Genomic DNA, 1034549 nt, shown 5'->3' on the forward strand with positions numbered 1-1034549 from the left:
TTTAAGTAATAACATTTTCAAGTTGATCAGTTTAGTTGGTTAGAAATGTAATCTTCATTCCTCTTTCTGCCTCATTCGTTTCTTTAGTCAAGCATTAAACATATTACAGCATTTATTTTCAATTTTTTTGGATCCAAGGTTTTTGTTCCTCTATTTTATTATAGTGGTCATATCTTTATTATTTATAATTTTATTATAGTGGTCATGATACCATGACCACTATTAAAAATAGAATATTGACTGCATGGTCATCATTTCATAAGTTAGGTAAATCTGGAATAATAAAATTTCCAAACCTCTAAAAATAAAATTATATAATGCAATTATAATATCTACTGTGCTATATGCTTCAGAAACTGGACACTCAAGAAGACAGATACGAAAACTGGAGGCTTTCGAGATGAAATGTCTCAGAAAAATAAATAAAACAAAATGGACAGAAAAGAAAACAAATGAAACTGTAAGACAAGACCTAAAATATACAGACTCATTAATCGAAAAGATCAAAAGAAGACAACTTCAGTGGTACGGACATGTCGAGAGAATGCCATCAAAAAGACTACCCAACCTTGCTCTGTATGCAAGAATAAAAGAAAAAAAGGAAGACCAAGAACTAAATGGATAACAACAACAATAAAGGTCAACTCTGGATTACAAACATATAGACAGCTCACCAGCCACGCAAGAAACCGCGACTCCTGGAGGTTGTGGAAACATGGAAGACTCAACCGTCCCCGACGGAAGAGGGCAGTAAGTAAGTATTTTATTATAACTGTCAAATCTCATTTTCTGCATTCAATGAAGAGATAATAAACTCATTCAGAAGATGAAATATATCTGCAAGATAACATGATTTCATGTTATCTTGCAGATAAGAACTGTACATGGTCAGTTTCTGTTTGACAGAAATATAATTATTTCTTCTCTCAGCTCATGCAAGTAACTAACCTTTTATAAGGAGAGAATCATGTTGGAGTCTTAATGGGTTGTAAACAGCACTCAGAAAGGATTAAAAACAGAATTTAATTCTTCCTATATTTCATCTCAGTCAATGAGACATCTTCAGGGATTACAAAAAAACTAATGTAACATAAAAACAAATAACAAACAATAAAGCCCAACCACGTGGGTGACACTAAAGTCCTATCTAGGTGGAGCACCCTCTAAGGGCGATTGTAGGTGGCCTGAAATGTAAAGTGGGACCTCTGGTGATAAGCATTTCCCAAATCTTAGGAAGCTTAATGCAACCATATTTGTTAAGATTTGATTGATTCCTGAGAGCTGCTGCTGATTCTAAGAATAGTCTTTCTCTTTGAATTTGCTATGGTGGAGCATGGTGGATTTTTCCATGAGATCCTGTGGGTTGCATCCAAGACATGGTCAGCCAGGCTTGACTGAGCCATAGTCATGGCTGCAGATGTATGACTTATGTTCCTCCAGGTGGATAGTAGCTGATCTGCTTGTCTGTCCAAAGTAAGCCAGTTTACAGGAACAGGGTACTTTATAGACTCCAGGCACAGAGAGAGAAGAGGGAGCTGATCTTTTGTAGAGCGGATAAGGGTAGCAAGTTTGCAGTGGGGCTTAAATGCTGTGTGTAGGTTGTACTTTTATAAAATCTTGGCTATTTTTTCAGATGTGCCACGGATGTAGGGTATGGTGTTGGTTTAGTTTGTTAGAAATGTAATCTTCATTCCTCTTTCTGCCTCATTCATTTCTTTAGTCAAGCATTAAACATATTACAGCTGTTATTTGCAATTTTTCACCATACCCTACATCCGTGGCACATCTGAAAAAATAGCCAAGATTTTAAAAAGTAGAACCTACACACGGCATTTAAGCCCCCACCGCAAACTTGCTACCCTTATCCGCTCTACAAAAGATCAGCTCCCTCCTCTCTCAGTGCCTGGAGTCTATAAAGTACCCTGTTCCTGTAAACTGGCATACTTTGGACAGACAGGCAGATCAGCTACTATACGCCTGGGGGAACATAAGTCAATACATCTGCAACCATGACTATGGTCAGTCAGGCCTGGCTGACCATGTCTTGGATACATGGTTAAGATTTGATTGACCAATACACATGGTGGTTTTTTTCCACGAGATCCTGTGGGTTGTAACCCACAGGATCTCATGGAAAAAAACCACCATGTGTATTGGTTGGAGGTCAACTGAAGTTGACCTCCAACCAATACACAGTTTTACAGATGACAGCACATTGCACCCCTCCCTTTCATTTGATAAACCTTACCCTACACAACTCACTTCAACCCACAGAACATCAACCACAACTTCCCTTAATTCGGACCTCCAAGCCATCCTCTAATGGGACTCAGATAACCTTGTCAACTTCAACGCTAGTAAAACCCAGTTCTATCTTATTTCCCACAAAAAAGAACCATTTTCTCCCTGTATTATTTTTGATAACACTCAAATTTCCAGACAACATGAAATTTATCTTCTTGTAATTACCTTGACATCAGGCCTCTCCTGGGATAAATACATCACAACCATTGCATCCTCAGCTTCCAAAAAAACTACTTTCTCTTTTGCTGCAGACGTTACTTCACCTCAAAACAGCTGTTAACCTTATACAAATCACAAATCCACCCAGCTATTGAATACTGTTCTCACATTTGGAGTGGGGCTCCTAAAAGCTCCCTCAAATTGCTGGACTCAATACAGAAGAGAGCAATTAGACTGATAAATGATCCATCTCTTACCAACTCACTCCTCCTACTTTCACATAGACGTTTAGTCTCTGCAATTTGTATATTCTATAAATATTTCATGGAGAGAGGAAAGGGGGCATGGCAAGATGGAAGTGGGATTTATACAGTTGCTAAGGAATAATTACATGAAACGTTATGAAGGGGACCTGTTAATAGTATCAATAATTCCCCCACTCTGTACTAAGCCCATTGGAGCACATACAGTCACCGCCCAACATCCTTTCACAGTACACCTTGAAACTCACAGAACAAGTTTCTTTTCCTCCTCCTCCATCCCTGCTACTGTGGAACAGTCTTACCCCTGATGTATTTCCCAAGGAATACAATATGCAGGCTTTTAAATCAAATGTCAATAAGTTTCTCCTTTCCCATCCCACTACCCATATACAGTACTAAAGTACTATAGGTTGACCAGCCAACCTCTTGTATATACACCCAACATAAAAAATAAAAAAAAGTGTAAGCAAATAAAGTTTGCATGTGACGTCACTTCATGTCACTCATGAAAATGTCAGTAGTGCATGGCAAGTGGTTAGAGATTACTTAAGAGTAGCAGTATCAGACCACATACTCAAGGTCAGGAGGATAAACCAAGTTAGGATTAAGTGGATGAGTAGGGATATAAAGCAAGAGCTGCAAAAAAGAAAACATTATGGAGAAAATATAAAGAAAAAAGTGATCAGCATACTCATGAGCAGTATACAAAGTGCAAGCAAGAAGGCTGACTAGTATGATGAGAAAGGCCAAAGTAAACTCAAAAAAGTTTTTTTTTCATTATATAACAAGCAAGAGGAAAAATTACTATGGTAGGATGACTTTAAACAATGTTCATGGTAGGATGGTTACTGAACCAAAAGGAATTGAGTTGCTGAGTGATCATTTTGCAAAGGTGATTTTACAGTTGCTGATGTTATAAAGAGATATCAACATTGAGGTAGATGACCAGGAGGTGTTCAACATATTAAAAATATATCTGGTGTCAGTGCATCTGCCCCCCCCCCCCCCCCCCATCCATCCATATCCAGTCCCATTTCACATAGAAATGGGACTGGATAGCATATCAGCCTGTACTACATGAATGTGCAAGAGAATTGGGATTGCCCGTTATAAAATTGTTCAATCTGTCTCAGCTCTGGTAGAGTTCAAAGGGAGTACAAAGAGGGTAAGATAGTACCATTGCATAAAGGTGGCTCCAAGAGAGACGTAGCAAACTACAGACCAATTAATATATCAGGAGTGGTTGCTAAAGTATTGGAAATGCTGGTGAAAGGTAAAATAAAACATTGGGTGGATAGGGATGGATGCAGTACTCTAGAGTGGGCAGCATGGCTCTGTAAAGGGTAGGTCCTGTCATAGTAACTTATTCACATTTTATAATCAAGTGACAGTAGAATTAGATAAAGGTAATGGCTACACCATGATACTGCTCGACTTGCCAAGGCATCTGACAGATGCCTTGGCAAGTCGAGCAGTATCATATTAATTATTGTAATAGTTTTCCACCACATGGAAAACTATTACAAAAACTTGAGGGGATGTGAATGGATATGAGGCTAGTGGTATGGATGGGGGGGGGGGGGAGAGAGAGGCTGTTGTACAGACACCAGAGTAGTATATGGTGGAGTGGAGTACCTCAGGTTTCAGTACTAGGGCCACTACTCTTTAATTTGTATATCAGTGACATAGGAAAAGATTTAAGAGGGGGGTATTCAGTTGTTTGCTGATGATGCAAACTTGGGGAGAGCAATAGTCAATAAAGGTGATGTAGATATCCTGCAGGATGATTAAAATAAATTGGTATTGTAGGCAAAGGATAATGATTGTCAATTTAATGTTGCAAAATGTAAGGTTATGCACTTCAGGTTGAAAAGGTTGCATATAATATATCGTATTGGTGGTATAGGTTTGCTGGAAATTGATGAGGCTTGGGAATAATGGTGGACAAAGTTAAAAGCATGTTAAAAAATAATCTAGCAAGTAAAGATAAGGAAAGTTATTATCCCTGTTTGTAAGGCTTTGATTTGGCCACATCTTCACTACTGCACACAGATTTTGTCACCCAGGTTTCTTGAGGATCAGAAGGTAGTAGAAAGAATTCAGAGACGAGTGACCAAGATAGAGACTGGTCTGTGGAATACTCCCTATGAGGTAGGTGAATGCTTGTGGATTAAATTAAATTGATAGGTGGAAAAGAGGGAACATGATGGAAAATTTTTAAGATATTAAAGTTTTATAAAATTAATGCAAGTGAAAATTTTCAGTATATGACAAAATAGAGAACTAGGGGCCATCCGTGGAAATTGTGTAAAAGTTTGGTTAGTAGGATGTGTGTGGACCAGATTTTTTGCATGAAGAGTGGTGAATGAGTGGAATGGATTTCCAGAATTAGTTGTGAGTTCCCTGATGGTGAATGTATTCTAGGAGAGGTATGATGGTTGATTTGTGTCTCCTGCGATGAATCTTCAGACTCCATGGAGATGTCGTAAAATAATAATAATATTAGCTGCTTCACGAGTACAAACTAAAACACAAGTCAATTTGAGTCAATCACAAGAAATAACCTAAGAATACCAAATAAATAAATTTATTGCTGGTTGTATGACACTTCAAATCCAAGCAGTTCAAAAATTCTTATTTAATTTCATTTTTCTTCCAATCTACATACCTAAACAAAGATAAGTAACAAGATCATTGCAACCATGTTTGTCGACTCATCAGATTGAAGAGTGTAAATCATTGGCATTTTGGTTGATGAATACTTCCTTCATCATAATTATATTGCTAAATGATAATAATAAGAAAATCATAAGAAATGTGTAAGAAAATCATATTGCTTTTATTTTCTTAGTGAATTTCTCTCATTATATAGTACAGTATGTATCCAATATGCAAAGCATAATCAAGTCTTTTCCTATGGTCCCATGACTTATTTTACCGGTAGGCATATACCATATCAGTGTTTATTGAGGTTTTTAAATCATTCTCTTTTCTTTGCAAAATTTAGCTCATTTTTCTATGCATAAATCGTTTAGAATTAACATGCATTTTTATTCTTAATAAATGAGGAAGTATATCTGTTGATTCATCATCAGTAATTAACGTCAAAATTGCCGATCACTACTTTGTCTCAACTTCATTTTGTTAAGTTACCTACCCCCCCCCACTTCCCAACACCACAAAATTCAACAAAACTCGATCATATTAAAGAGCATTGTCGATAACCATGTAAAAAATACAGACTGGAATGGGCTACTTAAAATAAATGATCCTGTAACAGTATAATAGAATTTTCAACTAAATTTCACAGAAATATACAAAAAAAAGCAACTAAGCCTACACAAACGAGGTGACAAACAGACAACAATCCATGGATAAATGATGGCATACTAAATAGTATTACTGTAAAAGAAAATCCATAGAAAAAACTAAAACAGTCACCCAGTAACACACATTTACAAACTTATACAAAAACACAAGAAATCAACTAACAAAAAATTCGTAGGGCAAAAAGACACTACTACTACTTCTGAAAATTCATGGAATATAACAACAACATGAAGCAAACATGGGCTACACTTAATGAATTAGTAACTCGAAAAAAGAAAACTTAAGCACAAGATTTTATTGCAAAAAGATTCAGTCAAGACACAAACCGAAAGGAACTAGCAGACTCAATCAACCATCCCTTCACAAATAATATCACGCAACTCAAAAAGACAATCTACCAACGATCAACAAAAAAAATACCGATACAAAGTCAACAACAAACTATGTGCTTTCCACCCATAACAAAACAGGAACTGCAAGAAGCACTTTTACAACTAAAACCAAAGACCACTCCAGGAATAGACAAAATAAGACTCACAGACCTTATAACACACGTTGAACAAATAAATCTAATACTTTTGAGACTCATGAACATGATATTCCACAACAACTAAACACTTCAATAATTACGCTGCACAAACACGGTAAAAGAAACGATACTCAGAACTACAGACCAATAACTGCCCTACCAGTCATTTCAAAAATTCTAGAAAAAATAACACACACCAGAATTCAGAACTATTTACAGAAGTGCAACATCATCGCACAAAACCAATACGGCTTTCAGAAAACAAAAAGCACGATCACTTTATTAGAAGATATCGCCGACGCAATAAACAAAGCTCTCCACAAAAACAAGTATGCCATCCTTATACTGCTTGACTTAACCATAGCATTTGATACACTTGAACATGACATACTACTCACCAAACTATACTCAATAGGTATAAGAGGAACACTGCATACATGGTTCAGGAACTACCTCTCAAACAGAACACAAGTAACAAAAATAGATACATGTCACAGCCGGGGTATACAAATGAAACACGGTGTCCCTCAATGCGCCATATTATCACCTACTCTATTCAACATATATATTACCGATATTCACAACATGGCCATAAGAAGTCAAATATTTCAGTACGCAGATGACACTGCACCACTAGCAATCCACACAGACATCAACACGGCTCTCCAAAGCACAACAAGACCTAAACGAAATCACAACATACTTTTACCAAAACGACAATTGTAATCAACGGCATCAAAACACTGATGTTAATAATACGCAACCCAAGAATCGTGCACCCAGCACCACTATCGATACACCGTCACACATACCGCTGCATTAACAACAAAAATACCTGCCAATGTCCCAAAAATAAAACCTATAACACATGCAAAATACCTTGGTCTCTATATTGATTGCCACCTTGAATGGACAAAACATATAGAATACCTACATACCAAACTTCAGATCATCGCAGCAAAACTCTTCCAAGTAAAAGACATTATTCCATTCAACATAAAAAAACTCCTATGTCATGGTATCTGCGAATCCCTACTCAGATACGGTATAACAGTCTATGCAAACGCATCAAACAGCCATTTTACAAAATTAGAAACATTAAATGGGAAAATTGTGTCAACAGTGATTTGGACACCTTACACTCAACAATCAATATCCGACCAGCACATGGCGACACACAGAATCCTGAGCATTAAAAACCTGAAACACTACAGGACATTAACAAGGAATCACTTCAACATCACCTATCGAAACAACAGACACGTATCGTATAACATGACCTACAGCAACTCTCTACATCCTTCAACAACTTATACGGTTCTTTTGTGTGATCACATCAGATATCCACGCAACTCAACAACCTACCAAGAAATTTAAAACACATAGATAACTACAGAACATTAAAACACGAACTCTGGAAAACATATCGACAAAATTAATATACCATTAACACTAATATACACATCACAAATCACTAGCATCCAATGCCTACATCCCATGCATAAACAGTAACAACAACATAAATAGTGAAGGCTAAAACCCACTCTCTTCATAAAAGCTAACCCAGGCTTCAAAGTAGGTGGGATTAACCTGCCCCACTCATCTACATGTAATCCTTATAAGGATTTCATCTACATGTAATCCTTATAATCAAAGAATGCAGATTATGTAACAAAACAGTCAGTAAAGTATATAACAATAAAGAAGATACTGATTATTATGTGATAATATCATTAATATAATATTACTATGTAACATGAAAAAATAATGTACTAAATTATTCTTATTAAAAATTATGTAAATAATGAGTTTACATTGTATGTTTGTGAGAATTAGGTAATATAATATTTTAATTGCATATGTGTAAGTACTTCTCAAACTTTGGAAAAAAAAATATATATTATTATTATTATTATTATTACGGTGTCTCCATGGATCCAAAAGACTCATTGCGGGAGACCCAACATTGACACACTTACCATTATTTACACAATACCTGTCATACCTCCTTAAATTCATTCACAGATGAAGCATTCACAACCACCTCTGGCAAAGCATTCCACCCATTCACAACCCTCCAAGTAAAAAATCTAGTCCTAATACCTTTGTTAACCACATTCTTACACAATCTCCAGGGATGGCCCCTCGTTCTCTCACTTCCTGCACTGGTCTTAAAAATATCATCAGTATCAATCCTATAAAATCCCTTTAACAATTTAAATACCTCTATCATATCTCCTCTCCTACGTCTATCAGCTAGTTTTTGGAGCCCACAGATCATCAATCTATCCTCATAGGGAACATCCCACAGACCCACAACAATCTTTGTAACCCGCCTCTGAATCCTCTCCACCACTTCCACATCACCAAGAAATCCTGACGACCAGAGCTGTGCACAATCTTCCAAATGCAGCCTTATTAATGACTTATAGAGTGGAACAATAACCTCCCTATCCCTGCTTGTTAGTGGGTTCCTCAACAACCGTGTAATTTGATGTGATGTTTTGGCAATCTTTGCAATATGCCCTTTAAACTTAAGTTCTCTGTCCACAATAACTCCCAAGTCTCTTGTCTCATCAACTTCTTGCAGTTCAGTTCCATTAATATAGTAAACAGCATGCGATGTCATCCTCCCGAAGTGCATCACCTTACACTTAGCCATGCTGAACTGACAGCCATTTCCTTAGTCCATACCGTCAGCCTATTAAAGTCATCCTGTACGATATTTACATCATTTGAATTGATTATCGCTCTTCATAATTTTGCATCATCAGCAAACAAGTGGATATTTCCATTCAAGGTATTTCCAGTATCATTGATGTACAAATTAAACAATAGAGGACCAAGCACTGAGCCCTGAGGTACACCACTAGTCACTTGCCTTTTCCTGGACTCAGCTCCTCCGTAAACCACTCTTTGATATCTATCCACCAGCCATCCTTTAATCCAAATCACCATCTTCGGATCCATGCCCATTTGCTCTAATTTATGTAACAGAGTTCCATGTGGAATCCTGTCAAAAGCCTTTGAAAAGTCAAGCAGTATCACTGAGTAAGGATTTCCTTTATCCAACTCCACTGTTACTTTATTATAGAAAGTAAGCAAATTACTTAGGCAAGACCTACCCTTCACAAAACCATGTTGCCCCTTATAAAGTATCATACTGCTGTCCACCCAGTACTGAATTCTAATTTTTACCAATTTCTCCAAAATCTTAACTACCACTCCAGATATATTGATTGGTCTATAATTTGCAACCTCAGTCTTAGAGCCTCCCTTGTGCAATGGAACTATTTTCCCCTCTTTCCACTCTATTGGCACTTTACCAGAACTGAGGCTTAAATTAAACATCCTGGTTAGAGGAGTTGCTAATTCTCTTGCACATTCTCGTAACACATGGGCCAACATGCCATCTAACCCTATGGTGGTGTTAGCATTAAGATTCTTTAATATATTTAGCACCTCAATTTCGTCTATCTCTAGACTCTCATCAGTCAATGGCACATTTGACACTGCACTGCCACTGCCAAGATGGTACGCTTTTGCAAAATGATCCCTAAGCAACTCAACTATTTGATTAGCTTCTGTAATTTCCCTACCATCAATACGTTTTAAAGTAATCTTTTCATGGATATTCTTCCTTTTACTAGCCACATAGCGAAAGAACTCTTTAGGGTTTCTTTTGGATTCATCAGCTAGTTTCTTCTCATAATTAGCTTTGGCTTTCCTTATCATACAGGTTACTCTCTTTGCCTGTATCGTGTATTGCTCATTGGAACGCTCATCACCTTTTTCTTTATACGTCCTCCACAACCTTTTCTTTATCTGCAACTCCTATTTAATAGTATTATTCATCCATTTTACTCCTACTTGATTTCTCCTTCTGACTCTGAGAATACAGTCTGATACAGCTTTCTTCAAATACTCCTTGAGAATCTCCCATGCACCATCAACATCTCTCCCCTTGAAATTCTCATGCCATAGTACAGCTGAAAGCTGACTTCTCAGCTTTTCATAATCACCAGCCTTGTAATTCCACATATACCCATTCTTAATAGAATATTCAGCATATCTTCCAATCTCCCAGGTCAAGACCACATGATTGCTTTCCCCAAGTGGAGACATTGTAACTAAATTACTTATTGATATGTTCTCCGATGTTATGACCAGATCTAACACTCTAGAATCTCTTGTCCCTTTCATCACATGCTGTCTCAGGTAATTATCTCTTAACAACTGTATAAACTCCATTTCCTTTGTTCCTTGTGACCATTCCTTCCCCCAATCTATGTCCCCAAAGTTAAAATCCCCTATAATAATTACTTGACTTTCACTCATCGTGTTAATTTGCCAATACATGCTATCTACATTCTCCCTTATTCCCCTTGGATTATAGCAACAACCAATTACATACTTCGCCTTGTTAATCTCTATCTCACACCAAACAGCCTCGAATGAACTGCCCTCTACATACCTGTCACGGTGAGATACCTCTATCTTTTTGGCTTTAATGCTTCGTCTATCATTAATAACCCCCCCCCCCATTCTGTCATCTCTGTCCTGCCTGAAAATACTGTATCCCTTACATTCAATCCCAATAACTATATCATTCTTAGTTAACCAAGTTTCGCTAATTCCTATAATTTTTGGCCATGTTGTACTAAGTAATGACAAAAATTCTTCACACTTATTCCTAATACTCTGAGCATTAGTATACATAAACTGCAATAATCCCTTCCTCCCATAATCTCCCTGTGTGCGAATTAGCCCACTCTGTATACTGTTAATATTCTGCGAACAATTAATCCCAAATTCACAGCGATTAATGACCTTAGTACTATTTACAGCTGACTCTATCACCTGCCTCCCTAGCAAATCCCATTTCCCTGTTTTTGACCCTTTATTCTATCCTTTATCAATAAATGTTCTAAATGCCAAGCTTCTAATCCATTTAAGTGCAAACCATCTCTCTTAAAATACTCCTTCCTTTTATCAAACTCATCCCAGACATTCATAAAATGAATATTCAGTTTCATTTCTTTGCAAAACCTTTTACACAATCTAGACACCATTCCATTTACTATAATTGCTCTTCTGTTCAATTCATCACTATCAAATCATGGTAGCACACTCAATCCTTCCACTCTCACTCTTTGCATTCATTGCTATCATTAAATCCTTCAAATCCTGTCTTACAGAAAATCTTTTGCTATCTAGATCATTTGTCCCTATAATTGCAATAATTTCACTCACTTTATCTTTCTGCAATTTCACAGCCCCAGTTATATTCCTTAATCTTTGACCCTGGATAACATGTTTTAATTACTCTACCATCCTTCACACCCTTAATTATAGAATTCCCATAGAGCACAACATCTTTTTTGCTTCTTAACTTGACATCGTTTACTCCCACTGATGGTTGTTTTTGTCCCTGATCTTCTCTCACATTCTTTAGTATATCACTCAGCAATCTCTGTGTATCTATTTCTGCACTATTTATTCCATGCACATATTCACTTCTGTCATTCTCATACCTTGTCATTCTTAATTCCCCCATACTTTCTATTCCATAAAAAACATTAGAACATATTGGAATTCTGAAAGATAGACTATACAATTTGGTCCGATCAAAATTATAAAATATATGAGTCATTTAAAATTGTCCGTTCCTTTGTTTCAGGAGAACTTGCACAACACAGTCTACTCCACATGCTTCTATCAGATACATTGGGATATGGCTGTATAAAACATGTATGTTCCCTATGAGACTGATGGCACCTAACTGCGAAGTCTTGATGATCACTTAAACTTGGGATATTAGACAAACCAGATGTATTATCATATATTATTATTATTATTATTCCTGATTCCTCCAAGGAGTCCGAAGACTCATCGTGGGAGGACATCTACAACTGTCTCTACACCTAACCTCTACTACGAATCATCTCCATCAACGCCATCTACCGCCAACTTCCAACACCACCACAACTAGTAATTTTTGTCTGTAAATTGCGTGTGTTCTGAAGGGCCGATTTGTATGTATGCGGGATGAAAAACCCGAGTTTCCGGGAGAAAAAACGCTGCTACCTCCATATGAGATCGGCTAAGTCACCTTCGATTGAAATCGACCAGATAAAGATTCCTCCCTAAAAACTTCTAAAAATTTACAATCGATTATACGAGTCAATTAATACAGGCAAAACATTTGATATATTAGAATATGTGAAATGGACTGTACAATCTTTCATTTCTACCTTGACATCAGATTCAAGAGGTGATACCATAGAAACACGAATGATAAAGATGTTAAGTAATCTGGATTGACATCCCTAGCAACTACAGAAGAAAAGGTTGACTCGACATAACAAAACTAGAAAATAAAGGATCGATGTCATCACTACCCAAGATTGTGACTGGCAGGTGAGAATTAACTGTAGCATCAGAAACTGACAATACACTGTTATGCACACATTCACCTGAATTTATGAAAGGATTGTTGTCATCACTACCCAAGATTGTGCCTGGCAGGTGAGAATTAACTGTAATATATAGTAAATATATTTTTAAAAATATGAAATATTATATAACTTGCGTAACTCTGAACTAGATAATTGTAAATCATTACTGTGATTGTTATTTTAAAAAATAGCAAAAAATCTGTTATCATCATTATTATTGAAATCTCATTATATGTAGCACGCAGTGCTGAACCTTGTAAAATAATATACTGAACGTTACTCAAGATGATCATTGTCAAAAAAAAAATCAGTCAATGCCTTTTTGGTCCCTATAGGGAGTAGGCGAGGCCGTTTTTTAGCCGTATCTAACTGAGACTGAGTAGGCAGTTCAATCTCTACTGGCAGCCAATCAGAGATAGCTTTCCCAAGGCTATCACTAATTAATCTGCACTCAGTGAAGAAGGCTAATAAGAGCTGCCATCTGGTGGTCTCTAACTCTAACACAATATATTTAATGTCTGAGAATTTAATGGTTCGATGGCCGATTTTCTTGGGTTTACAGGACGAAAAACCTGAGTTTCCTGGAGGAAAAACCCGCTAGCCCGTGCCAGAGATCGACTAACTCTGGAACCGGTCGAGAAAAGGATTAGAAAAAGTTCCTCTAGTCCGCTACTAGATTCGAACGCCTTTCGTCTTGCAGTCAAGCGCCGTAAAGTGCAAACGCCACTTCTACTGAGGCTTCTGATGTAAATATTTGAGATATCAATAAAAAAATATACAGATACAGTATATATATATATATATTATTATTATTATTATTATTATTTGTGTGTGTGAGTGTGAGAATTTCTCAGTCAACGGCTGCAGTGGAAATCAAACCTATTAAACATCAGTCTACTTTCCAACACAGAATCAAACCAATAAATAATAACTAACTGGTGTCATCCTCAGATAAGCTTAACAAATAAATTTCGTGGATGAAAGTTCAGAAATGACATCTCATTGATGATTAATAAAAATTTTTTTTAAAAAAATCCATATACAGGGTGTTCGGGATAAATTTGACATATTTATAATTAATTATATTTTTCCGTAAGTTACATGTATTAACACACACTTCTCTTCATTTAAAAGTTTGGACCCTTCTTCATTCATATACAAGATGTCAAAAAGGATGGATAGCTGGAACCCACCTGAATCATGGAAGAGAATAACTTGTATCATGATGATTCCTGCCCGCCATCAAAATAAGGATATTACGACTGCTGCCCAATGCTCCCTGAATACAGTAAAAACAATCAGGCATGAACTAGAGACTTGCAATGGTGACTACGAGGATGTAGCAAAAAGAAAGATCCCTAGCAGACGATCTGATTGCGTTCGTACAGCAGAATTCCTCACAAATCTGCAGGAACAGGTGTTGAAGAACCCTGGCATTGGAATTCGGGCTTTGTTCGTGGAGCTGCTAACTGTAGTCAAGCCCTGGATAACAAGGGTAGCCAATGGTAGGCCGTATGTATGGCAGCAGGATTCGGCCCCTTGCCACACCTCTGGGAAAAGTCAAAAATGGTTGTCTGAAAATTTCTACGACTTCACCAGTCCAAATGTTTGGCCTCCAAACTCCCCAGACCTTAACCCCATGGATTATTTTGTATGGGGCGCAGTTGAAAAAGACACCAATCGCACTTCCAGTAATACAAAAGCCCAGTTAATGGATAAAATTAAAACAGTTTTTGCAGCCCTTCCCAGGGAGACTGTAGCATCAGCTTGTTCGAGGTTCCGAAGCAGAATTGAAGCTGTGATCGATGCTAATGGTGGTTATTTTGAGTAAATCTTGTTGATAGTATTGTAATTAACTCTGCCTGTAATGTTTTTTTGTCAATTCATTAAATTTAATAGATACAAAGAAGATTTTCTTTTTCCTTACGAAACTGTCAAATTTATCCCGAACACCCTGTATCACATTTAAATGCTGTAGTAACAACTTTTAAATATACTAAAAAAAATCAAAATTGTAAATATATGTAACTCATTGTTAAATCAAGAAATGCTGTATTATTATTATTATTAATACATTATACAGGAAAAAGAAAAGAAAGAAAAAAATCTACGAATTTCATTGTTACAAAAAAACAAAAAAAAAACAGAATTAAAACTGTTCTAAATAGGTAATCACAATATGTAATCATAATTTTAATAATAAAAAAAGATTGAATATTTTTAAAAGAAAAATAGAGCAAATGGGTATGGATCCGAAGATGATGATTTCGATTAAAGGATGGCTGGTGGACAGATATCAAAGAGTGGTTTACGGAGGAGCTGAAGTCCAGGAAAAGGCAAGTGACTAGTGGTGTACCTCAGGGCTCAGTTCTTGGTCCTCTGTTGTTTAATTTGTACATCAATGATATTGGAAATACCTTGAATGAAAATATTCACTTGTTTGCTGATGATGCAAAATTGGTAAGAGCGATAATCAATTCAAAAGATGTGGATATTTACAGGATGACTTAAATAGGTTGATGGTATGGACTGAGGTAAATGGCTGTCAGTTCAACATGGCTAAGTGTAAGGTGGGTTACACTTTGGGAGGATGACATCGCATGCTGTTTACTATATTAATGGAACTAAACTGCAGGAAGTTGATGAGACAAGAGACCTGGGAGTCATTGTGGACAGAGAACTTAAGTTTAAAGGGCATATTGCAAAGATTGCCAAAACATCACATCAAATTCCATGGTTGTTGAGGAACACACTAACAAGCAGGGATAGGGAAGTTATTGTTCCACTCTATAAGGCATTAATAAGGCCGCATTTGGACTATTGTGCACAGATCTGGTCACCAGGATTTCTTGGTGATGCGGAAGTGGTAGAGAGGACTCAGAGGTGGGTTACAACGATTGTTGCAGGTCTGTGGGATGTTGCCTATGAGGATAGATTGATGATCTGTGGGCTCCAAAAACTAGCTGGTAGACGTAGGGGAGGAGATATGATAGAGGTATTTAAATTGTTAAAGGGATTTTATAGGATTGATACTGATGATATTCTTAAGACCAGTGCAGGATGTGAGAGAACTAGGGACCATCCCTGGAGATTGTGTAAGAGTGTGGTTAACAAGGGTGTTAGGACTAGATTTTTTAGTTGGAGGGTTGTGAATGGGTGGAATGCTTTGCCAGAGGTGGTTGTGAATGCTTCATCTGTGAATGAATTTAAGGAGAGGTATGACAGATATTGTGTAAATAATGGTTAGTGTATCAATGTCGGGTCTCCCGCGATGAGTCTTTTGACTCCATTGAGACACCGTTAAAATAATAATAATAATAATAAAATATGTAATCAAGTATGTATCATATGTAATCAAATGCATGTAATGTAGGTATGTATCAGTGGCGTCGCATGCCCATTTCGGTTGCATGTGGGTCATGCAAACCGCACTACAAATTTCAGGTCAATTTGACCGTATGCATGGGCGTGCAACCGCAGAAAACTTTCTGGGGGGGGGGGGGGGGAGGCCTTGGATACAAATAATTACATCAATAAATTTTTATAATTATTGATTTAATTAAATAACTACATCAATAAACGTCTTTTAGCTTTTGTTGATGTAATTATTTGTTGATGTAAACTAAATACATTAATTACATTTTGCATAGATTTTAATGATCTTTAATTCTGGGGGGGGGGTATTCAGAATTAATAGGTTTTAGCGCAATTTCATATATTAAAAAATTGATGGCATATTTTATTAAAAATCAACTAATTAATTAATCCTAAATTAAATTACTTCAGTTTAAAAACATAAAACTAACAAGTAAAATAATATTAAATTACATAACTTACCTTTTAAAAATGTATTTTTTTTGTTTAAATTTGTTTCACCATAAATTTACAATTCACACTTCACTCTTAACTCACTAGACACAGATGGCAAACTAACCGGTCACCAGTGCCGTAAGGAGGACATGGCGAAACAGGTGCCCGCCACGGGTGCAACTAGGTTTGGGGTGCAAAATGTAAAAAATAAAAATAAATCCTATTTTATATTGTATTTTTAAGTTTCAGCAATACGCCGCTTTAGACACACAAATTCTGCAACACACTGCACCTCATTTTGATGGGTTAATAGTAAGTATTTAACATATTGCATTTAGTAAAATTTAAGTTGTTATATTTAAATTTTTGCCATTTTTGGGTTGGAGGGACACAAGTTAGACACTTGTCACAGGCACTTCATAGCCTCGTTACTATACTGCTAGTCACTGTACACAAATCAGAAAAAGATGATCCAATAACAGAAGACATGTTTTATTGCTAGAATAGAACTTGGTTACAACGGTTGTTGTAACCAAGTTCTATTCTAGCAATAAAAGGCCAACCCATAATAAAATTTTAAGACAGACAAAGCGTTCCCAGGGTGGAGGATGTAAGATTACATATCTCAATCAAGTTTACGATTATAATTTGTGGAATTTTTTAATTGATCCCGGGGGAAGTGTCCAGTTCCAACCCCCTGCGGACGCCCATGACCGTGTGATTGCATTTTATCGATGTTTTGAGAGGGCATAGCGCATCAGCACTCATCTTAATTGATCCAATGCAATTAATTGCAAGATAACTTTGAATACTTCTGCGTAGAGTGGGGGAACAATCTGTTTTAGGATTGATTAGAAAACAACAATGAAGGAGAATGCTATATTTGGTTGGTATATCTGAAATACTCAAAGATGAAAATATGTGAACCATCATTTATAAGACATGCGAGAATAGGAAAGAATAAGTGTGAGTTGAAACACTTTCGTTAAGGGTAAAGAATAATTAATAATTATCATTTGTGATATGTGTGTGTGTCCTATAAGTTGCTGAGTAGAGCGAATAGCACGATCCTACAAATTGTAAACATGAATAAGTGAATTTATGATGGCAAAATTTAAAAAAAAAATTATGAGAGAGAGTATTGCAGGAATAAATATGGTTTGATGGAGCAGCAAATCAACTCGTAAAATTTATTGCACATGTTATGTGTATTTCTCGTGTTTGTGTATACAGTATTTCCCTCTGTTTTCCAAGAATTTTATTTTGTTTACTGAGACCCAGTATGCATGACATCCGATCACTATCGGAATTATCCACACTTTCGGGAATCCTAAATTCATTATTATTATTACTATTATTTATTTTAGTATCAGCGGTTCTTCTGTCTTATCAATCTCACATATGCTTTTATTTTGTTGTAGATCAACAACGTCTTATAATACACAGAATATTCATTTTTATTCAGGAATAGATATTTTTCAATGTCTGTTGTTTCCAAAGACTAGAATAAAAATGTCTCCATACCGTTAAAAAACTTTGCAACCTCAACAGATGCTATACTGCACAAGCAATTAGCATTTTTCTTCTAACATTCACTTTCAAATTTTCAGTTCCAGAAAACATGTGTAACATCTGTTTGTAATAAAGCCATTGGATAGAGTAAGTGACAAGTGACAACATTCAATTGGATTGGTTGACACAATAACCAATCACAGCCGCTAGGTGCTGAGTTAGCTCAAAATTTTAGCTCACCTAGACACACCTTCTCAGCGGTTTAAAAATAATACAACGCTAAGAATTTGAGACGCTGGGCCCTCTTTACAAATTTTCGAATGGCTCAAAGGTGTGTGCATTTTGAAAGCACACCCGGGTTATTAACGTGAATGTGATGCAATGTTTACGCTGCGAAACGCGCCTTCTTCATGCTTTATTACCCTCCTGAAGAGGACAACGAAGCATTAGTATAGTATATTGTGTTCAATTTTAGGAATCGCGTCGAAGTCTCAAACAACTCGGGGAGTCTTTAACGGGAATAAATGCAAAAATATAATATCGGCGATACTGATATTTCGTGGATGAGCACCGCACACCCGGAATATTCGCCCCTGGTATGTATCATATGTAATCAAATGTATGTATCATGTGTAAACAAATATATGTATTGTATGTATCATATGTAATAATAATAATAATAAAAATATTTTTAAAAATTATATATTATTATTATTATTATTATTACATGCACCTTCAGAGAATTCACAGAGTCATCGAGGGAGAGCATCTACTCTACAGCTCTGTCTCCACCACTCAATCTACCAACTACACCATCGCCATCTACCGTCCACCACTAGTATTTCCAGAGACAATCACAAACATCCATACTCACGGCGGGATTCGAACCCACCAGAGCGGATACGCGAACCGCTCGGCCAACCGGGCTAGCTAATCCCTAATTTGACCTTGGATAATATGCTATAATGACTCTCCCCATCTTTCATACCTTTAATCATAGAATCCATACACAGCACAATACCTTTTTTCCTCCTTTTAATCTTTATACCCTTCAGTGCTTGTTTTTGTCCCTGTTCTTATCTCACAATTTTTGTACATCACTTAGTAATGTCTCTGTATTTTCTTTTAATTCCACATACACACTCACTTAATCCGTTACCAATTAATCACCATTCTCATTGGTTATCATTCTCAATTCCTTCATACTTTCTATTCCATTAAAAAAAAAGAACATAAGAAAATATTGGATCTGCAAGATAGGCTGTTCAGATTGATCAGTTCAAAATTATGAAATATATATTGCAGCCATTTAAAAATCACAGTTCCTTTCTTTCAGGAGAAAGAAATGTAGAGTACAATTTGCTCCGCATGTTGCTATCAGTTACATTGGGATGTGGTTGCATAAAGAAGATATGCTTCCTAATGAGATTACTCGCACTTAAATGTGAAGTCTTGATGTTCACTTAAACTGAAAACAGCAGACAATCTAGATGTGTCATCATATATCTCACGAATACTTCGGTGTTTATACGAGTCAAATAAAACAGGCAAAACAGTAGACGCATTAGAAGATGTCAAATGGCCTGCAAAATATTTCGTTGCTACCTTGGCATCAAGTACAAGCGGTGACATCATGATGACGGACAAACTGGTCGTTCTGCACAAATTCGTCTTGAAGAACATCAGGAATACATTTCACTTAAAGAACCAGCATGCTACCCATGATCTACAAACACATGATTCGTTGGAACAAAACAAGTGTTCAACAAAAGATTTTCTTCTGGACAGATTGTACAAGGAAAGCTGTGAAGCACACATTCGCTACCCGAACATTAAAAAAAAAAAACGATGGTCTGAACTTTCTCAGTTTTGGGAAGTTATACTGATTAATACTCACCATGCACGTGTTTTATTTGTAATTAACTTTTTGTTTATATATAAAAAAACTTAATAACTAAATTATTTTATTTATTCTCCTGCAGTTTATATTGCACATAATACCACGCGCTTTCAACTGAATTGTTCTCTTTTTTCTTTTTTTTTTTTGTCATTATCCTCCCAATAGTAACCCTACCAGGAGGTAATTTATTACTACGTGCTCCACTGCATACAATGCATATATTACATGCAGCTTCCAAGTACTGATTAACATTTATATTTCCAATTTTGTATCAGTACAGCAATCCCTCGATTAATGTGCCTCCAATTAGTGCGTCATTGGGTATAGTGTGTTCAGGAAAGAAAGAGAGAAAAGAATGGGTGGAAGAGTGTTATTGATCACAGCTGATGAATTGCAGCCAAAGAGAATAGAAGTTCAACTGCAGGATAGTGAAAATAGCACAATTGAGGCTATCTGGTGTGAGATTGAGGTCAGCAGAACAAAATTTACAGTTGGGTGCTGCTATAGACCAGGCGATGGAATAGATGATGGAGACAGTATGCATAGGCAAATTGACTCAATGAGTGGAGGACAGGTAATTATTATCGGGGATTTCAACTATCGTAACATTGATTGGAGGGGGGAGGGAGGACAAATGGAAGGAAGGAAATGAATTTTATGCAGTTACTAAGGGATAACTACCTGAGACAGCATGTAATGGAATACACTAGGGATTCGAGAGTCCTTCCTTGACCTAGTAATTGCATCTGAGAAATTGACTATTATAAATATGACCATATTGCCACCAAATAGTGAGAGTGATCATAATGTCTTGATCTGGGAAGTGGCTAAATGTGTGGAATTTTCAATTAAGACAGGGTACATGTGGAATTACTGGGCTGGTAAATATGACAAGCTTAGGAGATTGCTTGGATCAGTGCCATGGAATATTAAACTGCAAGAACTGGATGTTGATAGTGCATGGCAAGTGGTTAAGGAGGGTTTGAGGGAGGTAACGGCATACTGAATACCTAGTCCGGAGAGTAAATCAAGTGGGAGTTAAATGGATGATCAACACCATTAAGCTTGAGCTGCAAAAAAAAAAAAAAGAAAAAGAAATAATTGTGAATGAAATTTAAGGAGAAAGGTGGCCTGCCGACACACGAACAGTACAAAGCACAGGTCAGAAGAGTAACTAGCGTTGTAAGAAAAGCAAAAGCAGATTATGAAAGGAAATTAGCAATGCAAGCTAAAGTGAATCCCAAGGAGTTCGTTCGATATGCTGCAAGTAAAAGAAAAATGTATACGGCAAAATGATTCTTAGGAATGCCAATAGCAGGGAGGTAACTGAATCGCTGAAATAGTAGAATTACTAAGCGAACACTACAAAAGTATAGCTGTGATATTGCAGTAATGAAAGAACGAATGGGTGATACTGGAATTGAAGTGAATAAAATGGAGGTGAATAGTATATTACAGAACCTTAACCACGTCGCCGCCAATATGGATAAAATACATCACTCCTCTACACTTGGTATCCATCATATATTTCAATGTAATATCAATGGTATTACAATTTTATATGCACTTCGCATCCGTGGTAACTTGGAGGTATATATACGTCTCGGCCGGTTGTGTAAATACATCTGTGGGATTGGATGGTATACTCTCAGATATATGATAGATATTAGTCATATCAGATAGATATTAGTCAAGAGCAAAATACAGGAATGAATAGATGAAAATGGGATACTGTATGGGGGACTGTATGGTTTTGTGAAGGGTAGATCATGCCTCAGTAACCTTGCTCACGTTTTAAAATACAGTGACGGCTCAACTGGATAAGGGTAATGAGTTTACAGTGATTCTACTGGACCTTGCTAAGGCCTTTGAACGGATACCACACGGAACTCTAATCAATAAAATGCAGCAGCATATGGAGATGGATATAGGTTTGGTGAGATGGATATGAGGGTGGATGATGGAGATATATCAGAGAGTGGTTTATTCAGGAGTGGTGTCCAAAAGAACTGTTACTAGTGGTGTGCTGCAAGATTCAGTTCTTGGACCACTGCTATTGAATTTGTTCATTAATGATATAAGGAAGGATCTGAGAGGAACTGTTCATTAATTTGTTGATGATGCCAAGTTGGGTAGAGCAATAGTGAATGCACATGATGTCAAAATTTTGTGGATGATTTGGATAGATTGACAGTCTGGGCTAATGAGAATGGATATCAGTTTAATGTTGCAAAGTGTAAAGTTATGCATTTTGGGGTGAAAAAATTAGCAGCAGTATATCACATTGGTGGAACTGTACTCCAGGAGGTTGATGAAGCCAGAGATTTGTGTGTTGGTGGATAGGGAGTTGAAGTTTAGGGGCACATACCAAAAGTGGCTAAATCAGCCCATCAGATTACTTGGTTACTGAAGATTACTTTGACGAGCAGAGATAAGCAAGTTATTGTTCCTCTTTATCGAGCCTTGATAAGACCCCATCTTAAATAATGTGCCCAAATCTGGGCCCTTGAGTTTCTTCTTGATGGGGAGGAGGTAGAGAGGATCCAGAGGTGAGTGACCAAGATGATAGCTGGTCTATGGAATGAACTTTACGAGAACAGGTTGCAGATCTCTGGGTTACAGACATTTGTTGATAGGTGGAAAAGAGGGTGATATGATTGAGACATTCAAATTATTGAAGGGTTTTTACAAGATTAATTTAGAGGAAATTTTTCAGAACAGGTCTGGTGATGGGAGAACTAGGAGCCATACATGGAAACTGAGCAAGAATGTAGTTAGCAACGGTGTTAGAACTAGATTTTTTACTTGGAGAGTGGTGATTGAGTGGAATAAGCTGCCAGAGTTTGTTATGGGTGCCATGACTATAAATGAATTCAAAGTAAAGTATGATAGATACTGTGCGAATGTCGAATAGTTATTTTTGATATGATGTTTAGCGCCTCCCTCGAAGAGTCTAAGGACTCCTTGGAGTTGCCTGTTTTTTTTTTTTTTTATTGTTCTTTCAAATATTTACATATGTACAATTATCATCTATTCGGTATATTATTTTACAAGGTTCAGCACTTTGTGCTACATATAATGAGATTTAAATAGTTATGATGATAACAGTTTATATATATATATATATATAACAATCATAATAATAATTTACAATTATATTGTTCAGAGTTACATAAGTTGTATAATATTACATGTTCTGGTTTACTATTTTTTTTTTTTTCAAGTTTGAAAAGGTGTAATTATACAACAGTATTTACACATATGCAATCTAAATATTATCTTTCCTTATTTTCACAAAACATGCGATGTAAACTCGTGATTTAAAAGAATTTTTTTGTTTTTTACATTGCATACATTTGTTACAATTATTATATACATTACATTCATTTGTTTTTACGTATGATACATTACTTACATTTGTTTACATGTGATATTTACATTACGTACATTGGTTTATATATAATACATACATTACATACATTGGTTTCATGTGATACGTACATTACATGCATTTGGTTACATATGATACATCTTGGATGAGAACTAATTTTTTTTGCTTTCATCCTCGAAGCTTATATGTAAGATTATCTGAGGATGACACCAGTTGGTAATTATGTATTGGTTTTTTTTTTTTTTTTTTTTTTTTTTGCTGTGTTGGGATGCTACGAAATCTATGATTAAGGAATTCGCGCGCGCGCACTCAGACGCACGCACACACACACACACACACACACACACACACACACACACACACACACACACACACACACACACACACACACACACACACACACACACACACACACACACACACACACACACACACACACACACACACACACACACACACACACACACACACACACACACACACACACACACACACACACACACACACACACACACACACACACACACACACACATTAACTTGGAATGTATTGATGCGTCGCTGAACTGGAAGCCTGAGCGAATATATTGTGTTTCATTAAGTTTGTATGGTATTTTGGGTGCGTCTGGGATGTAGAAGTTTCGCGTGGCCTTTCCGTAGTGATTATTGTATTTATATGTGATATAATTAGTAGTCTGAGGTCTTGTTATGCGGTATGTATTTCTAACTGTCCTGTATTTGGCATCGAAATAATGTTTTAGCAAGGTGACATAAATGTTTTGCTGTCAGTATTTTGTGTTCTGCCATTGCAATGTTTATAAGGTAGTGATTTTCTCTTTGTTCCCAAAAGATCAGTTTTGTCATTTTGTACTGTAGCGACATTAATCTATTTAATTTGTAGGGTGCGCAGAAAGCATACGTTGTTATAGCGTATCTTAGTATATTTTGGCATAGTGCTTTGTATATTAGTGTTTTTAGGCGTATGGGAACTATGTCTTTTATCCTGCAGAGTTTGCCACTTATTGTTTGGAGTTTGTTGTGTAGATGGTTTATATGGCTATTCCAGTTCATATCTGCATCGAAGTAAATTCCAAGGTATCGTATTGTTTCAACCTGAGTGATTGTAGCGGTTTTGCTGTTCTGTGTGTTTTTTGTGTTGGAAAGTGGATGTTGGATGGTTATATATTTGTTGTCAACTGGTCGAGTCAGTGGATTTCTGAATATCATTAATTTTGTCTTTTCTGAGTTTAGGTGTATGGAGTTTTTCGTGAGCCAGTCTATGATCAGATTTATATCATGTTGCATATTTGTTTGGGCTATGCTTGCGTTCTTATGGATGGATATTATTGCTGTATCGTCTGCGAATTGGAATATCTTACCTTTGAGTGGTAACTGATTAATATCATGCGTGTAAATGTTGAATAGAGTTGGGGAGAGTACAGCTCCCTATGGCATTGCACAGGTTACTGGTAGCTCTCTGCTTCGATTTCACCGGATACGTGTGATATGCTTTCTATTTTGAAGGTAGTTTGTAAACAACCTTCAAACTGTGCAGAGGCCTGTCTATTCCAACATGCCTCAGCTTTTCTAACAAGGTTTGATGTGTAAGTGTATCGAATGCTTTAGTTAGATCTATAAAGACTACCATGGCAATTTTATTTTTGTCTAAGGCGGTATTAATTAGGTCTGTAAGGTCTTCCAAGAGAGATGTTGTTCCCTTCTTTTTCTGAAAACCATATTGTGTTTTGGGGATAATATGAAAGATCTCAGTGTATGCTGTGAGTTTCTTCAGTATGACCCGCTCCATAATTTGATTGATAATTGGTAATGTTGCTATGGGTCTGTAATTGCTGATTAAATTTCTTTTTCCTTGTTTGTATATGGGTGTGATTATGGCGGTCTTTAGCATACTTGGTATCTGTCCTGTTTTAAATATTTTATTTATTAGTTTTAGTAGGATAGGACTTACACTAGTTGCATGTTGCTTTATATCTTTAGGTCTGATACCATCTATTCCTGGGCCTTAGTTTGGTTTGATTTGATGTATTGCTGAGAGAAGTTCTGCTTCTTTTATGGTTGGAACCATAATGTCTGTTTTGATTGTGGTCCAAGTGCCGTTATTATTTCTAAATAATAATAATTTTTTTCAATAAGCAATATTTTTGTTCATTGCTAATATATATATATATATATATATATATATATATATATATATATATATATATATATATATATATATATATATATATATATATATATATATATATATATATATATATATATATATATATACAATAGTTATCTTGAGTATAATTTTACAAACGTTTTCTACATTGGATTTCAGTTAAGAATTTTAACACTCTTTCCCTCTGTATTGTGTATATACAACGCATGTTCTAATATTAACAGTGATGATTATACAGATTTTTTTTTTTTTGAGTGAATAAGTAATATAATAATAATAGTTTGGGGAGCATTTCTGATTTCTTCCTCGAAGCTTTGCAGAGCTCATCTGAAGAAGGTAATAGATGGTGGTGGTTTCGTCGTCATGTTTCCATACTGGTCGCAAGCCAGGTGTTGATTTTACTGTTTGTTGGTACGTGCTTGGAAGGCTTCGACTGCTATTATAGTTTAACTTTTCTTTTTCTTTTTTTTTTTTTTTTTCACAAGTAGGGTTGGATTTGGACATGATGTGTTTGTCTGTGTCCTTGTAGTGGTGTTTTTTGAGAGGGGTTTGTCATAGGTTTTTTTTTGTGTGTGTGTGTGTGTGTGTGTGTGTGTGTGTGTGTGTGTGTGTGTGTGTGTGTGTGTGTGTGTGTGTGTGTGTGTGTGTGTGTGTGTGTGTGTGTGTGTGTGTGAGAGAGAGAGAGAGAGAGAGAGAGAGAGAAACAGGAATTTCTCTAATTTTCATTCTCGCTGTAATATTTATACAGCGCCTGTTTCAGTTCTCTGTATGTCCCTAGGTTTCTGTCGTCGAACGGCAGTTTGTTTATCATGTCAGTTAGATAGAAGATTTGGGTGGCTTTGCCATGGTGATTGTTGTACTTATATGCTATGTAGTTTGTTGACTGTAATCTTCTTATCTGATATGTTGTTCTGGTTACTCTATAGGTTGGGCTGAAGTAATGTTTTAACATGACAGTGGCATAAGTGTTTCACCTTAAATATTATGTGTTGTGTCCGTGCTTCCTGCATAAGTGTGGGTTGTTCCCAGAATATCAGTTTTACCATTTTATCTTGCAATCGTTGTAACCTGTTAAGTCTTTAGTCTGTGCAGAATGCATATGGTGTGATTGCGTATTTTAAAATGTTTTCACATAATGCTTTATAGATTAGTATTTTTATGTGTCTCGGGGCTGTGTCTTTTAATCAGTATAGTTTGCTTGCTATTATCCTGAGCTTGTTGTGTAGGTAGTTTCTATGGCTATTCCAACTTTGATCAGCATCGAAGTGAAGTCCGAGATAGCGTGTTGTTTTCACCTGTGTGATGGTTGTGGTTTCAGGTTCAGCGCTTTGTGTATAGGTGGGTGAATGTCGGATACTGAGATATTTTGTTCCTATGGGCAGGATTTGGGGGTTTTTTGAATATCATTAGCTTTGTTTTTCCGGAGTTTATATATATGCCGTTTTCCGTTAACCAGTTAGTGATTTGTTTGATGTCGTGTTGCATATTAGTGTAAGCGATATTTGCGTTGTTGTGAATGGATACTATGGCCGTGTCATCTGCATACTGGAAGATTTTACTTTTTAAGGGAAGATGGTTCATGTCGTGTGTGTATGTTAGATAGGACAGCTCCTTGCGGTACTCCACAGGTTACCAGTACCTCTTTGCTGTACGCTGATCCTATACGTCTGATGTGCTTCCTGTTTTCCATGTATGTTTTAAACCACTGGAATAGACGATCTCCAATTCCGATATGCATTAGTTTCGTTAATAAGTTTTTGTGTGTCAGTGTGTCAAATGCTTTTGTTAGGTCAATGAATACGACTAATGTTATTCTGTTTTTATTTAATGCAGCGTTTATTAGGTCTGTGAAATCTTCCAGGAGTGTTGTTGTTCCTTTTTTTTTTTTTTTTTTTGAAAGCCATATTGTGTTTTGGGTATGATTTGAAATTTTTCACTTATGTGGCGAGTTTGCAGTGCACGATGCACTCCATGATTTGGTTGATTACAGACAACGTGGCGATGGTTGGTTGAGTGTTTCTTGATGTCTTTTGGTCTGATTCCGTCTATCCCTGGTCCTTTGTTAGAATTAATTTGTTGAATTGCCAGTGATAGTTCTTCTTTTGTTACTGTGGGGAACCACATCGACTGGGTTGCTCGTGGACCTAGTGGAGAATATTCGTTTATGTGAGGAAAGGTTGTTTCTTGTAGATTTTGGACAGAGTTCACGAAGTGCTGACTAAAGTGGTTTGCCAACTGTTTGATGGATTTGGGGTCGCAAGTAAAGCTGTGTTTTATTGTTTCTGATTCTGTGTATATTGTCCAGCATTTCATTAATCAGGTGCCAGGTTTCCTTTATGTCGTTCTGAGCTGTTGTTAATTTGTTGCTGTAGCAGTTCCTTTTGCCGTTCTAATCTGTGTTTTTAGAAGATTCCGTTTTCGTTTGAATTCAGCTTGTAAAGCGATATTGTTTGGCGACTTATTAAGTTGTTTCCATGGGGTATCTTTTCTTTGTATGTCTGTTAATATGTTGTCTGTTATCCGTGGATTCTGTTTTGTTTGGGAGCGTATTTTTATTTTTGTTAAATATTTTTTTAAATGCAAGTTTAAGATTATTATATACAGCTTCAGCAGAATCTGAAGATGCTATCTGCATCCAGTTTTTCTGACTTCGTCATTTACTATTGTTTCCTTTAGAATGCTATAGTACTGTTTTGTAAGTCTCAGTGAGTTTTTATGTGTTCTGGTTCAGTGTGTAACTGTAATGCTGTGAAGTAGTGGTCTGCCAGTTTGCCTGTAATAATAATAATAATAATAATAATAATAATAATAATAATAATAATTATTATTATTATTATTATTATTATTATTATTATTATTATTATTATTATTATTATTATTATTATTATTATTATTATTATTATCATTATTGTTGTATACCCAAATTCGATTAGTGCTTCTATACATCTTAAAATAAATGCTACAGATTTTAAAAAATTTTCTATCTATACATTTTGTATGGCTAACTATTTCAAAAAAATCACTCACCAGGATGAAATAATTTAGTTACCGATTTAAAACATTTTACAAAGTTAATTTTTAATGGCATACTACACTATTTCCATGTACCATGTTCCAAATTCGTCTGCTAATTACGTAGCATTTTGATTATCATGTCTCCTTTGCAATTGTTTTCCAACATTTAATTATGAGTAAAAGAATTAGTGAGAAACAAATTGCTCACTAATTCTTTTAAAGTGTGAAAATGATTTGAAAAGTAATCTCACTGGAAGAAAAACTTGAAATAATAAAGAAAATGAACAAGGCGTGTTCAGAGCAAAGATACGACAAGAACAGAAAAATAGGTGAAACAACTATAAGAGCAATTTTAAGCAAGACTGCTAAATACAAAGAGAAAGATAAGGCTACTTCAAGTTCATCATGTATACACTCGAAATCAAAGAATTATAAAGATTGACGAGACTTCTTTCCACATGGATCGAAGATTGTAACCGAAAACGGATCCTACTATGCAGTGACCTTATTAAATCAAAGGCATTAAGTCTCTTTTGCAAGAAAGTCTCCTTGAAAGAAAGCGCTATCAATGATGGAAAAGAAGAGAATTCCACGTTAGTGGGTGGTTTGAGCGTTTCAAAAAGAGAAATAGCTTACATGATGTTCTAATCATAGGCGAAACTGCAAGTGCAGATAAGGAGGTTGGCCACAAATTATTCCAGAGATTTTGAAGAAAATTGTGGAAGAATGGGGCTATTGTGACCAACAAATGTTTAATATCGATGAAACTGGCCTCTTTTGGAAGCGAATGCTTCAATGACTTTTATGACCAAATCAGAGAAATCTCAGTCTGGTTATAAAGTGGAATGAAATTACTGCTAGCAATATGCGAACCGTTTGAAAGTATATTCATCCACATTGTGCAAATGATTTTAGAGGCTTTTCAAATGAATCTAAGTTAATTAAATCTTTCTGAGAAATTGAGTGATTCCGACATGCTAAATTTATGATGCACAGCGGGATGATCCTGAAGAATATGAAGAAAATTTAATCACTGACAAGCCCAAAGAGATTTCACAGAAATAATTTTAAAATATTTGTCGTACAATCGAAGTTTTTAAGCAGCAATTCTTAAAGACTGACCCTGATGAAGAGAGATGCAGTAACATGTGTAAAAGTAGTGGATGAGGTAATAGGACCAAACCGTCAGTTGTATGAAAAAAAGAAACAAAAAGTTTCTTTTTTAATTCAAACTACATTAGCCCAATTCATTGTTAAGAAGTAGAATAATAAATTTATATTCTGAATATGTTTTAGTCTTTCAGCTTCATAGTTTTCCTTTAAATAGGCCCTGAGATATACCCTAATTCTCAAAAAAAAAAAAAAAAAAAAAAAAAAAAAAAAATTAAGGGTCAAAAAAGAAATTTGAGGAGCGAATTATATTATTTCCGCATAGGTTAATGTATTTGATCAGTGCGTTTTCGATTGATGTGCCTGTTTTAAAGAACGCATTAATCGAGAGATTGCTGTATTCATATTTACATTTATATTTCTACATCTATATATTCTCACCTCTACATCCATGTTTATATTTTTATATATATACATGTTACTTTACAACGACTGGAAGTTGATCTTATTAGCAAATTTAATTAATTCTGTGTAATACTTTTCGATAAGTCTCTGTTTTGACACTGACCAATTGTCTCCCGAAGTGATGACGTGTTGTATTAGGGGCATCCGGATGGAGTCCAGTAACTGACAGTTATAATGTATGTGGTCAATAGTCTGTTGAAGGTGTGGACTACAAATGCATGATGATTTTAGGATATGGAATCTGTGTAAGTAGTATCTTAGTTTTCCATGTCCCGTTAGTAGCGTGGTTAAACCTGGAGAAATGGCATGTTTTTTCAGTTGGAATCTGCTTTTGATGCTTGGCAAGAATTCTTTTGTTGTTGATCCGATTTTTTGATGTTTTCCATTCTTCTCCAACCCAAGTCTAAGCTTCTTTCTCCTGCAAGTGTTTTTATAGCAGATTCGAGTACTTTTGACAACTTGTTTTTAGCCGCTTCGTTGCCAGCTGATCCGCTCTCTCGTTTCCTGCTACCCCAGTATGCGCGTTCACCCAACAGAACTTGATTTCCCATCTCGATAGTGGGATTCCAAACTATATTGCTTGCCTGTTCTATTTACGCTATATGCTCTGCTTTTTATGCCGTCTATAGTGCTTCTACTATCACTGTAAATTGTTGCTGTCTTTTGATGAGAGGTATGTGAGTGTATGAACTACAGCAAGTTGTTGGAATAGAGAGGATGCAGTCTACAGCAGCGTTCTTCTATAATGGACTTCCTGTTATATGCAACGAAAGAACAACCGACGTTTCTTCAGGTTTTGCTTCCGTCAGTGTATATATCGAATTCGTCACTTTCAGAGCTTTCCTTGTCCTTAGTACATGTTCTCTTTGATTGGTTCTGATAGTGAAGCGGACGTTCATAGTAATTTAGATCAATGTTGTAATTTTCATTTATATCTTCATGAAGTGACTTCATATATAAGAGAGAATTCTTGTATTTCTTCTTCTTCTTATTATTATTATGTTGTTGTTGTTGTCGTCGTCCGAGCGGTTAGCCTAGTGGTTGCGTGCTTCGCAACCATATGCCTGGGGAAGGGGTGTCCTAGGTTCGATTACCGTCGGTGACGTGAGGAGCTGAAGGATCTTTCTCAGCCATGGTGAAGTTAGCCGGTCTTGGGTGTGAACAGTAGGGTTTTTTCTCAGTTTATCTTGGGGTTTTTCATCCCGCAAAGCAGACAAACCGACCTTGAGAACTGAATATTACGGACATAGGATGCACTACATTATCTTGTGAACGGTTTAAGGTCCGATGATTAATAAACTCTCGACACCGCAAGATAAAAGAGGGTAAAAGGAAGATGAGATGAGATTATTATTATTATTACGTGACAGCTCCAGGGAGTCCAAAGACTCATCGAGGGAGGACACCTACATCTCTTTGTCTCCACGAACTATAACTAACCGCAACTACACCAACGTCATCTACAGCCCGCCGCCGCCACCACCACCACCACTAGTATTTTCACAGACAATCACGAAAATCCATGCCCACTGTGGCAATTGAACCCGCAGCCTTTTGCTGGAGAGCAGATACGCTAATGGCTCGGCCAACCAAGCCGGCATTTTCATGCAATCGGTGTTAGAGATGCAATAACGCAAGCGGCCTCGAAAGATATTGTCCTTTATCATTTAATTATACGTGTGGCTATAAGGCGTTGAACTCTGTTTAGCCTTTGTTTGATTTTCTTTGATTTTAGTGTATATTTCCAGGCAGATGCAGCCATGGATGTCCTGCAGAGGGGGGGGACTTCTCCCCCCGGGTTCTACTTGTGAAAAAAACAAACAAATATTAAATAATTAAATTAAAATTTATTGATGTAATTATTTGTCTCCAAGCTTCTTCCTCCCCCCGGAAAATTTTCTGCGGACGCCGATGGGTGCATCACAAGATGTCAATGGCAGTATAACAATTCCCACTGTGGGCTTGGATTTTAGTGATTGTCTGTGGAAATACTAGTGGTGATGGCGGGCTGTAGATGACGTTGGTGTAGTTGCGGTTAGTTATAGTTCGTGGAGACAAAGAGATGTAGGTGTCCTGCCGTGGGCATGGATGTTTGTGATTGTCTGTGAAAATAATAGTGGTGATGTTGGACAGTAGAGGGCGTTGGTGTAGATGAGGCAGTTTGTGGATGAGGTTGAATGGTGGAGACGGAGAGTTGTAGAGTAGGTTCCCTCCCTCGATGAGTCTTAGGACTCCCTGGAGGTATCAAATAATAATAATAATAATAATTTTGCAAATAAAGACATTAAAATTAAACGTAAGCGATTCTGGTAATAACATTTTATTATAGATTCTTCCTCTTACGTTTCGATTTTTTAGAAGACGAACTGCATATAGTTTGAGCAGGCTGAAAACTTTTGTAGGGAAATAATGCTGCCTATCAGAAGAATCACCTAACACTAAATGCTATTTATAGGCCACCAAACTTGCATATGGTGAACTAAATTATTGGCTGTCATGCAGACGTATGTTTAACTGAATACCTAATAGTATAAACATGAATATTACAAATATTTATGCAAATATCTACTTCCAAGAGAGCAATCAAAACGATAAGCAATAATTAACTGGTGTCATCTTCCGCTAATTTAATAAAAGCTTCCAGGATGCAATTTGAGACATTACATCTGAAATTGCATCAATATCAAAAAAAAAAAAAATCCATTTATTACAACAACAGCACTTCAACTCATTAAAATAAATAAACAACTACTAAACGTTTCATCCAAAAGGTGTAAAAAAAAAAAAAAAAAAATCTATAAGTAACGTATGTATATTATAAAGAAATTATATTATTTGTATTCTTATTAGTTACTCGTAAAAATAAGTAGCACTCAGCACTGAAACTTGTAAAACAATCTGTATAATTATCATTATTGATATTTTAACATTACACGTTGAAAAATATATGCCGTAAATGCAGTAGTTGGAAAGGGATCAATCGTTCGAAGCCGTTGGCACTATTCCTTGATAAGTCTTTGGACTCCCTGGAGGTGTCACACAATAATAATAATAATAATAATTTTTTTTTTTTTTGAAAGAGTGAATAAAAATTTTAATAGTTAAATACAGGTAGTCCCCGGGTTACGAACGAGATATGTTCCTGAGAACGTCTTTAAGACGGATTTGAACGTAACTCGGATCCCTGATGAACAGAGCACATGCAGTAACAATAATAATAACAATACTATAATGGCTCATATGTGTCAATAATAATACATTGTAATACTGTAGTAATAATAATAATAATAATAATAATTTTTTTATTTTTTTTATTATTATTTCTCAGATAAATTACATACATTATATGAAGAACCCGTACTTATTTTTTTTTTAAAATAATAATAATAACAATAACTGTTTACGACATATATTATTATAATATTCATAATGATGATTATTACAGATGTTTCTTTGCAAATTTTACACACTATATATACAATATCAATGGATATAATACTTTTGTTACAGTTATTACATACACTACATACATTTGATTACATATGATACATTACTTACATTTGTTTACATATGATACTTACATTACATACATTGGTTTACATGTGATACGTACATTACATGCACTTGGTTACATATGATACATCTTGGATGAGAACTAATTTCTCTGCTTTCATCCTCTAAGCTTATATGTAAGCTTATCTGAGGATGACACCAGTTGGTTGTTATTTATTTATTTTATTTTTATTTATATTTTTTTTCCTGTGTTGGGAAGCTACGAAATGTGTGATTGAGAAATTCGCACGCACGCACGCACGCACACACACACACACACACACACAATAACCTGGAATGTATTGATGCGTCGCTGAACTGGAAGCCTGAACGAATATATTGTATTTCATTGCGTTTGTATGGTATTTTGGGTGCGTGTTTCTTGTTCATAGTATGTCCTTAGAGCTCTTTTCAGGCTATTGTCGTTTGTAAGGTTTCTGTATTCAAAAGGTAATATGTTTATCATGTCTGGGATGTAGAAGTTTCACGTGGCCTTTCCGTAGTGATTATTGTATTTATATGTGATATAAGTAGTTGTCTGAGGTCTTGTTATGCGGTATGTATTTCTAACTGTCCTGTAGTTGGCATCGAAATAATGTTTTAGCAAAGCTGCATAGTGACAAATATTTTGCTGTCAGTATTTTGTGTTCTGACATTGCAATGTAAATAAAGTCATTATTGTCTCTTTGTTCACAAAAGATCAGTTTTATCATTTTGTATTGTAGCGACATTAATCTATTTAGTTTGTAGGGTGCACAGAAGGCATACGTTGTTATAGCGTACCTTAGTATATTTTGGCATAGTGCTTTGTATATTAGTGTTTTTAGGCGTGTGGGAACTATGTCTTTTAACATGTAAAGTTTGCCACTTATTGTTCAGAGTTTGTTGTGTAGATGGTTTATGTGGCTATTCCAGTTCATATCTGCATCGAAGTAAATTCCAAGGTATCGTATTGTTTCAACCTGAGTGATTGTAGTGGTTTTGCTGTTCTGTGTGTTTTTTATGTTGGATAGTTATATACAGGGTGTTCGGGATAAATTTGACAGTTTCGTAAGGAAAAAGAAAATCTTCTTTGTATCTATTAAATTTAATGAATTGACAAAAAAACATTACAGGCAGAGTTAATTACAATACTATCAACAAGATTTACTCAAAATAACCACCATTAGCATCGATCACAGCTTCAATTCTGCTTCGGAACCTCGAACAAGCTGATGCTACAGTCTCCCTGGGAAGGGCCGCAAAAACTGTTTTAATTTTATCCATTAACTGGGCTTTTGTATTACTGGAAGTGCGATTGGTGTCTTTTTCAACTGCGCCCCATACAAAATAATCCATGGGGTTAAGGTCTGGGGAGTTTGGAGGCCAAACATTTGGACTGGTGAAGTCGTAGAAATTTTCAGACAACCATTTTTGACTTTTCCCAGAGGTGTGGCAAGGGGCCGAATCCTGCTGCCATACATACGGCCTACCATTGGCTACCCTTGTTATCCAGGGCTTGACTACAGTTAGCAACTCCACGAACAAAGCCCGAATTCCAATGCCAGGGTTCTTCAACACCTGTTCCTGCAGATTTGCGAGGAATTCTGCTGTACGAACGCAATCAGATCGTCTGCTAGGGATCTTTCTTCTTGCTACATCCTCGTAGTCACCATTGCAAGTCTCTAGTTCATGCCTGATTGTTTTTACTGTATTCAGGGAGCATTGGGCAGCAGTCGTAATATCCTTATTTTGATGGCGGGCACGAATCATCATGATACAAGTTATTCTCTTCCATGATTCAGGTGGGTTCCAGCTATCCATCCTTTCTGACATCCTGTATATGAATGAAGAAGGGTCCAAACTTTTAAATGAAGAGAAGTGTGTGTTAATACATGTAACTTACGGAAAAATATAATTAATTATAAATATGTCAAATTTATCCCGAACACCCTGTATTTGTTATCAACTGTCGAGTCAGTGGATTTCTGAATATCATTAATTTTGTCTTTTCTGAGTTTAGGTGTATGGCGTTTTTCGTGAGCCAGTCTATGATCAGATTTATGTCATGTTGCATATTTGTATGGGCTATGCGTGCGTTATTATGGATGGATATTTTTGCTGTATCGTCTGCGTATTGGAATATCTTACCTTTGAGTGGTAGCTGATTAATATCGTGCGTGTAAATATTGAATAGAGTTGGGAAGAATACAGCTCCATGTGGTACTCCACAGGTTACTGGTAGCTCTCTGCTTCGGTTTCACCGGATATATGCTTTCTATTTTGAAGGTAGTTTGTAAACCACCTGTGAACAGGCCCGTCTATTCCAACATGCCTCAGCGTTTCTAACAAGGTTTGATGTGCGAGTGTATTGAATGCTTTAGTTAGATCAATAAAGACTACCATGGCAATTTTGTTCTTGTCTAAGGCGGTATTAATTACGTCTGTAAGGTCTTCCAAGAGAGATGTTGTTCCCTTCTTTTTCTGAAAACCATATTGTGTTTTGGGGATAATATGAAAGATCTCAGTGTATGCTGTGAGTTTCTTCAGTATGATCCGCTCCATAATTTGATAATTGGTAAGGTTGCTATGGGTCTGTAATTGCTGATTAAACTTCTTTTTCCATGTTTGTATATGGGTGTGATTATGGGGGTCTTTAGCATACTTGGTATCTGTCTTGTTTTAAATATTTTATTTATTAGTTTTAGTAGGATAGGACTTACACTAGTTGAATGTTGCTTTATATCTTTAGGTCTGATACCATCTATTCCTGGGCCTTTGTTTGGTTTGATTTGATGTATTGCTGAGAGAAGTTCTGCTTCTTTTATGGTTGCGAACCATAATGTCTGTTTTGATTGTGGTCCAAGTGGAGGGTCTCGTTTTGTGATTTGGGGAATATTTCTGTGCAGTTCTTGAATGGAGTCAGCAAAGTATTGGTTAAAGACATTTGCTAGTTGTTGGATAGGTCTGCTGTGTAGTGGTGGTATTAGTGATTTCGATGCAAAGGGTTTCACAATGCCCAAATTGATAAGCGGTTTCTTTTGCTATTAATGTTTGTTTGATAAATATTAATATTCCACCCCCTCTTTTTTTTTGGCGGCATGATCTATGTTGTTGGAAGCCTGGAATTTGGAAAGCAGTCGCTTCGTCAATAGTTAAGAATACTTCTGTAAGAATCAATATATCAATAATATGAGTGTATTTCCTCAGATAAGCCTGTAACAATAACCAATGTTTTCGGATGCTTCTGATTAATATGCAAGATTGAGTGACCTCTCGCTTGTACTGTATGTTGTTTCCATGCATCAAGCGATTCGAAAGTACAATTACTGATGTATTCTGGTGTAATTATCTATCTGATGGTTCACGTGCATTTTTGTTGTGTTGAGATCTTCTTATTGAACTAAGTTGGAGTCTTTTGTTTCACTCTGGCAACCTGTCTATATCTTCCGAGCTTTTTATTTGTATAGACTTTGAAGTCTGTGACTTTCTCAAGAATATTTTACCGTCTTTGATCCATCAACATTGATACTTTTTTTCTGTTTTTTCTTTTCTTGCTTGGTTCAAATGATTCTGATTGAAAGGTGTTAAATACTCAGATAGAAAGATTGGCGTATTGTCTTGCGATGCATTTGAATCCTTGACTACTGGTTTTTTCAGTCTGCTGGCTTTTATGAGATTTGTCTCTTGTAGCCTTGCTTGTCAGATGAACTATGACTGGTGCGGGTCATGGCGAGCCTTGTTTATTGTTCTTACTGGGAAACCGATTTATGGTCTGAATATCATTATGCTGTAGGGGGATGTCAATTGCATGGCCTAACTTTAAAACTACGTCTCTGAGATTTTCTGTGGATTCAGTTTCTGGAAGACCGTTTATGACAAGGTCTTCTTTATGTTGTTGTTGGTTTAAAACTTCGTATTGTAGTTTCAGGGAATTAAATTCTTGACGTAATTCCGATGTGTCTTTTATCAATGTGTGCTGCCTGTCAGTTAATGCATTAATGCTGGTTTTAATGTCTTTTACCGTTTGTAAGACTTCTTTGACTTTTGAATTATTAAATTTAACAAACTCTTCATATTCGCTATTTTTTTTTATTCTGTTTATCAAATAGTTCTTGGACAAGATCTACCAAGCTGGCTTATATATTTTCTAAACCTTTTGCTAGTAATAAATTTACGGAACTCAAATTATAAGACTCACTGGTATTTTGTTGTCTGTTCAGTTGATCGCCTGATTCTGCCTCCGGCATAATCAGTTCTTTGTTCTCTCTACAGTTTAGGCACTTCCATTTCTTCTCATTTGGCATTGGATTTGCGTTGCCAGGTTGTTTCTGAAAGTCTGGAACATGTAAAGTGAAGATTCCTATGGCATATCCTGCAGGTTATATAACATCCATCAGACGGTAATTCCTTCTGACACTTGTTGCACTTCATGACTCACCTTTCTTCCTTTGGACAGCTGTAAAGATGGCGACGTCCTTTGTTCTATGCTCGTTAGCAACCGCGTGTACGCTTCAATTTTTAGCACACTCAGATTTTGGATTCCACTTGGCCGATTTCGATGAATTATATATCACTCTCTTCAGCGTGACAAGTGGAGTTACTTTATGACACTTTTAAATTAAAAACTGGAGTTAGAACCACATTAAAACTATAAAAAACGGGATCAGCGATACAACAATACAACCCTTCGTATGCCTACACAGAGCCCTCTCTCTCTCTAATAATAATAATAATAATAATAATAATAATAATTATTATTATTATTATTATTATTACATATGATACATATAATACAACATTACTTACATTTGTTTACATTTGATACATTCATGTATTCTGATAATAATAATAATTTTTTTCGCAATAATAATTATAATAATTTATAACATATGATACATACATTAAATCCTTATCATTACATATGATACAACATGACATACATTTGTTTACATATGATATTATTGTGACGTTGTTTCTTCATGTTGAGTTCGAATCCGCCATCTTGTTACAAGTCACTTTCATAAAATAAAACACAACTAATTGTAAATTGATCACTAATCCAAGGGTAGAGAAATTTTTATTATATTGCGCCACTCTATCCTTAGATAAGTCTATATGAAATAGAAGGATCAATTCAAAGTTAGTTAGCAGTCCTTTCATTCATTTAGGCAGAAGTATTTATTTTCTTTCTGTGATTCCCGCTAGATTCGAATTTTTGTGAACGGTGCAGTAAAAAGAAATTCAGGCAAATACAATAGTTAGATTAACAAATAAAACATTTAATATAGGTCATATAACACATACATAAATATTACTTCTAATTTCCTTATACTAGAAACAAGTCAAACATTAAGTCAAGATAATCTCAATAGCACAATCTTCCAAGTCTTCACATGTACTTTCTCAGCTTCTGGGTTACAAAGTTTCTACACTTAAATTAATATAATGGAACATCCAATCTAATCAGTTTTCACACAATTCTCAGTCATGCTATAAGTTCAAAATATTACAAGCACTAATAGCTGAAAATATCTTTCAAACAATTCTTATCTCCAACTCTCATTCACAAAGAGTTTCCACAGTTAAAGTAGCGTTAAACATAGCGTAATTAACACACAATTCTTCAAGCATAGAAATAATACACTATGATAAACCTTACCGGAAATAGTTCCTAATACATCAATTATGTTGTGAGCAAACCTTTGGAACTTATTTATCTTACTTAATAAAAACACATCTACAAGACTTATCCACGGTTATACTTAAAGCACTATCAAACGCACTTCAGAATTCTAGACTTCAATTACAGGGTACTTCAACTATCGTCGTTACCACTCATAAACTAATTAAACACCGTGAGGTTCTTTTTAGGGCAAATCGGAAATAAGCCACAATTCTAGAATAGCCGGGTTCATTCAGAATTCTTCCTTAAACATCCAGCTTTTTATTTTATCCGATTGTAGTATTAATTTCCTTTTCATTATTACTGCTGATTATACTTTCAGCTAACTATAAAGCTCGTTTCGTCCTTGCTCACTTATAAAAAAATATCCACTCAGCTCCTACCCTTAAGAACCTTTTATTTACTTCTACTTCTCTAGTTTATCTCCTTGCTACCTTTTAGTTCCAAAATTCCGTTCCGACTCTCTCTTGTTACCTCTTATATTTTTTTTTATTCTTTTTTCCAGTCCTCACTCTATTCCACTCATGCTCGTTTATTTCACGCGTTTCCATGACAATAAATAAACGTAAACATTTTAGCTAACGTCACATAAGGTTATACAACTACATTCAGTTATTACATAACGTTAAACTTTCACAAACAAGAATAAATAGAATATTTGCATTTCAATATGTGCGTAGTTAAATTGCAAATACAAGTTCTTATAATATTGACATAACAATAAATAAAATAGCTTAATAATATTTAATACAGAATCTTATTACTATTAACACATATCTTTGATTAAACAATTAAATATTAGATATAATTAAGGTAATTACATGATATCAAATTATAATTTAAGTTATTTACATTAAATAATATTTACAAATGTAGCCTTTATGATGGAAGATCATGTTGGATTCTGAAGCAAATAATAATTACTCTAATATCTACATAATCAGAATCCAACAAAGGCTTACTCTTCCTTTGAAAAATTTTTCTTTAAATAAAAATTTTTCACACTAGACTCACAAGTGGAGAAAATTGACTTCTTATCTTCCTTCCAAGATCTTAAGTAGTACTTAGTTTGAATATAATTGGATATTTTATTACAGTTGTATATGCTTTTCTGCATCTCTCCACTTGAGTTCTTGTTGTTTTTATCATAAGGAGAATTCTGATTGCTACACTTATAACGTGATATTGTCCTTTCAGGGTAGAAGTTCTGTTCTCTGTTACTAACTTTTATCCTCAGTTGTCTATCATTTTGGTAATTTGTTTCTTTTGTCCTAGTTCTGTTATATAGACTAGTCACCCTGGCACAATTTACCTCAACTGTTGTTTGTTCCTTATCGATAACTTCAGGTTCAGGTGTGGCTATTAGTTGTTGAGAATGTTCATCAGTATTACATTTTGATTTTGGTAGATAAGGCATAACAGACCGTGTATTACTATTCTCCACAGTTGGTTCAATTACAGACAGCTCCACTTTATTTGGGGCAAATCCTTTCTCAGGTACATGAAACTTTTCTCTCTACCTCCTTGTTCTATTATGCATATAATTGCCATTTGTTCTGACACTTATTTTCCTGCCCATTAGGCATACTTCCCTTTTAAAAAAATCACAGGAGAACTGATATCTTTCTAAGAAATTTGTTCCCAATATCATGTGGGAGCTTATGTCAGCAGTTGAGGGGATGATAAGTAAGTCTTGCCAGACACTTAGTTTAAATTCTGGTAGGTAGATTCTTGCTCGAACCTTTTCATATGCTACAAAGTTTGAATCTGAAAGAGAAGTAATTCTTACAGGTTGTCTAAGTTTGGTAATATTATTCCTTAATTTATGTCTTATACCTTGGAGACAGTATTTTCTAATAGTTGAAGCATTACATCCTGTATCTAATAAAATATTACACTTAGAACCTAGGATTTCTCCTCTAACTCTCCTCTAGCTCTACCAATCGACCGGCAAAGGTTGGTCGATTGGTAGAGCCTCTGCTACTAATGGCTCAGTTAAGTAAGTTTGAGCGCGGTTAGTAGTTGGAAGGGCGCCAATCGTTCGATGCTGTCGGCACACTCTCCCTCGATGAGTCTTTGGACTCCCTGGAGGTGTCAAAATAATAATAATAATTATTCTTTCATTAGGTCCTTGGTGTATCCTCTGTGGGGTATGTATCCAAATTTTGAGTCCCATCCGTTATTAGAGTAGTTTCCTTTGTTATAGAAACAATTCCTGGCATAATGTCCAACTTTCTTGCAATTATAACATTTTGGAGGATCTCTTTGTTTTGTCTCTGTCTTAGATTGAGGGATAATAGACATTATCTAGTCCTTGAATTACTTTATCTAGACTAGCTAAAATGGGTTGATTTTGTTTTTCCACTTCATGTTTAATTATCTCATTAATTTTATCAGTTGTGGGGTTTTGGTTTTCTTCAGACTTCAAAGTAATAGCTGATAATTGCCTCACAACCTCATTAAGACTATCCATTATTGGCTGATTTAACCTATTTACTTCCTGGTGAATTAGGGTTTTTACTTCTGTCATCAGCCTTTTGTCAAATTGCTCTTTACCTTCAGTTATGCAATTAATACTACTTGGATTTTCTCCAATATTCTTTCCCTTTCCATCCTTATTTTTCTTTTCAACTTCAGATTGGTTCAAGGAACAACCAGTCTTATTTACAACATTTACAAGACCTACACTGGTTGAGGGATAAAGATCTCCTAACATTTGTTCTTTTTCCTTGACATTTTTGAGACACTCTTCTAAGGTGGAAATTTTCTTCTTATAAGCTGTTTCTCTTAATTCTTGCCTAACACCTTGTCTAAATTGTTGGAATACAGCCCAATCTAAGTGTGGTTTATCATCATTAGTCACATATAAACTGTTGGCTAGTGTCAACAAACGATTGTGAAAATCAGTAACAGTTTCTTTATCTTTTTGTAAAACTCTCTGTAACTTCCATAAATTTGGGCCAATACTTCTTAATTTTGAGAACTGAGAAATAAGATTGTCCTTAAATATTTGATAATCAAATGTATCCTTGAGAATTGGAGATGAGTTAAAATATGCTTTAGCCTTGCCTATTAATTTACTTCTGAGTAAAATTAACAGTTGAAAATCCGTCCAATTTGCTATTTCTCTAAGTTTTTCAACATAAGTAAAAAAAACAGTACATTATCTGATTCTTCACCTGAAAACTGGGGAAAAACCTGTTGTGGGTTCACTGTACGAAAAAATTCACTATCTTCCATTTTAGAACTTGATGAAACAGCCATATTATTCTATTAACAACAACTTTAAAAAAATTAGAATTCTAAAATAACTTCTATGTCTGCCTGATTCTAGTTTACAACCAATTCACTTGATTCACTCAATTTACCTTCAAATTCCTTTACTATTACAAATTTTAATACTTAATATTACAATCTATTTTAGTGAAATCAAATCCTGCCGACTGCGCCATTATGTTGTGACGTTGTTCTCTTGATGTTCGAATCCGCCATCTTGTTACTAGTCACTTTCATAAAATAAAACACAACTAATTGTAAATTGATCACTAATCCAAGGGTAGAGAAATTTCTATTATACTGCGCCACTCTATCCTTAGATAAGTCTATATGAAACAGTACGATCAATTAAAAGTTAGTTAGCAGTCCTTTCATTCAATCAGGCCGAAGTATTTATTTTCCTTCTGCGATTCCCGCTAGATTCGAATTTTTATGAACGGTGCAATAAAAAGGAATTCAGGCAAACACAATAATTAGATTACCAAAATAAAACATTTAATATAAGCTATATGACACATACATAAATTCTACCTCTAATTTTAAACAATAGAATAAAGTTAAATATTAGGTCAAGTCAATCACATTAGTTCAATCTTCCAAACATTACATACACTTTCTCAGTTTCTGAGTCACAAAATTCCTACATTTAATTAAATACAATAGAACTTCACATCTGAATGGTTTCCACACAGTTCTCAGCTATGCTATACGCTTAAAGAACACCGCAGGCACTAATTGCTGTAAATATCTCTCAACAATTCTTATTTTCAAATTCTCATTCGCAAAGAATTTCCACAGTTAAAGTTAGGTAAACGTAGCATAACTAACATTCAATTCTTCATACATTGAAAATGATCAATATGTCAGTGCTTACCAGAAACAGTTCCTAGTACATCAATTACGTTGCGAATAACTTTCAAAATATATTTGTTGCACTTAAGAACACAGACATGTTGGATGGCTATATATTTGTTATCAACTGGTCGAGTCAGTGGATTTCTGAATATCATTAATTTTCAGATTTATGTCATATTGCATATTTGTTTGGGCTATGCTTGCGTTATTATGGATGGATATTATAGTGTAACGTGTGCGTATTGGAATATCTTACCTTTGAGTGGTAGCTGATTAATATCGTGCGTGTAAATGTTGAATAGAGTTGGGGAGAGTACAGCTCCCTGTGATACTCCACAGGTTTCTGGTAGCTCTCTGCTTCAGTTTCACCCGATACGTATGATATGCTTTCTATTTTGAAGGTAGTTTGTAAACAACCTTCAAACTGTGCAGAGGCCCGTCTATTCCAACATGCCTCAGCTTTTCTAACACGGTTTGATGTGTGAGTGTATTGAATGCTTTAGTTAGATCAATAATGACTACCATGGTAATTTTGTTTTTGTCTAAGGCGGTATTAATTACGTCTGTAAAGTCTTCAATGAGAGATGTTGTTCCCTTTTTTTTCTGAAACCATATTGTGTTTTTGGAGTAATATGAAAGGTCTCTGTGTATGCTGTGAGTTTCTTCAGTATGATCTGCTCCATAATTTGATTGATAATTGGTAATGTTGCTATGAGTCTTTAATTGCTTATTAAATTTCTTTTTCCATGTTTGTATATGAATGTGATTATGGCGGTCTTTAGCATACTTGGTATCTGTCCTGTTTTAAATATTTTATTTAGTAATTTTAGTAGGATAGGGCTTACGCTGGTTGCATGTTGCTTTATATCTTTAGGTCTTGTACCATCAATTCCTGGGCCTTTGTTGTGTTTGATTTGATGTATTGCAGAGAGGAGTTCTGCTTCTTTTATGGTTGCGAACCATAATGTCTGTTTTGATTGTTGTCCAGATGGGGGAATATTTCTGTGCAGTTCTTGGATAAAGTCTGCAAAGTATTGGTTAAAGACATTTGCTAGTTGTTCGATAGGTTTTGCGTCTTTCATGAAACTGTGTTTTATGGTTTCAGAATCGACGGTGTTGGGAGCACAATCTAGCATCTCGTTGATCAGATGCCAGGTTTGTTTCACGTTATTTTGTGCAGAGGTTAATTTGTCTCTGTAGTAGTTTCTTTTTGCATTTCTTATTTGTGTTGCAAAGCGATTCCTTGTTATCTTATATTCAGTTTTTATAGCTGCGTTATTTAGATAACTTTAATTGGCTTTAATTCTTTCCATAGAGCGTCCTGTCTGTGTATTTCTAGGATTAAGTTTTGTGTTATCCAAGGATTTTGAGTTGTTCTTGAACGAATTCTGACTTTCTTTGCAGCTTTCTTATACATTTCTTCCAGTGTGAGTTTAATGTTGTTGTATAAGATATCTGCTATATCTGATGCCAAGTGTTCCCAGTCGGTTTTTCTTATTTTGTGGTTGACTATTTCTTCGTCTGTTATTGTTTTGTGTTGCTTTTCTTCTGTGGGGTTGCATGGATATTGTCTTAGTATGCAGGTTTCGAGCCATGAAGTAATAATCTGTTACTTTCCATTTTATGACTGATGCTGTGTAACTGTTTGGTGGTACTCGGATGTTTATATGATCTAGGCAGGAAGCGGTGAGAGTATTTCCGAATATTCTCTAGAAATAATAATAATAATAATAATAATAATAATAATAATAATAATAATAATTTTTTTTGATATGATAATATTTTTATTGATCTGCTGAAATATTTACACATACAATAAATATCTTGAGTGACATGGCAACTTATAATTTTACAGAATTCAGCACAAAGTGCTACATTTTCAACATTGGATGTCAATTAAAATTTTTAAAAATACAATTTTGCCTCTATATTATGTATTTGCAACACATGTTCTTCTAATATTTACAATAAAGATTATACAGAATTTTTGAATATAGAATATACATAATAATAATAATGAGCCTGTAGCTCAGTAGAAGTGGCGTTTGCACTCTACGGTGCTTGACCGCACGAAGAAAGGATTTGGTGGTTCAAATCTAGTCGCCGACTAGAGGAAATTTTTCTAAGCCTTTTTTCGACCGGTTCCCGAGTATTCGATCTCTGGAACGGACTAGCGGGGTTTTTCTCCCGGAAACTATGGTTTTTCGTCCCATAAACTCAAGAAAATCGACCGTCGAGCCCACACTATTTTCAGACATTAAAAATATTGTGTTAGAGTTAGGGACCACGAGATGGCGGCACTAGCTTGCCGCCTTCTTCACTGCGTACCGATGAATCAGTGATAGCCTTGGGCCAGCTATCTCTCTGATTGGCTGCCAGTTGAGATTGACTATCCACTCAATCTCCAAACGTTAGATAGGGTAAACGGCCCCGCCTACTCCCTATACGGGAACAAATAGGCGTCAGCTGATTTGATAATTTATAAAAAAATTAAAAATTTATATAAAAATCTATAATTCTTCTATAATCTACTCTTTCCCCTTCGATATACCCTATTCCTCCTCTGGGTTTAAATTCGGAAGAAGGCTATTTCAGAAGCCTTAAGGTAGCAGCCCTACCACTGAACTATTCCATCGTCAGGCTAGTCCCCTGACATGGAGAACATAATCCTACTTGTAAGCTGACAGAAAAAGATAATCGGATTGAATCTATGGGAAACGACCCTGGAATAGAACAGGTAAAACGAAAATGGAAACGACAAAATGTAATACACATAGCAAACTAGAATGTAAGAGGAATAGCATATAAAGAAATAGAATTAGACCAGTTATTAAATGAAAGAAAATTTAAAATAGCAGTAATCACTGAAACAAAAAGAAATTAAAAGGAACTATGAGAACTGAAAATTTTAATGTGATGTACAGTGGAGTCGACAGAGACCAAAGAGCAGAAGCAGGAGTCATGATTTGGATTCATAACTCCCTTTCAAAACAGTTAAAACATTATAAATTATGGAATGAAAGAATAATAGAAGCTAGAATAAAATAGATAGAGGCTATTTAACAATAATTGGTTTATATGCCCCAGAAGAACGAAGAGAACAGGATAATATTGATTTTTATAATCAGCTACAAATCATATATAATAAAATAAATAAAAATTATTACATAATTTTAGCAGGAGACTTAAATGCAAGAATTGGACGAAAATTAATAATAATATAGGAATACATGGAGAACACACTCTAAACAGAAATGGTAAAAAATTGATTGACTTTGTAGTTTATAATAACCTAAAAATAATGAATTCCTTCTCTAAACATAAAGACATACATAAATATACTTGGGCAGCAAGAGGATGGAAATCGATATTAGATTACTTCATATTAAATGAAAAGACATCAAAATTTTCACTAGATGTTAGAGTTCACAGAGGATATGAAATAAGCAGTGACCACTTCTTGTTAAAATAAAATTAATATTACCACCTAAATGGCTACAAGTAACAAGAACAGAAAGAAAAATTGAAACATATTTTTATAAAACTAGACCATTGAATGACACAAATGTACAATGGCTATATGAACAAAGAATTAACCAATAGCTAGATATAATAAAACAAAATGAAGAAATAGAAATAGAATGGCTTAATATAAAAACGATACTAAATGCAGCAGCAAATGAAAGCTTAGGAAAGACCAAAAAATTCAATAAAAGAAAAAAACTGAAGATCTGGGATGATACAATCAAAGAAATAATCAAAAAAAGAAAAAAGAAGCCTATCACAAATGATTAAGCAGTAAAAGATTAGAAGATGAAATAGAATATAAAAGAATAAGAGCCATAGCTAAAAGAGAAGTCAGAAAAAGACATAGAGAATCATGGAATAAATTTGTTTCTAATTTATAACATGATTTATATAAAATAAGACCCAATGTATATAAGATTTTGAAACACTTAAATGCAGGTACCAAAGAAAACATAAAATGAAACACTGAATTGAAATGAGAAGAATTTCTAAATTACTACACAGAACTGTGGACAGACAAATATTTTAAAAAAGATAACTGGCAAACAATTAACGAAAATGAAAAGGAAATAACTGAAGAAGAATTAGAAATCAGCCTGAAAGAAACAAGAAACGGAAAATCACCTGCAGAAGATAAGCTAGGTTCAGAACTATATAAATACGCAGGAACAAGATTCAAAGAAAGACTCTTATTATTTTTAAATAAAATTTACTCAACTGGTATCCCCCAATAGAATGGAAAAAGCAATTGTGATTCCTATCTTTAAGAAAGGTAATAGAGATGACCCTAAAAACTATAGAGGTATCAGTATACTAAATTCCTGTTAAAAAATATATAGCAGAATTTTAAATAACAAACTAATGAAATATTCCGAAAACTTTATTCTAGAAGTACAGAATGGATTTAGAAAAGGATGATCATGTATAGACCCAGCCTTTGCCTAAAATTAATAATAGAGAAAAGAAGAGAATATAATTTAGAAACACATATTGCGTTTATTGACTTTGAAAAAGCATTTGACAAAGCTAAAAGAAACATATTATTTAACATATTAAAAGAAAGACAAATACCAAATAATATCCTAAAAGCTATCACAAGTATATATGAAAATAATCAAATACAAATAAGATTAAATCACTAGCTATCATATACAAGAGAGATAAACCAAGGGGTCCGACAGGGATGTCCCCTCTCAGCAACTCTTTTTAATATCTACTTAAATGAAATAATAATAAAATGGAATAAAAATTTACATCAAGGAATTAAACTTTCTCCTACAGTTAACTTAAACACTCTCCTCTTTGCCGACGACCAAATAATAATTACAAATTCTGAAGATAACTTACAGAAAGCTATTTTAGATCTAAATGAGATATCCAAAGATTATGGTATGATAATATCAATGGAAAAATCAAAAACTATTGCCTTTAAAGGACAAGATCCAGCAAGAACTAAAATAGTAATAGATAACAAGATCTTAGAACAGGTGAATTCATTTAACTACTTAGGATGTATGATCGCGTATGAAAATGAAAAAGATATAAACCTAAAAATTGCAAAATATTTAAAAATAACAGGTGTAATTAACTCTATATTTAAACCAAACCTAGTTCAAAAACAAACCAGACTAATAGTATACAATACATTAGCCCTACCGGTCTTAATGTAAGGAAGCGAAATCTGGACAATAAAACAAAAAGACAAACGAAGATTAATAACAACAGAAATGAAGTTTATGAGAAAAACTGCAAAGTATACCCTATTTGATCACAAAAAGAAACGAAGAAATTATGAAAGAATTAAACCAAGAACCAGTAATAGAAAAAATTAAAAAATATAAACATAAATGGATGGAACACGTTCAAAGAATGAAAACAGAAAGATTACCAAAACAAGCCTTAAAGTACAAGCCATTAGGAAAAAGAAAACCAGGACGTCCTCTTAAACGATTCAACAATGACTTCTAAGGCCGGAACAGGCCATACTAGGCCTAAATCCTTGATACGCATGATGATGATGGTGATGAATTAATAATAAAAAAAAAAAAAAATCAGCTAACCCCTTTTATTCCCTTCATAGGGAGTAGGAGAGGCCTTTATACCCCAATTTATTTATTTATTTTATTTATTTATTTATTTATTTTTGTCTCACACAAATTGCATACATAGATGCTGAAATAATTATATATATATATATATATAATATTTATAATACATTACAACTGTGAATAACAGATACTTGCAAGTTAATAATTTTTTTCCTCGAAGCTTAGCAGAGCTTATCTGAGGAAGATAATAGATGATAGATGGTGGTTGTTTCATGGTTATGTTCCTATACTGGTCACAAGCCAGGTGTTGATTTTACTGTTTGTTGGTACGTGCTTGGAAGACTTCGACTGCTATTATAGTTTAACTTTTTTTTTTTTTTGTGCAAATAGGGTTGTATTTAGACATGGTGTGTTTGTTTCTTTGTGTTCTTGTAGTGATGGTTTTTGAGAGGGGGTTTGTCATAGGTTTGTGTGTGTGGGGGAGAGAAACAGGAATTGCTCTAATTATCATTCTCGCTATGATATTTATATAGCGCCTGTTTCAGCTCTCTGTATGTTCGTAGGTTTTTGTTGTCGAACTGCAGTTTGTTTATCATGTCAGGTATAATCATGTCAACAACAACAACAACAACAACAACAATAATAATAATAATAATAATAATAATAATAATAATAATAATAATAATAATAATAATAATAAGCAATATCAAATCGTGTTTAGCACAGTAGTTGTAAACAGTAGAATTTTACCTTAATTTTCATTGTTCATATACACAAGATTACAATGTGAATGCATATAATTTATGCTTATGTTCTTGTATGCACATATGTCTATAATGTAAATAATAGATATGGATAATAAAGTTTCTGTGATAAAAAATATTATTATTATTATTATTTTGAGAGATCAAAATTTTGGAATGAAAAGCAATTGAGTTACCTGTTTAATCCTATGGAAATGATTTTTGCTATTGTAGGACTAGGAGGATGGAAGCAAGGTCGCTCAGTCACCCCCTAGAGTAGGGGGGCGGAGTATCAAATTTAAACGCAGCAAAGGGCCAGTCAATTAGATATACAGGGTGTCCACAAATATTTACCTTGATTTCAACTGGCTATAATCAGGGCAGGTCCGAGAGCAACCGATACCCCTAGGCAAAGAAAATTTAGGCGCCCCTACACATCGACTCTATATATTTTCCCCTGAACTATGTAGCAAAATCTGGTTCCCCAAAGCTTAGTGCCCTTAAGCGATTGTCTAGGTTCGCCTTATGATAAAACCGGCCCTGGCTATAATATTTTAACAATGACACTGACTGAATAAATTTTGTTGCAGGTAAACTTGGGCACTCATAAAGTTTCCATACTAGTATCTTCAATATACTTCTTTTGCCACTAGGAGCGCTGCCGCTGAATTTCTTTTAAAATGGCTTCAGTACTGGAAAAAGCCCAATGTTTTCTGTGGTTAGCAGAAACAAACTCTCCAGTTACAATGCAGCAAATAGTTAGGGCACAGAATGGAAAGACCCCACCTGATGTCAAGCTCATTAAGTCATGAAAGACAAAGGTTTTAGAAACAAGTTCAGTTCATAAGGGTACAAGCAGAGGCAGACCATCGGTTTCCGAGGAGACAGTTGAGGCAGTTCAAACTGCCTTCACCCGGTCACCTCAGAAGTCAATCAGAAGAGCTTTACTAGAACTTCAAATGCCAAGGAGTACAGTCCACAAAGTGGTACGCAAACGTTTGAAATTGTTTGCATACAAAGTCCAAATTATCCAGGAGATAAAGCCGGATAATTTTCCAAGGCGTGAAGAATTTGCTAACCTCATTTTGAACCGCATCGATGAGAATAATAATAATAATTATTATTATTTTGTGCAGTGTGTTTGTTTCTGTGATGAGGCAACTTTCACCTGAGTGGAGTAGTCAACAGGCACAATGTAAGATTCTCGGGATCTGAAAACCCACATGTCGTAAGAGAACACATTCTAGCTAGTCCAAAACTCAATGTGTGGAATGGACTAATGCATGATCGAGTGATTGGAACTTTCTTGAAAAAAAAAAAAAATAATGGAAATGTGTGCTTACACATGCTCAATAATTACGCCATTCCCCAGCTACAGGAGATGCAACCAAATGTTATCTTTTAACAGGACGGAGCCCCACTCATTAGTCTCGTGACTTTTTTTCTATATGTTATACATTGAAATTTAACTTTGTGTTCCATTTCAAGTATCCACTGAAGAGTTATAATATATTATAATCAGGGTAAACAAATTTAAATTTATAAATTTAACAATTAAATTTATAACCATTTTTATTTTAAAATTTAAAAATATAATAAATTTACAAAATTTAAGTTTAATTACATTTTATGTGTGGTATGGGCTAATGCTTGATCGAGTAATTGGAGCTTTCTTCAAAAAAAAAATTAATTAAATGTGTGCTTAGACATGCTTAATAATTATGCCATTCCCCAGCTACAGGAGATGCAACCAAATGTTATCTTTCAACAGGACGGAGCCCCCCTCATTAGTCTCGTGACTTTTTTTTTTTATATGTTATGCATTGAAATTTAACTTTGTGTTTCATTTCAAGGAATAATATATTATAACTTCAGTTATAATATATTATAGCTGAAGAGTTATAATATATTATAATCAAAAAAAAAAAAAATCAGCTAACGCCTTTTTATTCCCGTATATACGGGAGTAGGCGAGGCCATTTAGCCCTATCTAACTTTTGGAGACTGAGTGGGCAGTTCAATCTCCACTGGTACCCAATCAGAGATAGATGGCCCAAGGCTATCACTAATTAAGCGGTACGCAGTGAAGAGAGACGGCTCAAATGTGCCGCCATCTCGTGGTCCCTAACCCTACCACAATATATTTAATGTCTGAAATAATGTGGGTTCTACGGTCGATTTTCTTGAGTTTACAGGACGAAAAATCCGAGTTTCCGGGAGGAAAAACCTGCCTGCCCGTGCCAGAGATTGACTAACTCGGGAACCGGTCGAAAAAAGGCTTAAAAAATTTCCTCTAGTCGCCAACTAGACTCGAAACCAAGCCTTCCTTCTTGCGGCCAAGCGCGGTGGTGTGCAAACGCCACATCCACTGAGCTACACAGGCTCAAAAATGTTATAATCAGGGTAAACAAATTTAAATTTATAAATTTAACATTTAAATTTATAACAATTTTTATTTTTTAAATTTAAAAATATATCAACTTTACAAAATTTAAGTTCAATTACATTTTATTCATACTTTAAAAAAATTATTTAAATACGTAATTTTGAGTTACAAAAATAAAGATTTTTATCTACGAGTCATTTTTTTAATTTGATTTTGATCCTGAAATCTGACATCTTTTCCTCTCTACTAACATGTTAATATCTGCTTTTTCGTTTCGTGTTGCAATATGAAGTATTGCATTTAATCTAGAATCTTTTATCCACGAGGGGAACTTTGACTTATAAGTTTCATAATTGAAAATAATTGCTCACATACACAGGTGCTTCCAAAGAATGACAACATTTTTAAACAATAAATTTTATATTTGGAATATTTAATGCCGAGGTATTTATCAAAATTTGGTATGCCAACTTCGTTATATTTATTTTTTTATTTTAGTATTGCACTGGAGTTCAATTACTTTCAATCTATATCAAACATTTGCAATATTAATTAAAAAATGTGAACTGAATAATAATAATTCATTTTCAAACTGGTCGAAAAAAAAATCTTTTTTCAAGTTCAATTTTCAATTCTTGATAACTAATACTTTTAGTTATCAAGAATTTCCTTCTCACCGACGCTCCCCTCCGCAACAATTGCGGAGGGGAGCGTCGGTGAGAAGGAAAGATATAAACAGTTGGTGAGTTTTCTGTAAGTGTGCGGAGTGTGGGCGCTCTGTAGTATGGCGACGTTTAGTTGTGAATGTATGTTTTTGTTCTTCGTTTGTTCTGTGCTGCTATGTGTTTCATGTCAATAAAGTTTTAGCAGCTGATCTCAGTGAGCATTCATTCTGCGCAATGATCAGCACTTTCACCAGTTTTACCACTCACCACGAGTCCGAGTTTTACTGGCGCAGTCGGTAGGATCTACAAGGTGAGAGCAATTCGTTATGCAAATACATGCTCCCATGTTTTAAAGTTCTATTTTGATTGTTTGGGCGAAAATCTGTTTTAATACAAAATAAATGGTGTTCGGAGGTTGTTCCATCCTGGAACAGTAGTAGTTTGATTTCTCGCCAGAGAAAGAATACATCAGTATTCAAGTTTTGTTCCATCCTGGAACAGTAGCACAATAATATGGATAAAAGAAAAACACGCCAGTGTTCAAGCCATATTTTCGTCCCAGATAATTCAAAATAGTTTTTTTTTTTTTTTTTTCTCATTTTAAATTTATTTTGTTCGGTTTTGCATTTACCATTTTGTCCTGTTTTGCGTGTTTGTTCCATCTTGGAACAGTCAGTACTTTTGATTTCTCGCCAGAGAAAGAACACGACAGTATTATTATAGTTCATGTTTGCATACTGTTTTGATAGTTCTGTTTTGAGATTTAAGTTATTATATAGTAGTGGTGTAACATCGAAACTGTTTTTTTTTTTTTTTTAATATATCCCCCCCACACACACACACCAGTGGCGCACCCAGAGGGGGGAAAGGGGCACGGGCACCCCCCAAAGAAAAGGAAAAAACACTAGGAAAATTTCCAAAAATCTTCTCCTAATTAAAATTCATTTTTTTTATTTATGTTGTGTGCTACTTATGAATTAGCGATCACTGCAGATGCTCAGTTATAGGTCGTATGCGATGTGTTGGGTGTATTCGCTAAACGTCTACTCAACCCCCCCCCCCCCCCAAGGTTAAATCTTGAGCGCTCGGCCCTCTCCAAGATTAAATCCTGAGTGCGCCACTGACACACACACACACACACACACATATATATATATATATATATTTGTGCATTTGAAATTGAGTAAATTGTGTAGTTGAAGTTTTATCTGATAATATTGTAAGATTTATCTATGTTTACAAATGATATGTTGAATTTAATTATGCGTCCCATAATCGCCAAACATCTCTTTTTGGGCATTTAAAAAAAAAAAAAAAATTGCAATTGATTCTTTTTTAAAGGGTGATTTTTTTTTTATCAGTAAAGAGAGTTGTTGTTAAGCACCATGGCCTATTTAACCAAAGGTAGAAAGGAAGATTTACGTACATTGGCTAAAGAATTGGGAGAGAAGCCAACTGTTGAAATGAAAGTGATAGATCTTAAAATGATTATTACGGAAAGTAAATTTTATGAAGAAGAATTTGTTAAAGGGATGTTAGAGACGATTATTAGTACCAGACTCGAGCAAGAGTTGACGAAGAAAGAAGAATTAGAAGCTCAACGGCGGAAAGAAGAACTAGAAGCCCAATGCCGGAAAGATGAATTGGGAGCTCAAGAGAAAAGAGAACAAATGGAGTTCGAGTTGAAGAAACTGGAAATTGAAGCGCGTGTTCAACCAACCTCAACTCCAGTATCCAGTGACAATAAACCATATTGTCTTGAACTAATTAAGCTAATGCTTAGGTTTAGATTACAAGAGGATGACATCGTGATATACCTATCTCTGTTTGAAAGACAAGCTAAGAGAACCAAAATAGATGTTAAAGACTGGATATCATGTCTCTTGACTTTGTTACCATTCCAGATTGTCCAGTTAATTAGCAGAGAGTCAGAAGAAAATTGCGAAGATTATGAATATATTAAAACAATTCGCCTAAAGAGATTTAAACTGAATCCTGAAAGTTTCAGAAAAAGTTTGTGATGCACCAAAAGGTTGCTAAAAAATCTTGGAGGGATTTCTGTTACGAAATAACTAATTATTTAGAAGAGTGGATTGGTGACCTTGATATCAAGGATTTTGAAGGGTTAAAAGATCTAATTATTACGGATCAACTGAAGAAGAAAGTACCACATGAAGTGAGAGAACATCTCTTAGACGACTGGGCAAAATTCGTTTCTCCAACCAAGTTAGCTGACAGACTGGAAGAACACGACAGTGTTCGTAGTACATCGAGTATGTACTTTCGGGATAGCCCATCGGAGCTATCCCGAAAGACAAAGTTACTGAAAAGTTTAGACCTTATACTCCACCTCCTGAGCGAACATTCAAGAATAAGTCATTATCTCCCTCTCAAAGTCCACCGAAATGGTACCAGCCGCGGCGAAATGATGATTCATACAAGCCTCACTACAAACCAACTTGTTTTACTTGTAGAAAGGAAGGGCATATCGCCAAGTTTTGTATGAAAAATAGTCAATCAAAAGGTACTCCTGCTACAGCACACAGTAACCTAGTCCGGACGTCTACCACTGGGGATGACGATAAACCAGGTGTGTTGACTGCCAAAATTTCCGTTCCAGTATCTAAATCAGTGGATATTGATCGAAACCTAGATGATTTGAAGGTCGTAAAAATCAAATGTGGAAGTAAGGTGTTAAATGGAATAATAGATACGGGAGCGCAAATATCGGTAGTGCGTGAAGATTTAGTGGCAGATACGCCTCATGATGGAGAAAGTAAGATAGAAATATCTTCTGCTTTCTGAGAAAATGAAACAACACCCCTAAGGATTTTTGAAATGAAAATTGATGATAATTTACATGGTAATGTTCCAGTCACCTGTGCCATCTCAAGAAGACTGTTACCAATCTGCTACTGAGCTCCTCTGCCTATGAAATGTTGGCCGAGAGTGTCGAGCTACATGAGAGTAGTCACCATTGGGAGACACCGGTTTTGAAATCAAAAGATTTAAGTGATAAACGGTCAGAAGATGATGAAGACGAAGACATGCCTTCGAAAATAACCAGTACAGTATTGGCAGTAAGTACGATAGAGTCTCAACCAGGTGCAGAAAATGAGTGTATACCAGATAAAACAAAATTTGAATTCGGCAAACTTCAAAAGGATGATGAGACGCTTCGAAGGTGTTTTGAATGGGCAGAAAGGCCGGAAAATTCTTATGCGTTTTGACAATGGGATTCTGCTTCATAACGAACATATTTGTGGCGAGAATATTAGATAAGTAGTGCTACCCAGTGTGAAACGAGAAAATGTCTTAAAGATGTCACATGAAATCCGCTTGCTGGCCATCTCGGCGAAAAGAAAACCCGTCAGCGAATCAAGTACTCATTCTTTTGGCCTACCATTAAACAAGATGTGAAAAAATACTGCGAAAGTTGCAAAGAATGTCAAATTAGAAGAACTGCTACATATAGAGATAGAATCCTCATACGACCTATCGTCAGACCAGAAACTCCGTTTGAGGTATGGAGCGTGGATTGTATCGGACCGTTAGAACCTCCATCGGGAAGAGGACATCGATTCATACTATGTGCTGTTGATTTATGCACTAGATGGGCCAAAGCCATACCTGTCAAGGAAATAAGTGCTAAAACTACATGTAACGTTTTGATGAGGATTTTTACTCAGACTGGATTTCCTAAAATGGTCTGTACCGACCAAGGTACGAATTTTACATCTAAACTCACTCAAGCTTTTGAAGATCTGCTAGGCATAGCTCCACGTTTTTCCACTCCAGGACATCCTGAGAGTATGGGCACTGTTGAACGTTGGAACAGAACTTTAAAAGATATGATGAATAAGAATATACAGGAACATGGAAGAAACTGGGATTTACATCTTCCCTATCTTTTATTCGCATACCGAGAAGTACCACATAGCACTACTGGGTTATCACCTTCCCAGTTGCTATATGGAAGATTACCTCCAGGCCCATTATCTTTGTTAAAGGAAATTTGGACTGGTGAACGAGGCATTCCAACCGCTGCCTCTTGCTCGATTGAAAATTATTTACAAGAGCTTCTTGAAAATCTAAGAAAAGCTCATGATATTGCATCCCAGAATGCCAAAGGGTCTCAAGAACAATACTCCTCCAGATATAATCTTTGTTCCAAAGAAAAATCCTTCATTCTTGGTAAAAAGGTTTTAGTATTGTTACCTTCATCCTCTCATAAGCTTCTAAATACTTGGACAGGACCTGCTACAGTCGTCCAACTTACTAGACCACATTCTGCGAAGGTTAAGATGGAGGATGGAAGTATCAGGGAGCCCCACATAAATAAGCTTCGACCATATATTCAAAGAATTAATCATGTCGGTCTAGTTTTCGAACTAGATGAAGATTTCGGAACACTCCACTATGCATCCGCTGACAAAATGAATAAATCAGTTGAAGATATTAGGAAACACCTTAAGGATATGAAAGCTCTCTTGACGGGAGAACAAAAACAAGAACTTTTTGACATCCTCCGGAAATATGTAGATGTTTTTAGTTCCAAACCTGGTCACGTCAAAATTGACGGACACTCCATCAAAGTTATAGAGAACTGCTCCACTAAAAGACTCAAACCCTATAGGGTGCCAATCACTCTACAAAAGGAAGTAGATCAACAAATCAAAGAACTGTTAGATATGGGTCTCATTGAGCCAAGTGTCAGTGAATGGACTCATCCCGCGGTTTGTGTGGCTAAGAAAATGGAAGTGTCAGATTATGCATTGACTTTAGATTGCTAAATAGTTTTACTATTCCAGATGCTTATCCAATGAAAATAGCTAGAGATTTATTATTTGAGGTAGGACAAGCAAGATTTATCACTATTGTTGACCTCACCAAAGGATATTGGCAAATCCCCATGGAAAAGGAAGCAAAGCCCTTCACTGCATTCGTGACGCATTCTGGTCACTATCAATCGAACGTATTACCGTTTGGAATGAAGAACGCTGGAAGCACATTCCAGAAATCATTAGATAAAGCACTAGCTCCTCTTAAGGCATACTGCCGATCGTATATCGACGATTTGGCTATATTTTCTAAAACATGGTCTGAACATCTCGTCCATATAGATGAAGTCTTCAAAACATTAAGAGAGGTGGGGTTAACAGTAAACCTAGAAAAACGCGAATTCGGGAAAAGTCAAGTGAAATTCTTAGGTCATTTGATTGGATCCGGTCAACATTCCCTGGACCCAGAGAAGGTTAAGGTTATAAAAGGTTTAGCGAAACCAGCTACAAAGAAGGAAGTAAGAAGTCTACTTGGGCTGACTAGCTACTACCGTGACTACATACCACGATTCTCCCAAATTGTATTACTGCTGACAAATCTGACCAAGAAAAGTGTCCCAAACAATATTCCTTGGACTACTGATGCTGATGAAGCGTTTACGAAACTCAAGGAAGAGCTTATAAAAATGCCTTCTTTGCATAATCCAGATCTCGACAAACCGTTCCAGTTGTATACGGATGCATCAGCAACAGCAGTTGGCGCATGCTTAGCTCAAAACAACGAACAAGGGAAAGTATTGCCCATTGCTTTCTTCAGTAAGAAACTAACTTCCGGTCAAATGAAATGGTCAACCATTGAAAGGGAAGCTTTTTGCATCTTGCAAGCGTTGAAAAAGTTTGACATATGGGTATTTAGTGCTGAAATACAGATAATTTCAGATCATAACCATCTGACCTATCTAACTAAACGTGCCCCTCACGGTGCCAAGTTGTCCCTACAACGTTATAACATGACCGTTACATATAGTAAAGGTAGTCGTCATGGTAACGCCGATGCCCTTTCCAGATTAAAAACTGATATAATTAATTAATGTTATTGACTTGTTTCTTAATAATGATTGTATATTTTCTTGATGTTTAGTTAATGATGATTGCATAGTTTGTTTTTTGTGGGAGCTGCATCGCACCATGAAGCTCTCACCTCATTTCTTGTATTTTAGAGTCAATTACTCGCCCTGAGTTTTCTTTTAGATGCAACATCGACACTCCTGTGACGAATGTGCTTCCCCCAAAGGGAGTTATAAGGACTTTTGTAACGAATGCTTGTGAATTTCCTTCAAATTGTGCACTGGCGGCGAGGCTGACGTCATTTGTTTTTGCGGAGGGGAGCGTCGGTGAGAAGGAAAGATATAAACAGTTAGTGAGTTTTCTGTAAGAAATGTGCGGAGTGTGGGCGCTCTGTAGTATGGCGACGTTTAGTTGTGAATGTATGTTTTTGTTATTCGTTTGTTCTGTGCTGCTATGTGTTTCATGTCAATAAAGGTTTAGCAGCTAATCTCAGTGAGCATTCATTCTGCGTAATGATCAGCACTTTCACCAGCTTTATCACTCACCACGAGTCCAAGTTTCACTGTCCACGATTAAACGCTGCAGCCCATTTCTTAATTGTCAAAAACGAAGGAGAAGAGTCCCCATAAACTTTTATGAATTTCGATAGAATTTCTTTTGGCGTTAAACCTTCTTTTACAAAAAATTTTCTAACCACACGATACTCAATTTTATTCATTTCAAGGGATACAGATAACACTCTTGCTTCAGACAGCTGTGTAAATCAAACTACTCGATAGAATGACTTGTAATTTCACATCGATGCTTATGACAGATGTACCAACTCAGAAAAAAATCTTGCTGATTGTGTTGCCATATATGGTCGAGGCCGAGAACTTTTCACAGCTTCGTCGTATATACCGGGTGATTATAAAATGACGTCTAGAGGGCTCTGAACACTTGTGTTCAGAATCCTCTAGCGAGTAATGTATTGGACGAAATACACCAATATTCGGTAGACGTACACAGTGGAACATGAGGATTCGATTTAACGAAAGAAAAAAAAATAGTACTAAAAGTCGCCGGCAGAGGAAATTTTGGAGCTTTTTACCGAGTAAAATGCATTAATTTGTATTATCGCGTTTCTTGTGAACGATTATGCAATAAAAGGAGAGCCTGTGAGATTTCTTATCTTTCGTAGACGAGCTGCTTTTCGATGCCTCTTACCTTACGTGAGCATGCTTTGTTAGTCAAACTCTATTATCAGCGGAACAATAATGCCAGTGCTTGTCTTAGTGATTTTCGGCGTATGAAAAATTTACGAAAAGGACCGATTAGTAACAAACTTACAAAAACTGATTCGGCGATTTGAAACTACTGGAACTGTAGCAGTGCAGGTAGGTAGGGGACGCAAACCAATCAATGACCAACAAGTTGAAAAAGTTGCAACTGCTATTGTGGAACAGGAGATGACAAATGTGCAGGGTACCAGCAGTGCACGAGCAATACCCGCGCAAACGGATATCGCATACACAACGGTGTGGAAAATCCTACATCAGATGTTGAAGTTTTACCCCTATAAAATCAGTCATGTTCAAGAATTGCGCCCCGGTGATGTGACCACACGAATCGACTTATCTTTGAGATTCTTAGCACGCATGGAAGTGGATGATGCATGGCCGTGGCAGATTTTATGTAGATTTTATTACGAAGCGCACTTTTATTTGAACGGCGATATTAACAAACTCAACTGCCATATTTGGGCTGCAACTAATCCGCACGTGTGTCTGCAGATGCCTATCCACTCGACCAAAGTCACAGTGTGGTGCGGATTTACGGCATCTTTTATCATCAGTCCATACTTTTACGAGGAAAATCGCCAAAATGGACCAGTGACCTGTTCCATCAATGCTAACAGGAATGCCAATATGCTACAGAACTTTGTGGTTCCAAAACTGCAGCAAAGAGGATGTCTCGATTCGACCATCTTCATGCAGAATGGTGCACCCCACATAGGATTTCAGGTATAGCATGTTTTGCGACAACATTTCTCTGACAGAAGAATGATTAGTCGTGCATTTCCCACGCCATGGCCACGGAGATCGCCTGATCTCAATCCTTGTGACTTTTGGCTTTGGCGATTTCTTAAAATCATTGTGTATCAAGGACATGTACCCGATATTCGAACTTTGAAAGATCAAATAACGTTACACGTGAGACAAATCAATTCCGATATGTTGCAAGCCACTGTGGAAAATGTCGTGCACAGTATGCATTTCCTGGAACATCAGAATGGTAGTCATATTTAACCTCATTTGTAATTAACAATAAACGTCATGAAATTGATATGTGCTGTCTCTCATTAGCCATTGAGTCATCAATTAGTCACACCTACTAAAATTAATTTGGCAACAAGGGAAATTAATGAATTTCCCTTGTTGGCAACTTTTGGTACTATTTTTTTTTTTTTTTTTTTTTTTGTTAAATCGAATCCTCATGTTCCACTGTATACGTCTACCGAATATTGGCGTGTTTCGTCCAATACATTACTCGTTAGAGGGCTCTGAACACTTGACCTTGACGTTATTTTATAATCACCAGGTATATATATAATGCTAGAATCGGTATTCAACATTTAGATGAAAGCTCAATGGGAAATTTTGGATATGGCATGAGAGACGACAGCGGAGAGCAATTTGTTGCTCTCCTAGAATTTGTTGAAAAAGAAAACCTCTATATCATGAATTCCTTTTTCAAGAAAGAAACACAAAAAGTGGACATGGAAAAGTCCAAATGGAAAAACTAGTGAAATTGACTTTATCCTCACAATAAAAAAAAAACATCCTACGAGACTGCTCTGTTATAAACACCTTCGACATTGGAAGTGACCACTGCATGGCACGCATTAAAATCCAAATAAACTGCCAAAAAGAAAGAGAAAAATGTTTCAGAGTTCGAAGCAAAACATAGATGTACACAAACTCAACATTAAAGAAAGATATATTCCAACATAAACTAAACAGTAGGTTTAAAGATCTTATTATGGATGACAATGCTGATCTATCAGAGAGTAATGACATTATTACCCAAAACATTTTACAATGCTCACTTGAAAGAGCTGGTACCACAGAACAGAAAGAAGACAAAATCTCTGAAGAAACAAAACAGCTTATGAAGAACCGAAGAGAAATGAAACAATCAATTAACTTCTTCTTCCTTTCCAAGCTTGTAGGCCAGGTGGCCTGTTCCGGACTCAATTCCATCTTTTTAATGGTCTTCCTCTGCATCGAGTATCTTTTGGGTGGTAATTTAGAATAGGTATTCTGCTTCTATTCATTCTTAGTATGTGTTTTTTCCATTTTTCTTAGATTAATCAATTAACCTAGAGAATAAAATTGAATATACTGAATTGTGCAAATCGATCAGAAAACGTTTCACAGAAGAAATAAGAAAATTCAGTTGTAAATTCATACATCAAACAATTGAAAACAACATCGGTCTCAGCGTTTTGGTTCGGGTAATGTTTGACTCATATATTGCTACCATGGAAGCCCATGTTTTGAGTGTCGGTTATGAACATTTTTGTACACACTAGCGTTTCAGTCAATGTCCGGAACTTCGCATTCAATGTTTCAGCCTACGAATGGCAGTTTTTACATATTATCCTTCCTATCACCCTACCGTCTCGTTCATTGAGTGTGGTGAGTCGTCCACTGCTGTAGCACTCGCAGTAGACTCCCGGCGCTTCCAGCTCAGTATGGTCTCAATGACTGTTGCACCTGGCATAGTCGAAATATATATATATATATATATATATATATATATATCATCATTACGCTAATTACGAGTATAGACCATATTGGTCTGTTCCGGTCTCATTATCCATCCAATATCTTTTTTTAGGTCTACCTTGCCTTCACTTTCCAATTGGCTTATATTTTAATATTTGTTTAGGATATCGAGTGCTGACCATTCGGTTTACATGTTCTATCCATTTTTGTTTATATATATATATATATATATCGATCTCTCTGAGAAAGTTTCCTTTCCTAAGGAAAAAAAAATCCTGCCTGGTGTTGTAATACAAAATCCAATAATATTTCTTAAAGAGATTTCACCGCATTTCTTTTAACATTCTCTGTAGATCATCTGAAGAGAAATTTTGATCGATAATATCTCGCTTTTAATCACCTTACCGGCCATTATGGATCAAATACGCATCCGCATACCTTAGTATCCATCATATATTTCAATGTAATATCAATGGTATTACAATTTTAATATGTACTTCGCATCCATGATAACGTGAACGCCTTTAGACGTCTTGGCCAGTAGCGTGGTTTCTGTTTTGTTCATCTATGACCTATATTAGATTTCTCACTGATGTAACTCCACATTTTAATTTGGAACCAATCAATTATTGAATTTCTGCTCAGTGTTTTCTTACTCAAGCATGGTATAACATTGTGACTAAAACTGGAAAAGAAAGAAAGTGCACAACAGATGCTTTATTCTTTGAAGCCTGGTATTTTTCTTGGAACAGAAATTGACAACAATGGAATCTCTTTCCAAGTTCAAAGGAAATGCTTGTCAACAATGGAAACTATAATTTTGAAATAAATAAGAAGTGATTAAGGAGACAGCCGATCGTGATCGCAATATCTTTCTTTTATTGTCGTAGAGTGTCAGTCACAAGAGAAAGCACGTTCAGTGTAGAATATTGCCTCCGAATAGAGGATATTATTGAAGTCGTTTTTCAACGATAACATATCCTGTTAGGGTTAGGCACCAAGAGATGGCAGCACTTGGTTGCTAGTCTCTTCACCAGTAGCCACCTATAATTATTGATAGACATGGGCTAGCTATCTCTTATTGGCTACCGATGGAGATTGAACTGCCCACTCAGTCTCCAAAAGCTAGATAGGGTATATAGGCCTCGCTCTATTAGGGAATAGGATGAATGGCGATTTTGATGAGAACGGACGTGTTATTTTAGACTGAGCTTGATTACATTGCATACAAGGTTTCTCAGTAATCTCACATTGCACTGGTGCTAACACAGTATGATTCTTACTGTCTTCCCCTCTGCACGAAATGTGGCAGAGGTCAAATGGCCAGCAGGCCCCACCCACAATGAGGACTAGTGGTGGAATTAAGGTTTTATAGGGAGGTAGGTTTCTAAACTGTGGCCAAGTGAGATATTGATACTCCTTTTCCCCAATTAGTAGGTTGAAGCAAGACTTTGCTAGTAGACCAACTCAGTCTACAGGACACTTGCTAGCAGGCTTCAAGCCCTGTCGGATTATACACTGCTAGTAGTCCGTCTAGGTCTTCATGATACTTCGCTGGCAGGCCCCTGGCCCTGCTGGATTATTTATACTGCTATTAACCAATTTCTGCTAGCAGGAAATCGCCAATTTGACATGGAAAACGTCAAAGAACAGATCCAGATCCGTAATAAGTTCAGGTGTTTCTAACAAAAATACTTTGTGGAAAATGGCCGAGATGTGAAGGCTCCTGACTCAAGTTTTAAATTAAGAAAAGTCACATGACTTGTGTAATGAAAAGTTGGTCAACTAAGACATTTTTATACGAGATGTTTCTTATTATTGGAAATTCTTAAATCGTAACCACATACACTATGTTAACAGAAGCATTTCACATCTTAAGTGTCATGCAAATTTCGGATCCTACCATATGCAAATATTCAGGGAGTGTGTTTGCAAGTCTGGTACGAAAAGGTGGGTTGTGGTGCATGTTTTACACTGCACTTGCTGTCACTATGCCAATTTCAGCTGAACTGACATTTGCGACATTGATACTTGTTTCATTATATCAAAATACAGCTTTGCTTATGTCATTCATAATTTGAAAGTTTATGGTGCTATAACAGTAGATAATAAATATCTTAGGTGAACACTGACTGAGAACGACGAGCTCTGTCTTGAAATGTTGGAGTATCCTGCAGTGGCGAACCTTGCAGTCAACCTGGAAAATGCTGTGGGAATATCTTTCAGCACTAAAGCTGTCTGCAGAGAGTTGCATGCCGTTGATTACCTTGGCATTGAAAGGGGGAGGTGGTGATGTGCTGCTGCAGACAAGGAACACATCACCCTCTTCAATGCTAAATGACATTTTTGGTGGTGTCTTTCACACAATTTCTGAATGGTCGATGATTGGAAAAGGATTCTGTGGAGCGACGAATTATGCTTTCAAATGTTTCACCTTGATGGTCATGTTGGATGTGGAGATTAACTGGGGAACTGCTCTGGCAGGACTGGATCATCCTAAATGTCAAGTTTGGTGGAGGCTCGGTATTCGTATCAGGGTGTTTCAATTGGATAGGTCTTAGTCCATTGGTGGACATCCCCAAATCCTTGATGTCTGATGGCTCCCTGGACAACTCAATGTTTCTGACAGTGTGGAAGCTCTTCGGCATAAGAACCCTTGCATGTTTCAGAATGAGAATGTAACATGCCCTACTGCATTTTGTCAAAACGCAGTATGGCACGTTACTCAAAATCAAAACGCATTTTTTACAACTATAAAGGTGTTCAAATACTTTTGACAACATAGGGTAAATTACTGCATAAAACTGTGTTATTTACTAAAAGTAGAGACGTAATTTTTATCCTGTGAAATCCAGCAATGGAGTGGGATGATAGTTCATGAGGTTTCTCTGAAGTCTCTGTGATATGTCCATTAGAAATTTTAAGGTCTCAAAGGGTGCATCGAAAGTATTTTGCAGGGTCTTAAAAATTATACTTTCTCCAATGAAGTGGAGCAACCATAGAGATTACAACATCCATGGTTACAAGCTGGCAGTTGCAGGAGCTCCCATCATCATCATCACAAACCAAGGGCTCACTGCCTGTTGGTGTCCGATGCCTCTTTCACTATCTTTTTCCACCTTTCTTTGTGCAGTGCACAGTGTCGCAGTTTCTGTACACCCATTTCACACCAATCCTTTATGTCATCTATTCATTCTCTGTATGGTCTACCTCTTCTGTTCGCACCATCCATAATATCAAACATGAATATCTTTATCTACTGGTCCTCACTCATTCTGCAGATGTGTCCAAATAATTGCAGCTTCAGTTTTATAATCTTCTGCATTAGATTCTCCTTTGGTTGTATCTTCCAATAGAGCTCTTCATTTGTAACTTTCTGTACCCATCCTATTCTTAGAATCTTCCTGTAACAAGTTCTTTCAAATGCCAAAATTCTTTTTCAAAAAAAAAAAAAAAAAATCAGCTAACGCCTATTTGTTCCCGTATAGGGAGTAGGTGGGGCCGTTTACCCTATCTAACGTTTGGAGACTGAGTGAGCAGTTCAATCTCCACTGGTAGCCAATCAGAGAGATAGCTGAGCCAAGGCTATCACTGATTCATCGGTACCCAGTGAAGAAGGCGGCAAACTAGTGCCGCCATCTCGTGGTCCATAACCGTAACACAATATTTTTAATGTCTGAAAGTAGTGTGGGTTCGACGGTCGATTTTCTTGAGTTTACGGGACGAAAAACCAGAGTTTCTGGGAGAAAAACCCCTCTACTCCGTTCCAGCGATCGACTACTCGGGAACCGGTCGAAAAAAAGGCTTAGAAAAATTTCCTCTAGTCGGCGACTAGATTTGAACCACCAAATCCTTTCTTCGTGCGGTCAAGCGCCGTAGACTGCAAACGCCACTACAGGCTCTAATTCTTTTTCTTGATTCCTTATTTATTAACCACGTTTCAGGAGCTCCCGAAACGGAGCATTTTGTGTGACGATTTATTTCGGTTACGATAAAGCCTTGCCTTGTCTTATCTAAGGAATTAATTCAATTCACAAAATATAGTCGTCTGCTACAAGTTGTTAAAATTCGCAATATTTGAATACTATACGAAGGGATACTATAGCTATTAGTAAATGCTAATATTAAAAAATTAAGAGTGATCGTTGCCAATGAAATTTAAGTTTCTGTATTTAGAGATTGCAATTTTAGGGAAGTGGGGCATTAATACAAATATAAATAACTAGCGATTTACGCATACACCTGTTGTTGTTGATGACATTTCTTTTGTCAGTTTTATTGTTGAGATTTATTTTATTCTTCATACATACTCAAGATACTAAATATACGATAAGTTGACACTTTTTATGGGTGGGATGCAGTAAAAAAAATACACCTTTCTTTATTCGCTAGTTTAATTGTTTACAGTAACTTAAGATCTGTGCTTTTTTTTTCTTTCCTATGATAATAAGTTTAATAACAGGCAAGTTTAAAATTAATACCATAAAGTATTACAAATTAATTCCGCAATGAAATAATAGTAAAAACAGTATTCAACCTATGCTGTTCCCCTTCTTCCATAAGCATCTGTGGAGATTATATGTATATCACTGAAGGTTCTGGACATTAAATGTCGCTGTTCAATTCCGGTAAAATTTAAGCATTATTAGGACCGCAGTATTCGCATCCGGGACACTCCATAAGGCACTTTAGATATGGCGACGATAGGTGGTAAATGTAGCTATTAAAATTATTTCTAGGCGGTCACGGACTGTTTCTTTATTCTTTGTATTATACTGTAATTTAAATAATCACAGAAGAAAGTGTCTATGCTATTAAAAATAAAAAAAAGATGCAGAATGTAGTGCACAATACAAAATGTGATAGAGAGAGTGAGCCAAATGAAGTTGGCAAAGAGCGTTCAGGCGCTTCGTCACCATTGAGTGGTAACTTGAGTGTTGAGAGAGGACAAAGTCTTGCTTCTCTACAGTCAAATTTCATGGCTGATTTGTCTGAAAGTGATGATGATGATGTATCGGAGGTGAGAATTTTATTAAATTGTTAATAAAATATAAGCTATTTTCTGAACAAAGTGTTTGAGAGGAGTGACTTAGGCCTAAACCTTGTGATTCTCAACTGTGACGTCATGAGCGTGTATTTGACCCGGGTTTTTATTAATATAATACATATATACATATTTTCATATATAAATGTGTGTATGTATATATACGCACGTACATAGATACAGGTATAAACGTAGACGTCCTTACATAAAAGCAGTTATGTAAACGTGTGTGAATATTCATACAAACGTCTGCACACAGCATACACATAATGCATTATCTATCTATATATATATGTGTGTGTGTGTCTGCTTAAATTAATTATACTTGAACCAAGTGTAATTGCTTTTGCAATATAATGCATAAGTGCTATTAAACAATAATCCCTAATTAATGAAATGGAATGTTTTTTTCATCCATAATAATTGCTTTCAGTTTTTTTGGTATGTTTCCCGTCAATCTAGTTTCGGAAGTTATATCTTTGTTGTGCAGTTTGACTTAAATTTCTCCCATGTACTGTATATGGATGATTTTAAAAGTTTTGAAGAGTGAAGAAGGATATAATGTTTCTGTGTATTAACCTGCATGATTAAAAATTTAATCTTTTTTTAGATTAATAAGTAGAAACATTCAGATGTGTACTGGAACGATTTCTGAAACATAGCTTAACCATGAGGTTCTTGATTAAGATGCACATGGGATAAATTATGTTTTCAGAACTCCTGATTAACAAAAAGGGGAGTATTGCCCTCTTTTTGTTAATCAGTACTATTGCCCACAAAGAAGCATCTAAACTATGTTGTTGATGATTCATTAAATTCACAAAATTTGGAAAAGTGTTGATCAGCCTAATCTTTAACCATTGGTAACCATGGAGCTTTAAAATAAAGAATGGAGGTATGGTAAATTTAAGAGTGTAGTAATAATGTTATGGGACATTTATTCAGTATATTAAGAAAAAGCCAAGTATTAATAGACACTTAATATTTGTGCCATCACTGTGAGAATGAAATGCAAATAGAATCAGTAACAACTTTTTAGAATAATTTGCAGTTTATTAATACACATATGAACATATTAGGAGCAGTAAGAACTTTAATTTAATAATAACAGAGAAATTAAGAGTTGACTATACCATCTGTCTACTAACACTCTGGAATTTATCATTAAATCTTAATAGGAGGATTAAAATTATGGAGAAAGATCAGAAAGTAGCAAGTTTAGAATTTTATTATCATCATTATTATTATTTTAAAGCAGATTATGAGGCTGAGAGTGAATTTGAAAGCATTAATTTAAGTAAATTAATTAAAAATTATAAAGCTAAATTCGAGCTACATATATTGACTGGATTGTGCTGCAAGAAATTGAGGTTACAGATTTGGTGTGATGACGGATACGTATTGCAAAGGTGGGTAAAATGGAACAAATGATCTATTGGCTGCTGAAAAACACCTTAACAAGTAGGGATAAGTAGGCCAGCATTCCTTTTTATAAAGACTTGATATGATTTCATCTATGTTCAGATATTAATCTGGTATGTTCAGATTTGGTTATATAGATTTCTTGGGGGATGAGGAAGTGTTAGTTTGGATTCCATGACAATTGTTGACCAAGATAATGTCAAGTCTGTGGAATTTACTCCTTGTGAAGATAGGTTTATGGTTTACAAAACTTTGTTAAGTAGCAAAGAGTTAGCAGATAAAGAAGAAATTTTCAGTATATGAAGAACAGGGAGTCGACCTCTGAATGTTGAATAAGAGTATGATTATTTACCACTTTAACAAAGTTTAACAAAAGTTGCAATTAATTTTATATATATATATATACATACTGATATTCATGCCACATTACATATATTAATTATATATCAGCATCATCATCATCAATTTCATGATATGCATCCTCAAGGGATGTTCAGGTTACTATTACTATGACAGCACTACATGACTAAGTTTACATTATTATTAATCCTCAATTTTCCTCCAAATCAATCTGTTACTTGTGAGCACTCCAATATTATCGTATCTAGCATTTCATGCTTCTAATGCATTTCTGAGCCTCCGTAGCTTTCAATATAGATGAAGTCCTTTGGTTGGAAAGACCTGGGTTTGGTTCCTGTCCATTATATCAGGAACCATTATCTGGTCTCTCTTTTGACTAAAGGTGAGTTAGCTGGTCTCATACAGAGGGGGGGGGGTTCATCCACCAAAATAGACAAACCGGCCCAGTGAACACGTGTGGATTTACAGCCATGAATACTTGACAATATGTGGAAGAGATAGGGTCCTCATCATTTGTTATAATACCCTTAGTTAACCATGAGTCACATTATGGTAGTCCATGACCTAAATAGGAGATGGCACTTGAATAGGATAGGAAAGGTCTTCTGACCGAATTAATTCACCTAGACCTTGGTCTTCCTCTGGGTCCTTTCTTGCCATTTTGGCATCAAACACCTGTTTTGTCACAGATATGAGGGTTCTGAGAAAAATTGAGGGAGTTAACCAATGGCATCAATGGCAGAATTATTAAAAATGAAGATATTAAATAGGAATTTGACATTATTAGCATTCAAGAATAGATTAGCTCTGCTGACACATTCTTGAATGCCAATAATGTCATATTCCTATTTAATGTACGTGTGTTGATATACCTATATTAAATTCCTATTTAATATACGTTTTTGTAATCCTAGAAGATGTCTCTGTGATGGAGACGAATTATTGGAAGTAATTAAAATTAGTTTTAATACTTTCTCAGTGCTGTTAATATTCCATTAAACCTCTAACATGAATCCTATTTAATATCTTCTGCCATTGGTTAACTCTCTCAATATTTCTCAGAACCCTCATATCTGTGGTCTAGTCTTTGATCAAGTGCTTTATTTCTAATCCATAACTTAAAATTGGTTTAAACACTGTTTTGGCTAATTTTTCTCTTATTCCATATAAATTTATTCACCTGGTTACCCTCCATACCAGCTTTGCTTATTCTGTTGTCTGTTTCCAGATTTAACCTGCCATCATCACTAAAAACTGTGCCTAAATAGCTGAAATATTTCACTTGTTCTATAGGATTACTATTCAGAATGCAGTGAAGTTTTCTATCATATATCATTTAATCTTAATTAATGGACCTTGCACCTATAACTAATTGCTTCTTTAAGCAGTTTTAATTCATTGCTGCTGAAGGCTCTGTAACATATTTTCAACTCTGACAATAATACATGAACTGCTTGTTTATATATATATTTTTTCCTTCATTAATTTTTTATTATAGATTATTTGGATTTTATTAAGGATTTGACACATTTGTTCTGAAAGCAGGACAGTTAACTGTGGCATATGTGCTGAGCATATCAAGTTCGCAAGAAATGAAACTTCTTTTTCACAGTTTCTTTGTTAAATTATTCAGATAATTTTGCAAAGGCTTCCTCCATTAGACCAATCTGAATAAGACTGATTCTATATCGATTTCTTGCATTTGAGGAGTTATCTGTAAGATGACTATTTGAAAAAGAAAAATTGTTCTTAAAATGTTTTTCTTCTATAATGTTAAATGTAATGTATAAGACAGTCTTTTTAAAACTTCAATTAATTATTCAAATGATGTTTGTTTGTATTTTACAATAAACTTTGAGATAGGCTAAATAGCCATAAAAATAATAAACTGAGATATTTAAAAAAAAAAACCTCATCCATTTTATATTTAATAATGTTATGGTAACACAAAAGTTTAAAATGTAGTCAGGTATTCTGTAAAACTTAAGCAATGTTGGAATCATTGCATTAAGGTTGCATATCTGTTGGCATTCATCCTTCATCATTACCTCTGGCAGAATATATAGCTCAGGCATCTGTTACACCCATATGTATATCATTAGAAAAGATATAGTATGACTTATGCTCCTCAGTACAGTGTTTGAATGATCTATGGACCAGTCATACTATTCTTTAAACCAATGTATACTACATTGCTGATTGTAATGGTTGATACTTGGTTTATTTACAGCTTCCCTTCTATATAAACAGACTATAGAGTCTGTTAGCATCCTGTTACTAACCTGAAATTTTGTATAATTTTTGTGGACTCTGTTGATTGTTTCTATATGGGGCTCTCTAAGATTTCCTTCAACTCTTCTATGGGGCTTCCAAGATTTCTGACAACTCTTCCAAGCATCTTTTGGTGTTACTTTACTGTGTTTCTTGGCTGAGGTGGTGCTCTTAATTTTCATCAGCTGATATTGTTACCACAGTTTTGGGTTATGCACAGTTTTAACTAGTACCATGAATGGATGTGACTCCGTATGATAATACTCTTCGAAACACACACACATATATTCTTTTCCATGTGCCATCAACAATATATGTATACAGATGTGTAGACTGGAAGAATGTGTGTGTGTGCGCACAAATATAATGGTCCTTGAATTAGTTACTGTGTGATCTGACTTGTTGAAAGTGATGTGTCACTATATATTGTGAGACATTTTCCCATTCTCTCTCTCTCTATCTGCAGCCAGATAGAGAGAGAGATCATTGTATTTATAAAGAAGAGATGATAATAAACAAAAATATACAAAAATTGTTGTGTGATGTAACACTAAGATGTTAAACCAACATTTAATGTTTTTAATATTATCAAAAGTGTTCTTAAAATCATGTTGTCTAAAGACTGTTATTGAATCATTTTTCACAGAATGTATTTAAGTAGTATTACAACACCAAACAAACTAAATTATAAAAAGATTTTTTATTTTGCTGGATTTCAAACCAGCATCTTCATAGCAAACTTGTTGCAATTTACACTTGACATTGAGTAAGTGAACAATTCAGATTGTAACAAAATCTGAAGTCCTAATTTGATGTCCTCTAATGGTGTAAAGAAGTATTACAGTTGTAGTTAATTTTAGGATGTCTCCCAAATTTTTGACAAATTAATGCAGCCATACTCGTTAAGGTTAAGAGAATGCTTCATAGCCATTGCTGACTCTAAAAATAATCATCCTGACCTGTAACAACTTTATAGCACACATATAGAAGTTGTTACAGGTCAGAAATATCATTTGTAGTCCATCTAATTCTGTGTGAAGGGAGTATCTAAAGCATGGTCTGCTAGTCGACACTTGCTATGTTAACAGATCTTCCTATCTCTCCATATAGCAGGCCAAGTCATAGGGAACTTCATTTGCTCCAGGATATGTTACAGGATGGAGTTTTTCCTTAGGAGAGCAGATCAAAGTTGCCAGTTTGATATGTTGTTTGTACGTGGTGTGAAGGATATGTTTTATTAGTCATCATCATAACACTAATTACGGGTATAGACCATATTGGTCTGTTCCGGTCTCATTATTCATCCAATATCCTTTTTTGAGGTCTACTCTGTCTTTTCTTTCCAATTGGCTTATATTTTAGTATTTGTTTAGGATATCATCATTGGGTGTTGACCATTCGGTTTTTTGTTTAATTGTTTAGTTTTTCTTCTATTGATTTTGTTTTTACTTCTTTTAAAATGTCTTTGTTCCTTTTTTGATATAATAATGTATATTTTGCAGTTCTTCTCATAAATCTCATTTCACTTGTTTTTATTCTTTGTTTATCTTGTTTGTTTATTGCCCAAATTTCACTCCCATATAATAATGTGGGTATATTTTCAAGCGTGTTTCTTTTTGTACTAAATTTGGGTTGAGTGTTCTATTTATCAGGCCTATAATCTGTAAAAATGTTGTAGTTTTTAATTTTGTCTTTTTCTCTTTCATATGATATTTCACATCCAAGATAACAGAAAATATTTATCTGTTCTATTATTTTGTTATTAATAACTAATTTGCTTCCATCATTTTAGTTTTATCTATGGAAATTTTCATTCCAATCGGTTCTACTATAATGTTTAAATTATATATTGCTCTTTGTAATTTGTCTTCCTTATCTGATATTATTACCTGATCATCTGCAAATAATAGCGTATTTATTTTGTTACTCCAGGAAATTTCTATATTTTGATTGTTTAAGGTGTTCCACTGTATTAATATTTCATTAATGTAAATATTGAAAAGTGTTGGAGACAGAGGCTTGCATCAAGGGTCAGCATTAAGTCCGTTCCCGTTTAATATTGTGATGGAGATGATGACGGAGGAGGTGAGAGAAGACTTGGACTATGTTGTAATGCAGATGACATCGTGCTGTGTGCAGAATCAAGAGAAGAGGTGGCAGCTAAACTGGAAAGTTGGAGGAAAGTACTGGAAGAGAGAGGTATGAGACTTAGCAGAAGTAAGACAGTATATGTGTTGCAAAGTTGATGGCAGCCAGGAGACAGATCTGGAGCTGGAAGAAAATGTCATCAGGAATGTCAGTGACTTTAGATACTTAGGTTCAACAATGAAAGAGGATGGTGAGGCTGAGAAGGAAGTGCAATGCAGGATGGAGGAACTGGAGAGATGGCTGGAGTGCTATGTGATAAGAGGGTGCCGAACAATCTAAAAGGCAAAATCTACAGGACAGTAGTGAGACCAGCTATGACAGTATGCTATGGAAACTGTGGCCCTGAGGAAAAATAACATCAGCAGGATGGAGGTAGCAGAGATGAGAATGCTTAGGGGATGTGCAGTGTGACCAGAAAGGACCATCTGAGAAATTACTATATAAGGGGAATGGTGTAAGTTACGAACTTAGGAGCAAAGATACAGAAGGCAAAGTTGAGATGGTTTGGTCATGTGATGAGGAGGGAGAAAGAGTATGTGGGAAGAAAGGTCATGCAGATAGATGTGCAGGGGAGGAGGAAGCATGGACAGCCAAAGAAGACATGGAGGGAGATAGTGGCAGAGGACTTGAGGATGAACTTGGATGTGGCTACAGCCCAAGACAGGAAGTTGTGGAGGAGACTCACCACAAATAGCGACCCTACTTAAGTGGGAAAAGCTGCAGAAGAAGTTGGAGACAGAGGGCATCCCTGTCTTACTCCTTGGTTTATAGATTGTTTTTCAGACAACTTTTAATTTATTTTTATTTTTATTTCATTATCTTTATATATATTCAATATTGCATGTAGTAAAATATTAAGTATATTTATCCTTTGTAATATATCAAACAGTATATATATATATATATATATATATATATATATATATATATATATATATATATATATATATATATATATATATATATATATATATCTTTTTACTTTGTTAAATGCTTTTTCGTAATCTATAAACAAAAGATATGTTTCTAAATGATTTTATTAGTACTATTAGTACAAATTGTTTTATTAGTACTTTTGCTATCTTTTCAGATGTATACCTTGAATATATGGAATAGGAATTGTGTTATGTTGTTCTTGCATGTTTGGGGAGGGTAATTAGAAGGGCCATCTAGTATTTTATTTATTTTGTGGATGCTGTAGTCTAACATACTCTACAGTTTTGTTATCCACCATAACGTTCACTTCAAAGGATAAAATATTGGCCTTCCCACTGTCTTACTCTCCTAGCCAATTTTTCAGTGGAACTTTTTTTTTTTTTGAGGGGGGGAAGAACAAGCCAAATAAACATGATTCTCAACACAACTAGTCTTAATAGCATCTGGTGTAGTGTATTATTCCATCTCAGCAGCTGATATCCTACAATCCTTTTGCACTTGAATAGACATTTTCCCATTCACTGGCACCATTTGCTTCATATATTTGAATGCATATTCATATAGACAGATATATTCACAAATAGTTCTCCCCCCCCACCCACCTACTAAACAATGTGATATAAAACGCTCGACTAATTAATCTTTTCTTAGTAAGCACTCATAGTTTATCTTATGCGATGTACTATTATGGCCAGTTGAGCCTTCTGGTCAACTTCTGCTCTTCATTCACCAGAAAGACAGCAGAAAACATCCTTAATAATCTAATTGCTTATCAATCTCCAGGTTCTGATTGCATCCCTCCAGTTGGTTTAAAAACTTGTGCTCCAGATCTGTCATCTCTTTAAGCTGGCATACTCATCTGGCATCTACCCAACAGCACAGTATGGAACCAAGCCTCTGTCTAGCCTATCCCTAAAAAGGGATATAAAAGTCACCTGTCAAGCTATTATCTCATTGCCTTCATCTCAGTACTTTATTGAAATAATGGAGATCATTGATAGTCACTACTGTGAGGCTCACCAATTTATGATTACCAGTATGGGTTTTATCATTCTTGTTTCAACTGTTGCTTACCTTTAGTGCTTCAAGCTATGGAAAAGGTTGACAAAACTTTTGTGGTCACTTTTGATATTTCCCAGCAGTAGATTGTTTGGCATAGAGACTTTCTTAGCAAGCTATCATTCATAGTCTCCCACCTGCCCTTTGTAATTGGGTCACAGTTTCCTCTGGGGTCATTTGTTCATGGATGATATGAACTTCATTCCTTTTTTTAATTTTTATTATTTTATTTTTTTTATTCCAAGAAAGTGTGTAGTTCTGAGATAAATTCCTCTTCTTTAACTAAAGCCTTTAAACATTGATCCATTACATGCACTGTTGGACCTGAGTGTCCATAATTGTGGATGCAGATTTTTATGTTTTTATTTATTATTATTATTTTTTAGTACTTCTGAGCAGATCATTTTCATTTTTGGGGATGAAGATAACTAGTAAATTTCAATGCTGTCAAAACTCAATCATATCTTTTTTCGTGGAAGAAAGATTGTACTTCACTCCCTGCCTACTTTGGATAATATTCTTATCTAGTCAAGATCTGTTTGCTCTTCATGGATAAACTTTCACATTGTCTATCCTGGCACAAGCACCTTATATTTCCATAGCTATTGTAGTGATTTATGTTGAAGTTTCTGCAATAAAAACTGTGGAAATTGGCTGAAAAAACTGGCTGAAACTAGCATTATCGAAGGCACATTCACTTTGCTGAGTGTGTATCTTTAAAGTGCCTTTGATCATGTTTGCTTGAGCTGGTGAAGCACTAGCATGTAAATATTTCATTTAGTTATAATTATTTTCATTCCAGTTCTACACAAATTTTATTCCAGAAACTTCAAGAATTGCAAACACTTGGTGTGTGTGTGTGTGTGTGTGTGTGTGTGTGTGTGTGTGTGTGTGTGTGTGTGTGTGTGTGTGTGTGTTAAAGATGCCAAGCTATTTTAAACCTGGTTTTACTCTATTTCCCAAGTAAGCAAACAGACAAACAAGTCAAGTTTGTGCCTGCACGTATTTTCAAGCGTAGCTGACCCTCAAAGTAGTGCAAGTCAAGGCAACTCATGGTAAAGGTAGAATTAGCTCTGATCACTATTCTTACTATTTACCCTTAATGTACAGCCCATCTCTTCGAGGAGATGTATGACGCTATGTATTAAAGGCAAGGGGCCACTACCCAGACCGGTTTCGACCTTTATTGAGGTCTCATCAGTGGGAGCCAGGCAAAAAATACTAAGATTTTAGTAATACAGAGCTTATAAGTATTTTACCAGAACAAGTTACCATAAGGTGTTTTAAGTACATCTCCTCAAGGAGATAGGCTGTGCATTAAGGGTAAATATTAAGAATAGTGATCAGAGCTAATTCTACCTTTACCATGAGTTGCCTTGACTTGCACTACTTTGAGGATCAGCTAGACTTGAAAATATGTGCAGGTGCAAACTTGACTTGTTTGTCTGTCTGCTTACTTGGGGGAATGGAGTAAAACCAGGTTTAAAATTAGCTTGGCATCTTTAACATTTATTGTACCCAAGGTAAAATACTTTCATTTATATCTCATCCTGAGATTTTTATTTAATAAGCTTAAAACACGTTATGGTAACTTGTTCTGGTAAAATATTTATAAGCTCTGTATTACTAAAATCTTGATATTTCTAGCCTGGCTCCCACTGATGAGATCTCAATAAAGGTCGAAACCGGTCTGGGTAGTGGCCCCGTGCCTTTAATACATTGCATCATACATCTCTTCAAAGAGATGGGCTGTGCATTAATATTAAGAATAGTGATCAGAGCTAATTCTACCTTTACCATGAGTTGCCTTGACTTGCACTACTTTGAGGGTCAGCTAGACTCGAAAATACGTGCAGGTGCAAACTTGACTTGTTTGTCTGCTTACTTGGGAAATGGAGTAAAACCAGGTTTAAAATAGCTTGGCATCTTTAACATTTATTATACCCAAGGTAAAATACTTTCTATATATATATATATATATATCCTCCAAAAACTTGGTATTCTCTTTTATTCAAAACACTGCTTCTTGCTTGTACAACTCTTATCATTTCATAAATCCAAAATCAACCTGACTTTACTGCTGCTGCTGTAGTGGTGCACCAGAGATATCTGTAAAAATATCCATTGGAATCCAGAAGAAGGTAATCCAATTAATAGATGATTACATAAGCAATTAGCATTCTGTCTATCTTATGTCTGGTTGTTTCAAACAAACCAACCAACTAATGATGTTCACCACTCTTAGATAGTGATAATGCAAATTTTTTTTCTGTCTTAGCAATAGAGGTTCTTTCCTTTTTGTGGGAAAACTTGCTTATTACTAATTCCTCCACTCCATAAATGTAAAAACAAATTTGGCACTGAACCTCCTTATCCAGTTAAATTCTGATTAATTGTTAATGACTATCTCATTATCTTGAATAGTTCTTATTAAGATATAGTAACAAAATCATGAAATTTCCCATAACAGTAATGCATTGTTCCAGAAAGTTTAATAACTTTGTTGAAAGTATTACAGATATTTTTTATTGAAACATGTCATAAGTTTGGAAAAAACAAGCAATTCAAAGCGATAAGTATAAGGCAAATACAACAATCAGCAAACCGATAACAGCAAATTCTTTGCATTTGAAGGATCATATTAAACATAATAAACTGTTTCTGATGTTTATATTGGATAAGAATTTCCCACATTTGGGGGTGGGGGTGGGAGCGATCAATTCATATTTAAACTAGGCTGGTGCAGCATGTTTTCGTAACCTTGAACATTTTTTTTTTTTTTTCCAAAGAACTTAAATTGAAATGATTACCTTTCTCTCTCTCTCTCCCCCGAAAGTTTTGGAGACTAATCCTATGAAAATATCAGAAATGATTGTATTACATATTTGATACTCCTTCCAGTGTATGTGTGTGTGTGGCACTTGCCATTATTGTTTAACTGATGGTTATATTTATCTTGTATTCTCTTTGAATTGATTATTTGTTTTCCACACTTACGATCAGTGATTAGTTTCAGAATGAAATGTTTGTGCCACTTTTCATTAAAGTTATTTACTGTGTCTAATATGTTATACTTGTGATTACTATGTTGCAGGATCCATTACAACTTATGATATATACTTTTTCCAAGCCATTTCAGGCCATAAGTATAAGATCACAGCCTTATAAGATTCAGTGATGTTTTTATATGTCACCTGCCTCTGAAAAACTGGTAGGAAATAAGACGATGCCTTTTTAGCTAGCATATCTTTTCTCTACTGGTATCAGTAATATGGATTATTTTACTTTATTTTATAATTTTTTTTTTTAAGCCACTATGTTTATAATGTTCTTGGCAAATTCTCAAATATTTTCTCTGATGTATGCTTTTTACAACTGAATTAAATTTTGTGAACTTCAGTTTTCTTATATGTACGATGAGACAGGGCTCTTTAGTAGATATGAGAAAAGGAATTTATTTTTAGTAGATAGAAAGGCATTTTAAAATTCTCTTTCTTTGTATCTTCAATGAGATTGAATCAGGCATATGCTTTATCAAACTCTTCGCATGCCCTGTGAAAAGGATATGCAATGCTGGCCTGGTTGGCCAAGTGGTTAGCGTATCTGCTCTCCAACCAAAAGGTTGCCGATTCGAATTCTGCCATGGGTGCTTGTGGTTGTCTGTGAAATTACTAGTGGTGGTGGTAGTGTGCAGTAGATGGCATTGGTGTAGTTGCAGTTTGTTGTAGTTGATAGATTGAGACAGAGTTGGTAGTGGAGACAGAATTGTAGAGTAGGTGGCCTCTCTTGATGAGTCTTTGGACTCCCTGGAGGTGTCACGTAATAATAATAATAATAATGAATAATTCTCAACAAATGCACTTACCTACTAGCATAACAGTGATTAGATTTTTCTAGCTGGCAAGTTGCTGCAGACTAGACAAAATATATATATATATATATATATATATATTTATCGAATTAAAAACATATTAATAATTTCTTCAGCTGCTGTGCAACACCAGTAATCGCATTATGGAACTCCTATTGATTTATTGGAACATATCATTAATAATGGTGATATACAATTGTTTGCAGATGAGCAGATATTGTAGCCTTGCAAGAGGACTTGAATATACTGTCTGAATGGGCAAGTGTGTGGGAATGACAGTTTAATGTAGCAAAGTGTAAGATTTTAAAATTTGGGAAGCAAAGATGGGATGCAGAATGTACAATTGCTGGAATATTATTATTTCCTAACCTCCATGTGGGTTATGGAGGTTAGGAAATCATAAGACTTATCATGGGAGGTTAACACAAAGTCTATCACACCACTCCTTAAAATCATTCAGTCTACAGGTTCACCATGCTCTCAGGCAATGCATTCCATGCACCTACCACTCTCTCTCTCTCTCTCTCTCTCTCTCCCCCCCCCCACAAAAACTTGCTTCTTACCCTTTTACTCACCACCTTATTTTGTAGCTTCCATGGATGGCTTCTTGTCCTTGTCCCTCTTCCTTGTTCTACCATATGAAAAATCACTTCAGTGTTAATACAGTAATAACCTCTCAACAGCTGAAATGTCTAGATCATATACCCCCTCTTGCCTTCTATCCACCAAACTCTGCAGTCTTGCATGCCCTTAATCAGTGTTGTACAGTCCCAATATCATCTTTTTTATCCATCTCTTCACCTGCTCCAAGGTTATTTCATCCCCTCAAATCCCGGTGACAGATCTAAGCACAGAAATCCAGATGTGATCTGATCAAATCTTTATACAGTGGGATCAGTACACTTTTATCTGATGGTCAATGTTCTTAACATTGCCATTCTCCACAATTCTCTGAGATGTTTCACAACCTTTGCAATATGTCCTCAGAACTTCAAATCTCTATCCACAATCGACCCAAGATCCCTTGCTTCTCCCACTTCTTCCAGTATAACTCTACCACGTTAGTATGAAGCATCCTATCTGTAGATCCCAAATTTTAAAACCTTACATTTAGTTGCATTAAACTGGCATCCCCATGTCTTTGTCTACCCTTCCAGCTTATTCAAATCTTGAAGAGCCTAAACATCAGCACTGTTAATAATAACCCTTTCAAGCTTCATATAATCTGCAAACAACTGAACTCTGTAGTCTTGTGACAATATCATTGACATAAAGATTGAACAGTAATGGTCCCAAGACTGAACCTTGTAGAATTTCACTTTTAACTTTCCTACACCCTGATACTGCTCCCTCATATACAACTTTCTGATATCTATCAGAGAGCCAATTCAATCCACCAACCTGTTGTCCAAACTCGTGTGATGCAACTTAGCTGGCTTGCATAAATAATGTTACTCTTAATATTACTCTCATCTGACTGATTCTGTATACAAGTTCTTACCAATCTCTTCAAAATCTTAACTACAAAGAGGCCTATAGTTTGATTCTACCATCACTCTTATGTAGTGGTACTATCTTGTCCACCCACTCTCCAGGAACCTGCCCATTACAAGGCTTTTGTTATGGCACAGCCTGAGCAAATTTTAGAAGAGGTGGAAGAGATAAGAGACAAAGAGCTCTGCGGGCCCTGAAGATTTGAAGCATTGAAGACCCCTGGTGTAAGTGATGATGGTAGTGGCAGTTCACTGTAGTTAGTGAACCTAAACATAGAGTTGTAGAGTAGGTGCCTTCCCTTGATGAGTCTTTGGATTCCTTGGAGGTGTCACGTAATAATACTAATAAGAAACTTATGCATTTTGCATAATTCAACAGTGGTGTGGTATCTTCCTTGATCTTACTCCCACTGATTGATAAGGCCTCAGTGAAAGTCAAAACTGGTCTGGGTAGTGATCATAGCAGTACACGTCTGAAACAAAGTATTCTGCTTTGCATTATGGGATGTTATGAAAATTGATGTGAAATCAACATCTCTATAAGTAGCCTAATCATGCAGGTACTTCACGTGCAAACTTTGTTTGCTTTATTGTAGCAATTTTGGTAAGTAGTAAAATATCCTGTTACTGTCATTCTTAGCAACTTCCCCAATGCTGTATCATTCCTATGTTTGTCTAACTTAGATAATAATTTTTTCTCTCTGATTCTGTGGTTAAACAGATTTGATTTATGATGATCTGGATTTATGAATCATGTGGTGACTTATCTCTCTCCTGCAAGCTGTCCTGCTTTTAAATGGATCCATCCCATATGTCTGTTTTTCATTTGTCTGAATTTAGTTATTTGGAATATTTAGGTCGAACTGTTTCCTTATATCTATTTTAAATTGAGTTCGGAAGAATGTTTATATTGCAGAAAAATTCAATGTATCTTCCTGAATGCTTGAATGATCCAGAGTGAATACAAAGACTATTGTATTCTTTTCTTGTTTCAAGTAATACAAACTTTTATTCTTTGCAGCAGGAAATGCCAACTAAATTAGAAGAAAGTGTTAATATTTTAAAGAAGTATATTGTTGGTATATCTATGATCTATTATAATTGTAATATGTACATCATGCTCTATCCAGCATTAAAAAAAGTACATTTTAGTGTAATGTAAAAATTTAATGGCTGAAAGTGCAGAAGTTAGGTGAAGTACTTAGTATTTTTCCTATAGATATTATTATAGAGTTCCTTCAAGGACTCATTGAGGGAGGGTCAATTTGGACAAATATACTTTAAATACCTAAATCTTTTCTTGAATACATACATAGAGGGATTTTTTTTCTCCAAGAAATTTAGGTTTTTCATCTTGCAAATCAGGCAAACTAGCCAAAACATGCAATGAAGAACATGTAAAAAAAAAGTGTGCATGTGTATATAAATCTGATGATGTTCTTTTAGGAAACTGTAGAACTTTAAAAAATGATCACTGAATTGAATGCAGAAAGTTAAAAGAAAGTATTAAAGACAAAACAAAAATAATGTATAATAAATACATTGCCAAAAAGTCAGTACAAATGGAGCATCAGGAATCAATATAGTAACCTCTTGTCTTTACCTAGGACAAAAAATCACAGTAAAGGGTGACTGTAAAGAAGAAATTATATATAGAATTCAACTTAGTTGGATAGCCTTTGGAAAACATTGTGAAACACTCAAAGGAATGCACTTTTGAAAATTATGGAGATAACTACCATGTTTGAATAAAAACTTTAGTTTAATATAACTAAAATCTACATTCGACGTTTCGACCTTTATATCAAGGTCATCTTCTGGAGCATACAACTATACACAGAAAACAAGCTACACTATCAAACTGGTTTGTTAAAGACACTGACCAACCGCTACAACAATTGTTGGTCTGACCTCTGGTGGGGAGAAAAAAAAACACGAAGTAACCGGGGTCCGGTTACTTCGTGTGGCAAAACAAATTTTACCTACAAAAAGAAGGTACAGCCATGGGCTCACCACTATCTCCCCCAATCGCTAACTTCTACATGGAAACCTTTGAGCAAAGGGCTCTTGATTCCGCCACGCTAAGATCGACAGTCTGGCTTAGATACGTTGACGACATGTTCCGATCTGGCCGCACGGGCGACAAACGCTAAACACATTCTTTAGCCACCTGAACAAACAACACGAACGCATACAATTTACCATCGAAATTGAAAACCAAAATAAACTGGCACACACTGGCCAATACATACATGCTAATTCATACCACCACCCATCACAAAAATATGGAGTCATTAACACCCTTAAAAACAGAGCTACAACAATTTGCTCTAACCAGCAAGCCCTGAAACAAGAACTAAAAATCATCAGTGACACATTTATAAATAATGGCTATAACAAAAATACTATTAATAAAATACTCCATAAAACAACAACAAAAACGAATGTAGATTACAGAACCATAGCCATCCCATACATTAATGGATTATCGGAAAAAATCAACAGAATCCTACAACATTATGACCTCAATGCCACCTTTAAACCACCCACTAAACTTAAAACCTTATTCAACTCCTATAAGGATCCTCTCCTCCCATTAGCACATCCTGGAGTCTATTGCATCCGCTGCACCTGTAACTTACCGTACATTGGTGAAACAGGATGGACAATCCCTATACGCAAGAAAGAACACATTAAATATAATCATTATGGTGAAGCAGGCCTCTCAGACCACGCACTCTTACACCAAATCAACTGGAAAAGCACCTGCTCTTTACACCTGCACAAAAACCTGGTATGAAAGGAAATTTAAGGAAGCCTGCAAAATCCTGATAAACCACCCAAATATCAATACCAAAGATGGCATGAAAATTCCAAGGATCTGGATGGCACACATTCAGCCTACGTAATATATAAGATCCAGCATAAGTCAGAACGCTAACCAATCTTCAGCTAGTATTAGTAACCATTCCATACCAACTGGCTGGAATGTACATGATGTTAATATATGTATATAGATAGATACTTGTTGTTGTGCCCAATGTATTTCTACAACCAACAGATAACACTAATAATAGGACTCTAGCGTTGATGTATTATTTTTTATTTTATTTTTTTTTTTATATATATGTTTTTTTTTTCCCACCAGAGGTCATTCCAACAATTGTTGTAGTGGTTGGGCAGTGTCTTTAACAAACCAGTTTGATTAGTGTAGCTTGTTTTCTGATGCTCCAGAAGATGACCTTGACATAAAGGTCGAAACGTCGAACGTAGATTTTAGTTATATTAAAATAAAGCTTTTATTCAAACATGGTTGTTGTCTCCATAATTTTCAAAAATGCATTTGGATCACCGTGTAAGCTTAAAAGAAAGGACTCAAAGGAATCATCTCAATCTGCCTTAAAAGAAGAAAAAAAAAATCTTCAACAGTTGTATACTTCTGGTCATGACATATGGAAGTGAAACATAGACTTTGACTAAAAATTGACCAACAAGTTGAGGATTACCCAGAGGAAATTGGAAAGATCATTACTCGGTATTACTGTTATAGATAGAAAGCACAATACTTGAATCAGAGCTCAGACTTGGGTGAGAGACATTATAACAGCCATTAAAAGATCCAAATGGCAATGGGCAGGTCAGGTTGCAAGAAGTAACACTTAAATTGACAAAGTGATATTGGAATGGTATCTTAGAGATGGAAAGAGAGCTACAGGAAGACCAAAGAGGTGGTGGGAGGATGAGATTAAAGGGATTGCTGAAACTCATTGGCATAGAAAGGCTTAAGATAAGAATGAATGGAGGACTTTTGGGGAGGGCCTTTGTCTAGCAGTGGACAGAAAATGGCCTAATGATGATTTATAAAACCCTTAACACACCCATGATTTGAATGTATACCATAGGATTACAAAAAAAATCCTTTCATGCATGGGAACCACAAAAATTTAGATAATTGAGACTTAATCTGCTGGACTGGTAACCTTAGTTTGCTTTTGCTCTAATCCCAAATAACACTAGCATATGACTGGTAGTACATTTATACTCTTACCACATGCTGTGATAACTCTGGTGACTGTATTTGTGCACAGTAATTCAGATGTGGTGTTATCAAAGCCTTGTAAAGTAGGGAAATAACTTCCTTTTTCTTATAGCCTATTCTCTTTAATGGCACAGTTATCAGATGTGGTGATTTAACTACTTTAGCATTATCCTCTAAACTTTAACTCGCTAATTCCCATTAACGTAAAACCCTGCTCATAATGTCCTTAATTCAGAATTAATAGCTTGATGCTTGCAACATGTGAACTTGCATTAATTGTCATTTGCTCTTATAACCAGTCAGTTCAAAGCAGTCTGCAGGGGTATCATCTACATTCATCATCACTCTCTTTGACGTTTCATCAACAGCAAAAATCTGAAATCTGAAACTCATCAACAATAGCCCAACTACAGAACTCTGAAATATGCTATTGGTCATATTCCTCCTCAGTGGCACAGCACCACATACGTAATTTTCTGTTGCTCCTGTCGATTAATCTGCCATTCTCCAATTATTGTAACATGTTTATTTTGCATACCACCCATTCCAGTTGGATCTTTGATTACTTGATTTTTACTAGACATTTAATAGACATGCATACTAGAAGTATAATGTTTTAAATAACAGCTTCACAAATATAAGAAAAACCTAAATAGAATTTATTACTCCTATATATTTCACTCAATATATCATGAGCTTCTTTCATGGAGAAGGTAGAAGAATTGTTAACATCTAAATTATGAATACAAGAAAGAGGCATGCAGCATGTATATAATATCATGTGTCTTCGTTTTATCTGTAGAAGTAGGAGGAAACACTAACAGTATTCTGAGAATTGGGTATGGATGTATAATTAATTTAAAAAATTATAAACAGTTAATAGCAATCGCTTCCTATAACTTAAAGATAGGTACACAATCTATCCAATTAAGATTAGAATGGTGACATAAGACTTCATGCAATTCAAAAAATAAACAGTGCTTTAAACCTGCTGTAGTGCAGCAGCAGCATCTTGGTATGGTTCTAGTGAGTAGTGTAGATGGCATGAGTAGCAAGGTTTGAACCTTCAGATTCCCAAAACGTATATAATATTGATGGATTCTAACCATAGCAAAATGGCCACTCTGTCCAAAGTAGCAAAAATCACAAGAATGGGATATTTGATAAACACCAGGCAAGATTGAGGTGATAATGTATCATTGATAGGCATCAAGAAAGATGACAACATTGGGCTAGTTTGAAGGTGGTATACAGATTATATGACTGTGAAGGGTTGAGGTTGTATGAAGTTGTGAAGGAGGGTGCGAGGAGTGGATTTTTTACACGGAGAATTGTTAGTGAGTGGAATTCATTGTGAATGCAGGTAGTTTAAATAACTTCAAAGCCCATTACGAAAGAAATGAGTCTGTTGACTCCATCGAGGTTATCAAAATAATAATAATATAATCTGTGTACTACCTTCAAGCCATTCTGAAAGTTATCTTTCTTGCTGCCTATTAAAGATATATTATCACCTATCCTTGTCTGGTCTTTATCAAATAGCCTATTCTTGTGATCTTAGCTACTTTGGACTATGATTAGAATCTAGGCACATCAAGATTTAATAAGATTTTTGAAATCTGAAGGCAGATAGTGAACAGCTAGCTTAGTGTTTTGGTTAACTTCTCTTTTATTCCATATTAATTTATTAATCTAGCTTCTCATCATATTACCTTTGCTTATTCTGTTGTCTATTTTCATATTTAATTTGCCATATCTTCACTAAAAATTGTCATTATATAGCTTGAAATGTTTAACCTGTTCTATAGGTTCTCCTTTTATCATGTAGTTGATATTTCCCATTTCTAGTCATTATATTTTTTTATTGCTGATTTTCATATCAAATTTATTACATTAGTTATTCAATATTCTTAGGAAATCATACAGATGTATACTGGATTTATTTAAAAGTATCACATATTTTATATTAATATTTCAGTGTAATGTTTCTTCCCTTCATGTGATCGATATATGTGGGTGGTCTGAAAAAGTTCTTAGCTTCAACTATAAATGGCAACGCTATCAGTAAGATTTTTTTTTTTTCTAAGTTGATACCTCTGTCATAAGTATCCATGTGAAATTGCAAGTCATTCTATCAAACCTTAGTTTTTTTTTATACAGCTGTCGGAAGCCAAAGTGTTGTCTGTATCCCTTGAAATGGATAAAATTGAGTATCGTGTGGTTAGAAAATTCTTTGTAAAAGAAGGTTTAATGGAAAAGATTCGTTCAGAGTTAATAAAAGTTTATGGGCACTCTTCTCCTTCATTTTCGACAATTAAGAAATGGGCTGCCGAGTTAAAAGTTGCCATACCAGCCTTGATGATCCACGTGAAGGACATCCAAATCACCAGAAAACCCTATCACGATATGGTATTGGTTGACTGGCGAGTCAAAGTGCATGAAATTGCTGAGACTATAGGCATTTCAAAAAAACATGTAGGATACCTTTTGCATGAAAAATTGCAAATGAAAAAGCTTTGCACAAGATGGGTGCACGCAGATCAAAAACGTACTTGCATGAAAATCTCTGAACAGTGCTTGGAGTGTTTTAACAAGAATGAAACTGATTTTGTATGTTGATTTATTACTATGGATGAAACTTGGATTCACCAGTACACATCAGAATCCAAACAGCAGTCAAAACAGGACAGAAGCCGGTTGTTCAGCGCCAAGGAAGACAAGGTCATGGCATTTTGTTTATGAATTATCTTGAAAAGGGTAAAACAATAGCCGAGGAATATTATTCCGATCTTTTAACCAGACTAGATGAAAAAATTTGAGAAAAGACCCAGTTTGCAGAAGAAAAAAATCATCTTTCATTAGGACAATGCACCTGCTCACAAAAGTGTTTTGGCAATGGGAAAATTAAGGGATCTGCACTATGAATTGTTGGAACATCTACCCTATTCCCCAGATTTGGCTTCCTCTGACTTCTATCTCTTCCCAAAACTAAAACTCTTCCTCTCTGGTCAGCGTTTTTCTTCGAATCAAGAGGTGATTGCAGCTGTGGAGAGGTATTTTGCAGATCTTACTTAGAACCACTATAGGAATGGGATAATGGTGCTGGAGCATCGCTGGAATAAATGTTAGTCTGAAGTGAGATTATGTTGAAAAAATAAAAATAATTTTAGCATTATTAATTCATTTTTTCATTGTTAGGCTGAGAACTTTTCAGACCACCCATGTAGAGAATGAATAATAGTGGTGATTATGTGCATTCTTTTCTCAAACATGATTTAACATCAAACCATTTTTCTATATCTTATTCAGTTCTTACAACTGATTTACAACTTAAATATAAATTATGTATTCTTGATATAATATACCATTTAAATCATATAAATTGTACTGTTTAGGAAACTTTTCTTTTGGTTCCTTGTCATATGACTGTTTTAGATAGCATCATCAGTAGTCCTAACAGGCAATTCTTGGACTTCGCAACTGCAATTCAAGGATAACGTGGTTAACCCTATGCTTCCTGGAGTATCCTATATCATTAGATGTGTGTGTTCATGGGGCCGGTTTGCCTCTGTTCTGGGGGACGAAAAACCCTAGTTTCTGGGGTTTTTCGTCCCCAGAAACCCTAGTTTCTGGGGACGAAACAGAAAAAAAAACCCTATCTCCATATGAGACTGGCTAAACTCCCCATTCATCGAAACAGACCAGATTAAGGTTCCTCACATCACGGATGGGAATCAAACCCAGGTTTTTCCAATCAAAGGGCTTCATCTGTACCGACTGAGCTATTAAGGCTCCTTTTTTGGATATACCAAACTCAAATACAGATCATTGCTATATTCCCATGAGTTCACAACTATCTGTATTCAAGTGAAAATCTGAACTTGGCTTCTCCAAATTTCTCTTCCATAATGTTTATTAGCATCTCATCATCTGGAATTTGACTTTCTAACCATGCCTTCTGAATTGTTCAGTGTAGACACTGTAAATTATTTTACACTCCCATATTTGAACATTATTGGTCCATTGTCATCTTCTCTGATTCCTTTTCAGGTTTTTGTTGGTTTTTTCCACCTTGAGTATTGATATATATTTCCACTTTGAGTATTAATATATTCCAGATTGCATTCCTTTTGAATATTTTCTACTGCTGTTCTGCCACTTCTTGTTTCATTCAGTATCATTCAAAGTAATTATGCTAGATATCGAGATTATCTTCTGAGAATCTCTTCAGCTTTCCAAAAATGGATGTAGTTCTTGTGTTCCGAAATTCTGATGTTCGATGTCCTGCCTGTTTGGCCAAAGTAAGACAATTTACAGCTGCAAGGGACCTGGTATACACCAGGTAGGTCTAGGGGAAGTGGTTGGTTTTTAGTGGAGCGGATGCCAATTTTCTGTATGGTCTGTAACAGGAAATCAAGTCATGTTTTTTTAAGATTTTGGTAATTTTTTCGGAGGTTCCTTGGATGTAGGGAATGGTGATAGATATAGAGTAATCCTTGTTGTGCAAGGGGGGGGGTTGTGGTTTGTAGGTTTCAATATTTTTTGGGGGGTAGCCATTGGCTGAGAAAGTGTTGAGGATGTGATTTAGTTCAGTGTTTAGGGCCATGTCGTTAGAACAGATTAGTTTAGCCCTGTTGTATCGTGTTTTCACCACTCCATATTGTTGTGTGTGTGTGTGTGGGGGGGGGGATTGTTGGTGAATGTACCTGCCTGTAAACTGTCTTACTTTGGCCAAACAGGCTGGACAGTGAATATCAGAATTTCGGAACACAAGGACTACATCCGTTTTCACAAGTACAGCCATTCTGGTCTTGCAGACCATGCCCTGGATACACGCCACAGAATATGGAGGAAGAAAGCTACAGTAATACACCGTAGCAAATACAAATTCGAAAGACCATTTATGGAATCAGCCTTAGCCCTAAGAAACTCTCCAAACCTCTACAAATTTGGTTGTATGAGACTGCCTCAAATTTGGGAGGCTTACATCAGCAGACCTTCAGCCCAATGGCCAAGAACACCTACTTAGCCTGCTAGGGAACACCAACAGGACTCTTAGAAGAACAATAGTTTCATCACTTCATTCTCAGTTACTGTGTTGTGGTGCCTATGTGCACGTTCCTTTTTTTGTAAGTTCCTTTTGAAGATGGCAACGTGACGTTGCCGAAATATCGGAAATATTTATTAAAGTGTAATTTAATTTATATTGGTATCTATGTTGTCAATTCCTTAAGTGATTTAGCAGTACTTGAGTTACTAGCAACTTCCATATTATTATTATGGCAACCTCCACGAAGTAGGCAGCCTTATCCTTGGGGACCTGTTTAACTAACATCTCTGCCACATTACAACCATTTATTTATTGGAAGTTTATTTTGCACTTGGTTAGACTATAATAAATTTAGTTTAATCCTTTATCCAAGTGTAAGCAAACAGAGTTTGCACCTGAAAATATCTTCAGGACGGAGGTAAGGTGGTACATCCCTTGGCAAATGGTAGCAAAGGTGGATCAAGCTCTCAACCGGTTGGTAACTCGTATAGATATATGACCTCTCAAATTGCTTCTGACTTAGTATCGCCAGTCTGGGTCTGCCTCCCACTGACGAAACCTCAATAAAGGTCGAAACCAGTCTGGGTAGTGGCCCTTCCCTTAATGCATAGCAGTATACATGTCTGCAAGGAGATGATCTTTGCATTATGGGAGATACTGAGACAGAGAGTGATGATAGTTTGATTCACCTTTGCTATGAGTTGCCAAGAATGTACCACCTTACCTCAGTCCTGAAGATATTTTCAAGCGCAAACTTTGTTTGTTTACACTTGGATGGAGGATTAAACTAAATTTATTATAACCATTTATTTAGGTCCCTTATTCTAGCAATGCATGCCACTCACTCATCACCTTCCATATAAAAAATCTACTCGTGCTCTTCTTCACCACACCTTTATACCACTTCCCACGGTAGCATCTGACCCTCTACTCTCTTTATAATTCCCCTCTGTATTATCTGGTAAAATTTCCTTGGTAACTTAAATGTTTCTAATTATATTATCTCATTGCCTCCTGTTCATTAAACTGCAGTTTACATTCTCTGAAACTCTCCACACAACCCACATTCCATGGTCCTGATAATACCTTGGTCATTTATTTCTGGACTTATATCGGGTAACCTAGTTTTCAACACAGTGAGAACTAGGTTACCCGATTTGAGTATGAGGGATGATGGTTGAGAGTTGAATTAAACCCCCTAGGGTTTATGATAAGATGTAAATTGATAAGTCCGGATAAGGAGGTAGTGGTGCCAGTGGTTAAAGCACTGGCCAGACACATGGTCTAATGTACTCAAATTTACTAACCTAGTTTTCACTGTGATATAGAAAATATTCAGCATGTTCTGAGAGATTGCAGTATATATGGAATGTTTGTAGAACATTCAGAGATTGTTCTACGATGAGCTAAAATCTCATTGTAGTTCGTTGTGGAACTCAGCAATGTGATCAGTAGGAAAATTGATGCAGTTCATAATTATACTTAGTGGACACGTTCATGAATTAAGTCATAGGAGTGAGAGACTGCTAAAATGCTTACATAAATTACTTATTGTATTATTGTCCCATAGAGCCTGTGTAGCTCAGTGGATGTGGCGTTTGCACACCACGGCGCTTAGCCGCACGAAGGAAAACTTGGTTTCGAGTCTAGTCTGCGACTAGAGGAAATTTTTCTAAGTCTTTTTTCGACCGGTTCCCAAGTTAGTTGATCTCTGGCAAGGGCAAGCGGGTTTTTCCTCCCGGAAACTCAAGAAAATCGACCGTAGAACCCACATTATTTCAGACATTAAATATATTGTGTTAGGGTTAGGGACCACGAGATGGCGGCACATTTGAGCCTTCTCTCTTCACTGTGTACTGCTTAATTAGGGATAGCCTTGGGCCATCTATCTCTGATTGGTACCAGTGGAGATTGAACTGCCCACTCAGTCTCCAAAAGTTAGATAGGGCTAAATGGCCTCGCCTACTCCCTGTATACGGGAATAAAAAGGCGTTAGCTGATTTTTTTTTTTTTTTTATTATTGTCCCATTAGATTGCCATTATGTCTGAGCAGTTTTATACATGAAATTTGTAGCATATAGGTTAAAGAAATTAGACTTTTGGATGCTATTGGATATGGATGCTACTTCAAAATGAATTTTATTGGCATCATTGGCTGCGTTTTCAATATTTGTCATGCAGAATGACGAGGTATAAAGAGGATGTTTAGGAATAATGGCAAAATCATGTATTTTGGTGAGAACTAGTCTTGGTAGGAGATGGGGGCATGTTAAGGTGTTAACCCATCTGTTAGTGAGTAGCAATGTAATGTTGGGCAAATTTTTAGTGAATTAGTAGTTGGATAGGTGTGAAATTTTTTAACAGAAAAAGGATATAAAGTTTTTTACATGTCGAAGAAGCATTGCAACTTCACTTTCAGTAGTCATCTACCATGCTTGCTGGAGGTGTAACATGAATATTGTCATATTTCATATGTGGAGTAAGGTTCTGGTTTCTTCTCCCAAATATGGTAGAGTGTGTGTGTAAGGCACACTGTTGAGGGCCAAATTGACTGGGGACTGGACACCAAGCACTTTTGTAAAGTGTCTAGTCCCTGGCCTGAGAAAATGAGACCTCTTTATTAAATTAAAGAGAATTTTTCTGAGAAAATTAAAGATCTCTCTCTAATAATGAAATTATAGTTTCTTTTGATGTAGTCTCTCTATTCAGCAACATCCACTACAAGAGACTTCCGTTTTTGCAGTCTTATTTTCCAGAATATATTGTTAGCTTATTTAAATTCACAAATGAAGTAGACCTTTTATGTGTTGGAACAAGTTGTTCTAATGAATTAAAGGAGCAGTGAAGGGGAGTCCTGTCTTACCACCTTCATATTTTATGGAGCATCTAGAAAATTATCTTTTCCACACTATTTTAACTCAGTTTTGAACATGGCTTTGTTTTGTTGATATCTTTGCAGTCGGGTTCCATTTGTAGTAAAAATTACTTCAGTTCCTGAAAAAAAAATTCTTTTTACTCCCATATCAAATTCACTATAAAACCTAAATCCAACAACATTTTCCCTTTTTGGATACCTTAATAATTTGAAATCCTACAGGTGATGTTGAATTTTTGATTTATTGAAACCAACCTTTACTGGCAGATACATTCACTCATCTTCACATCCTCATTCGTCACAGAAGATAAATATTATTGAAAGTCATGCATGCAGAGCTCATGTAATCTACTCTTCTGAACTCCATTTGTGAGATGAACTAAATAAGATTAAAAGCAATCTGATGTCTAAAGGATACAACAAACTCCATTTAGAAAATTATTGATAATTATCATCTGTTGACAGACTACAGTCTAATTCTTTCTTTCTTAATCCTCCTCTTCTATCTTTTATGGTGTCTAGGTTTCCTTATTCTTGCAACCACAGGTCGTCTCGAGGATTAGGTGGTAGGGAGTTTTTTTCAGGTGAAAAAAAACCCATACCTCCATATGAGACCAGCTAACTCATCTTTCATCGAAAGAGACCAAATAAAGGTTCCTGACGTCACTGACGGGAATCGAACCCAGGTCTTTCCGACCAAAGAACTTTGTGCATAATGATTAAGCTACGGCGGCTCCTACATGATGTGAAAAGAATTTCCATACCTTATACCTTAAAGGACCACCTGAACAAACTGCTGAGATTCTTTGCAAATTCAATCTATACACTTCATGCAAACCAGTTTAGAAACAGTTCTCTCTCTTACCATCTACAAATGCTACATTATCACCTTCCTCTCTTTATCTCTCTCTCCTTACCAGGTATCAATCAGGTACCTTGCTTATGTAATTTTTGTGACTTTGGACAGACAAGCTACTCAGCTTTCGTTAGAATCCTAGAACATCAAGAGTATATCATTTTTTGTAATTTGTTAAGTCCGGCCTTGCTTCTCATGCTAGTGATACTAAGCACAGAGATTCTTTGGCATCGAACAAAGAATCATCATTCCAGTAAGTTCAAATTTGATAGTCTTTTTCATGAAACATGAAATGCTAAAAATTGTCTGAACCACTGCCATGACTGTGTCAGTTTCCATGTTTTCAGGAAGTGATTACTATTAATTGTTTATAGTTTTTTTTAATAATCTGAACAAAATTTTACAAATGTATTTAAAATAAAGAGCCAATAGGGTTCATTTCGGCGATTTAAAAATTATTTAAATTCAGGGGATATTAAATACCACATTGTTTTAAAACCAAATAAGAAACTCAAAGATCAGAATCAAAGAGTTTCATGCCGAAATGAAGCCTATTTTCTCTTTATTTAAAATAATTTACGGGTGCGCCTTTTTTGACAACTCGTATAGCAGATTATATAAGTTCTTTTCGCTATAGCCTTAGTATTATTTTGATCTAGCTACTCACTGATGAGATCTCAATAAAGATCGAAACCGGTCTGGGTAGTGACCTCCCACCATAATGTATGTAAACTGATGTAGTTTGAAAGAGGCATTGTGATACGTTGCCATGTTGCAGGCCTATCTATTTGGCAAATTGTTGACAAATAGGCCTACCCTATTTACCCAAATCGAAAGACCTTGCTTGAAGACTGTACTGTTTGTAATTTAAACTAACATGTCTGCTCCAATTTCACAGAGATCAAGCTAGAAGGGAAACCAAATTATTTGCTGTCAGCAGTGACCTAACACAAATTATTCACCTATGATCCAGAATTGGATAATTTTTTTTTTTTTAAAGTTAAGGGATATTACATTCCATATTGTTTCTTAGCCGAATAAGAAAATCAGAGAGTTTCATGCCAAATATAGAAACTATATAAAGTTCGGCAATTCCAAGCATAAGCAAATACCTGGATAGTGCAACACCTGACCCATTTTGTAGTGCAAACTGAGGCAACTGATAGTAAGGGTGGAGCAAGCTCTGACCACTATTCTTGGTATTTACCCATTATGAAAGAAGGTCTGGGTAGTGACCTTCTTTCATAATGTAGAACAGTAATATAGCTCCTAGGAGCTAAGTTCATATTATGGGTAAATACTAAGAATAGTGATCAGAACTTGCTCCACCTTTACTATGAGTTGCCTCAGTTTGCACTACCAAATGGGTCAGGTGTTGCACTATCCAGGTATTTGCTTACGCTTGGAATCGCCGAACTTTATATAGTTTCTATATTCGGCTAAGAAACAATATGGGATGTAATATTTCTTAACTTAAATAAGTCCATGTTGCTGAATTGAATCCTTTGGCTCTTCATATAATTAGAATTGGATAATCCTTATTATCCCAACATCCTGAATCTTTTCTTAACTAGACTCTCTTCTTAGCAGCATTTGCTCATAATGCAATTTCCTTTCTTGCTGATTGATTTCCCCCCCCAGCTAATCACAACCTTGTGTCCTAGCACTACTACAGTGTTACTTGAACTGATCCAAACACTTGCTCTGACCAAATAACTGAAATAATCCTTGCTGGAATTGAGGACCTTTATTCTCCATTCCACATGGATTCCTGACCATTATTCAGTCAGCTATAGCTCTCCAACAAGCATTCTTAAGTAGCCAAATGCCTTAAAATTTCAGTTTTGCACTTAGCCTACACTGCTGCCCACAAGATCTGTAAAAATTCATCAACAATACAAAACATTTTGAGAGCTTAAAAAAAAAAATACCCATTTGACTCCAGTTCTAGCAGCAGTTCAAGGTTCTGGTTCCTTTCTAAGTCTGTCTTATGCTTCCATGTCTCTCGCATCTAGATGACCATAATAACATGATCTAAAGATAATGTTAACTTCTTGGCATCAGTCTTCTTCATTTCAGATGTACAAACCTTTCGCTCTGTACAAACACTTTTTCTTGTATCCTCTCATCTTTTGCCAGCAAACATTCATAAAAATCCTCAATCTTGATACAAAGTGTCCTAGTTCAGATGGTCTATCCCTTCATGTGTGCTAAAACTTGCTCTTGAATTAATATTTGTGATGTATATACATTGTCATTCATCTGTTATCTGTCCAGCAACATAGCAGCCTTTATCTCTGGCCTTCTCCAAAAAAAAAAAAAAAAAAAAAAAAAAAAGGTGTGTGTGTGGGGGGGGGGGGGATAAGTCAGCCAACAAACTATCATCTCACTGCCTTTACCTTAATGACTTTCTCTATTGCTTTCAATAATATTAAGAACCAGTTTCTTAACTACCTAGAAACCTATCAGTTAGTGATCACTAATTTGAATTTTGTCACCCTTGCTTCATAGTAGTTATCTTATCCACACCTTCCATATCTCTGGATGCAACCCATTGCAGAGTTTGGAAAAGTATCAGGAGCAACCACTCATGGATATTTCTAAGCATTTCACTGAGGATAAGCATTCATAAAAATCAGACACCAGAAAAGACCGAAAAAAAAATCCAGAACAGACACAGTTAAGACAATATGCTGATTAGTAGTCTTAGCTGCTTTGGCCATAATTCCAAACAGCCTTTTGTGTTTGAGTTACCGGTTTCCTTTTTGGTTGTTCATGGCACATAATGGTGTTTTTTTGCTGGGGGATCCCACAACTTTGCTTTCATCCATACTCTTCCTTCTGTACCTTAATGATCTTCTCTAGTTAACCTCAAATCGTATCTGTACTTTTGCTGATGAAAGTGCAATTTATTTAAGATAGCTCGTAATGCTAAAATGATTAAAATATCTATATCTTCCATAATGATCATCTTGTTCTTGACTGGGTTAAGAATAATGTAATGAATTTCAGTACTATCCAAATAAAATCCTGCATTATTTTTCAGAAGAATGTTCTTGCTTCACTCTTTCTTACTTTCAATAATATTAATATGAAGATAAAAACTGAACTTGTCAATATCAGTTTTCTCTTCTTGGATTGACTTTCACACACACACTTATCTTGGTGCAAGCACCTTTCATCCTATAACCTCCAGAAAACGGTTCTCTTTCACTCAAAAGATTGCTTCTCATCTGCATAATTCCTAACATGTCATGAATCCCAAACCTGCCTGACCTTAGGAAATGCTTCCTGCATTTGGATGTTGCACTAAAAAACCTTTTTGAGAGCTAGTGTTGCACCAGAAAACTTCCTGAGAGATGTCCAGAAGAGGGCATTCTGTTAAATAGATGAATGACCCTCCCTCACTAACTTCCTCCAATCCCTTTCTAATAATTTTGTTGCTGCTTTTTCCTTTTTTTTTTTATAGGTATTTTTGTGGACACTGCTCTTGCCACCACCATACCTTTTCTGCCCTGTAATCCTGTACGAACACAAGCAGCTGCTGTATGGTAAACATCCATACACTGCCCAAAAATTTATCGCACCAACTTCGCACCCTGGCTCTCCAAGAAATGTATTGATGCCTTTTCTTCCAATCACTTGCTCACACATGGCACTGTTCTATTATGTTGGAGGTTTAATGGATTATTGACAGCACTAAGAAAGGATTAAAAACTAATTTTAATGCTTCCAATATTTCATCTGTCATTGAGACATCTTCAGGTAGTACAAATAACACTTGTAGTATACACACAAAGATCACACAATATTCAATGAAACACATGGGTGACTCTGAAGTCCTATCTAGGTGGTGTGCCCTCTATGGGTGTTTGTGATTGGAACCTCTCACGATTGTTTCCCAAATTTTGGGAAGTTTTATGCATTCGTATTTGTTTAAATTAAGTTCTGAGTGCTTAAGGGTCAAAGCTATATAACTGAGAGGAAACCTCCACAGAGTCTTCAAAGGAATTCGGAGAACCAACCAGGGCTTCTGACCTAATGTCCAATTCTCACCTTCTCGTGTTGCACCCTGTTAGTTAGTATCTACCTGGATACTGAACGGATGAGGATGGGCTGGCAATTTGGGATTTAGCTGACCAAATTGTATTCTTATTGGCTTAAACCAAAATTTCAAATGATGGTACAACATAACAGAATTTCATGCTGGCTGGGGCATCGCCCATTTAAACAAGGCCCCCATTCTTTTTTCCCAGGGAAGCGGGGCAAACAGCGAAAAGCCAGCTACTGGAACAAATCCTAAAAGAAACCCTAACTCAACATCAGAATTCAAGATCAGTACTATCAACATAAGAAGCCTGAATGGCAAAGAAATGGAGCTAGCTGAGGAATTGAATAAGTACCAGATTGACATAATAGGGGTGACTGAAGCAAAAAAGACAAAACCTGATGAGATCTTTCTGAGCAATAAATATAAAATGTTATATTCAGGCAATGACAACCAAGGAAAAGCCATAGTATTCAATTATACGAGACTAATCTTGAATGGCAGGCAGTCTCAAGTAGAGTGATGTGGGCAGATATGAGAATGGGAAACCGGACAATGAGACTTATTTGTACCTATGGTTCTACTAAGGTAGAAGTGGAGGAATTTTTTGGGGCTTTAGAGAAAGCAATTGACACAATGAAAGAGGAGAAGTTGGTCCTTGTTGGGGATCTAAATAGCAGAGTAGGAAATGATTGTCAGATATACAAAAATATTTGGAAAATTTGGAGAAAAGAGCAAAGCTAATAATAATGGCAAATACCTGTTGGATTTCTGCTCAGGACATGGACACTGGTTATTACTAACACAATCTTCCAACATAAAAATGTGCACAAATTCACATGGAGAGAAGAGGCAAGGAATAAGAAAAGTCTCATTGACTATGTTATTGTTGATAGTGATGTTTTCCCACTGGTGCAGGACACCAGCCTGTTCAGAGGATTTGAAATTGGAAGTGATCACTGTTAATCTTGAGCAAGATAAAATTGAATTTCATATTGAAAAGAAGAACATGTAAGAAAGTTTTAAAGTGAATAAAAGTTAAGCAGCTCTCAGATGTGAACTGTTGACTAAAATATTATTCAAGAAAAAATGAAAGAGTGTGAGAGCAGGAACCAAACTTTGGAGATTTAATGGCAAACCCCTAAGAAAACACTGATTGATTCAACCAGAGAGGCATTGTGGTGAGGTTGTGTGCAGGGATAGAAATATCAGAACCCCATGGCAGACACAGGAACTTAAAGAGGCAGTGAAGGAAAAGAAGAAAGCGAACTAGGGGCCATACATGGAAACTGGTCAAGAGTCTGGTTAGCAACCAGACTGTTAGAACTAGGTTTTATGCTTGGAGAGTGGTGAATGAGTGGAATAAGCTGCCAGTGTCTGTTGTGGGTACCATGACTCCAAGTGAGTTCAAAGCAAAGTATGATAGATACTGAGTGGATGCTGAATAGTTGTTCTGGACATGATGTTTAGGGCCTCCTTGATGAGTCTAAGGACCCCTTGGAGTTGCCCATAATAATAATATCAAAAGCTCCTGGCAAATAAGTCAGCTTGTGCTCTTAGAGAATACAGAGACAAATGTAAGAAAGCTAAACACTGTGTAAAAACTGGCTAAGCAAGTCATGGGAGGACATTGGCAAGAAAATATATATCACGAAGGTGGCAAGATATTCTGGAGGTTGTTGAAGCTCAGAAATGGAGGAAAGAGTGCTGTAAAAGGAATTAAAGATGATAAAGATGACATGAAAACAGAAGAAAAAGATATCCTTGAAGTATGGAGTAATTACTTTGAAAAACTGCTAAATGAAACAAGCAGTGATGACAGCACAGTGATAAAAAACACTGACCAGGCATGCATTCAGGAATACATATCCATAGTTGAAGTAGAAAAAGCTTGAAATGTGGAAAGGCAGCAGGAGTAGATGATATTCGACCAGAAATGCTGAAGTATGGTGGTATAAGAGTCTTACAGTGGCTGCACCGCATAGTTCAGAAAGCCTGGACAGAGGGACGAATTCCCGATGATTGGAGTAGAGCTCTAATAGTACCCATATATAAAATGGGAAATAAAACTGAATGTGAGAATTACAGAGATATTTCATTACTGAGTGTTCCTGGTAAGATATATGCAAGTATATTTGAGAAACGGTTGAGAAGGATTGTGGATTGGTGAAGAACAAGCTGGATTCTGGCCAAATAGAGGCTGCCATGATCAGATTTTCACTTTATGAAGATAGTTGAGAAATCATGGGAATTTAACAGAGATCTGTATTTAAGTTTTGTAGATCTGGAAAAGGCATACGACAAGGTGCCAAGAGAGAATTTATTCCAAACACTACAGTTATATGGTAGTAATGGGGCATTATATCAAGCAATGCTAATAATTAGTCTTTATTTAAGTTGTAAGTCAGCAGTTAGAATTGAAGGAAGTACACGAAGATGGTTTAATGTTAAATCTGGTGTCAGACAAGGATGTACATTATCCCCTCTGTTATTCATTATCTATATGGATCACATTATGAAGGAAAGTGGTATTAAACTTGATTTCAAAATTGGAGGTATTAATCTTGGCCCTTTGCTTTATGCGGATGATGTTATACGTCTAAATAAATCCGCTATAAGTCTGTAAGATTCCCTGACTATATTGAGTAACTGCTGTAATAGATATGGTATGAAGGTCAGCATTAAAAAGGCAAAGACAATGAAAATAGGCAGAAACATTGAAAATATCAACCGCTTTGTGAATGGAGAACTTATAGAACAAGTAAAACATTTCAGCTACTTAGGCCTACACAAGACTTAGGCTTATACAAGAGTGTTTAAACCAGTTTTAACTTATGGATCTGAAAGTTGGGTTAGAAGTAAAGCACTTGACCAAAGACTAGAGACTCCAGATATGAGAATCCTGAGAAATATTAGGGGCATAAACAGATGACATCATTGGCAATATCATATTAAAAACAAGGATATTAGGAAAGAACTTGATATTGTCAGCATCCAGGAATGCATTAGCAAAACTAATCTCAGGTGGTATGGTCACTTAAACGGAATGGGAGAGGAAAGATTAGCAAAATAAGTGTTCTCTGCAAGGTTGGCAGGAAAAAGACCCAGAGGAAGACCAAGATAAAGGTGGATTGACACAGTAAAAAGTGCCTTAGAAGACAGAAATATAAGACCTGATAATATAGGAGTCTTGACATTTAACAGACTGATTTGGAGGAAAATTGTAGATAGGAAGTTAGTAATGATGTAAATTTTTCATGTAGTACTATCATATCCTGTACACCCCTTGAGGTTATATAACAGGAATTTGATGATGATTTCTGAGTGCCAATGCAGATTCCACTGCAGTCTTCCCTTTTTAAATTTACTATGGTAGAACATAGTGGTTTTCTTCCAGAAGATCCTGTGAGTGGTATCCAATACATGGTCTAACCAAGGCATCTGCAATCACCACTATGGTGAATTTGGTCTTGCAGACCATGTATTGGATACCACTCACAGGATCTTCTGGAAGAAAACCATGATGTTCTACCATAGTAAATTTAAAAAGGAACAACTTTTTTTTTTGAATCTGCAGCAGCACTCGGAAATCAACCTGCTTTAAACAAATACAGATGCATTAAACTTCCCAAAATTTGAGAAACAATACTTGTCAGAGATCCCAGTTTACATTCTAGCCAACCTACAAATGGCCATAGAGGGTGCACTACCTAAATAGGACTTTAGTCACCCACATGTTTTATTGAGTATTTTACATGTCATTGTGTGTGTGTATGTGCTACAAGTATCCCCTGAAGATGTGTCAGTGACTAAGTGAAATATTGGAAGTATTAAAATTAGTTTTTAATCCTTAGTGCTGTCAATATCTCCAGCATGGGCACTGTTTCATTATAGGTTTTGTGTGTGTGTGTGGAGGGAGATTGAATGAATATGGTGTATTGTATTTTAGATTGCCTCATGTATTTTAGAAGAATATGTTGAATATTTGTTTGATGGCTACTTCATATAGAAATGCTTTTTGGCTGGGGGGGGGGATGTGACTCCATACATTAAAGGTTATGAATGTACAGTATCTGAATACAGTTGGTGGGCTAAGGATATTTTATTTTATATTGATTTTTTTATTTATTTTTAATGTAACCCAGAATCCTTCTCTAGAAACCACAAATTAAAATTTTTCAAATCACTGTATTCCTTCAGTAAATGAGTTGATATGCATTCCAAAAAAAAAAAAAAAAAAAAAAGCTGCCTTTAAATATTTCATAGTGATCGAATTAAGTTCCATGAGGATTGCATTTAAATATTGTTTAAATGTTTTAATTTAATTTTAAAAATATGAATATTTTAGTTTTAAATTGTATTTTATAATTGTGCAATTATGAAACTTAAATAAAATAATAGTTTATGTACATAATATTAATCCGTAATATCTATGAATATCTTTTGAATATTCTACAGGTAGAATCCTTTATATTAGATCAGGGTGACTTGGATGAACCAGTTTTAGATACTTCTAAGTTCCTGTTGTCAGCTGAGGGTACTGATACAAGTATTGATCCAGAAACACAAGCTCGTTTGGAAGCACTTCTGGAAGCTAGTGGTAGATATATACATATTTTAGAAACTTACAGAAATTTATTATTATATTATTAGAAATTTATAAGGACGTCTTAAGAATTGAAGCTAGATAACTTGGGGTTGAGATCCTTTACATATCTTATAAGAAAAGCAGAGGACTGATTTGGGTTTCTACACTAGTGTCATATGTTTGTTTTTGTTTAATCCATTACTAGTTGTTTACTGAATTCATGCAAGAAAATGGATCAAACTGTGTGCTATTTGTGTTAAAGTTACACATACATTATGATTGTACAACATAAAACATATCATATGCTAGATTGTCACTGATTTTACACAGGCATTGCTATTTTCATCAGGGATGGGGGGAAACAGTCAGCTACTCGAACAGTCTTAACAGAAAATAGGCACCATGAACATGAGAAGCATCAGTTGAAAAGAAGTGATGCTAGTAGAGGAATTAAATATCATGTCAACACATAACTGGTTACTGTGACTAAGAAGGGAAGAACAGATGAGATTGATCTAAGTAATAAATACGAGATGATTTTTTCACGTACTAGGAATCAGGGAAAGGGAGTATCTATAATATTTTAATGCCAAACATAAATTTATTGAATAAGAGCCATTCTGATGTGGCAAATTTCAAAATGAAAATTGGACATTTTCATTTTTGTAGACTTGTGCCTCTGGTTGTAAGGAGACTTCTAAATTGGAAGTAGAGAAATTTTAGTCACACTAGTTATTTCTTATTTTCTGTTATTTTTAATAATATTCATGTATAGTGAGCAAATTATCATATTTGATAATTTTCTATAATTATCAAATTATCATCAAAACATTATCAAATTATCATATTTGATAATGATTTGCCAACATGCCAAATGTAACTATTTGGCATGTTGGCAAAATTTTATTTTTCTAATTTCACCATAAACTAACCCATTTATTGGAAATTGGGGGTAAAAAATGAAAACATTTTGTTAAAAAAACAAAATTAAATTGAAAAATAACAAAAGCCCCCCCCCCCAAAAAACCTCTTTTTTTTTGTTTAGCATTTGTTGAAATAAGTTTAGTTTGACATTTAAAAAATTGCTGCACTGCAACAATTTTGTTGCATACACATAAGAGTTAATACACGAGACTTCATAATTCTTAATTATGAAGTCTCGTGTATTTATTCTCGTGAATAAATACACGAGATATTCTCGTGAAGTCTTGTTATTTCTGACTTGCTTTCTTTGAAGCAAGTCAGAAATAACAAGCTTTCTTTGCTATTTGGAGACAACTGTTTATGAGGGTCTTTCATACAAGAATTCGTATGAGACAGTACAGTTTTGCTGGAAATGAAGTAGGTGTTATTTCTGACTTGCTTTCTTTGAAACAAAATAATTTTTAATTCTATCCAGAGTAAAGCCATTAGAAGTTTGCAAATGAAACATTTCTTATTTTCAATGTTTCAATGAAAGGCGGGATTGTGATTTCGGGGCCCTGTGATTTACTCTCTTGTTATTATAAGACAGTTATGGTTCCAGGGACAGTTAGTCACCTGGTGACCAACCTGTCGTTGTTGCAGTAGAAATTAGAGTATCAGGGTGGTTGGCAGTTGATTGTTGTGGTTGGAGAAAGGAGAATTTGGTTTTCAAGGTCTAATAAAAAGGCCTAGCAGAAGTCTTGGTAGTGCCAGGCTATCTTTGCACTTCACCTACGCCTTTATCCAGTCTGTTTCAAACGAGTCGACTCTTTGATACAGGATGGTAATCTCACAAGTTATTAATTGCTGAGGCAAATTGCACAACAATTCCAACTTTGAGGTGTGGTGCGGAAGTGGCCCCCACCCAGTTTTTGTGTTCTGTATTTCTTCAAGCATTCTAAAATGTCAGAGGAAATACTACGTATTTTCTTTGGGGTTGGGTGGTGGGCTAAAAAAGAGAAAAGTTAGTTATTTTATACAGCATATTTACCGATTAATCTGAGATTAATAAAAGTTATTATTATTAAATTTCATTTGGACAGTGAGAAAAAAAAATAGTAGTTTAAATAACCCTGCAAAATATTTCTAATAAAAAAGGAATTTCAGCTGAAAACTGAAATTTAATCTTATGTCATTTTTTGCGTGCTTTCTAAATCCCCATATTTCATTAAATTCCATCCACTAGCCAGTGTGGAGTTATTGCACTACAGTGGATTTTGGTTAATTGGCTACATTGAGAATAGCATAATTTGACCCAATTATGTGTCTGCTCCAATCAAATGAAGTTGCACATCAAGAGTTTAAAAGTAGTATATACATAAGACAAAATACAGTGGTATCTTGTAATCCGAACCTCTTTAATCCGAACCCTCCAATAATCTGAACTGCGGTTTGAAAGAAAAAACAAAGTTTTATTTATTACGTCTTATTTATTATTTTAATTATTTGAAGCTATATTTTTATTTAATAATTATTTTAACTATATTATTTATTTTATTATTACAGTACAGTAGTATAACTACGGTGATACACAAAAATAGGAAATTGTGCATAATTTGGTTAAAAATATAAATTCAAATGTTGAAATTTCACAAACAGATATTATGGAATGGATTACAGGCAGAACCGAAAGTGAATTGGAAATCAAATCAGATGCTGAAATTATAAATATGACTCTACATAATGAATATGATGATGATAAAGAACTCGAAGAAAAAAAAAAGTGAAACATGAAGAGGCAGTTGACAGTTTTAATATGTGTATAGAATGGGCTAAGCAGAATGATACGCTATTCCACAAAATTTTATTGCTAATGCAACTCCGAGAAGAAGCATTCAAAAAAAAAAAAGTTTAGCTTCCAAGAAGCAAAAGAAAATCGGTGACTTTTTTACAAAGAAATACTAAAAAAAAATTTTTTGTGTTATTTTCTGCAACTTTTCGTTGTGTTGTACAAGAAAGTGATATTTTTTAAGTTAAGTACTGAACTATGCAAATTTATTACATCAGAATCCTCAACAATACAGGTACATACAAACTAAATTTTTTACTAAAACAAACTTGTGTACTGTATTATTTTTTAAGTTTTACATTACAGTACAGTAGCTTTTTTTCTATCAGTTACTTCATCTATTTACAGAATTAAATTGATGTACCTTAGAATTTGATTATTTTTCTCTTAAACGCTAGTTATTGTTGTCTCTTGGGGGAAAATTCCCTAATCCGAACGAGCAAGGTTTTTATTAGCTTGGATTAGCTAGGTGCCACTGTACAAGTTTTTCATTTAGTGTGTAGCAAAATTACTGACTCATTCTATGTAGAGTATTCAGGGCATGATCAAGAAAGGCCTGATTTACCATCATCAAATTCCTGACATGTACAGGATATGATAGTACTACATGAAAAATTTACATCATTACTAACTTCCTAACTACAATTTTCCTCCAAATCAGTCTGTTACTTGTCAAGACTCCAATATTATCATTATCACATCTTATATTTCTATCGTCTAAGGCACTTTGTACCGTATCAATCCATCTATATCTTGGTCTTCCTCTGGGTCGTTTTCCTGCCAACCTGGCAGAGAACACTTGTTTTGCTAATCTTTTCTCACTCATTCTGTTTAAGTGACCATACCACCTGAGATTAGCTCTGGTAATGCATTCCTGGATGCTGACAATGTCAAGTTCTTTCCTAATATCCTTGTTTTTAATATGATATTGCCATTGATGCTATCTGTTCACGCCTCTAATCTTTCTCAGGGTTCTCATATCTACGGGCTTTGGTCAAGTATTTTACTTCTCACCCAGCTCTCAGATCCATAAGTTAAAATTGGTTTGAACACTGTCTTGTATACAGCTAATTTAGTGTTCCGTTCCGACTAATTTCTCTCTTATTCTATATGAATTTATTCAATTGACTTCCTACCTACCAGCTTTGTTGATTCTGTTGTCTATTTCCATATTTAATTTATCATCTTCAGTAAAAATCATGCCTAATTAGCTGAAATGTTTTACTTCTTCCACAGGTTCCCCGATTACAACACAGTTGACATTTTCAACAATTCTACCCATTTTCATTGTCTTTTTCTTTTTAATGCTGACCTTCATACCATATCTATTACAACAGTTATTCAATTTAGTCAGGGAATCTTGCAAACTTGTAGCGAATTATTTAGAAGTATAACTCATCCGCATAAAGCAAAGAGCTGACATTAACATCTCCTATTTTGATATCATGTTTAATACCACTTTCCTTCATAATGTGATCCATATAGCTAACGAATAACAGAGGGGATAATGTACATCCTTGTTTCACAATAGATTTAACATTAAACCATCTTCGTGTACGTACTTCATTTCTAACTGCTGACTTACAACTCAAATAAAGACCAAGTATTACTTAGTCTTTATTTGAATAGCTTCTCTTCTCATATTGAATAGTTTCTCTCTTAGCACCTTGTCATATGCCATTTTCAAATCGACAAAACTTAAATACAGATCTTTGTTATATTCCCATGCTTTCTCAACTATTTGTCGTAAAGTGAAGATCTGATCCTGGCAGCCTCTATTTGACCTGAATCCAGCTTGTTCTTCACCAAGCTTTTCTTCCACAATTCTTCTCAACCGCTTCTCAAGTACACTTGCATAGATCTTGCCAGGAACACTCAGTAGGGAAATACCTCTGTGATTCTCACATTCAGTTTTATTTCCCTTTTTATATATGGGTACTATTAGAGCTCTACTCCAATCATCGGGAATTCGTCCCTCTGTTCAGGCTTTCTGAACTATGCAGTGCAGCCACTGTAAGACTTTTATACCACCATACTTCAGCATTTCTGGTCAAATATCATCTACTCCTGTTGCCTTTCAACATTTCAAGCCTTTGATGGCTTTTTCTACTTCAAGTATGGATATGTATTCCTGACTGCATGCATGGTCAGTGTTTTTTTACTACTGTGCTATCATCACTGCTTGTTTCATTTAGCAAATTTTCAAAGTAATTACTCCATACTTCAAGCATATATATTTTTCTCCAGTTTTCATTTCACCTTTATCATCTCTAACTCCTTTTACAGCACTCTTAACTCCATTTCTAAGCTTCTTCAACAATCTCCAGAATATCTTACCATCTTCTTGATATTTATTTTTTCCTATGTTCTTGCCAAAGTTCTCCCATGACTTTTGTTTAGCTAGTTTTACACAGTGTTTAGCTTTCTTACATTTGTCTCTGTATTCTCTAAGAGCACAAGCTGACTTATTTGCCAGGAACTTTTGATATGCTTTCTTCTTTTCCTTCACTGCCTCTTTAACTTCCTGTGTCCACCAGGGAGTTCTGATTTTTCTATCCTTGAAGACAACCTCACCACATGCCTCTCTGGCTGAATCAATCAGAGTTTTCTTCAAGGCTTGCCACTGAATCTTCAAGGTTCGGTTCCTGTTCTCAAACTCTTTTATTTTTTCCTCAATAATCTTTGTGTGTTTTCGTCTACAGTTCCCATCTGAGTGCTGCTAAACGTTTATTATCTTTAAAACTTTTTCACATGTTATTCTTTTCAATATGCAATTCAATTTCATCCTGCTCAAGACTAAATAGTGATCACTTCCAATTTCAAATCCTCTGTACACTCTGGTGTCCTGCACCAGGGAGAAAACATCACTATCAACAGTATCATAGTCAATGAGACTTTTCTTATTCCTTGCGTCTTCTCTCCATGTGAATTTGTGCACATTTTTATGTTGGAACATGGTGTTAGTAATAATCAGTCCATGTCCTGAGCATAAATGCAACAGGTGTTTGCTATTATTTTTAGCTTTGCTCTTTTCTCCAAATTTTCCCAAAATATTTTTGTATGTCTGACAATCATTTCCTACTCTGCTATTTAGCTCCCCAACAAGGACCAACTTCTCCTCTTTCATTGTGTCAATTGCTTTTTCTAAAGCATCAAAAAATTCCTCCACTTCTACCTTAGTAGAACCTTTTGTGGAACCATAGGCACAAATAAGTCTCATTGTCCAATTCCCAATTCTGATATTTGCCCACATTACTCTACTTGAGACTGACTGCCATTCAAGAAGATTAGCCTCGTTTTTTTGTGTTGAATACTATGGCTACTCCTTCTTTTCCTTCATTGTCATTTCCTGAATATAACATTTTGTATTTATTGCTCAGAAAGATCTCGCTAGTTTTTGCCTTTTTTGTTTCAGTCACCCCTATTATGTCGATCTGGTACTTATCTAATTCTTCAGCTAGCTCCATTTCTTTGCCATTCAGGCTTCTTATGTTGATAGTACCGATCTTTAACTCTGGTGATGTTGAGTTGGGGTGGGCTTTCAGATTTGTTTCAGTAGCTGACTTTTCGTTGTTTGCCCTGGTTCTCTGGCGAAAACAACTGGGGCCTTGTTTAACTGGGCAACACCACAGCTGGCATGAAATTTTGTGATTGTACTATCATTTTCTATATTGGTTTAAGCCAATAAGAATACAATTTGGTCGGCTAAATCCCAAATTGCCAGCCCATCCTCGTTTGTTCAGTATCCAAGTAGATACCCAACAGGGTGCACCACGAGAAGGTGAGGAGTGGACATTAGGTCAGAAGCCCTGGTTGGTTCTCCGCATTCCTTTAAAGGCTATGTGGAGTTCTCCTCTCAGTTATACAGCTTTGACCCTTATTTACCATAGTTATTAAATTTAATGTGTAGTGTATGTTCCTTTTTTTGGATAGGAATTGTGCATCCTGTTTCACCTATATACTACAAATTGCATGTGCAATGAATACGGTATACTCGAGGGTGGGCAGCAGAGGAATTAGATCCTTGGATAAGTTGAATAAGTTCTTTAATTCTGCAGGAGGTTTAAAGATAGTGTTCAGGTTCCATTTCTGCAGTATTCTGTTTATTTTATCTGATACTCCTTTAAGGTATAGAATGGTTACAAAGGAATGGAAAGCCAGCAAAGGTTGGTCGATTGGGAGAGCCTCTGCTACTAATGGTTCACGCAAAACGTTAAGCAAGTTTGAGCGCAGTTAGTAGTTGGACTCCCTGTAGGTGTCATATAATAATAATAGATAAACTTAAACAATTAATCAGTGGTAATTGGGGGTGCCAGTTGATTGTAAAACACGGTTAATCCAAATTACATTTTGAGTTAAATACATAAAAAAACTAAAAATATAAGATAAACATTGTTGTAGTATGTAAATACGAAGCTGAGCATTTTTAAACTTGTTTACATGGAAAGTCAGTGATTTTTATTTCTTTGTAGCATTATTTTTTGCTTTATTTTTTTTATATGTCCATTAATTTGTAAACTTCAATGTAATCAACATCATCACTATTCATGAATTTAAGTAATGTTTCTGTGGCTGTTAGGGCTTCATTACAACTTGTAATCTGATTGTAGTTCCTTCTTGTCGAGGGAAACACTTGATACCGCTGTCGGCGTCATTTCTACATTATTATTTTAGTCTTTCACTTCCAAGTTATCAGGCCATATTTTTCTTTTTTTTTTTTTTTTTGAATGGTTTATCAATTGTTTCACTTTTAACTTCTGTCCAGGCTGTAGAAAGTTATAGATAGCATCATTAATTGTTAGACTTTCAAAATAAAAGAGGACGTTTCTCTTCTGTAATAATTCTTAAGAGGACCATGGTGAATCCAACCCTACTCATAATTGAGCTCTGGATAATTGGCATTTTACTGTATCTGACATAAAAATAATCATCGCCGAACTTTATATAGTTTTTACTATGTTCGGCATGGAACTCTTTGAGTTTCTTATTCGGCTGAGAAATGATATGGGATGTAATATCCCTTAACTTAAACAAGTCATATGTCGCTGAATTGAAGCCTTTGGCTCTTCATATATCTAATAATTTATTAGGACACCTGTTGGCAATACTCATAGAAGGGTTGTAAGTTCTGTTCGCTACAAACTTAGTATTATTAGGTCTACCTACTCACTGATGAGACCTCAATAAAGGTTGAAACCAGTCTGGGTAGTGACCTTCTCTCATAATGTAGAACAGTAATACAGCTCCTAGGAGCTAAGTTCACATTATGGGTAAATATCAAGAACAGTGATCGGAGCTTGCTCTGCCTTTGCTATGAGTTGCCTCAGCTTGCACTGCCTTAAGGGTCAGTTGCTGCTATCCAGGTGTTTGCTTACGCTTGGAATCGCCGAACTTTATATAGTTTTTACTATATTCGGCATGAAACTCTTTGAGTTTCTTATTCGGCTGAGAAACAATATGGGATGTAATATCCCTTAACTTAAACATGATATAGTTCATGCCTAATGGGATTTAAGTTTTCGGCCACATTCATGATTGAATGCTTAAAACCACAGAAAAAACATTTTAAACGATCTTGTTATTGCTTATTCTTCCAACTATTGACCATAAACATGATTGCTTGTAAAAGATTAACTTTTCTGCTGCCCTCCTTAGCATTAATCAAGAACGAGTAAAATTCCATGTCTCAAATCAAGCCATTTGTTAAAAAAAATTCTGATATCATCTACTCATTTTTGTTCACATGATATTGAACTGGTCAGATTTCCATTCTAATCTCTTTAAAGCCATATCAGATATGGCTTTAAAGGATTTATTTTTCCAATAACTAACAACTTTTACTAGTTTCTGACATGGAACAACATAACAATTTACAATCTCTTGCTTTCATTGATCCAAACAGTGTATAATGTTTACACAGGGAACCATCTGATGTGGCATGGTAAGCCTAAATTTTTGAATTAAGATTATTTAATTTTTCTAACTCTGTGGTGGTAAAGGTTACTAGCTGGCCCATTTAAATGGTATTGTGTCCCAAGTAAATAAATTCTTATGTTCTCATTTTGTTTTTGTTCTTCCAGTCTTGTCCCAATAAAATGGCTGCCCCAATTAACTGAAATCTACTAATATATAATTTCAATATGGCTGTTTTTTGTCTCTGCAAATTGCCAATTGAAATACATTGGATTTGCTTGACAAATTCTTTTAAGCAAATTTAAATAAAATCCTTATACCCAGAATCCTGAAGCGTCTTGTGTGTTTAGGCATGGATGAAAATAATGTTATACGGATTTAAGCATTTTACAGAATTGCAGGTAATAATAAGGGCAGCTACTTGCTAGATTTCTGTTTGTGATGTGACTTGGTCATTACTAATTGTTCCAACATAAAAATGTATAAATACATGTAGAGAGAGAAAAGACACAAAAATCTTTTCATTGATTATTGTGAATAATAAAAGAACAGTGAAAACTTTTCAGTTTAGTTCAGTATAGAAGAATACAGAGTATTTGAAATAGAAAGTGACTACTGCATACTGTTGAGCAAGCTAAGAATAGTATCCTGTTGAAAGCAAAAGCATATATACTAAAATTTCAAAAAAAAAAAAAAATCAAATAACTCAAATGTTAACTTCATATTGAAATATACAATTGCTGTTCATCAAAAACAGTGAAGGAGTTCTAAAACAAGAACCAGATCTTAGAGGATGAGTGTGCCAGGGATGCACATGAAGTTTGTCTGTGGAGAAAAAATAATTAAAAAAAAAAACTGAGAACTTCATTAAAGAAATCAGATTTTGTGGCTTAAACTGCATATACTTCCAGAGTATGTAGGGGAAAAATGTAGGAAAGGTAATTTATGCATCAAAGTAACTTAACCAAAGTGTAAGATTTTTGGGAAGAATATTATTATTATTATTATTATTGCACCTTCAAGAGCCTGTGTAACTTAGTAGAAGTGGTGTTTGCACTCTATGGCGCATGACCGCATGATGAAAGACTTTGGTTCGAATCTAGTCGCCAACTAGAGGAACATTTTCTAAGCCTTTTCTTAACCAGTTCCCAGTTAGTCAATCTCTGGCAGCGGGATTTTTCTCCCTTAAACTCGGTTTTTCATCATCATCATCATCATCAAATTCCTGCTATGTACCCTCAAGGGGTGTACAGGATATGACAGTACTACATGAAAAAATTACATCATTACTAACTTCCTATCTACAATTTTCCTCCAAATCAGTCTGTTACTTGTCAAGACTCCAACATTATCATATCTTATATTTCTATCGTCTAAGGCACTTTGTACCGTATCAATCCACCTATATCTTGGTCTTCCTCTGGGTCGTTTTCCTGCCAACCTGGCAGAGAACACTTGTTTTGCTAATCTTTCCTCTCCCATTCTATTTAAGTGACCATACCACCTGAGATTAGTTCTGCTAATGCATTCTTGGATGCTGACAATGTCAAATTCTTTCCTAATATCCTCATTTTTAATATGATATTGCCATTGATGCCATCTGTTCACGCCTCTAATCTTTCTCAAGACTCTCATATCTGCGGTCTCTAGTCTTTGGTCAAGTGTTTTACTTCTGACCCAGCTCTCAGATCCATAAGTTAAAACTGGTTTGAACACTGTCTTGTATACAGCTAATTTAGTGTTCCGACTAATTTCTCTCTTATTCCATATGAATTTATTCAATTGACTTCCCACCATACCAGCTTTGCTGATTCTGTTGTCTATTTCTATATTTAATTTACCATCTTCAGTAAAAATTGTGCCTAAGTAGCTGAAATGTTTTACTTGTTCCACAGGTTCTCCATTCACAACACAGTTGACATTTTCAATGATTCTGTCTATTTTCATTGTCTTTGTCTTTTTATTGCTGACCTTCATGCCATATCTATTACAACAGTTATTCAATTTAGTCAGAGAATCTTGCAGACTTGTAGCGGATTTATTTAGAAGTATAACATCATTCGCATAAAGCAAAGAGCTGACATTAACATCTCCAATTTTGATATCAGATTTAATACCACTTTCCTTCATAATGTGATCCATATAGATAACAAATAACACAGGGGATAATGTACATCCTTGTCTCACACCAGATTTAACATTAAACCATCTTCCTGTACTTCCTTCAATTCTAACTGCTGACTTACAACTCAAATAAAGACCAAGTATTGCTTGATATAATGCCCCATTGACACCATATAACTGCAGCATATTGAATAGCTTCTCTCTTGGCACCTTGTCATATGCCTTTTCCAGATCGACAAAACTTAAATACAGATCTTTGTTATATTCCCATGCTTTCTCGACTATTTGTCGTAAAGTGAAGATCTGATCCTGACAGCCTCTATTTGGCCTGAATCCAGCTTGTTCTTCACCAAGCTTTTCTTCCACAATTCTTCTCAACCGTTTCTCAAGTATACTGGCATAGATCTTGCCAGGAACACTCAGTAGAGAAATACCTCTGTAATTCTCACATTCAGTTTTATTTCCCTTTTTATATATGGGTATTATGAGAGCTCTACTCCAATCATCAGGAATTCGTCCCTCTGTCCAGGCTTTCTGAACTATGCAGTGCAGCCACTGTAAGACTTTTATACCACCATACTTCAGCATTTCTGGTCGAATATCATCTACTCCTGCTGCCTTTCCACATTTCAAGCCTTTGATGGCTTTTTCTACTTCAAGTATGGATATGTATTCCTGACTGCATGCCTGGTCAGTGTTTTTTATCACTGTGCTGTCATCACTGCTTGTTTCATTTAGCAGTTTTTTAAAGTAATTACTCCATACTTCAAGGATATCTTTTTCTCCTGTTTTCATGTCACCTTTATCATCTCTAACTCCTTTTACAGCACTCTTTCCTCTATTCCTAAGCTTCTTCAACAACCTCCAGAATATTTTGCCACCTTCTTGATATTTATTTTCTATATTCTTGCCAAAGTCCTCCCATGACTTTTGTTTAGCTAGTTTTACACACTGTTTAGCTTTCTTACATTTGTCTCTGTATTCTGTAAGAGTAAAAGCTGACTTATTTGCCAGGAACTTTTGATATGCTTTCTTGTTTTCCTTCACTGCCTCTAACTTCCTGTGTCCACCAGGGAGTTCTGATTTTTTTATCCTTGCACACAACCTCACCACATGCCTCTCTGGCACAATCAATCAATGTTTTCTTCAGAGTGTCCACTGAATCTCCAAGGTTCGATTCCTGTTCTCAAACTCTTTCATTTTCTTTTCAATAATCTTTCTGTATTTTAGTCTACAGTTCACATCTGAGAGCTGCTGAACTTTTATTCGCTTTAAAACTTTCTTATATGTTATTCTTTTCAATATGAAATTCAATTTTATCCTGCTCAAGACTAAATAGTGATCACTTCCAATTTCAAATCCTCTGTACACTCTGGTGTCCTTCACCAGGGAGAAAACATCACTATCAACAATAACATAGTCAATGAGACTTTTCTTATTCCTAGCCTCTTCTCTCCATGTGAATTTGTGCACATTTTTATGTTGGAACATGGTGTTAGTAATAACTAGTCCATGTCCTGAGCAATAATCCAACAGATATTTGCCATTATTATTAGCTTTGTTCTTTTCTCCAAATTTTCCCAAAATATTTTGGTATGGCTCGCAATCATTTCCTACTCTGCTATTTAGATCCCCAACAAGGACCAACTTTTCCTTTTTCATTGCGTCAGTTGCTTTTTCTAGAGAGTCAAAAAATTCCTCGACTTCTACCTTGGTAAAACCTTCTGTGGGACCATAGGCACAAATAAGTCTCATTGTCCAGTTCCCCATTCTCATATTTGCCCACATTACTCTACTTGAGACTGACTGCCATTCAAGAAGATTAGCCTCGTATTTTGTGTTGAATACTATGGCTACTCCTTCTTTTCCTTGATTGTCATTGCCTGAATATAACATTTTGTATATATTGCTTAGAAAGATCTCACCAGTTTTTGTCTTTTTTGTTTCAGTCACCCCTATTATATCGATCTGGTACTTATCTAATTCCTCAGCTAGCTCCATTTCTTTGCCATTCAGGCTTCTTACGTTGATAGTACCGATCTTTAACTCTGGTGATGTTGAGTTGGGGTTTGTTTTCAGATTTGTTCCAGTAGCTGACTTTTCGCTGTTCGCCCTGGTTCCCCGGCGAAAACAACGGGGGCCTTGTTTAACCGGGCGACGCCCCAGCCGGCATGAAATTTTGTCATGTTGTACCATCATTTTTTATTTTGGTTTAACCAATAAGAATACAATTTGGTCGGCTAAATCCCAAATTGCCAGCCCATCCTCGTTCGTTCAGTATCAAAATTTTTCAGGAAAAAACTAAATCGGCATTTATAAATAAATTCTCAGTATTCATTATAATTTATAATTCCTCGCATTATTTATAAAATGAATACATTTAAATTCTAATTATCAACGTTTATGCGATCGGCTGCTCACCTTCATCATGCGATATATTTGAATCTTTGGCAACAATGCTTCTGTAATTAAATTAAAACAAGTAGTTTTGTTATTGCTTGCTCTTTTATCATTTTGGAATCATATGATCTTTGAGTTTGTCATAACTGTGAGTTTAAAATCGGTACTGTAACTTGAACGTTTCTCCATATTTCAAGCAAAAATTACCAGTAATTTACAAGACTTGTGATGCCTTATGAACAATTTTTCTTGAATGGCTAATGAGAAGTGAAAGCGAAGCGCACAGCAGTGGTAGGCTGGAAGATAGCACAGCTATGAAGACGTGCATATGATTGGTGCAGTATTAACAAAAGATTACGCGACTTAATGACAAAGGCAAGCTGACGATTGTTAAGCTGAAATGCCGATTCTCTTCAGCCGAATTCTAAAATATCTGAAACTGTCATAACATTCACTATTTCTTAAAGGTTTAAACTTTTTTCGTGTGTTAGGTATATGTGAAACTTTTTTTTTTTCTTAAAGTAAAATCGGGGAGGGGAGGGGTGCGAGATATAAAAGTGAGGGCAAATTGTATTCGAGTAATATGTCATAAAAACATGCAATAACACTCAAAACAATAAGTGGACTAAAAGCCTATGGGTACTGTTGTTGAGTTAGTTTCCCAAATCTTGGTAATTTAACTCAGTCATATTTATAAAGATTGGTGTTGTTTTTCATATCTGCTGCTGATTCTATGAAAAGTCTTAGAAAAGTTTATATTTGTTGCAGTGAAACATAAAGCCTCCGTATCTCAGTCAGTATAGATGAAGCCCTTTGGTCGGAAAGACCTGGGTTCGATTCCCGTCAGTAACGTGATGAACCTTTATCTGGTCTCTTTCCACGAAAGGTGAATTAGCCGGTCTCCTATGGAGGTAGGGAGTTTTTTCACCTGGAAACTCTGGTTTTTCATCCCCCAGAACAGGCAAACTGGCCTCATGAACACATGCATCTACAGACATAGGACTCTTAGAGGCATGGAGGTGATCACCTTATTATGGTTGGGAGATCCAAGGATGCTTGGAATGCTGTGGACGTTTAAGTGCTTGTTAGGGCCACTGATGGTTGGATGGAAACATAGTAATGTTTTTTCCATTTGATTCTGTGCAAGATATCTAAGACATGGTCAGCTAGACCTGATTGAGCATAGTCATGTCTGCTAATATTTCTTGTGTTTTTCTAAGCAGATATTGGCAGATCCCTCCTAGTTTGACCATAAGATTATTTGTAAGAACAAGGAACCTTCTAAACACCTGGAACAGAGAGGGGAGGAATGGATCCTTAGATCAGATAAGGGCAGCCAGCTTCACTTGAGGTTTGAAGCTATGTAATGTAAAAATCTTACATAATCGTTTTATGTTAGTTATGTATGCTAAGTGAAAATTTCATTCATGTGGAGTTAATGAGGAATAAGTTTTTGTTATATGATAAAGCAATCTTTAAAAATAAAATGTCATTTGTTTGCATGTAGTAATTGCAAATTATATGCTTAGTATTACTGATCTGCCACATGGTTGTGCGGTATTGTAATAAAGAAGACTATTGTTGTTAAGTAGTCAGTTTATTACCATATAAATAATCCTTAGAATTCACATTGTTTATAATAGTGTTCACATGTAATTGTTACTGTACAATGTGTGACCACTGTATTAATGGCAGCCATTTTCTCACTTGAGTTTTGCTTTGAATCTGGGTAACAGGCATATGTGTGTTAATTGTTTTTAGAACAGTTGCTGGTTAACATGAACTCTGGTGATGGAGTAGAGGAGAGCTGAAAAGTTTTAATCTATTACTGAGTTAAGTTCTCTAATCTTGGAAGAGTTTTTATGTGCATCTCTAACTACTCTGCAAGGAGGAACTGTGAAACTAATAATTGAAGGATAGTATAATGTATCAAGCCTTCATATATGAGAAGCAAGTGATATGTTTCATGGAGCAATATGGAATTTGCAGGAGAGTTGTTCATTTTATTAGAAATGCATTTGGACTGCTCAGTTAATATATTCCTATTGGTTGAGTGAATATTCTTCATGTCTACTTCAGAAAAATGAAAGATGTGTTTAAGGAAACTTGCTTACTGAAAGAAGATATATGCAACTATAATAGTTAAGTGATGCCTTTTAGCTTTGATTGTATTGTAATGAAGAATGAATGAGTGAAAACAAAATAAATGCTGCAAAGGAAATTCTCATATGGCCCTGATGAGTCAGGGACTCATCGAAGTAGGCCACATACTACATGCACTAACTGCCATACTTCTTCTTGAATTCATTCACAGTGCTGGCGCACACAACATCCAGTGGCAATCCATTTCAATCATACACCACTCTATGAGAGAAAACTCTAGATCTCACCCCTTCTTGGGGACATTCTTAGCTAACAAGGATACCCTCTCATCCTTTCTACACCCTCCATAAAATGAAAAATTCCATCAAACAAAATCCTGTATGACTCTTTCAGAAGTTTATGACTGAGACTTATATCACCCTTCTTTCTTCTCTTTGCTTGTTTCTACAGTCTACAAATTCTCACTCTGTCTTCATAATCAGTATTCCACAATCCTGATATAATTCTTAACATTCTCCTTTTCACTATCTCCACTGTATCATAATTGCAACGGAAAAGGAGACCAGACCTGTATGCAATATTCTAAGTGAGGTCTTATCGAGGCCTTGTAAAGAGGCAAAATGACATCCTTATCTTTACATGTGAAGGTTTGTTTCAGCATTACAATTATCTTTTGAGTTATATTTGCAATCTTTACTAGATGGCCCCTAAACTTCAACTTGCTATCTACTAACATTCCAAGATCCCTCGCCTGAACAGTTTCTTCTAGCATAATCCCATATATATATATATATATATATATATATATATATATATATATATATAATATGACATTGCATATCTGATCATGCCAAAGTGCATGACTTTGCATTTACTGACATTGAACTGACATCCATTTTCCTATCTTCACAATTCCAGCCCATTCAAATCATTCTGAGAGTACTGTATACGAGGCAGGTTCCAAATGTTTCCGCCCTGACATACAAATTTTAAAACACTGTGCATGACAAATAGCCCCATCTATGAGGAGGTCAGTGTACCAGTTTCAACTGTCTACCTGCATCATTCAGTTGGAGGCAGTAGTTTGATTAACACATGTCACACTGAGTGGCTGTAATGCTAAAAATTGAGTACTATGCTCTGATAGTTTTTCACCAAAGAAGGGCTTTCTCCAAATGCTATCAAACAGTTATTAGATGATGTTTATGGATATGTGACAATGGATTCCAGCACTTCTCTCTGATTCCCTTAGCAAAGCTCTAAAAACTTGTGGGAACAGGTCACACAATGCAGATTCTGAATTGAAGAGAGAATCTCCTTCCCATTCCACTGTGAAGAATGGACTAAACAGTTTTGCTTAGGAAGAGAGAACATCGAATATGATCCTCGCAATGGTCGGCCTGTGGAAGTGATGACTAAGGAAAATGTCTCTTGTTGAGGAACTGCTCAATAACAAATGGTTGAAGCTCAAAGAAATCTCACCAAGGTCGGGACTTTCTATAACAACTGTCTTTTGCATCATTCACGAGATGCTTCACATGATGTTCAGTGCATGGGAAGTTCTGGAATCCATTGTCACAAGAGATGAAATCATGGTCCTTTATTATGATCCTCTTTTCAAAAGGGAATCCATGGCATAGTGCAAACCAGGTGAAACACTGCCGAGAAAAACCGAGGTCACTCAGTCCACCCAGAAGATCATGGCAATGATCTTTTGGGATGCCAAGTGATTGACTTCAAGGAAAGGAATACCAGCGGGAATGCAGAATATTATGCTTCACTCCTGCACAGACTGCATGACGCTATAAAGGAGAAGAGATGAGGAATGCTGAGTCATGGTCTTTGCCTTTTTCATGACAATGCTTCAGTCTATTCAGCTATTGTTGCGAACGCTTCATTGAGGGAATGTAGCTTCCAGGAGATTGAACATCCACCCTACGGTCCAGATCTAGAACCCAGTGACTAAGACCTCTTCTCGAAACTGAAGAAAGACCTTCGAGGAAGAAAATTTGCAGTTGAGATGAAAGATGCAATTTTAGGATATTTTGTAGACAAAAGTACAGACTATTCATGAGCATAAAAATGTTAATTCAAAGATGTGAAAAATGTGTTGAAGTAAAGGGAGTTTATGCTGAAAAGTGACACAGTTGTTTTCTTTCTGTCACCTCTAAAAGTTAATCATGTCGGAAACATATGGAACCACCCTCATATCAGCAGCATTCCTCATTTCCTTACCTATCTTTGCATCATCAGCAAATGGCTGTATGTCACCTGTGAAATCCTGCCCATCTCATTAATGTACAAATTGAATAACAGTGAACCAAGGACTGATCTTTGTGGTACACCACTGGATAATTTAAATCTTGCAGACTCATATCTCCATATACCAATTTTTGATATTTGTCAGTCAGCCATCCTCTTATCCAAGCTAATATTTTATAATCCAATCCCATATTCTCCAGTTTATGCAACATTCTTCTATGCTGTATTCTGTCAAAAGCCTTAGCAAAATTCAAAAGTATCATAGTGTATCCATTCTCCTTGTCCAGTTCCATGGTAACATTATTATAGAATATGAGCAAGTTGCTTTCTTTTTCCCTTTCCTTTAGTGTTACATGGTGATCAGCATTCATTTTACACAAATTATGGATACTACAACCGTGTTATAAATAATTATTTTAATTTCCTGACGTTTCAACCTTTATATAAGGTCATCATCTGGAGTATACACATACATATATACAGAGACAAGCCCAATTACATTTCACACAGTATTCTGAACCAATGAATTGATCAATGGTTATTTTATTGGCCTGACCTCTAGTGAAAATAAAATAAAATTACAATAAATAAATGAAATAAAATAACTACATCAAAGCTATATTCTATTTAAGATAATATCAGAGAAACATTCTTTCATATAGATAGTTTTGTTACAGTAAAAATGATGTCCTAAATTAACATGACAATTGTTATATTAGATTTAAGATCCTGGATTACCTGTTGTCCAATTTCTGATTAACTCTTAGGGAGAAAGGTTAAGTGGATAGAATATGTGCCTTCCATATTCTATCCACTTAACCTTTCTCCCTAAGAGGTAATTAGAAATAGGACCATAGGTAATCCAGGATCTTAAATCTAATATAACAATTGTTATTTACTAAAATAAAGAGCCAGAAGGCTTCATTTCGGTGATGCAAAATTATATGAATCAAGTGGATGTTAAATCCAACATTATTTCAAAGCCAAATGCAGAAACTATAAAAGTTTTTGTATGAAATTTGACCAGAGAGCTTACGGGAATACACTTGCCACCCTTTACGAGTTGCCCTAAACAGACCTTATAGGAGACAAGCTTCTATATATTCGCCTCCTATTTTATTTTTTATTTTTTTTTCCAATTTGCCATGACAAAGAGCAAGTTCTGTAAGTTGCTTGACTCTTGCAGCAATGCATACAGAGTGAAGTTTCTTGGAATAATAAGGAAGGTCTGCTTTTTCTTCTTACAGTTGTAATATTAGGTATTCCACTGATTCAACAGTTGCGATTGGTACTAGGACTGTAGTATGTCAGCAATGTATAGCACTTAAATACAAATATGGATATCCTGGAATGTGTTTGAATGGACATGAACACATATAATCATAGCTCCTCCTGAGTCATTGTTATCACTCATTACAATGAAACGTCCACGGTCTCATCAGTTCATTGAAACTATTTGAGCTTACAATTCCGCATTTCAAATAACATCATTTGTTGCGAAGCAGATAGTTGAAAAGGGGTTGTGTGTGTGTGTGGGGGGGGGGGGGGGGGTTCGTGCCTACTTTCAAAGGTGCATGGTCAAGTGTACCATTTGGCTAGAAGTTGCTATTCGAACCAAATTATCATAAATTTTTACAAATTTATTTCATTTCAAACGTACATGAACAAGCAACTTTCTGTTGTAGACAGATCACAGAATTGAACTCAGAAATTATATTTAATTTACAAGGAATGTTACATCAGCATAACATATATATACATACAAACTTTTAAGTCATCTATAGAGAATGTTAACAATGTACAGATCTAAGACTGGCCATACATGCTAACCAAGTACCGATATCATGCAGGCAGATTCAATGTGCCAACAGCTAATGAAATAGTGATTATCATTACTGGGCAAGAATTTAACTGCAGAGACATAATCTATATGGTTGCAACGATAGGCTGAAATTGGTATGCAAGACTCGTAGAGCCTATGATGCACTCCAATATCCACTTGTATTTTGCAAAGGAGAAGATGGATATTGCATTAATTTACCACAAATGAATCCAAACAAGTAGAAAAACTGTTTCAGCAATGATTTTTATGCATATCGCATGATGGTGTGGGTGGAAAATTTAAATCCACTACATAGATATAGTCAACTCATCAGTCATTACTGGGAATGTATGCTAAAACTGAGTCTGAGCATCTCCCATACATATATTTATTATTAAACCAAAGTAAATTTTGGGTAGAAAATTATATACACATCTGTGATGCATTGTGCACCGATGAAAAGGCTTCAAACATTGGCCAAATGCAAATATTGCCTTCTTTCATGGGAAGTTATTTCCATGAATTGACTCAGGATGCAATGGTCTATGTTAGAGCCTGTGGTGGTGCTGACTTTTTTATTATCTTTACATACAACAGTAATTGTACAGAGATTTTGGAAAATTTGCTACCCGGGATAAGACTTAAGCATGAATGACATTGTTGGAAGAGTTTTTCACGGCAAGCTGAAGAAATTGATGAATTTCATCACAAAGCACAAAATGTTTTGAGCATGGAGGTGTTATATGTATTCAGTAGAATGGCAAAAAAGTGGATTGCCTCATGCTCACATATTGATTTGGCTTGAAGATAAAATCAGGAGTCATGAAATCGTTTCCATTATAAGTGCCGAGATACCTTCTCCTCAATGTGGCAAAGAACTGTTTGATATCATAACAAAACATATGGTGCACGGTCCATGCAGACCTGTTAATCCAAACTCACCATACATGAAGTCAGGAAAGTGCATGAAGAGATATTCAAGATCAATGAAATCAATGAAACTCAAACAGGTGAGGATGGATATCTGTTGGAAGTTTTTTTTTCCCCACTTGGTTAGACTATAATAAATTTACTTTAATCCTTTATCCAAGTGTAAGGAAACAAAAGTTTATGCCTGAAGTATCTTCAGGACTGAGGCAACTCGTAGTAAAGGTGGAACTAGCTCTCATCACTCCTTGTCTCAGTATCTCCCATAATGCAAAGCACATCTCCTTGCATACACATATAATGCTATGCATTAAGGGAAGGGAAGGGCCACTACCCAGACTGGTTTTGACCTTTATTGAGGTCTTGTCAGTGGGAGCCAGACCTAGAAGTGTTTGATACTAAGACAGAAGCAATGGAGAAGTCATATTTACCTATACGAGTTGCCAAAAGGTGTACCACCTTATTATTAAATTACTCTGGATTTAGAGAAAGATGTTGGAAGTTTTTTTTTATTTTTTATTTTATTTATTTTATTTTAAGTATCATCACTTCTGGGTCTGGCTCCCACTGACGAGACCTCAATAAAGGTCAAAACCAGTCTGGGTAGTGGCCCTTCCCTTAATGCATAGCATTATACATGTCTGCAAGGAGATGTGCTTTGCATTATAGGAGATACTGAGACAAGGAGTGATGAGAGCTAGTTCCACCTTTACCACGAGTTGTCTCAGTCCTGAAAATACTTCAGGCACAAACTTTGTTTGCTTACACTTGGATAAAGGATTAAAGTAAATTTATGATGTATATCTGTGATATCTTCGACGTGCTACTTCAGATGGTGACCGAATTGCTACCATAAATAATAGCCAAGGAACTTTGAAATTGATAATTGCCATATCAGTTACATCAGTCTTGGGACTGGTAGCACAGCAGCAATTTCCTCCATTCCTTTTTGTCATTGGCTTTCTTCTTAATCTTCTGGTAACTCCTCAAAACCGTACTTTCTTTGACTTGGTCAAGAAAGCTTTTTCTTGGTCTGCCTCTTCTTCTTTCCCCCTCTATTTTGCCTTCAGTTATTCTTTTCACAAGTCCAACGAAGTATATGTCCATGCTACCTATCCCTTCTAATTTTGATCGATTTAATTAGAGTTCTTGTTTTGTTTATCTCTCTCAGGACTTGTTTGTTTGATTTTTTTCCTGTCCATTTTATTTTGTTCATACAGCGCCAGCACCACATTTCAAAAGCCTCCAATCTTCTTACATCTTCTCTGCCTAGAATCCAGATTTCAGATCCATACAGTGCAATGCTCCATATCAACGTCTTGATTAATTTTTTTTTTTTTTTTCAATTGTAGGTTGAGGTTTCCTGTTAAAATGCTTTTCATCTTAGGGAATTAGGCTTTTGCATTGTTTATTCTTGATCTTATGTCTTCTCTTGTTCTACCATCTTCTGTTATTAGGCTTCCTAAATATTTAAAGCTTTTCACTTGTTTTATTTGTTTCCCGCTGATGTCTATATGCTCTATATTAATAGGGATTTTGCCTGTAACAAGGATTTTAGTCTTATCTGTGTTGATGTTAATTTTTTATTTTTCAAGGTTATTAATTAGTAATTCTAGCATTGTTTTTAATGTTCTTCTGTTTTCTGCTAGAAGGGCTATGTCATCAGCAAATCTCATACACATGACTTGCTCACCATTTATCTTTATGCCACTATTTATTTTATCTTTAGTTTCCTGAATAAGGTCTTCAATATATAAATTAAATAAAAGTGGTGAAAGTATACATCCTTATCTTATTCCACTCCTTATATTAATTATTTTCTCCTTATCATTGATTTTAATCGGTCCATTTTGATTTTTGTAAATTTGATAAATTATTTTCCTTTCCCTGAAATCTATGCCGATATTAGTTAGACAGTTTAGGAGTATTTGCTGGTTTACTTTATCAAACGCTTTCTCTAAATCATGGAAGCAAATGTAAGTATTTTTACTAAGGTCTAATCTTCTCTCTATTATTGTTCTTAAACAGAGTATTGCCTCTCTTGTTCCTTTATTCTTTCTGAATCCAAATTGGTCTTCATCCAATAGACAATCTATTTTTGAATAAATTCTATTTTCAATAATTTTTAGCAGATTCGAAATTGGCTGCATTTATTTGCATTATTCTTTTTTGGTATTGGTATTATAGTTGATTTCATAAACTCCTTTGGTATTTCTCCTCTATCATAGATTTGGGTATTAATTGATAGAGTAAGGTTTTTGTCTCATCACCAAATTTTGTAGTAGCCATATAGTGCCTTAAAATCTGGTTTTGTCACAAATTTTTAATGCACTCATAAATGTTGAAATATGCAGTTCCATGAAATCCGTCAAATATGTATGCAAGTATATCAACAAGGGATCAGAACAAGCTACAACTTGTTTGCAAAATGAACATAGCTAAGTAGATCTATACCAAATCGGATGGTACATCAGTACCTCTGAATATATTTGGTGGATTTTATCTTTTGATATTCATGAGCACTATCCAACTGTAGCGCATCTTGCAGTTCATCTCGAAAATGGTCAAAGAGTATACTTCACAGAAAGTAATGCAATCAGCATAGTGGAGTCACCAAGGGACACACATTGACAGTATTTTTTTAAGCTACACATCGAAGATAATTTTGCCCAGACACTGACCCATGATGAGGTACTTACATGCTACACCTGGTATAAAACAAATTTCAGCGAAGAAGACAGGGTGCCAACATCAACTGTTATCCTGCTATTAAAAAGAGCGATACTCTAGATCATGTTTATAGTGTACATCCCAGTAATGCTGAATGCTTTTATTTATGAATGCTATGAAATTGCGTGTGAAAGGACCAAAATCATTTCGTGACCTAAGAACAGTAAACTGGTGTAGTACATCCAGCATACCAGGATGCATGTATGGCTTTGATAGAAGACGATTCTCTGGTCCGACTGTCTTGGTAATGCAGTAATTTCAAGGTCACCGTCATCTTTGTGCCTTTTTGTTTGTTGTAATGTTGGTTCATTGCAACATGACTGACCCTCTATTACTATGGTCAACTCACAAAAATCATTTTTCGGAAGACATCCTACATCAAGAACATTCTGTTCATTCTCAGGCTCAGTTTAATGAAGCAATATATAACGAGGCATTACTGAGACTTGAATCAATTGTTAAGTCAATAACTGACAAAAGTGTTAAAGATTTTGCTCTTCTGATACCGAACAATCTTTTGCTTCTAGATGCAGGAAACTTTATACAATTTCATTGAACTTTGGGATTTATTAAGTTGGCACGAACAATTACTAACTTCAGATCAAGCTGAAATTTTTCACAATGTTTTAACAAACTGTGAAAATCAATCAGGGAAACTGTTTTTTTTGTTTGCTCCAGGTGGACTGTGAAAATATTTTTGCTAAATTTGTTATTAGTTAAGTTATTAAGTTGAGAAGCCAAGATAAAATCTCTCTGGCTGTGGCATCCTCAGGTATAGCAGTTACTCTTTTGCAAGGGGGTTGAATTGCTCATTCTACTTTCAAAGTACCACTTACAAATGTGAGTAATGATACAGATATACCCATGTGCAATATATCAAAAAGTAATTTTTTGAAATTATTACAAAATGTTTCTTTGTTTGTTTAGGATGAATCTACAGTATCCCATGAAACATCTGTTGAAGTGGTTTATAGAACACTAAGGAATATCCGATCAGATGATCACAGAATGGGTTGAATAACTGTTTTCTTTGCTAATTTTTTTTTCTGTGATTTTTTTTTACAAACACTGCCCATCGTATCCCACAGAACCAGGGTGAATGAAGCGAATGCCTGCCTTAAGAAATCATCACTATGGCATGATATAGAGAAGTTTTCTCTCAAAACTAATATGTGTGTTCAGCTACATGGAGACTCTAATGCACATTCTTTCTCCTCAAAATTGTGAAAAATTGGCAGTGGTGAAGTACAGTAAAAAAACAGAAAAATTATTCTTCTTTTCGGCATTTATTATTATTACCCAAGACCTCATGGAGTCAAAGACTCATCTGGGAGGCCCTTTTATCATACACACACAGCTCATCATACCATGCTTTGAACATATTCAAACTCCCTGCAGACACCACACTCTCAGGCAAGGCATTCCAATCATTTACAACTCTGCACGAAAAAACCTGCCTCTCACTCCCCTACTCGCACCCTCTTTATACAGTTTCCAGGGATGACCTCTGGTTCTCCCCTGATCTCCCACTATTCTCTGTATAACTTCTCCAGCATTGATCCTATAACAACCCCTTACCAACTTGTAGGTCTCTATCATATCTCCCAGCTCTTCCTCCTGTCCACCAGACTCTGTAAATTACATCTTCTCAATCTTTCCTCATACTCGACATTCCAGAGGTCAGAAACTACCTTAGTCAGACTCCTTTGGACCCTTTCCAACATCTCTTCATCCTTCTGAAAACCAGGTGACCAAATCTGAGCACAATAGTCCATGTGTGGCCTAATCAAAGCCTTATACAACGGAACAAGAATCTCCCTACTTCTACACGTCAGTGTCCTCCGCATCATTCCCAGAAGCCTTTGTGTTGTCTTCACAATTTTGGCGATGTGTCCCCTAAATTTTAGATCCTTATCCACTATCACCCCCAGATCTCTTATTTCTTCCACCTCCAACAATGTATCCTCACCAAGCATAAATTCTGCATCCCATCTTTGTTTTCCAAATTTTAAAACCTTACGTTTTGCAACATTGAACTCACATCCCCATTTCCGTGCCCAGTCACTCAATTTATTCAAGTCTTCCTGCAAGGAAGACTTGAATAAATTGAGTGATTGCCATAAAGCTTCTCCAACAACATCCTCACTACTCTTCATGGTTCGTCCCAACTTTGCATCATCTGCAAACTACTGAATATCTCCATCCAAATCTTCACCTATATCATTAACGTACAAGTTAAACAGTAATGGCCCTAAAACAAATCCCTGAGACACTCCGCTAGTGACTTTCCTTTTCCTTGACATCGCTCTCCCATACACAATTTGTTGATACCTATTGGACAGCCAATTTCCAATCCAATGCACTAATGAAATATCCAACCCCATCCACTCCAGTTTGACTATCAATTTATCATGAGGTACTTTATCAAAAGCCTTTGCGAAATCCAAGTATATCACTGTGTATCCTTCTCCTCTGTCCAAGGAAGCAGTCACTTTATTGTAATAAGTAAGTAGATTACTAAAACATGACCTCCCTTTAGCAAATCCATGATGTCCATCAAAGATGATACCATTGTTGTCAACCCAACTCTGGATCCTAGTTCTCACAAGCTTCTCCAACAACTTAACCACAATAACTGACACACAGATAGGCCTATAGTTTAATGCTTGAGTTTGATCACCTCCTTTATGAAGTGGCACAATCTTGCCCTCCTTCCACTCCTTTGGGACTTGACCGAGTGCAAGATTCTTATTAAAAAAATATGTCAAGACAGGTGTCAACTCCCTGCCACATTCCTTCAGAATACGTGGCGATATATATCAAGTTCCACAGCCTTATTAACATCTAGTTTACTCAACTCCCCATACACCTCTTGCTCACTTACAGTCAGTCTCTCCTCCCCATCATTTACTGCTCTCAGTCTCTCCATGAAGTCACATTCACAAGATTGAAAGACCTGTGAACCGTTCATTAAGTATCTCCACCACACATTCTGCAACAGCTGTCTTTATACCATTTTCTCCAATCAATGTCATCCTTCCATAATTATTCTTTCTTCTGATGACTACATATCGAAAGAACTCCCTAAGATTCTTTTTGGCTTCATTAGCTAACTGCTGTTCATACCTCTTTAGCTATCTTCACCAACCAAGTCACCTGCCTTACCTGGTCTTTGTAGACCTCATGGAATTGGTTATTCTTTGCTTATGCTGCCTCCACAATGTCCTCTTTCTCTGTATCGCATGCTTATTCTCTTTATTCATCCATCTCACACCTACTTTATTTAACCTTCTCACCCTTGGAATATATTTAGACATTGCATCTACTAGATAGTTTTTGAAAATCCCCCAAGCTGCATTGATCTCTTTTCTAGCTAACTCCTCATTCCATGTTATACCCACAAGCTATCGCCTGAGCTCTTCATAATCACCCCCCTTTGTAGTTCCACATATACTCTTTTCTTACAGAGGTCGTCACACTGCTGGCAACCACCCAGGTAATCACCTCATGGTCACTCTCACCAATTGGTGGATGATTTGACACCTCATTTATAATTACATCCTCTGATGAGATGACCAAATCCAAGACTCTCAATCCTCTCGCGCCCTCTGTTACATACTGTCTGAGGTAGTTAATCCTCAAAAACTCAAGAAACTCATTTTCTTTACTTCCAGTTGCTATCTTATCATTCCAGTTTATATTGCCATAAACACATAATGATCACCCTTTTCTTATTTTCTTGGCTAATTTGATTATACATTTCATTATCACCACCACCACTCACATTTCCTGGTCTATAACAACATCCAACCAAGTATTTGATTCCATTCATCTCTGTCTCACACTATACTGCCTCAAAGCCACTAGCACTATTTCCCTCTTGCATCTTTACTTTGTATGGACATAACTCTTTCTCTATCATCAATAGCACTCCCCCTTCCCTTTTTACTCTTTCTATCCTCACGAAACACATCATACTCTTCCATCTCTATTCCTGTCGGGATGTCGTCCTCTTCCAACCATGTCTCACTTATTCCGACAATCTTTGGGTGAACAGACGCAATTAATGCAACCATTTCATCTGCCTCGTTTCTTATACTTCTAGCATTTGTATAGAAATACAACAGCTCATTTCTGGATCTACAGATAGTTCCACTGATATCACCACAGGATGTGATCTCTCAATGCTCGACTGGAGCCATTTCCCTTTCTGCTTATTCATTTTGAAACCCTCTTCAATTCCAGCTGTTTCCTCTTGATTCCAGGTCATCCCATTCCTTTCTACACATGCTCTCACCTTCTCTCAGAGCATCCACCTTTCTCATGCTGTGTACTCCTGTCCATCCTGAGCCTCCCCGTTTTCCTGTTCCTCTTGCACACCCATTCTCTCATTTTCTATACTCATACCACTCATTTCCTCATTCACAACCACCTACCACCTCTTCAATCTCTCCTGTCTTACTCTCCTGCTATTCCACATCATTTCCTGCTTGATCTGATTTATTCTCTCTCACTCTACTCACTTTTCTACCTTCCAGCAGCAGTCTCTCCAAGCGACTCACACCATAACTACTCAAATGCAGCCCATCGCTCCCATACCACTCACTTCGTCCCTCAAACTCATTCCACACATTAACAAACTGCACTCCCGTCTCCTCGCACATTTCAGCCAGCATATCATTCATAATCCTTGTTCTCTGCCTCATCTCACCACAGTCATACCTAGGCAACAGGCTGCCCACCCTTTTTAGCTCCAGAAAGTCCTGGGGTCTGCTGCTTGGAGTTTAATTCCATTTATTTCTATGTTGGGCATCCCTCCAGCTTCTTCCATATCCCATTTGATGGTTTCCCATCATCTTTTCCCTTGGTCCTTCTTTTCTTCTCTTACCCTTCACTTCCATTGTTATGACTCTGATTTTGGTGGTCTACCGGTCTTTCCATACATTTAAGTAGCTGGTCCACCTCAATCTACTTTCTCTCACTTTGTCACTAATTTTTCTAACTCCCATCTCCTTCCTTATATCTTCATTCCTCCTGTGTTCTTTACTTGATGTTCCATTTATCCATCTTAGCATCCTCGTCTCATTTCTTTCCAATTGTTCCTCTTGAATTCTCTGTTTTCCATGTCTACTCCATATAACAAGGCTGGTGTAATGGCTGATTTATATATACTTTTTTTTTTTGTTGCATTTTTGTTGCATATCACTCCTGACATCTCCTTCCATTTGATCCAACCTGCCTTAATTTTCTCTCTCTCTCTCTCTCTCTCTCTCTCTCTCTCTCTGACTGCCAAGTTACATGTGCCATCTCTCTCTATGGTTGATCCGAAGTACCTAAAATTTTCAACTTCTTTCAAGATATCACCCTCTCTATCCTTCCTTCTCGCTAACCTTTACTTCAGTTTTCTTAGTATTTATGTTTAGATTTTTTTGTCACTCTATAACATTCATTGTGTCTCTTCTACAGTTTCACCTGTGATAGCCAAGGACAATAGACAGTTGTCTCCAATTGTCCTTCACTGAGTGCATCTAAAATAATCACAAACAGAAATGGGTTCAGTGCTGACCCTTGATGCAAGCCCACTTTGATGTTCAAAAATTCTGTTCCAATTTTTGTTTCATTTTTATTGTCTGCACAAATATGTATTTATATATTCTGATGTCATGTGTCTTTATTATGCCATACGCTAAATAAATAAATCTGTTCCAATGCCCACCTCAGTTTTTTTCATGCATTGCTTTTATAATCCTTACTAGTTTTTCTGTTACACCCTTTCTTTTGGGGCCCAGTAGATTTAGGTCCATTGGTATTTGGTCATATCCCTTTTGTATCCACAGTATCCACAGGTCTTCAAATATATGGATTAAGGCTTGGTTGGCTGAGTGGTTAGCGTATCCGCGCTCCAGCCAAAAGGCTGCAGGTTCGAATCCTGCTGTGGATATGGATGTTTGTGATTGTCTATGAAAATACTAGTGGTGGTGATATATGGCGTTCGTGTAGTTGCAGTTTGTCGTAGTTGGTGGAGAAAGAGAGCTGTAGACTAGGTATCCTTCCTCAATGAGACTCCCTGGAGGTGGCATGTAATAATAGTCTTTTATTTTTCTAGAGATACTTTTCTTGTAGTTGTCTCATCCTATAGTTTGCAACTGTTGCTCCTTTCTCTTTCATGAAATCACATTGTATCTGGTTAATATTCACTATTTCTCAATCTCTTATTCACTATTCTTTCAAATGTCTTTAGTAGATGTTCTGTAAGCTTTATTCCTCTGTAGTATCCACAGTCCAGTATATCACCTTTTTGTTTGTAAACAGGTACTACAATGCTCCTTTTCTAGTCTTCTGGTATCTTTTCTTCTCTCCATACTTTATTAAATAGTTCATGGGTCCAGTCTACTCCTTCTTCCCCTACTGTTTATTTCATTTCTATTACTACTTCTGATGGTCCTGGTGCTTTGTTGTTTTTCATTTTTGTTATTGCTTCTATTACCTCTTCCTTTGTAACTTCCATCTCTGCCCCCATATGCATTCCTGCTCCTCTAGCATACTCTGGTTAATCTAAATATTGGGAAAATTGTCCGAACTGCAGATGAACTGTCATGCAGTGTCTACCCATCTATTGAGGACAGAACAGAAAAGTCATCACCTTCTTGGTTCAGGGAGAGAGCCATTCTCGCACTTCGAAATGACATCATGTCAATAACGAGTTTTTTTTAATAGGGTTAATGGATCTTTTAGTGTTTACAAATCAGTAGACACTCCTGTGGTTGTAGCTGATGCAGTTCATTTCCCCATGGAATTGTTAAATTTGTTTAATCCACCTGAATTGCTTGGTCATGAAATTGAAAGGTGTTCTTATCATGTTGCTCCGAAATCAGCACCCCCCCCCCATCTTTGCAATGGAACTAGGCTTCATGTAAAATCGTTGAAAATGAATATGATAGAAGCTGTGATATTTACACATCTTGGTATCAGAGAAATTGTCTTCATTCCTTGGAAACCCTCATTTCTTCAGATTATCCATTTGCATTCAAACAGTTAGTCTCCAGTAAGTCTGCTTTGCAGTGACAGTTATTAAAGCCTGAGGACAGACCCTTAGATATGCAGGTTTTGATTTGAGAGTTGAATGTTTTGGACATGGGCAGTTATATGTAACATGTTCTTGAGTTAGCAATCCTGAGAACTTAATTATTTTTGTCGAAGATAATGAAACTTCTAATATTGTTTACAAAGAAGTGTTATAATGCTCACAATTCTACACCATGACGAAAGCACCAGCACCAAATACTCCAGTAAATACCCTAAAGCGAACTACTTGCAGTATAAGTTACCTCAGCGAAGCAGGAGGGCTCAACTAGTATGATTATAAATTCAAGTCAAACATAGATAATGAAAATTGGAAGACACTCAGAAGATAAACAGATAACACTTGATCAGGAAACTATAGAACAAGTTAACCACGCTACTGTCCAAGACGTATATATACGTCCAGGTTATCATGGATGCAAAGTGCATATTAAAATTGTAATACCATTGATATTATATCGAAATATATGATACGAAGCGTATGAGGATGCGTATTTGATCCATAATGGCCGGTAAGGTGGTTAATGGTTTTAATTACACAGGAGCATATTTGATTTCAAATTTACATGACAACAAACAGTTACACACACATTCTCCATATCATGGTCAGTGATGAATAAACTTAATAAAATTTATAAAAACAACAAATTCCTACAATTATATGAAAATATAATACTACTAACAGCTCTATGGTGCAGAAACTTGGACCTTCAGCAGAAAAGAAGCAGAGAGGAAACTATTAGCTTTCTGAAATGAAATGCTTCAGGAAAATCGACAGAACATAAGACAAATGCACAAGTACTGCAAGATTTGAATATCCTTGACTCAACAATTCTTAGCATGGTTAAAAAGCATCGACTTTATTGGTTTGGTTACATTGTGCAAATGGAACTGGATAGACTTCCTTGCCTTTATTTGAGGGCACTATGGAGGATACAAGACCCACAGGAAGACTAAGATTAAAATGCATTGGACTTTCAAAGCTGTTGGCATATGAAAGGACTTGCTTTAGACAGAGAACAGTGGAAGGGTCTTATCTGCATGGGACTTCACCCATCTTGAGGATGGAAGAGAAGAAGATTTCTGTAGAGAATATGAAGTTATCTCTTTAGAGAGATAAAGAGAATTACTTAGTACACAGAATGTCTATCTATCGTATATGTTTATAGTAAATTTTTTCTTTTTCTTTATTTTTTTATATTGGCTTCATTTTTAGGATAAACATGACATTCTGATTTGAAGTCAGTGCACTTCCATGAATACAAATCTGAAACATTCTAACCAACTAAAATAAAATTATAATATGCTATCTAACTCCACAACTTACTTTAATATGTAATAATTGGATATAGGCAGAGAAAAATATATTTGAAGTAATCAAGCTTCACATATAACATAGAGATTGTTTCTTTAGAGTTCTATTTTTTCTGAGGTGTTCCTGATATAGAGAATAGAATAGCATTACTGTAGTCTGTATGTGATGATGTGAGATGGTAGAAACAGCCAGTTTTAATCTGTTTGGCATTGTAACCATTGTGCAGAAAGGTCTGATGAATAAAATAGTTTAGCTGAGAGGGAAGCGTGGGTGGAACAGAAGTTGGAGGCCCTGTCGACAAGGGTTTTGTTAGCATCATATTGTTGAGTGGGGGTGATGGGAAAACTTATGTATCTACCTGTGTGGGTAAGTTTTCTGTAAACTGATAAAGAAAGGGTGCTATTGGATGATGCATGATTAGAGTATCTATGAAAGGCAGGCTATTATTATTTTCTTTCTTTAGTGAACTAGATTCTGGGTTTCATGCTGTTGAGGAGGAGTGAGAAGTCTGTCTCTAATGTAGCCAAAGAGAGAACATGTCACTGAGATATCTTAGCCAGATAGGCCTGAGATTGGCAGTATTAAGGAATGTTTTTCAAAATGTTCTTTATAAATTGGCTAGAGGGGGGGAGAGAGTCTATGGCTGTCCTCTCTGTTTACTGTATCCTTCCAAGAGAAGTAGCCAGCATGGTTGGTAGAATTGAAAAGATCAATGAAATCAGGGAGAATAGCATTTTTCAGTGAAGCTAAAGTATCAAAAATGGGGATATTGTTAAATAAAGAGCTAACATCACAACTCACCATGATATCATTATTATTTAAAACTAAAATTTGGATTAATGATTTGAAATGAGTGGAATTTTTAATATAAGATGAAGTATCACCAGTAAGTGGGGTTTAAAATTTATCTAACTGTTTGGCTAACTTTAAAAGAGAGGGAGCCAGTGTATTGGGAGTCACTCCATCCACTATGGGATGGGGAGTGTTAAGTGTGATTATAGATAATCCATATATCTGTGGGTATGTGGGTGGGGAAGAGAACTAAATGTTTTTTACTATTTCAGGAGGCACCAGTAGCACCCAGGTTCTGCTCATAGGACTTTAGGTTTTGTGTGCTTTTCCAATTTTAAAATTGTATCCCTGATGATGTCTGTGACAGATGAAATATAGGATCCATTAAACTTGTTTAATTTTTAAAATTTTAATTTCTTGATTTTTGTTTAATTTTAATTTTTCTGTGCTGTATTCGTTCTGTTCAACCGAATAATTGGAATAGCATCTCTGTTCTTCATTCAGCAGGCTCTAGGTTTAAATCCTGCTGTGACATGAATGCTTATGAATGACTAGGTGGTGGACGAAGTTCCTTGTCTTATGGGAACTGTCATCCTTCTTGTTGAAGGCATGATGTTGGTTGAAAAATACTATATTTAGTGTATAGAGAGCAGCATTTCTGGTTTCTGTAACTCTTAGTCCCTTCACAGTATTGATGTGTGCACATTTAGGGCCTTTCACAGGTGGGGTCACATTATAAACAATGCTGCTAATAATTGATTTCTGAAATATGTTTTGTGTAACTCCTATTTTATACTTTAGCAAAGCTTAGTGGAAATGCTGTGCATCTTTTAAGTTTTAAGACTTCTTAATATAAATGGTTATAAACCACTTATATTAAGAAGTCATTCATTTCACAGAACCCATTGTCATGAAGTTGCTTCCCTTGCTCGTCTTGGGGAAAGGATTAAAATAAAAATATAATTTTTTATATTTTTACCAAGTTACCCACTAGGTTACCAAGTGTAACCTAGTGGTAAAACTTTTTAAAACCCATTACATGTGGAAATTGTAAGCTGAAATCAGCAGAACATTGATTTCCTGCAATTCATTCTAAATCCTTGACAGGCAATTCCCATGAGAGGCTGCAAGGCCTATAGCAAATAAATGTGTATAGCCGGGATCAAGAGCAAAGTGATCACTTAATATTCCTATTGATATGAAAGATGAATGGAAGTAGCAGGTTCTATGAGTCAGCAGTTCAACTGTAAAAGGATGTTGAGCAGCTGTTTCCTGTGTTTCTGCAACCTGAGTAGAAGGTATTATAAAAGTTAGTTCAGTGTCCATGAAAATAGCTGTAGACATGACACAATGTGGAATCTGTGAGAGACTTGTTAACTGAACTGTTCTCTTCTGAACACCTTCAACAATTTTTAGATGCACCACCCCAAGGTTTGGGAGAGGAGAAGATTTGCAGTTTGTACCAAGTAGGATAAACTGATCAGGTGAAAAGTAATGTGTTGAGCATAGAAGAATGCTGAGTTTTTCAAAGATTCTCTAGAAGTGATGCTGTTATACCAGAAAAGGCTAAGAATAAGTTAGGTTAGAATCAGTATGTGAAGAAAGATTTGTTCTGAATAAGTAGTTGAGCATTATCAGTTAAGAGCTAAAGGTGTTTTGCACAAAAAAAAGACAATACTGTGTTTTGGAAGCATTGCAAGTTACAAGGTTGTTTATCATTCCATTGAAGCATAGTGTGATAATCTTGAAGCATGAGATGTTTGAACACTGCAAAGTTTGTTGTTTGAGTAGGATGAATGGATAGTGCCATCACCAGCAAACCTGAATAGGGTTTGAAGCCAGTGCAGTGGTGTAGCTAGAGCTTTTGCCGTCCGGGGTAGTACCCGAGTTTGCCATCCCTCTCAATACACACCAAAAATACTACAAAAAGTCAAACCACGTATAGGGAAATAAATTAAAACACTGTTTATTTTTGAAGTGAAACCTTAATTTCAACAATCTAAAATGTTATTTTTCTTGCTTGTCTGTTAGCAAAATTGTCGATGACATTTTCGAAGTCTATTTCATAGTAATGTAGGTAATTCATAATCAGTTTTAATTTAGAAAACTCCTCTTACAACTAGCAAAACTTACAGCAATTGTGAGGAAAATTCGCAGTAGTATTACAATATTTGGAAATGAGTTCTCGAGACTGTATTTTAGAATTAACTGCAAAAGTTCAAAAACAAGTACAAAGTGCTGCCTGGGACAGACTGCCCCTCCCTAGCTATGCCTCTGGGTCAGTGAACATCAGATCATTTATGTATAAAGAGGAAGAGTATGCAACAGAACAGGTGACACTTGACCTAAAGTGGTGTGTAGGCAAGGAGATCTGTGAATCTTGATTGGCAAAATCTGTATTATATTGATGATTAGTTGGACTTCTTTGGGCATTGAAGTTGACTGCTGTTGCCCCTTTCCATTAGGTTAGCAGTGTGATACTTACCACCTTTTATTTTTTTAATTGGCTGATTGTAGACTTGAATGTCAATTATAGTGTGAAGATAATAAATTGAGGTGTTAGTTCTGGAGGACATTTCTTGAGTACATTTGGGGATTCCATCAGAACAGGAACTTTTTTTGGCATCTTTTCTGGTGAAGCAGGTGATTTGCCTTGGCCATATCTGCAGGAGTTGGGTGAAAAGAATGCTGCTGGGTCAGTTTTGTCTTTAGGTGATACCACCATTTGGGTGAGAGAGGCGTAAGCACTGATGGATTAAAGTTGCACTCCTGAAGTTTTTAGAACAGACCAGAAAGCATGACTGCAATTGTCATGGGAGGTAAGTTTTCTTCATTTAGTCTTCAAAGTGATACTTTGTCCTTAATGATAGTTTTGCAAATACTGTGGGCTTCACTTTAGGCTTAGATTGAAGCTGGAGTTTTTGTCTTAGTTACTTAGGTTAAGCTGTTTTCTTCGGTCACCTGGCATGATTTTAGGAAAACCATAGCTTGCATCTAGATCTTCAGAATGGAAACAGTAGTTTGACCATGGGAAGGAGGAGTAAAAGATCTTTCCACTTGGCATTGTTATGCCAAAATACATGAAAGGCTATGGGAGAGAGTGTTCTACTAAAGTTGAAACTTGGGTGAGATTTTGACCTAACTTATCAAAGAGAGTCACTTCAACATTGTACCTGAAAAGAAAACTAGTTTAAAAATAGATCCAGTGTGTTAGTTGAGTGGAGAGGAATTCTGGTCGAGATGAACCAGTATTTTTTTTTCTTTTTAAAGATGAGCCTTATAAACTCAAGTAGCTATATAAGCCTATCCAGAGCAGTCTTTTACAAAAATCCATGCCCATAGCAGGATTCAAACCCTCAACCCATTGGTTGGGGAGCAGGTGTGTTATTCATTTGGCCAACCATGCTCTATTACTCGCATCTGGATCTGTCCAACACTTCCTCATCTCTAGGAAACTTAGGTGACCAGGCTTGAGCACAGTAATCCAGATGTGGTTGTATCAAGGCTTTATAAAGAGGAATGATAAATCCTTTATCTCTGCTTGTTAGTGTGTTCTTCAATAACCAAGTAATCCTGTGAGCTACCCTGGCTACTTTAGCAATATGCCCTCTAAACTTTAGTTCTCTAATACTATCCCCAAATCCCTGGCTTCATCAGTTTCCTGGAGTACAGTTCCCTCAATGTGATACACAGCTTGTAATCTTTGTATCCCAAAATGCATAACTTTACACACTTTTCTGCATTAAATTGACATCCATTGCTTTGTCCACACTGTCAGCCTATTCAAATCATACTGTAACCTCTCTACTTAACTATTACTCTACCCAACTTTTCATTATCAGCAAACAACTAAATATCTCCCTTCACATTATTTTTTATATAATTTATGTACAAATTAAACAACAGTGATCCAAGCACAAAGCCATGTGGCACACCACTAGTTACCTGCCTTCTCTTGGATTCCACACCTCCATATACTACTTTTTGGTATCTATCTATCAGCCACCCTTTTATCTATATTATCAGTTTCCTATTCATCCCCATTTATTTTCTGTTTATCCAACAGTTGTCATCACTATTATAAAAAGTTAGTAGATTACTAAGGCATGTCCAACCCTTCACAAAGCCATGCTGTCCCTCATAGAGTATCAAATTCTTATCACCCATTCCTGAATTCTCTTTTTGACCAACTTTTCCAGTACTTATTACTACTTTTGAGATACTGATTGATCTATAATTGCTTCCTTTATGCAAAGGAATTATTTTCCCCTTCTTCCACTCTTTTGGGACTTTGCTGTAGCTGAGGCTTAAATTAAACAGCCTAGTCAAAGGTACAAAATTACTTTAACTAAAGAAACCTTTCTTTCAGTGCCCCTGCACATTCTATTAAATGCGAGCCAGTATCCCATCTAATCCTACAGCTGTGTTTGCATTCAAATTCTGCAATAACCTGAGTACTGCTAATTCATACTCTGTTCTCACCATCACCTCTGTCATAACAGTATCTACACTTAGATGATATACCCTTGCAAAATGGTCACCCATTAGCTCAACAGTTTCATCTGCCTCTGTTATTTCTCTACATCTGTATTCATTAAAGTTATCCTTCCTCCTACTTGCCACGTCATGAAAAAACACTTTGGGATTTCCTTTCCCTTGTTTGGCTGATTTCTTCTCATAATCTGATATTGCTTCCTTAGACACCTTTCTTGCCCGATCCTTGTACTATTTGTGGTTTAGCTGATCATTTTTCTCCTTATATACTCTCCACAACACCTTTTTTTTGCTGCCCATGCTTAGCGATTCTGCTCATCCATCAAACTCCTACCTGATTTACCTTCCTGACCTTGGTATGCAGCATAATATTGCTTCCTCATGTATCTCTTGACTACCCCACATGCACTGTGAATGTCCTTCCCTTGCAGATCTTTATGTCATGATACTGCTTCAAGCTGCCTCCTAAGTATATCATAAACATCTGTTTTGTAGTTCCACACATATGCCCTTTCTTAACTGGGATTTCCACAAGTTATGCTACCTCCCAATTCACGATCACATGATCACTTTCCCCAATAGGAAGTGATGTAGCCACCTTCATTATGGGTCAGGTCTTCTGATCCTATGACAAGATCCAACACTCTTGTACCCAGGATCACTTCTGTACATCCCAATTAATGTAATTATCTCTCAGTAAGTGTATCAATTCCATTTCCTTCCTGCCATGTGATCTTTCCTCCTTTCAATCTTTGCCTCTGAAGTTGAAGCCCCCCCCCCAATAATAATTACTCGACTTTGCGCTCATTGATGCATGTCTTCCACATCATTCCTGCCACCCCTTGGTCTATTAACAACCAATTTCATATTTTGTTTTATTGGCCTCAATCTCATACCAGATTGACTCAAATGACTGCCTGCATGACTGACTCCTATTGTTGTTGGCTGCAATTCATCCGCTATCATCAGACGTACCCCACTCCCCTGTCCTGTCTACTCTATCATCCATGAAAATACTAAATCCATCACATTCTATCCCTGTAACTACATCATCTGTTGTTAGCCAAGTCTCATTAATGCATGTAATGTTTGGCAAGGTTGCATCAACCAATGGCAAAAACTCTTCCCTCTTGTTCCTGATATTTCTGGCATTAGTATATAGAAATGCAGCATCCTTGTAGGCCTGCAACAACCTTTATTGAGAGTATTTTTGCCTGAAAGATAGGTTCTGTACTTGTTGGTCATTCTCACACTCTTTTGCTTTATGGGTGCTATCACAGATACTTGTCTTCATCCTCTCTAATTCATTGTTTTCCTGAGAAAAGAGCCAAATATTAATCAAAAATAAAAATGTTATATTACCTTCATTACTTTACTATACTATAGTGTTACTTTAGCATACTATGTGTATTGTAATGTAACCTTTCTGTCTCTGTGTGTGTGTGTGTGGGGCCCCCTTAGCTAGTACGCTGGTCTTTTATCCATATCTTTCACTTAGTTTTTTGTTGCCTTTGTGTGTATGTTATGTTTTGTATTGTATTTCCTGAGGGTATCACTGTGACTGAGATGAAATATTGGAAGAATTAAATAGTAATTTTAATCCTTTCCCATATGCTGTTTCACCCACACTCTCATAACATTTGTTACATTAATGGCCCTTTATATTGCACATATTCTTCTGTGTTTTCTTAATGTTAACAAAAGATATTGTTTAGAAAGTTATTTTTCATCTAAAAAAAATTCTATTTTGTCCAGTCATCAGCTTGCCAGCAGAGGCAAAATCTACTTGCTGTGGGTGAGCATATTTGCCCCCCCCCCCACCACACAGAGAGAGAGAGAGAGAAAGAGTAAAGTAATGAAGGTAATATAACATTTTTATTTTTGATTAATATTTGACTCTTTTTAGTACAAGATGTGAAATAATTAGAAAATGACAACAAACTTGACAAATTTGCAAATGTTTCAGAATGGAATGGATGGTGATATTTTCACTGGAAAAACAATTACTGATATCAAAATTTAGTTCAACTACACTTTTACTAACATTCAAAGCTAAAAATTCACTTTTTGCTGTTTAGTATTTTGTGGTCCTCCTCTTACCTTTATTAGAGCTTGGCATAGGTGGGACATTGACAAAAATCAACGTATACTCCAGATGACCTTCATATGAAGTTTGAAACATTGATGACCTTCATATGAAGGTCGAAATGTCAGGGAATTAAAATAATTATAACATGGTTGCGTAGAGTCCATAATTTGTGTAAAATGAATGCTGATCACCATGTAACACTAAAGGAAAATACTTTTTTTTCCTCCCTCAGATTTTGTAATTGAATTTCCTGAGCTATTATGATTACAGCTATTTTGCCTGCTTCAGTTTAGGAGTACCCCTGTTTAAATGTCATTGGCTATTTACTCATGGATTCTTAGGGCATTATGAGTGTAGATGTACTAAAAAAGTATATGTAGCCTAAGGAATAGAAAATTGCACATACCTTTTTCTGGGTGTTGTGGCTTTTCCTCAGTCTGCGATGTCGAAAACTGCAGTGTGTGTGTGTGTGGGGGGTAGGCAGTTTGGTAGAATAAGTTAGAAAAACCCGGGTTTTTTCCGTAACATATAGAAACATTACTTTTATATAGGGTGGGGAAAAAATGAAAGAGTTAATTTTTTAAAATAGGGAGGGGGAAAGGTGGTTGACGTGGTGTGGACCGTTTCGACTATTCGTGGTCGTCATCTGAACACATTGGGAAAGTGGAAGCTATGTCAGGTCGGGTGAGTGCTTCTGCTTTAGAGGTGTTTGTGTTGTCTCCTATTGGTCGGGGTTGTGACCTCAATTTTATGTTGTGAAGCTTCCAAACCTCGGAGATTATGTAGGGCCTGTGTACGTTGATAGAGTTCGCGTCACACTTTATAGCTATTGTTTCCGATATTCTGAGCATTGTTTCGTTGTCTTGTCTGTCTATTATGATGGCCTTGTCTATCTGCGGGGTGTGTTTTTGTTCAAGGGCGTGAACAGCTATTTCCGTTTTTCCTGTGTTTTTTATACGATTTTTCTTTTTGATGTTGCATTTTTTAGTGTTTAAATGTTCTGGAATAGGGATGTTACAGTCACGGAAGTGTTCTTGTAGTCTTGCCCATAAAGACCTGATGGTGGAACCTGTGTAGGTGATGTCACAGTCTTTTTGGCAGGGAAATTTATAGACTACATTGTGCTGTTCAAATATTTCTTTTTGTGTGTGAGGTTTGGTGGATTTTAGGAGGTTTGCCAGTTTTTGGCTAGTGGTGAATACCAGTTTGTAGTCAGTATGTTTGAAGATGTATTTATAGGCTTTGTATGTGTTTTGGGTGTATGGTAGTTTGATAATTTTTTGTGTAGGGAAGTTCGTTTTGGTACTTGGGTTGTTTTGGCGGTTTTTTGCCGTCTTGTTTGCGTAGTTAATCAGTTGTGTAGGATAGTTGCGATTTAAGAAGATCTGTGTTAGTTTTTTTATTTCAGCGTTTAGGCTATTTTGATTGGTTGAAAATTTGTAAGCATTTATGAATTGTGATAAGATGACGGATTTTTTAACAGAATACGGATGGTATGAGTGAAAATGGAGGTAGTTTCCGATGTGTGAGGGTTTGTGGTATATTTTCGTGGCTATTTTGTTGTGTGTTCTGGTTAATGTCAAGTTTAAGAAGTTGATGGATTTGTTCTGTTCGGTTTCTGTGGTGAATTTTAATCTGTTGCTGTAGCTGTTTAGGGATGTTTTTAAGGTGGTGATGTGTGTGGGATTACCAATGCACAGAATTATTCTGTGCATTGGTAATCCCACACACATCACCACCTTAAAAACATCCCTAAACAGCTACAGCAACAGATTAAAATTCACCACAGAAACCGAACAGAACAAATCCATCAACTTCTTAAACTTGACATTAACCAGAACACACAACAAAATAGCCACGAAAATATACCACAAACCCTCACACATCCGAAACTACCTCCATTTTCACTCATACCATCCGTATTCTGTTAAAAAATCCGTCATCTTATCACAATTCATAAATGCTTACAAATTTTCAACCAATCAAAATAGCCTAAACGCTGAAATAAAAAAACTAACACAGATCTTCTTAAATCGCAACTATCCTACACAACTGATTAACTACGCAAACAAGACGGCAAAAAACCGCCAAAACAACCCAAGTACCAAAACGAACTTCCCTACACAAAAAATTATCAAACTACCATACACCCAAAACACATACAAAGCCTATAAATACATCTTCAAACATACTGACTACAAACTGGTATTCACCACTAGCCAAAAACTGGCAAACCTCCTAAAATCCACCAAACCTCACACACAAAAAGAAATATTTGAACAGCACAATGTAGTCTATAAATTTCCCTGCCAAAAAGACTGTGACATCACCTACACAGGTTCCACCATCAGGTCTTTATGGGCAAGACTACAAGAACACTTCCGTGACTGTAACATCCCTATTCCAGAACATTTAAACACTAAAAAACGCAACATCAAAAAGAAAAATCGTATAAAAAACACAGGAAAAACGGAAATAGCTGTTCACGCCCTTGAACAAAAACACACCCCGCAGATAGACAAGGCCATCATAATAGACAGACAAGACAACGAAACAATGCTCAGAATATCGGAAACAATAGCTATAAAGTGTGACGCGAACTCTATCAACGTACACAGGCCCTACATAATCTCCGAGGTTTGGAAGCTTCACAACATAAAATTGAGGTCACAACCCCGACCAATAGGAGACAACACAAACACCTCTAAAGCAGAAGCACTCACCCGACCTGACATAGCTTCCACTTTCCCAATGTGTTCAGATGACGACCACGAATAGTCGAAACGGTCCACACCCCGTCAACCACCTTTCCCCTTCCCCCTCCCTATTTTAAAAAATTAACCCTTTCATTTTTTCCCCACCCTATATAAAAGTAATGTTTCTATATGTTACGGAAAAAACCCGGGTTTTTCTAACTTATTCTACCAAACTGCCTGCCCCCCCCCACACACACACTGCAGTTTTCGACATCGCAGACTGAGGAAAAGCCACAACACCCAGAAAAAGGTATGTGCAATTTTCTATTCCTTAGGCTACATATACTTTTTTAGTACATCTACACTCATAATGCCCTAAGAATCCATGAGTAAATAGCCAATGACATTTAAACAGGGGTACTCCTAAACTGAAGCAGGCAAAATAGCTGTAATCATAATAGTTTATAAAGAGGAGTAACATGGGAGTTTTCCCAGAAATAATATACATAATTTCCTGAGCTGTTTCCTTGTAATGAGGCTCAAATTTTCTTCTGATGGATCACACTACAACTCAGCTAGTCATAGAGCCATAGTGTGTAGGGTTTATCATCTTGTAAATAAAGAAATCAGAACAAACAAATACTGAGTTTTATTTAAATCTTGAATGTATTCTCTTTTCATTTTGCAGATTTATATCTTACAGTTTTGCCATAAATACTGCTACATCAGTGGAGGTTTGGAGGGAGGTGACATATCAGGGGATATCCAAGTTGCATTTCTTGGAGAAAGGGATCAAAACCTCTGCTGAAGTGTATCAAGGCACTGTTCTGGAACCTGTGGTATACTCCTGAACAACATCTTGTTTCACAGTAGCCAGTGTTTCTTCCAATAGGACTCAGAACCTGCACACAAGGTGTGAACCACACAGCCACCTCCAAACAGTGGTTGGAGGTGAATGTGCCCGACCACATATCATCATTGATTGACCATCTGGAAGTCCTGATCTGAATTCATTGGACTTCAAATTGTGTTTGGAGTTTGAGAGAGCAGCCAGCAAGAAATAATATCCAGCATCATCATCAGCCTGCTGGTGGATTTGGAGCGAGCAGTGGCAGCTTCTGTTGGAATCTGTGTTCGAAGGCATAAGGGAGACATTTTGAACTTTGAGTTCTGCTTTGTGCACATTATACATGTGGTTTGTATGTGCTGTGAAAGGCTGTAAATGATTTACTGATAGATTAAAGGTTTGTGTTCAAGTTGTAACAGTATTTATGACTAGACTAGGTATATAGAAGATGAAGTTATTAAAAAGTCAAACCTCACAAGGACTTTAACGTTCTGTATTTCATGTGCAAACTTTTGTTTGCTAACTGTTGCATAAAATAAGTATGAAAACAAGAATCTAGTTTATTATTAATTCTGTTATCACAGTACATTTACATCCGAAATTTTCTCACTTTCAAGCTTAGCACAGTATATTATGTCCTGTTTTTGCTTATTCTGTGTTTTTTGTTGTATAGACAGAAAAAAACTTGCTTTATTCATGATCTGTTAACTGATAGCTTTTAAAGCTGCCAACAAAGCATTTGTTAGTAATGTGACTTTATCTAGTGCTTTCCCATCCACAAATTTGATAAAAGGAAAATCATTAACCTTTTTATTTTGAACTACTGCTAACTGTTCAATATGTTTCTGTGCTGTTCACATACTGTTACTGATATAGAAGATAAGCACGTAAGGTAGAAATTCCTTTTCAGTCTAGAATTGAAGAGGGATTTTAGTCTTTATAGACAGATTCAGCGATAAATAAGTGTTTTTTAACACTTATTTAACACTAATGAAAATAAAAGCATGCTTTCTGATTGAAGAATCTGATAGATGATTTCATAGGCTTCTTTGTTATTGAATTGTTTTGTTGTCCAGGATTTTGATGCTTCTCATTGAAAATAACTAATTATAGTTGTGAAAAGCCACTTACTATAGATGGGCATTTGGACTCTTCCAAAGGGAACTGAATTCTTTGTTGTTGTCAGCTATGTCTATTTAATACAAATTAAATATTCTTTATATTTCTAGGTATAGGAAAGTTATCTCTTGCCGATGGAAAACAATTTGCAGATCCAGATGTTCTTCGGAGGTTGACATCTTCAGTTAGCTGTGCTTTAGATGAAGCAGCTGCTGCTCTTAATCGTATGCGAGCTGATCCACATTCTGCTGTTGATCAAGTAGATGGGTTGGTTTATTTTAGTATCTTAGTTTTTTTTTTAAGACTGATTTTATATTTCATTTTAAATTAGCTGCAAAAAAATTTTTTTTTAAAATGTTTATTCCAAGAGAGGTGTGACTTTCTATTTGAATTGAAAGTATAACAGGACTTGCTTTTTTAAATTACATAGTAGTTCTTTTTCTTACATTTTTAACTGCTATTTTATTTGTAAAAAAGAAAAAATGTTTTTTAATATCTTTTAATATCTTAAAATATTCTTGTAGAAGTTTCGTTAAATTCACAAACAAAAATATTTATGTGAACCTTTAAGTAGAGTACTTTTATATGTACACCCTCTGTCCAAAAAAAAAACTTAACTTTTTGAAAATAGAAGAAACTAGTGGCTCCACCTGTTGTATCTTTTTGTTGTCAAAAGTGGCAACCTTTATTAGTATTGTATCAACTGTTTATGACATTTGTTTCATTAGAAGCCGAGTTATAGTGCCAAGAGTGATGAACGATCGGAAAATGAGTTTCAAAACAGAGAGCTGCAATTGACTTTTGTGTTAAACTTGGTAAAAGTTTTACTGAAACGCATCAAATGCTTCAAAAAGCATATGGTGATGAATGCTCATCCCATACTCAAGTTTATGAGTGGTTTAAGCGATTTCAAAATGGTCGTGAGACGGTTGAGGACGACGAAAAGCTGGGCCGTCCAAAAACTGGACTGAGCGAAGTTAACATCCAAAAAGTGCATGATTTCATCAAAGAAAACCTGAAATCATCCGTGAGATTCATTGATTGATTGATGAATTGGGGATTCCAAAATCAACTGTGCACAACATTTTGACTGAGAGTTTGGACCTTCATAAATTGAATTCGCAATTTGTTCCCCACAAGTTGACTGACGACCAAAAAATGTATCGAATTGAACACTGCGAGGACCTCATTAAAACCGCTTGTAAGGACTCAAACTTACTTGAAATGATCATTACTGGTGACGAAACATGGTATTTTGATTATGAGCCCGAAACAAAGCACCAAAGTGCTGAGTGGAGACCACCAGAAGAGGGGCATCCAAAAAAAATTGCTTGGAGAAGTCAAAAGTAAAGACAATGCTGATTTGTTTCTATGATTCCAAGGTCATTATCCACAAAGAATTTGTTCTACCTGGCCAAACGGTCAATGGTGAGTTTTATCTCGAAGTTTTGAAGCAATTGATAGGGAGAATTCGTCGCGTACTGCATGTGAATATCTTGATGCAGGCAGCTGGTCACTTTTGCATGATAATGCACCATCTCATCGTTCGAACATTGTGAGACAGTTTTTGAGCAAGAACCAAGTTTGTGTGTTGGATCACTCACCGCATTCACCTGATTTAGCACCCTGTGACTTCTTTCTCTTCCCCCGACTTCATTTGTTGATGAAAGGAAAGCGATACGACATCATTGAAAATGTTCAGCAGCTGTAACTACGACCCTCAACAGTATCCCAAAAACCGATATAAAAAACTCATTTAACGAATTAATTGACAGTGCCAAATGCTGTATCGAAGCTGAGGGAGAGTATATTGATTGAAATGAATGATTTGAATAATTATAATTGCCCTGTGTTTTATTTTCTATCAAAAGTTTGATTTTTTTTTGGACAGAAGGTGTATATTCCTTTTAGAGAATTGAATTCTTTTGATTATTAGTCTCAACAGAGAGGACGAGTGAGTGTGCATTTCCTTATCACAGTGTAATGTATCACTTTTTTGTTGTTGGAAAGTTTTTGTGAATTTATTCTTAAATAGGTATTAAGTTGAATGAAATTATGAATGGATTATGAAATATTTATTACATTTTGTGTTCAGTAAGTGCTATGCAATTTGTTCTGAAAGTGAAAATTGATGCTTAGTTATGAAAGTGGTAAATTATCTTGATGGGAGTGACATTTTGACACTGTTTGGCTGAGTTTAAATTCATTAATAAACAGACACCCTAATGGGTAAGGTGCATTGTGCCATTTTGCGCATTACAGTGTTTGTAGCCAGTACAGATTGGAAGAATATGATGCTCCAAAGTCATTGCAAATGTTTTTAGGTGAAATGGCTGTGGGTGAGAAGGAACTGGTGGAGTTTGAAAGAGGCATTAATAAGATGCCATGTTTCAGGCCTATCTGTGTGGTAAATAGTTGACAAATTGGACCATCCCAGGTAAACAATCAGTGATACTATACTGAGATGAAAATGCAGGGAGTCAGCTGCAGCAGATGACCCACCACATTCACCAAACTTGACTGTTGGATGCTACAAAGGATAATATGTAAAAACTACCATTTGTTGTCTAACATGTTGAATGATGCGTTCCAGGCATCAACTGAAACATGAATCTGCATGAAAACATTCAGAACCGAGGCTCACAACATCAGTTTCCATGGTAGGACTACAATATGCAATCCTCACTAAAATACCTGAACCAAAATGCAGCATCATCTTCATTGGTGCAAAGAGCTTGTACAGTGGGACATTGAAGCTTGGAAAGCTGTGTTATGGAGTGACGAATCACACTACACCCTCTACTGAGCAGATGTGTGTAGTGGTGGCGGCGGCGGCTGTGGATGCCCAGTAAACATCTCTTACCAGAGTGTGTAACTCTAGGTGTTTATCAGAACTTTCAGTACCCCCCACTTCCCTCTTCCTCATATAAGGCAATAAATATTTAGCTTGTTGGCTTGTTTACCATGCCTTTCAAAGTGCTAAATGAAGTTTACTGAATTGTCTGATTAGCTTTCAGCATTACCCACTGTGTAGGTTAAAGATTAAACATTTATAGATAAATGTATAGCAGGCATACTAGAAAAATTAATAATAGTTTAACATGTGTAGAAAACGGATTTCTTATTATTGTTTATAACAAACATCATGGAGTCATTCATTGTAGGAGATCTCACTCAGTAAGTAGCATATCAGTCATATTGAACTTTAAGCTCAACGCTTCTAGCATATATATGACACATTCTGGTAATGCATTCCACTCACCCACCACTTGCCATGTAAAAAAAAAATAAAATATAATAAATCAACTCACTCCCCTGTTTACCACATCTTTACATAGCTTCCAGGAATGGCTTCTCATTCTCATATTTCATTATGTATAATTGCTTCTGTACTAATCTGATAAAATCACCTTGCTAATTTCAGAATCTCTGATTTCTTTTCCACTTATCTAGTTCTCTCCATAACTATAGTTCCAGAGTCTGATATGGCATTATTGCTTTCATATTCCAGTTGTTTGTTACAAGAGCATCATCATAGAAAGAAAATAATATGTAATGGTTAAAAAAAAAAAAAATCCATAAGCCATGTAGCACATGCTTACTTGAGTCTTGTTCACATTTCTGTGAGGAAGAAAACACACTTAGATTTCAAAAAAACCAGTGAGCAATCATAACTATATAAGGATTATAAATATTAATAACAATAAAAAATTGATTGCTGACAATTTATGGTGAATCATCTTTTCTCACAACTTGATTATAGTCATAGCCCAAACAGTTCAGATTGGACAAAAAGTCATGTGCAGTATGGATGTTTTGTCTTTAGATGATAGATAATTTTCATCTAGCATAAGACCATCTTGTTTATTAAAGCAGTCTCAAAGCCACTTCAGAAAGTTCCATTTTGGTCTCTAGAATAAGGTGTATGGATTATCTTACTTGTCCACAGTTCTAAATGTACTATAGGTTTTTATAATCTTTTGTAGGCAAGACTTATCTTAAAAAACTGAGCTCTGTGACCATTCTTCCCACTCTTTCATGTAAACATTCACTTTTTTGTTGTATTCATTTTGTATGATATTTCCATCATTGCTATTCTTCAGAATTGCCTTTGGTAATTCTTCCACACTCATCTGTATGGTAAAAGGTTAAAAGTATGGTGTAGCTTTTGGTCACCAGTCCCTTTGATACTTGCAGAACATTTTTGTCCTTGTTAATTTTCTCTCTCTCTCCTGCTACTCATCTGAACAGCCTATGTTCTCAGTAGTCAGTATTCTGCAGGTCATGAAGTTAGATAGTAATAAGTTTCTGTTGCCCAAACCTTCTGTCCATCTGTGGTATGGTGTTATATGTTGAATTTTCATAATCCATAAATTCTGAGTTATATAACTAATATGTATAACTCAGAAATAGTAACTAGTCTCCTTGTTTGTCCATTGCATGACAGCCCACATGTGCTCAAGGGATTTGGCAAACTCCTGCTTGGGAAAATAGGTTTACTTTACTTTGCAGGCAGAAAGGACAGAAGCAAGGTTTTAAAAATATGATTCAAGATTCTAGATATTTGTTTTGAATTGCTTTTAATGTATGGAATTGTAATACATTGATCTGCAAGTTTTCTGGTCAAGTTAGGAAATGAATTTGCTTATCAGTTAACTGTGAGGGTATTGTGCACTGTTTGCATGCTTAGTATTGTTCACAGGGCAGAGAGGTAACCAATCAAGATTACCTGAGGTTTTGTTATTTAAGAGTTGAATAATTGAGAGATCACCATATGTGTTGGCATTTCATTTTGAGAAGTAAGAAAGTCAGTCTCTTAATGGCATGTTGTATCTCATCAAGATGAATCTGGAATTAATTCTGTTGAATTCTTGTTAAAGAAGAGCTCTCTGGATCATGACCAAGAGTAGTGTGTTTAAAAAAAAAAAAAAAAAAAAAAAAAATAAAGGTCCAGTATGGGTCTTTCCATAAAATAATTTTCAGTTGGCATCATGAGCCTCTGTAGCTCAGTCAGTATAGACAGAGGTTTTGTTTTGCAAAGAGCCTTCTGGTCGGAAAGACCTGGGTTCGATTCCTGTCAGTAATGTGAGGAACCTTTATCTGATCTCTTTCGATGAAAGGTGAGTTAGCCAGTCTCATACAGAGGTAGTGGTTTTTTCTCCCCCAGAACAGGCAAACTGGCCCCGTGAACACACGTGTATTACAGTCATGAATACATCCCAGCTGTATGCTGGTCCTGAGCCTGGATAAAATGGGGGTGGGGTGGAGAAAGCAATCATGAACTATCCTGTAAAAACCTCACCAGGAACACTTTGTGGGCAAGTCAACAAAGTCACCTAGGTTCTAAAACGACTGAAGGGATAAATCATAATCAAGTTGGCATCAATTTGTTTCATAATTAGTGAAGTAAGGAAAACTGGTATTAGATTGCTCTACTAAATATAAATTATTTTATGATGAATACGGTTAACATTTTGAAAAAATAATTGCAGTTTTATTTTAGTGCTTCTTTCTTGCATTCTCATTACTTATAATATAAGTGGCCATTACTCAAAATAATATGCTTTGGTAATTTGAAAATCCACTATCATATCAGAGATATTCTGCATGATTTTATGAATTTTAACATTAAAGGGTATAGCAAAGCATATTGGTTGATGGAACCCTGCTTTACAACCAAAGGCAAATTTATATTTAATATAAATCTTAAATCGTGTGGCAGGCTTAGTCAGTTCCACTGTTCATTATCTGACTGTTTTTTCTCCTCATGAAATGGCCAACACACTGTGATGTCTTTATGTTGAGCCCATACACGAGAGGTTGGTTAATCAACCTAGAATAAGTTAGTACTGTGTATGGGTAGGAGGTTGGGAAAGGAGAAACTTTTTTACATTTGATTTAAAAGCCTGTGCATTGTATTCCTTGGGAAACAAATAAGAGGGAAAACCCACAATACTTCAGTAGGTGGGACGAAGGAGGAGGAAAAGAAACTTGTTCTGTAAATTTCAAGGTGTACTGTGAAGGGTAGCTAGGCCTCAGCCACTGCACATGTTCCAATGGACTTAGTACTGAGTGGGAGAATTATTGATACTATTTCATGTGAACGTTTGCCATGGAAATATTATAGAATACATATATTGAAGAAACTAAATGTCTGTGTGAAAGTGGGAACTTTCACACAGAGTGAATTGGTGAGTGAGTTGATTTGTCCTGTATGATTGTTCACAGATTATATTTATTTCATTTTTGACTATTCGCTGTATGTATTTAAATTCACATAATTGAGCTACGTTCTCAACACCTTTCTCATCTTGTATATATCGACTAGTTTAGCTTCTAGTATCTCGTCATCCCTACTTTCTGAAATTCTACTACCAAGTATGTCTTTAACTACCCTTAATATAATTTAAATTTTAATATTGAATGTAAATTTGCCTTTAGTAGAAAACCATGATAGCTCCATCACCTAATAAGCTTTGCTATTTCCATTATTGTTATTATAGAAGCAACATGAAACTGAAGTTTCAGAAATTTTTGTATGAATGTTTATTGTATTTAACTGCATTTTATTATATAATGTACAGTAATGTGTCTTATTATATTTGTAGTAGTCGGTCCTTAGTAGAAGCATGTACTGAGGGTGATGTCAGTGCAGTGAGAAGGCTACTTGATGAGGGTCGCAATGTCAATGAAATTACAGAAGATGGAGAAAGTCTGTTATCCTTAGCATGTTCATCAGGCTATTATGAGCTAGCACAGGTAAATTTCTTAAGCGTGTTAAAATTTTTGTGGAACATGCCAGTTTTTGAATTAAATTCTTATTTTACTTGTGTATCTGTCTGTCTATGTGAGAGAGAGAGTTTGGTAGATTTAGCTAGCTCCAAATCAACTCATAAAATGTTAGCTGATTTATTTATCCTCTGGTAATGTGTTTCTTCGACTACTCTAAAGCTTTTGACTGTTTAGCATGTAAAACTGTGGGAACTAATGAAAAGAATGGGTTTTCCTCAGCACACTATCAACTCTTACGGGGAGCAAGAAGCCATAGTAAGAACAGGTATCGATTAACTGATTGGTTTCAGGTTGGAAAGGGAGTTAGGCAAGGATGTATGCTTTCTCCTTGCTTGTTTAGTATATATGCTGAGGACATCATGCGTGAAGCATTGGATGAGCTCAAGACAGGAATTAGGATAGGTGGTAGATTGATCAGTAATCTGAAGCTGATACCATACTCCTCTGGAATGACAAGGAAGAACTTGGACAAATTCTTGATAAAGTTAACAAGATCAGTAATAACAGAAGACTTCAACTCAATCCTTTCTTTTAGGGTTACACGGTGATCAGCATTCATTTTAAAAATTTTATGGAATTTACAACCATGTTAAAAAACTTCAACTTTATTCAACTTTGTTTAATTTTAAAATTTTCTTAGAAACTCTTCTTTTTCATCATGAAATGCAGTTTCATAATGAAATTCAAGATTAAATGGTGATTGCTTCCATTTCAAATCCTCTGTATATTCTTGTGCCGGGAAAACAAACATCACATCAACAATAACATAGCCAATGAGACCCCCCCCCCTCCCCCATTTCTTGCATCTTCTCTCCCTGTGAATTTATTTTGGAACATAGTGTTAGCAATATCTAGTCCATGTCCTGAGCAAAAGAACAGGTAGTTACAATTATTATTAGCTTTGCTCCTTTCTTCAAATTTCTTCAAATTATTATTAGCTTTGCTCTTTCCTTCAAATTTATATGTCTGTTAACCATTTCCTATTCTGCCATTTAGATCTCCAACAGTGACTAACTTTTCTTTTTTCATTGTGCCAGCTGCTTTCTCTGATGCCTCAAAAAATTCCTCTACTCCTTATTAGAAACTTCTTTGGGATCATATTTGTTTAAGTTTCCCACTCTGATATTAGTCCACATCACTACTTGATATTGCTTACCATTCAAGATTATCCTTGTATTCAGGGTTGATTACTGTAGCTGCTTTTTTTTTTTTTTTTTTTTCTGATTTTTGAGACTCAGATTCTGAGTCTCAAAAATCTCACCTGCTTTTGCTGTGGTAACACCTATTATGTTATTTGGTACTTTTGCTAGTTCCATTCCTTTCTCATTGTTATGTTGATAATACTAATCTTGAACTCTATTAATGGGAATTGTTTCAGTAGCTGACTTTTTACTGTTCATTCTGGTTCTTCCCTGATGAAAACAACAGGGGCCCTGTTTAACCAGGCGACATTTCAGCTGGCATGAAATTCTGTCATGTTGTACCTTCATTTTGCACCATGGTTTAAGCCAATAATATAATGAAAAGAATATAATATATAAGGCTATGTGGAGGTCTAATTTTTCTCAGAACACTCATACCTTGTCTCTGGAACATTCCCCCCATTGTTATGTTATGATCAAAGATCGGCTTTTTACTCGCCTGTAAAAAAAAAAAAAAAAAAAAAAAGTTGATCAAAGATCAACTTTTTACTGGTGATCAAGATACCTTTTTTTTTTTTAATTCTGTTTCATTTCTTCTTTATTCCTAATTCACATGGAAAGGCTTAGACGTTGGTTATGCATTTTTATTAAATAATTTAAGCAAATTACATCGTAAACTAGGATATACATTAAAATAAATTTTACTACTCACACTATACTGGCAACATACCTTCACACATAGAAAAACTCAGCCCACTTCAAAGCCAGCATAGAAAACCTTACACTCAAACACACTGACATTATGGTCACTTTTGATGTCTCTTCCTTATTCACAAATGTCCCACTCAAAGAATCCTTAGAGCTACTCCAAGCTAAATTTCCTCCCGATATCACAGCCCTATTTCAGTTCACAATGAACCCAGGCTATTTTGTTTGGCAAGGAAAATTCTACACACAAATAGATGGGACAGCCATGGGTTCTCCACTCTCCCCACTCTTGGCCAACTTTTATATGGAGACTTTTGAAGAGAAAGCCTTAAACTCTTCCCCACAAAAACCAACCATTTGGCTTCGCTATGTTGATGACGTGTTCGCTATTTGGCCACATGGTTCCGATGCACTCCTCTCCTTCCTAATACACTTAAACAACCAATACCCCAGAATCAAATTCACCCTGGAAGAGGAAAAAAACAACTGCCTTCCTTTCTTAGACACACTAGTCACCCGCCAGCCTGATGGAACCTTGGTTTTCTCAGTCTATAGAAAACCCACCCATACAGGCAGATACATTCACCAACAATCCCACCACCACTCCTCACAACAATATGGAGTCATTAAGACACTACACAACAGGGCTAAACTTATCTGTTCAAATGACAGTGCCCTAACCACAGAACTAAACCACATTCTCAACACTTTCTCAGCCAACCCTTCGCCCAAAAAAAAAAAAAAAAAAAAATCCAAAAAATATTGACACCAGTAAACCACGACCCCCCCCCCCCCTCACAACAAGGATTACTCTAAATCCATCACCATCACCATACCCTATATCTGAGGCACCTCAGAAAAAATTGCAAAAATCCTAAAAAAACATGACTTAACTTCTTGTTACATGCCATATAAAAAATTGGCATCCTTTATCTGCTCTACTAAAGACCCCCCCCCCCCCCACCTCCTAGACCTACCTGGTGTATACCAGGTCCCTTGCAGCTGTAAGCTGTCCTACTTTGGCCAAACAGGCAGGACAGCAAATTTAGAATTTCAGAACACAAGGACTACATCTGGTTTCACCAATACAGCCACTCTAGTCTTGCTGACCATGTGCTGGATACCTGCCATAGAATATGGTGGAAGAAAGCCATGTTAATACACAGTAGTAAATACAAATATGAAAGGCTCTTCATGGAATCAGCCTCAGCGCTAAGAAACAATCCAAACCTCAACAAATTTGGCTGCATGAGACTACCTCAAATTTGGGAAACCTACATCAGAAGACCTTCAGCCCAATCGCCCAAGAAGACCAACATTGCCAGCTATGGGGGCACCATCAGGACTTTAGGAGAAAGAATAGCTTCCTGCTTCTTCCTCATTTACGGTTTGTTGTGCTTGCGTGCATGCGTCTTGTTCTTAAGTTCCTATGAAAATGGCAACGTGACGTTGCCAAAATATTGGAAGTATATTAAAATTCATTTTAATGCTTATCCTAGTTTACGTTGTAATTTCCTTAAATTATTTAGTAAAAATTTCTTCTTTAATTTTTTTTATAATTCAGAATGCAGATGTAGCTTTCTTTGTTCCTCACTATTTTATAAGTTTTTCTTTTTTTTATTGTTGATTTTCATGCTTTATTTGTAATTTTTTCAGTTTAATTAGGATTATAACATCATCTGCATGGAGTAAGGAGCTGAGATTAACATCTCAAATTTTGATAACAGGTTTAATGCCACTTACTTTCATAATTTGATTCTTGTAATAAACTGTGGAGATAGTGTATAACCCTTGTTTCCCACCTATTCTACTTCAGCTTTCTGTACCTCTTTTAGTTCTAACTACCAACTTATGACTTAAATATAGACTATGTATTGCTCTGTAGAATGTTCCATTTGCATCATATAATTGTAATGTTTTTAAAAGCTTTTGCATGGACACCTTGAATACTCTTTCCAGAGTGCAAAAACATAAATATAGATTCTCATTATGTTCCCATGATTTCTCAAATATTTGTTCAAAAGTGATAATCTGATCTTGGCAACCTCTATTTGGCTTTAACCAAGCTTGTTCTTCTCCATAGTTTCCCTAACACAGTTTTTCTTAGCATTTTCTCAAGTATGCCTGCATAATTTTACCAGAAACACCAGTAGAGAAATTCCTCTGCAACTCTCACATTCAGTTTAATTTCCCTTTTTATAGTTGGACATGAGAACCCTACTCTAATCATCTATGATTCAACCTTCTGACCATTCCTTCGGAATTATTCAGTGTAGCTACTATAAAACTTTTATACCTCCATACTTCAATATTTCTATTCAAATATCATATCCTCCAGCTGTTTTTTTGCATTTCAGGAATTTGATGCCTTTTTTAAAGTATGAGAGCCTCCATAGCTCAGTCAGCATAGACGAAGCCCTTTGGTCAGAAAGACCTGGGTTCAATTCTTGCCAGTGATGCATGGAACCTTTATCTGGTCTCTTTCGACTAAAGGTGAGTTAGCCAGTCTCATACGAAGGTAGAGTTTTTTACCTGGAAACTCAGTTTTTTCTTCCCCTAGAACAGGCAAACCGGCCCCGTGAACATACACGGATTACAGTCATGAATACGTCCCAGCCATATGCCGGTCCCAAGCCCAGATAAAATTTTGGGGTAGGGGAAAGCAATCGTGAACTACCCTGTAAAAAATCTCAGGAATACTTTGTTGGCAATGCCTACAAAATAACCTATGATCGGAAACAACTGAAAGGGAAAATCATAGCAGATTTTAAAGTATTGATGTATGTATCTTGATTGCATATATCATCAGTCTTTTCTACCACTGTTGGCAGATCTTCCATTTAACATTCTTTCAATGCAATTACTTTAGTGCTCAGAATATTTTGTTTGTTTTCATATCAACTTTTATCATTTCTGATTCCTTTTACAGTACACTTTTCCTCTATTTCTGATAGGTTTTTCAATAGCCTTCAGAACATTTTTGCCACCTTCCTGATATTTAATCTTCTATAATACTCGGGGTAAAAAACCATCAAATTCTGAAACGTGGGAAGGCAGCTGGAATAGATATTTGAAAAAAAAAAAAAATAATAATTGCATATTTTTATAGTTTTGCTTTCTTATATTTTTCACTATATTTTCTCTGAGTACATGCTAATTTACTTGCTTGGAACTTTCAACACGCTTTCTTTTTTCCCATGATTGCCCACTTAACTTACGGAGCCCACCCAAGGAGTTCTAATTTTTCTATTCTTGCATACAACTTTGCCACATGCCTTGTGACTGAGTCAGTCAATGCTTTCTTCAGCTTGCTACTGAGTCTCTTAAGGTGTGGTTCTTGTTATGACTTATTTTTTTCTTGAATAATATCACGAGGATAATTTGACATATGAAATAATCTGATTAAAAGAAATTATTAGAAAATCAATCTAAGAATTAGAAAATTGAAGAAGCATTTAAAGAAACTTAGACAGGATAAGAAAAATAATCAAACAAGAAGCAACAGGAAAGCACTGAAGTTGGTGAGAAGAATAACAAATCAATTGGAATACAAGAAAAAAGAAATATGGTAAAGTGGTACAATCATGAAATTTGCAGTTGCTGATGGAATAATTTTTTAAAAATTCCTGTAGGCACAAATTAAAATTAAAGATATGACAAATGTTATAGAGAAAAAGAAAAGAGATGGTAGTACTTATTGAATGTAATGATTTAAGTAGTGACAAATATAATATGAGAGGATATGTGAGGATTGTTGGGAAAAGTGGAATGAGAAAAAAAGAAGAAAAAAAGAGAGGGTAAAAATTGTTGGTTTGCTACCATGATACAACTGTATAGAGTTAAGAAGGAGAGTAGCAAATGATTGAAGTGTACAGGCAAAGTAGAAGAAATGGGTTTGAGGTTTTGGATGTATGCAGCAAGTTTGCTGGTAGAAAAGACTTGTATAAGGCCTGCACTTGAAATGGATTTGGCATTAAGAGTGAGACCTCATGCAAAGAGTTAGGGAATGCAGATGTGATAATGATATGAATGTCATTAAGCATGGTTATGTATTTGCCAGAGGAGTGGAAATGTATGCTTTGAGCTTGGGCATTTTGAATATGTCTAGAGAGGAGAAGGAGAGTTTCCCAACTGAGCTAAGCAGGCTGTAGATTTTAAATGTAAGGAAAAGCCAAATGGTGATTTGTTATGTCTATACACAAATGCCAGGAGTATAAGAAGCAGAAAGGATTGAGTTTGTTGCTTTGGAGAGTATATTGTGGCCCAAGATTGTTGCCATTAGTGAAACCTGACTAGGATCAAGTGTAAAGGGTATTCATAGGAGGGAGAGAACAGATGTTAGAGGGAGGGGAGTTATTATTAATGATAGCTGATTTGAGTCCAGTTAAGGTAGAAACACATGAAAGCAATAATAGTAGCAATGTTCCATATAGCAGTGAGTTTGCAGCTTGTCTGGTGTGACGTAGAAGCTAATGGGATGAAATATGTTCAGCTGCCAGATGAAATGCATCACCAAATTACTCTGTTTGGTACTGAACGAGCAATAATTATGGCTGACTTAAATTATCCAAACATTGATTGGGTAGAAGAGAAATCTCATAAGAATGAAGCAGAATTTGAGCTGCTGCAATTTTCTCAAGCAGGATATGAAAGAACTCAAGTTCAAAGAGTAAGTTTTGATCATAGCATTAGAAAGGGGGGGGGGGTCTCAGTTCAGAATGTGACTATTTTACCACCAGTTGGTGACAGTGATCATTCTCTACTGCCCTGGGAAGTAGCTACCTATATAGATGTTCCATTAGGACAGGGTACATGTTGAACTACAAAGATGATAATTATGGCAAAAACTCAATAAAATACTATCTTTGGTTCTATGGGATCAGTTATAAATGAGAAGGATATCAGCTATACATGGAAAGGTTTGAGACGGTACCCAAATGTCCCTAGCATTTGAAGAACAAATAGTGTAGGAGTGAAATGGATGTGCAACATTATTAAGCAAGATCTTCATTAGAAGATGATGATGTGGAGATCATATTGTGAGAATAAGAGTGAGAGGAGTTATAGGAACAGATGGGATATTAGCACATATGTTAAAGGAATGTTCAGCCAAATTTGCTAGGCCCTTGACATATTTATATAACCTGAGATTAAGCTCAGGAAAGATGATACTACATGAATGGATAGTACAATTGTATAAGGGCAGTATGAAAAATGATGTCTAATTAGTGACCTGTTAGTATCTCTAGAGTGGTGGTGAAGATTTTAATGAAGTTGGTAAGAACTTGCATACAGAAATGGGTTGACAGACAATACTCTGCAAGAAACAGCAGTGGTTTACTAAAGGGAGATTATGTTTTAGCAATTTACTCATATTTTATAACACTGTTACTGCTGAGCTGGATAAAAGGAATGGATACATTGTGATATTGTTTGACTTTGCTAAGGCATTTGATGGAATGCCACGTGAAAGGCTGTTCCATAAACTGGAGAATGAGATTGGAATATAAACTCTTGTCTTTGATAAGTGGATGGTTTGACAGGTATTCAGAAAGTGATATATGATGGGTGTGAATTTGCTAGATTTAAGGTGACTAGCAAATTCAACTTTGATTCTTTTTTAAAACACTAACACTTTTGTTTTTAGTATGATATTCAGCTTTATCCTGCTCAAAACTAAATGGATCATTTCCTGTTTTAAATCCCCCTGTGTGAAGCAGGAGTTGACTCACTATCAACAGTAACTTTGTCAATGAAACGTCATGCTTCGTTCATGTCAAGCTTCATAGTTTTCATGTCCTCTCTCCATGCCAGTTTTTACACATCTGTATTTTGGAATCCATATCCTGAACATGAATTCAGCCAGTACTTAGAATAATAATTATTATTGGCTTTGCTCTTTTCTATTTTCATAACACATTTCCCTGTCTATCCATCTCCAACAAGTGCCAGCCTTTCCTTTTTCTCTATCTTTTCTCAGCTGTCTTCTCTAATGCCTCAGAAAATTCTCTACTTCTCCTGTAGAATCTTCTATTGGACCATAGGCACAAATAAGTCATTATTCATTCCTCCATTTGATGTTTGGCCACATCACTCTTTTTGATATTGCCTGCCATTCAAGATTATTTTCGTGTTTGATGCTGGACTATAACTACTCCTTCCTTTCCTTATTGCCTAAATATAATATTTGTAGGTGTTATTTACAAGTACTGAACACTTTTTTTTTTTTGCTGTAATTGTTCTGCCAGTTTCTTTTCTGTTGATTGCTTCATGTTTATGGTAGCCATCTTGAATTCTGATGATGTTGAGTTTGTGTTTGCTCCAGTAGCTGACTTTTTTGCTGTTTTCCTTGTTCCCTGACAAAAAACACCAGGGGGGCCTTGTTGAACTGGATGATTCCTTAACCAACATGAATTTTCACTTTGTATCATAATTGTCTTTCACTTTTTGCTAATACTGAATACAGTTGGTTGACTAAATCTGCAAATTGTCATTCCATCTTTGTTCATTCGGCATCCAGGTAGACACCTATTAACAAGGTGCCATGAGAAGATGACGATTAGGTCAGAATTATTCATTATATTATGTTTTGTTGCAGCATGCTGAAAGCAGAGAGGTACCTAATTAATGTCAGTTGAAATATAATTATCTACCCCATAAGAAATTTAAACCACCCACCTGCATCCCAAATACTGAATTTCTCTTCAGTATAAGTTACTTATACCAAAAAACTTTTCCCTTCTATATGTTTTTAGTTTCTCTGAAAAGCATTTGTAATGATTTGTTGATTGCTTTGTCAGATACTCAGGCCAAAAGCATGAAATGGTTTGTTTCATCCTGTGCCCTGCACAAGTATGAACAGTCTAGTTTTCATCCTTTGCCTAGTATGAACTTGTTAAACCACCCTGTATTTGTTGGGACCAAAAAATTCACTAATCCCTACATTCTGTGATAGATAGTGTATACAATCTCATAAGTAACTCCCTTACTTTTATACATATAAAAAAAAAAATTGTTCATTTTCAAATCTTTAGTAAAAAATTACATTCTTAAAAATTAGACAACGTTAGCTTCTATATCACATCATTATTTACTTACGTACTACTAACACCCTTGAATTAATATGTTCATGAGACAAAACATGTCTAATCATCTCATACTTCTAGTTAGCCATATGTTGAGTATACACAATGAATACTTACACACGTACTTTTTTTAGAGAAACCTAAAGAAAATTCCAGTAAAGAAACTTGAAATAGATATATATATATATTGATGAAAGCTTAAAAATCTGCCCACCCGAAGCAAAAGGAACATGCTACAATGTCATTTGAGCTGCTGTCGCATGCATACCACTTGCAAAAAATATCTCTTGCTTGAACTTGTTAATAGTCTCAAATTTCCCCTGACATTTTTAAATTATTCAAACTTACTATGTGTGTGAGTTATTTAGCAAAAAGAAAAAAAAAAAAATCTTCCAACTAATAATCCTTCAGCACCCCCCCCCTTTCCCTTGTGTAAGTTTTATATGGATCATTTGGAGGACATAGCACTTAGCTATGCTAAATGCTTTATTCTCCAAATGACGTACATTTTTTTTAAAGCTTCGAAGGCCTTTAAATTCTTTTTGCTTTAGATGCTCTCATATATTATGCTGTTCTGAGATTTCCTTTAATGGTTCTGATCTTTGTAAATCATCTTCTGATGTAGCTAATAAAGTTTGGTCATCTGCAAATAGTAATCTCTCTCTCACTGGATTTATTTGTATACCAAATGATTTCTGCTGTTTCCATATTGTTTATATATATAAAGTGGAGGTGATAGAATATATCCCCTCTATACTGCTTTTGATATGCATTTCTTTTCTTCTGTCAGTCTTTAATTGTATATATTATATGCAACATGATGGCTGCACTCTAAAATACACTTCATATCAGAAAAAGAATCAAATAACCACCTGTCTTAAAAACGCAACATGTCATTTTTGACATGTCACATGTTTTTCAGATTCTTTGTTGTCTTTTTCTGTTTATATAAAGCAAACACACATTGGAAGATGCTTGCTTAAACAATCACACCATCATTTAGTCTAACAGTATGGGATCTTCATAATACCAATTAGTCCTGATTCGTCAGCCTATGCCGGTTCCGGAGTCCGGATAAAATTTGGGGGGATTAGATGGTGCTGCACCGCCCTGTAAAAGGGGATTCATGGTTACTGTACCATCACATGGAAAGGAAGGATAATACCAACTCCTAGAAACAAGACTTTTTGTAGCAATGCAGCTCTTGCTACAGAAATCACCTTCACCATACTTTTTAGTAACTAGTAACATCGATTTACTCACCAAAGGACTCCATCTTCTATCATATTTTGGAGCGTTTGATGTACACTGTCACATGGTCTACCATGGACAAATAAAGTTCTATTAACTTCTGCATTGGAGAGCACGAGAAATTATGGCAAGTCAGAACTGGCAGACCATCCTTTGGATACCCTTTCACACAGGATTAGGTGGAAGAAATCCAGTGTATTATTGAAATGGTTACAAGTCAGAGAGACTGGTTTTATAGTCATCAGCAGCTATGAAACACTGCTCAATAAGCATGTCTGCATTAATCTGCCAAAAGTTTGAGAGACATCTTAGTATTAACAGTTATATGTACAAATTAGGACTTTCCAAGATGCTGATGTTACTAATCTGCTTAGCTCTCACCATCATTCCCTGCTGAAGTCACTCAAGTCCCGATTACAGCAAATTATCACACGTGTGCACGCACGCTTAATCACAGAGGCAGTTTGCTACCATTTATAGCCATTGTACCACATCATGAAACTTGTTACTAGTAAATTCTTTTTTAGTATGGGAATGTCTAATAGTTTGGCCATTATGTGTAATAATGCCATTTCTCAGAATATTGGTATAAGAGAATTTACACGACACTGTTTTCTATTTTTTATTTTAAACTAAACACAAGAAACAGTCGTTATATTGAGCGGAACTCAGTGACTATTTTAAAAATAATTTTTGGAGTTCTATTGTGTTTTTATCCCAAAATGAAAAGGCCTAAATCCATGCCTTTTGTTAAGAGTATTATTAAGAGTATTCTGCCAAGAAGAGTAGGTGGGGTTTGGTAGATGAGATAGTAGTTGACAATAGCTGAGTTCGTTAACATCCATCATCTCAACTGCAACCTTAATAATGTCCTCTACCATCTCTGGTCTACTAAACCTCGCCTACCAGACTCCTCTTAGAAATCCAAATTTCACCTTCCCCCAACACTATTCATCTCAACTTTCCAAACTACACACTCTTTAACATCTTTCGACCCAAGGAGTCTGTGCATATGTCTGCTCTAACACACCTTTCCAGAGAGCACCCAACCTAGAATCACCTGACTTTGACCTTCACTAGTTGGAAAATCTACCTTCCCCACTTAGTCAAATTCATTTGCTTTCTCTGTCGTTTTCCTAATGCCACCAACCACTCTGAGCTCTTTAATTTCCTCTCCTTAAACGTGGATTTTCTTTGGTCCCCATCCCCTAACAGTGAAATCATCTTCCTAGGAGATTTTAATGTCCACAACACGAACTGGCTTTCCTCCTCCAGTTGTACAGATCTAGCAGAGAGATACTGAAACATTTGCCATCACTAACTATCTTACACAAATTGTTCACATGCCAACCAGAATGCTAGGTAATCCTAACCACTCTTTAAACACCCTAGATCTCTTCCTCAACAGTGATCCTTCCAAATACACAGTGAATTGTAGTGGGTCTCCACCTTGGTAATTCCGACCACTATCTAGTGCTTGTCTCCTCCACCCATGCAATAATATTTACACAGTAGTTTGGCATTATAAGTGCCAAGTTGGACAGACTCCATGAATTCCTCACTCCAGCCTTCTGACCCAAATGTGCATCGAATGTATCACCGAAGTAATCTTTATTGGCATGGAAACATACATTCCCCACACTACTCTGAACTACCATCTCCTAACTAAGCCATGGTTCTCTAAAAGATGAGCCAATGTTCTGCACATAAAAAAAAATCAAGCATGCCACAACTGGCTTATATCAAGAACTCCATCCTCCTTTAATGCTTATACTCAGGCCTGAAACACCTACAAGAAAACTATCAATCCTTCCAAAACAGAGTTTGTAAGATCAAAAAGAAACTTGCAGCTTGTCCAAATGGCAGCTGAACCTTTTGGTCTCTTGCCAAAGCAATTGGTCGTAACTTTTGCCCAACACTATTCCTGCCCCATTATACACAGATGATTATTGCATCATCACCCACAAAAAAAGCCATTCTCCTGGCTTTGCTCTTTGTTTCCATTTCACACACAACTGACCATGGTAAATGCCCCCAAACCATTCTAGATGCACAATATTCCTTTTTGCCAGAAGGAGATAAAAGTATTGTCCAAATTAGACACTAAAAAGACTTCTGGCCCTGATGACATTCTTCCATTTGTCCTGAAGGTTTGTGCACAGAACTGATTCCTATTCTATGTCACTTGTATGTATTCTCTTACTCCTCTGGTATTTTTCCCACAGCCTGGAGATTGTCCTATGTTCAGCCCATTCCCAAGAAGGGTGACAAATCACTGTAATCAAACTACCATCCTATCTCACGCACGTCAGTCCTATGTAATGTAATGGAGAGCCCAATCAATTCCCAACTCCTACACTAACTCGAAAGAACCCAGTTAATAAACAACCACCAGTATGGATTCTGTTGCTGCTGATCAACAGGTGATCTACTCACATATATTGTCCATCTCTAGACAAACGCCATGGAGAGATTTGGTGTATTTTGAGTGGTTGCACTTGATATCTCCAAAGCTTTTGACTAGGTCTGCACAAAGCTTTACTAAACCTAAAACAAACTCCCATCATTTGTCTGTCCCAGGACTTCTGCAGTAGGAGTGCCAGCTTTCTGTCTGGATGCAGACTGTGTGATGGTGGATGATTCTTTTTCGTGCTTCATTTGACTTCCAACCCAATATACTTTACATTACCTACACAAATCATCTCAACCTACAGAACATCAACCACTACTGTCCTTAGTTCTGATCTCCAAGCCATCCTCCAACAGTGTTCAGATAACCTCATCAATTTCAATGCTAGCAAAGCCCAGTTCTGTCTTATTTCTCACAAAACAGAACCATTTTCACCCAGTATTACCTTTGACTACACTCAAATTTTCAGACAAGATGAGATTTCTCTTTCTTGAAATTGCCCTGACATCAAGCCGCTCCTGGCATAAACACATCACAACCATTGCCTCAGCTTCTAAAAAACTGGGATTTCTCCTTTAGTCAGGATGTTACTTCACCTCTGAACAGCTGCACAGATGACCTGCTTGAGATCATCTCACAGATCTGCCCAGTTATTGAATACTGCTCTCACATTTAGAGTGATGTGTCTTAATGATGCATCTACCATAATCAAGTATGTGGCTTCATTGACTACTTTCAGCAAATTTCCATTAAATATAAGACTCTTCTTTCATTGTCCTCACTCCAGAATGCATGCCTTTACTCATAGAAACATCAAATTGATCTTTCTATGAGTAAAATCATCAGTTTAGATAGTGACACAATTGAAAGACTTAAAACTCATTTTGCAAGACCTCCTAGATTTTATGGTCTTCCCTAAAATACATAAGATTGACTTTCCTCTTCGTCCAGTAGTAGATTGTATTGATTCTCCTACTTACCATTTAGCCAAACATCTAGCTTAATTATTGAAATCTCACATAGGCAACTCTAGTTCCTTTCTTAAAAACTCCTCACATTTCTTAGAAAAATTGAAAAATATCTCATTGCAACTACAGATCTTATGGTGAGCTTTGATATAGAATCTTTATATACAAATGTACCTCTCAAAGAGACTTTAAAATTACTGGCTGACATCTTTCCAGAAGACATTATAAAACTATTCTATTTCGTAATACACTCTGGATATTTCTTATGTCAAAACAAATTTTACAGCCAAGTAGAAGGAATGGCCATGGGAAGTCCTCTCTCTCCTGCTTTAGCCAACTTTTATTTAGACCATCTAGAAAAAGTCCTCTTCTCATCTATATTCCCTCAACCATCCTTTTGGGTAAGATATATAGATGACATCTTTACTGTATGGCCTCACAACAAAGACTCCTTACCTTCTTTTTAAAACAGTATCAATTCCTTACATCATTGTATAAAGTTTACTATGGAAATGAAAAACAACCAGTTATCATTTTTAGACGTTCTCCTCATCCAGTCACTTTCAAATACTCTTACAACTATATTTTACAGGAAACCAATGTTCACAGGGCATTATATTCTTAAAGAATCTGCCCATCATCCTTGTCAAAAAACAGGAATCATAAAATGTCTAATCAGAAGAGTCAAAACTAATTGTTCTACTTCTTATTTTCTACAGAAAGAACTTTCTACTACCCAACAGCACATGAAACTCGATGGCTTTTCCGAAAAGAGTACACAACATCTCCTCTAGATTCTTATAATCCACCACTAAACAACAAAGATTCAATATGTCGAGTTCCAATTCCATACATTTCCAGGATTTCAGAACCTATTTCAAGAATTCTGAAGAAATATGAGTTAACAGCTACTTATTCACCTATTAACAAATTATCTTCCCATTTTCCTTCTTCTAAAGACAAACGCTCAACTATGTCTCTTCCTGGAGTTTATCAAATTCCCTGCAACTGTGATCTCTCCTGTTTTGGACAAACTGGACGCTCTCTAGAAAAAAGAATCCAAGAACATCATTCCTTCATTCTTCGCAACAAACCAAAAAATCTGGATTGGCTCAGCACGGGATAGAAACTAACCACAACATCCTTTGGTCAAAAACTCTCCTCTTACATAATCCCGCTATAAATTTGAACGTTTATTCAAACAAAGCATAGAGGCCTTACTCCATCGTCCTAACCTGAATCGGAATGACTGTATGTCTGTATCAAAAATCTGGGAAAGTCTAATCAGGATAACTCATTAATTCGTATTAATTTTATGTTATTTAAAATTATTGAAATTTTAATTAATATTTTTAATTCAATCATGTCTCTACTTAAAAATATTTCTCTTTAATACTTAGTGTTATAATATCACACAGCTTGTTCTATTTATAAATGATCTATTGTTAGTATTCCACCTTGTATTTTTTAAAACTGTTCTTGTGTTGCCACTGAAGATGGTCTGCAATTTTCAGACCAAAACATTTGGCTAATTACAGGGTGTTCGGGATAAATTTGACAGTTTCGTAAGGAAAAAGAAAATCTTCTTTGTATCTATTAAATTTAATGAATTGACCAAAAAACATTACAGGCAGAGTTAATTACAATACTATCAACAAGATTTACTCAAAATAACCACCATTAGCATCGATCACAGCTTCAATTCTGCTTCGGAACCTCGAACAAGCTGATGCTACAGTCTCCCTGGGAAGGGCCGCAAAAACTGTTTTAATTTTATCCATTAACTGGGCTTTTGTATTACTGGAAGTGCGATTGGTGTCTTTTTCAACTGCGCCCCATACAAAATAATCCATGGGGTTAAGGTCTGGGGAGTTTGGAGGCCAAACATTTGGACTGGTGAAGTCGTAGAAATTTTCAGACAACCATTTTTGACTTTTCCCAGAGGTGTGGCAAGGGGCCGAATCCTGCTGCCATACATACGGCCTACCATTGGCTACCCTTGTTATCCAGGGCTTGACTACAGTTAGCAACTCCACGAACAAAGCCCGAATTCCAATGCCAGGGTTCTTCAACACCTGTTCCTGCAGATTTGCGAGGAATTCTGCTGTACGAACGCAATCAGATCGTCTGCTAGGGATCTTTCTTCTTGCTACATCCTCGTAGTCACCATTGCAAGTCTCTAGTTCATGCCTGATTGTTTTTACTGTATTCAGGGAGCATTGGGCAGCAGTCGTAATATCCTTATTTTGATGGCGGGCACGAATCATCATGATACAAGTTATTCTCTTCCATGATTCAGGTGGGTTCCAGCTATCCATCCTTTCTGACATCTTGTATATGAATGAAGAAGGGTCCAAACTTTTAAATGAAGAGAAGTGTGTGTTAATACATGTAACTTACGGAAAAATATAATTAATTATAAATATGTCAAATTTATCCCGAACACCCTGTAAATATCTTTCTTGTGTGTATGTGCTTATATTATACGCAGTTTAACATATACTCACAGAATTGCTGTCTACATCAGTCTGTAAAGATTCTGTACCAGATATTATTATTATACTACATATTCATATTATATTATTATCATCATCATCATCATCAAATTCCTGCTATGTACCCTCAAGGGGTGTACAGGATATGACAGTACTACATGAAAAATTTACATCATTACTAACTTCCTATCTACAATTTTCCTCCAAATCAGTCTGTTATTTGTCAAGACTCCAACATAATCAGAACTTATATTTCTATCGTCTAAGGCACTTTGTACCGTATCAATCCACCTATATCTTGGTCTTCCTCTGGGTCGTTTTCCTGCCAACCTGGCAGAGAACATTTGTTTTGCTAATCTTTCCTCTCCCATTCTATTTAAGTGACCATACCACCTGAGATTAGCTCTGCTAACGCATTCTTGGATACTGACAATGTCAAGTTCTTTACTAATATCCTCATTTTTAATATGATATTGCCATTGATGCCATCTGTTCACGCCTCTAATCTTTCTCAGGACTCTCATATCTGTGGTCTCTAGTCTTTGGTCAAGTGTTTTACTTCTGACCCAGCTCTCAGATCCATAAGTTAAAACTGGTTTGAACACTGTCTTGTATACAGCTAATTTAGTGTTCCAACTAATTTCTCTCTTATTCCATATGAATTTATTCAATTGACTTCCCACCATACCAGCTTTGCTGATTCTGTTGTCTATTTCTATATTTAATTTACCATCTTCAGTAAAAATCGTGCCTAAGTAGCTGAAATGTTTTACTTGTTCCACAGGTTCTCCATTCACAACACAGTTGACATTTTCAATGATTCTGCCTATTTTCATTGTCTTTGTCTTTTTATTGCTGACATTCATACCATATCTATTACAACAGCTATTCAATTTAGTCAGAGAATCTTGCAGACATGTAGCGGATTTATTTAGAAGTATAACATCATCCGCATAAAGCAAAGAGCTGACATTAACATCTTCAATTTTGATATCAGGTTTAATACCACTTTCCTTCTTAATGTGATCCATATAGATAATGAATAACAGAGGGGATAATGTACATCCTTGACTCGCACCAGATTTAACATTAAACCATCTTCCTGTACTTCCTTCAATTCTAACTGCTGACTTACAACTCAAATAAAGACTAAGTATTGCTTGATATAATGCCCCATTGACACCATATAACTGCAGCGTATTGAATAGCTTCTCTCTTGGCACCTTGTCATATGCCTTTTCCAAATCGACAAAACTTAAATACAGATCTTTGTTATATTCCCGTGTTTCTCAACTATTTGTCGTAAAGTGAAGATCTTATCCTGACAGCCTGTATTTGGCCCTGAATTCAGTTTGTTCTTCACCAAGCTTTACTTCCACAATTCTTCTCAACCGTTTCTCAAGTTTACTTGCATAGATCTTGCCAGGAACACTCAGTAGGGAAATACCTCTGTAATTCTCACATTCAGTTTTATTTCCCTTTTTATATATGGGTACTATGAGAGCTCTACTCCAATCATCAGGAATTCGTCCCTCTGTCCAGGCTTTCTGAACTATGCAGTGCAGCCACTGTAAGACTTTTATACCACCATACTTCAGCATTTCTGGTCGAATATCATGTACTCCTGCTGCCTTTCCACATTTCAAGCCTTTGATGGCTTTTTCTACTTCAAGTATGGATATATATTCCTGACTGCATGCCTGGTCAGTGTTTTTTATCACTGTGCTTGTTTCATTTAGCAGTTTTTCAAAGTAATTACTCCATACTTCAAGGATATCTTTTTCTCCTGTTTTCATATCACCTTTATCATCTCTAACTCCTTTTACAGCACTCTTTCCTCCATTCCTGAGCTTCTTCAACAACCTCCAGAATATTTTGCCACCTTCTTGATATTTATTTTCTATATTCTTACCAAAGTCCTCCCATGACTTTTGTTTAGCTAGTTTTACACACTGTTTAGCTTTCTTACATATGTCTCTGTATTCTGTAAGAGTAAAAGCTGACTTATTTGCCAGGAACTTTTGATATGCTTTCTTCTTTTCCTTCACTGCCTCTTTAACTTCCTGTGTCCACCAGGGAGTTCTGATTTTTTTTATCCTTGCAAACAACCTCACCACATGCCTCTCTGGCAGAATCAATCAATGTTTTCTTCAGAGTTTGCCACTGAATCTCCAAGGTTTGATTCCTGTTCTCAAACTCTTTCATTTTTTCTTCAATAATCTTTGTGTGTTTTAGTCTACAGTTCCCATCTGAGTGCTGCTAAACGTTTATTATCTTTAAAACTTTTTCACATGTTATTCTTTTCAATATGCAATTCAATTTCATCCTGCTCAAGACTAAATAGTGATCGCTTCCAATTTCAAATCCTCTGTACACTCTGGTGTCCTTCACCAGGGAGAAAACATCACTATCAACAATAACATAGTCAATGAGACTTATCTTATTCCTAGCCTCCCTCTCTCCATGTGAATTTGTGCACATTTTTATATTGGAACATGGTGTTAGTAATAACCAGTTCATGTCCTGAGCAAAATCCAACAGATATTTGCCATTATTATTAGCTTTGCTCTTTTCTCCAAATTTTCCCAAAATATTTTTGTATGTCTGACAATCATTTCCTACTCTGCTATTTAGATCCTCAACAAGGACCAACTTTTCCTTTTTCATTGTGTCAGTTGCTTTTTCTAAAGCATCAAAAAATTCCTCCACTTCTACCTTAGTAGAACCTTCTGTGGGACCATAGGCACATATAAGTCTCATTGTCCAGTTCCCCATTCTCATATTTGCCCACATTACTCTACTTGAGACTGACTGCCATTCAAGAAGATTAGCCTCATATTTTGTATTGAATACTATGGCTACTCCTTCTTTTCCTTGATTGCCATTTCCTGAATATAACATTTTGTATTTATTGCTCAGAAAGATCTCACCAGTTTTGGTCTTTTTTGTTTCAGTCACCCCTATTATGTCGATCTGGTACTTATCTAATTCCTCAGCTAGCTCCATTTCTTTGCCATTCAGGCTTCTTACGTTGATAGTACCGATCTTTAACTCTGGTGATGTTGAGTTGGGGTTTGTTTTCAGATTTGTTCCAGTAGCTGACTTTTCGCTGTTCGCCCTGGTTCCCTGGCGAAAAGGGCCTTGTTTAACCGGGCGACGCCCCAGCCGGCATGAAATTTTGTCATGTTGTACCATCATTTTTTATTTTGGTTTAACCAATAAGAATACAATTTGGTCGGCTAAATCCCAAATTGCTAGCCCATCCTTGTTCGTTCAGTATCAAGTAGATACCCAACAGGGTGCACCACGAGAAAGTGAGGATTGGACATTAGGTCAGAAGCCCTGGTCGGTTCTCCGCATTCCTTTAAAGGCTATGTGGAGGTCTCCTCTCAGTTATACAGCTTTGACCCTTAAGCACCCCATATATTATTATTATTACATTATAAAATATAAACCAAAGGGACACCTATCAAGAGGAAGACCCAGGAGATGGGCAGAAGACTTTTTAAACCCTTGAAAACGTTACAGGCAAACATTTGCCTAATACGTGAAGCCAAGAAGAAGAAGATCATTACATGGCAACTCTAAACAATCCAAGGACTAATTGCAGGATAGCATTACACTCCATCACACACCTCTAACCGCCTTCCCTACTACTTGATTTTCCTGCCACACACAACCACCATCACTGCCATCTACAGTATTTTTGTCCGTAAGTTACATGTGCTCTAAAGGCTGATTTGTCTATATGTGGGAGAAATAAATCCTGCTACTTGTGTACGAGATCTGCTAACTCACTTTCAAATGAAAAAGAAGCCCATATAAACATTCTTCTGAAAAAGATGAGAATTGAACTTGCACCTTTTCCAGTTGAAGGTTGCAACATACTGTTGTACTTCCAATTTTGCTATGGAGGCACACAATTGGATGCCACTGTCTTGACTCACCATTATCATTGATATGCAAATTGAACAACAGTGGACTATGCACAAGTATACTACTAGTCACCTTCCTACTTACATATTGAGGACTTACTCATATTCATATATTCATAACTTCGTTACCTGTTAATCAGCTACTTTTTTCTATCTTATATTGCAAGTTTGTTGTATACCCATTCCTTTGATTTAGACAGTTTTTTGTGAAGATTGCAAATTAAATATGGAAATAGATAACAGACTAGTAAAGCTAGTATGGGAAGCCAGTTGAGTGAATTTGCATGATATAAGAGAGTAATTAACCAGAATTTAGTTATCTGACATTTATATTATAAATAAAGCAGTTTATCAAAGATTAGAGACCACTGATATTGGAGTTATGCAAAAAATTAGGGACAAGCAGAAAGGTTGTATGGTCATTTAAATAGAATGTGAAAAAGAATGTTAGCAAAACTTTTTTGTGGCATTTATTTGATGCTAAGATGAGAGGAATAAGACCCAGTGGAAGAGCAAGATTTATTATTATTAGGACACCTCCAGGGAGTCCAGAGACTCATCGAGGCAGGGCACCCACCCCACAACTCTGTCTCTACCACTCAATCAAATAACTGCAACTGCACCAACGCCACCTACCGCCGACAACCATTACTAGCATTTCCTCAGACAATCACAAACATCCATTCCCACAGCGGGATTTGAACCCGCAGCCGTTTGGCTGGAGAGCTGATACGCTAACCACTCAGCCAAACCAGGCCAGCAAAAAAAATTTTTTGTCATAAAAACTGGTTCTCTTTATTTTTCAAACAGGCAAAAATATAAAATTATGTTTTCTGATATCGCAATACAAATCCTTTAAAACATTTTTTAATGAACACACACACACACACACGATAAAAATTGCTCGAATGCTTATAAAATACTATACACACTCTCTTAATGTCACTTATATATACACATCATAAATAACATTTTATTTTACATTACTAATTTCTTGGGCTTCTGATAAATGGATTTCCAGAATCCAATCCTTTCTTTGCTTTAGTATATGTGTCACTTGAACTCCATGGCATGAATTCATGAATCTATTATAATGCAAATAGGACTAAATTCTATGAAATGTTCGTCTCATTCCAAGTAGTATTTTGACTTCATCTGTTTCTTGCTGAAGTGAACCACTTATATACATCTTCAGTAGTTCATCTTTTTTTCTTTATACCAATGCTTTCTCTACCTCTTTTTGTGAGGGGGGGAACTGGAATGTGCAATGAATCTTAGCTGATCATCTTCATCTGTTTCCGTCTTTGATATACTGTCCCCTTCATCACTAATAGGCTCATCTGCTACCTCATAGATATCCACTTCATCTTTTTCTCCACTTGCAGTTATATCACCAGACAGTAAAGCTTCCTTTTGAGCTTTCCACTCTTTTAAGGCAATTTCTATAGATTCTTTATCTTTCTCCAATTCTAGAGGAACAAGGGATACCATCATCACAGTATCCATAATAATCAGCATCAATATCCTTCATTAATTCAGCTCGTGTTTTTCTTGGTGGAGGAGGAGGAGGCTCCTGCTCAAACAATTCTCTCACTCCTGGTCACTCCTTTTGCTGCTCAAAAATACTTACCGTATTTTGCCGGCGTATAAGATGCACTTTTTTTCTTTGAAAATAAGTCTGAAAAACAGGATGCGTCTTATACACTGATACTTAGTTTTTTATTATTTTCATTTCTGGAAATTTTCTCTGTTCCTAATTATGCAATTTTTTTATTGCTTCCTTGCAGTGTGTGTGAGAGCATTCCAGTTACGTAGAGCAGTGTTTCTCAAACTTCAGACATCCGCGTTCATATGATTGGTGCGGTATTAACAAAAGATAGTGCTACTAAATGACAAAGACAAGCCGACAGTTGAGTTGAAATGCTAATTCTCTTCAACTGAATTCCTTATATAATATCTGAAACACATTCACTATATATTTCTTCATTTTAACACTTTCACTCAATTGAGTCATACAGCATTTTCTGTGGGAGGGGGGGGGGGGGACATGCGATTCATTAGTTAGTGCTGTTTTTATCCCAGTTGTCTCTAATTGCACTGTTTGTTGAGAAACATATTGCACAGCCTGCAGATGTCTCTGTAGCTTATTCAGTGATACAATAGGAACATTTTGTGATCTCGAACTTCACAGGTACATTGAATTTTATTCTATGCGTTAATGATGCGTAGTCAAAAATTGTGACGGACCCCCCCCCCTGAAGACCTTTCATGTACCCCCCGGGGATATGCGTACCACACTTTGAGAAACATTGACGTAGAGTTCAGTGGATGCGCATGTGCTGTCATCGACGATCACAGCTGTATCCTGTTCGTTTAAACTTTCCAATTGTTGTCGCAGTTGTGAACGGTGATAAATTTCTGCTGTTAAATTTTCTCTAAATTTCTTGGCAAATTATGGCTGAAAAACATCGGCATTGTTACAGTATTGCATACAAGCTACATAGCCTTGTACATACAAGAATGTACAGATGAAGATGATCAAGGCTGCAGAGAGGCCTTTCAGACCACCCCCAACTGAGAAAATGATAAGAACTTGGTGGAATCAGGAAGAGGATTTAAAAAAAGCAACTCACATTAAACATAACCACTAAGTGGAACTGCAAAATGGCCAGAATTTGAGGCAGAACTGAATACTTGGATTTTAGACCACAGAAAAGTGGGACTTTCAGCGTCTAAAAAAATGATTATTCATCAAGCGAAAGAGATAGCCACTAACAGAGGGATTGCCAACTTTACTGGATCAACATCATGGTGTTCAAGATTCATGAAGAGAAACCAGCTATGTATGCAGACTAAAACAAAAATATCACAAAAGATGCCAGCTGAATATGAAGAAAAAATGATTGAATTTCATCGATTCGTCATTAACGCAAGGAAACGAGAAAATTTTGAACTTGTACAAATAGGAAACATGGAACATGGACGAGGTTCCACTGCCATTTGATGTGCCCTCAAACAAAACTGTAGATTCCAAGGGCACTGAAAGTGTTACTATTAAAATTTCGAGGCACGAAAAAAACTCCTGCACGGTTTTATCCTGCTGTGCTGATGGGACAAAATTGCCATCATTATTGATTTTTAAAAGGAAGACGCTACCCAAAGAAAAACTGCTTAAAGGAGTGTTTGTACATCAAGTGTTTGTACATCATTTCACACAAAAGGCTGGATGGATGGAGGAGGAATGAAGTTTCGGATAGATAAAATTTGATCTAGGCGCCCTGGTGGACTGTTGAAGAAGCCTGCCATGCTAGTATGGGATCAGTTTCGTTCTCACAGAACAGACGATGTTACAGATAAACTCAAGGAATTGAAAACTCAGTTAGCTGTAATTCCAGTAGGTCTAACTAGTCAGCTTCAACCTTTAGATGTCTGTATTAATAAACCATTTAAGGGATTTATGAAGGAGAAGTGGAACAGCTAGACACAGTCTTCAGATTTTGAGGTTACGCCATCAGGAAGAAGGAAGAGGAAATGCAAGGAAACTCACAAACTTGCGAAACTAGCATTTTGCAAGTTTGTGAGTGAGTCAAAGCTTCATGGGATGCTGTGAAAATTGAGACAGTGGTTAAATCATTTAAAAAGTGTGGCATTAGTAATGTACTGGATGGTACAGATGACCCTTTGTTATATGAGGATTCGGATTCTGATTTAGAAGAGTGAAGTTTCAAGTGTCTCTTCATTTAGCTCTGGAGATGAATTTTGAGTTTTGACGATTAAAAGGTGGGTGATCTTTCCTAGTTAGATTACCCACCTTTTAATCGTCAAAAAAACCCAAAAATTCATCTCCAGAGATGAAATACTGTAAATTCTTTATAATATTCAGTGATAAAGTTTTTTTCCTAAAAAAAATGTGTACAAAAAATGTGACATTAGCTTCTAAGTGCCTTAGAAGATAGAAATATAAGATCTGATAATGTTGGAGTCTTGGCAATTAACAGATTGATTTCGAGAAAAATTGTAGATAGGAAGTTAGTAATGATGTAAGTTTTTCATGTAGTACTATCATATCTTGTACACCCCTTGAGGGTACATTGTCAGGAATTTGATGATGATGAAATTCATGTAAACTGAAATTTTCCATTTCAAATTACTATTTTCGGTTGTTAATGCATTTATATTTTGAGAACTTCATGATTCACTGCTTGTTTTTTTATGTATGTATATAGTTGTGCATTGTGTACATTTTACCTGTAGCATTAACAATTTAATGAAGTGAATGTAGTAAGATTTTGTTTATAATTTACTGTGTCCAATATTAGTGTTATAGTTTAATGTTTAACTGTGTTTAAAATAAGTTAAAAAGACTCACTTTGTTGCCTGAAAACATTTTTACCACTTTCAAGCAAAATACTGTGAAGATAACGTATATAATGGCAACGGTTTCCTTACTTCATGACTAAAGCAGAATCGAAAGTATCATGTGCACTGGATCATGTGCAAGTGAAGAGAACATGGTAACTAGTAAACATCTGGTAGAACTGTGAGAGAGAGAGAGAGAGAGAGATACAAATAGTAGTCATATGGAACGATTCAGAAAAAAGTTCTGTTAGTAGCAGTCTTTCAGAAAGAAAGATTTTTTGAGTTTAGTTATGTTACAATAGTAACTAGGGTAACAATTCTGGAAGAAATTTATAGGAACTTTGTAACTCGATAGGAAGACAAATGTTTATGGCAGTGTTTCCCAAACTGCACTGCAGGGTGCTATGAAATATTCCAATATTTTCACTGAAATGACACTTAGCCCATGTTGTTTTAGAATCTGACCGTTGATGCGATGATAGGAAGGACATCTAACTGACACTGTACAAGTTTGATTTCAAGATTTGAGATGTGCAGTGAACCACAAGCTCACCTGCCCCATCAATTACGATTCGATTTATTTATTCAGTAATATGATTGTTCAAAATATGTACTTATTTAATACTTTTTACATGAATTGTTTGTGAATTTGAAATATGTGTTTCATTTATTTTTTAAACTTAACCAACCTAACTGCACCAACTGTTAGGTAGGCCTATGTTCTGACTTTAGGTGCCATGGAAAAATGCTGATACATTAAGGGTGCTGTGAACCGAAAAAGTTTGGGATCCACTGGTTTATGGGATATTAAAGGTTCCATTAATGCAGTAATGAATTATCAGTTATTTCAGATAGCAAGTTGATTTTTAAGTGTTTGATCATTTGTACTTGAGAATCCTTTGCACTAGTAAGAGAAAAAAGATTGTGCATCTTGAAGATGAAAGTAGAAAGAAGAAACGTTTTTGTGGGATTTTTCGAATTTGTAGCTTTTATTGTCAAGTCTGGACCTTTTCGTATCACTAACTGAGAATAGGGAATCTACAATAATTTCTTTGATAAAGTGGGTTTCAGGAGAATTTTTTCTGCTGAAGAAATAACCTGTTTTTTTCAAGAGAGGTCCAACACAGTTAGGTGATATAATGTTCTTTTTAGCTGGTATATTTTTCAGCCCAAAATCCAGATGAGATGTGATTTAGTAAATTATCCTTTTAGAAAAATATTTACTAAAATAAAGACCCAAAAGGCTTTAGTTCGGTGATGCAAAATTAATAAAAATCAAGTGGATATTAGATCCAGCATTATTCAAAGCCGAATGTAGAAACTATGAAAGTCTCGTACAAATAAGTTGACCAGAGGGCTTATGGGAATATGTCTGTCAGCATTTACAAGTTGCCCTAGTGCAGACTACTTTAGAAAACATGCACGCTGCCCAGGTGTCCATATATATTTTCTAATTTGGTCCATTTTTTAAGGTTTCACTGACTGAGAATTAAAAAAATACACCTCTGACGTTTCAAGTTCCTTAGTTTTTGAAAGAGAGTTTTTGTTCTCTTAAGGTTTCTGTCTGGTCTCTGACGAAAACCAACCAGTTTGAAACAGCTGTCAGGCCAGTTTTAGTTTAAAACTGGCCCGACAGCCAGTTTTATTTCTCCCGATTTGGTATGCAGCGAGATATTTCTCATTCAGACACTCTAAACCAGGGTGGGGGTCATTTTCATTGCTTAAAGTTCAGTGGCAAGACCTTGGATTACTAATTGCAAAAAAATAGTAATTGTAAAATGAGATTAAAACCGTTAACATAAATTGGAAAGTACATGCCATCATTTTGTTTTTAGTTGATTATTAGAATAATTGAAGTCTGAAGTATTAGAAGATCACATCACTGACTTTCGTACGTGATGCAGAATCAATACCTAGTATCTCTTAAAGGCTTTGTTGTGACCAGATAATTTCACTGTATTCTGGAAAGAAGTGACGACAATGTCCATTTTCCCAGATCTCAAAATTTTTTCCTCTGTACATGTGCAAGACTTTCCACAGTAATTGTGAAGTTTAAAGGTTCTGAAATTTCCTAGAGATGATTGCTATCTTTTGCTTCTTGCTGTTTAAATCTTGAAGTAATAAACAGAAATTTTTAAGTATGGAAAGGAGATAGTGTCTGTATTGCATTTAAATTTAAACATAGATTTGATTTCTCTCTGTACAGGAGTTTATGAACTGCTTTTTAAGATAACCAAGAATAGTTGATAGTAATTAATATCTCCTTTTTCTTCTTGTCTCATCTCTTAAGATGAAAAATGTTCTCTTTTTCATAGTATTCATGATGCTGAGCACTGCAAGCCTCCATAGGTCAGTCGATACTGATGATGCTCTTTGGTGGATGCCCACCTTTGATTCTGATTTCAGAGTATGAAGAACCTAGGAGTTTTTCAACTGATGGTGTGTATTATCCAGTCTCAGGGTTTTTTCTTCCAGAAACTCATAAATTAATAGACGCCATACACTGGCCTTATAATCCTTAGTTACTTCGGCTGCAATCCCACAGAATTAAGAAGCTGAATAATGCTGGATGTTGTTCACTGAATTTAGTATTAAAAATTCTCATTTGTAATTTATTTGTTTGTAGTATGATTTTCACTCATTCAGAATTGCCTGCATTCATTTACAACATAGTAATAAATATCCTTTAAAGTGCAGCATTTGCATTTTCTGAGTACTTTTTATTATTAAGCATCTGTAGTGGTTTACACGTTGAACTTGTTTTGTTTGCTAGAGAGTTCTGACAATACTTTTTTTTTTATTTTTTTTTCCAGAAAAGATTAAAATCATTTTAATCTTTTCTGGAAAAAATGATTAATTATCCTTGGTGATCATACAGATATCTAGATTATCTATGTTTACATCAGTTTATTTTTTGGATTTGAGTAAAATGGGATGCTTTTTTATATATATATGTTTGGGAAAAAGGAGTGTAAAACAAGGTTGTAAATTTTGCTTTAATTTTCATTTGGATAAATGTTGAAATGTTGCACCGTTGTACTAGTCAATTCATTGATGATGAGACTGAATCTCTGAACTTGTGTGACATTGCTAGGAATGGCACATATCTGTTTTCTTCTCACAAAAATTGGAATCATTTTCATAATAAGCGTAATAGCTTTGTCTTAATAATCCTGACTTTGTTATATTAAAAGTTTCTTAATAAAATAACATCAGTGTTTTTGATTTTGTTAAAGCATTTCCTTCTTGTGTTTCAGTATCCTTATGCAAATGTCTCAGTGTAGCATTTTACTAATTCATTAAACTACTTTAAATAACTTCAAATGTTCAATCTTGCATCAATAGTTTCCATCTGTATTCCATACTTTTGTTGAACATTTAATGCATTGTGCTTCTCAGTTTGCTGCCTTGAAAAATTCCCAAACTTTTTGATTTATTTAATTTTTTTTATCCATTTATCCTTTTTGAACTTGATGAATTAAGGGATTTTACAAACTTCATGCGAAAACAGAAGCCTATTTCTAAATAAAATGATAATTGTAATGAATGATAAATGATAATTTTCATGTGGCACACATGTGCCATGCATACTTTGCAATGTGCACGTTCTCATGCCTTCAAATGTCAGCACTACGTATGCAAGTTAATTTATAGCTGTTGTTTCTCTTGTAATGCATATTTTTACATTTCTCTCTTCATGTTATGTACCTGGATGCTTTCTAAGAAGATGAAAATAGTTGTGTGCCCAAATAATAGTTTTTTTTTTTTTTTCCTATTTTGGTAACTCTAGTCATTACATTTATTTAATTATTTTATATAGCCGAGTAAATCTGTTGCATGAAATATATAATGTACAAGGCTCTACAAGTGCATTTGCCTCAGGCGAGGTAAACATAGACCACTGGCTAGTGAATTTTTAGCCTTATTCGAAATGCATTCAAATTATATTTTATTCACATAATTTATGCTTTTTTTTTTTTAAACATCTCATTCATTGTCAAGACTTTTCATCATGGGTGGCTGCCGATGAATTCATTAGAGAAATTTTATTTCCAGAGAGTTGGAAATAAAATTTCCAGTTGCTGGTTTTCTCTAAAACATAAGTCAATTATCTTCACTTTCTATGCAAGATAATAAGTAAGTTTCTCGTATTATATATGCATTTAAATTGAAGTTATGATTTCTAAATCAATGCATTCATTTTATTCAGTATTAAATAGACACATACACACATGCATGACGTATGTAATAGACAATCTGTTATTAAAAAAAAAAATAATAATTGTAATTTTCTCAAAATAATTTTATTAGCAAAATAAATCAGTGCTTATAAACACAAAAATTACAATTGGCACATAGTGATTAAATATTGTAGTAGTCTATATATGTTATTCTTCCAACACTTTGACCTCTTAAGTAGGTGTGCAATTGTAATATAATATTGTTGTAAGCTTATTTTCCTAACTCTCAACACGAATTATCTTAGCAAAATCAAATGTGTAAAAATTTTACACACACACACACAGATTCTTTTATAATACTGTTATTTAAAGAATACAAATACAAATCTTGCAAATACAAGTCACAGACCAGATCATGTGACTGAGTGCTTTGTGGAAAGTGAGTTTGGCTCCACATAGTGCTACCTACTTTTTTGTTTTCATAAATTTTATTATTTGTCTTCCCTGTTAAATTATTGTTGATGGATAATTTATATAAATTCGCCCTTCATTATGAACAATAAATGGAAGAAAATGCAAACTGTGTTGTGATGTACATTTTAAACCCACTTTAAAGGAAAGCCTGTTTTAGTATAATTTCATGTAATGGATATTGAGAATTAAAGAATGTGTTACTTTAGTTTGTCAACATAACATCTAGTTTTTTTTAACATCACCTATAACAATATTGATAAAAAGTAGACTGATAGCTTCGATGAATAAACTTTTTTTTCCTGTCTAGTGTGTGTGTGTGTGTGTATATATATATATACACTCTATACTATAAAATGATAAGCTGAAATTGGAAACGGATGTGATGTCGGCTTGAAACGGATATAGGCTGTAACGTTTTTTTTGTAACGCTTTTGTCAAGTTATTTGACACGTTTTGAAACTCAGGGACTACCCTGAGTTTCAAATGTTGTCGAGTCTTCTCTGTTGACTATCCCTGAGTGTCGAGTCTTCAAAATTTGAGTCATTGGAATTCAAGGAGAACCGGCCTATCAGTCAGGAACATGGGGGGTTGGGCACTGTAGGAGCCAGGGGGGGAAAGGCCCCCCCTTTTGAAGACTCGACACTCAGGGACTACCCCGAGTGTCAAGTCTTCAAAATTTGAGTCATCAGAATTCAAGGAGAACTGGCCTACCAGTCCGGACCACAGGGGGATTGGGTGCTGTAGGCGTCGGGGTGGAGCCCTCTAGTATGTGTGTGTGTGTGTGTATATATATATATATATATATATATTCACAACTCTTCACAAGCAAAATTAAGATCATCATACTCAGTAAAATGTTTTATTAGTCAGTTTGACATTTGTCCTTTACCTAAAAGTTCAATAACACATTTCTTCTTTTATAAGACAAATTACTACTCAGTATCTCAAGCTTCTTTGCCCATGTTTGTTCTGAACACTTTGTATATTATTTTAACTTGGAAAAGAAAGGTACAGCAAGGATTTGCAACTGTCCTCTTGCATAGCTAACTTTTATGTGGCTTCTGAACAGTGTGCTCTGGATTCCTCTGCTTTAAAATCAAATTTTGGCTCAGATATGTTGGCTACAGTTTTATTTGGATTTGCAGCTGCCTAACTTAACCACTTGAATATACAGCATAAATGCATGCAATTTACCATTGAAATTGTAAACCAGAAAACACTTCTATTTCTGCATGCACTTGTCACTCGTTGTCCCTTGGGAAGTGTATTCTTCACTGTTAGCCATTTTTCTTTACACTTCGTAAATACATTTATAAATAATATAATCTGGGCTTCAGTAAAACCAGCTATTCCATATTTCTTAAAGGAATGCCAGAATCATCCCCCCCCCCCCCTCATCCCTGACCCAAAGCTACGAGTGTGTGGAGTGGTGGTGGTGAGATGTAACATAAAAAAAAATTTTTTTTCAGTGTAGATTTGGTTTTCTACAAACAAAAATCAGGAGGCATTAAAACTGATGCAGGGCATGCAGTTTTCTTTATTAGCACAGAAAAGATGAGTAAGAACTTAAACACCTATCTCATCATTACCAAAAACAGTTGTAATTATAAGATAGCATCCTGTACTAGCTCAAAGGAATCAAGAAAAACCAAGACTACAAAGGAGCAGTAACATTTCTGTATATTCAGCATGTAACAGACAAAACATGTAAAATACTTAAAAACATTGTAGCCTTTGAGACCTGTGTAAGGTCTCTTAAGATTTTTATATCCTCCAAAACTGCCACCTCTTAAAAAAACTAGGTGTGTAAAATCCACTGTTCTTGTGACCAAACCAGTCTGACCAGTCCACTATATTATGTCTGAACATGTCGACAAGCACTTTGGCGTCAGAACAGAAATGCCTTACATGGACCACAACATCTTTGTCAAATATTTTAAAGAAGCTTCTGATATGATAAGAAGCCTACCCACTCAACGGGATTAAATTCAAGGAAATATTCTACATTGTTTTGTCTTTGTTCATCAAAAATCTCATCTGCATCTAATTTAATGCAGAGGCTTAACAGTACTACTTGACTACAATGTTGTTTCTATTGTTAAACTGTGTATTGTTATAGTAAATGTCTTTTTTTTGTCATCTTATTTATTAAATGTAACTCTTGAAGAAGTGTACTGCAATAGCATATTAAAGCAGGCGAGAAATTGCTGGCCTGGTTGGCCGAGTGGTTAGCATACCCGCTCTCCAGCCAAAAGGCTGCGGGTTCGAATCCTCCCATGGGCATGGATGTTCGTGATTGTCTGTGAAAATACTAGTGGTGGCGGCAGATGGTGTTAGTGCCATTGGTTCGTTGTAGTTGGTGGACTTGAGTGGTGGAGACAGAGTTGTAGAGTAGGTGCCCTCCCTCGATGAGTCTTTAGACTATCTGGAGGTGTCACGTAATAATAATAATTTGTGACTTCTCACTCACAAAAGGTTTTTTGATAACCTATATATTTTATGTCCACGCGGTTAGCCTAGTGGCTTTGCGCTTTGCAACCATATGCCTGGGGAAGGAGTGTCCTAGGTTCGATTCCCGTCCACGACGTGAGGAGCTTAAGGATCTTCCTCAGCCATAGCCAAGTTAGCCGGTCTTGAGCGTGGGCAGCAGGGTTTTTTCCACCAGTTTATCTGGGGTTTTTCATTCTGCAAGCAGGCAAACCGGCCCCGTGAACACACAGGTTACAGTCATAAATACTTACAGCAAGGAAGGCAACGGGAAACCACCTTGCTCATAATCATCTCTCCCTAGAATGGAAGCATATAGCTACCCTCCCCCAGCCGTATGGCAGATGGGAACCAGAAGAATATATTTTATATTTGTACAATGGGTGGATCATCATCAAATTCCTGCCATGTACCCTCAAGGGGTGTACAGGATATGATAGTACTACATGAAAAAATTTACATTATTACTAACTTCCTATCTACAGTTTTCCTCCAAATCAGTCTGTTACTTGTCAAGACTCCAACATTATCAGATCTTATATTTTTATCATCTAAGGCACTTTGTACCATATCAATCCACCCATATCTTGGTCTTCCTCTGGGTCATTTTCCTGCCAACCTGATAGAGAATACTTGTTTTGCTAATCCTTCCTCGCTCATTCTGTTTAACTGACCATACCACCTGAGATTAGTTTTGCTAATGCATTCCTGGATGCTGACAATGTCAAGTTCTTTCCTTATATCCTTGTTTTCAATATGATATTACCATTGATGCCATCTGTTCACGCCTATAATCTTTCTCAGAACTCTTATATCTGCAGTTTCTAGTCTTGGTTAAGTGTTTTACTTCTGACCCAGCACTCGGATCCATAAGTTAAAACTGGTTTGAACACTGTCTTGTATAGCTAATTTAGAGTTCCGACTAATTTCGCTCTTATTCCATATGAATTTATTCAATTGACTTCCCACCATACCAGCTTTGCTGATTCTGTTGTCTATTTCTATATTTAATTTACCATCTTCCTAAAATTCGACAGGTTCTCCATTCACAACACAGTTGACATTTTCAATGATTCTGCCTATTTTCATTGTCTTTGTCTTTTTATTGCTGACCTTCATACCATATCTATTACAACAGCTATTCAATTTAGTCAGAGAATCTTGCAGACTTGTAGCGGATTTATTTAGAAGTATAACATTGTCCGCATAAAGCAAAGAGCTGACGTTAACATCTCCAATTTTGATATCATGTTTAATATCACTTTCCTTCATAATGTGATCCATATAGATAATGAATATCAGAGGGGATAATGTACATCCTTGTCTCACACCAGATTTAACATTAAACCATCTTCCTATACTTCCTTCAATTCTACCTGCTGACTTACAACTCAAATGAAGACTAAGTATTGCTTGATATAATGTCCCATTGACACCATATAACTGTAGCGTATTGAATAGCTTCTCTCTTGGCACCTTGTCATATACCTTTTCCAAATTGACAAAACTTAAATACAGATATTTGTTATATTTCCATGAATTCTCCACTATTTGTCATAAAGTGAAGATCTGATCCTGACAGCCTCTATTTGACCTGAATCCAGCTTGTTCTTCACCAAGCTTTTCTTCCACAATTCTTTTCAATCGTTTCTCAAGTATACTTGCATATATCTTACCAGGAACACTCAGTAGCTATATACCTCTGTAATTGTCACATTGTTTTATTTCCTTTTTTATATATGGGTGCTATGAGAGCTCTACTCCAGTCATCGGGGATTCATCCCTCTGTTCAGGCATTCTGAACTATGCAGTGCAGCCACTGTAAGACTTTTATACCACCATACTTCAGCATTTCTGGTCGAATATCATCTACTCCTACTGCCTTTCCACATTTCAAGCCTTTGATGGCTTTTTCTACTTGAAATATGGATATGTATTCCTGACTGCATGCCTGGTCAGTGTTTTTTACCGCTGTGCTGTCATCACTGCTTATTTCATTTAGCAGTTTTTCAAAATAATTACTCCATACTTCAAGGATATCTTTTTCTCCTGTTTTCATGTCACCTTTATCATCTCTAACTCCTTTTATAGCACTCTTTCCTCCATACCTAAGCTTCTTCAACAACTTCCAGAATATTTTGCCACCTTCTTGATATTTATTTTCTATGTTCTTGCAGATGTCTTCCCATGACTTTTGTTTAGCTAGTTTTACACAGTGTTTTGCTTTCTTACATTTGTCTTTGTATTCTCTAAGAGCACAAGCTGACTTATTTGCCAGGAACTTTTGATAAGCTTTCTTCTTTTCCTTCACTGCCTCTTTAACTTCTCATTTCCAGCATGGAGTTCTAATTTTTCTTTCCTTGCAGACAACTTCACCACATGCCTCTCTAGCTGAATCAATCAGGGTGTTCTTCAAGGCTTGCCACTGAATCTCCAAGGTTTGGTTCCTGTTCTCAAACTCTTTCATTTTTTCTTCAATAATCTTTGTGTGTTTTACACAAAACTGTAGACTAAAACACACTTTGTGTGTTTTAGTCTACAGTTCCCATCTGAGTGCTGCTAAACGTTTATTATCTTTAAAACTTTCTTACATGTTATTCTTTTCAATATGCAATTCAGTTTCATCCTGCTCAAGACTAAATAGTGATCACTTCCAATTTCAAATCGTCTGTACACTCTGGTGTCCTGCACCAGGGAGAAAACATCACTATCAACAGTAACATAGTCAATGAGACTTTTCTTATTCCTTGCCTCTTATCTCCATGTGAATTTGTGCACATTTTTATGTTGGAACATGGTGTTTTAATAACCAGACCATGTCCTGAGCAGAAATCTAACAGGTATTTGCCATTATCATTATTAGCTTTGCTCTTTTCTCCAAATTTTCCCAAAATATTTTTGTATGTCTGACAATCATTTCCTACTCTGCTATTTAGATCCTCAACAAGGACCAACTTTTCCTTTTTCATTGTGTCAGTTGCTTTTTCTAAAGCATCAAAAAATTCCTCCACTTATACCTTAGTAGAACCTTCTGTGGGGAACTGGACAATGAGACTTATTGTCCAGTGCCATTCAGGCTCGTATTTTGTGTTGAAGGAGTAGCCATAGTATTCAACACAAAATGTTATATGCCCAAATATAACATTTTGTATTTATTGCTCAGAAAGATTTCACCAGTGTTTGTCTTTTTTGTTTTAGTCACCTCTATTATGTTAATCTGGTACTTATCTAATTCCTCAGCTAGCTCCATTTCTTTGCCATTCAGGCTTCTTATGTTGATAGTACTAATCTTTAACTCTGGTGATATTGAGTTGGGTGTGTTTTCAGATTTGTTCCAGTAGCTGACTTTTCGCTGTTTGCCCTGGTTCCCTGGCGAAAATAACAGGGTACTATCGTTAACAGGATATGATATTTGTTTAACTGGGCGATGCCCCAGCCGGCATGAAATTTTGTCCTGTTGTACCATCATTTTGTATTTTTGTTTAACCAATAAGAATACAATTTGGTCGGCTAAATCCCAAATTGCCAGCCCATCCTCGTTTGTTCAGTATCCAGGTAGATATCCAACAGGGTGCATCACGAGAAGGCGAGGATTGGACATTAGGTCAGAAGAAGCCTTGGTCGGTTCTCCCCATTCCTTTAAAGGCTATGTGGAGGTCTCCTCTCAGTTATACAGCTTTGACACTTAAGCACCCCACCATGGGTGGATTAAGGGTGAATTAAGATTATTATTATTTATTTTTTATTTTTTTCAAGTCTGCCCATGGTTTGAACATGCTATTGCTTTCTTCTTACCTCAAGACGGGGTTTTTTGTGAATAAGAGCCTTCCACTGTTCTCTTTCCAAGCAAGTTCTTTAATATGCCAACAGCTTTAAAAGTATAATGCTGTTCTAAGGACTTAATGTTATGTTAATCCCTGTCCCGGTCTTATACCCTTCATAATGCCCTCAAATACCAGGCAAGGAAGTCAGTACAGTTCCATTCACACAATGTGACCAAACCAATGATGTTGATGCTTTTTAAATATGTTAAGAATTGGTGAGCCAGGGATATTCAAATCTTGCAGCACTTGTACATTTGTATTTTCTGTCCAGTGAGTTCTGTTGAATTCCTAAAGCATTTAATTTCAAAGCCAACCATTTCCTTTCTGCTTCTTTTTTTAAGATTTCTGACCCTTAGACAGCTATTAGTAGTATTATACTTTCTTATAATTTTTAGATTTGTAGGAATTTTGCTGTTTTTCTAAATTTTATTCAGTTTATTCATTATTGACTATGCTATGGAAAGTTTGTTTTATTGTTACTATGTCATTTAAATTTGAAGTCAAATATGCCCCTAGGTAATTAAAAATTATCTGAAAAATGATAGTTAAGTGTTAACTATTATTTAATAATAGTTAACACTGGAAATAACCACATATATTAAAATATTAATTCTAAAAACTTGAAGCCGTAATCTGGGATCACAAAACACGATATGTGCACTCAGGCACTAACACTGGACAAATGAGGCTGGAAAAAAAAAAAAGGCAACCAAAGTCAGGCATAGAGTCCTAAATGGTTCTAGATACTGTTATTTGATTTGTTGTGACATATCACCTAAATTAATTTTTTTAGTAACCAGCATTGCTACATTTTTTGGTTACATAAACTGTACAGTTAGTTATTTCCTTTTCCTGTTACTGTTTGCTCAGTAAGGTCACATTATAGAGAATTCTGACTTTGGTAACTTTGCCAATATCTTTGTCTAGTTGCACATTACATGTGATGTGGTTAGATATTTATCCTGAGAGTTTGCAACAAGTGCTGAGGTTCCTCCAGGTTCTGTTCTTTTCACCTGTCTTCCTTCCTTGTGGAAATTGGCAGTCTTGTTGAGTGGACTGCATATTCACTCCACAGTTTCTTAGTGACAGTAACATTGCACTTCTGTTTTTCTCATTTGACAAATATTCCTCTACACAAATGATTAAATCTTTCAGAATATCAACATCTGTAACCTTATAATTTGTTATAATTTAATCTCCAACTCATTCTATAATGGAGTTTTGATTGTCTTGTTCAATGCCAATAAAAGTTAATCTCATCTAATACATAATCTCATCACTTGTTTTGACAACTCCCATATCTATGGTCAAGGTAAGATTTATTTTCATAGTATATCATTGACCTCCAGTCTTTCTTGGCATAAACATATTATTACCAGTATTGTTTCCTCATCATTTAGGTTTTCTCTTTTAATCAGTGCATCATACTTCTGAATGCCATTAACTATACAAATCACAGATCCATCCAGCTATTGAATTCTTTTCTCATATTTAGGATAATGTCTCTTGCAGTTTATCTCTGAAATCAAGAACTAATTTTTATTCTTCTATTGGAACAGTCTCCTCTCTTATGTTTCCTGAACAATACAATCCACAAGTCATAAGCTCTATTGTTATTGAGGTACTTTCTCAACGTATTCACAGTATTACTATAAGTTGAACAGCCTCTCTTATATGGGATTGCCATTAAAAAAAAAACACACTTCCTTTAAATTTCCAAGATTATTCAGGCAATCTGGTAAAGACTTTCCTGTAAATCTTATGTCATAGTTATCTGAAAAAATAATTTATTTTATTGTCTTAAGATATGCATTTTTAAGAACTTAAGAATATGTAATTGTAACTTTTAATTTATGTAACTTTTAAGAATATTTATGTAATCAGTTTTTAATTCGTGACTTTTAAGAATATGTATGTAATTGTCTTGATTTTAGTGTTTGCTAACTGTTGACAGTATCATGCTGGAGTAATTTTTAAAATCTCATTAAATTTGGGAATTTTAATATTTCTATCCTTCCTTCCCCACATCCATTGAATATCTGTTCTTTGTATACCAAAGGTACTGCTGCACATAGCAGTTTTAGCAGGGCAACAGTTTGACAACAGAACCCTATTAACTAGTTTGGCTCCCCATTCCACATTATCATCCTTTGTGAGAAGTTATCTTTGCTCATTATCACACCCACTTAAATGCAGGTATCTCATGGAAGCAATCTGCTATTTTTATAACCAGTACAATTACACCAATGTTCATAGATTCAGTTCACAACTGTATGTCAGTATACATAGCAGTCATTGATTTTTTTAAAATTTTATTATTTTTTTCATTCAGCTCCTCCTTGCTATGCGAGCAAATGTGGAGGATCGTGGACTAAAGGACACAACTCCATTAATGGAAGCTGCAAGCGCTGGACATGGAGATATAGTGAAACTTTTGATAGACCATGGAGCTGAAGTAAATGCTCAGACCACACAAGGTAGGGTATAAAATCTATAAATATGCTTCATTAACAATATGGTAAAATAATTTTTTTTAAAATAAATTAAACAGAAAAATCATATACTTGAGAAACTCATGATAATGCTTGAGAGCAGTGTTGTTGTAGCATTGCCTTATGTTGCTCGTGCTTTTTATATGCTCATACTTTTCTCACAAGTTGTATATGTCAGTACCTTGCATATCCATGCTGAATTAATGGTCTTTATTTTTATTAAATAAAACTGGAAGCGGGTTTTGCATTCTTGAAGTATTTTCCTAACCAGTTTGTTTTATGATGATAAAAAACAAATAAGTCAGTACGGTAAATGCACTTTATCCTATGTCTTTTCCAGATCCTAAACTTAAATACATTCCCTTGTTATATTTACTGAAGGCTTTTATGGCTGTTCTTCGTAATGTATTAAATAAACATTATTACTACAAGAAAGAATTTATTTTATTCCATAGTTTCTCTCTCTCTCTCTCTCTCACACACACACATGCACAATATAGTGCTTCTCCAGGAATTAACTGACATGAAAGGGATGACATTCTAATTTTTTAATTAAAACATTTAACTAGTTGCATACAAGAATATTCCAACCAATTTTAACTTACAAATCTTGAGAACTGGGTGAATAATAAAACATTTGAACAATGGCTGGAGACAGCAGATATGAGAAATCTGAGAAAAATTAGAGGAGTGAACAGATGGCACCAGCAGCAGAATTATTGTATGGATATCTCTTTGGGGTCAAGACTCATTGATGGAGACCTGCACTAACCATTATTCAAACAATACTTCTCCTTAAACTTGCTCACTGTTGGGGAACTCACAACTACCTCAGGCAATGCATTCCACTTCACTGCTCTCCAAGCAAAGAACCTAATTTGCATCCTCTTACTAACCACACTGTTACACAACTTCCAGGGATGGACCCCTTGTTCTCACTCTACCAGTGTATTAAAAAATTTCTTTTGTGTCAATCTTGTATAATTCCTTTAGTAACTTAAGTCTCTTTCGTGTCCTCTCTCTCTCCTCCACCTGTTAACCCTCTAAAATCCAGCCATCCTCAGTCTTTCCTCATAGGGAGCATTCCACAGATCTGTCACCAGCTGGGTCATTCGTCTCTGACTCCACCACCACCTCCTGATTTCCAAGAAACCCAGGTAACTAAAACTGTGCACAATAATCAAGATGTGGCTGAATCATAGCCTTATATTATATTATAAAGAGGGATAATAACCTTCCTTTCTTTACTTGTCAAGGTGGTCTTTAACACATTGACAAGTAAAGATGAATAATCTTCTGAGAATTGATATCAATCATTCTCTCACCCTCTTCCAAACCCATCCATATGCCTGCAGAAGCCAATCAGCATCCTCTCACAGTTCAACTTCAAACCCACAGAACAAATTTCTCCTCCTCTTTGTTCAACCTCTCCACTTCTGATGTCTGGAATAATGTGTCATCTTATGTTTTCAAAGGAATATAGTCCATGGCTTTTCAAGTCAAATGTGTGCTATAGATCGACCAACCTTTCGTGGATGGATTCTCCATTAAAAAAAAATACCCTCAACTCAATTTTCACATCAGTAACTTCAGAGTGATCACTTATCAACTGTTATTTCTATGCTTCTGTCACTTTCTTACCATCAGCGCTGACTAAGGTTATTCTTCCATAATCATTTTCTCTTGCTACATAAAAATAAATAAATAAATTGGATTTACTTTGGCCTGCTTAACTAAATTTCTCTCATTTGATTTCACCTTTCTTACTATACTAGTTACCCTTCATGTTTCACTGATCACTTTTTTTGTTTATATCCTTTCCACAGCGCTTTCTTTTTTTGCAGCTCCTGCTTGGATATTGCCTATCTCAAACAGTTCCTGACCACTTCCCATCCACTACAGACATTTATTCCTTCTTATGCAGTGAAGCTTCTCCAAGCTTCCACCTAAGTTTATCATAATTGTTAGTTTTATGGTTCCACCTAAACACTTTCTAGACTTAGAATTCCACATGTTGAGAAACCTCCTGGAACAAGATTGCATGCTCACTTTCCCTGATTAGAGGTAGAGTTGCTACTGTTATATATTCTCTTACCAGATCCAACACTCTCAAACCCCATGGTCGCTTCCATCACATGCTGTTTCAGATAATTATTCCATTTCCATCATGCCATGTTTCCTTTCCTCCTTCCAATCTATATCTCCATAGTATGATATTAGGATGGAACTGATATTGTTAGCATCCAGGAATATGAGCAGAGGTGATCTAGTGGTATGGTCACTTGAACAGAATGGGAGATGAAAGATTATCACAACAGGTGTTTGTTGGAAGACTAAGCATATCTTGATGATGTTTGAAGTAGCTGAGAGGACCAAAATATAAGATAATATGAATAAGATAGTATGGGAGTCTTGACAGACAACATCTTAATTTGGAGGAAAATTGTTTAGTGGAAGTTAGTAATAATGTGTCTTTTTTGTACCTCCTACTCATGGTAAGTTAAAACCAATGGTATATTAGTACTGTGGTGGTTGAGCCAAGGATTTTTTTAATTTTTTTTATTACTAATTGATATATTTATTTTTTACATTATCTGAAAACCCTGCTCTAGAGACCAAACTATAGAGATCATGGAACTATTTCAACAGAATTCTAGGAAGCAAAGCTGTGGTCTTACACCGGGCAGCAAAATTTATCTTCCACCTAAAAACAATCGCAAGCATCTATGCCCACAGCACGATTTGAATGTGCAACCTGTTGGTTGAAGAACAGATATGCTAACCATTCAGCCAAACTAGGCCAGTGTAAACTTTCATGTAGTGTTCATACATCCCTTGAAGCTACATGTCAACAATTTGATCATGACAGTGTATATTTTATAAGCTTCCCTCCCCCACATATTTTATGGAAATTATTGCAAGTACTTTAAATAAGAATCACAATTGTTACCAATTGTTACGTTTCTTTGGAAGCTCAGGCTCTTATCAGGGGAAATAGTGATTACAGCTTGCAGTGTAATAAATACTTTTGGTATGGTGATTGAAAGGAGTAATTTTGTAACATGAATATCCAAAGCGTCTTCTGAAATAATTTTTGAATACCACGTGTAGAGGGTATAAGCCTATAGTATTGGTATTGGCAGGCTAATGGTTATGTAATTCAGAAACCCTGCTCTAGAAACATGGAATTCCTCTCCCTCCCCATCTTTCTGGCTTCTATAAGCTCACACCTAGGTGATAAAATTCATCTACCATTACACATTCATAAACATCCATGCTTATATAAAGTGGGAATTTGAATCTACAACCAAGTTGTAGGTTTTGATTCCTTCAGGTACACTATCCATTCAGCTGACCAGTATGACATATTGCTAGGATAGCTCTCTCTCTTTATCTACAATTGTTCCATCAGAAACTGTCAGGTAAGGTGGATCATATCTCCCCATTTTTTCCTTTGTGAACACTATTTCAGTGCAGGTTTTTATAGATCTTCTTTTATTTGGTCTTTCTAACACTTTATGGACCTAAACCATTCCTAATATTTCACATTTCTTATTCTATCTTTCTTTCTTTTTTTGCTAGCATTGTCATTAAAACTCATTTCCATTGCTTGTAGTCTAGTTATCTGTCTGCTGTATAAGTCAAAATGTCTACTGGTGAGGTGTGAAACCTCATTGTCTCAAATTAGTGTACTTTGGGTGAGTGAGGTTTCACACTGTCTCAAAGTAGGCTGCACTAAAAGTTTGACTAGTGAAATCGTTCCTCATTATCTCCTGGTCTAAACTTCCATCACCAGAAAGTATACTTCCCAGATATTTGAAGTTTTCATTCAAATATCTCTCTTCAAAACTTGCCCATTAATTCTAACACCTTTAATATTTATATATTTGAAATATGTGTACTGGAGTGCTATAACCCACAAATTTTTCACTTCGCCACAAGAGAAAAAATGACAGTGTGAAGTGTGTTCTTACTTTTTAACACTAAAAATATTGAGTTATTTAAAAGGACTAATGGTGCTGGGGAATGTGTTTTTGCTATTACTAAAAATCTTGAATAAGGGTTGATCATATATAGAGAACTAGAAGGAGACTTTTACATAATCTATAATAATACAGAGAAATCAGGGGTGTTTCTGAGAAGTGTTTCATTTTCAACTTAGTGTAGTACACCCTATTTCTAGATACAGTAGTATACTCATGGTAGAAAACCCATAGGAACTAAAGAAGTAATTTGTTATAGAGTGAGGTTTGCTGTGTGGCTCTTAAAAAAAAAAAAAAAAAAAAAAAAAAAAAAGTTGATCTTCCCATCCTCATTCCATGAATGGAGTGTAGGAGAAACAAATGGTGGGAAATCTTATGTTGTTGACAGAACACAAGGGATTGATAAGCACTAAACATAAAACAGCATTTGAAAAAGTACAAATGAAAACAATGAGACATAAGAAGGAACCAGAATAGAAATTATTAAAATAAAAATTCAGACTTAGTTTAAATTTCAAAATGTTGGTTATCTTAAACCTCTTTATTAATGTTACCTACCTGAACTCTTAATGAATTAAATTAAAAAAAAAGAATCATTCATATTGTGGATAAAGAGTCTTTCAAGAACAAAATGAGCTCCCCAACATAACTTTGAGTTAATGAAATGCCGTGCATTGTGCCAAATTTCTTTAATTTATGGTTCTAAGAGAAAATTATCAATTTATGCCAACTGTCCATCATTGGGTTTCTGTTATTAGGAAGCTGCTTATTCACACCAGCTGTGCCAGTCACTGTTTCCTCTTCCTTTAAGCTGACTAATGTTCATTTCCATTCTCTCCCTATTTATTATTGGAGGTGACTAATTATAAAGTTGACTGCGTGCTGAAATTTTCATATTTTTGATTTCAATGCTACAGACCATACACATTTAGTTTATGATGATTTCAGATAAGTGTGATATTAATTTAAGCTAATATAACATTTTGAAATTGAAACAATAATTGGATTTGATTTTATAATTTCATATCCTTTTATTTCTTTATTGCTCTCATTATTCAGCTAATCCTTTGAGTTGTATCATCAATGTATAATTTCTCAAAATATTTTCTTCTGTCTCCTGACATTTCTTTTATCATACTTCTCACTATTAAGAAAAATGTTTTCTTTACTGCATTTACAAGGCTTGTACTACATAATAGAGGTAATTGGTTTCTTACCAGTATTTATATTTATTTATTTCAAGAATGGTGCTGCTACCAACAAATTTGCTATGGACAGCAATAGTAGTTGTTGTTGTTGTCGAGTCCATTGAAGAGCTTCTAGATATGACTGTAGATCTGTAGAGCTGCTTTGGCAATCTGTTGAACTTTGATGGAGTAGAGCTTTTCTTTAGTGTTATTGACAATTTTCTGTAGAGCAGCAATTGTTGGACAAGAATAGATATGGGCAGGTGTTAGTTCAACTCCTGGACAGTTCTTGCATGATTCATAGCTCCTACTACTGTCTCGCTGTATTTTCATGCCTTTAAAATGTTCTGTCCTTATTCTGGCGATGATTGTGGTTCTCTTTCTATTTTCATTAATTTCACTGATTTCATTCTTCTTCTTGATAGTTTGAGCAATAGTAGTCCAGTTGCTAAAAGAAATAACTCTCCAAACTGTATTACAGTCTATCCTATAAAAACAACATGTGAGATGACTTCTTTAGATTGTCTTATAGTAGTTGTTCACCACTTGAAAGAAGCTTTCAGATAAATCTTGGTTTCGGATTCTTTTTACTTCTTGCTCTCTCTCCTCTCCAAAATATAATGTATTCCAATCTCCACAGGTTGCACTGCTTCCTGGATGTGTGGTCCTGTGAACACTTGCCTTGAACCTTAACTTTGTGTAGCTCTTTTTGTGAGTAGGACGTATAATGTGAAAACCAATTTTTCAGATAAGAAAAACAGTATTATTATACACTTTCAGTGTATTAAAGTAATAGATGATAATTTTTGATATTTGATGAGTGCCAAAAATGAGTGCAATTCTTAAACTTGATAATCAAATCATTTTATTATACAGTTTGCCTGTTTAAGTAAAGGAATAAGTTCTTGACATTTGCTGATCAAAAATACATGCAGTTTTTAAACATGGTCTGTAAACTTCAGTGTGTCAGGAAAATTACCATTACAAAGCATTGCTGAAGTTTAGTGATACTTGATAATATAAAGTTACTAACTGGTTTGATAAGAGTTTGTAAATCTTATAAATCTTATGACTATATTTACATACATTTATTTTCTTTATGAAGACGAGTGGATTTAATTGATTTTGCAGTGGTAGTAGTAGTATATATTAAAAAGTACTTTCTGCATTATTATTACATTACATAAATAGAAGGGGAGAATTAATATGTATATTTATATCACCAATTTCTAATTTTTAAAAATGTGACATTGTTGAAAATACAATTGACAGCTAATTTATTCAAACAAAATGTGATATATCCAAAAATCATCATGCTTCACACTGCAGTTGCCTTTGTCATACTTCACGCAATTACATTTTTTTCTGTTTTCCACAATTTCTTTTGTTCTATTTCCTGCTATTTACTTTGTTTTTGTGGCAAAACCATATACAAAAGTTTTGTCATCAATGTACACTTTTCCACCATTTCTTTTTTTCTATTGATTATGATGTCATTTGCATGAAAATTCAGTTTACTAACTGGAAGTTTTGAGCGCTTATTGTTTGCAATCATCATTTATTCATGTATGAATATAGAAATCCAGTAGAATCTGGTTAATTGGGCCATTGGTTAAATAAAGTAGTCACTTATTCAGGACAGGAAATGCAGCAATTGAGATTATTCCTCTGAGGTAATTACTTGTAAATGGTAGTTGATTTGAGACTTATTGGCACAAGTAATGCAAAGGTCATACTCTGTCAAACCACAACTTATAAATGTTGTTCTCCATGTGGTTTAGGTGACAAATGACCTTGCACTTTTCTCACCAATTCAGCTTATGCAGTGTATTTATTACCTTCTAATAGCATTGGTATCTAACTAGCATTAGTTGAGTACACTTATGTCATCTTTCATGCTGAGTCAACAACTAATCAAAAAAACGCAGAGATTTTTCAGTACTCTATTTTTTTGATAATTTCCTTTTTAATTTTTATAAAATTTTGGACCCTTACCGAAGATGCCATGTAAAGATTTGTCACTAGCCAAAATAATTGCCTAGATCAAATCAAAGGCCGTTCACCCAATACCAGTCATCATTGTTTGGTGGAAATAACTGGAGTACTGAAAAATCTATGATTGTGTGCTTGATACAACAGCAAGATAAACAAGAAGAATGGACACATCACAGAATAGAAGGAACATCCCTAAAACAGGAGCGTGAAGGTAAGGGATCCTGACATTGAGGATGCCTTAAATCAGTGGTTCTCCATTATAACTGGATGAGAAGTATGTATGTGTCAGTGGTCCAATGTTCAAAAAAGAAATCAAAGGAGCTTACTAAGAATTTGGATCATGATGAATTTAATGCATTATCTCAATGGAAATTTAAGCATGATTTAAATTCAAGTTATATAAATTAAATGTTTAAATATTAATTATTTTCTAATGTGTTGTGTATATTGTTTTAATGGGATTACATTGAAGGACAACAGGTCTCTGTTGATATTGACGATGAGGAAAACTTAAATATGTACATATTTTGCTATTGTAATTAATATGAATAAATGATTTGTTTGCTCAGTGAAATGTTAATCTTTTTTAACTTTGCATGAAATTTAACATGAAAACTTTGCATAATTAGGAGCTGTTTTATTGAGCCAAAATGTTCTGGTCCTGATGTGTCTCAATTGACCAGAATCTAGAATCTACTGTATATTCAGTAATATTGATATAAAAAAAATTCATGGTGATAAAAGTAGTCTTTTGGATGAAAGTGAGCCAAGTTACTTGTTTTATTCATGTTTGAGGGCATGAATAAGTCTCACAGCTGAGACTTAAATTAAACAGCCTAGTCAAAGGCATTGCCCCCTTGCACATTCTCACAAAACCCCAGCTGATATCCCATCCAATCCCATAGCTGTATTTGCCGGCGTATAAGACACACTTTTTTTTCTTTGAAAATAGGTCTGAAAAACAGGGTGCATCTTATACGCCGATACTTAGTTTTTAATTACTTTCATTCTGGAAATTTTCTCTGTTTCGAGTTACGCGATTTCTTTCTTGCTTCCTTGCGGTGTGTGAGAGCATTCCAGTTATGTAGAGTTCAGTGGATGCGCATGCGCTGTCATCGACAATCACAGCTGTGTTCCTGTTAGTTTAAACTTTCCAAATGTTGTCGCGGTTGTTCTGAACGGTGATAAATTTCTGCCGTTAAATTTTCTCTAAATTTCTTGACAAATTATGGCTGAAAAACGTCGGCATTGCTACAATATTGCATACAAGCTATGTGTGATTACGTATGCTAAAGAACATGGAAACAGTGCTGCAGAGAGGCATTTTGGGCCAACCCCCAACTGAGAAAATGATAAGAACTTGGCGGAATCAGGAAGAGGATCTAAAAAAGTTTTTTTTCCCTAAAAAATGTGTACAAAAAAACGGGGGGGGGGGGTCTTATTATGCCGGCAAATACGGTATATCGAGATTCTGCAATATCCTAAGCACCTCCAATTCATCCATTTCTGTTCCCACATTAGTGTCTCTCACATAGGTTAAAGTAGTAACCTTATTAGGATGATATGTCCTTGCACAGTGGTCACTCAGTAACAGAACTATTTTATCTGCTTCTCTCTCTCTCCTCGTGATCATCATCACTCATTAACATTAATTTTCCATAGTCATTGTTCCTCTTACTTGCCATATAACGAAAGAACTCTTTGGGATTTCCTTTGGTCTGCTTGGCTAGAATCTTCTCATAATCTGATTTATCCTTCCTTGCTGCTGGTCACCTTTCTCTTTATATACCCTTCACTGCATTTTCTTCTGCAGCTCATGCTTCATGATATTACTCATCCATGTAACTCCTACCTGATTAACCACTCCTAACCCTAGGTATACAATTTAATACTGCTTCTGCTAGATGACTCTTAACTATATCCCATGCACTACTTACTTTCTTATTCTGCAGTGTTTTATGCCATGGCACAGATTTAAGATTCTTCTTAAGCTTGTCTTAATCATCTATCTTGCAATTTCCACATGTATGCCTTCTTAACAGAATATTCCTTATGTTGTTTTCCAATTGGAGGTGAGGAGGCAGGTATGCTCTTCTGATCCTATGACCAGGTCCAATACTCTCTCATCCCTAATCCCTATCCATCACATGCTAATTGAAGTAATTCTCTCAGCAGGTGTATGAATTGTATTTCCTTCCTGCTGTGATTTTTCTTCCTTCCAGTCTATATCTCCATAGTAGAAGTCCGCCATTATAATAACTCTGTACTCATTGTACTAATTTAGTAATGCATGTCTTCCAGATCACCTGTGGAACTCCCCAGCCTATAGCAACAACTAACTATATATTTTGTCTTACTGGCCTTACTCTCACACCAGATTGCTCCAAATGAACAGCTATCCTCCATCCTATCTCCTATTCTTTTTGGTCATAATTCATTTGCTATTCTCAGATGAATGATATAATCACGTAATCACAAGAAAGATATTTATTTAACCAAATATTTCGGTCTGGAAATAGCAGACCATCGTCAGTGGTATTACAAGAACAGTTTAAAAAATACAAGCTACAATACTAACAATAGATCGTTAAAATTAGAACATGCCGCATGATGTTATATCACTAAGTATGAAACGGAATATTTTGAAGTAGAAACATGATTGAATTTGCTTAAATTAATGAGTAATCTTGATTAGACTTTCCCAGATTTTTGATATAGATATACAGTCATTATGATTCAGGTTGGGGCGATGGAGCAAGGCCTCCACGCTTTCCTTGAACAAACGTTTGAACCTATAACGGGATCTATGTAAGAGGTGAGTCTTGGACCAAAGGATGCTGTGGTCAGTTTCAATCCCGTGTTGAGCCAATTTGTGAAGAATGGATGATTGATGTTCTTGGATTTTTTTTTCAAGAGAACGTCCAGTTCGTTCAAAATAAGAGAGATCACAGTTGCACGGAATTTGATAAACTCCAGGAAGAGATAAAGTTGAGCGTTTGTCTTTAGGAGAAGGAAAATGAGAAGACAGTTTGTTAATAGGTGAATACGTAGTTGTTAAATCATATTTCTTTAAAATTCTTGCGATAGGTTCTGAAATACCAGAGATATAAGGAATAGGCACTCGACGTGTTGAAACTTTGTTGTTTTGTGGAGGATTATAAGAATTGAGAAGACATTGAGTAGTACTTTTTTCAGAAAAGCCATTGAGTTTCATGTGTTGTTGGATAGTAGAAAGTTCTTTCTGTAGATAATCAAAAGTAGAACAATTAGTTTTGGCTCTTCTGATGAGGCATTTTATAATTCCTGTTTTTTTGGCATGGATGATGGGGTGATTCTTTAAGAATATAACGACCTGTGAATGTTGGTTTCCTGTATATTGTAGTTGTAAGAATATTTGAAGGTGATCGGATGAGGAGAACGTCTAAAAAAGATAACTGGTTGTTTTCTTCTAATTCCATAGTAAACTTTATGCGATGATTCAAGGAATTAATACTGTTTAAAAAGGAAGGTAAAGCGTTTTTGCTGTTTGGCCTCACGGGATTGAAACTGACCACAGCATCCTTTGGTCCAAGACTCGCCTCTTACATAGATCCCGTTATAGGTTCGAACGTTTGTTCAAGGAAAGCGTGGAGGCCTTGCTTCATCGCCCCAACCTGAATCGTAATGACTGTATATCTATATCAAAAATCTGGGAAAGTCTAATCAAGATTACTCATTAATTAATTTTTTTTTAATAGCAAATTCAATCATGTTTCTACTTCAAAATATTCCGTTTCATACTTAGTGATATAACATCACGCGGCGTGTTCTAATTTTAACGATCTATTGTTAGTATTCTAGCTAGTATTTTTTAAACTGTTCTTGTAATACCACTGACGTTGGTCTGCTATTTCCAGACCGAAATATTTGGTTAAATAAATATCTTTCTTGTGATTACGTGATTATATCATTCAGTCTTATGTCGCAAGTATCCTTGAAACAACATATTCTCAGATGAATTGCAATCTATCTTCCCCGAAAATACTAACCCTTCACATTCAAATCCTGTAACTACGTCATCTGCTGTTAGCCAAGTCTCACTAATGCCTATGACTTGTGGAGAGGTTACACTAACCAATGCCAAAAAACTCCTCACCCTTATTCCTGATACTTCTGGTACGAGGTGGTCTGAAAAGTTTTAGGCCTAACAATGAAAAAACGAATTTATAATTTTAAAATTATTTTTATTTTTCAACATAATCTCCCTTAAGACTAATACATTTATTTCAGCGATGCTCCATGGATGGGATAATGGCGCATCGCCATTATCCTGTTTCCCTGTAGTGGTTCTCAGTATGATCTGCAAAATACCCCTCTACAGCTGCAGTGACTTCTTGATTTGAAGAAAAACGCTGACCAGCGTGGAAGAGTTTTAGTTGTGGGAAGAGACAGAAGTTAGAGGCAGCCAAATCTGAGGAATAGGGTGAATGTTCCAACAATTTATAGTATTGCCAAAACACCCTTGTGGGCAGGTGATTGTCCTGAAGAAAGATGATTTTTTCTTCTGCAGCCAGGTCTTTTCTCATGAATTTTTTTTGTCTAGTCTGGTTAAAAGATCAAAATAATATTTCCAGGTTATTGTTTTATCCATTTCAAGATAATTAATAAACAAAATGTCTTCATCATCCCAAAACACTGATGCCCTGACCCTTCCTGCTGATGGAACCGACTTTATCTTCTTTGGTACTGGACTTCTGTCCACTGTTTTGACTGCTGTTTGGATTATGGTGTGTAATGGTGAATCCAAGTCTTATCCATTGTAATAAATCGACTCACAAAATTAGTTTTATTCTTGTTAAAAGCTTCAAGCACTGTTCAGAGATTTTCATGCGAGTGCATTTTTGATCTGCTGTGAGCATGGCACCTATCTTGCACAAAGCTTTTTCATTTGCAATTCTTCATCCAAAATATATTCTACACGTTCTTTGGAATGCCTATAGTCTCAGCAATTTCACGCACTTTGACTCGCCGGTCATCCAATACCATATCGTGCACTTGACCAATGATTTCTGGTGTTGTTACACTTTTTGGACGTCCTTCACATGGATATCTTCAAGGCTGGTACGGCCATGTTTAAACTCGGCAGCCCATTTCTTAATTGTCAAAAACGAAGAAGAAGAGTGTCCATAAACTTATATGAACTTAGAATGAATTTATTTTGGCATTAAACCTTCTTTAACAAAGAATTTTATAACCGCACGATACTCAGTTTTATCCGTTTCATGGGATACAGACAACACTTTTCCTTCCGACAGCTGTATAAAACAAACTACTTGATAGAATGACTTGCTATTTCACATGGATGCTTATGACAGATGTACCAACTTAGAAAAAAGAAATCTTGCCGATAGTATTGCCATCTATGGTCGAGGCCAAGAACTTTTCACACAATCCTCGTATTAGTATATAGGAACTGTAGCATGCCTTTAGTCCCCCACTCATCTTTACTTTCTGAATTAGCTACCCTATTCAATATTTTTGCTTGAGAGACTAGATTCCTCACTTGGTCATTCTCACACTCACTTGCTTCCTGGTGCCTTCACACAAACTTACTTGCACCCTAATTGCTTAAGTTTCCTTGAATTTGCATGTCAGCATGACTGGTGAACAAAGCAGTTCTCTCCAGACACCTAACACCAAAACCATTCAAATACAGTCCACCTGCATTGTACAAATCCTTCTTTCCGTCAAACAGAGACCACAGATCCACAACAAATTCTACATCATTCCTTTGCACAATCTATGTATAGACTTATTGGCTATCAATGCTTTCTCTCCTCCTCCGTTTGCCTCTATCATAGCGTAGTAGGAGACTTAGTCTTCACCTTCTCACTTCAGTTTTGCCTCTTCTAACAACTGCTTTACATCCTCCCTCATTGCATACTTCTCACTTCTCAAATCATTTGTACTAACCAAGACAATCATTTCCTTCAACTTTGATTTTTGCATCTGGATGGCATAGCTAATATCATGAATTTTTGCGCCCGGGAAACACTATTTTGTTATACTTGCGTTAAGTACTCCCCTGATCATTCTTTCTCTATGCATAATTTTCTCCTTAACTTGTTTTTCTTGTTTGTTCAGTCAGTGTTTATTATTCCTTCGGATCACCTGTTTCTTTCTTTTTTCAGCCCTTCTTAACTCTTGCTGCTTTTGTAGGTCAGAAGAGTTAAAAACTATTTTATGGAAAGCTATGGGTGAGAGTGAAAACAAAACAAAACTAGCTCTGCAGATTGAAGACAACCCAAAAGAATTCTTTCTCCATGTTGTAAGTAAAAGAAAGAAAGAAAGAATGATGTGAAAGAATATGTGGATGGTATTTGGGTAGTAGATGTAGAAGAGTTTATTAAATTAATAAGTATCCATTTTGTTACAAAAAACAAAAAAACCTTCATGCTTACATGGTGATCAGAATACATCATAAAAATTATGGAAACAGCTACCATGTTTGAGTAAAACTTCAGTTTAATATAAACTAAAATAAACACTTGATGTTTCAACCTTCATATTAAGTTCATCATCTGGTTTATACACATAAATACAAAGAAACAAGCTGCATTACAATCTACATGATATGCTAAAGTTACTGGTCAACCGTTAAAACTATTGACCTGACCTCTGGTGGAAAAAACCTTACTATATCAAAGCTAAAGTCCTGTTATTATTATCATCTGTTAGCTAACAAAATTAAATTAAGCTAAAGAGCAATATGTTCACACCAAAAAGTTACTCATATAAGTATACATGTAAATTAAAATAAACCAGTATGGATGGTGGCCAATAAAAGCTGCAAATTGCTTAGAGTCCTAAATTCAGAGTTTGTTGGAAAAACTTGAAGAACTAAGTGGGCTGAATGTGTGCCATCTAAATTCTTGGGATTTTTATGCCACCATATTGTTAACATTAGGACTGTTGATCAAAATTTCACAGGCTTTTAAATTTCCATTCATACCAGTTTTCAGTATGATGTAAAGAATGAGGTATTTTTCCATTCAATTTGGTTTTTTTTTTTGAATAGGGATTGTATATCGTTTCCCCAATATAAGGTAAGTTACAGGACCAATAGCTACAATAAACTCCAGGGTGAGCCATTGTTGGGAGAGGATCCTTAGAGGAGTTGATTGTGTTTTTAATTTTAAAGTGGTTAAAAGTGGCATTAAGATTATAACGTCATAGAATTCTATTAATGTTTTCTGATAACGCTTTACTGTATGGGATAGCTATGGTTTTACTGTAATCTATATTATTTTTTAATGAAGTTTTATGAACTTTATTAATATTATTTTTTCTATAGGCGTTATTTATAAAAAATACTATTAAAAAATACTGTTAATAAAGTTGTTCATAAAACTTCATCAAAAAATAATTTCCATTCAGAATGCAGCTGAAGTTTTCTATGCTGCTGCCTATTTTGATAGTTGCAGTCTTTTTATTGCTGATTTTCATGACACATTTGTTACATGCTATTATTCAATTTAGTTAGAGAAACCTGGAGGCTTGCACTAGATGTGTTTAAAAGTACATCATCTGCATAAAGCAAAGACCTAAGTTTGATCTCTCCAGTTCTAATATCAAGCATATTGCTACTCTTTTATAATGTGATTGTGTAGATAATGAACAAGATTGGAGATGAATATGCATACTTGTATTACTCCTGATTTTACATCAAACCATCTTCTGTATTTCCTTCAATGTTTACTGCTGACTTACAACTTAAATATAGACTATGTATTGCTCTGTATAATGTTACATTCACCCCATATAATTGTAGTATTTTGAAAAGCTTTTCTCTGGGCACCTTGTTGTATGCCTTTTTTAGATCTACAAAACTTAAGTACAGATCCTTGCCATATTCATACAATTCCTGAATCATTTGTCTTAAAGTGAAAATCTGAACTTGACAACCTCTATTTGGCCTGAATACAGCTTGTTCTTCTCCAAATATCTCCTCTGCAGCTTTCCTCAGCCTCTTTTCAATTTATGCTTGCATAAATCTTATCTGGAACACTTAGTAGAGAAATTCTATTACCTTTCTTTTTATAGATTGGTACTATGAGAGCTCTACTCCAATCATTGGGAATTCAACCTTCTGACAAGGCACTCTGAAGTATGCAGTGTAACCACTGCAAAACCTTTATACCTCCTTACTTAAGCATTTCTGGTTGAATATCATCTACTCTAGCTGCCTTTCCACATTTCTAGTTTTTGATGTCTTTTTTCTACCTCAATAAATTAAAGATGGCAAGAAATTATATTTTTGGTTCAATGATTTATCAAGTGTAAGCAAACAAAGTTTGAGCTTGAAGTATTTCCTGACTTTGCAACTTGTATATAGAAGCTAATGACTTTACGTTACTTGCCTTAGTATCCCAATTAACTTTTTTTTAAAGAATAGAATGACTATTACATGTTGTGCGTTGTGTGTGTGTGTGTGTGTGTGTGTGTGTGTGTGTGTGTGTGTGTGTGTGTATTAGGTTAATATTGAACTACATGAATGCATTGATTTGATTAAAATTTTATTTATTGCAAATGATAATAATTGCAATAAATGTAATGATCTGATCATGTTATATGTAATGTAATGTCAGATCATTTTCCCATTTCATGACTGAAATGAAAACCAGAAGTGTGATGTGTAGTGGAACATTCACAGTGTGAAAAGAAAAGAACCCTATAATATTGTTGTGAGATAAATGATATCTTTTTTTCTTTTCTTTCTTTGTATTATCTCACACCACACGTTGACTTACTTGCCAAAAACTTTGGAAGTGCTTTCTTCTTTTCCTTGACTACTACTTCTTTATTACCTTTGAGAGTGGTTCCATAAGTTTCTGGCCTGGCTAACTTTTAGAGGTGATGATAGATAGAAAACAAGTCACTTTTCAATATAATCTCTCTTTACTTCAAGACACTTTTCACATCTTGAAAAAATAGTCTGTACTTTTGTCTGCAAAATGACATAAAACTGCATCATTCACCTCATCATCTGCAAATTTTCTTCCTTGAAGATCTTTCTTCAGTTTCAAGAAGTAGTAGTCACGGGGTGCCTAGATCTGGGCTGTAGGGTGGGTGTTCAATCTCCTGGAAGCCACAGTCCTTTACTGCAGCCTTTGCAACAATAGCTGTATTGACTGGAGCATTGTTGTGAAGCAGGTGAACACCATGACTCAGCATTCCTCGTCCCTTCTCTTTTGTGGTTTGTGCAGGAGTGAAGCATAATATTCTTCATTCATGGTGGTATTCCTTTCCTTGGAGTGAATCGAAAGAATTCCCATGCAATCCCAAAAGATCCTTTCCATGATCTTATTGGTTGACTAAGTGACTTTGGCATGTCTCAGCAGTGCTTTGCACCACTCAATGGATTCCCTTTTGGAAAGAGGATCATAATAAAGGACCATGGTTTCATCCCTGGTGACAATGGATTCCAGCACGTCTCTCTGATTCTCTTGGCAAAGCTCTAAAAACTTGCAGGAACATGATGCTCCTTCTGAATTGAAGAGAGAAGTCAGGACATCCGCCTTGTGCTTACCTTTTTCATGTGAAGCTTTTTGTGAATGACACGAAAGACTGTTGTTATAGAAAGCCCCAACCTTGCTGAGATTTCTATGAGCTTCATCCGTTTATCATTGAGCAGTTCCTCCTCAACAAGAGAGACATTTTCCTCAGTCATCACTTCCACAAGCCAAACATCATGAGGATCATCTTCAGTGCTCTCTCTCTCTCTCTTCCTAGGTGAAGCTGTTTAGCCCATTCCTTCATAGTGGAATATGAAGATGAAGCTCTTCCCCACGAACATCATCCAATCGCTGTTTAATAGCACTTGGAGCAAGTCCTTTTTTGGTGAAAAATTTTATCACAACGTGCTGCTCAATTTTTAATGTTGCAGCCACTTAACGTGTCATGTGTTAGTCAAATGAGTGCCTCCAACTGAATGATGCAGGTAGAGAGTTGAAACTGGTACACTAACCTTCCCATGGATGGTGCCCAGTATTTTGAAATTGGTGCGAGTTTTGTATGGCAGACAGGAAACTTTAGGGACCTACCATGTAAGTCCACCACGGAGCCCTGACACTTTTCTGTTCTTGTTAATTAACAACCTTACCACATGTTTGTCTGAATCAATCAATGTTGTTTTTTCTTCAGGGTCTGTTAGGTTTTGTTCTTGTTTTTGAAATTTTCATTTTTTTTTGTTTTGTTTTCGTGAGAGAGCAGTGAGTGAGTGGAATAATTTGCCTTTAGGGGTAGTGAGTGCGTCTAGTGTAAATGAATTTAAGAGAACATGTGATATCTGGATTGGGTAATTTACAGCCTCCTTCGATGAGTCCTTGACTCCCTTGAGGTCTCAGATAATAATAATACAATACAGAAACATTTACAGTCTATGTACTATATTTAGCGACAGTTAGTATAATTAGAGACAGCTTGAATTATAATGAAAAACACTCCCCTCCCACACGCTGTGTTGCGAGCAAAACACATTTATTGTAGCAGTAAACATAGCAGCTAACTAAACATGTACAGGGTGTTCGGGATAAATTTGACATATTTATAATTAATTATATTTTTCCGTAAGTTACATGTATTAACACACACTTCTCTTCATTTAAAAGTTTGGACCCTTCTTCATTCATATACAAGATGTCAGAAAGGATGGATAGCTGGAACCCACCTGAATCATGGAAGAGAATAACTTGTATCATGATGATTCGTGCCCGCCATCAAAATAAGGATATTACGACTGCTGCCCAATGCTCCCTGAATACAGTAAAAACAATCAGGCATGAACTAGAGACTTGCAATGGTGACTACGAGGATGTAGCAAGAAGAAAGATCCCTAGCAGACGATCTGATTGCGTTCGTACAGCAGAATTCCTCGCAAATCTGCAGGAACAGGTGTTGAAGAACCCTGGCATTGGAATTCGGGCTTTGTTCGTGGAGTTGCTAACTGTAGTCAAGCCCTGGATAACAAGGGTAGCCAATGGTAGGCCGTATGTATGGCAGCAGGATTCGGCCCCTTGCCACACCTCTGGGAAAAGTCAAAAATGATTGTCTGAAAATTTCTACGACTTCACCAGTCCAAATGTTTGGCCTCCAAACTCCCCAGACCTTAACCCCATGGATTATTTTGTATGGGGCGCAGTTGAAAAAGACACCAATCGCACTTCCAGTAATACAAAAGCCCAGTTAATGGATAAAATTAAAACAGTTTTTGCGGCCCTTCCCAGGGAGACTGTAGCATCAGCTTGTTCGAGGTTCCGAAGCAGAATTGAAGCTGTGATCGATGCTAATGGTGGTTATTTTGAGTAAATCTTGTTGATAGTATTGTAATTAACTCTGCCTGTAATGTTTTTTGGTCAATTCATTAAATTTAATAGATACAAAGAAGATTTTCTTTTTCCTTACGAAACTGTCAAATTTATCCCGAACACCCTGTATGTTCTAGCATTCTCTTTCAAATTTTCAATTCCATAAAATACTTATAAACAGCTGTTTATAATGCAATCATTGGATACAGAATGCACACAATTTATCTAAATCAAAAAGATCAATATGCGATTATTATTGAAATCAGTTTGAATTACATTTGAGATATTCAATGTCATTCAGACAGTCCACAAATGCTGAATTTTACAAATTCTACTGAAAAAGTTGCAACTAGCATACTAAGGTCACATTCATAAGCTTTGTGAAAATGTGACCACTCCACATGGAATTTCCAGACACACACATATACACGCACTGAAGCTAGTGTAGACTCTGCACAATGTGAATGTGTTAAGTATACGCTTTTATTGTGGCATGCATCATTAGAAATTGCCACTGAAATATAGTTATGGATTTTTTTTTCTGATGTAGTTTCCCTCTTATAATCATAGTTTTCAAAATATATTCTTTGTAATTGAATTTGTTTTATTAAATGACTGTCTACATTTTTAATCTTAAATGTTATTCTGGTATAACATGTTTTGTATTTATTAAAATAGGGAACACACCGTTAATGTTTGCATGTGCTGGAGGACATGAAGAAGTAGTACGTGTTTTACTTGAAGCAGGGGCCAATGTGGAAGACCATAATGAAAATGGACATACTCCTCTTATGGAAGCTGCAAGTGCTGGCCATGTTGGAGTAGCTAAACTTCTTGTAGAGCACGGTGCTAGTATTAATACCCATTCCAATGAGTTTAAGGAAAGTGCACTTACATTGGCTTGCTACAAAGGTAAATCTGTAAATAATCTGTACAAAATGATTTCAGCTATAGGATGGACAAATATTTTCTTTAAAGTTTCAAATTTTTGACTTAGTACACAACCATGTTATCTTAAGTAATATGCAGTGTTTCAGTGGGACTTGAGACTTTACATACTGCAGTGGTTCCACAGTGTTCATTTTCACCTTTTAAAGTCATAAAAGAAAGCCTATTACCCTGTCACCTACAGGGTTGTATACTTATCACATAAAGATTTGCAAACAGTGCTAATGAGTCCACAAAAACTGTTAAAACATTGAATTTGCTGTAAACACTTAAAATACTGTAATTTCTAGCAAGCAAATGTAAGACATGCAAAATAACTTGCATTCACATTTGTGGAATATAAAATACGAACCGAACACTGAATATTAAAAGTAAACGAACTTTACTACAGAGCATGTATTAAGATGACATGAATACTATCAAAGTAAACAAGAAGTGCAGAGAACTAGAATTAAAAATAATTTAAAAATATAATAAACACTTCTACAGAAGGAAACCAAAAAAAAAAAAAAAATAGTCATACATACCCATTTAATCATAAATTAGTGGGTGTGGGTGGATGGGCATCACTACATGTAGCTTGAAAGAAAAAAAATCTTAAAATTGAGTTTCAAACTGAAAGAGTGTAAAGTAGAAATACCAGTGTATGCTCATTACTAGTCAGTTTGGGTTAAAGCAGTGTTTCTCAACCTTCTTTCATGTGTGCCCCATTTCTTGTGGTGCTCCCCTCACCTTCCCCCCTTACAATTCTTGTGTTGAGACCCTGACAAAACCCATAAAAGTTAACAAAAAAAAAAAAAAAATATAGGAATTAAATTTTTTAAATATTCATACAAATTTAAATTCGTCATCAATTCTTTTGAAAATTGTATAGATCTGGCATCACTGCACAGACCGTTCAATCGTATTGACCTTTCAGAAATATTTGCGAATTCATCACAGGATGTCTCGAATGCTCCTTAAACGTTTCTATGAGTATAAATAAGGCTTGAAATGACAAGACAGCAGTAACACTGCAACAGTGAGAAGTTGATGGTCTGCATTATTTTACTCCTATTCGCAACAGTTGTGATACATGTATAAAAACAATCTTTTCTAGTGTGGAAAAAAATGTATAAATTTTTTATTGGACATGAGCAGGCATATTACGACTGTGGAACTTAGACGTCAACAAATTCAGTTTCACAGAATATCACACCGAAAGTAAAATCAAGAAAGTATGCAGCAGAATATTTAGATTTTGGTTTTACAAAGATTGAAGTAAATGATGAAAAAAGACCACTGTGGGTTATTTGTTCGAAAATTTTGGTGGCTGATAGCATGAAATTGAATAAACTTAAAAGATATTTGGAAACACTTTCATAAGGAGTATGTTAACAAACCTTGAGAGATCTTTGCTGTCAAACTGAAATGATTTGAAAAGCAAAAATCTAAAATTAAAAAAGCTTTGTAAATGAAAAAGCTTTACTAACTTACAAAGTTGCATATAATCGAAGTCCCACACTATCAGAGAAGACCTAATTCTGCCAGCTGTGATTGATATTATGGAAACTGTGCTTGGAGAAAGTTTTATGAAACAATTCCAGTGCATACCTCTATCAAACGATACTGTTGCTCAGCGAATTGGTGATATATGTGAAGATATGCAGCAACAACTTTGGTCGAAGCTTTGTGACCAGTTATTCTCAATTCAACTTGACGAGACAACAAATAGCAACAAGGATTGTCATTTAATTGCTTATGTTTGATTTTGCGATGGATTGTCTGCAGTTGAAAAGTTATTGTTTTGTAAACCAATAGAAAGAAGCAGCATCTGAATTGTTCAAAATATTGGATGATTTTATATGGAAGGCAAACATACAATAGAAAAATTGCGTTGGAATTTGCACTGATAGTGCTCGAGTTATGTCTGGAGGTTTAAAAGTTTACAAGCCCTTGTGAGGGAAAAATCCCTGCAATGTATTTGGACACATTGCATTATTCATAGAGAAGCTCTTCATCATCATCATGAACCATGGGCTCACTGCCCATTGGTGTCCAATGCCTCCTTCACCATCTTCTTCCACCTTTGCTTGTCCAGTGCACAGTGTCGAAGTTTCTGTACACCCATTCTACATCAGTCTTTATGTCATCTATCCATTCTCTGTATAGTCTACCTCTTCTGTTTACACCATCCATAATACCAAACATGAATGACTTTATCTTCCAATCCTCACTTATTCTGCAGATGTGTCCAAATAATTGCAGCTTCTGTTTTATAATCTTCTGCATTAGATTCTTCTTTGGTTGTATCTTCCGATAGAACTCTTCATTTGTGACTTTCTGTACCAATCCTATTCTTAGAACCTCCTATAACAAGTTCTTTCAAATGCAAAAATTCTTTTTCTTGATTCCTTCTTTATTACCCATGTTTCAGATCCGTACAGTACACCACTAAAGATGCATGTTTCCAGCACTCTTAGTTTGTTTGCAGGCTGATCACTTTCCTTTTCCTGATGTTATCCATAGCCTTCAGGTTTGTTCTTCCCTTTGCAATCCTGATCTTTATTTCTTTTTTACAGTCCAAATCATATGTCATTTTACTTCCTAAATATGTGAACTGTTCTACATTTTCTATATCATTTCCGTCCACTTGTATCTTTTGTTTCATGTTCTACTCACTAAATACAATTGTCTTTGATAATTGAAAGGGGATGGTAAATCCTGTTCTATTTTATAGCCGGGTCTGAAACTCGGATCGAAATCCATAGAGTTTCATGCTGAAAAAACTATCGGCAAGCCCAAGTGTAAATGATCACTTGGGTAGTACAACACCAGGGCAGCTCCATGCAAAGGTGGAGCAAGCTCCGTCACTAACTTTAATATTCTCTCATAATGTAAAACCCAGCTCCTAAGAGATGTATATATATTGTTTTACATTATGAGAAGAGGTCATTACCCAGACCGGTTTCAACCTTTTTTTGAGGTCTCATCAGTGACCTGGAATATCAAGGTTTTTAAGTGAACATGAACTTACATACCTCTACTATCGAATTGCCAAAGTGGTGCACTCCTATATTGTTAATTATTGTTAATTACTAAGATAATAAGCCGAAAGGCTATTTTACCGGCAAATTTGTTAATTGAAAGGGGGGATGGTAAATCCCGTTCTATTTTATAGCCGGGTCCGAAACTCGGATCAAAATCCATAGTTTCATGCCGAAAGAACTATCAGCAGGCCCGATTATAAATGATCACTTGGGTAGTACAACACCAGGGCAACTCCATGCAAAGGTGGAGCAAGCTCCATCACTAACTTTAATATTCTAACTTTAATTCTCTCATGTTTGCATGGAGTTGTCCTGGTGTTGTACTACCCAAGTGATCATTTACACTTGGGCCTGCCGATAGTTTTTTCGGCATGAAACTATGGATTTCGATCTGAGTTTCGGACTCGGCTATAAAATAGAACGGGATTTACCATCCCACTTTCAATTAACAAATTCGCTGGTAAAATAGCCTTTTGGCTTATTATCTTAGTAATTAACAATTGTCTTTGTTTTTTCCAAGTTCATAACTAGTCCATAATTCTTTCTTTCAATGCTTCAATGTTTTTTGTAGTTCTCTTTCTTCTTCTCCCATAATAACAATGTCATCTAAATCTCAGATTGTTAATTCTCATCCCATGCACTGGTATCCAAACACAACTACTACAGTAGTAAGTGGTACAACATGATTTACAACAAAGTAGGATACATTACAATGAGATCAGCTTAGATTTGGTAGGTGAATTATACAGGGAATAATAATTAAATATGAAAAAAAGGAAACTATACATAACTTATATACAATAAATAGGGTCAGATGTTCCCCCAATATCCTGCACAATCAACTGCTCTTTCTAGCAATGCATGATGCAAATGCTTGATGATATTGGGTTCCCCTGTCAAGTACCTCAGCTTGTTTTAAACTATTTCCCCAAATCATCACCTGTTCTAACTGCTACAACTGCATTCTTATGAACATCTTTTAATATAGCTATTAGTTCTCTGTCAATTCCATAGGATTTGAGCACTGCTAATGTCACTTTCTGGTCGATACTGTCAAATGCCTTCTGAAAATCAACAAAGCAAGTATATATATTTTTGTTTTTTCTCCTAGCTTTCTCTGCTATTAACCATATTGTCAAAATCTGTTGAATTGTAGTGCTGTCTTTCCTAAATCCTGCTTGCTTGTCTTCAAAGTATGCTTTCAATTGTGTTCTCAATCTTTCTGTCAATATCATCACCACCTTACCAAGATGACTTGTCAAGGCAATTATTCTGTAATTTTTACAGTCTAGCTTATTTCCTTTCTTGTATAATGTCACTCATTTCCTTTGCAGCAAGAGAAGTTCTTGCTAAAAAGGAAATGAGTCCTGGGCTAAACATTGTGTTACCAACAGTCATAACCGTGGTGAATTATATAAAAATGAGACCCTTAAAATTAAGACTGTTTTCTGAACTTTGCTAAGACGTGGCTGAAGCAGAACATTGCGTGCTACTGTTTTACTGCAAGACAAGATGGTTATCACAGTGAAAATGTTTACAACATCTTTATGGATTAAGAGATGAAATAGCAATCTTCTTGGAAGAGGAAAATCACGAAGAAGCAGAGAAGTTTAGAGACCACTTATTTGTGATGAAATTGACTACTTGGTGGACGTATTTGAGAAACTAAATATATTAAACCTGCAACTCCAAGTGGAAAAAACACATCTTAGAGATGAGTGACCAAGTTGATGCTTTTTGTAAAAAAAGAGTTAGGAATAAAAAGGTTACAGCAAAAAAAATTAGAAATGTATGAAAATGTGGATGAATTTATCAAAACCTACAAGGCAGAAGAGCAAAACGATCAAAGTTTTATTTGCAGCTATTGAAAATCATTTAACAATGTCGATGAAGAATTTTAGAAACTATTTTATAACTGATGACAACATAATGGCAATGTATGGTTTGTTAGAAACCCATTTCAAATTACCCCTGAACATTTCTCAGTTGAAGAAAAATAACAATTTATAGACTTCATATCAAGTGGCAAAATCAAAAGACAGTTTGCATCTAAATCGCTGTTTGAATTTTGGGCCGGTGTTGATGAATTTTCTTCACTAAAGTCAAAAGCTTTTCGTGCACTTTTGCCATTTCCAACAACTTATCTTTGTGAAAGCGGGTTTTCTGCAGTGGCTGCCTTAAAAACAAAATACAGATTTCAGTTAAATATAGAAAGAGAACTAATAGTGTCAATTTCCAATGTATCACCATCATATGAAAAGCTTTGCTCTGCAACAGAGGCCCAAGGAAACCATTAAATTTTTAGATTCATTGTTATTGTTGAGTTTTAATTAGTTGCTCAATATATTTTGCAATGTTGATATGTTCCCATAAGCATTAGTAGTTTATTCAGTACAGTGGATTTTATCATCATCAGCAAATTCCTGATATTTATACTCGAGGGGTGTACAGGACATGATAGTACTACATATAAAATTTACATCATTGCAAATTTCCTATCTACAATTTTCTTCCAAATCAGTCTATTACCTGTCAAGACTCCAACATTATCAGATCTTATATTTCTATCTTCTAAGGCACTTTTTACCGTATTAATCTGCCTATTTTTTCAGCAACTAAGCTGGATTCAGGCCAAATAGAGGCTGTCAGGATCAGATCTTCACTTTACGACAAATAGTCGAGAAAGCATGGGAATATAACAAAGATCTGTATTTAAGTTTTGTCGATTTGCAAAAGGCATATAACAAGGTGCCAAGAGAGAAGCTATTCAATACGCTGCAGTTATATGGTGTCAATGGGGGCCTTATATCAAGCAATACTTAGTCTTTATTTGAGTTGTAAGTCAGTAGTTAGAATTGAAGGAAGTACAGAAGATGGTTTAATGTTAAATCTGGTGTGAGACAAGGATGTACATTATCCCCTCTGTTATTCATTATCTATATGGATCACATTATGAAGGAAAGTGGTATTAAACATGATATCAAAATTGGAGATGTTAATGTCAGCTCTTTGCTTTATGCAGATGATGTTATACTTCTAAATAAATCCGCTACAAATCTGCAAGATTCTCTGACTAAATTGAATAGCTGTTGTAATAGATATGGTATGAAGGTCAGCAATAAAAAGACAAAGACAATGAAAATAGGCAGAATCATTGAAAATGTCAACTGTGTTGTGAATGGAGAACCTGTGGAACAAGTAAAACATTTCAGCTATTTAGGCACGATTTTTACTGAAGACGGTAAATTAAATATAGAAATAGACAACAGAATCGGCAAAGCTGGTATGGTGGGAAGTCAGTTGAATAAATTCATATGGAATAAGAGAGAAATTAGTCGGAACACTAAATTATCTTAAGTTTTAAAAGAGGTATACCATGAGTAGACATATCGATACAAAATTAATAACAGAAAAAAAACAGATCCGACTGCTTATGTCTATCCCCTTTATGGGAGATAGTACTTTACAAATCAGTCATCTTTCCTAACTTTTTATTGTATTGATTTTTTTATTTTTATTTTTTTATTATTTTTTTATTTTATTTATTTATTTTTTTTTTTTTTTCAAGGAAAGTTATTGACCTTTTTAGTTATCTTACACCAGCTACTTAGGTGGCGCTTTTTGAAATTGTCAGTTATTGTTTAATTTGAGCGTAACGTACTGAAGATGCCTGTGACACACAGGCGAAAATTATACTATTAAATAATCTTTGTACATGAGTTTTGTCCGTTATTAATTTTGTATCTACTAAATTAGCTGTATACAAGACAGTGTTCAAACCAGTTTTAACTTATGGATCTGATAGTTGGGTCAGAAGTAAAACACTTGATCAAAGACTGGAGACCACAGATATGAGAGTCCTGAGAAAGATTAAAGGCGTGAACAGATGGCATCAATGGCAATATCATATTAAAAACGAGGATATTAGGAAAGAACTTGACATTGTCAGCATCCAGGAATGTGTTAGCAGAGCTAATCTCAGGTGGTATGGTCACTTAAACAGAATGAGCGAGAAAAGATTAGCAAAACAAGTGTTCTCTGCCAGGTTGGCAGGAAAACGACCCAGAGGAAGACCAAGATATAGATGGATTGATACGGTACAAAGTGCCTTAGACGATAGAAATATAAGATGTGATAATGATAATATTGGAGTCTTGACAAGTAACAGACTGATTTGGAGGAAAATTGTAGATAGGAAATTAATAATGATGTAATTTTTTTCATGTAGTACTATCATATCCTGTACACCCCTTGAGGGTACATGTCAGGAATTTGATGATAATAATCCACCTATATCTTGGTCTTCCTTTGGCTCTTTTTCCAGCCAACCTGCCAGAGAACACTTGTTTGACTAATCTTTCCTTTCCTCGCCCATTCTGTTTAAGTGACTGTACCACCCGAGATTAACTCTGCTAACACTGGATGCTAACAATGTCAATTTCTTTCCTGATATTCACGTTTTGAATATGACATTGCCATTGATGCCATCTATTCACACTCCTAATCTTTCTCGGGACTCTCATATCTGCTGTCTCTAGTCTTTGGTCAAGTGTTTTACATCTAACCTAGCTCTTAGATGGAACAGTTAAAACTGGTTTGAAAACTGTCTTGTATAGAGCTAATTTAGTGTTTAGACTAATTTCTCTCTTATTCAATATAAATTTATTCATTTGACTTCCTACCCTGCCAGCTTTGTTGATCCTGTTGTCTATTTCCATATTTAATTTACCATCTTCACTAAAAAGTGTGCCTAAGTAGCTGAAACGTTTCACTTGTTCTATATGTTCCCCATTCACAATGCAGATGATATTTTCATTGTTTCTACCTATTTTCATTGTCTTTGTCTTGTTATTGCTGACCTTCATACCATATCTATTACAGCAATTATTCAATTTAGTCATGGAATCTTACAGACTTTTAGCAGATTTATTTAGAAGTATAACATCATCTGCATAAAGCAAAGAGCTGTTATTAACATCTCCAATTTTGATATCAGATTTAATACCACTTTCCTTCATAATGTGATTCATATTGATAATGAATAACAGAGCGGATAATGTACATCCTTGTCTCACACCAGATTTAATATTAAACCATCTTCTTGTACTTCCTTCAATTCTAACTGCTGACTTACAACTCAAATAAAGACTATGTATTGCTTGATGTAATGTCCCCACTGACACCTTACAACTGTAGCGTTTTGAATAGCTTCTCTGCTGGCACCTTCTCAGGTGCTTTTTGCAGATCGACAAAACTTAAATTCAGATCTTTGTTATATTCCAATGATTTCTCCACTATTTATCGTAAAGTGAAGATCTGATCCTGACAGCCTCTATTTGGCCTGAATCCTTTTTGTTCTTCACCAAGCTTCCCTTCTAATATCCTTCTCAACCGTTTCTCAAGTATACTGGTATAAATCTTACCAGGAACACTCACTAGAGAAATACTAATTTATGAGAGCTCTACTTTAATCATCTGGAATTAATCCCTCTGTCCAGGCCCTCTGAACTATGCAGTACAGCGACTTGACTATAAGAATTTTATACCTCCATATTTGAGCATTTCTGGTCACATATCATCTACTCCTCCTGACTTTCCACATTTCAAGCTTTCGATGGCTTTTTCTACTTCAAGTATGGATATGTATTCTTGACGGCATGCCTGGTCAGTGTTTTTTACCACTCTGCTGTCATCACTACTTGTTTCATTTAGCAATTTTTCAAAGTAATTACTCCATATTTGAAGGATATCTTTTTCTCCAGTTTTCTTTCACCTTTATCATCTCTAATCCTTTTACAGCACTCTTTTCTCCATTTCTGAGCTTCTTCAACAATCTCCAGAATATCTTGCTACCCTCTTGATATTTATTTTCTATGTTCTTACGAAAGTTCTTTCCATGACTTTTGTTTAGCTAGTTTTACACAGTGTTTAGCTTTCTTACATTTGTCTCCGTATTCTCTAAGAGCACAAGCTGATTTATTTGCCAGGAACTTTTGATATGCTTTCTTCTTTTCCTTCTTCACTGCCTGTTAAACGTCCTTTGTCCACCATGGAGTTCTGATTTTTCTATCTTTGGAGACAACCTCACCACATGGCTCTCTGGCTGAATGAATCAATGTTTTCTCCAGAGCTTCCCACTGAATCTCCAAGGTTTGATTTCTGTTCTCAAACTCTTTCATATTTTTTTTCTTGCATAATGTTTGTATATTTCAGTCTACAGTTCACATATGAGAGCTGCTCAACTTTTATTCACATTAAAACTTTCTTACATGTTTCTTGTTTTCAGTATAAAATTCAGTTGTATCCTGCTCAAGACTAAATGGTGATCAGTTCCCATTTCAAATCCTCTGTACACTCTAGGTGTCCTGCAGTAGAGAGAAAACATCACTATCAACAATAACATAGTGAATGAGACTTCTTATTCCTTGTGTCTTCTCTCCATGTGAATTTGTGCACATTTTGTATGTTGGAACATTGTGTTAGTAATAACGAGCCTATGTCCTGAGCAGAAATTCAATAGGTATTTGCCATTATTATTAGTTTTGCTGTTTTCTCCAAAGTTTTCCAAAATATTTTTGTATGTATGACAATCATTTCTTACTCTGCTATATATATATATATATATATATATATATATATATATATATATTTCCAACAAGGATCAACTTTTCATTTTTCATTGCGTCAGTAGCTTTCTCTAAAGCCTCAAAAACTTCCTCCACTTCTACCTTAGCAGAATCTTCTGTGGGACCATAGACACAAATAAGTCTCTTAAGGGTCAATCACACTAATATAATTACTCTGAAATAGATCCTTCAATGAGCCTTTTAAAAAATTAATATAGGCTACTAATATGGCTTCTTATTACTTTACTTTTAACTGATCCCACCTTACACTTGACCCTCTTTTGTTATTTCTTAATTCTGTCCCTATTTCCTGCTGCATATGAAGCAGGCCTTAAGATTACTGTTGTGTCTGATTTGCAGTTCGCCAAAATCCTCGTACTTGTTTGATTATGGACTGTTCCAGCATAATTGAATTAATATAGTCCGAGAATTTTAGGAGGGGTGGAACACAGGCAAAATTGCAACTAATGTACATCTACTCATGTGGCATGTCGTGGCGATTCTCTATCGATTTGTACACATGTTTGCAATTATTTTGAGACAGTGCATTGGCAAAAGATCAGGCAAAGTGATTAATCAAATAAAACAAGTTTATTGTTAATTAATAAGAGATTACAAGTAATACATTCATAACGAGGAAACTACTTCTTGATCAAACTATACTGAATCAGCTTAACATACGTTTTACAGTTATACACATAGCTTGCATAACTTTAGGATGTTCATCAAATTCACAATATAGAATTGGTCCTTCCATTCTTTGTACATAATCATAACATTTTACTCTTGTGTATCTATAGCTCTAAACTCAAATTCCTACCAACTCTTTTTTGTGAGCACAAATATTACTCATGCTAATACTAATCTTATACATCTAAGGGGAAAAAAAAATTAACAAAGCATGCCTACTCACAGTACCTTTTTTTTGCATTCACAGTCCAGTCACATGAACAATATTTCAGTCCAGATTTCTTGCCTCTGTTCCTCTACTTCAGGGTACAATAGTCTCTTGGGCGCTCCTTAGACAACTATGATGCTCTAGGTTGGGGTTGGAGACAATATCCTTTCTTCGAACTTCCTATGACAATGGCTGTTTCTACCCTCACTGGTTGGTCATTCAGTCTTTATCGGTGAGAACTCGCATCCATGCTGCAGGTCTTGTCCTGGAAACAGTCCAGTGATATCTGGGAGATATCCTGTTGACACAACCACTACGATTTTTCATAGGGTTGGTAGTGACTGCTGATCTCTCCATCACAACCTTTCGTATTCGCCTTCTCCTTGTTCTTCAGTGCATCGAAGCAGAAACCCCAAAGGTACGGCCTCGTCTCCTCACCGTTGGAATGTAATCCTCCAAGCAGGGTAAAGGACAAATGAAAAAAAAAAAGAAAGAGACTGTCCCATCTCACTCCCCTTAAATATCTTTTTAATCCTATTGTTTCAATACTGAAGTTTCCGTGATTGTCACTTTGTATGATGGCGTCACTTTGCCTCTCTCCCTTGGAATGTCTCAGATGTGGCTGCTTAATTTTGTTCACAAGACCTTGTGGACTTTTACTGTTGCTGAATCATCTTTCTAATCTTATTTAATTCTCACTCTTTAGTCTTTTCATACAACTTTCAACAGGAATTATTTTATGCACTTTACAAGAATATAAAGTATTATTTAATTATTATTCTAATTTTACATTTTTCATTATATATACATGCTTGAAACCCCTGTAAAACCAAGCCTGATAAGGTAACTAATTTAACTTATCATGCAACATTTTACAGTACCTGTGACATAACTATAAACAACAAATTACATGATAACCACAATAATTAACTTTAATGAAATGAAAGTACAGGTATTTCATACTGAAAATAACAGTACATAATCAGTGTGTAGAAACAAGCAAATGAAAGAAATGGGAATACATGGTACATATAGCAATCGGTTTACCAATTAAAAATTGTGCTACATGCTAGAAATTAATATATTAATAAATAATATTAAAACTATTTTTGATGTTTACATAGAATGGGAAAATCCTAAACTTTTGGGGGAGAGAGACAATCGTTCCGATTCAGGTTTAGCCGATGTAAAATGGCTTCACGACTTTCTTTTAAAAGGCATTCATATTTAAAACTGCTTCTGTGGAGAAGACAAGCTTCATCCCACTAGATACTGTGTTTATTGTCATACTATTTTGTGCCAGACCAGACTTGAGGTTTCATGTATTCCATATAGAATAAAGGCCTTCACCTTCCATTCCAGCTAACTCTAACTCTTAACCATTATTTAAGCTTTTGTACTCAAAAAGCTGAAGTGTTGTAAGACAAGAGTGCCACCTGTTGGTGGATGGATATTGACAAATAGTTGACCTCCTCTCTCACATTCACTCAAAATCAAGGATATCTTCTGTTTCAAAATCAAGGATAGATTTTCTTCTATTTATAGGTTTTCTTTATTTTATTTTATTATACAGTTTATTTTACCTTAACCATAATACAATAAGACATACATTAAACATTCTCTCTAACTATTTTAAACTAAAAATCGTAACCTTACAATATAGATCTGCAATTCACAATGCATGAATAACTTGCTTTACAAACTCTAGGCAATTACTGGCTGTCACAATCAATATCATTGACTAACACGCTTCTCATTAATTATACCAGCTAACTTTCAGCTTCAATTACTTCTTATTGTGACTTAAACAACTATTTTTAACAAAGCTATGTTCAACGGACATACAATTCTTGTTCACAATCTCAGCATTAACATATTAAAATCTACTGACAAATTTGTAGAAACAAATACAGTCCTACCAGTCTGGATGACTTTTGGTGGTTCTGTTGACTGTTTTCCTCGGTCCTATATCCTAGCCTTTGCTGAATGGCTTTTAGTGGTCATCCTGGTGTAGTCCTTGTCCAGGATTTGTAGCGTAGCTCACCAATGGTTATTGGATCTACTGTTGATGCCGCATATCTGGTCACTACTGGAAATACATCTCCGTAGAAATGACCTTCTCCTGGGCTTTCTACTTACGCAAGACGATCAAACTCCTAGAACAGCCTCCAACCTCAACTTCCGAACAGCACCTGAACAGCCCCTTTTATATGATTCAGAAGCTCCTTGTTTTTAGTGTTGGAGACCCCTGAATCTTCCATAAATAACTTATGTCACTGTTGTTTTGACCTTCAGAGTTGGCGGCAACAATATCTATATCTGAATGACCTTCACTACTTTTGTTTACTTTTAAGTCGTCAACATAATCCGGTCTAATATCCTTAACTTAGAATTAATTTTAACGTTCTGTTACATCAAACCAACTTATTGCACAACTTTAACCTTTACAATATTTCTTTTTTATAATTTATGAACAATTTCTCTATCATTCTTTTTGTTAGCTAGTTTTACAAGTTTACAATAAGCACTTCTCCTTTAAAATACAGTAATTTACAATCTTGTTCTTTCACATGATTTGTAACCTTAGTAAAAGTCTATGTCAGAAAATATTCATACAAATTTTCACCACGTTGAATTTTACAAGTCTTTTGTGGAGTACTACTATCATAATATCCTGTATACCACTTGAGGGTCATATCAGGAATTTGATGATGAAGGAATTCTTGGTTTCATCCTTTATCCAAGCGTAAGCAAATAATGTTTGCACGTGAAGTCACTTCACAACTGGGCTACCTATATATAGAGGCTAATGACGTCACATCAGTTGCCTTAGTATTCCATACTGCAATGCAGATATCCTTATGGGGAAGGGTCACTATCCATACCACTTTCAACCTTTATTGAGGTGAAAAAGTAAAGGTTGCGCATCATAGGCCTAGAGTAGTTCGTATAGGGGTGCAAGAGAGCCTTGATAGTATTAGAAGAAAGAAAACAGATAGATAGCATGAGAGATAGAGAAAAGTCCTCAGCTCTTTTATATCATCATATAGCCAAAGGCTATCAGTTTTTCTTTTTCACCAGTCTCATATAGATGAACAACCAAAAGACCAATTTGAAACTAAAGCACAGAGATATCTGATACCCAGGTGGTTAGTGCCATATGGGTTAACTGCCTTGAGTTGGCCTTCTCTGCCTGGGATTGCTCTCCAGTCATCCCTGCAATTGATTATAAGACCACATTGAATTAAGAGCATGAAACTATTTAAAAAAACCTCTCATAGCAAGAACAGACAGAATTTTATTTCTCCCTGGTAAATATTGCATAATGTAGGTGGTCTACACCATCTAATGATACATTTGATATCGTCTAGAATGCTTCTTTCTAAATACAAAAATTGTCTGACTGAACAATAAAATTTCCACAAGACAACATTATAAAGCATTTGGATGTCATATTGCTGGTTTTCAAATCCATGTTTCTTTCTAACCTTCCATAAATGGTATTTTAATTCATTAATTATAAAAATCAAAATTCTCTTTTAAATTGCTGACAGGTGGTGGGTATTGTAAAAAAATAACCTGTTCTGTTGTAAGTAGTGAATCTGTTCCAAATATGCAGGGCAAGAGGACAGCTGTAGAATGCATGTTCTCCTGTTTCCAATTGGTAACAGATGTCACAGATTGGATCTCCAATGTTGAAATACTTCCATTTGATGCTGTTGACTGGAAGGCAGCCATATGCAATTCTCCAAGCAAGATCCCTCCTGTTAGGGTACCCTTGGAACTTCATCAAGTTATGAAACAAAATGTTGTTGTCCATACCTAACTTTGGAACTTCACGACAAAAGAGATTAAAGATTTCTTTATACCAAATTTTACTTTTTTTAATGGAAAGAATGTCAATTCCAGAATTAAGCCCAAACTGTTGTAGTATTCAGGAACAATCTCAGCTTTTGTCCTGTATAATCATTAACTCCAAGCAGGGGAAGATGAAAACCCAAGTAATACTGGAGAAGGTTTGCACATGTGTGATCAGTCTGCAATATTTTATGGATTTTAGAAGCTGTATTGTTTAAATAGCATAATTTTAATACTGGAAGTCCAAATCCTCCATGCTTCTTTGATAGTTGGAAAAATTCCATTTTAACTTCTTATTGGCTGAACCAAAAAAATTGCAGAGGTTTACTATATAATTTCTTTTCTTCAGCTTCTGTGATGTCTGTAATATTTATTATGTACAACTGAGCAGGAAAGATTATGGTTTTCAGTACTATAGCTTTAGAAGAAAAGGAGAGGGGCCCTATTTTCCAGTCTTCTAACATTTCAAAGTTCTTGTATATAAGTTCTTGGACTGGTAATATTGGATAAGTGGAGAAGGGAATTCCAAGTATAATGAGGGGTTCTCTCTTATGGGTTAGTCTAAAAGAAATGCCTCTAAGATCTCGCTTTCCATAAACTTTTAATTTTGTGAATTGTCTATTGAAGAATGCATATGAAGGGTTATCTGCTAAGTTCTGCTGTATTCTTATCTTAAAATTTCTTTCTTCTACTTGCTTCTGCTTTATCAGTTCTATCTCTATGTTAACGTTTCTAATGATGTTGCTCCATTGTATACCATTGCGTTGGTTTGTTACGAACCAGCTTCTCTCATTATACAGGTCTTTCAACTTTTGAGGAAAGCCCGTTCCTTTCCCCATTCCATCATATTCTGCTTTACTGCTTCTTTGAATTTTAACCACATATCTCAGTTCCAGGTAACATTATTCCAATTTGAACAGAGGGTCTGGAATTTAAATAATAAATTACACAATAACCACAGTAATTAACTTTAATGAAATAAAGGTACAAATATTTCGTACCGAAATTAGCAGTGCATCATCAGTGTAAACAAACAGTTCAAAGGAATGGAATACAAAGTACATAACATTTGGTGTTATGTATTCCATTCCTTTGAACTGTTGTGTCCCATTTTACGAATTTTATTCTATCTAGTAATTTCCTCTTATCTATGTTCTACTATTATCTATGCTCGAGATATCACCAAAATTTTTTACTAATACTTAAGTTAATTCTCCCCTTAGTATCCCTAATATTTGTATTATGCTGCGCCTTTTGGGACATTTAGTTTAAGATATTATATACAAAAACAAGGAGAAATAACTAAAATATGTCTGAACGTGAAACTATGTTGCAGTCGTGACACTTAATCTCCTTTCTTAACACATTAATATCGCGCGTGATTAGGTTCGTATTTTTCAAGTGGTGCATTGGATAGCAATTTCAGACAACTCTTTTATCATTGAACAAAAGGTTTATTAAATTCCTTAACATGGTACAATTCAAATTTTAGTTATTACTCAATTCAATGCTATACTAAATATTTACAAACTGAGATTAGCTTATCATAAGTATTTAAGCTATGATCCTATAATGGGTATTACGATCATGCCGCCATACACATTCAAAACACATAACTTCATATGACATGGACATATAAGATTAATTCACACTAATTAATTATCCAAACTTAAGTAGCTTAACTAAACCATTTACTGCAGTAACACATAACTATGACATTTAACTTTCCTATACATTACAATAAACATGCAATATTCTCAGGACACATAATTACTTATATAATATTAACACTAGCCAGCTTACTTTCATTATATTCTGTCAGATTCTAAAGTCCTAGTATTGTTTTCTTGGTCACTTCAACAGTTTGGTATTAGAATAATGATAACTAATACAAACGAATCTTAGTTAACACGAGATATAATTTACAGTACCTTTCTTTCCTGAGTTTTCCATATGGGCCCTCTATCTTTTTCTGATTGAAGTATCCTGGTATAATCTCTCCGATAATCTGCTTCTCCTATGTTCCTTTTTGAATTGAACTATGCTTATGCGGTCTTAACCTTTCGTAATTCAGGACACACTTTGAATCATCTATATAATGGCTGTACAACTCGCGTCGTGGATATCGATAGCTTTGCAGCTTTCCCTTTCTCGTGGTTGTCACTGAAGTTGAAACACAAAGAATATGCTTTCTTTTCCTCGACTATATGGCATTCTTCGCTTCTTACATAGGAAATACGGAACCGAAATTCCGCTCACTTTTGTTTCCGTGTTGCGACGATGGAAATATAACTCCAATCTTGCCACTCAGGAAAACACCATGAAACCCATACGAAGGAGCTCGCGAAGAACTCTCCTGGAACAGAACCAAAACCAAAGGCCAAAAGTCTTTAAAAAAAAAAAAAAAAAGCCCTGGGGAGGGGGGGTTTCTTAACCCTTTCATATCCTCTCGCCTAATGGCACCTTCTCTAACTTCTTTTCTCCACCCCCTCCTTGACTTGACTTTACCGACCAATTAGGGTGGCGTTTTTCTGCCAAACATCCTTTGATCGGCGAGCCCATAATGAAGTCTCAATCCGGGAATTGGCCCTAAGCGATTTTCTGTTGTTTTTCATGTGCTAGCCTCTAACTTAATCCCCTTTCCAAAATTTCTCTATGAATTCACTTAATATTTAATTCTCTAGCCTCTCACATACCATCTCTTATGACTAATCCTTTTCTGTTTATTTAGTTAAATTTTCTCTTTTATATCATATTACAACATTAATATATTCTTTCTTTTTGTTAGTTAGTTCAACCAAACGCCTTTATATTTATTGGATGCAAGGATATTTCTTTTTCTTTTAAATAATTCATCTTTTAGCTTTAATGCAGAGTTTTTAATTTATTTGCTCTTCATGTTACACCATGATAACTGAGAATTTTACATTCTTAAGATATCAGGGTGTAACAAAGGTCCCCCCTTTAAATAAAAAAATTCTTTAAGAGAAATTTTTCTTACGAAGTGTTTTCCACTCCTTCTCCTCTCATCCCCACAGGAACTTGCTGCTCGTTAAAAAAAAAAAAAAAAAAACCTTGTGAAGTGTATGCACCGAGCTCTGCTACGTGCTTTATCCTGACTGTATCCCTCTCCTTTTGATTTCCTTCTCATACCTAACGCCTTTGTTGAGATTTTTCTGTCAGATGTCCATTTATCAGAGGCATGCATCCTTAAAGGATAAACTCCTTTCCTGTGGTCTACTTTATCATTTTGTCGGGGCCTAAGGTTGTATCGGGTGTTTTCTAGTATTCTGTCTTCACTCTGATACCTATAGACCCCATTTTCCGTTTTTGTCAGCATTTGCTTGTTTGCTATGCCTTCCCCCATGCATTGCTCAAACTGATTGAACCTGGAGAACTGCGGATCTGAGCCTGGCAATTCCCTCTATTTCTACATACACTCTCCATTGAATCTCCTATGCATACCAACCTTTTTGACCTCGTCTTATAAAGTTTTAATCTATCAGAATGTACTACCCAAGATTTCCCTTGTTCCTTTTCCTCTTTTATTTTAAATGTCACTGGGAAAATTTTTCTTGAATTTCATATGGTCCGGCCGCGCTCCTTCCAAACTTCCCCCCTTTTTTATTAACGGAATTCTGTTCTAACAGGACCAGATCGCCGGGTTTCAGATCCTTGTATCTCCTCAATTTGTTGGCATAATTTCTTGCCTTTTGTGAGCAAGCTTCACTGGATTCGTACACCATCTCATACACAATTCTGTTATCAGCGATCAGGCTATTGAGATAATCATCAATATCTGGAAATCCCGAAATCACATGGGAATTCTCTGAAATCAGCAGGGAATGTTGTCTCAAAACCATAGAGGATAACTGCGGGGGCTTCTCTGATGGCGGTATGTAGGGCGGTTCTGCACGCGAATAACGTGTGAGGCAGAAAGGTATCCCAATTCGAGATCTGGAGGTCGGATGTCTTTGACAAGGTAAGCTTTAAAGTCCTGTTCAATCTTTCCACCATTCCATTGCCTTGAGGATGATAAGGAGTAGTGAACAATTTCTTTACTCTTAACAACTTACACAATTGTAACATAACTTCAGCTATGAAGTTGGAACCTTTGTCAGAGAGAAGTGTCTGGGGTGTCCCATATCTAGAAATAATCAGCTTGAAAAATTTATAAGCTACTGTTTGGACAGATTGATTCTTAATTGCTACAGCCTCTGGATATCGTGAGAACATGTCTATGATCACCAAAATGTACCTATTTCCTTTCTTGGTGATAGGTAGAGGGGGCCCATGATATCCATGGCTACAGCCTGAAAGGGACGCATGGGGTTAGGGAAAGACTGGAGAGGAGCCTTACCTACAATGCTGGACTTCTGTTGATACAAATGACTGGAAGTCGCATAAGATTCTACATCTCCCTTCATCCCCTTCCATATATAACGATCACGAACTCTGTTCCACGTTCTATGTATTCCTTGATGACCTGCTAGAGATTAGAGTCCTAAGGGGATCCTAACCCTTTTATACTCTCTCTCCTAACGGCACCTTCTCTAACTTCTTTTCTCTGCCCCCCCCCCCCCCTCCTTGACTTGACTTTACCGACCAATTAGGGTGGCGTTTTTCTGCCAAACATCCTTTGATCGGCGAGCCTATAACGAAGTCTCAATCCGGGAATTGACCTTAAGCGATTTTCTGTTGTTTTTCTTGTGCTAGCCTCTAACTTAATCCCCTTTCCAAAATTTCTCTATGAATTCACTTAATATTTAATTCTCTAGCCTCTCACATACCATCTCTTATGACTAATCCTTTTCTGCTTATTTAGTTAAATTTTCTCTTTTATATCATATTACAACATTAATATATTCTTTCTTTTTGTTAGTTAGTTCAACCAAACGCCTTTATATTTATTGGATGCAAGGATATTTCTTTTTCTTTTAAATAATTCATCTTTTAGCTTTAATGCAGAGTTTTTAATTTATTTGCTCTTCATGTTACACCATGATAACTGAGAATTTTACATTCTTAAGATATCAGGGTGTAACAAAGGTCCCCCCTTTAAATAAAAAAATTCTTTAAGAGAAATTTTTCTTACGAAGTGTTTTCCACTCCTTCTCCTCTCATCCCCACAGGAACTTGCTGCTCGTTAAAAAAAAAAAAAAAAAACACCTTGTGAAGTGTATGCACCGAGATCTGCTACGTGCTTTATCCTGACTGTATCCCTCTCCTTTTGATTTCCTTCTCATACCTAACGCCTTTGTTGAGATTTTTCTGTCAGATGTCCATTTATCAGAGGCATGCATCCTTAAAGGATAAACTCCTTTCCTGTGGTCTACTTTATCATTTTGTCGGGGCCTAAGGTTGTATCGGGTGTTTTCTAGTATTCTGTCTTCACTCTGATACCTATAGACCCCATTTTCCGTTTTTGTCAGCATTTGCTTGTTTGCTATGCCTTCCCCCATGCATTGCTCAAACTGATTGAACCTGGAGAACTGCGGATCTGAGCCTGGCAATTCCCTCTCTCCATGATAATCAGTACTCTTCTCTCTTCCTGAGGGGGCATTCACATCGCGGTTTCCTCCTTGACGAGGACTGTTATCCCTTCTTGTAGTCACTCTATTTCTACATACACTCTCCATTGAATCTCCTATGCATACCAACCTTTTTGACCTCGTCTTATAAAGTTTTAATCTATCAGAATGTACTACCCAAGATTTCCCTTGTTCCTTTTCCTCTTTTATTTTAAATGTCACTGGGAAAATTTTTCTTGAATTTCATATGGTCCGGCCGCGCTCCTTCCAAACTTCCCCCCTTTTTTATTAACGGAATTCTGTTCTAACAGGACCAGATCGCCGGGTTTCAGATCCTTGTATCTCCTCAATTTGTTGGCATAATTTCTTGCCTTTTGTGAGCAAGCTTCACTGGATTCGTACACCATCTCATACACAATTCTATTATCAGCGATCAGGCTATTGAGATAATCATCAATATCTGGAAATCCCGAAATCACATGGGAATTCTCTGAAATCAGCAGGGAATGTTGTCTCAAAACCATAGAGGATAACTGCGGGGGCTTCTCTGATGGCGGTATGTAGGGCGGTTCTGCACGCGAATAACGTGTGAGGCAGAAAGGTATCCCAATTCGAGATCTGGAGGTCGGATATCTTTGACAAGGTAAGCTTTAAAGTCCTGTTCAATCTTTCCACCATTCCATTGCCTTGAGGATGATAAGGAGTAGTGAACAATTTCTTTACTCTTAACAACTTACACAATTGTAACATAACTTCAGCTATGAAGTTGGAACCTTTGTCAGAGAGAAGTGTCTGGGGTGTCCCATATCTAGAAATAATCAGCTTGAAAAATTTATAAGCTACTGTTTGGACAGATTGATTCTTAATTGCTACAGCCTCTGGATATCGTGAGAACATGTCTATGATCACCAAAATGTACCTATTTCCTTTCTTGGTGATAGGTAGAGGGGGCCCATGATATCCATGGCTACAGCCTGAAAGGGACGCATGGGGTTAGGGAAAGACTGGAGAGGAGCCTTACCTACAATGCTGGACTTCTGTTGATACAAATGACTGGAAGTCGCATAAGATTCTACATCTCCCTTCATCCCCTTCCATATATAACGATCACGAACTCTGTTCCACGTTCTATGTATTCCTTGATGACCTGCTAGAGATTAGAGTCCTAAGGGGATCCTAACCCTTTTATACTCTCTCTCCTAACGGCACCTTCTCTAACTTCTTTTCTCTGCCCCCCCCTCCTTGACTTGACTTTACCGACCAATTAGGGTGGCGTTTTTCTGCCAAACATCCTTTGATCGGCGAGCCTATAACGAAGTCTCAATCCGGGAATTGACCTTAAGCGATTTTCTGTTGTTTTTCTTGTGCTAGCCTCTAACTTAATCCCCTTTCCAAAATTTCTCTATGAATTCACTTAATATTTAATTCTCTAGCCTCTCACATACCATCTCTTATGACTAATCCTTTTCTGCTTATTTAGTTAAATTTTCTCTTTTATATCATATTACAACATTAATATATTCTTTCTTTTTGTTAGTTAGTTCAACCAAACGCCTTTATATTTATTGGATGCAAGGATATTTCTTTTTCTTTTAAATAATTCATCTTTTAGCTTTAATGCAGGGTTTTTAATTTATTTGCTCTTCATGTTACACCATGATAACTGAGAATTTTACATTCTTAAGATATCAGGGTGTAACAGAACTGCTTGTTCTACACTGATGATGTACTGTTAATTTCATTACGAAATATTTGTACCTTTATTTCATTAATTACTGTGGTTATCTTGTAATTTATTATTTATAGTTATGCCACAGGTACCTTTAAAGATAGGTCTGAAATTTAGTTGAAAAGATCAATGGAAAATTTGGTGGAAGTCTCCATGGTCCAGAACTGATCTCTACTTTTTCCATGCAGTGGAACTTAAGTAGAACTGGATTATGATCTGACATGTGAATGTCAAGATGTTTTATTTGAATTATCCTTTTTATAAGGGAAGAAGAGATATAAATTCAATCAATACGAGTACCAATACCTTGATTTATGTATGTATATGCCTGGAGATTAGGATTGCGAATCGTTCATAAGTCTGCTAGTTGAGCATTGTCGAGACATGTTTTTAACTGTGCATATCCCACTTTTCCACTCCTGGGGTATCCTCCAATTTTGTCTAATGTGGGGTTTCCAGTCTCCAGCTGCTTATGATGTAGTGGCCATCATATAAATATGGCTCCAATTCCTGGAAGAATTTTCGTCAACTATTCCATTGGATGGAGCATAAACATTTATAAATCTTATTACACATCCACAGTATTTCCAATCTATCGTCAAGATTCTCCCTTCTGCATCCCTTTGGATAGTACCGAATGACCCAAGGAGGGGGCACAAGAACTCCTACTCCAGCCCTATTAAATCTTCTAAAGCTCCAATAAGAAAGAAGTGGATATCTATCTGTTAAACTTTTTATATCTGCAGAAGTATGTTCCTTAAAGAAACTAAAACCTGATATTATGGCGTAGCATAAGTTTCAGTATAGTTTCTTGTTTAATTTGCCTGTGGAATCCTCGTATGTGTAATGAGGCAATGTAGAAAGGAGATGCTATGATTAATGAAGTGTCACTGGTAAGTCTTTAACTTCTAAGTTTTGGATGAACCTGATGAGGTCTTCATTCTGTGAAGGATCAATTGTGTAGCCTGCTTCTTCTAAACTGTTTTCCAGTCTTTTACAGTTGCTTTCCATTATTTCAGTTTCATTCCTACCGTTCTAGATTTGGAAGCTGGTTATTTTCTTTTCATATAGGTGATAACTGTACTGAAAAAACGTTGAATCAGTTAACTTTATTATATTTTCTTTAATTGTATCTCTTACTTTCCCTTAATTAGCATGAGTTGGTTCTTCATAATTCGTAAATTCTTCTGAGCCTGAACAGTTTTCATTTGATGATCCACAGCCTTCTCCATCTTTACATTTTTTATTACTTTTTCTTTTAGATGTAGTTTTTTTTTTTTTATCTTTAATTTTTTTTTTATTAATTCATCTTTCCTTTTTGATGATCTTGTCTGCATATTAAGTTCTTTGAGTTGTCTTACTTGCTTTTCTGGGCCTGGCTCCCACTGAAGAGATCTCAATAAAGGTCGAAACTAGTCTGGGTAGTGGCCCTTCCCTTAATGCATAATGTTAGACATATCTGCAAGGAGATGTGTTTTGCATTATGGGAGATACTGAGATAGAAGTGAATAGTAGCGTGCTCCACCTTTGCAAGGAGTCAACCTGGTGTTGCGCTACCTTATCCCAGTCCTGAAGATACTTTCAGGCGCAAACTTTGTTTGCTCACACTTGGATAAAAGGATTAAACTAAATTTATTATGTTTCTTCTCCAGTTTCTCCTTGTAGAACAGTTGCATTTTTTGCATTTTGTTTTGTACCTGTTCGGTTGTTATATTAGGTTCATTATTGGTAATTTCAACTGTTGTTCCAGTATTTGACTAGAAAAGTTGCTCCTGCAGATCTGGAATTTTGGGGCTAATTTCTAGCTGATTTTGTCGCGCGGTTTTTGCGAATTTACCAAGTGTAGTTTGTTTAAAAGTGCCATCTTTACTAGACTGAAGATCTGGGAATTCTTCATTATGGCCTCTCTAATATATATGGTGTTCTAATTGGCTCTTCTGGTGCTTCCGCTCTTTCCGCGAAAGTTCTAAGGACAGGTGTTAGTGCGGTGTTCAGAACTTTCGCATTTCTGACAGGGTTTGAGGCACTTATTAGCGATATGTCTGATCTCCATGCAGTTGAACCATTTGGATTTGGAGCAGTTACCATCCAAGTGATCTTATGAACCACAATGCAGGCATTGCTGTTGTACTCCAGGATAGTTTACCATAACTCGGGTTGTACTGATGTTGACAAAATTTGGTATGGGCGGCTTCATATACATTGTGATGACATCACCAGCAAACCAATTTGGATCTTCACCTGATAAACCCTTTCATATATTACTAATCTTGCCCCATTTAGAAAATGTCTGTATAAGAATTTCATTACTGTTTTCTATATATTTCATCAGAAATCTTTTGATTTTTACTGTTTTTATTTGGCTCCCGACCATTACAGGAATAACTGTGCTGCCTTCAAAAGTAAAACCTTGTAATAGTTTGTCCTTGTTTCCACATCTTTTACTGCAATTAAATATTTCCCTTCACTGTAAGGGGTGAAAGAATAAATCTTGTTTGTGCCGGCTACCCCTCTTAAGACAGTTACCCATCTTGCTTCTTCACACCCGAGAATTTCAATTCCTAGATTTCGCACCCTTGGAGGAATTGATACCTGGGAAAAAGACTATAACCTCTGCGTTTGATTGTAAGAAAAAAAACCTTTCAGTCATAAGACTGAGAATTAAATAATCCCGTGATACAGAAATAATTCAAATTCTTTATTTGAGCTAAAATGGCAGCCGTGATACCACTTAAAGTAATCTCGTAATGCAGATATTAACTGCATACCAGCAATCTTAATATTTATTTATTTATTAAAAAAAAAAAAAAAAAAAAAAAAAAAAAAAAAAAAACAGTGCTAGTGGGGACGAAACCACCACTAGCACCAGTGAAATAAAATCAAAGTGAAAAAAAAAAAAACGAAAGAAAACCAAAGTACTTATCCTGCTGAAAACCGAGATCTCGTCAGTGTTAGCCAGACTCAGAAGTGGTGTGAAGGTTAAAGTAATGCAGTAGTCATATTTCCATATACAAGTAGTCAAAAGGTGTCACACCTTATTAGTGAAAACTCTGGATTAGAGAGAGATGTTGAAAGTTTTTCAGTTGATTATATTATAAATTAAAGCTGCGAAGAAATTATATTCTAGAGAGAGATGTTGAAAGTTTTTCAGTTGATTATATTATAAATTAAAGCTGCGAAGAAATTATATTCTTGGTTTAATCCTTTACCCAAGTGTAAGCAAGCAAAGTCACTTCTGGGTCTGGCTCCCATTGATGAGACCTCAATAAAAGTCTGAACCAGTCTGGGTAGTGGCCGCCCCTTCCTCTATGGGTGTTTAGGATGACAATATTCCAGGATATAACAGAACTAGCTTCAGTTGTTGTTATATCTACTTCGTTACTGAAAGTTTTCAATGGTGCTGGCATTTATCGATGATTTTAACACAATTAGCTTGTTTTTCCGTAAGTTAGGCAGATAATCAGATAAATAGTTTTTGTAATTTGTTTCATAGTGGCATTTCAAGTTACTGGCTTTGTATTGATTGAGTGATACGTTGCAGATAAGGCACAAAGATTTACCTCATTTAATGGTGAATACAAAATCTTCTGCTGTCTCTTGGTTAAAATTTCTGTTTTCATCTTCATACCTTTACTACTTACAATTTGATGACACCATCTTCCTTCACAAAATATTCAGACACTTCTAAAAAAATTAAAGTGAAAAGAAACAATAAGCTTCAACATGTGCAATGCAACCAAATCACAGTGCCATATATACGCTTAATGTTAGAGGTTACAATTTTCAGTGAAGTGACACAGTAGTGAGAAAGGATTAAAAATATTATTTAATTCTTCCAGTATTTTGTCTCAGTCACTGAGACATCTTCAGGTGGCACAATATGAGATTTGTACCACACATACAAAGGCAACACAAAACTAAGTGAGCTATGTGGACAAAAGACCTAATTAACTAACTAAAAGAGTCCTAACTAGGTGGGGCATACTCTATGGGCAACTGTTAGTAGCCTAGGATGGAAACTGGGATGTTGAAGTAATAGTGTTTCCCATATTTTGGGAAGTTTAATGCAACTATATTTATTTAAGACCACTCCACCTACAGACCTTTAGATTACAATCCCCAAATATCAGATAAAAAAAAAAAATTATAAAGTCTGCTCAAAATCCTTTTGGTATGCTTTCTTCTTTTCAGGGCTGCTTCTTTAACTTCCTGTATCCATGATGGGGGCTGTTATTTTTATGCAGCAAACAAGAATTCCCAAAGTTAACAAGAATAAGATATTTGGTAACCACCAGGCAAGGATCGAGGTGATAAATTATTCTTTTGTGGATGATAGAAAAAGAGAATGGTTTTCAAGATGGTTTGAAGGTAGTACATATATTAAACTTAGTCGGGCATGAAAACTTGTTCATCCAATTGCAGTGTGGTTGTTGAAGAATACTTATTAATAATATTCTGGATGGCCCAATGAAATCAGACTGTTTTTACCCATCTGAAATGTTGTTTTTTAGTTAAGTATAGTTTCTGGGAAATTCTGATGCAACTTGCAGCCTTGACATAGCCCTACAGTCATTCCCACAAAGTTCCGACGATGGTCAGACGATGACTGAAACGGTCCACACCCTGTAAACCCTTGCCCCAGTTTCCACATAAGGATACCCTTCCCCTTCGTTTTCCCCCCCTCTCCCCACAACAAAATAATATATATATATATATATATATATATATATATATATATTATTAATAGTAACCTGGGTTTCCAAACTTATTTCCCCTGTCTCAAGCACATCCCCATGTTCTCCCCCCCCGTTTACATACAACCTTTCAGCAAGAGCTTGGATTTAGAAGGCATCTTTAAACCAAAAACAAGGTATGTACAAATTTTTCCACATTTTTTATTCTGCCATAATTGCTTTCTATACTCGCCCATAATGCCCTAAAATATATATATATACCCCCTTTTTGAGTTATGTTAGCCAATGTATTAAATATAAGGGACACTCCTAAACAAAAACAGGCTAAAATAGCCATTAATTATATTAATGTTGTTTTTTAGTTTTTCCATGTAATCTTGTCTTTCAGCATTATAAAATTTGGAATGACTAAAAAGTGAACTTCTGTTTTCTTTTATGGACCTAAAAATATACATGGTATAACTGCATCCATTTTTCTACAAATGAAGGGTACCAGTCAGTTTTGATAGGGGTGTGCATGCGAACACACACAGTTATTTCTTATAGATGGTGTAATGCAGTTGAATGTTGTCTATAGACCATAGTGCATGAAGTCAGGGGTGAATTCTCCATGCTTGCTGTGCAAGCTCATTAATTGAGCAAGTAGTAATATTTATTTGTTAATAAATGCATGCATTTATAAGCATTCCATTTAGGCTTTTATTTTTGTAGACAGAATACGTCTTAAGCTTGCGCGGAAATAATTGAGCTTTGCGTTGTGTATCGAAGGCTGATGCTTGCTTATCTAGTCAAAGCTACCTTGGCTTGCTCAGTTGTAGGAGCTTCCAGGTCCTCGCTGCAGCTCTGTGATGTCATGCACGTGCATAGCCTTCCGCTCCCTTCATGTCGTGTTAAACACAGGCCATACACAAAAGTAGCTCTAGCCAGTGAGCTTCAGCCTGCCTTTACAAGTGCATGTTGCTTGGGAAGATTAAGTTACAACCAACTTTTTATGACGATGTTATTGACCAGTTCATAAAGAACCGTAGGGTAGAATTTGTATTCAAGTAGCTAAATTGAAAAAGATAGAATATCATTTGTAAAATAAATGTTGTATTTGTATGATTAAATGTACATAAATTTCTAAATATATAGTTTTAAATGGTCAGTAATTCATTATTCCACTAATCAGACTTCAGTCACACCTCTCACTCCCTGAATGATAACAAGAGCAAGCGTGAATTTCAAGACCAGCATTCGCCCCTGCATGAAGTTGATATTTTTAGAATTGATATTGGTTCATGTGTGCAAAGGAGTGAATAACTTGTGGTCAAGAAATGTTATGATTTATTATAACTCTCCACCATTATCAGAGTGTTTCTTTTCTTATGTTTCCTTCTTTTTAAAGGTAGTAGTTCTTGCTGAATTAATTGTTGAGTACCTTAAGAATGACTGAAATTTTTATTTTAAAGAAACATTTTTTATTAACGTTTGACCATTTATAAATCTAAGGTTGATGAGTTTTTTTTTTTAAGCAAAAGCATTATAGGGAGAAAATATACAAAAAGTTGAGTAGCATGCTCATGAGCAAGACAAAGCATAGGCAATAAGGAGGGTTTAGTATGGTAAGGAAGGCTTAATCAGATTATTAGAGAAAATTAGCTAAACAGGGCCAAAGTAAATCTGAGTTTTTTTGTTTTTTTTCACCACATTGTGGCAAGTAAGAACAAGAGTGATTATGGAAGGGTAACTTTATACTCAGTGCTTATGGTAGGAAAATGATAGAAGCAGAAGAAATAGTTGAGCTACTCAGTGATCACTTTGCAAGGGTATTTCATCTAGATGGAAAACTTGCACTTGCTGATTCAAGAATTGAGATAGATGAACTGGAGTTCCTCTAATGAAGTTGTTTAATCTAAGTGTTTGTTCTGGAAATGTTCCAAGGTAGTGAATAAATGGTAAAATAATTCCCATTACATAAAGGTGGCTCTAAGACAGATGTAGCAAACTACAGACCATTTAGTTGTGGTCTGTAGTTTGGTTAAAGCTAATCTGCAGAAAAAATATATTTCCTTAAAGTTGCTTTAAGGAAATATAGCAAACTTAGAAAAAAATTCGGAAATGGGTAGATAGGAATGTGATACTCTATGGGGAGCAGCAGAGCTTTGGGAAAAGTAGGTCCTGCCTTAGAAATTTATTCACATTTTATAATAGTCACAGCAGAATTGGATAAAGAAAATGGCTACATCATGATACTGCTGGGCATTGCATCAAGGCAATGAAATCAAGTGAAATCAAGGCCAATGAGGGTGACTAATGTATTGTCTTTTGAGGTTATATTCCTTGTGCACAGAAAATACTTGCAAACACACAAGGCACTCTGGTTTGTTGTCATTATTGTTTGTAAACATAAATTCATTTTCCCATTTCTCCTGAAATGACCTGTTTTATATTAGGGTTACTACTTTTTAATTTACTAACAACTGATATTAGTGATATAGGGAAAGATTTAAGGTAGATATTCAGTTGTTTGCAGTTGCTGCAAAATTGAGGAGGGCAGTAGTTGATAAAGGTAATGTAGATATCCTTGCTGAATGATTTGAATAAATTGTCACTGTGGGCAAAAGACAATGGTTGTCAATTTGATGTTGTAACATAATGCACATTGGGATGAAAAGAGCACATACTTTGTCATATTAATGATACTTGATTACAGGAAATTGATGAGACAAGTGATTTGAAGATGATGATGATGATGATTTTAAATTCAGAAAGTTGGCAAGATACACCATAGTGGGAGGAACAAACAGTCATGATGTCCACCTTAATAAGATGTAGGACCTCATCCTTTCGCAGCAGTCCTAAGTGGCATATTTTGTGTAATCAAGAGAATATATTATTAAAAAATTTGAATGGATTAGCAGATGTGGTTGTGAATACTCAAACGAATGAATTTAAGATAGGTATGATAGGTATTGTGTGAATAGTGGTTAGTATCAGGCTACCAGGATGAGTCGTTTAATGCATCATGGGAACTAGAAGTATCACATGGGTGGATAAAGTAGATCTAAAGGATGCTTGCACATAGAATTGTGAAGTAATTGACTGTAAATGTTGTTTAATAATCTAAAATGTTGTTTCTGTTTTCATAGGTCATTTAGAAATGGTTCGATTTTTATTGGAAGCTGGAGCTGATCAGGAACACAAAACAGATGAAATGCATACAGCATTAATGGAGGCCTCCATGGATGGACATGTGGAAGTGGCTCGTTTGCTTCTTGATTCAGGGGCTCAGGTACAGTATATATGCATAGCAATTTTCCTATTAGCATTTTTTACTAATATCAACCTTTGTCAGTTTATCTTCATTATGTATTGGACTTTATCAAAATTTTTATTTTTATATTTTCTGGTAAAAAGAATAGTGATCTCTAAGCTCATTCCAGTGCTAAGTTTGCTATATTAAATTCAGGGACATAGCCTCACCTTCTCTCAAGAGTTTCTCTATGAAATACATACTCTCAAAATTATGTTTTTGTTCTTGTTGTTGTGTGTGTATGAGAGAGAGAGAGAGAATGTAGCTAACAACAGCTCTTGTTGGCTATCTTGGGAAATGGATTTTCCTTCTCACCACTTAAAATGGGAATCCATAAACTCTTGGGGTCCAGAATCACTACATATATTAAAATACTGTTGGAATTTAACTGGTTTTCAAAGGTATTTGTGAAATAATGATGAATTATGTATATACTTGGACAAAAGAATATATTGAATAAAACTTGTTAGATATTTTTACCTGAAACTAACTGATCATCTTCACTTCAAAGCCATTGCAAACGAGCTAGAAATCTAACAATGGATTTTTTAAAAAAATGTTATGGTCTTTGTGATGGCATTATGAGGTATATTGAGTGATGTTAAAATGATATATAGATAATGTGTGGGAGGGGAGAGATTAGAGTATCCCAGATTTTTGTCAAATACAGATTTAAATTAGGGAGATGTAGTAAATCTTTGGCATTCTTCACTCTTGATTTAAAATGTTCATTTTAGCAAAATTAGGAGACTACTACTACTGTGTTTTGTCAGCATGTAGGTCACTGTGTAACTAAAAGAAATGAATTTGAAGTGGTCTCAGTAGAGGAGGTAGGTCATGACATGAAGATTCTGTGAACAGCATCAATCCCATATCACATGGAGGGTGACTTCACTGATTTGTTATTAGTGATAGGTGGTTTTGTAATATTTTTCTCCACAGAGCACTCAGTTTGTCCAGAGTAGAAGAGATGGCAATCTGAAGACATTTGATACATACCTGAAAGGGAAACAAGAGACAGTTTATCCTTAGATGAAGGCAGCCAGGAGGAGTTTGATGGGGTAGGGGTGAGGGATAAAAATGCAGGCTGTACACACTTGAAGATTTTTTTGAAACTGTTAAGAGATATCTGAAAGTGATACAGAATTGGACCTCTGCATTACTGGTTCTGGGTTGTTGAAAGCATGCTTATTGGAGTCAAAAATGTGTTGTATTTTCCATTGGGAGAATAGTTTTTTTTCCCTAAACATATAGGCATCATAAAAGCTTCACTAAATGAATTCATTGAAATGTTTATAATACCTATTTTTTATTAGGTATTATAAAACTCAAATTTATATTATAAAACTCAATTAACTCAACATCTAGAAGAAGAACTGAAGGTGGGAACTATCAATATAAGGAGTATTAAAGGAAAGGAAATTGAGCTTGCAGAACAATTGAAAAAGGACCACGAGGACATAATTGGCATTACTGAGACAAAGAAGACAAAAACAGGTGAGATTTTACTAAATAAGTGTAGAATGTTATATTCAGGCAACAGTGATCAAGGAAATGATGTAACAATATCATTCAACACCAAACATGAAGACGTTAAGGATTAAGTGGAAGAATTTTTTCAGTCTTAAGAACAGTCAGCTGACATAAAGAATATGGAAAAAGTTGTGGTCCTTCTTTGAGTTCTGAACAGCAGAGTTGGAAATGGATCACACCAGGCACATAGGAATATTTTGGGAAAATTTGGAGAAAAGAGCAAAGCTAATAATAATGGTAAATACCTGCTTGATTCTGTTCAGAACATGGACTAGTCATTACTAACACCATGTTGTAGCATAAACATTTGTACAAGTTCATGTGGAGAGAAAACACAAGAAATAAGCTCCAACGAGCAGGTGCTATAGAAAGAATATGAATTAGCCAACGTTTATAAAAAAAATGGCTACAACAAAAATACAGGATCTTCCACAATGATACCATTAAAAGCAAAAAAGATGACAAGAATGCCATAGCCATACCAGACCTTAGCAGGTTATCAGAAAAAATAGATAGAACACTGCATAAACACAACATTAAGGCAACCTTCAAACCTCCTGCAAAATTAAAAAGTATGTTCAGATCATCCAAAGGTCTCCTTCCCTTCCTTGTCCACCCAGATGTTTACAAAATTCCTTGCACCTGTAACCTACTCTACATAGAGGAACTAAGTGCACCATCCCAATAAGAAAAGATGAACATAAATGGCATATTAAATTCCTTCATTGTGGTAAAACAGGCCTGTCAGACCATGAACTTCAAACATGTCACAGAATCAACTGGAAAGGCACCAAGTCCTATACTGCACCACAACTTGGTTTGAAAGAAAGTTTGAGGACACTTGTGAGATGCTGAAACACCATCCAAATCTAAACAAAAATGATGGATTAGTAATTCCAAGAATCTGGAGGACCAGTCTGCAATCTACATAACATCCAGAACATGATGGCAGAACCCCAAAACAACAACCTTAATATAAGAGGACTTAGAGATGTGTTTAATGTAATTTTGCTATAAAACTTTATTTATTTAGTTTTTTCTCTCATCTTTATATTATTATATGTATAAAAATTGATTTTATTTTGTTAATTTATGTTCATGTATAATTTTTTATTTATTATATTTATTTATCATTATTTATTTATTTTTTTCGCAAAGGTCAGGTGAGAATAAATGATTAACGAAGCATTTAGATTTATCTTACTTTTGTGCAGTGTCATGTAGCTTGTCCTGTGCATATGCATGTTTACCTAATGATGACCTTGATCTGAGTTTGAAACTTTGAGTATAATTTCCATAATAAGTAAGTACTTTATCACGTGTTTTTATCTCTACAAATTCTATCTTTAGGAAGAAAAAAGGGAATAAAACTGAATGTGAGAATTTCAGAGGAATTTCTCTACTTACTGTTCCAGGTAAGATTTATTTGAGCATACTTGAGAAGAGGTTGAAAAGATTGTGGAAGAGAAACTTGTAGAAGAACAAGCTGGGTTCAGGCCAAATAGAGATCAGATTTTCACTTTACGACAAATAGTTGAGAAATCATGGGAAGATGACAACGATCTTCTATACTTAAGTTTTATATATCTGGAAAAAATCATATGACAAGGTGCCCAGAGCAAAGCTTTTCAAAATGCTGTAATTATACAGAGCAATGCATAGTCTATATTTAAGATATAAGTCAGCAGTCAGAATTGAAGGAAATAAAGGAAGATGGTTTGATGTAAAATCAGGGGTAAGACAAGGATGCACATTATCTCGACTGTTATTCATCATCTTTAAGGATCACATTATGAAAGATGATGATGATGTACTCCTAAACACATCTATTGCAAGTCTCCAGGATTCTCTAATTAAATTGAATAGCAACTACAACAAATTTGGCGTGAAAACAACAATAAAAAGACCAAAAACTATATTAAAAAAAAAGGCAGACACTTTGAACACATCAACTGCATTCGAAATGGAGAGTATAGAACAAGTAAAATATTTAAGCTTTAATATCTGAAATACTTTAGGCACAGTGTTTAGTGAAGTTGGCATGTTAAATCTGGAAATAGAAAACAGAATAAGTAAAGCTGGTATGTTGGGTAGCCAGCACAAATTTATATGGAATAAGAGAGAGAAATTAGCCAAAATACCAGTCTAGTAGTTTACAAGACAGTATTCAAACTAGGTTTAAGTTATGGATCTGAGAGATGGGTTAGAAATAAAGCACTTGATCAAAGTCACACACATCAGGGTTCTGCAAAATATTAGGTTATTGAACAGATGGCATCAAACAAAACATATTGAAAATAAGGATATCAGAAAGGAACTTGACATTGTTAGCATTCATTAATGTGTCATCAGAGCTAATCAAAGGTGGTGTAGTCATTTAAATAGAATGGGTGAGGTGAGGTTAGTAAAATGGCAGGAAAGAAAACCCAGAGGAAGACCAAGATCTAGGTGGATTGATTCAGCCAGAAGTGCCTTAGAAGCATGAAATGTAAAATATGACAATATTGGAGTGCTCACAAGTGATAGAATAATTTGGAGGAAAATTGCTGACTGGCGATTAATAATAATGCAAATTTAATCATGTAGTGCTGTCATAGTAATGACAGCACTACATGATTAAATTTGCATATTGAAGGTAAATTTCATATTGAAGGTAAATATAAGAAACTAATAATGATGAAGTTCCTTTTTGTTGCCATCCAGCCTCTTTGCGGTCTTCCTCTCCTTCTTATGTCCTCAGTCTTCTCTAAATCAACTGCATTTTCCAATGATTTGCACACATAATATGCTCAAAGGACATTAACTTCTGTTTAGCGATCATTGTCTTCAAGAAGCATTCTATCTTTGTTCTCTAAAACTTTCTTATTAGTCATTATTCATTCTCCACTTCTTCTACATCCATAATTCTAATGAATCAATTTGCTTTTTGCCTTTTTTTCTTAATGATACAGCTTTCACATGATTTTTCCTGGCCTTACATGTCTTTCATAATTTTTGTCTAGTTGAACATAAACCCCTTGTCCCCATAGTCATCCTTTTAATTACATCTTCACATTGATCATCATTTCTTATTCGGGACTCCAGTAAATCATAGTTTTCACCCACCTCTATTTTATTTCCGTCATTCATAAATTTGTCCAAATTGCCAAAACCATCACTTTTGTTCTTCTTCATCAAATTCCTGACATGTACCCCTCAAGGGGTGTCCGGGATATGATAGTACTACATGAAAAACTTAACATTACCAGTAACTTCCTATTTAAAATTTTTCTCCAAATCAATATGTTACTTGTTAAAACTCCAATGTTATCAGATCTTTACATTTCTGTCTTCTAAGGTGCTTTTTACTGTATCAATCCACCTATATCTTGGTCCTCCTCTGGGTCTTTTTCCTGCCAACCTGGCAGAGAACACTTGTTTTGCACAATATAAAATGACGGTACAACATGACAAAATCACTTTTGTTTTGATGTTTAAATTAAGCCCAGATTTTTTGCTTTCTCTCTTAACCAACAAAATCAATAATTCCAGATCTTCCTTGGTTTCTGCTGTGAGAGTTGTATCATATGCACATCTTAAATTATTTTTCTCCCATCAGTCTTAATTCCTGTTGCATTTTTGTCTAAGTCTGCCAATCGCATAATATAACGGGGACTGGAAAGTAATAAATTTTTTGAACTACATTTTTAATATAAATTTTATTAAAGAACATTATTCCATTCTATAATCGCCATTGTTAATTATAACCTTATTCCAACGATCTACTAAGTTTAGAATTCCTTTTTTGAAAAAAGTTTTTTCTTTGGAGGCAAAAAAATGATATCAAACTCCTTTGGACATCATCTTGTGAACGGCAGGTTTTATTTCTTATGCTGTGTTCTAAGGACCTGAATAAGTGATAGTCACTAGGGGCAATATTCAGCGAATATGGAGGATGTGGTAGAAGTTCCCATCCTAACTGCCTAATTTTTTCTTGAGTCATTCTTGCAGAATGTGGTTTTGCATTATCTTGCTGCAAAATTACCTCTTTTTGATTGACAAACGCAGAACGTTTGATGAACAATGCTTGATGTAGTTGCTCTAATTGTTCACAGTACATGGCTGCTGTGATAGTCTTACCTTGTTCCATGAGTACGTAATAATTCCATGAATATCCCATCAAACGCACAACAGAACCTTTTGTGGATGAAGTCTGTCTTTAGGTGTTGGAATTGAAGTTTGATTTGGAGAAAGCCACTGTTTTTTGCATTTATTATTCTTATACAGCACCTATTTTTCTTCACCAGTTACGACTCGTTCCAAAAAGGGGTCATTTTATTGTCTGGCCAACAATGAATTGCAAATCACCCGTCTCTGTGCTTTGTTTTCTGACAGTTCATGCAGTACCCATACACCCTGTTTAAGAACCTTGCCACTCTTATGTAAGTGCTCTTGGACAGTTGACCATGATGAATTAAGTTCCTCTGCTAATTCTTGTATAGTTTGTTTTGGATCTGATTCAACGAGAGTCTTGAGAACATCGGCATCTAGAGTAAGAGGTCTTCCAGATTGAGGACGATCAGAGCGTGAAAATTTTTTTCTGCAAATCTCCTAAACCATCGCTGACATTTGTCAACCTTCAGTACGTCTCCATAAGTTGAGCAAATGATTTTGGTAGCCTCGGTAGCATTCTTTCCTTGGTGAAACAAAAACAGTATACAATGACGTAAATGGTGCTCTTCAACTTTAAAGTCCGCCATGTTAAAAAAATAATCTAAAATTAAAAAAAAAAAACAAAAAAAAAAAACAGATTTTTTAAATAGAAAAGTAATGTTAATATTAAAATAAAAATCAAATTGAATAATTTATGTGTTATTTAAGAAAAAACAATCGGCCAAAAATGACCTATTAAAAATAATTGATTACTTTCCAGTTCCCCTTATATATTCACTGTAAATATTAAAAAGAATAGGATGACAGTATACTACCCTGTGCACCCCTTTTTCTGCTCTAACACAAACTGTTTCACCAAAATATATTTTAATGAAGTTTCTTGGTTGCCATATAGTTCTGTAATCAAGAGAATTAGAGATACTCAGTTATTCCCACTTCTTGTCACATTGCTCATTCTGTTCTGCACAATCTGCACAATCGATGTCCAAAACAAGTCCAGTAATTCAATCGAATCATTCTGGTTTTGTGACCACATTTTTATTAAAAAAAGACTGTTTTTTTAAAACTAAACAAGTACTCAAAACAAACTCGACAAGTTTCGTTAGTCGTCAGACTAACATCTTCAGGGGTAAAGATAACTACCAGTTTAAAGCACAAATTATAAGAAATTATGCAAAAATATAGCCAAAATTGAAAAAGGAATAAGAAATGTACCGGGAGATATAGCAGATCTGATCCACATTCAAAGCACAGCATTACTATTAAATTTCAAATTACTACCAAAAAACCTACACATTGTCATAATAAAAGCAGACAAAGGAAATGCAACAGTGATTTTAAACTCAGAAGATTATAACGAAAAAATGAAAAGCCTTCTTGAAGATTCCAACACCTACACAGCATTAGACAGAGACCCCACTTGGCGAACTCACAACAAACCCAATGAACTTATCAAGAATATACCAAATTGGTCTGAGGAACTAAAAAGAAATTTATAATCAAAACACCCACTAGTTCCTAGAATGTGCGAGTTCCCAAAATTCATAAATGAGATATACCACTAAGACCGATAGTAGACGGAAGGGACTCTTTTACCTCAAATCTGGCAAAGCACCTTACAAACTTGATTTTACCACATATAGGAAAAACACCATCGTTCATTAAGAACAGCACAGACTTCATAGAGAAAGTAAAAGATATACACATCGATTTTTCAGACATATTAGCGAGTTTAGATGTGGTCAGCCTTTTATAAAGATTCCAAGAAATGAAACAGTAAACATCCTAGAAAATCTCTTCCCACCGGGCATTGTACAGCTCTACGAACATTGCATAAAAAACACGTTCTTACTTTACCAAGACAAGCTCTGGGAACCAAAAGAATGACTAGCAATGGGTTCACCTCTCTCACCAGCTCTAGCAAACCTCTATATGGAAAATTTTGAAAATAATGCTCTACAAAACTGGCACATCAAACCAAAAATTTGGCTTTGCTGTGTGGACGATATCTTCATCATTTGGCCAGGAACAGCACTAGAACTGACTGCATTTAAAGACTATCTTAATAACTTACATCCCAACATAAAATTTACTCAGGAACTAGACGAAATAAAAAAACTTAATTTCCTAGACATCCTTATAGAAATAAATGAAAGAAAAAACAGATTATCATTCTCCATTTATAGAAAGCCAACAAACACAGGAAGATTCCTTCATGCTACCTCATACCACCATCCCAAGCAAAAAACAGGCCTCATAAAAACCTTAAGGGATAAAGCATACAGCATCCCCAGTACAGAAGAAAGAAGAAATACAATACTTAACACAGATCCTACAACTGACTGGTTTCAAAACTACGACAATTAAGAAATTTCTCAATGCAGCACCTACAAGAAACTTAAATAAACAAGACTTCAAGAACTCAGTCACCCTTCCTTATATCAAAAATATAACAGATAAATTAGCCAAACTTCTCTACAAGTACAACATAAAAGTGACTTTCCTACCACTTGAAAAAATATCAAAATCTCTTTATCCTCCGAAACCTCCACATCACCCATTGAAAAAACCATGAGTTTATAATATTCACTGTTCCTGTGGCATCTGCTATGTAGGCCAGATGTGGAGATCGGGAGAAATCCGCAAACATCAAAAGGACGTACAAAAAAAAGAGAGAAAATAAGTCTGGCTTGGCATTTCACACAGCTTCTACTGGTCATGATGTACTTTGGGACAGAACAAACATATCCTACATTGATAAAAAAAAAAAAAAAAAAAAAAAAAAAAAAAAAAAAAAAAAAAACTGTTTCACAAGAAAATTCAGAGGCAGTAAATATGATTAAAATTCCTACACAATGCATTAAGCCTTGATTTTTGTTGCAATGCAACAAAAATCAAGGCTTAATTTTAAATCAAGTTTAGTCAGCGTTTATTAAAAATTTACTCAGTTCAGACCTCGGATAGAGTGAAAGTGAACCACAGAACGCGACATCAAATAGCATTGTTTCCAGCTAACATGTATTAACGGTTGTATAGATCTGTTATTCTGTTTTTTAACGAACTTTTTTGATGTTCATGATACCAATAAATGAACTTTTTTTTTCATAATTTCTTATAGTTTTGTGCTTTAAACTGTTAGTTATCTTTACCCCTGAAGATGTTAGTCTAACAACTAACGAAGCTTGTCGGGTTTGTTTTTTAGTATTTGTTTAGTTTTAAAAAACAGTCTTTTTTAATAAAAATGTGGTCACAAAACCTAAATGATTCAATTGAACTTCTTAACCACAGAAACCTCCGCACGAAGTCCAGTAATTATTTTAGACACTTTCATAAACTGTGTCAGCCCTATACACTCAGGCAGATTTTATGCGACTCGTTAAGTGTTACTCTGGTTTTTAAATTTTTTAACGAGCATTAACATTTCTTATCTTATATAAGTTATATACTTATTAGTTTAACTTATCATATATACTTTTACAAACCTGGTTTGTATTGACATTTTATAAATTTCCATACTTTTTTATACTTATTGTTAATGGTTTTATACCCATGTTTTATATTTGTACTTCTATGCTGATGTTTATTTGTTTATGCAGTTTAACTTAGATGTCCTTGTTGAATCCAAAAACAAATAAACAAATCTATACATAAATGACGTGCTGTCAGTCATCATTAATCCTATCCACAACTTTAAAGATGGTAATACTCTCTATTCATCCTGTTCATTTGGAAAACAGTGCAATACTCTGTCATTCCAAGTTATAAGATCATCCAACTAGTGCCTTAAACACTGATCTGCATACTATCCTTCAGAGGGGAAAAGACAATCTTGTCATGTTCAGTGTCAGCAAAATAGTTTTGCTTTTTTCTCACAAAAGAAATCTCAACTCACCTACCCATACCCTCAGTAATACAGAAATCATTGAACAAGATCAGATCTTTGCTGGGACTCCTGGCATAAATACATTATATCACATGTTAGGGTTGGTCCATCTAAAGCTTCATTAGCTTGATTCCTCTCTTTCAGATTCATCCTTTACCTCACAGATGTTGTATGTGTGCACTATTCTCCAGGTACTTCAATGGTTATTTTTCTACTGAACTGGCAACCATCATTCCTTCATTTTCTCCTGCCCTCTTAATACAAGAGCAGCAACTGCATAGCATTGCTTTATTGTCTACTTCAAGCACACTGAAACTGCTTCTTCTCTTCCTCTTATCCTGTCCATGCCATGTTATTTCAAACAGCTTTCCTCATGAAGTGTTCCTAAACAACTACAACCTGCAACTTGTCAAAAAATAAAATAATAAAAATAAAATAAATTAAAAATAATAATAAAAATCAATTAGCTTCTAGCTTAGTTTTCACCTGCATGCCACACAGAGCATTGATGTGCTTATATGTCCTTTGACCTCTGATGTATGTGATATAAGATAGATGCAGAGATTTGATGAGTATTGTGAATAATGTTCTGTGGAATTCCTTGATGAGTCTTCAAACTCCTTGGTGGTTCCATATTTGGTGTTCATTGCCTGACAGGAAAGTAAATCAGAGGATAACCATGATCTTAGTGGATTGATGTAGTTTGCTTTAGGAGAGCAAAGTGCAAAATCTGACAATGTTATAGACTAGAGTAATTTAGAAAAAAATGGTTGATGGGGAAAAATTTAAACACAAGCTTGTAAAGTCATTGCTTCTTGTAAACCTCGATACAGGTACAAATATTGGGGAAGATATCCATATATTATTATATTACAGGCAACTCCAAGGAGTCCTTAGACTCGTCGAGGGAGGTCCTAAACATCATGTCAAGAACTGTTCAGCATGCGCACAGTGCCTATCATATTTTGCTTTGAACTCATTCACAGTCATGGCATCCACAACAAACTGACAGCTTATTCCACTCATTCACCATTCTCCAAGTAAAAAACCTAGTTCTATCCCCCTTGCTAACTACACTCTTGCTCAGTTTCCATGAATGGCCGCTAGTTCTCCTACCACCAGACGTGTTCTGAAAAATTTCCTCTGAATTAATCTTGTGAAAACCCCTCAGTAATTTGAATGTCTCAATCATATCACCCCTTTTCTGCCTATCAACAAATTTATGTAACCCACAGATCTTCAAACTGTTCTTGTAAAGTTCATTCCATAGACCAGCCACCATCTTGGTCACTCGCCTCTGAATCCTCTTTATCTCCTCAATAAAAGGTTAGAAAAAGTTCCACTGGTCAGCGACTAGAATCGGACTCGCAACACTCTTTCTTCAACAGTTTAGTACTGCGGAGTGCTAACCACAAGATGACTTCCACTGAGCTACACATCAATTATATATAGTAGTAACTAGATACTCTGCATTATTAGTGATTATTAGCATTCTGTTTATTTAAATGCCTTCCAATCACTTATTCAAATTTTGTTTTCATAATTGCATAAGTTAAATTTAATTCACAATTTTCTCACTAGATGACACCGCCTATTTTTTCTCTTTCTACAAAAAGGTTGTCACTTTCTTGGTGTCATATACACTCTATTACACACAGAGAAACTTTTTATTGAAAAATCATTTGCATATCTTTATGGATGTGTAATTAATGATGATGCATAAAATGAATGTATTAGTATTTGATACAATTTTTTTTTAAGATCAGGAATCAGACATCATAGAAGTATATTGTATTCCAGCAATAAAATTGAATAATATCACATTGAAAATAACAGTATGTAAGAAAGTTTTAAAAAGAAACATTGAGCAAATTTTACAGCCCAACTGTAGAATTGACTATAGAAACATTATTGAAGAAAATTTGAAGCAGTTGGGAAAACAAGAACCAAACCCGGGAGTTTCAGTGGCGAACTCTGAAGAAGACATTGATTTGATTCAGCTAGGGAGGGATGTGGTGAAGTTGTCTATAAAGATAGCAAAATAAGAACCTCACAGTGGACACAGAAAGTTAAAGAAGCAGTTCTGGAAAAGAAGAAAGCATGCCAAACGTTCCTAGTATAAAAGTCAGAAGATAGCCTAAAAGAATACAGAGAAAAATATAAGAGAGTTAAGCTATGTTTAAAAATAGCTAAACAGAAGTCATGGGAAGACTTTGGTTAGAAAATAAATATCAAGAAGGTACAAAATGTTTTGGAGCTATTATAAAAAGCTTAGAGAAATGGATGAAAGAGTACTGTAAAAGGAATCAAAGATGATATAGGTGACATGAAACCTGAAGATAAGGATATCCTAGATGTCTGTAAACTTTGAAAGACTGTTAATTGAAACAAACAGTGACAAAACTATACTAGAACATTTTCAAGAGGTATGCAAAGGGAAGTACATATATAGCCATTAAAAACTTGAAATGCAGAAAGACAGCTGGAATAGATGATATTCAATCAGAAGTGCTGAGATATGGAGGTATAAACGTTTCGCAGTGTGTAGACTGCATAATTCAGAGGGCCTGGTTAGAAGATTGAATTCCAAATGATTGCAGTAGAGGCCTCATAGCTACCATCTATATAAAAAAAAAAGCTGAATATGAATATAGAGAAATTTCTCTACTAAGTGTATCATGTAAGATTTATGCAGTACTTGAAAAAAAAAGACTGTGGAAGAGAAACTAAGGAGAACAAGCTGGGTTCAAGCCACATAGAAGTTGTCAGGATCAGATTTTCACTTCACCACAAATAGTTGTGAGATCATGGGAATATGACAAGCATCTGTATTCAAGTTTTGTAAATCTGGAAGGCATATGACAAGGTGCCCAGAGAAAATCTTTTCAAAACTACAATTATGATGGGTAAATGGAACATTATACAGAGCAATACATATTCTATATTTAAGATGTCAATTAGCACTTAGAATTGAAGTAAATACTGGAAGATGGTTTGATGTAAAATCAGGAGTAAGAAAAAATGCACATTATCTCCACTCTTATTCATCATCTGTATTGATTAAATTATGAAAGAGTGTGGCATTAAGCTGATACTAAAATTGGAAAAGTCGAACTTATTTCTTTGTTTATGTAGATTATATTATACTTCTAGACACATCTAGTGCAAGTCTCCAGGATTCTCTAACTAAATTGAACAGTTGTAACAAATTTGGCATGAATATCAGACCAAAACAATGAAAATAAGGAGAAGCTTTGAAAACATCAACTGGATTTTGAATGGAGAATCTTATATAGAACAAGTAAAATATTTCAGTTATTAAGCACAGTATTTAGTGAAGATGGCAAGTTAAATCTGGAAGTAGACAACAGAATAAGCAAAGCTGGTATGGTGCATAGCCAGCTAATTAAATTTATATGCAATAGTGGGGGAATGAGCCAAATTATCAAACTATCAGCATTTGATAATTTGATAAACAACGTTCAATCCAATTTTAAGATATGTATCTGAGAATCAGATTAGAAATGAAGCAGAGAAAAATTAGGGGAGTGAACAGATGGCATCAGTGGCAGATTTGTGTTAAAAAATGAAGATATTAGAAAGGAACTTGACATTTTTAGCATTCAAGAATGTGTAAGCAAAACTAATCTAAGGTGGTATGGCCACTTACATAGAATGGTGGTGAAGAAGCATAGTAAAGCAGGCGTTTGATGCAAAGATGGCAGGAAAGAGACCCAGAGGAAGATCAAGATCTTGGTGGATTAATTCAGTCAGAAGTGCCTTAAAAGCATGAAATGTTATCTGACAATACTGGAGTGCTCACAAGTAATAGACTAATTGGAGGCTGCTGTCAGAAATTGTGGAGTAACAGGAAGATGGATTTAGACAACAAGAGGCAAAAGACAAGGAGACCCAATTTCCCCAAGTATCTTTATCATGCTTTGGGAAAGGACAGTGAATTTCACTATGGGCACTGATGATTATGGTAATAGTACATCCAGGGTTTGACATGATATACTTTTAGCTTTTTTGGCATTTTCTTTGTGCTAAGATGCAATTTCATTTCAAGGCCCAAAAATCAATAATTTGTGATTTGCAGATAACATGTATTATTAAGGATGATGAACAACTAGAAGGAACAGTGTATGTAAGTGAAGGAGGATAGGGATATTGGATGATAATGAACAGCAAAAATCCAAACGGTGATATTCAGAGAGAGAGAGAGAGAACAAATAAAGTTCAATGAACATTAGCTGGAAAAGCTCAAGAATTTCAAGTACCTGGGATGCAAAAGGATGCACAATTTCGACTCTAAGAAAAAAAAGGTATCAGATAGTAAAGTTTAATTTAATGTATATTCTATTGTACGTTGTAATTTCCTTAAGTTATTTAGTAAGCATGTATAACCAACGTTTAAGAATTTCTACGAGAAAGATATGTAAAAGTAAATCGGTGAGCCTTGCTGTAAAAACATGCTTATTCACCTAGGCTCACTATGATTGTGAAACATGGGTAATGTTCAAAGACTGTGTGTGATGAATATTGGCTTTTGAAAGAACATGTTATACAAAGATTCTACGAATTGGTTGGGCGAATGCAATTGGGTTAATGCATAAAATAATTTGAAGGAAACAACTTTTTGGAAATATCAAACCTTGATGTTTGGTAAAATGGATGGTATAAACGGAGGAGGATAGCCAAAATGAAAGTGGGTGGATGATGTGGGGTAGGGTTTGGAAAGAGTTTGCAGGAATTGTGACCTGACAGTGGACAGAGAATAGCAAAGAATGGTGTAAAGAGCATTGGAACTATGGACACTGATGATTATGGTAATAATATATCCAGGATTTGATGTGATATGCTTTTAGCTTTTTTGGCACTTTCTTTGTGCTAAGATATAACTTTTTTTTTTTAAAAAAATTTGATTTGGTTGGTTCTCAATCTGTAATGTGATATGTAGAGGAATACAGTGGTGCCTCGGTAAATGATGGTAAATGGTTCCAGGATTACCGTTGTTAACCAAAACCGTTGTTATCCAAGGCACGATTCCCCATAAGATTTAATTGAAAATCGATTAATTTGTTCAGGATCCTCCCCACAACCATAGTACATGTTAAAAATGCAGATAAAACTCATTTAAAATGTCATAAAAATATTGTAAATATCATTTATTTATTATACAGTATATGTATTTGCTACAAAAAAATTAACATTAATTTTTTTGTAGCAAATTTAATTTTTAGTAAATGGTTCCAGGATTACCGTTGTTAACCAAAACCGTTGTTATCCAAGGCACGATTCCCCATAAGATTTAATTGAAAATCGATTAATTTGTTCAGGATCCTCCCCACAACCATAGTACATGTTAAAAATGCAGATAAAACTCATTTAAAATGTCATAAAAATATTGTAAATATCATTTATTTATTATACAGTATATGTATTTGCTACAAAAAAATTAACATTAATAAAATGAATTGTTCATGAAAACAGTTTTTAATTATCAATCTTCACCAGAAGGACAATTTGGCTCACTTCGGAGTTTTTTTTGACAAATAGACCTGTAAAAAACATGTCTAGGGTTGTTTGTTTCTGCCTCTTTTTTAAAATGTTTCTGAAAAACTGCATGGACTTTTCATTAAATAGATCTGCAGTTCTGATAACCTCAGATTTGTTTGGATTCCATTTCATAGCAGTTTATAGATACAATGATTATTATACAGATGAGATTTGATTTTGCCTTTTGATGGCAAATGAACAGTGACATGCACCCGCCTATTTATTGTCTATATGAACCAACACATAAAAAATAAATGCTTAAATACTCAGTTTGATCATATAACACATTCATAACCACAAATTTTAAAATAAAGCACAGTACACTACAAGAAAACGTAAACAGCTGGCTATGATGGGTCAAACACATCCGAGCTTCACAGCTATGCCACGTGGCTGTTCTCTATTCGACAGTGTCTTCCCGTGCGTGGCTAAGTGCAATCAGAAAATTCCGGTTTTTTAGATCGGATAGAGGTTCACATAATCGAGAGTCATTAACCAAAGCCTGTGTTGTTAACTAAGAGACTTTTTTCTTACAGCCACGCGTCGTTAACCAAGTACATCGTTATCTGAGGCCATTGTTAACCAAGGCACCACTGTATTTAAGATTACTAATTCTTCAGTTTCTGTTTTCATTCAAAATCCAGTTGATGTGTTCAAAGCTTCTGCCTATTTTCATTGTTTTGGTCTGATATTCATGCCAAATTTGTTACAACTTTCAATTTAGTTAGAGAATCCTGGAGACAATTTGTTTGGTTATTATTGCATTTTCCTTATATGCTTTGGTAATAATTTTTTTATTCCTGTGTAACTTTTTAGTGTTACTCTAGGGAGCTTTGAAATTAGAATACTGGCCACACATAAACAAATGTTTTTAGCCACTGTGGTTGATAGATCATACCTATTTCTGTTCTAGTCATTATTTCCAAAACTGGTACTTTTTTTGGGAGCAGTGCCAATTAATAACCCTATGCATGTTGACTGCATCTCCATTCTCTGGAGATGCAGTCAAAGATAGATTTGCTACTATGCATATTTGCCTCAGTTTTGGTCAGAAAGTTCCTTGAAGAATGTGAGGCTTCATATTTTTTTCAAATGATGTCTGTGACTATATATATACTTACAGCATTTTCAGAGATGCTATAGAAAGTAGACCACAGTTCAGTATTTAGGATTTCGGAAATTTCTTATAGTACTGCGATGGCAGCGTTGATTTTAGCTGGCTCACCTTGGCTGATGCTGATCTGTTCTCAGATTAACACTAAGATCAGCCATGTGTAAATATGTTGTATTTTGCTGAATGGAAGCTCTCTGTGAATCTTAGATGGAATCTTTCCCCCCCCCCTCCTGTTGGTGTTGTTTATGCTGTGAGGTACTATTATTATTATGAACAACAACAACAAGCCTTTCTATGTGTAGCCTACCTGTAATATTAATGTTATAGGGTTTGCAACCTTTCATGGGTGGAGTCACATTAAAAAAAAAAAAGCTGAATTGCATATAGTTCACAGTGCACATTGCAGGCATTCAAAACCAAATCCAACAGAATAAGTGGTTAATTCATTCATATTCCCATAGTCTCCTTCTCTGTCTACATATTGCATGTGTTTTCTGGTCAGTTTTCCTGTTTTGCAGGATGAAAAACATGAATTTCCTCAAAAAAAAAACAAAATAAAATAAATAAAAAAATATCATGCCATCTCCATATCAGACTGTCTAAATCACCTTTGCTTGGAAGGTCCTGATATAGATTCTTCATATCAGGATTCAAATGCAAGTTTCTTCAACTGTGTTATGGAGTCTGTCTTATTTATTATTGTTGTTGTTATTATTCTCTCTCTCTTAAGGAGTAGATTACTGCTTTCTCCTTATCCAGTTCTTATATGGTGTTGTGGCTCCCACCAATGAAAGGTTTTTGTAAACCTATAGTACCTTTGTATCGTGGGTGGGTGGGCTGAGGACTTTTTTCTCCCTATTTTTTATTAATTTTGTATTTCTTTTTGTATTTTTAGTTATTTTTTGTACATAGTCCTGAAACCCTGCTCTAGAGACAAAATATTGATCTTTTTCAAGACACTTCAGGCCTCCACTAAGGGGTCTCATACTGAGTGATGAAATTTATCTCCCATCTAAAGAGAATTACAAGCACCCGTGCACATGGTGGGATTCGTAACTGCAGTCTGTTGGTTGGAGAGTGGATATGCTAACCATTTGTCCAACTAGCTGGCAATGTCTAGAAGGGGTTTAAAGCTTTCCAATATCAGAATATTTAGATTCAGAAATATGGTTTCTGTTCTGGTTAAGTACTTATTAACAGTTTAATGGAAACAAATTAAATAAGTTAAAGGCTTCATTATTCTAGTACTTCATATCATTGGTTACAGTATGAGATTATGACATTCATTTGGGCAACACAAAATAAGTAGAAATGATCAGATTTAAAGTGCTAAAGTGTGGAACATGAACCTGTTTATTCCCAATTTGTAGGCTTGGTTGTTGTGCGAGAAGACTTAGTTTTTTCCTATCTTGTAGAGTTTTGTGTAATCATAGTTAGGTAATACTGGTTTACATGAGCTTCAGCTAATTCCAAAAATAGTTTCCGGAAATGTTTCATTTGCTGTGGTGAAGTACAGTAGTTTTTCATTTGATTTTGTTGGAAGCATTCGTTGTATATCATAATTAGTTAGACTTGATGGTAGATGGTATGTATGTTCTTCCAGACAATTGTTGGTAGTTTTTCCATTCAACCTATTATGAGCCTACTTTCAGGTGCAGGTGAATATTGTATATGATTGAAACTAAGGAGAGAAACGACTGATCTTCAGATGAGGGATAAGGATGTTTTAAGCAGAGGTGGTAACTCAAGCTTACTACTTTTATCCACTCTCCAGAAGATTAGCTTTTTCCAACACTCTTAGTTTCAAGTGCATACAAAGTCATGCGGAGTTCGTTTCATCTGCTAGTAGCTCTATTGTTCATGAATGTTTCTGTTATCAATCTTGAGGAACATGAAAATTACATATTGCTCCAGGACTGGTGGACAGTGATGTCTAGCAGACCATGCCAAATGAGGATATACACTTGTTTCCTCAAAAGCAAGTGCACACATGACTTTTGTGGAATTATGATCTGCTCTTTAAAACTCACCTAACCATAAATCAATAGGGATGTGTGTAGCACTCCTTGATCCAAGAAAGTAATTCTCAGACCTGCATTACAACAACCAATGCTCTCTTCTAAAGTGTGGTGGTTGAGAGTACTGAACTTTGACAGAGTCGATATCTCTGGAGAGCAGATCCACCAGCTACCTGGCCAACCAGGTAGCTGGTGGATCTGCTGATTTCTTACATGATATATTAGCTCTCACTCTGAAAATTATTCAAGGCATAACTCAAAATAGTAGAGTTTAAATTAAAAAAAAAAAATCAGTGAATGCATTAACATATTTCATGTTTGTGTTACCATTTTGGACAAAATAGGTCAGTATTGCTTTTATTGCAAGGAAGAAATCTTTCCACACAAAATTTTGTTGGAGAAAATGACACAGTGGATGAATTCAGTAAATAAGAGAATAGATAGTGGAGATAAAGGGCACCATTGGTATAATGGAGGGTAATTTTAAGTTGGCATCTTCTTTTAAAATTCTTTGAAATACACATCATTGAAATATCTCTAAAACTGGTATGATGCAATTATCAAATAGGCACATGTTTATTGCTTGCTAGTCTGCTTAGGAGTTTTCTGTTAATATGATTAAATAGTTAAATTGTAAGTAATGAAACGTTTGTGTTTAATCTTTCCCTTTCATGGAAAGACATAACTCTGAAATAACTTGGAAATTCTTATATAACTTCAAAGATCTCTTTGAACATTTCAGGTAAACATGCCAGCTGATAGTTTTGAATCACCTCTCACACTAGCTGCATGTGGTGGCCATGTTGAACTAGCAATGCTGTTACTTGAAAGGGGAGCAAATATTGAAGAGGTTAATGATGAAGGTTATACACCACTCATGGAAGCTGCAAGAGAGGGACATGAAGAAATGGTCGCACTCCTTCTTAGTCAAGGTAAACTCAGTCAATCCATTGGTTTGATCCTGAAACAGATACTATTATAAGAATTTTTAATCTCTTAATTGATATATATGACTGCATTAAGCTTTTTGTGAGTTTGTAATGAGAAGTGTCTTTTGTTTGATTACGATGATTTTATGAGGCCTGAGAGTGAGAAGTGGCAAAAATTTAGATAGGAATATCTTTCTCTGCTTAGAGCGGTTAAACTCCGGATGGTGTGTTAAAGAAAAAAATTATGTATAAAGCCCATAGTTAATCACTGTATTTAAAATGATAGTGTATAGAACTAAAAGGCTTCAATTTGGCTTACTTAAGGTATTAATATGGAGGATGTTAATATATATACATCTATATTTTATAGCCAAATGCAAATAAAAGTTAGTTTTGAAATATACCAGTGAGCTTATAAGAATATAACTTTTGGCATTGGAGTTGCCTTGGCTTACACTACTTAAGAGTTTCTACCCAGAGCTCATATTTGCTATTGATGCTTAGATTAAGTTTCACTTGACAGCTGTTTCTAACTATTGGTTCTCATCGGAGATTAGGCAGAAATCTTGAAACAAAAACCATCTGATCAGTACAAAAGTAATCGTTTTTCAAAAAGGTAGATATAATAAAATAAAAGCTAAATAAGTGAACTTTCATAGTACCTAAAAGGCTTCATTTTGTCTTATTTAAGATATTAAATAGTTCCATATTTAATAGCCAGATACAAACAAAACTCACAGCTTAGAACTTATCAGAGAATATTTTTGGCATTGCACTATTTAAGACACAGGCTTAAGTAGTGCAAGTGCAGGAGTCTATATAAATTAGCTAGATTGAAGCATTTCAGGCTCTGTACTCTGTTATATGATTCTGTACTTACTGAGAGTTCATTAATGATGATTTTAACTATCCATAGGATTGCTAGGGTATTAAACAGTGATTTTTTTTGCCTTTTTAAAGTTTCATTCTTGCCTCTGATGAGAACCAACAATGCAAAACAGTGGTCATTTTGATACCTAATGTAACCGTTATCAAAACAGTTGGTATACAGGTACTTGGGCAAGTCGTAAAAGCCAAAGCAACTCCAATGTCCAAGGGTTGTATTCTTATGAGTTCTCTAGTAAATTTTCACTTGATTTTGACTATAAAATATGGATGTATATTAATATGCTGTATTAAAAATTCTTGTGCATTACAAACATAAGTTGTGGATGTATTTGGGAGTACGAGAAAAATCCACCTGTGGATAAATACAGTGTATTCTTGCAGTTACAAGCTGAATACAAGAGAAACAGCAATAAACTTGAGAAGTGGCTGATGTAAATATTTACCTCTACTGTCAAGTAGTTTTCTTAGAATTTCTCACAAGCTGGTGGAAAAACAAACACAAACCTGATATTACTATATCAGAAAGAATCTCCATTACTAGATGCAACAATAGCTCACTTGATTTCAGAACACCAGGAATTTTGTACTTTGATATGCTACCTTAAGCATGATGCTATTTCTTAAATGAAATTGTACCATTTTTAGGTCATCCTTTTATGCATTGTAACTTGGCTGTATATCATCACTGTTGCACTTTGTAGTAGCAGCCACTTTGAGTCATATCTGGCATGAGCTAAAACTATCTGCAGGCCTAGATAATTCTACCTCTGCAAAAAACCGTTTTTTGTTCTGACCTCACTCACTTTGGGAAGCTGACTGTTTCCCACCTTTAAGATTGCATTTTCAAAGATAGTACTTCTGTTTGAGCTCTGTTACTAATTGAGCCTTATGTTGAACATTGCTTACAGATGTTCAATATAAGGCCTACCTAAACTAAAACAAATTATTAGATGACTAGGGAATTAGAAAAAGTTCAAAAGCATGTAATTGAAAAAAAAAAAAAAAAGTCAAAAAGTAAGACAGTATATAGGGAGACAGATACAGTTCTATAGGGAGTAGTGATTTGTCTGTTGATAAATACGGAATGAGAGAAAATATGAAAGGACTGCTGGAAGAAGTAAGAGGGAGAAAGTGAAAACAGCATATTAAATAGATATGATAACATGGAATTTTTATGTTTCAAGTAAAAGAAAGAATAACTCTCGTCAATATGAATGGCAGATTCAGAAAAGACTGTTTAACTGATTGCTAAAAGCTACCAACCTGATGTATGCAATATTGAGCTAAGTGCTATTTCTGCACTGGAGGAAGAAACTGAAGTGTATGAGGAAGTATTACCAGAGCTTTTGAATAAATTGAATATGAATTCATCAGTAGGGACTCCTGGGATATTAGCATGGATTCTAAGAGTGTTCAGTTGTGTATTTATAAGTTTTTATATTTTTATTTGTCATCACAGGGAAGATTCTACAGGAATAGAAAGAATGTATGATAATTCCCATTGCACAAGAGTGGGGCAAAGACTGATTGCCTAACTATTGACCTATCATTATCACTAGAGTGGTGTTGAAGATTTTGGAAAAATTCATCAGAGCTTGATTGCAGAAATGAGTTAACAAGAGTATTTATACTTGACATTGAATAGGTGGATTTACTAAGGGAATGCTATACCATGCTCTGATTATCTTGCTTTCATTTTATAATTTTATGGTTGAGATAGGCAGGGGGATTGGATGCACCATGATACTTTTAGACTTTGTAAAGGAGTTTGACATAGTACTGCATAGAAGGCTGTTGGGTAAGCTCCTTTATATAGGATTGGATTATAAACTATCAACTTATATAAGAAGATGGCTGAGTGCAGTGGCATCACGTGTCCATTTCGGTTGGGTATGCTGTTGTGTGGGTTATGTAACATGTGCTACAAAATTCACGTCAGTTTGGCTGTATGGTTGCAATTTTACCGATGTATGAAAGTTTTGAGGGTGTATAGTGCATCAGTGCTCATCTTAATTGGTCAATGCATTTAATTGCAGGATAACTTTGAATACTTTAATTTATCAATTAATTGTAACCAAATCTGCGTTTGAGTGGGGGAACAATCTGTTTGTTTTAGGATTTATTAGATAACAACAATGAAGGAGAATGCTCTATTTGGTTGGTCCTACATTCATTACTTTTTTTTTAGTATCAGCAGCTCTTCTGTCTTATCAATTTCACATATGCTGGTATTTTGTTGCAGATCAACAACTTCTTATAATACACAGAAGTGTTAATTCAGGAATAGATAAATTTTTACTGTCTGTTGTTTCTGAAGACTAGAATACAAATGTCTCTATACCGTTAAAAAAACATTCCAACCTCAACTTGATTGTTGATCGTTTATAATTTTTTAAATTTAATTAAGTATACATCTATACCCACTTTTCTGAACACTGAGATTGTTTCCTTCTACTCATATAGCTGTGACAGAGACATGGTATTATACACGTGCCGTATAGTACCAAATGGCAATCAATTTCAGTAACGAACAACTCTATAAGAGAAAAATCTAAATGTCACCTCTTCTTAGTGGCACTCATTCTCGGCTTCCAAGGATTCCCTCTTCTTCCCCAAACTCCATAAAATAAAAAATCCCATCAATTGAAATCTTGTATGACCCTTTCAGAAGTTTGTACATTGCAAATCATATCACCTCTCTTTCTACTGTTTACTAGTGTCTGCGGCCTACAAATTCTCAGCTGTCTTCATAATCAGTATTCCACAATCTTAATATAATTTTTAACACTCCTTTTGCACTCTTTCTCTACTGTATCAGAATCATCACGGAAACCAGGAGACCAGATCTGCGCATAATAGTCCAAGTGAGGTCTTATCAAGGCCTTGTAAAGAGATAACATGACATCCTTATCTTTACATGTGAAAGTTGGTTTCAACATTGCAGTTATCTTTTGTATTTGCAATCTTTGCTACATGGGCTCCTGAACTTTAACTTGCTATCTACTAGCACTCCAAGATCCCTAGCCTGATCAGTTTCTTCTAACATAATATCACTAATATAATACGAGATCGGATATCTAATCACACCAAAGTGCATAACTTTACATTTACTGACATCCATTTTCCCATGCCCACAATTCCAGGCTATTCAAAGTGTTCTGCACACACTGTATATCAGCAGCACTCCTGATTACCCTACGATCTTTGCACCATCATCAAATAGCTGTATGTCGTCATATCCCCACAAAGTCATTAATGTACATATTGAATAACAGTGGACTAAGAACTGATCCTTGTGGTACACCATTAGTTACCTTAAATCTTGCAGACTCACATCCCCATATACCACTTTTTGATATATCAGTCAGCCACCCTCATATCCATGCTAATGTTTTATAATCCACAACCGCATTCTCCAATTTATGCAACAGTCTTCCATGCTGTATTCTGTCAAAAGTCTTATCAAAATCTAAATGTATCACAGTGTATCAATTCCCATTGTCTAGCTCAATGGTAACATTATTATGGAATGTGAGCAAGTTGCTAAAACATGACCTTCCCTTAGTAAACCCATACTGCTCATTGTAAAGTAGAGATTCTCTTTCAAACCATTTCTGAATGCAAGCCCTAACTAACTTTTCCAAAACCTTCACCACCACCACTCCGAAGATACTGATTGGTCAATAGTTTGATACATCTGTCTTTGCACCATCCTTGTGCAATGGAATTACCATACATTCTTTCCACTCCTGTGGAATCACCCCTGTTCTGAGACCCAAATTATATAGCCTCGTTAAAGCAACAGCCAGTTGAGCTTGAACAGTATTTTAGCACTTGTGCTGATATCCCATCAGTTTGTGCAAAAGTTTTCACAATCTCCTCCTCTTCATCCACCTGAGATCCTTCATCCAGTGAAGAGGTGACAGTGAACTCAATGTTGCATACACCAGGTTGATAATTTTTAGTAAAATGGACACTCGTTAGTGGAACAACCTCTTCATCTGTCACTCTCATACCATCTGCATTCAGTAGAATTATTCTTTCATATTGATTCTTTTACTTGCAGCGTATTGATAGAATTCTTGTGGGCTATCTTTTGCTTGCAGAGCCAGTTTCTTTTCATTCTTAGACTTAGCTTTACGTACAACATTTGTGACTCTTCTGACCTATCGCTTATAATTTTCATAATAGACATCATCCTTATTCACATGGCATTCCTTCCATATCATCCTTTTCTTACGAATCTCTTGCTTGATGAGATTATACATCCATTTGACTCCTCCCTATTTATTATTCGAACTCTCAGGAGGCATTCTGATATTGCACCATCTAAGTGTTTTTTAAATGTTTCCTTTCTTTTTTGTGTTACATGATAATCAGCATCCATTTTACATATTTTATGGACTCTACAGCCATGTTATAAATAATTCTTTTAATTTCCCGCCTTTTCGACCTTCATATTAAGATCATCATCTGAAGTGCACGCGTGCACAAACACACACACATTCACACAGAGACTAGCTAAATTACATTTCACACAGTATGCTGAAGAGACAATGATTTGATCAACAGTTATTCTACTTACCTGAACTCCAGTTAAAATAAATTATAGTTACCAAAATAAATGAAATAAAATAAATTAACTACATCAAAGCTATATTCTACTTAATACAACATCAGAGAAACATTCTTTCATATACAAGGGTGGTCTGAAAAGTTGTCAACCTAACAATGAAAAAATGAAATTATAATTTCAAAATTATTTTTATTTTTCAACATAATCTCCTTTAAGACTAATACATTTATTCCAGCAATGCTCCAGTGTCCCTGTAGTGGTTCTCAGTCAGATCTGCAAAATACCTCTCTAGAGCTGCAATCAGTTCTTGATTCAAAGAAAAACGCCGGGGGGAAAAAAAAAAGCGAGGAAGAGTTTTAGTTTTGGGAAGTGATAGAAGCAGAGGGAGTCAAATCTGGGGAATAGGGTGGATGTTCCAACAATTCATAGTGCAGATCTCTTAATTTTCCCATTGCCAAAAACATCTTTGTGGGCAGATGCATTGTCCTGATGAAAGATGATTTTTTTCTTCTGCAAACCGGATCTTTTCTCACGAATTTTTTGTCTAGTCTGGTTAAATAATATTCTCTGGTTATTATTTTACCCTTTTCAAGATAATTAAAAAACTGCCTTTAGCATCCCAAAACACCAATGCCATGACCTTTCCTGCTGATGGAACCGATTTTGTCTTCTTTGGTGCTGAACAACAGGCTTGTGTTTGGATTCTGGTGGGTAATGGTGAATCCAAGTCTCATCCATAGTAACAAATCAATGCACAAAATCAGTTTTAAAGAAAGATTCTGGTAATTGGACCACATGTTTATTAAGATAAATAACAATAAAAAAACCTGACAAGTTTCATAATCTTCAGGGGTCAAAGGTAACTAAAAGTTTAAACACAAGAAATGAGAAATTACTCAAAATAGGCCTAGCATACCATACAACTTCCACCAGCCATAATGTACTCTGGCAAAAAATAAACTTGTTTTACATTGAAAAAAATTACATAAGAAAATTTAAAGAAGCTGCAAGCATGCTTAGAATTCCAATGCAATGCAACAAAAACCAGGGCCTAATTCTACACCAAGTTTGGTCAGTATTGATAAAAAAATATACCCAAGTCAGACCTCGGACAATGTGAACGTTAACAGCAGAACATGACAGCATCCAGCATTGTTCAAACTTAGCATTGCACTGACTCTGCATTCGATATTTAATTTAATGAACAGTTAGACGGCCACAACTGCATAGAATGAACTTTTGAGTAATTTCTCATTTCTTGTGTTTAAACTTTTAGTTACCTTTGACCCCTGAAGATGCAAGTCAAACGACTTATGAAACTTGTCGTTTTTTTTTTATTGTTATTTATCTTAATAAACATGTGGTCCAATTACTGGAATCTTTCTTATGAACTGCTAAATCACAGAAACCTATGCCTACAAAAAAAAAGAATCAGTTTTATTCTTGTTAAAATGCTCCAAGCACTGTTCAGAGATTTTCATGCGAGTGCGTTTTTGATCTGCTGTGAGTAAGCACGGCACCCATCTTGCACAAAGCTTTTTCATTTGCAATTCTTCATGCAAAATATATCCTACATGTTCTTTTGAAATGCCTATAGTTCTCTATAATTTGGCGCACTTTGACTCGCCAGTCATCCAGTACCGTACTGTGCACTTCATCATTGATTTCTGGTGTTGTTACACTTTTTGGATGTTCTTCACGTGGATTATCTTCAAGGCTGGTACGGCCACGTTTAAATTCATAACACCAAAAGAAATTCGAATGAATTTCTTTTGGCGTTAAACCTTCTTTTACAAAGAATTTTATAACTGCAAGATGCTCAATTTTATCCATTTCAAGGGATACAGACAACACTTTTGCTTCAGACAGCTGTATAAATTTAACATGGATGCTTATGACAAATATACCAACTTAGAAAAAAAAAATTCACTGAAATCTGGCCGAGAACTTTTCAGACCACCCTCGTAGATAGTTTTGTTATGGTAAAAATGATGTCCTAATTTTACACGACAATTGTTATATTGGGTTGACAAATAGGTTCATACGGTTTTTCCGAGTGGAATGAAACACATTTTACTTAATATATATAATACATACTAGGCAGTTATATGTTGACCCTCTTTATCAATGCCATCTCTTGCCATCTGTCCACCAACTTCATTATGCCACATTCATAAAACTCCTGAGGTTTACTGGCAAAAAACTGATCCAGGTGTCTTTTGACAGCCTCCTCATTAGCGAAGGTTTTCCCATTCAGAGAATTCTGCAACAATCGGAATAAGTGGTAATCAGAAGGTGCCAGGTCCCGTGAATACGGAGGATGCGACAAAACATTCCAGTCAAGATGTAACAATTTACTCCAGGTTATTAACGATGTGTGGGGTCTGGCGTTGTCATGGTGAAAGACAACTCTTTTCCGATTTGCCATTTCTGGACAGTTTGTGCTAATTGCACGGTCAGTCGCTTTAACTATGAGCAATAGACAGTTGAATCAATCGTTCTGCCTGACCGTAACACTTTGTAGTGGACAACACCTTTATAATCCCACCACACAAAGAGCATGATCTTCTTTGGATGCAATCCTGCTTTCGAGGTTGTTTGCGGCAGTTCGCTCTTGTGCCCCCATGATCTTTTACATACCATGTTATCGTACAATACCCATTTTTCATCTCCCATAATCATCCTCTTCAACAATTGGTCATTTTCTTGGCAACTTCGTAGCGAATCACAGATGGATATGCGAGCAGTTATATTGGCCTCAGTCAATTCATGCATCACCCAAACATTGAGTTTTGAAACATATCCCAGCTTGTGCAAATGGTTTTCAATGCTTGTATGGGATATGTTTGGTACTGCAGCAATTTCCTGCACTGTTTGTGATGGATTTTTGTCGACGATATCCTTCACAACACTTGAATCAACCTCGGTCAGGCAACTGACGTGGGAGCGCATCACTGCCGTTAAAATCTCCAGGACAGAATTTGGCAAACCACTTTTGGCATATGCGTTCTGTTAAGGCACCATCCGCATATATGCTGCATATTTTTTTATGGGCTTCTGCAGCTCATTTGCCTTTTTTGAAATAAAAAAGCAAAATATGTCAGTAATGTACATTATTTCTTTCCATTTCTAAAAATATGTTACACACACGTAACTGAAGTAGGCTGAACGAAAATTCACTATAAGGTTATGTGACATGTCACCTTTCAACTGCACAATAGCATTGTGTCGTAGCTCAACAATAGTGACAGGCGAAGCGCCATAACTTGTACTGATGCATAAACCGAACAAACTTATTCGCCAACCCAATACTAGATTTATGATCCTGGATTATCTATGGTCCTATTTATAATTGACTCTTAGGGAGAAAGGTTAATGGGTAGAATATGTGCCTTCCATATTCTTGGGATTTTTAGACCATCATTATTGTTAAGATTTGGGTGATCGATAAGAATCTCACAGGCCTTCTTAAATTTACGTTCATATCTTGTTTTGGTGTGATGTAAACAACGGGTGCTTTTTCAGCCAATTCTATGTAAAGTGTTCATGAGGGCATAATCAGAAAGACCAGCTTGCCCATAGTTATTATATTTAATGTGTTGTTTATGTACCTTTTTTTTTTCTGATAGGAATTGTGCACCCTATTCCCCCTATGTAGGGCAAATTACAGGTGCACTTATTTATTTATGCTTATGGCTACATGAAAACTGGTAAGTGAAAAGTACAATCGCAATTTCCAGAAACAAATGATGAAAATCTTAACACATAAAAGTTCATTACATAAAAGGCACAACCTGCTTTCTAAGTCTTTCCTTTTTTTTAAAAATATAAAGCAAAAGTAACTTGTCATTATTAAGCCAGGGACAATTATCGTTCTGCTGCACCAAGTATGACAAGGCTGCATGTTTTCACAACACTTCACAACATAAAAGTAGCTGTATCCGAGGTTTAAGTAGAGAACAGTTGTGTCTTGTGTGAGAAAACTTGAAAAAGCAACTTGATCCATTAGAGGAGGCCCATTTCACACTGTATCATCATCTTCTAACATGAGGAGTTCTGCTGATACTATGACGAGGACTATGAGAGTAACTACGAGAATAATGTTTTCGTGGTGAGACGGGACTGTGATCTTCTGTTTCCTCCATAACCAGTGCCACCATCATACCAACTACAGGTCAAGGTCCAGGCTGGAAAGCCAATTCAAGGCCTCATCAGTCACCTTGTGGATGTCCTGTAGGCCACCACCGTGAAATTGGCGCCTTGAGCAGTCGTACACAATATGAGTAATCATCTGAGCCACAGGAGAACAATCACAATAAGGGTGATCTGACAGCCCCATTTATGTAGAAGATAGCCACATCTGCCCTGGCTAGTTCTGATCCTGTTTATGGATGACCAAATCTTCCTAGGAAGATCAAAACCAGGCTGCAGAGCACAGGGATCTTCTACCAGGAAGCCGTTTGTTGGGAGATTGGACCAGTATTCTCTCCATATGTCAGATATTGATGGCAGCGCAGCTGAAGAGAGTTCGTCCATGGACCAGGGAGGCTTTCTTGATTTGAGGCGAAGACTAGGTGGGTTTATGAGAGTCTGGTGTAGGGGTAGAAGTGGTTTTCTCGTTGCTTTATGAAATTCCTTAATCGAGGCATGTCTTCTCCATATGTGTGGTGGAGCAATGTTAGATAGAACAGGCAGCCAGGAGAGAGGGGTGCTTCTCGCTGTCCCATTAATTGTGTGCATGGTTCAGCTGGGTGTCTATAATGTTAGTGTGTGTGTGTGTGTGTGTGTGTGTACTTCTTTCCCAGACAGGGGCACAATATTCTGCTGCAGAGAATGCGAGGGCTAGTGCAGACGACCTTAGGACTAGAGTATACCACAGTGAATCCTTGGCTAAGGTTGTATTTTTGTATATTCTGTTTATTTTTTTCTGATATCCCTTTAATGTATGGAATGGTTACGGCTATAGTTTTATTGTAGGTCTACTTTATTTTTGATTTTAAGTGAAGTCTTGTGTAGAATTTTGTTGATAGTCTTTTCGCTGTAATCATTTTTTAGCAAGGTATTGTTGATAACTTTTAATTCATCTTTAAGTGCTTGTTCATTGGAGCAAATCTTCAAAGCCCTGTTTTTCAGTGTATTAATAGTGATCCCTAGTTTTTGTGTTGGGTGGTGGTAGGAGTTTATGTGTATATATTTGTATGTATGTGTATATATTTGAAGATTTAAGAAGGCCAGTATGTGTCGGTTTCTGGTAAACAGTAAGGAAAGACTGCCAGAAGGAAGACATGTGACAAGTATATCTAGAAACAAAAGTGTGTGCTGCTTTTCAATCTCAATCGTGAATCATATGCATTTGTGTTGTTTGTTTAGGTGGCTGAGGAAAGTGTCTACTGGCAGACATAGGCTAGATAATGAAAACATCGTCAATGTATCTAAGCCAGACTTTGGGTTTTAAAGGAGATGAATCTAGAGCACATTGCTCAAAATGTTCATTGTCCCCCCCCCCCATTGCTAACTTCTACATGGAACATTTTGCCCTGTACAGGAGAAACCATGGAACATTTTGCCCTGTACAGGAGAAACAGGGTGCACAATTCCTATCAGAAAAAAAAAAGGTACATAAACAACACATTAAATATAATAACTATGGTCAAGCTGGTCTTTCTGATCATGCCCTGAACACTTTACATAGAATTGACTGGAAAAGCTCCTGTTGTTTACATCATACCAAAACAAGATATGAACGTAAATTTAAGAAGGCCTGTGAGATTCTTATCAATCACCCTAATCTTAACAATAATGATGGTCTAAAAATATCAAGAATGTGGAAGGCACATACTTTACCCACTTAACATTTCTCCTTAAGAGTTGATTATAATTAGGACCATAGATAATCCAGGATCCTAAATCTAATATAACAATTGTCATGTTAAATTAGGATATCATTTTTACTGTAACAAAACTATCTATATGAAAGAATGTTTCTCTGATGTTGTGTTAAATAGAATATAGCTTTGATGTAGTTATTTTATTTCATTTATTTGTAATTTTATTTTCACTGGAGGTCAGGCCAGTAGAATAACTGTTGATCAAATCATTGTCTCTTCAGCATACTGTGTGAAATGTAATTTAGCTTGCCTCTGTATATATATATGTGTGTGTGTGTGTGTGTGTGTGTGTGTGTGTGTGTGTGTGTGTGTGTGTACGTACTCCAGATAACCTTTATATTAAGGTTGAAACATTGTGAAATTAAAATAATTATTTATAACACAGTTATAGAGTCCATAATGTGTTTAAATGTTTCCCACACTATCGATGTTCTTCCCATCCAGTAATGATATCATTGCATTGAATTTGTTATACTCCTCAGTTGGTCATAATTTTCTGCTTTGCAGTTCAGTGTGTAGCCTTTCGTGAATGGAAGATTCATGAACTTGCCACTTCCCAAGTGAGTACTGCATGATCACTGTCACCAACTGGAGGCAGAATGTTACGTCTTTAACTGAAACACTCTCTGACACTATAATCAAATCAAACACTCTATGACCCTGAGTTCCTTCTGTCACATGGTTCTTGATGATGGAGAAAGTTGTCTCGCAACAGCTCAATAAATTTGGTTTCATTCTTTTCATGAGATATTAAAGTTCCTCATTATGATTACTCTCTTTGCATCCATTGTCTTTATTTTGTGATGCACTTCTTCATCGCTGCCAACCAATCCACCAGTTCTATTACAACACCCATCTGTGTATTTGATCTTGTTAGATTCCACTCTAACTGGATTCGAGTTATCTGATATCATTAGCAGCATGCCTCATCCTCATCTATCCTGTCTGTCCTTCCTAAAAATACTCTACCTTTTACACTTGATAGCAGTTAGTATGTCTGAGTCTGATAGCCAGGTCTCACTAATGATTACAATCTGAGGTGCCAACATATTGACCAAGGCAACCTACTCTCCCCCTTTCTGATACTCCTAGCATTCATGTACAGATGTAATAAATTACTTGCATGTTCTTTTGTTTAGTCTTGTCTGTAGTTTGTGTGACATAGGTAGGACAACTTGCAGATCTCTGTTCTTCTGTAGTGCCTTATACATGCAGGCATCTTTGCACACATTTGATGTGTCCAAACTGGATGATGACTAAATCGAAATCATTCACTCCTAATAATTATTTCCATGTTAATGTCCATTCCTGTCATTAACACATTTACATAACATTGTTGCTCTTACACATTGTCACCATTCCTCCCATTATAATTTAGTTTCCCTGACTCTGTGTTAGATTTCATACCAGCTATTAGTTTTCCAAGACTCCTTATACCAAATGCATTCAAGGGCCATTTCTCTTATATAAAGCCAATCTTCTTTCAAACTCACTCTGCACATCCAAAAACTCGCATACATTCCTTCTACTCAGCCTACACATTGAATCGCCATTATAGCCCTTCTTAATTCATTTTTGTCATATCAAGGTAGTATACTTAAGATTTACACTTTCTCACTTTTCACTGTCTTGCTTCTTCCAACAACCTTATATATCCTCTCCCATACTGAATTTATCAGTAGTTAAGTCATTAGTACCTACTACTATTATGATCTCATTTACTTTTCTTTTCTGTTTTTCAATTGCATCTACCATGTTTTTAATTTTTGCTCCAGGAAAACTTGAAGTTATAACTCGCATCAACAGCATGTTTTATGATAGTCACCATACAAATAATATCCTTATTTTTACAATCAACATTATTACCTGATTTTTGTTACTAACTTACCTGATTCTATGCTTTGTTGTTTCTTATTCTGCTGCTTAATTTTCTTGTCCTCCCTATATACTATTAACATCTTATATTTATTTAGCAGAATTTAGCTTCCTGTCTCATTAAACACCCAACTCTACATGATAGTTCTGTTTGTTCATCTTTTTTTCCACTGATACATTGATGATGCTTATTTTCTCCTTTGCTGCTGTTTCGTTTATTCCAGTAACTTCTCATGCCCTAGTTCCCACGAAAATATACTGGGAGTCTTGATTAATCAGGCAATTTTCCAGCCATATGAAATTCCATCATGTTTTGTGTTTGTTTGTGGTTTAATCCAATAACAGAGTATAGTTTAGTTGGTTACCTGCCACACTGCTAGCCTCTCCTCTCTTCATTCCTTCAGTATTCAATGGATACTAATGAGGTGTATTTCATGACGGTAAGATGGGACACTAGGGCAGAAGTCGTAGACAGTTCACTGCATTCCTTAAAGGTTTTTGGAGGTCCCCTCTCAGTTGTCTAATTTTGACCCTTAAATGGCCAGGCTGTACAATCAGATGTTAAGGTGGAACTGAAAAGCGAACCTTTACTCCTCCCATCTATTGCTCTTCTGACTATAGAACAGAATATCTGCTGTGGCAAAGTTTTCAGCTTCATGGCATCAGGTAATTTTCATTTCCTTCCAAAAACCAGTCAATGATCTAAGAATAGCCAGTAGCTACTGTCCAGTCACTCTGAGCAGCTGTTCTTTATGACATCTGAGAAAGTGGTATATGCTAGACTTCTGAGGTATTTAGAAAGCAGTGATATTTTCTCCAGCACTGGGCAATCCTGAAAGATGAACACCTGGTTTGTTTTCTTTGACATGGAAATAGTTGATATAGTCTGGGCATACGGTGTATATGAAATGTTTTTATAAGCTTTATCTTTGGGCATCTCCCTGTCTATATTTACAGCTTTCTCTTGCTGAATATTCTGAGCAGGAAGAATCGTATCACTTTTGTGAACAAGAGGATGTTCCCCACTGTGCCATTTTAAATATAGTCATGTTTACTGTAAAAGTAAGCTGCCACTGAACAACTTTCTCCCACAGTAGATACTGCTCTGCATGTTAATGAATTTAACATGCAGAGCAGTGTTAAATTTTCTGTCATTCTTTTAACAATGACACTGAGTGGTATCTTCACCAAGCAGTTGATCATATACGTTCAGGTTTTCAGCAGGAAAAAAATCTATTCACTTTTGTTGAAATTGTAATCTTCACCTATACCCAGAGTTCAGCATGGGGGGGGGGGAGGAAGAACTACTTTTCCTTTATTGTACACTTAAATCTTGATTATGTTTGACAAGCCTGCACTTCCAGTAGGGTACCTTCAACACAGAGGATCCATCTGCCTCTATGTTGAAGTAAGCAATGCTAGTTCTGCTTCCCCTTCCCAATAAATAAATAAATAAATAAATGCTTATGCATCCTGTGTGGAATAATAGTAATTTTTCCTTTGCATTTGGAAGTTCATTACCCTGTGCTTCAAGCTACCATTTGCTTTTTTTGGCATATGTATGAAGGCTTCTGTCATAAATCTCGACAACATTACCTGCACTAAGCATGATACCTTTCTCTCTTGTGAGAGGATTGTGCTCAATCATGTAGCCTCTCATGTGCTCAATCATGTGCTATGTAAGAAAGTCACATACTCTGCCATCAATTTATCTGCAGTTGTTTAATGCATGCTGAATGGAGCACAGTAAACCTTTGATTTAACAGACCTCGATTTAACGGACAAAATTTCCGGTCCGTATGTCACGTGAAAATTAACACCCTGTTAATTTTAAAATGCTTTTAGCCAAGATTTGCTTATAATTAAATTAACAGGTTATTTTTTGTTATTAATTTCCTGTTATTTTTAAGTTAAATTAAAATCTTGGTGAATAGGCCATCATGTGTTGAAAAAACACTGTAGTAATTTAGCCAACATAAATGAGTCATGAAACACGTTCATAAAACACGTTCAGCGAATGATTAGGATGTGATTACACCAATCACACTGTAATTGATTCTTTTGTCGCATGGTGTGACTTTCTGTGGCACTTTTATTACACACATTTTCGTAATTTTAGGAAGTTAATTATAAAAAAAACAGCAGAATTCAAACGTTCAAAAAAAACTTGATAGTCTTTTCAAAGCAGGATTACCTAAACCAAGCACCTCAACATCGTACATTAACTTCACATTAACTTATCTAAAAGTGTGAAAATTGTGTGTAAAACAATTTTTTTTTGTTATTATAGTGCTAATATTGATAAAATTGCAGTATGACATCACAGATATTTTTATTTAAAAAAAATTCGCAATTTAACTGGCATCCCTTAGCTCCTATTAGTCCATTAAATCAAGGGTTTACTGTATTTGGATTTCTTGCCTGTTTATACCAATAGTTTAAGATCTGCTGTTATTTTACCTGACTGCATTGTTTCAAGTCAGATTTCATTTGCATGCAGTAAATATATTACTGAGTTGATTGCCATCTGATTTTTTAAATCAGTTAAGTGGGTGAGTCATATAGACCCACTGAGTTCTGTACAGGCCATCTCTTCTCTTACATTCAATCCACATTCTGTATACTCTTATGTTGCCCAGTTGTTACATCTAATGTTTTATGGTGGTTGCATTACATAATTCAGAAAGTATTCAAATGTCAAATTCCATATGATTTGATTAGATTTCATATACTCTCATTCAGTTTTATTTCTACTTTGGAGAAAAATAAAATAATGTGAAGTTTGGAAAGATTTCCTTACTGTGTGTTCCTGGTAAGATTTATGAGTCACCATTTAGAAGATATTAAAAATTTGTTAATGAGAAACTTAGAGAAGCACAAGGTATGTTCAAACCACTTAGGTCTTATTAGGATAAGACATTCACATTAAGACAAATAGTTGAGAAATCATGGGAATATAAAAATATGTAGTTGAGTTTTGTAGACGTAAAAAAAAAAAAAAAAAAAAAAAGGGCATATAACAAGGTGCCACGAGAAAAGCTGTTCAAAATACTATAATTATATGGTGTAAACAAGGCATCATACATAACAATATATAGTTATATTTAAGTTACAAGTTAGGCAGTTAGAATTGCAGAAGATACAGGAAGATAGTTTGATATAAAATCAGGTGTAATACATGGGTGCAAGCTATCTTCTCTACTCTTACTCATCCAAGATTATTATCGGGCCTCTTTGGAGTCAAGGCCTCAAGGGAAGCTACCCACACCAACTATTATATCATCTGTTAAACTCTTAACAGAAAGGTAAGAATTTAACTTATTATTACTTTATTACTATTTTTTATTCCCTTGGAACCTAGGAGACCATATCTGCTTAAAGTACTGCAGGCATGTAGAGAAGCAAAATGATTTCCATATCCTTACATGTCCATGTTTATTTCAAATTTGTGATTATCCTCTGAGTTGTATTGGGAGCCCTAGTTGCTGTTCTGTAATCCAAATAACAGTCTTATACAGACTTCAGATGGTTAACAAATACAAAGTTAATTAATTGGTCATCCTGGCAGGAGGCATTAACAAAAATTGCAGGAATTCAGTTGAAATTAAGCACTGACAGTCCATTCTACATATAAAAATTGTGCTGGCTAGATGCTGCATTGGTCAGCCATCTAGCACATTGTTTGAACACAGTAATACTTACCTTACTATTTGTCATCTACTGGTGGAGTTTATTTTTAGAGTAAAATAATTTTTGAAATTCCATATGACTGTGACTTTGACCTACTATGGACACACACGAAGATCCATTAATATCCACCTTGGAGAACATAAAAAATGCATTCTCAATCATTATTATAGGCAGTCTGAACTGGAAGACCACACTTCAGGCACCCTTTCAAACAGGATTACTCTTAGATGAAAGAAAACTACTGTGCTTGAAAGAAGATGTTACAGATCAGAAAAATTATTTTTAGAGTAAAATAATTTTTCTTTTCTGATGGGTATGAATCCACAGCTATGAAGCACTCTTCTAACCTGAACAAGTATAGCTGCATTAATTTGCTAAAAATTTGGTTGACTGTTATCTTAAGATTAACTTCTATATAGCTATAATACTTCTTTTTTACAACATTAGAGGGTGCCAAATTAGGACTAGATTTTTTTTTTTTTTTTTTTTTTTTTTTTTGTCTGTTACAATTTGAATTCACTTTCTCAATGTTGCATGTTAACTGTAACATGTAATGTGCTCTGAAGATGTTGGTTTGAAAGCCAGCAAAATATAAGCCAGTTAATAAACATCTTTTTTTTATAATTTAGTTGGTTTGGTGTTGTAATATCATTAAAAATAAGTTATGACTGAAGTTTTTGTTAAGTATTACTACAAATGATAATGATATTAATGAACATAATTGTATGAGTTTTCCATGTTTGTGGAATATTCTGATTTCTGAATGTTATTTATAGGTGCTGATATTAATGCTCAGACTGAAGAAACACAAGAGACAGCATTGACATTAGCATGTTGTGGGGGTTTTCTGGAAGTAGCTGATTTTCTTATAAAAGCTGGAGCTGACATTGAACTAGGTGCAAGTACTCCTCTTATGGAAGCGGCGCAAGAAGGGCATTTAGAACTCGTCCGATATCTGATTGCTTCTGGTATGTTAACTTTATTTTTAAATATTCTGCCAAAACATGGGTTGTAAATACATTTTTTAATGTGAATTCGCTCCACATTATCATCATTGTTATCATTAGATTCCATATTTATATCCCAAGGGGGATATAAAGGATACTCTGATACATGAAAAGTTTACATTACTGTGAATTTCTCATCACCAATTTTCCTTCAAATTATTTATGTCTCTCAGGATAGATATGACTAATTTGGGAATAGGAACCTCTGTTCTGGTTTCTATTTCTAAACAAGGGAGTAGTACAAAATATAGCAATTATGGAACTATCAGTTTAATCGGTCATCCAAGCAAAATTTTCATAAAAATCTTACTTTCTGGGATTGAGAGGAAAATAGAAAGTATATTTTCAGAGAACCAAGCAGGATTTCATAAAAACAGGAGTACAATAGATCATTTATTTACAATACATCTTGTTGGATATTGAATTCAGTATATTCAAATGTGCAGTATATTGAACATAATAAAATACTGTCACAATTTTATAGATATACAGAAGGCCTTTAATTCAGTATGGCATTGAGGCATTGTGGAGAATATTGAATCAATGTGGAATAGATAATAAAATAGTACACCTAATTAAAACTCTTTACTGTTCCTCAGTAATGATAATAGATATCAATGGTAACTACAGCAAGCCTTTCAAAATGGAAATGAGTGTGCATAAAGGCTGCACTGTTTCACTGTTTTTTTTTTTTTTTTTAACATTTATTTGCAATATTATAATGAAGTTATCCTTGGAAAACAGTGGTATTGGAATTACAGTTGGTGTCAAAAAAATTCCATCTCAGATTTGCCGATGACACTGACCTAATATCAGAGAATGAACATCAGTCACAAGAATTAACAGAGTTTCTAAGGCACTTTGTGATTATGGATTAAGGATCAGCATTTATAAATCAAAAACGATGTCTTCAAGCAATAACTGTATTAAAATTTCAGTTAATGATGAAAAATTAGAAGTAGAAAGATTCACCTACTTGGGAAGCATACAGCACATAGATGGCCGATCTAAACATGACATTAAAGTACACATTGCTAAAGCAACTGTTGCTCTATAGAGATTACAGCCACTTTGGAAGGACAATAAAATACAGCTATCTACAAGACTGTATGGCACACATAACAAATTATGAAGTTAGAAGAAAAATTCACTCCATTCCTTGAACACAAGAAAATAGCATCACTGAAATACGGAAACAGCTCCAGCAGTTGAGCTGCAAAACTAGATCAGAGTGTTGACTAGCTGAGGTAGACAACTGTTTAGCCTGCCAGTCTGAGGTTTCTGGGGGTAGGGGGATGAAAGGCTGACCAAAATGATTCCCTCAAAGAGAACACATTCTATATCCTCAAATCCTAAGTGGTGTTGTCTCTTGCCTACCACTATTTTTGACTTCACCTAGTCTCAGTCTTCCAGAGTAATTGGTAGCAGAATTATTAGGTAGTTTTGTCAGGAGCCTCTGATTCAAGTTCTGTTCTTTGTAATCTAGCAACTAGCCTTCAGAGCCACTTTTTTTTTTTTATAAAAAAATATCGTTAGACTTACATTTAATTACATATTAAAATCTGCACAGTTTGGTTTCTAGAGCTATCTGGTTCCTATTCCCATACCCCATAAATGCAGTACAGATGAATACTTCAAGCGTAAGGGGTTGTGTTTTTACCATGTGATATAAGTGATTTTAATCACCATGGGATCTGTTTTGTATATCCTCCAGCCAGGGAAGGTATGAATTTTATTCATTGATACTCACCTATGAATCTCATTTTTAAAATTCACACTGTGAGAGTTTATAGTTTAGGGCAATGACTTAGCTGGAGAGGTTATATTGATCTGCATCCCATTAATGGTCCATTATGAGAATTAAATATATATTGGTTTATTAAATTTCATTGATATTTTTTCTTAAGCATTTATTATCGAGTTTGAGCGCAAAAGGATCTGACCCTTGAGATAATCAAGATTGATTGCATGATCACTGTCTAGGGCTAAATCTCAATTTTAAAATGCTGATAGAGCTGATTTTCTAGCCACCATAACTTGGAGTATGCTGAACTCATTTGATGTAACAGCAGGCCAAATCCCCTGCCTACCTACACACCCTTCACATTAGTTACTTTAGATATGTTTCTCAGCCATTGGGCATTAAATCATCAAACTGAACAAAACTGTGAGATGTGATGTCAGAGGGGAAAGGTGAACTCTGTAGGCCTTAGCAATGCTAGGTGATAGATGAGTTTCATCACCCAATGTATCAACATTTTTCTTATGTAAGCTAGAAGATGCCAAAAGCCAAATTCAGATCCCCAGAAGAAAGAGCAGATTTATTTCCCCCCCTCCCCCCCAATTTCTACAGCAATGCCATGAAGAAATGATGGAAAAGTAAATCTAAAAGTGAGTTATGAATAATGTTTTTGGAGTTACGTCTAACATCATGGCAAAACTTTATTTCTTCTTTGTGGGCTGGGGGATGAGGCCATGTGGGACAACCATTTTAAAGCTGGTATATTGAATTGTAACTTTTGGTGAGGATTAAGTCTTTCAGGTCAGCAAGCAAATAATCTTCATGGTCCTATTCTGTTAAGTGTGTCTGTAGTGAATTTGAGTAGTGGTATACACTGGAGACTTTAGAGACTATGATGGTCAGGAGTGAGTGAAATTTTCCCACGAGTAAGCTTATAAACTTAAAATTAGTAAGCTTGTCAACTATGACTATTTAAGTCAATAAAATAAGATGTGGGGGAAAAAAACACTACACAAAAGCTTCCAGATTAACTTTACAAATATGTCATTGCAGCCTCAATGTTGTTCACTTCCTTATACAAAATTTCCACCTATTCTTTATACCAGAAACAACACATTTGTCAATCATTGCTCAACTTGAACAGAAACCCAGTGTTTGATGTTGTCTCAATTGTGCATATGTTTGCTCGGATGTGACAAAGTGTAGAATTTCCTATTTCTGATCTTCTTCGCCATAAAATGACTGCCCTATTTTTTAAAATTCTCTTGTCTGTTGATCGCCTGATGCCACCACTAGTTTTGATTTTTTTCGATTTTTCTTTCTTGGTATGTTAATTTCTCAATTGCAGCTTTCCTAAGTGAAGTCATCTTCCATCATGATTTTGACAACTCCAGATAGTTTTCCCTTTCCATCTGCACCAATCCATCAGGTGGTAAGTAATGCTTAGACATTTATCATTACCAGTGATCTCACAAATTTCCCTTGTGCCTACCTGATAATCCTACCCACCCTCCAAAGACTCTTGATAACTTCCTTGCTAGTAATCCTTATAGTATGGTGTGGATGTCTTCTAGCTAGTTTTGGCCACAATCTGCTGTTCATTTATTTTCCCATGGAGAAACACTCACATCTACTGTGATCCATAATTGTATTCTGTTAATCATAATAAGCATACCAAGCTGGATGATCATTAAGATCATCCCATTGTGATTTCTTATTGTGATTTCTACTTCATTCCGTGTTCTGTCCTCTGATTCAAGCATTTACACCGAATGTTTCCCTGAAATTCTTATTACTATGGGAACATTTATGCCACTTTAAATTCTCATCCCTTATTCAGGTCTTGGTTATCTGCCGAGTGCTAACACTGTACAACAGAAGAATCTGGCATATTTCGGCTAGCTTTAAATAAAGTCTCCGCCTTGCTTTTTCTTCATCTTTAGCTACAAGCAGATATTTAACACATTCAAAACTGATTTTGATATAACTAAAATCTGGACACTCATCATTCTCAAATGGTAGTTATGCTTTTGTTTGTTTTATCAAAGCTATTGGTCATAACTGTTGTTCCACCATACTTCTTCCTCATATTCTCTCGGCTGGTTCTGTTGCATTGTTGCTGAGTTCTTGTATTCTCCACAGATTGACTCATGTCCTGTGCCACCTTTATATTCTTGTATTCCGTTAATGTCTAACCTTAAGCCTGGAAAGTGGCCTCATATTGAACCCATCCCTAAGAAGGACAAACAGATCATTATCATCAAATTACTGCCCATTTCTTCCACTTCAGTTCTTTCTCAAGAATTGGAAAACACCAATCACACTCAACTTCTACATACCCTGAAGCCTCAGCTAATAAACAATTGCTACTCTGGATTCTGTCATTGTCATAAGTTAGAGACATTTTTTGCTGATTTCACTCAACCTTAGAAAAATGTTGTGGAAAGTTTTGGAATTGCATGAGGTTTCTGTTGATATGTGTAGGTCACATGATTGGATTGGGTTTTGCACAAATGTTTGCTAATGTGTTTTTGCAACTGGGCTGTGATCCTTTTTGGATGCACATTGAAGTGGATAGATCTTTATCTTTGTACTTTCCACAAGAGACTGCCTTTTCCCCTGCTCTGTATTATGTATGTTAAGGAACTTCTCTAGTCTGGTACAAATCTCATAGAATTTTGCTGATGATAATATACTACATTCTTTCTTAACAACCTTTGAACTACTTGAATTACCAAAACATGCAGAATATCAACTTTTACAACCCTAAATTCAAATCTCAAAACCATTCTTTAGTGTGGTTCTGATAACTCTTCATTTTACATTTGAGTATTAGAATTGCAAAGCTGTCCCATTTAAAAATAAGAATTAAATCATGAGATAAATAATTACAATGCACTCTGTAGAGATTAAAATATCTGGGTCGTAAATCTTGGAAACATATATGGAAAACTAAATGTACATTACATACATTCTTTCAGAATAACTTAAAAAAAAAAAAGCTGGAAGGAAAGAAGGAAGACAATTTAGAACTGATGCTTATTATTGGGGGGGGCAATTTGGAATGCATAAACAGAATAAAAAATCTATCCCATGTATATACAGAACTTCTCAATAGAAAGTTACATTTATGATTTCTTTTCTTAACACAATTTCAATCTACATGCATTTTGTCCTGCACTCAGTATCTTGAAATTACTATACCATAATCATTGCACATACTGATTACAGGCATTATTTTATTCTAGATGTCTTTCTTATATTTAAGGCATTTTATATTGCTTCATTTCTAGTGAATACAACATATAATCCTAGACTTCATCTATAATCATTCTTAGTTATAGATTTCCTAAGATAGTAGAATTTGTACATTTCTATGGTAAGATTCTTTAGTTCATTCTGCAAGGTATATTGATTTACTGAGTCATTTTATCAGGGAACAGAACATTCTTTTATAATTGCTTAAATGTAAAATAATAATAATAATGAAAGGCTACAATGATTTAAACATCATACCTTGCCTGAATAGCCATTAAACTGATTCATGTTATGTTTTGTCTCTTTGTGTTTTTTATCATGAAAATGCTAGTTTTTGTTTTAAAAAAAATAAAAAAAACTTCAATTTTTATCATGCCATTAAATTTTATGATAGCTGTTAATATAACTGGCTAGTTTTCTGACTGAGAGCTGGATACATCAAGAATATCTCTCTAAAGAGCACAGAATGTAGTTATTCTGAAAACTAAACCATCATGGAAAGGGGGAAAAAGGACATGAGTTGTAAACAGAGCAGGTATTTTCCATTTTCTTGGAGACACTTCAGTTATTGGGGGGGGGGGGGTAGCAAGTTGGAATGCATAAACAGAATCAAAAATCTATGCTGTGTATCAGGCCCGGCTGGTGGCATGTGCGAAGTGTGCAATATACACAGGTGCCGCAGAAGAAAAGGCGCCTAGATGTCAAAAAATATGAGATAAGAGTTTAAACGAACAATGACTGGTACAGAATGGTACATATAATTATGAATGTACGTCGTCTTCCGTTCAGGCCCCTTCAGATCTCCCCGAAACGAACGAACAAATTCTGAAATTGTATCCTGGACCTGATTACATCACTGTAATTTTTGATTGAAATTTACGAAAATATACCTAAAATAGTTCTTTATTTTTTGATGTATCATAAATCAACTTATGTTTAATTGTTGATTTTTATGATTTCATTAGAAAAAGCATTAAGTGACATTGAAGCAGAAGAACTGCAAATAGAGCTGATTATTATCTAGAAAAATTGAAGAAAATAGTACACCAGAAATGGTTTTGAAGTGGATTTATAACAACAACCTTGAAGAACTCTTTGCAAATTCACTGATTGCATTGAGAATACTATTGACTTTGCCCGTTTCAGTTGCTAAGGGAGAGAGAACATTTTCTAAATTACAATTAATAAAGAACTACCTGTGATCAAGCATGAGTCAAGAAAAACTAAATGGTTTAGCACTAATTTCAATAGAAAATAATATTTGCTCAATCTATCAACATTAATGTACTGCAACAGGATTTCTCTAAAATGAAAGCCAGACAAGTCCCTTTTAGCGAAATTAATGTAAAGAATATTTGAATAAATCTCTTAACTTTATATTACTATTTTATATTATTTTGAAAATTTATATAACTTGAAAAAATTTGTATAAGCAGGACTAATCCGTAGGTAACATTATACTGTAAAATGGTTTTCATTTGTTTTTCATTTCCTGTTCGTTTTATTTACACTTTATTAAAAAAAAAAAAAGCCTTTTTTGGAAAGGCGCTGAACATTAATCGCACACACAAGAAAAATACTATGCGCCGGTCCTACTGTGTATTTACAGAACTTCTCAATAGAAAGTTACATTTATGATTTCTTTTCATATCACAATTTTAATCTACATGCACTTTGTCCTGCACTCAGTATCTTGAAATTACTATTGTTAGCATAATTGAACTGATAGGTGGTGAGAGAGAGATTTGCACACATTATGTAAAATTATTTTGCAATGCAGGAAAGTGCATGAATCAGTCACATTTCTTGTTCTTTTAAGTAGAGTATGTTAGCTATGTCTTTTCAAGATGAAATTTGTGGAAGAAACCTGATTTCCTAAAATTGCCGGTATAATGACCACATGATGAGAACTAATATTATATCATAGCCAGGGTATGTAAATGTGAGATTTTTGATGAATTCAGACCAGCATTAGTGCAGGATTGATGCCTTGGGTTCATATCTTGTTAGGTAGAACAGCTTAACATTTCGGAAACTTCGTTAATTTCCTAGCAAAAACAATTTAGTGTGTAATGTTCAGTGTAAGGCATTTCTGTTTTTTGTTGCCAAAGCACAGGAATGGCCTTGATAAACTGACATGCTTTCCTTACTTTTTTGGATTTCTCCATGTCTGAACATTTTAAAGATTTTCTGTTTTTTTTTTTTTTGAGCTACTTTTATCAAACATTTGTTATTTTTTGATAAATGTTGCACACAAAAAAGATGCACTGTTTGTGCAGCTTTGTAGACATCTGGCTTTTTTAGTGAAGGATGAAATTTCAGAGACTGGAAAAATCTGACGATTTTGTAAGTGACTCCGTCACTTACAAAATCGTCAGATTTTTCCAGTTATGTGTTGACTTCGAAGAAACTGAGAAATTTTGTTTGTAACATATTGGGTGCAGGAAGGGGCGACCACACAATTTGTCTTATTTGATGATGTCTATGAGCTGGGAAAGGGTTGCAAAATGTAGTTGGTCATCTTGCATCCATCCTTTAAGAAAAAGAATTGGTATGGAAACAAAGCCCTTTATTCGTCTTATCTTTGTTGCTAGAGATGTGGGCTCTTAGTGTTTTGATTATTTTCTCTTCTGCTAGGGATAGTGGTGAGAAGAAACATGGAGGTGTATACATGTGTTGGTGGATTTTCTCAACACTGAATAAGTAAGTTTTTGTCTTCATAGCCTTCTATGAAAAAATCATGGTATGATGATATCCATCGTTTTTCAGTTGAAGAGTAAACTTTATATTAGAATATGTAGGCTCTTTACATGATTACACCTTCCTTTTATGAGGTATTTCACCAAGATGTTCTCTCTCTCTTTTTTTTCACTGAGCTTGAAATTTCTACTAATCTGATTTGTGTCTAGTTAATTGCATGAGCAATTAATTTTTTTAATAGATTTCTGAGTATTTTTGAAATGGTTGCTGTCTTTTGGTGATCTTAAAGATTACCCTGAAAGAGCCTTGGATGTTCCTGGATTATTTTTAAGTAGCTCTAATGTTTACTCTTTTAATAATGTGGACACAGTTTACCAATATACAACAGATATAGAATCTTTGTATTGGATTGTTAATATTAGATGATGTGGTTATGAATCACAATTTGTAGACATGTTGGATAACTCTTAAAGAGTAATTGATAGTATAAGTCAAGTACTAAATAACTGACTTCAGTTATGCAAACATCTGAAGTCTTCAAGAGAAGGTATGATACGTTTACAACTAATGATGTATTTTTTTCATAATAGTTTAAGCTGTTAATGGTTTAGTGTTCAGGTTAACTGTATTCTGTGCCCTTTATATGGAAGGATAACTTTTGATTGTTGCTGACCAGGAAGTGGTTGAAGTAAAAGAAATAGTTGACCACAGCATGTGTGTATCATCCAGGTGGAGATAATGCATTGACCAGTGTGACAGGGATCAAGATGAGAATAGAGGTAAGTGAACTTTGAGACATTCTGGATACCAAGAATTCTCAATGTGAATTATCTATTGGTTAGATGAGATGTCAGTGTTATAGAAAAAGTGCAAGATGTCAGTGCCCCACATCAGGCTGTTTAACTGTCAGCAGCTGGAAAGAGGGCAGAATTGGGGTATCTTTTATGAGTAATGGTTAAGGTATTGGACAGAAGTCGGGAATAACTAGATATGAATGTGATACTCTGTGGCGGTAGGGGTTGGCAGTATTGTTTTTGTGAAAGAGAGAGGTCTTGTCCTAGTACTCGACTCATTTTCTTACAATAAATAACTTTCAAAAAAAGTTGCGTAAGGAAAATGGCTATACCATGATTTGTTGGACTCTACAAAAACATTTGACAGAGTACTGCATCCCTATCAAACTAGGGAATGGACACAATGATGGCAACATGTATAACAATGTGGCTGGAGGACAGTATCAGGGTTGTATATGGGGAGTTTGATCAAAGAGAAAGCAGGTGACCAGGTGTGCTACAGGACTCTTTACTTGGCCAACTTTGCTGTTCAATTTGCATTAGTTTGATTGGGAATGATTTGAGGGAAAAACAGCCAATTATTAGCCAAAGCTATTAAGCTGGGGAAGAAATAGTTAATAAAGGTCACATAGAGATCATGCAGGATGTAAATATTGATAGTTTGAGCAAACAATAATGGCTCCTCCCATTTCAGCATAACAAAGTGTAGAGTTATGTACTGTGGAATGAGAGGGATGAAACAATAAGGAAGTTATTGTTCTTTACTAGCTTGCATTGATAATCAGAATCATCATCATCAAATTCCTGCCATGTACCCTCAAGGGGTGTAAAGGATCTGATAGTACTACATGAAAAATTTACATCATTACTAACTTCCTATTTTCCTTCAAATCAGTCTGTTACTTGTCAAGATTCCAACATTATCAGATCTTATATTTCTATCATCTAAGGCACTTTGTACCGTATCAATCCATCTATATCTTGGTCTTCCTCTGGGTCGTTTTCCTGCCAACCTGGAGGAAAACACTTGTTTTGCTAATCTTTCCTCGCCCATTCTGTTTAAGTGGCCATACCATCTGAGATTAGCTCTGCTAACGCATTCCTGGATGCTGACAGTGTCAAGTTCTTTCCTAATATTCTCATTTTTAATATGATATTGTCATTGATGATATCTGTTCACACCGCTAATCTTTCTCAGGACTCTCATATCTGCATTCTCTAGTCTCTGGTTAAGTGCTTTACTTCTGACCCAGCTCTCAGATCCATAAGTTAAAACTGGTTTGAACAATGTCTTGTATACAACTAATTTAGTGTTCCGACTAATTTATCTCTTATTCCATATGAATTTATTCAATTGACTTCTCACCATACCAGCTTTGCTGATTCTGTTGTCTATTTCTATATTTAGTTTACCATCTTCAGTAAAAATTGTGCCTAAGTAGCTGAAATGTTTTACTTGTTCCACAGGTTCTCCATTCACAACACAGTTGACATTTTCAATGATTCTGCCTATTTTCATTGTCTTTTTTATTGCTGACCTTCATACCATATCTATTACAACAGCTATTCAATTTAGTCAGAGAATCTTGCAGACTTGTAGCGGATTTATTTAGAAGTATAACATCGTCTGCATAAAGCGACATTAACAACTCCAGTTTTGATAGCAGGTTTAATACCACTTTCCTTCATAATGTTATCCATATAGATAATGAATAACAGAGGGGATAATGCACATCCTTGTCTCACACCAGATTTAACATTAAACCATCTTCCTGTACTTGCTTCAATCCTAACTGCTGATTTACCACTCAAATAAAGACTAAGTATTGCGTGATATAATGCCCCATTGACATCATATAACTGTAGTATTTTGAATAGCTTCTCTCTTGGCACCTTGTCATATGCATTTTCCAGATCGACAAAACTTAAATACTGATCTTTGTTATATTCCCATGATTTCTCGACTATTTGTCGTAAAGTGAAGATCTGATCCTGACAGCTTCTATTTGGCCTGAATCCAGCTTGTTCTTCACCAAGCTCAACTGTTTCTCAAGTATACTAGCATAAATCTTACCAGGAACACTCAGTAGGGAAATACCTCTGTAATTCTCACATTCAGTTTTATTTCCCTTTTTATATATGGGTACTATGAGTGCTCTACTCCAATCATTGGGAATTCGTCCCTCTATCCACGCCTTCTGAACTATGCAGTGCAGCCACTGTAAGACTTTTATACCACCATACTTCAGCATTTCTGGTCGAATATCATCTACTCCTGCTGCCTTTCCACATTTCAATCTTTTGATGGCTTTTTCTACTTCAAGTATGGATATGTATTCCTGACTGCATGCCTGGTCAGTATTTTTTACCACTGTGCAGCCATCACTGTTTGTTTCATTTAGCAATTTTTCGAAGTAATTACTCCATACTTCAAGGATATCGTTTTCTCCTGTTTTCATGTCACCTTTATAATCTCTAATTCCTTTTACAGCACTCTTTCCTCCATTTCTGAGCTTCTTCAATAACCTCCAGAATATTTTGCCACCTTCTTATTATTTATTTTCTGTGTTCTTACCAAAGTCCTCCCATGACTTTTGTTTAGCTAGTTTTACACGGTGTTTAGCTTTCTTACATTTGTCTCTGTATTCTCTAAGAGCACAAGCTGACTTATTTGCTAGGAACTTTTGATATGTTTTCTTCTTTTCTTTCACTGCCTCTTTATCTTCCTGTGTCCACCATGGAGTTCTGATTTTTCTATCCTTGCAGGCAACCTCACCACATGCCTCTCTGGCTGAATCAATCAGGGTTTTCTTCAGGGTTTGCCACTGAATCTCCAAAGTTTGGTTCCTTCTCTCACACTCTTTCATTTTTTCTTGAATAATATTTTAGTCAACGGTTCACATCTGAGAACTGCTCAACTTTTATTCACTTTAAAACTTTCTTACATGTTCTTCTTTTCAATATGAAATTCATTTTTATCTTGCTTAAGATTAACGGTGATCCCTTCCAATTTCAAATCCTCTGTACACTCTGATGTCTTGCACCAGGGAGAAAACATCACTATCAACAATAACATAGTCAATGAGGCTATTCCTTGCCTCTTCTCTCCATGTGAATTTGTGCACATTTTTATGTTGGAACATTACAAATAACCAGTTTATGTCCTGAGCAGAAATCCAACAGGTATTTGCCATTATTATTAGCTTTGCTGTTTTCTCCAAATTTTCCGAAATATTTTTGTATGTCTGACAGTCACTTCCTACTCTGCTATTTAGATCCCCAACAAGGGAAAACTTTTCCTTTTTGATTGTGTCAGTAGCTTTCTCTAGAGCCTCAAAAAATTCTTCCACTTCTACCTTTGCAGAGCCTTCTGTGGAACCATAGGCACAAATAAGTCTCATTGTCCAGTTCCATATTCCGACATTTGCTCACATCACTCTACTTGAGATTGCCTGCCATTCCAGAAGATTAGCCTCGTATTTACTGTTGAATACTATGGCTACTCCTTCTTTTTCTTGATTGTCATTGGCTTAATATAACATTTTGTATTTATTGCTCAGAAAGATCTCACCAGTTTTTGTCTTTTTTGTTTTGGTCTCCCCTATTATGCCGATCTAGTACTTATCTAATTCCTGAGCTATCTTCATTTCTTTGCCATTCATGCTTCTTATGTTGATAGTACCGATCTGCAACTCTGTTGATATTGATTTGGGGTCTGTTTTAGGGTTTGTTCCAGTAGCTGACTTTTTGTTGTTCACCCTGGTTCCCTGGCTAAAACAACGGGGGCCTTGTTTAACCTGGCGATGCCTCATCCGGCATGAAATCCTGTCATGTTGTACCATCATTTTGTATTTTGGTTTAATCAGAATCTATTTCATGTAATGTTATTGGAAAGATATGTGGACTTTCATATTCATATTTAATCATCTTTGTTTCTTACGGATTGCTTGTGGAGTACTCCTTAAAGATAAATTGAAGTTTACAGGTTACAAAGTAATCACTAAGTAAATTTTATAGAACAATGGGTCACCAATGGGAATTGTGTAAGAATGTGGTTAGGAAGGATGTAAGGACTAGATTTTTCCTCCGATAATGGGCTTCTGTAGGTAGTTGTTGAGGAGTGCTTTGTTTCTGAATGTCTTCAAGGAGAGCTATCACGCCATTGTATCAATAATATGTACTTACCCTGAAGAAATTATCAGCCATCACTGAGCAAAAGTAGTTGTATTAATAGCTATCGTAACATTCACATTAAAAATCTGTTTATTTTTTTTTTTTAAATCTTGTCATAAAGAATTCTGCAATATTGAAAATGTTATTTTAAATTCTAATGAAACATTGGTGCTACAATCAATTAATAGCTATGATAAGTTATATTTTTATTGCATTGTGATTTTTACTAATGTACATTTCAAGATTATAATTCTTTCTTCATATCAGGTTGCACTGCATCTTTCCAAATTAGTAATGCTTTCAGAACATACTTCATGTATTATTATTATTTTAAAATAAAGCTTTTCTAGATATTTTGGTTACATAAGTTATTTTGTAATATAAAAGGTGGCAAATCAGCTCAGAATTCTGCTTTTGTGGTAATGATGAATGATGGGAGCCCTCCTATGGAGACTCTTGCATTTGGTGAGTACATAGACTTGTTATTGGGGAGGAGGTGGCTCTCATTACAATGATAGCCACTTCCACCTCCTTGCTCAATTTTTTTCACATTCATTTCTATTTTACATAAATGTGTGTGTGTGTGTGTGTGTGTGTGTGTGTGTGTGTGTGTGTGTGTATATATATATATATCAATTCCCCGCACACTGATAAGAGATCACAGTATTCTTTTTTCCACAAAACAGAACATTACCACGTATGTCATGATGTTTCAAAAAGTACCCTTATTCAGAGCAATGTGTAGAGAACCATTAGATGAAATGCCCTCCAAACTTGTTGGGTATACCTTCATCAGATCATCGGGAAGAGATTTTGATCATAAACTTAGTTAAAAATGACTGATAGAAGAAATATGGCACTACGAGCTGGAGAAAATTATATTAATGTGAACTGGATGGTATGTGATTGTGAAATGATTCAGTCAACGACAGCAATGTTATTTGATAATATTTATGTCAATCTGTTCATAAAATGATGTGATTAAAAAAAAAAAAACATATTACATAGAGCTGACATACTTCAAGGAGCTGGAGATCCAGATGATCAATGGAGGCAACATTCAATGTGTTGGCCTCTGTGCAGGTGATACTGCCATACAGTATTGTATACAGAGGAATGTAACTGATCAGTTGAATGGTTTCACACATGATGTGCAATTTTATCGTTCAGTATGACAGGTGAAGAAATTTGCCCCAATACACTCTGCTTTTGAGGTAACTTGAAAGCCAAAAATTTTAGAAAATGAGGGACTGATGACTTGATCCTCTGTGACATGTTTATGCAATAATGGTTGAACTTCATGTCTTATGTGGGGAGATGAAGGTGCCCTCTTTGCTGCATTTGTGGAATGACGAAATTGCATAATATTTCCTTTAACATTCAGCCATAACCATGCAGATTGCAGGTGTGGTTCATTTTCCTTATTGGGCTGTTCATTGAATGGCCCAATAAGGAAAAGGTGCCCTCTTTGCTGCATTTGTGGAATGATAAACTGCTTAATATGTTTCTGATAACAGACAGCCATGGCTGTGCTGGTCACAGGTGTGATTCAGTCCAAGTTCTTGGGCTGTTGATTGAATGGACTGATGAGGAACTTGACTGTAAATTCTATCTGTGCTGTTGACTTTAGCACATATGAGGGAGCTTGTTGAAATGCATGGGGATCTCTACAGCCCAGATGTAGCAGTTGTGAGTTTTTACTGTTGCACAAAAATGAAAATGTGCTTTATCACTCCATGTTCCATGGCCAATCCTCTTCCACCCCATGCATGCCAGGAATGTAAACGTAAATGTTTCTTGGATGCTGGCATCTCCCATTTGCGACTCTTGCCCATGGCTGAGTTTTTACAGGTAGAATTACAATGGTTTCTTTATACAAAGTTATCAGTACTGTTGTGTATGGCAAATCTAATTGTTTTGTTATAGCATGTGCACTGCATGAACCTATAGCATTCTCATTTGACTTCTCAACAACTGGGTTGCAACATCTTCAGTCATTTACAGAAGTTCAGATTTATGCCTTCTTCCTAGACTGTCAAACTACCCGTTTCTTCAAATCAACAAATCATGTGTTGCACTGCATTTGGTGTCATTGATCCTTTTCATAGAGTTCTTAAGTGCCTGTACTCATGAAGTGCTGCTGCATCATTTTCTCCATTCAAACATTTCACAAGCAAAGTACATTCAAAGTGAAACCTACCATTCAAGTTTAATGATTGTAGAGTCAATCTCTTTCCTTTGTTTATACTGCCTTATGGCTCACTCAAAATTCACTATCTTTTCTCACTCAGAGCACTGTATTTCCCCTATCAGTCATTTTTTGAACTAATTTTTTTATTGTAAAAATCTCTTCTGATGATCTGGTTAGGGTATCCACTTAGTGTGAGAATATTTCACCTGCTGGCTCTCTCTCTCTCAGCAGATTGCTCTGAATGTTGAACACCCCGTGTGTGTGTGTGTGGTGGGGGGGATGATTAAGTAGAAAGAAGGCATCTGTTGATTTGTTTCCTTTAAGGGTATTGTATTTGTTACAGAAAATGGTATGGGGAAGACTACTGCAAAAAATAGAGATAGAGGGAATGAAAGATTATCAGAAATTGTTTCTTTAAGTTCAAAAGATGTTATGTTGTATGAATTTTGACTAGAAGCCGCTTGAGTTCTGTCATGATTCAAAAGATATCAGAGGAATGGTGGTGGCCAGCTCAGTGGAAAAGTGCCCAAGAAAATACTTATATACATAATGCAGAAAAAATGTCTGATAAAGTGATTGGAGGGTGTGTGTGAGAGAGAGAGAGAGAGGTCATTTATTAAGTGGATTGTCCTCTTAATACACAAATCATTCTTATGGAGGTTTATGATTCTCTGAATGTGGGAACAATATTGTAAGGTCTGGTGGAATTATTCATAGATTGTTAGTCGTACAGGTAAGAAACAGTCTTTTGAAATAAGGAGGACACTAAGTGTTTAGGGAGCGGCGCATAAGATGTGTTTGTATCAAGATTGGCTGGATTCAGAACTAAATGTAAGAAGAGAGAATTTATGTAGGAATCAGAATATTATCAAAAGTGAGGAGGAATGAAGAGTTTTCTTTCTGAGAAATAAGGCCAAATCATGTTTGGATAGCTTTGAAATTCATCAGATTATTGTGAATGATGAGTGAGGTTACCAAGAAAGGTCATGGGTGTATAGGAATCAAAATTGCAGGTGAAAGAATAGCTATGGGAAGCTGCAGTAGTGACAGTGAAATCTGATGAAAGCAAATCTATTCTCCACGGCATCCAGTGAATGTATGACCAGTGAGGGAACCGGCAATCCAGTCCCAAAGAGCAGAAGACAGACTACATTATGGTAGCTTGGTATTGCCAAACTCAGTTAAATTCCTTGCAATTAACAAAAGTTAAATAAAGGTGACAAGTTTTGGCTAGGAGATCTGCTGTAGAATGACACCAATGGAATCATTATTGTGGACTTCCAGATAGTGAGGAATTTGGCCAGTAATGACATCCATCATTTTGGAGAGAGAGAGAGAGATTTATCTGAGGACATTAGCTTAATGGCAGACTTTTCTTTCTCTCTTTTTCAGCAATAGGCAGTGTAAAACCTTAATTCAATAATATATATATATAATTGAGTCAAAATAAAAGGCTATTTCTCAAATATTTCAAGTTGAAAATAACAGGTTCATGTGAGCAACGTGACACAAGCAAGATGTAGTCATTGGTATGTAGATGAGAGAGGGGAAGAAGTATTGATGAGTGATAAGGATGAGACTTACCTAGGTTTTTGTCAAGGTGAGACAGTCTTGGTAACCTCTGCATTTAACTTAAGTGCATATTTATTGCTTGTCAGATAGTGGATGCCTGTGTGATTTTGTAGTGGGTGAGGATCTCTGGCACTGAATCATTAATCGTTTTGAGCATGACTCCTTTCTTTTCAAACTTTTTGAGGATCCTCACAAAGTTGCATCCAAGCACAGGTGATCTAAATATGTCATCTGATAAGAGAAATTTAAAAAAAAAAACCAAAACAACTGACACACATAAATATACTATTGTTTCTCATCATCTTTGCAGCAGGTGAAAGGCAACTAATAAATCATCTAATGATTTATTAGTCATTTTCTGTCCTTTTCACAAATTTCTCAATCATTAACACATTTCTTCAGTTACAGAACAAATTTCTGCTTGATATTATGGCTATTTTTGCCCACGTCCTACGTTCCGGTTACTTCGTGTGTCAAAATAATTTTTACCTACAAAAAGAAGATATCACCATAGGCTCATCACTATCCCATCCAATTGTTAACTTTTATGTGCAAGCTTTTGAGCTGTGTGTTCTAGATTCCTTTACTTTAAAACTAAAGCTTTGCTTAGATATGTTGATGTTTTCATTATCTGAACACATGGCAGACAAACTTTAAACACCTTCCTGAGTCTCCTGAACAAACAACATGAGCACATACAATTTACTATTGAAAATGGAAAGGGTGATGAACAATGAACAAGCTCTTAAACTGGAATTACAAATCATTAGCAATACATTTATAAATAATGGTTATAGCAAAAATACTATCAATAAAGTTCTTCATGAAACTTCATCAAATAATGAATACAACATAGATTAGTAAAGCTATAGCTATCCCATACATTATAGGGTTATCAGATAAGTAGAATTCTACATAATTCTATCATAATCTTAATACTACTTTTCATCATCATCATCATCATCATCATCAAATTCCTGCCATGTACCCTCAAGGGGTGTACAGGATATGACAGTACTACATGAAAAAATTACATCATTACTAACTTCCTATCTACAATTTTCCTCCAAATCAGTCTGTTACTTGTCAAGACTCCAACATTATCAGATCTTATATTTCTATCGTCTAAGGCACTTTGTACCGTATCAATCCACCTATATCTTGGTCTTCCTCTGGGTCGTTTTCCTGCCAACCTGGCAGAGAACACTTGTTTTGCTAATCTTTCCTCTCCCATTCTATTTAAGTGACCATACCATCTGAGATTAGCTCTGCTAACGCATTCCTGGATGCTGACAATGTCAAGTTCTTTCCTAATATCCTCATTTTTAATATGACATTGCCATTGATGCCATCTGTTCACGCCTCTAATCTTTCTCAGGACTCTCATATCTGCGGTCTCTAGTCTTTGGTCAAGTGTTTTACTTCTGACCCAGCTCTCAGATCCATAAGTTAAAATTGGTTTGAACACAGCTAAGTCTTGTATACAGCTAATTTAGTGTTCCGACTAATTTCTTTCTTATTCCATATGAATTTATTCAATTGACTTCCCACGATACCAGCTTTGCTGATTCTGTTGTCTATTTCTATATTTAGTTTACCATCTTCAGTAAAAATTGTGCCTAAGTAGCTGAAATGTTTTACTTGTTCCACAGGTTCTCCATTCACAACACAGTTGACATTTTCAATGATTCTGCCTATTTTCATTGTCTTTGTCTTTTTATTGCTGACCTTCATACCATATCTATTACAACAGCTATTCAATTTAGTCAGAGAATCTTGCAGACTTGTAGCGGATTTATTTAGAAGTATAACATCATCCGCATAAAGCAAAGAGCTGACATTAACATCTCCAATTTTGATATCAGGTTTAATACCACATTCCTTCATAATGTGATCCATATAGATAATGAATAACAGAGGGGATAATGTACATCCTTGTCTCACACCAGATTTAACATTAAACCATCTTCCTGTACTTCCTTCAATTCTAACTGCTGACTCACAACTCAAATAAAGACTAAGTATTGCTTGATATAATGCCCCATTGACACCATATAACTGCAGCGTATTGAATAGCTTCTCTCTTGGCACCTTGTCATATGCCTTTTCCAAATCGACAAAACTTAAATACAGATCTTTGTTATATTCCCATGCTTTCTCGACTATTTGTCATAAAGTGAAGATCTTATCCTGACAGCCTCTATTTGGCCTGAATCCAGCTTGTTCTTCACCGAGCTTTTCTTCCACAATTCTTCTCAACCGTTTCTCAAGTATACTTGCATAGATCTTGCCAGGAACACTCAGTAGGGAAATACCTCTGTAATTCTCACATTCTGTTTTATTTCCCTTTTTATATATGGGTACTATGAGAGCTCTACTCCAATCATCAGGAATTCGTCCCTCTGTCCAGGCTTTCTGAACTATGCAGTGCAGCCACTGTAAGACTCTTATACCACCATACTTCAGCATTTCTGGTCGAATATCATCTACTCCTGCTGCCTTTCCACATTTCAAGCCTTTGATGGCTTTTTCTACTTCAAGTATGGATATGTATTCCTGACTGCATGCCTGGTCAGTGTTTTTTATCACTGTGCTGTCATCACTGCTTGTTTCATTTAGCAGTTTTTCAAAGTAATTACTCCATACTTCAAGGATATCTTTTTCTCCTGTTTTCATTTCACCTTTATCATCTCTAATTCCTTTTACAGCACTCTTTCCTCCATTCCTAAGCTTCTTCAACAACCTCCAGAATATTTTGCCACCTTCTTGATATTTATTTTCTATATTCTTGCCAAAGTCCTCCCATGACTTTTGTTTAGCTAGTTTTACACACTGTTTAGCTTTCTTACATTTGTCTCTGTATTCTGTAAGAGTAAAAGCTGACTTATTTGCCAGGAACTTTTGATATGCTTTCTTCTTTTCCTTCACTGCCTCTTTAACTTCCTGTGTCCACCAGGGAGTTCTGATTTTTTTATCCTTGCACACAACCTCACCACATGCCTCTCTGGCAGAATCAATCAATGTTTCCTTCAGAGTTTGCCACTGAATCTCCAAGGTTTGATTCCTGTTCTCAAACTCTTTCATTTTCATTTCAATAATATTTCTGTATTTTAGTCTACAGTTTACATCTGAGAGCTGCTCAACTTTTATTCGCTTTAAAACTTTCTTACATGTTATTCTTTTCAATATGAAATTCAATTTTATCCTGCTCAAGACTAAATAGTGATCACTTCCAATTTCAAATCCTCTGTACACTCTGGTGTCCTGCACCAGGGAGAAAACATCACTATCAACAATAACATAGTCAATGAGACTTTTCTTATTCCTAGCCTCTTCTCTCCATGTGAATTTGTGCACATTTTTATGTTGGAACATGGTGTTAGTAATAACCAGTCCATGTCCTGAGCAGAAATCCAACAGATATTTGCCATTATTATTAGCTTTGCTCTTTTCTCCAAATTTTCCCAAAATATTTTTGTATGTCTCACAATCATTTCCTACTCTACTATTTAGATCCCCAACAAGGACCAATTTTTCCTTTTTCATTGTGTCAGTTGCTTTTTCTAAAGCCTCAAAAAATTCCTCCACTTCTACCTTAGTAGAACCTTCTGTGGGACCATAGGCACAAATAAGTCTCATTGTCCAGTTCCCCATTCTCATATTTGCCCACATTACTCTACTTGAGACTGACTGCCATTCAAGAAGATTAGCCTCGTATTTTGTGTTGAATACTATGGCTACTCCTTCTTTTCCTTGATTGTCATTGCCTGAATATAACATTTTGTATTTATTGCTCAGAAAGATCTCACCAGTTTTGGTCTTTTTTGTTTCAGTCACCCCTATTATGTCGATTTGGTACTTATCTAATTCCTCAGCTAGCTCCATTTCTTTGCCATTCAGGCTTCTTACATTGATAGTACCAATCTTTAACTCTGGTGATGTTGAGTTGGGGTTTGTTTTCAGATTTGTTCCAGTAGCTGACTTTTCGCTGTTCGCCCTGGTTCCCTGGCGAAAACAACGGGGGCCTTGTTTAACCGGGCGACGCCCCAGCCGGCATGAAATTTTGTCATGTTGTACCATCATTTTTTATTTTGGTTTAACCAATAAGAATACAATTTGGTCGGCTAAATCCCAAATTGCCAGCCCATCCTCGTTCGTTCAGTATCAAAGTAGATACCCAACAGGGTGCACCACGAGAAGGTGAGGATTGGACATTAGGTCAGAAGCCCTGGTCGGTTCTCCGCATTCCTTTAAAGGCTATGTGGAGGTCTCCTCTCAGTTATACAGCTTTGACCCTTAAGCACCCCTACTACTTTTCAACCACCTATAAAAAAAAAAAAAAAAAAAAAAAAAAAAAAAAAAAAAAAAAACCATATTAAACTCCTCTAAGGATTCTCTCTTCCCATTGGCCTGCCCTCAAGTATACCACATCCATGACATACAATTCTTATCCGTTAAAAAAAAAAAAACCAATTTTGGTGAAGCAGGCTTCTCAGATCAGGTTCTTAACACCCTACACCAGATTGATTGGAAATATATCTGTTCTTTACATCATACAAAAATCTGGTATGAATGTAAATTTAAAAATTAGCCTGTGAAATTTTGATCAGCCATCGTACTCTTAAAACAATAATGGCAGCATAAAAATCCGAAAATTTGGATGGTACATATTCAGCCAACTTAAGTTCAAGTTTTCCAGCAAACCCTTACTTTAGGACTAATGAATAATTTCAGCTCTTATTAGCCACCATCTATACTGTTTTGTTCTAATTTATGACTACTTCTCATCATCATGCCTATCAAGGATTTAGGCATAGTGTGGCCTGTTCTGGCCTTAGAAGTCATCATTAAATCTCTTAAGAGGATGTCCTGGTTTTCTTTTTCCTAATGGTTTGTAATTTAAGGCTTATTTTGGTAATCTTTCTGTTTTCATTCTTTTACCATGTTCCAACCATTTGTGTTTATATTTTTTAATTTTTTCTATTACTGATTCCTGGTTTAATTCTTTGCAGTTTTTTCCATAAACTTAATTTCAGCTGTTATTAGTCTTGTTTGTCTTTCTGTTTTATTGTCCAGATTTCACTTCCATACAATAGGACTGGCAGGGCTAATACTTTTAGTCTGGTTTGTTTTTGTACTAGGTTTGGTTTAAATATAGAGTTAAACACAAATTATTTTTAAATACAGATAGCCCCCCCCCCCCCTATAACATGGTTGTTAGGTTCCTAAAAAATGCCATGTTATCTGAATTCTTGTTATACGAAACAAAGAACTAGTACAAAAAACAGGGTTAGGTTAAAAATTAAAAAAAAAAAACCTATACTGTTTTCTTTTTATAACCAAGAGAAATGTAAGTTTATTAAAACAATAATCGATCAAAAGTATTACATCAGGAAATTGATGATATTATTACATAATGTTACATAAATACATAATGTTTTCTTCATCATCACTACTAAAGCACCATGAGATCTTTATAAATTTTGTTGTATGGAGCTAAGTGCTTGTGAAGTTCTCTCTTAAATTTTGTGCTTCTTTCAGTGGAAGGATCTTCATTTAGAAAATATAACTCCAATTGTTCGGCTAAGTCTTGGCCTTTTGTTATGCCTTTTAGGGTAAAATATTTAACTTCATCGTTTCCATCTGTGCTATTGTCCTCTGAATTAATTTGGTTTATTCCAGATGCCATTTCCACCAAATCTTCTCCAAGTGATTTTTCCATTTCTAGTTTCTGTCAGACTGATTTCTAATTCTTTAGTTATTTCCTTTTCATTTTCATTAAACGTTTGCCAGTTACCTTTTTTAAAATATTTATCTCTCCACAATTATAGAAATTTAGAAATTCTTCTAATTTCAGTTCAGTGTTTAATTTTATGTTTTCTTTAGTATCTGTACATAAGTGTTTCAAAATCTTATATACATTGAGTATTATTTTATATAAATCATATTCTAAATTAGAAACAAATTTGTTCCATGATTCTCTGTCTTTTTCCGACTTCTCTTTTAGCAATGGCTCTTATTCTTTTATGAGTACTTATATGGACAATTACATGAGAGCATGTTGCCATGTAGTTTAATATATATCTTAATGATTTGTATCCAAATAGATAATAATAACAGGACTCCGGCTTTGATGTAGAAAGATTTTTCCCCCACCAGGGGGCAGGCCAGTAGTTTTACTGGTTGACCAAATTACTGGGACTAGCATACCATGTAGATTGTAAGACGGTCAAAATGTTGTTATTATTTTGGTTTATATTAAACTGAAGTTTTACTATAACACAGTAATTGGTTATGTTGAAAGTTATATTTGGTCTTTATTAACTGTAATTAACACAACAGATATTTGGATTCTAAGACCATAGGTTTAATACATATATGTTCAAATTCGTCGGCTAGCAAAATTGACTAGCTTTGTTAAGACTAAACAGTGAAAAACCTAATAAATGCAAAAAAAAGAAGGAATATAGTAACAGTTTACAACCGTTAGACAACAAAATTGGAAGGCACCGCGTGAAATGGTATGCATGAAGCGATATACTTCAGTCATTATTATAAATACATGTTACATAGTTTTTTAAGTACTGTAGTTCCACTAAACTTAACGAGTTAATAAGATTTTTCCATATATCCTTTAATATTACTCCTTGGTTTCTATTAAGATTATTTCCTGTTCGTAGGACCACTGCAGCTTCTTTAAACATTCGACATCTGTAATCTTCCTCCATGTATGGCATTGAGCTGTTATCCCAATCTATAGCGTGGTTTGAAGTTGAGCAGTGATGCGCCAAACCTGAGGTGTCTGTTCTGTTATGATTAACGTCTCTGACATGTTCCTTCTAATTTCTAAGCTTCTCAAAGTTTGGCCTATGTAGGATAGTCCACACATACAAGGTATGCTGTAAACACCTGCATATTTGAAAAAAGGTACACTGTCTTTAGGGGATCTTAAAAACTGTAGTGGTAGTGGTCGGTTTAAACACCACTCTGATGTTATAAGGTTTTAAAATTCTAGCTATTTTATTGGAGACTAAACCAACATAGGGTATGACAATTGTTGATACTTACTGAGTTGCTATACGTTGCTATTGGAGGTTGTTTTTATAGAGCATTTTATTGATTAAGTTTAGAGGATACCCATTTTGAGAAAGAGATGTGGGAAAGTTCTGTACGTACGTCTTCTTCGTCTGTGACTATGTTGTCGGCTCTGTTTTGTAGCATATGGATGATGCTTCATTTTTGTGTATGATGATGATTTGAAGAATACCGTCTAGTATCAGTGGGGTTTCTTATATATAGTAAGTTTAATATCTTCATTCTCTAGTCTTTTGACAAGTATATCAAAAAAAGGTAATTGATGATTGCTTTCTAACTCTAAAGTAAATTTGATTTTGTCATGAAAAGAATTGATTTTTTCTAAGAACTTATGTAAGCTTTCTACTTTTTCTCTCCAGATAATAAACACATCATCAGCGTATCTCCACCAGACTGTTGGTTTTGGAGTAATGTTAGCTAGAATATTTTCTAATTTCTCCATAAACAAGTCCACACATGGTGGTGACAGGGGACTGCCCATTGCTAGGCCTTCTAATTGTTGATATATAATGTTGTTGACTTTAAAGAAATTGGACTTAATACAGCGATTGAAAAGTTGTGTAATATCATTAGGAAAGAGATCTTTTATAATGTCTATGGCATCCTCAGCTGGTACGTTTGTAAACAAGGATACAACATCAAGACTTGCCATTATGTCTGTCTTGGATAGCTTAATGTTCTTAAGTTTCTCCACAAAGTGTTGAGAGTTCCTTATGTAAGACTCTGATTGTCTGATTTTTCCTTGTAATAGGTTGGCGAGGTGTTTGGCTAGTAGATGTGGGGAGAATCTGCCATCTACTATAGGACGGAGTGGAACATCATCTTTATTAAATTTATGTACTTTGGGTGCACCATAAAGGCGAGGTGGTATGGGATGTGAAGATTTTAGTTTTCTTTTTAACTCCTGAGGCCAACCATTCATATTGCGAATCAGAAGATTGGTTTCATTATGGTTATTCATGGTTGGATCTTTATTTGATATTTTGTTTTAGCGTCATCTCTACTACCGTTTTTAAAGATAGGGATCACAATTGCTTTTTTCCTGTTATATTGAGGGAGAGGGGGGGTTACTAGTTGAATCGATTTTAATTAAAATAATAGGAGTCTTTCTTTGAACCTTGTTCCTGCATATTTATATAATTCTGTACCGGTCAGATAGTAAACTATTGATTTTACTAATATAATCTTTGGTGTTCAAAATGACTGTGGAGTTTCCTTTGTCTGCTTTAGTAATAACTATTATGTCTTTGTTTCTTCTTAAGTTCCAAATTGCCTTTTTATCTGAAGGAGTAGTATTTTGTTTTGGTGGTTTAGCTGTCGAAAGGATATTTGTACTTTGGAATCTTATATCATTAGCTATTGTCTCCGGGAGTGGATAAAGACCTTTCTCAATACCACATATGAAGTCCATTTTTGGGATGTGGCTAGGAGTGATGGAAAAGTTAAAACCCTTTTTAAGAATTTCGGATTCTTGTTTAGAAAGGCTGTAATCTGATAGGTTGAAAATCACTATCATCCGGGAGACTCGGACTAGAATTGTATTTTTTCTTATAAAGTTGTTCAAATTTTTTTATTTGAGAAAATTTGCTAGACTGAAATGTATTATTGCAACTGGTTTGTATCATGCGGTCTATAATACGAATGGTCAGCCTCAGGAGTTAAAAACTTCCTTAGACCTTCTTTGAGAAAGGATCCAGTATATCAGGTACAAATTAAACTTAATTGACCTTAGTTGCCGGAACAATTTTGATGATATTTCCAACAGTATAGACTACTCACTCATCAGTATAGACCTTCCTTGCTTTGATCATTGCATCTTATGCCTCCTGTGATCTTCCAAGAATGACATTAGAAGAATCTCGAATAACGTGAACTCCACAAAGGCAGCCAGTCCGGATGGAATCCCACCCACCGTGGGCAAGAGATGTGCTTCTGAACCTACACCTGTTCTTTATTATCTCTTCACCAAACTCAGCCTACACAATGGAAGAGCATCCCATATAAAAGCAGTTTTCAAAAAATCAGATAAATGTTTACCATCAACCTTTTGATCTATTGCTCTCACATCAGTTTTCTCTAAAGTAACAGAGAAGGTTATTAACAGTGAACTTTAACAGAATTGCTATTTGAGAACTGCTATCTATTTAGTGATCACCAGTATGGATTTTGCCAAACTAGATCCACAGGAGATATAGCCTACATCATTAACCTCTGAACCCTTTCCATTGAAAGGTTTGGAGAAAGCTGTGCTATTGTTCTTGGCATCTCTGAGCCTTTTGATAGTCTGACATTGAGGGCAACAGGCCACCACCACAATTGCCTCCATCCTTGTGTAATTAGATTGCCCGTTTTCTTTTGGATCAATTGCCGTGTGTAATGGTGGATGGTGTTCTCTCTTCAGACTTTCCTGTCAATGCTAGTGTCCTCAGGACTGTCATTTCATCTACGCTCTTCCTGATTTATATAAATGGCCTGTTCTAAACAACTACAAACTTTATTCACAGTTTTGTTGATAGCATATTTCACTTATCCTGCTCATGACAAGCCTTGCAGTGCTCAAAAATCTCAAGCTTCAAGATCATCTGTAATAAGTGCTCTGAATGCCAATCTCCATGATATTTTTTGATTGTAATGAGAGCAATGTAGCCAACTTCAATTCTTACAAAAGAAAGTTTATAGCTTGTTTTTGCTCAACTCAACAGTGAAGATCACATATCTCTTCTTGGACTGACTCTTACTCCAAAATTTTCTTGGCACAAATATGTCGCTTTTGTAGCATTATCAACTTCCAAATAACTGGACATTCTTTCCTGCTCAAAATGACACTTTTCTTCTGAAAAGTTACTTACTCTGTATAGATCCCAAATCTGACCAACCCTGGAATACTTCTCTCATGTTTAGGGTGGTGCACCAAAGAATTCACAATGCTGTTCAGTAAAGGGGCCATTTGGTTGATTAATGACATTTCTTTTACTGCCACTTCAGCCACTTTCTCATTGACAATTTCTACATTGTCTTTTCTATGGATATTTCCATGGCCACTGTTCAGCTGAACTAGCATTCATTTAAGCATAGTGTTTCTGCCAAATGTACAGGAACTTGAGCTACAGCTGCTCAACATTCTTTTACAATCGAACTTTACACTCATGAAAACTTCTACTCCCAGTAGTTTTTCATTCCTTTCACCTCAATTCTGTAGACCCCTCCCTCCTGAAATATTTTAAAAGGACCACATAAATTCAAGAACATCAACAGATTACTCTACTTCTGTCCATTGGTGGCATTTTTGTTTTCTGTAGGTTTTTCTGTTTTTCATGTGTATGAAAAATATATATAAAATAATAAAAAAAAAACCGACCTGGCAAAGTATGTGGCAATGACCAAGAAGATTCCTTACTCAGTACTGATATGTTCAAGCAGTCAGCCTACAATACACCATTTTTCTCATATAACCTTGAATTTGACATGGTTTTGGATCTCTAAGTGTATTTGGCATGACCTTCAAGACACTGCATGGAGAAGGTGAGGCAAAAACTGAAACCACTGCTCTGGAGACTAACCATAGTATTCTTGCAAGGCCTCCACTAAGCCTGTTGGTGGAATTTCACCTGGTGATGAAGGTCACTACTACGTGGATTTAGATGGCATTTCTTCTAACTAGGATGAATCTTTTCAGGAGGAATGCTTGCTTTGGTCTCCAGAACCCCCTTTAGGAGAATTAGGTCACACCAAGGGAAAGTGGGGTTTATTTGACAGGAAGAAGCTATATATTGTGCTCTGCCTGCCTATTTGAAGGTTCAAAGAAATAGTTAGAGGATTCTTTTTAAAGGTTCCATAATAAGAGAGGATATTAGAAATCCATACTAATGTGTTCTTAGTGAAGTTTCCTTTGCTAAGCTTTTAATTTTTTAGAAAATGACCACGCAAACTAGATTGCTGTAGTTCCCCCACCCCCTATCCATGGATTCGCTATCTGTGGTTTCAGTTATCCACAGTCACCCTGATTCGAAAATATTAAATGGACAATTGCAAAAATAAATAATTTATAATTACATTGGCAAAATGGATATTAGATCTCCAACATTATTTCAAAGCCAAATGTTTGTAGAAACTATAAATGTTTGGTAAGTTGACTTGTGAGCTTGCAAGAATACAATTCTTGGCATTCCTGAGTTGCCTTAGCTTGCATGACATATTTGGCTTTAGTAGCTAAGGCAACTCGGGGATAATGTTGGATCTAATATCCACTTGTCAATGTAATTTTACATCTAAATGAAGCCATGTGGCTCTTTCTTTTATAATAAACACCTCATAAGTTTTAAATTGCGCACTGTTCTGAGTAGTTATCAGATTGACTGTCATGGCATGCTTGTGGTCTTTTATTGCAATGCTTGTATTCAAGTATCTGTTATTTTACTTAATAATGGGCTCAAATCGCAAGAGTAGTGATGATGATGGCAATTCAGATATGCCAACGAGAAGCCGTAAAGTGCTTCCTTTTAAGTGAAAAAGGTGAAAGTTCTCGACTTCATTAAATAATAATAATAATAATAAATGTATGCTGAGGTTGCTAAGATTCCATTCACATTCAGATAACTTTTATTACCGTATGTTGTTAAAATTGTTCTATTCTATTATTACTTATTGTTGTTAATCTCTTACTGTGCCTAATTTATAAATTAAACTTTATCATAGGTATGTATATATAGGAAAAATACAGTGCATATATATATATATATATATATATATAGAGGATTTGGTACTATCCACGGTTTCAGGTATCTGTGGATGTCTTGGAATGCATCCCCCTACGGATAAAAAGGGATTACTGTATTAATTTTAAATACTTTTGCCATTGGATCAGTGGAATAATCAGATTACAGGAAGTAAATTACTATTCCATATATCTGAGAACCTTCAGAAAGTGTGACTACAGCAGGGGAAAAAAAAGCATGTCAGTGCCCATTGGTCATAGGCTCATTGGTGTCTGATCCTTGTTTCACCATTCTTTGCCAGTTTTCTTTGTACATTGCTAGGTGATTCAGATCCTGCAAACTCTTTCCACACCACTCTTTCACATCACCTACTCATTTTGCCTTAGCTCTCCACTTTTGTTATACTGTCTGTTGTACGAAGCAAGAAGGTTTGAAATTTTTACTGTTATCCATTCTGCAGATATGCTCATAAAACTTTAGTTTCCTTCAAATTATTTTTTGCATTAAATTCTCTTTGCGGTTTACTTTGTTCTACAGTTCTTCATTTGTTACATTTTGTACCTATCCAATTCTTAGAATTGTTCTATAACATGTTCTTTTGAAAGCCATTATTCTTCTCACAGTTTCAGACCATTACCCATGTCTCACAAGTATAGAGTGCTTGTGAATATGCATGTTTCCAGTAGTCTCAGCTTTATGGAAGACTCAGTGATTTACTTTTCCATATCTTGTACATTACCTGTAGGTTTGTTTTGCTTTTGTTATCCAAGATCTTATATCTTTTGTAGTCTAAATCATGTGTCATGTTACTTCCTAGGTGTATGAAGTTCCTAATCTCTTCCAGCGCTTGTCAGTTTACTTTTATTTGATTTTTTCATCCATTTCTAAATCATCGGCACCGTATGTCACGCTTTCGTGCAGGTCTACACATTTTACCGCTTAAGCTCCCGTAACCAATAATCCCATGGAATAGGTTGGTTGCTCCTTATTCCCAGTGGTATCCCATTTCTGTTGAAACGTGTGTTCACAGGGCCGGTTTCCCTGCTTTGCGGGAGGAAAAAACCCAGGATAAAGTCCATGCCCAAGACCGGCTAACCTGGCTATGGCTGAGGAAGATCCTTGAGCTCCTCACGTCTCCAATGGGAATCGAACTAGGACACTCCTGTTCCAGTCATATGGTTGCGAAGCACACAGTCACTAGGCTAACTGCATGGAGCGTTTCTGAATGTCATTTTTTTTTTTTTTTTTTTTTTTTTTTTTTATGATTATCATCGTCACCAAATTTCTGACGTTTACCCTTAAGGGGTATACAGTATATGACATTACTAAATAAAAAATTTACATCATTACTAACTTCCCATCTACAATTTTCCACCAAATCAATCGTTTACCTGCCAAGACCCCAGCTTTATCACATCTTATGCCAGCCTGATTGGCCAAGTGGTTAGCGTATCTGCTCTCCAGCCAAAAGGCTGCAAGTTCGAATCCTGCTGTTGGCATGGATCTTTGTGATTGTCTATGAAAATCTAGTGGTGGTGTTGGGCAGTAGAGGATTGATGGTAGTTATGGTTAGTGGAGACAGAGTTGCAGAGTAAGTGTGCCCTCTCTCGATGAGTCTTTTTATTCCCTGAAGGTTTTTTTTTTTAAAAAGAAATAAATAAATAAAAGAAAATATTTCTGTCTTCTAAGGCAGTTTTCACCTATATCTTGTCTTCCTTTGGATCTTTCTCCTGCCAACCTGGCAGAGAACACTTCTTTTGCTAATCTTTCCTCTCCCATTCGGTTTAAGCGGACCAAATGACCTGAGATTAGCTCTGCTAACACATTCCTGCAAGCTAACAATGTCAAATTCTTTCCTAATATCCTTGTTTTTAATATGATATTGCCATTCATGTCACTTGTTCAAACCTCTAATCTTTCTCAGGATTCTGATATCTGCAGTAAATAGTCTTTGGTCAGATGTTTTACTTTTAACCCAGCTATCGTATCCATGACTGGTTTGAACACTGACTTGTCTACAAATTTAGTGTTTTATCTAATTTCTCTCTTATTCCATATAAATTTATTCAGTAGACTTCCTATCATACCAGCTTTGTTGATTCTATTCTATATTAATTTAATATAAATTTAACATATTAAGATATATTAAATTGACCATCTTCACTAAAAATCGTGCCCAAGTAGCTGAAATGTTTTACTTGTTCTATAAGTTCTCCATTCACAAAGCGGTTGATATTTTCATTGTCTTTGCCTTTTTTCATTGTCTTTGCCTTGTTATTGCTGACCTTCATACCATATGTATTACAACAGCTATTCAATTTAGTCAGGGACTCTTGCAGACTTGAGGCAGATTTATTTCGAATTATAGCATCATCCGCATAAAGCAAAGAGCGTACATTAACATCTCCAATTCTGATATTATGTTTAATACCACTTTCCTTCATAATGTATTCCATATAGATAATGAATAACAGAGGGGATAATGTACATCCTTGTCTCACACCAGAATTAACATTAAACCATCTTCCTGTACTTCCTTCAATTCTAACCTGACTTACAACTCAAATAAAGACTAAGTATTGCTTGATATAATGCCCAATTAACACCATATAACTGTAGCGTGTTGAATAGCTTCTCTCTTTGCACCTTGTCATATGCCTTTTTCAGATCTACAAAACTTAAATACAGATCTTTTTTATATTCCCATGATTTCCTGCTGAGAGGAGACCTTCACATAACCTTTAAAGGAATGCAGAGAACTGACTAGGGCTACTGACCTAGTGTACAGTCCTCACCTTCTCATGGTGCACCCTGTTGGGTATCTACCTGGATACTGAATGAACGAGGATGGGCTGGCAATTTGGGATTTAGCTGACCAAATTGTATTCTTATTGGTTAAACCAAAATAAAAAATGATGGTACAACATGACAAAATTTCATGCCGGTTGGGGCATCGCCCAGTTAAACAAGGCCCCTGTTGTTTTCGCCAGGTAACCAGGGCGAACAGTGAAAAGTCAGTTACTGGAACAAATCTGAAAATACCCTCCAACTCAACATCACCAGAGTTAAAGATCAGTACTATCAACATAAGAAGCCTGAATGGCAATGAAATGAAGCTAGCTGAGGAATTGGATAAGTACCAGATCGACATAATAGTGGTGACTGAAACAAAAAAGGCAAAAACAGGTGAGATCTTTCGGGGCAATAAATACAAAATGTTATATTCAGGCAATGATAATCAAGGAAAAGAAGGAGTAGCCATAGTATTCAACACAAAATACGAGGCTAATCTTCTTGAATGGCAGGCAGTCTCAAGTAGAGTGATGTGGGCAAATATGAGAATGGGAACTGGACAATGAGACTTATTTGTGCCTATGGTCACATAGGAACAATTTGGCAAAGGAACAATTTGGCTTCATGCCTGGTAGATCAACAACAGATGCTATCTTTGGGTTACGACAGATGATGGAAAAATATCGAGAGAAACAAAGGGAGCTACATCTGGTATTTATTGATCTGGAGAAAGCATACGATAGAGTGCCAAGGGAAGAAGTCTGGAGGTGTCTGAGGGAGAAGAAGGAGAAATATGTCAGGTTGGTGCGGGAAATGTACAGAAATGTGAAGACAAGTGTTCGGACCTGTTTGGGACAGACAGAAAGTTTTCAAGTAACAGTTGGCTTACATCAAGGGTCAGCATTAAGTCCGTTTCTGTTTAATATTGTGATGGAGGTGGTAACAGAGGAGGTGAGAGAAGATGCACCTTGGACAATGTTGTATGCAGATGACATCTTGCTGTGTGTAGATTCAAGAGAAGAAGCGGAAACTAAACTGGAAAGATGGAGAAAAGTACTGGAAGAGAGAGGTATGAGACTGAGCAGAAGTAAGACAGAGTATATGTGTTGCGCAGTGGGCGGTGGCCAGGAGACAGATCTGGAGCTGGAAGGAAATGTCATCAGGAAGGTGAGAGACTTTAGATACTTAGGTTCAACAGTGGAAGAAGATGGAGGAGCTGAGAAGGAAGTGGGATGCAGGATACAAGCGGGTTGGAGGAACACTGGAGGGAGATGGCTGGAGTGTTATGCGATAAGAGGGTGCCGATCAATCTGAAAGGCAAAATTTATAGGACAGTAGTGAGGCCAGCTATGACATATGCTATAGAAACTGTGGCCCTGAGGAAAAATAACATCAGCAGGATGGAAGTAGCAGAGATGAGAATGCTTAGGTGGATGTGCGGTGTGACCAGAAAGAATCATCTGAGAAATGACTATGTCAGGGGAACAGTGAAAGTTACGAACTTAGGAGCGAAAATACAGGAGGCAAGGTTGAGATGGTTTGGTCATGTGATGAGGAGGGAGGACGAATATGTGGGAAGAAGGGTCATGCAGATGGATGTGCAAGGAAGGCGGAAGCGTGGGGGGCCAAAGAAGAGATGGAGGGAGCTGGTAGAAGAGGACTTGAAGATGAAGAACTTGGATGTGGTGACAGCCCAAGACAGGAAGGTGTGGAGGAGACTCATAACAAACAGTGACCCCACTTAAGTGGGAGAAGCTGTAGAAGAAGAAGTCACACAGAAGGTTCTACTAAGGTAGAAGTGGAGGAATTTTTTGATGCTTTAGAAAAAGCAACTCACGGAATGAAAAAGTTGGTCATTGTTAGGGATCTAAATAGCAGAGTAGGAAATGATTGTCAGACATACAAAAATATTTTGGGAAAATTTCGAGAAAAGAGCAAAGCTAATAACAATGGCAAATACCTGTTGGATTTCTGCTCAGGACATGGACTGGTTATTACTAACACCATGTTCCAACATAAAAATGGCACAAATTCACATGGAGAGAAGACGCAAGGAATAAGAAAAGTCTCATTGACTATGTTATTTGATGTTTTCTCACTGGTGCAGGACACCAGAGTGTACAGATGATTTGAAATTGGAAGCGATCACTATTTAATCGTGAGCAGGATAAAATTGAATTTCATATTGAAAAGAATAACATGTAAGAAAGTTTTGAGATACACAAAGATTATTGAAGAAAAAATGAAAGAGTTTAAGTACAGGAACCAAACCTTGGAGATTCAGTGTCAAGCGTTGAAGAAAACCCTGATTGATTCAGCTAGAGAGGCATGTGGTGAGGTTGTCTGCAAGAATAGAAAAATCAGGACTCCATGGTGGACACAGGAACAGTGAAGGAAAAGAAGAAAGCATATCAAAAGTTCCTGGCAAATAAGTCAGCTTTTGCTCTTAGAGAATACAGAGACAAATGTAAGAAAGCAAAACACTGTGTAAAACTAGCTAAACAAAAGTCATGGGAAGACTTTGGCAAGAATATAGAAAATAAATATCAAGAAGGTGGTAAGATATTCTGGATTGCTGAAGAAGCTTAGAAATGGAGGAAAGAGTGCTGTAAAAGGGGTTAGAGATGATAAAGGTGAAATAAAAACGGGAGAAAAAGATATCCTTGAAGAATGGAGTAATTACTTTGAAAAACTGCTAAATGAAACAAGCAGTGATGACAGCACAGTGATAAAAAAACACTCAATAGGCATACAGTCAGGAATACATATCCATACTTGAAGTAGAAAAAGCCATCAAAGGCTTGAAATATGAAAAGGCAGCAGGAGTAGATGATATTCGACCAGAAATGCTGAAGTATGGTGGTATAAAAGTCTTAGTGGCTGCACTGCATAGTTTAGAAGGCGGGATAGAGGGACTAATTGCCGATGATTGGAGTAGAGCTCTCATGGTACTCATATATAAAAAGGGAAATAAAACTGAATGCGTGAATTACAGAGGTATTTCCCTACTGAGTGTTCCTGGTAAGATCTATGCAAGTATACTTGAGAAACGGTTGAAAAGAATTGTGGAAGAAAAGCTTGGTGAAGAACAAGCTGGATTAAGGTCAAATAGAGGGTGTCAGGATCAGATCTTCACTTTTCGACAAATAGTCGAGAAAGCATGGGAATATAACAAAGATCTGTATTTAAGTTTTGTTAATTTGGAAAATGGATATGACAAGGTGAAAAGTGAGAAGCCATTCAATACGCTACAGTTATATGGTGTTAATAGGGCATTATATCAAGCAATACTTGAGTTGTAAGTCAGCAATTAGAATTGAAGGAAGTACAGGAAGATGGTTTAATGTTAAATCTGGTGTGAGACAAGGATGTACATTATCACCTGTGTTATTCATTATCTATATGGATCACATTATGAAGGAAAGTGGCATTAAACATGATATCAGAATTGGAGATTATAATGTCAGTTCTTTGCTTTATGCAGACGATGTTATACTTCTGAATAAATCTGCTTCAAGTTTGCAATATTCCCTGACTAAATTGAATAACTGTTGTAGTAGATATGGTATGAAGGTCAGCATTAAAAAGACAAGAGACAATGAAAATAGGCAGAAGCATTGAAAATGTCAACTGTATTGTGAATGGTAAACCTGTGGAACAAAGAAAAACATTTCAGCTACTTAGGCATAATTTTTAGTGAAGATGGTAAATTAAATATGGAAATAGACAACAGAATCAACAAAGCTGGTATGGTAGGAAGTCAATTGAATAAATTCATATGGAATAAGAGAGAAATTAGTAAAAACACTAAATTAGCTGTATACTTAAACCAGTTTTAACTTATGGATCTGAGAGCTGGGTCAGAAGTAAAACACTTGACCAAAGACCAGAGACCACAAATATGAGAGTCCTGAGAAAGATTAGAGGCATGAACATATGGCATCAATGGCAATATCATATTAAAAACGCGGATATTAGGAGAGAACTTGACATTGTCGGCATCCAGGAGTGCGTTAGCAGAGCTAATCTCAGGTGGTATGGTCACTTAAACAGAATGGGTGAGGAAAGATTAGCAAAACAAGTGTTCTCTGCCAGGTTGGCAGGAAAACTACCCAGAGGAGGACCAAGATATAGGTGGATTGATACGGTACAATGTCTTTAGACGATAGAAATATAAGATCTGATAATGATAATATTGGAGTCTTGACAAGTAATAGACTGATTTGGAGGAAAATTGTAGATAGGAAGTTAGTAATGATGTAAATTTTTCATGTAGTATGCCTGTACACCCCTTGAGGGTACATGTCAGGATGATGATGATTTCCAGACTATTTGTCGTAAAGTGAAGATATAATCCTGACAGCCACTATTTGGTCTAAATCCAGCTTGTTCTCTACAAAGCTTCCTTTCCACAATCTTTCTCAACTGTTTCTCAAGTATACATGCAAATCTTACCAGGAACACTCGGGAATTTCTCCCTCTGTTAGGCCTTCTGAACTATGCTGTGCAGCCACTGTGAGACTTTTATACCTCCATACTTAGCATTTCTGGTCGAATATCATCTATTCCAGCTGTCTTTCTACATTTCAGGCTTCTGATGGCTTTTTTCCTACTTCAAGTATGGGTATGTATTCCTGATAGTATGCCTGGTCAGTGTTTTTTTAATCACTGTACTGTCATCACTGCTAGTCTAATTTAGTAATTTTTCAACTTAATTACTCTATACTCCAAGAATATCTTTTTCTCCCATTTTCATGTCACGTTTATCATGTCTAATTCCTTTTACAGCATTCTCTCCTCTATTCCTGAGATTCTTCAACAATTTCCAGAATATCTTGCCACCTTCTTGATATTTATTTTGTATGTTCTTACCAAAGTCTTCTCATGAATTTTGTTTAGCTAGTTTTACAGTGTGTTTAGCTTTCTTACATTTGTCTCTGTATTCTGTAAGAGCACAAGCTGACTTAGTTGCCAGGAACTTTTATATGCTTTCTTCTTTTCCTTCACTGTCTCTTTAACTTCCTGTGTCCGCCATGGAGTTCTTATTTTTCTATCCTTGCAGACAACCTCACTGCATGCCTCTCTGGCTGAATTAATCACTGTTTTCTTCAGGGCTTGCCACTGAACCTCCAAGGTTTGGTTCTGTTCTCAAACTCTTATTTTTTCTTGAATAATGTTTGTGTATTTTAGTTTGCAGTTCACGTCTGAAAGCTGCTCAGCTTTCGTTCGCTTTAAAACTTTCTTACATGTTCTTTTCAATGTGAAATTGAATTTTATCCTGTTCAAGACTAAATGGTGATCACTTTCAATTTCAAATCCTCTGTATACTCTAGTGTCCTGCACTAGGGAGGAAACATCATTATCAACACTAATATCGTCAATGATACTTCTTATTCCTTGCCGCTTCTCTCCATGTGAATTTGTGCACATATTTTTGTTGGAACATGGTGTTAGTATTAACCAGTCCTGAGCAGAAATCCAACAGTATTTGCCATTATTATTAACTTTGCTCTTTTCTCCAATTTTTTCCAAAATATTTTTGTATTCCTGACAATCATTTCCTACTTTGCTATTTAGATCCCCAACAAGGACCAACTTTTCATTTTTTATTGTCAGTTGATTTCTCTAAAGCCCCCCCCCCCCCCCCCCCCCCAAAAAAAAATTCATCTACTTCTACTTTAGTAGAACCTTCTGTGGGGCCATAGTCACAAATAAGTCTCATTTTCCAGTTTCCCATTCTGATATTTGCCCATATCACTCTGCTTGAGACTGCCTGCCATTCGAGAAGTTTAGCCTCGAATTTAGTGTGAATACTATGGCTACTCCTTCTTTTCCTTGATTGTCATTGCCTGAATATAACATTTTTTATTTATTGATCGGAAAGATCTTAACAGTTTTTATGTTTTTTGTTTCATTCACTCCTATTATGACAATCTAGTACTTATCCTATTTTAGAGCTAGCTTTATTTCTTTGCCATTCAGGCTTCTTATGTTGATAGTACTGATCTTGTATTCTGATGTTGTGTTGGGGTGTCTTTTTAGATTTGTTTCAGTAGCCGACTCTGAGGTGTTTGCTCTGGTTCCCTGGTGAATGGTTCATGTTTGACCATTTAACATCCTAGCTGGCATAAAAGTCTGTCATGTTATACCATCATTTAATATTGTGGTTTAAGCCGAGAAGAATAAAATTTTGTTGGCTAAATTCCAAATTGCCAGCCCATCTTCGTTCTTTCAGTATCTAGGTAGATATCTATCAGGGTGCACCACGAGAAGGTGAAGATTGGAGATTGGGTCAGAAATTCTGGTCGGTTCTCTGCATTCCTTTAAAGGATATGTGGAGATCTCCTTTCAGTTGTACAGCATTGACCCTTAAGCACTCCTTAATGTACTAATATGAATGATAATTAAATTTACATCAAAGACTTATATAACAATTCACTTTAATTATTTACCATATTGAGATGGGGTCATCTCTTACTATAACAAACTATTCAGTTTTTTTTTTTATCCCCACAAGTTTGTTAGTGAGAATTGACTGTACATCATGCACAGAATCATGTGATTAAGATATTATTCATTTCGCAATCAAATCACTAAACAGGTTCCAATACTTTTTTTTTATAGGGTCCAATGTAAATGCTCAAACAGCTACTGGAGATACTGCACTGACATATGCTTGTGAGAATGGCCATACTGATGTTGCTGACTTACTATTACAAGCAGGAGCTGAACTGGTAATTTAGATTTTATAGTAAGGTATACAAAAATTTTTCATGTAATTCATCCATATTGGTGTTGCAGTTAATCCATACTGTATTTAGTTCCTCTAACTAAATCTGATTGTTGGATAGGTTTATATGCCTTACAATAATTATCCGCTTTATATTTTATGTTATTGCTGTAGGATATTTTTTTGTGTTACTCCCATCCAAGGTTGTATACATATTGGTACTATAGCCTAAAGAAATTTTTCTATTATTTATTTTTATTTTATTTTTATTTTTTAATATTTTTATTTACTTTTTTTGCACAACAGAAATCCTGCTCTAGAAACTTAGAACTTTTTGAAACCACTTGAGGTTTGCAGTATTTATTTCCTATAATGTTAATGTACGCTGCTACTAAAAGGAATTTATTTTCTTCGTAAGGAGAATTTTAGTGCTTATAATTGCTGGATTTTAGGAGAATTTGAAGTTTTTTTTATGAAAATGTTTTTGACATGAAATGTCTTACTTGTTGCAAGACATAGTAGTAAGATACTCTTCTCTTTCATTCCTTAATTCTTACTAGAACTATTATTATGCTGACATGGGCAAAACTGAAAGAAGATTGTTTTCGTCAGAATACTATTTGAGAAGTACATGCATGTCTTTCATTTGGTCAATAGCTGTGATTATACACAAGCCTGATCATAGCAAATACCACATAATACTGAAATACTTGACTAAAGTAAAAAGGGTGTATTTTTCTAAAGGTTTCTATGGTATTCATAAAGGTTTTCTAAGTTTTCCTGTAACAGACCATCTGCTATTCAAGCAAACTATTCTTGTGGTCCTGATGAGTTTTTTTTTTCTCCTTTATCATGAATCACCTGTAGCAGGCACCATATTTTAGTGGAAATTTATTAGCTGCTGAAATCAGGAAATGGTTTAGATCCTCACTATCAATATCAAATTCAGTGACTTTGATTTATGTGAATATTTTCCATAGAGAGTTTTTTATGAACACATGATTTTAGTTATATTTTTCTTAAAGCAGACATGAATGCATTCATGAATTTCAACTTTATTTTATACAATAATGCAACAGTACTCTTAATTTTCATATGTGAAGGTACCACTTCATCATGTAACGCACATGATAACTCCAGGAACGAGCATCAAGCAACAAAAGAGTGCTTTGAAAGGAAGTGATCTTGGCTACCTGATGTGAAAATGAGCCACCAGGAACCTAAAATATATAGTATACATGTAGAAGTTTTCTCTAGAATCAGAAAAACACATAGTCTAAGAATGATAACATATAATAATTATTAAATTATTTGCATGCCAAGTATTGCAAACTTTACTTTGGCTAGTATAGGGGTAGGGGGGGGGGTTCTCAACATGTAGTATGCTTACCCCTTGGAGATACGTGGTAAAATTTTTTGGGATATGCCATGAGAACTGAAGAGTCGCTAGATCTAGTAACAAAAGTTGCTAAGATTGCAACACTGATAGTGATTAATTTCTGAGAACTGAGTGGTGAAGCGTGCTGCTGTAGTTCATGTCTGTACATGTTTGTCAATCATCCTACCCCTTTCCTGCCTGAGAGCTGAACCTACCTGAACATCTGATTGCCCAGTCAGGTAGTATGTATCTGGACATGCTACAAGGGTACCTAATATCACAATTAGACAATGATGACGATGACAGATGCTTGCATTTCCAGCAATACGGAGCATCCCCTTCTTACATGACAGACATAAGGTCGTACCTTGTCATCCATGATGGATAAGTAGATGGGCTCCTGTAGCATGACCACCACATTCCCCCGATCTTACACCATTAAATTTTTTCTTGTGGGACTTTGTGGAAGTTCGAGTGTTTGTTCCACTACTACCAGTCAATTTGGATGAGATGCGTTCCAGAATTACTACTGCCATTGCTGAAGTTGTGCTAAATATGCTCTGGCAGGAAATTATTACAGATGGAACGTCTGCAGAATTACTCAAGGCAGTCATATCGAAGTTTAACTGTCTGTCTTGAAACTTCAAATGTTACACTACATTTGCACAGTAATAAAAATTGTCCATCTATTGCTATTTACTTCTATTGTCATTCAAAGTTGTATATCCCTTTTGAAATACTCCAGAGTTTGTGGATTACATGCAATCTGAAGAATGAAAATGGCTAAAAATAATATCAGTTTTTAAGAAGGGATATAAACATTTGCAAAAGTTAGAGGTATTAACTTATTGAATATAGCGTATAAATTATACAATAAGATTCTAAATAAGACTTGAATGATACTTAAATGATGTGATTATTAGAATGTGTCTGTAGAGTTCAAAGAATATATAGTGTAGGAGTGAAATAGATGTGTAATCTAATTAAGCAAGCAATTCGTAAGAAAAAGATGTGGAAGGAAATACTTTCTGCGTAAGGATGGTGTCAGTTATGATAATCATAAGCAGTAGGCTAGAAGAGTCACAAGTGTTGTATGAAACTTGTTCTACAAATTACAGACAACCCAAAAGAAATATATCATTTATGCTGCAAGTAAAAGAAAGAATGTAGATGGTATATGGTGACTGATGCAGAAGTGATTGTTCATCTAAGGAGTAGCCATTTTGCTAAAGGCTATCAACGTGATATATGCAACATTCAACTCATCGCTTCCTCTTCACCGTAAGAGGAGGAGGAACTAGAACTATTGCACAAATTGAATAAGAATTCTGCAGTAGGAACTGATGGGATATCAACATGGGTGCTAAAAGAGCTTAGCAGAACTTGCCTTTTCCTTGACCAGGCTATATAATTTGAGTCTCAGAACAGGGAAGATTCCACAGGAGTGGAAAGAGTGTATGGTAATTCAATTGCACAACGGTGGTACAAAGACCGATGTATTCAACTATCGACCAGTCAATATCTCAGGAGCAGTGGTGGTGAAGATTTTGGAAAAGCTGGTTAGGGTTTCACATTCAGAAATGGGTTGACAGAAAAATCTCTACTTTACAATGAGCAGTATGGGTTGACTAAGGGAAGGTCATGTTTTAGCAACTTATTCACATTCCATAATAATGTTGCCATTGAGCTAGACAAGGGGTATGGATTCACCATGATATGTGTTTGGATTTTGCTAAGACTTTTGACAGAATACAGCATGGAATGCTATTGTATAAATTGGAGAATGTTTTTTTTTTTTTTTTTTTTATTAACCAGATGCCTATGAAATACTGTAAAACAATATATAAGTTAAGTTTATATTAGGTCCAGCATTATTTCAACACTGAATGTAGGAACTATGAAAGTTTCATAATGTTACCATTGAGCTAGACAAGGAGAATGGATACACCATGATTCGTTTGGATTTTGCTAAGGCTTTATCATCATCATCATCAAATTCCTGCCATGTACCCTCAAGGGGTGTACAGGATACAGGATAAGGCTTTATTATTATTCTTATACATGCACCTCCATGGAGTGCAAAGATTCATTGTGGGAGACCCAATCTATCCACACAATCTGTCATACCTCTCCTTGAACCCATTAACAGTAAAAGCACTCACAAGTGACTCTGGCAACCCAACCCATTCTACTCATTCACCAATCTCCAAGCAAAAAGTCTAGTCCCCACACCCCTACTGACCACACCTCTATTCAACTTCCAGGGATGACTCCTTGTTCTGGTCCCTCTAGCCAAATACTGAAACATTTCCCCTGCATCTATCCTATAAAATCCTAATCAACTTAAAAGTTTCTATCATATTCCCTCCTTTTCCTCCTATCAACCAACTTCTGAAATCCACACACCTTCAATCTATCCTCATAGGGCACATTCCACAGACCACTCAACATCTTGATCATTCGCCTCTGAATCGTCTCTACCACTTCCACATCCCCAAGGAACTGTCTTGAGTCCAGTAATCCTGATGTGAGTGTATCAAGGCCTTATAAAGCAGAATAACAACTTCCTTATCTCTACTTGTTAATGTGTTCTCCACTAGCCAAGTAATCTTATGTGCTACCTTAGCAGTATGTCCTCTAAACTTTAACTCTATGTCTACCACCATCCCTAAATCTCTAGCTTCATCCATTTCCTGGAATACAGCACCATCAATGTAATAAACAGCTTGTAATCTATATATCCCAAAGTGCATATCTTTACACTTTCGACATTAAACTGACACCCATTTACTTTTCCCCATACTGACAGCCTATTTAAATCATCCTGCAATTTCTCCACATCGCATTGATTAACTATTACTCTTCCTAATTTCACTTCATCAGCAAACAACAGAAAATTCCTTTCACATTATTTCCTATATCATTTTATGTATAAATTAAACAGCAATGGTCCCCACCACTGAACCTTGTGGCACACCACTAGTCACCTGCTTTTGCCTCAATTCTGTCCCTCCATATACCACTTTTTGATATTTGTCCAGTAGCTACCCTCTTATCCCTTTAATCAGTGTCATATTCATCCCCACTTGTTCTGATTTGCATAACAGTTTCATATGGTCAAATTCACATTCTGTCAAATGCCTTTGCAAAATCCAGCAAAATGATCATGAAGGCATTTCCTTTATCTAACTCAGCTGTTACTCTATTATAAAAAGTTAGTAAATTACTAAAGAATGACTGACCCTTCACAAAGCCATGTTGACCCTCATACAGTATGAGGGTCAACATGGCTTTGTTGTCTCTATTTTATCTTGAATTCTCTTTTTGACCAATTTTTCTAGTACTTTTACTACCATGCCTGGTATACTGATTGATCTATAATTTGCTACTACAGTCTTAGAACTTATGCAAGGGAATTATTTTGTCCTCTTTCTACTCCCTTGGAACTCTACCAGAGCTGAGACTTTAATTAAGCAGCTTAGTCAAAGGCATTGCCAGTTCTCTTGCACATTCTCGCAAAACCCTAGCTGATATCCCATCTAATCCCACAGCTGTATTTACATAGAGATACTGCAATATCGTAAGGACCTCCACTTCATCCACCTCTGTTCATCAACCTCTGTTAAATTGTGTCCAATTTAACCCACATTAGTGTCTACCATGTAGGTTAAAGCAGTAACCACACTAGGAAGATATATGCTTACAAAGTGGTCACCCAGTAACTCAACTGTTTTATCTGCTTCTGTCTTCTCATAACCATCATCACTCGTTAACGTTAATCTTCCATAGTCATTCTTCCATTTACTTTCCACATAACCAAAGAATTCTTTGGGATTTCCTTTGGCCTGCTCGGCTTAATTCTAATCTGATTTGTCCTTCCTTGCTTTGCAAACTGCATTCCCTCAATCTGTTCTCATATCCCACATTCCAAAGGCAGTTATAACCTTAGTCTTCTCTCAACCCTTTCCACCATATCTTCATCACTATCAAAACCAGGGGACCAAATCTGTGCACAATAGTCCATATTATGCATGATCAAGACCGTATATAATGGAACCAGTGTTATATTCTGGACAGGTAAATTGTAAAGAAAGTTGTTATTCACTACGTTTATTATTTCAATTTCCAATCCTAGTTGGACTGCACCATTTGTTATATTAAGAATTGCTTCTAATATGATTCTTTCTCACTTAAGCTAACTCTACCTTACATTTGACCCTCCTTTCTTCCCTCTTAACTCTTTCCCTAGTTCCTGCTCATGTAAAGCAGACCTTAAGGTTTCTGTTGTGTCCAATTGGCGATTAGCAGTCTGCCAAAATTCTCATTTTTCTCAACTAGACAAATTTGTTTGATTATCAGCTGCATCAGTCTTATTGAATTAATATTGTCAGAGAATTTTAGGAAGAGGAACATAGACAAATCTTATAGCTAAATTACATCTATTCATGCAGCTAGTTGTGATGATCCTCTATCAATTTGCACACAGGTTCGCAATTATTTTGATACAGTTCATTGACAAAAGATCAGGCAAAGTCATTAAAGAAACACAAGTTTATTGCTAACTAGTAACATGTTACAAAATGTTACATTCATGGGGAGGAAATTACTTCTCTTAATCATAACTATACTGAAACAGCTTAACATTCGTGTAATTGTTAAATATCTGGCTTCCTCGTAACCTTGGCACGTTGCTTAACAAGTTGGATCCAATGTAAACTTGTTAAGTTCAGTTCCTTCCATTCCTTGTACATAATCATAACCATATTGTTTTGTATATCTACAACTCTGAACTCAAATTCAGACCAACTCCTTTCTATAACCACAATTATTGCTAATACTAATCCTATGCATCTACAATTAAGGAAAAAAGCATTGACAAAGCGTGCCTACTCACAGTAACCTTTATATTCACAGTCCAGTTACATGAATAAAATTTCAGTCCAGATGGATTTTCTTGCTTCTGTTCCTTTTGCTTGATGGTACCATAGTCGCGTAGCTGCTCCATAGATAACTGTGGTGCTCTCAACTAGAGTTGCAGGCGATATCCTCTCTTCGGACTTCCCGTGACTATGGCTGTTTCTACTCTCGGTCACTTGGTCTGAATCGGGGAGAACTCACATCCATATGGTGGATCTCATCCTTGAAACAGTCCGATGATATCGGGGAGATATCCCATTGACACTGCCGCTATGATATTCCATCGGGTTGCTAGGAAAAAACTGCCGAATCTCCGTCACGTTCTCAGGTAGCCTTCTCCTCATACTTCCATGCATTGAAGCAGGAATCCCATAGCTACAGTCTCGTCTTCTCACAGTCAGAACTGGATCCTCTAAGAAGGAAGGTTGAAAAAGACAGAGAGCTTCAGTTCCCTCTCAGTCCCCTTAAATATTTTTCTAATTCTTTGTTTCAATACTCAGGTTTTCGGATTGCCCTGTGGTGTGATTATGTCACTTCAGCTCTCTCCCTCTGAACGTCTCTAATGTGGGTGCCTATTTTTGTTCGCAAGAGACCTTTTGAACTATTATTATTTTTGCTGATTTATATTCCTAATCTTGTTTAATGCCCCTCTCTTTAGTTTTTCATACATCTCTCAACAGGAAATATTTTATGTACTTGACAAGAATATAAGGAATTATTTAAATATTATTCTAACTTCACATTTTACATTACATATACAAGTTTGAAACTCCTGTAAAACCGTGTGCTCGATAAACTAACTAACTTGATTTATCATGCGAGATTTTACACTAGAACCTCTTGTTACAGTCCTCCATTACAAGTTACAGTCCTCCATATCATTGCCACAATCTGATGTGATATCTTCATAACTTATGCATTGTGACCTGAACTTCAGATTCTTGTTCACCACCACAACTTCAAGGTCTGTTGTCTCCTTAACTTTCTCCAAAATTTCCCCACCAAGTATATTCTTTGCTTTGCATCTCATTGTTGCTGGCCATATTTCAGGATCTTACACTTTGCAACATTACATTGAACTGACAGTTCCATACTGTTGCCAACTCACACAATCTATTCAAGTCCTCCAGCAAGGCCATAATGTCTGCTTTATTTCTCATCACTCTCCCCAGTTTTGCATCATCTGCAAACAGTAGTATGTCACCAGTTAATTTAATTAAAATTAAATAACAATGGTCACAAACATAGACTCCCTGTTGCACAACACCAGTGACTTCATTCCTCTGGGATACTGCACTCCCATGCACAACTTGATGATTCCTGAGAGCATGTGCATTTACAGAAAATTTTCTAGGGGTGGGGCAAAGCTTGGAGACAGATAATTACATCAATAGATTTTTATTTTTGTTTTTGTTTTTCCCCTCACAAGTAGATGGGGGGTGCCTGTTTCTCCCCCCCCTCTGCGGATGCCCATGCCTGAGAGCCAGTTGTCTATTTGTGTCACTAATCCATCATCTAATTCCATCTACTTCACTTTAGTTACCAACTTGTGGTGTGGCAATCTATCAAAAAGAATTTCAAAAATTTAAATATATCAATGTGTGCATCTTCCTTGTCCAATACATTTGTCACCTTCTTATAGTACATTAACAAGTTAGTAAAACATGACTTCCCTTTAACAAACCTGTGCTGATAAGCACAAAGAATACCACTGTTATCAACCCACTTATAGAACTTTATAGACATTATAGAGGTCATCCATCTCATTTGGCATTATTCTAGTGTCAGTGAACAGAAATCTGACAGTGGTTGTATGAAAAAAGTTCTTCAAAAAAAGGAAAAGAAAGTGCAAGGTTATGGTCTGATAGCTGCAATGTATTTATCAAGAGAAATAGTGAAGAGAAGATTAAGGGTGTTGGAAGAGTGGAGAGAATTATTGTGTACTCTAGTGTATGTGGATGGACAATTTGCACAAAATGTTGTTGCCAACAAATGTCTATGAATCTTTTTCACCTTGGTGGAATTGGAGAAAGGAAGCTAGTCTCAGTTGTGTAAGTTGAAGTCGTTGAAGAAACAACCTACCTATTTGGGTGAATTCAAAGGTCCCGTACAGAATGATTATCAAAATTTCGAGACCAACAGAGACAGCAAATGGATGCATTAAATTGGGTAGAGAAATTTTGAGTTGGACATAATAATGATTTATGATTTGTGACATGAAATGTCATATTTAAGAAATACGCATTTCAAACTTGTAATGACAGAAAATTCTGTATGTGTGAAAACTGAGGTGGGTGGTAGTGAATGAGGCTGCTAGTTGAGGTTTCTTTAAAAACAACTCATAGTTAAGAATTTATGGAGACACAACACACGTGTTAAGATAATTACTTTACTTAATATTAGGTAAGTAATATTATTGACGACCCCTGAATTGAGGTCATCATCAGAAAAATATATGTATAAGATACAAGCTATATGCCACTGCACTTTATAAAGGTAAAATGAAACTGTTTATTAATCTTCCACCTAGGCTGACACCTCTTGTGGGAAAAAAACTGAATAATATTAAATTAAAAAAAAATGAAAGTAATAAGTAGATGAAAAAAAAAACAAAAAATGTACTATCAACATAAGAAGTCTGAATGGCAAAGAAATGGAGCTAGCTGAGGAATTACATAAGTACCAGATCGACATAATAGGGGTGAGTGAAACAAAAAAGACCAAAACTGGTGAGATCTTTCTGAGCAATAAATACAAAATGTTATATTCAGGCAATGACAATCAAGGAAAAGAAGGAGTAACCATAGTATTCAACACAAAATACGAGGCTAATCTTCTTGAATGGCAGTCAGTCTCAAGTAGAGTAATGTGGGCAAATATGAGAATGGGGAACTGGACAATGAGACTTATTTGTGCCTATGGTCCCACAGAAGGTTCTGCTAAGGTAGAAGTGGAAGAATTTTTTGATGCCTTAGAAAAAAGCAACTGACAAAATGAAAAAGGAAAAGTTGGTCCTTGTTGGGGATCTAAATAGCAGAGTAGGAAATGATTGTGAGACACACAAAAATATTTTGGGAAAATTTGGAGAAAAGAGCAAAGCTAATAATAATGGCAAATATCTGTTGGATTTTTGCTCAGGACATGGACTGGTTATTACTAACACCATGTTCCAACATAAAAATGTGCACAAATTCACATGGAGAGAAGAGGCAAGGAATAAGAAAAGTCTCATTGACTATGTTATTGTTGATAGTGATGTTTTCTCCCTGGTGCAGGACACCAGAGCGTACAGAGGATTTGAAATTGGAAGTGATCACTATTTAGTCTTGAGCTGGATAAAATTGAATTTCATATTGAAAAGAATAACATGTAAGAAAGTTTTAAAGCGAATAAAAGTTGAGCAGCTCTCAGATGTGAACTGTAGACTAAAATACAGAAAGATTATTGAAAAGAAAATGAAAGAGTTTGAGAACAGGAATCAAACCTTGGAGATTCAGTGGCAAACTCTGAAGAAAACATTGATTGATTCTGCTAGAGAGGCATGTGGTGAGGTTGTGTGCATGGATAAAAAAATCAGAACTCCCTGGTGGACACAGGAAGTTAAAGAGGCAGTGAAGGAAAAGAAGAAAGCATATCAAAAGTTCCTGGCAAATAAGTCAGCTTTTAATCTTACAGAATACAGAGACAAATGTAAGAAAGCTAAACAGTGTGTAAAACTAGCTAAACAAAAGTCATGGGAGGACTTTGGCAAGAATATAGAAAATAAATATCAAGAAGGTGGCAAAATATTCTGGAGGTTGTTGAAGAAACTTAGAAATGGAGGAAAGAGTGCTGTAAAAGGAGTTAGAGATGATAAAGGTGACATGAAAACAGGTGAAAAAGATATCCTTGAAGTATGGAGTAATTACTCTGAAAAACTGCTAAATGAAACAAGCAGTGATGACAGCACAGTGGTAAAAAATACTGACCAGGCATGCAGTCAGGAATACATATCCATACTTGAAGTAGAAAAAGCCATCAAATGCTTGAAATGTGGAAAGGCAGCAGGAGTAGATGATATTCGACAAGAAATGCTGAAGTATGGTGGTATAAAAGTCTTACAGTGGCTGCACTGCATAGTTCAGAAAGCCTGGACAGAGGGACGAATTCCCGATGATTGGAGTAGAGCTCTCATAGTACCCATATATAAAAAGGGAAATAAAACTGAATGTGAGAATTACAGAGGTATTTCCCTACTGAGTGTTCCTGGCAAGATCTATGCAAGTATACTTGAGAAACGGTTGAGAAGAATTGTGGAAGAAAAGCTCGGTGAAGAACAAGCTGGATTCAGGCCAAATAGAGGCTGTCAGGATCAGATCTTCACTTTACGACAAATAGTCGAGAAAACATGGGAATATAACAAATCTGTATTTAAGTTTTGTCGATTTAGAAAAGGCATATGACAAGGTGCCAAGAGAGAAGCTATTCAATACGCTGCAGTTATATGGTGTCAATGGGGCATTATATCAAGCAATACTTAGTCTTTATTTGAGTTGTAAGTCAGCAGTTAGAATTGAAGGAAGTACAGGAAGATGGTTTAATGCTAAATCTGGTGTGAGACAAGGATGTACATTATCCCCTCTGTTATTCATTATCTATATGGATCACATTATGAAGGAAAGTGGTATTAAACCTGATATCAAAATTGGAGATGTTAATGTCAGCTCTTTGCTTTATGCGGATGATGTTATACTTCTAAATAAATCCGCAACAAGTCTGCAAGATTCTCTGACTAAATTGAATAGCTGTTGTAATAGATATGGTATGAAGGTCAGCAATAAAAAGACAAAGACAATGAAAATAGGCAGAATCATTGAAAATGTCAACTGTGTTGTGAATGGAGAACCTGTGGAACAAGTAAAACATTTCAGCTACTTAGGCACTATTTTTAGTGAAGATGGTAAATTAAATATAGAAATAGACAACAAAATCAGCAAAGCTGTTATGGTGGGAAGTCAATTGAATAAATTCATATGGAATAAGAGAGAAATTAGTCGGAACAGTAAATTAGCTGTATACAAGACATTGTTCAAACCAGTTTTAACTTATGGATCTGAGAGCTGGGTCAGAAGTAAAACACTTGACCAAAGACTAGAGACCACAGATATGAGAGTCCTGAGAAAGATTAGAGGTGTGAACAGATGGCATCAATGGCAATATCATATAAAAAATGAGGATATTAGGAAAGAACTTGACATTGTCAGCATCCAGGAATGCGTTAGCAGAGCTAATCTCAGGTGGTATGGTCACTTAAATAGAATGGGCGAGGAAAGATTAGCAAAACAAGTGTTCTCTGCCAGGTTCGCAGGAAAACGACCCAGAGGAAGACCAAGATATAGGTGGATTGATACGGTACTACAGTGCCTTAGACGATAGAAATATAAGATCTAATAATGTTGGAGTCTTGACAAGTAACAGACTGATTTGGAGGAAAATTGTAAATAGGAAGTTAGTAATGATGTAATTTTTTCATGTAGTACTATCATATCCTGTACACCCCTTGAGGAGGGTACATGGCAGGAATTTGATGATGATGATGATTAAAAATTAAGTTAAAATAAATTTATTATTTTATTTATTTATCCTATGGCTATTACATTGCAAGAAAAGGAAACATATACAGTGTCGATGACAATTATGACAGTATGTATATAATTAAAATGTAAATAGACATATATATATTATATAAATCTAAACTTGACATCTCTAAATATATGTATATAGCACAAAAACATGAAATATTCAAGCAACACTAGTAGAAAAAATTTATATCGAAGTTATTAATCCAGTCAATAGTTGCAAGTGTTGGAACTAGGAAATCCTGTTCCTCTCCTTCGTATGCTCTCAGTCGTCATTCTTGGTGAATATCGTGAATGATCGGCTTCTCACTTTCACAGTCACATTGTGGGGAATGAATTTTTTGGCACTTGTAAAAGAAAAGTCTGCACATCGACTGTGGTTAGTCCTTAGCCGATTTAAAGTAATCTAAGTTTTACATGGAAGGTCATATCCAAGTGGTGGTTCTTCAATGCAGGGAAGGTTCTGAATCTGCAAACACCTCCCATCACCTTTCTACACTCTTGATTGACATCAAAATTGTCCTCTAGCAGTCTTATAGCAGTACTAACAGGAGGCTATCTTGATTTCAATCTATTTATTACATTTGAAGCTTCTCTATGCACTTGGAAGATGAGGGTTTTCCTGGATCTTTCTATACTCCCTATATAAGGTGAAGGCTTTTCTTAACTTTAGCCATCAAAGGTTTGCCATTAATACTCTTGGAAACAAAACACAGATTTGAATTGTATTCTGGATCCCAGGCTGCAGACCTAAAGGTGTCCCTATCTTTTGTGCCAAAGATCAAATAGTAGTTATGATCTACAGCCCAGTCGACAAGAGATTCGCCATTCAAGTCATTAGTCCTATATTTCCAAGTTTCATGGTGGCTGTTGAAGTCTCCTATATAAATTGAAGCGTGGACTTGAGTCTCTGACGTGTTGGCCACATCACAGTTGGAGGTTTGTATACATTGATGATGTGATTTCTCCTATTTTTACAGTCGCACTATGGATATTTCCTTGAGTTGACGTTGATACGAGGCAGAGATTATCAATCTTGCTCTGAACATGTGGCAACGCCATATATTTGGTGGAGTGTTGCACCCACTAGATTATACACTGGAATTTTATCCCTTTTCTGAAAATCCTGTTCCTTATGAATGCATGTCTCCTGGATAACAACTACATCTATTTCATTTTTTTTTTTGAGTATTTTAAAAAACACATTTAAGCCAGCTGATGCTTTCAATATTTAATTAGCAGATACGGACTAAAGGACCGAGTTGCTGTGATTGCTGGTTCTGGAAGGAGCCTGAGCTTCTCATTTGATTTGACATTTTGGGTAAATGCGATGTAATCAAATAGTCAGGAGATCTCATGGGATTGTTTGACTGCCAGATATTGTAGACTATTTCGCCGTGAAAATTATGTTGCGCCACTAGTAGGCTAGTCTACTTTTGCACCCCTTAAAATAAATAAAATATAAACACATAAAATATTTAAAAAAAAACAAACAAACAAATTAAAAACAAAACTACGTTAAACATTTCTAAAGTCTCTTGTATTGAGATTTTCTTCTGGGCTTGTTTTTCCTGTTGCTATAAGGGTTGCAGATGGGTCCTACACATTCATCATAATCAAATTCCTGCCATGGAATTTGATGATGATGATGGGGCGTATTAACACAGGGATGTATTAACACAAACATAATTAATCATAGTATTACATGAAAAATTTACATCATCACTAATTTCTTGGCTACAATTTTCCTCCAAATCAATCTATTATCTGTGAAGTCTCCAACATTATCAGATCTTATATTTCTATCTTCTAAAACACTTTTTACCGTATCAATCCACCTATATCTTGGTCTTCCTCTGGGTCTTTTTCCTGCCAACCTGTTAAAGAACGCTTATTTTGCTAATCTTTCCTCTCCCATTCTGTTTAAGTGACTATACCACCTGAGATTCGCTCTGCTAACGCATTCCTGGATGCTGACAATGTCAAGTTCTTTCCTAATATCCTCGTTTTTAATGTGATATTGCCATTGATGCCATCTGTTCATGCCCCTAATCTTTCTCATATCTGCAGTCTCTAGTTTTTTGTCAAGTGTTTTACTTCTGACCCAATTTTGTATACAGCTAATATAGTGTTTTTGACTAATTTCTTTCTTATTTCATATAAATTTATTTAGTTGACTTCCTACTATACCAGCTTTGTTGATTCTGTTGTCAAATTCAATATTTAATTTATCATCTTCACTAAAAATTGTGAAGAGTAGCTGAAATGTTTTACTTTTCTATAGGTTCTGCATTTTTTTGAAGATAAATATAAATAAACAATGCAGTTGATATGTTCAATGTTTTTGCCTATTTTCATTGTCTTTGTCTTGTTATTACTGACCTTCATACCATATCTGTTATAACAATTATTCAATTTAGTCAGGGAATTTTGCAGACTTGTAGCAGATTTATTTAGAACAATAAGATTGTCTGCATAAAGCAAAGAGCTGAGATTAACATGTCCAATTTTGATATCAGATTGATATTTGATATCAGATACTTTCCTTCATAATGTGATCCATATACATAATGAATAATAGAGGGGATGATGTACATCCTTGTCTGACACCATTCTTGGAATTATTTATCTGTCATTTTTGTTCAGGTTTGGATAGTGTTTTAACATTTCACAGACTTTTTTGAATTTTCTCTCAAACCAGTATTTGGTGTGGTGTAGGGACTTGGTGCCTTTCCTGTCAATTCTATGGTATGTTTGGAGTGCATGGTCTGATAGGCCTGTTTTACCATAATGGAGGTATACATTGTGTTGTTTGTGTTAATCTTTTCTGATTAGTATCATGCGTCTTGTTTCCCATATGTAGGGTAGGTTACATGTACATTAGATTTTGTAAACCTGCGGGTGGGCCAGGTATGTAAGAATTCTTTGGAAGAACTGAGAAAATTTCTTAATTTTGTTCGGAGTTTGAAGTCAGTCTGGATGTTGTACTTATGTAATGTTCTGTCTATTTTTTCTGAAATGCCTCTGACATAGGGTATGGCTATGACATCCCTGTAATCTTTTTTGTTTTTAGTGGTATTTTTATGGAGTATCTTGTGAAATTTTTTTTTTTTTTTAATTATTGTAGCCATTTTTTACAAATGTACATTAACACAAATGTACATCTTTTACATTAACCAAACATTTAGCTTTTTAAGCTTTTTTTTTTTTTTTTAAATCTGAGTTCTGATGTTTTTCTAACAGAAAGTTCAGAAAGAATGGGATCCGTTGTTTCATAGTATAATTGGAGACCATTTTCCTTCTTCATCTCTGCGTAAGTTGGAAGAGAAGAAAAATGCCAGGAAGTCAGCTTTGTGTTTAGGTATTTGATGAAATATTGCTATCATTTTTAGGAGTGTGTGTGTGGGGGGGGGATAGCTGATGGACAGATGCTACCTAATGGCCTTTGCAAGGATCCAGAAGACTGGCATTTATACACGCTGTATGTTTTCTGTATTTGACTCTTTTACAATCAGACTTAAATTTGTTAGTGATTGTTTTCCAGTTATTGCAGGCTTCCCTCTCTAGACTGAGCACGAAGCTGGAATTTTGGTTTCAAACTATTTGCAATGTTATGCTTTGACACCTTATTGGTGAATCATGGCTTGAGTATCAGTGGAAATTCTAAATGGAATGGAGAATGATGGTCCTGATGCCTTCATTCTGGGATACTTCCTGTAACATGATGACATGAAGAATCTGGATCTAGTGTAGTAGTTACAGAAGACTCCTCACTTGGCATTGCTGTAATGCCAAGGGAAACAAGTTTGAGGGAAGTGAGTTTCACTAGAAACAAAACCATTGATTAGATTATGGTCTGAGTTACCAAGATAGTTAATCTCAGTGGCATATTTAGAATTGGTGAAATGGAATATAGAATATTCGGTGAGTGGAGGGGGATTGTCTGGTATTCTGATAGGCAGATGAACACTGCGCAAGTTAGTCCCACTCCATGTGGCATCTCCATGGAGTCTGGAGACTTATTGTGGGAGACCCAAATGAACCATCATATACACAAATCCTATCATATCTCTCCTTGAATCCATTCATAATCAGGAAACTCACAACTAATTCTGGCAATCCATTCCACTCGCTCATCACTCTCTGTGCAAAAAATTCTGGACTACACACCCCCTACTAACCACACTCTTAACAACTTCGACAGATGTCCCAAAGTTCTCTATTTGTGATATATTGAAAAATTTCACTTGCATCAATTTTATAAAATTCTTTTAATATCTTAAAAGTTTTTATAATGTCCCTTCTTTTATGCTATCAACTAAACTTTGTAACCCACAAACCTTCCTATCCTTTTAGGGAGTATTCCACAGACCTGTCACCAACTTTGTCATTCATCTCTGAATCTTTTCGACCACCTCCTGGTGCCCTAGAAACCTGTGCTCATTAGTCAAGATGTGTCCAAATTATAGCCATATAAAGAGGGATAATAACTTTTTTTATCTTTACTTGCTGACATGTTTTTCAAAATCCAAGTAATTTGTTGAGCTAATAATTTAGATTGTTTGAGCGATACGTCTGATTTCATGCTATTCTTTAAATATGACATTCCCACAAATTGAGAATGGTATTGTACACATCATGGACCCTCATTAAGTTCACTTAGCTAATTTCAGATAGTACACCCCTCTCTCCCAAAAAAAAAAAAAAAAAAAAAAAAAAAAAAAAAAAAAAAAAAAAAAAAGTTTTTCATCCCTAAAAAATGGGCTTGAGAATACACATGGTTGTCAGGACACTGAACTCTAATACATGATGGAGACGGCAAAGTTGGGTTTTATATGTATATAATACAGGATGAACATAAATTATCTTAGTGGTTTCACTGTTCTATATGCAAAAAAAAAAAAAAAAAAGTACAAAAAAAAAAAAAGGAATACATTATAAAGATTTGCAAAACTTTTTTTATGTTTTTATATGCTATATTCTGTAATGTGGTTTCTTGCCAGAGTCTTTCTTGTATTTCATTATGTATATTTCAGATAGCACTTTACATATTCAAATGTTTTGGCAGTGCCGGAATGTAGCTGTAGAAGAATAAGAAAATAAGGATATATATATATATATATATATCAGAAAAATGACCAAGCCAGAAAATAAACATCTTGGCCGATCCATTGATTGCTCTATTGGGTATATGTGGTACAATGTAATTGTATATATCACTACTCAGCAACCTCTTTAAACTCTATGAACGATTAATTTTGAATTGGCTACAACCCCTAATCGAACCCCATCTTATTGCTGAGCAGGCTGGCTTTAGACCAGGCAAATCCTGCACATCACAAATTCTCAACCTCACTCAATATATAGAAAATGGTTATGAGCAAAAGCTAGCCACAGGAGCAGTCTTTGTAGAACTAACTGCAGCATTAATACCATAAACAATCTCACATTCAGAAATAAAATATACAGAGACTATCGCCTTGTCCTCCTGATCCAATCACTCTTGGAAAACAGACACTTTTATATGGACCTGGGGGGTAGGAAGAGCTGCTGGCACCTCCAAAAAAATGCCCCCCCCCAGGGAAGTGTTATCACCATTACTTTTCAACATCTACGTCAATGATCTCCCCATTTTTCCAGGAACTAGAAATTTTATCTATGCTGATGACCTTGCCATAGCTACTCAATCAAAAAATTTTAAGTCCATTGAAACTACTCTATCACTTGCCTTAAATAGTCTAACCACATACTGTACCAGCAATCAACTGAAACCAAACCCCTTGAAAACCTAGACTGGCCTTTTCCATCTTAACAATAAGGAAGCCAACAGGAAGCTACAGATTTCTTGGGAAAGCTCTAAAATTGAACATTCCTGGAACCTAATCTAGCTCGGTGTGACTCTTGATCGCACCCTGTCATATAAAACCCAACTAGAAAAAACAAAGGCAAAAGTGAATGCAAGAAACAACATTCTAAGAAAGCTTACCTCCTCCAAATGGGGTGTGGACCTTAGCACACTGAGATCTTCTGCCTTGGCCTTTTGCTATTCTTCTGCTGAATATGCCTGCCCAGTATGTCCAGATCCTGACATGCTGAAAAACTTTATCCAGCATTGAATGAAAGCTGCCGCTTAATTACAGGGTGCCTGAAACCAACACTACTAAAAGACCTGTATACTTTGGCTGGTATTGCACACCCCCCCCCCCCCTTCAATTCGAATATCTGCATTCTCAGCTGATGAAAGAGGCTGACAAATGAATGATGAATGCCACCCACTATTCGACCCCAGACCGCAGTGCCCCAAAGACTAAGATCACGACACAACTTCCTGACAACTGTTGAACCACCTAAAAACCTCCCAGAGACAAGACTTCAACAATGGCTTACACTATATCCTGAAAATAATACTGGTATTCCAACAGCTGAACATCTTCCACCTGGTGCCCACTTGGACTGGAATACTTGGAAAAGCCTCAACAGACTGCAAACAACAGAACGCTGCAAACAAAATCATCAAATGGGGCTACCTCACTGGACCAACAATTGTGAGTGTGGGACAACCGAGTCCATGGAACACCTTCTTTCTTGCCCCTTTCTTCCATCACCTTATACAAAAGAGGACCTTATATCCTGCACAGAAAGAGCAGTTGATTGTGCAAGATACTGGAGATACATATGACCATATTGATTGTATATAAGTTATGTATAGCTTCCTTTTTTTTCATATTTAATTATTATTTCCCTGTATAACTCACCTACCCAATCTAAGCTGATCTCATTGTAATGTATCTTAATTTGTTGAAATCATGTTGTACCACTTACTTACTAATGTACCACTTGTGTTTGGATACGAAATAAATAACTATAATTGTACGCTTGATTTCTCTTCTAGTGTGCATTACGAATACAGTGATCTCATCTTTGTGCTTAGCATGTTGGGTTCAGTGGTCTGACACAGCCAAATCACTTATGTTCTTATAGGACTGTGAAGTATGAAATTGTGTATAGTTATGTTTCAGCCAAGTTACTTAATTTCAGAGAGGACTGCAAAGTGCGAAATTGTATGTGTGTAATTGTGTTTGACTGCAAATAATATTTGAATATTGTATATATAGTTATGCTTCAGCCAAATTACTTAATTTCAGAGAGGACTGTGAAGTGAGAAATTGTATATGTGTAATTGTGTTTGTCTGTAATAAATATTTGAATGTTGTATATTTTAGGAACATGAATCAGAAGGAGGTCGCACACCACTAATGAAAGCTGCACGAGCTGGTCATCTTTGTACAGTTCAATTTTTAATTAGTAAGGGAGCAAATGTTAACAAGCAAACTACGAACAATGATCATAATCCTCTCTCTTTAGCTTGTGCAGGAGGCCATTTGGCCGTGGTTGAACTGTTGTTAGCCCATGGAGCAGATCCAACACATAAATTAAAGGTAAGAAGAAATTATCATTTTTTAAAATTTAATTTTGGACATTTGATGTTTTTATGATAATATTCAGAAGTCCTGGTTTGGGCAAGTAGTTTTTTTGCTCTAAGTCCACACAAGCTGGAAAAAAAAAAAAAAAAAAAAAAAAAAAAAAAAAAAAAAAAAAACATCAGCTAACGCCTTTTTAGTCCTGTATACCGGGAGTAGGCGAGGCCATTTAGCCCTATCTAACTTTTGGAGACTGAGTGGGCAGTTCAATCTCCACTGGTACCAATCAGAGATAGATGGTCCGAGGCTCTCACTAATTAAGCAGTACACAGTGAAGAGAAACAGCTCAAATGTGCCGCCATCTCGTGGTCCCTAACCCTAACACAATATATTTAATGTCTGAAATAATGTGGGTTCTACGGTCGATTTTCTTGAGTTTACAGGACGAAAAACCCGCTTGCCTGTGCCAGAGATCGACTAACTCGGGAACCGGTCGAAAATAGGCTTAGAAAAATTTCCTCTAGTTGCCGACTAGACTCGAAACCAAGCCTTCCTTCGTGCGGCCAAGCGCCGTTGTGTGCAAACGCCACATCCACTGAGCTACACAGGCTCTTCCCACACAAGCTGTGGGTTTAAAAAAAAAATTTTTTTTTTTTTCTGTGCTCCAAAGAATTCTTAGGGCATAATGGAACGTATTAAAAAAAACAACAACAAAAAAAAAAAAAAAACACCACTTGCTCTGCAGTTTGTCTGAAATGGAGTTAGTTGTATTTATGTTAGGATGATATTTCTACATTCAGTTCCCATTTTATTTTTCCATATGCACATCATAATTGCTTCCTATTAAAGGGTTTTTTTTTTTTTTTTTAATTCTTATTATTATTTGTCTTTATCTGAAAGCCAGAATACCATCACCTCAAATCCCAGATTTGTCAAATTTAATCAGACAATCCTCATTGCAAATATATAACCTTGTAATGAGGCACATCATCTTGGCTTTCCTTTCTGACTGCCAGTTAAATGAATTTCATCCAACAAAAAGCGCTAAACCTCTTATATCTTAAGATATATCTTATACATTTGCCATGAATGGAATAAGGTTTAAAGAATGCAACCCTGCTGAGTTTCAAAACTTTTCAAGCCACTTTAAGCCTCCAATAAGCAAAATGGTGATCTTTTACGGGGTGATGAACTTTTTCCATATCCATCCATAATTTCACTGGATATCAGCAGATGCCTGATGGTCACTCTGCACCTCAGTGATGTGCAACGTGAATGAATTTCCATCAGGTTGCCCTGTTCTTTTTCTGAAGCTTCATCTTTCCAAACTGAATCACTGTAGAGACACCATCTATTCACCCATCTCATTGAGAGTCTTTACCCTCTACTGCAGTTTTTAAAAAGTCATGAACAGGCTTTTTATAATATCACCTCTCAAAAGCAGCAGCTATTCCTTATCTTTTTAGCTTTAGGTTCAAAGTTTTGCATCCATATGTAGTTACTGAAAATGACGTCTTGAATCGTTTTGTTTCTGTAGTGACAAAACAATTACTTTCTGATATCTTTTCTTCTAGACTTGAAAGGTTGACTATTGTTATAGCTATTCTATCTTGATGTCTACTGAACAGCAGTTTTTCACATTGATAATGGATCCCACATACTCAAATTTGATAAATTCCTCATAATAATAAAAATATATTGGAAAAATTTGGAGAAAAGAGCAAAGCTAATAATAAAGGCAAATACCTGTTGGATTTCTGCTCAGGACATGGACTGGTTATTACTACCACAATGTTCCAACATAAAAATGTGCACAAATTCACATGGAGAGAAGAGCCAAGGAATAAGAAAAGTCTCATTGACTATGTTATTGTTGATAGTGAGGTTTTCTCCCTGGTGCAGGACCCTAGAGTGTACAGAGGATTTGAAATTGAAAAAAAGAACATGTAAGAAAATAGAAAGGGGGATGGTAAATCCCTTTGTTTTTATAGCTGGGTACGAAACTCGGATTGAAATCCATCGTAATCCATAGAGTTTCATGCCGAAAAAACTGTCAGCGAGCCCAAGTGTAAATGATCAATTGGTGTAGTACAACACCAAGGCAACTCTATGCAAAGGTAGAGCAAGCTCCGTCACTAACTTTAATATTCTCTCATAATGTAAAACTCAGCTCCTAAGAGATGTATATATTGATTTCAATCTGAGTTTCGTACCCAGCTATAAAAACATAAAGGTATTTACCATCCCCCTTTCTATTAACATATTTGCCGGTAAAATAGCCTTTCGGCTTATTAAATTAGTAACATGTAAGAAAGTTTTAAAGCGAATAAAAGTTGAGCAGCTCTCAGATGTGAACTAGAATAACACACATAAAATGATCGAAGAAAAAACTAAAGAGTTTGAGAACAGGAACCAAACCTTGGAGATTCAGTGGCAAGCCTTGAAGAAAATCCTGATTGATTCAGCCAGAGGCATGTGGTGAGGTTGTCTGCAAGGATAGAAAAATCAGAACTCCATGGTGGACACAGGAAGATAAAGAGGCAGTGAAAGAAAAGAAGAAAACATATCAAAAGTTCCTGGCAAATAAGTCAGCTTGTGCTCTTAGAGAATACAGAGACAAATGTAAGAAAGCTAAACACTGTGTAAAACTAGCTAAACAAAAGTCATGGGAGGACTTTGGTAAGAACATAGAAAATAAATAATAAGAAGGTGGCAAAATATTCTGGAGGTTATTGAAGAAGCTTAGAAATGGAGGAAAGAGTGCTGTAAAAGGAATTAGAGATTATAAAGGTGACATGAAAACAGGAGAAAAAGATATCCTTGAAGTATGGAGTAATTACTTAGAAAAATTGCTAAATGAAACAAGCAGTGATGACTGCGCAGTGGTAAAAAACACTGACCAGGCATGCAGTCAGGAATACATATCCATACTTGAAGTAGAAAAAGCCATCAAAGGCTTGAAATGTGGAAAGGCAGCAGGAGTAGATGATATTTGACCAGAAATGCTGAAGTATGGTGGTATAAAAGTCTTACAGTGGCTGCACTGCATAGTTCAGAAGGCGTGGATAGACGGACGAATTCCCGATGATTGGAGTAGAGCTCTCATAGTACCCATATATAAAAAGGGAAATAAAACTGAATGTGAGAATTACAGAGGTATTTCCCTACTGAGTGTTCCTGGTAAGATTTATGCTAGTATACTTGAGAAACGGTTGAGAAGAATTGTGGAAGAAAAGCTTGGTGAAGAACAAGCTGGATTCAGGCCAAATAGAGGCTGTCAGGATCAGATCTGCACTTTACGACAAATAGTCGATAAATCATGGGAATATAACAAAGATCTGTATTTAAGTATTGTCGATCTGGAAAAGGCATATGACAAGGTGCCAAGAGAGAAGCTATTTAAAATGCTACAGTTATATGGTGTGAGTGGGGCATTATATCAAGCAATACTCGGTCTTTATTTAACTTGTAAGTCAGCAGTTAGAATTGAAGGAAGTACAGGAAGAAGGTTTAATGTTAACCCCCGAACCAGTCACGACATCTATAGACGTCGAGATAAATCTGGATACGAAGCTCTAAAACCCATTGAATAACATGGATAAGAAGTGTAATTTGTTTCACTATTTCATTTACATTTGCCGGTAGGGAGGTTAAATCTGGTGTCAGACAAGGATGTACATTATCCCCTCTGTTATTCATTATCTATATCAGGCCTGCACAACTTGATTGTCTTTGAGGACCAAACCCAACTTGGACCACCTGACCAAGGGCCAGATCACTTTGGACCTTGAATCTTAGACTGGTAAACTGCAGTTAAACTTACGTAAATTTGTTAGTATGTCTACAGTAAATACTAATTAATATGCATATTTAAATTTTTTAGAGAGTTACAATTAAAATTATATTCAAAATTATTTACAAACAGATATAGTTGCAAAATTTCTGAATAAAAATCAATTAAACATAAACACAAAGTTTGCTAATAATTTTACTGAGAGTATCATAGATATTCTCGGTGAAATATCAGTGACTGAATGTCACATTGTGATGCATTGCATTTCTTTGTTGCCACTATTTTATCAAAGTTTGATGCAATGTTTGAAGTGTCCGTTCTTAATGTGGCCTCTAAATTGATATCACTTAAAGATGAACGCTGTTTAGTTTTGTTCAAGTTCATGACCGAAAATGTTTGTTCACAAGTATAAGTGCTCCCAAACATATAAAATAACTGGTATCCAATAAACTTTTAAATTTATCCTAATCCAGAATAGAATAAAACTCTTGTAAAGTACTCTCCCTATGCTTGATTTCCTGCTTCGGCAGAAAATGGATCCTCAGTCGCTTTTATGCAGACTCCGTCTTCATTACCCAATGGCATTCTTTTCTGAAATTCCTCACTTAGAAGTGATATGTGCTTCTTATATTTTCCACCCACCATTGAATGATATTCTGATGGAATATTCTGTTGACAAGTTAAAAAATGTAACATATTCCCCTTAGCAAGTTGATTTTCAAACAAACTTAATTTCATTTTGAATGCCTTTTATAACAGACATTAACTGAAAAACAAACTTATTTTTTCCTTGTAGCTGTAAGTTAAGGTCATTCAAGTTACCCAAAATATCACACAAGAAAAATAAATCTTGATTCCATTCTTCATCCATTATTTCTTGGAATTTTTCCATATCTTGTTGCAGTTCCAAAAATTCAACTAGTTCATTTTTTAGAGCGACAAAGCATGGCAAAGCTTTACTGCAGCTCAATCAACGTACATCAGTGTGGTATGGTAGATCCCCGTACTTGACATCATTTTCTTCTAGAAATGCCTGAAACATTTGGTGTTTCAAACCTTGAGCTCGAATATAGTTGACCAGAACAAATACTACTTTAATCACATGATTAAACTGCAAAACCTTTGAACATAACACCTGCTGATGAATTAGGTAGTGAAATTTTGTCAATGGTTTACCTGCATACTGTTCAATAAATGTTACAGCACCAACATTTTTTCCACTCACAGATAGAACACCATTAGTGCAAACTGCTACTAAATTTTTTAAATTTAAGGATCGTTTTTTGGTTACACACATCTTTACATTTTCTGCGATCTCCTTGAACACAAACTAGCAAGCTCCTCTGTCACCTCAAAATTCTTATTAACACCTCTTACATATATTAAAAGCTGTACAGTATCTTTCACCTCAGTACTTTCATCCATAGCAAGCGAATAATAGACAAATTCACTAGTCGATTTTTGCAGGTTATCTTTAAGATCCTCGGCAATATCAACCACCCAGCACTTGGTGTAGGTGTGAACAGTCATACTGGACAAACTGATATTTTCAAAATTATTTTTCTTATCAGGACAAAATTCAAAAACGGCAATCATCAGACAGTTTTTTATCAAATCTCCCTCAGTAAATGATTTGCCAGAACAAACTATTTCTTGTGATATTTTTAAGCTTACCTTTGTGGCAACTTCATTTGCAGATGTAATTTTTTTAAAGGCTTGTTGCTCACCACTAAGGACTTTCAATAACTTTGCTGCTTTTATTTGCTTTTCGCCGCATCCAACTTACCAAGGTTAGGATGTTTCGATTCAGAATGACATCTCAGATTGTACTCTTTCGGCACAGCTATAGATTCCCAGCAAACAATGCTGGGAACGGTGGGTGGAAAATATAAGAAGCACATATCACTTCTAAGTGAGGAGTTTCAGAAAAGAATGCCATTGAGTAATGAAGACAGTGTCCACATAAAAGTGATTGAGGATCCATTTTCTGTCAAAGCAGGAAATCTACCTGTCAAACTCCAGATGGAAGTTTGATCACACTATTTTGTCCTTAAACAACGTAAAAAAATATTGTTTGTCCACTCAGGGTTAAATGCTCAATGATCCGAATCTATTTTACGCTTTTTACTCATTGTCTCGAGATTGACAATATTAATTACATAAAAGTAATGATGAAAAACTCTCAATAATGCAATTTATGATAACAGTTATGTAATGTATTGCTCCAGTTACAACCAACCACTACACTGCCAAAGCCAGTCAAGGCAGGGCTTACTTTGTGTAATACGATCCGTTCTTGTTTGTAGACATCAAGTCGTTATCACAGAGATGTAACTTTGAATTTCCCCCTAGCAACACTAGCTAACAAAATCTTGAAGTGATTGTAATAATTTGTTATTAAATACGACAGTGGGCATAACTCCAAATACAATTTATCGTCGAGTTAAAAGAAACATGATTGTGACATTAATCGCATGAACATAAACATGCAGAGTCTTAGTAAAAATTTAATTCAAATTGTCTAATTTCATATTCTCCCGTATAATTAATTAATTTCAATCAGGCAGTCAGGCTAAAATAAATAGCATTGCTGGTCGCATGCAGCGCGTGGGCTGTATGTTGTGCTGGCCTAATCTATATGGATCACATTATGAAGGAAAGGGGTATTAAATCTGATATCAAAATTGGAAATGTTAATGTCAGCTCCTTGCTTTATGCAGATGATGTTATACTTTTAAATAAATTTGCTACAAGTCTGCAAGATTCCATGACTAAATTGAATAACTGTTGTAATAGATATGATATGAAGGTCAGCGATAACAAGACAAAGACAATGAGAATATGCAGAAACATTGAAAATACTTAGGAAAATACAGCTATTTAGGCACAATTTTAGTGAAGATGGTAAATTAAATATGGACATAGACAAGAATCAAGAAAGCTGGTATGGTAAGAAGTCAATTGAATAAATTTATATGGAATAAGAGAGAAATTAGCCAAAACACTAAATTAGCTATATATAAGACAGTATTGAAGCCAATTTTAACTTATGGATCTGACAGCTGGGTCAGAAGTAAAACACTTGACCAAAGACTAGAGACTGCAGATATGAGAGTCCTGAGAAAGATTATAGGTGTGAACAGATGGCATCAATGGCAATATCATATTAAAAACGAGGATATTAGGAAAGATAGTATGTTATCATAGTAAAAACGAGGATGTTAGGAAACTTGACATTGTCAGCATCTAGGAATGCGTTAGCAGAGCTAATCTCAGGTGGTATGGTCACTTAAACAGAATGGGAGAGGAAAGATTAGCAAAACAAGTGTTCTCTGCCAAGTTTGCAGGAAAAAGACCAAGAGGAAGACCAAGATTATAGGTGAATTGACACAGTAAAATGTGCCTTAGAAGATAAAAACATAAGATCTGATAATGTTGTTGTCTTGACAGGCAACAGACTGAGTTGGAGGAAAATTGTAGATAGGAAGTTAGTAATAATATAGTTTTTCATGTAGTACTATCATATCCTGTACATCCTTTGAGGGCACCAGGGATTTATTTGATGATATTTATTTTTATTTGTTGTAATTAAAAGTTGTTTATGGTTTCATAGGCACCTTAGTATAAAAATTACAGAAGACCAATCAAACAATAGCAAAAAAAGTAAAGAAAAATGTGTGTGTGTACATGCGTGCACATACACATCAAATTAAGAAAGTTTAACAGATTTAAAATATTCTATTTCCCATAAAGGGGATAGATGTAGACCATCAGATCTGTTTAAGTTAGAGGACAGTGGAGTATTTTTTCACTTGTTTCTTTTTGAAGACATTTAATGAGGAAACAACTATTATGTATAAGTATTGTTGTCTTGTTCTAGTTAACTCCATGTAGTGCAAATAGCATGCCAAGCAGGTAGACTGTTCAGGCTCATGATATTTAATATAATACTTAAGTTCTTTGAGATGAATAAAATAATCTTCCAGTTTGTCCAAAATACAGGAATCTGGTAGACATCTGGAAAACCAAGAAGCAGGAGATTATACTTAGATAAAGTAAGAAAGGTGGAAATTTTTCTAATGGGGTGAAAGGCAACAAAAATAGTCAGTGGTTTTAAAATTTTAATTCTATGTTCAGAAATGACTTGCACATAAAGGATAGGATGCGAGTTATTTCTTAAGGATTAGAAGAGACAGATTCCATAACTATTAAATTCTTTATATATGAAGTAATCATTAATGCCATTTAATAAGAAAGTAGATTTAATATTATAATTATTTATGTAAAAGTTCATCGGACGAACATAAAGAATGAGCATTATGTAATAAAGTTTTAATAATCCCAGCATTTTGACTAGGATGTGGTGAGATTCTGCATAAGCTGCCACCTGGTTGATGAAGAATTAATTGATCTAAAAAGGCTATTTGGGTATTTGTTTTTTTAGGATATTGTATTAAGACAGCAGAAACAGAATTCCACATTTGGGTGTTCTAAAACAGGATGGCCAGGCACATTGTCCATAATCAATAAAACTCTTTAAAATTCCAGATTTTTTCCCCCCATCAAATAGTTTTTAACTTCTAGAACAAAACATTGATGGAACCATTCATTAAATATATCTTTTGTAACCCAACTTTTTTGTTTGCCTTCCAGTGCACTGGTAACATGTTAAAATCCACACTTTTCACTCATAGGAATTGATATATATAAGTTCTACTTGGCATTTTTTCCAAAAAAAGGCTGGTCTCATCTGTGTTCCAAACTTGATCAGGAGCGTAGCCACAATTTTCAATAAGTTTGGACATCTTTCAAAGAAATTCCCTAGCTGCTGATTCATCTGCAGATGCTGCTTCTCCTTTTATTTTTACATTATGAAGCGCATATCTTTTGAGAAATCTTGTAAACTAACCTTGTGCTTGCAGAAAAATTATAATTGTTGTGCGATTTTGTTGGCTCCTTTTCCTGAATCTGTTTGTACAACCGTAATGCTTTCTGTTTGATGACATCTCTATCTAAAGGTGTTCTTTTTGGTGAGCAAACTTCTATCCACATCTCTAGGGCCTTTTCCATTTTCACTTTTATAATTTCTCTCATATACGATGATGACTTGGCATGCAATTTTGTTCCATAAAGAACAGCTTTTCTAATGGCTTCACTTTCCTTAATCGTTCTCATGGTAGCTTAGTTCAATCCAAAATATTTCCCTATGGATGTTGAATCTTCTCCAGCTGCTAAATGGTCTAAAATTTGGATCTTAGTTTCTAAAGAAATAGCTCTTCTTTTCTTCTTTTGTCTAACTGAATTAACTGACATTGTGATTAATGGGGTAAATGTTAAAAAAAAAAAAATCTGAAAATCAATAATTAATTTTACTAATTTGATATTACGCATACAAAATTTAATACATACCTGTATAACTATTGCACAAAGAAAACTTTCATGAACAAAACAGAAGACATGTATAAACATTTTGAATTAAAAACATGAAAGTTATATGTATATATGTAGATATGTATATATGTACATAACTTTCTCGTATGTATGTACTTAATAGTACATATGTACTGTTCTAGGAAATGATAATTATAATAGAAATACCCTTTTAAAATTTCTGAATTCAAACAGAAATTTTAAAAATAAGCGACATTTGAACCGTGTTAAATCAAAATATACCGTGTAAAAATAGAATTGCTTTTTTTTTTCTAAACCATGTTATTTCAAAATTGTGTTTAAAAAAAAAAACTTAAAAAGAGAATTAGCTGTATACAGGGTGATCAAAATTAAAGTATTCCTGTTTAAGGCCTTGTAGAGTGATCCAAATGCTGCGAAACTTTGCAGGAATACACTGTGTGTCATGCAGAAGCTATATCTGAGGGAGGGGGAATAGTTCCAAAATTCACAAACGGGAACATTGTAAACACCAAATGCATGGAATTTGCATATCACGCAACTTCATACGTTCCAGGATGGTTTAAAAAGATGGATATGGACCTTTTCCCATTGTGGTTGTTAATGCCGTCCACAGTGATAGCAGTAACTTTGCCACAACGTGCTTTGCTTGTGAAGCTGTGCCACCTAAACAATTTTAATGCTGTTGTTGCACTCTGCAAATTTTGTTATGTGAACAAATGTCTTCAAGGTACACTATCTCAACATGCTCTGTGATGAATGACTTGTCATTTTGAAGGAACAGGATTGTTGAGTGTTAGACCTGGCAGAGGTCGCAAACTAATCAGTTCACAACAAGTGGATGAAGTTGCTACTGTCGTTGTGGAGCAGGTCACGAGTAACAGCATTGGTTCCTGTAGTACATGTGCTGTAACAAGACATGAATGTGCCTTACACAATTCTCTAGAAGATTCTGCATTTCTATCCACTCAAGGTAACCTTGATACAGGAGTTGTGCCTGCAGGACTTTGAAAGTTGACTGACATTTCCTTTAGCATTCGTTGCTCAAGTGGAGTTGGACCTTGCCTGGTTGTGGATGATTTTGTGGGAGATTAGACTCACTTTCATCTGCCTGAAGCTGTGAATACCCACAATTGCTAGGTATGGGCTACGCAAACCTGCATGGAATCCAACAAATTTCTCTCCATTCACTCAAAGTTACTGTTTGGTGTGGGTTTACAGCTTTGTTTATCATTGGACCTTTTTTCTTTGAGGAAAATTTGCCAGTTGGGTCCCGTGACCTGCTCAGTTGCTTTCGAGAGGTATCGCAATATGATGGAACAATTTTGTTGTACCACAACTACAGCCACACCTGTGGATGGATTCAGTCATTTTTTATGCAAGATGGACCCCTCCACACACCAGTCGATCTGTACAAGAGGTTCTTCAAGAACACTTCATGGAAGCCAAAGTGATCAGCTGTGCGTTTCTTACTACATGACCATCTTGTTCACCTGATCTGACCCCGTGTGACTTCCAGCTCTGGATATTTCTCAAAGACAGGGATTATCGTGATCATCCTGATAACTTGGCAGTGTTGAAAGATGGCATGACACAGCATATTCATGACACCAGTCCTGACCAGCTGTATTCTGCTGTTGAACACACTGTGCAAAGGAGTTTATGGCATACTGAGAAGAGCAGCACATTAAACAAATACAGACCATGAATGCATAATGGAAGTGAATAAAAATGGTATTTGTGCTTGTTTTGCTCTTCTTCTCCTTACATCTACATTCGGTACACAATACAGTGCACCTGTATTGCAGAGCATCAACCAGCGCACTGGTTGATGCTCTGCAAGGCCTTAAACATGGATACTTTAATTTTGACCCCCCCCGGTGTATTATATTATCATTATAGCATATAATTTAGGTTAACCGACATAGCAAGTTTTGGGCTTTTGCATTTGTACTCCATCCCAAACAGAAACTTTATCATTGAAAAACAACTTTTACAATTAATTAACCATGTCTATTCACGAGCTCTTAGCAATGGATTCAGGTTTTCAGCAGAAAAAAAACTGTGTACATTCCTGCTGAAAATATCTTGTATCCTGATTTAAGAAAGGAACAAAATATTACTCCAGTGGCACCATAGGCCAAGTTCTTGGGGCTCTGAGAGAATCTTATGCTCTTTACACACATTCGCTACTTAAAAACAAATGCAAAAAAGTTTTGAATCTCCTTTTCACTCTATCCTCTACAAAAAGGTGTGCTGATTAATGTTTCTTGCTTCATCTTTATTGTGCATTTGCATAGCTAAAGTTGATATTTCATATTTACTAATTTAGGCAAACAAAACACACTTGTTGAAATGATTATTTTACTTATTATTAATAAAATAACAATTGAACGTTTCGACCCCTGTATTGAGGTCATCATCAGAAAAATACACGTGTATATGAAAACAAGCTACATGCCCTTGCACTCTATAAAGGTTAATTGAATCTATGCTGTTAATTGATCTTTTACTTAGCCTGACCTCTAGTGGTAATTTTTTTTTTACCACTAGAGGTCAGGCTAAGTAAAAGATCATTTATCAGCGTAAATCCAATTTACATTTGTAGAGTGCATGAGCATGTAGCTTGTTTTCATATACACTTGTATTTTCTGATGATGACCTTAATACATGGGTCAAAACGCCAATTTTATTAATAATAAATAAAATAATCATTTCAACACGTGTGTTTTGTGTCCCTAAATTAGTAAATATGAATGCTGATCACCATGTAATCTTTAAAGGAAGAGACAGCTAAAGTTGGTTATGGACTCAGGTTTACAGTTGTGCAAGGGGAGAGTACATTTTGATGATTGGACCCTATCCCTCACCAGCATATAAGAATAGCTACTGGTGCTTTTCACACATCACCCTTTCGTTGATGCAAATTAACCTGCTCTGTTGCTTAGACAAAAACAGTCGTCTCTTAACTATGCCCTAAAAATAGTCTCTTCCAGAGCATCCTACGCAGACTAGTATCTTTTCTCTGTGTTAGGAAGCTCAACATTAGTAGACTAGTATCTTTTCTCTGTGATGGGAAGCTCAACATTACACACTTAAGTCTGTCTCATGCCTGTTTGGTATACCTATAAACAGATTATGGAAGCTCTTGGTATGAATGTTGACAACATTAACTGCAACAAACATAACAACATTCCTCCATGGCAGGTTTGCACTTCATTCTGCAACCTCTCACTTTGTCAACTCTAGACGTCTTATACTCTATCTATTTGCAGTTTAATACATACAGAGCAGCCCACTCCGATTTGTTTCCCATCCATACTGATGATTCAAGAAATTGAATCATCAATTTCTTGAAATCTCTGTTGGTTGTGTTGCTGAGTTTCCTGACATTACTATATCCCATCAGATTCCATTTAATTGTAGTAATTATACGGCAGAATTGCATTCCATTCACTTGCACTTGAATATATAAAAGAAAAATTCTACCAAAAGTGTGTAATTTATGCTGACTTATCAAGTTCTTTACATGCCATCACATATTGTCATAATCCACATCCAGTGCTTTGTGACATTTTACAACTATTGTACAAAATGAAGGCCTTAAATTTTTATGTTTGGTTGTGCCGTGTTCCCAGCCGCATTAGAATTAAATAAGATTGCAGATGCAGCTGCTAAATCAGCTCATAATTTTTCCAGTGTACTGCTTGGCAGTCCATATAGTCTTCAGACAACTTATAAGATTATATGATTGAAGCTAATAACCCAATGGCAGTCTTCACACCACTTTGGTCTCAGAGGGAATCTCCTGGGTTTTTTTTTTTTTTTTTCAATAAATTTTTATCTAACTAAATCTTTCAAGTCTCCATGGGAACTGTTCCCTACTGACCTTATACCTAAGAGGGATTCCTAACAGGTTGTTTTAACTGTTACAGTTTTTGCAATTAAGGTTAATGTGATAAATGAAACCTCATTTGAAAGCAATAAGGATTACTGTGGAATATCTGGGAAGATACTCCATACTTTGTTCTGAGCTTCTCTGGCTGTCATGGAATCACTATAGGCATGTCATCCACATAGACAGCTCTGCTTAGAGCTGGAGAAAGTGGTTTCATTTATCACATTAACCTTAATTGCAAAAACTGTAACACTTACCAAATAGTAAGCATTTTCCATCAAAACCAGAAGATATTATGGATTCAGTGCACACTACAATAAGATCAACGAAGCGTAAAAATTAATTGGATAAAATCTGGAAAATGAAAAGGAGATAGCCCACCCACCAGCTCTCTCTCTCTTTCCTTGAACATATTGGATGCACAATCATTGACCCATAGCAATTACCAACACACTTGGGGAAATATATATGCCAGAACACTAGCAGTATCTTCTTAACCTCCTTGCTGTTTTATACCCAAACATAGAAAGCAGTAAAACAACATTGTTTTTTTTTTTTTGAATAGTACTAAAGAATACAACTCACTGTTCATGAAAGAGGAAATAAAATATGCTTTGCTTAAATATCTCCCAACTGATGTTGGATCAGATAGCACCTGGATAAAATCACAGACAAACTGTCATAATCATCTTTCTAAACGGGTGCTTGCACATAGGTTAAGACTTTCACAACAGAAAACAGCTTGCATGTATTTTTTCTGCAGATATGTCTTCATCTTGACCTAGAACTCAGACTATGACAAACATTAATCCCATTTGCACCAGAAGCCAAGGTTCTTGGGACTCATACTTGACAGCAAACTCAGTTTCTTCCCTCATATGTACGAGACAGGTGCTGTAAAGCAATAACCATCATTTGCACCTATTTTCTTCCTCTTGAGCGAACATCGATTCTTAGCTCCATCTCTATTGTGCACTTATAAGATGAAAGACTTGGGATCCATAAAAATTTATCTGCCAGAGGAGGTACTCTAGACCCTGCTCACTATCAAGCTGTATGAATTGTAACTGGCACCTTTCAGACTTCACCAATCCCCTAGTCTTTGTCAAAACAAATGAACTTCTTTTGTTGCTTCCTTTGTCAACAGTTGTGTGTTATATGCTACAAAAATTTGGCCAGATCAACCATCCCACTGGCCAAATGCTTTTTTTTTTGTCTACAATGGGAGAATCTCTATGATATCTGTCAGACTGCCATGACCTCATGGGTTTCTGAATGAAAGCTAGCTTGCTTATAAGCTAGATACCACTAAACTCAGTTCTTTGGTGGCTTTCAAACATACCAGCATGTAGGTTTTTTCAGCAGGTCACCAAAATTTTGAACAACTCCTGTTGTGTACCAGCAGCTCTTTTGAATCTCATAGAATTGAGTACTCTGATTTTGTACCAGTCTATACTGATGATTCAAAATCTAATGCATTAGTGAGATCTTCTGCTGTCTTCCCTGACAGCATAGCATCTGCTCATATCTCACTAGATTGTAACAACTTTTAGCTTGCTTGAAAATACATGACTGCTTTGCAAGTAATAAGAAGGTAGAGCTACTGAAACAACCAGTGCTCTGCTGAATCCAGTATATGCTTTTTGAGCTATGCGAGGTACTTTAATGTATGCTGTTTTATTCAAAGCCACATTTGGATCAGAGGAAATGAGGCTGTAGATACTGTAGCATGCTCAGCTTGTTTCTTAATCTTCCACTATCTGCCTGTACCCAACACCGATTACAGGCAGATCATCGGACTCAAACTTTTACCCTGTCTCAATCACCATAGACTAGAGATTCCAGTTAGGTCTATCAAATCAAGTCTGAAATGAAATGATGGCTATCTAGTCTACACTGCAACCGTCAAGAGGAAGTTCTTGCTCAGCTTCAAATAGGTCATTTTCGTTTTACACTTCCCATACATGGATTATACCATGCCTATGTGCGAGCTATATGATGCAAGTCTATCCACCAATCATATTTTAGTTGACTGCCCCTTGTATTTCCAACAAGTACAGTAATCACTTTCATTCTCTATCTGAGCCCTATACACTCAGATAGATTTTATCAGACTCGTTGAGTGTTAACCTGGATTTTAAATTTTTGCAGAGCATTAATGTTTACCATCTTATATACATATTAATATTTATTAGGTTGGTTTATCGATGTGTGTGTGTGCATGCTTTTAAAAATAATTCTTTATCAAGGTTTTATGAATTTTAATACATGCTTTATTCTTCTTTTTATCTGTTTTTTGCACATCTTTACACCTGTTTTCTTTTCCTACAATGATTTTTATAAGTTTATACTATTTTGCTTATATATTACCTTATCTACTTTTAAGAAATGTTTCATTTGTTTTTATATACATAGTTCAGATCAATATATGCTGCTTATTTATTAAATGCATATCAGCATAGCATGACCATAGATGTCCTTGCATCATTAAACCAAAAGAACAAACAAACCTCTATGGCTGCTAACAGTTTTCCTTTAAAACAAAATTGCACAATAAACTTTAATGAAAGTACAAATATTTTGCGCTGATAATAACGGTACATCACCAATGTGTAGAAACAACAAGCACATCAAAGATCAAGGAAATATGAGTACATTACAATAATTGGTTTAATCTTTAGAGGTCCTGTGGCATAATAAATTAATAACTTAACACGTATAAAACCAACAGTAATAACTTTAATGAATTAAAGGTACAAATATTTTGTACTGAAAGTAACAGTATCATCAGTGTAGAACAAACAGCTAAAGGAATGGAATACAAAGTACAGAACAGTCGGTGGATCACCAAGTAAATTGTTGCCGCATGCCATAAGATTCATTAAAATAATATTAAATAATTCTTTAAAGATAATTATTTTATTGATGGTTGCATAAGATAAGAATCTCCCAAACTTTTGGGAGAGAAAGACAGTCATTTCGATTCAAATTCGGTCAATGCAAAAGGGCTTCACAACTTTCTTTAAAAACGCGTTCGTATTTAAACCTGCATCTGTGGAGCAGACAAGCTTTATCCCACTGGATATTATGATTAGTGTCAATGCTATGTTGTGCTAGACCAGACTTATGAGGTTTCATGTATTCGATATAATACTCATATTCCTTCATTCTTTTTTCCACAGAAATGACTGTCTCTCTCTCTCCCAAAAGTTTGGGAGATTCTTATCTTATGCAACCATCAATGAAATAATTATCTTTAAAGAATTATTTAATATGATTTTAATTAATCTTCTGGCATGCAGCAACAATTTAATTGGTGATCCATCGACTGTTCTGTATTTTGTATTCCATTCTTTTAACTGTTTGTTCTATACTAATGATGTACTGTTACCTTCAGTACAAAATATTTGTACCTTTAATTCATTAAGGTTATTACTGTTGGTTTTATACGTGTTAAGTTATTAACAGTAATCAGTTTACCAATTAAAAACAGTTGCCACGTGCTAGAAATTAATATTAATATTAAAAAAAACTAAGTTTATTATTTAATTAAAACTAAGGTGGAAGTAATGGAGAAATGATATTTTCATATGCCAGTTGCCAAAAGTTAATGGGGTGTGACAACTGGCATATGGAAATATGCCAGTTGTCACACCCCATTATTAAAATTCTCTGGGTTGGAGATAAGTTGATGGAAGTATAAAGGATTAAACCAAATATATTATTGGAAGTATAGCCAACTGAAAAAACTTCCATCAACTTATCTCTAATCCAGAGAATTTTAATAATAAGGTGACCTCCACCTTAGTATCACCACCTCTGGGTCTGGCTCCCACTGATGAGACCTCATAAATGTTGAAACTGGTCTGGGTAGTGATCCTTTCCTTAATGCATAGTGTTATACATCTCCACAAGAAGATGTGCTTTGCATTATGGGATACTAAGGCAAGTGATGAGAACTCATACCACCTTTGCCATGAGTTACCCCAGTCCTGAAAATACTTCAGGCGCAAACTTTGTTTGTTACACTTGGATAAAGGATTAAACCAAAAATATAATTGGTAGCATAGCAAAGTATCTTCCAGATGGTTCCAAAAATAGTTAGCCAAAGATGGAGACAACGGACTATCCATGGCCATGCCTTCAATCTGTATAGAGCTTGGTTTTGCAGCTTGAAATATCGTGATTGAATATATGTTACTGCCAAAGTGTGAAAAGCAGGAATTCTATAGAATGCCTTTGCGTTCTATATTGGCAAAGTATGAAATGGCTGTTTTTTAAAAAAATATTTTAAATTTTGCCGCCATGGGCAAAATGGCAGTTGTTATGAGTGTGAGAGATGATAGTTTTTACCGACTTGGAACTGCTGAAGGAATTTTAAACTAACTATTCACTTTATGTCTCAAGGACTTACTGAGAGTTGGAGACGTTCCTGACCACAAAATAGCTTTCGGGTCAGGTGCTTTCTCCCAGTCCACGGGTAGCGGCCAAGGGTTCATTAGGTGTACTTGCAAGACCAAGTGCTGAAATTTGAAGTGCTTTTGTATGAAAAAGGCAGATAAATGCAATTCAAAATGACATTCCAGAAGGTCTCCAACTCTCAGTAAGTCCTTGAGACATAAAGTGAATTGTGATCTGGCATAGAGTTGGTTTAAAATTCCTTCAGCTGTTCCAAGTTGGCAAAAACCATCCTCTGTCACACTCATAACAACTGCCAGCACCTATCCTAACTTAACCTACCCATGGCAACAAAATTTAAAACTTCAAAACCTAACCTAATCAGTTCCAAGTCATTAAAAACCACCATCTGTCACACTCATAACAACCGTCAGCACCTAACCTATCCTAACCTTCCCATGATGGCAAAATTTAAAACTTCAAAATGAAAATATATCCGAAATAGTATTTGTCATTCTATATAATGTCTAGGGAAAGTATGTAAAATATTTAAAAAAAATAAAAATAAAAAATAATGGACATTTCATACTTTGCCAAAAAACACCTAGGCATTCTATAGAATGCCTGCTTTTCACACTTTGCCGGTAACATATATAATAAATTCAGAAATCTCTAGAGAGAAATCATCATTTAGTAAACTAATAGTGTCAGATAATGGATTGTTGGTAAATAGAGAAACAATGTCGAAACTGACTAACATATCTGATTCTTGTATTTGAGTATCCTTGATTTTTTTTTTTCAAGAAATTGTGTGGAATCAAGGATTCCACACAAAGATAGTGAAGGCAAAAAATATGCTATTGGAACAAAACATCAATCACCTGATAGACAGGAAAAACATAACAAGCATAGGAACATGGAATGTAAGAACTCTACACCAGGAAGGAGCATTGGAAATACTACTACATGAATTTGACAACTACCAATGAGAAGTGATTGGACTCTGCGAAATCAGATGGACTGGAAAAGGAGAATTCCACCATGGACAGTACAAAATATTAACTTCAGGTAGGGAGGACAACAAACACCAAGAAGGAGTAGCACTTATATTAAAACCAAAGATTCAAAACTCTCTATTGTCCTACAATTCTATCTCACCTAGGTTAATTAAAGCAAGATTTAAAACATCAATCAGATCACTAACTATTATTCAAGTATACTCACCAACTTCGACATCATCAGAAGAAGACATTGAGTTCTATATAGATTTGCAAAAAGCAGTACAGCAGACATCAAGTCAAGATCTCCTAATTGTAATGGGGGACTTAAACGCAAAAGTAGGCAAAGATTGGAATACCTGGCCAAGAGTAATCAGAAAGTTTGGGTATGGAAAAACCAATGTATGTGGCGAAAGACTGCTAAACTTCTGCTCAAATAATAGACTAGCAATAACCAACACTCTCTTTAAATATCCAAAACCCCCAAAGAAAATGGACATGGATATCACCAGACAGACAAACCGAGAATATGATAGACTATATTATTGTAAACCGAAGATGGAAATCAAGTATCCTGAACTGCAGATCCTTCTCTGCAGATTGTGGATCAGACCATAAGCTAGTATTATCAGACCTAAGAATAAAGTTAAAATCTGAAAGCACTTGTAGAGTCAAAAGGAGACTGAATGTAAAAAAAAAAACTATAAGACAACAATATTCTAAGAAAATATCAACTAGAACTAGATAAAAACCTGAAGGAACTACCAAAACGGAATATAAACATAGAAGAACATTGGTGCAAATTAAAGGAAACAATATTAAATTCGGCAGAAAAAACAATAGGTTACACAGAAAGAGAAAGTAAAAAGAATTGGATCTCAAATGAAGTAAAAAGGTTAAGCGATCAAAGGAAAAGCATGAAACTAAAACAGAACTATAACAGAAATGAATATAATAGATTATCTAGAGAAATTAAAAAACTAGTTAAAAGAGACAAGAATAACTGGTTAGAAGAAATATGCAAAATGGCAGAAAAGCTATCAAAAGAAAATAACCTTCATGGATTATATAAACAAATAGACCAAATTAGTAAGACACGGACAACAAAAATTATAATGATCAAAAACAAAGAGGGACAACTAATTGAAAGTAAAACAAAAAGAATGGCCAGATGGGAAGAATACTTCAAAGATTTATATAATAAAAACAGCTCCCAGGATATTATGATTCCAGCCACTGAAATGGAAGAGGAAACAAATATCTTTACCAAAGAAATAATAGCACACAGCATAGAAAAACTCAAAACTAGGAAAGCACCTTGCATTGATCAAATACATGCAGAATTCTTAAAAGCAGGAAAGGAACAATTTTTGGAACAACCATTAAAAACATTATTTGAAAGGATTTACAAAAACAAAGCAGTGCCTACTGATTGGACCAAATCAGTCATAACTCCTATATACAAAAAAGGATATAAAACAGAATGCAATAATTGCAGAGGCATTAGCCTCCTCAGTATTCCAAGTAAGGTTTTTACAAAAGTAAATTGTGCTTTGCCCTGGTTTCAGACCAGGGCAAAGCACAATTGATCAACTATTCACCTTAAGACAGCTAATAGGAAAGACACTAGAGTACAACCAAAGTTGCTAAATAAATTTCATAGACTTTCGTCAGGCATTTGATTCAATCTGTAGAAGAGCACTATGGAAAACTATGGAAGAATTTGCAATTCCCAACAAAACCATAAGAATAATAAAGAATCTATATGAGAAATCTGAAAGAGCAGTACGAATGGAGGACACCTTAACCAACTGGTTCTACACAGAGAGCGGAGTAAGACAGGGATGCAATCTGTCACCAGACCTGTTCAATCTTACACTGGAAGAATCATCCAATAAGGCCTTAAACAATGAAGACTCTGGAATCAAAACATATGGGAAAAATGTGACACATTTAAAATTTGCAGACGACATTGCATTACTTGCAAGCACAGAAGAAAATCTATAGCAAATTTCTGATAAAATAAAGGAGTGTTTAAAATCTGGATTAAACATAAATATAGACAAAACAAAAATTATGCAAATAGGAAAAAGATGCACCAGTCTGAAAATGGAAATTGATAGTAAGAATCTAGAGCAGGTTAGAAAACTTCACCTACCTTGGAGGAGTTATTGAGTACAATGGTGAAATTATAAAAGATATAAACAGATGAATCAGTCAAGCATCCCAAACTTTTGGACGACTTAATCAAATATGGAAGTCAAGAGACATCAAACAAGTAACAAAAGTAAGAATCTATGAAACAGAACCCCAATACTCCTCTATGGAAGTGAATGCTGGAATCTCAAAAAGGCTGAAGAGAAAAAAATTATTAGTTACTGAAATGGGTTGGCTAAGAAGATTACTTGGAGTATCTCTGCTGGATCAACTAAGAAACGAAGACATAAGGAAACGACTAAAACAAGAAATGACAATAATAGACAAAATCCAAGAAAGAAGACTGCAATGGTTTAGCCATGTGACCAGAATGGGAACAGAAAGACTACTGTCTAAAGCCCTGAATACAATGATGGAATGTAAAAGATCCAAAGGACGGCCCAGAACTAGATGGATAGACAAAATAAAAGTGGACCTGAAAACCAAATCACAACAAGTGACATCAAACTGGACAGAATTGTTTGGACTCTCCTGGGACAGACAGAAGTGGAAAGAGTTCATTCGGCCTCATCATCATCCACATAGATGATGGAAGAGAGAAGAAGAAAATCGATGTAAAATGAAAATAATGTATTTATAGTTTTCATCGACAAATAATTACATCAAAAATGCTAAAAGACATCTATTGATGTAATTATTTAATTACATGAATTTTATTTATATATATACATAATGACTTTATTGTCAGTACTCATTTTGAAATTTATAGTTAATTCCGAAATAGAAAAACAAATTGAACAGATTGATTCCTTGGGGAATTTGGAATTAGCAAATGAATCTTCGCATGTCATAAATATTGGTTTGATTTTCATTAAAGCTAATTAAATGTAATACCTCTCTATTTTTAATTCTACTATATCCACATTTTATCAGTTCCAACAGGTGTGTGTGTGGGGGGGGGATTCTAGTTTTCATCTTTAAAAAAAAATCAAAAACTTGTGGGGGTATTACGTAACAGTTTAACATTTCTTTCAATGCAGTAATGTGAAATTGATTTAAATCTGCTTGATGTCCTATATGGATATAATTTGTGTTACATAACAGTATAACATTTTTTTTCAATGCAATAACTTGACATTTATTTAAATCTCTGCTTGAATTTTTATGTGCAGTAGGATACTCCATTGAAAATCAGTTGTTCTTATTCTAGACTTGAATTTTATTTCAGGATAATTCAACCATGCTTATAGAAGCCTCTAAAGGAGGACATACAGCAGTAGTTCAGTTACTTCTAGACTATCCTAATAATTTGTTGGCCTCACCACCTCCGCCTCCTGATTTGTCTCAACTCACAACTCAGTCAGTTGAAGCTACAGAGGTAAGCATATTAGTGTAGTTCTGTAGGATTAAAAACAAGGGCAAGATTTCATGCTGTTTGCATATTTAAAAATATTTTGTTAGGTTATATAAATTGAGCAAAATAAAAAAGAACATTAATAAACATTTTTACATGAATGACAAAATAGTGTAGATGGGTCTATTCATGATTTTACATTATCATTTACTTAAAATGAAAAGTAACTTAGCGCAACAAAAATAATTTATTATATGATGAATTAGTCATAAGTCACGGCAACTATTTTTTTGCTGTTGCTATATTGGTATGGGAGCTGTATTTCAGGGCATGTGGTCATTGTTGCTGATGTTGTTTTTGTGCATTTTCGATGGGCATTCAATATTGCTGAATTTGTCAAAAATGTTTGTGTATAGATGCTGTAGGTAAGGTGCAGCAAAATATGAAATTATGACAGTTTTTGGGAAGTATAGAGTGAATGTAAACCTACAAATTGTTTATGTACATTATCTAATGTTCCTGTTGAAGAGGGTGGCAGATTATTTGTAGCTGACACAAACCTCATGAGCTGTTGAATAGAGAGTGTCCTCATTGGAGAATATGGAAAATGTTGCAGTGCTTTCATCCTTATCAGAGAATATTCTTAACAAATTCTGCTGTGTAGGCTATAGCATTTATCCACTGGTTCTGGATTTCTCTGAAATTGTATGATTCAGGTAGTGTTTGCAGATATAACAACAAACTTTATAAACCAGCACATAACCTCATAAACAAAAGTGATCACCTTGTGGGTGTTGGATTTCATGAAGCCTTGTGTTTGTGTTAGATTGAGTGATGATTGTTTGAATTTGGATATACTGGCTCTTTTGATAGTTTCTTTGATTTCAGTTATCCAGTTTAACATGTTTTTCATCTTTGTGGCAACATTGTTCCAGATCTATATGACATGTTTTGTAATATATTCACTATTGGACACTCACATTGTTATAGTGTTGTGCATTTTTAAATTCTATTACAAAATTCTCATCATTAATCATTATAGACTCAGAAATTTTTATATATACTGTTAATTTCTTCAAAGTCTAGCACATACCATTCCTAGTGCATTATTCAGTGTGTCATGAACTTTTCATTGTGAATGTTGGTATGTCCACTGTAATCCACATTGAAGTTGATATTCTCCCACCATAGAATGCATGTATTCTATGGATTACATATTGACAAAATGCATTATATAACTTCTTAAAATGTGGTTGTTTGAGCTGCATGCCACATGGTTTGTGATCCATAGCCATGCATTCAGTGAGAACGAACAATGACTATGGTTTATGAAGTGTCCTCATATCTTTGTAAGAAAACTGCTAACTAGAGAGAGGGCAGGCAAGAAAGAACATGATTATGCGTGGGGCATGTCTGCACAGATATGCATTCATTCTAATCTCCATGTTTTGTGTTCATTACATGTTTGTTTGAATATTTTAAATGAGGGAAAAGATGTACACCAGTGTAAATATATGGTACTCTCTTATTGGTTTTTGTTTATTATTTGGTTCTTATTGTTTTATCCCATCTATGCTGCGATGTTGTATTAATTTGTGTTGTGCTTACTTATCTGGTTATTATTCTACTCTTTCTCTCAATTAATATTCTACCTTCGGTGACTCTGTACTCCTTACACCTGAGAGCAATGGAAATTTATTTTATTTTCTGACTGCGCCACCATGCCTCGATGTGGTACAAGGAATATTAGTACTTCCAGTAGATCCTAATCATACACAATAATGTCCTCTCTTATCCCAAAAAACAAATTTTTACAGTTGTGGCTTCTATTAGTCCTCTATCATAAACCTTTAACTATCTTTTAGTTTCCTGCCTATAGGATCGAATTATTTGGGATCAGTGCATTGCAAAGTGAGATCAGACAACACTCTGATTATAATTAACAAACATGTTTAATAGCTACAAAATTTAGAGAATATTACAATACATAAATAAGGGGAATTTCCCTCTGTAATCTCAGTTCTGGTTATGCAAATTATAAAACTCTTAAAGCAATATCTTGTAATTATTGCCAATTAGTTTATAATATTCACTTCAGCTTAAATCTTAACCTCAATCTCAAATAATGGCATGACTTAAACATCAAATTAAACACATTAGCACAAAAAAAATTAGGAATACATACAATTATCTAATTGACCTCTTAGCCCAAACTACTCCTTAGGAAATTAGCTTTACTCAGTTCCACACCTTTTCACAAATTCAATCATATAATTGCACTAGTTACCCATAGGTTATATTTATCTTATTTTATCAATCCTAGCAGTCCATTAGGAATTTCTCTTACATCACAAGTTTAACAGTATACAATAAAATGACTCACGTGAACTCCTTTTCTCCGCTGCACTTTTCTTCTCTGCTTGTCTTTGTCGTTCCAAGTTTCCTTTTCTGTCTCGTGTTTTAAATTCCTTCCTTCAGGGGTCTCGGAGTACCGATGAAACCATCGAGTCAGCTAGCAGGATATGTGGAGAGGTTTCCCAGCATCTGGAACGATTGGGCAAAGGATCACGACTGTCAGGGCAGGCGCAGACTCAGTTGAGCGTCAAGGCATCTGGTCTGACTGGGCTCGATTTCTCCTAAGTTAATCACCTTTTGTTATCCTCATTACTGAACTTGAGCGGCTCATGGCAGATCGACCTCTGTTTTCCTCCCTTGAACTTATCCGCGTCTGACTAATGTTTCCTCTCGAACCTTTCTCTCGATGTCAGTCCTTGATGTCGATCCCATAAAAAAAATCTTCCTCAAGATCCATGCCTTCTATTTTCCTCTTTCCTCGAACCTTCGGTTAAGTTTTGAAATCCCCTTACTTTCCCGCACAAATCTTGCATACAGTTATGAGAACCCCAGACATCATCTTGTGACTCTTGGTTCTCAAACTTTCGCCGACTTCTTATATTACCCCTTTCATGTCTTTAATCCGATTTTAGTGGCCTGCGGAACTTACGTTTGCTACTCGCTGCCCCTTTCTGTGCTGACCTTGAGGGTCACCTGAGATTGAACTCGTAAACAAAAATCAAACAACCTTCCGATTCCAAAGTGTTGCCCTTGGCTTCGCTAATTTTACATCCTTTGTTTAAGCAAGGAGCAAGCTATTCCCTTTGGGCTTTTCATATTCTATACACAATAGTTTACAAAAATAAATAGAAATATTTGTAAAAGGTTTCAAGACGTGACCTTTCTGTAAAAAGTCGATGCATTAAACAGAAGAAAATTTATGCAGCATCAACTTTTTACACTAGTACCCCATCTTAGATTGTTATTTTTTCTTATGGTTTAATTCATGGCTCAAGACATTAAGAAAATAATATGTTTGTTTACTTATTTACTTATAACATCTGTATGGTTATACTGATGATTTATATAGAAGACTGAGAAAAGTGAAGTTTTTGTAGTCATTAATTCATATAGGATTTATTCCAGTTAAAAGTGAAAGGAACTTTGTTGCTCTCCAGTTCATATAGAAATGGGTCCAGTAAAGCTTATTTATTTAGGATTTTTAGTTTGATAAGCGATTTATAATAGTTGATATGGTTTTATTTCTTCAGAAGCTTTTGTGTAGAAGATAAATTTGTTCTGAAGCATTTAAACTGTTGATAAGATTTTAAGAATGTTTGGATTCACACGTAGAAAGTTCATTTTAAAGTGATGATATAGTTTTTAGTCATTTATTTGATAGTTTGTTGTTATTCTCTTATGGAAAGTGTTCTGAAGCACTTAAACTGTTGATAAGATTTTAAGTTTAGATTTGCATGTAGAAAGCTTATTTTAAAGTGATGTTATGGTTGTTAGTAATTTATTCAGTAGTTTGTTGTTATTCTCTTATGCAAGTGAAGACAAGATATGTTTTCTTCAGTGTTCTGTGATTTTAAAATGCATAACTTAAAATTGACTAACTTATGTTGCTGTTATGTGGAAACAGTTTTTATGTTAGTCTTTCTTCTGTGTGAATTTAGGAAGGAATAAAAGTTTTTATAGGAAGCAAGAAATGGAAATTTCAAAAGTTTTGTCTGTAGAGGATAACTACTGACTTGTGAAGGGACGCTATGTAGTTTTTCACGTTGTATGGAGTTTATTAGAAGATTATATTTGCACTTCTGTAGTTGAGTAGTTGATTTGATGTTGTATATATTTGAGTTAATTGTAAATTAAAGTTTTTTTGGTTATAAGGTGTTTTCCTTAACTCTGAGTTTGGTGCATGCACATTTTCTAGATATGGATGATGCCACTAGGCATCGTGAGTGTCCAGTTTTCCATGCCAGTCTGGCAAGTGGCATCATCCTGTGTGAACTGGGTTGTTGGTCTAGCTGTTTTTTTGTTAGTGCTTACAAGCAAGTTTGACAGTTTTGTTATGTCTGACCACAAGGAACAGAGTGTGCATGAAATTTTGTTTTCTTTTGGGTAAAACTGCAGCTGAAACTATTATGCTTCATCAAAACCTTTAAGGATGACACTTTTCCCATTTCAAAAATGGAGACATGTCAGTTAAAGACAACTATGATCTGGCCAACCGTTCATAAGCAGAAATGATGAAAACATCGAAAAGGTGTGTCAGGCAACTAATGAAGATTGTCAAAAGACTATTTAAGCAAGTTTTTGAAGTGGTGAATTTGTCATGGAATTCATGACAGTGAATTTTAACAGAAGATTTGCATATTAAACATGTATCCACTGAATTTGTGTCTCATTTGCTATTTAAAAATAAAAAATGTGTGAATGTTTGCTGCGATTTGAGGGAGTTTAATGACTGGAACTTCCTTTCAAAAGTTGTGACCAGGGACGTGTCTTGGTGCCACAGTTATGATCCAGAAACAAAACAAGCATCAAGCCAATGCTGCTTTACATGCAAAACAACATGCTGGTTGTTTCCCACCCTCCATACTTGCCTAATTTCTCACCATGTCACTTTTTTTTTTATTCCTCCAAATAAAGAAAACCATGAAAGGGCAGTGATTCGTTGATGTGCAGGAAGTAAAAGAAAAGTTGCTGGAAGCCATAACCAGTATTATTATTATTATTAAGAGAGACTTCCAGGGAGTCAGCAACTCTTTGATGGAGACCATATTATTTGCTCCAGCTGTCATACCTATTCTTGAATTCATTCATGCTACTTGCACACACAACATCCAGTGGCAATCTATTCCAATCAGGCACTATTCTATGAGAGAAAAATGTGGTCCTAATCCCCTTCTTGACAACATTCATTCTTAACATCCATAGGTGCCCTTGCATCCTTTCCCTACCCTCCATAAAATGAAAAATTCCATCTACCAAAATTCTCTTTAATCCTTTCAGAAGTTTGTAAGTCTCAAGCATATCATCCCTCTTTCTCCTGTTTGCTAGTTTCTGCAACCTACAAATTCTCAATCTGTCTTCATAATCTGTACTCCACAATCCTGATATAATGTTTGACACTTTTTCCACTGTATCAGAATCACAATGGAAACCAGAAGACCAGACCGGTGTGCAATAGTCCAAGTGAGGTCTTATCAAGGTCTTGTAACGTGGCAAAATGATTTTCTCTCTCTCGACCTTTCACCACCCCTCCATAGAATGAAGAATTCCATTATCCTTTGCACATTTTCTCACTGTATCAGAATCACCACGGAAACCAGGAGACCAGACCTGTTCTTGCATCGTTTCCCCATCCTCTGTAAATTGAAAAATTCAGAAATTCTACTGAACTGAAATTCTATATAACTCTTTGAGAAGTTTGTAAGTCTCAATCATATTGTCCCTCTTTCTCTTGTTTGCTGGTGGCTGCAGCCTACAAATTCTCAATCTATCTTCATAATCTATATTCTACAATCCTGATATCATTTTTGACACGTTCCTTTACACTCTTTCTCTCCACTGTATCAGAATCACCACGGAAACCAGGAGATCAGACCTACATGCAATAGTCCAAGTGATGTCTTATCAAGGCCTTGCAAAGAGGCAAAACGACTTCCTTGTATTTCCATGTCAAAGTTCGTTTCAGCAATGCCATTATTCTGTGAGTTGTATTTGCAATTTTTGTTATATGACCCTTGAACTTTAAGTTCTTCTGTGCTAAAACTCCAAGATCCCAAGCCCCATAAGTTTCTTTAATCATAATCCCATCAATGTAATATGACATTGGATATCTAATCACACCAAAGTGCATTACTTTACATTTATTAACATTGAAATGGCAGCCATTTTCACATGCCCACAATTCCAGCCTATTCAAACCATTCTGGAACTACTGCATATAATCAGCACTTCTGATTACCCTACCTATCTTTGCTTCATCAGCAAATAGCTGTATGTCATAGTCAAATCCTTCCCAATGTCATTAATGTACAGATTGAATAACAATGGACCAAGGATTGATCCTTGGGGCACACCACTGTTTACCTTCAATCTTGCAGTTCACCACCCCATACCACTTTTTGATATGTCAGTCAGCTATCCTCATATCTACGCTAATGTTTTATAATCCAAAACCATATTTTCCAATTTATGCAACGGTATTCCATACTGTATTCTGTCAAAAGCCTTAGTGAAGTCCAAAAGTATCATTGTTTATCCATCTCCTTGTCTAACTCAATGGTAACATTATTATAGAGTGTGAGCAAGTTGTTAGAACATGACCTTCCCTCGCTAATCACATGCTGTTCATTGAAAAGTAGAGATTCTTTGTCAAGCCATTTTGAATGCAAACCCTAACCAACTTTTCCAAAATCTTCACTACCACTCCTGCGTTCTGATTGTTCTATAGTTGGATGCATTGGTCTTTGCACCACCCGTACACGATGGGATTACCATGCATTCTTTCCATTCCCGTGGAAAAAATGTATGGTAATGCATTCTTTCCACAGGAATTCTTCCCTGTGCTGAGACTGAAATTATATAGCCAGTTCAAGGGAATAGCCAGTTCAGCTGAACAATCTTTTAGTATCTGTGCTGATATCCCATCAGTTCTTATTGCAGAATTCTTATTCAGTTTGTTCAACATCTCTAGCACTTCCTCCTCATCCACATGAGTTTCCTCATATGTTGAAGAGGTAGCAGTGAGTTCAGTGTTGCATATACCAGGTTGATAGCTTTTAGTAAGATGACTACTCATTAGTTGAAGATTCTGCATCAGTCACCCCCATACCATCTGCATTGAGGCGAGTTATTCTTTCAAATTCTTTCTTTCTTTTATTTGCAGCATAATGATAGAACTTTTTTGGTTTATTTTATTTTTTTTTTTAACTTGCAGAGCCTGTTTCTTTTCATTCTCTGACTTAACTTTCCACACAACACTTGTGACTTTTCTGTCCTGCTGCTTTCATATCCATATGCATTCAGTTTTCATATCCAACATCATCCTTATGCACACAATATTCCTTCCACATCATCTTTTTCTTATGAATCTTTGCTTAATTAGATTACACATCCATTTTACTCATACTCTGTTTATTTTTCGAAGCCTAGGAACACATTTTGCTATTCCATCATGTAAGTATTTTTTAAACACTTTTCATGCGCTGTTGATTTCATTTTCCCATCCAGTAACTAATACCATGATACAGAACCCAGCATACCCCTCAGGTGGTCATAATTTCCTACTTTGTAGTTCAGCATGTAGCCTTTTTCTGAATGGAATATTCATAAACTTAGCTACTTCCCAAGTGAGTACTTCATGATCACTGTCTCTAATCGGAGTCAGAATAGTTATGTCTTTAACTGCCCTGGACAGTATAATCAGATCTAACACTCTTTGACCATGAGTTCCTTCTGTCACATTGCTGCTTGAGGAAATTGTCTCGGAACAGTTCAATAAATTCTGTTTCATTCTTCTCATGTGATTTCATAGCTACCCAATCAATGTTCAGATAATTAATGTATCCCATTACAATTTTTCTTTTTGCATCATCATATTTATTTGGTAATGCATTTCTTCATCATTAGCAATCGATCGACCAGCTCTGTAATAACACCCCACTGTGTATTTAATCTTGTTAGACTCCAGCTCACACCAGTTGGCCTCAAACTCACTGCCGCATGAAAAATTTTACTAATATTGTAGTTATAGGTCTCAACTCTAACTGCATTCAAGACATTCAATATCATTAGCAGCACATCCCTTTTCTCCTATCCTGTCTATCCTTCCTAAAAATACTGTACTCTTTGCACTCGATACCAGTCAGTATGTCTGCTTCTGTTAACCCAGTCTCATTAATGCCTGCAATATGAGGTCCCAATATATTAACCAAGGCAACAAACCCTACTCCTTTGTTTCTGATAATCCTAGCATTCGTGTACAGATATAATAAATTTCCTGTATGCTGTTTTGCAATGCCTGTCTGTGGTCTGCATGACACAGTTCGACAACTTGCAGATCTCTGTTCTTATCTAATTAGTTACTTATACTTGATAGATCTGAACCAGACAAACACTTCTACACAGTGTTTCAGTTGTTTGGTTCCAGAACTGTTTCCAGCATTGGAAAAAATGTTGGGAAAAGTGATTTGACTTACATGAAGAGTACTTTGAAGGGGACTAGAATATTGTATTATAAACCTTAATAAAAATTTTTTTAAAATAATTCCGTTTATTTTTAGGTACTCCTTTATATATCAAACTAGCATGCACCATCCATTCACTTAAATCTTTATCACTTCCAGCTTATTTCGGACTGACAGAAATATCCACAGTATTAGATGTAAAAAACTGAAGTGCTACACAAAAAGTCATTGCATGTTGAAGGAACTATTTTTGAAATCAGAATTAGCAATTAAACATTTCCCATTCCTCAAGAAGTATAAATGTATCGTTTAAAAATCTACAAGACAGTCATTTTAAGATCAAATTAATACCTGTAAACCTATCTTTAGTATTTCAGATCTTTGTGGACAAACAAATATTAACTGTTCCTACTATTAACTAATAGTTGAAATCTGCATACTGTTTGTGCTCTGAAGATGCTGAGTATAAAACTTGTGAAATATCAGCAATTACTTAAATAAACATTGTTTATTTCCTTATTCTCTTGAGATGTGAATTAAACTATAAAAGAAAATGTGAACCACAAACACCTTTCTGCACAGTAATGTGACCCACTGTTCAGCATTGTTTGTAAATATTAATCATCATCCTACTGTAGTGACAGTCTTATAATGTGTTATTTAATTTTAAGGCTCCACGTGTACCTCCACATGGATTGCAAGTTTTTCCATCTCAAGATATGGAACCGAATTCAACTGGATCCTATTTAACAAGTGTACAGTCAGGTGAGTTGGTTTAGGAAGTTGTATACAGCTATACTTTTGCTTGCTTTGAGATTAAATGTTTGAACTTATTTAGGAATCCAAATAATCTAATTATGTTAGCTTATGAATGTCTGCCTTAATTATTATATTAGTTTTGGATTTTTATGTTCATGTAAGATAATTACTACATAAAACATCAACTTTGTGTTAACCATTGCTACTCTACCATGACTATGGATGTCTTGTTTTTCCTTAATTGGTTACTGTTCGTACCATATGGTTATTGTATCAGCATGGATTATGGACCCAAGATACTTTCAGTGAGTTTATTATTTTCTTTCTGGGCTATCGAAGTTGGTCTTGTTGCCTAGTATGCATGATAGGTAAGGATTTAACCTGTTTTTAGTAATAATTTTCAACTAACTGCACCAGAATGTTTTCCAGTGAATATTCAAAACTGAGTTATTCAGATTAAGGCAACAGAGTTTTTCCATACTAAAAACTGGCTTTGTCAAAAGAGATGCCAGACAATGACTTCAGACAGCTAGCTGGCTCACGCTTTGATTTTCTTCTTACAGAACACACAAACTGGCCAAAAGAATACATGCAATTAACATTCATAATATGCATTGGCTTTATAGCCTTAGTTGTTTGGCTGCAGTTTGAAAGAAGCTTTGAATAATAGTCAAACCTCCCAAAATTTAGGTTTCGATTGATGTGTTTTGCAGTTACTGTGATGGGAAAAATGATACCATTTTTTTACTTTATGCAATGTAAATTTCCAGTAAATGCAATCTCATTTATGGGATAGATGAAAAGGATTAGAATTCTACATTAAGCTCATTGCACTTTGGGGTGGACAATAAACAAGTGTCTATCCACTGCTTGCCACAGTTTGTTCCATCAGTTATTGGAAGCAGACTTGTTACTTGTTTGTCTCCTGTTAATAAAGTTATGTGCAGACTTTCTCTTAAAAATTATAAGTTTCTTTCCCTGTTAATTATGAATAAAAGGAAAATTGAAAAACAAAGTGACTGCAGTAAAAGAAAATGAAAAGTTATTACTTGACTTGTGAAACTTGAAGTTATTATAGAACACGAAAGTTGTGCAAGCTATGCGAAAATCATAAGTCATCTGGGATACAACAAATCCATGGTATAAACTATTTTGAGCCATAAGAATGAATATATGTAAAGAGAAGTGTCAAGTTTTATGAACTTCTTTTGGTTTACAGAACACCAGAAACAGAACTCTAATAATTATTTGAAATAGAAAGTCTTATATCAATTTGGATGGACGATTGCAACCAAAAAATAATTCCACTACATAAGGACAATATTCATATTAAAGCTATTAACTGAGCTCAAATAAATAAAATATCAAGGGGAGACTGAAACATTCGTTGCTGGTCAGGGTGGTTACATTTCAAAAATTGATCATGACTGCATAATCTTTACATAACAGGAGAAGCTGCTAGTGCTGATGAAGATGCTGCAGCCAAATTCCTTGTAGAATTGCAAAAAAATCATTCAAGATGCTGAATGATGATTGAAAGATATTTAATGTAGATGAAACAGATCTATTGGTAATGGATGCCAACTAAAACTTATTGTCTACAAATGAAACATCAAAAACTAGTATAAATCTCCAAACACCAATTAACTCTTTTATTAGGACATAGTGCTGAAGGTCTTTTTAAATTGAAGCCTGTGCATATACATAATCCTAGAGCTTTAAAAGGATACAACCATCGAACTCTTCCAGACATTTTGTGTTCAAATAAAAAAAAACATGGATGACCAAAGCCTTATTTGATGACTAGTTTATCTTATTTCTGTCCAACAGTTGAAGTCTATTCAAAGAAAAATAATCTTATGTTTAAAGCTCTATTGCTTTTAGATAGCATGCCTGGATATCCTTCTGCACTTGATGAATTATGTGAAAAACATATTCAAGGACTCAAATATTTTGTTTCATCTCTAAGAAAAGAACATTGAGAAAAGTAGGAGTAAGCCAAGAATAAGTGGAAAAAGACTACATTGATCATACATAAAATTCTAGGGCTTTAATGGGATACAGCCATCAAACTCTTTTGCAATCAAATTTTGTACTTTGCATTCAAATAAAAAAAATAATGGATGCCTAAAACCCTATTGGAAGACTAGTTTCTGTCTTATTTCTGTCCAGCAGTTGAAGCCTATTGCAAGAAAAATAATCTTACATTTAAATCACTATTGTTTTTACATAATGTGCTTGGATATCCTTCTACCCTTGGCAACTTAAAGAAAATGTGAAGGCTGTTTTATTGCTGGTGAATATGACTTTATTATTGCAGAAACTCCTTCAAATGCAGAAACAGCATGTGTTTGAAGAAGCTGAAGAAAAAGAACATGAGCCAGATGAAAATATTAGTAAAAGGAGATAATGGTTAAAAAAAATTGGGGAGAAATTTTACATATTGCAGAGAACCTCAAACAAAAGGTAATGGATGTTGATTCTAATATTGAAAGAAGCATGTTGTTTTGACTGGGCCTAGAGAAGCTTGTTGGCTATCAGAAATTCTGTGATGAATAAAGTAAAGTCAACTATCCTCAAATATTTCTGTAACAAATTCTTTCTTCATTGTGTATTTTATGCAATATACATTTACCATATTTTATAAGTTTTGGGAACCATCATATAATTTTAGCATAGTAAGATTCTATTTTTTTTTAACATTCTTTGTCTTTTTAAACAATTCTCCATTTTCGTCTTTTATGGTGCATTAATTTATTCAGTCCTTGGTCATCTCTCTTCTCATTCCTTTTAGACTCATATTATCATCATCAAATTGCTTATATGTGCCATGGGTGTAGACAATCTGTTATCTATCAAGACTCCAACATTATCTGATCTTTTATTTCTTTCTTCTAAGGCACTTTTTACTATATCAATCTACCTACATCTTGGTCTTACTCTGAACGTTTTCCTGCCAACCTGTCAAAGACACTTGTTTTGCCAATCTTTCCTCTTCTTCCATTCTGTTTAAGGGACCATACCATTTGAAAGTTAACACATTCCAGAATGCTAACACTTTCAAATTCTATACTAATCTCATCGGTTTTAATACGATACTGCCATTGATACCATCTGATCACTCCACTAATCTTTCTCAGAACTCTTATATCTGTGGTCTCCAGTCTTTCATCAAGTGTTTTATTTCTAACCCAGCTCTCAGGTCAATTAGTTTTCATCCGTCAGATCCATGACTAATTTCTTTCTTATTCTATATAACTTTATTCAGCTGACTTTTTTTACCATACCAACTATACTATTTCTGTTATATTGTCTATTTCCATATTTAATTTGCCACCTTCACAAAAATTTGGGTGTAAACAGCTGAAATGGTTTAAATGTTCTATAGGTTCACCATACAGGATACAGATGTAATTTTCAATGTTTCTCTCTATTTTCATTGACCCCCCCCCCCCCCCCCAATACCAGTTATTCAATTTTCAATTTAGTCAGAGAATCTTGCAGACTTGTTCTGAATAAATAAAGATAAAAAAAAAATACCAGTGTAGATGATATTCACCCATATCACACAAGTGACTTAACATAAAACCATCTTCTTGTACCTCTTTCATTTCTAACTGCTGACTTCTAGCTTAAATGAAGACTATGTATTGCTTAATGTAACATCATCTTTACACCATATAACTGTAGCATTTTAAAGGACTTTTCTCTTGGTATCTTGTCATATGCTTTTTGCAGATGTACAAACTTAAATACAGATCTTTGTTATATTCTCAAGATTTCTCAAGTATTTATCTGAAAGTGAAAATCTGATCATCACACCCTGTGTTTGGCCTGAATCAAGCTTGTTCTTCACCTAGATTCATAGCTACAATTTTTTCTATCCGTTTCTAAAGTACACTACTTGTATAAATCTTACCAGGAACACTTAGTAGGGAAATACATCTGCAATTCTCACTTTCAGTTTTATTTCCATTTCTATAGACGAGTACTATGAGACCTCTACTTTAATCATTCCGAAATATGACTCTGACCAGTCATTCTGAATTATGCAGGGCAGCTTCTGTAATACTTTTATTCCTCTCTATTTGAGCATTTCTGGTTGAATTTCAACTACTCCAACTGGTTTTCAGATTTTTGATAACTTTTTCTAATTTAAGTATTGATATAAATTCTTGATTGCATTTCTGTTGGGAGTTTCTACCACCATACTAACAGTGCTTTTTCTTTTAGCAATCTTTTAAAGTAATTACTCCAGACATCTAATAGATTTTTATTTGCATGTTTCATGTCAGCTTCATTATCTCTAATTCCTTTTATAGTACTCTTTCCTCTATTTCTAAGCTTTTTCATTACCTCCAGAATACTTTACCACCTTTCTGATATATATTTTCTGTATACTTACCACAGTCTTCCTAGATTTTTGTTTAGCTAGTTTTACGAACTGCATCACTTACTTACATTTCTCTCTGTATTCTCTATGAAAACAAGCTATCTTATTTGCCAGGAACTTTCGATATGCTTTATTCTTTTCTTTCACTGTCTGCTTAACTTCTTGAGTCCACTGTGGAGCTCTGAATTTTCTATCTTCGTAGACAACCTCACCACATGCCTCTCTAGTGAATCAATGTTTTCCTCAAGGTTTTCCAATGAATGTTTGTATATTTGAATCTACAGTTCACATCTACTCAACTTTGATTTCTTTTAAAACTTGATTAAATACTCTTCTTTTTAATTAAATACCCTTCAATTTTATCCCGCTCAAAACTAAATAGTGATCACTTCCTATTTCAAATCTACTGTACACTTTTGTCCTGAACCTTGGGGAAAAACATTGCTATCTACAATAATATAGTAAACAAGATTTCTCTTATTTCTTGCATCTTCTCAATGTGTGAATTTCTGCACATTTTTATGTTGAAACATGGTGTTGTTATTCTGTCATCTCGCTTTTTTTTTTTTTTTTTTTTATTGGAAGTTTTTTCCGCTTGGGTAGACTTAGTTTAATCCTTTATCCAAGTGTAAGCAAACAAAGTTTGTGCCTGAAGTGTCTTCAGGACTGAGTCAACTCATGGTAAAGGTGGACCAAGCTCTCATCACTGTATCACCGCTTCTGGGTCTGACTCCCACTGACGAGACCTCAATAAAGGTCAAAACCGGTCTGGGTAGTGGCCCTTCCCTTAATGCATAGCATTATACATGTTCGCAAGGAGATGTGATTTGCATTATGGGAGATAGTAAGACATGGAGTGATGAGAGCTTGGTCCACCTTTACCACGAGTTGCCTCAGTCCTGAAGATACTTAAGGTGCAAACTTTGTTTGCTTACACTTGGATAAAGGATTAAACTAAATTTATTATAGTCTAACCAAGTGGAAAAAACTTCCATCATCTTTCTGTAAATCCAGAGTTATTTAATAATAAAGTGAGACATCTTTTGACAAAATTGTGTAGGTAAATATGACTTCTTCATTGCTTCTGCCTTAGTATCACCGCTTCTGGGTCTGGGTAGTGGCCCTTCCCTTAATGCATAGCATTATACATGTTCGCAAGGAGATGTGATTTGCATTATGGGAGATAGTAAGACATGGAGTGATGAGAGCTTGGTCCACCTTTACTATGAGTTGCCTCAGTCCTGAAGATACTTCAGGCACAAACTTTGTTTGCTTACACTTGGATAAAGGATTAAACTAAATTTATTATAGTCTTCTGGCTTCTCTATTCCTAACAATTCCTCCATGTTTTCCCTAGTACAACCTTCTGTGGTATCATAGACACAAATACGTCTATGTGTATTAAAGCTTTAATGGAATATTTACAGCACTAGGAAAGGAATAAAAACTAATTTTAATGCTTCCAATATTTCATCTCAGTCACTAAGACATCTTCGGGGATTACAAATAACTTGTAACACACACACAAAGATAATACAATACTAAATGAAATATGTAGATGGCCTAGGATTGTAAAGAAGGACCTCTGACAATTACTGTTTCCCAAATTTTGCTAAGTTTTATACATCCATATTTATTTAAATTTGTTTGATTTCTGAGTAGCACTGCAGATTCTAAAAAGTCTTTCCTTTTTAAATTTACTATGGTGGAGCATGGTGGTTTTCTAGTTTTCTTCCAGAAGATCCTGTGGATTATATTCAATACATGTTCTGCAAGGTCAGATTGACCATAGTTTTGATTGTAGATGTACAATTTCTGTTCTTCTAAACAGATGAACGCTGATCTACCTGTCTGTGCAAAGTAAAGCCCACTGGCAGGAACAGAGTACTTTATATACTCAGACACCGAGAAAGGAGGGAGCTGATCTTTGGTGGTGGAATGGATAAGAGTAGGAAGTTTTCTGTGGGGCTTAAAAGTTGTTCACTTGCTGATCACTTGTTATTTCCAATCTTCTCACTGTGAACATAACATGATTTTTGAGATTTTTCTTTCTGGTTTTATATATGTATGCTGTTCATGTGAATTTATGAATATTGTTATTTTGAAACATGGTTCCATAACATCTAGAGCATGGTTTGAGTAAAAGTAGCAGTTATCATCTACTTTCATTATTAGCTCTGTGCTTATTTCCAAAATTTCCAAAAACATTTCTGTATATTTCTGATTGTTTTCCTAATTTGCCAGTTTAGTCTATAACCTTTAATACGTGCCTCACTCCCTGACTCAGAAAAAATATTTCCTGAACACCTTTTTACAGTTACGGGGTGGGAGGGGGGGGGGGTAGAGGAAGGAAGAACTCACACTTGAGATTTCATTAACTGAACCTTTCTCTGTTAACTTTGTCAGTGCCATAAGCCAGATAACATTATGGTATTTTCATACCATAATCTGTGTATATGTAGTTGTATGCAGTTTATACACAGTACAGTTGGGTCAACTCCAAAATTACTAGCTTCTGTAATATTAACTTCTGCTCTTTAACTTGTTATCCCAGTTAATACCAAGTTGTACTCTATATCACAGGAGAGCAATAATCCTGATATAAAGGGCTTCCAGAAAATTTTTTTCTCAGTTCCATCCATATATATAGACAGATATATAAATAAACTTGCCATCAATATGGTTATATTTGCATGCCTTGGTAGGTCAGGTAGCAAAAGCCCTTGGTTTAAAATACCATGTAAGGCATAGAATGTTTTAACAGCCTCTTTTAAAACATTCTATGCATCCTCTGTTTAACAGCCCTGAAAAGTTTGTACAGCTCCTTGAAGCTTTGTTTTTATTAGGGGTTATGTAATCTTGAAACTAGCCCTAGTAACCAATATTGACCTCTAAGTGGCAGATGTCTTTCATCACCTGGTCGAATACCACCACCTTGCTTATTAGAGATGTGAACGGGCTGCAACATGTTTGTTTGCTAGAGCAGGGGTTCTGGTTTCTGTCCCCCCCCACTCTTCCCATATGCAGTGAGTGACACCCTCAGTGACATACCAATTTCAATGTAGGGGACCAGGACCCTCCCCCATTCATGGGTAGAACAGTAAAAAAAAAGTTCTGTAGGCCAGCCACTGGACACTGGATAGCACATGCAAAGTGAACCGACTAGTAATATATCTGGAGGCTTCCCAATCAGCATGTGTCAAATTCTGCAGCCACATGTATATATTTTGCTGACTCTTGCTGCATGTCCCTCTTCCTCACCAAACACAATGCAACCCCCCCCCCCCAAAAAAAAACAGTGATTTTACTGTGAATCTCAAAAATTCTCCCACAAAAAATAGTTAAAACAACTCATAAAAAACAAAAAAAAAATGCAAAAAACATCAAAAAATCCAATCTAACAACCCACTAACATAATTCTTTCAAAAAAAAAGAAAAAAAAAACACTTCACCAACATTCATTGTCTAAACAGCAATATATATGATGTGCACCTGCCTATAGTCATCTAAATCAGAAGTACTCTTCCTATCAGAACCTTAACAGCCACTGTCCACCTCACCTGCTCAAACTATACATTACACATAGCCCTTTCCACCACAAGGGCAGCACTTGTGGTTTCATCCAAACCATTTGATCTGCTTTGGCTCAAAATGTTTATACCAAACCAACCTGCCTTTTTCATATGCCCTCTCTATTGCTCTCCAAACTCTGTTCTCTCTAACCTCTTCAACTGTCTCTCTTTCTGCAGTTGGAATACCACAATAGTGAGGTCATCCTTCTTGGGGATTTCAGTGTCCACAACTCATATTGGCTCCCCTTCTCCACTTTCACTGATCAAGCAGGCAGGGATTCTGAGGTGTTTGCCATCGACAGTGACCTATCTCAGAGCATCGGTCTTCCTCCCAGAATACCTGACAATCACCGTCAATTTGCTAACATGTTCGACATCTTCCTAACAAGTTCCCCTTACGGGGAACTTGGTAATTTGGACCACAACGTTTCTTTTGTCACCGAACAACCTCCACACACCTTTGACACTACAAGGATGCCAACTGCGAAGACCTTTGCGATTGCTGTTGCTCCTTTCCATGGTCCGACTACTACTGCAGTTCTTCTGATCCAAACACCTGCTTAGACCAAATAACAGACATCATCCTCACAGGAATGAAGGCTTTCACCTCTTATTCCACTCCAAATTCTCAGCCACCATTGAAGCCTTGATTCTGAAAAAAGTGGGCCAATGGTGTTTAAAAAAAAAAAAAAAAAAAAAAAAAAAAAAAAAAAAAAAAAAAAACTGCTTGCGAATGCCTCAAAATCAAAACTCCATCTGCCCACTCTGCCTATACAGCAGCTCACAACCATTGTAAAAGAATCATTACCAAGTCCAAGTTAGACTTTGTAAGGGCTGCAAACTTGCCTCCTCTCCAAATGTCAAGTGCTTCTTCTGGTCACTTTCCAAGTCTGTTGGTTGCTACTTCTGCCCACCCAGGTTTCCACCACTCTTACAACGAGATGGTAATACTGTACTTACCTCACCTCAAGTCAGGGCCAACTTACCAGCATCACTCTTATCTTCAAATTCCTGCATTGATGACCTGGGCAAAGTTTCCCCCACACCACCAAGAATAGCTCCCTTCATGTCGCCTTTCATTTTCTTCTGATGAAAAGAAATCTGAAAAATGCTCAATAACCTGAACACAAAACACAAACAAGGTATCTGGTCCTGATGGTATCCCATCTACTGTGTTAAAAAATTGAACTGAAACCTATCCTGTGTCACCTCTTCAATCAGCCCTATTGAACTGACATCTACCCAACAACGTGGAATCAGGTCTACATCCAACCCATCCCAAAGAAAGGTGATAAAGATCGACCAATGAACTAAATCAGTCATACCAACTGATTAGTTGGTATGACTGATTAGTCATACCAACTAATCAGTGACCAGCAGTATGGATTCTGCCACTCATGATCTACAGCTGATCTTCTTGTTTTCAACACCCACTACTCGACTCATGCCATGGGGAAGTTTGGAGAAACTCGACATTTCAAAGGCATTTGATTAGGTTTGGCACAGAAGCCTACTTAACAAATTGCTATCCCGTGGTCTGCCTTCCTCACACTGCAACCGAATTGCCAATTTTCTCGCTGGTTCCTCACTATGTGTCATGGTGGATGGTTAACTCTCCTCAGATTTTCCCCAAAACGCTGATGTACCTCTGGGTTCAGTTCTTTCACCCTCTCTTCCTTTTGTATATAAGTGACTTGCTCTCACACTCTTCTAATCCTATCCATAGCTCTGCTAATGACAGTATGGTTTTTCCTTTCCTCCATTCCTCCTTTTCATTCAACAAACCTTGTAGTGCTTCAGTATTGGAATGCTCAAGATCTACCATGACCAATGACACGAACTGTGATCTTCTAGCTATATCCAAGTGGGGCAAAGATGGCATTGTAAATTTCAATGCCTCAAAAATTCACTTCTGTCTGATCTTTTGCAAGAAAGAGCTCGCATCCTCCGCCTTGCCTTCAGTGATACTGAGATATCCAAACACGATCAGATTTTTCTTCTTGAACTAACCTGCATCTCCAATCTTTCCTGGCACAACCATATTTCAACAGCTGCCAAAAAACTTGGTGTACTTTTTTGCACAAGTCACTACTTCACACCTTCATGGCTGCTAACTGTAAACAAAGTCCAAATCTGCCCAACCATGGATTATTGCTCCTATGTTTGGAGTGGAGCACTAAAATCATCTCTAAGATTGCTTGATTCTATCCAGAAGAGGGAAATCCAGCTAATTAATGATCTCCTCTCTCACAGACATTCAGTTTCTGCCTTGTGTCTCTTCTACAGATGCTCTCAGGGGCAGTGCTCTACTGAATTGGTTACTATTATACCTCCACTTTCCTCCATAAACATTAAAACAAGATCCACTGCTAACCAACACCCATTTACAGTCCATCTTGAAACTCACCAAATCCACTTCACTGCCTCCTCCTTCATCTCATTTACTTGTGTCCTTTGGAACAATCTCCATCACTCTGCCTTCACCAAAGATTACAACCCTCAGTTATGCAAGCAAAATTTAAACAGGTTTATCCTTCCTTCTATTTTTCTTGCCTACACATCATTAATGTGTTATAGGTCTCATGGCCTTTCGTGTGTGAATAAAATTGAAAGAAGAAGGAAAAAAAAAAAAAAAAAAAAAAAAAAAAAACCAGAATGGTAGTCTTGCACATATCATTGCCTTTGTTCTATGCTAGACCGGATGCTTTACTGGGTGGGGGAGAGTGGGGGGGTTCGACCACAGTTTGCAGTGAAAGAAAAACATTTCTCCGGTTTCTATGTGAGAATGATCAAGTTATTTTCACTTTAAAAGCATTTTGAATGTTTCTTGCATTGCAATGGATATGCAGGATATCCTGTAATCTTGGACGAGAATATAAGGCTTCTGTCCTGTTATTCTATGCATGGCATAAAAAATTAAGCAGGAGCAGAAAATTTATGTTTCTGTCCTGGTATGATACACAAAAATTCTGTTGCTAATTCTATAATCTGCCAATTTGAGAGATATTCACTCATGGGCAAGTAAGTTCCCCCTCCCTTTGGGATGGAACTCGTTAATCTTTAAATTGAGCAGAACTATCATAATGCTTACAAATAAAAATGAGTTAGGTGTTGGGGGAGAAGATGTTAAAACTAAATATCTGCTGCTTACTACTACTTTTGGGGAATGAAAAGGCATTTGAAGAGTTCAAGTCCTATTGTTGTCATGAAAGCATGTAGAGCTCTGTTTCCATTAGTTTTTGTGGTGACATTAGTGAGTGAGCTTGAGAGTTACATAGTTCAGAACTCTTCTCAAGAAACCAAATATATTTTTCAATCCTCTTCAGGTCTACAGTAAGCAGGCTGGCAAATTATAATAAGCAAGAAATTAGATTCTTGTTTTATATCTTCATATAATCATAAGTCGTTTCCTATTGTTGTCAAGACACTTCACATACAGACTTTATTTGCTTATGCTTGGATATAGAATTAAAATAAGCATATAACTATAATTATAAAAATTGTAAGAGTATAATTTCTTTGTTATAATTTACTTCATAACCAAGCATATATTTTACCATTAGGGTAGCAATCTTATGGTAATGACAGATAAGGTTGCATAGGCTTTTGTGGAATTAGGACATGCTAGGAATGTGCTGCTGGTTTCTTCCACATGAAAAAAAAAAAAAAAAAAATATATATATATATATATATATATATATATATATATATATGGGATAGAAATAATTTGACTATTGAACTAATTTAGTGAAAATTCTTATTTCACATCATCAGCAGAAATATGTGAATAAACTAACAACCACATTATAACAGGTAACATACATTTTTGAAAACAAGAATTTGTTATTCTTGTTTTCTAAATTTCATTATGTACATTACTAGGTTTTTTCATCTTTGTTTTTTACACCATGTGCATACCATTTTTTACATTGTATATTCATGTCACATCAGGACCAGAAGCCAAAGCCATGGTTTGTATAACAAAGTAGAAATACTATTCAATTAATCATGTTCGAAAACCAGGTGTGGGTGGGGAAAATATATTCCTTTTTTTATGAATGTATGATGTTATCCCATTATACCTTGTTTTTGTTTCTTTCCTAGTGCCAAGGATTCAGGAATTCTTGCAGGTGCAGGAGGCCTTACCAAGTAGTTCACAATCTTCTGTGAAACAGAACATACAAAAATCTCTACAACGTAAAAATATCCTAGTTAAATCCGTTGAGGCCCCCTCCTCCTCGTCTGGTGAAAGTCAGCATCGTCTCCACTTTAGGAGCAAGAGCAATGCCGCTGCTCAGGCTAATTCCATAAGTATTCAAACTGAGACTAGTAGTCAGAAATGTCTAAATGTAAATAGTGAAGTTGTATGTGTTGGAGGAGGAGGGGGCATTGAATCAGATGATAAGGAAATGAAACCCAGTGAAAGACTAGAAGCCTGCATTAACAGTATGATGAAAAAAGCTGAATTATTACACCCAACTCCTGAAGAACAGATTTTACAAAAACAGCAGATTTTAGAAGAACTGCAAAGAGTTGAAAGGGAACTCCAAGAGAAAGCACAAGCACAACTTTTGCTTACAGCACAACATCAACAGCAGCATCATCATCATTTACAAGGATTAGGAACAGTAGCTACAGCAAGTCCTACTATTGCAGCAGTAACAAATAATGTTGCTGCTACATTTCCTCCAATTACAACAGGGCATGGGCAGCAACTTCTTTTAAATAGTGCAACCATCTTAGATGTTGGATCTTTACCGTCTACTGTAGTACCTGACTTATCAAGTGTTACCGGACATTTGGGACTGAACCTTAGAACAACTGCATCAGCAGCCCATTTAACTGCCCCACCTGTTGCTGTTCAAACACTTCAATCCCAACAGCTTTATCAACAACCAAAATCTGGACTACAAGTAACTTCAAGTACTACTGTTCTTGGTGATCAGCACATTAAGGGAAGGCCCAATAAACAAGCCACAAAACTGTCTAAAACATCGCTTAAACAACAACAGCAGCAACAGCAAATGCATCTTCAAAATCAGCAGCAAATTCTTAATAAAGGACAGGCACAGAGTCATTTAGAAGAAGTTGAAAAATTGAATTTGAGGAATGTTGTTTTATCTGAACAGCAACAACTTTTGCATCAACAGCATCAACAGCAGTTTGTTCTCTCGGAATTTACTCAAAATTTGACTGTGCGAGCCAGTAGTCATCTAACAGAAGGAGCTGCAGATGCTTTAGCGTTAATGCAAGCTGCAGGTGGAATAAAACTCACAACAGATACAACCCAAACACATGCCATCCCTATTTTGGATCCAGTGGTAGTTGGTCAGGCTCTTATTCAGCAACAGTTACAACAGCAACACCTTCAGCAGCAACAACAACAGCAGCAGTTAACACAAACAGTTCAACAAGAGACAAAGAGACAGCATCAAGAGAAAATATCAAAATCTCAGAAGAGCAAAAATTTAAAGACGCAGCAGTTATCTCAACCATTGAATATTCTTAATACTAATCAGCCGCAGTTACAGTCATTAGTTACTCAACCCCAACATGTTATCAAGCCTCAACTAACTTCAACATGCACAGATAGTTGTACATTAGTTGGCAACATTCCTCTTGATGCAGCTGGTGTTCTTACACTTGGGGGTATGACTGGGCAAGCATTTCCTGTATCTTTGGCAGTTTCTCCAGTCTCTATCCCATCACCAGTCACTATTGCTGCTAGTTGTGGTGCAAGTTTTAGTCATAATATTGCGTTAGAAGATGGATTAATGGTTGCTGCTCCTGCAAGGACATTACATGAAACACTGGGTGACATTATGACAGGTGAGTGAGACCCATTTAGGTATCTTATATTTGTAGTGTTTTTTATTACAGTAAAAGTAAATTTGCTTTTTGATTTGTAGAAATAAACATTTAATATTTGCATATTTTCCAGATGTCAAAAGTTATTTCACTTAAAAGGTATTTCAAAAATAAATAATTGTATTCTCCCTTCTCATTTTGAGTTATACAGAATAAAAATGTATATTTTAGAATGGAAAACACTTTTGCATGTTTCTATCACTGCTATACTAATCAGTGATAGAAACATGCAAAAATTTTGCAGTGTTTGTATCTGTATTATGCTTTATATGATTCTATTTTTAAGTTCTGTCAGTATGGTGTATGTTGTTTGAAAGGCACTACTTCTTTATATACTGAGAAAGTGAAGTTAGTCTTAATCATATCATGGTCTTAATCAGTGATTAATCATATCAAATCATAACTGAGGGTACATGTCAAACTCCTGATATGTATCCTCCGAATAGTGTACTGGATGTTTTCTTCTCTTCTTTCTCAGCCTTTTCAATTCACTGCTGAATGAAGGCCTCCCTTATGATCTTCCAATTTTCCCCAGTCCTCTGTACCCGCCATCCATCTCTTTGCAGTCAAATTTTCTATTTTATCTGCCCATCTTGTTTGTGGCAGTCCTTGATATGATAGTTCTATATGAAAAAGTTAATTGCTAACAACAATTTTCTACCAAATTAATCTTATCTGTGAAGGATGTCAATATTTTCATGTCTTATGTTTTTGTCTTCTCAATCACAGTATCAATCTACCTAAGTCTTGTTCTTCCTCTGGGTTTTTTTCCTGTCATTTTGGCAAAAAATAATCATTTTGCTAATCTTTCTAATCTGTTTAAGTGACCATACCACACGACATTAGCTCTGCTGCTCACACCTTCCTGAATACTTACAACAGTTTCTTTCCTAATAGCTCCATTTTTAATATGATGCCATCTGGTCACTCACATATATGAGAGCATCTTTGACCTCCAATATTTAGTCAAGTGTTTTTATTTCTAACCCAGCTCCTAGATCTATAAGCTAAAATTGATTACACTACTGTTGTGTATACAGCTAGTTAAGTATTTGGACTAAGTTTTCTCTTATTCCATATAAATTTATTCAGTTGACTTCCTACCATACCAGCTTTTTTAATTCTGTTGTCTATTTCCATATTTAATTTGCCATCTTCACTAAAAATCATGCCTAAACAGCTGAAATGTTTTTCTTGCTTTATGGGTTCTCCATTCAGGATGCAGTTGATATTTTTGATGTTTCAGCCTGTTTTCATTGTCTTTTTTTTTTTTTTTTGCTGATGTTCATACCAAATTTATTACAGCACTTATTTGATTTAGACAAGAAATCATCAGACTTGTACTGAGCTTATTTAGTAGTATAACATCATTTGCTTAAAACATCTCCAATTTTGATATCAGGTGTACCACTTGACTACTGTCTGGAACGGTTGAACTTGCAGTAGTGGTTTCAATTTTCACAGGTTGTTAAACTTTTTAATGTGCTTTTTTTTTTTTTTTTTTTGGAATTCTTTCTGTGCGAAGCTTCTGAGATGTCCCTGGAATGGACCAAACTTGAACCCTGAACCATTTTCCCTGAACTTTGGTCCATTCTCTTGGACATCTCAGAAGCTTCCACTCAGAAAGAATTCCAAAAAATAAGCACATAAAAAAGTTTAACAACCTGTGTAAATCGAAACCACTACCACAAGTTCAACTGCTTTAGACAGTAGTCAGTTTATCATCAAAAAGACTCAATGAAGATGCCATCATTTCCTAAGTCTGTAGATTGTAGAAATAAACCAACATAACAAGGTGGACTCAGCTGTATGTATCCATTAGCGCTGTTTAAACTTTGCAAAATTTTTTTTGTTCTTAGCATAGCCAGCAGGAAATGTTCCTGATATTGATCAAGTATATTTTTTATGGAACATTTCTCAGTGATGACTAATGATTTCAGATACAGTGGACAAATATGTAAACATTTTGTGCTGTTCAATGTTGGGGTGTATATATCCTCATTGTCAACTTTTTGCTATTGCTTTTTTGGGCTGTAGCTCATTCCATATTCACTGGCATCGTAAATACACATGCTATATTGATCTGCTCCAACAACTAAAGGCACAGGCTGACAAATATTCATAGTTCATGAAAGTATCCAAATGTTTGCAGAAATTTGGCCAGCAGAGGTTGAAATTTTGTCAAAAAATAATTATTTAAACTTCAAGGATAGTGGATAGTTTATGTGAAGTTTTTTTTAGCATAACGTATTTATGGGGCTTTTGTTGGAACTTTTTATTTTGTTATAGTGAGTTTCTCAGCTGTAGTGCTCCTCTGGTGGTCAAGGAGTATACTTATCAAAATCTTTTAAGGTGAAATAATACTTTCATTATTCCTGCAAGTTTAATGTTCCTTTAAACACAGTTATTTAATGTAATAAATCATCTGCCTTGGCAGTGTGGCCCCTAAAGTATCTGCCGTTACCTGAAAGTGATACCAGGTGTAACTCTGCTTTATAATTTTTAATCTAGCCTGGTTGGCCAAGTGGATTGCATACCCACTTTCCAACCAACAGGTTGTGGATTTGAATCCCACTTTGACATATATGGATGTTTGTAAAAGTCTGCTCTAGATGAGCATGATTGTTCTTTGAGCTTATAGGGCTTGTCTTGATTGTTTAAAATAAAAAAATAAATAAACTTAATTAATTTAGGTCTATTAAACCCTCTACATGAGATTTTCTCATATAATCTTTTTAACACCAGTCAATCAACTTTGATTTAAGTTTTTTTTTTTTTTGGATGGTTTAGACTTTCTCTTTTAAAGAAAATTTCCATCATGGATTATATGTTTAATTTTGATAAAAGTCTTCATAATGTACCTTATCCTGTTATGAGTAGAATCTGGTTTGAAACTGCAGATGTTCTAATTTGATGAATTGGAATGTAAGCCATGATAAATAAACTAATTATTACATAATTAAAATCCATATCAAGTTTAATGGACATGTTCTATTCAGATTGTATACCTGCTCAGCTCAGTTTTGATAAAAAAATTAAGCATAACAATGATCATTGAGATCTGATAATATGCATGCTATGATTGAAGCACAATAAAATGAGTTGTTTCAGTGAGCTTGTGCTTTCATTGCATAAACCAATCTGCATATGGATACATCTTTAGAGATTGTATATACAGTTGCATGTAAATAAACTTAGTAATTTTTAGTCAAAGTGCAGTCTTGGCACAAGGAAATAATAAGATTAGAGCTCATCATGATACATCTTCTAGGTTGTATGTAATTGATGAATCAAGCCTTGCCAAAAATTCAGAAAGAAAACATTTCTGTAATATCTGTAGTGTATCACATTGGCTGTCCAATTTATAACTTTCAGAACAGTTGAATAAAATTTTCTTTCAAATTTCCAGTAGGAAATCCTTTAGCATATGTTAAAAACTGTGAAGATTTAAAAAATATAAAATCAAGATTTCTGTGATTATATTATTACCAACTATCCTTTTAATAAGTTTTTATGAAGTTTTATTTTTACAAATATCTTTAGAATTATCCCTCTCACAGGTATATTGGAGTTAATTTGGAATGCTTTTCCTCTGGATGTAAAATTATTTGATTTTTGTTGTGAATGCAGGGAGAGCTGTGAGGGTATTTTCTTTCCACAATAGACTATACAAACAAATTGAGAGAACTACCATAAGTTGGGATGTCTTCCCTACTTCAGAAAATTATCACATGGAACATTACCAACAGCATATACTTGCTATCCTCTCCTCTTAACCTTCTCTGTGTCTTTGATATGTTGAGGACATTTTAACAGTCTGGGACCCCTCTTAATCTGGGCTGATAGTTTTCTTCAAAAAATTCTCTCCACCCAAGAAATAAATCTACTCTAGAAAATAGAAGATGGTAAGAGTCTTCCATTCTGAGATGCTCTCATCTAGTGCAGTGTACATTCTTTATGCTCTGCAGATTCAATAGAACTTTTATTACAGATACTTTCATATCTAATGTTTACAGCTCCTGGTATCATTGCATAATTCATAGACAACTATGGCATTAGCCCTAGTCCTCAAAAAGAAATTTCTAGATTCTCTTTTCTATGTCTAAAGTTTGTCTGATAAATACCACAAATATGGCCAATAAACATTCAAGTCTTCTTTCATCTGAATTTCAAATTATGCTTGTTCTTGATAAATTTCCTTCTCTTTCTTATCCAGGTATACACAGAATTCCTTGCTTACATGATTTTTCACATTATGGACAGGTGCATAGCTTTGTACCTATGTTTTGAAGAGCTGTATCCAGTTCTGTAGTTATGATGAATTAGGACTCACCAGTCATTTTCTCCAAACACACACAAGGTTCAATAAAAAATAACTAAAATGTTGCATCAAAGCTTTTTTGCTGGAAGGATTTATAAAGAAATCTGCGAGTTTCAACATCATCAACCAAACTTTCATAGGAAATATAGTCTGATTTTTAGTTTTTTGACAATTAACTTGCTTAATTCTTTTACTCAAATCATTCCTTGTGAAGAATGTAAATCTTATATCCAGTGTTGATCCTGAACATTCTGGTGGTCTACAGAACATGCCACCTAGACTAAACATAGAATTCTGTGTGTGAGGGGGGGAGGACTTTTACATGAAAGTAGATACTTTATAAAGGTTATATAGTGAGAACTGTGAGGGTTTTCACTCCATTCTGTAACAACTCACTGTGCCACCTAAGGAAATTTAACAATCGATCAGCTATCTACATACGGTTATTCAGTGCGCATAGAGCAGAATATGCTGATTTCCATCCCATCTGTGCTGATGGTTAAAGAACTCAGAGCTATTAGTTTTTTTTCTGCTGCATTTCCTGACATTAAGATAGTCAGATTCTACAGTCAAATCCCATTTGGTTATAGTAATGATATACGAAAGTTACATGCATTTCAGCTTACACTAGTGTATATAAAGAAAGCTGCTACCATAAGTGTATGCTTCATGCAGATGTATTGAGTTCTTTACAAGCCATCTTCTCTCCTATGTACAATCCACATCTAGTGCTTTGCAGGTTTACCAGTTGCTGTTTAAAATGAAGATGCCTATTTTCATTGTTTGGTTATGCTGTGTTCCTAGCCACATTGGAATCGAGGGAAATGAGGCAACATCTGTAGCAGCTTATACATGCTGTTTGTCAATCTTATATATTGACTATGGACAGTTTATAATTTCATAATTAATTATCCGATGGTGGTCATCATGACAGGAAGCACTAACAAAGAACTTATGAACTTAAACCAGAAATTAAGCATTGGTAGTCAAGGCAACACAGAAATAGTACTGAGGAGGTTGCTTTTGCTAGACTCCACGTAGGTCATAGTTATTGTACACATTCTTATTTATTGAGCACTGATAACGTGCCTATGTGTGGACAATGCAACATATGTCTCACCATTTGCCATGTTCTGGTGAAGTGCTAGTGCTTCACTCAAGAGAGAGAGATGAATTTTTTACTACTCTTGCTGAGCCATACACACTCAGGCTGTTCTTAAGGTCAATAAACTGCATGAAGATTTTTTATGTGTTTATAAAGAATTAATTTATACAGACATGTTTGATTATAAATTCTGTTCATACATAGATACCGCTTTGCTTACCTTAATTTTAAAAATTTTGCTACTTTTTTGTATGTAACATTATTTACTCATTTATAGCTTATACTGTTTATTTTTACCTTGAGTACTGCTATCACATTTGGTTTGGGACATTATGACCTTTGCTGTCCTAGCACCAGTAAACCTAATCAGCCAAACAACCAGTATTCAAGGACTGCACCAGAACTTCTGCTATTCAAGAAACTTTAACAAAAATCTTTTTTCTTCCTAACATACTGATCCGCACTTAGTGTTATGGGGTTTATGATCTTTCTCTCTCTCTCTCTCTCTCTCTGTGACTTCTACATATAATATGTTGGAATTGAGCACCGATTATAGTGGGGACCTGTACTCTTGTTTAGATTGTTACTGCAGACACCATATAATATTGCACTGTAGCAAATGTATTCAGTAGAATAAATTAATGAAAAGTCTAAAGCAAAGCTGCATTGTAAAAGCTGGATGGGAAGAAAAAAGAAAATATTTTGTGTTGTGTTGGGTCCCTATGTGTTTGTTATAGTGAGGATCGACTGTAATTACAACAAATGCTGCCTTTCTTTAAACAGGAAGACAAATATTGAAGCATTTTTGTATATATTTTGGTTTTATGCATATTGAGTAAGAGTAAACTGATTTCTGTTAGGGAATATGCGTGGATAGCCTTATTCTGTTAGGGAAGTTTTGGAAAGAGGTCTAGATTTGGAATAAGTTTACATTCTTGGTGGTCTTTTCAGTAAGAGAAGCAATAATAGCAGGAGATTAGTTGCACAGAAGTAAAGAGATGGTAATTAAGATTTGCTTTTTGCCAGAGTAACCACTTCTAGTTTCCCAGGGGCAAAAATTAAAAATATGACAAACATAATTCAAAACCAAAAAAGAAAAGTAAATGAGATGGTAGTTTAGTTCTGGTAGGTACTGATAATTTAACTAGTGACAAATATAGTATGAGAGAAGATATGAAAGGTCTGTTGGAAGATGCAAGAAAGAAATGTGAGAGAGCAAAAATTGTGGGATTACTACCCAAATATGACAGTACTGAGTTAAGGATTCTAGTAGCAAGGCTTATACGTTGGTCATACATGACTCGTAATTAGTTTACAGAATTAACAACGCATATAAAGTATATTAAATAAGGTAACTTTAACGAATAACTTCTATATTTCGGCAACATCACGTTGCCATCTTCAGGAACATAAAGATATGGTATGTGCACACAGGCGCTAACAAAAGCAAATGAGGTAGAAAGCAAGAAACTAATATTGTTCCTAAAGTCCTAATGGTGCCCTCTGGCAGGCTAATTTGTCTTGGCAGTTGGGCTGAAGTTCTCATAATGTAAGTCTCCCAAATTTGGGTAGTTTCATGCACCCAAATTTGTTGAGGTTAGGAATGTTTTTCAGAGCTGCTGATGATTCCTTGAATAATCTTTCATATTTAAACTTGCTGCAGTGTATTATTTTTGTTTTCTTCCAACGAATTCTATGGTGGGTATCTAAGGCATGGTCTGCCAGCCCAGAGCGGCTGTACTATGGTGAAACCGGATGTAGTCTTTGTGTTCTGAAATCCTGATATTTGCTGTTCTGCTTGTTTGGCCAAAGTAGGACAATTTGCAGCTGCAAGGGACCTGGTATACACCAGGTAGGTCTAGGGGAAGTGGTTGGTCTTTGGTAGAGCGGATAAGGGATGCCAACTTTTTATATGGTCTGTAACAAGAAGTAAGGTCATATTTTTTGAGGATATTGGTTATTTTCTCAGAAGTACCCTGGATGTAGGGGATGGTGATAGATTTGGTGTAATCTTTGTGTGTTTGGGGGGGGGGGGGTTACTGGTTTTAGTATTTTTTGCGGGGGGGGGGGGTTATAGCCATTGGCTAAGAAAGTGTTGAGGATGTGGTTTAGTTCAGTAGTTAGGGCCTTGTCATCTGAACAGATTAATTTTGCCCTGTTATATAGTGTTTTTATAACCCCATATTGTTGTGAGGGGGAGGGGGGGTGGAATTGCTGGTGAATGTATGGATGGGTTTTCTGTAAACAGAGAAAACCAAAGATCCATCAAGCTGGCGAGTGATTAAAGTGTGTAGGAAGGGGAGGGTGTTGTTTTCCTCTTTTTCTAAGGTGAACTGGACTCTGCAGTATTGGTTGTTTAAGTGTGTTAGGAAGGAGTGGAGTGTGTTTGAGCCATGTAGCCAAATAGCGAACACATCATCCACGTAATGAAGCCAAATAGTGGGTTTTTGTGGGGCAGAGTTTAAGGCTTTCTCTTCAAAGGTCTACATAAAGAAATTTGCCAAGGGTGGGGGAAGTGGTGAACCCATGGCTGTCCCCTCTATCTGTTTGTAGAACTTTCTTTCCCAAACGAAATAGCCTGAGTTCATTGTGAAATGAAATAGGGCTGAGATATCGGGAGAAAATTTGGCTTGGATGAGCTCTAGGGTTTCTTTGAGTGGGACATTAGTGAATAGGGAGGAGACGTCAAAACTAACCATTATGTCAGTGTGTTGGAGTGAGAGGTTTTCTATACTGGCTTTAAAGTGGACTGAGTTTTTTATGTGTGATGGTGTGTTGCCAGTGTAGTGTGTGAGCGTTTTGGCTAAATGTTTGGCTAATTTATATTTGGGGGAATCAATGCCATCCACTATGGCACTTAATGGCACATTTTGTTTATGTATTTTTGGGAGTACATAAAAAACTCAGCCCACTTTAAAGCCAGTATAGAAAACCTCTCACTCCAACACACTGACATAATGGAAAAACATTTATCGGGATTATATTGATCAAGTGTATATAATAAACAACTAAATTATACCAACTAGTTTCACCAACTAAGTCTGTTGACATCTTGAGGGTACATAACTGATATAAGGCACTAAAAAGTAAAAAACTGTTACATACTAAAATCAACCGATTCCAATTATATTAAACAAAGATCAGAGCACGTACAATACATTCATAGAGCGTGGATGATCTCATTTGTTGTTATTTAGGAATGTTCTATACTTGGCACTATAATTCAGTTCTGGCGAGTTGAAGGATCTGATAAGGGTCTTCCAGATCACGGGCAAGATTAGTCCTTGGTTCCTGTTAAGGTTTTGTGTACAGCAGGCAACTGTTGTGGCCTCCTTAATTCAGGAGCGGAAGTCCTCCTCCATGTAAGGAATTGTGCTTCTATCCCACTCTATGGTATGGTTCGTTCTTGAGAAATGAAACGCTAACCCCGATTATATTCATGGTTTAACCCCGGTCCTAGACCCAACACTAAAGAACCAGAATGATACCAACGATTTAATACGTCATATGGAGAACTGGTCTATAGACTTAAAACGAAGATTGAAATCCATGCATACACTAACACCAAGACTATATGGCGCTCCTAAGGTACACAAAAATGGAATACCACTACGCCCGATTGTGGATGGAATCAATTCGCCAACTTATCTGTTATCTAAACACCTGGCAGGCCTCCTCAAACCTCACATCCATAATTCGGACACTTATATACAAAATTCGCAACATTTCGTTGAGAAACTGAACAACATCTCAATCTCCAATACGGATTTACTCACCAGCCTGGATGTTACTTCTCTATTCACTGACATCCCTGTGGAGGAAGTGATCAACATTTTAGGACGTTTGCTCCCACAAGACATTACTTCTCTGTTCCGTCATTGTTTAACATCAAACTTTTTCTTATGGAATAAAACCATATATCAGCAATTGACTGGCCTTGCAATGGGTAGCCCTCTCTCTCCATCTTGTGCTGATCTCTTTATGGAGGATTTTGAAAATAAAATCTTAACTCAAACAGACCCTAAACCCACGGTAGTGGAGATACGTGGATGATATCTTTATCGTTTGGAACCACACAAAAAAGGACCTGTTCGACTTTCTTAACACAATCAACTCTCTACACCACACAATCAAATTCACTTTAGAACTTGAAGATAACCAATTATCATTTCTGGACACTTTAATTAAGAAGCTGCCGAATGGTGGTATCAACCTCTCACTTTACTGCAAACCTACCAATACAGGACGTTATTTACATTTCACTTCACACCACATATCTCAGAAACTTAGTATTGTACACATGTTGAAGAACTGTGCCTCTCTCCTTACAACAGATCAACAAGACCTCCAGGAAGAACTATCCCTGATATCCACCAACCTTACCATGAATGGATTTCCTCGAAGACTCGTCCACAAGATACTTTTCTCTGAACCCCGACAAAGACAATAAGATGATGTACGTTATATTTCTACAATCGTCATTCCATATTTAGGGACAGTTTCCAATAAGATTGCTAGACTCCTTAGACCACATAAAATAAGAGTGGCCTTTAAACCCACAGAAACGATTAGACAATTCTTAAGATCTCCAAAAGATAGCCATCCTTTCTCCAAATATGCTGGAGTTTATAACATACCATGCTTGTGCGGCTTGAATTACATCGGACAAACTTCAAGGGGCCTTGAAATTAGGCAAAAAGAACATATATGTGACGTCAGTAATAACAGAGAAGAAAAATCGGGGTTAGCCTTTCATTTCTCAAGAACGAACCATACCATAGAGTGGGATAGAAGCACAATTCCTTACATGGAGGAGGGCTTCTACTCCCGAATTTTTAAGGAGGCCACAACAGTTGCCCGCTGTACACAAAACCAAGGACTAATCTTGCCCCTGATCTGGAAGACCCTTATCAGATCCTTCAACTTGCCAGAACTGAATTATAGTGCCAACTATAGAACGTTCCTAAATAACAAAAGTGAGATCATCCACGCTTTATAAATGTATTGTACGCACTCTGTTCTTTGTTTATTATAATTGGAATTGGTTGATTTTAGTATGTAACAGTTTTTTACTTTTAAGTGCCTTACATCCGTTATGTACCCTGAAGATGCCAACAGACTTAGTTGGTGAAACTAGTTGGTATAACTTAGTTGTTTATTATATATAAATTTGATCAATATAATCCCAATAAAAGTTTTTCCAGAGCTTTTTGGTCAAGAAAATTAAATTTTTTTTTAACCCTAACATAATGGGCAGTTTTGACGTCTCTTCCCTATTCACTAATGTCCCACTCAAAGAAATGCTAGAGCTCATCGAAGCCAAGTTTCCTCCCGATATCTCAGCCCTATTTCAGTTCACAATGAACTCAGGCTATTTCGTTTGGCAAGGAAAGTTCTACAAACAGATAGAGTGGACAGCCATGGGTTCACCACTTTCCCCACCCTTGGCCAATTTCTTTATGTAGACCTTTGAAGAGAAAGCCTTAAACTCTGCCACACAAAAACCCACTGTTTGGCTTCATTACGTGGATGATGTGTTTGCTATTTGGCTACATGGCTCAGACACGCTTCACTCCTTCCTAACACACTTAAACAACCAATACCCCAGACTCCAGTTCACCTTAGAAAAAGAGGAAAACAACACCCTCCCCTTCCTAGACACTTTAATCACTCGCCAGCTTGATGGATCTTTGGTTTTCTCTGTTTACAGAAAACCCATCCATACTGGCAGATACATTCACCAGCAATTCCACCCCCCCTCCCCCTCACAACAATATGGGGTTATAAAAACACTATATAACAGGGCAAAATTAATCTGCTTAGATGACAAAGCCCTAACTACTGAACTAAACCACATCCTCAACACTTTCTTAGCCAATGGCTATAACCCCAGAAAAATCCAAAAAATACTAAAACCAGTAAACGACAACCCCCCCCCTTGCCCCCTCCACCATAAAGATTACACCAAATCTATCACCATCCCCTACATCCAGGGCACCTCTGAGAAAATAACCAATGTCCTCAAAAAATATGACCTTACTTCTTGTTACAGACCATATAAAAAGTTGGCATCCCTTATCTGCTCTACCAAAGAACAGCCACTTCCCCTAGACCTACCTGGTGTATACAAGGTCCCTTGCAGCTGCAAATTGTCCTACTTTGGCCAAACAGGCAGAACAGCAAAATCAGGATTTCAGAACACAAAGACTACATCCGGTTTCACCAATACAGCCGCTCTGGGCTGGCGGACCATGCCTTAGATACCCACCATAGAATTCGTTGGAAGAAAACAAAAATAATACACTGCAGCAAGTTTAAATATGAAAGATTATTCAAGGAATCATCAGCAGCTCTAAAAAAACGTTCCTAACCTCAACAAATTTGGGTGCATGAAACTAACCCAAATTTGGGAGACTTACATTATGAGAACTTCAGCCCAACTGCCAAGACAGGTAATTACGAAATTAGCCCACCAGAGGACATCATTAGGACTTTAGGAACAATATTAGTTTCTCGCTTTCTTCCTCATTTGCTTTTGTTAGTGCCTGCGTGCACATACCATATCTTTATGTTCCTGAAGATGGCAACGTGACGTTTCCCAAATATAGAAGTTATGCGTTGTTAATTCTCTAAACTAATTATGAGTCATGTATGACCAATGTATAAGCCTTGCTACTAGAATTATGATCATCCATGGAGATTCCATTGCACAAAAGGCCCGTCAATACGGCAAAATGAGGTTGAAGACAACTAAATCGTCTGACGTTCTTAAAACGCTGCTGGGGTAACAAGATAATCCCTTATTGTGTTAAATTGAAGCACCGTTTTACTTCACAGAAAGCTCTGCGCATTTATAATCGTACTAGCTTCGCCCTGTTAAGAGAACAAATTACCACGACACATATTCTCCTTGCCGACGAAAACAAAACCTAACGGGCGCTAGAGGAAGAGTTTTTAAATACACTCGGCCATGATCTTTGGATGATATTTTATGACGTCTCATGCGCATTGGCAAGATAAGAATTCAAAAAAATACGAAGTCGGCACTTGAAAAAAACGAAAACCTGATAAAGAATTCTACTTCCTTATCACAGCCACCATTCAACACTGTAGTCAACCTCTCGTTGGTAGTTTTAAAGCCTGAAGCACTCACTGCACTTGCATGTGGTCACAATTTCGCCCTAGCTCCTAAAAGAATATCTGCCGAGGAAACATGATCCAAATAGAATGTGGGATTCGCAACCTTCCTAACCATATCGCCAACAACGTCTGACTGGATGTAGTCGGTGTTCTCACTAAAGCCAAACCTCCAAAAACCAACTGATCCAAAGACGAATATGCAGCCCTACAAGAAATGAAGAATAACAAAAAAAATAGTAATCACCAAAGTGGATAAGGGAAACGCCACTGTGGTGCTCAATCAAAAGGACTAGAAAAGTAAGCTTAATGCTTTAGTACTAGACCGTACTACTTACCTCCCTATTGAATATAATCCTACCAGCTCTCAGATTAGAACTCTTCACAGACTTCTTAAGAAAGTCACTAACAAACTAAAACCTTATAACTCTAGACCCCCCCGATTATATGGACTCCCAAAAATACATAAACAAAATGTGCCATTACGTCCCATAGTGGATGGCATTGATTCCCCCACATATAAATTAGCCAAACATTTAGCCAAAACGCTCACACACTATACTGGCAACACACCATCATACATAAAAAAAACTCTGCCCACTTTAAAGCCAGTATAGAAAACCTCTCACCCCAACACACTGACATAATGGTTGGTTTTGACGTCTCCTCCGTATTCACTAATGTCTCACTCAAAGAAACCCTAGAGCTCATCCAAGCCAAGTTTCCTCCTGATATCTCAGTCCTATTTCAGTTCACAATGAACTCAGGTTATTTTGTTTGGCAAGGAAAGTTCTACAAACAGAGCGGGCAACCATGGGTTCACCACTTTCCCCACTCTTGGCCAATTTCTTTATGGAGACCTTTGAAGAGAAAGCCTTAAACTCTGCCCCACAAAAACCTACTATTTGGCTTTGTTATGTGGATGATGTGTTCGCTATTTGGCCACATGCCCAAACAGATAGAGGGGGGGGGGGCAGCCATGGGTTCACCACTTTCCCCACCCTTGGCCAATTTCTTTATGGAGACCTTTGAAGAGAAAGCCTTAAACTCTGCCCCACAAAAACCCACTATTTGGCTTCATTACGTGGATGATGTGTTCGCTATTTGGCTACATGGCTCAGACACACTCCACTCCTTCCTAACACACTTAAACAACCAACACCTCAGAGTCCAGTTCACCTTAGAAAAAGAGAAAAACAACACCCTCCCCTTCCGAGACACTTTAATCACTCACCAGCTTGATGGATCTTTGGTTTTCTCTGTTTACAGAAAACCCACCCATACTGGCAGATAAATTCACCAGCATCCCCCCCCACACACACACACACCTCACAACAATATGGGGTTATAAAAACACTATATAACAGGGCAAAATTAATCTGCTCAGATGACAAGGCCCTAACTACTGAACTAAACCACATCCTCAACACTTTCTTAGCCAATGGCTTTAACCCCAAAAAATCCAAAAAATACTAGAACCAGTAACCCCCCCCCCCCCTCCCATCCATAATAAAGATTACACCAAATCTATCACCATCCCCTACATCCAGGGCACTTCTGAGAAAATAACCAATATCCTTAAAAAATATGACCTTACTTCTTGTTACAGACCATATAAAAAGTTGGCATCCTTTATCTGCTCTACCAAAGACCAACCACTTCCCCTATACCTACCTGATGTATACCAGGTCCCTTGCAGCTGCAAATTGTCCTACTTTGGCCACACAGGCAGAACAGCAAATATCAGGATTTCAGAACACAAAGACTACATCCGGTTTCACCAGTACAGCCTCTCTGGGCTGGCAGACCATACCTTAGATACCCACCATAGAATTCGTTGGAAGAATACAAAAATAATACACTGCAGCAAGTTTAAATATGAAAGATTATTCAAGGAATCATCAGCAGCTCTAAAAAAACGTTCCTAACCTCAACAAATTTGGGTGCATGAAACTACCCCAAATTTGGGAGTCTTACATTATGAGAACTTCAGCCCAACTGCCAAGACAACCAAATTAGCCCACCAGGGGGCACCATTAGGACCTTATGAACAATATTAGTTTCTTGCTTTCTACCTCATTTGCTTTTGTTAGTGCCTGTGTGCACATACCATATCTTTATGTTCCTGAAGATGGCAAAGTGATGTTGCCGAAATATAGAAGTTATTCATTAAAGTTATCTTTAATTAATATACTTTATATGCGTTGTTAATTCCGTAAACTAATTACTGAGTTAAGGAGGAGGGTGATGATAGCAAATGATTTCATGCATAGGTCATGTAGAAGAAATGCATGCAAGTTTTTAGATGTATTTGAAGGCAAGACTTGTATAAGAGGGATGGCGTGCACTTGAATTCATTTGACATCAGGAGTCTGCAGAAATTACTTAATGCAGAGAGTCAGGGAAATTAGATCATCAATGGAGGAATGGGAAAAATGTGTGTGAAATTTCAGCTATGGTATGAAAATGTGATAAAGATGTATATATCTTTGAACATTGTTATGTATGTGGTGAAGGGATTGAAAAATATTTATGCTTTGGGTTTGGACCTTTTAAGTATGTCTGGGGAGGGAAAAGGAAAAAATTCTAGAACAAGACCAAATAGATTGCATATCTAATTATAAGAATAGGCTAGATGATAATTTATTACCTCTATACACAAATGCCATGAGCATCAGAAACAAAGGGGTTCAGCTTGTTGCTTTAATGAATACAATGTGGCCTAAGATTGTTGTTGTTGTTAGTGAAACTTGGCTATCAGAATCCGATATGGTAAGTGGGATTGAGTGTAATGGGCATATTATTTTTAGAAGTGACAGAGGAGATAGGAGAGGAGGAGAAGTAATACTACTGATATCAGATGACTTTAGTTCAGATAGGGTAGAAACACAAGAAAACAATAATGGTAACAATGTCCCATGTAGCAGTGAGTTTGAGTCTATCTGGTGTGAAGTGGAGGTTAACAGAATGAAATATATGGTGAAGTGTTGGTACAGACCTGGCAACTCAGTTACAGGTGACAAAAAAAAAGCATAGCCAATTTAGTCTTATAGAAGAGAAATCTCATGATAAGAATGGAATTAGAAATTTGAAATTCAAATGTCATATAGCAAAAGTTGCAAATACAACTCAGAGAATAATTGTGATCTTGAAGCAAACCTTGACATCTAAGGATAAGGAAGTCATTTTGCCTCTTTATAAGGCTTTGATAAGACCACACCTGAATTATTGTGCGCACATTTGGTCTCCCGGGTTCCAAGGGGATAAAGAAGCTGTGGAAAGGGTGCAAAGAAGAGTTACAAAGATTATATCCAGATTATGGAATTTAGATTATGAGGGCAGATTGTATGTGGATTGCAGACTAATTAACAGGAGAAAGAGGGGTGATATTATAGAGGTCTATAAACTTTTCAATGGGTGTTACAGGAATCTGATGAAACTTTTCATTATATGGAAGGTGGGGAGAGAACACAAGGGCATCCATGGAAGTTAAGTTTCTTCCAGAGAGCAGTGAGTGAGTGGAATAGTTTGCCTTTAGGGATAGTGAGTGTATCTACTGTGAATGAATTTAAGGGAAGGTACGACAGCTAGTTTGAATGATTTATAACCTCCCTCGATGAGTCCTTTAATCTGTGGAGGTCTCAGATGATAATAATAATAATTAACCCTTTTTAGAAATTTGTTCATACTAAGAATCAGAGAAACTCTGTATTTGTTTCAGGACTTGCATATAAATTATGCTGTATAGTTTGACCTTCTCCTCAGATACTGCCTTAGTTAACATATTTAAGTGGTCAGCTCTGGTATTAGTAATTTAATCACATTCAGAAATAAAATGACAAAAAATGGATTTGCTGAAACATTTAGCAAATATCACATAAATTTAATATTTGGAAATCTGGGTATTATCTAAGGCAGTATGAGTGTGTCTTATTTCTCTTTTGAGAAATAAGATAGAAGTATGTTTTTGTAGAAATAATGATAAAATTATGTTTTCCCACTAAAGAATTGTGTGGAGAACACTGCAGTAACTGACATACTTTCATCATTGATTTCCTGATGTGTACCCTGAAGGGATACATATCAAGGCTGATGCCACTTTCTTTCATAATGTGATCCATATAGATGATGAATAAGAGTGGAGATAATGTGCATCCTTGTCTTATTCTGTTGTCTATTTCCAGATTTAACCTGCCATCTTCATTAAAAATTGATATATTTCCTGTATTTCCTTCAATTCTAACTGCTGACATCAACATAAATATAGATTATGTATTGCTCTGTATAATGTTCCATTCCCCCCATACAATTGTAGTGCTTCGAAAAGCTTTTCCCTGGCTACCTTGTCATATGTGTTTTCCAGATCTACAAAACTTAAGTACAGATACTTATATTCTCACGATTTCTCAACTATTTGTCTTAAAGTAAAAATCTGATCTCTATTTGTCCTGAACCCAGCTTCTTCTTCTCCAAGTTTCTCTTCCACAAACTTTCTCAACCTCTTTTTCAAGTATGCTTGCATAAATCTTATCTGGAACCCTTACTAGAAAAATTCTGAAAAATTCTCTGTAATTCTCACATTCAGCTTTATTCCCTTTTTTTAGAGATTGGTGCTATGAGAGAGCTCTACTCCAATACTACAGTGTAGCCACTGCAAAACCTTTATACCTCCATATTTAAGCATTTCTGATCAAATATCATTTACTTCAGCTGCCCTTTCTGCATTTCAAGATTTTGACAGATTTTCTACCTCAAGTATGGATATGTACTCCTCTTCATATTCCTCCTGAAAATTTGATGTACTTGTCATACTTTCATGACCTGTAAATCTGCCACTGATCAGTAGCCATTAAGCCACTTACTGTCAATGAACAGTTGAGCATTGATTTCTTTCTGATCTCCAAAGTTATAGCTAAACGAGTTCTACTTGGAGACTACCTGTTTAATCAAATTTGAAAATAAACACAAATTATATATAGTAGTTTACACTGTGTTTGTGAAAAACATGAAATTGTTTGGTTTATTGACATGAATTTTTTTTTTTTTTTTGAATATTTAAAAGATATACAATTTTTCGATTGTATATTCCCGATGATTGGAGTAGAGCTCTCATGGTACAAATATATAAAAAGGGAAATAAAACTGAATGTGTTTTCTACTGAACCTACTGACTGTTCCTGGTAAGATATATGCAAGTATACTTGAGAAACAGTTGAGAAATTGTAGAAGAAAAGCTTGGTGAAGAACAAGCTGGATGCAGGTCAAATAGAGGCTGTCAGGATCAGATCTTCACTTTACGACAAGTAGTGGAGAAATCATGGGAATATAACAAAGATCTGTATTTAAGTTTTGTTGATTTGAAAAGGCATATGACAAGGTGCCAAGAGAGAAGCTATTCAATACGCTACGGTCATATGGTGTCAATGGGGCATTATATCAAGCAATACTTAGTCTTCATTTGAGCTGTAAGTCAGCAGTTAGAATTGAAGGAAGTACAGGAAGATGGTTTAATGTTAAATCTGGTGTGAGACAAGGATGTACATTATCCCCTGTGTTATTCATTATCTATATGGATCACATTATGAAGGAAAGTTGCATTAAACATGATATCAAAATTGGGGATGTTAATGTCAGCTCTTTGCTTTATGCGGAAGATGTTATACTTCTAAATAAATCCGCTACAAGTTTGCAAGATTCCCTGATTAAATTGAATAACTGTTGTAATAGATATGGTATGAAGGTCACCATTAAAAAGACAAAGACAATGAAAATAGGTAGATTTGTTGAAAATGTCAACTGTGTCGTGAATGGAGAACCTGTGAAACAAGTAAAACATTTCAGCTACTTAGGCACAATTTTTACTGAAGATGGTAAATTAAATATGGAAATAGACAACAGAATTGACAAAGCTGGTATGGTAGGAAGTCAACTGAATAAATTCATATGGAATATGAGAGAAATTAGTCGGAACACTAAATTAGCTGTATACAAGATAGTGTTCAAACCAATTTTAACTTATGGATCTGAGAGCTGGGTCAGAAGTAAAATACTTGACCAAAGACTAGAATATTCATTATCTATATGGATCACATTATGAAGGAAAGTTGCATTAAACATGATATCAAAATTGGGGATGTTAATGTCAGCTCTTTGCTTTATGCGGAAGATGTTATACTTCTAAATAAATCCGCTACAAGTTTGCAAGATTCCCTGATTAAATTGAATAACTGTTGTAATAGATATGGTATGAAGGTCACCATTAAAAAGACAAAGACAATGAAAATAGGTAGATTTGTTGAAAATGTCAACTGTGTCGTGAATGGAGAACCTGTGAAACAAGTAAAACATTTCAGCTACTTAGGCACAATTTTTACTGAAGATGGTAAATTAAATATGGAAATAGACAACAGAATTGACAAAGCTGGTATGGTAGGAAGTCAATTGAATAAATTCATATGGAATATGAGAGAAATTAGTCGGAACACTAAATTAGCTGTATACAAGATAGTGTTCAAACCAATTTTAACTTATGGATCTGAGAGCTGGGTCAGAAGTAAAATACTTGACCAAAGACTAGAGACCGCAGATATGAGAGTCCTGAGAAAGATTAAAGGCGTGAACCGATGGAATCAATGGCAATATCATATTAAAAACGAGGATATTAGGAAAGAAGTTGACATTGTCAGCATCCAGGAATGCGTTAGCAGAGCTAATCTCAGGTAGTATGGTCACTTAAACAGAATGGGCGAGAAAAGATTAGCAAAACAAGTGTTCTCTGCCAGGTTGGCAGGAAAACGACCCAGAGGAAGACCAAGATATAGATGGATTGATACGGTACAAAGTGCCTTAGACGATAGAAATATAAGATCTGATAATGATAATATTGGAGGCTTGACAAGTAACAGACTGATTTGGAGAAAAATTGTAGTTAGGAAGTTAGTAATGATATAAATTTTTCATGTAATACTATCATGTCCTATACACCCTCTTGGTGTATAGGATATGATGGTATACATGACAGGAATTTGGTGATGACAATTTTTTAAAAGCATCAAAGGTTTTCACTTGGCCAGTTCCCCCCCCCCCCCCTCAAGGAGAATCCTTTCAATTCTAAAGGATAGCTGCACACTAGCAGGTATGCAGTTATCCTCCAAAATTGAAAGAACAGTGAAAAAAAAAAAAAAAATAGAGGAATTAATATTTTACTACTGAATAGATATAATTAAGTTATAAATTAATTTTTTTTTATCTGTATTTTTTATTTTTTTATTTTTGTAAAATAAAACATGCACATTTGGAAATTTCTGCATAATTAACCTTACATCAACAATATAATTCAAGAAAGTCGAGTAAAAACTTTTTTTTTTTTTATTATTCCTCAAATGTAATGTCCCATGCCCTAGAATGCTAAAGCAGGAAGCTTTTGATTTATGGCTCCCAGTTTTTTTGCTTCATTATGTTGCGTTCATTGGATGTTTATCATTCTCCAAATTATGATATTTACTGCCACATTTGTGATATTTAACTTTGAGCCTACCCACAAAGTAAGTTCCTCTTATTTGGGATATCACTGTTCACAAATCAGACTGGCTTCCTTTTTTCAGCTTCAGTGCTTAAACTATAAAAACTGATATACTAGCGTTTACTGGTGATCTAATGCAAATTTTCCCCTGCTTACCAAAAAGGCTAAATAATCACCATATTCCCAACATCTGGAAATCTTTCCTAACCATGTCTCCTCAATATGTATATTGCTTCACATGTCACATGTCTTACCTCTTGTTAAGATCATGATGTTAGTGTGTGTTTTTTTATGTTCTTGCCACAACCACTCTCTTTGTGTCTGTTAGCATTGCATTGGTGTCAGATGAAATTATCTCTAATTTATTCCTTTCCATAGTTGGATGCCTTATCTTTTCTACTTGAATAACTGAGATCATTTTTGCTGGAATGAAGTCCTTCATACTACATTCCATTCATGATCTCTGATGACCACAGACTTAGGGCTGTTCTCCAGTAACTCCGAAAAAGCAGTGACAGTTCAAAAAAGGGGATAAAATTACTCTAGAAGTAGTACAAGACAAAACAGCTTAAAAAAAAAAAAGAATCCCTTTGTAAGAATCCCCAGTAGTAAGACTTTGTCTCGTTCTTTACCAAGATCATTAGGTATAACTTGTATACTTTCATGATTTCGCCTTTCTTTAGTATTTAGATGTTGCCATTGTGACATCATGCAAAGATAAAACTAACTTTATGGCATTCTTCTTCTTTAACTTCTGTGTATAGATGTTGAGGGCATTCTATGCCCTTTGTATTATGCCAGTGAAGACAAAATAATCCTGCATAACATGGATATCAACAGGTTGTTTGATCCCAGTTGTGCTAAAAGCTTTTGTTATAGAATGTGAACACCCATCGTATACTGTCTTTATCATACTTGTGTGGCATCTCTTTATAGCACGGAACAAGCCTGTATATTCAGATTATTTCATGAAAGAGAGATTTTTTTAAGCTTGTAGAAACCCATGCAATTCCTAGTCCACATCTATTCTCAGTCTGGCCTCAAATTTGCTGAACAAACTTTTCATTATTCTCTCTCTCTCTCTCTCTTTTGCTTCTATTTCTCATATTCATTCTGTGTCCCCAACCACTACAACCTGTATGTATATTCAAATACTAAAAAGTTCCTTCTATGGTTTTAAACATTACTGTAGATTTTGCAACCTTTTCTGCATAGGATCAGTATACACCAAACCAGCTGTAACTGATTGTTGGCATAACAGTTTTTTTCCTTCATTATGTATTGAAAATAGTGGTCTTCATATTCAAATAATTGGAAAAAGGAAATAAAAAGGAAATAGCTACTCTACAGCCTCTACACACGAAATAGCTACATTATTTAAATTTATTATTATTAATTTTTGTGAGTGGCAGTTCACTAAAACTAGGAACTTGGAATGTCAGAACCCTGTATGAAGCAGGTAAGCTAAGAAATGCTATTCAGGAAATGAAAAGATTTGAAATTGAGATTTTAAGAATGAGTGAAGTTAGGTGGCCATGATCAGGCAAAACTCAAGTTAATGACATGACAATGTACCACTCTGGAAGTAGTGAAACAACCATCAAAATGGAGTTAAAGTAATATTAAACAAAGATGCCAATAAGTCACTGTTGAGCTTCATCCCCTACTCAGATAGGTTGATGTTATTAAAACTAAAAGGTCAACCACTAGATATTAATCTTACACAGGTCTATGCCCCTACTGCTGACAAGAGTGATAACAAGATCGAAGAATTTTATGACCAATTAAAAGAACTAACTGAAAAATACGAAAAAACATGATATTAACATCGTCATGGGTGATTTAATGCTAAAGTTGGGAAAGGTAGAAGTGGAGATATAGTTGGCGAACATGTACTGGGAACAAGAAATGAGAGAGGAGACTGTCTTATTCAATTCTGCCAAGAAGAGGAGATAATAGTCACAAACACATGGTTTAAACTACCATCCCGAAGGCTATATACTTTGTGATCACCACAAGATAATAATACAAATATAGTCAGAAACCAAATTGATTACTTGCTAATTAATCAACAATTTTGAAGTTCCATAAAGAGCAAAAACCTATCCTAGTGCAGATATTGCTTCTAATCATAATCTACTAGTGACAGTGTTAAAAATTAGACTGAAAGCTATATGTCAGAAACATCAACAAAATAGGTTTAATTTAGGAAAGTTAAAAAACCCAGGGATAAGAAACAAATTGAGTCAAGATCTGAATCGAGATAGCACTTATCAAGAATGATGACATCATGAGGGTTCATGAATCATGGGACAAAATAAAATCTGTCTTCATAGAGAAATGTACCAATGCCTTATGTCCTGATAGAGCAGTAAAAAGGAAAGATTGGATAACTGACCAAATTCTTTCTCTCATGGATCAACGCAGATCATATAAAAATCACAGTCCAACAAATATAAAGAGGTTCAAAAAATTATTAAAGACAAGATCAAAGGAGCAAAAGAAATCTGGATGAATGAAAAATGTAGAGAAGTTGAAATTCTACAAGAAAAGCATGACAGTTCTAATCTACACAAAAAGCTGAAAGAGACCTCAGATATATTTAAGAAAAAACAACTGTGTCCTTCTAAACAAAATGGGAGAAATAATATCCGAAGAAAGATGACAAAATACAAGAATGGGTGAAATATGCAGAAGAACTCTTTTCTGATAACAGACAGAACCCAGAAAATACTTATGAACAGATGGATGGTCCATGCATTCTAAGATCGGAGGTAGAATGTGCGCTGAACTCGGCTAAAAATGGTAAAGCCTTAGGCCCTGATAGACTACCAGCAGAAATAGTAAAGTTATTAGAAGGTGACAATATTGCTATATTAGTAAAGCTATTTAATAAGGTCTTTATTAAATAGCTTTATTTAATACAGGCATATTCCCACAAGACTGGTTACAGTCGACCTTCATCATGCTACCTAAAAAAGCAAATGCGAAAACTTCTAATGACTATAGAATGATCAGCCTAATGAGTCATGTTCTCAAAATGTTCCTGAAAATAATTCAAAAAAGAATATACAGAAAATGTGAAGACGCCATCAGTGATACCCAGTTCTGCTCTAGAAACGGTTTGGGAACAAGAGAGGCTCTTTTCTGCTCTCAAATCTTATTCCAAAAATGTATTGATCAAAACAAGGAAGGATTCATTTGCTTCATTGACTTTGAGAAAGCATTTGATAAAGTCCAACATACTAAAATGATTGCACTATTAAAGAGAATTGGATTAGATGGTAAAGACCTCAGGATGATTCAAAACTTATATTTGAACCAAAAGACATCTGTTCAAGTTGATGACATTATTACAGACCCCATTAACATTAAACGAGGAGTAAGGCAAGGTTGTGTGCTATCGCCTCTTCTTTTTAACATATACTCAGAAGCCATATTTCAAAAAATCTTAAAAGGAAGAGAGGAAGGGATTAACGTAAATGGTGAAATCATCAGTAATATCAGATATGCTGATGACACAGCTCTCCTGGCTGACAATATTCAGGATCCTCAAAATCTTCTGGAACTACTGAATGAAGAGAGTGAAAAAATGGGATTAAAAATAAATATCACCAAAACTATATTCATGGTCATAAGCAAGAAACCAATTCTTAATTCATTACTTTCTTTAAATGGGAAACAAATAGAAGATAGAGTGACAAAGTTTAAATATCTCGGATGCTGGTTACATGAAGAATGCAATCCAGAAATGGAAATAAAAGTTAGAATTGAAATGGCAAGAAAAAATTTTCTCCTGATAAAATCAGCACTGTGTAACTGCAACTTAACCTTAGAGCTTAGAGTATGCATGGTTAAATGCTATGTATGGTCTATACTGCTGTACGGTGCAGAAACTTGGACCTTGAAGACAACAACAATAAAAAAACTTGAAGCCTTTGAGATGTGGTTATACAGACGAATGTTAAAAATCTCATGGACAGCAAAAAGTCCAATCAGTAAGTACTGGAACAAATGGGGAAATCACGTGAACTTTTAGATACCATAAAAAGAAGGAAAACTGCATATCTTGGTCACCTACTTCGTAATGAAAAATATAAAATACTTCAATTGCCTATAAAGGGAAGATAAATGGAAGAAGAGGACATGGAAGACGAATAAAATCTTGACTAGCAGACATCAGGCAGTGGACTGGCATGAGCTCTGAGGGATTGTTTAGAGTGGCTGAGGATTGCTCAAAATTTGCCACGGTGGTCGCTAACCTCCGATAGGAGATAGCACTCAAAGAAGAAGAAGTGGCAGTAGCAAGTGATGAGTTACATTGCATTCTCAAATTAGGTTCTTAATATTTGTTATAAGAGATGTAGCTATATGGAGAATAGTTCCAAAAATTTCACCTTTCAGTTAATTTTAGAATAAATGAGGTTACATTTTAGAATAAACATTGTTCTCTGGAATATACCGTTTGGCTTTAAGAGGGTCTAACACGATGTATATTTCATGAATGTTTTCTGAACAACAACTTTTTTTCCGCATTTGTGTATTGTTTGATCATCTCTTACAAACGCCATCAATCCACATGCAAATTGATCTTCCTTCCTACTATTATGCCTGAAACATTTTTTTTTTTAAATTTTTGATTTCCCATTTTGTTTGAATGTAAAATAATGCTATATTAGTTCACTTATTTTTTATTACTGAAAATGTCAGTTATTTACAGATATTTCAATTTTTAATATGGTGCTATTGCTGAAGTCATCGCTTTTTACTCTTATTCTTCTTGACACTTTCATATATCAGTCTTTGATTTTTATCACCTACTCACTCTCTGATATATATTTTAAAATTGGTTTGAACACTTGTCTTATATACTTCTAGCAATGTTTGGCTGATTTCCTTCTTATTCCCTATAAAGTTATTAATTTCACTTCCTATCATACCAAACCTTATCTATTTTCATATTTATTTTGTCATTTTCATTAAAAGTTTTGTCTGAAAAACTAAATTATGTGTCCTGTTATGTAAGATCTCCACTTAGAATGCAGATTTTTTGCTATTTTTCGATTGCCATTTTTCAGACCAGTTAATTCTGCTAAAGATTCTTTAAATACTTGGAACAGGTTTAACATCACTTTCTTTACTATTGTGGTCTTATATAATAACAAGGGGATGCAGTTGAAAAATTAGCCTTAAACCTGATTAAATATCAAACTCTGTCTCCCCCCCAAGTTCTGTTTACTGATATGCATCTTGAATTTAAGATAGCTTTGTGTTTTATCTGATAGTTTTGTTTACATCATACAAATTTAATGTTTTGAACAGTTGTTCCCTTGGTATATTGAAGATGTTCATATCTCCTTGCTTGGGGGTGATAGTCAAAGGGTATATGGAGGAAGCAATATCATACTGTATACCGAAGTTCAGGAGGGTAAATTGGGTAGGAGTAAGATGGATGAATAGTATTATTAAGCATGTGCTGCAAAAAAAGAAAATACTTTGGAGGGTATATGAGGAGAAAGGTGACAGCTAACTCATGAACTGTACAAGACTTAGGCAAGAAAAATGACTAACATGATAAGGAAGGCAAATCAGACTATGAGAAGAAGTTAGCTGAGCAGATAAAAGGAATTCCCAAAGAGTTTTTTCATTATGTAGCAAGTGGGAGGAAAAATAACTACGGAAGGATAAACTTAATGAGTGCAGGTAGTAGATATGTAACAGAGGCAGACGAAATTGTTTAGCTACCGAGTCACCACTTTGCAAGAATATATCATCCAAGTGAAGATATTGTTTTGGTAGAGGTGACAGGGGTTGATCTGAGAACAGAGGTTGATGAATTGGGATTACTTAGAATATTGCACAATCTGAATTCAAATATAGCCATGGGATTGGATTTGATACTGGCTTGTGTTTTATGAGAATGTGCATTGGAACTGGTGATGTCTTTTGACTGAGCTGTTTAATCTAAGTCTCAGCTCTGTCAAAGTTCCAAGAGAGTGTAAGGAGGGCAAATTAATTCCATTGTATAAAGGAGGATCTAAGTCTGTGGTAGCAAATTATAGACCAATTAGTATCTCAGGAGTGGTGGTAAAAATACTGGCAGAGTTGGTCAAAGAGAAACTTCAGGAATGCATAGATAAGAATATGATACTCTCTAAGGGACAGCACTGATTTGTGAAGGGTAGTCATCCCTTAGTGATCTACCAACTTTTTATAATAGAGTGACAGCTGAGTGTAATAAAGGGAATGGCTACATGATGAAATTGTTGGTTGTAAAGGCCTTTGACAGCATGTCACATGCAACTCTGTTATGCCAACTGCAATAAATGGGGATGGATATGAAACTGGTGTAATTCAAGGGTGGCTGATGGACAGATACGAAAAGCAGTATATAGAGAAGTGGAATTGAGAAGATGGGTGACTGTTGGTGTGATGCAAATGTGATGCAAATTAAACAGCAGGGGTCAAAGCACAAAGCAAGGCTTTGTGCTTTGACCCCTGCTGTTTAATTTGTGCTTATATAAATGATATAGGAAATAATTTGAAGAGGTATATTCAGTTGTTTGCAGATGATGCAAAGTTGGATAAGGTAATAGTTATCAAAGTAATAGAGAACTTTCAGAATGATTTAAATAGACTGAGAGTATGTGCAAAACGTAATGGATGCCAGTTTAATGTGGAAAAGTGTAAAGTTATGCATTTTAGGATAGAAAGGTTATAAGCTGTGTACCGTGTTAAGGGTATTGAACTCCAGGAAATTGATGAAACAAGGGATTTGGAGGGGGGGGTAGTAGATAGAGTTGAAGTTTAGAGAGCATATTGCTAAATTAGCTAGGCTAACTAACAGGATTACTCGGTCATTGAAGAACACACTAACAAGCAGAGATGACGGAGTTATGTTTCTTGGGGATGAGGAAGTGGTGGAGAGAATCCAGAGGCAAGTGACTAAGAGATGGTAAGTGATCTATGGAATGCACCCTATGGGAATAGAGTGAGGTTTGTGGGTTGCAGAAATTGATTGATAGATGAAAAAAAATGGGGAATATGATAGAATGATTTAAGATAAAGGATTTTATAGTATTCATACAAAGGACATTTCATCACTTGACCAGTTGACTAGTACTAGTTGAATAAATGTTCCAGAAGTACACAATACAGATGTCATGTCAAAATCTCAAGGTGTGACAATTCTTGGACTGGCCCATACTCCTCTGCATATCGTGAGTCAGGTAGAACTATGCGACTGTATGCTTGGACATATCTATGTTATTGCCTTTGGTTGTATCAATACAATAGTAGTTGACAAAACTATAGCACAGTTTGCACATGCATGTTTGCTGCTTTTGTCAGAAAAATGAGTGAATAGAATTTAGAACCTCACCTTAACATCAGGATTTGTGCAAGTTAAGAAAAAGCACAAGTTAAACTACACACACATGTTAAGAGTTTTTATGGTAATGATACTATGAAAAAGTAGTATGTTTGAGTGGTATAAGAGTTTAAAGAAGGATGGGAAAATGTGAGCGATGATGAAAGAACTGGGTAACCACAAACTCATTGAACATGTGAGAATATGGACAGAGTGCAGCATTAGTTTAGCCTAATAAATGATTAAGAATCAAATTTAGACAGAGAAACAGTGAGGAAGGTTTTGACAGACAATCTGTAGAAATTTTTTTTTTTTTCCAAAATGGTTTCTCAAATTTTGAGTTAAGATCAAAAGTAGTGGTGATGGTTCTAATCTTACTTCACATTTGGTTGTTTTTGAAAGTTATTACTGTTGATTTCTGTGATAGTTATTATCGTTAATTTCTGTGTGACCCTGAAACAAAATGCCAAAGCATACAGTGGAAATGATTTTCACCAAGACTGAATATTGTACAAATGCCACAATCACAAATCGAGATAATGCTTGTTTATTTTTTCAAATGTAAGAACATAATCAAATTCATTAAGCAAGGACAAACAGTGAACCATCATTGATATTTAGAATTGCTGGCAAGGTTACATGAAGTTGTTTGTAAGAAGAGACTTCTTTGGCCAAACAGTTAGATCAGCCATCACAACAATGCCCCTGCACACAAATAGTTATCCACAACTTTCTGGCTGAAAATTCAAAATTACAAAATTAAGTCATCTGCTTTATACACCAGTCTTAGCTCCTTGCGACTTTTGACTGTTTCCATAACCAAAGAACGTTTGAAAGAATGCATATTTTCTGAAATTTCTGACACTACACGATGTTGGCAATAATAAAAAGCATTCCTGAAAATGAGTTCCAGGAATGTTTTGATCAGTGACAGCAGCATCATGTAACTAAATGCATCATGTACATTACATTATAGTCAGAGATGACCATAAATTAATATATAGCACATCAACATAAATCTCTTCAGTTCAGTTGCTTTGATAATAAATAATTTTATCACTTTTACCAAATGTTTTATCAAAAATAAATCACTTTATTTTTGATAATTTCTGCATGCGAAAATACTTACTTCCCCAACTATTTCTGATTCAGAGTATTTTAATAATATAGTTGTACACCATTTTACTACTTGCATACTGAAAATGTAAGACTTCAGCATTGATTAAACTTCAGTATATTCCTGGATCTAGCTCCCACTGATGAGACTTCATCATCCTTTTAGGGATTTAGGTTCAGTGACGTATTCTGTTTTTTTTTTCTTCTCTCCCTGACTATTCTTTCACTATGTTCAAAGCATCTCTTTTGTCCAACAGTCAGTCTGTTTTTTGTTTTTTCATATTTCTGTGCTGCTTTTTTGTCCCAGAGGGTATAGCCTGATGGTTCATTGTAGGAATTTCATTTCTGCAGTTTGTTCTTTTTTCCTTATGCAGTTTTATGGTCTATAATTCACTTCTGTATAGCGGAGTGGGTCTGGCAAAGCTTTAAAGACTCTTATTCATGCATGCTTTTCAACTTGGGGTTAGGTTTGAAAATACTATTGTCAGCTTCTTTTGTATATGCTTTGGCATATCTGCATTATTTGATGCAGTTAATTTGTACTAAACTTTTTTTCAGCTATGCTTATATTTCTGATAGGAGAGTCCTTTAAAAGTTATGATTTTGTTTGTCTGTTGATATTTGCATTCCAAATTTTTTAGCAATTAGGTTTGAAAAATATATTGATCTATGCAGTTCATCTTTACTTCTTGCTATGATTATTTGGTCATCTGCAAAGAAAAGAGATAGTTTCATGATCAAGATTTAGGTTTGTTTAAGTGTTGGTTTTATATTTTTCTTCCATTTATTTACTATTTCATCTGTTTAGATATTAGATAAGAGTTGTACCATTTGGCATCCATGATGGACTCCTCTGGTCATTGATTTCCATTCTGTAACTTTTTCATTGATTCTGATAGTTATTTGGTTGTTTTGATACATGCAGTATTGTTGTGAATAACTGATTTGGAATGTGTTACTTCTTGAGTATGATCCACAGTTTCTTCCTTAAGACTTTCTAGTAATCTACAAATGCTATGTGTGTCTCAGTGTTGAATTACAATGCTTCTCCATTAGGATTCTTAATATAAAAGCTGGGTCAATTCATGATCATCGTTTTTGGAAGCCATTTTGTTCTTCACAAACTTTATCTTTTTTTTTTTTTAAATAAATTTAGGAAATTTAACCTTAACTACTTAGGTGGCGCTTTGTGAATATGATAGTTATTGTTTAATTAGCCTTTGTACTTGTACTGATGATGCCTGTGATACTCAGGTGAAAATTCTACGAATAAAGAAGAATTTACGTGAGTTAATTCCGTTGTTACAATAGTAAGTAAAACTTAATCTTCTGCACATGATTTAAGTTTTGAAGTTAATATTTAACTTCAAATATGATTAAGCGTATAACTTATAACCAGTATTTAGGAGATTTATTCCTCTATATTTTTGACAGTTGCATTTATTACTTTTTTTAAAAATTGGAATGATAATGGCATTATTCCAACTTTCTTGTTGCCAGAGGTTATTATATAATTTTAATTATTGTTTGATGAACCGCATGTCTTCAAATTTAACAAGTTCTATGTTTATTCTGTGTTCTCCTGTCAGTTTCTCCAATTTACTCTCACGTATTTCTTGTTGGATTACATAGTGTTAGTTCTTCCACCATACAGTTAGTAGTTAGCATCAGTTTTAGTTTGATTACTGTCTTTTGGAAGAAGTTCAGCAAGGTCTTCTCTTTTTCTCAAGCATCACTTTTTTATTTCCTGATTCAGGTCTCTTAGAATTTGTATTTATATGGTCTCTTCCCTGTAAGATTTCTTTTCACTTTTTCTATGAAGTATTCTCGTGATTCTCCCCCTCTCTTTCTTTTGTGTGCTTTTTTGTGTTTATAATTAATTTCTTCTTCTAGTGATTTTGTATTTATCCATTGTCTGTATGTTTCTTTTCTTTTATTAGTGCTTCAGTTTTCTCACCTCCAGGTTCTTATTCTCCTTCTCTTTTTCCATTTACCTGTTTGTGCCAGGACTTTCTGTTGCTGCACTTATTAACATGGTTTTAAAAATATTCCATTCTATTTCATTATCATTTTTTTTTAAAATTTTTATTTGTTCCAGTGTTGAACTATGATTTTTGGATTTGGCTAGTTTGAAACCATCTTTGGGGTATTCTCAACTTCCTTGTAATAGATAATGATCTGATTCTCTTTCTTCATCTCTGAATACCCTGCTGTCTAGTATCATGTTGGCTATTATATAATCTTACTTTTTTAGGTTTGTTTCCCAAGTGAATTTATGGCAATCTTTAACCTTGAAAAGATATTAGGAACTTGTCTGTGTCCATTTCTATTACATATAGCTACACCATTTGTTTCTATATTTGTACCAAGTGGAATGTTCTCTGCTCTCACATTGAAATCTCCCATTATTATCATATAGTCATTCGGGTTTATTTTATTTATTTTTATTATTTTATTATTATTTTTTTATAAATCTGAATGGAAGGCATTGTAATCTTTCACTCTTCCTTCTTTCCTTTGGGACATAGACACTAATAGTCAGGATCATCATTTGTTCACTGGACATCCAGAGATACCGTATGCTCAGTGATGTGCCACACCAGGTCTCGCCATGTAGTTTGTTGTATGCTTTCCTGGAGGCTTCAACTCTGAAGAAAGATCAGCCACTCCATGCACACACATCAGCCATCCATCTCATTGATGGGCTATCCCTTCCTCTTTTTCCAGGAACTTTTCCTACTGTTACTGTTTTGAGAAGTCCTTCCATCCTTTCAATGTGACCAAAACATTTTAACTTTCTTCTGTCAATATCTTTAAGGTGCCTTAAAGGTCTTCTGATCTTTTCTAACACCCATTCATTGTATGCCTTTTATTATATGATATTCTCAACAGCCTTCTGTAACACCACATCCATAAGTTGCTGTTGGAAAAACATCTGCATCCAAAATCCTCAACTTTGTTCCCATGGAGATAGATCCATCTTTCCAGAATTTAGACAATTCTCTGACTGTTGTTTTAGCCATTTCTAATCATCTTCTGATGTCTTCTTAGTCAGAAAGCCATGACTTATATCTAGTCTTAGTGTTAGAATTCTCTCACTTTACTATTTGTAATGTGATATTTTTTCAAATGAACAGTTATTCCTGCTTTTGCCCTTTTTTCGTTTTTGACTCTGCCATAGTCATAGATGTAGTTATCTGTTTCATTTTAGTCTTTTTTGTTTCTACTTTATTTCTGTATTATCTGCTAATTTGATATTTCTTTATATTAGTTTTGTCTGATATTCCAAGTAGCAACATTCTAGTTATTTTTGTTTACTTTTACATGTTTCTTCATCAACAGTTATTTCTTCTTTTTTTTTTGGTCTGTTTGGTCTGTGGGTAGTCCTTCCTGTTTCCAACAATCTTCAACAGACTGCCATATCAGAAACGTTAATCCCACTAGCTGCCAAGTCTCTCTTTAAGTCTGCATCAGTCAATCTTGGATTCATTTTGCTTTTCCTAAGTAAGTGGTCTTGAGTAAGTGTAGTTTTCCTTTTTTGTCCACATTTTCCTTTTCTTCCTAAACTTGTCTCTCTAAACTTCTTTGAAATCACATTAACAGTATCCAAACCAACACCACAGTCGTTGGCAATTTGTCTTTGTATCAGGGATGTGTGCCGAGAAAGAGTACATATTTTTGAATGCTTTCTTGGAAATGTATCCATTTTATAGCTATGTAAAATGAATAAAACACTATGAATGTCAACTTGTTTACACTATTAAAAACACACAACACTATTAATAAATATCATAGAGACAGTTATAACATGTAGCACTCAACCAAAATAGTGAACTGAAACAAAAACCAAATCCAAACCAAAAACATGATGCAAATTCATCTTGTTCAGATTGATTTGTTTGATGCTGTAGTTCACGAGAGAGTTTTGTTTGCTTTACGCTTGGGTCATGGAATAAACAAGACTATGATTTGATTGATTTGATGATACTTCTTCAAATCAATGCTGATAATTCATCATTAAATTGATACTTCAGGTGCAAACTTTGTTTGCTTACACTTGAATAAAGAATTAAACCAAATATATAATCTGAAGACTGATTTCTTGCCAAGTGTAATTTATTTTGTGATCAGGGGAAACAAATTTCTACAACATTTAATTCAATAATATAGCTTTTATTGAATTAAATGTGTATTTTTTTTAATATGTATATCCCTTCCCATAGAAGATTATTGGTGTATGGTACATTGGTTTGGTATAATATAAGTAATCTGGAAATATTGCTCTACACACTAAACATGAAACTTTTTTTTTTCCCAAGCATCCCAGTAGCAACCTGGGTAGTGGTCTCACATCAAGTGATGAAATACATTCCCCCATTTATTTATTTCGTGTGTGAATTACAGAAAATATAAGAGCATACATATAAATGATTAAAAGCATACACTTAAAGAAATAGATATTAAAAGCATACACTTAAAGAAATAGATATTAAAAGCATACACTTAAAGAAATAGATATTAAAAGAATAGGGATTAAAAGCATACACTTAAAGAACTAGAGATTAAAAACATACATTAAAAGACAAAAATTCCCCCATTGAAGGACATTCACAAAACATCCATGGCCACCACTTAAAAATGACCACTAACACATTAAACCTTCAGGGATATTTGGTGCTTTTATGTATTCATTCTTAGTTTATTATTATTATTATTTTATTACTAAACTGTAGGAATTAAAAAAAAAAAAAACGTGCAGTTATCTGATGATACCAAAAGAGTTTAGAGGGTTCTAATAGTATTAGATCCCATAACTGTTGACATAAACCTTACCATTTTTTTGATATTATGATTCTGGTAAGTCATTATCTCATATTATGGACTCTTCATTGTTATTATTATAATACAGAGATAGCTCATGTTTGAGTATTGATCCATACACTGCTGAAAACTTCAGAAACTCTTAGCATTTTCATGGGAAAACTGTTGGTTAAACTGTTTTTTTAATTAGGTTAAAAATTATCGATATTTTGTCTTTGCTTTGATCATAAATTCTATTGCATATTATCCATTTTTTTGTTCTTTATGTGAATAAATTTATATAATTTAAGATGTACATTAATAATTATTTTGTAACAAATATTTAATATCATTATTTATAGGACCAACAACTCAGCTTGCTGGAACACCACAAATGGCAATTGCTCAACAGGCCTCAAGTACGCATTGTGTGGATCCTTGTCTTGGTGTTGCAACATCTGGTGTTGGTGTAGGAATGGGGGTTGGAGTAGGTCTAACAATGACATCTCTTCCAACAGGCACTAGTCCGTCAACTACACTGCCACTGACGTTTCATTCGTTAGCCCCTGCCGTAACTTCTTGCGTCCCCACAGCTGTCACACCTACAACAGCAAGGATGCTAACTCCAAGGTATCCATTAACCCATGCCACAGCAAGTCAAGCTTCTCCGGCTCCACCTCCACTTTATCCACCTATTGATTTAAATTCTCAGACAGACAGCAATCATGATACGGCTCTGACTTTAGCATGTGCAGGTGGACATGAAGAATTAGTGAGCTTGCTTTTATCACGGGGGGCTGACATAGAACACAGAGACAAAAAGGGATTTACTCCTCTTATGCTTGCTGCAACAGCTGGACATGCAGGAGTTGTAGAAATTCTTCTAAATCATGGTGCAGATATTGAAGCTCAATCTGAACGTACCAAAGATACTGCACTTTCTCTGGCTTGTTCAGGTGGCCGATATGAGGTTTGTTAAACATTTTTCCAAAATTTTTCATTAAATGTTGAACATGTTGCTGAATAGTATGTATGTTTAATTTGCATAATCACCAAGTGTAAAAGATGGACTAAATTCAATAAACCAATTTTACCTTTCAACTATTAGATAATATAGATTCTCATTTATGGCTTACATTCACTGGGGGGGGGGGGGGGATTATCTTCCACAAATTGATTAAGTTTATAAAATACCTGTATAATAATAATTATTATATGGGTATCTTCATGGAGGCAAATGACTTATCACAGGAAACCCACACTAACCATTATTAACACAATACTGGTCATACCTCCCCTAAAATTTATTCACTATTGGGGCACTAACAACAACCCCTGAAAATCCATTTCTACACATTCACCACTCTCCAAACAAAAGACCCAAGTCCACACATCCTTGCCAATCACACACTTGCAGAACTTCCAGGGGTGACCCCTTGTTCTTCCCCTACTCCTCATGTATTGAAAAATTTGTTTTGTGTCAATCTTATAGAATCCTTATAAGTTTATAATATCCTGTCTTCTCCGCTTCTTAACTAGACTCTACAATCCACACACTTGTCACTGGCTTGGTCATTCATCATCTGTGAATCCTCTCCACCTTTTCCTTCTGTTCTAGAAATCCAGGTGACCGAATCGGTGCACAGTAGTCAAGATGTGGTTGAATCATAGACTTAACACTTTCAGGACCATGGGACATATGTGTCCCCACATAAAATTTTAATTTATTGGCAACCCTTTACATCCATTGGGACACATGTGTCTCATGAAATTCTATAAAATCTATGATTTTTTCCTACATAATGACGATTGTTTTTTGTTAAATAAATACCTAATAAAGTCATTTTAATACCTAAAAACTTTGTATTACTTCATTAGTCCTTCTGGTCCTGAAAGGGTTAAGAAGAGGTATACTACCTTCCTGTCTTTATTTGTCACTGTCTTCTTCAATACAATTAACTCTTTGAGCTATTTTATCAACTTTTGCTATATGTCACCTGAACTTAAAATCTTTCTCCACTGTCACCCCTAGCCTTGTCAGTTTCTTATAATCTAGTACCATCATTGTGATGCAAAGTATGTAATCTTTTCATCCTGTAGTGTATTACCTTATGTTTTATAGCATTAAATTGATAACTATTGTCCTTTGCTCACCTTTACATCACCCTCTGATGTCTGTCAGCTATCTCCCTATCCAGGCCAAAGGCCCCATGTTCATTCCCATTTGCTCCAACTTATGTAATAGTTTCCACATAGTATTCTGTCATATTCCTTTGCAAAGTCCAGCAGTATCATAGTGTATACATTTCTTTAATCCAACTCTGCTATCACTTTATTATGAAACGTGAATAAATTGCTAAGGCAGTACCTACTTTTCACAAAATCATACTGCTCCCTACAGAGTACGAGGGTTGTCTGAAAAGTTCTCGGCCTAACAATGAAAAAAACAAATTATAATTTCAAAATAATTTTTATTTTTCAACATAATCTCCCTTAAGACTAATACATTTATTCCAGCAATGCTCCAGCACAGTTATCCCATCCCTGTAGTGGTTCTCAGTAAGATCTGCAAACTACACCTCTACAGCCTCAATCACCTCTTGATTCGAAGAAAATCACTGACCAGCGAGAAAGAGTTTTAGTTTTGGGAAGAGATAGAAGTCAGAGGGAGCCAAATCTGGGGAATAGGGTGGATGTTCCAACAATTCATAGTGCTGATCCCTTAATTTTCCCATTGCCAGAACACCTTTGTGGGCAGGTGCATTGTCCTGATGAAAGATGATTTTTTCTTTTGCAAATTAGACAATTTTTTTGTCTAATTTGGTTAAAAGAATCAGAATAATATTCCCCAGTTATTGTTTTACCCTTTTCAAGATAATTAATAAACAACATGTCTTTAGCATTTCAAAACACTGATGCCATTACCTTTCCTGCTGATGGAACCGACTTTGTCTTCTTTGGCGCTGAACCACCGGCTTGTGTCCACTGTTTTGACTGCTGTTCGGATTCTGGTGTGTAATGGTGAATCCAAGTCTCATCCATAGTAATAAATCAATGCACCAAATCAGTTTTATTCTTGTTAAAATGCTCCAAGCAGTGTTCAGAGATTTTCATTCGAGTGTGTTTTTGATCTGCTATGAGCAAGTGCATTTACTAGATACCGTGTGAATGTAATATAATATTCTTTGGTCAAACAGGTCGTTCTGTGGAAAAAAAGAATGAAGGAACATCAGTATTATTTCGAATACATGAAACCTCAAAAGTCTGGTCTGGTACAACATAGTATTGATACTAAACACAATATCCAGTGTTGAGTATCAAGATTTTAATAGTTTTTAAAAACTTAAATAGTTTTTAAGAATTATTTAATAATATTTTATTAATATTCATTTCTAGCAAGCAGCAACAATTTTTAATTGGTAATCCACGGACTGTGCTGTACTTTGTATTCCATTCCTTTTAACTGTTTGTTCTACAGTGCTGATGTACTGTTAATTTCAGTATGAAATATTTGTACCATTGTTTAATTGAAGTTAATTACTATGGTTATTGTGTTGTTATTTATAGTTATGACAAGAGTACCTCTAAAGATTATCATAATCATTCTTGCTCTTACTACATAGCCAAAAATCTCTTTTGGATTTATTTTGGTCTGCTTAGATAATTTTCTCTCATAATCTTATTTAGCCTCTCTTACTATACTAGTTACCCTTCTTGTGTGAGGTTTGCATTGCTCGTGAGCATGCTGATCACCATTTTTTTTATATTCCTTCGACGACTCAGTTTATCCTCTTGATCCTGGGTATGCAATGTGATACTGCCTGTCTCAAACAATCTCTGATCATATCCATTGCACTACTGATATCCATTCTTTGTAGCTTCTTATTCCGTGGCACTGATCTCAGCTGCAACCTAAGTTTGTCATAATTGTCAGCATTATAGTTCCACATAAACCTTGAGCAACCTTCCAGAACAAGACCACATGGTTATTTTTTGTAGTCAGAGGTAAAGTTTCTACTGTAGTTATAGATAGATCTTCTGATGCTATTACCACATCGTACCCCTGACTGCTCTCCATCATGTGATTTTTCAGGCAATTATCCTTTAGTAATTGTATAAATTCCTTTTTGCTGTGTGCCCTTTCTTCCTTCCATTCTATATCCCTTTAGTCGAAGTGTCCCATGATAATTGCTTGACCTGCACTCTTTGTTTTAACTTTCAATGCATGGCATTAACATCTCCCTGTGTGCCCCCAGGTCTATAGCAGCAACTAACAGTATGTTTTGTCCACTTGGCCTCAATCTCACGTTAAGACTCAAATGAATCATCTCCCTCAAATCTGCAATCTTCCTTAACTTCTGTTATTGTTGGTCAGAGTTTTTTTTAGCTATCATTAATAATAATTCTCTTCCTCTTGTGCTATTCCCTATATCTTCTCTGAAAATACAATATCTCTTACATTCTACCCCTGTAACTACATCATTCTCTGTCAACTAGGTCTCACTGACACCGATAATTTTTGGCCTAGTCAAGCTGACCAATGCCTCAAACTCCTATCCTTTATTTCTGATACTTCTGGTATTCATATAAATGAATTTCAACACCCCATTGGGCCCACATTTACTATTGCATAATATCATTACTAGTTCATTCAGATTCAATACCTGGGTAACTGCACTAGTTGCTCATCATTTTTTCCATAGATCTAACTTCAACGCCATTCAATTGCAGTTCATCAGGCATATACTCATCCTGAATGATATAATCACGTAATCACAAGAAAGATATTTATTTAACCAAATATTTCGGTCTGGAAATAGCAGACCATCGTCGATGGTATTACAAGAACAGTTTAAAAAATATACAAGCTAGAATACTAACAATAGATCGTTGAAATTAGAACATGCCACGTGATGTTATATCACTAAGTATGAAACGAAATATTTTGAAGTAGAAACATGATTGAATTTGCTATTAAAAAAAAAAAAAAAAAAAAAAAAAAAAATTAATGAGTAATCTTGATTAGGCTTTCCCAGATTTTTGATATAGATATGCAGTCATTACGATTCAGGTTGGGATGATGGAGCAAGGCCTCCACGCTTTCCTTGAACAAACGTTCGAACCTGTAACGGGATCTATGTAAGAGGCGCGTCTTGGACCAAAGGATGCTGTGGTCAGTTTCAATCCCGTGTTGAGCCAAACCAGACTTTTCAGGTTTATTGTGAAGAATGGATGATTGATGTTCTTGGATTCTTTTTTCAAGAGAACGTCCAGTCTGTCCAAAGTAAGAGAGATCACAGTTGCAAGGAATTTGATAAACTCCAGGAAGAGATAAAGTTGAGCGTTTGTCTTTAGGAGAAGGAAAATGAGAAGACAATTTGTTAATAGGAGAATACGTAGCTGTTAAATCATATTTCTTCAAAATTCTTGCGATAGGTTCTGAAATACCGGAGATATAAGGAATAGGTACTCGACGTATTGAATCTTTGTTGTTTTGTGGAGGATTATAAGACGTAAGAAGACGTTGAATACTTTTTTCAGAAAAGCCATTGAGTTTCATGTGTTGCTGGATAGTAGAAAGTTCTTTCTGTAGATAATCAAAAGTAGAACAATTAGTTTTGGCTCTTTTGATGAGACATTTTATAATTCCTGTTTTATGACATGGATGATGGGCTGATTCTTTCAGAATATAACGACCTGTGAATGTTGGTTTCCTGTATACTGTAGTTGTAAGAATATTTGAAGATGATCGGATGAGGAGAACGTCTAAAAAAGATAACTGGTTGTTTTCTTCTAATTCCATAGTAAACTTTATGCGATGATGTAAGGAATTAATACTGTTTAAAAAGGAAGATAAAGTGTTATTACTGTGAGGCCAAATAGCAAATATGTCATCTATATATCTTACCCAAAAAGATGGTAGAGGGAAACTAGATGTGAAGAGGACTTTTTCTAAATGTTCTAAATAAAAGTTGGCTAAAGCTGGAGAAAGAGGACTTCCCATGGCTGTTCCTTCTACTTGGCTATAAAATTTGTTTTGACATATGAAATAACCAGAATGTATAACGAAATCGAATAGTTTTATAATATCTTGAGGAAAGATGTCAGCAAGTAGTTTTAAAGTTTCCTTAAGAGGTACATTGGTGTATAAAGATTCTATATCAAAACTAACAATAAGATCTGTAGGTTGTAATGAGACATCTTTTAATTTTTCTAAGAAATCTGAGGAGTTTTTTAAAAAAGAACTCGAGTTGCCAATGTAAGATTTCAGTAATTTAGCTAGATATTTGGCTATACAGTAAGTAGGAGAATCAATGCAATCTACTATTGGACGAAGAGGATAGTCAATCTTATGGATTTTTGGAAGGCCATAAAATCTAGGAGGTCTTGCAAAATGAGTTTTAAGTCTTTCAATTGTGTCTTTATCCAAACTGATGACTTCATCAAGGAGAGAATTTAATTTCTTTAGTTGTCTGTTGGTTGGATTATAATCAATTTCTTGATATGTGGAGCGATCTCGAAGCAAAAGAGAAAGTTTTCTTCTGTAATTTACTGAGTCCATAACTACTGTTGCTTTTCCCTTGTCAGCTTTAGTGATAATGAGGTGATTATTTTTTCTCAAGGACTGTAAAGATTTCATTTCAGAAGGAGATATGTTAGAAGGAGGAAGTTTAGCCTTAAGTAGAGAAGAAGCGACTTCTAGGCGAAGAGCATTAGCTTTATCGCTGGTTAGATGATTAAGATTCCTTTCAATGTTAACTAGGAAATCTAGATATGGTATTTTATTTGGAACAATAGAAAAATCATGTCCTTTTGAAAGGATGAGGGTTTCGCTTTTAGTCAAAGGACGTCCGGATATATTTACAATCCAATTATCTGGAGTTATGAATGGCTTGGATTGTTTAGACGAAAGAGCCTCATATTTACGGTTAAGATGTTGACTTAGTTTATTATAAGCACGTTGAGTAGAACGTTTAGCTACATTTAGAACTATGTGAGAAAGATGTGGATCCAAATTTGTGGATATATAGGTGCGTAAATCAGAAATCTGATGACTGTGAATAGCAAGATCACGTTTAGCAGCTTTAAGTTGATTACGGATTAGAGATAAACTTGTGTTCCGGTAAATATTATGAGCTCCAGGAGATTTTATTGTTTCTTTAATCTTAGCGAAATTGGGAATAATCTTGTTGTCGCGGCACTTTTTTAAGAAATTAATCTTTGCTCGTAACCTACCTTGTATAACTGAAAGTTTTCCTAATTTACCAGTTATTTTGGTAGCATTTTCCCTGTGAAGGATAAGAATTTGTTGTTTTAAGGATACTTGCGACATAAGACTGAATGATATAATCACGTAATCACAAGAAAGATATTTATTTCAACGATCTATTGTTAGTATTCTAGCTTGTATATTTTTTAAACTGTTCTTGTAATACCACCGACGATGGTCTGCTATTTCCAGACCGAAATATTTGGTTAAATAAATATCTTTCTTGTGATTACGTGATTATATCATTCAGTCTTATGTCGCAAGTATCCTTAAAACAATATACTCATCCTTTTGTCCATTAAATTCACTCCATACATATGTAAATTATACATCATTCATCCTGCAAAATCTTCTCATCAACTTTCATTACCAGTCATATCTCTTTTGAAATCTATCCTATCATACTGAAACAGCAGATTTAAAATCTTGCTCTTCCTTTTCATTTCTTTTAAAAAGTCTTTCATATCCTCTCTCATTGCTTATTTTATTTGTCACCTTTTAAATGATTTGTGCCTGCTAAGACTCTGAACTCTTTTACTTCTCCCTTGATTTTTGTAGCCTTCTTACATGCTCTTAATATCTACCTTATCATCAATTTTTATACAATACTTTGTTTACTCCCAATTTCTTGAGTCTATCTCTCTTTCCACTGCTGTACAATATGTTTGTTGTTTCTCCTGTTGCTTAAGCTGATATTTTGTCCTGTGAAGGCATCTGGGTAAGTGTGCTATTTCCCGCTGTGCTGTCGGCTCATCATTTATATTTTGTATGCTATTATTCCCTGCTTCCACTGCTATTTTTACAGTACTTTCACAGTCCTGCATTACATCCTTAATATCAGTTTATCCATTCGCCCACTTTCAACATGACTGTCATTTCTAGCACTCACTCTCAAACATTTCCAGTGCATGCTCTCTCTTCACTCTTACTTTTGTATCACTAACCTTTCACTCTAGGCATTGAATAATTAAACACACTACATTGCACTAAATCCTTCATAATGATGTAATTGACTATTGAAGTCTTAGTTGTTATTTTTCTTGTCGTGACATGAGCATACAATTTTTTTGAAACTATACCTCGTAATAATAGTCACAGTTAAACAACACACGTGACAACACAGAAGTGAACACAATATCACCAATAATAATTAGCAATATTGCAATCGTTTCTAAAAATAAACACTTTTCTGAAAGACATTTTCACCCCACTTCTGCTTCTATGGACAGTGCTAGCATACTCCAGCAATGAATCAAGAGGAAAATTTGATTATTGTGCTATGACTTAAATTATACACACAACAAGCCAGAAACATCATCAGCATTCTCAGAAACTCTATTGGATAGACGATTGGAATAAAAAAATAAAAAAAAATACAGCAACATCTCACAAAATACCCAACTGTTCTAGAGGGTGATGTTAGAATTAGATTTCCTGGACATTCTAAATGAATACATGTGCAGAACTTAAAAGATTAATATTGATAGGTATTGAGAAACATCTTAATACGTATGGATTGTGACCCAAATCTGACCAGGAACATCATACTTATTTTGACATGCACAAAACTCCAACATATGTAAAAGCAGGATATTTCAGCTATCCTATTAGTTATCCATAATACACTAAGATTCTTTATTATTCCTATCTGCCAAGGCACGTTTTCATATCCATGAAAACATACAATAATAAAACAATCATAAGTAGGACTATGACAGACACTCATACTGTAATAAATGTTTTCTTTTTTAAATCTTTGAAAAACTAAACAATAATAATAATGACCATTGTTGGGTATGGAAAGTGGTTATAGTAATTTAATATAGTAATAATAATAATAATGGAAAGTGGTTATAGTAATTTGCTGCACATCAATCTTGTATCAGTCTGGAAAAGCAGTGGAAGAATTTTTTTTATTTGCCTAGTTATGCTTAGATGGGCAAACAAAAATTAGTAACAATTTTGAGAATTATTATAATAAACAATTACTCATCATCATCAAATTCCTGACATGTACCCCCAAGGCGTATACAGGATATGATAGTACTACATGAAAAATTTACATCATTACTAACTTCCTATCTACAATTTTCCTCCAAATCAGTCTATTACTTGTCAAGACTCCAATATTATCATTATCAGATCTTATATTTCTATCATCTAAGGCACATTGTACCATATAAATCCACCTGTATCTTGGTCTTCCTCTGGGTTGTTTTCCTGCCAACCTGGCAGAGAACACTTGTTTTGCTAATCTTTCCTCGCCCCTTCTGTTTAAGTGACCATACCACCTGAGATTAGCTCTGCTAATGCATTCCTGGATGCCGACAATGTCAAGTTCTTTCCTAATATCCTCGTTTTTAATATGATATTGCCATTGATGCCACCTGTTCATGCCTCTAATCTTTCTCAGGAATCTCATGTCTGCGGTCTCTCAGATACATAAGTTAAAATTGGTTTTGAACACTGTCTTGTATACAGCTAATTTAGTGTTCCGACTAATTTATCTCTTATTCCATATGAATTTATTCAGTTGTCTTCCTACCATACCAGCTTTGTTGATTCTGTTGTCAATTTCCATATTTAATTTACCATCTTCAGTAAAAATCGTGCCTAAGTAGCTGAAATGTTTTACTGTTCCACAGGTTCCCCATTCACAACATAGTTGATATTTTCAACAATTCTACCTATTTTCATTGTCTCTGTCTTTTTAATGCTGACCTTCATACCATATCTACTACAACAGTTATTCAATTTAGCCAGGGAATCTTGCAAACTTGTAGCGGATTTATTCAGAAGTATAACATCATCTGCATAAAGCAAAGAGCTGACATTAACGTCTCCAATTCTGATATCACGTTTAATACCACTTTCCTTCATAACGTGATTCATATAGATAATGAATAACAGAAGGGATAATGTACATCCTTGTCTCACATCAGATTTAACATTAAACCATCTTCCTGTACATCCTTCAATTCTAACTGCCGACAATGCTCCATTGACACCATATAACTGTAGCGTGTTGAATAGCTTCTCTCTTGGCACCTTGTCATATGCCTTTTCCAGATCGACAAAACTTAAATACAGATCTTTGTTATATTCCCATGCTTTCTCGACTATTTGTTGTAAAGTGAAGATCTGATCCTGACAGCCTCTATTTGACCTGAATCCAGCTTGTTCTTCACTAAGCTTTTCTTCCGCAATTCTTCTCAACCTTTTCTCAAATATACTTGCATGTATCTTACCAGAAACACTCAGTAGGGAAATACCTGTTATTCTCACGTTCAGTTTTATTTCCCTTTTTATATATGGGTACTATGAGAGCTCTACTCCAATCATCGGGAATTCGTCCCTCTGTCCAGGCATTCTGGACTATGCAGTGTAGCCATTGTAAGACTTTTATACCACCATACTTCAGCATTTCTGGTCGAATATCATCTACTCTTGCTGCCTTTCCACATTTCAAGCCTTTGATGGCTTCAAGTATGGATATGTATTCCTGACTGCATGCCTGGTCAGTGTTTTTTACCACTGTGCTGTCATCATTACTTGTTTCATTTAGCAGTTTTTCAAAGTAATTACTCCATACTTCAAGGATATCTTTTTCTCCTGTTTTCATTTCACCTTTAACATCTCTAACTCCTTTTGCAGCACTCTTTCCTCCATTCCTAATCTTCTTCAACAACCTCCAGAATATTTTGCCACCTTCTTGATATTTATTTTCTATGTTCCTGCCAAAGTCCTCCCATGACTTTTGTTTAGCTAGTTTTACACAATGTTTAGCTTTCTTACATTTGTCTCTGTATTCTCTAAGAGCAAAAGCTGACTTATTTGCCAGGAACTTTTGATATGCTTTCTTCTTTTCCTTCAACTTCTCTTTAACTTCCTATGTCTGTCATGGAGTTCTAATTTTTCTATCCTTGCAGACAACTTCACCACATGCCTCTCTAGCTGAATCAATCAGGGTTTTCTTCAAGACTTGCCACAGAATCTCCAAGTTTTGGTTCCTTATCTCAAACTCTTTCATTTTTTCTTCTATAATCTTTGTGTATTTTAGTCTACAGTTCACATCTGAGAGCTGCTCAACTTTTATTCGCTTTAAAACTTTCTTACATGTTATTCTTTTCAATATGAAATTCAATTTTATCCTGCTCAAGACTAAATAGTGATCACTTCCAATTTCAAATCCTCTGTACACTCTGGTGTCCTGCACCAGGGAGAAAACATCATTATCAATGAGACTTTGCTTATTCCTTGCCTCTTCTCTCCATGTAAATTTGTGCACATTTTTATGTTGGAACATGGTGTTAGTAATAACCAGTCCATGTCCTGAGCAGAAATATTTGCCATTATTATTAGCTTTGCTCTTTTCTCCAAATTTTCCCAAAATATTTTTGTATGTCCGACAATCACTTCCCACTCTGTTATTTAGATCCACAACAAGGAACAACTTTTCCTTTTCAGTTGTATCAGTTGCTTTTTCTAAAGCCGGCATGAAATTTTGTCATGCTGTACCATCATTTTTATTTTGATTTAACCAATAAGAATACAATTTGGTTGGCTAAATCCCAAATTGCCAGCCCATCCTCGTTCGTTCAGTATCCAGGTAGATACCCAACAGGGTGCACCACGAGAAGGTGAGGATTGGACATTAGGTCAGAAGCCCTGGTCGGTTGTCCGCATTCCTTTAAAGGCTATGCGGAGTTCTCCTCTCAGTTGTACAGCTTTGACCCTTAAGCACCCCAACAATAAACAATTACTTGCCAAATTAATTCAATTTTATGAATTTTAAAAATATCATTGTCCTGAATTAAATCTTAAATCTATTTAGTTTCATTTAGTAGTATCTTCACAAAATGTTTACAGTTTAAAAAAAAAATAAAAGAAGAAGAAGACAAATCTTTTCCTGGACAGTGTCATTTATAATACTATGTAGTGTTATCTGCAGTAGGTGAAAGGTGGTGAAGAGAGAGCTACGGAAAGATAACTTTAAGTGGTATAATTCTGTGGTGATATTAATAATTTGTTATTTATATGTTGTATGGTAACTGTGATCAGTAGGCAGAATTCAGTTAAATTCTTTGTTTCTTATGTGTAGCTTTCAGAATGAGCAAAATGGTCGTGAGATGTAGATCTGATAACTAATAATTAAGGAATTGACAGCGTACAGTAGAAATATAAATTAAATAAACTTTAATATATACTTTCCGATATTTCGGTAAACGTCACATTGCAATCTTCTTGGGAACTTAATACAAAGACAAGTGCACGCAAGTACTACATAACAGCAAATGAGAACCGAAGTTAGGAAGCTACTGTTTTCCTAAAGTCCTGATGGTGCCCCCTAGTGGGCTATTTTGGTAGTTCTTGGCCTTTGGGCTGAGGTTCTTCTGATAAATGTTTCCCAAATTTGGGGCAGTCTAATGCATCCAAATTTGTTGAGGTTTGGCATGTTCCTAAGGGCTGAGGCTGATTCCATGAATAGTCTTTAATATTTGAACTTGCTGTGGTGTATTATTGTGGCTTTCTTCCATCTTATTCTGTGGCGAGTATCCAGACCATGGTCTGCAAGCCCAGAGTGGCTGTAATGGTGAAAATCGGATGTAATCCTTGTGTTCTGTGATTCTGATATTTGCTGTCCTGCCTGTTTGGCCAAAGTAGGACAATTTACAGCTGCAAGGGACCTGGTATACACCAGCTAGGTCTAGGGGAAGTGGTTGGTATTTAGTGGAGCAGATAAGGGATGCCAGTTTTCTATATGGTGTGTAACAAGTGGTCAAGTCATGTTTTTTTAAGATTTTGTTGATTTTTTCCGAGGTGCCTCGGATGTAGGGAATGGTGATGGATTTAGAGTAATCTTTTTTGTGTGTGGGGGGGGTGGGGTGGGGGGTTGTGGATAACTGGTTTAAGTATTTTTTGGATTCTTTTTTTTGGGGGGGGGGTAGACTTGGTTGTAAGATGGCCTTTAGAAAAATATATTGAATAATTACTAAAGAAAGAGCCAAAAGGCTTCATTTCTGTGATGTGAAATTACATGGGTAGAGTGAATATTAAATCCAACATTATTTCAAAGCCAAAATGTTTGTAGAAACTATTAAAGTGTCATAAGTTGACCTAAGAGACTTAGAGAATGTCTTAAGTAGTCCAAGCTAAGACAACTCGGGGATGCTGAGGATTGTGCTCTTATTGGCTCTCAGGTCAACTTATGAAACTTTCATAGTTTCTACAAACATTCGGCTTTGTAGAATGTTTAAATTTGGATTTAAACATTCTACAAAGTGGAAATAAAGTTGGATTTAATATTCCCTATGTCTATGTAAGATATACTAAATAATATGAGAGTAGCCCTGTATCGGGATGCAATGATTCGAGGTGTGGTGACGAAGAGGTGAACAAAGGTTGTTTTCTGGGAGGTAGAATGAGCAGTGTAATTGAATCATTGGATAAGAGGAGTAAGTGAGCCAAAGAGTTGGTATTGGTAGTTGGCAAAAATGATCTGGTTGGTAACAATGGGAATATTAGGATGGATATTAGGAGGCTGTTGGGGAGAGTCAAAGATTAGAGTGTGGTAGGTAAGGTAGTCATTGTGTTGCCCAGGTATGATAAAGATGAGTTGAGAAGGCAAGCAAAGATTATGAATGGTATATTAGCAGAGTTGTGTGAGTGGAGTGATTCATTCTATAAAATGTGAGATGAATTTGAGGGATGATTGGAGCTGTATAAATGAGATAGGCAATTGAATGGATTTGGTGTGGGTCAGCTGGTGAAACTGTTGCTGCAAGAGAAAGTAATGACAAGTGAAAGGGAGACCTGAGGCAGTAAGAGGTATTGTGGAAGAACAGGAGAGTAGGGTAGGAGAAATTGCAACTGGAGAGATGTGGCATAAGTTAAGAAAATGAGATCAAAGGAACATAAGATGGATGTGCGAAAATGGGGGGGGGGTCAGGATAGACAGGGAAACACTGCATGAGAAGTTCAGATGATGGTTTCAGGACTGGATGTGTGAGAGTATAAGAAAGGATTAAGATAAATCAGGTTTGGGATTGGGAGATGTGTAATATCAGTGATAGAGATGAGCAGGTTTGGAGGGATATGGAGGAGTCCTATCTGAGAAGTGGGGTCAGTGGGACTTGTTATATAAACCAGAATGAGCTAGTGTGTATGTTTACAAATGCTAGAAAGTATTTGAAACAAGAAGCATGAAATTGTAGTGTTGTTAGTTCATTTGTTTCAAAATTGTTGGAATAAGTGAAATGACATTCTGATGGGAATAGAGGTCCACAAGACAAGCAGGGCAGAAAGAGAGGGATAATGCATTAAGAATGGCAGAGGAGCTGTATCTCTTGCAGCAACAGTTTCACCATCTGACCCACACCAAACCCCTTCAATTGCCTATCTCATTTATACAGCTCCAATCATTATTACATACAACCCATCTAAGCTGGAGATATAAGAAGCAAGTAGTGGCAGTAGTTTTGAAGCAGTATGGTGTGAATTGGAGGTGTACAGGGTGAAATGTTTAGCAGGGTGTTGCTACAGACCTGGCAGTGTTGAAGGTGTTGGAAATGTTTAGGAAATAAGAAAAAGGGGATCTTTTGAGACAATTTCAGTTATGGTAATATTGACTAGAATGAAGAGACAGCGTCTGTACCAGAGAGAATGAATTTCTAGAGTTTGTGAGGAACACCTATTTTAGGCAGTGTGTAACAGAAGTACATGAGGATCAAGGGGCTTGGATTTGATTGTCATCAGTGGATATTGTTATTGTAAATGGAGTGTCAAATCTTCCTCCATTTGGTGAAAGTTATCATGAAATTATCACTTGGGTGGTGGTCATCCACTCAGGACATTGGTGAGAACTATAGGGTGGGTAATTAGACGAACTCAGGTGGTGACTTGCAGCTATTTCACGGAATAAGGAATTTCATAGGAAGGAAATGAATGAGTGAATTCCAAAGGTCAGGAGATTAAATAACCTAGATGTAAAATGAATGATTCAAGAGGTGAAACATGCAGTCTTGATGATAAAGGCATTGCAGAGGCAGCACAAGACGAATGGCAATAAGCAGTTAAGTAAGGAATACAAAGAGCAGGCAGCAAAGATGACTCGCTTAGTAAGGGTAATGAAAGTGCACTATGTTTTTTCGATATGCGGCTACTCGAAGGATAATGTTGGTCAGTGAAAATGTAGAAATAACCACTGAAGAGGATATAGTAGGTATTAATTGATCAGTTTATTGAAGTTTTCCATCCTTAGGAATGTAACATAATGCAGCCCTTGAGAGCAGTGAGAACTGGGGAAGAACTACTCGATTATGAGTGAGTAGGAAGTATATGAGGGATTGAGGAAACTTGCTGTTAATAAAACCATAAGAGTTGATAGTCCTATTGTGTCTTGTATTTTAGGGAGTTAACAACAGCTTTCACTTAGCTTTTTACCATGTATCTTAGATTGGCTTAAGTTCCAATGGAGTGGAAAGAGGGCACAATTATTCTGCATCATAAAGGGGAGGAGGTGAGAGGACTAAGGATTTGAATTATAGGCCAGTCTGCTTGTCTGGAGTTAGTCAAGATAATTTAGAGAGGATAGTGAGGACCAGGTTTCAGAACTGGGTTGACAGCAGCAGAATTCTTTGGACAGCATAGGTTTGCTAAAGTAGGATCATGTTTTAGTAATCTGCTTGCTTATTATATAACAAGGAGACAGATGTGCTGTACAAGGGGTGGGTGGATGCATACATGCATACACAGTAATATATTTAGATTTTGCAAAGGCTTTTGATAGATTATCAAATTGCAAGTTTGTAATTAAATTAGAACAGATGGGGATGGATGGTCGATTAGCACATTGGGTTGGAGATTGGCTGTCTGAGAGGTATTAGCAGCCATCAACAATGGACTCAAGACAGATCCTGAGGTCTGTTTTGGGGCTATTGTTGCTTAATTTGTATGTGAATGATATTGAAAAGTGCTTGAATGATAATCATCTGTTTTTTGCAGATGATGCAAAGTTGGGAAGAGCAATGTGGAATAGAAAGGATGTTGCAGCCTTTGGAAGAGAACTTGAAACAGACTGAGTGAATGGGCAAGGGAATGAGGATATCAGTTCAGTATAGCAAAGTGTAAGGTTTTAAAATTTGATAAGCAAATATGAAATGTAGAGTGTTAGATTGGTGGGAAAATCTTAGAGGAGGTTTAGAAGATGAAAGACTTAGTGATGATGGTGAATAAGGACCTGAAATTTCAGGGACAATTTGCTAAAATTGTGAGTGTTAGTAATGGTGCCACATTTTTGACTGAAAATAGTGACTGTACACTTCTGCCGAAAATGGACTTTTCACCCATATCTTGAGTTAACAATTGGACAAAGCATTATTCCATTAGCAACAGAAGCAAAGTTCTTAAAACTAATGTTTGACAGAAAGCTTACATTCATCAGTTAAGGGAAAAGTACAAGACAGCATTGAATATGCTTCACACACTATTCACTACTGAATGGAGTGTGTATTGATCTCCATTCTTTTCATGCACTTACACATCCAAAGCTGGATTATGGGTGTCAATTTTAAGTTTCTGCTTGTGCAGAGCTGCCTGCAATGGTTGGATTGTATCCATCATCAGGGAATACAGATAGTTACTGGTGCTTTTCACACACCCATTAGAAGTCTTTATGTTGAAGGAAATGAACCAGCTCTAACTCTTAGATTGCAACAGTTGTCTCTTTACTGTGCTCTAAAATAGTCCCTTCCAGAGTATCTTATGTGGACTGGTATCTTTAGGGAAGCTCACTATCCTACCCATCAGATCCCAATACATCACTTTGGTTTGCATGTTAACGAGATTATATAAGCTATTGGCATGAATGTCAGAACATTACGTGTACAATGCATAACAGCATTCTTCCATGGCTGGTTTGCATTCCATCCTGCAACCTCTTGCTGTGCCAACCAGTGTACATGTAGTTATTTAAGGCACTCAGAGACAAACACTGATTTCCTTCCCCATCTGTATTGATGGATCCAGATCTGAGACCACTATTGGTTGTTTTGCACTGTATTTCCTGACTTTATCATATCCAGTCAGATCCCTGTTGATTACAGTAATTATATAGCAGACTTTGAATGCTATTCATCTTACATTCCTGCATATAAAAGAAAAGTGCTATCAAAAGTGTATGATTTATACAGACTTGTTGATTTGTTTACAAGCCATCTCCTCTCCTCTTTACAGTTCACATCTAGTGCTTTATGATGTTCTGCAACTGTTATTTAGAATGAGGACTGCTAATTTTGATGTTTGATTTTGCTGTTTGGTTTTACTCTGGTCTCCTATCCAGAGTATTTTAGTAATAAGATGTGATACCTTTTGGCTACTTGCATATGGAAATATGACTTCTGCATTACTTCAACCTTGGTATCACTTCTGGTCGAAACTGGTCTGGGTAGTTACCCTTCCCATAATGCATAGCATTATACATGTCTGTAAGGATATGAGCTTTGCATTAAGGGATGCTAAGGCAAGTGATGTTAAGTCATTAGCTTCTTTATATGAGTTGCCCAGTCTTGAAATTACTTTAGGTGCAAACTTTGTGTGTTTACACTTGGATAAAGGATTAAACCAAGAATATAATTTCTTGGCATCTTTAATTTATTCTTTAAATCAAGTTTATTTATTTTTTGCCAGCCAGCTGAAACATAACATTGGAAGATGATTTTAGTATTCATGACCTGGTGACATTAGGAACTGCTCTGCATTCCTTGAGGATGGGTGATAAGAAATCCTAATTCTGAGATTCCTAATTTTCTGGTCTATAGAGATAGGTTGTTTGTTATCGCTACAGAAAGATAGCATATAAGCTCAGAACATTACTGTTCTCATTAAAGACAAGAAATGAATTCCATCATAAAAATTGACATCTTATTTTCATTCTCCTCCTCTTTAAATAAATAGAATAAATATTTTAAAAAATCACATTTTTAATATCATGAAGAAACTGAAAATTATTTTAATATTGCATTTTAGGTAGTTGAAATTTTACTGACTCGAGGGGCAAATAAAGAACATCGTAATGTATCTGACTATACTCCTCTTAGTCTTGCTGCATCTGGTGGCTATGTTAATATTATCAAACTTCTTTTAAGCAATGGTGCAGAAATTAATTCTAGGTGAGTCAGTTAATTTACTTATTTCTTGGAAAGATGTGTTTTTCTATAATGATTATTAATTTTTATGTGAAATCTGGAGATTAGCATTTTGTAGAGCTTTGAACTCCCTACTTCACACATCCATTTGACATTGAACCAGTAGTGATCAATAACCAAAATGAAGTTTATCCCGCTTTAAATAAGAGTTTTTGTCTGATTATGAAAAAATATGAATGCTTTAAGCAATTGAGTAATTCATAACTGATATTTTTTAAGTTGAATTAAACAACTGAATGGTCAGAAATCTTTTGAATACAATTCTGCAACTAGCATATACTGTATAAGTTATATGACTAAGGAAAAGATGAATATTTGCAACATTAATTAAATGTTCACAAATATGTTATTTCATTAAAAGTTTTGCAATAGTTCTGTTTAATTTATAGATTCTGTATGTGGCATATTACTCTTGTAATGAGTAAAGTAACATATCTACTGGGAAATTGAAACGTAGAGGACAAATGACATTTCTGATATTTGATGTAACTTTATTTGAATCACTTTTTCAACTAATTACCCTTGTAAAATACTTCAGAGTTTATATCACATCATTCTCAAGATCCTGCTTTAAGATATTCATTTCCCATTACTAGTTTTGCAGAAGCAGAAGGGCGAGATTTATTTTGCTTTACACAATCATTTATTTCTTTAACAGATAGTCGAACTAATGTTAATGAGTTTTTGCAACTCATATTAACCCACTGTTTCCATCTTTGATCTCATCACTGAACTGAACATCCCTTTGTAGGACTCCTAATTGTGGTAGGAGGTAAGTGTAATATGGTGTCCCATCTCCATTTAAAGTAAGCATCCAGGTCCTTTATCTTAGCTCAAATGTCCACTCAAACAGCTTGGATATTAACTTTGGTGTTCAGTTAGTATGAATGAATTTAAGAAGAGGTATGACAACTCATGTGGATGATATAGGGCCTTTATTAATGTCCTTGACTCTGTTGAGGTCTTTCTAAATAATATCTGGAAATCTAGTAGTAATTGTAGTATTTCATCTCACAAAATCTCCTGGAGAATTACTGCTAAACTTCCAGATATTATTAAGAGAGACCTCCATCGAGTCAAGGACTCATCGAGAAAGGCCCTATATCAGTGATGGCGAACCTATGACACCCGTGTCAGCACTGACACACTTGAGGGTTTTAGGTAACACACCTTGGATGTTGAAAAATATTGGTATTCTGATGAAAAAACTAATTTCAGTAATTTCAGTTTATTAAATGAATTGTATAATATGAATTCATAGATTGTATATCAATCCTATTAAATAAATAGCCTAATATGATATGTATAAGTCACCATCTATGATTAAGTAGTTAAATTTATAATGCATGTATGCAAATGGCACATCAACAACGTCAATATTTAAAAAAAAAAAGATGTTTGACACACCTGGGTAAAAAGGTTCACCGTCACTGCCCTATATCATCCAAAGGCCGTATATTGGAACTTATGAATTCATTCCAATTCATTGGAATGAATTCATAAGTTCCACTCCTGCACCACTCAGAACTGCACAGGCAATCATTCTCAACTTTCAAGGATATCCTTTCTACACTTTCTGTGAAACAAAATGAAAAATTCCATCTACTGCTATCCTGCAGAAACTTTTTAGAAGTATGTACACCTGAATCATATCCACTCCTGTTTGTTTATGTCTGTAGTCTGCAAGTTCTCACTATGTCTTCATAATCTGTATTCTCCACAACTCCAATATCATCTTTAAGACTCCTTTGCACTCATCCTCCCTCCCCGCATTATCACAGAAACCAGGAGACCAGAACTGTGCACAGTTTTTCAAGTGAAGTCATATCATTGCCTTTGCAAAGAGGCAAAATTACTTTCTTAAACTTTTAAATGTTGAGGTTCATTTCAGCACTGCAATTATCTTCTTAATTGTGTTTACAATTTTTGTTATATGGCCCTTGAACTTCAACTTCCTATCTATGAAAACTCCAACATTCCTAGCCTGATCAGTTTCTTCTAGCATAATTCCATTAGTGTAATATGACATTGGATATCTCATCTCAGCCTAGTGCATCACTTTACATTTAACCATGCTACCTGCCAAGACATCTATAGACGTCAAGGTTATCAGATGCGAAGTGCATATTAAAATTTTAATACCATTGATATTACATTGAAATATATGATGGATACGAAGCGTATGAGGATGCGTATTTGATCCATAATGCCCAGTAAGGTGGTTAATGACATTGAACTGAAACTCACATGCCTGCAATTCCAACCTGTTCAAATCATTCTGCAAGTACTGTGTATCAGCTGCATTCCTGATTACGCTGCCTTTCTTTTCATCATCAGAAACCAGCTGTATTTCACCTGATGTAGAGATTGAATAACAATGAACCAATGACTGTTCCCTAGGCTACACCCTGGTTACCTTAAATCTTGCAGACTCGTATCTCCCATATACCATTTTCGGATGCTGTTCAGCCATCTCATGCTAATATTTTAGAATCCAATCCCATGTCCTCTAATTTAGGCAACAGTATTCCTAGTCCTGTCAAAAACTTTATAAAAGTCTGAAAGTATCATGGTGTGTTCATTCCTGTTGTCTAACTCGTTGGTAACATTATTATATAATGTGAGCAATTGACTCAAACATGATCTTCCCTTAGTAAATGCATGCCGTTAATTTCAATGTATAAATTCTCTGTCAACCCATTTCTGTATATGAGTTTTACTATCTTTTCTAAAATCATCACCATTCCAGAGATACCGATTGGTCAATAGTTGGACTCATCAGTCTTTACAGCACACCTTGTCCAATACGATTATCATATATATATATATATATATACAGGGTGTTCGGGATAAATTTGACAGTTTCGTAAGGAAAAAGAAAATCTTCTTTGTATCTATTAAATTTAATGAATTGACAAAAAAACATTACAGGCAGAGTTAATTACAATACTATCAACAAGATTTACTCAAAATAACCACCATTAGCATCGATCACAGCTTCAATTCTGCTTCGGAACCTCGAACAAGCTGATGCTACAGTCTCCCTGGGAAGGGCCGCAAAAACTGTTTTAATTTTATCCATTAACTGGGCTTTTGTATTACTGGAAGTGCGATTGGTGTCTTTTTCAACTGCGCCCCATACAAAATAATCCATGGGGTTAAGGTCTGGGGAGTTTGGAGGCCAAACATTTGGACTGGTGAAGTCGTAGAAATTTTCAGACAACCATTTTTGACTTTTCCCAGAGGTGTGGCAAGGGGCCGAATCCTGCTGCCATACATACGGCCTACCATTGGCTACCCTTGTTATCCAGGGCTTGACTACAGTTAGCAACTCCACGAACAAAGCCTGAATTCCAATGTCAGGGTTCTTCAACACCTGTTCCTGCAGATTTGCGAGGAATTCTGCTGTACGAACGCAATCAGATCGTCTGCTAGGGATCTTTCTTCTTGCTACATCCTCGTAGTCACCATTGCAAGTCTCTAGTTCATGCCTGATTGTTTTTACTGTATTCAGGGAGCATTGGGCAGCAGTCGTAATATCCTTATTTTGATGGCGGGCACGAATCATCATGATACAAGTTATTCTCTTCCATGATTCAGGTGGGTTCCAGCTATCCATCCTTTCTGACATCTTGTATATGAATGAAGAAGGGTCCAAACTTTTAAATGAAGAGAAGTGTGTGTTAATACATGTAACTTACGATACAAGTTATTCTCTTCCATGATTCAGGTGGGTTCCAGCTATCCATCCTTTCTGACATCTTGTATATGAATGAAGAAGGGTCCAAACTTTTAAATGAAGAGAAGTGTGTGTTAATACATGTAACTTACGGAAAAATATAATTAATTATAAATATGTCAAATTTATCCCGAACACCCTGTATATATTCTTTCCACTCCGGTGGAACATTTCCTGTTCTGTGATCTGATCAAAGAACTGCATGTTTCATCTGAACATTATTTTAACATCTGCCGTGAAATCCTGTCAGCTCTTGCTTCTGAATTCTTATTCATTTGGTACTAGTACCTCCTCATCATATACCTGAATTTCTTCATCCACTGAAGACTCAATGTTGCAAACCCCAGGTTGGTAGCTTTTAGCATAATGGATACTTGTAAGTTGTATACTATCTAAGACTATAATTAGATTTATCACTCTTTGAACCGTATGTTCTTTCTCTCACGTGCTTCTTGATGAAGCTTTCTCCATAAATTGAGTTTCGTTCTTCTCATGACTTTGTCGCTACTCGATGTTCATATAATTAAAGTCATCCATTGTGGTTATTCATTTTTCACCCATGTTTATTTGTTGATGCATTTCATTGTCTTTAAAAGACCTCACTACATAATTGATCTTGTTAGACTCCACCTCACACCAGATGGCTTCAAACTGACTGCCACATAGAAAATTGTTACTAGTATTGCAGTCATAGCTTTCTACTCTAGCTAGTCTCAAATCATCCACTGTCATTAACAGCACACTTCATCTTCTCCTGTCCTGCCCATCTTTCTTAAAAATACCATATCCTTTACACTCAACACCAGATAGTATGTGTGCCTGTGATTAGCCAGGTCTTACTATTGCCTACAATCTTAGCTCTCATGTGTTAACTAAGACAACAAACTCTACCTCTTTGTTTCCAATTCTCCTGGCATTAATGTACAGGCATAATAAAGTACATGCATCCTTTTTTATATACCATATTCACTTCCGTAGTCTGTTTGACGCAGTTGGGCAGCTTCTGTTATCTAATGCCTTTATGTTAATGCACACTCCTCTCATTAATACACTTATATAATATTGCCTCTCCCCCCTCCCCCCAACCTAATCTAGTTTTGCTGACTGTGTGTTAGATATAACACCAATTAATATTTTTTTTTTCCATTCTCCTGACACAAAATGAATTCAAGTATGTGTGCGTGTGCACTGTCCTTATTATACAGATCCATTCTTCCTCCCAAACTACCTCCACTCATCCAAATACAACCATTCTTGCAGTACAGCTTATACTTCAAATCATTTGCCATCATAGCCCTTCTTATTTCATTTCCATCATAACCTAGGTAATGTTTTCACTTTCTCGCTCCTTACTCTCATTTCTTCCAATAATCCTTTTATGTTCTCTGTTAAAACTACCATCTGTTTTACTGTTCTTTTCTGCTTTTCAATTATATTCATTACATTTTTGATTTTAGTACCTGGAAAATTAGAAGTAATAGCATGATCATCATTTGCATGTTTTATGATTGAATCTTCATACCATATAATATTCTTCATGTTATATATAATTTTGTTGTATATAGAATTAAATATCTAGATGTTTTTATAATTGATTTTAGCTACCTGACTATCTTTCTTTGAAATTTTACCTGATTGAGTGCATGTTTGTTTTCACTTTTGATGCTTATTCTTCTTGTCTCCCTGATGCCTCTCCAGTTTTCAACTGTTTCCAGTTCCTTAATTTTCTGTGTAATGATTTATTGTCATCTAGGAATCCAAAGTTATTTCGCACTTGATATCTTCATTAGTGTCTGAAATGGCCTGTACTATTCTTTGGGACAAGCCACCTTGTTAATTATTTTGATATTTTAAATTTATTTATTTATTTTTTTTTTAAATTCATTTGTGAGAACAAATTTTACCACCAAGTAAATGATTTCTCCATACATGGGTGAGGAGAAAAAGAACTACTACCTAACAAAATTAATTTATGTAATGGGTTGAACAATGACTACTCCACAATACTTGTCCTAGATCTTCAGTAAGTATAGATTTTTTTTTTTCCTTTAATCTGATCCATACACAAAAGGCCCATGACCTATAGCACATTAGTGCTAAGTGTGGGCAAGAGGAATAGAAGGATGGCAGAATCTGTTCATATTTTGTTTGAACAACTGAAGGTTGTAATATTTGGAGAAGGCAGAGCTGGGGAGACTGTTCCAGAGAACAGAAAGTAGACGGAATGAAAGATGAGGTATTGAAGTTGGTTTGGTAAGTTTCAAGAATGATTTGCAGTGGCTCTTGTTCTAATGATTTTAGAGGAGAGTGGAGAAATAATAGTTGCCAATTCAACAGAGCACTGTACATGAAAGTATCTGTAAAAGAGGCACAAGACAGAAACTGAATGTCTTTGTGTGTGTGTGAGAGAGGAGATTGAAGTGGATATGTGAGAGGAGGACTTAACTGGATTACTCTCTTTGATAGAAGTCAGCAATATTAGAGAGGATTTTGTGCTCCACCACAGAATATTGCTCTCATATTTGGGAGCAATATTCTGTGGGATTGTATAGTTTCTCTAGAAGTTCATCTCCATTGGCACCACTATATTCTTATTGGATACAAAGCTGAGATTAGGAGTGCAGGAGGAGGACATGGACAATGTTAAAAAGTTGCCAAGAGGAGAGTTAACATCAGTGGTATTAGAGGGAAAGTTGGCTAAGAAAAGATCCAAGCAGTTGGGAGACTTAAGTATTATTTAGTATTCTCGTGGTTTAATGAGTAATTTCTGTTGGTTGTAAAGTGGTAATACTTTACAACCAATACTTTAAAAAAATGGTATCAAGACAACAAGGTTAGCATTTCTGATGAATTATTAAAAATATTTCATATGGTATTTCTAAATATTAATATAGTTGATTTGGAAGACTGAAGATAGATTTGTTTCTTTTGATTGGAAAGGACCTGAATTGGATTCTTGTCATGACTGGAGAAATCTTTACAGTGGCTTTTTCATTTCAAGTTAATGTTAATTTATTTTCAACAGTATTAATGAGAACACAGACTGATAAGAAATACTAACTATTTTATTTTATTTTATAGCCGGGTACGAAGCTCGGATCGAAATCCATCGAATCCATAGAGTTTCATGCTGAAAAAACTGTCGGCGAGCCCAAGTGTAAGTAATCATTTGGGTAGTACAACACCAGGGCAGCTCCATGCAAAGGTGGAGCAAGCTCCGTCACTAACCGTAATATTCTCTCATAATGTAAAACACAGCTCCTAAGAGATGTATATATACTGTTTTACATTATGAGAGGAGGTCACTACCCAGACCGGTTTCAACCTTTTTTTGAGGTCTCATCAGTTGAGCATAAATCCCGTTTTATAAAATAAAATGAGATTTACCATCTCCCTTTAACTTATGTCGGTGGTAAAATAGCCTTTTGGCTTATTATTTGCAGTAATAACAATATAGGAGTACACCAGTTCAGCAATTCTATAGTAGAGGTATATGTAAGTTCACTTAAAACCTTGATATTCCAGGTCTACCTACTCACTGATGAGACCTCAAAAAAAAAGGTTGAAACTGGTCTGGGTAGTGATCTCTTCTCATAATGTAAAACAGTATATATACATCTCTTAGGAGCTGTGTTTTACATTATGAGAGAATATTAAGGTTAGTGACGGAGCTTGCTCCACCATTGCATGGAGTTGCCCTGGTGTTGCTACCTAAGTGATTACTTACACTTGGGCTTGCCGATAGTTTTTTCGGCATGAAACTCTATGGATTCGATGGATTTTGATCCGAGTTTCTTACCCAGCTATAAAATAAAACGGGATTTACCATCTCCCTTTAACTTAGCCGGTAAAATAGCCTTTTGGCTTATTATTTTTTAACTAATTGGTGATATTTTTAGCATCTTTAGAGCACAAAAACAGTTTGTCACAGTATGCAAGACAACAACAATCTGGTATAACAATGGGACTAGTTTAAGCAATTGCAACAGACAACAGAAAGACCAAAGTCATAATTAGATACCATCTATGTTGAAGATGGGGAAAAACAGAGAGAGAAAGCAGGTATTAATTAGGTCTTAAGATAACTGTCTCCCAAATTTTTGATAAATTTATACAGCCACACTTGTTGAGGTTTGGAGTATGTTTCAAAGCTTCTATTGATTCCAGAAACAATCTCTCTGACTTATAACGACTTCTGTGTAGCACTTTTGTTTTTTTTACGATTGATCCTGTGACGTGACTTGCCATAACAGCGATGGATGTATTTTTTATGTTCACTAAGGCAGATGTCCACCATGCTTCCTGTCTGAGCATAGTAAGCTCGATAACATGAACAGGACACTTTCTGACTCCTGGATGTGATAAAGAAGAGATTCTGTCCTTGGGTGAATGGATGAGAGTTGCCAATTTGACATAAGGTTTAAATGCTGTGTATAGCTGATGTTTATTAAGCACTTTAGATATCTTTTCAGATGTGCCTTGATATATGGGATGGTGATAGTTTTGTTGTTGTCTGTGGTAGACAGTGATGGAGGGGATTTCTGGACAGAATCTCTTCTTTATTACATCCAGGAGTCTATGAAGTGCCCTGTTCATGTGATCAAGCTTACTGTAGGCAGATGGGAAGAACTGCGGAAGAACTAAAAATCCAGCACTGTCATTATGGCAAGTCGGGTCTAGTAGACCATGCCTTAGATATCCCTGCACACAAGATCGATTAGGGGGGGGGAAGTGCTACACAGAAGTCATTATAAGTTAGAGAGATTATTTCTGAAATCAACAGAGGCCTTTAAACATATTCCAAACCTCAATATGGCTTCATAAATTTACCAAAAATTTGGGGGAGACAGTTATGTCATTTTAAGACCTAATTAATATCTTCTTTCTCTCTCTCTCTCTCTCTCTCTCTCTCTCTCCTCTCTCTCTCTCTCTCTCTCTCTCTCTCTCTCTCTCTCTCTCCCTCCCTCCCCCAACATAGATGGCACCTAATTAGTTTTTGTGTTGTCCATTGTAATTGCTTAAACCAGTCCCATCGTTATACCAGATTGTTGTTGTTTCGCTTACTGTGACAAACTGTTTTTGTGCTCTGCAGGTGCTGGCTATAATACCAGCAAAATATCAGCTATAAGTTAATACAGTAAACTCTCTCGATTTAACGGACTATTAGGGGCTAAGGGGTGTCCATAAAATCGAAAGGCCATTAAATCGTGAATCTTAGGAATTGTTCTTCTCAGCCATTTCTGTCCACTGCTGGACAAAGGCCTCCTCCACTTCTTTCCACATTTCTCTGTTCTTGGCAATGGTTGACCAATTTTTCCCAACAAAACTTGACAGTCATCACTCTAACTTCTTTTAGGACATCCTCGTCCTCGTTTTCCTTCTTTTGGAATCCAGTTCGTTAGTATGGTGGTCCATCCCTCATCTTCTCTTCTGGAATATATGTCTGGACCATTTCCATTTTAGTTGCTTATGATGAAGAATGATGTCAGCGATGTGAGTCTGGCTTCTTATCCAGGTGTTTTGCTTCTTATCTTGTAATGTGATGCCTAGCATCACATTACAAGATGAGAAAAATCTTAGAAAGAAAGAAAGAAAAAAATTAGAAAAATTAAAAGATAAATAAAATTCTTAGGAATAGTATTGAAAAATAAAACACTTTTTTTTGGTACAGTATTAATATATTTTAATGAGAACATTTTTATGTAAATACCATTTTACTGAGGATTGGACTTGAAAAAAAGCATCAGGTTTCAGTTGCTTTCCACTTTTATATTGTTTCTTAATAATTATCAAACAAAATGACCGAAAATGTTCGTAATAAGCAATCACCTCTGGATCTGAAGATGCACCTATGAACAAGAGGATGTTGGCCATGTGTTCTCTAATCTCCGATTGTTTCGGACCAGCTGAAACCACTTCTTCTTCTTCCTCATTGTCAACTACCTGATGCCCGTAGAACATCTTCAGCAATCTCTTCCTGGTTGAGAATTTGGTAGCCTGGGTCACCCTCATCGATGTCTAGCCATTGTTCAATGTTTTTCACTGACATTATCACCAGCTCGCATCAAAGTTTCTTGGAAATCAGAGGTTTCAAAACCTCTGAAATCGTATTCTGGTTCACTCCTGTTCAGTAACTTGGTCCAGCTATTAGCCGATATTGTAGTCTTTATCTCCTTCCAAGCCACATCAAAATTAAAGATGGCAGAATTGATGTTATATGTGTGCAAATTTTGAAGTGCTTTGGCTCCTCTTGTATCTTTTTTGGGATCGTTTTTGTTCTCCAAGACAACCATCACCTCTTCAAGAAACTTTTTCTTTTACAACCTCTTTCAGGCAACAACGACTCCCTGGTCTATAGGCTGTATTATAGAAGTGGTGTTTGGAGGGAAGATATATTTTATTCTTTCATTCCTACTAACCAACTTCTCAGCATTAGGATGGACTGATGCATTATCAAGAAGTAAAACAGCTTTTACATCTTCAGGATTTTCAGGATCTCTTCTTGGTAGTTTTGCACTTCAGGTATGAAGTGATTGAAAAATCAGTTGGAAAAAAATGTCACTTGTAAGCCAGGCATTTCTTGAGCTGGAATAGACGACAGGCAACTGGTTCATAACATTCTTCAAAGCGCGAGGCTTGCATGCTCTTCCGACTACCATCGGCTTGAGGCGAAGCGTGCCATTGGCATTAGCACAAAGTAGGGCTGAAATGCGCTCCTTGTTTAATTTGTAGCCAGGCTTGTCATTCTCATGTTTGTTCACGAGGATATTTTTGGGAACAGCACGATAGAACAGGCCTCATCTGCATTGTAAACTTGAGACAAAATAAGACCCTGAGATTCAATGACTTCATTGATGTAATTTTTGAAGGGCTCAATTTATTCAATATTGGTGCTCAGTGCTTCACCACGTTTGCCTGTTCGTAATGCCATAGCATTTACAAAAGCGCCAAAGCCACCCATCACTCGCCTGGAAATGTATGCCCATGTGTTGTGCCAGTTTTTCAGCAGCTAACCTTAGTTCAAAACCATGAACAACAGCGCCACTATACCGCTGTTGAACAAACCATTTGGAAACTCTTTCTTCTAAATTCTTATGTTTGGCCAACAACTACTACGAGCAGTCATGAAATATCACATATATACTTGGATGTATCTGAAGCAATTTATAAATCCTGCTGATTGCTTCCGATTAACCATCGTATTATATAATGTTTTTATTAATTATTTCATTATCTGTATTTATTTGTCAAATTAGTCCATTAAATCCGAAGTCTGTTGAATCGGGGTCCGTTAAATCGAGAGCTTACTATAGTTATTATTTTATTATCAGTCTATGTTCTCATTAATACCATTAAAAATAAATTAACATGTACAACGAACACATAAGCCTTTCCACACATTTTTCATTTCAAGGTACACGTGGTGTTTTCCTCCAGAGAAACTTGGGTTTTTCATCCTGCATATAGACAAATCAGTCAGGAGAACACACATAATTTACAGACAAAAATACTATTGGTGATAGACAGTAAACGCCATTGTGTATAGATAATTGTGATGGCATTGTGTGTAATTGATTAAAGTTAATGAATCGTTTGACATCTAGGGGTAGGCTCCCAAAATACAACTGAAACCTACTAGTCAGAAAAAAGTTTACTTGCCCAATCTCTTAGTATACTTTATATCAATATTGCTATAGGTGATGTTAAAACAAAACAGTACAGTTCTCAATATACAGAAATAAGCTTTCCTTTAAAGTGGTTTTAAAATCTATTTGAAAATGTATTTAAGATACATTTATTGTTCATAATGTAGCACGAGTTTCTATAAATTATTCATAAACAATATCGAAACCTGGAAATAACTTCATATAGATAATTACGAAAACAAGAAAGTAGATAGCACTTAATGTGAAGCCAGACTAACTTTTTTTTTCACAATGCAGTCATGCAACAATTATAAGCTGTATATAAGCTATCTGCATTCAGAAGAGTTATTCTTTCATATTTCATTTTATCGATATACTTGCAGTATATTGATATACTGCAAGTATATCAATATCGATATACTTTATTTATTATTTTCATAACGGACATCATCCTTATGTACACAGTATTCTTTCCACATCATCTGTACCTTAGGAATCTCTTGCTTAATAAGATTGCACATCCATTTGATTCCTACCCTATTTATTCTTCAAACTCTTGGGACACATTCTGATATTACATCATTTCAGTATATTTTAAATGGTTGCCATGCACTGTCGACACTCTTCCTATTCAGCAACTAATACTATTCCACTGGACTCAATACTCCTCAGTTGGTCATAATTCCCTACTTTGTAGTTCAGCATGTAACCTTTCTGAATGGAACATTCATAAATGTAGTTACTTCGCAAGTTGGTACTGCATGATCACTGCCTAACCACCAGCAGAATAGTTACGTTTTTAACTGAAACACCTTCTCACTCTATAAACAAATCTAACTCTTTATGTTGTGCCCATATACTGGAGGTTGGTTGATCAACCTATAGTACATTAGTACCGTGTATGGGTAGTGGTTTTGGGAAAGGAGGAACTTGTTTACATTTGATTTAAATGACTGTAAATTGTATTCCTTGTGAAACACAGCAGGTGGGAGACTGTTCTGCAGTGCAGCAGTTGCAAGGACTTGTAGTTCCTTCTGTCACATGCTGCTTGAGGAGGTTTTCTCGCAACAGCTCAATAAATTTAGTTTCATTCATCTCACGTGATTTTACTGCTACCCAATCAGTATTTGGATAATTAAAAAGTCTTCCATTATGATTATTCTTTTTGCACCCATTGTCTCTGTTTGGTGATTCACTTCTTCACCACTGGCAACTGATCCATCAGCTGTCTAACAACACTTCACTATGTAATTGATCTTTTTAGATTCCACTTCACACAGATGGCATTAAATTCACTGCAGCATGAAATACTGTTACTAGTATTACAATCATAGGCCTCAATACTAACTGGATCAAAGTCTTTCAATAGTGTTACCAGCTCACCCCATTCTCTCCTATCCTATCTATCCTTCCTAAAAATACTGCACCCTTTACACTCCATACACAGTAATTATCTGAAATTTGGTAAGCAGTGATAGAATGTAAAGTATACATTTCACTATTCGGTAAAATTTTGAAGAAGGTAGAGGAAATGAGAGATCTGGGAGCAGTGGTGAATCAGAAGTTCAGAGACCAGATTGTCCAAGTTGTGATGTCATCACATCACAACTTACAGTGGATATGGTTCTATTGTAAAATATCTTGATTAGGCCTCATATGGATTACTGTGCACAGATTTGATCACATGGTTTTCATGGTGATGAGAGTTGAATCGCATACTACATGCACCAGCTGTCATACTATTCTTGAATTCATTCACACTGCTTGCACACACAACATCCAATGGCAATCCATTCCAATCACACACACCACCCTATGAGAGAAAAATCTAGCCCTCACCTCATTTTTAGCAGCATTCATTCCCTTTTCAAGGATTGACCTTTCACCACCCTCCATAGAATGAAGAATTCCATTATCATTTGCACGTTCCCTCACTGTATCAGTCAACACGGAAACTAGGAGACCAGACTTGCCCTCGTGTCCTTTCCCCATCCTCCATAAATTGAAAAATTCAGAAATTCTACTGAACTGAAATTCTCTATAACTCTTTGAGAAGTTCAGTTCAGTAGAATTTATGAAGTTGGATTGAGAATTTGCAGGCAGCAACCACTAGCAAACAGTCTCAATCATGTTGCCCCTCTTTCTGCTGTTTGCTAGTGGTTGCTGCCTGCAAATTCTCAATCTAACTTCATAATCTATATTCCACAATCCTGATAATATCATTTTTGACACTCTCCTTTGCACTCTCTCTCTCTCCAATATATCAGAATCACCATGGAAACCAGGAGACCAGATCTGCATGCAATAGTCTAAGTGAGGTATTATCGAGGCCTAGTAAAGAGACAAAATGACTTCCTTGTATTTACATGCCAAGGTTTGTTTCAGCATCGCCATTATTCTATGAGTTGTATTTACAATTTTTGTTATATGACCCTTGAACTTTAACTTCTTCTGTACTAAAACTCCAAGATCCCAAACCCCATAAGTTTCTTTACTCATAATCCCATCAATATAATACAACATTGAATATCTAATCACACCGAAGTGCATGGCTTTACATTTAGCAACATTGAAATTTCACATGGCCGCAATTTCAGCCTATTCAATCGCCTGATCTGACATATGACACAGCTATTTGCTGTGTCATATGTCAGATCCTTCCCATTGTCATTAATGTACAGATTGAATAACAATGAACAAAGGACTGATCCTTGAGGCACACCACACTGGTTCTCTTCAACCTTTCAGACCCCCCCCCCCCCCAATACCACTTTTTGATATGTCAGTCAGCCACACTAATGTTTTATAATCCTAAACCACATTTTCCAATTAACAGTATTCCATGCTCTATTCTCTCAAAAGCCTTAGCAAAATCCAAAAGTATCATGGTTTATCCATTTCCCTTGTCTAGTTCAGTGGCAACATTATTATAGAGTGTGAGGAAGTTGCTTGACCTGTTGAGCAAGTTGCTTGCTGCATGACCTTCCCTTAGTAAACCCATGCTGTTCATTGCAAAGTAGAGATTCTCTGTAACCTTATTTGGAAGGCAAGCCCAAACCAACTTTTCCAAAATCTTCACCACCATTCCTGAGATACTTACTTTTTGATAGTTGGATATATTCAGTCTTTGCACCACCCTTGTGCATTGGGATTACCACATATTCTTTCCACGCCTGTGGAGTTTTCACTGTTCTCAGACTAAAATTATACACCTTGGTCAAAGGAAGAGCCAATTCCTTATTTATATTCCTATTTATTCACTTAATTCTAACTTGGTTTTTACTTTTGACCTTTGGTATGCAGTCTGACACTGCTACTCTCAAGCAATCTTTGACTACTTGCCATGCACTACTGACATTTTTCCCTTGTAGCTTCTCAGGCCATGCCACTGTTCCTAGATGATTCCTGTATCTCCCATAATCACGAGCCTTATAGCTGAATATAAACCCCTTCTTCAAAGAGAACTCTACTTGCGTGACAATTCCCAGAATAAGACCACAAGGTCACTCTCCGTGGTTATGGATACAGCTTGTGATGCTCTTATCTCAAGCCCCTTGTTTCCTCTATAACATATTATTTGATATTGTTATCTCTTAATAACTGTATAAATCCCACTTCCATTTTGCTATGCCCTCTTTCCTCTCTTCAGTCGATGTCCACGTAGTTAGTCTCCCATAATAATTGTTTAGCCTACACTCATTGTGCTAATCTGCCCATGCATGGTATCTATATCTTCCTATGGGCCCCCTGGTCTATAGCAGAACCCAACAAAGTATTTTGTCCTATTTGCCTCTATCTCACACCAGACAGCCTCAAATGTGAACCATCTCCCTCAGACATAATATCCTCTTTAATTGGTTGTAATTCTGCAGCTGTCATCAGCAATATTCCATCTCCTCTCCTGTTCCTTCTCTCTTCCCTAAAAATGTAGTACCTTTTAGACTATCGCTGTAACTATATTATTTTCAATCAACCAGGTCTCAGTGATGCCTATAATCTTTGACCAAGTTGAGCTTACTAGTGCCAAAAGCTCCTCGCCCTTATTCCTAATACTCCTTGCATTCATTTTATCATTCCTTTCTACCCATAGTTACTCTTGTGTAATGTCATTTCGAATCCATTTAAATTGGAGACCTGTGAAATCATGTTCGGCATTGCATAATCATTACTGTCCCATCCTTATTTATCACGGGGGTGGCCAGACACATTCTTGATTCCATCCTCCCCAATATCTTTAGTTTCCTTGGTTTTATACTGCCAAGCTCTCGCTAAACAATTTCTCCAGACATCTTACTGCAAAACCACTTAAATGTAATCCATCAGGCATACATAAATCCTTTTGTCCATCAGATTCACACCATATATCAATAAACTGCATGCCATTCCTCCTGCACAATCATCTCATTGGCAATCTTGGCTCTTCTTCTCAGTTCAGTGCTATCATATCGAGTCAATGGATTCACCGTCTTTACTTTCTTGCTCTTTTTTGCTTCCACTAACAACTCTTTCATATCTTCTCTAATTGCATATTTTTCACTTCAAATCATTTGTGACTGCCAACACAATCAACTCGTTCACTCCATTCTTTTGCATATTTACAGCATCACTAATGTCCTTTAGCTTCACATCTGGAAAACATGCTTTGTCACTTTCTCATTAAGTACACCCTCTTATCATTGAATCCCCATACAATACTATCTCTTTTCTCTCAGCCTCTCACACTTTTTGCTTTTTCCATCCACTCTTTCCTTCATTCTCCATCCTTCCATGCCATGCACCAATCGTTCCTCCAGTTGCTCCATCTCATGTTTAGTCCTGTGAAGGAGGAGTCCACGTAAGTGTGCTGTTTCTTTCCACGCTAGCATCTCATCATTCACATTACTTTCAACCACTTACTTCAAATTCTCATTCGTATTTTATGCACTATCCTTATTATCAGTCACTTCATTCTTTTGCAACTCTCATTTCTTACATTCGCTTACAAAACATATCTGACAAATATTTTCTCCATTCTCGCTCTCATACCACAAATTCTTGTATGTATTGATGGCATAACAAAAAAATTATTCTGAAAAGAATGCCACTTAATTATAGTTGACTAAACAACAACTTAACTACGCAGTCAAAAATAAACAAACTACCACCAAATATATATTAGAATTTTGCTAATATCTACTAAAAAATAACTTAGCTGAGCAATATGTGTACTGCATCTGCTCTGATAACTTAATTTATTGCAATGCCAAGTATATTAGAAAATCATGTATCACTAACAGTAACATTGAGTAGGGGAGTTATTATACCAATTCTGATGAACAGCAGCCAGAGAAGTATTTATAAAAGATGCAGAATGTAGAAACTGAAAGCCTGGCTGAAAGTGAGTGTATTAGTGAGAGAGAGAGGTCAATCAATCTAATTGTCCTTTTCTGTATAGAATCCAGTATTTTTAGCGAGCACCACCCCAGATGTGAGAGCATTATTCAATAGTCAGCCATATTTTTCTTCTGTACAGGAAATGTTCAGAGCTAAAGTAACATCTTGAGTGAAAGAGAAAACCTAATAATTTAAGAGATTCTTGTGGCATGAGAAGTTTATTCAATTAACATGGAAAACAAAACAAAACATGGGATAAGAAATACTATTCATTTAAGGTCATATATTTCAGTCGGAATATTACAGCCCATCATTTGTGCCAACAAATGATGGGCTGTAATAAAAATGTTAATAAAAAAGCAAAATGTGAACAACAGATTATTTGAAAATGAACAGCAGAAATGGAATGGTACAACTGAGGAAATATTGATGATTCATTAGCTCTTAAAAATATAAAATTTTTTTTAAAAAATCGATGTGTGCATAAAATAAGACTTTCCCAGAGAGAGAGAGAGGCAGTCATTCCAATTTAAGTTTGGATGGTGAAGTAAAAGCCTCAGTGCTTTCTTTGAACAAATGTTCAAATTTATACCAATGAAGTAAGCATTCTTCAGACCTTAGGATGTTATGGTATACTTATTCCATGCTGCGCGAAGCCAGATTTTTCACATTTACTGTTGCTAATGTAAGATGGGTGTTCTTGTATTCTCTCTTTCACAGAGCATCCAGAGAGCTAGTTTATGTTTGTTTATTAATTTAGCCATCTTGTCTGTAACATGTCCCACATGGTGTGCTCACAATAAAACCAATGATCTAATTAAAAAGATGCCTAATTGGACAGAAGAACTTAAAATAACTCTCCAATTAAAACACCCATTAGTTCCAAGAATTTATGGTGTTCCAAAAATACATAAGATAGGTATTCCCTTAAGACCGATAGTGGATGGAAGAGACTCTCCAACCTCAAATTTAGCAAAACATCTCACTAACATGATTTTACCTCACACAGGAAAAACATCTTTCATCAAGAACAGTGCACATTTTATTGATGAGGTATAAGATATTTACATTGGTTTTTCAGACATCTTAGCAAGTTTGGATGTTATCATCCTATTTACAAATGTTCCAAGAAACGAAACTGTGAATCTCCTTGAAGATGTTGTATAAATAATACTTTTTTCATGTATCAAGACAAATTTTAGGAACAAAACGAAGGATTGGCTATGGGCTCTTCTCTCTCTCTCTCCGGCTTTAGCTAAAGTATTTATGGAAAATTTTGAAAATAATGCTTTAATCAATTATCATAAAAAACCAAAAATTTGGCTACCCTATGTAGTCGATACTTTCATCATATGGCCAGGAACAACAGATGAACTCATTGCTTTCAAAGATTACATGAATAATTTACATAAGAATATAAAATTTACTTTAGAACAAGAAGAACTTAGAAAACTTCCTTTTCTTGACATCCTGTTAGAAGTCAATGAAAAAGATAATAAACTTTCTTTCTCAATATATAGAAACCCACCAACACAGAAAGATTTCTTAATGCGGCCTCCCGCCACTACCCTTCGCAAGAAACAGGTCTAATAAAAACCCGGAGGGACAGAGCTTATAATATTTCCAGCACAGAAAAACAGAGAAATGAAGAATTGAAATATTTAACACAGATCCTCAAAAAAAATTTTTTATGAACCCAAGACTTTCAAAGAAATCCTCCACACACCTCTTACAAGCATCTCACATAAACGAGATTTCAAAAATGCTATGATGCTTCCATATATCAAGAATGTTACAGACAAGATGGCTAAATTACTAAACAAACATAACATCAAAGTAGCCTTTCTGCCGTTGGAAAAAAATTCAAGATTTCTATAATCCCCCGAAACCTCCACATCATCCTTTAAAAAAACCAGGTGTTTATAAAATTTATTGTTCTTGCAGCATTTGCTGTGTAGGACAGACAGAATTATCTGGGAAAATACACATGAATGAACACCAAAAGGATGTGCAAAACAGAAGAGAACACAAATCGGGTCTAGCTTTCCATACCACTTCCACCGGCTACAATGTACTCTGGCAGAAAACAAACATGTCTTATATAGAAAAAACTGTTACATAAGGTTACACAAACTGTTACATTTAGATAGTACTCAATGTGCTACAACAACTGGTTCACATATTAAGTGTTTATCAGTTCGCCTAATAATATTTTGGTAGAAAATTTTTAATATGAATTTTTGGTTGATAACAAATTCTAAAATTTTACTGTAGTAATTATGAGCCTCCATAGCTTAGTCAGTATAGATGGAGCCCTTTGGTCAGAAAGACCTCGGTTTGATTCCCATCAGTGACGTGAGGAACCGTTATCTGGTCTCTATCGATGAAAGGTGAGTTAGCTGGTCTCATACGAAGGTTTGGAGTTTTTTTCTCCTTCAAACTCGGAACCCCCCCCAGAACAGGCAAACTTGACTCGTGAACACATATCGATTATAGTCATGAATACGTCCCAGCCATATGCCAGTCCTGAGCCTGGATAAAATTTGGTGGTAAGGTAGGGCAATGGGGAATTATCCTGTAAAAAATCTCAGCAGGAACTTTTGTGAGCAAGCCTACAAAGTTACCTAGGGTCGGAAACTACTGAAGGAATAAATAAAAAATTGATTTATAAATGATAATGGTGATATCAGCATTTTATACTTTGAATAAGGTGGGAAAAAACATCAGCTTGTTAGATCCATCCAAATGCGTGCAGCAGCCAGTCAGTATTCTCTCACATTTCAACTTCAAATCCACAGAACAAATATTTCATGCTCTTCATTCATTTTCTTCCATTGCTGCCCTTTGTAACACTTTCCTGCCATGTTTCCCAAGTAATACAATCCACAGTTTTTCATGTCAAATATAATCAAATTCCTGCCATGTACCCTCAAGGAGTTTACATCATTACTAACTTCCTATCTATAATTTTCCTCGAAATCAGTCTGTTACCTGTCAAGACTTCAACATTATCAGATCTTACATTTCTATCTTCTAAGGCACTTTTTACTGTATCAATCCACCTATATCTTGGGCTTCCTCTGGGTCTTTTTCCTGCCAACCTGGCAGAGAACACTTATTTTGCTAATTTTTCCTTGCCCATTCTGTTTAAATGACCACACCACCTGAGATTAGCTCTACTAATGCATTCCTGGATGCTGACATTGTCAAGTTCTTTACTAATATCTTCGTTTTTAATATGATATTGCCATCTTTTCACTCCCTTAATCTTTCTTAGGACTCTCATATCTCAGTCTCTAGTCTTTGGTCAAGTATTTTACTTTTTACCCAGCTCTCAGATCTATAAGTTAAAATTGAATACAGTTTGGTATTCAGCTAATTTAGTGTTTTGACTAATTTCTCTCTTATTCAGTATAAATTTATTCAGTTGACTTCCTACCATACCAACTTTGATTCTGTTATCTATTTCCATATTTAATTTACCATCTTCACTAAAAATCGTGCCTAAGTAGCTGAAATGTTTCACTTCTTCTATAGGTTCTCCATTCACAATGCAATTGATATTTTCAGTGCTTCTGCCTATTTTCATTGTCTTTGTCTTTTTAATGCTGACCTTCATACCATATATATTACAACAGTTATTCAATTTAGTCAGGGAATCTTGCAGATTGTAGCAGATTTATTTGGAAATATAACATCATCCGGTTAAAGCAAAGAGTATGATTAACATCTCCAATTTTGATATCAGGTTTGATATCACTTTCCTTTATAATGTGATCCATGTAGATAATAACAGAGGGGATAATGTACATCCTTGTCTGACACCAGATTTAACATTAAACCATCTTTTTTTACTTCCTTGAATTCTACTGCTGACTTACAACTCAAACAAAGACTGAGTATTGCTTGATATAATGTCCCTTTGTTGACACCATATAACTAGTGTATTGAATAGCTTCTGTCTTGGCACCTTATCATATGCCTTTTGCAGTTATACAAAACTTAAATACAGATCTTTGTTATATTCCCATGATTTCTCAACTATTTGTCATAAAGTGAAGATTTGATCCTGACCGCCTCTGTTTGGCCTGAATCCAGCTTCTTCTTCACAAACTTTTCTTCCACAAACCTTCTCAACCGTTTCTCAAGTATACTTGCATAAATCTTACTAGGAACACTCAGTAGGGCAGTGGTGTTCAACCTTTTTTTTACTATGCAAGCTACTTTTCTATAAAAAGTTATTTGGCGATCTACTCTGTTATATAGATCTTGTTCCCCCAACCTGATATCTAATTAAGCACAAATAAACAACTTAAAAAAAAAAAAAAAAAAAAAAAAAAAAAAATACACAACTAAAAACTTTATTTGTGTATTTAAAAATTTATTTATCCCTTTTAATTATTTTAATACAACAAAAAAAAAAACAAATATATTGGAATAAAATATTTATTTCTCTATTTTGGAAAACAAAAGTTAGAAAATACAACAGATTGATTACAAACTCGCAAGTTACAATGAAATGCTGGTTGATTTAAAATAAAAAAAAATAAAAGAAAAAAAGTTAAAATGAAATTTGGCATTGTTTGGACCTTGCAATATTTTCATAGTCAAGTTAATATGAAGAAGTGGCCAATCGCAGACAATCATCCAAATCATCATTTGTAATTTGGTTTCTTAATTGATTTTTTATGACGGTCATATTTGAAAAAGCGGATTCTGACAAGTATGTTTATCCGAAAAATGACGAATGTTTTGTGCAATATCAGTTAAAAATTGGGAATTTTTCATGTGCATACTTTCAAATGTTTATTGATTTTACATGTAAACTATTCTGAAAGTTTATTATCTCAAGTTCTACTTCATCTTGATTTATATCAAACAGCTCACTAATTTTATTTGAAATTTCTGTGATGTTCAAGTTTTCTTGAAATGGATTATTGATAAAAGATACAATCATTTCAGTTTTATCAAAATCTTTAAATCTTGAATTTATTTCTTCCGCAACTATTTCTATTTCACGAATAAATTCTTTTAAATAATAGCGAAGCATTTCTTGATTTTGTTCAAAAATTTTTAATAAATATGGGAGATGTCTAAATTCGCTGTCATTTATATTTTTCTTTAATAAAAGTAAGTATTGTTGGAAAGTTTTATTGAACTTAACATGTCAATTAAATTTTTATCTCTACCTTGTAACTCTAAATTTAAATTGCTTAATTTCGTACAGAAATCTACTAAAAATGATAAGTGTAACACCATCTTTTACCACTCAACTGTGGATAAATATCTCCTTTTTCATCAAGAAAAATTTTTGTATCATTAATTAATACAAGAAATCATTCTAAAAATTGACTTCTGCTGAGCCAGCAAACATTATTGTACAACAGAAGTTCCCTATCTTCATCTGCCTGTAATTTAAATAACCGCCATTGCAGGGCTTTTCCTTGAACAGAGTTTACAATTTTAAATGTAATATCCAAAACATCTTTTGTGTTTAATCTTTTACTACACAGTACTTGTTGGTGAATAATATAGTGGTACGTTAAAAAATCTGGATATTTGTCATCGTTTTTACATAATGAAATGAAGCCTGATTTATTACCTATCATTGCAGGAGCACCATCAGTAGTAATAGACGGAAGTTTGTGTTGTTTCACAAATTCATCAAATGCCGAAAAAATGCCTTCTCCTGTAGTCCTTCCAATAATGATATAATTTTCAAAAGTTCTTTACTTGAATAATCTTGAAATACCATGCGAATAAATACCATTAACTGAGCAATATCAGTGAAGTCGTTTGATTCATCATATTGTAATGAAAATGCAACACGCTGGTAAATGTCTGACATTAACCAGGCCTGGAAACTTTTCTCCGGCAATTGGAACTCTTCCTTTCGACAATTTGAAACCTTGTCTGCGGCCTAGAAGTAGTCTCTCTCTCTCTCTCTAGCGACGTCTCAAACTGAGAAACTCCTTTCTGGAAGCGGGGAACTCCTCTCTCAAGCAACGTGGATCCAGGCAGTCTCTCTGACGGTGACTCTGGACTGGGCGGCCTCCTCTCTGACAGCAATTCTGGAACTGGGACCCTTTCTGCTTGCTTCAGTCCCTTTTTATTAGGCCTCCTCTGAGACCTCACATGAAGTTTGGCAATCCCCAAAGAATCAGTATGAGTCTTTCATCTTAAGTTTCAAGTTCGGCACGCCTTTTGTTCTCCTCTGCTTTCTTTTGATTGTAAGTTGCCGGCCATTGGAAAGTTGTTTGAACTCTTTCTGACTGACTTCGGAGATGTTTACACTTAGCGCCTGCAAGCCTTTCTCATACATACAAGTTTCAATAACAATCTTTCTAATGCCGCCATGTACAGCTTCGGCGACAAAAACATTGCCTTTGTTTTTAACACTCTAACATATTCTTATTAAAGCAGTATATACAGTTAGCTTCAAAAGAGTTATTTACAAAAACATCTAATACAAACTATACTGAGATAAACAAACTTTATTTTTTTACAATATTCACATGGGACTTAACCTAAGTAAAAAAACGATGTAACGTGCTTTGGAATATTTAAGCTACAATCGAGTTTTTACACTTTGCTTATAATCATATTCACTCAGCTTGCTGTTTGACTTCCACTGATCCAAATTAATTCATTTACCTGGACTTATAAGAAAATTACTGATTTGACAATTTTAACGAAAAATAAATAAACAATAGCAACACACTTAAAGTGAATTAAAAATAATACAAAATAATGATAAATAATTGCTCTGTGATCGACCGATTGATCACCCCTGCAGTAGGGAAATATCTCTGCAATTCTCGCATTCAGTTTTATTTCCCTTTTTAGATATGGGTATAACGAGAGCTCTACTCCAATCATCTGGAATTCATCCCTCTTTCCAGCCCTACTGAACTGTGCAGTGCAGCCACTTCAAGACTTTTATACCTCCATACTTGAGCATTTCTGGTCGAATATCATCTACTCCAGCTGCCTTCTCAAATTTCACACTTTTGATGGCTTTTTCTACTTCAAGTATGGATGTGTAATCCTGACTGCATGCCTGATGAGTGTTTATTACCACTCTGCTTTTACTGCTTGTTTCATTTAACAATTTTTCGAAGTAATTACTCCATACTTAAGGATATTGTTTTCTCCAGTTTTGATGTTACATTTATCATCTCTAATTTCTTTTTAGAGCACTCTATTTCTGAACTTTTTCAGCAACCTCCAGAATATCTTGTCACCTTCTTGATATTTTCTCTTGAACAGTACTAGTTTCCTATAGGTTGACAAATCTCTTGGAACAGTTTACCATTAAAAAAATCAGTTAATTAGAAATTACATTTGCATCTTACCTGATAAATGACAGGTGGAGAGAGAGAGAATATATTTTTAGTGGTTGGTAAGTTTTCCTTATTTTAAACAAATGCCAATATAAGGGATAAGTTTGGTTTGCTTTATAGTTTATTTGTCATAAAAACTACAGAGTCATACTGTGCCATACTAAGGCTACAACTATGCATAAACAGTTAAGGAAAATTATAAACAATATGCCTGTACAAAAATTAGGTTCCACAAAGCTGCTCCTCTGAGGGTGGTATGAAATGCTCAGGGCATAACAATGAAAAATCCAATTTATAATTTTAAAATTATTTTAATTTTTCAACATAAACTCCCCTTAAGACTAATACATTTACTCCAGCGATGTTCCAACCCCATTATCCCATCCCTGTAGTGGTTCTCAGTAAGATCTACAAAATACTCCTCTACAGCTGCAATCACTTCTTGATTCGAAGAAAAATGTTGACCAACGACGAGAGTTTTAGTTTTGGGAAGAGATAGAAGTCAGAGGGAGCCAAATCTGGGGAATGAGGTGGATGTTTCAACAATTCATAGTGCAAATCCCTTAATTTTCCCATTGCCAGAACACCTTTGTGGGCATGTGCATTGTCCTGGTGAAAGATGTTTTTTTTCTTTTGCAAACCTGATCTTTCCTCACTAATTTTTTCATCTAGTCTGGTTAAAAGATCGGAATAATATTGCCTGATTATTGTTTTACCCTTTTCAAGATAATTAATTAACATACTGCCTTCAGCATCCCAAAACACCAATGTCATGACTTTTCCTGCTGAACAACCGGCTTCTGTCTACTGTTTTGACTGCTGTTTGGATTCTGTTGTGTAATGGTGAATCCAAATCTCATACATAGTAATAAGTCAACACACAAAATCAGTTTTATTCTTGTTAAAATGCTCCAAGCACTGTTCAGAGATTTTCATGGCGAGTGCGTTTTTGCTCCTATGAGCAAATGTGGCACCCATTTTGTGCAAAGCTTTTTCATATGCAATTCTTCATGCAAAATATATCCTGCACGTTCTTTTGAAATGCTTATAGTCTCAGCAATTTGACGCACTTTGACTCACCAGTCATCCAATACCATGTTGTGCACTTGATTAATGATTTCTGGTGTCATTACACTTTTTGGACGTCCTTCACGTGGATCATTTTCAAGGCTGGTACGGCCATGTTTAAACTCGACAGCCAATTTCTTAATTATCAAAAACGATGGAGAAGAGTGCCCATAAAGTTTTATGAACTTTGATTGAATTTCTTTTGGGTTTAAACCTTCTTTTACAATGAATTTTATAACTGCATGATACTCAATTTTATCAATTTCAAGGGATATAGACAAAACATTTGCTTCAGACAGCTGTATAAAACAAACTACTTGATAGAATTACTTGCAATTTGACATGGATGCTTATGACAGCTGTACCAACTTAGAAAAAAGTTCTAAGTTGGTAAAAAAAAAAAAAAAGTTTTTGGCCTCGACTATAACTTGCCGATAGTGTTTCCATCTGTAGTCGAGGCCGAGAACTGTTTAGACCACCCTCTTACATATAAACAGAATTATTGCAGAGGGCACTGCATCACACAAGGTTAAAGGTTACAGTAGTAGAGAAATTGTCACCTATACAAGTTAAGAAACAAAATGTGTCTACAAGACACCAAACCAAGGAATGCAGGATTATCTACATATGGTTAAAATTATAACAAACGTGTTTACAGCCATACATAAATATGCAAAAAGGAATTATTAAACAACATGCATGCATAAAAATAAAACTTGGCAATGTGGTATCTACATATAAACAAATTTACAAGAAGGTTACACAAGTATACAAGGTGTCCTACAGCAATACATAATTAGTTGAAAAATAAATTAGTAAATAATATGTCTGTAGAAAAGTTAAGCTAAATAATTCAGTATCTACATATTATTATTATTACCCCAAGACCTCATGGAGTCAAAGACTCATCTGGGAGGTCCATATAAACAATTACTGCAGCATTTAAGGTAGTACATAAATAGACAACAATACAAGTTAATAAACAAAATGCATGTACAAAACCAAGCCAAGCCAAGGAATGCAATATCCACATCTAGATAAGATTATGTTATGTCTTCACTTTCCGTAATTTATCTATTTTATTCGCTCTATAGAGCCTCAAAGGTTATCTACTAACTTGATTCCTGTGAGACATCCTCTTTTTAACTCAGGCAAATTTGTTTGATTAATTGCTGCACCAGCCTAAGTCTAAGGATAGAAATATCCTATCCTAGGAAAGTTCACAGAGATTAAGTGTCACCAATAATATTAAATTAGATCAGGGAGCTGTGGATGCCTTAGCTTTGCAGTCGTAGCCCTTTTACTCTTAATTTTCTTTGGGTATTTCCCGCATGCATAGGTTTGATATTTTTATGAGTGGTGAAGTCAGTCAACATGCTCAGAACACACATATGCATAAATTAAGAAACATCTTTATTTTACAACTAAAGATTACAAAGAAAAGTACAATGTTAATGGCAATACTAAGATAAAGAATTGTTTAGAATTTCACGCACAACTCTCTCACTTTAAATATACAAATCGTTGTTACATTAAAGAATCATTTAAGCAAATACTACATTAATCACATATTATCTGGTTTGTATTTGGCACAAAACATTATTCAGGTTCTTAGATCATATAAGTTCTAATATCAGTTCCATTACAATAATTGCTGCAATCACACAATACTAGGATTCTCAGACAAACAGTCCAACAAGATTTTCGAGTGTCCCTGACTATATTAAGTCATCAAAGTTCACTTTCCTTCAGAAAGGATCTAAATATCTTCCATTCACAAATATCTAAAATGTAATAAGAAATTCACAGTACTTATCTACACTGCACGGTCCGCATCGAGATCTTTTCGTCTCACTTCTAGTGGAATTTCGCTGTTGTTACAACACGCTGCCACATGGGAATCATGTGCATGATACGAATCTGGCACTTGTCTTTGCTATCTAACATCAGCTTGCTCTCACTGATGGCCCATGATTTGGATCTACCATTGTCTGGTGCATCGCCTTGCCGGGACTTATGCTAGTCAGCTACGGGAACATCGACGTCTTAGCATGATGAGAAAATCGGAACAGAGAAAATAAATGGGGGGCTATTCAGACCTGCGCTGCCGTATTTATTTCATTTCTCAATGCCCTTTTTTCGACTTCGAATCTCACGCACAGGAGCCCCCCCATTCGTTCTGACTGGGTGACGTCATTCTGCCACCTTACGGAGTCTTGTATTTTTTGGAAACGCGTGTCCCTGAACGTCTTCCACGAATTCTTCAGCCTCGGTCGTTGCATCATAACCGTCATTTTTCTGCAACCTTTGACCTTTTGTTGGCAGTGTGTTAACCTTCTTGCATGCACAGTTTTAATTCTACCAATTAAGTTTTCACATATATTCAAAATATATTATTTCTATTTTGTTTGCATAATTTTTGTTTTAGATTGCATAAAATCTCAGACTTAATACTTCGTCTTTTATCTTTTTCTTTCCACGTCAACATGATATTGTTTTCTTGATAAATTTAAGTTTGAGTGCTTAAAGGGGGAAGTATGTTCATCCAGTTAAGCACATCCTGTTAGATACCATATGGGTGACTTTTGTGAATAAAGTTTCCCATTCACGATCTAACAGTTATAATAAATGCTATTACAGTAATACATAAAGAGTCAAAGAGGAATTATTATATAATATGTATGCATAAAAATGAAGTTTAGCAGTGTGGTATTTACATATTAACAAAATTACACCAAAGGTTACACAAATGTACAAGATGAAAGGTTACAGAAATACATGATTGGTCAGAAATTAAACTAACGAATAATATATACATTAGTACCTAACTTCTGCACATATACATCACAAAAATTACGCATTTTGTAATATATATGTACAAAAGTTAAGTGAAGCAATACAGTATTTACATATAAACAAAATTACAGTCAAATGTGTTTATATAAATTATTTCTTTGTAAAAAATTTAGAACAGCATGCAGTCTACCCTAGCATCTTTTTGCAGTCCGTCAGCATCTTTTTGAGTCTATATGGTCTGGCCAGATAGGCAAGAATTTCATTCCCCCCTCTCTCTCTCTCTCTCATGCAAAGTGCACTCCACCAGAATATGACAAATAGTGAGATGTGTATTGAATTTTCTACACATTCATATTTAGTGAGAGCTACACATTAGCCCTCATTAAATATAATGTGTAAGATTGCTGTGAGTGACCTATGCAGAGCCTAGTGAGAATATCTGTCTCTTCTCTTTATTTGTTGACTAGATTTGCCAATGCTTAATTTCAGGATTTAATGTCATATCATTTGTTTGTTAATGCTCCCTGCGATGATAACTGCCTTTGAGCAATTAGCTTTGATCTTATAAACTGTCTGTAGTCTGTATATGGTACTGTCAAACAGTATGTGGAGAAAGTATGAGCTGATTTAGTAGCTGCATCTCCAGCCTCATTTCCCTTAATTCCAATGTGGCTGGGAATCCAGCACAACTGATCATCAAAATTAAGGATTTTCATTTTGTGAAACAGGTGTAACACCTCATAAAGTACGGGATGTGGATTTATACATAGGAGAGAAGATAGCCTATAAAGAGTTTAATAAGTTTGTATAAATTACAGACAACAAAATTACACAAACGTGTATATAAATTATACACTTTTGGTAGCAATTTCCTTTTATATGAACAAGTGCAAGCTGAATGGCATGAAACTCTGCTGTATAATTATGCAAACAGATGGGATCTGGTTGGAGATAATAATGTCAGGAAACGCAGCAGCACAGCCAACAGAGGTATTAGTTCTTGAACCATCAGTATAGGTAGGCAAGAAATCAGAGTGTGCTGCTCTATGTGCATTAACCAATTGGAGGTAATCGGGTGATGGAGGATAAGATTTCTGTATCTGACAAAGTGAGAGGTTATAGGATGGGGTGCAAAATGTCAGGAAACGCAGCAGCACAGCCCACAGAGGTATTAGTTCTTGAACCATCAGTATAGGTAGGCAAGAAATAGAGTGTGCTGCTCTATGTGCATTAACCAATTGGAGGTAATCGGGTGATGGAGGATAAGATTTCTGTATCTGACAAAGTGAGAGGTTATAGGATGGGGTGCAAACCTGCCATGGAGGGATGTTATGTTTAGTGTAGGCAGTGCTGTCAACATTTATACCACCAGCTTGCACTGTCTCTTTAACATGTATACCAAAAGGACGTATGGCAGTTTGCAGAGTGTGGTATTGAGATGCAGAGAAAAGAGACTAGTCCATGTTGGATGATCTGGGAGAGACTTTATCTTTAGGCATAATTAAGAAACAACTGTTTCCATTGAAGTGAAGGCACCAGTAGCTATCCTTATACCCTGATGATGGATGGAATCAGATTATCGCAGGTTACTTCCTTGCAGAACCATAGACTTGAGACCCATAATCCCGCTTTTAACATATAAGTGCATGACAAAGATGGAGCAATGAAGCTCCTTCAGCATCTCACTCAGTAGAGGATAGAGGACGAAGAAGGTTCAATGCTCTCTTGCACTTTTCTTTTCGTTGACGAATGTGTGCTAGAAATGTAAGTTTTTTTGTCAAAGATGAATCCAAAGAACATGGCTTCTGTAGCTACTGGAATAATTAGTGTGTCCCATTCTTAATTCAGGATCTGGGTGAAGAGTGCGTTTTTGACATAAGTGTACACAGACACTTTTTTTCTGTTGAAAACTGAAACCCATTACTAAGAGCCCACAGAGAAACATGATCAATTTCTTGCTGAAGTTGTCTTTCAATTACCCTCATGTCATGTGAGTGGCAGTAAATTGTGAATTTACTGCCACTCACACTCACAAAAGCTGGATTATTAAAATTAACTCAATGATTGAGTTAATTTTAATAGCAAAAAGTGTCGCACTTCTTGATGATGTGGTCAAGATAGCGTATTTCCCACTCTGACTTGGAAAATTTGACTGGACAGAAAGTTTTTAATAAATACAGGCAGTGTCCTTTGAGAGCCAGGTTATAGAGGACTATATGCCATATCTCCAGGCTGTGTCATAAGCTTTTTCCATAAAAAAAAAAAAAAAGTGTTCTTGCTTCAGAAATGCATCTTTTATACAAGTTTCTAAACAAACCAAATGGTCTAAAGTTGAACGATGTCTATGGAACCCACATTGTGTATTGTTGCTTTCTAAATACCAGAGAAGTCTGGCATTAACTATTTTCTCTATTATCTTACAAAGACCAATGGGCAGATAATTATTTACCTGTGTTGGATCTTTTCCTGGTTTTGGGATAGCAATGACAACCGACTTATTCAACGAAGTTGCAAAATCTTCCTCTGCAAATATTCTATTTTAATGTCAAATATATTGTATAATAAGAGAAGAAGATCCATAGAAGATTATGGTAGATGTTTTATAATTTCATAATGGATGTCATTAGGCCCTACTGCATTAGGGTGAGATAGTAGGAGAGCTCTTTTTGGTTCCTCCTTAACAAATGGCTGATTATATGGCTGAAGAACATTGGTTGAAAAATTTAGTCTTTGTTTCCATTGCTGTTCTTTTAGAATTAAAAATTCAGGAAGAAATCAAACTATTGCTGAGATTCTGGCAAAAGTTTCTCCCAGAGTGTCTGCAGTGGCTTCGGGATCAGCAATAACACTTCCATTGTGGTCTAAGATAGACAAACAGTGTGTTCTATATCAGCCCTTCATTTTCCGGATTTTATCCCATACAATTTTTGGACTGGTCATTTGATTAATTGATGTAGTACATTGGATCCATGATTGTTTTTGACTCTGACACCTCACATAGTGTGCTTTGGCTCGAGTACGCTTGAAAGCTATAAGGTTTGATGTGGTGGGATATCTACAAAATATACCCCATACGCTGTGTTGATCTTTTTTGGCTGTCTGGAAACCGAGATGATGTTTTTCGAATGGAGGTTGTTGCTGCCTGGACAATGCACTCCTTTATATACTTTACTAATTCATTGATAGGGGTTTGACTGATGGTATCAGCATTAAATTTTGCAAGATGAGAAAAAGTGTTCCAGTCAGCCTGGTCCATTTTTCATATAGGTATCTGTGTGGGTGAACATGGTTCCTGTGAAGACATAATGCAGAGAACAGGAAGGTGATCACTTCCATATATGTTCTCTTCAATGTCCCACATGAGCAGTGGAAGAATGGAAGAGGAGCAGATTGTAAGGTCAATTTCAGAATATGAACTTGTAGGCATATGGAAGAAAGTGTTGAGTTTATTATTTAAAAGGGAGAGGTTATTATTATCAACAATTCTTTCAACGATTCAATCTTGTCTATTAGTGTTGGCACTACTCCACATTGTGAGTATTATGGCCATTAAAATCACCCATCAAAAGTATGGGTTTAGGCGGTTGCGAGATAAGATTATCAAGATCAATTTCATTTAACTCAGCACTTGGTGGTAAATAAATTTATTTACCACCAAGTGCTGAGTTAGAAATCCCATGGAGAAGCAAATCGCTACTGCTTCCACAGCAGTGTTAAGTTGGACACGATGGAAAGGATTATGACTACCCACTAGGATAGCTACTCCTCCAAGAGCAGGACCACCTCCAGTTCTGTTCTTACGTACAACAGTGAAATTCCTAAAGGTATGGTCCTCATTGGGTCTTAATTACGTTTCCTGTAGACAGAAACATAAAGGTTTGTGTTTCTGCAACAACATCTTGATATCATCAGTGTTCTGGCGAAGTCCATGACAGTTCCTTTGTAAAAATTTTCCTATTGTTTTGGTTTTATAGACATGTCTGGTTTTCTGTCATATTTATATTTATCAATTGTTTTGGGGAAGTATGAACACCAGTGTCCATCTCTTCTGCTGATAAAGTATTCAATACATTTGATGTGGTAGGGTCAGTTGGTAAGTTTAGTTTACTTTCACTGGGCTTCGAAGTATCCATTTTTTTTGTAGGAATATCTGGTGGTTTACCTTAAAGTGATATCTTTGCCATAATTTTTTTGAAACGTGGATTTTCACCATTTTTGCAGTTATCTCTGGAGTAAGGCCATAGGTCATGTGATTGATGTGCTCAACAGAGAAGTACTCGCAATCATAAGGTGCAGGTAGGGTGAAATTATCAGTAGAACAGACAAACAAGTTTGAGTTGCTGATGGCACTTTCTTAATTCTCACCTTTTCAGCATAAGAGATCTCAGAGCAGGTGTTGATAGTGGCTAGCTTTCTTTTTGCATCCAGGTATGTTATGTCTTGTTCTGTTTTAATTTTTTTATATTTCTTTTTCATCTCTCCATTTCTGACATGCACGAGAGTAAGCTGGATGATCTCCCTTACAGCTGACACATTTAGCTTTTTTTTTTTTGCACAGCAAGATTTGTTATCATGCTCTTTACTACCACATTGGGCACAGGTAGTAGAACCACGGCAGGTAGTTTGGCCATGTCCATATCTCTGACATTTAAAATCATCTCAGTGGGTTAGGATTTCCATTCTAACCGGACAGCTGAGATACCGTGCTCTTACTGATGTTGGATGGTCAAGGAGATCCCATTCTAATATCACTCCTCTACAGGAGTTGAGCGTTTTATGAGGTGTTACTGTAATTTCTATTCCACCCATCATTGTTGCTCTCGGTAGTTTCTCGGAATGTTGCTGACACATTGTTTCCACAAGGACACCACCAGAACACAATTTCTTAAGAGTTTTGAGAGGTCCTGTCAGTCCTTCTAAACCCTTCTGAATAAAGACAGGTGAGATTTTCCCTATTGGTTTTTCACCTGTAGCATGAATGATTAAAAATGTTGGTACATTTATATTAGTAAATTGATCTTTTGTTTCTTAATTCTGTTTCCATATGCTGTATCTACGATATCAGTACTTGGCTGGGACTTTGTTAGAGCCCCTGAAATATTTGAGGATGAAGGATTCGTGCTCAAGGAGTTTTTGGTTTGGTGCCAAAACTTCCCATCCACCATGGAGTCACACATGGACACTCACTGCCCATTAAGCAATGACTTACACTCCGGAGTGGAATGCCAAGGCTACCCTGGATGCTATACCAGTATTACAGCAAGCCTAGGATCCTGATCCCAAATCATGTGGTGAGAGACGTACTGCAACACCATTGACTCTTACAGGCAAGCCCCCCTACCCATTGGGGGGGGGGCAACCGTCCCTCTTTTTCCAATCCACAGACTTCTTTAGAAAGAGTCTAGTGATGCATTCACTATCCCTTTTATTTGAGGGGATGAAAAAATATTCAGCATTTTAATATCCAGAGGTTATATAATGGAATACAACCTCTGCACAGCTCTCAAATGCCATTTGAAACTAGCTACCCTTATCCATTCTACTTAAGATCAAATTCCTCTTTTCTCTCTCCCTCTTTCCTGTGAACATAGCATTTTTTATTCCTTCAAATTGGCCTACTATGGATAGACAGAAAACATTAGCCACTACCCACATAGATAAGCATAAAAAATACATCTGCAGTCACGACTCTGGTCAAATCAGGTCTTGCCATTTGCGCTTTAGCAGTTGGGAGTGGGCAGAATACCATGATCCATTACAGCAGATTTAGAAGAGAAATATTTTTTGGATCTACATCTACCCTCAGAAATTATCTTAATCTGAATAAATACGGAAGCATAAAACCTTCCAACTGAGGCCTTCAGTATGTGCCCACTGAGAATGCCCGTCCAGTCAGGACCAGCCATTTATCCATGCATTTCACTTTGCGTTGCCTTTGTGTATGTGTGTGTTTTGCTAGTTTTATAGTTTATTCCATTAAAAGATGTCTCTGACTTAGACCTCCTGTAGCTATATGTAAGTTTTAAGAATCCTTTGTACAGTGCAGTAAAAGTCAGAGCATTATTGTAAAACAAGTCTGTTTGATCAGCCTACATTAAGGATTCCATTAATGTTAGTTTTATGTTTCAACAATTATTCTGTAAATATAGTTCATCATCATCAAATTCCTGACATATACCCTCAGGAAGTGTAAGTATAGTTTAAGATAAAAGTTATTCCTAATGAAGTATGCCATAGGAATATAACAAACTATTTGAATAAATAATTGGATATAAAGACTTTCAACCCATAAATATAGTTAGCAAATATTGGGTTTTATTTAGTCCTGGACAATTGCATAATATAGAAATCTACCAGTTTCATCACTAAAACTTGTGATTGGCTTCTAGGTAAATGTATGTAAAATTAAATGCAATAAAAGAAAACAAACAATTATCATTGCTAAAATAAGCTGTATATCAACCATTAAGATATAAACTGACCACAAGCACATGGGAGATGGAATGAATTAGCTACTGTTCAGCATGGTGCAGAGATAGTTGGCTGAAATGATAAGTGATTTCCAAATGTTGCAAATGGTTATTCTCTGATTCCTATCAAGTGCCTTAATAGTGTCCACTACCATCTTCAGTCTACCAAACCCCGCATATTCTTTCTGCCAGACCCCCCCCCCCCCCCAACACTATTCATCTCAACCTTCCAAACTACACACTCTTTAACTTCTTTCGACCCAAGGATGGCATCTGTGCATACATCCGCTCTGGCATACCTTGCACTATTCATCTCAACCTTCCCAACTACACTTGAACTTCATTCAACCCAAGGATTGAGAATTGCACAACTTTGACCTTCTTTGGTTGAAAATATCCCTTCTCCACTCAGTCAAATTCATTTGCTGTCTCTATTGCTCCCCTAATGCAACTTACCACAATGAGTTCTTATTTCCTTCCTTAAAAATTGATTTTCTCCATTCCCACTTTTCCAACAGCGAAATTATCATTCCAGGAGATTTTAATATCCACAACACCAACTGGCTTTCCTCCTCCAGTTTAACAGATTTTCCATGCAGAGATGCTGAAACATTTGCCATCATTAACAACCTTACGCAACTTGTTCAGATGCCAAACAGATTTTTTTTTTTAATGTTGGACCCATATACAAGAGGGTGGCTGGTGAACCTATAGTATGTTAGTACCATATATGGGTAGTGGGTTGGGAAAGGAGAAACTTGTTTACATTTGATTTAAAAGCCTGTATGTTGTATTCCAGGGATGAAGGAGGAGGAAAAGAAACTTGTTCTGTGGGTTTCAAGGTGTATGTGTTTCAATGGGCTTAGTACAGAGTGGGGGAATTATTGATGCTGTTTCGGATGAACATTTTCCATGGAAATATTTATAGAATATACAAATCGCAGAGACCAAGCTTTTATGTGAAAGTGAGGGGAGTGAATTGGTGATAGATGGATCATTTATCAGTCTATTTGCTCTCGTCTGTATCGAGTCAAGCATTTTGAAGAAGGTTTTAGGAGCCCCACTCCAAATGTGAGAGCAGTATTCGATAGCTGGGTGGATTTGTGATTTGTATAATGTTAATAGCTGTTTAGAGGTGAAGTAGCATCTTGAGTGAAAGAGAAAACCTAGTATTTTGGAAGCTGAGGATGCAATAGTTGTGATGTGTTTATGCCAGGAGATGCTTGCTATCAGAGTAATTCTGAGAAGAGAGATCTCATCTTGTCTGGGAATTTGAGTGTTATCAAAAACAATGTTGGGGGAAAATGGTTCTTTTTTGTGAGAAATAAGACAGAATTGGGTTTTACTAGCATTGAAGTTGACGAGGTTATCTGAGCACCATTGGAGGATGGCTTGGAGGTCAGAATTAAGGGCACTGGTGGTTGATGTTCTGTAGGTTGAAGTGGGTTGTGTAGAGTAGGGTTTGTCAAATGAGAGGGAGGAGTGTAATGTGCTGTCGTCTGCAAAACTGTGTATTGGGTTAGAGGTCAACTGAAGTAGGTTACTGATATAGAGAAGGAAGAGGATCGGTGAGAGAACTGAACCTTGTGGGACCCCAGCATTAGTTGGATGGTGAAAGGATAGGGAGCCATCTACCATCACACATAGTGTTCCTCCTGAAAATCCATCTGCAGAAGTCCTGAGATGGTCCAAATGATGGGAGTTTGCTTAGTAAGCCTTTGTGTCAGACCCGGTCAAAGGCTTTAGAGATATCAGATGCAACTGCCTGGGATTTGCCAAATTTCTCCATAGCATTTGTCCAGCAACGGGTGATATATGAGAGTCGATCTCCTGTTGATTGGCTTTGATAGAATTAGTACTGTTGGTTGCTTAATAGTTGGGCACCTTCAAGGTAGAGTAGGAGTTGAGAGTTGATGGTTTTCTCCATCACTTTAGATAGGACTGAAGTAGGGCGGTAGTTAGATGGCAGTGATTTGTCACCCTTTTTAGGAATAGGTTGAATGTGGGCCATTTTCCAGGCTTTGGGATATATATACCAATTGAGTAAGAGAGAGAGTGTACAGATGGCATAGGATGACCTACCATTCCCTAACTAAACCCTGGTTTTCCAAAAGATGTGCCAAGGCTGTACAAATGAAAAACCAAACATATCATAACTGGCTCAAATCAAGAACTCCATCTCCTCTCTTAGAGCTTATACTCAAGCTCGAAATAAATGCAAAAAAAAAACACCAGTGCTTCCAAAACAAAGTTCGAAAGTGCAAAGAGCAGGAAATTAGCAGCCTGTCCTAATGGCAGCAGAGCCTTTTGGTCACTTTCCAAAGCAATTGGTCATAACTTCTGCCCAATACTATTCGCACTCCTATCATATCCAGATCAAGTAGTTTGTTTTATACTGCTGTCTGAAGCAAAAGCATTGTCTGTATCCCTTGAAATGGATAAAATTGAGTATCGTGCAGTTATAAAATTTGTAAAATAAAGTTTAACGCTAAAAGAAATTCATTCGAAGTTCATAAAAGTTTATGGGCACTCTTCTCCATCGTTTTTGACAATTAAGAAGAAGCTGATCCACGTGAAGGACGCCCAAAAAGTGTAACTACACCAGAAATCATTGATCAAGTGCACGATACAGTATTCGATGACCAGCAAGTTAAAGTGTGTGATATTGCTGGGATTATAGGCATTTCGAAAGAACATGTAGGATATATTTTGCATGAAGAATTGCAAATGAAAAAGTAAGGTAGTACAACACCAGGGAACTCGTTGCAAAGGTGGAGCAAGCTTACATCTCTCCTATCGCAGTATCTCCCATGAAGCTTTCCCCACCTTTGCAATGAGTTACCTGGTGTTGTACTACCTTATCCCAGTCCTGAAGATACTTTTCAGGTGCAAACCACCTTTGCAACGAGTTACCTGGTGTTGTACTACCTTACCCTAGTCCTGAAGATACTTTCAGGTGCAAACTTTGTTTGCTCACACTGGGATAAAGGATTAAACTAAATTTATTATAGTCTAACCAAGTGAAAAATAGACTTTCAACATCCTTCTCTAAATCCAGAGTAATTTAATAAAAAGGTTGCACACCTTTTGGCAACTCCTATAGGTAGAGATGACCTTGCTATTGCTTCTGCTTGGTATCTCCACATCTGGGCCTGGCTCCCACTGAAGAGACCTCAGTAAAGGTCGAAACTAGTCTGGGTAGTGGCTTAATGCATAACATTATGCTAACTTCCCTTAATGCATAACATACATATCTGCAAGGAGATGTGTTTTGCATTATGGGAGATACTGAGATAGGAGTGATGTAAGCTTGCTCCACCTTTGCAATGAGTTACCTGGTGTTGTACTACCTTACCCCATTCCTGAAGATACTTTCAGGCGAAAACTTTGTTTGCTCACACTTGGATAAAGGATTAAACTAGATTTATTATAGTCTAACCAAGTGAAAAATAAACTTTCAACTTTGTGTAATACGATTCATTCTCGTACGTAGATATCCTCGTCATCACGGAGATGTAACTTTGAATTTCCCCGCAGCGACACTAGCACTTACAAAACCTTAGAGTGATTGTAATAATTTGTTATTAAATATGACAGTGGGAATAACTCCAAATGCAATTTATTGTTGAGTTGAAAGAAACATGATTGTGACATTAATCTCATGAATGTAAACATGCAGAGTCTTAGTAAAAATTTAATTCAATGCTAGGAAAAAATTGTATAAATTCATATTCCCCCGTATGATTAAATAATTTCAATCAGGCAGATGGGCCAAAATAAATAGCAATGCGGGCCGCATGCAGCCCACAGGCCGTGTGTTGTGCAAGCCTGATGTAATGACATATAGGTTAACATATAACACTAACTCTATGAATCTATGTATGATATATACTCTCTCTCTCTCTTTATTCTCATAAACTGTACATGAATCTATATGAATTTGTTCTCTGATGATGTTATAAATAGAATATAGCTTTAATGTAGTGTTTTTTTATCTCCTAGATGTCAGGCCAGTAGAATAACAGTTGATCAAATCATGGTCTCTTTGACATACTGTTTGAAATGTAATATAACTTCTCTCTCTCTCTCTGTGTGCGTGTGTGTTCTGCATGCATGCACACACACCCTGTAGATGATGACCTTAATGTGAAGGTCAAAAGTCAGGAAATTAAAGAAATTAATTCTAGTAAGGTTGTAATCGCCATAATTTGTCTGAAATGAATGCTGAGCACCGTGTAACACTAAAGGAAAGTATATAGGTTAATACTTTCATTATTAATCAACTTTGATCAACTAATAACAGTTGATCCTGTAGATGATGACCTTAATGTGAAGGTCAAAAGTCTGGAAATTAAAGAAATTAATTCTAGTAAAGTTGTAATCGCCATAATTTGTCTGAAATGAATGCTGAGCACCGTGTAACACTAAAGGAAAGTATATAGGTTAATACTTTCATTATTAATCAACTTTGATCAACTGATAACAATTAAATTTGGTCAACTGTTATTCTACTGGCCTAGATGTCAGGCCAGTAGAATAACAGTTGATCCTGTAGATGATGACCTTAATGTGAAGGTCAAAAGTCAGGAAATTAAAGAAATTAATTCTAGTAAGGTTGTAATCACCATAATTTGTCTGAAATGAATGCTGAGCACCATGTAACACTAAAGGAAAGTATATAGGTTAATACTTTCATTAGACGTGATGAAATTAATGCTGGAACTTCAAAAATATTACAGTTTAAAATAATCAACTGACAGTTTTGTAGTACATTTAGACTATTTTTTAAATAAAAATTAAATACTAATATTCAATTATCTATGAAATAACTATCTTAAATACATTCATTAAATTTTACAGGACTGGAAGTAAGCTTGGTATATCTCCATTAATGCTAGCAGCAATGAATGGCCATACAGCTGCTGTGAAGCTTCTTTTGGACATGGGGAGTGACATTAATGCTCAAATTGAAACAAACCGTAATACAGCACTAACACTTGCTTGTTTTCAAGGAAGGCATGAAGTCGTGAGTCTCTTATTGGATAGAAAGGCCAATGTTGAGCATAGAGCCAAAGTAAGCCTTGTTCATATATTTTCAGTAAATTTCATTATGAATTTATTATATATATATATATATATATATAAATATTCTCCCCATGCTTATAGCATATTAATACTGTGGTTGGGCTGAGGATTAAATAATTCAGTAGCTCTGCTCATTAACCAAAACCACCATTTTTCATATTAAAAGAATACCTCCAATGTACATGTTTGTGGCATCACACTGCACAGTGGAAATTATTTACAATGTATTTCATGATTTCACTCCACACCCCACATGCAAAGAAAAATTTGTAATAGGTGTGTGGCCGTTGATGTGTGCAGGTTGGTGTGTCTTGCAAAAGAAATAAGCATAAAACAACCCCCCCCCCCAAGTAACTATGGCATTAGAAAAGGGAAAGTACATAAAAAAAAATATGTGAAAAACTACTGAAATTTATTATATTTAATCATTTTAGGATATCTTTTGCTGGTTCCAAGCTGTGAGGCAACATACCTGTATATATTCTGTAATATGTCAATTGACTGCGAACTTCCAAAGAGCATGTTTGCTTTTAGGATGAATAAATTTAAATAAAAATTGTATTAGATTTAAAAAGTATAAAATCCTAAACTATCATAAAATCATTATATGCTTATTGAAAATGGAACAAGCCACTATTAAAGTTTATGTATAGAATTATAATTGTAATCTTTTTTTTGCTTATGGAGCTTAAATTGATAATTCAAACCATCCTCCTATACATCTGATTCTAAGCTAATTTTGAAGGGGATGTATAAGCTCTATATAAATTATATAAATTCCATTTACACCCTATCATTATTGTACACTTTTTTTATTGAACATCAGGAAAATTTTTGCAATTCTGATTTTCAAGGTTCATTTATTAAAGATTCTTCAGATTTTCTAGAAAAAGTAATAAAATGTTTCCCAACAACCCACTGATATAATGGTTAGCAATGATATAGAATGTCTCTTCACAAATAGTCCTTTTGAGGATACACTGCAGCTACCGTCAGAAGCACTTCCACAGTATATAGTGAAAACTGTTCGACTTTGATATGCACTCTGTATATTTTATTTTTCAGAATAAAGTTTACAGTTAAGTTTAAGGAACCGCAATGGGAAATGATCTTCCCTGCACTTGCTAACTTGTATCGAGAATATTTAGAAGACATTCTTTTCTCGTTCATACACCCTCAGCCTTCATTTTGGGTTTCCTTATATAGACAGTGTTTTTTGTTATCTGGCCCCATAATGAAAACATATTGACTAACCTACATCCACACGTTAAATTTACTATGGAAATGCGAAAAAAGAAAAATAACAAATCGTCTGTTTTAGATATCCTACTCCATTCAACATCAGGTGAATTAATTACTTCCGTTTATTGAATGCGTACTTTCACTGAACATTACATTCTACAGAAATCAGTGTCACCATCCATCACAGAAGACTAGAATTATAAAAACTTTATTACGACATGCTCATACTATTTGTTCTACATCTCAACTATTACAGCAGGAACTCTTAAAAATCAAACAATGTATGAAACTGAATGACTTTTCAGAAAGAACCATGGAACAGCTTTTTAATTTCGATAATTCCTAGCTCAAATGATAAAGAAACAGTATGTCAAGTTTTAATTCCTGACATTTTGTTAAATCTGTTATCTGAAATGTCTGGGCCCATTCCCAGAATTCTTAAGAAACACAATTTAGTGGCTATGTTTCTACCTGTTAACAAATCATCAGCATGATTTTCATCTTTTGAAGATGAAAATGGAAATTTTCATCTTCAAATGGTCATCTTTAGTTTTCCCTTGTGTCTACCAAGTTCCTCGCGACTGTTATCTTTCTTACTTTAGACAAACTGAATGCTCTGTGAAAAAAAGAGAATACAAGAACATACATTTTACATTCTTTTTCTTCAGCTTATTCCACTTAAGTAGGGTCGCTGCTTTTAATGAGTCGTCTCCACATTTTCCTGTCTTGTGCTGTAACTACATCTAAGTTCTTCATCCTCGGGTCCTCCTCCACTAGATCTCCCTCCATCTCTTCTTTGGCCGCTCATGCTTCTTTCTTCGCTGGACATCCATCTGCATGATCTTTCTTCCCAGATACTCTTCCTCCCTCCTCATCACATGACCAAACCATCTCAACCTTGCCTCATGTATCTTCACTCCTAAGTTCGTAACTTTCACTGTTCCCCCTACATAGAAATTTCTCACATGATCCTTTCTGGTCATACCACACATCCACCTAAGCATTCTCATCTCTGCTACTTCCATCCTACTGATGATATTTTTCTTCAGGGCCACAGTTTTCATAGCATACATCATAGGCGGTCTCACCACTGTCCTGTAGATTTTTCCCTTTAGATTGACCAGCACCCCAGCAATCTCTCTCTCTCCAGTTCTTCCATCCAGCTTATATCCTGCATCCCACTTCCTTCTGAGCCTCTCCATCCTCTTTCACTGTTGAATCCAAGCCTAAAGACACTAACCCTCCTGATGACATTTTCTTCCAGCACTAGAGCTGCCTTTTGTCTGCCATCCCTTTTGCAACACATGTACTCTATCTTACTTCTGCTTAGCCTCATATGTCTCTCTTCCAGCACTCTCCTCCATCTTTCTAATTTACCTGCCACTTCTTCTCTTGATTCTGCACACAATGTGATGGCATCTGCATACAACTTTGTCCAAGGCGTGTCTACTTTCACCTCTTCTGTCACCACCTCCATCACAATATTAAACAGGAACGGACTTAAAGCTCATCTTTGATGCAGACCAACTGTCAATTGAAAGCTTTCTGTCTCTCTCATGCAGGTCCAAACTCTGGTCTTCACATTTCTGTACATCTCTTGCACTAACCTGACATACTTCTGTGGTACTTTCTTCTCCCTCAGACACCTCCAGACTTCTTGCCTTGGCACTCTATCACTTTCTCCTGATCAGTAAACGCCAGAAGTAACTCCCATTATTTCTCTTGAGACCTTTCCATCATCTGCCATAACCCAAAGATAGCATCCATCATTGATTGACCATGCATGAAGCTAAACTGCTCTTTGACCATCTCCACCTCCTCCCTCAGTCTTCCATCAAGAACCATTTTTAAGATTTTCATCATATGGGACATCAACTCGTGCATCCCCTTTACCCTTGTAAATGGGTACAATTGTACTTTTCCTCCACTCAGGCATTTTTTCCTGTTGGGGCAAACTTTTATGAACAGATTCATTAGTTAGAGTTGGCAGTGAAGTTTTACGACCAGATGTCCTTCTTGACGTCAACCCTCACCATTTATCCAGTCTTGGGACTGGCACCTATTGGGACTAGCTTCTCCCTTTGGTGGCTGCATAATGCCCACATTGCATTAGCAATGGTAAATGTGAAGAATCTGGCTTAGCACAGAATAGATATAGACCACAACATCCTATGGTCTAAACTACTCTTCATCGGTGTTTGTGTAAATCTGAACATTTGTTCAAGGAAAGTGCTGAGGCATTACTTCATCGCCTGAACACCTCTATCTAAGATGTGGGAAAATCTTATTCTAATCATACATCAGTAATTTTTTTTAAGTTCTAATGAGTTATCAATATTAATATATTTCCTCCGTTATCATGTTGTTTTATGTAAAACATCATGCAGCTCTTACTCTTTCAGTTCATCTGTTGTTAGTATTCTATTTTATATTAAATAAATTTGTTTGCCTTAAATGTATATTCTTACTAAATAGCTTAAGGAAATTACAACGCACAATAGAATATACATTAAAATAAATTTTAATACACTTCCAATATTTCGGCAACATCACATTGCCATTATCACAGGAACTTAAAAACAAGACACGTGCATGCAAGCACAACACACAGGAATGTGTTGTGCTTGCGTGCACGTGTAAATGAGGAATGAAGCAGGAAGCTATTCTTTCTCCTGAAAGTAATGATGGTTCTCGTTAGTGGGCAATGTTGGTATTCTTGGCCGATTGGGCTGAAGGTCTTCATGTAGGTTTCCCAAATTTGGGACAGTCTCATGCAACCAAATTTGTTGAGGTTTGTATAGTTTTTTAGGTCTGAGGCTGATTCCATGAATAGCCTTTCGTATTTGAATTTACTATGGTGTATTATCGTGGCTTTCTTCCACCGTATTTTATGGCGGGTATCCAGCACATGGTCTGCAAGACCAGAGTGGCTGTATTGGTGAAACCAGATGTAGTCCTTGTGTTCTGAAATTCTGATATTAGCTATCCTGCCTGTTTGGTCAAAGTAGGACAGATTAGACAACTGAATCGTCTTGCTTTCCTAAAACGCTGCCAGGATAACCAAGTAATCCCAAACTGTGTCAAATCCAAGCAACGTTTCTTTTCTCTAAAGCCTCTCTGTATTTGTAACCACGCCAGCCAAGCTTTGCTCTGGGAACAAATCGCCGCTACTGGCCGTTCCCTGATTGACACTAACTTAGCTATCCAGGCACTCGAAGATGACTTATCCAGCACCTTAAACCACGAGAATTGGTCTATTTTATACAACATCTCATGCACTGCTGCAGATAGAGAATTTTAAAAAGTACGAGAACGACACATTAAAAAATTTTAGAATTTAAAAAAGAACTCAAACTCCAAACCACAATTTCCTACCGACACAGTAGTCAATCTTTCGTCAATTAATTTGAAATCTGAAGCACTCGATGCTCTCTCACATTACCACAACTGTGCTATTGTGCCCAGACGAATACCTGCTGATGACATTATGATACAAATTGAATGCGCGATACGACACCTTCCAAACCACGTCGCCAATGACATCAAACTGGATGTGGCTTGTGTTCTGACCAAAACAAAACCACCAAAAACTAACATGCCCAATAAGGAAATTAAATCTCTGCAAGAATTAAAGAAAAACAAGGAAATAATAATCACCAAAGCGGATAAAGGGAATGCCACAGTATTGCTTAACTGAAAGGATTACACAGGTAAGCTGAATGCTCTATTGTTAGATCGGGGTACTTACATCCCTATTGAGTACAATCCCACCAACTCACAAATTAGAAAACTCCACAGGCTCCTTAAGAAGGTCACTTCTTGGCCTGTAGAAGTCACTAACAAATTAAAGCTGTTTAACTCCATCAATGGGGCATTATATCAAGGAATACTTAGTCTTTATTTGAGTTGTAAGTCAGCAGTTAGAATTGAAGGAAGTACAGGAAGATGGTTTAATGTTAAATATGGTGTGAGACAAGGATGTACATTATCCCCTCTGTTATTCATTATCTATATGGATCACATTATGAAGGAAAGTGGTATTAAATCTGATATCAAAATTGGAGATGTTAATGTCAGCTCTTTGCTTTATGTAGGCGATGTTATACTTCTAAATAAATCCGCTACAAGTTTGCAAGATTCCCTGACTAAATTGAATAATTGTTGTAATAGATATGGGATGAAGGTCAGCATTAAAAAGACAAAGACAATGAAAATAGGTAGAATTGTTAAAAATGTCAACTCTGTTGTGAACGGGGAACCTGTGGAATGAGTAAAACATTTCAGCTACTTAGGCACGATTTTTAGTGAAGATGGTAAATTAAATATGGAAATAGACAACAGAATTAACATAGCTGGTATGGTAGGAAGTCAATTGAATCAATTCATATGGAATACGAGAGAAATTAGTTGGAACACTAAATTAGCTGTATACAAGACAGTGTTCAAACTTATTTTAACTTATGGATCTGAGAGTCCTGAGAAAGATTATGGGCATGAATAGATAGCATCAATAGCAATATCATATTAAAAACGAGGATATTAGGAAAGAACTTGACATCGTCAGCATCCAGGAATGCATTAGCAGAGCTAATCTCAGGTGGTATGGTCACTTAAATAGAATGGGCCAGGAAAGATTAGCAAAACAAGTGTTGTCTGCCAGGTTGGCAGGAAAACGATCCAGAGGAAGACCAAGATATAGGTGGATGAATACTGTATAAAGTACCTTAGACAATAGAAATATAAGATCTAATAATGTTTCTTGACAAGTAAGAGACTGATTTGGAAAATTGTAGATAGGAAGTTAGTAATGATGTAAATTTTTCATGTAGTACTATCATATCCTGTACACCCCTTGAGGGTACATGGTTGGAATTTGATGATGAACTCCATACCCCCCCTCCCCCCATATATATATGAAATACATAAAGAAAATGTGCCATTATGTCCCATAGCAGATGGCATTGATTCCCCCACAGACAAACTAGCTAAACATTTGGCCAAAGCTCTCACACATTATACTGGTAATGTACCTTCACACATATAAAACCCAGCCCACTTCATAGCAGCATAGAAAACCTTACACTCAAACGCACTGACATAATGGGCAGTTTTGATGTCTCCTCCCTATTCACAAATGTCCCACTCAAAGAATCCTTAGAGCTAATCCAAGCTAAATTTCCTCCTGATATCAGAGCTCTATTTCCGTTCACAATGAACTCGGGCTATTTTGTTTGGCAAGGAAAAGTCTACAAACAAATAGAGGGGACAGCCGTGGGTTTTCCACTCTCCCCACCCTTGGCCAACGTTGAAGAGATAGCCTTAAACTCTGCCCCACAAAAACCAACCATATGACTTTGCTATGTGGATGATGTGTTCGCTATTTGGCCACATGGCTCCTCTCCTTCCTAACACACTTAAACAACCAACACCCCAGAATCAAGTTCATCCTGGAAGAAGAAGAAAAAAAAAAAAAAAACTGCCTTCCTTTCTTAGACACACTAGTCACCCGTCAGCCTGATGGAACCTTGGTTTTCTCAGTTAATAGAAAACCTACTCATACAGGCAGATAAATTCACCCCCCCCCCCCCAAAAAAAATAAAAATAAAAAATAAAAAATATTGAAACCAATATCCCCCTCACACCAAGGGTTACCCTAAATCCATCACCATTCCATATCCGAGGCACCTCGGAAAAAATTAAAAAAAATCCTAAAAAAACATGACTTAACTTCCTGTTACAGACCATATAAAAGATTGGCATCCCTTATCTGCTCCACTAAAGACCCTCCCCCCCAGACCTACCTGGTGTATACCAACTCCCTTACAGCTGTAAGCTGTTCTACTTTGGCCAAACAGGTAGTATAACTAATATCAGAATTTCAGAACACAAGGACTACACCCGGTTTCACCAATACAGCCACTGGTCTTGCAGACCATGCGCTGGATATCTGCCATAGAATACGGTGGAAGAAAGCCATGATAATACATTAGTGAATTCAAATATGAAAGACTATTCATGGAATCAGCCTCAGCCCTAAAAAACAATCCAAACCTCAACAAATTTGGTTGCATGAGACTGTCCCAAATTTGGGCAACCTTCATCAGAAGACCTTCAGCCCAATCGGCTAAGAATATCAACATTGCCCACTAGGTGGTCAGGACTTTTAGGAGAAAGAATAGCTTCCTGCTTCGTTCCTCATTTACTGTGTGTTGTGCTTGCATGCCCGTGTCTTGTTTTTAAGTTCCTGTGATAATGGCAACGTGACGTTGCCGAAATATTGGAAGTGTATTAAAATTTATTTTAATGTATATTGTATTGTACGTTGTAATTTACTTAAGCTATTTTGTAAGAATGTATAACCAACGTCTAAGCCTTTCCACGAGACTTAAATGTGTGTGTGTGTGTATATATATATATATATATATATAGTGTTATCATTTTTTTTAATGGAAGAAACCTCCCATGGCACAAGTATCTCTTAAAACAGTGATTTTCATTAAAACAATGAAAATAGAACATTATTATGATATTCATGATCTCAAACAAAAATATGCAAGAAAGGTTTATACAATCGATCATTCATCTTTCAAAGATGATTCAAGAACCATATCCTGGGGATTCAGTAGCAAAATCTTGTGCAAATGTTGAATGTTTCCAATTTGAAGTAGAAAACATTCAGATTCCTGAGATGTAAAATGAAGTCATTGGTCTCTGAATACAAGTAGCTTATTTGTGATGATAATCCATGCTCAAGATTTGTTTGCTTACAGTTGAATAAAGGATTAAGCAAGGGTATAAGTCTCTTGGAAAATTTAATGAACAAAAAAAAAAAACCAACATTTGTAACATTTCTTTCTAATATAGTGATCAGTATATGTACATATACTGATCACTATATACATATCTATATACATACTAATCGCTATATTAGAAAGTTTTATGTTATGCACAGGCACGTGACTGCTAATACTGATCCTCTTCAATTCCCTGGGCATGATTCGTTGAGTCATGGGTTGGGAACAGCCTTCATTAAATGCTTTCGTCAATTGCTGCACATGGGAAGTTCTGTTTGTCCATACCACCCTTCTCAGATGATGACACTCTCACACTTACACCTCTTTGACAAGCAATGAGAAACCAGCCAGCTCTGCTGTTTTCAAAATCATGGCTCATGCCAGATGGGAAACCACAGTAAACGCTTTATCTAACTCTGAAAGATCCTTTGTTTTTCCCATTGTGATCAACAGTATTGACAATTACTTACCAGCAGCGTTCAGTTGCCTAGAACACATGGGTGGCACATGTGTTCTAGTACATGATCAAGTATTTTACATATACACTGTAAGTGATGTTTACATACATCTGCATAAAAGGTTCTCATTTAGTGTCTGTTATGTTTATATGTCAGTTGCAAGATAAGTGTCAATGAAAGATGAACATCCTTCATACTCTAACTTGTATATCTTTCAGTATACAAGCAGATGTTCAGTGCTCTATTGATTTCAAGCAGATTATGGGTCTGAAGTTTGTTCTGTTAGGGACAGCGCACTTAGCTGGTTGCAGTTTGCCATTAGGCTATCAGAATTACATTAGGCACATTTCAAATGTCACATACTCCTAGTTTTTATATACAAGTAAATGGAATCACATTTATTAATTCAAAATCAGTAGCTGCCCTAATTATATGTGATTAAAATAAAATTTTCCTTGTCAAACCATCTCATCTAGCTAATTATTTTTGTCCACAGGGAGGAAATTTGCATCACCTGTCAGACTGCCATACATCACTTATCATAATTTGCAAATCAAAGCATTACTATAAGCTTTAGGCACCAGAGTAGCTAGTACTGGACATATTCCAATAAATTTCTTACCACAATGTCACAGCTGCATGCTTCATCTCTTAGTGCATATCAATGAAATATTTCATCTGTCTGCCAACAGTTTTCTATTAAAGACACAGAACAAATACTTAGTTTATATTATCTGTCCTAGAGCACTTTCTAAAATACCGGTAGGGCAACCGGCACCATCTATTTTTTCAAGCAAATTTTTTGAGTTCGTTTGTTAAATGAATACATAAAAAGTTTACATTATAATCATATGTTTTATTACTTAAAAGTTTACATTATATAAAAATTTAAATATATATATATATATGTAAGTTAGTGTGATCTTTGGCATTGCATTTCATTGGCCAGTGCTTCATAATTAAGAGAATATGATGATATTCCAGTTCTTAAACTGGAATGAACAACTTCGAATGCACATCTGCTTTACATTGTATGTTTAATACTCGTCATGTGTCATTAATGCATGCGTCATATAGCATGCCATGAATTGTTACGTGATTATTTGAAACTATATGGCACACGGTTGAACAGTGGCGGGCACACACAAATTGGTCGACAGGTGCCATGGTGCCCGTGGGCATAGGGTTGGGAACCCCTGGTCTACACAATCACAATTGAAGTCTTCTGTGGTTTGCAGATATTTTTCCAGACAGTATAATAGCCGGTCAAGTACCAATTATACTGCTGAGCTGCATGACGTATGGTGCATTATTTATATCAATTCTAGAAGCTCTTTTCAGGCCATTGGTCTAGTAAGCCAACAGCATTCAGTGCTTTCTCTCTCATTCAACATTCCTCTTAATATATTAGGAGGTACCTTTTGGACCTTTGCCTATGTTCGATTCCAACTAGATTCCGCAAGTTACCATCATTTGTTGATCATTTATGGATTACAGGAAGCTTATAGGACAAAAATTATTTATTGGTGGCAACATATGGAATAGATTCTTCCACATTCACACCTTTATTTTTACTTGCAGCATAACACTAAAATTCTTTTGGGTTGTCTTTAATTTTCAGAGCCAGTTTCATTTCATATTCATATTTAGCTTTCCAGACAATACTTGTGATTCATCTGGTTTGCACCTGATAATTTTCATAACTTATGCTATCCTTATGCAAGAAAATCTTATGTTTAATAGAATTGCACATCAATTTCATTCCTACCCTATTTATTCTTCATTCTATAGGAAACACTTTGATAGTGCATAATTTAAGTGTTTTTAATGTTTTCCTTGCACTGCATATTTTCTTCTCATCTAGCAACTGATATCATTGGGATAGAACCTAGTATTTCCTTCAGATGTTCATAACCTTTTTGCTTTGTGGTGCAGCATGTAACCTTTTTCTAAATGAAACATTGACCACTTCTCAGGTCTTTATAGCACATTCACTGTTACCAGCTAAAGACAGATTTGTCAAATCTCTGACTGAATACCCTTCTGACATTTATTCAGATCTATCACACTTTGACCTTCTATTTCTTCTGTAACATACAGCTCAAGAAAGTTCTCTCAGAAACTTCTCACTAAATTATTCAGCATCACTCTTCTCATTGGATTTTACCAGTGAGAAGTACTCATTTAGCACCCATGAGCTTGATTTGGTGATGATTTTATTCATCAGTAGCAAATTGTGAGCTAAATTTTATTAATAATGCATGAACTTAAATCACTGATAAATATTTTGAATAACAAAGGTTCTAAAACTGAACACTGGGGTTCAGTGTTGCAAGCACCTGACTACTTTGATTTTTCCAATTTTGAAAATGACTTCTTGTTCCAAGCCCTAGCCAGATGTCTTTTAATTGATGCATTCTTTATTAGCAGAATGATATATGTAACAATATTGAAGTATTCTTGTAGATTAGCTTATACATTGGTGATACATAACTGTTAATTTTAAGGAAAGAACAACATATATTATTATATTAATTAAATAACTTTAATTAACACTTCCAATATTTCGGTAATGTTACATTACCATCTTTAGGGAACATAAAAATTAATGAAATGTGCACGCAGGCACTAATATTGAGTAAAAATGGCTGAAGAAAACAACTGAAGTCAGTCCTGGAGTCCTAAAGGATGCCACCTAGTGGGTCAAATTGGGTATTAATCTTGGCTGTTTGGGCTGATGTTCTAAGAATGCAAGCCTCCCATATTTGGGATAGTCTCATGCATCCAAATTTATTGAGGTTTGGGGAGTTTTTTAAGGCTCAGACTGATTCTAAGAATACTCTCTCTCATATTTAAACTTGCTGTGGTGTAGTAAGGAAGCTTTCTTCCAACGTATTTTATGGCAGGTGTCCAAGGCATGGTCAGCAAGTCCTGAGCGGCTATAACAGTGGAAACGGATATAATTCTTATGTTCAGATATCCTGATATTAGCAGTCCTACCTGTTTGGCTATAGTAAGACAGTTTACAATTACAAGGGACCTGGTAAACTCCAGTTAGGTCTAGAGGAAGTGGCTGGTCCTTGGGAGAGCGGATAAGAGATGCCAATTTTTGATATGGTTTGTAACAAGTTGTCAAGTCATATTTTTTTAAAGATTTTTGTTAACTTTTCAGATGTACCATGAATATAAGGAATAGTGACAGATTTGGTGTAGTCCTTGTTGTGGAGGGGAGGGGGGTTGGGGTTAACTGGTTTTAATATTTTTTGGATTTTATAGGGGCTGTATCCATTGGCTACAAAGGTGTTAAGAATATGAATAAGTTCATTAGTAAGGGCATTGTTATCTGAACTGATTAATTTTGCCCTATTATATAGGGTTTTTATAATACCATATTGTTGGGAGGGGGGGGGGATGGCGTGAACGCTGGTAGAATGCATCTACCTGTAAGAAATAGCCATCATCAGATCCAGAAGGAATCCTGGATTCAATGTGCATCTTCTACAAGATCAACCAAGAGCAAAAAGGTATGGAATAAAATATGTAAAATGGAACGCAGATAGATCGATAGATCACTCACCAGTTCGCTCTCCTTAAACATAATAAATACACATTTACTGATCCATCAACTGACACAATCGTGGAGATATTTCCCAAGACCCCTTTAAAAATTTACGTTTTATCATATCCTCTTTTTTTTTTTTTTTTTTTTTTTTTTTAATCAGCTAATTTCTTAAACTTCAGCTTTGCCTAAATTCGCAAAACAGAAAAATAACAAATTCTGTTTCCTTTGAATGGTGCTGAAGAATCCAACTGACCATTTACATTTACAAAAACTGAAATGAAATTTGCTATGCTTAAATTTTTCCCAGCTGATGTTGGACCAATAACATCTAGATAAAATTTACAATCAACTGTCACCCAGTTTCTATGATCTGCTGCCTGTGCAAGATTCTGGACACACAAAAGTGTTAACTCAAATTTTTTATGGTTTTTGGAGAAAGTCTTTTTTCCGGAACACAATCTGACTTCAGGAAATATCATTATCTTTCTATTAAAGTATGGCTGTAAGCACCCATTAAACACTGCTTATTGAAGTACCTACAGTTTTGATTTTGGGGGGAATCATTCTCTTTTATCAAACCAAATTTGCTGAGTGAGAACCACAGTCTCCCAAATGTATACACAATAGGATGGAGTTCTATAAGGATCAATTCTAAGTGTCACCCTTTTTTTTTGCAATCAAATGTTCAATTTCTTCTAACTGTAATTAATTCCCTGTTGGTAGATGACTAGGCTAACTTCTGTCATTTGTGTAATATGAGGGTCATAGAAAGACAGTTACAGCAAGCCATTGGGCATCTTTCAAAATGGACACTTGCAAAAAGATTTTAGATTTTTTTTTTTAAAGCAGAAGACAGGTTGCATGCATTTTGTTTCCGATGTGGTTTTCATCCTGACCCATAACTCAGACCTAGATTAATATTAATTATCATTGCACCAGAAGCCAAGTTCTTGGGGCTCATTTTCCAAAAACTCAGTTTTGTTTTGCATGCAATATCGGTTGGGGGAATACTGATTACAGTTACCTCCATTAAACTTATAAACTTTTCTAGATGCATAATATCAGAGTGAGACTTCTTTGGTATCCCCAATAAAGACATATGCACTGAACTCAAGGCCCAAGTAGTGATAGTGATAAGTAGAATTCTAATAAGTAAGGAGGTATCTGATTCCCATGAGAAACATCTTTACTTTCAAACCATTGCTTTATTTCAGACAGTATGGCATACTGGCACCTCTATTAAATAGTTAACTCTGACCTATAGCACATTCAGAAATTTGTAATATTCAGTAAATTTTTTATGTTTAACTAATATTCGGATAAGCTTAGTTATTTAATGAAATTTGAAATTTTACTATGTCTGTTGTTAAGATATTTGCTGTAACTATTATTTGAATTTTAAATTACCTTCATATTTATGTTATTAATACATTCATGCCAGTCTGTGACTTGTCCTGAAGTAGGACTGTATTCTATTTTAGTGCTACAATAAAACTTCCACTTTGTTTGATTTGCAGCTAAGGAAATGTGATGTTCATTCCATTCTAGTTATTTCTAATTATACTAAATAATCTAATTACTCCATTTTATTCTAATTTACTCCATTTTTCACTAAATACAGTAAACATGGGCTGTGTCTGACTGTCTTTAGTGATACAATAAAAAAAAAATTACCTTGTTTTCTTTGTAATAGTTCAGTATGGTGTGATGTGTTTCACTATATTGGGTCATTTTCTTTCTGTTACTCAACTACCAATGTATACCAGATTTCTGTTTGTACACAAACTGAATCACTGGACAAATTCTTGTCTTGCCTGAAGCTCAAATACAATACAAGTCGATTTATTTCTTCCCCTTGCACATGTATTAAGTAAATCATTTTACTAGGTATTATCTGACATCAGCTCGGTATTATCTGTCTCTCCCTTTTTTTTTTTTTTTTTTTTTTTTTTAATACAAAAAAAAAAAAGAAGTGCCATGTTCAACAAGCTAAAACCAACAACAAATATTAATATCAATACGACCAACAAAATATCCAGATTTCTACATCCCCCAAAACCTCTACATCACCCTTTAAAAAACCATGTGTATATAAAATTCATTGTTCCTGTGGCATCTGCTACGTAGGCCAGACGGGATGATCAGGGGAAATTCGCATGAACGAACACCAAAAAGACGGTCCAAAAAAAAGGAGAGAACACAAATCAGGCCTATCATGCCACACAACTTCCACCAGCCATAATGTACTCTGGCATAAAACGAACATGTCTTATATTGAAAAAAACTGTTTCACAGGGAAATTTAAAGAAGCTGCTAATATGCTTAGAATTCTAACACAATGCAACAAAAACCAGGACGTAATTCTACACCAATTTGGGTTAGCATTGATAAAAAATATACCTAAGTCAGATCTCGGACAGTATGAACATGAACAACAGAACTTGACAACATCCAGCATTGTTCAAACTTAGCATGCACAGATTCTGAATTCGGATTTTTTAATTTAATGAACAGTTAAACGGCCATAACATCATGGACTGTTTTGAGTAATTTCTCATTTCTTGTGTTTAAACTTTTAGTTACCTTTAACCCCTGAAGATGTAAGTCAAATGACATACAAAACTTGTCAGGTTTGTTTATTTTTATTTATTTTAATAAACATGTGGTCACAATACCGGAATCTTTCTTTTGAACTTCTAAACCACAGAAACCTACGCCTACAATAAAACCACCAACATCGTTCAAAGCACAGTAGTGCAAGTATTTAGTATGACTATATCCCAAACTCATTACAGTGTTTTAAATCTCAGAAATGTGATCAGTCTCGAACTGCTTGTCGTGGCTCTGCTATTTGTTCTTATTATAGCTGTAAAGAACATGGGAATAAAATCTGTAAGAGCAAAACACCAAAATGCTCTGTGAGGGAGACCAATCAGAATACTTTCAAGCATGAACAGATGAAAAGAAGATACAAAAGTTAAAAACAGATCAAGTTGTCACCCCAGAATGAATATAGTGCATATACTGCAGCAGTAGCAACAACATCTGCTAAACTCTTTTATGCTGAGAAGTGTCAGTTGAGACATTGACATTTATGTCAGTTCTGCTTTTTCACAAATATATCCCTAACAGACATGACTTGCTTGCTATCTCCATTGAGCGAATGATAGAAAAACATCATTGTGGTCTCGCTGTTGCAAAAAATGGTCCTGCTACAGGAAAACCCTTTTCTTAAATAATGGTGTGTGCACTATGGAGAATCAATGAAATGGCTCCAGGCCTTGATTAAGTGGCCTGTGAATAGATATCATGGATGGCTCATGATATCTGTTCACAGGGAATACCTCTGGATAGAACTCTGTCATATAAACGGCATACGATTAATATCGCTTCTAAAGTTCGCACCAGAAATAACATAGTTGAGAAGCTTTGTGGTACTATATGGGGGCTCAAAGTGCCACAACTCTGCGGTGCACTGCCATGAGTCTAGTTTACAGTGCAGCAGAATATGATGCTCCTGTCTGGCTCAATAGTTACCATTTCAATAAACTAGATGCTCAACTTAACTCCACTCTGCATTTAATAATGGGTTGCATTAGGAGTTGTCGTGTCGTCCCTTCTTTCTATTTTATGTGTATCTTGTATCTCTCTCATTGATATATCGGGACAACTTATTCAATTTTAGCCTTTATTATTACAGTCGCAAATATCAAATTCTATCGCATATGTCTCCACATTAAGTAGGTTGCGTCATTGTTATGCGTTCCACATTAATAATAAACTAAGCCTTATATCTTGCTTCTCTTATGCTCCTTATGTATCTTAACCTTTAAGGGCCACCAGAAGTTTACCCGTTCTATAAATTATCCTGATCACACGGGCAAATTTATTTTTTTACTGTGCCAGCCTGATCCTTAAAGTTAGAAATAGGCTCTGCTTTTAGGTTAATTACAGAATATCAGTTGCTACTAACAATATAAATCTAATCCCTAGAAACTTGGGCTCTCTGGCATAATTTTACTCTTATTTGCAGTCGTGCCCTTACCTTCAATTGGGGTATTCCCGCACACGCGCACACGTTCTTAGGTTCGATATTTTATGAAGGGTCAGTCATCATGATCAGAAACACATATAATTAAAGAATCAAAACATTTATTAAATTCGATTAGTAATGCCATACAAGTTAAATTGATCATCAAATCTAATGTTAAGCCTCTACCTTTCATTCACTCTCTCACTCTTAAATCATTTTAGTACTTTACTTCAAAACATCAGTTATTTCAATAACTCAATACATATTACATTTATGATTACAACTCATTTTGGACATTAAGGTACTCGAACACATTTTATAACCTTTCTCGGAATAAACGTGACAGATTCTCTATCTGGTTGAAAGTCCTTAAAGTTCGCTTCAAGAAAACATAGTCATTTACACAGATCTTAATTCTTCACTCTTTCTTTTAATACAAATTTCAGATTGTGTTCTTTTAAATGTTAGTCAGTTCTCAAAAGGGGTTAGAACAAGTGAGTGTACTTATCTATTCTCTTTCTTCGGTTTTCTGCCATTCTTTGTTCGAATCTGGTTGCCTCGACCTTGTCGTCACGTGGGTTACACGTGCTTGCCTGGGCTGGGCGCTATCCTTCTGCTTAGGTTTTTACGTTGATGATCTTCTCACCACGGCCTGCGGTTAGTCTTGCCAAAACTCTACTGCAGTGTCATTCTGAACTCTATCGTCAGTCAGCCCTCAGAAATGAGAGCTGAACCGCAAAGAACTCTTGGAGCACACGGAGAGAAAATTCAGGAACAAGAAAAAACGGGATCATTTACTTCCGTGTTGTGGGTTTTATTCGCTCTCCTAGAGCGCCACCTTTCTGAGTTTGAAATATCTTATCGTCTCACCCATTGGTCTCTGTTTGGGTGACTTCACCGATTAACATACGGGACTTCTTGTTTCGGGGAACGTATGTGTCATGATGCTTTCTAAGATGTGATACCCGTGGGTGCTTACCCTGATCCTACAGTATTTAGGGTGATCTTTGCCCTATGTTGTTGAATAGTACGTATTCTTTCACTTACAATATTTCATTAATAATTCCTCTCTTATTTTGCCCCTTTTTCTGACTTACATTCATGTTAGACACTTAGATATGAAACTTCAAAATTCACAGTTCATCATATAGGACGATGTTATAAATAAAAACGCATTTGTACTGCGCTAAAAGATAAGTATGCAAGTATGTTTTTATGTTAATTCTTAGATTCTGGAATGGTGACGTCAAGTAAAGTTTGAAGTTGCCTATTTCAGATCTAACAGAGTACACCCTTACAGTGGCTCTCCACTTTGAGCCATATTGTTCCCCCGGAACTGCGACGACAGGAAGCCTTGCTTCGTGAATATAAAAGAATTTTAAATAACCAAAACCTCCCAATACATGAATTTATTCTAGATGCTTTATCTAATAAACTAAAATCCAGAAGACCTGCCATAAACAACCACCCATAATAATCTTCTTAGCCAGAATGACAGTATGGTGAGTAGGTGGGATGCACTGTGGTCCCAAGCACCTGAAGTTCATAATTACATAAACATCTTCCAAAAACCACCTGGATTTGACCTGCCCAGGAATATATGGATGACGGCTAACAGGATTTGTACAGGCCATGGTGTATGTGGAGACCTACTTTCAAAGTGGGGTAAGATACCAAATCCCCACTGTCCCTGTGGTGCCAAGATCCAAACCATTTGCCATATAGTACAGGAATGTGAGCTGACGGCATATCCAGATGACTACTTTAAGGATATCTTTGACCTATCCCCAGAGGCAATCAACTGGATTAAAAACCTGAATATTAAAATATGATTAATCTTCTGTCTGATGCTTGTCATAAATTTCATATTTGTATTTGCCTGAATGTAGATGTTTTACTTTTTTTTATTTATATTATAATATATGTGTATCTTATCTATATTCATGTGTATTTTATGTTATTGTCTTTAAACCATGTGTACAAGTCATATGATAAATAAATGGATGTCTCAGTTCTCCCTCAGAAAGATAAAACAATTAATTTACTGAGCACCGTAGTGGGAGTGAAATTTAATGATGTCTTGGATATTTTTGAAAAAAAAAAAAAAAAGGTGGATGCTAACCTTAAACAAACTAATGAAAACAAAACCTCACCACATAGGAAGCCAGATGATACCACCAAAAAGAAATATTGGAATTGTCATGGATTCCAACAAAACATATCTTACATCATGGCTCTCTTGTAGATAAACCACTATGTTTCTACCTGCAAGAAACATACCTGAAGTGAATGAAATGATGATCACTGCTCTCCATACAGTTACCATCATTTTTACGAGGGTGGTCTGAAAAATTCTCGGCCTCGACCATAGATGGCAATGTTATCAGCATGATTTTTTTTTTTTTCTAAGTTGGTACATCTGCCATAAGCATCCATATGAAATTGCAAGTCATTCTATCAAGTAGTTTGCTTTATACAGCTGTCTGAAGCAAAAGTGTTATCTTGTATCCCTTGAAATGGATAAAATTGTGTATTGTGCGGTTATAAAATTCTTTGCAAAAGAAGGTTTAACATCAAAAGAAATTCTTTCGAAGTTCATAAAAGTTTATGGACACTCTTCTCCTTTGTTTTCAACAATTAAGAATGAGCTGCTGAGTTTAAACGTGGCCTTACCAGCCTTGAAGATGATCCACGTGTAGGACATCCAAAAAGTGTAACAACACCAGAAATCATTGATCAAGTGCACGATATAGTATAGGGTGACCAGCGAGTCAAAGTGTGTGAAATTGCTGAGACTATAGGCATTTCAAAAGAACATGTATGATATATTTTGCATGAAGAAGTGCAAATGAAAAAATTTTGCACAATATGGGTGGCATGCTTGCTCATAGCAGATCAAAAACGCACTTGCATGAAAATCTCTGAACAATGCTTGGAGCGTTTTAACAAGAATAAAACTGATTTTGTGCATCGATTTATTACTATGGACGTGATTTGGATTCACCATTACACACCAGAATCCAAATGGTAGTCAAAACAGGACAGAAGCTGATTTTTCAGCACCAAAGAAGACAAAGTCGGTTCCATCAGCAGGAAAGGTCATGGCGTCGGTGTTTTGGCATTGCTAAAGTCATTTTGTGTTTATTAATTGTCTTGAAAAGGGTAAAACAATAACCAAGGAATGTTATTCTGAACTTTTAACCAGACTAGACGAAAAAATTCGTGAGAAAAGACTCGGCATGCAGAAGAAGAAAAAAATCGTTTTTCATCAGGACATTGCACCTGCCCGCAAAGATGTTTTGGCAGTGGGAAAAAGGGATCTGCACTATGAATTGTTTCAGCATCCACCCTATTCCCCAGGATTTGGCTCCCTCTAACTTCTATCTCTTCCCAAAACTAAAACTCTTCCTCACTGGTTAGCAGTTTTCTTTGAATCAATAGGTGATTGCAGCCGTTTAGGGTATTTTGCAGATCTTGCTAAGAATCACTGCAAAAATGGGTAATGGCACTGGAGCATCACTGGGATAAATGTATTAGTCTTAAGGGAGATTATGGTAAAAAATAAAAATAATTTTGAAATAATAAATTCGTTTTTTCATTGTTTGGACTAGAACTTTTCAGACCACCCTTGTAAAGACAAGGTGGGGATGGATATGTCCACAGATGAATTGCCATTATTCTGATCAACCATATCCCTTCCAACAAATCAAAATTAACACCAATGTAGAAGCAATTTCTACAAGAATCTCAGTTGAAAATATAGTAACTCTATACTGCATCTACCTTCCTTCTCTGCAGTTATTTTTCGATGATGTCATATTGCAGTTACTATCCCCCTTATTTTTAATTGGGAATTTAAATGGCTATACCACTCTGTGGATAGTGCCCAAACAAACAAATATCAGAGAAAAAGTTTTCGAGCATATTTTCAATAACAACATTCTCTCCCACATATATACAGGAAGCCACTGCCATCATCTTAACCATTCTGATCTCACCTCTGTTTTTCAACTACAGAATTCAGAGACTTCTGACTACCTGTTTTGGGAACGATTTTCTCTGAGGAAATCTTTCCAGATACTTGGCAGAAGGCAATTATGACCTTTCCTAAGCCAGGAAAGGATCCAAAAATCACCATTTAATTACCATCCAATTATTATGATCACTTGCTGGTGCAAGATTCTGTTTAAAAAAAAAAAAAAAAGGATAACTCATCTTTAATGGTTTCATTCTGGAGAATGAAATATGTATTTTTTTTGCAGAATCCAGTCTGGCTTCAAAAATATCATTAGATTACTCACTTAGATTACATCAGATTACTTACTAGTTTGCCTGGAGGCATCCATTACCTCTAGTATCGGTTTTCATTGATATGGATAAAGTATGTGGCACTGTTTGGAGATTTGGAATACTGAGACTTATATAATTTTGTTCTTAGAGAGAATCTCCCACTTTTTTAATCAAGAAGTTCTTATTTAACCGAATCTTCTGATTCTGATTGGGAATTGTCCACTATTGAACCAATAAACCAATTGGATGGAGTTCCACAAGGTTTCAGTTTTCAAGTGTCATGCATTTTGTAATTAGGGTCAACATTATAACAGAACAGCTTTCTCTAACAGTAAATGTCCACTGTGTGAAGGACTTAACCATCTTTTGTCATTCACATAATATGAACATGTAATATTCATGTAGTGTCATAGAAAGACATCTACAGCAAGCCATTGTTCAAGTCTCAAAATGGGCAATTGCATATGGGTTCAGATTTTCACAGCACCGGTTTGAGTGCAATTTTCTGTAGACATGGTCTTCATCCTGACCAAGAACTCAGACCAGGACAGTCATTAATATCAGTTGTTCTATAAGCTAAGTTTTTGGACTCTTATTTGATAGCAAATTCAATTTCCTCCCTCATGTATGTTAGTTAAGATACAACGTGTAAAGCAATGAACATTCTATGCACCCTGTATTCCATCCATTGGAATGCGACAGCTATTTCCTTCTTTTCATGAAATCAAAACTTCATTATTGGCCCAATGTCTATTTCTTCCAGGAAAAGTACACTGCAATTTCTAGGCCTTGTTCACCATCAAGCCTTCAAACTTACTGCTGAAGTGTTTCACACATCACCTATTCCCAGTCTGTACAATGAGGTAAACACACCATCTTTGTCACTTTTACACCAACAAATGTCTCTGTTACATGCAACAAAATTAAAATCCCTGCCTAACCACACCATGGGACCAACTGTTTTTTGTTCCTGATAGTAGAATACTTAAAATATTCAAGAAACTGTAATAAAACCCTTTGGCTTGCAGATGAAAGTTCCACTGCAAGATGTAGTGTGGCAATCTTACTTACCAGCTTGTACCTTTTCTTTTCAGCAGTCTACCAAATTTTTCCACCCATCTTGTTGTTTATCAGCAGCTGTTAGAAGTTCATAGAAATGAATACTCTGATTTTGTGTCTGTCTCTACAGACAACCCAAAATCGGACCTAATGGATCTTCTGCTATTTTTCCAGACAAAATTATGTCTGAACTGGAGTGTAACTATGTCACTGCTGAGTTGTATGCCATAGTGTTTTGCATTAAATACATCAGATTACAGTGCCATCAATGTACATAATATATTTAGGCTCACAAAATTTTCTTCGGGAAGCTACAAATAGAATCAGTGAGTCTACATCACCTTTTTCAGTTATGGAAGCTACACTAAGATGTATGCTTCTGTTGAATTCCAAGACATGTTGTCATCATGGGAAACAAGGATACAGATACTGCAGTTAGGTCAGCTCATTTCTCAAACATTTACCATCTGTAGGCACCATATGCTAATGACTGGTAGATTATCAGGGACAAGCTTTTATCCCAGTGGTGATCATCTTGGAATAGAGAGAGACTAATAAAATTCTGTATCAAATTAAGTCCAAAATTTAATTACATAGTGTAGCCTCCACAGGGCTCAATCAGAGGAAGTTGTTCTTCCTCAGTTCCATATATGTTTCGTCATCTTGTGCACTCCTTTCAATTGAGGAGTGATGATATGCTTATGCCTGAGTTTTGTGACACCAAACTGTTGATCATATTTTAATCAGCTGTCCTCATTTCACCAATGAGCCCACTTATTATTTAAGGACTTGACTGAGCCTTACACTCTCAGGCAGATTGTGTCAGACTCATCGGCTTTGAACTTGGGTTTTAAATTTCTTGCACAGAGTTAATCTTTTACTATCTCATATAAATTATATATTTAATATTTTAATTTATTGTAAAATATTATTTTAAAAACCTGGTTTTTATATGTTTTCTGAATTTTATATTTTTTATACCTTTTACATCTGTTTTATACCCATCTTTCACATTTGAGTTTGTACGCTCCTTTTATGCCACATTTCCTTTTGATTACCTAGTATACTTTTAAGAAATGTTTCATTTATGATTATTATTTTGATTTTTATAAATAGGTTTTAGACCTATGTATGCTGCTTACATATTAGTTGTGTTCTGGTGCTACATGGCCACAGGCGTTCTTGTGATCCCCCCCCCCCCCCCCCAAAAAAAGAAGTCATTAAATAACTGTCGAAATTTCAACCCGCACTGATGTAAAAGGAGCGTATTTGACTAGAGGCTATTGTAGTTAGTGGCCACTTCATGGTAAGGTCAGATTTTTCAGGTTTATCTTGGTCAATATAAGATTGGTATTCATAGCTAACCCCCCCACCCTCTTCCCCACTCACCAACTTTTCTCTAGCTGAAATCAAGACCCTAAATCCCTAGAGACATAACCAATTCACCTTAACTAACTAAAGCATTTAAAGGAATAACTGTAGTAATCTTGCACAGCACTGAGTACAACAGAAAAATTTCCCTGCTATTACATGATCAGACCACTTTCTAGATTACTTAGAATCCAACCAAAGCCAAATCAACAGACTTAAATCCTTACTAATACAAAATGATCAGTTGAGATGAAGACACCATAAAAAAAAATTGAAGATCGAGTTTGAAGAACCCCTCCTTTGCCTAGCGAAATTCCTATTCATCTTTTAAGCTCTTGTACAGGCCACATACTAGTCTATGTGAAAAATACATTAGAATTATTGACAAATATATAACCCTTCAGACATCATTGTCAGTTTTGACATCCAGTCCTTATTTTCCATATACCTCTGGATGATACCTTCCAAATTTTATCAGTAGTTCCCTCCATACATAGTTGAACTGTTTGACGTTTTCATGCACTCGGGCAATTTTATCTGCAGAAACTAATTCTACAGATAGGTTGAAGGAACCATTGGAAGCCCTGTCACCTGCACTAATTTCTACTTCAAGATGCTCATCTTGAAGACTCTCTCTTCAGTACAACCTCAACATTCCTTATGGGTATGTTATGTGAAAGATGTGTTTGACATCTGGCCAGATGTCATGGCTGCATAATTGGAGTTTTCTTTAATTACTGTGTTCAAGTACAGTATTTGAAACTTATTACTAGACAAAATTAATTTTTTTTTGCAATATGAGTTAAGGTAAAAATATATGTGGAAACATTTTTGTATCACCAGTTCATTATCTTTGTTAAATGAAGAATTGATTCAAATGCATTGTTTTCACTTACTTTTGTATTATCTTAACTTTTGAAAATGATTGGAATCTTTCATTTCTGTCTTTGTTCCTTTTGCTTATTTTTCTTAATGTTCAAATTTTAAGACTGGTCTGACGCCTCTCATGGAAGCTGCCTCTGGAGGATATGTAGAAGTGGGCCGAGTGTTGCTGGACAAAGGTGCTGATGTCAATGCTCCTCCTGTGCCTTCATCAAGGGATACTGCCCTTACCATTGCAGCAGACAAAGGTCAATACCGGTTTGTTGAGTTATTGCTGTCCAGGTAAGCAAAGCTAGAGTGTGAATGATAGCTTGCATTTAACTATAAGTTTTTAGATTTTTCCACTGCAACATTCTATTGTATTTACTTAATTTCCACATAAGGAAATTCGTATTTTGCTGTTCATCGCACATATTTGTGTGATGAATAGCAAAATACGAAGACATCTATTGAAGGATTTTTTTTAAAGTAGACTTATATATATATATAAAAGAGTAAAATGAAATAAACATAAGGAGAATTAAAAAAATGGACAAGTAAAAAGAATAGCAACAATGAAAAGGCAACTTCTTACTATTAAGCTTCTGGTCTTAAGTTTTCAAAGACCATCCTGCTATCTTATCCTTGGTTTTCTTCTGTTTCTCATTCGGTTTGGTATCTAGTTCTACACTTTTTTTTTTTTTTTTTTTCATTTGTTATCTTGTTTCTGTATGATTTTTCCATTCTTCTTTCCATTTTTTGGATCCAATCACTTATTGGCAGTATTTTACAGTTTTCTCTAATTTATGAGTTCCAGCTTTTGCTTGATATTGTCATACCTTTAATTTTTCTTAATTTTCATCTCGATAATGTCATTATCAATCATCTCAATTATGTGTTATTTTTCGTAGTTTTTTTTTTCCCTGATCCAAACACAAAATACCACAAGACCTATAGCACACATTAGTGCTGTCTGTGGACAAGGGAAAAAAAAAAGGAATCTGTTCACATTTTACTTGCACAGCTAAGAGTTGCAATCTTTGGGGAAGACGGGGGGGGCTGGAACTGTTCCAAAAGGACAGAAGTAGAGGAAATGAAAGAGGAGGAAGTGCAGTTTCTACTGAAAAGAAATAATAGAAATTATTTTTTTTTAGAATTTTTGCTATGTAATAGGCATATACAGATATCATAAAGCATAGAGTGGAATTGTGAAAGTAAAATTGTAACTATTACTTTTGTGGCTATATAGTCTACTTTCGTTTAGGAGTTCCCCTTTTTTCCACAATGTCATTAGCTTTTTACTCAAAATTTAGGGCATTATTGATGTGTTATAAAAACCAAAATATGAAGAATAATATAGGAGGAAAATTTGGACATACCTTTTGTAGGAAGGGGTTGGGAATAGTGGGGTAAAGCAATGTGGGGAAATTATTTGCAAAAACCCAGGTTTTTTATATGTTTAATATTATTATTAAGCTTGGGTAGAGGTGAGAGAAGGATCTGAAAATAGAAACTATTTTTTGGGGAAGAGGAAGGATTGATGGGAAAAGGTCAGGTTGGGAGTAATGGGGTGCGAGTCGTTTTGACAGTGCATCGTCTTCGGAACTCGTGGTTTCGAACCTCGAGTTCCTTATAACATATCAGTAATGCCCTAAGTTTTGAGTAAAAAGCCAATGACATTGTGGACAAAAAGGGGCACTCCTAAACAAAAGTAGGCTATGTAGCCATAAAAGTAATAGTTTACTTAGAGGAGTAACATAGGAATTTTCCCAGAAATAATACCTGTAAAATTGTAAGTTTACTTAGAACTCCATAGTTTGATTTTACTCACGTCTTAACAGTGTGGGGAAGAGGAGCAAGGTAGCTTATCCATTAACTGAGGTGTGCAGTAGCATTACATCTGATCAGATCTATTGAGATTGGGCAGTGCAGTAAAATTTCACAGCTTTCCTTTTGTAAACATCCTTTTTCTTTACCATTTTTCAAAGAGTGCTATGTTTATAGGTGACAACATGTTCTGCTCTAATCTCACCGAGATATAGCTAATGGAAATTAATGAATTTAATGTTCTTCATGAGGAACACCTACATATCTACCAGATTGACCAAACTAGGTACAATTGACCTGATGAACACCAGGAAAAGTCAGTCTGCCCTTCACAGAACACTAGGAAAGGAAAAATCTTGTAGAGGCTGAAGGACCCTTGAAGTCAAGCAGACCTGAGTTAATCTTGAAGAAATACTTTTGAATATGCCTTTAATATAAGGCATTATGGTAGTCTACTTCTTTTGATAGTAATGGGTTTGTTAATGAGAGACTAGTGAAACCGTTAGGTGCTAAAGTGGATTTTATGTATGTACTGTATTTCAACAAGAAATCTGTATAGTAAAGAGTGAGTGGGATGGATGATATTTTAGTTTTCCAGATTTATCACAAACGATACTATAGTGACTGACCTTGAATATACCAGCCAGCGTGTTTTTTTTTTTTTTTCTTTTGAAAAATCGTAGAATGAAAATCTTCCATTTTTAAGGTACGCTCTAATCTTGGATGAATGGCATTGATCTTTGCAAGAAAGTCTTGGTGTGCAGATGCAGGACGATACTTGAATGCGTAGGCTAAATGCTTTAGAGAAGATTATTGTTCAGAATGCTACATGAAGTAATTAGTCAGCCTGAGAGTAGGTGGCACTTTCTATTTTCTAGTAAAACTTCTTTCAGCAAGTGAAATATCCTGATTTAGCAACAAAATCAAACAGCTGTCCTATATTGGTAAAAAATCTTTGAGAAAGTGTTCCCTAATTTCTTCTAAATGAATGCTAGTAAATGTGTGAACAGCTCTACATTAATAATAAGTCTATAGATGAAGAATACCATTCTGATAGTTTATTTTTAAATCCAGAGTGTTCTTTGCACAATATGGAGATCACTGGTGAAAGAGGATAAGGGGTTGGAAAGTTACTTAGGACTTTCTGTAGCTAGATCAACTATTGCTGCCTATTACAGACATTTATGGAATGCATGTCTTGTTTATGAATTTTGTCAAGACCAGTGTAAAATCTCTCATGATATGTGGCTTCGTAACTTATCCTTTTCATTTTTACGTGTTGTTTTTTGTTTAGGAGAATATACTTAGAGTAATGTTAATTTTTTTTTTTTTTGACTAAAATAATCTTTTCTGTAAAAATTTTATATTGAACCTTTGTTAAATTAATGTGGTGCATGACATCATCATATAAGGCTATCAGGTAATGTTAAATCATTAAGTCTAATGCTAAGATTAGTGAAAAAGTCTGATAAATGCCATAGATGCAAATTTCCAAAGATGCGCGAAAGATGATGTCATCATGTTCAAAGGCCAATATTCGATAATTGCCATGGATAGAGAATTCCAAAGATGTGCGAACAGGGACATCAGCATGTCCGAAGGTCAGTATGTGACCATTTTCGAGAGACGCTCACATGCGCACAATGGAGGTCATGGCCTTATAAAGGCCATGTTATAATGTATAATGACTGTTATAATGTATAAGACTGTTATAATGAAAACACTCAGACAAAATTCCTGGGGAGGAATTTTGTCTGAGTGTTTTCTAAGCTTTCTCTTTACCTGAGTCCCTGTCTTGTCAAGTTCACTGTCCGAAGTTGAAAGAGAAGTGTCATTTGTCTTGGGGTTTTCTAAACCTTCTCTTACCCGAGTCCACTGTCATGCTGGGTTTACTGTAGGAATTCTAAAGAGAAGCGTCACGGGTGCCGAATCTTCTACCTGTGTGTCACCACATGAAAAAATAATTGTCGATCATCTCAAAAGAAAGGGCTATGCACCACTACCATGTTAAGTGTCCTATAGGACAAGTCGGACAAGGAAGAAATTTAGCTGGAAAACAGGAACGAATCAGCAAGTGGAAGGAAAGACAAAAAGAAGAATTACGTGTGAACAAAAGGTTAATGTGAAAGACTGTGTACAGAACAAGAATTGTTCTGTATACAGTTGTAATACGGAACAAGAATGTATGTCAAGTGTGTATGTTTATGAGATATTGTATATCAATGTTGAATTAGGCTTAACCAAGTATGCCTTATATTCAGTTAGTGCTACGGTAGATTGTGAATTAGCTTAGAACTAAGGTTAGATTAGAAGGAATATATTGTAATGATATTGTGCATATATGTAAATCATTCTGTAAATAATTCCTTTTGACCTAATTAAATGATTTGTGAACAACACATTGGACTGATTTTGTCAATGCGCTATTCTAAAAAATTCAGACCTGCATGAGATTGAAGTTATATGATTTCTATTTAAGCCATGATTAGTTTAAAGTAAGAATAATATAAGCAGGGAATATGACTGATATCTGCTTTATCTTTGGCTTAAGATCTTATAATCTCACACTCAATAGTCTAACTGATGCAGTCATAAACAAATAAATTTGTCAGATTATAGAGCATGAGAAATAGGATATAAGAGAATTAAATAAATGATGGCAGTTGAGTTAAGTAGTATAGAGTTAAGGCAGCCAACCATTCATGATAAGTGGAAGTACGAAAAATAGAATACAGATCATAGTATAACAAAATAGTGCAGTCCACTTTGATGTTACACTAGCACCATGTAATACCATTAAAAAAAAAAAAAAAAAAAAAAAAAAAAAAAAAAAAAAAAAAAAAAGCATGCACATCCACAGATTTATTCTCTAAATCTTCATTCCAAATGGATTTTTTTCCCCTTTCCAACTACTACTGCTCTTTCCTTGCTAGCTTCTATGATGACACCTCTCCCTACATTGTAAAGCTTTATTGCTCCAAAAAAGAGAAGCTGAGATTTGGGCATTTAGACCAAAATGCTGTGTCAGAAGGTGAGAAGTGGTTTCAGGATTTCCTTATTTGATCTCTAGAAACAGTTTTTCTCAATTATCTAACTTATTACTTACTATTATAATAACAGAATTAACTCGTGTAAAATATTCTTTATTTGTAAAATTTTCACTGAGTATCACAGGCATCATCATTATAGGTACAAAGGCTAATTAAACGAATATAACAGTTATTGTTTAATAGCTTCTGTACCTGTACTGATGATGCCTGTGATTCTCAGACAAAAATTCTACAAATGAAGAATATTTTACGGGAGTTAATTCCGTTATTATAATAGTAAGTAATATGTCTACTCGCAATATTTCCTTACTGAAAAATTATCTAACTCTTGATTCCTTCACAATATTAATACACTAGTATTATCATCATCATCATCAAATTCCTGCCATGTACCGTCAAGGGGTGTACAGGATATGACAGTACTACATGAAAAAATTACATCATTACTAACTTCCTATCTACAATTTTCCTCCAAATCAGTCTGTTACTTGTCAAGACTCCAACATTATCAGATCTTACATTTCTATCGTCTAAGGCACTTTGTACCGTATCAATCCACCTATATCTTGGTCTTCCTCTGGGTCGTTTTGCTGCCAACCTGGCAGAGAACACTTGTTTTGCTAATCTTTCCTCTCCCATTCTATTTAAGTGACCATACCACCTGAGATTAGCTCTGCTAACGCATTCCTGGATGCTGACAATGTCAAGTTCTTTCCAAATATCCTCATTTTTAATATGATATTGCCATTGATGCCATCTGTTCATGCCTCTAATCTTTCTCAGGACTCTTATATCTGTGGTCTCTAGTCTTTGGTCAAGTGTTTTACTTCTGACCCAGCTTTCAGATCCATAAGTTAAAACTGGTTTGAACACTGTCTTGTATACAGCTAATTTAGTGTTCCGACTAATGTCTTTCTTATTCCATATGAATTTATTCAATTGACTTCCCATCATACCAGCTTTGCTGATTCCATTGTCTATTTCCATATTGAATTTACCATCTTCAGTAAAAATCGTACCTAAGTAGCTGAAATGTTTTACTTGTTCCACAGGTTCTCCATTCACAACACAGTTGACATTTTCAATGATTCTGCCTATTTTCATTGTCTTTGTCTTTTTATTGCTGACCTTCATACCATATCTATTACAACAGCTATTCAATTTAGTCAGAGAATCTTGCAGACTTGTAGCGGATTTATTTAGAAGTATAACATCATCTGCATAAAGCAAAGAGCTGACATTAACATCTCCAATTTTGATATCAGGTTTAATACCACATTCCTTCATAATGTGATCCATATAGATAATGAATAACAGAGGGGATAATGTACATCCTTGTCTCACACCAGATTTAACATTAAACCATCTTCCTGTACTTCCTTCAATTCTAACTGCTGACCTACAACTCAAATAAAGGCTAAGTATTGCTTGATATAATGCCCCATTGACACCATATAACTGAAGCGTATTGAATAGCTTCTCTCTTGGCACCTTGTCATATGCCTTTTCCAAATCGACAAAACTTAAATACAGATCTCTGTTATATTCCCATGATTTTTCGACTATTTGTCGTAAAGTGAAGATCTGATCCTCACAGCCTCTGAATGAATCCAGCTTGTTAAGAACAAGCTGGATTCATTTGACCTGAATCCAGCTTGTTCTTAACCAAGCTTTTCTTCCACAATTCTTCTCAACCGTTTCTCAAGTATACTTGCATAGATCTTGCCAGGAACACTCAGTAGGGAAATACCTCTAGTATTAATATTGTAACACTAGTATTAATATTGTGCAAATGGAAGCATTCCATGGGTAGGATTCATGCTAAAAGTAGGAAGAATGTTTACGTAGACATTAGTTGGAGTGAAAATAGTCCATAATATTGTTTCAGGATTAACTACATTACCATGATCTTTAGATAAAACACGGGTAACTCTTATTTAATTACAAACATTATCTACTATTTTTTGATAATTGCAGACAATTCAGATGAATGGAGTTTTTTCAATCAGTCCCACACATGAGAAGTTATAGACCTTAAGTCATCAGTACCCTTATGAAATTTTTTTAATGGCATTTGTATTCAACAATCTATTAAGCAGATTGCCTTCTCTTCTAGATACTTCATTTGACTATGTCAGTTAATGCAATATTGGTAAACAGAGACATTAACCGACACAGTCAAATTATTATATGAAGATTACCCTCCAGATATCGCAAAGATTTTCGAATTTGTTAACCATTCAGGTTATTTTAGTTCGAAAAACAAGATCTACAAACAAGTTGAAGGTACTGCCATGGGTAGCCCTCTGTCTCCACCTTTGGCTAACTATTTTTTGAAACAATTCAAATACACTACGTTTCATCCATTCATCCTCAACCATCTCTTTGATATCGTTATGTCGATGATGTTTTTGCCATTTGGTCACATACTGAAGATGAACTTTCCACCTTTCTGCAACAGATAAATAGCCTACACCTTCCTATCCAATTCACCATGAAAAAAGAAAATTCCGTTACTTTACCATTTTTAGACATCCTCCTTACTCAAATTCTTCTGGTACATTATTATTCTGGTGCCAAATACTCCTTAAATTGGCGGTGGTTAAGTGTACGTGACTTAATAAAGTTAATACTGGCTACTACAACTTCCATAAAATTTGTGAATTTAATCGATTTTGCACACAGATTTTGTTGGTGGATAATGCAGTGAAAATTTGTTAAATTTTCCAGATGGATCTGTATTTCTATTGCTCTTTCATGAACTATTCCAATAAATCCCTTCTGTTCCCAACCATTGCAGGGGCTCCATCAGTGGATATGCCAGATAGTGAACTCCATTTAAGCCCAAATCTCTCAAAGACTGTGACTGTTTCAGATATATCTTCACCGGTAGTTGTTCCTTTTAACGGACAAAGCGCCAATAATTCTTCTGTGATGTTGAAATCCGCATAAACTCCTCGAATAAATATTGCTAGTTGTGCTGTATCGGAGGCATCAGTCCTGTCATCCAAAGCAATTGAAAATGCTTCCAGTCTAGCAATCTTCTCTTTAAAACTTTTTTTGCTATCATCAGCCATAATTACCATCCATCGGACAACAGTATGTCTCGACAAACAAATATTCTCAAAGTCTTTTTTCTTTTCAGGACATATTATACTTGCAACAACCAGCAGACATTCTTTGATAAATTCTCCTTCACCGAATGACATAGAATGCATAGCGATTTTTTCGCTTACCACAAAGCTGGCTTTGACAATGCTGTGGTGCTGAATTCTTTGCTTGTTGAACATTTGCTGCTGGGTATCCAAGTTCTTCAACTTCTGTATTTCATCTTTTCATAGTTGTCCATCAATTTTTGGGTGATCTGCATATCTCGAAGTAAAGTGTCTCTTCAAGTTGTATTCTTTGTTGACGGATACGGATTCGTTGCACAGCAAACATATAGGCAAACCTTTATTCAGAATAAAATAATAATCCTCTGCCCAGTTGTCTTGAAATTGACAATTCTCTGCATCTACTTTTCTTTTTTTCTTTTTTTTTGCAATAACCCCTGACGTTGTTCCAAATTTATAAGCGATATTCAGAACTGTCAAACAAAACTGTCTTCTACACAGCAGGCACTGAACAGAACACAACATCAATGCAGGCACCGAACAGAACATAACATCAATGCAGGCACCGAACAGAACATAACATCAATGCAGGCACCGAACAGAACATAACATCAATGAAGGCACTGAACAAAGCACAACACCAACGCAAGTACCGAACTGACACATTGTAACACGTTCACACACGCTACTAGTCAAAGTGAGAAAGAGACCTTGGTTGGAGAAAACATAGTGTGTTTTGCACAAGTCATATGACGTCAGCTTAATGTGAGTTAGTAGAACACGCCATGTTTTCTCCCACCATGAATCAGACAAACTTTACTGAAATAGATTAGGGCCGGAGCAAAAGAAGTAGAGGGCCGGTTCTGGCCAGCGAGCTGGGGGTTGCCCGTATGTGATGTAGATTGTAGTGCAGCTTGTTTCTCTGTATATATTTGTATATTCCAGATGATGATCATAATGTGAAGGTCGAAATGTCAAGTGATTATTTAGGTTTATATTAAACTGAAGTTTTACTTTAACATAAGTAGTTGTTTCCATAATTTTTATGAAATTATATTCTTGTTTTATTATTTATCCAAGTGTAATCAAATAAAACAAAGCCTTCATGTGAAATAAATTCACAGTTAGCTACTTATATATAGAAACTAAATGATTTCACATCAATTTGCTATTGAATCTCGTAATACAAAGCGCAGATCCTTTCAGGCATTTATGATGCTATGCATTATAAAACGGGTGGACTAGTTTCAACATTTCTTGAGGTACTATTAAAGTGCAGGAGTACCTCTCCAAAAACTCTGATATGTAAGATCACACAAAATCTCACTGAGCGGCTCAGAAGGTTCACTCATGAACTGTTCAGTGCCTCTACTCACTGTCAGGCAAAAACCAACCACCAAGCTTGCAAACATTATTAAAATGGCATCAGTCGCAGGCAAACCCAGAAAAGATACCAAGGTTGAATTAATGCAGAGGTCACATATTTGCCATATACAAGTAATAAAAAAAAAGTGCCTTACCTTATTATTAGAATTCTGTGGATTAAAGATATATGTAGGAAGTTTTTTTTCACTTGGTTGCAAATTAATTTAAGTTTGCCAAGAAATTACTTTCTTGTTTTATCGATTAGTGTAAGCATATAAAGTGTCAAATTCATTTACAACTAGGCTAGTTGTATTAAATAAATTATTGTCAATTGCATTTTTTGTAATTATTCATAGTTACATAATTGTGGACTTAAAAGAATTGCTTTGTCACATTCCTCTCCCTATGCATACCACCAATTCCCAACCAGTGGTATGCATACCCCCCCCCCCGGGGGGGGGGGGGGGTACATGCTGGACTGTTCAGAGGTACACAAAAAATAATCAGTAATGGCGGAAAAACCTCCATAGGCACTGAACAAAGGTGTCAGTATTTAAAAACAGCTATTTTAAAAACAAGGGGTACAATTTATAGAAATGGGTTTAAAAGGAGTACACAAGTGGAAAAAGGTTGTGAACCACTGCCTTAGAGGAATATTTTTTTGCTTATCTGTGTTTCCATTCAGAGATTCGCAAATTAAAATAAAATAGAAACAGATACAAATGATTATCTATTCATAATGGCAGATTTTAAATGATTATCTATTCATAATGGCCAGAGTAGTGTACAATCCACTAGGTACAAATATAGGAACATGTGAAAATTATAAATACAAAATGGCGAAACAACATGCAATAAAAATGGATACAGACTTAGGGATTTTTCTGCATATAATAACTTAAAAATTATTAACACTTTCTTCAAGCATAAAGATAGCCTTACATTCATTTGGGAAATATGAAACCTAAAAAGTATAATAGACTGTATAATAGCTAATAGGAAAATAACTAATATGATACTAGATAGCCAAGTATTTAGAAGTGCATTGAAACAGAATCTGATCATTATCTCTTACAAGGAAATTTAAGAATACCCCCAGGATTGTTTACAATTAACCAAATCAGTACTAAGATAAATCACCAGGAATCTTTTAGAGTTCAACTCTTGAATGATAAAAGTATCAACTACCTTTATTCACAAAGAATAAATGGAAAACTAGAGGAAATAAGAGAAAATTATGATATAGAGATAGAATGGAATCATTTAAAAAATGTATTAATAAATTCAGCAACAGAATGCCTTGAAACAAAATGTAAATGGAAGAGGAGAAAAGGGAATAAGAAACTAGGATGAAAACATTAAAGCAGTAATCATAGATAAGGAAGAAGCATATAAATAATGGATAAACACAAAATCACTAGATACAAAAATTAATTATAAATACAAAAGAGTAATAGTGAAAAAAAGAATAGAGAAAAATGGGATAACTTCATAGCAAAATTGGAAAGAGATCTTACAAAGAAGAAACCAAGTACATACAGAATTGTAAGGAATATGAATACGGAGGTAAAAGAAAAAAGTGAAACTTGAAATAACAATAATTATTATTATTATGTGACACCTCCAGGGAGTCCAAAGACTCATCGAGGGAGAATGTGGCAACAGCATCGAATGAAGGACCCTTTCTAACTACTAACTATGCTCAAACCTGCTTAACTTTTAGCGAGCCATTAGTAGCATAGGATCTACCAATCGACCAACCTTCGCTGGCTAAGGTTGGTCATACAGAAAATATCATATAGAAAACCTGGATAGATTTCTTCCAAAACTTATGGCAAAATAGTAATGAATCTAAAACTGATATAACTGCAAATGTAATAAAAATCAGTGGAAACAACATTAAAGTAAATTACTTGCACACAGTACTTTTACGTGTGTAGCTAATATTATTAAAAAAAAGTCTAATGATAGAAGAAACATTGGACCATCTAATCTGGTCTTACTCCAAATATACACTATCTAGAAATGATTGTGGTGTACAGATAGTAGGAAGCAGTATTTCATCGTAGCAGTTGAATACAGGTAGAATGGCAACTCAACATGAACTCAGTGACTTCGAAAGAGGTGTCATTGTAGGTGTCAATCGCATGTATGGACATACCACCAAGGCGATTGCAGCTCAATTAGAGCATCCAGAATCAACGCTTGGTGATGTTAACAAATGGAGATGTTCTATCATCACTAGTGCAGGAAAGCAACTAGAGTGGCTGGCGAAAATGAATCGCAGGGACAGGAAGTTGTTAAAATGGGTGGCATGCAGAAATCAACTACAATCAGCACAGACCATCTGTGATAAGTTCCAGAACATCAGAAACACCATGGTAAGCACTAATACTGAATGAAATGAACTCTCATTTACTGGGTTTCGACGGAAGAGCAGCAGCACACAAGCAGAACATCACAACAACTAACAAGGCAGCTTGTCTGGCCTTGTGCAAAGAACATGTGAACTTGACAACTGACCAATGGAAAATGTATTCTGGAGTGACGAATCAAGGTTCATCTGTTTCCAGTCTGATGGCAGAGTGGAGGCAGGCTGGTGAATGTGACCATAATGTATTGTACCCATAGTAAAGTGATGGAGTAATGGTGGGGAGTGCATTCAGCTGGTTTGGAGTGGGACACCATGGTAAGCACATTGTTGTCCATGGTTCCTTGAAGGAAGCTCAGCACTTTGATATTCTATATAATCAGGTGCTTCCTACACTGGAGTTTTTATGGAATGGACCCATCTTACTACCAAGACGATAATGTCCCATGCCACAAAGCTGCAGCTGTTATGGAATGGTATAAACAGCTGGGTGTTAAAGGCACCCATGTTCTGCACAGAGTTCTGACCTCAACCCTAATGAACATCTGTGGGAGGAATTGGAGCAGCAATTGAGGTCCAGAGGAGCTCATCCTCAATCTACAGCTGAACTCAGTGCTGTTTTGATGGTGGAATGGGGACAAATTTCACCTCGTATCTGCTGCACATTGGTGGAAAGCCTCCCTCAAAGGGTGCAGGAGGTGAACAAAGCCAAAGGTGGACATACCTGATATTAGGGTTCACCTGCTGGTATCAATTGTAAATTGCTAAAGTGTGTGGACAATTCTTGGTATATAGTATAATAAAGGTTGCCAGATCCATTGAAACTTGTGTAGAAAATATGATTCTCCAATTTACGAAATCCTCCCTGACAACATACATTTGGAATGTGATTGAAAATGCCATATAGCAGACAATTTGATATGTGAAATCAGGTGCTTACAGAGTAGAAAAAGGGCATGCAAAATTAACAAAGTACAGAGATTTTAAATACTGAAATCCAACACATTGGAGCAGAAGAAAAGTAGCATTGTCAGTTGTCATAGGCGTGCTAGCAGCACACCAAACATTGAAGGAAACCTCTGGAAAGCTAAGTTTCTCCTAAATATACATATCATCTGTTTCAAGAGACCACACTGTTGGAAACTTGTCATATTTTACACTGCGATATTTAGTTTATTCTCAGGCCTTGTCCAGTCAAAAATATGATTTTTTGCATTCTTTAAATGAGAAGTTTCAGTTGAATCTAGGGGAGAGGTAAACTTATAAACCATAGTAGAACTTCAAAGCTTTTGAAATTTTTACAATGGAAAACAGCTGACCAACCAACAAATACATGCAGTGAATGGAGTATCAAATTAGATAAATAAAAGTGAAATTTATTATATTTACTAATTTTAATTCTAATACTTTTTTATAAGTACAATTGTACACCAAGACTGATTTTTTACCATCAGTTGGCATGATTATAATTTGTGTAATTTTGATGATGAATTTAATTATCTGGAGAAATTTATTTTCTCTTATACTTGATTGGCTATAATTTGCAGTATGTTGTAGTAAATATACCATGTTTATTGTTTTTGCTGAACTTGATTACATTTTTTAGAGGTGCATCTGTTGATGTCAAAAATAAAAAAGGAAATTCTCCATTATGGCTAGCAGCAAATGGTAAATATCATTTTAATTGTTATTCGGCACCATTACTTGTTTTGCATTTTAGAAGTATTGAGAATCTGCTTTATTCTAGCTCAAATTTTAACAGTTCTATTAACTATTTTCTTGACTATTTGTTTTCATAATTTCTTGTTAGTAAATGTTATGCATAAGTATATATTATGTTTTGAAAATCGAATTGATGTCTTTTGTTTTTTATATAAATACATAGTTTTGTTATTTATTGCTCACTTTCAATTCAAATTTGACCTGTTTATTTAATGTGTATTTAAATTATTTCATCTTGAAAACTAATACTGAGTTTTCTATCCACAATATTTCCTGTAAAATGCATATTGATTAAATTGCAGTCCAGAGAATAAAAATATATTAACAGTTATAAGCTATTACTTTACAGCATCTACTTAGAGGCTATATATGGAAGTTTATATACATTTACAAGCTTGTAATGTTTCACCTGGAGAATTCTGTGCATTATCCATTGGATGGGCATGTCGCCTACTTGGGGAAGGGGGGGGGGTCAAAGATCATATCAGTTAAATAATAGAAGTCCTGAACACTTTCCTGATTGAAATTTGAATACAGAATTCTAGTTTTGATAATTTGAAACTTGTTACTTTTGTTTCAATAAAAGAATACCAGGAGTTGGCAGAATTAAAAGAAATATAAAAATGGAGGAAAACTCCATTTTTTATTTTTTTTATTTTTTTAAAAAAAAATTATTAGTTCATGACCTAAAACACAAGTTTAAGTCCAAATTGAATCTCATCGAAGATGGGGAATGGAGCACTACTAACAGAAGAATTGAATATCAAAAACAGATGGAAAGAATACTGTGAGGAACTGTGCAACAGAGTGGATAAAAAAAAATTGGAGGAGCCCTCTCACCAGGAAAATTTTAATTTCAAGTTTGAGTACCTGGGATCCATTATTAATGTGAAGAATTGCTGTTCAGATGACATCAGAAGAAGATTTCTTCTTCTAATGTTATCAGAAGAAGAAATCTTAAACAACAGTTCTGGAAGGATGTATCTATCTCCATGGGAACAAAGTTGAGGATTTTGGATGTGAGTGTGGGAACCTAAAGAAGTTCACGTAAGTAAAGGATAGCTGCTTTTGAGATGTTGTGTTACAGAAGACTGTCAAGGATATCATATACTGAAAGGCATACAAATGTATGGATGTTAGAAAAGATCAGTATAGTAAACCCTCGATTTTAAGGACCACGATTTAACGGACAAAATTTCCAGTCCGTATTAACACCCTTAAAAATTTTTAAATGCTTTTAACCAAGATTTGCTTATAATTAACAAGTTATTTTTTGTTATTAATATCCCATTATTTTTCACAAATTTTGGCAAACAGGTCATCATATGTTGGAAAAACACTGTAGTAATTTAGCCGACATAGAGTTACCGCTCACAGAACATGTTCGGCGAATGGGATCACACCAATCATTCTCTAATTGGTTCTTTTGTTGCGTAGTGTGACTTTCAGATGCAGTTTTAATGCGTTCCGGCATACGCTAAACCACGCCCAGTAGTGTGCATTTCTTTACTCGTGGTGAATGGTTTATGTACAGAAGTGTCTTGATATGTCATCATCCGAAGACGAATAAATAGGAAAAATATTTTGTGTTTTTATAAAATTTAAATTTTGTTTTGTTTTAAGAACATTGTTTATTTGTTTATTTAAATATAATTAAGCTTATTTTCGGAAAAATGTTTGTTTATTTATTTCAATATAGATCGCAGCCTTGTTTTTTAGAGTCTCAAAATCACGGTGAGGTTATAAGCAATAATACATATAGAAAACTTTTCTGTGAAATTAAACTTTTCATAGATACAGTACTTAATTTTAATTACATGAAAGTTTCTACATATGTAAAAACTTAAAATTAGCTAATTTGTCAATTTTTTAACATACAGATTCAGAAAATGTACTTTATTATATAACTGACTTTCGGATTTAACGGACACCCTCTCACCCAAATTATTCCATTATATCAAGGTTTTACTGTAGAACTTTAGGGCTCCTTAATGATATTGACTATACAGCATCTGTGGATGTCCATTGAACAGATCATGATGATTACTGTTGTAGAAATTTAGGTCCTTAATGTTAATGTTCAGCTGTGCTGGATTCTCAACCACTTTGGAATTCAAGTTATTAATACTGCAGCTGCTATATCAGGTCATACATTCTCCAGGCACTGTTTGTCAGTTCCATATACAAACTACAGACAGCTTATAAGATCAAGCCTAGTAACCCTATGACAGTCATTATGGTGTAAAGCACTGACAAATAAAGTGAATGAGATTAAGCCTGAAATTATGTATTGGCAGTCTAATCAGAGTAGAAACATAAAACAGGAAGTTCTTGCTAGGCTCTACAATGCCAGTAATCTTCCACATTCATATTTTCCAAGGGCTGGTCACCTATTTATACATAGAACATGCTTCTAGCCATTTGTCATGTTTTAGTTGTGTGCCAGTACTTTATATTTGAGATGGGAATGCATTTTTTTCCTAATCTGGCTGAGATATGTGTATTCAGGCAGAGCTTATTACACTGACAAATTGCATGAAGGTTTCACCTTTTTGAGAATAATCAATTTATAAAATCCTTTTGATTATAAATTCTATTTATACATAAACTGGCTGTTTAACTTAATTTACTTAATTTTTTCCCCTGTTTTGTACATAAAATGCTATTTCCTAATTTATCTCTTTATTACTGTTTACCTTGAGTACTGTTGTGAGAGCTGTAGTTTGATGGAGTTAATAAACAAACTGGTACATAATGAAAACAGTATATAAAAGAGTATGTCCTTACATGATTAAATATGTTTTTTGTTCTTTTCCCAAGCTATCCAGTCCCATTGATCCATTATTCTTTGCAATGTTTTTTGTATAAATGTATGTGACTAGACACACAGGATCTTTAATGCCACAGCAAAAAAATTCAGTCATTACTGATAAGTTTTTTTTATCCCTATTTCTTTTCTCCTTTACGTTTCTATGAATTTAAAGATACTGTGTTCATTAAGGAAGCAGATTCTAGATGATTTCAAAACCAGTAGTCCCATCGCTAAAAATCTAGAGATCAAATGGATACTTAATTGTTTTCTCATATTTTAGGGTAATTCTTTTCTTGGTATTCAGTCAAGGTCTCATGTGATAAGATCACCTCCATAGATGCTTTATAGCTCTTGTAATAAAGATAATTTCTGAGGGGAATATTTGTTTTCCTGCAGCTTTTATTGTTTTATACTCCAGGATATTATTCAAATGGATTAATATCTTTTTGTGAACCTCAATAGTATTTATAGTTTGACATCTGATGCTAAATTGTTTTGTGTGGCTTATCACTGGATTACATTTTTTTTTCTCTTTTTGTATTGTATAATTCATTAACCATTTCTTGCACTAGATGAATATTTAGTTCTGCTTTTTTTATATCTCGTAATAAGGATTAAGTATGATGATGTAATTGTGATTTGATAACATACTTCTGTTGTATGGAGCACCCAGATATTATCTATTTGTGCTGTCTTCTGCTGAAAGATTGTTTTTATCAGCAAATTCAAAGGTGACATATCCACCATGTTTTGACCATCATTGGTTCAGTTATGAACTTTTAGCTTTCCAGAGCAATGTTATTATTATTGTTATTAGATTGATTTATGCATGTCAGCCAGATGGTTGGTTTTTCTACCGATTCTTCATATTTTTGCTTAGATATGTTTGCTACAATGGCAACACGTTTTTATCAAATGATATTTGCAGATTTTGTTCTTCCACTTGAAAAAATTGTCAAGTAATTGCCGAATCATCTCAGAGCTATTTAGAATTTTTTTGTGTGTTGGTAAAAAGAACTATGTAAAGAATTGCATGGTTCTTTTATCAGCACATTTGATAAAAGTTTTTATCCAAGCATGCTATAGTATTATCTGAATAGAGAATGAATGTTTGCTCTCATTCTTTCAAGAATGCTTTTATAAATTAACGCACTAGTTTCCTTCTCTCTGAAAGAGGCGAGATATATATTTTGAACATGAATGCAATTTATAGAAGTGAAAATTACCTTTGATTACTTTCTTTATGGGAAACTATTCAACCCATCCTTAAAGGAAGTTAGGCCTCATCAGTATTTATGCTGAAACTGTTTTTCTGTTGGCAGATTATGTTGAGACTGATTAATAAATAAGTCTACCTCTTCAGCATTTTAATTTATAAGCAGTTATTCAGTTTTCATCACATCCTTAATATGAGTTTAGCTTGCACCCATTTTTAATAGAAATTTCAACTAATAATGGGTGATTACATGGTACATCTTATTAAACTAGTTTCATCACATGCTTGCATATCAATTATGGCTTCTTAATTTTTTCATACTTTTTATAGCATTACTTTCTATTGATTAGTATTAAAAATTATATAAAGTATGTCATATTTAAATAATTTCTTATGCAGGAGGTCACCTAGATGTTGTGCAACTACTTGTAAATGCTGGGGCCGATATTGATAGTCAGGACAACCGAAAAGTGTCTTGCCTCATGGCTGCTTTCCGTAAAGGTCATGTTAAAGTTGTAAAATGGATGGTGAAGCATGTTGCACAGTTTCCTTCAGATCAAGAAATGACACGGTATATTGCTACCATAAACGATAAGGTAAAAGTTTCAGCATTTTAAAATAATTTAAAAAAAAAAAAAAGAAGTAAATAAGCATTTCTTTCAGCAAGGTTTGTTGAATATGTATATGAGAATAAGGTGGTTTCAATATTGATTTTAAAGTAATTTTTAGATCATTTTAAGACTTGAGCTTTCATAAATTTGGTCTAGAAATGGACTTGCAAGTAAACTTATGTGATAAATAGCATTTATTCATTTGTGTCTTTTCTTCTGAAGTGCTTCATTTAGATGGTAGTTTGTTACATTCTTTCTTTTATCAACAACATAACAGTTTACCCAACACATCAGTATATTAACTACTCACTGAAATGGAAGGATTAATTAACAATCATGTTTTTCAACTTCAATTCACAATAACAATAGCTTTGTATATGCAGATATAAAAAAAGTGTATTGTTTATATCGGTAAATACAAACACTTTGTATTAAATTTTGTCTATAATTTCATTGTTATTTATTACTCATTCTCTCAGTTATTCATATGATATATAGAATTCAGATGATTTCTTCATTGCTTGAGGACTTACATGAACAGAGATGAGGTAGTGGCATTGGTTCTACCAAGTAAGACCTTGATCAAACTGTGGTCTGCACTGCCATGCTCAGACCTGGCCACCAGTATTTGGAAGGAATGAAGATAATTTAGAGAGGGGGAGAGCGTAAAAAAGGCTAGGAGGTAAGAAGTCTCCTCTTTGTACATCTAAAAAAGAATTTTCAGGATGTGGAGTGTAGCTGTGACAACAGATTGAAGTTATGTCATCTTCATAGTTTTGGAATTATGGGTGATTCAGCTGAGGTTATAAGGCTAGTATATCATGTTTGTTATTTGCATCTATTTTTCTATTCAGTTTATTTGTTTTGTGGGATGGGAAACCTGATGTTTTTTTATTGACTAAGCTCAAACCACCACGTGGGTTGGTATATAGAAGACAGGTTAATTTTGAGTTTATTGCTCACTATGATACATGTTTGTTGGCTCAATCTTTCTGTGATGAATTTGAAGCATGAACTGAATGAAAGTTTCCAGGACAGTAGAGGCGGGTGAATGTACTTTATTGCCATAATTCAAACCTATAGTTGGGCCAAATCTGACAGAACTTTTATTGTAAAATGAGATTGAGAATTGAAAATGAAAAATAGACAACCCCTTTTATTATATTGGTGCTTCCCTATGTTGATTCTCAAATGTTTTGCTACCAAAAGGAGTAACATTTACCAACAGAAAATATTTCACCTTGGTTATTGCAGAATAGTTTAATTGGAATATTTGACAGGTCCAGAAATTATTTCATGGATACCTACATGAAGTCTGAAAACTCATCTCTGGGGACTCAAGCTATTCATGCAGTGTTTGTGTAACATTGTTTTGAACACTTGCTGGGAAAAAAAAAAAAATATATATATATATATATATATATTATTATTATTATTGTTATTATTTTATTTTATTTTTGATATGTATATCAACAGACTGGCAGCCCATTCCACTCATAACTCTAAGTGAAAAATCTAGTCACACTCTTTCTAACCACACCTTTATTCAATTTCCAGGGATAACTCCTTGTTTTGCTCTTTCTGCCAAGTGCTGAAAATTTTCCTCTGCAAGCATGCATCATATCCTCTCTTTTCCACCTATCAACCAACCTTTGTAAACCAAACCCTCAGTTTTATTGACATATAGAGCATTCCACAAACCACTACAAATCTTGGTCACTTGCCTCTGGATCCTCTGCACTACTTCCTCATCCCCTAAGAAATCCAACTGAACAGACCTGAGCATACTAAGCTAGATATGGCCATATCCAGGTCTTATAAAGAGGAATCATAACTTCCCTATCTCTGTTCGTTAATGTGTTCTTCAATAACTAATTAATCACCTTGAATTATAAGGATTTTAAAGTTCAGTATTTTCAAGTTAGTTCAGTATGTCCTCTGAACTTGAACTTGCTATCCCTTAGGTTTGTCAATTGCCCGGAAGCCAGTTTATCATTTGGGATGAAAAGATAAACTGTGTATATCATCTGTTAATCGCAAAATGTTTGATTTTACACTGAACTGAGACACATTATTCATAAGTCTTTCACGTATAAATATGGACAAGTGAAAGTAAATAATTTATTGAATTTGCTAGATTTCTAGCCATCATCCTCAGCATATAAAATTGCCAATGTGATGGAAATATAGCACCAGTTTTTGTAGAAATAATTCAAATTACAACTGAAAGGAACTAATGTCCTAACAAGGTACCCTCTAGAGCAGTGGTTCTTAACCTTTTCAAAGTCACAGAATACTTTTATAAGAAAAATTTGGGGAACACCAAAAGCATTAGGGTCATAAAACTAACAATAAAAATATGCATGGACTTGCCTTTTATAAAAATGGAACTTATTTTAATGTGATACTTGAGCTTGTCAGCTTTTGCAGATTTCAGCTATATCAGGTCTAATATGTGATATAGCTACCCCCATCTCTTTGTCTATATTATTATTACGTGATACCTCCAGGGAATCCAAGGACTCATTGTGGGAGGGCACACTACTTCTCTAAATACACGTCGTCCTCTCCACTACTACTTAATTCTCCAACTATGACACTATGCCATCATCACCAACAACAGTATTTTTTTTCTGTAAATTGCGTGTGTTCTGAAGGCCAATTTATCTATAAGTCTTTATTATTAGTAAATATTAGTATTATTAGTAATAGTAATATTAGTAAGTATTATTAGTAATATTAGTAAGTCTTTCATGCTTTTTAGTTTTTATATGGGTCAATATTGAGAAATTGAGCTCACACAAATATGATGTTGAAAACTGTAACAAAATTTTCAGTGCTCTTGTGGAGAGAGAGCTAGATATTCGGCTTGGACAAAAATCAAAAATTCCTCAAGAGTTATTTCAGAGAATTTATTTCATTTTTAAAGTACAATCCATTGATAAGGTAGCTAATTGTTGTTGTTGTTCTTCTTCTTGTAATGAAAATTCACAACTCGATGTATTAACTGTGCCAAATGGATTTCCTGTCCAGTCATAATTGCGTGTGTTAATTATTTCTGTTACAACAGAAATAATTCCCTCGACATTTATATAGGGCTAAATGGCCTCGCCTACTCCCATATATGGGAATAAAAAGGCGTTAGCTGATTTTTTATTTATTTATTTTTTTTATTTTTTAGGCTGACATTTTTTATATCCTTAGTTTTTATGTGGGTTAATATTGAGAAACCGAGCTCACACAAATATGATGTTGAAAACTGGACCAAAATTTTCAGTGCTCTTATTATGGAGAGTGAGAGCTCAAGAGTTATTTCAGAGAATTTATTTCATTTTTAGATTAGTACAATCTGTTGATAAGGTAACTAATTGTTGTTCTTCTTGTAACGAAAATTCACAACTCTATGTATTAACTGTGCCAAATGGGTTTCCTATCTGGTCATAATTGTTAGTAACTTGAAATCATTTCTTCCAATATTGTAAATTGTTCTGTTATAATGGAAATAATTCCCTCGAAATTTTTATTCAGAGTAACCAATTACACTCAGAACTGTGTCATGTGACATCTTTCACTGGCAGAACACTTATAACCAGTTTGCACAACACAAGTGTTCCTGGGAACACAGGTTAAGAACCACTGCTCTAGACAATAGAAAATCGGATTTAAATAAAAACATATAATAAAAACGAACATTTTCAATAATTTCTACAACTATCTGAGTGCTATGAAATGAATTGTGTATCACATGTTCAGTTTTGTGCTTTGAAGATACTTCTGTTGGTAATCTAGCAAAATATCAATAATTTCAATAAATTACTGATATTTTGCTTTTTGAATTTTATTGAATTTTTGTTGCTTTTTGAATTTAATCTGGTGTTGTTTATACTGTTTCAACTTAATGTCTGGCCTGCTCAGATTTGTGCAGTAAAACTTTTGGTATCTCCATTAGCAATTATTATAGAATTAGAGATAAGCCTAAATTAAGATTAGATTACAAGAATAAAGTTCCTGTGAAATACAATTAGCATTGAATTAATCTTTATGTTATTAGAATTTTATATGAAAATATTCAGTGGATTGAGAAAGCTGGTTATGTCATATTATATAGTTGCTGATTACTCATTGAATTGTTAAATTTTAATTAGCAAGTCCTTTCCTGAATAAGTTCACATCATCATCATCAGGATACAAATTTGTGTTCCTACCACTTTGCTCACTGCTGTGGGATGAGCAGTTGACTATCACAAGGGATGTTTGCTACATCCACTATGATAACCAGTCTTTTTGTTAATTTTGTGTATGTAGCTATGCTACAAATGTATAAGGGTCAAAACACAGTTTTATCATTTCTGATTTCTAAAATTGGAGATGATAAACATGACTTGACAAAGATAAAGATATCTTCAGTTTTCATAGATATATCTTGTCTCAGTTAATTAGTTTGAAAGATACTGAATGAAAGAAGTGGCAGCACAGTGGAAGAAAATACCAAAGAGGAAAACAAGGTTGAATTCAGCTGAAACAACTCTTTAAGTATACATCTATAAAAAAAAAAAAAAAAAAAAAAAAAAAAAAAAAAAAAAAAAAAAAAAAAAAAAAAAGAGAAATAAAACAATGTAAGAATTAAAGGAATTTTTTTTTACTGAATATTCCAGGTAAGATTTATGTGAGCATACTTGAAGAGACTCAAGAAAAATTGTGGCAGACTTTCAGAAGAATGAATTCAGGTCAAATAGTGGTTTTTCTTGATCAGATTTTCACCCTAAGACCAATAATTTAAATTTTTTTAGAAAATAACAAGGATCTGCGTTTGAGTTTTGTAATTTGAAAGTCATATGACAAGGTACCAAGAGAAAATTTATTCAAAAAAAAAAAAAAATCTCGCATGACTTGGAACCAATTAAAGAAATTTATTTATGTGGAATAAGAGGGAGATTAGTCAAACACAGTCCAAGAGATGGGTTAGAAAATCAAAGAATGCATACCCAATTCGAATAAGCCGAATTTTCATCAAGTTTTTGGTTTTTGATTCACTTCACAATAATTTTGGATTTAGTTTCAGTTTGCTATTTTTGGTTTTGGTTGAGTGATGAATTTTTTTTAACTTTTAATTTTTTTAACAGTTCTACAATGTTTATTAATAGTATTGTGCATTTTTAATAGTGTAAAAAATTGACATTCACAGTGTTTTATTCATTTTCTGTTGCTATAAAATGGATAGATCTCAAAGAAAGTATTCAAAAATATGTATGCTTTCTCAGCACAGTTCCATGACTCAAAGAAAAATTGCCAATGAGTGTAGCGTTCCTTTGGGTACTGTTAATGCAATTTAAAGATGTTTAAGGAAACAGGTACATTTTTCTCCTGACAGAAAAGGAAAATGTGGGAAAAAAATGTAAACTACACTTAATCAAGATCATTTATTAGTTATGAAAAGCAAAATGAATCCAAGATTGGCTGCTGTAGACTTAAATAGAGACTTGGAAGTAACACGGCAGTCTGTCGAAGATTGTTGGAAGCAGGGAGGACTACTCGCAGACAAAAAAAAGATACAACTACTGATGAAGAAAAGAAATAATAGTTGTTTCTTTTCCTCTGGAGCCTCTTTTTCTGCTATGCAGAAAAAGAGGCTCCAGTGTGCAAAGTGTACAAAGGTTGTACTATTGAGAAGTGGAAGAAAGTCATATTCTCGGATTAGAGCCATTTCTTTGTCCAAGGAGAGCGAGAACCCTATGTTCACAAATCATTGTCTGAGAAGACTTCTCCCACCTACCTTCAACAAGCTCCTAAACACCCATCTTGCAAAGATATTCAAGAATTATTTTACACATTACAGTCCAGGATCACTTGTGCCTGTCACACCATGCCATACTTCAAGAACAGAAAGAGTTCCTTAAAAATCATAACATCCAATTGCTTCATTGGCCAGGTAACTCACTCTCCTGACACTAACTAAATAGAAAACTTGTGGGCCATAGTAGTGAAAAAGAAACTTGGAAAATTCAACTGTGATACAAAGGATAACTTTCCATTATTTCCATAAAGGATACAATCAATTATAAAAGTATGATTTCGAGATGTAGAAATAAAAAAAAAAAAAAAAAAGTGTTGTACGTTGGTAGAGTCCATGCCTAAGCAAATTAATGAAACTTATTAGGAAAAGAAGAGCACATATAAATTATTAGGTAAAGTTGCAGTTTACATTTTATACTTATTTGCTTGCAAAATTTAAATTTTTCTTTCTTTGGTAGAACCGTATTAAAAATGAGGATATTAGGAAGTAACTTGACATAGACATTTAAGAATGTCTGGACATAGCAAATCAATAGGGAGATGGCCACTTTAACAAATTGGGAGAGGAACGGTTAGTAAAAAAAAAAAAAAGTGTATTTTTCCCAGGATGGCAAGAAAAAGAACAAGATGAGTCAGAATAGTCATGTTGGTGAATTGTTACAGTAAGAACAGTTTCTCAAACTTTTTTGATTGTGGCCCATTTGGAAAAACATATAATGCCAAGGCCCACTAGTCTCTATATCACATTCCCTGCTGATAGGGTCATATTTGATCAACAATGAGTCTTTATATGGTTTTCTCTGATGCTTGTGCATCAGAGAAAAACACTTTTTTTTTTTTTAACCTACATAATGAGAGGTATAAGAATCTTTAACACATCAGTTCCATGTGGGGTGCATGTAAGAATTTTAAACAGATAAGAATTGAGAAAGAAGCAGTATACTGACATTTTTCTTGAAGAGCAGGAACTTGTAGTTTTTGGAAAGCATATTATGAGAAATAGCATTCTGGAGGGCAGAGATAGGTGGAATTTTAGAGGAAGAGGAGAAGCAGGTTCAATGTGTTTGTAATTGTAATGAAAAGGGAATAGTTAGATAGCTGTTGCTCTGTTTTGACAGGCTCCCTCCAGTTAAATGTAGGATCTGTGGAGGTACATGTGGTAAAGTCAGTGTCTGTGAGATAGAGCTCAAAGTAAATTTGTGAGAGAAGTCATCCATGAGCCACACTCTAAATGTGTAAACAGTATACACATTATAGTGGGTAGGTGTATGATAACATCTTGAGCAGAAAAGAATGCATAGTTTTTTTTTCAGGCTGAGAAGAAGAAAAGCTTTTAGAAGCTATATGATTTTTTTATGTCAGTAGAAGCTGGATGTAAATATCACTTCAAAGAGAGAGAGACCTGATCCTGACTGTTAATTTTTATGTTACAAGTAAGGTAAGTAGGTGATAAGGTAGATATAGTAAGATAAGATAGGTGAGCTGTGATCCCTTTTGTGAGAGAAAAGGCATGGCTGCCTTTTCGTGGCATTGAAGGTGACTAGATTATCCTTGCCTCCCTGAACGATGGTATGCAGATTATTATTTAAGGCACTGGTTGCAAATGATCTTGATGTTTGGGTTGTCTCAGAACTACATGGTTTGTCTAATGAATAAGAACAGAGCTGTTGGATAGGATTCATTATGATTGAGAGGATGTCATTTATGTAAATGAGGAGGAGAATAGCTGAAAGCATAAAGCCCTGAGGCACTCCTTTATTGGTGAAAAAGCTCGAGAAGGTGCCATCCACAATGGCATGCAGTGAGCGACCAGAGAGAGAGAGATACTTTCTCTCTCTCTGATACTTTCAGGCACAAACTTTGTTTGCTCACACTTGGATAAAGGATTAAACTAAATTTATTATATTCTAACCAAGTGAAAAATAAACTTTCAACATCTTTCTCTAAATCCAGAGTAATTTATTAAAAAGATGACACACCATTTGGCAACTCCTATAGGTAGAGATCACCTTGCTAATGCTTCTGGCTGGTATCTCCACTTTTGCCTGGCTCCCACTGAAGAGTCCTCAATAAAGGTCAAAACTAGTCTGGGTAGTGGCCCTTCTCTTAATGCATAACATTAGACATATCCGCAAGGAGATGTGTTTTGCATTATGGGAGATACTGAGATAGGAATGATGTAAGCTTGCTCCACCTTTGCAACGAGTTTCCTGGTGTTGTACCACTTACCTCAGTCCTGAAGATACTTTTAGGCGCAATGTTTGCTCACACTTGGATAAAGGATTAAAACAAACCAGACTAGACCCGGTTTGCAGAAGAAGAAAAATCATCTTTCATCAGGACAATGCACCTACCCACAAAGCTGTTTTGGCAATGGGAAAATTAAGGGTTCTGCACTATGAATTGTTAGAACATCCACCCTATTTCCCAGATTTGGCTACTTCTGACTTCTAGCCCTTCCCAAAACTAAAACTCTTCCTCACTGGTCAGTGTTTTCTTTGAATCAAGAGGTGATTGCAGCTATAGAGGGGTAATTTGCAGATCTTACTGAGAACCACTACTGGGACGGGATAATGGTGCTGGAGTATCACTGGAATAAATGTATTAGTCTTAAGGGAGATTATGTTGAAAAATAAAAATAATTTTAAAATTATAAATTCTTATTTTCAACGTTAGGCCGAGAACATTTCTGACTACCCTCGTATAACATACAAAACATGTGGTAATCAACTGTTTGTTATTGTTAAGGCTTCCAGTCAACAGTAGGTTAGTAGTTAAATTTTAGGGGAGTCAGGTTATATGTGGATTATTGACTGCATGAGGAGCCGGTGCCCCTAACCCTCTCGTTGTAAAAGGGTCAACTGTAATTCATATCGGCTGAACTACAGTTGAATCTACTCAAGGAGGATGCTATCCTAGTGGTCAGCCATATCCTTTTTCAGCATGTCCAGCTTAACACTGCTGTGGAAGTGGTAGACAATTTCCTGATCCAATAATCTAGACCTGACTTCAGAAAGATTATCTAATAAGAAAGGGAACATTAAAACCAGATAAAGTATTCATTGTTATTTCTTACATGCACAGATATTGGAGGTGATCATGGACTGTAGATGGGAAAATTTGAACTCTAACCAGATATAACAAGGATAGATATTTAAGATGGAATTATTACAAGAAGATCTTATAAGCATACTTTATCAAAATAGACTAAAGGACTAATTTAAAAAAATATCATTAATGAGGAAGTTATATAGATTCTCATTGGGAAAATTTTAAATGATCCATAAAGAGCTTATGTTGTGCTAGGAAAGAAACTAATTTAAAATGGTAAAACAAGATGGACATTTCTAGTATACTGAAGAGAGAAAAAAAATTCTTAATAAACATTTGCAAGATAAAATCTAATATATCTGAATATGAAGAGCATAAAAGAATGAGAGAGAGAGAGAGAGTGGGGAAAAAAAAACCCATAATGCAAAAATAGAGAATGTTGCTCTATACAATTACAGAATAAATTTTAACCCCAGCACAGAAACATTTAGGAGAATGATCCAAAATCAAATAAATTCCCGAATGCATAAATATGCTGTTTATAGAAAGTGATCATGAAAAACTGTAAATAAATGATATTATGGCGAAAAAGAAATAGAAATGCTTGAAATATTATTAGCCAGGAAAAGAGATGAAATTGAGATAATTTCATTGAATCAGTCATCTCTGAATTGAGAAATACGAAATCAGCTATTATTCATGGGAATATATAACAAAATTATAAAAATATGAAATAAAAGAATTTACTGTAAATGAGAAATTTTATTAAAACTCTCTTTAAGAAAAGACAGATATCCAAAAATGGACTTGAACAACCCAATTTAGAAAGGAAATAAAAAATCTGAAGCCATAAACTGTTTAGTAATAAATTTCAATTATTGTGCATTACCTTAGAAATATGTAGAAAAATTATCAAAAAATTAAAATTGATGCTAAATTACAACAATTATAATGATCTCCCATTATAATGGAGATCATGTACTGGTGTTGTATTTGTTATAATCACATAGTAGTAAAAACAGTAGAACATTTTGAAACCAGTGTTTGTAGAGGCTTTCAATAGAATTAGATTACAGGATATCTGAAAATAATATCATCAAGAAATATACCCCCTGCAAATTATTGAAATAATTAAAGACATACACAAAAAATTAATGTGTAATATAGCATCACAACACAAATACATAGAAAATTGTTATAATGAAAGGGATCAGACAAGACAAGTCTTTTGAAGTCCATGAATAAATGGAATTAATATTAGTCTAGTTTTAGTTTGAATATGTAAATAATGTAGTATTACTTGCATTAAATCATTCCCAAAGGCAATTATTAAATTCCAACTGAGCAGTTATAAGAAGAAAATATCAGCAGAGAAATCAAAAACAATTCAACTGCAAAAGAACCAAGAAGACATGAATTAGAATTAAATGAAAAAATGCTGGAACAAGTAGTTAAATTTAAATTTCAGAATAACCATTAACAGTTTGAATATAACAATGATCCTTGGAGGCAAATAAAAATTGGAATGTGTAAATTTACTTATATAGAAAATATATCTTATTAAAGAAACCAAAGAATGAATTTATAAATCAGTATTAACTTATACGAGGGGTGGAGGGATCTGAAAAGTTATATCTCTTCAAACCTTCATAACTCTGCTATTAGTATGGTCTTTCTTTTGGTTATATCAATTGCTTTAATATAATTTTGTCTAGGTGTTTATCAGAACTTTCCAGACCCCCCCATGCACACATACCTTCGTACATTTGAAACAAGAATAGAATAATTGAGAATATAACAGTTAAATACCACGTGTGAAATGAAGCATCAAGAGAAGTAATTAGTGAAAAGATCTACAAAGAATTTTAGTTACAACTCAAATAAATGGAGAGTGGAATTTAAAAAAAAAAAAGATCATACTGCATATGTGTTCAGTCCTGTATATGAGCATATGATACCATTCTAAGACTTGGAGTAGACTTTGTATCTACATCCAATCATGCTATAAATTGGATCTTTGTTTTAACTATAAAGTTTCTTAGACTTTTAAAAACATTGCAGATTTTATGGTCCTACTCAACTGAATTGAGTCCATCAGTATTTAGGTGAATACCATTGTCACATCCAAACTTGACTCATAAATTACCGAATATCAAGAATTATGCATAGTCTATTACCTACTTAATAGTTGCTGTTACTTTGACAGTGAATTCCTTGTTACCAAACCTTGCACTGTATTAATAAATTTATCCTTTTTTTTTTTTTTTTTTTTTTTTTTTTTAAATCTACGCTTTTGTCATTTTCCATACAGGTAGACTTGAATAGATTGTATGAGTGGGCAACAGTATGGAACTGTCAATTCACTGATGTAAAGTGTGAGGTTTGAAGTTTGATAGATAACAATGGGATACATAGTATACACTTGGCAGAGAAATTTTAGAGGAGACAAGAAACCTTTTAGTGGTGGTGGGCAAGGATCTGAAGTTCAGAGGTCACATTGCACAAGTTGTGAAGTCATCACATCAGATTATGGCAATGATGCAGAGGACCTTAACATGCAGAAATAAAAGAGATTCTGGTTCCATTGGATTAGGCTTTGAACAGGCTTTGTATGAATTATTGTGCACAGTTTTGGTGATGAGGATATATAGGAAAGGAACCAGAGAAGACTAAGTTAGTAACTAGTCTTTGAGATGTGCTGTATGAGGGTAGATTGAGGGAATTATGTTGCAAAACCTTGTGAATAGGAAGAAAAGAGAGGGATATGATTGAGACATGTTGGTAAAGGGTTGTTGCCAAGTTAATTTGAAAGAAATTTTTCATAGAATGGGGAAGGTTTTAGAACAAGGGTCCAGCCCTGGAAGCTGTGTAAGGAGAGTATGAAGAGGACCATAAGGAGCATGTTCTTTGCATGGAGAGCCGTTGGTGAGTGGAATGCATTGACTGACATTTGATGAATGCAGATATATTGAATGAGATTAAGCGCTGTTTCATGGACTTTGTTTGTACCGGTGTAAAATCATTATATTAATAATATTATTATTAATGCCAGACCTCCATAGAGTCAAAAGATACATCACAGTAGGCGTACCGGTGTATGCCTACTGTGATGTATCTTTTGACTCTATGGAGGTCTGGCATTAATAATAATATTATTAATATAATGATTTTTCAGCTATTTATTCATCATCATCATCATCAAATTCCTGCCATGTACCCTCAAGGAGTGTACAGGATATGATAGTACTACATGAAAAAAATTACATCATTATTACTTTCCTATCTACAATTTTCCTCCAAATCAGTCTGTTACTTGTCAAGACTCCAACATTATCAGATCTTATATTTCTATCGTCTAAAGCATTTTGTACTGTATCAATCCACCTATATCTTGGTCTTCCTCTGGGTCGTTTTGCTGCCAACCTGGCAGAGAACACTTGTTTTGCTAATCTTTCCTCGCCCATTCTGTTTAAGTGACCATACCACCTAAGATTCGCTCTGCTAACGCATTCCTGGATGCTGACAATGTCAAGTTCTTTCCTAATATCCTCATTTTTAATATGATATCGCCATTGATGCCATCTGTTCATGCCTATAATTTTTCTCAGGACTCTCATATCTGTGGTCTCTAGTCTTTGGTCAAGTGTTTTATTTCTGACCCAGCTCTCAGATCCATAAGTTAAAACTGGTTTGAACACTGTCTTGTACACAGCTAATTTAGTGTTCCGACTAATTTCTCTCTTATTCCATATGAATTTATTCAATTGACTTCTCACCATACCAGCTTTGCTGATTCTGTTGTCTATTTCTATATTTAATTTACCATCTTCAGTAAAAATCTTGCCTAAATAGCTGAAATGTTTTACTTGTTCCACAGGTTCTCCATTCACAACACAGTTGACATTTTCAATGATTCTGCCTATTTTCATTGTCTTTGTCTTTTTATTGCTGACCTTCATACCATATCTATTACAACAGCTATTCAATTTAGTCAGAGAATCTTGCAGACTTGTAGCAGATTTATTTAGAAGTATAACGTCATCCGCATAAAGCAAAGATCTGACATTAACATCTCCAATTTTGATATCAGGTTTAATACCACATTCCTTCATAATGTGATCCATATAGATAATGAATAACAGAGGGGATAATGTACATCCTTGTCTCACACCAGATTTAACATTAAACCATCTTCCTGTACTTCCTTCAATTCTAACTGCTGACTTACAACTCAAATAAAGACTAAGTATTGTTTGATATAATGCCCCATTGACACCATATAACTGAAGCGTATTGAATAGCTTCTCTCTTGGCACCTTGTCATATGCCTTTTCCAGATCGACAAAACTTAAATACAGATCTTTGTTATATTCCCATGCTTTCTTGACTATTTGTCGTAAAGTGAAGATCTGATCCTGACAGCCTCTATTTGGCCTGAATCCAACTTGTTCTTCACCAAGCTTTTCTTCCACAATTCTTCTCAACCGTTTCTCAAGTATACTTGCATAGATCTTGCCAGGAACACTCAGTAGGGAAATACCTCTATAATTCTCACATTCAGTTTTATTTCCCTTTTTATATATGGGTACTATGAGAGCTCTACTCCAATCATCGGGAATTCGTCTCTCTGTCCAGGCTTTCTGAACTATGCAGTGCAGCCACTATAAGACTCTTATACCACCATACTTCAGCATTTCTGGTCAAATATCATCTACTCCTGCTGCCTTTCCACATTTCAAGCCTTTGATGGCTTTTTCTACTTCTAGTATGGATATGTATTCCTGACTGCATGCCTGGTCAGTGTTTTTTACCACTGTGCTGTCATCACTGCTTGTTTCATTTAGCAGTTTTTCAAAGTAATTACTCCATACTTCAAGGATATCTTTTTCTCCTGTTTTCATGTCACGTTTATCATCTCTAACTCCTTTTACAGCACTCTTTCCTCCATTCCTAAGCTTCTTCAACAACCTCGAGAATATTTTGCCACCTTCTTGATATTTATTTTCTATATTCTTGCCAAAGTCCTCCCATGACTTTTGTTTAGCTAGTTTTACACAGTGTTTAGCATTCTTGCATTTGTCTCTATATTCTCTAACAGCCATTTCTGTTTGGTACGAAGCCATCTTGCCCTTCAAGTTGCTCTTACACATTTTTCTCAGCCTCTTTTCAAGTATGCTTGTGTATATCTCTTCTTGGACATTTAGTAGAGAAATTCCTTTGTAATCCCCAGAATTAACTTTATTTCCGTTTTTTATAGATGGGAATAATGTGAGTGCTACTCCAGTCACCTGAAATTTGACCTTCTGACCAGTCCCTCTGAATCTTGCAGTGTAGTCAAATCAAATCATTTATATATCCATTATCGAGCAATTCTCTGTGAATATCATCTGTCTAGGATCTGCCTAGAGAAACACTAGAAATACATCTGCTGCTATAACTGTGGTCATTCTAGTCCTGCTGATAATGCTTTGGATATGCAGATATAAAACTGTGCTTCACTCCAACAAATGGAAACTTGGAAAATTTTCTTAGATTCAGCAGCAGATGTGTTAATCCAGCCTAATCTTAATAAATATGGTAGTGTTAAACTTCCTCACATCCCTCCTTAAGCCTTCACCTTCCTTAAGTCTCCTCCCCAATGTCTAATGCTAGCCAACAACACCCACCCAAAGAGGGCATTCCTCCTAGGACTTCAGGCTTTTAGTCTAATTTTTTCCACTAATTGTTTTGTGTGTTTTTGTGTATGTTTTTACAGGCTTAAGATCGTATTCCTGCCAATGTCACTGCACTGTATTCATTCTAGAAATTGTTTAAAGACAGTCTGTGTACTACATTTTGTGTCAGAGTAATTAGAGACAGCTGAAATGAAAATTGCCCTGTATAGTGAAAAACGTCACTGTCTTTGCTTAGACTTGAGCAAATATATATATATATATATATATATTTATTTATATATTTATATTAATAATAATAATAATAATTGTAGCTTTAAATACATTATTACTAAATATAATGTCCTGATAATATTTTCTGAATATAATAATTAATTGCAGGAACCAAATGGTTTATTGTAAAGCACACACACACACACACACACACACACATATATATATATATATATATATATAAAAGCAAATAATGATTATATATCTTAAAATCAAATCAAATTAAATTACATTTAAAATTTTCTATACCATTAAGATGTCACAAATGCATATATGAAAATATTTGTAAAAAGGATGTGGGAAGAACATTATATATCAGGGGTGTCAGTAACATCATTTGCGATGTACAGGTAGATCGCATAATGCTTTGGGGTCGATTGCAAATTTATTTTGTCTCAATTTTCAAAATAATATATAGACGACTCCAAATACGATAAAGCAAATACATAATGTTAACCTATTTATCAAATAATAATCTATATTATGGTTCTATTTAAAATTTACGTTAATTAAAAACTTAAATATTTTTTGTACAATAATTCCAGTTTATAATTCAATTATATTAAATTGAATTTTATTTCAAAAATTTCAATAGAAAAATTACAAATATTAGTTTAAAATATTTAAATTTCCTACTATGAGACTTTTGTTGTGGAGTCTACTTGGAAATGTATGTGCCCTCATAGATACACCCACTTTGGCTTTTTGTTCGCTTTGATGCACTGTACAAACCTAACAAGTGAAGCCCGATGTATAAATGATAGCAGTATTATAAACTCAATCGTTTGTTTTGTGCTAGTGCTCTGCTACAAGTTTAAAATTTGAAGTTTAAAGTGTTTTAATATAATTTAAAATTGTACCATCATGACTACTACGAAAAAAGCAAAGACATATGACTATCATCAAGAGTGGGAGCATGATTCTTTCTTTATTATGATCAAAGACAAATGTTTATTTTAATCAGTGTGGTTAAAAAACTGCAATATTCTTTTAAGCATTATAACTAATTAATGTTATGATAATTATAATAATATATTGTAACAATAATAAATAATATTACGATAATTTTTTCTTTGTCTAAACATAAATTAGAAATCTTATACCTTATACTGCAATTTTGAAAAAGGTAGATCGCAGATATATCTGTATGGACAATGTAGATCTTATGCAAACATTAGTTGACACCCCTTTTATATATAGTCAGCAAGTTCTGGAGTTGACACCCCTGTTATATATAGTCAGCAAGTACAGGACCCAGCCTGGCATGACACTTAATGTTAAGGAGTGCTTTGCACCCATATGTTATTCAGTAATGATTTTGATCAATGTACACTTTTTTATTTTTTTTATTTATTAAAGAATAATGAAAGAGAAATAATATTCTGTTTGAGTGTTCTTTGCTTTTAACATAGGCCTGAATTTAAATAACTGAAGAATTGTTTAAGAAAATCCTCTCTAAATATGATTGCTGTAACTGCTTATATCATACACTTGAAAGTACAAAAGAAGAAATTCTTTATTTTGTCACATATATGTAGCTTATCTGTTATACTCTACTCATATCTAAACCAACTTTTACTTTGATAAAAAGAAATAGAATTTCCATAGTTTATAATAATGGTGAAACAATATTGCCTTGGACTAGCATACATTTGCTCACGACATCAGGAACCTTATTGTAGGGTATTGTGTTTGACTGATATGGAAGAAAATTCTTCTCATTAATTCCACAAACTTTAGGTTTTCCCTTATGCAGAACAGACAAAGCAAGCTATAGTCGGATAATAATTCCCATATTTTATTGAGTTCTGGAAGCCCGCATGGTGTCTCTTTGCAGTTTTTGACTCAAACCATGTCTATTTATAAGATGACTTACTTATGATTATCTATATTAACTTTAAAATATTTTATATATTAAGATTTCTAAATTTAATGTTCTCTCTCTCACTGTTTTTTTTTTTTTCCCTCGTCCACTCTTCAGGAACTATTAAAGAAATGCCATCAGTGTATGGAACTTATTCGGGCTGCTAAGGAACGACAAGCTGCAGAAGCTAACAAGTATGCTACAATTCTTCTAGCAGAACTTGACCAAGAGCGATCAAGAGAGGAAAGTAGGCGTGCAGCTGCTGCTCGAAGACGAGAAAGAAAAAGGAGAAAGAAAAGAGAAAAACAAGAACAAGTATGAATGTTTCTTAGTTGTTTTTATTGATTGATGAATATATTTTGGTAGTATAAGATTTTCATTGACAGGTATGAGACCAGCAGCTTGAAAAAGTATGTTGGTCTGGTTTCTGGAGATGATCTACCCTTAAGCTGGCTTAAGTACTGAATGTGTGATAGATACCAAGCTCCTGTGGATAAGATTCACATGCATGCCTGTGCCAAGTCAACTGCTGCATACATGCCTGTCCACCCTGTTTTGACATATTTTTGAACAATACTCGTTTGTGCTTAGATTCCATAATATGCTATATAGCATTTATTCTCCCAATTAGACCTTTAGATGTTAGACGACATTCATCACTCTGTGAGACAGCATTGAATGCCTATTAAGCCTGTACTGCATTTTGCCATGTTTTATGCCTGGTTTCCCTCTCTTCTTCCTCTTTCTCTTGTTAACTCTCAAATTTTATTTGAATTTGAATATTAACTCTTGTGTTTAATCATTTTTAAAAGTGGTTTCCCTCAAAACTAATGCTAAATCAAAATACATCAATAATTAAGTTCTGAACATCTCCAGGCAAATTTGAAAGTACTCTTGAACAAAATTAGTTATCTTTTATTTTTATAACAGGCATGAGCACACACACAGTGCACCAGGATCCGACCATATGGTAAGGATGATGGCATCTGTGGTACTACTACCACAGACATTCCCCATTAACTAAACAGATGAAGTGATGCAGCTGGAAACTCGAAATCAGGGAAAAGACGAGTTTTGTGTGAAATTGATGCATTAGAAAGAGTGATTCATAATTAGTGCCTAGATGATCATGTAAGTGTGCGGGGAAACAAGTTCTGTAACGTTATCATGACCACAGTGTATGATTCAGCAAAAACAGTAAAGAAAAAATATGACATAATCTTCAATTCTCAAAAAACAGACATAACACTAAACAACAACATAAGCATGCTGATATAACTTCAACCTCCAAATGTTGTCAGGTTTACTATCCTATCTTGTAGCCCATCATCATGAGGATCAAATGCCTTATCATGGATCTTTGGGATCCAGAAAGGGGGAATCATGGTACTCGTACTCTACCTTGATCTCTGCTTCAGCATGATGGGTGGTCCATGATGGCCTGGTCAGGATCATTTGGCTAAGTGAACTTATCTGCAAAGGTCATTGGTATTGCAGGAAATCTCCTTCCTCATGATCTTTGGATAGAGCACAAAGCTTGCTCTGGTATCATTATATCATCTGGGTTAGCCATAACATTCCACTCTTCAGGGCAGTTATTTTATTATTTATTTATTTAGTGTATGGCTCACACATGAAAAGTTACATTACATTAATCCTTAATATATATACATGGACATAGTAATAGACATAATGTACAATAATAAGACATAATACCATCATAAAAGAGACACTCAAGAATAGGCTACAACTGAATGTCTAAGTTGATTATCCAGATCAGCTGCACTTGGGGTAGCATGGATGAAGTCTGACACGTTTCCACTATATGCACGTTGGACACATTCTGTTGTAATATGATTAATTGTCTGGTGGGGTGATCCACAGTCACACCTAGGTGAGGCAATCTGCCCCATTTGTAAAGGTGGTTTTCGGAAAACTAGGTCTGCCTTCGGGCAGACCTAGTTTTCTGAAGTAGGTCAAAACCCGAAGGTATCTGTGTTGGGTCCACTAATTCATGGAAGACTCCTGTTGAAATGTTTCACCAGGATACTTTCCACTTCTCCTTCATGTTGAAATTTGTCTCTGCAAGATTTTTTGCTGTTAAGATTGGAGGGTGCCTTGACTTTAGCCTGTTTATTTCTAGGGGTGGGATGTCTTCATGGATTGGAAGATTTTGGATTTCCATGATTTTGCTGTATTCATATAGAAGAAAGTTGGATCTGCAGATGTGTGGAGGTAGAATGTTGCTTAGCACTGGGAGCCAGTAGGTTGGGGTTGATTTTACAGTTCCAAAAATAAGGTGCATAGTGGAGTTAAGCTGAGCAGCAACCAAATACACATGGGTGCTGTTCAACCATACAGGTGAGCAGTATTCAGCTGTAGAGTAAACGAGACCAACAGCAATGCAGCGAAGCGTTATTGCTGAGGCACCCGAAGTTGTTCCACATAGTTTTTGCAGTATATTGGTTCTTGTTTTTAGCTTGGATGCTGTGTTAATGAGATGTGGTTTAAAAGATGTTCTGTCCAGAGTGACGCCCAGATATTTCGGGAATCTGTGGTAGCATAGCAGTTTGTGGTTGAAGTAGACCATGCGTTCGTTGTTAGCCTGGTTATTGTTCAGGTGGAAGCATGAAACTTCTGTTTTGCTAGGATTTTGGCATAATCTCCATTTGCTGAAGTATTCATCTAGGACTGCAAGGTCGTTTGTTAGTGTATCTTTCATTGTAGTAAAATTGGTGTGTCTGGTGGCTAGAGCAATGTCATCAGCATAGCAAAACTTCTTGGAGGCTGTATTAGGCAAATCTGCGATGTATAAGTTGAAAAAGAGGGGAGCCAGAACTGATCCTTGTTGCCATTATCCAATGTTCTTTGTTTACTTTTGTTCTCGTCCATGCACACTTGGAATAGGCGGTTGCTTAGCATGTTATTGATTAGTTTTGCTATGGTTCTGCATGGGACTGCCCAAAGCAACTTGCAGACTGTGCCATGCCTCCAGACTGTATCATAAGCTGCGGTAAGATCTACAAAAGCTACAGCTACTTTCCGGCATTGTTGGTAGCCTGCCTCTATATGTGTGGTTCAAGTGACAGAACCTGATCACAGCAGCTTCGTTTATGTCTGAATCTGACCTGTTCTACTGGGACTTGTTCTATTATCTTAGGGGCAATTCTGTTGAGGATGAGCCTTTCTAGGAGCTTATAACAGGTTCTAAGCAGGTCAATAGGGTGGTAGTTTTCTGGTTTGTTGTTGGTTTTTCCTGGTTTTTAAGATGGGGATAATTTTTGTTCTCTTAAACTCTTTTGGGAGTCTACCAGTCTGGAGAATGTCAGAGAAAAAGCAAGCCAACCACTGTCGAGCTTTTTGGCCTGTCTTCAACAGGAAATCAGGATGAATTCCATCGGAACCTGGAGCCTTGCCTGAGTTCATATCCATTAGAGTAGTGTTAATATCTTCAAGAGTGAAGGGTCGTGAATATAAAGGGTCTGATGGTCTGTTATTTTTCAAATATGTAAGTTCTCTTTTTATTTGAAGAGTGTGTTGTTTGTCTTTGGTGGTATATCTTGATAATATGTGATACATATTGGTTAGGAGAAATAGCTGATTGTTCCCGGGCAGTTCGGGTGCACTACCTAGTTTTCTTAGACGGCTCCATGGTTTTCTACTGGAGTCCCGAAAATTGAGTATTTCTACTGTTTCAGTCCATTTCTTTTGTCGGCTAGTGTCAATTCTGTGAATGAGTTCATCTTCAATGTCAGGATCGCCACACGCTAGATATTCTTGATACAGTTTATTACTATCATCGTCCCATCCAGAGATATACTTCTTCCGGAAGCCTCTTGGTATAGTCTTCTTACCTACAGCTAAGACAGATCTCATCGATCTCTTGCAATTACTGCTTGTTGGAGGGATCCAACGGACATATTTGTCAATCCATCAGCAAATGTATCCCAGTCGGCTTTCTGGAAGTTCCAGCAGGGACATTGGATGGATCTGACAAGGGATTCCTGCAGACCTACCTCTAATATAATTCGTCTATGTTGGCTTTGTGGAAAGTTGGAGAGAACTCTTTTCGATGTAGGTAACGGTCATCCTTTGTTGTCTTGAGTGACGAAGCAGAGGTTGGGGTTGTACTCCCTGTTCCAAGCTGCTGACCTGAAGGAAGATCCATCCTTAGCATCGAAAATTAGGTGCATGTTGTGAATTTCTGCCCATTCATCTCACATTCATTGTTGGAAGCATATTTCCATAGCATGTGGTAGCTGTTAAAGTCACCTATATGCATCACAGGGTGGTTGTGCACTGGTAGAATTTGTGGAGGCCACAATGGTGGGGGGGGGGGTATACACGTTGGTGATGGTTATGATCCATATCATAGTTGTTATCAGATGCACGCTGCCGACAATGCTGGGTGTAATGAGGTGGGAATCTTCTAGGATACTACGTACATAGGTGGCAAGGCCATGTGCATGATGGTAAGTGGCTCCAGTGATAATGTAACCAGGAATTTGGCCCCTGCAGTGGAGCTGATCCTCATCCTTACAGTGAGTCTCTTGAATAAGAACAACATTGACATTGTTGTCATATAAAGTCTTTCAGAGGTATTCACATTTTGCCCTACATATACCCTCAGTGTTAATTTGGCAAATTCGGACAACAGAACCAATATTCCTAGTCATCTTGCCCTTAAGAGAGCTAATTTGTGTGTTCATGTGTGCTGTAACCAGGAGATCAAGAAGATAGTCTGGTTTCCAAGTCGCTCTAGCTCTTTAGTGTTATCCAGGGTGCACCACTTGGAGGCGAGCTAGGATTTCATCCCAGTGCAGTTATTGCTTGTCAGAGAGGGTATGGATGTGTCTCCATGGTGGGTTGCAAACTCTGGCACAGAAACAAATCGTCTCTTTGAGTATAATAATTTTCTTATCCTCAAGTTCTCAGGCCCCTTTCCCTCAACCTTGTTCAGATAAAATTGCAGCATCCATGCAAAATAAATAAATAAATAAAATAATAATCAGAGAGAGCAATAAATATACCAACTTTCTAGTTAGTACACTCAATTTAAGAATGTCCCACTCTGAAAAATGTAGTATATCTAGGACAGTTTGGAAGTGGGTTGGCAGGTTTTCCAAAATCAATTAACAAACATCCATTTAGTGGGCATCACAGCATCCGTCATGAGAATACCAATCACAGTTAGTCCCCAAAACTCTGGAAATGTTTTCACTATTCTCGAGGAATAATATTGGAGTAGGACCTCCTCATCTGCATTTCAGATGAGATCTGCTCCTAACTGAAAGATCAAGGAATGACGTATATAAGGAAAACCCTCATTCATAGATAGAAAGGCACAGAAAAAGAATAAGGGTAAAAAGGACAAGTAGCTTCACTGGAAGATAGGTCATCAGGAATATCAGCCTTACCTTAACACACATAAACCACCAATTTCTGTAAAAGCCAGATATCTCAACTGCTGAGTTTTGCCCTAAACTCAGCATCCAATGTGCTGTTTTAAATTTCAGAAATATGGTCCCCTCCATGTGAGACACCGGATCTTGGTAGATTATTAATTAATTAACAGAAGTATTTTTGAAGGTAAGGATGATATAGTGGAAAACAACTTGATAAAGCTCAGGTGGTATAATTTAGAAAAGTGTTTGAAGAGGAACTAATAACTGAGCATAGAAATGTTAATCAGATAGATGAAAAATACGAATAAAACTAGTAATGAAAATATGAATTTCAGCAAACTATGAATTTAAAGCTTTAATGAAAAACATGAAGAAAACTAGTAATGAAATAATGAATTTGAAGAAACTGTGAATTTAAAATATTATAGTGCTGAAAATAAATAATGGAGCCAAAAAAAAAGAAAAAAAAAAAGACTGTGATATGCGCGGTAAATGAGCAGCATGCTTGACTTATTATTTAAATCATTGTCTTCAGTTTATTATCTGTTTTCTTTTTATTGTATCTCTTTTCTTAAAATGATGAATCTAATCATTGTAGTTCTGTTTAGAGTTCATTTTTATTTGAGCAAATTGTTACTGCTCTCTTTATGAGGTTATTTATTATTCCTCTCAGCTTTAAGAATCTACCTGTCACAAATTGATGCGTGGTCATCAGTTGATCAAATTGATCACCACTCATTGATTTCTGGTGACAATAGGAAATTGTTGAGTGGTGATAAGAATCTACATGTACAAATTGATCAGTAGGTGCAGTTTGCAATATAATCTAAATGAGAGACAGCCTGATGGACAACTATTTTAGATATACAAGTATGGTAAGAAGTTTGTTTTTTTACATAGCTTTTTACATACATGGCTGTGTGATAAAATTACAAATCTTTCATTGGCATGTATAAGCCAAATCTAAGGGTTTGAATTTGCACATTCAAGAAGTTTCTACTTAAATGTTTCCATAAAGATTGCAATGGGAGGAAGATAAAACGAGCATCCCTTCTTTTAGAAGGTAGAAGTTGTTTTGCTCCATGAAGTTATCTGAGCATATCATGTTTGCAAAGAATTTCAAAGCTAAGAAATCCTGGTTATCTAAAATAGTCTCTTAATTTTCATAATAAAGTTTTGAGAAGTTTTAATGTAGGAGGTGAAAGACCTATCAACTCCTTTCATGTTGTTGTTAATTTCTTGGCTAGACTTCCTTTCAGTGTCACTGGCAGGTTATTTTTTGGCCCTATATATATTGATATCAGACAAGTAAGTTTTTTTTTTTTTTTTTTTTTTGCCAGGAATCTTTTGTGTGTAACAAAACCATCACATCTTTGTTGCCTTTAGTAATGAGGAATTTCTTATTCATTTTCATACTCAACTTCATGGCTGCATTTTCTTCCTTGGTTAAGGTCCTCTAAGGTATTCTAATGATTTTTAACAAGCCACTTGTTTCTAGTCTAATTTTGGCCAAACTTTCAGAGTGCTGAAATTATAGGTAAATTAAAGGTAAATTATAGGTAATCTGTCAAAATTTCAAGTAACAACTATTTTTGACATTGTCAAGTAACAAAAGGTCTCCTTTATTAAGAGTATGGCTTGAGAGGTTGATGGCCTAGTTAATTTCAAAATGAGAACTTTGTCCTTATTGAGGTGATATGAAGCTGTGTTGTTAGTAATTCTTTCTAAAATTTCCCAGATATCCAGGTGAAGTGATTTAGATAATTTCTTTGTAAATCCTTCATTTTATTCTGTGAATTTTTTCTTGAATAATGTTCTCTTAGTAGAGCTTTTTCCATCTGAGAGCAAATTCTGGAGGGTTTTATCAAGACCAAACTTTTTTCTCATCTTGATGCATTTTGTATTACCTTTTTGTCTCAGAATCTTTTTAGATCTCCTAGACAGTTAAGGAGCTTAAGGAGTTAAGGATATATTTATGTATTTTTTGCTAGATATATTAGTTGCATTTTTTTTATTCATTCCATGAATGATTAGGATTTTTTACTTTAGTGTAATTGAACAGTGACTAGCATTTCAGATTAAAAAAAAAATGTAACTTTTGTATTTTGACCTCTACATTGAGGTCATCTCCAGGATCATATGCACTCCATTAAAACAACTGGCACCATATTGTTGTGAGCTACGTCATCTCTACATATACGACCCTGACAACAGTGTTCATCCTCTGATTGGGTAGAGTACCAAACTTTGGAACCTCCAATCTCTACAAATAAAAATAAAGAAAGATCAACAGAAGAGCTAACTTTTTTAAAAGAACTCTATGCTATAACTTTACATGAGGCAAAAAATTAACATGACTAAGCTGTGAATCACTTTGTTACATGCTTGCCTGCAAGGTCAGTCTTTCTGTGGTAAGTTGCCTTTTCCATTGTCCGTGCGCACACAGAGGCCCAAGTTTTGCTGCAGTATGCAAGATTGCCAGATAGTAGTTGTCCATTTCTGGCTTTCTTAGCGGATTGGAGTCTTTGGCCATAAATCACAAATCCATTTGAGCATAAATCCTTTGTCAGGAAATATTTCTCAGGGATCCTCACAAGGCCTCATACCACAATGAATGCCATAGATACACCATCTTATAAGAAAAATATTATATGGCTATCTCATATGTAGTCACAAGATTCATCATAGGTAACATGGACTTTCTTTTATGCACCCAATACATATCATGCCTCTTCTTAAATTCCATCCATGTGTGGCTCCTGGTGATAAGGGAACCTCCCATTGATGGTACTGACACTTTTCCTTCATATTATCTTGCTATGCTTTCTCCTTAGTTCCTGACTTCCTTCCAAATGACCATCACTGTGATCTGACACCTAGCCCCTATATTTTTCATAGGGTGTGACATATGGAATTCAGAAAGGGAGATTCTGGTAGCCCCACACCACTTTGGCTTCTGCTTCACTAAGATGGGTGGACCTGGGTGGCCTACCCATGATCAGTCAGTTATTGGGCTTGCCTGCTGCAAGGGTGAAAGGTGTAGCAGTAAGTCTCCTTCCCCAAGGTCTCGAGACGGCACGGGACTTGCTTTAGTGCTGGTATTGCATCGAGGGTGGTTGTAATGTTCCATTTCCTTTCATCACTCATTGCTAACCAGAGAGTGGACATCCATGTGTGTCTCCATGGTGGATGGAGAAATTTGGCACTGAATTGAACTCCTGATGAGACTACCTTTTCATCCTCTTTTTTTATCAGTGATGTTTAACAAGATCCCACCAGGTTCAGAAACATAGTCATCAACAGACAATAAAGTATGAAAGAAATGTCACAAGATGCTACAAATGCAACACTTTTCTTAATTTTGCACTCATCTGAGGAATGTTCACTTGGAAAAAATGCCACGATTCTTCATCCAGAAGGGTTTGGAAGAATTAGCAGAATCTTCTAAATCTATAAAGAAATTGAATTCAGGAGATATCCTTGTTGAAGCAGCTACAATAGTCCACTTACAGAAATTGCTTCCATGAAGATCTATCAGAGGAATACCCCCCCCCCCCCCAAAAAAAAAAGGTGAGGTGTAATGTGAGTTTAGGACCCTCTTGATTTCCTGCCCATGAGATCTGCACTGAACTCAAACACCAAGCAGTAACAGCCATAGAATCCTTATATGTGTGAATGAGCACCTGGATCCCACTAGGAATGTCATATTTACACATTCAACACTCTAAAACCATCTGACAAATCAGGTTATCTCAGCTGTTCAGTATGGGTCTACATCTCAAACCTTTTATACTGTTATATATTTCAGCAATATGGCTATTCTCAAACTGCCGGTTGTGATTCTGCCACCTATGTCCGATGTGGCAGTGAAGATCATGAGAATAAAGACTATAAGAACAGAACACTTTGTTGTTTTAAGGATACTTGCGACATAAGACTGAATGATATAATCACGTAATCACAAGAAAGATATTTATTTAACCAAATATTTCGGTCTGGAAATAGCAGACCATCGTCGGTGGTATTACAAGAACCGTTTAAAAAATATACAAGCTAGAATACTAACAATAGATCGTTGAAATTAGAACATGCCGCGTGATGTTATATCACTAAGTATGAAACGAAATATTTTGAAGTAGAAACATGATTGAATTTGCTATTAAAAAAAAAAAAAAAAAAAAAAAAAAAAAAAAAAAAAAAATTAATGAGTAATCTTGATTAGGCTTTCCCAGATTTTTGATATAGATATGCAGTCATTACGATTCAGGTTGGGATGATGGAGCAAGGCCTCCACGCTTTCCTTGAACAAACGTTCGAACCTATAACGGGATCTATGTAAGAGGCGCGTTTTGGACCAAAGGATGCTGTGGTCAGTTTCAATCCCGTGTTGAGCCAAACCAGACTTTTCAGGTTTATTGTGAAGAATGGATGATTGATGTTCTTGGATTCTTTTTTCAAGAGAACGTCCAGTCTGTCCAAAGTAAGAGAGATCACAGTTGCAAGGAATTTGATAAACTCCAGGAAGAGATAAAGTTGAGCGTTTGTCTTTAGGAGAAGGAAATTGAGAAGACAATTTGTTAATAGGAGAATACGTAGCTGTTAAATCATATTTCTTCAAAATTCTTGCGATAGGTTCTGAAATACCGGAGATATAAGGAATAGGTACTCGACGTATTGAATCTTTGTTGTTTTGTGGAGGATTATAAGATGTAAGAAGACGTTGAATACTTTTTTCAGAAAAGCCATTGAGTTTCATGTGTTGCTGGATAGTAGAAAGTTCTTTCTGTAGATAATCAAAAGTAGAACAATTAGTTTTGGCTCTTTATAAAACTATTCGATTTCGTTATACATTCTGGTTATTTCATATGTCAAAACAAATTTTATAGCCAAGTAGAAGGAACAGCCATGGGAAGTCCTCTTTCTCCAGCTTTAGCCAACTTTTATTTGGAACATTTAGAAAAAGTCCTCTTCACATCTAGTTTCCCTCTACCATCTTTTTGGGTAAGATATATAGATGACATATTTGCTATTTGGCCTCACAGTAAAAACACTTTATCTTCCTTTTTAAACAGTATTAATTCCTTACATCATCGCATAAAGTTTACTATGGAATTAGAAGAAAACAACCAGTTATCTTTTTTAGACGTTCTCCTCATCCGATCATCTTCAAATATTCTTACAACTACAGTATACAGGAAACCAACATTCACAGGTCGTTATATTCTGAAAGAATCAGCCCATCATCCATGTCATAAAACAGGAATTATAAAATGTCTCATCAAAAGAGCCAAAACTAATTGTTCTACTTTTGATTATCTACAGAAAGAACTTTCTACTATCCAGCAACACATGAAACTCAATGGCTTTTCTGAAAAAAGTATTCAACGTCTTCTTACATCTTATAATCCTCCACAAAACAACAAAGATTCAATACGTCGAGTACCTATTCCTTATATCTCCGGTATTTCAGAACCTATCGCAAGAATTTTGAAGAAATATGATTTAACAGCTACGTATTCTCCTATTAACAAATTGTCTTCTCAATTTCCTTCTCCTAAAGACAAACGCTCAACTTTATCTCTTCCTGGAGTTTATCAAATTCCTTGCAACTGTGATCTCTCTTACTTTGGACAGACTGGACGTTCTCTTGAAAAAAGAATCCAAGAACATCAATCATCCATTCTTCACAATAAACCTGAAAAGTCTGGTTTGGCTCAACACGGGATTGAAACTGACCACAGCATCCTTTGGTCCAAAACGCGCCTCTTACATAGATCCCGTTATAGGTTCGAACGTTTGTTCAAGGAAAGCGTGGAGGCCCTGCTCCATCATCCCAACCTGAATCGTAATGACTGCATATCTATATCAAAAATCTGGGAAAGCCTAATCAAGATTACTCATTAATTTTTTTTTTTTTTTTTTTTTTTTTTTTTTTTAATAGCAAATTCAATCATGTTTCTACTTCAAAATATTTCGTTTCATACTTAGTGATATAACATCACGCGGCATGTTCTAATTTCAACGATCTATTGTTAGTATTCTAGCTTGTATATTTTTTAAACGGTTCTTGTAATACCACCGACGATGGTCTGCTATTTCCAGACCGAAATATTTGGTTAAATAAATATCTTTCTTGTGATTACGTGATTATATCATTCAGAACAGAACACTGCTGAGTGTGTGAGACATCCAGCATACCAATGAGCAAAGATGGAAGGATCAAAAGATCCAAAAATAAAAACAGAGAAATGTATCTCCTATTAGAAGGTAAAGAAACAGTATATCACAGTAGTAGCAGCAGTAACATATATTAAATCCTCTTATTCCTAGAAGTCATTTGTAAAGAAAGTGTCAAGTGATTTATTGGCATGTATGTCAATTCACCCTTCTTACAACTATAGAATTTCTAAATGGTATGATTTGCTTGCTATCTCCTTAGAGCAAATAAAAAAGAGGTAGTCAGTATGAATTCAATCTAGACATGCCAAAAATGGTCTTAGCATGTGAAAATCTTATTATTGTTAAAAAAGGGTAATGCAATGTTTGCCACAGACGATCAAATACATGCATCCACACTCATTAATAGATGACTTATGAATAGTCTTGCTGGCCTGGTTGGCCATGTGGTTAGCATGCCTGCTCTCCAGCCAACAGGTTGCAAGTTCAAAGTCTGCTGTGGGCATGGTTGTTTGTGATTGTCTTTAGGTGGAAGATGAATTTCATCACCCTGAGTGAGACCACCACCCCAATTATTGGAGGTTTGAAATGGCTGAAAAAAAAAACTTCCATGTTTGGTCTCTAAAGCAGGGTTTGTGGACTATGTAAAAATAAATAAATTTAAAAAAAAAATTATGAAAAATATATAAAATTGACAAAAATGGGGACAAAAATCCTAAGCCCACCCATGGTAGAAATGTATTGTAGGCTTATTAATAACCTCTCGTGGGTGGTAACCACATTAAAAAAAAAATAAGAAAATAGATAGCATGTATACCTCTGCTTTTCCACAGGAAAATGAAATGAGTAATATACCTAGTGCTCTAAAACAGTGCTTCCCAAAATTCTGGATGTCAGGGCCCCCTTTAGAAAAATTGAAATATTTCAAAGTCCCCCCTTCCCCTCGAAAAAAATCGTAATATAGACATATATTATTCTAATATTTATTGTATTTATATTCAATACACAGCGAATATTTCAAAAATCAAATGCAAATATTACATTTTTAATATCTTACATACACATTTGACATTGTCGTGACGTTGTTTTCTTCATGTTGTTGTGTTCGAATCCGCCATCTTGTTACAAGTCACTTTCATAAAATAAAACACAACTAATTGTAAATTGATCACTAATCCAAGGGTAGAGAAATTTCTATTATACTGCACCACTCTATCCTTAGATAAGTCTATATGAAATAGTAGGATCAATTCAAAGTTAGTTAGCAGTCTTTTCATTCATTCAGGCCGAAGTATTTATTTTCTTTCTGGGATTCCCGCTAGATTCGAATTTTTGTGAACGGTGCAGTAAAAAAAAATTCAGGCAAATACAAAGTTAGATTAACAAATGAAGCTTTTAATATAGGTCATATAACACATACATAAATTTTACTTCTAATTCTTAATAATAGTAACAAGTCAAACATTAAGTCAAGTTAATCACATTAGCACAATCTTCCAAGTCTTCACATGCACCTTCTCAGCTTCTGGGTTACAACATTTCTACACTTAAATTAATATAATGGAACATCCAATCTAGTCAGTTTTCACACAATTCTCAGTCATGCTATAAGTTCAAAATATTACAAGCACTAATAGCTGAAAATATCTTTCAAACAATTCTTATCTCCAACTCTCATTCACAAAGAGTTTCCACAGTTAAAGTAGCGTTAAGCATAGCGTAATTAACACACAATTCTTCAAGCATAGAAATAATACACTATGATAAACCTTATCGGAAATAGTTCCTAATACATCAATTATGTTGTGAGCAAACCTATGGAACTTATTTATCTTACTTAATAAAAACACATCTACAAGACTTATCCACGGTTATACTTAAAGCACTATCAAACGCACTTCAGAATTCTAGACTTCAATTACAGGGTACTTCAACTATCGTCGTTACTACTCATAAACTAATTAAGCACCGTGAGGTTCCTTTTAGGGCAAATCGGAAATAAGCCACAATTCTAGAATAGCCGGGTTCATTCAGAATTCTTCCTTAAACATCCAGCTTTTTATTTTATCCGATTGTAGTATTAATTTCCTTTTCATTATTACTGCTGATTATACTTTCAGCTAACTATAAAGCTCGTTTCGTCCTTGCTCACTTATAAAAAAATATCCACTCAACTCCTACCCTTAAGAACCTTTTATTTACTTCTACTTCTCTAGTTTATCTCCTTGCTACCTTTTAGTTCCAAAATTCCGTTCCGATTCCCCTACTACGTATATATTTTCTCCTCTTATTTTTAGTCCACACTCTGTTCCACTCACGCTCGTTTATTTCACGCATCTCTATGACAACCGATAAACGTAAACATTCTCACGAATGTTACATTAGGCTATACAACTAGATTCAGTTATTACAAAACGTTAAACTTTCACAAACAAGAATAAATAGAATATTTGCATTTCAATAAATGCGTAGTTAAATTACAAATACAAGTTCTTATAATATTGACATAACAATAAATAAAATAACTTATTAATATTTAATACAGTCTTTTTATTATTCATACATATATCTTTGATTAAATAATTAAATATTAGACAAAATTAAGGCAGTTATATGAATATTAAATTTTAAAATAAGTTATATACATTAAATAATATTTACAAGTCTAGCCTTTGTGATGGAAGATCATGTTGGATTCTGAAGCAAATAATAATTACTCTAATCTCTACATAATCAGAATCCAACAATATGGCATTATCTCAGATTTTTATATAGATAGATATATTATTATTGTACATTTGCAGTACAAGCACATGAAACGTAAAACAATTAGTAATAAAAAAGAATTGAAAACATAAAATAAGTTTAATAACAATTTAATGTGATGGATGTGTTTCAATACTGCTACAGAAAAAGTCAATATAATGTGAAATATTTGAAACTGCAGTTCTTAGATTTCTGCTTTGAAATGAAACTTGTAGAAATAAGCGTATATTTACTAATATTCATTAAGTGCCGAAATATGCAGGAAACAAAATTTGTGAAATTTTTTTCCATTAAAATATAAAAAATAACAAAAGAGAAATAAAGAAAATTAAATACGTTTCTTTTAAGATACAAAAAATCTACTTAGTCTTAAAACATTTTAAATTTGTTTTCATTATTTCACGGCCCCCCCTAAACAAAACCTACAGCCCCCAAGGGGGCCACAGCCCACAGTTTGGGAAGTGCTGCACTAGAAGGAGTACAATATGATGATATTTGGTAGCTTTTTCTTGATGAAGAAGTGATGGGCACTAGCTGTACATAATTCTTAAAAAAGAGAAAAAAAATTGAAGACTAATAAAAACAAAACTTCTCAACTAAAGAATCACCAAAAAAAAAATAAAGAATCCTACAATGGAATTGCTGTGGATTCAGTCAAAACAATGATGGCATCAAGGTTCTTCTTGCAGAAGAATAAACCAATATGCTTCTGCCTGACTGAGTGACTTGGCATCAGAAAATGTTACCATCATTGATAAAGACATGAGATGAGGCTGCCTATGCAGAGTCACCATCCTATTATGCACCATAATCCCTTCCAGTCCCACACCAATATAGAAGCTTTGCTATCCTATTCTTAGTCACAACTCTAGTAAGAGTATGCTGCATATACCTCCCTCCTGCTGCATATATTTCTCAAGATGACCTTAATGGTGTCATATCAAAATTACATCCTACCATACTTTTTACATGGGATTTAAACAGACACAGCATTCTATGGAGTAGTACTTGAACAAACATCAGAGGAAGAGTTGTGGAATGCATGCTTGACCGCAACAGTCTCTCCCTCTTGATCAACAAATGCAACACGTTCTTCCACATACTTATTCAAACCGTCATTGCCATTCATTTAACTATCTGCTCACCCTTCCTTTTCCCTGTGATATCTTCCTTTTTACATGGGCAACCATGTAATACATCACAATGGAAGAATGAACAAGCATGGCTCACTCTGCTCTAGCAGAATTTATTTCTGCAACAGTCAGCTCATCTTTATCAGTGATTCAATGAATGTGATGGTGTATTACACAGTTGTAACGAAGGCAGTTTCAAAAATGTGGAATGATAATTGTATAGCAGCCAGGGAAGCTCAGAAGTAAGCATGGAGTATTTTGCTCAAATACCCTACAACAGCAAAGCTAATTGCTTTTAAATGTATCCAAGCAAGACCTGTTTTTCGAAAAACATATGTTAATATATGTAGAATTTTTTTTGGTGAGGTTTCTTAGTCATTGTCAGTATAATTGAAAAGAGATGAACACAAATTCTAGAACTGATAGTTTTTTCCCTTACTCAATTTACTTTAATAATTTAAGTTATAATTTTATTGTCATCTATAATTTTATTGACAATGTCATCTGCCATTTTAATATTTAGTTCTCTTCATATGCATTTACAAAGAGGATATTTTTTTGAAAAACATCTGGTTTGAGAAGGGAATTGGTGAAATGAGCTAAATCTGTTAATAAAATAAGCATTTTAAAATGTTGATGGAAAGGACAGCTGTTTCCAACTTGATGTAAAATTACAAGATTTTCATTCTTCTCAAACACATGCCATCTATTGGCATGCAAGTTATTTCCTATTAATCAGTCCAATTCAAAAGCTATAAAACATCTGTTAATCAATCACCATGTTGCTTCTACTATTACTGCTGAATTAACTAATGTTTTTACCTGTTGACTAATATGATATTGTTTATAGAATATCTTCAGACTCAACAGAAAAGATTTTTATGAATGTTTAACAATGTCGTATTCATAAATTTCAATCACTTTTAAATAAGAAGAATTTTCTGCTTATTGCTCAGCCTTGCACTTCAAGTAATGTTATTAATATTCCTTCTTCTTTCTCATCTGTTACATGATGTGTGAGTTGCCTATGAAGAAATCTTTGCCATCTGGCCATTTTTTCATCTCTCAGAAGCTTTATAATTCTGACCTTTCCTTTAAGGACTGTAACAAAGTTCTTTTTGGTCTGCCTCTTGATCATCATCATATTCCAATGATTCTGCTCAAGGCTATGCTGAAGGCTTAATACACTGGTGTCCAAAAGCTAAGGATGAACTAGATATTGTATTTACCTGTATATGAAAAAATTTCTCATGGCTATAGCCAAATGTGGACGTAAATTTATTTCCAGCATATTAATAAATTAAATTACGGAAAAAATCCTATCCTATCCCTCTCATCCGTCATGGATTGAATCCCCTCCTAATGAGGGGTTACTGATGTATTAATGCAGCCGGTTCACCACCACTCTGCTGCATCCCCTAAGAGTGATATTCATAACTGTATCCATGTGTGTTCATGGAGCCAGTTTGCCTGCTTGTGGGAAGAAAAACCCCAGATAAACTAAGGGGGAAAACCCTGCTGTCCACACCCAAGCAGGCTAACTTGGCAAGGGCTGAGGAAGATCCTTGAGCTCCTCACGTCGTCGATGGGAATCGAACCTAGGACACTATCCACAGGCATATGGTTGTGCATAGCCACTAAGCTAACTGTGCAGACATACAAAAAATGTGTTATAAATTTTGTATAAATTAAGTTGCAATATGTTTTTGACAAAAGTCAAAAATTTCTTAAAACATAGTTAAGAAATGAATGTACTGTGCTTACAGAAAAGTATGCAGAGATGCATTTCATTATGGAATATGTTCATCCTAAACTGCAATGCAGCTCTCACAATATTGCACCATGCTTAGCACCAAGTAATTTAGGAGTTCTTGAGGCAAACTGGCCCACCTCTCCTTTAGAGCAAAGACAAGATCCTGTTTTTATTCTCTGTAGGGGAATTGTGAGTAATAATGCATCTCCGTATTGCATCCAAAATGTGTTCTTTGGGCTGAGATCTGGAGAGCTTGCTGGTCACTCAATTCGATTAATATGCTCTGTCTACAGATGTACCTTCACTGCTCATGTATGATATGGTTTGTCATTGTCATTCATAAAAATGAATTCTTCCTACAGCACCACGGAACAATCAAGCATGACGTCGAAGACCGTCGGTGTAATATTGTTCCCCACTCATAGTTCCTTTTTTCAGCACTTGTAGCTTGGTGCATCCATTAAGCATAATGCTTCACAACACCATGAGCCCATTTCCACCTTATCTATCCTTTTCAAAAACGTTCCAGTGATAGTCGTTTTAGTCTTTCTTCTAATTCTAGACGACGCTTGAAAAATGAATATATTCTTGGTGACTACCCCACCTACAACATTTAAATTATGATCCCACTAAATCTCATATCAGGAAATTAATGTCTAATCAAAAAAAAAAATTCTGCTTTGTTTCCTGATATCATAAAGAAACTTAAGTCATTTGGTTCCTGTCCCTCACCTCAGATATATAGCTTACCTAAAATCCATACCCCCCCCCGAACCCTACTGCTGATGTTACTGATTCCCCCCCCCCCATATTTTATGCAAACAGTCATTGAAATCTCTTACATCTCCCTCCTTTCCCATTACCATACATTAAATAATACCCATTTTAAAACTTCTGTCGAAAATCTTAATTCTTAATAATACAGATATCCTAGTCAGCTTGACATCATCACCTCACTGTTCCCTAACGTACCCTTAAATGACAAAAGATTTTGGTGCCCTATATATATGTAATTCAAAATATAAACAATAATAAACCATAAAATAAATGTTTATTTTTGTATACTTCAACTTTATTTAGATTTGAAAAGTTTTCTCCTACTTTTTTTAATTGCAAAGTCTTTGATCACATCCTCAAAATTAATCTTACGTAACACATCGGCTTCTATACTTGGTAGAGATAAGGCATTCAACTTGCCTTGTTGCATAGTTGTTCTGATGGGAATTTTAATATACTTCAACTGAGAAAATGAACACTCAGCTGAGCAATTTGTGACCATTAATGTTAAAAATGTACAAAAGGCAATGTCTACATTTGGAAAGGCACACTCAGTATTGTCTTCTACAATTATTTTATAAACTTCAGCATGACTGAATCTTGTTTTTACATTTTTTGTTGCACTGAACTTATGGCACACATATGAGTGAAACTGCTGAAGCTCAGCTGAGCAATTAGTGTTCAAGTCCTCTGGATAAGCATCAATTAGCTTTTGACAACACTAAGAATACCTTTCAATTTCAGTAGATGATGAAGTCACTGAAGTAGCATTATGTGGCACATCACTTAGAAAAAAAAATCTCGCTGATATTTCTTTGTATATCTCTCCTCTTCTTCTCATCTCAGTTTCAAGTTTGTCAACAATTGTATAAAGGGGGTAATACCAAATTTATCTCTGGCATTCAGATATACTTCTGCAGCATCTCCATCATTGGGTACCTTCTTTCTGATACGTTTGCGAGTTTGAGCTGCCTTGTAATCAATATCTGGTAGTACTTCCTTTGTAGCTGCTTCATATCTTTCAAATTCATTTCATGAAGTGCAAAATTGGTCAGCTAATGATCCATACAGATCTTCACATGTTTTTAAGTTGATATCTTCATTGTGTAGAACTTGGCTTACTCTTATGAAAATTTTGCAAAATCTATTTCCAAAAATTCAACATAAAAACGAAATTTAGCTCTTGCATCTTATTTGCAATATTATCTGCTTCTTTTCTAGTGTCTCCTTTTTTTGTGACTGGTCTTCAGCTATACAGTCTAACGCTTCTAAAATTTGAAGGAAAGATTTCAAAATTGCTGCTGTTGCCATAGCATGTGCCTCCCATCAGGTATCAGATAAGGATTTTAAGAGATTTTCATAAGACATTTTCATTTCCAATACCATCTTTTTCATTTCCATTTCCATCAGTTGAATGCTCACCAGTGGCTTTGGACAGATAAGGATTTCCTTTGCCACAATTTCCATATTTCGCAATGTGACCTGCTAAAAATGGATCAAACTGACATATGAGCTCAAGCAGCCCTAAAAAGTTCTCATTTTGCAATGATCCAAATCTTTTTTCTGTTCCTCGAAAAGCCAAGCCACGTTCAGCTAATGTATGAATAACAACTATGTTATTCATACATTAGCTGAACGCGGATATGTTCCCAGTAATCACTCTCTTCCTGTCTTTGTTTTTCCAACTGTTGTCCCAACCCTACACCTTGTCTGCGAGTTAAGTATGTTAGCATAGAGTTTCGGTGAGTAGTGCTTTTTTCATGTTGATCAATTACAATAGTATTTCGCTAGTCACTGAACCCTTCTCTTCTAACAAAATGTGAGAAATTTTTAGGAGCAAACAGTTTACAAACAAAACAATAAACTGATCCCATTGATGGTGAATACAATAACCACTCTCTCTTGTATTCCTCACCATTGGCTTTTGTCCCAACAAAAAGTTTCTGCGAGCAGTATCTTACTGGTTTGCGACTACTAAAATGTTGGTAAGACTTGTCAAATGGCCTGGTGTTGACACTCACTGAGTCCACAAGCATTCCAATAAGCCACATCATCAGCAGAGAAATCAAGCCACAACCCTGGATCTTTTGCTATATTTACTTCATCTTTTGCAGACCGAATCATTTCACCACAATCACCATGGCCCACTAAACTTTCCTTTTCAGCAATTATTTCAACCTCAGATTGTTTTGTAAAGCAACTAGCATCAACATTTGCATTAGAGATAGCAAGAGAATTTACAAAGTGAGGTCAATAGTGAGACATGCAGTGTTTCTCAAACTTCAGATATCTGAAGTCTCAAAATACCCCTTCTTAAATTTTCATTATTACCAAGTACCCCCTAATTAAAAAATAAATCCAGTAATTAATTAAAAATAAATAAATTAAATGAAAAATTAATTAAAATTAATAAATTAATTTAAAATATTAATTAAAATTAAATATTTATTTTATCATCATCATCATCAAATTCCTGCCATGTACCCTCAAGGGGTGTACAGGATATGATAGTACTACATGAAAAATTTTCATCATTACTATCTTCCTATCTACAATTTTCCTCCAAATCAATCTCTTACTTGTCTAGACTCCAACATTACCAGATCTTATATTTCTATCGTCTAAGGCACTTTGTGCTGTATCAGTCCACCTATATCTTGGTCTTCCTGTGGGTTGTTTTCCTGCCAACCTGGCAGAGAACACTTGTTTTGCTAATCTTTCCTCTCCCATTCTGTTTATGTGACCATACTACCTCAGATTAGCTCTGCTAACGCATTCCTGGATGCGGACAATATCAAGTTCTTTCCTAATATCCTCGTTTTTAATATGATATTGCCACTGCTGCATCTGTTCACACCACTAATCTTTCTCAGGACTCTCATATCTGCGGTCTCTAGTCTTTGGTCAAGTGCTTTACTTCTGACCCAGCTCTCAGATTCATAAGTTAAAACTGGTTTGAACACTGAGCTAATTTAGTGTTCTGACTAATTTCTCTCTTATTCCATATGAATTTATTCAGGTGACTTCCCACCATAAAAGCTTTGCTGATTCTGTTGTCTATTTCTATATTTAATTTACCATCATCACTAAAAATCGTGCCTAAGTAGCTGAAATGTTTTACTTGTTCCACAGGTTCTCCATTCACAACACAGATGACATTTTCAATGATTCTGCCTATTTTCATTGTCTTTATCTTTTTATTTCTGACCTTCATGCCATATCTATTAAAACAGTTATTCAATTTAGTCAGAGAATCTTGCACACTTATAGTGGATTTATTTAGAAGTATAACATCATCCGCATAAAGCTAAGAGCTGACATTAACATCTCCAATTTTGATATCGTTTAATACCACTTTCCTTCATAATGTTATCCATATAGATAATGAATAACAGAGGGGATAATGTACATCCTTGTCTCACACCAGATTTAACATTAAACCATCTTCTGTACTTCCTTCAATTCTAACTACTGACTTACAACTCAAATAAAGACTAAGTATTGCTTGATATAAGGCCCCATTGACACCATATAACTGCAGCGTATTGAATAGCTTCTCTCTTGGCACCTTCTCATATGCCTTTTCCAAATCGACAAAACTTAAATACAGATCTTTGTTATATTCCCATGATTTCTCAACTATTTGTCGTAAAGTGAAGATCTGATCCTGACTGCCTCTATTTGACCTGAATCCACCTTGGCTTTTCTTCCACAATTCTTCTCAACCGTTTCTCAAGTATACTTTCATATATCTTACCAGGAACACTCAATAGGGATATACCTCTGTAATTCTCACATTCAGTTTTATTTCCCTTTTTATATAGAGGTACTATGAGAGCTCTACTCCAATCATTGGAAATTCGTCCCTCTGTCTAGGCATTTTGAACTATGCAGTGTAGCCACTGTAAGACTTTTATACCACCATACTTATTATTATGTATATAATATATGTATTCCTGACTGCATGCATGGTCAGTGTTTTTTACTACTGTGCTATCATCACTGCTTATTTCATTTAGCAAATTTTCAAAGTAATTACTCCATACTTGAAGGATATCTTTTTCTCCTGTTTTCATTTCACCTTTATCATCTCTAACTCCTTTTACAGCAGTCTTTCCTCCATTTCTAAGTTTCTTCAACAACCTCCAGAATATCTTACCATCTTCTTGATATTTATTTTCCTATGTTCTGCCAAAGTCCTCCGATGACTTTTGTTTAGCTATTTTTACACAGTGTTTTGCTTTCTTACATTTGTCTCTGTATTCTCTAAGAGCACAGGCTGACTTATTTGCCAGGAACTTTTGATATGCTTTCTTCTTTTCCTTCACTGCCTCTTTATCTTCCTGTGTCCACCATGAAGTTCAGAATTTTTCTATCCTTGAAGACAACCTCACCACATGCCTCTCTGGCTGAATCAATCAGAGTTTTCTTCAAGGCTTGCCACTGAATCTTCAAGGTTTGGTTCCTGTTCTCAAACTCTTTCATATTTTCTTCAATAATCTTTGTGTGTTTTAGTCTATAGTTCCCATCTGAGTGCTGCTAAACATTTATTATCTTCAAAACTTTCTTACATGTTATTCTTTTCAATATGAAATTCAATTTCATCCTGCTCAAGACTAAATAGTGATCACTTCCAATTTGAAATCCTTTGTACACTTTGGTGTCCTGCACCAGGGAGAAAACATCACTATCAACAGTAATATATCAATGAGACTTTTCTTATTCCTTGCCTCTTCTCTCCATGTGAATTTGTGCACATTTTTATGTTGGAACACCATGTTCCAACATAACTATCACTACTTTTGGCATCGAGAACAGTTTCTTTGTGTGCAATGTCAAAGTCATCTACCCAAATAGCATCATCTTATTTCCCATTATTTCAAACAAAAATTACCAGTAATTTACAAGACTTGAGATATGTAGAGCAGCAAAGAACTGCATATGATTGGTGCGGTATTAACAAAAGATCGTGCGAACCAAAGACAAATCAGTATTTCAACAATTGAGTTGAAATGCTAATTCCCTTCAACTGAATTCCATAATATCTGAAACACATTGACTATATATTTCTTAGTTTTAACACGATAACGACGGGGTAGTGTCAAGCAAAACCATATGTTCCACCGGCAACATATGGTTTTGCTTGAACAGTTTCTGTTGGAGGGGAGAGGATGTGATTCATTAGTTAGTGCCGTTTTATCCTGGTTGTCTCTAATTGCAATGTTTGTTGAAAAATATGACTCCTTTAATTACGCATAGCCGAAAATTGCCATGTATCTCCTAACGACCTTTCACGTATCCCCAGGGGTACGCGTACCACACTTTGAGAAACTGTGCTAGATGAACCTGATTGTGACACCTTGATGATTCCAAAATCATCATATTTTGATTTTGAAGTGATCAAAGTGGTATTTTTGTCTGCTTCTGATGACAGAGATTTGCTCTGATCAGGAATTGGTATATAATGTTGTGGAACTTGTGTGAAGAAATCAGTCAGCTTTGCAGTCTTGGAATCTAATTCCAAAGTCTCCTCTTATTTCTTTTTTGATAGTTTTCGCTTTTGTGCACCACTTAACTGAACACGTTTCATCTCGGTTCTTGGGATCTGTTAAATACAGAAATAAAAAGATTATTTTGTTGAATATTAGGTGGCAATCAACACAGTTACACATATCACAGGCAAAATCATACAAACAATTTAATTTTCCGATTACAGCTGAATCTTGTGCTTTCGTGCTTTAATTAACTCTTATTTTACTGGAGTCGCATTTCTGCGACAACCATGTGATTTGTTTTATATTTGCTTCTGGAGCCTTTTATAAGATATCATTTATTAAAACAACACCTAATACAGACAGGAAAATAAAAAATAAAATGGTTACATTAATTATAAAAAATTACCTCATTTGACGCAATGGTAGTGCCAGAAAGCGTTGTGAGTGATAATACAATGCAAACGAACTGTTATGCACGTGGTTAGAGTTTTATTAGGCCTTCTACACGTCATTATTTATTGAAACAAAGTAGGTAAAAGTAAGAAATGATAAAAACAATGAAAAACTAATTAAAAGTTAATTTAAATTAAATTCGTCATCTAACTAAAGCAGAAATTCTGTGGTGCCCACCTTTCCACTATACCCTAAGCATGTGCTTATTTTGCTTAATGGTTAATCCAGCCCTGAATGACACCTTATCACTTCTTTTTTTTCCCCCTCCAACTATCACAAATATTTATCCTGTGCTATCCATTTTAGATATTTTTCTTGGAAGAACAAATTTATTAACAAATAAAGGGTATTTCTATGGTTCTCCCCCAAGCTCAGAAATTCTTTCAAGATTTTTAGAAACACAAATCTGGGCTCAACCTGTCTAGTTAAGATATGCTGATGATGTGTTCTCTATTTTCGAATTCATGAGCTAGACACACCACTCTCACCTCAATGAAAGAGTGCACTGTAATGAGAATATTTTTTATTCTTTAGAGTGTGATTTACAATGTGCTCTCAATGAGAGCACATTGTAAATCAGACTCTAGTGTTCACACTAGAGTCCGAATTACAATAGAAAAGGAAACTATAATATTCTAGCTTTTTACACACCTTGGTAACACATCAAATGGTAACTTGTCGTTTTCAGTATACGGTAAAAATACACATGCAGGCGGATACATAGTTTCCCATAAATTCCTTCCCCTCAACAATATGGTATCACTAAAATATTACCTGATAGAGCCTATAAGCTATGTCCCAATGAGGCTTCTCTTACAGCAGAACACAATCATATACATCACACCATTTTATCTAATGGTACTATTCCTACAGAATAAAAAATAATAATGACAATAATCAATTCCCCCCCCCCCCCCCCCCAATCCATGATCTTCATAAGTATTTTAGCACAGGCTATCACTATCCCTTAACACGCAAGTCACGTCAGAAAAAATAATTATCATAAAGACAAAACTAAAATTTGTGGGAGGAGAGTTGTCTATCATTTCACAAATTCAGGCCATTTTCATTCTACTTCTTCCATTCTACCATTTACACTAATTCTTGCTACATATGGTACATAGACTTTATTTGTGTCCATACTGCATCTATTGGTACAATAAAGCTACTTGTTTTTCTTGCATTTTTAGTCTGGTGTCCGATGGAGAAGGAATATTTATCATTATACAGGGACTTTTTCATTTGTCTTTCAAAACACTAGGCATAGAGAAAAAAAACTGTTTATTCCTATGAATAAAAATGATTCCTATGTTTTTTGAAATGAGCCTCCATAACTCAGCTGGTATAGACAAAGCCCTTTGGCTGGAAAGACCTGGGTTCAATTCCTGTCCAAGACATCAGGAACCTTTATCTGGTCTCGTTCAACTAAAGGTGAGTTAGCCGGTCTCATATGGAGGTAGAGGGCTTTTCACCTGGAAACTCGTTTTTTTTTTTTTTTTTTTTTTTTTTTTTTTTTTTTTTTTTTTTTTTTTTTCCCAGAACAGGCAAACTGGCCCCATGGATTCATGCATCTATAAACATAGGATGCTCTGGGGGTCATAGGGCTAACCATCCTTGAGTTACGGTTGAGAAGTCCAAGTATAATTGGAAGGTCGTGGGTGCTTAAGTGCCTGTTAGAACCATGGATGGATGTTTTCTGAAAAGCACACTCCTGGCAATTTCTGGTGCACATGTGTTAAATTACTGCTAACACCTTTGATTTCCTGTACAGAGAGTAGTAGGCGAGGCCGTATTTAGTCCTATCTAACATTTTGGAGACTGAGGGTTCAGTTTAATCTCCACTGGAAGCCAATGATAGCTGATGCAAGACCATCACACTCAATATCCTGCACCTGGTGAAGAGAGGTGACTGACAAGTGCCGCCATCTCGTAGTCCACAATTGTAACATTATATATTTATAGTTGATTTTTTTGAGTTTACTGGACAAAAAAAAAATCCCAGATTTCTTGGAGAAAAAACCTGCTTGCCCATGCCAGATATCAAAGTCTTTAGGCGATCAAGTACTTTGCTGTGCAAACGACACTTTCACTGAGCTACACAGCCTCTTGTGTGTGTGTGTGTGTTCTCTAAAGCCGCAGTTCTTAACCTTTAGTGCAGAACATACCCCCCTCCCCTCCCCCGAAATGTGTATTTATCTGGCATACCTCTTTTATAGATAGATAAAACTATAGTTATATTATGACAATGGGAATAAAATAAAACACACACGCATTAAATTTTGTATTCATAAATTACATATATCGATAAACACAAAGAGTGACATAAACAATTTAACAAATCTTATAAAATTATAAACATTTTACTTGGTAATCAGTGGGATGGTTGCACTTATGCTTGACTATGCGATTGGTTTACATTTTGACTGGGTGATCAGCTGTTTGGGGTGGTTCGGCTCTCAGATAGGGGAGGGAGGATTGGCAAATGTGTATAGACATGAACTACAGCATTGTGCTTCGTCACTCAGGTCTCAGAAATTAATCATGTATCAGTGTTGCCAGCTCAATAACTTTGTTACTAGATGTGGTGACATTTTGAGCTCTCAGTGCGTACCCCCAAAATTTTACCACGTTCCCCCTTGGGGGTACGCATACCACACATTGAGAACCCCCTACTCTAGAGATAGTGCAAATCATGGCAAAGGTGGCATAAGTTATATGCACTTCACTAGCTTCCAATAATGAGTTTAATATCTTGGGGGGACCATATCAGGTATTAAACCAATAAGAACAGATTCTACACTTTTTTGCTTTGCTGCCTTTTGGCTGAGTGTAGTATCTATTCTTAACAATTTAATATCTGATATAGGCCACTAGATATTAAACTGATGTTTGGAAAGCAGTGAAGTGCTTGTGGCAAGCTTTACTTTCACTGTGAATTTCCTGGTGTTGTACAATTTTTGTCTTGTTGGGGTATTGCTTTTTAGCCTTGTGCTGGGTGAAGATGTGAAATGTATTTTTTATTGGTTCTTGTCAAAAAAGTTGTTTGAATACTGCTGTACAGAAAGGGTTGATCAGTGTTTCTTGTTCCTCCTCTATTGTGCACTTGCACTTTCAAAACTTGATTAGGGATCTCAGGTTTACACTTCTGCAAGGAAGACATGGAAGAGCATTCTCTGATTGTTGGATCCTATCCATCATCAGGGTTCACAAATAGATATTGATGCTTTTTGCACATTGTACATTTAGAGACTTTATTCAAACCAAATGAACTGGCTCTATCACTTAGAGAAAAACAATTGTTTTTGTCTAAGTGATAGATTTTTGTCTAACAAAAACAACTCGCCTTTAGTCAAAAGAGACCAAATAAAGCAAACAAACAAATTCTTTGCATCATAGATGGGAATTGAAGGGAGATCTTTCCAACCCAAATTCGGCTATACCAACTGAGCTACGGAGGCTCTCCCATCTCTACTGATGGTTCAAGATGAGTTGTTATTAGACAAATTGTATGACATTTTTAACTTTTTACAAAGAATTAATTTATACCAACACATTGATTAGAAATTTTATTTATATGTAGTATAATTTTAATTACTATGTAGTTAAAATTAAACTTGATTTTTTTTTGTGCATAATCATATTTACTAATTTATTTCTTGTTCCTACCAATGCTCAGAATTAAAATTGACCAGGCTATCTTTGAATGTCTTCTTAGAACTTGTAAAATAATCCTGAGACAGACAAATACCTGTCAACAAAATAGTGAATGCATGTTACTTTCCCAGATGAAACAACTGCAGTTCACAGAGCATCATCTTAGTTCTACTGTCAGAAAGCCTTGTGCAACCCTGAATGTGAATTGGCCAAAATAATTCAAACAGTGGTCTTTGGAAAGGTTATGTTTCAAAGACACTGTAGCACATTACATTTCATAGCTTTTAGATGTGCTTGTTTGTGCTGAAGTATATTATGTGGGGGTCAGACTCAAAAGCAATTTTCGAACTAGTTTTTATTATCTATTATTAGTGCAACCAGTGCAAGATTGCTGCCCGACTCTCAATCAGAACACTGTGAACTGTATCCTTCACCTTTGTCCCTTCTGCCACAGGTATCTCTCAAGATGACCTTGATGATGTGGTATGGCAGTTACAATCCCCTTTTAATGGGGGATTTAAATGGACACAACACCCTGTGGGTATTGATAGAAGAAACATCAGAGGAAGAGTTGAGGGTATACTCAAAAATAACATCTTCATCTTAAACACAGAAAACACCTTTCAGATGCTTACCCAAACATGCGTTGCCATCATTTTATCTGTTTATTTTCTCATTATTTAAGTGGAAACTTAAATGACGATCTATGTGAGAGCGATTACTTTCCCATGACATCCACTGTCCTGCATTCATGCACTCTGTTATAAATATACCAAGAAAACTTGAGCAAGCTTAGTACCTCACCTTCTCATCATTATCCAAAATGATGAGAAGGCAATGGTGAGCTCTTCTTTCATCAGTGATGGCTAGTGGCTTGAAATTGTGGAGGGTACTGCAACTTTCGAAATATACATACACACTGTAAGTACAATGTATACATGTTTGGATAAAATATCAAAATTATGGTAAAAATTAACACGAAACAATATTCTTTATTATTGATAAAATTATACAGATTGGTATAATTCAAAATTACTTAAAATTAAAATATATTCTTCTTGATTTGTTTCATGAAAAAGTATTGTTTATTATCGATAAAATTATACAGTTTAGTATAATTCAAAATTACTTAAAAATAAAATCCATTATCATAACCCCAATAATGTTCTAAAATAAAAACTATAACAAATGTTATGTCTTTAATTGTAAGGTCCAAATATTTAAATAGACAGAGTAAACACAATAAGCACTACGAACACTCTACTACTGGCGCAAACTGCATGTGAACAACAGTGGAACTGTGCAACAGACAGTGCCGTTATGCTAATAACTCACATCTCACTATGATGTGCATATGCTAGTGTCCTTCGCCCTCCTAAGTGCTACAAGATGGATTTTTATTATTTTTTATACAAAATAAGAGAATTGTATAGGATTGTTGATGATAAAATTAAATATTACAAGCAAATATAAATAAATTAATAAATATATTTATATATCGAGAAAAATTGGGGGTGCTGCAGTTCCACAGTGCCTATGCACGAGCAGTCCCTGGAATCATGTGACATACTGAATTGCACAAGCTGTCACATTTTGGCTTCCATGTTTCCCTAAGAAAAGGTGATATGACAATGATAGTTTCTGTAAAAATTGGAGAAACAGTGTTGCTGCTTCAGCACCCTCAAATTCCTGATATGTACCTGTAGGACACATCTATTTCTTATTTATTACAGCTGTTTTTGTGAATGTTTGTGAGTTTTCCAAGGTATAATGCATAGCTTGTTTGACTTTGTTTAACAGAGTAAAGAACAGACTGCTTTTAGCTAAATGCCCTAGAGACTTTCATCCCAATTGTGCAGCATTATTTCTTTGTATTTTAAAACTGAAATCTCCTTTCTCTGTGTCTAAAGAAATGCTCTGTTATAATTTTGGTTTTATTTGTAGTAGAAACATATTTATATTTTATTTCAGTTGCGTGCAGCAAAAGCAGCAGAAGAAACAAAAAAGAATGAGAAAGACTTTTTTGATGAGCAACATCAGCAGATTGGCAAAAATATGCAGAGTAGTCAGTCTGAAGATGAAGAGGAAGAAGAGGAGGAGGAAGAAGAAGAGGAGGAGGAAGAGGAGGAAGAAGAAGAAGAAGATGAAGAAATCTTGGTGGAGTGTTCTAATGGTATGGTCTCTGTTTCTTGAATATTGATGTGCTAAAAGTCAAATTTCTGTTCACTGTTAATGTTTATTGAGTTTTATTTTTTTTTTTAAGTGGAGAGAGTGAACTACATATATAGCATAGTTCAGACTTTATTGTATTATTACTATGTTGTTCTATAAACTAAAGATGCCAAGAAATTATATTCTTTGTTTAATTCTTTATCCAAGTGTTAGCAAACAAAGTGTTTGCACATAAAGTAATTTCACGACTGGCTACTTGTATATAGAGGCTAATGATTTCACATCAATTGCTTCTATATATCTTAGACTATGTTATTTGGCTGCTTACTCACTGACTCACATACCCTCTGTTAACTTCAGATAAAATGAATTTTTTTTTTAACATCATTATGAAAAAAATGTATGATAGTACATCAAATGTTTCATTATTATTTATTATAGAAGCATCTCTTAGGTTTGTTTTACCTTGTTTAGTCTATTTCTCTGTTGGATCTTCTAAGACTTTTCCATTCCATTAAGTTCAACCTCAGTTTTCTCATCAGTCTTTTCTTGGCTTTGTTGTGGCTACTCTTATCATTTTGTTGATTATTCATCTGATGCTGATTGATCATCCTACCTTAAGTTATCAAAGCTTACAACATTGCAGTGATCCTTTCTTATGTCTTCATTTCTAATATTGTTATATTCTTAAATATATGATGGAGTAGAATCCAGCAAAATCAGGGTGAAAAGTGGTGTGCATTATAGCTCTATCATTGCCACTTTACTTTATATATTAATGATATAAGGAATTAATTAAGGAGAATTTATAATAAGTTGTTTGCTGGTTATGCAAAACTGGGTAGGGCAGTAATAATTAGTAAAAATGATGTAGAGATCATGTATGATTATAATAAGCCATGTGGGCAAAGGATAATGATTGTCAGCTTAATGTGAGAAAATGTAAGTTTTGGGATGAAAAGATTACATGCTGTGTATTACATAGAAGGTACTTGGATTGCAGCAAATTGTGTTAAAAATATAATTTGGTACTGATAGTGGACATAGTTGACGTTTCGAGGGCATATTGCAAAAGTTGGAACAATAGTTTACTTGGTTGTGTAAGAACACACTGATAGGTGTGTGTATATATATATATATATATATATATATATATATATATATATATTGTTGAAATTAGGATTTACTCGGGATGTATACATTTATAAAAATAAATTTAACTGACTAGAACCCGAGAAAGTATAACAAAAACCTTTAATACATCACAACTAGTTTCATCGGTGATCCGACTTCTTCAGGTGAGAAATAAAAACATAAGACATAAAATAACACGGTAAAAAATGAACTTTACAGCTTAATAAAAAGCAGAATAATAACAGTCATATTTGAATAGGTGACCGCGTGCTACCGTTGGCATGAGTAGAATGTGTGCGACAGCTTAGCTGTCGCACACATTCTACTCATGCCAACGGTAGCACGCGGTCACCTATTCAAATATGACTGTTATTATTCTGCTTTTTATTAAGCTGTAAAGTTCATTTTTTACCGTGTTATTTTATGTCTTATGTTTTTATTTCTCACCTGAAGAAGTCGGATCACCGATGAAACTAGTTGTGATGTATTAAAGGTTTTTGTTATACTTTCTCGGGTTCTAGTCAGTTAAATTTATTTTTATAAATATATATATATATATATATATATATATAGGTTATTATTCCTATATTACAAGGCTGTGATATAGCTGCGTAATGACTACTGCACAGATTTGGCCACCTGAGTTTCTTAGGGATGAGTAAGTGGAGAAAATGATCCAGAGACAAGTGACAATGATGGTAGCAGGCTTGAATCCAGATGCTTCATATGAAGTAGATTGAAGCTGTGGGTATCAGAGTTTAGTTGCATTGTGGAAAAGTTGAGACATGATAAAAAAAAAAAAATTGTTACTACAGAGGTTGAATGTATGAGATCGACATGAAAGAAATTTTCAACCACATTCCTGAAAGTTGTGTACGAGTGTGGTGAGTAATGGTGTGAAGATGAGGTTTATTGCTTGTTGTGTAATGAATAACTGAAATCAATTGCCAGAGATGGTTGTGAGTGCTCCACCAGGGAATGAGTTTAAGAAGAGCTATGGTAGGTGCTGTGTGAATAATGGTGATGTGGGCTTCCCGTTAAGATTCTTCTTCACTCCGGTGATATGCCTATAATAATAATAAATGCTAATATTCACAGGATTGAGTGCATTTGGTGCATAGGAATAAAAAAAATACAATGAAGAAAATTGAAACAAATTTTCTGTATATAAATAATTTATTCTGGATATAAATTTGTATTTTATGAAATTTATTGAAATAAATTTATAATGCTTATGCAACAAGCATATAAAGATGAAAGAAAAGCAGTTGTACATGCACACAAATCAATGTTTGTTTCATTTATAATTTACAACCAATTCCTGATTTAAAAAAAAAAAAAAAAAAAAAAAAAAAAAAAAAAAAAAAATAGAAACTGGATTCCAGATACAAATTCATTGCATGCATATTATTTTTTGGTCCTTTAGCTTCAGATCTTTTGAGGAATTTATTGATGAGAATAGAATTCTTGTCTATTTCCCCTAATTATTATTTTCTGTCTCTTGAAAGAAACTGATTTGATTTCCTCAGAACTACAAGTTTACCTTGTTTCATCATTTAAAAAAAAAAAAAAAAAAAAAAATCTGCAAATTCACAAATGATTTCCAAGGGCCAAAGCTAGATAACTGGGAAGGCAATTCTACATAAGCATGCAAAGAATGTTGAGAATCAATTGTGGCATATGATCCAGTGTTCAGTCCTCACCTACTCCAGATGCATCCCCATTAGTAGATGTCCACAGTAATGCTGAATGAATATGATGGTATGGTAACTGGGTATGGTATTCATATAAAATTGTTATTAGCTTAAATTGCACAAATGGGATGGTGTATGGCATGATCAAATATCATGCTTTGGACCATCTGATTAAATGAGATCCTTTGTTGTTTTACTCATAATCAAGGAGAATAGTGAAAAGTCAGCTACTGGACAAGCTAAACACATCCCTAATCTCAAAAGTATGGAAGATTGGTACCAAAACATAAAAAGAATCAATGTAAAAGAGGTTGAGGCTAGCATTGGAATTACAAAAATATCATATCAGTCTTGTCATTCTAATTGATATTATCTAGTTGAAGAGTACAAAAACAAGTGAGGAATATCTGTAGAATAACTTTAGGATGTTATATTTGTGTTAACATTAATAATGAAAGGAAGGAACAGCTGTAGTGTTCATACAGATAGGAACTTCTTGTATATCTTGCAATTACAGGTGTGATGTAATTAGATTTAGACCATTCTATGGAGCTTTGCTTGAGACTTTACATAGTGGTCTTTCTCTAAAGAACATAGTGGCAATAGTCATAGTGGTCTTTCTCTAAAGAACTGACTGTAGTGTATGGGACTTTAAAAGTTTAGCTCTTCACATCTCCACTCCTTTCACTCTGATTCTAATTAACCTGATGTGTTCCATTAAAAATTAAATATAACTACACTTTAATATAGTTTCCCTAACTGTAGCATGTTTGTTTGTAGTCATTGTCTTACTCATAGTTACCCTTTCTCACAAACAGGAAGCGGGGAACTGCAACAAGCAACTCACTTATGTACAAGTAAATATTTAGAAAATAGTGCTTACTTAGAAACACTGCTTCATGTATATGAACCATAAAATTCAGCTTATCGTTTTAGTGACTTCTAAAGATTTGGTTCCTTGTTCTACCATATGGGATTGTGAACTTTGGTAGTGAATTTTAAAGAACATTATGCATCTTTAGTAGCATGTGAGTGTCCTTTCTATATTAATCTTATAAAATAACCACATAAATGACTCTGTTGTGTCTCATCTTTTCCATCTGTTTGATGAACTGTATATTATATTTCCTCCAACTTACTTTTCCTAATAACCATCTAGAATTATGACACTGCTATAGTTTTTAATCTCTGACTGTCTTCACAGTTTCTAAATCGGTTGCTATGTAGTAGGCAATAGTGACAATTACTACCCTTCTGCATCAGTATTTTTAACCTCCTTTCCTCCTTCAGTCTAAATTATTAAACCTTAAGCCTGTGTAAACACATGCTAAAATAATCAGTTGGTCGCTGGGATGAATCAGATTCATATTCTTGCTGGCACATTGACTTTGGTATCAATAAGATTCAATTAAATTTTTTTATTTTTTTAATGTTTTCTCTACCAATTTATGGATTTGCAATATTATGCACATTTTACACACAAATTGTGTAGTGAGTGTGAAATGTTCCACTTATGGATGAATGCATTCAAGGAAGGTTATAGGTATTCATATATTAAGTGACTAGCAGGGACTCTCAGTGAATCCTAAAGAATTTATAGAGACACAACACATGTTAGAATAATTACTTATAATCAAGAAAATAATATTCAATGTTTTGACCTCTATATTGAGGTGATCATCAGGAAAACATGTACAGGACACAAGCTACATCACACTACACAAAAATTTGTGTAGTGTAATGCAGTGTAGGGATTTTGCCTTTCCAGTTAATTTTGTGACATGTTTGTAGTGCATGGTCTGACAGGCCTGTTTTGCTATAGTGGATGAATTCAATGTTGCATTTGTGTTCACTTTTTTTTTTTGGGGGGGGGGGGGGGGCGGTGCGGCCTGTTTTTCCTATGTAAGGCGAATTGCAGGTGCACTGAATTTTGTAAACTCATGGGTGGGCAAGGTATGGAAAAGGATCTTTGGTTGAGCTTAGTAAATTTATTCATTTTAAAGGTTGCCTTAATATCGAATTTATGTTGTATTCTATCTATTTTTTTCTTATATTTTCCTAATGTATGGTATGGCAATCTTGTAATCTTTTTTTTGCTTTTAATAGTATTTGTGTGGAGGATCTTGTGAACTTTTTTTTTTTTTTTTGTAGACTATGAACGATAGTCTACAATAGTCTATGTAGATATATACAGCACACGTAGACTATGAACGATAGTCTACGTGTGCTGTAGACTATGAACGATAGGCATCCTGAGGAAAGGCATGTGGCAAGTTTGTCTAGAAAAGGAGGAGAGTTATCACCCCCCCCCCCCCCCCACACACACACAAGGAGGTCAGGCTATGGTAACTAATTAACAAAGCATTTTGATTTATCTTTCTTTTGTTTAGTGTCATGTAAGCTCAGAGGGGGATATTGCAGAAGCTGGTAAAATACCTTAGAGGATTACTTGGATGTTGAAAAACATGCTAAGAAGTAAAGATAAGGAAGTTGTTATCCTTCTTTATAAGGCTGTGATTTGACCACATCTTGACTACTGCACAAAATTGTCACCTGTCACATGGTCACTTGTTTTTTTTTCTTGGGACCAGGAGGTGGTAGAGTGGATTTGAGATGAGTGATCAAGATGGTGGCTTGTCTTTGGAATACTCAACCTGCAAGGATAGTTTGAAGGTTTGTGGATTACAAAGTTTAGTTGATAGGCAGAAAAGAGGGGTCATGATAAAAAGTTTTAAGATATTAAAGATGTTTTATAAAATCAATGGAAGTAAAATTTTTCATTATATATGGTAAATAGTCATAGAACTAGAGGGCCATCTGTGGAAGTTGTGTAAGAGTGTGGTGTCAATAGGGGTATGCAGAACAGATTTTTTTGCATAGAGATTGGTAAGTGAGTGGAATGAATTGCCAGAATTGGTTGTGAGTTGCCCAACAATGAATGGATTCAAGGAAAGATATAATAGTGATTTGGGTGTATAATGGTTAATTTGGATCTCCCGCGATGAGTCTCTGGACTCCATGGAGATGCCATAAAATAATAATAATAATAATAATTACTACCACTAGCCTGATAGTGTTTTTTTTTTGGTTTTAAAGCCAGCATGCACCCTTTAAATTTTCTCAGGAAAGGCACAACATTTTTCCTAGCATTGCTTCAGCATTATTGTTACCAGTAATGAGGGCTCTTCCTGTTAATCTCCATTTTACAATGAATAACTATAAGAATGAAAGTTATTATAATAACCCACCATTGAACTTTTTTAATAACTCCTCCACAGTGCTGTTGTTTTTGTTGTCAGCCTGTAGAATCCCATTGCTGGGCAAAGGCCTCCCCATGTTATTCCATTTGTCTCTATTCTGGGCTGTTCTTGACCAGGTTGGTCCTGTGGTTAGCGTAAGTTCATTTCTCAATCTAGTCTTCTGTCTACCTCTACTTCTCTTTCCCTCTCTAGGTATCCAGTAAGTGGTGAATTTATCCCATGTATCATCTTTTATTAAAGGTACCAAAAATTCTCCAAGTATTAAACATAGCTTATTAACTTAATGTATTATTGGATCTCATATCTTGAATATAATTTTTACTTTAAAGGCATTTCCACTGCTCAGCAGTTGTCTTGTTATCCCCCTGTTGATAATGGACAGAGGACTCTTCTTGCAGCCCTCTGGCTCGCATTGCCTACACATCTCCTGCCCATGTCACCCAAGGCCAACCTGTCTAGTAGTGTATGAATGATAATATTCCTATTCCAGTTTCCCATAGCTCTCTACATGAAGGATTTCAGTGTGCAATCATTGCATCAAGGGACAGACCCCCCCCCCCCCCCCTTCCATGTGAGGCACCTCTTCCAGTGGGACATCTCTTCCAACACTCTTCAATGTTGGAAGAGATGTCCAATTGATGGCACTAGCCCTTTTTGTCCTTTATTTTTTTATTATTATTATTATTATTATTTTTTTTTCATATATTCTGTGCTGTACTTCGCTAGAGTATCTTTGTACTATCATATTATTCATACTGCCATCACTAGAATCCAGTACTGTGCTTTAGTGTATTGCAGCCCATGGCCATCTGGAAATGGATAGTTCTGGTAGTCTTACACAGTATACTAATGGCTTGACCAGGATCATTTGGTTAGTGGACTTGCTTGCAAGGGATCAAGGGTGTTGCAGTATGTCTCCTTCCCCATGGTCCAGGGACAGGATTCAGGACTTGCTGTGGTGCTCGTACAATATCTGATGTAGTCTTGGCATTCTACTTCTTAGCGCAATCTCTGCTTGGTGGCAAGTGGGCGTCTGCATCCATGTGTGGCTCAGTGGTGGATGATGAGCTCTGGTGCTCAATTAAATCCTCTCAGGAATGAACAGTTTTTCATCTTCTTGTTTATTAGGACCTTTAATAGAATAAATCAATAGAAAACCAAAGTAAGAAACATGAAAAGCTACAATAAATACACTACTATTTATAAATACATGTATATTTATAAATATACATAAATATTACATAAATACACTACAGCAATCTTGCACTCAACAGGTGAATGTCCAATTGCAAAAATGTAACTATTCTTCTCCAGAAAGGTTCACAGGATTACCAGAAGAAACTACATTGAGGAGATATCCTTATTGAAGCTGCTATAGCCTCAGAATCAAAAAAATTACTCCATACCACATCTCTTGAGGAATACTGATTACAGTTACTCACTACAAAATGTTTCGAAACTTTTCAAGAGGCATAATATCCGAGTGAGACCTCTTTAATGTTCATCATGAAGAGTTATGCTCTGAACTAAAGGACCAACGAGTGACAGCCATAAGATGGATTGTGATACAAAGGGATGGGTATCTACTTCCCATCAGAAACATTATCTTTATCATCAACAAACTGAAACCGCTGATATCTGTCAAATCAGATTATCTCAACTTCCATTAACCCCTGCATCCTGAACCTTTTATGGTACTTTAAATGTCAAAAATATGACCATTCTCAAACTGCTTGTGTGGCTCTGAAATCTGTGCCTGATGTGAGAAAAAAAGAATATAAGAGAAAAACACCAAAACATTCTAACAATGAAGGAGACCATTGAGCATACTGCTGTCCATTTCAAATGTGGAAGGATGAGAAGTTGATATGAAAATTAAATACAGAGCAATGTATTACATATCAAGTGAAGTGGCCCCCTTGTAGTCAGAAATTATTCTTCTATGCCAGACAGGCAGCACAGCCAACACCAGAATTGCTGATATTCTTTGGACACCTTCCATAGAATACAGTGGAAGTCACTTTACTCCATCGCAGCAAATATAAATACAAAAGACTTTCCATTGAATCTACTTCAGAGTTAAGAAACTAATCTCAACAAATTTGGTTACAACTAACTGCCCCAAATTTGGGAAGCTCTCATCCTCTGTACTTCAGCGTAGCAACCAAGGATGCCCAATTTAGACCACTATCTAGGACTTTAGGCCTACTCTCAGTTGTCATGCTTTATCTTCGTTACTTAGTCTAGTGCCTGTGTGCATGTATCTTATTATATTTTGTTCCCTGATACTGGAGTTTGACTTTGCCAAAATATTGAAGTATTATTTAAATTTATTTAAATAATACTTCAATATTTAGTTAATATTAGTCTATGTTATAATTCCTTTAAAAATACAGTTATGAATTTATGAACAGTCAACTTATAAGCCTTATCACCAGATTTACTTAATCCACAGATATTCCATAACATGCAGGAATGCACCGATAAAAATTGGTGCATTCCCAAAATTTCAGCGACTCCTTTTAAGATCTTGCAAAAAAAAAAAAAAAAAAAAAACTTTCTCTAATCCAGAGTATTTTAATAATAAGGTGTGACACCTTTTGTCTACTTGTATATGGAAATATAACTTCTACATTGAATAATATAAGCACGTAAACACAAGAAAGATATTTAATTTGTTTACGTGCTTATATTATTCAATCTTTATGTCACAAGTATCCTTAAAATATCAAACTTCTACATTACTTCATCCTTGGTATCTCTTCTGGGTCTGGCTCCTACTGATGAGACCTCAATAAAGGTCTGAATGTCTGGGTAGTATCCCTTCCCATAATGCACAGCATTATACATGCCTGTAAGGATTGTGCATTGCGTTATGGGATACTAAGACAATTAATGTGAAGTCATTAGCCTCTGTAAACGAGTAGCCCAGTTGTGATGTTACGTCACGTGCAAATTTTTATCTGCTTACAAATATTTTCTTATATTGGATAAAGGATTAAACCAAGAATATAATTGATTGGCATCTTTAATTTTTTTGCAGAAGCTATAGTTTAAATATGGTTGTACCAGGAAATTATTGTGTTTGGATATCTGAGTATTACTGAAGGTGGGCAGGGGATTCGAGTGCTTTCTTGAGGGGGGATGAGATAGAACTGAGGTTTGGTGGCATTGAAGTTTACAAGGCTGTCCTTTTCCCACTGGGATATAGCTAGGAGATCTGAGTTCAGGTCCCTGGTCATGGTAGATCTTGAGGATTCTAATATTTGAGCACTCCCAGGTTTGTCAAATGAAAAGGAGGAATGGAGCGTACTGTCATCAGGAAAGCTATGGATTGGATTGGAAATCTCAGGGAGTGGGTCATTTATATACATGAGGAAGAGGATGGGTGAAAGAACAGATTGCTGGGGTATGCCTGCATTGGTGAGGAAATATCAGGAGAGAGAGAGTAAGATGTCTACCATAACAGGTAACAAGTGACTAGTGAGAAAGTTGATGATCTAGTTGCAGAGTGGGGAAGGCAGACCCTAGGATGGCAGTTGGATGAATAGTTCCCTGTGCCACACCTGATTAAATGCCTCTGAAATGTCGAGGACAGGCACATGAGTTTCTCAAAATTTTTCCATTGCTTGAAATAATGTCTATAGGTGGGTGGTGAAAGCCAGAAGATCATCTTTGGATCTTGAGTAGCAGAATCTATACTGCTTGTCACTGATTAGTTGGTAAGTCTCTTAGTGGTTCAAGAGTTGGCTGTTGATGACTTCCATAATTTTTAAACAACAGAAGTGAGAGCAATTGGATGGGAGTTTGTTCTTTGACATTTATCACCTTTCTTTGGGATTGGCTGAATGTGGACCTGTTTCCATGTTGCTTGGTAGATGCAAGTTGAATTGAAAGTGGCGATACAGGATAAGTGGTAATTCTGGGGCACAATTTTTTTTAATACAATAGGGGGGATACCATCAGGTCCCGATGCCTTGTTTATGTTCAGGTTGTTAGGGAATGTTCAGATTTCTTTTTGTCGGAAACTATGGTAGACACCACTGAAATTTGTCTCAATGATGGGAAAAATGAAATGCTGCTGTCATTAGATTATCCGAACCACGAGGAGGTGACAGTCAGACTTTGCCCTCCTCAAACTACTTGAAAAGAAAACATAAAAAGAATGATTCTCCAGGATGTGACTCATCACTGGTATTCAGGAAAACAGGAGCTACCATCCACTCCAATTTAATTGCAGTGCCACTACCATGATCTTCCACTTCAATACCGGCCACAGAAGATGGCATAAAAGTCTTCCCTATCTGTAACATCAAGGAAGCAGAATATTTCTAAATGTGAACTTTATAACAGCTCAGAAAAGTTGCTATATGAAATACATGAATTTATCCTCTATGATCTGATATAATAATACCATGGGATTTAAAAAAAAAAAAAAGAAGAAAAAAAAAAGTAGATATGAAGGAAGCCGTTCTTTGTGGTGTGGACGGAACTTTGCCCAGGTAGGTCATCACTGCTGGAATTGGAAGAGAAAAGTGATGCAGGTAAGCTGGCCTTGTCTTTGGGTGAGGTGACTGGATGTGAGAGTGGTGGAAACCTGGATGGGCAGAAGTTGGTTCCAGTGGCTTTGGCAAGGGCCCAGAAAGAGTGACTGCCATTTGGCAGGAAGCAATTTTGCAGCATTTGACCCCTTTCAAAGGCTGACTTGGATTTGCTGTTTCTTTTACAACTGTTGCGGACTGCAGTATAGGAATGCATTGTGGATATTGAAGTCCTCAAGAAGGATGACATCACTATTGGGTTACTTAGACTACAGAAAGTCAAGCTCTAGAGAAAGAAAGTTGAAGAGGTCAGAGTGATTGACAGAGTTTGGGGAGTGATAGGAGGAGTGATAGAAGGAGCATATAAAAAGGGCAAGTTTGATTTGGCAAAGAAATTTTGAGCCAAAGAAGATCAAGTAGGATATTCAAGGATTTAAAGTCGCTGGCATGGTATGTCTGTTCTCACAAATGCACAAGTGCCACACTTGTGGTGGAAGGAGATGTGTACAGTAGTGGCCAAAATTGTGGAAACCTTTTGGAAAAAGTGTATTTTTGAAGTTTGATGGCTCATAACACCATCAAACACCAATTTTTTTTTGGTGTAATACCATAAAATTATATATCAATGGGAAGATAATTTAATGAAGAATGTAATGCAACAAAGTTAGTTCAATTATCTGTATTCTGTGAAAAGTTGTACCCAAATAACCAGAAAAAAGAAGCGCAACTTGCTTAGGTTGATATGAAGTAGCTTTCCTTCATTTGAATGTTGCCAATGAGCATGAGTGTTTAGAGAGCCAATCAGGTGTCATCTTGTTTTGGCAATGAGCCAATAAGGTCACATTAGAATTCAGCTATTGTCATATATTGGAGTTGAGCGGAGGACATTTGTCAGTGTGTTATGTGATTGCTATCAAGTTGGTTGGGTTTTTTTTTTTTTGTGTTCTTTCATTTAGTGAGCTTGTAAAACGTAATAAAATTAAAGAAATGGCACAAAGAGTTGATCGGTCACCCAGAAAGCAATGTAAAATAGTACTATTAAGTGAACAAGGCTACAGTTATGAAGAAATTAGAAGAAAAATTGGTGGAAACTTAACCAAAGGTGGCATTTCTAAATTTTTGAAGAGGTATAAGGAGACTCAGTCACTACAAAACCAGACTGGTAAAGGCAGGAAAAGGTGCACAACAGCAAGAGATGATAGAAGAATTGAGAGACTGTACCTACATGACAGAAGAAATCATCTGGGTGTATACAAGATGAAATGACGCAATACAGTGTGAAGTTGAGTGCAAGGACTATTCGGCACAGACTGCAGGAATTGCATCTAAATGCTAGAATTCCATGAAAAAAGCCATTTTTATCTCTCAAACAAAGGTTGAAAAGATTAAACTGGGCTAAAACCCATGTTAACTGGACAGCGGAACAATGGGACAGTGTTATTTGGAGTGATGAGACCAAAATCTCCCTGTTTGGTAGTAAATACGTATATGTATATGGCATAAAATACGTAAGGAGAAGAATCAGAGAAGATTTGCATCCTGATTGCATTACACCTACCATGAAACATCCACTTAGTGTTATGATCTTGGGTTGTATGACATCAAAATGTGGGGCAGAATTTGCATGATTAATAGGAATATAAATGTCCAAAAATACATAAATGAAATACTTGAGCCCAAACTGAAGCCTTCCACACTTGATGTTTTCCAAGATAATGAAGCATTTATATTGCAACAGGATTCAGCTCCATGTCATGTTGCTGCTGTGTGCAAAAAGTGGTTTCAAGATGATCATATTCCACTGCAGGAATAGCCTGGGAATAACCCAGACCTTAACCCAGTGTTTCTCAACTTGGGGCAATTTGAATATCTATGGAGCCGACTAAAGAAACTTGTTAGTCAGAAGCAACCCACCAATAAAACCCAATTAATAGAAGCAATAATTCAATCTTGGTTTTACATTATAACAGCTGCAGAACAAAAAAATTGGTTCACTCCATGGGAAGGCATTGTAAGGCTGTAATTAATGCTAAAGGTTACTCAACTGAGTATTAACTCACATTGTGAGAATTTTTGTGTATCTCATTTTTTCTATGTGTTTCACTTTTCTTCTTTATAACTGCTGTTCTAATAAAAAATCCTTCATAAAAGTTATTGCATTACATTCTTGATTAAATTATCTTTCCATTGATTTATAATTTTATGGTATTACAACAAAAACAAGTGTTGTTATGAGCCATCAAACCTCAAAAATACACTTTTTCAAAAGGTTTCCACAATTTTGGCCACTAGTTGTTGAGGTTACCAGTTGGGGTTCTGAAAGGAATAGTCCTTCTTTTGATGTTTTTTGTGGGTTTTGGAACTATTTTGTAATAATAAATTTAGTTTAATCCTTTATCCAAGTGTGAGCAAACAAAGTTTGCACCTGAAAGTATCTTCAGGACTGGGGTAAGGTGGTACAACACCGGGCAACTCATTGCAAAGGTGGAGCAAGCTAACATCATTCCTATCTCAGTATCTCCCATAATGCAAAACAGAGATAGGAGTGATGTTAGCTTGCTCCACCTTTGCAACGAGTTGCCCGGTGTTGTACCACCTTACCCCAGTTCTGAAGATACTTTCAGGCGCAAACTTTGTTTGCTCACAGTTGGATAAAGGATTAAACTAAATTTATTATAGTCTAACCAAGTGAAAAATAAACTTTCAAGAACTATTTTGTGTAGGAGAATTTTTGAGATCTGCAGTAGAAATGCATTTTTACTGCAGATCTCAAAAATTCTCCTACACAAAATAGTTCTTGGTGAGGAAGAGCTAAAAAGAAAGTGGGGCGTGAAGTGACACTCACATACATACAGCCCACACAGAGGGGAGTTGGTCTTCTTCCAATATGTGGCCTCAACAGTTCCATTTGCAGCTACAATATTTGGTCTCCCTCCAGCAAAGACCTGGCAAAATACGTCATTGCAGGATTTTTCACTAGCTGATTGGTAAGCTTCCAGGTTCGTTACTACCTCGTTCGGACCTGTGCACTAACCAGTGGCTGACCTGCGAAATGATTTTACTGCTGTACCCCTGAATGGAGGAGGATCTGGCCTCCCAACAGTGAGATTGGTATGACTGTGTGGGAAGAGTGGGAGGGGAACAGAGCTAGAAGCTTTGCTCTAGCAAACAAATATGAGTGCAACCACTTCAGATCTCTAATAAGCAAGGTGGTGGTATTTCACTGGCTGATGAAAGACATACCACAAAGAGGTTAAGTTGGGATTGCCTTCAACTAGGGAAGATATGCCTTTTCTTCAGCAATGCTTGTCAGGTTTGCCAGAAATAGGGGGGAAGAGCCCCCCCTAGTATATATATAACTACTTTAAGATTTTATATTCTTGCAGCAAAGAATACATAAGTCAGACTGGAGGAAATTTTATAAAAACAAAGAATTTCACTTCTCACACTTACAAAATACCATGAAATGAATTTGTCATCTGCTTTGATGCTGTACTTAAAAAAAAAAAAAAAAAAAAAAAAAAAAAAAAAAAAAAAAAAACCTTCAGGATGTCTCATGAAAGTCATATGTTCTCAATACACCTTGAATGAGAACTAAGATCTATATGAGATTTGGAATTCTCTTATATGTCTATATAGCTTATCAGATCTCTTTTATGCTAGTAACAATCTAAAAATAAGTTGCAATGGTGAACACTAATGGTATTCATAATTCTCTTCTCATGGGTATTCCATACTATATTGTTTTTATTTATTATTATTATTTTTTATTTCAAAAAAATATGTGTTAGGAGTTTTGGGAACTTTTATGTACATATGAGGGTGGTCTGAAAAGTTCTCGGCCTCGACCATAGATGGCAACGCCATTGACAAGATTTTTTTTTTTTTCCTAAGTTGGTACATCTGTCATAAGCATCAGTGTGAAATTGCAAGTCATTCTATCAAGTAGTTTGTTTTATACAGCTGTCTGAAGCAAAAGTGTTGTCTGTATCCCTTGAAATGGATAAAATTGAGTATCATGTAGTTATAAAATTCATCGGAAAAAAAAAAAAAAGAAAAGAAATTCATTCGAAGTTCATAAAAGTTTATGGGCACTCTTTTCCTTCATTTTTGACAATTAAGAAATGGGCTGTCAAGTTTAAACATGGCCGTTCCAGCCTTGAAGATGATCCATGTGAAGGACGTCCAAAAAGTGGAATAATTCCAGAAATTGTTGATCAAGTGCATGATATGGTATTGGATGACCGGCGAGTCAAAGTACGTGAAATTGCCGATACTACAGGCATTTCAAAAGAACGTGTAGGATATATTTTGCATGAAGAATTGTAAATGAAAAAGCTTTGCACAAGATGGGTGCCATGCTTGCCCACAGCAGATCAAAAACACACTCGCATGAAAATCTCTGAACAGTGCTTGGAGTATTTTGACAAGAATAAAACTGATTTTGTGCATCGATTTATTACTATGGATGAAACTTGGATTCACCATTACACAGCAGTCAAAAAAGTGGACAAAAGCTAGTTGCTCAGTGCCAAAGAAGACAGTTGGTTCCATTAGCAGGAAAGTTCATGGCATTGGTGTTTTGGGATGCTTGAAAAGGGTAAAACAATAACTGGGGAATATTATTCCGATCTTTTAAACCAGACTAGATGAAAAGTTTTGTGAGATAAGACCTGGTTTGCAGAAGAAAAAAAATCATCTTTCATCAGGACAGTGTACCTGCCCATAAAGGTGTTTTGGCAATGGGAAAACTAAGGGATCTGCACTATGAATTGTTGGAACATCCACCCTATTCCCCAGATTTGGCTCCCTCTGACTTCTATCTCTTTCCAAAACTGAAACTCTTCCTCGCTGGTCAGTGTTTTTCTTCGAATCAAGAGGTGATTGCAGCTATAGAGGGGTATTTTGCAGATCTTACTGAGAACCACTGATTGATATTATTCTCTGTGTTAATTGTTTAGTTATTTATTTTGTCAAGTTGAAACAACCTTTTGGGGTTTGTTTCTTTATTATTATGATTTACAAATAAGTTGCATAGTCAGTTTTGAAAAATATGAGTAATATTTTGATTTAATGGAAGAAACTGATGACCAAGAATATTTAACTGTTATTTCATTCTTAGTGATGATATTTTGCCTTTGTGACCAAGGTGAATAATTAAATGAAAGGTAATAATTATTCCCAGATATCACTTCCTTTTTTTACCCAAACATAAGTAATAACAATCAGCACTTCTTAAGTGTCCATACCAGATATAATACATCAGATCTCAGGCTGTTGATATATATTGCATTTCTGGCTGTTTTCTGATGGAAACCACAAGTTTGAGACAGCTGTGAAGCCACTCAAACCTTTAATCAGAAGCAGAAACATACAGTCTTTGGCTAGGAAACAAAGTTCAATGATTTTAAGTAGATCAACAGCAAAGCAGCTGATGCCATTCAATTCTGTTTCTCTGTATTCTCAGTATCTTAACAAACCATTAAAAATTTCAAGAACAGCCATTTCTGACCTGCTTAGTGTATATAATATTGATGGAAATTGCTGACTGTCTTAGCTAACTGTCAGTATCACCATTCCTAAAATCATCAAATTTTCATTCATTAATAACATTTTTAAATTAATAAAATACCATTATGATCAAATTTCTGGATGTTCCCCTGAAATATTCAGAGGTATATAACAAGCTCAATCTTGTCAAGTTTATTAAGAAGCAAATGAACCCACTTAGATATAAATTCAGTAACTAACCACGGGACATCTCCTGATATTTAGCATTGTATTCACACACTCATTAACTCTGATTCCATTGCAAGTCATGGTTTGTTATTCTAGACTTTGCTAACTTTTAGATATGTTTGACAAAACATGCAATTTTGCTTTTTTTTGGTAGTCAAATAGGCGTTATGCTCTTTTGTGGTTTACATTCTTTCAGACCACTAGCAAAAGAAAGATCCTTCTCCTTATTCCATTTTTATGCAAAATGATTTGAAATAAGAAAATATTTTACCTTGAGTATAATAAATGTTAAAGAAACCAAGCTATTTTAAACCTGGTTTTACTCCATTTACCAAGTAAGCAAACAGACAAACAAGTCAAGTTTGCGCCTGCAAGTGTTGCAAGTCTAGCTGACCCTGCACGTAGTGCAAGACCAAGGCAACTCATGGTAAGAGTAAAATAAGCTCTGATCACTAATCTTAATATTTACCCTTAATGCAAAACACATCTCCTAGGAGGAGATGTATGATGCTTTGTATTAAAGGCAAGGGGCCACTATCCAGACCGATTTCGACCTTTATTGAGGTCTCATTAGTGGGAGCCAGGCTAGAAATATCAAGATTTTAGTAATACAGAGCTTATAAATATTTTACCAGAAGAAGTTACCATAAGGTGTTTTAACCTTATTAAATAAAAATCTCAGGAGGAGATATAAATGTAGAAAGTATTTTACCTTGGGTATAATAAATGTTAAAGATATCAAGCTATTTTAAACCTGGTTTTACTCCATTTCCCAAGTAAGCAAACAGACAAACAAGTCAAGTATGCGCCTGCAAGTGTTGCAAATGTTGCATTTTACCATGAGTTGCCTTGGTCTTGCACTACGTGCAGGGTCAGCTAGACTTGTAACAATTGCAGGTGCAAACTTGACTTGTTTGTCTGTTTGCTTACTTGGGAAATGGAGTAAAACCAGGTTTAAAATAGCTTGGTATCTTTAACATTGATTTGAAATAAGTTTTCAGCTTTAATTGGACCCTTTTAATAGGAAACTTAGGTAAACCAAAATCATTTTTAAATCAAATTATTGTGGTAATGAATAATCTCTCTCTCTCTGTAAAAAAACCTGTTATTATAAAATTGTATTTTTGTATATCTGAAATCTTATCCCACTCATTTGTTAATATTTGTAAAATAATCACTTTATTATTTAAAAAGTTTCATTGTAATAAAAGAGTTCTATAGTTAAAGTTCCTTACAATGGAAAGTGGAAAGGCTTGCTCAAAATGTTTGGGATATTGATCTGTGAATGTTTTAATGAGGAATTTTTCTGAAAAATGATTGTAGTTGAAAGATCAGTATTTCTTAAAGTGCTACCTAATATATGGTTATATTGGTTATAAATTGGTTATATTGGTTATTTATTATTGGTTATAAAATTAATACAATATATTAAGTTTATATAATATCCATTGATTTAATGGAATAATTGGAAAAAGGTGTCTGTAAAATCAGAAAATCCACTAAAAAAAAAAAAAGAAAGAAAGAAAACATCCACCTGAAACCATAGGTCCATTAAGTAACATTATGTGGTTGAAACAACAACGTTGTTTATGTGCAGAACAAAAAATTTCACTGCATGTGGTAATATGTACATATTTTTTCTTTGCATAGTAATTGGTATATATGGCGTTCAAAAAAAGACTGAACTTTTTTTTAAATAGTGTGCCACCTAGCACAGAGAGCACACCTAAGGTCAGGTTTTGACAACAACCTGCCATTTGCCCCACTCTGCTATGATCATTAGTTGTCAAATTACATCTGCTGAAGTGAGCATGTGCACAAGCTGTTTGTCAGATTAGTGACAAATTGACAATGAAAGAGCTTGAAGAACAACGTGCATTTGTGAAATATTGCTGCAAACTTTGGTAAAAATTTTAGAGACATTTCAATTGCTTAACGAAGCATACAGAGAAGACTGTATGAGCCGATTGCATAATGTTTTAAGTGTTTTAAAAATAACAGAACATCAGTCAGTAAAGATCCCAGGCCTGCACAACCTTCCACATTAAGAGACAATGACCATGTTGAGAGAGAGAGAGATCGTGCTGTGATTCGTGGAGATCATAGTTTAACTGTCCGAGAAATTGCTGACGAAGTGGGTGTCAGCATAGGATCTTGTCATCAAATTTTGACTAAAAAACTTTGGATGCATTGCGTCAGTGGAAAATTCGTGGCACATTTGAGGTATGTTGTGCTCCATCCACCCTATTCTCCTGACTCAACTCCTGCAGAATTTTTCCTGTTTCCCAAACCTAAAACCGCTTCGAAAGGATGTCGCTTCCAAACCATAGAGGAGATTCAGGAAAATGTGATGAGAACTGCATGACATCATCACAGAAAGTGCTTTCCAGGAAGCATACAATGAAAGAAATGTCGGGAACTGTGTATTGTATTGTATTGCCAGTAGAGGGGGACTACTTTGATGGGGACAGTGCTTAAAATGTTGAAAAATAAGCAATAAAATCTTTATAGCAAATGTTCGGTCTTTTTTTTTAACATGTCTTGCATTTTGTGTTATGTGGAGCATCAGTGTCACACATTAAAGCTTTCTTATTTATTTTTTTTACTGATCATTGGATTTGTAAATATCTGACAAAGTTTTCTTTTTCAGACCGTTTTCTTCACAAATGCATCTGGTGGGTATTCCTTTTTTGAATTTTTTAGTCAGTTCTAATTACTGTTTTACAATCCAAGTGTGTTATTTTCCTTTTTTGTATCTATGGGTTAATTTTTTTAAAAAAAAGTATTGATGTAGAACAAACTAACTACAGCTTTATTATTATGGGCTACTCCAAGGATTCCATAGACTCATTGAGGGAGGCCCTAAAGATCATGTCCAGAAACTATCCAACAGTATGCAGTATCTGTCATACTTTGCTTTGAACTCATTTACCACTCTCCAAGCAAAAAATCTGGTTCTAACACCCTTGCTAACTAACTCTTGCTCAGTTTCCATGGATGGCCCCTAGTTCTTCCACTACCAGACCTTTCCTCTGAATTAATTTTGTTAAAACCCCTCAGTAATTTGCATGTCATATCATTTCTTTTTTGCCTATCAACCTGTTTCTGTAACCATAAATCCTCAACTTCAATTCTAGTAAGGTTTATTCTATAGGGATCCTCTCCACCTCCTCCTCATCACCAAGAAACCCTTTTGCCAAGATCTGTGTGCAGTACTCAAGATGTGGTCTTATCAAGACTCGATAAAGAGGAACAATAACCTGCTTGTCTCTGCTCGTGAAAGTATTCTTCAATAACCAAGTAATCTGATGAGCCACTTTTGCTATGTGCCCCCTGAAATTCAACGCCCTATCTACCAACACGCCCATGTCTCTGGCTTCGTCAGTTTCCTGGAGTACAGTACCACCCATGTGTGGTATACAGCTGGTAATCTTTTCACTCCAAAATGCATAACTTTGACAAATTAAACTTGACATCCATTCTCCTTTGCCTGGTCTGCCAATCAATCCACATATATATGTATGCGAATCCACTATATGAGGGTTGTTTGAAAAGTTTGATAAAAAAAATAAGTTAAACACATTTTTTTTTGGAAAAAATCGCCGTTATTTCTCAACATAGTCTCCATCGAGGTCTACACATTTGGTCCAGCGAGTTTCCAAATTTTTCATCCCATCTAAAAAGTAGGATTTGTCAAATTGTGCAAAATAGTCATTGACAGCTTTGATAACATCCTTATTCAAAGAAATTTTTTTTCCCACAGAGCCAAATTTTTAAGTTTGGGAAGAAGTCGTCGCTGTGGGCCAATTTCGGACAATATGGCGGATGTGGAACCAACTTGAACCTGAATTCATGCAATTTTGCCATTGCGACAGCCAATGTGTGAGGCAGCATTGTCTTGATGAAAAAGCACTTTTTTGTGCACTATTCTTGGCCGTTTTTCCTTCAGTTCTTCTTTTAAGCAATCCAGCAATGACGCATAATAGACTCCTGTTATTGTCTTACCTTTTTTCAAATAGAATATCATGTAATTCCTTGGGAATCCCAAAAAACAGTGGCCATCACCTTCCCAGCTGACAAAACGGTCTTCACTTTTTTTTGTGCTGTTTCACAAGACATTGTGCATTGTTTTGATTGCTGCTTGGACTCGTGTAGTTGTGGATCCAAGTTTCGTCTACAGTTACGAATTATTGCGAAAAATCCTGCGAATTGCGATTAAACATCGCCAAACATTGCATTGAAATGTCTTTTCACATGCGTTTTTGATCGACAGTCAGCAATCGTGGCACCCATCGTGCACACAGCTTTTTCATGTGCAATTTTTCGTTCAGGATATTAAGCACCCATTCATTTGAGATGCCTGCAATCTCAGCAATTTAACGCGCTTTCATTCAGCAGTCTTCTATAATGATACCATGGATTTTGTGAATAATTTCTTTTGTTGTGACATCTGGTAGTCATCCGGAGAATGCTTCATCTTCGATGGGCTTACAACCATTTTTAAACTCATTTATCCAAAATTAAAAAGTCTTTTATGTGCTGCAGTATCCGCATGAACCATCTAACTTGGCTTTGGTCTGCGCAGATGTCCATTTATTCCAATAAAAGTGTTGCACAAAACTTGTTTTTCTCCATTTTTATGAGAAATGTGAACACGGTCATTTTAAATATTTGCCCGAAAGAGAACTATGCATCACACGTGGGTAAAATTTTGCCAAGGGTCATGAAAAAGATGATACATGCCAACATTGGTATGAATGAACGAATTGTGTTGCCATCTATTGGAAATTTACCAAACTTTTCAAACGACCCTCGTATGCATGCTACATTTCAGTACTCTATATAATGGAAAGTACAGAATTAGTACTAATCTATGTAGGCCGTTGACTTCTGTTTTATGAATTCTTGCAACATTTCATGTACTTTTATGATTCCTTGAACTATGCTGCCGGCCAAGTTATCATGGATGCGAAGTGCATATTAAAATTGTAATACTATTGATATTACATTGAAATATATGATGGATACGAAGCGTATGAGGATGTGTATTTGATCCATAATGACCGGTAAGGTGGTTAAACCAAAGATTGTTACAACTTAAGTAAATTGTGTGACAGCTTGCAGATATGATGGTATATATTTATTTAAATTCTAGACATGTTTCTGGGCATACTGACTAACAACACCTAATTGAATTTTTTTCTCTCATAATTTAATATTCATCAAATACATGATATACTATACTATTAAAGTTATCTATTGACCTGCCTGTGTTTTCCAGTCTGTTGTATGAAAATAAGTATTTTTGTTGTTGTTGTCGGTAGCTTTTATGATATGATTAAATTGTTGTTTTTAACTGTAGATATAAATAATACTAGAGTTACTTTCTTATTTGCATTTTAACTCATACATATATTTTAATTTTAGGTCTAATAAGTGATTTTAAATCAAATAAAGAAATGAACAGCCCTTCCAGAAGTAAAACTGAATCAATAAAATGTAAGTTAACTGGTAGGCTTAGTCCATCTACAAATAGAATTCGGAGCAGATACATTGATGTAAAAGAAAGAACTCTAGGAAAAATTGACTTATCAGAATCCCAGAAAGTTTGCCATGAGTCCCGCTGTGATAAAAAAAGGGAAAAGGAAAGAGAACGGATTAAAACTCAGGAAAGAAATAAGAAAAATGAAATATCCCAAGGTGACCATAAAGAAATTAAGACATTAATTAAGGAAACCAAAATTTGTGATAAATCTCTTAAGCTTATTGAGTGTGATGTAATGGACAGTGCTTCCATTTGTACTGCTGCAAATCGCAATAGCAAAAAGAGAATTGGTAGGCAAGAGATATTAGTTGTTACCTGCTCGATTTGTTCATCTCCTACCACCACTATATCTAATTCTAATGTCAAAACAAGTACTTCTTTAGTAACAAATTCTGTAACAACAGTTGTACCCGAACAAAGGAGCCATAGTTATTCAAGCAAACAGCATCAGAAGCATAAAGAAATACTTGTGAATGGAGTAGGCAGTAATGCAGCTGGGGATTTGGATAATTTTTGTGCTTTTCTTGCTGGAGCTGCTTCCAGAAGTATTAGAGGAGGTAAACTAAATCCTGGGGATCCCAAATTTGCAATGTAAGTAACATAAAAAAAACATTTTGCTTAGTCTGTGTTGTTTGGATATTATCACACCTGGGTATTTTTTTTTTCTTTCTTTTTTTTCCCATAACATTTGTAAGAGCTTTCTAAAGATTTACTGATGATGAATTTATGACGAATGCTCCTAATTTTTACAATTCCCAGATATATTTTCAAACGATTCAGACACATCCAACAGTAGTGCAACTAGGCTGTCCACATGCAGAGTAGAAGCAGAATATCATTTAGAGACATGACTGTTGGGGCCAACAAACTATGGAATTGTGAGTGGGAATATCCGATTGGGGGCAGGTGATGTACTGCTGCTATTTTCACTTGTTCCTTGCTTCCTTCCTCTAGTCAACAGTTAGCCATTGTCTGAAAAGAATATAGTTAACCAATAAAGAAATATTCTAGATACTTCTGATTGTGCATTTAAATTTATTGATAGATACCACCACCCTTTGAAATTATTATTATTTACACGGGTACTTCATGGAGTCAAAAAGACTCATCACAGAAGACCCATGCTATGCATTGACATAATACCTCTCTTTAAACCATTTCACTGATGGGCACAAAAATTTTTCTAAGGCAATCTTATAGTATCCCTTTAGTAACTTAAGTTTATATCATATCCCCTCTCCTCTGCCCGTCAGCTAAACTCTGCAACCCATGCGTCCTCAATCTATCCTGATAGCAAACATTCCACAGACCTGTTACCAGTTTGTTCAATCATCTCTACCACTTCCTGATTCCAAGTAATGCAGGAGACCAAATTTGTACACAGTAATCACCATGTGGCCAAATCATGGTCTTATAAACAGGGATAATAACCTCTTTATCTTTACTTGTCAATATGTTCTTCTGCATCCAAGTAATCCTCTGAGCTATTTTGCCAACTCTTGCAACATATCCTCTGAATTTAAAATACCTATCCACAATCACCCCAGATTCTTAGCCTCATCAATTTCCAGTAATCTAGTACTAGTTTTTAATCTTTTCATCCTGAAGTGCATTACCTTACATTTTACAATATTGAATTGATAACCATTGTCTTTTGCCCACATTGCGAGTCTATTTATATCATCCTGTAAGATATACACATCTCTTTTATCAACTATTGCCCTCGATTTGCATCATTGGCAACGAACTGAATGTCATCCTTCAAATCTTCTACTATATCACTAATATACAAATTAAAGAGTAGTGGTCCTAGTACAGAGTCATAAAGGACTCCACTAGTCACCCTTACTTGCCTTGATTCCATTCCACTACACACCATTCCTCTGATGTCTATCAGCCAATTCCTATCCATGCAACCAGCCTCATATCCATTCACATTTGCTCCAACTTATGTAATAGTTTTCCGTACAGCATTCTAGCAAATGCCTTTGCAAAGTCCAGCAGTATCATTGTCTAACCATTTCCTTTATCCAATTCTGCTGTCACCTGATTATAAAATGTAAATAAATTACATTTTATAAGCCGTGCTGCTTCCTATAGAGTATCATATTCCTATCCACCCATTCTGGAATTTTACTTCTAACCAACTTTTCTAATACTCTAACCATCACTCCAGAGATTCTAATTGGTCTGTAATTTGCTACTTCTATCTTGGAGCCACCTTTATGTAATGAAACTATCTTCCATTCTTTCCACTCCCTTGGAACGTTGCTGGAGCTGAGACTTAAACAACTTTGTCAGAGGCACTGCCAGTTCTCTGCACATTCTCATAGTACACAGGCTGACATAACATCCAGGCCCATTGCTGCATTCACATTGATAATATTCAACATTGAGAACCTCCAGTTCGTCACCTCACTGCTCATATCAGTCTCTGTCACTGCAGTAACTGCAACATCACCACCTGAATGATATACCTTTGCAAAGTGATCACTTAGTAACAACTATTTTTCTGCTTCTGTCACTTTTCTACCATCAGCACTGAGTAAAGCTATCTTTCCATAATCATTCTTTTTCTTACTTGCTATGTAATGAAAAAACTCTTTTGGATTTACTTTGGCCTGCTTAGCTAATTTTCTCTCAAAGTCTGATTTAGCCTTCCTTACCATACTAGTTACCAGTGGCATCGTGTGCTATTGTGTGGCATATGCAACCTGCGGTACAAAATTCATGTCAATGATTGCATTTTTATTAATGTATGAAAGTTTTAAGAGTGCAGCGCAGCAGTGCTCATCTTTAATGGTCCAATTCAATTAATTGTAGAATAACATTAAATACTTGACTGTATCAATTAATATAATTTTAAATATGGAAAGCATAAAAGTCAAATGAACAATAGCTATGCTTCATGCACTCTGTTTATTTTGAGAAGCACAAAAGATTTATGCTTCGTGGTGAGATCAGATTATTATTGGCAAATTTTGATAGAATTTTTAAATACAGCCATAGAATATGTGTGGAAAAATTGGAAAAAAAGTAATCTTGGAAAATATTTTTTTTTCCTGTATTGAACCAAAGAAAGGCTGAAATAATTCATTTTACTTATTTCTACACAAGCTCAAACCTCCTTTGACTATAATCAAACTTACAATCCATGAAAGCTCTGACAGAAAATGGGACATTCAGTAATTCATCAACCCTGTTTCCCATAGTAAATATGGGGCAAAATAAATTATTTATAGAAAATTAAATATATGTTAAATATATTAAATATAAATATATGTTAAAAATTTGTCTATATTGGTGTCATAAACACATCAGTTCGCACTTCATGTATGTCAAACAGATCAAACTGAGAAAACAAAACAGCGAATCATGACAAATCACAATGTTCCATCGGATTGCTTCACACAGTAACCAGTCATGGTCACTAATGACTTCTGGGTGCTGTTGTCTCACTGCACACCCTCCCTCACCTTGGCCATTTAAAACTACTGGAATGCAAAGAATTTAACACAGTGCCCCATCTGCACGTCTGTTTAAAGGACTCAGAGGTGTCAGTATTTGTGACCATTCACCCAGGCTCTTAACACAAATGTGATGCAATATTTATGCATCGAAAAGTGTCCTCTTCATGAAGCATTAATATATTTTAGTAATCACGCAAAGTCAGGAAACAATTAGGTGAGTCTTTAACAGGAATAAATGCAGAAATATAATATCTGTGATGATGCTGTTCTATGGTTGTGCACCGCACACCTAGCACGCCCAGAATATTCATCTCTGTTAGTTCACCTTCTTGCTTATGCTTTATACTTCTCATAGACATGCTGTGGTCACCTTATTGTTTATATTCCTTTCACAATGCTTTAAAACTGTATGTCTTACAATCATTTCCTATTTTGCTATTTAGATCTCCAACAAGGACCAACTTTTCTTTTTTCATTGTGTCAGTTGCTTTCTTTAAAGCCTCAAAAAATTCCTCCACTTTGTTCTGTGAGATAATAAGTACAAATAAGTGTCATTGTTCAGTTCCCCATTGTGATATTTGCCCACATCACTACTTGATACTGCCTGCCATTCAAGAAGCTTAGCCTCGTATTTTGTGATGAATACTATAGCTACCCCTTTTTCCTGATTACTATTGCCTGAATATAACATTTTGTATTTATTGCTTAGAATATATAAGCAAAATGTGGAAGAAGTGTATCGATAATGTTTTGAATGTGCAGCACCAGTGATGGTTCCAAAAATTTTGACAAGGGGACTTTAGCTTTCAAGACTCCCCTCGCTCTGCGCACCCTGTCTCTCTCTCGATAATGATATGCTGGAAATTGCTATTGCAAGAAATGCCAATGTACTGTATTTCTTGAAGATTTAGCAAAATATCTTAATTCATCCTCACTGACCATCCTTGCCATTTGCAAGAACTTGGAATAGTGTTTAAGCTCGGCAAGTGGTTTCCTCATGAACTGACAAACAATAACAATCGAAGAGAGCACATCAACATCTGCACTGATCTTCATTCTCAAGAGGTTCAGTATCCATTTTTGAGTCGTATGGTCACCGGTGATGAAAAGTGGATACATTACAAGAATGTTAAGCACCAAAGGCAGTGGGTGCATTCAGGGGAATAGGCTATTCCTCATCCAAAACAAGACTTACCCCCAGAAGGTTTTATGAAGTCTTCGGTGCGATATGATTGTTATTATACACTTTGAACTCTTGGCCCCAAGCCAAACAATCACAGCTGAAGTATACTGTGAACAACTCGATCGATCAAATGATAAACTGAAAGAAAAGAGGTGTTCCTCCAGTCAGTCGAAAGGCTGTTGTTTTTCGCCATGGTAGTGCATGCCCTTACAGGCACTGAAATTGAGCCTATGTGACTTTTGCCTCCAAATCTCCTGAATTCTATAGAAATGGCATTATGTAGCTTTCAGAACATTCGATGAATATTATTGATTCAAATGGAGTATATACCTGATTAAATTAGCAAATGATTTATCTTTTATGTTCTTTCAAAACTTAATGCTAAAAATGACATTACTTTTGTGATGACCTGATATACCCCCTGGATTATAGCAGCAACTAATTACATATTATTATTATTATTATTCCGGGAAACTCCAAGGAGTCGACAGACTCATCGAGGGAGGCCCTAACATCATGTCTGGAACAACTATTCAGCATTCGCACAGTATCTATCATATCTTGCCTTGAACTTATTCACGGTCGTAGCACCCACAACAGACTCTGGAAGCTTATTCCACTCATTCACCACTCTCCAAGTAAAAAACCTAGCTCTAACACCCTTGTCAACCATGCATGGCCCCTAGTCCTCCCACCACCAGTCATATTTTCAAAAATATCTTCTGGATCAATCTTATAAAAACCCTTCAGTAATTTGAATGTCTCAATCATATCACCCCTCCTTCGCCTATCGTCCAATTTCTGCAACCCACAAATCCTCAACCTATTCTCATAAGGTTCATTCCACAGACCTGCTATCATCTTGGTCACTCGTCTCTGCACCCTCTCCACTTCCTCCCCATCACGAAGAAGCCCTGGCGCCCAAATCTGGGCACAGTAGCCAAGATGAGGTCTTATCAAGGCTCGATACAGAGGAACAACAACTTGTTTGTCTCTGCATATTAAAGTATTTTTCAGAAGCCAAGTGATTTGGTGAGCTGTTTTAGTCACTTTTGCAATGTGCCCCCTAAACCTCAACTCCCTATCCACCAGCACTCCCAAATCCCTGGCCTCATCAATATCCTGGAGTACGGTTCCACCAATGCGATATACTGCTGCTGTTCTTTTCACCCCAAAGTGCATAACCTTACACTTTGCCACATTAAACTGACATCCATTTTTCCTAGCCCAGTCCTCCAAACTATCCAAATCATCCTGTAAAATTTTGACATCCTGTGCACTCACAATTGCTCTACCCAACTTTGCATCATCAGCAAACAAGTGAACACTTCCTCTCAAATCCTATCCAATATCATTGATGAACAAATTGAAAAGCAGTGGTCCAAGAACAGAGCCCTGCGGCACTCCACTAGTCACAAGACGTCTTTTAGACTCCACTCCTGAATAAACCACTCTTTGATATCTCTCCTTCAACCACCCTCTTATCCATCTCACCAACCCTATATCTATACCCATCTGCTCCAGTTTACTGATTAGGGTTCCATGTGGTATCCTGTCGAAGGCCTTGGCAAGGTCCAGTAGTATCACTGTAAACCCATTACCCCTATCCAGTTCAGCCGTCGCTGTGTTATAAAACGTGAGCAAGTTACTGAGGCATGATCTACCCTTCACAAAACCATGTTGTCCCCCATACAATATCCCATGTTCATCTATCCAATCCTGTATTCTTTCCTTGACTAATTGCTCTAAGACCTTGACAATGATTCCTGAAATGCTAATCGGTCGGTAATTTACAACAGCAGTCTTGGAACCACCTTTATGCAGTGGAACTATTTTCCCCTCCTTCCACCCGCTAAGGGACTAACCCAGACCCAAGACTCAAATTAAACAAAATGGTCAAGGGTACTGACAATTCTTTAGCTGCTTCTCGTACTACACGAGCTGGTATACCATCTAATCCCACAGATGTATTGACATTGAGGTGATGCAATAGACTACTCACCTCCACTTCATTAACCACAATTCCCATATAATCTACTGGTTTATTCGTTTCTGCAATGTCACCACCTGGATGATATATTCTTGCAAAGTGCTCACTCAGTAACTCGGCTATCTCAACTGATTCAGTTACCTCCCTACCATCGGCATTCTTTAAAATCATTCTGCCATGTACATTTTTCCTTTTACTTGCTACATATCTAAAAAACTGTTTAGATTTCTCTTTAGCCTGCATGGCCAATGTTCTTTCGTAATCCTTTTTTGCTTTTCTTACCACACTCGTCACCCTTCTGGCCTGCGCTTTATACCGTTCATGTGCCTGTCGGTCACCTTTCTCCTTAAATTCCCTCCATAGTTGTTTCTTTTTTTGCAGCTCAAGCTTAATGGTGTTATTCATCCATTTAACCCCTACTTGATTTATTATTCGGACTCTAGGTATACAGTCAGCCATTGCTTCATGCAAGCACTTCTTAACTACCTCCCATGCACTATCAACTTCTAGTCCTTGCAGTTGTACATGCCATGGCACTGAGCCAATCAAACTCCTAAGCTTATCATACTTTCCAGCCCGATAATTCCACATGTACCCTGTCTTAATTGAAAATTCTACACCTTTAGCCACCTCCCAAGTCAAGACCCTATAATCACTCTCACCGATTGGTGGCAATGTGGTCATATTTGTTACAGCCAAATCCTCAGATGTAATTACTAGGTCAAGCACTCTCTGACCCCTAGTATTTTCCATTGCATGCTGTCGCAGATAGTTATCCCTTAATAACCGCATAAAATTCAATTCCTTCCTCCCGTGTGTCCTCTCCTCACTCCAATCAATGCGACCATAGTTGAAATCTCCCATAATAATCACCTACTTCCACTCATTTCTTCTATTTGCTTGTGCATACTGTCACCACCATCTTTTCCATCACCTGGTCTATAGCAGCACCCAATTGTATATTTAGTTCTGCTAGCCACAATCTCACACCAAATGTCCTCAAATATGCTCTTTTCTCTATCCTGCAATTCAACTTCTATTCTCCTTGGCTGTAGCTCATCAGCTATCATCAACAATACTCCTCCCCCATTTTATTCTCTCTGTCATTCCTGAACACACTATACCCATCACATTCAATCCCACTAGCCATATCATCTACAGTCAGCCATGTTTCACTAATACCAATAACCTGTGGTCTGGAAGTGCCAACCATGGCCAAAAACTTTTCCTTCTTGTTCCTAATACTCCTAGTATTAGTGTACATGAATTTAAGACCCCCATTAGCCCCAACCCTACCTTGATGCCTTATATTAACTATCCCACTCTGGTTTGTTGTCCTCATTTGCTCTAGCATATTATATTCATTCTTACATTCAACTGCCTCCCTAAGGACTGTATGTCTACTTCCCCCCCCCCTCCCCCCTAACAAATCTAGTTTCCCTGAATTTGCACATCCAGTACATTCAGCAATACTTTCTCAAGTCTTCTTACACCATAACCATTCAAATGCAAGCCATCCATCTTATATAGATCCTTTTGCCCATCAAACTCACTCCACACGTCCACAAATTCCACACCACTCGTCATACATAATCCACGCATAAAGTCATTCGCAATTATGGCCCTCTTTTTAAATATTTCACTGTCATACCGTGGCAAAAGACTAATCATTCTAACTCTCTCACTCTTTTCTTTTGCTACCTCAAACAATTCATTCAGGTCTTCTATCATTTCCATTTTATCTCCTTTCAAATCATTCGTACCTGCCACAACAATCATTTCTTTCACCCTTTCCTTATGCTCTCTAATAGACTCAGTTACATCCTTTATGGTCGCACCAGGTTGGTACGATTTTGTCAAATCCTCTAATAACACACCTCGTACTAACGAGTCTCCATACAGCACTCTATCCTTCATTTTGTTCATGTTCACATTCATACGCCTATTTTTCCTGTCATACCTTTTATTATCGGTTGGTTCATCAGTCGACTTTTGTTCATGCACTCTAGCTGCTGTTTTGCCCTTTCTATCGCACCATTCAACAACGCGATCTCACTTAATGCATCTATCTCATCTTTTTTATTCTCTGAGAAACCATTAATACTATCATTCACACTTTCTACATTCACACTCTCATAATTCTCATGTACAACCTTGCCGTTTCTTGTCATATCGCTATTTTCTTCATTCTGAAGTTTGACAAAAATATCACACTCACGATCCGAAATACACTTCAATACTTCATTCTCCCTACATTTTCTACACACATTCAATCCTTTATTATCATCTATCCACACTCCTACCGCACTCCGCAAAGCGTACATTTCACAGCTAGTACACTGACTCATTTCTTTTATACTACTGTTCTTTGATAAAGACGGCGAACCATCATTACTGGCCACCATTTTCCTTCGTACAGGTGCCATAATTATTGCAACGTGTTTTATCAAATAATAAGTTATAACACACCAAAAACACACAAATAGACGCACTAAAATACGCAAGGCAAACAAAACTACACAATATTAAGTAATTTTATCAACGATAACTGAAAATAATACTTATCTTATCAGGAGCTTGCAGGAGCACTACACACTACGATATAACCTCGAACTCCTACTTATTGTTTCCTCTTGGCCTCGATTTCAAACTAGATAGTGTTCATTGAACTTCCCTCAGCATCCCTCTCTGTCTATCTCTCTCCTTTTGATGCACTTCTCTTTTTTGGCTTCAATTTTTCTGCTACTGTTTGCAAAACCACTTCCATATCCTGTTCCTCCATTTCCCTATCCATGTCCTCTCTGAAGATGTTATATCCTTTCCAGTCCATTCTTATGACTATATCATCCTCGGTCAATCACGGTATACTTGGTGTACCTTTGTGTTGTGGATTGGAGTATATATGGTCTACTCCCATCCCACTTAGCCTCTTTTCCTTTCAACAGCTGTATGATCATGTGAGTAGGTTCCCTTTATGTTGTCTGTCCAACTCTTTTGCAGTCTTTCTCTCCTTCTCATGCCCTAAATCTTCCCCAACATAACTGTCTTTATTGATTCACCTGCTCAAATAATATGTCCAAAGTACATCAACTTCTGTGCAGCTTTCTATAGTATTCTGTTTTTGTACATCTTAAATTCTTATTATTCATTCTTGCAGTCAATGGGATTCTTAATAGGCCTCTCCATGCTGATAATTTAAATGAATCAATTTGCTTTCTGTTTTTCTTTTTAATAGTTGCTTTCACATCCATACATAACTAATGGGAATATCATTGCTTTGACAATTCTAACTTTCGTGGACTTGCTCATCCCCTCCATCTTTCATCATCTTAATTGCACTCTTACACTGTTTTTACTGAAACTTCTTGATTGTCATACAGCTTTCTTATCAAGAGAATTAGATGTTCAGGTATTCCCATTGATCTCATTACAATCCACAGTCTGTTGTGATCCACACACAGTTAAAAGCTTTGTTATAATTGATAAACCAAATGAATACTTCCTTTTGAAATTCTCTTATTCTTTCCTTAATCCTTCTCGTGTTTACTATTTGCTCTCCAGTTCCTCTGCCTTTCCTAAAGCCTGCTGTCTTGTGGCATTCCTCTATTCACATTTGGCTCAGGCCTTTGTTGGGATCATTTTCAACATAACTTGCATGCAAAATTAAAGCGGTGATTTCTATAATTCTCACAATCTTTGTGATTTTTTTAAACTGAAATTTGCTGAAAAGGTTTGGGAAAGCATATTTTTTCCAAACCTGTTGACAAATTTCAGTTAATATATTCGCTACTTCATTCCCTGCTATTCTCAATAATTCCAGTGACACTCCATCAGTTCCATGATCTTTATCTTTTCCTTTTAAAAACTATTCCATTGCTGATATTGCTTCTCTTTTCATTATCATGTATTCCTCAACAAATTCTCTCCTTTCAAATTCTTGCATATTAATCTCTTGTACCAATATTGTACACACTCTGTCCATCTTTTTTTTTTTTTTTTTCATTGCATTTCTTTCATCAAGCATTTTCTGAATTACTTTATACAACTCGTAATCTAGGGATAAACTTCCCAGTAATTTCATTTATCTTTTGGCTCAGGCCTTTGTTGGGATCACTTTCAACATAACTTGCATGCAAAATTAAAGCGGTGATTTCTATAATTCTCACAATCTTTGTGATTTTTTTAAACTGAAATTTGCTGAAAAGGTTTGGGAAAGTATATTTTTTCCCAAACCTGTTGACAAATTTCAGTTAATATATTCGCTACTTCATTCCCTGCTATTCTCAATAATTCCAGTGACACTCCCCATCAGTTCCACGATCTTTATCTTTTCCTTTAAAAACTATTCCATTGCTGATATCGCTTCTCTTTTTGTTATCATGTATTCCTCAACAAATTCTCTCCTTTCAAATTCTTCAATATTAATCTCTTGTACCAATATTGTACACACTGTCTTTTTTTTTTTTTTTTATTGCATTTCTTTCATCAAGCATTTTCCGAATTACTTTATACAACTCGTAATCTAGGGATAAACTTCCCAGTAATTTCATTTATCTTTCTAAACAGATCTCTTTTATTACCCGTAATTACCTTCAATTTCTTTGCACCTTTTGTTTAGATGGTTTTCTTATCTTTCCTAGCCTGTCTGGAAATCTGCACTCAGCTGTCTAGCCATTTCTTTGTTTCTCTGAAGGTTGAAAGGGTTTTAATGACACCATTTTGTTGAGAAAGGGGGGGGGTATGTATGCATTTACCTGTGTGAGTGGGTTTCTGTAAACTGAGAAAGAAAGGGTATTATTGGACAGATCTGTGATTAGCGTATCTAAAAAGGGCAAGATGTTCTTTTCTTTTTTGATTATGTGAACTGGTTTCTGAAGTATTGAGATGGGGGAGAAAAGAGTCTAATCTGTCTGAGCCATGTTGTCAAATAGAAGGTTTGAGACTGGCCACAAGAGCATGTTTTTCAAAGTGCTATATATAGAAATTAGCCTGGGGGGGGCATGGAATTAACTTCTATTTGTTTATATAAGGTGCTTTTTCCAAGAGAAGTAACCAGCATTGATAGCAAAATTAAAAGATCAATAAAGATCAAAATTTAATAATATAAGGGCATCAAAACCCTTGTCAACAGCTCAAATGTTAGTTCCACCCAAGTTTCCCTTACAACAGAAGTTGCCTTTATTCTCCAAACCTCTTATTAGTAGCCAGCTCCATGCAGTGTAAACTCCGCAATAACAAAAACATAATCATTATTAGAGCTGACAAAGGTGATACTGCTGTTGGCCTCAATTCCAGAAATGATAATCTGAAAATGCATTTCTGCTTAGAGACTGCTTCACTTATAAACACACTAGATTATGATCCTATGATGTAATGTAAATTCCGCAATGACATTCATAGAAATTTCATAAATAAACTATTAAAAAGGCTTCTAAGAAATGTCACATTTTTGCCTCCTGAAGTTAAAGAAGTCAAACCATTTACCCCCAACAATATATAGAATTCCAAAAATTCATAAACCCAATTACCCTCTCTGCTCCATAGTTGAAGCAACTGACTCCCACTCCTTTAAATTAGCTAAATCTTAAATTTAGCTAATTTAAGATTTAATTCTTAAATTAGCTAAATTTAAAGCACAGCTAGCTAAATCTTTAATTTAGTTTTGAACAATAGTGATATCATGGTGAGGTTTGACACCTCCTTATTTGCAAATATTCCCTTTTCTGACACCCTAAATTTACAGAAAAATGCCCCCCCCCCTCCAATCTTATAGATCTGTTTCATTTTGTTATTCAAAATGAAGAATAAAAAATCACCATGCTCCACTGCAGCAAATACAAACTTAAAAGACTCTTTTAGAATTAATAACACACTTAAAAAAAACAAACAAACAAACAAACAAAAAAAACGGCCATAATCTTAATAAATATGGTTGTGTTGGATCATACATCCTGGCTTTGAATCCGCCATCTTGCTGGAATGTTATTCTTATTTAAATTATTCATTTTTATTTGTTAGATGCTGAATGATACTGATCTGAATATAGAGAAATTTATATTATCCGGCACCACCCTATATTCAGACTAGTCTATATAATATAGAGGAATCAATCAATTAACCTTTGCAATCTCACTTTATACAGGCTGTGGTTAATATTATCATTTAAGGCTTCCGCAAGGTCCGATAAACTTTTTGAGCGGTGCAATGAAAGAAAATCAGGCAAACACCAAATTGAAATCAGTAAAACCAAACATTTAATGCAGGGTTATATAACATGTACATTAAGTATAACTTTGAAAACAAGATAATGCAAATCAACTTAGTTCAAGTATTCATAATAAACATAAAACATTAGGCATCAGACATCCAGCTATCAATTATACATTCTTCCGAACAATTAAAATGATTCGCACAGTTCAATGTTACAGAATCTTACAGTAAATAGTCTTATAGTAGAACTCTCTAATTCTCTCATAGTCAACAAGCACTTAATTCAATTATGAGGCAGTTATCACTTCAAGGGAGAAACACTTTAAAGCTCTATACTTCGGCTAATTTTAGTAGAACGCCACAGTTAATGTTAAGATATATCGGGCGGAGTTAACTCTTATTTCTTCACGCTGAAATATAAAAAAAATGGACTGCTCTTACTGGCTTACATCCTTTGCACATTGGATTCACTATAGGCACACTTAAAACTGAAGAAGATAACTATCACTTTGAAGTAACACTATTCAAATGGAATCTTCACTATATAACTGAAATAATAAACATAGAGCTTCACAAGTCTCGACGCACTCGTTTCAGGTAATCTGCTTATTAATTATTTTCTTCTACGCATTAATTTCAGCTTTGCGCTATTCTTCCTCAAAACAATTGGAATTCGACGTAATTTTAGAATTCCGTAGAATTATTCCTAATTGCCTATTAATTTCCCAGTCCCTTCTTAATTTATTTATGTTATTTCCCAATTCCCTTTACTGCCACCCATTACTTCACTCCATGCTGTCCTGAATGCCTCTCCTCTCTTTACTTTCGTGTTCCAATAAAATACCTTCTTTCTTCCTGCCAAAATCCTGTTCTAGCCAGTTCAGCTCATATCAACTCCTTCTCCCTTTGAATACCATAGCTCATGCTCCATGCACGCACTGTCTAAAATTAACTCCGTTTCCTTGACAACAGCTAATCAAATTCTCATTAGCAGAATATCTTAAATTTACTTTCACTTTCATTTACAATAAATAAAATGCACATATTACAGTCCACTTAGGATACATTTACAAATTATATAATGAATTTATATATACAGAATAAATAAGTAAAAAAAAATTACAATTATTATTTCAATAAAAAAAAAACAGTAAGTATTAAAATTAGAATTTACTTAGGAGTAAAATTAGCTCAGGATGTACAATTTATGAATGAATCATGAATTAAGTTAAATCATGAATGAAGTATTAATAATCATAAAATTCTTCATTCACAATTTAACAGTTGTATATTAAACTTTCCAAAATTTGAGAAACTTTAATTCTTAGACCTCCTACCCAACATCTAAGGCTAGCCAACAGCACCCATAGAGGCTACCCCTCATAGAAGTTTAGTCTTCATTTATTTTACTCTCATTTCTTCCACTTATTGTTTCTTGCTTATTTTTATAATTTGAATATTGTATTCCTGAAGATGTCTCAGTGACTAAGACAAAATATTGACATGCTTAAGCCTGTTGTTTAATTGTTTCTCTTTGTGCTGTAATTATTCCATTAAAGTGTAACATGAATGTAAACTACCACATCTGCCTAAATATTTGCATTGTCATGCTTTTTGTCTCTCTTCTCACTATCATTTTCTCACAAAATGCATATGACACACTGATTCATTTTCTTTCCATAAATCTCTTGTTCTACAAAGTGCATATGTTTTGCACTTGCTGCAGCAAGCAAAATCATGCATGTTAAAATCTCTTGCCATTGTTATGCCCATTGGTGGCATATGCATAATACATTATACAATCAAGCAAAAGTAAATTACTCAAAAAAAATTAAGTGCAGTTCCGTTACTGTTGTGTATCTTGCCATTTGATTTGATATTTTATTTTATTTTTTTTTTTTTACGGTGCAAAACATCAAAGGTCATACTGTACCCAGACACAGGTAACAGCAACACATATGGTAATTGGTTAGTAGGACAATCACAAACATCCATGCTGTTGGCAGGATTCGAATCTGCAGCCTCTTGGCTGGACAGCAGATACACTAACCACTCGGCCAACCAGGCTGGCTTAGCCTGCCATTGTTTTGCTCATTGGTGCTGTGATGTACAATACAGCATATAATAAAACAAAACAAAATCATTCGAAAACCATAAATTAAGTGCACTATCCTTTTAGTAAATCAAACAAAGACTCATAAATATAATAATGTAAAAAGAATGAGTTAATTTTTGCTAAATACTTTCAAACGGAATTTATCTTTTGTCACTGAAAATCACCATGCTCAGAGGTGGTGATTTTCATTGCCGAGAATCACAACAGTAAAATCATCAATTTGTAATTTTAATTCACACATATTAGGCAAGTTAATCAGTGTTACCTGAATGTTTTCTGGGGAATGGGTTATAGAATAAGTGATTTAAATAAAGTTATTGTATATGTAATGAAAAATGATGAGCTGTTAGTTTCCAAATTGTAGAAAGTTATTTCATGTAGTTACGAAGTAACTTATACTGTGGTAAAAAATTATATTGTTAAATCCTCTACCGCCTAACCTACTAGTGTAAGTTAAGCAAATAAAGTTTGTGCATGAAATATCTTCACACATAGACTTGTTGTGTGTAGAGGCTGTTGACTTCACATCAGTTGCTTTTGTATCCCATAATACAAATCACACTACGTGGTGCATGTAGTGCAGTGCATTGCAATATGCTTATCCAAAACAAAGATGTGTGTTTTACTTTATGGGATACTAAGGCAGTTGATGCAAAGTCAGCAGCCTCTATATGCAAGTTGTTTAATTGTAAGGGTACTTCACTTCACGTGCAAAGTATGTTTACTTACACTTGGTAAAGGATTAAACAAGAATATAATTTCTCATCAAGTAAAAGTTCTGGATTGTTTGTGTTAGTAGGAAAAAAATGAGCTAAAATATAAGCAAGATTTTTGGCACATATTTTGATAGTGAGGAATCTATAAGGCAGGCAATTGGACTGTAAGTATGTTTTGCCCCAGCATGATTGCAAATTTATGGGATCAAATCCATAAGTTGAGTAAGACCATAAAATCAGTAATATTTCTAAAAGTTTTAGAAATTATTCCCATTAGGAAAATTTATGGCAATTGACTGGGTGTAGATATGAACATTTCATTATTAGTTGGAATACTGTTCATATCTACATTCAGTTGGGAAGGGAAAAACAGCTTTACATTGTACTTGAAATGATATTGTATTCTTATATGCAAATACATGAAACTTAAGGAATAAGCGTTTTAGTTTAAATTATCAAATTTAGAAATTAAGCAACATATTTTGGGGATTGCTGTTTCTTGGTTGAATGTGATTGGCATGATATGGATGTGCATAATGGTAATTATAACATTTTCAAAAAAGTCTGCATAGTTAAAATTGGAAGTAGGGCAGCATGACATTGCTTTTCAACATAGCCTTCGACTATTAGTTCAGTTATACATTGAATTCAATTGAAGAGAGTCAAGTGCATAGTACTCAATGTGTGTGTGTGGGGGTATGTTGCGATATTGGAGGAAGTAGTGATAATGTATATTATACTTAAAGAGGGAGGGAATAGTTAAGTATTATTAACATGGGGTTTTAATATGGGTGATGAAAGATTTTGCTTTGGTTCTGCTGGGCATACATTTTTGGAGAAAGGTCATGATTTTTCTTTAAAGCAACATGTACAAGAGCCTGTAGGATAGGTTCTTGTATATAGAACAATATGATTTTAATTTGATAATTATACCAAAGCAGTTAGTAATTGATCACATGTGATAGCAAACATTAGACATTTTAAATGAATTATGACAGTGGGGTTGGAAGTTTTTTATGCACTCCTCCATTAGAATCGGTGGGGGGGGGGTACAAAAAACTAAGTGTATTAGCTGTGAGATATTGTTTGGAAAAGACAGACTAATGAAAAATTGGCACTGTAAAGCATTTTGCATAATTTAATATTCATATTTATTCCTAGGAATACATTTCATAATAAATATGGTACCACCTGCAAGAATAATAGTTCTTAAAGAAATGTGTAATAAGAAAAAAACTTTGGAAATAGTGCTTTTTTATGATATTAAATATGATTGATAAATAACAACTATTAAAGATGGTAAATCAAAATTTGCTAGGCATGCTGAGATTAATCCAGAAATCTCTTATTGGTATGTAAAAATACTTAGGGATTATAGATACAAATTCAAGATAAACATATCGTTAATTTGTTTCTGTTACAATTTTAAGTGATCCCGCTGATGTGGCTGGTAGGGAATTCAGGTTCAGGAATCATATTTGTAATACAGTAAAAGTTCAGCAGTCCTGGATTAATTGAAAGAAGCTTTATTTTTGGAAATAATGTTACCATTATGCAATGCTTTGGTCAGACCGATATTGGATTCTGGCTGCCAGCTTGACCTTTTTCTTGCCCTTGACTCTATCAAGGGCAAGAAAATTGCATTCAGATAAAATTTGACACTGTCTGTAGCTGGACTGTATCATGATTATGGAAATTTATTGCTTAGTTGCAATCCCATGAATTATCTAACAGGAAACAGAAATGACATTTAATTGACCTTTATAAGTTAATTCATGGTATATATATAAAATAGATAACAGGATACTGCATTTTTCTGAATGAGACCTTCTACTAGAGGGTATAATGATTGGTGAAGAAGAGAGAGAGAACAAATATACAGCATTCCCTTTTACTGTTCAGGTAAAAAATGAAAACATGGCCAATTTCCTTCATTAGCTAGGTTACAGAATCAGTGAATTCATAACTTTAAGATATATATTATTGTTATGATTAGAGAATAGGTTAATGAAAATGAAGCACAGGGGTTATCTAATTTCATGTTGTTGAATATGTCTGTATTGTTATGTCTTTATTAATGTGTATAAAAAATAAAGTATTGAAAGATAAAAAAGGGAATGAATTGGAGGCAGAAATGAGTGAATTTGCACAAGCCGTCCTGTACAACAGTGGTGAAATTCAGAAACACATTTTTTCCCATCTCTTGGTCTATGTTAGACAATGGCTGTAATGTTGGTTTATCTCTGAATATTCAGGTTTTCCCTCCACACTTGATTTTAATTATGTACATCCTAGTATCAATATGAATTTGGATATTACATGGAGTTCATTCCATTTTCATTCTGAATAGATATATCTCAATAATGGCAGGCCAATAATAATAAACCCAGTTCACTTATATGTTTGTATTGGTAACCTTCAAAGGGCACTGTTTAGTGGAGAATTATTGCAGAGCGAAGTTCGTATGAGGAGGAGATTATTATGAGTTATACTGGTCTTGACCAGATCTGTTATTGTTTCAGGATCTAATTCTCATGCTCCTGTTTACCATTTTGAGTTATGCTGTTGTGCTACATATACAAAAGAACATCATTTAAGTTTTTATCTTCTTCCTGTGGAATAAGCTAAAAACTTAAAACTATAAACATCTGCAGAATAAAGGACTATGGTCTTCATAGGAAAATTGCTGCTTGTACCACTTATCCTTGAGTCACTTAGTCTAATTTTTATTTTTATTTTTTTTTTTTTTTTCCCCTTCTGGATATATCCCCAAAAAAGTTATTACCAAGATTTTGCATTTTAGTTAATGCCATCTATGATGTGATCAATAACAGTTTTATTTCTGTGGAATTTAAAGCATAGCAGGAAGATTCTTATTCCATCTATGAACAGTAGTTCTAGTGCCTGATTTAAAAATGCAGTGTGCATTTTCTCTGATGAGGTCATTATCTAATAGTACTCTTTGATTCTTCTATAGCTGTAATGCATCAGACTCCTAGTACACTTGTGTAGTTCTCTTAAATCATATTTAAATTTATTGCAAGAAATTAATTTCTTTCTATTAGGTTTATTCTCCTCTATCTCTATTTTTTTTTTTTTTCAAAAAAAAAAAAAAATCGGGCATTTCTCGTGATTTCATGGAGTTAATTAATGAATTCAGTGTGCATTCAATAAAGCAGTTGATTTTTTTAAATATATCGTCTGTATTTTATGAAAAACACAGTTATGCAAAAAAGAGTGAGCATTTTTATGCCTTCACACAACGTGGAATTTTATCATTTATCAAAACATTTGGTATCCCTAAAAATTGAATAAATGAATTGCAGTTTATTCAAAAGCACCAGTATTCTCAGAACCACTGCCATGAAACTAATTAGTAGCTCAAGTTTAGTGTATAGTGATTGTCTCTTCAGCATCTAAAAAAATAATAACTGCATACCATCTAACAAACTTCCATATTGTATAACAATTTTTTTTATTTGAGTTAAATCATTTCTGTATTTTAAATTAATTTTAAAAAAATATGTAAATAAATTGTGGCATTAAATGAATTGTATCATTCGGATACTCAAAGACTGATGTAATGATTTTCTTAAGGACTGATAAGTTGAATTTTGTGACATTTTGTTTACAGTTGAGCATATTTTTAGTTTTTTTTAAGAAAATAAAGAATGTCGAACTTTCCTTTTGACTGTATTGTATATAAATTTCTTGAAGACAGCAGACTGATAATATTTGTTTATACCTGTCAAATCCATTCTGAAGTGGGGCATTGCAAGAAAGCTTGTTCTGCTGGAATACAAAGGGAATCAGATTATTATTCCCATACATGGAGATTGATGGTAATGCAGCCAAACTAGAAGAAATCAGTGGCAGTCATTAGCAGAGTTTTCTTTTCTTTACAGGAGTTTCTCTCTCTGGAAGCATTTCTTTTTGAGAAAATGGTGTTGTTTTTGTAAAGCGGCATGCCTCCAAGAAAGTGGGTGTTATTTATTTTATTTTTTTTTGCCAGACTGTACTTGTATCCATGGCAGGTCTTCAAATTGAACAGCCTCTCATCAATGGAATTATGTAGGTAATGACATTTTGCAAGAGAGATCTGGAACCTGAGGACAAGAATTGGATGAACACTGGGCTTGTCTCACTGTCACCTCAAGTAGGTATAACACTGCACTTGACAAAACTATTCAGAGAGGGAACAGTTGCACCTAGACCATTCTCATAGAATGTCTTGGTTATGTGGTGTTCAAGATTGCTTGGCATCTGGCAAGACTATTCAAGCCTGAAAATGCTCAATCAGAATTGGCATGCACCAGGGGAATTCCATGCCATTGAGAAATATTAACATGATACAATTTCTGCCCGGTACTCTTAATGTTAGAGTGAAAAAAAGTTCAGTTTGCCCATATTTAAATGACAGGCATTACTAAGACTCAAGGTTTATGATTCAGGATTAGAAGAGCAGTTAATATACTGCCATCTGTTGACTCATTCAGTAGCTACTTTTCTAAGCATGAAACACATACTAGTACGTAGGCCATCTATAGATGATTTGACATGTACATGTTGTACCTAAATGGAAGCAATATGGAAAGCAATGGCCACATATGCACAATGGCTGACTTACTGCTTCTGCTCTAGTGGCATTATTGCCAGACTATTTGCATCATAATAATACAAACACAATTCTGGCTAGTGCTTCCTTTCATTGGGCAAGGCAGGAATAATATCATTGCAGTGGATAGACCAGGAATATATATATATTAGTACTTAAGTAGAAAAAGCCATCAGAAAAGTGGAAATCAGCTGGAGCAGATATTTCTCCAGAAATATTAAAAACAATGACTATGCTACATAATTCAGAAAGTGTTCAGATGGAATTCTAGATTACATGTCTGCACATCTCATGATATCCATCTGTAAAAAGGGAAAAATAAACTGAACACGAGTATTGGTGAACAATTTTATTATTGGGTGTTCCAAGTAAGACTTGCAAGTAACACTTTAGAAGAGGTTTAGAAGAATTGTAAAAGAAAAATTACTGGAAACCAGCCAGATTTTCACTTTAACACAGACAGACAAGAAATCCTGCCATGATCTGTATTTTAAGTTTTATAGATGTGGAAAGGCATATGATAAGGTATGAAGAGAAAAGCGCTTCAAAACCTTACAATTAGTTGGTCTAAATTGCATATTTTTCAGAATGTCACATTTAACTTATAAATCATTAGTTGGAATTGTAGGAATTACAGGAAATCACTTTGATGTAAAACAGTTGGTTTGAATTAAAGTCAAGATGAACATATTCAATTTTTATTGGAGATGTTAATCTCATCTCTTTATTTTATGCAGAATCATATATGATTCAGTCCTGTAGCAAGTTTGCCATGAAAACAGCAATAAAAATACAAAGACGGTGAATAGAGGGAGGAACACTAAAAATGTCAGCTGCATCCTGAATGAAGATAACAAATTAAGCAATGACAGAATATGCAAAACTAGTATGTTGGGAAACCATGTATGTGTAATAAAAGAGCAGTTAGCCAATATACTATAACTATCATTAAGTAATTGTTCAAACTAATTTAACTTATGGATCTGAGAGCTAGATCAGATCCATAATAGATATAATGTCTGGGGTGTCACTGTTAGTCTCCTTCCGTATGGTCCTGGGTCAGGGCCAAAGGCTTGCTGTGGTGCTCATATAGCATCTGAGGTAACCTTGGCATCTGCTCCTGAGTGCAGACATCGCTTGCTGGATAGTGATCGTCCACATGTGGCTCTGTGGTGGGTAGGGAGCTCTTGTGTTTAACAAAAAACTTTCTTGAGCATGAATCCTTAATCCTCAGTTGTTTCACAGGCCATAACCAAGTCCCAACCAAGTAATGATACTACTGATACACCTTTTGATAACAAAAATAAGAAACAAAAGATGTCATACCAGTACAAATACACCAGTTTTTCTAATCATCCGTGTAACAAGTGAAAAGCCAATAGAAAAAATATTGCTCTTCTTCATTTGAAAGGGTCTAGAAGGACTGGCAGGTTCTCCCAAAACAGATAAGAAACTCTTTCCAGAGATCTTGTAGAAACAACATATCAACAACATTCTGAAAAACTACTTGGTGCTATATCAATGGGTGGAATACAACAGTTAACCCCATACAGCAGTCAATTGCTGCAGAGGAGTGATCTCAGAATGGGATGTCCTAGATGTTCCTGATGAGAAGATATGTTCAGAGCTTAAAGATCAGGTGTGAGGCACATCCTGATCTGTAGGGATGGTCAGAATAGCTACCGCACATGGTACAGTAACTATTCTCTTAAGCAGTCATGCTCCTTTCTATTTTGTTCAGCTTAATACTACTCTGGAAGCGGTAGCAATTTGCTTATATGTGGAGTTTCTAATCACAGTATGCTTGATATATTTACCACTGGGTTCTGAATTAAATGAAAGGGAACTCAAAAATCTCATAATGCAACTCTCTCATTCCATACTCCTAACGGGTGACTTTAATGGAAACAACGTTCTGTGGGGTAGTGGCAACAAGAATAAATGCTTGACAACCATGTCTTCTCCCTTACTAACAATGGAGTAAATATCTTCTTCCACATGTCTATCTTTTCTTATGTAATAAATCTTACAATCTTCCCCCCCCCCCCCTGCTATTTGTTTACTGCCCACATGGGATGTTGATGAAAACATATGTAGAAGCTATCATTTCCCTCTTATCAGCACTGTGTTCACAGGAAACATGTCCTCCAACACGGATGCCTATGTGCAAAATGGACCAGGCTGACAGGAATACATTTTCCGTTGCCAACTTCAATACTGAAGCAGTCAGCTAAACACCTATTAATGAACCCATGAAGTATGTCACAGATTGTACTGTCTGTCCGGTCATCGCAGCACTTCCAAAATCATCATCCCTATTTCCACTCCATCCAAAGTTTGGGTGAACCAAGAGTGCCAAGCAGCAAAACAAATCAAGGTAGAGCAAAAGGCCAAAATATGCTATTATATTAAGGCAAGTGATATACAGGGTGTTCGGGATAAATTTGACAGTTTCGTAAGGAAAAAGAAAATCTTCTTTGTATCTATTAAATTTAATGAATTGACAAAAAAACATTACAGGCAGAGTTAATTACAATACTATCAACAAGATTTACTCAAAATAACCACCATTAGCATCGATCACAGCTTCAATTCTGCTTCGGAACCTCGAACAAGCTGATGCTACAGTCTCCCTGGGAAGGGCCGCAAAAACTGTTTTAATTTTATCCATTAACTGGGCTTTTGTATTACTGGAAGTGCGATTGGTGTCTTTTTCAACTGCGCCCCATACAAAATAATCCATGGGGTTAAGGTCTGGGGAGTTTGGAGGCCAAACATTTGGACTGGTGAAGTCGTAGAAATTTTCAGACAATCATTTTTGACTTTTCCCAGAGGTGTGGCAAGGGGCCCGAATCCTGCTGCCATACATACGGCCTACCATTGGCTACCCTTGTTATCCAGGGCTTGACTACAGTTAGCAACTCCACGAACAAAGCCCGAATTCCAATGTCAGGGTTCTTCAACACCTGTTCCTGCAGATTTGCGAGGAATTCTGCTGTACGAACGCAATCAGATCGTCTGCTAGGGATCTTTCTTCTTGCTACATCCTCGTAGTCACCATTGCAAGTCTCTAGTTCATGCCTGATTGTTTTTACTGTATTCAGGGAGCATTGGGCAGCAGTCGTAATATCCTTATTTTGATGGCGGGCACGAACCATCATGATACAAGTTATTCTCTTCCATGATTCAGGTGGGTTCCAGCTATCCATCCTTTCTGACATCTTGTATATGAATGAAGAAGGGTCCAAACTTTTAAATGAAGAGAAGTGTGTGTTAATACATGTAACTTACGGAAAAATATAATTAATTATAAATATGTCAAATTTATCCCGAACACCCTGTAACTACAGGAAAAAACACTATGAGCAGAGTGATGAAGGTAACTTATGTTCTTATATCATTGTCTGTTCTTTTTTGTGATTATATCAGTTGCTTTTATTTTATTTTCATTCTAGGTTTAACAATGGGAGCACTGGAAAGTTCTGATAAAAATCAGTGGCATCTTCGTATCCTAAGTTCCTCTTCCAAAAAAAAAAAAGCAAAGCAGAAAAACAACAAATCCAGTTTTCTTTGAATTACACAGAAGAATACAACAGACTGTTTACCAAAGAGGAAATGAAAGCTGCTTTGCTTAAATGCCATCCAACTGTTGTTGGATCATATAATATGATATGAGATGGTAAAACATCTATCACCGTCTTTAAATTAAAGATGCCAAGAAATTATATACTTGGTTTGATCCTTTTCCAAGTGTAAGCAAACAAAGGTTACGCCTGAAGTATAATCAGGACTAGAGTAACTTGTATATAGAAGCTAATGACTTCACATCGCTTGCCTTAGTATCCCATAATGCAAAGCACATATCCTTGTGGGTATGTATAATGCTATGCATTATGGGAAGGGTCACTACCTAGACCATTTTCGACCTAAAGGTCGAAAATGGTCTAGGTAGAGGTCGAGGTCTCGTCAGTGGGAGCCAGACCCAGAGGCGATACTAAAGTGGAAGTAATGCAGAAGCCATATTTTCATATACAAGTTTCCAAAAGATGTCACACCTTATTATTAAAATTCTCTGGATTAGAGATAGTTGTTGGAAGTTTTTCCACTTGATTATACTATAAATTGAAGATACCAAGAAATTATATGCTTGGTTTAATCCTTTTCCAAGTGTAAGCAAACATAGTTTGTGCCTGAAATATAATCATAACTTGGGCAGGCCTATCAAGGTGACTTTGTGCAATCAAAGTCAACTCGATAACAGAACACCTTTCTTCAGAAGTAATACCCTCTGTGTCGATAACTTTGTCCTCTTCTGTCATTCTTATAGTATGAGGGTCATCGATAGGCATCTGCTACAAGTCATTGACCATTTCTTAAAATGGGTGCTTGCAAATGGAATCAGATTTTCACAGCAGAACATTATTTGTTTGCACTTTTGCTGCAAATGCGGTCTTCATCCTGACTCAGAAGTCTGACTAGGACAATCACCAATCCTAGTTGCAACAGTAACCAAGTCCTTAGGAGTGATAGTTAAAACAGCAAACCCAGTTTCCTTCGTCACATATGTCAAATATGAGTCAAGTTCATATTTTCGTTAAGCAGTGATCATTCTGTGCACCCGATTCTTTCACTCATTTGGGTGCTGATGAACAGTGTTCTTTGCTTAGTTTGTACAGGGATTGATAACTTCATTATGGGTCCCAAGCCTATTCTTCTGCTAGGGATCGTACACTGGAATGGCTGGACTATTAACCATCAAGCCATCAGAATTTCAACTGAAGCATTTCGAATATCACCTATTCCTATTTTATACATTGAGGAAAATTAACTACTTTTGTTGGTTCGAGGTGTCTGTTATGTTATATACAACAAAAATAAAATTCCTAAGGAGAATCACCAGATGTAGCCAACTATTTTTTGTCCACTATATGAGACTGTACAACACTTGAGAGATGTCCAATAATCACTTTAGTTTGGACATAAAAGCTCTCCTAGAAGCCCTAGAGATTCTGGAACATGTGGTCTACAGACCACATGTTCCAGATGCCATCTGAAACACTTCCACCATGTCATTCATTCGTACTTATCAACATTCAGCTTTTATTCCATGAGACTACCAAAATTTATCCATCCCTCACATTTTCCCTTCTTACATCTCTTTGAACCTCATAGAATCGAATACTCTGATTTTTGTGCCTCTATACACAGACGGTTCATAATCACAGGACCTAGTGAGATTTCCTGCCAGCAGGAGATGGCATTATATCTGCACAAATCCCACTGGAGTGTAATATATTTACAACCAAGCTGAATTCAATACAGACTCTCTAAAATACATCAGATTACATTGCTACCAAAGGTATATAATATAATCAGACTGCCGCAGTTTTCTTAAGGTAATAGAAAGTCTGGAGAAGCAAAACACCCAGTGCTCTCTAAAATCTAACATCTCTTTCAGTTATAGAAGCAACACTTAGGTGCATTCTTCTGTTTGATTTCAAGGTAACAGAATGCCTGCTAAGTTTTTGAACATCCATCTATCTGTACCGTACCTAATTACTGTCAAATTATCATAAACAAATTTGTATCTCAGTGGCAGTCATCTTGGAATAGAGAGTAATAATAAGCTCTAACAAATTCAATTAAAAATTAAATTATGGTAATGTAGTCTGCATATGGTTCTAACATAAGAAGTTGTGCTTTGCTCTGCATAGGTCATTAGTCATTTCCTACCCTCCTCCTTATTCGTTGCATGCCTGACTGACTGTGTGTGTATGTTGTAATGTCACACTCAATATTTTGACTGTATTCAATTTCATGAATGACCACAGTTGCTACTTTAGCAATATTCACAGTCTGTCAGATGTCTATATATGGTTGGGTAGATTTTATCAGAAGAAAGTTAAAATATTTTGGACACATTGGAAGGGGGACTTCTCAGAACAGTAATAGAAGGTAAAGTTCCTGGAAAAAGAGGCAGGGGTAGACCATCAATAAAATGGATGGATGATGTTTGTGGAATGACTGATCTTCAGAGAGTTGAAGCCGCCAGAAAAGCAAAAAAACTGGACTACATGGTGAGGCCTGGTGTGGCACATCACCGAGCATCAGAGTGACCATACGACATCTGTAGATGCCCAGTGAACATATATATATATTCAGATAATTTCACATTTGATATCCTTCTCAGCAACTGATACCATGGAATCAAAAATGGTATTCTCCTGAGTTTTTCAAACAACACCTGTTTCTCTTAGCCTTCCCAGTGAACAGTTACACTATTGTTAGCAACACCCTTTCTCTTCTCCATCCTTTTCTATATTCTTCCTAAAAGTACAGTATCGAGTTACTGAGTGACCACTTTGCAAAGATATATTATCCTAGTGAGGTTATTGTTTTAACATATGTGACAGATACTAATGTGGGAGCAGAGGTGATGAATTTCAGGTTCTTATGATATTGCAGAATCTCAATGTAAATATTGAGATTAAAGAGCCCAGTCAAAGACTCAGCTCTAGTAGAGTTCCACAGGAGTGGAAATAGGACAAAATAATTCCTTCGCATAAAGGAGGTTCTAAGAATGCAGAATCAAATTACAAATTACAGACCAATCATTATCTCAGGTGTGATAGTCAGTGGCGCACTCAGGATTTAATCTTGGGGGGGGGGGGACGAGTTGAATAGACGATTTGAGAATACACCCTATGCATTGCATACGAGCTAAGACTGAGCATCTGCAGCGATTCCAATACATACCTATGATCTCCTCTGGCCCGGCTCAGGCAAACGAAGTAGCGCCCGAGCACTACTTCATTCGCCTTGCGTTCACAGCAGCCAGGATTCTCAAGCGTCTTTAGCCGCAGTGGCCAAACTGCAGCTCGCAAGCAGCATGTGGCTTTTAAGTTTTATTGCTTCTCAACTAACAAATAAAAAATATTTATTTTTCTTAATTTTCTATTGTTTTTAATTTAATTTTTCAATTAACTACATTGCTGTTCGGCAATGTAGTTATATTTATATTACCTTGTCAGAAAATTTAAAAACATACATTAAAAGATACAAAAGAATCAACTCACATTACAGACCAACCACAATTATCAATTTTTATTCGTTTCATTCTTGAGGATGGGGTGATGCGAGAAGAATTATTAGATTTAATAGCTTTAAAAGATAGTACTCGTGGCATTGATATTAAGGAAGCTTTTGATGTTGCCCATAAAAATGTTCCAAAAAGTAAATTTATGGCTCTTAACAATTTCTGGTGGGGAACCAGGGCTCTTGCTGCAAAAACTCTGGCCACCCCTGTGCTATAGGGTATTCTCACCTTATGTGACCACTAATTCATAAGTAGCATAGAATAGAAGACACGAAACAACATAAATTAAAAAAAAAAAAAAAAAAGAATTTTAATTAGGAAAGGATTTTGGGAAATTTTTCTAGTGTTTTTTCCTTTCTCTTTTGGAGGGGGCCAGGGCCCCCTTGGCCCCCCCCCTCCCTGGGTGCACCAATGGTGGTAATAAAAGTACTAGAAAAATTAGTTCAAAAAGAGAATTCAAGAATGGGTGGATAAAAATATGATACTGCAAGAGGGTCAACATGACTTTGTGAGGGGTCACTCAAGCCTTAGTAATTTACTATAATTTTATAATAAAGTAGCAGAGTTGGATAAAAGGAAATGGCTATACCATGATACTGCTGGATTTTGCAAAAGCATTTGACAGAATACCACATGGAAAACTATTACACAAATTAGAACAAATGGGGATGGATATGACACTTATTAAATGGATAAGAGGGTGGTAACTGGACAGATGGATGGACAGAATTGAAGCGAAAACAGGTGACTAGTGGTGTGCCACATTAAACAGCAATGGTGATAGGACCATTGCTGTTTAATTTGTACATAAATAATATTTCCTAAAAGAAATATTCAGTTGTTTGCTGATGATGCAAAATTAGGAAGGGTAATAGTTAATCAAGATGATGTGGAGAGCTTGCAGGACACATTTAAATAGGCTACCAGTATAGGCAAAAGTTAATGGGTATTAGTTTAATTTCGAAAAATGTCAAGTTATGCATTTTGGGATAAATAGATTACAAACTGTGTATCGCATTGATGACAATGTACTCCAGGAAACAAATGAAGCTAGAGATTTATGGGTGGTGGTAGACAGGGAGTTGAAGTTTAGAAGACATATTGCTAATATTATTTGGCTATTGAAGAACACATTAAGAAGTACAGATAAGGAAGTTGTTATTCCTCTTTATAAGGCATTGATTCTCCCTCATCTGGATTACTGTAGTGAGTGGTCTGCAGAATGTTCCCTATGAAGATAGATTGAGGTTGTGTGGATTGCAGATGTTGATTGATGGGAGAAAAAGAGGGGATATGATGGAAACATTTAAGTTGCTTAAATGGTTTATAGGATTGATGCAGGGGAAAATGTTTCAGCATTTTGGCTGGAGGACCTTCCTGACAGAACAAGGGGTCATCCCTGGAAGTTGAATAAACATGTAGTTAATAGAGGTGTGAGTACTTGATTTTTTGCTTGGAGAGTTGTGAATAAGTGAAATGGATTGCCAAAGTCAGTTGTGAGTGCTTTGTTTGTTAATGGGTTCAAGGAGAGGTACGATAGAGTTTGTGGATAATATATGGTCTCCTGTAGTGAGTCTTTGGACTCCATGGAGGTGCCATACAACAACAATAGTATCACTTCCAAATACAACATACACTTCCACTAGTTTTTATTCTTTTTTAGTTTCATAATTCTCAATTTTTTAAATCTACATTCCATTTGTTCCACATTTACTTGTTTATTAGTTGTATTTACGCTTCTTCAATCCTCTTACTGCACATTGTCGACTTAATCACGTATATATTTGTTTCTATTTACTTCCTCAACATAAATTACACATTTTATATTTTAACTTTGTCTCTGGCTGGGGAAACAGAGTAGCTGCTGTACTTAATGAGGTTTACTATTTTTTGTTATAAAATGTTATAGTTGAGCAACCTATGTTAACTACTATAGGTAGTAGTTAATAATAAACAGACCTAAACTGTAATCAAGTGATTACCAGACAATTAGACATTTTTTTAAAACTTGTTCAGGTCAAAATTTACCAACACAGGAGTGTGCTCATGAATCTTGACCAACTGGTTTGGTTAAAAAGTGCTGCGTTCTCCCTTTGCGAGAATTACGATCTTTGAAAGTGTAATCAAATTGAGTTATCAATAAACACCAGCTTAAGTTAAGTTCTTAAGTTTCTTGAAAATGGCAACGTGACGTTGCCGAAATATTGAAGTATATTTAAATTTATTTTAATGTATATCCTAGTTGATGTTGTAATTTCCTTAAATTACTTAGTAAAAAATGCATAACCAACATCTAAGCCTTGAGAATTACGATAATCCATTGAGATGATATCGCACGTAAAGCACGCCATTGTGGTAAAATGTAGTTAAAGTTATCAAGACAACTGAATCGTGTCACCTTCATAAAATGCTGCCGGGATAACACTCTTCGCAAAAGGCTCTTCATATTTATAACCGTGCCAGCCAAGCGTTACTCAGAGAACAAATTGCCGCGACACGCCTTTTCCTGAATGATGCTAACTTAGCTATACAGGCTCTCGAAAATGACCTTTCAAGCACCTTAAGTCATGAAATTTGGACTATTTTGTACGCCATCTCGTGCACTGCAGCGGAGAAAGAATTCAAAAAAAAGTACGAGATCGACACATCAAAAAATTTGAAAATTTAAAAAAAAACTCGATCTCGAAACCACAACTTCCTACCGAAACGGTAGTTAACCTTTCGTCGTTTAGTGTAAAACCTGAAGCCATCGCGCCCAGATGAATACCTGCTGAAGATATTATGATAAGAATTGAACGCGGGATACGACACCTTCCACACATCAGCAACGATATTAGATTGGATGTAGCTTGTGTTATGACCAAAGGTAAACCACCAAAAGCCAACATGCCCAGTAAGGAAATTAAATCTCTACTGGAATTAAAGAAAAACAAGAAAATAATAATCACCAAAGCTGATAAAGGGAACGCCACAGTATTTCTTAACCAAAAGGATTACACAGGCAAGCTGAAAGCTTTATTGTTAGATCGGGCTACTTATCTCCCTATCAACTACAATGCCACCAACTCACAAATTAGAAAACTTCACAGGCTGCTTAAGAAGGTACTTCTTGACCTGTGGAAATCACTGACAAATTAAAACCATTTAACTCCATACCTCCCCCCCTCCCCCCTCCCGTATTTATGAACTCCCAAAAATACATAAGGAAAATGTGCTATTACATCCCATAGTGGATGGCATTGATTCCCCCACATACAAACTAGCTAAACAACACACCTTCACACATAAAAAAAACTCAGCCCACTTCAAAGCCAGCATAGAATAACCTTACACTCAAACACGCTGACGTAATGGTCAGCTTTGAAGTCTCCTCCTTATTCACAAATGTCCTGCACAAAGAATCCTTAGAGCTAATCCAAGCTAAATTTCCTCCCGATATCACAGCCCTTTTAAAGTTTACAATGAACTCGGGCTATTTTGTTTGGCAAGGAAAATTCTCCAAACAAATAGAGGGGACAGCCATGGCTTCTCCACTCTCCCCACCCTTGGCCAACTTTTAAATGGAGACATTTGAAGAGAAAGTCTTAAACTCTGCCCCACAAAAACCAATCATTTGGCTTCGCTATGTTGATGATATGTTTGCTATTTGGCCACATGGCTCCAATGCACTCCTCTCCTTCCTAACACATATAAACAACCAAAACCCCCAGAAGCAAATTCACCCTGGAAGAGGAAAAAAAACCACTGCCTTCCTTTCTTAGACACACTAGTCACCTGCCAGCCTGATGGAACCTTGGTTTTCTCAGTCTATAGAAAACTGACGCATACAGGCAGATCCTTTCACCAACAATTCCACCACCCCTCCTCGCAACAATATGGAGTCATTAAGACACTACGCAACAGGGCTAAACTTATCTATTCAAATGACAATACCCTAACCACAGAACTAAATCACATTCTCAACACTTTCTCAGCCAATTGCTACCTCACCCAAAAAATCCAAAAAATATTGAAACCAATAAACCACAAACCCTCCCCCCTTTCCTCACAACAAGGATTACTCTAAATCCATCACTATACCCTATATCCGAGGCACCTCAGAAAAAATTACAAAAATCCTAAAAAAACATGACTTAACTTCTTGTTACAGACCATATAAAAAATTGGCATCCCTTATCCGCTCTACTAAAGACTAACCTCCTGCCCTAGACCTACTTGGTGTATACCAGGTCCCTTGCAGCTGTAAGCTGTCCTACTTTGGCCAAACAGGCAGGACAGCCAATATCAGAATTTCAGAACACAAGGACTACATCCGGTTTCACCAATACAGCCACTCTGATCTGGCTGACCATGCGTTGGATACCTGCAATAGAATACGGTGGAAGAAGGCCATGATAATGCACCGTAGTAAATACAAATATGAAAGGCTTTTCATGAAATCAGCTTCAGCCCTAAGAAACAATCCAAACCTCAACAAATTTGGCTGCATGAGACTGCCTCAAATTTGGGAAACCTACATCAGAAGACCTTCAGCCTAATCGCTTAAGAATACCAACATTGCCTTTTAGGGGGCACCATCAGGATGTTAGGAGAAATAATAGCTTCCTCATTTACTGTTTGTTGTGCCTGCGTACACGTGCCTTGTTCTTAAGTTTCTTGACGTTGCTGAAATATTGAAATATATTAAAATTTATTTTAATGTATATCCTAATTGATGTTGTAATTTCCTTAAATTACTTAGTAAAAAAAAAATTCCACAAGAAACACCAGCTTAATTTTGATTGGAGCACTTCTTTTTTTGAGTAACGGCATTATTAGGTTGACAAGAAATCTAGAAATGCAAAATCTTTGACATATGTCAAGCATGGGAATGCAATTGCTATAAGTAGATGACTCAGACAAAATTGAATGATTGTTTAAAAATAATATTTTTATATAACATTTAGCAGAGATAATAGGCACCTTGTAGGGAAGAAGTGGGAAAAAGAAGCACAACAGGTGTCGAATAAGTGTGTTCTAGATGGATTTTCTGTGTAATCATACACAAAATTGCACTTTAATCTAGGCCCAAGTACCACTGGCCTAGATTGAAGCGCACACTGCTCTAGCTTATATCAGTGGTTTCTAAAATGTGTACTGTAGCATCACAAAAAGAACTCAATTCTTTCAATTTATGTGTATTATTTTTTCAAACAGCTACTAAGTTTTAAGGACATAAGTAGTAAGTAGTTACATTCTCCCAAATCAAGACAGCATGGTCATTTTCACCAATAGAAGGTAATTTGGTCACATTGGTAATGGATAGCTTTTCTGATCCTTTGACCAGGTCCAATACTTTCACATCCCTAGTCCCTTCCATCACATGCTGCCTTAATTAATTATCTCTCATCAGGTGTATAAATTTTATTTCCTTCCTGCCATGTGATCTTTCTTCCTTTCAATCTGTATCTCCATAGTTGAAGTTCCCCATAATAATCACTCAACCTGTACTCATACTCATTTGTGGATGCATGTCTTCCAGATTATCCCTGGAATCTCCTGGCCTACAGCAAGCAACCAACCCATATATTTTGTCTTATTGGCCTTGATTTCACACCAGACTGCTTCAAATTAACAGCCAACCTCCTGCCTGTTTCCTATTTATTTTGAAGATTCATTCTGCAATTCATCTGCTATCATTAGCAATACTGCTCCCTCCCATCCTGTTTTCTCTATCTTACCTGAAAATACTAAACATTCTATCCTTGTAATTACATCCTGTTAGTCAAGATGCACTAGTGCCTATAACTTTTGGTGAGGTTGCACTAATGAATGCTAGAAACTACTCCCTCTTTTTCCTAATACTTCTGACATTATAGAAAGTACAGCATACCTTTAGGCCTTCACCCACCTTTACTTTCTGAATTTACTACCCTATTCAATATTTTTGCTTGAGAGACTAGTTTCCTTTCTTGATCATTCTCGCACTCATTCTCTTCAAGGGTTCCTTCACACAAACTCTCTGATTCTACCCGAATTGTTTAAGTTTCCCTGAATTTATGCTTCAGCATGCTCAATAAACAAAGCTCTATCTGCACACCTAAGCCCAAAACCATTTAAATGCAGTCCATCAGCATCCTTTCTGTCAAACACGGACCACAGATCCACAAATCATTCTACAATTCGTTCTTCTCAATCTACGTATAGACTCAACACGTTGCTTGATGGAAGACTTATAGTCTTCACCTTCCCACTTTTCAGTTTTGCCTGTTCTAACAACTCCTTTACATCCTCCCTCATAAAATACTTCTTTCCTCTCAAATCATTTGTTCCAACCAAGACAATCATTTACTTCAACTTACCTTTCTGCATCCGGATGGCCTGACTAATATTGTGAATTTTTGGACCAGGGAACATGGTTTTGTCGCGCATTCAATAAGTACTCCCTGATGAGTCTCCATAAATAATTATCTGCTTAATTTGTGTTCTTTTTTGTTTACTCAGTCTTTATAGCTACTTTAGACTGCCTGCTTTTTACTCTTCTCGGCTCTGCTAAGCTTTTGCTGTTTCTGCAATTTTTCAATTTTGTTCTTTTTCCTGTGAAGGATAATATCCAAGCATCCTATTTCCTTTTTCATTTCATTTTCCTCTTTTTTTATCTCTCTGCCTTCCATTCAATATTAATAGCATAAATTTCCATCCTGCTATTAGTACTGTCCATTCTGCTAACATTTGCTAAAATGTTAGCAGAGTGGACAGTACTGGTGGTCTCATAGTATAATTGGCACTCACTTTTGAAAAATGAAATACATATACTCTCTCTCTCTCTCTCTCCAGTTTCAATTTCCTTCTAGGCATTCTTTAATTTTCCCAATGAATACATTTCACACTATTCTTTATTAATGTCCATTTCATTCTCCTTTTTTTTTTCTCCGCCACACATTCATCATTAATAACATAATTTTCCATTCTAACGTCTGTACTGTCCACTCTGCTAACATTTGCTAAAATGTTAGTAGAGTGGACAATACTGCTGTTCTCATTGCATAATTGGCACTCACTTTTGAAAAATAAAATACACACTCTCTCTCTCTCTAGTTTCCATTTCCTTCCACACATCCTTTAATTTTCCCAATGTATACTTTTCACACATATAGCACTGCACAAAATCCCACAAATTCAAATCACCTGACGAGTTCTTTGCTACTGTTGTTTTACCATGCTTTTGTGCGCTGCTGGCAAATCATATTAAACGAGAAAAAAGATACAAGTTTTATTTACAAATTAAATAGCCCAGTCACACACCTGTTTAAAATGAAAACTACAATAAGTTAACCTATATTATCAAGTAAAATACAACAAAAGTTACTTTTCCTTCAGGAGCACTAAATCAACTCTACACGCACACATTGCTTAAGCTAACGGGCAGGATATTCAGGGGAAGGAATCAGCTTTGGTCAGCTGAGTCCCAAATGGTGAGCTGTCCTTGTTTGTTATTTATCCAGATGGATAATAATGACTGGGAACATTGGTCAACAGACACCTCCATAGGCAAGATGTATCATGTCTACAAGTCACATGTTTGTAGCTAGTATAAATTGGAGGAATATGATGTGCCCAAGTCAGTGTAACTCTGCCTGAGTGAAATGCCTCTGAACAGGGAACTGATGGAGTTTGATAGAGACGATGTTACATATTATAGGCCTATCTTTTCGGCAAATTGTTGATAAATTATGCTGTGGGATGGGATTGCCCATTCACTTGTTGCAGACATGGGAGGTCATCAGTCAGTGATACCATAATGAGATGGATGCACAGGGAGTCAACTGCAAGTGCTACCCACAGTGGATGAAACTCCATACTCACTGACTATAACTGCAAGGTGCTATGAAGGATGATATGTAAAAAATGCAATTTGTCAGCTGACATCAAAAGCAGAGTTCCAGCATTGATTGGAACATGAATCCGCACAAAAACATTTAGAAATGAGGCTCACAACATGGATTTTTATGATAGGACTGCAATATGCGAACCCCACATTACTCGAACAAATATGCAGCATCATCTTCATTCATGCAAAGAGCATGAATGAAGATGATGCATATGATGATGCAAAGTTCCACATAGCATTGTTTTACAATGCTATGTGGAACTTTGGGAAGCTGTGTTATGGAGTGGTGACTTAGACTACACCTCTACCAAGCAGATGGACAGGTGAGATGGATGCCCAGAGAACTTCTCTTACTAGAGTGCATAAGCCCAATAATGAAATTTGGAGGTGGCGGTGTGATGGTATGGGCCTATTTTTTTTATATATATTTTTTATTTTATTTTTTTATTTTGCCTTGGACCGCTCTTTGTGGTTCCATGATCATTTAACTCTGAGATATATATGGACAATGCAATGCTTCCTACTTTGTGGAATTTCTATGGAACTGATCTTTTTTTTGCACAATAAATGCCACCATATCATAAGGTTGCTGCTGTAACCGCATCGTTTGTGGATATGAACATGACACTTACTGACCTCTGCAGATCACTGATTTCAACCCTATTGAACATCTGTGGGATGAACTGGAGTATTGGGTGAGGTAAAGGAATGTCCACATCAATCTAGGATCTCATTACATGCCTTAGGAAGTATTGTCCAATATTCTCATTAACCACTTGTGGAAAGTGTGCCCATTAGGATTGCTTCAGTCATCACAGCAAGAAGAGGTCCTACATCTTATTAGCCCTTTATTTGACAGTGTTTCTCTCAAGCAACCATACTTTAATAAGTGCTAATAAGTGTTTCCACCAGTTGTCATTGTTACTTCCAGGCAACATTCATCTTCACAGATGCACAGTGAGACACTTTTTTCCCCAACAGATGATGCCACTATGTTCTCTGTGATGAGAAGGCATGGGAAATGGAAGACAAGTGTCACCATTTTTTGTTTTACCATCTAGCAGTTGTATCAAAGTTAGTGTTATTGTGTTTTCTTGATTTATTAACAGCTGAGTATCATTTTCCAAGGTTTTTTTTTTTTTTTTTTTTTCCCTCCTATAAGAGGGAGATGAGTGAGAAAATTGTTTTCTTCTAATTTTGCTTCTAGTTAACATTGTCATTACAGTTACTGCCTGGAAAATACCTCCTAAACCAAAGAACATAGGTACTTTTCCTGTTAATACTGTATATTTTTATGAAAATAGAAAATGTTGAGCAACTGTCTTGCCACCACCAAATCCAGATGGAGATAATCAGATTCTGACATTGATAGTAATAATGATCCACACTATATACCAGGGTTTCCCAAATTGTGTTCTGTGAAACACCAGTGTTCTGTGGAAAGTGAATAAGTGTTTCATGATGTCAGTGACCAAGCCATGTATTTTTAAGCATGGAAGTAATTCGAGAAAGGGAATACCGCTTTTTATGACCGGTCATAAAAATTTCCTGCCAGCCGATTACACAATGGGTGGCGTTTTCTCAAAACTGAACGAAATAACATCTGTGTTGCAAATGTTAGTGACCAATCAGCAAAGAAGTATAAAGAAAATTTTTCCACTGAAATTGAAGATCAAATTAGTCTGTATCTGGTTCTCAAATCTCGTAATACTGAATACTTTCTTTGCAAGTTCATATTGTAGGGTGAAAGTGCTTGTTTTAAAACTGTAGTGCCATGATTTTTTAAAAGTAATAGGCCTACAGATTTAAGTTTTAATATGAATAAGAGACAAGGGACTGTTTAATTTTGGTGTTAAAAAATCTCTTATTGCAGTGTTTGTTACGCAACAGATAGTGATTCATCCGCCTCCAGCCTACAAAGCAATCTCCAGGATGTACAAAAGGAGGGGAAAACTACCAGCACACAGGAGAAAAAGTCTGCATTCACTCATAAGTACTTATAATAATATTATAAATTTTTGGTGATCAGAATGGGATATGTCAACGAAAATCAGCACAAATTAATTTAATGATGTTTGCCTGAGGAAACTATAATATTTCATTAGTCCAGTGACTGATAACTGATTTAAATGTAATTTTATATTTGTCAGCATGTCACACCATCTACATAAGTGTAGTAATACTCTTTATGATTATGCCATAATTAATTATTAATATATTACAAAATAACCACAGTGTTCCATGAAAATTTCAGGATTTGTGAAGTGTTCCATCATAGGAAAAATCTGGGAAACGCTGCTGTTGTCCTTAAGTTCCTGTGCAATCCTAGCATTTGATTCACAAAAATCACTATCTTCATGAAACACCACTAGTACACCACCTGTCTCAGAAGTTTGTGTAGGCATATAGCAGCGTTTCCCAGATTTTTCCTATGATGGAACACTTCACAAATCCTGAAATTTTCATGGAACAGTAGAATGTGATCAGCAGACTGATTCAGATGTAATAAAGCTTATTGTTGATGAAACAAATCTGTATTCTGTAGCACTTTCTACATTGTTAGAAAGAGAAGTTGCTTCCGTTTCTGATGCAGATCGATTTCTTGGACGGGGTTGACCTCTACGTAAACGGCGTCGCTGAAGACGGAGCCAGAAGGGAGGTCTCCTCCTAGGGCCCTGACCATTTTCCTGATCATTAATAGTGTCCTCCATATCATTTTCCTGCTTTGGAAGATCTGCATCCAAACCACTCTGACTTCCTTCTGTATCACTGCGATACAGAAGGAAGTCAGATGGGCTACGACGGAAGTAGCGCTGAGCCTGGCCACTCCTTCCATCATCATCATCATTTTGTTCCTGCAATCCACCCTCTGATAACTCCTGATCATTGTTTCTTTGAGACCTTCGTGGCTCCCGGTAGAAACGCCTCTGAAAAGGATGTCTTGGTTCCCTTTGTGGTGGGTGGCCTTCTTCTTCTTTATCCTCTTGCTCTTGATTACTCTCGCCACCTTCACTCCTGCGTGGCTGCCTTGGTTGTGGCCGCCTACGTGGAAACCACCATGGAAGCGACGTCTGTCTGCTGCATATGGACTTCCTTTCACAGGAGCACCATTCGGGCCTGTTACATTGGCAGCCTCATTTCCCTTTTCGCCAACTACAACATCAAATTCCACAACTTCTCCATCTCCAACACTTCGAACCATTTTTTTTGGATTATTCTTTTTTATAGCAGTCTGATGAACAAAGATATCTTCTTTTGTATCACTCCTATTAATGAAGCCATAGCCATTCTTGACATTGAACCACTTCACAGTACCTTGAATTCTAGATGCGAGAATCTTCTTCGTTGCAACATTATTTACTGTAGTGCTTGGCTCTTCTGCTTCCTGTGTTTCCGACATGACTATTGAAGGTGGTGTTTAACTTTCAGATGTTCAATCCCAACCTCCGTCCTCCTTCCTCCAACTCCGATGTTTATCGTCTTCACTTTGTTCTCTCCTCCCTTCTTGTACACATTCACGCTGCACATAGAACGCTGGTATACATCAGTTACATTGGTCGCATTTTAATTGCATGCTATCAACAACAGAGGATATGGAGGACATTATTGATGATATGATCAGGAAAATAGTCAGGGCCCTAGGAGGAGACCTCCCTTCTGGCTCTGTCTTCGGTGACGGCGTTTACGTAGAGGTCAACCCCGTCCAAGAAATCGATCTGCATCAGAAACGGAAGCAACTTCTGTTTCTAACAATGTAGAAAGTGCTACAGCTACTTCTAGTTCTTTGGTGTGTTGCTATACATGGGAGTTGTTATTATGTCTCCATATACTGAATTTAGGAAATCATCTACATTCTATGAGAAAATTTCAAGCCATATGAGCTACCGACATTTTCAGAAACTCCAAACATGTCTGCAATTTGCTGATACTGATAAAATTTCTAATTCTGAATATTAACTAGCAGATACAAGGCCAGTGATTTGATACAATTGTTTAAAAAAAAAAAAAAAAAAAGGTAAATTGCATCAGTCAAACCTTTTCCTCTCAACTAAAATTATTCCACCTTATTTGCAGAACTGAAAAATTATATTTATCCCAAAGAATGGGGGGGGGGGTGCTTAAGGGTCAAAGCTGTATAACTGAGAGGAGACCTCCGCATAGCCTTTAAAGGAATGCGGAGAACCGACCAGGGCTTCTGACATAATGTCCAATCCTCACCTTCTCGTGGTGCACCCTGTTGGGTATCTACTTTGATACCGAACGAACGAGGATGGGCTGGCAATTTGGGATTTAGCCGACTAAATTGTATTCTTATTGGTTAAACCAAAATAAAAAATGATGGTACAACATGACAAAATTTCATACCGGCTGGGGCGTCGCCCGTTTAAACAAGGCCCCCCGTTGTTTTCGCCAGGGAACCAAGGCCGAACAGCGAAAAGTCAGCTACTGGAACAAATCTGAAAACAAACCCCAACTCAACATCACCAGAGTTAAAGATCGGTACTATCAACGTAAGAAGCCTGAATGGCAAAGAAATGGAGCTAGCTGAGGAATTAGATAAGTACCAGATTGACATAATAGGGGTGACTGAAACAAAAAAGACCAAAACTGGTGAGATCTTTCTGAGCAATAAATACAAAATGTTATATTCAGGCAATGACAATCAAGGAAAAGAAGGAGTAGCCATAGTATTCAACACAATATACGAGGCTAATCTTCTTCAATGGGAGTCAGTCTCAAGTAGAGTAATGTGGGCAAATATGAGAATTGGGAACTGGACAATGAGACTTATTTGTGCCTATGGTCCCACAGAAGGTTCTACTAAGGTAGAAGTGGAGGAATTTTTTGATGCGCTAGAAAAAGCAACTGACACAATGAAAAAGGAAAAGTTGGTCCTTGTTGGAGATCTAAATAGCAGAGCAGGAAATTATTGTGAGACATACAAAAATATTTTGGAAAAATTTGGAGAAAAGAGCAAAGCTAATTAATAATGGCAAATATCTGTTGGATTTCTGCTCACGCCATGGACTGGTTATTACTAACACCATGTTCCAACATAAAAATGTGCACAAATTTACATGGAGAGAAGAGGCTAGGAATAAGAAAAGTCTCATTGACTATGTTATTGTTGATAGCGATGTTTTCTCCATGGTGCAGGACACCAGAGCGTACAGAGGATTTGAAATTGGAAGTGATCACTATTTAGTCTTGAGCAGGATAAAATTGAATTTCATATTGAAAAGAATAACATGTAAGAAAGTTTTAAAGCGAATGAAAGTTGAGCAGCTCCCAGATGTGAACTGTAGACTAAAATACACAAAGATTATTGAAAAGAAAACGAAACAGTTTGAGAACAGGAATCACACCTTGGAGATTCAGTGGCAAACTCTGAAGGAAACATTGATTGATTCTGCCAGAGAGGCATGTGGTGAGGTTATCTGTAAGGATAAAAAAATCAGAACTCCCTGGTGGACACAGGAAGTTAAAGAGGCAGTGAAGGAAAAGAAGAAAGCATATCAAAAGTTCCTGGCAGATAAGTCAGCTTTTACTCTTACAGAATACAGAGACAAATGTAAGAAAGCTGAACAGTGTGTAAAACTAGCTAAACAAAAGTCATGGGAGGACTTTGGTTAGAATATACAAAATAAATATCAAGAAGGTGGCAAAATATTCTGGAGGTTGTTGAAGAAGCTTAGGAATGGAGGAAAGAATGCTGTAAAAGGAGTTAGAGATGATAAAGGTGACATGAAAACAGGAGAAAAAGATATCCTTGAAGTATGGAGTAATTACTTTGAAAAACTGCTAAATGAAACAAGCAGTGACGACACCACAGTGATAAAAAAAACACTGACCAGGCATGCAGTCAGGAATACATATCATACTTGAAGTAGAAAAAGCCATCAAAGGCTTGAAATGTGGAAAGGCAGCAGGAGTAGATGATATTCGACCAGAAATGCTGAAGTATGGTGGTATAAAAGTCTTACAGTGGCTGCACTGCATAGTTCAGAAAGCCTGGACAGAGGGACGAATTCCCGATGATTGGAGTAGAGCTCTCATAGTACCCATATATAAAAAGGGAAATAAAACCGAATGTGAGAATTACAGAGGTATTTCCCTACTGAGTGTTCCTGGCAAGATCTATGCAAGTATACTTGAGAAACGGTTGAGAAGAATTGTGGAAGAAACGCTTGGTGAAGAACAAGCTGGATTCAGGCCAAATAGAAGCTGTCAGGATCAGATCTTCACTTTACGACAAATAGTTGAGAAAGCATGGGAATATAACAAAGATCTGTATTTAAGTTTTGTCGATTTGGAAAAGGCATATGAGAAGGTGCCAAGAGAGAAGCTATTCAATACGCTGCAGTTATATGGTGTCAGTGGAGCATTATATCAAGCAATACTTAGTCTTTATTTGAGTTGTAAGTCAGCAGTTAGAATTGAAGGAAGTACAGGAAGATGGTTTAATGTTAAATCTGGTGTGAGACAAGGATGTACATTATCCCCTCTGTTATTCATTATCTATATGGATCACATTATGAAGGAAAGTGGTATTAAACCTGATATCAAAATTGGAGATGTTAATGTCAGCTCTTTGCTTTATGTGGGTGATGTTATACTTCTAAATAAATTCTCTACAAGTCCACAAGATTCTCTGACTAAATTGAATAACTGTTGTAATAGATATGGTATGAAGGTCAGCAATAAAAAGACAAAGACAATGAAAATAGGCAGAATCATTGAAAATGTCAACTGTGTTGTGAATTCAGAACCTGTGGAACAAGTAAAACATTTCAGCTAATTACACACAATTTTTACTGAAGATGGTAAATTAAATATAGAAATAGACAACAGAATCAGCAAAGCTGGTATGGTGGGAAGTCAATTGAATAAATTCATATGGAATAAGAGAGAAATTAGTCGGAACACTAAATTAGCTGTATACAAGACAGTGTTCAAACCAGTTTTAACTTATGGATCCGAGAGCTGGGTCAGAAGTAAAATACTTGACCAAAGACTAGAGACCGCAGTTATGAGAGTCCTGAGAAAGATTAGAGGCGTGAACAGATGGCATCAATGGCAATATCATATTAAAAATGAGGATATTAGGAAAGAACTTGACATTGTCAGCATCCAGGAATGCATTAGCAGAGCTAATCTCAGGTGGTATGGTTACTTAAATAGAATGGGAGAGGAAAGATTAGCAAAACAAGTGTTCTCTGCCAGGTTGGCAGGAAAACGACCCAGAGGAAGTCCAAGATATAGGTGGAATGATACGGTACAAAGTGCCTTAGACGATAGAAATATAAGATCTGATAATGTTGGAGTCTTGACAAGTAACAGACTGATTTGGAGGAAAATTGTAGATAGGAAGTTAGTAATGATGTAATTTTTTCATGTAGTACTGTCATATCCTGTACACCCCTTGAGGGTACATGGCAGGAATTTGATGATGATGATGAAGAATGGGGGGGGGGGGTTTGAAACGTTGGTCCTTGTTGGGGATCTAAATAGCAGAGTAGTAAATCATTGGCAGATACAAAAATGTTTTGGAAAAATTTGGAGAAAAGAGCAAAGCTGATAATAATGGCAAATACCTGTTGGATTTCTGCTCAGGACATTAACTGGTTATTACTAAAACAATGTTCCAACATAAAAATGTGTACAAATTTACATGGAGAGAAGTGGCGAGGAATAAGAAAAAGTCTCATTGACTATGTTATTGTTGATAGTGATGTTTTCTCCCTGGTGCAGGACACTAGAGTCTACAGAGGATTTGAAATTGGAAGTGATCAGCATGGTTGGCCAAGTGGTTAGCATATCTGCTCTCCAGTCAAAAGCCTGCAGGTTCGAATCCCACCATGGGCATAGATGTTTATGGTTGTCTGTGAAAATACTCGTGGTGGTGGTCAGTGGTAGATGCTGTTGGTGTAGATGTTGAAAAGTAGCTGCGATTTGTTGTAGTTGGTGGATTGAATTGTAGAAACTGAGAGTTGTGGAGTAGGTCGCCTCCCTCGATGAGTCTTAATTCAGCCAGAGAAGCATGTGGTGAGGTTCTTTGCAAGGATAGAAAAATCAGAATTCTACGGTGGTGGACACAGGAAGTTAAAGAGGCAGTAAAGGAAAAGAAGAAAGCATACAAAAGTTCCTGGCAAATCAGTCGGCTTGTGCTCTTTGAGAATACAGAGACAAATAGTACCCATATATATTATTATTATTATTTGTCACCTCCACGGAGTCCAGAGACTCACCGAGGGCGGACATCTACTCTACAGCTCTGCTTCCACACCACTCACAATCCACGATTTGCCCACAACCACACCAACGCCATGTACCGTCGACCGCCGCGACTAGTATTTTTCAGAGACAATCACAAACATCCATGGCCACAGCAGGATTCGAACCCGCAGCATCTTGACTGGAGAGCACACATGCTAACCACTCGGCCAGCCAGGCTGGGCCGAGTGGCTAGCGTGTCTACTAAACATAAAAAGGGAAATAAAAAAATACCTCTGTGAGAATAACAGAGGTATTTCCCTACTGAGTGTTCCTGATAAGATTTATGCAAGTATACTTGAAACAGTTGATAACGATTGTGGATAGGAAGCTTGGTGAAGAACATGGGCTCTGGGCAGGTGTTAGGTAGTAATAATAATAATGAAATTGAATTTCATATTGAAAAGAAGAACATGTAAGAAAGTTTTAAAGTGAATAAAAGTTGAGCAGCTCTCAGATGTGAACTGTAGACTGAAATGCACAAACATAATTGGGGCAAAAAAAAAAAAATGAAAGCGTTTGAAAACAGGAATCATACCTTGGAGATTCAATGGCAAGCCCTGAAGAAAACATTGATTGATTCAGCCAGGGAAGCATGTGGTGAGGTTTTCTGCAAAGATAGAAAAAATCAGAATCCTGTGGTGTGAGCCTAGGAAGTTAGAGGCAGTGAAGGAAAAGAAGAAAGCATATGTTCCTGGCAAATCAGTCAGCTTGTGATCTTAGAGAATACAGAGACAATTTAAGAAAGCTAAACAAAAGTTATGAGAAGACTTTGGTTAGAACATAGAAAATAAATATCAAGAAAGTGCAAAATATTCTGGAAGCTGTTGAAAAAGCTCAGAAATGGAGGAGAAAGAGTGTGATCAAATGAATTAGAGATGATAAAGGTGACATGAAAACTGGAGAAAAAGGTATTCTTGATGTACGGAGTAATTATTTCGAAAAATTGCTAAATGAAACAAGCAGTGACAGCACAGTGGTAAAAAATGCATGACAGGCATACAATCTGGAATTCTATCCATACTTGAAGTATGAAAGCCATCAAAGGCCTGAAATGTGGGAAGGCAGCAGGAATAGATGATATTTGACCAGAAATGTCCAAGTATGGAGATATAAAAGTCTTGCAGTGGCTGCACAATTTCAGATTGTTGGAGTAGAGCTCGCATAGTACCCATATATAAAAAGAGAAATAAAACTAACTGTGAGAATTACAGAAGTATTTCTCTACTGAGTGTTCCTGGTAAGATTTATGCAAGTATACTTGAGAATCTGTTGAGGAGGATTGTGGAAAGGAAGCTTTGTGAAGAACAAGCTGGATTCATGTCAAATATAGGCTATCGGATCAAATTTTCACTTTACGACAAATAGTTGAGAAATCATGGGAATATAACAAAGATCTGTATTGAAGTTTTGTAGATCTGGAAAAGGCATATGACAAGGTGCCAAGAGAGAAGCTATTGAAAACACTACAGGATCACATTATAGAGGAAAGTGGTATTAAACTTGACATTAATCTCAGCTCTTTACTTTATGCACTTGATGATGTTATACTTCTAAATAAATCCAGTACAAGTCTGCAAGATACCCTGACTAAATTGAATAACTGTTGTAATAGATATGGTGTGAAAGTCAGCAGTGACAAGACAATGAAAATAGGCAGAAGCATTAAAAATATCAATTACATTGCAAACAGAGAACCTATAGAAAAAGTAAAACATTTTAGCTACTCAGGCATGATATTTAATGAAGATGGTAAACTAAATATGAAAATAGACGACAGAGTCAACAAAGCTGGTATGATAGGAAGTCAACTGAATAAATTTATATTGAATAAGGGAGAAATTAGTCAAATCACTAAATTAGTTGTATAGATGACAGTGTTCAGTCCTATTTTAACTTATGGATCTGAGAGCTGGGTTAGAAATAAAACACTTGACCAACAACTAGAGACCAGAGATATGAGAGTCCTGAGAAAGATTTGGGGTGTGAACAGATAGCATCAATCATAATATCTTATTAAAGACAAGGATATTAGGTAAAAACCTGACATTGTTAACATCCAGGAATGCGTTAGCAGAGCTAATCTCAGGTGGTATGGTCACTTAAAAGAATGGGAGAGGAAAGATTAGCAAAACAAGTGTTCTCTGCCAGGTTGGTAGGAAAAAGACCAGATGAAGACCAAGATATTGGTGGATTGGTATGGTAAAAAGCCTTAGAAGTAAGAAATATAAGATCTGATAATGTAGAATCTTGGCAGAAAGCAGATTGATTTTGAGGAAAATTGTAGATAGGAAGTTAGTTATGATGTTAGTTTTTCATGTAGTACTATCATATCCTGTACACCCCTTAAGGGTACATCTCTGGAATTTGATGATGTTGAAGTAGAATACTGCTAGTAGAACTGCATATTATAGGTCTATTACAGTTTCTCCTGTTCTTCTACTTTATCATAAAGTGTTGGTTAAGAGACTGCAAAAGTACATTGAAAATGACATTCGGCAGAGAGCCTTTGTCCCTTCAGATGGCCCGGCTGAGAACATCTATATTCTTTCTGCACTCATTTCCGATTCCCACTGACATCTTAAGCCTTTGTTTATGGCTTCCCTGACATTCTGAAAGCCTTTAATAGTGTTTCTCTTCCTTCTGTTTTAAGAGCATTATCTGTTGCAGGCTGTTCAGATTCTTTTCTTTCATATGTTTTATAGAGTTATACTCTAATAATTCTTTAATAATAATAATTTTGTTCTCTTCCTAACCATGTTGGTTACTCTCTTGATTCTTCTTCTCTTAATGCTATGGCTTTTGCTGATGATCTTATTCTCATGGACTCCACTAAGGTTGGTCTTCAGGAATTCCTTGACTAGGCAGTAGCCATCTTTCATGTTAGAGGTCTTACCATAAATGTGGAGAAGTTCTACTCATTAGCACTTGTTCCTTCGGGGTCTGACAAGAAGCTAATGGTTGAAAATCTTGAGTTTTCCTGCACAATAAGCCTATGCATTGTGTTACTGTCCTGGAGAATGGAGTAATACCTTGGTATATTGCATTTACTTTGCAAGAGTATATCATCCAGGTGGTGACTTTGCAGGAATGGAAGAACCAACAGCTTATACTGGAATTGTGATGAATGAAGTAGAGGTAACTAGTCTATTACAGAACCTCAATGTCAATACATCTGTGGGATTGGATGGTATACCAGCTCGTGTTGTACGTGAAGCGGCCAAAGAATTGTCAGTGCCCTTGACCATTTTGTTTAATTTGAGCCTCAGGACTGGGTCAGTCCCAAGGGGGTGGAAAGAGGGGAAAAAAGTCCCACTGCACAAAGGTGCTTCCAAGGCTGCTGTTGAAAATTACCGGCCAATCAGCATAACAGGAATCATTATCAAGGTCTTAGAGAAAATAGTCAAGAGGAAAATACAAAATTGGATAGAAGAAAATGGAATACTTTATCGGGGACAGCATGGTTTTGTGAAGGGTAGGTCATGCCTCAGTAACTTGTTCACATATTATAACACAGTGACGGCTGAACTGGATAAGGGTAATGGGTTTACAGTGATACTGCTGGACCTGGCTAAGGCCTTTAACAGGATACCACATGGAATTCTAATCAGTAAACTGCAGCATATGGGGATGGATATAGGGTTGGTGAGATGGATAGGAGGGTGGTTGATGGAGAGATATCAGAGAATAGTTTATTCAGGAGTAGAGTCCAAGTGCAAAAGATGGCCTGTGACTAGTGGTGTGCCGCAGGGTTCTGTTCTTGGACCACTACTGTTTAATTTGTTCATTAACGATATAGGAAAGGATCTGAGAAGAACTGTTCATTTGTTTGCAGATGATGCGAAGTTGGGTAGGGCAATAGTGAATGCAGATGACGTCAAAATTTTGCAGGATGATTTGGATAGATTGGAGGTCTGGGCTAAGGAGAATGGATGTCAATTTAATGTGACAAAATGTAAGGTTATGCATTTTGGGGTGAAAAGATTGGCGGTAGTTTACTGCATTGGTGGAACCGTGCTCCAGGAAATTGATGAGGCACGAGATTTAGGAGTGTTGGTGGATAAGGAATTGAAATTTAGGGGACACATTGCAAAAGTGGCCAAATCAGCTCATCAAATCACTTGGTTGCTGAAGAATACGTTGACAAGCAGAGACAAGCAGGTTATTGTTCCTCTGTATCGAGCCTTGATAAGACCCCATCTCGACTACTGTGCTCAGATTTGGTCACCTAGGTTTCTTCTTGATGGGGAGGAGGTGGAGAGGATCCAGAGGCGAGTGACCAAGATGATAGCAGGTCTGTGGAATGAACCGTATGAGAACAGGTTGAGGATTTGTGGGTTGCAAAAATTGGTTGATAGGCGGAGGAGGGGAGATATGATTGAGACATTCAAATTACTGAAGGGTTTCTATAAAATTAATTCAGAAGATATTTTTGAGAACAGGGCTGGTTGTGGGAGGACTAGGGGACATCCATGGAAACTGGGCAAAAGTGTGGTTAGTAAAGGTGTTAGAGCTGGGTTCTTTACTTTTAGAGTAGTGAATGAGTGGAATGCGCTCCCTGAGTCTGTGGTGGATGCTGTGACAGTGAATGAGTTTAAGGCGAGGTATGATAGATACTGTATGAATGTCGAATAGTTGTGATGAATATGATTTGGGGCCTCCCTCGATGAGTCAAATGACTCCCTGGAGTTGCCCATAGTAATAGTAATAATATTGTTTACACCAAAAGGACAGTCTTCTATTCCCTTCTCTTTAGAAAATGCTTTGTCATCTTTAAGAAAAGCTCCTCTCAAACCCCAGCAAAGGCTTTTCCTCCTTTCAAATTATTTGCTCCCTATGTACTATCATAAGTTGATTCTTAGGCATACCTATGTCTCAGTACTGTACCATATGGTTAGTACTATTCCCTGTGCTGTTCGTTCATGACTTAAGCTTCCTTCAGATACTTCTGTTGCCTATTTTCATTTCATGGTGAAGGATGGCGGACTTGTTATTCCTTCCCTCTGCTGACTTATCCCACGCCTTCATTATAATAGAATTAAGAAATAGAAGTATTCACTTCTTAAATTTGCTGAGATGCATTTCATTGCCATTCTATCCAGGAAGATTTTTGGCATACTACAGAATGGACCAAGTATCAAGGTCAACTGTGATAGAGATTGCATTGGCAGAGCATAAGAAATGGGGCTGTACAGCTATATAGCTCTGTTGATGGTGCATCACTTTATGGATCTAATTCGGTGCCTCCCCAGTGTCAGTGGGTATGGGAAGGTACTAGACTCCTACCTGATTATGAATTTATTGACTTAATCAGGGCTAGGATCAGTGCCCTGCTCAGGAGGGCCCACACAACCTGCAGTGGCAGAGGTGACAGTAGTTGTAAGTCAGCTTGCCTCTACAGGGAAACCCTTCCTCATATTGCCCAATGTTTTTTTTTTTGCACTCATGCTATTGAATTTGAATATTGAGTTCGAAATTTAATATGGAGACCATGGCATCATGCCGCTTCGGGCGAAGTGGTATGATATCGGGATCTCCATACTAAATAACTGGTTGAAAAAGAAAGTTTGGGAGACTACAGTTGGACTACACTATAGGACTATAGCTGGTATTAGGAAGCCAGATTTAATTGCAAAGAAAGATGAAAGAGTTTGGGTTGTTGATACACAGATAGTGGGTATGGATGTAATTCTTCCCAGCATCAATGGGCATGGGAAGGTACTAGAATCCTACCCAGTTACGAATTTATTGACTTAATCAGGGCTAGGATCATTGCCCTGCCCACGAGCACCTGAACAACCCGTAGCAGCAGAGGTGACAGTAGTTGTAGGGCAGTTTACCTCTACAGAGAAACCTGTTCTCATATTGACTAATGTTGTTTTCGAACTCATGGCATTTTGGTGATGTGGCATGATGTTGTGGCCTCCATATTAAATAACCAGTTAAAAAACAAAGGTTGGGAGACTATGGTTGAACCGCACTATAGGATTATAGCTGGTATTAGAAAGCCAGATTTAATTGCAAAGAATGATGTACCAGTTTGGGTTATTGCTACACAGATTGTGGGTACTGGCACCCACTTGTTGCCAGTCATAGGAACAAGGTCTCCTATTATGAGCAGAATATAAAATCTTGTTCAACACATTGATGAGGAGTTTAGAGCAGCTCCTCATTTCACTAGTGCTACCATCTCCCTTCTTGGTGTAAGTTAGAGAAAGCTGACTTTCTCTACACATGTCATCTTTGTGGTAAGTGCAAAAAAGTTAAATACCATCTGCACTCTATTCTCTAGAGCAGTGCTTCCCAAACTTCTGGATGGCAGGGCCCCCTTTGCAAAAATTAAAATATTTCATGGCCCTCCCCCTCGGAAAAAAATTGTAATAGAGGGATATATTATTATAAGATTTAGTGTATTTATATTCAATACAAAACATACACAGCGAATATTGCAAAAATCAAATGCATATATTACATTTTTTGCCTCTTACCGTTTGGTTCTGAAGACGATGCGGGCTGTTCTGGTAAAATATGAAATACTGTCCTTTTTTTTTTTAGTCTGTTTCTGCTTCTTCTGATTGTTCGCGGGAATTTTTTTTTATTTTTTATCAGCCACTTATCCATCTCAGGGTTAAATTTTTTAACGTAGAACTGATACTGGCACACCACAGACTGATAACATGAAATTAGTGAATATCACCTGAATAAGGTGATATTCACTAATATATATATTATTAGTGATATTATATATATATTATATATCTTCTGGTTCCCATCTGCCATACGGCCACGGGAGGGTAGCTAAATGCTACCATTCTAGGGAGAGATGATTATGAGCAAGGTGGTTTCCCGTTGCCTTCCTTGCCGTAAGTATTTATGACTGTAACCTGTATGTAACCGGTTTGCCTGCTTGCGGGATGAAAAACCCCAGATAAACTGGCGGAAAAAACCCTGCTGCCCACGCCCAAGACCGGCTAACTTGGCTATGGCTGAGGAAGATCCTTAAGCTCCTTACGTCGTGGACGGGAATCGAACCTAGGACACTCCTTCCCCAGGCATATGGTTGCAAAGCGCAAAGCCACTAGGCTAACCGCGCGGACTATATTATATATAATATATATATAATAGTGATATTCACTATTATATATATATATATATATATATAGTTTTAACACTTTTACCAATTTTAACACGTTCGGTTGAATTTTATTGCTGCCTTGGGAAATCGAACTCGCACACATCTAATTAGTAACAATAGTTTTTAGTTAGATACTGTGTTTGCCCATGCAACATATGGTTTTGTTTCAGTCTATACAGCATAGTTTCTGCATGAGGGGACATGTGATTCATTAATTAGAGTTTTTTTTTCCAGTTGTCTCTAATTGCACTATTTGTTGAGAAATATATTACACAGACTCCTCATACCTTATTCACTGGCATAATAAAAGTAATTGTTTTTATTGCCTCTTCAGTATAATGGCTGTTAGGGAGAGGTGTTGTTTACCACTGCAAGTAAGTTACTATCTCCCCACAAGAACTTGTTTAAGCTTTTTTTCATGTGTGAAGTATATGCGAAACTTTTATTGGCAACAGAAAACTAGCTCGGATGACACTGATAATATAAAACGAGTTTTGATATGTATATAAAGTCAATATCAACAGTCCCTGATTATGAATGCTTGATGAAAGGGACAAGAAGATTTGGAGCTTCCCTTGAGAGCATTCGAAGTAAATACAATTAACCACTGCTTTGAAATGAAACATGAATAAGCAATTTTTACTAATATTCATTAAGCGCCGAAATACACAGGAAGCAAAGTTTGTGAACCAACACCAATGTGTGAATTTTTCCATTAAAATATAAAAAATAACAAAAAAGAAATAATAAATAATAAAAGTCAAATACATTTCTTTTAAAATAAAAAAAAATCTACTTAGTCTTAAAACATTTTAAATTTGTTTTCATTATTTCAAGGCCCCCATCAACAAAACCTACGGCCCCCAAGGGGGCCGCGGCCCACAGTTTGGGGAGCGCTGCTCTAGAGCATCATTTCTTAAACTGTGGTACATGTACCACTAATGTTACATTACGTTATTTTTGGGTGGTACAATTTGTACACAAAATATTTAAATAAATGTTCAGAAAAATGTATTTTAATATTGTAACAAGTAAACTGTTCCAAGTATTTAGCTTGGCGAATCGAATAAAATGAACAAATAAATTTTATTGCAGTTTTATGTGAATTTTCGGATGTGAAATCTCTTTAGCATGTCATAAGGGTTTTCATATTTAATATTTATTTTGAAACAGTATTTTTGTATGTAAAAAAATTATAATAAACAAAGTTTCTTTGTCAGATGACACTATTTCACGATGAATTAATGAAATGGCAGCTCAAGTAAAACAAACGCTAATCGAAAATATAAAAGTAAAGCAAATGGTGGTACATATATTTTTTTGATTCTTATTTATGTGGTACAAAATTTAAAAAGTTTGAGAACCCCTACTCTACAGAATTGGATGTTGATCGATTTTCCTTGCTCTGCATTTATCATGCACTTGTACATTCAAAGCTATATTATGGATCTGAGGTTTACATTTCTGCAAGAGAGAGCACACTGTGGTGGTTGGATTCAATCCAACATCAGGATATCCAATTAGTTACCAGTTTTATTTTCTTTGCTTCAAAATTATTTATACAGTTATTCTTAATTTAACATTAATTATTTCACTGTCTCTTCAATGTTCAGTGAGAATCTAGACCAGGGGTTCCCAACCCTATGCCCGCAGGCACCATGGCGTCCGTCGGCCAATTTGTGTGTGCCCGCCGCTGTTCAACCGTGTGCCGTATAGTTTGAAATAATCACGCAATGCAACAATTCATGGCATGCTATATGACGCATGCGTTAATGACACATGACGAGTATTAAATGCATACAATGTAAAGTAGACGCGCATTCGAAGTTGTTCATTACAGTTTAAGAACTGGAATATCATCATATTCTCCTAATTATGAAGCACTGGCCAATAAAATGCAATGCCAAAGATCACATCAACTTACGCATATATATTTAAATTTTTATATAATGTAAACTTTTAAGTAATAAAACATTTGATTATAATGTAAACTTTGTATATATTCATTTAACAGAAGAATTCAAAAACAATTGCTTGAAAAAATAGATGGTGCCCGTCGCCCTATCGGTATTTTAGAATGTGCTCTAGGAAACAAAAAGGTTGGGAACCCCTGATCTAGACTCTTCATAGGAGTTTCTTTTGCTCTGATCTTCCTTGCAAATGTATTTTTTTTATCTGTTAATTGTATATTTTTCTCTTTATGAGGAAAAATCTCTGCTTCCTTTCCTTCTTATGAGATTATCTAACTGTCTTTTGAGAAGTCTGAGAGAATTTTTGCTTTTTAGGAACTGATTTGTAGGCTTATCGCTATGCTTACACCATTTAATTCTATCATGCATTCTGTTTCTTTTGAAGATGTTGCTATTATTATTTGTGAATCATTCGTCATCATGTTGACTCCTCCTGCTTTTGTTTTCTTATAGCATATTCAAGGGCTGTTGCAAAAAATTCTTGTGAAAATTGGCTTCCTTTTTTTTTTTTTTTGATCCCTGTTATTTCTTTTTATTTTCCCATCTGTATTTGATATTGCTAGCATATTAAATATTGATATGGATCTCCTATATTTCATTAAAGATGTTCATTCATTTATTTTTATATTTATTTAATTATTATTTTTAATTTATTTCTTTTTCATGACTTTCATTTAAACAAGGTTGTAATCCAGGAAACGTCTCTAGAGACCAGGCATGGAAACTTTTTCATACATAAGTTAAAAGATACCAAGAAATTATATTCTTGATCCAGTTGTAAGCAAACAAAGTTTGTGCATGAAGTTTCTCCATGACTGGGCTACTTATATATACATCGCATCACTTCCTTAGTACCCCATAATGCAAAACACATATCCTTTTGGGTATGTATAATGCTAAGCATTATAGAAGGACCACTATTTGTACCAGTTTCTACCTTTATTGAGGTATGTTACATTGCAATGATACCTGACCAAAAACTCTGAGTGATCTACAAGATCATTCTAAATCTCACTGAGTTAACCCTAAAGGATCACTACTTAACTTCATCACTTCTGTCCTGAATCACTTCAGGACAGGAAACTCAGCAGTAGCTCCACTCAGTGTCAGGCAAAATCTTGTCACTGAGCAGAACCTCTTGACTGCTCCCCATGAAGCAAGCAAACCCAAAGACAGACACTGTTAAATGTTCTCAGTGGGAGCCAGGCTCAGAATGAGGTTTCATCAGTGGGAGCCAGACCACAGAAGCGATACCAAGGTTAAAGTAATGCAGAAGTTATATTTCCCATATGCAAATAGTGCCAAGAAATTATGTTCTTAGTTTAATCCTTTATATATTTAATGTCTTTGATAAGTGTGGTAGTGGTCTAACACCTCATGATGGAGGTCACTTCCTACTTAAAGACAATCACAAACATCCATGCCCATTGTTGTATCTGAACTTGTTGGGTCATTGGAGAGTGTATTGGTTGAGCAATTAGCCAAATATCCTGGCAAAGCAAAACTTGTAACACATTTTGAGTACTCAGTTACATGCTTCACACCTACCACAAACCAATGGTCTACAGTAGGTATGGAGCTCTAGCAGCGAATCAAACTTCGTTTGAAAATAAATCCTTCAATCAGAAGTTCAGTATTTATTGCCCTAAACAAATTCCAACCCTGTTCAGATGGTCCTATTCATTGGCTGATACAAAGAGCAAGAAACAGACAATAACAGTTATTGTCTATTTCTTGTACACTTATACAAACACACCATTGTTTCTAATAATTCATTCTACCTTCAACATCCAAGTGAGAAAATGTTGATACTTCATCTTCAGGACTGAGGCAACTCGTGGTAAAGGTGGACCAAACTCTCATCACTCCTTGTCTTAGTATGTCCCATAATGCAAAGCACATCTCCTTGTAGGCATGTATACAGCTATGCATTAAGGGAAAGGCCACTACCAAGACTGGTTTCGACCTTTATTGAGTTCTCGTCAGTGGGAGCCAGACACAGAGGTGTTGATACCAAGGTGGAAGCAATGGAGAGTCATATTTAACTATATGAATTGCCAAAAGGTGTCTCACCTTATTATTAAATTATTCTGGATTAGAGAGAGATTTTGGAAGTTTTTTCCCAGTTGGTTAGACTATAATAAATTTAGTTTAATTCATTATCCAAGTGTAAGGAAACAAAGTTTGCTCCTGAAGTATCTTCAGGATTGAGGCAACTCGTGGTAAAGGTGGACCAAGCTCTCATTACTCCTTGTCTTAGTATCTCCCATAATACAAAGCACATCTCCTTGCGGACATGTATGCTGCTATGCATTAAGAGAAGGGCCATTCCTCAGTCCTGAAGATACTTCAGGTGCAAAATTTGTTTGCCTACACTTGGATAAAGGATTAAACTAAATTTATTATAATCTAACCAAGTGGAAAAACTTCCAACAGCTTTCTCTAAATCCAGAGTAATTTAATAATAAGGTGAGACACCTTTTGGCAACTCGTATAGGTAAATATGACTTCTCCATTACTTCCACCTTAGTATCACCACCTCTGGGTCTGGCTCTCACTGATGAGACCTCAATAAAGGTCGAAACCGGTCTGGATAGTGCCCTTCCCTTAATGCATGGCATCATACATGGCCGCAAGGAGGTGTGCTTTGCATTATGGGAGATACTAAGACAAATGATGAGAGCTTAGTCCACCTTTACCACGAGTTGTCTCAGTCCTAAAGATACTTCAGGAGCAAACTTTGTTTGCTTACACTTGGATAAAGGATTAAACTATATTTATTATAGTCTAACCAAATGGGAAAAAACTTCCAACGACTCTATCCTGAATAAACTACTCTCTGATATCTCTCCATCAACGACCCTCCTATCCATCTCGCCAACCCTATATCCATCCCCATGTTCTGCAGTTTACTGATTTGAATTCCATGTGGTATCCTATCAAAAGTTCAGCAGTATCACTGTAAACCCATTACCCTTATCCAATTCAGCCGTGACTGTATTATAAAATGCAAGCAATTACTGAGGCAGATCTACCCTTCACAAAACCACGCTGTTTCCCATGGGATCCGGAAAAGTTGCCCCCAACTTTTTGCCCCCTGTACATAATGAGTAGGTTGCAAAAATGTAAATACAGTCAACTCTCGATAACTGGAATTTTTATTGCAGTTCCAGCCCCTTTAGTGGAGACTCAGTGTTAAACTCTGTTGATTACTCGAAGTGAACTTCCGATAACTCTAACTTTTCCGAACAAATTTTCAAAATTACATTCATGTTCAAATTGTCACATAGCTTTTAAATTAATTTCTCCCCTTTTGTATGTCTTCAGGGTTCTCTTTCCATTGTGAAAGTATTAACTGGAACTGTTAATCCTTTCACAGTGGAAAGAATACATACTCAACCATGAGTGCGATAGTCACGTGGTGTGGACACTACACATTTGCTGTTTTCGCTGCTTCATTATCGGCGGTGCATTGCGTGAATAAGCTGAGTGTCACAGGCAGTGCAATATCTACATATTATTTTTGCATCTTGATTGATTAATCCTGTGTGTACAATGGCAAAACGTGTTTCGTGAATAAGAGGCGAAAGAAAATTGCTAGAGGATGACAACCACATTTACGTGTTTTCAAAGAGAACTGTGCATGAACAACACGGAATCTGGGTTTGTGAAAAATGTTCCAACTGCAAAGGTTGTGTTTGGACAAAGGATTTTGGAAGGCCCAGTTGTGAAAATCATAACTAATAACCATGCAGCTCAAGCTGCAAGGTTGGGAGCATTGCAATTGATTGGTCAAATACGGCAACATGCAACAACCACGAACGAATGGCTACAGCAAATTGTTGCATCAGTAATTGCAGAGGTTCATACCAGTGTCATGGCATTACTTCCTTTTTAGGAAGTAATGTTCAATGCAACAATGGTACTCCTGCTTTACCGAGCAATCACCAGGCCCTAGTAATTCCACAAAATGATCAAGAAATTATTATCGATGGCAATGCACAACAGTTTTTGATGTATAATTCTCAGGACAAACTGCTTAATGGTCACATGCTTATTTTGTCCACTAGTAACAATCTTCAGTTATTGGCACGTAGCTAGGAGTGGTTTTCTGATTCAACTTTTAGCACAGTACCCACGCATTTCCATCAGCTTTATACACTTCATGTGGTTCAATTCAATGCAGTTATTCCAGTGGTCTACGTGCCAAACAAAACTCGTGCCACATACATCAAGTTGCTTCAAGAAGTTAAAAATCTACAACCAGGTCTCCAACCCCAGTGACTTATGACAGATTTCGAACAAAGTGGTATGCAAGCCTTCCAACAAGAATTTCCTGGTATTGTAAATACCTTTTTTTTTTTTTTTCTCCATCTCTCCCAAAGCATTTGGCGAAAGGTACAGAATGAAGGTTTAAAAGCCCGATCCGAACAAGACCATGAATTTGCTCGTTGGATCTGAATGATTCTGGCATTGGCATTTATTCCTCCTGCTAATGTTTATTCAAGCATTTGAAGATTTAGTTGAAGCTGGTGACTTCCCCATTGAAACTCTGGTGATTGCAAACTACTTTGAAGATACATATGTTGGAAGAAGACAACAGAGAGGCCGGCAATTACCCTTTTTTGCCATCGAATTGTAGAATATTTACACACGAATACTGAATGATCAGCAACGTACCAACAACGCTGTGGAGGGGTGGCAGGGGATTTCAGGAAACTTGTGCTACTTTATTCCCAAATATATACCAATTCATTGATTCTTTACAGAAACAACAAGGGCTGCACAATTTCAAAATTACACAACTAATTGCTGGTAATTCAGGCAATCAAAGAAACAAGAAGTATGCTGCAATTTCTACTAGAATCAAAACAATAGTCCAAGATTTTAAATCATAATGTAATTGATTACCTTAGAGGCATTGCATATAACTTCAAGTTTTAAACAATAATAATGTGCATTTATTCTATTAAAACAAAATAAATTAGAATTATTAAAAAATTAGGTGCATTATTTACATTTTTATTGTCCACTCATTATCTACAGGAGGCGAAATGTGCTGGGGGGAAAATGAGAGGGGCGACGTTTTCGTAAACTGTCCCCCATACAATATCCCATTTCCATTTATATCCATTCCTGTATCCATCTGAATACTGTAACAGCGACTCCTGACATGCTGATCGGTTGGTAATTTGCAACAGCAGTCTTGGAGCCTCCTTCATGCAATAGAACTATTTCCATCCCCCTCAGGACTAACCGAGAGCTGAGACTTAAATTAAACAACATGGTCAAGGGCACTGACAATTCCTTTGCCCCTTCGTTAAGACTTAATCTTGTATACCATCCAATCCCACAGATGTATTCACATTAAAGTTCTGTAAGGCGCTATTCACTTCCATTTCATTCACCTCAGTTCCTATATAAGGCATTGGTTCCCTCATTCCTGCAATGTCACTGCCTGGATGGTATACTCCTTGCAAACTGTTTACTTAGTAATTCTACTATTTCGACTGATCAGTTGCCTCCCCACCATCGGCATTTCTTAAAATCATTCTGCCGTATACATTTTTTCTTTTACTTGCAGCATATCGAAATAACTGTTCGGGATTCTCTTTAGCTGCATTGTTACCTCCTTTCATAATCTGCTTTTGCTTTTCTTACCACACTAGTTAGTCCAGTTAATCTAGTGGCTATGCACTTTGCAACTGTATGCATGGGAAAGGAGTGCCATAGGCTCGATTCCTGTCAACAACTTGAGGCGCTTAAAGATCTTTCTCAGTCATAGCGAAGTTAGCCAGTCTTGGGCATGGACAGCAGGGTTTTTCATCCCTCAAGCAGGCAAACTGGCCCAATGAACACACAGATTGCAGTCATAAGATATAGTATGGCAAAGAAGGCAATGGGAAACCACCTTGCTCAAAGTCATTTCTTTAGATGGTGGCATATATATAGCTGCCCCTAAACAGCTGAGAGGCTATAATGACAACAGCAACCACACTAGTTACCCTTCTGGCCTGTGCCTTGTACTGTTCATATGCTCAGGTCACCTTTCTTCTTAAATTCCCTCCACAATTGTTTCTTCTTTTGCAGCTCAAGCTTAATGCTGTTATTCATCCAATTACTCTCCTGACTCTAGGTATGCAGTCAGCCATTACCTCCATCAAACACTCCTTTACCACTTCCCATGCACTATCAACATCCAGCCCTTGCAGGTTTTCATGCCATGGCACTTATCCCAGCAATCTCCTAAGCTTACCAGCCCGGTAATTCCACATATACCCTGGTTTAACTGAAAATTCTACACATTTAGCCATCTCCCAGGTCAAGGCCCATATGATCACTCTCACCAATTGGTGGTAACGTGGTCTTATTCCTTATCATCAAATTCTCAGATGATTGCTAGATCGAGCACTTTTAAACCCCTAGTATATTCCATTGCCTGCTGTCTCAGGTAATTATTCCTTAGTAACTGCATAAAATCCATTTCCTAACTCCCATCTGTCCTCTCCTCCTTCAGTGTTATCATAGTTGAAATCCCCCATAATAATTACCTATCTGCATACTATCTCCATCATCTATTCCATTCCCTGGTCTATAGCAGCACCCAACTGTATATTTTGCTCTGCTGACCTCAATCTCACACCAGATAGCTCCAAATGTGCTATTTTCACCATCCTGCATTCAAACATGTATTCTCTCTGGCTGCAGTTCATCAGCTGACATCAATAACACTCCTCCCTTATTATTTTCTCTCTGTCTTTCCTGAACACACTATACCTTTCACATTCTATCCCACTAATTATATCATCTTCTGTTAGCCATCTCTCACTAATGCCAATAACTTTGGTTGGGATAAGCCAACCTAGGCCAAAAATTCCTCCAGCTTTTCCTAATACTCCTGGCATTAGTGTACATAAAGTGCAAAAGGCCCCTAGACCCACCCCTATCTTGATACCTTGTACTATCCCATTCTGGTTTGTTACTCTTGGTACTAACTCAGGCATATTATACACATTCTTACACTCAACTGCCTCACTGATGTCTGCATACCCACTCAACATTCCCTCCCGCCCGAATAAAAACACAAAGGTCTAGTTTCCCTGATTCTGCGCATCCACTTTCACTTCATTCAACAACAATTTTTCCAGTCTCTGAACACCAAATCCATTCAGATGCAAACCATCCTTCCCATAAAAGTCCTTTCGCCCATCAAACTCACTCCACACTTCCATAAACTCTACGCCACTCCTCCTGCATAACCTATGCATAACCTAACCTATGCATAGTCATTTGCTATTATGGCCCTCCTTTTCAACTTTTGTCTGTCATACCATGGCAACAGACTTATCATCTTAACTTTCTTTTCTTTTGCTTCTTCTAGTAATTCTTTCAACTCCTCTCTCATACCGTACTTTTCTCCTTTTAAATCATTTGTTCCAGCCACTACAATCATTTCTTTCACCTTACGCCTCTATACTTTAATAGCCTCACTTACATCATTAAGTTTTGTGCCAGTTAAACACAATTTTGTGAATCGCCGTATAACACTCACTCCTTAATATTTCTTTTACTCCCCGATCATGCCCTCATTTTTCTTATCTGACACTTGTTTCTTTTTGTTAGCTGATCCACTCGGTGGACATTTTTGCAATCGCTCCAGCTGACGCTTCGCCCTATGTATCACACCATGCAACCGAGCTATCTCCCTCATGGCAGCTAACTCTTCATTCTTTATATCAGTCAAACCGTTCTCTCGTTCTATACTTTTATTCTCACTTTCAGTCATGTCACATTTAATCTCACTCTCAATGCTATCTGTATTATATCGCAATTTTCAATAGCATTTTGACTTTCATCCACTACTTCAATCTTACCACCTGAGACACTTTTGATACTCGCTTTCATGGCACACTTTCCACCACTATTGCTCTCAAACCAAACTTCAGCTGCTCTTGGCAAGGTGTACATTCCGCAGACCATATACTGTACGAACTCCCTTTGATTCTTTAAATTCTTTAAACAATGACAATAATTTGGACAGCATTGCTCTACTACAAGATCTGGTGCTAAACCACTATATTTGCATAACAATGTGATCTGTGAGTAAAGGGAATTCTGGTGGCATAATACCACCATGATGATCCAGCAAACACCGCTCCTCGTGCAGTAATTTCTTGCCATAGTGTCCATGTTTGTCTCGGTAGTGGGTGAGGATGTTTGGTGTGTATTGTGAGCCCTCATCTTTTCTGTTTTTTAAGTAAGTTTATGTTGCATGCTTAGCATCTTGATAAGGATCATAGAGTGTGTTGAAATGGTGGAAGAATGTCTTGTGTTTTTAGAAAGCCAGTGTACAAATCTAATGTGTATTTCATGGATGAATAGATGACCTTGACCATGCAGTAAAATGACATCCACTGCATGTTATTTGCATAGTTTACTTAAGTTTGTCTTTATTTTTATTCATTGCAAATAATTTTTAATGACAGTTATGCTTGCATGGTCTAAATAATTAAAATAAATTACTTGGTTCATTGTATTACCACTTCAGTTACTTTAATGAATAATTCACTTTAATTAAATTTTCAATTATTCTAGTGATGCACTTGGTGAATTAGCATTAGAATTGCCTACAGAAATGGCTCTGTCAGCAGGATTACGAAGTCCACCTGGTCCGAATTTTTCTCACGCCCTTAAGTCCCCTTTAACAAATAGCAGTTCTCCCAAAAAAAGGACAGAAGCGAGAAGAAGGATGGAAAGAAGTAGTTCGAAGGTAAAAACAATGTTTTCTTTTTTTTGGGGGGGGGGGGGATGTTGGTTCATTTGTTTCCTCTTCATTATAATGGTGTGGAAACAAAGGGGAATTTGTTTTTTTGGATAAATCAGTTTCCCTTTAAAGCATCTGAGTTTCATGATATTAAATTATTTGATATCATTTGTTTGATTGCAATAAATTATGTATTTTATTATTATTACGGGCAACTCCAAGGAGTCCTTAGATTCGAGGGAGGCCCTAACATCATGTCAAGAACAACTATTCAAAACATTCACATAGTATCTATCATACTTCGCCTTGAACTCATTCACAGTCATGGCACTCACAACAGACTCTGGCATATTATTCCACTCATTCACCACTCTCAAAGTAAAAAATCTAGCTCTAACACTCTTGCTAACCACACTCTTTCCCAGTTTCCATGGATGGTCCCTAGTCCTCCCATCACCAGTCCTGTTCTCAGAAATATCCTCTGAATTAATCTTACAGAATCCCTTCACTAATTTGAATGTCTCAATCATACACCCCTCCTCTGCCTATCAACCAATTTCTGCAAACAACAAATCTTCAACCTGTTCTCATAAGGTTCATTTCATAGACCTGCTATCATCTTGGTCACTCGTCTCTGGATTCTCTCCACCTCCTCCCCATCAAGAAGAAACCCTGGTGCCCAAATCTGGGCACAGTAGCCAAGATGGGGTCTTATCAAGGCTCGATACAGAGGAACAATAACTTGCTTGTCTCTGCTCGTGAAGGTATTCTTCAGTAACCAAGTGATTTGATGAGCTGATTTAGCCACTTTTGCAATGTGCGCCCTAAACTTCAACTCCCTATCCACCAACACTCCCAAATCCCTGGCCTCATCAATCTCCTGGAGTACAGTTCCACCAATGTGGTATACTGCTGCTAATCTTTTCACCCCAAAATGCATAACCTTACATTTTGCCACATTAAATTGACATCCATTATCCTTAGCCCAGTCCTCCAAACTATTCAAATCATCCTGCAAAATTTTGACATCCTGTGCATTCACTATTGCTCTACCCAACTTTGCATCATCAGCAAACAAATGAACAGTTCTTCTCAGATCCTTTCCTATATCGTTAATGAACAAATTAAACAGTAGTGGTCGAAGAACAGAACCCTGCGGCACACCACTAGTCACAGGCCATCTTTTGCACTTGGACTCTACTCCTGAATAAACTATTCTCTGATATCTCTCCATCAACCACCCTCCTATCCATCTCACCAACCCGATATCCATCCCCATATGCTGCAGTTTACTGATTAGAATTCCATGTGGTATCCTGTTAAAGGCCTTAGCCAGGTCCAGCAGTATCACTGTAAACCCATTACCCTTATCCAGTACACCCTTATCCAATACTGTGTTATAAAACCTTAGCAAGTTACTTGATCTACCCTTCACAAAAGCATGCTGTCCACCATGCAGTATCCCATTTTCATCTATCCATTCCTGTATTTTCCTCTTGACTATTTTCTCCAAGACCTTGACAACGACTCCTGATATGCTGATCGTTCGGTAATTTTCAACAGCAGTCTTGGAACCTACTTTATGCAGTGGAACTATTTTCCCCTCTTTCCACCTCCCCTCGGGACTAACCCGGACCCAAGACTCAAATTAAACAAAATAGTCAAAGGTATTGACAATTCTTTAGCTACTTCACGTAAGACACAAGCTGGTATACCAGCTTGTGTCGTACATAAAGTAGTACCTGAAACAAAGGGGAGTTTGGGTTTTTTGGATAAATCAGGTTCCCTTTAAACCATCTGAATTTCATGATATTAAATTATCAGTTGTAATAGACTATTCACCTCCACTTCATTCACCACAATTCTCATATAAGCTGTTGGTTCCTTCATTCTGGCAATATCACCTCCTGGATGATATACTCTTGCAAAGTGCTCTCTCAGTAATTCCACTATATCAACTGATTCGATTACCTCCCTACTATCGGCATTCTTTAAAATCATTCTGCCGTATACATTTTTTCTTTTACTTGCAACATATTGAAAAAACTGTTTGGAATTCTCTTTAGCCTGCATGGCTCATTTTCTTTCATAATCTGCTTTTGCTTTTCTTACCATACTCGTTACCCTTCTGGCCTGCGCTTTATACTGTTCATGTGCCTGCAAGTCACCTTTTTCCTTAAATTCCCTCCACAGTTGGTTCTTTTTTTTTTTTTTTTTTGCAGCTCAAGCTTAATGGTGTTATTTATCCATTTAACCCCTACTTGATTTACTATTCAGACTCTAGGTATACAGTCAGCCATTGCCTCCTGCAAACACTCCTTAACCACCTCCCATGCACTATCAACATCCATCCCTTGAGTTTTGCATGCCATGGCACTGAACCAAGCATTCTCATAAGCTTGTCATACTTACCAGCCCAGTAATTCCACATGTACCCTGTCTTAATTGTAAATTCCACATCTTTAGCCACTTCCCAAGTCAAGACCCTATGATCACTCTCACCAATTGGTGGCAATGTGGTCATATTCACTACAGCCAAATTCTCAGATGCAATTACTAGGTCAAGCACTCTCTCACCGCTAGTATTTTCTATTACATGCTGTTGCAGATAGTTATCCCTTAATAACTGCATAAAATGCAATTCCTTCCTCCCATGTGTCCTCTCCTCCTTTCAATCAATGTTACCATAGTTGAAATCCCCCATAATAATTATGCTCCTTCCACTCATTGCTTCTATTTGTTTATGCATACCATCTCAACCATCTGTTCCATCACCTGGTCTATAGCAGCACCCAACTCTATATTTTGTTCTGCTAGTCTCAATCTCACACCAAATAGCCTCAAATGTACTCTTTTCTCTATCCTGCTCAACTTCTATTCTCCTTGGCTGCAGTTCATCAGCTATCATCAATAACACTCTTCCCCCCATTTTGTTCTCTCTCTGTCCCTCCTGAGCACGCTATATCCCTCACATTCTATCCCATTAGGTCTATCATCTTCTGTCAGCCATGTTTCACTGATGCCAATAACCTGTGTCCTGGAAGAGCCAACCAAGGCCAAAAATTCCTCCTTCTTGTTCCTAATACTCCTGGCATTAGTATACACGAAATGCAGAAGCCCGTTAGTCCCACCCCTATCCTGATCCCATATACTAACTATCCCATTCTGATTTGTTGTCCTTCGTACTTGCTCAGGCATATTATACACATTCATACACTCAACTGCCTCCCTAAAGTCTCCATATCCCCCCCCCCCCCCAATAACTCTAGTTTCCCTGATTCTGCACATCTACTTCATTCAACTACTCTTTTTCAAGTCTCCACACACCAGATGCAAACCATCCATCCTACATAAATCCTTTCACCCATCAAACTCACTCCACACGTCCACAGACTCCTCACCACTCCTCCTCCTACGTAGTCTATGCATAGAGTTATATGCAATTATGGCCCTCCTTCTCAACTCTTCTCTGTCATAACATGGCACAGACTCATTATCTTAACTCTCTCACTCTTTTCTTTTGCTACCTCTAGTAATTCCTTCAAGTTCTTCCTCATAGCAATTTTTTCTACTTTTAAATCATTCGTTCCTGCCACTACTATCATTTCTTTCACCGCCTGCTTTTGTGCTCTGATAGACTCACTTACATCCTTAATTTTTGCACAAGATAAGTAACATTTTATCGAACTCATCTATTACACCTCTTACTAAAGAATCACCCGTACAACACTCGCTCCTTCATTTTTTCTTACACTCCTGATCATACTCTAATTTTTCTTATCACACATTTGGCTTTTATTAGCTGATGTGCTCGGTAAAAAATTTTGCAAATGCTCCAGCTACCGCTTCACCCTATGTATTACTTCGCGCAGCCGTGCAATCTCAATCATTGCAACTAACTATTCATTTTTTTTATCCTTTAAACCATTCTCTCACTCTGTATTTTTACCTTCACTCTCACTTTCAACACCAATCTCAAAGCTATCTGGTACTACATCACAAATTCCTATCATATCACTATTTTCTACATTCTGACTTTCAACATCGACATCAATCTCGTGACCTGAGACACACTTCAAATCCTCACTTTTCTTACACTTTCGGCACACGTTCACTCCACTATCATTATTGAACCAAACTCCAAATGCTCTCCGCAAAGCATACATCTTGCTGACGTTACACTGAACAAACTCCCTTAAGTTAAAATTTTTGAACAAAGACGGCGCGATTTGGACCCCATTGTGTTTTTCTTCTCATCGGTGCCATGTGCATGCTATCTATCGTATCTTACATAAGATTCAAGCAATATTGCTAGTTATTACTCAGAATAACACTTATCTTTTCAGGAGCTCTCTACAAACACTGCACACCATGTAGCCCTCTAGTGGCCAACTCCATTTTGTAGTAGTAACATTTGCTTCATAAATAACTGATTAAATGGACAAAATTGTTTATTATGTACCTTTTTAACCTTGAGCTGGTTGGCAAAGTGGTTAGTGTATTTTACATTCCATGTTTCTCCACTTTTCTCTGAACTCTACCATCATTTGACTTGCATGATCAGTCTCACTTTGCCTAAACATGCCTTGCTTGTAAAGTGTTTCTATTTCTATATTAATGGGAAAAGTTCTGCAGCATCACTATACAAAATGCCCAATGATATCAAATGCAGTGCAATACTTAGTTTGTCGATCTGAAGAGAAAGGCAGTTTGATAGTCCAACCAGGATGAGGGTGAATCTGAAATGCTGCAATACTGAAGTTGTCAGCAATTGCAGATATTGAGCATTCAAATGTGAATGCTGTAAGTTCATACAGTGCATGTGCTGTACAACTCGATTTACCATATACAACGATATGGAGAACGTTGTGTTGCAACCCATGTCAATCCAGCACAGCCACGAGTTGCAAACAGGAGATGCTAGTGTCCAAGAAATGCGTGCATTGACATTTCTGGCACACATGGAGGTGGGCAAAGATTGGACTTCGAACATCCTGTTGAGTGATGAAATGCATTTTCATTCTTGTGGAACAGTAAATACTCATAACTTCTGCATCTGGGCCAGAAAGAATCTCAATCCATTGAAATACGTGTTACCTTACGTTCATAAAGATTACAGTATGGATAGGATTTACAGTGAACTTCATTCTTGGGCTGTTTATCTTTGAAGAAATCCATTGAACTGGACCTGTGACCTGCATGATCACAGCTGTGTTATTGCAATATATTGAAAGGTTTGTCATCCTGCAAATGCAGCAAAGAGTGTGCATGAACACAACTCTCTTGATGCAAGATGGAGAACCTTCCCATGTAGGCCGTGAAATTCGATTTTTGCTTAACATTTCAGAGGATAGAGTAGTTGCTCATTTCTATGAAAGGGCCACCACACTCATCAGACCCTAACCCCTGTGACTTTTGGCTTTGGAGTTACCTGAAAAATATGGTGTATCAGGACAATGTTCTTCATCTGGCAGGTTAATTGCACATCATGTGTGAACTTTTGTTGATAAATCAGTGATGTCCTGCTGTACACAGTGCTGTGTGGTGATATCAGTTATTCGTTTTTCCCAAATGCCAGCACATTGAACAGCTTATTCAGGTCTTCTTGTAGCATGCCAATGTGTACACACACACACACACACACACACACACACACACACACACACACACACACACACACACACACACACACACCACACACTTATATAACATTATTTTATAAAATGGGCAAAAAAAAAACATCATTGAATAATGTCATTTGTCATTGACTCAGTCATTTCACTATCACATACCATCAAGTTCACATTAATGTAATTTTCTCTTGCTCACAGTGCCATGTTTCCCCTCTGAGTCGTTTTTGAACTTTTTTATTGTCAAAATTTCTTCTCCCTTATCTTGTTAGGGGTACCTACTAAGTGTGAGGATATTTTGTCTACTAGTTCTCTCTCTCTCTCTCTACAAATTGCTTTGAATAGGGATATTTGATTTTGAAACACTGTGTGTGTGTGTAATTAATAAGAACAAAAGGAAACTTAGACCACTCACTGTATGAATGTATTATATGTTTACAAAAACATTTTACATGTGAAAAAAAAAAAAAAAAAACTTCCTGGATTACTCTACTACTAGTCGAAGGTCATCCTCAATATTTCCCATTCTATTTGCTCATCCGTTTATCTCTTCAATCTGCACAGTTTCATCTTGCCATCTCTTTGGATTTCTCTGCCTACTGCCATAAGTCTTGTGTTATCTCTTATAGTGTTCTCAGCCCATTTTCACTTTCAGTTCATGATATATTAGATAATATTTTGGTTACATGTTATCAGTCTTACATTTTGGTGAAGTATTGGAGATATTAATTAATTTATTATGATTCATATTTACTAAGGATATATTGTAATTTTCTTTAAAAAAAAAAAAATTATTTTTTTTTTATTATTCCATGATATTATTACACACCAGATAGAGATCAAATTCATGTAATCAAGGCACCTTTTCTGGATTGTTATAGAGATCACATTTAGAAATATTCATACAAGTTAGTAAATGCAATGGTGATGCTTCCTCATTGTTACATCTTTTGTTGGGGAAGACTTATGCTATTGCTTAACTTCATTGGTCTAGTGTGGCCAGTCTTAAGGCAAGAAATCATGGTAGTGATACAGCGATTAAACTATGAATTGATGGTATAACTCCTGGTTTTTCTGCTGAATATTAGCGGTGAATCCTGAAGAATCATTCTTTTTACTTTTTCTTGTTGAGTAGTTTTTAAAAAGATCAAAATCTGTGGTATCACTTGATCTTGCAGCCATTTTTGCGACTTTATCTTCATTTCCATTTAATCCCACATGGGATGGAATCCTTTGAAGAATTATTTCAGAATCCGTATGTAGTTTGTTTGTTTTTTGATATGTCTCTAAGTGTTTCTTGGTGGCTAGTATAGCAGTTCTTAATAGCTTGAAGGGCTGCTAAGGAGTATGTGAAAAATTTTAGGTCTATATTTTGAGAACCATACGTGAGTAGGCCACTCCCAGAATTGCCATTTAAATTTATGGTGCCATCTGTGAAGATCTTTATTGAATCAGGTTCATATTTTATTCTTTTTGAAAGAGCTAATGATTTCAAAATTTCAGAGTTTTCTAGGCTTTTTTTCTTATTTTAAAATTATTAACTATATTTTTCCTACCTTGATTTGGAGTAAATACTGATTAGTTGGCTATTTTATTTGGACTATCTAAGGTAATCTTATTTTCCATTATTTTATGCATAATCAATTTTTTTCTTTATTCTGTTTGTTGATTGCCACTTTTTAAAACGTTCACTTGTTCTGTGATGTGCAAGGTTGACTCTTTTATTCTACTAATTTAGTAAGATTTTCTTGCCTAATATTCAAAGGAACAAGGTTGGATTCAAATTCTGCTATTTTTCCAGGAGTTGTATTCCTTAGTGTCTACATATGATTCTAGTGCATTTTTCTGAATTTTCATAAGCTTGTTTAAATTGGTTTGTTATGTTTGCATCCATAATAGAGGTGAATGTGACTTTTAAGGTTTTAGCATCAGCTCCCCACTCTCTACCAGAAATACTTTTCATGATATTCAGTCTTTTTTTTTTTTTGACTGTAACATTGTTGATATGTTTATTAAAGCTTAATGATGAAAAACGAGTAACTCCGAGGTATTTAGAGTTTTCATTAAATGGTATTAGTTGATTATTTAGTTTAATCTTTGGTCTCTACTTTCTGAGGTGATTATTAATGGTAAATACACTAATTTCTGACTTAGTATGGTTAATTTTGATTTTTTTGGTTTTGACAGTATGTACATAAACTTTCACTGGCTTTGTTTAAGTGACTTTCAGTTGTTTTTAAGTTAGTATGTGCTGAGAATAGGACCAAATCATCAGCAAACATAGATGTCTTTGTTTCTTTATTTAAGTCATTTAAATAGATGGAAAAAAGAAGTGGGCTCAAAATACTGCCTTGAGGTAGTTTCTGTCTATTTTCACTTTCTTAGAAGAAGTGTTATTTATTCTAACTTGAACTGTTCTATTTCTGAGAAAGTCAAAAATCCAGTTTAGAACCTTCCCTTTTATTCCTTGAAAAATACTTTCTACCTCCACACCTTGTCAAAGGCATTGTGAAAATCTTTAAAAGCTGCTATGGTGGGTTTGGTAGATTTGATTTGGAAGTTATCTTGGATTGACTGGGTTAAGTAGGAAAGCTGATCAGTTATAGAGTGATTTCTTCCAAAGGCAGCCTGAAAATGTGATAAGATACTATTTTTGTTTAGGTATTAGTTCAAACATTGGAGTATCATTTTTCCCATCAATTTGCCTTGAATTTGATATCAGTGAAATTGGGCAATAACCTCCTGGCCTATAGTTTGTTAGACTTTAAAATTGGTATGATTATGGCTGTTTTTCAGCCTTTTAGGTTTTAGACTATTTGTGTATAAGTGTAGTAGCCAATAGTAAGATGCTTGATCATGATTCTATGTACGTTATCCAGTCCCACATGATTTATTTATGTCTAGTCTTTCCAAGGCATCTGAGAATTCAGAGATTGTAAATGGATCCCAAAATAAAATTGATTTTATATTTGGAGGGATTTGTAGCATTTTTCTGCTGTTGAACCTGTTTTGACGTTTGATGGTCTTTGCTAGTATTCATCTCTAGTTTGCTTATATTTTGAAAATGAAAGGCCAAGGTATTTGCGAACTCCCTGTCTCCAGTTTTGATATTTCCATCAGGGTCTTTTAGCATGTTAGTCTATTTGCCTTTGGTAAGTCTCTTTGTAGATTAGCAGTCAGTTTCCAAAGTTTGGTATCTGAAGCATTTGTATTTAATTTGTGGCAGAATCCACTGAGTTCTTTGTAGTATATTATATTTTATAATATACTTTCTATATTTGTATTCTTGTATTCGATCCTGGTTTCTGGAAAGCTTGCAATTTTGCGATGTTAAATAATTCATTAGATTTAGTTATTTTATTATTGTTATTACTATTTAGGCCTCCATGGAGTCGAGAGACTCATCGCGGGAGGTCCTTCCTAGGAAACACAAAAGTCTCTCATACCATTCCTTGAACTCATTAACTGTTCTTGCTCTCACCACTCCTCACTCTCTTGCTCACAGCTTCCTTTTGTAACTTCCAAGGATGACCCCTTGTCATCACTCCTTCCCACTATTCCACCAAGCGGAAGAACTCCCCAGTGTCAACCCTGTAACTACCTCTCAACAGTTTAAATTTTTCAATCATATCACCCCTCCTTCTACCTACCAAACTCCAGTCCACATTCCATCAGCCGATCCTCATAACTATCATTGTACAGTCCTGAAACCATCTTTGTTATCTGACTCTGTACACTTTCAGCAGTTAATTTATCTCCTTCAAATCCTGAGGACTAAATTTGAGAACAGTAATCTAAGTATGGGCTGATCAGGGTCTTATACAATGGAACGAGAACTCTTTTACCTCTGCATGTCAGCATCCTTCTCAGTATTGCAGCAATCCTCTGGGTTGCATTTACCACCCTTGCACTGTGTTCCCTGAATTTCCGGTTTTTATCAGTCATCCCCCCCCCCCCCCCAAATCTCTTGTCTCCCCTACTTCCTCCAGTACTGCTACTCCACAGAGTATGCTGCCTCTCCCATCGAAGTATCAAAAACTTGAAGATTTTACATTTTGCTGCATTAAACCAATAACCCCTTTCATTTGTCCATCTGTTCAGTTTATTCACATCTTCTTGCAGGTCTGCCACATCTTCACTATTATTACTAATAACCCTTCCTATCTTCATATCATCTGCAAAAACTGAATATCCATCTGCAATCCACTCCCAATGTCATTGATATAAAGGTTAAACAATACAGGACCCAGTAGTGAGCTGTGTGGGACCCCAATTGTAACCTTCTGCCTCCTTGATATTTCCCCATCATACAAAACTCTGATACTATCAGACAACCAATCCTGAATCCATTTGACTAACCATCTAAACCCATGTGTTGCAACTTAAATATCAGCTTATCATGTGGCACCCTGTCAAATGCCTTTGCAAAATCCAAAGAAATGACAGTATATGCCTTTCCCTTATCAACTGCTTTTGTCACTTTATTATAAAAGGCAATCGTATTACTAAAGCAAGAGCACCTCTTAAAAAATCCACGTTGACTCTCACTGATAATATTACCCTCATCTGCCCACTGCTGTATATGGTCCCTGACCAATTTCTCCAAGATGTTAACAACTGCTGATGAAACTCAAACTGGCCTATAATTAGACACTTCCAGTCTGCTATTGCCCTTAAACAATGGCACAATCTTACGTTTCTTCCATTCCTTGGGTACCTTTCTCGTAGCCAGACTTTCATTGAAAAGCCAGGTCAACGGAGCTCTCAGTTCTTTAGCATATTCTCTCAAAACCCATGGTGAAATACCATCCAGTCCCATAGCTTTACTGACATCCAGAGTACTCAGTATTTGGAACACACTCCTCTTGCACCTCTAAACCTCGAACCTGCTCTGTCCTTCTAGTATTAATACTTACTTCTCCAGGAGGAAATACTCCAATAAAATGTTCGTTGAACAACTCCACTATGTCCTCTGCATCAGTCACTCTGTTCCCATTTTTATCCTGCAATGTCAATCTTTAACAATCATTTCTCCTCCTACTAGCCACATGGCTAAAAAATTCCCTAGGATTTTCTTTGCATCTTAGCACCAATCTCTTCTCATATTCCGGTTTCACCTTTCTCACTATTTAGTCACTCTCCTAGCCTGAATGTTATATTCTTCATGCATCTACTCTCCACACCTCTCTATTAGTCACTCTCCTAGCCTGAATGTTATATTCTTCATGCATCTACTCTCCACACCTCTCCTTATATCTCTTTCATAACCTCTTTTTCATCTGCAATTTGTCATCCACTTTTCATCAAATTGTGTCCTCTTCTTCACTCACGGAATACAGTTTACTATTGCTGCTAACAAATATTCCTTCACAATTTCCCAAGCACTAATGATATCCTGGCCTTCCAATTCCACCCTCCATGGAACTGCCCCAAGTTGATATCTAAGACTGTTATAATCACCTGCCTTATAATTCCATATATGTTCCCTTTTCTTTGATACTCCTGCATGTCTATTCATCTTTCAAGTCAAAAACCACATGGTCACTCTCTCCAACTGGGGGGGGGGGGGTCATCTCAGTTATTATCAGCTCTTCTGGTGCTACGACCAAATCCAAAACTCTTGAACCTCTTTGTTTCCTCTGTTACATGTTGCTTAAGATATTTGTCCTTCAAGAATTTTAGAAATTTCATTTAATTATTACCACATGCATTTTCCTCTTCCCAACCTATACTGCATCATCATCATCATCAAATTCCTGCTATGTACCCTCAAGGGGTGTACAGGATATAATAGTACTACATGAAAAAAAATTACATCATTATTAATTTCCTATCTACAATTTTCCTCCAAATCAGTCTGTTACTTGTCAAGACTCCAACATTATCAGATCTTATATTTCTATCATCTAAGGCACTTTGTACCGTATCAATCCACCTATATCTGGGTCGTTTTGCTGCCAACTTGGCAGAGAACACTTGTTTTGCTAATCTTTCCTCTCCCATTCTATTTAAGTAACCATACCACCTGAGATTAGCTCTGCTAATGCATTCCTGGATGCTGACAATGTCAAGTTCTTTCCTAATATCCTCGTTTTTAATATGATATTGCCATTGATGCCATCTGTTCACGCCTCTAATCTTTCTCAGGACTCTCATATCTGCGGTCTCTAGTCTTTGGTCAAGTGTTTTACTTCTGACCCAGCTCTCAGATCCATAAGTTAAAACTGGTTTGAACACTGTCTTGTATACAGCTAATTTAGTGTTCCAACTAATTTCTCTCTTATTTCATATGAATTTATTCAATTGATTTCCCACCATACCAGCTTTGCTGATTCTATTGACTATTTCTATATTTAATTTACCATCTTCAGTAAAAATCGTGCCTAAATAGCTGAAATGTTTTACTTGTTCCACAGGTTCTCCATTCACAACGCAGTTGACATTTTCAATGATTTTGCCTATTTTCATTGTCTTTGTCTTTTTATTGCTTACCTTCGTACCATATCTATTACAACAGCTATTCAATTTAGTCAGAGAATCTTGTAGACTTGTAGCGGATTTATTTAGAAGTATAACATCATCCGCATAAAGCAAAGAGCTGACATTAACATCTCCAAGTTTGATATCATGTTTAATACCACTTTCCTTCATAACGTGATCCATATAGATAATGAATAACAGAGGGGATAATGTACATCCTTGTCTCACACCAGATTTAACATTAAACCATCTTCCTGCACTTCCTTCAATTCTAAACTTATACTGCTATAGTTAAAAATCTCCGATAACAATCATTCTTCTTGCACTTGCCAAGCTCAACTGACTAAACATCTCCTGCTCCTAACCCTCTGTGCTCCTTGGCTTGTAGCAATACCCCACTAAATATCCTGTCTTGTCTTTCTCTGCTTCATATCATATGCTTTCAAAACCATTAATTTCACTGCTTTCGAAAGCCTCTTAGAGGACATGTCATCACTTATCATAAGTACTACTCCACTACTGCATTTTCCCTTCCTATCCTTCTCAGAGATACCAATAATTTGGCCAGGCTGATGCTATCAGCACCACAAATTCATCTCCTTTATTCTGGATACTCCTGGCATCGGTATAAAGCATAAAAATGTCGCTGTTTCCATACCTCTTTATCCCCTCCAGACTCCACTGGACCCAGTGTTACCCGATGTCTTCCCCCCAAGCACCCATTCCGAGAAGAGGCCACTCCCTGCTACCATCCACCCTGGGAATTCTAGTTTCCCTGCATCGAAACACCTCCTCATTCAGAAAACAGCAATCTCTCCAGATGCCTATGTCCTTCTTCATTCAAATGCAAGCAGTCTCTTGCATACAGTTAGTTTCTGTCCTCAAATGCCCTCCAAGCATCCACATATTCCAATTCTCTCTTCTGACACATTCTGGCTATTGTTCTATTCATTATTACTGCTCTTTTGCTCAGCTCGTCATTATCATACCTTGGTAACACACACTATCTTTCCTTTCTGCGTTTTCTTTCGTACAACCTCAAGCATGAAGCTCAGATCTCTTGCCAGCAATTTACACTTCCTCTCAATCATTCGTGCCCACCATCGCAATCATCTCATCCACCCTTTCATCCCACTTAATTGCCATAGCCACTCTTTCTATCATTCTTCCAGGCAAACACTCTTCTGGCATCCTATCTTGCGCACCACAGATCATCAAGTCTCCATACATCACACACTCTTACCTTCCACACAAATACCTGGTGACCCTTTGTGTAGTTTGAGATAGCATTTTTCCTGTAACCCTTTTCTTTGCTGCATTTAGGATAGTATTCTTCCAAGTTATGTAGTCTTTGTCTATGTCATCATCGTATGTGTGATCTTTTAGCATTTTTTATACTTCAGCCTTGTAATTCTCTCAATTTGCCTTTTCATAATTCCAATGATATTTTCTTTTTGAGTGGGTCTGATCATTTTTGGGTTCTAATTAGTTAATATTGGGCTATGCTCACTCTTTACTGGTTCCAGAACACGTCAGATAGCCTTGTGTTAAAGATCTCGAGACACAGCAGTAATATCTAGGGCATCTTTTGTTCCATAAAAATTGAGATAGGTAAGTGGGTTCTCCACAGTTGAGAGTTATTAGTCCTGTTTCATCTAAGAATTTACTCATGTTTTCTCCTCTTGAGTTTATTTCCTCAGAATCCCATAACAGGTGTTTGCCAATAATGTCTTCATTGAGATGGGATAGACTGGAAAGATTTGGTCCTGGTTTGTTAGGAGGATGATGATAACAATTAAATATGTTTAATGGCCTAACTTGGTTTCATTATTTGGATTCCTTGTATTTCAGTTCCTTCTGATACTATGTATAGTTCAACAACTTTATAGGGCAAATTTTGAATTAATGTCAGAAAATCTCCATTTTGGTCAGTAGGCCTATCATGTCATATGACATCATAGTGTTTAATGTTTAGTCTGCTGGTTTGTCCAAGTTTGGTTTCCTGGATGCAAATAATATCAGCTAATAGTAATAGCTCATTTAGTTTATCTTTACTTGCTGGAGTAACAGTATAATTTAAATTGCATTGGATGATATTATATTTCATGTAATTGATGAAATGATATGCTCATTTCTCGACTCTTACATCATCTCCAAATCAAGAGTTACATTGGCTGCTCCATATCGGTAGCATCGTTTAATCATTTCAATTTGTCTCCCTGATGGTTAAAAAGATATGCTGCTGTCGTTAAATTTTCCAGAGGGCACCATGAGGAGGGGACAGTCAGACTTTGCCTCCTAATATAACTGTTGTTATATACTGCACTGAAATTAAATTGTCATCATTTCCAAGTTGGGTAAGTGAAGTGTAAGTGGCAGCAGAGGTTAGTCTGATGTCCTAAACAGTGCCCCAAGCAGTATGGAATTAGAAAAAACACTCCTTAACAGAGCAACATTAATCAGTTGTGATAATAATGCCCTCAGCACTGAACTTGACAACATTTGCAACACCTTCTAAGACAATAGCTACAATGCCCACCTAATCAAAAAATTATTAATGCCCTAAAACCACAAATTTCTCTTCTCCCATCTGGAACAGAGGTTACGTCAAATCTGTTGCTAATCCCATATATCCAGAGTACATCTGAAAAAGTAGCAGGAGTCTTTAAAAAAGATAAATAAAAATAAAAATACATCCTCATACCCTCATAGAAATCATATATAAAATTGACATTACTTATCTATTCCAGCAGTTCTGTAGGTTACCTTCTCCTTTGCAATATGTTCCCTGAATTTCAGGTGTCTATCAGTCATCATCCCCAGATCTCTTGTGTCCACTTCCTCCAGTACAGCTCCTCCAACAGAGTTTGCTGCCTCCCATCAATATAGCCCCCATCTTCAAGTCTTTACATTTTGCTGCATTAAACTGACACGCCCATTCATTTCCTCATTTGTCCAGTTTATTCGAATCTTCTTGCAGGACTGCCACATTTGCACTATTACTAATAACTCTTCCTAGCTTCACATTATTTGCAAACAACTGAATATTCCCCTGCAATCCACTGACAATGTCATTGATATAAAGGTTAAACAATACAGGTCCCAGTACCTGGTTCCTGTAGGACCCCACTTGTAACCTTCTGCCTCCTTGATATTGCGCCACCATACACAACTCTCCGATACCTATCAGACAGCCAATCCTGAATCCAGTTGACTAACCTGACACTTAAGCCCATGTGCTGCAACTTAAATATCAGCTTATCATGTGGCACTCTGTCAAAGCCTTTGCAAAATCCAAAAAAATAGCAGTATATGCCTTTCTCTCATCAACTGCTCTTGTCACTTCATTATAAAAGGCAATCATATTACTAAAGCATGAGCACCCCTTAACAAATCCATGTTGCCTCTCACAGATAACATTATCCTCATCTTCCAAATGCTGTATGTGGTCCCTCACTAATTTCTCCAAGATATTAATAACTACTGATGAAACACAAACTGGTCTATAATTTGACACTTGTAGTCTGCAACCATCCTTATGCAATGGCACTATCTTATCTTCCTTCCATTTCTTGGGTATCTTTTCCATAGCCAGATTTTCTTTGAAAAGCCAGTTCAACAGAGCTGTTAATTCTTTAGCACATTCTCTTTAAACCCATGGCAAAATTCCATGAAGGTAACCCAGAGGATTGCTGCAGTACTGAGAAGGACACTGACCTGCAGAGATAAGAGTTGTCATTCCATTGTATAAAGCCCTGATCAGAGCACACTTTGACTATTGTTCTCAAATTTTGTCCCCAGGATTTGAAGGGGATAAATTACCTGCTATGATGAAACAGGCTGCCAGCCAGCAGCAGAATTGCCAAGCTCAATGACTATGTCTCTTGTTCCACCACTACTGACATGCTGACCATGCTGTGGACATACACCACAGGATCTGCTAGAAAAGAGTCACCTTCATTCACCATAAGAAATATAAATATGAGAAACTGTTTTAGAATTATCTGTGTCAGCCTAAAGGAACTACTTGGACCTCGACAAATTTGGTTGCATTAAACTGGCTCAAATTTTGGAACACTCATCCCAGAAATTTATGCACATCAGTTTGTACATTATTCTCTGATAACAGCAATTTTAATTTATTGTAATTGTTATTTATTCTACATTGTAATTTTTGTAAAAAATACTGATATGAATAGCCTAGTGATAAACTTTTTCACCAGGTTGCAATACAGGTAACTCTTGTTATATGACTTTTGTTACCTGCATTTCTGCATATATGCGGTTTCATTTTGTTACATAAGCACTACTACTGTTTCCTGGAAACTTCTCTGCATGAGCCTTGTTTTCTTATGTTCGTCACTGTGCTTAGTGTTCAGTTTGTGTCTTAAATTCCTTGTTTGTCTATTCAATATTATTTTTTTTTTTATCTGTAAATAACTTCTGTGCCCCTTGAACAAGGTATCTGGTAAAAGAAAAACAAAGGAAACAGAGTAAGAAGGAGAATGTAAATGAAGATGCAATTGTGAAAATGGAAAGGATGCTGGCTATATGGATTAAGCATCAGAACCAGAACAATTTGCCCTTTTCTGGGGTGGTCATAGAAGGAAAAAAATTATGTATGGTGATATTACGAAAGATGAAAAGCAGTATAAACCCTTTGCTGGAAAGTGTGATTGTTTCAACTGCTATAAGATTCGCTTTGTTCCACAGTGTCATATGATTGTTGAGGATGTGTCTGTCAATCACAGTGCCTTGAAAGAATTTCATAATCTCTTCAAAGTAAAGATAGCATAAGTTACACACAAAGAGGTTATAATCAGAAGTTGAAAAGTGCACGTCAGGTTCCATTGAGAGATTCTTGACAAAGCAATCTACAACCTCTTATGAACCTTTAACTTTAGCATGTTAGCTAAAGAAAATGTGATTAAGATATCGTTACATGTGTTAATCTTGAAAATAAAGAACTACTTTAATAGTTTCTTGTTTTCTATGTATTGAATATTTCATTTACTACTCTTACTCCTTAATATGTATGACAAATAGTTAAATTTTCTATGAAATTAATCTTCAAATATAGAAATCTCATCATTTGGGAATGCAACCTCTGTTTTATGTGTTTCAATATACATGGTAATTCTTGAGAATGCATCTCCCCCCCCACACACACATATAATGAGAGTTATCTGTATACAATTACAGGGAAGAAGCATTGGCCAAATACTTCTTTGCCAGACTAATTAGGATGCTGACAATATCTTTCCAAACACCATCCAGATGTATGCTTCTCTTTATTTCTTCTCGTTATGCATTTTTAATTTTCATGATATTTTTCCGAAATATTACATGAATCTGTTTTCACTATTTACTCATTTTTCAGAATAATTCTTTTTGGTTGTGCATGCTGAACTACAAAGTAGGATGTTATGAACAACATGCTCTCTGTTGCTACATATGCTACATGTTTAGAATATCAGCAGCGGATGGAATGTATTGAAAATACTTCAGTGATATAACATCAGAATGTCTCTACACTTCAAAGAATAAATAAAGGAGTGAATTAGATACTTATTATATTCATAAGCAAGAGATTCTTAAAAAAAAAAAAAAAAGATGATGTGGAAGAAATACTACATGCATAAGAATGATGTCACTTAAAAAAATTATAAAGTACAGGTCAGAAGAGTTGCAGATATTGTACAATAAGCAAAGTCTGAGTTTGAAAAGAAACTGGCTCTACAATCTAAAAACAACCCAAAAGAATTTTTTTTATTATGCTTCACATTGTGTGTGTGTGTGTGTGTGTGTGTGTGTGTGTGTGTGTGTGTGTGTGTGTGTGTGTGTGTAAAAGAATAATTCTGCTGAATGCAAACACGTGGATGGCAGATGTTGAAATAATGAATGCCAATTTTGCTAAGAGCTATAAACCTGGCATGTATGTATAGCATGGACCTCAATTCTACTTTCTACACTGTGAAGAAACTCATGTGTATGATGAGGAGGTAGTAAAACAATTGCATAAACTGAATAGGAATTCTGCAGTAGGGGCTGATGGGATATCAGATTGGATGCTGAAAGAATGTTCATCTAATTGGCTTTGACCTGGCTGTATAATTTCAGTCTTAGCACATGGAAGATTCCACTTTAGTGGAAAAAATATGATAATTCCATCGCGCAAGGGTGGTGCTAGGACTGAAGCATCTAACTATTGAGTTTTCAGTTTTTCTTTGGAGTTGGTGGTCAAGAATCTGGGAGATTAGTAAGATATTGCATGCAAAAATGGAATGAAAGCTAATATATACTTTTGTTAATATTTTCGAGATCATTGAACCTCTTTTGTTGATAAATCTGTTTGTGTTTATTTATGTATTTTACCCACACCTATCTACAACCCATATACAGGTTGATAATTATAGGTTTGTTCCATAAGTATTAACTATCTCTGCCCCCCCCCCAATTTATTAATTTCATTTCAAAACAATACTAGTTTCCCCCTAAACTATTGACTCTTTCATATGATATTACTTTTGCTTATCTTTATCTTTAAAATAGAAAGAAACATTGAAAACATCAGCTACATTCTGAATGGATAATCTGTAGAACAAGTAAAACATTTCAGCTATTTAGGCCCAATTTTTAGTGAAGATGGCAAATTAAATTTGAAAATGGATATCAGACAGCAACATTTCACAAAATGAATTTCTTAACTTTTATTCTGTTTCTGAAGACCAAGAAGACAAATGAATTTAATTGAAAACATTAAATTCTGTGACAGTACTAACATTATCATATATGAGAGGTGTGTGTGTTTGGGGGGGGGGGGTGATAAGAAATATGCATTTTATAAATTCTTTTTAATTTGCTCTTTATTCAGATTGCTTAATACATAAGTCACTTAATAAAGAGATTATAAATAAATAATGTGGTGTATCTGAATGAAACTCATCAGATACTCCACATTTTGCAATGAACAGCATAATTTTACTAAGGGCGGATCATGTTTCTGCAGCTTGCTCACATTTTATAATAATGTGATGGGTTGAGTTAGACAAGGGGAATGGATTCATCAAGCTCTGCTAAGTGTTTTGAAAAGACACAGCATCTAAGGCTGTTACATAAGTTCGAGGATATGGAATTGGATTATAAACTATTATCTTGGATAAAAGGATTGCTGACTGACAATCATCAAATAGTGGTATACGTGGGATGTGAGTCTGTATAATTGATGGTGTTCCTCAAGAATCAGTCTTTGGGCCATTATTATTTATTATTCAATCGTTACATTAACAACTTTAGGGAGAATTTTACAGCAGACATAACTATTTGCTGATGGTGCAAAGATAGTCACGGTAGTCATTAATGTAACTGACATGCAGTACTTGCAGAATGATTTGAATTATAGTCATGTGAAAAATGGATTTAACTTCAACGTTAGTAAATGTATAGTTATACACTTAGACATTGAGATATCCGATGGTGTATTATTTTGGCAGGATTATGCTAACTGATCAGGCTAGGGATCTTATAGTTTTAATGCAAAAGAAGTTGAAGTCCTGTTGCAAAGATGGTAAATACAACTAAGATAATTGCAATGAGAGAGTCATTTTACCTCTTTACAAGGCCTGATAGACTTTATCTGGATTATTGTACGCAGATCTAATCTACTAGTTTTTGAAGTAATGTAGATGTAACGGAGAGGGTACAAAGGAGCATATTAAAGAATATACAACCGTGTTAAAAAACTTTTTTATTATCCCGACGTTTCTATCTTCACATCAAGATCATCATCTGGAGCGTACATAAGTATACAGAACAAGCTGAGTTACATCATTAACTGTTAATGATGTAACTCAGCTTGTTCTGTATACTTATGTACGCTCCAGATGATGATCTTGATGTGAAGATCGAAACGTCGGGATAATAAAAAAGTTTTTTAACACGGTTGTAAATTCCTTAAAAATTTTTAAAATGAATGCTGATCACCATGTAACCCTAAAAGAAAGGAGCATATTAAAGATGATATCTGGACTATGGAATATCGATTATGAGAGCAGATTGAGAATTTGTGGACTACAGACACTAAGAAACAGGAGAAAGAGGGATGATATGATTGAGATTTAAAATTTCTGAAATTATCATACTGGATGATAGAAGATGATGGAATTTTTCATTCTGTGAGGAGTGGGGACAAGGGGATACCATGCAAATTGAGAATGAAGGCAGTCAAGAAAGATCTGGTGGCTATATTCTTCTCTGATAGATCAATGCATAAGTAGCACGGATTGCCTTTTGAAGTGATAAGTGCAGGGCGTGTGAGCAAATTCAAGAAAAGGTATCACAGATGGTATGGGTGATATATGCCCTCATTCAATGACATCTGACTGCCTGGAGGTAATAATACTAATAGTGCCATTCAGTGTTACTTTTTTTTTACATTTGCTTAGATTTTTCATTAATCTAGTCTGTCTAGAGACACTTGAGCTATTTCCTTTAATTTCATTTCCAGGTCTTCTGATTAGAACTATGTCATCAAAGTAGATTAATCAGGATGTTTCTTTAATTTTATGATTTAACTCCTACATTATTCTAATTCAGTTCTAGGAAGTACATACTCTAAAGTAGAGGTAAATAGGTTTAGAGTTTTCAGTGACAGATGTGGCATTACTCTGTATATAATCCAGTTTTCTGTATATGTCTGTTCATTATACCTTGTTTTGAATAGTGATTTTAGGATATCTGATGTTGATAGAATAAAATGTGTTTTCAAAGTCAATAAGGCTGTTTCTCTTCTATAAATGCTTATGAATATGATTATTGGTATACCCTATCATATTTAACTTGCCTGTTCCTGTGTTTGCCCATAGTACAGCTGATGAATTTTATATGTATGTCCAATTTGCAATTGTACTTCAAAATTTCCTCTAAGTTTCTTTCTTTCTCAATATAAAGTTCTTATTATGCTTTAATTCTGTATATTATTTCATTTGTCTCTAGAAAAACTCCAGCATATGGACACCTTTACTTGGTGGAGGATATGATATTCTTCTAGTGATGCTACTGGTGTTTTGTTTCTCACTCTTTCTGTGTGCATGTACTTTTTACCTATATAATTTGCTCTTATTATCCTGACTTTTTTTGCTTTTCTACTCTCTAAATCATTATCACTAAGATCTGGTGTTTTACCACACTTTCTGATGCAGCAAGACATTTGGACTTCCAAAAAGATGGATCATGGTAGTGTGCAAGTACTTCTTGTCTAGATGGATGGTTTTGTCACCAGAAATAAGTTACATGGCATGCCAGGAGGTAAACTCCATCTTTCCACACAGGTAGCATTGGATCCATTTTGGCATCTTGGTTAGCTCTGACATTTCAGATGTGAAATGTCAGAGCTAACTAAGATGTGCGGATTCATAATGGATGGAGAAGTCTAGTGTTGATTTATTGTAATTCTCTGTGAATATCACTGCCAGTGCTTAATATCTTTCAATTTATTTGTCAGTGGTTTATGCCATGATGATGGCCATTGGATAATTAGCTTCGATGTAGTTTGTAGTCTTTGTAAGGGACTGACATACAGCTCATGGAAGAAATGCGAACAGATCTAACTGCTGCATCTGCAATCTCATTTCCCTCAATTCCAGTCTGGCTGGGAAACCAGCACAGCTGAATATTAAAATTAAAGAACCTTCATTTCACACAACAGTTGTAAAACTTTGCAAAGCACAGGATGTGGATTGTACACAGGAAAAGAGAGGAGAAATGGCCTTTATAGAACTCAGTGAGCATGTATAAAATCATACACTTTGGAAGCACTTTTCTTTTATATGACAAACTAAATTACATGCAAATCTGCTGATCGATGGAATTTGATTGGATATGATAGTCAGGAAATCAGGAAATTAGTGCAAATCCTGGTAGATTTGCACTAATTTTTCCTGTTCTTCAACATGACTAGTGGGTTTGTCCTGAAGGGTGTTAATGGTTCCTCATGGTTTATAAACAGGACTCAATGCTTGCTGTGTTGTCAACATGGCATTTGGAATAGCCCCTTGGTGTTCTGCTCCCCAGAGCAATCATTGCTTTCTGGAGAGTGAGTTTCCAAGTGTGGCTCTGTCATGGCTTGGTGGTGAGCCGTGGAGCCATAACAAAATCCCTTTGATTATGAATAACTTTTCATCCTGTAACTTATCAGGGATCCTGAATAATTCTGAGCCATGTCAAAAAACTGTTGCAGCATTAACACCAAAATTTATATACGAAAAACATCAGAAATAGCAACAAACATACGGACTGTCTGAATATTGCAATGTGCTGCCAAATGTCCACTTGGAAAATGTCACCGTTCTTCATCCAGATGGATTTGGAAGGATTTTTATATCCTTCACGCAGAAAGGTATAGAAATAGAAACAACATAGACAATCAGAGTAATTGATTTGTACAATATATATCTTGGAAAATACCAATCACAGTCACCATCCACAAAACTTTGAAGTATTCTGAAGGAGTAATATTAGAGTCGGACATTCTTAATGTTCCTGAAGAAGAGATCTGCTGTGAATTGAAAGACTGAGGAGTGAGAGACATAAGGAGAATACTGATATTGTAGGGATGGTTACCTGGTTTCCATCAGTGATATCACTTAACATTAAACACACCTATGCCACTAACATCTGTGAAAGCAAGATATTTCACCTAATCAGTTAGGCTCTATTTCCTTAACCCTTTGTACTACTTTAAATATCAGAAGTATCCTCATTTTCAGACTACCTATGACTCTGCCATCTGTGCCTGAAGTGGCAGTGAAGATTACAAGAACAACTTAAGGGATAACTAGTACTGTTTATTTAAGGCCATATATTTCAGCCTGAATATTATAGGCCATCAGTTGTGACAATAGTTAATTATGAAGTAGAACACGGAGAGTGAATTGATTTGAAAAAGTAAGAGTCGTGTAGATGTTATACAAAAACAACTTAATGGTATAACTGAGGAAATATTGATAATTCATTAACTATTTAAAAAAGAAATTATTGAATTGTGATTAAAATAAGACACTCCCATTCTGAGATAGAGATAGTCAACTCTGATTTAAGTTTGGGCAGTGAAGTAACGCCTCAGCACTTTCTTTCACTGGTCAGGTTTCTTTCAAAGGAAGTCCACTCTCTCCCTCGTCAACTTTTATTTAGAAGGCATCCTTTTCTCATCCATATACCCTCATTCATTTTGTGGGTTTGTTATATAGATGACATGTTTATTATCTGGTTCTATAATGAAGAAGCTAAATGAAACCTGTAAAACATATGACATTACAATAAATATACAAAAGACAAAAGTGATGAAAATAGGGAGGAACCTCAGCCACCCTAAATGGAGAACAAATAGAACAAGTAGACTAACAGAAACTATAGATGAACTCAAAACAATCGAACACAGAATAGCGATAGGATGCACCACCTTTGGAAAATTACAGAAAATCTGGAAAACAAACAAGATATCTAAGCAAGCCAAAATCAAATTATATTAATCAATAAATATACCAACAGTTATTCTATGGAGCAGAAGCATGGACAGTTAAGAAAAGAGAGGAGAAAAAACTGCTGGCATTTGAAATGAAATGCGTAAGAAAAATAAATAGAACAAGTTGGAATAGAAAAGAAAACAAACAGCACAGTCAGACAAGAATTATTGTATAAAAAGACAATAATAGAAAAAATTAGAAAACAACAACTGAGATGGTTTGGCCACACTGTACGCATGGATGCAAACAGACTTCCTAACGTTCTCATCAATACTTTTCCAACTTAAAAAATAAGACCCGGAAGACCTAGAATTGCCTGGCTGAAATTAATAAAGAACATTTCGGGATGCTAGTAATGATGTAATTTTTTTCATGTAGTAATATTATATCCTGTACACCCCTTGAGGGTACATGGCAGGAATTTGATGATGATGATCATTTCGGGATGCAGAAGTATTATTTGTTATTTGTATATTGTTAGTATTATATGTATGTTTTAATTGTCTATTTTGTTTTTTGGAATAAAACAAAATGGATTCTGCATGCACATAGTATTGGTCTAGCCACAATCGAAGTAGCCTTAATGCAGATCGATTACACATATTCTATAGTTTAGCACAGCATCATTATTGTTATAAACTTATTTGCTTTTCTATTTTTACTTTTTTCCCACTCATGACAATGTGCAATAGTAATAATATGTAATATTGTGTTCCCAGGACAATTCACAAATCGACTGGGACAGGACCTTCAAATCGGGACGTATGCTTAACCTAACAATTCCTGATGCTCACTCTCTCTCTCTCTCTCTCTCTCTCTTTCTCTTGAATTCAGCATCTCCTCTTTCAGTTATGGAAACTATACTATACTGTATGCATCTGTTGGATTCCAAGCCGTGTTAGAATTAGGGGAAATTAACTGCAGATACTGCAGCAAAATTAGGTCATATCGTTAACATCCATCTGCCTTTCATTTACATTTTTTTTACATTGATTATAGGCAGAGATTACCAGACAAAAACTATCCCAGTGGCAGTTTCTTGGAACAGAGAAAGCAATAATAAACTACCAAATTAAGCCTGAAATCAATTTATGGCATTCTTGCCTGTGAAGGGTTCAAACAGAGGAAGTTGATCTAGCTCGACTCAGCATAGGTCATAGTCATCTCACCCACTCCTTCCTGCTGTGGGGTAATGACATGTCTGTGTGTGAAAACTTTGGGATTCTGAACTATCCATCGGTGATATTTAATCATCTGCTCTCATTTTGCAAATGAGGACAGTCATTATTTTTGTCTCTTTTATACTTAATATAAAAAAAAAAAAAAACTTATTGTAAATAAGTTTTTAACAGCCTCAGATTTATGTATATTTTATGAATTTTAATATTTTTTTTATACTTTTTGCACCTGTTTTATATTCATCTTTACATTTGTTTTTCTACACTGATTTTATCCTGTCTTATTTATTTATTTATCGAATAGTGTACCTCAAAGAAATGCTTCGTTTATGATTTTTGTTCTTATTTCAACTTTTATATATAGTTTTTAGACTTATATAAGCCCTGATTCATTTGCCTTTTTTGACGCAGTATAACCATAGCTGTCCTTGGACTATTAAACCCCAAAACAAACAAATCCTTCAATTCACCTTTAAAAATCCATATCCTATCCACCTTATCCAACAGATACATGTATCAGACCTGAGATTTCTTAAATGAGGACAAATGAATCAAAATTTAATTCATGTAGACAAAGCTTCTTGCCTTCCTTCTATGCCTGTCCTCCTCATTATATTCCTATGTACTTATTTCTATTCCATCAATTTGGACCCAACACAGATGCCTTCTGGTATTGTCTACCTCTGAAAACTTGGTCTACCCTTAACTGAATCCGCACCAATCGTGGCAAATGTGCAGACCGCCTTTACAAGTGGGGAATGATTGCCTCACCCAGGTGCAATTGTGAACCACCCTGCCAGATAATTAATCATATTACAGTAGAATGTGCCCAACATGCATACAATCGAAACCTGTCGGACTTCATCCATGGTACACCAAGTGCAGTTGACCGGATAATCAACCGACTCAAGATTAGGCTACAGTTGTAGCCTATTCTTAAGTGTCTCTTTTATGACTGTATTATGTCTTATTATTGTACATTGTCTATTATTATGTTCATATATATTAAGGATTAATGTGATCTAACTTTCCATGTGTGAGCCATACACTAATTAAATAATCCAATGTACCCTCATGTAGTTTACAAGGTAATTATGATAGTACTACATGAAAAAGTTACACCATTATTAATTTCTGATCAACTGTTTTCTTCCAAATCAATCTGTTACCTATCAAGACTCTAAAATTATCAGATCTTATGTTTCTGTCTTCTTAGGCAATTTTTGCTGTATCAATCCACTTATATCTTGGTCTTCCTCTGGGTCTTTTTCCTGCCAACCTGGCAGAGAACACTTGTTTTGTTTATCTTTCCTTTCCCATTTGGTTTGAGTGACCATACCACCTGAGATTAGCTCTACTAACACATTCCTGAATGCTAACGATGGCAAGTTCTTTCCTAATATCCTCATTTTTAATGTGATACCTCCATTGACTCCACTGATATTTCTCAGAACTCATAACAGAGGTCTCCAGTCTTTGATCAAGTGATTTTATTTCGAACCTAGCTCTCAGATCCATAAGTTAAAATTGGTTTCAGCGCTGTTGTATACAGCTAATTTAGTGTTCCGACTAATTTCTCTCTTATTCTATATGAATTTATTCAATTGACTTCCCACCATACCAGCTTTGCTGATTCTATTGTCTATTTCTATATTTAATAATAGCAGTACCATTAATCTGTTTGTAGATTTTTCCTCCCCATGTAAAGTAACCTACATACATAGTAAAGTTGGTTATATATTAGGGGGAAATTTAGACGTGGTCAAATCAAGAGTGTCTATAAGTGGTACATTGGTAAATAAAGAGGTGATATCAAAACTAACCATTTTTTAGGATATAATTTTTAACTAGTGTTTTAAATGGTAATTAATTTACGGAATTGACAACGCATATAAAGTAAATAAATTAAAGATAACTTTAATGAATCACTTCTATATTTCAGCAATGTCACATTGCCATCTTCGGGAACATAAAGATATGGTATGTGCACTAAGGAACTAACAAAGCAAATGAGGAAGAAAATAAGAACTAATTTTGTTCCTAAAGTCCTAATGGTGCCCTCTTGCGGGCTAATTTGGTAGTCTTGGCAGTTGGGCTGAAGTTCTCAAAATGAAAGTCTCCCAAAATTTTTGGCCACATGGCTCAGATACACTCCACTCCTTCCTAACACACTTAAACAACCAACATCCCAGAGTCCAGTTCACCTTAGAAAAAGAGGAAAACAACACCCTCCCCTTCCTAGACACTTTAATCACCCGCCAGCTTGATGGATCTTTGGTTTTCTCTGTTTACAGAAAACCCACCCACACTGGCAGATACATTCACCAGCAATCCCACCCCCCCCCCTCACAACAATATGGGGTGATAAAAACACTATATAACAGGGCAAAATTAATCTGCTCAGATGACAAAGCCCTGACTATGGAACTAAACCACATCCTCAACACTTTCTTAGCCAATGGCTACAACCCCAAAAAAATACAAAAAATACTAAAACCTATAAACCACAACCCCCCTCCCCCCCTCCACAATAAAGACTACACCAAGTCTATCACTATCCCCTACATCCAGGGCACCTCTGAAAAAATAACTAATATCCTCAAAAAATATGACCTTACTTCCTGTTACAGACCATATAAAAAGTTGGCATCCCTTATCCGCTCTACCAAAGACCAACCACTTCCCCTAGACCTACATGGTGTATACCAGGTCCCTTGCAGCTGCAAATTGTCCTACTTTGGCCAAACAGGCAGAACAACAAATATCAGGATTTCAGAACACCAAGACTACATCCGTTTTCACCAGTACAGCCGCTCTGGACTGGCAGACCATGCCTTAGATACCCGCCATAAAATTCGTTGGAAGAAGACAAAAATAATCCATCGCAGCAAGTTTAAATACGAAAGACTATTCAAAGAATCTTCAGCAGCTCTAAAAAACGTTCCTAACCTCAACAAATTTGGGTGCATGAAACTGCCCCAAATTTGGGAGACTTTCATTTTGAGAACTTCAGCCCAACTGCCAAGACTACCAAATTAGCCCGCAAGAGGGCACCATTAGGACTTTAGGAACAAAATTAGTTCTTATTTTCTTCCTCATTTGCTTTGTTAGTTCCTTAGTGCACATACCATATCTTTATGTTCCCGAAGATGGCAATGTGACATTGCTGAAATATAGAAGTGATTCATTAAAGTTATCTTTAATTTATTTACTTTATATGCGTTGTCAATTCCGTAAATTAATTACCAGTTATGTCTAACCAACGTATAAGTCTTACTACTAGAATAGTGTTTTAAATGGACTCAGTTTTTTAGAAAAGTAGAGGAGTTGCCAGTAAGGGGAGCAAGCGACTTGGGTAACTGTTGGGCAGTTTATATATGGTACTATCTATGCTATCGACTATGGGGCATAGGGGGATAATAGGTTTGTGGATTTTTGGTAATCCATAAATACAGGGTGGTTTAACATGAACTGGTTTTATTGTTTTGATAATTTCTTTTGGCCAGGAAGTAACTTTTTGTAGTAATTTTTGGACTTTTTTCCTTTGAGACATAATGGGGACTTGATCTATAATTTGGTACGTGGAACTGCCACATAGGAGATCTTGCATTTTTCTGTTATAATCTTCTTGATAACTGTTGCATTTCCTTTATTGTCTTTTGTAATAATAGTAATTTTTATTATATAACTTTTTTTAAGGCAGTTATTTCATTACATGGTATATTGCATTTTGGTTGTATTTAGTAATAGTTGTATTTTTTTATTTTATTTTTATTTTTAAATCCTGAAATGTGGACTATCCTACATTGCATCTCCGAAGCTGCAGCAAAAAAGATAATTGATAAAAAGAAAAATTTGTAAAAAAAGAGAATTCAGGAATGGGTTGATAAAAATATGATAGTGGATGAGTGTCAACATGGATTTGTGAAGGGTCATTCATGCCTTAGTAAGTTGCTAACTTAAAATAATAGAATAACAGCTGAATTGGATAAAGGAAATGCCTACACGATGATTTTGATGGATTTTGCAAATTAAAACAAATGGGGATTGATATGACACTGGTTAAATGGATAAAAGGGTGGCTGCTGGATAGATATCAAAAATGGATTTGGAGGGTTAGAATTGAGGTGATAACGGGTGACTAGTAGTGTGCCACAAGTTTCAGTTCTGGGACCATTTCTGTTTATTTTGTACATAAATGATATGAGAAATAACCTGAAAGAAAATATTCATTTGTTTGCTGATGCAAAATTAGGTAGAGTCATAGTTAATCAAAGCAATGTGGAGAGTTGCATGACTGTTTATTTTAAATAGGCTGTCAGTATTATTATTATTATTCAGGCCTCCATGGAGTCAAAAGGCTCATCGTGGGAGGTCCTTCCTAAGAACATAAAGTCTATCATACCACTCTTTAAACTCATTGACCGTTCTCGCTCTCACCACTTACAGTATGAGCAAAAGTTAATGGGTGTCCGGTTAATGTCAAAAATGTAGTTATGCATTTTGGATTAAATAGATTACAATCTGTGTATCACATTAATGGCACTGTACTCCACAAAATAGAGGATTCTAGAAATTTAGGAGTGGTGGTAGACAGAGAGTTAAAGTTTAGAGAACATGTTAAGGTATCCCATAAGATTACTTGACTTGAAGAAGACATTGACTAGTAGAGTTAAGAAAGTCATTATTCCTCTTTATAAGGCCTTGATATGTCCACATCTGAATACTATGCTGAAGTCTGATCCCCTGTGTTTCTTGGGGATGAGGAAATGATGGAGAGTATTCAGAGGGGAGTGACCTGTGGAATGTTTCCTATGAGGATATATTGAAGGTGTGTGGATTACAGGAGTTAGTTGATAAGAGAAAAAGAGGTGATATGAGAGAAAGGGTTTTATTCGATAGATTCAGGGGAATTATTTCAGCCCTTGTATGGAGGGACCAGAACAAGGTGTCATCCCTAGATGTTGAATAAAGGCATGGTTAGTAGTGGTGTGAGCACTATATTTTTGCTTGGAGAGTTGTGAATTAGTGGAATGGGTTGCCAGAGTCAGTTGTGAATGTTTGGTCTGTTAACTGGTTGAAGGAGAGGTATAATAGATTGGATCTCTCGCGATGTCTTTGGATTCCATGGAGATGCTTGTATAATAATAATAAACAGTTATTTCAGCCACTTTTGTATTAAATTATAAAAAAATTGCAATAGATTTGTACCAAGACCTAAATAAAGTTTGAGGATAACTGCCTGAGCTGTGCACAGGTGTTTATCAATTGATAATTGATTCAGGAAAGTAAAATATCCTATGCACACTTTATATGGAATATGTTTCCAGCACTTTATCTAATGATATATTAGATATATCATTATATCTGAAAATATGATTTCTCTTTAAAAGTAGAAGTGCATATTAATAGTTGTATACTGAATATCTTCAAAAGAAAACGTATTATTATTATTGCCGGCAACTCCAAGGATTCCTTAGACTCATCGAGGGAGGCCCTAAACATCATATCAAGAACAACTGTTCAACATTCCTACAGTATCTATGATACTTTGGTTTGAATTCATTTACAGTCATGGTACCCACAACAAACTCTGGCAGCTTATTCCACTCATTCACCACTCTCCAAGTAAAAAACCTAGCTCTAACACCCTTGCTGACTACACTCTTGCTCAGTTTCCATGGATCACCCTAGTTCTCCCATCACCAGACCTGTTCTGAAAAATTTCCTCTCAATTAATCTTGTAAAAACCCTTCAGTAATTTGAATGTCTCATACATCCCTTTTCCAGCTATGAACCAATTTCTGTAACCCACAGATCTTCAACCTGTTCTCATAAGGTTCATTCCATAGTCCAATCTTCTTGGTCGCTCGCCTCTGGGTCTTCTCTACGTCCTCCCCATCAAGAAGAAACCCCAAGGCCCAGATCTGGGCACAGTAGTCAAGATGGGGTATTATCAAGGCTCAATGAAGAGGAACAATAACTTGCTTATCTCTGCTCGTCAAAGTATTCTTCATCAAGTATGAGATATTTTCCTTTTGGATTTATTAGTAGACCATAGTTAGTCATAAATATACAGTTGTTGACAAGTTTCACCAGCTGATTCTGTCTGGCTTCTTCAGGGCAAGAAAATAGGTACACTACATTTACTGGTAAAAAAGAAGAATGGAGTAACAACAGTTAAATTAATTAAAATTGAAAATGGCGCGTGGAATCTTAGTCATTGTTTGTTGGTTGCATTTTATAGTTTTCTGCGAAATTAAATTCTGCTGAGCTTAGTGGATTTATTAAGCTTTTCCAAATGTCTTTCGGTATCATGCCTTGATTTCTATTTAGATTATCTCCTGTCTGGAGTAACATTACAGCTTCTTTAAAGTGTCTACATCTGAAATCTTCTTCAATGTAAGGCATGGAGCTGTTATCCCAATTGATGGAGTGGTTTGAAATCGAGAAATGATGGGCTAATCCTGAGATATCTGTTCTGTTGTTGTTGACATCTCCTATATGTTCTTTTTTTAGGATTTTTAGGCTTCTTGATGTTTTGCCTATATAATTCAGTCCATAGGAACATGGGCTGTTATATACACCTGCATACTTGTAGAAGGCAATACTGCCCTTAGGAGATCTAAACATGTATCATGTAATTTGAATAGGTTTGAAGGGGACCCTGATGATGAAAGACCTCATGATTTTTTGCTATTTTTGTTGAAACTGAGCTGGCATAAAGCATGACAATGGACATGTATACTGCATGACAGGAGGTTGTCACTGCGAGTTGTCTCTATTGAGAATCTTCATCAAGGAGATCTTTTTCTTCTGATATATTTGTTGCTCTATTTTTAAGCATATGTATAATGCTAAGTTTTTGCGCATGATGGTGAGAAGATTTTAAGGGCAGATAACGGCCATTGTCTGTAGGTTTGTGGTAGATTGTGAGCTTGATTTGTCCATTCTCTTGTTTTTTTATTAGCGTATGTAGAAAAGGTAATTGATTGTTATTTTCCAGCTCTAACGTGAACTTGATTTTTTGGTGGAAAGAATTTATTTTTTTAAGGAACTCATGTAAGGCATTTTCTGTGTCTTTCTAAATAATGAAGACATCGTCTACATATCTCCACCAGACTAATGGCTTTGGATTTATTTTGGAAAAGATGTCAGCTTCTAGTTTTTCCATGAACAGATCCATGCAAGGAGGTGACAAGGGACTGCCCATGGCTAAGCCATCAAGTTGTTCATGCATTATATTATTTACTTTAAAATAGTTTGATTTGAGACAATGGCGGAAAAGCTGAGCAATTTCATGTGGATAGAGATTTTCTATGATCTTGATAACTTCTTCAACTGTTGCATTTGTGAATAATGACACTACATCTAGGCTTGCAAGTATGTCTGTATTTGAGATTTTAATAGCTTTTAATTTTTCAATGAAATGCTTAGAATTCTTTATAAAAGAGTCTGATTTCTTTATATTATCTTTCAAAAGACCAGCTAGGTATTTGTCTAGTAGATAAGTTTGAGAATTTATACTGTCGATGATCGGGCAGAGCGGAACTCCAACTTTGTGAACTTTTGGTGCACCAGAGAGGCGTGGTGGTAATGGGTGTAGAGATTTTAGATTTCGCTGTAATTCCAAAGGCCACCTAGTCATTTTACGTATTAGGAGATTAGTCTCTTTTTGGTTTTTAATGGTTGGATCTACATCTAATATGTGATAGGTATATGTGTCTGAAACTAAATCACAGATCTTCGTTATGTAATCTTTAGTATTCATAATAAACTGTTGAGTTGCCTTTGTCTGGTTTTAGGATGATAATATTGTTCTTTCTTAGGTTTGAGACAGCTCTTCTTTCAGAGGAGGTAATATTACATTTTGGTGGTTTTGAGGTAGAAAGGATGATGGTGCTTTTTAAATATGTCTGATTCCTGTTTAGAAAGAGTGTGGTCCGAAAGGTTGAAAATAACTTTATCATCCAGGAGACATGGTCTAGAGTTACATTTTCTTTGATAAAGTCTATGGAATTTTTAATTTGCAATTCTTTACTGGTTCGAAAAACTTTGTTGTAACTATTTTGCACCATGCGGTCAAGTATGTTCCAAATGTTATTATCTATGTTGTTAGAGATGTCATCGAAATGATCTAAGCATTTGAGGTCTATTTTACTAGGTGTAAAATAGACATGCTGGATTCTTTCATGAAGTAAGGCTAAAGAAGTTTTAAAGTAAATCCATTTCACTCTTATTGATTTTATCTGCTTTTTAATAATTAGGAATTTAGGAATGATATTAAACTGTCTGCATCTTTTTAGGAAGGTTAGATGGTTTAACAATCTCGCCTTGTTTGCATTTTAGTTTTTCAAAAGAACATACCTTGTACTTTGTATAGCCATCTAGATTATTCATTGTAACTTTTTATATTTGGTCACTTAACACTAAGTATGAGATATTTTTCTTTTGGATTTATTAGTAGACCATAGTTATTCATAAATATATAGTTGGCGACAAGTTTTGCCAGCTAATTCTGTCTGGCTTCTTCAGGACAAGAAAATAGGTACACTAACGTTTACTGGTAAAAAGAAGAATGAAGTGACAACAGTTAAATTAATTGAAAATGATGCGTAACATCAAGAGCATGGAGCACGGAGTCTTAGTCATTGTTTGTTGATCCCGTTTTATAGTTTTCCGCAAAATTAAATTCTGCTACGCTTAGTGAATTTATTTAGCTTTTCCAAATGTCTTTCAGTATCATGCCTTGATTTCTGTTTAGATTATCTCCTGTCCAGAGTAACATTGCAGCTTCTGTAATGTTTCTACATCTGAAATCTTCTTCAATGTAAGGCATGGAGCTGTTATCCCAATCGATGGAGATTGGGATAACAGCTCCATCTCGGTTTGAAATCGAGAAATGATGGACTAATACTGAGATATCTGTTCTATTGTTGACATCCCTTATATGGTTTTTTTTTTTTTTTGGATTTTTAGGCTTCTTGATGTTTGGCCTATATAATTCAGTCCACAGGAAAATGGGATGTTATATACACTTGCATACTTGTAGAAGGCAATACTGTCCTTAGGAGATCTTAACATGTGTCGTGTAGTAAAGAAAATATTATCTCAGAAGAAATCGATCTCCTTGATGAAATCTCTCTCATATCTCAAACTCTAGTTAGCAATGGTTACCCAAAAAATATAATCCAAAAGATTCTCCATAGAAACAACCCACAGCAATAACCTCCGGTCACACAGTATACATCGTCCATTGTCTTACCTTATACTGGCTCAGTTTCAACAAAAATAGTCAAACTCATAAGGTCTTTCAACATCAGGGTTGCCTTCAAACCTGTTAAAACTACACGACACATGTCAAGATTTCCTAAGGACAGTATTGTCTACATACTTAGTGTTAAGTGACCAAATATAAAAAGTTACAATGAATATTCTTCAGTAACCAAGTGATCTGATGAGTTGATTTAGCCGCTTTTGCCGTGCCCCCCCCCCGAACTTCAACTCCCCATCCACCAACACCCCCAAATCCGTAGCTTCATCAATCTCCTGGAGTACAGTTCCACCAGTATGATATACTACTGCTATATTTTTCACCTCAAAATGCATAACCTTACACTTTGCTAGGTGTAAGGTTAAACTGATATCCATTCTCATTAGCCCAAACTGCCAATCTCTCCAAATCATCCTGCAAAATTTTGACATCATGTGCATTTTGATTATTGCTCTACCCAACTTTGCATTATCAGCAAATAAATGACCAATTCCTCTCAGATCCTTTCCTATATCATTAATGAACTTGAAGTTTATTTTGCACTTGGTTAGACTATAATAAACTTAGTTTAATCCTTTATCCAAGTGTGAGCAAACAAAGTTTGCACCTGAAAATATCTTCAGGACTGTAGCAAGGTGGTGTAACTGTTGGCAACTCGGAGCAAAGGTGGACCAAGCTCTCTTCACTCTTGTCTCAGTATCTCCCACCATGCAAAGCACATGTCCTTGCAGACATGTATAATGCTATGCATTGAGGGAAGGGCCACTACCCTGACCTGTTTCCACCTTTATTGAGGTCTCATCAGTGGGAGGCAGACCCAGAGGTGGTGACACTAAGTCAGAAGCAATAGAGAGGTCATATTTACCTATATGAATTGCCAATCGGCAACTCATATAGGTAAATGAGTTGCCTGTTGAATATAGGTAAACCTCAATAAAGGTCGAAACCAGTCTAGGTAATGGCCCTTCCCTCAATGCATAGCATTATACATGAAGACGTGCTTTGCATGGCGGGAGATACTGAGACAAGGAGTGATGAGAGCTTGGTCCACCTTTGCTCCGAGTTGCCAACAGTTGCACCACCTTGCTACAGTCCTGAAGATATTTTGGAGCAAACTTTGTTTGCTCACACTTGGATAAAGGATTAAACTAAATTTATTATATCATTAATGAACAAATTAAATAGCAGTGGTCCTGTCAAACACCTTAGCAAGGTCCAGCAGAATCACTGTATTATAAAACATGAGCAAGTTACTGAGGCATGATCTACCCTTCACAAAACCATGCTGACCCCCATACAGTAACCCATTTTCATCTATCCATTCCTGTATTTTGCTCTTGACTAATATCTCCAAAACCTTGACGATTCCAGATATGCTGATCGGTCGGTAATTTGCAACAGCAGTCTTGGAATCTCCTTTATTCAGTGGAACTATTTTCCCCTCTTTCCACCCCCCTCGGGACTAACCCAGAGCTGAGACTTAAATTAAACAATATGGTCAATGGAACTGACAATTCCTTTGCTGCTTCAAATAAGAGTCGAGCTGGTATACCATCCATTCCCACAGATATATTTACATTAAGGTTCTGTAATATACCATTCACCTCCATTTCATTCACCTCAATTCCAGTGTAAGTCATTCCTGCAATATCACAGCCTGAATGATATACTCTTGCAAAGTGTTTGCTTTGTAATTCTACTATTTCAGCTGATTCAGTTACCTCCCTGCCATCGGCATTCCTTAGAATCATTTTGCTGTATTTATTTGCATCATATTGAAAGAACTGTTTGGGATTCACTTTATCTTGTATTGCTAATTTCCTTTCATAATCTGCTTTTGCTTTTCTTACCACACTAGTCACCCTTCTGGCCTCTGCTTTGTACTGTTCGTTTTTGCCTGCAGGTCATCTTTCTCCTTAAATTTCATCCACAATTGTTTTTTTTTTTTTTTTTTTGCAGCTCAAGCTTAATGGTGTTATTCATTCATTTTTAACTCCCATTTGATTTACTCGCCGGACTCCTGGTATGCAGTCAGCCATTCTTGGCCAGATTTACTATTAAAAAAGAATCGAAACCTTTTCTTAGTTTGTGATGAAATAACTGGTCTGAAATATATATATATATATATATACACACACACACATATACTGTTTTTATGTGTATTATAGATCAAAAAAGGTCTCTGTCCCTGCAAATGCAATCAGTCGAGTTATTGGCCGTGGTGGCTGCAATATTAATGCCATTCGTGAAGTCTCAGGTGCTCATATTGAAGTTGAAAAACAAAAGGGTCAAGGAGAGCGAACTATAATTATCAGGTAATATTAAACTTAAGTATTTTTATAATGATAGTTTCAGGGTACAATCCACATCGATATTTTTATTATATAAACGTCTAGTTTTAAGTATAATATGACCAAGTTTTTTAAGCTCATTTTGTGGAAAATTTACTTCTAATTTATAATTAGTTGCTTATGTCAGTAATTATTAATTTCCATGTAAGTTTATTAGACAGCATAAGGGATACAATATGAGAATTTTTCAAGAATCGCACAAAATTGTAAGTATAAGAGATTATACTGAATGCCTTCCTAAGAGGAACACCCTGTATAGGAACTGGCAAACAGCCTACCTGTTGGGTATGAGGGCTGCTATATGAATTTTAAGAATTATTATTTTGCATATCTTGGAAAGTTTCATGCAGTGCTCTGATTCAAAGAAATAAATAAGAAATTGTGTATGTGTTTACTTTGGTGAAGCATAGTAGTTATTTTAATCAGTGCAGCATATTCAGTGCATGGTTTCCTGGAGTTGATTTTGGCAATCAAAAAAATATACTGTGACTGCCAATATATTTTTGTTCTTCAGGTGGATGTTAGCACGTATTTTAGTTTGTCATTGTTCTTTCAACTGGTATGGACAAACTGCAAGATCTGGTAACATCCACCTGTAAGAAAATAAGAAATATATCAACCATCGCAGTACATCCTTTTAATACTTTTTCTCTCTCTGAACCCCTATGCCCTGTATTCGTGTGGTTATAGGTAATGCAATCTTTTGTCCCGCAAGGTGGATTGGTGAGACATATTTAAAAAAGAAACCATAATAATGTTGGGAGCATTTAAATGAGATTTCTTTCTAACTTTGAAATATTTAAAGGCTAATAATAATAATTGAAGTGATGAGGTTAAAAGGCTTCTATTTGGCAGTGTAAGTTATAAAAAAGAATTAATAACACACATCGTTATTTTATATCAGAAATATTTTTCTCTGAACCTTACATTTTTTTCATAGCGATGAATTTATAAAAATAAAAATGTAAGTGCTTTTTCCTCTTTGATATAAAATAATGATGGATATTTTCATTTGTTGTGATTTAAATACAGACAAAGTATACTTGTGAAAATAATCAAATGTCAAGCATGAACTTATGTATTGCTCTGAATTTATCTTCCTGTTGGCCAGTAGGTACAAGCAGTTCAAAGAATAATCATTCCAATGAAATCTGTTATCTGGCCACCTATGGAAGGTGTATATACCGTATTTGCTGGCATATAAGATGCACTTTTTTCCTTTGAAAGTAGGTCTGAAAAAGAGGGTGCTTCTTATACGCCGATGCTCAGTTTTTTATTACTTTCATTTCTGGAAATTTTCTCTGTTCCGAATTACGCGATTTCTTTCTAGCTTCCTTGTGGTGTTTGAAAGCATTCCAGTTACGTAGAGTTCAGTGGATGCGCATGTGCTGTCATAGACGATCACAGCTGTGTTCCTGTTCGTTTAAACTTTCCATTTGTTGTCACTGTTGTTGTGAATGGGGATAAATTTCTGCCATTAAATTTTCTTGGCAAATTATGGCTGAAAAATGTCGGCATTGCTACAATGTTGCATACAAACTACGTGTCATTATGTATGCTAAAGAACATGGAAATGGACTGCAGAGAGGCATTACAGGCCCTCAACTGAGAAAATGATAAGAACTTGGCAGAATCAGGAAGAGGATCTAAAAAAAGCTACTCACAGTAAACATAACCTATGAAGTGGAACTGCAAAATGGCCAGAACTTGAGGCAGAACAGAATACTTGGATTTTAGACCACAGAAAAGCAGAACTTTTAGTGCCTACAAAAATGATTATTCATCAAGTGAAAGCGATAGCCACTAACAGAGGGATCGTCAACTTTACTGGATAAACATCATGGTGTTCAAGATTCATGAAGAGAAACCAGCTATGTATGCGGACTAAAACCAAAATATCACAAAAGATGCCATCTGAATACAAAGAAAAAATTATTGAATTTCATCGATTCATCATTAACACAAGGAAATGAGAAAATTTTGAACTTGCGCAAATAGGAAACATGGACGAGGTTCCGCTGACCTTTTGATGTGTCCTCAAACAAAACTATAGATTCCAATGGCACAAAAAGTGTTACTGCTAAAACTTCGGGGCCCGAAAATACTCACTACATAGTTGTTTTCTCCTGCTGTGCTGATAGGACAAAATTGCCGCCACTATTGATTTTTAAAAGGAAGACACTATCCAAAGAAAAAACTGCTTAAAGGACTGTTTGTACATTTTCACAGAAAAGGCTGGATGGATGGAGGAGGAATGAAGTTATGGATAGATAAAATTTGGTCTAGGCACCCTGTAGGACTGTTGAAGCCTGCCCTATTAGTATGGGATCAGTTTCGTTCTCACAGAAAAGATGTTAAAAATAAACTCAAGGAATTGAAAACTCAGTTAGCTGTAATTCCAGGAGGTCCAACTAGTCAGCTTCAGCCTTTAGATGTCTGTATTAATAAACCATTTAAGGGATTTATGAAGGAGAAGTGCAACAGCTGGATGCGGTCTTCAGATTTTGAGGTTATTACGCCATCAGGAAGAAGGAAGAGGCCTAGCATTTTGCAAGTTTGTGAGTGGGTCAAAGCTTCATGGGATGCTGTGAAAACTGAGACAGTGGTTAAAGCATTTAAGAAGTGTGGCATTAGTAATGCACTGGATGGTACAGAGGACAATTTGTTGTATGAGGACTCAGATTCTGATTTAGAAGAGGTTTCAAGTCTCTTCATTTAGCTCTGGAGATAAATTATAGGTTTTGACGAAGAAGATTAAAAGGTGGGTACTCTTTTCTAGTTAGATTAGGTATTTGTTGAAAGTAGACCTACTTATTACTTTATATTTGAAATACTGTAAATTCATTATAATATTAAGTTATACATTTTTTTGCCCCTAAAAAATGTGTACAAAAAAGGGGTGTGTCTTATACGCCAGCAAATATGGATATACTCATGAATGTAGTTCACATTTTAAGTAGTAAAATGCCAAGCCTCCTAAAATTTGCCTCATTTTAGGAGCCAAACATTTCTGCCTGTATGATATAAAAGAGTGAGAAATAATTCTGATTCTTTCTTTTAATAATTCAAGACAGTAATTTAGAGAAACTTGTTCTGTAACTCTTGTAATATTCCGAGCATTTGATTGTATCTGGCATTAAATTCTGCTCAATAAATTACATTCCTTTAGTTTACTTTCCACCTTTTTGTAATCTTTTTTTCTTTAGTATAATTTTTTTGTTATGTGACCCTTACCCAAAAATGACATTTAAACGTATAGTAGCAATACTATGAATGGGATAAGGGATTTTTTTAATTATTATTTGTTTTTATTTTATACTTAATGCAAAAACTCCTGGAAATAAGTTTCTGAAAATATGGAACTTTTTTTCAAGTCACTCGTGCTCTTTCAGGGTGTAGTGTCATGCCAAGCAGTGCAATTTTTCTTCTACCTAGTGATAGCCAAAAACACCTGTGCCCATGACAGTACTAACATGCAGCTTTTTTGTTAGAGTTGGTATACTATCTGCTCAGTTAAATTGCTATTTTTCTCTCTCATCAGTCGCTTACACTTTACTTGAGAATCAGTGCAAGAGCGCCCTGGGTATTAGTTCAATCACTTACACTCTCTTTCTCCTGTGCATAAATGACCTTCACTCACAGATTTATTGATAGTTTTGGTGGCAGTATTACACTCTGTTCTGCCTACTCATTTGACAAACTTTTGCAGTGCACAAACTTCTCAAGCTTCAAGATCTTTTACAACCATGGCCTTTACTACAAGTGTTCCTACCGATCTTAAACGAGGAGATAAGCTAATCACTTTCAGAAGTAGAAAAGTACACTACTTTTCTACTTCTGAAAGTAAGTAGAAGTAGAAGTAGAAAAGTACAGTATTGCGTGTGTGTTTTCCCCCTTGTTAAAAAAAAAAAAAAAAAAAAAAAAAAACTGAAAAAGAGAGCCATAAGGCTTCACTTCTGCAATGCAAAATTATTCAAATTAAGTGGATATTGAATCCAACATTATTTCAAAGCCAAATAGAGAAACTACAAGAGTTTCCTGTTGTACTTCCCGAATATATAGAAACTATAAAAGTTTTGGCAGGTACAAGCATAAGGAAACCTTTCATGACAGGGGCAACTTGCAGTAAAGGTGGAGTAAGCTATGATCACTATCCTTAGTATTTCCCATAATGTAAAACATCTCCTAGCAGACATGTATGATGTTATACATTATGGGGAGGTCACTGCCCAGACCGGTTTCGACCTTTGTTGAGGTCTCGTCAGTGGGAGCCAAACCCAGATGTAAATACTCAGGTTGAAGTGATGCAGAACTTATACTTTGCCATACGAGTTGCCAAAAAAAGGTGTCACATCACAAAAGGCACCAAGAATTACTGAAAAAGAGAGCCAAAAGGTTTCACTTCTGTGATGCAAAATTATTCAAATTAAGTAGATATTGAATCCAACATTATTTTATAGCCGAATAGAGAAACTACAAGAGTTTCATGCCGAATATATAGAAACTATAAAAGTTTAGGCAGACCGGTTTCGACCTTTGTTGAGGTCTCGTCAGTGGGAGCCAAACCCAGATGTAAATACTCAGGTTGAAGTGATGCAGAACTTATACTTTGCCATACGAGTTGCCAAAAAAGGTGTCACATCACAAAAGGCACCAAGAATTACTGAAAAAGAGAGCCAAAAGGTTTCACTTCTGTGATGCAAAATTATTCAAATTAAGTAGATATTGAATCCAACATTATTTTATAGCCGAATAGAGAAACTACAAGAGTTTCATGCCGAATATATAGAAACTATAAAAGTTTAGGCAGATCCAAGCGTAAGCAAATCTTTCTAACATCATACATGTCTGCTAGGAGATGTGTTTTACATTATGAGTAATACTAAGGATAGGGATCAAAGCTTACTCCACCTTTAGTTGCCCATGTCATGAAAGGTTTGCTTACGCTTGGATCTGACGAAACTTTTATAGTTTCTATATATTCGACATGAAACTGTTGTAGTTTCTCTATTCGGCTTTGTAATAATAGTGGATTCAATATCCACTTAATTTGAATAATTTTACATCACCAAAGTGAAGCCTTTGGCTCTCTTTTTAATTAATTCTTGGTGCCTTTTGTGATGTGACACCTTTTTTGGAAACTCGTATGGTAAAGTATAAGTTCTGCATTACTTAAACTGAGGTATTTACATCTGGGTCTGGCTCCCACTGATGAGATCTCAACAAAGATCAAAACCCGTCTGTGTAGTGACCCCCCCCCCCCCCCCATAATGTATAACATCATACATATCTGCTAGGAGATGCTCTACATTATGGGAAATAGCTTACTCCACCTTTACTATGAGTTGCCCTTGTCATGAAAGGTTTCCTTACGCTTGGATCCTGAAACTTTTATAGTTTCTATATATTCGGCATGAAACTCTTGTAATTTCTCTATTTGACTTTGAAATAATGCTGGATTCAATATCCACTTAATTTTAATTAAAAAAAACATTGGTGATTTGAGTGGAGCAGAAAAATAAGCAATATTTTCAAATTTAGTTATTAATATTAGGTTAATTTTGTAGTTTTTTTTTTCTTTTTCTTTTTATCGGTGTGTGATGGGTAGTTGTTTGACTTTTAAGAAAAACTTGTATATTTTTTATTATGCTATTTATTGCTAGTATGGTACCGATGCATCATAGAACAATGACAACCAAGTAAATTATACTAAGGCCAAGAAATTATTCTTCTTTAATCCTTTATCCAAATTAAGCAAACATAGCTTTTGCTTGAAGTATCTTCATGAGTATGCCATTTGTATGTACAGACTGATGACTTCACATGAATTGTCTTAGTATCCCATAATGCAAAGCATAGTTCCTTTTAAAATATGCATTATGGGAGGGTCACTATCCAAACAGATTTCTACTGAGTACATTACTAAGGCAGGTCTGTCTTTTACAAACCCATGCTGTCCATCAAAAAGTATTGTATTCCTATCCACCCATTGCTTCATTTTACCTTTACCCAACTTTTCCAATACTTTAACCTTGACTCCTGAGATATTAACTGGTCTGTAATTTCCTACTTCTCTCTTGGAGCAACCTTTATGTAATGAAACTATCTTTCCCTCTTTCCATACCCTTTGTACCTTACCAGAGCTGAGATTAAAGAACTTTGTAAGAATCACTGTCAGTTTTCTTGCTTATTTGCATAGTAAATGAGGCAACATTTCATCCAGTCCTACTGCTTTATTCATGTTGATATTTTTCAATATGCAGAGCTTTTCCAGTTCTACTTTGATTCTCATATCAGTCTCTGTCACAGCTGCAAAATATCCACCTCTATGACACCCAAGATGATTACTCAGCAATTTTTTCACTCATCTGTTTCTTCTGCTTCTGTCACCTTCCTGCCATCAGTGTAGATCACACCTTCCATAGTCATTCTTCCACTCACTTACTATGTAGTGAAAAAAACTTGCATAGTTTTAATTCTGCTAGTAGCTAATTTTCTCTTATAATCTGATTTGACTTTCGTACCACACTAGTCTCCCTTCTTGCTTGCATTCTATGCTGATCACTTTTTCTTTATGTTCCCTCTGCAGTGTTTTCCTTTTTTTTGCATCTCATGCTTTATATCTCTACTCATCCACCTTACTCCTGCTTGGTGTATCCTCCTTACCACCGTGGATATGCAGTCTGATATTTCTTCTCTCAAACAATCTCTGACCACTTCCCATGCACTATGATGCAGTGCATAGCACTGCTCCAAGTTGCATCCTAATCTTGTTATAATTACTTTAAATCTTTAAAATTCAATAGAAACCATTTTTTGACAGAATTCCACATGTTTAGCAAACTCTTAGAACAAGATTGCATGGTCACTTTTCCTGATTGGAGGCAGTGTCTACCTTGGTTATTTATACATCTTCTGAGACTGTTACAAAATCCAGTGCTTTTAACCAATGGTCCTCCCTCCACAAAATGCTGTTTCTGTAATTATCTCTTGTCAAATGTATAAATTCCGCTACTGTAACAAGTATGTTGTACATAAACTGTATCCAAGAACATCATCTCAAATCTCATCTATTCAATGCTGTGATGGAATCTGGTGTCAAGCAGCTGAAACTAATCAAGAGAGAGAGCATGGGATACATTTCAGAGTTATGTTTGGCGTTGGAATTAAAAAAAAAAAAAAAAGGGTAGATATAAAACACACCGTTTGTCTACCATATAATTTAATGGATGTGTAGTTGCTGAAATCAGAGCAATTCCAGACACATTAGGGGAATGCTTTGCCAATCCAGCCTTGCCCTGTGTTTGTTATAGTAAAAGAATAACAAGAGAAAAAAAAAGCGCAAAAAAACATTGGGTATCTTTTGTACTCTATCCTCTATGGAATGGGATGTGAATAGATTTTCCCTGCCTCATTGTTGTTATTCAGTTCTTCAATCAAATCTTGATTATGAGTCTGAAGTCTATAGTTCTGCAAGGGAAAGTAGCTTATGATAGGCAGATCGTATCCATCATTTGAGTGTATCAGTAGCTATTCATGCATTTCACATATAACTCATTAAATCTTTTTTTTTTTTTTTTTAAAGTAAATAAACTTGTTTGGTCTTTTTGATGGAAACAGTTGTCTTATAACTATGCCCTATAATTGAAGTCACTTCATAAACATCCAGTGTGGACTAATATTTTTTGCTATGTTACGAAGCTGAATATTATACAAGTTGCACTCTCATTCACTTGTTTGGTATGCAAGTGAAAGAAATTATGCAAGATCTTGGCATGAATATTGACATTATTATTTGCACTAAACATAATAGTATTCCCTCTCCCTATAGCAGATTTAACTGCATCATCCGTCCACCTGCAGCCATTTGATCCAGTTCTTTATGATATTTGACAATTTAATATTACATAAACTAAATCGTACTAATTAACGATGTTCATTTTTCATTAGATTCCCAGTCACGTGGGAATTAAGGGAAAGGATATTGCAAATGCAGTTGCTAGGTCAGCTTATACATTTTTCAGATACTGTTTATCAGTCTGCTATACTGACTGCATACAGTTAAAATGAGTGAAATCAATTAATCAGTGGCAGTAATCATAGCAAGCAAGGGAAAAAAAAAAGTGCTGACAAATAAATTGTTGAGATTAAGTCAGAAATTAAGCACCAGCAGTTTAGTCAACTTAGAACAGCAAGAGGAATTAGGGAAGTTGTTCCTGATAAATTCTGCATAGGTGACAGCTATCTTACACATACTTACTGAAGGCTAATAACCCACATAGGTGTTAGCAGTGTAAAACTCGTCGTACCATATGCCATGTTCTGGTGTGGGGACCAATACTTCACATGAGATAAGCAGATCATTTCAGACTTAACCAAATTGCATGATGTTTTATACTTTCTAAAATGAATTAATTTTCACAAATCCATTTGATTATACAAGCAATTTATATGTAGACACAGCATTAGGAATTGTTAAAATTTGTTTTAGTTTTCTAATGTGCTATTTACTTATTGAGATATTTATTTTCTGCTGTAATGGTACATTATGAACTTTGCCGTCCTTCACCAGTAAACCAAAACCAACCAACCATTCTTGAGAGGAACAGTCTTTATTGGATCGAATTTTTATACACTGAAGTGCCATTGAATTAGGGATAGGACACACTATTCATATTCTGTACCATAACTCCTGCATTTGTGCGAAACTTTCATTATACATTAATGCGCCGAAGTTACGCGGTAGGTGGGACCAACAAAAAGCGCGTAATTTGAATTCGTGTGAATTGGGGTATAATTTTGCATGTAATTTATATATACAAACATACAAAATATTAGTTAATTGGGACCAAAGGTTTACAAAAACATCTATATTTTTTAAGAAATATAAACATAATTGTAGTTTTTCATACATAAAAAAAAAAGAAAGTTATTTCGATGTCGATGGTTTCATAAAACCTAATAGATTTGTCTGACGGCATAATGTCTTTTTCTTGTCACACAAAATTTCTTCATAGCAAGCCAATGATTTTTTTATTCCTTGCCTTGTGGCTACAATTTGTTCCTTGTTAGAATCTATGTCCTCCAAAATCTGTAAACCTTTCTTAATTAAGCTGAGACCTTCTGTTAATTTTGCAATTGTCATGTGCTTTTCTGGTAGAACTGGAACTGAGGGTTTGGTCTCTTCAGTAGCGCATTGCTCATGCATTTCTATGAGCTCGTCGATCGTAAGCTCCTTGTTATGTAAGTCTAACAGCTAGCTGATATCTTCACTGTCGACTTCTAAATCTAATTGCCTGGCAAGGTTGACAACTTCTTCTATTGCCTCAGCAACTTGATCAGTTACTGGCAACATTTCTGTTTTGCATTTAAAAAAGGATCGACAAAGTTTTTTCCAGACACCATTCAAGGTTTTTTGGGAAATTTCACGCCAAGAATCTCCGATAATCCTTTCAGCATCTAAAACATTAAACTGTTTCCAAAACTCTTTAACAGACAGGTGCTCATTTTGCCTCATAGCTTCATTCAGACTTGCAAACGAACGGTATTTGTAGTATGCTTTGAATGTTTGATAACTCCTTGGTCCATCGGTTGAAGTAAGCTGGTTGTATTTGGAGGCAAGAAAACAACTTTTACAGGTATTTTACACGTGGATCAAAATCAATTAAAGTTGCAGGAGGGTGACCAGGTGCATTATCAATAATGAGCATAACTTTAAACGGAATTTTTTTAAACTGGCAATAATGTTCAACTTCAGGTATGAAGTGGTGACCAAACCAGTCTTCAAAAATAGAAGCTGTTACCCAAGCTTTAGAATTTGACTTCCAAATCACTGGCAAGCCAGCTTTAGATTTTTTTTCCAGAGCTCTTGGATTTTCGGAGCGATAAATTAAGAGAGGTTTTAACTTGCAATCACGAGCTGCATTTCCACCAAGCATTACTGTCAACCGGTCTTTGGAAGCCTTAAAGCCAGGAAACGTTTTTTTCTTCACGTGCAATGAAAGTTCTCTTAGGCATCTTTTTTCAGAACAAGCCGATCTTGTCTACGTTAAATATGGTTTGACTTCTATAGCTTCCTTCCTCGTTGATAACCTTAAGTGTCTCAGGAAAAGCAGACAAAGCATCTTTATCAGCACTTGCCGACTCTCCGCAATGCTGTGCCAGTTACAGCGATTTTTAAATCGGTTGAACCAACCATTACTGGCCATGAAATTTTCTTCTTTTGCCACTGCTCCAGCTTCTACTTTTAACCTCTCAAAAATCAGCTTGGCTTGGCTACATATTGTTGTTTGATCAACTGGACAATTTTTTACTCTCACTTGATTATCACACCATAATTTAAGCATCGTTTCCATCTCACCAATAACCATGACGTTTATGAATTATTCTTGAATTCAGTGATTGGGCATTTTTCACAACAGCAAGAATTCTTTCTTTATCTTTCATGATTGTTCTTACTGTGGATTCCTGTAGATTGAACTTCTTTGCTAGCTCACAAATTTTCATTCCGCCTTCAAAATCCTTCATAATGTTGGGTTTTGTTTCCAAAGTCAATGTTTTTCTTTTTTGGCTAGCTGTAGAGGAATCAGACTTGCTTCTTTTGGACAACATTATTATTTTTTATGTGATAAAATTTTTATCAAGAACATAACATTAAACAGTCGCAAAGTTTGTAGACTAAAAGTCGTGCATGAATGGAGACCGCGCGAAACACGTCGGTGCTTGTTCACAGCATGTGCGACAATGGTGCATGCGGCCAGCACAGGAAAGATATGACTAGTGGTGAGGCGTGAAGCAGGATGGGAATATGTACATATAAGAAACCACATGACTCCGGATTCAAGTAAGTCGGGGTATGACTGCTTTACTTAGCTGTCAGCGTTGGCTTCCCCGAGCATTCATCGTGAGAAGCATAATGGGAAAGGCATGCAATTTGGGTGCATTTGACAAATGGCAGGTTATAGGTGCTCACTGGATGGATCACTTGATCTTGGAAATTGTCAACGAACTTGTATTTTCTCATACAACAGTTTCAAGAGTGTTCCTTGGAATATTAAAATTCTAACAAAAATGCAATCACCCAGACAAACTGCAATGGGCAACCATTCTTGAATGATTGTGGGCTTCACCATCTCACTCGCATTGTAGAGACTGATAGAGGCCAGATGTTATCTCGAATCACCTCCCATCTGCCGGGAGGTGATTCGAGAGGTTTCAGCTGGAAAGTCAGTGCAAGGACTGCAATGTTCACTTCGATGTCTCGGTTTCAGGACACCCTAACCTATGACAGTTCCTTTTCTTCTAGCAGCATGACACCAGGCTGAATGCCTTGCCTGGGCTAAAGAACATCCTACTTGGATCTTGCATATCAGGTGGGAAACTGTACAAGCTGGGGATGACTTAGTGATTTCACTCCCAGCTTGTACAGTTTCCTGGGGTGTCTTCATTTGAATGTCTTTGGCATGGGTACCAATGACTCGGTGCATCCTTGTACGTGGAACTCGTGGCTGACCATTTACACCCATTTATGTTCATCGTGCATTCCAATGGAGATGGTGCCTACCAGCAAGACAACATTCATCTCACAGGTCCAAGCAGCTGCCTAGCTTGTTTCGGGGAGCATTCTGTTGACTTTTAAATAATGAAGTGGCCATCAAGAAGCCCTGATTTAAATCCCATCAAAAATCTTTGGGATACTGTTGAGCAGTGTGTGTGTGTGTGTGTGTGTGTGTGTGTGTGTGTGTGTGTGTGTGTTCGGGCCTCTGTCTCATCTGTGCCAAACTTGAGCAAATTGTGGACACCTCTGGAGGATGCATGAATCGGCATTATTATTATTATTATTAGACACCTCAAGGGAGTCCGAAGACTCGTCGAGGGAGGGCACCTGCTCTATAGCTCTCTCTCTCTCTCCACCAACTGACCGCAACTACACCAACGCCATCTACCGCTGACCACTACCACTAGTATTTCCACAGACAATCACAAACATTCATGCCCACGGCCGGATTTGAACCCGCAGCGTTTTGGCTGGAAAGCGGGTACGCTAACCACTTGACCAGCCAGGCTGGCAATACCTATGAAACATTTTCGCAAGCTTGTGGGGTCCAGCACATTACTAAGTAGTTATTCCTAACTCAATGGCACTTCAGTGTATATGTGCCAAATTGCCAATAATTAGAGAGAGAGTGCTTGGGCTAAATATTTGGCCAGTTTACAAAGAGTGTTGTTTGTCATACCCAGAGTTCACATGTGTTTTGGGTGTGAATTTAAGCAGAAAAATTCACATATCCTATGGGATGATTTCACTTGTTTTATCATGTCCAAGGTACTGCATTGTAATTTTATTATTTTATTATTACTTTGATTTATTAATTTTTCTTGATTGCATCATCTTCACATATATAGTTCAAATTGGGCACCTTCTTCCTGCAAGCATATTGATATTTATTGCTGTATTGGCCATTTACACAGCATATGTACATGTTCATTTGTAATGTCATTAGTAGTGTAACTGCTGTCATGCTTTTTGCTTACCACTGCTCCACATGATTTTGACCAACACAGTTCACCAGAACTGTGTTGGTTATGCCACTGACCACTCTGTACCTCCACTGTAGCATGGAGTAGGTTTGGATTGTTTTCAGTTATAACTGATGCAGCTTAGGCTTTGAGACCAGTGTATTATGTCTGCTGATTGTTTGTGTTGTGCTTACTGTTTTGTGAGATGAGAAATGTTACGTTTCAGGGATGACCCTGCCAACTCCATGTGCTACTAGCAAAACTTCAGTTGAATAGTCCTTATAAAGATTCTTCCCATCCTTTATGGGATTCAAATCCAGGTCTTTCTATCTTGTAGCAGTACTATGAAGTAAGAAATTTTGTGGAGAAAGGATTGATAAAAATCCAGCAATACTTAATATTGGCTATCCCTGAATATATACCATAGATTAAGAGATAAATAAGGTAGGTAACAGATAAATGGTATGATTTGGTAAGACTAGGACAGTGGCTTTCATTTGCATTTGTATATTTTCTACATATAACGAGTGGACAAGATTGGCACTGATTATATGAGAGAGAGAGAGATACTGAATGTACTATCCCACATTCACCCTACAGCTGCAAAATAAAAATGTAATTTATAAAGATGCTGAATTATTTTTTCTATAAGCATCATTGTTTCTTTGTCGCATTATACAAACTAGCATTTTTATATATGACCATCCTGTAAATTCACAATTACAGGAACATAATAATGCATTACCCAGTGTTTCTCAAACTTCAGATATCTATGAACCCCTTCTTAAATTTTCATTATCATCAAGTACCCCTTATCAAAATAATAATAAATATTAGATATATATATATGAAGAGCCAAAGGCTTCAATTCGGCGATATATGACTTGTTTAAGTTAAGGGATAAATAAATAATAAGTATATTTCATTGTAAATGTCTATTTTATTTGAATTTAGATGTACATGTAAACAAAAAATATTATTTATTTTTAATAGAACAAAATTTATAAAGATACTATAAATTTTTACTTAATTTAAATAATTTATCATCAATGAGAGGCGTGAAATTGCTTATGGTGGGATAAAATTTCAGCACAATGTGGCTCTATAGTTAATTTCAATCTCAGATGTGGTTCGACATATATAATGCAGTTCCTCTTCTTCGTCTTAATATCTACAAGGCCAACTTCACACAGATATGAACGTGGAAATGGAAAAATGAACCTTAGAACTTTATCTATTAATTCAGGAAATTCATTCTGTATTTGTAGCCAAAATGATGATAATGTATTCTCGTTGTATTTATTTTTTTAGGGAATCATCAGAAGCTACTTCTAAAAGTTGTTGTTCTTCAATTGACGACAAACCCTTTGGCACAGATTTGTTGATATTGAAAGGGTATATATCCACTCAATATTAATCTCCAATTTAAGGAAATACTTTTCTAGATTGCATTTGTAAACTTTGTAAATGCTGCATGATAGTAATTTTCACATCATCATCAATTTGTTCATTTGAACTTGCAAGCAATTCATTTAGAGATGGAAGTGCATCAAATTCTCCATTACCAGCCCACTTTTGCTGTAACTTCATCTTTGCCAATGTGACGTTCACTTTATCTTGGATATGAAATATAGAAATTTCCTTGCCTTGTAAAGACAAATTAAGATTATTTAATACTTTAAATATATCTGCCAGGTATTTTAATTGACTGAGCCATTTCCAATTACGTAAATATTTCTTCATTACAAAATTTTCATCAAGAAAAATTTGAACTTCAGAAAACCAATTCTGAAGTTCAAATAAATGAGCAAGGACTTTTCCACGAGGAAGCCAACGAACATCAGTATGGAAAGAAGTTGTGTATTGTTACTTCCCATTTCTTCGCAAAGTCGAGAGAAAAATCTTGCATTTAGAGGCCAGCCTTTAATATAATTTATGATTTTTACAGCTTCATCCAGAACTTTTTCTGAGGTCTGTAGACATATTTTAGCCAAAGCCTCCCTGTGTATGCAATAGTGTGTTGACTTTGCATCTAGTGCAACAGCTTGAATACTTGAAACAAGCCCTTTTTTAGATCCGACAATGGATTTCACTCCGTCATGCTTATTCCAACACAATTTTTCCAATCAAGCTTGTTTTGATGCATAAATGTATTCATATTGTTGAATATTTCTTCTCCTGTTGTATGTTCTGGCCAGGGTTGGCAAAATAAAAAGTCATCATGAAGTATTTGATTTTTTTTCGTACCTAACAAACACTAGACGATTTGCAAAATGTGTAATGTTGGTGGATTCATAGACCTGTAATGTATAATAACGACTCTAACGTATATCGGATAACAATGTTTGTTTTATATTTTCAGCCATTTCAGTGATTCTTCAATGAACAGTATTATTTGAAAGGCAAATCCGATTTGCCTTCAAATGCACTTTTTGCATTATCTTCAATCATAAATTCTGCTATTATTTTTGCTGCAGGCTTGATCAAAGTTTCACCAATGTTTCCGCTGCACCACTTTTTGCTATTAATAGCGATGCACAATATGAAGCTTCTAAAGCCTTCTTATTTTCACTTCCTGACATGATCAACATAATTTTTTGAGCTTCTTTTACAAATTTATAGTTTATTTTGGCAACATTTACAGGTTTGTCCTTGTGTTCATTATGTTTTGATTCAAAATGGTGATTTAAATTAGATGGTTTCATGCTTTCATTCTTTAAAGTTTCATCACAAATGACACATAATGGGATAGGTTCCATTTCGTACATGAAAATCACATTTCAAGCAATTCATATCGTACTAAATTTTTTCATCTTCTTCCTAATTGGTTCTTCAGAGATGTCAGACGACACACCCTTATCAATTTCATTCGATTCAGATACGGATATCATCGTTTTCCTGTTGCTTACAGCTACAGAGCAATATGCTATATTGCTCTTTTGTGCATTTTATAAACCCAGTCTTTAACTAATAATCCATACTTAAGAATTTGAAAGCTAAAAAAATTATATTTATTATAGGTATTTTAACTTCCGTACATTATTAGAGCAATTATATCACTGTAAAGGTAGTACAAAGCAATTAATCATTATTTTAACTTAGAATATGATCAGATTTGTAATAAGATGAATTAATAAAGCACATTGATTAATATTCGCTTTACTGTCTTAATTACATACTAATGATTCAGATACTTTTTTATCAGTCGCTATCGTACGCTCTTCGCATTGTTGCAGGCTCACAATGTATGTTGATATACCACATTCAACGAAGATTCACGAGTGATCGCCTGCGAATTTGCAAACTGTTCAAATGAAGCAGTTATCACAATTTGTGTAGGAGAATTCATACATAATATATACTTTATTGAGAAATATATACGTTTAAAATAATTATTTTTTTTCTTAATAATGATTCTATGAGTTAATGATGCATAGCCGAAAATTGGCCACGCACCCCCAGGGGTACAAGTACCACACTTTGAGAAACACTGCATTAAGCTATTAAAATTTAACTCCATACCAAGTTAAGAATTTAAGAAAATTAGGATACAATAACACACACTTGTATTTCTTTTGTAATGTATATGCAATAAAGCTTTTGCAATATTTATATTGCACTAGCTTTATTTAAAAAAATTAAATTTATTACCAAATAATTAACAGGCATTAATAAAGTTCATATAGTTAGAAGCAGGTACTCTTTATCTTGATATAATGTTATGAAAATATTTTAGGGGATGTGCTGAGGCAACGAGGCAAGCTCATCAGTTAATAACTGCCCTTATTAAAGAGCCCGATCAAGAATTATCAGAGATATTGTTAAGATGTGGAATCAACAGAAGTGGGACAGTTGTTTCCAGTGCTGAAAATATACGACAAAGTACAATTTCAACATGTGGTCCCATTCTGTTGACTACTTCTCAGGTAATGTTTATACATAATATAAAAGACAGATTTCATATCAGTTGTATGGCAGTAGATAAATGAAATGCAGTGCACAAAAACTAAATAATCAAGAAGAATAAAATTTTATGTACATATTATTACATTATTGTTGTCGTGCTTAAGAAAAAAATTGTTATGCTTGAAAAAAAAAAACTTGTTATGTTTGACATCACAGTGATAAAGGCATTTCATTTACTTCAACATAAAGACTAAGAATAAGCAACATAAGAAAAAAAAAATCATCTTTCATCAGGACAATGCACCTGCCACAAAGGTGTTTTGGCAATGGGAAAATTAAGGGATCTGCACAATGAATTGTTGAATACATCCACCCTATTCCCCAGATTGGTTCCCTCTGACTTCTATCTCTTCCCAAAACTAAAACTCTTCCTCGCTGGTCAGTGTTTTTCTTCGAATCAAGAGGTGATTGCAGCTCTAGAGGGATATTTTGCAGATCTTACTGAGAACCACTACAGGGACAGGATAATGGTGCTGGAGCATCGCTGGAATAAATGTATTGTCTTAAGGGAGATTATGTTGAAAAATAAAAATAATTTTGAAATTATAATTACTGAAACTGGTCATGTGATTCCTTTAGTGTATATTCGCACAAAAGAGAGGACATCCACCCAGTAAACTGATTTTATGTATTAATATAACAAACATTGTTACTAGATTAGAATGGTGGGTTGAGAACTTTTCAGACCACCCTCGTATATACTTTCTTACGCCACTGGTATTTTTCCCACATCCTGGAAATTGGCTCATATTCAATCCATTCCAAAGAAGGGTGACAAGTCACTGCCATCCAACTTCCTTCTTATCCTGCTCACCTCAGCCTGTCTAAAGTAATGGAAAAAATCATCAATTCCCAACTCCTACACTACCTTGAAAGTACCTACCTAATAAATGGCGTCAGTATCGATTCTCTCGCTGCCGATAAACAGGAGATCTGCTCACATATGTCACCCATCTCTGAACAAATGCCATAGAGAAGTTTGGCGAATCCCATGTGGTCTATTCACTTCTAAATAATTAAAGTTCAAACTGGAGTAATCCAAGCAAAAGCAAAAAGTATCTTTTACTTTTTCTAGTTTTACTTGGAAGTATATGAACATACAGTTTTCTTTAAATGACAACATATATGTCTGCAGTATGCTCTCTCTCTATCTATCTCTCTCACACACACACACTACTTCCCTTTTGAGGTGCTTCTTAAGTAATTAATACAAATGTAGACATTGTTCTAGATAATAGTGGACCAATGACTCTTACACACTACCTTATCATGGCTGCATTCCATCATGCAGATTTGCTCTGTTAGAAAACCATTTAAACTTGTCCTTTATCTGCCAGCAGCTCTTTGAGACACGTAGAGAAGAATACTGATTTTCTACCAATCTACTAAATAAATCACAAATCCGCCCAGTTCTCGAATACTGCTCTCACATCTGGAGTGGGGCTCCAAAAAGCTCCCTCAAAATGCTCGACTCGATACAGAGGAGAGCAATTAGACTAATAAATGACCCATCCCTCACCAACCCGCTCCCCCCCCTCCCCCTATTTGACATAGATGCTTGGTCTCTGCAATCTGTCTATTCTATAAATACATTCACGGGAAAGGTTCATCTGAAACAGCATCAATAATTCTCCCACCCTATACTAAGCCCATTGGAACACATACAGCTGCTGCCCAACATCCTTTTACAGTACACCTCGAAACCCACAGAACAAGTTTCTTCTCCTCCTCATTCATCCCTGCTACTGCAGTACTGTGGAACTGTCTCCCCCCCTGACGTATTTACCAATGAATACAATATACAGGCATTCAAATCAAATGTAAACAAGTTTCTCCTTTCACAACCCATCACCCATATACGGTACTAATGTACTATAGGTTGACCAGCCAACCTCCTGTATATGGGCCAACATAAAAAAAAAAAAAAATCTTCCCCGAGTCTCTAGTGGGATGAGCTATTGTCTCTAAGATTTGTCTAATCTGATCCCACTGAATGTATCAATTATGCTGCTGAGATGCAATGTGATGGAGCTTTCATTATGGCATTCAAAGACACAACCTAGGTACACATTATTTACTTTAAATTCTTTACAGGTTTTGAGAAGTCTGAAACTCACATTAATTACTTTCTCAGATCTATTACCGCTTACATCACTGCATTTTATACACTTCTATTATATACACTATTCCATCACTGAGCATGATGCTTCATGCATAAAGGAAAAAGTATCTTCTACTTTTACTCTGGCATTGAAGTAAAAGTCTTTATTTTGATGTCAGAACTCTTCATGACCTAGCTTTTTTTCCCCCCTAACTCCTTAGTACACAAAATGTACATCTCAGATAGCAAGCATCCTTTAGAAGGCGAAACTGGAGATGATGAGAAGGTGCCAAATCTGGACTTTTGTTGAAATGGTGAAGATCACTCCAGCCACATGTGCAATTACATCCTTGTATGCATAGTGGTGAGAGGTCAAGCATTGCCACAGTTGAGACCTCATTTATGTTTCTGATCTGTCAAACGCTATAGACATATGTTTTCAATTTATGTCACATCCCTATTTATTATATATTGTTTGAATTGATCATAGTGCCTCTCTTCAGAAAGTCCACAACAAGATCCTATATTCGTCCCATAATACAGTTCCATAACTTTGCTGCTTTGACTCATGTGATGGATTGAATCAACATTCACTGTGCTGGAACTAGTACTGCTGTCCACTTATTGATGTTTAGTTTTCAGTAGAGCATTACTTTTGTATTGCTCCTCTATATTCAGTGATTCATTTTTTATAACCATGACATGACACATAATAGCTATCAGTACTCCTGTGCCACTAAAAACTCAACCAACCATCCAACTTATGGTTTGATTTTTATTCCTTTTAACATCAGTAGTGGGCATGCCTGTAAGGATCAAGGTCGTTGCTGTGTCTCCTTCCAGTGTGTTTCCTTGTGGTACAAAGGAAAGAGTTCAAGACTTGCTGTTGTGCCTATATAGTGCATGTGGTACTCCTGGATATTAGATCAGAGGGCGATCAAACCTGCTTCCACTATGCCAATCATACATGCCAGCATGTATGATTGGCAGTTTGATGGAAAATTTCAGTAGCCTGCTGAAAGAGAAGGCTACTGAAATTTTCCACCCCTCCTATTGTCTACGAGAAGCCTTTCAAAGCTCAGAGAACTGAATACTCTGATTTCGTGCTTATCTACAAAGATTGCTCAAATTCAGAGAACCTAGTGGAATTTTCTGCCATCTTTCCAGACAACATTATATCTGCACAAATTCCATGAGCATAAAACCTTTATAGCTGAGCTGTGTGCAATAGAGTTTTTGCAGTAAAATACATTAGATTATATTGTTATCAAAAGTGTGTAATGTATTTAGACTTGCACTTTCTTCTTCAGGCATAAAAAGTCTGGAACTCTAGTAGAAACATCCAGTAGCTTCCTTCAGTTGCAGAAACTACACTTTGATATATACTTCTGTTGGATTCCAAACCATGTTGGGATTAAGGGAAACAAGGCTGCAGATACTGCAGCTAGGTCAGCTCATTTCTAAATCATCCACCATCTGTCTGTACTATACCCAGATTAGTGAGAGATTTTCAGACAAATTAAGCCAGAAATTAAATTATAGTAGTCTAGCCTGCACAGTATTGAAACATAGAAAATTGGTTTTTGCTTGGCTCTGCATAGGTCATTGTCATCTTATGCACTCCTTTCTATTGAGGTGTGATGACGACTGCCTATGTGTATGTTTTCTGACAGGGATTATCCATCATTCATATTTTAATTGACTGCCCTCATTTCACCAGTGAGCATAGTCATTATTTAAGGTTGTCTGAGCACAATACACTTAGGAAGGTTTTAGCAGACTCAATTAAATTTTTACAGATTGTTAATCTTTACCATGTCATATAAAGGATATAGTTATTAATTTAATTTATTGTAAATATGCTTTTAAAAACCTGGTTTTCATAAACATTTTATGAATTTTAATGCCTTTTTATACTTTTGTTTTACATCTGTTTTATAAGCATCTTTTAGATTTGTTTGTCTACACTGATTTTATGCCATTTTACCTATTTATTATCTAGTATACTTTTAAGAAATGTTTCATTTATGAATATTATTATTTTGATTTTTATATATAGCTTTTAGACCTATATATGCCACTTATTTATTATGTGTTCTGATGCAGAATGACCATAGATGTCCTAGCGCCATATAGTCCAAAAACAAACAAAGAAACTAATTACATTCCTCTCGCATTCATTCCTATATCTAAGTCATCGCAGTCTGTAAGTCGGATTTTGTTATTTGATAGAAGAATCTAAAGTTGGTATAGAATTGGATTGTCATCTTCTTCTCTATTCTGATATTTTATTTTCTAGTATATGCAAGATTTATTTAATCTCAGTCTGTACTCTCATTTCTTCTGTATTTCTGTGTGGTTCTCTTAGAATTTTACATGATAATAAATTCATAAGATTATTATTTGGGGGTTCGAGGTTATATGAGTATTTTGTGTGTCTTTATAACATATTCAATTGGGGCTGTCGCCGCTAGAGGGATTCGTAGTGTGTAGTGTTCGTGAAAGCTCCGGATAAGTATTATTTTCAGTTATCGTTGATAAATTTATTTAATATTTCGTAGTTTTGTTTGCCTTGCATCTTTTTGTGTGTTTTTGGTGTGTTATAATTTGATAAAATACGTTGCAAGTAAGTATGGCTCCAGTACGAAGGAAAATGGCAGCCAGTAATGATGGTTCGCCATCTTTATCAAAGAGCGGTAGTATAAAAGAGATGATTCAGTGTACTAGCTGCGAAATGTATGCTTTGCGGAGTGCAGTCGGAGTGTGGTTAGATGATAATAAAGGAGTGAATGTGTATAGAATATGTAGGGAGAATGAGAAATTGAAGAGTATTTCAGATCGTGAGTGTGATATTTTTATCAAACTTCAGAATGAAGAAAATAGGATATGACAAGAAACGGTGAGGTTGTACCAGAGAATTGTGAGAGTGTGAATGTAGAAAGTGTGAATGGTAGTATTAATGGTTTTACTCAGAATAAAAAAGCTGAGATAGATGCAATGAGTGAGATCGCAATGTTGAATGGTGCGATACAAAGGGCAAAACAGCAGCTAGAGCGTATGAGCAAAAGTCTACTGAATGAACCAGCCAATAATAAAAAGTATGACAGGAAAAATAGACGTATGAGTGTGAACATGAACAAAATGAAGGATAGAGTGCTGTATGGAGACTCGTTAGTACGGGGTGTGATAGTAGAGGATTTGACAAAATCGTACCAACCTGGTGCGACCATAAAGGATGAAACTGAGTCTATTAGAGAGCAAAAGGAAAGGGTGAAAGAAATGATTGTTGTGGCAGGTACGAATGATTTGAAAGGAGACAAAATGGAAATGATAGAAGACCTGAATGAATTGTTTGAGGTAGCAAAAGAAAAGAGTGAGAGAGTTAGAATGATTAGTCTTTTGCCACGGTATGACAGTGAAATGTTTAAAAGGAGGGCCATAATTGCGAATGACTTTATGCGTGGGTTATGTATGACAAGTGGTGTGGAATTTGTGGACGTGTAGAGTGAGTTCGATGGGCGAAAAGATCTATATAAGATGGATGGCTTGCATTTGAATGGTTACGGTGCAAGAAGACTTGAGAAAGTATTGCTGAATGTGGTGGATGTGCAAATTCAGGGAAACTAGATTTATTGGGGGGCGGGGTAGATATACAGTCCTTAGGGAGGAAGTTGAATGTAAGAATGAATATAATATGCCCGAGCAAATAAGGACAACAAATCAGAGTGGGATAGTTAATATAAGGCATCAAGGTAGGATTGGGGCTAATGGGGGTCTTAAATTCATGTACTAATGCTAGGAGTATTAGGAACAAGACGGAAGAGTTTTGGGCCATGGTTGGCACTTCCAGACCACAGGTTATTGGTATTAGTGAAACATGGCTGACTGTAGATGATATAGCTAGTGGGATTGAATGTGATGGGTATAGTGTGTTCAGGAATGACAGGGAGAATAAAATGGGGGGAGGAGTATTGTTGATGATAGCTGATGAGCTGCAGCCAAGGAGAATAGAAGTTGAATTGCAGGATAGAGAAAAGAGGACATTTGAGGCCATTTGGTGTGAGATTGTGGCTAGCAGAACTAAATATACAATTGGATGCTGCTATAGACCAGGTGATGGAAAAGATGGTGGTGACAGTATGCACAAGCAAATAGAAGAAATGAGTGGAAGGAGGGTAATTGTGATGGGAGATTTCAACTATGGTTGCATTGATTGGAATGAGGAGAGGACACACGGGAGGAAGGAATTGGATTTTATGCGGTTATTAAGGGATAACTATCTGCGACAGTATGTAATAGAAAATACTAGGGGTCAGAGAGTGCTTGACCTAGTAATTACATCTGAGGATTTGGCTGTAACAAATATGACCACATTGCCACCAATCGGTGAGAGTGATCATAGGGTCTTGACGTGGGAGGTGGCTAAAGGTGTAGAATTTTCAATTAAGACGGTACATGTGGAATTATCGGGCTGGAAAGTATGACAAGCTTAGGAGTTTGATTGGTTCAGTGCCATGGCATGTACAACTGCAAGGACTAGAAGTCGATAATGCATGGGAGGTAGTTAAGAAGTGTTTGCATGAAGCAATGGCTGACTGTATACCTAGAGTCCGAATAATAAATCAACTAGGGTTTAAATGGATGAATAACACCATTAAGCTTGAGCTGCAAAAAAAGAAACAAATATGGAGGGAATTTAAGGAGAAAGGTGACCGGCAGGCACATGAACAGTATAAAGCGCAGGCCAGAAGGATAACGAGTGTGGTAAGAAAAGCAAAAAAGGATTACGAAAGAACATTGGCCATGCAGGCTAAAGAGTTTTTAGATATGTTTTTAGATATGTATATGATATGATTTTAAAGAATATATCTATAAATTTATAATATCTATGATTTTAAAGAATGCCGATGGTAGGGAGGTAACTGAATCAATTGATATAGTTGAGTTACTGTGTGAGCACTTTGCAAGAATATATCATCCAGGTGGTGACATTGCAGAAACGAATAAACCAGTAGATTATACGGGAATTGTGGTGAATGAAGTGGAGGTGAGTAGTCTATTGCATAACCTCAATGTCAATACATCTGTGGGATTGGATGGTATACCAGCTCGTGTTGTACGAGAAGCAGCTAAAGAATTGTCAGTACCCTTGACCATTTTGTTTAATTTGAGTCTCGGGTCTGGGTTAGTCCCAAGGGGGTAGAAAGGGGGGAAAATAGTTCCACTGCATAAAGGTAGTTCCAAGACTGCTGTTGTAAATTACCGACCGATTAGCATATCAGGCATCATTGTCAAGGTCTTAGAGAAATTAGTCAAGAAAAGAATACAGGATTGGATAGATGAAAATGGGATATTGTATGAGGGACAACATGGTTTTGTGAAGGGTAGATCATGCCTCAGTAACTTGCTCACGTTTTATAACAGTGATGGCTGAACTGGATAGGGGTAATGGGTTTACAGTAATACTACTGGACCTTGCCAAGGCTTTTGATAGGATACCACATAGAACCCTAATCAGTAAACTGGAGCAGATGGGGATAGATATAGGGTTGTGAGATGGATAGGAGGGTGGTTGAAGGAGAGATACTAGAGAGTGGTTTATTCAGGAGTGGAGTCTAAAAGACGGCTTGTGACTAGTGGAGTGCCACAGGGCTCTGTTCTTGGACCACTGCTTTTCAATTTATTCATCAATGATATAGGAAAGGATTTGAGAGGAAGTGTTCACTTGTTTGCTGTTGATGCAAAGTTGGGTAGAGCAATTGTGAGTGCACAGGATGTCAAAATTTTACAGGATGATTTGGATAGTTTGGAGGACTGGGCTAGGAAAAGTGGATGTCAATTTAATGTGCCAAAGTGTAAGGTTATGCACTTTGGGGTGAAAAGAATAGCAGCAGTATATCGCATTAGTGGAACCCTACTCCAGGAGATTGATGAGGCCAGGGATTTGGGAGTGTTGGTGGATAGGAAATTGAAGTTCAGGGGCACATTGCAAAAGTGACTAAAACAGCTCACCAAATCACTTGGCTTCTGAAAAATACTTTAATATGCAGAGACAAACAAGTTGTTGTTCCTTTGTATTGAGCCTTGATAAGACCCCATCTGGACTACTGTGCCCAGTTATGGGCACCAGGGTTTCTTCGTGATGGGGAGGAAGTGGAGAGGATCCAGAGACGAGTGACCAAGATGATAGCAGGTCTGTGGAATGAACCTTATGAGAATAGGTTGAAGATTTGTGGGTTGCAGAAATTGGTAGATAAGCGAAGAGGGGTGATATGATTGAGACATTCAAATTACTGAAGGGTTTCTATAAGATTGATCCAGAAGATATTTTTGAAAATATGGCTTGTGATGGGAGGACTAGGGGTCATGAATGGAAGCTAGGCAAGAGCTTGGTTGACAAGGGTGTTAGAGCTAGGTTTTTTACTTGGAGAGTAGTGAATGAGTTAAATAAGCTTCCAGAGGCTGTTGTGGGTGCTACGACCGTGAATAGTTCAAGGCAAGGTATGATAGATACTGTGTGAATGTCGAATAGTTGTTCTTGACATGATGTTAGGGCCTCCCTCGATGAGCCTGTCGACTCCTTGGAGTTGCCCGGAAGAATAATAATAATAAGTTATACTTGATACTGGAATTCCATCTATTCTGCAGTACTGCTATTCAAGTTTTCTCTTTGTGTTTAACTTTCTGGAATGAGGTAAATATTCCTGAGAATTATTTGTACTGTATTTATTATCCTTATTATCCTATTTATTTATTATTTATTATCTATTTAATTGATGCTATTCAGTTTGCTCACAAGCTCTATTCTTATTTTATTATTAAAGATTAATCCATTAGATGTATTGAAATTAACACTAGTTTTATAGTAAAGATTAATCATTTATAGATGTATCCTACGATTTATTGACAGAATTTATTAATTTTAGGTTGCCAATGGTTCCAGCTCTGTTGCTGTCAGTCAGTGTAAAATTGCGTGCCGCCAAATTGCAACTTCTAAATCTGGAATTCTTACAGCCACAGTAACAAAGGCAACTGTTATACCACCACCAAGCTTACCAGCAAATGCTGCACCTCCATTTGCAAATCAGACTCGAACAGCTTCATCAAGTACTACTCTAACTATTCGACCAGGTATTCCAGTCAGTACTGTGAGTGCTCCTCCATTTCCAAATAATTCCAGCAATGTTTGGACTGGTGTTGTGGTATCTGGTAAAGTTCCTTCTTCATTATCTCGACCTCCTCTTACATGTGGTAATTCTTCACTACTACCAGCTACATCAGGTCCTCCAAGATTAATAACATCTGCTTCATTAGAGAAAAGCCCAGTTGTTCGTCAGCTATTTCCTCCTGAAAGAAAAGTAACAACAAGTCAAGTTGGAACAACAACATCTACTAAAACTACAGTTTCATACACTATGGCAGTCATTGCCCAAGGTAAAATAACTAAAACCGTTCCTGCTAGTACTGCTACAGTAACAACCCGAGTCACTTCTTCAGCTGATGTTAAGCCATCTGTTAGTGCCTCCTTACAGCTAGATATATCAGAAAATTCTTCATCTTCCTCAATTCCGGTGTCATCTCTTTCTCAAGTTGTCTCAGCACAAAATGCTACACTGACAACGTTAACTACAGTACAGCCTTTTTCTGTTTCTCATTCAGTTTCAGGAAGAATTATTAATGGTCCAGTGCTAACACATCCTCAGTCAACAACTATAGCATCACTGTCACAGTCTAGAACGTCTGGAAATCAGACTCCCACACAAAATAAACCTTTTCTTCCTTGTACTTCATCTATTCAAGTATCAGTGTCCAGCATTTCTCCAGTAACTTCTCCAGCTAACATTGTTAACACTGCCTCTGCTACTACAACTACTACAGCCACTTCGTTACAGTCAACCATTGCACAGGAATATTCTCCGTTTAACAACCTTTTCAGTAAAGTTGCCCAGCCCAGTGTATGGGGTCAGAAAGATAAAGAAATGTCTAAGCCAAATTTTGCCAGTGTTGCTGCTTCTGGTGTGACCTCTGTAGCATCTCAAATTCCAAATTCTAACCCAGTTCAGAGTTCATTGTCTTTAGCTTTACCACAAAACACAGAATCAGAATTAATTGTGGATGCTTCCAAAGCCCCTGGTTACAGAGGAAATCTCCTTATTTCACCTAGTGCCTCTTCTGTTTCTTCTGGAACGTCTAATGCAATTGTTAATAGCTCAGGATTTGGCCCTATTGGTAGTGGACCTCGCAGTGCACCATGCACCCCTCCCTTAGGTCCCATAGGTCCTCCGTCCTCTATAAGTAGCATCACTCGTCGTTCTACACCCCCAGCAGTACCAACTTCACCTCCTCTTCATTCACGTTCTTTGCCTGATTCTCATGGTTTTCCTATAGGTGATTTATCTCAACCTGGCGTGTCTGGTATTGCTTCTTCTGTTATTGGATCTCACATGTCATCTTCACAGATGACGGATGGTCTTTATCATCATCAGGGATTAAGTATGTCTTCCCATCAAGGTCGCCTTCCAACATTTCCAGTCTCTGGTTCCTCATTTTCTGGTCCTGCAGGCACAAGTACCACTTTCAGTCAACACAGTCCTCTGCCATCTGTTGGACCTATCGTGCCTGAAGCTGCTAATAATAATGGAAGTATGCCAATTGTTCAGAGCAACTTGAATCCCAATGCTCCAGACTTTTCTAGTCGTGCATCTCTTCTTATGGCACAGCATGGCCCACCAATTCATCCTATGCCCCCTCGTTTACCATCTGGGCCTAATAATTTTCAAGAAAATCCAGCTGTTTCTCCATTTAGGCCATTGCTGACATCTGCTGGACTTAATCATACGTTTACTTCTTTACATGGGATGCCTGCTCCTCTTCCCCAAAATTTGAATCGGTTTCCTTTTCACCATGCCCATAGTCAGCAACAGCAGCAGCAAACTGGTGATTATAATCCACCACCTCCACCTCCGCCTCCACCTCCTCCACCCAATGGTCCTATAGGTTCACTTCCACCTGGAATTGCAGGTCCTGGTATATCTCAAGGTGCAGAAGGCATGCCACTTTTAGGCATGATGGCAGGTTATCCTGGGCCGCCACCTCCTCATCCAGGTCAAGCAGCATTATCTCATGGTGGAAATAGTCTACATCATCATTATCCTGGTCTGCCATCAGTTATTGGTATGCGCCCAAACCAGAGGTCTGCTAGTACTACACCTTCAGTTGGAACATCATCAAAAGGTATTTATATATGTGAAATGATGATATTTTTAATATTTTTTCTTTTACTGTAATAGGATCATCAATGAAATTTTATGGCTGTCTTATTTATTTATTTTTTTTTTAATATACAAATATTAAAACAAGGTCATTTCTGAGATGTGCACATTTGTACTCCTGTTTTTAAAGCTAAATATTTATTTAAAAATGTATCTTGCTGGGCCTTCAATATAATCTCCATTTTGTCTTATCACTGATACCCAACATTTACATAAGTTTTGTATTCTCCATTATATACTTTATTTGTTGGTATGTTTGATAAGTTGGGTAACGTCAGCAGAAACCGTGTGAATGGTGATGAAAATTTTCCCATTGAGTGGTTTTTTTTTTTGTTTTTTTTTCCAACTTCAAAGGAACAGATGGATCATGTCAGGACTGCATATAAATGAGTAAATGCTATTTCTTTTCCATAAGGATTGAGATACTTCATCCAGCCTGAATCAGATTCTTCCTTTATTTTGAAGTCTTATTTCACAGAAACAGAAAACAAGCAAGCATTTTTTAATTCAAAATAGTTGGGCTTACAACTGACTTGAAAATGGACACTATTACTGATCATTCAATTATTCACTTGGCTAATAGTGAGCATTTTTATGATCCATCTAACAAATGGAATTTTTCAACAATTAATGTTAATATTTAAAGTGTTGGCATGAAGATTTTGATGAGTTTAATATACTGGGGGAGAGTACTGGAATAATCAGTACCACATCTATGCGAAAGAAGAGTGATGCTTATTTATTAAGTTTTCAGAATGTGAAAATATTAAAGTGATGTACTTCTACATTTCACCTTTTATATATATATATATATATATATATATACACACACACACACACACACACACACATACAGTCATACCCCTACTTACACGAATCCGGAGTTACGCGGTTTCTTATATGTACGTATTTCCGTCCTGCTTCACGCCTCACCACTAATTGTATCTTTCCTGTGCTGGCCGCATGCACCATTGTCGCAAATGCTGTGAACAAGCACTGACGTGTTTCGCGTGGTCTCCATTCATACACGATTTTGATTCATACACGATTCCTACAAACTTTGCGATTGCATTCTTGATAAAAATGTTATCACATAAAAAATAATAATGTCATCCAAAAGAAGCAAGTCCGATTCTTCTACAGCTAGCAAGAAAAGAAAAACATTGACTTTGGAAACAAAACTCAACATTATTAAGGATTTTGAAGGCAGAATGAAAATTTGTGAGCTAGCAAAGAAGTTCGATCTACAGGAATCCACAGTAAGAACAATCATAAAAGAAAAGTTTACAGATTTTGGAGGATATAGATTCTAACGAGGAATGAATTGTAGCCACAATGCAAGGAATAAAAAAATTCATTAGCTTGCTATGAAGAAATTTTGCGTGACAAGAAAAAGACATTATGCCATCAGACGAATCTATTAGATTTTATGAAACCATCGACATCGAAATAACTTTCTTTTTTTTATGTACGAAAAACTACATATGTTCTCTCTCTCTGTCACTGTGCCTATCTCTGAGCGCTTGCATTCTAAGTTTTGTCTTTCTCCACCTGTCTTACTTCTCCACCCCAATTCCTAAATTCTCACATGTGCAATACAGATACAACTCTTCATTTGCATGCTTAACTAAGGATCTATTACCTCTTCGGTACTAGTTGTGTTAATATAGCAGAGACAGAACCTGGATGTAAGAAGTCTGGTAGCCTCCTGATTAGATTATCAGCTAGCAAACAATCATGCTGCTTCCTACTCTGCAAGATTGTGCCTGGAAGTAGTTTAAGTACAGACACACCCTGGTCATATGGCACAGTGATTTACTGCTTTCTTAATCCCCCCCCCCCCCCCCCACACACACTTGTAAATTCATGTAATGGTTTAATGATATTTTTAATCAGTCATATGTGCATAAATGATGTAAATGGAGCATTTATTTACATCAGATATGCAAATGAAAAAGGAATTCTGAATAGCTTGACTTAAGGGAGCTCACCAACCAGTTTGGTCATCAATCTACACCATTAGAAGTTTTTCCATTTCAGTAATAAGATTGTCAACTTTATGATAACTGTAGCATTAACTGTTATAGCACTTTGTACTTCACTAAGAACATTATCCTCGTTTTTAACAGTTATAATGACAATAGTGTGAAGTAAGGTTAGCCTGCACTTTCTCTCATTGTTCTATCATCACTAAAGTTTAATTATTTTAATCTTAGCATGTAATATTATAGGTTTGTATTTAATCTTCTTTTCACTGGAAGAAGCAACAGCACCCATACTTTGAATTTATTCTGCCATTATTTAATGACAATAAAATAAAATAATAGTTCTAGATAGTTTATAATTCATGGCAATGCAGACTCACATAGCAAGCAAAAATGTCATAAATAAACCGAGTTCACAAATACTGCATATTGGATGATTCATGGTCGCTAAAAGCATCGTATGAGCAAATACAGCATTGTATAAATGGATACTGATCATAATTGACAAGTATTGTAAAGTGCTATTGCTATATATGGACATGTAGAACACTATGAAGATCATGCTCAGACAGGAGACTAGTCACTCTTCCAAGCGTAGGAATCCTGTTCATAAGTCTCATCTCCACTGCATACCCTAGATCTGTAAGTCATCATCGGCCATGAAAGACAACATTAATAACCATGACACAGTGTTAGTGAAAAAGCTCCTGAAATAAATTAAGAACAAAAAATTGCTTCTCCCAAGAAAAATAAATAAATTTCCATGCAAAAAAAAATTTTCCACATTTCTTTTATCTTCTTTGACTCAAACTTTCTATGCTGTATTAATGCAGCCAGAATTGTACAACACCTTGCGTGCATTTATTGCCTTACTATTCTCATAATTCCATTATCTCTGAAGATTTATTTTATTCACTCAGCTTACCCAAATGGTGAGATCATCTTCATGGAGAGTGAAATGTTCATAATTCAAACTTGCTGCCCTTTCCTAACATCAGAGATTAAAGAGAAGTGATATTGAAGTAATTGCAGTTAATAATGTAAATTGTATAATCCTTGTTGCTCTGTTAGTGCTATGGAGGTATTCCTAACTACCTCTTCTCTTGGTAACTCCAACTTTAGTCTTGTCTGTGTTTCCTTTTCTATAGATTAATTTTTTTACCATGTGTTCTTTGGCATTACTGCATGAAGGTGATATCTATAATTTCTGTGCCTCTTGTCCATGATCTCACTGCTGTTTTGACTCTTCTGATCCTATATCTGCTTCTCTGAAATAACTGAAATAATTCATATTGGAACAAGAAACTTCACTCCTAGCACTATACATATTCCTTTACCAGTGTTGGCGAGCCAAAGATCAGTTTGAACTTTCGTTCTCCACTGAGTGTGCCAAAGCAGCCTGGATAAAAATTCAGTATATTTCAAAAGGCTCTTGTCAACAACATCAGCTTTGCACTGAGCCTGCAACATCATTTAATATGAACAACAAGTCCAAATCAGACTTTTGAAAAGCGAATTGCAGAAAACTTGCTTCCTACTCTGCTCAGATTGTAACTAAACCTTGTGACACCCCAGTTGGTTATTAGGTACAAATAATGCCTGCTTATTGGTTATTAGGTACAAATATTGCCTGATTCCATCATTCTCTCATATGGTACCATATGAGCATCACCCAACAATAAGGTTGACATCTTTGCATCAGTCTTTGCCTTCAATTTGTGTATAGGCAAGTCAGGAAAATCTCCTTCCATGAGCATCTTGTGACAGGCTTAGGTGTTGTACATTATTCATAACTTATTTTTATTCTATTACAATACCAAAACAAACCACTAAATTATAAAAGGATGTTTATTTATTTATTGACTGGTTTTTATTTTCTAGATTTCAAACCAGCATCCTCAGAGCACAATGTGTTCTAGTTTACACATGATAATGAGTAAGTGAAACAATTCAAATTTTAATGGAAAAAAATGATCTTGTCATAATTTGACACCTTCTAATGTTGTATAAAATAATTTATTATAGTTGTGTAGAAGTTCTTATGATGGTTGTTTGCCAATTTTTGGCAGATTAATGTAACCATGCTTGTTAAAGTTAGGAGAATACTTCATGGCCATTGCTAACTCTAAAAATAGTCTGATCTATAACAACATGTATGTGCCACAGTGGTTTCTTCCTTCTAATTCCGTGTGAAGGAGACATCTGAAAATGTCTAAAAAAATTGCTAAGATTGGGTATCAGTGTTTTAGATACGTTTTCTTGATATCCTATCTAATATGTCCAAACTTTGCATCCATTGAAGCTATCATATCTTATCTGGCATTTAAGAAAGCCTGTGTTTGAACTCCTTCCCATAGAGAGAGTTAAAAAGAGATCAATTCAAATATTGTCCTGTTGTTTCATTCCAAAAGGAATGAAGTGAAAGCAATGGGACAATCTTGGAAAAAGTCATCAGCAGCCAACTTCTTCAAACTCAGTGGCTCCCCATTTCATTAGCAATTAATTAGTGATCACCAGTATGGATTCTGCCACTCTTTCTGTAAAACAACCAACTTTCTTCAATTTGTTCTCCTTTTACCTTTTTGAACTAGAGGAGATACTCATGTGGTTGTCTTTGACATTTGATTGAATCTGACACAGATATCTTACTGAACTAAATAGCTCTAGATCTGCCTTCAACTCTTCCAACTGAATTGCGAGTTTATTTTCAAATTGTTTACTGTATTGATATCACTTTACTTTTGATATTAAAATCTTCATTCAGGATCTAATTTTTCTTTTTGACCATATGTGTACCTATAGCCTTTCCTGACACAATATCCTTAAATATAGAGCACCTGGTGAAGGTGGCAATACTTTTTGTCATATTTTTTTTTCTGACTTCCCATATTCTTTGCTCTACTTCCCCTGAATGTTCTTTGCTTTCCAATTCTCCAGACCACCAATCACCACTATCCAACTCTCTGCCACCATATTTGCCTTGTGCTGCTCATAAAGTATGGACCAAAGCAGTGCAAGACTACCAGAACATCTCTTTACCTATAGGAGTTGCAATAGGTAAAGATGACCTCTCCATTGCTTCTGCCTTGGTATCTCCATCTCTGGGCCTGGCTCCCACTGACGAGACCTCAATAAAGGTCGAAACCAGTCCGGGTAGTGGCCCTTCCCTTAACATTATACATATCTGCAAGGAGATGTGTTTTGCATTTTGGGAGATACTGAGATAGGAGTGGGGATAGCTTGGTCCACCTTTGTTCCGAATTGCCTGGTGTTGCACTACCTTTCCTCAGTCCTGAAGATATTTTCAGGCACAAACTTTGTTTGCTCACTCTTGGATAAAGGATTAAACTAAATTTATTATAGTCTAACCAAGTGCAAAATAAACTTTCAACACCTTGGCTATGGATAGCTCTTCTGATCTTATAACTAATTCCAATACTCTTGCACACTGAGTCCTCTCCATCACATGCTTCCTCAATAATTATCTGTCAGTAGGTGTGTAAATTCCATATCTTTCCTGCCACATATATCTCTTTATTGCAATCTATAGCTTCAAATGAATAGCCACACTTTCACTTATCTGCTATTTGGCTGCTATCATGAGCAGTGTCTCTATGCTCATCCTCTCTTCTCTATCGTCCCTGAAAATACTAAACCCTTAACATTCTATCTCTGTAACTACATCATCTGCTGTTAGCAAGTTTCACTAATGCCTATGACTTTTGGTGAGGCTGCACTAACCAATGCCAAAAAATCCTGCCTCTTGTCTCTAATACTTCAGGCATTAATATATAGAAATTACATCATCCCTTTTACTTCCTGAATTGACTATCTATTCAATATTTTGGCTTGAGAAAGAGAGAGTAGGTTCTGTGCTTGTTGGTCATTCTCTCACTCACTCACCTCATGAGTGTCATCACACACTTTCACCTGCATCCAATGCTTAAATCTTCCATAATTTGCATTTCAGCATACTCGGTGAATAAAGCTCTCTGCAGATAACACCAAAACCATTTCGATGCAGTCCATCAGCATTATACAAATTCTCCTTTCTGTCAAACTCAGGCCACAGGTTCATGAACTCTATAGCACTACTATGTGCACAACCTGCATATTGATCAGTGCTCTCCTCCTCCTCAATTCACGTCTATCATAGCATGGCAGGAGACTTACAATCTTCAACTTCTTGCTCTTCATTTTTGCTTCATCCAACAAAATTCCTTCACATAATTCAGTAATCAGAAAGAAAGAAAGCTGGTTTTTTGTGTGAATCCCACCAGCAAAAGATTGTAAAACCTATAATGTATTAGTACCATATAAGGGTTAGGTAATCCAAGTAACCTTGCTTTCTCAAGCTACTTTCCAGTGAGCAGGGTAATCTTCTAATTCCAGGTGATGAAATTCATCAATCACCTAAAGAGCCATTCTCAAACATCGATGCTCTCAGAATGTTGAGCGACAGTTTTGCCAACCTGATTGACTTAGATATGTAAGTCAGTCAGGTTGGCAAACTAGATTCTAAATGAAATAAAAATCAGTACTAAAAGTCAATCTTTTTAGTGGAATTATTTTATTTTATTAATAAAACAAATAGCTAAATAGTAAAATAAATACAATAATTACTTTTTATCTGACCTCCAAAACAATGATTCTTCAATTAACCAACCCTTGACTTCTCTGCAAAGCACCATGTGGTAGTAGTATTTCAGTTATCTGATATTTTAATTATATATAATCTAGCTATTCTGATAATTCGAAGGTTTGGATAAATGGGTAGATTATTGCAATGCAAATTACTTTTTTTAAAGCAATTTTTGTGATTTTAGCATAAAATAACTTTCTCATATACTAAAAATGTGTTTCTGCATCTTTCCTGAATCCTAGTTGTGCAGTTTCTACTTGGAGATTTCACTTGCTTTTAATGAGTTGTGTTTACTATAACTTGTTTTAGTACAATAGGCAAAATGAATAATTTTTTACTTTTTACATTTGTAAAGACTTATTGCTTTCTGATTTTAAATCTTCACGATATTATCATTTATTCTCAACCAACAGTATTTTTTTTTCTCTTTAATATCCTCTCACTCATTGATATTTGACAGTGCTTAAGTTTGCTGCAGCAGGTTTATGCTTAAGGTCAGCTACATTTTAGATACAATGAAAAAAAAACATGAGCTGTGATTACTAAGGTTGCAGTATTATTTAATTGATTAAATATATTCTTAAAAGATTATACATAAACATCTGTGTATCTTACAGATGATGGATCCCCAGTATCAGCTATGTCTCCAAATACTTCACCTCAAGGTAGCAATTTATCCTCTCCCACCGGTATAGGATTGTCAGATAACCCAGCTGGAGCAATTGGAGAAGACAGAAAATTACCCCGACCAATTGGAATGGAAAGAGCACAACGAAAAAACCCGGTGTTTGGAGGAGTATCAGATATTGGGGGTATTTGGTCTTTCAACTCTGCAGGGAGGTGTAAGTTGAATAGCAACATATATGTGACATATTTGCATTGTTTAATTCATTAAACTATTCTTAGTTTATCATTATGCTTTGAATTTTATTCTAGTCTTTATATTTATATATTTAGCTGATATGGGTGCCTCAGGAGATTGGGTTCCAAATATGTCACCTGGAATGCCTACAAATTCTCCTCTTCCACAGGATGATTCACTACCTCCGCTTTTACACAGCTCTTATGGGGGAAACAGGTTTGGAGATATTATAGCTGCAGATTCAGGACACCCCTTAGATCATTCTTATCAGGTCAGTTATTTAATTAGGTTGCTGTAGTTTATGCACATATTTTTGGTTTCAAATCATCATATAATGAAATCAATTGAGCAGGTGTATGTACGTGCAAAGTGAGTGAATGTTAATTTCTTGGTCTTCTGCAGTGCACTGTTGCAACTAAAATATCAAATTTTGCATGGCCTACTCCTTTGAATAGAGAAAGATCATACACCTATACTGTTTGAATATAAAATTTGACTTCTCACAGTTTGTTTTTCATCATTAATAAATTGCTGAATGTGTGTGTGTGGGGGGGTCTCAACATAAGTAGCCCTTTCCTCTTTCCAATCTATATCACCGAATTATTTAAAAATCATAAATCTCTCTAAAGCCTGGATATTTATATGCAGCCTTTAGATAAATATTTATATTTAAATTCCTGCAGATTTATGATTCTGACCTTATGTAATCTTAATCTCTCCTGATTTTCCATTTTTTTATTTCATTTAAACTACTAATTCTCTATTGTAACTTTTTTTTTCATTCCTGTTATCCATTTACCAGATGGTTTTGGTAATTATTAGACCATAATTCTGAATAAAAATTTAGGAGTAGTGCTTTTTTAACTCTACTTATATTTACTGTTTCCTGTAATATATTAACTGAAACACAACACTTGAAAATTTCATGTGCATTGGTCTCATTTTTTTATCACCATATATATCATATTTTAAATTAGAAATAAATCTGTTCCATGATAGTGTTTTCCTGACTTCTTTCTTAGATTAAATTATTAAATAATGGAGTGTGTGTGAAAATATAGTCATCATAAAAAAAAAGGGATGAGATGAAAAGAAGATGAGATTGCTTAAGGATTAAAGATAGGTAACTACGGAGTGATCTCTAACCTTTTAAGGAATGACTAGCGTCTCTGAATTAATGTCCTGTCCTCATCTTTTCGTTGTGCACTCTGTTATTAGGGATCCACCAGGATCTCTACTTCTACTGGCATTCCATGCATCTTCCATGCCCATTGCATTCATCACTTTGTTATAGTGTTATAAGCTCACCAAATTGCAGTTTAATGGAATATTGACAGCAGTAAGAAAGGATTAAAAATAAATTTTAATGTTTCCAATATTTCATCTCAGTCATTGAAACATCTTCAACTAACACTTGTAAAACACACACACACATGCAACAGTACTCAATGAAACACAACTATGACAATAAAAGTCGCTAGGTATTTCTCCCTCTATGAGCATTATGTAGATAGCTTATGATGTAAATTGGGACCTCTTGGGATTGGGAATGTTTCCCAAATTTTGGGAAGATTTTTACAGCCATATTTGTTTATATTCAGTTGATTTCTCTGAGTATCACTACAAATTCTAAAAACAGTCTGTTTTTTAAAATTTTGAATTTACTGTGATGATGCATCGTGGTTACCTTCTAGAAGATCCTGTGAGTGGTATCCAACATATGCAAGACCAGATTGATTATAGTCATGATTGCAGATGTAAGCTTTGTGTTCATATAAGCAGATGGTGGCTGATCCAAAGTATAGTACACGGATGTCCAAAACGAAAGGGCATACACTATTTCTGAAGATTGCAACTGCAAATTCAGATGAATCGGCTTATGGCAATTTGTGTAACTGATCATTTCAAGTAGAAAGTGGACACACATTCAAATTTTTGAATCATGTTTTAGCACTCAACAGGATAAAAGGCAAAAGGCTGCAAATTACTATTATCATTATTAGTACTGTTTGAAGGATGCTCTTTTCGTGAATCTCTTCGTGAAGGAATAAAGTTGCAAACTTTGATGTCCTGTAATGTCTCAACGACATTATCTAGATGATTTCGTACATGGATATTTTGATAAAACCATGTCATGAGACCAATAAGTAGGCCTATATGCCCGAAGGCCTTTAGTCTGCATTCCTTTATCCACAGCTCATTGTAGAGCACATTTCAGTGGTTGTATCCATAAAAATTGTACAAGGCACCAATGAACTGGCATACACTGTACAGATGAGTCATTTTAGGCTTTCCTCTGATTCTAGATGATATTTAATCTGGTGCTGGCCTGGTTGGACGAGTGGTTAGCATATCCACTCTCTAGCCAAGAGGCTGCTGGTTTGAATCCTGCCAAGGGCATGGATGCTTATGATTGTCCTACTAACCACTTACCATATGTACTGATGTCAACCTGTGCCATGAAAAAAATCAAATCAAACTTGATATGTTGTGAAAGTGGTAATGCTTACCATTGTGAGAATGTTCTTGAAAGGGATAGATATGGCACTGCAAGGGTCATGGTATGGGGAGGCATTATGCTTAATGGACTCACTGAGCTAAAGTTCTGGAAAAAGGGACTGATTAGTTAATGATATTGCAAACAAGTTTTTTAACGCCATGTTCGATTGTTTCATGGTGCTGTTGGCGAAGAATTCATTTTGATGGATGACAATGTCACACCACATCGCAGAAGTGGAGATACTTCTGGGGACTGAGGATATTAATTGAATTTACTGGCCAGCATGCTCATCAGATCTCAACCCCCATAGAACATGTTTGGGACGCAATGGTGAGACGCATCGCTGCTCAAAAAAACCCTTCAAAAAATATACAAAGCCTTACTTGTCTGGTCAAGTAGAAGTAGACCAGTTTGCCTTGAATACTCGGGTGCTAAGCATGGTACAACGATGCGAGGTCTGCATTGCCGTTTATCGTGGACATATTTCATTCTGAGTTGTCTCTCCACATAATTTTCTGTAAGCAGTGTGCATGAATTCCTTAAGTATCCTTAGGAAATTTGTTAACTTTTGCCAAAAATGTATTGCAATTTAATGTAAGAAATTTATAACACATCTTTTTGTGTAATATAATGGATTAGCATGCTGGCAATAAATTTATGTCCACATTTGGCTGTAATCATGAAAATGTTTTCAGGTAAAAAATGTTGATCCTTAGCTTTTGGGCAGCACTATGTGTAAGTAAATTTGTAAAACTTGAATTCCAAAGAAATCCTGGAAAACAGTTGTCATTATTATCTTCCTAATCCAACATAGACCTAATGAAGTACAGAAATATTGCACAAAAATCAGTATTTCCTTAATTTAAGATATCCTCTTCACAGATGAGAAGATTTTCACCACTGTAGTGTTGTTGTTTAACCACCAAGACAATTAGGTATGTGTCCCAGATGGTCACACAGCACGTGCCATAGCACCCAGGATTCAGAGTCTTCACTCTGCATTGGTGATGGTTTGTTGCGTGTGTGTGTGTGGGGGGGGTGTATTGGAGGCATCCAAGAAATGGGTCAAACTAACAAAGTGTATCGAGACATCATGCTGGAACTTCTGGTATGGAACCTGGACACCTTGTTTCATAGTAGGCACTGGACCTTCCAACAGGACTCGCACCTGCACACACACAGCAGCGAGTACACGATAATGGTTAGAGGAGAATGTGCCTGCCCACATATCACCATCTGATTAGCCATTTGGAAGTTACAATCTGAATCCATTGGACTTCAAATTGTGGTAAGAGCTTGAGAGAGAGAGTATCCTTCAAGAAACAACACCCCGAACATCACCAGTCTGAAGGTGGATTTGGAGTGAGCAATGGCAGCATTTCTGTTGGATGCTGTGTATGCCACCATCATTATCTGGGCACACATGAAGGCAAAAGGCAGACATTTCAAACATTGAGTGCTGATATGTGCACATTATACATGTTGTTTGTGTGCTGAAAGCTGTAAATGACTTACTGATAGATTTAAGGTTTGCGTTGTTCAAGTTGTAACAGTATTTATGGCTAGACTACGTATACTCCAAATAATGAACTTGATATGATGATTAAAACTGATGGTTATTTTAGTTTACATTAAATTGAAGTTATAGCTCTAACACAGTAATGGTCTCATTATTTCTTAGTTACTTTTGTGATAATTACAAATAATAATTCTGTCATTTCTTTCTTTTAGAGTAACTTGTGCCATAGTTATATGAATTATTTACTTATCGCAGAAAATTATCTTATTGATCAGATTTTTTGGATAACCATTATCTATCAGTTTGATATATGAGATAATGAAGATCTTATGAAGACCCTCATAAGATCACTAAGTACACCCAAGTATAATTTCGCTGCTAATTACAGAACATTCCTACATAACAACAGTTGATATCATAACACTCCATTCGTTTGATGTATGTGTTCTTCTGAATTTGTAAAAAAAAAAAAAAAACATTTGTATTTGGTTTATTCCTTCACGAACAGTTTGTTGTTTTGTATCACTTTTATATGCCCTTATGAAGCCAAACAGCCAAGTTGGCTAAACTTGTCGGTGTTTTTTACTTTATTTCTATTATTAAAATTCTTCAACCAATATTATTATTATTATTTGACACATCCATGGAGTCCAAGGACTCATCGAGGGAGGACACCTGCTCTACAATTCCGTCTCACCATTCAATATCTAAATGACCGCAACCATGCCCACCACAGGATTTCAACCCACAGCCTTTTGGCTGGAGAGCAGATATGCTATCCACTCAGCCAACCAGGCCGGCCTAAAAAATTGTATGCGGTGCAGTATGTTTAATAATATTCTCTGTTCAAGACATTATTATTATTACATAACATCTTCAGGGAGTCCAGACTCATTGAGGGAGGGTACCTACTCTATAACTCTCAGTCTCCACCAATGCACCAACTGCCTTCACCATCTGCTGCCAACCATCACCACTACTTTTATTATTTTCACAGACAATCACAAACATCCATGCCCACAGCGGGATTCGAACCTACAGCATTTTGGCTGGAGAGCAGATATGCTAACCACTTGGCCAACCAGTCCAGCATATTCAACCCAGTTTATGTTCATTTCTTGTAATCTTTCATTGTTGACCTTTGTTGCCACCATCTTTTCTTTGCACGGTAAGCATAGCAGTTCCTTTCACTTGGTTGTTTTTTAATTGTAAAAATAACTGATTTTAAGGACTATTACAAGTTGTGTGGAAGTGATTGGCTCCTTCCTACCCTCTATTAGTTTTCCGATTACTGATTATTTTGCACAAAAAACACTTGTAATTATGATAAAATATGGGAGCACAAGTTTAACAAAACTTATTCCCAGCCGCCACCTCTGATCAATGGAAAATTTGGTGGAAGTCTCCATAATCCAGAAATGATCTCTACTTGTTCCATGCAGTGGAACTTAAGTAGAACTGGATTATGATCTGACATGTTGATGTCAAAATGTTTTATCTGAATTATCCTATTTATAAGGGAAGAAGAGATATAAATTCAATCAATCTTCTTCTTCTGTAGCTTCTTCCACTTAAGTGGGGTCACTGTTGATGATAAGTCTCCTCCACATACTCCTGTCTTGGGCTGTCACCACATCCAAGTTCTTCATCCTCAAGTCCTCTTCTACCAGCTCCCTTCATCTCTTCTTTGGCCGCCCATGCTTCCTCCTTCCTTGCAAATCCATTTGCACGACCCTTCCCACATATTTGTCCTCCCTCCTCATCACATTACCAAACCATCTCAACCTTGCCTCCTGTATCTTCGCTCCTAAGTTCGTACCTTTCACTGTTTCCCCTTACATAGTCATTTCTCAGACAATCCTTTCTGGTCACACCGCACATCCACCTAAGCATTCTCATCTCTGCTACTTCCATCCTGCTGATGTTATTTTTCCTCAGGGCCACAGTTTCTATAGCATACATCATAGTTGGCCTCACTACTGTCCTATAGATTTTGCCTTTCAGACACCCTCTTATCGCATAACACTCCAGCCATCTCCCTCCAGTTCCTCCAACCCGCTTGTATACTGCATCCCACTTCCTTCTCAGCTCCTCCATCTTCTTCCATTGTTGAACCTAAATATCTGAAGCCCCTCACCTTCCTGATGACATTTCCTTCCAACCGGCCATCTTTCCAGTTTAGTTCCCACTTCTTCTCTTGAATCTGCATACAACATTGTCCAAGGCACATCTTCTCTCACCTCCTCTGTCACCACCTCCATCACAATGTTAAACAGAAACGGACTTAATGCTGATGCAAGCCAACTGTTACTTGAAAACTTTTTGTCTGTCCCAGACAGGTCAGAACACTTGCCTTCACATTTCTGTACATCTCCCGCACCAAACTGACATATTTCTCCAGAACCTTCTTCTCCCTCAGACACCTCCAGACTTCTTGCCTTGCCACTCTATTGTATGCTTTCTCCAGATCAATAAATGCCAGATGTAGCCCCCGTTGTTTCTCTGAACTTTTCCATCATCTGCCATAATCCAAAGATAGCATCTGTTATTGATCTACCAGGCATGAAGCCAAATTGTTCGTTTGTAATCTCCACCTCCTTCCTCAATCTTCCATCAAGAACCCTTTCTAGGATTTTCATTGTGTGGGACATCAACTTTATTCATCTGTAATTTTTACAGTCTTGTGCATCCCATTTACCCTTGTAGATGGGGACAAGAGAACTCTCCCTCCATTCCTCGGATACATTTTCCTGTTGGCAAACTTTCATGAACAAGTCCCACAGCAGGTCAATTCCCTCTTCCCCAGTGCCTTCCATGCCTCCACTGGAATCCTGTCGAGGCCCACCGATTTTCCATTCCTCATCCTCTTCATGGCCTCCATCACTTCCACTCTATTGATGTTCTTCACCATCCCCTCAGAATGCTGCCCATCTTCTTTGAGAGTCCTTGCATTTTCCTAATTCAAAAGTCCTTCAAAGTATATTTTCCATCTGTTTCTTATGTCCACATCCCTCCATAATACTCTTCCTTCAGCATCTTTGATCTGCTTCACATGTAAGATGTCCTTTGCTGCTTTATTTCTACATTTCGCTAGTTGGTAAATTTTTCTCTATCCTTCATTTGTTTCTAATTGATCATACAGATCTTGATATGCCATGGCCTTCGCCTGTGCCTCAACTCTCTTGGCTTCTTGCTTTCTCTCTCTGTACACCACTCTATCCTCTTCCACTCTTGACTCATCCCACTTCTGCTTTGCCTTCCTCTTAGCTGTCACTGCCACTTGTACATTATTATTCCACCACCAAACCCTCCTTCTGCTCTCTAATCTTTCCAGATGTCTCACGAAGCACCTCGATTGCACAGCTCAGGATTACTTGTGAATTATGTTTCCACCAATTTGTACACTTTTTAGTCCATCCGAAATCCTCTCTAACACCCTCTCCCTAAAACGATTCCTCACACTCTCTTCTTTTAAGCAAAACCACTTAATTTTCTTCATCCCATGGCTTCCAGATGTTCTTATCTTCGATCTTATTTTAAAGTCTGTGCACAGCAGTTGGTGTTGCTGTGCCACTTGATCTGTTGGGATTACTTTACAATTTTTCACAACCTTAAGATGTTTTCTTCTAGTCAAAATGTAGTTAATTTGTGAACTGTTGTTACCACTCCTAAATGTTATCAGATGTTCTTCCCTCTTGTAGAAAAACGAGTTCACAATTGCCAGATCAAGCGCTACGGCAAAGTCCACAACCCTCTCTCCTTCCTGGTTCATCATTCCCACTCCATGGTGACCATGCACCCTTTCACAGTCTCTATTCTGTCTCCCTATGTGTCCGTTCAAGGAGAGTCTCCTCCAACAACCACCATCTCATTTTCTTCCAGTTCCCTCATTTCTTCATCTAACACGTTCCAGAACTCATCTTTCTCCTCTGCTGTACAGCTAACTTGCAGAGCATATACACATAATGCGAACACCCGCTCTTCTCCAAGACCCAATTTCATTCACATGATCCTGTCGTTCCTTCTACCCACTTCCAGTACTTCGCCCTGCCACACACCACAATTCCTATGCCATTTCTTCCCTCGTTATTTGCTCCAGAGTAGAACAATTTATATCCATCTCCCAGTTCCTTTGCCTTCCCCCCTTCCACCTTGTCTCCCATACACATAAAATATCCAACTTCCTCTTCCTCATCATGTCTGCCACCTCTCTTCCCCTTCCAGTGATGCTTCCAACATTCAGTGTTCCTACTCGCAACATCCTTTCCACCTGCTGGGCTCACTTCTTTAACCGCACCTGCCCTCGATGCGGTAGCCCTCATCCACTTCTCACAGCTGTAGGGCAATGTGGCTGTGCGTCGCTTAAAGGGTATGCCCTAGCCCTTATATCATTTTCTCTTTGACTCATATCATAGCTAGAGCTGGCAGTGAGGTTTTATGACCGTATGCCCTACCTGACATCAACCCTTGCCATTTATCCAGGCTTGTGACCGGCACCTATTGATGCTAGCTTGCCTCCTTTGGTGGCTGTATAAGACGAAATGACTTAGCAAGATAGGAAAGATTCACCCCTAGCCCTCAAATATTCTAATAGCATCAGAGGGAAGGAGCAAGGAGAGGAGAAAGAAGCAAAGAAAGAAGGGGAGGGACCAGTCTATAGAATAATATAACAGATGTATATTACATGAAGTAAGACATGGTCCAGCATCTGTTACCTCAGGTTTGCCATGACCGTACTCACTAAAGTGAGCCCTTGTGGTGATATAAATTCAATCAATATGAGTACCAATACCTTGATTTATGTACATATATGCCTGGAGATTAGGATTGCGAATCGTCCATATGTCTACTAGTTGAGCATTGTCGAGACATGATTTTAACTGTGCACATCCCACTTTCGCACTCCTGGGGTATCCTCCTATTTTGTCTAATGTACGGTTTTCAATGTAATTCCAGTCTCTAACTGTTATGATGTAGTGTGCATCATATAAATATGGCTCCAATTCCTGGAAAAATTTTCTTCTGTTCTGTTCTTGTGGATGGAGCATAAACATTTACAAGCTTTATTACCCATCCACAGTATTTCCAGTCTATTGTCAAGATTCTCCCTTCTGCATCCCTTTGGATATTACAGAATGACCCAAGGAAGGGGGGGGGGTGTAACAATAAGAACTCCTACTCCAGTCATGTTAAATCTTCGAAAGCTCCAGTAAGAAAGAAGTTGGATATCTATCTGTTAAACTTTTTATATCTTTATATCTGCAGAAGTATGTTTCTTGAAGAAACAAAAACCTGATATCATGGCACAGCATCAGTTTACATTGTTTATTTTGCCTGTGGAATCCTTGTATATTGAAAAAGGCAGTGCAGAAAGGAGATGCTATGATTAATGAAGTTTCACTGATAAGACTTTAACTTTTAAATTTTGGCCAAACCTGATGAGTTCTTCAATCTGCGAAGGAGCAATTGTGTAGCCTGCTTCTTGTAAACTGCTCTAGTTTTTTACAGTTGCTTTCCATTATTTCACTTTCATTCTTATCGTTTTTATTTGGAAACTAGTTATTTTCTTTTCGTATAGATGATAATTGTACTCAGAAAACTTTAAATTAGTGAACTTTATTATATTTTCTTTAATTGTATCTCCTGCTTTCCCTTTATTAGCTTGAGTTGATTCTTCGTAATCCATAAACTCTTCTGAGCCTGAAGAGTTCTAGTTTGATGATCCACAGCCTTCTCCATTTTTACATTTTTTATTACTTCCTTTTCTTTTAGATGTAGTTCCTTTTTTTAATTTTTTTGTTTTTCCTCATTTTTTTTTTTTTATTAATTCATCTTTCCTTTTTGATTATCTTATCTGCATATTAAGTTCTTTCAGTTGTCTTATTTGCTTTTCTGTTTCTTCTCCAGTTTCTCCTCGTAGAACAGTTTCATGTTTTTGTATTTCATTTGTACCTGTTCAGTTGTTATACTAGGCTCATTATTGGTAATTTCAACTGATGTTCATCAGTATTTGACTGGGAAACTCGATCCTGCAGATATGGAATTTTAGGGCTAATTTTTAGCTTATTTGGTCTCTCACTTTTTATGATTTACCAAGTGTAGTTTGTTTAAAAGTACCATCTTCACTAGACTGAATTGGAAGAGCTGGAAATGCTTTATTATGCCTCTCTGATATATATACAGTGTTCTTATTGGCTCTACTGGTGCTCGTAGTCTTTCAGCAAAAGTTCTAAAAGAACAAATGTTAATGCAGTGTTCAGAACTTTCACATTTCTGACAGGATTTGAGACACCGATTAGCGATATGTCTGATCTTCGTGTATTGGAAACATTTAGATTTGTGGCAGTTACCACCCAAGTGAACATATGGACCACAATGCAGGCATTGCCAGTGTTCTCTGGGATAGTTTACCATAACTCAGGTTGTATTGATGTTGACAAAATTTGGTACAGGCATCTTCATATCTATTGTGAAGGTGACATCATCAGAAAACTAGTTTGGATCTTCATCGGATAAACCCTTTCGTATATTTCTAATCTTACCCCATTTCATTATTGTGCTGATATCCCATTAGGTACTATGACTGAATTCATATTCAGTTTATTCAACATCTCTAATACCTCTTCCCCCATACACCTGAGTTTCTACCTCCAGGGCAGAAGTAGCATTGAATTTTATATTACATATACCTTGATAGCTTTTAGCAAAATGGATTCTCATTGGTTAACAATCTTGTCTACATCTTTCACCCACATTGACAAGAGTTATTCTTTTTGATTCATTCTTACTTGTACTTATAGTAGAATCTTTTGGTTGTCTTTAGCTTGCAGAGCCATTTTTAGTTATTGGCGGCTCAAGTGCTTTGTCATATTTGACTGTAAAGTTTATTATTATATATAGCAAATCCACATATAGCTTTTGTTTTTTTTTTTGCTATCATTTACTCTTTTTATTATTTTTTATTTAAGTTCTGAATTGGTGGCAGTTCTCAGAATATCCTGAATTAGTTGAATAGCCTGTTTAGTAATACTACATTTTAGATCATTCAGCTTTTTGTGTAGGATTTACTCCCTCAACTGAGCTTTCTCTTGGTTGACTTATTTTTGATCTTGATGCAGCAATTAGCAAGAACAGTAGTGTCTGCATTCCAATCATCTTTAAAAATGAAATAATAAGCTTTGAATTAGTATTTTATAATATCAATAACAATTGTATTGGTTCGATGTATGTTTCACTGATATTTCTCCATTTTTATATTTCACAGATATTGACTCTAATTCAGTTTCTAATTAATGAATTAATTTGAATTGCCAGAACTGCTTAATATAAGTTTAATAGGACTACATGGATCATACTTCCATTGTCCAGTTTTCTGTGATGGCCATTTACTTATGAAAACTGCTAACTGTATGATTCTCATTATACTTTAATCCATAACCATATCATTAAGAAGCTGTACAGCCATAGTAGTTTTTGAGCTAGAAATTAGTTCCACTTAACGAATATTGTGTTACTGATTAAAAAAATAATTAATAAATAAATAAATGAACAAATATATAAATATGAGGATTAACTTAAGTTTTAATTTACTTAATCTCATGCAGTGTTGTCTAACTGTATTATACTATCCAGACAGTGATATCATGTGGGTAGTATTTGGTATTTTAAGTTCTAAATTACAGTTAATTCTGTTATTTGTTATTCATTTAGATGAGATAAAGTTCTAAAACTTCATCCAAAACTATTATAACTTCATCTCATTGCATTTTTCTGTGGAATTGTCTTCCAGTCATAATAATTGCTTGCCGTCATAAAATATTCATTTTCATTGATCTTCATAATTAAGAAGAAAGCAAAATTACTAATTAAAGCAGAATGGGTTTTGTCTTTGGGAAGGGGTACACTTTCTTTTTATATTTTGCACTAGCAAAGAGGCAGGAGTAGATTATTTTATTCCCATTCTTCTGCAGACAAAACTAGATCCTTCCATTCCTAGAAGAAGATTGTCTATTTCTTATGTGGGTAATCTATTATTATTTATTCAAAATAATAATAGATTTTGTTATTATTATTATTAATTCAACCACCAAAACAATGATCCTTCATTATTTTGGTGGTTGAATAACTGACCATGTGATTGTGCTTCATTTATCTGACCCTTCAGTTATCAGAACAGTAAATTTCCTTCCCACTGTGGTGATGGATTACTATATATGTAAAATAGTAAATTTAATCTTTAACTTTTCATGCTTTTAGTCTACATGGCCACACTGAAATAAGGCTTGTTTGATAGGGCTATCATTATTTTCATTTTAGACTGGTGTGTATAAATATATAATTTCATGAGGATTGTAGTTTCTATCTGCGATTAACATCACAACTTAATTTGCTCTCTGTACTACAGGAACATATTCCTTTATTGGTTTACTTCTGCTGATTTTTTCACATCATGTATTTTGTTCTGAATTAATAAAATAATTCATGTTAAATAATTATCATAATTTATATGGCAACTAGTGTTTCTGTTTTTTGCAAGTTATTTACATTACATTTTCCAATAGGCTGCATCAGGGACAATATCTGGAAATAGTGGTTATCCACCCTTTGTAAATGGCCTTCCACCTCATGTTTTGGCTCCTCACCTGTACCAGGCTAGCAATAGTGGAGGACCTACAGCACTGGGGTTAGAGAATTCAGTAGAAATGTGGGGAGGACATACAAAACTGCCTCTTGCTTCTGGTGATGGCCTCCCCCCAACAATAGAACATAAAATGGTTAGTGATATCAAGAGTAATTTTATGTGAATATCTGATAATTTTTTGTAAAAATACCTAGCTTTTTTTCTTTTCTTTTCTTTCTTTCTTTTTTTTTTTTTTTTTTTTTGAATAATTCAATGTAGAAGTATTAATAAAACTTTTTTTTTACAATTGCTTTCTACTGGTAAGTTCTTATTTATGTTATATATCTTTTTTAGGATGTATATTTGTATATATGAATCAAGTTTATATCATCAAGTAGCGCATACATTTTGTATGTGTCAACAAGAGTGCATGCACTTGCTCATGTGTGATCTTATCCCTATCTTTATAAGTCACCTTTCTTTATCTATTTGTATTACTTTTTCACTTGCACCATTTGTCAGCAGAATTGATATCAGTAACCCCCCCCCCCCTTCCCAAAAAAAAGAGGTGGAAAGGCATTATGAATAATCTCGAAATTGATATGCTACAGAGATTGGTTTTTGCTATGGGATTAATTTATAAATTACTTACAAGAGTACTTGTTGAAAAAACATTTTGGTGTTGGGTATGCACAAAAACATGTACGTAGGACAGTTTCCTATACAGTCAATAAACTTCGATAGGAGAAAAGCACTGGCTTTGTAAAAAAATTTATTATGAAACCATTTTATTATCGTTGAATGGAGCATCTTATTTTGCAAATGCAGTAATGTAGTGTTTAAATTAGTCTGCATGGGAAAAAAACAATGAAATTATTTTTAAATTTATCATAGTCTTTAACACTAAAGGCTTCATCATAATGACTCATACAAACATATATATGTAATATACAAAAAAAAAAAAAAAAAAAAAAAAAAAAAAAAAAAGGTGTATGCATCTTTTGTCGGGGGTACATATTTAAAACAAGTTTGCAAAGATGCAAGCTATATCAAATTTTTAAAGCTTATTATATATGAATATATTCAAATTACAATGCACTGCATTGATGAAATAAAACATAATTAGTTGGTTGATTGGTAGAGCCTCTGCTATTAATTGCTCACAAAAAAACTTAATCAAGTTTGAGTGCGGTTAGTAGTTGGAAGAGGATCAATCATTCGATAGTGTTGGCACATTCTCCCTCGATCAGGCTTTGGTCTCCCTGGAGGTGTCACATAATAATAATAATCCTAGCTGCATCTTTGGAAACATGCCATAACTACCCTGTGTTGAATGTTTTTTTTTACGATGTGACCATAATAAAAATTCGGCATTGGGATTTTTTATTATGGAGATTTCTGGAAAATTACAACACTTACATGATATGAATAACTCATAAAGATATTTTCTGTCAGGAATTAATATTACACTGACAGAAAATATCTTTATGAGTTATTCATATCTCAAAATTTTGAACTCATAAAATATGAGTGATTTTATGTGTGCTAGGAACAATTCAGCTAAATGTTTGCTGATGTTTATTCCCATGGGGAGTCCAAAAATTTGGATGTACATGTTGTTGTGAAAGTTAAAAAGTTTGCTGAGATTACCAGTTTGATTAGGTTTATAATATCACTGGTTGTTAATTTTGTTCGTGAATGTAATGTGTTGTCTTCTGTGAGTAGTGTGTGTACTATGTCTAGTGTTCTGAGGACGTCCACGTTGGTGTATAACGAAGTTGCGTCCGGTGAAGTAAGGACGTCTTTGTGGGGTAAAGTTAGGTTTTTTTATTTTTTGGAAAAGGCCACCTGTGTTTTTTATCATAGATTTTGACGTTGTAAGTAATGGTTTGAGTAGTTTGGCTATGAATTTCAATAAGGGTGATGTGGTGTTTTTGTAAGAGATTATTGGCCGTATCGGGTAACCATCTTTGTAGGTTTTGATTTGGCTGGACATACAAGGGGTACGTGAGTTGCGGGGTGTTGTGTTTTTCATTGTGATTTTGTCTCTCTTGTTCTGATTTTTTAGAGTGTGTAGGGTGTTCTTGATCTGTTTTATGAGGTAAGGGGTGGGGTAATTTTGGATTTTTTGGAACATGTTTTGGTCATTTAAAATAGCTGTTATTTTGTTCTTGTAATCTGTTTGGTGTATGATGCAGACAGAGGTGATACAGTGTATCACCTCTGTCTGCATCATACTTTCATGATCATTATATTTGGGTTCTTTTTTAATGATATTAGGGCTTTGTGTAGGTTGGGAGTAATGTTGAGTTTTACTATTATTTTGCTGTTTATGATGTTTATTTTTCTTCGTTTGGGTCAGTTTCTAGTTTTGCTTGGATTCCGATAATAACATCTTTGTTTGGAATGTATTTTGGGGTATACTGCAAAGTTTAACCCATTGTTCAGGATGGTGATTTCGTCAGGTGTGAAGGTGTAATGTGATTGATTTATAATGGAACTGTTTTGTGTGGATATCGAGGTAGTAATATCCGAAGAGTTGGAAGGTGCACATTTGTTGTATTACGGGACTGTTAGGGCATTCCATTTTTTAGCGTGTCGAGCTTTTATTAATTGTGTGTAGTCGTTGATGTGTGACTGGGTACTTTCCAAAAAAAAAGTGCCCATTCGTTTGGAGTCAGTAAAGTTTTCAGACTATTTTTTGTTTGTTGAATATATAGATATGCTTGTTTTTTTCTTTTTAAATCTCTCATTTAGGACCTGTTTTTTGAGTGCTCTGGATGTGCTGTAGCAAATTTTTTTGTTTCTTCAAATTGTGCTGTTGTATTTATCTCAGCATATTCATTTATGGATAATGTATGAGGGTGGTCTGAAAAGTTTTCAGCCTGAAATTAAAATTTGTTTAATTTTGAAATTAAATGAATTTTAATTTCAAAATTATTTTTATTTTTCAAAATAATCTCCCTTAAGCTTAATACGTTCATTCCTCGATGCCCAATTAAATGAATTTTAATTTCAAAATTATTTTTATTTTTCAAAATAATCTCCCTTAAGCCTAATTCATTCCTCGATGCTCCAGCACCATTATCCCGTCTCTGCAGTGGTTCTCAATGAGATCTGCAAAATACCCCTCTATAGCTGTAATCACCTTTTGATTTGAAGAAAAACGCTGACCAGCGAGGAAGAGTTTTAGTTTGGGGAAGAGATAGAAGTGAGAGGGAGCCAAATCTGGGCAATAGGGTGGATGTTCCAACAATTCATAGTGCAGATTTTTAATTTTCCCATTGCCAAAACACCTTTGTGGGCAGGTGCATTGTCCTGATGAAAGATGATTTTTTTCTTCTGCAAACCGGGTCTTTTTTCACGAATTTTTTCGTCTAGTCTGGTTAAAAGATCGTAATAATATTCCCCGGTTATTGTTTTACCCTTTTCAAGATAATTAATAAACAATATGTCTTTAGCATTGCAAAAGTCCAATATTGACCTTTCCTGCTGATGGAACTGACTTTTTCTTCTTTGGTGCTGAACAACTGGCTTCTTCCCCCACTGTTTTGACTGCTGTTTGGATTCTGGTGTGTAATGGTGAATCCAAGTGTCATCCATAGTAATAAATCAACACACAAAATCAGTTTTATGCTTGTGAAAACGCTGCAAGCACTTTCAGAAATTTTCACGTGTGTGAGTTTTTGATCTACTGTGAGCAAGCGCAGCACCCATTTTCTACAAAACATTTTCATTTGCAATTCTTCATGCAAAATATATCATACACATTCTTTTGAAATGCCTATAGTCTCAGCAATTTCAAACACTTTGACTCAGCTGTCATCCAATGCCATATCCTGCACTTGATCATTGATTTCTGATGTTGTTACACTTTTCGGACTTTCTTCATGTGGATCATCTTCAAGGCTGATCCACATGATAAACTCAACCACGTTTAAACTCAGCAGCCCATTTCTCAATTGTCAAAAATGAAGGAGAAGAGTGCCTATAAACTTTGAATGAATTTCTTTTGGAGTTAAACCTTTTACAAAGAATTTTTATAACCTCACAATACTCAATTTTATCCATTTTAAGGGAAACATACGACTTGCAATTTCACACGGATGCTTACGACAGATGTACCAACTTAAAAAAAAAAAAAAAATCTTGCCAATGGTGTTGCCATCTATGGTTGAGGCCAAGAACTTTTCAGACCATCCTCATATAAGTAGTTGTACGTTGGTCTGAGAATTTATTTTCTATGATTATTAAGGAATATTGATATCTTGATCTTTCGTGGTTATACAAACTTTGTTCCTCGGGAGCCAGTTTTTTGATTTAAGATTTTTTTGGATCTTTATTTCTAAGTCAATTACACTGATGAGCAAATTGAGTTCTTTTTTTTTAATGAAATTAATTTAGATGATTACTGATGTATTTTGAGGTACTTGAACAATCTGCAACTCAAAAAAATCTCCACATTGAAGTTCTTTGGGATTGCAGGGGTGTTTTTTTTTTTTTTTTTTTTTTTTTTTTTGTAGACTGGAATGTTTTATCATGAATTAGTTAGGAATAACACTAATATTTTAAATATATTGTTTCCTAATTGTCCTTTTGAAGCCATTATGGCTTTCAGGCATGCAGAGGTAGTTTCAAAATTGTTGGAGGTGTGTTTGGACACATCTGAAGTTGTCTTCAGATGTGTCCAAAATATGTAAATAGTAACATACAAACACAGTCTGAATTTTCACTTGAGTTCACCCCTCCCCTTTTGAATTGTTTCTGTAATTTATTACCACCTTGTCGCATTAGAAAGATAGAGATGCTGAAACAAATGCTGTTTGAGATATTACAGTTCATTTACAAGAGTGATCCAACATTACTTATGTAGTTTGATGGAACTGCATTATTAAATAAATCTAATATAATTAGATTAAACATGGCTGTTATAGATCTATAGTAAGGCGAAATGCAGATGAAACCAGTATGATTTTGAGACACCTGCTCTGCTCTCTTTCTTTATCTGTGTGAGTTGCGTTGATTTGATTATTAGCAAGATTGAAGAACAACAACCATCAATAAACAAAACTCACTTTAGCAAAGGAATTAGAGCCAATGACCTGCTGATATTCTGGCCAATCAAAATTTTGAAAACCTTATCAGATTTGAAAAAATTAGCAAATAGTAATATTTTAGTGAAAGGTTATTACCCGGTGTTAATTTGGTATGTATTTAAATTTCTCTTTCATTAAGGTGTCTCTGGTAATTTTGGATCTTTTTTTGTGAGAAAATAAAAAATCAGCTATGGATTATGTAACTGGAATGAATTCAGAAGCAGTTTAGTTTTGAGGCATTTGGGTTGGTGGGGGGCACAGTCAATCAAAAGGCATCAACAAACAGTGCTGCAGAAACAAAAGTGGTGATGGGAGAGAGGATATCAATGGAGAGCAACAGATTCCTGCCACGCAGAAGTGCTTACTCATCCCAACCACTGTATCTGACAAAGAAATCTGTTTTTAATATAGAGAGAAAATTGAGGGAATCAAAAGCTTTATTCAACTTCTGTGGTTTTTGGATCCATGTGCAACATGCTAAAATAGAAGATTTCTCTCTGTATTTTCAATAATTAATCTGAGCTCCCTCTGTTGTTTGTTTGTTTGGTTTTTTTTGAAAAAAAAATTATTTAGTCCTGAGCAGCGTCAGTATCATGGAAGTAGTAGAATTAACAAAGATTGAGGTACTCTCAAAAATTATAAATATAATATGAACAATATAATAGTGCAATGATATATAGAACACGACAGAAGTAAATAATATTAAGTGCACAGCAGTTATTTTGAACTTCCACACAGATAATAAATTCCCTTAAAGAAGAGGTAGCTATTGTCCATTCAGTGGCCTTCCCCTCACAGTGATAGAATGTCTTTGCTGTTTTGTTAAAGTCATCTCTGAATCTCCCACATCTGTCAGTCAGTACTTTTTGAAGTCTTGAATACCTTGAATATCAAGTCTTGAGTCTTTCAAGTGCAGACCTAATGTATATGCACAGCTACACACCATAGATGATTCATTACAATAAAAAAAAAAAAGAGTATTTGTAATAAAAAGAAAAAAATAACATAAGGCATTCTGTTACAAAGCATATAAATGAAGCATAGTAACTGCATGTATTTCAAAATAAAAAAAAAAACACTAAGGGATGTGCCACCACAGTTTTCTAAAGCCACAAAGAACAGTTATAGCGAAGATGAACATAATGCTGCAATTCAAAACTTACAATACATTCAGTTAAAGATTTTAATGGTTTATGGCACATTTATGGAAATGTTTCTGCTTGCACTATATTATGAATGTGGATTACACTTAGGTAGTTTGAGATTGAGTGCTTAGCATTCTGCCTGACCATAAGACTCCTATCCAGGAGTCTTATGGTCAGGCAGAATGCTAAGCACAAATATGCAAGGATGAACATTAGATACATCTGATACTTTGAATCCTGAGATCTAGGGCCTAGTAGAATACACAGTTTGCACACCATAAGAATAATACATTACAGTAAATTTCTCTTTGGAATGATTGTTCAAAATGTTTAAAGATAAGAGTCTAGAGATAGACGAAACAGAGGTGCTTAGTATATTACAGAACCTTAATGCTAACATTGCCATTGGGTTAGGCATATCGGCCCATTTGTTACGAGAATGTGCAAGAGAATTAGCACTTCCTCTAACCAGACTGTTTAATTTAAGCCTCAGTTCTGGCAAAGTTTCAATAGAGTGGAAAGAGGATAAAATAATTCCACTGCATAAGGAAGGCTCCAAGAAAGAGGTAGCAAATTATAGACCAATCATATATCTGGAGTGGTGGTTAAGGTTTTGGTGGAATTGGTAAAAATTAGAATTCAGGACTGGGTAGACAGAAATATGATACTTTATAAAGAGCAACATGATTTTGTAAAGGATATGTCTTGCCTTACTCACTTGCTTACTTTCTATAATAAAGTAACAGTGGAGTTGGATAAAGGAAATCCTTACTCAGTGATACTGCTAGACTTTTCAAAGGCTTTTGACAGGATTCCACATGGAACTCTGTTACATAAATTAGAGCAAATGGGCATGGATCCGAAGATGGTGATTTGGATTAAAGGATGGCTGGTGGACAGATATCAAAGAATGGTTTACGGAGGAGCTGAGTCCAGGAAAAGGCAAGTGACTAGTGGTGTACCTCAGGGCTCATTGCTTGGTCCTCTATTGTTTAATTTGTACATCAATGATATTGGAAATATCTTGAATCTAACATAACAGTCTTATTGACATCCAGAGTACAGTTTGACTACAGATGAGAGAAACCTCAACACTTCTGCATATAGCAGAAGGCAAATCCATTCTGATAATAAGGTAATCAATCCATCTCTTGAGATGAGTTTGTTTATCATTACATGTCAGAAAATTAGCTTTTCTTTTATGAAACTAGTTTTTGAAGTGGTAACTATTTTGCTTGTGCAACAGTTTGAAAATTTTACATATAATATTAACATAATTTAAAAAAAAAGTATAAAAAATATTGTGAGTGAAATTTATATTGAAGAAAGCTTTGTATATAGAAAAAATAATTATACAGAAAAACAGAATTTTTTTCAAATGCACATAACCTTTCGAAAATTATAGTTGAGAGAACTCAGACACTTTAATGTCCTAAACCATAGATGGCGAGCCTATGGCACACGCAAGAATTTTGCTGGCACGTTAACGATTTATAGGTGATATCCTTTTATACGCTTATAAATTATTCAACTTTTTTTAAAAATTATTGTAATACGTACAAGTTAAATTTTGTTTTACATGAGAGAGCAGCTATGAAGATGTGGATTTGATTGGTGCAGTATTAACAAAAGATTGCGTGACCCAAAGACAACCGACAAGTGTTGAGTTGAAATGCTAATTCTCTTCAACCGAATTCCATAACAACATTCACTATATATTTCTTAGTTTTAACAAATTCATGACGGGGTGTCGTTTATCGTTCCAACGGAACTTCTCATTATCAGCAGGCTCAACTCACACAAAGTTTCAACCCTTGGTTGAATTTTATTCCTGCTTGTTTGCATTTGAACTGGCAGGTGAACTCACACATGCATTATATGTACAGTTACCATATTTTTTGGAGAAAATAAAGAACAAATCAGAAATTGTTTCATAATAAATAAATAAAAAAACAGGTTCGTTTATTTGTTTCACTAAAACTAAAAAAGCTTTGTAATGTTTATTGTAAAATATAAGCATATACATAGCATTTTAAACAATGATATTATTACTTAAAAAATTTAATTTTGATACTTTTCACAAGAATGAACTTTTTTTAATAAATCGGGTTTGTGTTTTAAAAATTCATAAAACTGTATACAATTCATGTCAAAGTTTCATTTGGTATAAATGAATGCTTTCAATGTTTTGATTTTTAATTGGGTATTCTCACAGGTCCACATATTGTTCACTAATGAAAACACTCGTTGAGTGGGGGCATTAGATCCAGGGAGACATAAGCAAAATTCAATGATTTTTAAAATGTTTTTAAAAGATACATGTTTATCTATGAAATATTTAAAATTTTTAAATATTTCATAGATAACTGGAAATGAACAAAACACTTTCCATGATCTTTGCCCGCAGAGGGATTTCTCGTAGTAGGACCCATTCAAATACTTTCATTTCCATGAAACAGCTGTTGTTACAGTGGTACCTCGACTTACGAACTGCTTGAGATACGAACTTTTTTTCATATCCCATTTTGACCTCTAGATACAAACCTAGACTTGAGATACGAACCGTGATGCTTTTCTTTTCAAATGAACTAAATCCTGTTTTACATATACTTTTTTAAAAACTTTTTATGCACGTTTAGCTGAACGCACGCTGAACTGTCACTAGTGTATCAATTGTTGTTAGTACGTCATATTTATCTGAAATACGACGAACACTGCAGATAAGCGTCATTTCACTGAATAGCGTATTATCTTCAACATAGGGTCAAAGAAAATTAAGAAAGAGGAGGAGAAGAAGAAAATCACAATAGAAATTAAGAAAGAGATTGCGGGAAAATATGAGAAAGAGTCAGGCAAAGTGATCTGCATAAGCAGTATGACTTGTCCAAATCCACCATAGCTACAATTGTGAGGAAATCAGATTTTTATAAGGAACTGATGTGGTCAATGGAGTATCTATCTATCCTGTCATCTCAAAGAAATGGAAATTTACTACTCATCTAGATTGATGACATGCAACTGAAAGGAGATAGTGTATCTCAAAACATGATCTGTTTACCAGCTGTTTACTAACTATTTACAAAGATCTTTCGCAGAACTTGCCATCCACTAGCAGTAGCAAAGACATCGGCAAAGAGGTTAAAGCTAGCAAAGGATGGTTTTAGAAATTCAAGAATAAAATCGGTATCCATAGTGTTGTTAGACATGTGCTAGCATTGACAAAGAAGCCGCTGAAAGGTTTGTAAAGAAATTTCAGAAACTGAAGGAGTCAGAAAGTTACAGACCAGAGACCAGAACAAGTTTTCAACTGCAATGAAACTGGACTTTTCTGGAAGAAATTGCCTAAGAGAACTTTCATTACTAAGGGGGAAATGGCATTGCCAGGACACAAGCCAATGAAAGACAGACTAATCTTGCTTTTTTGTGCCAATGCCACTGGCAACCTGAAGATAAAACCTTTGTTGGTTTACCACTCTGAAAATCCTAGCATCTTTAAAAAGCAAAAAGTTAACAGGCACAAACTCAGCGTTATGTGGAGAGGTAACAGCAGAGCCTGGGTAACCAGGCAATTCTTCTGTGACTGGATGACTGAGGTCTTTGCTCCCACAGTGAAACAGTATCTACAAGTAAAAATTCTGCTGAGAAAGTTCTTATAATGGACAATGCTCCAGCACATCCACCACAGTTGGAAGAGGATTTGGATGAAGAGTTTAATTTCATCAAAATTACGTTCTTGCCTCCTAATATCACACCCTACAACCAATGGATCAATATGTTATTTCCACCTTCAAAAAGCTTTATACCAAAGCTCTTTTTCAAAGATATTTTGAATTTATCACCGACACAGAATTAACCCTCAGGGAATTCGGGAAGAATCACTTCAATATTCTTCATTGCTTGCATTATTAGTCAGGCATGGGAAGATGTTTCTGTGAGAACTATAAAATCAGCCTGGAAAAAAAATTATAGATACAGTTGTCTCCACGGGCAAGACCATGCATTTGAAATTTAATGAAGCAGATGTAGAGGAGCACAGCGTTGAGCGACCACTGAAGAGCTACAGGAGTTGAGAAGATAGCAGGAAAAAGAAAGGGATGAGAAGGAAAAGCAAATTTCTTCAGAGGACGAAGAAGACAGCAACAAAAAGGGAGCAATTCCAACAAGTGATGTCAAAAAATCTTGCAGCAGTTGGGCGAATTGCAAGAATTGGTTATTGGTTAACAAGTGGCATCTAAATCAAGGTGTTGTTTCTAGAGCCACCAATATCTTCAATAACAATGTCATTAATCACTTTTGAAGGGTGTTAAGGAAACGACAGATTCAGTCAATGTTGGATAGGTTTTTTAAAACCTCCCTCACCTAAGAGACAAAAAGAAGCAACTAATGACAACAAACCCAAAATTCCTGAACCACAAAACCAGCCACAAGAAAATTGATTTTTTTTTTATAATTTAATGGAAGATGATTTTTATACTAATCATGTAAAACCAAAGATTTCATAAATAAAAATTAAGATGTAATGGTATTCAAAATGCATATTTATAGTGTAAAAATGCTCCTTCTCACTCCTCTGTTTCTTCGCATTTTCTTCATTTAGTTGAGAATAGTTCTTACATTTTTGAATCTGGGAACGTTTTAATTGATTTCACATAAGATATAATGGAAAATTGGATTTCGAGATTACATACTTTTCAAGACACGAATCACGATTAGAAACGAATTCAGTTCCTAAGTCGAGGTACCACTATTTAAATAATCAATGCAGGTTTGGTAAAATTTATGAATTGCATCTTTAAATATATTGGCATCAATATTCAATTTACTATTTTAATTCACAAAATAAAGGACAAAATGGCCATTCTAGAAAAAAAAATGAAACTAAAGGACAGAGCAATGAAATAAAGGACGTATGGTCACCGTAATTATATGGCATATTTCAAATAGTAGTAGAATTTTATTTGACGTTAGACTTTGTGATCTGTCATAATGACATCGAGAATTTCAAATGCAATAAACCAAACACTTATTTCATGTAATTGAAAAATTGGACAGTAGTTTTTAGTTAGATATTGTGTTTCAGTGCAACATATGGTTTTGCTTGCGTCTATACTTGCATAGTTTCTATGGGAGGAGACAATAATCGTGCAATTAGAGACAGCTGGAATAAAAACGATGCTAACTAATGAATCACACTATTTGTCGAGAAATATATTACACAGACTGCAAAAGCCACTCTACCTTATTCAGGGATGCAATGAAACTACTTGTTTTTCTTGCATTTGCAGTATAATGGCTGTTGGGAGGGTGTGTTTTACTGCAGGGAGCGAGTTACTATCACCTCGACCTGAACATGTTTAAACAGTTTTCGTGTGTGAGGTATATGCAAAACTTTTTAATGTCTTTTTTCATAAAATAAAATCAGGGGTGCGAGTTATATGCAAGGACAAGTTATATTCGAGTAAATACGGTAAGCATTTCGCCGACAAGTCTGCTGCTTCCCCTGCTCAGCTGACTTGTATGGTGAGTTAAAATGCATAAATATTTTTCTCACTACTGGTTTTTTTTTTTTTCTTTTCAAACGAACATCATTAAAATCAATTTATTAATACAGTAATAAATTTTTCACTGAATAGTATTATAAATTTATATATAAATAAATATTATAAATAAAATATTATTTATAAAATTATAAATAATTATTTATAAAACATTATATAATATAAATAAATTAATTAATTTTTCCCGTACTAAAAACTGCCCGGCATGTCAGCAACTCTATTTGTAAACTTTTGATATGCGCACACAAAAAGGTTCACCACCACTGTCCTAAACCGATTAATTATTTACGATTTGTTGTGACTCTTTAATGAAACGATGCATAAAATTTTGAAAAAAAAATACCTTTAGCAAATCCTTTTAATCTTCATAGTCATCTGAATCTATGTCCGAATCACTTTCACTTACATTAATTACCAAATCTTTACATAATTCTTCAATAATTCCATCTTTGTTCCAATATACATATTTTCCAATGAGGTGACACGAGAGTAATATTTTTCCCAGTTTTGAGCTGTAATACTGTTCTGAATCTTAATCGCTTATTCTGAAATCTTAAAAAGTTTAGACATATCATATCCCTAGTTATGTTGTGATGACGAATGAAATTCTTCATTTCTGCCCAGATATACTTATTAGCATTAAACAATGATATGATGGTAGTCTCAAAGCTAGGAATGCATGCTCTTTGATCACCGTGTCCTATTTAAATAGTTTAGCTTTGGTCGAGTTTCTTTTAACGAAGTTGGGCAATTCAATTTTTTGCATATTTGGGGAATGAGAAATGTTATTTGAAGAGAGCCAATCCATAATGACTTCATGCATGTGTTTGTCTAAATGGTCATATTCCACAAGTCATCATTGAAAATTATATTTTAAGCATTCCATTCTTCAAATAGAAAGAAGGCTTCCAATCCCAGCCATATTTATCTCAGCAGATTAAAGAGATCCTTAAAAAAATTCTAATAACTTCTATTAAATTTGTTAAAAACAAATAAAAAAAACTTACTAATTTCTTGCACTTGTAAAGAATGGATTTTCTGCATTCTCCATAGAGTACATCAAAGCTGTAATTCTGTGTTCTCTCATATTTTATTTAAACAAGCCATTCTGATAAGAGGATTTGAAAGACATGAATATTAAGTTAGAAGTTCAATCCTTTCCCAGTTGTATGCAATCATCTTCTGATTTCTTCTAAGTATAATGTTCAACAAGCGAACTATTTTAATGATGGGACCTAAGCAGATGAGATTAAGTGAAAACTGGCTTTATTATTATTTTTATTCCTAACCCTCGGTGGCATAACTCATGGGAGGTCTACCTTAGATAACATAAAGTCTGTTCTCCCACTGCTTGCACTCTCACTGTCCCCTCATTGCTACCTTGCACTCACCTTCCTCATGTGCTTGATCATACTGCTCATATCTCTCTGCCTTCACTTGCTTGTTTCTGTTGCACCATTGTCATTGCCACTGAAACCAGAGATGATATCAAAGTTGCCTAGCTCTTCCCATTATACAAAAAAGAAGTTGTCAAATTTACTTAGACAAGCATATAATTTTTATGGCCTTTGCAGATATCTTTGAATTAATATCACATGGCAAGTTGTTGTAGAAATTGGAGTACTCAAGAATGGATAAAAAAGTGGCAGTCTAATATATATATATATATATTGAATGACACATACACTCATGAGCCAAAACATTATGACCACCTATCTAGTAGCGTGTAGGGCCACATTCAGCTGAGATAACTACTTGCACAAATCTTGGCATTAATTCCAATTACAGAAGGTGTCTTGAAGTATTTTTAGACCAGTTAGAAAACAGACTAATGTCATGTGCATTAGTCACTAAGCAAGGCATTGGTGTTTACGTGGAAGCCACATTCCACATGATCCCACAAATGTTCAGTTCAAATCAGGATATCGTTATGATATTCGGAGGTGGTGTGATGGTATTGGTCCTGTTTTTCCCTGGTTTAGCCTCAGACCTCTTTGTAGTGCACGAACATTGAACTCTGAGAGATATCTGAACATTCTGGACAGTGCAATGCTTCATACTTTGTGGCATTTATATGAAAACGACCGTTGTCTCTTTCAGCAGGACAATGCACCGTGTAAGGTTGCTACTGTAACCTGCATGACTTGTGGACATGAACATTGCCACCCTTGAACGGCCTCCACAGAGTTCTGATCTCAACCCCATTGAAATTTATGGATTTAACTGTATCATTGAGTGAGATCAAGGGATGTTTGCCCCACAACAACAGTCAAGGATCTCATTACATGCCCACAGGAAGAATGGTCCAAAATTCTCATTGATTGCTATTGTACCCCTGTGGAAATTATGCTCTGTAGGATCAATTCAGGCATCACAATGAAAGGAGGTCCTACATTTTATTAAGGTGGGCACCATGGCTGTTTGTTCTTCACATTATAGTATCTGTTGACTTCTTTCCAAGCAGCATATCTCATTATTGTAACAGAAGGAATGAAGGAATTATGTGATGTGTAGTTTTAGCAGTCAAATGATGAGCAGGTCACTAGCTGAGGATCTGTTAGAAATGGTATATCTTGTTTGGATTGATAGTAAGTAGTGGTGCATATAATTTAAATTGCCATTAAAGCATGAGGGTTGGCAAAATGAATATTGTTATTTTGAAATTTTTGTGCAGAGTTTTTATCTGCAATAAAACTGAAGTTGAATATGCTGTTTCTTAGTTTTGTGGAGGGGAAGTTAAAGAGGAGGGGCATGGAAGGTTAATGAGAGGAAACCTAGTTGCTTTATGTCATCTGGAAGTTTCCTCTACTTACCATCATGCTCAGCTCCCTCCAGTCACAATCTGGCACAGTAAGTAAATGGCAACAGGATTGGATTATTTTCTAGTTGAGAAGCTACCTCATTCATTATCAGGTATGGTCCTGTGTACTGTCTACTGATAGGTCTGCAGAACCATCTTACTGCTGCACCCTCATGGGATAAGCTGTAGGTCCTTATTGCTTTAAAGATGAAACATGATAACAGCCATTTCAAGCCTCCATTAAGTAAGCTGGTGGTATTTTGCCATACAGTGGGCCATCTACCACCTGATTGTTGAGATGAAGTTGGTTTTAAAATGGCTGTCATTTGAAAATGACCCCCATACACAACTTGCGGATACCTATCCGATAGCCAATCTCTAATCCAATGCACTAGTCTAATATCCAACTTCATCTGCTCTAGTTTGACTATGATTTATGTAGCTTCAGTGAGTTCTCTACAGGTCATTTGGCATTCAGCTTTGTAAGATTCTATGGTAGGGATCTGGAAAGTTCTGATAAACACCTAAAACAAAAATAACAAAACAACTGATATAACCACAAGAAAGAACATACTAGTAGCAGAGTTATGAAAGTAGCTTATGTTCTTATATCCTCGTATGTTCTTTGTTGTGGTTATCTCAGTTGCTTTAATGTCTTTTTTTGTTTTAGGTGTTTATCAGAACTTTCCAAATCCTTCCCCTCATATAGCTGTTGTATAAACTGAAGGTCCATAATTTTGATATCCAGCTGCTAGATTAGCTGTTAATTTTTCTACATATTGTTATTATTTATCAGTCCTATCTACAGACAGTTTATAAGATCATATCTAATAATCTAGTGTCAGTCATGTTGGCAGAAAACCCAAATAAATTGCACAAGATTAAACCAGAAATTCAGCACTGGTATTTGATCCTATGTAGAAACAGAGAGAAGAGATGTTCTTGTTAGACTCTACATAGGTCATAGTCATGTTACACATTCTTATCTATTGAAAACTGATGACCTGCGTGTGTAGGAACAGTTTAACACTTCTCACCATTTGGCATGTTCTGGTGGAGTGTTAGAACTTCACTTGAGAAAATAATGAATTTTTTTACTAATTTGTCTAAACCATATATCTTCAGGCATATCTTATAATGATTGACGATTCCCTATCTCATAACTATGTAACTCTTGCTGGGGTTCCACTGGGCTGTGTTCTTTCACCCAGTCTCATCCTGTATATCAGTGACCTACTCCAGTTGACTTCCAGCCCAATACACTGCTTGCGGTACTTCCTCATTGAAAAACCATGTCCTGCACAAACCATTACAACCATCACAACAACAATCTCTATTATCCTGAATTCTGATTTCCAAAACCATTCTTCACTGGAAGTTTGGACAACCTTGTCCTTTCAATGTCTGCAAAATAGTTCTGCTTTATTACCACAAAATGGAATCAATTTACTTCTGGTTGATAACACGCTATCATCATCAAATTGGCATAAGCACGTTATGACTATTGCTTCCTCAGTAGCCAAAACACACAGATCACAGATCTGTCCAACTATTGAATGCTGTTCTTGCATCTGGAGTGGGGTGGCTAAGAGTTCCTTAAAAATATTTAACTAAATACAGAAGAGATCTGTTAAGTTGATTAATGGCCCATCTGTCACCAGTTCATTCCATCCACTTTCACACAAGTGCTTGCATCTTCTTCATCTACTTCCATGATAAGTATTCATTTGAAATAGCATCAATAATTCCTTTACCCTCTTGTGTAGCAACTACTTAGCATTCCTTCACAGTTCAACTCCAAATTCACAGAATAAATTTCTCCTCCCTGTTTATCATTTCTACTTCTGTCTGGAACAATTTAACACTTCTCACCATTTGGCATGTTCTGGTGGAGTGTTAGAACTTCACTTGAGAAAATAATGAATTTTTTTACTAATTTGTCTAAACCATATATCTTCAGGCATATCTTATAATGATTGACGATTCCCTATCTCATAACTATGTAACTCTTGCTGGGGTTCCACTGGGCTGTGTTCTTTCACCCAGTCTCATCCTGTATATCAGTGACCTACTCCAGTTGACTTCCAGCCCAATACACTGCTTGCGGTACTTCCTCATTGAAAAACCATGTCCTGCACAAACCATTACAACCATCACAACAACAATCTCTATTATCCTGAATTCTGATTTCCAAAACCATTCTTCACTGGAAGTTTGGACAACCTTGTCCTTTCAATGTCTGCAAAATAGTTCTGCTTTATTACCACAAAATGGAATCAATTTACTTCTGGTTGATAACACGCTATCATCATCAAATTGGCATAAGCACGTTATGACTATTGCTTCCTCAGTAGCCAAAACACACAGATCACAGATCTGTCCAACTATTGAATGCTGTTCTTGCATCTGGAGTGGGGTGGCTAAGAGTTCCTTAAAAATATTTAACTAAATACAGAAGAGATCTGTTAAGTTGATTAATGGCCCATCTGTCACCAGTTCATTCCATCCACTTTCACACAAGTGCTTGCATCTTCTTCATCTACTTCCATGATAAGTATTCATTTGAAATAGCATCAATAATTCCTTTACCCTCTTGTGTAGCAACTACTTAGCATTCCTTCACAGTTCAACTCCAAATTCACAGAATAAATTTCTCCTCCCTGTTTATCATTTCTACTTCTGTCTGGAACAATCTACCATTTTGTGTTTCCTAAGGAATATAATCTGCAGCTCTTCAGACCAAATTTGCACAAGTTTGAAGATTTAATGATAATCCCATATCCTCTCATGTAAAATTACAAAAATTCTAACATTATTATATATTAACCCTGACTAGCTTGGTGCAAGATCTTGTGAGGAGAGTTAGGGGTACCTAATTCTCATCTATTATGTTTGTTTTTTTTTTCCAAACAGCACTCAACAATTGATAAAGTAATGTAATATAAAACATCTATTTCAGGTGCTTTTATAAAACAAGAACATATAGTATTGTTTTGCTTTGACATGGAGAAAGCATGACAGAGCATGGGAGTTTGATAGGTTTGATATATACTTGAATGACTTGCATAACTTTTTCCTTGGAGGTAACTACATTTACTGATTCTTTTAAGATGAAGTCCCACAAGGGTCAGTTTTATTCATTATGCTCTTTGCAGGGAAAGTTAAAGTTCTCATTAACAGAACAGATTCCTTCACAAGCCCATGTGTAGATAGATGACTTTATCCTTTCTTTTACAGATAGATGACTTTACCATATTTTGTCTTGCTTGCAGTATGAAATGATAGGAAGACAGTTGCAGCAAAACCATTGACCATATTTAGTCCTGAGTTAACTGGTTTAAGTTCTTGGTACAGATGATTGTTAATTTATATTTCTGCTGTAAATATAGTCTTTGCCTGAACCCAGAGCTGAGATGGAGACAAAAATAATCCCATTTAAGACAGAAGCCTTTGGTAAAAAGACATATCCTTTGCACACTGTTCTCCATCTCCTGAGATGCATACCAATTTTCTTTGCTCCACCTGTATGAAAAGCACTTATCCCATTCAAGACTTGAGTGTGATTCCAAATTACATTCTTCTACCCAAGACAGTATGCTTTCCTGCTTGGAATCATTTCAATATCATTCAAGCAGAACTGCAACTGGACCATACTGAACATAATACATTGTTTAGAAAGAAGTAACAGACTCCCATGGGCAAGGTGCATCATGTAACGAGTCATTTGTTTGTAGCCAGTATAAATTGGAGGAATATGATACACCTTGTGGTATGGAATGATATCCATGCAAATATGTCTGAGTGAAATGGCTGCAAGAAGGGCACTGATGGAGTTTGAAAAAAGTGTTATGATAGGATGCCATGTCATAGGCCTACTGTTCAGCAAACTGTTGAGAAATTGGATCATCACAGGTTGACAATCATTGATATAGTACTGATATCGAAGCACAGGAAGTCGACTGCAAGTGCTACCTGCAATGGATGACCCACCACACTCACAGAATGTGACCATGTGGTGCTACAAAGAATAATATGTTAAGCTCAACATTCATTAGTTGACACATGTTGAAGGCAGAGCTTTGGGCATTGACTGGAACACGAATCTGCACAAAAACATTCAAAACTGAGCCTCACAACACAGTTTCTACAATAGAACTGCAATATGTAATACCCCACCTTACCAGAACCAACATGCAGCATTGTCTTCAGTGGTGCAAAGAGCGTGTACAGGAATGTGGAAGCTTGGAAGCCTGTGTTATAAAGCGATGAATCATACTACATCCTCTACCAAGTAGATGAATTGGTGTGGCTGCTGCTCAGTGAACGTCTTACTGGAGTGCATAACCCCAACTATGAAATTCGAAGGTGGTGCTGTGATAATATGGTCCTTTTTTTTTTTTTTTGGCCTCTGACCTCTGTGGTGCCATGAACATTGGAAGTGTAGGGAGTCAACTGCAAGTGCTACCTACAGTGGGCAACCCACTACGCTCACCAAACGTGACCATACAGTGCTATGAAGGATAATATGTAAAAACCACCATTCATCAGCTGACAGGAACTCTGAGAGGTATCTGAACATTCTGGACAATCCAATACTTCCTACTTTGTGGCATTTCTATGGAACTTACCATTATCTCTTTCAGCAAGACATCATAAGGCTACTGCTGTAACTGTGTGGTTTGTGGACATGAACATCGCCACATTTGACTGACCTCCAGAGAGCTCTGATCTCAACCCTATTGAACATCTGCTGACTGGAGCATCGAGTGAGGTCAAGGGACATCTACCCTACCACATTCCAGAACCTCATTACATGCATACAGGAAGAATGGTTGAAAGTTCCCATTGATCACTATTGTGTGCTTGTAGAAAGTATGTCCCTTAGGATTGCTACAGTTATTGCAGTGAAAGGAGGACCTTCATCTTATTAAGGTGGGCACCATGGCTGTTTGTTCCTCACACTATGGTGTCCATTGACTTCTTTCCAAGCAGTGTATATTGCTGGACATTATACAAATTAAAAGCAGATGAACCATCTTTGTTGTTTCTATGCCAGCAGAACGATCCTGCAATGTTCACAAGTACAGTCATCCCTCAACTTACATTGGGGTACTGTTCCATCTTGCAGGACATAAGTCAGTCGGACTTAAGTCAGTACATTAAATCAACAGAGTTATAGGGGATAGGGATTTAATCGTAATAAGTACACTGTCATTTTAATTTTTAAACCTTGTAAAACTGTACTGTATATTACTGCCACTATAAAATAAGAGAATGATCACCCAAATCTTCCTCCACAATCACATCTTCATTACCCTCCTTATGTGAAGGACCAGGCTGCTGCTCTTCTGGGTGTAACCTTTTTTTTTTTTTTTTTTTTTTTTTTTTGATGAGAATGTCCAATGTGCTTTTCTTATTCCTCTTCTTCTTTTCATCATAAATTTGTTTATAGCAAGCAAACACATCATGTACTCTCCCTTCTACTAATAAGTAGCGTTCAACATTGGTGTCCATGTTTTCAGCCATTTTGAGAACATTGCTAACTGCAGAGAACATTTCTGCAAGCTCCCTTCACTGTAAATTGTTTAACTACCTCTTGTTTCTCTTTTCCCTCTTCCTTTTCTCGTTCTTCCTCTTCTACAACATGTTGTTCCTCCAGCTCGACCAATTATTTGTTGGTGAACTCTTCAGGAGCCGACTTGCTGCTGAATGCTTGTTGCCACTGCGCATGATGCATTGTTACTAAATAGAAACCTTTTTAATTTACACTTGCTTGCATCTTGTTCAAAAATATAGTTGAAAATGTTATTTATTCCCTTATGGGATCACGGACATATCTTCAAGCAGATGCAAGTCGAGGGATGATTGTATTTTCTTTTCCCACAGGGAGAATTTGTATACCACATATCAGGCTTTAATATGTCCTTTTGGATTGTGTAGAAAAGGATTAATACAGACTCGAGATATCACCAATATAAGGTGATATCTCGAGAATTATAAGGGAGATATCATAGATATCTCCCTTATAATTCCATATGTTTAACTTCTTCCTGTTTTGACCACCTTCCAAGCCAGTACCACACGATCTCTTCCACCAACCAGTGACACTGTTATTACTTCATTCACCACCACATTCTGAAACCTCATGGGACTTCTATCACGTGCAGCTTAAGATAGTTATCTCTCAGAAACCCAACAAATTAGCTCGCCTTTTCCATATACCATCTCTTCCTTCCATTCCATATTCCTATAAAATCTCATATTAGGATCATCTTCCTTTTACATGTCCAGCTAATTTGTCTAAACATTTCACATTTAATACTCTGTGCATTCCTTGACTATTCAAAACATTCACATATACTACTATTTTCCACTCTTAGTTGGTTTGCTGGAAATGGATGAGACCTCATCATAACATTTGACATAATACACAACAATTGAAGTTCAGTGGACATATTACAAATGTTGGTAAAATAGTTCAACACATTACTTGGGTGTTTAAAAACACGTTAACAATAAAGGTCAGGAATTTATTATCCTTCTTTATATAAGGCTATAATTTGGCCACATCTTGACTACTACACACAGATTTGGTCACCTAAGTTTCTTGGGGAACAGGTGGTGGACGAAAGGTTTCAGAGAGATGAGTGACCAAGATGGTGACAGGACTGTGGAATACCTTCTATGTGGATAGGTTGAAAGTTTTTGGGTTACAAAGTTTAGTTGATAGGCGGAAAAGAGGAAGCATGATAGAAACTTTTAAGATAATAAAGGAGTTCTATGAAATTGATGCAAGTGAAATTTTTCAATACATGACAAATAGAAAACTAGGGACCATCTGTGGAAGTTGTGTAAGAGTGTGGAGTTAGTAGGGGCATGCAGACCAGATTTTTTGCATGGAGATTGGTGAGTGAGTGGAATGAATTGCAGGAATTGGTTGTGAGTTCCCTGATGGTGAATGGATTCAAGGAGAGGTATGATAGTTGATTTGGGTCTCCCACGATGATTATCTGGACTCCATGGACTCCATAAAATAATAATAATAATAACATGTAAATCGAATGGCCAACACCTGATATCCTAAACAATTAATAAATTATAAACTAATTGAGAAGACTCGATAGACCTCAAAAAAGGATATTAGATGGATAATGAGACTGGAACAGACCAATATGGTCTATATCCATAATTAGTGTTATGATGATGTTTAGAAGTATTTCACAAGACCAAACTGTTCCACATCCTGGTATTTTATCCTTAGCTGCCTTCAGTATGGTATATGTGTATATGATATTTTGCTATTTGTCAGGGTTCTCTATCTAAACTGCAGGATTAATGCTTCATGTTTTATGTCTGAATGGAAGATAACAGTTTTACTAGGTTATTATTATTATTATTATTATAAAAAAGATTAAAAATAAAAAAATAAAAACAAGCAGCGTTTTGCACTGCATAATGTGAAAATATATGGTGAATCTGCAAGTTCCGATGAGAAAGCTGCCAAGGAGTTTGTGAAGAAATTGGATAAAATTATTATGGAGTAAAATTATTTGTCACATCAAATATTTAATATGGATGAGGCTCCTTGTTTCAGAAAAAATTGCACAAGCAGACAATTCATCCACAGAAAGCTAAAATCTATGCCTGGTTTCAAAGCTCTTAAAGACCGTGTTATGATTCTCTTAGGGGATAATGTGGCTGGATATAAACTGAAACCATTTGTGATATGGCACAGTGAGAATCCATGAGCCTTCAAAAACATTAGGAAGCATACTCTTCCAGTTCATTAACGTAGATATAAGAAGTCGTGGATGATTCAAAAATTATTTGTGGATGCCTTAATCAACTGTTATGCAAGTGAATTGGAAAGCTATTGTGTGAAAAAAATGTAGAATTTAAAACTTGATTAATTCTAGATAATGCTCCAGGTCATCCGCCTTATATCGGTGATCTTCACTAAGTCATGTTTCTCCCTCCAAACACTACTTCATTAATCCAACCAATGGATCAGGGAGTTCTAGTAGTTTAAGGTTTATTTTCTATGGAGAACTTTTTCACAAGCTATTTCTGCTAATGAAGAAAACAACCAGACTCTCATGCAATTCTGGAAAGTATTCAATATTTATCATGCTATTAAAAACAGTGCTGTAGTTTGGGACAAAGTGATCTCTCAATGTATGAGTGGCATATGGAAAAGATATTAAAAAGGTATACGATTTTGTAAGTTTTGAAAAAAATGAGGACCTTTGTAAATTAATGAAGAAATAGTGGACCTAGCAAACAACCTGAATCTTGAAGTGAATTATGACAACACAGTTCAACTCAGGAAGTGCCCCTGAAGAGTTGACCAACGAATAATTGGTCGAACTGGAGGAACAACGTGTTGCAGAGGAGGAAGAATGAGAAAAGGAAGGGGGGGGGGGGAAGAAACAAGAAGAGGTAATTAAACAATTTACAGGGAAGGGTCTTGCAGAAATGTTCTCTACAGTTAGCAGTGTTCTCAAAATGGTTGAAGACATGGACCCCCAATGTTGAACGCTAGTTATTAGTAGAAAGGAAAGTACATGATGCGTTTGCTTGCTATAAACAAATTGATAATGAAAAGAAGAAGAGGAATAAGCAAAGCACATCAGACATTTTCATCAAAATAAACAAAGGTTACATTAGAAGAGCCACAGCCTAGTCTTTCACATAGTTAAGGTGATGAAGATGTGATTGTGGAGGAAGATTTGGCTGATTATTCTTCTGTTTTATAGTGGCAGTAACGCACAGCACAGTTTATAATAAGGTTTAAAAATTAAAATGGCCATATACTTATTACTGTTAAGTCCCAAAACCCTATAACTCTGTTGATTTAATGTATCGGCTTGCGTCCTGCCTGATGGAATGGAACTCCGACGTAAATCGAGGGATAACACACATATGTATATATATATATATATATATACACACACACACACACACACACACACACAGTATATATTATCATCATCATCATATTCCTGCCATGTACCGGCAATGGGTGTACAGGAAATGATAGTACTACATTAAAAATGTACATCATTGCTAACTTCCTATCTACAATTTTCCTCCAAATCAGTATGTTACCTCTCAAGACTCCAACATTATCAGATCTTATATTTCTATCGTCTAAGGCACTTTATACCAGATCAATCCATCTATATCTTGATCTTCCTCTGGGTCATTTTCCTGCCAACCTGGCAGAGAACACTTGTTTTGCTAATCTTTACACGCCCATTCTGTTTAAGTAACCATACCAGCTGAGATTAGCTCACTAACACATACCTGGATGCTGACAATGTCAAGTTCTTTCTTAATGTCCTCGTTTTTAAGATAATATTGCCATTGATGCCATCTGTTCATGCCTCTAATCTTTCTCAGGACTCTCATGTGCGATCTCCAGTCTTTGGTCAAGTGTTTTTCTTCTGACCCAGCTCTCAGATCCATAAATTAAAACTGGTTTGAACACTGTCTTGTATACAGCTAATTAGTGTTCTGACTAATTTCTCCCTTATTCCATATGAATTTATTCAATTGACTTCCTACCATACCAGCTTTGTTGATTCTGTTGTCTATTTCTATATTTAATTTACCATCTTCAGTAAAAATTGTGCCTAAGTAGCTGAAATGTTTTACTTGTTTGACAGGTTCTCCATTCACAATTTACTTGGCATTTTCAACAATTCTGCCTATTTTCATTGTCTTTGTCTTTTTAATGCTGACCTTCATACCAGATCTATTACAACAGTTATTCAATTTAGTCAGGGAATCTTGCAGGTTTATAGCAGATTTATTTAGAAGTATATATCGTCTGCATGAAGAAAGAGCTGACATTAACATCTCCAGTTTTGATATCATGTTTAATACCACTTTCCTTCATAATATGATCCATATAGATAATGAATAACAGAGGGGATAGTGTACATCCTTGTCTCATACCAGATTTAAAATTAAACCATCTTCCTCTACTTCTTTCAATCCTAACTGCTGATTTACAACTCAAATAAAGACTAAATATTACTTGATATAATGCCCCATTGACACCATATAACCGTAGTGTATTGAATAGCTTCTCTCTTGTCACCTTGTCGTATGCCTTTTCCAGATCAACAAAAACTTAAATACAGATCTTTGTTATATTCCCATGATTTTTCGACTATTTGTCGTAAAGTGAAGAACTGATCCTGACAGCTTCTATTTGGCCTGAATCCAGCTTGTTCTTCACAAAGCGTTTCTTCCACAATTCTTCTCAACCGTTTCTCAAGTATACTTGCATAGATCTTGCCAGGAACACTCAGTAGGGAAATACCTCTGTAATTCTCACATTCGGTTTTATTTCCCTTTTTATATATGGGTACTATGAGAGCTCTACTCCAATCAATGGGAATTCGTACCCCTGTCCACGCCTTCTGACCTATGCAGTGCAGCCACTGTAAGACTCTTATACCACCATACTTCAGCATTTCTGGTCGAATATCATCCATTCCTGCTGCCTTTCCACATTTCAAGCCTTTGATGGCTTTTTCTACTTCAAGTATGGATATGTATTCTTGACTATATGCCTGTTGAGTGTTTTTTTACCTCTGTGCTATCACTGCTTGTTTCATTTAGCAATTTTTCGACATACTTCAAGGATTTCTTTTTCTCCTGTTTTCATGTCACCTTTATCATCTGTAATTCCTTTTACAACACTCTTTCCTCCATTTCTGAGCTTCTTCAACAACCTCCAGAATATTTTGCCACCTTCTTGATATTTATTTTCTATGTTCTTGCCAAAGTCCTCCCATGACTTTTGTTTAGCTAGTTTTACAGTGTTTAGCTGTCTTACATTTGTCTCTGTATTCTCTAAGAGCGCAAGCTGACTTATTTGGCATGAACTTTTGATATGCTTTCTTCACTGCCTCTTTTACTTCCTGTGTCCACCATGGAGTTCTGATTTTTCTATCCTTGCAGACAACCTCACCACATGCTTCTCTGGCTGAATGAATCAGGGTTTTCTTCAAGGTTTGCCACTGAATCACCAAGGTTTGGTTCCTGTTCTCAAATTCTTTCATTTTTTCTTCAATAATCTTTGTGTATTTTAGTCTACAGTTCACATCTGAGAGCTGCTCGACTTTTATTCGCTTTAAAACTTTCTTACATGTTATTCTTTTCAATATGAAATTCAATTTTATCCTGCTCAAGACTAAATAGTAATCACTTCCAATTTCAAATCCTCTGTGCACTCTGTGTCCTGCACCAGGGAGAAAACATCATTAACAACAATAACATAGTCAATGAGACTTTTCTTATTCCTTATCCTCTCGCCATGTGAATTTGTGCACATTTTTATGTTGGAACATGGTGTTAGTAATAACTAGTCCATGTCCTGAGCAGAAATCCAACAGGTATTTGCCATTATTATTAGCTTTGCTCTTTTCTCCGAATTTTCCCAAAATATTTTTGTATGTCTCACAATCACTTCCTACTCTGCTATTTAGATCTCCAACAAGGACCAGCTTTTCCTTTTTCATTGTGTCAGTAGTTTTTTCTAAAGCATCAGAAAATTCTACTTCTACCTTAGTAGAGCCATCTGTGGAGCCATAGGCACAAATAAGTCTCAGTGTCCAAGTTCCCCATTTTGATATATGCCCATATCACTCTACTTTAGACTGCCATTCAAGAAGATTAGCCTCGTATTTAGTGTTGAATACTATGGCTACTCCCTCTTTTCCTTGATTGTCATTGCCTGGATATAACATTTTGTATTTATTGCTCAGAAAGATCTCTCCAGTTTTTGCCTTTTTTTTGTTTCAGTCACCCCTAATATATCGATCTGGTACTTATCTAATTCCTCAGCTAGCTCCATTTCTTTGTCATTCAGGCTTCTTTTGTTGATAATACCGATCTTCAACTCTGGTGATATTGAGTTGGGGTGTGTTTTAGGGTTTATTCCAGTAGCTGACTTTGTGCTGTTCGCTCTGGTTCCGTGGCGAAAACAACAGGGGGCTTGTTTAACCTGGCCCAAAATTTCATGATGCCCCAGCTGGCATGAAATTTTGTCGTGTTTTACCATCATTTTGTATTTTGGTTTAAGCCAATAAGAATACAATTTGGTCGGCTAAATTCCAAATTGCCAGCCCATCCTCGTTCATTCAGTATCTAGGTAGATACCCAACAGGGTGCCCCACGCGAAGGTGAGGATTGGACATTAGGTCAGAAGCCCTGGTCGGTTCTCCGCATTCCTTTAAAGGCTATGTGGAAGTCTCCTCTCAGTTATACAGCTTTGACCCCTTAAGCACCCCATTAATAATAATAAAAATTATTATTAGTGTAATAAAGCTCTGCATCATGTACGTGATGTAGAGCTTCATGGTCTAATTTTAGATACCGGCTTCTGTTATTTTTTTAATATAGAAGTCATATTGATGATGCTCTTGATACCAGGCACAAATATTTATAAACATATATTATGTATGTAATCTGTTTTATGTTATTTATTAATTATCATGGCTTAAGTTATGATATGTCAATTAATCTTAAATACCAAATTTCTTTAAATTCCATCCAGCCATAGTTATTATACACTTCCTAGGAAGTGTGTACTGCTTACATAACAATAAAATGTAAGCATTATATAATACCTATAGTAGCTTGTGTTGAAGTCATCCACCTCTCGTTATACAGAAAAACTGCTGTGAGTGTTGATTAATTTTACCAGTTTAGATGAGAACATAAACTGATAAGACCATAACTATTTATTAAGTTATTGCTGATATTTCATTGGTATTCAGCATCTTCAGAGCACAAAGCTAGTTTGTCACAGCACACAAGACAACCGCAATCTGGTATAACAATGGGACTAGTTTGAACAATTGTAAAGTACAACACTAAAACTAAAGTCCTAATTTGGCACCATCTATATTGAAGAAAAAATAATAAAAATAATAATAACAATAAAAAAATTAAAAAATTGAAAGGGAAAGCAGGTATTAATTTGGTCTTAAGGTGCCTGTCCCCCATATCTTTAGCAAATTTATACAGCCATACTTGTTGAGGTTTGGAGTATGTTTCAGAGCTTCTGATGATTCCAGGAACAACCTTTCTGACTTATAAAAGCTTTTGTGTAGCACTTTTGTGTTTCTCCAATTGATCCTCAGTGTAGGGATGGCAGATGGCCACATTTCTTCCTGTCTGTCCATAGTAAGCTTGATCACACAAGCAGGGCACTTCGTAGACTCCTGGATGTTATAATCGAGAGATTCTGTCCTTGGGTGAACAGATGAGAGTTGTCATTTCACATGCAATTTAAATATGATGCATAGCTGATGTTTAAAACAAGTAGGAGTGTTGGTAGCTTGCTCCACATTTGCAAGGAGTTGCCCAGTGTTGTACCACTTTACCCCCAGTCCTGAAGATACTTTCAGGCGCAAACTTTGTTTGCACACACTTGGATAAAGGATTAAACTAAATTCATTATAGTCTGACCAAGTGAAAAATAAATTTTCAACATCTTTCTCTAAATCCAGAGTAATTTAATAAAAAGGTGGCACACCGTTTGCCAGCTCCTATAGGAGGAGATGACCTTGCTAATGCTTCTGCCTGGTATTTCCACTTGAGCCTGGCTCCCACTGAAGAGACCTCAATAAAGGCCGAAACTAGTCTGGGTAGTGGCCTTTCCCTTAATGCATAACATTATACATATCCGTAAGGAGATGTGTTTTGTATTATGGGAATTACTGAGATAGGAGTGTTGGTAGCTTGCTCCACCTTTGCAAGGAGTTGCCCGGTATTGTACCACTTTACCCCAGTCCTGAAGATACTTTCAGGTGCAAACTTTGTTTGCACACACTTGGATAAAGGATTAAACTAAATTTATTATAGTTGATGTTTGTTAAGCACTCTAGATATCTCCTCAAATGTACCTTTAATGTATTGGATGGTGACAGTTTTGTTGTAGTCGTCTGTAGTAGACAGTGGAGGGGGGATTTTGGGGGAGGATTTAGTATTTTGTCTATCTTATGGGGATTATAGGCATTGGCCAAGAATGTGTGACATGAGTGAGTTCATCAATGAGAGAGCAATGTTATTAGAACAAATTGCTCTAGCTCTGTGGATTATTGTTTTTAGGATACCATATCATTGAGGTGGCCGATGGTGTGATTGTTTGTGTAAATATCTCCCTGTATTGTGTGGGTTTTCTATAAACCACAATGATAGGAGCCATCTGGACGACGTGTGATTAGTGTATCCAGGAAGGGCAGACAGTCATTAGTTTCCAGTTCCATTGTAAAGTGGATTTTTGGGTGTTGGCTATTTAAATGCACTAAAAATATATCCAATGTGCCTGGACCATGTGGTCAAATAGCAAGCACATCATCAATATAGCATAGCCAAAGCTTTGATTTGAGAGTGGCTATATTGATAGCTACTTTTTCCAAGTGTTCTATGTAGAAATTGGCTAGGGAGGGGTGAGGTGGGGGAAATGGATGAGCCCATTGTTCTCCCATCTCTCTGTTATCACATCCAGGTGTGTATGACGTTCTCTGTTCATGTGATCAAGCTTACTATGGATGGACAGACAGGAGGAACTGTGGACATCTGCCTCAGTGAACATAAAAAATATATCCAGCACCACACAATGGCAAGTCAGGTCTAGCATTAGATACCCCTGCACACAGGATCGATTGGGAAAAAAAAAAAAGTGCTGCACAGATAAGTCAGAGAGATTATTCTTGGAATCAACAGAACCCTCAAAAGATACTCCAAACCTCAACAAGTATGGCTGTATAAATTTTCCAGAGATTTGGGAGACAGTCACCTTAAGAGCAAATTAAAACTTGCTTTCTCTTTCAATTTTAAAATTTTTTTTTGTTATTAAATATCCCCCCCCTCAACATAGATAGAGCCTAATTAGGACTTTTGTCTTTGTATTGTACGTTACAATTGTTCAAACTAGTCCCATTGTTATACTGGATTGTGGTTGTCTCGTGTTCTGTGACAGACAAGTTTTGTGCTCTGAAGATGCTGGCTAGAATACCAAAGAAATATCAGCAATAAGTTAATAAATAGTTATTTTCTTATCAATCTGTGTTCTCATCTATACCGTTAAAAAAATTAATTAACATGTATCACAAACACATAAGCCTTTCCACACTTTATATAGTAATTGTCATTTGCTTATGTTTGGAAAGATATCAGTTAAAACAAGAATGCAATTTCTTATCTAATATCTTGATCTTATCAACTGCCTTCGTCTTTCATTCCCTCTATCTCTATGTTTTAAATACTATTTCAGTGATCAAGCATTAATAAATAATGTTGTTGAAACATCAACACACACACACACACACACACACACACACACACACACACACACACACACACACACAAAGAGCTAAATAGTACTTACTATATTTGCAGTTTTTTGAAGGTTCATTCATATCTCCACCTACTGTATATTTAAAATGTTCAAATATTTATAATTTTCTAATTGGAGATCATGATTACCAAAATTACTTTAAAAATTTTGAATTCAAGTTCAGTAACAAATAAACAAAGTTAGCTGTTTTAAACATTGTTACCTCTTTTTATTATTCTTCTGTCCAAATGCCCTAGTGATTTTTCTGCAGTTCACAGACTTGGAATATCGTTTCTCTTCCATTGTCTACTATGCCTTTCATAAAAATGTTTCAAGTTATTGATCCTACATAGCTGGAAACTCTAGTTTCCTTATAGTTCAGGGGTGGCCAACTACGCATCCTTTTGGAGCCAAAATAATTCCAGTAAGACTTAAAAGAGCCACAACCTTTGCCCGATGCAATGGTACAAGAGTAAGAGAGTGTTTCGCATTGCGAGGTTGTAATGAGCTTCTAAGAACTGCTTTGACTAATTACACACCTAATTTTAAGGAGCTTACCAAGAAAACAGATCCAAGGAAGGCCTCTACTAGTAAATAAGTAACTAAAATTATTGCATTTCGACTTTAAAATTATTCTGATTGTTCAAAATAAACTTCATTTAATGTGTTTTGAATTAAACTTTTTATTGCAGTAATTTTTATTAACTCTGTTTTTATCTCTCTCTTTTTTTTTTTTTAAATTTTTTTGCTCTTTTTTGTCGTCTCCTCTTTTCTTTTCGTTTATATTTTCCTGGTAGATCGTGAAGAGTCGCATGCGGCTCACGAGCCATGTTGTGGCCACCCCTGTTATAGTTCAAATGTCATAGAGAAATCTCTATTAGAAACTGAAACTTGAAATACTACTTTTTTACTACTTCCTTGACTTGGGGAAACAGCTAGGGGCATTCCTTTTTCTTGCAGATCGGTGCTTTGTTATATACTTTTGAGTATTAGCTTCTGGTGCAGCATTAAACCAAACTCAATAGACAATTTCATTCACAGATGGAGGGGAAAGAAACCGAAAATATATTGGCCTATTAAGAAGGTAGGTGCTAATTTTAGAATGGATCATGAGCTGGAAATTTAGAAAACCGAAATAGAGCTAGAAAACAGAATAATAAAAAAATGCTTATGTTATTAATAAAAAATAAGGATGCATTTCACTCTTGCTGTGATAATGAATAGAACACTATTCATGAATACATCAGCTGAACACGTCTTTTTGTGATGTAGTATACACATAGTTTAGCAATTATTATTCATATGTATATCTTTTTGCCACTTCAAATTATTTTGACCATGCAGTTCAGCCTGATTGAAATAATAAAGCAAATCTTATTTTAAATCTTTAAATACAAACATCCATTCATTTCCTTCCAGTTGGAAGGGTTACATTACTTTATTTTAAAATCTTCTCTTTTGTCTTTCCAGTAACAGGCCTAGTGGCCTGTTACGGTCTCTTCTCATCTTTTAAAAAGCTGTTCTCTGTTCCTTCTTCCTTGAGGTCGGTATCTCTGTTTATTTTGAATGTTTTATGTAATCCCTTCCTCCTGCAAATGATGTAATTGAAAAACGAATATGTTAATACTAATATAACACTGGATTTTAATAATGATAATATTGTCGTTATTAGAACACTGTCTGTTATAAACAACAAATTACATGTATGTTTACATGTACTTTCATTTAAGTTTCTTACTGTGGTTATTGTGTAATTTGTTGTTCATAGTTATGACACCTTTAAAGATTAGTCTTATTATCCTTCATGGTAAAGAATTCACTAAACTAACAGGCAAAATAGGAAAGTTATCAGTTTTGTAAGATAAATTTCGTACTCGGATTGCCTTTCTCAATAAACATCATAATATGAACATTTTTCCTACATTTGCTAGATTTAGACAGACTATTCAGATTCTTGAATCTCGCACAAATAAAGAAGGTTGTCCAGTAAGACCCAGTGTGAATTGTATTGACTCTCCCACCTATAGAATTGCTAAATTTCTTTCACATTTGTTAACTGACCACATTGGGCAATCTAGATCATTTATCGAGAATTCCACACCTTTTTTTTCGAAAATAAAAATAAAATAAAATAAAATCAAGAATATTCAAATACAAGAGTCTGATATGTTAGTCAGTGTTCACATTGTTTCTCTATTTACCAACATTCTGCTATCTGACACTATTAGTTTACCATATCGTGATTTTCCACCTGAAGTTGTGAAATTTTTTGAATTTGATATACAATCAGGATATTTCAGCTGGAAAAATCAAAATCTGTAGACAGGTTGAAGGCAATGTCATGGTCTCCACCTTTGACAAACTATTTTTTTAACCATCTGGAAAGTATCTTGTTCTCATCCATTCATCCCCAGCCCTTTCTGTGATGGTTTAGCTGTTTGGCCTCATTCTGAAAATGAACTTACCACTTTCCTACAACGTATCAATTTAATTTACCCACACAATCAATTTAACATGGAAAAAGAAATGCTGGTAGTTTACCATTCCTGGACATCCTTCTTACTCATACAGATTCTCATTTTATATATACATCAAAAATAGTTTAATATCATTTATTAATATTAATTTCTAGCTCATACCAACCATTTTTAACTGGTAAAGTAAACTGATTGTTGTATGTGCCTTGTAATCTTGTTCTTTGATTTGCTTGTTTCTACACACTGATGTACTGTTATTTGCAGTACAAAATATCTCAACTTTCATTAAAGTTTATTATTGTGGTTATAGTGTAATTGTCCGCTCGGTTAGCCTAGTGGCTTTGCGCTTCACAACCATATGCCTGGGGAAGGAGTGTCCTAGGTTCGATTCCCGTCAACGATGTGAGGAGCTCAGGGATCTTCCTCAGCACCAGTCTTGGGCGTGGACAGCAGGGTTTTTTCCTGCCAGTTTATCTGGTGTTTTTCATCCCTCAAGCAGGCAAACAACCGGTCCGAGGACACACACGGATTACAGTCAGGAATACTGACCCAACCATAGGTCTGATTCGTCAGCCTATGCCGGTACCGGAGCCTGGATAAAATTTGGGGGGACTAGATGGTACCATGAACTCTCGTATAAAGGGGGAGCGCTGTATCATCACACAGAATTTATTTATAGTGTAATTTGTTGTTTATAATTATGCCACAGGTGACATTAAACATTAGACTGCTTGTAATTTTCTTATTCCAGAATAAATACCCTTGCATTTAAGAACATTGAACTGATATTCATTATTATTTACCCAAAGAACAATTTTGTTCATATTAGTCTGCAAAGAATCTTTATTGAAAATGTCCTTTGTCTCCCTAACTTTGTGTCATTAGCAAATAATTGTATCTTTCTATCCAGACCAATACAATTATTATAGATATTATTATTATTTTACAACATCTCCACAGAGTCCAGAGACTCATTGTGAGTCTCTGGATCAAGTCAACCATCACACACACAAATCCTACATACCTCTCCTGGAATCCATTCACCATCAGGGAACTTGCAACCCATTCTAGCAATTCATTCCACTCACTCACCAATCTCCATGTGTGCACACCCTGTACTAACACTACACCACATGATAGAAACTTAAACGTTTCTATCATGTACCCTCTTTTCTGTCTATCAACTAAACTTTGTAACCCGAAAACCTTCAACCTATCCACATAGAAGGTATTCCACAGTCCTGTCACTATCTTGGTCACTCGACTCTGAATCCTTTCTACCACCTCCAGCTCCCTCCAGGAAACCCCGGTGGCCAAATCTGTGCACAGTGGTCAAGATTTGGCCGAACAGCCTTATAAAGAGGCAGAATAACTTCCTTATCTTGTATATTTGTTAGCATGTTTTTAAACATCCAAGTAATTTGCTGAGGTATTTTGCCGACTTTTAGAATATGCCCTCCGAACTTCAACTCTTTGTCCACCATTATCCCCCAGTTCCTATTCTCAGCAATTTCCTGCAATCCATTACCATTAGTATGATACACCATATGCAACCTTTTCAGTCTGAACTGCATAACCTTACATTTTGCAACATTAAAATGACAATCTCTTTTACCCACAATGCCAATTTATTTTAATTATTCTACAGGATATCCCTATCACCTTTATCAACTATTGCTCTCCTCGATTTTGCATCATCGGCAAACAACTGAATAGCCTTCTTAAATCTTTCCCTATGTCATTGATATATAAATTCAAGAGTAGTGACCCTGGTACACTGAACTCTGAGGTACTCTACTAGTCGCCATCATTCTCCTAGACTCCACTTCACCATATACTGTCCTCTGGTTTCTGTCCATCGGCCACACCCTATCCATGCTACTAGCTTCATATCCATTCCCATTTGCTCCAGTCTTTGTAATAATTGTCCATGTGGTATGCGGTCAAGTGCATTGGCAAAGTCTAGTCATTTCATGGTGTAGCCATTACGTTTATCCAATTCTGCTGTCCCTTTATTATGAAATGTGAATAAGTTAGTAACGCACAGTACCTACCCTTTACGAAGCCATTGGAAACAGAATATCATTTACATAATACATTCTTATTTTTTTCTTATTTAATCTACTTTCTGCCTGTATATTGATGCTGATAGTGTTACCTACTGTTAAATCTTCAATAAGGGCTAAAACTTTTTCTTTAAAGAAAACTGTATAATTTTTGTATACTTGTCTAATTTCTGGAATCTAAAGGGGATATAAATGATACATGCATAAAATCCAACTTGCAAATGCTTTGGACCTCTGAACTTTTGTTTATTGGATGATTCCAAATTTTGGATTCATCTGGTAACTAACAACAAATATTGCAAAAATAAACATTCAGAATCATTTATCATATAATATTCAAAATAAAAATAACATAAAGATTATAAATATTGTATATAATGAATTCTATTAGTCATACCACTAACTTCATCTCCTACTTCAGCTGTAAGACACTAGCTAGCATGATTAATATTAAGGCTGGCTGATTAATAGTTCCAATATTTTGCCTCAGTGACAGAGACAACTTTGTTTTTTGTTGCTTCCACCATTGAATATTAATAAATAATAAATGTATTAGTACATTTTGTACCGTGAGTGGGCTATGGATTTTTTTCCTATTTTTTTTTTTTTTTTGTATTTTTTATTTATTTATTTTTTTACATAATCCGGAAACCTTACTCTAAAGACCAAATGTGGAACAGTGAACTCGCACCAGATGATGAAATTCATTTCCCACCTAAGATCTAGGGCACACAGAAAAACTCTAAGTGAAAAATTTTAATCTATGAGTTTCAGGGACAACCTTTTTAACCCAAATGCATGACCTTACATTTTGCAACATTAAATTGATAACCATTATCCTTCACTCACAATGCTAATTTATTTCAGTCATACTGCAGGATATCTATAGTTACCTTTATCAACTATTGGCATTCCTTTGCATCATCAGCAAACAACTGAATATCCCTCCCTTAACTCTTTCCCTATATCATTAGTATACAAATTACAAAGTAGCAGCCCTAGTGCTGAAACCTAAGGCACTGCTCTTGTCATCATCATTCTCTTAGATTCCACTCCACCATATACTATTCTTTGGTGTCTGTCATTCAGCCTCCCCAATTCATACTACCAACTTCATAGCCATTCCCATTTACTCCAATTTTTGTGATAGTTTTTCATTGTGTATCCAGCCATTTTCCTTATTTAATTTTGCTGTGACTATTATAAAATGTGAGTAAATTACTAAGACAGGAGCTGCCTTTTACAGAACAGTGCTGGCTACCATAGAGTATCATATTCGTATCCACTCACTGCTGGATTTTTATTTTAATCAACTTTTACAGTACTTTACCTACTGCTCCTGATGAGATATTAGTTGGTCTGTAATTAGCTACTTGTCTTGGAGCCAGCATTATATAATGGAACCATCTATCCTCTTTCCATTCCCTTGGAACCTTGCCAGAGCTGAACAACTTCATCAAAGACACTGTCAGTTGTCCTGCACATTTGTTTAGCACATGGGCCAACATGTCATTCAGTCATACTGCTGTATTCATTCTTCAATATTCTGAACACCTCCTGTTCTTCTACCTCATTTCTGACATCATTCTATGTAACATCAGCAATTGCAGTCTCCACCTGGATGAATACACCTTGGCAGAGTGATTGCTCAGGAGATTAATATATTATTATTACATAAAACCCTCTAGGGACTCCAAAGACTCATCAAGGGAGGGCATCTGCTCTACAACTCCTCTACCACTCCACTAACTGCAATTACCTTCATCATCTACCACTGACCACCAATACTAGTATTTTTACAGACAATCAAACATCCATGCCCATGGCAGGATTCGAACCCGCAGCATTTTGGCTGGGGAGCAGATATGCTAACCACTCGGCCAACCAGGTTAGCAAAAAATTTGTCAGGAGTGGGGTTTGAACCCACACCCTCATACGAGGACCAGATCTTAAGTCTGCCACCTTAGACCACTCGGCCACCCTCTATTTCTTTTGATTGTCACCTTCTTATGATCAGTCATTGTTTAAAGTCATTCTTCTATAGTCATTTTTTCTATTACTTGTTACACAATGGAAAAACTATTTTGGTTTTACTTTGGAATGCTTAGCTAATATTCTCTCATAATCTTTTTCTTACCATACTAATTGCCCTTCTTGCTTTGCCCATTGCACTGCTCACTTGAGTATACTGATCACTTTTATAAACAACAAATCACATGATAACCACAGTAATTTAAGTTTAATTAAGAGTACAGATATTTCAGGCTTAAATTAACATACAATCACTTAGAATCTAGTAAACACCAGCTAAAGGTAACAAGTTTTTTTTTTTAGATGGTAACAGATATATTCATCAGAAATCTGCTCATCACAACTCTCAAAAAAACTGATGTTATCAAGTCTTTAATTAATAGAGCACATAATGTGTTCTTCTCTCCCTCGGTCCTACAAGAACTTCTCACTGTCAAAACTTTAATGGAATTGAATTGTTACAGTCCTCATCAAATCCAGCAGATAATTGACTGCCAAGTTCTAATCCCTTATATTTCAGGTTGCTCTGAACCTATTGGTAGAATTTTGAAGAAGTATCACCTCATTCCCACATATTTTCCTTGGAACAAAATTTCTCGTCTGTTACCATCTAAAAAAAAAAAAAAACCTGTTACCTTTATCTTTAATTTAGTGCTCTACTTCTTCATATGGTATGAAGGATTAGAGCACTCATAGTACCATCTATAAAAAAAAGGGAATAAAGCTGAATTTGAGAATTACAGAGGAATTTCTCTGTTGAGTGTTCCTGGTAAAATTATTAACATTTCACCTCCATGGAGTCAGAGACTCATCGTAGGAGGTACGCACTATTGCTCATCCAACCATGCTTTGAACTGATTCAATGTATTTACACCCACATCACACTCAGGCAATGCATTTCACTCACCGACCACTTCAATGCAAAGATCCTGTTCCTCACTCCTCTGCTCATACCCTCCTTATACAGTTTCCAGCGATGGCCTCTTTTTCTACCCCCCTCTCCCATTCTATGAAAAATCTCTTCCGTGTTGATCCGATAACAACCCCTTACTATCATATCCCTCCTATTCATGAGGCTATGCAACTTACATTTTCTCAATCTGTGCTCATATTCCACATTCCAAAGACCACTTACCATGTTTGCGTTTCTTCTCTGGACCCTATCCAACATATTCTCATCACCATGAAAACCCAGTGACCAAATCTGTGTGCAATTATCCATATGAGGCCTGATCAAGGCCTTATACAGTAGCATCATAACCTCTCTATTCTGAATTTCAGGTCCCTATCCACCATCATTCCCAGATCTCTCATCTCCTCTACTTCCTTTAAAGTTTGCACACCAAGTGTATGCTTTGCATCCCATCGTTGCTTACCAAATCTCAAAACCTTACACTTTGCAACATTGAACTTACAGTTCCACTTACCTGCCCAATCATGAAATCTACTCAAGTCCTCTTGTAAGGCAGTAACATCCGTTTGACTCTGCATTGCTCTCCCCAGTTTTGCATCATCTGCAAACAGCTGGATATCATTAGTTAAACCCAACCCAATATTATTAACATTCAAATTGAACAACAATGGCCCCCAAAACTGACCCCTGCGGCACACCACTAGTGACCTTTCTCTTTTGGGATACTGCACCCCCCATATACAACTTTCTATCCTATCCGACAGCTAGTCACTGATCCAACTCAGAAGTCTGTTATCCAGTCCCATATGTTTCGATTTATTTAAGAATTTGTCATGTGGTTGTTTCTCGAAAGCCTTTGCAAAATCTGAGTACACCACTATTATATATGCATCTGCTTTACCCAAGATATTTGTCACCTTGTTAAGTTAGTGAAACATGATCTCCATTTAACAAGCCCATGGTGATAACCACAGAGAATACTGCTGTTATCAACCCATTTCTGTATCTTACTTTTCACCAATCTCTCCAGTACCTTCACCACAACTCCAGATATACAGACCGGCCTATAATTTGAAGCCACATTATTACCACCTTTATGCAGTGGAGCAATTTTATCCTCCTTCCACTCCCTTGGAACCTGTGCTGTTGCAAGACTTTTATTAAACAGGCATGCCAATGCTACTCCCGATTCCCTGGAATATTCCCTTAAGATGTGTGGTTATATCTCATCAAATCCTATCACCTTATTGACATCAAGTTTATTTCCTCAAATACCTCCTGCTCACTCACAATTAAGCCTTCCTCTCCTTTGTCCTCTACACTTAATTCTCTCATGATTTCTCCCTGATGAGGATGAAACATCCTTATAAATTGATCTATTTTATCAATACCATTGGTTAATTGTTGAGTAATTAATCCTGGCCTTTTATAATAGGAAATACCAAAATCTATTTGAAGAAGCTATAATAGTAGCATTTAGGTGACAATCATATCATATTCTTATAAGAAAGTGATCCGAGCTTGTTTCATAGCCTCTATATACCCTGAAATCTGAGACCATTTTTAGATTTTAATTGGGAATTGAACAAATAAAGTTTTATACATTTTTATGTTTATAGAAAACTTACTTTTAAGATACATAATACCAAATTATTAACCTTTTAGAGAAATTGTATTCTACAGTTTAGAATTGGCAGCAATATCATTATTAATTGATAAAGTTCTGTTATTCTAAATCTATTTCTAATAATTTCAAATCAACAGTTTATTTAGTCTTATCAAATAAGAGACCAAATAAGCAAAATCCACTACTACCTTATATGGAGATGAAAATTTCTGACTCTTTACAAAGATTACTGCACACTGCTTCTGGCCTTTCACTTCTATTTTAGCATTATTCAAAGTATAACTAACCTCTTGGGGAGCATCCCTTCTCCTTAACTCCTACATAGATGATCAAGAAGAAATAGCATCTGGACTTCACTTTCAAACACAACAGAAGAATCATGAGTACCATACATGGTTTTCCAGTCGTAATGTTATTGTGTTCAAATTTGTGATCACAAAACTAATCCCCATTCTACATCCATGCTATCCTACAACATCCTGGCGTTTAGGCTTATATGTTGATTCTCCAGCATTGTGTTGTTTAAAGAAATTAACAACATTTGACTAGATAATAACTAAAAATATTTAATTATTGATTCCTATCTTTCACCAGTATGTTTGAGAAACACTTAAGAAAAATTGTGGAGGAGAAACTTAGATAAGAACAAGCTGGGTTCAGGCCTATGTAGAGGTTGAGATTTTCAGGATCAGATTTTCACTTGAAGACCAAATATTTGAGAAATCATCAGATTATAACAAGGATCTGTATTTAAGTTTTGTAAATCTGGAAAGACATATGACAAGGTGCCAAGAAGAAAGCTGTTCAAAACACTCCAGTTATATGGTGTAAATTTGACATTATATCAGGCAATACACAGTGTATTTAATATGTAAGGCATCAGTTAGAATTGAAGGAGGTACAGGAAGATGGTTTGATGTTAAATCAGGTGTGCAATAAAGGGTGTACATTATCTCTACTGTGATTTGTCACTTATATGGATCACATTATGAAAGAAAGCAGTATTAAACCTGATATCAAAATTGGAGCTCTTTACTTTATGCTAATGATGTTATACATTTGAATAAATCCAGTAAAAGTCTGCTAGATTCCCTGAACAAATTGAATAACTGCTGTAATAAATTTGATATTAAAATTAGCATTAAAAAGAATGAAAATAGGCAGTAACATTGAAAATATCAACTGCATCCTGAATGGAGAACATATAAAACAAGTAAAACATCTCAGCTACTTTGGCACAATTTTTAATTAAGATAACTAAAAACTGTACCAAAATGGCAAATTTGGAAATAGACAGCAGAATTACAAAACTGGTATGGTATGAAGTTAGTTGAATAAATTTATATGGAATAAGAGAGATTAGTCAAAACACTAAACTATCTATATACAGTATTGTGTTCAAACCAATTTTAGCTTATGGATCTGAGAGTTGGGTTAGAAATAAAATTCTTGATCAATGACTGGATACCACAGATATGAGAGGCCTGAGAGACTCAACAGACAGCATTAGTGGCAATACCGCATTAAAAATGAGGAAATTAGGAAAGAACTTGACCTTGTTAGTAGTCAGGATTGTGTTAGCAGAGCTGTATATCAGATGCCACTTAAACAAAATGGGACAAGCAAGATTAGCTAAACAAATGTTCTTTGACTGGATGGGAGGAAAAAGACCCAAAGGAATACCTAGATATAGGTGGATTGATACAGTAAAAAGTGTCTTATAAGGCAGAAATATAAGATCTGATAATATTGACAGATAACAGGCTAATCTGGAGGAAAATTGTTGATAGGAAGTTAGTAATGATGTAACTTTTCATATAGTATTATCATAAGATCCTGAACATCCCATGAGGGTATATGCCAGGAATTTGATGATGATACATTTTCAAAAAAAAAAAAAAAAAAAAAAACTGTGAAGTCTTTTTACATTGGCCTAACCTGAATTGGAATGAGTCTCTCTCTCTCCAAAAAAAGTGTCGGGGATTCTCATTTTATGTGAATATCCAAATAGTTTACTATTATTTATTAATATTAATTTCTAGCTCATAGCAACCAATTTTTAATGGGTGAACTGATTGTTCTATGTACCTTGTATTCCTTTTCTTTGATTTGCTTGTTTCTACACACTGATGATGTACTATTATTTTCAGTATGAAATAAAATATCTGTAATTTCATTAATTACAATAAAATGTAATCAATCTTTAAGATTGATCACCTTTATATTCTCTCCAGAATGTTTTTCTCCAGCTCTTGCTTTATTTTGCTAATCATGCACCACCTAATCCCCACTTCGTTCATCGTACTGACTGTGGGTATGCAATATGCATTCTTATACTGCTTCTCTCAAATGATCCCTGACCACTTTTTACATGCTACTGACATTCTTTCCTTCTATCTGATCAGGACTTGGTGCTGTTCCAAGATGCCTCTTAAGTCTGTCATAATTTACTATTTTTATACTTCAACATAAATCTCATTCTTGGCAGAGAATTCCACATGTTTAGTAACTTCCCGGAACGAGCCTGTATGATCACTCTTCACAATTGGAAGATGGGCGTCTGTCTGCCTTGGTTACTGATATATCTTTTGATGCTGCTACTAGATTTAGCATTCTCAAACTGCTGTTCTCCTCCATGACATGGTTTCAGCTAATTATTCCTTAGCTGGATAAATTCCACTTTCATCTTGCCATGTCCCCTTTCCTCCATCCAGGCTGTCTCCATAATTGAAGTTCCCCATAATAATTGCTCGGCCTGCACTAATTGTGCTAATCTGTTGATGTAGGGCATCCACATCTTCCTGTAGACCAGGTGGTCTACAGGAGTAACCAACAATATATTTTGTTCTATTAACATTTATCTTGCAGATGACTTCATATGAAACAACATCCCCAGACTTAAATTCTCTTTAACTTCTAATTTTGTTGGATTGGAGTTCTTCTGCTGTCATCAGCAATACTCCACTCCTGTCCTATTCTGTCCTCCCTGAAAATACAATACATTATATTCCTGTAACTATATCATTTTCTGTCAACCAGGTTCATTGATGTCTATGATTTTTGGCTGGGTTGAGCTGACCAGTGCAATAAAACTCCTCTCCCTTATTTCTTATACTACTAGTATTTGCTTATATTTCAATATTTCCTTGGACTCGTCAGTTACCTTTGTGTAATGTTATGCCAACCTATTCAGATTTGAAATCGCTGAAATTGCATTCAGCGATTTCAAATTGCATAATCATTTCTGCAGACACACACACAGTCAGTTTTCTCAGGGGTGGCTGAACCCACACTTGACTGTGCATCCCCTAGTACTTTCTGTTTCCCTGAGTTTTCACTTCCAACCTCTCATTGAACAATATTTCCAAATTTCTTATTTTTGAAAGTTTTCCCACTTGGTTATACTATAAATTAAAGATACCAAGAAATTATATACAGCAATCCCTCGATTAATGCACCCCCAATTAGTGCATCATTTTTTTTTTCGATACCTCAAATTCGATTAGTGCACCTCTGAAATTCTATTAGTGCACCTCTATACATTTTTATGGCTAACTATTTTAAAAAATCAATCACCAAGATGAAATAATTTAGTTACCAATTTGAAACATTTTACAAAGTTAGAAATTGTTAATTCTTGACCACAAAGATTAATGAAAATTAACTATTATTTTGATATTGGTCAAGTGTAGGTGAATAACTAATTTAATTACCAACTGGTTTCGCCGGCTTGTGCTGTCGGCTTCATCAGGGTACAATCAGGAAAGCAAAGAAATGAAAATTACAAGCTAAACGTTAACTGACAATTCTATTTCAATAACAACAAAATAGTAGTGCGCAGGAACAATGCGCATGTCGCAGATACATGATTTACTTGTTGAGATGCATTTTGTAGTTTGCACTGAAGTTCATTTCTTGTGTGTTTATTGATCTAATTAAAGTCTTCCATATATCTGGTAGGATTAAACCTTGGTTCCTTCTTCTTTGAAGATTCTGGAACGGTAGTTTTCTTCTATATATGGCATAAGACTTTTATACCATTCAATAATGTGGTTGGTTGTAGAGAAGTGGGAAGAAAGACCAGAAATATCTTGTCTGATGTGTTCCTTTTGTTGCACTTCGAAGCTTCTAGGCATCTGACCAATGTAACTAAACCACAGGAACAAGGGATGTTATAAACTCCTGCATGTTTGTAGAAAGGATTGAAATCTTTTGGTGATCTTAGAAATTTCTGGATAGTTTCAACTGGCTTGAAGGTCACTCTAATATTGTGTGGTTTTAGGAGGCAAGCTAGTTTTTTTGGAGATGGTATCATCTCCAAGAAACCAGTTTATGTTGATAGCTTATGGTATCATCTCCAAAAGACAACTCATGTTGTCTTTGTGTGTATATCAGAGAAGAGAATCTTGTTAACAAGCCCTCTAGGGTAGCCATTTAGGAGTAGATCGTTTGCTATTTTATTTAATTCTTCTTGTAGATCATTATGGTCTATGGTGAATTGTATAGCTCTTTTCTTTAGCATATGAATAATGCTGAGTTTTTGGGAGATGTGGTGTGATGAGCTAAAGTTTAGATAACGTCCAGTATTTGTTGGTTTTCTGTAAACTGATAAGTTGACACTGTTATTTTCTTTTTACTTTATTTTCCACCTATTTTCTGGCCTTTCTTCCCACTTCTCTACAACCAACCAACCACATTATTGAATGAAATGAAAGTCTTATGCCATATATAGAAGAAAACTACCGTTCCAGAATCTTCAAAGCTGCTACAGTCACCTGTTCCACAAATAACCCCAACAGGAACCAAGGTTTAATCCTACCAGATATATGGAAGACTTTAATTAGATCAATAAACACACAAGAAATAAACTTCAGTGCAAACTACAAAATGCATCCCAACAAGTAAATCATGTATCCGCGATACATGTATTGTTTCACGCGCACTACTATTTTGTTATTGAAATAGAATTGTCAGTTAACGTATAGCTTGTAATTTTCGTTTCTTTGCTTTCCTGATTGTACCCTGATGAAGTCGACAGCACAAGCCGGCGAAACTAGTTGGTAATTAGTTATTCACCTACACTTGACCAATATCTAAATAATAGTTAATTTTCATTTTACAGAGTTATTTTTTAATGGCATAATACACTATTTCCATGTACACTATGTTCCAAATTTTCTGCCAAAATTTATGTTATGGTCAGATCAGCAAAATGCTATGTAAAGCAGATTGCTGATCATAGCTCGTGCAAGGTTTTTTTTTTTAATATGTTGGGCCCATATACGAGAGGTTTGGGGGAATTATTGATGCTATTTCGAATGAACATTTCCATGGAAATATTTATAGAATATACAAATCGCAGAGACCACGCGTCTATGTGAAAGTGAGGGGAAGTGAGTTTGTGAAAAATTGTTTTCCTTACTTTTTTTATTTTAAATTATTTTCCTAACCTTTAATCGTGAGTAAAAGAATTAGTGAACAATAAATAGAAGTGTTAAAATTATTTGAAAAGTAATCTGATTGAAAGAAAAATTTGAAATAATAAAGAAAAATGAACAAGGCCAGTCCAGAGCAAAGATAGGACAAGAACACAAAAATGGGTGAATCAACTGCTGAATACAAAGAGAAAGATAAGGCTGCTTCAAGTTCATCATACATTCACTGAAAATCAAAGTATTATAATAATTGAATTAGAGAGACTTCTTTTTACATGGATCGAAGATTGTAACTAAAAATGGATCCCTCTAAACACTAGCCTTATTAAATCAAAAGTCTCTTTGTAACCTGGAAAAGAGGGCTATCAATGATGGAAAAGAAGAAGAAGAAGAATTCCACGTTTGTGCTGGGTGATTTGAGCGTTTCAAAAAGAGAAATAACCTACATAATGTTCTAATCACTGGCAAAGCTGCAAGTGCAGATAAGGAGATTTCCAGAGGTTTTGAAGAAAATTGTGTAAGGGGACTATTGCGATCAACATATATTTAATGCCGATGAAACTGGCCTTTTTTTGGATGCTAATACCTTCCAAGACTTTTCTAGCCAAATCAGAGAAATCTCAGCCTGGTTATAAACTTGCAAAGACGAATGAAATTACTACTAGCAATATGCGAGCCGTTTGGAAGCACATTCTTCCACATTGGGCAAATGATTTTAGAGACTTTTCAAATGAATCTAAGTTAATTAAATCTCATTCTGAGAAGTTGAGTGATTCCAACCTGCTAAATTTAGATGCACAGAGGGAAGATCCTGAAGTACATGAAGAAAATTTAATCACTGACAAGCCCAAAGAGGTTTCACAGAAACAATTTGAAAATAGTTTTCATACAATCGAAGTTTTTAAGCAGCAATGCTTGGAGACTGACCCTGGTGAAGAGAGAACCAGTAAAATTTGCAGAAGAGGCAATAGGGCCATACCATCAGTTGTATGAAAAAAAGAAACGGAATGCCTGCCAAACTACGTTAACTCAATTCTTTGTTAAGAAGCAGAATAAATTTATATTCTGAATATGTTTTATTGTCTTTCAGCTTCATGGTTTTCCTTTAACTAGGCGCTGAGACATACTCTAATTCTTTTATAAAAAAAAAAGTAAGGGGATCAAAAAAGAAATCTGAGAAACGAATTATACATTTTCCCATAGGTTATTATATTCGATTAATGCACCTGTTTTAAAGAATGCATTAGGCGCATTAATCGAGGGATTGCAGTAGTTCGTTTAATCCTTTCCCAGGTATAAGCAAACAAAGTTTGCACCTGAAGTATTTTCAGGACTGGGACAACTCGTGGTAAAGGTGGTATGATTCACATCACTTGCCTTAGTATCTCGTAATGCAAAGTACATCTCCTTGCAGACATGCATAATACTATGCATTATGGGAAGGATCACTACCCAGACTGGTTTCGACCTTTATTGATGTCTCATCAGTGGGAGCCAGACCCAGAGGTGATACCAAGGTTGAAGTAATGCAGAAGTCATATTTTTATATATGAGTTGCCAAAAGGTGTCATACCTTTATTATTATTATAATATTCTGGATTAGAGGTAGCTAGTTGTTGAAAGTTTTTCCACTTTGTTATACTATAAATTAAAGATACCAAGAAATTATATACTTGGTTGTTGTAAAACAACACTGCACGACAGTAACAGAATTTATTTTTGCAAATTCAATCATGCAGAAACCCTTCTCCACCTGGCTAGCGGCCATACTGCTCGACTTACATCAAGGGCGCTCACGTGATGCTGACGTCACGAAGACAAACGAAAAGCAGAGGTCGCAAACTTGAGGACTTTTTCTATAAAACTACTAAATGCTTTCAGATGTAACAAACAAATTTCAGTTTATAAAGCGTTAAAACTGTCTATTTCTTTTAGGCTAACCCTGTATATGTCCACAAAGAGCTGTGCTTTGCATTATGGGATACTAAGGCAAGCGATGTGAAGTCATACCACCTTTACCACGAGTTGCACTAGTCCTGAAAATACTTCAGACTCAAACTTTGTTTGCTTACGCTTGGATAAAGGATTAAAACAATGTATAATTTCTCAGTATCTTTAATTTATCAAATTTCTTATTGTTGAATATAATGTCATGTGTAGAGAATTACATGCTTTTATACTTCCATCTTTAAATGTTTTGTGAAACATGTAATTCTAACTGAATTCCCTCTTTTATATTCTACTATTCTTTTATCCTCTGGTAGTATACCTCCATTAGAAATCTTTGAATTGAAAAAGCATTAAAACAAATGATAAACAGTAGAGCTGCGGAGGTTTAATCATAGAGATGATTATAGAAGGTTGGGATATTCTAAAACAAGAATAGAAAATCCTTTTCAATAGATGCATTAAAAAAAATGAGAAACACCCCCAAATATAGAATAATGCAAACATTATTTTACTGCATAAAAAAAGGAAGTAAATTGAAACTAAAAAAAAAAACTAGTTTGTTAGTTTATCTATTAATTTGTTATCTCACACTTGTAATCTTTACACTAGAATTATAACCAACAGATTAGAAGCAAGACTTGATTCAATACAACCCTCTGAATAAGCTGGTTTCAGGAAGAACTTCAGTACTGTATATCATATTTAATCAATAAGCCTGCTTATTGAAAAATGCAATTAATACAACCCTCCTCTTCACATTGCCTTCATAGTTTTAAAAATACTTTTGATTGCATAAAAGCATCAATAAAAGTTATGAAAATGATACATCAACTATCATTATCTTAGTTTGGTCTCTGTAGTTAATAATAGATTGGGAGGGGACATTTTATTGTCTTACTATTAACTTGGTTTCATAACTGTATCTGCTAGGCTGTTAAAAGCAAGAAAGTGTTTTTAATTTTCAATACAGATATTAGACTAATGTTCACAATGTTTTTATAATTCTTATTCCTTTTGTCTTATAGTTTGTTGTTAAAGGCAGGACAGAGTAATAGAAATTTTGATATATGATTTAATGATTTTTTTGTCATAATAATAAAAAGGGCTATTCTTTCTTTTAAGATTACATGGTGGTCAGCAGTCAGCAAAGGTTGGTCGATTGGTAGAACCTCTGCCATTAATGGCTCACAAAAAGTTAAGCAAGTTTGAGTGCAGTTAGTAGTTGGAAGGGGTTCAATCGTTCGATGCTGTTGGCACACTCCCTCAATAAGTCTTCGGACTCTGGAGGTGTCAAATAATAATAATAATAATGATGATGAATTTATGGAGACAACACACATGTTAGAATAATTACTTTACTTAATATTAAGCAAGTAACAATCGACATTTCAACCTCTGTATTGAGGTCATTATCAGGAAAACATACAAAAGTAAAATGAATTTACTTTTCCAGACAGATAACACAGTTATGCAATTACATAAATATTGTACCTACTTGCACTGTTTTGTATAGTGCATTATGGCAATTTCCCATTCTTCTGGTTCCCATCTGCCATACGGCCGCGGGAGGGTAGCTATATGCTACTATTCTGGGGAGAAATGATTATGAGCGAGGTGGTTTCCCGTTGCCTTCCTTGCCATAAGTATTTATGACTGAAACCTGTGTGTGTTCACGGGGCCGGTTTGCCTGCTTGCGGGATGAAAAACCCCAGATAAACTGGTGGAAAAAACCCTGCTGCCCACGCCCAAGACCGGCTAACTTGGCTATGGCTGAGGAAGATCCTTAAGCTCCTCATCATGGACGGGAATCGAACCTAGGACACTCCTTCCCCAGGCATATGGTTGCGAAGCGCAAAGCCACTAGGCTAACCGCACGGACCAATTTCCCATAATGCACTATAAAAAGTAAAATGAATCCAGATGTTTGTTAATCATTTACCTTAGCCTGACCTCTGGTGAGAAAAAAAAATGGAACTACATTAACCAATTCCTATAGCCTTTTGTATTGGGGTTGTTCTGGTTGCTATATGTGGTGAAGCTGGATCCTCTGCATTCTTGGAATAATTAATCCATCATTTTTGCCACAGTGGAGGTATTTAATGTGGCGTTTGTATTCATCTTTTCTGGTTGGGATGTGTGTCCGTTTCCCCTATGTTAGGTAGGTTAGAGGTACATTGAATTTTGTAAACCCCTAGGTGGGCAAGGTATGGAAGAGGATCTTTGGAGGAGCTAAGTAAATTTCTTAATTTTGCTGGATGTTTGAAGGTTGTCTTGATGTTGTATTTAAGTACTATTCTATCTGTTTTTTCTGATTTGTCGTTAAGGGAGGATATGGCTATGGCATTCTTATAATTTTTTTGGTTTTAATGACATTTTTATGGAGGATCTTGTGAACTGTTTTATTGTAGCCATTTTTGACAAATGTCTGGTTAATGATTTCAAATTCTTGGTTCAGAGCTTGTTCATTGGAGCAAATTGTTAGGGCTCTGTGTTTGAGGGTGCTGATGACTCCTAGTTTTTGTGTTGGATGGTGGTATAAATTTTTATGTATGTATTGACCTGTATATGTAGGTTTGCAGTAGACAGTGAAGAAAAGGCAGCCTGAATGAAGGCGTGTGACAAGTGTGTCTAAAAAAGGATGAGAGTTATTTTGATTGTGGCCTATCAGACCACACACTCCAAACATGCCACAGAACTATGAAAAAGGGCTATTGATTAGTACATAAAATTATAATGAAACAGTGCAAGTAGGTACAATATTTATGTAATTGCATAATTGTGTTATCTGTCTGGAAAAGTAATCTCAGCATTATTATTTATTTTATTTTATTTTTAAATTTTGTCTAATTGCACTTAGATGAAGGTGTATTTTTTAATCCCCAAAGAAGTTATTCTAGATCAGGGGTGGCCAACCTATGACACATGCACTAAAAGTGGCACATTGGATGACCAGAAGTAGCTCATTGGATCCCAATGATAACAATAAAAAGTTAGTCTATTTGTGCAAAAAAGTATTTGTAGGAAAAAAAAAAATCTAAAACTTCATCATTACTTTAGCGATTTTATTGTTCTGTGCACATGTTTTGCACATTCACTTGTTTGATCTTGTGGTTCAAAAAAAAGTACAAAACTTTGCAGTTTTGTACTTTTTTTTGAAAACGAAGCCTTGTTTTTACATTCAGTTACCCATCACCAGTGGCGCACGCAGGATTTAATCTTTGAGGGGGCCGAGTACTCGTGATTTAATCTTGGGGGGGGGGGGTGAGTTGAATAGACGATTTGAGAATACACACTATGCATTGCATATGACCTGTGACAACCTGTCTGCAGTGATCGCCAATACATGATACCTGTGATCTCTGGCCCGACTCGGCCAGAGATCACAGAATATCACCAAAATATCGCTCAAGCACTACTTTGTTCACAACACCCGTGATTCCTGAGAGCCAGAGTGTATTCCCACCTTATGTGACCGCCAATTCATGAGTAGTATAGAAATAGAGTCCGCCCGATTAGCATGGCTATGTGCTTCGCAACCATATGCCTGGGAAAGGAGTGTCCTGGGTTTGATTCCATTCGCTAACGTGAGAAGCTTAAGGATCATTCTCAGACATAGCCAAGTTAGCCGGTCTTGGGCATGGACAGCATTAACTGGGGGAATTTTCCTCCCAGTTTATCTGGGTTTTTCATCCTGCAAGCAGGCAAACTGGCGCTGTGAACACACAGGGATACAGTCATGAATATCGCCCTTAGAGGATGCAGCAGAGGAGTGGTGAACTGGCTGCATTAATATGCCAGTGACTCGCTCATTAGGAGCGGACTCAACCCATCCTAGATGGATGAGAAGGATAGTATAGGATAGAAATAGAAGACATGACACAACATAAATAAAAATAAAAAAAGAATTTCAATTAGGAAAAGATATTGGAAATTTCTCTAGTCTTTTTTTTTTTTTCCTTTTTTCTTTTTTTTTTGGGGGGGGGGGGGCTGGGTGCGTCAATGCCCATCACAGTGCAAAAGAAAAACAGAAGGTGATATAAAGCATGAATTTAATGAACAGTGGGAAAATGAGTTCTTATTTATAGCGAATCCATTAGGAAAACCATTGTGCATTGTTTGTGAAAACACTTTCTCACATAATAAAAGACATGATCGATGGACAATATAAAACACAACAGCATACTAAAATAGAAGGAAAACTAAAGCTGGTGCTTGTGTCTGATTTATGGAGAGAATATGTGAGTAAAAAAAAGGAAGAAATCAAAAGAAGACAAAATATGTTTGTTAAAAGAAGTTACGAAAGTTTGGCGATGAGAGAAGCATCCAAAATTTGCTTTAGTATTGGACAAAAAACGTGTCTTCCTCTGATAGAGAAGAAATTGTTAAGCCTTGTCTCCAAATATTTGCAAGATGTCTTGGTGAGAAAAATTTCAAAAGGAAAGTAGACGAAATTGCTCTGTCAAAGCAAACAATTACAAGACACACCAAAGAACTCTCATAATATATCTGGGCAATTTATCCATTTGTACTTTCTTTTCATTAGCTTTGGACATATGTGATGTAGCCCAATTAAGCATTTTTATAAAAGGAATTGATAATTTTAACGTTTTTGAAGAAGTTATTGGTCTTGAATCGCTTCATGGAAAAACAAGAGGATCAGATAGATTTGAGAAAGTGAAATCATGCCTAGGAATTCTACAAGGTAGATTCTAGTAAATTCATCAGTGTTTGCATTGAGAGCTGTCAATGATTGGTAAATTGCTGCTGGGACTACAACTTTGCTTGAATACGTATTCTTTCATCCTTTACTAAAATATCACTGCATTATACACCAAGAATCCCTGTGTGGAAAAACATTAAACTTACAGAATGTTATGCTACCGTTTGTGAAATTTGTAAATAAAATTAGAGCCAGAGGCTTAAACAGAAGAGAATATTGTGAAATGTTACATTTGGAATATGGCAATCTCGTTCTTCATTGTGAGGTGCACTGGCTTTCTAGAGGACAGGTTCTGAATAGATTTCTAGAAGAGAAAATTGAGCTGCCTAAGGAAAGAGGTCTTTTATGTAATAACAATTGGCTGTTTGATTTCCCATTTTGAGTTGGTGTTACCAGTCATCTCAGTGATCTAAATTTGAAACTGCAGGGCAAGAACAAATTATTTCCTAGCTTAATAAATGATATCAGTGTGTTCAAGATGAAGTTGAAGCTGTTTACCTCTCAGTTAGAAAATTACAATTTGAGCCAGTTTCCACACTTCAAAGAGCAGAGTGAATGTGCTGAAGATAATGGCAATTTTACAAAGTATATCGAAGAAATCATGTTATCGCAAGTCAGCTGAAAGTCATTTTTGTAATTTTTCCACCAAAGAAGAATTTTTCTATACTTGCATTTATAAATCTGTTTTCACTTAGTGAGCAAAAAAATTATGAAGATGCCTAGTAACATACAAATGGAACCTTATTGACTTGAAATTCATCACTGAACACGAAATTTGATGACTTCCCTCAGTTCTGAATGCTTCCAAAATGTGATTAATTTCTGGTGAGCATTACCCTGTGACTTTTTCCAGAATTAAGAAAATTTGCCCAGAGTTGCAAGCTAGATTCCAAAAGTTTCTGGCCTGACATTCAAAATTCATGCCGATTTTAAAACACTGTGCATGACAGATAGCACCATCTATGGAGAGCTTAGTGTACCAGTTTCAACTTTCTACCTGCGTCATTCATTTGGAGGCAGTCATTTGACTAACACATGGCATGTTAAGTGGCTGTAATGTTAAAAATTGAGTACTGTGCTGTGATAAAGTTTTTCACCAAAGAAGGACTTTCTCCAAGTGCTATCAAACAGTGATTGGATGGTGTTTATGGGAAAGCTTCTCCTTCATATTCCTCTTATTTTCCTAGGAAGAGAGAGCATTGAAAATGATCCTCGTAATGCTCAGCCTATGGAAGTGATGATCGAGGAAAATGTCTCTCTTTACCAAGAAATTATATTCTTGGTTTAATCCTTTATCCAAATGTGAGCAAACAAAGTTTGCACCAGAAGTATTTTCAGGACTGGGGCAACTCGTATATTGTGGCTAATGACTTCATATCACTTGCCTTTGTATCTCATAATGCAAAGCACATATCCTTACGGACATGTATAATGCTATGCATTATGGTAAGGGTCACTACCCAGACTGGGTTTTGATCTTTGTTGAACTTTCATCAGTGTGAGCCAGACCCAGAGGTGATACTATGATTGAAGTAATGCAGAAGTCATATTTATGGGATACTAAGGCAAGTGATGTGAAGTATTAGCCTCTATATATGAGTTGCCTCAGTCCTGAAAATACTTCAGGTGCAAACTTTGTTTGCTTACACTTGGATAAAGGATCAAATCAAGAATATAATTTCTTGGTATCTTTACTTCATAGTATAACTAAGTGAAAAAACTTCCAAAAATGTCTCTCTTGTTGCAGAGGAACTGCTCAATAACAGATTGTTGAAGCCCAGACAGCCCTACAGCTCAGATTTAGTACCCACTGACTATTATCTCTTCTCGAAACTGAAGAAAGACCTTCGAGAAAGAAAATTTGCAGATGACAATGAGGTGAAAAATGCAGTTTTAGGCCAATTCGCAGACAAAAGTACGGAATGACATACAGATGTGAACAAGCATTTTCAGCCATGAAATTGAATAAAAACAAAATGAGGTCACAATTGACTGATTCAAATTTGAAGAATTCTCTGCTGCTCTCAGTAACTAATTTAACTCTAAATATTAAAAGCTTGGGGAAATCAAAACAGAATCAAAAGTCTCATTAAGGTAAGTAATGTTTATCTTGTTTTTATATTAAATAAAATATCATATCCATATTAACATTTTTACAGGGAGTTTTTAAGGGTACAAGAGTTGTATGGTGCATCTGAACTCGAATGTGAAAAAATTGGCACATGGAACATGAAAGGTTGGCCTCCTCTGTTCTTGATAATCTTGAAACAATTATTGTTTGGCCAAAATTAATTGCATATGTCCATGTTTTAAAAAGTACTTGTTCTAAATCTAAGTGAAAGTTTTTTTTGTTTTTTTTTAATCCTAGATTAAAAAAAATGTTTAGTTTCTGCACTTATACACTTTTTCTAGGTGTTTTTTGAAGCAACCAACTATATGATATCGTAGAGGTATTTAATGAATACTTTATTTGGAATAAAACACTTCACATTCTGTTAAAGTGTTTTATTCCAAAAAGAATAGAGAGGGTTGATTAGAAGTGCGTAAAGTAGATTTATTTGGAATATTAAATACTCTGGATGTCAGCTAGTCAGTTGGACTGGATGACATTTTCTCTCATCTTAAGGGAGCGTGCTAAAAAATTAATAGCATCATTGACTCGGCTGTTTATTGATAGCCTTGGAACTAGAAAAGTTCATGGGAAGTGCAAAGAGAATGAGATAGTTCCACTAAATAAGAGTGATGGGAAAATGGAGGCTACAAACTATATACATCAGTTTTCTGTGTTTAAGTTATTGAAGACATGGGGAAGAATTCATATCAGATTTGGTCAGATGAGAATAGTAGGTGATGATCAACATAGATTTTTAAGGGCCTTTTTTTTTGTTTAAGTAATCTGGTAACGTTTATAATAAAGCCACAAGAGTAGTTGATAAGGGAAATTAACACTATGGTTTTTTTTTTTTTTTTATTATAACTTTGTAAAAGCACTAGACAGGTTGTCGTGACAAATTATTTAAGTTGTGAAATGTGGGTTTAGGTATCAGGTTATTGGAATGGTTGCATTTAGCTCTCTAAGTGATATAGTCACTGTTAATGAGGATATAAATAAACTGAGAAAGTGGACAGATGAATAGTAATGCTAGTTTAACATTGAAGTTCTTGAACGTTGGGATCTGCAGATAGAAAGTACGTACTCTTGACAAATTATTTTAGTTGTGAAATGTGGGTTTAGGTATCAGGTTATTGGAATGGTTGCATTTGGCTCTCTAAGTGATATAGTCACTGTTAAAGAGGATATGAATAAACTGAGAAAGTGGACAGATGAATAGTAATGCTAGTTTAACATTGAAGTTCTTGAACGTTGGGATCTGCAGATAGAAAGTACTTACTCTTGCAAAATATTGTAAAGACAACTCAGAGGATTTCAACAGTATTATTATTATTACAGTAACCTGTATGGAGTCAATAGACTCTTCATTGGAGGCCACTCAACTACCAACTTGTCTGTCATAATGAACTTTGAAGTTAGTTACACTTCCTGTGTTCACAATGCATTCCACTCACTAGCAATTCTCCATGTGAAAAATCTCCTCACAGTCTTCTTCACCACATCTTTATACAACTTCCAGGGATGGCCTCTCATTCTTCCCATCTTAACATCCACTCTTTTTATAATTCCTTCAGTATTAATCTAGGAGAATCCCTTGAAGAGATGTTAAGTATTAATTACTTAACTAACTTGGAAGATTTCTGTTATCTTCTCTTTTCCTCCTATCCACCAAACTCTGTAATCCACATTCTCTTTACTACTTTGCATAACCAACACTCCATAATCCTGATATCACTTTGGTTCTTTGTCTCTTTGGATGCTCTCTAGTGTTCCCACATGACAATAAAAACTAGGCAACCAAATTTGAGAAAATTGTCAATGTTTGATTAGACCAATGCCTTATATGAAGGCATCACCACCTCCTTATACTTACATGTCAGTGTACTTTTTATCATAGCGGCAATATGATGTGCATTGTTTGCAACACTAGCAATGTGCCTTCTGAACTTTAATCTACTGTTTACTATCACCCCCAAGATCCCGTATATCATCCATTTCCTGAAGCACAGCTCTACCATTCTAGTATGTACTTTTACATCTCTATACCCCAAAGTGTAACTGATATTTATTAATATTTAAATTAGAACTCCGCTCATCTGTCCAAGCTAAAAGTCTTCATATCTTTCTGTAGAGAATTAACATTGGCAATACTCTGATAATTCTATATAACTTTGCATCATCAGCAAACATTTGAAGATCTCTAGTCAATGCACATAAAATATCATTAACAAATAAGTTAAACAGCAGGGGACCCCAAGAATATAATCCTGAAGCATGCCATTGGTCACCTCCTTTTCGGAGACACTGCTCCATCATATGCAACTTGCTGTATCTTTCAGAAAGCCTGCATCTTTGCATTGTACCAAAACCTGTTATGCATGAAAATTTAAAGAAATCTCATCATCAGATTTTTGATATTCACCTGCAGTTGGGGGGGGTAGGTATTATGATAGTACTACATGAAAAGGTTACAGCATTACTAATTCCGACCAACAGTTTTCCTCCATTATTATCCAGATATACTTCATTCTTCTAAGACCCTTCTTACTATATCAGTCCATCTAGATCTCAGTCTTCCTTTGGGTCTTTTTTTTCCCTGACATCCTGCCAATAAAAACTTATTTTACTAACCTTTGCTCTACCTTTCTGTTTAAGTAATCATACCACCTTAGATTAGTTCTGCTAGCACATTCCCAAATGCTGGAAACGTTATGTTCCTTCCTAACATCCTGTTTTTAATATGATATTGCCATTGATACCATCTACTGACTCCCTTAATCTTTCTTAGATCTTTCATGTATGTGGTCTCCAGTCTTTAATCAAGTATTTTATTTCTCATCTAGCTTTCAGATCTATAAGATAAAATTGGTTTGAATACTGCCTTTGTATACAGCTAGTTAGTTCACTAATTTCTTTCTTATTCCATGCCAGCTTTCCTTATTCTGTTGTCTTTTTCCATGTTTAATTTGGCATCTTCGATAAGAAATGTGTATATATGGCTGAAATGTTTTACCCTGTTCTATAGGTTCTCTATTTCAGATGGAGTTGATGTTTTCAGTATTACTGCCTATTTCTGTATTTTCATATGAAATTTATTATAGCAGTTATTCAAAGTTTTTTCACTTTGTTATACTATAAATTAAAGATGCCAAGAATTATATTCTGAGTTGCATCCTTTATTTAAGTGTAAGGAAACAAAGTTTGTGTGAAGTTACTTCACAACTGATTACTTGTATATAGAGACTAATGACGTCTTGTCAATTGCCATAGCATCCCATAATGCAAAGCACATATCCTTACAAACATGTAAAGTTGAAAACATCTGGTTAGTGGCCCTTCCCATAACATATCCTTATGAACATTATACACCCTCTGTCCAAAAAGAAACTGAACTTTTCGAAAATAGAAAGAAACTAGTGGCACCACCTGTTGTATCTTTTTCTTGTCGAAAGCAGCAATCTTCATTAGTGTTGTGTCAACTGTTTGACATTTGTTTCATTAGAAGCTGAGTTATAGTGCCAAGAGTGACAGTGTGTTTTGACGAATGGTCGGAAAATGAGTTTCTCTGTGATTGACAAAAGTCAATCACAGAGAGCTGCGATTGACTTTTGTGTTAAACTTGGTAAATGTTTTACCAAAACACATCAAATGCTTCAAAAAGCATATGGTGACTAATGCTTATCCCGTACTCAAGTTTACGAGTGGGTTAAGCGACTTCAAAGTGGTCGTGAAATGCTTGAGGACTATGAAAAGCCAGGCCTTCCAAAAACTTGTAAACTTGAGTATGGGATAAGCATTCATCACCGTATGCTTTTTGAAGCAATCTATGCGTTTTGGTAAAACTTTTCAGTAAAACTGAGTTTAACACAAGTCAATCGCAGCTCTCTTTTTGAAACTCATTTTCCGGCCGTTCGTCAAAACACTGTCACTCTTGGCACTATAACTTGACTTCTAATGAAACAAATGTCATAAACAGTTAACATAACACTAATGAAGGTTTCTGCTTTCGACAACAAAATGATACAACAGGTGGCGCTATTAGTTTCTTATATTTTCGAAAAGTTTGGTTTCTTTTTACCTCTATATGCAAGTAACCAATCATGAAATGACTTCACTTGCAAATTTTGCTTGCTTATGCTTGGATAAAGGATGAAACAGAGAATATAATTTCTTGGCATCTTTAATTTATGGCAGTTATTCAGTTTAGTTAGGGAGTTATGTAGACTTGTAATAGATCGTCTGTTATAAGGTTTAACTTTTCTTCAATGTGATCCATATAGATGATCAGCCAAAGTGAAGATAGTGTGCATTCTTGTTTTACACCTGAATTTACATCAAACCATTTAGATGTCCTTGAATTCTAACTGCTGGCTTACAACTCAGATATATACTATATCCCATTTACAACATATGACTGTATCATTTTGAACAGGTTTTCATTTGGCACTTTGTCATATGGCCCCTTTCGTTCTTATTCATTGTCTGACTTTTCTTCTTGCATTCATTGCTCTTCTTCTCCTGAGTCTTTATTACTATCCTGTCTTTCAGACCATCATCACTGGTATCTAGTGCATTGCCAATGTATCTGCTGTGCATTTCAACCAGTGGACATCCAGAAAGGAGGGGATTCCTGGTAGTCCCACTCTACTTTCTCCTCTGCTTCAGCAAGATGGGTGGTCCTGGATGGCCTGGTCAGGATCAATCAGCTAGCAAACTTGTTTGTAAGGGTCAAGGGGTTTCAGTGGATCTCTTTCCCCATGGTCTATGGACCATGTTCCATGGCTTGCTGTGGTATCCAGGATAGCCCTGGCATTTCACTCCCGAGCACAGTCACTGCTTACTGATGAGTGTGTGTGTGTGGGGGGGGGGGGGGGGGTCTGTGTGTAGTTTCATAATGGGTAGGGTGCTCTGGTGCTGAATCTCTCTGCTCTCATATGAATTAACACTTCTTCATCATCCTGTTTATTAGGGATCCTCGACAAGCTCCAACTAGATACAGAAACCATAAATTCATCAACAGAAAAGCAAAGAAAAAAAAAAACTTCAGAAGCTGCAACAAATACCACTATTCCTAATCATACACTCAACAGGTGAATATCAATTGGAAAACTGTTTCCCTTCCTCATCCAGAAGAGTTTGGAAGGGTTGTAGGGTCTCCAAAAAAATGTAAAGAAACTGCATTCAAGACATCTTGTTATTGAAGCCGCTACAGTAACATAATTAAAAAATTACTGCATGCAACATCTACCAGGTGAATACTGATTCACCAATTATCCCCAATCCCCTGCATAACTTTAAACTTTTCTGGACTTGTAATATCATAGTGTGATCCCTTTTTATCCCAAATAAAGAGGTATGCACTGAACTCAAGGACCAAGATGTGATGACAATAAGAAGAATCCTGATATGTAGGGAGGCATCTATTTCCCAACAGAAACATTATCCTTACTTTCAAACTGGTGCTTTTTTTTTTTTTTTTTTTTTTTTTTTTTTTTTTTTTTTTTTTTTTTGAGATGCCATGAAATGGTACAACATACTTGCACTTCTATTAAATGAACAGTGACATTTAGAAATTTGTAATATTCAGTAATTTTTTTACATGTTAACTGGTATTCAACCAAGCTTAGTTATTTAATGAAATCTGCATTATTACCATGCCTATTGTTAAGATATTTGCTATAACTATTTTTAGAATTACCTTTATTTTTACATTATTACACATTCACGCCAGGCTGTGTCTTGCGTGACTTGCCCTTAAGCAGAAATGTACTGTATTTTAATGCTACAATAAAACTTTTACTTTGTTTGGTTTACGACTGTGGTATTATTTCTAATCACACAAGTGCAGAGGCACACTGTGTCTCTGCATTGTTTTAAGTGCCACAATAAAAATTTACTTTGTTTTGCTTGTATCTATGCAGTATGGGGAGATGTGTTTCACTATATAGAGTCATTTCCATTCCGTTATTCAGTACCAACGTATACCAGCTATGCTAACACAACTCACTTGACAAATTCTTGTATCCTGTCCAAAGGTCAAGTAGACAAGTTGATTTGTCTCTTCCCCTTTGAATGTGTTAAGTAAATCATTCATTTTAGAAATTATGGACTTTACAACCATGTTATAAATAACTCTTTTAATATCCCAACGTTTCGATCTTCATATTAAGATCATCATCTGGAGCATATACATATATACAGAACAAGCTAAGTTACATTACATACAGTAAGCTAGAGAAACAATGAATTGATCACAAGTTATTCTACTGGCATTACCTCTAGTGAAAAAAAAAAATTATGAACTACATCAAGCTAAATTCTATTTCTGATAACATGAATAAACATTCTTTCTTACAGATAGTTTTCTTTCAATAACAATGATGTCCTATTTTTAACATTGGTTTAATTGTTATTTTTGATTTAGAATCCCGGATTTTCTATAGTCCTGTTTATAGTTGCTCTTAGAGAGGAAGGTGCTACACGAATGTCCCAATCAATGACACAAACCTTCTTTTATAGAACAAATTCCCCTCCAGATATCATGCCTCTCTTTGCACATTGTATTGCATTCTGGTTATTTTGTATGGCAAAACGCTTTCTACCTACAAAAACAAGGCACAGCCATGGGCTCGCTATTATCCCCCCCCCCCCCCCCAATTGCTAATTTTTATATGGAACATTTTGAGCAATTTGCTGTAGGTTCCTCTCCTTTAAAACCCAAAGTCTGGCTTAGATACATTGACGATGTTTTCACGATCTGGTCCCATGGCCGCCAGACACATTCCTCAGCCACCTAAACAAACAACACAAGCGCATAAAGTTCACAATTGAGATTGAAAAACAGAACACACTTCCGTTTCTAGATGTGCTTGTCATACGTCTTCCTTCCGGCAATCTTTCCTTCACTGTTTACCGGAAACCGACACATACTGGCCTATATATACACATAAACTCCTACTACCACCCAACACAAAAACTAGGTGTCATTAACACTCTAAAAAACAGGGCTCTGAAGATCTGCTCCAGTGAACAGGCACTGAAAGACGAAATTAAAGTTATCAGCAATACTTTTCAAAAAAATGGGTACAGCCAAAACACTATTAACAAAATTCTCTACAAGACTTCAATGAAAAACAGAGGCAAACCAGACTACAATAAAACTATAACCAATCCTTACATTAAAGGGACATCAGATAAAATAAACAGAATACTACAAAAATACAACCTCAATGCCACCTTTAAATCTCCTGCAAAATTAAAAAGCTTACTCAACTCATCCAAAGACCCACTCCCTCTGCTGGCCCACCCTGGAGTAAGCCTGTGAAATTATTACCAATCGCTCCAATCTGAAAAATACTGATGGTCTAAAGATCCCGAACGTATGGAAGGCATATATTCAACCCATGGAACCGTCCTCTCTAAGACCAGCACCAGAGCACCCTACTCAACTATAAACAGGAATGTAGAAAATCCAGGATCCTAAATCAAAAATAACAATTAAACCAATGCTAAAAATAGGACATCATTGTTACTGAAAGAAAACTATCTGTAAGGAAGAATGTTTATTCATGTTATAAATAGAATTTAGCTTGATGTAGTTTATAATTTTTTTTTCACTAGAGGTCATGCCAATAGAATAACTTGTGATCAATTCATTGTTTCTCTAGCTTACTCTGTATAACGTAACTTAGCTTGTCGTGTATATTTGTATATGCTCCAGATGATGATCTTAGTATGAAGATTGAAACGTCGGGATGTTAAAAGAGTTATTTATAACACGGTTGTAAAGTCCATAATTTCTAAAATGAATGCTGATCACTGTGTAACATTAAAAGAAAGGATTAAGTAAATCATTTTACTAGATTTTATCAAGCACTGTTAGAAGTTCTGTTCATCTAAGAAGTAAAAAAAAAAAAAAAAAAAAAAAAAAAAAAAAAAAAAAAAAAAAAAAAAAAATTGTCTTGAACCATAAAGTAAAAATATGAAAAGGATTACTATCTTTCCCTCTTTCACAGTTAAGAAATTAAAAGCAAGTGAGAAAATGAGTTAAGCGTTAACTACAGAAGCTGTGTCAAAGACTGCTTTTGTTCATCATGGCATTAGCTTATATCAGCAATGACTCAGATTATTGATTCGCCAACTTGCTGGACTGTTGATTAACTGACTAAATTATCAAAATCAGAGACTCAGGTGCAGGACCATTGTTAGGGTATTTGTCTCCCCTAAATTTAAAAAAAAAAACTGTTTTTTAATGGTTGCGATGCAATTTACCAACTTCCAAGCCTGCTGCTAGACAGTCCCCTTATTTGCTTGGTGGGTTATGACAGTCCTACTTTGGATGTGCATTATATAAATGATTTGAAAGAACTCAGTTTCAAAGAAGAATGCATGATGAGCTCTAAGGAATGAGCAAACAATGAAGTTGTCTATTTTGGTGAGAGCAGACAGCAGCTATCTTTATTAAGTTAAGGGGATAATAAAGCCCTCATTATTTTAAAGCTGAATAAGAAACTCGAAGATCGAAATCTAAGAGTTTCAATCCGAAGAACATTCGGACAGTCCAAGCGGTAGTCAACACCTGGTAGTACAACACTAGGGTAGCTTGGAGCAAAGGTGGTGCAAGTTCCGATCACTGTCCTTATTATTTTCTCGTAATGTAAAACGCAACTCCTAGGAGATGTATTACTGTTTTACATTATGAGGGAAGGTCACTACCCAGACCGATTTCGACCTTTATTAAGGTCTCATCAGTGAGTAGGTATACCTGGATAATACCAAGGTTTAAGTGAACAGAACTTACATACTTTACTATACGAATTGCCCGAAAGGTGTACCCATATATTATTACTACAATAAAGAGCCAGGAGGCTATTCTTTTCGGCTACGTAAATTAAGTTAAGGAGATAATAAATCCCTCATTATTTTAAAGCCGAATAAGAAACTCGAAGATAGAAATCTAAGAGTTTCATGCCAAAGAATGTTCGGCGAGTCCAAGCGTAAGTCAACACCTGCTAGTACAATACTAGGGCAAAGGTGGAGCAAGTTCCAATCACTGTCTTTAATTTAATTTATGTCGCCGAAAAAAATAGCCTCTTGGCTCTTTATTTTAGTAATAATATATGAGTACACCTTTCTTGCAATTCATATAGTAAAGTATGTAAGTTCTCATCTCATCTTCTTTATACCCTCTTTTACCTTGCGGTGTCGAAGGTCCATTGATCATCGGACCTCAATCCGTTTACAGGATAAGGTGGTCAGCCCTATGCCCCGGTGTATCCTATGGCCTGTAGTGTTAAGTTCTCAAGGCCAGTTTGCCTGCTTTGCGTAATGAAAAACCCCAGAATAAACTGGGGGAAAAAACCCTGCTGTCCACACCCAAGACTGGCTAACTTGGCTATGGCTGAGGAAGATCATAACTATGGCTGAGTATGTAAGTTCTGTTCACTTAAACCTTGGTGTTATCCAGGTCTGCCTACTCACTGATGAGACCTCAATAAAGGTCGAAACCGGTCTGAGTAGTGACCTTCCCTCATAATGTAAAACAGTAATACATCTCCTAGGAGTTGCGTTTTACATTACGAGAAAATATTAAGGACAGCGATCGGAACTTGCACCACCTTTGCTCCGAGTTTTTCTAGTGTTGTACTACCAGGTGTTGACTTACGCTTGGACTCGCCAAACGTTCTTTGTCATGAAACTCTTAGATTTCGATCTTCGAGTTTCTTATTCAGCTTTAAAATAATGAGGGATTTATTATCCCCTTAACTTAATTTATGTCACCGAAAAAAAATAGCCTCTTGGCTCTTTATTGTAACTATCTTTATTATTATTGTCTTTACATTATCACACTATGATGTAACAACATAGATGAATACTTTTTTTAGTTTTCTTTTTATATAATTTAACACCCCAACCAGCCAGAACATATATATACGTCCAGATAAATCTGGATACGTTTCTGTAACACCTATTCAATAACATGGATAAGAAGTGCAAGTTGGTCTCACAATTTCATCCACTCAGCCGGTAGAGAGATTAAATGTTAAATTTTTTTCTCTGACAAAGAATGAGAATTTGCACTTTTTTTTTTCCTTTGTTTTTTTAAATAACAACAAAAAAAAGCACTGCCTTTAATTGGGAATTTTAATGGACATACCACTGTGGAGTAGCGCCCAAATGAACATCAGAGGAAGAGTTGTTGAGCATATTCTCAACAACAACAACAACAATCTCTCTCTCTCTATAGGGAGCATCACTTTCTTCCATATTCCTACCCGAACATATACTGCCATCATCTTAACACTCTGCCCACCCTCTGTTTTCCCACTATATAAGTGGGAAACTTATGAAAACCTATTTAAGAGCAATCAGTTTCCTGCATGGGCAACCAGGTACCATATCGCTGATATCATGGTAGAAATTTGAGCAAACTGACTGTACTACCACTTTCTATACTTCAGGAGAATTCGATTCTGTGAAAGTCATTTCATCTTTCAGCAGTGCAGTGAAGCATGTAATAGTGTATTATAGCAGTAACTTCAACTGCAATTCCTGAAACATCTAATTGGCTCCGACATTATTCTAAGCCATGGTGGAACAATGATTACACAGCAGCCCAAAGAAGTATGGAGGAAAGAATGGCATATTTTCCACAACAACAAACCTAACAGCTTTCAGATGAGCTCAAGCAAGACATAAGGTTAAAAGAGCCAAAAGAAATCCTGGATCTTCTATATCAAGATCCACCAACAGCAGAAAAGTATGGGGAAAAGAAATCTGGAAATGAAAGGTAGATATACCATCCTCCAGCTCTTTATGCTTGACTGCACAGTTGCTGATACACTTGGGGAGCTTTTTCAAATTCATCGGCAACATTTTCATATCCCCTTGAGTTCCTTGCCCAAAAAAGCAAAGCAGAATGACAAATCCAGTTTTGTTCAAATGGCACAGAAGAATACAATTGGCCATTTACCAAAGAAGAAATGAAAACTGCTTTGCTTAAATGTTGTCCAACTGTTGTTGGACCAAATGATATCCATTACGAGATATTAAAACATCTGGATCAACTGTTGCACCTTTACAACACAATTTTCTGTGAGGGCATATTTAGTATCAGTACCTGGTAAAAGACAATTATAAATGCCTTTTATAAAACAAGGAAGGATCCAAAATTCTCAAATGAATTACTGTCCAATTGCTCTGACCAGATGCTTGTGCAATATTTCCGAAAAATTGGTTAACTCTTGTCTTTTATGGTTTAGGGAGGAAAAATGTTTTTTTAAAACACAATCTGGTTTCAGAAAATATTCTACATCTGGTCTAGCTGGAGACATATATTAAAGATGCCTTCCTAAGATGCAAGCATCTTGGTATCAGTTTTCTTTGATACCAAAAAAGCATATGACACTGCTTGGAGATTTGGAATAAGGAAAAACATAATTTTGGTCTTAGAGGGAATCTTCCTCTTTATCAAAATCTTATGCAACCAAATCTACAAAGTCCAAGTGGGAACTACCCTCTTCCAACCCTATAACCAAGCAGAGCAGATCCCAGAAGGTTGTGTTTTAAGTGTAATGATTTTTGCGATCAAAATTGACTCAATAACAGAACAACTTCTCCATCAGTAAGTAATAATACCCTTGTTTATGTAATATGAACATCATAGAAAGACAACTGCAGCAAGTCATTGCCCATCTCTTAAAATGGGTGCTTGCAATTGGCTTCACATTTTCATAGCAGAAGACAATTTGTGCACACTTTTGCCACAGACATGGTCTTCATCACCACCCACAACACCAACTAGGACAATAATTAATCCCAGTTACTCCAGAAGCCAAATAATTCAGACTCATACAGGTAACTCAGTTTCCTCTCTCACATACATCAGTTACCAGACAAGTGCTGTAAAGCAATCAGTATTTTACAAACCCTACCTTCCACCTTTTTGATAAGATCAAACTGGATTATAGGACTCAAATATATGCTTCTGCCAGGGAGATTACACTCCTATGGCTAGAACCTATTCCCTATCAAGCAATTAGAATTGCAAGTGGAGCATTTCTTACATCACCTATTCTGTGTGTCCAGGCAAACGAACCATTTTTTTTGCTTCAATGCCAACACTTGTCAGTTATACCCCACCCCCCAAATAATAATAATAAAATCTTTGCCAGAGATCATCCCATGTGAGCAACTATTTTTCATACACAATGGGAGAATCTTTATAAGATTCAAAAGATCACCATAAAACCATTTAGTTTGTGGATAAAAGGTCTCCTACAAGCTCTAGACATTGTAGTAGGCAACATAGATCATACACCATTAAAAACAGTTCCACCTTGGCAATAACACATACCCATATTAGCTTCTCTTTCAGCAGGCTACTGAAATTTTCTACCACTGATGTTATCTACCAGCACTCTTTGAAACTCACAGAATTGAATACTGTTTTTATTCCTGTCTACATACAGTTCAAAATCAGAGGAACTAGTGGGACCATCTGCTATCTTTCCAGACAGTATGTCTGCCCAAATCCCACTAGAGTGTACAAACTTTACAACTGAGCTACTTGCTTGGAAAGATTAACAGACACCATAGTGTGTCTGTTAATCAAACAGTAATGGTGCCCACCTTAATAAGATGTAGCATCTCATTTCACTGTGATGACTGCTGCAATCCTATGATGCATACTTTCCACGAGCATACAGTAGCGATCCAAGAGAATTGTGGATCGTTCTTCCTGTAGACTTGTAATGAGGTTCTGGACGGTTGTGTGTCTGATGTCCCTTGACCTCACCCAACACTGTAGTTTATCCCACAGATGGTCAGTACGGTTGAGATCAGGGCTCTGTTAGGGCCATCGAGTGTGGTGTCCAGGGAGGAATATTCCAGGTGTGTGATGCACACCCATGAAATAGCAATATCATTGATATTATATTTTAGAGATAAACTGTAGATTCAACTGTACAAATATTATTCAGAAAAAAATATAAGAATTGGAAGGAAGAACCCACCTTGGAGTTTCAATTGAATAACAATTGTAACAAATTTCATACAAAAAATAGCTTTAATAAAAAACCTGTGATTATAGGTAGGAGTACTGAAAACATCAACTACATCCTGAATGAAGAACCTATAAAACAAGTAAAATATTTCAACTGTTTAGACACAATTTTAGTGAAGATATCAAATTAAATATAGAAATAGATAACAGAATACACAATGCCTACATATGGTAGAGAATCAGCTGAATGAATTTATGTGGAATAAGGGAGAAATTAGTCAAAATACTAAACTCGCTGTAGACAATGCAATAACCAAACTATTTGAACTTTTGGATCTTGAGAGCTGGGTTAGAAACAAAAGAAAACTGATCAAAGGCTGTAGACCAAAGATATGAATGTTCTGAGAAAAATTAGGAGAGTGATCAAATAACATCAATGGCAGAATCTCATTAAAAATGAAGATACTAAGAAGGAACTTGACATTGTTGGCATCCAAGAATATGTGAGCAGAGCTAATCTCAGAGGTATTATGGTCACTTAAACAGAATGGGAGTGGAAAGATTAGAAAAGTAGATGTTTGATGCCAAGCTGGTAGGAAAAAGACTGAGAGAAAAACCATGATCTAGGTGTATCGATGTACTTAAAATTGTATTTAGAATAATGAAATATAAGATCTGAAAATATTACTGCTGAAAGATAATTGATTTGGAGGAAAATTGTTGTAGAAAGTTAATAATTGAACTTTTCATGCTATATATATATATATATATACACACACACACACACACACACACACACACACACACACAATCATAATCTCTTGTACACTTTTTAGATGTACTTATTTAGGTGGTTATTTTTTATTACCAAGTGTACTTTCCACATGAAACACCTGTTGATGGTGGATGAGATCTCTCAGTGATGGTGTAGTTTTTTACACACACACACACACACACACACTGGAAACCACTGCCATTTGTACAGTGTGACCCACAGACATCCAAAAAGAGGGAGCTGATAGTTTTGTATTACTTTGGCCCATGCTTCAGCAACATTGGTAGTTCTGGATGGCTTGGCTGGGATCATTTGGCTAATGGGCTTGCTTGCAAGGCTCGACGGTATTGCATGATGTCTCCTACACCATAGTCCAGGGTCAATGTCTAACAACAAGAAAAACATCTGCTAAACTATGCTACAAATGGTTAGAACTGTACATTGGGCATTCATTAAGGAGGAAGTTAAAACAGCATTTTTACTCTCATGCCATTATCCTTTATCTCTCTAATTTTCCAGTGGCCCTCACAAGATCACAACCTAATACAGATACTATAGGTACATCTATTTGACAACAGTAATAAGAAACAAAAGACCACACACACACAAATTCTAACAGTGTTTGTCATTATCATTGCAACAGGTGAAAAGCCAATAATAAAAATATCACCTTTCTTTATTCAAAAGGATTTAGGACAAGAAGAACACCCAATCTAACTGGAATATTTTTTCCCATCTTGCAAACTTCGATGCAGATTGTATTATCCTGGCAGCAAAGGTTGACTGCAATTCCAAAAACATCTCAATTTCAATCCTATCCAAAGCCATGATGGAGCCCAGAGTACCAATCAGCCAAAAATGATCCAAACAGAGCATGGGATATATTTTGCAAATATCCTAAGACATCAAATCTCATTATTTTTAAACTTCTCAGGACATGTTATGTTATGCTGGACATTAGAGTCAAAAATCAAGAATTAAGTTTACATTTTCTATCAATTAGACAAAGAGTGCAGAAAATGAATAGTGTGTAATTGCTTAAACCAAAGCCATTGCAGACACTTTAGAGGAATCATTCAGTTCTAAAACAAAGATAAACTTCTTGAGTGGTAGGCAATTTCTAATAGAGCAATGTGAGTAAATTTCAAAATGGGAAATTGGACAATGAGACATTTGTACATATTACACAGAAGGTTCTAAAATGGAGGAAATTTTGGACTCATTAATGATTAGCTGACATAAAGAATAAGAAAATGCTAGATCTTCTTGGAGATTAAACAGCACAGTAGAAAATGAATACCAGACATATAGAATGTGTGAAAGTTTTGACAAAATAGCAAAGCTAATAAATAATAGCAAGCACCTGCTTAATTTCTGAACTAGTCTGTTCAACATACAGACTAGTTTTATAACATAGAATGAAAGCCAAAAGGCTATTTTTCTGGCAACCTTAATAATAATGAAATAAGGTTGCCAGAAAAATAGCCTTTTGGCTTTCATTCTATGTTATAATATACAGGCACACCTTTATGGCATTCGTATAGAAAAGGTATGCAAGTTCTTTTCACTTAAACCTTGTTATCTTCCAGGTCTACCTACTCACTGATGAGACCTCAAAAAAGGTTGAAACCGGTCTGGGTAGTGACCTCTCCTCATAATGTAATTACAGTATTACATCCCCTAGGGGCTGTGTTTTTACATTATGAGAAAATATCAAGGATAGTGATGAGGGAGCTTGCTCCACCTTTGATACGAGTTGCCTTGGTGTTGTACTACCAAGTGGTTACTTACACTTGGATTTGCTGATAGTTTTTCTGTATGAAACTCATAGATCTTAGTCCTAGTTCTTAGAGTTTTGCTTACTGGCAGATAAACATCAAAGGATTTGTATCCCCTTCATTAATACAGACTAGTTATTACTCACACCATGTGCTAACATAAAAAATGTGTGCAAATTCAGATGGAATACAGAGATACAAGAAATTAATCTTACTTACTTTTTTATTGTTACTTGTGGGATCTCCATGCTGATTCAGGTACAAGAGTAGGTAGGCAGCTGAATTAAAATAGGAAGTATCACTGTTTAGTTTTTGAGGATAAAAATGTCATATGGAAAAGAGTCAGAGACTCATCTTGGGAGGTACACACTATTGCACATAATGCTCATTCAACTACTGATTAATGTTTCTACATTCACAATACATTCAAGCATTCCACTCCCCATGCAAAGAACCTGCTCCTCACTCCTCTGTATGTAAGCAAATTAAAAAGAACATTGAGCTTCTTAAATAATATGAAAATATTATCTGGGGGGGGGGAGATTTTGAAAGTGAGAATCATACCTTGCTGATTCAATGGCAAAGTCTTGGAGGAAGGGGGGGGGGGATTATTCAGCCATATAGACGTATGATGAATTTAAAAATACAAAGACATTATATACTTGGTTTAATCCTTTATCCAAGTGTAAGCAAACAAAGTTTGCACCTGAAGGATTTTTCAAGCAAACTTTGTTTGCTTACACTTGGATAAAGGATTAAACCAAGCATATAATTTCTTGGTATCTTTAATTTATAGTATAACCAAGTGGAAAAACTTTCAACAATTATTTTAATAATAAGATATGACACCTTTTGGCTACTCGTATATGAAAATATGACTTCTGTATTACTTCACCCTGGGTATCACTTCTGGGTCTGGCTCCCACTGATGAGACCTTAATATATGCTGAAACTGGTCTGGGTAGTGACCCTTCCCATATTGCATAGCATTGTATATGTCTATAAGAATATGTGCTTTGCATTATGGGATGCTAAGGCAAGTGATGTGAAGTCATTAGCTTCTATATACGAGTTGTCCAGTCCTGAAAATAATTCAGTGCAGGCTTTGTTTGCCTACACTTGCATGAAGGATTAAACCAAGAATATAATTTCTAAATATCTTTAATTTATAGTATAACCAAGTGGAAAAAGTTACAATAGTATGATTAATTTGTCTGCAAGTACAGTAAACCTTCGATTTAACAGACAAAATTTCCAGTCCACATGTCACGTGAAAATTAACACTGTTAATTTTAAAATGCTTTTAACCAAGATTTGCTTATAATTAAATTAACAGGTTATTTTTTGTTATTAATTTCCTGTTATTTTTAACAAATTTTGATGAATAGGCCATCATAAAAACACTATAGTAATTTAGTAAGTTGGAAAAACACTGTAGTAATTTAGCCGACATAAATGAGTCGCCACTCATAAAACATGTTCGGCGAATGATTAGGACGTGATCACACCAATCGCACTGTAATTGGTTCTTTTGTCACATGCCATGACTTTCTGTGGCAGTTTTATTACACACATTTTTGTAATTTTAGGGAGTTAATTATAAAAAAATAAAAAAAAGCAGAATTCAAAAGTTAAAAAAAAAATACTTGATAGTTTTTTCAAAGCAGGAATTACCTAAACCAAGCTCCTGAACATCGAAAATTAACTTTACATTAACTTATCTAAAAGTGTGAAAATTTTGTGTAAAACAATTTTTTTGTTATTATAGTGCTAATATTGATAAAATTGCAGTATAATGTTACAGATAGTTTTATTTTAAAAACTTCACTATTTAACGGACACCCCTTAGCCTCTATTAGTCCATTAAATCGAGAGTTTACTGTATAGAAAAACACAAATTTCATGGTATTGTCAACAAGAGACAGTCTTGTATTGTATTTTTTCTAGCAGAGTTTTTCTAGCATGTAAGTCAGCAGATTCTCTCGGAAAACATAAAAAAAAGATATACTTTGTGTTAAAGTAAATAAGAGAAAACATGGGACCACTTCAGAAAAAAAAAAATTAAATATGAAGAAAGTGTGTGTTGTGAAAGGAATCAGAGGTGAAAACAGTGATATTAAAACTGCAGATTAGAGGAAGATAAATATGAAGGCAGCAAAATATTTGGACACTATTTGAATCAATGCAGAAGCCTAGAAAAGAAGAAAAGTATACTGTAAAAGGAATCAAAGATAACAGTGACATAAACACTGAAGTTTAAGCAATCTTGATGTCTGGTGTATTTACTTTGAATGATTGTTCAATATGAGTGACTGCGGAGTGACAGAACTGTGGTATAGAAAGCATTCAAGAGGAAAGCTGTAGAACACGGAAATGTGGAGCTGGAGTAGATATTTGACCAGAAATGCTCAGATATGGAGGCATTTTGAATACATTTTGTTTAACTTGTGCTCATTAATTTCATCAATATTTAAAAGCTCTCTTGACATTAAATCAAATCACTGCATTATATCCTAAGGGACTGAATATTTCATATGCAACTTGTAAGTACTGTAACTCTTTCAAAATTGTTTTTCTTCAGTTTTCATATTGGTCATCTATAAGTTTCCACTAATGCTGCTGCATGAAGTAATGATGGCTGCAGCAAAGCACAACAGTCTTGGTGGCCCTATCGCTGACAAATCAATTTACATTATGAAGTACTGCAGCATCAGATTCAACATCATATAAACAAACAAAAATTGGTGTTATATGCAATTTCTGCTGTCATCACTCTATGTATTCTTGTGTGTAAAGATTGATGATTCAGCATGCAAAGTACTCCCAATCAACCAGTCTTTCTTCTGTGTTTTGTGATTCCCTTCATTTAACACTTACTGATCTGATCCAAAGAAAGGTGCATTGAACAGTCTAGAACAGCACTTGTTCTCTCAATAGGACTTTGTTCCACAAAACTGAATCAACAGAAACCAATGCTAGAACTGATTCATGATCTATCAGCTTCACATTAATGCATCTTCTGTTGAAAGCTCCATCAATTTTCATACCTTCATTATGTTAATTTATTATATGTTAATAGTTTGACGTGATTGAGGTTAAAATATTATGATGCTATTCTCCTCAGTTTTCACTCAGTAACAGACAAAATGCTAAAGGATATCATCAAGCCAACTGGAAAATGTAATTTCAATCTGAAGAAAATTTACAGGTTACACTGCTTCAGATATACAAACAGTAAGTCGGAACAAATTTTTCTTGCCTGGAAAGGGTGACCTGTTGGTATATGCCAATCATAAGGAGTAGCTCAGAATTAATACACTGTGAACAAAATTGTGAAAGCACTTCTTGCCTAACTCCACACTAGCCCAGCCAGATCTTATCTTCACTCAGCTGAAACAAGGTTGTCGATTACATCAACGTTTGGAAAAATGGTGGCAAAGATTGAAATCCTTCCTTACTGTGTGATGGTACAGTAGCCATGAGTCCCCTTTTTACAGGAGGATGCGGCACCATCTAGTCACGCCAAATTTTACCCGGGCTCTGGAAGTGGCACAGGCTGACAAATCAGGCCTATGGCTAGGTCAGTATTCCATGTGTGTTCATGAGACCGGTTTGCCTGCTTGCAGGATGAAAAACCCCACATAAACTGGCGGAAAAACTCTGCTGTCCGCACCCAAGACCAGCTAACTTGGCTATGGCTGGGGACGATCCTTAAGCTCCTTGCGTCATCAACAGGAATCTAACCTAGGACACTCCTTCTCTAGGCATATGGTTGCGAAGCGCAAAGCCACTAGGCTAACCATGCAGACAAAGCTTGAAATGCTGACTATAGAAAGAAACTAGAGTACAAAAATTGAATGCCCCTAATAGCCATCCTGGAAACCAAAATACAAACACTGCATAGGAAACATGCATAATGCAGCCAGCAAGCTTACAAAGCCTTCTAAATCTGCTTAACAAATATATGTGGTCTTGGTTCCATCTTCGTCTCCAGTCTGGGAGAAAAAAAAAAAAAAAAAAAAACACCCCTAGTTCCTTTCTCAAAAACAAATTTCTTCCTCTTGAAGCACTACTCATTTCGATTTTACCATTATACACCAGTCTTCGACTGCTTTCACTTCAGATGTGGCATTTGTGCTTATTTTGCTCTGATTTACTATGTCAGAGAGTATTCAACATAGAATTTTCTTATTTATTTTGACCTTCTTTGGCTGAAAATCTGTTCTGTCCTATTCTGTTAAATTCGTATGCTTTCTTTCTATTATTCTCATAACACCACTAACCATTCTCAACCTTTCAACTGCCTTTCCTTAAATGTTAATTTGCTTCGGTTCACTCACAAATGGACTCAAAAGTGGAAAAAATTAGACTAAAAGCCTGAAGTCCTATGGGGGGTCCTATACAGGTGCTTTTGACTGATAGGCCTAATTCTCAAATCTTGTAAAGTTTAACCAGTAAAGTTAACCTTTATAAACTTGTAAAGTTTAGCCAGCTTAATCTTAATAAACATCCATGTTTATTAAGATTAGGCTGGTTTAACAAATCTGCTGTTGATTTTAAGAAGTCTTTCAAGTTTATATTTTTTGTGGTTTAGCATAGTAGTTTTTCCCATTTGATTTTGTGCAAGATATCCAAACTATTAAATTATTTCAGGAATGTACAACATATACTGTAATATTTATTAAAAGAAACTTTAATAAATATTTTGGCAATGTCACATCACCATCTTCATGGAAATAACTATGACGTGCACTCAGGCACTACATAGTTGTATGTACACGTCATAGTTTTATGTTCCCATGAAGATGGCGATGTGACATTGCCAAAATATTAAAGTTTCTTTTAATTAATATTCCAAGTATACGTTGTAAATTCCTGAAATAATTTAATAGTCGTGTTACCAACATGTAAGCCTATCTACAAGAAAGGTATCCAAAGCATCGTGAGCTAGACTAGGCTGACCATATTTATGGCAGCAGATGTATTTCTTGTGTTTTCTATGTAGATGTTGGCAGATCTCCCAGTTTTTCCATAATAAAATAATTTGCAAGAATAAGCAACCTTGTAAATACTTAGAACAGAAGGAGAGCTGATAAGGGCATTCACCTTCAGATAAGGTTTGAAAACAATACAAAGAGAATGTTTTGTTAGAATTCTGGCTGTTTTTTCTGAGGTACCCTGGATGTGGGGTAATATCATTACTGTAGTCTATTTGACAAGAAGAATATGAGAGGAAAGCAAGAAAAAGAAGTTTGTTGGAAGTTTTTTTTTTCTCCACTTGGTTAGACTATAATAAATTTAGTTTAATCCTTTATTCAAGTGTACACTTGGATAAAGGATTAAACTAAATTTATTATAGTCTAACCAAGTGGAAAAAAATTCCAACATCTTTCTCTAAATCCAGAGTAATTTAATAATAAGGTGGTACACCTTTTGGCAACTCGTATAGGTAAATATGACTTCTCCATTGCTTCTGCCTTAGTATCACCACTTCTGGGTCTGGCTCCCACTGACGAGACCTCAATAAAGGTCGAAACCAGTCTGGGTAGTGGCCCTTCCCTTAATGCATAGCATTATATGTCTGCAAGGAAATGTGCTTTGCAATATGGGAGGTACTGAAACAAGGAGTGATGAGAGCCTTGGTCCACCTTTACCACGAGTTGCCTCAGTCCTGAAGGTACTTCAGTGCAAACTTTGTTTGCTTACACTTGGATAAAGGATTAAACTAAATTTATTATTGAAAAAGCAGTTTGTTGCAGTTTGGTCACAATCCTTCTGAGGATTGTGACTAATGGTTAGGAAGGTCTGGTGAATAAAGGAGAGTTCAGCTGAAAGAGAAGTCTGGGTGGAACAGAGGTTAGAGGCTCTTTTGACAAGTGTTTTGCCATACTCAGTGCCAAATTTACATATAAGCTAAAAAAGCTACAGCATAGGGCCTCGCAATCTGCCGGGGCCTCAAATAAGAAAACAAAAAGACCAGTTGATGTAATTTAAAACAGTAGGGGGCCTCTGGGTTTTGTATAGCTTAGGACCTCAGCAAGTCTAAATCCAGCCCTGACCATACTGTTGAGAGGAGAGGGATTGATTTGGAAAATTTATGTGTGTATCTATCTGTGTGGATGCATTCTCTGTAAACTAAGAAAGAGTGCCATTGAGAAGATGCATGATTAGAATATCTAGAAAAGGTAAGGTACTATTATATTCTTTTTTTATAGTAAACTGGATTCTGGGGTGCTAGCTGTCGAGGTAGATGAGGAAGAAGTTTAATGTATCTGAGCCATGTGGCCAAATAGAGGAAACATCATCAGTATATCTTAGCCAGTTAATAGGTTTGAGGTATGATAGTATCAAGGGCATGTTTTTCAAAATGTGGAGGACTGTGGCTGTACCTTATATTTGTTTATATATATCCTTCCAAGAGAAGTAGCCAGTATGGATAGCAAAATTGAAAAGATCAGGGAGAAAGCATTTATCACTGACATTAAAGCTCACCATGATGTCATTATTTAAAACAAAATTTTGAACTAAAGATTTGAACTGGGTGGAGTTTTTTCATATGAGATAAAGTATGACCAGTAGGTTGGCGGTGGGGGGGGGGGGGTTGGCTAATTGTTTGGTTAACTTAAAAGAGCAGGTGAATTTTAGGCAGTCCTTATTTATATTGGGGGGGGGGACTAAACAGTTCGAGTTGAACTGTTTCAGGAGGCCAAGTTGTGACATTTTAGAGGCCTTGTTAATGTTTTTGTGTTTCTTTTTTCTGAGAATTGGGGTGGGGTTACAATCCAAAAGCTTATAAGTAATGCAGTCTCTGAGGAACACATTCATTTTCCAATTATAATCACTAGTATTGATGAGCACAGTAGCATTAGCTTTGTTGACTCTCATTTTTATTATGTTATTTTCTTTGTTGGATTCTCATTTATTCACCAGACCTTCCTAATGGATACAATGCTAAGAATTAACAAATTAACAGACTACAGTAATTCTGCTGTTTCCTATATCTGGAGTTGACTCAGTAGGAATAGCTGGAACTCTTAAAAAATATAATCTCTCTACTGCTTTCAAACCTCATCTGAATCTGACTGCTCTTAAATGCTCTAATATGCTCTCTCCTCTCTATGTGGATGCATTCTCTGTAAACTAAGAAAGAGAACCATTGGGAAGATACATGATTAGAATATCTAGAAAAGGTAGGCTACTATTATATTCTTTTTCTACAGTAAAATTGATTCTGGGGTGCTGGCTGTTGAGGTAGAGGAGGAAGGTGTTTAAAAGGCTCCTTGTTCTTGCAAATTATCTTATTATGATCAAATGATGGGAGATCTTCCAACATCCATCTGTAAGAACACAAGAAATATATCTGCCACCATAACTATGGTCAGTCTGGTTTAGTTGACCATGTTTTTGGATGCCTTGCATGAAATCAAATAGAGTTGGGGTGGGTGTGGAATTACTATGCTTCACTGCAACAAATATAAATGTGAAAGACTTTTCTTAAAATCAGCAAAAGATTTGTTAAACCAGCATCATTTTAATAAATATGGATGTGTTAAACTTTCCAAGATTTGGGAAACTTATTCTTAGGCTTCCCAGCCAAAGCTAAGGCTAGCCAACAGCATCCATAGAGGACATCCCTCATAGGACTTTGTGCTTTTAGTCTGTTGCTTATACAGTTTTGAGATTGCATCCCTGAATAATGAGGAGTTTAAACTAGCATCTTTCATCTAAAGATGCTAGTTTAAAGATGACTGTCTTTCATTATAAGAATGCCAAACGGATGATCTTTGCAACATCTGTACCTCATTCCCTTTATTGGATTATTGTTTTCAACCTTCCAAGTACTGAATGTATCACTGAAGTAATCCGTATTAATATGAAACATTTATTCCCTACTCTTTAAATTCCCATTCTCTTCTAAGCCTTGTTCTTCAAAAGATGTGCCAAGGCTGTTTGATGAGAAAAAAATGAGCATACAACAATTGGCTTACATCCTAGTCTCAGTCTTTCTTTAGTGTTTATACCAAATCCCCAGATTCTGAAATAGATTTTGAAATATGATTTTTTAATAGAAAAATCATATCAGAGAATGACTCCTTCATAAAGAACTCAGAACACTTTGTCCATAAACTATCTGAAATTTTCATCTTGCCATTAGACATTCCACTTAGTCTAAATATTGTTTCATTTTTCACTAGTGTTCCTGTAGATGAAATCCTAGATCTGTTCCTTCTTGATATCACTCAGCTATTTGGACATTGTCTCCACTCTAATTGCTTCAGATGAAATGGAAAAATTTTCAAGCAGCTTTCTGGCTTTGCAATGGTCAACCACGTGTCTCCTCCAGGTGGCAATTTATTTATAGAAAATTTTTGAAAAGATTTTCTCATGTCAGTAAACCTATAATCTGGTAGGTGACATATTCATCATCTGGAAATGTAGATAGCACTGCCAATATACAAGATTTTCTTTTGTCTGTCAACACATTAAACCAAAAAAATATAAAATCGAGTTTGGAACTAGAAAGTGAGGGAAAACTAACTTTTCTAGATATCTTAATTGCCAAAAAAAGTTCAAAAATTTATTCACTTGATGTATATCATTAGCCTACTCATACAGTCCATTACCCACTCATCTTCTTTGCACCTTGTGTCATATAAACTAGGTATTATACGAGAATGGTCTGAAAAGTTCTCAGTCTTGACCATAGATGGCACACTATCAGCAAGATTTTTTTTTTCTTCGTAAGTTGGTACCTCTGTCATAAGTATCCATATGAAATTGCAAGTCATTCTATCAAGTAGTTTGTTTTATACAGCTGTCGGAAGCAAAAGTGTTGTCTGTATCCCTTGAAATGGATAAAATTGAGTGTCGTGCGGTTATAAAATTCTTTGTAAAGGAAAGTTTAACGGCAAAGGAGATTCATTCGAAGTTCATAAAAGTTTATGGGCACTCTTCTCCTTCATTTTCGAAAATTAAGAAATGGGCTGCCAAGTTTAAAAGTGGCCGTACCAGCCTTGAAGATGATCCACGTGAAGGACGTCCAAAAAGTGTAACAACACCAAAAATCATTGGTCATGTGCACGATATGGTATTGGATGACTGGCGAGTTGAAGTGCATGAAATTGCTGAGACTATAGACATTTCAAAAGAACGTGTAGGATATATTTGCACAAAGAATTGCAAATGAAAAAGCTTTGTGCAAGATAGGTGCCGCACTTCCTCACAGCAGATCAAAAACGCACTCACATGAAAATCTCTGAACAGTGCTTGGACCATTTTAACAAGAATAAAAGTGATTTTGTGTGTCGATTTATTACCATGGATGAGAATTGAATTCACCATTACATTCCAGAATCCACACAGCAGTTAAAACAGTGGGCCGAAGTCGGTTGTTCAGCGCCAAAGAAAGTGAAGTCAGTTCCATCAGCAGGAAAGGTCATGGCATCGGTGTTTTGGGATGCTAAAGGCATTTTATTTATTAATTATCTTGAAATGGGTAAAACAATAACCAGGGAATATTATTCCGATCTTTTAACTAGACTAAACAAAAAAAAATTCATGAGAAAAAAACCCAGTTTGCAGGGGGGGGGGGTCATCTTTTATCTTGCACCTGCCCACAAAGGTGTTTTTTAAGGGATCTGCACTATGAATTGTTGGAACATCCACCCTATTCCCCAGATTTGGCTCTCTCTAATTCTGTCTCTTCTCAAAACTAAAACAACTCCTCACTTGTCAGTGTTTTTCTTTGAATCAAGAGGTGATTGCAGCTGTAGAGGGGTATTTTGCAGATCTTACCAAGAACCACTGCAAGGACGGGATAATGGCACTGGAGTATCGCTGGAATAAATGTATTAGTCTTAAGGGAGATTATGTTAAAAATTAAAATAATTTTAAAATTATAAATTTTTTTTTCATTGTTAGGCCGATCTTTTCAGACCACCCTCGTGCATATGCTCAAAAAAGACTAATCTGTCATTAGCGATGAAATAAAACATATTGAAGAACTGCAACTCTATTCCCACAACTTGATCAGAGTGGATATTCACAGAGACTCGTACACAAATTGCTATTCTCTAATCCTGCTCTACAGAAAAATCCTGACATTTGAATGAAACTTCAGTTTTCATTCCTTACATTGGTAGACTTTCTATCGAGATTGCTATTCTCAAAGTTCATGACATCAAGGTGGCTCCCAAGCCTATTTTGGCTATGTAATGTTTACTTTGATCTCAAAGACCGCAAACATCCTGTGTTCTATAATATTCCATGTTCTTGTGGTATTTCTTATATAGGCGAGACATCAAGACGTTTTGAAATGAAACAGAACACATTGGAGAAATCAACAATAGAAAAGACAATTCATGCCTGGCTTTTCATTTCATTCACACACACACCATAACATTGAGTGGAATAAGAGCTGTATACTTTACATTAAAGACAGCTTTGTTTGCAACATAAAATATCACACAGGATTAATCCTTCATTCCTATTAGGAAACTGTTTAGCAGATCTTTTCAGCCGTCCAGATTTCATCTATCTGGAAGCAATGCTCAGCAATAGCTAACTCGTGCCATGCTCTGTGTGGTTTCAGTCATTTTATATTGTAGTGGTTCCTATTTAGTTCCAAGGAGTCCAAAGACTCATCAAGGGAGGGCACCTACTCTACAACTCTCTGTCTCACCACTCAACCCACCTTTTTGGCTTGCCCGGGCCACATTGAATGAAGAGGAATTGTCTTGGGCCGCATATAAAATGTATAATATAATTAATGTATATAAGTAACAAAACTTCCTTTATTTTTTTAAATTTTTTATTATAACTTAAAAAAAAAAAAAAAAAAAAGAGGGCAGAATGAACACAAAGCTAGTGCGATATTTGGCCTTGTTTACGTGAAATCAATGTCTGGTTCATTGGAAGTGGTTGCAATTTGTAGTGAGTTCTCAAGGATCTCATCAGAAATTTTTAATCTAACTTTACTCTTCATATGCTTCATTTTTGAAAATAGTTGTTCACAAATGTATGTACTACCAAAAGATGATGACATGAATAAAGTGTAATTATGAAGCGAAGGATATTTTTATCTGGGAAGATAAGTCTTATAAAAAAAATCTAGCAAAGAGACGTGATCAAATTTTTCTTTGAGTTGAATACCTGATTGCAACTATATACATTCCATTTGAAAATTTGAAGGTAAAAAATTGATAATTTTTTCTAAAATCTTGAAATCTATTCTCGAATTCCTGTATCAAAATGGAAAGAAAGCCAGCATATTTTTTGCATCACATAATAATGTTAAAAGTTTAAGATATATGGGGCTGCATTACTAACAGTCCAGGGCTGCACGTAGACCACGGGTTGGACACCCCTGATCTACTCCAATGACATCTATTGTCCATCACCACTAGTATTTTTACAAACAATCAAAAACATCCATGCCCATGGCAGGATTCAAACCCACAATCGTTTGGTTGGAGAGCGGATATGCTAACCAGGCCGGCTAATTATAACATTATTAAAATAATGTTTACTCATACTGCATTTCTTTTTATGTAATTTTCCCCCAGAACAAGTGACAAGTTTTAGTGGCAGAACTAGTAAGTTTCATTATCTTTGTAGTTATTTATGATCAAATAAAATACAATTTATTTCTAATTATGCTTATTGATTGAAGGTATTGGTATACTATTTCTGGATCAGAAACCCGCTAAATCACGTTAAATATGTACAACACATGAAAGAAAGCCTTGCAAATGGTAATACAGAAATGCTTTAGATCCAAATTAATGAGGCAGGCTGGAATCATTTAGAATCCAGATTGAGACTATCTACTATTTTAGACCTTGCTGTACATTTCTTGTGCATATTCCCAGCATAGCAGAAGTTTATGTACTACTTGCAGCATCACATTTAACTAATTCTCTCCTACCACATGCAAAGTGACTTTACAGCATGCTGTTGGCCCAGTGGTACCTTACATTTTAAACATACATGCTCTGTTGTTAATGCCAAGAGCAGGCATTAACAAAGAAATTGATTTTGTGATTCATATTGGGGGAAGAATGTTGTTTAATAATCTTGAGTGGATTCAAACTATAATGTTTTTCTGTTAAAACGCAAAGAAATGATATTCTTGTTTTAACCTTTATCTAGATGTAGGCAAACAAACTTTGTGACTTTGTTGACTGGGAAACCAAGAATATTATTTCTTGTCATAAATACAAACACGCAGGAGTATACAACAGCCCATGTTCCTGTGGACTGAATTATGTAGGCCAAACATCACGAAGCCTAAAAATCCAAAAAAAATAACATATCGGAGATGTCAACAACAACAGAACAGACACCTCAGGATTAGCCCATCATTTCTCAATTTTGAACCATTCCATTGATTGGGACAACAGCTCCATGCCGTACATTGAAAAAGATTTCAAATGTAGAAACTTTAAAGCAGCTGCAGTAGTACTCCAGACAGGAGACAATCTCAATAGAAATCAAGGCATAATATTAAATGACATTTGGAAAAGCTTAATAAATTCACTATGTTTAGCAGAACTGAATTACACGAAAAACTATAAAACGTGATCTACTAACAATGATCAAGTTTCCACGCTTTATGCTCTTAATGTCACGCATCCTTTTCAATTTTTTAAAACTGATTTTAAGGTCGTTACTGCATTCTTTTGTTGTAGCATTTAATGTTAGTGTAACCATTCTCATCCTGAAGAAGCCAGACAGACTCAAGCTGGCAAAACTGGTAGACGATTATATACATATATTTATAAAGAATCATGGTCCAATAAAATCCAAAGAAAATGTCTCATATTCTTTAAATATGAGATATTTAAAGAATAAAAAATGACCAAATATTAACAATCAAAAAAAAAATTTCTTATATTTAATTTATAGTATAACCAAGTGAAAAAACTTTCAACATCTATCTCTAATCCAGAGTATTTTAGTAATAAGGTTTTGACACCTTTTGGCCACCTGTATATATATGGAAATATGACTTCTGCATAAAGGAAGGGATCGACCGTGAGATGCGGTGATTAATGCTCTTGGAGGGTAATGGATGGCAATGCTGTAGCCAATGGAGTCCTAACTGAGGCTCGGCTATTACTGTTACCCTCCTGCCATGATCAGCTTTAATAGCTCAATAACACCTTATCCCTACACTTTCCTCTACAGATAACGGGGAACATGAAAAGTTCTTGCTTCACCCCCTTTAAGCCAGTCCTTATAAGGACCTTAGTATCAATTCCGTGTCTGACTCTTACTGATGAGACCTCTATAAACATCTTGATATCAGCATGTCAGATCATAATCCAGTTCTACTTATATCCCACTGCATGGAACAAGTAGAGATCATTTCTGGACTATGGCGACTTCCACCAAATTTTTCATTGAATTTTTCAACCAAATTTCAGACCCTCTGTTCAAATTGGAATAATGTTACCTGGAATTGGGATATGTGGTTAAAATTCAAACAAGCAGTAAAACAGAATGGGAAAAGGAACAGGCTTTCCTCAAAAGAAAAAAGTTGAAAGACATATAAAGAAAGAAACGGGTTCATAACAAACCAATGCAAAGGTATAAAATGTAGTACTGTTGGAAATTATAACTTTTAGAACATTAATAGCTTTCCTGTTCATATCCAAGATGGGCTTGACAGACCGATTACAGCATCTGAATTTACCACAGCTTATAAAGAATGCCAGATAAGAAAATCCGCAGGACCTGATGGTCTAGGGATAGAACTTTACCATGAGGCCTGAGATTTGATATCAGGACACATACCAAGTGAATTTGTAGCAAGTCATACCATCCTCATTCCAAAACCTAATAGCGATCACATCTTAATCAGCAGCTGGAGACCTGTCTCTATCGAATACCGACTACAAGATATTTTTCCACATTATCAATAACAGGCTCAAAGTGGGAATGAGATACATCATTAAAAGCACACAGATGTGTGGAATTCTGTGCCGAATCTGTTATTCTGTTTCTGCTACGTGATCTAATCTACTTAGTTAATAGGAAAAAGCAGTCAATGGCAGTGCTATCCATAGACCTTACTCAAGCATTTGAGAATGTGCATTTACAGCTGTCCTCTTTCCCTGCATATTTGGAACAGATTATGTAATATGTTTGGCATTCCATTACTAACAACAGGACAGGTTACTTTTTTGCAGTACCACTACCTGTCAGTAATGAGAAAAGAAATTTGATTTTTGTAAAATGAATTAAAATACCATTTATGGAAGGTTAGAAAGAAACATGGATTTGAAAACCAGCAATATGACATCCAAATGCTTTATACTATCATATTGTGGAAATTTTATTGTTCAGTCAGACAATTTTTGAAATTTATTATGAATTTCGAATAATTTATAATGAATTCAGTTGGCAAGCCATCATGAGACTAGCTGAAGTCAGACATAGGGACCCAGATGGTTGCATATGAGTTATTCTGTAGTTGACAGCATGAAGAACCAATTCCAGCTGGTCACAAACAGAATCCCAGAGATACAATGTAGGAAGGCCATGGTTGACTGATATCTTTAATTATTGCTCATTGAAACAGGAGTTGAAAGTTTATTTTTCACTTGGTTAGACTATAATAAATTTAGTTTAATCCTTTATCCAAGTGTGAGCAAACAAAGTTTGCGCCTGAAAGTATCTTCAGGACTGGGGTAAGGTGGTACAACACCAGGCGACTCGTTGCAAAGGTGGAGCAAGCTAACATCACTCCTATCTCAGTATCTCCCATAATGCAAAACACATCTCCTTGCAGATATGTATAATGTTATGCATTACGGGAAGGGCCACTACCCAGACTAGTTTCGACCTTTATTGAGGTCTCTTCAGTGGGAGCCAGGCCCAAGTGGAGATACCAGGCAGAAGCATTAGCAAGGTCATCTCTACCTATAGGGGTTACCAAACGGTGTGCGACCTTTTTAATCAATTACTCTGGATTTAAAGAAAGATGTTGAAAGTTTATTTTTCACTTCGTTAGACTATAATAAATTTAGTTTAATCCTTTATCCAAGTGTGAGCAAACAAAGTTTGCACTTGAAAGTATCTTCAGGACTGGGGTAAGGTGGTGTAACTAGTTGCAAAGGTAGAGCAAGCTAACATCACTCCTATCTCGGTATCTCCCATAATGCAAAACACATCTCCTTGTGGATATGTCTAATGCTTCTGCCTGGTATCTCCATAATGCAAAACACATCTCCTTGTGGATATGTCTAATGCTTCTGCCTGGTATCTCCACTTGGGCCTGGCACCCACTGAGGAGACCTCAATAAAGGTCGAAACTAGTCTGGGTAGTGGCCCTTCCCTACATATGAACTTTGAAGTTTATTAGGATAGTCATGCCACATCTAGCCTGTAGTCCTAAATTAGCTCCAAGCAGTCAGTTCTAATTACCTGTTCTCCTAAAGAACTAATTTTTCAAGAATTGAAACATTGGTAAACACACATTATTTTACACGAGTTACTTAGTATAGAATTTTTACCTGCTGTTAATGACATCTTCAGTGTAATTAAATAAATTGGAAACAAGTTACAAACTTGATAACATAAAACTGAACAATACAAATATTGATGCTAAAAAACACGATCTGTTGGTTGTGGTGATGGGGGGGGGGACAAGGAGCACAGTGTGATTTGTGTTGAAGTTTAGTACTGGTTTGCACTAAGGTTTTAGCAATGTTAAAATGTATATGTGTGTGTGTGTGTGTGTGTGTGTGTGTGTGTGTGTGTGTGTGTGTTGAACAGTTTCCTACATAGGAAATTGTTCTATAACCATACTAATGCTACATAAAAATACAGCACATGAAATCGATTTTCTTGTGTAAGTCTGACAGTAACTCTTTCAATAACAATTCTCTAAATTACTATAGATCTTCTTTTTCATTCTCTCAAAAGGATGTCCCTTTTGTTTTCACCATTCTGTATGTTAAAGGTGTGTGTATGTATTTAAATACTTGACTTACACATGACCTATAGCATATCAGTGATATATATGCACAAGAGGGTAAGAAAAAAAATGAATCTGTTCACTTTTTTTTTTTTGAACAGCTGAAGGTTTTTTTTTGAGCATCTCCATGGATGGCAGAGTAGGGAAGGCTGTTCCAAAGAACAGAAATTGAAGAATGAAAGAGGAGGCAGAGAAGTTGGTTTGGCAAGTGTTGAGCTGGACTGTAAAAGGGTGTTGGTTAGCAGCACTGTTCTTATGATTTGAAGGAAAGTGGAGGAATGATAGTGATCAATTCAGCTGAGTACTGTCTCTGAAAGTATCTGTAAAACAGGCATAAGGCTGAAACTGAAAACATCTATGGGAGTGGGACTGGAGTGGTTCTGTGGTAGCATTCTTAGAGAGGATGTTGGTGCACCACCCCAAATTTCTGAGCAATATTTCATGGTTAAGTGGATTTGGGATTTAAATTAAAGATGCCAAGAAATTATATTCTTGTTATATTCTTTATTCAAGTGTAAGCAAACAAACCTTGCAACCAGACTACTCGTATCGGTTTCTTTAGTATTATCCCATAATGCCGAGCACACTTCCTTTATTTATCCCACTGATGAGACCTTTAATGATGTCTCATCAGTGGGAGCCAGACCCAGAAGAGATTCCAAGGTTGAATTAATGCAGAAGTCATATTTTTCTCATATACAAGTAGTAAAAAGGTATTAAAATACTGTGGATCAGAGATGGTAGAAAATTGACATGTAAGTTCCTCTTGTTTGGCTTCTTTCCATCCATTACTGGATTATAGGCCTCCACTTTAATTTTCCAGTTTTTTTATCTATCATTAACCAGTGTTCACTATCTCATGTCAAACCTTATTAGAATATCTCTCCTTGTTTTCTGTTGACCTTTCCTTCTCTCCGTATCCACTCAGTACTTAACTTTGTCCACCTTTTGTCTGTCAACCTGCTGTTATGGCCAGCCATCCCCATTGATATGCTTTATAGTACTTTACAATTCATTTTTGCTATGTGGAGCATTCTCCTCCTCCTCCCCCCTCCAAGTGTCTCTTTAGGTCACACACAGTCTGTTTTGCTGTTTTTAAGTTGTTACACATGGCACTTCCATAGGTAAACATTGAAATAATGCTCATATTAAACAGCTTTATTTTTTAAATACATATATAGGCAGATTTCCTAACAAATAATCTTTAGACAGCCCAAAAATGTTTGCTTCTTTGTGGGATTTGTCTATTTATTTCTTTTATTTTGTTTTTGGTTAAAACTAACTAATTGTCCCAGGTAAATATGGTCATCCATAAACGAAAAATGTCTGTCAGTTTAATGTTAGTAAGTGTAAAGTTATGCACTGTGGCATGATGAGATTTCCAGCAGCATATTATATTAGCTGAGTTATGCTACAAGAAACTGATGAGGATAGGGATTTTGGTGTAATGGTGGATAGGAATTTGAAGGTCAAAGATCACATAGCAAAAAAATAATAAATTTTGTTTAATCCTTTATCCAAGTGTGAGCAAACAAAGTTTGCACCTGAAAGTGTCTTCTGGACCCGGGGTAAGGTAGTACAACACTGGGCAACTCGTTGCAAAGGTGGAGCAATAACATCACTCCTATCTCAGTATCTCCCATAATGCAAAACACATCTCCTTGCAGATATGTATAATGTTATGCATTGATGTTAGCTTGCTCCACCTTTGCAACGAGTTGCCCGGTGTTGTACTACCTTACCGCAGTCCTGAAGACACTGTCAGGTGCAAACTTTGTTTGCTCACACTTGGATAAAGGATTAAACTAAATTTATTATAGTCTAACCAAATGAAAAATAAACTTTCAACATCACATAAAAAGTTGCAAATACAACTCAGAGGATAATTGTAATATTGAAGAAACCTTGAAATGTAAGTATAAGAAAAATTATTTTGCCTCTCTATAAGGCGTGATAAGACCACACCTGGATTTTTGTGTGCAGATTTGGCTCCCTGGTTCCAGGGGGATAAAGAAGCTGTGAAAAGTATGCAAAGAAGAGTTACAAAGATTATATCTGGATTATGAGCATTAGATTATAAGGACAGATTGTGAAGATGTGGATTACAGACTCTGGTTACAGGATAAAGTGGGATGATATGATAGAGGTCTTTAAACTTCTGGATGGGTATATAGGATATCAGCTGAGGAAATTTTTTATGTGGAAGGCATCTATTCATCCTCAAGAAAACTAGGGTTTTCTCTCACAGATGAATGAGTGAGTGGAATAGTCTTTAGGGATAGTGAGTGTGAATGAATTTAAGAGACAGTATGACAGACAATTTAGATGATTTATAGTGTCTCTCGATGAGTCCTTGACCCCTGGTGGTCTCAGACAGTAATAATAATAATCTCAGTAGGATTATCTGCTAATTTTAGTTTGATTTGATCTGAATTTTTCATCAATTTTGTTTTAGTTATGTTAATTTTTAAACCTTTTCTTCCTGCTTTCTCTATCAGTCATTTTGCATTTCCTCTTTATGTTTTGATTTCTTCCACTGTTGTTAATTCCATCAATCTTCCATGATAAATTCCTAAAAACTTCTATAGTATCAGAAAACAAGTTGTGATATTGGATCTCCTTAGTTCTCTCATTGCCAGATTTCCTTTCCCTGATATTCTAAATTGATATGGCTGTTGAGTTCTGATACACTTTAGTAGGATGGTCTGTTGTTTTTAACTGTTATTATTTCTGACTGATATAAAGAATCAAAGGTTTTTACAAAATCTACAAATACTAAATATGCAGGAAGATTATCCTTTCTGGCATATTGTAATTGATATAATATCTGCTGTCCTTTCTATGTAATAAGATAATCATTGATTTATACCATTGCAGTGGAATTCTATAGTTAAAATTGAACATATCCAATATGATCTAGTGAAAGTGTGAATCTCCTGATTTTATATGTTCTACTAATATACCATCTTCTGAAGGACTTATTCTCGGGTGACTTGAAGATTTTCCATAATTCATCTGTTTCAATTCATGGTTCATTCTGTATCTACCTCATCTAAATTTAGGATAGTATCTGTTTCTCTGCCTGTTTATAGGGCCTTATAAAAATCACTGCATATATCCATTATTTTTTTCTCTATTGTATTTATTAATCCTTGCTTTATTTTCATTGTTGGAATCTATGTTTTTTTTTTTTTTTTTTATTTTCTGTTGATGATGCCCTATTAATCCCAGCTTTATAAGAATGGTTTTCATTTACATAAACAACAATACAAAGGTGTAGTTTGAAAAGACTTTGTTATAGATTCAACCAGAATATTATTACTGTGTACTTCACATACTAAAATTTTTCATTAATTATATTTTTAGTTTCTTTCTAGTCTAACCTTAGTAATATTGTATAACAGCTAACATTGTACACTGCCTTGAAGTAATCACTAATCATTAATACTACCAAATAGTAGGTAATTGGCAATATATTTTTTAGTCATTTGATTTGCAAAAATTACAAGTGGTGGTGCAGTAACTCTCCTACCCTATTGCCCAGGGATATAGGCTCAAGGCTTGCTGTGGTTCAGGTATAGCATCTGGGGTAGTCCTTTCATTCTGTTCCCAAATGCAGTTATTGCTATTGAGTGTATGTATGGCACTGTGGGTGCCAAACAAAAAATCTCTTGAGCATGAATTCATTCTGAAATATTTCAGGAGTCTGAATAAGATCCAACCAAAAGCCATAATTCCAAAAAATATCATCTCAATTTCTTCAGCATCCAAAGTCTTGGTGGGAACCCTGAGTGCAAAATAGCCAAAACAGATCAAGAGCATGGAATATATTTCATAGATACCCTACCACATAAAATCTAATAGCTTTTAAGCATGCTCATGCCAAAGCACTTTATGTGATGAGATGTCAGAGTCAAACGTAATCTTGAATCTTTACATCATCAATTAATCAAACAACCAGTACAAAAATTCTATGGAATAAAATCTAGGAAATGAAGATAGATATAAAATCCACCATTTGTCTACCCCAGACCCTAATGGATGTTGTTGCTGAAACTTTGGGAGAAAACTTTGCTATGATCTCAACAACACTTTTCATCCTCCTGAATTTTTAATATTGAAAAAACAACAAAAGAGACGGTAACTAATTTTTTCTATCGATGGGCTGGAGCTCTATAATCAGCCACTTATAAAAGAGGAACTAAAAAGACTTTTGTACTGCCTTACTCCTGTGCAGTAGGTCCTGATTGGAAATCCATTATGATATGATAAAAAAAAAATTTCCATCTTCTATGGTAGTCAGTTGTCATTGCCATCCCATAAACCAGTAAAGGATCTAATACAAGCAAACAATTGTTGACCTATCATGCTTGACCAGCTAGATGTATGTGTAAGATATTGGAGAAAACGATTAATGCCAGACTCTTCTGGTATTTAGAAATCAACAATGTTCTCTCCAATACACAGTGTAGCTTTCATAGATATCATTCAAAGTTGGGCCACTTGGTCCATTTAGAAACATGTATAAGAGACACATTCCTGAAATGAAAACATCTGGTTTCAGTGTTCTTTGACATTATGACACAGCCTGGAGATGTGGCATATTAAGATCTCTATAAACTAGGTCTTGGAGGGCACCTTTCTATATTTGTTAAAAATTTTCTGTGTGGCAGGGTCTTCAAAGTTCAAGTGGGAAGTGGACATTCTAAGCCATAACATCAAAAAAAGGGTGACACTCTCAGCTTTCAAAGTTAACTCAATCACAGGGCAGTTTCCTCCCACTCTAGGCAGTGCTCTATATGAGAAGTCATATTGACTTCTCAGTTTACTGTTAATGTTAGGGTAATTGAAAAACACTTTCAGAAAGCAATTGATTGTGTTTTTTATGGACTCTTAGTAATAGGTTCAGGTATTCAGCAAAAAAAAAAGTGTCCATGTACACTTCTCTCAAAAATGCACTCCTCACCAAGATCCTTAGTTAAGAATGGGACTAAGTATTATTATTATTTGACACCTCCAGCAAGTCCAAGGACTCATTGAGGGTGAGCACCTGCTTCAACTCCATCTCCACCATTCAATCACCAACTGACCGCAACTACACCAACGCCATCTACTGCCGACCACCACTGGTATTTCCTCAAGCATCCATGCCCACAGCGGGATTCGAACCCGCAGCCTTTTGGCTGGAGAGCATATACGCTATCCACTCAGCTAACCAGGCTGGCATTATTCCAGTAACTACAGAAGCCAGTTCTTTGTACTCATATTTGACATAAAGCTTACTTTCCTTTTACACATTCATTCATCCACTAAGGGAAAACATGCAAGATAGCATTGAACTCCTTTGCACCCTATTCTTTACTGAAAGGAGTGTGGATCAAACTTCATTGCTTCTTCTTTATTGTGTGCATAAACATTCAAAGCTGGGTTATGGGTCTGAAGTCTATGGTTCTGCAAGGCAGAGTATCCTGCAGTGGTTGCATCTGATCCACTATCATGGTATACGGATAACTTCTGGAGCCTTTCACACAGTATTCACTCAAAGCCTTTATGTTGAAGCAAATGAACTGGCTCTATCTCTCAGATGGAAATGGTTGTCTCTCTGCTATGTCCTAAAAATAAAGTCTCTTCCAAAACATCTTACTTGGATAGTATCTTTTCTCTGCACTGGGAGGCTCAGCATCACACACGCACATCAGACTGCCATATGTTTCTTTGGTATGCATGTTAAAGAGATTATGCAAGCTATTGGCATGAATGTTGACAACATTACCTGCACCCAACATAATAGCATTCCTCATTAGCAGGTTTTGTATTCTATCGCTCACTATACCAACTAAGGAAGTCTCACACTGTCTTCAGTCTATAATCAATTGTTTAATGTACACAGAGTAGAATGCTCTGATTGTCTTCACTTTATACTGACTATTCAGAATCTGAGGCTGTTAACTGTGCTGCTGTATTTCCTGACTTTGTCATGTCCAGTTAGAGCCCAGTTCATTGCTCTAATCATACAGCAGATTTATGTACAATTCAGCTTTTGCATGTGCATATAAAAGAAAACTGCTACCAAAAGTGTATGATTTATACAGACTCATTAAGTTCTATTCAAGACATCTTGTCTCTGTGTACAATCCATCCAGTTTGTTGAGGGGTCTTAATTTTGATATTCAGTTGTACTGGATTCCTGGTCAATTTAGAATTGAGAGCAGCGAGGCTGCAGCTGCTAGATTGGCTGATAATTTTTCTACATACTGTTTGTCAAGCCTATATGCAGATGACAGACAGTTTATAAGATCAAAGATAATAACCCAATGGCAAGAAGCACTGGCAAAGAATTTGCACACATTGAGCCCGAAATTAAGCAATGGCAGTCAAGTCAATGGAAAAACCTGAAGAGAGGAAGTTGTTCTTTCTAGACTTTGCATAGGTCACACTCATCTTACACATTTGTATTTACTGAGTGCTGATGACCCAACCTGTTTGTGAAAAATGCAACACAAGTTTCACTATTTGTCATGTTACCCTGGAGTACCTCCACCTTGCTTAATTAAAGAATGAATTTTTTACTACACTCACTGAGCCATATACACTCAAGATCTTATTAGACTCAAATTGCATGAAGGTTTTAACTTTTTAAAAGAAATTAATTTATAGAATCACATTTGATTATATATTCTATTTATATGTGCATACTGGTTTACTTAATTTATTTTTAAAATTTGCTTTTTGTATGCTCATGACATTTTGTATACACACTAATATATTTCTTTACTATTACCTTGAATATTGCTGTAACCTTTGGCCTAGCACAGTATCACCTTTTGCTGGCCTTGCACCCTTAATTAACCAACCAACCTCAGATATTCTGTTTCTGTCTTATATCTTATTATTATTTTATTTTATTTTTAATGTGTGCTTTTCCTCTAAACTGACTGCCACTATTCCTTGTTGTCCTTATGTTGATCAACAGCAGCTTGCAACATGCAAGCAGCTGTTGATCACCATTTATTCATTCACTGTCCACCTGTCTTGGATGGGATACTGTCCCTCTGAACTTTTTACTGGGTTGTAGGAGTTTAATTTCATACATATTTTCATACATCGCAAGAAATTAATTTCATACATATTTTTACTGTATTGTAATTACAAGAAATGTTGCAAATTATACTTGATGAGAAATTATATTCTTGTTTTAATCCTTTATGCAAATATGAGCAAACAAAAGTTTGCGTGTGAGCTCTCTTCACAACTAGGCTACTTGTATATAGACTTTTCATCAGATTGTTTCAGTATTCCATAATGCACAGCACATCCCCCCTTCAAGATGTGAATACTGCTCTACATTATGCGAAGAATCACTACTAGAAGTATAGCGACCTTTATGGGTTTCTGCCTGAAGAGACCTCAGTGAAGGTTGAAACTGATCTAGGTAATGACCCTTCCCATAATACATGGCAGTATATACATCCTAAAGGGATGTGTGCATTGCATTATGAGATATTGAGTCAAATTGATGTGAAGTTGGCAGCCTTTGTATACAAGTAGCCTAGTTGTGAATATTAATTTTCAAACTCTTGTTTTCTCAAAACATGAATGAATATAATTTCTTGTTAACATCATTTGCAAACTTTCCTGTGCTTACAATAAAGTAAAAATATGGATGAAGAATATAATTTCTTGTCAAGTATAACTTACTTTATGACAAAGCAAAAAATTCTTGCTACAACTGTCTCTTATCCAGAATATTTTAATAATATATGCAGTTTTGTTACTTGCATATGAGGATGGGGGTCTAGAAAGCTCTGATAAACACCTAGAACAAAAATGATATTAACCACGCTACCGGCCAAGACGTCTATAGACGTTCAAATTATCATGGATGCGAAGTGCATATTAAAATTGTAATACCATTGATATTACATTGAAATATATGATGGATACGAAGCATATGCGGATGCGTATTTGATCCATAATGGCCGGTAAGGTGGTTAAAGCAACTGATATAACCACAAGAAAGAACACTAGTAGCAGAGTTATGAAGGTAACTTATGTTCTTATAGCCTTGTATGTTCTTTCTTGTGATTATATCAGTTGTTTTAATATAATTTTTGTTCTAGGTGTTAATCAGAACTTTCCAACCCTCCCCCCCCCCCACCTAAGTAGTTCTATTGTATATCACCATATTATTAAAATACCCTGGATAAGTGACAGCTGTAAGAAGGTTTTTTTTTTTGCTTGGTCATAAACTGGAAAATATGACTTCTGCATTGATTTAGCTCTTAGTATCTTCATAAATCTAGTCAGTGATATGACAATTTTTTCGCCAGAGGATGCTTAACCAGACTGCATCATTGGTGAGAGTTTGATGCTACCTGGCATATACCAAGTACCATGTTCATGTATGGACAAACAGGAAGATTTATAAATAAACGTATCTCTGAACATCAAGACCACATCTATCTGCCTTATCAAACCTCACCAATCTGGCCTTGCACAACATGGAATCAAAAATGCTATCCACAGCATCCAATGGCAAAATGCCAAGTTACTACATAGATCCACATATAAACATGAACGGTTATATAAAGAAAGTGCTGAAGCATTACTTCATAGACCTAATCTTAATCGAAATGACTGTCTCACTATTCCAAAAGTGGGGAAATTGTTATCCATCAAGTGTCTACAATAATTTATCTGCTACATTTTAATTTAATTTAAGTAATTTTAATTTCAACCCAGTAGTTTTTAATCCATAAACACATGACTGTATACATACAGGGATTCTAATTTAAGCATCCGCACTTCTGTTTTTTGAATTCGATTCCTATTGTTGTTAGTTAGTTGTACTTGTGATGTCTTATTATTATTAAGTGACACCTCCAGGGAGTCCAAAGACTCATCTCATGTGATGTCTCATGATAGATAAGACAAAATACTTACATAATAAAAAGTTATTTACTGTGGCACACATGTTATTCTATAGTTATTGAAATCCTCACAGGTTTTTACTATATAAAAAGAACCTCTTCTCCAGTTATTACGACTGTCTAATTCTGTTTTTAAGTTCACAAAATTCATCAGTTCTATAATCCATTGATATCGAACATTCCACATTTTTTATTCTGACAATAAAAATGAATCTGGTATATTATAACTCTTCACAATTTTTTATACTGTTATGCCCAGTGTTAGTCTGATGCAGTTAAATGCAACACATTCCTATTAACAGTTAACTGTGAGATTCATTCTTTTAAATACCCACATAAAGTTCAGTAAAAACTCCAGTGTCAGTTAAAATTAGATACAGATATTTCATTTTATGTCTCATAAAACATCTACAATATTAGAATATAACAATGGAAATTTTAATATAATAAATTGTAGAACTTGCAGTAACAATAGAAATCTATTTTATATGCAGATTATATGAACATTTTGTCCTTTCATCCATCCTATTTAAATTTAGCTTGTGCGTATGCTAATTTCAAACTATAATGCTGCTGTGGAACTACTAACAACAACTGAAATACACAAATAATAAAATAAAATTCAAAGCAAACTACAGTGAAGAAAAAAGGTTTAACGAAGAATAAGAATTGGCAGTGAGGAAAGAAAAAAAAAAATATAGAAATAATTGACATAACTCCTGATATTCATGCTATTGAATAGGTTGAAAAAAAAACGAGCAATTTACATTAAATAACCAAAGAAAATTCTTTGAAATTAGAAGCCATAAAACAGGTCTACCCATGAACAATCAAGAATTAACAATAGCTGCTAAAGATGAAATAGCAAATAGGTGAAGAGTGTACTTTAACAGACTCCTAAACTGTGCCGAATCTACCGAGACATTTGAACAGAAAGTTTATAATACTAAAAATATTTAAACTTTCACTACCTGAACTAGAAGAAAATATAAAGCAACTCAAATGCAGTGAAGCAGCATATACATTGACAAAATAGTAGCTGGATTCCTCAAATATAGTATTAATGAATTAACTTGTATTAATAAATTGCTGATACCTGGTCACCAGAGTCATTTATGATAACGGGTTCTACCACAAGCGAGGGTGGTATTTGAGTGTGAGAGGCTATATATCTTGAAGTAAAGGACTTCATAATATACTCACTGCTCCTTAGAACCCTTCATTTCCTTTCTGCCATGTGATCTCCCCTCCTTCCAGTCTGTGTCTGGAAGGAGGGGAGATCTGGAAGTACCCCATAATAATTTTTGACTTGTACTAATCTGCTGATGCATATCTTTGATATCATCTCTGGCACCACCTGGCTTGTAACAGCAACCAGTTTTATATTTTGTCCTATTGGCCTCAATCTCACACTAGATTAACTCAAAAGAACTGCCATCTGCCTGATTGACTCCTACTCTTGTTGGCTGTAGTCCATTTGCTGTCATTAAACCTATCCCATCCCTGTCTTGTCTACTCTGTCTTTCCTGAAAATATTAAATTTATCACATTCTATCCTTGTAACTACTTCATCTGCTGTTAGCCAAGTCTCACTAATTCCTATAACCTTTGGTGAGGTTGCATTAACTAACCAATGTCCAAAACTCCTCGCTGCTATTCCTGATGCTTCTAGCATTAGTATATAGAAACCATAGCATCCCCTTAAATCCCCAACCACCTATGTATTAACAGTGGGCCCCAAAACAGACATCTGTTGAACACCATTATTGATTTTCCTCTTTTGGGATACTGTGCTTCCATACACAACTTGCTGACACCTATCTGACTGCCACTCGCCCAGTCAGGTCACTAATCTTGTATCTAATGCCATGTGCTCCAGTTTATCAGTTTGTTGTGTGGCAATCTATCAAAGCATTTGCAAAATCTAAACACACCACTGTCCAACACATTCATCACTTTTTTTTTTGTAGTCCATAACCATATTTTGTAAAGCATGACATCCCATTAACAAGCCCATGCTGATGATCACAGAGAATGCTACTGTTATCAACCTACTTCACTATTCTAGCTCTCATCAACCTCTCCAACACTTCAATCACAACTCTAAACACACAATGCTGAAGACATTTTCTGAATAACATTCAGAAAACTAAAAGCCTCTGCCAAAAAATTAGGATTAAAAATCACTCAGGTAATCAAGATGAAACTGCATATTTAAAAGCATGTTGAAACAATAACTAAGGGAAAAATTACCAATTTACCATTGATAACCAAAAAGTTAAAAATGCTACTTACTTCAGATAACTTGGAACATTGATCACATGAGATAATAAAATCCATATGGAAATATAGGGTAGAAAATGTGCCTCCAGTAAATCTTATCTGCCAAAATTCTTCAAGCAGAGTTAAAATAAAAATATACAAAATAATCATTAGATCAGTTGTTTTGTGTGAAGCAGAAACCGTTAGCATAACAGACCAATATACAGTGGCCTTGCAAATCTTTGAAAATAAAATCCTTAGAAAAGTCTTTAGTCCTGTTAGAGATAGCAGGTGAGTACAGAAGAATTATCAAGAACCATACTACTATCTGATGAACTCAGAGCTTTCAGACTGGGTGGAAAAGAATGAGTGAGGCAAGAATGGTTAAATAAGCCTTCTGGATGTGGCCTGATGGAAAGTAACCTGGTAGAACACCATGGCAATATTGGAATAACAGCATCCAAAAAAGACTTAGATGAGATGGAAATCTTGGATTGGACTAAAAGAGCTCGAGAGAAAAAAAAAAGTGAAGAAGATGGCACTTGCAGCAAAGAACCTTAGAGGTTCATTGCTAGAAGAAGAAATCACATTAGATTATGTTGAGCCCATACACAAGAAGTTGGCTGATCAACCAATAGTACATTAGCACTGTATATGGGTAACACCAGGTGCTATCTTTCTGAAAATTTTTCATTTTGCTCCTCTAAAATGCAAATCAGTATAATATAGCAAATTTGCCAATATTCTTAAGGGCACTCCTGGTGTGGAAACACTGGTTATTCTTGTGATTAAATATTAAAACATAAATTATATGTATTCAGCCATATATATATATATGTGTGTGTGTGTGTGTGTGTATAAAGTGATAACATGAAAGATGTTTTTATCTTAGGGAAGCACTTCATGTTCTTGATTTGTTGATTTTAAAATTTTAAGACATAATTTTAGTAGAACAATGTTAGTAAATATAATCCCTATGAACTATCTTTTGTTACACAGTGTATATTCCTCTGTTTTTAAAAAACTTTCCTTATATTTGATCTTTATTTTATTCCCTTTTGGTAAAAATATTTCATGTTTTTTTTTAATATACTTTAAGCTTTTAAATTCAGTTTGTAAATTATTATTCATGTGAGTTCGTTTCCTCTTGCAATTTATTATCCTTTTAAGAGTTTTGATTATGAATTTATATCTAACAACATTGTTCTACCAAAATTATGTCCCACAATCTGATTTGCACCAAATGGCATTGTACATTAGCTATGGGGGTTCACTGGGACAAACAGAAAATTACTGAATGGAAGCATATATATATAAACATTTATTTAAAGTATGTGCTAATGGTCTATCCATTTCCAGAATTTGGGAAATTTGATTTATATCTACATTAGTTTTTAGTTATTATAGTTATGTCCCTGAGTAGTGTTTGAAACTAGCATGTGTACAACTGCTAATGTGTGGTTGAAGATATACTTATTATGGTCGACTTTAATGGACACTGCATTCTGTCTTGTAGTGCCAACAAAATGGACAAGACCAGATTGTTGAGCATATCTTTATGATAATGAACTCTCTCTCTCTTCTTAATAATCAACACAAATCTATATTTATCCTTATTCGATAATCAATATACCTTAATTTTATAATCATGAGTGATCTGTTCATATTTTGCAGTAGATCTTACAGTCTGATCTTCTGCCATTCTTCCTTTATTTATGTGTAATGTTGACCAGAACAAATTATTAATAAGTAACACCTCCAAGGAGTCCAAGAACTCATTGAGGGAGGGCACCTACTCTACAACTCTCAGTCTTCACCACTCAATCCACTAACTACAGCGAACTGCAACTACCATCATCATCTACACCAATATCATCTATTGCCCACCATCACTAATATTTTCACAGACAATCACAAACATCCATGTCTACAGTGGGATTTGAATTCATAGCCTTTTGGCTGCAGAGCAGATATGCTCGCTTGGCCAAACAAGCTATAGGTAATCTTCATGTGTGCTTTCAAGTATATCCTCACAGAAACAATGTTCTTCTTTAACATTGAAATGAAAAGCTGACTGAAGACCTTTTCACATGTTGAAAAATCTAATTCCTAATTAAAGTCAAAAAACACCTATCAGTGAAGTGACAATCATATGTCAAAAATATCTCATTTTCCAGTTTGTTCAAAACTTTTTTGAAACCTTGACTGCCAGCTGAAAAAGATCAAGATCATGTATTTTTGAGATATCCTAGCATATCAAGTCTCATAGTTTTGAAATAGCCTTGGGTAAAAAATACATTATATTAGACATCAAAAGCATAAACATGAATCCAGTTCATATTATCTATCACTCATGCTACTAGTGTGAAAGTGGAATAAAATCCAGAAAATGAAGAGTAGGTATGGAACACTCCATTTGTGTGTTCTATACCCCTTGAACATAATAAATGTTTTTCTAGAATCTCAGCAACAACTTCACATCCTGAATTTTTGATATTCAAAGAACAATAAGAGAAACATCAACCTCTCTTCAAATGTACCATATACTGTATGTACACTCATTTGTTAAAGAGGAGCTGAAAAGATCATTTTTACTTACCCTTACCAGTGCTATAGGATCTGATATCCATTTTGAGATGATAAAACATCTTCATTGATCACTTACTGTAGAGCAGAATACTTACTTGAGGAGCAGTTTCCAGATTCATTGCAGAAATCATTTGTCATTGCCTTGCTAAAGCCAAATAAAGATCATCAAGTAGGAAACAATTACTGTCGGGTTACTGTGACCAGCTGTCTTTGTTGTAATAAGATCTTAGAGGAAATGGTTAATGATTATTTCTTTCCAGCGTCTATGGTATCTAGAAAGTAGTGATCTTTTACCCAACATACAATGTGGCTTTCACAGACACCATTCAATATTGGACCATTGGGTCTATTTAGAAACATCTGTCAGAGATGCATTCGTGAAATTTGAACATCCAGTTTCAGTTTTCTTTGACAAGGAATGTCTAATTTCTGTAATCTCTTAAATTGGGTAAATTTATGTTATCATACTCGTTGAAAATAGAATTGATCATTTGTCACTCAGAATTGTTTTTCAGATGATTTGTTATGACTTCCATGTATGGAGGCTGTTCAATAAGTTATAAGACTATATTTATACAGAAAACAGATTACCTTTAATCGTCATCATTTACATGGTCTTTTTTGAAGTAACTACCATGAGACGGGATGCATTTGTCCCAACGTTGCGTCCACTTCTTAAACACGTGAAAGTCCGTTTCTTGAGAGTTCTTTCAAAACCGCCTCCGCAGCTTTTAAACATGCTGTGTTGCTTTCGAAATGGTGGCTTCTTAGTGGTTTCTTGAGCTGAGTAAACAGCCAGAAATCGCACGGTGCGAGATCAGGACTGTATGGAGGGTGTGGTAGGATATCTGGGTTGTTCTTCTGCAAAAAGTCCACTACACAACCAGCAATATGTGGCCTTGCATTATCGTGGTGCAATAAGAAGCCATTCTTCAGCAATGGACGCTTCCTTTTGATGTGCTGTACCATTGTCCGTAAAACATCCGCATAGTATGAGCCTTTTACAGTATTCCCGGGTTCTACAGCGTGTTGGTAAACAATGCCTTCATAGTCAAAAAACATTATGGTCATAACTTTACCAGCCGGTTTTACAGTTTTTGCTTTCTTGGGGGTAGGCGAAGACAGATGCTTCCATTCACTGCTTTGTTGTTTCATTGTAGGGTCATAGTGATACAACCAAGCTTCATCTGCTGTAATGATGCATTTTAAGAAGTTATCGCCTTCTTGTTCCAGTCTTTCTTTCCATTCTGTGCACACATCCACTCGATGCTGCATTTGCTCCAGTGTCAAGAGTTTGAGAATCCATCGGGCGCAAACACGTTTCAGTCCCAAATGTTCAGCCATGATTGAGTGAACGCTTCCCACAGAAATATTCAGGACAACATGCAGCTGGTGTACTGTAATTCTGCAATCCTCCTATGATAATCGCTGCTGTGTTGATCATTGTCTCTGTGATGGACATTGAAGGTCTTCCCTCACGTTCAAGATCTTCCACATTTTGCCTTCCTTAAAAGTTTTATGCCAGCAAAAAACACTTGCCCTCGACATTGCTTCATCGTGGAAAGCTTCGCATATCATGTTAAAAGTGTCAGATGGCGATTTTTGCAAACGCGCACAAAATTTAATCGCATAATGCTGTTCCAAGGACACTTCCATTTCGACAACTGGTCGCAGCTTGTAGGTGCGCCGAAACAAGCTTGCGTTTAGTCACTTGACACTCTGGCACATCAGCCCATATACGCCATCTATCAATCTCTTTTGTTAATACAGACAGCAACATTTCTTTATTCCACAGAAATTAATATTGTGATGAGTGGTTTTGCAACAGTAAAATTAGTCTTATTACTTATTGAATAGCCCTCGTAGTACAGTTATCTTCCATCCTTCTAGTGCATGGTATTCTAATCCTACATATCTATAATGGTGGATGGTGCTGTATTTCTTATGTCCTTTAAGCTGGCTGTTAGCAGTTAATCCTGTGACAGTAGACCAAGTTGTAGAGTAAGGCACATTATATGCTTCTTGATATATCAAAAAATGTAATATATCCCTAGAGAAGAGGTAATGATTTCTACTTTAATAAGTGCTTTGATCAGTTCCCATCTCCCTGTGTCTGAAATAGAGGAGGTAGGCATAGTTTTGCAATGATTGTCGAGAGAGAGAGAGTTTAAAAAAAAGCACAGTATGTAATATTTTATCTAATTTTCAGCAATTCCTGGCAATAGCTGAAAAAATAAACAGAGACTGCTGCAATGGGCTCTAACCCCCCTTGCCAAATTTTAAATTAATTTTGAAAAGCATACTCTTGACACCTCCCACATAAGGCTTCTATTTTTTGTATCAGCTCCACACGAGAGATTTCAAAACCAATAACATGATGGTACCATGTGCATTCACATGATTCTTCCTCTTTATAGTGCTTTATCCCACTTAGTGCAGGGTCTGCTATGATTTTGTGACTGTGGGAAATCCCAACCGGCTTGTCGCAAAGTCTGGGGGGGGGGATGCCTGTAGAAGTGTGTGTTCACGGGGCTGGTTTTTCTGTTCTGGGAGATGAAAAACATGAGTTCCAGGTAGGAAAAAACCTCTACCTCCATATGAAACCAGCTAACTCACCTTTAGTCAGAGCTAAAGGTTCCTTAAATCCTGGACAGGAATCAAACCCAAGTTTTTCTGACCAAAGGGGCTTCATCTATACCATAGGTTTCCAAAGTGGGCAGTATCACCCCCAGTGGGTGCTGAAGCCTTCTGGGGGGGGGGGGGGATATAGTGGGATCAGAAGCATTTGGGACATTCAGGCGGTCTAGGGGGTCAATGGCTCTTTATAGAAGAAATTAATAATATATATTTAAAAATTAATTATTTTCGTGATTTTGCGATTAGATAATCATTTAAAATTTAAATATTGCATTTTAATTCATCTTATGCCGTCTTACACGATCAATTTTTTAATCAATTTTCTATTTCAATTATTTAATCATTTGAAAATTTACCATGTCACATAGAAATAGATGTCAATTTTCTATGGCAATGAGAAAATAGAGCATGTATTTATGTGTGTATAATGGGGGGGGTTACATAATTTATGTCTTGCAAAGTGGGTAGTGGCCCGAAAAAGTTTGGGAACCTATGATCTATACTGACTGAGCTATGGCAGCTTAGTAACAAGACCATGATGCCAGACTCAATCAAATGTCTTGCAAATATCAAGATGGATAAGGAAAGCATGGAGATTTGCTGTAGATTGAGACTGACCGAATCCATATTGGTGATTACTAATTAACTAGTAGGTCTCTGTGTGTAATGTAAAAGCTGGTTGTTGATGACCTTCTCAATCACTTAAGAGTATTGAGATGAGGCTTTTATGACTTGATGACTAACTTTTTTTTTTATTATAGGAACAGTATGAATACCTGCCCAGTATGAAAAGCATACAGGGCAGGTATTAATTCTGGATCACAACCTGTATCTCTGGATATTAATTCTGGATCTTTAGTACAACTGGAGGGAAGAGAGGCCATCTAACACTGAGGAACTTATCATTATCAAGGCTGTTGAATATTTTTCATATGTTCTGATGATAGATTAGAGGAGGCAGGTGGCTTGTGGAATAGGAGAATTTTTGCCTTGGTTGTCTAAACAAGAATTGGAGGAGAAAACGGATGCCAATAAGTCCATCTCCCTTATCTTTGGAAGATGTTACCATTGTTCTATTAGGATGTGAGAGGGTAGTGGAAATGATAAAGCAGAAGTTTTCCCCAGCAGCATTGGCAAGGGACCAGAAAGCTTGACTGTCATTTGAATAGGAATTAAATTGTTTAATGCATTTGGGCATTACAAAGTCTGCATAGATTTGTTGATTATTTTTGCAGCTGTGGGCTATAGTGTGAAGCTGGAGTTTTTAACTTGAGCCATTGAGTGTATGTTGTATTTTTAACTTAGGCTGCTTAGGCATATTCATTTGATGGAAAACCAAGGCTTGAATAAGGTCAAAGGTTTAGAGCTGATTGGGGAATAAAGACATTCATTCTAGAAAGAATAATTTCACTTATTAGATCAGAGTAAATGCTTGGATTAGAAGCATGCAAGCAATAATCAGACCATGGAATGGAAGCATAGAAATCCCAAAGTTCATCCCAGTTGGCTCTATTGTGGTGTCATAGGCTTTGAGGCTGGGAGAATGATAATATGGTATTGGAGGTATTCAACTCACCTCTTTATTTTATGCTGATGTCGTACTCTTAAATAATCCAGTACAAGTTTACAGTAACTTAACTAAAATTAACTTGACTAAACTGAATAACTGCTGTAGCATATATGTCATGAAAATCACCAGTAAAGCAACTAAATCTATGAAAATAAGCAGAATCATAGAAAACTTCAGCTACATTCTGAGTGGAGAATGAACAGAACAAGTAAAACATTTCACCTATTTAGCCACAATTTTTCATGAAGACGGCACATTAAATATGGAAATGAAACAATAGAATTAGCTGGTGTGGTAGAGAGTCAACTGAATAAATTTATATGAAAAAGAGAAAACTAACAGTATATGGGACAGCATTCGAGCTAGTTTTAATTTATGGATCTGAGAGCTGGGTTGGAAGTAAAACTGTTGGTTAATGACTGTAGATATAAAGTTCTTGAGAAAAATTAGGAGAGTGAGTGAACTGATGGCATGACTAGCAGAATTATATTAAAAATGAAGATCTTGGCATTGTTAACATTCAGGAATGAGTAGTGCTAATCTCAGCTGGTATGGTTACTGAAACAGAATGAGAGAGGGGTGATTAGAAAAGTGCTTTGATATGCCAAGATGGTAGGGAAAAAAATCCATTGGAAGACCAAGGTATTTGTGAATTGATCCAGTTAGAAGTGCCATAGAATATATATTCTATGGCATTGAAAATATTGGAGTTTTCATTTCAGAGGCAAATTGTGTGTTGTCCAGTATTAGTTTTCTCCACATTAGTCTGGCATATAACAGACTAATGTGGAGAAAACTAATACTGGACAACACACAATTTGCCTCTGAAATGAAAATAGTGATTCTTTACTAATTTCGATGTGTCGAACATGAAAATGACAATAAAATCTGTCGATCGGCTCTTGTTTAGGAGAGATTCAGTCCACATTTCATACATAGGTATCATTTGGTAACACTGTATTTCAATCTCTTGATTGCAACATATTGTGTCATATTGCATCAGACAATCATACACATCACCCCCATGAGCTATTGCGTTATTGGCTAATGTAGTTCAGTTGAGTCATGGCGGCTGCCATAAGATGATGCATTCATTAATATAAAGTGGTCTCGTGTGGTGAGCAAGTGTTTGTGCGACTTCCTGGGCTACACTCCATTTACTCTTGCATCATAAATACTCACAAGTGATCCCTGCAGTGTAAATCCAGCAGTAGTGACCTCGTACTTATGTTAATAGTGCAAATAACTTTTGTTACATTTGCAGGGAAGTGACGCTTGCCAGCCAGAAAAAGTCATCCCTCCATTAGTGAAAAAGGTGTGTCAACTTGATTTCGGATGTAAGATCAGGGGCAAGGATAAGGCCTGGCGCCCCCACACATGCTGCTGTATGCGTGCTAGAAATCTTCCGAAGTGATTGAAGTGGCAGTAAAGTGTTGATACCATTTGCTGTTCATATAGTTTGGAAGGAGCCAAGCAATCAAAACTGCTGCTTCTACCACCTGTTTTGGGAGCCATCATGAGGAAAAGGAAGTGGACAATAGCATACCGTAATATACCATATGCTCTCAACCAGTCCCGCACAGCGAAGGGCTTCCTGAACCTCTGAAAGAATTTTCTATTGATTCACAGGATGAATGAAAACTGATGATGGGTTCTCCTGAGCCTTCAGTGTCTAATGATGATCCATATGTTTGCCACAGTGCATTATCTGCACCACACATTCTTACACAAGAAGAACTGAACGATCTTGTTTGCGATCTGGAGCTGTCTAAGGCCAAAGCAGTGTTGCTGGGGTCAAGACTTCTACAATGGAATCTTCTCAAAGAAAATGTCTGAGTGACTTTGTTTCACACTTGTGAGCAGTTTGCACCTTACTTCTGAAAGGAAGATAGCCTTGTGTTCTGCTTCAGTGTATATGACTTGATGAATGCTCTTCAAATTAAACATGAACCTCACGAATGGTGACTATTTATAGACTCGTCGAAATTGAGTCACAAGACAGTGTTGCTGCATAATGGAAACCATCTTTCATCCATTCCAGTCAGACTAACTGTCTACATGAAAGAAACCTATGACAACCTAAATTCGCTGTCACAAACTTGGCTGCAATATGTCTTTAAAAATACACTTGCTCCATTCCCACTTGGATTTCTTTCCTGACAGCTGCAGTATGGTTAGTGATGAGCACGGTGAATGTTTCCATCAGGAAACTACAACGATGGAGAGCCAATACCAGGGAAATTGGTCCACTTCCATTTTGACTGACTACTGTCGGACACTCATTAGAGATGATCCTGGGCAGCTATACAAATGACAGGCAAAGCAATGTCAGACATGGAAGCGGACATTTACCAGCATATGTGATAAGTGCATATTACCCTATTGTATAAGAAACTATAATGGATCTCTCATAAACCGTATCCAATTTTCATTGTCATATTCGTGTTCAGCACCTTGAAATCTGTAAGAAATTACTAAATTAATCTGGGGGGGGGGGGGGGGCATGACTTTTTAAATTTTTGTTGTCCAGTGTAATCAGTAGGAAGTTAGTAATAATGTAAACTTTTATATAAATTAGTACCTAACATCATAGTATCCTGTACACCCATTGAGGGTACATATCAGGAATTAGATTATGATGATGATTTATAAATATATTTTATAATAGTAATAATAATGAATACGCACCTCTATAGCATAATTGAAAGTATGATGGAACATCGTGCCCTTTGATTGAAAAAGACTGGAGTTTGGTTCTCATTTTAACAAGAAAAATATTTATAGGTCTTTTTCTGTTGAAGGTGAGTTAGCCGATCTCATATGGAGGTAGCAGTGTTTTTCCCTTGAGGAAATTCAGGTTTTTCATACTATATACTTGCAAATCAGCCAGTGGCATGTGAATTTTAGTCACAGTTAGTGGTTGGTGTAGTGTGTAGATAGTGGCATTGTATCTAGATGGAGGATTAAGTAATGCAGATGGGATTGTATAGAATTGAATACCCTCCTGCAGTGAGTCCTTTTCACATAATAATAATAATCAAGGATACATTTAAGTAATATTAATTATTTAATAAAGTAGATAGAGGATGAAGTTGTATAGACAGTGGATTGTATAGAATTGAGTTCCCTTCCATGATGAGTCCTTTGCAATTTCATGTAATAATACAAGTAACCCTCTTATAACCTGGATGTTAGGTTCCACAGAAATGCCGCATTATATAAATTGCGTTATGCGAGGCTCAGATCACATAGAAAAAGTAGAGTTATGGTCCGAAATAGCTTTTTTTTTAAATTATATAAACGACGATGACATATACAACAAAAAAAAATTTCTATTTAATTCAGGTAATTCATATAAGTTAAGAAAACATATAAACTATGAAACACAATACATAGTATAAACTTATAAAAATACAAATTGTATGTAAACTTCATTGCACATAATACATAAATGTTTTAGGCAAAATAAAATAAAGTGCATATTTTAATCGTCATCACTATCTTTAAAACGAACATCTTTGTAGATGTTCTTTATTTACGAGTGGCCAGACATCATCATCACTTGAAATCTCTTGGACATCATTTGTATAATTCTCATTGCATACTTCGGCTGGTTTAGTTATCAAGAAGTCAGTAATAAGACATTGCATACCACTATGCTGCATTTTTTTATCAAGTTCATAATATGGAGCTAAACAATTTTCCAATTTTCTTGTGAATTTTCCGGAGCATTCCATTCAGGGATCATTATCCATAAAATAACTTCCTAACTTTCTTGCCAAGTCCAATCCCTCTGCTAATTTCTTTAAACTGAATTCTTTAACAGATTCATCACAATAACAATCTTTGGCAGAACTTTCCCTGCCATTTGGTTCGACATCATCTATTAATTGTACTGTTATGAGTTCCTCCTAATTTAAATTTCCCCATCAGTTAATTCACTAATTTCGTTTTCAGCCAAATCGCAAAAGCCCTCTAAGTGACCATTACTATAAAAATAAAATTTTTACATTAAAAAAAAAAGCATTACATATTGTATGTAACTCATCAGAAAATAAAGTGCTCAGCTTGAGATTAACACACTTATGATTTTTAATGCACTTTCCTGGCAGAAAACAAAGACAATTTTCAACAATAAACACTTTATACTGTAAATAATTGACATACATTGTGGAATTTATTTTGCACCTGGTTAGACTATAATAAATTTAGTTTAATCCTTTATCCAAGTGTAAGCAAACAAAGTTTGCACCTGAAAATATCTTCAGGACTGAGGTAAGGTGGGGCAACTCCGAGCAAAGGTGGACCCAGCTCTCATCACCTTTTGTCTCAGTATCTCCCATAATGCAAAGCACATCTCCTTGCAGACATGTATACTGCTGTGCATTAAGGGAAGGACTACTACCCAGACCGGTTTCGACCTTTATTGAGGTCTTATCAGTGGAAGCCAGACCCTGAAGTGGTGACACTAAGGCAGAAGCAATAGAGAGGTCATGTTTACCTATATGAGTTGCCAACTGGCAACTCATATAGGTAAATGAGTTGCCGGTTGAATATCGGTAAACCTCAATAAAGGTCGAAACCAGTCTGGGTAGTGGCCCTTTCCTCAATGCATAGCATTATACATGTCCGCAAAGATGTGCTTTGCATGGTGGGAGATACTGAGACAAGGAGTGATGGGAGCTTGGTCCACCTTTGCTCCGAGTTGCCAACAGTTGCACCACCTTGCTACAGTCCTGAAGATATTTTCAGGCACAATCTTTGTTTGCTCACACTTGGATAAAGGATTAAACTAAATTTATTATATCATTAATGAACATATTATATAGCAGTGGTCCAAGAACAGAACCCTGCAGCACACCACTAGTAACAGGCCTTCTTTTGGACTCCACTCCTGAATAAACTACTCTCTGATATCTCTCCATCAACCACCCTCCTATCCGTCTCACTAACCCTATATCCATCCCCATGTGCTGCAGTTTACTGATTAGAATTCCATGTGGTATCCTGTCAAAGGCCCTTAGTAAAGTCCAGCAGTATCACTGTAAATCCATTACTCTTATCCAGTTCAACAATCACTGTATTATAAAACGTGAGCAAGTTACTGAGGCATGATCTACCCTTCACAAAACCATGCTGTCCCCCATACAGTATCCCATTTTCATCTATCCATTCCTGTATTTTGCTGTTGACTGATGTGTCCAAAACCTTGACAACGATTCCTGATATGCTGATCAGTTGGTAATTTGCAACAGCAGTCTTTTAACCTCCTTTATTCAATGGAACTATTTTCCCCCTCTTTCCATCCCCTCAGGACTAACTCAGAACTGAGACTTAAACAATATGGTCAATGGAACTGACAATTCCATTGCCGTTTCACATTAGACTCAAGCTGATATACCATCCAATCCCGCAGATGTATTTACATTAAGGTTCTGTAATTTACTATTCACCTCCATTTCATTTACTTCAATTCATGTATCAGCCATTTGTTTTCTCATTCCTGCAATATCACAGCCTGAATGATATACTCTTGCAAAGTGTTTGCTTAGTAATTCTACTATTTCAGATGATTCAGTTACCTCCCTGCCATCGGCATTCCTTAGAATCATTAATAATAAGGTAGTAAACCAGTTGACAACTCGTATAGGTAAATATGACCTCTCCATTGCTTCTGCCTTAGTATCACCACTCTGGGTCTGCCTCCCATTGACGAGACCTCAATAAAGGTTGAAACCAGTCTGGGTAGTGGCCCTTCCTTCAATGCATAACAGTATACATGTCTGCAAGGAGATGTGCTTTGCATTATAGGAGATACCGAGACGAGTGATGAGAGCTTGGTCCACCTTTGTTCGGAGTTGCCTGGTGTTGCACCACCTTACCTCAGTCCTGAAGATATTTTCAGGTGCAAACTTTGTTTGCTTACACTTGGATAAAGGATTAAACTGAATTTATAATTGACATACATGCTTGCTAAAAGGTATTTCCGATAAAATATAAATTTGCTACTTATAACTACATGCGCGTTACATGCAGACACAAATTTAACAAAGATAAAATTTGATTTTTAAGTTTCAGGGTGAAAAATAGATGAAAAGATTAAGGATTATTACAATTTGTAGACCGCGTTGTATAAGTACCACATTATACAAGGGTTACCTGTATATTATTTGCATTTTAATAATATTAATTATTTAATAAAGTAAGTATTTTGGAATTATTCAGTTATACTATATGTGAGTTACTTTACTTGGCAAAAGAAAAATCTCAAGATTAATTAATAGTACTGCAAGGCCCTCCATCCCTCTCTCCTTTGACAGTTTTTACATGGAGCAATTTGAGAACAAAACGCTTAGCATAGTTTTTTTTCAAACCTTTAGTCTAGCCACATTATGTAGATGATGTATTTGCCATTTTGTCTCCATGGTCGAAACATAATTTGGATTCCTTTGTAACTCACTTAAACAGCCAACACCCTAAAATATACTTATGTTAGAAAAAGCATCAAATAACTGTCTACCCTTCTTTGATACACTGGTCAATCATCTTTCAGATGTTTAATATCTTCACTTTATAGAAAGCCGGTGCCATCTAGAAGATACTTATATTCACATTATCATTCATCCCATTAGTATGGAATCATCAAAACGAAACTCATAAAGCCAGTGATATTTGTTCCATCTTCCCCTCTCCAAGTTCACAAGAGTACAGTACTGCTATTCCTGTCCCATATAGCTGGAATATATCTGAAAAGAAGCTGAAGTATTAAAGAAATATAGCCTTCACTCTCCTAATTGTTTTCAGAACTTTCACATCTTTGGTCATTTAATTGAACTTGATAACTAATAATTAAGGAATTGACAGCGTATACTAGAAATATAAATTAAATAAACTTTAATATATACTTTCCGATATTTCGGCAAACGGCACGCTGCCATCTTCTTGGGAACTTATTACAAAGACAAGTGCACACAAGTACTACATAACAGCAGATGAGAAGCTAGGAAGTTAATGTTTTCCTAAAGTCCTGGTGGGCTATATTGGTAGTTCTTGGCCTTTGGGCTGAAGTTCTGATAAATGTTTCCCAAATTTGGGGCAGTCTCATGCATCCAAATTTGTTGAGGTTTGGCATGTTCCTAAGGGCTGAGGCTGATTCCATGAATAGTCTTTCATATTTGAACTTGCTGCAGTGTATTACTGTGGCTTTCTTCCATCTTATTCTGTGGAGAGTATCCAGAGCGTGGTCTGCAAGCCCAGAGTGCTGTACTTGTGAAATCGGATGTAATCCTTGTGTTCTGAGATTCTGATATTTGCTGTCCTACCTGTTTGGCCAAAGTAGGACAGTTTACAGCTGCAAGGGACCTGGTATACACCAGGTAGGTCTAGGGGAAGTGGTTGGTCTTTAGTGGAGCGGATAAGGGATGCCAATTTTCTATGTGGTCTGTAACAGGTGGTCAAGTCATGTTTCTTTAGGATTTTGTTGATTTTTTCGGAGGTGCCTCGGATGTAGGGAATGGTGATGGATCTAGAGTAATCTTTTTTGTGAAGGGTAGTGGGTTGTGGATAACTGGGTTAAGTATTTTTTGGATTCTTTTTTTTGGGGGGGGGTAGCCATTGGCTGGGAAAGTGTCACAGATGTGATTTAGTTCAGTAGTTAGGGCTTGATAATTAGAACAGATTATTTTTGCCCTGTTCAATAGTGTCTTAGTAACTCCATATTGTTGTGAGGTGGGGTGATGGGATTGTTTGGCTAATTTCTCTCTTATTCCATATAAATTTATTCAACTGCCTCTCCACACTGAACTTTAAATATTAGTATCTATTTCTAACTGTAATCTGCCAGTGTTAAATGTGCCTAAATAGTTAGAATATTTTACTTGTTCTCTGTTGAGAATGCAATCCTGCCTCTTTTCATAACTTTGGTCTTTTAACGAGGTACATTTAGAAAGTAAGGTCCATTCGGAATTTACCACCGAATGTGATATGGGAGAGGGGTCATGCATGTGTAGTTGCACAGAGTGACTCAGCTGGCTGTTGACAGTTTTACTTCTATTCCTTTATTGTTGTGTTGTCATGGTTTAATACAGATTTTGTTGACATAAAACAGTAGTGCTGCAGAAATTCACTGCAACTGTGTAAGATTTATGGGCCTAACATAATGAGTGACAATGAAGTTAGGCAATGGTGTCGTTTCTTTGAAGAATGGTGCAACAATGTTCACAATCAAGAGAGCAGTGGCTGGCCAAGTGTGGTGACAGATGTTTTAGTGGAAAGAGTGAACATGAAAATTAATTGTGGTTCCTCATTGAAGAACATCAAGAAAGATCCTTTTTCTGCACCAGAAGAGAGTGGTCATCATTTTTTTTTAATCGACAGTGGCTGAATTTTTTGGCTTTCAGGGATGAAGAATGGTGTTACATGGAACCTGTGTAGCTCAGTGGATGTGGCGTTTGCACTCCACCGCGCTAGGCCGCACGAAGGAAGTCTTGGTTTCGAGTCTAGTCGGCGACTAGAGGAAATTTTTCTAAGCCTTTTTTCGACCGGTTCCCGAGTTAGTCAATCTCTGGCACGGGCAAGCAGGTTTTTCCTCCCGGAAACTCGGGTTTTTCGTCCTGTAAACTCAAGAAAATCGACCATAGAACCCACATTATTTCAGACATTAAATATATTGTGTTAGGGTTAGAGACCACGAGATGGCGGCACATTTGAGCCGTCTCTCTTCACTGCGTACTGCTTAATTAGTGATAGCCTTGGGCCATCTGTCTCTGATTGGGTACCAGTGGAGATTGAACTGCCCACTCAGTCTCCAAAAGTTAGATAGGGCTAAATGGCCTCGCCTACTCCCGTATATACGGGAATAAAAAGGCGTTAGCTGATTTTTTTTTTTTTTTTAGAATGGTGTTATTGCACTGATTGTTGTTTTGGCTCACCATTTGTGTACAAAATCCATGTTCCATAACCAATATGAGAAAAAAATTTTATCTCCTCATTTTCATAATATCCTAAACATTTTTGAGCTGATTCCACTCATTTCTGTTTATGTGCATCAGTCAGTATATTTGGGAAACATCTGGCACACAATTTCTTATATCCCAGCTTTTCTGTGAGAGTTTTGTGAATGCCTGAGCATGAAACTTCCGGGAATTCCTAAGAAAGTTCCTTAATTTTGAAACAATTGTCCCAAATTTTTGTGTTAACTCTTTCCACCAAATCATCTGTCACCACACTTGGTCAGCCACTGCATTCTTGATTGTGAACATTGTTGCACCCTTCTTTAAACAAATGACATGCCTTACTTTACTGTCACTCATTACATTAAGTCTGTAAACCTTACGCAGTCATCAGTGAATTTCTGCAGCACTAATGTTTCTGCCAACAAAATCCATATCACACCATGAACCTTGCAACTGAAGGATTTTTTTATCACAGCACTCATTATGAATTATTCGTAGAAGACAACAAACGATAATGAAATGAAAGTAAAATTGTCAACAGCTAGCTAATAAGTCACTCTCTGCTACCAAGCATGCGCATCCCTTCTTCCATTATTTGGTGGTAAATTCTGAACAGACCTTAATTTCTGGACATACCTCATGTTGTTATTATTAACACCAGACCTCCAGGAAGTCGCTCATTCAGTGTATCTACATTCACCACAACATCAGACAATGCATTCCACTTGCCAACCACTCTCCATGCAAAGAACCTGGTCCTTATGCTGCTGCTCACCACCCTCCTACATCTTCCAGGGATGCCCTTGTTCGCCTTCTTTCTATGAAAAACTTCTTCCACATTAACCTTGTAACGATCCTTTACCAGCTTGACTGTTTTAATCATATCCCACATCTGAAAGCCAGTTACTCCCTTAGTCTTCTCTGAATCCTTTCCAATATATTCTCAGCAGCATGAAAACCAAGGGCACAAATCTGTGCACAGTAACCTATGAGGCCTGATTAAGGCCTTATGCAAGGGAACCGGAACCTCTTTATTTCTAAAAGTTAAGGTCCTCTGCAGCATTGCTATAATTTTATGTGATGACTTCACAGCTTGTGCAGTGTGACCTCTGAACTTCAGATCTTTGTTCACCACTGCTCCAAAGTCTCTTGTTTCCTCAACTTCCTCCAAAATTTCCCCACAAAGTGTATACTTTGCATCCATTTTTGCCTTCCAAATTTCAGAACCATGCACTTTGGGCCATTGCACTGGCAGCTATATACCATTGTCCACCCATACAGTATATTCAAGGACTTCTGTATGTACACATCTACTTAATTCCTTATCTCTCCCAAGTTTTGTATCATCTGCATTCAGTTGTATATCATCAGTTAAACTTATCCCAATATCATTGATATACAAATTAAATAACAATGGCCCTAATACAGATCTTTGTGGTGCATCACTAGTGACTCTCCTCTTCCAGTATACTGCATTTCTATGAACAACTTGCTGATACCTATCTGAGAACCAGTTGCCTATCCAACTCACTAATTTATCCTCCAATCCCATCTGCTCCAGTTTACTTTCCAAGTTGTGGTGTGGAAATCTATCAAAAACCTGTGCAAAATCTAAGTATACTGCTGTATGTACATGCTGTATGTATGGATTGAAAACTGTTTTTATGCTTCCAATATTTGGAAGCATTAAAAAATATATATATATATACTAAGTACCAAGTCTTAGTGGGGAGAATTTTTGAATGAAACCCGGAATGAAATTCTTCATTCCACTCAAAAATCATTCCAGTAAGAATTATTTCACTTAATTGGTTGAAGAGTGTTTGGATAAGAACAGAAATCATAAATCAGACACGATTTGGCCATTATAGCACCAAGGCTTGAGAAAGACCTTATGTAGAAAAGAAAAGTTGGGTGAATTTATGGTCTGATTTATCAGGAGAAGAGCTGACATACACAATGTATTTATAAGGACAACTTTTTGGAAATATTATTAGTATTTAGGTAGGTGGATAACCTGAGTTGGGTCATTTGCTAACAAATGCACTTCAGTATTTTCTTCCAGCTTGATCAGCAGAACTGGAAAAGAGAAGTTCCCAAGGAAAAAGTCTTCATTGTTTATGTGTGACTTAAAAGTGATATGTCTTATTCTCTCATATAGGTGATGTCATCATTTTATTTATTGTTTGTGGATTGGATAATTGCATTTCATTCTGTCATTTATTTGAAATGCCATATTCACTTTCAAAAATACCTCATGATGTTTCTTGAATTTTACTTAAACATTTTTTTCTCACTAAAGACCTTATCTGCATTTTATAAGCAGTGCATGCAGAATTAGAATTACAGTAAAATAAGTTTAAAACAGGAAGATGTAAGTTAAAATATTAGAAATAAAGTTATTTGTAAAAGGAAATTGTTGTGTTGAAAAGCTTAAGCTTCAGTGTGGATAGCCTTTCTTAGTAACAAAAATTTCTCTGTGTGGGACTAGTAGTGCATGAAAAGACATGTCACGTATTTTCAGCTTGGAAATGCAGAGAACTATAGAAAATTTAAATGGCATCACAAATGCCCCACTTGTGATTGTTGTCCTTCTGTCATGAATGAACTTCACTTGGTTTTTTAGACTCTTAATTTTGCTTCTCTTTCTTTTTGCCATTCTGGTAAATGGTTTTCAGAATGGTCATAGGGATATAATTTCTTGCTCTGTATTTCTTTCCTTTTATTCTGCTTCTTTTTTGCTCACATGATTCTCTTAAAGTTTGCACAAAAATTAAATTGCCAATATTTTTTTTTTTTTTAAGTGAATCCCACTTACAAAAGGTTGTAAATCTGTAGTGCATAAGTATTAGTACTGTGGATGGATAAAAGTTACATACATTATCAAATCAGCTTCTATGGAGCGAGTTCATGAAGGGAGTCTCACTCAACTGACAACATGTTTAACATATTGAACCTTAAAATCCTTAAAACTCTCAGAATTCATAATGCATTCTGGTGATGTGGTTTTCTCTCTCCCAGTTCTCCACATAAAAAATTTACTCATCACATCCATCTTCACCATATCTTTACACAACTTCCAGGGGTGGCCTCTTGTTTTCTCCTTCTCATTCCTGCTGTTTTTTTTATAATCCCCTATATATTAACCTGATAAAATTCTTTCACTAACTTAAACATCCCTATGACTTATTTTCTGCCTATCCACCAGACTGCAATTTACATTCATTTAACTTCTTTCCAGTAACCAATATTTCAGAGTTCTGATATTGCTTTAGGTCACTCATCTCTAGCTGACTGTCTCTGGTGTTTCTACATCAAAATGAAAAGTAGGTGACTATACAAATGAATGGGATTTACATCCATGGGTAGTCTAACAAATGCTATACAGTAGCATAATTACCTCCTTACCTCTACAATGTAAGTAGCACAATCACCTCTTTATCTCTAGTGTCATTGTACTTCTTATCATAGCAGCAATGCTATGTTGCATTGCTGCTATGAACTGAAGTTTAGCAGTAAATACTGATAAACTTCAGTCCTTCTGTCATCATCACTCCAGATCTCAAATTTTATCCACCTACCAAAGCACAGTTCCTCCAATATGGTATACATCCTTATATCTCTACACTTCATAGTACAACACTTTGTACTTAACAGTAATAAAATTATAATCCACTCATTTGTCCAAGCATTTGGTATAATGAAATCTTCCCAAAGGGAATTAACATCAGCAATGCTCTTTATAATTCTCCCCAACTTTGCATTTCAGCAAACAACTGAAGATTTCCAATCAATGCACATGAAATATTATTAACAAATAAGATAAAATGGAGGAGTCCCAAGAACAAATTAAGTGATGAAAGCATATTTCCCAGGAGTGAAGATAAAGGATGTTGGTGAAGATGTTAGTTTGTTGAAGGGAGAAGTGAAAGAGTAATTGACTATATTGTACCTTCTCTGTAACATCTTTTTTTCCAACACAACTTGCCTGTCACTGTTCATCCATTTCTCTCTCTCTTACACAATTTATTTGCTTAACTCTTGGTATATAATTATGCATTGCTTGTATCAGATACTTCTTAATCAGTTTCCATGCTCTGTCAACTTCTTTTCTGAGCAGTTCATCAGCCCAAGGTGTTGATGCTAGTTGACTACAGAATTTCTTGTGATCACCCATCCTATAATTCCGTGTATACCCTTTTTTAACTAACTTTTTCCTGTTTTGACAACCTCTTAAACCAGTATCTCATAGTGACTATCACCAACCTACAGAAATGTTCATCCTGCATCACAAATCCAACATTCTTTGTGCATGTTACTAAATTCAATACTCTAAAAGCTTAAATTGTTTCCATCATATGTCACGATAACTATTCATCATAAATTCAAAAAATTCCCTGTCTTTGCTTCCATATACTGTCTCCTTCCAATCCTCATTTGTATAATTAAAATCATTATGATCACTTTCTTTTTACATGTTAAACCAGTTTCATTTCACAGTCAATGCCCTCCACATTCCCTAACCTATAATAACATCTTATTAGATATGCTATTCTATTAAACATAACCTCACACCAAGCAGACTCAAAATTTTCATGGGTATACTACCATTTTCAACTTCCACTCTTAGTAGAAACAGCTCTTCTGCTATTAAAATGGAGGATTGGGTCCTAGCCATATTAAAAGCAATGCCCTCTCTATATTCCCTGGCCTATAACAACATCCTATTACTATTATGTTAATCTCAGCCTCATACAAAGCAGATTTGAAATCTTGACATGTACTGCCTTTTATTAGTGCTTGAATTAGGCCTCAGGTTAGACAGCTGTTTTGAACTGTTGGTTCTCATCAGAGACTAGGCAAAAACTCTTAATGCCAGAAAGCTAAATTCCTCATAGGTGAATTCTTGGCAGGGACATCAAATTACTAATTAGGCTTTCATCTCTAAAGTATAAAGCTGAAAGGCTTCAATTTGGCATAGGTAAGATATTAAAATGAAGGTTGTTATAGATCAGGCATATTTTATAGACATATATAGAAAGTAAATAAAGTTTTTGAACTCTCGATACCAGGTTTCTGGCTGGTCTGACTAAAACCAGTCCCACAAACTCAACTCCCTTCATTCTGATACTTCTTACATACTCCTTACTTCTCACAAGCATAACACTATTACTCTGTTTGAAACCATCCCACCACCAACAACATTCCATATGCTAGCTGCTATAAGTATACCTCACTCTTCTGTCTGGCCACTCCTGTTTCTCTGATCTTGATTCTAACTTCCATTCATATTCCTCTCATCCCCATCTTTATGCATCCCATTCTTCTATCCACCTTCCGCCTGTCCTTGCACAATCCCCTTCTTCATGGAGCACCCATTTGTGGTGGAGTGTAACTCCCAGTGATGGTACTGACCCTTTTCATTCTGTCTCTTTTATTTTCATATTCTTTGCTCTACTTCTCCTGAGTCTTCTTTACTATCCTTTCTTCTGGACCAACATCATTGGAATTCAACTTCTGCTGCTAGTGTGACCTGCTGACATCTAGAAAGAGAGATCCTGGTTGTCTTGCACTACTTTGGCAGGATGGGCAGTCCTGGATGATCTGGCCAGGATCAATTGGCTAGTGAGCTTGCCTGCAAGAGTCAACGTTGTTGTAGTAGCTCTCTCATCCCATGGTTTGGATCAGGACCCAAGACCTGCTGTGATGCTGGTATAGCACCCAGGATGGCCCTCATGTTTCACTGTCAGGCACAGTCATTGCTTGCCAGTTTGGCATCCATGTGAGGCTCTGTGGTGGGTGGGAAGGTGGTGGGGTGGCTAACGAGTTTCCAACCAAGTACTGATACCTCAGATACATCATTTGATAACAAAAGTAAGAGGCAAAAGATATGTGATACCAGTATAAATGTACCATGTTTTTGATTATATATGCAACAGGTGAAAAGCCAATAGGGAAATTGTCACACTTCTTTATTCAAAAGGGTTTAGAAGGACTGGCAGGATCTCACCAAACATTTAAGAAAATGTGTTCTGGTGATATCCTTGTGGAAGCATGTCATCAAAATTCTGAAAACTACTGAGAGAGCAACATCAATGGGTGGAATACAAATCTCAGTGACACCTGATAAAACACTCAAGTTATGTAGAGAAGTGATATCAGAATGGGATATCCTTGATGTTCCTAATGAGGAGGCATGTCCAGAGCTTAAAGATCTGGAATTGACTGGTATTTTTTTCTTTTCTTTTTTTTTTTTTTATCTGATCCACACATGAAAGGCCACAGGACCCATAAGACATCAGTGCCATGTGTGGGCAAGAAGAATAGAAGAAAGGAGGAAATCTGTTCAGATTTTGCTTGAACAGCTGAGGGTTGTAATCTTTGTGGAAGGCAGAGTGGGGGAGACTGTTCCAAAGAACAGTGAAGTTGGTTTGATGGGTTTTAAGATGGACTGTAAAAGCAAGTTGATTAGCAGTGGCTCTTGTTTTAATGATTTAATTTGCCAGATTGTCTTCCTCTGGATCGAATTGAACAATCTTAGAGAGGATTTTGGTGCTCCACCCAAAATAGGAGTGCAATATTCCATGGCTGGGTGGATTTGGGCTTTGTATAAAGTTAGCAGTGTCATGTGTGAAAAATACATCCAGTTTTTTTGACAGATGCAGAAGCTATAGTTTAAGTGTAGTTTGACAGGAAAGATCAGAGGTGCAGGTCAGTCTGAGTAGAGAAATCTGATCATGTGTGGATATCTCAGTATTACTGAAGGTAAGGGAGAGGGATGTAGGCTCTTTCTTGTGAGAAATCAGACAGGACTGAGTTTTGGTGGCATCATTTAAGTTACAAGGTTGTCCTTGCCCCACTGGGATATAGCTAGGAGATCTGAGTTCAGGTAACTGGTCACGGTAAATCTTGAGGATTCTAATACTTGAGCACTACAAGGTTTGTTGAATGAAAAGGAGGAATGGAGTATACTGTCATCAACAAAGTTATGGATATGATTGGAAGTCTGAGAGAGCAGGTCATTTATATACAAGAGGAAGAGAGTAGGTGAAAAAACAAAACCCTGGGATACATCTGCATTGGTGGGCAAATCTGAGGAGGGTAGATTGTCCACCGTGACATGTAGTGAGTAATCATTGAGAAAGTTGCCAATCCAGTTGCATGAGGCACATCTCGATATGTAAGGATGGTCAACAGGTTCCAACCAGAAAGATCATTACTTTTGATACATCTAAGCCTCCAACATCTGTAATCACCGGGTATCTCAAATAAGTCTGTCTTGTTAGACTTCTGCTAAGATGCTTTAAATGTCATAAATATCAACATGCCCAAACTGCTTGTTGTGGCTCAACTACATGTGCCAGATACTGTGGTAAAGAGCATAGTTACAAATCTTGCTCTGCAAAGAAATCCAAATGTGTCATCTGTCTGGGAGGTCATCATCTTACTCCTGTGCATGTCAGAATAGAAAGATGAAAAAGAAATATAGAGATTAAAACAGAACAAAGTATGTCATATGAGGATACAATAAGGAATTTAAAAACCCCACCACACCTGTCCTGAGATCTTACGCTGAGAAGGTGACAGTTCATAAAATGTCAGCAAAGTCTCAAACTCATGTCTTCTCCATCATTTGATAATTTCATTATATCTGAACTTCATGATCAGGCGTGCTTCTCTGTTAAACTTATCAGTCACATGACCTAGGGTCTCACTCTAGAAATAACTCCAACTTTCTGTTTCTATCTGCAGGAAACATATTAAAACACAGTCAGGAATCTACTGTTAGGAATTTTGCTGTTATACTCAAGAACAGAACTGAAGGTGTTCATGGTGGAATAGCTATCCTAGTAGTCAGTCATACTCCTTTCCAACATATTGAGCTTTATACTGTTCTGGAAGCAGTAGCCATTTGTCCATCTGTGGGATTTCTTATTACAATATGTTCAATTTATTTACCACTGGTTGCTGAGTTAAATGAAATTGATTTTAATAACCTAGCAACTGTCTGAACCCATACATCTTTTGGGTGACATGAATGTGCACAATGCTCTGTGGGGTACTGCTAACGCAAATAGACAAGGTCGTATCACTGAATAAATCCTTCACAATAGTGACCTCTCCCTTTTATATAATAGACTTAGTACTTTCTTCTAAATGCTTATTTGCTCATATTCTGCAATCGATTTTACAATCTGCTCCTCTGACGTTTGTCCACTGCTCTGTGTAATGCCGAAGAGAACATATGTGGAAGCGATCATTTTCCTGTTATTTCCGTAATATTTTTACAGGTACCATATTCTCCTACACAGATCGCCATGTGGCTGACTGGAATATTTTTTCCTATCTTGTAAAATTTAATGCTGATGCAGTCAGTCAAGCACCTGTCAATGAAGCAATAAAGTATGTAACAGTTTGTATTGTTCAGGCAGCAGCAATGGCCTCAATTCCAAAAATATCATCTTGATTTCCACTCTATGCACGACCTGGGTGGAACCCAGAGTAGCAAGCAGCCAAATATTAAGAACAGAGTTGGCAGTGTATTTAGTATAACCCACATAAAACTTATCAGCTTTAAAATGGGCTTGGACCAAAGCAGGTTATGTAAGATGTAATAGTCCAAAACAGTCTTGGATACAATTTACATCATCCATTGATGAAACAACCATTGCTAAAATTGTAAGGGCTAAAATCCAGAAAATTAAAAGAATATACAGAACACGCTCTTTTTCTACCATAGACCATAATGGTTGTGTTGTTGCTGATCCTAAATCTGTTGCGGACACTTTAGGAGAAAATTTAACCAGAATCTCATAATACTTTTATATCATCTTGAATTTTTAATATTGAAGCAGCAACAAGAGAAATAATGAATAAATTTTTCCACAAGTGGGTTTGAGCTTGTACTTCTGTTAGGCAGAACTAAAAATAGCTCTTTTATTGTCTCACACCAGTGCATTAGAACTTGATGACATCGCTTATGAAATGATAAAAACATCTTCTGTTGTCTTCTGCAGATCTCCTCTTAATATACAACAGAATACTTACAGAGGAAGAGTTTCCAGATTCTTAGCATAAGTGAGTTGTCATTCTTCTTCTGCAGCTTGTTCCGCTTAAGTAAGGTTGCTGTTCTCTGTGAATCTCCTCCGCATCCTCCTGTCTTGGGATGTAACCACATAACCACATTCATGTTCTTCATCCTCAGGTGGTCCTCCACCAGCTCCCTCCATCTCTTCTTTGGCTGCCTGCATTTCCTCCTCCCCTGCACATCCATCTGCATGACCTTTCTTCCCACATACTCATCCTCCCTCCTCATCACATGACTAAACCATCTCAACCTTACCTCCTATATCTTCGCTCCTTAAGTTCGTAACTTTCACCGTTCCCCTTACATAGTCATTTCTCAGATGATCCTTTCTGGTCACACCGCACATCCACCTAAGCATTCTCATCTCTGCTACCTCTATCCTGCTGATGTTATTTTTCCTCAGAGCCACAGTTTCCATAGCATACGTCATAGCTGGTCTCACTACTGTCCTGTAGATTTTGCCTTTTAGATTGATCACCACCCTCTTATTGCATAGCACTCCAGCCATCTCTCTCGAGTTCCTCCATCCCACTTCCTTCTCACCCTCTCCATCCTCTTTCACTGTTGAACCTAAGTATCTAAAGTCCTTCACCTTTCTGATGACATTTTCTTCCAGCTCCAGATCTGTCTCCTGACTGCCATCCATTTTGCAACACGTATACTCTGTCTTACTTCTGCTCAGTCTCATACCTCTCTCCTCCAGTACTTTCCTCCACCTTTCCAGTTTAGCTGCCACTTCTTCTTCAGCATAGACTTAATGCTGACCTTTGATGTAAGCCAACTGCCACTTGAAATCTTTGTCTCACGGACAGGTCCGAACTCTTGTCTTCACATTTCTGTACATCTCTTGCACCAACCTGACATATTTCTCCAGTACCTTCTTCTCCCTCAGAAACCTCCAGACTTCTTGCCTTGGCACTCTATCATACACTTTCTCCAGATCAACAAACACTGGATGTATCTCCCGTTGTTTCTCTCGAAACTTTTCCATCATCTGCCGTAACCCAAAGATAGCATCTGTTGTTAATCAACCAGGCATGAAGTCAAATTGCTCCATTGCAATCTCCACTTCCTTCCTCAGTCTACCATCAAGAGCCCTTTCTAGGATTTTCATTGTGTGGGACATCAACTGTATTCCTCTGTAATTCTTAGTCTTGTGCATCCTCTTTACCCTTGTAGACAGGGACAAGAACACTTTTCCTCCACTCCTCGGGTATATTTTCCTGTGAGCAAACTTTTATGAACAGGTCCCACAGCAGGTCATTTCCCTCTTTCCTCCACTACTTTCCATGCCTCCAATGGGATCCTATCAGGCACCACTGTTTTTCCATTCTTCATCCTCTTTATGTGCTCTTTCACTTCCACTCTATTAATGTTCTGCACCATCCCCTCATAAGGCTGCTCATCTTCTCTGTGAGTCCTCGCATTTTCCATATTCAAAAGCCCTTCAACGTATATTCTGCATTTGCTTCTTATATCCACATCCCTCCTTAATACTCTTCCTCCTAGAGTCTTTGATCTGCCTCAAATGTGAGATGTCCTTTGATGCCTTATTTCTATATTTTGCCAATCGATAAATTTTTCTCTGTCCTTTGTTTCTCAAGTCTGATTGATCATGAAGATCTTGATATGCCAGATTCTTAGCATAAGTGAGTTGTCATTGCTCTCCCAAAACCAGGAAATGATCAAACACGAGCAAACAATTATCAACCTCTTGCTCTGATCAGCTGTCTTTGTAAGGTAATAGAAAAAATGGTTATGCCAGACTTCTCTGGTATGTAGAAGACAATGATCTTCCCTCCAGTGGCTTTCATAGACATCATTCAACATTGGACCATTTGGTCCATTTAGAAACTTATATAAGAGAAACACCCTAAAACATGAGCAGCTGGTTTTAGCTGTTCATGTTTTAGGATGTTTTTCAGATGGAAAAAGCTTATGATATAGCCTGGTGATATGGCATGTTAAAAGAGCTCTATAACCTAGGTTTCAGAGGACACCGTCCTGTATTTATTAAAAACTTTTTTGTCTGTCTAAATCGGAGTGGGAAGTATCGAACACAAGAAACAATTATCAACTTCTTGCTCTGATCAGCTGTCTTTGCAAGATAATAGAAAAAATGGTTATGCTAGACTTCTCTAGTATGTAGAAGACAGTGATCTTGGCTATATCATCAAGTAAAGAGTGTTTCCCAAGAATCTGTCTAAGTGTGATACTTCTTACTATGAAATTTAACTCAATCACTCAACAGCTTCCTCTCATCGTAGGCAATGTTCTATATGTTGATGACTTCACAATTTACTGTCACTCTCTTAACATAAAGGTAATTGAAAACTTCAGTAAGCAGTTGATCGTGTCTCTCCATGAGCTCTTAACAATGAGTTCAGGTTTTCAGCTGGAAAAAAGTTTGTACACTTCTGACAAAAACATGCTTCACCCAGATCTTAAGTTAAAAATGGGATAAAAATAATAATAACTTGCATTATTTGCACATATTTGTGAACTAAGAGAAAAGTGCAAGAGAGTATTGAATCTCTTTCACACTCTATCATCTGCTGAATGGAGTGCAGATTGATCTTCATTGCTTCATCCTTATCGTGTACTAATAAAGTTGGATTGTGGATATCTGACTGTTGCAGACTATTCTGCCTTGCAGAATAGCCTGCAATAGTCAGATATCATCAGTGTATACAACTAGCAACTGGTTTTTCACACATTGCCCACTCCAAGTGTTTTATGTTGAAGCAAATGAACCAGTTCTGTCACTTAGAAACACTTGTCTCTTAACTAAGTCATAAAAATAAACAATCTTCCTTAGCATCCTACATGGACTAGTCTTTTCTTTATTTTGGGAGGCTCCATACAACACGTCAGATTGTCATATGTCCTATTGGTATGCATGCTAAAGAGATTATAGAAGTTATTTGCATTACGTACCTCAAAGGGCAAATGTAATATGGCATGTTTGAATTTCCTCTTGCATCTTCTCAACCTTTCCTCATATTCAGCATTCCTGAGATAAAAAAAAATTACTTTAGTCAATCGTCTCCTTACCCTATCCAACATTGCGTTCTTTTGAAAACCAGGTGACCTGTGCACAGTAATCCATGTGTTGCCTAATCAGGACCTTATACAATGAAACAATCTCCTTCCCTTTACAAGTCAGCCCTCACAATTTTGGCAATGTGTCCTCTAAATTTTAGATCCTTATCCACCATCATCTGAAGATCTGTTATTTCTTCCATCTCCAACAATATATCCTCACCAAGCGTAAATTCTGCATTCCATCTTGGTTTCCCAAATTTTATATTCTTATATTTCACAACATTGCACTGGCATCCCCACTCTTGTGCCCATTTACTCAATCTATTCAAATCTTCTTGTAATGCCAGAACATCTATTCTACTCCTCATAGTTCATACCAACTTTGCATCATCTGCAAACAACTGAAAGTCCCCATCCAATATTCTCCAATATCATTAGCACATGTTAAACACCAATGGCCCTAAAACAGACCCCCGAGGCACACCACTAGTGACTCTCCTCTTCTGGGGTATTGCTCCCCTATACACAACTTGCTGATACCTCTCAGATAGCTAATCTCCAATCCAATGCACTAGTCTAATATCCATGGGTTGCCAGATGTGGTTCTAAGTGCTTCTTTAATGAATGAGTTTAATGAGAGGTATGATAAATATCAGGGCTGTCGCCAGATTAGATTGCACCCCCGAGGCAAACAATTAAATATCACCCCTGATGGATTATAAGACAAAAATATAAAAAAATCTCCAATTGCTATTTTTTTTTTTATTACAACAGAAACATTAATGCAAAATGATTACATAATTATTAATGAAATGTTTGCTCTATGAGGATGTTGCACAATAAAACTGTTTATAAGCTCTTCTAAATTTAAATTATAACCTATGTCCACCTCTATTAATATAGTTGCAAGACCAAACAATCTTTCTTGGGTCATTGCTGTTTGCAAATAATTTTTAATCAGTTTAAAACTGATTATAAATTTCTTTAATCTTGGAAAAATTTCTTTCCACGCTTGCTATGCTAACAGGAATTGTTAGTGTAGCGACGCCGCCTTCTGCAATATGAGTGAACGAGCACCAATATTTAGCCACACCATGAGGCAGGCTGCCTCTGTGCTACACCCTGTCGATGGTACTGATAAATATCATCATCAAATTCCTGACACCCTCAAGGAGTTTAACTTCCTATCAACAATTTCCCTCCGAATCAATCTGTTATCAGTCAAGATTTGACTGGTAAGCATTGTGTGAATAATGAGTCTTCCAACCCCATGGAGATACCTGCATAATAATAATAATAAATGTTCAAATATGAAGGTATAAAAGTCTTAATGTCTACACTGCATGTTTTAAAAGGCTTCGGGAAGATGATTGGAGTAGATAAAGATTATTAGGTTCATATTTTTAATTTAAGATAAATGGTTAAACGATGTGAATACACAGTGTGCACGTTAAGTAATGAGATTGATTTTTTTCAGGACCTCTGAATAAAAGTAAAAAAATGTGCTAATAGTTTTGACTGATAGAGGGTGTTGTAATCGCAGATACAACTTTTGAGTTGGGTGACACTGCAATTTTCGTGTGCAAACCATTTATGTAAGAGTGTGTGAGTGGAACATGTCAGAAGTTGCATCATGGAGCAAAGAGCTGTGATAAAATTTTAGTATAAATTGGAAAAATTGTTACAGAAGTGTAGCAAGACCTAAAAAAAAAGTTTACAGTGATTACTGAGCCATGCACAAGTGTTCAGCTAATTTTCAATGTTTAAAGAGGAGAGGGGTCTCTGGAAGATGAACTACACTGTGGATGGCTAATTTCTGCACATACAAATAAAATGTGGTGAAAGCTAGGGAAATTGTTGCCCATGACACACGAATAACCGCTGGGCTACTGGCTGTACAGCTTGATGTTGGTAAGGAAACAGTCAGATTAATCTTAGAAAGAGATTTGCACAAGAGTAAGATTTGTTCGAGGTTTGTGAAGCACATGTTGACTCTCAAACAGAGAGAGCACCGGATTACATGCTTTCAAAATTTCATCCATGCAATTGATCAAGATTGTGATGTATTGTAAAGAATTGTCACTGGTGATGAAAGTTGGTGTTTTCTATTTCATCCAAAAATGAAATGCATGAGTATAGAATAGTGTGTGAGATGTCTTCTTCCAGGCAGAAGAAAGTCAGGTTACAAAAATCACATGTCAAGACAATGGTCATTGTTTTTTTTTTTTTAACACTGCTGGAATTATCCACCGTGAATTTGTTCCCGAGGGCACTACAGTGAATAGTCATTATTATTTAGGAATAATGTATGTCTCTACATGCGCATGTGCAACATGTCAGGAAAAGAACTGTTACACAAAAATGACCCGCACTGTCTGTGAAGCAGTTTTTGGCTTCAAAGTCAATCTGTTTGATCCCCCCCATTTATCACATTTGATTCCCACAGACTTTTTCCTCTTCCCAAAGATGAAATGTACCTTGAAAGGGAGAGCACTTCAGCCACATCGAGGACATCCAATGCAGTGTGACACTGAAGGAGGTTCTTGTTCAGGACTTTCACCATACCTTCAGACACCTGTACGACAGATGTAAACACTGTGTGGAGTTGGAGGAAGATTATTTTGAATCTGTGTAATTGACAGTTCCAAATATAGTTCTTTGTTTTGATATAGTTATCATTATCTCATTATTTAACAGGCACATTGTGTATAACAAGAATCCATATTTAAGTGTTTTACAACTGGAAAAGACATATGCAAGGTGCAAGAGAAATGCTTTTCAAAATGCAACAATTATAGGCTGTAAATGGGACATTATATTGACCAATACGTAGTCTATGTTTGAGTTGTAAGTCAGCAGTTAGAATGAAAGAGGTACAGGAAGATGGTTTAATGTTAGCTCAGGTGTTGCAACAAGAGTGCATATTATCTCCACTGTTTTTTATAATCTATGTGAATCACATTTGTGAAGGAAAGTAGTATTGAGCCTGATATCCAAAGTGGAGATGTTAATCTCCAATTTGGATATCAGTAGACTAGCTGTCTACTTTATGAAGATGATTTTATACTTCTGAAAAAATCCATTACAGGTCTCCAGGATGTATGTTTAATTATTATTGAGAACTGAAATTTCATATTTAAAAAAAAAATGTAATAATCCAATTTAGAATTATCTCAGTTTATATTGATAAAAATTGATTTACATTTATTCATTGTTCCCTCTAAACTGTGTGTATTTGCATGTGCACAACGGCCAAAAAAAGGGAGCACACACACACACCTAATAATTGCATGGACAAATTTTTTCCTTTCAGAATTTTTAATTTACATTTGATACCTTTTGAATATATTATAAAAACAAATTATATAATAACTTATACTATTCTCTTATATTATTTAGCAATCTTTCCAATGTTTACATTCCATTACAACTAATCTCTCTAATCCATTACAACTTTCACTCTAATTAGTTCCTTTAACTTGTGTCATGTGGGCAAACTGACATTGATGTCAGCAAGTTGCAGAGGCATATTTGTTTAGTATCTAGTGTCTAGACAGTACAGTCACTTGAACTCATTCAAATAGTGATGGATTTGTGTAGCTATGCAGAATTAAGCAAATTAATTTAGTGCTCACAATTTTACAGGTTATAGCTGGATGAAAAAAGGGCACCATTCATATGAAAAATATATTATGTTAGAGGTTTTAAGTGTGTGAAACCCTCAAAGTTAAAGCAGAAAAAATCTGTAAATTTGTTTTAATTTGAGTGGTTGGACAAAGGTATTGAAACAGCAACTCCAAGGTTGCCAACAAATTAAGTTTTCAGCTTGTAACATTTGCTACTGTGAGCACAGGCATTGAGTCTGAGACTAGAAACTTGCACACAAAATGTTTTTCATGCACACAGGGGCCAACAAAAATTAGAGGGAATGTTGAATATGTTGTATAATTAAATTACATTTGTATTAATGTGTTTTTGTGTGTACAGGGATCCTTCAATCAGATTGATAATCCTCTTTGGTCCAGAATGGGATGGCAACGGTACTATACATCATAGCTGATAGTGGAATAAGATAGCAACCCAACCCTGCAGTAGCTTAATGCACCTAAGTAAGTAGAATAGTTTGATTAGACTCTGAAACTATCAATTAATTAATTGATAATTGCAGAGTATCACTTGTTTTTTATGAAACATTTTAATCGGTTTTAATTTTAAACATTATTGAAAACACAAGACTGGCTTGTCTTGTCTAAAATGGAATAATTGTTTAATGGTATAAAATTTTCACTCTTCACAACAAGATTGTCATCATTGTGTGTGTGTGTGTGAGTGAGTGCATGTGCTCAAGAAATAGTTTAAAAGAGGAACAAAATACATGAATAGTGAATACAATCCAACAATAACAGATATGATACTTAAAAAATAATAATAAGCACTTTTGTTGATTGTTTAATAATACAGTTTCCCCAAAATAAGAAAAATAAAGCTATTATTTATATTCGGATAAGTTTTTACTAATGATCTTCACAACTTTCTTTGTAAAGTCTTTTCATTAGAAACTGGATGATTTTAGTATTCTAGGAGATAAGTGTACAATTATAATATAATCAACCATTTTCAACTTTCTTTTACTATAATGTTACTTATGACTTGACTACTTGCATTTAATATCACACTTATTATATAGATTGTCTGATTTTATATTATTGTTTGTGCACTTCACTTTTTAATTCTTGAATGTATATCCATATGTATGACTTCACTGTAGAGCTCAATCTTTGTGACATTAAACAGTCATCTCTTCTCATAGTATGAGGATTCCAGAAACCTTGATATCCTTTTAGTTATCCATCTCTGAATCCTTGCAACCACTTCCTAATCTGCCATGAATCCCAGGTGATCAAGTATGAGAAGAGTAGTTCAGGCATGGTTATGTCAAGGCCTTATAAAGAACAATAGTACCTTATTATGATTATGTTTTTCAGCATTGCAGTATTCCTTCTTTTATCACTTGCACGTTAAGTCCCCCAAACTTCAACTATACATTCGCTATTAGTTTCTGATCCCTTCCCCCCAGCCTCATTGGTCTCTTGTAGTTATGTCTTATCAATGTAAGTTCTTTAATACACAGCTTGTAATCTTTTTCAATCCAAAGTACATACATTTGCAGCATTGAACTGATAACCATTATCCTTTTTCCATAATGCCAGTTGATTCAAACTTACTACATAATCTCCATCACCAATATTGGCTGGTCCTCCTGAGCTTCTTTATCCAGCAAACAACTGGATTATCATCATTATTATTATTGTGTGACATCTGCAAGGACTCACTGTAGAAGACTGTGGATTTCACTCCATGAAATCCATAGTCTATACTACTCAATTCCCCATCTATGCACAGTGCCACTATTCATTATCTGCACACAATGCCATCTGCCATCCACTAATAGTATTTTTTGTCTGTAAATTGCATGTGTTGTACTCTGGCTGATTTGCCTGTATTCAGGATGAAAAACCCAAGTTTCCAAGAGAAAGAAACCTTTTATCTTAATGCGAGTTCTGCTAATCCTTCAACTGAAAAAAAGCTCATGTAATGACCCTCTCATTATAATGAGAATAAAACTCATGTTTTTTTTTTTTCCATCTAAAGTGTGCAAAGTACTCAGTTTCTTCCAATTACACTGTATACAGAGAGGCTTAAAAATTGGTTAAGTGCTGCAAAGTAAACAGTTTTGCTTCTACCTTATGTGTATTAGATAGAGAGGCTAGTTTATCCTTATCAAAGGAAGTGCTAACCCTCTCCCTTTTCATGCAACACATCTCATACAACCCTTTTGTATTCCTCTTTCAGTAATTTCTGATGGCCATCTGCCAATCCAGTTGGCTAAATATCATATCTTCTCTCTAACCTGAATGTTAGAATCTTGCTGTGGGTATGTTTGTTAATTTTATTGTCTAAGACCAATTTCCCATTTATAGGGGTCCTGAAGTGGCTTGGAAAAGTTTCATCTCTAGAGCAGGAATTTCTGGATTTTAAAAAAATATAAAAAGTATAAGAATTTAAAAAACCTTTAGTCCACTCATAGTAGTGCTAAGGCACTGTAGGTTTACAACCTTTCATGGGTGAGAATCAAATTAAAAAAAAATATATATACAGGTAGTTCTCACTTTATGAATTCCCACTTTACGAATTTTTTGGATCAGAATTTTTATTTTAAATTGTGTGCGGCGAAGGCGATTAGGGACATGTACAGGGATTTACACAGTATGTAATGACGTAATGATCAGTTAGAATGAGTCTGTCACTCACGAGCCTTGCCACTCGAGTGTGTTATTCGTAGTTTTCTTCAATTACACCTGATTTTTTAATTTGCTTTCTTTTTAACTATAACCCTTTCACTTTTCCAACAATGTCAAAAAGAAGCAACAGTGCAAAACCAGAAAATGAGCAAAAGAAACAAAGAAAAGCAGTTACGTTAGAGAAAAAAATACAAAATTATTACCAGCCATCAAGCGGGTAGCACTGCTAAAGCTCTTTATGACAGACGTAGAACGCGTGGCAAAAAGTTTCCAAAAAAACTATGAAAGGAGTATGACATAAGCTTTGTTGGTACACAATAAAAAACTCACGTAGAAAGATTATTTATTAGTATAATTTTCGCCTGTGTGTCACAGGCATCTTCAGTACATTAAGCTCAAAATTAAACACTAACTGACAATTCCAAAAAGCGCCACCTAAGTAGCTGGTGTAAGATAACTAAAAAGGTCAATAACTTTCCTAAAAAAAAAAAAAAAAAATTAATACAATAAAAAGTTAGGAAAGATTAGCTGATTTGTAAAGTACTATCTCCCATAAAGGGGATAGACGTAAGCCGCCGGATCTGTTTAAGTTAGGAGAATGAAGTAGAGTTTTACATGTTTCTTTATAAAGGCGTTCCATGAGAAACTGACTTTTGTGAAGAACTCTTGTCTTTCTCCAATGAACTCTGTGTCTAGTGAAGATGGCATGTTCAGAAAGTCCAGACTTTTCAGGTTTAAAGTATTCAATATAAGATTGGTGTTCTCCTAGCCGAATAGAGGCAGATCTTCCCGTTTGTCCAAAATAAGATAATCCACAAGAGCACGGAATCTGGTAGACACCTGGATGATTAAGATGTGGAAGCTTGTCTTTAGAAGAAGTGAGAAAGGTGGAGATTTTTCTAAACGGTCGAAAGGCAACAAAAATATTCAGTGGTTTTAAAACTTTTGCTATACGTTCACTGATGCCTTGTACATAAAGGATAGGAATGCGCGTTATTTCTTCTGTGTTAGAAGAGGAAAACATATTAAAACTACTCAAAGTTCTTTTAATGAAGCAATTCTTATAACCATTAGATAGATAGAAAGAAGTTATGTATTGTAGTTCTTTGTGTAAAAGATCGTCTGTAGAACAAAAGGAGTGGGCCCGATGAACCAGTGTTTTAATAGTCCCTGCCTTTTGACTGGGATGGTGATGAGATTCCGCATGGATATAATGGCCTGTATGAGTCTTCTTTCTATAAACTGAGAAATGTAGGTTACCATCTGGTTGGCAAAGAATTAGAAGATCTAAAAAGGCTAACTGCTTATTTGATTCTACTTCTAGGGTAAACTTGATCCTAGGATGAAATGCGTTTAACTTAGTGAGAAATTGTTGAAGTTCATCAGAAGTGCCATTCCATACAGCAAAAATGTCATCGACATATCTGAACCAATGCGTAGGTCTGGGAGAAATATTGTCAAAGATACGTTGTTCAAAATGTTCCATAAAGAAATTGAAGATAGCAGGAGAAAGAGGATTACCCATTGCTGTTCCTTCAATTTGTGTATACAACTTATTTTTAAAGGAAAAATAACCAGAATTTATTACAAAATCAAATACGTTTACAATGTCCGAAGGAAATTCCTGTTGTAGTAATTCAATACTTTCCGAAAGAGGCACATTTGTAAATAAAGAAACATCTAAACTGATCATGATATCAGAAACGTCCAAATGAAGATCTGAAATTTTATTTTTGAAATCCAAAGTATTTTTTATATAAGTATCAGTTCTTCTAGTTGAAGAGGAGAGTAAATTAGATAAAAATTTTGAGATTTTGTAAGTGGGGCAACCTATACAATCTACGACTGGTCCTAAAGACAAGCTTCCACATCTTAATCATCTAGATGTCTACCAGATTCCGTGCTCTTGTGGATTATCTTATTTTGGACAAATGGGAAGATCTGCCTCTATTCGGCTAGAAGAACGCCAATCTTATATTGAATACTTTAAACCTGAAAAGTCTGGACTTTCTGAACATGCCATCTTCACTAGACACAGAGTTCATTGGAGAAAGACAAGAGTTCTTCACAAAAGTCAGTTTCTCATGGAACGCCTTTATAAAGAAACATGTGAAACTCTACTTCATTCTCCTAACTTAAACAGATCCGGCGGCTTACGTCTATCCCCTTTATGGGGGATAGTACTTTACAAATCAGCTAATCTTTCCTAACTTTTTATTGTATTAATTTTTTTTTTTTTTTTTTTTTTTTTTAAGGAAAGTTATTGACCTTTTTAGTTATCTTACACCAGCTACTTAGGTGGCGCTTTTTGGAATTGTCAGTTAGTGTTTAATTTTGAGCTTAATGTACTGAAGATGCCTGTGACACACAGGCGAAAATTATACTAATAAATAATCTTTTTATGTGAGTTTTTTCCGTTATTTATTGTGTGCCGATATGTCTACTCACGGTTTACCTCGTTTAAAACTTATAAGCTTTGTTCTCAGTTTAATAATAATTTCGAAGGCTTTGAAGACCCAACAAAGATTGTAAATACTGAAACTCAAGCGATCTCGGGTATGGCTAACTTCCAGTTGTAAATGGAAGTTTCGGAAGGTTGTGTTAATGAACTGCTTCAGTCTCACATTATGGAACTCGCCCAATGATCTCCTTGAATTACAAGAACAAGAAAGAAGCAAAGAAGAAAAAGACAAAGATAATGAATATGAAGCTCCAACTCGGTTTTTCACTTTAAAAAGCCTACAAGAAGCATTTAAACTTCTCGAAAGAGGTCGAGCAATTTTTGAATAATACTTCTGCTTGCTATCGAGCTATTTTAAATAAAAATAATCAAAAGTCAATGAAGCAGATGACACTCAAGACCTTCTTGAAAAAAAAAGATGCACCGAAGCTTCCTAATATATCTCCTACTATCTCGACGGCTGCCGATTCACCCAGTGATATAGAAATGAGCTAATTTTTTTTCAAAAAATCTTTCTTAATTTAAAATTTTTCTTGTTATTTTTTTAAATATGTAAATCTTTGGCCTGTAAAGTCTTTTCTTATCATTTAATATTCATTTTATATTTTGTGTATTCCTTCTTATGAACATAACTCTCACCTGGCCTGGTTGGCTGAGTGGTTAGCATATCTGCTCTCCACCTAAAAGGCTGCAGGATCGAATCCTGCCGTGGGCATGGATGTTTGATTGTCTGTGAAAATACCAGCGGTGGTGGTGGTTGGTGGTAGATGGCGTTGGTGTTGTTGCAGTTTGTTGTAGTTGGGGGATTGAGTGGTGGAGACAGAGTTGTAGAGTAGGCGCCCTCCCTCGATGAGTCTTTGGACTCCCTGGAGGTGTCACATAATAATTATTATTATAGCATTATTTCTAAGGCAAATAAGTTCCCTCTTTATGAATTCCCGATTTACAAACGGTCGCCAGAAACCAATTAATTCGTAAAAGCGAGAGCCTTTACTAATTAATTGTATACCTACCTACCTGTATATTAAATAAATAAAACATCAGCAATCCAAGCACAGAATCATAAACGTTACGGGCCAGTCTGCCTTCTTCTAAATTCTGCTTTGCTTAATCTGTGATAGCTATTACTTCCACATACTCCAGTTTATATAAATTTGCTTTCTGTGTGGTATCTTGTCCAATGTCTTCACAAAAATCCACCATATATGACTTTCCTTTATTCAACATTCACTTTATTTATTTATTATGTGGCTTTCACTCACAGAAGGCTTATTTGCAAACCTACAATACATTTGTATCGTGGGTGGGCTAAGGATTTTCTTTCTATTTTTACTGACTTTTTTTCAAATATTTATTTTTATTTGTTTTACATAGTCCAGAAACCCTGCTCTAGAGACCAAACGTCAAACTTTTTCAAGCCACTTCAGGCCTCCAATAATTCCTTCTGCAACAACACAAACCTGTCTATTTTTGACTGCATCTTTAAGCATTTCACTATGATTCATAAACACTGTTACAAAAAGACCGTACCTAAAGCCATTGCAGACAATTTAAGAGAAGGCCTTTACAGAATCTCTGCAACAGGATCATATCTTCTTGAATGTTTGATACTGAAAGAACAACAAGAGAAACAGTGGCTCAACTTTTCCACAAATTTCCTCCCCCCTGTTCTATCCTTCGATAGAACAGGGGGAGGAAAATGATGAGTTGCAGCCAAAGAAAGTAGCATATCAAAAGGATAGACGTGTGAATGATAGTTTATTTGAAGCAGTCTGGTGTGAAATAGTGACCATCGCAACCAAATATACAGTTGGCTGCTGCTATAGGCCAGGGGGTGATATTGAATTCATGTATCAGCAAATTAGTGCAATGAATGCAGGATTAGTGATTATTATGGGGGTTAATTATGGCGATATCAATTGGAAGGAGGAAATATCACGTGGCAAAAAGGAAATTGAATTCATACATCTTCTAAGAGATAAATTACTGAAGGGACTTGTGGTGTTGGATCTGGTCATAGGTTTAGAGGACATATGCATAAGTAAGGTGTCCTCATTACCTCCAGTTGGTGAGAGCGATCATGTGGTATTGACTTGGGAGGTTGCAAAATTTGTGGAATTCTCTCTTAATAAGGGGATATATATGGAACTACATGTTAGGTAATTATAACAAGCTTAGGAGTGAGCTTACAGCCATCCCATGGCAGAACATATTGCAGGGGAAAGATGTAGGGAGTGCATGGGATATAATCAGCGGGTATCTGAGGAAGGCAATATCATGATATATTCCCATGGTCAGGAAGACAAACAAGGGAGGCATTAGATGGATAAGTAGTATCAAGTTTGATCTGCATAAAAAGAAAATGTTGTTGGGAATTTACAAGGAGAAAGGTGATCAGTATACCCATGAGCAGTACAAGGCTCAAGCTAGGAAGGTTACCAGCATAGTAAGAAAAGCTAAATCAAATTATGAGAAGACCTTAGCCAAGGAGATCAAGGGTAATCCCAAAGATTTCTTCTGCTATGTGGCAAGTAAAAGGAAGAATGACTTTAAATTAATAACTTAACACGTATAAAACCCACAGTAATAACTTTAATGAATTAAAGGTACAAATATTTCGTACTGAAAGTAACAGTACATCATCAGTGTAGAACAAACAGTTAAAGGAATGCCAAGTACAGAACAGTCAGTGGATTACCAATGAAAATTGTTGCTTCATGCCAGAAAATTAATATTAATAAATTATTATTAAATAATTCTTAAAAACTATTCCATTGATGGTTGCATAAGATAAGAATCTTCCAAACTCTTGGGAGAGAGAGAGGAGACAGTCATTTCGATTCAAATTCGGTTGATGTAAAAGGGCTTCGCAACTTTCTTTGAAAAGACGTTCATATTTAAACATGCATCCGTGGAGAAGACAAGCTTTATCCAGTGGATATTATGTTTAGTGTCAATGCTATGTTGTGCTAGACCAGACTTATGAGGTTTCGTGTATTCGATATAATACTGATGTTCCTTCATTCTTTTTTCCACAGAACTGCCTGTTTGTCCAAAGTATGATAAATTACATCACACGGTATCTAGTAAACACCAGCTAATGAAAGAGGTGCCAGTTTGTCTTTTGTAGATGGCAACGAGTGAGAAATTTTGTTGGTAGGAAAATATGTGGGAATAAGATGATGATACTTAAAAATTCTGCCAATAGTCTCTGAGATGCCTGAAATATAAGGGATTGGAACTCTGCGGTTTGTTGAAGAATCCTGAGGTGTTGGAACATAGGAGTCAATTATCTGTTAGATTCTATTAACTTTATTATAGTGAAAAGTTCTTGTTGTAAGCTTAAGGGAGAGGAGCACACTTTATATGCTCTATTAATTAAAGATTTGATAACACAAATTTTTTGAGAGGTGTGATGAGCAGACTTTTGATGAATGTATCTGCCAGTAAAGGTAGGTTTTCGATAGACACTTGTTGACAAAGTACCAGCGTATGTGCGTGTATGGAGGATGTCCAAGAATGATACACTACCAGCCTTTTCTTTTTCCATGGTGAACTGAATGCATCGGTGAAGGCTATTTGTCTGTTGTAGGAATGTGGTAAGTTCCTCTTCAGCATGTGGCCAAATAGCAAAGACATCGTTGACATAACGAAACCAAATAGAGAGTTGGGGATGAATGGATGAGAACAAGGTGTCTTCGAGATGTTTCAAAAAATAGTTTTCCAAAGGTGGAGACAGAGGGCTACCCATGGCAGTACCTTCAACTTGTTTGTAGATCTTATTTTTCCAGCTGAAATATCCTGAATGTATAACAAATTCAAAAACCTTTGCAGTATCTAGAGGGTAATCATCATATAGTAAGTTAATAGTGTCAGATAATGGAATATTGATAAAAAGGGAAACAATATCAAAACTAACAAGTCGGGCTCTTTGATTTGAACATCCTTGATTTGTTTAAGAATATGTGTAGAATTTTTGTTGAATGATCTAGAATGTCCAGTAAGAGCAGTTAATGAAATTGACAAAATTTAGCAATTCGATACATGGGAGAGTCAATACAATTCACGATGGGTCTTACTGGATAACTTCTTTATGGATTTTTGGGAAGCCATATAAATGAGGAGTTCTTCCAAAATGAGTGCGCAGTTTATCCACGGTGTTTTGATCCCAACTGATAACTTCATCAAGAATTATTTAGTTGGTTAATTTGTGAATTTGTAGGATTATGATTGATTTCTTGATAGGTGGAGGTATCTTGTAAAAGGCAGGTTACTTTACTCTCATAGTCAGCCTTATCCATGATCACTACAGCTTTTCCTTCATCAGCTTTTGAAATAGATATTTCACTATTTTTTCTTAATGAAGTAAGCGCATGGATTTCAGCACTCGATAAATTACATGGCGGTAATTTGTTTTTAAAAAGAAAGGCAGCAACTTCAAATCATAGTTTATTAGCATCTTTGCTAGAAAATCCTGACAGATTACATTCGATGTTATGCAAAAAATCGAGATAAGGGATGCGTTTAGGTACTACAGCAAAATCAAGGCCTTTAGCTAATGCACTCATTTTAACGTCAGATAAAGGGCGTCCAGAAATATTAACAATCCATTTATTCGTAGGAGTGTTGTCAGAGGTAATTTTTTTGCTTACGGTGTAACGATTCATATTTTTGCATAAGTTTGCAGGAATGTTTTTCATAGGAACAGGCTAAAGATTGTTTAGACACTCAAAGAATGATATTCAGTCATTCGTTATCCAGGACAGCTGAGATTTTTCTTTCAAGATCCAAAATAGAATGAATGTTAGTGCTAAATCTTTTTTAGTGTCGCCCAAAGTTGGTTCCGTATCAAGGAAAAAACTTGCACGAATGTAAATTGCATGAGCTCCGGGAGACCGAATTGTTTCTCTAAATCTAGCAAACATGGATTACCAAGGAAAATTGTTGCCGCGTTTGCAGGAACAGTTGTCATTGGTAATCCACAGACTGTTCTGTACTTTGTATTCCATTCCTTTAATTATTTGTTCTACACTGATGATGTACTGTTACTTTCAGTACGAAATACTTGTACCTTTAATTCATTAAAGTTATTACTGTTGGTTTTATACGTGTTAAGTTATTAATTTTAATTATGCCACAGGTACCTTTAAAGATTAGAATAATTACTTTGGAAGGATAACCTTAGTGGGTACTGATGGTATGGCGGTGACCAATTCAGATGTAATAGTAGAGTTACTGAGTGATCACTTTTCAAAAGTCTGTCACCCAAATGAGGATATCTCTATACCTGTAGCAATAACTAATGTGAGAATTGAAGTTAATAAATCAAGGGTACTTAGTATATTGCAGAATTTAAATGCAAACACTGCTGTAGGTTTAGATGGAATATCGGCTTGGATGTTGCGTGAATGCTCAAAGGAATTGTCAATACCTCTTACTTAGTTATTTAACTTAAGTTTGAACTCTGGTATGGTCCCTAGGGAGTGAAAGGAAGGCAAAGTGGTTCCGTTCTATAAAGGTGGCTCTAAGACTGCGGTAGTTAATTACAGACCAATCACCATCTCGGGAGTGGTGGTAAAAGTATTGGAAAAGTAGGTTAATGACAGAATTTAAGAATGGGTGGATCAGAATATGATACTCTGTAGGGGCCAACATGGTTTTGTTAAAGGTCGATCCTGCCTTAACAAATTATTAACTTTTTATAATAGAATGACATCTGAGTTGGACAGGGAGAATGGCTACACAATGATACTTCTGGATTTTGCTAAGGCTTTTGACAGGGTATCCCATGGAATGCTGTTGTGCAAATTAGAGCAGATGGATACTAAACTGGTGATATGGATAAGAGAATGGCTCATGGAGAGATACCAGAAAGTAGTGTATGGAGGAGCAGAGTCCTGGATGAGGCAGGTGACCTGTGGTGTGCTTGGGCCATTATTGTTTAATTTATGATTATTATTATTATTATTATTATTACTACCCTAAGACCTCATGGAGTCAAAGTATCATCTGGGAGGTCCTTTTATCACACACACAGCTCATCATACCATGCCTTGAACACATTCAAACTCCTTGCAGACACCACACTCTCAGGCAAGGCATTATCATTCGCAACTCTTCACGAAAAAACCTGCTCCTCGCACCCTCTTTATACAGTTTCCAGGGATGACCTCTGGTTCTCCCCCGATCTCCCACTATTTTCTGTAGAACTTCTCCAGCATTGATCCTGTAACAATCCTTTACCAACTTGTAGGCCTCTATCATATCTCCCCTCTTCCTCCTGTCCACCAGACTCTGCAAATTACATCTTCTCAACTTTCCTCATACTCGACATTCCAGAGATCAGAAACTGCCTTAGTCAATCGCCTTTGGACCCTTTCCAACATCTCTTCATCCTTCTGAAAACCAGGTGACCAAATCTGGGCACAACAGTCCATGTGTGGCCTAATCAAAGCCTTATACAACAAGAATCTTCCTACTTCTACACATCAGTGTCCTCTGCATCATTCCCAGATGCCTTTGTGTTGTCTTCACAATTTTGGCTATGTGTCCCCTAAATTTCAGATCCTTATCCACTATCACCCCCAGATCTCTTATTTCCTCCACCTCCAACAATATATCCTCACCAAGCATAAATTCTGCATCCCATCTTTGTTTTCCAAATTTTAAAACCTTACATTTTGCAACATTGAACTCATATCTCCATTTCCATGCCCAATCACTCAATTTATTCAAGTCTTCTTGTAAGGCCACAAGATCTTCACTACTCTTCACGTCCCAACTTTGCATCTGCAAACAACTGAATATCTCCATCCAAATCTTCACCTATATCGTTAATATACAAGTTAAACAGTAATGGCCCCAAAACAGACCCCTGAGGCACTCCACTAGTGACTTTCCTTTTCCTGGATATCGCTTTCCCATACACAACTTGTTGATACCTATCAGATAGCCAGTGGCCTAATCAATGCACTAATCTAACCCCATGCTCTAGTTTGACTATCAATTTATCATGAAATACTCTATTAAAAGCCTTTGCGAAATCTAAGTAAATTACTTTGTATCCTTCTCCTCTGTCCAAGGAAGCAGTCACTTTATTGTAATAAGTAAGTAGATTATTAAAACATGACCTCCCTTTAGCAAATCCATGCTGTCCATCAAAGATAATACCATTGTTGTCAACCCAACTCTGGATCCTAGTTCTCACAAGCTTCTCCAACAACTTAACCACAACATCTGACACACAGATAGGCCTAGAGTTTGATGCTTGAGTCCGATCACCTCTTTTATGAAGTGGCACAATCTTGCCCTCCTTTCACTCCTTAGGGACTTAACCGAGTGCAAGACACGTATAAAAAATATGTCAAGACAGGTGTCAACTCCCTGGCACGATCCTTCAGAATACGTGGTGATATATTATCAAGTCCCACAGCCTTATTAACATCTAGTTTACTCAACTCCCCATACACCTCTTGCTTACTTATAGTCAGTCTCTCCTCCTCATCATCTACTGCTCACAATCTATCCATGAAGTCACATTCACAAGATTGTAAGACCTTTATGAATTGCTCATTAAGTGTCTCCACCACACATTCTGCAACAGCTGTCTTTATACCATTTTCCAATCAATGTCATCCTTCCATAATCATTCTTTCTTTTGGTGGCTACATGTCGAAAGAACTCCTTAGGATTCTTTTTAGGCTTCATTAATAAATAAATTTGTACATGAATGATATAGGAAATGGCTTGAAAGGAGATATTCAGTTGTTTGCTGATGATGCAAAGTTGAGTAGCACAATAAAAAATCAAACTGATGTTGAGAGTGTGCAGGATGATTTAAATAAGCTGGCAAAATAGGCAAAAGGTAATGGATATCAGTTCAATGTGGAAAAGTGTAAAGTTATGCATTTTGGGATTAAAAGATTACCAGCCATGCACCACACTGATGGAACAGTACTACAGGAGCTTGATGAGGCTAGGGACTTGGGGATGTTGGTGGATAAGGAGATAAAGTTCAGAGGACACATTGCTAAGGTGTCCAAGATTGTACATAGGATTACTTGGTTATTGAAGAACACACTAACAGCCAGAGATAGAGGTTATTATTCCCCTTTATAAGCCGTTGATACATTCACATTTGGATTACTGCTCAAGTCTGGTCACCTGGATTCTTTGGAGATGAGGAGGTTTTGGAGAGGGTTCAGAGGAGAGTGACTATATTGGTGAGTGATGTAAAAAAATGCTCCTTACATTAATTAATTGAGAGCTTGTGGATTGCAGAGGTTGGTTGATATGCAGAGAAGAGGGATATGATAGAAACATTTAAATTACTAAAAGGTTTTTATAAGATTGATGCAGGGGAAATATTTCAGCTGTGTGATAGTGACGGAAGAACATGAGGTCATCCCTGGAAATTAAGGAAAAGTGTGTTTAAATGGTGTGAGAACTCGATTTTTTGCTTGGAGGTTGGTGAATGAATGGAATGCATTGCCTGACTCAGTTGTGAGTTCTTTGTCTGTAAATGAATTGAAGAAGAGGTATGATAGATATTGTTTTAATAGCTTGGGTCTCTCCCGCGACGAGTCTACTGACTCCATGGAGACACCCGTAATAATAATATCCATACAATCGGCCATTTCTAGAGAAATATCAAAGAGAGCTCCTCATGCGTACTAGTACTCTAATGATGACATCCATTAGGAGTAAAAAAAACTTCCACTGTCATACATGATCTCCCATGTGGAAAGTAACCATATACAACAGAATACTTATCAACGAGTAGTTGCTAGATATGTGATGTTGTTATTTGCCTTCCCTAAGAAACCACAAAATGATCCAAAAATTGAAACAATTACTGTACCATTGCTCTGACTAGCTGTTTTTGTAAGATCCTGGAGAAAAGGTTAATGTCCACTATCTACAGTATCTAAAAAGTAATCACCCATATTTCCCAACACACGGTTTGTCTTTCATAGGCATTGGTCATTTTAAAGACATCCATTGAAGATGCTTCCTGAAATGTGAACATCTAAAGATTCCAGTGTTCTTTTTATGGAAGAAGCTTATGTCAACCTTGTGATATGGTATGTTAAAAGACCCCTATAATCTAGGCCTAAGAAGATGGTATCATTCTTGTTTTATTGGAAGTTTCTTCTAGTGAAAAAGGCTTTATTCCTACCATATTGCCAAGAAAAGGAGTGTTCTCCAAACGTTCTGTCTTAAGTGTAACGTTCTTTGTTGACTCAGTCACTGAATAACTTCTTCCAAAGTAGACAAATCTCTGTATGTTAAGGACTACAATTTTCTGCCATTCTTGTAAGATGGAAATTATTGAAAGGCAACTTCCATGACCTCCATTTTTGAGGACAGAGCAGTAAAACAGTTCTGCATGCTGGCCTCCAGATAGCATATGGGACTTAACCACTGTAACACATTTTGAGGACAGATTTTGGTGGCTTTCTGATTAGCTGGGACATAATCTTACTGCCAGATCATGCTTGAATAGAAGCTGTCTAATCTGTGCAAGGAGCACTGAGGTCACTTTATGACATGGAGTCTGGATACTCGCTGTTGTATATCCTCTCACTATATGATCCCCTGTTCTTTTTCTCTTCATTTGTGATACTAGCAAGAGAGTAAATCTAAATAAATGTAGCATTACTGTCGTTAAATTAAATAACAAACCTTCCTCAAAAAAATTCCTCCCCCCTCCCAAAAATAAATAAAATAAAATAAAATTAAGAACCTAACAAAAATCTCAGTTTTTTCCACATTCATGGTATAAACATTGACCTTAATGATGCACATTACCTGCAGACATCACACAGTTTGATCTCCTATGACTGAACCCCAAATCTCTGTGACAATCACCTCAGTCCATGTTAACTGTTCAAACTAAATCCTATATGATTCCTTCCAACACAAGAGTGTATATCTGAATTTCTGTGATCTGATAATCCTTACCAATACCTAATCTCAAATCTCCCATTTTTTGACCTTCTGCGGCTTAAGATTTCCCTGCCTTATTATATTTCACTTATCTGCTACTGTTAACCAATTCTCAAAATCATTCTGACCTCTTTATAACTTCTTGTTCATGAAGCTTGAATTCATGCAATCCAAATTCTGTAAAGCAAAGTCATCTTCATTGGTGATGACTTCTGTGTTTACAATTCTGGCTTCCACTGACCAAGCTGGTAGAAAACATAAATATTTGCTGTAAATGAAGATTTAGAACAAATCATATATCTTCCAACCAGAATCCCCAACAATCTTTTCCACACACTTAACACTCGATCTTTTTTTAACTAGTTCTCCTTCCATTTCCACTGTTGAGGTGACTGCTTCTCTTAGTAATTCAGATCATCACATCCAAGTTTCATTTCCTTTGGATTGTCCTTCTCCTCTGCCAATTCACAACTTCATGTAATTTTCACCACAACAATGCCAAGTAGGAATATCTTCATGACTTTTACTCTTCCTTTCCATGGTCAGACTACTGTTTCTATTCTTCAGATCCAGATACTCATTGAGATCTCATTACAGAAATTATCCATGTTGGGATAGAGGTTTATTCCTCACTCTGTTCAAAATATCCACTGTATATCCTAGCCATGATTTTCCAAAAAGTGTGCCAGGGTCCAAGAAAAGAAAACAGCTTATCGTAAGTGATTTCAGACAAAAACTCCAGCTGTAAATAAATTGCAGCCTACCTTGGACTAAGTTTAACTTTGATAAGACTAAATGTATGATACTTGCCACCTGTGCTAATGGCATTTGTACCTCTATGATTCCACCTCTTTCTCATTCGTATGGTAGCATTGTACCATCACCTAAAGACAAGGCTCTTCCCAACAGCATTCTTCTTATCCAGCATCCTACATAGATAATGAAGGTAAATCACCTCCTCCTTTACCTGTGACATTGTATTGCATACCTGCTGTAGCCTTCTGCTAGAAAGACAGCAGAAGAATCTTGACCAACCAGCCTTGATACCTAAACGGCTTCTCATCTTGAGAAAATCCCAGTAGTTTTGCTTAAGAGATATGCTCCTGAACTAACACCAGTTCTTTATTTTCTATGTATATTGTATTTAGCTAATACAGCATGGAAGCAAGCCTATATATAACTTATTAACCACCTAACCGGCCATTATGAATCAAATACACATCCTCGTATGCTTCGTATCCATCATATATTTCAATGTAATATCACCTCAGTATTGTCCAAAGTTAATGAAGAAGGTAACTAACTGTCAATTAATCAGTGACCACCAATATGGATTTATCATCAGTTAAGATCCATCCACAGCAGATCTCCTGATATACATCGCCTATCCCTGGAAACATGGCATTGGAAAGTTTGGATAAATGTGCTGTTGCATTTGCTCTCGCCTCAGTATTGCCCAAAATTAATGAAGAAGGTGATCACCTTCAGCATCTGACAAACTGTCAATTAATCAGTGACCACCAGTATGGATTTTGCCAGTTTCACAGCAGACCCCCGGATATACATTGCTTATCCCTGGAAACATGCCATTGAAAAGTTTAGAGAATTGTGTGCTGTTGCACTTGACACTGCCAAAGCATTTGGTAGGATGCTAGCATGGAAGGTTTCTCTAGCAAATTGCCATCTTATGATTTGCCTTCCTTTGTGATTCAATTGCCAGTTTTCTCTGAGGTCATTCACTGCATACAAGGTTGCACCATGTTCTCTCTTCAGATTTTTCAATTACTGCAGGTGTTTCCTGTGGATCTATTATTTCGCTCATCCTTATTTTTATATATGTCAATAACCTGCTCTCACTGACCTCAAACCCTGGTCACAGTTTTGCTGATGATGGCACTCTCATCTACTTATCATTTTCACTTGTCAGCACTTTATCATCTACTTAAATGATAAATCTTAGTGCTCAAGCTTCAAGATCTTTAAGAAGTTGCTTACTCTGTATAAATTTCAAATCTGCTCAACCTTCAAATAACTGCTCTCATATTTGGGGCAGTATACCCTCTCAAATTCTTGATGCATTTCAGACAGGAGTAATTGGGTTGATTGATCACCCCCTCTCTCTCTCCAGCCACTATAGATTGTCAGTTTGCACATTGTGTCTCTTCTACAGATATTTTTGGTCATTATTCAGCAGAATTAGCATCAATTATGCCACTATTTCTGCTAAACTTATAGGAATATGAGCAGCAGGTGTCCAACAATCCTTTACGGTTGAAATGCAGACTCAACGATAATGTTACTCCCAGTCACCATTTATTCCATCTAATTCAGTTCTGGGAGCAGCCTTCCCCATAAAGTATTCCCCAAAGAAGGACTACAGCCTGCAACTCTTTTAGAAGAATATCAACAGATTACTTTGCTCTTGACCAAGTCCACACATAGCATTTATTTGCTTTATAAGCCTCATGGCCTTTCATGTGTGCAGATGATATTAAAAAAGTTTATAGACTCTTAGTACTGCATTGAGGCTTTCAGCAGAAAAAAGTATCTTTTGCTGAACATAACTCTTATCAGACTTAAGGATGGGGCAAACTATTATCCTAATAGCCACAGAATTCAAGTTCTAAGGATTTATTTTATTTCATTTTTTACTTTTTTCAAAAAGTGCAAGGAGCACTGAAAAGGAGCACTGAATATTCTCAACTCTCTATCTTCTAGAGACTGGAGGAGTGCTGTGAGTAGGACTATCTTGTTCTTACTCACTCAAAGCTTGATTATGTGTCAAATGTATGCCTCTGTAAAGGAGAGAACCTTTCAATTGTTGCATCCTATCCATCATCAAGATATAGCTACCGAGGATTTTCTTTTGTTACCCATTCATAACTTTTATGTTGAAGCAAATCAACTTTCTCTCTCACAATTGTCACTTAACTGTGCCATAATAATTTAGTCTCTGAATAAGCAACCTATGTTGACTAGTATTTCTTTCCTACATTGGGAAGTTCAGTACTATACTCATCAGATTGCCATTTGTCTGTTTGGTATGCATGTGAAAGAGATTGTACAAGCTTTCAGCATGAATGTAAAAACATTACATGCACTAACATGATGGTATATCCTATGAGAGTTTTGCACTCCATTATTAGTTAACCTGCAGCTGTTTAATTCACAAACAGGGTACTATACTATAATTTCTTATCTGTCTATACTGATCCGAAACCCCTACTGATTGTGCTGTTATTTTTGCTGACTGCACTCAAGATTCCACTTGAACCCAGTAATTATACTGCTGAGCTGTATGCCAGCCAACTTTTATGCATAAAAGAGAAATACTTCTGAAAATGTATAATTTATACAGGCTTGCTGTGTTCTTTATAGGATTCTCTTCTATATAGTTCACATCCACTACTCTATAATGCTTTACAGTTATTGTATCAAATGCAGACCTTTAATATTAATTTTTGATTATGTTGAATTCCCTGCCATATTGGAATCAGGGGAAACGATACTTCATATGCAACTGGTCATCTCATACATTCTCTACATACTGTTTCAGTCCCTTGCATAGACCACAGATAGTTATTCAAAACAAAACTTATTAATCAGTGGTAGTCATCTTGGTAGGATGCGTGAACAAATAAATTGCATGAGATTAAGCTTGGAATTCAGCATAACAGTCCAGTCTATGTTAAAACAGAACAGAGGCAGTTATTCTGACCAGGCTTGACATGTCACAGTTATCATGTAACACATTCTTATCTCTTGAAGGCAAATGATCCACCTTTGTTTGATCACTATAGCAACTACCTTACCATATGTCATCTTTACTCAAGGGAGACATGCAAGTTTTCTCATTGTGTCTGAGCGTATATGGCTCAGCCAAAATGAGAAAACTTGCATGTCTCCCTTGAGTGAAGATGACATATGGTAAGGTAGTTGCTACATCTGATCATGTCTTTTCACAGGTGTGAGAATTTAGTGGTTAATGAATGTAATTTCAGTTATTATTTTTCTCTATTTGATACATACTTCACAGATAGAGAAAAGTCTCCTGGAGAATATGTGTGAATAGATTTGTTGAACTTTTTTTTAAAAAATGTGTTTTTCTTGCACATAAACTGTTAAATTATTTGTGCATTTATTATAGATATTTATATATATAAATTATTAATAATTTATATATATATTATTATTATTATTATTATATAGGTATCTCCATGGAGTCAGATGACTCAGCATGGAAGATCCATTATTCACCCATTAGCCCTTATTCACACAATATTTATCATACCTCTTCTTAACTCTGGCAACCCATTCACTACCATCCAAACAAAAATCTAGTTCTAACACCCTGGCTAACCACACTCTCACACAATTTCCATAGATAACCTTTCGTTCTCTCCCTTCCTGCCATATACTGAAAAAAAGTTTCCAATATCATTTCTTTAAAACTCCTTAAATAACCTAGATGCTTCTATTATATTTCCTCTTTTTCACCTTAGCAGTTAGTTTTTGAAGCCCACCACAGACTATTAAGCTATTCTCATAGGAAGCATTCCATAGACCTGCCACAATCTTTGTGACTCGCCTCTGGATCCTCTCCACCACTTCATCTCCACAGAATCTGGGTATCCAGATGTGATCTTAAAGTCTTATATAGGACAACAATAACTTCTCTATACCTGCTTGTTAGTTGGTGTTCTTTGACAACCATGTAATTTGATCTTTTGTTTTGGGCTACCTTTGCAATATATCCTCTAAAAACTTATCACCCCAAAATCTGACCTAATCAATTTCTGGCAGTTCATTCCCATCAATAGCTTGTGATCTCTTCTTCCCAAAGTGCATTCATTACACTTGGCCAGTTGATTATGGCCAAGTACCTTTGCCCATACTGCTAGTCTCTTCAAGTCTTCCTGCAGAATCTCTCCACGTCACCTTTGTTTATTGCCATTCCCAGTTTAGCATCACCAGCAAACAACTGAATATTTCCTGTCAGATCATTTCCTATAACATCGATTTACAAGTTAAACAAGAGGACGAAGTGCTGAAACCTGTAGTACGCCACTTTTCATTTGCCTTCTCTTGGGCTCAACTCTTCCACAAACCACTCATTGATATCTGATATCAGCCACTAGTACTTTTTACTAGTGGTGTACTAGATCTAGTACCTTTTATAAATTTTTAGTGTTCTAGTACATTCACCAACAGATCTAGTACTTTCTTCCTTCTGAATAATAATAACAACAACGTGAGAGTTAGATATATGAGATTAATATTTTTCTCTTCTCCCACCTCCACATATGTCACATTCAGTGACACAAGCATCATTTCTCTTTTTTTCCTCCCCCTCTCACTGTTCACTAACCTTCTCTTCCCTCCTGATCTCATACTCATCATGTTGGAGGCTTAATGGATTTTTTACAACACTTAAAAAGAATTAAAATAGAATTTAATACTTCCTATATTTTGTCCTAGTCACTAGGACATCTACGGGGATTACAAAAACAATTAATATAACATGCACACAAAAATCTTACAATACTAAGCCCAACCACGTGACACTAAAGTCCTGTCTAGGTGGAGCGTCCTCTAAGGGCGGTAGTAGGTGGCCTGGAATGTAAGGTGGGACCTCTGGTGATAAATCTTCGGAAGCTTAATGCAACCGTATTTATTAAGATTTGGTTGATTTCTGAGAGCTGCTGCTGCTTCTACGAAAAGTCTCTCTTTCTTGAATTTGCTGTGGTGGAGCGTGGTGGTTTTCTTCCATGATACTCTGTGGGTGGTGTCCAAAACATGGTCAGCCAAGCCTGAATGGCCATAGTTGTGTTTACAGATGTAAGACTTGTGTTCCTCCAGGCAGATGGATGCTGATCTGCTTGTCTGTCCAAAGTATGCCAGCTTACAGGAACAGGGTACTTTGTAAACTCCAGGCAGAGAGAGAGAGGAGGGAGCTGATCTTTCGTAGAACGGATAAGGGTAGCAAGTTTGCGGTAGGGCTTATATGCTGTGTGTAGGTTGTACTTTTTTAGTATCTTGGCTATTTTTTCGGATGTGCCACGGATGTAGAGTATGGTGATGGCATTTTTAAAATCTTGTTGACGAGAAGGATGGGGAATGGGGGAGGAACTGATTATTTTTTTTGATACTGTGTTCGCTGTAGCCATTGGAGAGGAAAGTGCTGTGTATGTGGTTAAGCTCAGTAGTAAGGGCGGTTCCACTGGAACAAAGATTGTGGGCTCTCTTAGTAAGAGTTTTAATGATGCCATATTGTTGCGAGGGGGTGGTGGTGGGAGAGTTTGTGAATGTATCTGCCTGTGTGTGGGGATTTTCTGTATACAGGTGAAGGCAAGTGTATCATTAGGCAGGCATGTGACTAAGGTGTCTAGGAAGGGTAAACAATTGTTCTTTTCCTTTTCCATAGTAAACTGGATTCTTGGATGTAGGCTATTGAGATGACTGAGGAAGGAGTCTAGCATGTCTGGGCCATGAGGCCAGATAGAAGGTTTGAGTGGGGCTGAGTCTATGGCTCGTTTTTCAAAATCTTCCATATAGAAATTGGAAGGGGGGTGAGAGGGGGGAACCCATGGCGGTTCCCTCTATCTGCTTGTAGATTTTGTTCTTCCAAGAGAAATACCCAGAGTTAATGGCAAAGGAAAAGAGATCTAAGATGTCAGAGGGAAAAACATTTTCTAAGAGAGATAAGGTGTCAATTAAGGGAATATTGGTAAACAAAGAGGAGATATCAAAGCTTACCAATATGTCTGCATTATTCAAGGTTAAATTTTCTGTAAGGGCTTTAAAGTGGGTCGAGTTTTTTATATAGGAAGTGGACCTTCCGTTGAGGGGGGTCAGAGAGTTGGCCAGCTGTTTAGACAGTCTGTAGCAAGGTGCATTGGTGGCATCTACTATAGGCCTGAGTGGGGAATTGGGTTTGTGGATTTTTGGTAAACCGTATATTTAGGAAGGGGGGGGGGAGCAGAAAGGTTTAAGTTTTTTCGTGACATCAGGGGGCCAGGGGGTTACTTTTTTAAGTAAGATTTTTAATTTCTTAACTTGTGTTTTTGTGGGGTCGTGTTCTAGTGGGATGTAGGTAGTGCGATTGCGGAAGATAGTGTTCATTTTACGATTGTATTCACTGGTATTAAGAACGACTGTGGCATTACCCTTATCTGCTCTAGTGATGACGATACTTTTTTCTTTGCATAGTTTTTCAGGAGAGCCATGCGTTGGGCATACGATAAGTTGCTTTTTGGAGGCGAAGAATGAGCGAGGATGTTGGCTACGTCAAGTCTGATGTTGTTGGCTAACTCCGACAGTAAGCGACCGATCCCCCGTTCAATGGTAACCATTACATTGAGCACCAGCACTTCCTTCAGAGCGACGGCAAAATTGCAGCCGAGGCAAAGGGCGCTGACGGCATCGTCATTGAGCCTTTTGGAAGAGAGGTTTACTACTGTCTGGAGCGGTTGAATTTGTGGTTGTGGTTTGTCTTTAACCAGGTTGCTATATTTCTTGACGTGTTTATTTTTTATTGTTTGAAATTCTCTCTGTGCGGAAGTTTCCAAAATGCCAGAGACAATCAACCAAAGTTCAGGGTTAAGAACGGTGGAGAGCTCTGAATGTAAGGAGCCAATGGCGGCGTTCGTCACTGATAGGGTGGCATGAGTAGAGGCGATTTGCTCGCGTAGTAATGCCAGGCTGGCATGGTTATATATACAGAGTGCTTTTTTGGAATGGAAATTGATCTTCATTTTAACGCAGTTCGGTATCACTCTTGTATCCCGACATCTTTTTAAAAAAGCCAGCCTATTTAGTTGCCTAGATAGTCGTAGTTTTGACTTACCGTATTGCTTGCTAAATCTTCTCCATGAATGATTAGAATTCATGTGTAGAGGCTTAAGTGCTGTGAGGACATCATGTTGGAGGCTTAAATGGATTTTTTACGACACTCAAAAAGAATTAAAATAGAATTTAATACTTCCTATATTTCGTCCTATCACTAGGACATTACGGGGATTACAAAAACAATTAATGTAACATGCACGCAAAAATCTGGGCTTAGTATTGTACGATTCCATGATACTTCCAGATATATACTTCACAAGAATAAATACTTCCAGTGTTTTTCTTGTGAGCGGGAACCCCTGTATATATGTAAATAACTGAAAATTTAATGTTACATTATTTGCATAAAATGTTACATAAAAGTTTAGTACTTTTTTTTTTTTCAGATTTAGTACCTTTTTCCTGCATAAGTTGGTACAAAATATTTTTGCTGGGTGGTCACCCTGGTAAAATCCTATTGAATGACTGCAAAGTCTAGCAATATTGTGGGACTGTTTTGCCCTCTTTCCACTCCTTTGGCTCTTGCCAGCACTGAGACATAAATTATACAGCTTAGTTAGAGGAAATTATAATTCCCTTGCACATTCTTATAATACACAGGCCAGTATGCCATCTAATTCCATGGCTGTGTTTGCAGTGATGTTCTACATTTTAAGCACCTCCATTTCATCAGCCTCTGTTCTCCCACCAGTGAATATTACACCTCTCTTTGCAGTATCACCACCTAGATGGTACACCCCTACAAAATGCTCACTGAGTAATTCAACTAATTCAGTAATCAACTTCTGTTACTTTCACTTCTGTTACCTCTAATCAAAGCAGAGTGGCCAGTCTGTCCAAAGTAGTAAAGATGAGCAGGATACTTGATAGACAATGAGTAAGGAGAGAGATGGTAATTCATCCTCTGTAGATGGTAAGAAAAGAGCACCTTTTAAAGTTATTATTCCATAGTCATTCCTCCTTTTACTTGCCACAGTGAAAGAATTCTTTGGATTTCTTTTGGCCTCATCAGCTAGCTTTCTCTCATAATTAGCTTTGGCCTTACTTACGATACAGATCACCCTTCTTGCCTGTGCCTTGTACTGTTCATGGGCATTCTGGTTGCCTCTTTCTTTATATTCCCTCCACAACCTTTTCTTTGTTTACAACTACTGCTTAATGATGTAATCACAAGAAAGATATTTATTTAACCAAATATTTCGGTTTGGAAATAGCAGACCATCGTCAGTGGTATTACAAGAACAGTTTAAAAAATACAGGCTAGAATACTAACAATAGATCGTTAAAATTAGAACACGCCTCGTGATGTTATATCACTAAGTATGAAACGGAATATTTTGAAGTAGAAACATGATTGAATTTGCTATTTAAAAAAAAAAAAAAAAATTAATTAATGAGTAATCTTGTTTAGACTTTCCCAGATTTTTGATATAGATATACAGTCATATATACGATATATACAGATATACAATTCAGGTTGGGGCGATGGAGCAAAGCCTCCACTCTTTCCTTGAACAAACGTTCGAACCTATAACGGGATCTATGTAAGAGGCGAGTCCTGGACCAAAGGATGCTGTGGTCAGTTTCAATCCCGTGTTGAGCCAATCCAGGCTTTTCAGGTTTGTTGTGAAGAATGGATGATTGATGTTCTTGGATTCTTTTTTCAAGAGAACGTCCGGTTTGTCCAAAATAGGAGAGATCACAGTTGCAAGGAATTTGATAAACTCCAGGAAGAGATAAAGTTGAGCGTTTATCTTTCAGAGAAGGAAAATGAGAAGACAATTTGTTAATAGGTGAATACGTAGTTGTTAAATCATATTTCTTTAAAATTCTTGCGATAGGTTCTGAAATACCAGAGACTCGATGTAATTAAACTTTGTTGTTTTGTGGAGGATTATAAGAATTGAGAAGACGTTGAGTACTTTTTTCAGAAAAGCCATTGAGTTTCATGTGTTGTTGGATAGTAGAAAGTTCTTTCTGTAGATAATCAAAAGTAGAACAATTAGTTTTGGCTCTTCTGATGAGGCATTTTCTGAAAAAAGTACTCAACATCTTCTCAATTCTTATAATCCTCCACAAAACAACAAAGTTTCAATACGTCGAGTGCCTATTCCTTATATCTCCGGTATTTCAGAACCTATCGCAAGAATTTTAAAGAAATATGATAACTACGTATTCTCCTATTAACAAATTGTCTTCTCATTTTCCTTCTCCGAAAGACAAACACTCAACTTTATCTCTTCCTGGAGTTTATCAAATTCCTTGCAACTGTGATCTCTCCTATTTTGGACAAACCAGACGTTCTCTTGAAAAAAGAATCCAAGAACATCAATCATCCATTCTTCACAACAAACCTGAAAAGTCTGGATTGGCTCAACACGGGATTGAAACTGACCACAGCATCCTTTGGTCCAGGACTTGCCTCTTATATAGATCCCGTTATAGGTCCAAACGTTTGTTCAAGGAAAGCGTGGAGGCCTTGCTCCATCGTCCCAACCTGAATCATAATGACTGTATATCTATATCAAAAATCTGGGAAAGTCTAATCAAGATTACTCATTAATTTTTTTTTTTTTTAATAGCAAATTCAATCATGTTTCTACTTCAAAATATTCCATTTCATACTTAGTGATATAAAATCACACAGCGTGTTCTAATTTTAACGATCTATTGTTAGTATTCTAGCTTGTATTTTTTAAACTGTTCTTGTAATACCACTGACGATGGTCTGCTATTTCCAGACCGAAATATTTGGTTAAATAAATATCTTTCTTGTGATTACGTGATTATATCATTCAGTCTTATGTCACAAGTATCCTTGAAACAACAAATTACTGCTTAATGAAGCCATTAATCCATCTAACTCCTATCTGACTTACCCTTCTGACTCTGGGTATACTTTACCTCTTCCCTCCAAATTCTTATGCCATGGCACTACTGAAAACTAGCTCATCAGCTTGCCATAATCACCCGCTTTGTAATTCCACACACATTCTTTCTTAAAAATTCTGCATGTCTGGCAATCTCTCAGGACAGGACTATATGATCACTCTACATGGTGAAACCTTTGAAAACCACAGAATTCAGCACACTGCCCTTACAGAATGAGTGCATGATCACTAAATACTTCCCAAAAAACTTATCTTTCGACACTGAAAATCATTACGTGTAGCACCTTCCACTCTAGCAGAACTGCCCAGTTTATTGTGAAATTCTCTGACCAGAACATTTTTTGGTCCCAGTTAACAGTGGCAAGTAGTAGACACCCACTGGATATGATGTGTACTAAATTTTGTTTAGGAATGGAAATAAATTAAAACAAGGAATGTCTCATTGACTATGTTATTGTTGATAGTTATGTTTTCTCCCTGGTGCAGGACACGAGTGTACAGAGGATCTATGAAATTGGAAGTGATCACTATTTAGTCTTGAACAGAAAATTGAATTTCATATTGAAAAGAATAACATGTAAGAAAGTTTTAAACCGAATAAAAGTTCAGCAGCTCTCAGATGTGAGCTGTAGACTAAAATACACAAAGATTATTGAAAAAAAAAAAAAATGAAAGAGTTTGAGAACAGGAACCAAACCTTGGAGATTCAGTGGCAAGCCTTGAAGAAAACCCTGATTGATTCAGCTAGAGAGGCATGTGGTGAAGTTGTCTGCAAGGATAGAAAAATTAGAACTCCATGGTGGACACAGGAAGTTAAAGAGGCTGTGAAGTAAAAGAAGAAAGCATATCAAAAGTTCCTGGCAAATAAGTCAGCTTGTGCTCTTAGAGAATACAGAGACAAATGTAAGAAAGCTAAACACTGTGTAAAACTAGCTAGACAAAAGTCATGGGAGGACTTTGACAAGAACATAGAAAATAAATATCAAGAAGGTGGCAAAATATTCTGGAGGTTGTTGAAGAAGCTTAGGCATGGAGGAAAGAGTGCTGTAAAAGGAGTTAGAGATGATAAAGGTGACATGAAAACAGGAGAAAAAGATATCCTTGAAGTATGGAGTAATTACTTTGAAAAACTGCTAAATGAAACAAGCAGTGATGACAGTACAGTGATAAAAAACACTGACCAGGCATGCAGTCAGGAATACATATCCATACTTGAAGTAGAAAAAGCCATCAAAGGCTTGAAATGTGGAAAGGCAGCAGGAGTAGATGATATTTGACCAGAAGTGCTGAAGTATGGTGGTATAAAAGTCTAACAGTGGCTGCACTGCATAGTTCAGAAAGCCTGGACAGAGGGACAAATTCCCGATGATTGGAGTAGAGCTCTCCTAGTACCCATATATAAAAAGGGAAATAAAACTGAATGTGAGAATTACAGAGGTATTTCCCTACTGAGTGTTCCTGGCAAGATCTATGCAAGTATACTTGAGAAACGGTTGAGAAGAATTGTGGAAGAAAAGCTTGGTGAAGAACAACCTGGATTCAGGCCAAATAGAGGCTGTCAGGATCAGATCTTCACTTTACGACAAATAGTCGAGAAAGCATGGGAATATAACAAAGATCTGTATTTAAGTTTTGTCGATTTGGAAAAGGCATATGACAAGGTGCCAAGAGAGAAGCTATTCAATACGCTGCAGTTATATGGTGTCAATGGGGCATTATATCAAGCAATACTTAGTCTTTATTTGAGTTGTAAGTCAGCAGTTAGAATTGAAGGAAGTACAGGAAGATGGTTTAATGTTAAATCTGGTATGAGACAAGGATGTACATTATCCCCTCTGTTATTCATTATCTATATGGATCACATTATGAAGGAATGTGGTATTAAACCTGATATCAAAATTGGAGATGTTAATGTCAGCTCTTTGCTTTATGCAGATGATGTTATACTTCTAAATAAATCCGCTACAAGTCTGCAAGATTCTCTGACTAAATTGAATAGCTGTTGTAATAGATATGGTATGAAGGTCAGCAATAAAAAGACAAAGACAATGAAAATAGGCAGAATCATTGAAAATGACAACTATGTTGTGAATAGAGAACCTATGGAACAAGTAAAACATTTCAGCTACTTAGGCACGATTTTTACTGAAGATGATAAATTAAATATAGAAATAGACCACAGAATGAGCAAAGCTGGTATGGTGGGAAGTCAACTGAATAAATTCATGTGGAATAAGAAAGAAATTAGTCGGAACACTAAATTAGCTGTATACAAGACAGTGTTCAAACCAGTTTTAACTTATGGATCTGGGAGCTGGGTCAGAAGTAAAACACTTGACCAAAGACTAGAGACCGCAGATATCAGAGTCCTGAGAAAGATTAGAGGCGTGAACAGATGGCATCAATGGCAATATCATATTAAAAATGAGGATATTAGGAAAGAACTTGACATTGTCAGCATCCAGGAATGCTTTAGCAGAGCTAATCTCAGGTGGTATGGTCACTTAAATAGAATGGGAGAGGAAAGATTAGCAAAACAAGTGTTCTCTGCCAGGTTGGCAGGAAAATGACCCAGAGGAAGACCAAGATATAGGTGGATTGATACGGTACAAAGTGCCTTAGACGATAGAAATATAAGATCTGATAATGTTGGAGTCTTGATAAGTAACAGACTGATTTGGAGGAAAATTGTAGATAGGACGTTAGTAATGATGTAATTTTTTCATGTAGTACTGTTATATCCTGTACACCCCTTGAGGGTACATGGCAGGAATTTGATGATGATGATGCTATATGGGTACTATGAGAGCTCTACTCCAATCATCAGGAATTAGTCCCACTGTCCAGGACTTCTGAACTATGCAGTGCAGCATCTGTAAGACTTTTATACCACCATACTTCAGCATTTCTGGTCGAATATCATATATTCCTGCTGCCTTTCCACATTTCAAGCCTTTGATAGCTTTTCTACTTAAAGTATTATTATTATTACTACTACCCAAGACCTCATGTAGTCAAAGACTTATCTGGGAGGTCCTTTTATCACACACACACACAGCTCATCATACCGTGCTGAACACATTCAAACTCCCTGCAGACACCACACTCTGAGGCAAGGCATTCCAATCATTTACAACTCTGCACGAAAAAAAACTTGCCTCTCACTCCCTTACTCGCACCTTCTTTATACAGTTTCCAGGGATGACCTCTGGTTCTACCCCGATCTCCCACTATTTTCTGTAGAACTTCTTAGCATTGATCCTATAACAACCCCTTACAACTTGTGGGTCTCTATCATATCTCCCCTCTTCCTCCTGCCCACCAGACTCTGCAAATTGCATCTCCTCAATCTTTCCTCATACTCGACATTCCAGAGGTCAGAAACTACCGTAGTCAGTCGCCTCTGGACCCTTTCCAACAACTCTTCATTCTTCTGAAAACCAGGTGACCAAATCTAGGAACAGATTTGGTCACCTGGTTTTCAGAAGAATGTGTGGCCCAATCAAAGCCATATACAACGGAACAAGAATCTCCCTACTTCTACACGTCGGTGTCCTCCGCATCATTCCCAGAAGCCTTTGTGTTGTCTTCACAATTTTGGCTATGTGTCCCTTAAATTTCAGATCCTTATCCACTATCATCCTCCAGATCTCTTATTTCTTCCACCTCCAACAATGTATTCTCACCAAGCATAAATTCTGCATCCCATCTTTGTTTTCCAAATTTTAAAACCTTATATTTTGCAACATTGAACTCACATCCCCATTTCTGTGCCCAATCACTAAATTTATTCAAGTCTACCTGCAAGGTCACATCCTCACTAATCTTCATGGTTCATCCCAACTTTGAATATTTTGCCCATTCTCATATTTGCCCACATTACTCTACTTGAGACTGACTGCCATTCAAGAAGATTAGCCTCGTATTTTGTGTTGAATACTATGGCTACTCCTTCTTTTCCTTGATTGTCATTGCCTGTAGTACCCATATATAAAGAAGGAAATAAAATTGAATTACAGAGGTATTTCCCTACTGAGTGTTCCTTGTAAGATTTATGCAAGTATACTTGAGAAACGATTGAGAAGAATTGTGGAAGAAAAATCTTGGTGAAGAACAAGCTGGATTCAGGCCAAACAGAGGCTGTCAGGATCAGATCTTCACTTTACGACAAAGAGTTGAAAAATAATGGGAATATAACGATCTGTATTTAAGTTTTGTCGATCTGGAAAAGGCATATGACAAGGTGCCAAGGGAGAAACTATTCAATACACCACAGTTATATGGTGTCAATTGGGCATTATATCAAGCAGTACTTCGTCTTTATTTGAGTTTTAAGTCAGCAGTTAGAATTGAAGGAAGTACTGGAAGATGGTTTAATGTTAAATCTGGTGTGAGACAAGGATGTACATTATCCCCTCTGTTATTCATTAACTATATGGATCACATTATGAAGGAAAGTGGTATTAAACATGATATCAAAATGAGATGTTAATGTTTATGCAGATGATGTTATACTTCTAAATAAATCCACTACAAGTGTGCAAGATTCCCTGACTAAATTGAATAACTGTTTTAATAAATATGGTATGAATGTCAGCAAAAGACAAAGACAATGAAAATAGGCAGAATTGTTGAAAATGTCAACTGCATTGCGAATGGAGAACCTGTGGAACAAGTAAAACATTTCAGCTACTTATGAACAATTTTTAGTGAAGATGGTAAATTAAATATGGAAATGGACAACAGAATCAACAAAGCTGGTATGGTAGGAAGTCAGTTGAATAAATTCATATGGAATAAGAGAGAAATTAGTCGGAACACTAAATTAGCTGTATACAAGACAGTGTTCAAACCAGTTTTAACTTATGGATCTAAGAGCTGGGTCAGAAGACTAGTCTCTAGTCTTCACGAAAGACTAGAGACTGCAGATATGATAGTCCTGAGAAAGATTAGAGGCGTGAACAGATGGCAACATTGGCAATATCATATGAAAAACGAGGATATTAGGAAAGAACTTGACATTGTCAGCATCCAGGAATGTGTTAGCAGAGCTAATCTCAGGTGGTATGGTCACCATAACAGAATTTGAGAGGAAAGATTAGCAAAACAAGTGTTCTCTGCCAGTTTGGCAGGAAAAAGACCCAGAGGAAGACCAAGTTATGGGTGGATTCGTACGGTACAGAGTGCCTTAGACTATAGAAATATGAGATCTGATAATGTTGGAGTCTTGACAAGTAACAGGCTGATTTGGAGGAAAATTGTTGATAGGAAGTTAGTAATGATGTAAATTTTTCATGTAGTACTATCATATCCTGTTCACCCCTTCAGGATACATGGCAGGAATTTGATGATGATGTTTTAATTTCTTTCCATCCTTAAACAAAAGGAAAATTTTAATTTTTAGAAAAATGAAAACAAGGAATGGAAATTGATGCACAATATTTTTTTTCTTATAACAAGAACATTTTGCAGCAGCTATTTTTAAGTGTCACTATTCATTATTACAAGATTTGCTTTGATGTCTGAAACTAAATTTACTAAAAAAATGTTTTTCCTCTTTATTGATCTGTTTAATTTTACCATTCATTCTGGCTACTTCACTTGGAAAGACACTATGTATGAATAGATTGAGAGTAGAGCCATGGGATCTCCCCCCCCCCCCTCCAGCTGATTAATATATGAAGCATTTTGAAAAGCGTGGTCTTGAAACTACTACTCTCAAACATTTTATCTTGTTAAGATACATTGATTATGTGTTCTCTATTTGGCCACACAGCTCAAACACGTTAAACTCCTTCCTCCTCCATCTATACAGACAGTATCCCATAATCCAGTTAACTATAGAAAAAGAAAATAATAATAGCCTGCCTTTTCTAGACGCTCTAATTACACATCTCCTCAATGACACCCTTTCTTTCTCAGTTTACAGAAAATTTACCCACGTAGGTAGATGCACAAACTTTCCCATCATCCTCCCTCTCAACAGTATAGTGTTATCAAAACCCTTGTTAGTAGAGCCTCCAATCTCTGTTCTGCCGAGGCTGAATGCCAAAAGGTCAACGAATTGTTCCTACCATCTCTTCTCATTACTCTCGGTGTTGACTATAGTAATGTTATCATTGTTCTTCCTTATATCTAGGGCACTTCAGAAAAAAAATAGCCAGAACTCTTTTAAAAAGAAAAGAAAAAAAAAAGTGAATGAAATCTCTTCATAGGTTTCAAACCTCATCTAAAGCTGGCTACACTCATCTGCTCTCCTGAGGCTCCTCTATCAGTTGTGGGTGTTTACAAAGTTCCTTGTTCCTGCAGTTTATCTTATTATGGTCAAACTGGGAGATGTGTTAACATCTGCCTAGAAGAACATAAAAAATACATCTGTCGCCATAAGTATGGTCAGTCAGGGCTTGCTAACAATGCCTTAGATACTTTGTACAGTATCAAGTAAAAAAATAGCTTCACCACAAAAGAAAAACACAAATTTGAAAGACTTATTTTTACAATTAGCAGCAGAATTTAAAAAAGAGAAAAAAAAAAAAACCCTAATCTTAATAAATAAGGTTCTATTAAACTTCCCAATATTTGGGAAACTAATTCTCAGGCCTCTGCCCAATACAGCTATGAGTAACCAGCAGTGCCCATAGAAGGCACCCTTTATAGGACTTTAGGCTTTCAGGCTAATCTTTTCCACTTAGTGCATGTGCAAATTTGTTTGTTTTTTCAAATTTAATATTATTTCCCTGATGATGTCTCAGTGACTGAGTTGAAACATAGAAGTCATTAAACGTGTTGTTTAATTATGTGCTATATTTATTCCATTAAATCTCATAATGAGCTCATTATTGCAGTAATGGAACTTGGAATTGCTTCTGGCATACATATTGTAGGCAGATTATTTATTGCAATTTGTAACACAACTCTATATCTTTTTGGTTTCAGTGAAACTAATGTTATTGGAAACCAAAAAAATGTAGAACAATGTGTTACAAGTGACAGTAATTAATCTATTAATTAATTAAATTAGCTGTATACAAGACAATGTTCAAACCAGTTTTAACTTATGGATCTGAGAGCTGGGTCAGAAGTGAAACACTTGACCAAAGACTAGAGACCTCAGATATGAGAGTCCTGAGAAGGATTAGAGGCGTGACCAGATGGCATCAATGGCAATATCATATTAAAAACGAGGATATTAGGAAAGAACTTGACATTGTCAACATCCAGGAATGCATTAGCAGAGCTAATCTCAGGTAGTATGGTCACTTAAACAGAATGTGCGAAGAAAGATTAGCAAAACAAGTGTTCTCTGCCAGGTTGGCAGCAAAACGACCCAGAGGAAGATATAGGTGGATTGATATGATACAAAGTGCCTTAGACGATAGAAATATAAGATCTGATAATGTTGGAGTCTTGACAAGTAATAGACTGATTTTGAGGAAAATTGTAGATAGGAAGTTAGTAATGATGTAATTTTTTTCATGTAGTACTATCATATCCTGTACACCCATTGAGGGTACATGGTAGGAATTTGATGATGATGATGACCTAATCTAAATGAGTATGGTTATTTTAAACTTCTCAAGATTCCCAAGATTAGGGGAAACATTAATTTTAAGCCTCCCACCCAACAGTCTAGCCTAGCCAACAGGATCACCTCTTTGCTCACTCCGCAACTGGATCACCAACTTTCTCACTAGTCGCTCACTGTTTGTCATGGTGGACAGCTTGCTCTCCTCAGATTTCTCCCACCAATGCAGGAGTGCCCCAGGGTTCTGTTCTTTCACCTGCTCTCTTCTTTTTGTATGTAAGTGACCTGCTCTCAGAGTCTTCCAGTCCTATCCATAACTTTGCCGCTGACAGTACACTCCATTCCTCCTTTTCATTCGACAAAACTGTTAGTGCTCACGTTTTAGAATCCTCAAGATCTATTTGACCATGGACCTAAACTCAGATCTCCTAGCTATATCGCAGCAGGGCAAGGATAACCGTGTACATTTAAATGCCCCAAAACTTAGTCCTGTCGGATTTCTCGCAAGAAAGAGCTCTCTCTCTCTCTCTCCCTTATTCTCTCAGTATTACCTTCAGTAGTACTGAGATATCCAAACACGATCAGCTTTCTCTGTGCAGGCTGACCTGCACCTCCAATCTTTCCTGTCACAACCACGTTTCATCTATAGCTTTTGCATCTGGCAAAAAACTTGGTGTGTACTTTTTTTGCAAAGACACTACTATGCACCTTCACAGCTGCTAACTCTATACAAAGCCAAAATCTGCTCAGCCATGGAATATTGCTCCCATATTTGGGGTGTTGCACCAAAGTTCTCTCTAAGATTACCCAATTCTATCCAGAAGAGGGCAATCTGGCTAATTAATGATCCCTTTCTCACATACCCACTTCAATCCCTCTCAGAGATGTTCAATTTCTTGTGCCTCTTGTACTTTCATGGACAGTGCTCTGCTGAATCGGTCACTACTATTCTTCCGCTCTCCTCCAAAATCATTAAAACAAGAGCCTGCTATCTCCATATTAGACTGGATAACTCACCTTCAGTTGAAGAGGACTGATAAAAATTCTTTGTCATGTACTGGATTTGAAATCAGGTCTAACTAAAGGGCTTTGTTTATACCAACTGAACTATGGAGAATAAATTTTACTCAGATTTGGGATTTGAACTTTTACAAAAATTTGTTGAAACGTTCTAGTTTTCAGTTCAATTATATTCAGGGCTACAAAGGGATAGCATTGGCATGTTATATTGTAATAATTCTCTGACTTAGTGGAACGCGTGCAAACATCAGAATTTGTAAAACGCACAAGAAGTCTTTGTGGTTCAGTTGTAATCTCAACAGGATCACTTTTATTAGAAAATTTTTGTAAAGAAGTTTCAAAACGATATTAATAATTCTGCTCTAGCTAGATGAAGTTTAATGAAATTTTCTAGTTAAGAAATTTTCATTACATTTATTTTATGAAATAAAATGAAATTTCATTCTATATTAAAATTTGTCAGTTCAGATTTTAATCTGATTATTGTTGTGAAAAAATTAGGTAGAATGAACTTTTTTTTGTCTAGATAAACAATAACATAATGATAACATCTCAATATGACTACCTATATATGTTACGTACATCTTGGACAATGTTAGATATTCTTACCGAACATTTTGAAACAATAGTTTTCAAGGAAATTGATTTCAGTGAATTTTGAAAGAATTCATTGAAAAATCAATTTTCTTGAAAACTATTGTTTTTTCGATCAATTGCATTTGTGGCAAATTGTTGTTTGATGAATTGTTCGGTAAACCTGTCTTTCGATTAGCAATTTTCTATGAATTTTGATGGAACCACATTCCGTTATCAAATTCAGTGATATGCATTTTTAACAATACACCTCCTCTACTGTTGTATTGCCAGACAGTTGGAAGCAGAATGAATCACTGTAAAATGTTAGTGATGAGATGATTATATATTTTAATAAATCACTTAAAAAGAACTGATAATTCATTAGTTTAGTGGCAAGAATGGAAAATCATATTGCCCATTTGAGTGAAATAGAAAGTTTCTTTCAGCACCAACTATAGTACGCCCACACTTGGGAGAACTTCGCTTGGCGACTTGCCAAGGATAATCGATTTATGCTGAAGGTAAAAAAAAAAATGAAGGATGTATGAGTTGGTTGCCAACACGTGAAATCATGTGCTTTCTTGTCTGTCGCTGTACTAGTAGTAGTAGCTTGTACATTGATTACCCTATTATCAGAATGGATTCTCCTTCTTGTGACATGCACAGAAGTGTCAAAGGGTCTCGCATCTATGGGCATACTATACCAGTGTATAGTGCAAAGGTTTTTCAAAGAATTTTGTATATCACAATAAATTGTGATATATAAAATTCCATTAATGTTTTTATTTTAGTATTTAAGGAAATAAGAGCAATGTTTTCTACTCTCATCTGTATGTATTTTTTTTTTAAATTCCTTGTAGAATTAAATGTCTTTTATTAAATTTAAGGAAAGTAAAATGTTATTTTTGCATGTCATGTGGTTGCATTGTTAGGTGGAGTAATATCACATATATATCTTTCTTTATTATTTTACAAAACCAGACATTAACAAGTGCATTTTTTTGTTTAAAACATTTTTATCAAATTTAATTTGGTATGCTTCAGTAAAATTGGAAACTAGATATTTAGTTTTGTTTGTTCTACTAAATCATGCTTTGGCACATCCCTATAATAAACAGAAGTGAAACATCCTGTTAAATGTGATTGAACTTAATACTAAAATATGCAGTTGCTAATAAGTCCAATTTATTTTTCAGATATGGCATAGCTGGAGCCAACATCAGGCTTGATGGCGTTTACTTCCTTCTATCACTTGAAAACTTATTGCCCTTTAGAAGAGAACACGGCTAACACTTTACTCTTCAAACGAGGTTTGCAGCTGCTTTGGCACTTTGATCAAGAGAATTATTACTTGTTTTGCCTTTCGCAACAGGTGGTGATACTTAGGATTCCAATGGAAGTGTATCTAATAATATGAAGGCTGCTAGCCCGTTGTTAATTTGTAAAGAAGAATTTAAATGACTTTGAAGATTAATTGTTTGAAGTCTCAGTGATGCACTCTCTCAGGTTGTCACTGCAAGATGAATTGTATTGAGGACTTCATGTATCAGTAAAAATTTCCTACCTGCAGTTTTTGCTGGTGTTTGCTTGTAGTGCTATTTTTTAATATACACCCTCAAGAGGAAGAGTTCTTGTTTTATTTAATCAAAGTTTACACTTGATGGAAATACTGTGTAAAAACTAACTTTAAAAAAAAAAAAAATTTCTTTTTAAATTAAATCGGCATTTTATGTTTTTCCTTTACTGTGTACAAATTTGGGATTGTATGTATAAAAAGAGTAACTTGAGAATATTAATGCTTATTACATAGAATTTTTAAAACTAATATCACTTGCACTGTATTTCGAGTTGTGAAAAATTAGGTTGAATCTTTAGTTTTTAACTTTAATACAAAATTGCTCGGGTACAAAATTTGGGACAAATTATTCTTTTGGTTTTATCACTGAATTGCTATTATCATAAATATAGAACTGAAATTTGTATATAGTTTAAAAATTACACAGCAGTTTCAGTTTCATTGAGTTTATTTTTTTGGCATTTGATTCATTAAAGCTTTATCACAGCTATAGATGCACATCAAGTTAAACAGAGTCCAAAACTTCACCTGTTGGTAGTGCAAACCATCACATCTATCAGATGCTTTCCATCTAGTTTTAAGATATATGCACTAAGAGTGAAAGCCAGGATACATCTTGCTAGCTGCATTAGTTGTAAGAGTTCATTAACAGAAAATATTACTTTGCCCACTGTATAATAGATTTCAATGTCTTAAAACTTATTGTAGAGAAACCTGGCATGTGCATATATTTTGATGATGCAGAGGCACATTTTAATATTATGTAACAATTTTAGTGAAAATAAGAAACTTAAATTTTAAGGGAATGTGCTGTAGCACATCCCATAAATGTCTAGTTGCAATTACAGGTACAAGCTTTTCATTCCTTGTGACAGAACTGTAATAAAGGTAATATCACTGATAAATACTTCTTCTTCAGCTTCTCCCACTTAAGTGGGGTCACTGTTGATGAGTCTCCTCCACATCATCCTGTCTTGGGCTGTCACCACATCCAAGTTCTTCATCCTCAAGTCCTCTTCTGCCAGCTCTCTCCATCTCTTCTTTGGCCGCCCACGCTTCCTCCTTCCTTGCACATCCATCTGCATTCCCACATATTTGTCCTCTCTCCTCATCACATGACCAAACCATCTCAACCTTGCCTCCTGTATCTTCGCTCCTAAGTTCGTACCTTTTACTGTTTCCCCTTACATAGTCATTTCTCAGACGATCCTTTCTGGTCACACCGCACATCCACCTAAGCATTCTCATTCTGCTGATGTTATTTTTCCTCAGCGCCGCAGTTTCTATAGCATACGTTATAGCTAGCCTCATTACTGTCCTATAGATATTGCCTTTCAGATTGATCTGCACCCTCTTATCGCATAACACTCCAGCCACCTCCCTCCAGTTCCTCCAACCCGCATGTATCCTGCATCCCACTTCCTTCTCATCTTTCTCCAGATCAACAAATGCCAGATGTAGCTCCCGTTGTTTCTCTCGAAACTTTTCCATCATCTGCCATAACCCAAAGATAGCATCTGTTGTTGATCTACTAGGCATAAAGCCAAATTGTTCCTTTACAATCTCCACCTCCTTCCTCAATCTTCTATCAAGAAGCCTTTCTAGGATTTTCATTGTGTGGGACATCAACTTTATTCCTCTGTAATTTTTACAGTGCATCCCCTTTACCCTTGTAGATGGGGACAAGAGTACTCTCCCTCCATTCCTCGGATATATTTTCCTGTTGGTAAACTTTCATGAACAAGTCCCACAGCAGGTCAATTCCCTCTTCCTCAGTGCCTTCCATTCCTCCACTGGAATCCTGTCGGGGTGCACCGATTTTCCATTCCTCATCCTCTTCATGGCCTCTGTCACTTCCACTCTACTGATGTTCTGCACTGTTGGATCCTACTTCTTAATTTATACTTTGGATCCAACATGTTAGTCACTATGATGTTCTTAAACAAAATTATAAGTTGCTAGTTGATTTCTAATTCAATATAGAGAAAATTTATATTTATACACTGCGCCACTCTATATCTGAATTAGTTCAAGAATTGAAGAAAAATCAACTCACAACTATCCTCTTTTATATGATGTTATTATTATTATTATTATTATTATTGTTCCGGGAAACTCCAAGGAGTCGACAGACTCATCGAGGGAGGCCCTAACATCATGTCAAGAACAACTATTCAACATTCACACAGTATCTATCATACCTTGCCTTGAACTCATTCACGGTCGTAGCACCCACAACAGACTTTGGAAGCTTATTCCACTCATTTACCGCTCTCCAAGTAAAGAACCTAGCTCTAACACCCTTGTCAACCACGCTGTTGCCCAGCTTCCATGTATGGCCCCTAGTCCTCCCACCACCAGTCATATTTTCAAAAATATCTTCTGGATCAATCTTATAAAAACCCTTCAGTAATTTGAATGTCTCAATCATATCACCCCTCCTTCGCCTATCATCCAATTTCTGCAACTCACAAATCTTCAACCTATTCTCATAAGATTCATTCCACAGACCTGCTATCATCTTGGTCACTCGTCTCTGGACCCTCTCCACTTCCTCCCCATCACGAAGAAACCCTGGTGTGGTGCCCATAGCTGGGCACAGAAGTCCAGATGGGGTCTTATCAAGGCTCGATACAGAGGAACAACAACTTGTTCGGCTCTGCATGTTAAAGTATTTTTCAGAAGCCAAGTGATTTGGTGAGCTGTTTTAGTTACTTTTGCAATGTGCCCCCTAAACTTCAACTCCCTATCCACCAACACTCCCAAATCCCTGGCCTCATCAATCTCCTGGAGTATGATTCCACCAATGCGATATACTGCTGCTATTCTTTTCACCCCAAAGTGCATAACCTTACACTTTGCCACATTAAATTGACATCCATTTTTCCTAGCCCAGTCCTCCAAACTATCCAAATCATCCTGTAAAATTTTGACATCTTGTGCACTCACAATTGCTCTACCCAACTTTGCATCATCAGCAAACAAGTGAACACTTCCTCTCAGATCCTTTCCAATATCATTGATGAACAAATTGAAAAGCAGTGGTCCAAGAACAGAGCCCTGTGGCACTCCACTAGTCACAAGACGTCTTTTAGACTCCACTCCTGAATAAACCACTCTTTGATATCTCTCCTTCAACCACCCTCTTATCCATCTCACCAACCCTATATCTATACCCATCTGCTCCAGTTTACTGATTAGGGTTCCATGTGGTATCCTATCAAAGGCCTTGGCAAGGTCCAGTAGTATCACTGTAAACCCATTACCCCTATCCAGTTCAGCCGTCACTGTGTTATAAAACGTGAGCAAGTTACTGAGGCATGATCTACCCTTCACAAAACCATGTTGTCCCCCATACAATATCCCATTTTCATCTATCCAATCCTGTATTCTTTTCTTGACTAATTTCTCTAAGACCTTGACAATGATTCCTGATATGCTAATTGGTCGGTAATTTACAACAGCAGTCTTGGAACCACCTTTATGCAGTGGAACTATTTTCCCCTCTTTTCACCCGCTCAGGACTAACCCAGACCGGAGACTCAAATTAAACAAAATGGCCAAGGGTACTGACAATTCTTTAGCTGCTTCTCGTACAACATGAGCTGGTATACCATCCAATCCCACAGATGTATTGACATTGAGGTTATGCAATAGACTACTCACCTCCACTTCATTAACCACAATTCCCATATCATCTACTGGTTTATTCGTTTCTGCAATGTCACCACCTGGATGATATACTTTTGAAAATTGCTCACTCAGTAACTCAACTATCTGAACTGATTCAGTTACCTCTCTACCATCGGCATTCTTTAAAATCAATCTGCCATGTACATTTTTCCTTTTACTTGCTACATATCTAAAAAACTGTTTAGGATTCTCTTTAGCCTGCATGGCCAATGTTCTTTCGTAATCCTTTTTTGCTTTTCTTACCACACTCGTCACCCTTCTGGCCTGCGCTTTATACCGTTCATGTGCCTGCTGGTCACCCTTCTCCTTAAATTCCCTCCATAGTTGTTTCTTTTTTTGCAACTCAAGCTTAATGGTGTTATTCATCCATTTAACCCCTACTTGATTTATTATTCGGACTCTAGGTATACAGTCAGCCATTGCCTCATGCAAGCACTTCTTAACTACCTCCCATGCACTATCAACTTCTAGTCCTTGCAGTTGTACATGCCATGGCACTGAACCAATCAAACTCCTAAGCTTGTCATACTTTCCAGCCCGATAATTCCACATGTACCCTGTCTTAATTGAAAATTCTACACATTTATCCACCTCCCAAGTTAAGACCCTATGATCACTCTCACCAATTGGTGGCAATGTGGTCATATTTGTTACAGCCAAATCTTCAGATGTAATTACTAGGTCAAGCACTCTCTGACCCCTAGTATTTTCCATTACATGCTGTCGCAGATAGTTATCCCTTAATAACCGCATAAAATCCAGTTCCTTCCTCCCGTGTGTCCTCTCCTCACTCCAATCAATGCGACCATAGTTGAAATCTCCCATAATAATCACCCTCCTTCCACCCATTTCTTCTATTTGCTTGTGCATACTGTCACCACCATCTTTTCCATCACCTGGTCTATAGCAGCACCCAATTGTATATTTAGTTCTGCTAGCCACAATCTCACACCAAATGGCCTCAAATGTCCTCTTTTCTCTATCCTGCAATTCAACTTCTTTTCTCCTTGGCTGGAGCTCATCAGCTATCATCAACAATACTCCTCCCCCCATTTTATTCTCTCTGTCATTCCTGAACACACTATACCCATCACATTCAATCCCACTAGTTATATCATCTACAGTCAGCCATGTTTCACTGATACCTATAACCTGTTGTCTGGAAGTGCCAACCATAGCCAAAAACTCTTCCTTCTTGTTCCTAATACTCCTAGTATTAGTGTACATGAATTTAAGACCCCCATTAGCCCCAACCCTACCTTGATGCCTTATATTAACTATCCCACTCAGATTTGTTGTCCTTATTTGCTCTGGCATATTATATTCATTCTTACATTCAACTGCCTCCATAAGGACTGTATCTCTACTCCCCCACCCTAACAAATCTAGTTTCCCTGAATTTGCACATCCACTACATTCAACAACACTTTCTCAAGTCTTCTTACACCATAACCATTCAAATGCAAACCATCCATCTTATATAGATCCTTTCGCCCATCAAACTCACTTCACACATCCACAAATTCCACACCACTCGTCATACATAACCCACGCATAAAGTCATTCGCAATTATAGCCCTCCTTTTAAACATTTCACTGTCATACCGTGGCAAAAGACTAATCATTCTAATTCTCTCACTCTTTTCTTTTGCTACCTCAAACAATTCATTCAGGTCTTCTATCATTTCCATTTTATCTCCTTTCAAATCATTCGTACCTGCCACAACAATCACTTCTTTCACCCTTTCCTTTTGCTCTCTAATAGATGCAGTTACGTCCTTTATGGTCGCACCAGGTTGGTACGATTTTGTCAAATCCTCTACTAACACACCTCGTACTAACGAGTCTCCATACAGCACTCTATCCTTCATTTTGTTCATGTTCACATTCATACGTCTATTTTTCCTGTCATACCTTTTATTATTGGTTGGTTCATTCAGTCTACTTTTGTTCATGCACTCTAACTGCTGTTTTGCTCTTTCTATCGCACTATTCAACAACGCGATCTCACTCAATGCATCTATCTCATCTTTTTTGTTCTCTGAGAAACCATTTATACTATCATTCACACTTTCTACCTTCACACTCTCACAATTTTCATGTACAACTTTGCCGTTTCTTGTCATATCCCTATTTCCTTCATTCTGAAGGTTGACAAAAAAATCACACTCACGATCCGAAATACACTTCAATTCCTCATTCTCCCTACATTTTCTACACACATTCAATCCTTTATTATCATCTAACCACACTCCGACCGCACTCCGCAAAGCGTACATTTCACAGCTAGTACACTGACTCATTTCTTTTATGCTACCGTTCTTTGATAACGATGGCGAACCTTCATTACTGGCCGCCATTTTCCTTCGCACAGGTGTCATATTTATTTGCAACGTGTTTTGTCAAATTATATGTTATAACACACCAAAAATAAACGCAATAAAATACGCAAGGCAAACAAAACAAAACTACACAATATTAAGTAATTTGTATCGATAACTGAAAATGATACTTATCTTATCTGGAGCTTGCACGAACACTACACATTACGAATTCATCTAGCGGCGACTTCCCGACATAGATTATGTTATAAAACACTTTAGTACACTAACCACGCTAATAAAGCTCCAATAATATATCAAAATTACACACTTAAGTCCATTAAATTGAATCCAAAACACCAATAAATCAACAAAAAACACAAATCTCTCAGGAGCTCTCCGGTAGCATGTCCGTTCACCAGGTAGCCTCGACACCGATCCTATGTTATTATATATACTGGCCGAGTATATTTAACTTACTTAATTTTCCTGCTTTGGTTTGAATATTTTATGAATGGTGCAGTAAAAGAGATTCAGGCAAAATACAACTTTTCATTAACAAAAACAAACATTTAATTTTAAAATCATAAATTTTACACTTAACTTCAAATCAGTAATTAAGATATCACAATCACATCAGCTTCTCCGATAAGTACAACCAAACTCTGACAAGATAAATCTGTTATCTCTATATCACAGTCTTTTCATAGTTCCTTAAGTTCCAAATACAATAAAAATTGCAGTAATACCTCTTCATAAACAGACACTTTTAATTTTACGCTTCTTTTAATTCTCCGCGATAGTTACTGTTAACATCAAGGAATTCTAAGATGAAACTCACTCACTTCTCTGAACAGAAATATTAAAGTTGGAATAATCTTACCGTTAATCTTCTTCCTTCATCAACATACACACAAACACTTTTTATAACTGTAAACACTTTCAACAATAAACAGCACTCATTAAAATAAATCTTCTAGCATTAACTGAATTAATTTACGGGCACAATACATATAATCAGATGTTCTTGTATGGAGCACTACTGATTACTCTTGAATTAGGGCAATACACAATAATTCTTTAACTTGGGGTTTTATATGTACAGATGTTCATTCCTCTGGCATTCAAATAATTCTTTAGGCACTATAATTCTAAACACCGCTATCATTAAACACAACCCTGTTGCCTCTATTTATTCTCTAGTTACTTCTTACTATGCTTCATATTTCATTGTGTCCTTGAAAGGTCGGCCCTGAAAATAAATCTCAACTAAAATATCGCTAGTCATTCAGTAGTCACTCAGCTATCTTCCGTTGCTTTATTTGTTATTCAGAAACTTATTAGCTAACTACTTCTCAACTTGTAGACTTTATTTAGTTGCTTGAGTGACTTGCCGACTCGCTATTATCGCACTGTGATTGCCGAATGCCCGATTCCAACCTAATGCCAATCCTTCTCTCTCTAATAAATCTCTAATGCTCTATCTCCTAATTCTTTTTTTTTCCAGCGTTCCTCCTTTTTATATCCATTTTTCCCACCTAAATTCTTCTCGAGATCTCTTTAACTTTCCAGTAAACTTTCAGCATTTTCAATAAACCTCCTCTTCACGTTCTGTTCCAATTCTCGCACTCGCTTACTTACATGCGTCTCCATGACAACAAAACAAAACATAAATAAAATTGAGCTATTAGATAACGTTAAACTTTACAAACGGGAATAAATAGAGAATATTTACATTTCATATAATGCGCAGTTAAATTATCAAATACAAGTTCTTATAATATTAACATAGTAATAATTAAAATAGCTTAATAATATTTAATACAGTCTTTTCATTATTAATACATATCTTGATTAAATAATTAAATATTAGATAAAATTAAAAGTAGTTATATGAGTATTAAATTATAAATAAATGATTTACATTAAATAATATTTACAGAAGTCTTGCTTGGTGGATTATGTTGGATTCTGAGGAGAGTATTAATAATTTAAATTTTTCTTCATTCAGAATCCAACAAAGGCTTACTCTTCCTCTGAAAAATTTTTCACACTAGGTCTTTTGATAGAGAAATCAGACTGCTCATTTCCTTTTTGAATTCTTAAACAATTCCTAGTTTGAATTAATTCTAAATTGCTTTCATATTTTATACATTTCTTTCTTTCTTTCTGTACTTGCTCTTGTATCTTTGCTGCTCCTAAAATAAGGAAACAATTGTTTTCTAAGCCTATAGTGTGGTAATCGTCTTTCACCGTAGAAACTCTGTTCCTTGTCACTAATATCCAACCTAAGTTGTCTTCCATCTTGGTAATTCATTCTTTTAGTCTTCCTTCTGAGATCACTCAAACCCTTGTAATTCCTTCCTCTTCTTATATTTTCAGTTCTGATATTTAAAGCAGATATCTTAGTAAAATTAATTTGCATTTGATTCTCAGCACAAATTTCTTGCACAGAATCAGACACTTGAAGTTTTGATGTCAAGTTGTGTTACAGGCTGATCAATTACAATAGAGCTTGAATCAGTATCTTTCACAGTTGGTTTATCTACAGATGATTGTGCTTTATTAGGTCGTTTGTCTTCATTAGGTACACAAAATCTTCTTGTTAGTTGCTTTGTTCCTGTGCATTTAGACTTATTGTTTCTTTTAACTTGTATTTTTCTATTCATTAGTGATATTTCACCTCTAGAAAAGTCACAAGAGAAGTGATGTTTCTCCATAAAATTTGTTCCTAATATTATGTGAGTGTTCAAGTTAGGAGAGAAAGGAACTACAAGTAGATCTTGATATACACACAGGTTGATGTCTGGTAGATAAATTTTTGTGCGAACTTTCTCATATGCTGTAGAGTTCGAATTAGAGAGAGTGGTAATCTTCACAGGTCTCCTTAAATTGGTAACATTTTTCCATAATTTATCTCTTAATTTTAAGAAATAATGCTTACTGATGGTTGAGGCATTACAACCTGTGTCAAATAGAATGTTACATTTATGACCTTTGACACATCCTGTAATCCTCATCATTGATTCTCTTGATCTAGGGAAATTTTGAGACTTATTATACACTCTGTGAGGAATATGTCCAAAACTAGAGTTCCATTTGCTGTCAGTGTAGTTTTCTTTTATTAAAGTAGCAATTCCTAGCAATGTGACCAATCTTGTTGCAATTAAAACACTTAGGAGGACCTCCACCATCTGTGAGAATTTTTCTCCTTGTCTGAGGTTGAGAATCAATGGGAATTTGCTATCTAACATTCTCCAGGGCTTCCACCACTACCCAGAATAGTTTCGACCTTTATTGAGGTCTCTTCAGTGGGAGCCAGGCCCAAGTGGAGATATCAGGCAGAAACATTAGCAGGTCATCTCTACCTATAGGAATTGCCAATTGGTGTGCCACTTGGCAATTTATTAAAAAAAGGGTGGCACACCAATTGGCAATTCCTATAGGTAGAGATGACCTGCTAATGCTTCTGCCTGATATCTCCACTTGGGCCTGGCTCCCACTGAAGAGACCTCAGTAAAGGTCGAAACTAGTCTGGGTAGTGGCCCTTCCCTTAATGCATAACATCAGACATATCCACAAGGAGATGTGTTTTGCATTATAGGAGATACTGAGATAGGAGTGTTGGTATCTTGCTCCACCTTTGCAATGAGTTGCCTTGGTGTTGTACCACCTAAACCCAGTCCTGAAGATACATTCAGGTGCAAACTTTGTTTGCTCACACTTGGATAAAGGATTAAACTAAATTTATTATTATCTCCAATCATCTGTTCCTTTTCCTTGACAGCTACAAGGCATTCTTCTAGTGAGGTTATTTTCTTCTTGTAGGCTGTCTCCCTCAGTTCTTGCCTAACACCTTGTCTAAATTGTTGATAAACTGCTCAATCCAAATGAGGTTTGTCTTCATTGGATACATTCAAACTATTAGAGAGAGTTAGTAAACGATTGTAGAAATCAGCAACACTTTCTTTGTCCTTCAGTGTAATCCTCTGCAGCTTCCATAAATTTGGTCCAACACTCCTCCGTTTACAAAATTGAGATAGTAAGGCTTCTTTAAATTTCTTGTACTCAAATGTTTCTCTAAGAGTAGGAGATGAGAAAAAATATGTTTTAGCTTTACCAATTAGCTTGTTTCTAAGTAATACCAACAACTGAAAGTCCATCCAACCTGCTGTTTCTCTGAGTTTCTCAATAAAAGTAAAAAATGATAGCACATCATCAGAGTCTTCTCCTGAAAACTGGGGAACTACCTGTTGGGGATTCACACTTCTGAAAAATTCACTGTCTTCCATCTCTGAACCAGATGAAACTGCCATTTTAATTTTTATCAGCTTACAAACAAACAAGAAATTCAAAATCCTAAATTAATTTCTCTGTTTGCCTGAATTTAGTTTACAACCAATTCACTTGATTCACTTAATTTATCTTTAAATTCCCCTTACTATTACAAAATTTAATACTTAATATTACAATCTTTTTTTAGTGAATTCAAATCCTGTCGACGGCTGCGGCATTTTGTTGGATCCTACTTCTTAAGTTATACGTTGGATCAGACATGTTAGTCACTATGATGTTCTTAAACAAAATTATAAGTTGCTAGTTGATTTCTAATTCAATATAGAGAAAATTTATATTTATAGACTGCGCCACTCTATATCTGAATTAATTCAGGAATTGAAGAAAAATCAACTCACAACTATCCTCTTTTATATGATGTTATTATATATACTGGCTGAGTATATTTGACTTACTTAATTTTCCTGCTTTGGTTTGAATATTTTATGAATGGTGCAGTAAAAGAGATTCAGGCAAAATACAACTTTACATTAACAAAAACAAACATTTAATTTTAAAATCATAAATTTTACACTTAGCTTCAAATCAGTAATTAAGATATCACAATCACTTCAGCTTCTCCGATAAGTACAACCAAACTCTGACAAGATAAATGTGTTATCTCTATATCACAGTCTTTTCATAGTTCCTTAAGTTCCAAATACAATAAAAATTGCAGTAATACCTCTTCATAAACAGACACTTTTAATTTTACGCTTCTTTTAATTCTCCACGATAGTTACTGTTAACATCAAGGAATTCTAAGGTGAAACTCACACACTTCTCTGAACAGAAATATTAAAGTTGGAATAATCTTACCGTTAATCTTCTTCCTTCATCAACATACACACAAACACTTTTTATAACTGTAAACACTTTCAACAATAAACAGCACTCATTAAAATAAATCTTCTAGCATTAACTGAATTAATTTACGGGCACAATACATATAATCAGATGTTCTTGTATGGAGCACTACTGATTACTCTTGAATTAGGGCAATACACAATAATTCTTTAACTTGGGGTTTTATATGTACAGATGTTCATTCCTCCGGCATTCAAATAATTCTTTAGGCACTATAATTCTAAACACCGCTATCATTAAACACAACCCTGTTGCCTCTATTTATTCTCTAGTTACTTCTTACTATGCTTCACATTTCATTGTGTCCTTGAAAGGTCGGCGCTGAAAATAAATCTCAACTAAAATATCGCTAGTCATTCAGTAGTCACTCAGCTATCTTCCGTTGCTTTATTTGTTATTCAGAAACTTATTAGCTAACTGCTTCTCAACTTGTAGACTTTATTTAGTTGCTTGAGTGACTTGCCAACTCGCTATTATCGCACTGTGATTGCCGAATGCCCGATTCAAACCTAATGCCAATCCTTCTCTCTCTAATAAATCTCTAATGCTCTATCTCCTAATTCTTTTTTTTTTCAGCGTTCCTCCTTTTTATATCCATTTTTCCCGCCTAAATTCTTGTCGAGATCTCTTTAACTTTCCAGTAAACTTTCAGTATTTTCAATAAACCTCCTCTTCACGTTCTGTTCCAATTCTCGTGCTCGCTTACTTACATGCGTCTCCATGACAACAAAACAAAACATAAATAAAATTGAGCTATTACATAACGTTAAACTTTACAAACAGGAATAAATAGAGAATATTTACATTTCAAATAATGCGCAGTTAAATTATCAAATACAAGTTCTTATAATATTAACATAGTAATTAAAATAGCTTAATAATATTTAATACAGTCTTTTTTATTAATACATATATCTTGATTAAATAATTAAATATTAGATAAAATTAAAGGTAGTTATATGAGTATTAAATTATAAATAAATGATTTACATTAAATATTTACAAAAGTCTTGCTTGGTGGATTATGTTGGATTCTGAGGAGAGTATTAATAATTTAAATTTCTCTTCATTCAGAATCCAACAGCACCATCCCCTCAGAAGGAAGGCTGCCCATCTTCTCTGTGAGTCCTTGCATTTTCCTCATTCAAAAGTCCCTCAAAGTATATTCTCCATCTGTTTCTTATATCCACATCTCTCCATAATACTCTTCCTTCAGCGTCTTTGATCTGCCTCACATGTAAGATGTTCTTTGCTGCTTTATTTCTACATTTCGCTAGTTGGTAAATTTTTCTCTGTCCTTCCTTTGTTTCTAATTGATCATACAGATCTTGATATGCCTTCACCTGTGCCACAACTCTCTTGGCTTCTTGCTTTCTCTCTCTGTACACCTCTCTGTCCTCTTCCACTCTTGACTCATCCCACTTCTGCTTTGCCTTCCTCTTAGCTGTCACTGCCACTTGTACATTATTATTCTGCCACCAACTCTCCTTCTGCTTTCTAATCTTTCCAGATGTCTCACCAAGCGCCACAATTGCACAGCTCAGGATTACTTTTGAATTACGTTTCCACCAATCTTGTACACTTTCCAGTCCATCCGAAATCCTCTCTAACACCCTCTCCCTAAAATGATTCCTCACACTCTCTTCTTTTAAGTGAAACCACTTAATTGTCTTCATCCCATGGCTTCCAGAGGTTCTTATCTTCGATCTTATTTTAAAGCCTGTGCACAGCAGTCGGTGTTGCTGTGCCACTTGATCTGTTGGAATTACTTTACAATTTGTCACAACCTTAAGATGTTTTCTTCTAGTCAAAATGTAGTCAATTTGTGAACTGTTGTTACCACTCCTAAATGTTATCAAATGTTCTTACCTCTTGTAGAAAAACGAGTTCACAATTGCCAGATCAAATGCTACTGCAAAGTCCACAACCCTCTCTCCTTAATGATTCATCATTCCCACCCCGTGGCCACCGTGCACCTTTTCACAGTCTCTATTCTGTCTTCCTATGTGTCCATTCAAGTCTCCTCTGACAATCACCATCTCGTTTTCTTCCAGTTCCCTCATTTCTTCATCTAAAACTCATCTTTCTCCTCTGCTATACAGCCAACTTGCAGAGCATATATACATAATACGACCACCCTCTCTTCTCCAGGACCCAATTTCATTCGCATGATCTTGTTGTTCCTTCTACCCACTTCCAGTACTTCGCCCTTCATTCTGCCACACACACACTACAGTTCCTACACCATTTCTTCCCTCGTTATTCGCTCCAGAGTAGAACAATTTATATCCATCTCCCAGTTCCTTTGCCTTTACCCCCCCCCCCTTCAACCTTGTCTCCTGCACACATGAGTCCAACTTCCTCTTCCTCATCAAGTCTACCACCTCTCTTCCTCTTCCAGTCATGCTTCCAACATTCAGTGTTCCCACTCTCAACATCCTCTCCACCTGCTGGGCTCGCTTCTTTAACCGCACCTGCCCTTGTCCACTTCTCGCATCTATAGGGCGATGTGGCTGCACCTCACTTAAGGGATACGCCCTAGCCCTTATATCATTTTCTCTTTGATTCATATCATAGCTAGAGCTGGCAATGAAGTTTTACGACCGGATGCCCTTCCTGACATCAACCCTCGCCATTTATACGGGCTTGGGACCGGCACCTTTTGATTCTAGCTTGCCTCCTTCGGTGGCTGCATAAGACGTAATGACTTAGCAAGATAGGAAAGATTCACCCCTAGCCCTCGAATATTCTAATAGCATAAGGGGGAAGGAGCAAGGAGAGGAGAAAGAAGCAAAGAAAGAAGGGGAGGGACCAGTCTACAGAATAATATAACAGATGTATATTACATGAAATAAGGCATGGTTCAGCATCTGGTACCTCAGGTTTGTCATGCCCATACTCACTAAAGTGAGCCCGTGAGGTATTTACCACTGATAAATACTATGGAGAATAAATGTGAATGTTGTATTTTGCTCAGTGATAGAAATACTTGTAGTATAGTCAGGATATATCCACCATTGATAAATTGATTCATCATTCAAACCCTCCACTTATGTATAATCATCTGAGGGTGCATAAAGAAGGTTATCCATTACATCCTGTAGTTGATTTGTATTGACTCTTCCCTGCATTATCTTTTTAAATATGTTTCTAATCTCCTGTGAAAGTTTGCTGTCCACTATTTCTTATATTAAAAGCAGTATTGACTTCAAAGATAAGATTAAAGATATGTGTTTGCTGGTCAGTGAAACAGTGATTTCAATTTGATGTGTGGTGTCTCTCTGTTCACCAGGTATATGAGTGAATAGGATAACTACATCAAACCTGTTCTCCAAAAAACTCTTCATTTCATATGGGCCAGTTTCGCTGAGGGTATTATGATTACTGTGGTTATTATTACACCCTCCATGCAATCAGGAGACTCATTGTGGAATGTTCCATTCAACTGACAATATATTTATCATACTGAATCTTAACACCCCCTGCATTAACAACATATTCTGGTAATGTATTCCATTCACTTACAGTTCTCCATGTAAACAATATTCTCCTCACTCCTCTCTTCATCACACTCTTACATAACTTCCAGGGGGCGGCCTCTGGTTCTTCCTCTCTCACCTTCTACTCTTTTTATAATCCTCTTACTAACTTAAACATCTGTCATATCACCTCTTTTCCTCCTATCCACCAAACTCTACAATCCACATTTTTTTCAACCTCTCTCCACATCCAGTGTTCTGATATTGTCTTAGTCACTTGTCTCTGAATTCTCCAATTTTTCTACATCATGTTGAATCAGGTGACCAAATATGAGAACAATAGTCCAAGTATGGTCTTACCAGTGCTTTATACACTGGCACAACCACCTCCTTGTCTCTGTGTTAGAGTACTTCTTATCATAGCAGCACTATGATGTGCAGTCTTTGCAACACTTGCAGCATGCTCTCTAAACTTCAGTCTACTGTCAACCATCACTCTCAAATCTTATCCACTTCCTGCAGTATGGCATTGTCAATATAGTACATAACCTTATATTTCTGCACTACAAAATGCAACACCTTGCACTTATTAATATTAAAACAAAACCTTACTCCTTTGTCCAAGTCAAAAGCTGTTCAAATCTTCCTGAAGGGAATTAATATCCACAGTATTACCTATAATTCTTCTCAACTGGGGGATCTTCAGCAAACAGCTGAAGATCCCCCAGTCAGTCCACATGATATATCACTACAAACAAGTTAAACTGCAGGAGCCCAAGAACAGAACCCTGTGGCACACCACTGGCTCCCTTCCTTTTTTGAGACTGCTCCATCATACACCACATGGTATCATTCAGAGAGCTAGTCACTAATCCATCTAAGTATTTTGGTTAGACAACAGTTAGCTATGCCCTTGACCTATTTATTTAATGAAAGTCTTGTGGTGGGTAAGGTTCCTAAGGAGTGAAAACAAGGCAAAATAGTACCACTCCACAAGCATGGCTCAAAGATAGAACTTTCCAATTACAGACCAGTCTGTATAACTGCAGTTGTTCTGTTCCATCCTCTGCAGCTTGTACACCAGCTTATCATGTGGAAATCTATCAAACACTTTTTTGCAAAGTCCAACAATATCACTGTATATGAAAGGGAGATGGTAAATCCCGTTTTATTTTATAGCCGGGTCCGAAACTCGGATCGAAATCCATAGAGTTTTATGCTGAAAAAAACTATCAGTGAGCCCAAGTGTAAATGATCACTTGGGTAGTACAACACCAGGGCAACTCCATGCAAAGGTGGAGCAAGCTCCGTCACTAACTTTAATATTCTCTCATAATGTAAAACCCAGCTCCTAAGAGATGTATATATATATTGTTTTATATTATGAGAAGAGGTCACTATCCAGACCGGTTTCAACCTTTTTTCAGGTCTCATCAGTGAGTATCCTATATCCTAGTATCACTGTATATGATTCTCCCTTATCTAACACACTCGTTACCTTATCATAAAATGCAAGTAAATTGCTAAAGGAAGACCTCCCCCATGCTGACTATCATAAAGAATATTATGTCCATCAACCCAATCTTGCCTTCCATTCCTAATCAATCTCTCCAACACCTTGACTGCAACTGCAGTTATACAGACTGGTCTGTAATTGGAAACTTCTGTCTTTGAGCCATGCTTGTGGAGTGGTACTATTTTGCCTTCTTTTCACTCCTTAGGAACCATAACCACCAAGACTTTCATTAAATAAATAGGTCAAGGGCATAGTTAACTGTTGTGCACATTCCTTAAGAATACATGGCACAGCCTTATTAACATCTAACACAATCAACACCTGTGTGAATGATGCTGTGGAATATACCTATTTCTGTATATTCCACAGCATCATTCACACCAGTATGATATACACTGATAAAGTGCTCATTCAATAATTCCACTATATCCTTTGCAATGGTCATTCTGCTGCCATGACTATTCACCAGTATCAACCTGCCATAATTAATCTTCCTCTTATTTGGCATATAGCATTAGAATTAACCTTGACCTGACAACCAGTCTCCTCAAATACTGCACCTTTTCTTTCTTTACCATGCTTGTTGCCTTCCTTGCCTGCACTTTATGCTTCATGGATCTAATCACTACAAACTGTCTTATACTTCTTCCATAGCATTTTCTTTTTCAACACAGCTTTCTTGATTTCACTCCTATTCTAATTAATTGCTTAACCCTTTGTATGCAGTATATGTTGGTATACATTGATTGTGTTGGATACTTTCTTATGAATTTCCATGTCAGCATCTTTTCTGCACAGCTGATCTACCCAATGTATTGATGCTAGTTGACTACAGTGCTTCCCATAATCACCCATTTATAATTCCATGTATATTTTCCTTTGGTAAACTTGACTTGTTTCACCACTTCCCAAATAAGCACCTCATGATCACTCTCACCTGCTGGTGATAATGTTACTTGTGAAGTTATTACCAAATTCAAAACACTAAAATCTCTAGTTGCTTTGGTAACATGCTGCTAGATATTTATCTTTTCAGAAATTTAATACTTGTTCGCATATACTGTCTCCTCCTTCGATTCTATATTACTGTAATTAAAGTCTCCTATCAGGATCATCTTCTTTTTACATGCCCAAACAATTTGCCTAAACATATCAGAATTGGTATTCTCTATGTTCCCTAGCCTATATCAACATCTTATCAGAGATACTAGCCGGTTAATTTCAACTTCCCACCACACATATTCAAAATCTGCACATGTATTATTAACTTCCACACTTTGTGGACACAGTTCCTCTGCAATCATTAATAGCACTCCCTCTGCCCTTCCTTTTTCACCTTCCTGTCATTCCGTAAAATTGTATATCCTACCATGTTTACTCCCTACATCACATCATCCTCAGGTAACCAAGTTTCACTTATACCAATTATCTTTGGGTGTACTGATTCAATCAGTGCAACAAACTCAGCTCTCTTATTTCAAATAATCCTCACATTTGTATACAAACATATCAATCTATGTATCTTATAGGCCATTCTAACAGTACCAGCATTCTCTACTCTGGCAGCTATTCAGTCAGACCGTTTCTGTTTCTCTGATTGCCATTCATACACATCTTTATGTATTCCATTGCCTTGTGCTGCTGCAGCCACATCTTCAACCTCATATCCCTCTTCTTCTTCTTGTCATACAACCCGTTTAGCTGTGCTATCTGCTTCACAAGTACTTTTTGATCGTTAGTTAGCTAGATTAACTTCTTGATTCTGTGTCATTTCAGCAAACAATGGTCTTATAAATGCCCAACACCAAACTTCCAGTGTAATCCATCAGCTTTAAACCATTCTAACTTTCCTTCAAATTCACTCCAAAGCTTCACAAACTGAATCCCTTTTGCCTCACTCAACTCAGTCATCTTGCTATTCATGATCTCTGGTCTCTTTCGCATATCACTATTGTCATATATGGGCAACATGCTAATGACTTTTCTAGCAACATTATTATCCCTACAAGAGTTTCCTCAAGTTTTTATCAACATTCCTTTTATCACCAATTAAGTTCCTTTTTCTGCAAAAGCATCATTTATTTGTTTCGTTTTTCCACCAAGAAAGCATGTTTTGTGTATTTTATTAGTCAACACATCTCTAATGATTGAGCTCCCATGCAATGATATACAGTTATCTTTTGAGTAAATAATACTAACTTTTTTCTTCTCATTCCCACCAATCTCTTCTTTAGGTGCATAATCTCATCTTCCAGATGCTTTATTCCACTTTTCATTTTCACCAAATCTTGCCAGAGCTCTTCTACTATGATCCTGACTCTAACTCCCGTTTCTAATCACTCTAAACTATCAATACATTTTTTGGTGCATACACACATGAAGTAATTTTTGTAATGCATCCACTGGGAAAAATTCAGGGCAGAACTCAATCTTCATGCTGAAGCTTTCCATGCCACACTTAAGCTCCCCATCAAAGCAGGTTATTTCACCTGATAAAATAAGTTATACACACTGAGGGAACAGTCATAGGCACTTTTGACACAGTATTTTATGTAAAATTGACTCTTCAGTACCATTTTTCCTCAATCTCATGTTTGATTTTACCTAATAATTGTATATGCTACCATGTTTACTCCCGAAACTGTGAACACATCATATAATGTGTTCACTGTTTAGTCACACTCAGAGACATAATTATTACAATTTCTTGATCAAATAAACCATCATTTTATATTGTGGTTTAAGCCAGTGAGAATACTGTTTGGTTGGCTACATCCCAATTTGTCAGCCCATCCTCGTTCGTTCAGTATCCAGGTACATACCTAACAGAAAGCACCATGAGAGGGTGAGGATTGGACATTAGGTCAGAAGCCCTAGTCAGTTCTCTGCATTTCTTTAAAGGCTATGTGGAGGTCTCCTCTCAGTTATACAGCTTTGACCCTTAAGCACCCTCTCAAGTATGCTCAAGTATGGAGGTATAAAAGTCTTACAGTGGCTGCATTGCATAGTTCAGAAGGCCTAGATAGAGGGATGAATTCCGGGTGATTGGAGTAGAGCTCTCATAGTACCCATATATAAAAAGGGAAATAAAACAATGTGAGAATTACAGAGGTATTTCTCTACTTAGTGTTCTTGGTAAGATATATGCAAGTATACTTGAGGAACGGTTGAAAAAGATTGTGGAGAGAAGCTTGGTGAAGAACAAGCTGGATTCAGGCCAAATAGAGGTTGTTAGGATCAGATTTTCACTTTACAACAAATTGTTGAGAAATCATGGGAATATAACAAAAATCTGTATTTAATAAATTAAAGATACCAAGAAATTATAAACTTGGTTTAATCCTTTATCTAAGTATAAGCAAACAAAGTTAGCCTGAAGTATTTTCAGGACTGGGGCAACTCGTGGTAAAGGTGGTATGACTTCACATCACTTGCCTTAGTATCCCATAATGCAAGGCACATTTCCTTGCAGACATGTATAATACTATGCATTGTGGGAAGGGTCACTCCCAGATCGGTTTCGACCTTTATTGAGGTCTCTTTAGTGGAAGCCAGACCCAGAGGTCATACCAAAGAACGCAGAACGATACTGGTTTAATGGGTGAAGCATAAATGCTTTTCATATTCCCCTTTGTGTGAGAAGGAAAGTTCTTTGAGTGGAGAATTATTGAACTTTAAGCTCGCCCTGAAATGGCAGTGAGATTAGCTGAGTTCAGCTGAGCATAGAATTGACTTTGGTCTTTTGTATTTGCAGAATTATGCTTCATTGTAGTCTGAAGCTTGCTTGATCAGCAGGTTCAGATGATTATTTGTCTTGATGAAGAACTTTACTGCAAGTTCATGGAGGAGGAATGTGATGTAGGGAATGTTGACTTCTCTGTGAATCTGGGAGTTTCTGGTAAACCATGGGGTATCTAAACTCATTCTCAGGCATTTGTTCTGTATTCTCTGCAGCTTTTGGATATTTGTATTCGAGGTATGGCTCCATACAGGAGATGCATAAGTGGTGACTGGGTGTATTACCATCCTGTATATGAGTAGTTTGTTTTGAGTGTCCAGTTTGCTTTTTCTGTTGATCATGGGGTAGAGCTGTGCAATTACTTTGGATGTCTTTGAGCTTATTTGTTTTATATGACTGGTGAATTGTAGTTTTTTGTCGAGCATTACGCCGAGATACTTGACCTCACTCTGCCATGGGATCTTAACTCCTAGTAGATGTATGTCTTCCTTGGTCTGAAACTTCTTTCTAGTGAACAGTATGGCTGAACTCTTCTGTGGGTTTGCTTGGATCCTCCAGTCCATCAACCATTTCTCTAATGTGTGAATACTGCTTTGGAGTCTTTTGATGGCTAGTTTGGGGCTGAGAGATCTTGCTAATAATGCAGTATCATCTGCATATAATGCAGTGATTATTGAGCTTGGGTTTTGAGGGATATCAGCGAAGGGTAGATAGAGAACACACATTCATCTACCCTAGAACATACATAATCTATGTATAATTGCTGAACCAAAGCATTTGTTTTTTGTGCATTATCCCACAGAGTATTATATCCATTAAAGCCACCCATTAGTATGGCCTGGAGTTGCAATATGAGATTATCAAGGTCGATCAGATTTAACTCATTTGCAGATACTTTAGGGAAATGGTCTGCTAGAATCTAAGCAACAGCTTCCTATTCTCTTGAATATGTGATATTGAAAGAATAAGAAGAGAAATAGTGGCTCAACTTTAATACAAATGGACTAGAGCTACATCAGTGCTTTTACCAAAAGTACTTTTACTTTCTAGTGATGGTGCAGAAGAGGAGGCATTATTATGAGATGATAAAACATCTTCCACCATCTTTTAATCTCCTTCTCTTACTACACAACAGAGTACTTACTGAAGAGGAGTCTCCAGATATATGGCATAAGTTAATTGTCATTGCAATCAAATGATCCAATACAAGCAAACAATTACCTGTCGCTCTGACCAGCTGTCTTTGTAAGATATTGGAGAAAATTGTCAATGCCAGAATTCTCTGATAGAATGCAGCAATCTTGTAACACACAATGTATCTTTCATAGATGCTGTTCAACATTAAACCATTTGATTTATTTAGAATTATGTGTAAGAGATGCATTTCTAAAACAAGAACATCTGAATTTAGTTTTCTTTGAAATGGAATAAGCTTCAAGGTATGGCATATTAAAAGACCTCTATAATCTAGGACTGTTGGAACATCTTCCTGTTTTTATTAAAAAATTTCTCTGTAGCTGAATCTGTTGAGTGGCAAGGACACTATCCTAGCCATTTGGCTAAAAAAAGGATGTTCCCCCAAAGCTGTCTAAAGTGCGACTCTGCTGTTAAAGTAAACTCAGTCACTGAACAGTTTCCTCTCAATATAGGCAGTGCTCTCTATGTTGATGACTTCACAATTTGTATTATTCTTGTAATATGGGAGATCTCAACAAGCAGTTTATCATGTTTCTTTGTGAACTCTTAGTAATGAGTTCAAGTTTTCAGTAGAGAGAAGTGTGTGTGTGTACACTTCTGCTAAAAACACACTCTTCATTCAGGCCCAGAGTTGAATGGGAGAAATTATTATCCTAGTACCAACATAAGTGCTAAGGTCTTGGGACTCATTTTTGGCAGAAAGCTTATTCCTTGCATACATTGATCATATAATAGAAAAGTGCAAAAGATCATTGCATATACCTTTGCACTCTATCCTCTACATATCAATTTTTTGTGCTTTGCTTTGCCTTTATCATGCACATCAAAGCTTGATTATTGATCTGAAGTCTAGTTTTCTGCAAAGTAGAGTGCACCTTCTTATGGCTGGTTCCTATCCATCATTAAGGTATATGAATATATCAGCATCATCAGCAAGTATCAGCATCAAGTTAATAAATCAATTATTTACTTAGTTTCTGTGTTCTATTATACCGTTAAAATAATAAACAACAAGGTATATGAATAGTTGAATGGATGATGTGTGAAATGTACCAGCAAAGTCTTTATGTTGAAGCAAATGGACCGGACCTGCTTTGTCACTTTGATGGAATTAGTTACCTTGTAACCATGCACAAAAAACTCCCTTCCTAAATCCTCTACATTTTAATCAATGTTGAGAAGTTCAGTACTACACCCGTCAGATTACCACAAGCCTATTTGTTATGCGTGTAAAAGAGATTATGCTTCTATTACCATGAATGTTTACATTACCTGCATTGAACATAACAGCATCCTTGCATGTCAGGTTTGCACTCCATCCTGCAGACTCGTGCTGTGCCGCCTAAGTAAATCTTATGCTCTATCATCAGTCTACCAACAGCTGCACGTATTGCAGAGTACTCTGATTTCTTACCTATCTGTACCAAGCTGCTTGCCATTCATCTTGCACATAAAAGAAAACTGCTGTTGAAAATGCACGACTTATATGAACTTAAGTTCTTTACAGGCCATCTCTTCTCCCTGTGTACAATCCCAATTCAAGGTTTCATAATATTCTACAACTATTTATAAAATGAAAGCCCTAATTTTGATGTTTAGTTTTGCTGGATTATCAGCCATGTTGAAATTAAGGGAAATGAGACTGACTGCAGATACAGCTAATGTATAAGTATTAGTTGTCAGTCCCTCATATGCAGACTACAGACAGTTAATGAGTGGCAGAAAGCATTGACAAATAATTGCATGAGATTAATCCTGAAATTAAGTATTAGCAATTTAGTCAAAGTGGTAACAGAAGAGAGAAAGTTGTTCTTGCTAGGCTCTGCATAAGGTCATGGTCATCTTTGTCACACACACACACTAGTATCTATTGAAGGCATGATGACTCATCAATGTGTGATATATGTCATGTTCTCGTGGAGTGTCAACACTTTACTCAAGATAGAAATGAAATTTTTTTTACTAATCTAGCTGAGCCATATACACTCAAGTGGATCTGGTCAGACTCAGACAAACTGCATGTAGTTTTTAACTTTTTAAAGAAGAACGAAGGAGTGCTGAAAGATCAAAGCTAGATAACTGGGAGAAGAGCTCCACATAGCATTTTAAGGAAAGCAAAGAACCAACTAGGAGTATTGACCTAATGTCCAATTTTCACCTTCTCGTGGTGCACCCTGTTAGGTATCTACCTAAATACTGAACAAACGAGGATGGGCTGTAAGTTTAGGATTTAGTTCACCAAATTATATTATTTTTTGCTTAAACTATATTGCAAAATGATAGTATGACATCACAGAATGTTATGCCAGCTGGGTCATCATCCAGTTAAACAAGGTCACTTGTTGTTTTCATCAGGGAGCTAGGGCAAAACAGCAAAAAGTCAGCTACTGGAACAAATCCCAGCTCAACACCATGAAATTTTAAGATTAGCACCATCATCATAACAAGCATCAATAAAAAAAGAAATGAAACTAGAAGAAGAATCAGATAAGTGCCAGATCAATGTAATACGTGTTACCAAACACGTATTACATGATCTTTTTAAGCAAAAATACAAGGTACTATATTCAGCCAAAAACAATCAGTGAAAAGAAAAGTAGCTATATTACTCAACACTAAATATGAGGATAATCTTCTATGGCAGGCAATATCAAGTAGAGTTTACACAAGCTAACACAATGAAAAGGAAAAGTTGATTCTTATTGGGGAACTACACAACACAGTAGGAAATGATTATCAGACATATAGAAATGTTTTTTGGGGAAAAAAAAATAACTGCTGGATTTCTGTTCAGAATATGGACTAGTTATTACTAACATTATATCCCAACATAAAAATGTGCACAAATTTACATGGAGAGAAAATGCAAGAAGTAAGTCTCATTAACTATGTTATAGTTGATAGTGATATTTTACCACTAGTTCAGGATACAAGAGTATACAAAGGATTTGAAACCAGAAGTGATTAACATTTAGTTTGGAGCAGGATAAAATTGAATTTCTTAGTAAAAGAAGAGAGAGTAAGAAAGTTTTAAAATGGATCAAAGTTGTGAACTGTAGACTCAAATACACAACAGTATTCAAGAAAAAATTCGAGAGATTGAAAACATTAACCAAACTTTGGAGATTCAGTGGCAAACCAAAAAAAAAAAAAAACAGTGATCAATTCATCCAGAGAGATGTGTGATGAAGTTGTTAGCAAGGATAGAAAAATCAGCTCCATAGTGGATTCATAAAGTTAGAGGCAGTAAAGGAAAAGAAGAAAGCATGCTAGCAGGTAAGTGAACTTATGCTATTAGAGGATTGTTTTATTTAGCAGCAAAAGGCTGTTAAATGAAACAAGCAGTAACAGCTAGTGGTAGGAAACACTCAACAGGAAAGCAATCAGGAATCATATCAATGCTTAAAGTAGAAAAAGCCATCAAAAACCTGAAATGTGAAGAGGCAGCTACAGTAGATGATATTAGACTAGAAATGCCCAAACATACAGGTATAAAAGTTTTATGGTACATTTCTTAATTCAGAAGACCTGAGGTCATAGAGTCCAGTTCTAAATGATTGGAGTAGAGTTCTCATAGTGCCAATTTATAAAAAGAGAAATAAAACTGGATTAGAGGAATTTCCCTACTTAGGGTTCCTGGTAAGATTTATTCAAGTATTCTTGAGAAATGCCTAAGAAAAATAATGGATGGGAGGCTTAGAGAAGAATAAGCTACATTCAGGTTAAACAGAGAGTGGAGAATGCAAGGATCTGTATTTAATTTTGTAGATCTGGAAGAGGCATGTGAAAAGCTATTCAAAACACTTCAGTTATTTGATCCAAAAAGGACATTATGTCAAACAATTCTTAGCTATATTTGAGTTGTAAGTCAGCAGTTAGAATTCAAGGAGGTACAGGAAGTTGGTTCGATGTTAAATCTCATGTAAGAGAAGGGTGTACATTATCTCCACTGTTAATAATTGTCTATGTGGATCATGTTATGAAGGAAAGTAATATTAAACCTGATATCAAAATTTGAGATGTTAATCTCAAATTTTGATATCAGGTTTAATATTACTTTCCTTTAACATCTCATTTGAGATTAACATCTCAAATTTTGATATCAAAATTTGAGATGTTAATCTCTTTATGCAGATGATATTATACTTCTAAATAAATCAATACAAATCTGCAGGAATCCCTGATTAAATTGTGTAACTACTGTAATGTGTGTGAAAATCAGCACAATAATAGGCAGAAACGTTGAAAATATTTAAAATATTTTATATATATTTAATGCCTGAATTAGAACCTATAGAACAAGTAAAACATTTCAGCTAACTAGGCACAATTTTTAGTGAAGTTGGCAATTAAATATTAAAATAGACAACAGAGTTAGCAGAGCTGATATAGTATGAAGCAGTGGTGGCCCGTACATAAGCACTGCGACACTGCAGCACCCCCAAGGAAAAAGCGAAAAATTTGTTTGTGTTTATAAATAATAACAATGCTTACAACATTATATAAATGCAATATAACATGTTAAAGGTTACAGCTTATGTTTTGACATTGATTGAATAATTAACAATAATTGGAATTGTTCGATTAACGCTTTAGATTACGAAACAAATACACTGCCATCTAACGCAGTTACAATATTGTCATGTTCGGTCAGTCTCGCTGATATTCGTTTGCACTTGTGATTGCACGTTACAAGTCATTCTGACACTGCTTGTTTGAGCAGTGTATCGTATGCTTGTGCATTATTTTTGTGAGATATGAAACTTTCATTATTGGTGTTTGTTCATGGTGAGGGTGAAATATTTTTAATAAAGCAATTTTTTAATATGTAAATTTATTTATTAATTAATTGGTTACTGATTAGGAAAAAAATAATTTTTTTTATTTTTTTTTATTTTGTACATGCAGCACTCCCACTTAAAATTTTCACCGGCCGCCCACTGATATGAAGTCAAATGAATAAATTGATATGAAATGAGAGAGAAATCAGGCAAAGCACTAAACTAGCTGTATATAATAGTGTTCAAACCAACTTTAACTTATGGATCTGAGAACTGGGTTAGAAATAAAACATTTGATCAAAGATTTGAGGACCACAGATATGAGAATTCTAAGATAGGTTAAGTGAGTTAACAGATGGCATCAATGGCAGTATCATATTAAAAATCAAGGATGTTAGAAAAGAACTTGACGTTAGCATTCGGGAATGTGCTGGCAGACCTAATCTCAGGTAGTATGGCCATTAAACAGATTAGAGAGGAAAAGTTAGCAAAACCAGGATGGTAGAGGAAAAACCCAGAGGAAGACCAAGATCTAGGTGGATTGATATAGCTTTTAGAATACAGGAATATAATATCTGATAATATTGGTGTCTTGACATATAACAGGTTGATTTGGAGGATAATTCTTGATAGGAAGTTAGTAATGATATAACTTTTTCATGTAGTGCTATCATAACATCCTGTACACCTCCCTGAGAGTGTAAGTCAGGAATTTAATGCCAATGATGAAAGAAGAATTAATATAAACATATAACATATGTTTATATTAATTTAAACATATAATTTATATTTGATCATAAATGTAAATTATATGCAGATATTGCACTGAACAATATATTTTTCTTTTCTTTTACACAATACGTTATTTACTTATTTATTTTCATTACCTTGTATGCATCTGTAACCATTGTAATTGTGCAGTATTACCTCTGCCATCTTTGCACCACTAAGCCAAAAACCAAGCATAGATACCAATTCTCTTTGACTTAATCCAAGTTACCCAGCATTATCCACTTGTGAACACAAGTCATAGAAAAGTCAGAGGAATTTCTGTATTTGCTTTTGCCATTTCTAGAGCTTTGTACCTGGAAATAACAAAAGCAAGGAAAAAATTACATTTGGAAATGGGCCATCCATTTCATCTTTGTCCGTCTATATCATAGTGGATAGCTTTCACCCTCGAAATTTACTTGCCATGCCAAATCACCAGAGCTCTGTACCACAAATTTTATCCATTGCTTTGCTCGTGGTAGCACACACTATGCCGCTTCTTTATTTAAGAAACCTTGTAACGCTTAAACACTCCAAGCTTCAAGATCTTCCATAACCAATGTTTTAAACTTTAGCTCCCTTGATAATTCTATAGCAAGGATATAACATCCTTGTGAACTTCGATGTTACCCAAATATAGTGCTCTCTTATTCCTTCAAGAAATATTTCACTTCACTCCCCATAACATTTTATAACACTCAGATCTCCACATTTCTCTTCTTTGGTTGATTTTCAGCTCTAGCCTCTCACTTGTGGACCTGCTGACATTATATAAATTCCATATCTCCCAAACTCAGAATGTTCCTCTCACATTTGAGATAGTACACCAAAAACCTTTTATGGTTGATGCTAACCAGAAGAATCAGTTCAGTTTATAGAGGACCTTTCTCTTTCAGAGACTCACTCCATTCACTTTAACACAGACTGTTTCTACCTTAGGCCTTTCCTGCAGGTATTTTTATGGGCACTGTTCTGCTGAATTAGCCATCATTATTTCATTCCATTTTTCTCAGTTCTTTGGAAGAGCTTCCCTCACACTGTTTTCCTCGAAGGCTATAAGAAAAGAAACATGTTAATATGTTGATAGATTCAGTTTCAGTTAGAATAAAATCATGTTCAGTAACTAGCATACTGCTGTTTCTCAACACAATAAAAGATATGTATATGTGTGTGGTAGTGAAGTTTTTTTGTCAATTCTATCTATTAAACATTGAAAAGCAACTGCTGTTATAAGTTATCTGAAGTTTATTTATATAATACAGGAAACCCTGCTCTAAAAACCAAACATGAAACTTTTTTCAAGCCACTTCAGACCTCTAATAAGAAGAATATTATTATTATTACATAGCACCTCCAGGAAGTCAAAGCCTCATCGAGGGAGGGCACCTACTCTACAACTCTGTCTCCACTAATTGCAACTACCTTCATCATCTACACTTTCTCAGAGTGTGGTACATGTACCCTTGGGGGTATGCGAAAGGCTTTCGGGCGGTATGTGGAAATTTGCGGCTATGCAAGGAATCATTATATTATATGCAATTAGAGACAACTGGGATGAAAACAGTTAAAAACTGGTATTAAAACCATATGTTGCCAGTGCAACATATGGTTTTGCTTGACACCACTCTGTCGTGAATGTGTTAAAACTAAGAAATATATAGTGAATGTGTTTCAGATTATGGAATTCGGTTGAAGAGAATTAGCATTTCAACTCAATTGTTGAAATGCTAATTTGTCTTTGGTTCATGCAATCTTTTGTTAATATCGCACCAATCATATGCACTTCTTCATAGCTGCTCTATGTATCTCAAGTCTTGTAAATTACTGGTAATTTTTGCTTGAAATAGTGGGAAAGAAGATGAAGCTATTTGGGTAGATGACTTTGACAATGCACACAAGGAAACTGTTCTCGATGCCTAAAGTAGCGATAGCAAGTAGGAGCTTCTTGATTATTCACACCATTTGCAGTTTTTTTTCTGAAAACTTTAGTTTCCAAAAATCCCCACATATATCTTGCACCACGATTTTTTTAGTTTTAATTTTGGGGGGAAAAGTGTGAGTTATATTTGAGTAAATAAGGTAATTTTTTTAGCTTTCAAATTCCTAAGTATGGGTCATTGATTAAAGATTGGATTTATAAAACCCACAAAAGAGAGCAATATAGAAAATACAAGTAGTTGTAAGCAACAAGAAAACTTTGATATTGCATCTGGATCAAATGAAATTGATAAGGATGTATCGTCTGACATCTCTAGAGAACCAACTATGATATGAATTACTTGAAATGTGGATTTTCATGATTGGGAAATGAAGAGGAACCTATCCCAAATTTTGTTCTATTAAAAATAAATCATATTTTTTGTTTACATGAACATATAAATTCAAATAAAATACACATTTACAATGAAATATACTTTATTTATTATTTGATAAGGGGGTACTTGGTAATAATGAAAATTTAAGAAGGGGTATGCAGATATATGATGTTTGAGAAACACTGATCTACACCAACGCCATCTACCACCAACCACCACCACTAATATTTTCACAGACAATCACAAATATCCATGCCCACAGTGGGATTCGAACCTGCAGGCTTTTGGATGGAGAGCGGATATGCTAACTACTCGACCAACCAGGCCGGCTGGAATGTCCACCTGTGCACAGACATCTCTGCGAAACGAACTGGGGTGTTCAAAGTACGCATTAAAACAACTTCCTGCACCGAGATCGTTCCAGTTACGCTACACGAAACCTCTTAAATAGAAGAGGATAAAACATTTGATGGTATGTGATTTGGCCGTCTCAAGCCAAATCATATACCACCTAGATACAGAAGTCAACATGATTATCATTAATTCCTGATATGTATCTGTTCTCAAAGAGTGTAAGTATACTATACTACATAATTAAGTTTACATTATTACTTCCCATCAACCATTTTCTCCCAAATTAATCTGTTATTTTTTAAATAATATGACAGATTTACAACCTTTCATGAATAGGATTCACATTAAAAAAATAAATAAATAAAAATAATGAATTTCAATTACAGTTTCAATATCCAAAAGAAAGCAGTTTGGTTTATAGATCATCCTTTTCTTTCAGACTCACTCCAGTCCTGTTCTCATAGACTTTCTGTTTCTGCCTTATACCTTTCTGTAGGTACTTTTATGAGTACTGTTCTATGAGCAAGAGTGTAGTCCATTCATTTGAACTGACCATCACCTCCACTCCAGGTAACCATTTCATTCCATATGTCTCTGTTCTTTTGAACAGCCTCCTATACAATGTTTCCTCAAGGACTATTTATAGAAAGAGTACTGTAGAAAAGTAAGATGATTTAAATATTCAAATAATACATTGGACCATGCATTTGTGGTGGTCGCAGTGGTATCAAACTGGGTGATGAACATTTCTACTACTAAGATAAACAGTAAGCTCCAATTTTTGGAATTATCAATCCATTTTTATTAGATGGTAATATCTAATTAATTTGTTGCACCTTCTTAGCATTCAGGATTGGAAAGTAGGATAATACTTTAAATGTTCAAATAATATGGTGGGTATACTTAAGTTTTGGAAGCTGTAATTATAGTGTATGCATATAAAAAATATAATAATGAATATGATAAATAAATAATCCACAGTCCTTATAGACCATTAAGTCCATAACCAATCTGCCCATCTTTCATAACCATAATTTTAGGATAGGGTGGTTAGTCTTGTACCTAAATATATATTCAGAGCAGAGTGGAGTAGGGTGCCCTCCCACAATGAGTCCTTGGCCTCCTTGGAGGTGTCACATAATAATAATATTCTTGTGTGTAAATGATGTATGTTCTCTTATGAAGGTTCTTCATATGTAAATCAGATTCAAACTTTTTTCCAACCAAGCTTTGTAGCTCAGTTGGCTTCATTGAAACTGACTAAACTGCAGAGACTCATAAGGGAATATCACCATTTCATTCATTTTATGTTATTATTATCATTTTCCTGACCCCCATGGAGTCGCAAGCCTTACTGCAAGAGGTCAACACTAGTGAACACAAAGTCTATCATATCACTCTTTAAAATCATCCACAGTCTGCATGTTCACCACCTTCTCAGGCAATGTGTTCCATGCTTCAGAGATTTGAGGAGTGTTGATGGATAGGAAGTTGAAGGCATATATCAAAAGTAGCTAAAGCAGCCCATTAGATTACTTGGTTACTGAAGACTACTTTAACGAGCAGAGATGAGCAGGTTATTATTCCTTGTTATCAAGCCTTGATAAGACCCCATCTTGACTACTGCATGCAGATCTGGTTACCTGTGTTTCTTGGTGGAGAGGATCCAGAGGCAAGTAACCAAGATGGTAGCAGGTCTATGGAATGAACCTTAGGATGAATGAACCTACACTTTATAGAATAAACCATAAAGTGTAGTGAAGATGTTGTGGCGTTACAGGAAGACTTGAATAGATTGAGTGATGGATACGGAAATGGGGATATGAGTTCAATGTTGCAAAATGTAAGGTTTTAAAATTTGGAAAACAAAGATGGGATGCAGAATTTATGCTTGGTGAGAATATATTGTTGGAGGTAGAGGAAATATGAGATCTGGGGGTGATAGTGGATAAGGATCTAAAATTTAGGGGGGACATCGCCAAAATTATGAAGACAACACAAAGGCTTCTGGGAATTATGCAGAGGACACTGATGTGTAGAAGTGGGGAAATTCTTGTTCCGTTGTATAATGCTTTGATTAGGCCACACATGGACTACTGTGCCCAGATTTGGTCACCGGGTTTTCAGAAGGATGAAGAGATGTTGGAAAGGGTCCAAAGGAGACCGAAAGGTAGTTTCTGGCCTCTGGAATGTCGGGTATGAGGAAAGATTGAGAAGATGTAATTTGCAGAGTCTGGTGGACAGGAGGAAGAGGGGAGATATGATAGAGACCTACGAGTTGGTAAGGGGTTGTAATATGATCAATGCTGGAGAAGTTTTACAGAGAATAGTGAGAAATCAGGGGAGAACCAGAGGTCATCCCTGGAAACTGTATAAAGAGGGTGTGAGAGGCAGGTTTTTTTCATGCAGAGTTGTGAATGATTGGAATGCCTTGCCTGAGAATGTGTCTGCAAAGAGTTTGAATGTGTGATAAAAGGACCTCCCAGATGAGTCTTTGACTCCATGAGGTCTTGGGGTGGTAATAATAATAATTACTTTGAGAAGGGATTTCATGGTTACCTTTTATAATAGAGTAATGAGCAGTGGATGAAGGTAAGGCATATAATGTCATAGTTTTGGATTTTTCCAAGGTGTTTAACAAGGTGCCACAACTTAAAAATCAACGACAAGTTGATTTTTAAGTTGCATCATACGGATTTCAATATCAGGTTAGTGGACTGGATTGATAATTGGCTCTATGATAGATATAATAGAGTTGAATATGGGGGAGCAATATCAGGGAGTAGGAAGGTTACAAGTGGAGTTCCACAGGGTTCAGTCTTGGGACTACTGCTGTTCAATCTTTATCTCGATGATATTGTCACACAACTACAGGGAGATGTTCAGTTGTTTGCAGATGATGTGAAGCTTGAGAGAGTTATTAGTAACAATGCTGATGTTTTGGCTCTTCAAGAGGATTTGAATAAGCTGGAAGGGTGGGCAAAGGCATGGGATGTCAGTTTAATGCAACTAAATGTAAGGTTTAAAAATTTGGGATCCACAAAAGGGATGCTTCATACTCACTTGGTCAAGTTAAACTAGAAGAAATGGAAGAAGTAAGGGATCTTGGGGTAATTGTGGATGGATATTTAAAGTTCCAGGGGCATATTTTGATTAGCCCACATCTGGATTTCTATGCTCAGATTTGATCACTGGGATTTCAAGAGAATGGTGCACCTTGGAGAGGGTGCAGAGGATAACAAAAATTAAGCTGTTGAAGGGTTATTATCATATTAAGACTGAGATTTTTCATATGGTAGAATAAGGGAAAGGAACAAGGAAACAGGCCATCCTTGGTAGTTGCAAAAGGAGGTGAAGAGTAAGAAGTAAGTTTTTTGCATGGAGAGTGGTAGTAGCATTATTATTATTACAGGCTACTCCAAACTTTTGAGGTTTCATGTATAATATTGATGTTCATTCATTCTTTTTTTTTCACAGAACGGCCTGTTTGTCCAAAGTATGTTAAATTACATTCAAATGGTATTTGGCAAACGCCAGCTAATGATAGAAAAAAGTCTGGTCTGGCACAACATAGTATTGACACTAAACTCAATACCTAGTGGGATAAAGCTCTTCTTCTTCTCCAATAGATGCAAGTTTAAATACAAACGCCTTTTCAAAGCAAGTTGCGAAGACCTTTTACATTGGCCAAATCTGAATCGAAATAATTCTCTCTCTCTCTCCCAAAAGTTTGGGAGATTCTTATCTTATGTAACCACCAAAGAAATAGTTTTTAAGAATTATTTAATAATATTTTATTAATATTAATTTCTAGCATGTGCATCAGTTTTAATTGGTAATCTACCGACTGTTATGTACTTTGCATTTCATTCCTTTGAATTGCTTGTTGTCTACACTGATGATGTACTGTTAATTTCAGTACAAAATATTTGTACCTTTATTTCAGTACAGTTAATTACTGTAGTTATTATGTAATGTCACAGGTACCTTTAAAGATTAGATCTACTCCTCCTACCTTATTGACATTTAGTGTATTCAATATTTGGAATATATTCTTTTCATTCACTTCTAACACTTCACTGCTCATTATGCTTCCAGGAATAAAGCCTGCAGTACCAGGATACTGAATAAAATATCAAGCTTGAAATTATCATCAGAAACTACCATAATATGCTAGAATGGAAAACATGAATCTGTGGTAGTCTTATGATAAGACACCATCTTGCAGCCTTGAAAAGAAATCAAAAAAAAAAAAAAAAAAAACAATCCCACAGAAAGTTACTAGCAAGTAAATCAGCACATGCCCTTAAAAATATTGAGAATAATGTAAAAGAGCCAAGTCATATGCACAAATAACTATACAAAAATCATAGAAAGAATTTACATAAATTCTTTCTTACTAAATAGTTTAAAGGAAATTACAACGTAAACTAGGATTATTATTATTATTATTATTATTCATGGAGTCAAAAGACATTGTGGGAGGTCCTTCCTAAGAACATAAAGTCTGTCAAGACTCATCGAGGGGAGGTCCCCCCCAAGAAACACAAAGTCTATCATAATACTCCTTAAACTCATTGACCATTCTCGCTCTCACCACTCCATCAGGCAATGCATTCCACGGTTCAACCACCCTCCATGCAAAGAAACCACTCCTCACCCTCTTGCTCACTGTTTCCTTTCGTAACTTCCAGGGATGGCCTCTTGTCATCACTCCTTCCCGTCAACCAAGCGAAAGAACTCCCCAACGTTAACCCTGTAACCACCTCTCAACAATTTAAAAGTCTCAATCATATCACCTCTCCTTCTTCTATCCACCAAACTCTGCAGTCCACATTCCCGCATCCGATCCTCATAACCAAAATTGTACAGTCCTGAAACCATCTTTGTCATCCGTCTTTGTACCCTTTCCACAGTTAATTTATCCCCTTTAAATCCTGGGGACCAAATCTGAGAACAATAGTCTAAGTGTGGTCTGATCAGAGACTTATACAACAGAATGATAACCCTTTTATCTCTGCAGGTCAGTGTCCTTCTCATAATTGCAGCAATCCTCTGTGTTACCTTTACCACCTTTGCAATATGTCCCCTAAATTTCATGTTTCTATCAATCATTAACCCCAGATCTCTTGTCTCCCCTACTTCCTCCAGTATAACGCCTCCCATAGAGTATGCAGCATCCCATCAATGTTTCCCAAATCTCAAGACCTTACATTTTGCTGCATTAAACCAACACTCCCCCATTTGTTTGCCCATCTATCTAGCTTATTCAAATCCTCTTGCAGGGCTACCACATCTACACTATTACTAATAATCCTTCCCAGCCTTGCATCATCCGCAAACAACTGAATATCCCCTTGCAATCTACTGGCAATGTCATTGATATAAAGGTTAAACAATATAGGTCCTAGTACTGAGACCTGTGGGACCCCAATTGTAACCCTCTGCCTCCTTGAAACTGCTCCCCCATACACAACTCTCTGATACCTATCAGGCAGCCAATCCTGAATCCAGTTGACCAATCTGACATCCAGACCCACGTGCTGCAACTTAAATATCAGCTTATCATGTGGCACCCTGTCAAATGCCTTCGCTAAGTCTAAGAAAATTGCAGTATGTGCCTTTCCCTCATCTAATGTTCTTGTAACTTTATTATAAAAGGCTAGCATATTGCTAAAGCAAGAGCACCCTTTCACAAATTCATGTTGACTCTCTCACAGATAATATTACCCTCATCTGCCCAATGCTGTATACAGTCCCTCACTACTTTCTCCAAGATCTTAACAATTACTGATGATACACAAACTGGACAGGATGTGGCTTGTGTTCTGACCAAAGCTAAACCGCCAAAAGCTAACATGCCCAGTAAGGAAATGGAATCTCTACTAGCATTAAAGAAAAACAAGGAAATAATAATCACCAAAGCTGATAAAGGGAACGCCACAGTATTGCTTAATCAAAAGGATTATACAGGTAAGCTGAAAGCCCTATTGTTAGATCAGGCTACTTACCCCTATCAAGTACAATCCCACTAACTCACAAATTAGAAAACTCCACAGGCTCCTTAAGAACGTCACTTCTTGGCCTGTGGAAATCACTAACAAATTAAAACCATTTAACTCCATACCCCCCCCCCCCCGTATTTATGGACTCCCAAAAATACATAAGGAAAATGTACCATTACGTCCCATAGTGGATGGCATTGATTCCCCCACATACAAATTAGCAAAACATTTGGCCAAAGCTCTCACACACTGTACTGGCAACACACCTTCACACATAAAAAAAACTCAGCCCACTTCAAAACCAGCATAGAAAATCTTTACACTCAAACACACTGACGTAATGGTCAGTTTTGATGTCTCCTCCTTATTCACAAATGTCCCTCACAAAGAATCTTTAGAGCTAATCCAAGCTAAATTTCGTCCCGGTATCACAGCCCTGTTTCAGTTCATAATGAACTCAGGCTATTTTGTTTGGCAAGGAAAATTCTACAAACAAATAGAGAGGACAGCCATGGGCTCTCCACTCTCCGCACCCTTGGCCAACTTTTATATGGAGACTTTTGAAGAGAAAGCCTTAAACTCTGCCCCACAAAAATCAACCGTTTGGCGTCGCTATGTTGATGATGCATTCGCTATTTGGCCACATGGCTCCGATACACTCCTCTCCTTCCTAACACACTTAAACAACCAACACCCCAGAATCAAATTCACCCTGGAAGAGGAAAAAAACAACTGCCTTCCTTTCTTAGACACACCGGCCAGCCTGATGGAACCTTGGTTTTCTCAGTCTATAGAAAACCCACCCATACAGGCAGATACATTCACCAACAATCCCACCACCCCTCCTCGCAACAATATGTAGTCATTAAGACACTATACAACAGGGCTAAACTTATCCAAACCTCAACAAATTTGGCTGCATGAGACTGCCTCAAATTTGGGAAACCTACACCAGAAGACCTTCAGCCCAATCGCCCAAGAATACCAACATTGCCCGCTAGGGGCACCATCAGGACTTTAGGAAAAAGAATAGCTTCCTGCTTCTTCCTCATTTATTGTTTGTCATGTCTGCATGCACATGTCTTGTTCTTAAGTTCCTGTGAAAATGGTAACGTGACGTTGCTGAAATATTGGAAGTGTATTAAAATTTATTTTAACGTATATCCTAGTTTACGTTGTAATTTCCTTAAACTATTTAGTAAAAATTCATAACCAACGTCTATGCCTTTCCATGAGAAATAAATTCTTTCTATGATAGTAAAATGGTTTGGAGACAAAAAAAAATCCTTAGAAATGGTGGAGACAGTAGTACTAGTACCTACCTACCACAAACGAAATGGAGATTATGAAAGAGTATCACAGAAATCTGAGGGTTTTTTTTTTTTAATAATTCTGCCCACAGAAGATTATGATGTATGGATATCTCCAGTGATTACTTTGAAAAAATACTAAAAGAAATAACTTCTAGCAAAAAATGCATAGAATAATACAACCATTTAATATATTTAAATACCATTTGAAACTTTGAATATGGAATTTCAAGTTTCTATAAAAAGAACAATTAAACTGAATGCAAGAATTATGGAATTTTTTTTTTTTTTAAATAGGTATGGGTATATTACAGAAGAGCATAAAGAAAAATTATTGAAAGTAAAATTGGTGAAGGATATGGTGGTAAAAGATAGTGATGGGTGTAAGACTGAGAATGATAGAAGAGTGATCCTGAGGATATGAATGCAGAGAATGTGATTATGAATATGGAAATTATTGAAAAAGGAAAAGCAAGCATAAATTTAGAAGGACAAGCAAGCCTGACTGATGGAGCAATATCAGGAATGATTGCTGGAGTGTAAGAATTGAAGAATGAAGTGATTAAGATGAGAAATGAGCTGAAGCTTGTACAAAATGAAATTAGACATATGGTGGATATATAAACAGAAGAGTGTGAAAGAATAAAAGGAAAGATAGTGGAGAAAAAGTAGTTGCTGATGACTCACTAGTAGAATATAATAGAATCTCCATATTGTAGCACTATATGAGATTCTATTATAAGAGGTGTGGTGGATGAGAGGGTGCTGTATATGAGAAGTAAGCATGCAAGGAAATTTGTAGTTGGAAAATGAACGAATTGATTGGGTAGAGGAAGAATGTTGAGAATGGAGATCATTGAGGAGAATGAAAGACAACATTATGGTAGGAAGAATAGTTTATATGTTGCCCAGGTATGACACTAATGAGTTGTGGCACAGAGCAAAGATCTTGAATGGAATGTTAGTGGAAATGTGTACATGGAAAATAGTTGAGTCTGGGGAGGTATATGGGATAAAGAGTGAGCAGACAGGAGCAAGTTTGGAGAAGTCACAGATAAGGGACTGCATACATAGAGCTGGTTATAGACCAAGAAATGAATTGTTATACTTATTTACAAATGCCAGGTGTGTCAGAAATAAGGGATATAAAATTATGTTGATTGAGTTTATTTCCTCAAAAATAGTTGGATTAAATGAAATATGGATGGATGAGAATGATATCTTGACAAGCAAGAAATTGAAGGATATGATGTTTTTCGTGCAGATAGGGAGGACAAGAAGGGAGGGTGGTGTTGATAAAATGATATTTATATATTTTACACAAAGAATGTATAGACAACTTGGATTAGCAGTGAGTACATATGAAGGGTGATTATTATAAGTGATTTCAATTATGGCAGTATTGATTGGAATGAAGCGATAGCATTAGGGGAAATGGAGAATGAATTTCTCCAATTCTTAAGGGCAACAACAACCTTAGGCAATATGTAATGGAGGGTACACGACGCTTAAGAGTCTTAGATCTGGTTATATCATTAAAGGATGTGATTGTGAATAGAGGTGAGTGTCTAATCTTCCTGTGGTTGATGAGAATGATCATGAAGTGATCACCTGGGTTGTAGCAAGTTATATCAGAACTTCCATGAAGTAGAGATATATACGAGGGTGGTCTGAAAAGTTCCTGGCCTAACAATAAAAAAACAAATTTATAATTTCAAAATTATTTTTATTTTTCAACATAGTCTCCTTTAAGACTAATATATTTATTCCAGCAATGCTTCAGTGCCATTATCCCATCTCTGTAGTGGTTCTCAGTGAGATCTGCAAAATACCCTTCTACAGTTGCAATCACTTCTTGATCAGAAGAAAAATGCTGACCAGCGAGGAAGAGTTTTAGTTTTGGGAAGAGATAGAAGTCAGAGGGAGCCAAATCTGGGGAATAGGGTAGATGTTCCAACAATTCATAGTGCAGATCCCTTAATTTTCCCATTGCTAAAACACTTTTGTGGGCAGGTGCATTGGCCTAATGAAAGATGATTTTTTTCTTCTGCAAACTGGATCTTTTCTCACGAATTTTTTCATCTACTCTGGTGAAAAGATCGGAATAATATTCCCCAGTTATTGTTTTACCTTTCCAAGATAATTAATAAACAAAATGCCTTTAGCATCCCAAAACACCGATGCCGTGACCTTTCCTGCTGATGGAACAAACTTTGTCTTCTTTTGCGCTGAACAACCTGCTTCTATCCACTGTTTTGACTGCTGTTTGGATTCCAGTGTGTAATGGTGAATCCAAGTCTCATCCATAGTAATAAATTGATGCACAAAATCAGTTTACTTCTTGTTAAAACACTCTAAGCACTGTTCAGAGATTTTCATGTGAGTGTGTTTTTGATCTGCTGTGAACAAGTGCAGCACCCATCTTGTGTAAAGCTTTTTCATTTGCAATTCTTCATGCAAAATATATCCTATTTGTTCTTTTGAAATGCCTATAGTCTCAGCAATTTCACTCACTTTGATGACTCGCCGGTCATCCAATGCCATATCGTGCACTTGATCAATGATTTCTGGTGTTGTTACACTTTTTGGACATCCTTCACATGGATCATCTTTAAGGTTGGTATGGCTATGTTTAAACTCGGCAGCCCATTTCTTAATTAAGGAGAAGAGTGCCCATAAACTTTTATGAACTTCGAATGAATTTCTTTTGGCGTTAAACCTTCTTTTACAAAGAATTTTATAACTGCACGATACTCAATTTTATCCATTTCAAGGAATACAGACAACAATTTTGCTTCAGACAACCGTATAAGACAATCTGCTTGATAGAATGACTTGCAATTTCACATGGATGCTTATGACAGATGTCCCAACTTAGAAAAAAAAAATCTTGCTGATGGTGTTGGCATCTATGGTCATGGCTGAGAACTTTTCAGACCACCCTCGTATGTGGAACTTGTAAAGCTGGTGATTATGTAAAGCTTCTAAGCTTTTCATAATCAATCTAAAAGCTATAGAATGGATAAGAGACATGCTAATTGGGCATGAATCTGTTTAACATCAGCAGTGTCTGAGTGTATTCCAAAGGTAAAAAGGCTAAATTAGATAGGAGTAAAAATTGATGAATGAAGAAAATAAAAAAAACTCTTTTGAATACCATCATAATTTAATTCAATACCACGTCAACCATGATGCCATAGGTTATATTATAAACTTCTGGTAATTTATTAACTTTTAAAGTTTTAAAATATACTGTTTGGCTCTGAAAGAATATCAGATATTTAATATACCTTCATCGAAAGTATGTTTGTTCTAGGAAACTGAATATTTTTAAAAAGGCTCTTCCTTTCTGATTTATGCACTGAGAGTTTACTTAGGTAGAATATATATTTCAGATGTATTTCTACAGTATGCTGAGAACAGAGTTTTTTGCTCTCTTAAGGTTTCTGCTTGATTACTGTTGATTCTCATCAGTGATCTCGTGGAAACCTTAAAAGAAGAAAAATCCTGTTTGTTGGCTTGAAACAGCTGTCAAACAAATCAAGATTATGAAACCTTATCAAAATTATGAATAAAAAGTTACATTGGTGAACAAGATCCTAAGCATATTCATTGTCTTTTAATTTGTCAAATATCAAGGCAGCTGCGATGTTGAAAGTTCTCTTACTTCCATGGTCAAATTTAAAACAATTAAAATTCTTCTTCATCATTTTGTATGCCCAAACAGGCCCTCTGACCTCTTTTGGCATAAAAGGATTATACTTGCATTCTTTTCCTAGGCCTTCTTTAATCATTTCCTTTAGTAGTGTTTCACCTTCCTTTCCTTGTATATTTCTCTCCAATTCTTTTCATGTTGTTTTATTTTCTCATTTACTCCACTGATTTGTAATTCATTTATTATTTCATATTCTATTTCTTGTGCAACCTTTAACTGCTCAAAGGAATTTCTTTTCAGCTGCTTGTATTCGATTCAACTTTATCGTTTTTTTCTCTCTCTCTAGCTTTCTGTGCCATGACCATATAAAAATTTAATACATTTCATTTCTTGCCTTGCCTTTTGTTGTTTGTCAGTAGTACAGATCACTTGGAAACAGTAACATAATTTGATAAGTATGTTGATTTTTTTCAACCAAAAACGAATGTAAAGATAACTAACACTGGGTTTATAAGTCACAATATTCATTTAATTAAAGTTTTGCCACATATGCTACTGGTTTCATCTGAGTTGAGAAAAACAAACAAGTATACAATAAGCAGTAAATATGCATCATTACACAACTAAAAACCAAATATGTAGAAACCGTTACACAAAAATAAAAGTAAAAACAGAAACACATTGAGCGTGGAAGCTGGCACGGTTCAGTAGATGTGTGTGTACAATAGTTTGCAGAGAAATTAAAGTCTGATGTTTTGAAAGATGTAATAAGTGACTTCCAAACGTCACATAAAATTATTCCTTGATTTTTATTATTATTATTATTATTATTTTCGAGCTACTCCAGGGAGTCCTTAGACTCATTGAGGGAAACCCTAAACATCATGTCCACACAACTATACGACATTCTCACAGTATCTATCATACCTTGCCTTGAACTCGCTCACTGTCATAGCACCCACAACAGACTCTGGCAGCTTATTCCACTCATTTACCACTCTAAAAGTAAAGAACCCAGCTCTAACACCACTGCTAACCACACTCTTGCCCAGCTTCCATAGGTGTCCGCTAGTTCTCCCACCACCAGTCCTGATCTCAAAAATATCCTCTGAATTAATCTTATAGAATCCTTTTAGCAATTTGAATGTCTCAATCATATCTCCCCTTTTCCACCTATCAACCAGTTTCTGCAACCCACAAATCTTCAACCTGTTCTCATATGGTTCATTCCATAGACCTGCTATCATCTTAGTCACTCGCCTCTGGATCATCTCCACCTCCTCCCCATCAAGAAGAAACCTAGGTGACCACATCTGGGCACAGTAGTCAAGATGAGGTCTTATCAAGGCTCAGTACAGAGGTACAATAACTTGCTTGTCTCTGCTCATTAAGGTATTTTTCAACAACCAAGTGAGTTGATGAGCTGATTTAGCTACTTTCGCAATGTGCCCCCTAAACTTCATCTCCCTATCCACCAACACTCCCAAGTCCCTGGCCTCATCAATCTCTTGGAGTACAGTTCCACCCATGTGGGATACTGCTGCTAATCTTTTCACCCCAAAATGCATAACCTTACATGTTGTCACATTAAATTGACATCCATTCTCCTTTGCCTAGAACTCCAATCTATCTAAGTCATCCTGCAAGACTTTGACATCTTCTGTATTCGCTATCGCCCTCCCCAACTTTGCATCATCAGCAAACAAATGAACTGTTCCACTTAGATCCTTCCCTATATCATTAATGAACAGATTAAACAGCAGTGGTCCAAGAACAGAACCCTGCGGCACCCCACTAGTCACAGGCCGTGTTTTGGACTCCACTCCTGAATAAACCACTCTTTTCTGTTGAGAGTGCCTTGTGAGTGGATTACCATTGATGTCGCAGGCATTGAAGTTGTCTTCTATGTAAGACATGGAGCTCTTGTCTTATTCAATATTGTGGTGAGTGTGGGAGAAATGGAATGCCAGGCCTGAGTTGTCTTCTATGTTATTGACATCTCCAATATACTCCTTCTACCTTATTTGTAAACTTCTATTTAAGTAAGGCCACAAGAACATGGAATATTGCAAACTCCAGGATGTTTGTTGTAAGGGTTGTGGTCCTTAGTTGAGCTTAACAGAGTTTGTACAGTCATGATGGGTTTGAAGGCTACTCTCATGTCATGAGACATAAGAGTAAGCCTTCAGGAGATTGGTGATTTTTATAGAAAGTTTGCCAATATGAGGGATGGAAACCGAGGCTCTGCAGTGAATATCATGGATCTATTGGGGAGAGGAAGTAGAGAATAGTAATAGAGAATACTATTCTCTACTCCCTCTCCACAACAGATCCATGACATTCACTACAAAGCCTCAGTTTCCATCCCTTATATTGGTAAACATTTTCTAAAAATCGCTAGTCTTGTGAACTCGCTTGACACAAAAGTGGCCTTAAGACCCATTGTGACTGTACACACTCTGCTATGCTTGCTTAAGGACCACAACCCTTTCAACAAACAACTTGGAGTTTACAATATTCCATGTTATTGTGGCCTTACTTACATAGGGTAAACATCTATAAGTTTAGAAATAAAGCAAAAAGAGCTTATTGGAGATGTCAATAACAACAGAGAAGACAGCTCAGGCCTGGCATTCCATTTCTCCCAAACTCACCACAATATTGAATAGGACAAGAACCTCATGTCTTGCATAGAAGACAACTTCAATGCCGCTACATCAAAGAGATTACAATGGTAATCCACTCACAAGGCACTCTCAACAGAAACCAAGGAAAAATTTTATGTGCCATTTGGAGGTCACTTATTAGATCTTTCATCACAGCGGACTTTAATTTTCTGCAAACTATCGTGCATACCTGCTGAACAATGACTGACCCGTGCCAGCTTCCATGATTCATGTGTTTCTGAGTTTACTTTTATTTTTGTGTAATGGTTCCTACATATTCAGTGTTTAGTTATGTAATGATTCATATTTACTGCTTATTGTATATTTGTGTGTTCTTCCTAACCCAGATGAAGCCACTAGCATATAGGGCTTTATTTATAATTTATTATATACATCAACATCAAATGTTAGATCATATCCTAAATGTTGAAAATGTGTTATTTGCTCTCAAGTTTGATTCTCAATTACTATTTTAGTTTGTACGAGATAAATGGGCAGAATGCCATAGTTTTAGTTTTCTTTAATGAAAATTGTAAGCTATATTCAGTAATAAGGTGTTGTAAATGGTAAGTAGTTTTGAAGATCTGATTTTTGTATTTGACACTGTTATATAATGACTGACGTTTTTACAGTAAATCCTTGATTTACTACAAAAACTTTTCAAGTTTCATAGCTAAATAATATTTTGAAACTTTTACAGTTTCAAAATATTATTTGGCTATGAAAAAATAATAGACATTTAATATTCTTTTCATTCTGCTGAGAGGAGACCTCCAATAGCCTATAAAGGAATGTGGAGAACCGACCAGGGCTTCTGACCTAATGTCCAGTCCTCGCCTTCTTGTGGTGTGCCCTGTTAGGTATCTACCTGGATACTGAACGAACAAGAATGGGCTGGCAATTTGGGATTTAGCTGACTAAATTGTATTCTTATTGGCTTAAACCAAAATATATAATGATGGTACAACATGACAGAATTTCATGCCGGCTGGGGGCATTGCCCATTGTTTTTGCCACAGGACCAGGGCAAACAGCGAAAATTCAGCTACTGGAACAAATCTGAAAACATGCCCCAACTTAACATCACCAGAGTTAAAGATCAGTAATATCAACAGAAGAAGCCTGAATGGCAAAGAAATGGAACTAGGTGAGGAATTGGATAAGTACCAGATTGATATAATAGGGGTGACCGAAACAAAAAAGGCAAAAACTAGTGAGATCTTTCTGAGCAATAAATACAAAATGTTATGTTCAGGCAATGACGATCAAGGAAAAGAAGGAGTAGCCATAGTATTCAACATTAATTACAAGACTAATCTTGAATGGCTGGCAGTCTCAAGTAGAGTGATGTGGGCAATATCAGAATGGAGAACTGGACAATGAGAGTTATTTGTGCCTATGGTCCCACAGAAGGTTCTACTAAGGTAGAAGTGGGGGAATTTTTTGAGGCTTTAGAGAAAGCAACTGACACAATAAAAAAGGAAAAGTTGGTCCTTGTTGGGGATCTAAATAGCAGAGTAGGAAATGATTGTGAGACATACAAAAATATTTTGGAAAAATTTGAAGAAAAGAGAAAAGCTAATAATAATGGCAAATATCTGTTGGATTTCTGCTCAGGACATGGACTGGTTATTACTAACACCATATTCCAACTTAAAAATGTGCACAAATTCACATAGAGAGAAGTGGCAAGGAATAAGAAAGTCTCATTGACTATGTCATTGTCGATAGTGATGTTTTCTCCCTGGTGCAGAACACCAGAGTGTACAGAGGATTTGAAATTGGAAGTGATCACTGTTTATTCTTGAGCAGGATAAAATTGAATTTCATTTTGAAAAGAAGGACATGTAAGAAAGTTTTAAAGTGAATAAAAGGTGAGCAGATGTGAACTGTAGACTAAAATACCCAAAAGTTATTAAAGAAAAAAATGAAAGTGTTTGAGAACAGGAACCAAACCTTGCAGATTCAGTGGCAAACCTTGAACAAAACCCTGATTGATTCAGCCAGAGAGGCATGTGGTGTGGTTGTTTGTAAGGATAGAAAATTCAGAAACTCCATGGTGGATACAGGAAGTTAAAGAGGCAGTGAAGGAAAAGAATAAAGCATATCAAAAGTTCCTGGCAAATAAGTCAGCTTGTGCTCTTAGAGAATACAGAGACAAATGTAAGAAAGCTAAACAAAAGTCATGGGAAGACTTTGTTGAGAACATAGAAAATAAATATCAAGAAGGTGGAAAGATATTCTGGATATTGTTGAAGAAGCTCAGAAATGGGGAAAAGAGTGTTCTAAAAGGAATTAGAGATGAGAAAGGTGACATGAAAACTGGAGAAAAAGATATCCTTGAAGTATGGAGTAACTTCGAAAAATTGCTAAATGAAACAAACAGTGATAGCACAGTGGTAAAAAGCACTGACCAGGCATGCAGTAAGGAATACATATCCATACTTGCTCCAGTTTTTTAACACAGTGATCGCTGAACTGGATAAGGGTAATGAGTTTGCAGCGATACTGTTGGACCTGGCTAAGGCCTTTGCCAGGATACCACATGGAATTCTAATCCGTAAACTGCAACATATGGGAATGGATAATGAGTTGGTGAGATGGATGGGTGAGTGGTTGATGGAAAGATATCAGAGAATAGTTTATTCAGGAGTAGAGTCCAAAAGACGGCCTGTAACTAGTGATGTGCCACAGGGTTCTGTTCTTGGACCACTGCTGTTTAATTTGTTCATTAATGATAAATTGAAGGATCTAAGAGAAATGGTTCATTTGTTCATTGATGATGCAAAGTTGGGTAGGGCAATAGTGAATGCAGAAGATGTCAAAATCTTGCAGGAAGATTTGGATAGATTGGAGGTCTGGGCTAATGAGAATGGATGTCAATTTAATGTGACAAAATGTAAGGTTATGCGTTTTGGGGTGAAAAGATTAGCAGCAGTATACCACATTGGTGGAATTTCTAAATCCCTTAGGGAATTGAAACAACGTAGATCCGAATATAAATTAAATTAACTTTAATAAATATTTCCGATATTTCGGCAATGTCATATTGCCATTTTCAAAAGGAACTTACAAAAAGGCAGGTGCACACAGGCACTAACAATACAGTAACTGAGAATGAAGGTATGAAGCTATCGTTCTCCTAGAAGTCCTGATGGTGCCCTCTGGCGGGCTAAGTAGGCGTTCTTGGCCGTTGGGCTGAAGGTCTGCTGATGTATGCCTCCCAAATTTGGGGCAGTCGCATACAACGAAATTTGTTGAGGTTTGGAGAGTTTCTTAGGGCAGAGGCTGATTCCATAAATAATCTTTCGAATTTATATTTGCTCCGGTGTATTACTGTTGCTTTCTTCCACCGTATTCTGTGGCGAGTATCCAGAGCATGGTCTGCAAGACCAGAATGGCTATACTTGTAAAACCGGATGTAGTCCTTGTGTTCAGAAATTCTGATATTCGCTGTCCTGCCTGTTTGGCCAAAGTACGACAGTTTACAACTGCAAGGGACCTGGTATACACCAGGTAGGTCTAGGGGAAGTGGTTGGTCTTTGGTAGAGCGGATAAGGGATGCCAATTTTCTGTAAGGCCTGTAACAGGAGGTGAGGTCATGTTTTTTTAGAATTTTGGTAATTTTTTCTGAGGTGCCTCGGATGTAGGGAATGGTGATGGATTTAGAGTAATCTTTTTTGTGGAGGGGGGGAGGAGGGGGGCTGTGGTTTTTAGGTTTTAATATGTTTTGGATTTTTTTGGGGGGGTAGCCATTGGCTGAGAAAGTGTTGAGGATGCGATTTAGTTCAGTGTTAAGGGTTATGTTGTTAGAACAGATTAGTTTAGCCCTGTTGTATAGTGTTTTTAACACTCCATCTTGTTGTGAGGGGGGGGGGATTGTTGGTGGATGTATCTGCCTGTATGGGTGGGTTTTCTGTAAACTGAGAAAACCAAAGTTCCATCAGGCTGGCAGGTGACTAGTGTGTCTAGGAAAGGGAGGCAGTTGTTTTCCTCTTTTTCCAGGGTGAACTTGATTCTGGTGTGTTGGTTGTTTAAGTGTGTAAGGAAGGAGAGGAGTGTTTCAGAGCCATGTGGCCAAATAGCGAACACATCATCAACGTAGCGAAGCCATATGGTTGGTTTTTGTGGGGCAGAGGCTAAGGCTTTTTCCTCAAAGGTCTCCATAAAGAAATTGGCCAAGGGTGGGGAGAGTGGTGAGCCCATGGCTGTCCCCTCTATTTGTTTGTAGAATTTTCCCTGACAAACGAAATAGCCTGAGTTCATTGTGAACTGAAATAGGGCTGAGATATCGGGAGAAAATTTAGCTTGGATTAGCTCTAAAGTTTCCTTGAGTGGGACATTTGTGAATAAGGAGGAGACGTCGAAGCTGACCATTATGTCAGTATGTTGGAGTGTAAGGTTTTCTATGCTGGCTTTGAAGTGGGGTGAGTTTTTTATGTGTGATGGTGTGTTGCCAGTATAGTGTGTGAGCTCTTTGGCCAAATGTTTAGCTAATTTGTATGTGGGGGAATCAATGCCATCCACTATGGGACGTAATGGCACATTTTCTTTATGTATTTTTGGGAATCCGTAAATACGGGGGTGTATAGAGTTAAACGGTTTTAATCTGTTGGTAACTTCTACAGGCCAAGAAGTGACTTTCTTAAGGAGCCTGTGAAGTTTTCTAATTTGTGAGTTGGTGGGATTGTAATTGATAGGGAGGTAAGTAGCCCGATCTAATAGAAGAGCATTCAGCTTACCTTTGTAGTCCTTTTGGTTAAGTACTACAGTTGCATTTCCCTTATCCGCTTTGGTGATAACTAATTCTTTATTATTTCTCAATTCCTGTAGGGCTTTAAATTCCTTGTTGGATATATTGGTTTTGGGTGGTTTTGCTATGGAAAGGACACAAGCTACATCCAGTCTTACACTGTTGGCGATTTGATGTGGAAGGTGGCGGATTCCTTTTTCAATCTGGATCATAATATCCTTACTTGGAATTTTTCTGTGAGCAATGGCGAAGTTGTGGCCACGTGAAAGCACGTTGAGAGCTTCAGGCTTCAGGGTGACTGAAGAAAGGTTGATTACGGTGTTGGTAGCAAGTTTTGGATTGACGGTAGAATTCTTTTTTAATTTATCGAATTTCTTCATCTGTCGGCCTCGTATCTTTTCAAACTCTTTGTCTGCCGCGGTACACGAGATGTCATGTAAAATTGACCACAGTTCGTGATTCAAAGTGCACGAAAGTTCATCTTCGAGGGTACGAATAGCTTCGTTAATTTCGGCTAAGCCTAACCGCGTGGCGGTGATTTGTTCGCGAAGTAAACTGTCGTACTTTGCCCAAACAGGCAGGACAGCGAATATCAGAATTTCTGAACACAAGGACTACATCCGGTTTTACAAGTATAGCCATTCTGGTCTTGCAGACCATGCTCTGGATACTCGCCACAGAATACGGTGGAAGAAAGCAACAGTAATACACCGGAGCAAATATAAATTCGAAAGATTATTTATGGAATCAGCCTCTGCCCTAAGAAACTCTCCAAACCTCAACAAATTTCGTTGTATGCGACTGCCCCAAATTTGGGAGGCATACATCAGCAGACCTTCAGCCCAACGGCCAAGAACGCCTACTTAGCCCGCCAGAGGGCACCATCAGGACTTCTAGGAGAACGATAGCTTCATACCTTCATTCTCAGTTACTGTATTGTTAGTGCCTGTGTGCACCTGCCTTTTTGTAAGTTCCTTTTGAAAATGGCAATGTGACATTGCCGAAATATCGGAAAATTTATTAAAGTTAATTTAATTTATATTCGGGTCTACGTTGTTATTTAGAAATGCATAACCAACGTATAAGCCTGTCTACAAGAACCACATTGGTGGAACTGTACTCCAAGAGTTTGATGAGGCCATGGACTTGGGAGTGTTGGTGGATAGGGAGAGGAAGTTTAGGGGGCACATTGCAGAAGTGGCTAAATCAGCTCATCAAATCACTTGGTTACTGAAGAATACTTTGATGAGCAGAGATAAGCAAGTTATTGTTCCTATGTACCGAGCCTTGATAAGACCTCATCTCGACTACTGTGCCTAGATGTGGTCACCTAGGTTTTTTCTTGATGGGGAGGAGGTTGAGAGGATCCTGAGGCAAGTGACCAAGATGATAGCAGGTCTATGGAATGAACCTTATGAGAACAGGTTGAAGATTTGTAGGCTACAGAAATTGGTTGATAGGTGGAAAAGAGGATGTATTCAAATTGCTAAAGGGGGGTCTATAGGATTAATTCAGAGGATATTTTTGAGATCGGGACTGGTGGTGGGAGGACTAGGGGACATCTATGGAAGCTGGGCAAGACTGTGTTTAGTAAGGGTGTTAGAACTGGGTTCTTTACTTTTAGAGTTGTAAATGAGTGGAATAAGCTGCTAGACTGTTGTGGGTGCTATGACAGTGAATGAGTTGAAGGCAAGGTATGATAGATACTGTGAGAATGTCGAATAGTTGTGTGGAAATGATGTTTAGGGCTTCCCTCGATGAGTCTAAGGACTCCTTGTAGTCGCCCATAGTAATAATAATACTTGAAGTAGAAAAAGCCATCAAAGGTTTGAAATGTGGAAAGGCAGCAGGAGTAGATGATATTTGACCAGAAATGCTGAAGTATTCAGGTATAAAAGTCTTACAATAGCTGTCCTGCATAATTCAGAAGGCCTGGACAGAGGGACAAATTCCCAACGATTGTAGTAGAACTCTCATAGCACCCATATATAAAAAGGGAAATAAAACTGAATGTGAGAATTACAGAGGTATTTCCCTACTGAGTGTTTCTGGTAAGATTTATGCAAGTATACGAAACGGTTGAAAAGAATTGTGGAAGAAAAGCTTGGTGAAGAACTAGCTAGATTCAGTACAAATAGAGGCTGTCAGAATCAGATCTTCACTTTACAACAAATAGTTGAGAAATCATGGGAATATAACAGAGATCTGTATTTAAGTTTTGTAGATCTGAAAGAGTCAAATGACAAGATGCCAAAAGAGAAGTATTCAAAATGCTACAGTTATATGGTGTCAGTGGGCATTATATCAAGCAATACTTAGTCTTTATTTGAGTTGTAAGTCAGCAGTTAGAATTGAAGTAAGTACAGGGAGATGGTTTAATGTTAAATCTGGTGTCAGACAAGGATGTACATTATCAACTCTGTTATTCATTATCTATATGGATTACATTATGAAGGTAAGTGGTATTAAACCTGATATCAAAATTGGAGATTAATATCAGCTCCTTGCTTTATGCAGACAATATTATACTTCTAAATAAATCTGCTACAAGTCTGCAAGATTTCCTGAATGAATTGAATAACTCTTGTAATAGATATGGTATGAAGGTTAGCAATAACAAGACAAAGACAATGAAAATAGGCAGAAGCATTGAAAATGTCAACTGTGTTGTGAATGGTAAACCTGTGGAACAAGTAAAATATTTCAGCTACTTAGGCATGATTTTTAGTGAAGATGGTAAATTAAATATGGAAATATACAACAGAATCAACAAAGCTGGTATGCTAAGAAGTCAATTGAATGAATTCATATAGAATAAGAGAAAAATTAGTCGGACCAGTAAATTAGCTGTATTCATGCCAGTTTTAACTTATGGATCTGAGTGCTGGGTTAGAAATAAAATAGTTCACCAAAGACTAGAGACTGCAGATATGAAAGTCCTGAGAATGATTAGAGGCATGAACAGATGGCATCGATGACAATATCATATTAAAAACGAGGATATTACGAAAGAACTTGACATTGTCAGCATCCAGGAATTCTTTAGCAGAGCTAATCTCAGGTGGTATGGTCACTTAAAACAGAATTTGAGAGGAAAGGTTAGCAAAACAAGTATTCTCTGCCAGGTTGTCAGTCAAACGACCCAGAGGAAGACAAAAATATAGGTGGATTGATACGGTAACAAGTGCCTTGGATGATAGAAATATAAGATCTGTTAATGTTGGAGTCTTGACAAGTAACAGACTGATTTGGAGGAAAATATTACATAGGAAGTTAGTAATGATGTAAATTTTTCATTTAGTACTGTCATATCCTGTATACCACTTGAGGGTACATGGCAGGAATTTGATGATGATGAATATTCTTTTCAGTTGCTTACTATTTGAAGCCTTCTAGGTCCTTCCTTCTTTGCCAACTCAGTTATTTTTTTTTTTGGTCTTGAAAACGTCTATAATAAGATATTGATGGAAACTAGTTGAAATGGATGCCTATTTATTATTATTTTTGTTGGAGTTCTCCTCTGTGGTATATGAGGCTCAATCTTAAAAGGCTTCCTAACCTTCACTGTTATCTTCTGTTATGTCCATGAGGGAAAAATAAAAATAGACATCACACTTTTTTCTCTTCTTTCCTGATTAAACTGGAAAATCATAATTACTTGTCTGTGAACCTTTTCTGTTGTTTACTTATCCGTGTTGAACTTAGGCAAAAAGTAGAGTACAGTAGCAGTGACTGATAAAGAAAACTTTCCTTGTATGTAATAGTGCAGATGTGGCAGACCTGCAAGAGGATTTGAATAAACCAGACAGATTGGCAAATGAATGGGGGTGTCGGTTCAATGCAGCAAAATGTAAAGTCTTGAGGTTTGGGATCCATCGATAGGAGGATGCATAATTGATTGGTGGAGGTATGGAATACAAGAGATCTAAGGGTGATGATTGATAGAAAACTGAAATTCAGGGAGCATATTGTGAAGGTGGTGAGGGTAACTCAGAGGATTGCTGCAATACTGAGAAGGATGCTGACCTGCAGAGATAAAAGAGTTATCATTCCGTTGTATAAGACCCTGATTAGACCACACTTAGACTGTTGTTCTCAGATTTGGTCTCCAGGATTTGAAGGGGATAAATTGACTGTGGAAAGGATACAGAGGCAGATATCAAAGATTGTTTCAGGACTGTGCAATATGAGTTATGAGGATCGACTGAGGGAATGTGGACTGCAGAGTTTGGTGGATAGAAGAAGGAGATGTGATGTGATCGAGACTTTTAAAACTGTTGAGAGGCAGTTACAGGGTAGACATTGGAGAGTTGTTTCACTTGGTGGAATGGTGGGAAGGAGCGATAGCAAGGGGCCATCCCTGGAAGTTACGAAAGGAGGCTGTGCACAAGAGGGTGAGGAGTGGTTTCTTTGCGTTGAGGGTGGTTGAACCGTGGAATGTATTGCCTGAGAAAGTGGTTGGAGTGGGAACGGTCAACGGGCTCAAGGAGTGGTATGGTAAACTTTGTGTTTCCTAAAAACGACCTCCCATGATGAGTCTTTTGACTCCATGGAGGCCTGGATAATAATAATAATAATGTCTACCATAACATCATGATTTCTTGTGTTTTTTCTTTACTCCCATTAGCACTTCTAGATCTCTGCTCCTTGCTATGGATTCCAGTCAACATAGCATGCTTTTTTTTTTTATGAATCCCATTCCATCCAAATTGTAACATATCATACATTTAGTACTGTAGTGGGCTTAGAATTAAATAATCTAAGACTTATGGAAACAAACATAGAACCTCTTCAAGCCACTTCATATCTCATAAACAGGGCATGATCTCACACTGGGTGAAGAAAATCTTCTACTTCCACAAAGTAATATGTTCTCTAGTTAGAGGAATTGGCAAGTAACTTACAAGATTCCTTGAACAGCTTGAACACAAAGTTATCTGGGTCTGATGAAATCCTTATTTTTTGTGCTAAAAACTTGTGCTTTCAAATTAACAGCAATCATATACTTTTGCTTGTTCAAGCTGCCAGGCTCATCTCATATTTCCCAGACAGTATGGCAGCATCCTAAACTACACAAGGCAATAAAAGTTGACCAATAATCATGAAGAAGAACATCAGCTAGCAAGTGTAAAAATAATCAGAAGTTACAATTTGGAGTCATTTTTGCAATTGCTTTTGCATGTTAGAATTGTTTTTAACTTCTGTTTTGTAACCACATATAATCAGAAGTTACTATGTGCCCAAATCCTGATTAGAAATTGACATTTATGTTTAAAGAAAAAAAAATGTTTTAGTTTAAATTACTAAATATCTGATAACTGTAATAAATGGTACAATTTGATAAGCATACACTATCTATTATTCATCACGAAGACATTCTCCTTTTGCTAATGACAGTGTTGACATCCATTACTAAAATCTTCCTTGCTACTTAGTTGAAAGTATGCATGCAAACTGAAGAGATTTCATGGGAAATTGACAGCTCACAGAAAGAGCATTGGTACCAACACTCAGCAAAAGCACACTCTTGAAAAGTTCATATGATTATTCAAGTATGATGGTAGCTTGGACCAACAAAGTTTGGAGAGAATTGCCCCAATGATAATAGAGAACAGTGATTATCCTAAGTACAAAGAAGAAGTACAAAGACCTATTTTATTATCAAAAATAGAAAAAAAAACAGTAGGAATTGAATATATTCCATCAGAAATGCTTAATGTATAATGTTTCTGGTGTGAAGCAAAATGTGTGTCAAAGTGTGAAGCAAAATGCTTTTTATACTCCCCATTGTCTGAAGGAGATACAGGGAGAGGTAAAATTTATAAGCTATTTGTTCACCCTGAGAGGGCATGGAGGTTACACATATTCACTTGAGATTAAGATGTCTTTTGTGTTTGTAGAGATCTGTTTCATTGTAGTTTACAGCTTGTTGTACCAGTTCATTAGAGTGTGTAGACGTTTTTAAGAAGAACTTTGCTGCTAGAGAATGCAGGAAAGAGTAGATATAAGGAATGTCTCTGTCCCGATTAAGTTGAACGAACCATGGAGCGATTAGAATCATACGTAAGCATTTGGTTTGTACTTGTTGTGATTTGAGAATATTAGTATTGGAGGTATGGCTCCAAGCTGGAGAAGCGTATGTAATTATGGGATGAATCATCGTCTGGTAGAGAAGCAGTTTGATTCTGGTGTTTAATTTACTGTTTTTTGTTAGTTAAGGGGGGGGTAGAGCTGGGTGATGGCTTTAGATGCCTTTGCACATAAGAAGTATAGTTTTCTGTCCAGTAGTACACCAAGATGTTCGGCTTCTGTTTGCCATGAAATTTGAGTATTAAACAGAAAGATGTCCCCTTTGGGAGATGCCAGTCTTTAGTAAAGAGCATAGCTATACTCTTCTGGAAGTTTACTTGTAATCTCTATTTGGAAAACCATTGCTCTAGTTTTAGTAGGTTGTCTTGAAGTTTTTTGGTAACAAGGTGTTGTTGAAGAGATCTGGCCAGTACGACTGTGTCATCAGTGTATAGGACCATGATAGAGAACATTGGGTTATGCAGAATATCAGCCATATATATACCGAAAACAGAATCGGAGCCAGTAAGGATCCAGATCCTTGTGGAACTCCAACCAAGATACAATGCTGGGTTGAGATCGTCCTATTTATCTTGACTTACATAAATCTGTCTTGTAGATGTGATTTTATTAACTGTACTATTTCCAGTGGAATGTTAGCAGTGATGAGTTTGTGTAATAGACGAAAGTGCCAAATTTGATCAAAGGCTTTAGCAGTGTCGAGGTAAATAGCTCCAGTGTGTTATTCCAGTTAAAACCGGCAGTAATATACTCGACCAGTCTGTGTATTTGCTGGGTAGTGCTGTGATATTGACGAAAACCAAATTGTTCTTTTGGAATAATGTTTAATTTGTTTACTGAAGCTTGGAGTCTGGAGAGGATGATTTTTTCTGCTATTTTTCCTAAGTTTGAAACCACATCTACCTCAAAATACAATATTTTGAGGTAGATGTGGATCTTTTCCCGGTTTATGAATGGGGATTATATCTGCAATTTTCCAAACAGAAAGAAAATATTGTAATCTGATGATTGTATTAATTATATTGGTAAGATGCACAACAGCTTTAAAGGGCACATTATGAAACTTATGGATAAAACTTCCGTGTTAGAGCAAAACTTTAGTTTAAATAAACCAAAATATACTCTCAATTTCTACCTTCACATTAAGGTCATCTTCTGGAGTATACGTATATAAAGAAACAAGCTGCACTACAATCTACATGACATGCTTAACGTTACTGATCAATCGTTAAAACTATTTGCCTTACCTCTGGTGAAAAAAAAAAAAAAAAAAAAAACCTCACTACATCAAAGCTCGTGTCCTGTTCTTATTATTATCTGTTAGGTTACAAAGTTAAATTAAGCTGGAGAGTAACATGTTTATACAGAAAATAAAATTACTTGTATGATTATACATATAAATTGCAACTGGTATGGAGGCCAATAAAAAATGAAAAATTGCTTAGAGTCTTAAAGTCAGGGTTTGCTGGAAACCTTGTTTAAGAGCTTGTTCATTAGTACAAATTGTTATGGCCCTGTTTTTGAAAGTGTTGATGACTCCAAATTTTTGCAAGGTCTATCAGAAATTAAAGGGTTATCAGAAAAAAATTAATGGAATTCTACATCATTATAATCTTAATGCCACTTTTAAACCACCTTTATAATTAAAAAACATATTCAACACCTCTAAGAATCCATTTCCCCCATTGGCACACCCTGCAGTCTATTGCACCTGTAACTTACCTTATATTGGGGAAACTGGACATACAATCCCTGTTCATATAAAAGAACACAAACGACACATTAAATATAATAATTTTGGTGAGCAGGCCTCTCAGATCATGCTCTTAACACCCTACATCGAATTGATTGGAAAAGTACTGTTCTTTGCGTCATACAAAAACTTGGTATGAACGGAAATTTAAAGAAGCCTGTGAAATTGTGATTAACCACCCTAATCTTAATAATAATGGGGGCTAAAAATCCCAAGAAGTTGGATTGCTCACATTCAGTTTCCAGCAAACCCTGACTTTAGGACTCTAAGCAATTTTTCATTTTTTATTGACCACTATCCATACCAGTTGCAATTTATATGTATAATCATTTACAAGTAATTTTATTTTCAGTATAAACATGTTACTTTCCAGCTTAATTTAACTTTGTAACCTAATAGATAATAATAATAACAGGACTCTAGCTTTGATGTAGTGAGGTTTGGTTTTTTTTTAGCACCTGAGGTCAGGCAAATAGTTTCAACAGTTGATCAGTAACTTGAGCATGCCATGCAAATTGTAGTGCAGCTTGTTTATTTATATATATACGTATACTCTAGAAGATGACCTTAATGTGAAGGTCGAAACGTCGAGTGTATATTTTGGTTTATATTAAAAGTAAAAGTAAAACTAAAGTTTTACTCTTACACGGTAGTTGTATCTCCATAAGTTTCATAATGTATTCTGATCACTGTGTAAGCATGAAAGAAAAGCTTTACAGGGCAATAATTTGATGACTCTGTTTGTGATGCCATCAGGACTTTTTATTCTTTGAGTTCTTTATGGTGGCCTGTATCTCCACTGGTGAAGTAGGTTTGATTTGGCTGGCACAGGTGTCAGAGAGTTTTAATGTGTATCTGACATGGCAATGAATTTTATATTGTGGTTGTAGTTTAAGTTATCATATGCTGGTCTGCATTGCTTTTCTAAGTTCTTTGCTATGGCTTCAGCTTTTTCTGCATCTATATGTTCAAGACCGAGATCTGATTGGAAGAGATTTACTCTTGTTTCTGAAATTTCTCAATAGTTTCCAGATGGAATGATTAGCAGAGGAAATTGAAGCTAGCTTGTTTTCCCATAGTTGATTGCTATGAATTTTGAAAGCATCTCTAACTGCATAATTTAGTTTACTGAGAATTTTTTTGTCTTGCAGAGCATGAGTATTGTGATATCTTTTCCTTGCTTTGTTTTTCTCTTTGGTTAAGTTCATAATGTCTTCCAGTAAATGATTGTGCTTGATGGTATTTGTAGTTGAGTTGACTGCTGTAAGAGCTGCATTGATTTGTTAGTGAGGTTTTTAACTGCTATTTCAACTTCTTCCTTGGATCTTATATGAGGAACAGGACCAATATATTCTGGGAGCACCTTAGATAATTTTTCTCAAGATATGAAGAAGTGGTGGGGGGGACAGTTGTTCTTGTTTTCCTAGCTGGAGTAGAAGTGGATTATAGTCTGATAATAGCCCATTTAATGTTCTGAGACTGTACTGATATTTAATATTCTGTAGGATGACTATATCCAGAATATGTCAGCACTACCAATAGAACTATGAAGAGTTGGTTTAGTGGGGCCTGCCACAACAGCGTAGTTAGATCCTGTGTAGTTGAAAAGGATGCGACCGTTTTTGTTGGTAATTCTGCCATTCCAAGAAGGAAGCTTAGAGTTTAAGTCCCAGTGATAAAGATGAGCTCTCTAACGCCAAGGATGGCATATAAATCAGAAAATAGCAAATTTTTTAGCTGTGGGTTGTAGGCAGCATAGATTTTAAGAGTTTTCCAGCTGAGTTTGTAAGAACTTCTATGCCTGTGATCTCAAGATTAGTGGTTGAAGAGTTGGTTAATGAGTGGTGTTTAATATAATTTTTAATGAAGATGGCAATGCCACCACCTCTGTAATCAAGCCTATCGTTTCTGTGGAGCTGGTATCTTTTTGGTTTGTGGTTATCTACAGGTCTTAGATGAAATTCATTTATTAAAATAATATCTGGATGATATCTCTGAGCAAATTCTTGGAGTTCTAAGATTTTATTTTTTAATCCATTCGCATTCCAAGCTATAATCTGCAGTGAATCTAGGATAAGTTTATTTCTGATCATCAGCAAGCACGGTTAGAATGGACTGGGTTTCGTGCAAGAAACGTTTTGCAGAGTTTAATGAAGGGTTGGATTTGCCGAAGTCCTGAAGCATATTTGCAAGAGAAGCAGTAATAATTGCTGTTAGAATTGGATGTGATTTAGATTGATTCTGATCTTGTGTTGTCATTTTAGGGTGGGCCATGTCAGCATATGTACTTGTCTGATGTTGATGATTAACTGCCCCAGTCTGACGCAGTTAATCATCAACATCAACATTATCATCAACAATCATCAACATTAACTGTCCCAGTCTGAGGCCCCCCTCTTGGAGGCCTCAGACTGGGACAGTTGAGCTTCTGTCACACTATGTTGAACAATGAGAGACTGAGGAATCGGAGCTTCTGATGATCTTATGCTAGAGGAAGAGGTAGACTGTTTGTTTGACTCAGTCTGCTTGTTCTTCAGGTGTTGAATACATCCTCTGTAGTTGGCTGGGTGAGAGCCACTGCAGTTTGCACATTTAGCCGGGGTGGTTTTCAGTTTGGTGCAAGTGTTAGTGGGGTGGCTCTCACTACATTTTAAGCACTTATATTCAGCTTTGCATAACTTCTGAGCTTGACCGTACTTCAACTGTGGCATTGTCCAGTTGAAGCCCTTTTTCTTAAAGGTTCTGGAGTAATTTTGAGCCCACAGATTGAAGTCATAGATGCTTTTATAGGAATTATGAATCTCTACCAGGACTAGTGGCATCGGGCTCTTATCAGCTCTTAGCTGATAAGAGCCAGAGCATTCTGCTGGCCTTATTGGTGGGAGATCTTAGTAGCAGAGATCTGCTACTATTTCCTCTGTGCTGATGTCTTCAGACACACCTCGGAGCGCCACCTTTAGATTTTTCTCAGAGTTTAGGGAGAATGTGTGGCACTGAATATCCCGGTCATCCATTGCCTTAGTCAATCTTCAGTAATCATCCACTGAGGCAGGTTGGATCTTTATGCGTTCATCCTCATTTTTGGCTCTAATGTGTCTTATTTGGAGATTTATCATGGTGGACCTTAGAGGTGTCCATTTTTCTTTTCATGAAGGATAATCGGAGGTTCCTTGTCTTTATTGGAGGTAGAGTGGTCAGAGATAGGATTATCATCTTCCATGCCTTCATCTCTTTGCACTTCTGTAGGTGTTGTTTTACGCTTCTTGTGCACATGGGTTTTGCCACAATCTGATGGAGCAGAGACCACCAAATCCAACTTCTCCGCAACTGTAGCAGTGTCATCACCCCTCCTCGTCATCTCTTGATATGGAGTATAAGTTCAAGAAGCCTGGCCACTCTAGTTCAGACTTTTTCAGTAGACTCAGAGCCAGTTTTCTATCTAGTGTCTCTATGAGAGTATCAGTGTCAATTTCACTCATGATTATTGGAAGGAATTGTTAAGTCATAACTAATGTTGAGCATCTGAGAACCCACCTGTGATATCCCGTAGATCAAAACAAAAGATCTACCTGCAGATAAAATCCTGCAGTCCCGAAGATCTGCTAGCAAGACCAAGAGTTTGAAAAAACGTGCTGAGTTAAGGTGAAAAAAGTTGTGTAATAATTTGGTCTCAACTCAAAGTTTCTAACTCCCTAAAAAAAAAAAAAAAACCAAACATCCACCAGTGGTCCTCATTTTGGGTGGGGCCTACACAGCAATTAAACCTCATGCAGAGAGGGAGAATGTAGGTTTCAAGGTGGGTAGTAGCCAGTGCAATGTGAGAAATATGATACACCTCTAAAAATAAAAACCTAATCAAACTCTAAAGTTGTACAACAAGCAAAAACTGAGTTATCAGTTCTAATCCTCACTATCACAATTGACTACCCACTTTTTCCTCTCAATCACAATTCATCAGAAATGCTTAAAGGGGAAGAACCTATTATTAATGCACTTCAACAAATTTTGCCTGCAGGTGTGAGAGATTGGCATATAGTTATTATTGTACTGGCATCTCCATGAAGTCCTAAGACTCATATTGTGTTGATAGAGATCCAAATTATCCACACAATATCTGTCTTACCTATCCTTGAATCCATTAACAGACAAAGCACTCACTACTGAGTCTGGCCACCGTTCCATTCATTAACCACTCTGCAAGGGAAAAATCTAATCCATGCATCCATGCTAACCACACTCTTACTCAACTTCCAGGGATGATCTCTTGTTCTGTTTCCTCTAGCCAAGTGCTGAAACATTTCCCCTGCATTAGTCCTATGAAACTTAAATATTTCTATCATATCCCCTCTTTTGCCTATAAACCAATTTCTGCAGCCCGCAAACCCTCAATCTATCCACATACCACTTACCATCTTGGTCACTCGCTGCCAGATCCTCTCCACTACTTCCTCATCTCCAAGAAACCCAGGTGACCAGGCTTGAATACAGTAATCCAGACGTGGACATGTTGTTGTCTTGTCCTTTGAAGAGACTTAGATGTTTCCATGTGCCCCTTGAACTGCTTTGGCTATATCGATTTTGTTTGTATAGAGCTGTTGTTCAGGATTAGGATCTATTTCTTGCAAGGCTGCTGTAATTGCTGGACAGGTAAAAATGTGAGTGGGTGTCAGTTCAGTATTGGAGCAGTTGTTGCAGTTTCTATATGTTCTCGTATCATCTGTACTGATCTTCATTCCTTTATAATGTCCTGTTTGTAGTCTTGCTATCATGGTGGAGGTCTTTCTGTCAGTATTGATTTCGGGAATTTGATGTTCTATCTCTAATTTCAGTGGAATTAGTTTAGCTTTTGCTAGTGCGTTAGCATCAGCAAGAGTTATCATGTGAGTTTCTTGGTTGAGTCCTCTGGCCTCTTTTGCTAATTTATCAGCTGCTTCATTGTAATCAATACCTACATGAGCAGGAATCCATTGTAAAATGCAACTTTTTAAATTAAGGGGATATTAAATCCCACATTGTTTTAAAACTGAATAAGAAACTCAAAGATTGGAATCAGAGAGTTTCATGCCGAATATAGTATCGGCATGAAACTTCTAGCGTGAGCTAATGCAAGTAGTCCAAGTATGTAGCACAAACTGAGGCAACTCAAGGTGGGTAAAGTTCTGATCGCTATTCTTGGTATTTTCCATAATGTAAAAACACATTTCCTAGGAAATGTATGCTGTTATTACATTATGGTGGGAGATCACTACCCAGACCAGTTTCAGCCTTTATTGAGGCTTCATCCGTGAGTAGCTAGACCAAATTAATACCGAAAGGTATAGCGAAAAGAACTTATATACTCTGCTATACGAGTTGTCAAGAAGGTGCACCCATTAAGGCTTCATTTCGGCGATATAAACATTATTTAAATTAAGGGGATATTAAATCCCACATTGGTTTAAAACCGAATAAGAAACTCAAAGATTGGAAGCAGAGAGTTTCATGCCGAATATAGTATAATAAACTATAAAAGTATCGGCGACTACTAGCATGAGCTAATGCAAGTAGTTCCAAGTTGGACTACTTGCATTAGCTCACGCTAGTAGTTTGAGTTTCTTATTCAGTTTTAAACCAATGTGAGATTGAAAATTAAATAATGCAACTTTTTATTAAACACTTTAGTTGATTTAAGAGTTTATGGATGTCTTGTGTGAGCTTGGTATTGCCATTTTTGATTGCCGCCATAGCTGATCTTGAATCACTGTAAATTATAATTCCCTCAGATTGTTGAGACAATGATCATTTTAAGTAAGCTTCGAGTGCTTTATTTATTGCGTAAAGTTCGCTGGTAAAATTGAAAGCAATTCTCCCAGATCCAACTTTTATTGAAAGTTTTTCACCTTTCAGGAGTAGAAGGAGAACACCAGCACCTCCATTAATCATATTGGTGTCTGACGATCCATCGGTATAACAAATAGCCTGTTTGAAGGATGAAAGAAGGTTGATAGTACTTAGGCCTTTTTCTTGGAACATTTCTTTTGAGTCTTTTTTTGTATAGAGTTTGGTAAGGTTTAGATTTATGGAGGTAAAGAACTGGAAAATAGAGATTCTTTGTTTATGTGGGCATTTAGCTGATCAAGACCTATTTCCTTCCTGATAGCATCATCATATTGTAAAGTTGATGATCTGTGAAGTCTGCATTTTTTATTCCAATGTTCATAAGTTTTTAGGGAGATATGATCGCTTTGGTAGCTTCTGATATTAGTTATGAATTTTATGGTGGCAAATATTCGTCTGTCCTCTAGCAGGTCAAGCCTACATTCCTGTTGGGCTCTGATGTTGTTAGTGGATGAGACTGCACCAATGATAATCTTGGATGCTTTTGCTTGTATTTTGTCTAATTTTTCCTTTACCGATGAGGCCGAAGGTGACGAGGTAGGTGCTGCATATTCCATTATTGCCTAATTAGTGTAGTGTAAGTAGTTTTGAGAATTTTTGGCTTTGTGCCCGAATTTGTTCCACAAGGCCTTTTCAGTACATATAATTTTTTTAGAGCTCTGTTGGAGGTGTTAGATATGTATTGTGCAAAACGTAATTCCTGATCAAGCATTATACCAAGGTATTTTGGATTTGCAACTTTTTCAATTAGCTTGTTGTTGATCATGACTTTGAGATTGTAGGAATGTCTAATTTTCCTGTCTGTACTAAAGGTGCTTAGTTTTGTTTTGTCTGGGTTTATTTTGAGTTTAAGTTCATCTGACCATTTTTCTAATCCTCCCATGGATTTGTTTAGAATCTCCTCTGATTCTTTGATTTTAGCACTAGTGTGCCAGATCGCTATATCATCTGCGTAGCAAACTACTTTTATGTCTTCTGTAAGGTAGCGATGAATGTTATTGACATATAAAAGGAATAGTAAGGGACTGAGTAATGAGCCCTGGGGAACACCAGCCCAGGTTCTCATCACTGCAATCAATGCAGCTTGATATTGCCATTGATTCTAACGATCTTTCTTCCTCTAATGAAATCAGCAATCCAGATTAAAGGGTTTCCTCTAATTCTAATATCATGTACTGTTTGTATTAATTTTTTGATCCAAACATGATTGAAAACAACAGTCATATCAAGGAATATTGCAGTTGTCTTTTTTGTTGGTTTTTCCTGAAATAAATCTATTATTAAGACTATTACACTTTTTTTATATAATCTTTGTCAAGTAGCTTTATTTTATCCTCCTACATGTTTTGTTTCACCAATCTTTTTCTATTGGCATCCTCAGGGAATACAAACTAGTAAGCTAAAATGAAAGTTACAGACTAGGTTATAACTGATGGTTCTAATTCATACAAAAAATTGGTATTGTGCGTGTCTCGTTAACGTGATTTATTCGTTATGGCTCATGACGTAATTGTTAAGAAAGTTCATTTCTTTGATGTTTAATGATCTGATAAAGGTTTTCCAAATTTCTGGTAAAGTTAGACCTTGATTCTTGTTTAGGTTTTCAGTTTTACGGGCGACTGTAGCTGCTTCTTTAAAGGTTCTTGAATGGTAGTTATCTTCTATGTTTGGCATAAGGCTCTTATCCCACTCAATGTGATGGTTAGTAGAGGCAAAGTGGCATGAAATGTCTTGTCTGTTATTTCTGACATATCCAATGTGTTCTTTCTTTCTCGTTTCAAAGCTTCTAGAGGTCTGACCTACGTAACTAATACCACATGAGCAAGGTATATTATATACTCCAGAGTACTTGTAGAATGGGTGAGGATCTTTCGGTGATCTTAAAAATTTCCGAATAGTGTTGATTGGTTTCAATGCCACTCTGATCTTATGTGGTTTTAAAAGGTTAGCTAATTTTTTGGAAAGGTTGCTGACAAAAGGAATCGTAATTGTACCGATGTATTGGACGTCATCACGTTGTCGATGTGGTATATCAGTAAAGAGAATCTTGTTATAGAGTCTTTTTGGGTAACCATTTAAAGAAAGTTCTCTGGATATTGTGGTTAATTCCGTTAGTAGGTCATTCTTGTCTGTCGTATACTGTATAACTCTTCTTGAGACTATGGATAATGCTAAGTTTCTTAGCTATGTGATGAGCTGAGTTGAAATGGAGGTAATGTGCAGTATTTGTAGGTTTTTCTGTATACAGATAGGTTGATACTATTATTGGATTGTTTCTTTATTAAAATGTCAAGGAATGGCAGTTTTTTATATTTTTCCATTTCTAATGTGAATTTGATGGTATTGTGGAAACTATTGATTTGGTTGAGGTAATTCATTAGTTCTTCTTTCGTATGATCCCAAATGATAAAGATGTCATCTACATATCTGTACCAAATTTTCGGTTTCGGGATGATCTGGATCTCTAGATCTTCTGAATAAGTCAGCACAAGGAGGTGAGAGGGAGCTACCCATAGCTAATCCAGTGAGTTGTTTGTAGATCGTTTTTTGCCAAATAAAATAGTTAGAAGTTAAACAGTGATTGAACAAAGTAGTGATGTTTCTTGGGAACAAGTTGTCTAAGATGTTTATGACTTCAACCACTGGAATGTTAGTAAACAGAGATGTAATGTCCAGGCTTGCTAGTATATCCTCTTCAAAAATAGGGATGTTTTTTATTTTATCTATAAAATGTTTTGAGTTTTTAATACAAGTATCCGAGACGTGAATGTGTTGTTGTAAAATCTTCGCAAGATACTTGGACAGTTGGTAAGTGGGAGAATAGATTCCATCAACTATTGGACGTAATGGTATACCTTCTTTATGAATTTACTAAAATCTATGCACCTACTTACTCCTAGATTGTATGGCCTTCCAAAAATTCATAAAGACGGTATACCATTACGTCCAATAGTTGATGGAATCTATTTTCCCACTTACCAACTGTCCAAGTGTCTTGCGAAGATTTTACAACAACACATTCACGTCTCGGATACTTGTATTAAAAACTCAAAACATTTTATAGATAAAATAAAAAGCATCCCTATTTTTGAAGAGGATATATTACCAAGCCTGGATATTACATCTCTGTTTACTAACATTCCAGTGGTTGAAGTCATCAACATCTTAGACAACTTGTTCCCAAGAAACATCACTACTTTGTTCAATCACTGTTTAACTTCTATTTTATTTGGCAAAAAACGATCTACAAACAACTCACTGGATTAGCTATGGATAGCCCCCTCTCACCTCCTTGTGCTGACTTATTCATGGAAGATCTAGAGATCCAGATCATTCCAAAACCGAAAATTTGGTACAAATATGTAGATGACATCTTTATCATTTGGGATCATACGAAAGAAGAACTAATGAATTACCTCAACCAAATCAATAGTTTCCACAATACCATCAAATTCACATTAGAAATGGAAAAATATAAAAAACTGCCATTCCTTGACATTTTAATAAAGAAACAATCCAATAATAGTATCAACCTATCTGTATACAGAAAAACCTACAAATACTGCACATTACCTCCATTTCAACTCAGCTCATCACATAGCTCAGAAACTTAGCATTATCCATAGTCTCAAGAAGAGCTATACAGTATACGACAGACAAGAATGACCTACTAACGGAATTAACCACAATATCCAGAGAACTTTCTTTAAATGGTTACCCAAAAAGACTCTATAACAAGATTCTCTTTACTGATATACCACATCGACAACGTGATGACGTCCAATACATCGGTACAATTACGATTCCTTTTGTCAGCAACCTTTCCAAAAAATTAGCTAACCTTTTAAAACCACATAAGATCAGAGTGGCATTGAAACCAATCAACACTATTCGGAAATTTTTAAGATCACCAAAAGATCCTCACCCATTCTACAAGTACTCTGGAGTATATAATATACCTTGCTCATGTGGTATTAGTTACGTAGGTCAGACCTCTAGAAGCTTTGAAACGAGAAAGAAAGAACACATAGGATATATCAGAAATAACAGACAAGACATTTCATGCCACTTTGCCTCTACTAACCATCACATTGAGTGGGATAAGAGCCTTATGCCATACATAGAAGATAACTACCATTCAAGAACCTTTAAAGAAGCAGCTACAGTCGCCCGTAAAACTGAAAACCTAAACAAGAATCAAGGTCTAATTTTACCAGAAATTTGGAAAACTTTTATCAGATCATTAAACATCAAAGAAATGAACTTTCATAACAATTACGTCATGAGCCGTAACAAATAAATCACGTTAACGAGACACGCACATTGTCACGCACAATACCAGTTTTTTGTATGAATTAGAACCATCAGTTATAACCTAGTCTGTAACCTTCATTTTAGCTTTCTAGATTGTATTCCCTGAGGATGCCAATAGAAAATGATTGGTGAAACATGTAGGAGGATAAAATAAAGCTACTTGACAAAGATTATATAAAAAAAGTGTAATAGTCTTATGAATAATTGTCAAGAAAAAATTCAACATGATGAATCTATTATTGTTTAGCAGAAGTGGGAATAATTGATCTGTTGTTGAATGACGGGCTCTATAGGCAGTTTGGTAATAGTTAATTTTCTTATTTTTTGTCAGCCAGTGCATGAGCCTGGAGTGTATGATTCTTTCAGTAATTTTACAGAATTAATGCGATAGGTCTATAGCTTTGACATTCTGCAGCGTTTTTGTCAGGTTTCAGTGTGGGTACAATAACTGATTTTTTCCATTCTTTTGGAAGTTTGCCTGTTCCCCAAGAGGTATTGAGAATGTCCAGAAGTTGTTCTTTGGCATTTTTGGCAAGGTGTTTGACCATATGACCAAAGATAAGATCATTACCAGTAGATTTGTTAGGTGCAGTTTTCTCAATTGATGAATTTAGTTCACTTAGTGTAAATTCTTCGGAGAAGATGTCATTAGTTTGGTATGTTCTTGTTTGTTTTATTATTTTACTTGTGAGTTTATTGTAGGTCTTGTCCTCTGTGTTATATACTGAAGTTTGGAGTTGTTTGAATAGTTTTTTTTTTTTTCCAGTGTGTTTGCAATTTCTTGATCTGTAATAGCTTGTTTCCCAGCATTTATGATGAAGTTGTTTTCTGTTGGTTCTCTTCTATGATATTGTTGTCTAGGATTCTAATAATGTTCCAGTGTTGGCTGTCTTTTCTTGGGTACAGGATACTGCAAAGCTCTGCCCATTTCTCTTGTTTGCACTTCCAAATTTCCTGGTCTATTTTGTGTGTTATGTCCATTAATTTCTTTCTGGATTCATCAGTTTTGTTCATTCTGAATTGTTCGTTGATATTGTCTCTTTCTGTAATCATTGAATCAATATTGTAATCTTTCCAGTATGGTATCCAGGTATTTTTCCATTTGCCTCTTGGTATCGTTGCTTTGGCAGCTTTATTGATGTGTGAAGTAAGGATTTGTAATTTTCTGTCAAGGTTTCCAGAGACAGGTTCATCTTGACAGAGGCTCTCCAAGATTTCAGAACCTTGTCCAATCGGCTTTTCTGAAGTTCCATGTCCTTTTGATTTCTGTTGTTGATCAATCTTGAAGTTTAGTGTTATTATGGGTCTGTGGTCGCTGGTGGCATTTCCCAAAATTTTCCATTGCGCACTTGATGCAATGCTATAATTAATAACTGTGATGTCAATAGCAGATTCAGTTCCCGTAGGTTTAGAGAGATAGGTGCTCTGTCCATTGTTAATTGTTGTGAGTTTCAAATCTGTAAAGAGGTCTGCCAATTGTTGACCTTTATGGTCTAAATCATGGGAGCTCCACATTGGGCTTTTTGCATTTAGGTCACCAATAATGATGGTTGTATCAGTTGAAGCTTTGCTTAGCTTTTCAGTGATGTCTGTATCAATATTTGTATTATCAGGATGGTAGACGTTTGTAATTGAAATAGAATGGTTTGGTAGGTGTATTTCAAAAGCTTGAGCTTCCATCGAACTGTTATTATTTAAATATTGATTTATTTAGAGTGATTTCTTTGAATTTCATTTCTGGAGTCTTCAAAAGGATAGCAAGCCCATTCACCTGCTCTTTCCTCTCTATCTTTCCTAAGAACTGTATCCTTTGATGCTGAAGTTTAGATTTTTGTTCAGTTTTGTTTCTTGTAGACAAGCAATAGGGATATTGTTTTTGTAAAGAATGTATTTAAGTTCATCCATTTTTCTCTGAGTACCATTGATATTGAGTTGCAAAATGTTAATATGAGTCCTCGTAGCATATTTATCATCAGGATCCTGGACTGCAGCCCCCAGACCCGTTAGCTGCCCTGGACACTGTAGCATTGGTTGATTTCTTTCTATGACTCTTCATTGGAAATATTGGATGCCATCACCACGTTAGTCACCTTGAAATCGAACCTTAAGAAATTTGGTCTAAAGCTTCAAGGGCCCAGGGGGACCACGAGGTGTTGGTCGGACTTCTTCCTTGCAGATGTGGACATATCAAGGCCTTATAAAGAGAAATGACAACTTTCTTATTTCTACATGTTAATGTGTTCTTCAATAGCCAAGTAATCGTATGAGCAACCTTAGCAGTATGTCTTCTAAACTTCAACTTTCTATCTCCTACAACTTCCACATCCCTAGCTTCGTCTATTTCGTAGAGTACAGTTCCATTAATGTTGCACATAACTTGTAACACATTTATCCCAAAATAGGTGAGTGACATTTCTCCACATTAAACTGATACCCATTAACTTTTTCCCATTCTGATGGCCTATTTAAATCATCCTGAAAGCTTTCCACATCACTTTGATTAACTATTATTATTACTACTACTGGCAAATCCAAGGAGTCGACAGACTCATCGAGGGAGGTCCTAACATCATGTCAAGAACAACTATTCGTCTTTCACACAGTATCTATCATACCTCGCTTTAAACTCATTCACGGTCATAGCACCCACAACAGAATCTGGCAGCTTATTCCACTCATTTACCATTCCAAGTAAAGAACCTAGCTCTAACCTCTGTTAACCACATTTTTGCCCAGCTTCCATGTATGGCCCCTAGTCCTCCCACCACCAGCCCTATTCTCAAAAATATCTTCTGGATTAATCTTATAGAAACCTTTCAGTAATTTGAATGTCTCAATCATATCACCCCCTTTTCTGCCTATCAACGAATTTTTGCAACCCACAAATCTTCAACCTGTTCTCATAAGGTTCATTCCATAGACCTGCTATCATCTTGGTCACTCGCCTCAGGATCCTCTCCACCTCCTCCCCATCAAGAAGAAATGCTGGCACCCATATCTGGGCACAGTAGCCAAGGTGGGGCCTTATCAGGGCTTGATATAGAGAACAATAACTTGTTTGTCTCTGCTCGTTAAAGTATTTTTCAGTAACCAAGTGATTTGATGAGCTGTTTTAGCCACTTTTGCGATGTGCCCCATACACTTCAACTCCCTATCCACCAACACTCCCAAATCCCTGGCCTCATCAATCTCCTAGATTACGGTTCCACCAATGTGATATACTGCTGCTAATCTTTTCACTCCAAAATGCATAACCTTATACTTTGCACATGAAATTGACATCCATTTTCCTTAGCCCAGTCCTCCAAACTCTCCAAATCATCCTGCAAAATTTTGACATCCTCTACACTCACAATTGCTCTACCAAATTTTGCATCATCAGCAAACAAGTGAACACTTCCTCTCAGATCCTTTCCTATATCGTTAATGAACAAATTGAAAAGTAGTGGTCCAAGAACAGAACCCTGCTGCACACCACTAGTCACAAGCCATCTTTTGGACTCCACTCCTGAATAAACCACTCTCCTATCCATCTCACCAATCCTATATCCATCCTCATCTGCTCCAGTTTACTGATTAGCGTTCCATGTGGTATCCTATTAAAGGCCTTTGCAAGGTCCAGTAGAATCACTGAAAACCCATTACCCTTATCCAGTTCAGTCGTTAAAACATGAGCAAATTACTGAGGCATGATCTACCCTTCACAAAACCATGTTGTCTCCCATACAGTATCCCATTTTTATCTATCCAATCCTGTATTTTTCTCTTGACTAGTTTCTCCAAGACTTTGACAACGATTCCTGATATGTTAATTGGTCGGTAATTTACAACAGCAGTCTTGGAACCTCCTTTATGCAGTGGAACTATTTTCCCCTCATTCCACCCCCTCGGGACTAACCCAGACCCGAGACTCAGATTAAACAGAATGGTCAAGGGTACTGACAATTCTTTAGCTGCTTCAAGTACGACACGAGCTGGTATACCATCCAATCCTGCAGATGAATTGACATTGAGGTTTTGTAATAGACTATTCACCTCCACTTCATTCACCACAATTCCCGAATAAGCTGTTGGTTCTTCCATTTCTGCAATGTCACCACCTGGATGATATACTCTTGCAAAGTGCTTGCTCAGTAATTCAACTATATCAACTGATTCAGTTAGCTCCCTACCATCAGCATTCTTTAAAATCATTCTGCCATATACATTTTTTCTTCTACTTGCAACATATCGAAAAAGCTGTTTAGGATTGTCTTTAGCCTGCATGGCAAATGTTCTTTCGTAATCCTTTTTTGCTTTTCTTACCACATTCGTTACCCTTCTGGCCTGGGCTTTATACTGTTCATGTATATCTGCCGGTCACCCCTTTCTCCTTAAATTCCCTACATAGTTGTTTCTTTTTTTGCAGTTCAAGCTTAATGGTGTTATTCATCCATTTAACTCCTACTTGATTTATTATTCGGACTCTAGGTATACAGTCAGCCATTGCTTCATGCAAACACTTCTTAACTGCCTCCCCTGCACTGTCAACTTCTAGCCCTTGCAGTTTTACGTGCCATGTCACTGTACCAATCGATCTCCTAAGCTTGTCATACTTACCAACCCAATAATTCCACATGTACCCTGTCTTAATTGTAAATTCCACACCTTTAGCCACCTCCCAAGTCAAGACCCTATGATCACTCTCACCAATTGGTGGCAATGTGGTCTTATTCGTTACAGCCAAATTCTCAGATGCAATACTAGGTCAAGCACTCTCTGACCCCTAGTATTTTCCATTACATGCTGTCGCAGATAGTTATCCCTTAATAACCGCATAAAATCCAATTCCTTCCTCCCATGTGTCCTCTCCTCCTTCCAATCAATGTTACCATAGTTGAAATCTCCCATAATAATTACCCTCCTTCCACTCATTTCTTCTATTTGCTTATGCATACTATCTCCACAATCTATTCCATCACCTGGTCTATAGCAGCACCCAACTGTATATTTTGTTCTGCTAGTTTCAATCTCACACCAAATAGCCTCAAATGTGCTCTTATCTCTATCCTGCAGTTCCACTTCTATTCTTCTTAGCTTTAGCTCATCCGCTATCATCAATAACACCCCCCCCCCCAATTTATTCTCCTTGTCTTTCCTGAACACACCATACCCCTCACATTCAATCCCAATAGCTGTGTCATCTTCTGTCAGCCATGTTTCACTAAAGCCAATAACCTGTGGTCTGGAAGTGCCAACCAAGGCCAAAAATTCTTCCTTCTTGTTCCTAATACTTCTGGCATTTGTATACATGAACTGAAGAAGCCGATTTGTCCCATCCCTATTTTGAAGCCTTATACTAACTATCCCATTCTGATTTGTGGTCTTTCCTACTCGTATGGGCATATTACACACATTCACATACTCAACTGTCTCCCTAAAATCTACATATCTACTTCCCACCCCTTAATAACTCTAGTTTCCCTAGTTCTGTACATTCACTTCCACCACATTCAACAACACCTTTTCAAGTCTTCACACACCAAATCCATTCAAATGTAATCCATCCATTTTCAAGTCTTCACACACCAAATCCATTCAAATGTAATCCATCCATTTTATATAAATCCTTTTGCCCATTGAACTCATTCCACACTTCCACAAATTCCACACCACTCATCAACCATAATTCACGCATAAAGTCTTTAGCAATTATGGCCCTCCTTCTATGCTCTTCGCTGTCATGCTGTGGCAACAGACTCACCATCCTAACTCACTCATCCTCACTCTTTTCTTTTGCTACCTCAAGCAATTTTTTCACATCCTCACTCATAGCCTTTTTGTTTCCTTTCAAATCATCTGTACCCGATACCACTATCAATTCCTTCACCCGCTGTTTTTGCATTCTAATTGACTCGCTTACATTCTTTACGGTCGCACCGGTTTGGTACGATTTTATTAAACTCTCAACTAACACACCTCTTACTAGGGAATCTCCATACAACACACGCTCTTTCATTTTGTTTACACTCACTATCATATGCTTATTTTTTCTATCATACTTTTGCGATTATTAGTCGGTACGCTTGTTAAAGATTTTTGCCAACATTCCAGTTGCTGGTTTACTCTATGTATCACTCCGCATAATAGAGCTATTTCACTCATTGTGTCAATGTCATCATTTTTATTTTCCGATGATTCATTCAATCATTCTGTATGCTTAACTTCATTCTCTCTTACAACACCACTCTCACAGCTATCAGGTACTACCTCGCAAATATCCTCATTCATACCTCGAATATCGCTGTTATCTAGATTCTCACTTTCGACAATGTTATCACTCACATGACCTGAAACATTCTTTAAATCCTCACATTCTTTACACTTTTTGCACACATTCACTCCACATCGTTGTTCAACCAGACTCCAACCACTCTCCTCGATGCATACATTTTGCAAACGGCACTGAATCAAGTCTTTTAAGTTAAGATTTTCAGACAAATATGCCGACCTGGACGCCATCTTTTGCATCATCAGCAAACAACTGAATATTTCTCTTCAGATAATTTCCTATGTCACTTATGTACAAATTAAACAGTAGTGTCCTGTCACAGAACCTTGTGGCACACCACTAGTCACCTGCTTTCTCCTGGATTCTGATTCTCCATATACCACTGTTTGTTATCTGTCCATGAGCAACCCTTGTATCCATATAACCAGTATCACATCCATCTCCATTTGTTCTAATTTGCATAATAGAATTCCATGTGGTATTTTATCAAGTGCCTTTGCAAACTCTAGCTGAATCATTATGTAGCCTTTCCTTTTATCCAATGCAGCTCCCACTCTATCATAAAATGTTAGTAAATTACTAAGGCACGACTGATCCTTTTACAAAGTCATGCTACTTCTCTTAGGCTATCATATTCTTATCCATGCATCCCTGAATTCGCTCCTTGACCATCTTTTTCTACATGGCCCTATGAAAAATTAACTTCACCTTGGATGGAATGTGAAAGAAAATTAGATCAATTAATTGAAGTTTTGAAATACCAGATAAAAATGATTTTTGAGATTTTGTGGATGACAACATAAAGGGAAAAACTGAATCAGTTCCTACAACAATTAAAACAGCTAGGAACAAATAATTAACACTATAGCAGTCAGGAGTGCAGAAGCTGAAAGAGGTTTTAGTTTAATGAACATGATATGTTCAAAACATAGAAACAGTTTAACGGTTGAACATATTTCTGATTTCATGATGATTAATTTATTGGGCAAAGAATTAAAGGAATGGGATGCTACACCTTTCATAAATTCGTGGATAAATAAAAATCACAACATTGGCCACAGAAACGAGGGTACAACAGAAAAAGGAGAAAAATTTTAGTGAAAATCAAATTTCTGTTTGGAAATTATAAAAATTTTTTGGAAAAATGTTTTTCAATAAAAATAAATATTGAATTATTGTTTAGGTTTGTTATTATCACAATTTGTTTCATGAGAGGATTTGAAAACATTCACTATGTATCCTGCCACAGACTGACGTGAAATATTCGTTAATTAAATATCTTTAAATTTTCATTGTAATTTGCCATCATAGTGTAATTTCTCGTGAATATTGCCCCGGTTTATAAGAGGCTCACAGATAAGTATGTGAAAAAAAAAACTAAAAACATGATGGCAAAATATTCTACACCGGCTTGTCCCTCTTTCCCCACACTTTTTCCCTAGTGACATTAGCCCCGGTTCTGTACTTTGTGGGGCCCTGTGCGAAATAGAATAGGGATGCCCCTCAAAGAAAAAAATAATTAGTTTAGGGCACTTGCTTTGCCAGTGCAGGGCCCTCTACCTTCGCACAGTTTCGGACCAGCCCTGGGTCACATAGCGAGCCGGTTGTTAAAAATTTACCAACACACCACTGTGCAGATACCCTTTGACTTTTGACCTCCCCCCCCCCTGCATCGTTAACATCCTTCTCTTGCAAATCTTTATGCAATGGTATGGCTTAAAACTGCCTCCTAAATGTATCACAGTCACTTTCCTTGTAGTTCCTACAAGTCCCTTCTTAACTGGATTTCTATGTTTCGTCACCTCTAGTGAAGACACATGATCACTTTCCCAAATTGGAAGCAACATTAGTTATAGACCAGTCTTCTGATCCTATAACCAGATTTGACACTCTCATAGCCTGATTTTACTCCATCACATTCTGCTCCAAGTCATTATCTCTCAGTAAGTGTATAAATTCCATTTCATCCCTGCCATGTGATATTTTCTCTTTCCAATCTATCTCCAAAGTCCCCATAATAATTATTCCACTTGCACTCATTGTACTACTCTGCTGATGTCACCTTTGTAATATAGCATCTGAAACTAAAACATCCTAGTTTTAATTTTAGCTGTTGGAACTTTCTTCTAATTTGTTCCAAAAATTCTTCAATATCTCTTCATGTCTGTATCCTTACAGTGCTCTTTCCTCATTTTTTCCTGTACAGGTTTCCATAAATTCAGGAACAAAGAGAAAAAATCATGATAATTCAAAGACTGTATGATGAATTTTTACTCATTTTGGTGAAAAGCAGTGTGATATATGAGATGTGAAAGAAATATCCATAAAAATTGTAAATAAATAGTTGAATACAGTAACAAATGGGTACATGACGACAATCATCAGAAACAAGTGGTACAAATGAGATTGTCAAAGTGCCTTAGTAAGGAATGTGATCGCCCCTCATAGCAATACAGCGCTTACATGATGTTTCATTTCAATTGTTCCTACAAAGTTCTAAGTCCCTCAAGGTTTGTGTTAGGGAACAAGGCCAGCCAGTCCAGTACGCACGATAGTCTTTTCTTAAAGATATTGGTCCATGAATTTCACTTCACAAGGATGAGCATTGACATCTTGTAGGATAAATGTAATCCCTGTTGCACTGGCATACTTATAAACTTAAGGGTAACTTAACTTATTTAAGTTAAGGAATATTGTATCCCATATTGGAAACAATATGGGATACAATATTCCTTAACTTAAATAAGTTAATTTTTTTAGTTATGTTGTGTCGTGTCTTCTATTTCTACACTACTTATGAATTAGTGGTCACATAAGGTTGGAATACCCTATAGCTCTCTGGAATGACAGCTGCTTTGAACGCAAGGCAAATGAAGTAGTGCTTGGGCAGACCGAGAGCTACTTCGTTTGCCCGAGCCGGGCCAGAGGAGATCACAGGCAGGGCCGGCGCTACCATTTAGGCAAACTAGGCAACCACCTAGGGTGCAAGCAATGAAGGGGCACAAAACTTCAAGCTATGCTTTATTCATACTTTACTAAAATATCAAAATTAAATAGTGATATATGATTTAGGTATCGATTCTTTTTCCTCATCCCTCACACATCACACTATTTTACTATTTAACTTCTTTTTTGTTCCTTACCTAAATGATTTGAATTTACTGCTATTTAAAATTCAGTTAAGATAAATATTTTAAAACTTTAACATTTTAAAATATTAAATTTCAGTATTTTATAACTTTTTTTTTGTAAATTAATTATAGCAGAGAATTTTCAAATTAATTTAAAAAAATTTAAAAAATCCCTATTAATTTAACCTGAAAGAGAATTTTATTTTGTTTAATGTCAGTTAGAAACCGTTTATGAAATAAGGGGCGCACTTGTAAACTTTGCCTAGGTCACAAAATAACCTGACACTGATCACAGGTATCATGTATTGGTGATCACTGCAGATGCTCAGTCATAGGTCGTATGCAATGTGTAGTGTGTATTCTCAAATCTACTCAACTCTGGCTCCCCTCCCAAGATTAAATCCTGAGTGTGCCACTGGTTATGAGCACTGCATTGCTGTGAAGGGTGACCACATTCCTTATTTAGGCACTGTGACAATATCATTTTGATTCTTTGTTTTTGATCATTGCCTTCATCTATCTGTTTTGTTTTTTTTACTGATTTAAACTATCTATTTACAATTTTTGTGAGTTTCTTTCACATCTCATTTCTCATCTCATATACTGCTATGGGCCATGTTGCACACATTGTGAAGTGTCACATCAGATAATGACAATGATGGACTTGAGATGCAGAAATAAAGATGTTGATTCCATTGTATAAGGCCTTGATCAGGCCTCATGGATTATGGTGTCACATTGGTCACCAGGTTTTCATGGTGATGAGGATATATTAGAAAGGGTCCAGAGAAGATTCACAACGGTGGAACTTTATTGAAATGTGGAGTATGAAGATAGATTTAAATTATGTAATTTGCAAAGCCTCGTGAATAGGAGGAGGAGGTATATTATTGGGACATAAGCTAGTCAGGGGTTGTTATTAAGTTAACATGGAAGAAATTTTTCATGGAATGCAAGAGGGAGTGGTAGAAGAAGACACCAATCCTATAAATTATAAGGAGGGTGTGAGGAGTAGGTTCTTTGCATGGAATGGTTGGTGACTTGAATCGATTGCTTCAGTGTATTGGATTTGTAGACACATTAAATCAGTTTAAGGCATGGTTAGATGAGCTTTGTGTGTGATAGCATGTACCTCCCATATATGAAACCCCCACTGCATGGAAGCCAGGTGTTAATAATATTATTATTAAAACTTGCATGTCCAGAAATCATGATCAATCAGATGTGACAGCAAACTTATTCAGTCAAAAATTAAATTAATAAATAAAAAATTCGTCAACACATTTTATTCCATATACCTGGAAAGTGAAGTCACCTTAGTCCTAACATTTCGAGACTGAGGGGGAAGTTCAATCCCCACAGGTAGCCAGTCAGAGAGAACTAGCCCAAGACTATCACTAATTATAAATTCTATCTGATGAAGAGAGGCAGACAAGTTCTATCATCTCATACTACCTTACAGAATATACAAAATATATTAAATTATGAAACAGTGCGGGTTCTACAATCGAATTTCGTTGGAAATAATCAGACCTGTTTAGTCTGGTGGAAATAGCATTTGCATCCTCAATTCTTGGCCTTTCAAAGAAGTTCCATTCTGGTCGCCGACTAGAGTGACCTTTTTCTAATATTTTCTTCCTGAGTTAGCTGATCTCAGGGATGGGCAAGTGGGTTTTTTTCTCATGGAACCTTAGATTATTCATTCCATAAACTTAAAACATCAATTCTAGAACATACACTATTTCAGACAATATACTGAGTAAGGGATTATAAGATGGCAGCACTTGCAGTTTAGTTCCGGATTTCTTTACCTTTGAAGTGAAGCAATTGGCTCTTGGGTATAACTCTTCAATTTCCCACTAAAACAGCAGTTATTCAACAGCAGAGTGCTATTTGTGGAGCATTAAACTGGAAGGAGGATGTCCTTGTTTTTTATGTTTGTGTTGACAAAATTAAATTGAATAATATGAGCACCTCCACAGAGGTGCTTGAGGTATTTATTTTCAGTTTACATCCTAAATGTTCATATTTTAGATTTAATAAAAAAATATAATCGTCCTTTTCAAATGACATCTTCAGAGCTAAACAAGATAACGAAGATAATTTCATATATACATTGAAAGTTTCAAATCAGATTTACCATCCAGCTAGTACCCCATTATGGGCTGAAAATGGTGGGCAAAATTAATTTATTTCTAGTTTTCAAAGATACATGCAACTCAGTGAAGGCTGCTATTATACATATAGACATAAGAATGTATATAAACTTTATGAAATGGTATTTGGAAATATTTCTCAAACTAACAGATCATTCTGAAAAAAAGAAAGAAAAATCAGCTAACGCCTTTTTATTCCCATATAGGGAGTAGGCGAGGCCGTTTTAGCCCTATCTAACTTTTGGAGACTGAGTGAGCAGTTCTATCTCCATTGGTACCCAATCACTAATTAAACGGCATGCAGTGAAGAGAGACGGCTCAACAAGTGCTGCAATCACGTGGTCCCTAACACAATATATTTAATGTCTGAAATAATGTGGATTCTACGGTTGATTTTCTTGAGTTTATGGGACGAAAAACCTGAGTTTTCCAGGAAAAAAAAACCTGCTTGCCTGTGCCAGAGATTGACTAATTTGGAAATCGGTTGAGAAAAGGCTTAGAAAAATTTCCTCTAGTAGCCGATTAATTCGAAAGCAAGTCTTCCTTCGTGCGGACAAGCGCTGTGGTGTGTAAACACCACATCCATTAAGCTACACAAGCTCCAGGTCATTCTCAATGTTAAGTAATTCATTCAAAGTGACCAAGAGAGGAAGGTACCTAGAACATTTTATGCCTAATACTGACATAGAAATTACTATGAGTTCACATGAAAGTTAATGTGATCTATCCCTGTCTACTTCAGCTATAAAGCAAACACCAATTTCAGGTCTATTAGAAATGCAGATTAGACTGTTGAAGTACAAACTATTTCAATGTATCCAGTGTGAACAAAGTTTCTGTTCCATTTTTAAGGTAATTTCTACCTATGAAAGGTTGTATGCTTGTTTTGTGCCATACTCTAAAGATCTGACATAATATAATCTTGAGATCTCTAATAAGTAGATTGGTGATGATTGCTCATCTGTCATTTATAAATATTAAAGGCCTACGGTGGGATTTCAACCTACAGCCTGTTGTTTGGATAACACATATGCTATCCACTAGGCCAGTGTTTCTCAACCTGTGGTCCACAGGCAGACTTAAATAAATCAATATATATAAATTATCCAAACAAAACAAAATTGAACAACTAAGTAAAATTATTGAAATGAAATGAGTACTTAAAAAAACCAACAAATAGCGGCAGAATGACGAGTAATAAAAGAAGGGTGAAGTGAACAACAATATGGTTGTATTGCTTCCACCTTCCTGCGAGGTTTTGTCAGATTTGAAGTAAATATGTGTTATCCACATGTCAACCAATCCTTGTTGTTTATTGATTTTTATTACTGAAGGTTTTCCTCCTTCAAACAAGGCTCAGTATATCTTCTGAAGAGCTAAGTGATACTTGGATAATTTGTCTCATGAGTTAACCCCAGTATTTAAATATTTTTCGGAAACGTTTTTTAATAATGGTAAAGTGCCTTAGAACTAGGACTTTGAAAAGAAAAGCAAATGAAACAGGTGATGCTAATCCTAATTGTGATACACGTTGTAACGGCGAGTAAATCTGATACTATTAAAGTAGAAGAAATAAGCCGTTCAAAGAAAAAAATACAGTAGTTCATATTTAGAATTCAGGTTTAACCCTCAATGGGGCTCACTCTAGTGAGTACGGGCATGGCAAACCCGAGGTACATGATGCTGGACCATGCCATCATGTAATATACATCTGTTATATTTTTCTGTAGACTGGTCCTTCCCTTTCTTTCTTTGCTGCTTTCTCTTCTTCTTGCTCCTTCCCCCCAATGCTATTATAGTATTCGACTATATGACTTAGCAAGATAGGGGTGAATCTTTCCTATCTTGCTAAGTCATTTCGTCTTATGTAGCCACCGAAGAAGGCAAGGTAGCCTCAATAGGTGCTTTTCCCAAGCCCGGATAAATGGCGAGAGGTGATGTCAGGAAGGGCATCTGGTCATAAAACTTCACTGCCAGCTCTAGCTATGATTTAATGATTCAAAGAGAAAGTAATATAAGAACTAGGGCATATCCCTTAAGCGACACGCAGCCACATTGTGCTACAGCTGCGAGAAGTGACGAGGGCTACTGCATCAAGGGCAGGTGCAGTTAAAGAAGCGAGCCCAGCAGGTGGAGAGGATGTTGTGAGTGGGAACACTGAATGTTGGAAGCATGACTGGAAGAAGAAGAGAGGTAGCAGACTTGATGAGGAAGAGGAAGTTGGACATTTCATGTGTGCAGGAGACAAGGTTGAAGGGGGGAAAGGCAAAGAAACTGGGAGATGAATATAAATTGTTCTACTCTGGAGCGAATAAAGAGGGAAGAAATGAATTGTGGTGTGTGTGGTAGAATGAACGGCGAAGTACTGGAAGTGGGTAGAAGAAACGACAGGATCATGCGAATGAAATTGGGTCTTGGAAAAGAGCAAGTGGTCATCTTATGTGTATGCACCCCACAAGTTGGCTGTACAGTAGAGGAGAAAGATGCGTTCTGGAACGTGTTAGATGAAGAAATGGGGGAAATGGAAGAAAACGAGATGGTGATTGTCACAGGAGACTTGAACGGACACATTGGGAGACATAATAGAGACTGTGAAAGGGTGCATAGTGGCCATGGAGTGGGAATGATGAACCAGCAAGGAGAGAGGATTGTTGACTTTACAGTAGCGTTTGATCTGGCAATTGTGAACTCGTTTTTCTACAAGAGGGAAGAACATTTGATAACATTTAGAAGTGGTAATAACAGTTCACAAATTGACTATATTTTGACTAGAAGAAAACATCTTTAAGTTGACAAATTTTAAGCTAATTCCAACAGATCAAGTGGCACAGCAACACTGACTACTGTGTGCAGACTTTAAAATAAGATCGAAGATAAGAACCTCTGGATGGCATGGGATGAAGACAATTAAGTGGGTTCGCTTAAAAGAGGAGAGTGTGATGAATCGTTATAGGGAGAGGGTGTTAGAGAGGATTTCGGATGGACTGGAAAGTGTACAAGATTGGTGGAAACGTAATTCAAAAGTAATCCTGAGCTGTGCAATTGTGGTGCTTGGTGAGACATCTGGAAAGATTTGAAAGCAGAAGGAGAATTGGTGGTGGAATAATAATGTAAAAGAAGCAGTGACAGCTAAGAGGAAGGCAAAGCAGAAGTGGGATGGGTCAAGAGTGGAAGAGGACAGATGTGTACAGAGAGAAAAAGCAAGAAGCCAAGAGAATTGTGGCGAAGGCCATGGCATGTCAAGATCTGTATGATCAATTAGAAACAAAGGAAAGGCAGAAAAATTTACCAACTAGCAAAATGTAGAAATAAAGCAGCAAAGGGCATCTTATATGTGAGGCATATCAAAGACGCTGAAGGAAGTATATTATGGAAGGATGTGGACATAAGAAACAGATGGAGAATATACTTTGAGAGACTTTCGAATGAGGAAAATGCAAGGAACTCACAGAGGAGATGGGCAGCCTGCTGAGGAGATGGTGCAGAACATCAGTAGACTGGATATGGAGGCCATGAAGAGGATGACGAATGGAAAATCGGTGGGTCCCAACAGGATTCCAGTGGAGGCATGGAAGGCACTGGGGGAAGAGGGAATTGACCTGCTGTGAGACCTGTTCATGAAAGTTTGCCAACAGGAAAATCTACCCGAGGAATGGAGGGAAAGTACTCTTGTCCCCACCTACAAGGTTAAAGGGGATGCACAAGACTGTCAGAATTACAAATTAAGTTGATGTCCCACACAATGAAAATCCTAGAAAGGGTTCTTGATGGAAGATTGGGGAAGGAGGTGGAGATTGCAAAGGAACAATTTGGCTTCATGCCTGGTAGATCAACGACAGATGCTATCTTTGGGTTACGGCAGATGATGGAAAGGTTTCGAGAGAAACAACAGGAGCTACATCTGGTGTTTATTGATCTGGAGAAAGCATACAAAGAGTACCAAAGCAAGAAATCTGGAGGTGTCTGAGGGAGAAGAAGGCACCGGAGAAATATGTCAGGTTGGTGCAGGAGATGTACAGAAATGTGAAGACAAGCGTTTGGACCTGTCTGGGACAGACGGAAAGTTTTCAAGTGACAGTTGGCTTGCATCAAGGGTCCGCATTAAGGCCATTTCTGTTTAATATTGTGATGGAGGTGGTGACAGAAGACCTACCTTGGACAATGTATGCAGATGACATCTTGCTTTGTGCAGATTCAAGAGAAGAAGTGGCAGCTAAGCTGGAAAGATGGAGGAAAGTACTGGAAGAGAGGTATGAGAGTGAGCAGAAGTAATACAGAGTATATGTGTTGCACAGTAGGCAGTGGCCAGGAGAACAGATCTGGAGCTGGAAGGAAATGTCATCAGGAAGGTGAGGGGCTTCAGATATTTAGGTTCAACAGTGGAAGAAGATGGAGGAGCTGAGAAGGAAGTGGGATGCAGGATACAAGCAGGTTGGAGGAACTGGAGGGAGATGGCTGGAGTGTTATGCGATAAGAGAGTGCCGATCAATCTGAAAGGCAAAATCTAGAGGACAGTAGTGAGGCCAGCTATGATGTATGCTATAGAAACTGTGGCCCTGAGGAAAAATAACATCAGCGGGATGCAGGTAGCAGAAATGAAAATGTTTAGGTGGATGTGTGGTGTGACCAGAAAGGATCGTCTGAGAAATGACTATGTGATGGGAACAGTGAAAGTTACGAACTTAGGAGCGAAGATACAGGAGGCAAGGTTGAGATGATTTGGTCATGTGATGAGGGAGGAAGAATATGTGGGAAGAAAGGTCATACAGATGGATGTTCAAGAACTTGGATGAAATGAGGATGAAGAACTTGGATGTGGTGACAGCCCAAGACAGGAGGAAACTCATCATTAATAGCCACCCTACTTAAGTGGGAGAAGCTGCAGAAGAAGAAGAAGAATTTAGAATTCGGGTTTAGTTGGTGTGGAGGTGAAAGTTAACAGAAACTTAAATGTGTTTTCTATGAAGTGTTGTCGAACGATTGCATGAAACCTGGGAAACTCCGACGACATTTAGAAACTTAACATTGTGATTTGAAAAATAAGCCAATTGAATTTTTTCAGAGATGCTTAGGGACATTAAATCATGGGGAAAATATAGTTTCGGACACGGGTTCGATTAATAGTGAGGCACTAGAAACATTCTCTCTCTTAAATTTGAGCATAGCGAAAACAGAGAAACCTCATTCTATCGGGGAAAATTTACTACTTCCAGCTATAAAATATGTGGTAAAAACTATGTTTGGCAACAAGTTACTAAAAGATGTTGATTTGATTCATCTTTCAAATGATACTGTCGGTCGCAGAATTAATGATATGGCAGGTGATGTAGAATCTCAGTTAATCAAAAGAATTAAGAAGAGCCCTTATGCGTTGCAAACAGACGACACTACTGAGGTTAAAAATGATGCGCACGTAATATGCTACTTAAGATATGCGCATGATAACAACATTCATGACGATATTCTGTTTTGTAGAACTTTGTCATCCGAACAACTGGAAAAGAAATATTGCACACTCTCAATAATTACATAATACACAAAGAGATCCAGTGGGGAAAATGTATGGGCTTCTGTTCGGATGAAGCTCGCGCCCATACAGTGAGGCATAGTGGGGTTGTTTCTAAGGTCAAGGAAGTAGCTCCGGATATGAATTGGATACACCAATCCCTCGATTAATGCGTTCTTTAAAACAGGCGCATTAATCGAAAATAATAACCCAAGGGTTGGCAACCTTTCCAGACTAGGGCCACATTCAACTTTTATTTTTAATAATCGGGCCGCAAGCGTTTAATTAAGAGAAACTAGTTCATTTATCAATTTGTAATATATGAATCTTAAAAAACATAGAACTATTTAAAGTATGAGATATGAAACAAGTATGAAAATGAAACTTATTGAAAACTTATTATCATGTAAAAAATTGATAAGTGATATAGTTTACGCATCACAATGTGTGTCTCCGTGCTTAATGTGCCTTTTGTGATTGTTTTCCCTTAGCCAAATTATCTAGATCCACTTTATAACCTGAGGTGCAAATTCGAATCGAAGCATGTAAATGTTCATCAGTCAGTCGAGAAGAAATTTACTTTTTCTAAAACTCATGGCAGAAAATGCTCTTTCGCAAATGTGTGTTCTTCCAAATGCGACTATCATCTTCTTTGCGAAGCTGATTAATCCTTCAAATTTTTTGATAAGCATCGATAAAATTTTTCAACATTTTCTAACGAAAATGCGTCCACAAATCGTGTTGAAAATTCCTTTTGTAAATCTTCAATAATACCAACAAAAGTTTCCTTTTGTGTTTGCCATCCAATTGTAGGTGCAGATTTCCAACATACATAATGACGTAAATTTTCTTCCATCATGTTTCTTCAACAGACATAGTTTGCCCTTCAAAAGCTTATATGTCAGAAAACAGTTCGACTAGTAATTTACTTTGGCCCTACAGGTTCACATTAAATTCATCAAGGTACGTTGTAATATCTACCGTAAATACAAGAGACAAAATCCATTTTTTATCCGATAGTTGTGAGCAGTATTTTCATGTTCCCTCATGAAAATATCTATTTCTTCATGTAAATTGAAAAAATCTTTTTAGCACAGCACGTCTGCTTAACCATCTAACAGCTGAGTAGTAGATAACGTCTTTACACTCCGATTCTATTTCTATCAAGAATTCCTGAAATTGGCGGTGTTTCAGACCGTTGCGTCGGATGCAATTTACAGTTGTATCACGATGTCCATAACGTCTTTCATTGATAGAAATAGAATACCCCCATTTTCAATAAAGAAGTACTTGCTGTTCCATTTATCACTAAACCTTCTTCCTACGTCTGCAATTTTACGTTTCTTTGAACCCATTGTTGAAATTATTTTTAACAAATATACATCCTCTGAAAATAAGTTGATGTTATTGAATTATATTAAAAGATGGACCAGGGAATGCTGCTGCAAAAGTGCGCCAAAATTTCGGTTGTCGTCGGATTAAGCCGCTTTTGTTATCCCCACTCATGACGACTCACACAGTTAACTCTTGCCAAGTTGCACGGCGATCTCACGAAGTATTGTATAGGTATAAAAGTATCTTTAATTTTATACCTATACTTCGTGATACATTTTTATAGCTATACTTAATTCAGCATACGGGCCACATGCCATGTAAGTATGGTCAACCTATTATGGGCCGCCAAAAATTCACGTTTGGGTCGCCGGTTGTCGAACCTAAATAACCTATGGGAAAAAGTAGAATTCGTTCCTCAAATATTTTTTTTGACCCTTAATTTTTTTATAAAAGAATTACGGTATGTCTCAGGGCCTAGTTAAAGGAAAACTATGAAGCTGAAAGCCAATAAAACAATTCAGAATATAAATTTATTATTCTGCTTCTTAACAAAGAATTGAGCTAACGTAGTTTGGCGGGCATTCTGTTTCTTTTTTCATACAACTGACGGTATGGCCTTATTGCCTCTTCTGCAAATTTTACTGTATCTCTCTTCACCAGGGTTAGTCTCAAAGCGCTGCTTAAAAACGACGATTGTACGAAAACTATTTTCAAATTGATTGTGTGAAACCACTTTGGGCTTGTCAGTGATTAAATTTCCTTCATATTCTTCAGGATCTTCCTGCTGTGCATCTAAATTTAGCAGGTCGGAATCACTCAACTTCTCAGGATGAGATTTAATTCACTTAGATTCATTTAAAAAGTCTCTAAAATCATTTGCACAATGGGGAAGAATGTGCTACAAAACAGCTCACAGATTGCTAGCAGTAATTTCATTCGACTTTGCGACTTTATAACCAGACTGAGATTTCTCTGATTTAGCTAGAAAAGTCTTGAAAGGCATTCGCTTCCAAAAAAAAAGGGGGCGGTTTCATCGACATTAAATATTTGTTGATTACAAATGTCCCCTTCTTACACAATTTTCTTCAAAATCTCTGGATATCTCCTTATCTGCACTTGCAGCTTCGCCTGTGATTAGAACATTATGTAGGCTATTTCTCTTTTTGAAACGATCAAATCATCCAGCACTAATGTGGAATTCCTCTTCTTTTCCATCATTGATAGCCCTTTCTTTCAAAGTTACAAAGAGACAATGCTTTTGATTTAATATGGCCATTTTTAGCGGGATCTATTATCAGTTATTACAATCTTCGATCCATGTAAAAAGAAGTCTCTCTAATTCAATCATTATAATACTTTTATTTCGAGCACATGCATGACGAACTTGAAGCAGCCTTACCTTTTTTCTCTTTGTATTCATCAGTTGATTCACTCATTTTTCTGTTCTTGTCCTATCTCTGCTCTGGACTCGCCTTGTTTCATTTTTCTTTACTATTTCAAGTTTTTCTTCCAATGAGATTACTTTTCGAATCATTTTCACACTCCTATTTTTTGCTCGCTAATTATTTTACTCATGATTAAAGGTTAGGAAAATAATTTAAAACAAATGTAGGAAAACAATTGCAAGAGATATGTTCAGCAAAATGCTATCCAAAACAGATGGCATAAATGTTGGGTAAATTTGGAACATAGTGTACATGGAAATAGTGTAGTAGGCCATTAAAAAATCATCATCATCATCAAATTCCTGCCATGTACCCTCAATGGGTGTATAGGATATGATAGTACTACATGAAAAAAATTACATCATTACAAACTTCCTATCTACAATTTTCCTCCAAATCAGTCTGTTACTTGTCAAGCTCCAACATTTTCGGATCTTATATTTCTATCGTCTAAGGCACTTTGTACCGTATCAATCCACCTATATCTTGGTCTTCATGTGGGTCGTTTTGCTGCCAACCTGGCAGAGAACACTTGTTTCGCTAATATTTTCTCTCCCATTCTATTTAAGTGACCATACCACCTGAGATTAGGTCTGCTAAAGCATTCCTGGATGCTGACAATGTCAAGTTCTTTCCTAATATCCTCGTTTTTAATATGAGATTGCCATTGATGCCATCTGTTCACGCCTATAATCTTTCTCAGGACTCTAATATCTACAGTCTCTAGTCTTTGGTCAAGTGTTTTACTTCTGACCCAGCTCTCAGATCCATAAGTTAAAACTGATTTGAACACTGTCTTGTATACAGCTAATTTAGTGTTCTGACTAATTTCTCTCTTATTCCAAATGAATTTATTCAATTGACTTCCTGCCATACCAGCGTTGCTGATTCTGTTGTCTATTTCTATATTTAATTTACCATCTTCAGTAAAAATCGTGCCTGAGTAGCGGAAATGTTTCACTTGTTCCACAGGTTCTCCATTCACAACACAGTTGACATTTTCATTGATTCTGCCTATTTTCATTGTCTTTGTCTTTTTATTGCTGACCTTCATACCATATCTATTACAACAGTTATTCAATTCAATCAGAAAATCTTGCAGACTTGTAGCGGATTTATTTAGAAGTATAACATCACCCACATAAAGCAAAGAGCTGACATTAACATCTCCAATTTTGATATCATGTTTAATACCACTTTCCTTCATAATGTGATCCATATAGATAATGAATAACAGAGGGGATAATGTACATCCTTGTCTCACACCAGATTTAACATTAAACCATCTTCCTGTACTTCCTTCAATTCTAACTGCTGACTTACAACTCAAATAAAGACTAATTATTGCTTGATATAATGCCCCATTGACACCATAAAACTGTAGCGTATTGAATAGCTTCTCTCTCTATTGGCACCTTGTCATATGCCTTTTCTAAATCGACAAAACTTGAACAGATCTCTGTTATATTCCCATGTTTTCTCGACTATTGGTCGTAAAGTGAAAATCTGATCCTGACAGCCTCTATTTGGCCTGAATCCAGCTTGTTCTTCACCAAGCTTTTCTTCCACAATTCTTCTCAACCGTTTCTCAAGTATACTTGTAGATCTTACCAGGAACACTCAGAAGGGAAATACCTCTGTAATTCTCACATTCAGTTTCATTTCCCTTTTTATATATGGGTACTATGAGAGCTCTACTAAAATCATTGGGAATTCGTCCCTCTGTCCAGGCTTTCTGAACTACGCAGATCAGCCACTGTAAGACAATTATACCACCATACTTCAGCATTTCTGGTCGAATATCATCTACTCCTGCTGCCATTCCACATTTCAAGCCCTTTGATGTCTTTTTCTACTTCAAGTATGGATATGTATTCCTGACTGCATGCCTGTTCAGTGTTTTTTACCACTGTGCTGTCATCGCTGCTTGTTTCATTTAGCAGTTTTTCGAAGTAATTACTCCATAATTCAAGATATCTTTTTCTCCCGTTTTCATGTCACCTTTATCATCTCTAACTCCTTTTACAGCACTCTTTCCTCCATTCCTAAGCTTCTTCAACAACCTCGAGAATATTTTGCCACCTTCTTGATATTTATTTTCTATATTCTTGACAAAGTCCTCCCATGAATTTTGTTTAGCTAGTTTTACACAGTGTTTAGCATTCTTGCATTTGTCTCTATTCCCTAAGAGCACAAGCTGACTTATTTGACAGGAATTTTTGTTATGCTTTCTTCTTTTCCTTCACTGTCTCTTTAACTTGCTGTGTCCACCAGGGAGTTTTGATTTTTTTTATCCTTGCAGACAACTTCACCATATGCCTCTCTAGCTGAATCAATCAGCGCTTTCTTCAAGGCTTGCCACTGAATCTTTAAGGTTTGATTCCTGTTCTCAAACTCTTTCATTTTTCCTTGAATAATCTTTCTGTATTTTAGTCTACAGTTCACATCTGAGAGCTGCTCAACTTTTATATACTTTAAAACTTTCTTACATGTTATTCTTTTCAATATGAAATTCAATTTTATCCTACTCAAGACTAAATAGTGATCACTTCCAATTTCAAATCCTCTGTACATTCTGGTGTCCTGCACCAGGGAGAAAACATCACTATCAACAATAACATAGTCAATGAGACTTTTCTTATTCCTAGCCTCTTCTCTCCATGTGAATTTGTGCACATTTTTATGTTGGAACATGGTGTTAGTAATAACCAGCCCATGTCCTGAGCAGAAATTCAACAGATATTTGCCATTATTATTAGCTTTGCGCTTTTCTCCAAATTTTCCCCAAATATTTTCGTATGTCTCACAATCATTTCCTACTCTGCTATTTATATCACCAACAAGGACCAACTTTTCCTTTTTCATTGTGTCAGTTGCTTTTTATAAAGCATCAAAAAATTCCTCCACTTCTACCTTAGTAGAACCTTCTGTGGGACCATAGGCACAAATAAGTCTCATTGTCCAGTTCCCCATTCTCATATTTGCCCACATGACTCTACTTGAGACTGACTGCCATTCAAGAAGATTAGCCTCGTATTTTGTGTTGAATACTATGGCTACTCCTTCTTTTCCTTGATTGTCATCGCCTGAATATAACATTTTGTATTTATTGCTCAGAAAGATCTCACCAGATTTTATTTTTTGTTTCAGTCATCCCTATTATGTCGATCTGGTACTTATCTAATTCCTCAGCTAGCTCCATTTCTTTGCCATTCAGGCTTCTTATGTTGATAGTACCGATCTTTAACTCTGGTGATGTTGAGTTAGGGTTTGTTTTCAGATTTGTTCCAGTAGCTGACTTTTCGCTGTTTGCCCCGGTTCCCTGGCTAAAACAACGGGGGCCTTGTTTAACCGGGCGACGCCCCAGCCGGCATGAAATTTTGTCATGTCGTACCATCATTTTTTTTTATTTTGGTTTAACCAATAAGAATACAATTTGGTCGGCTAAATCCCAAATTGCCAGCCCATCCTCGTTCTTTCAGTATCCAAGTAGATACCCAACAGGGTGCACCACGAGAAGGTGAGGATTGGACATTAGGTCAGAAGCGCTGGTCGGATCTCCGCATTCCTTTAAAGGCTATGTGGAGGTTTCCTCTCAGTTATACAGCTTTCACCCTTAAGCACTTGGGGTGCTTAAGGGCCATTAAAAAATAACTTTGTAAAATGTTTCAAATCGGTAACTAATTTATTTCATCCTGGTTGGTGATTTTTTTAAAATAGTTAGCCATAAAAATGTATAGATCGGAAATTTTTAAAATCTGTAACATTTATTTTATGATGTATATAGGACCACTAATCGAATTTGGGTGTCGAAAAAGAATGACGCACTAATCGGGAGTGCATTAATCAATTGATTGCTGTATATTGTTTCATGCTTAGGGAAGCGTTAGTCTCCAAATGAATGGCACCAGAATTTAAAACTGTGATATACAACGCTGTAAAGCTAGTTAATTTTATTAAGGACCGGCCATTAAATAACAGGTTATTTTCTGTACTCTGCGATGAAATGGGCAGTGAATACCTACAACTTTTGCTTCGTTCTGAAACTCGCTGGCTTTCCAGAGTCAAGGTACTAACAATCATCATCAAATTCGTGACATGTTTCCACAAGGGGTGTACAGGATATGATAATAATACATGCAAACTTTACATCATTACTAACTTCCTATCTACAATTTTCCTCCAAATCAGTCTGTTACTTGTCAAGACTCCAACATTATCAGATCTTATATTTCTGTCGTCTAAGGCACTTTGTACCGTATCAATCCACCTATATCTTGGTCTTCCTCTGGGTCGTTTTCCTGCTAACTTTTTACCGTATCAATCCACCTATATCTTGGTCTTCCTCTGGGTCGTTTTCCTGCTAACTTGGCAGAGAACACTTGTTTTGCTAATCTTTCCTCTCCCATTCTGTTTAAGTGACTATACCGCCTGAAATTAACTCTGCTAACGCATTCCTGGATGCTGACAATGTCAAGTTCTTTCCTAATATTCTTGTTTTTTATTATTATATTGCCATTGATGCCACCTGTTCACGCCTGTAATCTTTCTCAGGATTCTCATAGCTGCGATCTCTAGTCTTTGGTCTAGTGTTTTACTTCTGACCCAGCTCTCAGATCCATAAGTTAAAACTGATTTGAACACTGTCTTGTATACAGCTAATTTAGTGTTCCGACTAATTTCTCTCTTATTCCATATGAATTTATTCAATTGACTTCCCACCATACCAGCTTTGTTGATTATATTGTCTATTTCCATATTTAATTTACCATCTTCAGTAAAAATCGTGCCTAAGTAGCTGAAATGTTTTTCTTGTTCCACAGGTTCTCCATTCACAACACAGTTGACATTTTCAACAATTCTACCTATTTTCATTGTCTTTGTCTTTTTTATTGCTGACCTTCATACCATATCTATTAAAACAGCTATTCAATTTAGTCAGAGAATCTTGCAAACTTGTAGCGGATTTATTTAGAAGTATAACATCGTCTGCATAAAGCAAAGAGCTGACATTAACATCTCCAATTTTGATATCAGGTTTAATTCCACTTTCCTTCATAATGTGATACATATAGATGATGAATAACAGAGGGGATAATGTACATCCTTGTCTCACACCAGATTTAATATTAAACCATCTTCCTGTACTTCCTTCAATTCTAACTGCTGACTCACAACTCAAATAAAGACTAAGTATTGCTTGATATAATGCCCCATTGACACCATATAACTGCAGCGTATTGAAAAGTTTCTCTCTTGGCACTTTGTCATATGCCTTTTCCAGATCGACAAAACTTAAATACAGATCTTTGTTATATTCCCATGCTTTCTCAACTATTTGTCGCAAAGTGAATATCTGATTCTGACAGCCTCAATTGGTCTGAATCCAGCTTGTTCTTCACCAAGCTTTTCTTCCACAATTCTTCTCAAGTATACTTGCATAGACTTGCCAGGAACACTCAGTAGGGAAATACCTCTGTAATTTTCACATTCCGTTTTATTTCCCTTTTTATATATGAGCATTATTAGAGCTCTACACCAATCATCGGGAATTCGTTCCTCTGTCCAGGCTTGCTGAACTATGTAGTGCAGCCACTGTAAGACTTTTATTCCACCATACTTCAGCATTTCTGGTCGAATATCATCTACTCCTGCTGCCTTTCCACATTTAAAGCCTTTGATGGCTTTTTCTACTTCAAGTATGGATATGTATTCCTGACTGCATGCCTGGTCAGTGTTTTTTATCACTGTGCTGTCATCACTGCTTGTTTCATTTAGCAGTTTTTCAAAGTAATTACTCCATACTTCAAGGATATCTTTTTCTCCTGTTTTCATTTCACCTTTATCATCTCTAATTCCTTTTACAGCACTCTTTCCTCCATTCCTAAGCTTCTTCAACAACCTCCAGAATATTTTGCCACCTTCTTGATATTTATTTTCTATATTCTTGCCAAAGTCCTCCCATGACTTTTGTTTAGCTAGTTTTACACACTGTTTAGCTTTCTTACATATGTCTCTGTATTCTGTAAGAGTAAAAGCTGACTTATTTGACAGGAACTTTGGATATGCTTTCTTCTTTTCCTTCACTGCCTCTTTAACTTCCTGTGTCCACCATTGATTTCTGATTTTTCTATCCTTGCAGACAACCTCACCACATGCCTGTCTGGCGGAATCAATAAGGGTTTTCTTCAAGGCTTGCCACTGAATCTCCTAGGTTTGTTTCCTGTTCTCAAACACTTTCATTTTTCCTTCAATAATGTTTGTGTATTTTAGTCTAGAGTTCACATCTGAGAGCTGCTCTACTTTTGTTCGCTTTAAAGCTTTCTTACATGTTATTCTTTTCAATATGAAATTCAATTTTACCCTGCTCAAGAATAAACAGTGATCACTTTCAATTTCAAATCCTCTGTAAACTCTGGTGTTTTGCACCATGGAGAAAACATCCCTATTATCAATAACATAGTCAATGAGACTTTTCTTATTTCTTGCCTCTTCTCTCCATGCGAATTTGTGTACATTTTTATGTTGGAACATGGTCTTAGTAATAACCCGTCCATGTCCTGAGCAGAATTCCAACAGGTATTTGCCATTATTATTAGCTTTGCTCTTTTCTCCAAATTTTCCCCAAATATTTTTGTATGTCTGACAATCATTTCCTACTCTGCTATTTAGATCCCCAACAAGGACTAATTTTTCCTTTTTCATTGTGTCAGTTGCTTTTTCTAAAGCCTCAAAATATTCCTCCACTTCTACCTTAGTAGAACCTTCTGTGGGACCATAGGCACAAATAAGTCTCATTGTCCAATTCCCATTCTGATATTTGCACACATCACGCTACTTGAGACTGCCTGCCATTCAAGAAGATTACTATGGCGCTGAATACTATGGCTGCTCCTTCTTTTCCTTGATTGTCATTGCCTGAATATAACATTTTGTATTTATTTCTCAGAAAGATCTCACTAGTTTTTGTCTTTTTTGTTTCAGTCACCCCTGTTTTGTCGATCTGTTACTTATCTAATTCCTCAGCTAGCTTGATTTCTTTGCCATTCAGGCTTCTTATGTTGATAGTGCCGATCTTTAACTCTGGTGATGTTGAGTTGGGGTGTGCTTTCAGATTTGTTCCAGTAGCTGACTTTTCGCTGTTCGCCCTTGCACCCTGGGGAAAACAACGGGGTCCTTGTTTAACCGGGCAACGCCCTTGTCGGCATGAAATTTTTTCATGTTCTACCATCATTTTGTATTTTGGTTTAAGCCAATTAGAATACAATTTGGTCTGCTAAATCCCAAATTGCCAGCCCATCCTCGTTCGTCCAGCATCGAAGTAGATACCCAACAGGGTGCACCATGAGAAGGTGAGGATTGGACATTAGGTCAGGAGCCCTGGTCGGTTCTCCGCATTCCTTTAAAGGCTATGTGGAGGTCTCCTCTCAGTATACAGCTTTTACCCTTAAGAACCGCCTTAAGTACTAACAAGGTTATTTCAATTAAGGTACGAAGTTTTGTTTGTAAATGAACGTAATTCTGATTTTCATCACTCCTTGTTAACGAAGCATGGTTATCAATACTATCCTATCTTTCTGACATTTTTTCGAAATTAAATGAACTAAATCTCTTCCTTCAGGAAATTTCTTCAACTGCTCTTGATGCCTACAACAACAACAAAAAAAAAAGCATTCAAGAAAAAAACGTGTTGTGAATTAGTTATGTAAAAGACAGACAATTTGCATCATTTCCAACATCGGAATACTTTTTAGTGGAAAATGATATTTTTGTTGATTCTGAGTTTCTGGAAAGAGTTTGTGACCACCTGAAATCTCTGAAACAGAATTTTGAAACATATTTTCCGAATAACTTTTATAAGAAATTTCTGTGGGTTCGCGATCCATTTCAGGCTTACAGTCACGAGAACGACCTTTCGTTATCGAAAAAATAACAGTTAATTGAGCTTTTAAGTGACAGCGGGCTTAAATATAATTCTGTGATCTTGTTTGGCTCGATTCTGAGTCTCGCCTTCAGTAAGAAGTGAATTTCCCGAATTATCTGAAGAAGCATTGAAAATCGTCATGTAGTTTTCTACAACCTATCTTCGCGAGAAAGGATTTTCATCGCTCCTTCAAGTAAAAACAAAATACAGAAATTGTCTTAGTGTTTGTACCGATCTTCTACCGAAGTAGACAAATATTGAGCCAGATATCCAGCAACTCTGCAAGAGCCGAAAATCTCAACCATCTCATTAAAAGTAATTAGTAACATAATTATATCATATTATTTATTTGTTTAATGAAAATTATAATTTTGTTCTGTGATGATACACTTTTAATCGTTTACCTCCAATTTCATTACTTATGTTTCCACATGTATTCAGAACATGCTTTTAGATTTATTATGTTATGAATGGCACAGTTTTTCCCAAATGTTGGTAATCCCCACTTACGTGTTTAAAAATGTTACATGACTTAGTGATCCGTAGAATTTTTTGGGCATTTTACTGGTCCTTTGGCTTAGCAAGGTTTAGAAACTCTGCACTAGGCAATACAAACCAGCATATCTCGGGAAAGCATTTGTATACGGGGATGGTAGTCATGATGGCATGCTTCTCAAACACAAGAATGTACGATACACCGAGATGAATGTCATTGAGCAACGAACGGAAAAAAAATTGTTATTGCCTTGATGTAAAAGCCAGTTAGCCAGATATAAATGGGGGAGGGGGGGTTCATTTCAGTGGCTGATACTAAAATTGGATGATTTATTTGTACACTATTCATTTAAATACGACATAAAAATAAAAATAAATAAATAAATAAAAGACTGCCAAACGCTTACAATGCAACAGCACTATTATAGCATATATTAGCGATCGATTCCCATTCCATTCATGTGTCGTCTCCTCTCCAGGAGATTGACTACCAAGATGTGACTCGTGGTTGACCATGGGCATTACGACGTGTGATGACGACCCAATCTCTTCCACATATTGTCGCAAGTATTCATACGAGCTGTAAATCCGTGTTCACGGGGAAGATTTCCCTATTCTGAGGGACGAAAAACCCTCTACACCGATATGAGACCGGCAAACTCACCTTTAGTTCAAAGAGATGAAATAAAGGTTCCTCGTGTCATGGACGGGAATCGAACTCAGGTCTTTCCGACCAAAGGGCTTCGTCTATACCGACTGAACTATGGAGGATCTCGATCCCCATTATTACATGTTAAACATGTAATAATAAGTTTACCAGAAGTGCGAGTCAGTTTGATCAAGAAAAGGCAAGGAATTATCCGTTTCAAGCTCGGCAGTAAACTTAATACTTTGATATAGAAAGCCCACACGTACCAACAGACATCTGCACAGTCAGTCCCATCACTTCTCTCTTCATAAGCTTGGAATAATTTCTACCTTGGGACATAGAGCCCGTTCTCTTCTGGATGGCCCAAATGAACTTCTTACAGAAATAAACCATCTGAAAACTTCTTTCGAAGTTAATGGATATTCCAAGAGAACTGTTGAAAGATTCCTTCTTAATCCTCCTAGACATCACTCAGAAGAAAAAATTCAAAGGCAATATCTATTCCTCATGTAATGAATATATATATTCCTTATAAATTAGCAAAAGTTCTAAGAAAATACAATATCAGAACCTTGTTCGCCCAACTTCCAAAGATCCGTTTCTTAATAAGCCACCCAAAACCTTGTCATCATCAACTCAAATACACTGGTGTATATAAAATATTGTGTGATTGTGATATTCCTTATTTTGGGAAGACAGACAAATTTGTCGAATTGCATATGGAAGAACACATGAGGGACATTACTTACGAGAGACAGTGAACCAGTGCATTATCATTATCAAGTCATATCCTTTTCTAGGCTAATCCTAATGATGAAAACCAAAGTCACATAGTCAAAAAAAAAAAAAATCAGCTAACGCCTTTTTATTCCCGTATACGGGGAGTGGGCGAGGCCATTTAGCCCTATCTAACTTTGGAGACTGAGTGGGCAATTCAATCTCCACTGGTACCAATCAGAGATAGATTGCCCAAGGCTATCACAAATTAAGCGGTACACAGTGAAGAGAGATGGATCAAATGTGCCGCCATCTTGTGGTCCCTAACCCTAACGCAATATATTTAATGTCTGAAATAATGTGGGTTCTACGGTCGATTTTTGAGTTTACGGGACGAAAAACCCGAGTTTCCGGGAGGAAAAACCCGCTTGCCCGTGCCAGAGATCGACTAACTCGGGAACCGGTCGAAAAAAGGCTTAGAAAAATTTCCTCTAGTCGCCGACTAGACTCGAAACCAAGTCTTCCTTCCTGCGGCCAAGCGCCGTGGTATGCAAACGCCACATCCACTGAGCTACACAGCAATTGTCACAAAGTCTGCTGGGAAAAATCTACTAGCATCTTCCGTTGCAGTGAAGAAATAGAGAGAAAAATCGTGGAATCTAGAGAAATCATCTTCAATCCTGTTCTTCTAAATAACAACTTGAGCTACAACCTTCCAGATAGTCATTTAGCTGTAATCATGTACTGGCGTTCACGTGATGCTGCAAGCACGCACTTTCCCAACAATGCAACAAACGAAAGAACAGCTTCAAATACAACTACAACGTTTTCATGCTAATTATGTATAGAGACTGTCTATGTTGTTCATAGTCTTTTAACCTTCAATGTTTTGTGTTTTTTCTTTCTTTTATAATGTCACGCTACCTGAAGAAGGTAGTGTTTTTATATTAAAACACTACTAGTTTCGGCCTCGGTTCTAGAACCGAGTATTTAATTAACTATATTAAAATAATAGAGTTAATTAACTATATTAAAACACTACTAAATCCCGGTTCTAGTCAGTCAATTTTTCATAAAAATATATATGTTAACCGAGTTAATGATCATTCTGTCATATATATATATATATTTATTTATTTTTTTTTTTTTTGAAGTCAAAGAGAATTCACACACAATTTATTTATTTATTTATTTATCTTGCTTAGTTATTCTGGTTAGAATATGTAGTTAAACTGAATTTTAAAAGTAAAATAGAGAAATCTTTTTCACTTTACTTAATTTCTGTATGTCAGATTCAGTAATACAATATTGTAAATAATATTTCAGTCAAATAAAACGGTAACACAGAAATTAACAAAGTATACTACGGAGCTAATATTTATTTTAAATATAAGAAAATGCTAATAAAGAGTTCCAACCCAAACACAATTTCTCACCTAGGTTCAACAAAATTGTGACCAGAAATGAGACACATCTTTAAGATAACACAACTGAAAAATCTACAGTGGGGGGAGGGGGGGGGAATAAATTCACACATATTTTATTTATTTATTTATTTTGCTGAGTTATTCTGGTTAGAATATGTAGTGAAATTGAATTTTAAAAGTAAAATAGAGAAAAACAATCAATCAGTTTAAAAAAAAATTACGAGTGGAAATACCAAATCTCAGTACAAACTAGCACTAATTTGTGAAATTAACAGAATAGGATAGCTGTGAAAAAATACGGGATTCTGAAAAATAATCTTTGGAAGTTGTAACAGAGGAATTACGTTGAAAATTATAGTACCAAGCCTAATATTCAGTTGAAATAAGAATAGATAATTATTTATTTGTGTTGAAAAAAAACAAAAAAACTAATATAATAAATGAGTTACAATATATATAAATATCACTTCTGTGATATTTATATATATATATTGTAATGCCAGGCTGAGAGGAAAACAGTCAACTGGACCTAACAGAAATGAGTCAAACGAGAGAGTTGACAGCTTTCATTCTTTGCAATTTGTGCATATTCGATATTAAAATTTAATTTCTTTTATTTCTTTAATTTAATTTCAGAAATACAATACGGTAAATAATATTTCAGTCAAATTAAAGGTAACACAGAAATTAACAAAGTATACTACAGAGCTAATATTCATTTGCAATATAAGAAAATGCTAACGAAGAGTTCCAACCCAAACCACGATTTCTCACCTAAGCACAACAAATTGCGACGGAAATGAGACACATCTTTAAGATAACACAAATGAAAAATCTAACCAAACGGACACAAAATCTAAGGGAACAAACGTCAACTAAGCTTTTCAGGTTATTTACAGAAATTTCGTTCTTTCAACCCTTGTGTTTTGTGTGTGTTGTGCTGTGGATATAGGGTTAGAATTGAACTATTTTGGAATATCTATTGGCATTCAGAAGAGCCATTCTGGAGAGAACGTAAGTTAATCTAAATTATCATTAGAATTTTTCTAGACTACATACAAAAATTCTTGTAATCCATTAAAATACCCTTTTATATATTTTTTTTTATTTAAAAAATGCCGTTTGGTTTTCATACAAAAAAAGTACCCATTTTTATCTCGAAAGGCTGATGCCATTCTTGACTAAACTAAAAATTCCAATAGCCAAAAACTTTTGTAATAAAGATAACATTACTTTGTTATTAATTATTCAAAAAAGGTCTAAATGCTGCCAACATCTCGACCCTAAACTAAGAATTCTCATACTCAACTATTGAGAAGATACTTGTTGCATTAGGATTATAAAACATATACACGTTTACGCAAGAATATTATTTCATTTGCTAAATATTTCAGTCTGAATATTACAGACAATCTTTAGTGGCCACATAGGAATTGTTTTAAAAAACAAGGTGGAATACGAACAATTCATCATTCACAAATAGAACGAGCCGCAATCAGAGTCATGATTAAATTGAAGATATTAGTTCAGAAATTCATGTAATAATCTTAAATAACATTAGACTAATATAGGAAATAAATTTTTAAAAAAATTAATGTGTTATCCTGATTAAACTTTCCCAAATTTTTGATACAGATATACAGTCATTACAATTCAAGTTAGGACGTATAGACAACCAAACACGAATCGTTACGTCAATGACGGATAGTTCTCACCCTGGGAAATACCAAGATATCTTATCTCTAACCATCACCCTCAAACTCATACGCAAACAAAAACTCACTAGTAGTGATGTCACTGAGAGATAAGTTCCCCAGAAATTTCCAAACTCATAACGTCACGATTCCTCTCTAATCATCACCCACAAATCCTTACGCGAACCAAACGCACAACAGGATGTCACTGGCAGATGGGTGTCCCCAAGGAAATTCTGAACATTCCATACCCTATCTTATCTCTACCATCACCCACAATTCCATATGCAAAGAATTCGTGGTGTGATTGGTGGGACACTATAAACCAAATAGGGGTAGAGTGAATGGGGGAAGCGATATCAGTGTCATGGTAGTATCTCCATCTCATAAGAACACACTACCATGACACTGATATCGCTTCCCCCATTCACTCTACCCCTATTTGGTTTATAGTGTCCCACCAATCACACCACGAATTCTTATCCACTAATATATCTTCCTTTTCAATTCAAAACAATAACGTCACTTATTTACAATTAATAAATTACGTCACTTATCTACATCTGATAACAACACATGCATCCAGGACACTGACGTCGCTCCCCCCATTCACCCTATCCCTATTTGGTTTAAACTGCCCCACCAATCACGACACTAGTCCTTATCTCTAACCATGACCCACAATTCCATACGCCAACAAAACAAACAATGTGACATCACTGACACACATGTTCCCCAGAAAATTCCACACTCATGATGTCACACACAATCATCTTATCAACCAATGACTTCACAATTCCTTATCTCTAACCACACCCACAATTCCATACGCGAACAAAACAAATGTGACGTTACTGACACATCTTACCTCAGGGAAATTCCAAACATTCCAATAACATGACGTCACTCACACAACGACGTCATCATCTTATCAGTCAATCGCATCACGATTCCTTATCTTATCTTGATCTTGTCAGAAGTGCCACCCCTACTGCTGGGTCGTTAAGAGATAAATTTCTAAAGCTACCCGTGAAAGAAGCAACTCCAGGCCATATAAGTATTAAATTTGATCAGAGCGCCAGAAGGGAGTTCAGGCTGATGACAATGTTCATGCTGTATTGTCCTGAGAAGTAGCTAACTATGTGGATGTTCCGATTAGGACAGATTACATGAGGAACTACAAAGATGGAAATTCGGGGAACACTATCTTTTGGTCCCATGGTATCACTTACTGAGCTGGAAAGATATTCACATTACATGGGGAGCTTTGAAAAGATGTTCATATGCATTGTCTGATTGTATCCCTAGAGTTAAAAGAATAAATTGGGTGGGAGTGAAATGGAAGTGCAACAATATTAACTAATAATAATTATTAGTTAATGTTAAATTAATGAGAATTAGAGAAAGAGGAATTATTAAATATATAGGGTGGTTCAAAATTCCACGTACAAACTTTCAGGGGAGGTAGAGAACATCAAAATCAACCATATTCACATAGGAAAGCATGACCGGAAATGCCACCCGAAAGTTATAGGTGGCGCTGTTCGCCAGGGCTGCCGGTCGGCAATTGGGATTTCCTCATTCAAACTTTCGACGTCGTAGGAAGAATATGCGTCGTTTTACGAACGCTTAAATGGCAGACATGCACACCTCGTTTACCATATTATGCATCCAACTACTATTGACCTGTTCAGTTAAGCCTAATAAAGTTTTTTACACTACTTACTGCCTTGTGTTATTTCTGTATCTTTGTGTCCTTGTTAGTACCTTCCGGTGGCGTTTCGGATCATGCTTTCCTATGTGAATATGGTTGATTTTGATGTTCTCTACCTCCCCTCAAAGTTTTTACCTGGAATTTTGAAAAACTTACGAGTATTGTATGGAAAGCTAAATGGGAGTATGAAAATAACTTGACTTCAGACTAAAGGCAACCCAAAAGAATTTTATCGTTGCACCGTAAGTAAAAGAAAGAATGAATGTGGATGAATAACTTTACTGAATGCAAATGTTACCCATGTGTTAGAAACAGATGCGATTGTGCAGATACGGGGTGCCCAATTCGCTATGATTTATCAACCGGGTGTATGAAACAAAGTGCACAACGTTACTACTACTACGGTGGATGAAGAGATAGACACGAGAAAGGAGTTCTACAGCTGTTGCATGACTGACCTTGCTAAGAATTCGGCAATATGGACATATGGGATATCGGTATGTATGACTGCACACACTACATCCGATTGCAACCCATTTCAATCACGCCCCCTTTGTGAAAGAAAAATGTAGCCCTCAGCCCCTTCTTGACAGCATTCATTCTCAACTTCGCGTCCTTTCCCCACCTGCTATAAAATGAAAAATTCCATCTACTGAAATCCACATGACCTTTCAGAAGTTTACAACTCTCAATCACACCACCCCCTTTATCTCCTGTTTGCTAGTGTCTGCAGTCTACCAATTCTCAATCTGTCTTCATAATCAGTGTTCCACAATCCTCTTGTCATTTTTATTACTGTCCTTTACACTCTCTCCACTGTATCAGAATCGCTACGGAAACCGGAAGACCGACCTGCGTGCATTAGTTCAAGTGAAGTCGTGTAAAGGCAAAATGGCGTCCTTATCTTTACATGTCAAGGTTCATTTCTGCATTTCAATTATTCTCCAAGTTGCTCTTGCCACCTTTGCTATATGGCCCTTGAACTTTAATTTCCTGTGTACTAAAACGCCAATATAATACGCCATTGAATATCTAATCGCACCAAAGTGCATATCTGTACTTTTATTAACATTGAACTGGCAGCCGTTTTGCTAATACCCACAATTCCAATCACTTCAAATCATTTTGCAAGTACTGCATATGAGCAGTTCTGATTATCCCGCTTATCTTTGCACCGTTAACAAATAGCTATGTGTCGCAAGTCAAATCCGGATATTATTAACGTACATATTGAATAACAATGGACCAAGATCTGATCCTTGTGTGGAACATGTGTGAATGTGAGTCTGTATGACTTAAGGTAATCGTGCAGACTCACATCCACATATGGACGTCATTTTACCACTTTATAAGGTCTTGATACGACCGCACCTGGATTACACATATTTAGTCTTGTGGGTGCCAAAGGGATAAGGAAGTTGTAGAAATGCAAAGAGTTACAAAAATGATATCTGGATTACGGATGTAGATTACAAAGAGTACGTGGGCTGTAAGTCCTATAGAAAGGATAAAGAGGGGGTGATAGGATTGTAGTCTATAAACTTCTAAGTGGACCTTATATGGTGGTTGTGGTTTTTCCCTTGCAGTTGTTTCCGAACTGCAAAGGTGACTGTAGGTATTGCCCACAAAGTGTTCCTGGTGAACTTTTTACAAGGTAGTTCACCACTGCTTTCCGTTCCCCCAATTTTATCCGGGATCGGGACTGTTATGTGGCTGGGAAGTATTCATGACTGTAATCCATGTGTTCAGGTGGCCAGGTTGCCTGTTCTGGGGAAGAAAAAGCCCTACCACCGTATGAGACCGGCTAACTCACCTTTAGTCGAAAGAGACACCAGTTGAAGGTTCCTCACGTCACTGACGGGAATCGAACTCGGGTCTTTCCGACAAAAGGGCTTCATCTATACTGACTGAGCTACGGAGGCTCTTTGCTTATAGGAGAGGAGAAGGGGAAATCCGTGGAGGTTAAGTTTTTGTATCTTTAAGAAAGGGACGAAAGCTAGGTCTTTCTCTCCAAGAACCACCAGTTATGGCAACAATTATCCTTTTGAAGTACTGCTGAGTGCACCTGGTGTGAATGAGTTTAAGGGAAGGTATGGCAGCTGGTGTGGATGATGTGACCTCTTGATAAGACCTCGAGGGCTAATAATAATAACTTTTTTTTTGAAAGGCTGAAGGTTTTATTCTTTTGGAAAAGCAGAGCGGGAAGGTTTTTCCAAAGAACAGAAGTAGATGGTTCGGTGAGTTTTCAGCCGAGCTGTAAACGGGTGTTGGTTAGCTGCAACTCCTGCTTTTTACGATTTTGAGGGAAAGTTGTAAAATGATAGTGACCATTTCAGCAGAGCACTATCCGTGAAAATATCTCTAGAATAGGCATAAAGCGGAAACTGAACGTCACTGATAGAGGATCCTTAATTAACACCCCATTTCTAGATAGCATCCATTTAGTGTAGGAAGCATTTCAGTGCACTCCTTTATATTTGAGCATTCCATGGTTGGGTGGATTTGAGATTTGTGAAGAGTTGGCAGGTGTGACGTAGTGTCTTGAGCGGAAAAGTTCACTATTTTTTTTTTTTTTTTTTTGGTTGGCTGCTGCAGACCAGACGCTATGGCTGAGATATTTTTGTGCCGACAGAGGTGGGAGGTGTAGATCAGTCCGCGTAGAGAAATCTGGTTGATTGGATATCTGGTATTACAGGAAGTTAGGAAAGGAAAATGAGATTTTTGTTGTGAGAGATAAGACAAGACTGAGGTTTGTTGCATCGGTTTGTACTGTTGTTCCCATCTCACTGAAGTGTACTTGAAGATCAGTGTTCAGGGCATTGTGCACTATAAAGTTTGTGACTTGAAAAGGAGGAATGAAGTGTACTATCATATATTCAAAACTGTACATAGGATCTGAAGTCTGTGAGAGCAGGTCATTTATATACAGAGGAGGAGAGTGGGTGGAACAACAGAATCTTAGGATTCTCCTGCGTTGATGGAAAAATGTGAGTTTTCAGAGAATACTATTTACCATGACTCGTAGTGAGTAACCAATGAGAATACTTGTGATCTGGTTACCGAGGATGAGAAGCAGACCGTAGAATGGCAATTTTTTAATGATAGCCCTACACGTGAAAGGTCACAGCACCTGCAACACTACAGTTGCATGTGCGGGCAAGTGATTAAGGGAAATTGTAGCCTATTGGTGTATTTCCGAAAGAGTGGGAGGTTGTGCTTAGTGGGATAAACACTACGGTGGAGATTGTTCCGATAATAGAGTTGGGCAAAATGAAGGAAGATGATAAGAAGTTTGCATTTCGTTTGGAGTTGGACAGCGCATGGGTGTTGACCAGTGGCTGCTCTGATTCCTTCGTGGTTAGAAGAACGTGGAGGAATGGTAGCGGCCAATTCAGAGAACCAATGCTCACGGAAGTGAATCCAGAAAAGACATAGCACCTCAAGCGACTGACGGGAGTCTGTGTGGGAAAGGTGCTTCGGGCATCAAAAACCTGAATTGAAACTGATATCGAAATTCGGGTGTTGATTGGAGTAAATATTTGCACATTTGGATCTGTAGAACCGCATCTGTAGATGCTGTGTGAGTAACGATGAGTGTTGTCTCCGGTTCTAAAAAATCCATCTGGTGTGTGGGGAAAATGATAGAGAGAAACGGAAAAAGGAAGAAACAGTATCGTTCGTGATACAAAACTCGCTTGCATTGAAGTAGATGTTTTCATTCGATATTAACCTCAGGTCATAATTCAGTTTTTTAAAAATCATGTACCGAGAAGTCTGATATACTCCGTGATGAGCATAAAATCGAATATTATATGCCATGAACAGCAGTATAGTCTGCGTGTTTTTTTTTTTATTATTATTTTAAGTTATATACACTCGTTAATACACTTATATATCACAATATATACACAAGTTATATAAACACAAGTTATATACACTTATATATCACAATATATACACTCGGCTCAAGTCACTTCGACCTGTTTTTTTTTTTTTTTTTTTTGTTTAGTTATATAATATTAACAGAGCCCACGCAAGGACTTCACTCTGCCGTTGGTTTCGTTAGTATTTGCGAAATGCTGAAGTAACCGGAAAATGTGGGTTTCTGCGCTCTTCTGCTTCAGTTAGGCCTCCGTTGAGTTTCTAGGAACTATGAAAGGATAGACAGCGGATACCGGATACGGATGTAAGACGGGCTGCGTGAATTCGACAAGGATACGCTCAGTGTTTGATATTAAGAGCGTGCATTTGCGTGTTCCTCAAAATGTAGCATTTCCACTAAAGGACGGAGAAAAAGTGCGAATAACCCCATCTGGTCAACAGTTATTTTTCTACAGAGACTTCGGTAATTATTACAAATTCTATAGATGTCTTAATGAATCGCGTATTAATTACATAAAGTAAATTATGACATGATTACTTATTCATAGTGTTATGAAATTACAGCTAAGCGAATAGAAATGTGTTATTAGGTTGACGTAACGTTATTTTTTGACGTTTGCTTTTCAAAGGGAGTTAAATGGACTTTCAGCGAAGCGATGTGTCGCTCGGCGGCAGCTCTGCTTAAGTTAAATAAATTAACATTAACAGAAAGAATTACGGGAAGGATCGGAAACAGTCGCTTATGGCACACATGTTCTGGACGATATATAGGGAGCAGGCGAGGCGGTTTTTAGCCCTCTCTAACTTTTGGAGACTGAGTGGGCAGCTCAGGATTGGATGAAACTAAATAACCCGTTTATGACTGTTCCTTACAAATTAACGCAGTTAAGTTAAACATATTTCAGCTTAACAGGCAAGCTAGATAGCAATCTGGCTATAAAACTGTATTCAAAATTATTGCCATACATTAATCTAAAAACCGGAAATGTTTTGACCCGTACGTTGACGATAACTTAAATTGGAACTCGCGTCTCATTTTTGACGAATTGCGCCGTATTCGTTATTAACAAGACAGACTATGTTTGTCAGCGCGGCATTTTTCACTTGCTCTGTGGATTAATTCCTTGCTCTAATTACTACGGTAAGACATCCCGGGGCTGAGATTACCACAATACTCTGCACTTAACACGAACTGAAAACAAAGCGCGAGAGGAAGAACACGTTGTGTTGGCAGAAACCTGATCGCGATAAACAGATATTTCCTTAACCTTTTTTTTTCGTCTCAACCAGCTCAGAGAAATAAATTCTGCGATTTTAGATTATTCAGATGGTTCCGAAGTTTGGAACCACTTCAAGAAATGTAAACATGAGGAACCAACTTAGTGCAATTATTGCCGAAAGCGGATTTCACATAACGGATCGAATACCAGTGGACCGATCAAGGATTAAGCGGGTATCAAAACGAATAACATTTTGAAAGAAGCGCCAGGGAAATAAGAAACCTTCGAGAACTTCTGTAAGACATGAATATTAAGTGAGATTGTGACTGCCGAAATCCTAAATTTAAATCTTTTACGTTTCCGGTGACGTAAAAAATTTTAATTTAGGATTAACTTGTGTACCCGGAAAAGTATTCGTCGAGTATTATTCAAAACATTGTAAGTTTAAGTATATAAGATATTTGCCATAATTAAAAAACAAAAAGCATGTGTTTATGTAGGACGACAGAAAGAGCGAAGATGATGCAGAAATTTGGATGTGAAAGGTCAGTTGTAAATTTGCTAATCATGTCCGCCCATTTAGCAATTGATGCATTTTAAAAATAATACAACAAACAGTACATATATTTAAAATAATTATCATCGGTGAAATTGTATAGTCCCGTGACTTGGGGTAAAAACAGAAGAAAAATAGCCGCTACTCAAAAACCCTACTCTAAGGAGGCGCCAATATTAGTTTAAGCCCGTTTTATTTTGGTACTCGAGTTATTTATTTATGTGACAAACATTCACGAAAGCTTGTAAACCTTGGCTATCTATCTATATAAATAAATATATAGATACTGAAAAAATGTGCTGATGCATTTCATTCCCCAAAGGGAGTAGGTGAGGCCGTTTTAGTCGTACGTAACTTTTTGGAGACGGAGTTGTAATCAATCTCCACCCACAGCTAATTAGAAATAGTTGGTCTAAATCTATCAACGGTATTAAGAAACATCCGGTGAGGAGAGCAAGGCAGCTAACAGTTGCCATCTCATGTTCACTAGCCTCAGTACCATATATTATTTTCTTGCGTTTACGGTATGAAAATCCTGAAGCAGGCGATATTTGTGCTGTAAAATCCTGCATACATCATGTGGAATTGCTTGTCGGGACAGTGAAGAGGAAGACAACGAGCTTATTCTCGCAAGCTTTCTTGGAGTTTTCGTCGGAAGTTTCAGTGGGTGAGTGGGTACATGTTACAGTTATTTTTGAGTTTGAGGTTATGGCCATTATTGAGGTGTTTAAAGTTATGGCCATTATTCTATCGAACACGTCTCCCCTACTAGATGTGTCTGCTCAGGCATATAAAAATGCAGTTTGGTGTGACTTGATTCCATTCGAATTTTGTTTTCCATCTGTGTTCGTGAATGAAGACTGCATCAAGGTTTGTTAACTCTGCTCCAGTGCAAAGTTCATGAATAAATAAAAATAGAATAAAATAAATAAGCTAACGCCTTTCATTCCCTTATAGGGAGTAGGCGAGGCCTTTTAACCTTGTCTAGTTTTTGGAAACTGGTTGGGCAGTTCATTCTCTACCACTAACCAATCAGAGATAGTGGTCCATGATCAGGGCTGGCGCTACCATGTAGGCAAACTAGGCAACTGCCTAGGGCGCAAGCCATGAAGGGGCACAAAAATTCAAGCTATACTTTATTCATACTTAACTAAAATATCAAAATTAAATAGTGATATATGATTTAGGTATCGATTCTCTTTCCTCATCCCTCACACATCACACTATTTTACTATTTAAATTCTTTTTTGTTCCTTACCTAAATGATTTGAACTTACCGCTATTTAAAATTCAATTAAATTTTGGTATTTTATAATTTTTTTTGTAAATGAATTATAACAGAGAATTTTCAAATTAATTAAAAAAGAAAATAAAAAAAAGCCCTATTAATTTAACCTGAAAGAAATTTTATTTTGTTTAATGTCAATTAGAAGCATTTTAGTTTATGAAATAAGGGGCTTATAAACTTTGCGTAGGATGCAAAATAACCTGGCACCGACAGATTATCCCGTGATTATCACAAATTATAAGCTGCCACCAATGAAGAGCTCAGCAAACAAGTGCTGCAGCTCTTTGTGCTTAATCCTAACAAGATATGTGGGTTCTGCGGTCGATTTTCTTGAGTTTCCGGGAGAAAAAAACCCGTTTCTCCGTGCCAGAGATCTACTAACTTGGGAACCGGTTGAAGAGACGAGGGTGGTCTGAGAGGTTCTCGGCTTCGACCATACATCGCAACACCATTGGCAAGGTTTTTTTTTTCTAAGTTGGTACATCTGTCATATGCATCCATGTGAAATTGCAAATCATTCTATCAAGTAGTTTGTTTATACAGCTGTCTGAAGCAAAAGTGTTGTCTGAATCCCTTGAAATGGATAAAATTGAGTATCGTGTGGTTATAAAAGTCTTTGTAAAAGAATTTTCAACACAAAAAAAAAAATTCATTCGAAGTTCATAAAAGTTTATGGGCGCTCTTCTCCTACGTTTTCGACAATTAAGAAATGGGCTGCCGAGTTTAAACGTGGCCGTACCAGTCTTGAAGATAATCCAAGTGAAGGACGGTCAAAAAAGTGTAACGATACCAGAAATCTTTGATCAAGTGCACGATATGGTATTGAATGACCGGCGAGTTAAAATGCGTGAAATTTCTGAGACTACAGGCATTTCAAAAGAGCGTGTGGGATATATTTTGCATGAAGAACTGCAAATGAAAAAGCTTTGCGCAAAATGGATACCAAACTTGCTCACAGCAGATCATAAACGCACCTGCATGAAAATCTCTGAACAACAAGAAAACTGATTTTGTGCGTCGATTTATTACTACACATGACACTTGGATTCACCGGTACTGGGGAATAGGGTGAATCTTCCAACAATTCATAGAGCAGATCCCTAGAACCTCCCAGAATCCAAAGCAGTCAAAACAGTGGACAGAAGCCGGTTGTTCAGCGCCAAAGAAGACCAAGTCGGTTCCTTCAGCAGCAAAGGTCATGGCATCGTTGTTTTGGGATGCTAAAGGCCTTTTGTTTATTAATTATCTTGAAAAGGGTAAAACAATAACCGGGAACCAGACTAGACGAAAAAATCGCGAGAGAAGACCCGGTTTGCAGAAGAAAAAATCATCTTTCATCAGAACAATGCACCTGCACATAAATGTGTTTTGGCAATGGGAAAATTAAGGGATCTGCACTTGAATTGTTGGAACATCCACCCTATTCCCCCGATTTGGCTCCCTCTGACTTCTGTCTCTTCCCAAAACTAAAACTCTTCCTCGCTAATTGGCGTTTTTTTTCGAATCAAGAGGTGATTGCAGCTTTAGAGGGGTATTTTGCAGATCTTACTGAGAACCACTACAGGAACGGGATAATGGAGCATTGGAGTATCGCTGGAATAAATGTATTAGTCTTAAGGGAGATTATGTTGAAAAATAAAAATTATTTTGAAATTATAAATTCGTTTTTTCATTGTTAGTCCGAGAACTTTTCAGACCACCCTCGTAGGCTTAGAAAAAGTTCCTCTAGTTCGCGACCAAATTTGAACTGAAATCTATCTTCAGGCGGCCAGCGCAGAAGTTGCAAGCGCCACTTCCACTGCGCTACACAGGCCTTCAAAGTTCATGAATCTTTCCATATTTCAAGAGGATACGAGCATTAAAAGTGGATATGGTGAGTGGGTTGGTATATATGGGGGATACCTTACCTGATATATATGGGGGATAACAACAAGCGAGATGGTGTCATTCCTGGAAACGCTGAATAAAATCGCAGTTGAATTCATGTGGCTGGCGAAACATCACGCTGTTTGGATTCAACTCAGCATTTGACTTTATTCTTTAGATAAATAAATAATTGGTTAAGCGATTGAAATAAGTAAAGAAATAAAATCTTCAAAATAAATCAAACTGCTTTCAAGACCGAAGAGATCAGAATTCAGTTAATGCACGAAAAAAAGAAGAAAAAACAATTAATTTAATTTAAAATGTAAATTAGATTTTACAAATTAAAATTTTAATTTGTCCTTAATTTAAATCGAACTGTGAATTAAATGAAGGACAACAACAATCGAAATTGTTGTTACAAGTAAACGGAAGCTGCGCAAAATAAAAAAAGCACCAGAAAGAGAGGGACCCTTGCAGGGTGTGTGAAGCGATGAAAGAAGTTAGTAGAATGGGATCGCCTTTTCGTTGGAAGTGAGGAAGCAGAGCACGAGACCGCCTCTTAATCGCTGCCGCAGCTAAAGACGTGTGAACGCCTTTCAGATTGCACTTTTATTGACACGAAATAAAAACGAATTCGTTTTAATTTCGCAAAAATAGGGCGAAATAACATTTCCGCAAACAAATATCTTCTTGCGCAGTGAAAATAGGAGTTAACTAAACGCATCTGTTTTCCCCAGAACAGCAAACCGGCCTCGTGAATACACGTGGATTACAGTCATGAATATTGCTTAGGGGATGCAGCAAGGAGTGACGAACCGGCCGCATTAAATTAGTCGCAAACCCCTCGTTAGGCGACTCTACCCGTCCTAAAGGAGTGGATGAGATCACTCGGTCAGTTTGCGGCGTAAATTCAGTTTCTCTCAATTCGATATCTTATTGATATCGGCGAAGCAAGGCTAATAGAGAACGACTGTAGGAAGAGAGATAGAAAGATGTACTACTTTCAGTCAGGACAAAACGCAACAGGGAAGTGTTAGTTATGATCAGCTGAAGAGATGTACCCTGACGAGAGGGCCAGAATGGATGCAATACGCATGGCTTTGAGTACCCGTGGAGAAGGGGGTGACATGCTCACTCCACAGAATAGGCCAGGGAATGCAGAGGTATTGAGCGGGAAATATTCAAGCAAATAGGATCGGTAAGTGATAGGCGGACTAAAATTAAGGAGGATGGAAAGTGAACTAAAAGAATATTTGTATAATTCTTATGCAATGTATAATATTCATTATTAATGGGATTAACATCTCTTTATCTCCCTCGACGAGACTTTGGCTTCAGGACAGCTAATGCTCTGTGAACATCGACTTCAGAAGAGTGAATGGAATTTTCTTTTTATACACTGCATATTTAAGCTCTCCAATCAACAGGCTGTCCATTCGAACTAAAGATCGGAACTATAGACCAACAACATGTTGGTCTATAGAGCAAGGTTTCCGGACCAGGAAAAATAAATAAATAAAAAGCAGAAAAAATGTTAAAGCGATAAAAATATAAAAAAATTATAAGCTTAATCTCTGTACGAATGTATTATATTATTCAGGTTTACGACAAAAATATTTTCTGAGTAGCCGCATTAAAAAAAAAATCTACAATGAATATTTTGGATAATCAATAATGATACGATAATACTGATACTAATAATAATTCTGTACACTATTAACACTCAGTACAAAACTGCTGAGCACTTTTTAAAAAAATAAGTATTCATATATCTGTCAGTCTATTTATTTTATTTATCAAAATTCCTTTCTTCTTTCTTGATTTTTGTTGTTAAGTAAGGTAAAGCAACCTCCATCCTTCTAAATGTATTCTGTTAGACGTAAAATATTTGTTGCTGTCAGTTCTTCAAATGTATAATTTTTACTGTTCATCATCATCAAATTCCTGCCATGTGCCCTCAGGGAGTGTACAGGATATGATAGTACTACATGAAAAATTTACATCGTTACTAACAGGGCCGACGGAAGCGGGCATGCAGTGCATGTGGGCGCCGCCGGAGCACGGTTGATAGGTTAATTTTTAAGAAACACAATTTTTATCATAAAAACAAAAAATTCTTAGAATGATCAATATTAAAATAAATAAGGCCGGACTCACCGAATAAAAATTAAAAAAAGTTGCATATTGCCGCCTCTTTGATCAGCCGGCTGTTTACAATTTGCAGCTAGAACAGGCTAAATGCTTGCCTGCAGAATGTTGTGTCTACTGCAGTCTATCTAAAGTGAGGCGATGAACGGTTTTTATGCGCAGAAACAAATTTTCGTACAAAACATTTGTTGCTAGTTAACCAGTCATATGGCGCATCTCAGTAGGCTACTGACAGTAGCGCAGTGCAGACTATTATTTCGTCTCTGTGTCGTGTTGTGTCATAATTTCTTGTGGGTATAAAATAGAAATGGAATCAAAAATTTTAAAAAAAGTTATTCGGTGCACAAAATCGTAAGCGTCATGCTGCGAAAGAAGCAGATATTAAGAAACAAACTGGGGCTCTTATTAAATTTGTTAAAATATTAAAATATGCTGATGCAGATTGTAACCAACTCGATACATCAGAAATCAGAGTTGAAGAACCGTGCACGTCATCCAGTTTGCATGAAGGTGCTATTGCAACTAAAGCGCTTTCGATATTCTTAATTTTATTGTGTCCAATAATTTATCTTTCCCTAACTTTTCAATTGCTTTACGAATACTATTAACCTTACTTGTTAGTGTAGCGAGCGGTGAACGTTCCTTTTCCAAGTTGAAATTGATTAAAACCTACTTAAGAACAAGTATGTCACAAAAAAGGCTTGTTAGTTTGGCGTTAATAGCTATTGACAATGATGTATGCGCGGAATGAGACGTTAAGACCATTATTTCTAATTTGGTGAATACGAAATCAAAAACCTTGAAATTTTAATAAAAAAATTTCAATTATATATTTATGTAATTTAATTTATTTTCTGTTATTCTGTAAAGATGTCATTTTTTGAATACTTATATTAAATATTCTAATTATTTCTGAATTATTTTCTTATTTTCCCATCGATCTTGAGTTTCTTTTATTTTCCCAAAAGACAGTTCCACTTATAAAAATTATTAAACAAGTTTTACAAGTTACTACGAATTTAGTAACTTGTAAAATGCAAGAATTTTTTAAACTTTAGTTCAAATAAATTTTAACTTTAATTAAAATTCATTTTACTTTTGTTAGCGATTCGGGTCGGTGAGAAGGCTATAATCCCTGTATCATTATATTCAACGATTAAAGTGAAGTGGCTTTGTCAAAATTTACTTCAACTCTTAAGAATTGTTTGAATATTCGGGTATTTAACGATTATACTGCCTAGCCAACACCCCCGGCTCGTTACATTTAGATTTAGAGAACCAACGTGTGGCTGTTCTGTCAAAATTTATTTAGGAAATTTCAAATAATTAAAATTTTTATTATCATAAGAGAACCGCACTCTCCCGGATCGTTACAGGGCGCTTAGATAGAAATTGCATGCTGGCGCCAAAGACCCTAGCGCCGGCTCTGATTACTAACTGCCTATCTACAATTTTCCTCCAAATCAGTCTGTTACTTGTCAAGACTCCAACATTATCAGATCTTATATTTCTATCGTTTAAGGCACTTTGTACTGTATCAATCCACCTATATTTTGGTCTTCCTCTGGGTCGTTTTCCTGCCAAAGAACACTTGTTTTGCTAATCTTCCCTCTCCCATTCTGTTTAAGTGCCATTACCACCAGGAATGCATTACCACACTCTGGTAATGCATTCCTGGATGCTGACAATGTCAAGTTCTTTCCTAATATCCTCATTTTTAATATGATATTGCCATTGATCCCATCTGTTCACACCTCTAATCTTTCTCAGCACTCTCATATCTGCAGTCTCTAGTCTTTGGTGAAGTGTTTTACTTCTGCCCCAGCTCTGAGATCCATAAGTTAAAACTGGTTTGAACACTGTCTTGCATACAGCTAATTTAGTGTTCCGACTAATTTCTTTCTTATTCCATATGAATTTATTCAATTGACTTCCCACCATACCAGCTTTGCTGATTCTGTTGTCTATTTCTATATTTAATTTACTATCTTCAGTAAAAATCGTGCCTAAGTGGCTGATATGTTTTACTTGTTCCACAGGTTCTCCGTTCACAATGCAGTTGACATTTTTAACGATTCTGCCTAATTTCATTGTCTTTGTCTTTTTAATGCTGACCTTCATACCAAATTTTTTTTACTGTTGAAATTTAAAAAAAAAAAATATTACTTTTGCATTTCTCTTTTTCCTATTCGCTTTGCTGACATTGTCGAAGTTTATACGATAATAATAATAATAATTCTGAAATTAACAATGAAGAAATTTATTGACTGCTTTCTTCTTTCTCTCTACAGCATTCGACAATGGAAATCTGTAAAATTTGGTGGATTCCTTTTTTAATAACGAGGTTGTTGATATCAACTCATGTCTTCGGAGCAGGTGAGCGTTTTCCACAATAATTACTTTTTTTTTTTAATTTTAATTCTGAAAATGTAGCCCTAAGGAAGCGGCATCTGCATCCCTAACTCAAAGCCACACGAAGAAAGACTCTTCTAAATTTGATTCTAATCGCTGACTAGAGAAACTTTTTCCTACCGGTTCCCAAGTTAGTCGATCTCTGGCAACACGCAAGTGGAGTTTTTTCCCAGAAATAAGGGTTTTTCATTCTGTTTTCACTCCAAAACATCCACTGAAGAACCCACCCTCTTTCTGACAATCAACAGCAAGCACCTTACCGTCCCTGACCCAAACATAATACTATGTTTGGGTCAAGGCGAGTAACGTGCTTGCCGTTGTCTGCCACACTCTTTCCATTCCTAACACAATGTATTACTTGGTGAAATAGTTTTGGTTCCATGGTCGCGTTTTGTGAGTTTGCAGGACAAAAAAATACAAGTTTTCTGGAGAAAAAAAATTCAGTTGTCAAAGACTAACTCGGAAACGGAAGAAGAAACTTTTTCAGAAAGTTCCTGTAGTCGGCAATCAGAATGTAACTCAGAACGTTTTTATTCGAAGGGACTGTCGCTATGGATGTAAACGTCATTTCCACAGGGCTACACAAGCCCTCTGTTTTATTATTTTTTTTTTTTTAAATTCTTATTCCTTTAAAATTATTATTACTAAAACAACTCCAGTATTTCATACTAAAGAGGCCTACGATCTGTGAGTGTTGCAGTTTAGTATCATCCTGTGCTACAAAGGAAGATTAAATATATATTTTACACGCATTTTTCATTCCTAACTTACCAAACACACTCAGCATGCTGCCATAACTCCAGACTTATTTCCAAGATAAATCTGGCTGCGAAAAGTATTATTATTATTATTATTAAATAGGCTGTAAAAAATATATTATTATTTATGGGAATGCGGTGCCAGAATTTGTTGTGAATGCTAAAAGTGCGATTGACTAAGATTCGAAATGGGAGATTTGCTGCAGGCTCTCTGTGATGAAGGCGGTGAACTGCGTGCGCGTCGATTTTAATTTCCATTCCACGTGTTATGAGCAACTGCGTTTCATTTACAGACAAAAAATAGGATCGTTGGTGGATGGTGCTGTGTGTGGAGAAGTCCGTAGTGGAAACTCAAGTGGTGTGTAGCCGTGGCATTAAGTAGTGGGGGAGATGTGTAGAGCAGCGTGCCCTCCCGCAACGAGTCGTTGAAGGTGTCGCGTAGCGATGTACGTATAATAAACCCCTCGAATGAGCGTTTGACTTGTTTTTTGTAGTACGAAATAATAATAATTATATATTTACATAACAATTTACGTTTACTAGTTGAATGAAGTAAAATTTGGAGTAATTTTCATGAACAATAATTAAAATAATAATAATTTCTTCTTTTTTTCATTCTTTATATTATATAGAGCTAATATAGTTCTATGCATTTTGTTTACGAATTTTGCTCTGAAGTGTTGTGTGTTTATGCATTTACAGTCCGGGAGTTGTAATAAAAGCTTTTTTTGTCTTTTTTTTTTTATCGATTCTGGTTTAAGTGTAATATATCAGGCATCGGGCTTTGTGTTAAGTTAATCTGAGGATGACACCAGTTAGTTATTGTTTATTGCGCGCGCGCGCACACACACACACACGATTCCTAGGAATGCCGCGATGCATTGAACTGGAAAGCGTGAACTAGTATAATTCATCTCATTAAGTCTGCAAGCGGTGAGGGTGTTAGGCGCGTGTTTCTCGTTCATAATATGGCCCTTAGTGCTCATTTTAGGATGCTATAATTAGTGAGGGTTCTGTTTGTGGAACGTACAACTTCCAGGGGGCTTTCATGTCAAGTGTTATTTTTATATGCAATATAGTTTAGCTGTCTGAAGTCTTGTTATGCATGTTGTTCTGGCTGTCCTGCAGTGGCATCAAAGTAATATTGGCCAGAGTTGCATAACGACAGAACTGGTTTGCTGGTAGTATTTCAGGCTCGGTTCACGGACAATTCGCCGAGAACAAATTCGCTGGAAATGTTTTTCGCTAGAAAATTGAAACGATATTGCATTGATACCGAATTAAAAATAAATGCAATGTAAGATAAATTTTTGTCCTTTGTAGGAAAATGGCGTCTCATTATTTTATTTTACTTTTTTTTTTGTTGTTGTTTTTAAGTTTGGGAAATGAAAGGAAAATCATTGCAGCCTAAAGGGATAAGAGGGGTGAAGGACACGGTCCCTTTCTTCTTCTATTGCAGCCCCATGTATGCCCTTGGCCTCCCGTTCTTGGGTTTTCATAACTCACTACGAGGGGTCGTTACCCCCACGCTCAACCACGTGTAATTGTCTGTGAACCGTTGTGTTCTTAAGACCGATTTGCGGGAGGAAAACCCTGCAGTCGGAAACGAAACCGGCTGACTTCGCTGAGGAAGCTCCTCACGTCAGCGACGGGAATCGAACGCAGGACACTCCTTTCCCAGGCACGTGGTCGGGGACACATGTGCCCTTTAAAATTCATTGGAAAGAAGGTCTGGTCAGGAGGTCTCCGCTTTCACTTCTTTTGGCCGACTTGTTCTTCGAAAGAGTTTAAACGGAACAGCAAGAGATAAGACGGAGACTTTCCTTCCGTCTCGTCACCTCCGTGGCGTTTCAGTTATCTGGAAACACTAATTTGGAACCTCATCCGAATAACCCCGATTTTGTGTAATCCCACCTACGAAACGCTGCAAGAAAGCTCGGGTTCGCAGCGCTGTGGTGGGGGGGGTAATCTGGAAAAGACGCCGCCTCGGAACATTTCTGTGAAGCCGCTTCAGCTCTCCAATAAGCAGGGCGGTGGTGGTCCCTCGCTACACCACGGAATTCCGCCTAAAGACATTTAGAAAACACCCTTACTGCCGGAGAGATTCGAACCAGCTGCATGTTGGCAACAAACAGTACTTGTCAGCGCATGAATCCAGGAGTTTCCATTTGTCAAAACGATATGATAATCCCTGAGCGAGAATAACGACGCATCCCCCCTCCCTTTTTTTAAAAAAAATGATAATGTAGTCATAGCAAAATCCAGAAATCGGTTATAATTTGACTTGTATAGAAAACCCACGACCACTGCGAGTCGCTTACGTGTTGGGTCTCTCATCGTCCTGATTCAAAGGTTCTAAAAACTCAAACTCGAAGCTGATCCGTAGAATTGAACTCTGAACTGTGTCGTCTGAAGGAATCATTTCTACCGAATGGTTAGAGCGAAGTGTAAGAGTGCTAGCAATTCTCTTCCGCCTGACGTCTCGAACACAACAGAAGATGCAAGGGTAGAGTGGCTTGCCCTAGTCAAGAGGGTCTCGCTGCCACTTGCGGCACTACTTCTGAGATGATGTGGCAGGAAAGTGTCGTACGAATTCATCGAGCTTATAAGGATCGTAGTCGCGTGCTCCCGAAACTTGCTACGCGTAGTACAAACGCATCGAGTATTATGAAAGCGGATGGAGTTGCAACACCCATCGCTTGGTCAGACCGGACGGTCACAAAATACGTGAAATAGAGTGACTTTGCCAAACGCGGACGGGATATATCAGATCGCTCGGTCCATACTTCGAACCAGTCTGATGAAATGAAGTGGGCGAGAGGCACCACACCCTTCCACAGGGACTGAGTGAAAATATTTTTACAAAACCGTGGTGCATTTCTAGCGAAAAGAATGAAAGATCACTTAACGTGTCAAATTGAAACTCTTTAAGTCGGTTTTGGCATCTGAAAAACATTGCTTCGCTCTCCCACTCACCACAAACGTAGCTAAAATGAAATGCATCAATGCCAACGGCACAAAATCACACACCCACACCTACACATACCACTATGTAGTTCCGATAATTATCGATCAGTTCGCAATTAAAGCTTTAAATTTTATTTGAATTTATGCCGTTCTGGTTGGCGGGTGGACAGTTAGTCGCTCTCGAGCTGACTGTGGATTTAAATCCCTCGGTGGCAGTGAAAGCCATTGGGTTGTATCGTCCTCTAAATGCTATCGTCCCCTGTGAGACCACCGTTCAAATTATTGGAGCCTGAAAGTGCTGGAAAAAATCCCAGTCCCATGCGTGGTCAGTATTATCCCATCCATTTTCCATCGGCATAAATGCAAATGTCGAATTTGCGAAAGCGGATTGAAATGGTTTTCAGGAAGCGTTTCGGAATTTTTTTCTAAAAATAAAATGATCGCAATTTTAAATAAGAACTTTACACTGCGCGTGAACTCTGTATGATACTTCAATAACTAAGCAATCTCTGTAATAACTTAGTGCTTGTTATCATCGTCACGTGAGAAAGATAACAAAGAGCACTGCGCGTTGTTCAGTCTTTCTCCGGTGGGATTTTTATATATAAAATGGTCAACATGAGGCTGTTTTGAGTCTCTCCTGTCGTCGCAGGATTATCACATAAATGTGACCCTGTGACGATAACATGCCGTAAGTGATTGTCGAAGCTCTAGAGATTGCTTCAAGTATTATATACAGATTTCGTGTGTGGAGTTCTCATTTATAAATGCGATGATTTTATTTTTCGAAAACATTCGGAAACGCTTCCTGGACACCATTTCAAGCCAATTTCTAAAATTCGACATCGATTTGCGTTCAACGCCGAGATATGCTTCCTTTACTTTCACTGAAGCAGTTGTTCGCTGCTGTGTATTAGAAGATCGTTCTACCGAAGAATGAAAGATCGCTTCCTTCTAGTTTACTCGAATCTTCCTAACTGTGGCTGCAGCACAAAGATCCGGAATTGGGGATTCGTTTCGTTATGTTTTAAAGCCAAATTTCAGCAAAATAAAACTGTTGTGATCAAAAACGAACTACTTTGTGGAATTGAAAGCATTTTATTTGTTTCATGCAGATATATGTCGCAGTGGATTTAAAAAGATCAAAGTCAAAGAACAAAAACCGATCTGTGCGTACGAATTCGAAGACGTTTCGTGGGAAAATGCCAGAGCCAAATGTCAGGCACATTTTTCTTTTCTGACTGCACTCGAAGTTACCGGCTGGAATAGCGTTGCTCTGCGAGAGTTCATGGTGAAAGGAAAAGGTAATTACTTTTAAGAATATTCGATTTTTAGCTAGTTTTACCATTGATTTGTAACGAAAATATGTGGCTTTATGATCGATGCACATTTAAGTTGATATAATATAATATTCATTTAGTCAACTAATATTTGGGAAAGTAACCAAACACACGCCTCCAAACTAAGAGCTCGCAAAACCCATAGCAACAGTGGTGTGTGTCATTGAGAGAAAATAAAGAATCTGTCGATGAATCTGTATTTCTCAAACAGCTCGAAGCCATAGTCTTCAGGAAAACGATGTCGGAAAGGTTGTTTCCCTTACTCGCCAAGACAAAGCCTGCTGGAATGAAAGAGGAGCAGAAGAGTTACTGCTTAACTGTGTACGAATATTGAGTTACCTGTGATCCGGGACACGCATAGAAGAAAGCGGAGGAATGGGGGTGAACAGCTCCATGAAAATGCTTTTTTTTAAACCAACTAGTAGTCAACGTCCTCACTACATCCTGGTAGGGAAGTTGTCTCGAGATAAGGGCGATGGAACAATCGTTTGGTAGCTGACTCATCTCCCTCTTTTAGGAACGGACCAGATAGAGACTGCTGGCCATGCTGTTTAGCAGATATCATCCGGAGATTTATTGCTGTCCAGACTGATGAAGATTTTTCAGATGAATGATCGGATGAGGCACGTGGTGAATACTTCGTGGATAAAATGGAAAATTCTTTTTCATGGTCATCAATACGGGAAAGTAGAAGACTGATCACTTATATTTAGAGGCATGAGTTTTCTGCATTTGGTTCTTCGAAGTCCGATGTAGATTTTTTTTTACATTCTGAACACGAGGCAGACATTTTTAACATGGCCTACTTGAAATACATACATCGAATTTAAAAAAAAAAATTAATTTAAATCTTGAATTACTTTCACACGCTTTTTGTGAACCGACGCCTAGACTGTGGTCGGAGGTTTGTGCGGAGTGGGGAATGAAGGCCGTCATTACAGCGAGGATTTCTTCATTTGATCGCAATTCAATTATTCATTCAGCGATCAGATGCTGAAATCATGAGAGCGGAAGCAGAAATCGCGAAATAGTTGGCCCATAAGTATCGTTTTTTTTTTTTCATATTTCCCGGCCGTTTAATAATCCCGTTTTTAATAAAACCTATAAATATACTTTAATATTGGTCAATCATAAATTATTATTGATAACCTATAATCGTATTACTGGTATCATGGATACCAGTAATTTGTAGAACCATGGAGTCGCATTGTTCGATACTAAATATCGATATCTGGAGCGATTTATCCAGGAAAAATAAATAAAAACTGCATGTTGGCAACACTTGCGAGTCTCAGACGCGGCGTATGTTCTGCTGTAGCGTTAATTTTTGTTTTGCTTGTATGCTAACCGAGGACTTTGTTATTCAATGCCACTGGTTTAAATTTCATATTTTTTAAAGCTTTAAGCCTATTCTTGCAATGTCAAACAGGCGAAACTGAAGTTTTCACGATTATCTGAAGAAAGAATTCAAATTTATTAACCTGGACAAGCTGTGTGGTGATGGGACAAAATGGTATGCCAACATTGTTGTGTCCGTTTTTCCGTTGATCATGGAGGCAGAAGCCACATCAACCAACATCTATCTACGTAGCCAGAAACATAAGGATGCTGGAAAGACTCTGGCTTCAGTTAACAACGTCAGCTCGTTTATGGAGAGACGTGATGGTGGTAGTTAAAGCGATAAAATTGCAGCAAGTGAAGCTCTTGTTGCTTATCAGTCACGGACAAAGTTTTCGCGCAAATAGCTGTTTGACGACATTAAAAAAAAAAATCAGCTAACGCCTTTTTGTTCCCGTATTCCTTTTTGTTCCTTGCTTTACAAGCGAGGCCGTTCTAACCCTATCTAACTTTTGGAGACTGAGTGAGCAGTTCAGTCTTCACTGGTAACCAATCATAGTTGACCCAAGGCCATCACTAATTAATCGGCACGCAGTAAAGAAGACGGCTAATAAGTGTCGCCACGAAATAATCCTCTATTACTTCGCCCAAATATTGGGCAAAGTAATAAATGATTTGAATAAAACAAAAAGCATTCCAGTCAGTTTAGATGCATCAAACAAATAAGACATGAAACTTTTTCCAATCGTGCAGTGTGCTATGTTGAAGGGAGTTAGCGACAGATCTGCCTTACAAAACAAAATTGTTGTTGTGTGCAGATAAGACAAACACCAATTTTGCTGGTTGCAAAAGACTTGGCAAAAATAATGTGTTTATGTAATTTTCCCCTCTTTCCACCCCCTTGGGACTGACCCAGACCCGAGGCTCAAATTAAACAAAATGGTCAAGGGTACTGACAATTCTTTAGCCACTTCACATACGACACGAGCTGGTATACCACCCAATCCCACAAATGTATTGACATTGAGGTTTTGTAATAGACTACTCACCGCCACTTCATTCACCACAATTCCAGTATAAGCTGTTGGTTCTTCCATTCCTGCAATGTCACCTGGATGATATACTCTTGCAAAGTGCTCGCTCAGTAATTCCACTATATCGACTGATTCGGTTACCTCCCTACCATCAGCATTTTTTAAGATCATTCTACCATGAACATTTTTCCTTTTACTTGCAACATATTGAAAAAACTGTTTGGGATTCTCTTTAGCCTGCATGGCCAATTTTCTTTCGTAATCCGCTTTTGCTTTTCTTACCACCCTTGTTACCATCCTGGCCTGAGCTTTATACTGTTCCTGCTGGTCACCTTTCTCCTTAAATTCCCTCCACAACTGTTTCTTTTTTTGCAGCTCAAGATTAATAGTGTTATTCATCCATTTAACCCTACTTGCTTTATTATTCTGACTTTTGGTATACAGTCAGCCATTGCTTCCTGCAACCACCTCCCATGCACTATCAACATCCAGCACTTGCAGTTTTACATACCATGGCATTGAGCCAAGCACACACACCTAAGCTTGTCATACTTATACTTACCAGCCCGGTAATTCCACATGTATCCTCTCTTAATTGTAAATACCACACCTTTAGCCACCTCCCAAGTCATGACCTTATGATCACCCCCACCAGTTGGTGGCAACATGGGCATATTCGTTACAGCCACATTCTCAGATGCAATTACTAGGTCAAGCACTCTATTCCCCCTAGTATTTTCCACTACATGCTGTCGCAGATAGTTGTCCCTTAATAACTGCATAAAATCCAATTCCTTCCTCCCATGTGCCCTCTCCTCCTACCAGTCATTGTTACCATAATTGAAATCACCCTCCTTCCACTCATTTCTTCTATTTGCCTAAGCATACTATCCCCACCATCTATTCCATCACCTGGTCTATAGCAGCACCCAATTGTATATTTAGTTCTGCTAGGCACAATCTCACACCAAATGGCCTCCAATGTGCTATTTTCTCTATCCTGCAATTGAACTTCTATTCTCCTTGGCTGCAGCTCATCAGCTATGATCAACAATACTCCTCCCCCATTTTATTCTCCCTGTCACTCCTGTACACGCTATACCCATCACATTCAATCCCACTAGCTTTATCTTCTGTCAGCCATGTTTCAGTAATACTAACAATACTAACAACCTGTGGCCTGGAAGTGCCAACCAAGGCCAAAAACTCTTCCTTCTTGTTCCTAATACTCCTAGCATTAGTGTACATGAATTGCAGAAGCCCGTTAGTCCCATCCCTACTTTGATGCCTTATACTAACTATCCCATTCTGATTTGTGGTCCTTCATACTCGCTTGGGCATATTGTACTCACAACTGGCTCCCTAAAGTCTGCATATCTATTCCCCCCCTTAATAAATCTAGTTTCCCTGAGTCTGTACATCTACTTCATTCATCAACAATTTTTCAAGCCTCCATACACCAACTCCATTCAAAGGTAACCCATCCATCTTATATAAATCCTTTCGCCCATCGAACTCGCTCCACACATCCATAAATTCCACACACATTTAGATTTCACCAGTGGATCTTCCCATCTTGTAGTTGATCTTCCTGGTTTTCTCTTTATTCGCGGTTGCCAGTTGAGTATTCTATATGTATGTCCATCTGTTATCCCTGAGTCTGGCTATGTGACCTGCTCATCTCGCCTTCATCTATCTACCTACTGCAACTTTTATGCTTGATCTCTTTATTAGTTCCGTATTTCTAACATGTTCCATTCTGCTGAAGTCACAAATCGTACGTTCATTTTGCACGCCGAGTTATTCTGAGAGATTCTTATTCTCTCTTGTCGTGTCCCATGTTTCTGATCCATGTGATTGATGAAAGAATGTCACTATTTTAAATATTTTGCCTACGCAGAGATGTCAAGATTTGGATCAGTAAGTGTTTTATTCATTTTATTTTATTCTTATTCATTTTTATTGTTTTTCCTAATTGTAGGAGGCTTGTTCTATACGATACGAACGTCATGAGTGAGTGGTCGTGTTATTTTACGTGGTGATTCATATGATTTGGTTAGTTTTTTTTTTCCTTGACCCGTTAGTTGAAACTTTGGAGATTAATTTAGGTAAGAATGCGATTTCGTATACCATATCTCGTTTCTGGATTAAATATGTTAATATGGAGGAACTCTTCGGTTGTTATTTAATTTAACAGAAATCCGTTTGTTATGTCATAAAGTTTATTATCGGAAATCCAAGTAAACGTAAGTTAGATATTTATATATATAGAGGTGATTGTAATATCGTATGTTCAAAACGTACGATTGTATCCATAAAATTGGTTTTTAATTTGTCTAGTACTCAAAAAAACTACCATGAAGGAGCATGATAGTTTTTTTTCCAGGAGATCCTGTGGAATGTATCCATATCCAAAACATGGTCTGCAAGGCTAGATTGACCATAATCGTGTTTGCAGATGTAAGAACTGTGTTCTTCTAACCAGATGGATCCCACAGGATCTCCCAGAAAAAACTACCATACTCCACCATAGTAAATTCAAAAAAGTAAGACTGTCTGAATCTGCACTCTGAATCAACCTAATTTAAACAAATATGTATGGTTGCATTAAACTTCCCAAAATTTGGGAAACTTTATCAAAGATCCCTCTTTACATCCCAGGCCACCTGCAGCAGATTCAAAGAAATTATTATTTTTAAATAAAATTTATTCAACTGGTAACCCCCCCCCCATTGTGATTCCTATCTTTGACATATGAAATCTCTGAGATTAGGTACTCCTTGACCACCAGAACAAGCATGATGAGAACTTGAATAAATGGGTTAATGACAGTCCTCACAGAGATTTCTTTTAACTTTCTTCCTGAGGACACTGCTGGGATGGGTGGCAATATCATCTCCAACAAGACAATGTTCAAACCAATTTTAACTTATGGATCTGAGAGCTGGGTCGGAAGTAAAACAATTGACCAAAGACTAGAGACCGCAGATATGAGAGTCCCTGAGAAAGATTAGAGGCGTGAACAGATGGCATCAATGCCAATATCATATTAAAAATGAGGATATTAGGAAAGAACTTGTCTCCCACTTATTAACCTAGAGGTTAATAAGTGGGAGAGTGATCACATGATGCTGAACACAGCTCTTCAGGTTAACTTTAGTACGCTAAGCAACACAAGATGTAGAGGAGGTTGTGAAATGAAGGGGGGGGGGCATTAGAGTTGATGTATACTCATTCCAGAAGTATTCAGAACAGGAGCAAGTTTCTGGCAATGTCCATAGATAGAGGGTGCACCACCTAGATAGGACTTTAGTTTCACTTTGTATTGTATTTGTGTGTGCGCGCACTGTTACAAAAAGTTTTTGTAATCCCTGAAGATTTCTCTGTGATGGAGACAAAATATTGGAAGTATTAAAATTAGTTTTCTCAGTGCTGTTAATATTCTATTATTAAATCTCTAAATGGATCTGTAGGCTTTACACATAGTGCTCTTGATTTGGTGTTTTTATGTTGAGATTTATTGCTATCCATATCCAAAACAAAATCATACATTAAAAGACAAATTCCCATTGAAGGACATTTACAAAACATTCATGGCCACTTAAATGACCAATAACATTAAACTTTCAGGGATATTTAGTGCTTTTATGTATTCATTCTTAGTTTATTTTATTACTCGACTGTAGGAATTAAGAAATGTGTAGTTTCCTGTGATAATACCAAAAGAGTTTAGAGGTTTCCTTACTTTTTTGATATTATGATTCTGATAAGTCATTATCTCAGCTTATGGCCTCTTCACTGTTATTATAATACAGAGATAGCTCAGCAGTTCAGAAACTCTTAGCAATTTCATGGGAAAACTGTTTTCTTAATTAGGTTAAAAATTATTGATATTTTGTCTGCTTTGTTCATATAAATTCTATTGTATACTATTCATTTTTTGTTGATGTGAATAAACTTATTTTGTAACAAATATTTAATATTATTTATAGATGGCACCTAAGAAACCCATAAGAAAATGTACTTCAAAACCCACGAAACAAAGGATTGAAAGTGGCAATTCAAAGATGAAAACTGGCAACTCAAAGATGAAAACTGGCAACTCAAAGATGAAAACTGGCAACTCAAAGATGAAAACTGGCAACTCAAAGATGGACACAGCTCATAGCACACCCATGAAATCCCCAGTTCCAGAACCATCCATTTCTTTCATGGAACGTGGCAATTCAAAGATGGACATAGCTCATAGCACACCCACAAAATCCCCAGTTCCAGAACCATCCATTTCTTTCATGGAACATGTAAGGAATTGCAAATTATCATGGGGTGTTACACCATTTGAATCAGGCAATGTGGTTTTAGCAAAATCATTTCAAGACAGAAAGATGTATGAACATGTCACAAATTTAGATAACAAGGTTTGTTAAATATTTTTCCAAAATTTTTCATTAAATGTTGAACATTTCATACACAAATCATATCGATGTTGCTGAATAATATACAGGGTGTTCGGGATAAATTTGACAGTTTTGTAAGGAAAAAGAAAATCTTCTTTGTATCTATTAAATTTAATGAATTGACAAAAAACATTATAGGCAGAGTTAATTACAATACTATCAACAAGATTTACTCAAAATAACCACCATTAGCATCGATCACAGCTTCAATTCTGCTTCGGAACCTCGAACAAGCTGATGCTACAGTTTCCCTGGGAAGGGCCGCAAAAACTGTTTTAATTTTATCCATTAACTGGGCTTTTGTATTACTGGAAGTGCCATTGGTGTCTTTTTCAACTGCACCCCATACAAAATAATCCATGGGGTTAAGGTCTGGGGAGTTTGGAGGCCAAACATTTGGACTGGTGAAGTCGTAGAAATTTTCAGACAACCATTTTTGACTTTTCCCAGAGGTGTGGCAAGGGGCCGAATCCTGCTGCCATACATACGGCCTACCATTGGCTACCCTTGTTATCCAGGGCTTGACTACAGTTAGCAACTCCACGAACAAAGCCCGAATTCCAATGCCAGGGTTCTTCAACACCTGTTTCTGCAGATTTGCGAGGAATTCTGCTGTACGAACGCAATCAGATTGTCTGCTAGGGATCTTTCTTCTTGCTACATCCTCATAGTCACCATTGCAAGTCTCTAGTTCATGCCTGATTGTTTTTACTGTATTCAAGGAGCATTGGGCAGCAGTCGTAATATCCTTATTTTGATGGCGGGCACGAATCATGATACAAGTTATTCTCTTCCATGATTCAGGTGGGTTCCAGCTATCCATCCTTTCTGACATCTTGTATATGAATGAAGAAGGGTCCAAACTTTTAAATGAAGAGAAGTGTGTGTTAATACATGTAACTTACGGAAAAATATAATTAATTATAAATATGTCTAATTTATCCCGAACACCCTGTATGTGTGTATATATATATATATATATATAGAAAGTTTTTTTTTACCTAGGGTTACTATACGTTAAAGATACCAAGCAATTTTATAAACTTGGTTTTAATCATAAGCAAACAGACAGGTTAGGCAAGTTTGCGGCTGAAGTATTTTCAGGTCTGAGGCAACTCGTGGTAAAGGTGGAGTAAGTTCTGATCACTTTTCCCTAGTATCTCCCATAATGCAAAGCACATCTCCTTGCAGATGTGTATGATGCTCTGCATTAAGGGAAGGGTCACTACCCAGACTGGTTTCGATCTTAATTGAGGTCTTGTCAGCGGGAGCCAGACCCTGAGATGCCAAGGTTGAAGTGCACTTGGCTTACCTGTCTGTTTGCTTACTTGGGAAAAAGGATTAAAACCAAGTTTATAAAATTGCTTGGTATCTTTAACGTATAGTATACCCAAGGTAAAAAGCTTTCTACATCTTTCTCTCATGCTGGGATTTTTATTTAATAAGGTCAAAGCGCCTTGTGGCAACTTATATAGGTAAAAATTTATAAGTTCTGCATTACTTCAACCTTGGCATCTCAGGGTCTGGCTCTCACTGATGAGACCTCAATAAAGGTCTAAACCGGTCTGGGTAGTGGCCCTTCCCTTAATGCATAGCATCATACATGTCCGCAAGGAGATGTGCTTTGCATTATGGAAGATACTAAGGAAAAGTGATCAGATCTTAATCCACCTTTACCACGAGTTGCCTCAGACTTGAAATACTTCAGGCGCCAGCTTGACTTACCTGTCTATTTGCTTACTTGGGAAAAAGGATTAAAACCAAGTTTATAAAATTGCTTAGTATCTTTAATATATATATATATATATATATATATATATATATATATATATATCATTGTGCGAGTAGTACACACACACAAAGAAAAAATAACTTACTGGGGTTACTGAAGAGTCAAAGCCAAGAAACTTGGAGACTTCCACATTGCCTTTCAGGAATGCAAAGAACCAACTGTGGCTTCTGACATTATAAAGGTCATATAAGTATGACCTTTATAATGTCCAATCCCCACCTTCAAGTGGTGCACTCCAATTAGTACTTATCTAGTGGGTACTGAACGAATGTGGATGGACTGGCAATTTGGGACTTAGCAAATTGCCAAAAATGCATATGATGAGATTTCATGCTGGTGTCAGCTGTTTTTGTCAGGGAACCAGGGTGAAATATGAAGAGTTAGCTAATGGAACAAGCTCTAACTCAACATCTAGAAGAAGAATAAACCCAACTTCAGAAGAACTGAAGACAGAAACCATCAATATAAGGAGTATTAATGAAAAAAAAAATTGAACTTGCAGAAGACAAAAACAGGTAAGATCTTATAAATAATATGTATAGGATGTTATATTCAGGCAACAGTAATCAAAGAAAGAAAACAGTGGCAATAGCATTCACCAAACATGAAGATGAACTTAACTGGAAGGTAGTCTCAAGTAGTTATATGGGCAAACTTCAAAATGGGAAATGGACAGTTAAACTTATTTGTGCCTATCATACTACAGAAGGTTCTTTAAGGAAGAAGTAGAGGAATTTTTTGTATCATTAGAACAGGCAGCTGACCTAAAGAAAATGGAAAAGGTTGTTCTTGTTGGAGATCTGAACAGCAGAGTAAGATATTAATTCCACCTGACATATTGAACATTTTGGGAGAATTTGGGAAAAAAGGGCAAAGCAAATAATAATTGTAAGTTACTGATAACTTACTGGGGTTACTGAAGAGTCAAAGCCAAGAAACTTGGAGACTTCCACATTGCCTTTCAGGAATGCAAAGAACCAACTGTGGCTTCTGACATTATAAAGGTCATATAAGTATGACCTTTATAATGTCCAATCCCCACCTTCAAGTGGTGCACTCCAATTAGTACTTATCTAGTGGGTACTGAACGAATGTGGATGGACTGGCAATTTGGGACTTAGCAAATTGCCAAAAATGCATATGATGAGATTTCATGCTGGTGTCAGCTGTTTTTGTCAGGGAACCAGGGTGAAATATGAAGAGTTAGCTAATGGAACAAGCTCTAACTCAACATCTAGAAGAAGAATAAACCCAACTTCAGAAGAACTGAAGACAGAAACCATCAATATAAGGAGTATTAATGAAAAAAAAAATTGAACTTGCAGAAGACAAAAACAGGTAAGATCTTATAAATAATATGTATAGGATGTTATATTCAGGCAACAGTAATCAAAGAAAGAAAACAGTGGCAATAGCATTCACCAAACATGAAGATGAACTTAACTGGAAGGTAGTCTCAAGTAGTTATATGGGCAAACTTCAAAATGGGAAATGGACAGTTAAACTTATTTGTGCCTATCATACTACAGAAGGTTCTTTAAGGAAGAAGTAGAGGAATTTTTTGTATCATTAGAACAGGCAGCTGACCTAAAGAAAATGGAAAAGGTTGTTCTTGTTGGAGATCTGAACAGCAGAGTAAGATATTAATTCCACCTGACATATTGAACATTTTGGGAGAATTTGGGAAAAAAGGGCAAAGCAAATAATAATTGTAAGTTACTAGACTTATGCTCAGGACACGTACTACTCAATACTAACACCATGTTCCAACATAAAGATGTGCATGAATTCATGTGGTGAGAAGACACAAGAAAACAGAAAAAAAATAATTGAAAATATCATTGTTGATAATAATATCTTCATGCTGGTTCAAGACACAAGCATGTATAGTGGATTTGAAATTAGAAGTAATTATTACTTAATACTAAGCAGGATAAAAATGAATATCACATTGAAAAGAACAGTATGAGCAAGTTTTAAAAAGAGTTGCTCATAATGCCTTGCGAATTAATGCCTTGCGAACAAGGCATTAATTCAGCTAGAGAGGTATGTGGTAAAATTGTCTGCAAGAATAGACAAATAAAAACACCATGAAGGACACAAAAAGTCAGAGAAGCAGTCCTGGAAAAGAAGAAAGCATACCAAAAGTTCCTATCAAATAAGCCAGCAAATGTCCTAAAAGAATAAAGAGAAAAATATAAGAGCTAAGATTGAAAAAGCTCAGAAATGGAGGAAAGAAGGAATCAAAGATGATAAAGGTGGAATGAAAATTGAAGATAAGAATATTCTAGATGTCTAGAGTAATTACTTTGAAAGACTGTTAGATGAAACACGCAATGACTTGACCACACTAGAAAATTTTGAAGAGGAATGCAAAGAGGTATACATATCAATAATTGAGGTCAAAAAAAGTAATCAAAAACATGAAATGTGGAAAGGGAGGAAGCCTCGTAGCTCAGTGAGTGTATAGATGAAGCCCTTTGGTCGTAAAGACCTGGGTTCGATTCCATCAGTGATGTGAGGAACCTTTATCTGATGTCTTTCAACTAAAGGTGAGTTAGCCAGTCTTATATGGAGATAGGGTTTTTCCCCACCCGGAAACTCTGGTTTCCCCCCCAGAACAGGCAAACTAACTGCCCTCCCCCCACAAATCTACAGACATAGGACACACCAGAAGGCATAGGGCTAACCACCTTTTCCTTGAGTAACAGTTGCAAAGTCTACAGCTAAGAACCTTAAGGGTTTGTGGTAGCTTAAGAAGAGGAAGAAGTGGAAAAGGAATAGATGACATTCGACCAGAAATGCTTAAGTATGAAGGTATAAAAGTTTTGCAGTGGCTACTGTAAAAATAATCATAATTTAAAATTGTAAATATTTTTATAATTGTTTCTCTATGTACAACATAGAGAAACAATTACAAAAATATCATGTTCTGCTTTTGTAATACATGTGATCGGTACTTTGCAAGTCTCGTTGGACGAATTGTTAGCATATCCGCTCTCCAGTCAAGAGGCAGCGGGTTCGAATTCCACGAAGGGTATGGGTGTTTGTGATTGTCATACTAACGAATTACCATATATACTGCTGTGACCTGTGTCCTGGTGCAGTATGACCTTTAATGTCTTTGGGAAAAAAAGGTATTGCACAGTTTGCTCCTTATTGATATGTTAAAAATAAAATGTAAAGCATTTGTGATATAATGTACTTACTAGATTTCAATGGTTGTGATAATTTCAATCTTCTTTATTGTAATTCACAATTGTTAAGGGTTATGATATCTGTCATTCTTTGTAAAAACATTCTTTTTTTCACTAATGACAACGACGTGTCAGCCATTACGACCTAACTTCTTGCTTGCCATTTACATGAAGTACTCAATGGCCACAGTTATGAGACTCTTCGACACTTCTGTGCATGTCAGAAGAAGGAGAATCCATTCTGATAATAGGGTAATCAATCTGTCTTGTGGAACGAGTTGTTTATTATTACATGTCGGAAAATTAATTGTTCTTTTATGAACATTGTAGTTTTTAAAGTGAAACTATTTTGCTTGTATGATAGTTGGAAAATTTTACATGTAAAGCACGTGATCTCGCGTGTTAGTGACCAATTCTTACGACCTCCATTTCTTTCTCTCCTTCAGCATGAATTGACTATTCTTGGCATGTTGCCAGACTAGGGTCTCAGAAATGTGGTCGGACAGTACACATGCTCACCAAGGAGATTGATGGGTAATTGACAGCTGACAAACAGAGTATTGAGTGCCTAAGAAATGGAGAAAACAAGGAGAGATTAGAAATTTGAGAACAGCAACCAGAGAATTTAATTTTTAGGAAGTTTTTAAGAAAACTTGACAACTGGGAAATGTGCAAGACCCTTGCAGTCTTGTCCCAGAGAACTTTGCACATCCACTTCACTAACATCTATGGCCTCAACTCCAACCTTAATAGTGTCCATTACCATCTGAGTCCACCAAACTCAACCTACTCTTTTTTAGCAGAAACTCAAATCTCACCTCCCCCAGGCACTATCCATCTCAACCTTCCACACCACACACTTTTTAACTCCTTTCGACACAAGGGTGGCACCTGTGCATATATCTGCTTTGACATACCTTGCCAGATAGCACCTAACCTAGAATCACCCAACTATGACCTTCTTTGGTTGAAATTATCCCTTCTCCACTCAGTCAAATTTATCAGATGTCTATCACTTTCCTAATGCCACTAACCACTCTGGGCTCTTTAATTTCCTCTCCTTGGAAACTGATTTTCTTCAGTCCCACTCTCTTAACAGCAAAATCATCCTCATAGGAGATTTTAATGTCCATAATACCAACTAGCTTTCCTCCTCCAGTTGTACGGCTTGTGAAGGCAGAGATGCTGAAACATTTGCCACCACTAACAACTTTGCAGAAATTGTTCACTTGCCAACCTGAATACCAGATAATCTGAATCCTCAAATACTCTAGATCTCTTCCTTACCAATGACCCAAATATACAGTGAATGTAGTGAGCCCCCTAGGTAATTCTGACCTCTATCTAGTGCTCATCTCCTCCTCCATGCAATAAAGCTTACACAGTCACTCCCACACAAGAGTAGTTTGGTATTATAACAGTGCCGAGTGGGACAGCCTCCGAGACTACTATGCTTCATTCCCATGATTGGACTATTCTTTTCGGTCTTCCAATCCCAACATATGCTCCAAATGTAATCTTCACTGGCATAGAAAGTGTTCCCCACACCTCTCTGAACTGCCATCCCCTAAGTAAAGCCTGGTTCTTTAAAAGATGACCCAAGGCTGTAAAATGGCCATTGTGGTATGCATGAAAAATCAAGAATACCACAACTGGCTCAATTGAAGAACATCATCCTACTACAATACTCACAATGAAGCCTGAAATAAATGCAAGAAAACGGAATTTAAATGGGCAAAAAGCAGGAAACTTGCAGCCGCCTAAATGGCAGCCGTGCCTTTTGGTCTCTTGCCAAAGCAATTGGTCGTAACTTTTGCATTAACCATTTCCATCATCATTTACAGAAAAAGCTAATCTGCTGGCTTCACATTTTGCATCCAATGTAAGCATAACTGACAAAGGCAAATGCCCCCCAATCATTCAACTGCCAACATACAATGCTCCCCCAGGTCTGACTCTGCTAATGGTGCAACACATGCATTTTCACAGGGCGACAAGTTTTTTGGGGCGGCAAAATTGGCCTAAACTATACAAAAAAATAAATCATAAAAAAAGTCATTTATTCCTTCATTGTTGAAACCAGACTTCAGGATGTTGTTAAATTTTTAAATAATAAAACTTCACTGTATTGTATATTTTTTAAAAATCATAATCATTTAAAATAATGTAGTATTATGTTGTGTTTAATATAGTCAGTGTAAATAACACTGTCAGTGTTAATATCAGACGATGTGATAATAGCAGAATGCCTATCTTGCATTTATTTCTGATTTCACTGTTGGCTGTGAGTTGAACTTGACCTGAGGGTAAATCTCACAAACAATGAGACCAAGCAATCAAAATGAGATAACTGGTTAAGAGTAAACCGATTAAAGAAACAGAATCAAAATACATGAATACAGTTGTGCAGTGATTGTTAATATTTTTTTTTATACAGTTATTAGGATTTGGCTTTTAAAATAATTTTAACATTCCAATGTGCCTGATAAAAGGAAAAAAAAAAAAACAGGTGCAGCAGAACATCGCAAACGAAAATCTGAAAAAGATAGCGATATTCAGAAAAAAGCATCTTGGAATAACTATCTAAAAACTGAAACAGCTGATGTAATACAAGAGAAAATAAGCAAAAGGACTGAAACCAAAAATTCTGAGCTCATGGCAAGTACTTCTAATTGCGATCTCAGTAATGTCAATGTTAGTAACAATTGATTTTAATTACCCATGTAGTTCAACATTTTTAGAACAAAATTCTACCGTTAAAGGGTCAATTGTCTTTTTCTGTAAAAAATATAATTTGATCATTTTTCATTAACTTATGAATTTTCAATAAAATGCTACTATTTGATTAGAATTTATGATCAGGCATGTTGAAGCCTGGCTTAACAACATGGCTTTTAAGGCGTCATTGAAAGTCTTTTTTTAGGGGGAAGGGGCAGCAAAATATGCTATTGCACGGGGTGACAAAATTCCTAGGGCTGACCCTGATTGCCCCATATTGTTTTGCCAGAAAGAGATCTATGGTCTAAATTTGACAAAAAAGACTCCTGGCCCTGATGCATTCCTCCAATTGTCCTGAAGGTCTGTGCACCAGAACCGACTCCTATCCTGTGCTGCCTGTACATACTCTCTTACTCCACCGGTATCTATCCCAAAGCCTATATTCAACCCATTTCTAAGAGGGGCAAGAAATCACTGCCATCTAACTACTGCCCTATCTCACTCACCTTAGACCTATCTAAAGTGATGGAGAAACCATCAATTCTCAACTCCTACACTACTTTGAAGGCATCCAGCTATTAAGTGACCACCAGTACGGATTTCATTGCGCATGATCAATGGGAGATCTACTCTCATATAATCACCGATCTCTGGACAAATGCCATGGAGAAATTTGGCAAATCTCAAGTGGTTGTACTTGATATCTCTAAAGCTTTTCACTGGGTCTGGCACAAAGGCTTACTAAACAAACTCCTATCATTTGGACTGTCTCAGCACTTCTGCAGTTGGATTGCCAGCTTTCTGTCTGGACGCACACTATGTGTGATGGTAGATGGCTCCTTATCTTCTCATTATCCAACTACAGCTGGGGTTCTACAAGGTTCTGTTCACTCACCAACCCTCTTCCTTCTGTATATCAATGACCAGTTGACCGCCAACAGCACATTGCACTCCTCCCTTTCATTTGACAAATCTACACAACTCACTTCAACCTACAGAACATCAACCACCACTGCCCTCAATTCTGACCTCCAAACCATCCTCCAATGGCTCAGATAACCTCATCAATTTCAATGCTAGTAAAACCCAGTTCGGTCTTATTTCTTATAAAAAAAAGAACCATTTTCGCAAAGTATTATTTCTGATAACACCCAAATTTCCAGACAAGATGAGACTTCTCTTTTTGGAATTACCCTGACATCAGGTCTCTCCTGGCATAAACACATCGCAACCACTGCATCCTCAGCTTACAAAAAACTAGGATGTCTCTTTCACTTAAGATGTTACTTCACTTCTAAACAGCTGATAACCTTATACAAATCACAAATCCACCCAGCTATCGAATACTGCTCTCACATTTGGAGTGGGGCTCCTAAAAGCTTCCTCAAAATGCTTGACTCAACAGAGGAGAGCAATTAGATTGATAAATGATCCATCTCTTACCAACTCACACTTTCACACACACACGTTTAGTCTCTGCAATTTGTGTATTCTGTAAATATTTCCATGGAAAATGTTCATCTGAAATAGCATCAATAATTCCCCCACTCAGTACTAAGCCTGTTGGAACATGTACAGCTGCCATCAAGCATCTTTTCACAGCACACCTTGAAACCAACAGAAGAAGTTTCTTTTCCACCTCCTTCATCCCTGCTACTGCTGTACTGTGGAACAGTCTTCCCCTTGAAGTATTTCCCAAGGAATACAATATACAGGCTAAATGTAAACAAGTTTCTCCTTTCCCAACCCACTACAGATATATGGTACTAACGTACCATACATTGATCAACCAACCTCTCACGTGTGAGCCCAACATAAAAAAAAAAATTTAATTAAAATTAAAAAATGTATTAAAAGATTCCGAAAGGAATTGTAGCAAAGTGGATCCTTGAAGTAGAAGAGCCGAGACTGTTAATAAGTGATGGATATATAAAAGAAGATATTTGAGTAGATGTTTAATTTAACATTTGAAGAAATGCTATATGAAAGTTTCATCTTCTGTCTAAAGGATGCTGGATCTATTTATTATTCTATTGGAGAAAGCAATGGAATTAGTAAAATCTGAAACCATAAAGTGGCTTAACATGAAGACCTCTTGTTAACCTCGATACTTTTATTTATGAAACAGTAAAAGAAACTGCTTCTTTCTCTGGTAAAAAAATTGGTGATTTGTGCATCATATTGAACTGCATGAGGTAAGATTAATTATAATCCAGTGAAACAGGAAATTAATTGAGAAAATAATGTATGCCAAATAAAAAATTTAAAAAAAGATTCCATGAAAGCGAAGAGGAAATTCTATACTTTCAGAAAAGGCCTAACAAAGAAGCTAATGAACACTTACTGTTTGTAGAAATTTGTTGTGAAAACGATGTTTTCAGTCTGAAAGATATGATTAAGTATATGTTAAACAACACAGAAATAGAATGAGTCACAGAGTGAATGAATTTATCCTTTTAAGATAAGGAATTATCTTAAGTGTAGACTTATTTTAGAAAGCCTTAGGATCCAATTAATTTTGAATTATTTACCGTATTTGGTGTGGCAAGGGGCCGAATCCTGCTGCCATACATACGGCCTACCATTGGCTACCCTTGTTATCCAGGGCTTGACTACAGTTAGCAACTCCACGAACAAAGCCCGAATTCCAATGCCAGGGTTCTTCAACACCTGTTCCTGCAGATTTGCGAGGAATTCTGCTGTACGAACGCAATCAGATCGTCTGCTAGGGATCTTTCTTCTTGCTACATCCTCGTAGTCACCATTGCAAGTCTCTAGTTCATGCCTGATTGTTTTTACTGTATTCAGGGAGCATTGGGCAGCAGTCGTAATATCCTTATTTTGATGGCGGGCACGAATCATCATGATACAAGTTATTCTCTTCCATGATTCAGGTGGGTTCCAGCTATCCATCTTTTCTGACATCTTGTATATGAATGAAGAAGGGTCCAAACTTTTAAATGAAGAGAAGTGTGTGTTAATACATGTAACTTACGGAAAAATAATTAATTATAAATATGTCAAATTTATCCCGAACACCCTGTATATGTATGTTTAATTTGCATAATAAACATAAGATGGACTAAATTCAATTTTTCCTTCCAACTGTTAGATAATATAGATTCATTTATTGCTTACATTTAATTGGGGAAAAAAATACCTGTATTATAATAATTATATGGGTATCTTCATGGAGTCAAATGACTTTCACAGGAAACCCACACTAACATCCCTGGAAACTATACAGAGGGTGTGAAGCAGGTTTTTTTTGTGCAGAGTTGTGATTGGATTGCCTTGCCCAAGAGTGTGGTGTGTGCAAAGAGTTCGAGTGTGAAAATAAGTTATAAAATATTATTTAATACATTTGTTTGATTTCAGGACATTTTTGTATGCGACACCAACATGTTCATGCACCACTCAGATGTACTCAAAGAATTACTGGATGGAAGTAAGTAATACTGAACGGATATATATTATTATTGACTAGACTGTTTAAATTTATAAGTTTATATACGCACATGCTTCATTTTTTTTTTTAAATCACATGCACACACTTCAGTTGATCCTAATAGTATCGTCTTTTACCTGGCTGTCTTGCAACTGTATAACAAGCGATTTCTATATACGTTGTTTAATTTTTTTAATTTCCAACTGTTTTATACTGACAGTTGTCTTATCCTTCTTTGGACAGACAAGTATATTTGTTAATATCTGGGTTGCAAAACATAAAAACTCTCTGATGCTAACCTAGTTGGACGAGAAGTTAGCACAGATATAATAAATGAGTTGAAATGTATAAATAAAGAGCAGATTGTCAAATACCTGATATATTCAGACATACTTCTTGAGCCTGGTTGGTTGAGTGGTTAACATATCTGCTCTCTAACAAAGAGGCTGCAGGTTCTAATCTCATCTTGAGCATGGATACGTGCTTGTCTTTAAGTGGAAGATGAATTTCACAGTGTAAGGCCATTATCCTGTTTATGGTTGGTCTCTAGAGCAGGATTTCTGAGCAAGCGAAAAATGGAATAAAATATACAGACAAAAATGTAAAAAAAATTAATGAAACATGGGGAGGAAAAAATTACTTAACCTGCCCATGGTACCAATGTTCTATAGGCATATAACCATTCATGGGTGGAAGTTACATAAAACCATTCATGATCTTCTGCATGGCAAGTCAGCTCAGGCAGACCATGCCGTGGATGCCTCTTCACTTTGTATTAAATGGAAGAAGAGAGCTGTGCTGCACAGAAGTCACTCACTATAGATTTGAGAGGCTGTTTTTAGAATTAACATCAGCTTGATATACTTCAATAATCTCCAATAAGTGTGGATTCATAAATTGGCTTTGGAGTCAGTCATTCTAAGACATTTAGCTTGACTTCTCTGAATTAACTTCAATTTTTATCCAATCTTGTTTGGACATTTAGTTCCTTTTTCAGTTACATTTTGATCTGTTTCTGCAACAATGTGTGCTGTGTCTGTCACTTACCACAGTTGTAATTTGGACTCTGAAAATGTTGGTTTGAAATCCAGCAAAATAATTATATTAACTTAGTAAATTATGTATTTATTTTGTTCTTCTGGTGGAAATTTATATTGGTTACCACATTATAAACAACCATCAACATCTAACAGCTTGTCTTTACATTTACAGTATGATAGAAAATTAATATATGGCACAATGAGAGAACTTTTAAAAACATAAATTTATACCATTAAAAATGAATGATAAATCAGGCAATTTGGATGATAAAAATTAAAAAACAAAAATTCTGAGATTTGAGTGGATTACTTCAGACAAGCAAGTTGGAGCAACGGGTTGGTAACCCATTTCCAGAAAACTACTACTTATTATGGAACCTAGAAAGAATCCTCAAACTGGACAGATGAAATGGGTACAACTCAAGAAACGACTACTAGATTATGTTTTTGGGAAATGGAATACAAGAACATTATACAAGGTAGGTTTCAAAAGTTTCTACTGACATACAAAATTCATGCCAATTTTAAAATGCCTTTTTAAAATTGGCAAGAATGTTAGTCAATTTTAAAATTGACTAACACGTGGCATGATAAGTAAATGTTAAAATTGAGTACTGCACTATGATAAAGTTTTTCACCAAAGAAGGGCTTTCTTCAAGTGCAATCAAACAGCGATTGCATGGTGTTTATGGGAAAGCTTCTTCATATTCCACTGTGAAGGAATGGGCTAAACAGTTTTGCCTAGGAAGAGAGAGCATCGAAGATGATCCTCGTGATGGTCGGCCTGTGGACATGATGACCAAGGTAAATATCTCACATTGAGGAGGAACTGCTCAATGTCAGACAGCTGAAGCTCAAAGAAATCTCAGCAAGGTTGGGACTTTCTATAGCTTCATATGATGAAGATCATTGCAAGGGGTGGGTGCCCTGACTTCTCTCTTCAGTTCAGGAGGAGGACCATGAGTCCTCCTCCTGAACTGAAGGGAATTCGAAGTGCTGGAATCCATTGTCATCAGGGATGAAACCATGGTCATTTATTATGATCCTCTTTCCAAAAGGACTCCCTTTTGGAAAGAGGATCACCCAAAAGATTGATACAAGCCACTTTTGGGATTGCTGGAAATTCTCTTAATTGACTTCAAGGAAAGGAATACTACCATGAATGCAGAATATTATGCTTCACTCCTGCACTAACTGCTCAATGTCATAAAGGAGAAGAGATGAGGAATGCTGAGTCATGGTGTTTGCCTGCAGTCCATATGGTTATTGTTGTGAAGGACTGGATTCCAGGAGATTAAATCACGTACAGCCTAGATCTAGCATTCTGTGACTACCTCTTCTTGAAACTGAAGGTAGTAGACCTTGGAGGAAGAAAGTTTGGAGGTGACAGTGAGGTGAAAGATGCAGATTTAGGCCATTTTACAAACAAAAGTATAGATTATTATTTTAAGGACATAGAAATGTTAACTCAGAGATGTGACAAGTGTGTTGAAGTAAAGGGAGATTATGTTGAAAAGTGACACAGTTCTTTTCTTTCTGTCTCCTCTACAAGTTCAGAAACTCATGGAACCACCCTTGTATAAGATATTAGAACTTAAAAGCACTGATATCAAAAATCCATTAATACAAATTAAAATTAGTGGCAGTACAAGAAACAAGATGAATTTGAACAGAAATCTGAAATTTTATAATTTTTTACAATTTTACAATTTTGGGAAAGAATCAGAAAAACATGAATTTGGAGTAGATAGAGACATTAAAAAAATGTTTTAGACTTAAGACCTCTGAATGAAAAATTATGTTCAATAAGATTCAGAAAATATTTTAATTTATGGATTATAAATGCTCATGTGCCAACAGAAGAAAAGGAAGATATAGAAAAATGGGATTTCTTCCTCAAAATAGACATGTATCAGCACCATCTAATAACACACAAAATTGGTTATTGAGAATTGCAATGCCAAGGTTGGACAGGAAGATATTTATCAAAGAACAATTTGGAAAAAAGTTTTCCAATGGTTCCATTTTGCTATAAGTAAAAATATGGTTATATCCTCTTCATGTTTTCTTTAGAAAGACATCCATAAAATGGGCATGGATATTCCTAGATGGTACAATATTTAATCAAATGGATTATGTTCTTATAAATGATCAGCATGAAGTATTATCGCCAGCAAAGGTTGGTCGATTGGTAGAACCTCTTGTTGTATCATCCTATCTTGCTAATTGATCCATTTATGTTGGTTAGTTGGATCTATTCTTATTTCTTTAAATTCATTTTTATTTTGTTAGATGCTGATTGATACTGATCCGAATATAAGGAAATTTATATTATCCTGTGCCACCCTATATTCAAATTAGTCTATATAATACATAGGAATCAATCATCAACTAACATTTGCAATCTCACTTTATACAGGCCTAGGTTAATATTTTTTTTTTTAAATAACGAAACCTGTGGTGCGTTCATAATTAGAAGAAACATGTATAAACCACAGTGAAATTAAATATTTAATTGTAAATATTTCATCCTAAGTATCTTAGGATACTTAAGTTGGCCACATTTGACAGATAGAACATTCTAGAGAAATCCATCAAAACTAATGTCAGGGATGTGGAGGAAAAAAACAAGAGAATAAATCTGGATTTAGTATTTCACACCAACAATGAAAATCATCAAGCCAGTTGGCAAATAGCAAAAATCAAAAATACCATACATGGAATACTTACATACACAAATTTAAAGAGGCTAGTGAAATGATACAATGCCTGACCCAGTGTAATAAAAACCATGGCCATCTACACATAGATCACTTAGGATATGAGACAATGTCATAAGTTGTAACAATGATCTATGCTCGTGATCTTATTCCTGTGTTCAACCCCCCCCTGTCATGTGATGAATTAAATATAATTTGTTATTTAGAAATCTCCATGTTAATAGCTCTTTATTTGTTTTATTGTAGCAATCAGAAGTACACAATATTGTGAAAACTAGTGAAACTAGTCATTGCTTTATATTTACAAGGGTACTAAAAGAATGTCAAAATGGAAAAGCAGCTAGTACTACCAAATGAACTATTCAAAATAGATTTAACAGTGATTATACTCTATCCAGGCTTCATTCTCTCCCTAACAATATTTCTTGTTGTAGACTGAGTTATAAGAAATGCCATTAAAAACAAAAGGAATATAGTGGAATTTAAAAGAACAGCTACATGACCTGAATTTTGCAGATGATATATGTTTACTGGCACATATACAACATGACAAACATAAAAGTGAGAACCTTGAGGACTGAGGTGGAGAAGAGTTCTGTGTGAACAGCAGTTGAACATGGGTCAGTCGGCCCTAAGGGATAGGTGAAATCCGTTCCAAAGCAGGACGTTGCGAAGAGCTGGTCCTGCCGGTAGACTGAAAGGGAATTGGGTTAATATTCCTGAACGACACGGAGATCGGCCCCTCTGGGGCCAAGTGCAGTAACGCAACCGAACTCTGAGAAGTCGACGGGAGTCCCGGGGAGAGTTGTCTTTTCTTTGTAAGGGTTTGGCTCCCTGGAATCTGTTTGTCCGGAGATAGGGATGCTATCCCCGTAAAGCACCGTGCCTCCTGTGGTGTCCAGAGCACTCCTGTCGGCCCTTGAAATTCCAAGGGAGAGAGTGATTTGTGCTGAACCGTACCCATATCCGCAGCAGGTCTCCAAGGTGAACAGCCTCTAGTCGATAGAATAATGTAGGTAAGGGAAGTCGGCAAGACGGATCCGTAACCTCAGGACAAGGATTGGCTCTGAGGACTGGGCCGGTCAGGCTGGGGTCCGACCGGCTCAGGGCGAAGACTGGCGACTGCAATTGAACCCCCAGAAAAGTACAACGATACTCTTCACAAGAAGACGAGCATCCCCCAAAGGAGACATCACCCTGTTCAACTCTAAAATCCCCTGGAAAACTGAAGCAAAATACCTAGGAACACTTCTTGATAAGCGATTATGCTTCAGTCACATCAAGAGCATATGCACCAAAGCTTCAAAAGTTATTGCCCAGCTATACCCCTTGATCAACAGACACAGCAAACTAAGCTCAATAAAATACTGTACAAGACAATGATCCGTCCCAGTCATATATGCCTCCCCAGCCTGGAGCCATACCTCCAAGACAAACATCGTCAAGCTACAAAGACTACAGAACAAATGCCTGCGAATGATTCTGGACGCCCCGTGGTTCATCAGGAACGCCCAGATCCACTGGGACATAAATATCCCCTACATCTCTCCACTACTATCGCATTATGAAAAGTGGTATTAAACATGATATCGAAATTGGAGATGTTAATGTCAGCTCTTTGCTTTATGCGGATGTTATACTTCTAAATAAATCCGCTACAAGTCAGCAAGATTCTCTGACTAAATTGAATAGCTCTTGTAATAGATATGGTATGAAGGTCAGCAATAAAAAGACAAAGACAATGAAAATAGGCAGAATCATTGTGTTGTGAATGGAGAACGTGTGGAACAAGTAAAACATTTCAGCTATTTAGGCACGATTTTTACTGAAGATGATAAATTAAATATAGAAAGACAACAGAATCAGCAAAGCTGGTATGGTAGGAAGTCAATTGAATAAATTCATATTGAATAAGAGAGAAATTAGTCGCAACACTAAATTAGCTGTATACAAGACAGTGTTCAAACCAGTTTTAACTTATGGATCTGAGAGCTGGGTCATAAGTAAAACACTTGACCAAAGACTAGAGACCGCAGATATGAGAGTCCTGAGAAAGATTAGAGATGTGAACAGATGGCATCAATGGCAATATCATATTAAAAACGAGAATATTAGGAAAGAACTTGACATTGTCAGCATCCAGGAATGCGTTAGCTGAGCTAATCTCAGGCGGTATGGTGATTTAAACAGAATGGGCGAGGAAAGATTAGCAAAACAAGTGTTCTCTGCCAGGTTGGCAGGAAAACGACCGAGAGGAAGACCAAGATATAGGTGGATTGATTTGGATAGTTTGGAGGACTGTGCTAAGGAAAATGGATGCCAATTTAATGTGGCAAAGTGTAAGGTTATGCATTTTGGGGTGAAAAGATTAGCAGTAGTATATCACATTGGTGGAACCGTACTCCAGGAAATTGAGGCCACGAATTTGGGAGTGAGAGTGGATAGGGAGTTGAAGTTTAGGGGGCACATCGCAAAAGTGGATAAATCAACTCATCAAATCACTTGCCTTCTGAAAAATGCTTAAACAAGCAGAGACAAACAAGTTATTGTTCCTCTGTATCAAGCCTTAATAAGACCCATCTAGACTACTGTGCCTAGATATGGGTGCCAGGTTTTTTTTTAATGGGGAGGCAGTGGAGAGGACTCAGACAAGTGACCAAGATGATAGCAGGTCTGTGGAATGAATGTTGAGGACAGGTTGAAGATTTGTGGGTTGCAAAAATTGGTTAATAGGCAGAAAAGGGGTGATATGATTGAACATTCAAATTACTGAAGGGTTTCTATAAGATTAATCCAGAAGATATTTTTCAGAATAGGACTGGTGGTGGTGGGAGGACTGGGCCATACATGGAAGCTGTGCAAGAATGTGGTTAGCAGGGGTGTTAGAGATAGGTTTTTTACTTGGAGAGTGGTGAATGAATGGAATAAGCTGCCAGTCTTATAGCCATTATGGATGTAAAATCTAGGTTTTTTTGAGGGTGATAACAAAATCATGCTCTTTAGCAAGAACATAGATTTCTGCATTAGTCATATGGCAACAAGAGATGTTCACTACCTACTTCTCATTAGAATGGGATTTCCTAAATTAAATTTCTGTTTTTGTTATAAGGAATCATATTGTTTAAAGATAACTGAGCTGAAGTTGATTGTGTGCTAAGTATGGCTAGTGTAAATATGAGGGTGGTCTGAAAAGTTCTCAGCCTGACAATGAAAAAATGGATTTATAATTTTAATTTTATTTTTCATCATAATCTTGCTTAAGTGATGCTCCAGCACCATTATCCTGTCAGGCCTAGCAGACCGTGCTTTGGATATCCATGCACACAGAATCAATATGGCACAGAAGTTTTATGTCAGAGATTGTTCTTAGAAGCCTTGAAACACTCCAAAACGAATATGGCT

General features: G+C 36.1%; 2 protein-coding genes, 1 non-coding gene and 3 pseudogenes across 3 annotated transcripts; 2 read left to right on the top strand and 4 right to left on the bottom strand.

Annotated features, from left to right (window-relative positions):
• Positions 1-67453: 67453 nt before the first annotated feature.
• Positions 67454-890760, top strand: mask (multiple ankyrin repeats single KH domain). Its single transcript, XM_090396371.1, is given in 34 exon segments — positions 67454-67787; positions 102698-102839; positions 146406-146562; positions 152904-153054; positions 190739-190883; positions 210087-210320; positions 239853-239995; positions 259018-259207; positions 276898-277089; positions 290182-290259; positions 314785-314894; positions 334027-334242; positions 356106-356255; positions 365437-365530; positions 377594-379318; positions 413090-413697; positions 431023-431165; positions 470497-470710; positions 494519-494694; positions 507724-507785; positions 512267-512463; positions 529249-529446; positions 558716-558917; positions 580712-581420; positions 642070-642193; positions 642195-642244; positions 678491-678637; positions 694929-695118; positions 704186-706493; positions 713776-714000; positions 714116-714291; positions 726601-726813; positions 854552-854673; positions 890332-890760. Coding segments are annotated over 33 exon segments (9927 nt in total). The 5' UTR covers positions 67454-67598; the 3' UTR covers positions 854621-854673; positions 890332-890760.
• LOC150104436 (pre-mRNA-splicing factor ISY1 homolog pseudogene) lies at positions 174187-178002 on the bottom strand (annotated as a pseudogene).
• On the bottom strand, positions 555749-555926 carry LOC150104437 (U2 spliceosomal RNA; annotated as a pseudogene).
• On the top strand, positions 555894-556054 carry LOC150104438 (U2 spliceosomal RNA; annotated as a pseudogene).
• On the bottom strand, positions 618647-619624 carry LOC150104439 (uncharacterized). The gene has a single exon (XM_090397046.1). The coding sequence runs from the start codon at positions 619493-619495 to the stop codon at positions 618647-618649; it is 849 nt and encodes a 282-aa protein (XP_090253172.1). The 5' UTR covers positions 619496-619624.
• On the bottom strand, positions 856266-856384 carry LOC150104440 (U6atac minor spliceosomal RNA). Its single transcript, XR_016548762.1, has one exon. It is a non-coding gene; the product is annotated as a U6atac minor spliceosomal RNA (small nuclear RNA).
• Positions 890761-1034549: the final 143789 nt, after the last annotated feature.

This window comes from Typopeltis vanoorti, chromosome 8, assembly GCF_054136105.1.
Source record: "Typopeltis vanoorti isolate ZY-2024b chromosome 8, IOZ_Tvanoo_1.0, whole genome shotgun sequence".
NCBI classification, from domain to species: Eukaryota; Metazoa; Arthropoda; class Arachnida; order Uropygi; family Thelyphonidae; genus Typopeltis; species Typopeltis vanoorti.

Bases quoted from the DNA above. Each gene is read 5' to 3' on its own strand.
- LOC150104439 (XM_090397046.1), bottom strand. From the start codon at position 619,495: ATGTCGGAAACACAGGAAGCAGAAGAGCCAAGCACTACAGTAAATAAT.